Below are 1,153,433 nucleotides of genomic sequence, written 5' to 3'. Positions count from 1 at the left end.
TTAATCTCTAATATTTCTGCTATTTTCTTTGACTATCAGTCAGGTTTTACTGCCCTTTGCTTCACATATTCAACCACCTTTCCTCTCCACCCACACCCTCCATCAGACACACACACTCTGAACTCCCGGCAACCAATGATCCCTTTTATGTCTCTACAGCTTTGCCTTTAACAGACTATCTCAGGAACAGAATTATAGAGTAGTTAGCCCTTTCAGACAGGCTTCTTATCTAAAAATATGCATTGAAATTTATCCATGTTTTTACATGGCTTAATACAGCTCATTCTTTTTATCACTAATTAGTGATATGTAATTATACTAATTACATTCGTGATAATGTAATATCACTATTACATTATTATGTGACATACATATTGTGTGATATAGTATAGATACATCAAATGTTATTTGTTCACCTATTAAAGGACATATTTTTTCCTTACAATTTTTGGTTACTGTCAAAAAAGCTTCTACAAACATTAACATGTAGATTTTTGTGTAAACATACATTTTATAATCAGTTGGGTAAACTCCTAGGAGCATGATGGATGGATTGTATGATAAAACTATGTTTAATTTACCTTTGTAAGAAAATGACAAATAGTCTTCCAAAGTGGCTTACCATTTTGTATTCCTACCAGCAACGGAGGAATTTCTGTTGCTCTGTATCATCACCAATAATGAATTTGTCTGTTTAGGGGTTTTATCCTTTCTCATAGTTGGTTAGTTCTATCTCATTGTTTTAATATGCAATATCTTAATTTCAAATGATGTGCATCCTTTCATATGCTTCTTTCATATATGTATATCTTCTTTGGTGAGGTGTCTGCTCAGATTTTTGTCCATTTTTAATTGGATTATTTGTTTTCTTATTGTTGAATTTCAAGACATTTTTAAAAATATATTTTGGGTACATGTCCTTTATCAGTTATGTGTTTTGCAAGTATTTTTCTCTAAGTTTGTGTTTTGTCTTCTCATTCTCTTCACAGAGTCTTTCAGAACATACAGGTGTTTTGTTTTGTTTTGCTTTGTTTTAAGTCGAGTCTGATTTACCAACCTTTTCTTTTCTTTTTTCCCATGACCCATGTTTTTTGGTATTTCATCTAAAACCTCATCATCACACCCAAGGTCTCCTTCTAGAAGTTTTATTGTTTGCATTTTATACTTAGGTCTATACTCTCTTTTGAGTTAAATTTTATGAAAGGTGTAAGATCTGTGTCTAGGTTCAATTTTTGCAAATGGATATTCATTTGCCCCAATACTATTTGTTGAAAAGAATTTTATTTTTCTAACTTTGAAAGAAATTCCAATTTCCTTGAATTCAATTTATACTTTTTACAGACCAGTTGAATATATTTGTGTATGTCTGTTTCTGAGCTCTCTATTCTAGGGCATTGATGTATGCATTAATCACTTTGCCAATATCACACTGTTTTAAATACTATAACTTCAAAAGAAGTCTTGTAATCAGATAGTGTGATTCCTCCAACTTTGTTTTTTTCAGTACTATGTTGAGTATTTCATGTCTCTTGCTTTCCATAAGAACTTGAAAATCAGCTCATTATTATCTACAAAATAGTTTGCTAAGATTTTAATTAGAGTCCTACTGAATCTATAGATGAAATTGGAGGAAATATTAACAATATTGATATTGAATATTCTCAGTCATTGGAATTTTTTATCTGAATATTCTTTGATTTCTTTCACCAGTATTTTGTAGGTTTCCATATTTAGGTATTCAGGTCCTGCATATATTTTGTTAGATTTACACCCTAGTATTTCCCTTTTATTTATTTTTTGTGTGTGTGCTATCATAAGTAGTATTGCTTTTTTAAATGTAATTTCAAAGTGTAATCAACCGGTGCTAGTATGCAGGAAAACAACAGACTCATCTATTATCTTTGTATCTTTCGAACTTGCTATCCTTATTAGTTCCAGGGGTTTTTTGTACATACTTTGATATTTCTAGATAGACAATGAATAAAGACAATTTTATTTCTCCCGTTTCAATCGGCACATGTTTTATTTCTTATCTACGTGCACTAGCTGGGGCTTTCAGAGAGGTCATGCTGACCTTATTCTTGATCTTTGGGGGAAAGCAGCCAGCCTCTCATCATTGAATATGATATTAGCTGTAGTTTTTTTGTTAGCATGTTCTTTTTCAATATGAGGAATTTCTCCTTTTTCTTAGTATGCTGAGAGGTTTTTTAAATCATGAATAGGTGTTAGATTTTATCAAATTATTTTTCACTGTCACTTGATATAACAATATTGTTTTCTTCTTTAGTCTATGTATATGGTAAATTACGTTTTCAATTTAAAAATTCTAGACATCCATACATGAAATTAAACCCTTAATTACACACTTATTTGTGCTATATAATTTTTTAAAAATCATTGCTAGATTCAGTTTGGTAATATTTTGCTGAGGATTGTTGCGTCTCTGGTTGAGTGATGCTGGCCTGTAGTTTTCCTTTCTTGCAATGCCTTTACCTGGTTTTGACATCATAACACTGACCTCATAGAATGAGTTAGGAAGTGGCCCCCTAGCTTCTATTTTCTGAAAGAGATTGTGGAGAATTAGTATATTTTTCTTTAAATGTTTGGAAAGATACATAAGTAAAAGCATCCGGACCCAGAGCTTCCCTTTTTGGAAGGTTATTAATTGTTGATTCAATTTATTTAAAAATACTTGGGCAATTTATGTTATCTGTTTCTTCTGTGTCAGTTTTTATTCTTTGTTTCTGTCAAGGAATTTGTCTATTAAATCTAAGTTATCAATTTGTGGACACAGATGTATCCATTCTATTCCTTTATTATCCCTTAATATCGATAGGATCACTAGTGATGACTTCTCTTTCATTTATGATATTGACAGTTTGTGTCACCTTTTATTATCTTAGTCTAGCTATAGGTCTATCAAGTTTATTGATCTTTTCAAACACTAACTATTGGTATTAGTTTTGTTGATGTTCTTATGTCTCTGTTGTAAATTTTGATTCTTGTTCTAATTTCTATTATTTCCTACCTCTGCTTGATATATGCTTCCATTTCTCTTCTTTTTCTAGTTTCCTAAGAAAGGTTAGTTTATTTGATATACCTCTCTAATATATTAATTTAATGCTATAAATTTCCCTCTAAACACTGCTTTGTTGCATGCCACAAGCTTTAATAAGTTATATTTTTATGTTGATAGAGTCCAAAATATTTCTTTTAATTTCCTTTGAAACCCCTTCTTTGACCCACAGGCTGAATGTGTGTTATTAATTTCAACATATTTAAGGATTTTCCAGGTATCTTACTGTTATTGAATTTTAGTTTTGTAGTTAGAATATATTATGCTTTTTAATTTTTTTTAATGTTTGTTTATTTTTGAGAGAGAGAGAGAGACAGAGCATGAGCAGGGGAGGGGCAGAGAGACAGGGAGACACAGAATCCAAAAGAGGCTCCAGGCTCTGAGCTGTAGCACAGAGCCCAATGTGGGGCTCAAACCCACACACCACAAGATCATGACCTGAGCCAAAGTCAGACACTCAACCAACTGAGCCACCCAGGTGCCCCAGTATGATTTCTATTATTTTAAATGTACCCTGATATTATAGCCCAGAATGTAGTCAGTCATAGTGAACCATTCAAGTGAGCTTAAAAATAAAGCTTATTGTGTTATTTGATGGAATATTCCATAAATGTCATTTAGATCATATTAATTGATAGTGCTGTTAATGCCATCTATATCCTTACTAATTTTGTTCCTGCCTGGTCTATCAATTACTGACAAGAATGTTGGAATCTCCAACTATAATTTGCCTATTTCTCCTTTCAGTTCTGTCAATTTTGCTTCATATATTTTGATGCATAGGTATTAAATTCATGCATATCGAGGGTTGTTATTCCTTTTTTTGGGAATTGATCCCTTTATGATCATCCCTGATAATATTCCATGTTCTTAAGTCTATATTGTTTGAAATTAATATAGCTAATCTAGCTTTCTTTCGAGTAGTGTTAGTATGCTATATCTTTTATCACCCATTTACTTTTAACTTATCTCTGTTTTATTACTTAAATTGGGTACCTTATAGACAACATATAATTGGGTCTTAGTCTAGTCTGACAATCTCTTTCAATTCATACATTTATACTATTCACATTTAAAATTATTGATGATATATATTTTTTAATTAATATATACCATATTTGTTACTGTTTTCGATTTTTTTCCATTTCAGGTTTGTTTTTTTTTTGCATCTTTCCCCCTCTTTTTCTGCTGTTTTTAGCTTGAAGAGTATTTAAATGATTGTATTTATCTCCTATTTGACATTATACTCCTTTTTGTAAATAACAGTGTCTTCCCTACAGTTTACAAAATGTGCTCCTTCAAATCAATATTTTTGTATCCTTTGGATAAAAACCTAGTAGTATAATTGCTGGCTCATAGGGTAGTTCTATTTTTAACTTTTTGAGGAAACTCCATTCTGTTTTCCAGCGTGACTGCATTGGTTTGCACTCCCACCAACACTGTAAGAGGGTTCCCCTTTCTCTGAATCCTTGCCAACATCTGTTATTTCCTGTGTTGTTAATTTTAGACTGTCTGACAGGTGTGAGGTGATATCTCATCATAGCTTTGATTTCTATTTTCCTGATGATGAGTGATGTTGACCATCTTCTTATGTGTCCGCTAGTCACCTACATGTCTTCTTTGAAAAAAATGTCTACTCATGTCTTCTGCCTATTTCTTAACTGGATTTTTATTTTAAGTTTATTTATTTATTTTGAGAGATAGTGAGTGGGGGAAAGGCAGGGAGAGAGAGGGAGAGAGAGAAAGAATCCCAAGCAGGTTGCATACTGTCAGCGCAGAGCCCAATTCAGGGCTCGGACTCACAAACTGTGAGATCATGACCTGAGCCAAAGTCAAGAGTCAACTGCTTAACCAACTGAGCCACCCAGGTGGCCCTGGATTATTTGGTTTTGTGTGTTAAGTTTAAATGTCTTTAGTACCCAAAGCAATCTACACATTTAATGTAATTCCTATGAAAATGCCACCAGCATTTTTTCACAGAGCTAGAACAAACAATCCCAAAATTTGTATGGAGCCACAAGAGACCCTGAATAACCAAAGCAATGTTGAAAAAGGAAAGTAAAGCTGGAGGCATCACGATTCTGGACTTCAACCTATATCACAAAGCTATAATCTTTAAGACAGTATGGTACTGGCACAAAAACAGACACATAGATCAATGGAACAGAATAGAAAACCCAGAAATGGACCCACAATTATATGGCAACTAATCTTTAACAAAGTAGGAAAGAATATCTAATAGAAAAATGTCTGTTCAACAAATAGTGTTGGGAAAACTGGACAGCAACATTCAGAAGAATGAAACTGGACCACTTTCTTACATCATACACAAAAAATAAATTCAAAATGGATAAAAGATCTAAATGTGAGACAGGGAACCATCAAAATTCTAGAGGAGAACATAGGCAGTAACTTCTTTAAATTGACCACCACAATTTTTTTCACTAGACATTTCTCTAGAGGGAAGGAAAACAAAAGCAAACATGCACTATTGGGACTTCATCAAGATAAAAACTTTCTGCACAGGGAAAGAAACAACACAACTAAACGGCAATGGGAGAAGATATTTGCAAATAATATATCTGATAAAGGTTTAGTATCCAAAATCTATAAAGGACATTTCATTTTAATTATTTGTTAGAGTTACTATCTCTCTGCTCACATTACCCATTTTCTGGTACATTGTGTAGTCTTTCAATTAGAGCCCATTTGTTACATTCACAAATGTTTCTCCAGTGGTGTAGCCTTTTCGTATCTGTCCATACTCTTCCCTGAATGTAGCATCCCTAATCTGTTTCTTTGAATCTCTGATATCTCTTGACTGTCTTCTCCCTGCCACCTATTAAGTGAGATAAAAAACCCACAGGAGGCAAAAGTTGGAGGAATTCCCTTCCTCCAGCTCAGATAAGGCTCTACCAAAGCCTTTTCCACAGGTCAAAAGTTTTTTGTTAAGGAGAAGCCTCAAGGGTATTTAACAGTGATTTCTCCGTCCCTCTGTGATGGGATCTTTCTTGAATCTTCCTCATGAGTACCTGGTGAGGTTCTTGGAAAGAAAATCTACAACAGGGCTGGGGTCACCCCAAAACTGAAGTCGACAGGAGTTTCTCACCCTCATTCTCATCAACATGCAGTCTCCAGCAAGTCATTAAAATGATACCAGTGGCTTTTGTTCCATGTAAACAGATCCTGAAGGTGATTTTCTAGATGTGCCTGTCTTTCCAGATTCTGGGATGGTAGTTTTATCTGAAAACCAAGTTCTCTTCTGCTTCAAAAAATCTATATTGCTTTTCAGTTGTCCAGCTTTCTGTTGTAAGAATGGGAATGATGACTTTCAAGCTGTTTACATGTCAGAACGGAGAACAAAATTTGTAAAATTTTATAATTACATAATATTTATCAAAATACTAAGTAGTTCTTCAGCGGTAGACTTTATGGATTTTTATAGTTTGTTACTTACACGTTTTAATATATTTCCAACTTTCTTCACTGAGCATCTAAAAGCATTACCAATAATGGGACACATATTACCAATTTGTCAAAATAATTTGATATGGAAGTATCTCTGAGAAAGTGTATTTAGAGCAAATTAACACATAAAAAATAACAGTAGGCCTTTTAAAGGCAGGATGTTTTAAATTTTTATTATCTCGTATAAAAATAATGGATTTTACACCTTAATTTCCCTCTAGTTTTTGATAAAAATGACTATTATCCATGTATCTTTAAAATAGTTTCTACCATTTAACACATCATTGCCCAATTAAAATGTTAGTCAGTTTTATGCATAGATTTTGTTTCCGTTTAATTACTTTTTTCCAGAATATAAAAAGTTATTGCATAACTGGTGTCAACATTAGTGCATATCCAACCAACACACATGGGAAAGTATAGAAGTACTGAGCAGAATGCAAAAATCTTATAAACTAACCTATATACATTTTGAAGTGTGACTGCAAAAATTTTCTTCTGATCATTCTTTTCCTTTACCATTGCCTTTGACTATATATATATCTGTAATCATAGCATTTCCATGTGAATATCTGATTCCAGACTTCACCAGCTGTTTGAGAATTCTTTACTAGATTAATGATAGTATTTACTTTCCACTGGTGATAATCTGATCATCATCACTCCCCAGTTACCAATTCTTTACAGGGGTTCTTTTGAACGAGAGTGGGAAAAAAATATAAACAAAATAATTAGTTTTTTTCACACTAAATGCCATGAGCAGAGTGAGCCTTCCAGGTGTATGTCTTGTCATGTGGCTTATAGTCCAGATTAACAAGCTGCTCAAAGGAGGGTTAGATTTAATATTGTAGAACAGATCATTTCCATGTCTCCAACACATATCCACCATTCTTAAAATAAAGCAATGACCTTAGATAAGTCCAACCAAACATTTTATTCTAAGTCTTAATAAGGCAAATGCAAGAGACTGCTGAGTCAAGCACCATTTTCTTATTCATCATTGCCTCAGCTAATCAGCGATACAAGATTTTGTGAAAGTGAAGATTGTTCAAAGATTTAAACCTTAACAGCAGGGTGTTGTTAAAGATATATATGCAACAATAGGCTTCATGGATTTCATATTTGTCCTGATAATTGCTTTAAGGTAAAAACGTTACCACGTGTTCTTTCATTTAATAAATATTGATCCTCTAGTAAGTATCATGCAATATACATAAGGGACTTAACACTTGTCAAAACCAATATAACCTCTTCTATCATATTTTATAGTCTTAGTTGAAAAAACATAAAAAAGAAATAAGCAATTAAAATATGGGCTAAGTGCTCTTAAATAAGAGATAAGAGCTCACCTACATATGCCTTTCATTTTATCAAATATCCCTAATGCTAAAGATTACATAGAAAATTCACACAAAACCCTAAGGAAAAATTTATTTTTCATTTTCAAAAGTGAAGACATATGTACTATATATTACACTGAAATGCAAATATATATCAGCAAGCCAATATAGATTAAAATTATGTGTTATCATTCTACTGTATCTTAATTACATAAAAATGTCTTAAAGTAGCAAGATAAAATAATTACATAAATACATAATTTAGTATATAAACAGTTTTGGGTCAGAATTTTGTTAGCTTAAGCCAAAAATAGGTTATATATTTTGTTATTAGAAAGATAAAACTTACCAATTCTACAGAAACAAAAATGCTCTTTTCTAGGGCTAAACATAATGCATCATATCTTTTTAAAGGGCCAAGTTTTTTTTTTTTTTTTTTGCGGCAAACAATGCACTGAATTTTGTATGGTTAATGTTTGAACTCTCTTTAATGTACATTAATAAACTTTGGAAATAAACTTTAAAAATAGGAAATATTTGATCTATTTTGTGCGTACATAGGTAATACACACACACACACACACACACACATTTAAAAATTTGTATGTCTATAAGACATAAAAATAGATTGTGATGACCTGATGGAAAGAAGTAAATATTGGCCCATAAAACTAAGAATGATGGGAATATGTGGTTGCTTGAGGCTTCTCCACAGAAGTGAATTTTAAACAGAAATTTGAAGAATGAGGATAAACCTGTCACTGCGATAAATGATGTAACAAATTAAAGGACTTCAAACATTTCTGGGAACAAAAAAATGAAAGCAAATGGGAGAGTGACAGGAGATGAGGTTAGAAAAGTCCAAGAACTTCAGATCATGCACAGCAATGTAGAGTACAGCAAGCAGTTTAGAATTTATTCTGAATAATAAAGAATGGAATGGATTTAAACATAAGTATGGCATAATCGTATTCATATACTGTAACAAATGAATGAAGAATGATGACAGTGGGGAGGTGGAGAGACTAATAGACGCAAGGAGAACAAAAATTCTTGGTAAGAGATGTTGGTTGTTTAAAGGTGAATGGTGTCCATGGGGACTGAGAAATTGGTAAGAATTTTTAAATGCATGTGAGGAAACTCATTTGTTTTTTGCCTTAATAACTAGATAGGAGATACTTCCATTAATTGTGTTATGGAATCTTGGAGAAAATCTAGGCTTGGAAGTGAGGAAAAAGAATATAAAGAGTTTCAGTCTGGGTATATAAGTTTATAATATATATAATATATAATATATATATAAGATTAAAATATTTATGAGAGATCAGGGTTCAAGGAGGCAAGTGTACATCAAGTCTGTAGTCTGTGGGAGACATGGAGCCTCAAAATATTAAGTTGAAGGACTTAACATATATTTATTTAGCGCTTAAATACATGGGAATGGATGGTAGTGCCTAGAAAAAGAGAGTTAAGGTAGAGAAGAGTACCCACAAGCAAGACTTGATATACTCCATTTAGAGGCTGTAGGGGATTAAAAAAGGATTAAAAAGAAGCAGTGAGCTAGAAGGAAAATTAGAATGAAAGGTGTTCCTGAAACTGAGAGAAGAAAATATTTCAAGCACAAAGAAGTGAACAAATGTGTCAAATGTTCCCTAAGCGTTGAATAAGATGAGACCAAAAGCAGCCATGGGATTTGATAACATGGAGACTTTGTATTCCTCAATGAAAGAAAAAAAAGAAGTTTTAATAGAGAATAGAATGTGTTGAAGTGGTCATGGAGATTGAAGTTCCTAAGAAGGCATTTGTGCATAACTCTAAAATGTCTTTTGCCCTAAAGTTGACATTAGATGGAAGGGGATAAAGGACCAAGAAAATTTTAAAGTCTTGTAATAACTTTATTACAAGAGTTCTACTTCTTGTACTAACTCTTCTAATGCCTTGATTACACAAATGTCATCTTCCAATAGTATTTTTAGGGATGGATTGAGTTAAAGAGATTATAATCAAGGGGCACCTGGGTGGCTCAGTCAGTTAAGCCTCTGGGTCTTAGTTTCGGCTCAGGCCATGACCTTACAGTTCATGAGTTCAAACCCCACATGGGGCTCTGTGCTGACAGTGCAGAGACTGCATGGGATTCCCTTTCTCCCTATTTCTCTGCCTCTCTCTCTCTTTCTCTCTCTCTCTCTCTCAAAATAATTAAATAAACTCTTTTAAAAAAGACTATAATTGAAATTCTTACATGACAAAATTGCAAAAATGTTGAACTGCATTATCTCATAGTGGAGTATTTCCATTTCTACATGAACTTCTGTTTGTAAGAAGATTTATTCATTCACCCAACAAGTATTTATTGAACAACTAGTATGTGTGTGAGCACTGTTCTGGACAAAAGCAAATATACCACCAAAGAAACAAGCCAGATATCCTTTCTACTCTCAAAAAGTTATATGCTTTAATGTGTATATAGGCCTGAAGGGAGTGAGGTATGTGGTTATACTCAGTCTACTTTCCTAAATCACTAACACTCGTAAATCCTTCAGTATTATAAAAACGATATAAATCTGCAATGATAAAGAGCTTATGAATGCTGTGCAATTGAGAGATCAAGGAGACATAATATTTAAGCAATTAATAAAAATGATCAATAGAGCAGTATAAACATGGAATATACAATAAATAAAATATTTAAAAATAGGCCAAATGCCAAGTAGTAAACAAAGAATAATGAAAAATGAAAAAACAGAATAATGTGTGGATGAGAAGTCCCACAGAGAAAACTATTTGAATTAGGTGTTTAGAAAGCAATGTTTAAAACATTCTTTTTATCTACCTAATTAGAATATTACAATTTTATTTGCTATTGACCAAATTGGAATTTTACAAGTAGTTGAAAGCAAGCAATAATAATGACAACACATAACACTTACAAACATTTGTAAAAATGTTATATCTGTGCCCAATGGGAAGGGGGAACTTCCATCACTTCTCAGTAACATATGTAAAAAAGGATGAGAAGCAGAAGTTAAGCCCAAGTTTATTAGCGTTGACTTGTGATTACCCACAGAGCAAGTCCAACTGAAAGATGTTCTGATTAAGGTCTACAGAATAGATAAGAATGCCATACATAGGTTGGTGTTGGTTCTGCAACTCATAACTCAAATTTGGAAACAAGTTTTCAAAAATAATTTTTGAAAGATCTGGGCATATTTTGTGTACTACTGCTCTCCAGTTCTCAACAGTTGTAAGCATCCCTGTGTTCATATAGTAATTGGATGTCTTGCTGGAATACACAAGGGGTTCAGTTTTTTCTACAATATGTCATAGATGTTTTAAAATCAGGACTTACAATTGCTGTTAAATGCCAATAAAGAGCTTAAAATATTTTACCTGAACAAGACAAAATGACCTAAAATAACCAATGTAACAAAATTCGAATAAAAATTTTTTTTTTAAATTTTTTTTTCAACGTTTATTTATTTTTGGGACAGAGAGAGACAGAGCATGAACGGGGGAGGGGCAGAGAGAGAGGGAGACACAGAATCGGAAACAGGCTCCAGGCTCTGAGCCATCAGCCCAGAGCCTGACGCGGGGCTCGAACTCACGGACCGCGAGATCGTGACCTGGCTGAAGTCGGACGCTTAACCGACTGTGCCACCCAGGCGCCCCATCGAATAAAATTTTTAAAAAGGCAAGCAAGGAAGCCATAAAAGTTAAAAATCCTTGAGTAATTGCGAGGCAACAGACATTGTGATGAGACAGCTTATTTAAAGTATGACTTTATGTCTAATGTGCCAGGGACACTCCTGGCTTATGTGTGTTGCTAGTGCATAAGAATAATAGTACCCCCATACACTGGCAAACTGTCACAGCTTAGATAACAAACTATATCACAATCAATATCTAATCTTTATCAGATAGGTACTGCTATAATCATTTTTTTTATTAGAAGTAACTGAGGCTTAGAGAAAACTTAAGCAATGTCCACACAAAAGGTAAAGCTAGCTTCAAACCTCTGTAGAAATAAATCTTCCCTGAGTTTCTCAATGCTTCTGTAAAAAGCCCTGGCCTACTGAGACACTGGGATGTATATGAATACAAAAAGTTGGCCTACACTTCCTCTAGAAGTATTTTATTGTTTACACACTATGAGGATTAGATCTGTAGCCATTTGTTTAGTTAATTATGCTGATAAAAAATGTAGTAAAACTTCTATTATCTCCACAAGAAGGCCAAATGGTCACAGCCTAGGCTAGACCCTTAAATTAAGCTTTTAAGGGACCACAAATATGGGTCCTCCATTTCCTTACATGTTTACATTTCAAGGAAGAATGAGGTCCATGACCTTAGAAACATCACTACGTCATAGAAGTCAGAGACACTGGAGCTTCTCAGGACCTTGGAAAGATGTATTTATATTCCAGAAGGTTAGGGTGGAAACCAAGGATCCTTCCCACCCTATCTCCAAAGACTTAAGGGGAGGAGGAAGCAAGGGTTTCTCTCCCCTGTACATTATATGTAAATAGAGAAAATCCAGTTTTCTCCATCTTTCACCTGGAGTAACTCTCACTCATGTAGGGAATTATTCCATCTGGCTTTTATTATTTCACCCTAGTAGTAAGGATCAAAACAAGGGAAACCACCACAATTATTATTACTTATACAATTATAATATCTAATATGTCTCTTATCAAGAATACCTCATGTGCACATTCAGGATAAAATTAATAAAAACTAATTTTAAAAACTCAACAAATCCAAGCAGTGCAATTTGAAAATCTGTCAAACCACATTTTTTTTACAAAACTCTAAAAATGTCATAAACCCACAATAAAAGAATTTGTGTAGAAATTTACAAAAAAGTAAGAGAAATTAACTGAACAAAACACATGAACAAGAAATAGATGTTGGTATAAGAGACTTTGTAAAGGAATAATCTATTTTAAATTGGCAAATGTTTTCATTAGTATCTTTGTATTAAGTAACATGTTTTAAAATATCAACTAGACACCCATATGTTAGATATTTTGTAATAGATCTATGCATTAAGCCATGGAGAAAAATTAAAGGCAACTGGATTAAATAGTCGCTAAATAGGAAGGATTAAGTTTAGGAAGGAAAAAATAAGTTGTAGACCTAAAATATGTTAAACTTTGTAGCAGCAAAAAAATAATATATATTAGAAAAATAAAGATATATTAACATTTTACATTTTCCATGTAAATGTAATAGTAATATTAAATATTATCTATGCAAAATAATATAAAAACATTTTAATAGATAAAAAATAATAAACTTTTGTTTATGGTAAATTGGAAAGTGGTAAATTGTACTAATCATGTAATATGTGAATTAAAATAACAATGGAATAATATTATTGACTATTGCATAGCAAAACAAATGATAGAATTAAATTTTTCAAAACTCACAGTAAAATTAGTACATTGATGTGGGGAATAAGTTTAAGAATTCTCTGGGGGCTTACACCAATGGGTTAACAAGGCATAAAGAAGTACAAAGCCATAGGATGCTCACACCCAAGTTTGGGTAAATAAGATTAGGGGAATGAGGATAGAGAAGGGGAGCTTAGGCCCCCAGAATAAAGTAGGGAGGTGCAAAGGCACCCAGAATAGGGAGGGGAAAAGGCCCCAATATAGAACATAGGTATACAAAATAAACAATATTAGGTATTCAGGGCAGAATTGTCCCCCCCCCCTCAATTTAATGCTATAGCAGAAATCTGCTTTCACAGGAAGGAAGAACCAAGTTAGGTGAACAGGTAAATTGGGCTATGTACCACTGCTCTGTGCTGCAGGGTAAAGTTACATCTCCAGAGTGGAGATGATTAACAAAAGAAAGGTGCCTTGTTAACTCTGAGGTCACGTGTCCTACCTGTCTCATCCCCTAAGCTAGCTAAGATAAACAGAGAGAGGTGCGGCCTTATGTCTGCTGTAAACAACCTTCCTCCCAACTGCCTGGCACCTGGATTTTGTTTTGTATTAACCCAAACCCCAAACCCAAATATCTTCAAGACTCCCTTTACCTCATGTCCTCAAGTTAATGTTTGCAGATTCATTATCTCTGTGTGAACATCCATTGCCATGTTTGTAAGCTTTCTGATCCTAATAAAAATGAGGCAAGGACCCTTATTTGGGGCTCTTGTCTTTTCCCAGATATCAGCCATCTCTCGCTTTTCATCCTGCATCCCACTCTTTTGCTGGCTGAAAGAGAACTTTAGACTTAGAATCTATGACACATTACTTGGTATATACAAAAGTATGATCAGAATATTCTTTTTAAGAACAAAAGATAATATTTAAAGCCGACTAAAATATTCATAAAATTTAAACTAGCAATTTCATTTTTGTTACTCTAACAGAACAATAGATCTAAAATATTAAAACTTGAATTCAAAATTATGTGACATATATTACTCAAGCGTGCTTGGTACTTATTGATGTTAACTTTCTGATCTAACACATGGCCATTTTTTATAGCTATTACATGTGCTTTTGAGAAAGGATGTACATTCTCTACATTTCTTCTACATATTAATTTTTTGTCATTTTGATCTTGCAATTTCTGACATACATTCAATTTTTTTAGTATGATTCTTTTTTAAGTTCTCCTTATAGGAGAATTCCTATTCTATGTTTTTCTTCTTCTTTGGAGAATTTTTGTTCTCAATATACATTGTTATATCCATCTATCTATATCTATCTATCATCTATCTATAAGCATTTTAGATGTTCTCATCTAAACATCAAGGAGTCTTGGTGTTTGTTTTTTTTTTAAGTTTATTTATTTATCTTGAGAGAGATAGACACAGCACGAGTTGGGGAGGGACAGAGAGAGAGAAAGAGAGAGAGAAAATCCCAAGCAAACTCTGCGCTGCCATGCAGAGCCCAATGTGAGGCTGGAACACATGAAGCCATAAGATCATGACCTGAGCCGAAACCAAGAGTTGAACACTCAACCAATTAGGCTACCCAGTTGCCCCTACTCCTTGGTATTCTGATATTTCATCCTAGAATGGATTAATTTTTTAATATTACTTAATACATAGTACCATTCTTATAATTCACGTGTGTGTCTTATTCAGTTTTAGGCACTTTCCCTCCATTGTGTCCTTAAGTTTAAACTTTATCTTCATTTCCTTCTCTTTCTGTAAATTCTATTTACTAGATGTTGCCATTTCTAAAACAGCTTAGCCATCCTTAACTTTTCTTCCATGCTTTCTATTGTACTTTTCTTATTATTGAATTTTCCTATCGATATTACCGTTGAATAATTTTTTCTTGATCTGTGCCAATTTTGTTACTGAGCTGTTACTGTTGTCGCTATTCAATTAAAGCAAATGTGAATCATGAGACAGACCTGATGAAGCCCCTGGAAGCAGTCGTGAGATCCCTATAATCCAACTCAGGAGAAAGACAAAGGAGAATTCCCCCAGGATAACAGCAGAAAAAATTCCCAGAATGAAAAATGTGCAATAAAGCTGAAAGAAAGTAATTCAGATAGAAAAAAAAAAATGAGATTTCAAATGGAAATGTTTCCAAAGGAGGAAAAGAAGATCCATTGTCATACGGGTTGAATTGCGACACCTCCCTCTCTGAAAATATTAAAGTCCTAACCCCCAATACCTCAGAATATGACCTTATTTGGAAAGAGAGTTGTCTCAGTCATAATTAGTTAAGATGAGGTTATACAGATGTAGGATGGGCCCTTAATCCAATATGCCAGGTGTCATTGTAAGAACAGGGGTAGAAACACAGGAACATAGACACACCACAGGAGGTTGGGGAAGAAGGGTAGAAGGAGGTGGGAAGGGAAAGCCATGTGAGGAAGGAGGTAGAGATTGAACCAAACTGATAAACCAAAAATTGCCAGCCAAACACCGAAAGCCAGGAAGAGGCAAGGAAGATTCTCCCCTACAGGTTTCAGAGGGGGCATGGCCCTGCTGACACCTTGATTTTGGACTTCTAGACACCGGAATTGTAAAAGAAGAAATTTGTGTCTTAAGTCATTCACTTTGTGATAAGTTGTTATGGCAGCTTTAGGAAACTAATACATCCATCCATTACATAATTGGAATAAACCAAGTAGAAAAATTATTTTAAGATGATATTGAAAGTTATTTTTTTTTTTAATTTTTTTTTTCAACGTTTATTTATTTTTGGGACAGAGAGAGACAGAGCATGAACGGGGGAGGGGCAGAGAGAGAGGGAGACACAGAATCGGAAGCAGGCTCCAGGCTCTGAGCCATCAGCCCAGAGCCTGACGCGGGGCTCGAACTCACGGACCGTGAGATCGTGACCTGGCTGAAGTCGGACGCTTAACCGACTGTGCCACCCAGGCGCCCCTGAAAGTTATTTTTTAACTAAGTTAGTAGTGACTGCAAAGAAAATTGAATAAATTATAAAATAAGTCAATTATTAGCTAAACCAACAAGAAAGTAATAATTATATCACAGCACACTAAAATGTTTACCTATGAAAATACTTGAATAGGCATAACAACATAAGCTTTCAATACTGATTTCACAAAAACAATATAATCACAGTAGGATGAGGGGAAAATAAAAGCAAAAAGAATAACACTGCCAAAGATCTAAATACTCAACTACCATAATAGGAATTCAAGAGTATGGATGTCACTGTATGTGTGTGTGTGTGTGTGTGTGTGTGTGTGTGTGTGCGCACGTATACATACACACACCACACCACATCTTCTCTATTCATTCATCTATGGATGGATACTGGGGTTGCTTCCATATCTTGGCTATTGTAAATAATACTGCAATGAATATTGGTGTTTTCATATTCTTTGGGTAAATACCCAGTTTTAGAATTACTAGATCACATGGTATTTCTAATTTTAATTTTTTGAGGTATTTAATTTTAAGGTTATGTTTTTATCTCACCTCTGATTTCTTCATTGACCCATTGGTTGTTTTGGTTTATGTTGTTCAATCTCCACATATTTGTGGTTTTGCCAATTTCCTTCTTGTAATTAATTTCTAGCCTCAAGCCACTGTGATTGGAAAAGATGCTTGATAAAATTTCAGTTTTCTTAAATTTATTGAGACTTTTTTGTGGCCTAACATATGCTCTAGACTAGAGAATGCTCCATGTTGCATTGCTGCACTTGTGAGGAATGTGTATTCTGCTTCTTTGGCATAGGGATGTTTTGTATGTATCTTTTAAGTCCATCTGTTTTAATGTGTCATTTAAAGCTGACAATTCTTTATTGATTTGCCTTCCCCAGACTCTGTCCCCTGACAGTACCTCCATAGCTTCTATATCTGGCACACCTAAAGTCTGCCCCTCAGGCTACAGCTCCAGGACAAGTGAACAGGCCTTTTTCATAGAAGGACTGGTGGTGGATTTCAGTCTGCTTTCTGTGTAGTGCTCTGGGAATGATAGCCTGCCAAGAACTGTCTCTCCAGTTGTTCCAGTGCTGTGGGATCCAAGAACAAAATCTCCCCTGGCTACCAGCGCCAGGTGAACAAGGAGCCCCCCTGTTCCCATTCACATCCCACCCTTATTGGCATGATAGCTCTAGGCGCTGGGTCATCTATTCCTGATAGGCTCAATTTAATTGTATGAGGGGTGGCCTAAGGCCATACTTAGGTCTTTTGTCAAATTCCTGAGGGAAACCTGAGGGGGAGTAAGTGAGGTCTGTTTCATTCTTAAGAGGAACCTTATGCCTGAGGGGGTTTGCTGTGGTCAGACACTCCCAGCATTGTTCCCAAATATGTGCGTGCTTTTCCCCACCCAGGGACCTCAGGTCCTCATCTTTCCCTTTTTGCCTACTGAATCCTATCTTTTCCTATCATAGTATCACATAAATGAATCACACTTAGAGCCTTATTCTTTGGAGTAAAATAATTTTTTAAAAATTTTCTTGTAATGTACACCAAAGTCATTTTTTAATTATTCAAAGGCTGTACCAAATACCTTAAAAATACATATAGAAAACATTATTATCTTTATCGCTAGCAATGATTAATATTTTTATATATATTAATTTCTTTGAGCAAAAAGATATGTAACAAGAATCATGTTGTATTTTTGCGCTCTGTCAAAGCTTTTTCAGTCTAATAAGTAAGATTTAAATTCAGCTCAAGTTCTTAGACTATCTGCTTGCCACCCAGGGAATGGTAGTACCCCTAGGGATTCTGCAGACACACTGAGAGATTGATATACTGATAAAGTGCTCTGAGGATCTCAGAAAACTTTCTTACATGGAAATAAAAAGAAAAGGATAAACAAATTATACACTTTGGAAAAAAAAACAACATTGAGAATGAATTTATGTCTAAGCACACAAAAATACCCGATTACCTAGCATTCTTTTGAATCACCTTTTGAAGATTTGAAAAATAACTCCACACAATCTGAAAACTCAGGAATCCCTTTTTTTTTTTTTAATAATTACCATTTCATTTACTTTAACACTTGGAAAGCTTGCTGCTCATGATCGAAACTGGTCTTAACATTGACACAGCATTTGAGGAAAAAAAATGTTTCAGAAACTGAATATATTTTCAATGATTTCATTTTAAGATTATTTCTATCAGAGAAAAAACAAGAGTTTATTCAGTTTCTTAATAAATTAGCTTTCTATAGATTTGTAAGTAATGATGATGAACTGGATTTACATATTTAAGAGTATTACCGTCTAAATATTTTAGCTCATATTTTGAATATATTTAGGTAACACATTTGTTTCCAGGGTAAGACACACACATTCTACACTCCTCATGATATGTTTTATCAATTATTAATACTTTTTGCTACAAAGAAAACTATACTTCCTCATTATGCATAATAAACATGGTGGGCCACAATTAACAATGAGACATTCTCCCAATTTAAATTGAAAAGTAGCAAATAATTTTATATGCTACCTCTTTTAGGGAAATTCTGGCTCACACAAATCATGTTAAATCTTATATATTTTTAGATTAGAGGGGCCTATTACAGCTCTCCGCCACTGCCATATTTTATCTTATCATATTTTTTTTTAAAGCATCACCAAAAAATCCAGATACTTACATGTGCCTCTAACTCTTGCACATTTATCTGAAAGGCAGTGCAAAGTACAAAGTGACCACTTTAAATGAGCCACTTGGGAAAGCAAGAGGGACTAACTCCAAATAATGAGAGGTCAAATTCTGTCAAGGAAATGTGTCTTCCTTATGTTTTTAAAACTCTCGTTTGAGAAAAGCCTGTTAGATTGGGGAGCAAGTTAAGTGACATGTCAGATGCAAAATGAGAGAGCTTCTGTCAGAGGCACAGTGGTGAACTGTAACTTCAACTAACTCCAGGTATAAGAGGGAACGCATTGCCACCTGTAACCCGTACCTTGACAAGATGCAACATTTAGAAAAACCTAAAAGGCCCAGTGCAGCATTTATATCGGTGAGAAATGGTGAACTTTTGGAAAACTCCATTTTCTTATTTCTGTGGGAATTCCAATGAAATGTCTGTTAATTCTCTAAGTTTTTGTTTACTAGATTATTTTTTATTTAAAAAAAAATTCAAAACTGAAACTCATGTTCACTCATATTAACTGGTTAATTAGTCTCCAGTTAGGATAATCTCATTTTCCTTTTTCAGTATAACTTATTGTCAAATTGGTTTCCATACAACATCAGGTGCTCATCCCAACAAGTGCCCTCCTCCCTGCCCATCACTCTTTCCCCTCTCTCCCACCCCCCCATCTACCCTTAGTTTGTTCTCAGTCCTTAACAGTCTCTTATGGTTTGCCTCCCTCCCACTCTGGAACTTTTTTTTTTTTTTTTTTCCTTCCCCTCCCCTCCCCACCCCCCGGTCTTCTGTTAAATTTCTCAAGATCCACATATGAGTGAAAACATACAGTATCTGTCTTTCTCTGTCTGACTTAATTCATTTAGCGTAACACCCCCCAGTTCCATCCACATTGCTGCAAATGGTTTCAGGTGTACAACAGAGTGATGTAATTTTAAGACTGAAATCCACACTGCAGCCAGTTTTGCCCTTTTCTCCTCTTTTTGAACATTTATGTATGCAACATGCCTATGGGCTACATTTAGGATGACATTCACCGTGGATAGATTTTCAATATTATTTTCCTCTTTAGCCAGTTGTTTTATTGATATTGATATTAACCAGGTTTCATCAAAACATAAATGCCTTTAGCAAGAGACAATTGGCGAATAACTGAGCTGCGATTGTTTGTGTTTGTACTCTCAAGAACAACCCTTATTTAATAAAGGTTATCTATCGATCACACACACGAAAAATGGGAAAGTGCTGGTTGATCCTAGTTCTTTTCCTGCTATGAAATGCAGATCATGAAAGGCCCAAATATTCAGGCCTCACCAACCTGTGAATAAACATAAAGTCATATTTCCATTTATAACACCTCGTTCTGCTCTCATAATAGCGGCATTTCAAACTTCTCAGCAAAACCGGATACTCTCTCATTATTCCTGGGAGTCGACCAAGGAAAGTGTCACTTATTTTTATAGTGTAGTAAGTCCCCGGTGGCTGCAACTCACGGTCTCCCTTTGCCCAGCTCTCCCTTCCCCATTGCCCATTGGCCCTTCCATCACTCTAAGTGAATTGCCAATTTCCACCTGCCAATGGAGTTTCTTTGGACATACGTTGTGGGTCCATAGTGTAAAGGTGAACACTCTGGACTCTGAATCCAGATGTAAGTAACATCCTTGCCAGAGAGGTTTCTCGTGATACCTCAAAACTTCCCAGTCTGTGATGCAAAAGCAATGCCAGTTTCTGAGCAGAGAAAGAGAAGACGGCTCTCCAAGTCAGAGCTAAAATTGTTTATATGTATTACAACCCACAGTATTTCGACCTCAAATCTCAGAAATTGCTCATGAAAAGTGAGTTTTTCTACCTCTTGTCTCGGCTTCTCATCTTCCGCAAGTAACTCTCCGAGTAAAACTCAACAATAAAAACTACTCATGAATAAAAATCAGGAACCAAAACCACCCACTCACTACAAAAATAAAGTCTCCATTCAACACACACAAAAATGCATTTCTCCTACTTTCTCACTCTACTCCACTACAAATAAAGCAAACGTCCTGAGACATATAACTGCAGCACACCTACCCCTTCCTCTGGTATCCACATTAATTTCTGGTTAACTGTATCCCTAACAAGTGACTAACTCCAAAGTCTATTCAGGTAATTTGCCTTAAATGAGGACTGTGCCGTCCCAGATACAAATTGATGTATCCTCTCTAGGGACAAAAGAAAAAACAACTCTAAAATGCTTATTTTGTCTACCTGTATATCAAAAATAATAGGCTACAGCGTCATCCAATGCCCCCATTGCAGGTGGAATTCAAATCATTTGGTCAATTGAAACAGTTTCATTGGATATAGCTACACCTTAACTCAAGAAGTCTGCCAAACACATGTTTACCATGATTTAATAAAACACTAGTTCAAATCATTCGTTGTAAATTATTGTATTGGAATACAATATATCTAACAACTTGATTATTTTCAGGAGGATTGTACTAAAAATATAAAATAGCATTCATCAAATATTTAAGCACATGTCAAACACTGTGCTAATGGCTTCACCATATTATGAAAAATATATGAAAATTCTGAGCGTAATGGAAATGATGATTTGCAGAACTTGAAATTCAGAAGGTATGAGAAATTGAACCCTGTCAGCACACCAGAAGTGGGAACAACAGACATAGGGTAGCCACAGAAACCAGCAGAAAAACAGCATGAATGTCAGCTTGTGATTACCGTTTCTAACTCAATTGTGTCATCAATGAAAATGCCAAGCCTAATATATGCTACAAAACTTCTGTGATTGTTTCCATTTAATAGAGTCCAGAGCACCTCTTTTCCTTCAAGTGCCCTCTCACAGCGCTTCACCTTGAAATACTGCTTTCAGTTTGTCCCACAGCTCACTGATTTCTGTTCTTTTTTCAGTCGTTTCTCTGTGAGTTTCACGTTAGATTGGTTATGCTGCTGTTTCCAACTTCCCTAGCCTTTTCTTCTACAATGTCTAATTTCCCACTAATTGTATGCAGTATATATTTTATCTCACCCATAGTAGTTTTTATCTTTAAAAATTCAGTTTAATCTTCCATTTCTCTACTTAACATGTTCAATTACTCCTCAACCTTCCTGAACATATAAAATATAGTCATACTGTTTTAAAGACCTTTTCTTCTAACGCTATCATTGTTACGATTTTGGCAGATAGTTCTCCATGTGAGGATTATAATTTTTTGCTTTGTTTTTTGCATGCCTGTAACTTTTCATTGCATGATGGACATGGTAAATTTTGCTTTATTGGGCACTGGACATTTTTGTATACCTCTGAATATTTTTGAGATTTATTCTGGGATATAGTTAAGTTATTTGGAAACAATATAATCATTGGGGACCTAGCTTTTAAACTTTTTTTGGATGGGACCATGGCAGCATATATTTGAGATATCATTTTTTCCTACTTCTAAGCACTCTATAGTAGGCCCAATGAATTATGAAATTACCCAACCTGACTTGTGAGGAAAAGCACTATTTTTGGGCACAAGTGAACTCTGAAGATCATTCTTTTTATTGATTATTGGCAATTATTCCCCAGCTTTGGGTGGTTTCCTCACATGCACACACTGATCAGTGCTCAAATACTCATGGGGATTGGCATCTCTGGATTTCTCTGTCTGTGCAACTGTCCTTTTTGGTACTCTGCCCCGCAAACCCTAGCCATCTTGGCCTTCCCCAGATCCCAGGTCTATCTCCTATACTCAAGGAGACAAGCAACCTCCATCTTACTTACTTTTGCTGTGCCAACATCTGCTCTCTCTCTTTAGGCAGTAAACTAGAGCAATTAAAATGGCTAAAGGGCTGATCCTTACCTGTTTCCCATCTCCAAGAGATTGTGGTTTGTTGTTGCCTATGTTCAATGTCTTGAGAACCATTGTTTCATACATTTTTTTTTGTTTTTTAGATTGTTTTAGACAGTTCTATAGACTGAATGTGCCCCTAAAATTCACATATTTAAGTCCTTAGTGTGGCTATATTGGGACCTGGGTCTCTAAGGAAGTAATTAAGGTTAAATGAGGCCCTGAGACTGGAGCCTTGGTCTGACAGGATTCATGTCCTTATAAGAAGAAACATCAGAGCACTCTCTCTCTCCTTCCTTCTGCAGAGGAGAAGGTGAACAGAGGAAAGGCAATGTGAGGACACAGTGAAAAGGTGGCTGTCTACAAGTCAGAAAAAGAGCCCCCACCAGAAACCAAATTGTAGACTTCTGGCATCCAGAATTATGAAAAAATAAGTTTCTGTTGCTTAAACCATGCAGATTGAGATATTTTGTTGTAGCAGCACAAGCAGACTAATACAGGCAGGTAGATAAACTTTGTCCCTGTTACCCTCTCTTGACTGAAAGAAGTCACAGTTAAGTAAATCTAATCACATACCCAAGACACAAAATACAGCAGCTATAAAGAGAACATGGAAGTGAAAGCATGGATCCTGTATCAGCAAAATTCAGTAATAGTAACACTAGTAACATTCATCAAGTATTGATTCATGTGTTCAACACAGTGCTAAGTGTTTTGGCTTTCATTATATCATTTGTTTCTCCAAAAATCTATAGAGAAATCAAGAACTTCTATTCAGAATGAGACAAACTCTCCCTAGATATCAAAACTACCCTAAACAGTAGTGAGGAGGGGGTCTTGAGACTTTTGTGTGCCCTCATCCCCTGCCAAGGTTCTTGGCATCAAAATACTGCCTTGAAACATACAAACTAGTCTCATTAAGCATCTAATTTCACCAACAAATTGCAATTAATAAAACACAGTCAAGTGAAAATGTTAGAACTAAAAATATTTTGAATTAAGAACTCAGCAGATAGAACTAACAGCAAAGTACAGTTGATCTTTGAATGACATAAGTTTGAACTGCATGGGTTTTCTTATATGTGGATTTCTTTTCAATAAATACAGTTTTGTATTATAGTGCATTTATACTGTAACTGATGTGTACTGTAAATCTGTTTTCTGTTCCTTACAATTTTCTTAATAGCATTTTTATTTCTTGAGCTTACCTTATTATAAGAATACAGAATATAATACACATAACATATAAAATATGCATTAATCAACTGCTTATATTATCATTATGGCTTCTGGTCAATAGTGGGCTATTAGTTAAGTATTTGAGGTGTCAAAATTTACATGGGAACTTTTCAGTGCATAGAGGTCATCACCATTAGCCCACCAACGTTGTTCAAGGGTCAACTGTAGTACATTTAAAAACAAGAAGTCAGAACAAGAGAATATATTGAAATAGCAGTAAAAAAAAGCAAAAAAGAATTAACAGAAAAGCTGTAAGAAATTTGTTGGCTATAATAAAAATTTTATGTACATAGAAGTAGATCAAAAGAAATTTATGAAGAAAATAAATGTTCCAGAAATCATGAAAGACATCAATTCACAGATTCAAGAAGCTCTGGAAGTCTCAAGAAGGATAAATATAAAGAAAACCATTCCAATATGCATCAGAGTATATGCTAAAACCAAAGGCAAACAGAAAATATCAAAGCACCAAGAAAAATCTATGCCCAAACATACCTTACTGATAGCGCTGGCTCTGTTCCAGACCACTGCAATAAAGTGAATGTTACAATAAAGCTCGTCATGTGATGTTTTCTTTTTTGGTTTCCCAGTTAATATAAACTTTTGTTTATACTATACTGTAGTCTATTAAGTGTGCAATAACAATGTGTGAATAAGCAATGCATATAACTTAATTAAAGATACTTTATTGCTAAAAACAAAAATGCCAACCATCATCTGAGCTTTCATTGAGCCCTAACCTTTCTGCTCATGGACAGCCGTGCCTCAGAGTTGATAGCTGCTGACTAATCAGTGGTGGTGGTTGCTGAAGGTTGGGGTGATGGTGGCAATTTCTTAAAACAAGACAATAAAGTTTGCCACATCCATTGACTTCCTTTCATAAATGATTTTTCTGTGGCATGTAATGCTGTTTGATAGCATTTCACCCACAATAGAACTTTTTCCAAAATTGGAGTCAATCTACTCAAACCCTGCTGCTGCTGCTTCATCAACTAAGTTTATGTCATATTCTAAATCCTCTGTTGTCATTTCCACAATCTTCACAGTGTCTTTACCAGTAGATTCCTTCACAAGAAACTAATGTCTTTGTTCATCTATATGAAGCAACACCTCCTCTGTTCAACTTTTATCATCAGATTGCAGCAATTATATCACATCTTTAGGCTCCACTTCTAATTCTAGTTCTCTCACATTTCCACCACATCTGCAGTTACTTCCTCCACTGAAGTCTTAAACCCCTCAAAGTCATCCATGAGGCTTGGAGTTAACTGCTTCTAAACTCCTTTAATGTTCGTAATTTGACCTCTTCCAATGAATCATGAATGTTCTTGACAGCATCTAGAATGGTAAATCTTTTCCAGAAGATTTTCAATATTCTTTGCTTAGTTTCATCAGAGGAATCATTTTATATAAAAGCTATAGACTAACATGTTTTATAAATAATCTGACTTGAAATCAAAATGATTCCTTGATCCATGGGCTACAAAATGGATGCTGTGTTAGTAGTTATGAAAACAATATTAATAATCTCATTGTGTATCTTCAGTGAGCTCTTGGGTGACCAGGTACATTGTCAATGAGCAGCATATGTTGAAAGGAATCTTTTTTCTGAGCAGTAGGTCTCAACAGTGGGCTTAAAACATTCAGCAAAATTAGACTGAAAATTTGTTTAGTGTAGCCACCTTTCTTAATTAGCTAGATCTTTTAAATAATTTGCTGCTGCTTCTACATAAACATGTGCTACTTTGCCTTGTGCTGTAATGTTATAGAGACAGCCTCTTAAACTTCATGAACCAACCTTTGCTAGATTCAAATTTGTCTTCTGCATCTTCCTCACTGCTCTCAGCCTTCATAGAATTCAGGAGAGTTGGTGCCTTGGTGTACCTGAGCGGCTCAGTCAGTTGAGTGTCCTACTCTTGAGTTTTGCTCAGATGATGATCCCAGGGTCATGGGATCAAGCCCCACGTTGGGCTCTGTGCTGAGCATGGAGTCTGTTTAAGATTCTCTCTTTCTCTCACTCTGTCCCTCTCCCTGTCTTTCTCTAAAATAGAGAGAGAGAATTGGGGCCTTGCTCTGGATTAGGCTCTGACTTAACGTTGTGGCTAGTTTGATCTTCTATTCAGACGCAATAACTTTATATCAGCAACAAGGCTGTTTCACTTTTTTATCATGTGTGTGTTTACTGGAACTTTTAATTTCCCTCAAGAATTTTTCCTTTGCATTCACAGCTTGGCTAACTGTTTGGCACAAGAGGGCTAGCTGTTTACCTATCTTGGCTTTTGACATGCCTTCCTCACTAAGCTTAATCATTTCTAGCTTTTGATTGCAAGTGACAGATTTGCAAGTCTATTTCACTTAAACACTTACAGGCTATCGTAGGATTATTAATTGGCCTCATTTCAATATTGTTGTTTCTCAGGCAATAGGGAAGCCTGAGGAGACAGAGAGAGATGGAGAGAGGGCAGGTCAGTGGAGCTGTTAGAACACATACATTAATGATTAAGTTCACCACCTTAATGGTGGTATCCAAAACAATTACAATGCAATGATCATTGATCTTAGATCACCATAACAAATATAATAATAATGAAAGAGTTAGAATACTGTGAGAATTACCAAAACACTACAGAGACATGCAGTGAGAAAATGCCGTTGGAAAAGTGATTCTTATAGACTTGCTTAACACAGGATTGCCACAAACCTTTTATGTGTAAAAAATACAATATCTGTGAAGTGGAATAAAGTGAAGCACAAAGAATGAAGAATGCCTGTATTATCATCAAAGAAACAATAAATTCAAATATAAAACACCTCATAGAAATTTCTTAATAGAAATATGACAGCCAAAAGATATGGAATGGCACTTTATAATACAGAAAGAAAATAATTGCCAATCTATTTTTTTTTAACGTTTATTTATTTTTGGGACAGAGAGAGACAGAGCATGAACGGGGGAGGGGCAGAGAGAGAGGGAGACACAGAATCGGAAACAGGCTCCAGGCTCTGAGCCATCAGCCCAGAGCCCGACGCGGGGCTCGAACTCACGGACCACGAGATCGTGACCTGGCTGAAGTCGGACGCTTAACCGACTGCGCCACCCAGGCGCCCCATAATTGCCAATCTAAAAAGTGCATGATCAGTGAAATAATCATTAAAACTATAGGTGAATTAATACATTTATGACTAACTAAATAAAAGCAAAGATTTTTTTTGCCAGAAAACTTCCACTAAAAGCTACCAAACAGACAAACAAAAACCCACTTGAGTGAATTCTGCAGGAAGGAAGAAATGGTCCAGAAGGAAAAAAAGGGAATGAAGGAAGGAATGAAAAGGATAAATAATGTTAAATGAATAGTACAAAACAAAAATAAATAGGCATGTATTGGTCATATAATGTATATATGCAGGACCTCTCCTCCAATATGAATGCCCATGTATCAAACTTCTGTGTCAACATCTCCTTTTTTAAGTCTAATACAAATCTCAAACTTAATATGTGCACAAAAGAAATCATGGTCTTCCCTCCAAAATTATGCCTTCTTCCCTAGTTGTCAATATCTTGGTAAAAGGAAACTCCACCTTTCCAATTATTTAGGTAAAATACCTTGGAGTCAGCCATTACTCCTGTGATTTTTCTTTCACATATATATCCAAACTTCCAACAAATTCTATCGTCATACTATTGTCAGAATCAGATGACACAACTTCCACCTTTACCATTCAGACGCATCTTCTACTTATCCCAGTAGCATCCTATGTGGTATTTCTGCCTCTCCCTTTCCTCAGCACATAGTCTATTCTCAAAACAACAGCTACAGACATTCTTTTCCAAACTTACATCAGACCTTATCCTTGCTTAAAACACTCCAGTAAGTTTCCATTGCATTGGGAGAAGTAAAATTTTCTCAATGGTATAGAAAATTCTCCTAAATGTACTTATTATCCTATTACCTGTCTGGCTCTCTCTCTTGAGGCATCTCTCTCTTGCCAACTCTGCTCCATTCATAGTGTTCTCTAGCCACAATGTTTCCCTGCTTTTTCCTCAAAACTCCAAAATCTACCTTCCTCATCTCTTCCATCTCCTTCAGGTGTCCTGACCACCCTACTTTTAGGATACTAAAGTTTTGTTTTATTTTGTTTAGTTCTTAGGCATACTATTTGTCACCCTGAGAACTTCAGAAAACGTGTATCAGAGCAAAATATGTTTTTAAATTACTGAACAATAATCTTAGACATTATAAAGGACAATATATTCTTATTTTTGACCTGCTTATGAGTATATTATATGATTAAGTATATCCATCAATATAAAAAGGTAGACAGTAAAATGAACATTTTTTAAAATTTATTTTTAAGTAATCTCTATACCCAACGTGGGACTTGAACCCAAGACCCTGAGATGAAGAGTTGCATGCTCTTCTGACTGAGTCATCCAGGCACCCTAAACATGTTATTTTAAATAAGCCTCACACTCACAGTTATGCTATGCTTTCACAATAAATAGGCAAAAACTTAATGCTTCTTAAAACTGTAAATTATTCAATAATTAAGTAGTGACAGGCTTGTTTCTACATGTGGAATTTATGATAAATCTGTGTTTTCTTCCATTGTAAAAAATCTGATTTCCCACTAATGCAGACATGAAAGTTTTAAAATGATAATTATAGAAGGAAATGGTAGTGAGTTACATATTTCCACCTTTTTAGTACACATCTTACACGGTATTTTAAGAAAATGGAGGGGCGCCTGAGTGGCGCAGTCGGTTAAGCATCCGACTTCAGCCAGGTCACGATCTCGCGGTCCGTGAGTTTGAGCCCCGCGTCAGGCTCTGGGCTGATGGCTCAGAGCCTGGAGCCTGTTTCCAATTCTGTGTCTCCCTCTCTCTCTGCCCCTCCCCCGTTCATGCTCTGTCTCTCTCTGTCCCCCCAAAAAATAATAAATAAACGTTGAAAAAAAATTAAAAAAAAAAAAAAAAGAAAATGGAATATAGAGGTCCTTGGTGCCTCAATTGGTTAAACATCCAACTCTTGATTTCGGCTCAGCTCCTGATCTCATGAATCATGAGTTCAAGCCACGGGTCAGTCTCTGCACTGTGTCAGCATGGAGCCTGTTAGGAAGTCTCTCTCCCTCTCCCTCTGTCCCTACCCCATGTGCTCTCTCTTTATGAATAAATACATAAATAAATAAATAAATAAATAAATAAATAAATAAATAAATAATTTAAATTAAAAAAAATAAAATAGAATATAGTGGAAATGTATATAAATACTTCCTTATTTGATAACAAGTATTTTCCATTTGGAATAGTATTTCTTATTTTTTTACAAAGAATATCATATTACTAACAAGGAATTGTTTTTTCTAGAAATAACAGGAAAGTATTACCTGAGTATATACTCAATAGTTAGATAACCAATCTATAGTACCAAATGGAATTTGACACATCTCTATAGCTTATCTCCACCTTTTCTTACTTTATACCATTGCCTATCTATATTTTAAACAATGTAGAAGTATATTCCATATGATGAACAATTGATTCTTGGGTAATTCTTTCTTTCTTTCTTTCTTTCTTTCTTTCTTTCTTTCTTTCTTTCTTTTTTACTTTCAAGGTATGTTTTTCCCTGTTTTATATCATTAATCATTAATTACTTGAACATTTAGTTTCCATTGGCATCACTTTACAGACCATCAATAAAGCTAATGTTAAGAGCGATCCCTAAAAAAAGAAAGAAAGGAAGGAAGGAAGGAAGGAAGGAAGAAAGAAAGAAAAAGATTGATCCCTATATCAGTTTCCTTGAACTTGACAATCTGCTATTTTTTTACTCTTCTTTGTTTTCTGTTCTTCAGTGTATTGTCAATCTTGCTGACAATCCTGATAGGGTAGGTACTATGAATTAATTTTTCAAGCAAGATAAGATGAAAAATATGAAACTTTAAGTACCATATGATTTTTAAGTACCATATGGATTTTCCTAAAGCAGAATTCTACCATTGCTTGTAAAAGTTGTGTATAGAATTAATCATTAAATTAGAAGGGGGTACAAATAATGATTCATGCGTTGTTAGTTTCCTCTGAAAATTTCAGGTTGGCCCTCAACCAGTATTTATTAGGCTTATCAATCATTAATATTAGAAGAGATCATAATAATTACTAACCTAATGTATGCTAATGTTTTCTTCTCTAACAGACACATAATAAAAGTCAGAATATGATCCTAAATTGCATTAAGCCATTTAAACCATTTTATGAAAAGTCTTCACTCTTACTCATGTACACTTATTTCTGAATACAAAGCTGGCTCCTTCTTGAGTTCCAATTATGAACCAGCACCAACTAGTTCAATATGATTGTTTAATTGATCCAAAATATTTGCCAATTTGCTAATTGTGTATTAAAAATTCTACAGTTCATTTCGTAGAAAGACTCACAGATACAACACTCTAAACATAGGAGAGATCTCTGATCTCATTTAAAGAAGGGGGTATAAATAATGATTCATGCATTGTTAGTTTCCTCTGAAAATTTCAGGTTAGCCCTCAATCAGTATTTATTAGGTTTATCAATCAATTTTGTTTAATTTATGCATCTTCTAATATCTTCTTAGCCATCTGTCTTCTGAAAGATGTGTGTTTTTTTAAATTATAAAAAAGTAGGTCTTTATTTTCTTCTTTTAGAGATAAGATTTGTATGAATTTCTATTTATTTTTTCCAGGTAGATGTTTCTACTTTAAATTACCAAAGAGAAGAAACACTGGTTATATTTGTTTTAACTGTATTTAAATAATGATGCATATAATCATATGATAATATTGATTTACAATTACATAATAACTGCTGAAATTCAAGTTAATGATGTTCATCCAGGTGTTGCAAAATATTTTTAAGACATAGAACACTTTTTTCAAATGAAATCATAGGAACACTCCAAAATATTTAACAAATAAATGTAGAACATCTCTGTGTGAAACAGATTTAAGAGAATAGGAGTCTGGGAGTCTTTCTCTATCTGTGTCTCCAGAACTCCATTATTTACCTCACAAATCCTAAGAAATTTCCAGAGAAATTTATATGCTGATTTGTAATTGATTTTGTTTCTTGGGAAAATGGGCATGGAGATGTGTGGTTTAGAGATATACATTAGGAGGCAGATGACTGGCCTATGCCAAGTGTTAGTGGAATAGTGGTTAAAGACACACACATGCACACACACACACACACACACACACACACTTATTCTGAAAGTCTAGCAATATTCTGTAGATATAGAGTTGCTCTCAAGAAAGATTCTACTCTGCTATCTGTAATATGCTGAATGTACTTTTCTAATGGATCTGAAAATCTTCTTTCATAAAGCCTATTTGTAATTAATTCCATATTGTGGTTTACACATTTGACATATGAATCATTTTTATGCCATACTTATTTTTCAATTGAATTTAATATGCTCAACATGATAATAGGTTTCATGTATCATTGGAATAAACTGTTATTCTAAGATACTTTTTGAACAAAATTTATTTTCCTCATTTTTCAAGCCGCTGTACAAGAAAATCTTAAACTAATACTTGAAGAGCTAATCCAGATAAAGAAATAAAGTACATAAGGAAAAGACATTTTTGAGAGAACTTCTCTACTATCTCTTGAAACTAGAAACGTAGAAAAGAAAATAACCTTTAATAATTTATTTTTTAAGTAATTTCTATACCCAAGTTCACAACCCTAAAATCAAGAGTTGTATGCTCTACTCACAAAGCCAGCCAGGTGCCCCAAAATAATTCTTTATCAATGTAAAATTAAATCAGAAAATGTACTTATACAATGGGATTACATAAAAATATAATTCATTCTCACATATAGGTAAAATTACATGGTTAATAAATAGTAGTATATTAGGTACCTGTTTAGAAATAGGTCATCAATTTCTAGATCATGTAGCTTTGCAAACTTAGGTTGTTTGAAAAGTATATTACAATTTTCATTAAGAGTTAACTACCACATACTTGGTAAACTAAAAATGTCCTATTACAACTTATGTCATTTTTTGTTTCCTTCCTGGATACTTGCTTATTATATTCGACACAGCTTTGAAATTAGATGTATTGTCTATGTTAATGCACATATTTAGCTAACGATTTTAATTATTCAGAATGAAAGATAAAAATTTTTTCCTCTTAACTGTAGTCACAATTTGGAAGAACAAATATAATCACTAGATTGAAGGTGATTTGACAATATTGTTAAGTCTAAGATATTCAGGTATATTACAGTCTGGGCTTCCTTTAGGCCCAGGGAAGATGGGTGGCCAGCTGCCCTGGGGCCAGTGTTTTAGAAGGCCTGGATCTAGCTTTCCTTCATCCCTGACTCTTACCATGTCCCTCTCTATAGTATAAACAATCTTAAGTGTCAGGAGATGCTATTCCCACCTGAACCCCTGGTACCCTTCTTGATCCACGCAGGATGTCTAGAAACCTGGAATTTCCTCCCCAAGGACTGTTGCTGGGCACTCTGACTATTGCAAAGGCGTGCATACCTCTAAACCTGAGGGTAGCTAGGAGGCAACTGCTGGTGGGCAGAGAGGAATTGAGCATGGGGGGTAAAGCCCTGGGACCATAAATGCCTGGTGGGGGCACAGTAGGAGGTCAGAGAAATTTGGAAGCTGTTCTTCCTTCACACTTTGGCGTAGAACTCTGAAGAGTCTAAGCAGTATAAATTCAAGTCAGCACTTCCCGGTTTTTATAAAGATATTCATCAAGTAGAAGGATAAAATATATTTTATATTATAAATTGCTGCTTTAATTTGTAACTTTCAAATATTTATAAATATAGTATGCAAACCTCTATCTGTATTCTGGCCATAGGCACCCCAATATTGGACATGAACCTGATAATGATGACAGTCTGCAAAGTAAGTAAAGGAAGGAAGACACTGAAAATAAACCATCCTGACAACTAACTGGAATAATTTAGTTTCCAAATATTTATTTTTAGCTTGTTTCCCCCTTTTGGGTGAGCTGAATTAGCAGTCCACATGGTCAAATAAAATGATGAAAATGGGTATACAGTCCAATCTCTCATTCTATTTGAGAATTGACAATTAAATACAAAATTATTTCCTATTCTTTTTAATTTTATAATAATATATAAATATATATGGATGTCAGATAATTAATATATTTGAGAAACTACTATATTTTAGAATGAATTTTTCATAAATTTTGTATTTTAAAATTCTGAATAAAATTATCTTGATCCAAATGGCAAATGACACTGAGGAAAAATCACAATTTACATTGAAGTCTTATATACAAAAATAGAAGACATAATATGTGCCTCAGAAGATATTGAGTTACTCTTCAGAAAATAGGATTTTTAAAAATATTTTCTGAGAAATTATTCATGAGGTAACAATATTTTATTAACATAAGAATCCTGAATGATGATATAAACACTTCTAGTCTCAAAGTGTATACAATAATAGGATTTTGTTGAAACGTGAATCATATATGATTATATCTTCATGGATATTGTCAGAGCACCAATTTCACGTATGATTGATTTTCAGAATGTGTTGAATGGAATACATTTTCAAGGTCCATTTATTCAAGATGAGGTTCAATTCACATAAAACATAATTTCTTATGAATTATAAAGACAAAGAGTCCCCTAAAACACCAGACTTCATATGGTTCCTATAGTAAAGTTCTTTTATTAAATGATACAATATTTTTAATCATTTCTTTTTACATAGGTTAATACACATTTTTGGAAAAATATACTCTATAATCTGATTATTCAACTTAGCTTTCTCAAGCAGCATCCAAGAAAGGACATTTTTCCCCCCAACTTTTCTAAACTGAATGGATATGCCAAGTTCTCTCCTCTTCATTCATGCATTCATTCATTCATTCATGTATGAATGAATTGGAACAAATTGTTCCAATTGTTTTTGGAACAAATTGTTCATTGAGACCCATATACTGGACACAATGCTAGCTACTGGGATATAAACACATGTAAACACATGTATACACACATATATGCACACATGCCAGATTATTACATAAGTTAAGAATAAAGAAACTAATTGGATTTAATATAGATTGCTAAACTTTGTAATAGAAGAAAACTTCTATCTGCTAAAAGTAACCAAGGTAATCTCATCTTCTCTTCAACATGATCAATATGATTCCCTTTGAGTAATATTGAATTTACTTCATGGTTGTATATATCCTATACTTATATTCAGAACTTACATTCACACACCACATCCCCAAAATAAATGGATTAATTGAAATTACCCTACTCAGATTTGACATACATGTTAAAAATAAACAAAGCATATTAAAACAGTTATAATAATTATATTCTATATTTTCAGACGTTTAGAAGAAATATGGAAGATGTTTTTAAAAACCAAGCTTATAGGGGCGCCTGGGTGGCACAGTCGGTTAAGCGTCCGACTTCAGCCAGGTCACGATCTCGCGGTCCGGTCCGTGAGTTCGAGCCTCGCGTCTGGCTCTGGGCTGATGGCTCGGAGCCTGGAGCCTGTTTCCGATTCTGTGTCTCCCTCTCTCTCTGCCCCTCCCCCGTTCACGCTCTGTCTCTCTCTGTCCCCAAAATAAATAAAAAACGTTGAAAAAAAAATTAAAAAAAAAAAAATAAAAACCAAGCTTATAAAGGTGAAAATTTCAATGTCTGTTATAAAAAAAAATACTAAATAGAATTAATAGATTAGACACTGCAGAGGAAAAGAAGCATTAACTTGAAGACATAGTAATCCAAAATAAAACACAGATATTAAAAAATACTGAAAAAAATAAACCCAGCATTTGTGAGTTCTGGGACAAATTTAAATGGCCTAAAAATTGTGTAATTAGAGTCTCTTAGGGAGAAAGTATGGGGGAGGGGGATGTTAAAGAGAAAAATACGTGAACAATCTTTTAATGGGAAGAAAATTATAAATTTAGACATTTAAAGAATCAAGTAATCAAATTAGTCAAAACTGGTGATTTGGGGAAAATCTTAAGGCAGGAAGAAAGAAAAAATGCAAAGTACATAAAAACAAAGATAAGAATAGCAGAAGATTCTTTGTGGCAAACACAAAAGAAGATTATGAAGTAGCATTTTTAAAATACTGAAACAATTTCCATAAACCTGGAATTCTATATACAGTGAATCCTTCAAAAACAAAGCTGAGAGGTACCTGGGTGGCTCAATCAGTTAAATGTCTCAATTTCTTAGCTCAGGTCATGATCTCAAGTTTCCTGATTTGAGCCCCAGGGAAGGCTTTGCACTGACAGCACAGAGCCTGGTTGGGAATATCTCTCTCTCCCTCTCTCTCTCTCTCTCTTTTTTTTTTTTTTTTTAATTTTTTTTTAACATTTATTTATTCCTGAGAGACAGAGAGAGACAGAGCATGAGCAGGGGAGGGGCAAAGAAAGAGAGGGAGACAGAATCCGAAGCAGGCTCCAGGCTCTGAGCTGTCAGCACAGAGCCCGATGCAGGGCTCAAACTCACAAACTGTGAGATCATGACCTGAGCTGAAGTCGGATGCTTAACCGACTGAGACACCCAGGCACCCTCCACCCCTCTCACTTTCTATCTGCCCCTGCACAACTTGTGTGCACATGCTCTCCCTCTCTCTCAAACACACACACACACACAGAGCTAAATTAAGGGACATTTTTGATATTCAAAAACTAAAATAATTAATCTCTAGCAGGTCTGCACTATAAGAAATATTAAAGGAAGTTCTTTATGCAAAAAGAAAATTATACCAGATGAAAATATAGATCAAAACACAGGAATAAAGAGCATTGAAAATGGTAATGATATAAATAGAAATGGAAGGGTTTTTTTTACTAATATTTTTTAATGTTAAGATGATTAACAAAAACAGGAACCATGTATCATGGGACATAAACATATAAAAAACTAAAACGAATGACAATAAGAGCCAAAAAGCCTAGGAGAGAAGGAAAAAAAGTTTCTCTTATAAGACTTCATAATATTTATAAAGTGGAATAATATAAATTGACGGTTGACTGCAATAAGTTAAAGATACATAGGGTATACCTTAAAACAACCACAAATATAACAAAACAGGAGCTATAGCTATCATCCAACAGGAGTTATAGCTTACATGCAATCATAAAAGGTATTCAATTGATCCAGAAAAATAAAAAAAGGAAACAAAGAATCTATAAGATGAACAGAGAACAAATAGTAAGATTATAGATTTCAGTATAATCACACTGATAGTTACTTTAAAGGGAAATAGTATCCAACCATCATATTTAAAAAGCAGATATGATCAGATCAGATAAAGTAAGAGCCATCCATATGCTGCCTGGGGGCGGGAGGGGAATGTTAAGTACACACTTGTACAAAAAAGTAAAAGTGACATATATTGCTGGCTCCTCTGAAACTCAAATGTTTAATAAAACTTGCTCTGTTTTCTAACAGGAAAGATAGAACCTGCAGTTTGCCATTCCCAGTGGTGAATGTCAAGCACATAACTGGCAAATAGGTACTGGGCCTTTACCTTTTGTTCCAGGTGGACTTAAATGTATTGGTGCATATTCTGGGTTTGGCCCCAAATACCTAGTGACTGAAGCCAATGCTCCATATGCTATCAAGGACTGGAACCAAAAATACTGTACCAGTTTGAAGCTCTTAGGTACCTTTCATCAGGTCCAGGCACTCACTTCACTGCCTGCTCAGTGCAACATGGGAGAAGAAAGATGAAATTCAATGGACTAAGCATATTCCTTATTGCCTTCAAAGGAATGGACTAACGTAATCAGAATAGACAAGTGAAAATCTGCTAGAAGGGTGGTGGGTGATGGTAAGGCGAGACAAAAATTAAAGAGCTGGCCTATAAACCTCTAGTGCTATTTACCATGAAAACAACTACGTGGTATAAATTATAAGATAGATGTACATTATATGATTTTGAGGCTCTTGTTGAAATTGGAGGACAGGGGATGAAAGAAGATATAGGAATTTAGTAGAAATCTTCCTTACATTACCATAACTTTCTTTTTCAATGCAGAGCTAATAGTCCCTGGACCTGGCTACCATTAAGAATCCAACAGGCTAGCAATTTTTGAAAATAAGGTACTTTGTCCATTAAACTGAACTTCCAAATTTTTTTTAATTCTACTTTTATCTTTATTGATAAAATAAGGCAATTTTTAAATTTTTTGTATCTAAGGATACACAACACAATAAAATAATTAATGCCAATTGAAGAAATAATAATCTATTCCACAAGAAGTGTGACAAAATCATACCACAAAAATTATATAGAAATAAGTCTGTGTGCATAACACAAATTAAGTATCTAATACAGTAGAAGCACATGGGCTTTGGAATGAAAAACAGCACTGGTGGCGGTCATAAGTCCATTGCTCAGTGGTTCTTTTCAGCATTTGTAACAATTAAAATCATGGTATTTTATTTAGTCAATTTTACTTTCCAAATGTGGTTACAACAGAATCTCACAACACACGTGCTCTTTTGCAGTGTGACTTTGCCACTCCACCTTCAGGAGATTGGTAGAGGTTTGTCCCTCTCCCCTTGAATATTGGCTGACCCTAGTGACTTGCTTGTCACCAATATCATGCAACAGAAGTGACACTATAAGACTCTGGAGACTGGATTAGAAAGAGGCTTATAGCTTCTGCCTGGGTCCCTTGGAATGCTGGTTCCATGCTCGCTGGAAGCCTGTCTCATGAAGAGGTCACACTCGGAATCTCCAGTAGATAGCCTCCAACTAGCCTAGACTTTGACTCACCGCAGCCCAGGAGTCACACATTTGAATGAAGCCCCCAGGTAAGTTGCCCCAGCAGTTAAAATCACTCCTGCTATTCAACTAGAAAGGCACTGAGGCCTTAGACATCATAAAACAAAGAGAAGTCCACATCCACATCCTTCCTGAATTCTTGTTCCAGAGAACATGCGAGTGTAATACAATGGTTGTGGTTGTTTATCATTAAGTTTGGGGTGCTTTTGAGGATTGAAGAATTAAAGATAAGGTACAAAGATAGCTGACTTATTAAACAGCCCAACCGTCAGCCTCACTAAGGGGTAGTTTCCTTCTTTTATTCCCCTTAGATCAAGAGCTCAGATGGCCAAATTGAGTTGCTAATACATTAAAACTGTGAAAAGCTCAGAAAAGAAATGATGGCAAAATATACATCTTTAGATAAACCACTACACAGGTGAGCAAATAAATAAGAAAAAAAGAAAAAGAAAAAAGAAAAACCTACCATTTTAATAGCAAAAGCCTGTTAAAGTATATAGAGTGAATGAAATAAAATTTCAATTTAATGTATACTGAATTTTCCTATGTAGTTCTGCTCCCCCCACCCCTTTTTTTAAATAAAAGACTTTGTTTTCCTTTGAATGTTAGAACCCAGTGATAATGCTGACTTTATGAGTCACACAGTTCAGGGAGAGGGCCTTGATTCATAGGAACAGCCACAAGCTAAGCTGGGAGCCTGCAGTTTTCTCAGCATGGCTCTCTTGTAGTGAACTCTTCAGGACAACACGCTATTTCATTAAATCATTCCCCTTCTAACCAGCTTAACTACTATTTTCCCATGCAGCTTTCCCTAAAAATGCAATAATTCTGTTACTTTCTATTGTATATACTTCTCAATATATAATATTTTGAGTTTTCCTAAAAAAACAAAAGACTAATTAGGTGGCACCAATTCTGTTCAGGAGCAAGTACCAATTCTAAGACAAACATGAACTATCCTTTCTATAAAACAGGATATGACAGCCTGCACTTTCACCCTCTTTTTATATTCTGGAGCCACAATTCAGTTTGTACTTCCCAGAAGAATGTCATACCAGATCTGAAATTATTGATGTTTATTGAATTTGAATATTAACATTTTTGCCTGTTGGAAAAGGCTTAATTTCCTTTACCTAATAGGTAAAAGGTAAAGGCTTAATTTCCTTTACCTAATAGGTAAAATGAAATGGTAAAAAAGATTAAAACTTGCATTGAGCCGTGCCTGGGTGGCTCAATCTGTTAAGTAGCTGACTTCTGCTCAGGTAATAAGTTCCAGGCTCAAAGGCTCGTCAGTTGGAGCCCAGGATCAGGCTCTGTGCTGACATCTCAGAGCCTAGAGTCTGGTTCAGATGCTGTGTCTCCTTCTTTCTCTGCTCCTGCCCTGCTCACACTGTCTTTCTCTCTTAAAAATAAACATTTAAAAAATTAAAAAAAGAAACTTGGATCAAAACGTGCAAAGGTTGTTAATAAATATGCACCTAGGTTTCTCCAGCCCACATCGCCCTGGAAATAAAAATCCCCACAATAATCATTTAAAAAGTGTATCTCAAATAAGTGTAGGAACATTTAACCACTTTAAAATCCTTCCAAGTGATAGGAATGATACAAATTCTTCCTGGCTAAGATATGATATCTAAATTTTCTCTTTAATCATCTCAGCTGTTATTGTGACATTCAATGACACTTTTTTCTTGGGTCTAGATTCTTCATCAACATATTTTTCAACATATCTGAAACAGAATTTTTGTTGGGTGTACATTAAACTCCTCTGTTTGACAGTCAGAAAATTTATTTTTCCTTCGAAAATTGAAATAGATTTTTAGTTCTATTATATGCACACGTAGTAGTTCATTTTAAAACAGCTTAAATTTGAATGAAATATTTTTATCAGGCTCAGGCTTACTTGGAGAATCTGAACTGATTCCTTAGAGTCTTCTGGTCCTTTCACATATCTGGTAAAGTTCACATATTTGCTTTCCCTGTGTCTGTGTAACGTCTGGAGAAAGTAAAATAATTTATGTCCAAGTTGTATTGGTTTATATTAAAAACTTTCAGGCCCTTCTAAATGGAAAAGCAGAAAGACTTCACTTGTGATCATTTATTTTGCCAGCTAAGAGGTCTAGTTGTCTGGGAGTAATAGGAATTAACTGCATTAGAGGTTTCTTTTATGACTGAGGAAGGTATCCATATTTTGTTTGCTTGCTTGTTAGTTTTATTGTAGGCCCACATGACTTGAGGCCTTTGCTTCTCTGCACTTTGCAAAACTAACCCTGTTAAGAATCCCTGCATCAGTCAACTGCCTGCCACCTCATTCCCAAATACATACATAATAAATACAGTTAACTTACCCTGCAACCTCTGCCCTGTTGGAAATTGAGACTGAGTTCTTTGACCACTCACAGTGTCCCTGTTCTGAGTTTCAGGCTATTAGTGAGTTTCTGCTAGTGAGATTATACCTTCAAATGTTTATTGGATGAGAAGAAATGTCTAAAATCAAGTATCTAAACTCCCACTTGGTCTTAGTCAATTTGGGCTGCTATTCCAAACTACCAACATTTATTTCCCACAGTTCTAGAGGCTAGGAAGTCCATGATCAAGTCCCAGCAGGTTCAGTTCTTGGGAAGAGCTTACTTCCTGGTTTGCCAACAGCCATCTTCTCCTTGTATCCTCACATAGTAGAGACAGAGCCGAGAGAGAGAAACAAGCTCTTATATCTCTTATAAGGGTGCAAATCCCCTTCGTGGGGCTTCACTTCATGACCTAATCACTACCCCAAGACCCCACCTCATGATACCATCACAGTGTGGGAAGGGAGGCTAATATTTTAACCTATGAATTTGGCAGGGACACAAACATTCCATCCATAATACATCTTAAGCAACTGTTTAACAAGAGCAATGTATGTAAGTGGAAATAAAAGTAATAAAGAGTGAAAATAAAAGAAATACAAAACAAAAAGAATAGAGAAAATCCATTAAAACAAAAGCTGTTTCTTTTAAAAGACTAGTAAAATTGACAAATCACTAACAATACTAATAAAGGAAAACAGGGAAAAGACTTTAATATCAAGATTGAGAGTGGATACCTTACTATAGTTTCTACAGACATCAAGTAGTAATTTCTTAATATTATAAGCATCTTTTTGCCAATAAATTCAAAATATTTGATGACTTGGACCAATTTCTTGGAAGACACAAATTAACTATGATGGTTCAAGAAAAATCCAAAAATCTGAATAGCTCTATATTAATAAAAAAACTTTGGGTTCATAATCAAAAACCTTCTCACAAACAAGGCATGAATGTCTGTTCACACTATTTCTATTCTGTTTTGTACTGTAGATTCCATTCAAAATAATAGAGGAAACAAAAGTCATGCAGAATAGAAAATAAATAGTTGAGTGTCTTATTCACAGACACATGATTGACACTCTCCCAAGGAATCTAAAAAAAAAAAAAAAAATCCTCTACCACTAAGGCTTGAATTTGGGAAGGTCACAGTACACATGCTCACTGTGTTTTATACTAGTAGAAAAACTGAAATATGATATTTAGGGAAAAATATATTTAAGTAAATAAGATATTTAAGGAAAAAATGGCACTTACAGTAACATCAGAAAGAAACACTGGAATACTTTGCTCCTAGATTGGCAGACTCAGTCATTAATACGTAAATTCTCTGCAAATTGGTCTATAGTTTCAGTACAATCTCAATTAAAATATCAACAGGCATATCTACAGACAAACTGATTCTAAAATGTATATAGCTGTAAGAAGGATCTACAATAACCAAAATAATCTTACAAAATAAAAACGCTGAGAGATGTTTTAAAATTCAGTTAAAGCTACAATACTTAAGACAGTGTTATATTGATGTAAGGACAGATAAATAGATCAATTGAACAGAACATAGAATTCCTAAATGGACCTACACATATAAATTAAGTAGATTTTGACAGATTCCAAAGCAATGCAACAGGGAAAGAACCTCTTTTCCACAAATGTTGCTGAACCATATACATAAATGCAAGGTCATAAACTGTCCATCACAAGTCAGCATTATAGAAATGACAAAAAAAAATTCATAGACTGAGAGAAATATTTACAATGCATATAAATGACAAAATACTTTTATTCAACATATGTAAAGAACTTCAACAAATCAATAAAAATTCCAAGTAAATTTGAGCAAAAAAATTTGAAAACATAGTTCACAAAAAAAAATATTTACATGGAAAAGAAGTATATGAAAAAGAGTTCTATAACTTCAGTCATCAGTGAAAGGACATTAAAAGTACAATGACATACCACTTCGCACCTACTAGAAGAGTTAAAATAGAATGTCAACACCCATATTGGCAAAAATGTGGAGCACTTGGAGCATTCATACATTGCTGAAGCAATGCAAAATTCTGAAATCACTTTGGAAAACTGGTGTTTTTTTTCAATTAGGCTAAACATGTATTTACTCTATGACCCAGCAATTTCACTTGGGTTGACCTACCCCCCACCAAAAAACTAAGCATATATAAGTAAAATAATTGCATGTAAAATATTCTACCAGCTTTATTATTAATTGGCAAAAGAATGAATGTCAATCAACAAGAGAATGGATAAACAAATTCTGATATAAGAGAACAAAATTTTAGAAAAAAATGATCTGCTGAATCATGCAGCAGGTATGAATCTTGACACTAGGTTAACATTATGTTGAGTAGTAGAAGCTTAATACAAAAAAGTTCATAAAGTATGATCACACTGACACAAATTTTGAGAATTGACAAAATTCATGTATTTTAATAGAACCAGAAGTGTAATTGCTCTACAAATTGAGATTAACTAAGAGAGACAAAAGGGAACTTTCTGGGATGATAGAAATATTCTATATTGTACTATTTTTCAAATAGCATCAAATTATACAATTAATATGTATGAGTATGAGTTAATACTCAAAGTCATCACGTAACGTTTCCCTCAAAAAGAAAACCATACAAAAAGTTCAAGTGTTGGTGAAGAAGGTAAATCACTTTACTCCCTAATGTGTTTTTGTTTGTTTGTTTTGTTTTTTTGAGAGAGAGACAGAGCGCTAGCAGGGGAGGGGCAGAGAGAGGGGGAGACACAGAATCCACCAAATCCAAAGCAGGTTCCACCCTCTGAGCTGTTAGTATAGAGCCCATCATGGGACTCAAACTCATGAGCCGTGATATCATGACCTGAGACAAAGGTAGATGCTTAACCGACTGAGCCACCCAAGCACCCGGAATAACTTTACACCTATACATTGCTGATAGGAGTGTAAACAGGAACAACCACTTTGATGTACTCTTTGCCAGTATCTACTGAAACTGAACATACACATTCCCACACCTAATTACTTATGTAAGAAATATGAATGCATAGGTCTCCCAAAAGAGATCTAAAAACGTCTTCAAACTACTTTATGTATAATTGACATAAACATGAAACGAGACAAATATCCACCAAAATAAGAGTAATATTTCTCAAGAGTAGCAATATTTGCATTTTAGACCAAATAATAATATGTTGTGGAAACTATCTTGTGTATTATAGGAAATTCAGCAGTATCCTTGCCCTTTATCCAAAAGGTGTCACTAGTAACCCCACTGTTAATGACAATCAAAAATATCTTCAGACATTGCCACACATACCCTGAGAGGGGGAAATTACCTCAGTTGAGAACCTCTAAAATAAACAAATATAGCATATTCACCCAGTGGAATATTACTCAGCAATATAAAGGAATGTTCTATTGATAAACACAACATGCATGAATATAAAACAGAGTAGTCAAAAAAATTATTATGTTGGTAAAAGTTTAATTGCTCTCTAAGATGAGGTGAGGAGAGGTCGATATGTAGCATTTGCTAATTCTCCTGGTTTCCACAACTATATTGAAAGCTACCTTTTTAGTGTTATCAGACTTATGTTTTTAGGGAGAATATTTCTAATAATTAGGCTATCCCAAAACATTTGGAAAGGGGGCATACCTTCATTAGTAAGTTCACAGATACTGTGTGACAATTTACTAAGGATATTACATAAAAACTTACGAATCCATAAACTTTGGGGTCTTTTCATTTTGAAAGTTTGTAATACTAATATTTGTCTTCAGTATCGACTACTCATTTCCTGTTTATGAAACGAAATGGACCGAAACTTTGAGTGATTTATATTTTTAAACAAGTTATATTTATATGTATTTGTAAATTCAAAATGTATCTTTTTATCTCAGAATAAATTACGATATATTTTCAAAAAAGACATTTATTTAGATATCTATATGTGTGTAGAAGAGTCCTTTTATACTTCCGAGTAAGTAGAGGTCATAAAAGAAAAAAGGTCTCATTTAGAAGCCAAAGATAACATTGGGACCATGGTAATTTTTTCTTGAGGTTATGGTGTTGGGGTGCTGATAATAAGTATATAAAATGTGACACTGGATTCTACTACTTAAGAATACACTATTGAGATGCCTGGGTGGCTCAGTCAGTTAAGCATCTGACTCTTGCTGTCAGTTCAGGTCATGATCTCATGATTTGTGAGTTCAAGCCCCATGTCGGGCTCTGTGCTGACAGTGTGGAGCCTGTTTGGAATTCTCTCTCTGCCCTGCTCCCTCTCTCTCTCTCTCAAAATAAACAAACTTAAAAAAATGCACTATCAATAGTAATAAAGGATTCAAGAAAGGTAACAGCTTTTGACTCTAACATATTTGGCATCAATTTATAGCTCAACTTGAAAGGCCAATAAGCCAACAGAAATTCTGTAATATGGATATCCTATTTAGATTTTAAGTAAATTTCACATGTGAACTTTTGACATTTGAATTTCACTTTTCATATCCAGCTTACTAATTTTTTTTCTCTGCAGACTTAAGATGGTTATGGATAACAAACTATGTTTTAATCACTAAAGAATTATTTAGCAGATTTTGGGATTTGAAAGGTTCCCAGATTGAGCCTTTAGTTCCTACCTCAAGAAACGTCATTGAAGCTACCAATATTAATTTGCGAACTGAGGATTATTTTGTTACACAATCCCACACCGATGTCATTAAGTAATTAGGGGGAAACTACTCTCTGTAAATGACATTCACTCCCATCACACCTGGTACAACTTCTTAGGAAACAAAGGAAAGTGAATACTGGGCTCCACCTTATTTTTCATATAAGTTGGAGAATATAAATTAAATCAATATTAGTAAAATAGACTTGTAATTGACATTTGCATATCTATGTTACATCCTTCAGCAGACTTCAAAAATATTTCATTTCAAAAGCATTTCACAAAAGTTCTTTAAATTTTCAATAATGGTTTAGGCAATGATTGTGTATCTATTTTTATAGACCTTAACCTTTAAATCCCAGCCTCTTGTGCACTAAATAACAATGCAAGATGTTTTTCCATTTTAAATTTTAAGTATATTTTTATAATTGAAAAATATTGAATACAGGAAAACATTTTTCATAATTCACCAGTAAGTCAAAACAAAATGAAAAATAAGAAAAAGTCTGATGATTCTGGTTGCACTGAAGTAAAGATAACTTCATTAGAGAGGACACTATTATCAGAATGAAAACTAGGAGAAAAAAATGCAAAGCAAAAAATTTCTCACAAATCTAATAGCAATTGGCCATAGCTGTTTCCAAATTGGCTTCCAATTCTAATTTTTCATTTTACACTCACCAATATTATGAGAATATGTGCTTAAGTCCTCACATTATTGAATATCATCAAGCTTTAAAATATTTGTCAATCCAGTAAATGTTCACACTTATTTTAAGAATGCATAAAATTAAATATCTTTTCCCTTTTTATTTGCCATCTGTCCTTTATGAACTATTTGTTCACTTTGAGGTTTTAATTTCATGATCTCTTCTGATGTACTTTTTGTTTCTAGATGAATGAAACTATAGTTTACAATGAAGTATACAAATGTAATTATAAACAAGATGCATAATTCAAGAAGTATATTACTGGGAAAAGTTTTATAAGTTGAATTAAGTATCTGAATTAAAAGTAAATGATGTATTTTTTACTATTCTTCAACTCATTTCTGTAACTTCGAAATGAATTTGAAATAAGTAGTTAAAAACGGAAAAGGAAAGCAACAATGCGAAATGCCTTTAAAAGGAAGGAAATTGACAGTGGTCTGGAAGGAACCCATAATATATGTGTATGGATATTCAAAGGTCTCAGTTACAGCAAAGCCAAGTTTGTTGTAAGAGCAAAGCGTCTGCCCCTTCCAAATAAGGGAACATAAATTATTATACTTGGTTATGGATGTAACAGCATGCCCTTGATATGTGTTCAGAGTACCATACTATAGCTGTAGTGAGTAGATTGATTTCTTTGAAACACTTAGTGCCAGGTGATAAGAAATCTTATTTCATGTAACTTACTATGCACTGTAAATATTAATTTGCACTTTTGCCATTGCATGCATAACACAGTTATTCAGCATTTCTTAAAAGTTTGTGAAACTCACAATATTAAAATTATTTCAAAACATTCCCAAAGATATGAAATGCATTGAACTTTCTTAGAATTCAGACCTAAATGCAATTTGCTTTATTCGGGGTCTTTCTGCTTCTGTTCTTCAGAATATGGCCATAATCTCCTATAATTATGAAGTATTTCATACATTGAGCAAGTTTTACAGCCCACTAAAAAGCTAATTAATGTTGAGTTCAAATTGCTTCTCTTACACTGACATTGCTGTGAGTAGTTGGCTTGGCTCAAATATAAAGTGCACTTTCCTTTTTGACCTTATCTAACTGAATGTGAGGGTAGCTCATTAAGAGAATTTTAGCATTCCTCTTGCATGGATATATTATTAATGCCTGGCTTTCAGAAGCAAAAAAGAAAGTGGGGGCAGGGATGCAAAATAATGAAAGTTCAGACAAGGTCAAATACCACATGCAGTTTAACATCTCTCTTAGTTTGCTCTTGACATTGGGCAGGAAGCATCTCTAGAAGTCAGATGTTACAAAGGGAAGTGCTTATGCTTTCTTCCCTGTACTAATCTTTCAAATTTTGGTCTCAGCAAATTCAACCTAAGGCTATTTAACCTCAGTGAGAATTTACACAAGGCAGTATTCTTGCTGTGTCTTCTAAAGAAATGTATTTAAGCATAGATATATAGATATATAGATATATAGATATATAGATATATAGATATATAGATATATAGATAGGATGCATCTTATGGCCACCTCAAATCCTCCTGGTTCCAGCCTTCCTCCAGCCTATTTCTGCTTACCATTTCTTTGTAGGCTCTGACCGGCTTTGTGAAGATATTCTGGAAAGAAGCTTGCCTCATCGCATTGCCTTGTATTTCTCCTGTCCTACTCTAGGAAGTATGGGTTCCCTGGAACTGTGAGCAGTTAACATTCATGAAACCACTCTACTTAATGAGGATAAATTATTCTCCTTTTCTTCCAGCTGCAGGGAGTTCTGAGCTAATTTCATAAGAGTCCTCAGGAGGTCCACCTGGCTAGAGCTCACGTGGCCAGGAGCAAAAGCCCACCTAATATTGCATCCTTGGATGTTTTTCTCATTTCCCTGTTTTGTTGTTTCCTTAACTTCCACTCCCTGGGATAACTTCCCAAATAAACTATCTATGTGCTAAACTTTTCCTTGATCATGGCTTTCAGGAACTGTAGACAAGACATCAAGCAATGGACATATGGAGAGATTTTATTAAATATAACTGTCTTGTGCTTTATTATGTGAGAAATATTCTGAAAGTAGTTTCTAAGTGTTTTCTTTTTCACTGAATGGTAATTTTTCAAGTAAAGGACTAATACAGCATTGTCAACATTGTTAAACAGGTATGAATACTTAAATATCTTCTTAACATCCTAGGTTCTAAAATTTTGCCCTACATGTGAATCTAAGAAATGCCATTTGCTAGAAGTATGACTTTCACAAGTTATTAATGTCTCTGAGCCTCTATTTCCTCATTTGTAAAATGGGGACAGTAATAGCATACTAGAAAGTTATACTAGTAGTCCTCCCTTAGCCACAGGGGGTATGCTCAAGACACCCAGTGGATGGCTGAAACTGCGGATCATACTGAATCCTACACATGTTTTTTTTTTCCCTCTACAGCTATACCTATGATACGATTTAATTTATAAATTAGGCACAGTAAGAAATTAAGAAAATACCTAATAATAAAGTGGAACAACTGTAACAATACACTTATTACAGTATAAAAACATTATAAATAATAATAATATATAATAAAAAGTTATGTGAATATGCTCTTCCTCAGAATATCTCATTATACTGTACTCACCCTTCCTGTGATGTGAGATGATGAAATGCCCACACGATAAGACGAAGTGAGGGGAATTATATAGGCTGTGTGACGGAGCATTAGGCTACCACTGACCTTCTGATGATATAGCAGAGGGGGATCACCTGCTTCCAGACCCCTGTTGACCACAGGTAAATGAAACTGCAGAAAGCAAATCCACAATAAGGGAGAAGTGCTGTAGCAGCATAGTAAATAATGAAGTGTATTATATCACCCTTGTTGCATAACAAACCAACCCCAAACTAAGTGGCTTGAAATAGTAACCACTGAATTTACTCAGGATTCTGCAGTCTGGGCTGGATTCAGCAATGCATCGCTTCTGCTGCTGTCTCCTGGAATCATTCATGAAATTCATCGTCATCCAGAGACTGCAAAGTTAGGTAGTTCAAGATGGCCATGCTCACAACTCCGGTGGTTTGCTGAAGTGCCTTAATCTTCTCCCTGTGCCCCGTTGCAGGAGCACTGGAGTTTCTTACATTGAGGTAAACAGAATTCCAAGTGAGAGTAGTGTGGGGAATAAGCTTAGGGATTCCCTGAGCTTGCCCCAATGGGTTAACAAGGCATAAAGAATTAGAAAGCCATAGGATGTACACACCCAAGTTTGGGTAAACAAGATTAGGTTAGGCATAGGCCCCCAGTATAGGGCAAAGGTGTAGTTTATGCCACAGCAGGGCAAAGTTGCCCAGAGCAGAGCTAATTAGCAAAAGAAAGGCACCTTGTTAACCCATTAGTGCAAGCTCAGGAAATTCCTAAGCTTATTCCCCACAAGTAGAATTTATAAAAGCACCCTGAGGATGAGGCTGAGAAGTAACAAAAATATTCCTTCTGATGTTCCATTGGTCATAGCAAATCATGGGGATTGGAAAGAAAGAGAGTAAACTCCACATCTTAAAGAGAGAAGCAACAAATAATATGTGACCATTTTTAAGGTATGTGCACCTCAAGGGCAGTATTTATAAATAGCCAGGGGCGCCTAGGTGGCTCAGTGGTTGAGCATCTGAAGTAGGCTCAGGTCATGATCTCACAGCTCCAAGAGTTCAAGCTCCGCTTCAGACTGCTGCTGTCAGTGCAGAGCTCACTTCTGATCCTCTCTCTCTCTCTCTCTCTCTCAAAAATAAATAAACATTTAGGGGCACCTGGGTGGCTTAGTTAAGCATGACTTTGGCTCAGGTCATGATTTCAGGGTTTGTGAGTTTGAGCCTCTCATCGGACTCTGCACTGTCCGTGTGGAGCCTGCTTGGAATTCCCTCTCTGCCTCTCTGCCCTCTCTGCCCCTCCCCTGCACGTGCGCTCTCTCTTTCTCTCTCTCAGATAAATAAACTTTAAATAAATAAACGTTTTTTTTAAAAAAAGGTTAGTTCTGCCACTTTCTATTGGTCATAGCAAATCACAGGGATTAGAAGAAAGAGTAAACTCCACCTCTTAGAGAAGCAACAAATAATATGTGGCCATTTTTTAAGGCATGCACCTCAGGAGTAGTTTTTATAAATAACTAAATACAATGTGGCACATAGTCTGTACTAATAAAAAATTTTTTTAAAAAACAGCTATTTTCACTACTTAATTTTATACTATTGTTTTATAAAAGAGCAATTTATTTTTCCTAAAATATCTGAAACTCAATATCTATAAATGAAAAATAATTCTTTACATTTAATAAATTTAGTCTAGTGAAAACTGAGCATATTTTCTTATCTTATTTCACATTTCACACAAAATATTAAGTACATATTTATAGATACATATGTACATATTATATGCCTATGCATACACACACACACACACACACACACAACACTAAGACTAGTCCCAGCAGCAGCAGCAGCAGCAGAGTTTAGTAATTATTGGTCAAATGCATCACTTTCTCTTTTAAAATCCAGTCATATAAGTCCAGTTTGCCTAGTTTTTGAACAATGGTTCTTATCACAACATGGCCATTCCCAGGATTCCCATATAATTTTCCACCTCATCAGACCTAGAGCAGACAACTATAAGAAGAACACGTCTATTCTGCGTAGGAATGGAAACAAATTACAGGGTTGGAATTGTGTGGTTTCCTGTTCCACAAATGTTCCTGAGCTTCCTGTGTGAGCTCAGGCATGAACTTAATTCTAGTAAAGAGCAGAAGACAAGTAAGCTTTTGCCTCAGAACACCCAGTCAAGTGTCAAGCTCCATTCTTGTTCTGACTTCTCGCTTTTCCCCTCAGCGTAAGAATAACATCTTCCTCGGATGGTTTTAAATAATGGATGGTAAAATTATCATGATGTGTGACGTCTTTGAACACATTTCATTATATATAAAGTGAGATATAGAGAGATATAGATAGAAATGTAATTTATTTTTACTAACCAATAATAATACACTCCATGCCTGGTTATTAATGGCTGAACGTTCAGACTGTGACATGAGCTTTAGACTGAACAGGGAATGTTAGTTTACCCATGTTGCCCATGGGCATTTGATTTCTGTATCACTTGGTTTGCTGAATTTCACACTCCATCCTGAGTGCCTGACCACACCTTCCCATTATGTAGAACTGATCTCTAGTTTAGATAATCTATTTTACCTGGTAGCTTCCCTTCAGTTAAGTTAAACACACCTTCCTGCCCTTTCCACTCCCACCAGATTACCTGTGTATAATTTGTGATGTATGGTGGGATGATTCGAGTGACTGTGTTACCAGGGCGGTTGCCTTCCTCTCTACTAATTATCTGTTGTATCTATTTTAGATGAATAGGATTGACTATGCAAAAGACTGTGTAAACAGCAGTAAAATTCTACCAAAAACTCTAATTCCTATCCTAACATCGTGTATATTGTGATCTTGGTAGGAATCAGTTAAAATCTTCTATAATCTAAAGAACCCACCTTTCAATTATTGACGATTCAGAATTTTTCCAGGGCACCTGGATTTGCCTTCCATAACTGATATAAAGCTGATAATGCAAAAACTCCAAATACTATGTGCCTAATCACCTGGGTCTTACAAAGAAAACTGGAAGAGTCATTTGACTATAACTCCAAATCAGCTACAATATTATGTAAGGTACACTACACTTTTTGCTTTGAGTGCTTATTTAGCGAGACTTACTTGTCCAAAAAGTTGGACTTTGTGAAAAGTGTTGAGAATTCCTACAGTTATTTAATTCTATTTATTTCATCTAGTATATATTTTCAAAATGTATAGAAAAGCATATGAATATGAATATGAAGCATATTTTTTCTTTTTAAAAATTTTTTTAATCTTTATTTTTGAGAGAGAGAGAGAGAGAGAGAGAGAGAGTCAGGGAGGGGCAGAAAGACAGGGAGACACAGAATCCGAAACAGGCTCCAGGCTCTGAGCTGGCCCTACGTAGCGCAGAGCCCCACGTGGGATTCAATTCGTGAACCATGAGATCATGACCTCAGCCAAAGTCAGATGCTCAACCAACTGAGCCACCCAAGTGCCCAGAGTCAGATTTTTCTAAGTATAATTTGTATTGATTAGGGAGGGAATTCTTTGATATATAGGGAATTTTTTATCAAACAATACCTATTTTTTGTGTCTTTGCAGAGACAACTGAGGAAAGAAAGACCTATGGATTCAAACTTTATTTACTTTGAGAGAAAGAGAATGAGGAAGACAAAGAGAGAGAGAAAGAGAGAGAGAAAGAGAAAGAGAAGAAAAAGAGAGCACGCATGCATGCATTAACTCAGGAGGGACAGAGAGAGAGGGAGAGAGAGAATCCCAAGTAGACTCAATGCTCAGCACGGAGGCCATCACGTGGCTCAATTCCAGGACAGCAAGATCATGACCTGAGCTCATATCAAGAGTCAAATGCTTAGCTGAATGAGCCACCCAGGTGCCCTGAGAGACCTAGCAATTCAAATCATTCAAAAACTCAGGTTAAGAAATCTAGTGATTTACAAATTATTCTTGGTTATCACTAGTAAGGTCTTTTTTTTTTTAATTTTTTTTTCAACGTTTATTTATTTTTTTGAGGACAGAGAGAGACAGAGCATGAACAGGGGAGGGGCAGAGAGAGAGGGAGACACAGAATCGGAAACAGGCTCCAGGCTCTGAGCCATCAGCCCAGAGCCCGACGCGGGGCTCGAACTCACGGACCACGAGATCGTGACCTGGCTGAAGTCGGTCGCTTAACCGACTGCGCCACCCAGGCGCCCCACTAGTAAGGTCTTAAATGGGCTTTAGTTATTGAAAAAAAATTGTTTAAAGCATTGTGTCATTTTTTTAAACATCATTACCAAGGTAAGACAAATAATTTATACCATGAATTATCACATAGTCTTATGTAAGAGAGGTGAACAGATGTAAATGCAGGTGGATAGCAGAGGATTAAAAAGTAAATTCACCATTCACCACATTGGCATTTCTGTCTAACAACCTTTCAACTACTTATGTAAATGTTCTTGGAACAGAAGGTGGTTTAAATTTGAGGAGGAAAAAAGCCACCTGAGAACAATTGCATTGTTTGTGAGAATTTGTTTTCTTCCTCGCAGGACTTACTCAGGAATAAAATGTTTCCTTCTAAATATTGAAGGTTTCAAAGGAACAGAAAAGATCCTCTACAAGATGGCTGGAAACAGAAAATAAAATACCACTACAAGAAGCAGAGTTAATGTAGGGGCAGATGACTGCCACTTGCAGATGTAAGAAAACCTTAGGAATGGTGGTGATAACAGGACAGTGAGATATTTGTGGAAGCAGCATTTAAGCCCTCTGAAACAAGCCAAGAGGAAAGACCACAGATAAATCAAGACAGTTCTTGAGGGACCATTACCACAGTCCCAGCAAGCAGCATTTGGAGGCCAAAATTTAACTCACCCCTGAGTACTTCTGTAATTGGATTTGGAATATTTGCCATGATAAATAGTCTACTAAAAATATTGATTGGAAGCATGGTCTGAAATGGAAAGCTCTAGGAATGTACAATATGACCCAAAACACTGGGGCTTAAATTCCCGCTCTAGCTCTTAATAACAATGTGACCCTGGGCAAATTATTTCAACTTTGTGCACCTCAATTTCCTTATCTGTGAAATGATATTTTAACTGTCTCATTCTGTTGTGAGTAAAATTATTAAGTCTAATAAATTGAAATAATTAGAGATGCACTATCTGGGCACTGCTTGGAGGAGAAATACTTACTCCTGAGGGAATATAATATTCCTTCAAATTAGTATTGTGTTGTCCATCATGGTAGATTTCATCTTCCCTCTGTTTCTTAAAATTAGGAAAGTTTAACTAAAAATGATGGAAATGACTGAATCTAATATCATTAACATCATTAGAGTATTTAAATTTGTAGAATGATAACTTTATTACAGAATTTAAAAGAGATTTTTAGGAATGCAAGGCAAAAAAAACTACTAAAGTCTTTATTCCTTTATAGTTTAGCCCATAGTACAGCAATTTGCTATTTTATTTTCTCTCTGTTTTATGCGGTATTCTTAAAAGACAAGTGAGCATAAAAATCTCCTATTAAATAGTTGCATGACTAATTTTTGAAGGTTATATCCCACTTTCTACTGTAAAACTTTTAGAATCATAGTGCCTTACAATAATTACAAAAAGACATGTTCTTCCAAATTCATAAACCAAAGGTTAACCTTATGAAGAGTTTCTTAGAGTTTCACTTTTCTTTTGAGTTATCAGTGTAGGATAATCAAACAGCCCAGAGATTTTCCTCCAAGAGAAGGTACTTGCATTTTTCTTTGCTCCCCACCCACTCCACAGCACTTCCAGTTAGGAAAATAAGAAACTTTAGAACAACTTCTATACTATTTTATTCATCCATAATGAAATTTTGGTCATTCAGGAAAGGCACATGTGAAGATTATTGGGATGTGATATGATCAGCTCTATATTTAGGGACTGTAACTGTTGGCAGTCTTTGGGATAAATTATACTGGTATGAAGAAGGGTATGGCACAGTAATCCAGGAGGGAGACTGACTAAATCATGAGATCATTCATAGCATAACCAGAATGTTACTCAGCCTTGTATACACTCACTATAATGGTTCTTGCATTAATGTCATGTAAGACTGGAGCTAATTGAGTGGTATTGCAAAGAATGTAAGAGATTTAAGAAACAGTAGAATGCTGACCAAGCAGCCTCTGAAAAAAATGGTTGGGTGTAGAGCCTCATCAAATGGGAAAGAGAGTTGACTATGAAGCTTCAGGAACATATGACTAGGAGAATCAAGTGAATTAAGAGACTGAGGTTAAAAAAAAATGGAAAAGTCAGAGCAAGTTTGGGAATGCAGAATGAACTATTCTTACAGGTTGAATACGGGGCATCAGGACATTGAAATGGAACTAGAAAAAGGTTAAGACTGCAGAAATGTCCTTACAAAGTTAATTTAACTAGAGCTAGTTAGTGACTTAAGCTGCTTTGATATTTTTCAATGCTCTTGAACAATCAAATGTCTTGGGATTAATTTCCCTGTTATCATGATTAGTTTCAGACTACCAGTTCTTAACAGAGAAGTTGAAAGGAAAATGAGAACTTATTCTCAAACAATGTAATGTGGCTGGCCCTAAACCACATAACTTTCCCATCTGTTTTCTTCTTGTACTACATACATCCAAATGTAAACATGATGTTGTTTTCCTGTTTAGCACTTGTAAATGTCTCACTCAAATATAAAATACCCAACTCTATTGTATATCCCATTAATGATTTTTATGAACTCCAAAAGGTCCACTTTTTCCAAGTTTCTAACACTTCTACTTCCTCAATTATCCTTTATTAGTTAAAATAAATTATAGCAGCAATATCATTCTCATGACTTCCCCTGTTTCTAAGATAACTTTTCTCTGAAAGATGAGTCATTTGATTTCTGCTTTTGCTGAGTGTAAACTCCAGTAGACACCCACTATGCAACAGGGCATATTGTTTAAGACCATTGTCTCGGGAGCTAGATTGCCTGGGTTCTAACTTTGATTGTACCTTTTGTTTAGCGATTTGGTACTAGAAATTATGCAAACTTTCTGAGACTCAGTGTTTTCATCTATACCCGAGTATAACAATAACTCCTATTCCAGAAAGTATTGTGCTTTATATCTTATGTTTGCCCACTAGATTCCCCCTCTTCACTTATCCCTAGCCCACTCTGCGCTTAGAGAGGCCTATTCATATGAACCAAATCATTGAGCTCTCTTGCCTTCTATCTCAGACCAGAGATGGAGCTGCTGGGGTGTGATATGGGGGCATTTATTCTCCTCTCTTCTTTCCAGGTTACTATAGACTGGCTGTAGCCACCTATCAAAGACCACAGCTTCTGGTTGGCAACACTCTTCATATAGTACATGTACTAGGTCCAGTTAACTCGATTTGCCCCTTCTGGCCTGGAGCTGGTAAAGATCTCCTGCTATGCTAGTCCTGCTGTATCAATACCCCTCCATGAGGTAGATTCAACTATCCTTACATTATCTGTTTCAAATATGCCATTACATTCCTGTTGAAACCCAGGAAGTAACTGGATGGATTAAATATGTCAAGTGCCTGGCATAGAGTAAGTTCTACAAAAAGTGTTACATATTATTAGTGATCCTGGATATTTGAAGTGCTTCTGACATTTTTACAACTGTCATTTATATGGAAGGGATAAGTTCTCAATGTTTAACTAACATAAAATAAGTATTTTAAAACCATAACCCGATGCAGTAGCTTCTATTATTATGCTTTACCAACAAGGAAACTGAGGAACAGAGATACTAAGTAACTAGCCAAAGAACATACTTCCAGTAACTGGACAAACCAGAATTTAACCTGTGGGCCAGGCTTCAAAATATTTTAACACTGCCTGTTTTGATACAACTATATCCTCTATGGAGCCAGTAATTCTGACAAGATCTGAGTGCTGGTTATAGCAACCTCCTTCCCCTTTCTCAGACACAATCAGATTCCTACTGGTCAAGCCCCAGAGATTCCTCAGTGATTCCTGAGGATGAGAGTGGGAAAGCTGGAAGTGTACCCTTGGCTCTCTTTTCCCACTGGCATACCTATAAGCTCAGAGACAACCTCAGCATGGGGGAGGGGCAATGTGGTCAGGTGTGGCCACTGCTCTTACCTTTCTAATGTAGTCTGTTTTGGTCTCTGTGAAGCAGGGGAGTGCTCCAGCCTCACCCCCATGTTCTAGGATTCTCTCAGTGTTGTCCATGAATAGTCGTTCCTTGTTCTCCACCTATAGGGGAGTCAATTCAAGAAAGAACTATGCCTCCCACCATCTTGATGATGTCACTGCCTTCTGAGCCAGTCATTCTGAAGTCTATTTTTCACTCAGAAGTGTCTTTAGTATCACTTTGTTCCTCTCTTCATGGAGCTCCACAAAAATGTTAATATATATTTTTTTGTTTCCATGTACTCTCATAGTTGATATTTGTGCTGATATAAAATTTCTTGACCAAAAATTAGATTATCATGCCTTCTAAAAAAAATCAGTTGACATGAATATATTCATACATGCACAGTGCACCAAAGAATAGAAGCAGAATTAAGAACTTTAAGCTCATGTTTTAGTAATGGAGCTTGAACACGAACAAAACAAAAATTGTATAACCTTAAATAATGCTAGTACAGAAAAGAAGAGATAGTTATTGGGTTAATTCAAGCATTTTAGAGAAAAATATTGAAAGAAATCTACAAGCGGAGAGCACTTCTTACTATTTCAAACTATTAAACACTATAACATAATTTTAGACATAATTCTAAAACTCAATTCTAATATCTTACTGTTTTGAAATAAGGGATATCATGTAATTTTCATTAGATTAAGTTTAAATAAGATATAATTATCAAATAAGAGCATATGTTCATGGTGCATATTCAGCATGTTATTAAATCAAAATATCATTCTTTTGTTTCCTAGGTTGATTTATACTATATTTATCTTTCTTAATAATAGTGCCCTTTGTTTTTTTCTGAAGTGGAAACAACTTTACATTTTAGCTATGAAAGAATACTTGCTCTTATGAAATAACACTTTACTTAAAATGTAATTAATTATATTTATTTTAATTTAATATTTAATACACATATATATCATCATAATCTTTAATGAAATTAAATATCTATTAAAGACCTACTATGTGCCAGGTGTTTTGCTAATTAGCGTGATGAGAATTAAAAGTAAGATTCATGGGGTGCCTGGGTGGCTCAGTCGGTTAACTGTCCAACTCTTGATTTTTTCTCAAGTTATGATCTAGGGTTCCTGAGTTGGAGCGCTGCCTAGGGTTCTGTACTGACAATATGGAGCCTGCTTGGGATTCTCTCTCACTCTCTCTGCCCTTTCCCTGCTTGTGCTCCCTCTCTTGCTCTCTCTCTTCCTCTCTCTCAAAATAAATAAACATTTCAAATTATAATAATAATAAAAATAAGATTCAAGATCAGCTCCACAAAGTAACATCTAGTAAGGGAGTTTAGATATAATAATAAAACATTTCAATAAAGGAAGAATGAAATATCCTGTGGGAAGCCCCAAAATGAGAAACTTGAGTAGTGACTGAAAATTATCCTGGGAAGTTTAAAGGAGAATTAATTATTTGGGCTGTGTTTTAAAGTTTAAAAAGATTTCAAAAGTAGAAAGCATGAGGATTAATAGTGAAGTATTATAGTAGAGAGAACAGCATAAGTACAAGGACAATGCCAGGGAAATTAAGGGCACATTCAGTGTAACCAGACTCACCCTCATCTGGGATTTATGGTGTATTAAGTAGAACAGTAGAAAGCAAGCCATGAACAACAGCGTGGTGACAAACCATCTAGATTCTTGAATGCCAGCCAAGAAGTTTAGGTTTCCTTGTTGAAAAACTGAGTGTTTCAGCTTTAGAAAATGTGTAACACCATCAGTGTGTGGAATAAATTGAGGGTAGGAGAAAATAATGGCAGAGAGACCAGTAAGAAAGCCATTGCAGTAGCTTGCAAAAGTCATTACAGTAAGCTCTTGAATTCTTATAATGTCTCTGTGAATTTAAAGTAGGGGAAATATGTAAGAAACATTGGTATGTCCAGTTCAAAATCACCCATAGAGACTATATGCAATAGACTAGCAAATTTCTTCTCAATAAAGAAGTTTATTATTTGACTAGATGACTTTCTACTTTTCACTTGAGAACTCTTACGAGTAAATAGTTTGTATTTACTCAGTCAAGGGTGGAGAAAACTGTGTAAGACGTAGAGAGCCACGTTTGGGGAATAAGAAACAGTTTTAAGTAAAGAGGCAGGTATTACAAAGAATAACTATAATAGACTTTACCCAAGAACCCAAGAACTCCCTGAAGTGAAGCAAAGATTATGCTATAGGAGGGCCTGTGCATTTATGAATACTAACTCACCCTCAGGCTCTAGAGCATGGCAGCTTGGATGTTGCCACTCAGACCTTCTGCATTTTTGTAGGACCAGACCCTTACGTCTTGACAACCGTTGTGACCTTGAGCCCATGTGCCCTGTATGTGCCCCCCTGGCTGGCTTCAGTACTGTATGCCTACTCTCAACAGCTATCTAGAGTTATTTTTCTGGACATCCATTATCTTCCAGCACTTAAGGAGTTGAAATTCTCATGATATCAGCAGATAAGGAGGTGAATGTCTTGCTTTAAGTAAGTCTTATTAAGATACTCAGAGCAGATAGGCACCTGGGTGGCTCAGTCCTTTAAGCCACCGATTTCAGCTCAGGTTAGGATCCCATGATTCATCAGATGGAGTGCCATTCAGTCTCTGCACTGACAGTGTAGAGCCTGCTTGGATTCTCTCTCTCCCTCTCTTCTGCCTCTCTCTTTCTCTTTCTCAAAAATAAATTAATAAGCATTACAAAAAATGATACTCAGAGCAGAGCAACCCCACAACCCTTAAAACATTCAGAGCAGGGGCTCTTGGGTGGCTGAGTTGCTTAAGCTTCTGACACTTGATCTCAAGTCCGGATCTCAGGATCTTGAGTTCAAGCCCCGATTTGGGGCTCTGTGCTGGGCATGAAGCCTACTTAGAACAAAACAAACAAAAAACACAGAGAGCATATAAAAATAGTATTTAGTATGGTTAAAGAGCAAGTGCCTTCCTGGCATTCAGATAAGTTTTTATTTCTTAGCAAGGGAGTATGCTTTAGGAGTTTAAAGACCCACTTTAAGAAAACACCCACCAAGCTGTAGTGCTATTGTTTACTTTCCTATGCAAATTTTAAAAATCACCCAGAATTTTAATGTTCATGGAATATTTGTTCTCACTTCTTTATATTCATAGTAATATGATGTATGCAGCTGTTTATTCATTAGGGACAGTTGGTTTATGATCAGTTTGGAAATAAATGTGAAAAACCATAGAGCTGCTTAATAACAGTAACAAAACAAAGAATATAACATATAAACTAAACTTATGATGAATGTATACTATGGCTTCTTTCTTAAATAACTCATTTTAATTAGTTATTCACAATGCAAGAGTATTTAACTTCCCTTTATTATGGATATAGGTAATCAGAATATTTTCCATAATTTTGTAAATGTTTAAACTTCATATTCCTTTTTCTTTCTCCAATTATTACTTTATTTTTTTTATTTATTTTTAATGTATGGATTATTTTTTTACATACAATCTTTTATTAGTTTCATGTGCACAACATAGTGATTCTACAATTCTATACGTTACTTGGTGCTCACCACAAGTGTAGTCACCATCTTTCACCATTCAATGTTATTATAATATTATTGACTATATTTCCTATACTGTACTTTTTGTCTCCATGACTTATTTATTTTATAACGGGAAGTTTGTACCTCTTAGTCCTCTTCACCTATTTTGCCCATTACCCCCCAGTCCTTTAACTTCTTATTCTTAAGGAAAATTCTGACTATTCCCAATTGAGTTATTGTTGTAATACAGTTTTGCATTCAAACACTCTAAAGATGACCTTATTACCTAAAAATAGTTTAATAATATTTTATTATTATCACCATTATTAGAATTTAATTGCATATATTAAGACAGAGAAAATAACATGTCTCAAAAGATCATTTGAGTCAAAAAGTAGTCCCTTATTTGAAATGAAAGATCAAAGCAAAGGTTTCTTCCCACCAAAAGGGATGTATTTGCTAACATGACAGAAATGAAAGAATAATAACTTTAACATTGAGTGTCTTTCATCATTGTCAAATTTATAGGAATTTGAGAGTAGAAAGTGGAAAACAGAAATTTTATATAAACGATATAGATATCAGGGGTGCCTGGGTGGCTCAGTCTGTTGAGCATCCTACTCTTGATTTCGGCTCAAGTCATGATCTCATGGTACCTGAGCTTGAGTCCCATGTCAGGCTCCACACTGACAGCATGAAGCCTGCTTGGGATTCATTCTCTCTCTCTCTCTCTCTCACTCACTCTCTCTCTATTTTCTCTCTCTCTCTCTCTCTCTCTCTCTGTCTCTCCCTCTCTCCTTGTCCCTCCCATGCTCTCTCTCTCTCAAGTAAATAAAATAAACTTAAAAAAAAACACTAAAAATAAAGTGATTCTTCAAGACCACTATACAAAAACATAAACATTTCATATTTTGTGTTCCTAATTCTCCAGTGACATATTTTAGGACACTGGGCTATATATAAAAAAATTTTATAAACATACATAATATAGTTACTAAAATTCTTTGAACATTTAAGGGAACCACATTATTACATAAAGGAGAGATTTTCAATATGGAATTTTCAGGTAAAAGAGTCTATTTCCCACATTCTAATATAAGCATTCTGGGAAAATCCATCTATTAATTTGATTTTTTCAAAATGTCCTTGTGTGAGTTTGGCTAATGTCTGAGATTTATGTAATTTCACTTTCTAGAAATAAGCTAGAAAGGAAAGTAATATATGGCTTCATATTTTAAGTGAAAAATTAGAAAAATAATTTATTTTGTATTTTTAATTCTTTTTGATTTATTTTTGAGAGTGGGGAGGGGCAGAGAGAGAGGGAAACACAGAATCTGAAGCAGGCTCCAGGCTCTGAGCTGTCAGCACAGAGCCCGATGCAGGGCTTGAACCCACAAACGATGAGATCATGACCCGAGCTAAAGTCGGAGGCTTAACCAACTGAGCCACCCAGGCACCCCTAGGAAAATAATTTAATTAAGATGTTTGTAAATAGCATAATATAGTAACTAGTAGAATATCTTACAAATTATGAAAGGGTAAAATAGAAAAGAAAGTTAATACGTATAGTCAGAGAAGAAATGCAAGAAAATAAAAAGTCAAATACTAGAAAAAAAATAACAGAAGAGCAACAACAGTCATAGCAATAAATGTAAATATGTCCTCATTTAAAAAGAAAAGCTCTCAGATTGATCTAACTACTAAATTCTACACATTATCTGAGGCAGACCCAAACAATACAGAATTATATCACTATGTAAGAAGAGAAAATGAAATATGTGATAAAAGATCTAATATCTAATAAAAAGGAACCCATTAAATTCGTTATGATATCTCCACAAGATATACTCATTAAAATCATGTTATTGAAGAAGATGTAAGGTTATAGGAATATTCTCAAAATATGAATAAAAAAGATATTCTAATGTTATACATTTTATTACATTATATATAGAAAGAGGTTTTAACTATAGTATATGTCAGTATATCTAGATACTACAGATAGCTCAACATGCAGATAGATATGGATATAAATATAATGTGTTTATATAACAAGGAAAATAACGAAGATACACACCAAAATATTAATGGTCATGATACTTGAATAATGTGATTGGCAGTAGTCTTCCTCAAAGTTTTGAAAGTTTTGAAATTATGCTTCCCGCCCAATTTTATTTTTATAACATACCAAAGGGTGAGGAAGGTACAACTCAAGTGTGCTTTGTTACTTCTTAATAAAAAAATTTTTAAAATAAAAAAAATAAACACCTAATCAATTAAAGAAAGAAGTATACAGTTCTCTTGGACTCAAAATTTATTGGCATACTTTGTAGAAAAAGATTAGCTAATGCTTAAAACAATTAGAAAGATATAAATTACATGTTATTTGCTTCAAATTTTTATTTGTTAATATTCAGGAATGTTAGATTCCATAATAAAAGCTGCATTTTCTACTTGTGAGCTTAACACATCATGACAATTTTCTACCACTATTGGTCCCCATCTATACAAATAATTGCTTCTTTGTTTCAAATTTACTATTTATAACACTTAAAGTTTTTCTTGTGGAAGAACATAGTATTTAAGTCTAAACAGTTGAATTTAATTATGATATTTTGTTAAAATATATTTATTAAAGCACAATTTTGTAATATATTATAGTTTAGATTACATTTTAGTTTGAGAATAAGTAGAGTTATTTCCATTTATAAATTTAACTTTAAACAGAGTTCATCAATACTGACACTGCTGACATTTTGTACTGAATAATTGTGATCTGTTGAGTTAAGGCTAGAGTGATAAGAAGTGGAAAGGATTTCTTAATACATAAAAGATGGTGAAAGGATTTGAGAGGCTAGTGATTCATGTCATTTACTGAACCGTGTTAAGTATTTCAAGGTCTCTAGAAATTTTACAACTATGGTAGGGTCAAATCTTGATTTAGTAAACTGAATTTGCTGTGAAGATTCCTTCTGACTCCAGACAGGGCTTTCATTTGAAAGATCACAAAGAAAGCCTAGTAATAATAAAGTATCAAATCCAAAGTATATTTTAACATAGACCATCTCCTTCAGAATTGCCTACATGCAAGTAACAGTCATAGGTAAACATTAATGCTTGAGGACTGTTACTTTAGAGTTCCAAAGATCTAAGCCTCTCTCTAGGCATGCCAAGGAGCTCCAATTTTATGTAACTGTCCTAAAATCATTTTAGAAGGCTTCAGAACACCTGACAGGACTGCCAAATAGATTGGAGATGAACCTCATGAAAAAATATAGATCATAATAGTTCACGTATATTTATTTTACTGCCAACATCAGTCCTTTCAGTGATGTTTTGGTGTTATTTTGGAAGCTCTTCTAGGATTAAGAGCACCAATCAGTATATCAGTGATCCTGAATTTTTAACTATGCAAGTTTACCCCCAAAACAAAAAGTTCTCTATGCCTACTTACATCTACACAAGAGAACAATCGCTGTGAATGAAGACATTCTATGACACAGTATGGTAACAAGAGACTCTCCTAATAGTTCACTATCTCTCTATTCTCTGCCAAAAATAAAGTGTCTTGAGAATAGCACCATTACAAAGAGATAGGTAATATGCTGTCTACTCCAGATAAGTTGGGAGGAATCACAACATATCTCTTGCATCTAAATTCCTTTTGAATCTTTATTTTTAGAGATTATGGAAAACTGATGTAGGCTTTTGGCTCCTTCCCCCAAATCAGTCCTAAATATACCACATAAATAAGAAGACATTGATAGATCAAAGAATAAAATGTTTTTCAGTGTGTGTAAAAATGGGCAGCAGAGAAAAGCTGGTTATTTGTTCCAGATAAAGAATACTTGGGTGGATCTTTTAGTTGTCTTTTCCCTATATTTGCTAGGTAATTCACTGTCTTCTTTTAAAATGTGCAGGTGAGTATGATGGTTAATTTTATGTGTCAACTTGGCTAAGCTAACAGCACCCAATCATGTAATCAAACACTAATCTGTTACTTTAGAGTTTCCAAAGGTCTAAGCCTCTCTCTAGGCATGTCGAGGAGCTGTGAAGGCATTTCGTAGATGTGATTAGCATCTATAATCAGTCAACATTAGTAAAGATTATCCTCAATAACGTGAAAAAATCCTACCCAAACAGTTAAAAGCCTTAAGAGGAAAAATTGAGGTTTCCTTGAGAAGAGATATTTCCTCAATGCATAGTAGCCGCTCCTGCCTGAGTTTCCAGCCTGCTGGAATGCCCCTACATGTTGGCTTTGCCAGCCCCCACCACCTCACAACCCCACAATTATGTGAGCCAATCCTCTCTCCCTCTGTGTTTGTTTCAGTGTCTGTGTCTCTGTCTCTGTGCATATGTGCATTAACTCCTATTGATTCTGTATCTCTGGAGAACACTGACTGATACAGAACTTGATATTAAGAGTGGTGTTTCTAGAAGAACAGAATCTTGAGGATGAGTTTTCTTAATTGGTTGTGTGAATTCTGGAATTGGTTCTCATTCTTGTTAAATTTAAAGATACTAATGACTATATTTCCAGTGGTTAAAAAGGCATTGATTTCCAGTGGTTACAAAAGGCATTGATTAGATAGAGGCAGAGTTACAGGGGTATATCCTATTCATTCTGTTTCTCTGGAGAACTCTGACTTGATACAGTGGCCTAATATCAAGATTGCAATCAAGCTTTGTTGGGATGGAAAATGGATTAAATGGTACAGGCAGACCCAGTAGCCTTTGATATGCCCCACACAGCCTTCTCCAGACTCTACAATCTGTGACATTAAGACCCTGGGGGAAAAGTCTTACAGAGGAGTTTCAGAGAAGAGTGATGAGGGAATTACAGTAGAGACAGTGGTAACATGGAGCATCTTTCATTCAGTAAGTTATTTACTCACCACCCTAATATACTTTCCTCATTCACCATCTTCAACTCTAATACACAGAGGTGTACCAACCAGAGATCAAATTTTAACTCATCTTTGCTCTTTTCCTCAAAGAAATATAATTTAACCAGAAAAACTAGTGAGATCTCTGAAGAATAAAACCTCTACAGAAGAAAGACAACAAACAGGTTAAAAATAAAAGATGAAGAAAATCAATGAACCAGTCAGTAAGAATATGAATTTAAAATAAGCAAAATAAATATCCTCAAAGAGATCAGAAAAGTTATAGTAACATGGATCAAGGTCAGATCTTTATAGAAAGGGATATATAAAATGCATAATAGCTGAAATAAAAATATCAAATATGAATTTAATAGCAGAAAAAGAAAGTTACTACATTAGAAGATCAGGTCAAGAAATTCTCCTATAAAATATCAGAAATGGATAAAGATAAATTATGTAAAAAAAAGGTTAAGGATATAAATGGTCGAAGTATAAGAAGAAAAACATAAAAGATAAAATCTTTTAAATAATAAAAAGTGATAATTTCTAAGAATTCAAGAAAGATTAAAGCTTCAAAAAGACTCATACACACTCAAATCTAGATAAATTATAGTGGAATTCAAAAATATGTAAAATAATATGACAATTCTCCAAGTTTGTAGAGAGAGTGGATGTGCCTTAAAGTAAGCATCAGATTGACATAGCAAATTATTGACACTGTAGGCAAGAAACCAGAGTTACATTATTTTCAATTTACTGGAGACAACTCAAATAAATTAATGCTATAATTTTATACTAGGAAATTCTCATTTAAAGAAACACAAAATAAAAATGTTTTCTAATACACAAAGTCTCAAAAGCTTTAAAATGAAAGAAACTACTTGAAATTATACATGGAGGAAATAGCCATATAAGGGCAAAAGTAAATCCAAGAGGATACTAATGCATAAATAGTATGTAAGAGTGAGGAAATAACTTACTGAATTGACTACTATCTATATGCAATAAACAAAAAATATTCAAAAGAGCACATACATAAACTCAAAATATTACTGGAATTATGGTGTTGGAGGTTGGGATAGAGAATGAGCAATCAGAAAATAAATTCATGCCAGGTATATATATAAGGAATAAAATGTTATGATGTCAAGAAAATGATAGAGAGAAAGATTCCCCCCCCCCTTTTTTTTAAGACAGAAAGAGAGTGTGAGCAGGGGAGAAGAAGGGCAAAAGGAAAATTCCAAGCAAGCTCCATGCTAAGCCTGGAACCTAATTTGGGGCTCAGTCCCATGACCCCAGGATCATGACCTGAGCTGAAATTAATAGTCTGACGCTCAACCACTGACTGAGCCCCCCCGCCCAACGACCCAAGAGCAAGTTTTTAAATGACCTTGATTACACACCAAATGAAACACACAAAAAGAGGAATTTATTAATTCCGCATACCTGCAAAAGAAAATTCTATGTATTCACTTATACAAAATTGGAGGAGGGTGGTGGATTTAAAAAGCTTGATAGTAAAAGAATGTAGGAAGAAAACAAACTTTTTTTTAAAAAAATGGGGCACTTGAGTGGCTCAATCAGTTGAGCAACCGACTCCTGATTTCAGCTCAGGTCAGGATCGCAAGGTCATGGGATTGCACGAGATGCAAGAGATACATTGTGATTCCTCCCAACTTATCTGGTTTGTGGGATAGAGCCCATACTCAGCCTGCTTGGGATTCTTGCTCTCCCTCTCTCTCTCTGTCCCTCCCCCACTTTTGTGTGCATGCTCTCTCTCTCAAAAATAAATAAATAAACATTTTTTAAAAAAGGAATGGAGGAAAATATGCAAGGATAAATGAACCAAAGGAAGGCAAGTGTCAAATTTTTAACAGTAAACCATCATTAAAAACCAATAATATAAGTAATCCTTAAATATAAAGCTCTGTAAATAAACATGAGAGAAAATTCTGTGACTTTCATTTGGTAAACTGTAACAGTTTTCTTACAGGCCACAAAAATCATGAATCATGGTAGTAAAACTCCAGAGTATGTAAAGAACCCTTGCAACTCACTAATAAAGAGACAAATCCAATTAAAATAAATGGGCAAAACCTTGAATGGACATTTCAAAAAGGAGTATGTAAAAATAGCCAGTAAGAATTTGAAATATGCTGAACATCATTAGAAATCAGTTAAAACCGCAAGGAGATGGTACTTCAAATTCCAAGATGGCGAAAATTAAAACGTCTGACCGCACCAACTGTTGGCAAGAACTCGGAGCAACCAGACTTTTAAACCACTATACCCCATACAAACACTTTGCAAAACTCTTTGGCAGTGAAACATCTATTATTTGAACAAGCAGTTTCACTCCTAGATATTTATGCAACAGAAATGAAAGCATGTATCAGAAGAAGACCTCAAAGCTGCTGTTCACAACAGCTTGATTCATGTTGACTCAAAGTGAAAATAACCCCAAATAATTGTCAACAGAAGAATGGATACACAAATTGCAGTATGTTCATTTAATAGAGCATCCTTCAGCAATAAAGGGGGCAAATTAATAACACATGCAACAATATAGATGATTCTCCAAAAATATCGCTTTGAATAAAAAGACACATAAAAGAACAAACTGTGTAAGATCTATTTGTAGACATCAGACAGGGAGGGGTTGTGTCTGCGGGCAAGAAAGGCTCTCTGGAATTTAGGCTGCAGGTACTAAGAAATATCTGAATCTAGCAAAGTTACCCATTTCAATTCTTACAGTCATACTCTTATTCAATAGACACATTAAATTTAAATAGATATTTAGGGAGGCTATGAATTCAACTTACTCTGGAATTCAGCAACCCAGAGAATTAGACTCTGTTTCTGGTTTTTGGTGTTAACATTATGACTTCAAGGATAAGATTCTATTGGGGGCGCATAGAAGATCTCTTATCGTCTGGCATTCAATGAGCAGACATTTTAAAGCTTTAAGCTTATAATTTTTTTCTGTCAGTCCTCTAAAGAAGCTAAAAATGTCCAGCCCAACACACAGTCTTACTTAACAAGCTCTTCATTCTAGGTGATTCCAGCCAGAAATATAAGTAAATCGTTCACAGCTATGTACCTTAAACTACCATTGCATCACTCTGATCTTAAATTCTAGAATCTAGAAGGATATTCCACTATTTTAAAGCCCTGCCACATCAGTTTAGTTATTTCACCTTTGATTTTCTTGAGACTCTCTGACCCTCAGCATCTCCAGGTAATATTTACTCTATCAGTCTGTATTTAGAACAAGAAGGAAGAATCCATTCTAAGCTATTTAAACAAAAAGGGATTTATTGCAGGGTGTTAAGTGGCTTAGAAAATTTTTGGAAGGGATGATGAGAACTGAGTCTGATCTGTTAGGAGTGAGCCAAAAGCCACCTCAAAGAATTAGACCCTCCAACTGCTACTGTAGCCAAGATCAGGTGGCTGCCTGTCAAATTGGGAAGCTGCCGCAATGTACCCTCTGCTACAATGTGTGTTTCCATTACACGAATTAGCTTACATATGAGTGTTAAATTAGGTAATAAGAAAAGTATGTATAAAAATTGCATTGGTTTATAAGAATTTTTCCCAGTTTGTTAGTCTTCCATAGCAAATAATATCTGAAGGCCAAGTACGTGAATACAGTCTAGTGCAGCAAACACCAATAGGTGGCGCTCTGTCCCTGAACGTACCATTCACCCTCACCTTCTTTCTCCTGGGTTCAGTTTGCCAGGTATTCTTGGAAGGGCTTAATGTGTAATTTTCTCCTGTTTCTGTGTAGTTGCCCTTACTTCGATAATGTAGCATAACACAAAGAATTTGAGGAACACATATGTCACCTTATATCAGAAAACCCTGTTCAGTAGCCTCTGTCGGAAGCTGTATTATTAAAATGGATGTCATTAGACCCACCATTCTATTCATTTTTTGTATGACACTTCTGATTGCTGGAACCTGAATCATATCCAGAGCATAAGAAGCAAGACAGCTGAGCCAAAGTAGTTTTAGCTAGTTTTTTTTTTAAAGTCTTTGCATTCTAGAAAGCAGGGCAGTGAATTGTTGAATCAACCAACCTAAAATATCTATCAAAGAGGGGGCTGTTGGCAGCTGGAACCAAGGGAATATAAAGAAAGTCACAAGGAAACAACTCTTTAAAAAATCCACTAAGATCTTCACAATAAGAGGAGCAGGAAAATCTGCATTTGCCTCACAAAAGAATCTGATGCCACATTACTACTGCACTGGTTATTTTAAGATGTTTTCTGGCTTTTTCTCTACAACTTCTTTCAATCCTGAAAGAGCTCCCAACTCCACAGAAAGAAAGAAAAAAAGGAAGAAAGAAAGAAAGAAGAGAGAAAGTAAGAGAAAATGGACAAGAAAGAGAGAAAATGTCAAATATCAACTCTTCCTTGTATTGCAGACTTCTAAGTCCAAGTTAGGGTTTCCCTATGAGGGAGGGAGAAAGATTTCAATTATATAAAGGGTTAAGTTTCCTGTTTTAGTATCTATTGTTGACCAAAATTAATATGGGATATATTTGATATTTCACCCAGCGCCAGGAAAGAAGGTTTCTACATTTGGAAATCATAAGACCTGAAGTGAGGGGAAAAAATCATTTGCTTGCATCCTTCTGTGTATATCTCATTCAACAGATCTCTTAACCTTACCTTAGATGATATTTATCTCAGATGACAGAGGGTTTTCAATTCTTCACTTTTCTATGATATAATTATTCAACTATGGCCATGGTATAGCTTCTTATGGGCAAAGTATACTTGCCTTTATCTTGACATTGGACTTCAGCATAAAATTCCTTTGGCCAATGGAATGTTAGTGGAAGATATATAAGTAGAGGCTTGCAATGTGGTTGTGGAGTTTGGCTTGCCTTCCTTAATCCTGGTGATGAACCATGAGAAGAAAAAGCCATTAGCAAGCCACTATATTTCAAGCTGGATCACAGAAGATACATGGATTTAGCCACATGCATTGGGTACATGTTGGAGCCAGAAGATTGAGCATCATGAGCAACAGACTTGGACACAGTCTCTAGTCTGGAGTTGGGATCCTGAAGCCTAGTTTCTGGAATACAGCTTAAATCAGCCACAATGTTGTCACTCCATGACTCATTAGTATCTTTAAATTGAGTGGTTTGTTATACAGCATTATTGCAGCAATAGCTGACTAATACACATCACTGTTTCAATTAAATAATTTTGTTCCTTACCATAATACATTGTTATGACTCATCTAGTTTGAAAACTTTACATAATGTCTTTGAGTAAGGAGCTGATGTTAAAACCACTATCAGAGAAATAATTAGAAAACAATAACTTTACATAATTCTGAGTAAGATTTTAGCACAACTAACAATATATTTTCTAACCCTGCACAAGTATTTCTTGCTTTTGCAGAGTGTCTCTTTTTTGTTGCTTTGAAGACTACGTGAAAATGTCTTCATGGATAGAAAAAACTCTAAACTAATAGCAGTAAGTTTATAGGGGGATTTATGTTTGCTTGGATGAATTTTATCAAAAATAGTCTAGTCTTTAAAAAGAACTCATGCTAATTGTACCAATCATCAAACATATTTATGAAACAAAAAGGTATTCAAATGTCACATATAAACTAAATTTCCTATATTACTTCTTTTGATCTTTCATTGCAATGCTGAGAAATTCCTATTTTAATAATCATTTCTTTTTTACAAATAGGAAGACTGAGGTTAACTTTTTTTGCATAAAATGTCAGTAAACAAAGTTTATCTGTTTACTACTTGAATATGTTCTCAGTATGTTTAATAGATATAATTGAAAATATTTTAAAGTTTTAAAACTGTTAATGTTATTTCTCCCTCCCCACTTTAAAGCCATCTATTTCAGCCACTTCCTAACCATCAGTACTCCACGTGTGGCACAGTGATGATGAGTAAAATGTACCCTAAAATTTCCATCAAAGAAGTTCGTAGAAAAATCCTTCAGAGTAAGAATATAATGCCTATCTTTCAAAATAGAAACAACAACAAAGTAGCCTAGAAAAATTAGTCCCTTCAAAAACATGAGTGTCTACTAACGTAAAGAAAACATTTTAAGTAAATTAATACTGCTAGCATCTTTACTTCTGTCAGTGCAAGCTGACTCAGGTGATCTAAAGAGGAAAAAAAAAACCAAAAAACTTAGAAATATATGAGTAAGTCGTAAAGCCTAACAGGCAAATGTCTCCATGTACTAAGAGCAAAGTAATGGCAAATGGATACCAGAATGGCAAGTTATGTAGGACCAGTGTAACTTGTGTGTGTGTGATCTGAAAATAGTGAGGTCCTTTGCCTTTGAGACATAACGACAGCCCTGTCATGCTCTAATACTCCACAAGGCAGTAGAATGATTGGAGCCAATATTAACTTGGACAGTTCTCGGCAGTCTCTATTTAGCAACAGCTGTATGACTACACAACCTAATATGTACAACCAGATAGTGAAACAACACATAATCTTTTGGTCGTGGGACACTGTTACATAAATGCATCTATGTTGTTCATTTGAGTGCTGCCAGCAATGGTTTATTAGATTAAAAACAAAGGGCTCAAGTAGAAACTACACAACATGCAGTTGTAATAATCTTCCCTTCCACCCTCCACAGGTGTTTTAGTGTGGAACATCCACCCATCTGGTAAAAGCCCATTTCTATTTCCTTGTAAAGTGGTGTATCAGTGCTTAAAGATTTGGGTAATTGAAGGTGAGTGTGATCTTCAACTTAGCTATTTACTACTCATCTGACCTGAGGTAAATATCAAATTCCTCAGTTGTAAAATGAGGGAAACAATTGTAGTTTCTTCAAAGAGTGCTTCAAGCTATGTCAACTAATATATGCCAAGCCCTTAGCACAGTAACTCAGACATGGTAAGTACCAGAATATAGTTTTGCGTTATCAATCATACCGTTAATCTGTTTCCATATGCTTTTTCTCAGTACTTGAAGTTTTCCCGCTCCATGTTTTAGACCACTTAATTAAAATACACATGTAGGTGATGTCCTTAGAAAAAATGTGAGATGGATGGAAATGATGACAAGAGGAGAGAGATCTAGAAGAATCGAATAAAGAATGTCAGTGGAATAGCTGTAAGGTTTTGCTGTGTTCAGAGTTGCGCTGATGTAGTAGTTTAACAAGTCTAGAAACCAATTGGTGCAATTCTCTCATTAAAACCCAATAAAACATGTCTTGTTCTTCCTGCCACCCGCCAGAAGAAAACCACCAGTACTGTATTCATCTAGATCAGCGCTTCTAAACCATGTAACAAGTATTTTCTAAAGTTCCTTTATTGCCGAAAGACATCTGTAGAAAACATACCCTAAAACCACTCATTAGAATAATTCAAAGTCACACATTATTGATGCAAAATCATGCATTAGATTGATTCAAGTGAATCAATCTAATGCCCTAACTGTAAAGGAAACATGATGTATAGTAAAATAATTGGCTACAATAAAAGACCTAATGAAGTACTTAGATTCTTGTACTTCCTTACAGTCAATTTGGACTTAAGAGAAAGAGTTTAATATAATAAGGGCAGGGAAATAGAAGAACAGGGATGTGTGTGGATACTAAAATAATAAGTGGTGTTAGGTGGACTAATAGTCGTTAATTGTTGGTAAGAAAATGAATAATAGCAACAACTAAAACTACAGACCAGTGATGTCCAATATGGTAACCAATAGCCCTGAATGGCTATGGAGCCCTTGAAATATATGCCACTGAAGAATGAATTTTTTAAATATATTTTTTAACATTTATTCACTTTTTGAGAGACAAAGACAGAGTGTGAGCAGGGCAGGGGCAGAGAGAGAGGGAGACACAGAATCTGAAGCAGGTTCCAGGTTCTGAGTCGTCAGCCCAGAGCCCAACATGGGTCTCGAACCCACGAATCATGAGATCATGACCTGATCCAAAGTTGGACACAACCGACTGAGCCACCCAGGCGCCCCTGAAGAACTGAATTTTTAATGCTATTTAATTTTATTTAAATCAGGCTTACATTGGGGCGCCTGGGTGGCGCAGGCGGTTAAGCAACCGACTTCAGCCAGGTCACGATCTCGCGGTCCGTGAGTTCGAGCCCCGCGTTGGGCTCTGGGCTGATGGCTCAGAGCCTGGAGCCTGTTTCCGATTCTGTGTCTCCCTCTCTCTCTGCCCCTCCCCCGTTCATGCTCTGTCTCTCTCTGTCTCAAAAATAAATAAAAACGTTGAAAAAAAAATTTTAAAAATAAATAAAAAAATAAATCAGGCTTATATTAAAAACTAAATCAGGGTAAAATATCTCCATAACACTTACATTGACTAATTATAGGTTGAAATAATAATTGGGAGATGTAGTATGTTAAATACACTATATAATTAATATTAGATTCCCCTAGTTCTTTTTGCTTCTTATAATATGACTATTAAAACTTTTTAAATATATAGATAGTGCACATCTTTCTCTGGCGTGGTGTTGTCAGAGTGGAAAACCTTTGAGGATGGTAGCAGGATAAAATTAACAATTAGGAATATTTCTAGTTTGTTTCAGTATGTAATTTCTAGAACCAAGATATGTCATTTCAATATGTAAATGTATTTCTGCATTACAAAAATTACATATATATAATATTAAAACTTTATTAATGAAATTCAGTGCAAATTCTGAATTTTGTATATATACTATCGAAGTTCAGAGTATGTTAAAAGGAAATCTCACGTCTCCTCTGCTTTGCATGCACGTTGGTGATGACACTTGCCAGAATTGCACCACCAGCCCTGATGACTGTTTCACCCAAATACGTTGTTGGAAATCTAGAGTAATTTGCTTCTTTCCAAAGAAGTGCGTAGAAGTTTTAGCCACATCCAAAACCTTTCATAATTAGATTGATTAAAGTGTGCTTTGGCCCCAACATTGGATTTCAGTTCAATTAAAATTTTCTGAAAATTTTGGCTAACATGTTCTTCATCTGCTTCAAAAGGATTAATTTGCCAATCCAGTTTTGTAAATTAAACTAAATTTTTAAAAAATCGAATCGTCCTCTGTTTAGTAGCCATTCAAATGAAAGCAACTTATTTGCATTTATCTGACTTCTGTAAAGATAAAAGCTGTAAAAATGTTTGATGCAAAAAATAAACTTAAATAATACGTGTTTGGGGCGCCTGCGTGGCGCAGTCGGTTAAGCGTCCGACTTCAGCCAGGTCACGATCTCGCGGTCCGTGAGTTCGAGCCCCGCGTCGGGCTCTGGGCTGATGGCTCAGAGCCTGGAGCCTGTTTCTGATTCTGTGTCTCCCTCTCTCTCTGCCCCTCCCCCGTTCATGCTCTGTCTCTCTCTGTCCCAAAAATAAATAAACGTTGAAAAAAAAAATAATACGTGTTTGTTGGCAAATCCTATAATAATTCTGTTCACTATGAGATTGGTCTTAATTTCTAGCATTTTATAAAAGATCCCATTTAACTTTGCAAATATGTAAATATATCTGCAAGATATGTTATAACATTTTGAGATATTTGAATTGTGACGCTTATTTTTTTAATGAGTCAGAAATTCTTTGATTATTTTAAATAATAAAAAATTAAAACTGCACACTGAAAATTCACCTTACTTCTTAATACAAACTCTCTGTATTACCATTGCACAGTTCCCTCTTAATTTTATTTGTAACACTGAAAACAACATTTATTGATTTTGAAGTATTTCTTTAACATCCCAGATGTCAGTGAAAATACGTACTGAATTACTAACACCCTACAGCTATTAATGTCAGCTATAAACGCACACTGTAGGTCCATCATAGCTGCTATTTACAGCAATGAGAGTTGGAAAGCTGATGTTTTCACATGAGATATTTTTAAAAAAGCCTTTGTTAGTTGATAAACTCCATGTGTCTATTCTCAGTAGTTTTGAAAGTAACATTCTCTTTATGGTTTATTTTTTTTTTTACTCTTTACAAACCCTACATATATATGAGCAGTAACAATTCATTTTCACATAGGATACTTTTACCCATTATGTGAAAATTTGCTTGACTGCAGTTCATTACACAGCTGATTTTCAACATTTTTCATAATCTCATCAAGCCTTCTTGACAAAATATCATTGCTTAGTGAAACACAAAAATCTTTCTCATTTGAACTTTTTTTCTATAAATAAAAATAACAACCTCTCAATCAGTTGTAAAAATTCATTTTCTTTAATATTTTTTTATTTTTCATATTGTGTAATATACTGTTCCATTCTGTAAAAATAATAGACCTTTATTTCTCTGATTAGGATTATTTAAAACAGTTTGGTTGCTACAACACAATTTTAAAACTTTTCCTATGAATTTCAGCAGTATGATATATCCTTGTTAATTTCATCAACGTGTTTCTTTGTGAAATTTGCGTTAAATTTCACTAGTTTAAAGGATTTCTTTAAAAATGTGTTGTTAGATTAGGAATATGAGAAATTTCCACATGGAAGGATTTTAAAGATCTTGATAGTTTCATAATTAGAACTGTGGGAAAATCCCTTTTTTTTTTTTTTTAATTCAAGTTAGTTAACATACAGTATAGTCTTGGCTTCAGGAGTAGAATCCAGTGATTCATCTTTTACATATGGCACCCAGTGCTCATCCCAAAAAGTGCTTTCCTTAATGCCCATCCTTCATTTAACTCATCCTCCCAGCTGCTACCCGTCCAACAGTCCTCAGTTTGTTCTCTGTGTTTAAGTCTTTTATGGTTTGCTTCTCCCTGTTTTTATCTTATTTTTCCTTCCCTTCCCTTATGTTCATATGTTGAGTTTCTCAAATTCCACATACGAGCAAAATTATATGATATCTGTCTTTCTCTGACTAATTTCGCTTAGCATAATACCCTCTAGTTCCATCCATATTGTTGCAAATGGCAAGATTTCATTCTTTTACATAACCAAGTAGTATTCCATATGTACACACACACACACACACACACATATATGCCCCACATTTTCTTTATCATTCATCAGTCAATGGACATTTGGGCTCTTTCCATAATTTGGTTATTATTGATAGTGCTGCTATAAACATTGGGGTGCGTGTGCCCCTTTGAAACAGCATGCCTATATCCCTTGGATAAATACCTAGTAGCACAATTGCTGGGTCATAGGGTAAATCTATTTTTAATTTTTTGAGGAAACTCCATACTGTTTTCCAGAGAAGCTGCACCAGTCTGCATTCCAAACAACAGTGCAAAGGTGTTCCCCTTTCCCACATCCTCACCAACAGCTGTTGTTTTGTCAGTTGTTTATTTTAGCCATTCTGACTAGTGTGAGGTGATATCTCACTGTGGTTTTGATTCATATTTCCCTGATGATGAGTGACATTGAGCATCTTTTCATGTGTCTGTTAGCCATCTGAATGTCTTCTTTGGAAAAGTGTCTATTCATGTCTTCTGCTCATTTCTTCACTGGAGTATTTGTTTCTTGGGTGTTGAGTTTGGCAAGTTCTTTATAGATTTTGGCTACTAACCCTTCATCCGATATGTCATTTGCAAATATCTTCTCCTTTTCCATTGGTTGCCTTTTAGTTTTACTGATTGTTTCCTTAGCTGTACAGAAGCTTTGTACCTTGATGAAGTTCCAATAGTTCATTTTTGTTTTTATTTCCCTTGCATCTGGAGACACATCTAGTAAGAAGTTGCTGTAGCTGAGGTCAAAGAGGTTGTTGCCTGTTTTCTCATGTAGGAGTTTGATGGTTTCCTGTCTCACATTTAGGTCTTTCATCCATTTTGAACTTATTTTTGTGTATGGTGTAAGAAAGTGGTCCAGTTTCATTCTTCTGCATGTCGCTTGTCCAGTTGGGAAAATCCCCTTTCTGTAGGCTCGTCATAGCTATCAGTGTGAACTACATCTGTTTACATCTTTTTAGATTCTTGCTTTTCAGTATTTTATTCTCCTGAGATCCTGTCTATAGCCACAATTACTTTGGAATACCCATAAGTCATCTATTCCATTTGCATTAGTCTCACTGACAAGCACATTCATGATGGGATAATTTGGAAGGCTATTTCTCATCTTCCCGTACTCACCCAGGCTTTTATCCCTCTTATACTTGTGGCCACATTTCTTCTCACCTTTACAGACACAGTTTCAGACCAACCAGGCTATTCATTAGTCCCTGTATATACTTAGGCTTTTAAGTACTTGCTTCTGTGAAGATTTATCCAACTTCTCTTGCAGTTTTACTTTGCTAATTGGTCCAGTCAGTGTTCCTTTCCACAGCTTCTTTCCCAATAATCTTCCCTTAAATTTCCCACCACAGAGTAATTTTCCAATGTTACAGAATAATAATCAAATCCTCCCTCTGATTCTGCTGTCGGTTCTCTAGTACCTAAAATACTCCACATTCTATTCTTAGGCAAAATTCTTATCCTTTAAAAAGATATGCCTAGGGGCGCCTGGGTGGCGCAGTCGGTTAAGCGTCCGACTTCAGCCGGGTCACGATCTCGCGGTCCGTGAGTTCGAGCCCCGCGTCAGGCTATGGGCTGATGACTCAGAGCCTGGAGCCTGTTTCCGATTCTGTGTCTCCCTCTCTCTCTGCCCCCCTCCCCCGTTCATGCTCTGTCTCTCTCTGTCCCAAAAATAAAATAAACGTTGAAAAAAAAATTAAAAAAAAAAAGATATGCCTAGATTTATTTTTGAAGAATCAAAAAAAAAAAAAAAACAAGATAAAATATTCTGGTGAGGGCAGGCTGGGGTAAGTTTCTGTTATCTGTCAAAATTTAAGATTGTGTTTAAGGAGAGCTTGGCTGGCTCTGTTGGTGGACCATGTGATTCTCATTCTCAACGTTGTGAGTTTGAGACCCCTGTTGTGTGTAGAGATTACTTAAGAAAAAATAAAATATTAAAAAATGATTGTCTCCAAGATAACTGATTATCTTCATTATCACACTCTCTGGTTTATCATTTTCCTCCTCTCTACAAACTCAACATTTCACCAGTCTCTCAAAACCATTGTGGGGGAGGAAACAAAAAAATGTTTTTAATATTAAGAGGGGAAAGATGAGTAAAATTATCTTTTTTCCTCGTTCTTAGTATTGTTATGATATGCTTTAAGATTCTATTTATGCCTATGAACATCATGACGTTAGATAATTGCTTTTTGTTGGTTCTTTATATTTATAAAGTTCTTTCACTCAATGGAGAGTCCAAAATGATTTTTATTAAGAAATTAATTTGTAGAAAAAAATACTAGTAAAATTTCAAAACAGCCTCTATTATATTCCATCTTAAAAATACATACTTACAGGGGCTCCTGGGTAGTGTCCAACTTTGGTTCAGCTCATGATCTTGGGATTTGTGGGTTTGAGCCATGTGTCAGGCTCTGTGCTGATAGCTAGGAGCCTGGAGCCTGCTTTGGATTCTGTGTCTCCCTCTCTCTCTGCCTCTCTTCTGCTCACACTCTGTCTCTTTCTCTCAAAAATAAATAAACATTAAAAAAATTTAAACAAATACTTACAAATTGGATGCTGTGTGTATATTTTGGTTTATGTGACACTGACAAAAGAAGGAAAGTGACAGGTAGAAAGTATATGGGAAAAAGCAATACCTATGATTTTTAGAGATAAAAGGAGAAACTAATTAAGAAGGGAATTGAAACAGCCTATTTTGGCCATAACAAAGCAATTAGCTTGGCTAAAAAGGAGAAAAGAAGAGGAGAATCTGATTACTGACCTTATAAACTAGGTATATTATCAAATTCTTTAATAGGATCAAAGAGTCTCATTTAAGATGTATAGTAGAAAGTAGGTACACAATTCTGAAAAATAAATGCACATTTATAATTAAAATCTAATGTAAGGAAACTAAAAGCAAGAATCAAGAAAATAACAAGTCATATACAGTGTACAAGAGTAAAAAAATCCACACACACACACACACACACAAAAAGACCTTAAATGTCAATTAACTGCAATTGCAAACAGGTACATTGGGGGTACTTGCTTTTGCATAATTAAAAATAATAACTGAAAGCAATTTTAAAACATTTTATACTGCAAAAAAAGGGGCTTTTTATAACAAGAGGACCCTAGGCAAACAAACATTCCAGAACAGATTCTCCACAAATATGCCTTTTACTAAGTCATTTCCAACCCTTGCATTCAAGTCCCCTGCAGTTTTTATTGATTGCTGTGGAACAGAGAAAACATACATCTGCCTGTTAAGGCACACCTCATTACAGTGACTTCTGGAAAGTAATGTGCTTGAACAACCAAACATATGCAATATATTCAAAATGTTTAATTTCATTAAAAAGTAACAGCACAAGTTTCAATATCACTAAAATAACAAAGATCTAAATGTTTAATATCGCCAATACATGCACATTAAAACAATGAGATAACCTCATATCCTATAAAATTAACACAATTTGAGATGTAATTTATTCAGACTATTTAAATGATTTATTTTATACATAATTCTAAATAATGTTTGTAAAGTATTGTAGTACAACATTGCCATAAACATAAAATTTAAACTGTCTATATTGTCCAAGAAAAAAAATTTAAACTGTCTATATTATCTGAGAAAAAAAAAAAACTTTGTGTGAACCTACCAAACTGATGCCAGTAAAAATAAATAACTGAGTAACCCAGGAGACCATGCTCTCCTGATGGTCTCTGAGTGGCTGTGGAGCAGAGCCCCCTGATGATCCATTATGAACATGTATCCTCAGAGAAAATTAAATGTTGTATCCAGACACCGCAATTCTGGGGTTATTACCTATTATGACTCAGAGTCCTGAGATGAGAGTTTGAATGTATATGTGGATATGCACTACATCATGAGACTCTCTAACCAGAAGATCCTGTCTTCTCCTCTCAAACTGAAATGGCAGGGCTTTATCGAGATCATTGATATTGCCAAAGAGCCAAGTTTAGGATTAGACATAAGTTTAAGGTTTAAATTAAGTCTTAGTTTGAGATCCTCACTACTTAATAGGCCCTCAGAGAGCAACAGCCTTAGAGGTACATACTTCTCTGAGTTTGAAGATGACTTATGAGATTGAAGAAAAATATAGCTGAGTAGATAGAAAAATTTTGGAGTCAAGGAAATCTGGATTTAAACACTTGTCTCTCTATATATTGGCTGTGTGAACATAAACCAGTTATCAAATATCTATAACCTCCCTTTGCTTATCTGGAAAATAGGGATAACAAATCTGTTTCCATACAGCTGTTATTTGGATTGAGTAAAGTATAATATGTAAGTGCCTAAAACAGTATCTGGTATATAGTAAGAACTGGCAGATATCGTGTGTACTAAGTGCTCAATAAACAGGAAGTATTATTAACATACCTTGATTCCTCCACAAAAATGTTGTCCTATGGCTCATAATTTGTGTGTTGTAAAAAAAACATTGTGTTATTCGGGCACCTGAGTAGCTCAGTAGGTTAAGCATCTGACTGGATTTCAGCTCAGGTCATGATCTCAGTTCTTGAGATGGAGCCCTGCATTGGGTTCCCTCATACTCTCTCCCTCTCTCTCTGCCCCATGCACTCTCTCTCTCTCTCTCAAATATAAATAAGTAAATTAAAAAAAAATAATCATTGTGTTACTTCTGACTTTTCTATTGTCTTCTGCTTAAAAGTGTGTGAGAATATTTGTTTTTTCGTTTTTTTCTTATCAATACTTTTAAAGATTTCATACTTTTATAATAAGACTATTACATTATAGTTATTAAATATTTATTTTTAATGTTTACTTATTTATTTTTTTTAAATTTTTTTTAACATTTATTTATTTTTGAGACAGAGAGAGACAGAGCGTGAACAGGGGAGGGGCAGAGAAAGAGGGAGACACAGAATTGGAAACAGGCTCCAGGCTCTGAGCTGTCAGCACAGAGCCTGACGCGGGGCTCAACTCACAGACCGTGAGATCATGACCTGAGCCGAAGTTGGACGCTTAACCGACTGAGCCACCCAGGCGCCCCTTTACTTATTTATTTTGAAACAGAGAAGATATGAGTATGAGCTGGGGAGGGGCAAAGAGAGGGAGAGAAAGAATCCCAAGCAGGATCCACACTGTTAGCACAGAGCCCAATGCAGGACTCGATCCCACGAACTGTGAGATCAGGACCTGAGCCTAAATCAAGAGTTGGATGCTAACCAACTGAACCACCCAGGCACCACAGTGATTAAATATTCAAGTTGGTCAAAGGTTTTTACAAAAATTAAATATTATTTGGGTTATGAGTTTAATACAGTCCCTGGCCCATTGTAGGACACAAAAAGGGTAGCTTATCAATCAATATTTTAGTTGGCATGAAATTTTAACACATTAACTGGATAAATGGACATGAATCCTCTGGCTTTCATGATTCAGCATGAGCTCAAGATCTTAGTCAAGCAAGGGTACCTGGGTGGCTCAGCTGGTGGAGCCTGCTTGGGATTCTCTCTCTCTGTCTCTCTCTCTCTCTCTCTGTCCCTCCCCCACTTGTTCTCTGTCTCTCTCTCTGCTTCTCTCTCTCTCAAAATAAATAAATAAATACACACAAAAAAGATCTCAGTCAAGCTAAACAATAACCCTCTGGACTTCATTCAGGTGGGTGAGAGGGTTAAGCCAAGCGGGAGTAATTTTTGAGAAATGAAAGATAGCTGAAAACATCCTAATTGGCAAATCTGTAATCTTGAATCATCTTCCTGTTTTGCCCAACAGACTTGCCTCACTGCTTGTCGTTGAGCACTGAGTCCCACTCCTCTTCTGAGACATGCTTTACCATAAACTGAATGTGTCCAAGTCACTTGCGTCTTTCCCACACTGTTCCTGTTTATGACAATTTTTAATGACCTGTCACATATTCTATACTACTATACAGTATCTATACATATGTATACATACTTTATATGTGACACACTAGCACCCTTTACCTACAAAACTATTTAAATTCTCACATCGTTCTCAAGAGTCTTATTTGACTTCCACAAAACACTTCTCATATTTCAAATGGGGTCAACTGAGAGGAAAAAGAACACAGGTTGCAATTATTATTATTATTATTATTTTACCATAAAAGTGTGTAGGTTCTAGATGGCAGTGTGTTGTCTCTTGAAAATCTGCTCTGTATTGGAGGAGTTTAATGTCAAATCATTTTGTCGACAGAATCTGGCACCGCCCTGGGCTGTGTTGCGTGTTTGTAGTGAAATACAGTTCCAAAACATTCCGGGGAAGCAATCACTTCTGCATTGTCTGGCCTGAGGAATCTACCCCCACTTGCTCTTCTAACTCACATCTCTCACCTGCTGGCTGTCATTTCAAGAAGGGCCTTGATTGCAAGTGGTCTTAGCTGCGGGATAGCTCTGGAGATCCATATTTTTGTCTTTAGACTATTTTTTCTATCTTCCAGTTTTTCTATCTGCTTTGGATTCCTGGGAATGACAAATTGTCATACGTATGAGATGTATGTTGTTAGGAATTTAAATTATCATATGCTAATATGATCACCAAAAAAGGTTTTACTTGGGTTTCCCCCACACTCTCATAAAAACCCATCTTTTATTTTGACTGACCCTCTTCAGCTTGAGTTATTTCACTTCTTTTTTAATGCATTTAGAAATCACAAGCTTCCCAAATCTCCCTTAACGTTTTTTTAAGACTCGTGTGTAGAAAACATACTTAACAACGTAGCATTGCAAGTAGGTCAAATAGAAATTCCCTGGAGGAAGTAGAAAATATATCTATCATTTTCATATGCTTATTACCAGGAGCCCATCTGAAATCTTATTAGCGCCGAGTATGGGGATTTTTTTTTTCCCTTTCCCTTTGGCTAATGACTTATTTACATATTGACTTGTCCCATGGGATTTGGGAGGTGGGGGGAACAATAAATGGGAATTTGTCTGGAGAATAAAACAGTATTCAAAAGTGTATTCTTCTTATGAAAATCCTTCTTTTGTTGCATTAACAACTTTGAAATGATCATTGTGTCATGAAATAATCGCTAAATGACATATGGCTCTTTAATCAGCATTGTTCACTGCTGGCAGCATCATAGAGTCATCGGACTTGCAAATATGCAGGTTTTGACTTATGGTGGCTTAGTGTAATGTATGAAAATCGGTGATGGGGTGTTTCAAACCAAGAAAATTCAGCTCTGGTTTTACATGCATGGATAGCACTGGCCTGCACAGGAAAATGAAATCCATTACCCATTTTACTGTTTTCTACTTTTGTGAAGTTTGCTTCAGATTTTTGTGTGAGATTTTACACAGAAGGAAAAATATGTGAAACTTTTTTATTAAATTCTGTATATTTGAAGACAAACCTGCTAATGATATAACTATCATCACCACAATGTTGATTCTACGTTCTACAGACATTCCTCACATGACTTATAGAAATGCACTCTCTCTAGGGAATACCAGCCTCCAATATTGGTCTAACGTGATCACAAATAGAAACACTGTTTTTGATTAAAGACATTATCTCCATACAATCAAATTTTTACCTAGATACAGGAAATATTAGAACAAATTGAAATATTATCCGTTCCTAATAACTTGGTGCTAAATATAGGAGTGTTATAGTTTTGTTTTTAAATAGCAACTGTCTTATTGATATCAATAGCTGTTACAAATAGATATTATTTATATGAAAGACATAACAAAGATTATTTCAATAAAACAGTACTGCATATATATTCGTTACAGGTGAATAGAAACTGTCAAGCGTGACACATATAAATTTTGTTTGCATTACAGATAGACAAAGCAAGACGATAACACAACCTTGAGGTAACCTCAGAGTTGCTTAAATTAAATTGCAGTCATGATACAGTTTTTTGAGATAGACAAGGCATTATGAACATATGCTTGTTTTCATGTGTTTATCTTATTTAAATTTTAGTTATAGCACCCTGAGATCGTTACTTTCTAATTTTTAGAAAAATAAATGAAGTCTCACTGAGGTTAAGTGACTTTCAGAAGTTCAAACAACTAGTCAATGAAAGAGCAAACACTATAATCAGTTCTTCGGTCTTTTTTTTCTAGCCCATTTTCTGTGCATGTATTGCAAGTTGAAGAGGGTGAAATCAGTCCACAATAAAAGAATATATGAGCTATGTCTATAACAAACAAAACCTATATTTCCATTATAATCTCTAAGACAAATATCTTTGTGTAATGAGACAAATTTTAGCTTGCTGGCTTCCTGGATTACTTTGTTGGAAAGGATCTTAAGAATTCAGTTCATTGCCATGATTGAGAGTAAATGTCTGGATACATATTGCTGCCCCCTGGATTTGTTTCAGGGCCACAGTTTGGCAGTCTGACGCCTAGTTGGGATTGGTAACAAATCAGGAATCCCGTTATGGTAAGCTTCATTCCTAAGCTCAGGGAAGAGAAAAAACTAAGAAGTCTGTGAATTGTTATTATTCTATTTATTTTTAACTAATAATCTCCCAGACACCATAGTTCAAACATATTTATCTTATGTCCTACAGTAGCAATTGTGCATACAAAGCAGGAAGAACTGATCATGTGTTACTTAACAAAACCTCTCTTTTGATGTGTCTTTCTTCTCAGTTAGAATATGAGCTTTTTATTTTTTATTTTTTTAACGGTTATTTATTATTGAGAGACAGAGAGAGACAGAACATGAGTATGGGAGGGGCGGAGAGATGGGTAGACACAGAATCTGAAGCAGGCTCCAGGCTCTGAGCCATCAGCCCAGAGCCTGACGCCGGGCTCGAACTCACGGACCGCGAGATCATGACCTGAGCTGATGTCCGACGCCCAACCAACTGAGCCACCCAGGCGCCCCATGAATGTGAGCTTTTTGATATCAGAGCAATATTTCATGCCCTTTGCCATTCATAGGACACAAGAAAAAGACTTTACATAGATTTTGATATATTTGCTGATTTAATTTTTGATTATTCGATTTATTGTGTTTGACTTAACATTTGAAAATTTACCAAAAATTTAGAAATATTGTTATTTTTTTATGTATGTCCAGATAAAATTGTTTAAATCATACCGCCTATTTTTTCCAATGATAGTCCTCTCCATCTGAACTAATTTCAATAATTTTCTTTATACCTAATTTTGTTAATTTTAATAATAAAACTGTAATTTATCATTCTTCTGCTTAACTAGTACTTTATTCATGTAACAATTCTTCAACTTCTATCAGAAATGGATTCTGTTGGGGTGCCTGGGTGGCTCAGTTGGTTAAGTGTCCGACTTCGGCTCAGGCCATGATCTCGCGGTCCGTGAGTTCGAGCCCCATGTCGGGCTCCGTGCTGACCGCTCAGAGCCTGGAGCCTGTTTCAGATTCTGTGTCTCCCTCTCTCTCTACCCTCCCCCGTTCATGCTCTGTCTCTCTCTGTCTCAAAAATAAATAAACGTTAAAAAAAAAAAAAAAAGAAATGGGTTCTGTTAAGTAACCAAAATTTTATACATATCTTCAGAGATTCAATTTTAAATAAACAAGTCACTGTTGACTTCTAAAATTATATTTTGGTGCATGCTTTTATATATTGTACATTTTAAAATCAGTTCTTATATTTTCTTTCACTAAATGGCTCCATGTTTATGTATAAACCATTTCCTACAACTGTATTTTAGGCACAGCTTTGAACAATTTATATCTTTTGGGATCTATTACCCTGGAAGGGCCTCTCTTCTATCTTGCTTCTTTTTTATAAAACAAGGAGATATTTGATTTAAAATTTTTTCTTTACTGTTTATTCATTTTTGAAAGACAGAAAGAAACAGAGAGCAAGCAGGGGTTGGGCAGAGAGGGGAGGGGGGGGCAGACACAGAATCCAAAGCAGGCTCCGGGCTCTGAGATGTCAGCACAGGGACCAATGCGGGGCTGGAACCCTTGAGCCCTGAGATCATGACACGAGCCAAAGTGCGACGCTCAACCAAGTGAGCCATCCAGGTGCCCCAAGGAGATATTTGATGTAGGGCAGCAAAATATCCAGCGATGCTTTTGAGCTTCCACAAAAAAATGTCATGAAGATATTCTTTTTTTTTTTTTTGCTCAGCAAGCTTTTATTTTTAGCTCTTATGTTAGTTATATGGTCTGTTACACAGTGTGTTATATGAATTCTATTAATTTGTGAGTGTGCAGTGAGGTAGAAGTCAAGGTTCTTTTTAAAATATATATATATGGATACACAGTTGTTCTGGCACAATTTGTTGAAAAGAGTTTTTGTTTCCACAATGACTTGCTTTGGCTACTATTTTATTTGAAGAATAAGAAGTTTGTAGAAGTAAGTAGGTTGTAATTTGAAGAATATTTGAAGGTTTGTATAGGCTGTTTTTTTTTTTAATTTTTCTTCTGTTCTATTCATCTATGGTCTACTCTTTCACCAATATCAGACTATCAAGATTGGTGCAGTTTTATAGTTAATCCTGAAAGTAAGTTCTTCAATCTCTTTTTTTCTCAAAATTATTTCTCCTCTTTTCTATATACATTTTGGAAACAGTGAGTCAATTTCTTCAAATATGCTTGCTAAGATATTGATTGAAATGATATCAAATCTACACCGCGATTTGGGGGAAATTGAAATGTTAAAATATAAAGTCCTTTCATCTTGTACGTGGTATATCTTTCCATTTTATTAAGTCATTTTTCATTTCTCTTCCACCTCTAAAATGCTCTCATTAGAATCTAAACAGTGAGTTTTCAGGGAATAAGTCTTGCATATTTTTTCATTAAATTTATAATTAAGTATTCCATGTTTTTAATGATACTATAAAAAGGTACTTTTCAAATTTTTGTTTCTTAATTGATCATTACTAATATATAGAAATTCAATTGATTTATGGATATTGATGCTGTGACCTGAATTGCTACTGATTTCATTTACTACTTCTAGTGGGTATTTTGGAGATTTCTTTCTTTTCCAATTAATTGATTGCATAAGAGAATTAACTTTTGTGTATGTGCACTGTGACCTGAAACACTGGTAAATTCACTTTGAATTCTTGTAAGTATTTTTGCTATTGTTAGATTTCTCAGGATTTCCTACATATATAATAATAGGTCATGCAAGAAAGGCATTTACTCTTTCTTTCTGATCTCTAGGTCTCATTTCTTTTTCTTGCCTTATACTAGCTAGCATCTCCTTACAATGTAGAATTCAAAATTGAAAAAAAAAATTCTTTGCTATGTTTCCAATTTCAGGAGGAGAGCATTTACTGTTTCACATTAAGTATGATATTAGTTAGAGAGCTTTTAAATCACTTCATTTAAAGATATTTCCTCATATTTATAGTTTGCTGAGGTATTGTCCCATGAGCAGATACTGAATTTTGCCTTATTTTTTAAACAATTGAAGTAACTACATGATGTTTCTCCTTTTTAAAATTAATGTGGTGGTTACATTAAATTATTTTTGAATACTGTTGTTCATTGGATGAATCTTAGATTCTTGAGATAAGTCACATTTTCTAGTAATATATCTTATCATGTATAATGTATCTTATTGCATTCAATTTGCTAATTTTTTAAAGAATATTTGCTTCTTATTCAGGAGGTCTTGTCTGTAATTTTCTCTCTTGAATATCCTTGTCTGGTTTTGGAATCAAAGATATACTTGCCTGACAATAAATTCAAAATATTCTTCCTCCTCTATTTTCTAAAATAATTTATATAATGTTACTATTATAATTTCCTTAAGTGCTAGGAATTTGCTGATGAAGCCTAATGGACCTAGGGTTACCTTTCTAGGGAAATTTTATAATTAAAAATTCAATAAATTCAGTATCTCTAATATATGTAATGCTATTGATATTTTCAGTTTTGGGTTATAGCAATTATGTCTTTTGATAATTATTCCATTTTATACAAATTGCTGAATTTATTCACACAAAATTGTTTATTACATTCTTTTATTATCCTGTTAGGGTATGTAGAAATCTGTGTTGGTATCCATAGTTTCATTCCTTATTTTGGTAATTTATGGCTTCTTGCTCTCTGGAGAATTCCAAATTTTATTAATTTTTTTTTAGAATCGGCTTTTCACTTTGATACTCCCTACTATTTATTCATTTTTAGTTTCTTTCCTTCTTTCTTTCTTCTTTTTTTTTGAAAGAAAGAGAGCAGGGGAGGGGCAGAGAGAGAGACAGAGACAGAGACAGAAACAGAGACACAGAGACACAGAAACCCAAGCAGGCTCCACATTGTCAGCACAGAGCCTGATACGGGGCTTGAGCCTACGATCCATGAGATCCTGACCTGAGCTGAAATCAAGAGTCAGACACTTAAGTGACTAAGCCACTCAGGTACCCCCATTTTTAGTTTCAATGACTTCTACTCGTAACTTTACTTTTTCCAGCTCATATGTTTTTCCCAGCTCATAAGTTTCCAACTCACAAGCACAGTTCATAAATTTTACATATTTTTAATTTTTAAACATAATGATTTAAAGTTTTAAATTACCCTGTAATGAATATTTATCTGTGTTCCACAAATTTTGATGTTTGTGTTTTTACCATCATTCATATCTAAATATTTTCTAAGTTCTCTTGTGATTTTTTCTTTTATATAACACATGGGTCATTTAGAGTGTTTCATCTAATTCCCAAATAGTTGAGTATTTCAAAATATCTTTCTGTTAAAGACTTCTATTTTAATTCCCATGTGGTCAGGGAACATATTATGTTATTTCTGTTCTTTAAAACTTATGCTAATGTATTTTGTTAGATTTACATCTGAGTGCCTCATTATTTGTACTTTTGTAAATGGTATTTCTTTTTCATTTCAAAATACATGATGGTATGCATTTGTCAAAACCCATAGACTATTACAGCACAAAAGTAAACTTGAATATATGTACATTTTTAAAAAAAAATATCCAGAAGAACATATCAAATGCAATGAATACCCCAACAAAAGATTCTGACTACATTACAAATTTATGCATATCCTCACCAAAATGGGTAGGCAGAAAAAAGAGCTGATCTAAGTAACTTTGGAAATTGTGTCTGATTGGAAACTATCAGACTAAAGATAGAAGAAGCTTTACATAAACACTGTACTCTGGTTGTTTCTCTCAGGGGCGTGGGTTAACAATTTCGAAAAAGTTGTGTCTGTGTAGTCGTTTTCAACAAATAATAAACAGATGATGGATGCTGTGAGTCAGGTTTACCGTTATTAGAGAGGGAAGTTACATATTAGCAAGGGGAAGGGTGATGAAAGTGAGCCATGTGGTAATGGACTGATTAGTCTGAGATTAATATGAACCCATGCTTAGCTTTATACAAATACAGAAGCATAGAGGAATAACTGTAGATATTTGTACATCCATGAGTACATACATAAATTTTCTAGTTGTCTCAGGTGAGAGGGCCTAGAAAGCAACAACACCCCAGAAAATTGAGCCTATCTGACTCCCAGGTCTTGCTTCCTAAAACCATTCTCCAAGAAAATGTGTTCAGAGCTCCTCAGAGAAATGGCTTAATCTAGAGATGGGGCAGGAAATATATAAAATGAACCTGGAGCATCTTGTAGTGCTAACATGTGAAGAAATAATCAAAAAGCCAAAAGCACTGGTACCTGCCAAAGGGACACAGATGCCAATCCGAAAGAGCTCCCAGTGGCCAAAGCTGAAATAATTTGCACAAAAAAATAATAACGTAGTACTTTAGTTACCTTTATTTTTTTTTTAATTTTTTTTAACGTTTATTTATTTTTGAGACAGAGAAAGACAGAGCATGAACGGGGGAGGGGCAGAGAGAGAGAGAGAGAGAGACACAGAATCCAAAGCAGGCTCCAGGCTCTGAGCCATCAGCCCAGAGCCCGATGCGGGGCTTGAACTCAGGGACCGTGAGATCGTGACCTGAGCTGAAGTTGGACGCTTAACCAACTGAGCCACCGAAGCGCCCCGTTACCTTTCTGATTATAACACAAAATATAAAAGAAATATGCATGAGTCCATATTGATGTAAATAAGTAATTTAATGAATAAACAAATGGAGGATAAGAGACAAATCTAATCTACCTAACAATTCCAAATAATTTATGTAAATATTCCTCTCTCAAGGAGCTGGACCTTAGCTCTCTCACACCCCTTAAATGTGGGTTGTACTAAACAATGACTTACTTTCAATAAAATGGGGGCTTCTGGGTGATTCAGTCTATCAAGCATCTAACTCTTGATTTCAGCTCAGGTCAGGATCTCACAATTGTGAGATTGAGCCCCATGTCAGACACTGTGCTGAACATGGAGCCTGCTTAAGATTCTCTCTCTCTGCCCCTCTCCCCCTTCATGCACTCGCTCTTTCTCTCTCTAAAATAAAATTAAATAAATAAATAAATAAAATTTTAAAGTAGAGTGTAGAAAAGGAGGGAATACCTGTATAGAGGAAAAACCTGCCAATCACTACTTTAATGAAGGTCAATGTCATCAACAAGTCATGTTGCACTTGCCCTTGGTATGATGTGAAGTAAATGATACTTTACAATCTGAAGCTCTTTTTACCCAATTCATTTTCCTTTTATCTCTAGTTTTCCTGGTATTAAACATACATTGGCAACATGAAGGCTTTTCTTACTTATTCCTAATGACTCTCCCTTTTATTATTCACAGGTATTACCATGAGTAAATATTTTGAACTTCTACCTCTGTCTTGGATGAATTTCCTGGAGGAACCAAATGACATTTACTTTTAATGTGATAATTGATATGTTTGTGTTTAAGTCTACTAAAATGGTATTTGTTTTCTATTTGCCTATCTGCTCTTTCTTACTCTGTTCATCTTTTCCTGCCATCTCTAGTGAATTGATATTTTTAGTATTCCAATTGATCTCCTCTGTTGACTTTTTAGTCATGTCTTTTTGTGTTATTCATTTTGTAGTTTCTTTTATGCATTTTTAATTTTGCAAGTGTACCTTCAAATATAATCTCATACTTTATAAACAAAGCAAGAATCATACAACAGTATACTTCAAATCACCAGCCTCCTATCCTCTGTGGCTTCATCATATAAGTTACATATGTTACAGGTCTCACAATCTTTTGTTATTTTACTTTCAAAAGTGGTGCTTAAAGATATTTAAAGAGATAGATATTGATATTAATATAAAGACATAAGACATAGGTGGACACAGGTGTAAATATTTAGATTATTTTTAAATTTATGTTTTTTTATATTTAATTATATATTTTCTTTTTCTAGTGTTTTCTATTACTTCATTTTCTATAGCCTGAAGGACTTCTATTAGCATTTCTTGTAGTGCAGGTTTGCAAGTGATAAATTCTTTGAGCTTTAGTTTACCTGAACAAGTCTTCATTTTACCTTTATTTTGAGGGGATATTTTTGAATATAGAAATCCTTGTGCATGACATTAATTTTTCTGACACTGAAGGGATGCTATTCCAAAATCTGCCTCTAATCATTTCTAGTAAGAAATCAGCAATACTCTTAAATTTATTCCATTGTAATGTCTTTTTCTCTCTAGGGGTTTTTCCTATTTTTTTCTTTTCCTTTGGTTTTCAGTAGTTTAAGTATTATATGCCTATGTGTAGTTTCATCATATATATTATGCTTAACTTCTGAATTGATGTCATGTCAATTTTGCAAAAATTTTTGCCATTATTTCTTTAAATTGTATTTTTGTTTGTTTTATTTTGTTTTTTTACTACATTCCTTTCTCCTGCTTGGGCTCCAAATAGAGATATTAAACCATTTTATATTGTCCCATAAACCTTGCAAGCTCTGTTCTCTTTTATTAACTCTTTTTACCTTTGGTATTTCAATTTGGACACTTTCTACTGACCTATATTTAAGGACCTTGATTCACTGATTCTTTTCCCTGCTGTGTTCAGCTCAGTCTCTTGATCAGCTTATCAGATGAATTCTGTTTCTGTTATCATATTTTTCATTTCCAATTTTTAGTTCTTACTCTATTTGACAATATCTATCCCTCTGATAATATATCCCATTTTTTATGCTTGTCATCTGCCTTTGCTCTAGATTCTTTAATATATTTATCACAATTACCTTAGGAGAGCTGGCCTTTTCCATGAAACCCTAACATTTTTATTATAGTTACTTTTAAATTGCTGATTGATCATCCCAACATCTCTTGACTGCTTCTTTGTTGGTTATGGGTTTCATTTTCTTTCTTGTTCACTTGTCTAATAAATATTTCTTAAATGCCAGACAATTTTTTAAAAAATATAGATGAATGATGTTTATGCCTACAGAAGAGCTCTTCACCCTTCTGAGTCAATCTTATCTGTAGTCGAGCTTGGTCTAGAATCTGTTGTTGCTTTAGTTAGATTTAGTTGAGCGAGGTTACAAATGATTTGAGGGTAAGTTCAGAATCTTTCCTTTAATAGACTTGGGATTGTGGGATTGGAGTGCCTGACATTCTGTTTTCCTGTCCTCAGACTCAACAGTCCCAATGTTCATGCACCTTGGGGAGGTTTTTATTTTTTATTTTCTAAGTTTATTTATTTATTTTTGAGAGAGAGACAGAGAGAGGCAGAGAGTGAGGGAGAGAGAGACTCCCAAGCAGGCTCCACAGTGTCAGCACAGAGCCCAATGTAGGGCTCGAGCTCATGAACTGTGAAATCATGACCTACTAAACCCCCAGGCACTCCTTGTGTTTTATCTCATGTCTCTTTCCCACACTCAGCCACACAGGACTTGCCTCATGCTCATTTAAGACCCAGAGTGTCAGTAGAGATTCCCCCCATTCTTCTGCACGGTCCTCACACTTTAGAAATTTCTGTGCACCTGCACCTTAAGGTTACTCCAGCTCTCCTCCAGGCAGAGACAGATGCTGCCCTTGACTCAGTGTAAGGCATGGAGGGGCTGGAAGCTTTCCCTCAGTTACTTTTCTCCTGCCTTCACATGTTAGCTGGATCTTCATACCATTGCACAATGAGTACCCAAAGTGCTTAGGGATTTCGGGCAGTTCTATCATCCTCCCCTAGACTTCAGCAGCCTTTACACACCTGAATCTCCTGTGAAATGTGTCTCAGCTTCCCTGTGCTGCTCACAGTGTTTCTCATGAGTGCTCAGTGAAGCTTGTGCAAAGAGTTGGCAGGTAGTTGCAGATTTTGTCTCTGCCTCCCTGGGATTCTAAATTGTCATACCAGCCATTAACAGTCTTTAACAACTTATTATAACCATTTTCCCTTTAGTCACAGGTATGATGGCTTCTTCCTCCCCCTTCTGTTTCACAAGGTGTAGAAGCAGCCATGGATCACTTCTCTTCTAGGTCAGGCTAACCACTCATATGTTTGATGAGCTTAAGAAACTATGACTTTAAGGTTCTTACTGCTAGGGTGGAGGGACATTCTCTGGCAACTCTATGTATCCCACCTGGAAGCAGAAATCTTCATTTTTAATTTTTTTTTATTTAATTAATTTTTTTTTTAACGTTTATTCATTTTAGACACAGAGAGAGACAGAGCATGAATGGGGGAAGGTCAGAGAGAGAGGGAGACACAGAATCTGAATCAGGCTCCAGGCTCTGAGCTGTCAGCACAGAGCCCGATGTGGGGCTCGAACTCACGGACCGCGAGATCATGACCTGAGCCGAAGTCGGTCACCCAACTGACTGAGCCACCCAGGCGCCCCTTCATTTTTAATTTTTAATTAACTAGTTTCTTCAATAATATCTTTGAAAAATGATAGATAAAAGATTTTTTAATGTTTATTTATTTTGGGGAGACTTTGAGTGGGGGAGCAGAGAGAGGGAGAGACAGAGGATCCAAGCAGGCTCCACGGTGACAACAGAGAGCCCTACATGGGGCTTGACCTCATGAACTGTGAGATTATCATCTGAGCTGAAGTCAAGAGCCAGATGCTTAACTGACTGAGCCACCCAAGCACCCCAAAATGGTTTAAGTTTTTTAAATATTTGCAATTAATGTATCTTACTCCTAAAAGTTTATTACATTTAATTTACCTAACAATATTATTTTTAATTTTTTTGAGAGAGAGTGTACATGTGCACAAGCAGGGAAGGGGCAGAGGAAGAGGAAGAGAAAGAATCTTAAACTTTTTATAAAATAAACTTTGTTTAAAACATAGCCCAAAGCAGGACTCATTCTCATGACTGTGAGATCATGACCTGAGCCAAAATCAAGAGTCTGTTGTTTAACTGACTGAGCCACCCAGACACCCCTCTAACAATATTATTGAGAGCCCACCATTGGGATTTCTCAGAAAGATATACAATTTCTAGGTTTATGAAACCTCAAGTCACAAATCCAATATAGAGTAAATGAGTAGCACACATGGCTAACTGATAAGAGAATCTTCTATGAGGGGTATTTCCCTATATGCAAAACTGGAACACTATCGTTATAGAACTAAGAGAAGATTATGAATCCTGAAGTGTAAGTACAAAAGTCCAGGTGAGATTAAGGTAATTGTGGAGACATTAAAAGGCTTGTTGAATAAAAATATTTATTGTTTAAGTCTAATCCTAGGATAATAGAAAACTATTGCAATTCGTTGAAATAATAAAGAGCCTATTTTTCAGACCTTATATGAAGCAATGTTAAAGCTTAAGGGAAGCAAAACAATATGCTTGACATAACCTGAATATAAAATATTGTCTGCATTTTCAGATACACTCACCTTGAATATGAGCTTGAAAACTTCAAGCTGATAAAAATACTAATAAATGGCTTGTCATCAAAATAAATATTATTAAATAAATTCCAAAATACATGTAATCATCCCAATATAATAACATTGATATTGCTGTATTTCAACACTCCATTTCTCATTTTAAAAATGCATAATTGGGGCACCTGGGTAGCTCAGTCAGTTAGGCATCCGACTTCGGCTCAGCTCATGATCTCATGGCTTGCGGGTTCAAGCTTCATGTTGGGCTCTGTGCTGACAGCTCAGACTCTGGAACCTGTTTCGGATTCTGTCTCCCTCTCTCTCTGCCCTCTCCCACTCATGCTCTCTTTCTCTCAAAATAAATAAACATAATAATTTTTTTTTCAAAAATTAAAATGTGTAATTATCCAATTATTTGGTAAAGTTCTGAGTTACAAATTAACAACCAGGTAGTACAGAAACAAAGAGAAGAAACAAATACTTGATTAAATGTAAGTATAAATATACAATAAATGTTGACTGAAAATTACATTTGTCATTAAAAGTCCCTGATGAATTAGTCCTTCAATACAAAAGAGCTAATTATAACTGCAATACGAGTAAAAGGGAAGTTTTAAAAAAATGCACTTTACTTAAAACCTTTACTATGTGCCTGGCACTATTACATCACATTTTGATGTACTTATCCTAATGCGCATTTTACAAAACTTGTGGCTCAGAAGTCAGTATCCTGGTTTAAGTTAAATACAAATAGGCTTAGTTTCAAAGTCAGGTGTTACTGACTTTTAATTCCATGTTCTGAGAAAAAGAAAGTGGAGGGGATAGTATCAGAAGGATACGTAGAGAAGGCCTAACTTCAGGGATTGGAAGTTTCTGTGAAACCACAGAAAGCAGACATCAGAATGAAGAGAACCATCACACAATACGATTCTCCCAGGAACCATTAAATCAATTTTTGGCCACAGAAAAAGGAATACAAATATTCTAGGAGCTCTACACACTGGTTATCCAATAGTGAAACAACTTAGGCAGGATTTAAAATATCACCAAATCACTGAGGGTTACGGCCAGAAGCATCAGTCAAAGGAGGCATAAAAATGCCTCCTAGTTGAGTCTAGGGACTCTTTATAAAATAAAGTTTGGTTAAAACATAGCTAGAAATCAGCAAATAGCTTAAATATCCTCCAGCAATGCTCAAGGCAATGAAAGAGTTGACAATGTTCCTATACACAGCTCTAAGATATTTGAGTAGTAGTAAGGCTGGAAATTTAAAGACATAGAATGACCCTGAAATACAAATCAGCTGGAAAAGAAAACGACCTCTTACTTTTCTGAATCATCATCTTCCTCTTGCTACTTATTGCCAAGCCCCCCAACATTCTTTATGAAACTAGGTACAAGTTAACTTTATACATAATAACTTTCTAAACTCAGTTCACTAGCCATAATCTTTGTAATATGCAGAGGCTCAAAAGGATGCTCTACATTTGGATCACAGACTTTACTTATGTCATTAAAATGTAGATGTTTGAGAAAAATTGGGTTTTTTTTATTGGGCATTGATATATGACTAAAGGCATGAATGACTGGGAATGGAATTTTGAATATTAGAATTCAAGCACATATGGTCCTTATATGAAGCCAAGGACCAAATTGAAAGGACATTTTGCTAGGATGCTGAAAAATATGTAATATAGCTATGTAGGTTTATAACCCTCTCTGGGGCTTTCCTGTCCTGAAACTAGCCCCCATATGCACGGGCAAGGAGAGACTGAAGAAAGAGGCAGGTCACTCCACATTGGTCCCTGGCAGTTTTAATAATAACAAAGGGAACTTACACACAAGGCTTGTCCAGGGCTGCAGCAAGTTGACTAGATTTCCACACTTCTCCTCCACACCGTAAAAGCTTATAAAAAGACCCTAACTGGTCTCAGTCACGTGTACCACGCAGGTGTTTCCAACACCACATCACCATCTGAAGGCTCTGTCCTTGGAGCAGCCTCTAGGAACAGAAAGGCAAGCAGAACCAACATTCCAAGGATAGGAGAGCAGATGAAAAGACTCCGACTGCCCAGGTCCAGCACATGGGTCAATCAACAGTCACGTTTGTTGTTGTTGTTGTTGTTGTTGTTGTTGTTTTGGTTTTTTGTTTTTAGTCACATTCCCCAACAAGCTATGTAATTGCGAGTTTAAATACTGTCTCATAAGGAGGGTTATTACCTTTAAAAGATTTGTCTATGAAAATCAGCAACATAAGTCAGTAAGTTTGTTTTCAAGTATGGTGTTATTTCAAAATGTATTCCAGTAGAATCAAACCTACTAAGTTAGGCACAGTTCTTTCTCTCACATAGAAAATTTGTCAATACAAATAACACTAATTATCAAAGTCTGTGGACATATCTGTGAAGTTTTTATTTTGAACCACGGTAAATGATTTGCCTGTAAATAACAGGCAAGAAAATATTTATTTCACTTAGTGAAAAACTGCAGTTAAGTAGTTACTCTTTCCATGATGTGACTCAAAAGAATCAGAAATCTGATTTGGCATCAGTATTAATGAAGATTAGTTTGGATTTAAAGGACAGGGAACCCAAACTAAAAATAAGAGTAAAAATATGGAAGTTTACATCTATATTACATAAAAGTGCAGGTGTGTGGTCTCTGACCAGAAAAATGCTTACGGGATTGGAAATCTAGCCTCTTCCTGTTTTTTCGCACCATTTTTATATGGCTTTCATTCCCAACTCACCTAATAGAAGGATTGTGTTGGCTGGATCCATATAATCTGCATTCTAGACAACAATCAGAGAAAAGAGGGAGAAAGAAAACAGTCAAAGGTTGCAGATTTTTAGTCACAGCTCAATGGTGTGACAGTGACGAGCATCAAAAAAAAGATGGCAGACACAGGATTTATTCCAAGTGGCCATGAGCACAACTAAAATTCAGAAAGTCTGTTATAAAGAAAAGGCTGGGGGGGCGCCTGGGTGGCGCAGTCGGATAGGCGTCCGACTTCAGCCAGGTCACGATCTCGCGGTGCGTGAGTTCGAGCCCCGCGTCAGGCTCTGGGCTGATGGCTCGGAGCCTGGAGCCTGTTTCCGATTCTGTGTCTCCCTCTCTCTCTGCCCCTCCCCCGTTCATGCTCTGTCTCTCTCTGTCCCAAAAATAAATAAACATTGAAAAAAAAAAAAAAGAAAAGGCTGGGATAGCTGTTCCTACAACAATATTCCTGAATTTTTCATATTTTTCCCTGGGATATTAAATAATTGCTCAGCAGGTGCATATTCACAAGATTTCACTCAATGGGAGGAGGCAGGAGAGGCAAGAGCTATCTCCACATGCCTTCCCCTATTCTCTAAGAGGGGTGTTATCTATTATCCTTTCCCAGTGCTCCCTCAGCAGACCTCCAGTTGCAACCTAATTGGACAGGATGAAGTCACATGTTCACCTGTAACTGCAAGGACAGCTGGGAGAGCAAGGGTCTGTCCAGGAGAATGCAGTAGCTTTTTTGAGCAAAACCAGTGATAATCAATCCTCCTAGATTGGGAATACTGGAGTCCAAACAAAGTTAGAGGTTTGTTAGTAAGCAAGATTGGAGAACAGCTACTGAATAAGTAAACCACAGTGTTTGCCAATATAATCTGGTGTTTTGTGTGAGCTGCTAAAAATAAGGTGGAAGCTGGGGCTCCTGGGTGGTTCAGGTGGTTGAGCATGCGACTTGATTTTGGCTCAAGTCATGATCTCAGGGTTGTGGGATCTGCACTGAGTGTGGAGTCTGCTAGAGAGTCTCTCTGTCTCCTGCCCCACTCCCCCACTTGTGCTCTATCTCTCTCTCTAAAAAAAAAATAATAATTGGAACTTGATACTAGATAAGGTGAATGTTCTCAGCTGCTATTAAAAATTCAGTGACATAATTAACCAAGAATAAAAATACTTAGGACACATTTTCAGTTTTGGAATGTTGTATTAGAAAATGGGAAGAAAGAGAAAGAAAGAAAACCGTTTTTTTTTTTTTAAGTTTCTAAATAATGCTTGGGCTAAATAGGAAATCAAACCATATTATAAACATTAGCCTTAAACAAAACTGGGAATACAACATATAAAAATACTGCATGATGAAACTGAAATTTTTCAGAAGAAAATTAAAAGTCTTAAATGTTATGAGAAAATAAGAAAAAATAAAAAATACACTAAACATTTCATTTTGGAAGTAATAATAACAATGTCTCAAGTCAATTTTTTAAAAAAGAGATATGCAAAGATGAAAGTGAAAATTAATTATTTAGGGGGTAAAATCGAAGAATTGTTTAGAATTAAACATCTATGAGGCTAATTTAATATATTAGTAGGTCAAAAGATAAAAATATTAAAGATATCTTTAGATGCTACCAGAGAATTTGAAACTATCAGTATGCATTCTTGAGTTTTAAAAAAACAATCCTATGACAAACTAAGAATAAGAAAAAATACCTTTAACCTATGAAAGAGCATTATGAATCAATAGGATGTCCCTTAAGAGTGAACAAATAATGTCTCCAATTGTGAATTATTATTCACATTATTCTTCTAATAAATGTAGGATGAAAATTAGAGAATTTAGTCATCTAAATAATGGAAAGCTAATAAAAATGATAATTGTTATTGTCATTAGTAATAAATAGAAAATATAGGTACATTATAGATTATACTATCATCTTTGGGATGATATTTGTTTTTCTGGGTGTCTTTCTCACTATTTACAAAGGTACAAACTTGTGTACCACGCACTCATGCTTCCAGAGATCTCTGGGAGTACAAGAACAGCAGAGAACATTCAGCTCGTCTGGTATTGAGTTCCACCTCAAGAACCTGAACTGTCAGCCAGTACCTGATTATAATCTTCCATGCAATCTGAATATCTCTAGGCCTCTGACTTTATTTTACACACCATTCTCAAAATTAAAATAAAATTCTAAACACTATAACAACAAAAATCGATTTGTATAGGGTAGTCAAATTTATGAGAGAACTCAGAAAAATACAAGACAAAATACACCATACTCTACACTATATCCTTGTTCTATACCATAGTTCTATAATATGAGAAATAACCGGTTTTTATAAAGGTAATGTAGAAGTATTTTACTCATAATACAAATAAATAAGAGTAAACCAAACTCAACACTTTTAAGCTACAACACTTTTATGAAGAAATAATAAACCTTTACTTAAAAACATAATACATGACCTTGAATAGAGACATAGCACATAATACTAGAAAAAAAGAATCAGTGTGGAAAATATTTCACTTATTTTCAAATTTATATAAATATAGTACAATTAAGCTTTTATCACCTAATAAAACTTACATTTGTGGCTTTCCCTAAAATATAAACTTTACAGAATTCCTAAAATTTAATTTGGAAGTTCTGGGGAGAAGTCAATAAAAGGCTGATTTGAAAAGCAACAAAAAACTTTGCGAGACTGACAATTTCAAAAATACGCATTAAAACATACATAGTTTGGGGCGCCTGGGTGGCTCAGTCGGGTAAGCATCCGACTTCGGCTCAGGTCATGATCTCACAATCCGTGAGTTCGAGCCCCGCATCGGGCTCTGTGCTGACAGCTCAGAGCCTGGAGCCTGCTTCACATTCTGTGTCTCCCTCTCTCTCTGACCCTTCCCTGCTCATGCTCTGTCTCTGTCTCAAAAATAAATAAACATTAAAAAAAATTAAAAAAAAAACATACATAGTTTTTATTACCACCACAACCACCCCCCAACACAGAGCACTGAAAACCACAAGTCCAAATCATCCACATTCCATGTAATAACGTGAGATACAACTGCTGTTAGTAGTAGCTGGCTCCACGTTAAGAAGCCATGGAACTTATTTTTAAGAGTGATTGATAACTCCCCTGACCCAAGCCAACTCATTAATAGTCAGTTTAACATAATGCCAATGGCAATCCCAAGGTAATTTTTTAAGTTGAAAAAATAATTCTTCAGGTAATCTGGAAGGAGTAAATATACAAATTTTGAAGAAAAATCATAATGGACTATTTGCCGCACCTGTTAAATTTTAAAGTATTCTGTAAAGATTTGTAAATAATAAGTTCAATCACAACACCAGATAATGGAACAAAACAGCAAGTACAGAAACAAATTCATAAGGAAATATAGGATTTGATGAAGCATTGAAGGTAATGATATTTGTTCATAAAATCATGCTGGAATAAATTTGGGGAATAAAATCATTTATATCTGCTCCTCATACCATAATCAAACAATGTATTAAAGCAATAAACACTAAAAATTTCAGAAACACAAACAAAGAAAACACAGGTAAATTTTTAGAGAAAGCTATGCCAAATACTCTGATGGAAGTTTTTTCTAAGTATAGATGATCAGAGACAGCAAAGGGAATACAATGAAAGGATATAAATTACCATACCCTCAGCACTCTGTAAGAAAGTTCAGGATAAATCCTTACAAGAGACATCTTATATCTTTTTTATCCCTAGAGCATGGTAATTTGAAATGTTCATCAGCCATTTAAAATATATACCAAGGGGTGCCCGGGTGGCACAGGAGGTTAAACGTCAGACTCTTGGTTTCAGCTCAGGTCATGATCTCACGTTTTTTGAGTTTGAACCCCATGTTGGGCTCTGGGCTGACAGCACAGAGTTTGCTTGGGATCCTCTCTCTCTTTCTTCTCTGAACCCCCTGCTCACTCACTTGCTCTCTCTCTCTCAAAATAAATATAACAAACATTAAATTTTTTTGAATAAAATAAAATACTATCAATAAGCTCTTCTTTAACATTTTAAAATCATTTTTTTCCACCTTGAAGTCATATTTCCATTTTACTTCCACCATTAAATTGTAAACTAATAAAATATCATTTTATGATTAAAAGCTTTTTTAACCCCCTTCTTAATTCTGTCACAAAATATGTACGTGCCCAAAATTTTACATTTTATTATAGAAACCTTTGTTAAGGGACGCCTGGGTGGCTCAGTCGGTTGAGCGGCGGACTTCTGCTCAGGTCACGATCTCGCGGTCCGTGAGTTCGAGCCCCGCGTCGGGCTCTGTGCTGACAGCTCAGAGCCTGGAGCTTGTTTCAGATTCTGTGTCTCCCTCTCTCTGACCCTCCCCCGTTCATGCTCTGTCTCTCTCTGTCTCAAAAATAAACATTAAAAAAAATTAAAAAAAAAAGAAACCTTTGTTAAGCTGTATTTCTTCTGGATTAGGTTGTGTTAAAATTGTTATTAGTACATAACTGATCTTAGTAAAAACATATTACAAATTTAAAAGTAATTTTAACATGAAATTAAATATTTTAGAATGAATATTTTAATGAGATTAATAAAGCAGTTTCTGTCAGTTACTGAACTTATCCATGGATAAGTAGGAATTATTGCTAGAATATGACGGCTTACAATCAATCCTACTGATATTTTTCATTTTATTACTCAAAGTAATAAAGAAACATTTAGATGAAAAGGGTTTCAACACCACCAAATTCTCTGAACTCTTCAGAATTACATGCCAAAATAAAATAATAGTCTATGATCAAAATTATTATTAATTACAAATCATTTGGCAAGAGATTAGGTAATGCTTCTAATTTGTGGAAAGCAAAGAACATGAAACAACCTGGATTACATTTTTTTTACCCAGTTATTAGTATCATTTGTTGTCTCAATTTGGGGAAGATATGATGGTTAATTTGAAGTATCAACTTGACTGAGTTGAGGGATGCTCAGATAGCTGATAAAACATTATTTCTGGGTGTCTGTGAAGTGTTTATAGAAGAGATTAACATTTGAGGGGCACCTGGGTGGCTCAGTTGGCTGAACTGTGACTTCATCTCAGGTCATGATCACACAGTTAGTGAGTTCGAGCCCCACGACAGGCCCTGTGCTGACAGCTCAGAGCCTGAGCTTGCTTTGGATTCTGTCTCTGTCTCTCTCTCTGCCCCTCCCCTTCCCATATTCTGTCTCTGTCTCTGTCTCTCTCATATAAATAAACATAAAAAATTTTAATTAAAAAAAAAAGAGAAGAGCTTAGCCTTCGGGTTGACAGCAGGGTGAAGACTGCCCTCAACACTGCAGATGGGCAGCACCCATTTCACTGAGGACCTGAATAGAGCAAAGAGCAGAGGAAGAGCAGGTTTGCTGTCTTTCCTTGAGCTAAAACATAACATCTCCTCCCCTCAGGTATCAGCTTTCTGGTTCTAGGGCTGTAAGACTTGAACTGGGATTTACACCACCAGCTTCCCTGGTTTTCAGGCCATTGGACTCCGACTGAATTACACCATAGGCTTCCCTGGTCCTCCAGGTTGCCAATGGCAGATCATGGGACCTCTAGCCTTTACAATCATATAAGCCAATTTCTATGATTAATCTCCTTTTTACATATTTCTTTGTACAAATTATTGACTGTGTAACCCTGACTAATTCATCATTATAATAAACCTAGGTTTAAAATCATAAAATGATTATAATTTATGCATTTGGATAAACTCATTTGTTTGTGCACATTGGGTGAGTTAGGCAGAAGAATTACCAGAAGAAACAACATCAACAACCAGAAACAATAACACAAACAAACCTTTTCTTAAATTAGGAATGTGTATCCATTTGAAACCAACGCTCAATAGCATTTTGAACCAACCATGAAACACTAAAGGCATTCCAGATAAAATCTGAAACATGTCATCACTAACATTTCTCATTATAACAGAAGTTCCTGCCAATGGAATCTCACAACAGAGAAGTGGAGACACATCACTACTATGAAGAAACAATCAAAATTATTATTATTAGTGAAGTATAGGATTGCTTACTTGCTGATAAAGTTGAGATAGCCAAAAGAAGAAAAGAAAAGATGACAAAATTAGACCTAATAACCGAATTTTAGTTGGTTGTTAAACAAAGTGATTAGCGTTTGAATCCATAGACTGAGTAAAGAAGACTGCCTTCACCAATGCAGGTGGTCACCATCCAATCCATTGTGCACTTGAATAGAACCGAAAGACAGAGTAAGGGTAAATTTGCTTTCTGCTCGAGCAGGGATATCTATCTTCTCCTGCCCTCATATTGGGTGCTCCTGTCTCTTAGGCCTCAGTCTTGGTCTGGGATTTATACCATTAGCTCCCCTGGTTTTCAGACTTCAAAATTTCGACTGGAACTGCCCATCAGCTATTCTGGGCCTCCATCTTGCCAACCACAGAATCTGAGACTTCTCAGACTCCACAGTCATGTAAGCCAATTTCTCATCATAAATCTTTTTCCATCTATTTCTAAAAATACAGATTTCCTATTGGTTATTTCTCTGAAGAACCCTCACTAATACAGGAGGGATACCCAAAAATGCTTTATCCATAATTTGCAAATGGCAATTTATTGTACCTGTTATTCTTTCTCTTAGATGAATCTTGCATACCTTGCTATACTAAAAAAAGGCCTTCCTTATATAGGATAAGTTTCTGTGTGCCCCTCCAAATTTATTCTCTCTTTGCTCTTCTCTCTGTTCTGTTGTATCAAGTCGTCAATGGGCTTTCAGGCCTGCTAAATTCTCTCTGCTTCAGCTAATAAGAAGCTCTAGTAAATTATCTAAAAGAGAAGAGTAAAGTCCAGGGTGTTTATTCTCCAGAATCCTTCCCTTTCAAGGCTTCCCCAGACTGTCCCTAACCAAAAGTCAGTGCTCATCTCCCAGAAGCCTTGTCTACAAGATTAACTCTCTTTCCAGGTACGAATAAGCTCTCTCTTCTTTTGTCTCTTTGGCTTAGTGGTGGTGACAGCTTTACTGCTGCCTGGTCCTAGTTCCTGTTTTACTCCTGTGGTTCCTCAATGCCACCACTCCTCTTTAATCAGTCCCTTTGTAAATAAACTATCATCATACGCTCTAATTTTTGTGTCATCTGTTGAGATCTCAAATGATACAGATTTGGAGTAATGAAGATATTTTAATTCTATTACAATGTTACTAATTTAGTATTTTAAAATGTTTTGAGCTTTAAAGATATTTTCGTCAAGATTTATTGGAGCTGCAGATTAAGCTCATTCAATCTGTGAAAAATACCCACAGTACAATCCAATTAGCAAGGCCAATTCTTGTTTTCAAGCCAAATATCCAGTTCTTTGTCCCATAAAGTCTGATTTCATTTATCAATTTGCATAAATGTGTTATATGTTTCAAGATATATTAAAACTATTAAGAAACTAATAATGGCACACATCTTGAAACATCGATGCTGTGAAGTCAAGATTGAAATGTTATACCTCTGACAGAATGAGTTTATTCATTTCATTATAAATTATAAATGAAAATATATCAATATACTATCATATATAATATATACAATATATGAGACTTCATTTGTAATAAGACTATGCAATTTATATAGCCCAAATTAGTCATTTATGACACAAGGAACATGATAAAATATATAATATTCCTTTTGATAAACTTGTATGGGTACATATATTTTTGGCTTTTATAATGACTAAATAAGAATCAAAAATAAAAAAAATAAGAGGGACGCCTGAGTGGCTCAGTTGGTTAAGCATCTGATTTCAGCTCAGGTCATGATCTCATAGTTCGTGAATCTGAGTCCTGCACCAGGCTCTGTACTGACAGGTCAGATCCTGGAGCCTGCTTCACATTCTGTGTGTGTCTCTCTCTGTCCCTCACCTGCTTGTGTTCTCTGTCTCTCTGTCTCTCTCTCTCAAAAATAAATAAACATTAAAAAACATTTAAAAGAATAAAAATCAGTAATAAATCCATTTAATTTCTTATAATCATGGTCAGATATTCTTATATATTTAATGAAAGAAACAATGATCTATTGCTAAAACTAATAGATCTGATAGCCATGATACAATTTAATTATTGCAAATTATAGGTAAAAGAAATTAAATTGTTTATAAGTGTAAATAAGATAAGAGTTGACTGTGATTGGAGATATAGCTTTTGACATGATTTAATAAAATAGGTTTTATCTTTCTTATTAAATAAACTGAAACTACAAATCATAAATCTCTCTCTCTCTCTCTCTCTCTCACACACACACACACACACACACACACAATTTTACACTAAGAGTTTTTACTTTGGGAAATTTTTTGTACAACATCCCAGATACATTTTAAAATATCTTTATTAGTACACTACATTGATTCTGCAGTTTGAAAGTGCTTTTATTATGAGGAAGAGTACTGATAATAGCTTATAAAAATTGCTTATGTTTAAATACCAAGGGTCAGAGAGGACAGAAGATGTTGGTAGCATTCAATAATTTCTTTACGCTTTTTCTTGTGCTCACAGAACTCTCCCTCGTGTAATGCATTCCTTACTTAGAGCCAGGGATTGGAAGAAGTGATGTTATTAAAGGAAATTTATCATCATACATACCACCCCACTCTACCATATAGCAGATAGATTACATTTGTATAAGAGGTCAAGGGTTCCCTTGCAATGAGCATGTTTTCATATACTTCACTCTTAAAAGGCATATTTATGATATGCATATTTATGATATGCAGCCCTATGGGTTTGGGCTGCATTAATTAAATCATTTAAAAGAGTCACTTTTGTTTGATGTCCTGAAGACTGTCAAACAATACATTTTTATTACGTAAATTCAAAGATCCAGAAGTTCATTTTCTGAAAACTCTCTTGCCAGATTACATTTGAAGTGTGTGTACCAACGGTTTAACTTTAACCAAAGAGAGGTCTGGCCTCTATTAGGCCAGTAGAAGGTGATCTCCAGACCCTTAGAATATCCTCCCTGATAAAAGTATCTTCATTTACCTGGAGATCTTTACCAGCAGACTTCCAGCAATGTGAATTATGATGAGGACTTTGGGCCGTATCATATCCACTCTGACTCCAGTTAGCTTGAGACTAAAGGTTAGCCATGTGGGAGTCAAATATGGCGTTCCAGTAAAACTTTGGACACTACAGCTCAGATGAGTTTACTTGGTTGGTGACATTCTGCTTTTACTATTGCATGTTGATGCCAGGAAGGTAACATATCTCAAAGAAAATGAAAGCTCCATGTTTGGAACCCTCCCTGACTCTGCTCTGTCTCTTTCCTTGGCCGATTTTAATCTATATTGTTTCCCTGTGATAAACCATACTGTGTGTACAGCTTTCAGTAAGTTCTGTGGGTCCTCCTAGTGATTTAGCAAACCCAAGTTTGGAAATCCCAAACCTGTGATTGGTATTAGGAGTAAGGACAGTCTTGTGGACCATGCCTCTAGCTTCATAGAAAATATCTGACATATCCCCCCATTACAAGTACTCCCTTTGATGACATTGTGCTATGGGACATTAAATGCATGTAAAATCATGCCTAAGATAGATTTTTAACATGATGTTAAGAAAGTAGTAATGAGCTGTCTAGCTACCAGGAGATCATAGGAGGCAAAAAGATTTTCTTAGAGTATTGTTCTCAAAGGTAGCAGTTACTGGAGGAAAGAGGAAACACGGAGTCAGAGAGGATCCTGCTGGCAATTATTGCTATAACATGTGCTATTGGTATTTATTGACTGGAGTCCATTTATCCGCTGGGAGTACATCAAGCTACAGAGACATTATGGGCTGAAGGAGCTTGGTGGTGTCCATCATCCCAAGGTGTAAAACAATGAACATCTAGGGAAAAGGCTAAAGATGTTCTGCTTCTCAGAAGAAAACTTGACCCTCCAGAATGCCTGAGCTTGGAAGAATTGTAGAAAAATCATAGCAACTTGAGGTTGTAGCCTAACATTTAGGTTTTTAATAGAAGGTGTTGTCTACTAAAAGAGCCCTGTAGTGCTATTTTCTAATTGGATTTCCTATAAAATGAGAAATGCATTCATCTGGAAAGAATTGCCTCCTAAGAATTACAAAGTACTTAACACCTTATAATTAAGCTAAAGTTTAAAATGTGTGTGTGTGTATGTGTGTGTGTGTATGAATATATGAATGTTTTTAAATAATCTGAATAAATTAGTAATAATATTTAAGTAACAATATGAGGTATAATTTACATTTGGCAGAGTGGCTTAAACATCTAAGTAAATCAACACAAGGTTAACAAAATAAAAACAAAATTGAACTGAGTTCTCTTTGAATGACGTCACTCTAGTGACAGAATATGAACCTGTAGCACAGTCTTTGGTGGATCATCTTTAACTGTTTCTATGACTAGCTTTTTTTAAAAAAAATATTTATTTATTTTTGAGAGAGAGAGACAGAACGTGAGTGGGGGAAGAGCAGAGCGAGAGGGAGACACAGAATCCAAAGCAGGGTCCAGGCTGGGAGCTGTCAGCACAGAACCTGACGCGGGGCCCAAACCCACGGACTGTGAGATCAAGACCTGAGCCGAAGTTGGACACTTAACCGACTGAGGCACCCAGGCGCCCCTCTACGACTAGTTTTTATTAAGAAGCAGTTGACTTTGGGTTTTAAAGGGATCAAAATGCTGTATCAACAATGAAAGATAGGACTTTACTTCTGTAAGAGAAGTTAAGGAAATAATGGAAGAAACATTTAGTAAAGTCTGTGAATTTTAAATATGCAATATTAACTCAGGTAATGTATATTTAATCAGTTAATTGTCTAAAAATCCCATGGCAATGTATTTCTGATTATTGTTTCCATATAGTCAGGTATATTTGTGCCCACTGTTCCCAACAAACAGCAAAAGTGTGGAAACATACAGATGAAAGTCATCTCTCAACTTATGACCCAAGAATCCCCAGGACCTAAGCTGATGGTGAAAAAAGTTAGCCACTGAACACAGTATTCAAAGAACTGTCAGGAACATTCAGCAATAATTGATCACTGATTGTAAGCTGAGTGTATTCCATGTGCTTCACACACACACACACACACACACACACACACACACTGCTAATAGTGATATTTGGTCAAACTGGTAAATTATACACAGTACTATTTAGTGGCACAATCTCACTCTAGCACTCTCCAGTGGCAGGAAGAAGGATGAGGAGTTTGTATTTACAATTTGAGGAGCTTTCAGGGAAAATGATCTTTGTCTTTTTATAAAATTAAGAACTGTATAAATTCCTACGACACTAGAGATTGCAGCTATCTTTCTCTGACTTCTAGAAGTTGACATTTTAATTGCAAGGTCATAACCAGGCATAATGCATGTTTCTGAATAGGCGGAGTAGATTTTTGCAATGTTCTCATTCTTAGGGATATAATACCATGAATGACAGCAGAGTGACAAGGGTGGCTAAAGAATAGCTCACCAAAAACATTCAAGGCAATCAGCTAGTGAAGAAATGGGATCCAATATTTCCACTGGGCTCTTAAATCATTGCATTTCAGCAGGAGATCAAGGAGAGTAGGAAAGAAGGAAGGGAAAAAAAGCAGCAAAATAATGAAGCTATAGGCATTTAAAGTGGCTTTAAAATAACTCCTTTTTATCAAATTTCACCTGCGTATGCAAGGCAGTGTTGTCTAACAAAACAGTTGAGAAGTAACTGTTTATTATTGATGGTTGTTCAGGCTCCTTCAGAGGAAGGCAAAGCTGAGCACTTCTCCAATGCAGCCTTATCTCGGTGAAGCAGCAGCCCTGGGAACATAGACACTCCATCTGTGTTACAGGCTCTGATCTTAGCAGCTGAAGAACAGCAGGTGATAGACTCCTAACCTCTGGGGAGCTGAAAAAATCAGACAGCAAAGAAATAAATACTTGGCCCAAATGACTGATTGCATCATCACTGTTTACCTACCTACAGCTCCTTGGAAATTATGCATTATCGGTTTCAAATCACACACCTTACATTGCCTGATGTTTGAAGCTGTTGTAGTGTTTGGCTGGTAGCCTGAATTTCAATGGTTGTTGATTCCAAGTGTTTTATGAGTCTTGTGCCTTTGATACTTGTTTCATTTCATTATAAGGGACAACGCTCATGTTATGTAATGCATTGCGTTTTACACAATTTGCCCCGTGTGGATAAGCATGATGTTTGGGTGAACAATCTTGTAAAAGTGAAAAGAAGAACTGAAAAAGAATTTTGGTTTTAAATTGCATATTATTATCTGTTCAGTTGTTATTGTGGCTTTAATGAGCTGTTTTGTTTTTTTCTTTGCTTTTCTCCTATTATTTTCTGTTTGATGAAAAGAGGAGCAGGTGTTTTTTTCTTCACACTTAAGTGGCCTGATAAAGCATGCAAGCTGGAACAGGGAGAGAATATAGAATCCCCCGGGATTGAGCAGTGGGTCTGTATAATTATTTTAGGTACTCATTCTACTGGCATTGTGACATATATAAATATATTCAATACTTTTTAAAGGGATGCAGATTGCTATTTGTGATATAAAAGTTTTGCCTTCTCAGTCATGAAAAATTGATGAATTGAGAGAGAGAAGAATTGTTAACTATGAGTAAGTGTTGGTGAGTAAAGAATTTCAAAGTATGTTAGGACTGGTATGTCAAGCCTTTTCTCCAGCTGAGGATACGTAAGCCTCTGGCTTCCCTCCACGTAGTAGTTCTGTGACCTTGGGAAAGTTCCATAATCTTTATGTTATCTCCCAGTTTCTTCATATGAAAATTATGCAAAAAGAGATTAAACAGGACTTTCATGAGAAGTCAATGAGATAACCCACATTAACAGCCTAGAATCATGCCTGGGACACGGGGAGTGTTTTAAAAATGCTGGCTGTTATCTCCATCCAAATTCCCTTCCCCAAGTCACCAAGTAAGAAAGCGATTTAGCTAAATTATAAATCCAGTCATTCTAATTCCTGAGATTTAGTCACTGGAAAATGTCCATTTTCTTCACTAAAGTCTATTTGTTGTGCTGTTCATAAAATTTGCATATACTATCTAGCATTCTATGTTCCTTCTAGTTTTCAATGATAATCATTCAGGTTTCAGGGAATATGACATGACATTCAGGAGAGATAAATTTTGTATTCAAATTGAAAAACATCTGGCATGGAAAGAGAGTTTTGACGTCTTTTGTAGTGTTGGCACACATTTCCTATTTCAGATTTAATTAAAACTTCAAAAATGTAGTTTTCTTAGAAGTAGTCTTCTTAATGTCCACTTCCAGATACAATATTTTTGTAAATAAAATTCTTAGCTTTGTAGGGTAGCAGAAGATGGCACCCCAAAATATGCCACACCGACATAAGGATTATTTTGAATGGAAGGCAACTGAGAAGAAGCAGATACAAGTAAAGCTCTCTGCCTTTCCACTGTATGCCCAAAAGCAGGACATAAGTTTGCAAAGGTGTTCCCCTTCCTGTCTCCACCAGGAAAGACAGAAGTTAATTATCAGAGACAACTTTAGCATTTCTGGGGAAATCAGTTAACCAGAATTAATTCATTTCTTCCTTTCTTTCTTTCTTTCTTTCTTTCTTTCTTTCTTTCTTTCTTTCTTTCTTTCTCTTTCTTTTTTTAAAGTAATCTCTAGGCCGAAAACGGGGCTCAAACTCACAATCCGGAGATCAAGAGTTGCATGCTCTACTGACTGAGCCAGTCAGGCACCCCTATTAGAGACAACTTTAGACCTTTATCAACCTGCAAACAGCACCAGAGGAGTCTCCATCACAAACCTTGCTAAAATTAGCCCTTATCTACCATTCATTTTCCTTTTTTATATATTTGCTTCCTAGAATTTGCCACCCTAGACTCTAAGTCATTTTTCTTTGTCTTCTCACTTCTATAAAAATATACTATTGTTTTGCTAAAGTGCTATCAAGCCCAAGTTCTAGCCATCCCTTAGAGTTACTCATCTCTGGCTATTCTTATATATATGCATGGTGCACATGCTAATACACTAGTGTCTGTTTTTCCCTTGTTAATCTGTCTGTGGTCAGTTCAGTTACAGGTCACTTGTTCAAAAACCTTGCTTGGTAGGAGGGAGAAGAATGTTTTCCTCCTCTACAGCCATTTGGGAAAAGTTATGTGTTTTTAGTTTGTTACATTCCCAAATTGACTTTACGTACAGTTCAAGAAGAGGTAACTGTCACAAAATGTTAAAGGGCTATAGGAAGGCTTTATTTGTTCACCCACTGGCTGATACTTCAGATTTAATATTTAGTGTTTGATTTTACTGGTAAAACATTTTTGATATTTGTAAAATAGAAACTCTTTCAGTACAGAGTATGTAAAGCCCATTCAGCTGATTTTGACCATATATACTTCAAAGTGAATGAATTTATTCCACAAGTTCCTTCAATGTTTAAAGATGATAAAAGGGTAAAATATCATGAAAAAATGACCACCACTGAATAGGAAAAGGGCATAATTAGGAAGTAAAGTGATAGGAATCTGAAGTACTACAAAACATCTGTACCTAGTTCATAATTCCCTAGGTTCTGCTCTTCTGTACTTAGAAGGTTGGTGAAAGGAGACCCCAGAGGCTACTGCAGAGGAACAGTGCTAGGAGGGAATAAAGTCTCATAAACTTAGGTCACTGTGGTTTAAGGGAGGCCATGGACGTAGACCAGGGTTGGGAAAACCTAGGGACAATAAGAATATAACTCTTCATCAGTGTCATGCTGAGCCATGCCTGTGCTTGACATGCAAAGGGGAAAATGTGCTCCCCAAATGCACTTATCCAAAATATTAACAAATTCCATTTGTTGAACCAGTAAACAAAGTTAATGAAAGCTCTACAATAAAAAATTATAATTAGATACAAAGCCCTACACTGTCCAATGTGTTCCTATGTTTCTGTCAACCCTCATTAACCTACCTCATGTGATGTGACAGATCTGCAGCTCTGGTTGGAACTAGGAGCTCATTAAAAACAACTATTCTTCCCGTATAACACAGGGTCTTGAAACAAACAATAGCTTGTCTTTATAATGTGTTCACCATAGATTTTTTAAATTAAAATTATTTATAAAATAGTGCATTAATATATTTATCTAACTGCCGAAGTTTTTGGTGCTCTCTTACATTTTAGATCAAGCTGAGTGCCTCACCTGCCTCACTCTAATAATGACCCTGGCTGCTCATGCACAAGCTTCCAGATCAATAGGAGTAAGGGTAACAGAATAGGACTAAGTGATGATACAATTTGTGAGAATTATATAACAAATACACAGAGAAAATTTTATAATGTGTGATTCAAGTTTTCTTCCTCATCAAGACTTTTGTTGTTTATTTCTTTTTATTGTATTTCTGCAGTGATTAGGACTCCTATTACCATGTCGATTTGAAGTAGACTTACTACATTTTTGTCATATTCATGGTTTCTAACACTTCACCATCAGGAATCATTATTACTATACAATATTGTTAGTTATTGTTTGTCAGGTTAAGGAAGTCTGCTCTTATTTGGCTAACAGTTTTGATCAGACATAAGCACCAAATTTTATCAATTGCTTTATATTTGGCTACTGAGTGATATTTCTTTTTAATCTGTCCTATAATATAAATTATAATAATTGGTCTTCTAATATTAAATTATCCTCTCATTGTTTTGCATTATACTGATTAAATTTCCCTTTATTTTACTTAGGATTTATCTTTCTAATCGGTTCGTTATTTTCATCTGATATTTACATCAAAGTTACACTGTACTCAATAGGAGGTGGTAATAATGGGGTTCGGGCCGGTTGCCCCAGAATGTGCCACTTTGGCATGCAGATCATTTCCAGCTAAAGACAATCAAGGCCCAACAGACTCAAGAAAAGGCTTTTACCTTCCTTTAATTGCCTAAAATAATTTAAATAGACGGCCTGTACCAGAAAGAGAGCTATCAATGAAGATAACTTTTTTTTTTTTACGTCAGAAAGACTTATCTGTACCATTTTTTCTTCATACCTTCCTGTGAGTTATTTTCTTCCCCTTTGAGGTTCCAGATCACTGCCCTTATCCTTACTTAGCTCAGGGTGCCACATAAGCCTCATTTGCCTTCCTGGGGGTCTATAGGGAAGAAGGAAAAAGTTTTCCTCCCCTAGAGAAAGCATTGTTTCAGTTTCTATCCCCTGGAATTTGAATACAATTTAAATGATTTGTTCCTTAACATTTTTGTAGAAATCACCATAAAACCATTGATGCTCTATGGACTGATTTTTGAAATTCTGGTTCTATTACATAAAGTTATGTTTGTCAATGTATTTTCCCCCTGTTTTCACATTTTTAGTGGAGTTCATTATGGTTCTATTTCTTATAACGTCTGTTTTGGTAAATTGTGCTCTTCAAGAAGTACATTCTTGTCAAAATTTAAAAGTTTATTGGGGCACAATTGTTCATAATTCCCTCTTATCATACTTCTAGCATTTTTAGGCTCTATAGCAATGTCCCCTAATCATTTCCTGGTATTTTAAATTTGTTCTTTTGTATTTGTTGATCAGTCTTGCTATCACTTTGATCAATCATTTCAAAGAAAGAATTAGTTGCTTTGTTGATTCTCACTCTTGTGTGTCTGTTTTCACATTTTGATGTTGCTGGTCTTGCTCCATGGGAAGCAGACGCCAGGTGGAATTCAGCACAGAAGGTTGACTGGGTAGTGCTTGTACAATTACCAGCTGCAGGGGAAGGGAAAACATTCAAAGACAAAGAAGTCTTCACAACAAAGGTTTCAGTCAATCCCACAGAGAGTTCTGGATGGCTTTTAGAGTTCTGAGTTGGTAAGACAGGGCCAGGGCTTTACCCCCTGCTGTCTACAATTGTTGGATGCAGTGTGCTTCTGGGAAGGAGGAAGGACTTCCAGGGAGGCAGCCCTGCCAGGCAGCAGTGCTCCAACAGCTCACAAAGTAAATCACTGGCTTGGGAGATGGGTGGGGAGGCACAACGTCCACCTTAGAATCTAGAATGTCCACTTTTAGGATGGATTCTGCCCTCATCCACCTCCACATGTATGTTGGAAGCAGAAGCTTTTCCACAATGCTGGTGTGCTTTTGTTTGGATTTTTGTTTTTTTCTCTTGCAAATTCATGAGAGAAAGGAACCACAGCCACCAACTTTGTAGCAGAGCCAGAGGCTATGGACTGAATGACTGCGTCTCCCCAAAATTCATGGGTTGAAGCCCTAACCCCAATGTGATAACATTTGGAGGTAGGGCCGTTGGGAGATAAATGGGTTTAGATGAGGTCATGACAGTAGGGCGCCCTTCATGGGGTTAGTTCTTTTTAAGAGGAGGAAAAGAGACCAGAGTTCACTGGCATTCTCTCTCTGCCTCTCTCTCTCCCTCTCTCCCTCTCTCTCTTTTTATATTTTGCTCATGCTCTCTTTCTTCCCCCATCATCTGAGAACATAGCAAGGCAGTTATCTGCAAACCAGTAAGAGGACCCTTACCAGGAACCAAATCTGCCAGCACCTTGACCTTGAACTACCCTTCTCCATAACTGTGAGAAATAAATATCTGTTGTTTAAGCCACCCAAACTAGGGTATTTTGTGACAGCAGCCTGAACTGACAAAGATACTCAACTACCCATTTGCATTCCATTTAGTCTAAAATAGCAACTCTGTTGGTGTAGATGGCCTAACTTTGGATGACTGGGACCTTCATCCATAAGCGTTCTGTACCACTGGTCACTGTGTCTTCTCAGGCCACAGCTGCTGTATTATTACATTACTCTCCTCTTGTACAGCCGTTCTATCTTTTCCTGAAATTCAGATCAATTAACCTTGCCAGTAAGGGAATTCTCATCTGCCCCTCAGGGGGAAAATGCCTAAGAAGAAGCCATAGCTTAAGTTCAATGGCATTCTTATAGGTCGGTCAGTGCATTTTATCTTTGTCCATCAGATCTTCTACACCCTGTTTGACCTCTAGTGCTGTTCACCTTACAGCTCTCAACTTACTGAGTTTTTCCCATGCAAGTGCAACTTAGTGTTTAGCAACATACTCAAGAGGATGCTGTGTATGTTCCTGAAGCTCCTTCTTTAGACATGTTCCTTCCCTTTGGCTATCTGTCTTACACATTCCTCATTCCAGTATCTCAGCATTCCCTTACTCTGATCTCCATCTCTGCAACTCAGTGAGATCATGCTAAGGATTTTCCTCCTGCACCATGATTTGGAAAATGCTTCCAGGCAGATCACAGCATTCACCTTGTCTGTTTCCTTTTCCCTTGGACTACACTTCTATGTTTGCCTATTGCCTTGTTTCTGAAAGCACTTGACTCATACATTTTCCATGTTTCTAGATATTTATAATGTTAGGAAAATTGTTATGTATCACAGCCAGAGCAGAATTCTGTATCTTCTCATTATCAATAGTTTGTGTAGTTTACTGATTTTGTGATTTCACCCATTGTTTGTGTAAACATTTTATATACAGTTATTTGATGTTCCATTTGTGGTCATTCCAACATCTGAAACGCTTAGGAATCTAAATTAGGTGTTTGTTGTTTCTGCTTTTTCACTCACTTTGACTTGGCTTATTTAATCTCAATCTTTGAGTATTCTAGAATCAACTTTTTCTCTAGGAGTTTTTAGAAATAATTTCTTCTGGAAACCTGGGACCAGCTTACTAACATAATTTCAGGTGTTCAGGATCAGGTCCTTCAGGCTTAGACTCTGGAACACATTATTGATATCAACTTTTGTCTCAGGCTGGCTCTAACCTTCCCTTTTGTGTCTTGAAGGCAGTTCACTGTTGATTCTTTCTCAGGATTCAGGTCATTTTTCGTATGTTTATTAGGTTATTTATTCAAGGCGTGTTTAGAGATTTGCTTATTTCCATGTAAGCACAGCAATGCGTTGAAATGTAGATTTTATGAAGAATAGCTAAATGCTGTAAAAAATCTAGCAGTTTTCCTCATGGGTTATTTATGTTGATTCTAAATATCTTCTCGATGGCTTATGTGTTCTGGTTTTTCTGCAATATACCTATATGTAATTTTATTTATTTTTATCTTGCTCCAGATTCAGTGTGCTTCTCAAACCTTAAGATTCATGTGACTTAATCAATCTTGAAAAAAATCAGTCTTTATGCTTTCCCCTCTTGCATCTATATTTTAATCTGGTTTTTTTTCTTGTCTTTTTTTCTCTCAGACTTGCTTTAGTCTATGCAAAATCCTCCACACTGTTTGTTAATGGTCTTTTGTGAAGTACCTTATCTGCTTTTTAACCACTGTGTCAGAGACACAGTATTCACATTCTGATTCGTAATAATGCAGTTTTTACATGAGTGATTGAACATCTTCCTTAAGACAACAACATTTCCCAGACTCCACTGCAAACACTTATGGCCAAATCAATGGGAAATAAGTAAAATTGATGTGCATAACTTCTGGATCACAGCCTTAAAACTTAAAAGGAAAGGGACAGGCCTCCTATTTGTCATTCCCACTTAGGTGCAGTGAGGTGCAGATGTGATGGCAGGATGTGAAGCAGCCATGCTGGACACAGATATATAAGCTTAATGAGGATGTTATACAAAGAAATCTGGTTTGTTTGACAATGTGGAAATGGCTTATCAGCCACAGGAGCCTTGAATTGCTTACATTTATGAGAGAGGAATAAACATTGATCTTATCTGAACTACCATTTATTTGGAATTCTGTTATAGTTTCCGGTATCCTGTTCAGAGTGTATATCTAACTATTAAACCCATATATCGGAAGGCTTTTCTTTATTTAATATATCTTTCATTTTTATAACTTCTATTTGGCCTCTTTTCAAAGTATCTGCCTTTTTATGCCATCTTATCTTTTGCAGTAATTGATTTCTTCTTTCCTGCTTCATTCAATTTAAAGCTACTTATTTTATAGTCCCTGGGTCAGTTAGAGTTGGATCCGAAAAGCAGAACCACCAGATTTGGGTATAATAAGGGATTTATTATAGGGATTTGCCTTTATATATTTGTGGAGTTGTTTAAACAATCTTTGTGAAGCAATTATTTCTGTGTCTTGTGCTAAGCCTGAAGTCATCAGGACAAGCAGTGAGGAAGAAAACATGGGTATGAAATGAGGGAGCACAGACAGCCTAGTACCTGCAAGAATAAGCCAAAAATTCATCAAGACAGAACCAAGTTAGTCTTTCACTCCTTCTAAGTCTCCAGCCTCAAAGTCGGGGTGAACTGCAGGAGGCACTGATACTAGTTAAAACACATCTCATTCTTGGGGCACCTGGGTGGCTCGATCAGTTAAGCATCTAACTCTTGATTTCGACTCCAGTAGTGATCTCACAGTTGGTGAGTTCAAGCCCCATGTTGGGTTCCACGCTGACAATGTGAAGCCTGCTCAGGAGTCTCTCTCCCTTTCCCTCTGCCCCTCTCCCCAACACACTCTCATTCTCTCTCTCAAAATAAATAAATAAACTTAAAAAGAAGTCAGAGAAGTTGAAAGGGGGAATCTGGCAGGTGTGGCACTACTGTAGGCCCAGCTACTATTCCACTTCAACAAGGTGAGACAGCGGATAAATGACAACCTTGAGTGGCAACAGTGCCTCACTGATTTCTGAGAATAAAGGGAATATAGCTCATGCTTTACTTCATCCTTCCAAATCTCATGCCAAATATGTCTTATGGCCCTCACTAACACAGAACTATCCTAAAAGAGGGGTTCTGGGGGAAAGTTTGAGCTTAATTTGGCATAATACAAATATATCATAGTCTCTTTGGTAGCCAGCCCCCAGGATCTCCCCAATAATCATTGCCTTCTGGTATTCACACCCCTGTGAAATCCCTTTCTGCATTTAATAAGACTGACCTGTGTGACAAATAAGATAGGTCACTGCAGAAGTGACAGTGTGTGATTTATCAGGTTAGGTTATCAATTACATTACAGCATCCTCCTTGGTCTCTTAGACTGATCCTTCTGGAGACAGCTAGGTACCACCTCATGAGAACAATCAAGCAGTCCTATAGAGAAGACCATACGGAGAAGAGTTGAAGGTTTGTGCCAACAGGAGCACCAGTTTGCTAGCTATGTAACTTAGCCATCTTGGAAGCAGCTCCTATAGCCCCAATCAAGTTGTTATAGTGTGAATGTCTGAGTTCTCCCAAAATTCTTATGTTAAAAACTTCATACCCAGAGTGATAACATTAAGAGGTAGGCCCTTTGGGGAGGTGATTGGATAATGACTGTGGAATCCTCACAAATGGAAATAGTGCCTTTATAGGTGAGCCTCCCAGAGCCTCCTTGCCCCTTCTATCCAGTGAGGATATCAGGGAGAAAGTGCAGTGTAAGTAGGTCCATATCAAATACTGAATATGCCAGCACCATGGTCTTAGATGTTCAGCCCCCAGAACTGTGAAAAATAAATTCTGTTGTTTATAAGTCACTTAGTCTATGGTATTTTCTTGTAGCAGCCTGAACAGACTAACCAAGTCTTCAGGTAGTTCCAGTTCGTCAGTCCTCAAGTCTTCCAACGGATACCACAAACAACATGGAATCAGAGACAAACTATCCCCTGTTCACTGTGTTTGTGACCCGTAGAAACTATGACATAAAATGATAGTGTTATTTAAGGCCACTAAGAAACAGTTAAAGAATATAATTTTAGCTCTTCATATTGCTTTGAATAGATTATTTCTTCTCATGCTTCATAATTTTGTTTCTTGAACTCATTTTTGAAGGGCTGTATCTGAAACCACCCTAGGTGGCTTGGTTTAAGAGTGTTTTGCATTTGTTGCTGTCAGGTGAATGAGGAGATCCACTGATGTGAGTATAATTTGACATCAAAGTTTTAGCTTGAGGATTCCCAGATCATATGAGTTACATAGATTTGAACCCAAAATTTACATGAAGTGAAAATCTATTGTTATTTTTGAAATTAAAAACATTTTTTAATGTTTATTTATTTTGAGAAGCAGGGGGAGAGGGTGAGTGGAGGAGGTGCAGAGAGAGGGAGAGAGAATCCCAAGCAGGCTCCATGCTGTCAGTGCAGAGCCTGATGAAGGACTCAATCCCATGGACAATGAGATCATAACCTGAGCCGAAATCAAGAATCAGATGCTCAACCGACTGAACCATCCAGATGTCCTGAAAATTTATTGTTTTAATATTTATTTCTCTGTAAGCATTACTTGATACAATGACTTGTGTATAGGTGTCATATTTGAGATGTGATCCCAGGAAGTCAGAATAAGGAAGTAAAAGCAGTAAGGCAGGGAAGCATAATGGGTATGCTTTTGAGCTATAGTCATTCCTGGAGGCAAATTGGGCTCAGCCTTCCCAGGGATCTTCTGAAAAACAATGTGGGATGTTCCTCTGAACCTTCCTTTGGAAGGGAAGAAGTTGAGAAATGTTTTTCCTGGCTCTCATTTTCCATCGATTGAGGATTGTCCAACATGTGTTATGGGCTTCAGAGAAAAGCAGAGGGTAGGGGGACAGTAATTTGAGATGGGGAATTGGCTAAATGCATGCAAACTGAGAAACACAGCTGAAGCTGAAATTGAAGATGGGCCCAGTGCATGTGATATAGAGCCTCAATAGCATCTGCTGCATACATGATTTCAAGTTCTAGGGTGGATATTTTTTACTCTCCACCCAGAGACCAAGTCATAACTTTAAAAGTTAGGGGATTATCTTATTGTGCCAGTGGGAAGATTGTTTTTTAATTCCATCGTTTCATTGAAGATTTAGCACTTTGTGTACCTCAGCTTTACGTAAGACTCAGCTGCAACTCCGCTAATACCATCCCTCCTTCATCTATTCTGTTGTAGACACTGGAACCAAGCTACTAAATAAAGTTCCTTTGTTCCTTGACAGTAAAGTAGCAACATCAGCCTATAAATTTACCACTCTAATATTTCATCCCATCATCAATCTGAACCACAGAGATTTTCTTTACTGAAAGTTCAGCTCTACATGTGCAAGATTTGTTTTTCAGTACAGCATTTTTATCCAGTAGTTTAGGTGTTTCACAATAGGAAGATATTCAATACATCTAGTCCAATGCATTAGCTAAATGGAAACCCCTGGTCTCCTTGTTTGATGGTAGTATAGAAATTGTCCAAGGAAAGAGATACTAGTCTGTCCGTCATCAAATTCTAATCATCCTTCAGTCATGGGGAAGGCATTATGGATACAAAGATCCTAATCCTATCCAGGAAATAAAATCTGGGTTGTTGGGGCAATGGAGGGTCATGAAGGACAAAGCTGTTTGTTTTGGCTGCAAAGTATTTCCCTAATGTTGAGCCTAAGATTGAAACCATACCATAGTTTCAAGCTATATGAAGTAGAGCATTCCAGTGATCATCTAAACAATTCATACCAAAGTAAGACATAAGTATGTTTTACATATATTACGTATTTATTGCAGAACACTATCAATTTTTAGGGAGTAATGACACCGGGAAAAATTGTCTCATCACCCTAAATTTCTACAATTATAGCCTATAGTTAAATTTTATATAGTTATAGTCTCTAGTTATATAGTTATAGTCTACATAGTCATAGTCTATAGTCATATTTTGTTTCCTTCTATCAGGATATAAGCTAAAGAAGCCCTTAACTTTTTCTCCACTTCATTTTATACTTGCCCAGGGTTCTTAGCAAGTGTCTATCTTCCCCTGTTCCTTCTCTAGCTGAGGAAGCTTAGATCTCTTTACTATGTTTGAGAGGTTATCTTCTCTAAATTGTAAACTACAGTTGAGGCTTTCCTTTGAAGACATGCAGATCCTTGATCCTATAAGTTGATGCAAATCCACTTTTCAAGATTTTTCTAGTTCTTACTCATTGTTTCTAATGACGTCTTAAAGTTTGGAGATGACCAGTACATGGTCCCCAAGGCTGGCCATGCATTAAATACCAGCCCAGGAAAGCTTTTTAAAATTGAAAGATTCCCCACCCCTGAGAGGCATTAGCATTTACAAGGAAGTGGACCAAGTACTGATAATTTTAACAAACTTTTCGAGGTGATACATCTAATTTCTGTTCAGACCCAATCCTCAGATTAGCAGTGAGCATCACTGAATTAGAACAGGCAACCTATTGTCCTCAAGGATTTAGACTAAGTCAGTGAGGTATTCTAAAATTAGAGGTTTTCAATGGACTGAAAATGTCCTGGCAGAATGTATTTTTGAATGAACAAAGGAATTGTGGCTTAGAGGAAGGAATCAAAATTATTAGTGTCAAAAAGGGTACAATCACTAAAGAAAATTGTGTAGAAAAAAAATGATTGTGGTCCTTTTCAGACAGAGTAGTTAATTTGCTGTTTTATTTATCTACAGTGATGAGACTTTAAGAGAATTATTCCAAATTGTGTAAAAACATAAAGAAATACTCCCCCAGAATGAAAGATTCAGGTCAATTTCTAGCCATTTAAGGATCAGACTGGTTTTGTATGTGATCACAACATATGCATTTTATGTTAAAATTTAAAAAAATTCAATTTTTCCTTCAATTTTAATTGAGGTATAATTGATGTACAACAACTGCACATATTTATAGTTAAAATGTGATCTTTTTTAATTAAGATTTTATTTTAATTCCAGGACAGTTAACATACAGTATTGTATTAGTTTCAGGTGTAAAATTCAGTGATTCAACATTTCTATGCATTACTCAGTGCTCATCACAATAGGTGCACTCTTTAATCCCCTTCACCTATTTCACCCATCGCCCCACCCACCTCCTGTCTGGTAACCATCAGTTTGCACTTTAGAGTTGTCTATTTTTTTGGTTTGTCTCTTTTTTTCTTTGTTGGTTTGTTTTGTTTCTTAAATTCCACATATGAGTGCAATTATTTGATATCTGTCTCTCTCTGACTGATGTATTTTCCTTAGCATTATACTCTCTAGCTCCATCCATGCTGTTGCAAAGGGCAAGATTTAATTGTCTTTTATGGCTGAATAATATTCCTGTGTGTGTGTGTGTGTGTGTGTGTGTAACCACTTCTTTCTCAATTCTCAATGTACACATTAGCTGCTTCCTTGGTTTGTTTGGCTGTTGTAAATAATGCTACACTAAACATAGGGATGCATGTGTCCCTTTGAATTAGTGTTTTTGTATTGGGGGGGGGTGTAAATACCCAGTAGTGAGATTACTGCATCATAGGATAGTTCTATTTGTAACTTTGTGAGGAACGTCCCTACTGTTTTCCAGAGTGGCTGCACCAGTTATTCCCACCAGCAATGCACAAAGGTTCTTTTTTCTCCACATTCTCACCAACAGCTGGTGTTTTTCTTGTTGTTGATTTTAGCCATTCTCACAGGTATGCGGTGATATCTCATTATAGTTTTGATTTGCATTTCCCTTATGATGAGTGATGTTGAGCATCTTTTCATGTGTCTTTTGGCCATCTGTATGTCTTCTTTGGAGAACTGTTTATTCATGCCTTCTGACCATTTGTAATTGGATTATTTGTTTTTGGGGTATTGATTTGTATCAGTTCTTCATATATATTTTGGATACTAACCCTTTATTGGATATATCATTTGTAAATATCTTCTCCCATTTAGGAGGTTGTCTTTTAGTTTTGTGGATTGTTTCCTTCAGTGTGCAAAAACTTTTTATTTAATGTAGTCCCAATAGTTTATTTTTGGTTTTATTTCCAACACCTCAGGAGACATATCTGGAAAATTCTTGCTATGACTGATGTCAGAAAAATTACTCCCTGTGCTCTCTTCTAGGCTTTCTATGGTTTCAGGTCTCACATTTAGGTCTTTCACCCATTTTGAATTTTGTACATGATGTAAGAAAGCGGTTTGGTTTCATTCTTTTACATGTAGCCGTTTAGATTTCCCAACACCATTTGTTGAAAAGACTCTTTTTCCCATTGTATAATCTTTCCTCCATTGTTAAAGATTAATTGGCCATATAATTGTGGACTTACATCTGGGTTTTCTACTCTGTTTCATTGACCTATGTGTCTATTTTTATACCAGTACCATACTGTTTTGATTATTATGGCTTTGTAATATAACTTGAAATCCAGAACTTGAAAACTGGATACCTCCAGTTTTGTTTTTCTTTTTCAAGATTAATTTGACTATTCAGGGTCTTTTGTGGCTGCATATAAATTTTAGGACTGTTTGTTCTAGTTCTATGAAAAATGCTGTTGTTATTTTGATAGGGATTGCATTAAATTTGTAGATTTCTTTGGGTAGTATAGACATTTTAAAAATATTTATTCTTCCAATCCACGAGTGTGAAATGCTTTTCCATTTCTTTGTATCATCTTCAATTTCTTCCATAAATGTTTTCGCTTTGTTTTGGTTTGTTTTCTTTTGTTTTAGAGTACAGATCTTTCACCTCTTTGGTTAAATTTACCCCTAGATATTTTATTGGTTATGGTGCAGTTGTAAATGGAATTGTCTTCTTAATTTCACTTTTTGCTGCTTCATTATTAGTGAAATCTGTTGCATTTCTGTACATTGATTTTGTATACTACAGCTTTACTGAATAAATTTATCAGTTTTAGTAATTTTTTGGTGGAGTCTTTAGGATTTTCTATATATAGTAAAATTTGATTTTTTTTAAAAATTGAGATATATGTGATGGACTTTATGTAAGTTTAAGGACATATAATTATTTATTTTATATTTATATTGCAATATGATTCCTTAAGGAAGCTTTTAAACCAGGAAATCTCATATAAGCATGTGCCTTAATAAATTTGAAAGGGGGACAGTAGAGAAAAGGCCAATATATTAGCACTATTAATGCCTCAGCAGTATTAATTTAATAACTGAGAAGAAATTGAGGAACATCCATGTTGGGTCAAGCTATGAGAAAATTTGGGGGAAATCAAGATAGGGAAAGGTGGAAGGGCTGACGGAAATGGATTTTAGAAGATTTAGAAAACATTTTAGAATTTTAAAGGAGTCAGTAAGATTTTCTCCTTTCCTAGTAAAGAGCTAAGAGAAAAAAAAACAGTGTAATTCTCAGAAGTTCCTCACAGTTCAGTTGTTTGAACTATGTTATTTATAAAGTTGCAGACTAGTTAAATTCCATTAGTAATTTACAAAATATTGTAACATTTCCTTACTGTATGTTTGGCATCATAAGATTATTTTGAGCTGGGAATATTCAAAATTACAAATATGGAATTAATTATAGGTTCACAAAACCACTGATATTATGTTCAATCTCACTTACACACTTTAGAAATAAAATATTAATTTCATTCAAACAAACTGAGTTGATTTGTTCATAGAAAAAAATCCATTCATCTGCTTAATTATCAGATAATCACTACAATTACTTCCTATTAAATGTTAAGAAAGCTCTATAATGTGATTGATACATTCTAACCAAACTTTCCATGTAGCAAATATTCAAACATATTTCATGCCATTAAATTTATTCTCTTTCATTTTTCTTTATATTCCTTTTAATCTTTTCAATTATATTCCTTTTCCCCAATATATTTTTCATTAAAAAATAGCCATATGGTAGTTCAAACAATATTGAAAAATATAAGGAAGAATGTTGAATACACAAATACAAGGAATAATGTTAAAACCACCCCAACTCTCACAAGACAAAAGCAAAGTTTTTAACAATGTCGTTATGTGTGTATGTGTGGTCTGTGTACGTGTGTGTATATACACATACACATAAACTCTGTCCAGAGTCAAAGTACTTTCAAATAACTTGGCCTTAGTACTATATCTAGCTAAAAATGTCATGTCTTCTTTACAGTAATTTTCTTCTTAGAGCCTTTTGAATTTTCCTTCACATTTCGTAACAATTCTAAATATCAAATACAATTTAGTATATTTAAACCTCTACTGAGATGCAAAGGAGTGTCCATTTTCCAGTCCAGAAGTCTTTTGACCTTCACAGATACAGAGACAGAAGAGGAGTGCCTCTGTACTTTCATTGGCAGGATCAAAGTCACCAACTCCGCCTATATCAAAATTGTCTAAACCATGTCTGGGCAATGGCGGATCGGGAGGAGCATTGTGGGGAAGAGCAGGCAAAAGAGTCAGTGCCCTCTTCTCCACTGCCCATCTCCCTCTACTCAACAATCTCTGTGTTCTAGTATCTTGGAGCATCTTTAATGACTTTGAGAGCAAATACATTTGTAGGTTGCAAATTTGGATCTTACAGTTAACAAGCATTTTCCTAAAAGACACCAGAATGGAACAATCTTCATTTTCTTTATCTATGAATGATAATTTTGAACATCAAAAAAATAAAATAAAAAAGGAAACTTTCTGTTTTGTTCTCTAATCATAACCTGAAGATTTGGACAATTTTTCCCTAAGGATGTTTATTTTCTTAGGAAAATAAAATGAAGGGGTCTTTCTTTTTAGCTATACACATAAAATCTGTTTTTTTAATTTATGTTGAATTTAATGAGGAATTAGCCAATGTGTTATAACACAGTCTGCTGTTAATGGGGAATGGCAATTCTGTTTAATGATTATTACATAGCTTTATTGCCAAAATGCATCATTAATACACATTACTAAATTGGCATGGAATCTGAAACACAAACTGCATTAATCATTTCCTTTTCATCTTCCCCATATTTTCCCTCTGCACCATTGCAAACAAATGACACCTACAGAGAGCTCGTTGCAATGTCACTGACTTCTTTGAAGCAGAGGTCCACCACAGCTTGGTAAGCACAGTGTCACTCAGGTTCATTCACATATCATATCTCGGAAATGAATCACAGAGGACGGGAAAGGAGATTATGTGTTTTTTTTCCCTCTCCGGAAAATTTAAGTTCAAAAAGAGAGCTCATGCCAACATCATGCATCACCCGCCCAAATGAGGGAAAGCTAATAACAAAATATAATTTAGAAGTGAGTTGATTCTGCCCTGCAGCATGACTGCTTCTAAGTTGCAGGAAACTATTTCCAAAATATGAGAATCAGGACAAAATGGAGCTGAAATACTAATTTCTTTCTTCTTTCTGTTGCATTATTGGTACTCTGTTAGAATTCTCAGTATTTTTTTTCCCAGTGCTGTCATACTTCTGTAAAATGAAAGCAAATATGATTCAATCATACTAGAATAAGCACAACCACAGAGAATAGTTAAAATGATATATCAGGGATGACATGATTTAGGGGAAAAATGACGTGATTTGAGGGGAAAAAAAACCCTTACTTGCTTTTAAGCAGTCATTGTAGAATGGATTAGCAAATAACAACAGTTTCCCGTCCTTTCCATGGCTCCCATATAAACTTCATCTGAGCTCTCCAACTTTCTCAGCAGTTCTTTCCAGTTATTGTTGCTTAGTGTGTTTCTTTGATATGGGACTGAGGGTCGAAGATACACCAGTGTCTATTTTTTTAAGATATAAAAATGCAATGATAAAGTTGTCTTATCACCCTTTTGAAGTAAATTATACACACACACACACATACACACACGTTAAGAAACATTTTCTTTGAGGATCTGGACCTGAAGTCTCAGGTAAGACAAAAAAAAAAACATTCTAAAATTGATCACTAGACAATGCTAAATTATAAAATACTTCTTTCTCTCCTCTGTGTGTGTGTGTGTGTGTATGATGTATAAAATTGTTTATGACTTTGCTTTCTTTTCATTTCTATATCTCCATTAAAATGAAGTGGTATTTTCCCAGAAGACTCTATAGTTTGCTAGGAACTCATAAAATTAGAGACTAGAAGAACTAAAAAAGAAATAAGGAGAATCACATTTAGCTCCTCTTTATTGCCTATAACAGCATCACATAATGACAGTGATGAAACAGCAGTTCTCATTTTGATCTTTTGAAGTCCTGTACGTGTACCATATCTCAGCTTTAGCAATCATAGTTGTGTTTGCTAAGGATTCATTATGTGCTTTTGAGTAAATAAATACTATAATTTTACCTAAAATGTTACTTTACTTGTATTCAACACTTATTGTCTTCAGTGATATTCTATAGCCCAAATGGAAAGCAAATTTCTGGGTTTACTGATTCCCCAATGACAGTATAAAAAAATACTAGGCACATTTGGACATGAGGTATAGCTCAGTGATTGTTATTGTATTCCAGATTGCAGTACACCTTTGTGTACATGAGACAACTCATAAATGTTGTGAACATTTTTATACATAGGAAACTTGATTAATTGCCATGTGAGACCGCAGATACAGAGACACATTTCCATCTAAAAAAACTTAAACGTTGTCTCCTGAGTTATAGCAACTAACTACTATAAAGTAAAGGAGAACAGTTAAAATATCCCTTAAGATTAATAAGATAGATAAATGAGTCTGCGATGATAGATAGGTAGATGATAAATAGATAGATAGATAGATAGATCTATATATGAGTTTATAATTTAGTCTCTCAACTTGGTCACTCTACAATTGCTTTGTAACTTTCTACCCAGGGTTAAGTAATTGACCACTATATTGAGATGAACTGCAGTCCCGTGATCAGATATCTCTCACCTGCCCATGTCTGCTTTGTTTCTAACTGGTACCAATAAATGAGATCTTGCCTTGGCCCCAGGAGCTACATACTGTCCTGGAAGTACAATTTCCATACTATTTTTAAAGTGCCTGCTGCAAATCTCTCTTGCCTTAACATAGGCCTTTCTGTTGTCAGGTCCTGCTCTACTTTTCTCTGTCCATTTTAGGGACATGCTTGTTGTCTACTGATTGATTTGACAAAATCTAACAGCTAAGATTCTACCTAGAGCTATGGTTCTCTTCCCTTAGAGAGAAGCTCTAGACTTCTGTGTAATATTCATATTACCTTTGCTAATTAACTGCCCTGGAGGTGGTAAAAGTTCTGTCTAGACTATTTTTTAATGACTTCTATTCCGTATCTTTTACTTAGCTGCTGATTGAGCCTAAATTCTGAAAGAACGTTTGTTAGTTTAACTATGACTGTGCTAGTCATTATAGTCTTTTATCTTACAAAGATGTTTGCCCAAATAGACCAAATGATAATGAATGTTTATGTTAGCCCTTTTGTTTAAATTATAATTTATTATAGGAAAGGAGAAATTTCGGAAGTATAATCGCATTGTGGAAACCCTGTCCGTATTGTTGTATTTTGTCTCCACATTGTATTTCCCTAATTTAAATACAAGTTCCTTTAAGGAAGAGACCACAGTAGATGAACATGAAAAAGCACATGTATTTTGGATTGAGTCATATGGAAAGGCAGATTTCAGATCATATAAGAAGGCACTTTTTATTTATTTTTTTTTTAATTTTTTTTTTTCAACGTTTATTTATTTTTGGGACAGAGAGAGACAGAGCATGAACGGGGGAGGGGCAGAGAGAGAGGGAGACACAGAATCGGAAACAGGCTCCAGGCTCTGAGCCATCAGCCCAGAGCCTGACGCGGGGCTCGAACTCCCGGACCGCGAGATCGTGACCTGGCTGAAGTCGGACGCTTAACCGACTGCGCCACCCAGGCGCCCCAAGAAGGCACTTTTTAATGGCTAGAGCTACTCTAAATGTAATGAGATAAGTCAAGAGCGAGTACTGAATGGTGATGTTATATGTGAGTCTTAAAATACCAGAGCTAGAATAGTTTAGGATATGATCTCTAAGATAATTCTCAACTTGATGATTATATTATATTGTGCAACGGTAAAAATGTAACCAAGTTTACAAACCCAGCTCTTTCCACATGCCATGGTCCCTTGACTAATTTGCTAAGCTTTTACATCTTCCACTCTCTTATGTGCAAAAATAATGCTTTCTTTCAGGGCTGTGGTAAGGATGGAAGGGTTTGTAAACTTCTAGACGCTTTATTTGTAGGCAAAATTATAATTTCATTATAATTTTTATTAAAATCATATCTGAAGGTGTTTAAGGGCCACCTAATTCAAATACTCCTTCAAGTGATTAAAGTTGCTTTAGAGCATTACTGCCAGATGGTTATTTAATTCAGTGGTTGTAAAACTTTAAACCATAGATTTTTTCCCTTTTAATCTTACAAAAGCTGGATGCATAAAACATATAAATTTGGAAATATTTTTATTGAGTTGGGGATGGAGGTCCCTTGTCCTAATTTGCCTCCTTAGTGCTATAGTATGTTCTAAATTTAAAACTCACTATTAGTACATTTTTACAGAAGTATAACACTCACTACTTTTTAAGCTAGTTCTTTCCTTATTTGAAGAGCTACCAGCATTAAAAGATGTTTTATGTGTTGAAAAGATAATCTGCCTCTCAGGCTCTTCTTCATGGTGGTGGTTCAGTAATTTGGCGCCAAACAGAACAAGTCTGCATGTTACTCCGATGAACATTCTCAAACATTTGTAAACAAAAGTTAGTTTTCCCCAAGTCTATTTTTCAAAGATAAAATTCCCCAATCTTAAGAGATATACTTCATAAACATTTGTAAATGTCTCTAAACCTATCAACTGTCTTTCATCTTGTTCTATTTATGTTATTGTTGTCATTTTAACACTCAGGTTATTCTGGGACAAAGTATACTAAGACTATGTCCTCTCTTATTCCCAATATATAATATAAATGTGTTTTCTTTTTAGTAACCACACACCACTATTGAGTAATTTTGACGTTTCTGCCAACTAAAAGTCCTAAGACTTTTTTATACACTCTGGTGCTAAAATTCAGCTCTCTTATCCTGAATAGGCAAATTATTTTTTTTTCCTTTGACCCAAATCTACTTGATTTTTTAAAAATCTGTATGAACATAATAAATATGACAAACTGTTAATCCTAATAATTGATTAAAAGTCTGAAGACAGATGTAAATGTAAAACTCATGGTGGAAACTTCTGTCCAGAGTGACAATGAATGATGTTCAATGTATACAGTTTTTACAGTTATTTCAGCCATCCAGAGGTACCATGAGCATTCACCTTTTATTTATTCATCTTATGCATAAAGGACAAAAAAAAAAACATGCTCACAAGTTGATAGAAAAAAAGTTCATGTATTAAATTTATGCCTTCAACTGTTGGTGATGCCTTCAACTGTTTTGAAATTTATGCCTTCAACTGTTTTGTTGGTGATGACAGAAACAAAAGGTCAGTCCAAATAAAATATACTAGCCATTTGTTAAATATTCAAATCTTAGACTAGCACAGAGTCAGTATATGAGTAAAAAGTAGGGATGCTGAAGATTTGACATATACAGAATCTTCAGCAGGACAATGGATGATGAAACAAATGCATACTTCACGTTACAGCACAACATTCAAGTTCACTCATTTATTCTTACAGTAATAGTTATGATGAGAAAGGAATGTGTTTATCATATAAGGGAATAATTTTGCAGTTTGTATACCTATAATATTAAGCTTCATATGAGATAATTGACTTGTTAAAAAGGTGTTTATAAAATAATTTCAAAAATAAAAGTTTTTACCATCCATAAAGAATTAAAAATTATTGATGATGGTCGATAGGTGTGCAAAACAACTTTCGAGTTAACTCTAGTACTGAGGACAAGACTGAAAATGTAGGATCTCTATTCCTTAGTAAGATAATAGGCTGTGAGAACAACGGTCAATCATTTGAATTTAGATAAATAGACTGGTTCTGAAAATATCACAAACATGTAGAATATTTCTATGGAACATCGTACTTCACACTTTAAGTGATAAACATTCATTTTGTTCTTCTAAGGGAAGTAAAGCAAAGCATTTTTAAGGAAAATAGTTGTCAGGTTGGAAATATAGGTGTCTGGGCTTATGCAAAAATATATGTCAAAATCCAAGAAGAAAAATTGAAGATGTCTGATGCCCAAAAGGATATATGCTTTAAAATCACAAGTGAAGCCAATGGAGTTTATTTCCTCTGCATTAATGATGATCTTTATGCATAATTCATTTCAAAAGATCAAAATGTCAATCAAGCTTAGTATGTAGAAACTATTATTTCTAAATTCAGAATGATAAAACGTTACCGTCTTTGAATCTGTTTTTTAAAAGAATATGTCACAGGTTCTAACATTTAAAATGGTTAGATCAACATCATTCTATAAATGTATTTATGTACAAATACATATATTTAATTTTTTCTTGTTTCCTTTCCAAAAATCTTTAAATGCAGAAACAGCATATTTTGAAGAAGTGAATAATCCCTCAAAGTGCCTGATACCTTGAAAAACAGTTAGTTTTAATTATACAACCTCTGGAAAGTTTATTTTTAAAATTATTTGCATTATTTCCAAAAATTATATTAATTACTTTAAATACAATTTAGAAATAGTAAACACCATAGACAATTTTTTTGGTTGAATTAGTATGTATTTCCTCCTTTCTCTTATTATGTGCATTAATTTATATTGTCAGTAGTTTACTTGCTCTTATATTATTAGAAATTAGAAAAAGAGTTTATGCCATTTAAAAATTATGTGACTTCAATAACTGTTTATCTTCCTTTATTTAAATAATTCTTGAAATGGAATTAGCTATTTTAATGGGCTTCTGTAAAATTAGCTTTTAATAATCTATTTTTTAACTATAACTGAAAAGATTTTATTTTCCATTTTATTTTTTAATAACCCACAAAACAGACAAAAGTTTCAACCTAGTAATTATTCATGTGGCATTTCATTATATATTCCATTTTATAAGAACTGGCCATTTTATTCTGATGGGCTATTAACATTAAGGCAGATAAATTGAGTGTTATTAATAAATGTGTATATCTCCATGAAAATAGGGTGGATTAAGGAAAAAATGTTGACATGAATATTTGATATTTTTATGCAGTAGTTCCAAGAAAACTATTTTATAACCAAAGTGTTTTAAACTGCTCTACTTCATGGTCTGTATTTTTTAACCCTCTAAGTTACAGTATAATATAATGGGACATAGAAAAACATTTGAATATCAGAGTTCACTCGTCTTTAAATCATATATTATTGTGTTAATTGTTTCTATTTAATAATCATGAAGATGTATTTTTAATTCATTCATCAAATCTTACCACTATCTGCTCTGTTTTAGCCAATGTTTTGGGATGTGGAGATACCTCAGTGAAATAAACATTTGAAAACATTCCTGTTCTTAATCTTACATTCTAGTGTGAATGTTTGAATAAATAGGCAGGAAGTGGATGTTAGCTTCCTGTATACAATAAATGTTTTGATGCTGTTGATAACTCCACTTCTTGATATAGTCTCTCTTGGCTTTACTTCTACGCCAAACCACATTCATGGTTCTTTTCTACCTACTTGATGTTAGTCTCCTTTGCTAGTCCTTCTTTTAGTACTCTATATATTGGTGGTTCTAAAATTATGTCCCTTGGTACCTTTGCACCTTCATACTCTTGCCCCAAACGTTTCCATTTACTCCAAAGGCTTTTTCTAACATATTTATGTCTGTGATATCCAATTCTAATCTCTGTTCTAACCCATGTTTTTTTAATCCCAGATCATTATTGTAACTGCTTCCTGATCATATTCCCTTATGTACTCCAAAGTAAAGTTCAAGGCCAAAGCATTGTGTGAGGCAGTAAGGTAACTTTAACTGATAAATAGTAAATATAATAGAACCTTTGTACCTAACAACATATGATATGTAAAATGCAAGAATTGGTAGAAATATATACATATATTAACAAACATGGCAGTAAAGATAAGCTTTAACATATCCCTCAATCTGTGAGAGGCTATATTGACAAATGATCAATACCATTTACCAAATACCAGAATGCATTAATTACTAGAAAGATACAGATTTGTCAAATATTGTAATAAAAAGAGTCGAGATTTTTTTAAAGAAATTGTAGTGACTTGGGGAGCCTGGGTGGCTCAGTCAGTTAAGTGTCTGACTTCGGCTCAGGTCATGATCTCATGGTTCATGAGTTCCAGCCCTGTGTCGGGCTCTCTGCTGACAGCTCAGAGCCTGAAGCCTGCTTTGGATTCTGTGCCTCCCTCTCTCTCTGCCCCACTCCTGTTTGCACTCTGTCTCTCTCTGCCTCTCAAAAATGAATAAACGTTAAAAAAAAAAAAAAGAACTTGCAGTGCCTTTACAAAATTTCAGTGTATGTGATGCCAAAGCGAGCACACCTTTACAAAATTTCGAATGTAGAAAGTGTGATCAGCTAAAAATCTGTAACTACAACAACAAAAATAGCAATTATATGTGAAAATTAATAACAAGATTCTGCTACTAAGAAAGTTTGGAATATTCTCTAAAAAATATCTAAATCATGGTTAGAAAACAAAAGCCATTAATAATAGTTACAAGTTATGGGGCGCCTGGGTGGCTCGGTCAGTTAAGCATCTGACTTCGGCTCAGGTCATGATCTCGTGGTCCGTGATTTCGAGCCCTGCATTGGGCTCTGTGCTGACTGCTCAGAGCCTGGAGCCTGTTTCAGATTCTGTGTCTCCCTCTCTCTCTGCCCCTCCCCTGTTCATGCTCTGTCTCTCTCTGTCTCAAAAATAAACGTTAAAAAAAAATTAAAAAAAAAAATAATAGTTACAAGTTAATAACACATTTAACTCAACAATAACTTAAAATATTAAGGTAACATTACTAATTAGTGTTCATTATTGAAGTCAAACAAATATTAATATTAATGGTCATATCCATAGTGAAAGTAGAATGCTTATATTTTTTATATTCTGCAATTAAATTTGATTAAATTTATCATCTAGTCCTTATAAAGCTCTTGTCCAACTTGAAGTGGAAGGGTATTTCCAAAATATGTTAAGGAATAACATATATTTTATAAAGTTTGTTTTATGTTTTGAGAGAGAGTGAGCACGTGCACACAAGTTGGGGAGGGGGCAGAGGAAGAAAGAGAAAGTGTGTGAGAGAAAGAATCTTAAGCAGGCTCCATGCTCAGCATGGAGTCTGATGTGGGGCTTGATCCCACAACCCTGGGATCATGACCTGAGCTGAAATCAAGAGTCAGACATTCATTCTACTAAGCCACCCAGATGCCCCAGGAATAACATTTAAGACAAGCAATTAACATCATTTAGTGGCAAGAACTTTAAGACATTTTCATTAAAATTAAGAGAAAATAGAACTCTTGAAGTGTTACAATAAAAATTAAAAATGCATGGGGGTGCCTGGGTGGCGCAGTCGGTTAGGCGTCCGACTTCAGCCAGGTCACGATCTCGCAGTCCGTGAGTTCGAGCCCCGCGTCGGGCTCTGGGCTGATGGCTCAGAGCCTGGAGCCTGTTTCCGATTCTGTGTCTCCCTCTCTCTCTGCCCCTCCCCCGTTCATGCTCTGTCTCTCTCTGTCCCAAAAATAAAATAAACGTTGAAAAAAAAATTTTTTTTTAAAAAAATTAAAAATGCATGTATAGTAGAAAATAAAATTATAATACTTGAAAATAAACTTAAAAATTGGGCAAGATCTGTATGAAGAAAAATTTAAAGTTAATATGAAGAATATAAAATGAAGATCATGCAATAGGTTTAATAGGTAGAGATGTTGCTTGTCTCTTAGGACCACTCCATTCCTGGGACACCTTTAGCTCACACTCACCATGGGGCTATGCTATTTTCTCTAACTGGGCCACTTCATTCCTATCACCATTAGTAGCTTCATCTCGGAAATCAGGTCTGGCTTCAATGTTACCTCTCTTGGTTGTCTTTGACAATCTAATTTAACCTAGAAAATTCAAATCTCACCCTTACCCCAAATTGCCACTAATCATTATTACATTTTCATAGTAATTATCAATATCTATAATCATTGTGAGTCTAAAATCATTTTCTACTTTACTATTTGTTTTATGAATATTATGTTTATGTTTTTCCCAAAGAGAACATAAGTTCTAAGAAAGCAGGCAACACACAGTCTTGTTTTCTCCTGTGTCCCTGAACCTAGAATAGTGCCAACCCAAAATAGGTTTCTAATAAAAATCTACTGTTGTACTCATTGATCAATATGTCTAGACGTATCTCATCTCAAAACTGGTTGGTACAGCCTCTTAGAATTGATTTGCAATTCGCTAGTTGAAGTACTGTTTGTAATATCAAAGCCTGGAAATAAAAGGTAGAGACTGAAGAGGGGGGACTGTTTTAAAGACTGTCCTCCAGGCAGCCCTCCCCTCTGCAGGAGCCTTAAGGACAGAGAATCTAAACGCTGCATCTGAGACCACTATGTCCTCAAGGGACTCTGAAACACAGGCTGAGGGATCAGTGCTTCAACATTGTGGGGAAAATGTGTGTGAGAGAATTAGAGAGAGAAGTTGTCCATGTATATGCAAAAAGAAAAAAAAATACCATGTGTCCTTGGCAGATTGAGAACTCTCAGTATTTGAATATTGCCTTAGTGTTTTAAACTTTTAAATTTTGCAGGACTTAATAGGCCACGTTCCTGGAGTGGCTGTCAATGTTATCAAAGCAGACTTTAGACAAAATAGGAATGAACACATGTAGCAGTTAATAGCCATCAACAGCTTCTAGTGAGGTAGATTTATGGCAAAGAATCTATGAAGGCTGAAAAACATTATGTGAAACATTTAAAAAGATAGGTGCAATTAACAAACTCCTAGAAAAAGTTCAGTTAACCAACCACCTGAAAAAGAAATAGATAATTTGAATAGCCTATAACTACTAACAAAATTAATTCAGCAAGATAAAGTCTTCCCACAAAAATGCACCAGACTTGCCTGGCTTTATTGGTGAGTCTTACTAAATATTAAAAAAATAGATGATTAACTTTCTTACAAAAAGAAGAGGGGAAATATCAGACAATTCATTTATGGGATTACTGTAACATTAATACCAAATGAGACTGGGAGAGTATGAGAGAAAATTTTCAGATCAATCTCATTTTTGAATATAGATACAGAAATCCAAAAGAAAAACCAGCAAACAATAGATAGCATGATGAAGAATTTCAGGTTAACCCAAAATTTCAAAGTTGGTTTAACACGAAAGAGTTTGTTAGTGTAATTCACCACATTAAGAAACTAAAGGAAAAAAAATCTAAATGATCATTTGAATAAATTCAGAGAGAAAAATGTAAAATGCAAATCTATATTTTTTCGTGTTAAGTCCTTTAACATAAAGAAGAAAAGGAAACTTTCAAAATATGATAAAGAATATTTACCCTAAACTTACAAATGGAATTCATTATAATAATTTATTCCAGACATTATAAATCCAGATTATGTATGCCCAACTTTTACAGAAGATTCTAGTCAGAGTAAGAAAAGATAAAGAAATAGTATGCAAGAATTTGAAAAGAAGATACAAGTATTTCAAAAATGGGCACATTACGATACTTTCAGTAAAAAACCAAAAATCTTCAGATAAATAATTATAATTAATTTACAATTCAAGGTACAGTCAGGAGAGCAAAAATGAGAGAGAGGGATTTATTTATTTATTTATTTATTTTTAATATATGAAATTTATTGTCAAATTGGTTTCCATACAACACCCAGTGCTCATCCCAAAAGGTGCCCTCCTCAATACCCATCACCCACCCTCTCCTCCCTCCCACCCCCCATCAACCCTCAGTTTGTTCTTGGTTTTTAACAGTCTCTTATGCTTTGGCTCGAGAGAGAGGGATTTAATGTCAGTAATTAAGTTACTAAAAATGCTGGGTGGACACGAGAAGCAATGGGAGGTTACATGCTATCACGGAGACACCAGGGAGCATAGGGAAGGAGATGAGGATCTATAGGAAGTAATTCCTACTCCAGAAGGAGATCAGACAGTCTACCCCAATGGTGGGCACTCCTGCAGGAGACTCCAGCCCTTTGGTGCTTACCACCCCTGCCAAAGCCCACATTCTTTCGAGCCCAAGTGCCTCTATCCCAAGCTACTACCTAGTCACCACACATCCGGAATTTACTTCCAGTTACCACCACCACCTTTGCTAGAATCCTCAGTTCCCTGAAGCCTGCAGTTGCCTACGGAAGCCTGTGGCTTCTTCTTTACTCCAGCCTCCTCCTTTCTCCTTTCCTGAGAGTGTTGCCTTTGGCAGAACCTAATCAGGGCCCAGTTCTCACAGCATTCTGGGAAATGCAGTTTTCAAGCATCTAGCTCCAGCAGTAGAAATATGTACTACAGAAAGGGGAGTGTGGGCCTAGAACCAGCAGAAAATGACAGTTGGAATTAATAAGAGAGATGAGGAAGTTTACTAGATACAGAGCTAGGTTTAAAGTCACTATATAAAAATAAATCAACTTTTCACGTAAATTAATCAGGAAATAGGCATTAAAAAAGCATTTATAATATTAATAAAAATAGGGTAGCTATGTATGATTCTAAAACATTTAAAATAATAGGACTAAAACTAAAGTAATAAAACTTTATTATAAGACATTAAAGAATATCTAAATGAACTTCAAATATGGAAAAATTAGACTCAGTACTACCAATATGTCAAATTTCTCCAAATTGATATGCAGCATCAATGCAATTTTTAAAAAATATTTATTCATGTTTGAGAGAGAGAGAGAGAGAACATGTATGGGGAAGGGCAGAGAGAGAGGGGGGCAGAGGATCCAAAGTGGCTCTGCACTGGCAACAGTGAGCCCAATAAGGTGCTTGAACTCACAAACCGTGAGATCATGACCTCAGTCAGAGTCAGATGCTCAGTCGACTAAGCCACCCAGGCGCCCCAAAATCCATGTAATTTTAATTATTACTATATCAGCTATTTTGTCATGTTTTGTCTGTTTCAACACCTCAAAAATTTGTATGGAAATCTAGGTCCAAGTCACACCTGGAAAGGAATCGGGAAATTGTTCTGCCATATGTTGAGGCTTCATATGCATGGATAGAAAGAAACATACAGATATAGATATATAGTAAATATATATATATATATATATATACATATGGTAATTAAGATCAAGTTATAAATAAGAGGAACAGACTGAAGTGCCCAAACTTACACATATATGCCAAACTGATATATTATAGAACTATCACTACCAATCAATAGGAAAGTTATGGACTACTAAAAAATATTCTAGGGGTGCCTGGGTGGCTCACTCGGTTGAGTATCTGACTCTTGATTTCGTCTCAGGTCATGATCTCACGGTTCATGAGTTTGAGCCCCAAAGGTCTCTGTGCTGACAGTTCTATGCCTGCTTGAAATTCTCTCTTCCTCTCTCTCTGTCTCCTCTCTCTCAAAAATAAATAAATAATTTTTAAAAAATATTCTAGCAAAATTGGTTGACATGATTTTAATTTTTTTTAATGTTTGTTTTTTTTTTTTCTCAGTTCAATCCAATGGTATAATTTTATTTTATTATTTGACAGAGAGAGAGAGACAGACCATGAGCAGGGGAGGCGCCAAAAGAGAGGGAGACACAGAATCCGAAGCAGGCTCCAGGCTCTGAGCTGTCAGCACACAGCCCGACGCGGGGCTCGAACTCACAGACCGAGAGATCATGACCTGAGCCAAAGTCGGACGCTCAACCGACTGAGCCACCCAGGCGCCCCAGTTGACATTATTTTAAAAACTAATTGGGATTCATATCTCACGTACTAGATAAAATCACTTCCATGAAGATCAGATATACAAACAGGAAAAGTAAAATTAAAAACCTTCTAAAAGGAAGCATGAAGTAGGGAATAATGATGTCTGTTAATCAAAAGTTACTATCAGACAATATACAAGTTGAAAAAACAAGTATAACAATAATGGCTGGCAAATATTGGTAGCCAGAGACTACAGAGAATGTTTACATGCTAAATACAAGTAGTTAATTGAATAGAAAATGAAAAAAAAAAGCGTTTCATGAAAGAAAAAATACATCTGTTGAAATAAACATGAAAAGATATTCAACCTAATTAGTCTTTGCAAAATGCCTCATACAGCCACAATGTAATACAATTTCACACCCACCAGACAAAATATTTAAAGGTCTGACAACGTTAAGTGTTTGTGAGGATGCAGAACAAAGGTTGGTAAGACGTAATTTAATAAAATAACTTTGGAAAACGAATTTACATTATCTGATAGAAGTCAAAGATGTGCATATCCCATGGCACCAATTTTGAACTCCTAGAAATAAAGCCTTGAGAAACTCTTGCACATATACATAAAAAGACATGATACAGATATCCATAAAGGTCTGGTTTGTCATAACAAAACCTGGAAACAACCAAAATGTTTACCAAAAGGATAATCATTAAATAGATGTTTATATACTTGACATACTGGCTTATTATAAAGCATAAAAAGTTAATGATAAATAAATATTCCAGGAATCTAAGACATCCAAATGCAGGTTTAGAGAACATATTTTTCAGACATGTAGATTTTGTAGGCGCTCATGTGGTTAAAGAATAAACTTGAAATACCTTACCTAGTGGTCTAGCCATGCCAGAAAACTTAATCCCAACTCCATCTCCCACATATTTACATCCTGATCCCATCCCAAAATGTACTTTTTCACTTGTGGCAGAAACAAATTCCACCTCAGTTTGCAAAGGATGACATTTGCCAGTCTCTCTTGCTGGAAAGCTAGTGGCCAACTGAATACATTCTTGTCATAGTCCTTAAACTAGTTTTCAGGGCTGTTCATATTCTAACCTATTCTAACCACCATCTATCTCTTTGGCTCTGATTTCAACTCCAATTATTTCCTATTTTGCTTTTTCTGTTCTTTATTACTCCTCAAACCCACTGGGCAAGCTGCCAGCTCAGAGCCTTTGAACTGGCTATTCCTTATGGGTTAAAAGCTTGCTCTCTCACTTTATTCAAGGATTTTCATCACTGCAATAATGCTTCCTTGATTACCTGATATAAAATTGCAATTTTATCCTTCATCCTTAGGAGTCCATATACCTCCATCTATGCTCTATTTTTTTCAGTAATGACAATCAGCTTCTAACTTACAATTTTGTATGCCTTTTAACTTATTTATCTATTGGCTCTCTCCCCCAAATACAGTATATTCACCATAAAGTCAGGGATGCTTTTTTTTCTTTTTGTGTAGTGATGTATCCTTGATACATCAGTGTCTTAATGTTGAATGAATTACTTATCAAATAGATATGATTTCACTCTTACGAATTCCAGCTGTTACTGTCAACATCCTCTGTAAAATTCACCTGCAATGAAAAAATACAGCTATGTTATATGTATATTTAACATCAGCCTGTATTCTACAAATGTGCACTTAAATTATAAACTCTGTGAAGCTATTTTGCAATCATAATATCTGTTTGCTTCAGTCTTAACATGAGTCACAAACTCTTTATGTGTAAAATTGAGCCACAACATACTACCAATAGATGAACTTATGTACATGTTTGTTGAAACACACAATGCTGGGTTACAATGCATACTGTTCATGCAAAGCATTTATTCCAATATAAGAAATAACTATTCTGCTTTAAAATTTTAAGATAACTAGATCATCACATATTGTCTACTTTTTCATGTACTAGAAAAAATCCTCACAGAAAAAAGTCCAATACAGTTTGCTCATAGCAGTGAAAAATATCCTTGGGTTTGCTTATTTTTTATAGATAAGAGAAATGAAACCTATCTAAGTTATCAAAAACAGAAATGCTGGAATGACAAGTTGAGAACAAAACTGTAATAAATCTGTGGCACAGGGTGGCCTTTATCTGAGAGTTCTGAAGTTTCTAAAGTACAAACCTCCCACTGAAGATAATTAATAGTAAAATAATAATTTTCCAGAAGTACTGGAACTTTTTCCTGAACTTTAAAGGTGAGGGGATTATGGACAGTAGGACTCATGTTAGGACCCCCTTTTCTCTCAATAAAAATCACAAGGAAATGGAAGAAAAAAATAAATCTAGTCATAAAATACATAAATGAGTGTAATTACCCAGGAGTTAACCATTATGTTTCCTATGAAGACAAAAAATGCTGGCCTCAGTAGGTGAAAGCTAACATGTAAGCCATCTCAAAACTGTAACATATATTTGGATGAGTTCAAAACAAAAATGGATCAAAAAGGGAAGTTAGACTTTTAAAAAGTAATTTCATGATTTCTTAATCAAAAGACAAGAAAACAATCAACCATGCAATATAGAAAGTCATAGATTAAATACTAAGTGATGCCTAAAACACAAAACTAAAACAATCAACTAAACCCAAACTTAAAAAAAAAAGTAACGTAGGGGTCATAGTTTCTATCTTAGGGCTATAATTCTTAATATGATTTTAACAGCTATTTTAAAGTGACAAGTTTAAATATTTCCAAGTGTTTGCTATAGACAGGTGTGGTAAGCAGTCTTTTAAGATGGCTCCGAAGGATTCCTGCTTCTTGGTATTCAGATCCTTCTATAATCTCTCTCCTTGAGTATGGGCTGGACCCAGTGACTTGATTCCCACCAATGGAATACAGCAAGGACCATGGGATGTCACCTCTATGATTGGGTTACAAAAGATTGTGACTTACATCTTGCTAAGGAGATATTCTTCTTGGCTTGTACAGCTTGTTGAATAAGATGCCATGCTGGAGAGGTGCATGTGGCAACCCTAGCCCAAGAAGCAGCAATAAACAGAGACCTTCAGTCCATCAACCCTTGAGGGGCTGATTCTTGCCAACAACCAGGTAAGTAACATTGGAAGTGGACCCTTTTCTAGTCAAGCCTTTGTTTAAGACCCCAGCCCTAGGTGACATCTTGATTGCAGCTTTGTGAGAAAAGCCAATGACCAATTTAATCTCTGCTGAGAATCCTGACCCATAGAAACTGTGAGGTAATACATGAGTTTTAAGGCACTAAGCTTTGGGGTAAGTTTCTATGCTCCATTGATAAGTAATGCAATAAGAAATATTTATTTACCGCTTATAATATGCCAAGCATTTTTCTAAGTGTTTAGCATCTACTAAATTAATTAAATCTTTTAAACTCCCCTGTAGGACAGAGGCAGTTACCATCCCAAACATATACTGAAACAAAGACACCTAGATGAAACATCCTCAAAGTAGCATCTTCCATGCAGAAGATACAGGATGCACACTCAGATAATCTCAGATAATCTGACCTTGTTCATTAAAATAAATAAATAAATACTCTTAACTGCTGTTCACTCTGATATCTGACATTTGTATATTTCTTCATGTAGGATTAAATTGTTTAGCTTATTTCATTCAATCCATGGAATAACTGAATATTTAAAAAATCCAGTTTAAAGAAAGATGGAAGAGCTATTCTACCCAATTTCAGAGTTTATTTTAAGTTAGGGTGATCAAGACAATGTGGTAATGCTGTAAAGAAAAATAGATTAGAAAGAAAGAGTATAGGAAAGAATCCACAGGTATATGTTCAATTGATTTTTCACAAAGGCACCAAAGAAAGTCAATAGGTAAAGGAAAATCTTTTCCTCACACACAAAAATGCTTGAATAGCTGGATAACATTATGGAAAAAATTCTAAATTCCTATTTCACGTCATACCATACCTAAATATTAATGTGAGATGGATCATTAACCTAACATAAATGTTAAAACTATAAATCTTCTAAGAAAAAAATAGTGAACAATGTCTTCACAACTTGAGCAGGTAATGATTCCTTAGGACACAAAGTGGTTACCACACAAACAAAAAGTAGTAAACTGGTAAATATTGGTAAATATCCAACATGAAATCTTCTGCTCATCAAGAGATATCACTAAGGAAACAAATAATAGAGCCACAAATTAAGAGGAGAATACTTACAACATATATGTATGCCAAAGGAATTCAATCCCTGATATAACAAATATAACCTATAACCCAAAAAGGAAAAAAAAAACCCACTTAAAAGTGGGCAAAAGATTTTAGCAGAAACTTCACAATAAAAGATGAACAAATGACTAACAAGCACATGAAGAGATGCTCAGCATTGGGGAACTTGGGTGGCTCAGTGGGTTAAGAGTCTGGCTTGGTTTCTGCTCAGATGATCTCAAGATTCCTGATATTGAGACAGAGACTGCTTGGGATTCTCTCTCTCTCCTCTCTCTCTCTCTCTCCCTCCCTCTCTCTCTCTCTGCCCCTCCCTGGCTCATGCTTGCACTATTAAAATAAAGAAGTCAACTTAAAAAAAAAAAGATGTTCAGCATCATCAATAGTCAAGAAAATGTAAATTAGAAAACATTAGAGACCATCTTATACATACCACATTGGTTAACTTTTTAAAAGATTGAAAATACCAAATATTTATGGGAATGTAAGTCACCTTAAATTCCCATATGTTGTTGGTGAGAAAGTGCAATGGTATAACCACTTTCACAAAGTGTTTGGCAATTCCTTAGGTATTTCCTACACCTATCCTGTGATCCAGCCATTCTGTTCCTAGATATGTATCTGAGAGAAATGAGTGCAAATGCCTCCCAAAATAAAAAGGCTTGTGAAATAGTATTTGTAGCAGTTTTATTCATAATATACCCAAACTGAAAACGTCCATCACTGCAAAATAATGAATTAACAAATTACGATTTATTTATAAAATGAAAGGAAGAAAACAGACAACAAATCGCACAACATATATGAGTTCTAAGTACCTTAAGTTGAGCGAAAGAAGCCATATATAAACTATATAAATATTGTATGATTTCACTTATATACAATTTTTTAAAAAAGCAAACTAATCTATGCGATAGAGAGAGGTAGTGAGGGGGTGGGATTGGCAAAAACGTTTCATCAGGAAAATTATATGGTGATGAAAATATCAACATGGTAGTTGCATGATCTTCACTCTTGTCAAAACTTAATAAAGTATCAGCTTAAGGTCTGTGCATTTTTATGTATGTTAATAACACAGAAACAAATTTAAAAAGCTCTTCATATATGAAAACTACGAAACTCTGATAGATCAACTTATTTGCCCTGGGCCAGACTGCTAAAACATGGCAATGTCTGGCCTGGGTCCTAGGGTCTGCCAATTCTAGTTTATGGATATTTCTTAATTGTGCCTGATGTTTTCTAGTATATTTGAGAATAATTACTCTTTTTTTTCTTCAAATGAAATCTTATTTAACAGTTTGATAATATATAATGTTGGAAAGAAAAACACAGCTCTTATGTGTGTATATTTATGTGTTTGTATATGCAGTGTGTAAACTGGTGCGACTTTTAGAGGGCATATCCACAATACCTATCAAACATGCATAAACACATTAACTAGAAATTCCACTATTAGAAATTTATTTCATATGAGATTATAAAAAAAGAGAAGTTATTGATTAGGACTTCCTTATAATAGCAAAAGAGTGGAAGTAACCTAAACGCTTATTAGTGGGGACTTAGAAAATAAATTGTGTAACATCATTATAGTAGAAACTAAGAAGTTTCTTAAAACAATGCTATAGCATTGAACTGTGTTTTTCTTTCCAACATTTCCAACATTTCTTTCCAACATTTCCAAACACACAAAAGAGCTGTGTTTTTCTTTCCAACATTATATATTATCAAAGACATAGAAAGATGCCTGAGACACAATAAAGGAGAAAGCAGAGTACCTAAGAATTGGTATATTGCAACTCTAGTCAACTGAAAATGTGAGCATACAGGTATATATAGGTGCACAGAATACTTATTTTTTTTAAAAAAGAGTTTTATTTTTATTTTTGAGAAAGAGAGAGAGGGAGAGAGAGAGAAAGATCATGAATGGGGGAGAGGTACAGAGAGAGGGTGACAGAGGATCCCAAGACGGCTCTGGGCTGACAGCAGAGAGCCCCATGTGGGACTCACAAACTATGAGGTCATGACCTGAGCCAAAGTCAGATGCTTAACCAACTGAACCATCCAGGTGCCCTGAGTCCAGAATACTTCTGGGAAGACACAGAAGTTATTAAGGGAAAAGGACGGTAAGTCAGAGATAGAAGGAAGACTCATTTCCTTTGGATGATTTTTGGTCTGCTAAATGTTTTTTAACCAACTATGTGTATTTTTCTTTTGCAACAACTAAAAGAAAACCTGAAGTTTATGCCAACTCATAAAGAATGGTTTCTTCTCTGTAAGAGTGTGTTGAGATGAGTCAAGGGCATGGTAGCAAAGGGGTCTATAACTTTAGCCATAATGGCGTATTCCTTTTGAAATAAATCAAAAAGAATGTTAAAGACAGTTTATTCTAAGTGATGAGAATAGAAGTGACTAGCATTTAACATCCTACTGTTCTACAGTTTTTTGTCCAAACTCGGGAAAAGAAAAGAAGGAACAAATAAGAGAAGAAAAGAAGAGAGAATAAGAGGGAGGTGAAAAAAGGAGTGCAGAAGGAATTAAAGAAGAAATGGGAAGAGGAAGAGGGGTACAGAGCAATGCAAGGGCATTGTGAAAGGGAGGAAGAGAGAAGTGGGAAAAGGATCTTATATGGAATTCCATGCCAAATGGGAGAGAGCAACACTAGTTGCTTCAACTCTAGTTGAAGCTGGAAGGGATCTAGATCCCCAGATGCTTTATCTGGTTCTATTACAGCCCCTGTGGTATCTTTCAGAATCTTAACACTCTTCAGAGCACAGTAAATAACCTCTGTTCTGTACCATACCAGATCTCTGTATTTGCAGTTATCATTCGCTCCCTGGACATGCAAATATGTATAGCACTGGGCAATATCCAATGATAGCAAGACTTGTTTACAGGCAAGTTCTGGCCTTGAGAGCCACACTGGAGTTGATTATCTCCTGAACATATTAATTTTTCCATTTTAAAGTTAATGAGGGTACACAAAGATATACACTCACCTCATAATACTGGGGCTGGTGTAGAGATGGAATAAATTATAAATTCTATAATATAACATCTATGGGAAAATTCCATAATGGAAAAAAATGGTTGCCTTTAGTGGCGAGGGATATAAAACTTAGCATTTTACTCATCATGTGTAGTTTATAGGAGAAACTACAATCTGCTAAATTTTTAAACACTGGTTAATTGTGGAAGAGTAAGGAGAAAGAGAAAATGTATCTCAAGTAAGTGAGTTAACTGCTGACTTAGCTGGATGATAACCTGAATAATTCTAGGATTCAGTCATTTTTAGAGAACTTATGAAGAAAGCTTTCCTGGATCCCATTTACATAAGAGTCTGGGAAGCTTCCCTGAATAGAAGTCATTCTGTGAGAACACAAATTCAATTTGTACAACATCCTACAAGGTAAGTAGTTGGCCAATATTGGGATGTTCTTGCTTGAGTCTTGGGGCAAAAAGTCTGCAATAAAAGCACAGGTAAAACTTTTTTAGTCTGATACTGAGAAAGCAAAGTATACAACAAAAAATGGTTGCAAGCATCTTCTGTGCAAGAAGTGGCAATACTGGTAGAATTTGCTTTAGAAGAATTGTATCCAAAGTAGCCAACAGCAAGTCTCAGTTATGGACAAGCAGCCCCGGGTGGGGGTGGGGTCGGTGATGTCAGCACCTTTGATGGGCTTTGGCAAAAATAGTTTCTTTGTTGCATCACTGAAACAAAATGTATCACTACAGAATGTTGGCAGGAGAGAGGAATAAAATGGTAGCACTAAAGGGAAATTAAAAGTTCACATCTAGAAGATTTAAAGTCTTAAGCACCATTCCATGGAGAAGAGTAGATATATAGATATAGATATATTCCCTTATTTCACATAAGTAAATGAAAACCAGAGGAAGACTAGTATACAATAGACAATAGATAATGTTAAAAATGACATTTTTGGATAATAATGTAAAATAAATATTAGTTGGCAGCATATAGGAAAGAATTTGTTAAAGATTTGTAAACAATAAAGCATCATTGAGTGGTGGCATTTCTTGTATATCTGATATATTTCTCCAAAACAGACAAGCTTTTCACTTAATGTTAGAATTCCTGAGGCTTTTTTTTTCCTTTTTCCTCTTCATTCTTTCTGTCAGGAAATGCATCCATATCTTTGTCTCATTTTCCGTCTGTTTTATGACTTTAAAATGCATGTCTTTATTCCTGATTTCTCTTCTGGGCTCCAGACCTATATAGGTGAATATCTGTATTTCAGATATCTAAAAAGTATCATAAGATGATATGTGGATAACTAAGATCTCTCCCGTACCGTAAACATAGCCATCTTCTAATGTTTCTTCCTTCAGTTATCGATGTCACCATATTTCCTGTGGTTTATGTTATGAACCCACAAGTCACTTTTGGTGCCTCTATCACTTTCATCCATTGCAAACTCCCTCAGTACCTAATATTTAAAACCCGTTAATAAGTTCATGCCATTTTTTGGATAAAGACTAAAATCTTTAACCCAGCATGCCAAGGCCTTGCACTGTCTGGCCCCTAACAAATTTTCAACACTTACCACCACCTGCTCATTATCTGTTTGCTCCAGACACTCTGGCTTTCTTTCAGAGCCTTAGATTCAATACTTTGCTCTCTACTCCAAGACCTCTGCTCAGGCTTCCTCTTCTGCTCAGAACACTCTCTCCTTCCCCACACCCACCTTCGTCTCCTCCATGCTTCTATTCCCAATTGACTCTAACTTCTCTGTAAGTTCTTGGTATTAGAATAAATATTCCTTGAACCTCCCATTCTAAGCTAAATACTTTAACACACACTTTCAGAGGATAACATAACTTTCTTCTCAAACACTTACACGAGTGTGAATTATACATCTCTCAATGTGATTATTGGTTTAATATGTGTCTTCCCCATGAGACTGTATGCTCCACAAGGGCAGAGATATCCTCTGGTCTTTATCTAAGCAGTGAACCCCCAGTATTGCCTAAAACTATTTTGTTAATGTTTATTTGTTTATTTTGAGAGAAAAATATAGAGATTTAGTGGAGGAGGGGCAGAGAGAGAGGGAGACACAGAATCCCAAGCTAGGCTCCTCAGCTGTTAGCACAGAGCCTGACGTGGGGCTCAAACTCACGAACCATGAGATCATGACCTGAGCCGAAATCGAGAGTCAGATGTTTAACCAACTAAACCACCCAGGTGCCCACCTAAAACAATTTTATATGTAAGTTACAGACAGATATCAGTGAAAAGACTTTGTATTAGTCCTCACAGCAACTAGAGTAGTGCACAAATAGGAAATAGATGCTCTTTCTCTGTCTTTGAAACGGGGATGTACACATAGTAGAACTTTCAGCATAATCCATTCCCATAGAACATGGTGGCTTTCCTTTATTCCTCTCTGTGAACCAAACACATTGTTCTCTGCTTTGTAGATTTATAGATTTCTTGAGCCATTCAAATGAGATATGCACATATGGTGATTTGAACGGTTCTCAGAAATTCTTAAGATTCAGGCAAGTACTACTTCTGATGAGCAATCCATAAGCAAGACGCAGGCAGCTGTTGATGATGGCTGTCACTAGGCACAACCAGGACAGCTATCATGGTGCTTCAGAATAAGCTAAACGCAGTACCAGCTTCCATGACATTGGACAGTCTACAGATGTCTTACAGATATGGTAATTTTGCTCAATGTCCTAATACTGAGTGAAAATGCAGAGAAACCACTTATTGCTGACTTTGCCCACATTGTCACTCAAATTCAGTACCTTTACTGCCAGCCCCACTGACCACACAATCTTTCTTGCCCCCTCCTAGGCTAGATGATGCTTGCCTACTCTTCCTGCGGTCAGTGTGGTATTCATCTTACTCTACACTAATTTCAAATCTATTCTGAGATTTTGACTTTTTTATTTTTTTTTTAGTTTTCTAATGTTTATTTATATCCGAGAGAGAGAGAAAGACAGAGGGCAAGTGGGGGAGGGGCAGAAAGAGAGGGAGACACAGAATCTGAAGCAGGCTCCAGGCTCTGAGCCATCAGCACTGCAAGATCATGACCTGAGCCAAAGTTGGACGCTCAACTGATTGAGCCACCCAGGCATCCCTGACTTTTTTTCCCAAGGGCATTTTTCCCTATATTCAAATACTTGGTTTTTTTTTTTTTAATGAAGAGTTTTGACTTTCAGAATGATTGTATTGATGTGGTTTTCAGAGCCTACTTTGGAATTCTATTTTATTTTTATTCTATTTTATTTTTTTTAAATTTTAAAACATGTTTATTCATGTATTTTGAGAGAGAATAGAGCAGAAGCGGGGGGGGGGAGCAGAGAGAGAGGGAGAGAGAGAATCCCAAGCAGGTTGTGCACTATCAGTGCATAGCCTGACGTGGGGCTGGGTTCTCAGGAACCATGAGATCACGACCTGAGCCGAAATCAAGAGTCCAATGCCTAACCAACTGAAGGCACCCAGGCATCCTTGCTTTGGAATTCTAAAACACAATATTGACTAGATCTTTCTCTTCACATTCCTGCCATACAAATTGTATTCTCCTGTGGATGATGTGTCTGTTATTGCACAGGGAAAGAAAAGTACATTCTTGAGGATTATAGTGTATAATCTCGCTACACATGCTAATTAAGTGCCTCCTGTATGCCAGGGGAATGGGACATGAATCTCAGTAATTCCCTCTCAATGAGTTTGTTCTCCTTCACTAACATGGTCAACAAGGAAATACTTGTGTGAATCACTGGAAAAGTGAAAGCAGCCAGCCACACGTGTCACTTACAGCATGAATAAATTGAATGTATTAAAAGAACATTCCTCCAAAGAGAATCTAAAGACCATTTAAGTTACCATAAACAGGAATAACTATAATCGTCAAGAACATTACATTTAGATTATGGGGTGGCATGCTTTGTGATGTTTTTGTGTTAGCTTCATTTTAAGCTTCGTTTTATCTTCCTGGCTTTGTTGTTTCATATTGTTTCATGTCTCACCTATAGCCAATTAAGTATGTTCTGTATTATTGTAATATATAGATTTCTTTTATATATATTTGGAACAAGATAGCATATAAATAAATAGGCCTTTGATGCATAAGTAGGTCATTTTAGAAAAAGTTAAAGATATACACATTCATGCTATTGTAAGAATGGAAAAGCAGATCAGTACCAAGTCTAATCCAACAAAGCTTGGCATATCTTAACCAAGTAATTATTGTCCCTGGAGGGTCTTTATATCTTTTCATAAAGTATATTCTCAACCCAAAGTTCTTGGTATGCATATAAAGCAGACATGGATTAATTCACATGGACACAGTTTCACTATTCACACATGAAATAAGTTGGTAAGAATGTCTCCACATTGGAAACACGGCAAACATTGCAGCTATGAGAATAACTATTTGGATAGGAGCTGAGGTCATGGAGGTGAAACAGTTGCTGATATCAGATCATCAAGAAGAGAGACAACAATGTAGGGAATGTACAGAAATAATAAAATGATATCCCTAGACTGCTGGCCAGGAAGATGCATACCATGAGAAAAGTACAAAAAAACAAGTAGAAGACTAGAATCTCTATTCCTATATATAGAATTAAATGGTGGGAGATATAGCACGGGGTTAAAAAACGGAAAATGAATAGTCACTGAAAATATTTAAAGCCTGTCTTGGCTCATACTGCTCTAACAAAATACTATAGGGGCGCCTGGGTGGCGCAGTCGGTTAAGCGTCCGACTTCAGCCAGGTCACGATCTCGCGGTCCGTGAGTTCGAGCCCCGCGTCGGGCTCTGGGCTGATGGCTTGGAGCCTGGAGCCTGTTTCCGATTCTGTGTCTCCCTCTCTCTCTGCCCCTCCCCCGTTCATGCTCTGTCTCTCTGTCCCAAAAATAAATAAACGTTGAAAAAAAAAAATTCAAAATACTATAGACTGAGTGACCTAATGACATCCATTTCTCACAGTTCTGGGAGCTGTAAAGTCCAGGATCAAGGTGCCGACAAATTCAGTTCTTGGTAAGGGTCCTCTTCTTGGCTTACAGAAGGCTGCCTCCTCATGTATCCTCACATGGCAGAGAGAGGAAGCCCGGGTGTCTCTTTCTTTTCTTGTAAGGGCACTAATCCCATGAGGGGGGCTCTACCTAAGGATTTCATCTAAACCTAATTACTCTCCGGAGGCCACACATCCTAATGCAATTACACTGGGGATTGGGGATTCAACAAAATCATTAGGGGCATGAGATTTCAGTTCCATAACAAAACATGTTGCAAGAAAATGAGGGGAAGATAATGCAATCAGAGGAGAACCCTTGAGACATTAACAGAAATGAACATGGGAGAAATGCCAAAACTAGGTGACATGTAGGATACCAACAGTACGTGCTTTCAAAGGATCAAAGACCCGAGAACACAATGAAGTCTTTCAGTTTGCCGAGAGTTCAAGAATGAGAACAATATTTTTGAACCTAGACTTCTAGAGGGCATCAAAGCTGACTTCAGCAACAGTAATTTCCCTGGAGTGATGCAGGAAGTAGCCAAACTGAACAAAATTTGTAACTGTGGAAGAAATTCAGCAACACAGAGAAGAAAGATAGAAAATGGAGAAAAGTATTATTCACTGAGTGGCACCTACGTGACAAGTTCTGTGCTAGACGCCCTGCTTGTGTGTTCTCATTCATGCCTCCAATATCGTAGCAATACTAAGGGGGTGGAATAAAACAAAAACATCTAGGGGTGCTTGGGTGGCTCAGTTGGTTAAGCATTCAACTTCAGCTCAGGTCACGATCTCAGGGTTCATGAATTTGAGCCTGTCAGCCCAGAGCCAGTTTTGGATCCTGTCTCCCTCTCTCTCTGCCCCTCCTCTGCTCACACTCTCTCTCTCAAAAATAAATAAACATTTTTTAAAAATCTATAAAGTAGGAGACATTAGGAATGTCCTCAATCAGGAAATGTTCTTATCATTTAAAAGAAATTATCAGACAAACCAGGCTGACCGTTTACAAAACAACTGACCTAGAATCTTTAAAAATGCTAAGGTTATAAAAGAAAAAGATGGAGAAATGGTTCCAGAATAACAAAAATTTAAAGGAACACAGCAGCTAATGGTATTAGAGTGTTATATGAAAGTTAAATAACAATACTGGTATTTTCCTAGATTATGTGATACCGTCTATGGGGCCCCTAAAAATGTGAGAGCTTCAATTCCCCTACCCTGAGACTTAACCTCTTCTAGAAAAGGAATAAAATAATATAATAAAAGAAGAAACATTTTTATAGAATACGCATGTGCTATAGTAAAGAAAAGGAATGGGGGTGTTCATCTAGAACATGCATTTATTCCTATTCCTATTCCTATTCCTATTCCTATTCCTATTTTGGCTGAAGTGATTCTAGACCTTTAGATGGGTATAATTGAACTCCAATCTTGAAGATCAATACACAATATTTACATGATTAGTTAATGTGTACAGGGAACTTGGACATACAGTAAAAAATCACTTACCTGTATTATTGGAGAGTAGTTTTACAGAATGGTGTTTTTCACTTAAGCAGAAGGAATCATTAGGATTCTACTGAAATGTTTAAATTGTGACAGAAAAGAACTAATTTAAGGACTGCAGAAGTTAAAAATGCACAACTTTAAAGCAAGATTACCCTAGATATTTGCATTTAATTTTCTAGGCTCCCTTTTCATCCTGTTCATCTGGTATTAGCCAATTCTGTGATGACAATGTGGGCTTGTATACCTACAGGCCCCAGGCAGAGATTTAGGTACACAATATTTAAAAAAAGAGAAGTTTTCATCAGTGAGTACAACTATTAGCTTTCCTCTTTTATACAAGTAATCAAAAGAAGATTGGGCTTTCTTCTATTGTCAGCTGCTCTTTAAAAATCAGCACACATAGTTTTTAATCATTTTAGAGCTACTACTGCTCAGTCATTTTTTTGTCCATTTGGATTCTGGACTGATATTTTGGTGCTATTGTCGTAAAAACCAGGCAGTATTTATTATTCATTGACAGAATTATATATTACAGATTATATGAAAGTAGATATATAATAGATTTTATTCAATTATGTGTTTTATGTATACAGACTTCTGTGTTCTGCCCGAGTAAATGGATACTTTGAGTTTCAATAGCCACATCAACGGTTTAGAATAACATGTGAGCCCCCAGAAGATACTATTACACAATATTGTGTCTTATTCACCTGCAGAAGTGTTGAAAAGATTTGAGCACAGTTTGTAAGTAACAGTCACTCATTCTCTTAAATACATGGGGCTAAACTTTAAATTCATCAGTTACTCCATGAATGTTGTCTTGTTTAAAGAATGTCTTGCTCCTGGCTTTTCCCCTGAGTAAATAAGATACCAAGGGGGTATTAGTACATTTATTTGTGACATCAGCCATCAAACTCACCAACAAACTGTGACTATAAAGCAAGAGATGGGCCTTTCAAAAAGAGCATTAAAAGCCTGTCAAAATTCCATTAAGTACTGATTCCTCTGGGAGGGCTGCCTTCTTAGCATCCACTCTCTGACACTGATTAGAAGCATGGAATCCAAGGGCAGCTCACTGTTAGTTAGCCCCAAAATTGAACTCTGGAAAGAGATACACAGCATCTGGCTGAATTCTGTCAGAAATTCTTTCAGAGCAGGGCCATAAAGAAAGATTCTGTACCTTATTTCTGTGGCCAACACACTGTTAATTTCTAATCTGGTACAAAGATCTGATTTGTCAATGAACATATTTTGTTGATAAAAGTTCCAGAAAACAATTAAAATGCAAACTACTTTGTTTTGGAAACTATTGATGCTGTCTAAAAGACTTGCATCTGGCACCCTAAACATTTCAGCTTTCATCAGACTCCGTATGTCCCAGTTTTGGCCATCCCAGTTCATGATTATTCTCAAAATTTTGGAAATAACCAAAAGACTAATTAGGTCATTTGTAGCTTGGCTTCAGTGCTAGGTCCAGGATCCCAGCTGGAAGTGAAGGCACTTAGGAGAGCAATCACCATGTCTAACACTGCTGCCTGGCTTTGGGGATGATTGACATTTCAAGAGCTGAACAAGCTTAACATTGAATGAAATGCATTGAGGCAGAGCTGACACTAAGAAATGAACACATTTGTTCTACAAATATTTGCCAGCCATTTGCTGTGCTTTCCATTGTTCTAGATGCTGGAGATAGAAAGGTAAAGATGAAATACCCCTGCCCCCCAAAACCATAGCCTATGGATTCAGACAAATATGAGATTTACAAGATAGTATGAAAAATGTCACAACTGAGGCAGAAGAAGAAAAAGAAGAAGAAGAAGAAGAAGACTAGAATATAGAGTAGGAGCATAAAATTTGTTTTCAAGAGAAAAAAAAAAAGAGGAAGGTTTTGTGGAGGGAGAAATATCATTAGGGGTAGGAGGTGGCTAGGAAGGAACAGTCCATTTAAGAAGCATAACAATGGAAAACATGGGAAACATGGAAAACTCTGGGAAATCAGAATGTTTAGAGTATGGTGCCCAAGCATCTTACCATGGCTCTTAATGTTCTGCATTATTCTCACATTTTTAGCATCCTTGAGCTGTTCACTGTTCTTGAGTTGCTCAGGCCTTTGTTCACATCCTCCAAACTTCATGCTCTTTCCTGGATCAGAGTCTTTGCCCACATGGTTCTGCCATGATTGAGTCGATCTTATCCTTCATCTTAGCTTATGTACTACCCCTGCAAAGACATATTTAAGTGGTAACATCTCCCTTACATTACTCTTCATCATGGCAACCTGGAGAATCGCTGTATTACTAGGCATCTCATTTTGTAATTGCTTTTTTGGGAGGATTTACTTGTTTATTAATTTTTTTTTTTTTTCAACGTTTATTTTATTTTTGGGACAGAGAGAGACAGAGCATGAACGGGGGAGGGGCAGAGAGAGAGGGAGACACAGAATCGGAAACAGGCTCCAGGCTCTGAGCCATCAGCCCAGAGCCCGACGCGGGGCTCGAACTCACGGACCGCGAGATCGTGACCTGGCTGAAGTCGGACGCTTAACCGACTGCGCCACCCAGGCGCCCCAAGGATTTACTTGTTTATTGAGCATTTAATGAAAATCTCTCTCTGAAACTTGACCATTTTGCTTTCTTTCATACCTTTAACTTAGTAGTATTTAGATAAGTTTTGAAGACTGATTTAATGGTCCCAGATGAAAGTGATCTAATGTTTTATTAAGTCTGATATAGATGACACTCTGGTTGTATAGTTGACTTAATATTACGTGCATTTCATCATTCACTATAACAAATAAGAATGAGGGGTTCCCTGAAACTTTATCAGTTTTTTAATATCTAGATAAGCATGAAGAGAAAGTTATAAGACTCTTGGTTATTTTTAATTTCTTTTTAGGATACAATGTATATACCATGTAAGTGTGGCATGTGACCAGAATTCCCTAACAAGTTAGCTATAGAACTCTGGTTTGAAAGCAAAATACTTGTATGTAGACTTTGGTTTGACCTTAGACCAGGTTTGGTTTCTCTTTATCCCTCTTTCCTTAGTATCTCCCAGATTCGTCAGATACAAGGAAAATAAATTTGTTTCTTAAAGCCTTCCTAATTCAAAGAAGTTCTTTTTGCATTGCAAATCATAAGTTCTTTGTATAACCATACAATACAAGCTGGTGCCTAAAGAGCTGTACAGAGCTATGTATTTATAAATCTTATTGTCTCATAAAAATTCAGAAGTCCTTGAGTGTGATTCAAAAACAAGTAATCAAGAAAGAAACTTTAAGTCAATACTAAGAAGAAGTGACATAGCAAGTGACTAACAACAAAAAAAGGTAAAATTTGACCTACCACACTAAAATAAGATAAAATTGAGAACATCTGAAAGATGATAATACTCCTAATAGCTTTAGATTATTAGAAATCTTCCGTTAACAAGGGATATTCACTCATTTTTTTACTTATGATCCATAAAATTGGAATCTGCTTTCTGTAAGCTAAAAAGAAGACATCATGGTATTAAAATGTTATGACTATGCACTTTTGATGTTCTATTACCTTATTATAATATTTTAATTCTGAAAGGTAATTTATTTTTATTTACTTCTATTATTTATACATTATTGATTTCACTTGTCAAGAGTAAGTTCATTGACAGAAATCTTTACAGGATGGCTGAGCACTTCCTAAAGAACACAACCTAAAGTTTATCCTACACTTCTAACACAGTGTATACACAGAGAAGATTGTGCCTACATCTCTAAATGCTTTTTTTCAGGGACAAAATATCATAAGACAGTTTTATGTGGAGAGAAGAAAATGAGCTATTGAAGCAGTAAGCCAGCCACATCACCCTTCTCTACAAACAATCCACATTTTATTGTCTATTCAAATATCTATAGGAATAGTAACCTGAATTGGAGCTCATGATCTATTTTCTTGTTGCACTTACTTTCTGGCTTTTTATAGTGAAATATAAACTTTTAATTTCACTTACTGAATAATCACCTTCTAACTATTTTTAAGAAAAACATAATTTGCCAAAAAATATTAAGCAAGAAAGTGGTTTTTATTGGATATTATTTCTAATCATTGATTATTATATTTAAAAGACATTAGGCAATCAACTAATAATATGGTTTGGGTGGGAGGTAAGAATCTCATGGTGTTTCTAAAGCCTGTATCATGAATTTATTTCCATGCCACAGTAAAATGTTACGGTCGCTGAATACTTACAACTGTTAGAGTGGAATTTAAAGGGGCAGAATGCAACAGCTGGACAAAGGTCTTCTCTGTGAAGTCTAAACCCCACTCTTTTCCCTGAAAGTGAGGCAGAGTCAAACCACCGCAGTGTTTCATTTTGTAGACAGTCTCCCTTCATCCATGGGGGATATGTTGCAAGATCCCCCTATGGATGCCTGAAACCACGGATAGTACTGAACCCTATGTATGTTATGCTTTCTCATATACATATACACCTATGATAAAGTTTAACTCATAAGTTATAATCAGTAAGATACGAACAATAATAACTAATAGTAAAATAGAAAAATTGTAACAATATACTGTAAGGGAAGTTATGTGAATGTGGTCTCTCTCTCTCTCTCTTTTTCTCTCTCCAAATATCTTATTGTACTGTACTCACCCTTGTTGTTATGATGTGAGATGATAAAATGCCTACATGATGAGTTGAAATAAGATAAATGATGTAGTCATTGTGATGTAGTGTTAGGCTGTTATTTACCTTGTGACAACATGTCAGAAGGAGGATCATCTGCCTCTGGACCCTCAAGTGCCTGAGAGTAATTGAAATTTCATGCAGAAAGCAAAACAGTAGATCAGAGGAAGGGCTGGGGACACCTGGGTGGCTCAGTCAGTTAAGCATCTGACTCTTGATTTTGACTCAGGTCAGGATCTTAGGATTCTTGAGATCCAGCCCTGCATCAGACCCTGCGTTGAGCTTGAGTCTCTCCCTCTTTCTCTTCTCTTCCTCTACTTGTGTTCTTGCTCTCTCTCTCAAAACAACAATAGCAACAACAAAAGGTGGGGAGGGACGGAGGGAGGGCTATGTTCTGGGGTCACTTCACTTCTCAGCTTTCCAGCCAGCAGAATACAATCACACATCCACATGCATGCTGGCAAAGTTCTCTGAAGAAACAACTGATACACTTCCACTGCTTTCACAACTGTTGGGTGTAGATGGTGGAGTGCTGAGATGGTATACTGGTGGAATACAAAACAGCTTCCTTTTAAAACCAAAGGGAGCATTTAATACCAGTATTTATGTATTGCTTCATATGTATTCTTCTCTTACCTCCCTCAATTACCACTACCCCCCAACACACAACACACACACACACACACACACACACACACACACACACACACTATTATTTTGCGATCCGTTTCAGGTTCCATGAATCAGAATTTTAATAGGTTCAGCTGAAGGAATCTGACATTCTGACATTTTATTAAGGAAATAAAAGTTGGGAAATCCACTGCTCCAAGCTTTTAATAGACAATAGGCTATCTGCCCATATCATTTTAAGAATCTTAATGATTCTTAAAGGCTTATTTACTAGCAGATACAGAAGGAAAGCATTATCTTACTTTCCAAGTTAAGCCCTGAGAATATTCTAAAATTTATATAATCAGTGAATAATTGCAACAATTTAAACCATGACAGAACCAAATTTATTATCTAATCTTAATAATAGTGTTACATATATTGACATTATGAAAGTTTTCCCAAAGTAATAAGATGTTTAATCACATATTTTTTAAGTTGTCAGAAATATGAATGATTATGTCTGTCTTAGCTACTAACATCTAACAACTGATAAGTGTATGCAATGTTTTATTTTGCACAATTAAATGTGATCCCATCCGTATGTGTATCCACTATCCACCATCAATGCAATATTCCTAAATGAGCAACATTAAAATATCTTTTGAAAAATTTTAACATCACAAAGTTCATTCTATTTATGACTACACATGTTTTGAGTGAGTACAGAAATAGCCTCTAGCAGAGATTCAAGGTTTCATAAAACACAGAGCAAATGGGGAAATGGTTTTAATTTACTTGCTTTGACTTGATTTAGATAAATAGAGTAGATTAAAAAATTAAAAAGGTGACTTTTATGTTTATGTGAATTGGCAGGAGAGGTGAAAGTTAACTGACCTGTTTAACCTCCTTTCTGAAATAGACTGATAACATGTTGTAGTTGAATTAATACTTGGCAACCACAAGAGGCTCAGAAACACAGGGTGAGTTGAGCTTTTAATTTCAAAAAAGCAACTGGTACTGCAAAAACAAACTCTTTTCAGCTTTTAAATTTAGAATATATAAAAGATTAAGAAATGAAAAATATACATTATATAGAAAGAGAGCAAAAAATTGCGTTCAGAACTAGTCTGCCTTAAAGCAAACTGGGTAACCCTTCAAAAAAAAAAAAAAAGAACCAGGTAATAATTCTTATGAATTGTGATGAATCAAATAAGGTTTTTTATATTTTATGTATTTGTATAATGTATTTTATATTTGTATACTGCTACTTGATTATATACATTTCCTGTTAGTGAACTTGAGTGTTAAAAGAATTGTCATACTATATTCACCATTGTTCCTTGCTTGTTTTTGTTTTCTGTTTGTACAGCTGGGGAAGATGACAGAGCAAAATAAAGTCATTTAGAAATTGAGTAAAGCAGGGTGCCTGGGTGGCTCAGTCAGTTAAGCGGCTGACTTCAGCTCAGGTTATGATCACATGCTACGTGAGTTCAAGCTCCGCGTTGGGCTCTGTGCTGACATCTCGGAGCCTGAAGCCTACTTCAGATTCTGTGTCCTCCCTCTCTCTCTGCCCCTCCCCTACTCATGCTCTGTCACTCTCAAAAATAAATAAACATTAAAAAAAAAAAAGAAAATCAGTAAAGACACTAACATAGAATACTCTTTACTTAGAGGTTTTTGTTTTGTTTTGTTTTGCTTACTAATCCCTAAAAGGAGTCAAATTTTGAAAAATATGCAATTTAATTAAAGTGTAAAAACTGAATTTTTTGCTCTGAATTCTAAAATATTAGGTATGACAAAGATTAGCTGTGATGCATGGATTTTCAAAGTCATGTGATAAAGCAATTATTGACAAGCCCTAAATTACAACAGAAAAAAAAAAAACGCCCAACTTGAGAATGATTTTGGCTTCATGCCCCAAGATTATGAAGATTTCTAGCAAAGTCTCTCAGTAGCCAATCTGATCAGCTCACTCTAGGTTTAGAGGATATATTTCGGTGCCATCAACTTTGATCCCAAGACCTCCTCCTTTGGATACAAAGTAAATCAGTCCCTCCATTGATCCCATATTTTGTACCTTTCCAGGAGACTCTCTCCTTCTAGAATTTGTAGAGCATTAGATTATATACCCAAGGAGTCATAGAAAAATCAAGACCAAGACCAGCTCCACTCAGAACTGCCCTTCATACTCTGCAAAGGCCATTCCTCTGTTTCCTTCTATTTCCTACTTAGGATCACCATTCAGGCTAATGTTCAGGCTACCACTGAATTGCCCCAGATAATGGTGTCATCTCTGTTGTCTGAAAATGTCTCCTTTATTTTTATTTTGCTTCTGTACAGCAGAGCTTCAAATTAGTACAGACTTTCAGAATCTCACACACAATTTTATCCCCACAGCATATACCTACTTCCAGAAAGTTTAGGTGAAGATTGCCACACAATATCAGGAGCCTCAGTTCGAGTAATTAAAACTGCCTCATTGTGTAGTATCTCACATGTTCCAAGGTAGAATTTTCTCTACCTACACAATCTTGCCACCTACCTCCATTCTTTTTTTTTAAACCTTCTTCAAAGTTTATTTATTTTGAGAGAGAGAGAGAAAGAGAGAGAGCACACGAGCGGGGGAGGAGCAGAGAGAGAGAGAGAGAGAGAGAGAGAGAGAGAGAGAATCCCAAGCAGATTCCATGCTGTCTGCACAGAGCCAGTCGTGGGGCTAGAGCCCACAAACCAAACTGTGAGATCATAACCTGAGCTGAAATCAAGAGTTGGATGCTTAACCAACTGAGTCACCCAGGTGCCCCCATTTTTCTATCTCAGTCTATTTACCTTACAAGTCTACACATACCACTTTCCTATGAGGCATTTCAATTTCCATGTAAATCAGAAGATAAACATACTTGAGGTGTCAGGAGAATAGGGGAGAGCAAGGAATTACCTATTTCTATAAGCCATGCTTAACATTCAACTACCCCAGCACAAAAGAACTTAAAAAAGTTGCTACAATGTACAGACAATTATTGACAAATGAGTGTTAGCAACTTAACTAGACCTGTGTTGTTGTATACACAATTTCATAATATCTTAGGAAAGAAAATAGTTATCTTTCCCAAAAATTCACCTGGAAATTATTTTCACGGTACAATGCCATGACCATGATTTTGATCATCTTCTCCAACAATGACCTCAATGAGAAAAACAAGCTTACAGGCTTTTCTTATAGACTGTTCTTTCCTCTATGGTACTAATATTTCACATGTATTTAAGGGTGCTCTGCTCTTTGCAGCATTCCACCTGGAGTAGAGTGGACATTTGCAGTAAATATTTGTGGAATAAATAAATAAACTCTGTCAGTTTGCTAGGTATGTCACAACAAAATACCACATACTGGGATGCTTAAGCAACAGATGTTTATTTTCTCACAGTTCTGGAGGCTAGAAGTTCAAGATCAAGATGCTGGCAGGGTTAGTTTCTCTTGAAGACCTGTCTCCTTGGTTTGTAGCAGGCTGCTCACCGTGTATTCACGTGGTCTTTTCTCTGTGCAAATATCACTGGTGTTTCTTTGTGAATCAAAATTTTTTCTTCCGATAACGCCAGTCAGGTTGGAATAGAACCCACCTTAATAGACTCATTTTAACTTAATCACTTGTTTACAGGCTCTATCTCCAATTACAGTAACGTTCTGAGATACTGAGGGTTGGGGGTGCAACATAGGGGTTTTAGGAGGCCACAACTGAGCCCTTAACATGAACTACATACAATATGAGAAGCAAATGCTAACTCATGCATATAATTTCATGACTATCTGTTTAGTCGATATGCAGGCATATTTTACAAGAAATCTATTTCAACAGAAAAGAAATTCAGGAAATACAATGAATTTTAATGTGAAAAAGGCAAAAACTTAGTTCAAATGCCGATGTTCGGGCAAGGAAACTAGTTAACGGTATGCAGCAGTTCTCATAAGAACCCTTTACAAGTATATTAAGTGAGTAATCCTCAGAGAAATTGTGAAGAATGAAGAGTACCAGATAAAAGGGGAAAGTGAAAACAAAACTCTAGGGTGTCTAAACCCAAGGGCCACATTTATAGTTCAGCACTTAATTATATAGATGGGTTAAAAAAATTCACAAAAGCATTCTGAAAGAGAAGCAAAATCCTGCAGTGGTAAAAAGCCTACCTGTGCCTGAATCCTTGTCCTGCCATATCCTGGCTGTGATTTGGACAGATTATTTACTCTTTCTGAAACCATTCCTCTTTGGTAAAACAAATAATGATTGGAAATTAAGGGAAGAGGTTAAGGAAAGGGTCTGCACAGTGGCAAGAAAACAATGAATATTCAATGAATGACAAGGAAAAAGAAGGATGTAAATTAAACAGAATGGTAAATATTCAATTATCCCATGCTAACAGATGACTATGGACATGTGGTTCATTTGGCATATATGTAGCAGTGATACAGAGATACAGCAGACTGAATCATCGTCATCTTCAGCAGCAGCAACAACCATTATGTAATTTATATGTATTGAAGATTTGTTCTGTAACACAAAAATATGCTTGAAGTTTTATACGCATGATCTAATTTAATGCCCCCTCTACACACACACATACACACACACCTTATGAGGTCGTTACCACCGTTATCCACATATTAAAAATGAAGGAAAGCGATTTTCCCAGTGTCATGCACTGACCTGTAACTTAAGTCTTTATGATTCCACACGCTGAACTTTGGCCCAGCATAGTTACTGCAATAATATTCAGATTGAGTCAAGAGAAGCCAACCGCAAAGTATGTTAATGAGATTATTAAAAATATCCAGGGTAGGGGCGCCTTGGTAGCTCAGTTGGTAAAGCGTCTGACTTCAGCTCAGGTCATGATGTCATAGTACGTGGGTTGGAGGCCCTGGTCAGGCTCTGTGCTGACAGCTCAGAGCCTGGAGGCTGCTTTGGATTCTGTGTGTCCCTCTCTCTCTGCCGCTCCCCCGCTTGTGCTCTGTCTCTCTCTGTCTCTCAAAAAGCAAATAAACTTTAAAAAATTTTAAAAAATAAAGAATCTTCAGATTAATAAAGAGATAGTTAATTGAAAAGAATCCATGTACTTTCTTCTTGCCTGCATTGGTCACTGACGTAGAAAGAAAAGATGCTTGGAACAGCATGAATGATCTTGTCAATTGTCACCATGACCATAAAGCCAAGAGCTTCTCAGAGGCGTTGAATTCAACAACTCTGAAACACAGGTGTTACCAGTTCTTGTTATAATTCTTGAATTAATAAACCTTATTGTTTAAGCCATGTTTAATTGAGCTTTCTCTTACAGAGAGCTAAAAAACTTCCCTGAATGACCCAAGTTTGCTTCTATGTTCAAAGATCTTAACTAATCAAAAATGAAATAACTGTGATAACTCTTTGATTGATTTTTGTCTCCAGTTCACATACAGACTTTCTATATTCCTTCCTGGGGAAAAGCATACTATAATTTTAGAATAGAGAATATGGAAAATTGTTCCAACACAAAAACTATTTTTATATAAGATTGAATTAGCAAAAAGGCCCTAAGCAAAAATGAAAAATTTAGCAAAAATAATTTCACACATGATGTGAAAATTTTCCATGCAGTTCTAATTATGAGTATATTGCCCATAAAACAATTATCATTTTCCGTTTTCAGATCAATACCATGCCAAAAACAAGAAGAAAGAACACCTCTTGCCATAATTTTACACAGTTTTGCTAACAAGAAATTCATTTAGTTTTGTGTATAGTGTTTCCTAATCATTAATATGAGAATTCACTTTATCTTTCTGCAGAAATTGTCATACAATGTATTCTCAGGGCAGACTATTCAGAATTTGAAGGCTTGGTTGCCTATGAACCGTGTGTAATGCTACTGCTGATACTCTCCCTGGTACTTATTATCCTTGAAACACTTTCTGAAGTTTCCAAGCTATCATCACAGAATGACTTGACACCATGGCCTCTGAATCATCATTGAAATTTCTTTTAAGGGCAATAAAAAGAACAAGAGAAAACATTCCGAAGACAAAAAAAACACTCCTTTTCCTCTAAGAGGTTTAAAACTATCACACATTCTCAAGCAGAACTGGGCATACACAAATATATAAGAGCAGAAATGCATCACGGATTTGAAGTGTACATGCACCCACAGCTAAACAAACATTTTTTTTCATGTATATAGTTAATATACATTAGAGTATCTTCATAACTTACCATTTTCAAAAATGGTAGACTTTCTTTTTCCCCTCAAACCCTTCACAAACCGTATGTATTATGGTATGCTATAATATCCCTAAAGGTAGGTAATGTGTTGTAATACAAAATGAGATGTTACATGTTAACCTGTGACAGAGGTTTTAGATGTTTAGGATATAGTCTTTGATATCTCTTAAAGTTTGACAAGTCTTTATCAGGAGAGATTTTCCTATATTCTCTGATTATATTTTTCCTATTATATATTCAAAGGTAATTTCCTTCATGTTAATGATGGCAATACCAGCTGGCAGTTTGAGCAAATGGAGGCCTGCCAATAACCATGTGAATGAGCTTGAAACCTGATCCTTCAGCCCTAGTCAAGTCTTGAGATGAATATAGAGCTAGTTGACAGCTTGACTATAACCTCATAAGAGACTCTGAATCAGAATCTCTCATCTAGGTTGCTCTAGGATCCTGGAATTTCATAAGATGTACAAGATAATAAATATATTAAGCTACTAAGTTCTGAGGAATTTGTTACTCGGCTATAAATAACTTCAGACCAAACAAGAACTATTTCTTTGGTCATCCTAGTTAACCATAAATAAAAAAGGACTTGATAACTGATAATCAGAATTTACTTTCTAGCATTCACAATTCATGGTGAATGGGTATTGGTAAAAAGTGCTTATTTTGGACTTTAGTTTTGATAAGTTTCAATATGTTCTTTTGTTTTTGCACAACAAAGTCCCAAGTTAACAAGGCCTTATATGTCTGCTTGTCCATCTCATTGATTTTCTGCCTATCTATCTATCTATCATCTACCTATCATCTTTTTTATATCTATCCATCCATCTATCCATCTGCCAATATTTTTCTATCTAGACATTTGGACCATGCAAATCCTACCTGACTATTAGTCAAGATTATTGGGTCTAAAGAGGGAAACATCTTTTTGCATAACTGATTCTATCTTCAAGAGTTTAAATTATTAATGTGCTTTTCATGATATAATGATCCTTTATGGCATTAAGTGGTAAAATCATAGCATACAATCTCAGGCAACGAAAATGAAAAAAAAAAACAGTTAAAGGCAAAAAAATCTTGGGGCGCCTGGGTGGCGCAGTCGGTTAAGCGTCCGACTTCAGCTCAGGTCACGATCTCGCGGTCCGTGAGTTCGAGCCCCGCATCAGGCTCTGGGCTGATGGCTCAGAGCCTGGAGCCTGTTTCTGATTCTGTGTCTCCCTCTCTCTCTGCCCCTCCCCCGTTCATGCTCTGCCTCTCTCTGTCCCAAAAATAAAAATAAACGTTGAAAAAAAATATTAAAAAAAAAAAAAAAAAAAAAAAAAAAATCTAAGTAACAATAAAAATGTGGCAAATCCCTTATTGAGGGATGTATATTGTGGGATTTTTGTTAACATAGAAAGTTTGACTTTAACCAAACTACCTTTTATTAAAATGTTCCCTGTTTAGGCAATGTAAAATGATAACTTTAGATTCATTAATGTTAAAAGTGCAGACAATAAAACTCTGACATTAATTTTGTTTTACAGATCACATTAACTCTTCAATTCTGTATTGTAGCATAGAAAACCCACAGGAATTTAACAGCTTAAAATACTAGTAATGTATATATTATTTCTCATGATTCTGCAACTAAGGCTGGGTATATCTGGGTTTTTTATGTTGTTTGTTTGCTTGTTTGTTTGTTTGTTTTGGTTCAGGTAGTCATAGTATCTGACTTCATCCAAGATGGCTTTATTGTTTAGGATTGGCACAACAGCTAGGAAGTGATAAGGCTTCTCTCTTTTATCATACAGCCTTACTTCTTCACACAGCAATGGTCATCACAGAAGATTTTCTACATAAGGGCTATCTTCCAAGAGAGAAGAAGGAGAAGCTGTCAATCCTCTTACAGGCTAGATATGAAACTGACAGCTTCATTTTTGCTCAATTCTGTTGGTCAAAGAACGCTACAAAGCCAGGCCAGATTCAAGGAGAAATGTGATAAACTCCACCTCCTGATGGGAGGAGCAGCATGGAGGGAGGGCAGGAATTAATGGTGGCTGTCTTCAGAGGATATCTACTCCAGTTCATCCTGTGGCCAAACAATTCATGATTTTCCACACGCAAAATGCATTCTTTGTGTGTACATACAAATTACATTCTAAGATCTCCAAAACCTCAGCCCATTGTGGCATCAGGCTCAGATATTCAATCCAGTGTCTCATTATCCATGTCAGATGCAGAGACACATGAATGCAGTTCCTCAGGACCAGAGACTTATGAAGTAAGACGCTATCTTTCCTCTATACCCAACATACAGTAGTAAAACAGTATATTAGTTTCCAATATCTGCTATAACAAATTATCAGAAACTTATACTATCTCACCGTTCTGGAGATCAGAAGTCCAAAATCAGTTTTATTAGTCTCATCATTTTCATAAAATCAAGGTGTTGGCTGGCCTGCCTTACTTCTTGGAGGCTGGAGGAAAGAATCTGCTCCCTTGTCTTTTCCAGCTTCAAGAGCAACTTGTATTTATTGTCTGCTTGCATTTATTGGCTAGCCACTTTTCCTCCATCTTCAAGCAGGCAATGTGACATGTTAAAATCTCTCTCCCTCCACCCCCTTCTCTCTCTCATCTTTCACCAAAACCCCTGCTTCTGTTGTCACACACCCTTTCCTCTGACTCTGACCCTTTTTCCTCCCTTTTAGAGTTGGGCCCATCTGGTTAATTCAGAATAATCTTCACACCTTATGATCCTTAACTTAGTTACATCTGCTAAGCCCCTTTTGCCATGTAAAGGAACACAAGCTGCCATACAGTGAATAGTATTAACTCCCTTTCAAGCAGGGGAAAGCAGAAGACCTTTATCAGCGAATAGTCCAGAGTAATTCTAAAATCCAGCAGGGAATATTTCCCAAGTCTGCCCTGCTCCAGAGACAAGGTACAAAGTATATTCCTTGGCTAGGATATATGTGTGCTCTCTGGAAATGGTTCTACATGGCTCTTGAGTTCTTCCTGCACGCTCTTTGCCCTATCCTCTGAGTTAATTCTCTTTTTCTATAGGAAATGGTTTATGCTTTCAACTAAATAACTTTCTCAGTCTGCTTCCTGCCCATAGAAGTTTTCAGGCCCCAAAATCTTTTTAGCTTTTTTTTTCTGTCTCTACCTCTTTAAGTCCACATTTGTGGCAATTTTTGCCAATAAAATTCTCTTGAAAACATTGTGGATCTTCTGAATCTTACTGGGTTTATTTCATTAGATCAAAACTACACTCACAGGTTTTTTTGAAGCAGGACCTGTTAATACTTCATTTTGTGAGATATGGTGCTGTGGGTCTATGCTCTTAAGGTTCATGATCTTAAGATGGTTAGAAACACCTTTCTCTAGGGGCATCGGGGTGGCTCAGTCAGTTGAATATCTGACTTCAGCTCAGGTCATAACCTCCTGGTTCATGTGTACGAGCCCAGTGTTGGACTCTGTGCTGACAGCTCAGAGCCCGGAGCCTGCTTCCAATTTTGTGTCTCCCTCTCTCTCTCTGCTCCTCTCCCGCTCGCACTCTGTTTCTCTCGTTCTCAAAAATAAATAAACATTAAAAATTTTTGGGGCGCCTGGGTGGCGCAGTCGGTTAAGCGTCCGACTTCGGCCAGGTCACGATCTCGCGGTCCGTGAGTTCGAGCCCCGCGTCGGGCTCTGGGTTGATGGCTCAGAGCCTGGAGCCTGTTTCTGATTCTGTGTCTCCCTCTCTCTCTGCCCCTCCCCCGTTCATGCTCTGTCTCTCTCTGTCCCAAAAATAAATAAACGTTGAAAAAAAAAAAAATTTAAAAAAAAAAAATTTTTTTAAATAATAAGGGGTGCCAGGGTGGCTCAGTCAGTTGGGTGGCCTGACTTTGGCTCTGGCCATGATCTTGCAGTTCATGAGTTCGAGCCCCATGTCGGGCTCTGTGCTGATGGCTTGGAACCTGGAGCCTGCTTCAGATTCTGTGTCTCCCTCTCTCACCGCCCCTCCCCTGCTCACACTCTGTCTCTCTCTCTCAAAAATAAACATTCAAAAAAAATTTTTAAATAAAAATAATAAAAACATTTTTAAATAATAATAAAAAAAAGAAATACCTTTCGCTAGGTAAGAGGCTCTAATTTTAGGCACTGCCTTAAATTTTTCTGGAATCTTATCTCTCAATTTGGAACTGATACTGGTTCCATGATTTATTAGCAGCATCTTGGATTTGGTCTTTGTTCTCAGGTCATTTTTTCCTTGAAAATCTTTGCTTGTCTAGAGGAGTTGGTAACATAACTCAGAAAATTCTTGCTTAGTCTCCTTGACTGAAGTATTCCTTCTTTTTTTTATGTTTATTTTTTTTGAAGGAGAGAGAGACCGAGTGTGAGCGGGGGAGGGGCAGAGAGAGAGGGAGACACAGAATCGGACGCAGGCTCCGGGCTCTGAGCTGTCAGCACAGAGACCGATGCAGGGCTCGAACCCACGAACTGTGAGATCATGACCTGAGCCGAAATCGGACGCTCAACGGACTGAGCCACCCAGGCGCCCCGTGAAGTGTTCCTTCTTTATATCATTTTTCTCTTGCAATATGCTATCATAGGCAGCTAAATGAGGTCAAATTTAATTGCAAAATTCTGCCTAGAAATATATGCATCCAGATCCATAATTTCTCCTAGTCCAGTTTTTATTTTCCATACCACTTGAGGTGACAGGTGTTGCAACTGGTTCCCTGCATTCCAGTAATGCCTTCCCTTCTGATCTCCAATCTCTTTGCTAGCTTTCATTTCAAAACTAATACCATATGTTTTAAGTTTTTGTCATGATAGTGTCCTACATTTAGGTACCATTCCATCCCAGTTGTCTACTACTAGATAAGCACACCCAAAACTTAGTTCATTTAAAAAAAAAAAACACCATTTATGGGGCATCTGTGTGACTCTGTTGGTTAAGCACCAGACTCTAAACTCTTGATTTTGGCTCAGGTCATGATCTCATGGTTTGTGGGATCCAGTTCTACGTCAGGCTCTGGGCAGACAGTGTGGAGATTCTCTGTCTGGCCCTCCCCTGTGCACTCTCTCTCTCTCTCTCTCAAAAATAAATAAAATAAACTTTTTTTAAAAAAAGCTCTGTTTATTATTTATCATGATTCTTCAATCTGGGCTAAACTCACCTGTGCAGCTAGTCTGTTCCACATGATACCTCATGGGGCTGGATCACAAAAGGTGGCTTCTTCATGTAGGCTTCTTCTGAGCCTGGTGCCTCAGCTGGAAAGGATCACACAGTTCACAGCTGACCATTCACTTTCCTCTCCCCACTTGGACTAGTCACAAGGCTAGCTTAGGCTTCCTGACAGTATGGTCATATCGGACTTCTCACATGGTGGTTGACCAAGAGTGCAGAAGATGAAGCAGCCAATATTTTAAAAAGCCAGGCCCAGAACTGACACAGTGTCACTTCCATCTCAGTTGATTCTTCAAACAAGTCAAGGAACAGCTTAGATTCAAGGGGCAGGGAAGTAGACTCATCATTTTGGCATGAGGTGAAGCATATACATTTATAGGCAAAGGAAGGAACTGATGATTGCCATCTTTGGAAACTAGCATATCGATTTCTATTTTGCTCATGAGCATTATAATTTTCTAATGGAAAATATTTTAAATCACCACAACTTCAAACCATAGCAGTAGTTTTTAATAGATTTTTAATTTTAGAGCAGTTTTAGGTTCACAGAAATAGTAAGCAGAAGGTACAGATATTTCCCATTTGTGCCCCACCCACACATGCACAACCTCCCCCCATTATCCATATCCTCCCAACACTGTGGGACATTTGCTATAATTGAGAAACCTACCTTGACAAATCAATATCACTGGAAGCTCATAGTTTACATTAGGATTCATTCTTAGTGTTGTACATTCTATAGATTTGGACAAAGTTATAATAACATATATCCACCATTATAGTGTCATACAGTGTAGTTTCACTGCCCTAAAAATCCTCTGCACTCTGAAATAGTAATTTCTTCAGTGTTTAACACTTTGAAGTTATAGTTTACTTCTAAAAATGATTTGACTCTAAAAGAGCTTCTATGATCTAGCTACTAGATTCTAAAATCATAGTAAACCATATAGACTCAAATAACATGAAAAATATATTTTATATTGTTTTAAATTCTTATTTTAGTAAGCAAACTTTATTATAGTGGGACCTAGAATAAATAAATAAATAAAAATAATCTTTAATTTCCATAGTTTCTAATTTGCTTAGAGATTAAGAGAAATATATGTGATGTATAAATAAAACTAAAAAGAGAACAAACCTCAAAATTCAATTCAATTCAACTCCCTTTTAAGGGAAGTCCTATTTGTCATCATGCTGTCTGTTTCACATAACTGCTTAAGATGATCCCTTTAGTAGCTGGCCACTGGTATCTTTCATTTAACTAGAGTCCTGGAGTACACAGTCCACAGGTATTGAAAATAAATCTGAGGGGCATTTGGCTGTCTCAGTCACTAGAGCATGTGACTCTTGATCTAGGGGTTGTAAGGTCAAACCTCAAATTGGGGAAAAGCCCACTAAAAAAATAATAATAAATACATCTAAGAAGTTGCTTTATTTTTCTTGTAATGTGATTTTGTTGATTATTATTATTATTTTTTGATTATTATTTTTTTAAGTTAAGCAACATCTAGACACTCTTTCTATTTTATGTGAGACTTCATGAGAAGCAGGGACTATGACCAATCAGATGTTTCTACCTGGGAGTTTGAATCTTGAAATCGTGAGCCAAAGTCTCAGGTTTGTAAAGATAAATTCTCACCTGGTAGCCATTTTGATGATAATTCAAGGGACAACATGAAGAGTTTAATGGTATAGTGTATTAACAATGTCCAAACCAAATTATTTCCGTATCAAGGCCTTAAGCATGACCTCTGCTACCAGTCTCCATTGGTTTTGACCTAATTTCTGAACTTCCAAAGTTTTTATCAGTTTTGCTGAACAACCCAATAATCTTCCAATAAACTGATTTTCCACTTCAGTTACTAAGGATACAGTTTTTTAGCTTGAAACCAAGAAGCCTCACTAATACACGTGTTTAATCACAGTTTAACCCAATTTTATGTATTAATTCAAAACCAGAGTACATCCAAGATGTTTCCTTTAATAGCTACATATTATTCTCCAAATAGCATTAATATGTTCTTTAACAGGTATCCTATTGTACAAGCAGAGCCATTGCTAAACTGTGGTGAAGTTTTTGTTTTGTTTTGTCTTGTTTTTACAATTCTCAATGATTTTATTTATTTTGTAGTGTCCTTAGATGAAAAGATCTCAACCATTATTATGAACTAGTGATCAACAATAAGATTTTAAAAAGAAGCTCTCCTTGGGCATGTCACATAAATTCAAAATCAATAATGAAAAACCCTTGTTTATTTAGATAGTCAGTAAATCAATTATTCAAATTAGTAGAAATTTCTGGAAAGCTGAGTATCCATCCTTTCAAAAGCCAAAATATTATTACTTTTATTATCATTATTACTTACCATTTGTCTTCAAGTTTTTATTGAAAAGTACACCAGCCACAAATGTTTAAGTCAGTACATTTTCACAAGATGACCACATCATATAAGTTCAAAATAAACAAGCAGGCTATCACAACCACTTAGTAACCTTCAAGTAATCTTTGGTTACTTCCATGTGTATGATTTTTTACTTCCATGGTCATTTATTCAATTTGTTTTATTTTCTTCTCTGCTTGACTATAATATATGTGAGAAAAAGTAACATTTTGCTTCTTCAAGTGTTCTTTTTTTTCTATTCTCTGTCAAATAAGTTGAGCTCAATAAATGATTAATGAATGAAATAATAAAGCAGTGAGTGGATGGAGGTTGCATAAATATTATATATTCCCTGTTATTGTTCAAATAATACTTCATTCCTGATTTTTACCTGAATTCCTAATAACTAGTTGCTATTTCAGGGTCTTATCTATCAGAAATCCTGTTTCCCTACTCATCATATAGTAACAGTTTTTATTCACAGGCAGACTTATGTAGTATATGAACCTTTTGTCTTGTGGTCAGCAGAGAGGACTTTCTCCCCCTCCAGCCCCCACTACCTGTGCACAGTGGGTGTATTTCAGTTAGTGTTTTGAACCTTCCCACTGCAAGTCATATTTTGCTCAGGTTCCAAGGAATAGCCGTTTCCTCCAAGGCCTTTTTTGTTTTTTAATTCTTAAATTTTAAATTAAGTTGAGAAAAGCAGAATGTAAGTTAGAAAGCATGCTTCATAGGAAACATTCTCATTGCAATAAGTAAATAGCAGAATCTTTTATTACTATTGTGATGTTATTTTCTCTGATACCAATTTATCTCATGATTATTTCCAATACTAATATATTTCATTTTGGCAACAACAGAAAAATAGCCATGTACGTCAAAAATAAGATGAGTACAAGTCAGAATTTTATACTGTCTACAAAAAATACTGATTCACACTGATATCACTAAAAACAAAATGTATTAAAATATATACTACCTTAAATCATTTAGGATTACATTACTCAGTTGACTCTTTATCTAAATACTCTCTTTGGTAATCAGAACAGGTATACCGGAACCATATTTTGCAGTAATTAAGATAAACTCATGTTAATAACAAGTGTGGCTAAAGATTTTTTCATACTTTGTTATTTTACTAATAAGCCCATACCTTAGAGATTTGAAGAGAATTTATTCAATATGTCTGTAAAATTTTTCCAAAATAAATATATTGTGTGCATAGCAGACATTTCAGTATTTGGGAAGCTGCTTTGTATCTGTGCCATCTTCCTATCTTTTAGGGAATTCTCTATGAGTCTTGACTGGAAGTATCTATTGTTGGTTATATTAATTAATTCTCAAATTCATTCACAGTCCTTTTGGTTTTCCCTTAAGGATTTATAAGCTGGATATCTAAATATCTATCTATCTACATATCTATCTATCTATGTATATATTTTCTCCTTTTTCTCCTTATCATTCTATACAGGGTTGTTGAAGGTTAACTTTGTAAGTCTTTAAAATATAAATTATAGGGGCGCCTGGGTGGCGCAGTCGGTTAAGCGTCCGACTTCAGCCAGGTCACGATCTCGCGGTCCGTGAGTTCGAGCCCCGCGTCGGGCTCTGGGCTGATGGCTCAGAGCCTGGAGCCTGTTTCCGATTCTGTGTCTCCCTCTCTGTCTGCCCCTCCCCCGTTCATGCTCTGTCTCTCTCTGTCCCAAAAATAAATAAACGTTGAAAAAAAATATATATATATATAAATTATATATCATGTGATTTCTGTAATTGGTCATGAAAGGTACTATGACTTCTCTCTCCCAATACTATATTTTAAATTTCCTTTCTAAATTCAGGTGGTTTTGGCACTTTACCGAGTAAAGTACATTAAGCCATCATTTCTGAAGGATCCTTAATGGTTTTTACTTTTTAATATAGTCATTGCCGTCATTTTCCATTAGCATTTACCAGTGGTCATGGAAATATTGAAAGGCACCCTATTGTGTAATAGCAAACCAGTTTTCCTTAATAATTGGGATCAATCCAGTCGTTCCATTCAGTGATCTGAGAAACCTTAAAATGTTCAGTCTTATCTTCAAAGTGAATGGAAGCATTACTGTGTTCCTTAGTGGAAATATTCTCTCTCTGGGAAGTAAGGTCTCTAGTCCAGAAGACCTCAAGGTTTTCAGGATAGAAAGAAAACATTCTGTAACTGGGTCACTATGTAAAATAGTGAGAGGAGCCCCTTCATACCTTTGATTATTGAAGCCATGTATTCTGGCTATGGGTGGGGGGATATAACCATATAATATTGTCTCTAAGTCAAAGTACATACTACATCGTATGAGGCTACATCACTTTAAGCTGGCGTCTTACAGCTACCACCATACATGACTCTTCCGTAACCCATTTCATCCTTGTATTAGGTCAAATATGTCTGGGTGAGGGAGTAAGTAGTAAGACCAATTAATTCCACAAGACCATTGCAGCTCATGCTGAGAAATTAGCTTCTTGATCAGAATCAATGCTGTGTAAAATCTCATGACAGTGATTAAAATACTCTTTGAGCTGCACATGGTGGTGCTAGAAACATCATGGGCATTGAAGGTAAATCCATATTCAGAATATATTTATATTCTAATAAAGTTAAATCTTTACCTGCTTTCTCGTGGTGAGGGTACAATGTAATCAACCTGTTTCCAAGTGGTGGATTCCCTAGGTGAATGGTGCCATATAGAAAATTTTGGTCTATGTAACTGGTAGATTGGGCACCCAGGAGTAGCACTGTCAGTGTTAACCTTGGTAATAGGTGGTCTATGTTGTTAAAGTCTTGTTAAAGGGATATGTAACAAAGTATTGTTAAAGGGATATTTCATCCCTACTGCCATGACTTCTTTGCTCATGGACCCATTGAATAAGCATTGGGATGGCTGGGAAAGAGGTTACTGACATTCATAGAGTGAGTTATTTGCCTACCTTATTATTTTGAGTGTCCTCCAAATTATATGCCTTTGGGTAGACATCCCCAAGTAAAATAAAATATCTTCACAGTCTATGTCTATCTACATACCTCTTGACTCAAGAGCTCCTTTATCACCAGTCTTCCATTCTCTTTTCTTCCAAGTTCATATTCATCCAACCTGACCATGAAGAACCATTAACAAGTATTACATCAATGATGTAATCCGTACTTCTTCTTATCTTTCAGTCTGTCGAAATTAAAATATACTGTTTGGAATTCTGTCTAGTGGGATGTTACACTTCACTACTGTCTTCCAGGACCATGTGGGGACTGTAAAACTGAAGTGTTCACTTTTAGGTAACATTGAGCATATTGTCCAGAATTATCTACAAAACAGTATAAGGTTTTCTTTTTTCTTCTCCATCCATGAACCATAAAGAACTCCCATGAGGCAAGAAACGTGGATTGAGAGAATGGATTGCAGGAGGAGCTGGTTTCAAATAACCCCAAACCACCTACTCATACAACTCATTTATATCTTTGGGATCTACCTGAGCCCAGTCACATATATACTATTTCCACTTGATAATGCATTGCTTTTGTTCATGCCCAAGCTTTAGCTTGGTAGATCAGAGAAAAACTAGTTCATGACTGAGAATTCAGACTTCATGGTCACCTGATACCCTATGGTTAGCATTAAGTCTTTACCAAAGCCAAGTAGCAAGTCAGAAGCTGTTTCTCATAAAGAGAATAGTTATCTGCTAAAGATGGCATAAGTAGTTTCCAAAATCCTTAAAGCTTGTATTGCAATTATCCTCTGATTTCTTGCCAGATTCTCCATACAGCATTCATATTTGCCATAGATAATTTGAGTATCATTGGCTCTCCTGGATTATAAGGTTCAAGGGGAAAATCCAATTGCCCTGAAGCCTAGACTTGTTTCAGAGCCTTCTTTTGTGCTGAAAGAGCAAATTTGTAGGTAATTTGTATATAGATTAAAGTAGAACACACAAATGTAGTATATGTTGTTTTCAAATCCTGAACATCATGCCTTTTTTGTGTGTGTGTCTGTGCTAGGTTGTGTGACATAAAGTAAACTGTGTTTCACCTTGAATAATATATCTTGTGCTCCAGACCATTGGACTTCCAGAAACTTCATTGAGGTGATAAGCTTCTGAAATTTTGTGGCATTTATCTATGATTCCTTGGCTCACATTTGTCTTAGTAAGGCAACTAAATTATCTACTATTTCCAGCTCATCCAAGCTGTGGTCCTTGTAACTTTTTGTATGGAGAAAAATGGATTGGCCAGGTCAATATTTACAAACCAAGTCCAAAATTCTATGTTTATTTATTCCAGTCAAAATACTGTAGCTGTATTATTGTCTACAAATAGAGCCACCAAATTCATTCTCCAAGATCTATCCAACTTTTGCACAGGCCAAATAGTCAAGTTAAATGGGAATGTGATTAAATGTTACCTCTCTACATCTCTACAATCTTTGATGACAGTACAAATCTTCACAATTCTTTAATATTTGAATAGGAAAGAAAAGGCCCAGTGACTTTCACTTAGATCTTGCTACCATCACAGCCTTTACCATGGGTCGCATAGCTAATGTACAGATTCTGCCAGTTGCGATGTGTATTTATTCTAATTATATATTCAAGAACTGGGAAAAATTGCTATGGAATCCATACACTAACCATCTAGGTGGCTACTGTGTGTTAAACTTGGGTTAAGACTTCAGGTTTCCTCTAATGACCATTAGATTCTGGTTTGACTGGGTGAACCATAGTTGTATTTAAGGTAGAGGAGAATTTTCCTGGAGAGTTCTGGTTTTAAAAAAGCAATGCAGATTGCCACTATGAAATGGAGAAACTTCCCAGAAGCCATGGACTTCCAATCCATGAGAGCTGGTGCTATAGTGAATAGTTTCAGGATCCTGCTTACCAATTCAGTGGCTGCCAAGTTGAACACAGCACACCGGTAAAGGAAAAGAAGTCACTTCCTCCTACTCTGGTCTTGCAATGGGCTTCCAATACTCTCTATTGGCAAAGTCTAACATCAAGCCAACTGGCAAAGAGAAATGTCCTGAAGGTCCAGCTCCAGGATCACAAAGCAAGGCAAAGAAAGGTAGATATAAAGCTGAGAAGTGATAAATAAGTGACTGGCACAGATGACAAGGTTAATTGAAGGAAAAGTGTGTGAATAGATCTCTCAAAATAGATTTTAGAAAGGAAGGATAGTTATATCCCAGTAAGTAATAACCAAAAGACTCCCATTGCGATAATTATCAACCACAGAAAGTAAGCTTCTATGTGGATATCATTTGACCTCTCTCGCCTGCCAGCATGGTATTTTATGAAATTTTAAGTTCTTTTTTTTTTTAAGATCCACACAAATGGACTATCTTTTTCAATCCCTTAACTCTCAACTTATTTTGTGTCTGTATCTAAAGTGAGTCGCTTGTAGATAGCCTACAGTTGGATGGCTTTTTAAAAATCCATATCTGCTTTTACGGTGGCGAGTTTAAGAGACATTAATCTAATTACTGATAGAGTCTTATTTCTCCCTTTTGCTATTTGGTTTCTATAAGCCTTATATGTTTTGTTTTTTTTCAATTTCTCTGTTAGTGCTTTCTTTTGGCTAAACTGAAATGATTATTACAATAAACATTAATAACAAAGGATTTTTTAAATTCACAAATATGTGGAAATCAAACAATATACCCCTAAAAACCAGTAGGTGAAAAAAATCAAAAGTAAAATTAGAAAATACTTTTATAGGAAAGAAAACAAAACACAACAAACCAAAACATGTGGGATTCTGTAAAAGAAGTACTCAGAAGGAAATTTATAGATGTAAATATGTGCATTGAAAAAGAAAATCTCAAATTGATACCCTAATCTTTTACTTTGAGAAACTAGAAAACCAAAAGCAAACTAAACTAAAACATGCAGAATGGAGAAGGCAACACATATTGAAGAATTTACACCAAACTTTCTCAAACTCTTCCAAAAAACATAAGAGAATACTTTCTAATTCATTCTATGAAGCTGTCTTACCAGATTAAGACAACACAAGAAAAAAACCACAGACCAATAACCCTTATGATGATAATCCGAAATCATCAATAAAATACTAGCTAACCAAATACAGCAATATAGTAAAAGCAGTACACATCATGACCAAGCAGGATTTATTCCAGGAATGAAAGAGTGTTTCACATATATATGAAAATCAATGTGAAAAACCATATTAATAGAATAAAGGACAAGTCCACATGATTATCTCAATAGATGCAGAAAAAGTGCTTTACAAAATCTGCATCCTGTCATAATAAAAAACATTCAACAAACTAGGAATAGCAGGATACTTCTTTAATTGAATAAAAGGCATCCAAGAAGATTTTACCAATATCACACCAGTGAAAAATTGAAAGTTTTCTTCCTAAAATGGGGACAAGAAAAGGATGTCTGCTTTTGCCACTTCCAGTATCATTGTACTAAAAATTCTAGCTAGAGAAATTAGGCAAGTAAATCAAATAGACATCCAGACAGAAAAGGAAGGAAAACAATCTCTCTCTGAGATCTACATCATCTTATATATGGAAAATCTTTAAGAATACACACACACACACACACACACACACACACACACGAGCTAACAAGATCAGCCAAGTGGCAGGATACAAGATCTAAATACAAGTCAGTGTATATCTACACAATTTCATTGAAGAATCTGAAAATGAAATTAAGAAAACAGTTTCACCTCTTACACTGCAGGTGAGTACTGGTGCAGCCACTCAGGAAAACAGTATGGAGCTTCCTCAAAAAGTTAAAAATAGGACTCCCCTATAACCCAGAAATCATACTACTAGGTATTTAACCAAAGAAAACAAAAAATACTAATTTGAAGGGATACATGCACCCCAATGTTTATAGCATCAGCACTATCAACAATAGCCAAATTATGGAAAGAGCCCAAATGTCCATCTACTAAGATGTGATATATGTGTGTGTGTGTGTGTGTGTATCGTGATATAATTATTATAATATGATATAATATGATGTAATATGATATATATGGTCGTATATATGATATGATATATATAATATGATATATATGATCATATATATACACACACACACACACATGGTATGTGGAATTGAAGAAACAAAACAAATGAACATAGTGGGGGGTAGGGAGAGATGAAAATCAAGATACAGACTCTTAACTATATAGAACAAAGTGATGGTTACTGGAGGGGAGGCAGTGGGGTGGGTGGATGGGTTGAACAGATGATGGCAATTAAGGAGGGCACTTGTGATGAGCAGCCGGTGTTGTATGTAAGTGATGAATCACTAAATCCTACATGTGAAACTAATATTATACTGCTAACTAACTGAAGTTTAAATAAAAACTTGGGGAAAAAAAGAAAACACTTCCATTTACAATAGCATCAAAAGAATAAAATGCTTGAGAAAAGAATTAACAAAGGAAGTGCAAGACTTATACACCAAAAACTATAAAACATTATTGGAAAAAATTAAAGAAGAAATACGCAAATGGAAAAACATCCCACATTACTGCATTGGAAAATAATACTGTATGTTGACAGTATTCCCATAAACTGATCTCCAGATTCAATGCAACACCTATTAAAATCCCAATTTCTTTTTTTTTGGAGAAGTGAACACACTGATCACTTTAATGCATGTGAAATTTCAAGGGATTTATTCCAGCTAAAACACACTTGAAAAAACCCCCCACAAAGATTCATACTTAAAATTTCAAAATTTACAAAGCTACAATAATAAAAAGATGGTGATTCTGGCACAATGATACATATGTAGATAATGGAATAGAATTGAGTCTAGAAATAAATCTATACTTATTTGGTTAATTGACTTTCAATAAGAATGCTAAGACCACTCAATTTGGAAAGAATACTCTTTTTAGCAAATGACGAAGAGATAACTAGACATCTACATGCGAAAGAATTAATATGGATCCCTATCTAACACCATATACAAAAATTAATTCAATATAAATATTTAAATAGAAGAGGTAAAACTATAAAAATGTTAGAAAGAAACTTAGGTGTAAATCTTCATGATCTTGGATTAGGCAATAGTTTCTTAAATATGAGACCAAAAGCATAAGCAAGAGGGAAAAAAAAGATCAACTAGACTTCATTAAAATTAAAACTTTTGTGTATTAAAGGACATAATCAAGAAAATGAAAAGACAACTCACAGTGTGTGAGAAAGTATTTTTGAATCACACATGTGTTTATTATCCAGAATAAAGAATTCTTACAACTCTACAAAAGTTGAAGAACCCAATGAAAAGGTGGGAAAAGGATCTAAATAGACATTTCTCCAATATATACTAATGGTCAATAAGCCCATGAAAACATGCTCAACATCATTAGACATCAGTGAAATTCAAATCAAAATCATAATGGGAAGCCAATTTATACCCAGTAGGATAGCTATAATTTTTTGAAGAAAAACAACAAGTATTGGATCCTAAAACATTGGTGATTGGGATGTAAAATCCCAGGTTCTGTAGAGAGCAGTTGGGAGAATTTTGACAGCTCTTCAATGAGTTATCATAGCACACAGAAATTCCATTCCTAGATATATACCAAGAGAGCTAGAAACATACATCTACACATAGACATGTACATGGATGTTCATAAAGCATCTTTCATAATAGCCCCAAAGTGGAAACAACCAAAACATCCATCAACTGATAAATTTATGTTACAAATGTGGTGTAGTTGTACAACGGAATAGTATTCAGTCATTAAAAAGTAATGAAGTACTGTTGCGTGCCACAACACGGATAAGCCTTAAAACATTATTGCTAACTTGGGATGCCTGGGTGACTCAGTCGGTTGAGCTTCCAACTTCAGCTCAGGTCATGATCTCACTGTTGGTGGGTTCCAGCTCCGCGACTGGCTCTGTGCTGACAGCTCAGAGCCTGGAGCCTGCTTCATTCAGATTCCTTGTCTCCTTCTCTCTCTCTGCCCCTCTCTGCCTCCTGCTCTCTCTCTCTCTCTCAAACAATAAACATTAAAAAGTTAAAAAAAATTATGCTAACTTAAAATGAGATACAAAAGTCCACATACTGTATGATGCAATTTACATGAAATGTCCAACCAAAATAGGCAAATCTAAAGACCAAAAGTATTACTGAGTTCCAGAGACTGGGGAGAGGGAGAAATAGAAATAGAGGGAGAATAGAAATAGAATGACTGCTCAATGTGTATGGGACTTCTTTTCTGGGGGGATGAAAACATTATTTAATTAGGTAGTGATGATGGCTGAAGAACATTGTGAACATACTAAAAATCAGTGCATTGTACACTTTAATATTGTGAATTTTATGTTATGTGAATTTTACCTCAATAAAAAAGTGAAAAAAGTAATCAAGACAGTTTTTTCTATATACACAATTATATCCACTTTATCAAGATAGTAATATTTCTTCTTTACATATCCTTATATAATTTAAATAGACTTTTTAAAAACAGTTTTACATTTACAGAAAACAAGGAGATACTACACAGGGTTCCTGATTACCCTACACCTGGTTTCTCATATTACTGACATCCTACATTAATATAATACAATTGTTACAATTAATAATATTGATACTTTATTATTAACTTAAATCCATACTTTAGTCAGGTTTCCTCAGTATTTGCCTAATGTAACTTTTCTATCACATAATCCCATTTAGGATACCATGTTACATTTAGTTGTCATGCTTCTGTAGACATCTCTTAGCTGTAACATTTTCAGACTTTCCTTATTTTTGATGACCTTGACAGTTGTGAGGAGTACTAGTCAGTTATTTTGTAGGATGCCCCTCTATTAGAAATTTCTGTTTGTCTCATGATTAGATTGGAAATATTTCTGCTGTCATAAAAATTTTAAGAACTTTCTGTCTTGTGTGTATGTCAGAGGAATTAACTTCATTAGACAAGAGATTAATCAAGAGATTTTTTCAGCTTTACTGAGGTATAGCTGACCAGTAAAATTGTAGGATATTTAAAGTACACAACCTGATGATTAGATACTTGTATAAATTGTGAAAGGATTCCTCCCAGAGATCTTACTTAAATAATCCCTTCTCAATTTCTGCTTGGGCCGATATAGTTGAGGGACACTGCTCTCCTTTCCTAGAGGCCACACTGTAATCCAGGGGATCTTTGAGTCATACTCCTTATCTCTCAGAGTCACATGGTGTGACAAAATATTCTGATCTCTGATGTTTCAGGAGAGGACTTTGGGGTCACATCCTCAGTATTTTCTCTACAGTACTTTCCTGATAGTGAATTTCTTAATTTTGACTTCCTTTGTTATCTGGAAGGACTGGTAATTTTTCAAATTATCACTTCTAGGTTTTACTTATTTAACAATTCTTTTCTCAATTTATGTCTTTCTCTCAAATTTTACTATAAGCAGCTAGAATAAACTAGGCCATATTTTCAACACTTAGCTTGAAACTATCCCCAGCTAAATATCACACCGTAGTTTATTCACACAGCCTCTGTTAGTGGATATGTAGTTTTATTCTATTCTTCTGCTATTATAAATATTACTGCAATAGTTTCTTGCGTATATGTCTTTTTATGTATTTTGTCAGTATGTATTTAGTATAGATTTCTAGACGAAGAATTTCTTGATATAGGAAAAATGTATATGTAGTTTTGCCAAATTACTTAATTTCCCTCCATGTTTTTTGAGTGATTTTGTACTATATGCTAGTACCTGTTCCCTAAGCCTTGCTAACGTAACAGGTCAAACTTCAATCAATGTTTGGTATTCTGATAGATAAGAAATGGCATTTTAGTGCAGTTTTATCTTGCATTTTATGTTATTGTAAGAATAAACATTTTTTCTATTACCAAAACCTCTTCACTTCATTTTTGAAGAATATTTTCTCTGTGTATAGAATGTTTAACTTCTTTTAATACTTTGAAGATATTATTTCATTCCAATATGGTTTTGGTTTTGTTCTTCTGTTTAAGGAATCTGGCTTCAACCCTATTGTGACTCTCTTGGGTAATTTGTCTTTTTTCCCTGGATGTTTTCATACTTTCTTTGTCTTTTTTCTTATTGTTTTTAGCACATTTACCTTGTTATGTGTAGGTATACTTTCTTCACTTGCTTCTTAACCTGAGACTTTTATATCATCATCAGGTTTTTAAGTTCTCAGCTATTATATCAAGCTTTTAATATTTCTTTTTCCCCCCTTGGATCCAGTAATATTGCATAGAACTTCTTTCTTTTACTCACTTATTTCATATGCTTTCTTCTATATATCCCATCTTTTTTACTTTTTCATGCCCTATTCTAGAATTTTTTTGAACTTTCATTCATTTCAATATTCTGTCTTCATCTGTATCAAATGCATTATTAAACTCATCTTTGAGTTCTTAATATCAGTTTCTGAATTTTTCAGTTGTAGAAATTTCAGTTATAGAGTCACCCAGGCTCTGCAAAGTGTAATCTTTTATTTTTTTAAGTCAGTGGTTGAATCTCTATTATCTAGACTCCCTGTAAATACTGTAGATATTTCTATTTTATGTTGTTTCTGTTGGACTTTGACCATTGTAAAAGTGAGCTAGGGCTGTCCCCAGAAAGTATCACAGGCTAGATGGCTTACAGAACAGAAATATATTATCTCATAGTCATACAGGCTAGAAGTCCAAGATCAAAGCGTTGGCATGTTTGGTTCTTTCTGAAGCCTCTTTCCTTGGCGTGTGGATGGCCATCTTCCTCTGGCATCTTCACATGTTGTTCCTTTGTATGTGTTTATGTCTTAATCTTCGTTTTCAGAAGGACATAAATTATACTGGATTCGGTCCTATCCATACAACTGCATTTTACCCTAATTATCTATTTATAGACCAGATCCTATCTATAAACAGTTAAATTCTGAGGTATCAGGGGTTAGGGCTTCAACATATGAATCTGCAGGGACACAATTTGCCCATAATTACCACTTTGTCTTATTTCTTCATATCTTTGTAGGACTTATTTGAGGCCTAAGATGATATTGCCTTTCTCTAGAGAGAATTTATAGTTGTCTCTGGCATGCAGCCTGTGCATCAGCAATTCCAGATCACCTTAATCCAATACGTGCTGGAGTTGATTCAAAGCTGTGATTCAGTGAGGGCTAGTCTATTTCAGTTTCATCCTTACTCCTCACTCGTGGTCCTTTGGGGTTCCAATTCAAACAGGGTATTTTATCAGACTCTGTTTTTTGGTGGCTCTAAATCACAAATTCTGCCCTTCTTGGTCCTCGAGTTTGTTGAAAATTTTGCTTAGCTTTTCAGTTCCTCACTCACTTCTTCAGGAATATGCTAATTATTCTTCAGGAAAAGTGGATACAAATGCTGGACTTGCTGCATTGGGTTTTCCTCTTTACTCAGATCTTGGTCTTGAAATTCTCACTGCATTGCTAGTCCTCTGTCATCTACATAGACAGACAGATAGACAAATAGATGGATATAGATAAAGGTATAGATGTGCAGAAAGTCACATTTCAACTTTCTAATTACGCTGTCTGTGACAGTATTGACCAAAATTACTTAGACTGCCATTCCCAGGAACAAAATTCCACCCTACCCATCACTAAATAGGGTCAAACTGGGTATGATAAAAATGGTACTTAAGAAAGAACAAATTCATTTTAAAAATTGGTTTTATTTTTTCATTTCTGTATAATTCCAGTGTTAGAATTATTATTTAAGAGCTAGAAGATTAATGCCACTTTTATTACATCACTTCTTTTGTTTGTTTGTTTTGCAACATCCCTATAAATACTATATATATTCTTAAATATCTTCTTCACTGGTTGATTTAGATGGATAGGTTGGATATCTTTGAGAAAATGAATTTGGTGAAGCAGTGTGTATATTTTAGGTGTTTGATAAAGTAACAAAATAAATGGCAAGTATACATTATCTGTAGTATAAACAAGGTAAATGAAAGAATTTTCAGTTCTGCATTCTGGAAGTTTGTTTCTGAAAATGAAGTCTTCCAATAGTTTGAAAATAAGGTCAAAGTAATAATCTCTATAAATTATTTTCAATACTTAAGAATCTTGTAATTTATTTTGTGTTTATTATTTTTAACAATGTGTAAGAAATCAATATTTTGTGTTATGTGAATATTTTATTTTATTTTATTTTATTTTTTTAAATTTTTTTTCAACGTTTTTTATTTATTTTTGGGATAGAGAGAGACAGAGCATGAACGGGGGAGGGGCCGAGAGAGAGAGAGACACAGAATCGGAAACAGGCTCCAGGCTCTGAGCCATGAGCCCAGAGCCCGACGCGGGGCTCGAACCCACGGACCGCGAGATCGTGACCTGGCTGAAGTCGGCGCTCAACCGACTGCGCCACCCAGGCGCCCCTGTGAATATTTTATTAACTAAAAATGATAATGATGTTATTTGAATAATTGGGATATGTATTTGGTCCATACAATTAAAGGAGGAAAAACGTGAAAATTTTATTATGCACCTAGAATTTCTTAAATGATAATGATTAGTCAGATATGTTTTTATCAATTTCCTATTTACAATTTAATTTCCCTTTAGAAAATTAGTAATCAAAATGTAAAAGGAATATAAAAGCCAGGCATTATTCTGAAATGACAGTAAGTAGCTTGATGAAGTTTAGTATTAGTTCTTTATATCTGTATTAACAAGGCAACATTTTAACTGAAAAGATAGTACTGAGTCAGATACTATAATACTTGGCTCCTTTTGACATTTGTCCATAAGGAAGTACCTGGTGAATATGGAAATATTCCGTATTGTAGAGAATCGGTACTCCAGAAATGCACTGCATTATGTCACTGTTAAAATTAATTACTTTGAGCACTTTATAAATTCAAAACTAGTTTTTTAATCAACAGATGTATCCTAATAAAAAGGAAATTATCATTCTGTAATGCCTCTAGTCATCCTAAAATAAAACTGTCAACATCGATTATGACTTAAATCCAAATGAAACAATTACTTGCAAACTTAGGTTAAAGTTAGAATGTAATACTTCGGTATTATAAATTATTAATGGAATTGTAAGGTTTTTTAGCCAAATAATCCAGTCAAAGTGGGAAAGGGTAGTGACTCTCAACAAGTCAGTGTATTTCTTGTATGATCTTTGAGTGTAAAATACTAGTTCCCCCACTTAGTTCAAACTCATATAGTTAAAAAAATATTTTTTACCTGCTTATTATACATCTCTATTTAATTCACTAAATCCAGGTTTTAGATCATTTTGAATTGAGGAAAGCATTTTACAACAAAATTTTTGGAAAAAATTTTATTACATTAAAATATGGTGGGGTTGGGGATCGATTTGTCTTTAAATTAGACTTAATAATATACAATAAAGTAAAATGACAGGATATGTGCAATTCACTTAAAAGACTCATGCATGTTAGAATAGTGTTAATCTTTGTTAGCCTGAGTAGTAACTGAAAAGGAGTGTGTACATTGGGAGGGAGAAAAGGGGAGTGTTGGTAATATTCTATTTGTTTTATCTGGGCACTGGGTCCGCAAGTGTGTTCAGTTTGAGAAAATTCATTTTGCTATAGGTCTACAGTACCTGCAGTTTTCTGTATGTATATTGCATACAGAACATGAACATTTTATAAAACAAATAGAGTAAGATATGTAAATAAAGCAGGGTAAATATTGGTATTTATTGAAATTGGATGACAGTTGCAGCCTTATTCACAACAGCCAAGAAATGGAAACAATTTAAGTGGTTATCGAAAGATGAATGGATAAAATATTATATATATATATATATATATAAATGAAATATTATTTTGTCTTAACAAAAAGGAGATGCTAGCTTTTGCAACAATATGGATGAATCTGGAGGACATTATGCTAAGTGAAATATGCCAGACACAGAAAAAAAAACAAAAAAAAACTGGATGGCCTCACTTGTATGTGGAAGCTAAAAACATCAAATCTGTGAAAGCAGACAATAGAAAGAACAGTGGTTAGCAGGGGCTGCGGGTGGGGAGAAGAGATGGGGAGATGCTTGTTAAAGGTTACAGAGTTCGTTATTTTGTAGGATGAATAATTCTAGAGATCTAGTGTACAGCATGATGACTATAGTTAATAAAACTGTATTGAATCATGTAAATTTACTAAGAGAGTAGATTTTAGGTGCTCTTATCACCAAAAATAATAAGTATGTGAGACATAATGTGTTATTAGTTTGAATGTGGTAATTATTTCATTATGTAGATGTATATGAAATCATCATGTCATACATCTTAAATATATCTAGCTGTTATTAAAGATAAGATATGGACTAAAAAAGGAGTTAGATGACAGAATATTTGGGTCATTTTAGAATTTTTTAGTAATTTAGAACTTTAAAGTATTCTAAAATTTTCAAAATAAAAAAAGATTTTTTTTAAATGACACAAGGCAGATAGCTGAGTCATTAAGTATTGTTGGCTTCCTGGCATGAGGGTTTTACATGGAAAATTAGCACTGTTATAATTGTATAAAACAATGGCTTGGGGAAAAAATAAAACACTTAAAAAAAACAACAATGATTTGGAACAAACATTTGGTGAAACACTATATACCTTGACTGATACCTCTTCCTAGCATTTATTTGCTATCACTATGACTCTGGGACTTGCCTCTTTTCTTATATGGGGTTCCCCAAAAAGCAGAACTCGGTCCTAGGAAGCATTATTAGGAAAGTGAAATCATATAGGGAAGAAGTCAATAAAAGATGCATTCATGAATGGGCACTGTTGTGGACAACTGGGGCTGAGACTTGCTGACTATTCTCAGAGAATTTCCCAACCAAGGAGTGAAGAAGTTATTCACGAACAAATGTCCCTTATTGTTTGAAGGTTGCTTCTGTGGGCATTAACTCCCTTACATCTCTGACCTGCTCCTTGGTCTCAGAACTGTGTTTCTACAGCTAGAGAAAGCCTTCAGGCTGAGGTGTTTGAGGTAGGAAGCCATTCATTCATTCAATGAATTCCTCATTAAAACTGCAGGTGACCTCCAGGTTGGACCAAGAAACTAAGGCCAGAGACTTCTACAAATGCTACACTTTCCTATATAAGGATTTAACAAATGTTTGGAATGAATTAATATCTCCACCCATCTAATAACTTTTAACTCATGTTTTGTGTTTTTGATTCTTTTTATTTTATGTGAAGTTGATAAAAAAGAAAATAGAAATTTGAAACATATTGAATCGGGGATTTTGTATTCCTTCATGGTTATGAGTATTTTCTCCAAGATTTGGAAATAAGAATTCTCCCACTTTCAAAGTTGATGATATGTGTTGAATCCACCTCCATTTCATCTCTTTTGCTCTAGAGTGAGATTTGTATTTTAAAAGATTTTAATGTAATCCCGTCATTATCTTTATAGGTCTCCTGTAAGTGATAAGGACAGTTTAATTAACAGAATTCAAAATAACATAAAGAATACAAATCAAGGAAATTTCTTTACGACTACCAAGAAACATTACGAAGAATGATACCAGTCATTCTGGGTTGCCTACAGAATGGAAGTAGAGAAAATAACCTAAAGTGAAATAAGTTTAGAAAATTAAATGTATTAATCCCCATTTAAATAACGTGGGGCTAACAGGCGCCAATGCAGCCTTCTCCCTATGGGAAAACATGCAGAAAAAGACAAGAGTTAATAAGTAAGTGAAACAGACACAACCTTAGGCTAGAATCTGTGAGAAATTCGCATGCTTAAAATAGAAATCGAAATCTTTGAGGGGGAGAAGAAAGAAAAGAAAAGGAAACAACTGTGGATTTAATTCTTGAGTGAAGTCAAGAGATTGACTCAAACACACACACACACGCACACACACACACACACACACACACACACAACTAAGAAAGGTGCTTTATCCATTCTCCAACTAAATGGCACATTTCAGGTACTATTTGCAGAGGAAGTACCATAATACATGTATTCTGGAAAGTATAGGTACTATAAGTGACCACTGAAGAGGGGACAGATATAAAAGAAATCCCATTCTGCAGGCTGGGAATTATAATCTTTACCTATTTTCTTTGTTTTGAATCAGAAAAGCAGATTATGCAAGTAGTAGAAAAATTCCCTGAAGTAATAGACAATTGTACACGGCCTGCTCCTTATTAAGGCTCCTGTTGTCTGCCCTTTACTACGATCCTCCAAAGAGAATTTCAACATTACTCAAGTAGAAAGGGAGCAGGACCTAACCAATCCATATTTTCTGTAAGAAAATTACATCCTGATAGATCTAAATTCCCTTTAAGAAGAAAAATTGGCATTGGGCTAATAAAAAATTACTGCAGCAAAAGAGAAAGGGAATAGCACAAAGACGAGTGCATCCCTGACAATAATTTATTGCAAGATCTAGAAGAAAATTATGATTACTTATATGACAAGGCTTAGGGCCTCACCAGTATCAGGCAAAGACAGAAGAAAATGGGATGAAGAGAAGAAAGCAATAAACGAGTTATCAAAGGGCTTCTAGGACAATTATAAATTAATGATAAAGATAAAATTTCCATTTGAGCCTGATGTGGATATCCACTTCTGTGGAAAATCAAAGCAGCGATGTGGACCAGAAGCATGGGAAGTTTCCCAGAACACAGAGAAAAATGACAGATTTGATGAAAGAAAGTGAATACATACATAGTATATGTCAAAATGAATGCATATGGATAGAAAAAAAATAGTGAAGATAAAGTAAAGAGTAGTTGTTCCCAAAGAGGATAACCAGACTAAACAGAGGAGACATAAATAAGAGAAAACATTTCAAGGGTAAGAAAGGACTAACTACATATAAGGTATAATTTCTGGGAAAAATCCTTATCCAGATACATCCTGATAAAATACATGAATCACAAGCATGAAGTAAAAACACTGAAACTGCCTAGGGAGGAAAAGCAAATATCTGTAGTAACTAAAAGATCAAGCTGGCCTCAGACCTCTCCTCTGCAATAATGAATGACAAAATACGTTTTGATGCAACAGGCATCAAAATATTATTAAAATATAGAACACACACACATATATATATATATAATATAATTAAGAAAATTGGTTTTATATATTTATATTTATATACAAGACTTTGTATCTTACATTTATTTATTTATTACGATCTACATTAAAACTAACAAAGTAGACAATATGGTATGTCAAAAATAGAGTGAAACAGCAAATTCTATACTCAGTCCAAGAGGTATAAATCTAAATACTTTCATCAGTAAATAGGTAATAATAAGCACAAATAAACTAATTACTCAGTATGAGAAGCTAAAACTGATATGCCAAAATTATCCCAAGTAGTCTAAGAGATAGGAATAAGGGAGATGTGAAAACTAACACAAAAACTTAATTAATTTGAAAGCATGAAATGGAATAATTGAAAATTTGAAAGCTAGTAGATTGAAGAGACAAAAAATATGCAATCTTGAGAACTTACAAAACATACACACTGATCTATATACACACAAAAAAAATAAAAGTACACATTTTGAGAATGAAAAAAGTGAGGTAAGCATAAATTTATCAAATTTTAAGACTTTGCTACTCATAACATTGTATTTTAGTAAACATTCAGAAATACATTACTTACTATAATTCCACTAATTGAATAGACCAGCAGGGACTGCCCTTCAAAAATATGCAGGTCCAGATGACTAGCAGGTAAGCTTTTTTGTGTAATAATTTCTACCATACTCTGGAGTTCATAAAAATTATAAACTTCCCAGCTAATAAAAAAAAAAACAATTTCAGACTAGTTTCAAATAAGAGTATAAATGAGTTACCAAAGGTCTTCAAGGACAAGAAAATTCTAAATAAAATTATTAGTAACTTTGTATGGTACTTTATTAAAGTCTTATATATTATGACAAGTGTGGGTTTTTTACTGAAACACAAAGGTATTTCAACATAATAAGCCGTCTGTGTCTCAGTTTCCTCATCTATTGACTGGATAATGATAGGTTCCTACCTAATACTGTGATTTCAAAGACTGAGTGTATCAATTTTAAATGGCTTAGATGTCTTGTTATATATATTGTATTGGTTGTGTTTTTCAGAAGAACCCTAACTAAAAGATCACTACAAGAAATCCAAGTTTAAAATTATCATAAAATAATTGTAATTATACTAAAACCTACTACTAAAACCAAAGGAAACAACAGAAGTTGGCAAAGATGCAGAGAAAGGGGAACCCTCTTACACTAGTGGTGGGAATGCAAACTAGTGCAGCCACTTTGGAAAATAGTATGGAGGTTCCTCTACAAATAGAACTAACCTATGCCTCAGCAATTGCACTACTAGGTATTTACCCAAAGGATACAAAAACACTGATTTGAAGGGACACATGCACCCTGATATTTATAGCAGCATTATCAGTAATAGCCAAATTATGGAAAGAGCCCAAATGTCCATTGATTGGTGAATGGAGAAAGAAGAGGTAGTACATATATACAATGGAATATTACTCAGCCATAAAAAATAAATCTTGCTATATGCAACGATGTGGATGGAGCTAGAGTGCATTATGCTAAGCAAAATAAGTCAGAGAGATATAAATACCATATGATTTCACTCATATGTGGAATTTAAGAAACAGAACAGATAAACATAGGGGAAGGAAAAAAAAAGCAGGGAAACAAACCTTAAGAGTCTCTTAACTAAAGAAAACAAACTGAGGGTTGAAGGAGGGGAGATGGGTGGGGAGATAGGTTAAATAGGTGATGAGCATTAAGGTGGAGACTTGTATTGAGTACTGGATGTTATACGTAAGTGATGAATCACTAAATTCTGCTCCTGAAACCAAGATTATACTACATGTTAACTAACTAGAATTTAAATAAAAACTTGAAACATTAAAAAAAAACCCTAAAATAAATAAATAAGCTCTGAAGTTGACTGTAAATTTCATATGATCAGTGCCCAAACGGATTTAGCCATTCATACTCATGCCCAGTATACTTGTTGACTACTTTTCCCTCTTGGGATAGTCTCTCTCTCTCTCTCTCCCTCTCTCTCTCTCTCTCTCTCTCTCTCTCATTCTTTTTCTCTCTGTCTCTATTTTTCTTTCTATCACTCTGAGTTATCTAGAGGCTTACCCCTGCACTGAGAATAAAGACTTTTTTTTTTTTTTACACTGGCCTACAGAGTTCTTCATGAGTTGGTTCCTAACTACTGGACAGCTATCTTTCTGTTCCTTCAATGCATTAGACTCCAAGAACCCTTGTTTTCCCCTGTGTCTGTAGATCTCTCCTCACAACTTTATGAGGTGGGCTTTTTGTCTTCCAGGTCTATCTCAAAATCCATTTCCTGATGATATTATCTAACATAATCCCCAATCCTTTCGTATACTATTACATCACTTTTTTGAGGTACTTATTGCAATCTGCAATTATCCTTGTTTATTTGTTTGTTTATTGGTTATTACCTATCTCATCCCATTAGAATATAAGCTTTTAAAACAAACCAAATGCCCAACAAAGGGAGCTTGATTAGATGATTCCACTGAATCCACCCAGTGGGATTGTTGTTCAGTCATTAAAAATGCTATTGAAGATGAGCATTTATTGTGCAAGAAAGATGTCACTATATATGGAATGAAACAAGAAAGGATACAAAACAGGTAAAGAAGTATATCATTTAAAATGTGTATCTTTAACAATTATCCCTTCTCCAAAGCCTATCCAAGACTTTTATTGTTTCAGGGCATGAGAGTTAGAGTGTATGCTCTTTTCAGAATTTTTAGATAGAGAATTTCTTTATCAACATTTTAAGCAACATTTCAGCATGTCAAAAGACAGGCATTTGCATTAAATATGATCAGTTACACACTAAGGAGGTATAGAATAAATTTAGTATGGTCAGACTATACTTTTTAAAAATAAAATAATATAGAAGAGAAAGGAATTGAATAGACTAGAAAAGAACATAACAAAATACTTTTGTGCAAAGGGTAATTGCATTATAAGAAAGAAATGTGTTTTGGATATGTGTGTGTGTTCTGAGTCGGGACAGAAAATATATTTATTATTGTGAGTTGAGGTGAATAAATGGCAAGAAAAGAAAGTTTGAAAACTCCTCCTTGCTTTCGTGAAGTAGAGGGGTGTTGTCAGATACATGCAGCACAGAGGACAGAACTACCTCCCTTCCATTCTTCTCCAGGAGATCCCAGGCTCCCCACCCATACTTGGGAGTAGCTGCATCAGAGTCAACTTGAGATGGGAGAACTTCAAATCGAGTTTTCCTTGTTCTTCCTAGTTTCCTGAGAAAGTACATGATCACCTACATTTTAACAAGCATAATTCCCTTTAGCTCTCATGAATTTTATGTTGTGTATTGGAAATGCAGGGACTACTGAGGTTAGTTGATTTGTCCGAGCTAGAAAAGTGATTCCATAAAGATTTAGAAGAACACTTTCTAAAGGCAGGGATCTGAATAGCAACCCCAGAGGTCTCAGCCAAATGGTTTTTGTGTACACTCTTGCCCGAGACACAAATGTGAGCTCGTGTATTTGTTTTCTGTGGCTGTTGTAACAAAGTCCCACAAACTGGGTGGCTTATAACAACAGAAATTTATTCTCTTAAAACTTCTTGAGGCTAGAAAGCCAAAATCAAGGTGTCAGCAGGACCGTGCTCTCTCTGAAGATGCCAGGAGAGAATGTGTCCTCACCTTTCTCTTAGCCCTTGGTGGCATCAGAAATCCCCTATTTTCCTTAAGTTGAAGATGCATCACTCCAGCCTCTGCCTCTGTTGTTGCATGGTATTCTCCTCTGTGTGTCTGTTTCTGTACTTTTTCTTCTAAGGACATCAGTGATATTGAATTAAGGGCTCACCCTATTCCATTATGGTCCCATTTTAACTAATAATATCTGCTAAAAACCTACCTCCAAATGAAGTTCTGACATTCTGAGAAGACAACAATGGGAGGGGGCACTATTCAACCTGGTATGGTCCCTGTGGTTCTTCCTCCCTTCCCTCTTCTGTCTTGTTGTATTCTTCCTGGTTAACTTTCAAACTACTCAGCCACATGTTTGGCTGGTCTTATTTTCTTTGCCAGTTTTGTAGCACGCTGGAATACTTGACTGTTCAATCTCCTAGTTACTGCTTTCCTGCCCACAGGTTTTGTTTTTTTAGTTTTCCTTCCTTCAAGGCACCTCTCATGAATGCCCCCTAGAAACCTCCCACCCACCAACCCTGCACTTTTTTGGATCTGCTCCAAAACTTTGAACTTGCATAATAATGTTTTCTTTCCTGAGCCACCATTAAGAGACAGGACATGGTCCTACCCCCTTACTAACCTAATTATACAAGGTTGGGGTGTGCAGCTATAACTAATATTTTGAAATATTATCCTATATTCAACTTCTTTCTCATTTCCTGTAATTCTTGCTGCTCTAAGGTTCCATATTTATCGAAGCTGAGCATACCTTCAGGGAAAGGGCAGAAACCAGGGAAAAAAGAAGTGTCAGGCATTCGAAAGAAAAAAGGTGTTTTTTTTTTCTTTTTTTTTCTGGGAGGACCTAGGCTTTAAATTATTAAGCTTTAGCTTGGAGAAGTCAGACCACAGCAGTTTTTCTATAAAGCAGACAGTAAGAATGTAAGATTGAAATGCGTTTCGTGTTTCCTTTGGAAGGATGGTCAACTTTCCTCTGGCCTGGTGAGAGGCTTATGGTCAGGGATAGTAGAAGAGCCCAGGGAGAGGAAGGAAAAAGAGACGGCAGATTTGGAAGATAGAGAAATGGATGTTCCTGAGGGGGACTTTCCTGTCCTGTCTTGTGATTGAAAGGGGTTAGTGACCTTCATACACTTTAGGAATTCCATGGTGGAGAAAACTTATTTTTTGAATCTTGCCTTAACTCTTGAATGAAAACACCTCCTTGAGTGTAAATTAGGGAATCTACAAAGGAGGAGAAATGTCAACATGGTATACACAGGTAAAGAGAGAATGAAGAGTAATGCTATATAGTTTCCCAATATGAGTGGGGTGGAGGAGATCTAGATTTTCCTGGTGGCTCCAGAGGGGAATGAGAAAGTTCTTCCATGGCAGGAAGTCTGAAAGAAGCCTGAAGTTGGAATGAGCCAAGAGCTGAGTCCTTATCACTCAAAGCCAATGGGTGAAGATGAGAGCAATGGGTGTAGCAGGGTTAATGGCAAACACCTAAAGATCAAATGGAAGACAACAATAAAAGAAGATACCTATCCCTAATATAAGGACAAAACATGAACCAACAATCATGGAGTGAGGACAAGGAGAAGAGCATGTGAAAGAAACCCTGAAAAACTGGGTAATTGGATAAAAGATGGTAAATTTTAAACCTAAGAAGGCTTTGTGCTTCCTTGACTTTTTCCAACCACTGGTTGATAGGAGTAGCTTATTAGCAGGTCCAGTTTAACTACAGAGAATGTTTAAAGTTCATATTATGTTCTGTTCTGTTCTGTTATGGCATATTATATTATATTAATTGTATTAGTGATGTGATGCCAAAATGAGCCCAGCTCTGATTATGACCCAAATTTCCTTTCCCTTATTTCCTATTATATGCACATCTATAAACTGCTCCAAATGTAGAATCTTGGGGAAATTTTTAGTTCAACTCTCTTCTAGTCCTTTATAACATATCTGTGGCTTAATCAAATCACTTCCTTGTCAGAAACAGTGGGTTTCTTTATATTTCCACCACAAAATTGCTAATCCAACTTTGATGTTGATCTTTAATCTAGACTACTGGTGACCTAGAAGTGTAAGCATTACTTCATACCAATCTGTTTTTAAAAGATAGTAACCCAAGCAAAAATGATAAGCAGAAACTTCTCTGTGTTAATATTTAAGCTATGGAGTTTTCCAAGGGTACATCCAGGGATGTGGCACTTTCAAAAATAATCTTGAAGTAGAATTGTACTCTCAAATTTTCAAGTTTTCAGAAGATATTAAGCTATGCTGAAGTACTGAAATGCCAAACCATTACAGATAAACCGTAGAAAGACTTCAGAATTCAATGTGACTGGACAGAAATGGGACAGATGAACTTTGAATGAAAGCAAGTGAAGTAAAGCTTTTTAGAGAAAAGAACACTTCATCATACTTATAAAACCAAAGGTTCTGAGCTGTTAGCTAACCTCAAAGTGGAAGTGATTCAAGCTATTAGCCCCATCTAGTAATGCTCTTTAACAACTAACAATTATCAATAAAAATATTGAGTAATAATATATTATTTGAGCACTATATGCCAGGTGCTTAGCTATTTATTTCATATGTATTACTTTACTTAAACTCTTAGTAACCTCTTGTTCTTTTTGTTTTATGAAATACGAGAAATGTGAAGGTCAGAGTGACATCAGTGATTCAAGCCCAAGGCAGTCTGATGTCAAAGCTCAGACCTTTACCTACTATGTTACACTGCCCTGAACTGAACATCTTCTACTCTGGAACAAATCTGCATCTTTGTTCCTGAAATAGTGTCAGAATCGAGGGAGACGTGCCAGAATAAGAATAAATCTAGGGCAGGGCTACTAAAATTGTCAAGGCTATGGTATATGAGGGTACGCTTTTAAAAAATAATTGTGGGTTCAAGATACAAACTGTAGAAAACATGAGTGGCTCACAAAATCCTGGAAGTCTAGATCTATTGACTAGCATATCTTTCTTAAAGAAGGAGGGCACATGAGGGAGAATGCTCTTGACCACATGAGTAAAAAATCTCAAAGATTTGCTATTTTTAAGGTGAAGATAGAATATCAAGACTGTAAAGACCCTTGCCTCATGTTTTCTGCCTCTTCCTCTACTTTCCTGAGTCCTTCAGGTCCTCCTTACTGGCAGCCACAATATATCTGAGACCTTAGCCCCATCATCTGGTAACAAATTACCTTGGCATCCTCTCAAAACAGTATCAATATAATGAGCCTTTCCTAGGTACCTTTTTTTTTTTTTTTTTTTTAAATTTAGACCCTGGATTTACTACCTCTAGGGATTAACCTTGGGGTATTTTGTTGCTTCCTCAAGCCATATATCTCTCCTTGACTTCTCTCAGTCCATACAACGGGGATTTGCTGTGCTTCTTTATTTAGAATATTAGCAGTTACCGTTCTCATTTCCCTTTTTGTTCCCACTAAAACCTTGCTAAGGGACAGTCCTGTTTCCCAAAATGAAATCCTTGTCTCATACTCAACACCAGTGTCTGTCTCAGTTCTGCTGTTTATGAACAAGTGTCCCCTACCTGCTTCCTGGAAATGACCAGACCTAGAATCCCCAATACTATGCTTTGTCTCTCAGAAGGTAAATCATGTCTTACTGTCTGAAACTGTCAATTCTAGGTGATGCTCCTTAGATTTCTAAGCTTGCATCCTGAAAGCTATTACTAAGTAGGAGAAAATAAAACTAGGTGGAAAGGCACTTGGCTAGAGGAAACTTACCAGGACAGAAGATTTTGTACCCTACAGGAATGGTTCCATTTTAGGGTTTAATCAGAGTGGATTAGCTTTCAAGAGAACTGGTCCATTGGACAGAGGTTGAGGGAGTGATAGTATGGGGTCTCAGGTGCATGTCTGAGCCACAGAACAATAGAGTTTGCCCTAACAGGTTTTGGAAATGTCAGAAATAGATTTAGCCTCAGGATAAAAGGATTAGGCCAGGGGTACATATACACAGACAAGAAAGGTATGATTCAGGGTGGGTTATAGTCCCAATAAGCTGTGATATAAACCAGGAATCTGTGACCAAGAAGACTACAGCAAGCACAAAGAAGTGTGGGGCAACAGGTTAGGGTGTACAATTTCTGAGAGATTACCTATGTACTCCTGATGATTTCTACATTCTTGTTTGGTTTTATAAACAGGACAGGGAATAGTGTATACGTGATTTAAAAGGGACAGTGGAGGAAACAGGGAGTAACCATAGATAACATACAAGGCCTTGTATTGGCTTTGTGGGAAGAAGCTAGATTAGAAAGAAAGGGCAGATTTGTCACTAATATTCCAATTTTTCCCTACTCAGCTGTATCTCCAGAGTTACTAGTTTTTCTTCTTTCTGTCCCACTATCTTGGTGTATCTTGTCCCGAGCCCTGACTCCCTCTATGGCATTGCCTCTCTGATGCAACCTAGGTTGGAATGTCATGCTCATACTGGAAAATGGAGATAGAAATTAAACAGAAACCATAGTCAATAAAACTATAACACATTGTTAAGGTAATTAGGGTTGTCAGAGGGGAGCCCCTAAATTTTCATGGCCCTGTAATTGCAAATGATAAAGTGTTCATCGCTCTTCTTGTTAGAGACAGAAGAATACTCTTGAGTGGGCCCTGGCAGTAATATAATGTGGGATTCCTTTGGGCTCGAAGCAACATCTATATTCACAATGCGAAATCCAAGAAGCTAGTATTCCATAGGTTATTTATACTGCTCCTATAGGAAACTGCTCTAATTGGGCTACACAGAGTGTCCTGGGTCCGATTTCATTATAGCTCTTGGGCCTGTCTTCTAGAGCTCCTCTCCTCTAATAAACCATCTCCCTTCCCATCCTCAAGCCTCAGCTCAGGCTCACCACCTGGAGGCCTTCAGTAGCTAGTGCTAGGTGTGGCTGAATGCATCAGGCCTGTTTGGTCAGAGCAGATATAAAATGCTGAATATCAAAAATAAAAATAAATTTATAAAATAATACCTTGATTGGTTGAACTGGCCATTTTTTTCCATAAATTATCTATCCAGGATTTTCATAGGAACAAAAACCCCTATATTAAATCCAGTGCAATTTTTTATTTTTACTGTCATGTTAACTGAATTAATGGTTGCACATAGAGTTTGCCACCCTATGCCCTAGGACTTTGTTTACTTATATAAAAGTTATCGTGTCAACAGAGATAGTAGTGCATGTGTTGACCAACACACTTTGTCCACTAGATTGTCTGTTTCTTAAAGTAAGGGATTCTGTCTGACATATTTTTGAGTGTCCAATATCCAGAATTAGGCCTGGCCCAGAGTAGATACACCTGGCTGTTTCCTCAAATGAAATAAATTCCAGGGGCGCCTGGGTGGCGCAGTCGGTTAAGTGTCCGACTTCAGCCAGGTCACGATCTCACGGTCCGTGAGTTCGAGCCCCGCGTCAGGCTCTGGGCTGATGGCTCAGAGCCTGGAGCCTGTTTCCGATTCTGTGTCTCCCTCTCTCTGACCCTCCCCTGTTCATGCTCTGTCTCTCTCTGTCCCAAAAATAAATAAAAAACGTTGAAAAAAAAATTAAAAAAAAAATGAAATAAATTCCACAATGTCCAGGTTCTTTCCAAGCTCTGAATAGTTCATTCAGAAACTGCTGAGGGTTCCATAGGTGTAGGGTCCTTCCCTAGACAGAGGTGTGCACTACGTGGAAAATAGAGGCCCTGACTCCCTGAAGCTAACGTCCTAATGTTGAAAGTTAAGGAAAGTAATCCCCGTTAGGGATAGTCACTTAGTCTGGATTCCTTTGTAAATGTGATACACTGACATTCTGGGATATTAAGATATTTCAGTCTAGAGTCCTGCAAACACTCAAAGAGCAAATGATTCAATATGAATCCCCCCACCCCTAAAAAAAAGGGATAGTGCCAATATGCAGGTGAAATACTACTTCAGAACATGAGCAGCTAAAATCTGCAAGTGTCTCATGGACAATATACATTGTGAGCTGCTGTCTGAGAGTTGCAGTTTACTGCCCCTTGAAGCTGCTGTGCTGTACTATGCAGGAATGATTTTTTTTTTTAAAGACAGATCTTCAGAAATTTAAGACAATTCCCACCCCCACCCTCCCCATACAAGTGGCCAGTGAGTGAACATCACTCATTCTTTTCAGAAGTGCCACACATTGAATTTTGCTTCTAAAATGACACTTAATTCCATCCATGTGAAAGTGGCATTTCATAAGGAAGGGGTCCTCAACACTCAGTGAAGTGTCCATTGGGACGTGTTCACCATCCCATTCTTGGAACCCATTCTTGGTTCCTCCTATCTTGGAAATCCAGAGGGTAAGCAGTAGATCCCACCCTACAAAGATGATATACATAATTCACTTAAGTGAGATAAAGGACCTTGGTGGAAACAACGGGGACTATTCATTTTCTCTTGCTTGGAGTTCCCTCCCCAAAGCAGAAGTAGCAGGGGGAGAGGGAACGGCAGCACTAATCTATTATGGGAGCAGATAAATGAATACTATGCTCCAGATTTTTCATAGCAATTACTTTTGTAACACACGTATAAATGCACGTTTGTAGCTATTTTTATCACTTCCCTATCCATATGCTGTTCGAATAGTGAAGAATATATTCAAGAAAGTGAATTGCACGCAGGAAGCATTAATTATTGTGGTTATAGAAGCAAATCACAAATCACTACTATATTCCCAGTTTTTCCCTATTAAAATTGGGCTAAGTATTTCTACACTTGCTCCAAAGTAAAGATGCCTCGAGTTTTCTAATCCTTTTGTAACTGAATTTCTTAAGCTCCCCAAATATCAGAGCTAGCTAGCTAGCTCTGCCCCTGTGAGACACTGTCTTTCACAAAAGAGAAAAGGTTTTCAAAGCAGTTAACTTTAGTAGGAGACACTGCATATTAAATAAACTAAGCTCTGAACTCCCAGTGTCTCCTCTCCTAGAGAGGAGAGGCATTTCATTGCCGCGCTGACCACAATTCCATTTAAAAAGGACGGAAATGGGGAAGAAACTGTGCCATTTCTAAGTGCCCTGGCCTGTTCTGCCCTCTAGTCAAGTAGAACGGGTCCTGGAAGACCTTGGGCGACGGGGAGGAGACGGTGTGTGCTGTAATTACCCTGGTCTAGGGTGGCAGCCGGCCCTTCGGCGTGCAAGCGCAAACAGCGGCGTCGGGCATGATAACGGTGGTCCGCCGCCGCGGAGCTCCCAGGGAGTCGGGGCAGGGCCTCGGCGGGGAAAGCTGGAGGCCGGATGCCGCCGGCCTCGCGGAGCCTCTTGGCGCTGTCCATACTGATGAGCTCCTCGGCTGACACAGGCAGGCAGAGCGAAGGCGGAGCAGAGGAGGCAGAGGAGGCGCGGAGGCAGGCGGCAGAGCCGCGCACCCGGCTTTGACGTCGCCCAGCTGCGGCTAGCAGCTCGCGCTCTCAGCACGTAGCGCACAACGTGACCACACACAGCCTCCCTCTCTGGCAGCCCGGCAGCCCGTCCGCCCGCTCTCGGCGTCGCCTTCGCCCTCCTCCTCCTCCTCCTCCTCCTCCTCTCGCCTCCGCGGCGCGCACCCCCGCGCACAGCCAGGGATTCCGGCCGGCGTCGAGCCCTGGGCGCTCCGCCGCCTGGCCCGACACCTCTGCCGCAGCTGGGGCCCGAGCGGCGGCCACGCAGCCGGGTGTCCTCTTCAGGCGGCCGCTCCCGCGTTCACCTCTGGATGCCAGCACTACGTTAGCCCAGGCGGGGAACCCCTTCTGCGGCTCCCTGCTCTAAACTCCCGCCTGTCCCGACCGCCCCCACCCCTCCACCTGGCGGGGGCGGCGCGGAAGCGAAGAGGACGCGCGCGGTGCCGGTGGGCACGCGTAGACGTGTGTGCGGATCCGGTCTCGGCTTGGCATTCTCCCTCCCTTGCAAGTGGCGGTGCCTGGACTCTGCTTTCGGCTCCCGGAATCGGTGCGGCCGCCCGGAGCCCTCTCTTCGCTGGCGGGGCACTAAAGGCTATTTTGGAGAACGGTGGTGGCGGCGGCGGCGGCGGCGGCGGCGGCTGAGGCTGGTGCCCGAGAGAGCTCCAGACGCACACTCTGCTCCTCTTCGGTCCCTCTCCTCCTTCTCCCTCCACCCCCCCCCCCTTCCCTGCCTCCCCACCCCCGTCCCCCTGGCCCCACTCCTCCTCTTCCTCCTCCTCCTCTTCCTCCTCTCCCCGCTCGGAGATGCGAGCCTGTATCGTGTAACAGGATTGGCGTTGCAATGGCAACTGATGGAATGGGGGAAGGCAAGACAGCAGGGCTGGGGGCTCCGGACTGCGGGCGGGCGGGCCGCTGCCGCCGCTTGACGCTCCTCCGGGGACCTTCGCGAGTTACTTTGTAAAGGCGAATCCAGGCGAGGAAGCCCCTGCTCCGTGCCGCGAGTCAGAGGCCACTTCCTGCTCCGTGGCTGCCCGCGTCAGGCTTGCAGCGCTCGGCACCCCCGGCCCCTGGCCCGCGCCCGCCGCCAGCCCAGCGCGCCGCCGCCGCCGTCGCTGCGGAGACTCGAGCCCGCTACCCTGAAGAACACTTAGCCTCCCGGTCCCCTTCCCATCACGCCCCCTGCTCCTCCCCGGCGCCTGCGATTTTCCCAGGCGCCCGGTGTGAGTGCTGCGTGCGTGTGAGTGTGTGTCGGGGTATTGTGTTGTGGGAGTGTGTGTGTGCGTGCGTGTGTGTGTGTGTGTGTGTGCATGAGTGTGGGGTGTGCGGGGCTCCTGCGCTCCGCTCACGGCCGCCGCCGGAGAAGGACAGACGGACGGCGCTTCCTTCTTCGGCGAGCGGTTCCTGGGCACCTCGGCTCGGCCCGGGCGCGAGTGGAGCGCGCTCGGCTGGCCGCCGGCCTCCGGAAGGTCCCGCTGCATCCCCCCTGGGCTGGATATGTTCATGTTCACGTGAAGATGGATTTAGTGTACGGTCTCGTGTGGCTGCTGACAGTCCTCCTGGAAGGGATCTCTGGCCAAGGAGTATACGGTGAGTGCAATCGCGACGCTATCGTGACCTTGTGATTCTTGGGCAACATAGGCTGGCGAGCGAAAATGCACGACTCGCGCCGTTCCGGGGCCCCTCCCGGCGTGGTATTTGATTTACACTTCATCACGTTATTGGGAGCGGTGAGGAGGCAGCGAGCGCGCTGCGGGTTGGGTTGCGAGCCGCTCCCCCAGCGCCTCGGCTGGGGCTGGGAGTTGGGTCGAGCCGACAACATTGCACTCTTGCGAACGAGTGGCTTTGCACTTGATTTATCCCCGCTGGGGAACGGAGCTCTAGCAGTCCTTGATTTAATGATTTGGCTCCTTCCATTGCCGCGGTGTCTGTGCCGTGGTTTCCCCCGAAGGGAAGCTCCGAATGTGACCCCAGTGAGCTCCCCATCCCTCTCCGTCTCCCGCCTCCTCCTTTTCTCCACCTTTTCCTTTTTTTTTTTTTTCTTCTTCTTCTTGGTGAATGCTTACATGACTTCGTTTTCCGGCTCAGGAAGTGGGGTGACAGTTGAGTTGCGTTCTGCACCAGCGTTGCCATGAATACTGACTTGGGGAGGGGAAAATAGCAGGCAAGATTCTCGGTGCCAGACACAATTAAGGGACATGTTTATGTGAATGGATGAGCAAATGCATGAATGAACGGATGGCCAAGTCTGCGCGTCTTGGCTCCGGGGCAGGACACCAGCTCGCTGCAACAGGAACACAACGACAGTTCTCTGGAAAACCCAGGTCTGGGCCGGTTAGGACCGAGAGAAGGGCGAGCTTGTTAATTTGGAGATTTTTAAGTCCTCCAGAGCAGATCTAGGTTCCTTTGCCTGTCAGCAGTTGGCACCCTTGGCTTTCGGGATTGAAAGATACACTCACTCACACACACACACCCAGACTCTGGTTGAAAGGTGCCTCATTTCCTGGGACCAGCAGGCAGTGCCACAAAGGAAACATAACTTTTGTGATCTCAGAGGTATGGTAGGAAGGTGAAGAGAACAGCTATGGAGGGGACAGCGGCCACCACTCTGCTACAGCTCTCCTAGTGTCAGGGTGTGCTGGACACTCAACTGCTGCCTTTGGTATCACTCCAGGGTTTAGACCCCAGCGCTGCACTGCTAGGTCAATGGCTGTCCCTGGGCAAAGGGCATGAGTGTTTGCAGAGGTTTCCCTGCAGACCATGGAACTTACTGCAGAGTGGGTGCGGGTGCAAGGGGACTTTGAATACTTAAACTCTCTGGGAACGTGGTGTGTGCCATGGGCAGGTGTGTGGGGAAGGAGGCAGGAGATCTGACCCAGCCTTTTTTTACTGTCTCTGCTGTGTTTTTCCTGGCTTGAGTGTTTGAGGTGGTGGTCAGGAGGGGGTTGGGAGGGGTGAGCTTTGGCCCTCCAGCGCTCCATCTGCCACTCTTCTTTCTTGTCTTCCTAGTTCCCTTTTTGGCTCAGGCCAGAAAAGTTTCACTTTCTCCTACCTCTGTGCATCTTAATTTCCCCTCTCTACCCAGCCTCTCTTTCCCAAAGGAAAGAGAACCCGCTTGAGGGGGTGGTGGTGGTGATGATGGTGGTGTGTGTGTATGTTGAGAGAGATGTTGAAACTCCAGGCAGATCTTACTGCTTGGCTGACAGCAGGAGGTGGGGCCTTGAGGAGGGCAAGAATTCACTTACTGCTCTTTTGACTTCTGAACATCTTAGAGTGGCTGAGATTCTAGGGATAGAGGAATATTGGAGATAGAGCCTTATGAAGGAGCTGTTCCTTAACATGGGGGAGTCTGGATTCCTTTAATCCCATATCCAAGTCTTTATTTCTTTTTCATTTGTTCAGATCATTCCAGCTAAGAAGATTAAACAACAACTCTGTGTGTGTGTGTGTGTGTGTGTGTGTGTGTGTGTGTGTAGGAGATAATGAGAAGTTAGATTCAGGGATGGCAGGACATGCTGGAAGTGTCTGGATTAGAAAGGCATGGTACCATTTTCCTGTCACTTTTTGTCTTTCGGATTATAAATCCTGGCACGGTTTCATTTTGGGCAGTGGAAGGGTAAGATCTAGGAGTGGGAACAAGTAGGAAACAGTTGCATTGAAATAATGCCCATGATGCTTAACAACAAAGGGGGATGCAGTTCTGCTACTGAACTAATCACTGTGATGAAGGTAGCGGTCTTTTTTTTTTTTTTTTTTTTTCTGTTTTCTTTTAATATTGGTGTGGCTATTAGGCATCTGGCTTGGATTAGAATGGGGTTTGTGTGAAAATTAATCCACATCCCTGGTCCTTATAAATGTTACAGCTACTAGGTGGGTGAAAAAATATATTTATGTATTAGTTTTTAAATATGTTTTAGCACAAGAGTTAGGTTCTCACAGTGGGAACCCCTAACCTTCAGCATCAGCCTCACCTGGAAACTTGTTAGAAATGCAAATTATCAGGCCCCTCCCAGACTTTCTAAATCAGAAATTCAGAGTGTGGGATCCAGCAATCTGTGTTCCTTACCTTAGGTGATAATTGTGATGTATGCTTAAGTCTGAGAAACACCGATAAGGACTTCAGATTTCATTGCTGTGACTGTGTAAATCATGACACCCTTCTTAACCTAAAGTAGTTTGAATTTTATTTGTCGAAATGTTTATAGTGAGTTTATGTAGGTATAAAATATTGATCAGTTGTGGAAAGGACATAGACATAAGAGTTAGTGTAAGGTTATAAATTGTGTTTTGAACATTTTATTTGAAGAACCATGAAAACGAATAAGTAAGAAAGCAGGGCAGTTGTAAACAGAGACTTTAAAGATCTACATTGGAATTTCGCTACCATAAAAATCTATGTCCCTTTATCCCTTTGTATTTGCTGATGTAAAACCATTCATGTTACACACAAAGTATTATTTCTTAATGTTTCCTTCTACTAGCTAAGTTAAAGGGGAAATAAAAATTGTCTTATAGTTAATTCAGACAAAATTATTTCATTGCAGCCTCAAGTTAACTTCATGATTTAGAAATATGTCATTGCAACTTTTCTTTGAAATAGCTAGTCAGTCCCTTCATTCTTTCACTTCTTGGCTGGAAAACTCTGAGCATGAAATTCAGGTTTTTTTAAGTAATTGAGAATATTTGTTTTAATGCACAGATTATATTGTTTTGAGTAACTATAATCTTATTCCTCTTGTGCACAATTAGCTTTGGCACCACGTTCAATACTTATGTTGTAAAAGTGTGTTCTGTAGACCCAGGAACTTACTGTTATTTATCCTGGAATATTGTTTAGGAAACTTACTGCACAATAGCTGAGATTTGTGTATGTGTGGCATTTAGGTAAGGGAAATTATCCATCAGTTTATATCTGTCTGTCTACCCCCCATCAATAATTCTGATGTCATTAAAAAAGACATTTAAAAACTGGCATTTTCCTGTATCTCTCTTAACTGTCCCACACCAGAGATAGTATTACAGGGATATAAATTATTTGAAAACACTTCTGAAAGGAAAATTGGAAAAAAAATAATTCTTTATAACAAAGCAGCATTAGAAAAACATTCATGTAGACTTCCTAAGACAGCTGTTAAATATTTTGATGGATAATACTCATTTGGAGATATCTATATTTGTGTAGTTTTTAAAATCCATTTTCCTGAGTTACAGATTTGACTTTCTTGAATTTTAAAAAGTTATTTGTATTCAAAGTTTTTTCCTGAGAATACTCTTGGAATTTGAAAGTTTTGTTTTATTTTTACTTACACTGAAAACCAGAGTCCTTAAATGAACAGTGAAATGGTATCAACTTTTGGTATTATTTTGTTGGACTTCCTTTGTATTAGTTTTAGGATACCTGATTAAGCATAGCATCAAGGGTCATAATAAACCTCAGCTATATGTATACTTAACTGAAATACTTAGAGCCAAGCGATCAAAACATTTTCCTAGTTTTGAAAGTTTTCTTTGTAAGTTTTTGTGCAGTTTGGGTCGTTTAACTGTGTTTTCTAGAGATCTTACATCTCTAGAATCATATATTGAGAATCCTATCTCCCATCGACTTCTCAGTTGTTTTGCTAAAAAAGAAAAAAAAAAACTACTGTATTGCCACACACTGTATTTTTACTTCTGGCCTATCATGCCCTTAATTTCCAAGGAGACTCATAAAAGATTATAACTGCATTACCACAAGACAAATCTACAAGCGAAAAACAAAATAAAAGTCCATGTCTGAATGGTTTTTAATGGGAGCCAATCGACCAGTGAGTAGGTATCCTGAAATGGTTAATGCACCATCTATATAGTTCCCAGGATGTGCTGGAAATAATAAATAGAATAAGTTTATCAAACATATGTGTATGACAAATTAGCAAGCTATATTCACTCAATTCCAGTAATATCAATTAATATCATATAATTTAGCAATGACATTTAGTGTGGATAGGAAGGATCTGGAAGATAGTTCAGCCTGTCAGTAGGTCGAATCTGAATGGACAGATTGATCCAAAGGATAAGAGCGCTCTAGAACATCAGTTGACCATTGCATTCAGTCCCAGGATGTTGCCATCCTCATGGCAAAGTTATCCTAAGTGTGTTGAATTGTGATTTTTGCCCATTTTGAGTTTGGAGAGGCCCTATGATCAGAGACTGCTTTTGGCTGAACACATATTTAGGGTGTCAGCCTATGGCAGGAGAGGGGGATATAACTTTAATAAATGTTGCTGAAAAAAATCAATCTAAAGCTCTACCACATACAGCCAGCTCTTTCTCTGTTCCCACTCTTCACCCCACTGTTCCTATATGCAGTACACGTACACATAAACAGACTCATATTGTCACCACCTTGGCCACCATCATATCATCATCACCAAGAGTGGGCTGTCCTTTGTATCTTGGGATTATTTTTGTCCATTCAAGGTTGAGAATTTGCATGCAAAGTGGGAAGATTATTTAAATAATATTACTTGCTCATGTCTTATAGATCCCTAGGAAAGTCCTTAAGTGGGCTATTAAGTATTTTAGATTGAGCAGGTTGTACATCAAGCCTAAGGAATCATTTTCTAGAGAATAAGTTAGAAAGGATGCCAGGGTGAAGATAATTAGGACTCCGATGTAAAAGTGTAGAGATGGAGTTCTGGTGAATAGAGATATCACTAAAGAAATCCAAGGAAAGCATTTTTCGTGGTCTTGATTTCTTGGATTAATTTTATTGCCTCTGATTCTGACTCTTCTTATTGATACTATACAATTATTTTTGTTTTTGTTTTATAAGGTGAACCGCCGTAAATCTGTTTTGAGAAGTAGGCTACAAGCAAATTTTTCTGAAGGAATGTGCTCTGTATTCTTTCACAACTTACTATTTTAGTATGATTATGGTGGGGCTTTCCGAGATAAGACCTACCAGCATGAGCCTTATGGGTTCAGTTTATGTCTTTTTAAGACAGTGTTAGGAACTGTGATCGTGGGTTGCTTTCTAGATGTAGAGGTAATTCATCATTCACATTGTCTGACCTGGTCTTTATGCTTTGGGAAGAGTCTTGAAAGAGTTGGGTTTAAGGCTTACAACCCACAAAAGGCAAAGGCAGATAGATATACCAGCCTAGTCCTGGAACTGAGCTCTAGAGTGGTGCTTTCTGGCAGCTGCAGTAAACTAAGGGAATGTGCCATCAGTTCTGAGTTGAATTGGAGAATGTCGTACTCTCCTTTTTGGCTATTTTGGAGGGACAAGCAAAGTATTATAATGAGGGCATTTCAGGTATGAATAGGGTGAGTGTTTTCAGCTTCATTGTTATTGCTGTTAACTGAATAGTCCCACAAAATGAAATTTCATTTCTTTGTTTCAGTGACTATCAGTGTAAGTATACCACTTACATCAGACTGAATAAATGATTGCATTCATAGGAAACTGTGCCCTATTTTTATTTTCAAATCCAATTAATAAACTTTTGGGCCTATACAATTATAAAGTTGTGAGAAGAGACTATAAGATGTCATTAAATTTTCCCACTACTTTAAGACCCAATATGCCAGTCAAATGGCAGTCCTGTGTTGTTTATGAGATTTCTTTACAGAAAGAAATTTCACAACTCTTTTTTCCAGAATGCAGGCACATCCATTGGATGGATTTTTTTCCCCAACCTACTAATAAAATTTGTCATGTTGCATTATTGGGGCACACACTTATTTTCCATTTTATGCCAGTGCAGTTCCATTTCTTTCTTTCTTCTGAAAAAAATGTTTATTTATTTTGATAGAGAGAGAGCACATGCAGGGGAGGGGCAGAGAGAGAGGGGGCAGAGGATGTGAAGTAGGCTGTGTGCTGACAGCGACAGCCCAATGCTGGGCTAGAAATCAACAACCATGAGATCATGACTTGAACCAAAGTTGGATGCTTAACTGAGTGAGCCACCCAGGTGCCCCTCCATTTCTTTCTTACTATACCTCCTTACACTGATCCCAGTTAAGCTTTTTTTATATTGCTTTCTTACCACTTTTTCGAGATACTATACCTTTTCTAAGCTTGGTTTCAAAACGCTTTATTTTCATTTCTGTTGATGTCATTGATTGAATTCAGTAAGATGATGATTTCCATTTCATAATCCAAATCACACATTCCCCAGAAATTATAATTACAGGAAATTTCAAATATTAGGAAAATATTTTTGGGCTATTACACATTTACTATAAATATATTAATTAAAGACATTGTTACGTAGCAACAAGGGTTTTAGAAATGATGAGGTAACTTATTCTTTGTATCTTTTAGTGTGCTACCTTTATAGTTTTTCATAAAAGTAGGAGACATCAGTTTCTTACTGTTCCACTCAACACTCAACACTCAACTCAACACTCTACTGCTGTGTGGTTGACAGATGGGGTCAAGTATGTGACATGTTACCATATCTGCAAGCAGCCTATTTTTTGTTTTATTTCTTTGTAATGAGAATGGGAGGGGTAAAAATCATTGAGTGATTCTGTGGAAAGGGAAACATGTCTGTCTGAAAGAGGAAACGTTGATTCATAGCTAGGCCTCCCAGAGTCCTAAAGGACAGCAGAAAATGCAGCTCAGATCTGAAAGAGGTAAGTAGGAAATAGGATGCTAGCCAGAAATGACTGTTAGAAAATGTATCCACCCTGTAAGTAATGGGGAAAAGCAAAATAATTTTTTTTCTGAAGTAATTAGAACTTTGTTCATGTGTGTCAAACAGAAGAAGTAAAATGTTTGCCATTTGACTGAAAAACATCTTCAGGAAGATTTTTCTGGTCTCCTGAAAGGGAAAGATGAGGAACTCTTAAATAGAGGCTATGGTCCTGCAGACCACATTATCCTTCTTACTAATTAATTGTATGACTTGGGTACATAAGGAGAGAGAGGCACAGATTAAGCATCAGGGCATTCTGTTATTTCTGAGTGGAACTGTGTATTGAGTCCATGCCTTGCCTCAGGTAGATGTCCTCCTGAACAGGAGGGGGCTCCTGTGAGTATGCCCAAGAAGAGAAAAATCTGAGGAAGACAGGCAACTTTTCAGAAACTATGGCCAGTGGGAATTCTGTACAGATTCTGGGCAAATGTAGGGTAACTTCTGGTAATTCAGTCAACAAATTAATGTATAACTGCTGTGGATAACGTGTAGCTGTGTGGTGTAAAGGCTGTGAACTGAAAGACTTTATAAGTTAACTGAAGAGATAAAACTAAATGGGGAAACAGACAAAGTAAGGCTGTAAGAAATATATAAGTTTGTGCCTAAACAACAGAGAGCAGTTACCGTTGACATTATGGATGGAAGAAAGTTGAAAAAGCTGATACATCCTAAGTTGAGCCTTGAAAGTAGGTTGGCATAATACTGATAAAGAAGGTGGAAATGCACTGCCACAGCACAGATCCCAGCTGTAGGAATCATGGTCCATAAGGAAAAATAACCCTAGAATGCATATCTAAGAAAGCTTAAGCTATTTCTCCAAAGTATACCCAACTAGAAAGATATTATCTGTCATTTAGCCTCCACCTTCCCCTGCAAAAGTCTGTAAGTCTGGGAAATAAATTTCATTGTGTGATATTCTAGAATGTGCTCAGATATTTATGTCCACCAAGATTTTGGATTTGGTCAGTTTGAAGCCAACTGACTGCTCATTAGAAGATAAGACAGTTATCAGAGCGCCTTGTTGGCTCACTCAGTGTGGAGCCTGCTTGGGATTCTCTCCCGCGCTCTCTCTCCCCCTCCGCTGCCCACTATCTCTCTCTCTCTCTCTCTCTCTCTCTCTCTCTCTCTCTCTCTCTCTCAAAATAAATAAATAAGGTTTTAAAAGAAACATTAAAAAAGGAAGAAGATAAGACAGTTGTGTTTAAAGTTCTGGCAACCTTGGGAAGCTTTGAACCTACACAGCAGTTCCTCTTGGACTTAAAGTCAAAGACTTTTCAAAGCCCTTTCAGAGTGTATACTACTTAGAAGCAGTGGACTGTGGGTCCAGAATGACTTGAAATGTCATGTTGATTTTTACAAATGTACAGCCACTGAGATGAATGCATTGTCGTTATGAAAAGTGAGGTATGTGCTTTCATTATTGTTTTTTACCCTTGTGCAAAGCAGCAAGATGTGGTTGAAAACTTGAGGAATTTAGGCTTGCTTCTGGTTCAGCTGTGTTGCTTTACTGGGTGACCATGGACAAAAATCTTAATCTCTGTATCCCTCCGTTTCCACATGCAGTCAACTGTTAGGAAAGTGGGCTGTTACATAAAGGGAAGCAAGAATAAAAATGTATGGTTGCTTTTTTATACCTGGGATAGAGGGAGAGTGCATGAAAAGTGTTCTCCATCTCCTTAAGAAAGTACACTCAGGTGTGCTAGCAATTGGACCTCATAATAGGCCTGCCATTTGGTTCTTAGAACAGAGTACAGAACTAGTAACAGAGAAGAAGTAATTTTTTCTGGAAAAACATTCCAGTGTGTCAGTCTAGCAGAAAATAAGTGTTATATTTTAAACAGTATATCTAATATTAATATGTGCATGAAAATGCTATTGATATTACATCTTGTGTACACATATAATTGGTATTGCACCTCAAGCTAACCTCTTTCTCTCAATTTGCATAACCCTGGAATTTCTTACTGGCGGGGGGTGGCAGTGGGGAACTGCTAACCCCACTCTCTGCCTCATTTACGAGCTCCATTGAGGGGCGCCTGGGTGGCTCAGTTGGTTAAGTGTCCGACTCTTGATTTCAGCTCAGGTCATGATCTCATGGTACGTGAGTTCAAGCCCCAGGTCGGGCTCTGCGCTGACAGCCCAGAGTTTGGTTGGGATTTCTGTCTTGGTCTGTCTCCGCTCTCTTTCTCTCTCAAAACTAAATGAATAAACATTAAAAAAAAGAACTCCATTGAATATTAGTGTAACCTAAACTTTATGTGCATGAGTGTATTTACATGTGTGTGTTCAGATTATATATAAATCTTGCTTTTGTATCAAGGAGCAAGAATATTCTTCTATTTTTATTTTTTTTAATGTTTTATTTATTTTTGAGAGAGAGAGAGAGACAGACAGGCAGACAGACAGAGTAAGAGCAGGGGAGGGGCAGAGAGAGGGAGACACAGAATCCGAAGCAGGCTCCAGGCTCCAAGATGTCAGCACAGAACCCGATATAGGGCTTGAACCCGTGAACCACGAGACATGACCTGAGCCAAAGCTGGATGCTTAACCAACTGAGCCACCCAGGTGTCCCAAGGAGCAAGAATATTCTTAATGTCCTGCTCTTTGACACTAATTGAAAATTAGCTGTCTATAAATGTAAACTATTTGAATGGAAAAAAGTAAGAATTACTTGTAAAAATATAAATATTTGATAGTATAAAAATAAAAACAGGGAAAATGAAAAATTATCAAATGAGGCTATTGCACATTTATTGTGTATAGAATCTAATTTTGGTCCAAAACTGACCAAAATTGCTATTTCTCACCTACCCAACTAATTGTTAAAAAAAAATCTTTAGAATTAACCGAAAAGTACATTTTTGTACTAGTGCATTTTAATTATACTCGGCAAATACTATATTTTTTGTCGGTGAAAGTTAGTTCACATAAATAATCCCTATTCATATCACTAATTAGATGGGAAAAATTAGGCTGTCATTTGAGTATCAGGATATTAGTTAGACAATCGTTGGGAATATTGGTCAGGTAACAATATTGGTTCCGTAACAAAACCAAAAGGTCATATTTTCTTAGGACCTTAAGCAGACAAAAAATTATTAGTTGAGAATAATTTTCCCCGTTATGTGGAATGAACAGTGTTGACTTAGTGAAGTAAGCCACCATAAGGACATGCACAGGAGATTCTGTCGTGTGCACAGATTCAACTGTAGTTTTGGAGTTGTCGGTGTTACCTCAGTACCTCAGAATTAGTGAAGTTATTATCAACAAGCGATATAGTTAATATTTTTTACCCTGGTTTTGAATTTGCTCCTTGTTTCATGGTTATTCTACACTGTTATTATGATTCTCCCCTTGTTCTTTTATTCACTTATATCTATCATTTGGTTCAATTTTCACACTGGACTATTCCACCTGTACTGTTCCCCTGTGTAGAGCTGCTATATTAATTTTATTTTTTAAATTAAAAAAATGTTTATTTATTTTTGAGAGAGACAGAGTGCTAGCAGGGGGAGGGGCAGAGATGAGCTGTCAGCACAGATCGCCATGCGGGGCTTAAACCTATGAACCGTGAGATTGTGACCAGAGCTGAGGTCGGACACTTAACCGACTGAGCCACCCAGGCGTCCCTACTATATCAATTTTAAAATTTTCAGTCTTACTTCACAATCAGTGCTCAATCTTTGGGTGATTTTATTCTCACTTTGTCATGTATAGATTCATCTACGTATCATTGCATAAGGAGATGCAAGTCTGTTCTGTCATGACCACTCCCTGCAATATTTAAGCTACATGGTGACATCATCGCTGTGAAGATTAGGGTTTCTAAACTTCCCATTCTTTACCTAAGACAAGAATAACCCCCAGGGGACTGCAGCCTTTTACTCAGAGGCTACTTATTCTCTGATTATTTCCTGTGCTTCACCAACAAACATCTCCCCAGTTGCAGCAGCTGGGGTTGAAAGTCTCCTTTCTGCTCACTGTGATTTCATGATTTTACCATTGAACTCTATTCTAATTATATGTTATTTGGGTGAGCACTTCAAAAGCATCTAAGTTTTTAGTTTTCTATCATCATTAAAAACTTGTTCATACCTCAACTCTAAACTTACTTATGCGAAGGAAGTACTTTGAAACCTTTATGGCTTACCCACCTCTTCAGTTTCAGAGAAATATTAAAAGACTCTTATCTGTCTAGATATAAATAGATATGCACACACTATAAATGTATATTTGTATATAGAGCATATATGTATATGCTCTAAAAATATATTCACATATATTAATTGTGTTTATGTATGTGTGTATGTGTGAGTGTGTTTGTGTATTCATAGAGTAGGTGTCCTGGATTAGTATACGTTTTAGATTAAGCTGGAGGAATTGGATGGCTTTCCAGCTTCTCTTGCAGAGATGACTCTGATTCAGTGTTGTCAGCAGGGCATGCAATCTGTTAACTAACATTCGTTTTGTTTTTAAATATCCCTTTGTGATACTTTCATGTTCTTCTTGTTCACCAGTTTACATTACCTCTAGAAACTTACATTACTTGTCTTTCCTTCTGTTTTTTGCAGTTGACAGAAGAGAAGTTTTTCTTAGCTGCATAATAGCACTACATGGTCAGTTTATTTTGTTTGCAGTACAGTGATGAGTACACTTGAAGCCCAGTGTCACTGGTATTCTGAGAAGACCATCCCCTGTGTCTATTGGCCAGGTCTTTACAGTAGGTCTTTTCCCCTTTTTAGTGAGCTTTTAGAGCATCAGACATATCTGTATCCAAATGAGGATACTAAAATTCATCTATAAACTAAATTTAGGTAATTTGAATTATATGCCTTCTTTTTCTATTATTGAAAAAGAACTAAAAATAGGATCTAGTAATTTTTTTGATAAAATAACTGCTATTTATTAAGTGTCTGCTATTGCCACACCTTGTACTAGGTGCTTGTGCATATTATGCTATACTCTGATCTTTGGATGAGATGGATGAAAAATTAAATAACCACCGTATAGTTACTTGTGCCTAAGTTTGGAATCATATATGAAGTATATGCAAAAATAAGTATTTGTGTATATTGTTATATGTATTATTAAGCTTTATTCGTATATGTGTGTGTATATAACTTCCTATGATTAAAACAAGCAAGTTAGCTCATGTGCCATACATGAAACTTAACCTCAAACAGTATATATATGAAATGCAAATTGTGTGATAAATTCTAGCTTTTTGCCCGAGAAACATATATAGGCAGCTAAAGTCAGCATTTTATATCATACAGCCTTCTTTTTTAGAAAGGAAAGATAGGATTTATAATTTTTTTTTTTCTTTTTAGAATTGAAATGCCCATACTGAGGGCTCTCTCTGGTGTCATTTATTTTTGGACTGAAGGGATATTTTAAGCTTATTCATAATTAGTGACCTGTAAAAATGAAGACATGGCTCTACTAGATATTCTGCAGAAGTAGTTCTATTCTTCCATGTAAAATAGTAGGCATGTGCTTATAAAAAATAACCACTGTCAACTGTACTGCTTTATTTTCCCTCAGGCTGATTAGCAATCACTGGCCTTGGTAAGATTAATAGTTAAATGTCATATTTGGCCTCATTTTGCCTTGAGATCCCTCCAGGTACTACTTGGGCTTTTTTTTTTTTTTTTTTTTTTTTTTTTTTTTTTTGCTCAGAGTTAATTGAGGGGACTATATCAGCGGGTTCCTTTTTCTTAAAAATCTTGTTGTGCTCAAGAGGACAGTTGATTGCAAGCTCTGTTCTTCTCTTAGCTGCCAGTGAGCAACTGAAACCTCAAAGCTTACAAATTAGTGCAGTTTAGTGATTTGTTTTAGGCTTTTAGCTACGGCATTTGCTACCATAAAAGCCATTTTTCCTATGCCTTTTGAATGCAGTGATTGTGTCATATAGTATAACCCTGTACCATTCTGGCTATTGTGTGATTGATACAGAAACTGCTTCGATAGGAAACCATTTCAAGAGAGAACAGGAAAGGTATTATATTCGGCTGTAGTGCCATGCATTTCTAAGCAGCTGATGTTTTCTTTAACTGATAACCACCCCCCAAATTTTCAGAGGCTATTGAGCCTTTAGAACTTTAACTCTTAATTCAGTCTGGCTGCAAAGAGCAACGCCTGAAGTTCATTATACATTCACATTTCATTAATTCATTAATTCTGTAGGATGACTTTGTTGTTATTGTATTTTCAAGTCATACCTCTTTAAGAATGTGGAGAAATGTTAATTTAGTGAATTTTTCTCTAAGCAGTAATTTGCTCATACCTGAGCCAAATACTCAGAACTCTTGATATACGGCTTTTTGCACACTGAAAATTGTAATAATATTGTCAAATGGAGCAGGCCATCATATGTTTTGTAATCTTTTTTTTAAAGTTTTTTTTTAAGTAAACTCTACCCACGACATGGGGCTCGAACTCACAACTCCAAGATCAAGAGTTACATGCTGTACGAACTGAGCTAGCCAGGTGCCCCATGTGTCTTGTAATCTAACAATCTCAAATTACACTGCAAGCCTTTGTAAAGGAATGGATTCAAGGATGAGTCAAATCAAAGTTCAAAATAGTTTAATCATAGATTTTATGTTTTTACTACCTCACACATTTAACACTATATTTGGGAATACTTGCAGAAGAGAGTACACCCTATTTTTGTCTTTCTTCACTCCTAATTTTTGTATTTTGTGATACCTTAGATGCATACTCTATTTTGGATGAAGGTGGATGGTGCCTTAAAGATTGAGGTATAAAATTATATACCTAAGATTTAAGTACATCTCTATGTTATGTTTTACCCTTTATTTCAGTAATATATAATGTTAGCAATTAATAGTCATTCAGTTAAACGTCTAAAAAAGCTGGAATAGATTCTTAAACAAAATAAAGAATGACTGTGATTTTCAAGTATCTTGTGAAACCGGAAAATGCCATTTAAATATCTGTAGTTGTGACAAAACTTAAAGTCTAGATATTTTCAAAGATTATTCTAAGATTGCTCTAAGAATATTTTCTGGTGGCTTAACTATTGACAGCTTCTTATTCATTGTACGTAGCTGTCATCCTCCCAACAATTATCTTGACATTGTAGAGATTTTCTCATTGTTAATGAAAGACTCAGCATTTCTACAAATGGGAAGTTATTGACAAAGCAAATAAATGAAAACCATTAAAGCAAACTTCCAACATACTACTGTATGCTGCTCTGGGGGTTAGATTTTCAAATTACATAGGGAGAGGCAGGTGTCTTAGCCTGGTCATAATATTGGCCTGGAAACAGGCAGATCGCACTGGAATAGATTTATTGTTATTACAAGAAATAGTTGGGTGTAGGTCATGGGGACTGGTAGGATGGATCAAGGCAGAATGAGAGATGTCATCAGACGTTGGCTTCCTAGGAAATGAACACTGAGGTGAAGATTCACATGCCAGTTGTTCATTAGGGAGTGCTCTCTGTACTCCCTGTAAGGGAAGGAGGGAGCCTAGATTGAGTAGAGGAAGAAGTTCAACCGTGATTCAGTTGCAGCAGAGTCCTAAGCTGAGCTGATGGGAACTGTGAAGCTGGGATGGACCTTCAGAGATGTTCCAGATAGAGGAAAGTTCCTTTCTACCTGCTTTTCTACCAATTGCGAGATGTGTGCTGCCCCTGGGTAAGATGGCTCTCTTTAGTAGAAGGCAAATCCTGGGAGGAACTCAGCTGTAAGCAATCAGCAGGCAATACTCTTAGAAGCTGGGAGAATGAATGTCTTTATGTAGAAGGGATTCTGAATAAAACACATTTTCTACATGTCACTCTTTATGGTTTTCATATTTGGTTGCTTATGAGAGTTCATCCCATTGGAGAACTGGTCCTCCAGGAGCAAGTTTCTTTTCTTAAGGAAATATAAGAAGAAAGTTAGTGGGATGAACGTCAGCCCCTGCTACTGTGCCTGAGCTCAGAACCACACCTGATATTTATCATCCCCCCTTTTCTACCACCCCTTCTAGGAGCCTCCTACCTGCAGCTGGCAGCTCTGAAGTGACCCTGAAGAGCCTGGGATCATGGTTATAATGCCCATCTCAGGCTGCTTCCACAGATACTGCATTAGTCAGTTTGCTGTCAGAATCAGTAGGGCAGCATAAACAGATACATAGACCAGGGTCCCTGGGTACTAGGTGTCATCTTCCCTTCACATCGTGTTACAGCAGTCTTTCCTTTTCTTAACAGTCAGACTTAGTTATCCCTCCATGAAAAGCTACTCCTTTCTTGGCCTGTTTATCTTCAGCACATAGTGGCTGGGTGGCAGCTGTCACAAGAGTTCAGGGCTCTTGCTGTTGTCCCTGGGGAAAGTGTTCCCCTCTGGGGACCAGGACATCTTAGCCACACAGAATTTAGAACTCTAGGGACTGAGAGCACAGGGACCCCATATAAGTTGCTAGGAATGAAGTTCAATGGGGTTCTTGGACTTGTGTATTCTACTTACTAGGGACACAGCTCCACATAATGGTCATTAATTTAGGGCTATATGAGGTCTTAGGCGTGTGGTGCCCAGTCCACTCAGGCCATTGTCTCCAAGCTGCTACATCAGCTGCTCCTTCAAAATACTGTTCTATTGTTCTGTCTGGCCAGCAGCTTTGGGACGGCACATGATATGACAGAACCAGTAGATTTTATGATCATAAAATATACTCATTGCTGTACCTTTTTTTCCTCTTCAGTGGATCCCTTTGTTTAGTACAATTTTATGAGGGCTCCCATTTGGGTGGATCATATATTCTGAAAGCCCTTGGATCGAGGTGCTTGCTGATTATAGGCAGTAGATTATAAATCCATACCCACAATATCAATATTTCAGTTCTAATCAGGATGACTCTGCCCCTTCATGTATGAATGGGGTCCAGTGTAGTCAGTTACCACCATAACAGCTGGTTATTCTCTTTGAATGGTATATATCAGGGTCTCTCTTCCTGGTCAGTTGGTCACTTAGCAGCAGCACTAGCTAGATAAGGATTCATGACTGGGAGCCTGTCTATGCTGCTTGCTTTGTGCATGTTGCCTGTACTTTTCTCTGCGGCTGCTTCCTTCTTGCACCTGTTGAACCAACACTGTGGTAACTGATGGCAAGCTGACTGATGTTAGCTGGTCAAGTCATTCTATCTATTACGCTGTTTATTGCCTTACTCTATTTATTGCTTTACTCTAATTACTACTGCTCTGTAAAAAGCCATCCCAACGTAGTGGTATAAAATGGCCATTTTATTATATTCATGGATTCTGTGGTCCAGGAGTTCATACAAGGGACAACCATAATGGCTTATCTTTGCCCCATAACTTCTGAGCCCTTACCTGGGAAGACTTGAAAGCAGGGGATGAGTTGACATCTGGGGACTGGAATCATCTGGGGATATCTTCACTTACATGTGAGGTAGTTGATTCTGGCTGGCAGCTGGGACCTCAGCTGGGTTGGCAGATGGAAAGCCTACAAGTGACCTCTCCATATGGGCTCTCTCATAGTTTGGGGTTCATCACACTGCGGTGGCTGAATTTTAAAAGCATGTGTCCCAAGAGGGTAGAAGTGGTCTCTTGATCTTACCCAGGAAGTCACATGCACTGATTCTAAAGTAATCTGTCCTTTGAGGCAGAGATACAGGTCCACCCAGGTTGAAGGGAAGGGACTATAGGTCTTACTGCTTGATGGGAATAGTGTCACGTTCACCTAGAAGAAGGATTTCTGGGATTAGAGAAATTGTTGCAGGCTTCTTTAGAAAATGCAGTCTGTTACATGCCTCTTTCATGGTGGAAGCAAATACGTGTAAGACAAAGATCTGTCAACTTTATGCCCATTCCCATAGGTACATTTGCATTTCTCTTCCCCTGAGTTATTGTTGCTGATATTCTGTTATTTCTCTTTCCAGTCCTCCAACCAACCACCCAGCCAGTCTATTCACTGCTGCCAATGAGTGTATATGTGTGTGTATTCTCCAGCAACTTTTCTTTCCACATGAAGTGTATGATCACCAAAGCTCAGCATATTGAGTGGATTTCCCCTCATTGCTGTCTTTGAAGGAGCTTCAGGGCAGGTGCAGTACGTCTTTAGTTTGTGACACATATCAAGCCAACCCATCTGTGGAACATTATTGGACATGGTGGTCCCATATGGGACTTTTCATAAAGTCATGGGTATGAGTTGAGGGTAATGAGCCAGTGCTCTTTACCCAGGGTAGATGTAGGGGTCTGGACTGCCTTGCTTACTTGTGCATTCTCTGTCAACTTGTGTTGGGTCTCAGATGTACCATTTTCACCTAATAATGGGTTGCTACTGGACCTGCTTGATCTTACATCACTTAACTGACACAATCTAGCTTATAGTAGGCATTTTTGCTTCTATAGCCTCTTAATAGCCTATGGTCAGGTATTCTGCCTGAAGAAGGCCCAGTAGTACATCATAAACTAATTTTCGAATGATTTATAATTCTCTGCTGCAAATAGCATGGGCTTGCTCAAAAACCTTAGGTGTCTATGTCGCGATTCTCTTTCTGGGACTTGCCTTAAACTCTGCATGGTGACTTCTCTCACCAAAGATACTTCTAATAACATGGAGTTTGTGGGGTCATATGACCCAAGCTTCAGGATTTCTTCAGTGCCACCTGTAACTTTTGCAAAGTCTTTGACTTTCCTGGGCCTCACTCCAACCCAGCATCTTTCTGTGGGACATGGTAAGTAGGTGACAGCAGTATTTCCAACATGGGGTATGTCCCTTCTGAATCAAAAGAGTCCTGTTAGGGATTTTGCTTCTTTCTTATTGATGAGCAGTGTGAGATGCAATAATTTGTTCTTTGGAAGAGTTGTCCTTGCATTCCTGAGGTCTTAGACACCTAAAACTTTCACTGATTAGGTGTTTTCTGTCCTCTGCACATGTCTTACCAACGCCTGTAAAGTACTTGCCGCTTTTTGCTTATGTGGCCCACTTAATAAAATTTATCTATATAATGGATTAATGTAATATTTTACACAATGTTCAGTAAGTTCAGATACTTTCAGAATAGATTATGACAGAGAATGAAAAACTTACAGTCTTGAGTCAGCATGGTAGAAGTATGCTGCTGTTTGCTCTCTATGAATGAGAACTGCTTTTGGTTCTCCTTTTTATTAGAGATGGATAAGAATGTGTTTGCTAGGTCAGTTGCCAAGTACCATAAAGTTGTATCCATCTGTTATAGGAAAGATACCACAACTAGCCAAGCATCTACAATTGGGGATTCTGCTTGGTTGAATTTGTAGTGGTCCTGTCTCATCTTGCGGCATCAGTCTGGTTGTATTGACCTGACTAGTGAATAAAATTAGGACATAATGCCTCCTTTAGGGTTTTAAGCATGATGCTAATATCTTCCATTCCTCCCAATAAACAATGTATTTGTGATTTGCTGTCTTGATTTAGGGTTGGGATAATAGGCATTTTAGAGAACCCCCTCACCCTGGTTGCCACTCGGCTGTTCTTATAATTAATTGGCCAACATTGCTTCTGAGGCTTAAGTGCCTCAGACTGGCCTCTGTTATTTAGAGACCCTGTTGTTCCCACTGCCATCAGGGAATCAAGTTCCATATGACATCTCCTGGTGTTTGTAACCTCAGCAATGTGGAGACCCCCTCACCCTAGCACTCACACCACTCAGTTGGTGAATTTTCTGGCTTTAAGTAGCATAAGCACTCAAGCTTTGCCACTTCTGTTAATCTTTTAAAGAGAGTCTTTGTTAGTCACTGCATGATAACAACACATTGTTTGGCTTGCCCCATTTCTAGAAAGCCTGGAGATAATGAAACAATATTCATACCTCCTCTTCCCTCCCCCAAATAACCAGTAGTCTTGGTAAAATTTTAAAATGCTTCATTGTCTAACACTGACCAATCATACATTTGATTTCCAAGGGGATTGTTATAGATCAAATTGTGGCCCCAATGCCATATGTTGAAATACTAACCCCCAATGGGACTATATTTGGACATAAGGCCTTTAAGGAGGTAATAAAAGTTAAATGAGGTCATAAGGGTGGGACCCTCATCCATTGGGCTGCTGTCCTTATAAAAAGAGGAAAAGACATTAGGAAAGTGTGCACTCAGAGGTGAGGGCACAGCAAGAAGTGGCCATCTGCAAGCCAAAGAGAGAGGCCTCTGGAGAAACCAACCCTGTCAGTATTAACCTTGGATTTCCAGCCTCCAGAACTGCAAGAAAATAACTTTATGAGACACCCAATCTGTGGTATGTTGTTATGGCAGCTTTTGGTTTATAATACAGGGGTCAGTAAAAGAAAGTGACTACAATAGCACAAGTCCTATTAGGACTTTATTAGGAATAAAATACACTCTTATGATCCCCTTTTCTATTATGTAGACCTTTTCTACTATGTGGACTTCTATTTCACCTAATAAGGGTGTTACTTGCAAGTAAGATTTGCAAGGCTTTCCTTCCAGTGTCATTGCATCATTTCCTGGGGTCCTCACAAGGATGTTGATAAATACTTTATCCCAGGAAGATGCTCCCATATCAAAAAAACTCTCCATTGTTCACCTTTATATGCTTTCCCATCTTATTCCAGCATCCTCAGGATTCATTTCTGTACATACTCTTTTAGCTCCTGCTAGTACCTATTGGCTAAATCCATTTCCTTCAGAGCATAGTGGCTTTTCTTCCTTGGAAATTTTAACATCTCCATGGCTGGATTATGTAGTAATTTAACCCTGGTTGTTGGATTAACTGCCAGTAGGATGTTTAAGAGTAGATTCTAAGGGAGAAAAGTGTTGTCTTGCTAGGCAGAGGTCTCTGCATCAATGAACTCTGTTTTCTGACTTTATGTTCCATTCCCTGTTGACCCAGAATCCTCAGACTCAGTCCCAAAGTTACTCTACTGACTCTGCAGGCAATGTTCTATAGGTTCTGTGGCTCTTGTGGGCGTTGTCCTTTTCCTCTCTTTGTAGGCTCAGCATATCACCAGCTAGTTGTGATTTATTCCTGGTTTTTGACCCATTAGGCAAGAGAGAATGTGGTGGCAGGTCCTGAGTGGGGCTAGTGTCCTCTTGCAGAGAATTGTCATTGGAATTGTCTTCAAGGAGGAAGCAGGAAGCACTAGCTTTGGACAGGGAGGAGTGTACCCCTCTGTAGGCACACAGAGTCCAGAGGGGCCTGATGATCAAGATTGGTGAGTGTATCGAACCTGATGTTCATTTCCTATATTTCCAGGCTCCACATCTTCCCAGTTAAGCCCTTTACTTTGATGTAGCCGACTTTCCAGGTAGATTCAACTGTATCCAGAGCTCCTTACCTTATAATTAAGTTCTGGACATGATCCCCTCAGGATTCTTTTACCCTCTGTAGGAAATGGTATTGTTTTCGTTTACCGACAAGGAGGCTCTCTGGCTTTCACAGTTCACTTTAAACAGATGATTGTATTAGTTTTCTATCGCTGTTTTCACAAATGATGACAACTTAATACTTCAATATAATTTTTGTTACAGATCTGTAGGTCAGAAGTCTGCTCTGTGTCTCACTGGGCTAAAGTCAAGGGGTCAGCAGGGCTGTGTTGATTTCTAAGGCTATAAGGAAGAATCCACTTTCTTGTCCTTTCCACCTTCTAGAGACTGCCCTTATCTCTTGGCTCATGGCCTGTTTTTCCATTTCTAAAGGTCGTACTGTTGCATCTCTTTGTTCCTTTCTTCCTTCCTTAATCACATCTCCCTCTCATTACTTTGGTCCAACCCTAAAAATCCAGGATATTCTCTCTGTTTTAAGGTCAGCTAGTTAGCAACCTTAATTACATCTGCAACCTTAATTTCTTTTTGTCATGCAACCTAGATATAGTCACAGTTTCAGGGAATTAGGAAGTGGACATCTTTGGGGAGAGGCAATTTTCTGCTAAACACAGTAAAAAAAAAATGATGTCTGCTTCCCATTAGCTTTCTCAAATGCGTGCGTAGTTCCCAGAAATAACCGTCTGATTCTATTAACTAGTTACTCCAAACTTTCAAGTATCTGAGACATTGTACGCCTTCCTTTGGTAGATCATTTCAGTTCAACTAGGTAAGACATAGATAAAATTACATGGAGCTCAGGCACTCTCCATCATAGATCTCAGCCAATCTCCACAAAGAGCTATTGTTTCTACAGTATTCACCCTAGGATAAATGAATTTTATTCTCCTGGGAGATTCATTAACCACTCTTGTTTAGGTTTTTTGTGTTTTATAGAAAATGAACTTTTTTATTCTGAAAGGCCCTAACTATGGCAATTTCAGTTCTTATGGTAATAATTTTTTTTTTGTCCATCTAAGATTCTTACTGGATAATAAGGATATGCCACTGTAGCACTCATAACTACCTATAGGTCCATGAATTGGTTGTTAGAAGTTAGGGGATGAAAATGGAAAGAAGATGGGTCAGACAATACCTTTCTTCTCAGCCTGAATTTGGTTCAGAATTTCAGCTACTCTCTGTGGTGTGGTAATGCCTTGGCCAAATGTGCCGGCTCTTTAGGGATTTTTGGCATCCTTATTTCTAAGTTTTAGGTATAGTCCTTATTCATTTAAATTTTTTGAAAAATTGAAAGTTATATATTTTCTTTCCACTATCAGTTATCAATTTCTGGAGAAGTATGTGTGTGTGTGTGTGTGTGTGTGTGTGTGTGTGTATCTGTGTGTGTGTGTGAGAGACAGAGAGAGAGACAGAGAGAGAGAGAGAGAGAGAGAGGAATGAGAATGGTATCAGAAAGATCTTTGCAATTTTAAAAGTTATTACAGAATTATAAGATACTATCTCCTCATCCACCCTCTGTTTTCTTGGTTTGCTAGTATGTGACAGGACTTATTTTCCCTCAAGAAATAATTATATAAATTTGAAAAAAAATTATTTGAAACAATTTTAATGTCGTCTTTATAAGCTTTAAACTTATAAATGAAAGTCTAATTCTGTTTAAGAACATAAAAATATTATAAATGTTGAATAAATTAATATTTGAAGATAAAGGAAAAGTACTTAGTGAACTTCCTACCATTGGAGTTAGTCTTCTTTATATATAATTTAAGAATATTTATGTGTCATCTGATACTTTTATTGGTTGTTATGTATATATAATGAAAGTTCAGGTTTCTCTGTGAATAATTTATTATGTTTAATAGAACTTTTGTTCTCAGGAATAATAGATGAGAAGAATATTGGCCATATTTAAGTTTTCTGTAAATAACTTACCTTGCTCCAAACGAATGTGAGATGTCCTAATAGTACTTTATAGGAAAGGAAAATAACGATACTTTCTAACAAAAAAATCTTACATATATAACGCTTCTCTGTATCCTTAGCTAGCGCTTCCTCTTCTTCTTAATTGTAAAATATCACAGATTCTCAGAGTTCTGTCCTTGTCCTCCTTTTTTTCCATCACTCTGCACCCTGTTGCCTTAGGCGGTTTAAATATCATCTCCGTCTAATGACTTGCAAACTTGTACTCCATATCAGATCTTTGTTCTGGGCTCCAGACAAATATAGGTAATTGCTACATTCACATTTCTATTTACGTTGCTTAAGGGCATCAAAATTAATATGTCAAAAGTTCGACTCTTGATCTTTGCCTAAATGTTTCTCCTCAGCCCTCCCCCTCTCATTAAAGGTCGGTCCCCCATGTCTACACATGTGTTTGTATCATCCACCTGAAAAGTCATACTTTTGACTCTGGCCTCTCCTCTACACCCCTATAACTTGTCTATCACCTTTATTGTGAATCATGCTTGCAAAACAGATCTCACGCCTACTACTGCCACCATGCTGATCTGTGCTATTTTTGTATTTCGTCTTTGTAGATGCAGTGGTTTCTCAACTGGTCTCCTCCAGCCTCTATAGACAACCTCTCTACCTACTTCATACACCTCCATACATCCATCCATACACAAAGCCTGCATGATTTTTGAAAACATAAATCAGATTATGTCACTTCTTTCCCTTAAAAAACATTCTGTAGTTTTTCATTACTCCGAAGATAAATTTCAAACTTGCCATCATCCTTGTACATTAAAGATGTGCCCATCTCTAGCGTCATCTTGAATTGCTTCTTTCTTTATGCGTTTGGTGGAGACACAGTTGTTTTTATTTCACCCTGTAAAAGCGCTAGACTCCTCCCTGCATTGTACATGCTTATCTCTTGCTCTGAAATTTTCTTGCCTGTATTACTTAGGGTTCTTCAGAGAAGCAGTACCTATCGGATGTCTGTATCTATATCTATGTATATAGTGTAAGAGATTTATTATAAGAATTTGGCTCGTGTGATTATGGAGGCTGACAAGTCCTAAGATTTGCCGTTGGTAAGCTGGAAACCTAAGAGAGCAGATGATGTAGTTCCAGTCCAAAGACCAGTAGCCTTGAGACCCGGGAGCAACCAACATTTCAGTTTGTGTATGAAGACAGGAAAAAACTGATGTTTCAGCTCAAAGGCAGTAAGGCAAGAAGAGTCCCCTGGTATTTGGGGGAGAGTAGCCTTTTGTTTTATTTAAGCCTCCAACTGATTGGATGAGGCACACCAACATTAGAGACTGTCTGCTTTACTGTTTATCAATTTAAATGTTAATTCCACAGAAACACCAAATAACTGGGCACCCAGTCACGTTTACACATAAAATTAACCATCACATTCCCCTTCCCCCTCTCAATTCTTTCTGCTTAATTCATCCTGATTTGTTAATTCTCAGATTAAAAAGAGAGCAGCCTTTCATGACCATCTACTTGATTTAAGTTCACTCTTAAGCCTGTCACAGCTTTGTCTATCTTATCTCTGAGTGCTTTTTATGATTTATTATTCTATATTTATCTGTGAAATAATTTGTTTGATATGTGTCCTCCCCACTAAATTGGGTGACCCAGAAGGACAGGGACTGCTCTGACTTGTTCACCATTTATACTGTACAGAGCACTTTGTAGTTTGTCTGACAGAACAGTTATTTTCTTGGGGCTAGAGAATGAATGGGTAGATTCAGGAATGAACTCAATTTGTCATAGATGTAGTCATTGAAGTCTTAGGATAACAAACAGTAGGAAAGTTTTTCCTTTGTGAAGTTAACCATTTCCTCCCTCATTCCTTAAGAAGAACAAATTACCCCATAGGTCTTTTGGTGAAAATCCAAAGTTACTCTGAATCAAAAGGACTATAGAAATAATGATTAAATTATCAGATGAGTATAAAAATATTTTGTATAATTAATTTTAGAAATTTTCTAACGTCTTGATATTTCTAAAGAATTAAGTGTTCTAGATATAAGACATGAGGTTGGAAGACATATATAAACCATCATTGTTAACATGGTGGCTGGCTCTAGTACAATGATTGTTATTTGTATAATTTTAGGTAAAAATATATCATCTCTCCTCCATTTCTGTTGGTATTCCAAAGAAAATTTGTCTAAAGATGTTTTAGTGAAGAAGTATTGAACACATATGAAAAAAGCAAAAAATTAAGTAGCATATTTTATGAAAACTTCATTTATGTTGATATATACTTCTGAAATGTGTTCTGTGGAGAGCATTGTGTCCAGTCTTACTCTGCCTGGAAAAGTTTCCACTTTCCAGTACTGGTCCTGTCTGCCGTTGTTCTTTCCCTACAACACCAGGCCACTCCAATCTCATTCTTTGAAGCTGAGCTTTTCTTACACTTGTGTTTCAATGCCTTCGCTTAGTACTTAATTGTTCTCTTTTTTGTTGTTGTTGTTCTTTATTTACTGTTTGTTACAATTGTTCATTGAGCAGATCATCATTAGTCATTATATATATAGTATGTTACTTTCTAGACTTTCAGGGAAACAGTCCAAAAATTACAAAAATGATCTTTGTCCTCAAAGAACGTATGCTCTTATTGAAGAGACAAAGAAGTTTATAATCATGTCTGTAATAATACCATTTATTGAAAATGAACTATGTAGTAGAAACCTTATTTTATAATTTTTCAAAATACTTCTTTAATAGTATCCCAGAATTCAGAGGTAGAAGCTGAGTCTCAGACAGATTGTATAATTTGTGAAAAGTTATGTAGCTAATAAGTGCCAAAGCCGAGATTAGAAGCTGGAATGTCTAACTCTACAATCTGCATTTATGTCTCTTAACAGTGTGAAATAGCACATCATGACATAGGCATATATTTGGGACATGTGGATATTAAATTTCTGTGTTATTTTATGGTAGGAGAAAAGAGGCCCACGCCACCGTACCCTGCCAATAGTATTCTCTGCATAGAATAGTGTATTTGTCGAAATGGGTAATATGAATACTTTTGTCCACAAAAGGAGATCACTTTGTCTGAAATGTTTATAAAAGATTAAAGTTTGTTTCCTCAGTTCCATTTAACTTATCCAGGATGAGATATCTTATGGCATCCAGTCCCTAAGTCAGATGATCAAGTGGAATTTAAAGGAATTGTGATTTTTTTTTACCTTATTGGCTTGTATCCGATGTTCTTACATCAACCTTACAAAGATGCATGCAGTGCCGTAAAACAAATAATTCCATGAAAAAAGTCCACGTTATGGTTGATCATCCAATATAATGCACTGAAATTAATAAGAAACTTTTGAGACAAATTTCCTAAGGTGCAGCTTTAAAATATATGTGCAGACTCAAACTGCACTTGAACAATCAAAAATAGACGTTTTGATCTTCCTGGCTTGTGAGTGGCATGCAGTTGGCAAATGAATGAAACATTTGTATATTCATTTAAGATATTGGAACACTGCATGTAATACTAGAGCTAGAGATTAATCCAAACATTTTCTATGGGCAGCCATACTTCTTGTGAGAGGGCAGTGTGTTTTATTAGTAAACCACTTCTGATTTAGATAGTCATGTAAATTGCAGTGCAGGAGAGTGCTTCCAGATAGTTGAGTTAAACTTAGTCCGACGGAAGTAGGGTATTCAAACATTATTGATCAGCTGTATACATGTTAGAGAATGTGGACTTAAGGAACCGGGAGACTCAAGCTTCAGATTTCAGATTCAGGAACAACTGATTTTTATATAACACTTCTCCGTGATGCAGAACCACTCCTGAAATCAAACTGTCACCTACCTGATATTTGTTGAGCATGTGCCAGACTTTGTGGTAAGGGTTGTAAAACATAAGACAGTGTATAATAATAACTTAAAATAATTGAAATTGCTCTCATGGTAGGGCAGGTGCTTTTAGATAAATATATACATGTTGTGCACTGTGATGAAGAATGTGCTATTGTTATCCCCATTTTACTGACTATGATACCAAGCTTAGGGAAGATAAATGTTATATCCAAGTTCACCCAACAAATAGGTGGCAGATGAGGGATTCAAACCCAAGTAGGATGACTCCAAAGCATGCATTGTCATCCACTTTGCTGTTCCATCTCAGATTAAAACCTGAAACTGAAAATCTGGAAAGAAGATTATATACAGTTTAAAGCTGGTTTTACATACATAAAAAGCTTAAAGAAGTGAATATATAGATTCCTAAAATATTTTTAAAACATTTTTTAAATGTTTATTATTTTTGAGAAAGAGAGCGAGAAAGAGAGAGAGAGAATCCCAAGCAGGCTCCTCACTGCCAGCATGAATCCTGACTCAGGGCTGAACCCATGAACTGTGAGATCCTGACCTGAGCTGAAATTAAGAGTTGAAGGCTTAACAGACTGAGCCACTCAGGCACCCCAAATTCCTGAAGTGTGTTTTAAGAAAAGTTGCTCCGTGACCTTTGCTAGACACGTTTTTAGCAAGTAAAAAAAAAAAAAAAAAAAGGTACATTGTATGTATCAAATATCTTGATATTTGACATTGACTCTGTTTCAGAAATGAAAGTTTCTGCCTTCAAGATGATAAAACTAAGGAAATTTTTCTCCTTTTGTGTTGTATGTTAATCTTTTTTGAAACAATTGGCAGTTATATTCTGATTAGATCTTGTTTTGATCAGTGAAGACTTTTGTTAGTGCTGGTACTAGATTTATGTGAACTTAAAAAATTGTGTAATAATAAAACAGACATGTCTACCTTAATTAAATCCTAGAAAGCAACATTTTTTCTGTTTGGAATTTTCACTTGTAGGAGAAAATGAAGATGATCATACAGAAACTCTTGCAGATAGAAAAGAGGCAAAAATAGTTTTTCCAAAGAGTGATGTAGTTTTACGAAATACAGCTATTAGGATTGTTTGAGGGTGAAGGGTACTTTATTCTTGTAAAAACAGTGCATGAATATCCTATTACTGCTAGAACAAATGACTATAAACATAGTGGCTTAAAGCAGCTCAGATTTGTTATCTTGTAGTTCTGGAGATCAGAAATGTAAAATGGAAGGATCTTACAGGGTTAAATTCCGTGGATCTGCAGGGTTGGGGCTGTGTTCTTTCTGAAGGCTCTGGGCATGAATCTGTTCCCTTGTGTTTTCCAGCTTTTTGCCTGCATTCCTAGACTGAAGTCTCCTTCCTCCCTCTTCAAAGTGAGATTTAAAAAATCTTTCTCCTACTCTGACACTCCTGCCTAACTCTTACAGGAATTCTTGTGACTCCCTGGGATCCTTCCATTGGAAGATAATCCAGGATAATCTTCACATCTCAAGATATTTAATTGCATCTGGAAAGTCCCTTTTGCTACATGAACTACTAGGTTTCAGGTATCAGGGTGTAGACATCTTTGGGGGCCTTTAGTCTTTCTACCACAGCCAGATTCTACAATATAGACTACATGATTGTTTTCATATAAAAGCATATCTTTATAATTCTTATTGCATGTGTATAGATGCTTTAATAAAGTAATTTAAAATTAGCCGTGAGAAAACTCACCTGCTCTATACTCTGATCTACGGAATGACCTTTTAATGGCTCATTTCCTCCTTTTCACTATGTAAATTATACCCAACAAGGAGAGTGCTTGGTAATGAGCTTTTAGTGATTACTGGATTAAAAAAAAAGAAAAAGACCATTTAATCAGTTTCCCTCACAATTTTTTTTTTCTGTTTAAATAATGAAGAATGGAGAATCAACCATTCCATTTTTATTTTAGCACTGGATTTGCTTTTTGGGTAAAAGGAAAAAGTGAAAACATTTTTGTTATTCTAGTAAAAGATTATTATCATATAAAGAAACTGCCGGTCAAATTATGACTTCTTGATATTTTTATGTTTACAGCAGAGCTTTTAAGGGGGAGATTAAGAGCTTCCATCAAATATGTTAACAGTTGGTACCTGCTTACTTCCCATATTTTGAATGGCTTGTGATAAAAAGATGCAAGGTTTTATTCCAATAACTAGGATGCTATTCTCTTGCATATTAAACTACTTCTCAGAGATGAATGTTGAGGAATTATTGGGAGGAAATTGCCATTTCATATTTACATCATTAGCCTCCCTACAGTAAACCTGATGGGCTTGAAGAAATCAGTAATTTGCATATGCATATACAAAAATGGTGAATGTTAGTGATTTCTGCATCATTTTTATAATGATTGACAAGAAGTACCAGAAATGTTAAAATAGTCTGTTCATTAAATATCATTTCAACTCGATAGACATTTTATTAAAATGGTATAATGTAGTACTTTAAAATATTTTCCTTTTTTTCTTTTGCTTCATGAACAGAATTTAAAATAAATGAACATGCACAGAATCCATTATATATTTGACTGTTTTTTTTTACAAGTAAAATATGATTTCCTATCAGCAAAGGGAAGGAGTGTAGTCATTGTGCTTTATCCAGAATAACAATAATAATCATAACAAAAGTTCATTTTGCACTTACTGTTTGGCAGGTACTATTCCAAGAGCTTTATATGCATACATACATACATACATTGTTGTCATTCTCATTTTATATATAAGAAAATGAGGCAAAGGCAGGTTAAGTCTGAGTTCCTTAACCAGTAAATAACAGCTTGAGTGTGAACCCAATCTGTTTTAAGAGTCTGAACTCAAAACAAAATAACTCATTGTATTTTAAAAATATATTGTTAAACAGTAATTCTAATGAATATGTGAACAATTCCCTCACAGAGAAATTTTCTGTTGTTAGATTTACAAAGTTAACGTTTTCTTTAGTTAGCAGAGGCCGAAGTATGGAATTTACAACATTTATGGTATATAATGTAGGTATTTAAGAGCTGTGAGGAGCAGTGAGGGCTCTATTCTGTATGGTAAGGGTGTAGGAACACTGGAAGGAGGGAAGGAAGGAAGGAAGGAAGGAAGGAAGGAAGGAAGGAAGGAAGGAAGGAAGGATATGAAGTTGTGTTTGCTTAGCAATGTGTGTGAGGTTGAGAAGATGTTGATTTTGGAAACAGATATATCTGACAGATAATGAGAGGGAACTAAAGCTCTCTCCAAGCCCTCCTGGATGTAGGTTCTTGACTATTTTTTGTCTGTTGGAAAGTCATGTTTTTGAGCTTATTTTGTTACTTAAAGTGCATACCTGTTTATTTAGCACACATAGTTGTAGAGTGCTCATTATATATCGGGGTGCTCTAAGTGCCTTGAGAATATTGATTTATTTAATTCTCATGACAATCCAGTGATATAAGTACCATAATAATCTCCATTTTCCTGGTATGGGGACTGAGAAGGGAGAAGTTAACAAATTGCCCAAGGTTGCCAAGATAGTAAGTGGCAGACCTAGGAGTTTAAGCAGTGTGTTTCCAGAGTCCATCCTGTTCATAAACAAATCTATGAAAACAAGTTCCTGTTGGGAGGGGAGCCTTTTCCCTTCCTGATTGTAGCCCAGTTCACACTTTTTCCTACTTCCCTGTCACACCTGGAATAAGATAATTAAACACTGTGGCACCCTTCCCCTGCTCTGCATCCCCTGGGTTCTAGCTTTTATTCTCATGTACAAATGTACCGATTCTTTTCTCTCTTCTCCCTTTGTTCCTATCCTGGCCTCTCCTTTCATATTTCAGAAAAGTTGGAGAGAGTAATGGACACGTAGACGGATTTGTATACTGTACTTCTAAAGTGCGATTTCATGTAAAGTACCTGAAAAACTTAGGTAAAGTTGTCACATGAGAATGAGTATTACAGTATAACTTTCTAATTATTTTGTATCAGGTTATAGGGTTATCACAATACCAACCTAAATTGATTTGTAAGAGGATTAAATTCTTCTGATGACAAATAACTAGTTAGAGGACAGCCAGCCGCTCATCAATCTTTCCATTGATTCCTTATTGAGTTTGATTTGGACTTTCCAACTCTTAGTCATCATTCAGCTCTCTATTCAAATACTACTTCCTTTTGGTATCACTTTCCTCCTCTGGAGTTTCTCTCTCACTCCCCCCTTTTCTCTAATACTTGACCCCTCATTTTAGTATTTTCCTTAATTTACCTTTGTAGTCACATTCATACTCAGCATCAAGTAAGTAGAAATGGTGAGACATCCTTAGAAGCATTCACTGACTCGGGGATTACACTTCCAGAGCGGGCAGAATTGATAATATAAGTGAGGAAGCAATCGATCATGCTTTGGAATCAGACTTACATATACTTGACAAAGGGACCTGTTTTATTATTTGCACCAGGCATGGTAATATAGGCATCAAGATAGTGATCTGTATCCCTGATTGTACTATGGACTTCTTGGCTTGACTCCAAGTATATCAAGATTAGACACATTTTGGGGGGGGCCTGGGTGGCGCAGTCGGTTAAGCGTCCGACTTCAGCCAGGTCACGATCTCGCGGTCCGTGAGTTCGAGCCCCGCGTCGGGCTCTGGGCTGATGGCTCAGAGCCTGGAGCCTGTTTCTGATTCTGTGTCTCCCTCTCTCTCTGCCCCTCCCCCGTTCATGCTCTGTCTCTCTCTGTCCCAAAAATAAATAAACGTTGAAAAAAAAAATTAAAAAAAAAAAAAAAGATTAGACACATTTAATTTGCATTAGATGCATGCATATGTATAGGTGCATTCATCTACGTTTGCAATTTCTTAGTTGAATAAATAAAACTAAAAAATTGAATGCATGTTTGTTTCATTCACTGGGAATACTGAAATGAATAGCTTGCCTTGAGGAGCTACTTGAGTGGGAAAGACAGAAAAGTAAAGAAACAATTGCAAAATTTGTTTACTCAAGAAATGTTTGATGCACACTTTTGAGGTGCAAATCATACTAAGCTCTGTATATATAGTTGTAAACCAGGGAGGTGGTGCTCCTGCCTCTATTGTATATATGCTGTGATGTTATGTGATATGTGCAATGAAAGAAACACACAAAGGAATTGATGATAGCACAAGACAGGAAGTCTTCTTAGAAGAAATGATGTTTGAGTGGGTGTTCATAAAAAGCATCAGTAGTATTGACTGATGAGAGTAGTATTGACTGGGGAGAGTTTATTTCAGGCAGAAGGACCAGCCTGTACAATAAGGTGGCCTTTGGAAGACTGTAGATGGGAAAATTCCTGGAGAGTGGATGGCTGCTGGTGGCTGAGAGAGCAGAAAAGAGGCACAGAAGATGGCAAAAGAAGAGGTAGGGCCCTTATGTGGAGCTTTATATGATATGCTAAAAATTGAACTATAAGCATTCTAGAAGGATGTAGGAACGTCTCCACAGATTTTTAACAAGTAATAGGACATAGTTCTCCCTTAAACAACAGTAGCAACCACAACAACATGAAGGGCAGCCACGTGAAAGACGATTAGGGTATAACTGGAGACAAGGAGGACACTTAGTCCTTGCAAGAAACCTGGTAAGAAGTGATAAGGCCATGAATTGACATATTTATGTTGATGTTAAATGAGGGAGGACTCAGTGAAGAGGTAATCAGAAGAAAGAGCCTCTATATAGAATTTGAAAACTGGACATGCATGGTTAGAGAGGATAAGTGATTCTCCAGTGCTTGGTGTGTGTGGACTTCATTTCTCAAGATGTAGAATGTAGAACAAGGGGCCATAAGGATGAAGGAAGAAGAGATGGGGAAATACATGATTTATTTTTGAATATGTTGTGTATTACATGTTTAAAGACACTTGAAGTGAGCATACCCAGTGGTTAGGGACTATGGCTCTAAAAATCTAGGGGAGAAGTCTGGCTTTGGGTTACGTAGAATTAAGCTGAATAAATCTGAGGGTGAAATAGTTCGGGAGAACTGTGATTTCTGCCCCTTTACTGAGGACTGGGGATTGCAGGCACCAGAGGGCCTCACACATGGTGGGCATTTGGTGAATGTTTGCCTTACACTCAGTCCCATCTTCAAGGAAGCACAGAAGAGAAAGTTCTCTTTAAGGTGCTAAGAATCACCTTAGGTACTGTTTGTTGCTGAATTCTCTCATAGCAGAGCTGGATTTCTAAATGATCACCTTCCTGTGAATCCTCTCTGACCCTCACTCCTATTGCTCAGATTAAATTCATTTAGAATGATTTCAGCTTCAAAATGGATTTTACATTGATATCTAAAGATGATGTCTGCACACACATCTGTATGCACTCTGTGGATGTGCACAGAGTTATTGGCACTAATTTCCTCACTACTGAGTATTTCTGCCTTGGATGTCAGGGGCTTCATCTAAATTCTTTGTGTTAGGCATCATTAGGCCAGCTTCTGTGACTCTGTTGTAGCTTTGAAGACCGTAATCACATGTTCAAAGCCTGGCAGGAGTTGATTGAGAATGATGATGACAAAGGAGACAGTAAGCAAAAGAATCAGAGTTGTGTCATTTCATCTCCTTGGGTAACCGCATAGACATTTAATCTGAGCGTGTTGCTGTTTGCTTTGCCAAAGGCAGTGTGGGAACAGAGCTATGCAATTAGCATGATAGTTCATTCAAGAAGAACAATGAAATGAGACCAGCTCGCATGTAGGATTATATATATCACATCTGAAATCTGACATTTGCCCTATCTAAAACTATCTTGCAGTCAAAATTTGAATCACATTTTCTATGGTGACTTTATACTGGTTTATATTTCATATAATACACTACATGAGGGCATTTTCATGAGGAGCTGCACATTTAAAATAACACTGTTTTGATTTCTTAGAGGTGGAATGGTGTGACCTTTCTTGGGAATTTTTTAACTTTTCAAAGTTCTTTCCTTGAAGTCTGTACAGGGATATTATTCTTAGAAAACTACTTAAAATTACAATCTATACTATTTATTTTGACCATTTGGCTATGTTATTCTAGAAGGGACTAAGCCATAGAAAAGAGGTCATTTTCTCTCAAGATATTTTTATATTTCTCTCAAATTCATTTTCTTTTATTGACATTTATGCCGATCAGTTATTTTAAATAATTTAGTGCCAAAGTTAGTTTATCCTTAAATGGTCTATACCAAATTTTTAACTCTGGGCATCTTAACCACAGACAAAACCAGCAGCGCATAGTGGATAGAGTTAGAAATCCTGGGTTATTTTACTTGGATTTGAATCCTCTTTGTACCTTAATCCAGCTCGGTGATCTTGGGTAATATGTCATTTAACTGTATAAACTCATCTGTATGTATAGATATGTTTTATCAGACTCCATTCCCTTATGTGTAAAATGTGAATGTAATACTAGATTTTATAAAGTTGCCTTGTAGACTGAAATGAGAAAATACATACATAATACATAACACAATGCTTAGCACATTGTAGGTACTTACACATTTCTTCAGTTGTTTGAAGTTGTTGGGTTTACAGATGCACACGTTCATTTATTAATGCTGGTTTGTGGACACTAATGTCTTCAAATTCTATGGCTGCCTCTAGCTTTACAATAATTTTAGTAGAGTTTGCTCTGATGTTTGATTCAAATCTAGAAATCAGCAAAAGCTCTCTCCTTCATTTGTCTTCAATGAAGGCAGATTGGGTTACATTGTGGTTTCATACATTTTTTTTTTTGCAGTTATACTTAGAAGTTGTTTCTTTTAATAGTAAGATTAATATTCTGTGTTATCTTTTTGTTTTAGTTCAAGTGATACCTTTAGGAAGATATCTTTGTTTTAGGAGATTTTAAATCTGGGGGAAACAAAGTACTTGAAAGTACTATATTACCATGAAAAGATCAGATGTAATAATAAGGTATCTGTGTTATAAGAAATTGTTGTCTTTTACTGGCAAGCCTTATTCCATCAGCAACTTTTTGAAAAGTGTTCCTGTTTATCATGCTTCCTCATAGTTGCTAATGGAGAATTTTAAAGTGGGCAACTTTTAGGGCACCTGGGTGGTTCAGTGGGTTGAGTGTCTGACTTCAGCTCAGATCATGATCTGATGATTCACGGGTCATGGGTTCGAGCCCCACGGTGGGCTTTGTGCTGGAAGCTTGGAGCCTGGAGCCTGCTTTGGATTCTGTGTCTCCCTCTCTCTCTGCCCTTCCCCCAATTGCGATCTGCCTCTCTCAAAAATAAATAAACATTACAAATATTTAAACACTATAATATTCTTTAAAAAAGTAAAATAAAGTAGGCAAAATTTCAAATGAAGATTTGCTAGGGCCTATGCTTTTTTGTCAATAGGTTTAACCTCTGACCTCCATTCTTTTAGATTGTCTATTGCATAAGGTCTGTCTGCTTCTGCCTTCTCTGAATTGATTCCTTTCTCACAATTTTCTTGGATATCTCATACACTGCTTTGGATGAAACATTCTCTGGAAGTTAACAACAAGGAATGGATATTTTTCTTGACAGAAAGTCAGCACTTAAGGCCCCTATTGTTTCTGAAAAATTTGAGTTGCCAGATTACAAAAATTAACACTAGTTATTTCAAGGACCATTGAATTTTGGGGGTTAATTGTCTTCTATGAAGATAGATTTAAATTAAATAATGACCATAGTCCTCTCTATCCATGCATTGATTTTTTTTGTATTTGTACAGGGAAGATATTTGCACTCTTGTATCAGAGTACATTTAATACGTAAGGGACAATGACAACTTAAGACATATGACCTGTTGAGGTTTTTTAAAAAATAAATTCATGTCTCCTTGATAAACTGTTTTTTGCAAAATTATGCCTCCTTTTAAAAATTTTTTATAAGCCATCTGTTGTGCATTAGATACTGTGCCAGACCATATAAAAATTAAGAACAAATAGATTGATTACATTGCATTGATTTCTGTTATGTGTCTTATTTAATCCTATCTAAAACTTACAATCTAGGTATTTATCTTTTTTATTTTATTTTATTTTATTATTTTATTTTATTTTATTTTATTTTATTTTATTTTTTATTTTAGAGAGAGAGAGAGCTTGTGCGAGAGAGGGGCAGAGGGAGAGGAAGAGAGAGAATCTTAAGCAGGCTCCAAGCTCGGTGCGTGGGACTCAAGACCCCGACCCCAACCCAAACCATGACCTGAGCTGAAATCCAGAGTAGGAGGCTCTGCTGACTGAGCCACCCAGTCTCCCCTTTCCTATTTTGTTAATGAGGAGACTGATTCTCAGAGAAGTAAGTGACCTGTCTAAGGTCAACTTTAAGACAAGTAGAAGTCTAGGACTTTCTCTTAGGAGAACAGCATAAAATTTATTTTTTGGCCATAGACTTTATAGACTACTTTAAACAAGAAAAAATTGTATAAAACCTGACTCTGATTAAGATGGAGTGAGAATGGTATTAAGAACATTTATATGTTACTCACTACGTGTCTGTTACTGTTCTAGGTGCTTCCCATCTATAAGCTATTGGGTAGGCATTATAATTACCCATAATAATAATGTAAATGAGCAATTTGAAGCACAGAGATGTTAAATGACTTGCCTAAGTTCACATAGTTTAATAAGTAAGAAGCTGTGATATGGTTTCAGAGTCTGTTCTTAAATTCAGTTTTCTTTCACATTAATGACTTCTTTTGAAAATGATTCAGTTAAAGGACCGGTACATAATAATGATTTTGATAGGAGAATCTATGAATGGTATGTCTTTTTTTTTTTTTTTTAATTTTTTTTTTTCAACATTTATTTATTTTTGGGACAGAGAGAGACAGAGCATGAACGGGGGAGGGGCAGAGAGAGAGGGAGACACAGAATCGGAAACAGGCTCCAGGCTCTGAGCCATCAGCCCAGAGCCCGACGCGGGGCTCGATCTCACGGACCGCGAGATCGTGACCTGGTTGAAGTCGGACGCTTAACCGACTGCGCCACCCAGGCGCCCCTGAATGGTATGTCTTTTACCTAACATCCTACATATTCTTCATTTTCACAAAATCAGAAAATAAAAATAGTTTTCATGCATTGTAAACTGTGGCTGAATAACTCACAAAGTTAAATAAACTGATATTGAAATCAGTCTTTCTAGCTGAAGTCTATGGTTTAGACATGAAAAATAGAGGTGATCGTTTTATTTTACAAAAAATGAAGCCCAAAATAGGGTTTATAAAAGCTAAAAAAAACACATTTTTTTTTATTTTGCTGGAGACCAGTCTTAAAAACAATTTTTTTTTCAGAATAATAAACTTCTGGGACTGACTTTTAAATTTGGGGAACTTTAAAAATGGACAGATACTATAACAAATATGCGCATTTCATGGAATTTATTAAAAATGACTATTCATGATTATACAGCTCTAAAATTATTGCTTATCCATATTCTCATCTGTTCCTTGATATGAATATATCATTTTCATAATTGAAATTGGTTTATATATAATATGCTTTTTATTTGATATTATATAGCAATGTAATGCTTATGATATAATTTTTATTTTAAGGGCTGCGTATGATCTGTCATAATAATAAAATGTTTCCTTGTTTTGTTTGAGTATAGTTAGTTTCCAGTTTTTTCCCCCTTTTGGAAAGTACCAGAGTAAACTTCTTGATGCATTTGGCTTTTTTGTTGTTTCAGGGTATTTATTCATGTTAATTTCCAGAGGGATGAGTACTGGGTCAAACGATACAAAGTACCTTATTTTTTTTCTTAAAGGATCCATTTACTGGCTGGGTACACATTGCTCTGTATCTCATCTTAGAAAAGGACAAACAATCTCTTTACAAGCCTTTCACTTTCACAGTATGTATTTCAAGATACAGAATTTCTCATCTAAAACTTTTACCCAGTTAATGTAGTTGGCATTATCCCTCAGATTACAAAAGCTCAGGGATCTTGTACCTAACCTACAGGATGCACTTTTCAAGGTGATTTGCATAAGAAATAATCCAGGGAAAAGGGTCTGCTTTATGGTTAAGGTGGATTGCAAACTAAAAATTGCAGTGTCTTTATAGCAACGTTATAATTCTGCAGCTTAAACTCAGTATTTGTAAAATCAAGTGTGCAGTATAGTTTACTGTGGAATTTACTGATATGACACCGGTATTTCAAAATGTATCAGAATTCTCTTCTTCAAATTAAAATGTCATTGTTTCTTCTCTATGCTTATTGAGTGTTTTGGCAATGGTTTATCAATGAAATTTTTCTGATTTTACATTTGCTAAAATGTGTACACATAAATTAGCATCCCAAATTAAGGATACAATTTAAATTTAATATTTAAAGATTATTCCTGAGTGATTTAATTAGCACACAACAGACACACAGACACACACACAACGGGTATCATTCCTTCGGGAAGGAACATGGTGCTTTGAAAAGTGCACAGGTCATGCCATTGGAAAGGTTTCTTTTTCATTCTGAATCCTTTGCTCTTTTACTGAACTATGGTTTAATGGGTGCTATTGTAGGCTCAGCTGTGTGCCAGATGTCAAGAATTCAATATTAAATAAAGTGGACATGGTCCTGACCCTGAAAGAGCTTCCATATGAGTGGGAGATGATGAGAAAGATAAAAAACTTGGTCATTCTGTATAATGGGGACAGTGACAGGAGCTGGAGAGGCCATGGTGAGAACACTTTGGATGCTGACCTTCAGTATTTCTGGGGGTCATTGAAGGCTTCCCAGGAGCATGTGAATAATAATATTCACTGACAATATGTGCCAGGCAATGTGCCAGTCACTTTAGCAGCATGTTTTCATTTCTCATTTACACAGTTCTGTAAGGTGAATATTTCTATTATCCTCATTTCAAAGATGTGGTGACTGTGAATTAAGTTCACATGGTAAGAAATGAGAGAGTCCTGATTCAAAACGGGCTGAGTCCAAAGTATAAGCACCTCCTGTTGAATTAACACCTGAAAGATCAGGGCAGTGTTATCCAGAAGGAGAGAGTTTGGGGAAGTGCAAAACAGAGAATCGAGTTCTAGGTATAGGAAACAAACAAACAAACAAACAAAAAACACAAAAAACCTGTGCCAAGCTGTAGAAGCCAGAAAAATCATGACAAATTCAAGGAACTTGAAGAAGCTCATTATGGATGTTTTTTGGTATGGGAAGGAGAGAAAGCACGTGAGATGAAGCTAGAAAGGAAGGTAGTGATCAGCCCATCAAGGACTTTTTAGGCTAAACCAGTAAGTTTGAACCGAATTCAGACTTAGTCTAGTGGAAAGCAGCATTTGTGATTTTGGTGAGCGTAGATTTTGAGTGTTGGGGTAGAAATCAGATTGAGACAAGAAGGGGGGAAGATGTCACGATCCATTGTGGATAAGCTGGTGAAGAAGTCTGGCTGTGATGGGTATAGATATAGAATAGGCTAAAGGGTGGTGACAAAGAGAGGATTTTTTTGTTTGTTTTATTTTAAAAGATAGGAGAAACTTGAGCATTTTCAATTAGTAATGGGAATGAGTTGACAGGAAAGGACAGGTTGAAATTAAGGAATAAAGAGATGACTGTATATTTAAGAAAGTTCCAGGACAGGAAATGGAGGTGGGAGGGATAAGGTTGATGTCCACCAGAACTCAGGTGGAAAGAATTAGCATTAGTTATGGTGGGGGAAGAAGGTGGGAGAGGGAGGAAGAGAGAGAAGGGGAGAGAGAGAAGAAAACAAGTAATCTTTGGTGTAAGTCAGGGAAACAGTGAAGGGGAAATGGGTACAGCTAAGCATCTAAGTTAAAGTGGTGACAGGCTGAGGAGGTGCCTGTATGATGGCTTCTACTTTCCTGGAGAAATAAGAAATGCTTATATTGAGAAATGATCATATAAGAACCGAGGTATTCAGATGCTCCAGAACAGTGGTTGCCTGCTTTGGCACACATTAGAATCACCCGAGAGACTTCTGCATTCTGTATGTGAACAGCAGTCACCAGGCTGTTGAAGTTGGAATCCCTACAGGGTTGGATCCAAGCATTAGTATTTTTAAAAACTCTATAGGAGGAGTGCCTGGGTGGCGCAGTTGGTTGAGCGGCCGACTTCGGCTCAGGTCATGATCTCACGATTCGTGGGTTCGAGCCCTGTGTGGGGCTCTGGGCTGACAGCTCAAAGCCTGGAGCCTGCTTCGGATTCTGTGTCTCCCTCTCTCTGCCCCTCCCCCACTCATGCTCTGTCTCTCTCTCTCTGTCAAAAATAAACATTAAAAGAAATTAAAAACTCTCTAGGAAGTTCCATTCTATAACTGGGGTTGAGAGCTATTAAGAGGATTTTTACATTTCTTTACAAAGTGCAATAGAGCTGTCTTGCTCTATGACCAAGAGCAGTTACTTAACTTTTCTGTTTCATTTGTTGAGTGGGGATAATGGTATCGACTTGACATGGTTGCCTTGAGGAATGGATGAGCAGACGGAGAAAGAAAGCTAGCACAATCTTTAGAACCTGGTAAATTCTTATAAATATTGGTTTTGTTTTTCTCTGTATCCAAGTAGAAAAGAATCTTAGAAATGTATTCCATTTCTAGTATCTGGCTGTTCCATGTACTCAGGACATTAGGGACAGCTATATTGACTTCACTGGAATTAAGGGAACAAATTCTTGATGTCCCTGTTCCCTTTAGTACTATCACAATAATCCATTTTCAGAGTTACCACAACACAAATGTGTGTATGGCTTGTTTTGGTGTTTGACTGGGTTTTTAATATGCAGGCCCCTGAAAGTATAGGTTTCTTCCCAGAAAGTCTCTGATATTGTATAGATAATTCCATAAACACAGAAAAAGAGATTTTTACTAAAGAGTCATGAAACAAGAATAGTCAGTAATAAACTTGTATTATCTGTCATTGTACCCCATAAAATTTGACACATACATACACACACACACACACACACATGCATGCACACACACACACACACATGCATGCACACACACACACACACACACACACACCCCAGACATATATAACCACGCTTCATCCTGAAAGTAGTTTCTGCAGTATGAAAATAAACTTACGGAAGCTATTCATTTCCCCATGTAATTCATACTTCTAAAAACAAAATTTTGAGGTTTACAGTAGAGAAGTGGTTTTTATTTGCTCCCCACTACTTATTAAGGTTGACTAGGCTTTTGCTGTATGCGTTTTATAAAGAACAGTTAAGTGGCTCCGGGACTTTTTTTTTTTTTTACATATGCTTGTTATATGTGTATGTGTAACTTTTTTCTTTCAAAAAATGGTGTATATCCTTTTTTCCCCTGTGAGCAATATATCAGAAATATTGCCTTGTATCTAGATCACATTCTGTGATGCCTAGTCACATGTTCTTGTGTTTTTTAATATCCTCATGTCTCAGATTATGGTCCAGAGACCAGCAGAATCAGGGTGATGTTAAAAATGCAGGCTCTCAGGTCTCATCACAGACCCCCCTGAATTTGAATCTGCATTTTAATGAGATCCTTTGGGTGATTTGTGTGCACAGTACAGTTTGAGAAGCCCACATACCTCAAGGGAAGCCTGTTCTTCCCAGGTAGATATTTTCTAATGAGCTGCAGAGGAATAAGGTGTATATTCTTTTAGAAAAGAGTTATGTCCCTAATTTTAATTGCTAAACTACAAAATATGCATAACTGAGATACAAAACAAAAAGTAATGAGTTAAATTTTAGCTAGGTTGCTGAAAAACAACTGCCAAAGTCAGCTGGATAATTCTTTTATTATAATAATAAATATTTATATCTTATTTATATCTTCTTTTTGGTATAAAGGCATCTTTATACAAATTTCTTATTCTGAAAGTAGTTACATCTTTATCCCACAACATTTATGCCTTTAGAAGGGTGACCTTTTATTTTCTGGAAAGGTAAACAAATCACTGTGGTGTGGTACATATATGGCATATTTACTCTCTATCATTTCCTCCCTTGACATAAAACCATCTTCGAAAATGTATTTGTTCTCTTCTGGCAAATCCAAACCACGATACTTAATATTAAAGACACCTGGACAGTCCTGTCCATATATCTGTAAACCACTGCTCAGTTCAAATTAATCAGAATTGCTATTGATATAACACTATTGAAAGAACCATAAGGTACCCTGCTAAGAGCTTTAAAATTCTTTTTTTTAATTATTTATTCATTTATTTATTTTAGAGAGAGAGAGTGTGTGAATGAGCAGGGGAGAGAGGCAGAGGGAGAGAGAAAGGGAATCTAAAGCAGACTCCACACTCAGTGGATGGAACCCAACACAGGGCTCAATCCCATGACCCTGAGATCATGACCTGAGCTGAAATCAAGAATCAGACATTCAACCAACTGAGCCACCCAGGCGCCCCTAAAAATTCTTTAATAATAGTATATACATATCCACAACACTGATAATGCCACAAGTTTTATCTATCATTTTAATCCATATGGAACGCTAATATTATTTCTTGTCACAGGTGGGTTTGCTGTGAAGCAGACCCTGAGATGGAGTTCAGCATGCAAGATGTTTGTTAGGACTGGCTCTGAGGATCAATCCTTAAGAAGTGAAGGGATAAAAAGCATGAGTGAGTAGACGGGGAAGCTGAATGATGATTCTGTCCTGTGTCAGCCTCTGTGGAACCCACGGAGAGCTCTGGATGTGGGATGACTTTTCAGTATTGTCTTAAGGTGAAGTGAAGGGGTTCGGCCTTTAGACAACCAAATGCAAAATGTCCCAGAAAGGAGGTCAGACCTTAAACAGTGGTTTTCTTCAGCTGTTGTAAACCCCCAAAGTGAGCTCACAAGGGAGGGTCTTCTTGCAACACTCCCACAAGTTTGGGGAATAAGTCTTCATTCCTGAAGAGGGGGGATGTGGGTGGTATATCAAAAGCATGATCATAATTCTCCTTAAGATGTAAGTCTAAAGTAATACAGGATCCGTCAGTATCCCTGGAGAATCAAAGAAAGGTTAATGCTGTTTTGCATAGTTTTAATATTAGGCTTTCTGATTCATCTTTGAAAATTGATGACTCATTAATATTTAGTGAGAATCCACTATAGGCATTTCTGTGGTGTTTAATTCTTGATTGTTCAAAGCCGGATAAAATCGTGATTCTCCACAATAGTGATGCTTAGTAAAAGAGTCTTTCAACTCTGAGCTCTGCCCTGTTCATCACTGAGTCTACAGTGATGAACAAAACCAACATTGTCTTGGGCTGCATGGAACTTATGGAGGATGTAGAGACAGACATTAAACAAATAGTCATGTAAATAAGTAAAAATAGTTATAAATGTTGATAAGCACTGTCAAAGGAAAGCAACATATGTTATGAGAAGGGATGGGAGGTGAATTAAAAAAAATTTTTTTTTAACGTTTATTTTTGGGAGAGAGAGTGCAAGCAGGGGAGGGGCAGAGAGAGAGGGAGACACAGAATGGGAAGCAGGCTCCAGGCTCTGAGCTGTCAGCACAGAGCCCGATGTGGGACTCAAGCCCACAAACTGTGAGATCATGACCTGATCTGAAGTCAGATGCTTAACTGACTGAGCCACCCAGGTGCCCAAGAGGTGAATTTTCTTAAAACTGGGTGAGGTAAATGACTCTCTGAGGAGTATCATAGAAGATGATAGCTGGGGATGAACAAAGGCACCGGTGGGGAGAAGAGCACTTGAGACAGAGAGAAGAGAATATGTTAAAGCCGAGAAAGAGTTCAGGTTTGCTTCCCCTTCCCCCACCAATGCAGGTGGCATAGTGGGAAGAAGAACAGTGTTACCAGGTAGGTAAGGCTGGAAAACTGGGCTGCGCAAGCCTGGGTAGGGCCAGTGGAGGCTATTGTCCAGAATTCAGGGGGCAGGTATAGACTGTTTTTAATAATGCAATTAGGTTTACATTTTTTTAGACAACACCCTAATTGCCATGCAGACTCAATCAGCCCTCAGACTGAGAGGTAAAATATGCTTGAGCAAAACTTTAAATATTAATGAGTTCAGCGGTGCTGGTGAGGGGCAGGAAAGGATGCTAGAGTGAGGGAACAGTATATTGGAACTTAAAGAGACTTGAAACTCTGTCTCAGGTCCTGGGTTCCTGTGATTAGCTTTAAAAGGCTAGTAGAGGAGCCTGGGGTTGAAAAAAGGGCAGAGACTAAATCCTAGGGACTTAAAAGTAGAGGTTGAGGGATTTTTCCTTTATTTTGAAAATTATCAAGCACTAATGAATGCTATAAAGCAGAGAAATGACAGTCTAATGAACCTATTAGATAACTCTGATAGCATGTGGAGTATGATTAGAGAATGGTAAGATTAGAGAAAGAGAAATAGTTAGGGAGACATTTCAGTAATCCAGATAATAACTGAAGGAGGCTTATTTTAAGGCAGTGATACTGAAGAAGGAATGGAGCTTAGAATATTAAGTCTAAATATATATATATGTATATATATATATACACACACATATATGTATGTGTATGTATATATAAGTATATATATTTTTACTCTTTTCAATTATCAATTTTATTTAATAGCTAAAAGTCATTGAGCAGTTTTGATAGTTGGAAAACACAGTTACCCTAGTTAAGACCTGAAAATACAATATTAAATTCTGTGTAACATTGCTCATTGCTCTCAGGGATGTTATAAATATTGCCATTGGTATGTTATTAGGAGGTAAGTAAGTTTTAATGTAATGTCTAATGTAAGTGTTTTTTTATGCTTATTTATTTTTGAGAGAAAGGGAGACAGAATGCGAGCAGGGGAGGGCAGAGAGGGAGGGAGACACAGAATCTGGGACAGGCTGCAGGCTATGAGCTGTCAGCACAGAGCCTGATGCGGTGCTCAAACTCATGAACCGCAAGATCATGACCCTTGCTGAAGTCGGATACTTAACCCACTGAGCCACCCAGGCCCCCCTAATATAAGTTTTTTTTTAAATTTATTTATTTTGAGAAAGAGGGAAAGAGCCTGAGCAGGGGAGGGACAGAGAGAGAGGGAGACAGAGTGCGGGTTTGAACCCACAAACCATGAGATCATGACCTGAGCTGAAAGTAAGAGTTGACTGAGCCAGCCAGACGCCCTAATGTAAGTTTTAATAGGAGACTAAGTAAAACATTGTTGTACAAGTCTTTTATCTTTTAGTGCAGCAAAGAATCTTGCATTCTGAAGTTAAATGAATTTTTTTAAGTTCCACATTGTTTAGTATTATCTGTGTTCTTTGTCCTCTTGCTGTAAATACAAGAAGTTTGACCAAATTGTAATAAAGACTACCATGGAGCCTTAAAATAAATCATTCCAAGATGAACAAAAAGCTATCTCAGGAACAACTATACCATAACCTTTTTTTGAGAAAGTAGCCATAGATTTCAAGAGACATAGCTTTTAAAGTTTTTTATCTGCCACTTACTAGGAGCAAAATCTTGGGAAAATCATTTAATTTGGGGGACTTACGAGTTGATCAGAGCAAGGAAATTGCACTCACTGCACAGGCAAGGAAACCAAAAAAATTGGAGTTTGAGTGATTTGTTTAATTTCACATGCCAAGGTAATAGTCGAAACAGGTCTAAATGAGGGTTGCATTTAATTATGATTCTAATAGAAATGTCTGTATGGGCAAAGGTAAAATCAATCTGTACAAAATCAACTTACCCTGTGTTTGAAAACAGTAGTATATGGTGCCTGCCATATTGTCCACTTATTTCTATGTGGTACATTCTTTGGTTTATCTGAAAAGCATTTATTAGGTGTAAAGAGGCTAAGCAGAAGTGTATATTTCCCAGTTTGAGATCAAAGGAACTAAATTGGGTTTGGCTTCCACCAGTACAGTGTGACCTCAATTTTAATTTAAAATTAGAAGCACCTAGGAAAATTGTTTACCATCTATTTCATAGCCTGGAGCTTTATTCAACTGATTGGATGTAAGAATATTCATTTATTTTCAGGTCCTGGAACCAACCCTTTGGTTCTATTTATATCCTTAAAATTTGATAAAATGTATATTTTTTTCTTAAGGGTGAATAAAAAGATCTCTAAAGCAAAAGAAACAACGATCTTTACCTTTACTAGATTGTAGACATATTTTTTGAAGTTTACAGTGATTCAATTAAAACAATGTTTGTACCATATGGGTAGACGTTAAGGCAAAAGCAGTGCCTCAAAAAGGGATGTTAAAACTGACATAGATTAATAACTCCTTGGAGGTACAATGTGCATGAACACATTTCTCCCCTGAATGACCGACCAGAAACCAGTCGTTGGACTGTGGTCTGGGAATCACACAGAAGAATGTGTTTGAGATGATGGGCGATTTCAGCGTATACTAAGGTTTGACATATGGGTAGTCCTCTGCATCTGTTTTCACCATAGATTTCTGCTGAAGAGGCACATATCAGAGTAGTAAGCTGGGTTCTACTTATAAGCCATCACAAACTCACCTTGGGACCTTAGGCAAGTTGTAAAATTTGCCTAAATCTCAATTTTTTCCAGTTAACAAAATGAGGATATTAATACTGGTTTTCCGTTACTCAACAACATAGTAATGGCAGTCAAATGAGGTATTTTCAATGGATGTGAAAGCACTTGAAATAAAGGGAAGTGCTATGCAAATAAAGTAAAAATAGTCTCTTAGATCACTTAGGTCATGCCTGTGCTTGGTGGTTTCCAGAGAGCAGTGTTTAATATATCCTGTTGATACTGGTAGACAGCAACTCTTTCAGAGAGTATATGGAACCTGAATTAAAAAAAGAAAATCCATGCTTCAGCTTCATTGAGACCTTCAGTCCCCTGAAACTCTCCTTTTGCCATATCTAGGAGTAGAAGCGCTTTCTTTAGTTTCCTGACTTAAACGTCATGGTCCACGGCAGCAGCCACATCCTTGCCAGCGTCTGCATTTCCAATCCCTTGTTGGCTTCAATGCAACCATCTGGCATCAGCAGCTACTCTGGCACAAGCTACCTGCCTGCTTCTCTGTGACTAAAACCAGTCCGAGTGCCACTTTCAAAAATCATACCATTCTGTAGATCAATGCCACCCCAATTCTCTGCTTTCCAACAAATCAGCAACAGTGACTAGAAAACATTCTCAGTCCCATCAGCTCCCGTACGGTTCTCTGTAATGAAGACATCGGGCCTTATGTAACTTCCTGAAGATCAGCTTTATTTCCTCCATCCCTTTTAGTGACAACAGATGGTTTTATCTGTTTCCTCTGGGAAATAATCATCATCAGCTGCTTGCTCTGCCTGAAACATTCTTTCCATACCCACATTTTCTCTCCTTCATCTACCTGTCTCCCATTCATTCTTGAGGCCACATCCTGAAGAAAACTTCCTAGACCCCTTCTGTGGGTTTCTAAGTCACTGCTTTTCCACATGAAGGACACATATAATTGCTGCTTACTTCTCATTATTTCCCCATCTCCATGAAGGCACATTTGCCTCATTCACAGTTGTCCCCTTAATGCATATCACTGTTTGACTCGTAGTTAAGTGTTTAGTAAGTACTTATCGAATAAAAAAGTGATGTCATCATTCCTTTTTCCCTTCTCCCTCTGTACCTTGTTCTTCTTCCTACTGTGGCTCTCTTCAGGTTAACTTTTTGTTACTTTTTCCTTTGACTCTATTTAATAAGTATTTATTAAGCACCTGTCACTCTTCTAGACATATCAGGAATTACTATTGAGACAACACATAGTTCTCTAATTTGAAGACTGTGGGAAAATGAAACAGATACATGTGGAAGGTTGCCAACTTGACAATAGCTCACATGTATTGAATATTTCCTGTGTTGCCAGCAGAATGCTTATCACCATTCACATTATCTCATTTAGTTATCACCACAAACTTATGTACTATGTATGATGTACTGGTTTTCTCTAAATTATGCTGCAGTAACAGGTAATCTCCAAATTTCAGCGGCTTACAACAACACAAGCTTATTTTTCACAATACGTGTTGGTTGTGGTTTGGTTGTGACTCTGCCCTACGTCGTCTTCATTTTGGAAACTAATCAGAAGAAGGAGCCCGTTTGGGACATGCTGTTCCTGTGCTCACAGTTCATTGGCTAAGGCAAGTCACATGGCCAAGTCTGATACCTATGTTTTGATGTGTTGTACCTATAAATAAATGCTGTTTGCTAAGGGAACAAGGTCAAGAAAATTACATGAAAAGAGGAAAGAATTTATGATTAATAAGGAGTAGGCAGGATTCTCTGGGTGTTTGAGTATTGAGAAAAGTAAGATGGAAGAATGGTGAAGAATAATTCCTCAGGACTAGAGCTTACATGTATTTAATAGTTTAGGGATCGGTGAAGGGGTTAGGTACAGTGAAAAAAGGAAAACAAAGTTCAGATAATTAATGTGAGGGTCTGAGTGGTGGGAAAGGGGGTTGGGAGTTAATGAGAGTACTAAATAATGCGACATGTATGGATTCAGGCCTAAAGATCTTTGAATTTGGCAAGTAGTAGGAGGGTGACCATAATTTCAAATGATTTGCTACATTTAACTAATCTTCAAATATTTGTTATATTAAAGTATGCTGGAAGTAAATGACTTAACCTGATCTTTAGCATTGGGGATGCTCAGTGATGACAGTTGTATTTAAACGTTAGTTTACAAATAGTGGGCAATTTTGCCTGCACGTAATTGTCATTTGTCTTGTTTAGAGTGAAGGTGCACCTCAGCCAGCCTGATTCTGACAGAGTGAACACACATATCCAACCATGAACTCCTGGGGTGGGGGGGTTCATGTTTGCTGTTCCAAAAGACTTGAGAGCCACTGCCTTTAGGTTGTTTCATTCTCCCCTGAAGGCTTCATCCTGCATGCAAATCATAAGGGGGCAACTGGCTTCTTATTGTCTTTAAAATTTTTTTTGACACTTGAGGTGCCAAGTGTATATGATAATCTTACCAATTTCAAATAAGTGTATACAAAAGTTTTCAGATGTAGTTTAAGGCACAGTTAGGCACAAAGCGTTTAGGTTCTTGTGCTCTCTCATTGTTATTTGAAGAAGGAGGAAAAGTGGTTGTAAGCATGTAAAATATACCTATGATTAATTGAAATGTATTACATGTAATCAAATCTTTATGATTTATGAACTTAGAAATCAAACAAGTAATTTTAAAAATTATTACTATTCATTTTAAATCAAGTAATGCTTTCCATTTCTTTTGGGAAAGAAGTATATATTGTATTGATTTAGTGTGATATACTGGAAAAATGAGAAATAATTGTGTTTTATTTATTTATTTATTTATTTAATTTTTTTTTAACATTTATTTATTTTTGAGACACAGAGAAACAGAGCACGAACGGGGGAGGATCAGAGAGAGAGAGAGAGACACAGAATCTGAAACAGCCTCCAGGCCCTGAGCTGTCAGCACAGAACCTGATGCGGGGCTTGAACTCTCAGACCTCGAGATCATGACCTGAGCTTAAGTCGGACGCTTAACCGACTGAGCCACCCAGGCGCCCCTAAAGTGTTATATTTAAAATTTAGACACTTGGGGCACCTGGGTGGTTCAGTCAGTTAAGCGTCCAACTTTGGCGCAGGTCATGATCTCACGGTTGGTGAGTTCGAGCCCCACGTCGGGCCCTCTGCTGACAGCTCAGAGGCTGAAGCCTGCTCCAGATTCTGTGTTTCCCTCTCTCTCTCTCCCCCTCCCCTGCTCCTTCTCTCTCTCTCTCTCTCAAAGATAAATAAACATTAAAAAATTAAAAAAAGTGCAGACTTTAACTTCATGGAGTAATTTAATTTGCATTTGCTTTTATGTGTGTTAACATCAACATGTAGTATACTATATATCATATTGTTCCACTTGTCCTTGAATATGCCACAGTATCTTAACTGCTGTTGTTCTAGTTCAAAAACACAGAGAAATTAATATTTATCTCTTGAATCAGAAACAGCGATTAATACATGAATACATTAATAATTAAACAGTGATGAAACATTGATATTAGCTTCTTGATAATTCATTTATTTCTAAAAGTTGGCATTTGTTTCGTGCCTTGGTTGTCTTGTTATAGGCACTGTTAGATCTTAATTCATTCCATTTTCAAGTATTTAACTCTATATCTCAAATATCAGCATTAAGTCAGGGATTATAGATACATTCATCCCAGAACGTCCTGAGAACCTTTTGTTGGGGCTTCTTCCATGGCCAAGATATGAAGCAATGTTTGGGACAGCAGAATCAAGTAGATGGCTGTATGCTCTGATGAGGACAGCAACAGATCAGTCTGTGGATCAATCATGTTCCACGGGGGAGAGTGAAGCATCTGTGGCTAACAAAGTAATAAGTGAAATTACAGTCGCATTTAGTATCAGTGTTGAAAGCCTGTTCACATATTGACGATGTGGGGAAAAGTGTCCAATCAGATGCTGAATTTGTCAAAGGAAACAAAACATAAAATTGCAGCCTTTTTAAATGTCAGTACCTGGCTTGAAAAGGGCATTGTAGTTCCTTATGTTCGACCTGAGTACAGGGAAGTACCTACTCATCTGTGAGTCTTGCCATTGGTCTCTTGAGAGCCTTTCCAGTCATTCTGAGGTTCTATCTCTGCCAGCATAAAGCTTGAGCAATGTTTCACTGTGCTCTTTATCTACCTCCTCGTACACACTCTGACTGAATGCACAGCCCTGATTCATGGTACTTCTGCCCTTCACTTGATATGTGGTTTTAGAGAAGCCTTTGATTTGCCTATGAAATTGTTAGTATTAGCTTTAATGTACTTCAAGCTCTTTGCTTACACATTCAAAAAAATCAATCAGCCTGTCCTCTATTAGCACTTCTCAGAGTGATGATGACACACCTGGTCACTGTTCCATGAAGAGTACGTTCTTTATTCATGTGACTTCTATTTTGAATATTATTATTATTGGCACTAAAATTATTAGGTATTATTTATGAGTGTCTAGTTAGGGTCTAACACAGTGCTAGGTGTTTCACATCCATTTTTTCCAGCTATCTCAATGGGTTCACAGAAAAAGTCTTGCTATGTGTATGTAAAATTCAGAAACTGAGGCTCCAAGATTATATTAATGGATCAAAAGCAGCATAACCCAGAGATTTCCGTTCCCCAGGTGTGTGCCAAGATCTTGATTCTTTGAGCCTTTGAACATCCATAGAGAGCCCCTGGATGGGTCTCATTCTGACCACCACGAAAGGGTTTTTTATTACTTTCAGTGTGCTTTACAGATGTGGTCCTTCACTATGAATGCCATCAATAGGAAGTTTGGAAAGCTTCAAAATGTACTCAGTTGTGGTACAAGAATTTCAACTCAAGCCTGTCTAAATTCAGAGCTGTATTATTTTGCCTTCTCATGGCTGATTTTTGTTGTTGTTGTTGTTGTTTGTGTGTTTTGTTTTGTTTTAAAACTGAAGCTAAATTTATTTCTCTGAGTTTAGGGTTTTTTAAATTTTATGGATACTTAAAATACTGGACAGGCAATTGTACCAAAGCAATGGAAAGAAGAAAGCCAGGGGTGCCTGGGTGGCTCAGTCGGTTAGGTGTCTGACTCTTGATTATGGTTCACATCATGATCTCACGGTTTGTGGGTTTGAGCCCCACATTAGGCTCTGAGCTGACAATGTGGAGCCTCCTTGGGATTCTCTCTCTCCCGCTTTCTCTCTGCTCCTCCCCCACATGCTCTCTCTCCCTCTTCCCTCCCACCTCAAAAATAAAATTTAAAAAATTTTAAAAAAATCTTAAAAAAACCAGAAAGCAACCCAGAGTAGTAAGAATATGTAGTAGGCCTTCAGAAAGATTGCAAAGATGAGCAAGCCACAGTGCTCACTTACAGCAGTCTTTACTGTGGCAGGCATTGCATCAAGAGAGGTATAAACGGAGAGATTGAGAGAGTATTAAGAAAGGATTCATCACTTTCAGGGAAGCGATTGATTGGTGGAAACATCCTGATCGATACCCAAGCACATGCGTATCAGCCTATATTACAAATTATTTCACATTTAATGTTCCTTAGGCTCTTCCCAAATGCCAGCATTGTTCTGATATAAATCTTGCATTAATCCACTAATTTGTGTGCAATGAACATGAAATGACTTGCCACCCTCCAGTTATGTTGTTTTTTAAGATGCTTGTAACTCCATTTTTGTCTATGTATATAGTATTTGATGGGCGCATAACATGTTGTATGCAAATACATAAATAATATGCATCTGACTTAAGAAACAATAACTACAAGTTATTTTGCACCAAGCAGTCCAGTAACATTTATATTTTTACAACTCACCCATAAAGAAATGGTCTTAGGAGAGAGTCAACAAAGAGTCCATCTCTCTCCCTTTTTCTTTTGCTCTTTCTTTTTCTCTTTATATATATAGTGGTTGTGGTGACTGTTGATACCAGCATGCAAGTTTATAATTTCCTCCTTTATAATAGACTAATAAAATTTAAATTTGAAATGCTTTATTATTCACCTATCTCGTCAGATTATATCTACTCTTATCTGTATATACAAGAGTGTTAGATCGTTTGGAGGCATAAGAGTTAAACTTCAAGTCTGTCATTTTCCAGTTAGGTCATTTCAACAGTGATGCTTTAAAATCAGTGCTGTCAAATAGAACTTGCTTTGATGATGAATATATTTTCTGTCCAGTAGGATAGTTGCTAACCACATTTGCCTTTTGAGCACTTTAAATGAGACTAGTGCAACTGAGGAAGTGATTTTTAATTGTTTACTTTTTATTAAATTTAAGAAGTCGTATGTAATTAGTGACTAACTAGTGGACAGGGTAGCTTTAAGTGATAGATCAGATCATGTTAATAAGGCTTTGGACAAATGTGTGTACAAATAAGGAATCTTGCAGTCCATTTTAAAATGTCTGCGTTTTTATGTTAGGGTTACTTAGGGCAGATTTTAGAAAATCTGTGGGGTTTCAGTTACCCATTTGTGTGTGACAACCTTCAAAGTAACAGAAGTCACTGTGTGGCCCATTATATTGTGCTTAAAGCAGACCCAGTAATTAGTAGGAGAAACATGGAGAAGAGTGTTTGGAAATTCAAACATGCCTCAGGGAAAAAGGTTTCTGAGTTAAAGTGGTACCAGCCTCAAAGCTACACTGGCAGGTGGGGAAGAAAGGAACAAGAGTTTAACATTGTAAAATTAGATGTTTTTTGTCATGTTAGCCCAGTGTCTAGATAAGTAATAAATCGCCTGTGTCTCAGAAATTTTTATAAAGTAGCAAAAATGCATAAGCGGATACTATTAAAATAAACCCTCAAAATAGCTAATTCAGAGTTTACTGCCAGGAACAAAGGAATCTGGGAATTTTAGCAGTGCCTCAAAGGCAGAGCAGACAATGCACAGACATCACTTTGATTCTTCTGTCAAGTTTGACAGTAATGCCCCATTATATTTTACTGTCGACTTGAAAAGTCAGAATCAAATGTTTTTTAGTGATAACATTGAAACGCACAATGCTTGTTGGTCTTAGACTGAGGTTTAAGTGTCCTGATCACTTCTCCTTCCCTTTCACTCCTTCCAGGGGAGGTGGAGTGACTTTTCTTCTTGGTAAGATTGGAGGGAGAAACAAGGTTTACTCTTTAATGTTCCCAGGTCCCCCACTCTAATGCCAAAACCCAGCTCAAAGGGTGGAGGCTCAGATTGATCCACTGCTGTCAGTGTGGACATGGTTAATCCATTCAGTTCCCGGGTCAGCCTCAGGAAGCCCATTCACTGGCATATATGAGCCACATATTTCAATTTCAATTTTATCAACAGTAAAGGTGAGGTTTGGTCTTATTTCCCAGTTCATAACTCAGGTGAAGAAGGGAGGTGATATTAACATATTAGACTCCTTTGAAATCTCATAGTTTTCACCTGTGCTGGGGAGGAATGTGGTTGAGGGCTGGAGATGGTCCATTAGAATCATTGGAGTTGCTTTCTCAAAGTGCACTTGTTCTCTTCTTTCTCTTCTCTCTCTAGATAACCTCTCACTTCACCTCAGCGCCTGAGAGTACCCCCATTGAGAAGGGGCCTACATGTTGCAAAGACCCAGTTACGATTTTGCTTAGAGTATATTTTCACACCCCATAATTCATATTACACTGGGCTGTTCTACCATGAAACATCCTGTCTGTTGACTTGGGCTAATCCCTCAATACTTAATGTAGCCATTGATCTGGGTAACTGGGATTGTTCTTAAAATGTTCATGAATTTCAAATGCTACATTGATTTTAAATAAGTATACATCATTATAGAGTGGTTAAAATCATTATTTTGGTAGGAATTAAAAGCACTAGTAAGTCAAATGTTATTTTTTAAATCATTTTATATTATATATAAATTATATATTTATATAATTTTATATTAATTCATTATATTCCTAAGGAGGTCAAGACAAAATAAATGTACTTGTCTTTTTCATGGCTTTAGATATAAAAGAAAATCTAAAAAATAAAACAACAACAACAAAAACAACACACCAGGAAGATGGATCAACCTTGCTATAGGGTATTTTTTTTTACATTTATATAAAATTTTCTTCCCAAATGAGTTATTAATAAGGTTTTAATCAGCCCACCAATTGGAGAGTGTACTTTGTGACTACCAAATAATTATGATGATGAAATTAATAATAATAATATTAAACTCATAGAATACCTACTGTGTGCCAGATGTAGAGCTAAGCTCTTATAGGTATAGAGTTTTAAAAATCCAAACCCCACTTGAATTCAGTATGATTATTGGCACAGTTTTATGGAAGAGGAAGTTCTTCTTTATTACTTTGTCATTACTTTATCACTACTTTATCACTACCAAGCCTTAGACACATGGATATTAACGTCTTCTGAATGTTCTGACTGGATTAGTTGATATTTGAGATAAATAAAAAAAACTTCTACCCTTATTATGTACCTGTTCCTTCTTCATTTACCTACATAAAACTATGAGCCAGTAGAGATTTGGTCTGACCAGGTAGTGTTTTAGATGCTTGCTCCAGTGGAGGGTTCTAAATCAGAAAGCTTGACATTTTTTTACTTGCAGGCATTTCTAAGGATTGCTTAATGGTGGACCCTTCTAATCAACATGGATACATGAAAGAATAGTGTATTAGAATTAATCTGTAATTACTCTGTTATCACAATGAATATGAACATAAATAACATTAATATATAGAACAGAGCCAGTGTTGGGGCTCCTGGGTGGCTCAGTCGGTTGCGCGGCCGACTTCGGCTCAGGTCACAATCTCGCGGTCCGTGAGTTCGAGCCCCGCGTCAGGCTCTGGGCTGATGGCTCAGAGCCTGGAGCCTGCTTCCGATTCTGTGTCTCCCTCTCTCTCTGCCCCTCCCCCGTTCATGCTCTGTCTCTCTCTGTCCCAAAAATAAATAAAACGTTACAAAAAAAAAAAAAAAGAAAGAAAGAACAGAGCCAGTGTTGGCCTTAAGTATGCTTTCTGCTCTCTAAAATGGAGTGAAATGCATCTGAGGGAAAGCATTGGTTTAAAAAGTGAATAACTGATTTCTGGCCAAACTTAACCAGAATTTTATTATGGGGAAAAAGTTTTTGTGGACCAAAGTACATCAACTTTGTTTATATACTTTATACAATATTGACAAGTTTGTGTGTGTGTGTGTGTGTGTGTGTGTGTGTGTGTGTATTTATATTTCCTCTAGAATGGCATACAAATTTCCTCTAAAATGGCATAAATTATGTTTTCAATTCCTTCAATAAAGTTATAGAAGCCATATTTAATATAACTCCAAATATAGCAAAGATGCTTTAAATGTGTCCATAGTTAATAAAAGAAATTTAAAATATTTCATATAAAAGTCTAAGTAAAATAATTCTAGTAAGTACATGAAGGTTTATTTTTAGTGTGATGTGAAAAGTTAACCATATGAGATTGAGATCTTTTACAAGTGAAGAAAATGATATATTCATCTTGTGTGATAAATGTTGACATGGCAGAAGTGTATTATTCACAAAGGAAATTAGGAAAGTTATGTATAAACAAATGTGTGTGCCGAAAGCATAAACAGATGACCCATGAACAGTGTGGGGGTTAGGGGCACTAACCCCTTGTGCAGTAGAAAACTGGCATGTAACTTTTTGACTCTCCCAAAACTAAACTACTAACAGTCTACTGTTGACCAGAAGTCTTACCAATAACATAAACAATTAATTAACATGTATTTTGTATATTGTATGTATTTTACACTATATCCTTACAATAAAGTAAACTAGAGAAAAGAAAATGCTATTAAGAAAGTCATAAGAGAAAATACATTTTTAGTTCTATACTATATTTATTGAAAAATAATTCATATGTAGGTGGACCCATACAGCTCAAACCCATGTTATTCAAAGGTCAACTGTAAGTCCATATTTTAGAATGCTTGGATGTTATTGGCCCTAACAGTATGAAGTGAATCCCTCTTTCATGATAAATAATACTATAGCAAATTCAGGATTTGCTTTTTTGTGTGTGTATATGTTTTATGTGTGTGCATGCATGCATTTTATGTAACAAATTAAGTAAAGTTGCCTGCGAAGTGTGATTCAGAAACTCTCTCCCAAAACATGTATTCTCTCTTGGTGAATGTTTGAAATTCCACCACAAAGCTTACTTTATTTCTTTGTTTAGAACTTTGCTAATCGGCTAATATGCAAAACTCACTTGTTAACAGATGCTTTAGACAGTTTGCTGTCTAATGAAACCAGGGCCAGTAGGATCAGACAAAGCTGGGACTGACCCTTGCCAGTGGCTGGCTGAGTGGCCATAGGCAAGTTATCTATTGTATAAGGCCTTCAATTTTCTCCTTAGGGAAATAAGTTAATAGTAATTATTTCAGAGTTGGAATGAAAAAGAAATGAAAAAAAACCTATAGCAATTATCACTGTAGCTGGCATATGGATGGTGCTTAAAACTCATTGTGAACGATTCTGTGAAATTCTTCCCTGACGTGGATTCAAAACTAGGTAATTAAGGAAGGAAATCATGGTATCAATAGGTTTTCAGAGGACACTCAGAAAGAAATGTCAGCAAAGCCCAGGAAGGGGAAATCCTATAGTTAGACTGGGTCTCTTTTTAAATATGGTCAGACAGATTTTCAAGAGAACATTTGCTTAACAAGTCATGAACCAGCCCCATATTTTAAACTAGATGTGAATTTTATTTTATTTTTTTACCGGTGGAAATAGAGTATATTTAAAGTACACTTTACTTTCTGTATATGGTATTTCAACACTTCTTTTTGGGGAAGTGTTAACTTTAAAAATAAAACTCTCAGTTATGTTACCTGTAAAAATGGGCTTATTTGGGAATAGAGAATTGTAATTCTGGACAAGAAAGTATGGCAAAACCCTTGGCAAGTCCAACAAAGAAAGGAGAGGAACGTTATGTTATTTTATGGAGAAGGAGGATAAAGCTGAGAGGGGTTTGCTTTGAAGGAAAGTCCATTGGAGAAAAGGAAGCTTTCAGGGTGATGATGGAGGGTTGCAGGGTTCATCGATTTCTTGTAGGAGATGCAATGTACATCTTTTCCTGTCATGACTTGTAATTGATGACCCTCTCCTGTTGACCATTCTTCTCTTGGGTTTTGTAATTGACAGTTCTATTGTAATTGACATTGAGTTGTATGGCCTTTCTAGCCTTGGGACTCCACTGTCGTCAGGTTTCCCTTTATTAATTTTCACAGAAAAAAAAAACAATACAGATAGTGCTTAAAGAGCACAAAGAGTGGCATATTATTTGGAGAAGATTTAACACTTTGTAAATAACACACTCAAATAGTTTTGCATACCCAACAGTGAAAAAAATTAAATAGTAAATCTTGTTTAAGGAGCTTGAAGACAATTCACTCTTCGGTGTTAATAAAATTTAAAATTCACATGCTAACAGTTATAACCTTGGACATCTGGAACTTTGGACAGCTTACAGAAGTTATAGACCCTATTTTTTTTGTTGTTAAAACTTATTTTTGATAAACATTTCCATTTTAAAGTATTTTTAAAGTAAATTTTTAAGGATTTTATGTATTTGTTTATTATTTATGAGAAAACACACGCGCAAGCACACATGCAAGTGGGAAAGGGACAAAGGAAGAGGGAGAGAGAGAATTGTAAGCAGACTCCATGCCCAGTGCAGAGCCCCACACAGGGCTTGAACTCAGGACTGTGAGATCATGACCTCAGCCAAAATCAAGAGTTGTGTGCTTAACCAACTGAGCCACCCAGCCACCTCCATTTTAAAGTATTTTTAACATAAATTGTTCTTTTACATCTTTGGTCTTTTTGTAAGGGTGTGTAAACTTGTAAATTGTTTACATGAATTCTAGGCAATAAGCCTTCATCCTGCACTTACTAGATGTTACGCTCCATTCCAGAGGTTGGTAGTTAATAAAACACATAAAACAGGTACATAAACATATATTTAAAATACAAAATAGAATGTGGTTAGTGCAGTACAAAAACGGTATTAGGGTACAGATTAGAGGGACCATTATTTCTTGAATTAAGTATTCAACTTGGAAAGCATTTCCAAATAAGACAGCCAGTGTTTTCCTTTCTAAATGCTATGAAACTAGCCAAATAATTTTTATATTATTGGTTCTATGCTACCAATGTCTGTGAAACATATGCTTCCACTCTTGGGAAGTGATAGGCTATGGTACATCTCTCCTGAATACAGGTGAATACAGGTGAGACACTGCTTGCTCCCCAAGATGCTGAGAGCTAGACTTTTTTATGTGCTATGTTGGATTTGTTGACCAAGACGAACAGGCTGTAAAACAACCAAAAATGTTTGTTTAGGGTTTTAGGGATTGCATTCTGGGAGATACAGAGTGGGTGAAAATTGAAAATATGTTCGAATGGCAAGTGGAACCTGTGGGCTCATAGAGGCAAAAACCACGAAGTTACATAACTTGCTTTGAAGGAATTATGATTGGTGCTGACAGAGTTAAACTGACTCATACATGATTGGTTATTTAGCTAATAGATGTTACATTATCTCTATTTCAGTCCAAAGTAGAAATAAGTGTTCCAGAAGCTGGTCAGAGGTGCAATTGACAAAAGTCAAAAGTTCATGATGTTACAGAAATTGAACCAGGAGATGTGCTTAGGTCCTCCTTCCTCAGAATCCTCCCAGTCCTGTTTTGAATGAATCTCTTAGCAATGCTTACTTCACTTTGGAATCTTCTTTTGCAGGTTGTTGGCCAAACAGCTTCAAATTAAATTGTTCTACTGTTCCTGTGCCAATTAAAATTGAGGACAATTTGGTCACACTACTGCATTTTGTTTTCTTTACTCAGTCTTCCTCGTGTTACAACCTTTCCCAGCACATGACATTCTTCTTACTTATTAAACTGCTAATGAAACTCTGAAAAACTGGTGAATTATTAAAAAACAAAAACAAAAACTAATTCTTTGTGGTTCGTGGAGCGAGGCATTTCAGATTTGCGCAAAATGTGTGCCTTCTGATTCATTCACAGCAGCTCTCTTTGTCCTACAAACCGTTTCTTCTCAGTGGGGAACAAATCATATTATACATCTTTTAAGTATCCTGTGTGCTGTAGGGAAGGGTGGTGCCTATTCACAGTGCTGGGGGTGGATCTGCTGACACAAGGCAAATAGTACCTTTAGTATTTAGCCTCAGATGTAAGGTTTGAGCTGGAGGCGCTGATTCTGCGTTGATGTACACAGCTAGGTCTCAATTACCTCTGCTAGTGGAGAGGAGAGGGTGTTTCATGCCCTGACACATTGTTTACTAAAACATGCTTCCAACATACAGGATGTATATTTAGCTTTTGGATTAAATTATGTCTTTTTCAGTGGATAACATTTAAAAATGGATTCATGGCCATATCAAAGCTTCGCTTTCTTTTCTGAATAGCGGTTTCGTAGAAAAGGGAAGTGATTCCAAATGGTGTTGTGTGTCAGAAACTACATGGGATTGATTTTAGCCTGGGTACGAAGCCAACTCTGTACTTCCTATCTAGTTCATTTACCCGTTTATTCAACAGATTCATGTATTCTACGTGCTAAGGACATAGTAGTGAGCAAGAAAAGGAAGTTCCTTATTTCATAAACTATGTCCTTTAGTTGAAAATAAAGAAATAAAATAAGATATAAAAATATAAGATAGTTTCAATTAGTGATTTGCGCTATGTAAAATTTTATAACCAGATTAATATGTAAAACACTATCTGGGGCACCGTTAGAGAGAGCAATTGGAGCCTGCCTCCCTGAGACAGCAGCGTGAAGGAGGAGACTTGGATGGTCATCAGGAGACAGCAGTGAGAGTGAGAAGAGCAGATCTGGGGCAGACCAAGGCCGTGAAAAGGAAGCAGAGAGTTGAAGGACAGGAGATAAGCGGAAGGAGCTAGCTTCCTTAGTGCATGACGTGGAGTACATATGTGACGTCTAATCAAATAGCAATAGAGATGTGAGAACCTACTGTAAAATATATTTTTCTTTCTGTGGGGGATACTCACTCTTCAGTTTGTGAGAAGGAATTTCACAAACCTCCCTCAGAACTCATGTTAAAGTTATTTTTGGGAATTCTGAAATTCATTTCTTTCATTGTAACCATTGTAAACCGTACAGGACTATGAGGATGTTACATATTAACTTAATTTTCTTTCTTTGGACATTTGCTGGGTTGATTTGATATGACTTTCCTCATTCTTGTAAATGATGTTGTTCTATCTGTAATGTCTTATAGAAAAATAAGGATACAACAGTTTCTAATATCTCTTCTGTCTATCAGGTGACTCATACAACACTGTGGGTCTGTATGCCCCTCCTATAATTATTCCCTTTTACATTTTACATAAATTCCTTGTAGTAATAATCAAAGGTGTTTGTGTGGGCATGTGCACACAGACTCAAACACATATGAATTGCCACTTACCTATTTTGCATCTTAACTTTTAAGTGGAAAAGTAGTGATTGCCTTCATTTTGTCTCATTGAAGTTAAATAAATTGATGGGTTTATGGTAAGTGTTGTGCTACTTATTAAAAGACTTACTTGTCAAATACGAAGAAATAAACCCAAGGATGCTCTTGTGACTAGACATATGTCAATAACATTGGTATCACAAGACATTTTAAATCATAGAGAAAGAAAACAGAGAGAAAGAGTGAAAGAAAATGAGACAGAAATCAGGGTATAGTAGTTGTCTGTTCTTCTGTAACACACCATTCCCCAGTGCAGTGGCCTAAAAACAATTCATTATTACTAGTGACTTTGTGCATGGTGTGGCGCTTCTTCTGCTGGTCTTGTCTGCGCTCTGTCACGCACATGCTTCAGCAGGCAGGTCAGCTGGGGTGACGTGCCTCTCTGCATGTCGTCCTTCAGCCTCAAGGAAGCCAGACCATCTTTTTAAAAGCATAATGATCTCTGGGTTGTGAGAGGATGAGAATGAGGCTTTCTTAGAAATTGCAGGGTATCATTTCTATGAAAATCACAAGGCTGGCCCAGATTCAGAAGGTGGGGTAACAGACTTCCCTTCTTGATTAAAAGATCTGCAGAGACTATGTGGCCACTTTTTAATCTGAGAGAGTCAGAGTGAGATCATGATTAAAGAAGAAGGAACAGGGGGTGAGTGGTGCGGGGTAGGGAGAAAAGAGGGAAGTAAGAGATGGGAAGGAAGTGAGAAAAGTGACATTTGAAATACCAACGCAAAAGTTGCAAGTATTCCTTCCATGTTTTATCCTGAGTTGGCTCAATTACATGTCTGTTCAAAGTCTTCCAAGGGTTTGGAGACAGTGGGCCCAGAACAGAAAAAGGAAATGAGAAAGGGGAGAGTGGGCAGAGAGGGAGACAGATAGCATTACTGAGAGACGAGTAGGGGGTCCTGGAAATGAACCCGCATCTAATTTTAGCTCAGTCATTGGACAAAATCAAAGCATTGGTCAGGCAGCGTATTGCAGAATATAGATCTCTTGTGAGTTCAGAGGAGGAACCGGGCACAGGAACACTTTCCAGTGTGACATCAAGTAGTACCCCTTTTTAAAATAGCTCTTCGTTGAGCAGTGGTGATTTTATGTCTACTGTACCTAATTTGAGGGTGTATTCTCATGCTTTGGACTAATGCATCACTGCGTGGAACTGGTGCAGACTGATGTATTAGTTTAATAAAGCATTCAAATGAAATCTGATAGTTTCATTAATGTTTGGGAAAGGATTGTAAAAGCAAAATCAATTAGTAGTGAGACAGAGGGAAAATTAGGATCCCTTTATTTAAATCATTGAAGTGGAAAGAGTAAAAAATACTGCATATCTCTCTCTGCTTCTTGGCAGACAAACTGGATTGTTGCCTAGACAGCAGTGGTCTTGATTCTTGTTTGGGTAGATTAGGTAATAGACTCATTAATCCAAACCCTTAAATTGCCCAGATGAACTTGAGAAGATAAACAGTCTTCTATGGCTTTGTGTGGGCAATAATGGGTGGAAGTCGTATGTAGATTTTACTTAACATATGACTTGTGGCCTATGTTTTTTTTTTCTTTCTCATTTCTTTTTCTTTAAGCTTTCACATTCATCAAGTACTTCAGTTGGACTCCAGAAATAATATACAATGAAAACAAAGTTCAAAAGTGTTATTCAGTATTCAACCTAACTTTCTGCGTTCTAGGGCCACTTCTATCTAGCACAACGTATTTCACAGTCTCTGAGCCCTGCACAAGGGGAAGCGTGGTGATGGGTCTGTTTCTTCCCCAAGGTGTATCTTTCATCAGTCCTTCAAACTGTTGGTTTGGCCATTGGAGGCCTCCAGGAGAAAAGTCCAAGAACTTTCTCTGTCACTTTTATCCCTCAAGGGGACAAAAAAAAAATCCTGTTCAAAGTCTTCTTTAATGAAAATAGTTTTCCATAGAGACATGGTAGGAAATTAAACATACACAAATTTCAACTTAGTAAGAGAGGGAACATAGGATGTCTCCTCTTCCTCCAGCTTTTAGAGGAATTGGAATTGTATTTTATAGTGCTTCGGAGCTCTGTAAACACCCTCAAAAAATGAAGTAGAATTATTCTGGTTTAATGAGTGGTTCATCTGATCAAAGGGAATGCTCATCCCTCTGGGCACTGTCTGATCTGAAAGCAGGCCATAATGAGTGCTTTCACTGCACTCACTCTGTACTGGGCCTCTTGGTCTCCACGGCCCTTTTGGATTTAGAAAAGTTGGTACTCACAAGGCACCTTTGTGACTGGGCCTGGCAGTCTGTAGGATAGTTGTTCAACATAGTCATTTCATGAAAACATTAAGTTGATGGTATAGGATAGAAGCAAAACATGTAGCCCTAATTTAAAAAATATTTTCTGGGGCGCCTGGGTGGCTCAGTCGGTTAAGCGGCCGACTTCGGCTCACGTCATGATCTCACGGTCCGTGAGTTCGAGCCCCGCGTCGGGCTCTGTGCTGCCAGCTCAGAGCCTGGAGCCTGTTTCGGATTCTGTGTCTCCCTCTCTCTGACCTTCCCCTGTTCATGCTCTGTCTCTCCCTGTCTCAAAAATAAATAAAATGTTAAAAAAATTTAAAAAAAAATTTAAAAAAATAAAAAATATTTTCTGCTTAGATATAAATAGTCATAGGTTTCCATGGTCCTGAGAGAAGCTTTCTCAGATTAACTATGTAACGAAGATAGTGGCATTCCTGTTCTTTCCATACGGGTGAATTACCTGTGGTGGTCAGACCTACAACAGTACATGGTGACTCCAGGAAAATAAGCCTAAGCCAAAACTCCAAAGCCGTAAGAGACAATATAATTTTTGTACTTGAATGTATTCAAGATACTTTACAAGTTCAAGTTTTATTAAAGGCGATATATTAGTATGGGCTCACACATACACAAGCTTGCTTTTATTCCCACGACTATGTATACTCCGAGCGAACACATCCAAGCACTATTCACTGATGTAGCTGGATTGTGACCTTTGACCTTGCCTCAGATGCCACGGAAACTGGAACAAAAAAATCTTTTACCCGCACTTTTTAAGAAGAAAATTTGAGTCTCTTCTCAACTATGAATGTAATTCTGATACAGTCCTGTCTTTCTTATTTAAAAGAAAGATGTTTTTTATAAAACCATTTAGTTTCAATGTTAAATAATGGAAAAGGAAATGAATATAGCTATTTTATTCTGAACAAGTAGACTAGTACTAGAAAATAGGTTTATATGTAACAACCCTTTATAATTTAAGGGCTGTACCTTAAACCCTTGCTCTCTGACATTTTATAGTCTTCCAGAAAACAACTGTGCTGGATCGATACATTTATTTTTTTCTTCTCTATCTGGGATATGGAGTATTGTTGGGAAAGTCCCAAGTGTTGATTTCTAGCACAGCATACATGTGGCCTTCACCTCAACGGTCCTTGATCTTGCTCTGTAACCAGACCAAAGCTGTTGTAAACAGTGGTGCCTAGCTACCCTCTGCAATTACTAGACACCTTCAGTATTTTCTCTGTGCCTTCTTCTGTTTGACTCCTCAGATCTACCTGATGGCATCAACTACTCTGTAGAGTTAAATGGTGTTATCAATGTGCAACATATTTGGTGCTCAAAAATATATATTAAATTGAATTCTTAGTATTCCTGTTTGACTTGTATCAAATATCTGTCAGCCTGGACTCTCTCTGAAAATCTTGTGAAGGCAGACTTAAACTGTTATTCTATATGGCTATATAGTCTTATAGATGATAGGTATTTTGTGGAATGTATCTCTGCATGTGTTAAGAAGGTTCTAGTAATAACAGCATGTCATTTTGCTATCACTAAATGAAAATTTCTTGTTAAGGTTACCCATTAAATCATGGAAAACTTACTGGCTAACATGACTTTTTTTCAGTACTCGAAAATGGCTTTGATTCAGCTATCAGAAAGACTCTTAATTTAAAGGCGTCTCTTAGCAGCAGTGATGGAATTATACCAGTTTAAGTGCACTCTTTCCTGCTCTTTTCTGGGATCTGACATACGGATATGCATAGTTGATGTGGTTTACAAGGAGGGGGATGATGGAGGCTGTGCATCCCCACCTATAGGTGTTGATGCTTTTTTTTTTTTTTTTTTTTTTTTTGCCCTGACAGTCTGAGACTTTAAAGAGTCAGCACTACTGAGAGCCCTAGAGAAGGTGTGGACACAATTCCTATTACATCCAGAAGCAGCCATGCTTTAACTCAATAAGAGTTAACTCAATGAGCCATCATTAACTCAATAAGGGTTAGGTAAAGTATTAAACTATCCTCCTGGGACTATATATATATATATATATATATATATATATATATATACTACATTAAAGGAGAAAAAAAGCCACCATAGTCATGTAGCATATATGGCCACAAATAAAATATATTTTATTTCCTTGTAAATTTGAATTATAGTTCTTTATTCTGTTGTGGTATAAACTAAAAAAAATCAGTTATTATTTTCCCTCTGTGGTAATAATATTACTTGGGATATTCAGAACATACTATCTATACTATACTATCTATACTGTGATCTATACTATAGATTTAGGCCATCCACCTAAATCTGTATTAAATTTTTACTCTTATTTGAATATATTTTTACATTTCAAACAGATTTATTCTTCGTTTCAAAACGCAGTGAGGTGAGTTTATAATGACACAGAATAATTCCTCAGTAGACTTGATGCCCAGGCCTGGCTCTATACTTATTCAGCTAAGTGACTTTGAGTAGGCAATTAATCCTCTCCCGACTTGAAATACTGTGAAAGGAGAGGGTGCGAGCAAGATTATCTTTAAAATTCCATTCCAATTGTAAATTAATACAATTTTAAAACACAAGCTTGCAAAGTGTATGAAGAAGGTATTGTATTTTCCAGATGGAGAAATTGAGGCAAACAAAATCAGTTACTTATTTAAAGCCAGTTTTTGTTTTGTTTTTTGTTTTGGTATGGAGTAAAACTCATTGATGGAGTTAAATGAAAAACTCATGACTCCTTATTCTAAGCACATGCCACTTTCTACTACTTGGAAGAAATATTGAATGCAGTAAAATACTCAGCCTCAGCTGTGTGTTAAGTGCTTTGAGTTCCGTGTATTGGCTTTTCTTTCTGTGCCTAAGTATACATCAGTAATTATCTTAATTTGATTTGCTGCCATTTGAATAAAATGGAAGAAACCAGCACTTGTCTTAGTTTCTAACTGACTTCATTCTTTCCTGCTAGCAGATTTTCTGTCTAGTTCTGTTTCAGATGGAATGAGTTGACAGATTCCTTTTAAGTTAAAATCATTGACTCAATTATGGAATATCCTTCTTGTGCATAATGATGTTGTGTAGCATACTAGCGGAGGACAGACATGATGTTTTCCCCAAACGATCGAATTATCTAGTTTAGGAGATTAAATTAACTGATGGGGAGCAGAGGCTGACCCATTACTGGTGTAGCACCTCAGCTCTGTGATTTGACCTGGGATTCTTTCTACTAACCTGCATTCTGTTTGACTATTAAAAATAACCCTTTTGGGGCGCCTGAGTGGCTCAGTCAGTTGAGCGTCCGACTTCAGCTCAGGTCATGATCTCGCGGTTCATGAATTTGAGCCCAGCTCAGAGCCTGTAGCTTGCTTCATATTCTGTGTCCTCCTCTCTCTCCGCCCCACCCCTGCTTGTGCTCTGTCTCTCTCTGTCTTTCAAAAATGAATAAAACATAAAAAACAACAAAAACAAAAACAAAAAACCTTTCTTACATCTAGTGACAGAGAATTGTCTGAGTTAATTGTGTCTGTGGAGAAATGCCCTGAACCACATTTGTATGGGGAAGAGTCTGGAGCTGATTGCAGCTTTCTTTTTTAAAATTATTATTATTGGGGTAAAATATACATATTATTTATCTTTTTAAGTATTCATAAGTGTACAAATACAGTAGCATTAAATACATTCTCAGTGTTGTATAACCATCACCACTGTGTGTACTAACAACTTGTCCCCAACATAAACTCCATAGCAATCGAACATTAACTCCCCACCTCTTCTTAACCTCTGGAAACCTGTTTTCTGTGTCTCTGATTGTCTATTTAAGTACTTTGTATAAGTAGGATCATACAGTATTTCCCCTCTTGTGTCTGGCTTATTTCACTAAGCATATTTTCAAGGTCCATTCATGCTATAGCATGTATTTTGGTGGATAAAATATACTCAACCGTATATAACATACCACATTTTGATTACCCATTTGTCTGTGGACAGACACTTGGGTTATTTCTACCTTTTTTTGGCATTTGTGAATAATGCTGCTATGAACATTAGTATACAAATATCTGAGTTCCTGCTTTCAGTTATTTTGGATATATACCTACGAGTTGAATTTCTGGGATATATAGTAGTTCTGTGTTCATCCTTTTGAGAAACCACCAAACTGTTTTCTGCAGGGGCTATACCACTGTACATTTCTACTGGGATGTAGATGTGAGGATGCAATTTCTCAGCATCCTTGCCAACACTTGAGACATATATGTATTTATGTGTACATATATATATGTGTATATATATATATATATGTATATTATATATGTATGCATATATAAATAGTTGTAGTGGATGTGAGGTGGTATCTCATTGTGGCTTTGATTTACATTTCCCTAATGACTAATGATATTGAGTGCCTTTTCATGTGCTTATCAAAGCTATCTTTTGCAGCATGTATAATAAAGTATGCTTTGCATTTATATCTTATAGATTTATTACTTGATAAACTTTATACACACTCTTGATATCTTATTCAATCAATATCTGTCCTTTCCCTGGGATTGGACAGTTCTATCTGGCAAGTCTAGACTCTGTGTTTTTTTTTTCTTTTAAAGATATCTTTCATATATTTAACTTTTTAATTGACTCTGATCTACTATGTTTCCTTAAAGGAAGCCATTGTAGCAGCTGTTGAAGCCAGTCGAAGACATGTGAAAGCATTTTAAAGTTTTTATAGTAATGATGGTTAGGGAGGAAAGTGTTGAACAAAGGTCATTTTTATTCAAATTTATAAACCACATTCAGGTTTATAAAATATTTCTTTGAAAAGGAGATGTTATAAAATTATTTTTCAAAGTTTTCAGTTTCTGAGATATAAAAAATACAAGGTGAAGGCTAGTCATATTGTAGTTGGAATATTTTACCAACATTATTTTTTATTTCATGTTGGAAAGTGTTGGTGAATTTATTAGAAGAAGAAAAGAATGTGGGATAGTTTCATCTAGCATCTTTTTCCCTATTGATTTGAGTTTTACTGAAGAAAAAAAATAATTAAAATACTCATTTTGTTTAAAAAATGGGCAGAAAATTACGTAGATATCATTTCTTGATTATGGAAAGAATCTTGGTAAATATATGAGACAGTCTTAGTGACTTTTTTTGATAATTCTTTTAGTTTTTTTTAAAAAAATTTAATGTTTATTTTTGAGAGAGAGAGAGAGACAGAGTGAGAGTGGGGAAGTGCAGAGAGAGAGGGAGACGCAGAACTCAAAGAAGGCTCCAGGCTCTGAGTTGTCAGCACAGAGCCCTACACGGGGCCCAAACTCACGGACCGCGAGATCATGACCTGAGCTGAAGTTGGCCACCCAACCGACTAAGCCACCCAGGTGCCCCTCTTTTAGGTGTTCTTTTTTTTAACTAAGTAGAAAATTTAACCTCAAAGGGAAAATTTTCATGACCTCAGTTGATAGTGAAAGGGTGTCTTGACTATTGAAGCACACCTGTCTCTCACAAAACATTTTCATTTTCTATAAGAAGAGCTTGCTGGGATTTTAAATGTGTGGCCTCAGTGTAGTAATACAATGAGAGACTAGCACATTAACATGAAGGCTTATTTGGTGAAGCTACCACTTAAGGTGGTGCAGAACTCTTATAGAATGGGCTTAGGCACCGGAGCAAATTGGTTATGGAGATGGACTCTTGATTTGGACTTGAATAAAGAGTCCCTAACTTACTAATTTTTAGAAATTAGACAAGTTGCCTAATCGCTACATGGCTAGTTTCTTCATCTTTAAAAATGGGCATAACAAAATACTGACACCAGAGAGAGATTTTGAAGATGAAATAAATGAATCCAAGTAGCAGAATGCCTGGGAAGTATTATGTGTTGAGGAAGTATTGGCTGTTAATTATACTACTCATAGTTTTTGGTAGCGGTGTAAAGAGAAGAAAAGAGACAAGTGTAACTGCTAGGTGCTTGCTACAGAGGGGGAACTGGATGGTGGGCAAAGGCCAACTTCACCTGCTTCATCATTTTACCATGGACCTGAACATATGAAACACTGAAAACCATAAACAAGGAAATACGCCACAGAAAATGACTTTCCGGAGTGAGTCAGAAATGCTTTCTGATGATGAAGAACAGAGTCCGTGTGTTTTTATGTTTCAGTTCTTAGAGTAAAACAATTGCATTAATTTATTTTATTCTCTTCAAGTCCTACTTCTTGACTGTTGAATTACTAGCACAAAATTGGAGGCCTTTTGAGTTGTCTTTAACTTTTAAACAAATTTTATTGAAGTATAATTAACATATAATAAAATGCACGCCTCTTACATGTACATATGAGTATCAACAAATGTATACTGTGTAACCACTCCACAATCAAGATATAGAAGAATACTTCCATCACTCCCCCAAATGATCTGGTTTTCCTTTGTAGCCAACTCCCCCCACCATAGCCTCAGACAACACTTGATCTACTTTTTGGAATTATAGACTAGGGCTTGTTTTGTGTGTGTGTGGTTTTCTAGATTTTTATATATTTATTTTTTAACATTTATTTATTTTTGAGAGACAGAGAGAGCATGAGTTTTTCAGCACAGAGAGTGACATGGGGCTTAAACCCATGAACCATGAGATCATAACTTGAGCCAAAGTCAGAAGCTTAACTGGCTGAGCCACCCAGGTGCCCCTCTAGAATTTTATTTAAATGGAATCACATAGAATATACCCTTTTATTTATAGTGGCTCATTCCATTCAGCATGGGGGTCCTATTAAAGTGAGATTTGTTCCTATAGAAATGGCACTGTACCTTACACAAACTCAACTTTTTAGTCAGGGCTTTGAAAACTACCAAATTATGTAGGAAAATTGAGGTAAGGGACAGAGATTACTATATGTCTATATGCCTACATGGTTCTGTGTAGCGTGGGCACTGCCTTGGTGACTCATTCCAGGTGACAAACATTTAAGATGCATGGCTGAGGGTGGCTCCTTCAGAGAGTATAATTAATGCCTCTCACTCATTATGCTGTCACATCTTTGAGTGAATTCTTCACTTGGATTCAACTGAAAACATAGTAGGATGAGTTTTTGTGGGTTGCTTCTCTCTTTTTCTTTTCTTACAATATATCAGTTTTTATATTTTCCTTTAGTGCTAGGTATCAGCAAAGAAAATGTCTGATGGAGCATCTTTTGAAATTCCCAATTATCATGTCGGGTTGTATCCAAAATAATGAGCACCCTATAGTATGCATAATTTTTTGTTAGGCGCTTTTGGGTGTGAAAGACACTTAAGCTACAGGCTTTACTGTAGAAGAGCATGTATACACTGGAGTGGGATTTGTGAAAAAAGTTAGGGATTTAGCTAGAGCTTGAAGGTTGAGAATATTTTAATTGTGACGAGTGAGAAGACATTCTCAGATGAGGGAGAAGGCTAGAAGATTGGAATGATATGGAGGAATTTGGCAAGACAGGTAATAGGTGATGTAAACCATATAATCTATTCTATCCATTGCACTGGAAGTCACTTGAGAACAGAGATGCTGCCTTCCTCCACTCTCTTTGCAACATTTAGCTTAGTGCTAGGTATGTTGTAGGTACTCAATATTGGTTGAAGAAATGAAGGCATGCATGAACCTTGGCAATCACTTGGGCCTGCTTGAGAGTAGCTCTATCTCTACTGTGCCTACACAGTTAAGAACCAAGACCAAGTTTAAGTAACGAGCAGAATTGCATATGACTCCTGAGAATATGAAGCCCGTGTAGGAGGCAGCACTGCCCCCTGTAAGCTCTGAGGAATCCTGAACCTAAAATTCTATTTCAAAAATATGTCAGAGACCCACTTTTGCTCAACCTGAAACTTAATGTTTCTATTAATACATACTTTTCAATTGAAATAACTTTCTATGCCCTTTAGAGGAATCCATAGAAGAATCTATCTTTTAATGGAAAAGTTGAATTTATTTGCAAGCTCTTAAGACCTTTTATTTTCTAATACTTTAAGAGAAAATATCAGAATAAGATCAGTCATCAGAAACAGTAAGCTGTTACAGAGGTATGAGGGAGAATAAGATAAAGAGAAGAATATCTATATCCATGTCCTTACCATGTGTCATCAAACTGGCTCTTTAAAATAATTTAATGTTTATCCTAGACAAAAATCTTGGATTCCTTGAAAGGGAGAAAGTCTTAATTTAGGAGTTAATTATACTTTGTATAAGGACTGTTATTTCCAATCCACACTGAATCTGAATTCCTTACTGAAGGACAAAAGTGCACTGATTAATTTATTTTGAAAAATTTGCAAGTTTCCTTCTAGAAGAAACTTCTGGCACTTCTATAATTTCATTACTGTTTTTAGTTTAATTGTATTTTAAATGCCATTTACAATGTGCATATTACTGATAAAATCTCTCCTCAGGAAACTATCTGGAGTTACTAAACACAAATAATCAAACAAGGTCTTAGCTAAACTTCTACCTTTACGTGGGACTGAGTTTTTTTTAAATTGTTTGAATTGGTGCCAAACTTTACAAAATAAGTGTGAGAAAACACGAATGGAAGATGTTCCATCCCAGCAGTCAAACCTGGGAATTTTCATATCAGAAATTATAGGTTTTCTTTTGCCATAAGGATGAGCAGAGAAAGAAATTTTCTTTTGTAAAATTGGTACTAAAATTTTATAACATTCCATAGAAAAGAGTAATTTCTTATGATATATGAGAGCTCTAGTCATTTAAGTATAAAGATGAAATGTCCTGTCTTGTTCCAAAATTAGTCTGTAATTGGGTTAAATTTTCTCCAACAGTTCATCATTATTTGTTGGTTAATCATCATATTTCAAAATATTACTTTATGAAGTTGATGGAAAAATTTCCTTGTCCTACCTGTGGGTGGTCAGTGAGCACATTATAAAACATCACTCAATGCAATATTAGTATAGTTGTCCTAAGATACTGCATATGAAAATTTAACAAATTTGTATTATCTTCTTGGTATTTTTTTAAATGTTTATTTATTTTGAGAGTTGGGGGAGAGGACATGGGCAGGGGAGGGTCCGAGAGAGAGAGAGAGAGAATCCCAAGCAGCCTCTGGGCTGTCAGTGCAGAGCCCCATGCAGGGCTTGATTTCATGAACCATGAGATCATGACCTGAATTGATACCGATGAGTCATAGCTTAATCGATGGAGCCACCCAGGTATCCCTCTTTTTGGTATTTTAATAACCAGATTTAAAATGATGAGGACATACCTTCCTTTTCGTTGTTCTATAAAAAATTTAGATATACCAAGTGTTTTTCATAATCATGCCCCATACTTTTCTCCCTAAATATCTTTGCTTACACTCTTCCCTCTGCCTAGAATATATTTTATCTTGTCAAAATCCAACTCATCTTTCATGATCCATTCATATTCTTTCATTCTTACTAACGAGTGATAACTGCATCTACTGAAACATCAGTTATTTGTGTTTTCTTTTGACATCTTTCATATTCTACTTTTCATTTAAAATATTTGTGTTGAAAATTAACTATTTACCATACCATGAACTAGGCCATTGCTGACTTTACATTGTAATGGGAAAGGCAGATAATTTAACATACTACTAAAGTAAAGGGTGATATCTGCTGTCACAATTTCTATTCAGTATTAGGGTTTAGTTGGAGCAACTATGGAAAAAAAGGAAATAAAAAGCATCCAGACTGGAAGTGAAGTGAAACTCTCTCTACTTGCAAATGACATGAGTTTCTTTATAGAAAACCCTAAGGAATAGATTCATTATAACTATTAGAACCAATAAATAAAATCAGCAAGGTTGTAAGATACAAGGCCAACATACAGAAATCAATTGCATTTCAAGAAACTGGCAATGAACAATCTGCAAATGAAATTAAGAAAGCAGTTTCTTTTACCATACAAATAAAAAGAATGAAGTATTTTGCAATAAATCTAACAAAAGAAAAACACACCTAACAACTGAAAATTACAAACCATTATTGAAATAAAGAAAACCTAAATATATGCCAAAATATTTCATGTTCATGGATTAGAAGATTTACTCTTAATATGATGATAATTTCCAAATTGATCCACAGATTCAAACACAATTCATATCAAAACCTGTAATTTCTGTAAAGCCTTTTTGCAGAAATTGACAAGCTGATTCAGAAACCCATATGGAAGTTCGAAGTTCCCAGAATAGCCAAAACAATCTTGAAAAAGGAGAACAAAATTGGATGATTCAAACTTCTTGATATGAGAACTCACTATAGAGCTATAATAATCAATACAGTGTGGTACAGTGGAATAGAATCTGGGAATAAACCCATATATTTTTGGTAAATTTTTTTCTTTTTACTTTTTTTTTTTGTAAATTGATTTTTGACAAAGGTGCTAAGACAATTTTGGGGGGAAAAGAGTAGTCTTTTGAACAAATGGTTCTGGAACAATTGGATATCTACATGTGAAAGAATGATGCTGAGAGGCTCCTGGCTGGCTCAGTTAGAAGAGCAAGTGACTCTCGATCTTTGGGTCATGAATTCAAGTCCCATATGCCCAATTTAAATAAGTAAACTTAGAAAAAGAATGATGTTGAACCATAGTCTTATACTGTATACAAAAATTAATGCCAAATGAATTATAGACTTAAATATAAGAGCTAAATTTATAAAACTCTTAGCAGAAAACGTAGGCCTAAATCTTTGAGATCTTGGGTTAGGTAATGATTTCTTACAAATGATGCCAAAAGCCCAAGTAACAAAAGCAAATATAAATTGTGGTAGGGAGAATAAATTCTCCACAAAGATGTCAGTATTCTAATCCTCAATACCTTTGTAGATGTGATTAGATTAAGGACCTCAATATGGAGTGATTATTTTGGATTATCTGGGTGGACCCAGTGTAAACACAAGGGTCCTTATAAAGGAAAAAATATGAAGGAGAGTCAGAGTCAGAGGGGGAAATGTGAAGACAGAAGCAGAATTTGAGTGATGTGGGACCACGAGCCAATAAATGTAATAGTCTCTAGAAGTTGAAAGAGGCAAAGAAACAGATTCTCCCAGAGCCTTCAGAAGTAATGTAGCTCTGCCAGTACCCAGTGCAACCCATTTTGGACTTTTGGTGTCTACAATTGTAATACAATAATTTTGTGTTGGTTTGAGCCATTAAGTTTATGGTAATTTGTTATAGCAGCAGTAGAAACCTAATACTTAGATAAATTGGACTTCATTAAAATTAAAATTTTTGTGCTACAAAGGACAACATCTGGTAAGTCAAAGACAGCTTCCAAACTGAGAGCAAGTATTTGCAAATCGTACATCTGATGAGTTGTATCCAAAAAATTCGAAGGACATTTTAACAAAAAAGACAAATAACCCAATTACAAAATGAGCAAAGGATTTGAATACACATTTCTTTGAGGAAGATATAAAAATGGTCAATAAGCACATAAAAAAATTCTCAGCATCATTAGTCATTAAGGAAATGCAAAGGAAAACCACAATGAGATGCCACTTCATAACCACTATGATGGCTACAATAAAAAAGATGGACAGTAACAAGTGTTGGTAAAGATGTAAGAAATTATAACCCTCATACATTGTTGGCGGAAATGTAAAATCAGTCACCCATTTTGGAAAATGGTTGTTTGATCTTCAAAATATTAAACATAGAATTACCTGTGATGCACCAGTTCTGTTCTTTTTTGTATATCCAAGAAAATTTAAAACATATTTATACACAAAAACTTGTACATGCATAGTCACAACAGCTTTATTTTATAATACTCTGAAAGTAGAAGCAACCCAAAATATCTGTCATCTTGTCAGACGCCTGGGGGCTCAGTCTATAAAGTGCCCAACTCTTGGTTTTCACTCGAGTCATGATCTCACAGTCATGAGTGTTGGGCTTTGTGCTGACAGTGGAGCCTGCTTGGGATTCTCTCTCTCCCTCTCTCTCTGCTGCTCCCCCTGCTTTTTCTCTCTCCTTCTCAAAATGAATAAACATTTAAAAAAATATCTATCAGCTTGTGAATGCATAAATAAGATGTGGAATATCCTTACAATGGAATATTATTCAGCAATAAAACGTAGTAATGACATAAGCTGCAACATGGATGAACCTTGCAAGCAAGCTAAGTGAAAGAAACATGCTAAGCATAAAAGGCTACATATTTCATGATTCCATTTATAAGAGATGTCCAGAATAGACAAATTCATAGAAAGTAGACTAGTGGTGCCAGAGGTGGCGATTATGTGGCAGAAATAGTGAGTGGCTATTATTGAGTATGGGATTCCCCTCAGAAATGATGAAGATATTCTAGAATTAGTGGTTATGGATGCCAAACTCTGTGAATATAGGGAAAACTATTGAATTGTATACAATAAAAGGTGAAATTTATGGTGTGTGAATTATATCTCAATAAAACTGTTATTAAAAATAGCATGAAATGGGGCGCCTGGGTGGCTCAGTTGGTTGGGCGTCCGACTTCAGCCCAGGTCATGATCTCGCAGTCCGTGAGTTTGAGCCCCGTGTCGGGCCCTGTGCTGACAGCTCAGAGCCTGGAGCCTGTTTCAGATTCTGTGTTTCCCTCTCTCTCTGACCCTCCCCTGTTCATGCACTGTCCCTCTCTGTCCCAAAAATAAATAAATGTTAAAAAATAAAGAAAATAGTATGAAATAATATGAAAAATAAAATAAATTTAAGGGCAATAAGTGCTCTGAGAGAAAAAGTGCGAAGTGCTTTTCTTTTCAAAGAACCTCAGAGTGCCACCCCAACATGACTTGGAGTATTATGCTAGGCTTCTTTATTAGAGAGAAATCTAAGTTGGAACATAAAGTAATTTGTTTACTCATATTCTCCTGAAATCTGTGAACTCCCTCATGATAAGGACTATATTTCTGTGAGATTTAGTATCAGATAAGGTAGCAGTTGAAGGGAATAGAAATGACACATGGTCAAGCCAATAGAACTAGCTAAATGTCATTTCTGCTGTAGGAGTAGATTCAGCTATATGGCTAGAATTGAGGAATCCAAGAATTGTAGCTTTCTATAACTGAGCTCTAGGAGAAAGAAAATGTAGTGTAGACAATGGCTATCAAGAAAGTTTGAACATGACTGGTGATCAGGGACAGGATGTTCATTAAGAAAGGGTTATTGGACAGAACAGAGGAGGTCTCAGTTCTAAAAGTTCATGGCAGGCCACTTACGGAAGACTCTTTGCAATGTTTAGCTCAGGTCCCCTTGGCACTCACTATTCTCATATTGATACTGTTCATAATCTTCTATGACTTTTTGTTTGAAGAGTGTTCTTTCAGCCCTCATGGAAAAACAGGAAATGCTTGAGGATGAACATGCCCTGGAGTTGGCCTCAGCCACTAACGAATGGACATTGCATGATAAAAATGCCAAATTCCTCATTCCTTGGGAGGGACAACTCTGAGAAGTCCCAGACCATCTTCTAGAGATGGCCAGCTTAGCTCTGTCCCAGATGCCTACAGAAATAACCTATTTTTTTTTTTAATGCATACCATATTGGTTTGCTGTTACTTGCCTTGCCTTTTTTTCTATTTCTTAACTGATTCTTCCTAGGATTATCTTACAAAAATCTCAGTTATACTCAAATCCTTACATTTGTGTCAGCATCTGGAAAAAAAAAATCATTTCAGATACCACTGAAGCTAGGGACTGAGAGTTAGGACACTGGGGAGCAGTAAGAGTGATAAACTAACTCCCACTGACTAATCTAAGTGGCTAGAGTAGAGAATGAAGGCATTGCGTTCTTAGGGTTGTGGCAAGAGTAGTACTAAGGACAGTCTGATGCCATTGGTTAATGCTGGACACCACTTTTTTAGGGAGTAGTCAATTGAAAGAAAAAAATTAAAAGAAGCTTAATTTAGCTAAGATCAAGTAGAAAATGGAAATATTATTGAGAAGGATAATATAACACTATGGCTTACATCTATCCAGTATTTCCCCTTCCCTGTTCTAGTAACAGGCCTCTACTCTCTGGTAACAGACCCCATTCTAGTAGCAGACCATTCAGTAACTCAAGAGTGGTTGAGTTACTGGTTGGAGCAGTTCTAGTAGCTTTCCTTTCTGTCTATAGCAGTTGGTTCCAGACTGCCTGTCTCAGTCCATTTTCTGTAACAATATACCATAAACTGGGATGGCTTATAAAAAAAACGAGGTTTCTTTCTCACAGTTCTGGAGGCTGGGAAGTCCGAGACAAAAGTGCTGACAGATTTGGTGTATGATGAAGGTACTTCCTGGTTCATCGATGGCTATCTTTTCATTGCGTCCTTACATGGCAGAAAAGGCAAAGGAGCTTTCAGAGTTTTCTTTTATAAATGATGCTAATCTCATTTATGAGGGACCTGCTTTCATGTCATAATCACCTTTCAAAGACCCTACCCCCAAACACCATCATTTGGGGCATTTGGTTTTAATATATGGATTTGGGGGGTACATAGTCTATAGCACTGACCAATGAAAAACCTCACAGAGATTATATAAACTGAGGCTAAGGAAGTGAGTGTTTCTTGCCCCTTTTTTTTCTAAGTGGTTTGTCAAAGTTGAAGGATGTAATGTTGGAGCCCTGGGACTGGTGAAAGCCATACACAATGGAAAAAAAAGTGGAACAATACAAAAGGGATATAGTACAAAAGTACTATAGGGATATAATGAAGACAGAGATATGGAGAGGGCTAGGAAGAAGGAAATTGATTCTGAAAGTGAAAGGGAATTAATGAACTATGCAACCTATCAGACACTCTATACTTCCCAGTTTCCATGACTGGGAATTAAATTAATCACTTCTTTTTGGCTTTAGTTGACTTACATTGGGTCTATGAATTGCAGCTGAAAGCCCTAACTATCAAATAGCTATCTTTCCCAAGTCTGAAGCATTACTGCATACCAGACTCTGTTCTAAGCATTGTGTATATAGTCTCATTTAATCCTTATACCAGATTTGTGAGATATGTATCCTTATATTCTTCATTCTATTGATAAGAAGACGGAGGTTAAGAGATAAGTGGTTTGCTCAAGTTTAGATAGTTGTTAGTGGTGGAAGCAGGATCTTAAACATAAAGTACAATTCTTTCATAACCTTGCATTGTTCTGGGAGCTAAGTGGTGCTAATGCCTCGGAGAGAGTGTTGGCAAACTTACATCTGGGGAGTTGGAGAAAAGGCAGGCATCACAGTTCAAACATATTTTTGTTTCCTATAGTTCCTTTATGCTGTCTTTCTTCAACATATTGTCATTGAATACCAAAGAACTCATGTAGAAAAAAGATCCTAACTTCAACAGATCATATTCAATCAGGAAGAAATACCTTTGTACACATATACATTTCTAAAAGTATGCTAGAGCCTGGGCATTGTGATTGTAGTTCATATTAATAGTTACAAAGGGCATTCAGGAGGAAGTACGATTTTACTCAAGTAGGGGAATAGGATTCAGAAAAAGCTTTAGAGAATGAAGTCTTGATGTGAATAAATGTGTGCTATTCAGGGTGAAGAGGAAGACATTCCAAGGAGCAAGAGTAAATGACAAAGGCATGAAGCCATAAAACAGAATTCACATTATGGGAACGGTAGGAAGTTAGCTTGGCTGAGTTGTGGGGTATTGATAGGATGTAGACAATGATTAATTCATGGAAGAACTTGTGTGTGATTTTAAGAAGTTTGAACTCTATCCAGTAGAAAAGAAGGAACCATTAAAAATGTGTATTCACACAGATAGACTTAAAAATGGAAGGTGATATCGACTTAAACAAGATGGAAGATGAGGAAGCCATTTATAGAAGAAGATTGTGATAATCCACACATGAGGCTCTAACTTTCTGAATCAAGGTTGTAGGAGAGAATAGAGAGGAGCGGATGGATGGTAAGAGAGATGTAGAGGAATTTAAATGTGTGTTTTTATTTCTGAAATGTGGAATTTAGTTATCTGTACTGCAATAGAACAGCGCTTTCCTCTATATAATACTTGTAAGTAAAGCTGTATCTCTAATTCGTGGTTCTGATCCTAAGATTATATCTACATAGCAAAGTATTATCAGTAAGCAAGTACTGATTGAACAACTATCATGTGCCAGGTTAAAGGTTAATCTGTAACAATTAGATGGTTACTCACAGGTGTGATTATGTTTTACATTGTGTAACATTACATTAAAAAAAATAAAAAACAGTGATTGCCAGAAGAGACCACATTTGTTTCACATTTGTGTCCCCAGAGCTTACCACCATTTCAGGAGAAGAGAAGGTGCGTGACAAATGCTTATTCAGTGAATGAGAGATGAACAAATTTCATGGAATTGCTGGATTTAAAAAAAAAAATAGAAAGTTTTATACGAAATGGATGATTTTGTTATTTAAATAAACACCTGTATGTTTCTCAAATATTCAGCCTCTTGTCAACAGGAAGATAACTGGCTAAGGTGGTTATTTTTTATTCAGACACTTTGAAACACTTTGAATACAGACCACAGGATAATCAGAAATAAGTAACTTAATTGCCCAGTGCCCCAGTTTGTTCACTAGAATAGTTTGGATAGGATTGTTTCCCCTTTACATTACTAAAATGTGTTGAGGATTATTTGGGTTTAAAGTAATTAAAAATAAGTCTAAATGGATGACTAAGCCCTTCAGAGAAATTGCTGTTTACACACAAGGTAATCATTTCAATTTAATAATGTCAGCTAATAAAGAATTTGTCTTAGAAAGTAATCACATCTTATCTGGGGATCATAGTTTGGCTTGAAGACAGATGCAGTTTTTTATTATTTTAATCCAAGATCTAAATATAGAGATTGAAATAAGAAATAGGTAATGATTAATAGATTATTTTCTTTGAAGTTTTTTTTCTTTGTTTTCTTTGAAGTTTTTTTATATTCTTAATAAATTGTATTCTGTCTATCAGTACCCTTTGATATCGTAGCATTATTCAAAATACTCTCCTAAATCAGAATTAGTCACCACTTCAATTGCTTGGTCATATTCAACTCAGTCTCTCATAAACTTCTAACCATGGCACCTGAAGGACCTTATTTGTGTATCTCATTGTGCTTGCCACAGCACTATCTTCGATGGGTAAATAACAGCACCTTGTGAATGCTTAGGAGATTTATTCTAAAGACAATATATCCAAATTGTGATTTTTATTCATATCTCATTAACTCAATCAGCCTTTACTGAGCATCCACAATGCATGTGTAAGGCAATGGAGAGAGAAAGCTAAAGCAAGACAGACAAGGTCTCCAGTCTCACAGAGCTTGAGGGGAAACAGACAATGCACAAGTAAATAAATGAATAAATGTAGTGTGATGTACAGACTTAAGACAGAATGCTGTGAGAGAGAGCGGCTAGATTAGATTAGATGGCCAAGGAAAACATCTCTCTCAGGAGGTAAGATTTACACTGCACTCTGACTGACAAGCAGCAGCTAGCCAGTGGGAACAGAAAAAGCTTTACACCTACTGGCTTAAACGTGAACTAGAGCCTTTGATTCATCTTGACAATTCTTTTTAAAACTATGTAGTTGATTTCTAATTTATTAAATTCTAATCTTGAATAATAAAAATTTCATATCTGTATTTCAAAAACATAAGTTGAATCCTCTCTACCTTGAAAAACTATGAAAATTTTAGGTCCCAAGAACAAAATCATCTGCCCTTAATTCTCAGGAGGACAGAGAAAATGGTAGATTTTAAATATATCTACTTCAAAGAAATCTTTAAATATATCTACTTCAAAGAAATCCTTTGATTTCCTTAATTTGTTTGGGTAGAACAATGGTCATGTAGTACAAGCCTATACATGCTGCACTCAACTTTCATTTAAAGTAAACAAAGGAAAAGGTGTTATATAGATTGCATTGAGGAATGTAAGTTCATTCAGCATTGATACCTCAAATTTATATTAAAATATAAATTATTATTATAATTGCTAAAAACAAATAAGAAACCAAGACAAAAAGTCATGCAAAATGGTTAAAAACTTGAAATCCATATAAAGAGAGGAAAGGAGGTTAGCATATTATTTAGAAACATTTCCATCAAAAGGATTAAAAATTTCAGCATGGAAGAATTCATATTTGGTCACATGTAAAAGTCATTTGTTCTCAACGTCACATTTTAAAAGCACAAATTTACTAAGACACCCTTTTTGCTGTTGCATTGTTTATGGAAAAAAATATATATATATTTCAAACAAAAGACATTTGTTCTCTCACAGTTCTGGAGACTAGAAGTCCAGTGTTTATGGGAAATCTTGAATGAAGTGTTTAGGTCCATTTTCATTGCACCATCACAGAAGTCTGGCTATTGGAAGGATGCCCCAGCCCTTCCTTTCTCCTACCTCACTTCCCATTTCCTAGCCAGACCTTTATGCAGCCTGTGTCATGTTAATGTGTCAATAATTAAAACACAAGTAATGAAAAAAACAGTAATACCATATCTGAGATTTGGTGAATGCTTACTGTATACTGAGAACTATACTAAGGACTTTAAATCAGTTATCTTACTTAATCTTCACAATAATAACAGTGTGGTTGCTACTGTTGTTATGCAGATTTTACAACTGAATAAGTAGGTTTGCAGAAGTTAGCTTACTGAAGGTCCATCTTATTTCAGAGCTTGCAGGCTTAACTGCTTTTTTGCCTACTGTAATGAATGTAGCTTTAGGCAGAATGAGGGGAATGAATACGGAGAATAATACTTGAAATACAATGTGTATTTAAGTTTATATAATAATGGGCCCTAACTAACAATGTCAAAATTCTGGAGATTTATGAAAGTAAACACATTTATTTTCCCTTTAGGGTCAAGTCACCCTACGTGTTTTCATTTTGGAACCAGTAGCTGCTTGGTCATACTCTTCCCATGGAGGGGCAAAAGAGCAGAAAAATTTTGTGCTGACTATAGTCTGTGCTCTGAACAGGTACACTGTCACCTCTGTTCAGATTCCAGGGATCAACACAAGTCGCGTGACCAATCCCAACATCAGTGAGCTAGGAAAGTGTACTTCCCTTTGAGTGAGAATTGTGAGTGGGACTATGTCCTGTATGTATTTAATATGGTGGAACCTTCTTTATTATTTATTCTCCCTGTGTTTCCCAGCTCTGTGGATCTCATCAACCTTCTGACTCTATTTGGATGTGTTATCATAAAAACTTGATTATTTCACAGTCCTTAATTCCCATTTTTAGTAATCAAAATAGTCTCCTCAACAAGGGGCTGGGTTATTGGAAACTTAAAAACTGAGCAAAGTTAGCAGGCAGAAGTGGTGTGGAAATGCTGCCTCTACATCCTGTTCCTACCCCCAAACCTTGTTGAGAACTGCCTTTCTAAAAATATTTCTTTCCTCCAGTCAGGAAGTAGGCCCCAGTGAAGAAAGTAACAAAGGACAGTTTGGAGAGAGAATTTTCTTTCCTGTATGTCCATGGAGATACATGGGTAGGGCTTTCATTAACTTGAAAGCTGAATTAAGGGACAAAGCCTTATAAAAAGCTAATTTGTGAGGAAATGTGAGGCATTATGATAACTTGCAAGTGCTTCCTGATTTCAGACGATTAAAATCTTGCTTTACCCAGTGATTGAGCCATCATGACTTAAAATTTATTAGCAATCATTTTTGTTTTCCAAAACAGTATGAGTTAGAGAAGTCTGTTGATGTGCCCCTTTGATGTATGGCCTGTGGAGAGGGCCATTGTCGCTAAGATGGCCAAGGGGCAACAGGCAGCATGTTATGTAGCAGAAGCATTGTTTCTCATAGTTGCAAACCATGGGGTAAGAAAACTAGTGCCTTGTTCTGACTTAAAACCTCAGGAAAATATAAATACATATTGTTTCAAAGAAAAACAAATGACTTCCAAGGGACATGCTGGCATTTGTGTGTGTGTGTGTGTGTGTGTGTGTGTGTGTGTGTGTGCTTTCAAATATGTAGAAAACCCATATATTCTACTCTTTTCAGAGATTACTGGCAGGTGAATATTTTTCTGTTTACATTCCTTTTCCACAATTTCATATTTAAAAAAAATAATGTTTTTATTTATTTTTTAGAGATAGAGAGAGAGCACAATCAGGGGAGAGACAGAGAGAGAGGGAGACACAGAATTGCAAGCAGGCTCCAGGCTCTCAGTTGTCAGTCAGCACAGAGCCTGACGTGGGGCTCGAACTCACAAACTGTGAGATCATGACCTGAGTTGAAGTCAAATGCTTAACCTACTGAGACACCCAAGCACCCCTCATATTGTTTTTTGATATGGTTTATAACAGTGTATTGAGTAGAATCCTATTTATATGATTACATTTTGTGAAAACTAACTCACATGTAACACTTGAATTTTGGAGGGTAAAAGAAATAGAAAATAAGATAAATAAATATGATTATAAGATAGAGTAAAGTAAAATAAAGTATAAAATAGAGGAAAGTAAAATAAATATAAATAAAATAGAATAAAATAAATGCAAATACACTTAAAATAAAGATGTGTTCAAATAATTGCTTTACCATTTAATTTTGATGTGACTTTAACTAAGAAAAGCAATAATTTTGGACCCACTTCCTCATTTATAATATGAGAATTATAATTTCTCCCTCTTGGAACTACCTTATAAATTAAATACTAGCACAATACCTTATGTTTAGTAATAGGTGTCCAGTAGATTTTGGTTAATTTCTGTTTCTTTAAGAAAACAAACCTGTTTTAAGTAGAATATGACATGTAGACAGAACTGTCTAACCTCTGTATATCACCAAGGTCCATTGGATCCAACTTTAGATTTTAGTGTCTTTTGAGAGCAGTTCTAATTCTTTATAAGGATTGATATATTATGACTTTTATAGTTTCTTAGAGGTCTTCCAAAGGAAGTAAAGAACACTTACATTAAAAATAAATAGGATAAAACTCATCCTATCTTGTAATTATCTTATGAATCCATTGAGCCCTCTAAGAGATTTTAGTGATGTTATTTTTCCCATATCTTGAAACATTTTTCTATTTCATAATCCCAGAATTATTTTGTTACTCATCTTGTATTCTCAAAAATTCTAAAAAAGACTTAAAAAAAGGAAATAGAATTAAAATGAAAGATGTTTCACAATTATTGAATAAATCAGAAGATGAGTGAAAAGAGACAGCACTATAGACTTTATGATGTTGCTGAAATTTTTTATGTAAGTGAAATCTCAGAGAATGAATCTTCAGATTATGATATTCTAGATGAATTTCCCCCAAATCAAAAATAAGTGGATGAATAATACATTTTTTTTTAAATTTTTTTTTTCAACGTTTATTTATTTTTGGGACAGAGAGAGACAGAGCATGAACGGGGGAGGGGCAGAGAGAGAGGGAGACACAGAATCGGAAGCAGGCTCCAGGCTCTGAGCCATCAGCCCAGAGCCCGACGCGGGGCTCGAACTCACGGACCGCGAGATCGTGACCTGGCTGAAGTCGGACGCTCAACCGACTGCGCCACCCAGGCGCCCGAATAATACATTTTTAAATACAAAAGTAAATATGACATTCTCACCTCATTAGTCATTCAGGTGGAAGGACTTACTCATATAATACTTTACTACAAAAACCTGGTCTATCCCCCTATTTATTTTATTTTTTTTTAGAGAGAGAGACTGAACAAGTTGGGGAGAGGGGCAGAGGGGGACAGAGAGAGAGAGAGAGAGAGAGAGAGAGATTGATTGAGAATCTTAAGTAGGCTGCAGGCTCATTGCAGAGCATGAGGCAGGGCTTGATCCCATGACCCTGAGATCATGACCTGAGCTGAAATCAAGAGTTGGATGCTCAACCAGCTGAGAAACTCACATGTCCCTGATCCATCCCATTTTGATAAAAGTTTATCTTTTATAATATGTATATCCCAGAATTCACTTAAGAAAAGAGGTTGATATGTTTAAGGTCTTATTATAAATTATAATGAAGTTTTTCACTATTTCCTTACACTTCTGTAAATTATTCATAAAACTTAAAAATACATATTAAAAAATTGGATGCAAATGGTGATAATTAATTTTCCTCATATGATGAGGATAAGATATTCATACTCTTTGACCTAATATTATACCCCCAGAAATCTGTCCTGAGAACATTTCAACACAAGCAAGAAGAAATTTACTGTAGCACAAAATGGAAACAAGCTAAATGTATAACATATAAAATTCTTTAATAAATTATGGTATACCAACAGGATAGTACATCATGTAGCCTCCAAAAATTATAATTATGAAAATTTAGAAAATTTTAGAAATTTAGAAAAATATTGACAATTTACAAAAATATTTATAATGCTAAATAAAAATAACAGCATGTTAATGGATGCATAATAATTACAGATGGACTGAAAAGAAAAACATTGACCACTAAGCTTAATTCTGCCCTTAATCATGTCTTACTATGATTGCTTGGTTGGGGAGCTGAACTTAGATTTTGAAGTAGACCTTCATCATTCTAATGGGATATTATGAAGTCATTTTGGTTAAATAGGTTATTTTTAGTCTCCATTTCTGTCTCCCATCTCATTTGACTTCCTTCTTCCCAGAGATATGCTCGATAGCATGAGTTACTTTGTAAACTTTCTTCTAGAATACTCTAGCTAGGCAGCAAAGTGGATGGACTTTCAAAGAAGGCCAACATATTCCAAATATGAGAACCTAAAGAATTTCATTTGGTGCTCAATTTTGTATTCTGGTCTATTTTTTCCTCTTTCTCATTAGGTTGTAAGCTTTTTGAAAGCAGAGCTGGTTTCCCAGTTTATATGAGATATGGTGAAAATCCACAAAAAGTATTGCTTATATTGACTGAATTTAAATGCTTTTGTGAGAATAAACCTGGTGCAATGAGAATAATACATCTTGAGACAAGGAGAAGTGTTTGAAGAAAACTGAGATTTCTTGAGTGTCTGAAATGTGTGAGTCATGAGGATGAAAGTTCTATGTCTATTCTTAGAGTAATTTTCACTAAAATCTGTAAAATACCTATTTTCATCTACATATTTTTTGGAATTTATTTATTTAATTTTTTAAATATAATTTATTGTCAAGTTAGCTAACATACAGTGTATATAGTGGACTCTTGGTTTTGGGGTAGATTCCTGTGATTCATCGCTTACATACAACACTCAGTGCTCGTCCCAACAAGTGCCCTCCTCAATGCCCATCACCCATTTTTTTTAAGATTTTAAAAAAAATATTTATTTATTTTTGAGAGAGAGACAGAGCACAAGTGGGGAAGGGGCAGAGAGAGACACACAAAATCTCAAGTAGGCTCCAGACTCTGAGCTGTCAGCACAGAGCCCAATGCGGGGCTTGAACTCGCAAACTGCGAGATCATGACCTGAGCTGAAGTCAGACGCTCAACCAGCTGAACCACCCAGGTGCCCCGCCATTACCCATTTTTAATAGAGGATAAAATTTAGGCTCAAAAATGTTATATGTTCAATATCACATGGCTGTTAAGTTTCTGAGCCAAAATTCTAATACTAATCTACATGTTGCATACATAGTATACATACAAGGCACTACTCCATACTGTGAAAAAGTAGAGAAACTGCAAAATATTGCTTACTGAATAGGCTGTTCTCTAATATTGAGGACACTTACACAATTAAATGTGAAGTTGGCTGCCATATTTTATAATAATGGTAAAACCTAGAAAGTGTGCAATGAATTTGACTAGTCCAAGGTTGTGGAATTGGCCACTTTGTAAAAAGGAATGAAATTTGATTGGGGTTTTATTCCTAGTTTTGTGTTCTGTAAAATACTAGTCTGGTTGGCCTTACTAAACACACACATATACGCGGGCACACGGGCACATACACACAGACACACACACATGCCAGTGTGATATCTTTACAGTGAACCACCTTGTTATTACCTGAAGCTGTTAAGCTGGATATAGCAGCTCTGTGGACATATGTCATTCTGTGATAAAGTTCAATAAGTGGAAATGAAAATAGTCTATAAATAGGTTACTACGCCAAATGTTTTGGGGCCTTTTTTTCCTTCTATTTTTATTTGGAAAAGGTGTAGCAGGTCACGGGTTTGTGTTAGCATTTTTACAGTCTGCGCTCCAAAGAAACCAATCACAAGTTTACAAAAGCACTGACCTTGCAGTGGAGTTGGGAAGTGCATTTGTGGAATTTCATTTTTAAAGAGAGGGAAAACTATAAATGTGATGATTTGAAACAAAGGAAGAGTGGGAAATATTTTCAAGTTAAATTAGTGTGCTCAGGTTTATTCCTGACCTTATTAAATCTTGATCTCCCTCTTCCTCTGGGTTTAATAATGTTTCCCATCTCCATTTGCCATAGATAGATCTTGTAGGTGGAGTAGAATCTCTGTGACTTGAGTACTCTTTTAAAAAAGACTACAAAGCTGGGGCACCTGGGTGGCGCAGTCGGTTAAGCGTCCGACTTCAGCCAGGTCACGATCTCGCGGTCCGGGAGTTCGAGCCCCGCGTCAGGCTCTGGGCTGATGGCTCAGAGCCTGGAGCTTGTTTCCGATTCTATGTCTCCCTCTCTCTCTGCCCCTCCCCCGTTCATGCTCTGTCTCTCTCTGTCACAAAAATAAATAAACGTTGAAAAAAAATTAAAAAAAAAAAAGACTACAAAGCTACAAGGAGGAAAGTTGAAACATAATGATGGAGAGACTAGAGTTAGCAAACACATTCTTTGGACTGGGCTGATATGAGGTTATCAGTTAAATGAGTATTTGGCCCACAATAAGCTATTAATGCTCTTGTTACCACTGTCAGTACTAATATTTTATTTTGTCCCCACAATATCCAACTAGCATATTTATGAAAGTCTGTGTCCTCATGTTTGCCCCTCACTGGCTCTTTTTGGTTTGTAGTCTTCCCATATTTCCAGGTTTACTTTGGGGTTTTACACACTGGAAATATGGCTCTTTGATTTTTATACTGATTCAAATGATTCTTGTACCATGAAGCATAAGTTGATTCTGTGAGAAGTATAAATAGAGAGATGAGGAGCCAAAGTTGCAAAGAAGAAGAATTCCCCTATTTTTAGTTGTTCTTAAGATAATAACAATTATGCACATTAAGGGTGCATTATAACAGCAGTTTTTAAAATATTGATCTGTCCTCTAGAAAGATAGATTATTTTTAGGGTAAGCTTATTTTTGCATTTGTTTAGGTTTAGAGCCTACTGTTCATTGAAGCTTCAAGACTGGTTGAAAAAATAGGAATCTGTAATGAAATAGTAAAAGAGAAATTGAATTAAAAAAATCTGTTTCAAATATAAAGATGCCAAATTAGAAGTGCACAGATATTCTCTGTGATTGACAGATTTGATTCTTAGCTTCCAGAAAGCTGGAGTTGGGGTTTAGGAAAAAGCAAACATGGAATAATTACGTAGTTTATGATTCTTCAGAGGAAACACAGATTTTTTTAGCACTGAATTCCAAAATGCAAGATGTGGGCTTTTATGTGCTTGGATAAGAATTTATATGATGGCCTCCTAAATTATATTTTTACATGATATTCAATATTAAATTTCATATATATTTTATATGCCACCCAAAAAACTATTAGGGGCACAATATTAAAATGTCTTTCAGGAAAGTTAATTCTGTGAGGGGCATAACTGATGTAAGTCAAATACAAATCCTTATAGGAGCTGACTTTGATCTCTGATAAAATGTAAAGTAGTGAGAAAAGGATGACTTTCCTTCAACATCAGTTCTTGTCCTTGAAGGGTATTGGATGGCATATAACATCCAACGTTTTATTTTCAGATAATAACCTATGATGCTGGCATGACAGAAGTAATTTTTGCCTGGAAATACTTGTAAGTTTATATTAATAGTCACCATTTTCAGCCATTTGATCAGTGGTTCCAAGTGGCATAGTGCACGTTCTCTGTGTGTCTGTGTAGTGTTTAACAGAGACCAAATGGGGTGTCTGGGTGGCTCAGTCAGTTAAGTGGCTGACTTTGGCTCAGGTCATGATTTTGTGGTATGTGAGTTCAAGCCCTGCATTGGGTTCTGTGTGCAGATCCTGCTTGGGATTCTCTCTCTCACTCTCTCATATTCTCTGCCTCTCCTCCACTTGTGCTCCCCCCTCCTCTCTCTCTGTCTCTCAAAATAAATAAATAAACTGAAAAAAAATCTGTCTGAAAAGTTGAAAAAAAGACAAAATGATTTTAGGTATTTGCCAAAAATAATGCTTTTTGCTTTCGATGCAATTAATTTTGAGTTCTTGTTTCTTTGACTATTTTGATATTAGGACCAGATTGGTTTTTTGTTGTTGTTGTTGTTATTGTTTTTTCTATTTTATTTGAAAGCTATCCATTATGATAATTAAAACCACAGCAGTATTCGAAAGGGTATTACTTTTCACTGTGGCAATTTTTCCCTTTTTTTTTTCAGCTACCTAATAAAATGTTTTCTCTTATCTTTTCATATACTATAGTGGTGTCCTCTGCAGAGTGAATACATTGATTTCATTTTATAAAATGAACATGGTTCTCTTAATCTACTTATAAGAATAACTTGGAATGGAGAAGTCAGAAGCCACTCCTACTGAAATAGTTAGGGGTGTTCTTTTTTTAACTTAAAAAATGTTTATTTTGAGAGAGAGGGGGAAAGAGAGAGAGTGAGTGTGAGCAGGGGAGGGGCAGAGAAAGAGGGAAAGAGAGAGAGCCCCAAGCAGGATCTGCACTGTCTGCCCAGAACCTGACAAGGGGCTCAAACTCAAGAAAGGTGAGATCATAACCTGGGCCGAAATCAAGAGTCAGATGCTTAACCAACTGAGCACCCAGGCCCCCCAACTAGGGGTGTTCTAACAAGAGAAAACTGTTAGCCTTGTGCTCATATACTCACTCACCTCCAACCTACAGTGACTGGGCATGGCCTCAGTTCCCGCTGCGATACTAGAAAAGATAGAGTGGGTAGCCCAGTACCACGTAGCAGCTGGAATGGAGTGGTGAAAAGTGCACACTCTGGGGCCAGACTTGCTGGGTTCAGATTCAGTTCTACTTAACAGCTGCAAGACTTTAGGCAGGTTATGTACTCTGCAGTGCCTCAGTTTCCTCTTCTGTAAGAGGAGCCATCAATAGCAACTACCTTAGACAATTGACATCCAGATTAAATATTTAGTACAGATTTGTAAACTGTTTATAAACATTTGATCCATATAGTAAGCACTCAGTAATTGTTAGCAATTGTTTATGTTAGTAGGAGTACTAGAAATGAAGGCAAGGAATATTCCTTTTTTTAAGGGAAGAGTTTAGACATTACAATTGAGCTGTCATGGCTAGATTAACTAGAATTGGGTTACAATGCATGATTAAGGAAATCAAAGTACATTGTTTAATAAAAATGGTAAGTATAATTGTAATCAAGCCATCAAACTGGAATCATAAATACAAAGTTGGGCTATAGGGGTAGATGAAGTAGACTAAGAGGTCAGGGCAAAACAAATCAAAGTCCTGTTGCTGAGCCAAGGATAAGAACCCAGGGGAGCAGGCACTTCCCAGTCTGGTTTATGCATGAGATTTGGGCATGGGGATCTTATCTTAGCAAGGAACCTGGGAATGGGAAGGAGTAGGAAAGTGTCACAACTTAGGCTCATGATATCGGTAAGGTGACAGATGCTGGACTTTATAGAATCCTGAGTTCCCTAATATCTGCTTGTGTTTGATCTGCTTTCTTCATTGGTCTGATTTGGTAAAAAGCTACAGTGCACAGAACCCATCTTCTTCCTCCATAAGAACTTACAGAGCATCTTTGCTTGTACCTGTATACACATCATCTGAATTTTATCAGCAGAACAGACAGAAAAGAGAACAGTGAAAAAAGGCACACCATGTCAGTTTGGCTTCAAAAGCACTTTTGGTGCAGTCCCTGGAATTCCGAATATTTTCTTCCTGTCAATGTTAAAGGTTTACTTTCTATAAGGTGGTAAAGTGTCACCTTTCTGGGAGTTTTAAAGATAGCAACATCCTACAATGAAATCACTTCTGAATTTTTAAAACAATGTTAACAAATTCACACGTCGTAAACACTCCTTCCATGCTATTTCCTCCAATCAGCTCTTCACATGCTTTTAGCTGAGTTCCTACTGCTTATTAAGATCAGCTGTGTTTAGGCAGCCAGCACACAAGCTGGCCAGTAAATACATGCTATATAGATATTTAATACAACTTAGTGCTTTATCAGTCTTTACAACCTCTAATTAGTTAAACCACAGAACACCCGAGCACATTAGGTAATTATTACTTTACCCCCATTTCACAGATAAGGAATCTGAGCATGAGAAAGATTTGGTTCCTACTATTTTAATGGTAAAATGAAGATGCATGTTAAGCCGAACTTTGGGCTTGTGAAAAAATGTGGTGTCTGGTGAGATGTAAGTCCTTAGGGCTCTGGCAATGAGAAGTATAACATACTTCCTGCATTATGCAAGGATTATAATGTGATTAATAACATGCTACTTTTCCAGGGCTAGAAGTAGTCTATGTCCATTTTGCTGAATTCTCTACCCAACAGTTCATGCTTAACTGCTTGGAAAACACTCCCCAAAAGAATAATGCTCATTTCTTTAGTGTTGTTATCTTAATTAAGTCTCATAGTATTTCATATTTTCATTGATAATTTGATGGAATTGATGCCTATTAATGTTTCCAGAGGTATAAATAGGCAGAGAAGCATAATCCTTGGTGGATAGATTCAGTTACAGAATTATGTGTTAAATGAGAGAAATAATCAGTGGTAGAGGGATTGGTCATTGGTCATTGTTTCAAGGGACCTGTTCAAGGAAACATAAGATTATTGTAAATGAATTAAATTTGTGATTCTTAGCACGACTTCTGCCTTTAGTTATAACGTTGCACTGGAGACAATATGAAAATAATCATAAGATAAAGAGCATTTGTATCAAAATGCTAATCAACTTTGAGTGAATTTGTTTCTTATGTGAAATTTAAATGAGCCTGTGGGTCTGGTTGATTTACACTGTTGAGTGGTACTGGTGAGGCCAGAATGTCCCGTTCCATTTTTAAATGAGCTGGTTAATTTTCACTGAGGAAAAAAAGAAAACTTTTCTCTGCATTCTGTATCTCCAACTCCAGCTAGTCATCTTCCTAGGAGGTAGTCTGGCTGTCCTGAGCATGGAGGTGGTGAGATCTCCCCACCAAGGGACTTAAAGAGATGATATGCTGCCTGTTCGAGGTTTTGGTGGAATCCTACCCAAAGGATGTGTTATTAGTCCGTTGTAATCTACCTGAGCAAAAAGCTGTTCATCAGGTGAACAATTTAGTGAATGAGTTTAATGTTTTCATCAAGTCAGAATTAAAAAAAAAAATGTCCAGCTAAATGGTATTTAAGTGATGATTATAATTAATAACATGGCCACACATGTTCCTAATTCACGCAAGATATTATATGGCTAGAAATTATGAGGATTTCAATGTATAAAATATGACTTGGTTTATATAAAGTTTGTATGGGGATGTTACAATTATATAAGTGATTTTTGTAAAGTAATGAGTGGCATATGGAGGTCAGAATAATTGCTTATGGTCACTGTCCATACACATACCTTGTATTTTGTAGAGAAGGAAATTAGCAAAGCAGTGAGTCATAACTATCATGTGCAGTGCAAGAATTTGGAGGAGCAAGGGATGGGATTGGCTGGCCTAGGATTCTCTTTGAAACCTCTTTCTAAAGTAGAACAAAAGTGAAAGATGTGCTATGCAGAGGGAATAATGAGAGTAAAGGATGGGGCCAAAACTCGGATTCTGTGTTGGTGCTCCATTACTTTTAGATTTGACACCTCAGTAAAGTGTGTGTTTGTGCATAAGAAAGTACTATGCTGGTGTGCATGTGTTGATGTATGCTATACGTTTTTAAGAGAACATGTGTTTTCATTTGAAAGTTTGAAACAGAAATGTGGAAAAATACATTTTGTCCCACAAAGTATGATATATCATTTAATCTTCTAACAAAACTCCATGAAAATGATGGTATAATCCTTGTTTTACGTGTGAGTTTGCCGAGCTGAGTGTTAAAGAACTTGCCTAAAGTGAGCATACATGTCTAACTCCAAAATCTGTGTTTACTTGAATTTCATTTTAGAGCTTATGTTTGGTAAAGTTTACATTTGGAGATAATATATTCAGAAGACTAAGTAGGTGCCAGTATTCAGTGTTTCCTTAACATAGAAAAGCATTCCTTTTTTTAATTTTAATTTTTGCGTTAATTTTTCCATTCTAGGATATATTTGAGAAAGAAGACCAAATATGTAAGGTCATTATTTTAAAGCAACTTAATTGGGTACCTTCTAATAATGTATGTAAATAAAACACTATTTTCATTAAATTTGGTTAGCATACAAAGTTAAACTTTTAATTCCATTTTAGACATTTTTCTATCTTTATCAACAATGTGATTTGTTTAGCCTAAAAATTTTATTCAATACTTAATTAGAAGTTCTTGCTTTGTGAATATAACCATGAATCTTTAAAGCACCTTTAGTTTCCTATGCTTAAAATGAATCGTTTCGAAATTAAGACATTAGAAAGTCTTACTTTTAAGACTTCTAAAAAGTCTGCACTTTTCCTTCTGTGGAATATGAGACCACAAACGAGAGATAAGTATCGGAAACATACTTGTTTGAATTCTCAACTGGATAATTATTGAAGTATATTGAATTATTTATGATGCTGTGCACTGTAAATAATGGAAATTCTGGCAAAAATGGCTTAAGAAATAAGGGCATTTCTTATCTCCAGAATTTGTCAGTGCTCAAGAATTGATTGTTGACTGAACCATATCACTGGGCCTTTCGGCCTCTTTGCTCTGCCATCTTTGGTATATTAGCTTTTTCCTCAGGCTGTTTCCCATCATGGTTGCAAGTGGACTGAGAGTGTGAACTAGGACCATGTTTATTTTTTGTTAATTTGGTTTTTTGTTCAGTGAGAGATAGAGAACGTATTCCCCAACTAAGAAGTGTCAATTCTCTGTGACTGGGACAGATTAAAAGGCAATTACCATGTTCATGCCATACATTGGATAGCTCAGCGTAATCAAGATTCATTTCCTGGAGGCAGCGATTGGGAAGGATACCTGAAAAAAATTGTAGGTTGAAAAGAGGAAAACAACTATTAGATTTTGGTCCTAAACACTACACATATGCATTAAAAAAAAAATCTAGTATCAATGTTACTCTGTTTTTTTTAATAGGATATTTGATTATGAGAGAGAGTTATCTTGAAAGGCAAATACAGGCATTAACAACACAAGGAACACAAGGATAGGTTTTATTTTTTATTTTAGTAATCAGCCAAGTTTACATCAAGAATGACAGTAGTTTTATGTTTTAATTAAATGTGAAAGAAGAAACTTATGTACCAAAAGGAAGTAATAATCTCCAAATAGTGGCTGAGTTTGTGGTCATCAGCATTAATTTAAAAAGTATACGTTTTAGGGGTGCCTGGGCTGCTCAGTCGGTTAAGCATCCGACTTCAGCTCAGGTTATGATCTCACGGTTTGAAGGTTCGAGCCCCAGGTCAGGCTCTGTGCTGACAGCTCGGAGGCTGGAGCCTGCTTTGGATTCTGTGTCTCCCTCTCTCTCTGCCCCTCCCTGGCTCACACTCTGTCTGTCTCTCAAAAAATAAATAAACATTAAAATAAAAAAAAAACTATACATTTTATAACCAACAAAGTGCCATCTAAAATTGATCATATAAAACTTATGCATTTAAAAAAATTATTTTGACTCCAGCAACAATTTTTAATATGTGAAGCTTTTCTTATTACATACTGTATCCATTGACAGGAAGACAATTTTACCAGCCTACAATGATTTTTTAGCAGCAATTATCTATACGTTCTTCATCTTTATTCTCACCTGAGAAAATATGTTGAATAGTTTGGGGGGCAAGGAATAAATGACCATGTAAATAGATTTTCAGTGGCCTGAATCATCTATGTACCTTTTCCAAAGACATATTTTAGTTTCTCTTTAACATGAAGAGAATGTCCTTTTTTTCCTTAAAGAATATAAAAAAAATTTTTTTTAGTTTTTATTTTTGAGAGAGAGAAAGTGTGAGTGAAGGAGGGTCAAAGACAGAGGCAGACACAGAACTTGAAGGCTCCAGGCTCCATGTTATCAGCATGGAGCCTGACACAGGCTCAAACTCAGGATCTGTGAGATCATGATCTGAGCCGAAGTCGGATGCTTAACTAACTGAGCCACCCAGGGATCCCAAGAATTTTTTTTTTTGCTAATATTGATTATTAATCTATATCTCATGCTGTCATATTCATTATTTAGATGTAGTTATCACAAAAAAGAATTCACATATAATTGCATTTATTAAATTGGAATGATCCATTCAGTTTTATGTTCTGTTTTAAAATACAAAATATAAGGAATGTGAATACTTTAAGTGGATAGGAATCAAGGAAGCTGAACAGCCTTAACACTTTGACTTGTACAGGAGTAAAATTTCCCAGAACAGCAGTTGGTTGATGACTTTAGTCTATATAGACAGCATGAGGTCCATAAAATCCACATGTGATTTTAAAACTTTTAACTTTAATGACCTTCCTTGTGTCATAACTCAGGAAGGCTGGAACATAATCCATAGTGTTAGGGCCGCAGCAGGACTGACTAGTGAAGAAAAGCAAGGGAACAGGGGTCCTGTGGAAACATGGGAGTGAGCCCAGGAAAACTGTAGGGCTGACTCTGTATAGGAAGAGCTAGTATGGGAGAAGCCAGGAAGGTCCATAGTATCAGGTCTTTGGTGCATGCCAGTAAGCAGAGGGTCAGGAGGTATTAGGAAATCTGATAAATTATAGCAGAATTGCAGGCAGTCATGGGAGTATAACAAATAAAGTATACTTCACCAACAAAAGGGACATGATTTTATTTGTTTATATGTATATATCAATAAACATTAGATATATTATATTTACATAATTAAATATGTTATATATTACATATAATATTTATAATCTGAATATATACGTATATATAGACACACATATACATACACACATGCACACACACACACACACATACACACACACAACAAAAACAAAAGCAAAGATATAGTGTCAAGTTGAGGGGGCTATTTACTCTAGGATCAGGCCTCCTGGCCTGGCTAGAAACAGGGGTGTTAGGGAAGATGAAATCAGAGGCCTAGGCATTCTCTGGGTCAAGCAAATGATGGTAGCAGCTACCTCAAGCGTGTGTGTGGCACTCAACTCTCCCACCAATGCTAATGCTGTGAACACTGCATAAAGCAAGACTCTTAATTTCACCTTGTCCTCGAGTGTTGACCATAAAGGCACTCCCCGTAGTGGTTGGGATGGACTCAGAAAGTGGTTGAAATTTCCTTTCTTGATGAGGAGTACTGCTGCTTGGGCAGGCAAACATGGAGTGGTTGCTTGAGTTTATATTTCACCATTTGGTGCCTCTGTGTTAACATATGATAAGCATTTGTCCCTCTGCTGAGTGGACCTCATTGTAGCTAGTCATAGGTGAAACTTACCATCTTATTCTACTGCAGACACTGGTTTGGGACAGGTTCTAACATTAGAATACATTGCAAATACTTGTATATGATGGGTGTCTGAATTATCTTTTTAAATATTTTATAATAGTACTTTAGTTCAACCTTTTATCTATTATCTTATTCCTTAATGTTTAAAAATGCTTAATTATTTGTGACATCTGCATAAAAACGTGAACAATTTCATATAAAGCTTTTATTGCAATACCATATATATCTACACATGTATGTACATATATATATATATATATATATATATAATTTTTAAGAAAATGAAGTAAAATTTACAGATTATAGTTGCCTAGTTTACTCCCTTAAAATGATAATATCTCCAAGCAGGAATTCTCTAATCAGGTTCTGTGAAAAGTTCTATTATTAAAAATAATCATTTATCAGCATAAATTCATCCCTAGGTTTTATTATAACTGTCATTATGTAATGTATATTCCCAGTCTGCCCTAAGGGAATGAGTAAATTTATACACACTTAAAAAAATGCCAGCATATTTTTGTAGGAAACATTTATTGTAACAGAGGCAGAAAACTCATCAAAATGGACAAAGCTGTGCATATATATGTCGTCTCTGAAGTTAGAGGCTAATTATAAAATTCACTGCTTAAGGGTGTACTTTCCTTTGTCGGTTCACATCATTTATTCCTGAAATACAGGGATGTTTACTCATTATTTTTGGAATCTTGACAGTTTTTCTTCATTTTGTTTAGGTACAAATAATGCACTCCCTCAGAAAACTGCATGGTGAGTCAGTCATTTTCAGTAAACATTACTTTTCTATTGAAAATATAACTTCCTCCAGATGCTGGGTTAAAACCAAAACTGGCATCATACCAGTGTAGACCTAAAATTTGAGGATATCAAAACAGACTTATTTTTTCCTACCCCTGCCCACCCCTACTTCAGATCATTTTAAACCAGGATTGGAAGTTATTTGAAGATGATGTTATTTTTGAAAGCATTATACTTTTATCCTCAGGCATAGATGAGAATAGTCAGAGTCTTCACCCAATTATAAACCTTGTTTGTTAAGGATGCTGGAGTCATGGTCTTATTTATCTTATTTCTGACACTGCTCCCCACTTGCCTTGTTTTTCACTGTGAACTATGCCGTATGATTCCATTATTTAAAAATTCATGATGACTCCTCTTTTTTAGCAGTTAGACCATTCTGACTGGTACCTGAATTATGTAACTGAAAAAATTTTAATGAAAATTGTGGAAAATCCAGGAACCAATTTACTTAGCTTACAGATCTGTTTGTAATGCTTTTGTGTGACAACGTGGAGAGGTGGGTTTTGTATGTACAAACTAACAAAGTGAAGCTAAATCAAAATGGGTTAAGGATCATTCACCAAACACACACATACACACGCAACCAATTATAGACCCAGGGTAAAGCATATTGCTTCCCTTTTTTTTTAATGTTTATTTTTGAAAGACAGAGAAAGACAGAGCACGAGTGGGGAAGGAGCAGAGAGAGGGAGTCAAAGAACCCGAATCAGACTCCAGGCTCTGAGCTGTCAGCACAGATCCCAACACGGGGCTTGAGCTCAGGAACTGCGAGTTCATGACCTGAGCCGAAGTTGGTGCCTAACCAATTGAGCCACCCAGGCGCTCCAAGCATATTGCTTCCTAACAAACAGATCTTTGTTCACCATTATAGATATTGAATATGACACCTAATAGGTACTTAGTGAAAGTCTGTTGAATGAATGAATAAATCAACAAATGGCTATAGTTGGAGACAATGGGACGTTTATGAAGAACTGTCTCTGATTTGAAATTTTAAAAGATGAGTCAAGCTTCTTAGCATTCTGTGTACCCCACCCTCTTCTGCTCCCCTACCCCATCATGTCCAGGAGCTGGAAATATCACCTCTCATTCTCTAGTTCTGAAAGGCCTATTATACAAAGGTCTTTTCTCATAGTTGATTTGTGAGCCTGGACTATCAGGAAATTTTATAGACCTAAGACTCCAGATACGAGACACTAAAATCAAACCTGTATTTGATTTTTATTTTACAAATTATGTCCTTTGTGTGAATTTTTCCCAGAGATAAGGCGAGAAACCAATATCTGAAATGTCCCTAATCGTATGAGGATGTTTATAATCAATTACATACTAAAATGTGTCCATCCTCAAATTTTTGTGAATTTGGCTTCCATTTGATATGTAAATCTTACCTTCATCATGATGCCCTTTTTGTTCCTATTTTATCATTCAATAATAATTCATGAAATGTGTATTATATACTTAGTTTGGACAAAACAATGAGTTATATGCTCTGGGGACAGGAAGATTCGGAAAACATGGGTTTGCCTCCCAAGGAAGCTGTGCCTTGGGGCAGAGATTCTGGAGAGTGGCATCACGACATGTAGCATTTACTAGGTATGTGTGTGTTTGCATCAGCCACTTGATCTCTTAGGATCTTAGTTTTGCTTATTGGTGAAATGCGATAATTTACAGATTGGAGTTATTGTATGGATAAGACTTAAATAATAATTTTTTAATGTTTGTTTATTTTTGAGAGACAGAGAGAACACTAATGGGGGAGGAGCAGAGAGAGAGGGAGACACAGAATCCAAAGCAAGCTCCAGCCTCCCAGCTGTCAGTACAGATCCTGACGCGGGGCTTAAACTCACAAACCATGAGATCATGACCTGAGCCAAAGTTGGACACTTAACTGACTGCGCCACCCAGGCGCCCCTGGATAAAACTTTTTTAAATGTGGAAATTCTAACAAATTATAAAAGACCACATGCAGATATTAAATGTCCTAGAAAAGCTTAGAAAAATAAAGAATTATTATATAGACTGTTTTATTTTTCTTGTAGTAAAAATATCTTAGAGATGTAACGCTAACAATAACGAGTATTTATGGGGCATGTATTGTTTGCTAGGCATTTTTCTTTTTAAACTCAGATTATCGTTCCCCAATGGTGTTGTTACTATCTTTACTCTGCAGATCAAAACAAAGAGGGTAAAAAAACGTAAATAACTTGACCAGTGTGCTCCAGCTGGTATTCCAGTGGAGAAGCAGGGATTCGAACATAGGCAGTCCAGTTCACTGCTGTTCGGCTGAAGGTGGTGAAGTTTTGCAATGAGCGTTTACTTCTGGTCGTACTCTGAAAACGGGGCCTTTTGCAATCCAGCCTTGAAAAATGTATAGAATGCTAACAGTGGAGATGGAACTCTGACAAGGGTTTTCTCAGCTCAGGGAATTGTATGAGGGAAGCTTCAGGGTGGGACAGCCTTGACGGGGTTTAGAATCACTGATGCAGTTATCTGGTGAGAAGTGGGGAGAAAATGAGTTACAGGTTTTGATAGTTGGGTTACGTCAGATTGTAGAGTCTTAAATGTAAGTGAATTTAATTTGTGTTTGACTTAATGGGCAACATGGTCCTATACGCTGTGTTTTGTGGTACTTGCAAGGACAGAACCAAGTTCAGAGCCAGAGGTGGGGCACAGCCTCATGACCAATAGTGGGAAGCACAAGTGAGTGTACCCACTTGCATGCAGCTGTGCTGGAAGTAGAACCAGGAGCCAGAAAGCAGGCATCTGGATGGAAGTCACTTAAGAAGAGTAATTGTAAGAACCTGAGCCCACGAGAGGCTTTACATACAGATACGTCAAGATACAAAGCAAAGGAAATTTTCAAGCTCAAACAGAAATCTTACCAGGTTGCAGCCTGTTTGCAGAGCCACAGCTTTGCTCTCAGTGATGGGTGGGGGGAGGGAGAGCTTCTGGGATTTAAAATTGAGCTGATGTGGAAAGGAGGGTAAATGATAGAGTTGTATTTGTGGAAAAATTACTGTGACCAGAGGTTATGAGATAGATAGAAGTCATTAAAGTTAGGAGGAGCAGTTTTAAAAAGAATCTAGCAAAGTTTTGGCCAACTGAGTTATTTCATTGTGGTAGGTGGCGAAGAGATAGTGACTCTCCTTTTCATTGGCTCACTATGGCTCTATTTTCTTTTTGAGAATAAAAAAACATGCCTTGCAATGGTAGAAATAATAATTTTAAAAACTTCTTAAAACATCACGTTAATGAATTATTAAATGAAATAATAATTATTAAAAGAAATAATTTTAAAAACTTCTTAAAACATCACTTTAACGAATTACCTACACTCCTACTTCTGAGTCTCTCTCCTGAAGATGTACTCTCAAGTGTCCCTACCACACATATTGATCAGAATAAAAATGCTGTCCTTCCCAGAGTTAGGAGTATACTTTCTTAGCTCCATTTCACACCAGATTTCATCATTCTTTCTTAAGTATAACTCACAAACTCTCCACAGTCCCAGTTCCCCAGTTTTCATGAGTATGAGACCCCAGTGCCTGAGAATATCACACTGCTAACAAATGAAAAACAATGGAATGTAAAGGATTCTGGATTCTAGTGCTGGCTAGCTGTATGACCTTGGTTAAAAATATTTGCCTTCGGCTTGCCAATTTAGGCCACAGAAATCATTGGCAATCCTTTTTTCCCCCAGTCAGTGAGAACATACAAAATATTAAGCCTATCACTTGTTGCCAGCCTGTATTTGGACAAGGCCAACAGTCCTGCTCCAATAATCTCCTTCCCGTAACACCTATAGGACATAAATCCGCATTCACAATACTGCTTTTGGCTGAGATGAACTTATTTATTTGTGTAGATTTGGCCTTGTTCTGTAATTCTACTAGCAGAAATTAGAAAAGCAAAATATGAGAAGAAAAAGAGAGGTAAAATAGTGCCATAGCAGCTTGTGGAAATAATTTTTGGCCTCAGTTTTGACATCAATAAAAGAAAGGAACCTAAGGAGGGGATTGCTGAAGGCCACTGCCAAGTGAAAACTTCTAAGATTCTGTATTTGAATATAACTAAAGTGTCCCAAGATAGTGGTTTAGAAAGAGTCCAAGTTCAGTTACTGACTCAGGTGAAATGGAAAATGAATTTCTTCATTTTTAAAATTAGAAAACTGGATGAGCTTATTATTAAAATACCTATCATTTAAAAAATTCTTAATCATGAATACTGTTAGGGAAACAAAGATCTATTAAATGTACTAGTAATAAAAATAACCTGCTCCTTGTAAAGCTTTCCAAAGAATCATTATTTACTCTTCAGCCATCCAGTATGCTTGTATATATGCACATCTTTATCCATCTGGGATAGTTAAGTTCTAATGTTGCTGGGGTGGTCTATGAAGACAAGATGATTTTTCAAGGTTTTTTTTCCCCCATTCATTTGAGCTTATGTTTCTGCCCTTACGTACAAACATAGTAAAAAACAAATACACATTTCAAACAATAAGGAGTCTTCAAAGTTATTTTTTCCCTAGCAGCAAAATTTCCATCCATATCTCTGTTTTCCTGTGAAATAAAATACAGACAAACTACTAGGTGTGCGATATACTCATCAGACAGTCAGATGGCAAGTGTAGAGTCTGGCTCGGAGAAAGGAAGTCAGCCCGAATCAATAACACCTGTAATGGAACTCCCACGCTGAAACCCAGGACACAGGCATCCAGGGAATCAAATGCTCTTCCATAATGGAGAGTGATTTCAGCAACTGAACACTCCCCGAAAGTAAATGGATTTCTTAAATGATAACAGAAGAAAAGAAAAAAATAGGAAGAAGGGTTAAAACAGCAGGACCCAAGCTACAGTGTATAGAACTATATCCCCACATGAAAATCAACAGAATTCTTGACTTCATTTTATCTGTGACTTTGATATTATGAAAATACAGGGTCTTCGCATGTTATATTCAATACTAATACATATTTATTGAACACCTAATATGTAGAAAATACTAGGAAATTCTAGAGATGTAATAAAGTGTAAGAAAGCCTGTATCCTTATATGCCATGAACAGGTAAAATGAATGATTCAGGGTGAGTACAGACAAGTGTAGAATGAGGTAGTTAGCAAAATTAGGTGGAAGATACTGGATTTGAACTGGTCTTTCAGATAACCTAAATTTTAATAATCTGAGATTTCTTAAATAAAGTATGTCCCTTCAATAGACTGCAGTGGCACTATTAAAATGTTTTTGACAAATAGTTAATGGTATGGTAAAATGTTAAAATTCAGCAGATTTTCCTTATTATATTATGAATTATATCTTTCACTATTGATTTATATCCACTTGTATGGGTATATATGTATATATACGTGTGTATGTATAAGAAAAATATCAGAAATATTTCAAAATATCAATTACAAGAGATGACATTATCTTTTTACCTTTTGGAATTTTCTAAAAACTTCCTAATGATCACATAATTGTTTGGAAAAATGAGCTATTTAAAAATTAAATAATAAAAGTTTTATACATTTCACATGCTACTTAATTTTTTTTTTGTTTTTTTTAGAAAGAGTGTGAGCAGGAAAGAGGGGCAGAGGGAGAGAGAGAGAATCCTAAGCAGGCTCCACGTTCAGCACGGAGCCCAACATGGGGCTCAATCCCATGACCCTGGCATTCTGACCTGAGCCGAAATCAAGAGTCAGATGCTCAGCTAGCTGAACCACCCTACATATTACTTAGTTGATTATTTATGTCTATCACATAATGATACAAATTATTGAATATCTAGCAGTGGTTCCAAGTGGGTGACCGTAATATACATGTTGACTTCCAGATATCTCTATGCTTCATCACCATAGTTTAAAAATAATTTCTTGGGCATCTACTCTGTGTCAGCCACTTTCCTTTTTTCTAGGAGGCAACAATGTAACTAACAAAACAGACAAAATCCTTTGCCAACAAATGCTTCACATTCTAATTGGGAAAATTAGGTAATGATAATTAAACACACACACACACACACACACACACACACACACAAGGTACATCAGATGATAAATAATATAGACAAAATAAAGCGATAAAGTGGCCTGGAGAGTTCCAGGGAAGAAGTCAGGGCTGCATTTTAAAATAATGTGATAAAGGAAGGTCTCAATGAGAGGGTAATATTTGAACAAAGATCTGAATTGTTTGAGGGAGCCAGGCAGCCAGCAAATAGCTGAGGGAGAAGAAATCCGTAAGGAAGGAAAGTGCAAAGATTCTGAGGCAAGAGCTTGCTTAGTGTGTTCCAGTATAGAAAGGAGCCAAATGCAGAATGAAAAAGGCAAGGTTGAGAGTGGTGAGCCTGTATAGCGTTTCATAAGCCACTGTAAAGAATTTGCCTGTTATTTTGAATATAATAAGCCATTGGTGTAATTTGACCAAAGAAGTGACATGATCTGCCTTTTTCTCCCCTTTTCCTTTTTTCTTTTTCTTTTTTTTAAATGATAGCAAGGTAAAGACTAGTTAGGAGGCTACTGCAATAATGTGGTAGGGGATAGGGTGGTGGTTTTAGGGCTTGGACCAGTGTGGAAGGGGTGGGAATTATGGGTTGTGATCAGATTCTGATTGTTATTTTGGTGTAACCTATAGTATTTGCGGAAGGATTGGATACTGTGGTGTGAGAGAAAGAAAGGAGTCAGGGATTATCTCAATATATGGTCAGAACAACAGAGATGATGTAGTTGTAATTTACAGAGGCCATTAAGACTGTGGGAAAGCTCCCTTCCTTCCTTCCTCCCTTCCTTTGTCTCCCTCTCTCTCTTTCCCTATTTCTTCCATTTTTGTTGGGATATATCATGAACTCCATTTTAGAGATACTGACTTGGAAATGCCTCTGTAACATCCAGGTGATATGAGTGAGTAGCTAGTTGGATAGTCAAGTCTGGAATTCAGGGGAGAGGTCTAGACTAGAGAAATACATTTGGGAGCAGTTATTAAGCAATGATATTTAAGGCTTTGAATCTAGATAAGATTCCTGGTAGAGTGAGTGATTATCCAGTAGGAAAGAAGGTCAAGGGCTGATTATGGAACCACTGTAATATATAGGGTCACTGAAATGAGACAAAAGCAAAGGAGACTAAAATGGAATGGCTGGGGAGGAAGGAGGAAAACCAGAAGAGTTGAAATATTGAACTATTATTTAAAATCTTTTTTAACGTTTATTTATTTTTGAGAGACAGAGCATGAGTGGGGGAGGAGCAGAGAGAGAGGGAGACATAGAATCCGGAACAGGCTTCAGGCTCTGAGCTGTCAGCACAGAGCCCGCCACAGGGTTTGAACTCACGAACAGTGAAATCATGACCTGAGCCAAAATCTGCTGCTTAACCAACTGAACTACCCAGGAGCCCCTTGAAATACTGTTTTTAGACTAATTTAAAAATAAACTCCAAATGACCATAAATATTTTAGTAATGAAGTACACTTTCTTACTGAAAAACAGACAAATAATTTGAGTCCTTTCGTAGTTACTATTGTGGCTGTTATTTCTGCTGCTGCTTCTCCCTTTCCTCCTACATACACAATAATTTCCTCTTACTGCTTCCGTACTAATAAAGATAAAGTGAGAGTTGATTTCTTACTCATAAAAATTCCATATAAACATATAAATTTTTAGAAATACGCTTTCAACTTCTTTTGAAGTGTTGTTTTCACTATGTCAAGGAAGTGATATGACCATGTTGTAATATGAAGGTCTTGGGAGACTTGATGTTGTCTATTTCTATTCCTTTCCATTTTGTATTTTAATTCTTGAGAGATGCTAGATTGTAAATATAGAAAACATCTGATAATGCAGAAAACTCCTCATTGGAGATTAGTTAAAATCAGATTGGAGAACAGTTGGAATTATTTTAAAAAGGGTGCCAAGGATACCCTTTATTTCAGTAAAACATCATCAAGGAATTTCATGGAGACCCAGAGGAGCAATATGTGTGTACTGAGGTGGGGTGTGAAGAAGCAAGAACATCACAGTATTTAGCCTGAACTGTAGCTGCATGTAGTAGAACTGTTTTAATAGAACAGAAAAGCATAGAAAGCAAAAATGTATATCCCCAGGCAAAGAACAGGCTTAGTGATTTCTGAGCTGGTAATCAGAAGTCATCCTAGCAGATTAAAGGCTGGTCTGTGATAAAAAGCAAAATGAAAACTGCCTACCTGTCTGGAGGCAGAATTTAGACGGATGTATATTTTGAAATATTTTTTTTTAATTTTTAATGTTTATTTATTATTGAGAGACAGAGATAGACAGAGCCTGAGCATGGGAGGGACAGAGAGATGGGGAGACACAGAATCCGAAGCAGGTTCCAGGCTCTGAGCTGAAAGCACAGAGCCCGACGTGGGGCTCGAACTCACAAACTGTGAGGTCATGACCTGAGCCAAAGTTGGACAGTCAACTGACTGAGCCACCCAGGCGCCCCTTGAAATATTTTTTTAATCAAACACAAATAGTCTCCTCTGAATTATATTGAATAATTACAGTTTTATTTAGTTTGGAAGATGTCATATTGTGCTTAATTTCTCTATAAGTTTGTTTTTTTATTTGTATCTTCAGCTAAAATTAAAATAGAATAAAATAGATATTTATTAACAGTATATTTTAATAATATATAATTTAATAAAAATGCATGTTTTTCATTTCAAAAAAAATACTTCAGACTGTGGAAATACCCCAAAAGCAAAAAGGAATGACTCTGCTTTTAAAGGACTAAGTTGGCTTGCCTCCTTGATGCTTCCTAGGGACCTATTCACCTGGGTGGCCAAGACTTGGCTTAGAAAGGGAAAAGATGGTTAGTGAGAAAAACTCTACCACTCTCTCAATGTGCACCTTGAGCCAATATCTGGGCTTTACATTTAATGAGGGAATGTCTTGATATGTTACTGGTTATCAAAAATGAGATCACCGTAGGCAGAATTGGATGTAACTTGTAGCTGAGAAAAAATCATCGTCCTTTCTGGAAATGCTTACATAATTCCAGGAATTCTGCTTTGCTGCTAAATGCAGGACAGTGTCTTTTTACCAAGACACAGTTTTTTGAAGACTATGGTGAGGCAGGAATTTGGTCATATTTATGTGTTTTCAGAACAGCGAGTTAAAAGGTGATAAAGAGAATCAGTGAATCAATCATGTTTGACTTATATAGCAACTAAGGATTGTTGTGATTTTGTTTATTCTTCGCCAGATTGTCAGTTTTACTAGTAAGTTGTTTGGAGGTGAATAGGTACATATTTAATATCAAACCCACATTCCTTGTGATATCAGTGGCTATGATCGCAGTTTTTGCCTCTGTATGCTTGATGATACTGATTCTGAAGACAGTGATGGAAGTATTAACATGTTGAGCTTGGTTGCCAAACACACCATACTGTATCTTATAGCCATAGCTACCAACATGGAGGAGAGTATGATCATTTTCTTTACTAAGAAGTCACAAGAGGGGTTCCTACGTGGCTCAAAGTGTCTGACTCTTGATTTCACCTCAGGTCATGATTGCAAGGTTCATGAGTTTGAACCCCTTGTTGGGCTGTACACTGACAGTGTGGAGCCTGGTTAGGATTCTGTCTCTCCCTTTCTCTCTCTCTCTCTCTCTCTCTCTCTCTCTCTCTCTCTCAAAAGATACATAAACAAAACAACAAAAAAAGAAGTCACAAGAAAAAAAAAGTGCTGTGTACCCTTTATTTCCTTGTTTAGAAATGGTCACTAAATAGCTTTGGAAAACATTTTTATAAAATCACCTGTACTAGAATATGAGTCTGGTTAGTGGGGAATTATTAATAAAGTTGTGAAAGGCAAAAAGAATTGCTGATCTACAGCTATGAATTCTAGTTGGAACATACCGTGATTTATGTGACCAGAAGGACGTTGAAGAAGTAATACCTAACAAAAGTTAAAAACATATGCTGATAATTTATAAGTGAGTTTAGGAGCTGAGAAATAGATTTAGGAGACAGTTATATTCATCAGGTTAGGCTGCCATAAAAAATACCACAATTTAGGTGGCTTATTTTCTCATAGTTCTGGAGGCTGGAAGTCTGACATCAGGGTGCTAAAACGGTCAATTTCTGATGAGAACTCTCTTCCTAGCTTGTAGGTGGCTGCCTTCTCACTGTTGTGCTCACATGGCCTTTCTTCCTGTGTGTGTGTGGAGAGAGCACTCTCTGGTGTTCTTTCTCATGAGGACACTAATCCTATTAGATCAGAGTCCACCCTTGTGTCCTCATTTAACCTTAGTTACATCCTTATAGGCCCTATCTCTTAATACAGTTACAATGGGAGTTAGGGCTTCAACATATGAGCCTGGAGGGAGCTCAGTTCAGTCTGTAACAGTAGCCCAAGCCAGGGAGTAGGTGGAATCACTAATGCTTTATGTACAAAGAAGTAAGACCCAAAGGAAAAGTCTGGTAGTTGAGTATAATGAGGACTAAAGAAAGTCATTGACTCTAGATATTAAAGTCATCATGAAAGAAGCACTTCTGGAATGGCAAATAAGGACAACCCCCTACCCCCCAAAACAAAACAAAATAAAACAAAACAAAACAAAACAAAACAAAACATGATATTTTATTAAGAGAGAGAAAGATACAAAGAAAGAGGGAATGAATACTGGCAAAAACTGTCAACCTAAACTTTTTTAGAACTCTAGAAATCAAAGAATTGCAAGACCTTAAGGAACTCAAGGACAGCTCAAGAAGGATCATTGAATCTGTCTAAGAACAGAGAGTTTCGTGGCAATTTTTTTTTTACCTTCTCTATATTCATATCGCCCTGTCTAGCTCCATTGTGACTATCAAAACCATCAGCCTTCCAAATGCAGTAGGTATGAGAAAAGCAGCCAGTTAGCCACTGGAGGGGGGAAGACCATTTTGGAGCCCCTCAAATATCTCCACCCCTTAAAACAACAGTGAGATACTACTGTGTACCTATTAGAATGGCCAAAATCCTGATCACTGAGAACACCAAATGCTGGTGAAAATCTGGTGCAGTGGGAACTCTCATACATTGCTGGTGGGAATGCAAAATGGTACAGCTAGTTTGGAAAACATTTCGGTGACTTCCTACAAAATTAAGCATACTCTTACCATATGATCCAGCAATCATGCTTCTTGGCATTTACCCAAAGGAGTTTAAAACTTATGTTTACACACAAACCTTCACATCAGTATTTACAGTCACTTCATTCATAATTGGTAAAATTTGGAAGATTTTGTCCTTCAGTAGATGAATAGATAAATAACCCTTGGCACATCCAGACAATGGAATGCTATTCAGTACTAAAAAAAAAGAGCTATCAAGTCATGAAAAACCATGAAAGAACTTTAAAAGAATATTGCTAGATTTTAAAAAGCCCATTTGAAAAGGTTACATACTGTATGATTCCAGCTATATGACATTCTGGAAAAGGCAAAACAATGGTGACAATAAAAATATCGGTGGTTGCCAAGGGTTCGGAAAGAGTGGGGAGAGGGGGATGAATAGATGGAGCCCAGAAGATTTTAAGGGAATTGAAAATATTCTTCATGTTACTATAATACTGGATACATGTCAGTATACCTTTGTCCAAACCTATAGAATGTGTAACACCAAGAGTGAATCTTAAAGTAAGCTGTGGATTTTGGGTGATTATATGTGTTAATGTTGGATCACCAGTTGTAACAAATATACCACTTTTGTGGGAGATGTTGATAGTAGGGGAGGGAATGAATGTGTGGGAGCAAGGGGTGTAAGAAAAATCCCTATACCTTTTTCTCAATTTTACTGTGAACTCAAAACTGCTCTAAAAAACAACATTTCTTATTTATTTAAAAAAAATGATTCTTTATTTTTGAAATAGAGCATGCACACAAGCAGGGGAGGGGCAGAGAGAGGGACAGACAGAGAATCCCATGCTGTCAGCATGGACCCCAACTTAGGTCTTGAACCCACAAACTATGAGATCATGACCTGAGCCAAAACTAAGTCAGACACTCAACCGACTGAGCCACCTAGGTGCCCCAGTAATTTTTTTTTTTTAAAGATTCATCACTGCTGAATTGTTACTATCTGACCTGTCTGGCATATTCCTGGAAAAAATTCCATTAATAGGGCCTGTGTTTGTTTGACCTGATTCAGAGGTTCCTCAGTGAGGAAACCCTATCACCAAGGAGTCAGCTGAAAAAAAATTCAAGTTAAGTTATTAAAAATTGAGATGGTATTACCATTGGACAAAACAAGAGGCTAACAAAAATCTTAAAAAGAAAGTCTGAGGAATAAGAAATCTACAGGGTATATGAGAGTTTACAATATACTTCTGGGGATCTAGAAGTTCACAGCCATATGGCTGTGTACGTGCCAAGAAAGTAGTTCAGAAGACCTTAATTTCTTACCTCTGGCTGACCTTTAGGCTTTGCACAAATAAGTGAAGTCCAAGACAGAGCTTAAAACTGCTGTAGTTTTAAAGTCATACCTCCAACATACATACAGATCTCCTCTTCAAAGGTTTAGAAACTTCATTGGTTCAAGGCATTTAAAGAAATCTCTGTCCAATCATTGACTGCTTACTAGGCTCACTATGCTGAAACATCAGTGGTTACAGGTGACAAAGAATATAGACTTTTCCAACATTAGTCCAGGAGATTCATTAAACAAATAGCAACAACAAACTATGGGAATGAAGGATCTGATTTCTTAAATTGTACAGTTTCAACAACAACAAAATATGACATATAGAAGGTAATGGGAAAGTGTGACCCATATACAGGTTAAAAAAATAAAAGTTAAAAGACATAGTCCCTGGGGGCTCCTGGGTGGCTCAGCTGAGCCAAGTTGAGCATCAAACTTTGCCTCAGGTCATGATCTCATGGATTTATGAGTTTGAGCCCCACTTCAGGCTCTGTGCTGACTGCTCAAAGCCTGGAGTCAGCTTCAGATTCTGTGTCTCCCTCTCTCTCTGCCCCTCCCCTGCTTGTGCTCTATCTCTCTTGCTCTCAAAAATAAACATTAAAAAAAAAGGAAAAAAAAAAGACATGGTCTGAGTCACTTGGAGGGCTCAGTCAGTAGAGCATGCAACTCTTGGTGTCAAGGCCATGAGTTCAAGCCTCACGTTGGGCTGAAGATAACTACAAAGAAAAAAAAGAGAGAGAAAGAGAAAATAAAAGTAAGGAAAAGAAAAGAAAAGAGTCCCTGAAGAAGCTCAAATGATGGGCTCACTACATAAAGACTTACCAGCTATTATGAATATGTTTACCAAACTAAAGGAAATTGTGTCTGATAAACTAAGTATGAGAAATATGTTTCATTAAATATAAAATATCAACAAAGAGATCAAACTTAATATATATATATATATATATATATATATATATATATATATAACTAATTAGAATTCTGGAGTTGAAGGTATAACCAACTAAAATGAAAAGTTTGAAAAATTCACTGGGCAGGGGTGTGGGGTTGGATCAAGAGTAGATTTGGGCTGGCAGAAGAAATAATTTGCAAACTCAAAATATAGGTAAAGTGAGATTATTCAGTCTGAGTGATAAAACGAAGAAAGAATAATGAACAGAGCCTCAGATACCTGAGACACTATCCAATGTTCCAAGATACACGTAATGAAGAGTCCTATAAAGAGTGGAGAAAGGGGAAGAATATTTGAAGAAATGATGGTCAAAACTCCCCATGTTTGATGAAAAACATTCATCTACACATCAGCTCCAAGTAGTATAAACTCAAAGAAATTCATACCTATGCACACTGTAATTAAACTGGCAAAAGCCAAATAAACAAAGAGAGAATCTTAAACACTCTGAGAGAAAGTACCTTATAACACATACAAGGGATTCTCAATAAGAACTACAGCTGCCTTAATCAGTAACCAGGAAGGCCAGGAGAAAATGGAATGACATATTTGAAGTGCTGAAAGAAACCAAGAATTCTATATCCAGCCAAACTATCATTTTAAAATAAGGTGAAAGTAAGAAACTTAACAGAGAAACAAATTGAGAGAATTTATCAATAGTAGACATCCCCTGTAAGAAATACAGAATAAAGTTTTTTAGGTTGAAGTGAAAGAACACTAGACAGTAACCAAAATCCACATGAAAAACTAAAGAGCACAGAATAAAAGTAACTACATACATGAATATTAAAGATAGTAAGTATGATTATATTTTTGTTTGTAACTCTTCTGCTTAAAAGACAAATGTATAAAGCAATAGTTTTATTTTTTTTATTTTTTTAAAGCAATAGTTTTAAAACTGTGTTGATGAATTTCTAATATATAAAGTTGTAATTTGTATGTCAATAATAGCACAAAGCAGGGGAGGAAACAGCTATATTGGAGGAGAGTTTTTGCATACTGTAAAATTGAGTTGGCATTAATCTTGACTAGATGGCTTTAAGTTAAGACATTAATTGTAAACTACAAGGCAGCCACTGAGAAAATTATTCAAAAAATATAAAGAACATCAAGGGAATTAAAATAGTGTACTTGATGACATCTGTTTCACACAAAAGAAGGGGAAAATGGAAGAATTGAGGAAGAAAAAAAGATATAAGATGTGCAAAAATAAATAGCATGATGACAGGTATAAGTTCACTCTTATTGGTAATTACATTGAATGTAAATTGATTAAGATACCAACCAAAATTAAAAATAAAAACATATCACATGGGAAATTAGAAGCTACTGCAAGATGAATGAAATTAAGATACAACATACCAATATATATGGGATGCCGCTACGGTAGTACTTATAGAGAAACTATATGTTTATAATTGTGAATACCTATATTAAAAAAAGGAAAATAGAGGCAGCTGTGTGGCTCAGTCAGTTAAGCGTCCAACTTTAGTAGCTCAGGTCATGATCTCACGGGTTCATGAGTTTGAGCCCCACTTCAGGCTCTGTGCTGACAGCTCAGAGCCTGGAGTCTGCTTCAGATTCTGTGTCTCCCTCTGTCTCTGCCCTTCCCCTACTTGCACTCTGTCTCTCTCTCGCAAAAATAAATAAGCATTAAAAAAATTAAAAAAAGAAAGAAAATAGTCTCAAGTCAATAACCTTTCACCTTAAGAAACCAAGAAAAGAAGAGCAGACTAAATGGAGAGTAAGAAGAAGGAAGGAGGGAAAAAAAGATCAAAATGGAAATAAATGAAGCAGAGAATGGAAAAACACTAGAGAACATCAAAAAAACCAAAAGTTGTTTCTTTGAAAAATAAACATAATTGTCAAACCTTTAGCTAGACTGACTAAGGGCCGGGCGTGGGGGGAGGGTGGGAGAGGGAGCTCGAATTACTAAAGCAAGGAATGAAGAAAAAGATATCATTATCAACTTTATAGAAATGAAAAGGATTATAAGGGAATACTATTGCATTAGATATCTTTGGTTGCTATCTCAAATTATCACAAATTTAGTGGCCAAAATCAACATGGACTTATTATTTTACTGTTGTGAAGTCTTCAATGAGTGTTATTTGGTTAAATAAAAAAATGCAAGGCTGCATTTCTTTCTGGAGGCTTTAGGCGGGAACCAATTTCCTTGCTCTTTATGGAGATTCTACAGTATGCTAATATTTCTTTGCTTGTGGCCCTCTTCCTTCAAAACCAGCATCAGCAGGTAGAATTCTTAGATCACATCAGTTTGATCTCTTCTTTTACCTTTCTCTTCCACATTTGACTCTAGTGATTACATTGGGCTCACCCAGATAAAACCTTTCCCTATTTTAAAGTCAGCTGATTAGCAACCTTAATTCCATCTGCTACCTTCATCTTGCCCTGAAAGGTAAAATATTTATAGGTTCTAAGAATTAGGACATGAACACCTTTTAGAGGACGATTATTCTGCCTACAAAATTTATAAACATCTTTATGCCAACAAATTAGGTAACCTGGATGAAACTGACAAATTCCTAGAAAGACAGAAACTACTGAAACTGACTTTAGAAGAAATAGAAAAACCTGAATAATTATATAACAAATAAAGAGATTTTCACTTGTGAGAAGAATTTAAAAAGTTGCCACAAAGAAAAGTCCAGGTACACATAGCTTCACTGGTGATCTCCAGACTTTTAAATGAGAATTAATTATATTCCCTCACAAATTTCCTCATCCCCACAAAAAGAGTATTAAATACTTAGCCACTCATTCTATGATGTCAGTATTACATGTTACTAAAACCAGATAGATATCACAAGAGAACTAAAGGCCAGTACATTTTATGAATATAGATGAAGAAACACCAACAAAATGCTAGCAAACCAAATCTAGAAACATTTATAAAAGATTCTAAAGAGACGCTTGTGTGGCTCATAAGCATCTGACTCTTGATTTTAGCTCAGGTCATGATCTCACAGTTTGTGAGATCAAGCCCCACATTGGGCTCTGGGCTGACAGTGCAGAGCCTGCTTGGGATTCTCTCTCTCTCTCTCTCTCGCTCTCGCTCTCCCTGTCTCTTTCTGCCCCTACCCCACTCATACTGTCTCTAAATAAATAAATAAATAAACAAACAAACAAACAAACAGCATGACCAAATTGGATTATCACAGTTCAAGCTTGATTCAACATCTGAAAATCAATTGATATTAGTAAACAGCAAACAATTTCATTACCGTTTCAATAGATACATTCAACTAGCCAGGAGTAGACATGAATATCTTTAGTCTGGTAAAGAGGGTCTCCAAAAAATGAAACATAGAGCTAACGTTATACTTAATCATCAAAGACTGAACACTTTTCCTCTATGATCAGAAATAAGAATGTCTGCTTTCACAACTTCCATTCAGCCTTGTACTTGCCTGTCACTCAGGCAAGAAAAAAAATAAAATACATTCATATTGGAAAGGAAGAAATAAACCTATCTCTGTTTGCAGACAACTAAACCTTATTTATGGAAAATCCTAAGGTATCCTAAAAAAATTTAGAGGTAATAAATATATTTAGCAAGATTGGTGGGCACAAGATCAATGGAATATAGATTAGTAGACTAGTACTGAGAATTCAGAAGGTAACTCCTACCTTTATGGTCAGTTGCTTTTCAGCAAAGATGCCAAGACAATTCAATGGGGGAAAGAATAGTCTTTTAAAAAAATGGTGCTGGGGTATCTGGATACCCCCATGCTAAAGAATGAATTTGGACTCTTATGTGACACCGTATACAAAAATGATTGCAAAATGGATCATAGACTTAAACATGAAAGCTGAAACCACAAACCTCTTAAAGCAAAGAAGTAAAACTTCCCAACTCTGAGTTAGGCATTAGTTTCTTATATATGGCACCAAAAGCATAAGCAGCAAAAGAAACAGTAGATACATTTGACATAATTAAATTGAAATTTTTTTGTGTTCTAAGGACACTGTCAAAAAGAAAAAAAAACTCAGAATGGGAGAAAATATTTGCAAATCATATAGTTTATAAGGTACTTTACCCAGAAGAAAATATATTCCTTGGAATTTATCAGTAAAAGAGAAATAATACAGTTTCTTTAATGGGAAAAGAATTTGAATAGATATTTCTCCAAGAAGATATATAAATAACAAATACATGAAAAGATGCTGAATACTTAAGCTATCAGGAAAATTCAAATGAAAATCATGATATTCCACCACTTCAGAACTTCTAGAATGGCTTAGAAGTTAAAAACAAACCAAAAACATAGAAAATAAACAGTATTATTGAGAATGTGGAGGAACTCAGATCCTCAAAAATTATTGAGTGGGAATGTAAAATGTTGCAGCCACTATGGGAGACATTTTAAAAATTTCTCAAAATAGTAATCATTTATTTACCACATGGCCTACAAATTCCACTACTAGAAATATACCCCAGAAAAGTTAAAATGTGTTTATGTTAACTTACCCCAGAAAAAGCTAACATACCCCAGAAAAGTTAAAATGTACAGGTTTTATGTTATTATAAAACCTGTACACAAATGTTCATAGCACTATTATTCATAACAGTCAGAAATTTGGAACAGCCTAAATGACTATTAAGTGATGAGCTGGTAAATAATATATAGTATATCCGTACAATGAAACACTATTCAGCAAAAAAGGGGATAAAGCACTGATACTTCCATAACATAGATGAATCTTGCTGAGGGAATTAAGGCAATCACAGAAAACAAGGTGTGATTCCATTAATGTGAAATGTTCTGAATACACAAATCCACAGAGAAATAAATTATATTAGTGATTGTTAGGAGCTGTAGGAAGGACAGAATGGAGAATGACTATGAATGGATATGGGGTTTGTTGGGGGGGGTCATGAAATTATTCTAAAATTAGATTTTTATGATGGTTACACAGTTCTGTAAAAATACTAAACACTTAGTTGTACAATACAAAAGGGTGAATTTTATGGTATGTGAATTATATCTAAAAAGCTTTTAGTTAAAAATATCATCAGGCATTTTGCTAAAAGGGTGATAAAGAGAAAAGGAAAATTACAGAGAGGTTGAGATTGAACCAGGATAAAATCTAATACCCTTTTAAGAACTTTCTATGTACACAAAAGAAGAAAGAGGACAGTAAAGTTTAATGGAATAAAGGAATCATTGATATGTTCTGTGGAGACTGAAATGTTTGCAGACAGAAGGGAAGAAACTAAGAGAACAGTGGAAAATTTAAGTGAGGGAGCATGGTTTGATCACTTCATTGCATGTGAAAAAATCGAAACTTTCTCTAATACAGATCCATTGCTTCTAATTATAAATGATTGCTCTTGTTATGAAATTAAAATTATCTAATTATACAGTTTATGTCCATCAGTGCTTTTCTTCTCTGAAAATTTCCATGACATCTAACCAGAGCTAGATTGGTGAGTTAGGTCTGTGCTAATGCTGTGGTTAGGAAATTTCAAAACTGACTATTTTCAACCTTGACCCTCTGTGTCATGCGAGGTCGCTATGCCTGGTGAAAGTCTTCATGGTTTTCTTATTTGTCGGCACATGCTAGTTCTTCATGCTAGTTGAATGGTTAATACAGTTGTCAAAATGTTGAAACAGGAATTCTTGAATTTCGTTCATCTGCTTCAACAATTTGATTGCTGGCTTTAAAACTCCTTTCCCAAGGCTGTTATTTTTTGTCAATTCTAGAAAAAATATATTAAATATTCTCTTATTAGAGCATCTCTCTTTTATATGTTCTGCCCCCTAGTATGTCCATAAAGCTAAAACTGCTTGAAATCCAAGAAAATATTATTTAGAGGTTCGTAGCTATATTTTCGCTATATCAAAAGGACTAATGGAAGCTTACATGTACCTATAATAAGGCTTCAAAGAATACATATGGAATCAAGATCATTTGTTTAGATTGGAAATATATCCATGCAACGTGGAAATGCAATCTTGAGGTAACATCTTGCACAATAGAAACCCTGATTGTATGTGTAGCTGTCTTTCTATCTATATATTAAAAATGGGAAGTTAATAAGTTATTTCAAAGCCAAATAGGTTGATAAAAATTCTCTTTAAAAAGTCTCTTTTAAAAAGGCAATAGAGAAGTCCTAAATGAAAACTTTCAAATATTGTAGTGCTTACCTCTTTGGAATGGAGAAAATGTGGACCAGTATATCAATATGTGAATCAAATTTTATTTTTAACTATTTTATTTTATTTTATTTATTTTTTTGTTTTTTTTGAGAGAGAGAGAGCACGCATGAGGGTGTGTGCACATACTCATGAGCATGGGGAGGGGCAGAGGGTCAGGGAGAGGGAGAGAGAGAATCAAGCAGTATCCATGCCCAGCACGGAGAGAGATCATGACCTGAACTAAAATCAGGAGTTGGGTGCTTAACTGACTGAACCACCCACGTGCCCTTGTCAAATTTTATTTTTAAAAGGGTGATTGGCATATACTTTAAAAATTAGCACAAATATTTGACATAAGGAATTTCTTAAATGTTTCTGGAGTGTCATGACGAATTTATAAATGATACATTAAACCAATATTTTTGGTTTGCATGTGAAGATTTCCAGTCGCAGTGTAGTTTCTGTTTTGCCTATGCTTAATGATAATCAATAATTAGCAAAAATTGTTCCCCCCAAATCTAGAGAGATGATATCAATTTAAAAAGAAAGTATCAGGGGCGCCTGGGTGGCGCAGTCGGTTAAGCGTCCGACTTCAGCCAGGTCACGATCTCGCGGTCCGTGAGTTCGAGCCCCGCGTCAGGCTCTGGGCTGATGGCTCAGAGCCTGGAGCCTGTTTCCGATTCTGTGTCTCCCTCTCTCTCTGCCCCTCCCCCGTTCATGCTCTGTCTCTCTCTGTCCCAAAAAAATAAATAAACGTTGAAAAAAAAAAAATTAAAAAAAAAAAAAGATAAAAAGAAAGTATCAGAGGCAGTGGGAGTTTACATATGAATGCCAGACAGCATTTTAAGCATTTTTCTTTCCTTGCTAACACAGAAAATCATTACAGCTACCCCATTATCAAATGACACATGGAAGACCAGAGAGGTGAAGAGCATTGAGACTCATACAGTTAGTGGCTGAGCTGAGATTTAAATCCAGACAACCAGGCTCCAGTGACTTCATTCCATAATCACTGTTATTCACCGCAATTGTTTTCTTTGCTTTCATTAAGACAAAGTATTTTTCTCAGTCGTCTTTTCTCTCAACTTTACCAACATTCCCAACATAAATGCATTGAAAATAGGCTAACATTGTGTTCATATATTCTTTTTATTCTTTTAGGAAAAGTATATGTAGATTTTATGGCACTAAAATTGACAAGTTATTTACATGATTTCATTTTATTTCTTGTCCAGCATAACACACACACACATGTTTAATGTTTAAATTACTCAGGTATATGAGCAAGTTCAGACATTTTTTTTAGAAATACTGTATGAAAGTGAGACTCAAATGAGTAAGACTTATTTCTCATTCTGCCCATGAAAATCAGTTTCACTATTAGCATGGTTGTAGCAATAGTTGATTTTAAAGTTTATTTATTTATTTATTTATTTATTTATTAGTAATCTTTACACCCAATGTGGGGCTCGAACCCACAATCATGAAAGCAAAGTCACATACTCCTCCAGCTGAATCAGCCAGGTGCCCCACAGCAGTTGATTTTAAAGGCACCACTGATATGGGTGCCTAGGTGGCTCAGTTGGTTAAGCATCCCACTTCAGCTCAGGTCATGATCTCACAGTTTGTGAGTTTGAGCCCTCCATTGGGCTCTGTACTGACAGCTTGGACCCTGCTTTAGGTTTTGTGTCTCCCTGTCTCTCTGCTCCTACCCAGCTCATGCTCTGTCTCTCTCTCAAAAATAAATAAACATTAAAAAAAAATTTTAAGTACACCACTGACTATAGAAGTATACATTTAGTTGCTTTAAAGAATTGCATTTGACATAATTTAAAAGTACAAAATAATTTTATTCAAGATTACCTTCTCCTTTGAAACTCATAACATTGTTATTCATGGAAATGAGGACATAATGTTGGCACTATGTTATTATCTCATTTTAAGGACTATGAGTGTGTGTATGTGTATGTGTGTATTTTTTTAATTTATATTTATTTAGGAATTAAATATTATGGTTAATAAGATATAAATTATTATGTTACTAGTAAGATTATAAATATGAAATATAGCTTTAGAAAATATACATTACTACTATTAACAGTTTTTATTGTGTATGTTCAGAATGGGGATTAAACAGAATTTTCTAGAAAGAATTACCATTTTAGATCTTGAGAAGTATTGATGCCACTCATATATGTACCATAAAGTAAGTGAATTGAGGTTTTGTTTTTTTTGCTTGTTTGTTTTTAACTCCAGTGCTTTTGCTCTGGTCACACTTACTCTATGACAAAAATTTCTGAACTTGGACTGAGCAAAGAATACTGGTCCATCTACTTATTGAACTGGTTTTCTTATCATTTTTAAATGAATATATAACTATTTTTATTACGAAGCTGCCATGCATAAAATATTGTAATATGTAAGCTAAACTTTCAATCTCAGATATGAATCTTTATTTAATAATCACCGAGTTAGTGTGTTTTCTCATTTTAAGCCACAGTATGGTTACGTTTTTGTATGAATGGGCAATAACAGTAGCAATATGTAACACTTGGTGTTAGTGCATTGTCTCCTCAGTGCTAAGTATTTTAGATTAATCACATTTAGTAATAACGACCACATTTAAAGTAAGGGGTATAATTTATATCCATTTACAAATACTCAACTGATGCTGTTAGAATTTAAGTAACTTGCTTATAGTCATACCAGGAGGAAACAGGGCTAGATTTTAAATCAAAGACCTCTTACTCCAGAACCTCTGTGTTTGATCTATTTAAAAATAAATTGTTAATGTTTATTTATTTTTGAGAGACAGAGAGAGACAGAGAATGAGCAGGAGTGGAACAGAGAGTCAGGGAGACACAGAATCCGAAGCAGGCTCCAGGCTCTGACCTGTCAGCACAGAGCCTGACGCAGGGCTTGAACCCATGAATCATTAGATCATGACCTGAGCCGAAGTCAGTTGCTTAACTGACTGAGCCACCCAGACTCGCCAGTGTGTAATGTATTTTAAACTTTAAACTTTGAAAGAGTTAAATAAAGCAGTAGCCAACTTTCATGCTTTCCCTTGGATAAACGGGAATGTCAAGTAGCTATGAAAATATCATTTCTCTATCAGCTACAGCCAATTTATCTTCTGTCACCCTTACTTGCTATCAGGATTCCTGTTGGCAAAAACTCATAAGAACACCTGGGAAAAGAAAAGGGGAAGATGAAGAATTTGAGGAGATCAAATATTCCTGGGGTTTCCTCATTCACTTGTTAATTCTTTTGAGTGCCAACAAAGTGATAAAAAGTGGGAGTACTGGGATGAAGAGACAAGGGGCCAGTGTTCAGAAGCTTCGCGATCTGTAATTAACGCAAGCAGCGGTTGTGGACTAAGGTTCTGTCCGTCCTATTAGCATAGCCCTGCCCCTGTTCCATCCGGAAATGCCTAGAATATACCGAACCCAGTTTTTCTCTGAAATATAGCTGAGTCTTTATTCATTCTTGAATGGTCAAATCCCACTACAAGAATTTATGTATTGTTTACCTTTCACTGTCTTATCGATAAAGAAACAAAATAAGTTAAGTTAGGACTAAAATGGAGCTAGCTGATTTATTCCAGAAACCCTTTTAGTAATTTGTGTGAGACACTCTCATGAAAAACCTAAGGACCTAAGCACTTGATTCTGGAAAATATGCCTTGGGGAGAATTTGTGGAAATAGCCTGTGCAGTCTCTTTTTGAGTTATGGAGGATAAATAATTTTGTTTGATATAAAAGTGAGACCTTCAATATTAATTCATTCAATTTACTTTTTGCCTGAAGTGAATTAGGTGCCATTCCAGGCACCAGTCCTTAAAGTGAACAGATTAAAGTCTCTGACTTTATGGAGGTCTGTTGAGGAAAAGAAAGGAAATAAGCCGGGAACCAGAGAGACTAAGAAACACTTTTGAGGCTTTGAAGTAATAGAAGCCCCATACACTCAGCCCCAATCCTATAGGTTTCTGCCCCCCTCTTTGGGGATGTCCAGAGCCCTTGTCAAAACCAGAGGTGTTTTTCTATGTGCCTTACTTTAGGAGAGTTTCCATTTCTGATGTTCTTTAGGTAGAATTGGAGGCAGAGGAAAAGTTCTTCTAGAATAAATGCTTGATGGTCCACATAAGGACCTTGAGTTTGTTTTCCTATAGACATCGGTGGTTCTCTTTCCTATAGATGGTTCTCTTCATATTCAATGTTCAGGGAATATGACAGCCTACTTCAGCGATGCCATAACTTAAGTACAATTTGTGAGTAAACAGCTATGTGTGCGTGTATTTGTATGTATGTTAGCACACACATATAGAGACACAACCTCAAATGAGTGTATTTATATATCCATAAACTTGTGTATATTCTTGGGATCATATATTCAGAAGCTAATATCACATAAAATCAGTCCGTGTTATTGGTAGATGAATAATTGGGTGTTCAATGCCTTCCTCACTGTGGCCACCTGACACTCTTTGGTGCTTTCTACCAGGACTTGTCCCCCGCTTACGTGAACACATGCTGCTCTCAGACTGTGCCTTGTTAGTTTCCATTTCTTGCCTTTGCTGGATTGTCCTCCCTGTTACTTAAACTATGTCATTTTGCATGAACCATGTTTTCCAAGTTCATATTAAAAGGAACCTTCTACATAAAGTATCGTCCCCCACCATCTGTAACCTCTTCTCTTCTAAGAAATCATACAATTCTACTTGTATTTATTTCAGAGTGGTGCTCATACTCCGTTTGATTAATAGTTGTTTTCTTGGACTCAGTACATTCTTCTCCATTTCATCATAATGCCAGTCATTTATAAGGCAGGGATTGTGTTTTAAACATCTAAAATTCCCTCAAAAATGCCTAGCACAGGATTGCATACTTAGGTGAACACTTGAAACACAGCCTTTTCATAAACTGGGCTACATTAATCCTAGAAAAACATCTTCCGTAAACTTACACTACTCTTAAATCATCCATAGTGCACTTGATGGACATGGCTTTCAAGTCTCCCCCACATATACACCAGCTGTCTTCTTTATTTCTGTTTGTAGTGCACTGTTGTACCTGAGACTCCTGCTGTATTTTCTTTTTCTCAGTTTTGAAGATTCATTGTAAGGATCCAAGCAAGTTTTTCCCCCCTTTGACCGTGACAGAGTTGTTAAATGTCATTGATTGACGCCACAGATGTTAAATGTATTTTAAGGAACAAAGCCTTGTTGGCAGAAAGTCACCGGTGTAAATAATATATCATAAGTAGCACCCTGCATAGTTTTCATTGGCTTTTGCTGTGTACAGAACTTTAATCTATGGCTTTCATTCTTGTTTACAGTGTATACCAAATCATGAACCTATTCCTTTTTGAAAAATAAAGTGTTATCTAGCACAGGATCTCTGCCCCCTTTCTAATCTTTTCTAATCTATAAAAACATGAGATGTTTTCAAACCAAATATTGAGTTTAGCTGACCACAAAATGGAGATTTCCTCTTTAAATAAAAGTGTGTGTTGATGGATTTTATAGTGTGTAGTTTAAACTGCTTCCCAGCCATTAAATATGGACACTTAAATGCGTTTAGAGCTTAGCCATCAGCTTTTTGTGGTATCAGACTTTTTATTTTGTTCTTTTATTTGCACAAATATTATTAAACACAGCCAGCAGTGACTTAGAATTAATTCGTGGATATGAAACTCATTTGTCACAGAATTTGACAGATTTTTACAATACCAACACAAGACCAGAATTTTTTATTTAAATATTGAACTTGGTGTTGCATAGTTGAAGAACAAAATGATTCTTTTCTGGAAAAAAAATCTGTTTTAGTTGGCACAGATCATATAGATCATCATTTTGTACCCACCTCTCTTAGTATCATTTTGTTGGTGAATTAATTTAAATCTAGAAAAAGTTGGTTTATCTTTAAAAATAAACCTAGCCTGAATGTACAGATCTCTGGTGATATAAAGTAATTACAGGAATCAGTTCTTTCATATTGGTCCTGTGATAGGACTCTCATGTTATCTTTATTTCTCTATACAGGTTTGATTCTTTAGATAATCTTTGTATTCTCCAATACAGATTGGCTGGAAGAACAGGTCTGATTAGTTTTGCTAATTAGTTTTTTCCCTCTGGTGGGAAGAAAGAGTCCTCACAGCCTAATACTTAGAGGTTATTAGCCTACTGATTCGGAATTCAGAACACACCTCTGGACCGATAGTTACCATCCCTCTGTACAACAAACAGAGCAGCAAATTAACAACAAAGCAAACACGGGGACCTAGGTGGCTCAGTTAGTTAAGAGTCCGACTCTTGATTCCCGCTCAGGTCATGATCTCATGGTTTGTGAGTTCGAGGCCTGAATGGGCCTCTGCACTGTAAGCTTGGGATTCTAACTCTTCCTCTCTCTCTCTCTCTCTCTCTCTTTCTGCTTTTCTCTCAAAATAAAGAACTAAAACATTAAAATAAAATAAACACAAAGAAACCAAAAGCTTAGCACTAGGTGTACAAGAGGCAACATAGCTGGTAGGAGATATTAGGCTTGGCAGCTGTATGATTGACATATTCATTGTACCCATTCATTCAGAATTGGATTTGAAATGGAATTGATTATTTCACATTAATTTCTTGGCAATGAAAAAAACATGGGCAACTCAGGAAGCATATATTTTATTATACTTGTTAGCCCATGATATGTTTGAAATTTGCAAATCATATTTCAAATTATCTGAAAAACAGGTTAATAAAGACCACTCTAACCTTCTAAGGCTTTTGTAAAAATCAGAGGTGCCTGCCTAAAAACTTAGTCTTATAACTAGTTAAGCCTGAACACAATTAGATTTTTAAAAATTTTTTTTCTTTTCTTTAATGTTTATTTTTTAGAGAGAGGGAGTGTGAACAGGGAAGGGGCAGAGAACAAGGGAGACACAGAATGTGAAGCAGGCTCCAGGCTCTGAGCTGTCAGCACAGAGCCCAACGTGGAGCTCGAACTCACAAACTGCGAGATCAGGACCTGAGCCTGAGTCCGTTGCTCAGTCGACTGAGCCACCCAGGCGCCCCACCATTAGATTTTTGGTAACTGTTATTTTAGCGCTGGTGATATTAACCCCAGCATTTAGCCTATGGCATATTTTCTGTAATCTTTATATTTTAAATGTGTGGACATTATCTTTAGTTTATTTGAATATACTTGTTATTAGAACTTTATATGAACCAATCTCAAACCTTCAGGATATTCCTGAGGTGTAATGAAAATGTTTGACTAAATGTTTCATGGTAAATATAATGGAAAGATACTGGATTAAATGAGGTTCATCACGTTTTCTCAGAGCCTTTATATGTTAATGTCCTTTGAAACTCTAGCAGAGAGGGCTAATAAGCTGCCCCCATCTCCCGCCTTTTTTGTTATTTTTCCTCAGAAAATCTCACTGAACTATTTTGCAGTATTCACTTTACCAAGTGGTATTTTAGTGCTTAATATCTTACAGAGCATCTTTCAAACACATCTCTCTTGATGATTTATAGATTTTTATGGAGTCTGGTAGCTGGATTAGATGATTTATGACTGTAACTCTAACAGACTGGATGAGAGAACTCAAGATATTTTTGAATTATCTGAGTAAATTCATTTGAAGTGGCAAGAATAAGGGTCATTAACTTATTAACCATGGGGAAAAACTGGAAAATTGATGATGTTACCTGCTCAGAAGTAATATTGCATTTGCTGTTTTGGACCATGCCTATGTCCTTAACTCTCTTAACTCAGAGTATTAACACCTTCACTAACGTTCTCCTTGTTTCAGGGTTAATGCTTGTTCTCTGCTTGACCATCTTAGAGCAATAAGTTTCAATTTTAATCACTCATGGCATAGCTTTGTTCCTGAGGGAATTCGTTACACTTTCGTGATTTCGTAGTTAAATTATTAATTATATTACTTTCTGCATATTTTTTATGTTTTTCTACTTCCTGTGCTTCTTAAAAGTATGCATGCATTGCTTTTTATAACATGAGATATAAAATGCTTCCATAAATCAATTTTCTAATTCAACACAAAGCATAAAACATCTGTGAGTTAACCAGTTGTCAATATGCAGAAGTTGATAAAACAATATGAGAACATTTTTAATAGCAACATTTTAGAAATTTTGTCTCAAAAAATCTTTTTAATCTAATTTGTTTTATTTTTATGACTTATAGATAGATAACAACTTTTCTTAAACCTTTTGTGTCAACACAAATATACTATTGTTAAACAAAACCTAAATGATATTATGTCTTCAGCCTAGGCATGATTTTACACCACGTCCCTCTTAAACTATACTAAAGTCAAAAGCCGTAATAAGTGGTGATTCTGAATTTAGCAGCAAGAACGTGAAATCTCGCCAAGGTTAAAGGAAAGCTGAAAGAACATCAACTAGACCTTTTGTAATCAACCTCTGACTTCCCTCGTGTGCTGGTAGACTAATCAAATTTACTTCTCAGAGGTTTTTTTTTTCAAAACCCATGGAGAATTTGCTGCTTACACATCTTTTCAGAAATAAGCATGAGGTTTTCAATGTCTGCTAGAGGCCTAATAACAAAAGATACTGTGAACAGAATACCCTTCCATAGACTGTTAAGGGGAAACAACTACTTTGTTGAAAATAAATATTTTGGCCCTGTAAAATATTCTTTCCTCTCAATTAATTATTATAGAGTCACAGAACCTTGGAATACAAGTAGTAGTTCAAGATGGAGTCAAGATTGACGATGGAGTCAATTTGTTTGCCTTTAAAAGGAGATACGTTGTAAGAAAATAATTACAGTTTCTTCTCCCCTGCCCCTTCTCTCTCTTGTCTGTCTCTCTCTGTTTAGTTCTCGTGTGTTAGGTGCTAAGGAAAGTAGATGATAATGAATTGAGAGAATAGTTCAATAAACCTCAATGTTATGTGGTGGAATGGAGTTATAGTGCCAGGTATTTGACTTTTATAAGAGGACAAGCTTTCTGTGATTCTCCTTATTAAGGAAAAATTGGACTTAGGCTCCTCAGGGGGAAAGCAGCCAGTGGCTGGGGGGGAACAACTAAAGGATTATATTGGAAAGTGATGGAAAGGCTTCAGAACAAAATGGCTGGGTTTCCATGGGAATTCAAATGCTGTGAGAAAATTAAAGATTGGAGGGGTAGAAATTTATCTAAGTTCTTATAGCAATCAAGAGGTAGAGCTATAACTCAATTCTTTTTTTTTTTAAATTCCAAATCAGACATTCCTTCTGAAAATTTAACAGGTGTAGGCTACTGGCAGAAAATACTGAAAGAATCAAGGATAAAAAGAGGGCAGAGGGGCGCCTGGGTGGCGCAGCCGGTTAAGCGTCCGACTTCAGCCAGGTCACAATCTCGCGGTCCGTGAGTTCGAGCCCCGCGTCAGGCTCTGGGCTGATGGCTCAGAGCCTGGAGCTTGTTTCCGATTCTGTGTCTCCCTCTCTGTCTGCCCCCTCCCCCATTCATGCTCTGTCTCTCTCTGTCCCAAAAAAAATAAACGTTGAAAAAAAATTAAAAAAAAAAAAAAGAGGGCAGAGGGAGAGACAATGATGCCTTTATGGGGGTAAAACTTATTTGATAAGAGAGAGAGTTAATACATTAAGAGTTTGAGCATAAGTGCAGAAAGAGTGGATTTAGAGATCAAACATGGAATTTCCATAATGTATCAGTGGGGGGAAATCATGTGGTCTCCCAACTGCTATGGCTGCATTTTGCCACCAGGTATATTTTGCTTATCTTCAAAGTGTTTGGGTCTTATCTCTGGTTTCTTTTGTTCTTAAAATGAATTCACACCTGTATTTACAAACTAAGAGATTATGCCTCTTTTGTAAAGTCTGAAACTGGCAAGGCTGGTTCTGATTCTTGTGTGGCTACAGTTTCCAGTAGAGATGATGAATAGCTACTCCCTTCAGATAGAGTATACAGTCCTCACTTTGCCCCAGCTACTCACCTCAGCCAGCTTCAGTCATTTATATTACCTGCTTGGCATATGTGTGACCTTCAGGATTTTTTAACCTCTAAAGTAAGGAGTGAACAATCATCTGTGCTTAGGTTGCAGAATAAAAGTCATTCATTCCACGTGTATTTATTGATCACCAAGCATGTGTTAGATATTAATCTGGTATTTATAATACAGTGCAGTGAAGACACCAGAAAAGTTCCTTCTTAGAGGTTCTATTCTAATGTGAGTGGCAGGCAATTACCAAAATAGTCAGCTAAAATGTATAGTGTGTTGGTGGTAAATGCTAAGGAGAAAAATAAAGCAGGAAAGTAGACAAGAGGCATTAGTGGGTTGCTGTTTTAAGTAGGGTAGTTAAGGAAAGTCTTACTGAGAAGGTGACATTGCTAAGAACCTGAAGAAAGTGAGTGAACAACCTCTGTGGCTCTTTGCGAGAAAAGTGTTTCAGACAGAGGGAAGAACCAAGGAAAGTTGCCCTGAATGAATTTGTTAGTGTGTTAAAGGAACCTTGAAGAGGCTAGAGTGGGGGGCATGTAATGAACCACTGGGAGAGTAGCAAGGATTTGGATCTGGAATGGTGTGATTGTTAGTATCCTGGCTTTCATTCTGAGTATGAACTATATGACCATAAATATTAGGCCCTAAAGGAAGTGAGTTTATGCTAGACCGGCTCTAAGGTACACCATGAAGCTGGATATGATTTACTTTGTCTAAATATCCCTCAATTCTCTCAAATATAAATAAGGGTAACGTATGCCCTTTCAACCACCTAAATATGCCATGCGGCAATAGATTGATTGGAAGAGAGGATGCAGATAAGTCCAAAACATAAAAGAATCAGAATGATATGAGGTTTTTGTTGAGAGTGAATTCCTCTTTTGTTGAGTGATGTTCCAGATAGTGATTCATTGCCTCAGAGTTCCAAACTTACCCTTAATTACCTGCTGTGCTATAGTGGAGTTAGACCCTATAAACACTTTTTTTCTTTGCAGGAATCTCAACATTAAGCTTTGTCAGTAGAGGGCGCTAAAGCAAAATTGCAGAAGGAAGAGTGTTCCCTTTCTGGCTCTCCTGTGAATCTGTTTTGCTACTTCTTCTACAGCAAGAATGCCAGTTTAGGAATGTGCAGTGGCACTCTGCTTCAACCGTGTACCCAGAGCATGCAGTCTGATGTGACACTGCTGTGGCTTTCCTAGTGGGATACTATATACAGTGGGTTTCCTGCTGATCTGCTGGTGAGCAGGCTTCTAGTGCTTTGATACCATCTGTATACCTACCTGTCTGCACCCCAAGAGGTGTTTCCTGCTTCCCTATCAACTGTAGACCAACTCTTGTCTGGACAGCTCAGCAGACTTCACTATCCAGTGGGCTGTAATCATACCTTCTGTATTGATAATCTGAGTTCTAGACATGGGGAGATCTCCCCGCCTGTCCAAATTATAACTTCCTTGGGTATAGTCCCTCAGCTCTAGAGTTTTCTTTAGATATCTTGTGACACCTTTATAGTTAAGTTATATGTGATAATTTTTTGTTGATAATTTTAAAATGATTTAATTTTTCTTTGCTCTATTTAGTAATTCTTTTACACTTCGCCTGTTCAAATCACATGGTTTCTAACTCCTGATTAGACCCTGATACAGGTGGTAAGAGCAAAAAATTAATTCCGAAACTTACAGACACGTTTCTTTTTCTCAGTATTCTCAAGGATGCATTAAGTTGATAAACTCAGCCGAAGTGTTCTTTGAGTTGCATTTATCAGAGAAGTCAAGAGTGAGACTAGCATGACAGGTGGAGTAAGAGAGGCAACTGACATAAATGCAAAGCACTCTCAACTAGCAAAGTGTTGTGCACTTAATAAGGGATAAACAGTGATGGTTTAATTCAGGGCCACGCACATTTATGGAGCAGTTTTTACATGCAAAGCAACTGTGCCACTTTCACTGAAACTTACAGTGATCGATTTATTCAATGTGCAGTTGACTCTTGAACTGCATGGATCCACTTGTATGTGGATTTTACTTTTTATTTATTTGAGAGAGAGAGAGAGACAGAGAGAGCATGGGTGGGGGAGGGATAGAGAGAAAGGGAGAGAGAGTCCCAAGCAGGCTTTGAACTACCAGTACGGAGCCCAGTGCAGGGCTCAAACCCACAAACTGTGAGATCATGACCTGAGCTGAAACCAAGAGTTGGATGCCTAATTGACTGAGCCACCCAGGTAGTCCTGTATGTGAGTTTTTTATAGTACATACTATAAATGTGTTTTCTATTCCTTACGTTTTCATAGTAACATTTTTTTTCTCTATTGTGAGAGTGCAGTATGTAATACATATATCATACAAAGAGTATGTTAATTAACTGTTTATAGTATCAGTAAGGCTTCTGGTCAACAGTAGGCTATTAGTAAAGTTTTGGGGGATCAAAAGTTATACGTGGATTTTTGACTTTGTGGGGATGCCAGTGTCCCTAACCCTTGCATTGTTCAAGGTCAACTGTATGTATTCATTGAGTGTCAGGTAAGGGCTGGCACTAGATAAATGCTGGGTAATTGCTGTGATAATCACACAGAGTGGAACGGGAATTTTACCTTTCAGATAACTTAGAGTCCTATGGGGTTGGGGGGAGAGAGAGAGAGAGGGAGAAATACACACACACAAATACACACACACACACACACACACACACACACAATCACACATCACGATGTGATAAGGTGATGATGGAAGTGACAGAGTAGAAATGTAATAGAATGGTCAAGTATGCCTGTGGCTGAGACTTAGAGATGTTTTGATGGCAAACAACTCTTCCATTAAGGATCTCAGTCTAGAGATACTGCATTGCTGTCTTTACATGTTATAACACTAAACCTCAATGAAAAAGGTAATATCTGAGACCACTTAGTTTTTTTTACAAGACTTAGACCTTTTGATTTACCACTTCCTGTTCTAGAACAATAATTTACTGAATCACCTGGCAGTTGAATAAGAAGTCAACTTCTTGGGGCACCTGGGTGGCGCAGTCGGTTAAGCGTCCGACTTCAGCCAGGTCACGATCTCGCGGTCCGGGAGTTCGAGCCCCGCGTCGGGCTCTGGGCTGACAGCTCAGAGCCTGGAGCCTGCTTCCAATTCTGTGTCTCCCTTCTCTCTCTGCCCCTCCCCCGTTCATGCTCTGTCTCTCTCTGTCCCAAAAATAAATAAACGTTGAAAAAAAAATTAAAAAAAAAAGAAGTCAACTTCTTAGATGCTACTGAACACTTGTAGGATAGTTTACTGTCCAGATTCTGCTAATTGGAGAAAAAAAATTAACTCACAAATTTGAAATATCATGCCAATCAAGCTGTCAAACTTTAATGAAACAGTGAAGAAGTGCCCAATAATTTTATTTCATCAATAAGCCATGTATATCCAAGGCATACATTTGCATATGGATAAAAGATGCTAGCACAGATTCAAAATATCCTACTTTTATTTAACTACTGCCTCTTTTAAGTAATTAGGACATGAAACAGCCTAACATTGTAATTTAAATTGCAAATATAAACACACAGAAGACCTATTTATCTGAATCTGTATTGTCTTAAACATCAGTGCTGGTAACAGTGTTTTTCATTTAATGGTATTTTTTCCTATCATATAAATAATGCATTAGGATATAAAACTGCCCACCTGTGTTGTACATGGTTATTATTAATTATGTTGTCCTTGGGAAGTCTGGTTCCTAAATATTTATTAGTATGAACTCATTGAGTTGTTTTAATCGTTAAGAACTATGTTGAAATCTTAATCCTGTTCTTTTGAGACTCAGCGAACCCTAGAATTAATGTGGTAGCCAAAATAGGGGGAAGTTTAAACCACAATTCTTTGGCACAGGATCAATGGATCTGTTCTGTTGTAAACAAGGTTGGTTTAGTCAAATCAGCCATCTGTCTCTGATGAATTTAGACAGTGATGTGACATATTTCAGTATTGTAACAAGCTTTTGCTTATTTTTAATTTTTTTAAGAGACAAGGTATCAGCAGATAATAGGTCCCAGGTTTCCTCTTCAGATTAATTCTTGAATTGCATTGTGGCACCCCTCTTCATGTCAACAGCTGGTGCAATTTTTTTACAGTTACAGGTCTGAAGAAACTTCCATTTCTAGATTCTTCAGTCCTTAAATTATTCCAGTCACTTGACTTCTTTTCAGTCTTTTTTCTTTGAGGATTAACAAATTAAGTCTGCATTCTTTCATGAAGTGGTCTATAAGCTTTAATTACTTGCTTAGATTTAGTGCCATATTTAACTTTTAAATAAATAGCAAGAGCAGGAAAGTGTCTACTTCTTTTGCTATATGACTACCTTTGGGGCAAGATCATATACTTAGGGAAATTAGACTGCTGAAATACCATGATGGCCAAGCTATAGGGAATATCATACTTAGCTGTCAGTATTGTTGGTGACTTAAAGGAAAGCCTTTTACTTCTTACAGAGTTCTTAGTAGTTCTGATTTGTCTACTGGAAAATTTTCACTTTATTACAAACTTTAAATTATACCTCACAATGGAATAAATATATTCTGCTATTTCTTCTTCTCCACTGTTTCAACTGGTGTAATCATTGACTAGTGTGATTAACTAATCAATGGAGTACTTGTGAACTCTCACTCTGAATAATAGAACACTTGAAAACTCCAGTCTGCTCTAGCAATGTAAGACTCATGAGACCCTTCATACTTAACAATAGATGCATGTAAGACAATTATTACTTTGTGTGACTAATGTTTATAGCACATTAGTGCACATTAGCACCCAAGGTTACAGGTGTGCTCCATACACATTAGACTACCAGCTGGAGGGGAAACATATGTTTTAGTTCATTCTGGGCTACTATGACTAAATACCGTAGGTTGGGTGAATTTTGAACAACAGAAATTTATTTCTCACAGTTCTAGAGGCTAGGAAATACAAAAGCAAAGTGCCTGCAGATTTTGGCGTCTGGTGAGGGCCCACTTCCTGGTTTATAGGTGGCTGTCTTTTGGCTGTGTCCTCATATGGCAAAAAGGTCAACTGAGCTCTTTGGGTGTCCTTTATCAGAACACTAAACCCACTTAGGAGACCTCCACCCTCATTACCTAATCATCTCCCAAAGGCCCCATCTCTAGATACTGTCACACTGGGGATTAGGCTTCAACATATGAATTTGGGGGTGGTGGAAACACATTTAGTCTATGGCAGCATTTAAGTTTGTTTTTAATAATGCATCTTTCACTTGGTAATTTTCATTTGCTTGACTGTGTTTTTATGGTAGAAATAATTATTGGCCCTCATTCTTCAGCTGGTCCTATGTTGTCTGGTTCCTGGCCCAGGGAAGATTAAAGTGGAGGAATGATGCCTCCTGGGTGCAGTGGCCAGATAGAGGAGATATAGCTCCGGATGAGTTTGCATATGAAAGGCATGCTCTGGCTGAGCCTTTGCTGTCTCTAAGAAATGGCTAGCCCAGGGAGGGGCAGTCTCTCCTCAGCCATAAAGATTTTTAAAGATGTGAAAACACCATAGTATAGAGAGAGACGAGAGGAAAAAAAAGTACACACTCATGATACACTAGTTGTCAAGTCTTCAGGAATAAAATGGTCTAGTTTTGGTGCATCCTGTTACATGAAAGAAACTGTGTGAGTGATATAAATGGAAGTTATATGACTGCTTTTTAAATTTTTTTCACTTTGCTAAATAGGGCCTAAAATATAGCCTGAATCAATAGTCAACACCTGGCAATCCTGATGATGACAAATGGATTCTGAGGACACAAAACTGAAAAACATGTTGTCATATTAATATGGTTATCGGGCACATAACTTTTCACAACTCAGTTTCTAATTTTGAGACACAATCAGTGTTTCCCTAGGCCTTAACCTGAGTAGCTTCACAAAAGACCACAATAAGAGCAGGAATATCGTGTTGCTTGAGCTCTGTCCAAACTCATCTGTGAGACATCCAGGCTCTTCAGTTTCTCTCCAGATAGTTTGGGAGTTCCTGGGGAGATTCTACATTACATGCTCCAGTGCAGTCCTCTAATCTATCCTGTGTTGTCTGACATTTTCTGCCTTTCCTGCTGCTGATGCCCAGTACATTCTCTAAAAGTCCACAGACCTGGTTCAGAGAGCTAGTGTTCTCACCAAGACAACCTGTGCCCATGAAGCTGCTGTATTTGTTCTTGCCAAAGCTGTCAAACCCAAAGCCAGCCCTTTTCATTGTTACTTGTTTTTTTATTGAAGCCGCCAGCCTCCCAGTCACCTGCACCCGCACTTTGGGATTTATGTGTGAATTCGTGAAGAGTGGACTATAGATCAATCACAGCGACAGAATGTTTTTCCCAGTTTAAAGCACTCCGAACTCTTCAGCACTGTCTCACTGCCCTTGAACCTCTTTTGAGCCTCACATCTCACCCGTAAGATATTTTTTCCCAGTTTTCTCAGTTCTATGAAGCTCCCTAGGCATATCCACATCCATTTGATTATTATGGTATAAGATTAAGGCTGCTTAAACTAGGACGTCCTAGGAGATACAAAGAATATCTCCCAGCGATCAAGATATTTGACCACTTCAGCTACATTTACTATGATTAATGCAATGTCAGATGGTACTCTTTGCTTTCTGTTTTTACTAATTAAAGAATACGATAATTACTGTTATTTAACAAATAGATATTTGGGACTGACTCTGCACCATGGTCTTTTGCTGAACTCTGGAGCTAATAAAATAATAACACATGATTTACTCTTTGAAATATGTGTCCTGTCTACTAAGGACACATGCATTTATTTAAAATATATAGAAGCCATAGGGAGGAAATCAAGGCATAGACATAATGAGGTCATAATTCTCTAAGTTCCAAACTACAATACAGGCATGGTAGTATATACTGTTTTCAAATTATATTCTAGATGTGCATTGTGTTGAGCATCCTCCATTTGTGGAGGTGGAAAAGATGGGTGGATCGACACACACTCTTCTATTACCTTGTTCCTCCAACTGTCTAAATATGGTCCTAGATAGATTTACATAAACCATTTGATCCAAAATTGTCTGCAGGTTGGATATTGATCAATCCAGTAAATCCCAACCTATGTATTAGTAATTGACTAATGGATCTTCTGCAGCGTTGAATATTGTGGGAATGGAGGAGAAGTTTATAGAAAGGAAGATTAGGATTTGTACATGATCTGTGCTTGGAGTTTGTAATCGGATTGGAACGTGTCTCAGACATGTGTTGTTTTTCTTCCCAGCACCTATTTCCTTTTCTCTCAACACAGTAGCCTGATTTTCCTTTGAAGGATTTATGTGCTTCCATTCTGAGTCTTGTGCTGTGGGGAAACTTGAAACTACCTCTGACTTAGCACACCCATCTTTGATTTCAGTGATTGATTTAGGGGTATACATGTAACCTAAATCAGACCAAGAGAGATCTAATCCCAGGATTCATGTGAAGACTGTCAAAACAGATGCAAAATTCTGCTGTGGGGAGTGTGATGTGTGAATTGGGGACCTAGAGCTAATGCAGCCGCATTGCTACCATGAGGACGGGTATGATGTTGTTTTAGCAGCCACATTATAGAGGGGCAGATGGAACTCATTCTGTGGAAGATAGAACAGGGAAGTAGAGTGAAATCAGATTCTTGGTAATGTGGCTTAAGGCACTGGATAAAACCTCAAATCAAATCAAAACTAAGTCTGGATTTTAATTTGCCTAACCCAATGAGTTCCTTAATAAAATGAGTTTGGATTGGCTCTGTCGTTACTTGCAACGTAAAAAAAAGTCTTAACTGACACAAAGAAAATATATTTGGAGGTACAAATTGTGGGGAAGAGCTCAATATCAGGGAAGTGGAAGAAAATACCTCTGGTATGAATTAATTGTAATGGAGAAGTGCATGTAGATGAGTATGATGTAATGGAAGCATACTAAAGTAGATTTTCTTCTGTCAGTCCCTGGAAACAGAACTGGAGTAGGGATGATGGTGGGCTAGAGATAAGGATTTGTGTATAACAATTAAGATGATTAATTAAAACTTTAGTGCTAAGGCAAACTGGAGGATGAGAAGAACATGAAGGTGGTAAGAAAGAAGGAAAGAAGACAAGGTCAGGAGCTGTGAAGTTTGTAAAATCCAAGAGGGAAAGCTTTTATTTCTTGGTGAAACTGAGTATTTATTTATTTATTTACTTATTTATTTACTTATTTAAATGTTCATTTACTTTTTGAGAGAGACACAGAGCATGAGTTGGGGAGGGGCAGAGAGAGAGGGAGACACAGAATCTGAAGCAGGCTCCAGGCTCTGAGCTGTCAGCACAGAGCCCTACACGGGGCTCTAACCAGTGAATCAGGAGATCATGACCTGGCTGAAGTTGGACGCTTAACCAACTGAGCCACCCAGGTGCCCCTAAAACTGAGCATTTATAATACCAGTCAAAAATACTGATTTGAAGGGGCACAGCACCCAGATATTTATAGCAGCACTATCAACAATAGCCAAATGATGGAAAGAGCCCAAATGTCCATTGACTGATGAGTGGATAAAGAAGATGTGGTATATACATACAATGGAATATTAGTCAGCCATCAAAAAGAATGAAATCTTGCCTTTTGGAAGAATGTGGATGGAATTAGAGTGTATTATGCTAAGCAAAATAAGACAAACTCAAATGCTGTATAATTTCATTCATATATGGAATTTAAGAAACAAAACAGATGAACACAGGAGAAGGGAAGGAAAAATAAAATAAGATAAAAACAGAGGGGGAGGCAAACCATAAGAGACTTTAACTATAGAGAATAAACTGAGGGTTGCTGGAGGGATTTTGGGTGGGGGGATGGGCTAAATGGGTGATGGGCATTAAAGGAGAGCACTTGTCATGAGCACTGGGTGTTATATGTAAGTGATGAATCACTAAATTCTACTCCTGAAATCAATACTACACTATATGTTAACTAACTTGAATTTAAATGAAATCTTCAGGAATAAAATAAAAATAATTTTTTTCTTCCAAAAAAGAAGTGTATAGAATTGCTTAACCCTTGTATGGTACACCTGAAATTAATGCTGTATGTTAATTATATACTACTTTTTAGAAGACAAAAAAAAAATCTATCATCAAATTTCATATTAAATAAGGAATAAATATCTTTATCACCTAAAGAATAGACCTAATGCATTTCTTTAAAACTGTAACTATCTTGGGACGTTTAGGTGGCCCAGCTGGTTAAGCGTCCGACTTTGGCTCAAATCACGATCTTGCAGTCTGTGAGTTAGAGCCCGGCATCAGGCTCCATCCTGACAGCTCATAGCCTGAAGCCTGCTTTGGATTCTGTCTCTCCTTCTCAAAATAAACATTAAAAAAAGTTAAAACTATAACTATACTAGTAATTGACTTGTAGGATAAAAACGAGAAGATCTTCTCTGCCTCTAAATCAGTGCAGAGGGGCTTGTAATCAATCAAAAGCTACTGTTGGATGCATGGCTATATGCTTCTATAGCTCTTCTCCCGTTACTATGCCCTGTTAGCCTCAAATTATGTGGAAGGCTCCGCAGCCTTGAAAGCACCAGCCCTCATCCCCAACCCTCATGTGCTAGAGACCCTAGAAACAGTGATTTATATTGAATAACCCTTAATATGTGGTCAGTTTTCTACATTTATTTTGATCATAGAAATATATGTGTTGGCCTTGTCTTCATTAAATCCTTTTCAGGATCTATCTCCCTTGATTTTTCAGATTTCTAAATTAAAAAAAAATATTTTTAACATTTATTTTTGAGAGAGTGAGACAGAACATCAGTGGGGAGGGGCGGGGGGGGGGGCAGACCGCAAGATCTTGACCTGAGCTGAAGTTGGCCACCCAACCAACTGAGCCACCCAGGTGCCCCTGGATTTCTGAATATATATGCACACAATTCCCTGAACCATCTAGGGTATTTAATTTCAAACTTAGATGGTTTTTATCTAGGTAGAGATGTGTACCATAGATAAGAAACTATTATTTCCTTAATTTCAAAGAGTAAATATGTTTAGTGTTGCCATCAACATTTGACAGATCTTTACCAACATGTCTTATGTTTAAGGAAGAGCTCCCCAGGGGCACCTGGATGGCTCAGTCAGTTAAGTGTCTGACTTTGGCTCAGGTCATGGTCTCATGGTTTGTGGGTTTGAGCTCTGCATCGGACTCTGTGCTGATAGCTCAGAGCCTGGAGCCTGCTTTGACTTCTGTGTCTCCTTCTGTGTCTGCCCCTCCCTCACTTGGGCTCTGTCTCTGTCTCTCTCAAAAATAAATTTAAAGAATTAAAAATAATTAAAAAAAATAATTTAAAAAAATAAAAGGAGCTCCCCAGCAACCCAATAAGATGAAGTAATACTGCTTAGTTTAATGTCTTAGAATCTGTCCCCAGCGCTGTTGTAAATGCCTTCTATGCATTAATTCATTTAATCCTCATAACAATTCTGTGAGGTATATTGTAATCCACTTTTTATAAGTAAGGCATTGAAGCTCAGATAGGTTAAGTCACGTACCTCATTATATTGTATTTATTCAATGGTTGCCTAAAATAGTTCAAATACTTCCCTTCCCCTTTTAATATGGGTCTTTGTTAGTCCTGGCTTTGGAGGGGCAATGTAACGTGCACATTTTGTGATGATACATCTTGCATCCTCATTTTGAAAGTGATCATATTTGAAGTTTTGGTGAAAGCGAGGTACCAAACTCCAGAGAGTCACAGCTTCTACCGTGGAATTCAGTGTTAGTTTCCTGGGTATTTTTTTAACTGCCTTTGTAAAATTAATTTAGCCTGGGAACTTAATAGAATATAGATTACATGGGCTTAATTAACTTATAATTTGGATAAGGAAACATTTTTAGGTGAATGGTAGGAGAAAATTACTCTTTGTATTATTTTACCTATCATTTTGACTGCTGCTCCTGTCATGTTTCCAAGCGGCAAAAATTCAAACTAAGGAAAATATGATTCATGTAACATCCATGGCAAATGCCTGGAATTGTATAAATGTCATAGCCATACATACCCTGCTGCAACTTCTGTGCAACTGTACAATTGTTTTTAATGACAATATTTCCAAAATAGAAAAGTCTCCAGCTGTGACATGTATAACAACGTTTAGTTAAATATGTAGACTTACTTCTACCCACCAAAAAGACTGACCTTCTGAGTGTAGTTCTAGTTGACCATTCTTAATAATTTTCATGAAAGAAAAGAATTCAGAAACTCAGTTTAGGAGTTTATAACGCTTAAATAGAGCTCTCTGTTAGAGGTCACTAAGAGTATGAAAATAATGAGAAAGAGGAGTAGAATTTTCCATTTTACCCTTATAAAAATACTTTCTTTAAATTAATGGAATCTCTGTAAAAATGCCAATAATAAATGTTCATGGTAGATTTTAAAGAAGTAATGGGGTTAATATGTGTCTCTGATTTGTAATTTTTCTGAGATGGTTATCCAAAAAGGGACTCACTAAGGCTGTACAGTAACAGCTGTATTACAGATGTAGTCTGTTATCATTGATACTGGAGGAGATAATGATACCTGCCCCTCGCTCAGAATCTTCTAAAACTTCTTCATGGAACACATAGTTTGTCCCCAAGAGTGGATGTTTAGATAGTTTCCTCTGTGTAGTACATAGGTTGTTTTACAAAATAAAATTATTGATAGTCCTTCTTCATGAGCTTCCTAATTAGATGAAAGAATAGCTTTCTATTTTAGGCTAAAATAATTGTTTGATTTGGTGAATTCAGTCTAAAAACTAATGTATTTGAGAGAAATATTAATCTAAGTGATAACTTGTATTACAGAGATCATTTTAAACACCTGTAAATGTAACTGTTTAAACATTTATTTCACTAAATTTTGTTGGCACAATATATCTGTCATTTTAGTGAATGTTTATTTTCTAGTCTTATTACCTGAAAATCTGCTAGAAACCTATTTTCAGGCAATGGTAGAAGAGACCATGACTTCTTTCTTCATTGGAAGATGGAAAGTTGCCACAGGTTTCCACAGCTGTTGACTGAAGAGCTTCCATATTTTGGACCCTCATCTGAGGGTGGTCTGAGGGGAACATACACCATTCTGTAAGCATCTAGAGTATAAGCTCTGGGAGGGCAGGAATAGTGTCTGTTTTGTTCACTACTATGTACTGCATGCCAAGCATCATGCTTTGCCTACAGGAAGCACTGATTAAATAGTTCTTGAATGAAAGTACTAGATGGGAAAGATGGAATTTAATGGTGCTGTGTCTAGGTACAGGAGAAAGAATACAAGCCTACCTGGACATAGATAAGAAAAGGCCTGACTTAGTAGCAGTTCTTCTGAAAAAGATGTGGTAATTTTATTTAGGGTTAAGTTTGATGTGCACCTGCAATGAAATGTGGCTACCAGAAAAAATAATAATACATTAAAAATAAAGTCAGGGATAATTGTATTCTCAATGATAACATCCAAAGAAAGGATCTTATTGATGAGCTTTGCTTTCTGTCTCATGCATTTTCAGTTTCTGCCTTCCGATTGTTCCTTGTCTTCAGTCTTTAAACATGCTCAAGTCTCTCCCAGAGTTAGAAATAAAAAACTGTTTTGGCTTTTACCAACTGCTTTATCTCTTTCCTCCCATGTCCAGATATGAAGGAGAATAATTGATGGTTGATGTCTTTCATTTCTGCTGTCTGATTTCCTCTTACCTCTCTCAAGTCTAGTTTGCCATCACTGCCCTGCTCAAAATATTTCCACTGAAGCCACCAATGCTGGTATTAACAAGGGTCAAATACAGGTGGTACTTATAAGTAGTCTTTGCTATACTCGAGTCTTCTGCTCATGTCCTCTTTCCTGAAATTCTGATGCTCATGGAGCATCTTGATAGTTTCTTCTTTTCTTTCTACTTCACCCTCACTTCTCCCCAGCTTTCCCAAGGTTCTTCCCTCAGTTTTCAGCCCACTGCATTTCTCATGCACCCATGCTCCATAGATAATCCTTTCCACTGTTAGTATTTTTAACACATCGTAGGTGCTGATGGCTGCCCTTTGTTTCTTTCATGCCTCCTACCCTTTCTTTTTCTCTTCCTTCTATCCCTCCTTCTTTTTATCCATCTATCTGTAAGAGTCTTGATGCTTAGACAATAAAACAGTGGCTACCTCCTAGTAGGAATCAAGAAGTAGTTTCTAGTTTTTTCTTCATAGTTTTATTCATTTTCTGATATTTAAAATACACAATGAATATGAATCACCCTTTTAATCAGAAGTAAAAACTAAAATTGTTTCTAATTAGAAACCTACAAAAAAGTGGATCTGTCAAGAATAAGTGCTTCCTTTGACTCATCAGCTATCACCTCACACACCTAACCTTACTCTCTATGTTAAATAAAAGCAAGAGTGGGAGGACACTGTATTGTAATCCTCTTTGTGGATTGTTTAGTGCAGAGCTTAGGATTTAGTAAATATTCAGTAAACATTTTTGAACTATGATAACCTCATGGCATGCTGCATAATTAAAGTAACATTAAAATGAAGACAAGGGTGAAAACCCAGAGCAGACAGGACTTGGGCCAACATTCTGGAGGAAACAGACCACTGTGATGATCCCAACAATCATTCTACTTTTCCCTCACAGAACCTGTCAATTTTCAGCAAAGAGAAGAGAGACCAAGGAGCAAGCCCCAGCCAGAGGCTTGTAACAGTTTAGCTGCACTCGAGAGAGAATTTAGCATTCAGGGCTACCACATAGATCAGGACTTGATGCGAGGAAGAAATCTTTGAGAACTGAACTGCAAATGATGTATGTTATTTCCTCTGAAAGCATTTTCCAGTTTCTAAGCTATACATGTGTAGGCTGAAACTCCTAGAAATCAAGTAGAAATCTGTTCCAGGAAGACCAGAGAGCTTAGTAAAGATATTGACAGTCTGGTGGTCTTGGGGAGAGAGCAGTAAGAGGTTAGGGCCCAAGAAAGTGGAGTAGTCCTTGTAAATTCCACAGGCTTGCAGTCTTGATCCCAGAAGTACTATGATCTAAGAATAAAGACAAACTGGAAACAAAATCAGCACTAACAAAACCCAAAACCCACGCTTAAACGGACATGCCAATACTCTACCTGCCTTCCAGAATAAAATAAAATTCTGCTTGGAAATCACATCTGAGCAATATTTTATATATGATATCTAATAGTAATTTAAAATTACCTGGCATGTTCATGGAGCGCGTGGGTGGCTCAGTCAGTTAAGTCTCTGACTCTTGATCTTGGCTCAGGTCATGATCTCACAGTTTGTGGGGTTGAGCACCATGTGCTGATGGGCAGGGCCTACTTGGGATTCTCTCTGTGCCTCCCCCACTGATGCTCTCTCCCTCTCTCTCTCATATAAATAAACATTTAAAAAAATTACCCGGCATGTGCAAAAAACAAATCCAGATGACTGAAAGTGAAAACAAAATTCTATAGACAGAAACCCGAAGGATGATTTAGGTATTGTGGTTATCAGGTGGGAACCTCTAAATAACGATGACAAATATTTTCAAGAAAATAGAGGGAAAATGTAGAATTTTCCCAGAGTCCCAGAATCCAAAAGATGTTGTGAGTGAGAATTGAAGATTAAGTGGATGAGTTAATAGCAGATTCGATCTGTCAGAAGAGGGCATTAGTGAACTGGAAGATAAATGACTAAAAATATCTAGATAAAATCCCAGAGGGAAATGAAGAAGGATATAAAAAATATGTGATATGTGTCTGACATACATATAATTTAGGGTTCTAGAAAGTGAAGAGCAAGAGAAAGAGACAGATCCAGGAAAATTTTCAAAAACTGGTGATTTAAAACACAGATCTAAAAATCTTCAGACTCCTAGGAGGTAAATTACAATGAAAACCACATCTAGGTGCATATCATCAAACTGAAAATGAAGAAGAGAAATTCTTAAAAGCAGTGAAACTACATTTTAATTTTATTCATTTTGAGTTCCACATTTATAGAAGGTGATTGAAAAACTAGAGCATATCCAGTGGCAAGTGGATATGGCAAGTGTCCAGAAATCATAAAAGACTTGGAGACTGGACCTGGAAACCAGAAAATAATAAAAAGATGAGAGAGGTGGGAATGTTAAACCAGTAAGACAATTTTGGTAGTCTTAAAAAATTTGAGGTGTTGTCAGGACGAAAAGGCAATTTACTCGTGCTGTGTTATCCAAGGGACAGAGCTAGGATGCGAGTTGAAATGAAGCAGCTTGTGACTCAACAGAAGAGAGTAATAAATAGACCTGAATGAAAATGGAACAGCAAACTCCCAATCACTGAGATTTTTAAACTGAGATTTTAGATGAACAAGCTTCAGAGAGGAAGAAGGTATTCTTAAATTGAATGTGAGTTTAATGAGCTCTCCTGTACAATTCTTCATAACTCCAAGGTTAAATAATTCTATAATGTGCATTCCAGTGAATGATTGTTGTATTTTCATGACTGCAACTGATTTAAGAAGCCGTTCATTTAATCATTAACTCAGCCAAATGTTATTGAGTACCCACTTGGTGTAAGGCCCTGTTCACAGGCAGGAGAGATACCAAGAGACAGAGACACAGTCCCTGGCATCATCTTGATCGTGCACATGAGAAAAGCCAATTCTGGAGAGTTTATAACTTATTCAGGTCACTATAATATAACTTAGTACAAGGGAAGACAGGACATATATTATTAAAATGGAGCTGAATAGTGTAAAAGAATAATTCATCTCCATTAAATGGGTATTTTATTCCTTTTTACAGAGGAGATTACATGCTGTTTGTCAAATTGAACACAACTATTATAAATATAACCCTTTTCAGGACAACCAGATGATCTTAGCATACTATTGCTTCAGTGCTCTAGAAGGCCATACTTGGAGCCTCAGTGTTGTTTAACCATCTTGTATTTCTTCAACAATCCCTAGTTTCTGTATTTGTTGTTAACATAATGGTTCTAGTTCTCTGTCATGAAGTGATCATATATGTCTTTATGTCATGGCAGAAGAAAGTTGTCATTAATAATAATTTTTAAATGCATTTTCTGTGCCATTAAATGAAGACACTGCAATTATTTTCTACCCCAATGTCTCCTAAATTTAATGGGATTGAGAATCTTTTTTTTTAATGTTTATTTATTTCAGAGAGAGAGAGAGAGAGAGAGAGAGGGACTGTTCAGGAGCAGGGGAGGGGCACAGAGAGAGAGAGATAGAGAGAAAGTGAATCCCAAACAGGCTCTGCACTGTTAGCATGGGGGGGGGGGGGGAGAGACTGAGAGGAGAGAGAGAGAGAGAGAGAGAGAGAGAGAGAGAGAGAGAGAGAGAGAAAGAGAGAGAAAGAGGAGAAAGAGAGAGAAAGCGAATCCCAAGCAGGCTCTGCACTGTTGGCACGGAGCCTGACATGGGGCTCAAACTCATGAACCATGAGATTATGATCTGAGCTGAAATTAAGAAGCGGATTCTTGAGGTGCCTGGGTGGCTCAGTCGGTTAAGCATCTGACTTCAGATCAGGCCATGATCTCACAGTTCCTGAGTTCAAGACCCGTGTTGGGCTCTGTGCCGACAGCTCAGAACCTGGAGCCTGCTTCGGATTCTGTCTGTCTGTCTGTCTGTCTCTCTCTCTCTGACCCTCCCCCACTCAAGCTCTGTGTGTGTGTCTCTCTCTCTCTCAAGAATAAATAAACATTAAAAAAAAAAAAAAAAGAAGCAGATTCTTAACCAATTGAGCCACCCAGGTGCCCTGGGGATCTTTGATCCTATCATTTTAATAACCCAGGCTGAGGAGTTGGCTTACCCTGCAGTCTGCGAAGAGAACAACACGTATCTTAAAACACTTAGTTTTCATACCAAATTCTGTTTTTAAAACAGTCTTCGTAGTAGAAAATATATTTTACATTTTAAAAGCACCTTTTTGACTGGAGGGGAAAAAAGTTGGAAACACCACATACTACAGGTTTTTTTTTTTTTTAAATCTGTCCTTGATTTGCCCTCAAGCATTAATGAAAAATACCGGTCAGTTCCACTGCCTGAAGATTGTTTTCTGGGGAAAATAAATGTTTCAACTGTGACATTGTGTTCCCATTTGATACACCTTTCAACTTGTAAGCTGCTGAAGAAAGAAATAGGGATATTTTGTTTCAGTCACAAGCTAAGTCAAAGGCAACTTCTAATATGATGGATAGCAAAATAAAAATGGAGATGTCCCTTTGTTGGGATGATGTGCTGAAGGCTTAATGAACCTATGCGTAGTCCAGCTATAAGCCTGTGTATGGGGACTGGGGAATTCCTGTGGCACATAGCCCCACTGATAGAGTGTCTGGAGGTCAGAGCAAAGGGCCCTCCCTTTCCCTCCTTTCTGAATGGACCTTCCCTATAGTCGTCCCTCCAAATTCATGTGAACGTAGGCCCAGAGAATCTGACAATTTTGTAGAGAGATTACAGATACCACCTCTGTGTGCTCCCATTTTAATCTTTATCATCTGTGTTTTTTTTTTTTTTTTTTTTTTGCTGCAAAGAAGATTATATTAACAGTGGACTAACCTAAGGGCCTTCTCTAATACTTCAAATATTTAAAAAATTAAAAAGAAAATAATAATTTAGGGTCAATATCAATTAAATCATACTACCCTCACTGTTTGCATTAACCCCTACTGTATGTCCACAACTATTTTGGTGATTCTGATTAATGTCGGTTTTACATTAATGAAATTGTATTCTTACGAAGTTCTTTGTGATTTCAAAACTCAATGAGCAAGATAAATGGACTTGATTGTATTTTCATCACTGTTTTCTTTTCTTTTTTTGTCCTCCTTGGTCTTTGCTTAATTGGTATGCCCAGAGAGGGAGGATGGGCTGTTTCCTATTTCAGGAGCATGTTGTTAGTGTTTGATAACTATATAAATGTACACAACAATACTGATGAACCAATGAAATTAAGCTTTTCAAAGGGCAGCTTTAATTTGTTGATTTGGAGCTTGAAAATGCGGGTTATTTTGTGATTGAATAACAGCCTTGAATGTTTAATGCATGGCTCCATTTACCTTGATTAGCTCAGCAATTCGCTACGCATTATTTCCAAAGATGCTAATCAATTTTAAATCAAAATAGATTGAATTGCCTCCGAAATTGTGAAGATTGCCCGAAAGTGTCAATCTCTTTGGGAAATTGAAATTCTGGCATCTTAATGAATAGAACCTAGTTATGGAAGTGCTGTATAAGAATAATGGTTTTGGAAATACTATAAGCCAGGGATAAATTTCTGAACATAATAATTACAATAAGTATAGATTTTGTTCTACTTGGAAGAAATACCTGTGGTATCATTGTAGGTTTTATTCCTTCTAATTGATCAAATATGAAATTTAGAATTACCATTTCACTGATTATTTGTTACCTCATTCACTTCTTCTAGACTGTTTAAACTTTACAATTTTAAATATTCTCCCAGATCAAACATCAATGACATTGCTCAAAGTTGCACATGTAAAATTAAAGCAAAAAGAAAAGACAGTTTCTGTAGTGAACATATCCAACTGAATAGAGAATTTCTAGTTACATTTAACTGTGTATCTGTATATATATGCACACATACCTGCACACATGTATATCCACACACATATATATCCACACATGAACATTTTAACATATTTTGGATATTCAAATATGGGAAGACAGCATTACGCTTTTTAATAAACTATTTAACATATTAAAGACAAACATTTATACTGCAAAAGAAAATCATTTGCTTGTCTACAGAGAGAAATGAAATGCAAGGGCTTCTGACCATGACTTTATGTTAGTTCATGTGTTTATTTTAGTTCAGAAGAGTATGTAAAATTACAGGGGAATGATTGGAAAGGGAGAGTATGTTCCCACTGAAGATTTATTTAGGGTCTACAGTATTAAGAAGTGGAAGGAGAAATTTATCGACTTTTTTAGGATTTTATTTTAAAGTAATCTCTACACCCAACATGGGGCTCAAACTCATAACCTCCTAGATCAAGAATCACATGCTCCTCTGATTGAGCCAGCCAGGTGCCCCATCTATTTTTTTTTTATATGAAGGTATTCTATAGAGTGGTTGTAGCATTTTAGATTTCATAAAATCCCTTTTTAAAGTTCAGCTCCCCTCACTACTGTCTTTGTTGCTTTAGTCAAATTATCAAATTCTTGGAGCCTCATTTTTCTCATCTATGAAATAAGACTAATTATAGCTGCTGCATAGTTTTGTTGCATTTTTTATTTTTTTGCATGTGTGGCTTTTCTTTTTCCTTTTTGTAAGAGAAAGGGTAGTGGTAAGATCAGTGTTCAATACAATATATGTAAAGAATGTAGCACTGTGCCTGGTAGATGTTCTTGTTCTAAGCGCCCTTAATGCATGAGTGAGGAGTCAGGGAACTTTGCATTGTACACTGAATAAGGCTGAAAAATCAACATTTGCGAGCATCTGAGAAATAATTCTCCAAACCCAGTTTCTACTGTCTCATTCAATAATTGAATATTAAAAATAACAGTCATTGAACCAATCATTAAGATGCTCTGGAAGGAGGAAGCAAGTCTTTTCATGAGAAGATTGAGACGGGATTTGAGGGAAATGAGAAATCAATTTTAGTTTCTGAGTTATGTGTGTGCCTGCAGAGTAGAAGTTATTTTTGTTAGTTATCATATCCATGGCAGGTTTTACTATCCTCATGTTTAAGTCAGTGACAAAGTATCAATGCTTTTCAATAAACATTAGAAAAGAAAAAAATTCTGATGTGAATTAAAATTCATTCTGTATTCAAATTTTTTTGCAAATTATTTTCCTTACATCTGGATGACACAATTCCTATACTTCAAGAATGGTTAATATTTTAATTTGGAGTTATCTTTAAGTTGAGGGAAATTTATTTGTGCCTTTCATGTAGTGAATCCAATAGTTTGGAATCATATTTTAAGGAATGGTCACTGATTCCTTCAGTGTTCTGAAGTGAACATTTCCAATGTGTCAAGTGCTTAATTTAAAACATTTATCGATTCTTGATTTTTGCTTGGCTGTGAGCTCATTTATTTTAATGGAGTTGTTAATAAAATGTCAACTTTCTCCTGTTCTGTGTTCTATATCTATTTTCTGACTATACTTACTTGTGATCTGTCATAGAGAAAAATGATTAATGTAATTTCTTGGGGCTTGCAAACTACTTGCACTTTAATGTCCATCTCATAGATTTTTACATTAGAAAGTTCACATGGGTTCATAATATGCAGTTTTACTTGTCGTTGACATCAGCCGCTTCTGGGAAATTAATCCCATGAGTTGCTTCTAGTGTGCTAATAGCAGCCACTATGGTTTTGGACAATTATTTTCAGTGTTTTAAGATTTTAGATTATTTATTTACTTATTTAGTTGGTTGGTTAGTTAGTTAGTTAGTTAGTTTTTCAGATACCCTGAGTGCATTGTGCTTAGTTGGTTTCTGGAGGGACAAACTCACTGAGTCCAAAACATACAATAACTTAAAAAAAGAAAGGAAAACATCACTAAAGAGAGAATAGTCCTTAGTGAATGCAGATCCTGAGGAAATTCTTAGTTACTCCTGAAAATAAGTGAAATAGGGTGATTTAATGGGGTGATGCTTCACAGAGAGCATGACTTAGCTATCAGTACCTCATAGATCTGGACTCAGCCTATCTACCAAGCCAAGTTCATAGACATGGAGATTGCCTTTGCCAAATCAGAAATGAACTTCTAAAAATTATTACTTCTGGTATAGTTCTCTCTCTTTGTTCACAAGCAGAGAGCTCCATTATTTTAGTACCTGGCTTCATGGAGAGAGAGGTTTTATTATCAACAAGAGTAATGACCTTCCAACTCAGTGCAGTGATTTACCTGAAATAAAAATTAGAGAAATAGGAGGAAAGTTGTTGAACTCTTGTATTAGTTTAATTCCATAAAGGAGGAAAAAATAGTTCCTACTGAGTCGGAAATCATTATATTACAAACTATATGGCTGATTAGATACCCAAATGTAAGAATGCCTATAGATGGTATAAATTAATGATTTGTTTCCAGCTGACAGGCTGGCTGGAGAAGAAGGCCCAGATAAAGGGACTTGGAAGGTAATCAAAAAGAGTAATGAGGGATAGAATACTTCCTCTGCTCCTCTGACAAAAAAGAAAAAAAAATCAAATGAAATCTTGGGAGAACTTAACCTTTGTCATTTCTGTACATTCTTTTACCTGCCATTTTTCAAAGAAAACAATTATTTCAATAAGCATTGCGTGTAAATTCAAATTCTTTCATTTAAGATGGAGTTGGGGGATGCCTGGGTGGCTCAGTTGGTTGAGCGTTGGGCTCTTGGTTTTGGCTCAGGTCATTATTTGCCACTTCATGGGTCCCAGCCCCACGTGGGTTCTGCGTTGGCAGCGTGGAGCCTCTTGGGACACTCTCTCTCTCTCTCTCTCTCTCTCTCTCTCTCTATTCCCCCACCCCCGTCTCTCTGCCCCTCCCTCACTCATGCTGTCTCTGTCTCAAAATAAGTACACTTAAAAAAATTAAAATGGAGCTGGAATTTAATTGCTTAAATGACTGTTTTTCAGTCATATAGCATACATAAAATTGCAGTTTAAAAGAATTGCATGAATAAACAAAACAAAATAGGTGGCCTGAGGCATGTCCTTCTCCCATTCAATGAAAACCTACGGAGAAGACTGAATCAAAAAACTAAATCAGCTCCTTAAATTAGAATGTAGCCATGCATAAAATACAAAATAGGTTAAGAACTAAAAATAAAATGGAATAAAATGTTTTTAATTTGAAGCTGTTTTAAAACTACTCCAATAATTATATTCTATGTTTTTGAACATTTTACATAAAATAAAAATGAATCTTCCATAAGGATACTCACCAATACTTGCTAAAATATGAAGCGAAATAGCACTAACTCATTAGGGTCTAATAGCATATTTTTCAATAAACAAAGGACCTGTGGCCCCCAAAACAGGCAACAGAAAGTGAAAATAGTAAAAATGATGATGACTTAGCACTTCCTTAGTTCTGTGTGCCTCCTGAATGTGTGTTTGACAGCTTCCCATGTCACCAGACTTTCTATAAAGCAGACTGCTGCTGTAGATGGCTTAGGGGTTTTAAGTAACTGTCAAATTCCTTTAAGTGTTTTTAAACATGTTAGTTCTGTTTCTTTTTTTTTTTTTTTAAAGAGACTTTCTTTATAGGGATATTTAATGTTATAGAATAGCAGATAGAAAAATCATAGAGGCAGTAGTAAAATAACAATTATGTTTTCTTGGCAAGTACACTGTTGCAAATTATGTACACAGTTCTATCAGTTTTAGTGTGTGATGTATAGATCAATAATAGAAAGTCTAAATAGTGTTTTGTTTTGTACTAAACAATTAGTGTCATGTAACAGTTTGTACCAATTTTTATACTTACATAAACATATTTCTGTGCATATATATATAACTTCAGCATGTCTTTTCTCCAGAAATTATCATGTAGATATATTTAAAAATTGTTTCTATTGCTTTCTTCTTGTTCAGAGGAAATTTACTGAATCCTTTAGTATTTGTGAAGATTGTTGACCTTACCACCACATGTCCATCCCCCACTCCCACAAATTTAGTATGTTTTTGTGGGTAGACTATTCTGCTTCTAGGATTCTGCAGTACCATCAGTCAGTTGCTAGGGAAGATTTATTTCTTTGATCAAGCATTATTTCTTGATAATATACATATGTATGCTCATTTATATCAGCACACAGAATTTCCTCACCTTTTACTGCTCTAGCCACCCTCAACGTCATATTCTTAGTTGACCTATGTAATTCCTCCTCCCCTAACAGACATACCCACCCTTTTTACACATAGAAACATACATACACATATTCCTTGTCATTATGGGCATTCATCACCTTAATTTTCCATACTGTTGGATTTGAAAGATAACAAAAAAGAAAGAAAAAGAAAAAAATGAGGAAATTTAGGGCACATATTATGTTGGGAATATCTTTTCTTTATACCAAAATTTTCCAGTTTTCTAGTTGGGAAGTAATAAATCAATAAATATGACTCAGTGAACTCATATAATTAGGCTATTTGGCATTTTTGTAATTTTTATGCTTCCAAGTGTAAGTTACTCTTCACAATGTTTGAGTAATATGATTCTACTCACTAGGCATATGTACAAATGTGTGAGGTAACTGAACGTCAGAGGGTGTCTATGTACTACTTGAGCTCATTGAGCTGATTGCATGGCAGAATCTAAATTAGAGTTCATTACCTCTGTCTAATTTTATACTGAATCATCTAACATAATGTTTTGCATATAATATAAATTATATATATATATATATATATATATATATATATATGATCTTTTTAATTCTCTCTGACTTGCACATTGCTTTTTAAAAATGAACTTAAGGAAAGTTAATATTTTTGGAATTTACAACCTATATTCTCAATATTTTTCTGTAAATATTCTGTTTTCTTCTCCCTCTTTGTACTCTAGGGACGAGTGTACACATGATGGCATACTAACACATCTGCATTAACTTTTGCTGAAGGATGTATTTTGACATCATAATTTCCCTTCAGAGTTCTAGGGTGTTTTAAGCTTGACTTGTCTTGATTTTAGTCATTGAAAGACTCCCACTTACAGTCAGAGTTAAACTGTAAAAGTCAGGTGTAAGCATTTTTGGCAGGCATGATTTTTTCCCCTATGCAGCCGTGAAAAAAATTAAATTTAAGATGCCTTTTATCTGACTGACATTTTTCAGTCTAAAAGGAGGCTAGTCATATGTGAAAACATTTGTTGTTTGTAAACTATTTGTTAATATCACAACTACTCTGAGTCTCAATCTGCAATTCCTTCTGATTCAACTTCTGATTGTTTCTCTAATGGATGTATTATATTAGACAATTATTTTGGTAAATAAAATGTTTATTATTCTTGTTCTTGTATGTAAGAATATGTTTTCTGATAATATTCTAGTTTGCTCTTCAACTAGGAATCTTTTGGTTGCATGTGATAGAAAACCTAATGCAAATTGGCTTAAAAAATAAAAAAAAAGTAATTCGACTTAGGTACCCACAAAATAAGAGATTTCACTGACTTTGAGGCACAGTTTGATTTAAATGTTCACACTATTCTCCAGACTTTGCCTTTTGCTTCTCTGCAATTCTCTAGCTGTGCACACCCTGTGTGTAGGCATAATACCCAGACGAGCTTCCCACATGGTGGCACAGAAGGGTCACCTTTGTAACTTCACACTATGAAGTCCAGAAAAGAGAAGTCTCCCCTAAAAAAAAAAAAAAGGGAAATTGCTCTTTTGGAAGCCCCAGCATATGCTTCTTTATGGTTCGTTGGCTTAATAGTCATTCCTGAACCAAAGTTTGCAGCTCAGAGTATGGAATTTACTACCTGGTTTACGCCATGTGGCCTCTTGAACCTGTGACTCAAAAAAAGTCTGGGAACAAGTTCAAGGGGATTTGCCAAAGGAAAGTCTGGGTGTTATTGGTGAGAGAAGAGGGGATTAGATGTCCAGGAGGCAACCAACAAATGTCTGCTACAAGTCTATGTATAAAAGACTATTTTACAACACTTCTTGTGAAAAACAATCATTGGTTTGTTTTTAATTTCCTGTGTGCTAATGGAGGCCTACTACAGACATAAACATTGCCTACGAAAGATATAAGCGTCGCCTACTGGACAAGTCTCATTTCCGGTAAGCTATGCATAAACAGTGCATCGGAAAATGTACTGAGTGTTTTGAACTGGGGTTGATGATTGAACCATGCTTATTTTCCATGGACTCTAGCAATGAGGGGTTTCTATCTGCATTTCAGAGAATTCCCTTTAAGTTGCTAACAGTGGAATTCATTCAGTCTTCAACTTACTAATTGGTTGTGAGAAACAAAATGTATTTAGAAGTTCAGAACGTGGAATGAGCACATGCAGTTATTGATTCTGTACTATTTTCAGATGAGAAGACTGAGGTCCAGAAAACTAGTGCAATTTGTCGAGGGTTGGAGAGCTAGTAAGTGGCAGAAGCACTGTTCATACCTGTGCAGTCTGTACTCTGAGTCAGCTGCATACAGTATCCTTCAAACTCGGTGCACTGTCCTTCTAAAAAAAGTATGTGGCGCTTGATGATTCACATTTCCAGACTTGCCTGAGATGGCTTATTTATCTCTGCCTAGTGCTGAAGTATACCATTCTAAGACTTGAAATTAACCCCTCAAAATGGGAGACTCTCATATCTATGTTAGGTATTTGTTGATATTTGGCTCCCAGTGACTGAATATCCGTTCTATTTTTGGTGTGTCTGTGTGGATTCCAAAGGAATCAGGAAGTAATGCCCCACTGACCTCTGTGCCTCTGTGCAAGATCAAGACAGATACGTTATCTCCCTGCTTTCCGTCTGCTGAAGTGCATCATGTGAAGCACACTTGACTCATGCGGCGTGCATTGTGTATCTTGATGTGTTCAGGCTGTTTACAGGTTATCCCTGGCAGTGGCAACCAAATTGAGGGTCCAGCAGCACTGCTGAAAATTACTGTGATGGTCCTGGTGGCAGCATCCTAATTGGTTCCCGTGGCCTCACATTTCTGTAAAATCAACTACGTAGCCCCTCATCCAGGCCTAATTCTTTAGTTTTCTGTGCAAGTCCGTGAGCTACCCTAAATCCTAAACTCCTTTTCTGCTTAAGCTCTTCATCATTGCTTTCTAACTCTGTCAGAACTACTTTGTGTACTCCTGTTCCCCAACTAACCTGTTTATTCAAGAACTATGTATAAGTAAATACAAAATGAACACATTTACAAGGGTAGATCTTTGCATATATGAAGAGATAAAGTATAGATAAAGTATAGTCAATCTGTATTTTAGAGATAACACTTATGTTATCTAGAGCATTTCATCACAGGAGATGGAATGGGGGGTGTCACTGGTTTCTTGGGGCAGGAAAGAAACTAGAGAGGTAAGAAAAAAGGAAGAACTTGGAGAGAATTTTTAACACTGTTTTGAGCCCTTGTAATCATGAGTTTTGGCTGATAAAAACTTTATCCAAGAGTTGCAGAGAAATAAATGGAGAGGAGAGATGAAAAAAAGAGGGAGATCAAAGAACCCTTCACTGGCAGTGTTATTCATAGGTGGTCATTCATTTACAAGGAAGTATTTCCCTTAGGCAAGTATAAGTTAAGTACCAGCTGTATAAAATATGCTGCATGGCATGGGATAGAATGGAAGATTCTGATGATAGAATTCCAAGATATTGGTTAAGACCCAGTACTGGTGTTAATACATTAACGATTATGGAAGCATTCCTGAGTGAGTGTTCTCCTTTGTAATACCAAGCTTAGAGGTGCCCGTAGATTCCTTCTTCTCCAATCATCCTGGAAAACTCAGAAGAAAGACAGAATTCCAGAAGTTAGTTTTAGCTTGGGAGGGCTGTTTGATCTAAATTGCTTGCTTTCTAAACCCACTAGGAGCTCACAAATGAAGGCTGGCTTGTACACATCACCTTCCCCCAAGAACTTTGGGGCATTACCTGTCTCTCTTTTAGGCTTTGGAGGAGAAGGCACGTTGTTAAAAGGGGGAAAATGTGTCAGGTGGAGTTTGTTCTTACCCAGCAGCTAGTCACTGTAACTCTTCCACCTTTTTGAAAATCAAAAACAACAAAATGTAAACTTAATAAAAGTCTGTTAAAGTGCCCTAGCTGAAATCAGAACTTTTTATTAAGTGTGCTGTTGGTGCTTTGTTCTTAGTTTCTGAGGTGCACATCCTGGCTTCAGTGTCACTACATTCTACGTGGTGATTAAACCTGGTAGGCAGTTCCTAGAAATCAACAAGATTTGTGGAGCATCTGCTGTAGTTCAGATATTATGCATTTTCTCAGTATATCCCAGTTGCATCTGGGTACTCAAAGAGGGGAAAACATAATAAGTGTATGTTGAATTGATTTATGAATTTGTTTTAATTTGGACAAACCATATAATATTAATTTTTACACCATTAGAAACAGAGGTCAATTAATCCTTAACTGAGGACATAGGGAATGCTAATTTAATGTGCTTTTCAGTTCTTTGAATTTAAAATATTCTGTAGCTATCACTTATGTATGGTTATTAGCCTTAGGGACAATATGTATTAAAGCTTACATGCTAGGAAATGTTTACATTGTAATTGATTCTGGTCTCTATTACTGATGAAATGCTCATTTACCCATTCATTTTTTTAGAACCCCAAATTATCACTCTATTTCTCTTTGTGGATAGAAAAAGTATCACTAAAAACACTAAGTAAGAAAGGGTTTAATAATTCAGCATTTTTTATATCATAAGGAGCCGAAGAACAAAAATATTAAATTATCCTATGAGATAATTGTAATTAAATACAATATGTTAATATAAAACATAATATAATATATTAATTATATAATATATAATTAAATTATAATAACTTTCTTACAATATTTTCTTCCTTGTAAGCCTCATTAGGACATAAACTATACTATTACTGTTTTGTTCATTGTTGTATTGGGCATATAGAAAGTTCTCAAAAAATATCTGAAGAATTTGGGAGACTAGTTCTCTTATATAATTTGTTGAATTTCCTACCTTCAATTAACTAGCACGTTCTCTTATCATTGGTTCTACTTCAGTGACACAGCTATCTAAGATATACTATTTTTTTGTACAATTCTTGCAGTGTATTAGATTTGTTTGAAAGAAATGTGTGTATTACAAACATTGAATGAATGGATACAGCAGGACAAGATAATACAGTTCTAACCAAATATACATGAAATAAATTATGTAATGATTAAGTTTGTGAATATATAGTATTATTTAAATTTTTCTTGAATGACATTTAGTTAAAATTTGTGTGCCATTGTATAAAAACAAAGCAGAGTTTCAAAGGTCAGCTCTGAATTGTGAGGAGATTTAGAAAGAAAGTATGTTAAGTCAGTATGATATCTTGGACCATATTTTTTCCCCATTCTTTCATCCAACTCAAAGATGGCTAACACCTTCACAGTGAGAGAAAGACATGGATTTTGAGTGGCTGTACAGGGAATCTGCTGTATAAGAGACTGACATCAATAATTTCAACATTATGCTGTCATCTCTTAAGAAAATCATTGAACTGTGGATTTAAATTAGCATTTCACACTTGAAGTACTGTTAACTATGGACCTTGGCATAGACAGCGATAGATTTATGATGTCGATGGAACAAGGCATCTCTTCATAAGTCATTCAAATCTTTGGCACTTGAAAGGTTGATACCATTTCAGTAAGTAAAGTGGATAATTTGATTTATGATTTTGTGGTCCTCTAATTTTGGGATCTATTTGAATCTTTATGAGCAGTTTTGAACTATAGCTGGATTGAGATCATATTAAATGTTGATATCCAGTGAGTTACTATATATACCAAAAGTTTTAGTGATGTTTCAAATGTGGAAAAGTCAGAAGAAAAAATTTACAAGGAGTAAATTTACAAATCCACCTTTCTTTTTGTTTCAATCTGACAATTCAATTTTGATTCATTGTTGGAGGTCAAAGTCAGATATAAACAGAAGATATTTTATACTTTAATATTTTTATGTGTCCAAATATGTTACCTGAACTCAGAAGTAAATATTAAATTAAATGCTATGCTGTGCTTTTTAGTACTTCCCATAGTGTCCCACGAAACAGTAACACATACCAGCTCTATCCTTGGCCTGGACTTTCCTGAGCCCAAGTTTTATTATTTGTGGGTTGTTGCCCTTATGTATGCAAGGTGGCTAGAACTTTTGGGGTATGTAGGGCTGTAAGAATTCATTGTAAAAAACAAACAAATAATCAAACAAACAAAAAGACTCTGTTTCATTGAGAAGTAAATCTGATTATGGCAGCATAACTTGTTTAGCTGTAGACTTAGCCATAAGTCCTTTTTCACGATCTCCATACTTTTCATATACAGTAAAGGTAGACTTCCTTCTTGAACTGGCTGCTTCCTCAGTTGCATCATTTCTCATTTAGAAGTATGTTTGTATGTCTGTGTATAGTCTGTGTTTCTTTCCTACCATTCCCCTCTCTTTTCCATGTGTGCAATATCCAACAGTTTTAAATAAAAAAATAAAACATTTTTATTTTCAGGAAAATATTTGTCATGATTAAGTCCACTCAGCTTAAAACAGTCAAGAAAGAGGAAACAAAAATAAAAACAAAACTCTTCTACATGTTAACTGCACATAAAATAAAATTTTAAAATATTTAGTAGGTAATTTCTGTATTTTATATTGTTACATTTTTCTTTAAACATACTTGATAGTCACTTTATGGTACAGCCTTTCAAAATTCAATTTCCTTTTCGCCAGTAATGAGGTTTCCATTGGGCCACAGTATAAGTTGTCTTCATTTATTTTAAGTCGTCTAATGTGATTTGTTTACAGAGGACTTTCTACCTGTTCAGTACTATTCCAAGATCTGGAAATATACCAATGAATAAAATGCAGTCCTTGATTTCATGGAGTTAACAGGTGTAGGTGGATTGGTAGACACAAATAAAGCCAATAAAAATAAGAACACTGTAGATGATGATATCTACCATAAAGATACTAAGATGGGGCAGTGAAGTAGAGAGTGACAGCTTGTAGGGGGAGTCAGCTTTAGCTAAGATTGATTGTGCCAAAAAAAATCACATCTGAGCTGAGATCCAAACTATAGTACAGGTAGGTGTTCTTGTAGTGAGTACTTTAGTAGAGCACTCATATTCCAGACTTGAATAAATGATACATGTAAAGTCCCTCAGGCAGGAATATGTTGGAGCATGCCAGGAACACAAGGAAAGCATATTTGATGGAAGGTAAAATGTGATGATGTCAGAAAGGCAGGAGCCTGCTAATGTAAGGACTTACAGACAGCCACAAAAAGTTTAGATTTTATTGCAATAACAATTGGAAGTCATTGGAGAGCTTCCCATTTGTCCTTACATCACTTGGATGACATCAGTCTTTAGTTCCAAAAAGAAAAGGGGGAGAGGAGTAACTAAGGGAAACAAGATTATTTGAGGTAATGCTGATTATGTCAGATTTTTAAAAGAGACATTGAGCTAGAAAATAAAAACAAATAAAATTGCCTAGAACTTTCAAGCTAATATCAGAAGGGCTGAAGACCAAAATAAGATGATGTTTGTAAAGTTGCTAACAAAAAAGTCTTCTTTTGAGCCTTATTTAGAGCAACAAGTTAAACAAGGAGAACTCTGCCTCTTCTTTCTTACTATATGCCTCTTCCATATTCCATTGCCTCCCCACTTTTGAAATACAAGGACTCCCCAAGCCTCCCTCTTCTGTGCAAAACACTGCTTCCCGAGTGATCTAATCCACCCTCATGGATCACAACTGTGTTTGTAATCCCCAAAATGATATCTTTAACTTGTTCTCCTTAGTTCCAGAAAAAGTATTCCAGTGGTTTTACTGGATATATACACACTGAACCCCATCCTGTCCCACAAAGCCTCTTCTAGCATTCTCTTCTCTGTGTGGCAGTCTACCCAATAATGCAATGGAGACTAAGTTCTTTCTAATCTAGACATTTCTATTTTTCTCAGTCCTTTTGTACAAATGACAGCTATTTTCTTACTTTTTTCATTGTTTTGTCTTGCCCTCCATAACTCAACCTTTCTCATATCTTGTATCTTTGCAAACATCTTAATTCCTTCCCTGTAGACTTGTAGGAAATTGTCTCCCTTTCTGCCCAACACTTACTTGTATCTGTGTGTGTTTATCTTATTTCCACTTGCATTGTGCAAGCCAGAGTCTCTAAGCTATCTACCAGATGCCAAATCCATACAAAATAATAACTACTAAAGGGCTAAATGGATGATGGACATTAAGGAGGGCACTTGTTGGTATGAACACTGAATGTTTATATGTAGATGATGAATCACTGAGTTCTACTCGTGAAACCAGTACTACTCTGGTTATTAACTAACTTGAATTTAGATAAATAAATTAAAAAACTACTAAAAACAGTGAAGCATCAACAAAATAACTTTCTTCATGCTTAGAGATTTTTTATACCAATAATTAACAGAAGTGAAGATCTTTGTCTTTTTAAAATTATTCTATTTCTCATTCATTCTGAAAAAAATCAGAAAAATTACAGGGAGAAAAGATAATCAAGGTAATTGACAAAGTAGGAAATACTTGGCTGGCACTAATGAACTCTACTCAGATGTTTTTAGGGTTGTTACTAAACTGTTGGAGATGCACACAAAATTTGTATTTATATTAAAAATACAAAAAATTATAGTCCAATAATGATACTTATGTTAGATACCAGCATTGATTTTTATGACTTATTAATTGGATGATTAATAGTACTTAAAAAGAGATTCAGCACCTAGAGCAGCATATATGCACTGAGGTTAAGTCATGCAACAATACCTAAATTTCTTACTTTGTTTCTGTTTTGTTTCTGTTCCTTTATATTCTTGTACTAGACTTGAAAAGTTGAAGTTCTTTTTCCAGTAATGGTATTTGTGGTACATTTCCATTTAATCACATTATATAACAAAATGACTTTTGAAATAATTTGACTAATATGGAGAAATAATATCTGGATGACAAAATATATTAGGTTAATTTCATAAATAGGTTGAATGGCTGTGCATGAGATCTTATTAATGAATGCACATCAGCCTAGAGGGAGGTCTTCAGTGGCATTCTCCTGAGTTTAATTTTTAATTTTGTTGCTTAAAACATTCTTATTTATAGTTTTGAAAGGGAGTTTGCTAGCATAATGATAAAATCTTCAGATAACATAGTAATGAATAATCTAGGTACAAGATTGGGACGCACATATTTTCTGAATAGATTGGAATCATTAGGATGAGTCAATCAAGGTGAAACTGAACAAGAATTAATATAAAATATTTCCTTAGATAAAAATTTAACTTCACACATACAAAACTAATAGCAGCATATTTTTAAAAGACCTGGTAATTTATTTATTTATTTATTATTTATTTATTTATTATTTTTTATTTTTTTTCAATATATGAAATTTATTGTCAAATTGGTTTCCATACAACACCCAGTGCTCATCCCAAAAGGTGCCCTCCTCAATACCCATCACCCACCCCCCATCAACTCTCATTTTGTTCTCAGTTTTTAAGAGTCTCTTATGCTTTGGCTCTCTCCCACTCTAACCTCTTTTTTTTTTTTTTCCTTCCCCTCCCCCATGGGTTTCTGTTAAGTTTCTCAGGATCCACATAAGAGTGAAAACACATGGTATCTGTCTTTCTCTGTACGGCTTATTTCACTTAGCATCACACTCTCCAGTTCCATCCACGTTGCTACAAAGGGCCATATTTCATTCTTTCTCATTGCCACGTAGTACTCCATTGTGTATATAAACCACAATTTCTTTATCCATTCATCAGCTGATGGACATTTAGGCTCTTTCCATAATTTGGCTATTGTTGAGAGTGCTGCTATAAGCATTGGGGTACAAGTGCCCCTATGCATCAGTACTCCTGTATCCCTTGGGTAAATTCCTAGCGGTGCTACTGCTGGGTCATAGGGTAGGTCTATTTTTAATTTCCTGAGGAACCTCCACACTGTTTTCCAGAGTGGCTGCACCAATTTGCATTCCCACCAACAGTGCAAGAGGGTTCCCGTTTCTCCACATCCTCTCCAGCATCTATAGTCTCCTGATTTGTTCATTTTGGCCACTCTGACTGGCGTGAGGTGATATCTGAGTGTGGTTTTGATTTGTATTTCCCTGATAAGGAGCGACGTTGAGCATCTTTTCATGTGCCTGTTGGCCATCCGGATGTCTTCTTTAGAGAAGTGTCTATTCATGTTTTCTGCCCATTTCTTCACTGGGTTATTTGTTTTTCGGGTGTGGAGTTTGGTGAGCTCTTTATAGATTTTGGATACTAGCCCTTTGTCCGATATGTCATTTGCAAATATCTTTTCCCATTCCGTTGGTTGCCTTTTAGTTTTGTTGGTTGTTTCCTTTGCTGTGCAGAAGCTTTTTATCTTCATAAGGTCCCAGTAATTCATTTTTGCTTTTAATTCCCTTGCCTTTGGGGATGTGTCGAGTAAGAGATTGCTACGGCTGAGGTCAGAGAGGTCTTTTCCTGCTTTCTCCTCTAGGGTTTTGATGGTTTCCTGTCTCACATTCAGGTTCTTTATCCATTTTGAGTTTATTTTTGTGAATGGTGTGAGAAAGTGGTCTAGTTTCAACCTTCTGCATGTTGCTGTAAGACCTGGTAATTTAAAATTACTAATTTTCTTGTGCTGTTATTTGTTGTCATATAGGAAGAGACCATAGTAACTTTTAAGGGTAGCAAAGTATTGAACTGGTTTTAGCCTAGTGGTTTGATCATAGTACATAAAGTAATGGTTCCTAACTGTTCTGCACTGGTCAAACTCTCTTCTAAGTTTGTTGTCTCTTCTAGAGGTGTAAAGAATATGGTTATACAGATCCATGCTCCAAAATTAATGTTATAAAAGTATTCCAAACAGCTGTACAAGAGATGGTTTAAGGATGGACATGTTTATTCTGAAAAGTAGACTTAACAGAGACATATCTGTCTTTCAATATTTGAATTGTAGTCATGTTGAAAAAGAATTACTTTTAAGTTGGGAACCCACTATAGAGGATTGAAATGATTGCACTACTATATCAGGAAGACTTCCTAACAAATAGAGCCATTAAAAACTAGGATTCTCTTTCACTGGTGTCAGGAAGTATGTGGTGATATTTAAAGAGAGGCAATACTTGTCAAGAGAGGCATAGAGGGATTCAAAATGCATGAGGATGAGTTGACAACATTAGATTTACAATCACTGTTTCAATCACTGCTCCACTTCTCAGATTCTGTGTTGGAATAGAGTAAAGAGCAACTTAGGCAATAAACTTTAAGCCAAAAATTAATGTTGTCAGTAACCAACATAATCTCACAACCACAAAGTTTTGTCTGAATTATTTAGGCAGTTCTGACAATGAAGATAAGACACGTGTTGAGTATTATCTGGAAAGAATCCTTTAGGTATAAGGAAGAACACTGAGAGAATAATGCATTACCTTTATCACTAGGGAGAAGTTGAAATCACTATTCAGCACCTTTCTTCTTCTACTGTCTGATAATCTATAGCTAACATGTTAGACCTACTTGAAAGGAACTTAAAGTGAGAGGTTTATCAGCTCCTTTTTATTTAATATCAGACATGGATAAGTGAAATCCTGTCCTCTTCCCTATTCAGGCCTGGCCTGGCTTGTACACTGTTTACATCTGGTATTATACTGGACTTATTTTCTCAGGTTATTTCTATGCACAGGGTTTCTAAACTGACTTTTCAGTCCTACTCTCTTGCTAGTTCCTCTTCTAGGTTTTTAGCTCACCACTGAATTTTTTTTCATAAACTATATTAATAATTCCCTCTTCCAAATCCTCTTCCTTATTCTGTGATTACCTAATGTGAGAGTAGCCCAGTCTCTGTTGTCTCCTAGGCTAGAATCATAGCTAGATTAATCTTGTTTTACAACCACAATTCTGAATTCTCTACTTTCCCTCTCTGTTCACTCTTTTATATTCTCATTTGTGATATTAACTGATTTGATCTTGTAATCTCTCCTTACATTACTTCATAAAATGTACAACTGCGAACAAATGTTTATCAAATTATAATGGGATATTTGAAAGAGCACAGTGATGGCACATGTGTGACAAAAAAAAAAAAAAAAAGTAAGTACTTTCTTATTTCTTCTTCTTCTACCTACTAGAGACTGGGAAAACACAAAAAGTCATCCAAGGCCATAACTTAAAGTCCAGATGTTGGAAGTCTAGCCAGGCATCTTGGTTCCATTCTTCTCATGACTCTGTATTTTAGAGCATTTTTCTCACATGTGTCCTTGAAACCTATTCAAATGCTAGAAACTTCCAGCCCATGAGAAAGAGAAAGTGAAAGAAACAAAATTTAGGTCAAGAATTTCATTTATTTTTATTATTTTTTTAATGTTTATTTATTTTTGGGAGGGGGGAAGGGGCAGAGAGAGAGAGAGAGAGAGAGAGAGAGAGACAGAATAGGAAGCAGGCTCCAGGCTCTGAGCTGTCAGCACAGAACCTGATGCAGGGCTCGAACTTGGGAACGGTGAGATCATGACCTAGGCTGATACCGGACGTTTAACCAACTCAGCCACCAAGGTGCCCCAAGAATTTCATTTAAAGCAACAAAAAAGGATTTGCACACAACATTGGCATTCATTTGCCATGACAAAAAGTTGGTCACGTGGCCACATCTGGCTGCAAGTCTGGAAATAGGGCCTCTAGATGGGTGGCCAAGGGAAACACAGATTTTTGGGAAGACAATTGACTGTGTTTGTGTCCTTATCAATTCTATTTTCCATATTTATTTTATGGTATATCTTATGCATCAGTCCCAGTTCTATGCCTTTGCTCATTGTGGTATGTCTACTTGAATGTTGTCTTTGACATCTGAACTACACTTGTCCAAGCACTTCAAACCGAATGCTACTTTCCCATGGAGAATACGCTGACCATTCCAGCCAATGGTAATCTGGTTCTTTATCTATACTTTCTCATCACTAAAACCTTTTATTAGTTATGTATGTGCATGTCTTACCTTTCCTACAAAGGTTCAAAGATAACATAACCTTTGTCCTACTAATTTTATCCCATTCCGCTGTGAAGCCTGTGCTTTGTGTTTCACTTCTCCTTAATATTCATTCAGTGAATACATGGTTAGGTGACTACTGTTTTTTTATAAAACTTGGATTCAACAAAATGAAAATTTAGTAAACAAGGCACATAATGGAAATATACAGAGTAAATGAAAGCCTTGCTAGAGATTGGGTATCCCATAGATAAATGGCTCTGGATTCCAGTTTTAATTATTATTCCGACACTAATTTTGAATCAATGTCACTAAAGACTGTAATATAAGTTGAAATTTGGAGTTTAGTTGAAATAAGGGCAGAATTAGCCTTCACTTTGCAAATAATGGCATAAAAAATCCCAAACATTTTTTTTACTAGAATGGATTATAATAATCTATATTTTTCACTTACTATTTTGTTTACTCAACGAATAATTATTGAGTGCCTAATGATGCAACAGGCATTTTTCTAGGTGTGCAGATATAACATGAATAAGACAGATGCCAGCCTTGCATATCCTTCTCATATTATAATGTGACATGATGTAATAATTAAATAGAGGGAGGATAGAGAAGATGGGCATTGGAGATATATATATATATATATATATATATATATATATATATATATATATTTTTAGCACCTTCTGTTGTGAATGTTATCAGAACCAGTGAGTGTAGCAGTTTCTTTGTTCATAATTCAGTACTCAAAAATGATTTCTATGTCCAAAGAGTAACTTGGGGACTATCTATTAAAAAGAGAATTTTCAGAATGAAATAGTGAAAAAATGAAATCACTAAACTAGTCTAAGCACAAAAGTCTTGAAAGAGTTAGTTTAGATTCTTTTAGAATACGCTTTCAAGAGAGGTCCTTGGCCTCCCTTAACCGCGGATATATTGGTTTTATTATAGAATGACCATTAAATTGTCTCACTCAGCTGGATGAACGTGCATCATAACGTTGCCCTGTACACTAAGAACATCTGAGGGTTACACATTTTGTGCATCTGTTTTTAGTGCCAGGCCCTATAGAGTATGAGAACCCTATTTGGAAACAACCTAGAACTAAGTATTCACAACTGGACACAGACTAACCACGTTCTAAGAGACAGTCACAGGTAAATAATGAAAAAGAAGTTGGTAAACAGGGCATCGAATATCAGTACTACTCAGACATTTCCCAGAAAACATGTATTGATATTGGCAAGCCAGAGAGGGAAGGACAAAAAAAAAGAAAGAAAAGGAAAAAAAGGGGGGGGGGCAGATAAGAACCTGTGATAGGGTTGAGATAGTAGAGGGTAGTGTAGTAAGAAAGTGATAAATCAATTAATTTTGCTAATCCTATTCTTTGTATAAGACTTTTTACTAAGCTACCTAAATGTGACTTTTTAAAAAAATGGTACCTAAGCAATTTTTTTTTTATCTTTGACCCTTTGGTTTTTCCTGAAACTAATTCTGAACATGGAACTCACCTATCTACTATTTTAATTCTCAATAAAATTTTAAAACAGCTTTGTATTTCACATACATAAAGAGGGGACAGTCTGCCTCTTTTCACTGTAGCTCATAACCACAGTGGAGAATTGTTAGTATTTTTTGGAGGTTGAACTTGAATTTCTATATTTTATAAAGGGCTTATGTTTTTAGTTTCTCTGAAGCATCCAGGAATGCTCTTCATAAAATAACATTTTTTAGAAAAGTGTCATTCATATTTAATATTTTGTAATGGATTCATAAAATATCTAAATTTGTTCATAGTATTTTAAAAAACTTTTTCAGAATGTTAGTTACTAAAGTCAGCTTATCAACATTATAAAAGCATGGATTTGCATATAAATTGTCATCATAGAACTAATGAATGGCATTTTTCTGGCTAGATTCTTTGGTTTCATGCTTTGATCCTATATACAAGAATCCAAATGGAGTTCAGGAAAGCAGCCTTAATTTTAGCAGTATGTTCATGTCCTAAGCACTAATTTTATGCTTTTCTGTTCTCTTTTTTAAGTCTTTCTTATGGACCTTTTACTTTTACTAAAAAAAAAAAATTTAATGTTTATTTTTGACAGAGAAACAGTGTGAGCGGGGGAGTGGCAGAGAGAAAGGGAGACACAGAATCCAAACCAGGCTCCAGGCTCTGAGCTGTCAGCACAGAGCCTGATGTGGGACAGGTTCCCTGATGTGGGAACCCACAAACTGTGAGATCATGACCTGATGCTTAACCAACTGAGCCACCCAGGTGCCCCATTTATGGACCTTTTAAATAACACCAAATAAAGCAATGTAGTGTAATTAACTCTATGTACCCATAACTCAGCTTCAATAGTTAAGGGTTTTCTACTCTTATTTCATTTCTTCTCTTAGCACACATTTGTCAGATTTTTAAGGGAAATCTCACACATCATGTCATTTCATAGGTAAATACTTCATAATGTATTTCCAACTAATAAGGAAATTTAAGTTGTATATTAGTTTAGTAGGACTGCCATAACAAAGTACAACAAACTGGTGAATTAACAGAAATTTAAGTCTGAAATCAAGATGTTAGCAGATTATGCTCCCTCTGAAGGCATCAGGGAAGGAACTGTTCGTGCCTTTCTCCTGGCTTGTTGATGGTTATCTTCTCTCTGTGTCTTTTTACATCCTCTTCTCTCTATGTGTATCAGTCTGTGTGTCCACTGTTTTTCCCTTTATGACATCATCTTATTGGATTAGGGCCTACCCTAATGACTTCATTTTAACTTGATTACCTTTGTGAGGACTGCCTCCAAATAAAATCAGTCTGAGGTATTGATTGGGGATTAGGACTCTAGCTTATCATTTGGTGGGGGAGGGGAGGCACAATTCAACCATAATAAGCAGTAATCCATTTAACACCATTATTACACTAACAAAATCCTTAATAATACACAATATCCGAGTTCCAATTCAGGTTTTCTTGTTTAACTCTAAAGTAACTTTGTAGAATCAGCTTGTTCAAATCTGGAGCCAGTGTTCACACATTACACATATTTGTGATTTCTTTTTATACTGTAATGGACTATATCCATCCTTTTTTTTTTTTTTTTTGTGAATGTCATTGATGTAATCAAAGTGATTCATTTGTCCTTAAGAATGTTCCATATTTTGGATTTGACTGAGTAATTTCTCATGGTGTCATGGAACTTATTCTACATCACCCATTACCTAGAAGTTGGTAGTTATAGCCAGAGGATTGATCCTATTCAAGTTCAGATTTTTTGATTTTGCATCCTATCAAAAAGCCCACTTTTGGGAGTGGCTAAAATTTATCAGTGTTCCAGAGATTGTTACCCTTATTTCTGCATTATAAATTCACCATCAATATTTAATCTAATAAAATTCACTGATGATTATTACTTTAAATCTGTTGTTTCATGAGAGTTACAAAACAGCATTTTTCTAAATCTATTACTTTTTATATTTTATTTGGCATCTTTAATAAAGAAGAACTCTCATTATCCAGATTATTATTATTGTGGTATATTTCCTTTATTTAGTGACTTTCAGTATAATAAGTTCGTTCAAACTAACTTGAATTATAATGAGTTTGTTCTAACTTTTGTTAATATCATTCTGAATATATTAATTTTTAAGTATTTGATGTGTTTTATCAATTATAGTCATGATTCCTTTTGATGCTAAAATTATCCCATCTTGAATGAGTTGCAGTCCTTTCTGTTTGATTCTGGCAACTTCTGTGTTTGCCAGTACATGTCCTAGGCTCATCCTTTATGTATCCTCCTTTAGCCCAGAAATTAGCTATTTCTCCAAGAAGTCCTGGTTCCTTTAATGGAATTAGTATTTGGATAATACAACCTTGGTACTAAGAGTTGAATTTTGATTTTTAATGAAGTCCCATTTCAGACTTTCTAGCTCACATAGATAAATGAATATATATTCTTAACTACCAGTTTTGATCTATCTTCTATTGTAGTTTTAAATTTTTTACCTCAATCAATGGAGAAAACTCCTAGTCACAATTATAACATCCAAAAGAATCTAAATTGGGAAGAATTCTATTACTGGTTTTGGCCTTTAAATGGTCCTTCAGTCACAGGATTAATTTAACTTTTGAAAGAATTTGTAGAATAGCCAAGGAGATCATTCATTGGGAGGATATGGGGAAATTTATGCCACACGGTTTTTGCCCTAAATTCAAAATGATATGATCCCCAGACTTAATGTGTCATCGTACATGTTTTCATGGGTGTTTTATCATGTTTTCTGACCATCTGCAAATGATTTTTCAGTAGACTAGACTTGCAGCTTAAAATAAAATAAATAAAAACTTTAAACACTTTTACTGTTGGTATATTTTCCAACACTGTCTAAGACTAAAGTTCACATTTCTTTCACCTTCAAGTTGAATATAGGTGTGTATTTCTCTGTGGTTATCTGGGCAAAGATAAATGCCAAAACACAAAACCAGATAATGCACAATTTTCCGTGGGCTAATTTAGATCTGATTGAAAAAGAAAATCTATTTGTAAATTCTCATGCCTGGAATTGCAGTTCCTAAGAACTGTCTTTTCTCAGAAGGCAGTTCCTGGATGTCCTGATTTAGTTAAGTAGGAAAACGCATCAAAGGATAAGTGTAGGTGCTACCATTGTGGCTTTTATTCCTCTCATTATCTTTGGAGTAGCCAGTCTACACTCCTACTTGTTGCTGGAAGCTATAGGAACATAGGCTGACAGTGGTGGGGAGCTGTGGTACAACTGTACGGTGAAGATCCTAGCAATGCACATTAAAATAGATTCATTACCTGTGCTCAGAGTTTGTGAAACATTTTCTTGATCTAGAAGAATAGAGAGGAATACAGTTTATGTATATTGTGGCTACAGGTAGAAGGGCATTAATCTGATTGGTTCTAATTCTGTGTAAAGAGACACAAAACTATCTTTGAGTATTAGACCATAAATATAAAATAATTTTTCAGTAACTTTTCCAACAATGAAAAATAGATATGTAGGATCTGCATATAAAGAACAAAGCCCCCCTTGACATCTCCAATACTCTAGGATTTGCTCTGGGCCTAGAATATCTCAATCTAGCAAAGACCAATCAGTGGGAAGACAGCCAGGCACATTTTATGCAACTTTATTCCATTACATTATGGACCAGCTCCAGCTGGAATGATTAGGAAGAAATATGCCTAAATAATGAACATACACCTTTGGTTTTAAAAATGGACTAGGATTAGTTATCCTGGAGAAATATGAACATATTAGCACATGATACAATGAAAAGAAATTCTACACAAGAGAAAAAGTGACAAATTGTTAAGTATTAAAATCCTGGATGACTGCTTCCCCTCTACATGATTTATAAACTATGGATTCATAAACTGTGAATGGTGATGTCATGGCAATGAATAAGAAAACTTTATCTTTCTTTGTTGTTTCTTTGTTGTTGTTGTTGTTGTTGTTGTTGTTTTTCAGTTTTCAGACCAAACTGTGTAATAATACATAGGATATGTATATGCCAAAAATTGTTGGGCTGAAATCCTTCTCTATATAACAGCATTTTTCCATCTTTTAATGCAAGTCTTGACATGTTTATTTTTTAATATTTTAATTTTGCTAAGCATTGGGCACCTTTATTTCATATTTCATTTGCTACTGTGGCAATGCTAGTTACAGTGCATTTAATAATAATTTAAGTAATGCCATTTTTTCTAACTTAAGAGTTTATCTGTTTTTTGTTTGTTTGTTTGTTTATTCATTTTGAGAGAGGGAGAGTGCATGCACTGGGCGGGGGGGGGGGGTGGCGGGGGGGGGGCAGGGTGTGGAGTAGAGAGTATCCCAAGCAGGCTATCTGCTGTCAATGAAGAGCCTGACATGGGACTCTATCTCATGAAACGTGAGATCATGACCGGAGCCTAAATCAAGAGTCAGACATTTAACCCACTGTGCCAGTCAGGTACCCCTTAAGAGTGTATTTTAAACAGATACTTTGTTGGTGAATTCCTGAAGTAAAGTTTTCCTGTGGTCACTTTATGAAGCACTCTTTGACTTGTATCTACCATAGTGGGAAAGACATTGTGAGCACATGTATTTACTAACACTAGATTATAAGGATGAGAATTCCTTCATAATAGTACAAATGTGACTAAAGAAGTCAAGATTTTCTATATCTATCTTGTTCCAGTAACAGTTTCATGATAAAAGCTTTTGTTTGCCCTTTACTTAGCATTTCATAGTAGGAATATTAGCTAATTTAACAGGTTAGCAACACATATAGTTAGAATTGATAAGAAGGGGTAACTGCCTCCAAATACTCCATGGAAATGAAGAGAATTACATCTAGCAAAGGAAGGTACATGTAGGGGATGCCGGTGTCTGGATGTTGATAGAAAAGTCAGAGATTTACATTTACTCTATCAGTTATCCTGGTCCATGGTTCTGTTTTCATCTGTGTTCCTTCTGCCTTTTGTTCTTTTCTCCCAATGGAACTTATTGGATAATTAATGTTTGGAAAGGGCACCCCCAAAAGAGTATTATAACTGATTCTTAAGGAAGTTTTTAACAGAAAAATAATATACAAAATGCATCACTGTGAATTACTTATATTTTTCTATTGGTTCACAACAGTAATTCAGACTTATTACTTAGTATTTGTAATTTATTCTCAGGGTCAATAGCCTATGACGCTGTAATTTTTATAGCTTCCCCAGATTTGCAAACATCAGAAATTAGTGGTAACAGATAGTTCTTAGAGAGTAGATAATCAATTTAAAGAGAATGTTCTCATAAAGTAGTCATAAAAGAAAAAAAATTCTAACACTAGTAATTTTAGCCTAGTATCTGTATTTTTAAATTTGAATTTTAATATCCTATTGTTTTAATTGGAGCATATCCTATTCACAGAATATAAAGTCAAATTTTAAGTCCTCTGTTAAATTGAAGCACAAATAGATTCAATGAATTATCCAAAATCCTTCACCAAGCCAATGAGTGGTAATAAGTGGCTTGTTTTTCAACTGAATTTATGTATTAAGATAATTGATATTTAAAATTTTAAGATTAGTCAAATCTCATTCTCAGTGAACAGTTACAGGGTTGCTAAATTTATGAAACAAAAATGACCTGTGAAAAAAATAATTGATGCAAACTTCAAGCTTTTCATATTATTGAGATTATTATACTTAATTAAAGAGGATATGTCAGTGTATTTATTTTCTAATTAGAATGCAAGTCAGATGTCTTCCTTTTAAAGTGCCTTACATACATTTTCTATCTTCACTTTTTCAAAACTGCAAGTTAGAAGTTTTGTAAGAAATAAGTAGGTAATAAGGATACCACTTGTTCCGCCTGCCTGTGATCCTAAAAATTCCTTACAGGCACTCATTCATTCATTTGAATCAAAACTTTTTGACTCAGGAAAGAAAAATGACACAGATTATTAATACATATAGTATATAAATACTAAAAATATATCACAATTAGCAAATGTACCAAGTACATGAAGAAGCACTTTACCCCAAAATACATATATCAAATAAACCTTTGAAAAAATGTGACATGTCACTAATTTTCAGAAGGGTTAAAATTAAAATTTTAAGTAATTTTTCAACTGGCAAGTTAACAAATGCTTTAACAAATGATGTCACTCAGTGATTTTGAAAGAACAATGAAATGGATGTTTGTATACACTGTTACTGAGAGTACACATTTGTTTCCCCTTTTTGAAAAGCAACCTGGAAATATTGGATCTGAAGCAATGATATGTTCTCTGCCCTTCTATTGAACGATCATTGTCCTCATCACATGTACTATAAGACTACTTGACTAGTTATTCAACTACATAGACATAAAATGGCATTTAAACATCAAAATGCCATTCCATGACAATAGGGATAGTGGTTTTATTCCATTTTGGAGATAGAAAACTGGGGCCATGAGGAGTAAGTAAAATTGCTTAAAACCATGAAGATAATCAATAGGGCATACATGATTTGGAATTAGGGTTGTCTAATTCTAAATGTGGTTAATATGGGTTCTTAGACCATTAGCTTTGGAGGATTTATAGATAAAATCAAAACAGTGTGGTAAATCAAAATTTACCATAGCAATATTATCAAATGTCTTTCTAAAAGATTTGTTTGTGATCCTCTGAAATAATGTAGCACTGGCCATAAGCTATAGTTTCAAACTCGTAGGACAGCTATCCAATTATGGTCAATATGGAATGAATTTTAGGGAAACTAAGTTTATATAATACCCTTTATGCGGATTTCTATAACATATGTTTCACAGTTATCCATATCTATATCTTTATTTTGAATGACAGTTGATTTCTTCTTTCCAAAGCCTTGCAGATTATATGTAAAATTTTTAAGTCATAAGTTCCATTGGATATACCATATGCATTGGTAATAACAAAAAGAACCAGTAATTTAAGTATTATCATTAATTATCTATATGATAGGAAAATATTCCCAGATAGAATTTTAAAAATATTTGAGAGTTTGTTTCATAAATTTTGAGAGCTACTGTTTGAGATACAATTTTACACAGATACTTAAAATCTATTTTAGATTATTTTAATGTATCCTAGTTTCAGATACATTTTAATGTAAAAATCTTGTACATATCTGTTGAAGTATTTCTGAGAGGGGGAAATAATTGGATAAGTTGTAAATACTCTATATTTGGCTTCCTATTAAAAGTCTTACCTGAAAATATTGAGGTAATTATATTAAATGTTTTATAGATAGTTTAAAATGTAGAATTAACAAATGTTAGGATGCCACATTCATGAGAATTATCACTATATTATCACGATTCTGGTGATAAAATATTAGAAAATGTATAGTGTTTTCAAAATTTGCTTTAAGCGTGTAAAATACAAATGGTTAAATGTCTGCAGTTTTGGAGAAATAAGAAAGTGAAACACAATTTGTCTAGATTCATGTAAAGTAAGTATTATTCAAGTTTTCAGTTTGAGTTTTGTAAGATATAGCTGACTCACCTTGAATAAACTAAAAGAGACTTTATATATTGCATAAATCTAATATCATGGAAATAATACTTGTGTTATTACTGACCTAATTCAGTAGGGTTTTGGATGGGGTTCAGGACATTTTTTAAAGTTCCCATATGTTTTTTATAACACCACTTATAGAAGGAATTGTATTCAATGCTTATTAAAAATAAGCCCAGATAATGTGGTCTGATATTGACCATATTTTAAATTACCTGCATTGGTGAAAAATCACTTAAAAGCTAACCATTATTGAAATTAATGAATGAATCCAACCAGCCATAAAGGTACTTCCTTTGAAGTACCAGACATGTTCTCTGGTCCCTTCTGTCACTCTTTCATTTTCTGTCCTGAATCACAGTTTTGTACATAAATATTATGATCACTCATACTGTAAGCTTGTTGAGAGCATGATCTCTGTCTGATTAATGCTTATATTGTCTGAATAACTGAGTTTGAACATTAAGGAGGTACCCTATTCTAATGTGTGGAAGTAGGTGAAGTTTTCCCTACAACCAAGCAAGCAATTCAACACCAGCTGTGTGTCCTACAATTTAACTCAATTCTGACACTCTCTAACTGGAGCCGGTGCTAGATTCCACAGGTTAAAATGTCAGTCCTGTAAGTCTACATCCTACTTTAAATGATAATTGCAACCCCAGGTTGTTACTGGTACTTCTGTACGATCACCTGGCTATAGATTGGAGGTTCCCATGAGCTGCTCTTTGGGCTTCAGATGTCAGTCAAACGTCCTGGTTGTTACTTGCACTTTGACCGTCTGGCTATAAATCAGAGATTCCCAGGACTCCTGCCTTGGGTTTGGTTAATTTGCTAGAGTAGCTGAAAGAACCCAGAGAAACATTTTAATTACTAGATAACTGGTTTATTATAAAAGAATATATATATAACTCAGGAACAGCCAGATGGAAGACATGCATAGGGCAAGTATGGGGAAAGTGCAAGGACCTTCTGTACTCTCTCTGAGCATACGATTCTCCCGTAAATCTCTACATGTTCACCAACAGGGAAGCTCTCCAGGCCCCATCATTTTAGGCCTTTATGGAGCTTCATAACATAGGTATGATTGATTAACTCATTGTTCATTGGTAATTGACTCAACCTTAGCCCCTCTCCCCATCCCAGAAATCAGGGGGTGGGACTGAAGATTCCAGCTCTTTATACATAGTTGGTTCTTCTGGAAACCAGCCTTTATCGGTAGGTGCTTTCCTAAAGTTACCTCATTAACATAAACCCAGATGTGGTGGGAAAGAGTCTTGTTGTGAATAGCAACTCAGTTATTTCATCTTTATGGCTGTGGAGCAGTTTTAGGAACTAAGGACAAGAGACCAAATACTCTAACAAAAGATGCTCCCATTGCTCTCACCACTCAGGAAATTCCAAGGGTATTTGGGATCTGTGAGCCAAGAACTATGGATTAAGACCAAATATATGTAAGAAATATGTTTTAGTCATTCAGATAACAAAAATATATTTCTAACTTTTTTTAACATTTATTTATTTGAGAGAGAGAGAGAGAGAGAGAGAGAGAGAGAGAGAGAGAGAGAGAACAAGTGGGGGAGGGGCAGAGAGAGAAGGAGACACAGAATCTGAAGCAGGCTCCAGGCTCCCTCCAAGCTGTCAGCACAGAGCCCAGTGCGGGGCTCAAACTCACAAACCGTGAGATCATGACCTGTGCTGAAGTCGGACACTCAACTGACTGAGCCACCCAGGTGCCCCCCAAAATTTCTTAAAAACCATAATATTTCAGAGGCAAGTAATTAATAAAAAATTTTAAATAGATGAAAGAAGTTATTCATCTCTACTGTGCTAGCTTTGAAACCAGAAACAACAGCACATTTGTTTGATGTCTTGGATTCATTATAATAAAATCAACATTATTAATATATCAATACAGGAAGATTAAATGAGAGTTGGAAACAAGTGTACAATTACTCAGACTCATCTGCGGCGGGTTCTTGGCATGAAGCAGTATGGGAAGGAAAGAAGAATTTATATTTTTGTGGTACTTGGTTCAAAGAGGATAAATGTTTTTGAATGGTCACAGATTGCTGGAGACTCTGTAGACAAATCCACTTGCTGTTCTAATGTAACTTCTAAACAATGTCATCGCCGTAAGTGCAACAATTTATTTACTTGTTTACTGAATGAAAAATGGATATTACCAGGAATGTGTGAAAATATTATCATTCTGTGGTCAAATGTGATAACTTTTTGTTAGAAGATTTTGTTAGAAGATAGATTACTGTGTACTCTGAAAATTAATAACAGCTTTAAGATCTTTCTCTTAAATCAGATGTGTTACATAGCAAGTATGGTATACACATAAAATAACAATTGTCCAAAGTTAGTATTTATTGACAATAGATATTTATCATCCTGGCAGTATTCCTAGGGAGAAAATAGATCATTGTTTCTTTCTTTGAAGTTTTTTTTTTTCATTTATTTTTAGAGAGAGAGGGGGTGGGGGAATGGGCAGAGAAAGAAGAAGAGAGAGAATCCCAAGCAGGCTCAGCACTGTCAGCACAGAGCCTGATGTGGGGCTTGATCCCACAAACTTCAAGATCATGACCTGATCTGAAATCAAGAGTTGGACGCTTAACCAAATGAGCCACCCAGGCACCCTGAGCTCATTGTTTCTTAATCATGGCTTTACATCCAGGTCACCAGTTCAACTTACACACACACACACAACCACGCACACACACACATGCACACACACAAACATACAAACAACTATATCTTTTTAAGCCCTCATTTTGAATTGATTTCCATGTTTGTCATCATGAGGTCTGCTTATTTGGGCTAAGAAACAAGTCTGTTCCTTAAGCAGAGATTCTGGAAGATGAAGGGTTAGTCTCTCCTTTCTACAAGCAGCATAACCTTCATGATTGATATATTGTTACCCCTTCTCACTTAGCCTCATGTAGGAGAAAGTTCCTCTGTTTTTCTTCCTAGAATGAAAAGAGAATCTTTTCATTGTGAAATTTGCATTCCTCACAAGACCTTTGAAGAAACTCTGAGAAATGTTGGTGCATTGCTGTTTAGTGGTCATAGGGCTAGCTGTATCTCAGTAAACTCTGTAAACTCTGTATGGCACTTGGTTCTGTTTGAGTTCTTGCACATTTCTTTAGAATGTAGGCTAATTAGTGATTTCACTTTTATTTTTTTTTTATTTTTTTATTTATTTTTTTTTTAATTTTTTTTTTCAACGTTTATTTATTTTTGGGACAGAGAGAGACAGAGCACGAACGGGGGAGGGGCAGAGAGAGAGGGAGACACAGAATCGGAAACAGGCTCCAGGCTCTGAGCCATCAGCCCAGAGCCCGACGCGGGGCTCGAACTCCCAGACCGCGAGATCGTGACCTGGCTGAAGTCGGACGCTTAACCGACTGCGCCACCCAGGCGCCCCAGTGATTTCACTTTTAGCTAAAATTTCATTTTCAGTCATAATTCTAAGATAACAGAAAAAAAAATGTCATCAGTATCCTACTATAATTATTTCCTAAAGATCAAGCTCTCTTTAGAATGTACTTTGATTTGTTTATCTAGCTGTCCATCTATCTATGGATTTACCTACTGTCAAAATGTCAAGGGCCAGTTCTCCCAGTTTTTTAACAGACAAAAACAACAAACAGACATGTAACCAATAATTTCTAAACAAAGAGGACTTTCAACAGAAATCTCGTCACAGACCCTGTGAAATGTTCTTTTTTCTCACTGTGTAAATGCTGCTTATCTTTGGAAGAGACACCTGCACTAGGTCTAACCACCTGATTCCTATAAGAAGGTGAAACATTCTATCAGTAGCAGAGAAGTCTCTCCCAAATCCCCTGTGACAAGGTGATATTTTGCTTATTACATCAAGTCTGACTTCTCTCATTACCCCTTAACGCATGGTTTTAGATTTTCAGTTTTTTTCTTTTGTAAACTCTTACTCTATATTTCCTCTTGCTTAAAATTCCCATGTTGCTTCTATTTTTAGCACCTCTTCCTTGTTCCCCAAAATACATATAACGTTGTGAAAATGAAATTTGGCAATTGTTGAGTTAATGGGATCTGCATAGAAGAGGCTAAACTACACCATCTGATTTGGTTTCAAAATGAATCTTCATTTAGTCCTCAAAGAGGTATTATGTGATGTTTTCAGTCACCAGTTATTGAACAGCGGCTTATTTCTTGAAATGTATTCAGAATAAAATGCTTTTTTGCAGCTCCTTGATTTCTGTAGCTTTCCTGATAGAATTTTCTTTAAATAAAATGTTTTCAAATCACTGAAGATGATTCCTCTCTATATACATACACTATTGGTAGGGTACTCAGTAGAGTTCAACTTTTCTGCAATTCAGAAGTGATTTTGTGTAAATAACAGTAAGAAGCACAGAAAACTGAAATTCAAAACCATTTCATATTAGCTAACCCCAAGAGTTAAAATTTACACACAGTTTATGGGAAAAGAAAAGAAAAGAAAAGAAAGAAAAGAAAAGGAAAGGAAAGGAAAGGAAAGGAAAGGAAAGGAAAGGAAAGGAAAGGAAAAGAAAAGAAAAGAAAAGAAAAGAAAAGAAAAGAAAAGAAAAGAAAAGAAAAGAAAAGAAAAAAGAAAAGCTCACTAGTCCTATTATTGTGGGCATTTGTTAGGAGAATAGATTTTATCCTGCTGTTGACAATACTACTCATTAAAGCAGCTGTCACGGTCTTATTTTCATTTTCCAAATTAAAAGTAGGTGCACATAGTCATTCTTTGTTAGAAGTCCTGTAGAAAACAACCTTCTGCAAAAGTGTATAAGAATGTGAACACTGCTGAGTAATTTCTGATCTTGAAAGTTGCATAGTTTTCAGATAGTAACCCATGAAGTTGTAAAAGAATACTGATGATTAGCTTGAACTATGTAAAACCCACCCCAGTGATTAAAAGAAAGCTGAAGACATAGTGAAACTCGCTAAGATGTGCAGAGAACCAAGTGCTACCCAGATCTTGCACTGAGTGCTTGTCTGACTTTGGCAGATGGTAGGCTGCCTCAGTTTTCTGTTTATAATATGGAAATAACTGTCCTGAATGCTTGCAGAATTTTTAGTGGGATAAACAGCATAGAAAACTAGAAAATTTTAAATTGTATTATGCAGATATTACATATGCAAAATACTGCTTGGATTATCAGTCCAGTTTGCTTGTCTTCTTCTGATGTTTTGGACATTTCACTGACCACTGTGACCTACACCAAATAGATGGGGAGCGGAAAGTAAAAATAGTAACCAGAAAAGTAGCATGTAGAAAATATCTTGCCTATTCTTGACAAGTAATTTAGCTGTCAGTTCTTTGGGTAAGATGCTCAGGGATGAAGCAAAAGTGAAAGGCTTCTTCACTTTGTCTATAGGTGAATCCTTAAAGATTGACCCCCCCAAAATTATCATTAATTCAATGTAAAAACATAATTTAATGAAAATCATTTATAAATTTATAAAAAAACATTTAAAATATGATTTTGGTTTTCTGAATGATAGCTCTTGTCAGAGTCATCGTCATAAACTTTTCTAGTGTCACGGAAATGCTTGTTTCTCTTTATTTATATTGTTAAATCCCATCAGTCCTCAAAATTATTTTAACGAAACAAAGGACTTCAGTTGTCCATACCGCTAGATGTAATTTCAGCTAAACCTACATCAGAATAAATACCAGGACTGGTAAGCATAACAGAAACTACTCAGGAATAGTGCACAAGAGGAACCACATTTCCCAGTTATATTGTTTGGTCAATTATCAGATCATAACTTTGTCCTGTCCTTTATATGATAGACACCTCCCAATAGCGTAAGAAGAAATACTGCAGTCCTTTGTCTGTTTCAGCTGATTGTGATATGTGTTTCTCATGGCACATTTTTTTATTTTTCCTAGTCAACTTGTGTTTTGTGGAAGTGGATTAATTGTCATCCATGGCTTGTTACATATTTTCAGTATTTGTCTATGCATGGCTTGTATTTACTTATTTATTATTTACTAGCTTTCTTGTTTACATATAAATCTTTAAGAAATGCTTACTAACGATACTTCAGATGAAAGCTAGGACGTTGACCATGACCTGTTTGTAGTTATGTGTTCTTCCTTCATCCCATTCCTTCTGTATGTTTATTCTTCTCTTGTTCCTTTTCATATAGTTTTAAGTTCATTAATATATATGCATTAAAAGTCTATTTATGTTCATTGCTTTTAACTTTATAAAAGGAATAGCATGCCTTTCATGGTACGTAATCACTAAGAAGTCTTCATACCCGCTGCAGAGCACACATAGAAAGTAATAGAACTATAAGAGGTAGAATGTCAAGATCATAATAATTTCTTTGAACTTGATCTATGAACAAAATGCACAGGCCAGATGCTTCATTGGGAGAAAGAGCGTCAGTTTATATCTCATGCTTTGTAAAAGTTGGTTTTGCAAAGAGATTTTACTTACTCTAGTTGTGAAATTTAAGGGAATCTATTTCTTCTCTGGTCTAAATGCACTCTGTCTTGGCTTGAAATCTCACATGTCAACTCATGCATCTGACTGACAAGACAGCTCATAGGGTGACCTACCGGATTCACTAAAATATGCATTTATACTTAGAATACACAAAGATCTAACTAGGATAGAGAATGAGTGGCCTGTAGCATGGAGACCTCCCAGAGAGCCCTCAGGGGTCTATAGCGTTAAATAATTCCTACTAGGTGTTATAGACAGCCTACATTCAAACAGGTGTTCCTAACCTATCAATTATTTTATTTTCCTACTATAGCAATGCTCCATGGATAAGAAAAGCTTTGTATGATATATGAAAATAAGTGGTAATTGAAAATCTAATTCATTCTCCAAAAAGCAGTGCAAATTAGACTTTTATAATGGACATTTTTGAGGTATTGCCAAAACTAAGTAAAAGAAGAATTCTTAATAAAGCTGGGAAGAATGGTTAATTATCAATACAGATTTATTATTAAACAGCAAGTGAAGAGTTATGCATTTTCTATTTGTGGTACTGCTTCTAAATTTAGAAATAAGCCACTGATACATTTAAAAAGTAACCTTAAGCAATATTAGGCTCAAATAATTATGTGAAGTTATTTTCCATTCCTCCATTCTGTAAAGAGGGCATTTAGATGACATAATAATGGAGCCAAAGTGCTAGGAATATGTGAATATTACCAGCCATGAATATTTAATTAAGAGTGATAATAAAAGTTTTCATTTACTGTCAACCTTTTCTGTGCCACATGTCTTACTTAGCTTATTTCATTCAACCCATACAACTCTGTTGATTATGTTTTATAATTTTGGTGTCATATGTGAGGAAACTAAGGCTGACAAATATTTAGTAATATACCCAAGTTGTAAGTTTTGATAATGTATTACCTGTATTCATTTTTATGGAAAAAATGCTAAATCTCTTAAAAGCCAGACTTTTATGGGTCTAGCCTTGCATCTGATTGAATGTGATGTACTGTCTCTCTCTGATGATCATCCACAGTAATGTTGCTATGCCTGAACATCTATCAGGAAGATTCGAGTAAAGCAGTGTTGCATAATGAACTTACGTCCCTTGTTTTGAACAGACTCTGTGATACTGTTTGTTTTCTCAAGATTTGCCTTAGGAACACATGATTGAGATGAAATTAGCAATCATTCAAACTGAACAGTTATTTTTCATAGCATATTGTAAACACAGAAATTTTTGTGTTTCTAATGCAGTGAATTCATGAGGAATGCATAAACTTTCTCAAACAGTGATAAAAGGATAAAGTGATTAAGAGCGATAAAGCAAAAAAAACAAAAACAAAAACAAAAAAACAAAAAAAAAACAAACAAAACATAACGTCGTGTTAATTTGGTATCCTCATGTCAGTCTTGAAAAGTTGTTTTGGATTGCAGAAATATCCATGAATTTAATACCAAGCAGGAAAGCAAACTTAGCAGATAGCAGGTATTACTGCATCCATTGGCAATTGGAAGAAAACTTGGTTATTAAACCCTCCTTAAAATAAAAAAAAAAAAAAGTCTCTGCAGGTTTTTGACAAATCTGCCTTCTTCTCATAAAGCATTCATTTATGAATCACTTCTTTTTATTAACCAGTTACCATCTGGTAAACTGCTCTATTGAATAGACTTGAAAGTTGTACTTTACTATGCAGCCATATACACTATACCCCTATAAATGTATGAAAACTGAAAACCAGCATGCATTGCTTCACATCTAATTGTGTCTTTGGAAGTAAATCCTTTGGAAATATATAAATACCTGACCCATAATTTTTTAATCATAATTATGGTATGGCTTGGTACGATAAAGCCAAAACTTTGTTACAAATAATAGCTAACTCAAAAAATATTATATAGTGATAAATTTAGGTATCCATATACTTACTCTTCATTTGAGGCTTCTCCCACTCATTTGCCCATGAATTTATTTTATTAAAATAGTTAGACAAAAGTTATTTTTAAAAGCGTGAAATAAGGATGAGGCAGCTAGAAAGCATTTGTACTCAGAGGTTTTGACACCACATAACATGTACACTGAGCAGTTAAACAAAAAATTGCTGAGGAGTGGGGATGCTCAAATCCTTCTTGGGGGCTAGACTATGTCCTTGGCACTTGTCTTTATAATATCCCGCTGTTGAGAAAATGGAGACTCAAGAACTACTACACGATGAAAATAGATGCCAACCACTCACTGCCTGCTGAGCTCTGCTAGTGTGAGTGGAAAGTAAGGAGGAGTACTTGTGGGAAAATGAGGTAAATATGAATATGTTAGCAGATGGAAAGCCACTGTTATTTTGACTTTCGTGATGTACTCACGAGCTTTCAGCTTTGTCTGTCGCCATCTGTACTTTTCGGTACGTGCATGGTAGACCTCGGTGCTCTGCGAGACACGATTTAGAGCAGCTCTGTGTTGCAAATGTTTGAAATGTGGTGTCTCAGGTAATTGGAGTAATTCTTAAAATTGAAGCCTCTCAGAACTGAAGGTCGGTTTTGGACATGAGAATGATGGGGCAGGAAGAGTTAAATGAACAAAGCAGCTGCGGTGATCATGATTATGATGATTGTGCGTGTCAGTTGGAGGCAGGCTCTTGCTCATCAGTGTTTCTGATTGAGAGTTTGACAGAGGCAGGAAAGTTCATGTAAATGGAAGAGGGAGAAAAACACAGAATGTATAGACTGTTTGGTCATTAAAAGTAAATGTGATATGGAATATCAGTAATAAGTTAGTAAGTTTAAAAAAAACATTTGAGATGTGTTTTAGAATTGTGGGGAGAGAAAGACAGGGTCAGTAGAGGCCTTTAAAATGATGTCATCGTTGTGATTGCCATGATCTAAAAAAATGTCAGTGAAAAGCTTTTTAAAATGTGAATTTTTTTCTTTTCTAAAACTTGAAAGTATGCCATGAATGTCAATTCAGTATTGCAAAAAAATAATATCATCCATTTGTAAACTTGAAAAGGGAAAATAAATATGCCTGTAGAAAGGGAAGGGTTGGGATTGTAGAAAGGGACATTGCAGTAATGTCCTCCTTTTTTTTTCCTTCTTTCATTACCCCACATTCAGTCCTTCAGCAAATCTTCTTGGTTGTACCTTCAATATATGTCGACAAGCTGGCCACTTGCTCACCAACTCTGCTACTAATATCCTGGTACAAACCCAGAGTTTCACTGTATATGGCCTCCAAATAGTGTCCCTGATCCCATGGTGCTTCTTATGGTCTATCAACATAAAAGGTAGAATGATCACTAAAAGGTGGTCAATAATAATGAATGAATGAAAGGAGAATGAAGAGAATGGTATCATGATGTGATATCTTTCTTTTGTTTCACAATCTAAAACTTAGAATCAAATTAGTCAAATAAATTAGTATTATTTTACATTTAAAAATTACATTTAGGGGCGCCTGGGTGGCTCAGTTGGTTGAGTGTCCGACTTCGGCTCTGGTCATGATCTCAACGGTTCATGGGTTCAAGCCCCGCGTCAGGCTCTGTGCTGACAGCTCAGAGCCTGGAGCCTGCTTCAGAGTCTGTGTCTACCTCTCTCTCTCTCTCTCTCTCTCTCTCTCTCTCCCTCTCCTGCTTGCACTCTGTCTCTCTCTCTCAAAAATAAACATTAAAAAAAACTTTAAAAAATTACAATTAAAATTACATTAAACAATTAGACATATCTGGATTTTTCAGAGTTGGAATGAACTCTAGTCAATGCTCTCTATGCGAAATGAGGACACTGAAGCCCTGCGAAAGAGGCATAGGTAATATATTCTATGTCATAGTTTTATTTACAGATGGAACTACTTTCCAGTCCTGTGTTCCTTCCAATATATAATGCCACTCCCAATGTGAAAATGAAAACTGATGGTTAAGGAATTTATTGGTGTCCTGTGTCATGCAAAATGCTATTTTGTAAATGGTCCTATTGTAGAAATTTGTAATCCTTTTATTTTATTTAGCCCTTTTTATCTTAGGAAAACTTTTGTCTGTTTCTGTCTTCCTGAACATCTATCCTTCCTGATACCATATAATTTTTTTTTATACAAAGCTTCCAGACCTTACGGCTCTCTTTTTGCTTTTCACCTAGAAATAATGCATTAAGAACTAGCTCTGGAACTACACGTCACTCGCCATTATAAACCCATGATGAATTCTAGCTGGAAAATCTAGGTTCAATCTATAGGATCTGTTAATTAATTATAGTATTTTACTAAAATTATATCATATAAGACCTATTTCTATATTGCGGTTCGTGCATATCTATAATATTATGAACATATAAGGTAATAATATTGTTGCTATAAGTTTTTAAGTGCTTATTTGAGGCAATTTATGTACTTCTTCATATGCAGTACATATTGGGCATTTTCTCTTTTTATTTTAGAAATTATCTATAGTACTTCTAGTAAAAGTTCTGTATTTTTTGTGATGTTTAATTTTCATCAATGGAGAAATAAGCCTGATGCAAAATTTCCAAGTCAAATATAAATCATTTCTGAACCATGAATGTTTCTCTGGCTTTGAGGGCCTTCTACTTAGCATGGGAAAAATAAGCAAATATTTAATTTGTCTGATAATAAAAAGGACTTAAGCCATTTGGCCTGATAAGTGATTATGTGACTTTAGGATAACTTGGTTACTTTTGTCTGTAGGTGAATACTGGTTATTTTTAAAGCCATAAGTATTTTGTACTGTGTCAAGGCACAAAAGAAATATTATACTACCAGTTCAGGATATTAGTTTGTTTGAACTCATTCCTCTTGGCTTTTAATATGTTGGACAAACCTTGCATCTATAAACCTTATTTTAATTGTGGTCAGCCATGTCATTTGTATATTTCATTTCCTGTAAACTAGTGCATCATATAAACATTGTCAAACAAAACTCTGATTGTCTGCTCAGTTAGATCTTGTTTTTAAAGTTTCTAAGTTGAAAGTGTTTTCCGCACCCTGGAAATAGTACTGGTACTTTGCCAAGTCAGATTTCCTCCTACGCTTATCACTTTATATGTGGCAAAGGGAGTAAAAGAGTAGGAGGAATAAATAAGGCTGGTATCTTTTCTTAGCATCACATTAAGTTAGGCAAGGAATTGTGTCTACTTAACTCACATTTGCAGTGGCAGTGTCATTACTTATGTATCTTTTAGGGATATAACTAGTTCTCAAACGTGAAGATGTTCTTATGTAAAGACTTCTAATATCTTGGGTTTTATTTTTCCCTTCTTTATGCATTGCTACTCTCATATAATATGAGATTACCATTATAATAGTGAGATAATTATTGCTATCGGAACAATTCTCTACAGTGCTTCTCCCTATTAGTGTAAAAGTGAATCATATAATCATCCTATAGTTTGAGATTTTTTACAATAACAGGTTGTCCTAATCACTACAATAGTATTTACAATATCTCATTCTTCTTAAAAATTCCTATTTGAGCCAAAAAAAAAAACTTTCCTAGTTTATCTTAAAACTATGTTTCAGAAGGCACAGTGAGTGTTTGGGGTCCACTTTTGGTGGACTAAGTTTATCTATTCCTTCCTGTTTTGTGAATGATAGTTAAAAAATGAACTGTATCACTTTTGGAAAAAAAAAGTAAGAAAACAGTATTTTTTCTTTTTCATAATATAAATATTATAGTGAACAATCCACACTATTTTGTTTATTTAAAAATGGATTATTAGTACTTGCTGCTCAAAATGTTAATTCTTACCATTATTTTTACCAACTGGTAAGAGAAATTGGGGACTAAACGTTAATGCTACTGATAAAAATCATTTATTGGAGATACGTTATAGGTATTACTCTCTTAGAACTATTGCTGCTTGGGCTTAAAAGATGTGTGCCAGGGGGGTGCCTGGGTGGCTCAGTCCATTAAGCGTCTGACTTCGGCTCAGGTCATGATCTCGAGGTTCCTGAGTTCGAGCCCTGCGTTGGGCTCTGTACTGACAGCTTGGAGGCTGGAGCCTACTTTGGATTGTTTCCCTCTCTCTCTGCCTCTCCCCGACTCATGCTGTGTCTCTCTCTCTCAAAAATGAACATTAAAAAAAAAGATGTGTTCCAGGAACAATAATTATTTGCTATTTTAAAATAGTCATCCCATACTTAGGTTAAATACTACCGGAGACTATTTTACCTGAGTTCATGCAGTTCTTAGCTCAACTATAAACCCTAAAATGTTGGGTTCTTTTTTTCTAGCAATATTTGGTTTTGTGAATTAATTTTGAATTAATTATGTTTATTAATTAATTTTACATGTGCTAAAGTTTGGCTAATTTTTGAAGAGCTGTCTATTAGAAGTTTTTAAATAAATATGAAGGAGGGAAATGCATTGGATATAATTTGTAAATAATTAAAATATTTAAGCCTTTTCTTAAATGGAACCACATTATTTACAATTTTTATGCCTTGTTGAATATAATTCAGTTTTAAAGGGATGCACCTGGGCAAAGAGAGAACAGAAAAGATGTTTTTGCATAACCTTTGGAAGGTGAAATGGGAACCTGAACAGTGGCGAGGGCAGTTGAAATGGAGCAGGTGTGATCTGATTCGAGAGATCTCGTAGGAACTGGAAGGTATAGTGTAAGGATGGCTCTAACGTTTTTGTGTGGTTAGCTGGGGGTGTGTTACCATTACTGGGGGAAGGAATAGAGGACATGTTATCAATAATTATTACCTGGAATAACTTTTTTCTGAAGCTATATGAAATTTTTTCCTTACTTGTGAGATAGTGAATGTTTACCAGTGGTTATTTGGATAAACATTTCACCAAAGATAATGTTTATATCAGTAAGTTTTTACATCGCATGTTTTGGACAATGATTGCTTCCAGGAAACACGCCTGTAATTAAAATTATATACCAAGAGAAGCAGAGGTCCTTCATTAGACTGGATAGTTTGCAGCTTTGGGTTTGTGGTCTGTAGCATTAAAAGTGTTGTCGAAGTGTTTTTCTTACCTAGAGAAAGCTAGACCTAGCTTTGAGTAGATTTGAGCTTCATTTGAAACTTAAACATTTAACATTACGGACTATCATTTAAAGCATCGTCATTCCACTCTGTATCTCAAAGGGGACATTGTTATTAATTTTTAGCCATTTCTTTGTTTCTATCAAGATCTGGTATTCATCCTTTTGATTAACAATTAAATGTAGAGAATTAATGTTTCTATGTGCAGAGCACCTTGTGATTCAGCTTCATTGGTTGAAAAGATGATCATGTGTATAGGATTGTTGCTAGGAAAAAGCTGCTACTGTTACTCTCAAAAAATCATTGTTTTAAAGTGAGCAGTGTCGATATATCCTTTTGATGAAGCAGGGTACAGGGAACTACTGTCAAATCTGCCTTGCCTATAAAGAGCCAAAGGTGAGTCTCTCTAGAAGTTAGCTGCCATTTCAAAGGCTTCAAGATGTCAAGAGATCTCCAGCACTTCAAAGCCAAGTCTTTTCCTCATCTATTTAGCATGATCTGTCATCCATTGGTGAAACATTCTCCACCGGATCCTAATTTGTGAGAGATTTTTCTCAGTGTATTTTGGATCAGGAAAGTGTCACTTGAGTTGATTATTTCTAGAGAGGTACTGCTCTTGGATATGAAAACTTATAATGTTTGCAAATACAATTGGATTTCAGTAACAGTATCACTAAATACAATATTCTATGTTGCATAACTGGTCATCAAGGTATCCATCTACAGTACAAGCAGTGTATCTACGATTTGAAAGATGTACTTCCCACGAGAACATTCAGCAATGAATTTTCGTTGATTTTAGTATATGGAAGACATGATTTCTACCAAGCTAACTGCAACTTTTTAAAGCTGAACCAAGTTTTATTTTCTTCAGAAAAAAAAAAATGTAGGGTTTTGCCTCAGGCATTGTGAACTAGAATACCAGAAGTCTTGTCCATTTTAAAAACAAAAGCAATGAGTTTGAGCTGCATTGAGTTATTTTTAAATACCTTAAAAGCAGCAAGATATTGTGGAAAGGGCAGTGGCCTGGGAATAAGAAGGCCTGATCTCGGTTCTCTTACTAATTAGCTGTTTGACCATGGATAGGATGCCTTAACCTTCCGGTCCAAAGTTTACATTTCTGTAAAAGAAACAGATTGTGCTGAATGGTCTATTAGGGCTCTTAGCCCTACATGTGTGTTTGAATATCTATGAAATATCATGGAATTTTTTTTTTTCATTAGAGCAAGGCAAGATCCTTCTAACACAAAGAGTTTATTAAGATTTCTCTTTTTACATGTAAATGAGTGAATGGCATTTTCATATCTAGAGGATTAGCACAAAAAAGTTGCTATGATGGAGAGATATTAGTCAAATATGTTATATAATTTAGCATACAAAAACAAAGTCCAAGATGGAAATCAAAGTGTAGAGCCACTAATTACTTAAATCAAGTAGAGACATAAAGCTTTGTGGAGCAAAAATGTCAGAGTCATAAGAAAAATTTGAATAAGATTTGCAGAGTCAAAGGAATCAGGGTATGGACTTCGGTTAAGACATTATATGTACCAGGTGCATATGTTCCATATCATGTATTCATTTTTTCTTCCATTTAACAGTGAATTACTTTGATACTACTTTAGGTTCCAGGGATTTTAAAATTATCAACATGTTTCCTAACATCCAAAAGCTTAAAGCTCTTACAAATCAAATGTCTAAAAAGTGAACAAATATTTATTGAATATTCACCTTGTGCCAGTCATTATCTCGAGCACACTACATGCATTATCTCATTATATATATATATATATATATATATATATATATATGAGTTGACAATGTGGATGCTATTATTGTATTTTTGAGTTTTAAGTAGATTAAGGAGATTGTTGGTGGTAGACCTGGCTCTCGATGCCTGATTTGACTGTGTGCAAAGATCATGTGATTACACTTTCAATTATGTTATGCCTTTTATAAAACTGTATAAGTATGCCCACATCTGTCATTGAGAGCATACAAAACATGAATTAGGGACAAGAAAGCTAATTGAAAATATATAGTCTCATATTGAATGATCTGTTTCATATCTTTCCTAGGCACACATTTATATATAGTTTACCCATAAAAAACAGATACTACTGTGTATGTTTTCTGATTTCTTCACTTGAAATATCTATCTCTATATGTCAATAAGAATTTATGAGATCAAATCCAGTGAATATATCTGCTGCATTTTTAATTAATCCCTTATCAGAAAGCATTTATAATATCTTTAAGTTTTTCTAGTATTTAAAGTTCTAAGTATTACTTTTGTATTTAAACCTTCAGGAACATCCTTATTTTATTGGTTAGGATATTCTAGATAAAGTTTTATGGATACTTTTAAAAGCTTTGCTACATTTCGTCAAATTGTGTTAAATATGACTGCTTTTTTTCCTCTTGTCCAACACTAGATTTTATACACATGTGCATATTTATATATTCTTGATAATATGCAAGTTTTTATATTCATAGACCTTTGAGTATTACTCAGGTTGAACATTTTGTGAATGCTTTTTAGTTACTCAAAATTTTAAAAAAAATTTATATTTTGAGAGAGGGAGGGAAGAAAGGAGGGAGGGAGGAAGGGAGGGAGAGAGAGAGAGAGAGAGAGACAGGGAGAGAGAGAGAGAGAGCAGGGGGAGAGGCAGAGAGAGAGAGAGGAGAGAGAGAAACCCAAGCAGGCTCTGCACTGTGAGCACAGAGCTGATGTGGGGTTTCATCCCATGAACCATGAGGTCATGACCTGAGCCGATACCAAGAGTTGGACTCTTAAGTGACTAAGCCACCCAGGCACCCATAGTTACTGAAATTTTTAAAAAAATTAATTTTGTCCTTGAAGCTTGTCTAGTTTCATGTTGTTTCTTTTAAGTTTTTATTTAAATTTCAGTTAGTAACATACAGTGTAATATTATTTTCACATGTAGGATTTAGTGATTCATCTAGTTATGGTTTGCCTCTTCCCTTGCCCCCCCACCATGTTCATGTGGAAACCTTTCCCTAGGTTCAGTGAAATCATGTGGTGTTTGTCTTTCTCTGACTTAGTTTGCTTATCATAATACTCTCTAGCTCCATCCACATCATTGCAAATGCCAAGATTTCATTCATTTTGATGGCTGAGTAATATTCTATTGTGTATATATATATATATATATATATATATATATATACTACCTCTTCTTTAGCCATTCATCATTCAGTGAACATTTGAGCTCTTTCCATTATTTGGCTGTTCTTGATAATGCTGCTCTAAACATTGGAGTGCACCTATCCTTTCAAGTCAGTATTTTTGTATCCTTTGGGTGAATACCTAATAGTGCAATTGCTGGATCGTAGGGTATTTCTATTTGTAATAATTTGAGGAACCTCCATACTATTCTCCAATGTCTGTACCAGTTTGATTCCCACCAGCAGTGTAAGAGGGTTCCCCTTTCTCTGCAGCTTATCCATTTTTCTATTGGAATATTCATTTCAGAATTTGCTTTGTAAGTCTTTTTACATATAATAGTATTAACCCTTTGACCATTTATGTTCCAGTCTCCCCCAGTTTATCTTTATGCCTTTTAATTATCCTAATGATGCTTTCTTCAGAGGTTAGTATTAATGTCGTCAAGTCTATTGATGCTTTTCTTTTTCTTTTCAGAGAGGGGAGAGAGAGAGAGAGAGAGAGAGAGAATGCAAGTGGGTGTAAAGGGCAGAGGGAGAGAGAGGGTGAATATTTAGCAAGCTCCACAGCTTAGTGTGGAACCTGATGTGGGGCTAGATCCCACGACTCTGGATCATGACCTGAACTGAAATCAAGAGTCTGATGCTCAACTGATTGAGCCACCCAGGTGCCCTTATTGATGCTTTTTTTTATTTCAATTTCTGCCTAAGTTTTAAAAAGTTTTACTTAAAATTTTTAATGTTTATTTATTGTTGAGAGAGAGAGAGAAAGAGAGAGAGAGAGAGGGAGGTACAGAGAGAGAGGGAGACACAGAATCCAAAGCATTCTCCAGGCTTTGAGCTGTCAGCATAGAGCCCGATGCGGGACTTAAACTCACAGACTGCGAGATCATGCCCTGAGCTGAAGTTGGACACAACCAATTGAACCACCCAGGCACTCCTAAAATTTTTTATTTTAAAATATGAGAAGATTTGTTCTATCAAAAATTGTTGTAGACTATATGTGTATTTTCTTTAGGCACTGGTAAAACTATTATAAATCCACCTCTTAAAAAAGTGTTGTCTACAAAACAAGGAAGAGTTGTTACATCCGTAGTTTATTGTTAGAACTGTCCCATTCCATGACTTGGAGACAGGCTCTGATGCACTAACTCAGAATGAACAGAATTGGGAGTACACACAGGGACTTCCAACTGGCAGAGCTGATCCTTTCCCTGCTGTGACCTGTTCCTTGCTCTGATCAGTGCCCCTCCCTGTTTGTAACTGCTTTGTCATATCCTTCTATTTATTCTGCTAAGCTCATGGTACACCTTACTTCACGTGTCCTCTAATATGAGTGTCCCTTCCTTCCTTGGGGCATGCATTTGCTTCTTGTCACATTTCCCAAAAGGAACCTCCTGGTTTCTCATGCTCATACAACCCTAGATTTGGCTCTTAAACTGGCTGAAAAATAGTATCAACAACACAACAATGAATATTTTTATATTCTTTCTTAAAAATGTGCTAGAGACTGCAGTAGGCACCCTTCATGAATAAACTTGTTGAATATCACAACCATTCAATGAAGTAGGTATTTTAAAATTATTTCCATTCAGTAGTTGAAGAAGTGGAGGCTTAGGGGTTTTAAAGTTGCCTAGCTGGCAAGAAAAGGAACCTTTCCCCAGCTTCTTGGCTTGAACATCTGCACCCCCCCCCATACTTATCCTACATGAGGATCAGGTTCCCCAAACCTTGCCTTACCTTTTGCTGTCACTATTTCTAGGCGATGCCTGGATAACATACTAAATCCACTTTAACCATCCCATCCTTAACCACCACTAGCATTAACTCAACCTAGCCTACCTTGTTATGGCTGCAGAACTAATGGTCTACTCCCTTACTTTTGTGGAATCAATTACATATTGGTATTGAAGAATTTTGCCTTACAAATTATTTCATCATCTACTGAATAGCACAGTAAGCCATACAAAGTAAGCATTTCAGGGGTGCCTGGCTGGCTCAGTTGGTGGAGCATGCGACTCTTGATTTCAGAGTCATGAGTTCAAGCCCCATGTTGGGCATAGAGCTTACTTAAAAAAAAAGGAAAAAAAAAGTAAATACTTCATAACTGTATTACAGAAATGCAAATATACAGGGATAATAGTTAAGCATTCTTTGTTCCAAAAATATAGCCTTATCTTTATTTCTTGGTAGGCATAAGGCATTGTTTAAACTCTGTGATTTTAGTGTTCCTAAAGTTAAGCAGGCATAGTATGAACATCAGGAAAAAGGATAGAAATCTGAGCATCTCTGAAAGCCACAAAAATGTGAATGACAACATACTATGATTTATAGTTACAAATTGTCAAAGAACAATAATTGCATAAATACTGCACTAAATTATCATTCCACTTTTTTATTTTTACTTAAATTCAAGCTAGTTAACATATACTATAATAATGGTTTCAGGAGTAGAAATTAGTGATTTATCACTTACAGAGAACACCCAGTGCTCATCCCAACAAATGCCCTCCTTAATGCCCATCACCCATTTAGCCCATCCCTCCACCCAGCATCCCACAGCAACCCTCAGTTTATTTTCTGTCTTTAAGAGTCTCTTGTGGTTTGCCTCCCTCTTTATTTTTATCTTATTTTTCCTTCCTTTCCCTTGTGTCATCTGTTTTGTTTCTTAAATTGCACATATGAGTGAAATCATATGGTATTTGTCTTTCTCTGAGTGACTTACTTAGCTTGGCATAATACATTCTAGTTCCATCCACACTGTTGTAAATGGCAATATTTCATTCTTTTTGATTACCAAGTAATATTCCATTGTATATATTACCACATCTTCCTTATCCATTTGTTAGTCAGTGGACATTTGGGCTTTTTCTGTAATTTGGCTATTGTTGATAGTGCCACTGTAAACATTTGGGTGCATGTGCCCCTTCGGATCAGGACTTCTGTATCCTTTGGATAAATTCCTAATCATGCAATTGCTAGATCATAGGGTGGCTCTATTTTTAATTTTTTGAGGAACCTCCATACTGTTTTTGAATGGCTTCAGCAGTTTGCATTTCCATCAGCAATGCAAAAGTGTTACCCATTCTCCACATCCTCACCAACATCTGTTGTTTCCTGAGTTGTTAATTTTAGCCATTCTGACAGGTGTGGGTGGTATCTTGTTGTGGTTTTGATTTGTATTTTCCTAATGATGAATGATATTAAGCATGCCTCTATGAGCCAAGGGGATGTCTTCTTTGGAAAGTGTCTGTTCATGTCTTTTGCCTATTTCTTCACTGGATTATTTGGTTTTTTTTTGGGGGGGGGTGTTGAGTTTGATACGTTCTTATATATATTTTGGGTATTAACCCTGTATCTGATATGTCATTTGTAAATATCTTCTCCCATTCCATCAGTTACCTTTTAGTTTGTTGATTGTTTCCTTTGATGTCCAGAAACTTTTTATCTTGATGTGATTCCAATAGTTTATTTTTGCTTTTGTTTCTCTTGCCTCGGGAGACATGTCAAGTAAGAAGTTGCTGCGGCTGAGGTCAAAGAGGTTGTTGCCTCTTTTCTCCTTTAGGATTTTGATTGTTTCCTAGCTTACATTTAAGTCTTTCATCCATTTTAAGTTTATTTTTTGGATGGTGTAAGAAAGTGGTCCACGTTCATTCTGCTCTGCATGTTGCTGTCGTTTTCCCAACACCATTTGCTGAAGAGACTTTTTTTTCCATTGCATATTTTTTCTGCTTTGTTGAAGATTAGTTGGCCCTACATTTGTGGGTCCATTTCTGGGTCCTCTATTCTACTCCCTTGATCTATGTGTCTGTTTTTGTGCCAGTATCATATTGTCTTGATGATTACAGCTTTGTAATATAGCTTAAAGTCTAGAATTGTGATGCTTCTAGCTTTGGTTTTCTTGTTTGGGATTGCTTTGGCTATTTGGGGTCTTTTCGGGTTCCATACGAATTTTAGAATTGTTTGTTGTAGCTCTATGAAGAATGCTGGTGTTATTTTTATAGGGGTTGAATTGTATGTGTAGATTGCTTTGGGTAGTATTGAAATTTTAGCAATATTTGTTCTTCCAATCCATGAACATGGAGTGTTTTTCCATATCTTTGTGTCTTATTCAGTTTCTTTCATAAGCTTTCTATAGTTTTCAGCATGTAGATCTTTTACCTCGTTGGTTAGGCTTCCACTTTTAAATAATCTCAGATATTATAGTTTAAAGGTTATAGACTAGTTGTTTCATAGAGTAGTAAGTAATTATTATTCATGACATTACAACATGGAGAAGCATATGAAATAAATGTTAAGTGAAAAAAAAATACAAAAATCTAGAATTGTATATATACAGTTACTATGGCTACATATTTTGCAGCTAAAATATACATATAGTCGTAACTCAAAACTAAATAAGCAATAATAAATCACTGTGCTGGGATAATGGGATTTTCCTACCTTTTTCTGGATTATCATTAGTTTTGATACATTGCTCTTGCAAGTTAAGGGGAAAAAAAGAATCACTTTATTTTTTTTTATTTACTGTTCCCCGATGTAGCTTCCTACATTACCTTGAATAAAAAGAATAATCTTGAATTAAATATAGTAACACCATAGACATTTGATTTGTGGAAGTCTGGACTTGTGACAGGCTACATACAAGTTATTTGAAGAGAGACATAAATGATTTTTCAGCTATCATTTTTCAATTAAGTAAATTATTCTGATATAAAATTGCAACTCATGGAACACAAGAATTATTGTACTTGCCAAGCCTTAAATGTTTTCTGCATTCATAGAGTTTATTCCCAGGTTAGTTCCTAAAGAGTAAGTATGCCACTAAAGAGTTGAAGCAGTTTTAAAATTTAGAGTTATATGAACATTAACTGAGCAAAATTATCTAATATTAGCTATTTTATTTTGACATGAATAAATCAGTTTAACCAAGATTAGGTGTTTCTACTTAAATGAAAAGTAGAAAACATTTTGCCAGAGAAGATTAATTCTAAACGGGTGGGAAAGCTGCCATGATAAAGCTCTGTTTAAGTAAATAAGCATTTTGCTAAATTATATTTCTTAGACTTGCTCACACAATAATCTTCCCCCCTCATTTTGTGTTAGTTAATTTTAAAATATATTTAACTAGTTTAATCTAGAGTATAAATAAGGTAGTACTTTTTTTTTAAAGTTTATTTATTTTGAGAGAGAGAGAGAGAGAGCCAGCAGGGAAGGGGGCAGAGAGAGAGGGAGAGAGAGAATCCCAAGCAGGCTCTGTGCTGTCAGCTCAGAGCCCAAAGCAGGGCCCAATCCCATGAACTGTGGGATCATGACCTGATCTGAAACCACGAGTTGGACTCTCAACCGAGTCACCCAAGTGCCCTAAGGTAATATATTTTTCAATGTCAAGACAGTTTTATAACTTTGTGCATTAGCACAGACTGTATTAAAATAGTAATGTGACATCATCCAGAATCTGTTACTAAAAAAAAACAAAATCAAAAGAAACAAACAAATAGCTCTCCCATTTCATGCTATTAGTCACAGGAAATAAAAGAATACTCAAGAATAATCTCTCTCCTTCCCTTGTAGATTCTTTTCTGAGAACCCTCTGGCTTTTACCTGTTAAGATAAGACAAACAAGCAAACAGAACAATAAAACACAACTCACTTATTTCTTGCACTATCCACCCATAATATTGTGGGATACTGAAACAGTGGTAAGAGTGATTTGGAACCTCCTCCCCAGCACCACCCCAAGTGGAGAAGAGCAGTGATATTCTCTTTCTGTCCCTCACCAACCTTGAAATGAGACCTATTATAAACAAATCCACTATTGCTGGTAAATCATAGACATAGGAATTCACTCCGTAAAAATTTCTATTATAAACTTTTGGAAAAAAATGTTTTCTCCTTAGCTGAATATAAAATCAGCTTCATTTCCATGCTTTCATTAATTGATGCCAATTTAGCCACTAGAAATAGCTACTCCTGGGAAAATTTTTCATTTTTAATCTTGACACACATGGTGGGTAATCCTTTAGTGGATGTCCCAATAAACTAGAAAAATCAATCCCATGGGAAGGCTCATAAAATACGCCTGCTGACACTGTGATGGAGCTGAACCTTCACAGTGAGCCTGGCTGGGGTGTCACTGGCTGTTTTAATTTCATACAGGGGAGAGGCAAGGGGAGTAGGAGGAAAGGCCTTAACTGCCTTTATAGATATTAACTTTCAGGTTGCCCTTCGAATGCAAGAAGAAGTTGCTAATTTCTTCCCAAATATAATTCAAGATAATGTGAAATAAGCCTATTGAGGTAGCAGTTTTTGAGTATTTATATCATGCTATCATGTAGGCCATTGTATGTGATTTTCATATTTCTCTGGGGTATTTTATATATATAGCAATCAAATAGAATAGAATCATATTTATTTCCAGATCTCTCCTATGGATGTAAAACCTGAAAAAAATTCTTTTTTCAAATTTCTACTCCTCAGTGTGAAACAGATTTGACATTTCAAAGGCAATTTTAAGTGATTATTATTTGCATAGTAAATTCTCAAGATGCCCTATATGCTCAGACACTTTGCAGTGAGCTGAAGTCATTTGAAAAGCAGTGCACCTGGCATTTATATCCAAAAGAGGTGCCAAGTTTAACTAAAATATACTTTAAAAAATTTCCCCATTGGTTTCAGCTAGATTATGATATTTAAACTCCTTAGTTAAAGGAAAAATTAACCCTGAGAAATTCAATTTTTGAGGTCAGGAGAAGCTCTGCTGGGTATGGCTAAGGACTCCAGTCTACCTTTGTTTTAGCTGATTTATTAAGTATCATTCAGAATGGATTAATTTTGGCCTTAGCTGCCAGCCCTCATCACAATCAGAGTTGCTATCCACCTAAGTCTTTCCTTGAAGAGGCTTCAGAAAGAAAAACTGCTTATTCCACTCAGCTATGATTAAGTTTTCTAGCTTATAGGGACAAATAATTGGTGTCAAGCTTTTCAAGTTAGAGATAAGAGGAAGGGCAACAAAACCAATATGAGTGTCCATCTGCTCTGAACATGCCATAATAGCATTCAGTTGTAATTCCCATAGAGAACATATTGACTCCTCTCTTGTCTTCTTCCTTGAGACATTTTTTGAAGATCATGGATAAGCAAGGCCTTCAAGAATTGAGCCAAATCTCATGAGGTTGATTTGAGGCCATTCCAAGACTGCTTATGTCATTTTTACCACCTAGAAATGCTTGGATTTGGGGCTTTTGCACCATTCTCTTGATGGCTCTCATTCCTCCGCTATTTGCTGTCCTGGACTTACCTGATAGAAATGCAGGACCAGCATTGCTTTCACTGTGCCTCCGCGGGAATCTACACCCCTCGTGGATACTCTTTATTGTGGGGTCAGGTTCAGTTTCCTTAGCCTGTTACCCATTGTTTCCTACTTTCTGCTCCATCTTTACACGAACATTTCATTATGTGAAAGACACTGTGTTAATAGAATTTTCACTTTAATCATCTTTGAAGCGTAGAGTTGAAGTGTATTTTATATGGATTTTTTTATAAGATGAGTTAATAAGGTCAAAATATTAAATAATATTAAGTGGTAGATACAGTTTTTGATATGTGTTAGGGTCTGTTCTAAATAAACACACTACACATTTATTTAGTCATTAAAACAACTTCATCTATTCCTCAATTTATATATAAGAAAACTGAGGCACACAGGGCCAAATGCCTAGCCCAAGGTCAAACGTCTGGTAAGTGGGAGAGTGAGGGTTCATACCAGCAGTGTGGCTCTGAGAGACTATCCATTTACCAACTTCATTATGCTTCCTCTTTAGCTGCTTCTGAATATTAAAAATTATGCCAAGGTATCAAAACCTGTAAGTATGCCCTCATTCATGCCATTGTAGGGCACACTGATGGAGGGAGGAAGATGGAAGGTGACATTCTTCTTCCCCAGAGCGCTTATCCAGAAACTTTATTGCATATCATGCTGCAAGATTCATGTCTTTCCACTCCTAGATTTCCTGTTACTTGAAACTTTATTGTGTTACTTTTGCATTTCTGAAACACATGTATTTAGTATGTTATCGTTCAGCTGCCAATAGTCATTGATATATACAAAAGCTCATTAGTCTTTGGGGAGGGTAAAGGAAACCTTTCTCACATACTAAGAGGCTTTGTTTTTTTTTTTTTCCCCTCTAACTGCCAGCCTTATTTTGGCTTCTCCTTTTTGCTGTTTTGGCAAACATTTATAAATCTCCGTGGCTTTTTGTTGAGAAAGTAGTAATTTATGATCATGTTGCCATTTTAAAGAATAGAATGACTTCCTTAGTGGCACCTTCACTATCTGTCATTAGTTTAATTGCTCCAGTTTACACTCTCTGAGTTGCTGGTGTGTCCCAAACACTTGGCTTTGTTCCTTCTAGAAGTGATTCAATTGCCCTTCCTCCTTCTCTGCAATTTCCTCTATTACTTACATTGTGCGCCGTAAAAACACAAGCTTTAGAACGTGAAACTGGAGAGATCTGCAGAATGAAAGAATGCATATGTGTGCATATATACGCCTTTATATTGTCATTAATATATATTAGTAACATTATTAACATATCTAATATATCAGTAAACCATGTATATGTGGATGCATATACACACACACACACGTATTTCAGAGGAAGATTTTGAGGGTTTCACTTTGAAATAACAGTCCTCTTGTAAGGTATCTCTATTATTCCAACAGGAACACACTCTTTCTAACATAAGTTGAAAGATGACAGCAAGTTATGTCATGGACATCCAAGTCCAGTAAATGAGGCACAGCCTTGTTACAGGAAGACTGAAACTGAAATGGAAGATCAGGAAAGCAGAGTTCTCCCTCTACTTCTCAAGGATAACACCTTTCTCTTTCTCTTTCTCTTTCTCTTTCTCTTTCTCTTTCTCTTTCTCTCTCTCTCTCTCTCTCTGTCTTTCTCTTTTCTCTTTCTCTTTCTCTTTCTGTTTCCCTTTCCGTTTCCCTTTCCGTTTCCGTTTCCCTTTCCCTTTCCCTTTCCCCTTCCCTTTCCCTTTCCCTTTCCTTTTCCCTTTCTCTGGCATCTCCCTGTCTGTCTCATTTCTTTCTGTCCTTCAGTCTCTGCTTTCACATAGTCCCAAGTGACGACCTAAATCCCAGTCTGAGTAACCTAAGTATGTGAGTATCACTTAATTACAACACTTGCAAGAAAGAGAATTGGATTGATTTTTCCTAACCTCTGGGTTGTTTTCTCTTTGATGTCATATTCATCTGTGACCCATCGGTGGTCTAGTCAACTGTGATTCGTGTCTGCTGTCAACAGCAAAACAACAGAGGCTATGTGTGGGTGCGTATACCTAGTAAATTAGAAATTAATTTTATTTTTTTTTATTATTTTTTTATTATTATTTTTTATTTATTTTTTTTATATGAAGTTTATTGACAAATTGGTTTCCATACAACACCCAGTGCTCATCCCAAAAGGTGCCCTCCTCAATACCCATCACCCACCCGCCCCTCCCTCCCACCCCCCATCAACCCTCAGTTTGTTCTCAGTTTTTAACAGTCTCTTATAATTTTAAAACTAAACTACCCAGCTTATCTTATAGAAGTTGTTCTAGGGATAACTTGTAAGTATTGTTAGAAAATTCTTATTTTAGGCTCACTGGTGTCTGTCCTAAGTGCAGTCCTCTCTTCAGGCATTTGAGCTGTTAGGTATAATATTATACTTTAAGTCATACCCATTATAGACTAAAGGAATACCATTAAGTAAGGAGTAATCAGGAGAACACTAGAGTTTCCATGCTATTACAGGAAAGGAGTCAAAATTGTAATATGAGGATTAAATGAGACGAAAATTACTTAGCACAATGCATGCCATGTAACTGGTGACCCAGAAAGTATTGCCATTATTTTAACAATACTATATGTATATGTTCCTCTCCCTAGAAGTTTGCTTAGACATTAAGAACTCTTAATTCTAGAACATCCCTTTCATCTCTTTGTGTATATGAATTTACCATTTTTAAAGTTCACTTCAATCACTGTTTCCTATGTGAAGATGTAGCCGATCAGTAAGGCTCACATACATGAAATCCTCTTCATTTTAATTTTCATTAGGTGCTTCATTTAGATTAGTACACAATGTTATATATTGGATCACATCTAATTATTTGGACTCTTACATATGTGACTGTTAGAGTTACTTTAGTTTTTGGATATCTGTGCCTCCTCTTTCTCCACCTAAATTATGAATACCCTGAAAACAAGATCTAAAGCTTCTAGTCCACACAACATCTACCATTACACCTCATACGTTGGCAAGCATTTATGTGATTTTTTTTCAGGAATTATACATAAATAATTCTCAAAATATCAGTAAAATGGGACAAGGAAATATGAAAGTAATTTTAGTAGAAATTCAGTTTAAGATTCAAGTTTGTTGAAAACTGTTGTCTATGACATAATGTTTATTTTCGTGAGCTCTATATTTACCTTTTCAGAAATTGTAAGCTTACTGAATTATTCCTGTTCTTTTCCATGTCTTAGAGTTTATTTCTTACACACACACACGCACACAGACACATGCACACACACACACTCACACAAATATATTAGTGATTTCTTTTCTAAAACCATCATGAACTTATCTAGAATTTTTTTTTGCAAACCACAACTATTCATAAATGCTTCAATTTTGCTAGTACAGTCCAGTTTTGAAACTTTGCTCTATGTGCTTTGAGCATCTGGTGATACGTTGCTAATATGTTCAGTCATTTTAGTATGAGAGGTGGGAAAGGGAGAATCCAAAATAGTTGTTTCATATTGAAATCTTCTAGGCCAAATTGTAGCTTACATTAGTCAGTTATTTCCATTTTTAAAACACTCGATTATTGGTACCAAGTATTTCCAAACCTTCCATGTTGATGATAATCACTTGGGGCATTGAGCATACGGCTTCCTGTCCCTTCTTGGAGGATTCTGAGTCAGTGTCTCACTTAGGTGGGAACTGAAATTTTAACAGGAATTTGTATTTTTAACCATAACTTCTATTCTGGCAGAATTTTATATTTTTAAAAATTACCTCAGGCAGTTCTTTTCCAGGAAGCTTAGAAAGCATCTATATGAAGCATTTATCCTTCTTGTCTGCTCCCTTCATTCCTAGTTACAAATCCTTGTAGAAGTCACGGACCACAATCACTGGTTTTATTGGGAACATCTCTGGTGAGTTGGATTTAAAGGTGGCAAAGTGATTAGAGTTTATTAAACTTCTTTTTATGGCAAAGACCCAAGAGTGTTGTTAACTGGTAAATTGTCTCATCACTTATAAGGTATTTCTGATTAGAACAATTTACCGTCCTCCATCAAATACATAGGGATCCCACAGATTTGAGTTTAGGGACTGCTACTGAAAGCACATTACTCATCTGTGAATTTCTTTTCTTCTTGTTGTTTCTGTCCTTTCAAAGTGTTCTTCTTTGAAATAACTTGAAATTGGGTTTCAAGAAAAGTGAATGGCTTTGAACTTCAGTAGTATCGTTCACTTCACAAGAAAATAAGAAAACCAGGGTCGTATGTTATTCAAATCATTTTCATTAAGTATCTACCTTTGGTCTTTTTTTCTGTTTTCTTTTTTGGTGCCTTATTGTGGTTCAGTCTGTAGTCTGCAATCATTATGGGTATTTGTGGGGCTTGAATATGTTTGAGCCTCTGAGCAGAGTCTGTGAAGGAGTGAATGCTCACAGTGGGAAGCCACTTTCCTGAGAAATAAATGTACCACAGAAAATTTAAATTGCTTCTATTTTTTTTACAGTGCTATTCTGTTTATAAAACTATGACATGTTCTCTGTTGTTATTTCCAGGTCTGAATTCCCTCTGTTCTAAGATTACAATTCTCTTTCTTATTTCTAATTTGAATAAGAGGTTTGACCAAATGTTCTTCCTGGCACAGCTGCCTGGACCCCGCTGGTTTTGTGTTTCCATATCACAGTGTACATATTTTTTAACTTAAGCTTCAAGGAACTATGCAAGTACTTAATCTGACTCTTTTATGAAATAATTAAGACACTCTGGGGTTCTTCAGATTGGACTCCATGTTTCTCCTCCTCCCTCTATCCGCTGAGCTAGAAATCAGTGTAACATGGTCATCAATATAGGAAGAGCGCTTCAACCTGAGTTGTGATGGATAAACAGTTTTATGTTCGCATGACCAAGGTTTATTCCCTCATATTTGGAAAGTTTTCCCTTTTTTGTTTGTTTTTAAAATCACATTCAAGGCAGTTCCTTGGTAGAATGTGAAGCTGTGTTAAATGAATAACAGAGTACTCCCTTCTTATTTAAATGTTTATAATTAATGTTTAGACAACTCTGTGTATAATGAATGTACACTTCCAGTCAAGTGAATAAAAATCACTTTGTTGGGCTGCGTGCATTTCTACTGAGGGCACTTGTGGACCGCTATAGTTCGGTTGGGAGGTGTTCCTGGGTGAGCAGATGTGGATCAAGAATACTCATGTGATCCTTTGTCCTAGTCTATTTGATAGTCCCCAGGTAGAACAAGGGGCTTCCTGGGTCTTGCTTTCAGTGCACCGTGACATGACATTGTCTAATATCTCATCTTCTAAAGGGATGAGATTTTAAGCATTGCAATCCAGTGTTTGTGTGTTTTTTACATATTTTTTTTCAATTTTAACACATTTACTTTGTTCCTTTTTTATTTTTAAACTACTTCAAAGTCATTTCCAAGCTCCACATTTGTTTTTCTTTCCTTTTGAATTCATATTTGCAGGTAGAACAGTACAAGTGCTATTGCATATGATTCAAGATCACTTAAATAATCAATGGTTCTGACACCCAAAACAGGAATGAGATACCCTCAGAACATGTCCTGTTTAAGCATATCTAAAAAAGAATATTAAATCTCTTAGGAGTCAACTTTAATGATGGATGAGAATGAAGAAAATGGTATTACCTTTTTTTTCATAAAAGATCAGAATCAGGTCAGGTGAAAATATTTCATTTTGTAATTTTGAAGTTCAAAATAAGAGATTCAAATTCATGTATTCAGCTTCACTATATTTGAAAATCTACTCTGGATCATACAATAATAAATTATCTGGTTTGCAAATTATGAACATATTCTCCTTTCCTCTTCTCACTACTCTGAAAATAATTCTGTTTCTTAGCATCCTTACCAGAACCTGGCAGAAGGAGCCATCATAAGACTTGAATTAATTCATTTTGGTATTAACTAATTTTCATAAAATTTTTGATAAAAGCAATAGTGTTTGAGACTTACAAAATTGTGAAATAAAATACATTCAGATAACATGGCATTTTCCTTTCAATATATTATTTCAGTTTAAGAGTTTGATATAGCCTTTCTATAACTTTTTCCTATTGGGAAACACACGCATAAATACCTGAGATAAAGAAAGACAACAGGAAAGAAAGGAAAGGAAAGAAATAGGAAGGAAAGTGATTGAAAGATAGATGTATGTCATAATTCTGGGAAATAAAAGAACCTAACCACTTACAGAGTTCCATAATCCAGGAGGAGTTCTTCACCCTTTAAAATGGTACAGCCTAGCTACACTTACTCTTGGTGATGCATGACCTGTACTATAGAGAAAACCAGGCCACTGTCTTGCATCTCCAGCTCCCACCCTCTGCCACCCTTCTGTAGGTAATTCTTCCTGGGCAAGTCAGTGAAGTTTTCCCCTTCACTCACCACCAATCAGGGAACAAGTCAGAGATATTACAGAGAATAATAGAAGGGCAATTGATGGCATCACTTTGCCTTCTGGAGATACGTCTCCAGCACATAATGTTATGTGGAACAGTAGAAATAGACGGAACCATGATGATTTAGAGATTTTTCTGGTCAAAGAGTGTAGACTTCCTCAAATTCACTAGGACATAAATATATCTCCTACTAGTTACAAAACCATTGGAGGACAGGAGAAAATATACCTTCATTCCACAAAACCACACTAGTTGTTGGCCATTACTGGGGATTGAACTGGAAACTTTGCATATCAACCCAAAAAGTAAAATTTTGCAGTCCCAGAGGACAATGCAATGGAAATGCAAAGATTGATTCACACATCCTCTTCTCCTCTTAGAAAATTTTCTGAATATGTATGTCAATAACTCAGGATGTCAGAGCAGGATGACAAAAGTAGAGTGGTAGGGTCTTAGGGAAAAGATAGAAAAATTTAAAAACTAACTGCATAAAAATGGGCAATATCCTCTTAACCACTTGGAAGAAAAATGAACTTGTGAAGAAAATTTACGATAGCAACAGCAGATGATTTTAGAAAATATCTGCAAGTGTCATTAAAAAATACAATAAAATTCAAATAAAAAAATAAAAACAACAAAATGACCATGCGACCTAAGGATAGGTAGCTATAATAAAAGATTAACATTATATTTAAAAAATGTACCTGACCAAAGCTAAGATTTTAAAAAAAGGAAGAAGCTAAATTTTTTAAATAGAAGCAAAATGAAAATAAAATAGCATAATAACTCCAAATATGGTGCAATGAACAGCAGAGTTAACAGTGCAGAAAATCAAGTAAGTAATATAGAATACCATTGGAAGCTTCTCAGCCTTCTTCAGAGAAAACCTCTTCCCCCTGTCCAATTTTTCCCCCTAAATTACTGTTCATAGCATTCCCAAACTGCTTATCACATGGCAGCTTGCATTGGGATTGCTTGTTTTCATGTGTTAATTCATTTCATGTGTACCTCAATTTATGGAGGTAATGAGTTTCCGTTAGTGTAGTCTTAACTGCATTTATCAGATGGTTGCAGAGAGCTTGCCTTCTGAAATGCATGCTGATAGCCAATATATGGTTAATGCTTTCTCTTCTGGGACACCACCTACCAACAAGGAATACTAAAATCGTTTTGGTCTAAACTGGTCAAATATATGTTAAAACATTTAGAATTAGTACAATTTATCTAACTTCACCAAATAATCCAGTCCTTTTGACCATATACCTCTTTGTTAATCCATAGGTATTTTATCGGAATATTCCCTCATTCACCCCTCCAGCAATTGGATACATCCAGTTGTTGCAATATGTCAGCTTTGTTCTAAATATCTCATTATACTGGCTAATCTAGAACATCTGTAGGGCTGACATATTTTTACCCAGAGTCTACGTATAGTATGGCATGTGTTAGTATGTTTTAAGCTTTTCTTAAGTATACTTACTCAGTAAGGCTTGGTGCTGTTTTTAACCAGCACACATTCACAAGCTGAGAGTCATCATATTTCTACTGCTCCTGTATAAAACATAAGCGAAAGAATGTCCTTGAAATTTTCAGACATCATATTTCTTTTCTAAAAGAGGTTACTCCATTTAATCATTTGCATTTATTTATCTCTCACATAGAGACATTCTAACTTGCCATTTGTCTTCTGATTCATCCCTCACCCTATGGTTTCACATCTCTCTAGCTCTTTAAAAATGTATACAACTTTCTTGCTAATGCTGACTCAATTGTCTATTTTAGTATAAGCGTTATGATCTGTTCTTGAAAACGTTTCCATCATCTCTTAATATTCTAAAATGTCATACCCTCTAAAACCTTATAAAAGACATTAGAGCTCGAAAGCTTCTCCTTCCCTCCTCACCTTCTTTTCAGTTTCAATATTTGATACAAACTCGTTCAAGCAGCTTCACACTTTATTTACCACAGCCCATTCTTACTTAGGTTCTGATATTTAACCTGTGATCGACTTTAATCAATAAAAGTAAAATACAGAGCCAAAAATACCGTTGTCTCTGTGGCTTATGTTCAAGATCCTAACTTTGTGCATTAAAGTTCTTCAATATGTCCTTTAGTATTGTTTATATTATACTTATATTATCTCCTTCCTCCCACTTTTTTAGTATAATGTATGCCTCTTTAGCATACTTCTGCTTTTATGAATTCTCAAAAGCTGGAGAATATGCATCCATAAACACCTGTATATTCATTTCAGTTCGTTATTTTATATAACGGAAGTGTGACCTCTTGCTCTGTCATTTTTGTTTTTACATAGTGCCCATGCTTTATGTAGTCTAATGTTCATAGTTTTAGAAGGTGTTACATGATACTGTTTCCTCATCTTTTTAGACCATTGAATAAAGCTGGATGGAATGTACGTATGCTTCTTCAATCGCATTATTTTATTCACTTCTCCACTGTCATTTTTAGTGTTCATTTGTTAGCACTATCTCCCAACATTCTCCATTTCCAGGTATTAATGTCTCCTGATTCTTCACATGTTATCTTTTCTTGAAATCATCTTTGCTTGGAGGAGTATGAAATTATCTGACTCAGAAGAGCGAATTCCAGATCTGAAGAGACCCTGAAAGGTGCCATTTTTTATCATTAATTACTTCAGGCAGTCATTCAACACCCTTTCAGGTCCCCTAATTCCAGACGTCATTGTAGGTGCCTACTGGCTAGCCTCTCCGTTGGAATCTTTTTATCTAGACACCACTACTGACTCGAGAAATGATTATATAGCTCAGAGAACCAGGCATATATGTAAAATCTTATTCATACTGGGAGTGAAAACTATATACACAGTTAAAAAAATGGGAGAATGAATAATAATTTTCACTGATCCATAAAGACATTAAGTATTATAGAGTTAGCTTTTGGATAGTTTTGGTACTACATTTTATATATTTAAAGTATTAAAGAAATACTGAGGTCATAAATATACCGGAGACCAGTCATTCCTCTTTCTAAAAAGCAGAATGTAAAACTTCGTGATTTATGATAAACAGGACTGCTTTTTTTTCACCCAACTTCCCCTTCATCATAAATAAATGTTGATGCACTTTGGAGGGTAAAATAAAGTCTGTCACATGAATTTCATTTGCTCTGTCAGACATCAAAAATTACAGAGTCTGCTGCCTACGACACTCTCCCACCTCCCTGGATGAAATAGAAGCTTCAATCAATCACATGGATCAGCAATCTGAGGAACAAAGCAACTACATTTATTAAGCTAAACCTCCCTATTGGGACCTATTTCACAATTCTGGTAGCAGAGGGAGTGCATAGCCTATAATACGACAAATCAAAGATTTTCAAATACTGTATACTATCATTTCAGCGTGACATTTAGCATCTGTTACCTCATCTCTTAAATGTTCATCTATGCGGCTTGAATTTTCCATGGGATTAAAAGGCTGGCAGAAGCAGATATGATCATCTTTCCTCTACCAGCAGCTAATAACACCAGTTTATGAGGCTCACTGTACCTGTTGGGTGTCAGCTCTCACCCACAGTCAGGTCTTGTCAGACTTTTCTAGCTCTCTCCAGCTCTTTAGCTCCTTTTATAAATTTGCTAGGGGTTAGACATTTATTTAGTGCTTACAGAAATGTCTCAAACATACTGTAATTCCATGACTAAAACAACTCTTACCAGAATGATGCTTCTAGAATTTAGTTAACTTATATTCCAAAGATCTTTACTCTTTTGGCTTGAAATTGTATGGGGTTTCAAACCTTGCTCTTTTTTTTTTTTTTTTTTTTTAATTTGGCACATAGGTAAAAGTGAGAGTTAGATGAATCTCCAATAAGGAACAGAGTAGTATGTATAGTGAGAAATGAGTAAAAAAACAAAAACAAAAACAAAGAACAAACTTCTAGAACATTCAAGGTTTAAATTAAATACCCAGTATTTACTATCTGAGGGAGATGCTGTGAAACTTGTTTCAGTTACTTTTTACTGAGTAACAAATCACCCCAAATTTAGCAGTTTACAATAACACAAATTTATTATTTTCCAGAATTCTGTGATTCAGATCTTGAGTTTGTTAAAAACAAAGGACCCCAATATGCATTGAAACTCCATTGCATTCCCTTGTAAGGAAAAAAAAAATATATTTAAAAATAAGAAGTCAAGGACAAAGAAAGTGAAGACAAAAGAAAGCTGGAATGACCAAAAGCTACATCCTGGCCTGATCAACAGTTGGCCATACTGAAGAGGATAGGTGACTTTTACTTAAAATAACTCTTTACATCACCATTATTGTGCATGGTAATAGAGCACCCAGTACGCTGCGATATTATTATAGAGTAAGACTGCGCAAAATGCTTTAAATTTTATTGAAGAAAGGGAAATTTTCATGATTTCTATTACGGTGGACTGTTACAACAAATTAACCCCAAAATGTGAGTGACATAACATAATAGAAATATATTTCTCATTAATGTAACGGATACTATGATGTGCTTGTAAAGTTGGTGGCCTTCCACAGTGTGATTCATGGACTGCTGTGCCTTTGATCTTATGTCTCTACCATCTCTCATGATGTTGGAGATTTTGCCTTGTAGCCAGAGGACAAGAAATGAGAGCATGATGAAGGCATACCAATTTCTTAGCCTTTCATCTTAGAACTGACATATGTCACTTCTGTTAACATCCTATTGAAGAGTATTGGTTATATGACCCCATGTAAATGCAGTGGGGCTGGGAAATACGTCCTTGGCTGGGCTGGTGCTTTGTAGCAACAGTTCTGTTTTTCTGGAGGAGAGCACAAATCTTTGAAAGACTACTGATCATCTGTATTGCAGTATGATGAAATCTGTTTTAGAAAGGATCCTGAAGTTCATCTGACGTAACTATACTTCTGATACTTGAGTCCTTGGTCACCTAGCCCAGAAGTTCTCAGTGTAGCAGAATATACTGAGGTACACCTACCAGTTAGGAGACAAGTTGAAATCAGTGTTGTAAGTAAAAATAGTAAAGTACTGAAGTTTTCATAGAACTAATTCTGTTTTAAATAGGTGGGTGGATTCATAGTTACCTTCACTCATATTTGTTTGTGTCTCTTTATTCAAATAAGATGGTGGAGAATCTACATGATTTATGGGCTGTCTAATCTGTGCTTTGATTCCCTTCATCACAGTCTGGGGAAGCTTGTGAGCATTTTGCAAACATCGCCCATTTATGTGTGTGTGCTGGGGGAAAAACATTGAGAAACTTTTAACCTAACTATGCATAAACACTACACATGGTAGTATACTTATTAGAAAGGGTTTTTTTTTTTTTGTCTTAGTGACTTATTAGAAAAAAAAATTTAGGAAGACCTGTCTTCTTGGAAGTCGTTGGTCCCTAAGCCTATATACCACATAGAGCAAATCTAATACTCCTCCATGTCGGCATTCTTCATATATTCTCAAATAAATTATATCTCCATGCTCCTTCAATCTTATATGATATATCCTCTCACTGCCCTCATCATTCTCCTCTGAACTTTGGCAGCCTTTCCAAGATCTTCTACTATTGCTGTATGTCTCCATTTGTTTAGTTTTGTGTCAGTATGAAAATAACAAACATTTTATTATAACATGTCAGTCTGCCTTCATTTACATAAGGAAGGATAAATAAAATCTATTGGCTAGGACCAAAATCCCATTTCATTGAACAGTGAACTGCTTAATGTATCCACTGTCACCTGTATGTAGTTAACAAAGGGTAAATGCACAGAGAAATCTGTGACTAAACTCTATTTCCCTAGGATTTTGGCCCATTATCTGGATCTATCTTCCTATCCTGGTACCCTGGTTGACATATATGTTAGCCTCACAGGTTCCTTTAGGTTAAGATTAGAAGGAGCTTTCAGTGGGAAGTTCCATGTTGCCATTTCCCAGAACCATATCCTGATATTTCTGTGGCTTCCAAAGATAGGGAAATACAGGTGGACATAATCTCAGTCTACATTGTAACACCAGATACATTTATAATGGCAATTAGCAGAGTGATTAGAAGAAAGAGCGGAAAGCAAACCAAGCCAAAGCAAACCAAAACTCACAAAAAAGACAATATGTGTCCCAGTGTGGAATCATATGATCACTTTGTTCATCCCCAAAAAACCACTGCAGTTCCTTCCTTTATCACAATGGTCCCCTTTAGGTATTCTTAAAGAATTCTTGATGGGCTTGGTCCAAATCAGGGAACTTCATTCCTGGGTAGGAGAGTTTGAGCTTAAGATTTTAAAGTGTGCTGTTCTAGCAAGTCTTGAGAATCTGTAGATAATAAGCATTATTGCAGTAATTATGGAAGGGGAGTTGGGGGTTTGGAGGGGTGTATTAGTGGAGAGATGTGGTGAAGAATCTCCTGAGGTACCTTCCTAGGTGGCTTCCTTTCTAGATCCCTTTATGTTAAACCACAGTTACTGACAGATGTGTGTCTCATATTCCTCTGATGAGTGAGGGGGTAAAAGAAGTTGTGAGCACTGCCCCATAGAAATGTTAATTCAATAGTGCCCCAGCTAACTAAGAATTTTGAATTTGAATTCTTAAGGTTATTTGAAAAGCAAGTCCTTCGGTTCTCTATTCCATTAACCTTTATTATAAATTCCAATAGCAATCACTTGAAAAAGAATTATGCTATTCACAATTTTTTGTAACAATTGTGATTCCCTTCAGCTTGAAAATAAGCAGTCCTTATTCATATTCACTAATACATTTCTTCTATTGTCATAAAAGGTATATGTAACTGCTCTGAATATTCTAATGCATCACACTGGAGTCTATTCTCAAAAATGTCTTAATAAGTGGTGGTAGATGAAATAAGAATAATCCTAAATGACAGGCAATAAAAAAACCCCAAAAACATCACATTATTTGACATTGGTATTTTTTAAAAATTTTACCCTTACATTTATTTGTTCTGGAGATTCACTTCAGTGGCTTTAATGGTGACAAATGATGTCATTGTAACTGTAACACTGCTGGGAAATTATTTCCCAATTTCTAACCCAGCAGCTCCTCTCTGTAACTTTCTTTAGGCTGGAAATACATGATGTTCTCTCAAGTCTTATCTGTGAGATAAACCTTTTCTCTACTTTCCTTGGCTTGGAGGCACTTAGTATGTGATTCAAATGACTTTGCTTAGAGAAAGTAAAATGAGAAAAGTGACAGAGCCACAAAGCTGTGTTTAAACATATTGGGAATCTAATGTTTGCTACCAAATATTAAGAAGCTCATATTTAAGTAACGTGGGAGTTAGCCTCAAAAAAAAAAAATGAAGAGCTATGTATTTTCAGATCTTAACAGGAATATATGAGTTCAGAGGATGTTGGTTGTCTTTCTGTTTAGACTAATAGTTCTTCACATTTTTAGGCAGTAATTGTTTTTAAATCATCATTATTATTATGATTTTGCCTAAGAAAAAACACATTTAGGGGTGTCTGGGTGACTTAGTCAGTTAAGCATCCAACTTCAGCTCATGTTATGATCTTGCAGTTCATGGGTTCAAGCCCCACATTGGGCTTATTGCTGTCAGCACAGAGCCTGCTTTGGATCCTCTGTCCTCCTCTCTCTCTGCCCCTCCCCATCCCTCTCTCTCTCTGTCTCTCTTTCTCTCTGTCTCTTTCAAAAATAAGAAAAAAAAATAAACATTACAAAAATTAAAAAAAAAAAGAAAAAACACGTTTAATAGAGAACAAAGTGGCGGTTCCCAGAGGGAGGTAGGTGGGGGGTAGATGAAATAGATGAAGGGGATTAAGAGTACACTTAAGGTGATGAGCACTGACAAATGTATTGAATTGTGAATCACTATATTGTACACCTGAAACTAATACAACACTGTATGTTAATTATACTTGAACTTACATAAGGGGGAAAAAAGCCCCTTTAAAAGGAAATTCTCACTGAGATCTTTTCACAAAGATTAAAGGAGTTGGTGTCAGTATTAGCCTAGGAGATTTGTTTCTGCTCTGCATCGTTATGTATATTTATAAATTCTGACACTAAAAAAAACAAAAACTATCCTTCTTACTATCTTTTGGCTGTGTGATTGTAAGTTACAAAATAATGTGAGTGCATTTTCAAGTGTTTTCACTTTCTTAGCTGAATCTAAATTATTGAAGAAGGTAAACTAACTGTTTCTAAGTTCACTTCTATTTTTTTTTTAATTTTTTTTTCAACGTTTATTTATTTTTGGGACATAGAGAGACAGAGCATGAACGGGGGAGGGGCAGAGAGAGAGGGAGACACAGAATCGGAAACAGGCTCCAGGCCCTGAGCCATCAGCCCAGAGCCTGACGTGGTGCTCGAACTCACGGACCGTGAGATCGTGACCTGGCTGAAGTCGGACGCTTAACCCACTGCGCCACCCAGGCGCCCCAGTTCACTTCTATTTTTAAACAAAAAGTTATGGTCCTTTGAGATAACACACCCATGATGGGTCCCTCCTCATCTGTCTCTACTATATGAAAAAAACTTTGCACGGCACAAAAAGTAGTTAAGAGCTTGACAGACATAAACTAATTTATAATACGGATGAGATTGACTGTATTTCTGTAGCAAAGGTCTCAAGTATTCGTGTTTAAGACCATACAATTTAAAATATGAATTTAAAATATGAAATACTCCTTCATTGGTGTAATAAACAGACTCTTTTGGATGTAGATAGGAGTGTGGTTCCAAATATAAAGAAGAAAATAAGTTTCAAGTACCTCCATGTTGTTAAGACTGTGTTGGGCTGCTCTCTCAGGACAGGCAGAGGCAGTGGCAAAATACCAGTTTCATGAGTCCTAGCTGGTTTTCTACTTCTGAGGTATATAACAAGTTGAAGAATGAAATAGAGTTAAGATTTATCTGGAGAGAATTAGGGAGATGTTTCCTTCTCACCCCAAGTCACATGAGAGGATTTTTAAGATCTCCTTTAGGGAGGAGCACTGGGTCACTCAGTTGGTTAAGCGTCAGACTCTTGGTTTTGGCTTAGGTCATGATCTCACGGTTTGTGAGTTTGAGCCCTGTGTTGGGCTCTGCACTGACAACACGGAGCCTGCTTGGGATTCTCTCTCTCCATCTCTGTCTGCCCCTCGACCTGCTCACTCTCTTTCTTTCATTATCTCAAAATAAGAAACTATATATCTATATATATATATATATAGATATATATATACACACGTATATATACACGTGTACATATATATATACATATATATACACGTGTATATATATACGTATATATATATAATACGTATATATATACGTGTGTGTGTGTGTGTATATATATATATATATATATATATATATATATATATATATCCTCTAGGGATCTTGCCCTGGGTCACCTGGAATTTAGAGGGGCCCTAAATTTCTGATAGTCTGTTTCTGCCTGTGCAATTTGTAGGCAATAGACTCTTACTGGAGCTGCTGGCTTGAGTGTCTACCAAAGAGGTTACTTATTGCATACGAATGAAATCATTTCCACTAATGGTGATAGCAGAACTCCTCATTTCCTATGAACCATAGTGGAATACAGGGGAGGAAGCCAGCCCCAGTTGAATTTATAAAGGAGATTTTTCTAAGAGTGCTGCTTGGAGGCACAGTTTCTGTGGAGTGAACTGTTTACCCTCATAGAGAAATGAGGATTGACATCAGAAATGGTCAGTTGGAGGGGCGCCTGGGTGGCGCAGTCGGTTAAGCGTCCGACTTCAGCCAGGTCACGATCTCGCGGTCCGTGAGTTCAAGCCCCGCGTCGGGCTCTGGGCTGATGGCTCAGAGCCTGGAGCCTGTTTCCGATTCTGTGTCTCCCTCTCTCTCTGCCCCTCCCCCGTTCATGCTCTGTCTCTCTCTGTCCCAAAAATAAATAAACATTCAAAAAAAAAAAAAAAAAGAAATGGTCAGTTGGAGAAGTACGTTGCTGTATCAACCACAATAGTGGGAGATTTCCATGTGATCCACATAAGCATCCAACAAGATAAAGTATTAGTACTGAGAAACTAATACAGAGGGGAGTCCCATAGCCAGGTGGTATCTGAGGCAATCAAAGAAGGCCTCTACCCTGCCCTCCCTTAGCCTCCTCCTTCCCTTCATGTTATCCCTACATGGATTCCCTCCCTGGAGTAAAAAGAGGTAGTGGGGGTAGGCATGAGATAAGATTCTAACCTTTCCTTTGTTCTCAACAAAAAAAAGCTAAACAGTGCCAAGCTGAGCCAAGGTGGAGATTGGGGGGAAGCCTTAAATTCTAAACTCTAAATTCTATGAAATTAGGAGTTCCCTGCACTGGACCTTAGAAAAAAATGTTTTAGGCTCTTGTTGAAAGTGCTGCTATAAACTTTGGGGTACAAGTGCCCCTATGCATCTGCACTCCTGTATCCTTTGGGTAAATTCCTAGCAGTGCTATTGCTGGGTCATAGGGTAGATCTATTTTTAATTTTTTGAGGAACCTCCACGCTTTTTCAGAGTGGCTGTACCAGTTTGCATTCCCACCAATAGTGCAAGAGGCTTCACGTTTCTCCACATCCTCTCCAGCCTCTATAGTCTCCTGATTTGTTCATTTTAGCCACTGCTAGGAATTTACCCAAGGGATACAGGAGTGCTGATGCATAGGGGCACTTCTACCCCAATGTTTATAGCAGTACTTTCAACAATAGCCAATTATGGAAACAGCTTAAATGTCCATCAGCTGATAAATGGATAAAGACATTGTGGTTTATATATACAATGGAATACTACTTGGCAATGAGAAAGAATGAAATATGGCCTTTTGTAGCAATGTGGATGGAACTGGAGAGTGTTCTGCTAAGTGAAATAAGTCATACAGAGAAGGACAGATACCATATGTTTTCACTCTTATGTGGATCCTGAGAAACACAGAAGAGAGGGAGGAAGCCAAACCATAAGAGACTCTTAAAAACTGAGAACTGAGGGTTGATGGGGGGTGGGAGGGAGGGGAGGGTGGGTGATGGGCATTGAGGAGGGCACCTGTTGGGATGAGCACTGGGTGTTGTATGCAAACTAATTTGACAATAAATTTCATATCAAAGAAATAAAATAAAAAATGTTTTAATGTTTATTTTTGAGAGAGAGAGAGAGAGAGAGAGAGCGAGCTCACACGCACACATAAGGCGGGGAGGGGGAGAGATGGGGAGCAGAGGATCTGAAATGAACTTGGACTCTGACAGCAGAGAGCTAGATGTGAGGGCTCAAACTCCCAAACTGAAATTAAGACTTGAGCTTAACTGATTGAGCCACCCAGGTGCCCCTCGACTGGACATTTTTAGTACTAAAATGGTGATATTTAGCATGTGAGAGCAACATAAAAGTATTTTATTATCTGGAAGTCAAAGGAAAATATTTCATCTAGGGGTTAGGGAACCATGAGTCCATGGGTCAGGTTTAAGAGAGTAATAACATGTTTGTGATCCATAACTTACACTGGTTCCATAAAACTTACAACAGACTTTAAGAAAGTAAATTTACTTTGAGAAAGTAAATTGTTTTTTTTTATTTATTTTTTTTCAACGTTTATTTATTTTTGGGACAGAGAGAGACAGAGCATGAACGGGGGAGGGGCAGGAAGAGAGGGAGACACAGAATCGGAAACAGGCTCCAGGCTCTGAGCCATCAGCCCAGAGCCTGACGCGGGGCTCGAACTCACGGACCGCGAGATCGTGACCTGACTGAAGTCGGACGCTTAACCGACTGTGCCACCCAGGCGCCCCATGTTTTCTGATTACAGTCCATGGAGTTCAGTCCATTCAGTATGATTAAAGTCACTACAGAGATGCATGTAATTCATTCACAGTATGCAAATAGAATTCTGGTCTGCCACACTTCTGTCTATAATACAGGGGGATAAAATAAATGTGTTGGATATTAACACCATGTATTTAATTTGACTTTGGAAAGTGGCTCTTCTTCAATCTGACACCCATCCTTTCTTTTTACTTCTCTGTTTTGTATACCCACATATCCTGGTTCAGGCTTTTTAATTTAACTTAATATCAGCACAAAACTAAGGAGATCCAAAACAAGAGAGTGAATGTGATTTCATTGACAAGTGGGGAGAAACTACCTTGTGAATGTTACATAAATTACACTACAGGTTTTCAAGTCTTCATGAAGTGAGAATGTTCTCTTTCACTTTTTTTCCTAGCCCCTAACCACACTGTCTCTACCTTCCTTTTAACTAAGAATTATCATTTAGGAGAAATTCTGGTCAAAGTGTTTCTATTTCCTCTTCTTTCACAATGAGCCACACTCCAAGGGAGGGCAAGTTCACAATATGTCTGTCGTAAGTTTGATGGAACCTGTGTAAATTATGGATCACAAACACGTTTATTATTTCTGCCAATAGCAACTATGTAATTTTCCACTCAGATTTCTTGTATAATCTTCTCACACATAATCACAACATGTTTTTGCTTTGTTACAACAAACCAAGTGCTCATACATATCTTCATGTAAAGTTTCTGTGTTGGTAAACCATTTCTGTTAAAAATTCCACACTGGGTTAACTCTGTATACAAGCTGTTTCTTTATCTTTTTTTCTTTTCTTTTCTTTTCTTTTCTTTTCTTTTCTTTTCTTTTCTTTTCTATTCTTTTCTTTTCTTTCTTGCAAGAAGTATAAAATTATGGCCAGTGATTTTTATATATTACTACTAGTAAGTTTTTTTTTAAGTCTTAAATAATTACTTCCCCTTCTGTTGGCATATATAAATAAGCTCTAAGGGGGAGCGGGCAGCCTTGTGAGAGTTCCTTAAAAAAAAAAACAAACAAAAAAAAACACTACATGATTTTTCAAACTAAATCACAATGCTATATGCACTTGTCACATAAACAAAGTATTGACCCACATTGCTTTCTATGTCCTTCTGAGAGTTATGGAAGTAAATTATATTTTGTTCCATTGTGTTCCTTTCTTTTCTATTTGTGTTCCTTTCTTTTCTGTTTGTCAGCCGTCATACCCTCTACTATTGTGGTATCAAGAAATTGAATTCCATTTGTGACACATTACTGTGCTTTTCCAATTTGTGCTCATCATTGTCCCAGACCATTTATAAAGGAATCACATAGCTTCCACTGAAGCAAGTGTGCAGCCATTTTGCTCTTTCCCCTCCCCTCCTTCTCATCTCCCAGTAACTTCTTCATTTTCTTATATTCTGTATTTCTTATTGCCATCTCCCTCTGGAATTTTTCTAATTTTGTCTTATTATGTTTTGTGATCTCAAAGGTTGAGAAAGGATGGGTAAGAATGCAAACTGAGAAATTAAAGTTCTGTTTTTTAATATTTTCCCATGAAGTTTTTCCTTGCCCTCTAATAAAAAAAGATGAAGTCGGTGAAAATGAACTCAACTAATTAAAAAGAAAGAGCACTTTTGTTACAGTGTAAATAGAATTAGAATACACTAGGTGTGATTTGCAACCCTAATAGTTGCACTTGTTATTCTCTCAAATTTGGGGGGGGGTATATGAGGGAAAAATATTTACTTTTAGAACACATAGACTCTTATTCCCTGATTGACATGAGCAAATCACACAGGCAGCTACAGTCAAGCGAGGGAGGTGGTATGAAAGGCAGATATTCTTTCATATGCTTCCTGCCCTCAATTCTGCCCATCTGTACCCCAGATTCAGCACATACCATCTTTCCCACCTTCTTTCTCTATGCCTACCCTATAGAGCAGATACTCAATGTAGAGCAGATACTGGGAAGACTGCTTTATTCTTTGAAATGTTCATCTTCTGTCAGGCAAACTAAGTATTATGACGATACTCGATGGTGCTATATCATGATTTTAATGTATAACTATTATGTTAAATCTGAGAAAGGGGAGGTTTAGGCGAGAAATCCAGTCTTAGCCCTCCTGCAGTGCACGATTGGCCTATTGTTGCAAGCTAAGACTGTGGAACCTGCTGTCACCAAGTTTGCCTAACAAGTCTGGTAAATAACCAAAGCTCCAATATAAGGTGACTCTTTGGAAGACTCACATATGTGCTCTACAGGCAATAAACCAAGAAGTTTTCATCTTCAGCAGGAAGCTTCCAGGAAGGGAAGCCACCATCAAAAGGAAGATGATCTCTCATTTAAACAGGTACTTCTTTAGTGTCTCTAATAATGTGCTAGATCCTGTGCTACGGGGTGAAAAAAACCTGCCCTCAATGAGGTTGTGATCTAGTAGATATGTAATAGAAATGGAGCAAAAAGGGTAACCCTAGAATCTGTGTGTGATGGAAAAGTCAGGTTGCCAGGGAAGGCTTGGGATTGAAGAAGTGTCCCTAGGTGTTTCCACAGCACAGGGTCTTGGACCTTCTCACTTACCATGTGGATATCTGAATTCCAACGCTTAGGGTCTCCTTCCTGTGCTGGAGACCCCCTCATCAGGAGCACCCCTAATCAGTTGCACGTGAAAGGTGTCTTCCCTTGCTGGGGATAATTTACTTAGTTTTGACCCTGGATTTATTCTTCATTGAAACATTGTTGTACAAAGTTGGTAGTTTCTACAGAATTTCCAAACCATGAAATAGTGAAATTCAGAACAACGAATATTTATGTAATGCGTGTGTGTGTGTGTATGTGTGTAGAGAGGGAAAGAGGCAGAGACAGACAGAGTGAGAGAGAGAGAAATATAATTATTTTCATTTTATGAGCCTGTTAATACTGTTTTCATTTCCCAGTGTATTTTGAAGCTAGAGATCTCCTCATGCTTTATACACAAATGTGACGTCTGCAAGGAGGTCGTGATTGCGGGAGTTAGGGCACACATTCTCCATGCCATTCGCTGTGCCCACATATTTAATGTCTTTAAGCTTTTGTTTATCCAAATGGAAATAAGCGATATAATAACACCTACTGTGTAGAATCATTGTGAGGATAAATATGTTAATGCTCAGCGCCTCCCTTCTCTACCAACTCATGGGCCACTCTTTTTGCTCACTGCACCTCCAAGTTGGTCTCTGAGAGAGTCAAGTGTGTCCCTTATTCTTGGCTGTCTCCTTCCTGTTTCCTCTGTCAGGAATGCTGACCTCCACACAGTCTCCTCCCTGGCTCTCATTTAGGTCTCTCTTCAAATCATCAGAGTGGCCTTTCTTGGCTACCTTAGGTATGGATTGACTCATTACTCTTTTGTCTTGCTTGATTTTACTTCATGTGCACTTTCCCTGGAATTAGATTACATTCTTCCTTTTTTAAGTACTTATTTATCACTGTCTCTCCACCACTAGAAAGTAAGCTCCAGAAGGACAGAAACTTTTGCTGTTTCTGCACCCATATGTCTGAAGCATCTGTAACAGTGCCTGGCACTAAAGAGACATTTAGTAAACATCATTTCAATGAATAGAGGACTAAACGAATCAATGTATATGTATTCCCAAGAAGACTGCTTGTCATACAAAAAGAACTCAAATTGGGGCGCCTGGGTGGCGCAGTCGGTTAAGCGTCCGACTTCAGCCAGGTCACGATCTCGCGGTCCGTGAGTTCGAGCCCCGCGTCGGGCTCTGGGCTGATGGCTCAGAGCCTGGAGCCTGTTTCCGATTCTGTGTCTCCCTCTCTCTCTGCCCCTCCCCCGTTCATGCTCTGTCTCTCTCTGTCCCAAAAATAAATAAACGTTGAAAAAAAAAAAAAAGAACTCAAATTATGTTATGTATTACCTTTATTTAGCATGATTATTACAAATTGATGCCAACCTATGATAAATCCGAGTATGAATCCCGTGTCTGATTCTCAACAATTTCTACACCACAGTCCTGCTTCTCTTTTCTCTACTACACAGAGTTTTCCCCCCCCTAAGTGGGAACTGGAATCAATATATTTGACTGTTTTATCTGTTCTCTGAAATCAAATAGAAAAATGTTTGTTCTGCTGCACAGGATGTGTGCATCTGACACCGCGAGTCTATCCCGGGATATACTGTGATAGCTGTTTCCCATGATTCCCAACCTTGTACTTGTGGTACCATGTCGCATTGATAAGTTTCATTTAAACTTCAGGCACCGGTTTATATTTCTGTTCATGCTATTCTGCCTATTGGCTTAATACCCTGCGTACAGTTCTTGGTTTATCCACCAATTACTTATTTTGCTACTCTGTTGGTTGTGATGTGATGTACCCATCATTAACCTGATTTTTAGAAAACTGTAAATTCTATGAGTAAGGGGAGTCTGTCTATTCAATGGTGCAACCCTAATGCTTATATTATAGGTGTTTAATGTATATGTTTGTTGACAAAGTGTTTATTTATATGCTTATTGTGGTAGTTAAAATTAGATATCCCTTAATCTTTCTAACAAGTCCTTCAGTATAGCCAGAAAGATGCCTTGCTTCAGTTGCTTATCTGACTTAAGAAATTTACGTTATCAAATGTTTTATGAGGTTTATGCAACTTTATTTTCCTAGATTAGCTACTAAATGCCTGTGGCATTATTTCTAGTTATAATTTCTCATCAAATTTTAATTGTTTAAAATTGCCACATTTTGTAACTGATAAATTAATTATTGTGTTAGATCCAAGAGTTTTTCAGTGTGAAAAAAAATTGTTAATATGAATTGCTAATGTTTACTATTCCTCTTTCCTTCATGGTGAGGAGGAGTGTTTGATGTGTATGTTTTGCTATTCAGTTATGGTGTATGGCTATTGCAAATGCCTGGATGAAACTTTTTTTTTTAATACTTTAAAAAAATTTTTTAACGTTTTTTAATGTTTTTATTTATTTTTGAGAGACAGAGAGAGAGCATGAATGGGGGAAGGGCAGAGAGAGAGGGAGACACAGAATCCTAAGCAGGCTCCAAGCTCTGAGCTGTCAGCACAGAGCCTGATGCAAGGCCCAAACTCAGGAATCAAGAGATCCTGACCTGAGGGGAAGTCTGACTTTTAACCGGTTTAACTGGTTGAGCCACCTAAGCATCCCTGGATCAAACTTTCAAAGTTTTAAGTATGCAAAGTGTGTTTTAGGTCTCTTTTCTATTTGTTTGCTGCCTCACTCTGGCCTAAGGAAGTAGTAACTTCATCGTACCTTCCTTCTATCAAAATCAGATGTGAATCAAAATATTTCAGAAATTATTCACTCTAAGATAAAAATCAGAGCTATACTAAAATTACCCTTCTCTGCAAATTTGCATTTGTAAAGACCTAAAGTCAAGGGAATTTCAGTCAAGGTGAAATTCAGCTGGTGAGATCTTCGGTGCATTTCTGAAAACTTACTACACCCCCACCTGGACTCCAGTCTTGCTTACACATTTTAAAGCAATGCTGCCCACATTGCCCATTCTGTCTCTGCTCTCCATATTTGCCTTCCCCCACCTCCTGCCTTAGTCCCCATGCATCTTGTCTTGTCATGTTTGTGTCACTGTGGAAGCCTTCCTCCTTGACTCAAATAGACCAAATCTCTTATATTAAAGGACGTCAGGAGCCATGTTGGCCAGGCTGCTTTGCCTGACTACCCAGTTCAGAGTTCATCCATCTCACTTTTCAGCTCCCAGAAGCCTTTATTTGTGTTTCTCTTTGAGGTGTATATTTTCTTTCTTGCTTTATGGTCGCTGTGCGCAAATCTGTCTTTCCTATTATGCTGTAATACTGAAGGTAGGGAATGCTTTAGAATGTGAATGTGCAGTCCCCAAGTGGAATCAGGGCTTGTCATATATAATCAGTTATTAGCTGTGACCTTGAATTTAATTCTACCTTTGGAAGAGATAAGGAGCTGAGATAGGAGAAGCGATGAATTTCTCTAAAATAATGCCTTGGATTCCAGGGAAAACAATCATATCTTTCCCTCATTTATGCATAACTGTGGAGGCAAAGGGCACCCTCGGAGTGAGAAGTAGGACTTTTTTTTTTTTTTTTTTTTAAGTTTTTTGGCCACTTCTCTTCCCAGGGAATCTCTGGAAGCCTACAGGAAGTGTAGAAGCATGCTGAGCAAAACCGTGGGGTTTATAATAGCTTTTCTTTTATGAACTTGGAGCTACCAAAATACAAACTAGAATAGTCTGGTTTTTTTGGTTCACTCTCCTCTGGAACAGAGGGGGATAGAATTGTCCAGTTCTCCATTCTTCCAGGTCTAGGTATGACACTCGTGTGTCTAAGGTTGCCCTAACTCCCCTCAGAAGCAGACCCGAAGACAACGTTTAATGATGAAGTGGTTCATTGGAAAGTATTCCCAGGAGTGAGAAATGGCCCAGGGAAAAGAAGGCCAGCAAGTAAAGATGTGAGAGCAAAGTCCCATGGAAAGTCCCTTGGACTCCGTCTCCCTCAGGAGAGAGTGGAGATCACACTTAAGAGCTGTCCTTTCAGGGCATGGTATCTATATGTTCTCACTGAGATCTGCCCCAGAGACTTCATCTCTTCCTGTATTCAGGCAAAGCCAAGTTCAGGGCGAAGGGCAGCCCTTCTCCAGGGAGCCACAGGTGTTTGTTGTTGGGTGGAACCAGTGCACAGGACAGTGAAAGAACCCAGATCGGTGTGGGTGGAGCAGTGGCATTGCCTGAAACATGCAGTCTGCATTCTTGCTGTAGGTTTCTGCAGAGAATCCTGGCCCAGCAGCTGACAGGAGCACTGCACAGCAATAAGGCAGTGCAGGCAATAAGGAGGTGCCAGGTCTATCAAGAATTTACAAACAAAAATGAAATGAAACTGGGCAAAAGTCAGTCTGCTTTTTATTATCACTGTGCACCAGCAGTTCTGGATACTTTCGCTGATAAACTGCTTCCAACCTTGCTCTCCCCATCACCCAGCCGTTCTCTTGGTGTGCCGCTGTCCTGGCCCACTGTTAGGTGCTCAAGTGTATCAAATTTGAATCCCTGCCATGTTTAAAAAGCATTGGATCAGATGTATCTTTTTAAGAATGTCAGTTATCCCTGCAGTTATAAATAATTTGGTATTCTTTTAAACCACATAAAAAATATTCTTCTCTATCTATGCAGTAAAATATGTCTTCCCACTACTGAATCATCACAGGCATAGAGGGGTAGGGGCAGAAGAGGGGGAGGACCGATTGACTACGTCGGAATGTTAACCCGGCATTTCAATTCATCCATTTCACAACTGTTTCTTAAACAACTACTGGGTGATTGCGATGCACATTTTGTGTTAAATGGTTATGTAAGTATAAATTATTGTATACATATGTATAGGATACACACACACAACATATATATGTATACTAATTATGCACATTTCTATCTGAACTGTGGTTCATTTCCTTATTTGACTTAACGACTCACCGCTGTGTCTCTCAATATAGCCTGCTATATTTATCTCCATCATACCAAACTCTTCTAAAGAAAGACTCCTCTTGCCTTTGGAATAACTTTTCTCCCCCCCCCCCTTTTTTTTTAACCAGAGCACTACCGCAGTTCATTTCAGCATCCTGAGGAAGACAAAAGGACCTAATTCACTACAGAAATCCAATGCATAGTTAAATTCTGCAGATTATTTGCTCGTGAGTCAGCCTATTTACCGAGATAATTCAACTTGCAAATTAGTCATGTAGAAAGATTTAGTTGGCGAAGATAGAGTAGGCACACTGGCCCTAAAAATAGACACACTATGCTTGTTCCTAAAGCAGTACAGTAGCACCACACATAAGAGACAGTGAGGCAGCGAGAGACTTTTTTTTCTACTTATCCAAATGATCAATTCCTTTCCCTGATAGAGCTGGGAGCACATGGCCAGACCTTTGTGCCAGCTTTTCTCTACACTGGAAAATAAACCCTGGCCCATGCTCATGAATCAGGCTCTAGCAGTACCGATTGGTCTGGTTCTTCTTTTGCTTTTTGCATTGCTGACATTTCCTTCTTCCAGCTTGGGACTCGCAGCTGCAGGGATAGAGATGCAGCATATTTTTGACTCCTGTCTCTTGAAAAATGGCATCGTGGAGCTAGAGGAGTGGAGTAGCTGTGTGGGCTTACATATCTGAGGAGTGGGAGCTGTTTAGAGCCTGATTAGAAATATTTAAAATCGTTTGTAAAGATGGAATGTGCTGGGCTGTAAGGTCAGAACACAGTGTACCCCTGCTGAGTTACATCCAGTGATAATTCTTTCAGGGTTATGGGGTAACTCTGAAGCTTGATGGACTTATGTGCCGACCCTTCTTTCTGGAGCAGGACATTTGCTCTTGGTATGTGCTTGGCTATCCTTCATTGCATCACTGCAAAATCTTACCTTCTTGGAGATGAGCAAAAATGTTTCCCTTTAGATTATTCTTTTAGGTTTTAGCTTTGCAAATGTAGTAGGAAGTTAAATCAATGCACAAAGAGCTAATAACAGAGTACAGTTAGTAAATGGATAGGCTGTGTGCATCCATCCACTGGTATGTCTGAAGCATGTCCTAACGTAGAATAGAACGTGGCAATTCAGTCTAGAGATACTTCAGAATGAGGTGCTGATACATGGCCCCGTGTGCATTTGACAGGTTATCTGTAATAGGTAAAGATTCTTGACTAAAAAGTCTGGTATTTTATGGGGAAAGACACTGTACATAAGATATGACCTTATGTAGTACTCAGGAAAACGTTGCCTTTATTAGAGTATAGCACGACTGCTCAGAATAAACCAGTGCTGGAGCTCATTAATGAGGCTTCTTCAGTAAATTACTCCTACTGTGGATATGCTTGAATATTGCTGGACTGAAATACCAAAATTTGCATGTGTTTTTCCAGCTGTGCTTGTTTGTTTAATTTAAAAGATCAGCTGCAAAAGAAATTCTGATCATATTCTTAAATTATGAGAATGGTCCCAGTTCTCTGATCACATTTGAAGGCTGATTTGTTTCATTCAGTGCCTTCCTGTCATTTGTTGCCTCCACTCTGTCCTGTACTCCATTTGACATTTGCTGAACCCATTCTATGTGCAAATTGTGGGTGGATTTGAGTACAAAGCATGAGGAAATACTGTGGCCACGAAAGAAATGCAAGTATAATCATTGTCTTCTGGTAACTTGTAATAATTCTGGGGTAGCAACATTTTATATGTATTTTATGTATATTATGTATATGTAATTGGAAGCATGTCAAAGATATTGGAATACAAATAATAGCTGATATGTACTGAGATTTATTATGCTCCATACTAGGCTAAATTTGGATGCATTATCACCTTCAGTTCTCTCAGCCCAGTTGAGATATCTCAGGTACAAAAAAGTAAAATATCTTACTGTAAGATTCCAATATAGGTAGTCTTTAAATTTTTGTTATTCAATGTTTATGCTCCTATTTAATTACTTTGGAATGGAGAGGATTACTTCTCCTAGAAATGAGTTTAGAGAAATTAGAAAAAGGCACAATTCTAGGCACTAAAGTTGGAAAAATGATTAAGTAATGTGCCAACTCTCTCAGCAGCTTTCCACATGGTGGTAAAGACAAATCAACTAACATTACAGAATGAGAAGTGTCATGGTCTGGGTATGTGCGTGTGACTCTGATGAACACACAGAGGAGCGTGCAAAACCCAGAGTAGGTCTTGTTCTCTGTCCAGCAGATACAGAACCGTGAGCTTGAATGGAAAACTCAAATCAGAGCCAGTGGTTTCTTTAAGAAATGATCTGGCTGCAGGATATTTTGTATGGTTTCCCTGGAAATGTGAGGTATTACAAGGAAATGTGGTGGGTTGACTCATAAAGTATAGTATACTATAGCAGATGAGTGTGCCCATTTTCCTGATTTTTGCCTTTCTACTCTACCTATGAACTCCACTTGGGATTCCTTTTTTATAGATATTATATATTTATAATATATCTATCTACCTATATTACTTACACATTTATATAGTTACATTCTATAGTATTATTGTATGTAGTAATATATAGTATATTGTAAGTAATATTGTATATGGTATATATAAAAAGAAAATGCCATCTTCTCTGTTTGTCTGGACTATAGAAATGGACTACAGTTCATATATAAGCATGAAGCATATATAACAACATTAGACCTATTTCTAACCCCCATTCCGCTAGAATGCATGAAAATTCATCCAGGACTAAAACCTCCAGCCATTTTTTTTTTTAAACCAGAATCTCTTGTCTTCCATTTATCTATTTGAGAAGAGCAACCTCTCAAGTAGAGAAAAGAGAAGGCTAATGACATTAGAGAAGTATTCGTGAACACCTTTTCTGTGAGATGGCCCAGTTTGAAGAAAACCACAAGCTATAGTCTTAAGTGTTGAAGTGTTGGGTGCACAGAACGCAGAGTTGAGCTTGAGGAAGTCTTTCCTGACCTTGATGGGCTGTCTGACAGTCATCAGCTTTAGGGAGAAAGAAGAAAGAAGAGAGTCCTAGATAAAGGCTGAAGGTTTTTAATAGGTCAGGTGGGAACAGTGTAAATTTTCTGGGAGAAACTCAATGATACAAATATTATGGGCTATGTTCTGCCAAGTTAATAAGAAATGAATTTGACAGAAGTGAGTCCAAAAGTATAAAGCCCAGGGAGGTTTTTTTCAGTAACCTGGTCATGAGGGATTGTGGACCTTTATCACTGCACTGGTAGCAGGGACATAAAGTCATGTGCCCCCCCGTATAGGAAGGACTTGGGAGTCTTAAATAACCCTTTACTATTTGCCAGTTGTTACCATGAATGCAAATGGCAAATTTACAGAACAAGTTAAACATTATGAAGGCAATGGGAGCTGCACTTCATAGGTCATAGAAAATGGTAAGCCAGGTGGTTAAACGGTGAGTAAAGGGTTTTGTGTGTGGAAATAACTTGATTCTCAAGAAAGCTGATTTCCAGTCATGCTAAGCCATGCTGGTCTATACTTCAGAGCCTAAACTCTCACTAAATATGTGGGTCTTGAGAGGGGGAAAATGTGCGCAGTTCCCCATTTAAGAAATGGTGGAGAATCTGGGAGAAAACATACAGCAGCCAATACTTGCACTGCAGAAATGCATGAAAAAAATGTCTGGCAATACACAAAGGAAATTAGGGGAATCTGATATTTTTAGGAAGGTCAGCAATTCATCTTTGTGTGTGACACTCTCACTAGAGCTAAGTATAATAACTGGCTGCATTGCTGTCATAAAGCACGATTTTATATTGCTGAATTGGTTTTAATTAATGCATTGCATTCCCTTTCCTACTGGGTCTTGAAGTATTGGGACCTAGAGTAACCATAACAAAATTTATATATCCCACACTCAGATGTTGGTCTTTAAATGCTTATCTGTGTGTGTCATAGACAAATAAATGATGAATAGATATATGGATAGATAGGTAGGTAGATTTTACCTGCAATTAATACCAGATGATTACCTTGTCTTCTCCCTACCACCCATAATTAAGTAGCTAGTCCTTTCTTTTATGTATGAGCAGTATACTTTTATGATTAGGCAATTCCTTTTCCACTGTTAAGATACATAGATCCCTTTTGCTTTACATTTTTTTTCTTTCAAATGACTCCCACATGTGTAACACATACATTTATCTATATTTATATGTTAAATAAATTTCATCCCCATTGATAGAACTATGGACTAAAATTGAAATTAATCATTTTTTATATTTTTCTTTCTAAAATTTCTATTAATCATTTTTCTGTGGTGATTGGAAAAATAAGGAAAGAAGTCAAAAGCGTTAGCAAAATGCTTTAAATCCCAAGTGAGTCCTTTTCTTCCCTTCTCCACACTGATGTAAGTATTCCCCATACCTATCAGTAATGACTGGGAAACTAACATGTATTAATGCTGGTATCCATGTACCAGCTAGGATGCTAGGTCCTATATGTGGATTGTTTATTTCATTTAATAATCAGAGCAACTCATTTGACAGGTGAGGAAAGGGAAACTCAGAATTGTTAAGTGATTTGCCCAAGATAACACAGCTATTGTCAGAGCCCTGATTGGAACTCTCTCTCTCTCTTTTCTTTCCCCCCCTCTCTGTTTTCCTCCTCATCTTTCCTTCCTCACCATCTCTCTCTCTCTCTCTCTATATATATATATATATATATATATATAGAGAGAGAGAGAGAGATATCTATCTATATCTATATCTATATCTATATCTATATCTATATCTATATATCTTTGTCTATACTGTTCAGCTTCAATATGGTGATAACATGGAAACTGAAAAAATGTATTCATTGTGTATTAAGATGCTTTATTTTATAATGTAGTTTTTAAAAAGTCATATGGTAGAACTGAATATATTATTTTCTGCTGAATTTTTTCAGTGACTTAGATTGTTAAAACCAAAAGATACGCGTATGCATGTATGTTTATATATGCACACTACACACACACACACACACACACACGTGCACAGTCTTCTGACAACACACAATTTATCTCCTTTCATCAATTTAATCCTTATTTAATTTTAAGAGAGAAGATAATTGAAGTCCAGAGAGATTATCCACTTTTCCAAAGATAGTTGAGTAAGTAATGGACATGGCGGGCATTTGAACCAAGGCTGTTGCCTTAAGAACTCTTTCTAATACCTATCTTCCCATGTGCACCAGGACTTTTATCATCACTTAAACAGTATGATGATGTACACTAGCAATTAGAAATACGTCACTACTAATCCTTAAAATTATGATCATGGTGATTCCAATTATTACCTAAGCAAATGGTGAAATTCTAGTTATTACAATAGACTCTACAATGCATGTGTAGTTAATGCAGCGTGGACCTGGAGGTTATTACACAGGACCAATGCATTATCTATGTGGCTTGGGCAACTGATTAATTCAATTAATTTCATGATTTCACAGACTAACATCAAAGCTCACATCCTCCACCTGTCCTTCTATTATTGCCCAGCTATCAATAATCCAGAGCAAACAACAACAGTAACCTCATAATTCTGGTTTTTGTAACGTTCGAGGAAACAGATGAGGAAAAGCATCATATGTTGGTAAGTTGCAAGAGAAGGCAACCTGGAGCATGGAGAAAGAGGTGGGGTGTAAGAACATAGAGGGTTAGGGAATCTAGCAAAGAAGTAGCCCAAGTGTGATGGGAATTACAGCAGCTCCCAAGGTAGATCTTCAAACAGAAATTCTCATTTAAAGTTGTCAGATGATTTAAATTTAGCTTATCTGATAAGTCTCTTAATCCCTTGTGTATTTCTATAAATTTGCAAAATCCTTGTCCTTGAAAAATATGGTTCAATATTAATGTCTTATTGGGAAAGGCTGTCCCAACACTGACATTCACATCACAAACTTCAGATTTTGGGATATCCTTTTTAGGGCTACCGATAAAACTGGTTTCAAATAATAGTGCACACACCCACCTAGAGAATAAAATGAAACTAGATAAATAAGCCATCACTTAATATCAGTAGGAAATAAATGTAGAAAAAAATCACCTAAAAGGACAAAATAATAGAATTTATCATTGTCAATTCCTGAGAACACTTTGTAATGGAAAAGGTTGTGAGCTAGTCAATATCATGTCAATAAAATGTCTAGGAGTAAAGGAAATACTAAACACACATGCACAGTAATACCACAGAGGCTAGAACTCCCAGGAACATAAAGGAAAATTGTTTTCTGTATAAGGATGTTGAAGGGTATAAGATATTTTTCACTAAAGTGTAATTTAAAAGCCCACTTTGTTTAGAGAATTTATGAAAAAAATGTTCATTATAGTTATGAGCCACTATGTATATATATGTGTGTGTGAATATGTGTGTATGTGTACATATATACATTTTGACTTGTTAGACTTGTAGAAGAATTGAAAAGTGGTGTAGTATTTCCATTTATTTACCCTCCAACAAGCTTCCCCTTATGTTAACGTTGTACATAACCACAGAACATTTATCAAAAGCAACGTGGATGGAACTGGAGAGTATTATGCTAAGTGAAATAAGTCATACAGAGAAAGACAGATATCATATGTTTTCACTCTTATGTGGATCCTGAGTAACTTAACAGAAGACCATGGGGGAGGGGAAGGTGGGAAAAAAAGTTACAGAGAGGGAAGGAGGCAAGCCATAAGAGACTCTTAAATACTGAGAACAAAGTGAGGGTTGATGGGGGGTGGAAGGGAGAGGAAAATGGGTGATGGGCATTAAGGAGGGCAACTGTTGGGATGAGCACTGAGTGTTGTATGGAAACCAATTTGACAATAAATTTCATATTAAAAAAAAACTAAAGAAATTAACTATTTTGTAATACCAATACTAAATTAACAAAAGTATAGTAGTACATTTAAAGATTTCACTTTTTAAAAAAAAAATATTGCCCTTTTTGCGTCCTAGGATACAATCCAGCATCCCACATTGAATTTAGTTGTCATGTCTCTGTCTCCTCCCATTTGTGATGGTTCCCTGTCTTTCATAGCCTTGATACTTTCAAAGAGTATTGTCATTTATTTTGTGAGTATCTATCATTTTGGGTGTGCCTGATATTTTCTCATGATTAGACTTAAGGTTACACATTATTGGAAGAATACCACAGAGATGATGTGTCCTTCTCATCACCTCCTAACTGGGAGTGTGTGGTGGTGATGTTAATTGTGATCATAAAGCTAATTTGGCAGGATTCTCCACTATAAACTTTCTTTTTGTAATTAATAAGTGTATCTTTTTTTTTCTTTAAATCGCAGCCATAACAGATTACCACAAACAACTTAAAACAACACCCATTTATTATCTTACAATTTTGTGATTTTGTATTATTAGATGCAGGTCTCACTTGAATAAAATCAAGGTGTCAGTAGGTCTGTGTTCCTTCTCATAGGCCCTAGGAAAGAATCTGTTTTCTTGCCTCTTCTAGCTTCTGTAGGTCACCCATATTTCCTGGCTTGTGGACTCCTAACCTCTGTCTTCAAAGCCAGCAAGGGTGGATCAAGCCTTTTCACACTGCAATGCTGTGACCTTGTCTTCCATTTTTAAGGACACTCATGATCCCATTGGGGCACACCCAGAAAATTCAGTGTAACCTCCCTAGATTTAAGGTCAGCTGACTAGCAACTTTGATTTCATCTGCAGCCTTAATGCTCTCTTTCATGTAGAGAGAAACATCTTCACAGGTTTTGTGATTAGGATGTGGACATCACTGAGGGGACATTATTCTTCCCACTGCACAAAGTATTTTTTAGGAGAGATACTGTTTCTGCCCACTATATTTTTGCTCACTAATTTAACTTCCATCAAAGGATCAGGACTATGGCACATGTTATAGTAGCAATATAATGATGATTTTTAAATTCTCCCATTTCTTCTACATTTTACTAATGGAAATTGTAATTTAAGAAATAACTGTCTTTTCTCCCACTTATGTATTCCAACTTTTTATTGATACATATAGAGAATCATTGATATTTATTTTATTCTTTGGGTTATAATCTAATACTATTATTATATATTTTCTTGATCAAGTTGTTCCAAATTTGCCAATGGGATTTGTTTCAGGTTGGTTTTGGTGCCCTTTTGATATGCCTCCACTTTCTCTTTTCAGCACTTTTCCCCCCTTTGATCACTTTGTTACTTTGTTACTTTGTTACTTTGTTCACTGTGTCCTGCACCACAGGATGATCTAGGTATAAAGTCCCTTTAAGAGAATTATAGTGACCCTTGGAACTGTAAAATTGCTAAAAAACTGTAAGTTTCTAAAGTTAAAAAAAGTATAGAAAAAATGATTTTCTATAAAGGCAGTTTTGGAAAAATAATTCTTTGAAAAAGTTTCTCTCTCTTCATATAAATGTGAGCAATCTAAATGTGCAATAAAGGATTAACTAAATTATAGTATTTCATACATGTAGCCTTAAAGTATAATAAAGATTCATATTTACAGAGGAGGAAGGATATTCATTATACACTGCATGGGGAAGAATAGCAAGCTCTGGAATTCTCTATAAATTGTTAAGTTATCATGAGTTACTTGTGTTACCTTAGGAAAAAAAATGTCTGCAAGTAAACACAGCAAAGTAATAATAGTAGACCATGGCTGGTGAATGTCAGGTGCTTTGAAAACTGTATGGTAATTTAAATAAAAATGTTACTGAATTTTATTGTTTTTAGGTTGGCAGTATTTAAGGAAATCTGCTCTTAACAAACAAACTTTCCATAAACTGCCATCACGCCACTATTTTCAATATGGTAAAAAGGTATGAAAAACCATACTTTTTTTTGTACTTTTAAAAAATGTCTCAATATGTTCTCTGAAGGCAAAAAGAAAATAATACCTACTATTCCCCTCCCATCCCCACCCCCCCCCAAAAAAAAGTCTGAAACTGATGGGAATATAGAGAAAGATTAAAAGAAAATGACATAACTTTTGGCCATGGAATTGCAAGAGAGAGGTGACTGGTGGTAGTTACAGGGAGGGGAGGATTACTGTGATTTCCAAGGTTTAGGGTTTGTGGATTTTGTAGATACTGTTTGCAACACTATTCTAAATACTCCTGCTACTCACTGATAAGGAAAAAGGAAGTCTTTGGGCCAGGTTCTCCATGTCACTTTGTTATTTCCATCCAGACATAAATTACAATCACACAATCTCCTCATTCTCTGAGGTCCTCTCCTCTTTTTGCAACATTCTCATTTGAAGCAACACTTAATTGCAAGTGAGTAATTGTCTCTAAACTAGGTGGTGGGAGTCAAGAGACCAGGTCAGAAAAGCAGAGCCATTTTTCTCCCTCCTGGGACTTAATGTGATGCCAGATGCTTCTTTAAGTTGTGAATTTGTTTCAATTGTCTAGCAATTCTTTTCCTTAGAAAGTGCCAATGAGTGGTGAGTTAGGGGAAGCTTCACAAGGTCCTGCTAAGCATTTCATTCAGTGCAGATTGTGTGAGAGATGTTCTTCTCATTATTGAGAGATCTATCATTGGAACATGCCAAGATTAAAATTTATCATGCAGTTAGTCTAGATCTATGGATTAGCTGCACCTAAGAAAGAAATAAACTGGTTCTAAACTCCTAAGAAAGATAAATTATTCCTTGATTTCACTAAAGCACGCTTATTGATCTTGTAAGATCTTTCTTTCCTTTTTTTGAATTGCTATTTTGATTTGATGATCAGTTCACAGAGAAGCTTTTCAGGGAATGCATTTCATTTAAAATATATTTTTCTATTTGTGTGCCACTTCAAACTGAATACTTAAATGGAAACTGAGGAGAAAAAAATTTAAAGAACATTGTTTTCACTTTGTTTTTTGTTATTACTTAGGAGTTAGGATAAGCAATATGGAGAATGCCCCATTAGTATTATACAGTTATTTTCATAATTGAGAAGACTAATGTGTAATTCTAAAGTTTGTATTTTGCAGAAAGTGTTTTGATGAGGTATTTTCTCCTTATATTAGATAAGTACAGAAGTTTTCAATATGAGATACATTCATTCTCACCACAAAATAAGAAAATTCTGGTTAGCCTGTATAAAGACTAATTTTCAGAATCAAGTTTATATTTGATTCTTAATATTTGGAATGTGTTGCTATTTCAAAATGAAAAATGTCACCTTAAAAAAGAATATAGTTTGCAAGAATCTGTGTCCAGAGGGGCGCCTGGGTCAGTTAAGCATCCGCCTTTGGATGGTCAGTGAGTTTGAGCCCCGCATCGGACTCTGTGCTGTCAGTTCAGAGCCTGGAGCCTGCTTCGGATTCCGTGTCTCCCTCTCTCTCTGCCCGTCCCCCTTCACGCTCTGTCTCTCAAAAATGAATAAACATTAAAAAATTGTTTGAAAACATAAAAAAATAATCTGTGTCCAGAACTTTCTTACACGTTTTGTATTCTGATATCTAATTATCATCATTCAAACCCAAATAATAGATCCTGATGGGGCAGCTTTCTCTAAGTGGCATCTTTCCCTGCATTCTTATCTGTAAGGGGAACTAGATATATATGGAGCTGTTCTCTATATATGGAGCTTATTCCTATTGTGTTCTCTCTCACCACACACACACACACACACACACACACACACACACACTCACACACCACTGTTATTGACCTTAGTAACATTTTTGTAAAGTGGTATATGAAATAATGATTAATACAAAATAATAGAGGCATTTTGAGCATAATTCATATCAGAAACTGAGAATAGGACCTTCCATATGTTATGGTACAATAAAATTGAGCAAATCATGTAAGTATAAAATATAAAGATAGATGTATATACATATTCATATATTTTTACATATATCCCTATATGTATATATATACGCACAAATCTCTTACTTATCTATATCTATCTATCTATCTATCTATCTATCATCTGTCTCTTTATTATCTATCTATCCATCTATCTACCTATCATCTGTCTATCTATATCTTTATTATCTATGTATTTATCTCAGATAATAGTGAAATAATATAAAAAGATAATACTGAAGTTTTTGGTATTCACTTCTAGTTCTTTCTTACTAAGGAAATTATAAGCATTCTTTGCAAATGTATGTCAGGTAATGGTCTTGCATCTTCTGGATTTCTCCTTAATTTTATTCATGTGCAGCAATCTTTTCTATGACATTTTTATTCTTTTGGTTCTGGAATGGTGTTACTCTTGTTATAAAGCATGCATCATCATCTGCATCTATGCATTATGGATTATCAAATGCTCAAAATTCACTTTAGGTACAATCTTTATAAATTAATTTGTGCAGACTTGCTTTTCCAGGCAAAATGATTAATGCCTGTTTCATTTATTACCCACAAAATGGTATATTCATTCACTGTAGGAATTTTTATTGGGTTCCTCAGCGTCCCAGACACCATTCTTCATATTGAGGATAAATCGGTGAACAAGGGAAATGATATTTATATCCAGTGGGAAAGATGGAGCATTAGCAAATAATTTCACGTAGTGATGAATCCTAGAAAGAAAATAAAATAACGTGATAGAATGAGTATCTAAGTGGGAAATGAAGGCTTGGTGTACCACAGCATTATATAGTCTGAGGCTTGAAGATTGATTGAAAAGATGACCTGGATGTTAATGAGAAGAAAGAGCATTCTAGAAGGAAAAGCAAGGGTCATGCCCCTGTGGTGGGAAAGCAATAAGATGACAGTATATCTAGAATGGAGTGAATAAGTGGAAAAATGGAGTAGAAGTCAGAGAGGTAGGCCAGGTACAGATCTTCTGCACTTTGTTGATTCTACTTAATGGTTTGTATTTGGTTCTAAAACTGTTGAGCATGTTTTACACACAGTAATGGCATGATCTATGATATATTTGTGAAATACCATTGTACAAGGAGGAGCATGTAGGAGATTGTGTCAGTAATTTCGGAGATAATTCAGAGATACAGAGTGATTCAGAATATATTTGGAAGCAGAGCCATTAAAACATGCTGATTAATTGATAAGCATTCATAAACTAAGAAAAGAAAGACAACTGCTATTTTTTTTTTTTTTTTGCTCAAGCAAATGAGTAGATGACATTGCCATTTATTGAGATGGTGAAGACAGTATCAAGTTCCCATCCTTGTCCTTAGCCAAGTAACATTCTAAGACCAGATTTATCTTATCTTGCAGTATGACCTCTTTGCCATGATCTGTGTTCCTTATGCTAGACTGAAGAAAGTGCATATTTTGTTAATTTGAGTGAGTGGCAATGGCGTTAGAAAGTTTAAAGAAAATTTCTCTATGGGGAAGAAAGTACAGAGAGTATCATTATATAATGGAATCATGATTAAAAATCCTATTCTGACCTATCCGTAATAGAACTACTCAAAACTCATTTCTGTTTAAACATACAAGATCCTATATCAAATAAGCACTGTGAGTGACAGATATCCTTTATTGGTTTAGAGTCTTATTCAAACGATGGTATCCCATTCATTCAAATGATGGCCGTGCACAAGGTGATCAAATGTGAGGTTATCTAAATTCTAATCCTAGTACCACTATTCTAGCTGTTCAACCTTTGGCACATTATTTCATTCCATGTCACTGTCATCAACTGTGAAGTGTTATCTATCTGCTTGGGCTTATTTAAAGGTTGAATCAGCGCACACATGTGCAGGCTTTATAATTATTTGTAGAGTAGGAACTCAGCAAGCATTTGCTGTTTCTTTTATTGTTTTTATATTATTACCTGTTTTGATTTGGAATTGTCTGTGCTCTCTCTCTCTCTCTAGTGTTCATAGATAATCATAAAACAGTTAACCAGAGATTACAAATACCACCATAGGCAGTGGAAACTCACTTATCCTTCGGTACCGTTTCACAGTGTAAGTTATTGTTTTTAATAGATTTTATTTTTTAAGAGCAATTTTAGGTTCACAGCAAAATTGAGCAGAAGGTACACCATGTAAGTTTTAATCACCTGGTTTAAGGAGGGGGAATAAAGTTTCATGTAACATTTTCAAATTTAGTAATAAAATTGTTTAAAGACATTTATAAATATTTATCTTCTCAGTCACATAAACATAGAGTTATGGTACACAAATCATAGGAGTATTAGGAGAACTTTATGTGGTGATACATAAAATGTTGATCCTGGTGCCTAGCACATAGAAAGAATTCATTAAATATTATGTTTTTGTTGTTGTGATGGAAAAAGCATTAACACTAGAGGTGAGTCCAAGTCCTGGCTTTAATACTAATTATCTCTTAAAGAAATCTGATCATGTTTCAAATATTGCCTGAGGTGCTCTTTTTTCTCTACACAACTGAACATTTCTGGAGTAATAATACATTATAACAAAAATAAGTCATACTTTACTATATACATTTTTAAAAGTGGTAAAAAATAAACTAAGAAAGTTAAAAATAAGTAGGCAATTAGTAACTGAACATTTGGGGCTGGTTTGCATTCTGTTTTTCAATGGCAATTGTTACGTACATCACTAAACTAAAGGATCCAAAAAATCCCTGTAGTGAAGAATCCTCTTTAAATTTGCCTAGCGGAGCTTTCCACAACCTACTTGACTAAATTCCTCTATTACAAATACCTTTGTTAATCTCCTGAGACATTACTACTTCAGGGAACAAAAATAGAGAGATACAGATGTATCTAGTGCATTATTTATATCAACTTTTTTATCTAGTGAAGATTAACTTAAACAACCAACTCTTGAAAGAGAATGTCCGTTCGGCCTATGTACTCTACATAATTTGGCTGGTCTATCTATAGGTGTTTGTGCACATACCTGTCTCTGACTTTTTGAAAACGATTTTGTGGGATAATTGGGTTTTGTATGGACCTTTTTAATCTCATGATTTTGTGGTAAAAGAAACATTTTCAAAATCTATGACTCAAAATAAAAGTCTATTTAATGTTCAAAGTTAAACGTATACTTGAATTGAGTTCCATTTGTGATGCCTAAAGGAACCTCACCCCTTTATGTTAGGTCACAATTCTGCTTAAATTTTGTTCACCCGCTGAAATGTCTTGTATTATTTTGTCTCACGTATATCTGCCAAATTAGATTTGTAAGCCCTTGGAATAAGAATATGTATATTCAGGTGATTTTATGTGCACTTTCTGGCTCCTTCTATCTCCATTACAGGAGGAAGGGGTTTCTCCATAGTGTATCTGGCTGACATGCCAAAAGAGTGATAGGATCTCTGTCCACCAATGTATTTCTATTTTCACTTCTGTGAACAAAGACCTTATGGAACTACCTGATACTCTCTGTGTCTTTTTGGAGAAGTAAATGCTGTCTCAAATAAGAGACGTGAAGAGAAAGAAAATTCTTAATGTGACTACTTATCATATTCTAAATAATGGATTTCGAAAGCTTTAGTTTAAAACTATAACCCATATTGTATTTGGTCAGATGACCTGTAGGTGAATGCAGATAAGAATTTTGAAGATGAATGATTATTGTGGAGGCTGTTTGCAGATCAGAAACCAGTTATTAATAGAATTTCATTTATTCATTTCTTCCATATTTTTTGAGTACCTACTGTGTGCCAGGAGCTGGGCCAGATCCTGGGATACAGAGATGAAGAGGACTGGCCTATTTTCCATGCTCTCAGAGGACTGCCCTCATGGTTATGTGAGGAAGGTGTGTACCAAGCCAGCGATTACAGATATAATTGCCTTTTCAAAAGAGAAAGGGCAGGGTATAAATAGGGCATAGGGACTTGTAGAGCAAAAGTGTTTGAGGAGGTTAGGGCACCTGGGTGGCTCTGTTGGTCGAGTGTCTGACTCATGGTTTTGGCTCAGGTCATGATCTCATGGTTTGTGAGTTGGAGCCCAGGGACAGGCTCTGCACTGAGAATGTTGCAAGGCCTGCTTGGGATTCATTTTCCCTCTCTCTCTGCCCCTCCTCCACATACATGTGTGCTCTCAAAAATAAATAAACATTAAAGAGTTTTAAAAAAGTGAGGAGATTTTAATTACTTTAGGTAATTAAAAAGTGGTCACAACGACAATAACAAGTTTTTCATTAAAAAGTACTCACATAGTATTAGGCCTGGAAAGCTTAGAAGCAACAGAGATGCCCTTTTGAGAAATGGAGGCACCTCTTCATACCAGTTGGTTTCTTAGCTGGGATTTTCTTCTGGAAACACTATGTACTGATTAAGAAAGCAAGCAACATTCCACCTGACTGTATTTCTCAGAGTTGGATTCTCCCAACAAAATGTGTAAGAAATTTGAGAAGACGAGAGACCTAAAATATTTTATAATCGCTTTGAAAAATATTTATAACCTACAAAATAATCAACATGACTATTGCCAGTTTTGAAGTAAGGAGCCTGATATCTTAGTGGAAATATTCCCTAAAGCTTTATAAAACCTAACTCAACACTGAAGAGACATTTGGAAAGCTACCCACAAAGGGAAATGAGAAAATCTGGATTCAGGACGTCAGGGAATTGAAGTATTGGGGGGCCGATGCTGCCACTTACATTGTTATTCCATGAAAATGGCATGAAGCTGTAGACTTGAATTGTAAGCACACTGAGAAAAATGAAATCATCTTGTTGTTATTCAAAGCAGACATAGCATTCTCTGCTATTTAAGTATCTCATCTAGTTGTGCAGAAAACAAATGCATGTACTAATTCAGGGATGTGTTGAAGTTTCACAGAGCATTGCCTGAGATATGGTCAATGAAACAATTATCAGGCATTGCTGAGGTTTTGCACGTCTGAGAGTTACGGTGAACACATCTAAAATTAACATAAGTATCCATGATTACTATCCCCAAAGTAATTTTGTACCACTGCTAGATAAAGACAATGTAAGGTAAACGTGTCTCTTAAAAGATAAGTAAGAGGCCTTTGGTATCTGAAGAAGAATCATGATATTACAAAAGGCCCTTTGCTGGCAAAACATAAGACCTTTAGCTGTGAGATTAAGTTAATAAGTTCCTCTATTTTAGGAAATAATCATTTAACAACAGCATATCAATTATTGAATAGATGAAGTCTATTATTGCTGCCAAGTAGCTCCATTTTTCTGTGATATTTTCAATTTTGACCAAAGTTCAGCTGTCATAGTAGTACTCAGATGCAGACCTTCTTGAAAATGTTACCTAAATATCTCCAGTAGTTTTCTGCTTGTAGATGTCTGATGTTACTGGGACTATTATTGTTACTCTTTTAATTTGCCTCAAAAACAGAATACAAACAGTACATTTTGTAGAACGGGGGTTATTTGTAGCTTTATGAAACTCTGTCTTTTGGATTCATAGCTTACCAATTGACTTCTCAGTTAGAATTTTAGCATATGGTTTAGGCTTTGATCAAATGTTTTCTGTTACTGATTTCAGCCTGTAACAGTTAGGTCAAAGAGAAGGTAACAAATATCCTGAATGTACCAATCTGGAGTTTCATATTTATTGTTTAAACAATATTTTTCACCGGTAATGATAGGGTCCCTTAAGGATAACAGGTATGTTTATTCAGCACACCACAAAGATATGTGTGAGGTGGCAATGTATCCATTCGTGTTGAATGAGCTGGTGTTGTTTCTACCTTCTAGATCCTTTCTCCCTGTCCATTGTAACTCAGTCCTTACAAAAGGCCTGCCATACAGAAGAGACATGTATTGTGGCTTTCATGATGGTGGCATCTGAAAGAAAGGATCAAACTTATTTTTCACTAAAAATTTTAGCTAAAAGTATGTGTGTCTGCTGAAGGGATACCTAGGAATATGAAAGGAGTAGAGACGGAGAGAGATGGCAAAAAGTAAACGTCATAGAAGTCATAGTGTAAAAAGTTAGAAAACTTCGGACCTGATATTTGATGGATGGAAACAAAACACCACTCAATGTACATATGCCTTTAATTTAAGCTACTTGTTTCACTTGAGCCTTGCTTTTCAAAGTTCTTAAAATGAACTTCAGAAATATCCTGGCAGTTCTCACATTTTTTGGGGAGACATGTTTGACTAACTCATTTTACTTACATTAACCTGGAATCTGGAGGACGGAAGTGGGGATGGGGGAGAGACAAGGAAGGTCTGCCACATTTGCCTTGCTAATCAAAACCAATAGAAAATCCAGGCTTCCCTAGGAAGAAACGTAATTGGAAGGTCAACATCAGCACTCATATTTCCTTTTTAGCCAACAGGGACTTTGCTCACAAGTAAACTCAAATACTTAATTTATTGCTTTTGCTGAGAATGCTTATTGAAAGAGAGAGCAGAAAGTTTGAGTTTAGAGATACGTATCCAGAAAATGCAGGTCTGGAAATTTAATAAACAGAAGAGAGAGGTTAATGTCTATGCCATGGCACATGGAGGGCAACTCCTAGGCGTTACAAAGAGATGAATATTCTGTTTAGCGACATTACAACTTCAAAGGATAATGTAAAAGTTGTAAAATGCTTTATTACAGCCATCACACCTCCAAAATTGTCTGCTACATGATTTCTTTTAACTTGGAAAGATGAATTACAAAGTCAACACAATTTGCAGACGGTTTAACACCAAAGCAAACACAAAACAAAACACACCCTCTTAAATATTTGAAAAAGTTGAGAATGTTTAGGACTAATCTGGCTTTTGCAACGGAAGTAATCAAAATGGTCTTCAGAGAAGATGCTCCGTGCGTATTTCTTCCTCCTGATAGGAAACATAGAGTTTGTGCTATTGTGACTTTAAAATTGTTTGTTTGTTTGCAGACATTGCTTTTATATCTAAGGAAACTGGAAGCCCTTATAAAATTGTGCCTGATATTAAAATTAAGGGCTTTTTCACCTCTAAAGCCTATAACCCTCATGGCTTCATGAAAAAGAATTACAATGAAAAAAGATTGTTACATGTTCATAGTCTTTGAGCCCCTTTGGCCAGATAGTTTACCTTTACACCTGCTGTAGTTTTAGTGTCTTGTGTTTTATGGCACCAAGAAAGAAATTCCATTACATATTCAGATGACTCTTTTCTATCCCCTCCCACCCCCTCCCACCTCCTCCCTTCCCATTTCTCCTCCTCCTACTCCTCTCATCCTCCTTCTTTTCCTCTCTCTCTGTTTTTACTATCATGAGTTTGATTAAAGACCTAGAACACTTTTCATACTAATTCATTATGCAGTTTTTTCCAAAATTTAGAATTTCTTGGAATCACAATAGATATTGTCATGCTTAAAATAACATAGAATAGTAGGAACTATCTTAGACCTAATATGTTTCTTTCTTTTTGTATTTCAACTTTTTATCATTCATCTTTATTTTGTCACATGGACATATTACTTTAACAGAATTATTTTTTGAAATGATTTATGTGAATGAATGACTTGTGAGTCATCAAACTTAAATTGTTTATGTGACTTTCAGTTTAAAATAACTGTTCTGAAAATAATTTTTGAAAATTGGCTACAGATGTTATTACCATACATGTTGTATGTCAGTGCTGTATACATGTATATGGGCAACCTTTGGATGATCTGATTACATGTCTGGTATCTGTTTTGTTCTTCTTTCTATTCTAACCCCACACTTATACAGTCTGCCCCATTATCTTCCTTATAATCAGAGCTCATCATAAAAGATCATCCCTTATTACTAGCTTTCATTCACACTAGAAGGCTTATTTCTTACTACCTTTGTAATATTTTTTGGATTATCCTTCTTCATATATGAATGTTCCATATGTTCTCTTACAGAGATTTCAGGTGTTAGTATGCTTGACCCCATAGAAAGGGCTCTGCATCAGAAAGAAATGGTCCTTATGGAAAACTGTTTCTTATCCCTTATTAAATTATTAAATCAATTTTATACCTATCAATTGAACATTTAAATTTGGATATTTGGTATATTTTTCTGAATAATAGACTTGATCTTTCCTATGCACACTGAGTGATATGGCATATTTTCTTTACATGATTAAAAAAATCTAATTCAACAAATTCACTTGATGCTAGAATTATATTAAGCACATGTAAATGAGCAGCTAACCTGTGTAAGGAAAGGCATGACTAGTGGATATGAGAATATAAGAATACGAGATCCAGTTAATGGGGTTCATTCTTCTGTACTCAGGTGTGTTATTTAGAAAAGGCAACTTTAGAGATACTTTATACATTTTTCCTATGATTACTGAAAACATAAGCATCTTACTTTCTTTTCATCACATAGTGGACTTTGACTTCTTATTTGTTATTTCACTATCTAAATCCTTGATAGGACCAAGAGAGAGCCCCATTTTGCTAAATTCTTCTCTCAAGTGAGTAATATTGATAACATAGGGGCAGTGGTATTTATTTATGGTCCCGTGCCTTTGCATTTAGTTCCACTTCAGCCTGGAATCCTCTTTGCCTTGCTGATATACCTTTGCCAATTCCAGTAGTCTTTCATAACACATGAGTATCAACATAAAAACCAATTCCAACACTGGCAGATGGATAAGTGATATACCTATATAAAGTGGACGACTTGCTTAAGTCTGTGCTTCTTAAAAATAAATTGGAATTACTTAGTTATGTGCCTGAATCCTTCTTTAATTTAGTTTCCCTTTAATATCTCTTTAATCCTTTATAAATCTACTATCTCTCTATAGGGCAGAAAAGGAATATTGCACTATTTTTTGTCATCAGAATTCATAGGGTGGTTAGAGTATAGTAGCATAATGTTTACTGGACAAATAGGCCCTCTCCAATGAACTGATTTCCTTGACAGCATTTCTGGCCTAATATTCTTTCTGTTTTCTCAGACCTAGATTCTATTCCACTCATACCAGCTAAATATAATGCTTGGAAAGTGAAGTGAGAAAGTAAATTGCAGTATGATGTTAATAAATGATGTCTGAATATGTTTTTCTTATTAAAATTATGATGGCTTGTTTTAATGAGTCAGATAGAGTGGGGCTGTATAATTACAAGGGGGTAAATCTCTACTCGTGAAATTTCAGATATTTTGATAAACTGCCCATGAAGTTCGTTTGATTAAATGATGCTTTCAACCTGAAACTTCTCTCATTTTTCCTCAAATTCAGCCATGATGGTGATGGCTTACTTCATTTGTGCATAGTACTTTTGGGACTTCGCAGTTTGTTTTGTACAGTGCCTTGAGTGTATTCTGTCAAGATTTATAAATAATTCTTATGGGGTTAACAAGATTGGCACATCTACAATGAAAGAAGAGTCTTATGGGTTTAGAAGAAAAGTTGAAAATAAATCCTGAAGAAGGAATTATTTTAATTTACTATAATTGAGTATGAATATATGTATATATGTAGTTATCTAAATTTTATATGATAAATATATGCATATACAGCATATTTAAGCTAAGTAGAATGACTAAAATTGACTAAATTATAGAATCTATGAAGGTGTTTACCTTGTGTGACTATGAGGCAAAAACAGATTACTGACTTTGTCACTCAGAAGACAGCTCTACTGATTAATCCAGATTTTTTCTTTGTATGCTAAAAACAAAATCGTATACACCCTGGGAAGGTTATTGCTGTGTACATTGCTCTGCACTTGGATCCACTTGGGTTTTATGCAATCAAGAGTTTCCAAAATAGGTTTCATCATGTCAGAATTGTGCCATTAGTTCATTAGTTTTAAAGGGGATATGTGAACTAAACAAGTCATACTAGTAAAAAGACCCAATATTATATGTAAATCTGTAAATTTACATTTTAATAAAAGGTTTTGAACAAAAATGAATTCTTCTTTTATGTTTTTTTTTTTTTGCCATAGAATGAAATTTGAATCCTTGCAACCTTAGTAAAAATAATGATTGCAATAATCTTAATGATTATTCTTTTGACTGGCTTTTATCTCTTTTTCAATATCTGTTTTGTTGCATCTAAATTTTTGTTGGGTCCTTGGTTACATGGGATGAATTTAAATCAGGGCAGAACTTCATAAATCTTAATAACGGTCAAATGTTCAACATAGTAGTGATGCACACAATGAAATATGAATCTGAAAAAGTAATTTTTAAAACCCAAAGCTCGGCAGGGTTTAATATCCACAAGCACAATGTGCATTAACGTTTTTGTAGAGATCTAGCAACTTAATGCTATCTTTTTTAGTTTTTACTTGCATTAATGAATCAGCAACTATTTAATCTGGATCCATTTACTTCTATTTTCTTGTGTCTCTGTATGTATTTCAAGAAATTCATTCCTGGACACTGATTTATAATTTGGCAAAGAACATTATTCTTGCTATTAGTAGCTAACATTGGTATATATAGGGATTATTTTTATGAATTATATAATTTAATTCTAAAAGCTAACCTATGGAGTATATGTCTTACTATTCTCATACTATGTTGTAGTATTTAGTTTTAGAAAGGTTAGTTATATGGCCAAGGGCACAGAACTCATAAGCGATGCATCTTGAGTTACAACATGATGCTGTTTGTGTCTGGTTAGTGGTCTTGACTGCCATGTTCATAAAGCTAATGGAGATGAAGAAATTGGATTCAGGATAAGCAGCTGAGTATTACCCGAGGACTATAACTCCACTTCACAGCACAAGTCTGCACCACCTTATTCCACTGGGATTTCACTCTTAATTCCTGTAGAACACTTTATCATTTTCACTTTTTGGCCTTTAAGAAATGCTACTTATCGTTTTAAAAATGCCATTTCCTGAATACTTTCAAGTCCTAGAGAGTCTGCTTCATTTCCTCTTCTCTCCTTGGAACTTAAAATTTTGAGTCTGGGACATAAGCCCTGTGTATTATTAGTGACACTGACGACAGAACTGAAGCTTAACTTCTCTCTGTTTCACAAATTCTAATACATGTCTTAAGTTGCTGTTGCCACAATTGATTCACTTGCTTCCCACTCTGTTCCCTTGTTTGCTTAACATCCTTTAACAACATAGGTCTCTTTGAGCAGATAATTTTGTTTTTAGTTCAGTCCTAATGAATTGATAAGATTCTTTCTTTCTCAATTCTTATTTTTATTAACTATTGCTTGTAATGAATAGACTGTCAGACCGGGATGACCAGCCTGTGTTACATGCATTTGTAGGTTTCTTGTAAGTGTTTGAATGCTTCAGATTTTTTGGTAGGCATTTTGTAATCTTTATCTCATAGAATCATTGAGGATATAGCTTCTGTGATTTTTTCATTCCCTCTTTCCATGTAACTTCTATTGCTCCCACTACTCTTACCCTTAAAAGCAGAGATGAAGTCCTTTCCATCTTTAGAAAAGTAAGCACCTAATGCAATGCATAAAACAGTAGGAGCTTAATAATAATTTTCTGAGGTTAATTTTGTTACAGGACATGTTCACAACCTCAGAAATTTGGCAGGTACTGGTTCTAGCCTATGTACCAAGAGTTTAAGAATGTGCTTTCCTTAATGTTTCATGTTTACTTCCAGTCAAATATTTTGCAGTCTAGTGAAAACTTTGTGGTTTGATAGATGTTTAATATTGACAGGCCAGGTTTAATAGCACCTTACAACCCTGAAATATATAGTTCAAATGTTTAATCAGTCTGATAGAATGATATTACTCACATGGAATAAAAAGGTTTTGACACTACAACTTTCTGTATTAGCACAAACCCGGTTCTGAAAAAAATCAAATGAAATTTTGATGAGATGTTGATAGTTTTCAAAAGCATGTTAATGAATCTTTGAGAGATCAGTTTCCTTTATTTTTAATACATTCAGCTTTGAAAGAACACATGGATGAAAATCTTTGACCTGTGATTAAGGATGAATGCAAAACTGTTTAGTTCAAAAAGCATTTTTCCCAAATCTCTCCTTGAAATTGTGTGAGAAACATGTGGTTTGGTTTGTGTGTGTTTATCAGCAGCATCTGAAAACTTCTGGGCCTCTTTCCCAGGGAAATTCAGGAATCTGATGTTGATGACAGCCTATAGCACTACTTTCATTCCAGTCTGTCTCTCCCTAAGCAAATCTACCATCAAAATAATTTATTTTACTGCATAATTTATACATTATCAGCAATCCACAACATTTCAGAAGTATTTTTGCACCTTGAAATATTTCCATTTCTATTTTGTTTTTCTTCTAGATAATTGTAGAGCTTCCTGTCTCAGGCTTTCCCTGCCTCACATTATTCATCCTTCTCCTTTCCCATGAAGATTGATAGACATGTTATATCAGACAAACTGAAGACAGTTCTGAGTGCTTTGATGGTTGCGTTTTCCTTCTCCCTTCCAGAAAATACTAGCAAACTAATGGAAACTAGACTGCCTTGGGTTACTCGCTGTGGGACTTTAGGGAAGCTTCTTTTTTTTTTTAAATATATTTTTTTAACGTTTACTTATTTTTGAGACAGGGAGAGACAGAGCATGAACAGGGGAGGGTCAGAGAGAGAGGGAGACACAGAATCTGAAACAGGCTCCAGGCTCTGAGCTGTCAGCACAGACCCTGACGCGGGGCTCGAACTCACGGACCGCGAGATCATGACCTGAGCCGAAGTCGGATGCTTAACCGCCTGAGCAACCCAGGCTCCCCTAGGGAAGTTTCTTAATTTAGCTTTGAATTTCAGTTTCCCAGTCTGTAAAATGGTGATACCACTAATAAGTATACCTACTTCTTAGTGTGATTGTCAGGAAGATTTAAAACAGGCAACAGTGCCTGACACAGCCATATTCCATAGGCAACCTGCCAGACCTTTGGGGTTTTATCAAATGCCTTAAAGCAGTCAGGGCTCTGGTTCGAAGATAAGAACCTATGCCTGATGATCCATCTTAGAATATGCATTGGTAAGCAGAATGTATGAATTCAACAGAACAATAGAGCAGATGGCTGTGATCTTCCTACTTTCCACATAGATTACTGTTGACATTTTTCTTATCTCCTCCTTCATGAGCCTACTGTCGGTTAACATTTTTCATTTTTACATGCTTTATTTTCCTGTCTTCTGGTCTTCTATAAATTTCGTTTTTTTACATGTTGTTTCTTACCTCCTAAGACCAACTCTTATGGTCCCAGAGATGTAATGAAATTTAAATGATGGTGGTCAAAAGTTTGGATAAACTTATACTTAACCATTTTAGGGCATGTGAGATTGGGCTACAGTCTTCCTACCTAGACTTAGAAGTAAATGACCTTAATTCTGTCCATGATTATTTTATCCAGAGTTCCAGAACATTCTAGAATGTTCCAGTCCAATCACTCACGCCATTTTAATACATATTTTTGTGTCTCCCCCCCCCCCCCCAGCATTTTATTCTGTATTGTACTTTCAAGGCTTAGGAGTATTTTTTTTGACCATCCCTCCCCAGTGAAGACAAAAAGGAAGAAAGAAGCTTATGCCGTATTTCTATTACAATTATGCAGAGATCAATTCATATTAACTTACCTTTCTCTTTGCAGCTCACAATGTCCCTTTTCTGATTACTCCCACTCCTGGAAGAGATTTGCCTTTTCTTCCTCATAAACTGATATATGTCTGTCTACAGGAAACAGATTGATCCCCCACATATGAGGGAGCCCTACACCGAGTTAGTCAATGATCTGACAAATGCATTATAGTGAGCCTTCAAGCTCAAAAAGACAGGATTTCACCTAGCGTTGAAAGCTTTTTTATAGACTAAAGTTTCATTAGAAAACTCTGTGAGATCATTGAAGGCAAGGACTACATCTTAAATATCTTTTATTTTTAATGACTGCATGGCTTGGTGAATGATAGCCATTGTATAAATACTTGTCAGTTCAGTGAAAAAATAAGCAAATTCAATATTAGACAAATTTTATCTAGCATAAAATACTATCAGTTTTACTTTAGGGAGAACTTCTGGTAAAAGTAATGTTTATTACATACAAAAATCAGGAATGGGGACACTTCACAAATATTTTTAGAATAATATGCTTTTGAAAGTTCTTCCTCTCTAAATGCAATATTTTCTCTCTTCATCCATGCATACATTAATTTTCCTGTTCGATATATATGTATCTCAGATATATTTTATGCGGATAACTACAGTTGGTATTTCAGTGTTGTCTGAAATCACTTCTTTTAAGTTTGGAAGGAAAGAAGGAGGTGAACTACAAATATATAAAAACAAAAGGAACATTAGTAAATTCTAGTATCAAATTAGTACAACAAAAATTAAAGGAAAGTATATAAATGATCTCTTGGTCTCTTTGAATGGCTTTTAGCATTCTTGTTAGTAAAATTTCCAAAGTAGTGTTAATTTTCTCCTCTTTCTTTCCTTCTTTCCTTTTTTTCCTTCTTTCTTTTTCTCTCTCTTTCCCTTTCTTTCTTGCTCCCTCATTTCATCTTCCCCTTAAGTAGGCTATAAAAAACAAAGGCTTGCTCCAGATTAATGCTTCTCTGGGTACTAGATGGTTAAAGCTATTAGTGCCAGGCATTTATTTATAGGTGTATCTTCTAACCAGTGAGTAGAATACAAAATGGTCCTTGTTCACATCCTGACAAGCTTCCTGTTTGAAGATAACATAAGTTAGTTGCCTTTGTTTTTGTTAGAATATTGATAGAACAAAAAAGTTTTTAAAAGTCTATGAAATTCATAGACTATGTTCCTTATGATTAAGCAGAAATCACTTGTTTTACATACTTCAGACTTTGGACATATTTTGTCCTTGACTCCTCAGTGATATGTAAACATTGTGCCACTGCCCATTTTTTCTTTCTTTCTTTTTTTTTTTTTTTGGATTGTTCTACACTTTTTCTTCAGAATGCTGCAATCCAAGGTGAGAAAAATAGTGAATTACAATAAAAGAAGCAGTATTCCATTTGGAGTCTCTATTGATTATAGAAATCTTGAGGTTTTCTTTCTACTAAAAACAAATCAAAATAATATGAACCTAGTTTTGACATCTAGATGCTAAGATGTTGAAATGATATAGCTTGTGAATGAAGAGAACTGGAGGCTCTCTGGTGTACCATAAAAGATAACTCTTGTCAGAACTGGACTGTACCTAGAGTATGGATTAGAAGCAGGGATGGCAGCATGCACCTTTTTATTAAGCTCACCTGGAAAGATATAGTTGACTTTTTAAAGGTCTAGTGTGAAGTTTAGAAAGAGAGGAAGAGTAAACAGGTAATTTTAGACCAGTGTGATATGTGCTGTGATAACAGTGTGATGTGTTATGATAATTAAGTAAAGCTGTGTAGAGGTGTCATGGAAGCTTCCTAGAAAAAGAATCCCTTAAATGTCAGATGCAAATTTTAAAAATGATTTTCTGAATGGGATCCCTTCTCATCTCCATTTTTACTACTTTAGTTTAAGCCATTATCATCCTTTGTGTGGATTAGTGAGGTAACCTCTGAACAAATCTCCTGGCTTCTGTCCCTGCTCCTCTAACAGCCTGTTTCCTGTACAGCAGCCGGATTGTTCTAGAAACATTTACATTCGATTGTATCACTCATCCACTCAAAACCTTTCAGTGGCTTCCTTTTTCACGCAGAGTAAAAGCTGAAGTTTCCCAAGCCTGAGATGGCATACGATCCTGGTTCCCACACCTCTCTGGCCTCCTCTCCACCTACCCTGTCCAACCCTCACTCACTCTATTTCTGCCACCCAAGGCCCCTTCCAGTTTTTCAGAGACATCAGGTCTGCCTTAAAATCTTTTCTCTAGCAGGTTCCTCTGCCTGGAAAGACTTCTCTCATATGTCCACTTGGCCAACATCCTTACCTCCTTTTCTCAAATCTTACCTTTTTGATGAGGCCCGATCTGGCCACCTGTTTAATGCTCCATCTGCCCAGTATCCTCACACAAGCATTCCTGATCCCTCTGACCTTGCATTAATTTTGATTTTTCCTAGAGAATTTAATGCCTTCGAATATATTATCTAATTTACCTATTTATTGTGCGTTTTGTATTAGTTTTCTCTTGCTGTCAGGAAAATTGCCACAGATGTAGCGGTGGCTTCAAACAATATAAATTTATTATCTTGCCATTTTGTAGGTCAGAAGTCCAGATTGGCATGCTGGTTTCTCTGCTCTGGATTTCATAAGGCTGAAGTCAAATTGTTCATCACCTGGGCTTTGCTCAGAAGGCTCTGGGACGAATAGCCTTCCAAGCTCATTCAGGGTCTTGGCAGAACCTGGTATCATGTGTTTGGCGGAACTGAGGTCTCACTGACCTTGCTGGCTGCCCACTTGGGGTCACCCTTGGCTCCTAGAATTCTTTCTCCAGTTCTTAGATGTGGTTCCCCCCATCTCAGAGCCAGCCATTGCTTACCAATACTTCTAGGGCGGTCTGCCAGATAAATCGAGAGGAACTCTGTTTTAAGGTTCACAAGCTTAATGATATCTCCAAAGTCTGTCTTGCCATGTAAAGTATCATATTCACAGGTTTTTGGGATTAGGGTATGGACATCTCTGTGAAGCTGTTATTCTGTCTATTGTTTGTGTTGCTTGTTATCTATCTCCCCCTACTAGAATTCTCCCTACTAGAATTAAGCAAAAACTCACACAAACAAGAATCTCCATCTGTTTTGTTTATTAATGTACTGAAAGTGCCTGGAAGGAAGTGAATCACCTAGTAGCTGCTCAGTAAATATTATTGAATGAGGGGCACCTGGGTGGCTCAGTTGGTTGGGTGTCCCACTTCAGCTCAGGTCATGATCTCACAGCTCATGGGTTTGAGCCCCACATCGGGCTCAGTGCTGGCAGCTCAGAGCCTGGAGCCTGCTTCACATTCTGTGTCTCCCTCTCTCTCTGTTCCTTCCCCTCTTGTGCTCTGTCTCTCCCTCCCTCAAAAATAAATAAACACTAAATATTATTGAATGCATGCATGAATGAACAATAACTTTCATTTTCACTACAGTACTAATTATGCGGTTGCTTAATGGTGAATCAGATTAATGGTGAAAAGAAAATTTTAATTAGTGTATAGAACATCTAGCCTTACTTTGAATATATATTCTTGGTTATCTATTTATGATTACTAAATGCATTCTCATACTTTTCTCTAAGAAAGATTGATATAGGAAAATCTACTAAAAGCCAAAATACCTACCAGAAATCTAGTTTTTAGGGGTAAAAACTACTATTTTTTGTAACATTTGAAGATATCCCTGTAATCTATAAAGAATTCACAAAAATTACAGTTAATAAAGGCAACACGAGTAAATAAATAATTACAGAATGAAAAGATATTTGATAAAAAATAAATGATTAACTGCATTATTAAGTGGACTTCAAGTATCAAAAGTAGTGAACAACTTATAAATGATTATATTAAATGTTGGTTAAAGTGCAATGAAATGGATATCTACCAAGCAGGAGTATAAATTGCTACAGTCTAGAAAGAAAAAAGAAGAAAGAAAAAAAAAAAAAAGGAAAAAATGAATGTGCCATGAACCTTCACATTGCTCCTAAGTGTGGCCTATAATGCACAATTGAGGAACCATACCTAATGGAAAGGAAACTTGAACCAAAATTAGTATGCAGATCTATTCACTGCAATGTTCCAATAAATTAGAAGAAACCTATACAATGTCCTGATAAGTGAATGAATAATGGCATATTAAAAATAATACAATAATTTTAAGTGACTTGAGTAAATGTTTACAATATAATGTTAAATGGCAAAAAGTAGAATTAAAAGTGTATATATAGTATAGTATATATTCCTATGCTTGTATATCATATGTAGCAAAGGAAAAACATCAAAATGTCGAACAGTGTGTGACTATCACCAGGGAGAAAGATTGTACGTTATATTTATGTTCTTTATACCATTATGAAGCTTTGTAATTCTCTTCATTTGGTATGTATTTGCCTTAGTATTCAGGGGGAAATTATTTAAAATATTGAAGAAGAATATATATTGTCTTCAACATAGGATAGAAGTCTTATTCATTTAACCACACTTGTTTCATCTGCTAAGTGCACAGAATAGATAGAAATGAAGAGGAAACAACCCAATTATTACTTGAAATATTTCATAGCTATTTCTATATCTTCTTTTTGACTGATTTATGGAAGAAGAGAAAATAGAAATGTAACAAGATGCAAAGACTAGAAAATGTCATGTTTCTTTTTTCGTCCAACCTTTCCCAGGTAAATTCTGTTCCTCAGACTTTTCATTTTTTATGTTTCAATGCTTACTGCCATTTTAGTGATCACCTAATAAGGCATCCTAAATTTGTGCTGCAATTAATTACACAGATACCATACTGTCAATCATTTGTGCTACATATAATAAACATTTGTCATAATTTCAGAAATTTATACTCTTTTCATAATTTTGCTATCTCAGAGGATTCAACAATGAATTATTTAATTTATATATGAGTTTCTGATTATTTCTCTAGGGCAGATTTCTTAACTGGGTAAGATTTATTAGGTTTATTGAAAATTACTTCCAAATTTCTCCAAAATGAAATACTATTTTGCACTCTTCCAGCAGTGTGAGAATATAACTTTTTAGTGTTCGTGTTAATTCTTACAGTTACTATCAATTCCTTTCTTGCTCCTGGCCTTGTCTTGTGTTAAACTACGTGTATAGAATTCCCACATAAAGAGATTGATGCATTTCAGTTTCTGTGGACCATAACCTAGATTTGGAAATGTATACTTTATAGGAAACTATAAATTGTACTAAAAACTACTGAAAAGCTTATGTCCAAGTTTGAAGTTCTTAATTGTTTTTCTTTTATTCAAATATTGACTGTATCTGTGCTGTTAAAAGTTGAGTCATGCATGTTCGTAGGTAATTTTTTCGAAGGATTCTTTGTGATGGTAAATCTGTTGATTGAATTTATGTGATTGCTTCATGTGTCATTTATACTCCAGCAATTCAAGCATTTTAAATCTCTGTCTCATTGTCTTCATGCTTCAAGTGCTTGGGAGATTATGCAAAATGATGTGACAAAAGGCATAGATTCTAAAAATAGAATTTGTAACTGTCAGAGTGATTTTGCAGTTCATAATACAGGAAAGGTGCTTGGAAGAGACTCTGAAATTGGACAAACTATGGCACCTTCAGAGTCAAGTGTGTAGTTTTGTTTGGGGATTGATAGTTCCATTTTCTTCCACTGGTGAGGATAGCAATATTGCTTAACATTACTACTCTCCTTATCTTTGAAAAACATGCAAAGCATAAAAGACATGTCAGGAAAAGGAAATAAATGATTAATTCTCAAATATTTTTTTCAAAAACAGCATGTAGCCATCTTTTTCATGGCTTAAGACTTTGTGGAATTTACAGATACGACAGAATATTACACTCTAGCTGTAATGCATCAGAGTTCATATTCATCAGGAGAGAGCCAAGTGGAAAACACAAGATGAGGATATGACTTAAATTTTATTTATGAATTCAGTTAAGAACTGTAAGATGAAGGATGTGTTATGGTTCCTTGATTGAAAAGACAGTTTAATTAATTACTTTTATACCCTTGACAAAGCTGCATCGAAGCACGCTTGTTATTAATCACTTTTATATAAACACAATACATGTATACATCAGAGAAGAAAAATATAGTATAAAATGTTTTTTGAGATATTGCCTAAAAGCACTGATTAATTAATGATTGCCATAAACATCATTTATTGCTTCAGATTCCAAAACTTAGGAATTATTTTTAATATGTACAGAAACTGACCTGAAGTTTTTTTTTCCATCATTGATGTCTTGGTTAAAGGCTTTATTACACAAGCGGATAACCTAAGATTCACTTTTGGGGTAAGATAAGTTTGCTTAAAATCCTTGAAAGATATATGTCATAATTGCTTTGGTCAGAATTTATGGGGAAGTTAAATAAACCAACAATTCCATAATAGCTTATAAGTGGTAGGTGTAGAAAACTAAAGGACCCAAAGTCAAATTCAATTTAGGACGTCTTGGGAAAGCTTTGAAAAGGATATGATAGTTAAGCATAGGCCTCAAAGCAATGGAGAAGACATTTCTAGGTAGAAGAAATGTTACCTCCATAGAATCAAAGGCATGAGACACCAGCATGACCTCACAGAGGAACAAGACATTTGGGTGAGCTAGACTAAGAATCCATGTTGAAGATTAACAATGGAAAACACTAAACAAAGAGAAAGGAGTAAGACTGAAGAGAATTTGCTTACTATCTTGAAGAGTTACATCTTGATTGCCATGTAAAGCTGGAAACTAATAATTTTATTTGGATCTGCATAGAGAATGAATGAGTGGTGGTGATTGTTGTTGTTGGTGTTCCTGGTGGTAGAGATGGTTGAGCAAAAGCAGGAAGAACTGTTAGCAAACCATATAGTGGTCCAAGTGATAGAAAGTGACCAGCTGAGCTGAGGCAATGGCAGTGGAAATAGAGGGGACAGAATGGAATTTGAAGTGATTACTGGTAGAATGGTAGTCCTTGGCAATCGGTTGATTGCAGTGGGGAAAAGGAGAGGGAAAAATCCAGGGAGACTGTAGTATTGGCCATGATGTGATTAATTAACATTGATCTAGGAAGCAGAGATTTGGGAGTTTGCAAAAGAGACTGATAAGGAATGTCCGTGGGGGAAAGGTGAATAGAGTGTGGTTTCCAGATTCCGGGATGGCAAATGGAAAGGAGAGAAGGAAAGCAGACTTAAAAGAAGCAGAGCAATCAAGTTGCATAAGGAATAAAAATGCAAAATTGAATTAGCAGTTAGGGAAGCTTTGGATTTAGCAAGAGTGCTTTTATGGCATCGAGAAGGATGAAACGAAGTTGCCGGTAAATATGCCCCAGCGTTGGAGGATGGTGACTGGAGGTGGATCACAAACAGTCATGAAGGGAAGAAGGAAGCACAGCATGGTAGCCGGAGAGAGATAGTGTTGACCGAATGGCTGCTGTTTTTTAGAAAAAGCTCCAGGATAATTTTGTGTTGAGAACAAAAAGCAAGTCAAGAGGGGAAAAAATACATATGGAAGAGAATTAAATGATGGTGCTGAATACCTAAGAAGATGAAAAGGTGAAAAATACTAACCTACAGGATTAGGAACTCCTTTTGAATAGAACAGAAGAGAATCATTTTTGAAATTAGCTCTCATTCTTAATGGATACATTTTTAACGCCCTTTGTGTTTCATTCTCCTCATTGGTAATTTGCCTATCGCATACAGTTTTTAAGGCAAAATGAAATGTGTGTGTAATATTTTATAAACTACATAATGCTATACAAATGCAAAATACCATTGTTAAAGGGAAAAAAAAAAAACAGTTCATACTCTTTATCCTCATTTGTTTGTTCTTTCCTTTTTTGCACTCTCCTCTGACACTTTCTTTTCCCATATCGTTCCAGAAGTGTCAAGGAATAAACATGCTTTCTGGCCAAAAAGAGAGCTTCTGTATCATTTATAGAATTGCATTGTAGTGGTAATGTACTCCTTGGTGAGATGGAAATGTGGCACCTGAGGACAAGTTTACACCTCTGCTTGTAGCAAATAGAAAGGGTCAGTCATGGTAGCATACTTTTTTTTTCCCTTCTACTTTTGTCTGTAAGGCTTATGTCCTAGCATAAACCAGGCATTTGTTTTTGGGTTTGTAGAATTCTAAATTAGGTTTGTGGAAACATAGTGGGAACAGTACCAATTTGTTTGTGATTTAACTTTCTCCTGCCCTTGCAAGTATACTGGAAGCTCCTTGGGATCTGGAACTCTTGTTTTTTATGCCTTTTATACATTTAAGTAGTATTGTGCTGATGCTACCTGGGGCAGTCTGTGAATCTGGGCATAGAAACAAAGTTTAATTGGCTGAATGAGAAACACACCATGAAAAAGTCTTAAGACTTCTCCTGGCCGGTATAAGATAGACATTGATAAAATATATGTTGTGATAACTTTTAACCACAAAGTGGAATGTGATGGCCATTGATTTTCGTACCTTTAGGCCATGTCCTAAAGTCAGACCTTCACTTGTTATGTGGCATTTGATTAATGTTTATGTATTGTCTCTCACCTGTCACTCCTCGGAGATTCGTTGCATTAAGTCTGCTTCAAGGTAAAGGAATCTTACCTCACAGCAGACATCATCATTTATTGCTTAATTAAATCAGAGAAAGATATGCAATCAGTGGCCCAGCAAGACCTGACATTGGCTGTCATGGGTTTCCAGAAAAAGATGTCTCATGTGACTGTGCTGGAGACATGTCTCAGGAAGATGGACCTCAGACTTCTGAGTGAATTGGTCTGATTGATTACATGGAGAGGGCCACTCAACCACTGTGGGTTATGGCCTGTGGGTTATAGTCATTTGTTGCCAGGCAGCCTGGTACCTAACATGATCATGACCCAAACTCACAATTTGATTCCATTTAATCATGTAATTTATTGGTAAAAATCCAAGCATTTTAGTGAGTACCTAATGCTAATATTAATCATGCTGGTTATAGATAATTAGGTTGCCTTAGTGTCTTTTTTGGCTTTCTCTGCCTTGCTCTCTCTCTCCCCTTAACTCCCATTTACCTTATGACTCTTAATATCATGGTACCCCAAGTTTTCAGGGTCTGTTTTAATTATACATATTCATGTCATCTTCATAATAGACTTTCACTGCTTCAAAGGCTAGAATTCAGTTCTGTCCTCTTATCCTAATAGTCCTGTTGGAAAAAATGGATATAACAATTAATGATTACCTGAATAGATGAAACCAAAAAATGAGTAACTGTTTTGTTATTGCATGCAGTAGTTTATTCATGTACTTGACATTTTTTTTTATTGAGGTTCTACTATTAATTAAGCAGGGAAGCACCTAGAACAGAACAGTACTGGGAACATAGAGGAAAAAATATTTGCCCTGCCATCCTAGATTTTACAATTGATGTGTTGTTTCTTTCCAATGTTCTGTCCATTGTTGGTGTCACCCATATAAATTCTGTAAAGTGTTTTTTATTATTGGCCAAACAAATATCACTGGTACATTTCCAATCAGAGTCAGATATAAATGTATACATACATGGGGGTAGACAAGGCAATCTAAAAGTCTATTCTTCATAAATGGCAAGTGAAGAAAGAGAAGTTGCAGAAAGTAATTTTTAAAATATAATCATGAAAAGCAGGGAACTAAGCATTGACTATAAAGTTGGATGAGTTTGGGGGAGAATTCAGATTAAATGGTAACTCTGGTAACCTGGGATCAGGAGTATATATGCTGGAAAATAAGATTTTTAACATTAAATTGTAAAAGAAACAGAAAAAAGCATAACATAAGAATATGAGTACTTTAATAGATTTTTTCATGATAAATATGCATTTTTAAATGCTCTAGACTTTGAATTTTTTCCTGTATATGAAGGTTCTGTCAACAAAATTATTTTTACCAGAACATTATGCATTCAAAGCAGCAGAACACTGTCAGGCAAAAAAAGGAAATAAATTGGAGATACATGCTATTCTTGTGCCATGGGTCAGGCTTTTAGGTGTCACAGCTTAATTATATATTCTTGGTACCACGCTGAGAGGCTTGGATGATGACCAGACCCACCTTCTTATGGATGCCTTCTTTGACCACATCAGCTGACCCCTGGTGATTTTCCTTTCCTCTGAAATCCTAAAGCTTGCTATTTTTACCTCCCTAATTCGATAGTTGCTGTGTATTGTTATATAGCATTGTTTTTCTTTTAAATCAGACATAATTTGTTTCCTGAGGTTTGTGTAAACTCTTTGTGGAAGTACAGAGTCCTTTATATAACATCTAGGCTCTGTTGGGCAGTCCTCAATGTTACCTGCCACATCAGTGCGCCCCGGCACCTATTTAAAGTGCTCTGTATACTGTAGGGGAGAGAAAGGCATTTTCCCTAGAGCCGGACACTTTCTGGTGTCCAGCTGTGGTGTTCAAAATGTGGTGTTTAGAAATCAGATTCAATCATGTTAAGAGTTTTTTAAGGTCTCAAACAGGTGGAAATAGATCTACTTCTAAGATAATGGAGAGGTGGGTTACTTATTTTGAGAACAGAAAGGCAGATATTGGACTATTTGTTATTCCCCATGCTCCCGCTTCTTGTTACACAGATAGGCATTCCCAATCCCAAATTTACCTGAGTTTCCTGTTTGTAATCTGTCAGTCTTTTATTTTATTATTTCCACGTGGTTGTGTACAATAAAACTCCATCTAATACCCGTTCCTCCTCCTGTCCCTCTGTCTCCCTGTCCTTGCTTCTTTCATTGTGGTCCTTCTTTATGTTGCTCTTTAAGATGGATGCTTCTTTCTCTCTTTTGTCTTATCTTTGACCTTTATCTTTGGCATGTCTGACTGTAAATTTTTCTTCCATGTTGCCCATGACATCATAACAGGATTCCTGGTGTACCCAGGTATTCCTTGTTGGCTGGAGAGGGAAAAAAAAAATGTCTGGAGAGGCAGAGGGCCAATCAGATCAACTCAAGTAGACCCAAACTATTTGTTGAAAGAGTGAACTCTGTTCTATAATGAAAATAGTAAAGTTACTTGTTGCGTACACAGCTACCATTGTGTACAGACATCAGGTATTTTTGCCTCAGGGAGTTTGCAATTTTATTGCTGAAGCAGCACCAGACAAACCTAGATGCTTAAGTACTAGATTGTAACTTATAAACTATGTATTACATAAATCTTCAAGAAAAAGGTAATGGGAAAATAACTCGGGGAGAGAATGGAAAAGATGAATTTTATGCTTTGCCCTAAAGGAATTTTTGAAGCAATGTGTTGTCCTGCAAATTGCATGGAATATAGCACCAGAGAACCTGAGTTCCAGACTCACAACTACTACTTAACAGCTGTGTGCTCTTAGGGAAATTCCTTCTACTCTCTGATGCTTGATTTTCTCATCTGTAAATGAAACTAATAATGATAGTTTAATAATAGCTATCATTGATACAGTACTTAGTTATGTGCCAGGAAATGTAGGTATAATTTCTCTAATCTCTATAACAGCCCTTCTAAGAATGCATTTTGTTGCCAGTATAAAATAGTCAAGTGAAGCTGAAGAAGGTTAATACACTTAGTTGGACAAACACCCGTGTCTGTCTTGTTTGATTCTGCTTCTTATAAGACACTCAGGAGAATTAATGCAGATGAAACTGTACCTCTCAGAATAACCTCAATTTCTATATACTTCAGTAGTTTCTGAGTTATAAGTAAACTGGACAGACTATATTTAAGCTCTAGGTCTGTATCACGGAAAATACGGATATAGACAGTAAATTGGGGGACAATATAGCCTAAGGGTGTAGAGCATGGACTCTTGAAACCAAACCACTTACGGGTTTGACTTCTGACTATAACACTTACCAAGGACCTCAGTCATGTTGTTTAAATTTATGGTGCCTCAATATTAGGATAATAGTGAATTCTGTTCTCAAAAGGGTGGTATGAGATAAAATGAGAATATATAAAAGTGCTTAGAACAATGCCTGGTGTATAGTGTTGGCTACTAGATATTGCTAATTGTTGAAGCATCTAAATAATTGAGACAAATCTATGTAACTGATAATAGGAACTCTACATTCTTTGTATTACACCTTCTTAACCTGGGTCTCTTTAACCAGCCTCCAACGCTACCTTGCTGCATCTAGGATAAAATTATACAACATTGGTTTTTAAAAATATGCATGCATGTATGTTTGTATTTACATAAAAACATTTGTCTATATTTACATGTACATATATCATAAATATGTATATAGAGTATCTATATAGAGAGATGTTTATATGTTGATGTATAGAAAAAAGAAACTCTTGGTTTAGCTATACTCTGTTTTATTTGGGCTTTTGAACATTTTCTACATACTATTCCCTTGTAATTCAATGTTAGGTCTTAGTTTCATTATGGAGTACATATGAAGCTCTAAGAGTACAAATTGGACTATAATAGTAAAAGCCTTCTGAAATACATAAAATACTAATAGGAAAAAAAAACTTTTAAAACTACCTTAACTTTGAGTGCCAGAAAATGTTTTTAAATGTTTAAAAAAGATCTAAATAAATGACAAGATACAGCATTAAAAAAGTTTCTTAACTTTGGAAGAATGCTTATTACTTAAAGTATGCTATACTTAAAGTAATAGGCTATATTTTTACTGGAAATTGATTTGTGCACTCTTCTTATGGATATTAACACACAGTTTACTATCTCACCTCAGTTTTATCCATCCCAACATTTATGAAATATGTAAGTTACCATATTAGTCATAAGATATTCAAACTTTAGTTTTTCCCCTCCCTGCTTATCATACAAAAAAGTAAATAAGGCAACTGGTGACAGAAATTGTTAGTTACCTCCCAGTTAGGGGAAAAAGTCTTCTATTTATTTTCTAGGTAATATACAATTAAAAATTCTGATTATTATAATGAATTTAAAAATAAAATGGTGACTATACTTTTTTTATACATGAATGTGATTTAGAAGCTGTGATTGTGTGTAAACTAATTTTTAACTCTCACACTTAATCAAGAAAAATCTACTCAATGGGCATTGCTAACCCCATAATTTATAATAAGTGAATAATTAATGCACACATTGTTCATGATTTGGTCATTTTTATTGTTCTGTTATCATTATGTACATTTTTAAATTGTCCTACAGTCTTCTTTGTAGCTTCTAAGAATCATGTTCATATGGAATAACATCATTTTCTAATAACTTGTTATTTACTTTAGGCTAAGGCATTAAAAATTATTGCTTACCTACACATTTAATGTTATGTTTGGGAAATTCTATAAAATAAAAAAATTATAATTTTTTAATGTTTATTTTTGAGAGAGAGAGAGAGAGACAGAGTGCAAGTGGAGGAGGGGCAGAGAGAGGGAAGCACAGAATGTGAAGTAGGCTCCAGGCTCTGAGCTGTCAGCACAGAGCCTATGGTGGGGCTCAAACTAATGGACTGTGAGGTCATGACCTGAGCCAGAGTTGGATGCTTAACCAACTGAGCCACCCAGGCACCCCAAGAAATTTAAATGTATCACAGAAATAATGTTATATGTAGCTACATATTGTCATGTGACTTACACTATTTTTGGATTCTATGCAGAAAACTTCAGAGAAATACATGTACAATTCTACTTTGGGATAACTCCACTTTGAGAACTTATTTTCAAAACTAGTATAAGTAATTCACATCACTCTTTTTCCTCTGCACCGAGATAATTTTATTAGGGACCTTACTTGTTTAAGTCTGAGATTTATGCGGCGATACATTAAGACCTAGGTATATCAAAAATTTTTTCTTAAAGTCATTAATACATAACTTTACATTTGTAGTCAATAATGTTTCATTTTAAACTTTTGATCAATTGTGGTATTGAGCATAATTCATGATAATAATATATCTTTGGTCTAATTGACCGCTTTATATTTAATAATGTGAATAAATCCACACATTTTAATACTTCTGTGGTTATTAAATTGTCAAATTAAACTGTTATAATTTTAAATGTTTATTCATTTACTTTAAGAGAGAGAGAGAGCGAGAGGGGAGGGCTAGGGAGAGAATCCCAAGCAGGTTACTTGCTGTCAGTGCAGAGCCCAACATGGGGCTCAATCTCACAAACTGCAAGATCATGACCTGAGCAGAAATCAGGAGTTGGATACTTAACTGACTGAGCCACTCAGGTGCTCCTAAACTGTTACAATTTTAAAGAGAACCACTGAATACAAATTTTGAAAAGTGTGTGTATTAGAATATATGAAGGGATATAATATATATTCTTTGCATTCTGTGTCAGATGTATCAACTCAAATGCCAATATAGTAGCTTCTCTGGTTTGGGATTCATACATGTTTTCATGCATGTTTGTTTAATCAAGTAGTGAAATCACTTCTATGTGAGATGCTTTCTAGTTTGGTTAAATTGCTAGCACATTTAAGATTAACTTCACAATGATTTCTGACTGGTAAGTATTTGGAGTTTGGGACATTATCCAAGATATATCAGATGCCATATTGCTGATCAGTTGTGTTCAAGAAACTGTGATTCTGGTCCAGGCTCTAATAAAGTATCAGCCTTCAGTTGGTCATTCAAAGCCTCAGTAACTTAATTGCCTTAATATTAAAAACGAGTAAGATATATTGTTTCTACCTTGATAGATGGTTTAAAAGCTCAAATTAATGAACAGATGCAAAAGGTTTTAAAAAACAGTGTCAGATGCTAACAAATGTATAGCATGTTTATTACATATAAGTTTCCTTTTTCTTGTAAGGTTAATTATCTGTGCTATGGAGGAAGTTATGAGCTTGCATTTTCATTTTCATGGGGGGAAAATAGAGGGCCGGAGAAACCAGATTAACAGCAATTTTGTCTTTGAAGAACGTGGTTGAACAGACTTTAGTTTTCCTCCTTCTTCCGAAACCACTGGCCAGCCCAACTGGTCTTGTTTTAGCACTGAATGCCTCTTTTCCCGAGAAAACTTTTAGTCCTTGGGACTTAGTATGATTAGTCAGGCTGTAGACACATTTGGTCCTGTTCTGTTCAGGCATAAATCACAGGATACTCTCACTATTGAAAGATAGACCAGTAGTTGAGGATCATATGGGTAGAATGTTAATTAATCATAAGTATCATATTCAGATTTTGTTGGTCCTTGAAGCTTGCACAATTGTGAGGTTGAGAGGGTAAAGCTCTTACAGAAATAGCATAAGGGCCTATACAAGTGATGGAGCTTAAACTTAAACTTCATGGAAGTTTGCTTCTGGTATTTATAAATCTACCTTTTCTTCTCCCCCTGAACACCCAGAATTTAAAATAAATAGCTATTATTTGTGGGTTTTTACTTTTAAATGGCAAACATATTTATGCATTAAATATGTAATTATATTTTATTAAAAAATCAAAGAACCATAATTTTAAAAAATATTTCAAAAATAAAAAAAAGAGTGGTGCCTGGGTGGTTCAGTTGGTTATGAGTCTGACTTCGGCTCAGGTCATGATCTCATGGTTTGTGAGTTTGAGCCCTGCATCAGGCTCTGCACTCCTCGTGCGGAGCCTACTTTGGATTCTCTCTCTCTCTCTCTCTCTCTCTCTCTCTGACTGCCCCTGCCCCCACTTACACTTTCTTTCTCAAAATAAATAACTAAACTTAAGAAAAATTAAAGAAACTTATGAAACAGTAAAATAAATAGAGATTCTGGTATGGAGGTTATAGCGGTATATTACTTAGAAGTAGATTACGTTGCTAAAACACATACACAAATTCTTAAGAAGTATGTAAAAGGAATGGATGCTTTATATTTTGCAATTAAAGCAACTCAAAAGTTGCTTTTTTTCCTGAAGCCTGTCAGCCTTAGAAAACAAAGATCTTTGACACAGCTAGCTATTTGTATCTCTTGTTGCAATTCTTTTTTATTGTCTGGGCTATTTAGCTAGTAGCAACTTAAGGTTCATCTAACAAACACATTAGTTTTTAAGACTTTGGAAGACCAATTTCTTATTTGCAACAAAGGCTCCTCAGAAAACACGGGGCTGATCTGGTGTTTCTCTCCAGAATTTTCTTGGCTGATGATGAAATAAGAGCAGTGAGACCCCCGAATTTACATTATTCCCATGCTCCTGAGACTTTTCATTTCTCTAATTTCATTCACACAGGAACAGACTTTTTGTTTAAATTCAGAAATCTTATTCAGCAGGTATTTTGTCTTAAATGATTTTTGTTTGTCAAAAAATATGCCTGCCTCTGGACAGCAAGTATAAATGGAAATAATAAACTATGCCAGGTCACCACACACGGCTGTTCCTTCCTCTATTCCCATGAGGTGCTCACAGAACTTCACTCTTCATCTTGTGTCCAAGAGCAGTGGCAGGGTATGGACTGCTCAAAAGGCCTCTCTGGACTTTTCACCCTGAAAATCCACCTGCTTCTTGAAGGCAAGGTCTGTATTTATTTTGTTCTTCAATATATCTTCCACTCAAAGATGTTTGTTGAAAAAACAAAGCTTTTTGTTGAAAGTTGGTCAGTATTCAAAGGCCTAGTTGCATGAAACTGTATTGTAATGAACATTCTGTTGTGCCAGCATGAAGTATCAGCAGAAATTAGGTCTTGCATTATAATGTATATGACTAGAATTTCCCATTACTTTATTTTTTAACTTTTTAAAGTTTATTTATTTTGAGAGAGAGAGAGAGAGAGAGAGAGAGAGAGGGAGAGAATCCCAAGCAGGTTCCACCCTGTGAGTTCAGAGCCCAACATGGGGCTTGAACTCACAAACCATGGGATCATGACCTGAGCCGAAACCAAGAGTTGGATGCCCAACCAACTGAGCCACCCAGGTGCCCCATAGAATTTCCCATTACTTTAATGCTGAATCACTTGCTTCATGAATGTATGAATTTTTACACATACCTTCTATTTAATTCTCTCCCTAGGAGATCTCAGGGTTAAGAGAATGACATTCTGGAAGTTTTATAAAATTGAGGAGGACTTAGTTTAAAGTCACCCTTTCACAGGTGATTTGCACAGTTTTGGCTCACAAACATGCTGTGAGTCATCTTGTTAACCTTCTAGCCTTTTGGGAGATGCATATAAAAATGAGTATCAGAAAGGGAAGGAAGATTAGTAGAAAATAAGGAAATAAGTACATTTTCATTTTTTTAATATTGAGAATGACCCCAGAAACTTTGCTTGGGAAAAATAACCTTACTCAGTGCTTCTCAGGAGCTTCTATCAGATCTATGAGATGCCTCTGTTGAAGGGGCTTATAGTCACAGCAGCCCACCAAGGAGAAAATTGAATGTCTGACACTAATCATGTATACCTGAGAGTTTCTATTGTTTACTGATATTGACATTGCAAATCAGGAGAACATTTTCAGATTCATGTACTTTACTGTGGGAATGACTTTTAGAGATAATCAAGGTCACACCTGACATTTTATAATTGACAAAACCAAGATCAGAGAAATGACTTGTCTTGATTAGTGTGCTATATTTATATGCATAGCTGTGACTAGAAAAAGTACAATTTAAATAGATGTTCAAAGTGCAGTGAGGTTGACCTATAACCAGGGAAGCCCCACTAGATGGCATCCACAGAGTCCCAAAGGCTGCCATTATCTTGGTGCTGACCTTCACAGCCTCAGAACTTCAGAAACACTCTGAATAGATCATTCTTCTTAGAAGCAGTTTCACACTCACCTACTCAAAGAAACTGATTCATAAAAAATTATGGCAAAACAATGCCAGTGAATTTTATAAGAGATCACTGTCATGTGAACAGGATTTGTGGAGCAGACTGGTGCATTTTCTCCCTTCAGCAAATCTACGCTACATGTAGTTACAATCAGAAGATTGCTTGAAATCAGAGGAGAGTTTGCAGTGAAGGGAATAATTAACTATTTCCAGAGTCTGGTCAGGAAAAGTATAACAGAGAAAATCATACCAGAGGAGGAGATGACTCCAGCCAGAAAGAATAGCACCTTAAATAAGGATAGAATCAAAACTAGCAGGCAATGTCTCTAGTAATACATTAGATTGTGAAGTCCGCAAGGGCTGGCAGGGTGGGAGTTGGGAGGGCTAGCAATGGCAAGGACCAGGTTTAGAAAGGCATAAAGGGACAAGGCTTTGGGGTTGCTTTTTTGGGAAAGCCTAGTTGGCTGTTTGTGACAGGCTGTTCTTAAATTTCATGTCTCAGATTCCTGGACATTGACTCTGGCTTAAGTTTTGGTTGCTAGTAAGGCATTAGAGCCGCTTCAGTCTAATAAATTTTGTTTAATTACTTTGACATCACAAAGGTAGAAGGCAAAGAAAACAGTTTTAGTATTGAATAGACACTAAACCAGAATATGATGTGCATCACAGGCAATCTGCTAAGAGATTGCAAAGACAGAAAGAAATCACACGCTTTTATATAGACCTTGCATCCACACTCTCAAGATAAATAATGACTAGCCCTTAAGTAAGAAGACTTGACAACCCCACTAGGCGCACACAGTTCATCCTAAATTCACTTGGTAATTGGGATAACCATATGTTTAACTACTTGGCTTTATCCAAAGGAAAAATACATGTATTTTTATGACAGAAGGGAGTTTTGGTGCTAAGCACCTGCCAAGGTTAGGCTTCTATCCATCCCCAGATACTAGGAGATAGGGGAGCTGTTTCCTTGATGATCACATTTCAGAGTTGATTCCCAGGTCCTTGAGAAAGACATTAACTAGGTTGTAAAGCTGGCAGTTGGCTTATCCAGCTTTAAAAAAGAGTTACATACATTTCAAAGAGACAGAACTTAAAATACGTGTTTTCTAAAGAAAATGCTCTACAATTAAGGAGTGAGAAGCTGTCTTTTCCCTGATACTCACTAGGGAAAGTAGACCTCTTGATTTGTATTTGCCCTTAAGGACAAGCAAGGGTATTTAGTTGATCAGCTACCTTCAGCTGTTATACACAATTTTAAAAAGTGGGGAGGGGCACTGGAGAGGGTCCAGAGAAAGTCCTTTTTTCACTTCAAAGTGGCAATCCTCCACTTCTGTGAGTATTTTCTGAGCATATTGATGGAGCCAGACTGCAGAGTTTTCTCTTTAAGAGTCAAGAAATTAAATAAATAAATGACCTTTTTTTTTGTTATCGTTTTAAAGTTATTTGGATTAATTCTTAAAACGTTGTTTGTATTTGAGGGAATTATGTTGGAATACTCTACCCTTAGGCATTTTAAAGTACTTGACTGTGGCAACAATTTTTATTCACAGATCTCTGAGAAATTCCATCCCCCTCCCTTTTTCTTACCCTGAGGCCCAGGGACTGCAAAGTAGGGCAGTTTTCTCATTTCTACAGCTGCAGGGGGTGAATAAGGCTGCTTTGCTGTCTGAAGGCTTTTTTTTTTCTTCCAAAAAGGGAAATCCTCAAGTCCTTTGTAATTGTTCACACAGCATTTTATTTTTCATTTATTCCATTGTCTGAACATATTCCTAGACAGCAGTTTTGTAAAGCCCACATTACACTATAACAACAAAAATTGAAATAATTTATAAAATTTATAAATAAATTTATAAAATTATAAAATATGCCTTTTAACATTACAACAGTTAGTAAGATCAGCCTAAGAAACATAAGTAATGCATTATTAGATACTTTTTTCAGTCATTACATGTTAGTTTGGGGACTTTAAAAAATATTTGCACAGTATCTCCTATATTTCAGGGGTCAACATATTAATGTGTTTGCACATGTATTTTTCCATGCAAAATGCATATAACATTTATGTTTCCATTTCATCAGTCACAGTGTACACAGTGCTTATTAAAAACCATTATCAAACACCAACTATTTGCTAATACCATGCCGTGTATCTTGGGAAATAGAGAAAAGTAAAGACTTGATGTTAGGTGCAAGAGTTTGCAGTCTTGCTGGTAAAATGTGACTAATGGGTATGGCTATGGATAGCCCTGTATCATTAGGACAGAAATTGTGACTCTATGCCTCTTTTGTCACGGAATTTCCAAGACTCAGGAATCAATAAGAAACAATGCAGGAAACTCCACACATGGTAAACTATAGCCAGTGACTGTGTTGGGACCCATGGTTATAACTAACAAGTCCACTCAGCCAGCTTCGGCAGAAAGCAGCCTGCATCGAGAGGAGGCAGACTAGATCATAGTGTGACCAGGAGTGATGAGTACACATCAAGATTAAGAACCGAAACAGCTTCGCTCTGTCCTCTTTTGCCCTGGGGCCACCTGTTCCTCTACCTGGACTTATCCTTCACTTTCTCCTTTTCCTGGAATCAGTTTTGTTTACTTTTCTGCTCATGATGGAAGATTACAACTCACACCCCACCCTGAGTTTTTGTATCCTCAGTTTAAGTGCCTAGCACATGCCGGCTGGCATCTCAATATCCTAAGAAAATGAGGGTCTGATTTGACCAAGCAGGGTCAAAAGGGCAGCCAGGTTGGATGGATGTCACTAAAGCATTTCCTAGAAAGGAGTGAGGTGGGCAGGAGACAGAGCATTCAGGTGGAGATGGAGGTTGTGGTGCACATACAAGCAGGAGGTGCATTGATTGGTAGGTGAGAGGGAAAACGACATTGGAAAATCTGGTGTGCCTTTCTATGAAGGGTAAGTTTCTTTTACAGAAGAATATCTTATGAAAAGGCTGTTGAATCTGTCAGTGTTCCAAGTTGAGAGACAAATAACAAAGGCCATTAAGGAACACGGTGGTACAAGTCTTCTCTTTTATTGCCTCTCTTGAGGGCCTCTTAACACTGCCCCTTTGCCCCATTTAATAGCAGAAGATACTGGATTGTGTTGAGCCTGACTCTAGAGACCAGGCTCTGGTAGAGAATCGGGCATTCCTAAGTATGAAAACAAAACAGGGTCTAAGTCAAGGTTCCAAGCAGATTAAAAAGACTTGAAAGATAGGCTTGGACTCAATAAATGAGGCCAGTTGGTGTGCGAAAATAATGGACTTCAAGTTACTAAGATCAGTAACCCACAGGAGAAGTTTCGTCCCTGAAGGAGAGAATCCAGGTCAGGATTGAGCAACCTCTTAAGTGGTCTCTGTCGAGAGCAAGAGACAATGGTTACCGCATGAAGGAATCGTTGGCTTGTGGTTTTCTTGGCTGGAGAAGGAGAAGTAGAGAGATGAAAAGCACAATACTTTCTGTCTGTTGATAGATCCTCATCATTCAATAGATTTGAGAGTCAGCAGCACAGAGAAGAGGGTTGAAATCATGAAGAGAAATAAATAAAATATGCAGGATGAGTGAGGGCATGAGAGCAAGAGGAATAAAGGACCTAGGATCAGCCCTGAGGAGTGTGCATAGTTATAGGGAAAAGAGGACACAAATCTTGTAACAAAAAAGGATTTGTCAAAATGTCAGTCATTTGAGAATCAGGATTTGAAACACCACACAAATGGTGTGGGGAAGCAATTCAAGGAGGGGGAGAAAATATGTCCAGTGCAGCAGAAAGATGAAGAAAATGAGATTGGCATGAAGGGCCTTGCATTTGGCAATAAGGAAGCTATCAGTGACCTTTGGGGGAGTCGAATCAGGAGATTGATTTGTTCAGAAACCAGATTTCAGGGGGTTAAAATATTGAGTGGATGTGAAAAATGAAGGCAGCAAGTATGGATCAGTTGTTTCAGATGTTTGTCAGTGAGAGGAAAGAAATAGGGAGTAACATAGTTTTTTGTTTTGTTTTTGTTTTTGTTTTTTTGAAGTTAGAGGAGAAATTTGAAATACTTGAAGTTTGAAAATTGTGTCTACCTACCTCCATTTTCTAGAGTCCTTTTTCTCATGTGTTCTAGATTTCTCTAATAAATTGTTAGTCTATTGGGTTTCCCACCCTCTTTGTAACAATTATTTGTGTGCTAATTTGTATAACCTCCATTTTCCAATTACTGATACAACTGCAAAATCAAATCACAAACGTATACATGTTTAGGAGGAATTGGAACAGAGTTGGAACCAGTTGATGTAGTGTTACTAAGGAATTATCTGAGGATTCAGTTTAATTTACTGTTCTTAACATGGAAAATAGTGGGCAGTATTTAATTTAAAACTAGGTTTAGAGAAGAAATGCTAACTAGGGAATCATTTGTACCACTACTTACTATGTGTATCTCTGTATCCAGTATAATTGCAACTATCATTCTGGTAACATACCTAACAGAAGAAAGGTAACAAAAACCAAACAACAACAACAAAAACAAGAGGCTCTTGGAGCATCTAGTGATGAGTTCTCAGGATGAGAAAGAAAAATCCAGAAATAGGATTTGTTAGTACCTACTTTGGACATCGAGAATAGGGGACACAAGCAGAGTGGATATGGTGAATGTCCAAAGCGTGGCTTATTGGGGGCACCTGGGTGGCTGGGTCAGTTAAGCCTCTCACTCTTAATTTAGGCTCAGGTCATGATCTCATGGTTCCTGAGATTGAGTCCCGCTTTGGGTTCAGTGCTGACTGTACAGAGCCTGCTTGGGATTCTCTCTCCCTTTCTCTCTGCCACTTCTCCCTCTCTCTCAAAATAAATAAACACAGACAAAAAAAAAGTGTGGCTTATTCACCAAAAGGCATGTCCCATCCACATGTTTATCTGTCATCTTCCCTGATATTAGAATCAGTACTGTGTCTGAGCCAATTCTAAATGCAGACTGGTTTGGAAATAGACACGGGATCTGCTTGTATAAAAATATACCCTCAATCCAGAAGATAATAACATCAGCAACTGTCAGAGATGTCCTATCCATTCTACAGAGGACCTGGAATATGCTAGATAAGAGTACAGGATGTGTTTAACCTGACACAAAGATATTTAATAAAGTACAAATATTATCAAAATTATGCCCACATGATGACTTTTGAACAAAGACAAAAATTTTAAAACAATTGAGCATCTGGATTGACTTACTGAAAACAATTTAGAGCAACTTTTAATACTTTCTTTATTAAATTTTACCTGGCTGAAATAATGTCAAAAGAGTGTAAGAGGGAGTAGTAGAAGGGTTGGGTGAGCATAAGACATAACTGGTGGACAGTGATGAGAGATGGAGAGAAACAGTAAGCTGTTCTGCTGTATTGATTACAAATGAACAATAGAGTCAAAACATCCTTAGTTCCTGGGATGCCTGGGTGGCTCAGTCGATTAGCGTCTGACTTTGGTTCAGGTCATGTACTCACGGTTTGTGAGTTCAATCCCTTTGTCGGCCTCTGTGCTGACAGCTCAGAGCCTGGAGCCTGCTTAGGATTCTGTGTCTCCTTTTCCCTGTGCCCCTCCCCCGCTCATGTGCGTGGATGCTCTCGCTCTCTCTCTCTCTCTCTCGCAAAAATAAATAAACATTTAAAAATTAAAAAAGAAAAAAAACATCCTTAGTTCTCGCCTCCAACCTCCGACCTTTCCCCCCAGATAGTAGCATGGAATGGGGAAAATGACATTGGGACCAAAGCAACCCACTATTCTGTCTTGGTCTCAAAGTATCTGTTCATAAATTGAAGAATGGAAGCCAACTGAAGAATCATTTTGGCCTATAAAATGTTGAAATGCCTGTTAGAAAAATCCTTAATGTTTCCTGAGGTGGTATAGTAACACGCTCCAAAAAAGGAATTCTAAAAATAGCATCAAAAATGACAGAGTCATGCTCTCTGAGGATGACTTTGAAGAATAGAATTTAAGGGGAGGTATATATTTATGTTCATATTTGTTTTGTTGTTTTGAATTCACTATATATTAAGAGATGTCATTTATTGAGTGCTTTTTATGTGTCATATATACTTTCTGTCATTTAATCCTCATTTAAAACCTAGTGAGGTAGGTATTCATACTCCTATTTTGCAGATGAGAAAAGTAAGACACTTCCCAAGGTCACACAGCTAGTGAATGGTGGAACAGGATTTGAAGCCAGGCAGACTTCCTTGTGAGTTCTTCCTTACCACCATTCCTTTCCACTGAGCCATTCCGTGGCTCCTGTACAATCCCTGAATGATCCAGAAGCCATAATTGTGGATAACCTCAACAGGTATTGATAATGTTGGTACCTGTCTCTTCATTTTTCTCTTTTCTCTTTATGTGTTTTCGCTCTGCTTCTGTAGCTAATCAGTACCTTTCAGTAAGGTGCACATTTTATATTGTCATTTCCTTAAGGACTCTTTCACCTTGTAGTTGATACTTTTGTTGCTATTTTTTTCTGAAATGATTACCATGTTCACATCTTTGAGGAATGGTGGCCATTGTATTGTGAAACTAATGGTGATGATTATCTCTTCATTAACTACATGTTATCAATCAATGGTTGTGTTTTTTTCCTTTGATAGAATCCAGTATAATCAGTTCCTGTGAAATCAGAATAATTGAAAAGATTATAAATGAAATGTATACTGTTTTAAATTTTTAAAAGTGACTCTGATGGATATAATATGGGAAACCTTGTTTCATTGTATTGTTCTGAATGGTAATCCACATGTATTTTTTTTCCCTCTGTCATGCATGTGAATGGCCACAGTCCTGGGATTTATTGACATTATAAAGATAAGATAGCTGCCTCAGTTGTTATCATCACTGACTTTCTTTAGAATATCTTAGGAATAATTTTTTCATTGTAGTCACGCCAAAGCTCTGTATTCCTTCCTTCTTCAAAACAAGCAAGTGTATATTTCTCTAGCATTTAGAGAGTGAGAGTGAGGGCATTGCTAATAGATGAATGAGGAGGGAGTGGGAAGGAGGAGTCATTGGTGGTCACTTGCCTTTCTTTTGAACTATCTAAAACACTGGAAAGAAAAAATAAATATTTAATTATCATTGTCCATCTCTTAAATAACCATATTATGGCTCCATCTTTGAAACAATGACTTATGGGCCATTCTTGAAAAAAATATATATATTTTAAAAATTTTTTAAAGATTTTATTATTTATTTATTTATTTATTTATTTATTTATTTAGTTTGAGAGAGAGAGAGAGAACGTGATTGGAGAAGAGGGGCGGGGGAGGGAGAGAGAGGGAAAGAGAGAGAAAATCTTAAGCAGGCTCCATCCTCAGCACCAAGCCCGACACAGAGCTTGATCCCACGACCCTGGCTAAAGTCAAGAGTCAATTGCTCAACCAACTGAGCCACCCAGGCACTCCATAAAGATTTTATTTTTAAGTAATCTCTACACCCAGTGTGGGGCTCAAACCCACAACCCCACAATCAAGAGTCATATGCTACACTGATTGAGCCAGCCAGGCACCCCTCTTGAAAATATTTCTGATTGTGTTTGGACTTTTCATTTGATAAGTACTTTCATGTGCAAAATGTATGCTGTATAACATCTCTCAAAATAAATTATACTTTTCACTTATTTAGAAATTCCTTCTCAATTTTTAGTAAAAACATTTTATTCTAAGGGAATGAATGCCAATTCCTAATCTTGGAGTATGTGACCATACTCAGTGAATTTTGTTTGGATCCAGAAACTACTAGGGACACTATAGATATTTATATCTATATAGTTAAAATCTGTAGGTTTTAACAATCTTAGAAATAAAAAAGTATAATTTTATACTCTAATTGGTTCCCACATATTATTAAATGTACATTAAGTATGTGAGATGGGTCAGTATTATCACCCACTGGGGCTCTGCAGACTGTTCAGTTGCTTTGTCCAAGATAACACAAATAGCAAATAATACAGCTAGGACTTTAAATCATGTCTGTTCACATCAAGAACAGTATTCGCTCCCTTTTAGGAAACCCTGGTAAGACAGCTTTGAAACAGCTGAAGGCATCAGAAGTGTTCATTGTACGGCTCCTCCATTGTTATGGGCTCGGCTCTCTTTGTGTTCCCAGGTTGCATAGTTTCTTGATTAGCTCTGCAGTGTTCTGTTCATCTGGTCCACCCCACTGGGCTTAACACCCCCATTTGTTCGGTGACATTCAATTTGTTTTGCAATATTTTCTTCTGCACTGGGGAGTCTCTAAGTGGGTATATCAGGTGGGATGGAGCCACTCAGAGCTGTGTGGAACGACTGTGGCACCCACCCCAGCAATCAAGAGCAGTGATTTTGATGGCAGTAGGTGGTGAAGTTGCTCTCTCAGCCATACTGCAGAACATAAAAGTATGAAATATCCGAGATTGGAGAAGAGGGGTTGCAAATAATGGTAAACCTGATTAGTAGTTCCAAGTGTCATCACTACAATACCAGGGAGAAAACAGAAGGAACAGGGAAGGAGAAGAAGAGTAATAAATACGGTGTAACCGTTCTATGAGAAATGGTCTTAGAAAGTTAACTTTGAAGAAAAATAAAATAGAATTTGTACATTTGATTTTTTTCTAGATTTAAGATGATGGAGTTTAAGACCATTATGAGCTTGTAGGAAAGTATACGGAACTTATTCTTGGCACAGCCTAGCTTCAACACAACTTTGGAGTTGTCTGCACACTAGAGCCCGTCTCATGGCTTGGTAGCAACTCTCGTAATGTTCCATCCTCTTGACTTAGTCCCTCTGCCTCTGTCAGTGATATCAAGTATGAGACCTCTACTTTCTTCACTGCCTCCTGAACTTTGCTGTTATGTCTATATGGTTAGCTTAGTTTCTACTTTACAATACTTTCTAAGCCTCTGGATATGTTTCTCATATTCAAATATCTGAGAGACTGTTTGATGAACTAGTTACTAACCAATATACCATACCATTATCATAAATCTATCATTCTAGGGAATACCATATACATAGAGGCTTTATGCTAGGCTACTGTTAAGCACTGGGCAATCCATAGATGGCAACATTTTTTGCTTGAGGCATGATCACAATCAGCTGATCTATCAGCTGCCAGTCTATCCAGTTCTTTATGTCATATTTCACCAACACTCTTAAAGATAAATTATTCATGACTGTGTTAAATACAGTAAGAAAGATTTTATTCAAGTGGCCTGCTACATGGAATTTTGTATTGAGGACAGAGATTCGGTTCAACTCCAAATGCAACAAGAAAAAGTGGGAATTTATAGCCAAAATGCAAGGTGGGGGTCAGTGGATGGAAAATCACTAAGAGGAAATATCAGGGGTAAGTGGTGGGATGGATTCTGGTGAAACAACCTAACAGAATTCTTGCAAAAAGCAGGCTGGCAAGATCAAACATCACCTGGGAGATGGTGGGGAATGAGGAACTTGGACAGATACCAAGGATGATCAGATATTACACATGGGAGATTCTCCTTAAAATGACTCAGCAGGATTCTTACTAAAATTGGACAATGCAGAGGCAAATACAGAAGCTGAAAAGTCAGGGTCTAGTTGAAAAAAGAATTCAGAGGAGCCTCCCTGGTTCAGCCAGGGAGAAACTGTACTTATTATTGTTACTCTAGATTGTAACATGTTGATGTTTTCAATTGATTTTAATTAATCAGGAAAGTTCATGTTTATTTATTTTTTCATTCCAGCTGAATTTGAAAACTCTTCAAGACTACATTTTTACTTTTTCTGCCTCCTTCTACATTGCCCAAGTCAGTTCCCTATAAAGAGTGACTGCTCAGTACTCTTGCTTTGGAACTAATTACATGTTTTGCTGGAATAGCATGATAATGTATGGCATGGCAACATGGAAATCTAGTGCAAGAGCAGCTGCACAAAAACAAAGAGGCCAAATGAAGTCAGCAAGTATTTCCCAAATTTTAATATTCTCATTAGAGGAAAAATAAATTAAAGTCAGAGAAGATAGGATTTTTAAAGTTATCATTAAATACCCTCCAGTTCCATCCACATAGTTGCAAATGGCAAGATTTCATTCTTTTTGATTGCCAAGTAATACTCCATTGTGTGTGTGTGTGTGTGTGTGTGTGTGTGTGTGTGTATACACACCACATCTTCTTTATCCATTCATCCATCAATGGACATTTGTTCTAGAAATTGTTCTAGAAAATAAATTTGTGCTTATAAGAAATTTGTGTTTATAATTTTTTTTTTTAATTTGAAGAAGAGAACAAATTTAGGTTTGAGTTTGACCAATAATAGTTGGGTTACACAGCCGTGATCTTTGGGTTTTCTTTTTATTATGCATGCTGGCCTTCATGTGCAATGGACATGTAAATATACAATAATGCTGTTTACTAGGAAAACAAGTGTGGAATGAGTATGTGTAAAATGTTTGGCCTATTTACAGGAGGTGGATACCAGCATCATTTGTACTTTTTTTTCTAAGTAACTCTTGGTAGTATGCACATAGGTTTTCAAAAACAAATAATGAAAACCCCAAAACATTTAGGGAGAACAAATGATTTCAATTAACATGCAATTAACGTGAAATAAAATTGTTGAACATGCTTTGAGATTGAGGCATTGGAATAAATTGCATTTTCTGTTTAAGTGAAATGTTACAACTGCCTCTTCATTGTTTTGAAGATATTTAACAGAATCTTTTCTGTCTTATAAAGTGAATGCAATGGAATTTTATTTTCTTGCTGATCAGAAACATGCATTACTTTGTACGGTCTTGTAAATATAGATAGAACTCAGCTGTCTGATTGAACCAAAAGGGAAAAGACAAATGAAGAGCAAATCAAGTTTTCCAAATGGTTCTGGACTACCCACTGAGCACAATGTACTTTTTCTGTGTGCTTTGCTTTTTTTGTGTGAAAAGCACAAACAAGACACACAAAAATGAAGACAAATTATGGGAAATAACTTCAGAACACCTAATAAAAATACAAAAATAATTACCTCATAAATTCTAAAAACTATCATTTTAGAGGTTAGAGATGGGGATATGGTTTCTAGTTAGAATAATTAGGAAGAGTTTTACAAAGTGGGTAAAAATTGAGATCTGGATAATTGTGATGATTGGTAAGTAACTGTCATATTTAAGGGAAAATAAAATTATAAAACATCATCATAGAATCAGCGATAAACAAGTCAAAAGTTAATATTCTTTTTTTTAAGATTGACATTAAAAAATGGCAGATTTAGGGAGAACAAATGATTTCAAATACAGATCAGTTTCACTGAAATGGAAGGAAGATGAAGCTAGATTAAGAAGGATCTTAAAGGTCAAGATAAAGCATTTTAGTTTATTTGGCGAGATAATCCCATAACCTGGCATTGAAGATTTTGGGGCAGTGAAAATATGAAATATATTTTGGAAAGATAAAACGAGCAGTCATATGTGGTATTGGGTAAAGATCAAGTGAAGTATAAGAGCTTTGATTAAGATGGAAATTGTGGGCTAAGGAGTTAAGAAAAACAGAATGAACTACTTCTGTGTGATTAGTGATTTTGGGGGGGAAGAGGCAATGTATTAGACTTTTTTATTAATGATGACTAATTTAGTTCCTTTGAAGAAGTACAAAGTAAATGCAGTAGTCCCGCCTTATCCAAAGGGGATATATTCCAAGATCCCCAGTGGATGCCTGAAACTGTTGATAATACCAAACTATGTGTACACACACACACATACACACACACACACACACACACACACACTGTGGTTATTCCTACACATGCATACCTGTGATAAAGTTTAACTTATAGATTAAGCACAGTAATAATTAACAACAATAACCAATAATAAAATGCAATAGTTATAACTGTATACTGTAATAAAAGTTATGTGAATGTGGTCTCACAAAGTCTTACTGTATTGTACTCACCCTTCCCATTGTGATGATGTGAGATGGTAAAATGCTTACGTGATGAGATGAAGCAAGGTGAATGATGTAATAAGCATTGTGATAAACTGTTAGGTTTCTATTGACCTGACAGTATGTCTGATGGAGGATCACCTACTTCTGGACCATAATTAACCGCAGGTCACTGAAACCGAGTCAAACCACGAGTGAGGAGGAAAGTCAAACCACAAGTGAGGAAGGACTATTGTACTGTCTTCTGCATTTTTATAAGTGAGGAAATATATTTGGAAACATTGTGACCAAGTAAATGTTTAGAAAACAACTGAGCTAGAATGCAAGATAAACTCTATTTGACTTTAAAATTCAAATCCTTAACCACTATAACTCACTGAAAAAAAAATCTTTGGAATTGTTTATAAATGATTAGTTATGGGGATAACTAATTAAGGTCAGATTAAAAGGAAATTGAATTGATGATAACTGTGCCTGAGAAGGGGCACACTTGGACAAAGGTTTTATATGTAACACATCTGATATCTAATAAGTATATAGGTATGTGTATAAATTTTGGAAGACATACCATTGCAAATACAAAACTGAAACAGAAAGGATAACATATAATTGAATTCTAAATAAAAACTTTCACAAGCTTGAGGAATAAATGTGCAGAAAATCATAGAAGCAAATCCAGTGTGTATTTTTCCAGCACCTGCAACTTCTTGCTTGTGTATAACATCCCTAAATTGATCTGTCACAGATTTTAGAACTATTTTGATGTTTAGTTTGAAAATGTTAATGGCAGAATTCATTGCTGAAAACCATGTTTGAAAAACTGCAGTATGAAAGTAGATATCCATGCAGCAAGTTTAGTCCCCCATGGAATAAAAATAGATATGAGTATTTTAGTGATTTGAATACCAGAGAATATCAGGAGCACTGCCCAGATTGAAAATCGGGATATTATATGCTATTTATCTTACTGTCTGCAACCTTACTTGCACAGAACAGAGAAGAACCAAAAATTGAGGAACAGACATCTGAATAGTCAAAACTGATCTCACAATACAGTAAGCATTTAAGGTCAGGTACATTATTTGTGGAAACTCAGGCTTTCTATTAAGTGAGATTTATTCTTTTACTTTTTACTTAAATTATATATATTTTTCTAAATATTCTTATTTTTTTATTTATATCCAAATTACTTAGCATATAGTGCAACAATGATTTCAGGAGTAGATTCCTTAATACCTCTTACCCATTACGCCATCCCCCCTCCCACAACTCCTCCAGTAACCATCTGTTTGTTCTCCATATTTAAGAGTCTCTTATGTTTTATCCCCTCCCTGTTTTTGTATTATTTTTCTTTTGTATTATTTTGTATTATTTTCCATTATGTTCATCTGTTCTGTGTCTATACATCCTCATATGAGTGAAGTCATATGATATTTGTCTTTCTCTGACTAATTTTGCTTAGCATAATACCCTCTAGTTCCATCCAGGTAGTTGCAAATGGCAAGATTTCATTCTTTTTGACTGCTGAATAATACCCAGCTTGTAATTGCTGGATTATTTGTTTTTTGGGGTGTTGCATTTGGTAAGTTCTTTATAGATTTTGGATACCAACCCTTTATCTGATATGTCATTTGCAAGTATCTTATCCCATTCTATCAGTTGCCTTTTAGTTTTGCTGATTGTTGCTTTGCTGTGCAGAAGCTTTTTATTTTGATGAGGTCCCAATAGTTCATTTTTGCTTTTGTTTTCCTTGCCTCCGGAGACGTGTTGAATAAGAAGTTGCTGCAGCCAACATCGAAGATATTTCTGCCTGCTCTCTCCTCGAGGATTTTGATGGTTTCCTGTCTTCCATTTAGGTCTTTCATCCATTTTGGGTTTATTTTTGTGTCTGGTGTAAGAAAGTGGTCCAGGTTCATTCTTCTGCATGTCTCTGTCCAGTTTTCCCAGCAACACTTGCTGAAGAGACTGTCTTTATTCCATTGGATATTCTTTCCTGCTTTGTCAAGATTAGTTGGCCATACATTTGTGGGTCCATTTCTGGGTTCTCTATTCTGTTCATTGATCTGAGTGTCTGTTTTGTGCCAGTACCATAATGTCTTGATGATTACAGCTTTGTAGTATAGCTTGAAGTCCGGGATTGTGATGCCTCCTGCTTTGGTTTTCATTTTCAAGATTGCTTTGACTATTCGGGGTCTTTTCTGGTTCCCTACAAATTTTAGGATTATTTGTTCTAGCTCTGTGAAGAATGCTGGTGTTATTTGGATAGGGATTGCATTGAATATGTAGATTGCTTTGGGTAGTCTTGACATTTTAGCAATATTTGTTCTTCCTAGCCAGGAGCATGGAATCTTTTCCCATTTTTTTGTCTTCTTCAATTTCTTTCATAAGCTTTCTATAGTTTTCAATGTATAGATTTTTCACCTCTTTGGTTAGATTTACTCCTAGGTATTTTATAGTTTTTGGTGCAATTGTAAATGGGATTGGTTCCTTGATTTCTCTTTCTATCGCTTCATTGTTGGTGTATAGGAATGCAACCGATTTCTGTACATTGATTTTATATCCTGTCACTTTGCTGAATTCATGGATCAGTTCTAGCAGTTTTTTGGTGGAATCTTGAAGGTTTTCCATATACAGTATCATGTCATCTGCAAAGAGTGAAAGCTTGACCTCCTCCTGGCCGATTTGGATTCTTTTTGTGTTGTCTGATTGCAGAGGCTAAGACTTCCAATACTGTGTTGAATAACAGTGGCGAGAGTGGACATCCCTGTCTTGTTCCTGACCTTAGGGGGAAAGCTCTCAGTTTTTCCCCATTGAGGATGGTATTAGCGTTGGGTCGTTCATATATGGCTTTTATGATCTTGAGGCATACTCCTTCTATCCCTACTTTCTTGAGGGTTTTTATCAAGAAAGGATGCTGTATTTTGTCAAATGCTTTCTCTGCATCCATTGAGAGGATCATATGGTTCTTGTCCTTTCTTTTATTGATGTGATGAATCACATTGGTTGTTTTGCAGATATTGAACCAGCCCTGCCTGCATCCAGGTATAAATCCCACTTGGTTGTGGTGAATAATTTTTTTAAGGTATTGTTGGATCTGTTTGGCTAATATCTTGAGGATTTTTGCAGCTGTGTTCATCAGAGAAATTGGTCTATAGTTCTCCTTTTTAGTGGGGTCTCTGTCTGGTTTTGGAATGAAGGTAATGTTGGCTTCATAGAAGGTAATGTTGGCTTCATAGAAAGAGTTTGGAAATTTCCTTCCATTTCTATTTTTTGGAACAGATTCGAGAGAATAGGTGTTAACTCTTTCTTAAATGTTTGGTAGAATTCCCCTGGAAAGCCATCTGGTCCTGGACTCTTGTTGTTTTGGCAGGTTTTTGATTACTAATTCGATTTCCTTCCTGGTTATGGGTGTTGTCAAATTTTCCTTTTCTTCCTGTTTCAGTTTTGGTAGTGTATATATTTCTAGGAATTTGTCCGTTTCTTCCAGATTGCCCATTTTATTGGCATATAATTACACCTAATATTCTCTTATTATATTTATTTCTGCTGTGTTTGTTGTGATCTCTCTTCTTTCATTCTTAAATTTATTTATTCGGGTCCTTTCCTTTTTCTTTTTGATCAAACTGGCTAGGGGTTTATCAGTTTTGTTAATTCTTTCAAAGAACCAGCTTCTGGTTTCATGGATCTGTTCTACTGTTTTTTTTGTTTTTTTTGGTTTTTTTTGGTTTCCATAGCATTAATTTCTGCTCTAATCCTTATTATTCCCTGTCTTCTGATGGTTTTGGGTTTTATTTGCTCTTCCTTTTCCAGCTTCTTAAGGCATAGGTTAGTTTGTGTACCTGAGATCTTTCTTCCTTCTTTAGGAAGGCTTGGATTACGATATATCTTCCTCTTATGACCACTTTTCCTGTGTCCCAGAGGTTTTGGGTTGTGGTGTTATCATCTTCATTGGATTCCATTAACTTTTTAATTTCCTCTTTAACTTCTTGGTTAGACAATTCATTATTATGATGTTCTTTAGTCTCTAAGTATTTGTTACCTTTCCAAATTTTTAAATGTGGTCGATTTCGAGTTTGATAGAGTTGTGGTCTGAAAATATGCATGGTATGATCTTGATCTTTTTGTACTTACTTAGGGCTGATTTGTGTCCCGGTATGTGATCTATCCTGGAGAACGTTTCAACATGCACTGGAGAAGAATGTATGTTCCGCTGCTTTAGGATGAAATGTTCTTAATATATCTGTTAAGTCCATCTGGTCCAATGTGTCATTCAAAGCCATTGTTTTCCTGTTGATTTTTTGATTAGATGGTCTGTCCATTGCTGTGAGGGGGTGTTTAAGTCCCCTACCATGATAGTATTATTATCATGACTTTCTGTATGTTTGTGATTAATTGATTTATATATTTGGGTTCTTGCACATTTAGTGCATAAATGTTTACAATTGTTAGGTCTTCTTGGTGGATAGACCCCTTCAGTATGATATAATGCCCTTCTTCATCTCTTGATACAGTCTGTATTTTAAAGTCTAGATTGTCTGATATAAGTATGGCCACTCCGGCTTTCTTTTGTTGACTGTTAAGCATGATAGATGGTTCTCCATCCCCTTACTTTCAGTCTGAAGGTGTCTTTAGGTCTAAAGTGGGTTTCTTGTAAACAGCATATAGATGGATCTTGTTTTCTTATCCATTCTGTTACCCTGTGTCTTTTGATTGAAGTATTGAGTCCATTGACATTTAGAGTGAGTACTGAAAGATATGAATTTATTGCCATTATGTTACTTGTAGAGTTCGAGTTTCTGGTGGTGTTCTTTGGTCCTTTCTGGTCTTTGTTACTTTTGGTATTTATTTATTTATTTATTTATTTATTTATTTATTTATGTTTTCATCTTTTCTCCCCTCAGAGAGTCCCCCTTAAAATTTTTTGCAGGGCTGGTTTAGTGGTCACAAACTCCTTTAGTTTTTGTCTGGGAAACTTTTTATCTCCCTTCTATTTTGAATGACAGCCTTGCTGGATAAAGAATTGTTGGTTGCATATTTTTCTGATTCAGCACATTAAATATATCCTGCCACTCCTTTCTGGCCTGCCAAATTTCTGTGGATAAGTCTGATGCAAACCTGATCTGTTTTACCTTGTAGGTTAAGGACTTTTTTTTCCCTTGCTGCTTTTAATGATTCTCTCTTTGCCTGAGTATTTTGTGAATTTGACTATGATATGCCTTGTTGATGGTCGGTTTTTGTTGAATCTAATGGTAGTTCTCTGTGCTTCCTGGATTTTGATGTTTGTGTCTTTTCCCAGGTTAGGAAAGTCTTCCACTATGATTTGCTCACATAACCCTTTTACCCGTATTTCTCTCTCTTCCTCTTATGCAACCCCTATGATTCTGATGTTGTTCCTTTTAATGAGTCACTGATTTCTCTTATTCTTAAATTGTGCTCTTTTGCCTTCATCTCCTGCTTTTTTTTCTGCTTCATTATTCTCCATAAGTTTGTCCTGTATATCACTAATTCTCTGTTCTGCCTCATCCATCCTTGCTGCCATGGCCTTCATTCAAGATTGCAACTCTGTTATAGCATTTTTTATTTCATCCGGACTAGCTTTTACACCTTTTCCCTCTGCAGAAAGGGATTCTAATCTATTTTCAACTCCAGCTAGTATTCTTATTATCGTGATTCTAAATTCTGGTTCAGACATGTTGCTTGTATCTGTGTTGGTGTAGTCCCTGGCTGTCGTTCCTTCCTGTTCTTTCATTTGGGCTGAATTCCTTCATTTCATCATTTTGAAGGGCAAAAAGGAATTAATGAGGTAAAAAAATTAAAATTAAAAAAAATTGAATAAAAAAATATTAAAATTAAAAAATTACACACACACACACACACACACACACACACCAATCAAATAAATGATGCTAGATCCTAGGTGTGTTTTGGTCAGGGTGTTGAAAGGAGCTTGATAGATTAGAGAACAAAGAGGAAAGAAAAAAAGAAAAAAAAGAAGGAATCGTTTGAAAATTTGAAAAAATGAATACACTGAAGTAGACTAAAATGAGATGATGGAAGTAAAATAGAATTTGACAAAATTTACACAAAAGTAAAAAATATGGTAGAAAAATTAAAAATATTTTTAATAAAAATTGAAAATAAAAGTGAATTTTTTCTTTCTGTATTCAAGAAAAAGAAAGGAAACAAAAAGAGAAAAAAGAAATAAGAAAAAAGAGAAAGAAAATTGAATAGATATACTGGCTAAGAGACTGAAATACGACTGAAATTACTTTGTTTTCCCCTAGAACTCAAACTATGAAGCACTTTATAGTCCCTAAAGTAAGCAGGTGGAGAGAGTTGTGTTTCTGAAAAGCGAGGTTCGCCCAGTTGAGTGGGGTTTAGTGTAAAGGCTCCCTTCTCCACTAGATGGAGCTTCTTAGCTTAATGGTTTAGATTGTTGTGTCTATTGTAGGCGTGTGCACGCATACGTGGGAGTGGTAAAAATGGCGTCACTCAGCTACCCAGTCTCTAGTATCGGAACTCTGTTCTCCCCGATCAGCAATTGTGCACCCATCCTTTGTCTTCGGTTTTTATCCCCTCCCCGCTTTTACACTGTCTGTGACCAAGCCCCAGACAGAACCTCCCTCCTGAGTTTTATCTCAGGTGTGGCAGGTTTTTCCAATCCTTTATTTCTGTGGGAGTGTAGCTTTGACCCATTCTGCCCCTTTGCAGGAGGGTCTCAGTGAGCAATGGCCAAGTGCCAGTCGCACCCAGGAACGTTTGCGGGACTGTGCTGCTGCTGATGCCCAGAGACTGTGGCTGGGTGCCAGCCCACCCCGAAAAAGTTCAGGCGACAGTGTAACAGCAGCATTTCAGGGATTATGGCATATCACAACACACATCTGGCACCATGCTTCACCCCCAGCGACCTTGTTCCAGCACCAGTGAATGTGGTTGTTCTCCCGGGTCCACTGGAGCCTTTGTCTTTGGGGGAGTCACATAGCCTGTACCAGGTGTCTCCCAGCAGGGGAACCGGCTCTCCCTGTTTGGCCCAAAGACCTCTGGACTTCACTCTGCTCCTGGAGATTTGCCCTTCTTACCAGAGCACTGCCAGGTATTGACCTGCAGAGTTTCAGACTCTGTACTCCCCCTGTTTATAGAATCTTAATGGAATTTAAACCCTCTCCTTTCTCCTTTCTCCCTTTTTAGTTCAGTCTCTGGGCTGTTTCCACTTTTCCACTCTCTCTCCAGCTGCTTTTGGCAGGGGCGGGGGGTGCTTTTCCTGTATTCTTCCTCCCCACCCCATCTCTGTCCTCTTTCCACATGCAAAAGCAGCTCCCTGCCCTCCGTGGCTTCTCTCTCCCCCACTTCACCTTTCCGCACTGAGGACCTGCTGAATTCTGTGGTTCAGGTTGTGCAGATTGTGTTAATTCTCAAATCAGTTTTCTAGGTGTGCAGGATGGTTTAGTGTTGGTCTGGCTGTATTTCACGGACGCGAGACACACAAAAAACTTCCATGCTGTTTTCCCATCTTCGCTCCTCCCCCTTAAATGTATATTTAAATGAGCTCTACTATCAAAGAAAATTAGTGAGAAATCTTAGGGGAGCTTCTGTGTAAACTTTATTCACATTAATATTGCATTTAAGCTATATATCATGACGTTAAAGGTGATGTTTGTATTATTGATTACAGTTTCAAGAAAAGGATATCTTTATTACACACTGTTTAAGGAGTCAAATAGGTTTATAACAAAGTTTACAAATTTTCCTAACTAAAATATCTAAAGTTGAAGAGAAAGTATTGCTATTTCAAGTGGAAATTTTCAGTCCACAGGAAATTTTACGTTTTTGGAGTACTTTATTCTTGTTTAATGTCAGGTTATAGGGTATGCAGTTTAATGAGCATTAACATTTAAAAATTAATTTGTTAGAAGACATTTTATGTGTTCAAAAATTGGTCATTATTTTTTTCAACTTTGTTGAGCTCTTTTTTCTATATCATATAATTCACCCATGAACGTGTACATTTGAATGTTTTTTATATATTCACAACGTTGTGCAACCATCACCACAATCTAACTTTAGAACATTTTTATCTTCATCAATAAAAGACCCTCTACGTATTAAGCAGGCACTCACTGCCCTCCTCTTGCTGGCCTCCTCAGCCCTAGCCTAACACTAATCTACTTTCTGCCCTATAGACATCTTTTCTGGACAATTCACATAAAGGGGTGATATACTATGTGGATTTTTGTGACTGGTTTATCTCACTTAGCTTGGTGTTTTCAAGGTTCATCCATGTTGAAGCAGGTATCAGTACTTTATTCCTTTTTTTTTTTTTAACTAAATAATATTCCATTGTATGGATACCATATCAGTTTATCAAGTTGATGGAAATTTGGTTATTTCTATTTCTTGACTGTTATAGTTGTTATAAATGTTTACAAATTTTTGTATGAATGAATACTTTCATTTCCCTTGGATATATATACCCAAGTCATAGATATTTTTGAACTGGTACACTGGGATTTATATGCTTTATCTCTTATCAGTCTTAATTTTAAAATGTGTCAAAATATTTTCAAAATTAATCACATGAATTAGTGTTGGTATATATAAAGAAAAAACAATAATCTCTGTTACTCTTTGTTCTTTTCATCAGACCCTCCAAATAAGCAAAGGTTATAGCCTATTGTATGTCATTCCATATCCCTACTATTCTCACATGCTTACAAACATATAAAACACATATACAAACTTACAAAAATGCAAATTAATATATTCACACATATGAGGGCTTATTGTATGGCTTTTTTAGAATGGGATAATACTGGTATATGAATTACTCTGCAATGCAGATTGTCTTTCTTATTTAAAAACATACCATAAGTATTCGTCTAAGCCAAAACATGTCTTTCTAACTCGTTCTTTTTAATAATGACCCAATATGGGGCTTAGTTGGTTAAGTGTCTGAGAGTTGATTTTGACTCAGGTCATGATCTCATGATTCATAAGTTCGAGCCGCACTTCAGGCTATGTGCTGACTGCTCCTAGCCTGCTTGTGATTCTGTCTCCTGTTCTCTGCCCTTCCCCCAAGTGCATGTGCTCACGCCCTCTCTCTCAAAAATAAGCATTTAAAAAAGTAATGACACAGCATTCCACAAAATTGGTATAAAAAATTGCATAAACATCTGCATCTTGTTTGATAATCAAATTTAGTTATTTTACTTCTTAATTTTTTGCGACTGTAAACAAAGCCACAACAATCATTTTTGTACATATGTTCTTTATAAGTAATGTATTAATTTCTATAGTTTAGACTCCTGGTTTCTCACAATTGTAAACAAAGCTACAGTAATCATGCTTGTACATTTGGTCTTTATAAAATATATTAATTTCCGAGTGCCTGGATGGTTCAGTCGATTATGCATCTGACTCCTGATTTTGGCTCAGGTCACAATTTCATGGTTCTGCATGTCAGGCTCCCTGTCTCTCTTCCTCTGCCCCCACTCACTTTATCTCCCTCAAAAATAAATAAATATTAAAAAAAGAATAATATTAATATCTATCGGCTGGATTCCTTAGAGTAGGGTTATTGACTCAGTAGTCATCCTTACTTTTAATATATGTTGTTAAATTGATTTTTGCAAAAGTATGAAACAATCCATATTTCCAGTTGATACTACCCATAGCTCATGAGAGTAACTCTTTCACAGAGTCTCTACCAACACTGGATATAGTAAATTTTTTTAAGTTTGCCTATTTCATATGTATTTCATTGTTGACTTAATTTGCATTTCTCTGACTACAAATGAGAGGAAACATCTTTTCATATGTTGATTAGCAATTTAAATTTCTTCTTTTGTGAATTGCTAATTCTTTTCCTTTGCCCTTTTTCTCTCAAGTTTATTTGCTTTCTTCTTACAACTTACTGGAGCTTTTTATATATTAGGGATATTAATATTTGCTTATCATTCGTGTTACAAATATTTTATCATTTGTTTTTTGACTTTATTTTTGTTGTCTTTTGCCATATAAATCTTCTTAATGTCCTCAAATATATCTATTTTTCTTTTCCTTTCAGTCATTGTAGTTTGATCAGTTTCATTTACCCATTAATGATGGAAGTATTTTCATACTTTTTTTTCTTACATGCATTTCAGTTAATGTAATGTTTAAAGAAAGGACATAATGTTTCTAAGGTATTCAGTAACTAACCGGAATTAATGGAATATTCACCATTTACTTCATGATTCTTTTTCTAAATGTTGAATACTTTATAAAATCTTAGAATATTTTATAAGATGACATTATATTTTATGTATGTTTCAAAATGGATAATGAAAATTTGCAGTATATATTATAAATATTTAATTAAAAAAACACGGACTACTTAAAATGTTACCAGATATAAAATGAAAAAATAAATGGTGGGCCGCATGGGTGGTTCAGTCGGGTAAGCAGCTGACTTCGGCTCAGGTCATGATCTCATGGTTCACGAATTTGAGCTCCATTACGGGCTCTGTGCTGACAGCTCAGAGCTTGGAGCCTGCTTCAGATTCTGTGTTTTCATCTCTCTCTGCCTCTCCCCTGCTCATGCTCTCTTTGTCAACCCCCCTCAAAAAAAAAAAAACAAAACAAAACAAGACAAAAAAACATTAAGGAATAAAAAGAAATGGATACTTTATGCAAAAAAGAGAAATACAAGGGGTGCCTGGATGGCTCAGTGGCTTAAGCTTCTGACTTCAGCTTAGGTCATGATCTCATGGTTTGCGATTTTGAGCCCCCCTTTGGGCTCTGTGCTGACAGTTCGGAACCTAGAGCCTGCTACAGAGTCTGTGTCTCCCTGTCTCTCTGCTCCTCCCCCACTTGCACTCAGTCTCTCTCACTATCAAAAATAAATAAACATTAAATAGTAAATAAATAAACAAAAAATAGAAATACTGACTCATATGATGCTGGAATATAAAATACCAAGTTGTAGAACTAGAAATTACCTTGGTATGTATTATTTTCTGGTACCCTTTTGGCGAAAATGATAATCCATTATTCTTACGGTTGGAAAACCATTAAGGTTATGGAAAATTTGAAATTCATATGAAACCACTTGATTAGCACATTTTTGGGATGCGGGAATTGCAGGAATATTACCATCTACGAAACGACTTTTTGCATTATTATCCTCAAGCTATTTATCTGGTTCTGTGCTTTTCTTGATTCTATTCAGAATATAAAAATGTGCCTGGAGTCAAAATGATTAATTACTATAATGTTAATATTTTATGAGAAAATATATTAAATCCTGCCTTGAATACGGTTCATGGTTGGAGAGAGTCAGTACATTAATTTAGATGACTAAGAGAGATTGATACTTCCAAATAAGGAACTTGGGTATGTACTTGAGACTTTATGTACTAACTTTAGATTTTGTAATTTTATACTAAATTTGACTAAGTCTTACATTGAATTAGAAAGGTCAGTATTTGAAAATGGCTCATGCATAATTTTTAAAAGGTCATAATTGTTCCTCTAATAATATGATATCTTAAATTAAACTTCCTATAGGAAAAATCCAATGTAATATCACTGAATTTTGGCTTACAAAATCAGTCTCAAATATCTTACATACCCCAACTTCTTCTAAGCATAGAAACTAGTCATTTCTCCTTTTCTCCTTTTGCTCTGGCAATACCTGCTCTGTAAGCCTTCTTCCCAGGTTTATATCAAATTGTAAAATTATTTTTATTTTATGTAACTCCTTTTTCACCTCCTATTTTATTCTGCTGTCTTTTAAGAAATGTTTCAAGTCAAGTGGTATTTTTAAATTCCTTTTTTGCTGTCTACTAGATATAGGTTATATCCTCAATTCTTGATGAATTTGTTACTAAGATTGGGGACATAAAATGTACACTCAGGAAGGTATTAACCAGAAAAACAGGAGACAAGATTTTATAAGTGTTTAGATAATATAAAATCAACTTAGTAAAACGGAAATACAGAAAAGGATGTACCACTTGAAGTTTGAGGTTTAAGTTTCAAGTTTCAATGGAAACTTAAACCAAGTGTATGATTTTCACTAGTGTTTATTATATAAGGGGTGGCTTACACAACAGATATTGCCAGAGCAAAAGGAGAAAAGGAGAAATGATTAGCTACTATGGTTGGAAGAAGTTAGGGCAGATAGGATATTTGAGACTAATAGTTTGCAAAATTACTGATGGACGTTTATGAATTTAGCAAAAGTGAATATTTCAATGACTGGAATTAGTTTGAATAATACAATATAAAGAAAAACTATTTTGGTGGATAGCACATTATTTAAATTAATGAGAATATTTCATATGGAATATGGTAGCTTGTATATAAATTTCTTTATAAATGTATGCAAAAACCTTACACACATTTATACATACACAAATAATAAATAGATCTACAAAATATTCATTTAAATACAGATCACTGATCTAATCTAGATGGAAGAAATAGTTAATTTGTGAATGCATTTTGTTAAAAGTGTTTGCTATGTCTGTAGCATCATTTATTCATTTTAATTCCAGATTAATGTGGCATATCTTCCTTTTATTATTATTTTTTAAGAGTGTGGCTAACATAGGGTAGTTTACTTTGATACTCAGGGGAAAAATAATAAATCTTACATTTCAAGAACACTTTGCCTTTTCAAAGATATATTTTTACTTTCTCCGATAATAAGAATATCACCTTAGTAATGGACAGTCTTATTTAGAGTCACTTAACTTGAAATCAGATTTGGAGAAATGCCTAAAGGAACATTGGCCAAGTAAGGGAATTAACTAAAACAAAGAAAACTGAATTTCAGAAGGGGATTAAGAGGTCAAGATGCACATGCTTGTAATTGCTGCTCTTGTTTAAATTAGATTTGTTTTGGGGTTAACAAACTGTGGAAGAAGGAGAGGAATATAATTTTTAGAATGGTTCCCCCATAACAGTCTGATATTTAGTTAATGACCTATCATTCTGTAGTTTTACTTTGCAAAGGTGTTACAACTAACAAATCAGCATTTGGTTACCTGGGGGAGGGTGTTCTTGGTAATACTGATGTGGAAATGCTGGGGTTTGGAGCAAAAGGTGAAGAAAGAATCCTTGAGATGTCTTCCGTGCAAAAAGGCGGTTTTATTAAAGCACAGGGACCGGGCCGTGGGCAGAAAGAGCTACACTGGGATTGTGAGAAGCAATTGATGATATACTTTCAAGTTGGGAAGGAGTCAGGGATAGCGTTAAGTCTCTGAGGAATTTTGGAAGCAATGTTTCCAGGACCTTGAGAGGCTAGCTATTATTAGGAAAAAGTCATTTGTTACTGTCTAATAAAACCTTTGTCATGAGACTCTTCAGATGTATTTCAGGGAGCCATATCCTGAAGGATGATTGCTAACATATATCTCGGGAGGTAGAGATAAAAGAAGTTTCCAAAGGAATTTTTATACATTAAAAGGGACTTAACAGGATCCAGGAGGTTAGGATAATGTTAAGCTAAGATTGCCTTTTGTCCTTAGTAAAGTATTAACATGGAGGTAGTTGAGTTCCTAGAGGAAGGTCACTCTGTCTGTCTGAAGGACTTGTCATTGGACTGTAAGTTACAAGGAAATTTAATTTTTTTCTTTTGCTTTTGTTCCCCACATCAGTACTAGAATCAAATTAATTCTACATGAAAATAGTAACTAATTATAACTTTAATTTAAAGGTTTTCCTGGCTAGTGAAGAGTTTACTACACGTAAGTCCTTTATGAGCATTTTAATATCTATCTTCTAGGGTTTACTGGAAAAATGGCGCATTTCATGAAGATTTTTGTTTGCCTTTGTTTTGTCTCTTATCCTTAATTCAAAAGTAAGTCTGTTTTTCCAGAATGAGAAACGTAACACTTCTCTGCCCTTTCTGAATGTTGTTTAAGATTAAAGATATTTTAGGACTTTATATTGGGTGGTAACTACTTCTAGTCAAAAAAGTGAGATAAAAATTACTTCAGCAGTTGACATATGTGTACCTAAATTAAATGGGGGTCAAAAGCAGATGACTTATGATTCAGATCGGGTGGGTTGCAACTGAAGACCTTTTAAGAGACACACATCTCTAGGAAAGATTTAAATGATTTTGGAAACTCTAGGCTTTACCATACGCTGAAACAAGGATGGATGTGTGTTATTGCAAAGACACAAAATATGGGTTTCCATGAAATTACTCATGAGAGTTAATGGGTGAATTAATCCCACTGTGTTTGATCTCCTTACTGTAAAGTGAAGAACAGCTAAGCTCAGTTATATTTGTTTTCCTCTGTGTGTGTTAGCAGTAATTAGCTAATAAACTCCACCTGAGTTCTTTGCAACTCTCAGTCTTTCATTTCATGACAGACGATTAGACTATGGAACTCCTCCATTTGTAACAGTTCTAACCATATAGATTAAGGTTTTTGTTCATCAGTTCTGTTTTTTTTTTAACATTTATTTATTTTTGAGAGAGAGTGAGAGAGAGAGAAAGAGAGAGACAGAGAGTGAGTGCAAGCAGGGGAGGGGCAGAGAGAGAGGAAGACAGAGGATCCCGCACAGGCTCTGTTCTGACAGCAGAAAGCCTGATGCTAGGCTCGAACTCATGAACTGTGAGATCATGACCTGAGCTGAAGTTGGATACTTAACTGACTGAGCTGCTCAGGTGCCCCTCTGTTCCTCGGTTCTTGCTTTTACACACGAATTTGTTTTCTTTTCTTAATTTTTTTTCTTCTGGTAGAAGCAAAACTGGTGGACCAAAGTCAAACTGAAAGTGACTGTATGATGTCTAAATTTTGGTTAAAGACTGTATCACATATTTTTAAGGAGTTCAAGTCTGCTTAGAAGTACTATTATATGAAGTATATATAATTGTTATATTGAAGTATATATAACACTTTTAAAAACTCTGGTGAAATAATATGTTCATTTGTGCAACGGCAAATAATAATAACAAAACAACAAATTGAAGAACTCAATCTGTACTGATTAATGATAAATCATCTGGAAAGTAAAATTTAATTATAAATTAAAAAAATACAATACATATTAGTAAAATTTAAGTAATCATATACTTAAAATATATTAGGTATTATTTGTAACAGATAAACCTGTTTTATTGACCATTTTATTGGTTGATAAATTGAAGACTTACTACAATATAACTTTCTGGTATATAAGTAGCCAGGTGAAAGATGAAAAGAATTAGGAAGGAATATCTATTCAACTGTTATTTTAGACTTCACTAAGAGAGACCATGGGGAATGGGTTCATCCTGGCTAATCCCAGGATTAGAAGGAACCACTCTCTCCAGGGAAACTCTAGAACAGATCCCTTTTTTCTTGGATATATTGTGGACTAACAAATCAGACCTAGATATCCTTGGGGCATTCATGTTTAACAATTCTCTCTATTTATGCAGAAAAGGCACTCTTACCTAAGAGGGTTTGGTGATTGGGACTCTCCAATGCAGCATCATACTCTAGTTTTCCTGACCTCCCTCCTCAAGCCCCAAAGCCTTCAATGGGAGACGTTCTGGGCTATGTGAAGGGACCCTTGAATGCTACTTGTGCTGTAGGAAGAATAGGTTGTGTTGCAAGGATTGCAGTTACTGGAAGTATAACTTATAAGAGTGGTTTGGAGCTGGGTTTTTTCCTCCCCTTTTCTTTTCCCCTGCATGCATGGTTATTGAGATTGCCTTTGTGATTGAGTTTTTGGCACCTCAGCTCTAAAAAAGATTTAGATAAATTAAAAGAGCTTCCGAGAACAGCCACAAAAATGATGAAAGAGTTGGAAGTATTGATTTATAAGGAGAGATTAAAAGAATGAATATGCTTTGGCTTGGCATCACATTAGGATGTGGTGGCATACTATAACTATAAATATTTGTAAACAGAAGGAGGAGGGACAATTCTTTACAGTGGTCCAGTGAAGCAATATGTTATGCAAAAAAGAGAAGGTTAAGACCATGTTTAATGCCCTTCCTTCTGGGTCTCCTCTCTACATATTCTGGTGGTATTTCTGCTTGGAAACAGAGTAAGTTACCATTTGCTATCTAGAATAACTACCTTGTATTGCTTAATGTGGGAGAAAAAGGAGAATAAAAATGAAGAAGTTATCATTTGAGTAGAAATGCTGTGCAGTGTGTCTGAGCTTCCTTGACCTTCCCCAAGTTCCTGTCTGCCAGTACTGGTCATGGCATATAAGCAGTTTAGGAATGGCAAAGGGTCATGCTGTCAGCAGCATAGCTGTGGTGATTCTGCCCATTCCAGCACAGTCTGCTCTTTGTGTTCCACGGGGTGAAGAGCCTCACTCATTTATTATGGGCAAAGTTATCTCTCCCTCAGCAGCTGTGCCTACTGCTAGCTACAGCTTCCATGGGTAAACCTGAACAGACGGGAGAGGCAGGGGTGGGACACCGAGAGGCACATTTTCCAGCTGTGCTCAGAAAAGCATGTCTTCCTTCCAATCCAGAAGGAAAAGAGCGAGTTCTATCTGAAGTCTTTCAGAAATAATATACTATTGAGAAATGGATGGAGGTGAAGGAGTTGAATTTTATTTGATTTCTATGGTAATATACTAGAGCGCCTGTTTGGTTGAGATCCCATTCAGTAGTATAGAAAACAAACTATGGATGTCCCCAAAGGGACTTTATTGTGTTTACAGATGCGTTTTTGTTCAGATTTTCTTAGTTGTTTCTTAGAATTCATGCATATTATGTCATGAAAGCTGTGTTATACTTGCTAATTCAATTTTAGGTGAGACCATGAAATCCTATTTTACCTATGAACTACTAATAATTCTTTTTTCACTTTACGAGGTAGGCAACTCTTCTCACACTGTTTATATAAGAAAATGAACTCTAAGATCCAACTTAGAATTCAAGGAGAACATGTCTTTGGAGAGCCAGTACCCTTAGTGAAGATTTGTGCAATGTTGATTGGCATCAATCACATTTGCTTTAAGGAAGGACCTCATTTGGTTGTCGCTCAATAAGAGAATTGCACTCTTCTAATGTAATTAATGAATAGATTAGTGGACTCAGTATTGAAGAATTACATATATACCTACTCTTTAGAGATGATGCATATGTACTGTTGAAATAGAATTGATAAAACTCAGAGAGAATCACCACAGTCATTATGTGAAATAAAGATGACAAAGGCAGACACTTGGGAATGCCCACATTCTATTTGAGCCTCATCTTTAATCAGGTGATTTGGTATGGGTTATCTTTCTTTCTTTTTTTTTTTTTTCTTTAACTCAGAATTTCCAAGGAGTTCATTTTTTTTCAGGCAGCTACTGTTTTGAAATACGTGAATGCATTTAGGTCCTTCCTTCCTTTTTTCCTTTCTTCCTTCCCCTCCTCTTCAACCTGCTTCTCTTTCTTTGTCTCTTTCTTCTTCTGACCCCTGTTTATAAGATAATTTACATGTTTGCCAATTCATTTACCATGCTGTGTGAGTTTCTGTTATAATTTAATAAGCAAGGACTTTGAAACTTGGATCTTAGTCAATATTTGGTGAGCAAACAAATTCGATAAAACCCAGATATTGAAACATTTTTAATAAAAGTGAACATCTGGAAGTGTATACAAAAGATATGAAAATAAAGTATATACAAGTTGAAGAAGATATTCTTACACAGCTTACCCCATCACCAAAATGATAAACTCTAATATCTTCAGCTCCCACAGAGTTTTACCTAAGGGAGAAAAAAAGGAGGCTGTTTCTGTGAGCATATAGAGTTGTGCTACTCTGATCAGATTGTTAACTATTTTCAAAAGCTTTACTAATTGCTTTTGCATCAGATGCCTATATTCAGTTCAAAATAAAACTATCAGGCAATTTTAGTCCTAAGTGCTCTTACAGAATGAGATTTTGTTAATAGTATTCAATCCATTTGATACATTTATTTTGAAGTAATTCAGGATAAGTGAAATAAAATAATACCTATTTTCAAAAAATTTAGAAAAAAACTTTTGAGAAAGCTTCCATCTTGAATATTACAATAACAAACAAGAATGTCATATTGGTAGGAGATAGCAAAATATGAAAAATGGTTTTACTTAAATTTGTTGAATTACTGGGAAGACCTAGCGGCTAGTGACTTTTAACTTTACCTAATAATTTCATAATCTTATAGAGTCAGATAAATCTTTTTAGAAGAAAAAATACAAGGGAGGGAAAATCTATGTAGGCAGAAAAAGAGACAAAAGTGAAAAGTAAAGGCAACTAATGCAGTAAGTAGCTAGATTATATTAAGTGTATTAAGAATATCAGTACTCAAATTGTCATTTCTTATAGTGTACTTAGTGTAGCTAATCCATGCACAGTAAAGATAATAAACACTATATAATCAATAATTATATTAATTGAACAAGGAATGAGTTAATGTGTCATTGTGTATATACACATTGAACATATTCAAAATTATTTTATTATTACTTTAAAAGTCTGCTTATTTATGATTTCACTCTAAGATGTATGTGGAAAGGAGTCTTGCTTGAAGGAAAGGAAAAGTAAATGAAGGATACTTCAAAATTCAAGGAGATGTTAGTATTCTCTTTATGAGACTCAATTTAGTGATGCAAATGTATTTGAATGAGCATGCATTAAATCTAAGGCCACTTGGGACAGAAGGCCAAGCTAGGCTTCTAGTTCAGGTTTAAGGATTGTTGAAGACTATTGAATTCAATGGTAGAGTGATCAATATGCAGATAGGTGTATTCTGTCTGATCTGAGGTTTCAGACTTTCTTTGCTAAGTATGATGTTAAAACAAAACAAAGCAAAACAAAACAAACAAACAAAAAACCCCAACTATCATATCCTTTCAAAGAAAGGACACATTTTATAAAAGAAAATTAAAAATATAGGGGCACCTGGCTGGTTCAATCAGTTAAATGTCCAGCTCTTGACTTCAGCTCAGGTCATGATCTAACAGTTCATGGGTTCAAGCCCTGCATTGGACTCTGCTTGGGATTCTTGGGATTCTTGGGCTCGCTGCCAGCCTGCTTGGGATTCTGTCTCCCTCTCTCTCTGCCCCTCCGCTGCTCTTGCACTCTCTTTCTCTCTCTCTCAAAATAAATAAATAAACTTAAAAGAAAAAAATAAAAGGAAGTATAGTATCTCAGAATAAAGGAAAGTGCTTCAAACTATATAACTAGGTTTTAAAAAATACCTTGCAATATTCTTATTTTTGTCTAGTTTTCCTGTATTCTAGTGAAAGTCTTCCAAAAGATTGACCAGGAGTGCAGATTAGTGATTAGCCAAACTCTCACTTGTCTGGTTCAAAATCAAAGAATTAAAAAATGGGGGCTGTGTAAACAGTCCAAAAGACTCAACTGGTCCACGGGGCACCTGGGTGGCCCAGTCGGTTGAGTGTGTGACTTTGTCTCAGGTCATGATCTCTCGGTTTGTGAGTTTGAGCCCCGCGTCGGGCTGTGTGCAGACAGCTTGGAGCCTGGAGGCTGCTTCAAATTCTGTGTCTCTTTCTCTCTCTCTGCCTCTCCCCCACTCATGCTCTGTCTCTGTCTCTGTCTCTGTCTCTCTCTCTCTCTCTTCCTCTCCCTCTCTCTGTCAAAAGTAAATAAATGTTAAAAAAAAAAGACTCAACTGGTCCAGTCTCTCTTTTTTTTTTAGAAAAATTTTTTAATGTTTGTTTATTTTTTGAGAGAGAGAGAGAGAGAGAGAGAGAGAGATAGCAAATAGCGAAGAGGCAGAGAGAGAGGGAGACACAGAATCCCAAGCAGACTCCAGGCTCTGAGCTGTCAGCACAGAGCTCAACACAGGGCTTGAACTCACAAACCATGAGATCATGACCTGAGCCGAAGTCAGATGTTTAACCGACTGAGCCATCCAGACACCCCAAAACTGGCCCAGTCTCTTATTTTTAAGAGTGAGGAAACCTATATTCTGAAGCTCATTTAGAAGGCACTAGATAATAGTTAAGCTTTAAATCTGAATGTGATGAATCACAGGTGTGGGAGGGCAATAGAATTAGTTATGTTTGAATAAGGTCAGCACACCTTTTTTTTTTTCTTCTTTGACCTGAAATCAGAAACAACATTAAGAGTTTTAAATGACCCTACAACTTTTACTTCATTTGAACATGGTGTATTAGTTTTCTAGGGCTACAGTAACAAAATACCACATAGAGACTTAACAAAAATTTATTGTTTTACAATTCTGGAGGCTGAAGTCTAAGATGAAGGTGTTGGCAGAGTTGGTTTCTCTGAAGCCTCTCTTCTTAGCTTGCAGATGACCATCTTCTTGCTGCCTCTTCAAGTGCTTGTCTCTCAGTGTGCATTAGTCCTTGATATCTATTTGTGTATCCTAATTTCCTCTCTTACAAGAGTACCGGTGGTTGGATTAGGATTCACCATAATGGCCTCATTTTAGCTTAATCACCTCTTTAAAGACCTTATCTCCAAATATGATTACATTCTAAGGTACTTGGAGCTAGGACTTTAACATATGAATTTGGGAGGGAAATAATACAGCCCATAATACATGGTTTATATGATTATTTGCTAAAACATTAAGCATTGTACAATAAAGTATTTATCGAAAAGGGCTTTGAAATATTCACCACTAAGTATTAAAGTTTAATGACAAAATGGGTGATACTAAAATATAGGGAATAATACAGTTACTTTACTAAAAATGCTTATTAATATATCTTTAGTAAATTATAATTTACAAAGAGCTTTTATGTATATTTTCTCACCTATTCCTCCCAGTAATTTTGTGGGATAGGTAAGCTAAGTTACAGTAAATATAAGAACGTAAGACATTTATTTTTGGAAACCACCATGTGTCTGTCAGGCACTATGCTGGAAATTTTTTAAGTGTTATCTCAATTAATTCTTTTAACTTCTTATCTCCATCCACATAAGAATAAACCAAGACTGGGGTGACTGGTTGGCTTAGTCAGAAGAGCATATGATCGTTGATCTGGAGGTTGTGAGTTCGAGCCCCATGTTGGTGTAGACATTACTGAAAGAAAGAAAGAAAGAAAGAAGCCAACTTAAAAAAAAAAAAAAAAGAATAAACCAAGATTCCCAAGAGGATAGGAAACAAATTCCCTTCCTAAAATGTTGACTTTGAACTGTTAAATCCCATGGAATTACATATTCATTTTAAGGGCATATAATATTGATAAGTCCTATAATAAGATGTTTAGTGCAGACATGGTGAGGCTTTACTAGTTACTGTTGTCGTTTGTAGCTTCAGGTATTTTGGGAATGTCTTCTGGTTTCCCTAAAATCAGCTATGAAGTTATTTCCTTCCTAAGTCTGTTGGCAATTCATAATAATCAAAAGAATGCTCAACTTAATTTTCATAATATGACACCTATGATGAAATGACATAATCAATGCAGATCTTTTCAGAAATAAGGTAGAGGTGCTGGATATACCAGAAATTCATCAATTTAAAGATTGTCTAAGAATCTAGGCAGATGATATTCAGACCTTCGTGTCTCATTTAACAGCTGTTTTTGAGCATTAACCATGCAAGGTTATAATCTTAAAGACTTTGAATCCTTGCCCTTGAGAAGTTTACAGTTCACTAAGGGAGAAAGAATAAAAATCCAGTCATAATGATAGATGATTTTATGGCACCTGCCAGCTTGGTGCAGATTATGAAATTCAAGAATACCTAATCATATAATAGAAATCTACATGCACAAGACACCACTCTTCTTTCTCTGACTCTCATTTTCCCACTACACTCTGAGAATTCCCTTATCTTCTATTGAAACCTTTCATTGAAATTTCTTTCTGCTCCCTAGATCCAGTGACCAACTGAAACCACTTAGGAACTTGAGAGCTACTGAAATGGAAATTCACTGAAATGATAGGGTTATGTGTCTCTGCTTCAAAGACATATTCTCTCCGTGGGATTAGGGAGTTCAGAAATTCTTTGAAAAGTTTTCTGAAGGAAAACTTTATTTACATCACTATTATAACATATATAAATCATTATATGTGTGTGAGTCTGTGTGTGTGTGTGTGTGTGTGTGTGTATGTGCAGAGGAATGAGCCTTACAGAGATGACCAATGTATTTTGAAAACATGCTGTATTTTGTATATTTGGAATTTGATATATTACTATGTTTAAATATGTAACTTTGCATAATTCCAATATTCCATCAATGTTCTGGCTCCTACTTAGAGTCCTGATCTTTTCACCTGTTATTTCCAAATCCCTGCCTATCCTTCATCCTAACTAGACAGCTCTACTATCTTGAAAATGCCCTACATTCTTTGACTTTATTATTATTCTTGTCAGAGAAGGAGGGCCAGCAGATAGAAATCTCGCTTTTTTACTGGACCAGAAAATGCACTAGTGCCCTCGAGTGGATCTCCATATAAACAAGGTTGCAAATCATGGTTTAGTGACAAGTGACTGTTTAAAAGAAGGCAGATTCTGTCTTAGGGAAGTAATAAAGTTAACAAAAAAGACTTCCAGAATGGTGTCAGAGCAGAAATAGAGAGTCTAAATTCAAGCACGTATTCCGGGATTCAAATGAAACACAGTTATCTCTGTGCTGACTTTAGGATATTAAGGTCTAAGTCCCATTTTCTAAAAAGAAGCTTAAATCAGGGCAGGTCCTGTCTTTGAGACATTGATATATCTAACATTATATCAAAGCAATCAGCAAACCGTAGGAATTGCTTAAACAACAATGGCCAAACAAAGTAACAGTGGTTTCAACAAGGTAGAAGTGTCTCCTGTGGTAAAGAAGCTAGAAGTTTTTTGAGAGTTAACATAGTTCTCCATGATGTGAGAGACCAATAATTATTTCTTCCATATTCTCAAAGCCATTTATGGTCCAAGTTGCTGTGGGAATGCCCATCATTATTGTCTGCTTTTTAGTCATCAGGGTGGAGAAAGTCATGAAGAAGAGCCTGCTTCCTCCCTTTAAAGACATTCTTGGATGCTATATATGTAACTGTTACTTACTTCCCTTTGGGCAAAACTTAGTTACATGACTGTAGTTAATCATCAGGGAGATAGCGAGATGGAGTCTTTTGTAATATGTAGTTCAGCATTTCTGTGTCAAGATAAAACAATAAATATAAAAACTGAAGAAAGAAGATAACAGATACTGAGATTAATTGGCAGTTGGTCACATGAAATCACCCTTCTAGAACTAAGATGAGGCTAACCTAAGGTCGAGTCATTTGGTTTACTGATTCAGGTTTTTAAAAATTTCCCAGGTAGAGGGGGTGCCTGGGTGGATCAGTTGGTTAAGCGTCTAATTTTGACTTGGGTCATGATCACACAGTTTGTGAATTCGAGCCCCGCAATAGCTCGCTGATGTCAGCACAGAGCCCACTTCAGATCCTCTCTCTCCCTCTCTCTCTGCCCCTATCCTGCTCATGTGAGCTTCCTCTCTCTCTCTCTCTCTCTCTCTCTCTCTCCCCCCTCTCAAAAATAAACACACATTAAAAAAATTCCCGCATAGGTAAGGACTAGTCTCAGAGCTTAAAACATACTGAATTTGTAATCAGAGATCAAATATCTACAACTGGACACTAGAGTTTTGTGGAAGCAGAAAGCCAAATAACTCACTTCCAAGATCTTCTTCTGGGAGTGGGATGATTAGAAATAGGAAAAGCTTTTAGAAGAGGGATACTTGAGAGCCCTGCAAAATGGCATCCTTGGTAAATAAATCTTAATGAATTGTGTGCTCCATCCACATCTGTTGAATAGAATTTCTCATTAAGTTCTATTTTTTATGCACCAAAATAGCAAGTATAGGCTTTCTGCCAGAAAATGGTTAATGTTTAATAAGGTCTAGTTAAAAGGTCAGCATATTTTGCATACTTTTAGATGTGACCTAATGAGTTCCCTAAACCTAAATGGATAAAGCCAGCCTTATGCAATATAGACTCCTAGCAGAGTTTATTCTCTAAAGCCTGTCCCATCATTCAGTGTTTTTACAAGGTTCTGACAGTCTAGACTTTTCAGATCATAGCTCATAACTCAGTTATTCCATAATAAATGGTGTCACCTTTTTTTGTTGATTATTTGCTACATCTAAAATACATAAGGAGTAGATGTTGATAAGAGTCCCAGCTGGGGCGCCTGGGTGGCGCAGTCGGTTAAGCGTCCGACTTCAGCCAGGTCACGATCTCGCGGTCCGTGAGTTCGAGCCCCGCGTCGGGCTCTGGGCTGATGGCTCAGAGCCTGGAGCCTGTTTCCGATTCTGTGTCTCCCTCTCTCTCTGCCCCTCCCCCGTTCATGCTCTGTCTCTGTCTGTCCCAAAAATAAATAAATGTTGAAAAAAAAATTTAAAAAAAAAAAAACAAAAAACAACAAAAAAAACCCTTTTAATCAAAAGGGTCAAAATAAAAAAAAAAAATTTAAAAAAAAAAAAAAAAGGGGCGCCTGGGTGGCACAGTCGGTTAAGCGTCCGACTTCAGCCAGGTCACGATCTCGCGGTCTGGGAGTTCGAGCCCCGCGTCAGGCTCTGGGCTGATGGCTCGGAGCCTGGAGCCTGTTTCCGATTCTGTGTCTCCCTCTCTCTCTGCCCCTCCCCCGTTCATGCTCTGTCTCTCTCTGTCCCAAAAATAAATAAACGTTGAAAAAAAAAATTTTAAAAAAAAAGGGTCAAAATAAAGGACGATGAAAGACAGCTGGCCCTGAATATACACTATGAAGAAGTGGTTCTGCAACTCCCTGAGTGCCATAGCTGGAGGGGAGTTCTACCCAACAGGAGTTCTGGGTTTTTGTAGAGAAATAGAGCCACTCCCAAACCTTTGCCTGGTACAGAGGAATCCAGGGGAATCCGTACCTACACTTGCCTCTTCTCCAACCCTCTTATCTCCTGCCAACACCTCCCATTGGCTGAGCAGGGCCAAAAGGCAGAGCCAGAGTGATGCATGACCTTTAAGCCTTCCAAGGATACAGCACAGCGTGAGGAGGAAAAATGGACATGGAGAGGTCAATAGGTAATTTGTAACTTAGGGAAAACTACAAAGAACTGATTTTATTACTAGTTGTTTTCATCCCTAAACGGTTCGTAATTTATCTTTAAATTTTAAGACATTTCCCCACCCCTCCCCAAACAAATAAGATTAGTTACCTAAAATTGAATAATTCCTAATGTCATCAAAGTTAGTGATCAAATCTCCTGGATTGTCTCCTGGATTGCAGTTGGTACTTGTAAGAATCAGGATGTAAACAAAGCCCACATGTTAGTGGCAGTTGACATTTCACTTAAATCTTATGATATAAATGTACCTTCTCTGTCGTTCCTTTAAAAAAAAATTGTTGGAGGACTTTGGTAAGTTATCCTCTAGATTTCCCCTGTTCTAGATTTTGCTAATTGCATGTGTGTGAAATTTAGCATGTTCCTCAATCCCCTATATTTCCTGTAAACAGATAGATAGGTCTATAACCATGAACGGATTTAGGTTTATAATTTGCTGAGAATACTTGAAGGAGTGTTGTGAACCAATGATTCCATCACAATAGTAGTGAGATAATATCTGATTAAGACTGAGCCTTTAATAGTAAGATTTCATATACTATTCCTGCTGGAAGTGGGAAATGTCTGGAGATGGTGACATTCTCAGATCTCCTCAAATTATGCCTCATGGGTTACTTGGAAAGTTTTTTGCATGAATCCTTCCTCAGAACTGGGTTCTTAAAACATTATTTGTTAAAAATTACTTATTACTAGGTGGATAAAATGTCAAAGGCCAGACTTGTACATTTTCCCAAGTTAAACTCATGCCTTTGTATAGACAAGTATCTCTTGCCAAAATCTTTTGTATAGATCATCTAATCTTCACAAGTAGCAGATAGAGTAAGAGAGGAGCTTCCTTTATTATTTTTTTTTTAATGTTTATTTATTTTTGAGAGAGGGGAAAGGCAGAGAGTGAGACACAGAATCTGAAGCAGGTTCCAGGCTCCAGGCTGTCAGCACAGAGCCCATGAACTGTAAGATCATAACCTGAACTGAAGTCGAACACTGTTAACCGACTGAGCCACCCAGGCGCCCCAGAGAGGGGCTTACTTTTTTTAAAGACTTTTTTTTTTTTTTTTTTTTTTGGGACAGAGAGAGACAGAGCATGAACGGGGGAGGGGCAGAGAGAGAGGGAGACACAGAATCGGAAACAGGCTCCAGGCTCCGAGCCATCAGCCCAGAGCCTGACGCGGGGCTCGAACTCACGGACCGCGAGATCGTGACCTGGCTGAAGTCGGACACTTAACCGACTGCGCCACCCAGGCGCCCCGAGAGGGGCTTACTTTGATGCTGATGAGGTTTGATACTGATCTGCTCACTTGCTTGAGTCTTTTTATATACCAAGTACCAGGTATGACATTTGTGTTTTTATTTTTTTATCAAGAGGGTTCTTGTATTTTGTAAACTTTTGGTACCACAAATCGTGGACTTGGTATGGTTGATGTGATCAAAGCTGAACATGCTTGGTTACTTTCTATAATCACTGGAATTTAAAGAAGACTTCTTTACCTTGAGGTTTGCTGGGTTTGTAAAGCATCCCTTTGCAACTACTAGAAGACGGTCATTGAAAGAACTCTGCTTATGCTCTGAGAAAAATCTAATATTCTTCTCCAATAAAGCTATTTTCAAAAGAGGGCTACCCTCCATCCTTTACAACATCTGGTCTCCATCCCAGCCATTGTGGCCACAGCTAATTGGCTTTTCACAAATGCAGTGAAAAATGACAATTGTCCTCTTTCCCCATTTGGGATTGCTTTTGTAATTGTTAGACTACAATCCAGTCTGTAAGAACATGCTCATGCTGAATTTCTTCCCTTGCTCCCACCCTCTGGTATCACCAGTGATGAGAATGTGGCTTTTAGTGCATTTTCCTTTCTCTCAGAGTGAAGATATTGCAATTTCATCATTTGCTCTCACTGCTTACAATTGACTGAAGTCAGTATGTTTTATTCTGCAATTTTTGTTATTTAAAAAAAATGTTTTTTTCAAAAGTACCCCAACAACGGAGTCATGACATTCTTCTAAAATAATGTTGAAGCCAAGGCAAGAAAAGTTTATTGTTTTGTGGAGATAATATAATTACACTGACTGGTTGCCTATATTTTTCTAAGGAGGGAAGCTTATGTGTACTTAACTAGTTAGTATTTAAAGATGTTTATCATGTGATTTCTATTAAACACCTCCATTTAACTGCAAAATTTGTGATAGTATTGACCTTGTCAGTAGCAATAACGATCGTTATCTTTTTTGAGTGTTTATTATCTGTCGAGCATGTAACTCTTACGTAGCCCCTGTGTTGCAAAGCTGTAGGAGCACTTTTCGATAAATTACATACGTTATCTCACTTAATCTCATAAGCAACTTGTTTGACAAGAATTAGAATCACATTTTTCAAATTAGAAAATATATAGAAGTATTAATCCACTCATTGCAGGTCAAACAATTGATGAGTTACAAGGAGGCTTTGAATTCAGGTCTAAGTCAGTCTTGTGCCAGTGTATTTTCCTGTGCTCTTACAGCCCTCTCCTGTTAGTACTTTCCTCCCTGTCATGTTTAGATTTCTTGGTCTGCCACTTCCAGTAGGCTCTTGGGAATACTTTCAACCCCATTTCCCATTGGAAACATTTAAGCACTTAAGGATTCTGCTGTCACAGCTGCTTTTCAATACCTGAACCCTAGATCAATTCAAGAACTTATCTTTTTCACTCCTACATCATGAATTTTGTGCACAACCACTGAATGTCTAATAAAACAAAACAAAACAAAACAAATAATGTCAATATGAGTTTACTTTACCCTTTCAATCTCAACCAGATTCTCAATACATAGGAATTCTTCTATATTTCTAAGTAATTCTCTTTCTTCTTAGGAGATGTTTCAGACTTCCTCAATTTTACTCTGCTTGAAAACTAGCTTCCTCTTCTACCAATAAGGTCAGCAGATAACCTTGGCTCCAATTTTCATATAAATAGAAGCCATCAGATTAGAAGTTCCTTAAGTTCTTGCCACCATATGTATAAAGATTTTTGCTTCTGCACTCATTTTTCCTTTCTTCCTCCTTCCCTTCATCATTCCCTCTCTGTTGGAGTTGAGGAGGTGTTCTGTTACTTTCTAAATCAAGTCGCTTCACTGTGCTAAGGATTTTATCCTTTCTCACCTTCTCTGGGAAACTCTCTCAAGTAATTGTCTTTGTACTTTCATTCTCTTTACTTCCCAAATTATCATTTAAACATGTTAAGAACAGTCCTATATATATTTTTTAATTAAAAAAAATTAAAGTTTATTTTTGAGAGGGACATAGAGTACAGGCAGGAGAGGGGCAGAGAGAGAGGAAGATACGGAATCTGAAGCAGCATCCAGGCTCTGATCTGTCAGCACACAGCCTGATGTAGGGCTTGAACCCACGAACTATGAGATCATGACCTGAGCCGAATTAGGATGCTTAACCGACTGAGCCACCCAGGGGCCCCAAGAACAGTCCTATCTTAAACACACATACACACACAGCAATTAAATGGCTTCCTTTAATCTCAAACACTCCTGTAACTATTACAACTGTAGTTTTATTTCTCCCTTCACTGCCAGACGTATTGAGAAAATGTTTATGTTCTAACTTTATTTCCTGATCTGTGAGTCACTTCTCCAACCCTCATCAGTCCATCTCTTGACCTAAATCTCCACTCTTGCCTTCTTCCTAGGGACATTTCTCAATTCTGATTTTACTTTATCTCTTCCTAGCATTTGACAAACTGTTGACCATTTCCTTATGTCTTGGGTTCCATAACATCACATTTTCCCCATTATATGCCTCTGTATCAGACCATTTCTTCTCATTTTATGGACTCTTCCTCTCCCCATTCTTTACATGTAGATGCTCTTCACAATGATGTCCTTAACACTTTACACCTCTGCTTCATATACTTTCAATGAGCCGTCAGTTAAACTCCCATGACTAATTTTCACTGTATGCTGACTATTCTCAATCTTCATCTTCGCTCCATATCTCTATCTTGTGCTTCGTGTTGAGGTATTGTAAGCGTCATAATTGCAAAATGTTGAAATTTGAACACACAATCTTCATCAAACCTGTATTTCCTCTTGCATTCTCTAGCTCAGTGAATGAATGAGAAGACCATCCACCTAATAGTCTAAGCCAGACACCCTGGGATCATTTGTCCATTTGTCTCACAGTTATTCCCATCCCTTTATGCCTGTTTCCACTCACAATAAATAGTGTCAATTGTTTTATCCCATCACCATTTAACATTTGTTAACATTTAACATTTATCATGTTTATGAATTCTCACTGCCACTTTTTCTACTTTTTCTTTTTTTTCTCATAACTACCACCCTCTTCTTTCTTTCTTTCTTTCTTTCTTTCTTTCTTTCTTTCTTTCTTTCTTTTGAGAGATAACATGCAAGCGGGGCAGGGTGGCAGAGGGAAGGAAAGAGAGGGAATCCCAACTAGACTCCACAATGTCAGCATGAAGCCCATTGCAGGGCTAAAATTCACAAACCATGAGATCATGACCTGAATTGAAATCAAGAGTCAGATACTTAACCAACTGAGCCACCCAGGTGCCCAGCCACCCTCATTTCTTAATGTAATTATTGCCACAGTGTCTTAAACAGTGTCCTGAACTTCACTTTTACTTGCTGAAGTTATTACCCACAATGGCTCTCAGAAGGACTTTTAAACCCGAAAATATAACTATGTCACTTTTAAGCTTAAAATTCATTGGTCTTGAAACAAAATCCAAACTTTTTATTATGGCCACTGTGCTCTGTTTCAGTGGTTCCCTACTTATGTCTGATCATTCCCTATTCCTTTCTCTATGCACTTTGGAACCCGCCATGGAGAGGTTTTAGTTCCCCAAGCATACATACAGCCTTGTGCTGATTCTGCGCCTTCTACATGAGCTGTTCTCTCTGCATATGCTGCATTCCCCCAACCCACTTCTCCCTCCATGGTTCTTCTATTTCCCATTCTCAGACTGGGCACTTATTTCTTCTCAGCCTTCCTTGGGTTCTAAGACATAGAGAACTGCTCAAAGTCATAGCAATACTGCCTTATAATTACCTGGGGTTTTTTTTGCCTTTATCTTATTTGAATTGTATTCTTTATGGTTTATAAGCCTTGTGAGGGTGGAAAATATGTCAATTTCATTCATCATTAAATTCCCAGCACTTAGAACAGTGCCAAGCACAATAAATGCTTAATAAATATTTCTTGAAAGAATTAATAAAAATAAGCTATGTTCTGTAATAAAATTACAATTAAAAGGAACATTTAATCCCATTGGAGGATTAAAACATAAAGTGTTTTATGTACATGATAACATGCATTCTTAGAAACAACTCTCTGAATAGGAGAGACTGTTGTTTTACACAAGAGGATTGAGACTTAAAAAATGTTCAGTGACTTGCCTAAGGTAAAAAAGAAAGGGATTAAAAAATAATAACTAGAACTCCTGATGTCTGGTTCAGTGTTACTTTTGCTGTATCACACTGGCTGAAATTCTGAAAGTACAAAATTTGCATACGTTGTTGTATTGGAGTTTATATGATGCACAAAACTAGTACGGCCAACTAATCAGTAGTAACTAACATTAAGACAAGACTAATAGTTACCATTTATTGAATGTTTGCTATGTTACTTGCTAGTTGTCCTCTACTAGATGTTAGCTTAACTATTTGAACAGAATGACTATCTCAACTCACTAAGATGCCATATGCAAATGTATTTGTGTATAATGAGGAGAAAACAGACAACACACACTTCACTTCTGCAGAATATAAAACATCTAGTATTTGGGTTAGCTAATTTATGACTATTCTTTGAGCCTCATTGTAATTCATCTGTAGTCTTACGGTGGAAGAATGCTCATGCTGTGGAAATATTGCCAGATCTCTATGGTTTTATAGTTTAATCAAGTAACTCTCTTTGAGAGTTGGGAGGTGGTGGTGGATGGGTGGGATGGAGTTACATCTTCAAGTTGTAAAAGTACTATATAGTCGAGGGTTGTCACCCCGAATTACTAGAAGTGGAGTTCAAACACATCTTTGAGATTTTTTTCATCTTTTATCCTTGCAGTACTTCAATTGGAAATGGATAATGTAAACTGTTGTTCGGGGAGATATTTATTTGCATAATGAATATTGATACAGTTCTTAAACTGATTGTCTTACAGACCGAGCTTGTAATTCTTACCTTCCTATTCATAGCATGTGTGGGAAGTACATTTTAATAGAAAAGGGACAGTCTGAAGACCATCTTTGTTTCCCGTTGGGGCATTTCCAGATTGGATGAAATCTAAGGAGAGCCATCTGTTGAATATTTAGTATTCAGAACGGTAGAACTACTCCTGGCATCTGGTTTTGCCAAGTCCTAGCTAAAAATAAATATTAAATGGAACTTGCTTCCTTTTTCATTGATTTTGAACTCTTTTAGAAGAGGTTGTAAATTCCCAAGGGAAAGAAATGTAGGCATTTAATTTTCATTCTCGTTTTTCAAACATTAGGTTGAATTTTAAGATCAAAAATGCCAAGACATTTCTACTTTCATTTCTGTATTTCTGCACTGCATTTTTATAAGTTCTTATGAAATAATGGTTACTAATTCATTGATACTGTATATAGCACACCACTCCCCTCCCCCTCCCCGAACACACTTATCTTTTCCATAGTCATATATTAGGTTGCAATTCCATGGTGATGTAATAAACTGTTTTGCTGGCTTTGGGGAAAGTATGTTTTCATATTTAACGTGTGACTATTAGTGCAGTGTCTTAGCTACCATCTAGCTTACACAGACCCCTTCAGATATTAAGTAGTGCCTTTATTAATAAAAGTATCCCACCAGATATGAGGTTATATACAAAAATAAGAGACAAACTGAATTAAGGCATTTTTATACAGGTTAACAGATATTACTTAAACTCCTACTGTACAGAATAATAATCCTATATGATGGAGAAAAATTAAGAAGTTTCCATAGAAATTGTCTGCTCTTAAGGAGCCAAAGGACCAATTTGTTAAAAAAAAATAGGGGTAGAGAACCACAAAATATTTTTATTTGCCTTTTTTAGAATCTGCCCAAATACCAGACTATATATACCTTATTGTTATAAGCTATCATACACCTTGAAAAATGGTCCCTGATATTGACTAGGGCTTTGAAAGCACAAAATTAAAAGAGAGAGTGGCTCACTCTTCATTCATCTTTCTAGGATAGCAAACTAGTGTTTCAAGGAAGAATAAACTAGTTTCATAATTGGCATTGGTTTTGCCTGGCAAAACATTGCATCAAGACTGTTTGTTCTTGTATTATTGAGGGGAGGTTCTTTACACAAAAGAATGTCATAGGCTGCACCCTGGCTAATCTTTAACAATAGGATGAGAGGCAAAACACTTGTCCTGACAATATGGCATTGTGAAAAATACTTGGCTTATGTTTATGCCAAAACTAAAAATGCTTTCCTCTTTATGAAATAAAGAAATCTCTTATTCCTCAGAAGAAATGTTTTTGATAAATGCCAAGGATAAAGAAAGCAGAAGGAAATTGGGAAGAAAATGAGGGAAACAATTGTAGTTGAGCATGATTGTGTGGTAAACAATGATCAGCTGTTGGCACTCAGGGGGTCTGGCAATGGCAGTTTAGTTAATTCTAGAAGTGCAGAGGTATGCACTCTTCTGATTTCTCCAAGAGTCAGGGTAAATGAATAGGCTGTTAAGTGGTGAATTCCATTGTTGAATTGAATACTGAAAAAGTATGTTTAGGTTTTAGATACACACGGATATTTTATTCTAAATTATTGCATATTACCATAACTATTTTTTAACTATTTTAAAATGCATGCAAGCCATATAATTGTGTAATGCTTGAATACACGGGGGGGGGGGGCAAAAAATAGAGACACAAAGCACTAGAGAAAGTTTTAACAAATCAATTAGCAAAACAATGTGAAATTATTATAACCTAAATGCAAAACTTGTTTTTAGGAGCAGAAACAACTTTCCTGTTGTGTATTATATTTAGATAAGGAGTGAAAATGGCGTCTTTTTTCCTTGGGGTCTGCCTTCTTTGTTGGAGAAAATATTTTCATTCTGTGCAGTTAATTATAGTATATCAAGTCAAGATAAAACTGAAAAGAAACAATGGTGAAAACATTAGGGGGAAAAATGGCACAAAGAAGGAAAGAACAGAAATGGCAGTATCCAGATGAAACTAATAAGTGAAATTCAGTGATTCTGCTAGACTAGACATATTTATTTGGGGTTCAGAGTTAGGCTTTTTCACTGTAGGTTATGTCCTCCTTTATGCTGTGGGAGCACATTCATTTCATCCCAAATTCATCACATGTCATTGCTAGTTATACTTTAGGTGACATTGCCTTCCTGAGGTAATGCAATGTCTAGGATTCAATAATCTGTCTCTTAAAAATTAGACCATACCTCCTTTAAATAGTTTAAGACATTACCAAAAGGATTAGTAGAAATTAGTCCTTGTCAGAGTAACTTCAGCTATTTCATTAGTCCATCAACAGTGTCTTGAGCACCTATCCCTCAACATGTGGCCTTCCTGTTCAGGTAAGAATATCTTAGAATCTGTCCCTGGCCTCCTAGCCAAGCTGCCTGCTTTTCCCATTTGGTGGTGGACTCCCCTGAGGTAGTGTTCTGCCAAACAAATCTGGCTTTTCTTGCTCCCACTACTCTGACTTCAGAGGAAAGGATATGGTTTTTACTAATCTGTCTTAAGTATGAAATAAGCCTCCCTTCTTTTTCTTCTCCCCCTCCTCTTCCTCCTCCCCCCCCTCCTCCTCCTCCTCCCTCTCCTCTCTCTCCCTCTCCCTCTCCCTCTCCCCCTCCCCCTCCCCCCTCCCCCTCTCCATCTCCATCTCCATCTCCTTCTCCTTCTCCTTCTCCTTCTCCTTCTCCTTCTCCTTCTCCTTCTCCTTCTTCTCCTTCTTCTCCGTGGAACCTACCCTTTAAGTCTCTAAGAAAGCCTTTTATGGATAATAGAAGTACAATATGGAAAAGACCTTACTAGTACTATTATGAGTGGCTACTTTCTGGCCACCCAAAGCCAAACCCCTTTTCACAAAGTCTCTTACAGGCTGCCTTTCACTCTGCTCATAATCCACTTCATGCCTAAGTTTAGGAACATGTATCTCCTCTAAGGAGAACACCCTCAATCAAATGACCATTCTCCACATTGCAGGCCTTCCTGAAAAACATTCTTCCCTGTCCCCGTGTCAGCATCTTCAAAGGACTCTACATGCTCTGTCCTTTGCTGAAGTTCTTCCTAGTAAAATATATAACTGCTCTCTTGAGAGGAAACCCATCAGCAGCTTCATCCTCAGATAAAAGAAAACAGTAGTCTGGAAGGAGTACATCTCTCTAGTTCTGAATTATTCAGTATGAGGCAGTAGAGAATGTAAGAACTTGGGATGTTAAGTAAGAAATACAGATTTGAATTCATCTCCACTGCTCACTACCTATAAGCCTATGTTTCCTCATCTATAGAATGGTATTATTATTCATTCCATACAGGAATGAATATATATATAAAACATTTTGTCTGACCTAGCCATAAGTTTTCATTGACTGTTAGCAAATTTAGGTGAATAAAATCTCTGTGTATGAACTCACAGAACAGTTGATGAATCTCTAAATAAACCAGGTCCTGACCCTCGTCACAGCCTCTCCTGGAGGGTCTTGCTGCTATTCTGTCCACTTCTGCTCTCCATTTTCTACAAATACCTGCCCAAAGAATAACTATACATGAATAGTCACTTACTTCTGGAGAAAGAGAAACAAGTTGACACTTTTCCCCAAGGAAACATCAAAGCTTGACAAGATAAAAATTTTAAACTCTTAAGGTAAGACTGATTTCTCAGATATATCCTTAGATAATGACATGTGTTTTATCAAAACTAACCTTATTTGCATTGAGGTAACTTCCTTATTTGCAGACTTATTGGAGAACTCAGCATATTTGTTTTATCTTTGTGTTGCAAAAAGAAAAACCAAAACCAACAAAACTAAACTAAAACTTGATGCAAAATTTAACCCAGAGTAGGGGAACCTGGGTGGCTCAGTCGGTTAAGCATCCAACTCTTGATTTCAGCTCAGGTCATGATCTCATGGCTTGTGAGCTCAAGCCCCATGTGTGGCTCTGCATTGACAGTGTGGAGCCTGCTTGGGATTCTCTCTCCCATTGCTCTCTGCCCTTCCTCCACTTGCACTCTCTCCCTCTCTCAAAATAAATAAACTTAAAAAAAAAAAAAGAATTTGTCCCAGTGTAAGAAATGGAATGCCAAGGAGCAAGTACTTTTTATACCTTTTATATGATTTATTTTCCATTTCATGACCATTAGTGTTGAAAAAAATAATATAGCATTAATCACTTCACTCTATGACATCTATCAAAAAGGTTTATTTGGCCATATACCATTGTATCAAAAAGCCCAGAAGCATTGGATTTTTATTATGGTAGATACTGTTAATTTCACTTGTATTTTTTTTTTTTTTTTGAGAGAGAGAAAGAGAGAGAGCAGGGGAGGGGCAGAGGGAGAAGGAGAGAGAGAATCTTAAGCAGGCTCCATGCCCAGTACAGAGCTCCACACTTGGCTACATCTCATGACCCTGAGATCATGACCTGAGATGAAATCAAAAGTTGGCCATTTAACCAGCTGAGCCACCTAGGTGCCCCTCAGTTGTATTTTCTAAAAATTAGTACTTCAATCCAGACTATTATGCAGAATTCAGTTGTTCCTTTGCATATCATTAAATTGCAATGTTCCTTAAAAGGGAAATTTAGAATAAGATCACCGTGGGAGGAAGTGCAAGATTATGTGATAGCAGATGGGACTAAGTACATAGAAAGTAACAGTCAGCTGCCCCCCAAATTTGAAGATAAGACATTCATTGAAAATGAAGTTATAGAGTATTAAATATAGAAGGTAAGATCAGGATTCGTATAAGAAACCCACCTGAATCAATGTTCTGTGAATGATGGGTCTAAAATCACAGAAACAATATATCACAAGCAGGCAGAGTTCCATGGCATTAAATCTTGAAAGTTTGAATACATAAGGCATCTGAAACTTAATTCTAACGCTAGGATGACAAATAAATTTCATTGAAAATGGCAATTACAATTAAATGATAGTGACTGCCTCAGCTGCTTGCTGCTTTGACAGAGTCTAAGACTAAGTCCAGATTTATCAGAAAAGACTGTAATTAACATCCGATATGCTGTAGTGTCAAGGAATGGCAGCAGACCATTTGCTGATCCTTTTGGGTACCCTGTCTTATAAAGGTTATGGTCACAAACTCTAGGAGAACAGTAAGATATTTTAAGGCAATTATGAAATGAAGTTTTGATTTGGTTCTAGTGCTAAAAACTGAGAGTGCCATCCCTGTCTCTGTGATTGAGATGGATTCTACACGATGGCATAACTAGATGGCACTAGCTACTGATGTGATCTATCTAATTACCATGGGTCCTGAAATCTGATTTTAATACTGATTATAATCAGTATTCTAAATATTTTTTATTCCCCATATTGGTTTACTCAGTGGGAAAGACCATACTGATCAAGTATGTATAAGTATTTCATTTGTTTGGTGCTCGTATTTCTCATTATAAATTAATAGGTAGGAGATCTATTATCAGTTGGTTTATGCATTAGTGTCTTGAGAGTTTGCTTAGCCAGAGTCCTTCCAATTGAGTAAACCATGCTGTTATATCTGGTTGTGTGACAAAATCATGATAGTCTAGGAAACTGAGGACCTAAACTGGGAGTGTCCAGTCTAAATCATCTCTGCAAGGCCTCCCCAAGTGTCCAGCCAGTGTCACTGCAATATAATATCTTTATAATATAATATAATATCCTATAAAATTCTAAAATCAAAAGAAGCTCATTAACTGTGTACCCATTTTTATAAAGCACATGTTTGATACATTATGTTATTACTATATAAGTCATGATATTTGTTGAGAGTTCAGAATACTGGCATCAATAGGGGAAACATCTATGTGTATACAAACTCGTTATTATATGCATATGTACATATGATTATGTAAACATAAGTTAATCTCATAATCTTGCTTTCTCAGTTATAAAAGTTTTAAGGTATACTTTTCCCAAACTTTCAGTAACATAAATCCCCTCTTCATAAGAAACATGGGATCTACTTTAGTAATATTACGTAATATCTAATAAAAGAAATTACTAAAATAAAACTGTCCCCCAAATAGTGCTTCATTATCTTATTACTCATACCAGTTCTCTAAATCTGTTACAACCCCTAAGGATGCCATATATACCTGTGAACTTTGAAGACTGGTTGATGACAAATGAAGACATTATAGCCCATTTTAAATGGACTGGCCCTATAAAAGATACATGTTTACTGCCAGTGATTAATTTCAACCAGAATAAAGTAGACATGATCATGATTTTTTTTTCTCCTGAAATGCTTAATAGGCTTACAGAAATTTTCAAAGTGTGCAATTCCTAGGGAAGGTAATGGCTAATTGCACTGTGTTAATTAAATTACAATTTTGTGAACCAGTTAGAAAGGACTGTACATATTATGAACAATAGTACAAGACCTTACTATTGCCTAACACGAAGTTTCAGGAAAGAAAATGCTTACTTTTAGGCTTCATACATTTGTAAATATTGCAGAATTGAGGAAATAAATCATAGTATATCATAGATAAAAAAAAAAGTATGTCTTTCAAATTACAGTGCTTCTGTGAAATACCCTTATTTGAGTCAATAGATACCTTTTATTTCTGCACAAAGAAACTATCCTTTTGTAGGTAGAATTTTGAGATATGCATAAACTTACAACTATACCTCTGATTCATTGATTACAATGGCCACTTCTGTTTACCAACTGGTTTGAACAGCATTTTCCTAGAAGTGGTTCTTTGTTTAGGTGTCATGTGACCACTGCCTTAAGTTGTAATCGCAACATACAACTGGATTAATAATGTGTCTTCTGAAAAACAAAGACTCTCAGAAGACAAAGAACTGGGGCTTTGGCAGATAACATTACTGTAGAGCAAAGCCAATCTGGTAACACTAAGAGTTAGATATTTTTTCGTTTTCAGCTTTGAGCAGGAGTCAGTGGACTTCTGAATAATAGCTAACATGAGTAACAGAGGCTATAGATTTGCATAAGCCATTTAGGATGTAATCAAGATTTTTACTATTGTCTTTTAAAACCAAAATCTAATAAATATGTCAAATCCATCTCTCCTGCAGTGCTTGAAAGCTTTACAAGCTATGAAGCACCTCACAAACTTTATTCTTATTTAATTGCACTGTAAATTAGCATAAATCAATGAAGATGTGATTAGTCTTTTATGCTTAGGATTGAGTATCATGAACACACATACACAAAGATACCATAGCCCACTTACATGTGTATTACTAGTGAGTCTATTCAGAGATACCTTTTGTCTTTTTAGCAATGTTCTCCTTCCTGTGACGCCATTTAGCTCTCGGTAGAGTTCTTCAGAAATTGCACATTTGATACATTCTATCTAGACAATAAAATGATTTCCATAAACTTAAACTTTTTAAAGCAGACCATATGAAATACAATAAAATCTCATTCACTTAAATCCTCATGATCTAGTTTGATGACATGCTAATTAAAAAGAACAAATACACAATTAGGATATGACAGCTATTGAAAACCAGGCTTGTCTTGGGGCGCCTGGGTGGCGCAGTGGGTTAAGCGTCCGACTTCAGCCAGGTCACGATCTCGCGGTCCGTGAGTTCGAGCCCCGCGTCGGGCTCTGGGCTGATGGCTCAGAGCCTGGAGCCTGTTTCCGATTCTGTGTCTCCCTCTCTCTCTGCCCCTCCCCCGTTCATGCTCTGTCTCTCTCTGTCCCAAAAATAAATAAACGTTGAAAAAAAAAATTAAAAAAAAAAAAAAAAAGAAAACCAGGCTTGTCTCTCCCAGATTATTTGAAAGAGTAAAGTAAATATACACATTATTTTAAGATACTTTGAGAACAAAATTATTGTGTTACACCATGCAATTATTTAAGCAACTCTCAAAGGAAAAATCAGACTATGTAATGGAGACTACAGTGTAGTGTTCTGGGTGTGTATGTAATTTTTAAAAACTGTATCATGGGATCTGAGGCATTGTAAAAATGTGTATTTAGAAGCAAGTTTATTCCAAATAAAGTGGGGAATATAGTGACATATAGTTTTTTCCTTGGTATCTCCCACAGTATAATCATACAATAATATGTGAAGTTTGATCATGTGCTATTAAATAATGTGCAATTCTAAATCTACATTGTTTAATATCATAGATTATGACATTAGGGGGAAAATGATTGATAGCTCCTAAACAATGGCCACCATCTGAACAATTTATTTCCCCCTCTTCCCCCCTCCTTTTTTTTTTTTTTTTGCTATTTCCCAATGCTGCTTTTTAATTTTTTTTCTTTAATTTTAATTCCAGTATAGTTAACATACAGTGATATATTTGAGGTGTACAATATAATGTATTCAACAATTCTATACAACATCTGGTGCTAATCGCAAGAAGTGAGGTCCTTAATCCCATCACCTGTTTCATCCACCTCCACCCACATCCTCTCTGTTAACTTGATTTGTTCTCTGTAGTTAAGAGTCTGTTTTTTATACCCTTTGTTCATTTGTTTTGTTTCTTAAATTCCACATAGGAGTGAAATCATATGGTATTTGTCTTTCTCTCACTGATTCATTTTGCTCAACGTTACACTTTCAAGTTCCATCCATGTTGTCACAAATAACAAGATTTCATTCTTGTTTATGGCTGAATAATATTCCATTGCATATGTGTATCACATCTTCTTATCCATTCATCTATCGATGGATGTTTGGGCAGCTTCCATAGTTTGGATATTGTAAATAATGCTACTATAAACATCAGGGTACATGTTTCCCTTTGAATTAGTATTTTTGTATTCTTTTTCTTTAAATGTTTATTTTTGAGAGACAGAGAGACAGAGAGAGACAGAGCAAGAGAGAGCTAGTGGAGAAGGGGGACAGAGAGAGAAGGAGAGAGAGGATCCCAAGCAGGCTCCAAGCTGTCAGTGGGGTGCCAGTTCAGGGCTCAAACTAAGGAGTTGTGAGATCATGACCTAAGCCGAAACCGAGAGTCAGACGCTTAACCAACCAAGCCACCCGGGCACCCCAGTATTTTTGTATTCTTTAGGTAAATACCCAGTAATGCAATTACTGGATCATAGAGTAATTCTATTTTTAACTTTTTGAGGAGTCTCCATATTGTTTTATATAGTGGCCTGCAGCAATTTGCATTCCCACCAGCAGTGCACAAGGATTCTTTTTTTCCACATCCTCATCAACACGTGTTGTTTCTTGCCCTTCTCTCTTTTTTTGAAATCTTAAATAGGCTTCATGCCCAGCCCAACATGGGCCTTAAGCTCACGGCTCTGAGATCAAGACTGATCAAGAGTTGGCAGATGCTTAACCGACTGAGCCACCCAGGTGCCCCTTGCCCCTTTTCCTTTTAATTATCATTTTCTCCTACTTCATCAAAGCTCTTTTTTATTTTTCTCATTTTATTTTTGCAACTCCTTCCCCAAGAAAACAATACTGTATTATTAGGTGTTAGTATCCATATATTGAGAAATTTAAAAGAAGCTCTCTTCTTTCCCATTCTTTTCCTTATATCTTTTTTTTTCTGTCTCTTTTCTTAATTCAGTTGGCATGAGAGCTTGTTGTTCTTGCCAACTTAGATGGGAGTTCCAATTTATAAGCAGATTTATGTCAACATTGATCAGAAGGAGAAAAAAAAGGCTAATTAGGCAAGCTGGTACCTACTTTTATTTTCTTCCTTTTCTCATGAAATGAACCTGAGTTTTTTGATGTGTCAGTGGAACCAAAACCATGTTCTAAGTGAAGGCTCTCCATGTTGCAAATTCTGTAGGTATAGAATGTGGGTAGGCAAGAGAATGCTGAACAGCAAATGAATTGTTTGGAACTAATAGATTCTTCCAGCAGATGCTTTAATAGTAATACCTGTGAATAATACTTATTGTGACTGATCTGTACTACAGTTTAAAGTGTTACCATTACTGAAGTTCTATAAAAATGAAGTAATTTCAGTGTCTACATTTCCTAACTTAACATACTCTATGGACATTTCATACATTTTATGTTTCTTTTATCTTTTTTTACTTTATTTCACTGGTTATTTTTTATGAGAAGCTGAGTGAATAATATAATTTATATAAAACGTCATCATAATTTAATATAATGTTGCATTCATAACTAGTACTAGTGCTTGAAATATAAGTGAATCAGGTTTTAGAAGAGAACTAATGATAATTTGTAATTTTGCTTCTGGTAAAGGAAGAATATCAAGAAGATAGATACGTATTTCTTCTATGTTAGCATGACTGAGACTAGGGCGAATAAAGGAAAGGTAGTTATTCATTCAACAAACATTTCTTGAGCACATACTAGCATGAGCAGTGCGAAAAAAATATGAGCAAGTCTGAAAAGATTCCTGAATTCATTTATATTTGGGTAACTAAGCAAATAAGCAAAAAATAAAGAAGTGAAATAGCTGTACATTTTGTCAGGTATTATTACAGAAGCATACTGTATGGTGTGGCAGAGATCTTGAGGGGATCTACTCTTCCTTGAGACATTGAGGAGGAAACACTGAAGCTGAGATCTTAAGCACCTACATTTTTAAGCTACTGCAGTAACATTATCTCTCTCCTCAAATCCTGACATGCTAAGACCCTAAATAATTGAACTAAGCCAGTGATTCAAAGTGGCATTTTAATTTAAATAAAATAATTTGTGATTACATACTATTGCAACTTACTGGTTTTATGATTTAGGACAAGTTACTTAAACTTTGTAAAATAGGAAAAATAATGCCAACTTCAGTGGATTTTTATAAGGATGCAATTATTTCTTCCTCTCAAAGTACTCCTTTTTTGCCATATTCTGTTTGTTCCCACTCTGCACTTTCTACTTCTCTACTCAGCTAAGGTCTTGAGCAGCTCTGTAGTTGCTGATGTTAATTTCTCTCATTTCATCCTTTCTCAAAACCACTACAGCCAGGCTTCATCCCTCACCACTAACACTGTCCTGTTGAGGTCAGTTATGACTTCCACGTTAAATTCAAAGGTAAATTTGTAGTCATCATTGTATTGATCTATGAGTGTCTCTTAACATCATCAAGTCATTTGCTTTTCTCTCTGGTTCCTGTCCACTTAGCTTCTAGACCCCATGAGTCTGTATTTCCTCAGTACTGTTCTTTATTACTATTTTTTCATTTATGCCTTATTTTTTCTTCCTTTGCTCCTTTCCTCCTTCTTTCCTTCCTTCTTTTTCCTTCCCTTCCTTCCTTCCTTCCTTCCTTCCTTCCTTCCTTCCTTCCTTCCTTCTTATGCCTTTTTTAGTGGTGCCTCCTCAGTTACCCAGGACTGAGACCTCTTCCCTCTTCTGTCTGCATGCACTGCAGACCTAAAGAGAACTGATAGATGAATAACAAACACCTAAACACATATGTTCAGCCCAGACTTCTCTTTGAACCTCCAAACCATATTCTACTACTTCCTTGGCATCCCAATGTGAAGTCTAAAAAGACATCACATGAATGATGGTATGCACAATTACTGACCTTTTCCCTGGCTGTGAACCCTCCTCTCCTACACTTTTTCATGTCAGTATTAATGGACCTTCCATCACTTCATTGCTCAAGTAGAAACCTTGGAGTCATCCTTGAAGTCTCTCCAGGACCAGCTTCTCAAGAGTGTAACCATTGCAGTCATGCAGGCTTCCACACTCAGAGAGGCTCTGTGCTTGGTTTGATGTTCTGCTATCTCTGTATTAAAATGCTTACTTTTTTTTTCAACAAAACCTTACAGTTTCATTTTTCTCTGAGCCCCACAATGGCTGTCCTGCTCCTCTCTCTTACACTCTATATTCGACCTGTACATCTGTTACCATCTCTTGCTGAGTTAACATATCTTGACAGCATCCTAACTGGTCTTCCTGACTCAAGGTTTGTCCCCCCTTTTGTCTGTTTTCCACACAGCAGCCAGAGTGATGTTGTGTGTGTATTACATGTATTTTATATTATAATATATGTATAATGTGTGTGCATTATATGACTGTGTATTACATGTGTGTATTATATCATTGTATTATATCATTCTCCTGTTTAAAATCATTTAATGACTGATAGTTTCTAATTTAATTCAGAGTAAATGCAGTTACCAAAAAGCCCTACATGATCTGATCACTCATAACTGTTGACTTCATTTGCCATTACCCTCCCCCCAGTCTACCCCATTCTATAAATTCTCCACCTTGGAGGTTTTGCATTGCTATTTCTGCATCCTGGAAGGGCCCCTACATACCCATATGGTGCACTCTGTCATCTACATAAAAACTTAGCTCAGATATCTTCAGGAAAGTCTTCCATGATCACTATATTTAAGTTGCAATCCCTGAACCCCTCAGATTCCTTTTTCACCGTGTACTTTTTTTTATCCTTTTGCAGTATTGATCACCAAATAATATAACATATATTTTTATTTATTTATTTATTTAAGATGTCTCTGTCTCTACTACTACATTGTAGGAGTTATGAGGGCAAGAACTTTGTCTACTTTTTCACTGCTGATCCTCAGCATTGTAGAGTAAGGAGTTAGCACATAGTAGGTATCAGTAATAGCTTTCAATTAATGACATTAAATGAGGCAATGTACATAAAGGGCATGCTATATAAATACAATAATACATAATAATAAATAAGTATAATTTAATACATATGTTTTTTAATTTAATTTTTTTATTTTTTTAAATTTACATCCAAATTAGTCAGCTTATAGTACAAGAATAATTTCAGGAGTAGATTCCTTAATGCCCCTTACCCATTTAGCCCATCTCCCCCTCCCACAACCCCTCCAGTAACCCCTCTGTTTGTTCTCCATATTTAAAAGTCTCTTCTGTTTTGTCCCCTTCCCTGTTTTTATATTATTTTTGTTTCTCTTCCCTTATGTTCGTCTGTTTTATCTCTTCAAGTCCTCATATGAGTGAAGTCATATGATTTTTGTCTTTCTCTGACTGACTAATCTCACTTAGCAAAATACCCTCCAGTTCCATCCACATAGTTGCAAATGGCAAGATTTCATTCTTTTTGATTGCAGAGTAATACTCCATTGTATGTATATACCACATCTTCTTTATCCATTCATCCATCGATGGGCATTTGGGCTTTTTCCATACTTTGGCTATTGTTGATAGTGCTGCTATAAACATGGGGTTGCATATGTCCCTTTGAAGCAGCACACTTGTATCCCTTGGATAAACACCTGGTAGTGCAATTGCTGGGTTGTAGGGTAGTTCTATTATTAGTTTTTGAGGAACTTCCATACTGTTTTCCAGACTGGCTGCAAGAGCTTGCATTCCCACAAACAATGCAAAAGAGATCCTCTTTCTCCACCTCCTCGCCTACATCTGTTGCCTGAGTTGTGAATGTTAGCCATTCTGACAGGTGCGAGGTGGTATCTCATTGTGGTTTTGATTAGAATTTTCCTGATGAGTGATGTTGAGCATTTTTTCATGTGTGGGTTGGACATCTGGATGTCTTCTTTGGAGAAGTGTCTATTCATGTCTTTTGCCCATTTCTTCACTGGATTATTTGTTTTTTGGGTGTTGCGTTTGGTAAATTCTTTATAGATTTAGGATGCTAACCCATTATCTGATATGTCATTTGCAAATACCTTCTCCCATTCTGTCGGTTGCCTTTTAGTTTTGCTGATTGTTTTCTTCGCTGTGCAGAAGCTTTTTATTTTGATGAGGCCCCAATAGTTCTTTTTTGCTTTTGTTTCCCTTGCCTCTGGAGATGTGTTAAGTAAGAGGGTGCTGTGGCCAAGATGAAAGAGGTTTTGCCTGCTCACTCCTCGATTTTGATGGCTTCCTGTCTTACATTGAGGTCTTTCATCCATTTTGAGTTTATTTTTGTATCTGGTGTAAGAAAGTGGTCCAGGTTCATTTTTCTGCATGTCGCTGTCCAGTTTTCCCAGCAACACTTGCTGAAGAGACTGTCTTTATTGCATTGGATATTCTTTCCTGCTTTGTCAAAGATTAGTTGGCCATACATTTGTGGGTCCATTTCTGGGTTCTCTGTTCTGTTCCATTGATCTGAGTGTCTGTTTTGTGCCAGTACCATAATGTCTTGATGATTACAGCTTTGTAGTATAGCTTGAAGACTGGGACTGTGATGCCTCCTGCTTTGGTTTTCATTTTCAAGATTGCTTTGGCTATTCGGGGTCTTTTCTGGTTCTCTACACATTTTAGGATTATTTGTTCTAGCTCTGTGAAGAATGCTGGTGTTATTTTGATAGGGATTGCATTGAATATGTAGATTGCTTTGGGTAGTATTGACATTTTGGCAATATTTGTTCTTCCTAGCCAGGTGCATGGAATCTTTTTCCATTTTTTTGTGTCTTCAATTTCTTTCATAAGCCTTCTATAGTTTTCAATGCATAGATTTTTCACCTCTTTGGTTAGATTTATTCCTAGATATTTTATGGTTTTTGGTGCAATTGTAAATGGGATCAATTCCTTGATTTCTCTTTCTGTTGCTTCATTGTTGGCATATAGGAATGCAACCAATTTCTGTGTGATTTTATATCCTGCAACTTTGCTGAATTCATGAATCAGTTCTAGCAGTTTTTTGGTGGAATCTTTGGGATTTTCCATATAGAGTATCATGTCATCTCTGAAGAGTGAAAGTTTGACCTCATCCTGGCTGATTTGGATGCCATTTATTTCTTTGTGTTGTCTGATTGCAGAGGCTAAGACTTCCAATACTATGTTGAATAACAGTGGAGACATTGGACATCCCTGTCTTGTTCCTGACCTTAGGAGGAAAACTCTCAGTTTTTCCCCATTGAGGATAATATTAGCGTTGGGTTTTGATATATGGCTTTTATGATCTCGAGGTATGCTCCTTCTATCCCTACTTTCTTGAGGGTTTTTATTCAGAAAGGATGCTGTATTTTGTCAGATGCTTTCTCTGCATCCATTGAGAGGATCGGATGCCATATACTTCCATGGCATACCTGCCTGCATCCAGGTATAAATCCCACTTGGTTGTGGTGAATAATTTTTTTAAGGTATTGTTGGATCTGGTTGGCTAATATCTTGTTGAGGATTTTTGCAGCTGTATTCATCAGAGAAATTGGTCTATAGTTCTCCTTTTTAGTGGGGTCTCTGTCCTGTTTTGAAATCAAAGTAACACTGGCTTCCTAGAAAGAGTTTGGAAGTTTTCCTTCCATTTCTATTTTTTGGAACATTTTCAAGAGAATAGGTGTTAACTCTTCCTTAAATGTTTGGTAGAATTCCTCTGGAAAGCCATCTGGCCCTGGGCCCTTGTTTTTTGGCAGATTTTTGATTACTAATTCGATTATGGGTGTTGTCAAATTTTCCTTTTCTTCCTGTTTCAGTTTTGGTAGTGTATATATTTCTGGCAATTTGTCCATTTTTCCAGATTGCCTATTTTATTGGCATATAAGTCCTCATAATATTCTCTTATCATTTTTTATTTCTGCTGTGTTGGTCGTGATCTCTCCTCTTTCATCTTGATTTTATTTATTTGGGTCCTTTCCTTTTTCTTTTTGATCAAACTGGCTAGTGGTTTATGAATTTTGTTAATTCTTTCAAAGAACCAACCAGCTTCTGGTGTCATTGTTCTGTTCTACTGGGTTTTTTTTGGTTTTGATAGCATTAATTTTGGCTCTAATCTTTATTATTTCCTGTCTTCTGCTCGTTTGGGTTTTATTTGCTCTTCTTTTTCCACCTCCTTAAGGCGTAAGGTTAGGTGGTATATCTGAGATCTTTCTTCCTTCTTTTTTTTTCCTCAAAGTCTTTTTTTTTTTAATTTTTATATGAAATTTTTTGTCAAATTGGTTTCCATACAACACCCAGTGCTCATCCCAACAGGTGCCCTCCTCAATGCCCATTACCCACTTTCCCGTCCCTCCCACCCCCATCAACCCTCAGTTTATTCTCAGTTTTTAAGAGTCTCTTATGGTTTGGCTCCCTCCCTCTCTAATTTTTTTTCCCCTTCCCCTCTCCCATGGTCTTCTGTTAAGTTTCTGAGGATTCATGTAAGAGTGAAAACATACAGTATCTGTCTTTCTCTGTATGACTTATTTTACTTAGCATAACAGTCTCCAGTTCCATCCACGTTGCTACAAAAGGCCATATTTCATTCTTTCTCATTGCCAAGTAGCATTCCATTGTGTATATAAACCACAATTTCTTTATCCACTCATCAGTTGATGAACATTTAGGCTCTTTCCATAATTTGGCTATTGTTGAAAGTGCTACTATAAACACTGGGGTACAAGTGCCCCTATGCATCAGCACTCCTGTATCCCTTGGGTAAATTCCTAGCAGTGCTGTTGCTGGGTCATAGGGTAGATCTATTTTCAGTTTTTTTGAGGAACCTCCACATCGTTTTCCAGAGTGCTGCACCCATTTGCATTCCTATCAACAGTGCAAAAGGGTTCCTGTTTCTCCTCATCCTCTCCACAGCATCTGTAGTCTCCTGATTTGTTCATTTTAGCCACTCCGACTGGCATGAGGTAGTATCTCAGTGTGGTTTTGATTTGTATTTCCCTGATGAGGAGCGACATTGAGCATCTTCTCATGTGCCTGTTGGCCATCTGGATGTCTTCTTTAGAGAAGTGTCTATTCATGTTTTCTGCCCGTTTCTTCACCAGATTATTTGTCTTTCAGGTATGGAGTTTGGTGAGTTCTTTATAGATTTTGGATACTAGCCCTTTGTCTGAAATGTCTTTTGCAAATATCTTTTCCCATTCCTTCGGTTGTCTTTTTAGTTTTGTTGATGGTTTCCTTTGCAGTGCAGAAGCTTTTTATCTTCATGAGGTCCCAATAGTTCATCTTTGCTTTTAATTCGTTTGCCTTTGGAGATGTGTCAAGTAAGAAATTTCTGCGGCTGAGGTCAGAGAGGTTTTTTCCTCCTTTCTCCTCTAGGGTTTTGATGGTTTCTTGTCTCACATTCAGATCCTTTATCCATTTTGAGTTTATTTTTGTGAATGGTGTAAGAAAGTGGTCCAGTTCTCCCAGCACCATTTGTTAAAGAGACTGTCTTTTATCCATTGGATATTCTTTCCTGCTTTGGAAAAGATTAGTTGGCCATACTTTTGTGGGTACAATTCTGGAGTCTCTGTTCTATTCCATTGGTCTATGTGTCTGCTTTTGTGTCTTTCTTCCTTCTTTAGGAAGGCCTAGATTGCTATATACTTTCCTCTTATGATCGCCTTTGCTGCGTCCCAGAGGTTTGGGTTGTGGTGTTATAATTTTCATTGACTTCCATATACTTTTTAATTTCCTCTTTAACCTCTTGGTTAGCCCATTCATTCTTTAGTAGGATATTCTTCAGTCTCCAAGTATTTGTTACCTTTTCAAATTTTTTCTTGTGGTTGATTTCAAGTTTCATAGTGTTGTGGTCTGAAAATATGCATGGTATGATCTTGATCTTTTTGTACTTACTTAGGGGTGATTTGTGTCCCAGTATATGGTCTATTCTGGAGAACGTTCCATGTGCACTGGAGAAGATGTATATTCTGCTGCTTTATGATTAAATGTTCTGAATATATCTGTTAAGTCCATCTGGTCCAGTGTGTCATTCAAAGCCATTGTTTCCCTGTTGATTTTTTGATTAGATGATCTGTCCATTGCTGTCAGTGCGGTGTTGAAGTCTCCTACCAGTATTGTATTATTATAGATGAGTTTCTTTATGTTTGTGATTAATTGATTTATATAATGGGTGCCGCCATATTTGGCACATAAATATGTACAATTGTTATGTCTTCTTGGTGGATAGACCCTTTGATTAGGATGTAATGCCCTTCTTGATCTCTTGGTACAGTCTTTATTTTAAAGTCTAGATTGTCTGATATAAGTATGGCTACTCCGGCTTTCTTTTGTTGACCATTAGCATGACCGATGGTTCTCCATCCCCTTATTTTCAATCTGAGGGTGTCTTTAGCTCTGAAGTGGGTCTCTTGTAAACAGCATATAGATGGATCTTGTTTTCCTATCCATTCTGTTACCCTATGTCTTTTGATTGGAGCATTGAGTCCATTGACATTTAGAGTGAGTACTGAAAGATATGAATTTATTGCCATTATAATGCTTGTAGTGTTGGCGTTTCTGGTGGTGTTCTCTGATCCTTTCCAGTCTTTGTTGCTTTTGGTCTTTTTTGTGTGTCTTTTCTCCCCTCACAGAGCCCCCCTTAAAACTTCTTGCAGGACTGGTTTAGTGGTCACGAACTCCTTTAATTTTTGTTTGTCTGGGAAACTTTTAATCTCTCCATCTATTTTGAATGACAGCCTTGCTGGATAAAGAATTCTTGGCTGTGTTTCTGATTCAGCAGGTTGAATATATCCTGCCACTCCTTTCTGTCCTGCCAAGTTTCTGTGGATAGGTCTGCTGCAAACCTGATCTGTCTTCCCTTGTAGGTTAGGGACTTCTTTTCCCTTGTTGCTTTCATGATTCTCTCCTTGCCTGAGTATTTTGTGAATTTGACTATGATATGCCTTGTTGATGGTCAGTTTTGTTGAATCTAATGAGGGACCTCTGTGCTTCCTGGATTTTGATGTCTGTGTCTTTCCCCAGGTTAGGAAAGTTTTCCGCTATGATTTGTTCACGTAACCCTTCTACCCCTATTTCTCTCTCTTCCTCTTCTGGGACCCCTATGATTCTGATGTTGTTCCTTTTTAATGAGTCACTGATTTCTCTAACTCTTAAATTGTGCTCTTTTGCCTCAATCTCCCTCTTTTTTTCTGCTTCATTATTCTCCATAAGTTTGTCCTCTATATCGCTGATCCTGTGTCCTGCCTCATCCATCCTTGCTGCTGTGGCATCCATCCATGATTGCAGCTCAGTTATACCAATTTTTATTTCGTTCTCTTTTTTACTTCTTTTATCTCTGCAGAAAGAGATTCTAATCTATTTTCGACTCCAGCTAGTATTCTTTATTTTTTTTAATGTTTATTTATTTCTGAGACACAAAGAGACAGAACATGAGTGGGGGAGGGGCAGAGAGAGAAGGAGACACAGAATCCGAAGCAGGCTCCAGGCTCTGAGCTGTCAGTACTGAGCCTGACGCAGGGCTTGAACTCACAGACCACGAGATTATGACCTGAGCCAAAGTCAGACGCTCAACCAGCTGAGCCACCCAGGCGCCCCTCCAGCTAGTTTTCTTATTATTGTGATCCTAAATTCTGGTACAGACATCTTGCTTGTATCTGTGTTGGTTAAATCGCTGGTTGTCATTTCTTTGTTCTCTTTCCTTTGGGGTGAATTCCTTCATTTTGTCATTTTGAAGGATGAAAGGAATTAATGAGGTAGAAAAATTAAAATTAAAAACAATTAAAATTATAAAAATAGTAAAATTAAACAAATAAACACACACACACACACACACACACACACACAAAATCAAATAAATGGTGCTAGATCCTAGGTGTGTTTTGGTCTAGGTGTTGAAAGTGGTTTGACATATTACAGAAAAAAAGGGGAGGGGTAAGGAAATCATCTGATATTTTGAAAAAAATGAATACACTGAAGTAGACTTAAAATTAGATGATGGGAATAAAATAGAATTTGAAAAAAATTACACAAAAGTAAAGAATATAGTAGGAAAAAACTGAAGAAAAATATTTTAATAAAAATTAAAAATAAAAGTGAATTTTTCTCTTTCTGCATTTAAGAAAAAGAAATTAAAAAAAGAGAAAAAAGGAAATCGTTTCAAAATTTGAAAAAGTGAATACACTGTAGTAGAGTTACATACAATGATGGAAGTAAAATAGAATTTGAAACAATTTACATAAAAGCAAAAAATATGGCAAAAAATAATAAAAATATTTTCAATAGAAATTTAAAATAAAAAATGAAGTTTTTCTTTTAGTGCATTCAAGAAAATGAGAGAAAAAGAGAAAGAAAAAAAGGAAATTATTGAAAATTTGAAAAAGTGAATACACTGAAGTAGACTAAAATAAAATGATGGAAGTAAAATAGAATTTTAAAAAATTTACACAAAAATCAAAACTATACTAAAAAATTAATGAAAAATATTTTTTATAAAAATTGAAAATAAAAATGAATTTTTCTCTTTCTGTATTCAAGAAAAAGAAGTGAAAATGAGAAAAAAAAGAAAAGAAAATTGAATAGATGGAGCTGCTAACAGATTTAAATAGGACTGAAATTACTTCATTTTCCCTAGAAATCAGACCATGAAGCGCTTTATAGTCCATAAACTAAGCAGGCGGTGAGACTTGTGTTCTTGAAGAGTGAGCCAGTTGGGCGGGGCTCAGTGTAAAGGCTCTGTTCTCCACTAGATGGCGCTGCTAGGCTACTGTGGTGGATTGTTATGGCATTAGTAGGTGCGTATACGCATGCACGGGAGCAGTGAAAATGGTGTCACCCAGCTACCCAGTCTCTAGTATGGAATTCTGTTCTGTTCTGTCCGATCAGCAATTGCCCACCTGTCCTCTGTCTTCAGCCGTCATACACTTTCTGCTTCTTCACTGGCCGTGATCAAGCCCCAGGTAGTACCTCTCTCCCGAGTTTTGTCACAGATGCGGCTGTTTTCCCTGGCCCCTTCCTTCTGAAGGACTGTGGCTTTGACCCTTTCTGCCCCTCTGCGGGAGGGTCTCACTGAGCAATGGCCGGATGTGGGCTGCACCCAGGAAAGTTCATGAGACCATGCTGCTGCAGGTGCTCCGAGATTGCATCCAGGTGCCAGCCCACCCCAAAAAAGTTCCTGAGACAGTGTAGCAGCAGCATTTAAGGGATTTTGGAAAATCACAACACACATCAGGCACCAGGCTTCACCCTTAACGACTTTGTTCCAGCACCAGCTAATGTGGCCTCTCTCTGGGATCTGCTGGGACCAGGTGGATTCAACAGTCTTTACCAAACGTCCTTCCGGCAGTGGAACTGTTTCTCCCTGTGTGGCCGAGAACCTCCCAGACCCCACTCTGTGCCTAGGGATTTGCCCTTTTCACCAGAGCACTGCCAGGTATTGAGCTGCAGAGTTTCAGTCTCTGTACTCCCCTTGTTTACAGTATTAATGGAATGTAAACCCTCTCCTTTCTCCTTTCTCCATTTTTAGTTTAGTCCCTACGGCTGTTTCCAATTTTCCACTTTCCTTCCAGCTGCTTTTGGGGAGGGGTGCTTTTCCCATGTTCTCCCCCGTCTCCATCCTCTCTCCGCCTGCAAAAGCAACTCCCTTCCCGCAGCTTCTCGCTCCCGAAGTTCACTTCTCCATGCTGCGTACCTGCTGAATTCTGTGGTTCAGTTTGTGCAGATTGTTGTGTTAATCCGCCAATCAGTTTTGTAGGTGTGCAGGATGGTATAGTGTTGTTCTGGCTGCATTTCATGGACGCGAGACACAGAAAAAACTTCCATGCTGTTCTCTACATCCACATTCTAAAAACCAGCTAATTTAATACATGTAAAAAATAAATCCAACTTTTAAATTAAATGAGATCAATCTATTTTGGTAATTATGGAGTCTAGTGTCCATGACACTGCCCTATGTGGGAAAACCAAGTCACAAAGATTTTAAGTGCTTATTTAACTGATATTGGTCATTCAGTGCAGACAGATCTGTTCTTGACCTCTTCCCCCAGGGATCCTTTCAACATCAGAGTAGCTTTCTGAGCATTCACAATCCCTTGCATCTGATTCTACTTGAATTGTTAATCATGCCACAGCTTGCATTTTTCTGACACTGGATCTGTGGCAGGACACTAGTAAGATGTTTACATTGTTTACAGAATTGTCAGCAAAATATAAACAATTCAAATAACCTAATTTTAATTTGTTTGTAACACTGATATAACAAAAAATACTGTGTAAAGTATTTTAAATAACATTTTAAGTATAACCACTTTTTATGGTATGCCATTTGAGGGATTATCTCATTAATCCTCTTAGCGATTCTATAAGGTATAATTATCCCCCTACTAAAGGTAGGAAAGTGATACTTAGGCAGGTTCAGTGACTTTCCTGTGATTATTTAAATAGTAAATAAAATCTGAATTTACAACCATGCTACTTTACTCCTTGCATTTTAACACTAAACAAAATAGATCCCATCCACTTTAAGATGCAAATTTCCTACTAAAAGGCTTTTTTAAATGCGTGCATGTATAATTTGTGTTTAATCATGAATGAGCCAAATTCATGTGACCTAAAGTTTGAAAACAGGCTTGCTGTATCTCAAATCTCAATGATTTTTATGTATTTTTTTTTCCATTGAGTCTTTGCTATAGAGCTCTCCCTCAAGCCCAGCTTGGGAAGGTGGAGAGTGAGGTGAGAATGTCACTAAAGGCTTCCCAGAAGAAGTGACATTTAGGCCAAGTCTTTTTTTTTTTTTTTTAATTTTTATTTATTTTTGGGACAGAGAGAGACAGAGCATGAACGGGGGAGGGGCAGAGAGAGAGGGAGACACAGAATCGGAAACAGGCTTCAGGCTCTGAGCCATCAGCCCAGAGCCCGACGCGGGGGTCAAACCCACCGACCGCGAGATCGTGACCTGGCTGAAGTCAGACGCTTAACCGACTGCGCCACCCAGGCGCCCCTTGAATTCTTTTAAAATAATTTTTGTTTGAATAGACTTGGTGAGGACCAAAGTTCCCATTCTGCTGCATTGGAAAATGGGTGCTTTTCTTTTTCCTGACAGGTTTATAGTTTCCTGTATTAACTCAAATTGGCTATTTACACTATCTTCGTTATTGTTGTTTTGATGTTGTTTGTATTCAGAAGCATGTGTGAATTTTGCTAATGTGTGCTTATGTGCTATTGCTGAAACTGAATGTAGGAAGGCGTGTGTGATTATTTGGGCAATTTCTGAATGCAAACCAATCACTGATGAACTGAATTTGAGAGTTTTAGGGAGACCTTAGTAGTGTCTGTACTTCAGTTTTCCAGATGAGAAAACTGAGGCTTCGTGAATGTAAGCAGTTTGCACCAGATCACACTGAGAGTTCATGGATGAGTTTTGACTTGACCCTAGGATTTATGGGATGAACTGAATGGGCATGTAGTCAAACTTAATATTGTTATTATGTGTATAGACATACTCCAAATCACTTTGAAGATTTTATGACTAGGCATGAGAATAACTGAATTTTATTTCCTCTTATTCCATTTTCCGTGTCTCTTTAGTCAAATTGTTTGATTTCTTTATGCTGAAATATCCCTATGTACTAAATGAGAGTTGGAAATTAAAGTTCGCTAATAATCTAGTTAAGTTACGAAGCATATACAAAATAAGGCAAATGATCTTTATTAATCCTATTACCAAATATTCTAAAAAACCTCCCCCTGCTATCATCCCAATAGGCTAATTTGTTAGCAAAAATCAGTGTTAAGTGGATTTCCAGAAAAGTATTAAAATAACACAGAGTAATATCAAGTGATTTGAGAAAAAAGAGAGGAAATATGTTTGCATGAGCTATGATATGAGAAAGTGAGTTTATAGGGCATTTTTTATCAAGAGGAACATTTTTGTGAAAGAGGACTTTTTAGATGTCTCTGTTTATAAAATAAACTGTATATGGGTAGATTAAATTCTACACTCTTTTTACAGTGTAAATTTTGTTAGCACCTTTTTACTTCTTGGCACAATGACATACATAGTAATTTTTCTCTTGATTTTTCGTTCATGCTTCACCCCAAACTGCTCAGGGCTAAACACAGAAAATTACATTTTCTTTCTAATCTAAGCATTTGATTGAAGAATTATGTCATCTTATAAGAGGAGAGTTTTTTCATAAAATATGTTTTGCTCTAATGTTGAAAAGAGTTGCTTTTTAATTTTTAAAGAATTTATATATGTTATGCAGCTATATATGTTCATCTTAAAATACCATTTTTTCATCTTTAATGAAACTCTTAATGGACTTATACTGCAATTCACAAAATTTTCATTAAAAAAAACCTTTCTGATTAGTAAAATCATCATGTATTAAGAAGAATTCGATTTTTAGACACTGATAAAAACAAAGTTGGCACATTTACCCACCCCCTAGACACTGGCAACCGTCTACATGGTATGTACATGATATGTATTCTCTGTTTCTGTGAATTTGGCTGTTTTGAAACCCCATGATAGTGGAATCAAACTATATCTGCCCTTCTGTGGTTGGCTTATTTCATTCAGCATAATGTCCTCCAGGTATATCCATGTTTGTTTTTTAAGGCTGAATAATATTTCGTTGTGGGTATATATCATGTTTTATTTATTCATTCACTTGTTGATGAACACTTTGGTTGTTTCCATATCTTGACTATTGGGAACATTGCTACAATGAACATGGGAATGAAGATATATCTTTGAGATCTTGATTTCAGTTCTTCTGGATGTATATCCAGAAGTGGGAATGACGGATCATATGGTATTGGGGGGTGGAATGGAGAGTCATTATTCAGTGTGCAAAATGTGTCACTTCTGCTATACAGATAAGTTCCAGTTCTTCTGTACAACATACTGGCTGTAGTCAACAATGCAGTATTGCACGCTTCATAATTTGTTACAAGGGGTGATCAAATGTGAAATGGTGTTACCACATGCATACAAAAAAAACAAAGAAACACAAGGAAACTCTAGGATGTATCTATTCCCTGAATCATAGTGATATCATAGATATTTGCATATGTCCAGGTTCATCTAATTGTACCCACTGAATATGTGCAGTTCTTTGTTTACCAATTATACCTCAGTGAAGCTGTTTAAACAAACATACAAACAAACCTTAAAGTTAGTCTAGTCTGAAGTTCAGTAATAGTAGGTGAATTCTACAGATCTAAGCCTCACAAAAACATGCAGAGATTATGTAGTCCAGAAATACGTAATTCTTTCATAAACCTACCTTTCTCTCTTTACTTTTTGAAAGTATGGGAATTTAGATAGGAAAGAAATCTGCAAAAGTAAAGAAATCTGAAAAATATTGTCTAGTAGAACTGTTTGAATTGTTTTCATATTTCACTCATACATATTTTAAATGTCACAAAGGAAATATACTCTATGGGATTCTTTGAGAAATCATTTAGATAGGTTTTTGGATCTAAGCATCTTATACCTTTGATTCCTTTGTTTCATTTTGGTTTTTTGCCGGTAGCTGCAGAGAAGTATGAATCATTATGATATAATAGTATTTTTTGTGGCTCTCTAATGTCTTGACCAAAATTGACCTGGGCATTCACGTTACTTGGATCATACGCTGTCATAGATGAAGAACTAAGCATGGTACATTTAAGCCACTCTTTTCAAAGGCATAATTTCATTTCACTATCAGAGTTCTTTTCCAATTTAAAATTTAGCAGATGTTTGTGGATTATTCCCTTTGATGTTGTGTTGAATTATGAAACATGTCATGTAAGTACTGTTTGAAAGATTTCTCTGCATTTCATTGTATATTCCAGTTATTTAAAGCATAGGCATATACTCCAAGCTATGGCAGTTAATGCCTCAAGTAGAAATTGTATTGTAGACTAAAGTATCACAAATGATAGGGGAATAAGAGTAATTCCCGCAGTGTATATCAATTTTAGATCTAGGTTTGTAAAAATAAATCAAGTTGGCATATAAGATACCTGATATAAATTAAAATTTTTATTAGATAACCTGTAACTCACTCATAAAAATGAAAGAAATTGAACCCATTTAAAATTGCTATTAATGAAATATACATGTAGATGCAGGTACATTTTTTTTTACTATTTTTCCTTTTAAATTGCTGTACCTTAATATTTCTAGCCCAAGTGGTTTCCTGGCAGCTATTTCAAGAAAATAAAATAGAAAAATGGCAGTTTGAATAATATTGAAACATTTGATTTATGAATTTAAATTATTTGCTTTCTTTCTCTCATAAATACAGAGGAAGTTATCACCACCTATTTAGTGCTTTGAACTAACTTTTAAATTCTATACTATAAAGTCCAAAGGAGTGACTTTGGGCAAATCGCTTAATTTTTCTTTGCTTCAGTTTTCTCCTTATGAAATGATTACTAAATAGACTTCTGTGATTCTTGATTTTATGTCTGTTTCTGCTCTCTCTTGGTATCAGATTTTATATATTCACTAGCAACAATTGGTTCATAATAGTTAAGACCTAACATTTTTACTGTGACAATTTGTGAATTTACAACCCAGTGTTCATGACTTACATAGTTTTCAAAATGTCTTAGGGGTCACAAGACAAAGGAAAAAAGAGCCCATTAAGTGTTTATAAAACACCACTCCTTTGTAACTGGAAGAAAAGGAACCACCCTTGAATCTTAGAGTAAAGTACTATGTTTATTACTGGGACGTGAGTAACTTTTGAGGACCATCAATCTTGAGCAGCTCAGACAGAAACACCTATTTTTCTACTCCCAGAACTATGTATGGAAGGTTCACTTGATCCATCCTCTAGTGGATTGACACCCTCTCCTATATTCTTGTTCTCTTCTGGTTCATCTCTCCTTCCCTCCCTTCTCTGTTTCTCTTCCTTCCTGCCTTTCTTCCTTCCTTCCTTTGAAAATAAGCCATATTTAAGAAAATAACCCCTATGGCATACAAGTACTAGTCTAACAAACTATGCTCTACAGTTTGGCTTGAGGGAAGTCTTAAACAGAATAAAGAGTACAAGAAATAATGATAACCGAGACTGCTTGAATCAAACAACAACAATACCATTTCACTTTGCTTAGCTGTAAATGACATGAAAACTGAATTGATCCAGTTAAGTAATTTAATTCAGAGTGAAAACAAACCAAGCAACCCACAACAGATTGTGGGAGCTTGTTGCAGAATGATAATCTGAAACCGAGAAAAGTTACCTTAAGAATCAGCAAACAAAATCAGAACAACTGATGATAGAGAAAACAGTTGCATACATAAAAATGAGTTCTTTTATTTATACTTGAGGGCACAGATGGGGGCCTGTGGGCTAGTGCCCACCTGCACCTGTGTGGGTTAGAGTATAGAATGCTTGCATATACAATGGCTCAAACATTTTTGTAGCAGTTGCCAACATTAAAATGGAGATTTCCCAAAAAATATGTATGCATCTTCCTTTTTTCTTAAAAAAAAAAAAATCTTTATTAACAATGGCACCTATCAACTGAATTGGAATAAGGGCCCACCCCTCTCCCCTGCATTCATACTTCACTGGGCCTCTCCTTTCTGGTTCTCAGCAGAACCCACCTCTCTCCCTATTGTTTCTTTCTTTCCTTTTTTTTTTTATGTTTTATTTATTTTTGAAAGAGAGAGAGAGAGAAAGCAAGCATGGGAGGGACAGAGAGAGAGAGGGAGACACAGAATTCACAGACAGACCCCAGGCTCTGAGCTAGCTGTCAGCACAGAGCCTGATTCGGGGCTCAAACCCAGGAACCGCGAGATCATGACCCAAGCCAAAGTCGGACGCCCAACCGATTGAGCCACCCAGGTGCCCCTCTCCCTATTGTGTCTAACCCCTGGTCTCTTCCAGATTATGCCTGACATGTCCTCTTAGGCTTGTGATTTTTTCCCCTGAGTTTAAGTCATATACACTATTTTAAAAATATGGATTAGTTTAATGAGCTATCACAAAAAGGGTGTTTACCAAGTAAGCAATTAAGATCAAAACCAAAAATAAAGTAAGACTTTTGTAACACCTCCTCTGTTCACTTTATCCAAAATGTGAGAGTTACCAAATGTTGCCCTAATTCTTATCTCTTTTTGGGGGGATGTAGCACCCTCTAAAACATTTCCATTCTTCACAGTCATAATCAATGAATTGGGCAGCAGACCCTAAAAGGAAACCACAGCTTCTATTTCAAAAACACTGGGGTTGTTGGCTCGTATTTTTGTTGTTGTTTGTTTTATATTTATAATGGGAACTATTCTGTGCAAAGCTTTTTCTTTGATGATTGCTTGTTAGCTATCACATCTGATACCTGGAAAAGTAAAAACTAAAATAAATTAAAAAAAAAAAATCAAAGCCAGCAGGAGACATACGTATCAGGGACAGGGTTCTTTCAGACAGACCAATGAATTCACACTTGCCAATTTGTTCCAGGAAGATAAGCAGTGAGGATGTACAGTGTGAACACAGGCTCTTCCAGTAGCACATAAAGTGTGCACATTCTAAAAATAGACTTGTATTACTTAAAATCTTTCAAATACAGCATGACATTAGCATATATTTTGGTGCCATGCTCTACAAGAAAAACAATAGATCCTCTAATATGTGGCTTTCATCTCTTCACACTTTTTTGTACTGCCCCAACTGATCATTAAAGTTTCCTCTGGTTGGTGGAAATATAGGATTTCATAGTGGGTGACAAACACTGTGTGGAGAAAAGCTTTCCTTTTATATTTCTTTAAGAATTCGTGTCTAAATGCACTTTGTCTTCCAGACAGTGAATTGGTGTATCTCCTTTGGTACTGTGGAGGACTTTAGACCAAAAAAATTCTATACATGTAATGTGAGCTTTAGTAATCACCAGGATCCTTTGATCATGAAGGAGCTTTAAAAAGAGATTGAATTTGTTTGTGTTATCGTAGGGTAAGCAGGATTTTTGTTGGTGTGTTGTCTCATAAACAAATGTGTAATAGTACATTACCCTATTTGATTCAGCAACTGTGGGTGAGGAAACGTTGTGACTTGGAGTGTAGTTCACATTAGATTCCTATGGTTTGAACCCTAGCTTCCACCTTTTCCTGAACATGTGAACTCTTGTGTTTTACTTACCTTCTTCAAGCTTCAGGATTTTTCTATGCTATATGAAGATGATACACATTGTCCAGGGTTATGTGAACTTTAAATGAGTAATTTTATGTGAAATATGTACTAGAGAGCCAAGTATATTTAAAAGCATTAAAACCTTCATACACACAGAAATATGCGTGTATGGGTATATGTGTGTGTATGTTATATTTATATTTTATGTAGTGATTTACATTATGCATTGTAAGTATGTTACTATGGTAAGCAATTCTAAGAGCCATGAGGAACACAGAAACTGATATTTCTGGAAGAGTCCACTAATCTGTTCTTGCTCTGCATTAGGATTTATTTGTTGGCAGTAAGGGTTTACACATGTCTCTGCCTGTCAAAAATCCTTGATTTATGTGGTAGGTGAGAGGCAAGACTAGTCTAGCAGTAAGGAAGTGGGAAATGGAAGCCCAGCAAGCCTTTCTGTTGATGAGTGTCAGATGATATGCTTGTTTCATATATTCAGATAGGCCTTAATTTACATAATTTCATGTCAAGAACAAGACTGCTGTATATCAAGGAAGCACATTGCTGTTTCTTCCCCATTTATGCTTCCATTTTCACTTTCCACCCTCATCTACCTTGCTGTATCCCTTGACAGGCCGATCTGTATGGACCGCTCCTGTGGGCTTCTAATTCCATTAGACCAGTGGGAGCAAGGAGCCGAGATTGGCTTGTGGGAGAAGAGATTGAGCATTTATTCCCCTAGCTTACTCTCTGAGAAGGACACAGTGTGTTAGTGGCTCTGTTTCTCTGCCTCATCAGTGGCTCCTATCTGGTGGCTCTTTCTGGCCTCAGGTTTGACCAGGTCCAGACTACATGTCTCTTCAGACCCTGTTTGGGGAGTGGCCTCTAATTCTCATTAGTCCCGGGGTCTTTCACTTTCTTGTTCTTTCCTTATCTCTGCCCTTTCCTTAGTAAACAGTCCCTTCATTAATCTCTCTTCAGTCACACTTTTTGAGAATGTTATATGATTCCTGACAGGACCTTGACTGATAAAAATCCCCTCAATGAAACAAAATTAATGATTTCTCTGCAGAGAGAAAGGAATAATATATTGTTCTACTCCAGAGATCAATAACACTTAATATCTCTATTTTTAAAACCAACACAAGCCATAACTGATTTGCTTGAATTTCTCTCTCTCTGTGATTAAGGGTTTACAAAAATGCTACAATTGTGTGTATGTGTATACTATTGTATTCGCCTAAGGGCAGATTAATGCTGTGGCTTGCATTTTAGAACAGCTGGTGTGACAGCATAATGGAGAGTGGCTTGAGAAGGCATAAAATTGAAGGCAGAAACAGTTACTCAGAGATTGTTGTGGAGTGTAGGTAAGAGATGAGGGCAATTTAGACTAGGTCAGTGGGAGGAAATTGTACTGGAAAGAAATAATTTAGAAATTATTGAGGGGACAGTATCGTACAGTGGTTAGCTTCTTACCTGCTCAGTGACCCTGGGCAAGGTCTTTTACCTTTATGAGTCTCTATTTCTTCCTTTTATGCAAAATGGGGAGAAGAGTCCCTATATCAGAAAATTGTTGTGTTGAATTGATGTGTGTAAAGTACATAGACCATTTCCTGGGACAAGGCAAGTATATAGCATCCTCTTTAAATATTACTAGTAGTAGCTTTGTGAATGTAGGATAGTAGTGACATGTCTGGAAAGACTTGCAGATATACAGTTTGGTAGAGTATGTGGTTTTTGGTGTCATTCCCTGAAATAAGTAATTTGACTGAAATTTCAGATCTTTAAGTTTTTCTTTTAATTCCATATAGATTTTTAATTTACATTGCTGCCATCTTAGACTACTGTCTGTTGCTGATATCCTTATGCTCAAAATATAGCTAAGTAAAATCCACATTCTTTTGCTAGAATTCCAAGTGCATGCATTTTCTACTCGGCCTGTGTCTCAGTTGATCCCTTGATCCCTAGCAGAGTCCCCCATAGTGGCCAAGGGCATCTTTCTTGAAGTTCATCTCACCTAAACTGGCCTCCTCATAACTTAATCAGATTTAGTGTTATGTAGCCCCAGAAACATTCTGTGGCTCTCTCTTTTCCCAGAGCATATGTTCTTAACTCCTGACTGTAGAATTCAGAGCCCTCACTAGTTTGGCCTACCTGTCATATTGTTTTGTTTTCTCATTCTGCTCCATTATTGGACTTTTACATATCCTTAAGAGTTTTTGTTTGTTTTTAATATGTATTCATTTATTTTGAGAGAGAGAGAGAGAGAGAGAGAGAGAGAGAGAGAGAGAGAGAGAGAGAGAGAGGCAGAGAGAGGGAGACAGAGAATCCCAAGCAGGCCCTGCACTGTCAGCATAGTGCCTGACTCAGGGCTCGATCTCATGAACTGCAAGATCATGACCTACGCTGAAATCAAGAGTCAGATGCTTAACCAACTGAGCCACCCAGGTGAGAAGTGAGAATCTTAAGCAGGCTGCAGGCTCAGTGCAGAGCCCAATGCGGGGCTTGACCCCATGACTCTGGGATCATGACCTGAGCTGAAATCAAGAGGTGGATGTTCAACTGAATGAGTCACCCAGTGCTTCTCTTTAAGAGTTCTGATTGATTTTTGCTCCGAATCTTTGTTATAGCTATTTTCTATACCTAACATGTATCCTTCTTTTCTGCATGTGCCCAATAAAGTTCTGCTCATCCTGCAAAGGTCAGCTCAGTCTGTTTCTCAGATAACCTTCACCTTTATTTCTCAGATAATCCCTCCTCCTGTTTCTAATGTGTCTCTCCCTCCCTCATTTCCTTATGCCATGCTAGTGTAGTACTTTTTCAAAGTATTCCTGTATTAGAAAATATGTTCTCAGATTTTATTGTGGATGTCATGAATACAGCTTCTTGGGTCACTTGATCCAAAAGATTCCAATTCTTTTAGTCTGCAGGTTTTAATGCCAATGCTTATTTTAGGATGATAAACAGTCAAAGAGAAAAAGGATCGACCCTGCCTGTCAATCAGCCCTGCAGCTCCTGCCCTTGGCATGAAGCCACGATTCTCATGATTGAGATGTCTGCCCCCTGGGATGTGCGGTGGGGTGCAGTCATCCCGGTGACAGTTGATTTGTGACTGAGCATTGCTGAATTCTCAATTTCAGGTTCTTAGTTAAGGGTCATTTGGGAAATCATGTCAGAGCCTGAATGTCCAACCCCAAAATCAGAATTTGTAACCTCTCATATCTGTATCTTGCAGTCTTGACTTCTAAAATTGTGCTGCAACACAGTAGACATACCCCATTATTCCCTTTTGTAATAGTACTGTTCTGCTTTTTGTTAAGATACGTGTGCCTATTTTTCCTTGCTTTATCTTCCCCAAGTTTGGTACGTCATATATGGAGCCTGCATATTTCTGAAGGTTGCCTAACTCTCCTCTCCCCTCTCTCTGTCTCCTTCTCCCTTCATACAATCCAGAACAAAGTTTATAACACTTGGCATCCTTTCTTTTTTCACCAAGGTAAGATAATCATTGAGCAGAAATCAAGAAAATAAAACCTTCACATTTAAAAATTTTCAAACAATTTATAAAAGATGATAATTTGAACAACTTACATTTCACTCTAAAATGTGGAGACAGAGGTTCATGATCAAAAGGAAATTATGAATAAATATGTTTCCTTTGCTTTTTCATCATATTTTTCAAGCAAACCAGAAAGGAAGAAGTCATGAAAAAATTGTGTTATGATAATTTTGAATAAAACAATGATTTGGCTCAATGGTTCCTGGCTAGAAAAGCCCACAGAGAATTCCAGAGTCTGGACTAATTTGCGCTAAAGAAAGAAAATGTTCTGACTTTCTCTAGATGAAAGGTAACTTGGGCATTTTCTGAGTGATTAATGGAATGTCATTTTTTTTTTTAATTTTTTTCAACGTTTATTTTTTTTATTTTTGGGACAGAGAGAGACAGAGCATGAACGGGGGAGGGGCAGAGAGAGAGGGAGACACAGAATCGGAAACAGGCTCCAGGCTCTGAGCCATCAGCCCAGAGCCCGACGCGGGGCTCGAACTCACGGACCGCGAGATCGTGACCTGGCTGAAGTCGGACGCTTAACCGACTGCGCCACCCAGGCGCCCCTGGAATGTAATTTTTAACATGCATTCCCAGTGATTCTGGTACAGCTGGTCCGTGGACAACACTAATGCCTTTGACTCTTCTAATTGTACTTTGAGGTTCTGGGAGAAAGAAAGAATGTTTTATATACTTTTGTCTTGCAGGTCTGTAATACACTTTGTATAAAGTATCTACACAACTAAATATTTGCTGAGTTGAATTATTTGAGATTTCGTTTTTCTTACACTGTTTCTTTCATGCTATATCATGCTTGTATTCTTACGATGTTCCTTTCTAGTTTATTTTACCTTTCTCCCCCCACTCCCATCTTGCTTCAGCCAACCTCCACTTTCAAAGTTGCATTGCACACTAATACCAGTTGAGGACACCATTCCAGATGAAAGAGTTGAGTAGCTCTTTTATAGTTACAGGCAACTTTATTTTGTCTTTTTTTAAAAATTTTTCTGCTGTTTGGTGAATGAACTGTTTATTTTATCACATCCATTAATCAAGTCTGGCCACAAATCATTTCAAGAATAATTGTGGTTGAGCCCTTTATTTTGAATCTTTGCATATAGCCACTCACAGTGTCATTTGGAAGTTTACACTGTATACTATATGCATGACTTCACAAAGTTCATTCCACCGCAGTGGTTGAAGTTAATCTTTAAGTGAAGGGAGGAGGGGCACCTGGGTGGCTCAGTCGGTTTAGCGTCTGACTTTAGCTCGGGTCATGATCTCGTGGTTCGTGAGTTTGAGCCCCGTGTCGGGCTCTGTGCTGATAGCCCAGAGCCTGGAACTTACTTCGGATTCTGTGTCTCCTTCTCTCTCTGCCCCTTCCCTGCTCACACTGTGTCTTTCAACAAAAAATAAATGTTAAAAAAAAATCTTAAATGAAGGGAGGAATTTTCTTCCACCCCAGAATTTGTCCCTCTGCTTCTATGACCCCGCCTTAGGAACTTCTCCCATTTATTATTTGAGGCAACTGCAAGCTTCCTATTAATACTAAGCAGCTTGCAGAGAGAGAGAGAGAGAGAGAGAGAGAGAGAGAAAGAGAGAGAGAGAGAGAGGTGTATGTTTGTGAGAGCAGGTGGTGGTGGTTCTGGAAATCATGGTGGCAAGGAGGGGAGGATTACATTAGCTGATGTAATCCAGTGCTGGTAAAATATTTTCTGTATTTGCATCATGACTCATGGTGCTGAAAAAAATATTCATTTTTTCAGTAAATAAACAGAATTTAAGAAATAATACTAGTCTACCCTTCACAGAATCTAGAATTACTGCTTTCTCTCGATCCAAATGGAGAATCTGAATACCCACAGATGATAAATACAATCTGAGATGTGGATATGCCGTTGAAATTACTTTTTTTAAATGCAAGTCATGTTTTCTGGGTAGTGTTGCATTAAAAGTCCTGCCTCCTCTATTCCATCCCTGTTCCTAAAGGATAAAATCAGATTGAATTTGGTTTCTCCAGCATCTGTATCTCCTTTTCAGGTTGCTTGACTTCACTAAATTTTAGCAGTAAGCTTCTTTTTTTTCAGCCTTCAATTTTCCTTCCAGAGATCACCAGTAGTAAAATGATGATGATGATGATGATGATGATGATGATGATAGTAAAGCAATAAACAAATTACATGGCATACCTGTTTCTCAAGACTGCTGCCAGAAGGCACCCTGATTTTGACACTTTAAAACCTGTCAGCAGAATACCTATTAAGGGAGACACAACATTGTTTTACATGTAGGAACCCTTAACTTCCCCCCTTACAACTGTTTACTCTTCCATTTGTGGCATCCTGCTGTATAAATTTTAAAAACATATCCTCTGTGACATGTGGGCCCCTGTCTGGTCAGTCTGTGTCTCTGATGACAGGGAATCAATCCAAATAGGATACTGTGAATAGAAATGCTTTTCCTTATTTAGAATATCTTGGAATCTCTCTACCTCTTTCTTAACTTAGTTTACTATTGCATTTGAAGTTCAGTGTTTTGAAAAATGTGACTTTTTAGCATTTTAACAATAAACAACCTAGCGATTTCTGTCTAAATAGAATGCAGCATGCACTTATAAAATCGTAAGTTCTAAAACTGAAAGGCACCTTGTTAAATTATTATAAAACAAATTATTAAATAATTGCTGTCCTCTTTCTGAATATATGTGATCAATAGTCATTAATGGCAGAGAAGATGAACATAAGGACATATCAATTTTCCAGACAAAAAGATTATGGAACCTTATTTTGGTAATGCAGTGTGACTACATCCTTATAAAGATCATTGTATCCTATTTTGTAAGCATCGTTAACTTGTATAGCTAAACTGTTACTTATTAGAACAATATTGTAATTTTTCTTTTTTTCTCTGGCTCAGATAAAATTTACTAAGTTGAGTACCACAGGGTACTGGATGACTGTTAATTAGCTTTAATAGTTCTTTTTTTTTAATTTTTAAAAATATATTTTATTTATTGTTGAGAGAGAGAGAGAGAGAGAGAGAGAGAGAGAGGCAGAGCATGAGTGAGGGAGGGGCAGAGAAAGAGCGGGACACAGAATCCGAAGCAGGCTCCAGGCTCCAAGCTGTCAGCACAGAGCCCAACGCGGGGCTCAATCTTACAAGCAGTAAGATCATGACCTGAGCCGAAGTCGGACGCTTAACCAACTGAGCCACCCTGGCGCCCCAAAGGTTTAATAGTTCTTACAAGACCTATTTGTAGTACAGAAGGAAGCCACAAAAGAGGAAAAGATAACCTCATTCCCAAGTTGAGGACAGCCGACATTGAACACTGGCAAATGTAGTAACTAGATGTTGGCTTTCAATTGACAATCTTTAAGGCAGCCAATGCATATCAACTAGCAATATGATGTATCTTTTGGTCAATACTTTTCATTTGACAAATAAAATTTGCAGTAATTGTTATATGTAGTCTTAATAATGCTGTGTTGAATGAGAGCTGTGTCAAAAAGCACTTAATTGAAAGAGAAGTAAAAATACCAACAGACTTATTTCCTTACTGCAGTGACCTTGGTCACACAAGAGGGAACCACAGCAGCTAATGTATAGGATTACCCAGAACTGATTGAAAAGTCACTTTGGGGTGTGTGTGTGTGTGTGTGTGTGTGTGTGTATGCACGTGTGTGTGTTGCCACTCTCAAGAAAGAACAGCCAGTCAATCGCTCAGCATGACAATCTATTCTGTCTGCCTTCTTTCACCTCCAGATATATCATTTTCAGGCATGTATATGTTTTATGTTTTTCCTGGAAAGGTGTCATCCTTTCCATAGTTTTCCATAGGGTGTTCTTGGAACTCCTTAGCCATGAAGTTTGTGTTTATGTCCCCTTTGGCCATTAACTCTTAAAAGTTTTGGTTTTGTTTTATATGGTTCACAGTGTTTTGTGGGTAAATGGCAGAGATAGATGGCTTTGTCTGAACTTTAGTACACATACAGATAAGATAGTCTTAAATCTCTTAAATCCACGCTATTCCTTTCTAGGAAAATTAGAGGGGAATTTATGTTTTGAATAAAAATTTTGGATTTTATTACCATCTCTCCTTTTCTCTTGCTGTATTTAAGTACAAAATAGTGGGCTTCTCCACTCAGGAAATCAAGTTTCTTTTAAATAGTGTTCTTGGAGATTGCGACTGTGACTTATTCATCATGCTATCCAAAGGAAGGAAGTAAAGAAGGGAGAGAGGGCAGAGAGAAAAAAATAATAGTAAAGGAGGGAAGGGAGAGTGGAAGAGAAAGGAAGAAAAAGGGGACAGGAAGGAAGGAAAGATGTGTTGCTATTATCCCTACCCGCCTGTCAGTTTTGGGGGCTGTACATTAAGTCATCAGGGGAAATGCCAAGCTGTGGAACCCTCATCTTTCTCACTAATTGTTCAGTAGTGTATTGCTTTCCTAGGGATGTTGTAACAGAGCACTGCAAACGGGTGGCTTAAACAATAAAAAATTTATTGTGTCACAGCTCTGAAGGCTAGAAGTTTGAGGTAAAGTATTGGCAGGATTGGTTCCTTCTGAGGGCTGTGAAAAAGAATCTGTTCCATGCTTCTCCCCCAGCTGCTGGTGGTTTGCTGGTGATCTTTGGTGTTTCCTGGCTTGGCTGGATGCATCATCCCATTCTCTGTCTTCAAATCACATGGTGTTTTTGTTGTGTACATGCCTATGTCCAAATTTCACCCTTTTTGTAAGGACATCGGTTTCATGAGTTAGGGTGCACTCTAATGACTTCATTTCAACTTGATTACCTCTATTAATTTCCTTTCTCTAAATAAGGTCACATTCTGAGGAATTGGGTGTTAAGCATCCAACATTTTGGGGGAGGGTGACACGTTCAGTCTATAGCAAATAGCATATTTTTTGTTACAGTACAAAAACTCTTATTTCAAAAAAATTTTTTTACTGTTTATTTATTTTTGAGACAGAGGGAGACATAGTGTGAGTGGGGGAGGGGCAGAGAGAGAGGGAGACGCAGAATCTGAAACAGGCTCCAGGCTCTGAGCTGTCAGCACAGAGCCCGATGTGGGGCTTGAGCCCATGAACCGTGAGATCATGACCTGAGCCAAAGTCGGATGCTTAACTGACTGAGCCACCCAGGTGTCCCATACAGAACAAAAACTTTTAAACCATTTGAAGTATATTTCTCTTGCTTTTGTCATAAACCAAAATAATTTAAAGTAATAGCATTTAATGTTGCTCCCCAATCAGTTAGTATTTAAGACAACTATCAGTGGCTGTTTCTATCATTGAAAATAAACCCCTGTAATTTTTTAGCAGGTCTACAGAAAATAGGAGATGAACCTGAGGGGATGAAATATCCCTGACACCCTCTTTTTGAAGACTGGTGTTCAGTAGCATGCGCTGGTTGGAAATGGAGTGTGCTTTCAGTCTTTTAGTATATAAGGTATTGGTGTACTAGAAGGAGGGACAGGTTTAACAGACCAATAAAGGTCTAACTATGGGTGGAAACAATTTCATTATTTGAAAAAAAATAGAATTTTACAGATTATAATAGATGTTTTGCAGTTTGTCTGCAAGTCAGAAATGTACAGTGGCAAAAACTGGTTGGGAAAGATGGTTTGTTTGGATATTGTCAAACCCAAGGATATTGTTTGCAAATGTCGGTATCTGTGCTTTGGCTGCATAGAGCAGATAGTCTTTTGTTCCAGTCCAGAATAAGAGATGACTGAAGATCCACCACCCCATTAGAGGGATATTATGACACTTAGTGAAAAATACTGTATTATAAATCACAATATGCATTTTAAGCAGCATGTTCTCAGACATTTTATTTGTAGAAATTGCCACATAATAAACTGACTGTGGGGAGGAGCAAAAGGCTGTGTCCTCAGGCTAGGGAAAATTATGATGTAAATTATTTTACCAGAAGAGATATAGGCCTAGATTAGTCCCATTTGCTGGAGTGACAATCAGTTAGGAAAAGGCAGAACTTTTGAAAATAGACATGTGAGTTATCTGTAAAATTACATTTCTAGTGTATGTGCATAGTCGAGAATTATGTGTAGCTTTTTTTCTAAGGATTTCTTTCCTTCCATCCACCTCTCCCCCTCTTTTGTACTATGGATCTGTATAGGCTATTTCTTTTTTTAACTGCATCCATATATTTATTCTGTAAACATTTAACAAAGTACATTATGTGCTGGACACAGTGCTAGGCACTTGGGATATAACGCTGAATAAAATAGGGCACAGTTTACTTCTAACTGGAGGAGACTGACTTTAATAACCCAGAAGTGTATGTAAAATTGTATTTGTGACAGGTGGTATGAAAAAGAGGCTCATGTTGCTCTGGGTGTCCATAAGTAAGGGATTTGATTTATTCAGAGGAACCAGGGAACGTGTTCCTGTAGTGAGAGCACTGAGTAAGGAATAACTAGGATAAGATGAGTAAAAAGGACTTTGGCACCAGAGAGAGCAACAGATGCAAAAGCCTTGAGCCAGGATAAAATCCAGCAAGTTAGAGGGACTGGAAGAGACAATGAGGACAGTTTGAATGCGATGTGGAATCAGGGGAAGAATGTTCAGGGTTTTCAAAATTCAAATAATAACAATTTGATTTTGAAGCATTAGGGAGCCACTGACAGTTCTTAAGTAAGGGGTTGATCTGGTTATTTCAAACTACCACTAGGGTGGTGTCTGGAGATTTATTTGGAAAGGGGTCTGGAGATTTATTTGGAAAGGGGTCATCGGTTAGAATGATTTTGTAGTAGTCTGACTGAGAGGTGATAGTGGCTTCATGACTCCATAATGAAGATGGAGTGAGCCAATTAAGAGGGTAAAGTCAACAGCTCGGTAATGTGTCAAGGATGAGGTCTAGATATCTGGTAGAGGCAGTTTTTCTTTTTCTTTTTTTTTTTTTTTTTAATTTTTTTTTTTTTTAACGTTTATTTATTCTTGAGACAGAGAGACAGAGCATGAACGGGGGAGGGGCAGAGAGAGAGAGGGAGACACAGAATCGGAAGCAGGCTCCAGGCTCTGAGCCATCAGCCCAGAGCCTGACGCGGGGCTCGAACTCACAGACCGCGAGATCGTGACCTGGCTGAAGTCGGACGCTCAACTGACTGAGCCACCCAGGCGCCCCATCTGGTAGAGGCATTTTTCCGATGGTATTGCCATTCAATGACAGGAAAGGCTGAAAGAAGACATCTTTTTTGACGAGATAAAGGTGTTATGAGTTCAATTTTGGATATGTTAGAATACTTTATGACATTCAAGAGAAACTATCAAGTAGAAAGTAGGATATAGGGGCCAGAAGGCGAGTACTAAGGTCTGTATTGGCAGCTTGAATTTGTGAGCCATCATGTAGATGGTAGCTGGGCCATTTTATAGCTTAATGCTTGTGTACTCTAGAATAAGAATGGTGAGAAGAGACTAGAGTAGCGCAGGGAACAGCCTCGTGGTTTTGGACACTTTTTCCTAGGTAACCAAATGGAGATGAACCATAGGCCTCCCTGCCCCCACCATGTAAATGACCTATGGAAAATGAGATCCTTCCAGGGGTAGACTTCTTCAGTGCTGACAAGCACTATAGGAACTTTTCTTGAGAAAATGTAGTTGGAAGCCTTAGGCAAAGTCTTCTAGAAAGTATAAATGCCCTTACCTCCACAGCATGCCATTTAGCAGTGCCCACTTCAAGAATGATACAGGGTCACATATTTTAACCTCTTACCTTATATAAGGGGGAAAAATAGGGACAAACATCATGTCAACATGAGTTACATGTTTTTTATTTGAGGTTCTCATGGGCCATATACATACATGTATTATGTCAAAGACTTTGTACTTAGATTTCTCAAAATTAAGTATTTCTTGTTTTATTTATTTAAAGAGTAAGTTTATTTCCAGAATTAAATTATGTAACCTCTGTACTAAATCCTAAATTTAAAAAAAAGGATTTTGAGTACCTATAAAGTTATTTATTGTTATATTCAACTTTTCTTTAGTGTCTACTCAAATCAAGTTGAAACAGAGGTATTCATGTTTCATTGCTATTGAGGTGCTCTTCTAAATGTTTGGCTAGAGACTGTAATATGAATTATTAGTGTGTGAAGCCATTAATTTGCTGTCATATTTGATATACTAATGTAGGTCAGTGACAAAACACCACTTAAAGGTACTAGTAGCTAATAGGAACATATCAACATGAGAACCTGTCAAAAAGGCCTTTAATTGGAAATTAAGGAACATTTGCTATATGTCAAAATAGCTCTGGATTTAGACCCTCAGGTCTCTTGTTCTCAGCCCTTAATTAAAATGGAGGCTTCAGCTGCATGATAACATTTTTGGCTTGTGACATTCCTCTACTATTCATTTTAGTTATTGAAACTTCAGTATTGAAAAGGTCCCTTTATAATTCTTTGGGTATGTCTTTGAAATTTCTACAAATATTTATATTTTTTGAGATTATAGTAGAGAAGCAAATATATGCTTCGTACTCTGAGTATTAACATGTATTTCTTTTTTTTTAAGTTTTTATTTTTATTTATTTTGAGAGAGAAAGAGCACTAACAGGAGCGAGGCAGAGAGAGAGCAGGAGAGAGAATGCCAAGCAGAATATATGCTGCCAGCACAGAGCCCGACACAAGGCTCAGTCCCACAAACTGTGAGGTCATGACCTAAGCTGAAACCAAGAGTCAGACACTTAACCATCTGAGCCACCCAGGTGCCCCTAAAATATATTTACAAGAATGCTGATTCTGTGATTAAGTAGACAAAAACCTTTCTGAAATACTTCTCTGTAGGTACACCCACTTGTTATTCTTTAAGTGTTTTCCTACTTTTATTTATTTAAAATGATTTGTAATATTAACTAAATTTATTCTAGAAAAACACCAGCTTCAGTTGACATTTTCAGCAACAATTTTCATTTATTTACTTGATAAACTGGCCTCAAAAAGAGAAGCTTAGCTTTGTTGACAAATTTGATGGTTTCATTATGTGGACAATTTATATTAAGTTGGTGTAATTGTTACAGATATTTTTCATTTTGTTTCATGTAAATTATTGGGAAGATAATATAATGATTTCACTAATCAGTAATAATATCATTCCTCCAATGTTTGCTCTATACATGAGAATTTCAGGCTGCCAACAAAAACTAAAATTTTGAATGCTTACTGCTATGAGCCAGGCACTGATGTAAGCTTCAGATATGCATTATCTAATATGATCACTGCAGCAGTGTGAAGTAAAAAGTTTTATTATCTTCATTTTATACGTGAGGAAGTGAGACTATCCAAGATTATATGCTAGTATTTCCCAACCCAGGAAACCCACCTTCAAACCCAGTACTGTAAATTAGCAACATTAGAAAGATTCAACTTTCATCATTAAAGACTTTCTATCTAGAGGTGTGTATATATATATACACACACACACACACACACACACACACATACACACATACGTACGTACATACATACATACATACAATTCATTGTTCATTATTTACCAATAACATTAAGCAGGTGTGGGAGAAAATTTCTTGTGAAAAAAAGTTATTATTGAAAGAATAAATTCCGTTTTTCTTTTCTTAAAATTTTGACTGTTTTAGGTATTGGCTTACATTATGTTGGTGATGTAAAATTGTAATGTTGGCATTGGTGATATAGATCTCTGGGACAGTGGGTCAGTAAAAGTGGGGGTGTAAGATGATACATGAGTGATGGTTCATTGTAGGGGACCTGGAAAGACGGACAGAGCTGGTGACTTGAATCATAATGGGCTTGGTCATTCACTGGATTTTCATATATCAGACAAACAGCAGTGCAAAGAAGAGGGTAGGATATTCAAAGTCCAGAAACATAGTTTAAGAAAAGTCAGAAGACTCTAGATCAATTTTTGAAAATGGACTGAAGTTCATGGGAAAAAACCTGGTGGGTCCAGACAGATAGGCAGGTGTTATCTTTACCATTGAGAGTAAGACAAAGAGTGCAAGTGTGATGTGGAAGCAGAGAAAGTATGTGTATGTTTGAAATTGTCAAAGCTTAATATTTAAAATAATTGGATGGTGGATGATAAGACTTACTAATAATTGTTTGTGGGTCACATTACATGATTTAGACAGATGTTTTTACTTTGAGTCTTATGGCACCAAGTAATGTAATAAAAACACGTTTTACCTATCAGTATATAAATGATTGATAATTTTCTTTCTGTGTTTGGTTCTTTCCCCCTAAATTGCAAAGATATAAGGGAATGTCTGACCTTTTAAAAAGATGTAGCACCGCAAAATGAAACACAACAAAATTTGTGTTTTTTTAAGCTTATTTATTTTTTTTTGAGAGAGAGAGAGAGAGAGAGAGCGCAAGCGAGCGAGCAGGGGAGAGGCAGAGAGACAGGGAAAGAGAGAATTCCAAGCAGGCTACCCACCGTCAGCACAGAGCCTGATGCAGGGCTTGAATTCACAAACTGCGAGATCATGACTGCAGCCAAAATCAAGAGTTGAACGCTTCAGTAACTGAACCACTCAGGCACCCTAACAAAATTTGTTTTTTAGGGTAAGGCAGAATTGTAGTTAAAAGTAAACTCTGACAATTTATTGAATTTCACTGAAGGTGTCTTGTTTTCTTCAATGGAAATTAAAAATAAACATTTCAGGTTTTAGAGAGAACTAGAGATTGTCAGAATCACATTTGTTACACAGGTGTCTGGTGTTTGCTAAATTCTCAGTCCATGGAGTACATTATTGCCCTAGTGGATTCTGACTCATTCTTGCTTAGTGATAATCTCGTTTCTGCTCTGTTCAGTAGGGGACTTTGGGCGTGGCTCACTGCCACACTGATTTCTGCATTCTGGGGTCCAGAAAGCATTTTCCTGACATTTTGAGGAAGTTGTTCTCCTTGGGGTTAGTCACAGGCAGCGGCAGTGATTTCTCAGTGGAGAGAAACAATGGGGAAATTGGCAGGTCAGATCATCAACATTTTCTGCTTGCCATTGCCACTCTTGGAGAAGCAAATTGAAGTTTTCATTTTTGGCATATTCTGTAGTAAATCTCGTTTTTGTTTGTTTGTTTTTTGATGAGCTAGACTGGAAGAAATAATGGCTCTCTGTAAATACCCAATTTGTGATTAAGGTTGCAGCACAATGATGAGACTAATTTCATTTTAGTTAGTATTTGCTGTAGCTTAAGTTCCTTCCAGAAGGCTGTAAAGCTCTTAATTTTACTGAAGGATGAGTGTATTGAGGTGTACATTTCAGTCTAGAGGGATAAAAAAAAAAAAATGATGTAATCAGTACCTGTGGCTTCAAGAGTCCTGATCTCATAAGATGTGGTAATAATTCATAAGGGGCAAGGAAGATGTGGTTCAAAGAACCTTGGATGGTTCACTGACCGCATGATACATAGCTTCTGACATTATTAGGAGGAAGCCATTTCACAAGTTTGATTTAGAGGGAGAAGACCTAATCAAAGGTTTTAAGGATTAAATGCTGCCCTCTCTTGCAGTGTTATAATAGGGTCTGTGTCTGCATTACCGTGCCCCCACACTGACTCAAAGCCCAAAAAGAACAGTGCCATAAAAGCAAGATAGTGTTTGTCTCAGCTTGTTGGTGAGGTTGATAGTCTACGGCCTAGGCTTCAAAGTTTCTGGAGTAGTTATTTTTTATTTTTCTAAAATTTATTAATTAGAGACATGATTCAACTTCTAGTTGCAAACAATTCAGAATGTGCTATAGCATGCAATAGAAAGCCAGGAACTTGTGTATAGGGTATCTCATTCCTACCCAGGAAGAGGAATGTGCAGTTCCCCATAATAATTACCTTCAAGTTGGGGTACCCAGCTTAGTCCACACAAATCCTTTGTGAGCAAAATACAAGATTAACAAAATATTTGATGGGCTTTCAAATATTTGCTAGGTGTAAGTCAGATATTTCCCCTGTAAAATACCAGGAAGAACATAGTCAAGGGTTTGGGCTAGGAATGTCCATGTAGAGACAAGGATTTAGAGAACTGGAGGCCAACTAAGACTTGGAGGTCCACGGTTCCTCTATGGAACACACATAAGAGGTTGTCAAATGCTCTATTTGAAAAAAGGAATGTTAAAAACCTTAGATTCAGTGAAATGTGTTTTCATCTATAAAACATATAAGAGTCTTTGAAGTTTTAGCTATAGATATTAATAGGTTATGCTTCTAGGTGAAAACAAAGAGATATTTTTGATGAAATCCGAATTTGCAAATATAGAAACCTCCATGTAATAAAATTTAAAATTTTTATATTGTTTCACTTAAGAAAAATAGGACACAAAATGTTATTTTGTGGAATATAATTTAGATTATATTTTGCTGTTATGTGTTTAATTTTCTGCAAAGTTAGTACCCTGAATGGGTAATATTAGAAAATGACATTACAAGGTAGTTCTTTTATACAAAAACATTATTGGTTTTATTCTTGTTTTAACATTACAACTTAAATTGCATTACTGATTTTTGTGTTTAACTTCAAAATTTCATGCACATAGTTATATTATTATTGAAGGTCATTTTATTTTCTGTTCTTAGTGTTGTTTATGTATTTCACACTTGTCCTACACACCTCCCCTCTGGCACCCACCCACTAGTTTGTTCTCTATTTAAGAGTCTGTTTTTTTTTTTTTTTTTGTCTCTTTTGGTTTGTTTCTTCATTTGTTTTGTTTCTTATATTCCACATATGAGTGAGATCGTATAGTATTTGTCTCTCTCTGACTGACTTATTTTGCTTAGCATAATACACTCTGGATCATCCATGTTGTTACAAATGGCAAGATCTCCTTTTTATGGCAGAGTAGTATTCCAGCGTGTGTGTGTGTGTGTGTGTGTGTGTGTGTGTGTGTGTGTGTGTATACCACCTCTTCTTTATCCATTTATCTATAGATGAACACTTGGGCTGCTTCCTATCTTCACTATTGTAATAATTCTGCAATCAACAAAAGGATGCATGTATCTTTTCAGATTAGTGTTTTCATTTTCTTTGGGTTAATACCCAGTAGTCGAGTTAGTGGATCAAATGGTAATTCTAGTTTAAATTTTTGAAGAACCTCCATATTGTCCTCCACAGTGGTTGTACCAGTTTGCATTCCCATCAACAGAGCATGAGGGTTGCTTTTTCTCCACATCCTCGCCAACACATGGTATTTCTTGAGTTTTTGATTTTAGCCATTCTGACAGGTGTGAGGTGATATATCATTGTGATTTTGATTTGCATTTCCCTGATGATGAGTGATATTGAACATCTTTTCATATTTCTGTGGGACATCTGTATATCCTTCTTGGAAAATATCTGTTCAGATCCTCTGCTTGTCTTTTAATTTGATTATTTGGGCTTTTCTGGTGTTGAGTTGTGTAAGTGCTTTACATATTTTGGATATTAATCCTGTATCAGGCATATCATTTGCAAATATCTTTTTCTTTTTAGTAGGTTATCTTGTTGTTTTGTTGGTTTCCTTTGCTCTACAAAAGCATTTTATTTTGGTGTAGTCCCAATATTTTAATTTTGCTTTTCTTTCTCTTGCCTGAGGAGACATACCTAGAAAAAATGTTTCTATGGCTGATGTTAAAGAAATTATTGCCTAGGGCTTATTCTAGGATTTTTATGGTTTCAGGTCTCACATTTAGGGCTTTAATCCATTTTGGATTTATTTTTGTGTAAAGTGTAGGAAAGTGGTCCAGTTTCATTCTTTCACATGTAGCTGTCAGTTTCCCCAGCACCACTTATTGAAGAGACTGTCATTTTTCCCATTGTATATTCTTGCCTTCTTTGTCATAGGTTGACTGACCATATAGACATGGGTTCATTCCTGTGCTCTTTATCCTGTTCCATTTATCTATGTGATTATTTTTGTGCTAATACTGTACTATTTAGATTAGCTTTGTAGTATATCTTGAAATCTTGGATTGTGATACCTCCAACTTTATTCTTCTTTTATAAGATTACTTTGGCAATTCATAGTCTTGTGGTTCAATACAAATTTTAATAGTATTTTGTTTTAGTTCTGTGAAAAATGTTGGTATTTTGATAGGGATTACATTAAATCTGTGGATTACTTTGGGTAGTATGGACATTTTAGTAATATTGGCTTTTCAATCCATGGACATGGAATATCTTTCCATTTATTTGTGTCATATTTGATTTCTTTCATCAGTGTTTACTTGTACAGAGTACAGGTCTTTCACCTCCTTGGTTAAGTTTATTTCTAGTTATTTTATTAGTTTTGGTGCATTTGTAAATAGGATTGTTTTCTTAATTTCACTTTCTGCAAATTCATTATTAATATACAGAAATGCAACAGATTTGTGTATTAATTTTGTATTCTGCAACTTCACTGAATTAATTTATCAGTTCTATTAGTTTTTTTGATGGAGTCTTTTGGGTTTTATATAGAGAGTATCATGCCATTTGCAAATAGTCAAAGTTTTACTTCTTCTTTACCACTTTGGATGCCCCCCCTCCTTTTTTTTTCTTGTCTGATTGCTGTGACTAGGACTTCCAAAACTATGTTGGATAAAAGTGTGAGAGTGAACACCCTTGTCTTGTTGCTCATCTTAGGAGGAAAGCTCTTCAGTTTTTTACCATTGAGTATGATGGTAGCAGTGATTTTTTTTTTTATTTAAAAAAAATTTTTTTTAACGTTTATTTATTTTTGAGACAGAGAGAGACAGAGCATGAACAGGGGAGGGGCAGAGAGAGAGGGAGACACAGAATGTGAAACAGGCTCCAGGCTCTGAGCTGTCAGCACAGAACCTGACGCGGGGCTCGAACTCACGGACCATGAAATCATGCCCTGAGCCGAAGTTGGACGCTTAACCAACCGAGCCACCCAGGCACCCCAGCAGTGATTTTTAATGTGTGGCCTTTATTATGTTGAGGTATGTTCCTTTAAACCTGGTTTGTTGAGGATTTTCTATCATGAATGGATGTTGCACTTTGTCAAATGTTTTTTATACATGTATTGAGATGATCATATGCTTTTTATCCTTTCTCTTGTTGACATAATATACCACATTGATTGGTTTGTGAGTATTGAACCACCCTTGGATCCCTGGAAAAAATCCTATTTGATCATGGTAAATGATTTTTTAACATATTTTTGGATTTGGTTTGCTTATATTTTGTTGATGAATTTTGTATCTGTATTCATCAGAGATATTTCATGTATATAATTACATTATTATTGTTACTTTCTTTTGATGACAGACTTTCTTCCGTCTTAAATAGTATCTATTGCATATAAACAGATAACTTGAGTTAAAATTTTTAACTTAAACACTTTTCTTTAAATACTTAGCTGACACTAACCTAAAAAATCATATTAACTTCTGTTATTTAGAAAACATTAATAGCTCCTTTCTAAAAGCAGAGGCTTCAGGGTTTAATTTTCTTACCTTACTTTTGGGCTTTGGAGAGTCTCTCAGGGGAGCTCAATTAACTTATAACAATGCTGCTCAACATGTACTGAAGAAATAATGCAAAATATTTAAAACTTTTCATATTAAGAGCCTTTTCTCAAAGTCATATGAGGTAGATACGGCCTTCTTTTGGTTAAATCCAGAATAATCAATAGGATCTTAGTACTTCTATTTTATTATATATAAAATATATTTTTATATTTTGTAAATATAAAAAAGGTATTTCTCTGATGTGAATAGGAATATTGTGTCAATCAAATATATAGGTTGAGGGGAAAGGGAGAGGGAAATGAGTTCACACTGATGCTGAAATAGTAGTTAATTAAAAGAAATCAACGAATCAAAAAAATCAAATGTCAGTTTCTAACTGATTTTTTTTTGGAACTAAAAAATTGACTAAAATAATCTGTATGTCGTTTGTGTATCAGACTATTGCCCTATGTGGGATTACTTAGGGCAATGACAGAGGGATTTTAACTACATTTTAAGGAAATTATTAGAATAGACATACAAATTGAACATTTTGTTTATGGGCATGTTTCCATATGTGTTTATATTCATGAGTGTAGTGAGTATATTAATGGGATTTAATAAGTCTATGTAGTTTTAAAATGTAGAGTAAGGGTATAATTTCATAAGATCCTTATAGTCTCATGGAGGCAACAGATAAACCAAGACTGAAGGAGAGGTAGAAGACCAAAATAATGCCAAATCTAGCAGCTTACCATCTTCTATTTTCCTTTTATAAATACAAGCAATAGGCAGAAGCCAGGCTGCTGTGGTCTGAGGATAGCAAAGCAGATGCAGAAAGATGGCTTAGAGTGTGTACTGTTATTTCTAAGCACTAAACTGTAAAGGAAGGACAAGAAGAGGCCTTGATGGGAAGATAAATGCTCTTGTTTTGTCTCTGTTTTTCTTTTCTTTTTAAAATATGGGTTCATTTAAGTATATTTATGTGCTGTAGGGATTAACCTTGATTGTATTTTTTATAGAAGAAATTAGATAGTTTTGAGAGATTTCTGCATATGTGGTGCAGAAATTGACAAAGTTAAACTTGTAAAAGAGTAAACAGAGGAAAAAAAGAAGGAAAAGAAGAACAGGTAGGATTTTATGAAAGTCAATTAAAAAAATTTTTTAACATTTATTTATTTTTGAGACACTGAGAGAGAAAGAGCACGAGCAGGGGAGGGGCAGAGAGAGAGGGAGACAATGAATCCGAAGCAGGCTCCAGGTTCTGAGCTGTCAGCACAGAGCCCGACGCAGGGCTGAACCCACGAACTATGAGATCATAACCTGAGCCGAAGTCAGACACTCAACCCACTGAGCCACCCAGGCACCCCAGAGAAGTCAATTTTAAAAGAATGATGAAGAATTGTAGAAAATAGTATAGTATTGCATAAAGTTGTTTATGTTGGAAACACAAACATTATGGTTTGTTTCCTATATAATGTAAATAATCAGTCTTTGCAGGGCGCCTGGGTGGCTCAGTCAGTTAAGCATCCAACTTTGGCTCAGGTCATGATCTCCCGGTTTGTGAGTTTGAGTCCTGCGTCTGGCTCTGTGCTGACAGCTCAGAGCCTGGAGCCTGCTTTGGAGTCTGTGTATCCCTCCCTCTCTGCCCCTCCCTGACTTGCACTTTGTCTTCTCCCTCTCTCAAAAATAAACATTAAAAAAATTAAATAATTAGTCTTTGCAGTTCTGAGATGATGGTATGATATTGTTAAAGGATTCCATTTTATACTTACGTTCCTTTTCACTTATGGGTGAACCTGAATAGAAGTTTTACTTTTTGCCCTAAGTTGGTTTGACCTACTAAGACTTTTCTCTCTCCATTGAGTCTTACCTCATTCATCTTTTGACCCCATTACTCTAATACCATATCTCACTCAAAATTCACCAAATGCCATCCTAGCTCTCATAGGCAATGACCTTTTTTTTGTGATCCTCCTGACAACCCTGTTGTAAGTAACATTTCGGACAGTTCCCCATGCTTGAGCATCTCTTTATGTAACTTAAAAAAATTTTTTTAATGTTTATTTATTTTTGAGACAGAGAGAGACAGAGCACAAATGGGGGAGGGTCAGAGAAAGAAGGAGACACAGAATCTGAAGCAGGCTCCAGGCTCTGAGCTGTCAGCCCAGAACCCGACGTGGGGCTCGAACTCACAGACCACGAGATCATGACCTTGAGCCCAAGTCGGACGCTTAACCAACTGAGCCACCCAGGCACTCCTCTTAATGTAACTTTTAAAGAACTACATTTTCTTTGTTTTCCTTCTAGTTCTCTAACTTTAGAAATGTATTAAGTCTTTTCTTGGCATCTCTGTATTAAGAATTCATACTTCTCTGTTTCTATCATTATCCTCTTCATTTCTCACTTTGCATTCTCTGTTTTCAAGGTTTCGCCTATTCTCTTGTTGTCAACCACCCACTACTCTGGAAGTTCTAAATCTTTATGTACAGCAGTGACTTTTCAGTTGTTGGTCAGCTCACCATTAGCATCTAAAACTGAGTTCTTCACCTCATCGATGAAGTCTTCTTATTCTCTTCTTCCCTGTGTTTGTTATATCGGAATATGTAATATAATGCGCCTAAGAAAAAAGATACTAAGCAAATTGTTGTAAGCAACAAGAAGGATAAATATGGACTCTGCCTCTAAAGACACAATACTTAATTTAAGTATTGAATTGGAAGATCATACTGAAAAAAGGAGGGAGGAGAAGACTCATCTTCTATCTTAAACCAGTCACTTGGGTGGGAGAGAGAAATTAAGAAAGGAAGACACCTTTTTTAGAATTACTATTTAAATGTGCTGTATTGGAGATTGTGTGAAATAAGCAGAAGAGGCCAATTATTGACAGTGTCAATTAGCTAAATGTAAGATGTTAAGCAAAACTGAGAAGCGTTTTATGGAAGCATGTGATCACTTAAATCAAAAATGGAGAATAGGAAGAAATTTGATTATTATGTTTGCTTGAAAAGCGCAACTGAATGCTTGCTAAGAGAATGCTGTTAACTAACAGTGTCAACTGTATTATCTCTAGCCATGTGAGAGCAGTGAGGTGTGAGATGTTCTATCTCTCTGTCTCTGTGTCTCTGTCTCTTGACAGAATGTGTGAGAGATGCTGGTGCTGGGTGGTTCCCTGATGTCTTTACCAGGGCTTCTGAGAGGGGGCCAATGAGCATCCCTCTCCACATTGCCTGTCCCAGGAGATCTGGGACCTGCATCCAGAACATAAGCTGTCTTGACCTGGTGTTGAAGAGTGTCAAGATTATATTGGCAACTGGATTTCCAAAGAGAGTAGTTGGATCAGGGATTTGAGGGATTTACCAAAGTACAAAGCTCTTATCTGGAGTTCTTAGACAAGAGAAAACTCCTAATACCAAACCTGTTTACTGGCTAATAGCTTGCCTGCTATTGGAAAACGACTTTTTTGAAAATGCTTTGCAGCTAAGTTTTTTCTCTAACAAAGTCCTCCCCTCCATGATTTGGGCTCAGAACGCCTGATCTCAAATCTTTTCCATCTCTGAATAATGTGGAATATGTAGTGATCAAGAGAGCATTTTATTTCTATTCTTTTTTTTTTTTTTTTTTTTTTTTTTGTAAAATAAGGTCTAGGCCCAACATGGGGATCAAACTCAGGACTGTGAGGTGAAGAGTTGTATTCTCTACTGACTGAGCTAGCCTGGTGCTCAACAGGCATTTTCTATTTAAACAGTCATCTCTCACCTAGTTAACTGAAGTGTAAACTTCTGTGTCATCTTAACTCCTCCTTCACCCCACCTGGAGTTAATCTTCAACTCCTGTCTAACAAAACCCGCTGAAGTAGGTCTCTGCCCTCATTTCCATTCCTAGGACTATACGGTGTCTCTGCTGTGTCTCGAGACATAATGGCAAGTTGAGAGAGTGGCGCCAGTGTCAACATTTAGAGTAAGTTATAAACTACGTGGGACACATTTTAATGTAGTTATGTCCTAAACACTGCAGGCAGTCTCTTGCAGACGTGCCTTTGAATGCACTGCTTCCTCTTTCTGGAGTGTCCTCCTTTGTTCCCACCACATGGTTTCAGACCTAGGTTACATGTCACTGACTCATGTTAGAAACCTCCAGGCAGATTTAGGCATCTTCTGGGTTGTCCTCTTATAGTACTTTTCACTTTCTTCTGTTAGATTACCACCCTTCTTTCCTTCCTTCCTTCCTTCCCTCCTTCCCTCCTTCCTAATTGGACAGACCTTATGGGCTGTAAGCTGCTAAAAGGTACAGCTCACAACATTAATTTTTATATCCCCAGGACATAGCCTTCTGCCTGATCTACAGCAGTTGTTCAGTAAATATATGCTTGAAAGTCTGTATATGAGAATGAAAGCCTAGAAATGCTCCTGATTGTTGCCATTGGAGCATAATTTCTTTGTGTCCTTTCTCCAACAGCATACAGAGAGAATTTGGTTTAACTTTCAAAAGTATACTCTAACAAGATAAAAGAATATCTCTCTTTTGCCCTTTCAGGCTGACCTTTTGAACCCAAAGCCAATTTACTCGAATTAAGGGAGTTGATGTGATTAGTGTTAGGAAAGATTTTACGTAATGGGATTTGGTTTACTTCAAACAAATTTGGATGAATATGAGTCTCATGCAATATTTTAACATTTTAATTTATTGCTGACTCTACAGGGCAAAGGGGATCATAACCCTTAGTCCAATTTCAGGATGATGAATTGAGGCTTTTTTCAACAGCAGAGGATAAAAGATGACGTGCTTCAGTTAGAGTACTGCAAATTGCATTTATATTTAGAGTTAAGTAAATTCAATGCCATAATTGTTGATATTTTGCTAAAATAGGATGTTGGTGTCATTATAGTGATATTTGCTAAAACATAAATTAGGAATTAATTATTAAATTAAAATAAATTATTAAATGTAAATCTACTCTGCATTCTGAATCATGTGATATGGAGCAGATGCCAAAAATGGTGCTCATCCTGGCAATGATATGCTTAATGTAAAATTAGAGTGTTAAGGAAAAGGAAAATCACTGGGCAGTACATATCTCCTGAAGAAAAGAAAAGAGAATCATTGCTAAATTATCCAAGAAGGTGTCAGGAACATTGGTCTAAATATCTGTCTGGGAATTCTAGATGGGAGGATATGTGAGCAAAGCCTCTCGTATCTGATGGATAGCAGTTGCTCAGTAAATACATGCTTGGAGATCTGTATATGAGATCAAAGGCTTAAAATCTCAGTGCTCTTTACCTTACCCCTAGTGGGCTGATGTACAGAGAAGTATGGTTTCAGATTGGATAGTCAGTATGAGGACCTTTACGGAACTCTTCGAGGCATTCCTCTGTGAAACGTCATGCAGAGACATCATGGATCCTTAGGCAGGAAGAGGACATGTTGAAAATAGAAATTTTCAACATATTATTTTGGCAGTTGTGAGATTTCTTGGGTTGGGCACGTACTGGAGGCAGGATGATGAATTGGGACAATATTACTTTGGTTGTTTGTAGCAATTATAGTGTTTATGTTGTTGGTCTATTTGCAGTGCTCTACTTTGTGAACACTTAATCTTTTTCTTCCCTCTAGTGTAGTGTAAGTCTAGTTTAGGAGTTATTTAGAGCCCTTATTTAACTATGTCAGACATAGTTTTAATAGCATGAAGTAGTGAAAAGAACAAAGGATCAGTGGTTCTGGTCTCATTTAGGCCACAACTAGCTACAGGCCTATGAGCAGGTCACTTGATGTCCCCAATTTGGAAATAAGAGTGTTGACCTGGATGAACTAAGACCTTTTCAGTTGAGCTTTCTGCAGACCAAAGAGTTAGTGAAAGCTTCCAAAATACTCCTCTTAGCACTGAGCAATGAAAGTATTAAGCACATATTTTAATGCATACTAGGAAAAATACATCTTCCACTCCTAAACTTTGGTAGAATATTCTACCTTACCATAAGATAGACAGTAGGTTCATAATGATTACACTATATAGGCATTACCTTTTCTAAGAACGTGTTAAAATATAGAAGAAAGTAGAAAATTAACCCTTGTACATGAACACAGTGTGCTTATTGTATAATTTTCATGTTTTAAATAAAGCTACTTATTTGCATAATGATGCTTTGGAAAGGTATATCTTAAAATAACAATGCTATTCATTGATTTGAAATTAAAACAAAAATAATGTGTAAATTAATCTGGAAAAATTGTCATGTTACTCTATAATTAGATGTATTAGTAAATGAGTGCTATCACTTATTAAGATACATTTGGCATAGAATAATATTTCAAAGTAGTGAATCTGTATTTTCTATTTCTGTTTTGAAAATGTTTATTAATTGTCATCAGTTTGTTAACCTCTATAATACATACACAGTTTGTATTATGGATGCTTAAAAATAAGTAGCTCTCTGATTTTGCTTCTTTGAATTGAAGTTTAAGTTTGATCCTTATAGGAAATGATATGTCGGAAACATTGTGTACAGTGTATCAGAACACCCAGAAAAACGCTGCAGATAAGGATTTCTAATGTCATAAAACTAAACAAATTATTACAGTGTCTAGACAGAGTCCAAAGACATGGTGAATTTTTTTTTTTTTTTGGTAAATTGATTTTATAGATCAAACAAAACATTTGATTTTTTTAACATAATTTAATGTTCAAACCAATGGAATGATGCATGCATGAAATTTAGTTACTTGACAATATTAAAAGGAAAATGATATTTTATTCCTTGGAGTACTTTCCTTGAGTCAAGAAATACTTATAAGACTTAGAAAATTATTTTTGATCATCTGGCCTAAGTAGCACTGGCATCGTTATCATCTGGGTGCTCGGCAAAAATGCAGATTCTTGAGTTTTCTGCATCCATAACAGATCTCTGGCCATACCTCTGAAATCTGGATTTTAAACAGGTTTCTGGGGAATTGTTTTTGTGCTTAGTGAATGTAAGAATTACTTTTCTAAATCTTCTTATCTTCCTGCTGGAAATCTTTACATGTCATTTGATGCTGGGTATTGGATCCTGAATTTGAAAGTTGAAGAACAGGACTCTGCTTGGGAATCCAGAAAGAACTTGAAATACCCAATGATTTTATTATCTATAAATAGACTTTTCTATCAGTTTCTGTTTGAAATTGAGAACGATAATAAAATATGTTTTTCGATTGTTAATGCTATATACATTAGTTTATATAAAACAAAGTATTAGATATTGGAAACTTTTTCTTTTGTATTACTTTCAGAACACAGATTATTCCAGAAGAAATTTTCCCATAAGTTGGACTTATATTCATTTTATTTCCTCCATAGAATCACCAAGTTCAACCAAATTCTACGATATTCATGATCTTTTTAATGTTACATAAAGATTCCAAGTATGCTTTCATTAATTTTTAAGCAACCATAGCATCTACTGACAATACTGATGTTTAGGTTAAGATTGCTACAGAAAATTCTTGAGATTACTATCCTTTACCTGTAGATGTAGCCTTTCCACTTGCCTTTAATTAAAATAACACTTTCTCCTCCATTCCCAAATGTGTTTATTACAAATAAAAATCCTGAATTCACAAATGAGAATGATCTCCAATTTGAAGCTAGTAACTGACATTTATCTCTTTGGTGACAGGAAACATATTTTATTATCTAAGTGTTTCTTATGACTGGAAGAGTTTTTGCATATAGTGGATTTCCAGTGATAAGTAAGTCAATTAATGGTAGTCAAGTTTTATTGGCCTGTGTGGTATTGAAAGAGGAGAAAATTATACTTAGGAATTTGGATAGCTTCATGAGAACTACGTCTCTCTTGAATCAGAATTTTATACTTGGACATCAATGATTTATTGCCTTCTTCAATGGCTTAATTTAACGATCAACTTTTGCTCATATCAACACAAGAGTCTATAAATATTGAAAGCTAAGTTGATGTTCAATTCCTGACAACAAAATCTTCTCATTCATTAGCACTCTATTTGCACCAGAAGGCTTATAAAATTAGTAGAAAAATGCCAGTGTTTTTCATTTAAATTTCCTTTATTCTTTCTATTGGTCTCTGGAGGTTGCACTACTTAGATTTTGGGCAGCATCCTTTACTATATTAAATTTGGGGTTTCAGAAAAGGAAGGACCTCTCCCATTTTAGCAGTCAGATCTCATCATGCAGTCTTGTAATGATGATGAGTTCCTAAGTCATGAGTTTTCTCCCACCATCATGTTCACCTTTGCCATTTTCAGAATGTATTGGTGACTGTTAGAAAAGTTTAAAGCTTCCTGTCCAGCAATATCTTTAATCCCTTGGGGTTGCTCAAAGTGTTAAGACCGATGGATCTGACTGTGGTAAAGTCTAATAAGAATTGCGCTGACAACCAAGATGATTCATGGGAGGACAGTTTACTTACTTTTTTTTTAATATGTCTTGTCTCTCTTCTTGACTCGACAGCTCCCCCAACTGTTCGTATTGTGCATTCAGGCTTGGCCTGTAACATTGAGGAGGAGCGCTACTCCGAAAGGGTCTATACTATACGGGAAGGAGAAACCCTAGAACTGACCTGTCTGGTCACAGGACATCCACGTCCACAGGTGAGTCCCGAACCGTGACAGTGAGGGAAACTCTCATTGACCTTTCTTGCAAGTCAAAAATGTACATATTTCAGGAGATTTAGCTAAAAAAATTGTGTGTGTGTGTGAGAGAGAGACATTGAAGTCACTGCGTGTCTGCAGTGCAGGATAAGGGTGGTGATTGCTGAACATTCACGCTTGAAGTACTCACTTGGATAAGATGAAGAAAGAATTTTTTTGTTTTGGTATTGTGAGAAATCTGGAAGACACTTCTAAGGAAGCTGTTAAAAAGACAACTACAAAAATATCTCAGTAAGATAACAATTCATATGGCAATGAGTTTATTTTAGAATGTGGAGCATGATTTCATGATGACATAATTGCAGCTGAGGAAGCATTTGTTCTGAAGAATGTGGTGCACGAGGTCACATGCACTTTCCTTACTCCTCATCATTATATTCATAGAAAACTTTGAAAAACAAATGTTTGCAGGTGTATGCATTCAGGCTTTCAGAGTCATCTGCTACAGCTTTCATAAGCTACTTTAATAGCAGGAACAGAAATTGAGACTTTCAAAGGGCACTAAAATTATAAATAATGAGCAAAGCAAAAGTTTGTAGGAGTGAAAGAAAAGGTTAGGCAGAAGGTAATATAGTTAGGCTGTGTATTCATGATGTAAAAATTTAATTCAGATTCAATACAGAATATTCAGGATGTTTTAGTCAGAATTTGCCAATTCTTATTGTCATATATTTAACCTGCCTGGTTCAAAATCTTCACTGGCAATCAATACGGACACTAAGATGGAAGAGAGATCTCATTTGGTGACAAAGTTGCATATTTTAAGTATCAGTGTTACAGGAAAAAAAATCCATCTAACACCACTACAGAGGAGAAAGTAAGGGGCAGTGTAGAGATTTTATGAACTCATCATTTTAACCTTCTCTTTTGCTCCTACCAACCATAACTCTTAATACGCAAAGATGTTTGACCTTACCATTGTGACCTGAAGAACAAATAAAAATAAGCAAATGAACTTCATAGAATGAAGTAATAGATGGATAAATAAGACCATGACTAAAACTAAAATGGTAAAATATAAAACTTAATGCTACTCTATTGGTAAAATGAAAGACAGTAAAAAGTAATCTAGAAAATATGATTATTAAACCTAATTGTTACTAAATTTTAAAAATAATATTAAAATTAAAATTCACGATGGCTAAAATGATAAATTATAATACTTGCTTTTATCCGAAAATTGATTAAAGAATGAAATTATATTAATAAATTTGAGTTCTATACAATTTGACCTATTACGATTAGACTTCATGGAAAACAATGATTGCAAAACTATACATACAAGGACAAAAATGATAGTTATTATAATTGGATATAGAAAAACTTATATGTCAGACCTTTCTATTTTAAAATTCATATAGAAACAATGGACTTCAATAAAATAATTTTGCTAAAATTTAAAAAATGATGACATTAACTCAAGAATATTATCTCACAGAAAATTTAGTGCTGTTATAATTTGATTATAGTTTTTGTATTTGTATACATAGAATAACAATTCCAAAATCAAAAAGTTGGGATCAAAATAGGAATGTCCAAATCTAAAAGAAGCCACAAATTGCCAAATGAGAGGCAGTTTGTGGCAAGAGAAGACTCTTTAATTCTTCCATCATTCCCACACTGAACCCACCAAATTCAGCACCTTCTAAACTACAAATTACACTTAAAAATGCAACTTTCTATCTTTTTAAAAAGTCATCCCTGCTGTCTGCTCCCTCATCTCCATCCTTAGGTTCCCTTAGTATTAGGAATTTCTTATTTTCTTCATACATTTTGTCTGCAATGATTCACAATCTGGAGTATAATCTCTGATGTCTGGCCAATCCAAAATAATTCTGTAACAAAGAAGTAGATTATTGCCTTATGTTTTTTTTTTTTTTTTTTTTTTCTAAGCAGTTCCATTGCTGGAACCATTTCAGTGTTTTCTGACCCTAGGAAAAAGTTGTCTCAGTATTGTTATTTCTTCATTCCTAGAAGTAATTTAGGCATTCACAGGTGACACAGTTTCAGTTTATATCACCCGCTTGTAAAATTAACCAGGCCTCTTTTTTTGTCAACAAACCGTATAAGGAAAGCTGACAGAACAGCTGGGCATCGACGTCCTGGCCAAACGCTAAAGGGCATGCTGATAGCAGCTGGTCCTGAGGATGGTTTTTCTTGGCTGAGGCCATGAAGCTGGAACGACCTCCTGGCTCTCTTGGCTCATCTGAATGTGATAGGTTGGGAATGCACCGGAAGAGTGAGGTACCCCACTCTTCAGGAGATTCCTTAATCTGTTGTCTATTCCTGTTGGCAGTGAGAGTCATAAAAGTCCCCATTTCCAGAAGTGTTCAAAGGCAGCATTTTTTTTCTAGATTAAAAAAAATTCTCTTCAAAAATATATCATCTGGCAATATGTAATGGCCTGAAGATATTATTGTATGAAAGGGAAATAAACGAAGGAGAGGAAGGTACAGTGCTAGGTACAGAGGAAGGTACTAGTAGTTAATAGTATGGCACTGGGACCAGACTACCTGGGTATGACCCTGGATCCACTGTGACTGCCCGCGTGAGTGTGGGAAAGTTCCTTGACCTCTCTTTTCTCTATGCCTCAGGTGTCTTACCTGTATACAAAGGATGATGGTAAACATCATACCTATATCATAGAATCCTTTTGAGAGTTAAATGGGTATTGTAAATGTACATATATATATATATATATATATATACACATACACATATATATGTAGTTGGTATGTAAATAAGCATTATATTGATATGTAATAAAATATATGCTGGGTTTTTATTCATTGTTTTAAAGCAATTTATGATTAGACTTTAAAGTCTAGAGTTGAATATGTAAGTATGAAAATAAGTTGATTTATAAAGTGGTTCTTAGCATTCCTGTGGCCTACTTTAAATTAGACCCATTTAAATTAATTTCAATATTTTTTGTGTTTTAATACTCCACGGAGCTTTTACATTTCTGTTAATTACCTTTGCTTAGCTTGCAAGGACTAGGACTATGTTCAGACTACTTCATTTAATGAAGGTTTATTATAACATATATGAAGAGGTAAGAAAGCAGGGGGAGGCAACGATTTGTTAGTAAATCTCTAAACCTAATATTACCTCTACATGTCCATAATTTCAAGATTCAGCTACCCACTCTCTTTCTTTCTTCTTTTCTTTTTTCCTCCATCACTCCATTTCTCTTTTCTTTTCTTCCTTCTTTCCTTCCTCTCTTCTCTCTCAATATTATCACATCAATAACAAATGAATTCTTAATATAGCTCTCTTATAAGTGAGTTAAACAATGAGATATTTAACAAAATGTTCCCTGTCACTGTCCCACTCACCTCTCAGAGGTTTATGTTAAATAGTTTGATGTATCATTTTGCAGTCCTTGTTAGGCGCATTCCCATAAATATGATTGTATATGTTAATGTTTTAGTTTCATTTTTTAAATTAGGTAATGAAAAGTATTATTCAGTGGCTAGAATTTTTCACTTGTCCATGTGTCCAAATCACCGACTATAGATCCAGCTTAGTGGTTCTCAAGGTGTGGTCTCTGAAGAGAATGTGTTAGAAAGGAAAGTTCTTGTGCCCATCACATCAGAAAATCCTGTGTTGGGGCCAGTGATCTGTCTTGTCACCAGTACTCTGGGTAATCCTGATGTACCCTGAAATTTGAGAACCACTGACTTAGATCACTATTTTCACAGAGGCTGAATTATACTTTGTATGGATACACTAAATTCTACTGTATAGATGCACTAGATACATGGAATTGCTGCTATTTTGTTTAAAATTGAATTACTTAGAGATTTTTACTATTACAAATAATAACTTAGTGAGCACTTCTGGTATGTGTATGTGTTTATGCACGTCTTGATTACATGTCTGCCAGTGTCATTGTAGGATAGTTTCTTTCTTCAAAATGGCATTTATCCAAAGTTGAAAGTGACTTTACCTTAATTCCTTAGCACAAGTGAATCTTTAAAATTTTTGCTAATTTGATGTGAGGAAGTGAATTATACTACAGTGAAGTTTCAATTTGCATTTTCGTAATTACCAGTCAATTTGAACATTTTCCCACCCATGTATCAATCATTTGTTCACCTCCTTTGTCTGTTGATTGTTTTTATCTACCTTCTTTATTTTCTTATGGGTTAGCTGTTTGTCTTCCTACAGACCCGTAGGGACTTTTTACATCCTATAAAAACAAATTCAGTATCTGAAAATTATGTTGCAAATTTTATCTACCAGGATGTGTCTTTTAATATTGCTTATGCGACTTTTACTTGGATAATTTTGTTTTTAAAAGATGAATCATTTTAATCTTTTCAATTTTGGCTTCTGAATTTTATACCTACTTTCATAAGATCCCTTTCATGTCCATGTATCTTACATTGTATGCTTCTTTTCTAACAGCTTATATAGTTGCTAATGTATTTAATGATTTAATCATTAGGGAATGTGTTGTCCATGGTACAAAGTATTAGTCTAGTGTTTTCTCTCTTTTTTCTTCTTCTTTCCCTCTGCCTTAATCCAGACAGGAGAGTCAGCATTCCACCCTACAGCTTTAAAATGCTATTTTTTCTCTTTTTACGAAAATTGAGGTATAATTGACCTATAACATTATATTAGGTTCAGGTGTACAAGAGAAATAATCACCACAGTTAAGTCTAGTTAACATCTGTCACCATACATGGTTACAATTTTTTTCCTCTGGTAATGAGAACTGTTAACATTTTAATTATTATATAGTGTGTAACATTAAAGCATTTTTAAAAGTTCTCAAAAATGCTATTTTCACCACTAATAAAATTTAATTATTCTTTTTTTTAATGTTTATTCATTTTGATAGATAGAAAGTGCATGAGCAGGAGAGAGGCAGAAAGGGAGGGGAGAGACAGAATTCCAAGCAAGCTCTGTGCTGTCAGCCAGAGCTTGACATGGGGCTTGATCTCACAGACTTTGAGATCACAACCTGAGTGAAAATCAAGAGTCAAATGCTTAACTGACTGAGCCATTCAGATGCCCCAAAATTGAATTATTCTGTTCTACCATTCTACTTATCCCTTCTCCTACCATGCCGTGCTATTTTAATTTCAATGGCTTTATATTACACTTAGCTATAGAGGAAAGCAAGTCACTCCTTTTTGTTGTGTTTCTGTATTTGCTTGGTTGGCCTCAGACATTTTTTCTTCTCTTTGATATTGGAAATGAGCTCTTTATATCCCCCACCCAAATAAATACTGGAACTTTAATTGCATTGCATTTTTCTTGCTATGGGACCTTGCAATAGAAAGTATGGAAAACTTTTACAAAGAACTTCTCAGTAGGACACTTTGAATATTTCAAACTTCTCAAACAAGAAGGCAGTTTTATTGTAATGAGTATAATGTGAAGGTCTTTGAATTTATTTTAATAACAAACCTGGCTATTTATATTTGGAAGGCTTTTCTTCTCTTTTCAAAAACAAAACAAAACGAAGATGAAATGTGCATCAACCAAAAAAGCTCTACTTTTATACGTTGGCTTTCTGGGTAAGATTTCATTTGAATATTACTTTTCATCACTGTAATATTTTTGAAAGCGATTCCTTAAAATATAATTATGTATATTCCAAGCACCTACCTAAGAATAATTAATATTGTTTACTAGCTTATTACAGTTCATCCTAGGCATTGTTCATTTTATTGATTAAAAAAATAAGGGTAAGGCCATTCAATTTTACAATGGGATCATATTCAGTCATTTGATTGCTATATAAATGTATTCTTGACTGTCAAGACTGTTGCTGAGTTATTGATGTTTTTATCCTTGTTAATTCTGTATGCAGATTTCAAAGTGATAAATTTGCCATAATGAATATATTAGCAAGCCTTGGTAACAGGTTTTTCAGTTTTAAACCATTAGTGCTATCTGTGTGTTCTCCTTTGCAAATATTTTGTACGTCTTGGTTCACGTTTCCATATGTTTTTTCTTCTGATTCAGTCTGTTAAATTTCTTACAATAAAATTAATGCATGCACGTGAACAATAGAGGTCTTAGATTGTTGGATTTATGTCCAATTAAATAGGCAGAATTGGAATCTGTTATCTAATCAGAGATCATCAAATGTTGCATCTCTTCCTTATCATGGTTTATAGAATTCCATACAATGTTCTTTTATCATCTGTGATAAATCTATCTAGGCTGGATCTCTCTGCTTCATCATATAAGAGACTCTCCAACTAAAACGGCTAATATTTTTTCAATGAATATTTGGATAGGATGTAGGAAAGACTTTAGTATATGTCATATTTAAAAATATATTAATCACAAATTCCATATCAATAGCTACCTTCACAGTCTGTCCTCCCTCACACATACATGCACACCTAGTGTCTTCTCCTGGATATACTCCTTTAAGTTAATTTTTACATGGGTAAATGCACTTACCACAGCTCATTTAGGAGGAAGGATTTACAGTCTTTCTGAAGGTTGATGTCATACCTTCAAATAATTTTGTTTCTATTGATTTTTATACACAATGTGGAAAGTATTTTTTGGTTCAACACTTTTCTCCAAAACTGCTGATACTTTTTGCTCCCAGTATATCAGCATTGACCAAAGAGTTTTTTAAAAAACATTTAATGGATTCTCTATTTCATGAATAGAGAGTCTGTTTTGCTCCTTAGGAGATTTGAATGCGTTTATAGATATTTCAGATTTCATCTTTTGTTTAATTCCATGGACAGTCTTTATGCTTATAAGAAACACTGATCATCCATTCCAGAAAACTGCTCAAAAAATGTTAATCTACTTAATGAAGGCTCAGGGAGGTGGAAATGTTAGCATAGATTTATTATGAAACTTGTTTTTAGAGAGTTCCCAAGGGATACTTCTGTTACTATGAGGAACGCACTGGTCAGATGGGCACTGGCATCTTTGAGAAGCTCATGGGTGACTGTCCTTGGGAGACCAGGGTTTCAGTAGGGGATGCTGCCATAGAAGTAGAATCTCTAAAATCAGCAGGATGATAGGATTCAAAAATGGCAGAGTTTGGGTTGTCACACTTAACCAACAGATTCAATGTGGATATAAATAGTGTAATGAGCAGCAAGGTTGGAGTAGCAAGCATGTTGCCTTTACCTGTAGGGCTTTGTTGATGAACGATAGATTATAGTGTGTTTAGCGGTAATATATAGGGGTAGCTGACTAGAGTGGTTCTTTACTCATATAAACAGACAAACAGAGGTAACGAGGTAAGGAGGAGGTTGATTTCCACTCTACAAAAAATCACAGTCACACAATTTCCAAATCTAAACTTGTTCACAGAGCCAACACTCATTGTTGGAAAAGGAAGCCAGATTTCTTTTTTTTTTAATTTTTTTTATTAGTTTTCTTGGAAGCCAGATTTCTTTGAGGAAAGACCTACAAATATCACTACAAGCTCACACCAAAAAATAGTAGCTGAATCCTTCCCCAAGGGGATTTGTGGCCATTTGTCATAGTAATTTACCTTGGAGAAAGAAAAATACCAAGCCTTTTTGAAGGCTCTTCAAGGTACAGAGATTGAGTTGACACAGAAATCAATGGATTTGTAATACTGACATAGAGTGGAGGTTTATGAAGCGAGATGATCAATGGGGTCCTGGCCCAGAGAAGTGGGTTTATGGTCATCTGTCCAGACTCCCAAAAGTGTAATTGGGAGGGACATACTTAGCAGCTGGCAGGATCCCCACATTTGTTACCTGACATGTGGAGTAAGTCAGAGTCATTATGGTAGGAAGGTGGAGTCCTGTAAAATTGTCCCTCCCAAACCAAAATATTAAATCAGAAGTAGTACTGCATCCCAGAAGAATTTTCAGAGATTAGGTACTACAGTCAAAGCTTGGACAGTAAAGGAGTGGTAGTCTCTATCATGTTCCAATTTATTTCACATACAAGATATCTAAAAAGCCAGGTAGATGATGGCAGATGATGATACACTGTGGTAGACAATCAAATCAACACTGCTGCTGTGCTACATGTCATGTCTCCATTGGAGCAGATTTGCCAGTATACAGATAGTCATCTGACAAACGGATGCTTTTCAATTGTCACCAAGAAGATTTTAAAGTTTCCTTTTATGTGGGATGGACAGCAATGCACATGTACTACTGTGCCCTGGGTCAGGATTCATTCTCTGACTATCTATAACATTATAGTGCACAGGGAACTTGATTGTCTCAGTGATCTACAGAACATTATATTGATTACATCATGTCATCTTGAACTTCCGAAAAGGAAGTAACAGGTACCATGGATGCCATAGTAAGATAGAAATGTGGCAGAAGGTAAGAAATAAAGTACCCTGAATTTTACTGGTCTGTTCAAATGGTAAAGGCTTTTGGAGTCCAATGAGGCATGCTAGGGCTATTCCATCTAAGGTTATAAAAATGTTGTTGCTTACCACAGCCATACCACGAAGAAAGAAGTCCAGCATATGGTAGGCTTTTTTGGATTTTAAAGCCTGCGTATATTACACTTAGAAATATTGCTTTATTGGAAAACTTTAAAAATTCTCAGTTTTGGAGCAAGAGAGGGCCTGCAGCAAGTCCAGTTGCAGTGAAAACTGCCTTGCTGCTCAGGCAGTGCAATCCGGAAGGCTTGCTGTTGGTTGACTATGCTGCGTGGATTCTTTGTTAGTTCCTAAGAAGAGGGTCACAGCACAAAACTTGAGATTCTGGAACTAGACTAAACTTTGTCAGGCAGAGTACTAATTGCTGTTTGCAAAGAAGCTCTTTGGTCCATAGGGAGTAGATTCCAATTGATACATGCCCCCTTGGTCAGGCAATTCTGCGACACATTCTACATGGCTCCTCAGAGGATCCCAGTAGAATGGAGCCCCAGTTACTCTCAGCAATGACAGCACAATAACAGTTTGTTGTATGGTTTTCCCTCTTTCTCTTTGTCATATTCACAATCTCCTGTTTCCCCAGGATTGGTTACAAAAAACATACTTATTTTTGTATCTCTTATCTCAGTCTTTATTTCCCCATGGCAATTCTATAAGACAGTACCTATTTCCTGGACTCAAACATAATGAGGAGTATATTTACACAACTAACCCTAGATTCTTCTTCCTGGTTGCTGACCTTATGTTGCTTAATTGTGATTCAGAATTATCATACTACTTTTCCTGAAGACTTGTAAAAGGAAAGCCACAAGTCATTAGTAAAGGTATGATGTTCCGTCAAATTTTATTTGTCTTAAGAGTTTTATTAACATGAATAGCATGGGTGTCGACTATATTTTCAAATTTATTCTAATATTTAAAAAATATTTCTTCTATTTGAATTACTTCTAAGCAGTGAAAGTTTGCAAGTTAATGCACAAGGAATTGCATGTGATGGAGATTGACTGTAAATACAGACTAAGATTTGTTTGGTTATGACAGCTTTACCTTTCATGGCCAAAATTTGATCCTCAGAGAGATCAGAAAATGATTTCTCAGACAGAATCAAAATTTTAGGTATACAAATCATGTGGAAGTTTTAACTTAGAAATCTTACTTTGAGATCTATATATTTTAATGAAAAATATTATAAGTAGAAGTGATAATATCATAATCATTACTTTATTACAGCACTTGACATAAAGTAAGTATTTAAAAATTATTAGGGCATTTCCAGGAGATAGAAGGAAATCCATACTTCCTATTAACATGTAATTAAGAATCTATTGGTTGTGTTCATGGTTAAAATGTATAATTTAAAACATGTTTATTTATTTATTTTGAAAAAGAGAGAGAGAGAGAACATGAGCAGGGGAGAGGCAGAGGGAGGGAGGGAGGGAGGGAGAGAGAGAGAGAGAGAGAGAGAGAGAGAGAGAGAGAGAATCCCAAGCCAACTGTGCTCTGTCAGTGTGGAGCCCCACATTGGGGTTGATCCCACAAACCATGAGATCATGACCTGAGCCAAAATCAAGAGTTGGACACTCAACTGACAGAGCCATCCAGGTGCCCCTAAAATGTATCATTTTAGGGTAGACAATTGCAGTTCTCTTAATACGGAAGTTATGAATAATTACATAGACATTGATGAATTGGATTCTGTATTTTTATTATTAGAATAATACTCCTATTGACATGTTTTCAGATATGTCTTATTTAAATGGGGCAATTTCCAAGTGGTAGATATCCCACAATAGTTTTTTCCCTTCAGATTTAAAAATTTTTTTCATAGTAGTTATTGAGCTGTCAACAAATCTAAATTCAATAACATTAACGTAGTATGAAGTGAATTTTTTCATGGTGGAATGTCAATTGAATTAATTGATTTAGTTTTGAGTCTATATTACATATATGCTGCCATTTTGTATATATGTATAGACAAAAAATAGATGTATATACACACATACACACTTACTACATATATGTATGTATGTACATATATAAACAGATAAAGATAAATCCACAAAGTGTGAGTCATTTGGGCACATTCAACATGTCATAAATGATCATTTATAGTTATATCCATCCCTACTATTTATAAAAGGCAACATGAAAAATATAGTAGTTGTCTACATGTGATCCTATTGAGTGAAATTTATTCTCTGCACTTATAGCTAGGACATCAAAGATACCAATTAAATGAATTGGATTTACTTAAATTTTTAAACTCCAATCTAATGAAACATTCCTTAAATTGACTTTAAAACATTGAGTTTTCAAATTTAGGTTTAATAATTTCAATTATAGTAATAGAAAGTACTACTGATCTACCTCTATGCTAAAGAATATCCTGTCAGTGGTAATTAATAATCTATATCAGTGCTGGTTGTAAACATGACATATTTATTCTGAATTAGACTCCTCATGGTCTTTTCCTGAAATGCTCAGAGATATATCCAAAAACTCAATAAAGATTAAAAACCTTTCTGGGATCTACAAAAGTTAACTTAAACTACACCAAAGAAAGTGCTTGTAAAATGTGAGTATTTTCAGGACTGAAAAATGAGAAAACATTTATTAGGAATGACTCAATCAATTCTTTTTTGTTTGTTTGTTTATTTGTTTTTTTTAGGAATTATTAGTCTTTTCTGATTTTCTCTTAGTGCCAAAGTCTTAACAAAACCTAAAAATAACATTTATTTTCCTGACAGTTTTATCTTTTTCCATCAGCAAACATTGATTTCTTCCTTTTTCTGCTTATTATGGTACATGAGGAAACATTATCCCATACAACTTGGCCTCCTCTTGTTTTCTTACTTGCCTTTGGCAGAAATCATTAAATGATGTTGGATAAGCTTGAGCAGAGCAAAATCCGTAGTTAATTAGTGTCTTTTCTGTTGGCTGTCATTGAAATTCTGTATGTTAAAATTAACTTTTAGGCATCCAGGTGTGGTATAGTATCAAATCTAAGTGATCCTTTGTATTGATACCATGTATAATTAGAACAACTGATCATTTTGAATAACTTCACCATGCCATCAACAAGATGGATTATAGCCAACCATTTGGCTGTGTTATATAAAATTCATGTAAACATTTTATGACATATATAAATTCTACATTGGCTAATGCCCAATATTAGCTTTAAAGGGTCCCTAATTCCAAAATTGTACACATGCCTGAATTGCATGGTTATAAATCTTATTAGATTTCTAGGGCTGCCATAACAAAGTACCACAAAGAAACAGAAATAACAGAAATGTATTGTCTCACAGTTTTGAAGGCTAGAATTCTAAAAGCAAAGTGTCAGCAAGGCCATACTCCCTCTGAGATGAGATTCTGGGTAGAATCCTTCCTTGCCTCTTTTAGCTTCTGGTGGTGGCCATCGTGTTCCTGGCCTTCACTTGCATCATTGCAACCTGTGCTTCTGTCAGTGTGTGTGTGTGTGTGTGTGTGTGTGTGTGTGTGTGTGTGTCTTCCAATGATATTTTCCCTCTTCTGATAAAAACACTAGTCTCATTGGATCATGGGTCCACTCTAGTATAACCTTATCTTAACTAATCACATCTGCAACAACCCTATTTACAAATAAGGTTACATTCTGAGATACTGGGTGTTAAGAATTCCATTTATCTTTTTGGAGCACACAATTCAACTCATAACATATATTATCTGTTCTTTTAAATGAGAGTTCATACCTTCACTGGACATGTTCTGGGGCTGCCATTAAAGAGCACATCATATATATATAGATAGATAGATAGATAGATAGATAGATAGATAGATATAGAGAGAGAGAGACTGCTGTGTACCATTAATCTTGAAGAAAATTTCAGTGATTTGCTTACAGATTTTTTATTTGTTGTCCCTTCCATCCACTTGTCTGTACCTTTACCCCTTGGTTAATTGAATAAATGGCTTATTTGTCAAATCACTTCGAAAGCCTCTCTTGGTCAAAGAGGCTTGCTTAAGTGCCATTTCTATGTGGTCCCAGAATACCTCGCCATTTCTTACTATAATAAATGTATCCTAGGATGTTGCTTTGGGGAGTGAGTGAGTGAGATTTTAGGCTCTGGAATCAAACTGCATGGTTTTAAATTGAATGCCACTCTCTCTACCTTCTAGCCATGTGAATGTAGGCAATTTATTTAAACCCTCTTTCACTTACTTTCCTCATGTATAAAATGACAATGGTAGTAGTGATTATATAGTAAGCTTCTTTAAGGATCAAATAAAATAGCAGAAGGCAAGACTTAAAAAAATCTTGAATAGTGATAATGATGATAGAAATTAAAATGGAACAATCATATTGTTTTCCACTTAGTGGATTCCTAAAAATGAAGGAATGGGTCTTGCCTTCACATTTTCTATCACGTTAGAGTGAACCTATGTTACGATTTGCCTGGGATGCTGCTAGTTTATGGCTATTGTTTTGGTACAATTATTAACGTCATCCTCTCTCAGTCCCCAAAAGTGTCTTGTTGTGGAGAATAAAATATATGGGAAAATAAACATAAAATCTTTACACATAGAGGGTCTCAATTATTTACCAAATGAGTGAATGCAACAGGCATTTTCATTTTAGGCTAATTTTTCAATATTTTAATTAATTCCATTACCTTCAAAAAATACTAAGTTGTGTTGGCTTGTGCCTATGCCATTTACCTCTTAGAAGTAAGCATTTAAAAAAAACCTTCAGATTCATTTACATAGGCACTGTTGGAAGCCATATACCTCAGTTCCTGCAGGAATGCATTAAATGTTCCCTTGGTGGTCTCGAAGATTTAATGTGTGTTCTTATTTTACTATCCGGCAAGGATTTAAGGACACTCGGGAAGTGGGACTCAATAATATGAAGCCATTAAAGCCCTTCAGTCAGAGAAGATTCTAAACACTCCATGCCACTTTTGACAACGGTGTACATTTTTAATCATAGATGTTAACAGTTCAACATTGGGATCTCAGTGATGGGAGCATATTCACAAAGTATCAGATCAAAACCTGGTCATTCATTGTTGGAATTTGTTGCTTAAAACCAGAATACAGAGTTGTAATCCTATGTCTAAATAAGGTACAGATGATGAAATCTTGTTCTTACCTGAAAAGAGGGGGGAAAAAACCAATATCAAGAGAAAGTAGAACAGAGTTTGAAAAAGTATATGCCAAGACAAGTTCATGTTGCCAACTAGTCATAGTTAATTTTGCTGGAAGCATTTGAAAGAATATAGCTTCTATTGTTCATGGGGGTCAAAACAGAAAGCCCAGGAGGAAAGTTAGTTACCTTATAAGCACAGGGAATTTCGATGCATGAAATAAGATGAGTGATCTAGAGGTATTTTTTTTCTCATATATCTTTGGATCCCCTGCCTGGAGACCAGTTAACTTCCTTGGCCAATATGTTGGTTAACCAAAGTGGTCCAGTATTGTGATGATATCCTCTAACATTATGTTTATCAGTCTGAATATTGCTAAGTATTCTAGACCAGCTCCTAGTGATATGTTTACAGATTAAACTGAAAACTACATTTAGTTTGTTATTAGACATACACATAATCTAAGTCTATAACTGCCCTCCTAACCATTTGTCTATTTGAGACTTTTATTCCTTCTGACTGTTCTTTTGACAGTCACAATGAGTCACACGCTTGGCTTATGTCTACTTCATGGGGCTATCTAGTATAATTTACCAAAAAAAGTAGAAACCAGAATTTTTATTGGTTTATATGATTTTATAATGAATGTGTGTGTGTATGTGTGTGTGTGTGCGCCCGCGTGCGTTTGTCTGTCTATGGACACACACTTCATACTTCTTGAACACATGGTTATAGTTCCTAGTGGGTTCTTATGTCATATGGTAATCACTTAGGGTTGGACAGGGAAAGTACAAACAATTCTGATTATTTAAAACTCTGAGTTTACAACTGAAGAAGTGTAATGTAGGAAATGAGTTACATTGGGGATAGAAGAGGCTGAGAAGAGGGAGAAATACTTGGCTTTTCTTTTTCTTCTGTCATTTGGTCTCATGCCAGTCTCAGTCCATTGGTTGAAACCAGTGAGAGTCTGGGTAGCATAATTTACAAGTGTTTAGTCCCTCCCAATGATACAGAGTAGAGCAGAGGAAGGTTTAAAAGTTTAAAACATAGATTTGTGATCATACTGGCTACAACCAGCCCTCATAGCAATGCAGAGAAGTACCACCTGGGAAATGCAAGCTTTCTTTCTAGGTAGTTATTCACAAAGGGACATTTTGTCTTGGTAAATAAGGCCACTCAGTTTCTAATACTCATTTTGTAGGTTCATAAGCCTGGTTTTGTTAGTATAGTGAAAGCAGATTAGGGATGAGTATGCATTTTCTAAACTCATAAAGACTCATACATGTACAAACAATGCAAAAATCAAGTTAGGCATTTGTAATGAGAAATGCAATTACAGATCATAGCACATCGTCCCACTTGTCAATCAGTGTATATAAGCTACAGATAAAGCCAAATTACGATCAAAGGCCCATTTTTAAACTTGCAATGGCAAATTGATTGGACATTGCTCCTTCTATCAGGTTCACTCTCCCATTAGGCAAGCCAATCAACAAGATAAACAAAAACATGTTGGTAAGCAAGGACTTTCAACTGAGGTAGCTCAGGCCATCTCATCTATTATGGAGTACAAAACCATAAGGCTTGAATCCAATAGTAAAGATTTCCTTTTTTGGACAGTTCCTGAGTAGATAATACTTGCTAGTTTGTCTTCCTAAACGCTTATTTTTCCATTCCCGAGGCTGACCAATTGTTATTTTGATTGGCACATTCTTTTTTAGGTATATTAATATTAATACATTCAATCACATTATAGTCAATTCCCAGGGACGTGTTAACAATTTGCCTTCATTATGCTGACTTTGCATATCTCTATTCTGAAATGCTATGCTTAATTAATTATAACTGCATTCTCCAAGGACAGTCTTAGTTCCTATATTTCTAATTTCTTTAGAATGGGTGCACCTTATTGTATTAGAATCCTAAAACTCTGACAAAATTTGAATATATTTTTTCCTTTCTGCTACAGTTGACACATGTGCAGGCTGAGTCTGGAGAAATTAAGTGACTAAGTCTAGGCCACCCAGATTTTTGGGGACAGAGACTAGATTATGAGGTGGTTGCCAGACTGCCAACTTCATACTCCTTACACTCTGCCTGTGTTTTGAAACATTTGTATTCATTCTCTCCCCTTTTCAGAAATTGCACACTTTTTAGCATGGTAGCCTGAAAATGATCTTATTTGATCATTACTTTGATCAGATTTTATTATTGGTACTCATTACAGGCATAGCCCATCGAACTTAAATTGTGAGTCCTGAAACAATAGCATCAACATCACCTGGGAACTTATTAGAAACACAAATTCTTGGGTCCCAAACCAGATTTACTGAATAAGAAACTCCTGGGGGTGGGGCACAGTAATATATATTTTAATAAGTCTTTGGATGATCTGATGCATTTTAAAGTTTGAAGGTCATTCATTTAGTGGATTTACATAGAATATCCCCAGAAATGCTCATATGTGTTACCAAAATATCCCTTAGACTGCAGGTGTGTGCAGGTCCTAGATATTTACTTACCTTGTAAGAGTCATAGGTCACTGCCTACATTTTTTTCGTTTACATAGACATAGCATTCTCCAGCAGTCAGGGACAGCCAGTCTGTTTTTGGACCAGCGCTTTCACAGAAGTCCTCCTACTCAGCACACTTACTGGTACTTTGGAGGCAATTCTCTTTCAGAGTACAGTTAATGCAGGATGTCACTTAATAGATTGTTTCAGACTACTTCCTTGGACGTAGCAGAATGTCGTGGTTCATTAGAGGCTGTAGAGAAAGATAGATTTAGGTTCTAGTTTTGACTTTGCCTCTTAAAAGGTTTATATGAAGATTAAAATACATAATGTGTGTATAATGCCTGGCAAATGTGAGGCACTAATGTAGATGCTAATGGCATTACTCCCAGTATTACTAATACTATACAGAGTGCATATTGCTACCTAAAATTGCTACTATCTTTGATATCTATGCCCACTTTTCCAGCTGAATCACAGACATATTTTTTTCTCATGGCCCCCAATGATGCTGCCTCAAGAACCTATCCTCTTATACATTTATTATGATCTAAATAAAAATATCAATAAGATTATTTTTTAATTAGGCTTATTTTAAAATTTATGTGGAAATAAATAAGAAAGCAAAAATAACTAAACATTTTTTTAAAAAAGAAAGTTAACTTGGGAGGATTTACCCTACCGAATTTTAAAACCATCTAGGTAATTATGATTAAATACCATATAAATACCATGTAGAAGATAATAATTTAAATAACCTGGTATTGTTGCATGAATAGATAGGCCCATAAGCAGATAATGAAGCTCTGGGAAAAAAACATATATACTAACAAACAGTGCAAAATAAAGGTACTGTTTAAAATCATTAGAGAAAAGATACATTATTTAATAAGTAGTTTTGGCACAAAATGCTATCTTTCTGAAAGAAAATACATTGAATCTTTACCTCAAATTTCACACTATTGGATAAAATAGGATACATGGATTCAGTGGAACTCTAGGCATCTGTGAAAGAAATGAGGAAGATATCCTTATATTACAATAGAATGATCTCTGTGGTCGAGATACATCTGTTTATCAGCCATCTATCTGCATTTATGTTTATACAAGCTTTTTGATATTTTTAGAAATAAGTAATAGAAAAAAACTAAAGAAGATTGTTACTTTTAAGAAATATAAGGGAACAAGAATGAAGGGACAGAGATTAAGCCAGATATCTTTAAATGTGTCTTAATTTTATTTTATTTTATTTTATTTTAATTAAATTGTTATAATTTTATAAAATTATAAGTTATTTATTTTATATTTAAATAAATTAATTATGGTTATATGATTAACATAGAGTGCTGTATTAATTTTAGGTGTACAATATAATGATGTAACAGTTCTGTACATTAGTGTTCATCACCATAAGTGTATTCTTAATCCCCTTCACCTATTTCACCCACCTGCCCCCACCTCCCCTCTGGTAACCACTAGTTTGTTCTCTATAATTAAGAGTAGGTTTTCTGGTTTATCTCTTTTTGTTTTCTTTGTTCATTTGTTTTGTTTATTAAATTACACATATGCATGAAATCATATGGTATTTGTCTTTCTCTGACTGACTTATTTCACCTAATACACTACCCTGTAGATCCATCCAGATTGTTGTAAGTGGCAAGATCTCATTCTTTTCTATGGCTGAGTAATAGTCTGTTGTGTATATATCTCTACACACACACACACATACACACACACACACACACACACATATACACCACATCTTCATTTTCTTTATCCATTCATCTATAGAAGGGCACTTGGGTTGCTTCCATGTCTTGGCTGTTGTAAATAATGCTGCAATTAGTATTTTAATTTCGTTTCATTTCAAATTAATGTTTTAATTTTCTTTGGGTAGATACCTAGTAGTGGCATTACTGGATCATATGATAATTCTGTTTTTAATTTTTTAAGGAATCACCATTCTGTTTTCCACAGTGGCTGCACCAGCTTGCATTTTGACCAACAGTGCACGAGGGTTCCTTTTTCTCCCTTTCCTTGCCAACACTTGTAAAAATACTTGTGTTTTTTTTTAGCCCTTCTGACAGGTGTGAGGTGATGCCTCATTGTGGTTTTAATTTGCATTTCCCTGATGATTAGTGATATTAACAGTGAAGGAAACCATCAACAAAAAAAAGATAAACCACTGAATGGGAGAAGATTAATTTGCAAATGATGTATCAGATAAGGGGTTAATATCTAAAATATATAAAGAAATTATACAACTCAACCCCCAAAAAACAATAATCCAATTAAAAATGGGCAGGGGCACCTGGGTGGCTTAGTCAGTTAATGGTCTGACACCTGATTTCAGCTCAGGTCATGATCTCACAGTTTATGAGATCCAGCCCCTAGTTGGGCTTTGTGCTGACAGCACGGAGCCTGCTTGGGATTTTGTCTCTTTCTTCCCTGCTGGTGCACTCATGCTCTCTCTCTCTCAAAATAAATAAATAAACACTTTAAAAAAATAAAAATGAGCAGAAGATGTGAGTTGACATTTTTTCCCAAAGAAGGTTTACAGATGGTCACAAACACATGAAAAGAAGCCCAACATCACTCATCATCAGACACACACAAATTGAAACCACAATGAGTTATTGTATGTATATTTTTTGAGTTAAGTTACATTTTGATATTAAAACCATGTATATTTATGTAACTCCAAACAAAATAAATCATTTTTAAATTCCTAAAATTTGAACACAAATGGAAACAAATTAACCAAAGTCAGTATCAAGCTGATAGAATCAGAACACAAAGATCATCTCAAGTTATTTTAAAACATGGTCTTTTGGTTATATCCTAGAGGGATATATCCTAAATGGAGGCAATGAGGGAGAAGTGCAAAACAGACTAAACTGAATTTAGTAGTTTTTCTCTTTAATTATAATGTTGTTGTTATTTTTGCTTTGAAGCTATTATAATGTATTATATATATATGGTAACATATTCTATAATAAATTATAATATAATATAATATAATATAATATAATATAATATAATATAATATAATATAATATAATAAATATAATAAGCATGGTATGCTGAATAATAGCCCCTAGGGACATCCAAGTTCTAATTTCTGGAACCTGTGAGTGTTACTTCATATGGCAAAGGGAACTTTGCAGATGTGATTAAGTTAAGGGTCTTGGGATGGGAAATTACCCTGGATTATCTGGATGGGCTCTATGTAATCACAAGAGTCCTTAAAAGAGGAAAGCAGGAGGTCAGAAAATGTATGCAATTGACTTTGAAGATGGAGGAAGGTAGCCATAATCTAAATGATGTAGGCAGTTGCAGGATGCTGGGAAAAGCAACAAACAAGAGACAAACAAAACACCAAATTCTCCTCTGTAAACTTCAAAAGAATTCAGCTTTGAGATCTCATTTTTCCCCCCTCCAGAACTGTAAGATAATAAATTTGTACGCTTTTTAGCCTCCAAGTTTATGCCATTTTGTCATAGCAACAATAGGAAAGTAATACAGCAGGCTGACACTCTCAGACAATTTAAATGAAAGTTTTGTGATTTTAATTTTAGTTGGCAATATCAGTATGAACTCATAATTTATTTTTCACTTTCTTAAATATGATGTCCTAGTTAAGTCTACTGAAAAGTTCTAGAAATAATGTAGTAAAGATGCCCATAGTACCTGGATTTTGATCTCTAACTACAATTTTACAGTAAATGGAACCAGGTCTCCTTGGAAAAATGGTTGATTCCTGTCCTGGGGCAGGAAATATATAAGGTGAGCCTTAGATTTTTATTCTAGCCATAAAACAAGGAAACAATCAAAGATGACTGAGGTTTATTTCCAAAGAACCCAGAAGCCAACTGGAAGAGGCTTCTACCAGCCAAATAAGAAATAATGTGAATTTTAGAATGACTGTATTCATGTCAAAGAAACAAAAATCTTTGAGTGTATGATGATACCAACACACTAAAACAATACAACCACAAAATGAAACAACTAAACTAACAAAAACGTAATGGCCACATTTAGAATTTGATAAGACACACGTGCATTTTTCTGAAAATTGATAATGTTTGAGCATTTTTCTTTTATATACAAACTGTATTTGAAATTAAGAAAATACTTGTTGAAGAAAATGTCTTTTTAGAGATGAATTTCAGCTAATACACTCTGTAAAAATTATAGGGTTCAAAAATTACCATTTTGTATCCCCTTCAAAAATAATGGATATAGGTAAAGATCATTTATGACTGCTAAAATCATTAGGTGTAATATGTTGAGGAAATTTAAAGTGGATGGCTCAGTATGACAACACCTGGACCCTCTGATCATTCTTAATCTAACTAAAAATAGGACAACCAGATATTATACTCCTCTTGCTGAGAAGTACTAGGAAGTACACAGTGCCATCCATCCATGAATTATTCTTGCTCTTTTCCAAATAAATTTAAAAATGAACTTATAAGGGCACCTGGGTGGCTCAATTGGTTAAGCATCCAACTTCCACTCAGGTCATGATCTCATGGTTTGTGAGTTGAAACCCTGTGCCAGGCTCTGCACTGGCAGTGTGGAGCCTGCTTGGAATTCTGTCTTTCCTCTCTCTCTCTCTCTCTCTCTCTCTCTCTCTCTCTCTCTGCCCCTCCCCACTCTCAAAATAAATAATAAATTAATTAAAAAAGTGAAAATTAAAAACATGAACTTAACAAGAAGGAAGCTTCTAGAACTAAATAGCAGTTTCCAGAAAAATACAGGGTTAGAGAACAATGCTAAATGGCACCAGGGTGCAATTACCTAAATACAGAATGTAGGAAAATGTACAGGACAAATCACCTAGTAGACAATATGAGGTGGAGGGAGAGGGGGAAATGTTACAGATTGAGATAACTAAGGGTCGTACCATTCTTTTTTTTAAGTTTATTTATTTTTGTGACAGCGTGCATGTGCATGTGAGTGAGGTAGGGGTCAGGGGTGTGTGTGGAGAGATTGAGAATCCCACGAAACGTGAGATCATGACCTGAGCCAAAATCAAGAGTCAGATGCTTAACCTACTGAGCCACCCAGGCTCCTCAAGGGATCATATCATTCTTATGCAATGGGTAGACTTTTTCTAGACTCTGGCTGAAAAAATGTATTTTTAATATGATGTTTTGAGACAAAGAATATTGGATACAATATGGTGGTTTTATATCCTATTAAGGAATTTTTGCTAATATTACAAAGTGTAAGAAATGACAGTATGCTATGTTTTTTATGTGCTATCTGATGGAGATTATATGAAGTTTTTACAAAAGTTATGATACAATGGGCTGGAATTTGCTCAGATACTTTAAGAAAATAAAAAAAAGTGATTTTTTTAAATAAATGGAATGATAGGAAAAACTGAGTGACAAACTACTGTTTGTTGTAGCTGTGTAATGGGTATATATAGTTAAGCCACTCTCTTTACTTTTGTGGAGGCTTAAAATTTTCCAGGATATTATAAGTATCAAAAATAATATTGGTTTGGCTGTAGCACACACATGAGCAGAGACTGAGCTTGCAGAGTCCTCTAACTCAGAGTTTGGCAGTCAAAGTTTTAGCCTGGAAGACATTTTAAAGCAGATAATGCTAAATATCTAAGAGCACAGTGTGTTGATCTGACACATGTATATATTGCAATATGATTTCATCCACAGTGTTAGCCAACACCTCTATCATATCACATAGTTATCATTTGTGTGTGTGTGTGTGTGTGTGTGTGTGTGTGTGTGGTAAAAATACTGCAGATGTAGTTTCTTAGCAACTTTAAATATGTAATACAGTATTTTGACTATAATCACTATGCTGTATATTAGATTTCCAGAACTTACTTTTCTTCTAGTTGCAGGTGTGTACCCTTTACCATCATCTCCCCAGTTACTCTGCCTGCAGTCTCTGGTAACTGTTGTTCTCTGTTTCCATGAATTTGTTTTTTTGTTTTTTGTTTTAGATTCCACGTGTTAGTGATATCATATAGTATTTGTCTTTGTCTGTCTAGTCTGTCTCGCTTAGCTTATTAATGCCTTCAGCATTCATCTGTGATGTAGCAAATGAGAGGATTTCTTTCTTTCTGATGGCTGAATAACATCTATCATCTATCTATCATCTATCTATCTAGTGTATTTACTCTTTTGTTAATAAACACTTAGGTTGCTTCAATATCTTGTCTTTTGTGAGTAATGCTGCAATGAACATGGAAGTGCAGGTATCTTTTTTTATATCCTGTTTAGAAAATGTTATTTATAATCTCAGTAAAACACTTGTAAAAAATTTAACCTTAAACGTACTAACTTCCTGTTATATCTATCATAAAATGAATTATACAATATTTAATAACTTAGACACAAAAATTATTTTTTTGCTTTGGTAACTAAGTGGATGAAAATATCTTTAAAAAAGAAATTAGGACTTTAAATTTGGAAATAATTTGGGGCGCCTGGGTGGCTCAGTCGGTTGGGCGGCCGACTTCGGCTCAGGTCATGATCTCGGGGTCTGTGAGTTCGAACCCCGCGTCGGGCTCTGTGCTGACAGCTCGGAGCCTGAAGCCTGTTTCAGATTCTGTGTCTCCCTCTCTCTGACCCTCCCCCGTTCATGCTCTGTCTCTCTCTGTCTCAAAAATAAATAAACGTCAAAAAAAAAAAAAAAAAAACTTTGGAAATAATTATTCTCTAGTCCTTTTTATTACTAAACATTAAATAGCAGGAAGAGCTTTAGGGTAAAGCCATATCTGGGGTGCAAGATAAACTATTTTATCTCAATTTTTTTTTAAAAAGTGTATGTGTGTGTGTATTTGTGTGTCTGTGTCTGTGTGAGTATTTTGGAGGTATGTAAGAGTTAAATGTGAAAAAAGAAACAAAAATATTAGAGTAAACCATGGGTTACTTTTATCTCAGAATAGATTAAATATTGATAATATTAAACCCTGAAGCCATAAATAAAAGACTAGTAGTATGTTTGAGTACACTAAATAATGAAGATGATGATGGTAACAGTAATAAAAAATAAGTTTTGGGGAGAATTCTAAATTAAACTTAAGGCAAATGTCAAACTGGAGAAGAATATTACAGTATTTACAATTTATATCCAAACAAACTAATGTTTTCAACAAAAGAAAGCAGAGCATATGTAAGAAATAGTACTACAACTGAAGAGAACCATGGTCAAAGAATGTGAGCAGGCAGAAAAAGAAACACAAATGTCTCTTAAACAGACCAAAATTAGCTTAGTCTGTCACTTACATTATAAGGTTGATGAAAATTGAAACTAGAGACTTTAAAAAAAATCTGTTAAATTGACAAAGGTAAAATGCAGTTAATAATACACTATTCAATATGTGAGGGAATGAACAGTCTGCTATATGGCTGGTGGGAGCATAAATTGTTAAATTTGTGGTCAGTTTGGAATTGTAAGTAAAAATAATGCACATAAGGATGCCTCGGTGGCTCAGTCAGTTGAGTGTCCAACTTTGGCTCAGGTCATGATCTCATGATTCCTAGGTTCGAGCTACACATAGGGCTGTCTGCTGTCAGCACGGAGCCCACTTTGGATCCTCTGTCCCCCTCTCTCTCTGCACCTCTCCCACTCATGCTCTGTCTCAAAAATAAACATTTAAAAAATAAAAAGCAAAAAAAATTAAAAAGTAAAAATGATGCACTTAGATATTGACAGCTATGTCATTTTAATGTATTTATCCTACAAACTCATATGTGTTTCTAATATTACATATTACATATATATATATATATATGTCTTCAAAGATTTACATTGCAACATTTTTGTAGTAGCAAAAACATGGAAATTTAAGTGTGTAATAATAGAGAACTAGATAAATAAATCCATAACAAAAAACAAGTATACGGTGGAATACCATGCAGTTACTAAAAAGAGTAAGGTCCTTATATATGTTTTGATTTCAAACTTCTCCAAGATATATTGTTAAGTGGGTTGTTGGGGAGGAGGAGGATCATATGAGTGGAAAAAGAGCAAAAGCATTTGTTTGAAAATTTCATGAAATAGCCCTGAAAGAACATACAACAACTAAAATAATGCATGCTGCCTTAAGCAGAGAGCTGGGAGACAGAGGAGGTGGGGAAGATTATTTATTTTTAAGTGTATATATTTCTTGTTTCTTTTGAATTGTGTGCTTATAATAGCTATATTATAACTTAAAAAGCAGATAGTATTCCCAAAGAGTTGGTGGGGATTAGAAAAAAAATCTTATTCTATTATGGCCTCCATTAGTAAGGTCACTACTTATAGTGCAGGACTTTAGGTGATGGGACCAAAGTTTGGGGCCCAGTTTGAGATTTCACTGGGGATCTGGAATGCTTGGCAAGTCTGAGACTCACACAGTTTTTGTCAATTTGTGAGGGAAACTTGTTTCTAGGGGGCAGTGTTTTCTAACACCACTACCAGGCTTACTGTATCAGTTCTGGCCTTATCCAAATATAGTATTATTTTACATATTAAATTCACTCCCTGTTGTTGCAGCTAATTTTCTAGTTTTCCATGTTCATCCTTCTTGCTATGTACATTTTCTTTCCCTTCTCCATCCTTTAACCCCTTTCTATAGCTTTGTTTTCCTTCTCTATCTCTGCTTTCCCCCTTTGCTAGCTGCTGCCTGCATCTTCCTACGTCTTTTTCTTGGTCTTCACTTCATCTCTGGGCCAGTCCTGGGCAACTCCTTACTTTATCTCACAGCAGCTGAACATAGAGAAATTACGTGACTAGGTCGAGGTTCACAGTTATCAACATTTCCAGGAAAACTGGGGTAATAGGACAGTCAGCATGCTCAGGGCTATCTAATTCTTGATACCAAAATATTCAAGAATGATGCATGAACAATTTAGCCTTCTTGAGCTTTGAATTCATCTTAGTCCAGTTCCCACTGTGTTTCTTGCTCCTCTCATTTCTGTTGGACATACATTTCATAGTTCTGGCCAATTAGGTCCAAGTGATCTATATACTTTACCATAATTGATACATTTAATTTCCACTATTTAATATTAACCTGGTTCTCTCCCATTAAATAGAGTTCTTTGAAATCCCTCTCTAGTCAATATTGCCCAATCAAAGGCATGGGAATTAGTCATTGGGTATAAGTGTTTTATATTTGTTGGTTAATAATGGTTCATAGTTGTTCACCCCACACATATTTATGGAGCATTTATTAGTGTTGTGCTAGTCAAAGCAAGGTGAGAAAGATGGTTTAGCTGTGCAAATAGTTATCTAAATCCAGCTTCTTAGCTAGAAAAATGTAAATCCATCTGGTTCATTGTGTATCCTCACTGCATATCATTGTCATTGTGTTTCTTCTATCATAGGGTCTTAGATCAAGTTCCCCAAAAGCAATTCCTGAGATGAGAATTGGTGTGTAAATGATTTGTTCAGGAAATACTCATAGGAGAGACTGGTAAAGAAAGGAATGGGGCAGCAGGGTGGGGCAGAGGAGGAAGCAACACCAGCCTGTGATGTCGGGCAAAGGCCTTTTAGAGGGTGGCTTCTCCCTGACCCTAAAGAGGAGCCCTGCAGTGTAAGTTATAACTCAGCTTTCCTGGCCCTTGTGGTTTTAGGTCTGACCTTGTACCCCACACACAGTGACCTAGACCTGATAAATATTTGTTAGAGAAATGAATGGAAAATAGACATGCTAGAGAATATCAAAGAGCTTACACTCTAATGATAGGTTAAGATAAGGAGGGGTGTGATCAAAGCTATAAGAGGAGTGCAAATAAATTGCTAGTGGGTTCAGAGGAAGAGCAGATTGCTTACCTCCCATTGTTTCATATAATGATAATATTTTTAAAAAGCTTTTAAGTTAAACTTGGCAGCCTCTTAGAGTGTACAATCCAGAATGAAAACGAGGATATGTAAACTGGACTTTGCCTCAGGACCTCCAAATTAGAGAACATGTTTTTAAAAATTATTTGAGGGAATGTAGATATTTTTAAAATGTTATATTATGGAAACATTCTTTTAGTACATATAATCCTTTAATTGAGCTTAACCTGTAGCCAGCAATAGGCTAATGTCAATAATGCTCTTCTAAGAACTACATTGTGCATCCTAAGACTGGTATGATGGTGTGCCAAGTTGCTAGGTATGGCTCTGTGGGAATCTCCCCTGTTCCAAACAAACAGAAGAGAATATCACAGTGGATCATGCTTCAATGCCATTGCTTCTTCTGTACCTCCGCCTGGATTGAGCTTCTACTACTCTTAATTTGGTTCTGTCGTACTCATTATTCAAGGCCTAAGCTCAGATATTTTCTTGGATATGACACCCAAGAGCACAGTCAAGAATAACAACAGCAACAAAATAGATAAATGGAACTACCTGAAAAGTAGAAACATTTGTGCTGCAAATAAGCTCAAGAAAGTTAAATGACAACCCACAGAGTGGGAGAAAATATTTACAAATCATATATCTGATAAGGAACTTATATACAGTGTATACATGTAACTCTTCCAACTCAATAATAAAAAGGCAAAAACAGTTAACAAATGGACAAAGGATCTGAATAGACTTTTCCTCAAAGAAGATATATGTATGGCCAATAAGCACATGAAATAGATATTCAACACGTTTAGTCAATAGGGAATTTCAGATCAAAACTACAGCAATATACCACTTCTCAAGCCCCAAGCCATAAACAAAAGGAAGGATGTTAACAAGTATTGGTGAGGATGTGGAGAAATTGGAACCCTCTTACATTGCCAGTGGGAATGTAAGATGGTGCAGCCACTTTGGAAAACAATTTGGCAATTCCTCAAAAAGTGAAATGTGGAGTTACCATTTGACCCAGCAATTTGACTGAGGTATATTCTTAAGAAATAAGACGTTCGTACAAACTTGTACACACAGCTGTTCTTAATAAAGCATTACTTGTAATATCTCCAAAGTGGAAATAACGCAAATTCCATTAATTGATGCATGGTTACATAAAATATGGTGTATCCATATGATGGTAAGTTATTCAGCAATAAAGAGTAATAAAATACTACATGCTACAACAGGGTAAACCTTAAAAACACTATGATAAGAACTCAGTCACAAAAGACCATGTAGTGTATACTTCCATTTATGTGGCATACATACTTCCATTTTTATGGCTTAGCAGATTAGTGAGGTGCTTAGGGATGGTGGGGTGGAAGTGGAAGGTGTGGGGGGAAGATGATGAGTTGACAGCTAATGGCTATTGGATTTCTTTTACAGGGACAAAAAAATGTTCTAAAATTTGAATTTGGTGGTGGTTGCATGGCCAAACATGAAATTGTTACTTTTAAATGAGTGGATTGTATAGTATGTTAATTATACCTCAATAATTATCTTAATAAAGCTGTTTTTAAAAGCCCTGAACCTAAAGGTTATCTTATAGAAAAAAATTTCCTGAGTGGCTCCTGGTTGGCTTAGTCAATGGAGCATGGGACTCTGGATCTCAGAATTCTGTCTTTGAGACCCACATTGGGTGTAAAGATTACTTAAAAATAAAATATTTAAAAAAATAGAGCTACCCTATAATCCAGCAAATGCACTACTAGGTATTTACCCAAAGTATACAAAAATGCAAAATTGAAGGGGTATATGCACACTGATGTTTATAGCCATAATATCAGCAATAGCCAAAGTACAGAAAAAGCCCAGACATCCATTGACTGAATGAATGAAGAGGAGGTGGTATATATACAGAGTGGAACATTACTCACCCATCAAAAAGAATGCAATCTTGCCATTTTCAATGATGCGGATAGAGCTAGAGTGTATTATGCTAAGTGAAATAAGTTAGAGCAAGACAAATATCAAATGGTTTCACTCATGCATGGAATTTAAGAAACACAACAGAACATATGGGAGGGGAACGTATGGGAAATAAACCATAAGAGACTCTTAACTATAGAGAACAAACGGAGGGTTTATGGAGGGAGGTGGTGGGGGATGGGCATTAAGGAGGGCACTTGTGATAAGCTCTGGGTATTGTATGTAAGCGATGAACCACTGAATTCTACTCTTGAAACCAATATTGCACTGTTAACTAGAATTGAAACAAAAATTTGAAGAAAAAATAAAACCTTTTAAAAAAAGAAAAAGAAAACGATTTCCTGAAACCTCAGTTTGAGCTCAGTGCCCTTTTTTGGGTTGCTGGTGGATATACTATGTTCACAGCCGTATTGCATGAAAATTCTTCATATAGCTGGCTCTATCACTAAACTAAAAGTTCCTCAGAAATGAATTCTTCTCCATCTCTTCCTCCTCTTCCTCCTCCTCCTCCTCCTCCTCCTTTACTTCCTCCTCCCCTACTTCCTCCTCCTCTACTTCTTCCTCTCCCTCCTGCCTCTCTTCCTTTTCCTTCTCCTTCTCCTCCTCCTCTTCCTCTTCCTCATCTTCTTCCTATCATTATGTTGCAGAGTCTAGGGTAGTTTCTTTTGTATAGGAAACAAACAGCTGAACTTAACTATATTATTCCTTTTTTTCAAAAAAATTTTAACCCTTACTCATTTTTCAGAGACAGTGTGAGTGGGGGAGGGGCAGAGAGAAAGGGAGACACAGAATTTGAGGCAGACTCCAGGCTCTGACCTGTCAGCACAGAGCCTAACACAGGGCTCGAACTTGAGATCATGACCGGAGTTGAAGTAGGACGCTTAACCACCTGAACCACCCAGGCACCCCTTAACTATATTATTCCTTACATTCATACAGCCTTTTGAGGCTATTTCAAAATTTTATAATATTGATACCAATTTTAAAATGGTTAGAGACAAGAAAAATCCCTCCCAAAATGTTAGAAAATGCTATGTGCATTTTTTCTTTCTTTTTATTTTTTTTATGGGGGAATGTTTTGCCTTAAAATTGTAGATGATAAAGACAAAATACAAGAGCATATAATCAATATTTGCATACAAAAAGCACAGCGTGTACAGGGCCATTAACATGATTTTATGAAGGACAGATCAGATCTGACTCATTTTACTTTCTTCTCATAACATACACCTTATAAATTTAAAAACCTTGATTATTGTATCTTTTGTTAAAGCACCATTAAGCTTTTCAAACACTGTTAATTTGCTCTGACTTTTCCTTGCCTCAGTGTACTTCAGAGAAAGAGGTGGATGGAACCACTAAAACCCTGCTACTCAAGTATTATTATATGGTTTTACTAATAGACTTCATTGTCATTCTAGTTTCATTAATAACACCGGAATATAATTTGATGCAGGATTTGATGACAGCTTTAAGTAACAATTATTAATTGGTTTTATATTCAAAATTATGTTTGAAGAAAATGTAAGTCCCTTACCTCGGTGATTTTCAAGATTTTTTGAACTGAACTGTTTCTTGGCCAAAATCTTATTCAAAATCCAGTATATAAATCATGTAAGAACAGAGTAGCTCTGCTAATTAGAGATTGAAAAAGAGGGTCAAGAGACCCAACCTCTAGCCACAGTTGTCCCCTAGGGTGCCTCTAAAGATTGCTTAAGTTTCCTTAGAGTAAAAATTTCTGCCTTAGTTAGGTAGAAAGTAGGTCTATGCATCTCCCTGCAGCTGGGAATTATATTTTTTATAGTAACCAATTACCTTGAACCAAGTGAAGTTAATGGCATTTTGCTAACCGATTAGCAAACATTGGAAACCATCTCATATGCGTATTGTTTTATATAGACATTTTAACAGAAAGGCATTATTAGGCTAACTCTGTGATAACACACTGGGGTGATGGAAATAGCTATGAAATGGGTTGCATGTAATGTTACTAGTAATATTCAAAGTGCCAATCTTTGCAAATGTTTTACTTGAAAATGAAGAAAATTCAAGGTTATTTCTATTAAATCATTGCTATTCCTTTTGCTCTCCTTCACTAAAAGGCCTAATTGGAGAACAGAGAAGTCAAGAAACAGCTGGCATGGGGCTTGCTTATAACCCAGATAAGACTTCGGGAGTGGGGGAAAGGAGTGAACAGTGTCATCCACTTCTGATCTTCATCTCCCTCCCAACCTCTGTCTCTCTCTTTCCTCTTCTGGATCACATGCTTGGGTATCTGGGTAGGTCTGCCATTCACCCACAATGGAAGGTCTTCCACAAGACCTTTAGTTTTCATCTCAGTTTTCATGTCTAAGCAATTTAAATTGTGTTGCCTTCCTTATGAGGTATGCATACAGTCCATGGAAAGCACTTAACACAGTGTATAGCTTGTAGTTAGGGTTCATTGAATAGTAATGATTCATCTTTCACTTAACTGTTTTCTCTCCCTTCTTTCTCCTTTACTTCCTTAAATTTCACTTTAACATTCACTGTATTTATTTATACTTATTGAAGAAAAAAATGCAAGGAGTTTTTGTTTCACTTTTCAAAGTTTTGGTTTGGGTGTGTTTCAATTTATGAAGAGAAAAACGTACAATTGTGTATGTAACTTAGAAGAACAAAGCATTGTTACTCATGAATCTCTAGGCTATAAAGTCTGGGGATACACAAAATAGCAAAAATATCCACACTAACAAACAGTGATTTTTCAGTTAACATTCAGGACACTGTGACTCACTAAGTGTGAAGTCCTAGATTAAGCAATTTTTCTAAGACTCGGTCAGCCTTAATGGAGAAAGAAAATTATTTTAGAAACCCAGGGGAAAATAAGGAATGAATATTTGCTGGGGGGAATTATTTCTAAGGAAAACTTTATTAATAATTAACTTATTTATAATTTTAATAAGTTTTTTCCATTTTAACAGTTTTTATTTAAAGTCGTTTATAAGATTCCTTTATTCTTGCATCTTCTCAATTGTTTCTTCCTTCTATCTGCCCTTTTCCTTTGCTTCCTGATGAGATATGGTTTTATGTTCAAGGATATGTTAGTGGTCTTTGTCCAGTTTTAGCCTACTGATAACCACCTTGCTAGAGGGATGCCGAGGGATCAGTTGCACCAGTGGCCTTCTCTTGCTGTATTCATTCAGTGTAGATAATGTATTTCTTCCTGTAAATGTGGGCTACTTTGCCAATTTGCTGACCTTGGTATAGTCCTCACACAACCTGTACTTCCTTATCCTTTTGGGTGGGCATGGATCAAATATTGTACTTCCGTCTCAGCTCTTTGTAAAGAGAAGATATAATATTTACTGTGAGTGTGGGAAGGTACATTGGAATGCCTTTTATGATTCTTGTTCCAGTCAGAAGTCACAAAGGGATTGCACTTCATTTTGGCCACTGATGTCTAGCAATGGCTGCAACAGCGAAGAGAAATTTTAATGTTTTAAAGAATTATCTTCTGATGTTATTGGTGTTGCTCTTTCTAAAGGGAGAAGGTAACAGTCTCTTCAGCGTATGTGATTTATGTAAAATCAGGAGGTTGTGGAACCAGTCACAGAGCTGGGATGGGAATTCTGACTTGATCATTTGTACTGCTACTTGATGCCTCTTAATAGGGTCTTCTCAAAATTCTGTGTATTTTTCCAGGTTCTACTTATACTCACTTCTCATCCTCTTCCCTAGAGGGACCCTTTGCAAAAAGGCCTAGAACCACATCTTAGACTTTTAAGTTTCATCCATATTTCCCTGATTTTCTTTTTCAATCACATAAGCTTTTAGATAGTGAGCCCACAGACTTGCTCACACAATTTCCTGTGCTTTTGGAGGTATTTTCTTTTCAAAATTGGTCGGGGGAGGGCAGTGTGGGAAGGGGGACAGAATTACATTAGTTATTACTAAGTGTATTTAAATGATAAAAATAAAAGGAAGAAAGGGATTCAGAGGTGAAGACATTGCTACTATCAGTGGAGTGATGATTGGAAGGGGAGTTGAGCCTAGCCTTTGGGGGAAGGAGAATGTTAATGGTATGGATATTGAGATCTGGAACCATTTAAGCTCCTCTCTCTGATAGGGAGGATATCCACGCTTGCACTGGCTCCTGTCAGAGATATGCCTTCACTTCCAAAGTGAGGAATCCCACACAGGAAAGAAGATGGTAAAGATGGAGTAACCTCTTTACCTCAAGAAACCTTTAATCTGGCTAAATATAGATTTTCTCCACATAATTATGGTAGCAGAAGCTATTTTGAGTAAAAAAAAATCTGCCTGGTTTTGAAAATAAAGTCAAGATATGTATCTTCCCTAGACATTTCTATTATTTGGGGTATGTATTTACACAAACTCACATAGACACATATATGCAATCTTTCCCAAGCGTAATTACATATATGCTAATGTACTAATTTGTAGTTTTAAATATATATAATTTGTAGTTTTCTCGCAGTGGTGAGCATCCCCCTGTAAAATATTTAAGTTGTTTGGTGTTTTTCCACCACTAGATTTTGTCCTAAAAACACGGTGAAAGGACTTCATCATATCTCACTTCTCATCCTGGGCTACCTTGTCATTTGTGACACATAAAACAAGAATAGATATAAAATAGTATCATAATTCCCTTTCCCCATTAACAATAATCTATGTGCTTTGAATATATTTGACTTTTTAAAATTTTGTATTTCCTGGGCCTGTTAAATTATAACAACGAAAGCTCTTTTCTCTCTGATTTTATAAATGGCGTATGCCCATGTTACCAACATGAATATTAATGCTTCTCTTCTCAGTTATGCCTCTTTAACATGATGGTACTCCCTAGTTTATGTAACCACTTAGTCTGTTCTATTAGGGAAAATCAGGATTGCCTATACACGTGATAGAAAATTCTCAACCTCTGGAAAGAGAGTAGAAAAAAAATTACGTGGCCTTTTTTTAGAGCACGACTAACCTCAATATAGTGTTTAAGTGTCTAATATTGCTTAATGGAAAAATCCATGGTACAGTTCAAACTAAATGAAATAATGATGTAAGTTAGGGTGCTCCTTCAAACAGCATCTTAAGTAGATACTTAATGTACTTCTGAGTTCAACCCCACAGCAGCCGTGCAGCCTGAGAGCTGGTTATGGGATTTCATATTCCTTTAATGGAGATGGCCCCATGCCGGGCTTTTACTTTTCCAACTGTGGCAGTAATAGTTAGTAATCAAGTCATAATGGAATAATCACAACTACAGGGAAATGCTGGCTGATGTAATAGGTTGCAAGGAGAAAAAATATTGGTGTTTTTCCAAACGTTATTCCATCTGCCTTTTTGTTGTGTGTTGAAAGAATCTAGGTTTATAGGTGAAAACAGCCCCCTCAAAAGTGCCTGCACAGATAAATCTGTATCATTTGCTGAATCCTAGTGAATTTATTTTTTTCATCAGTGTACTCACAAAGAGTCACACACTCAGGAATGCTATGTTGAAATCTGAAAAGTGTGCTCTGAGCAAGAGCCAGGACATCTCTAATTCTAGAGGCCCTCACATATTTAACTTATATTTTAATGAAACAGACATCAATAGCACACTTTTGTTCTGTATCTTGTAGTTCTCTGACCTCTTCCAAAAACTGTTTCAATTTTCATTAAAGAAATTGCTACTTGCTGCTTAGAGAAAGTTCTTTCTACTGCTTATTAGGTTCTGGTCCCCAAAATGATCTCAGTGAAGGTACAGAGTCCTTTAACTTAGAAATGTAAATTATCCATTCATTTTGTAAAACCTATCTGGTCCACTCTTTTCATTTTTTGGATAAAGAAACTGGTCCCTGGGAAGTTAACTATCTGTGTGTTCTTTACTTGCAGAGTGATACAAATGAATATAGTTAATGATGATAATAGATCATTTCAAATGGCCTATAGCTTCTCTCTTACAAGAACAAATATATCACATAGCTTATCTGAAGAAAATGTTCATGCAAGAGTCCATGAAATCCTACTATATATAGTTGTAGGCACGAGAAATTTTAAGTTGACAGTTGAATAATTAATTGGAACTCAATGGAAGTGTCTGGCAAGAGTAGGAATGGAAGATTAGCTAGCCCCTTAGCCAGAAGAAAGTGCTTGTTCAAAAGCCAGCTGGTAAGACCTTGGCAACTTCCGACTGTCAGAAGTTGGTCACTATGCAAGAGGAAGTTGCAAGACCAGAGCCTGAAGAGATTACAGGGAACAAATAATGAAGAGCTTGGGGAATCCTTTTAAGGACTTTGGGCTTCACTGGAGCCCTCACTGAAATATGTTAATGAAGATATTGACAGAATCAGACTTTACTTTAGAAAGATCATTCTAACTTCATGCTAAAGAATAACATATATAAATATATTTGTTTCTGAAGGCAGGTCTGGGTGGGGATGAAGGTAGGGACTTTTGGTGGGTGAGATGTGAGGGTGGGAAGAGTTCTTGAAACATAGATCTTGTTCTTGTTCTTGTTCTTGTTCTTTTCTACAGAGAGTAAGGGCTATTTGCTCTCAGAGCTAGAAGCCTGGCGTTAGTCTATGTAACCATTCTTGACTGAACAGGAGACCTGCTTTGTTAATGTACAAACCAACTTGTTAACTACAAAATATTTGTTCCTGTTGGACATTTACCCAATGTCTTGGTCACTGTGCCCAATCTGTAAATCTGGATAATGATGATGATAGAGCCTGGGGATACAGAGGATAGTTGCAAGATGGAAGGAGTGGAAACCAAGAAGGAGATTCTTAGAGTTTCCTGGGCCAAAGATGTTGGTGGCCTGGACTGGGGTAGTGGCAGTAGAGAGGAACAGAGTTGAGACTTCTTTTAGAAATATAGCCTATTGATTTTAGTGATAAGTAACTGTAAATGGTTAAAGACCGCACAATATCAAATAAGTTTAGGGTTTTTGGTTGGAACACAGGGGGATGGAGTACAAGTGACATAGGGATCATAGGTGTAATAAACATAGTGGCATTGAGAAAGAGATTGGGAGTTAGGAAAACTTGGGTTTAAGTTTTAGCTTTATCCCCAGCATTATTTGGGCTAGTTATTTAGTCTATCTAAACTTCCTGTTGGCTCACCTTTAAAAATGATAACAGAAGTACCGTCCCCATGTGGTCATAAGGATTAAATGAGGTACTATGGATAGCAACCTGAACAGTACCTTGGAACAGTGTTTGTTTGCTAATAGCGTTAGTTACAATAATAATAGCAAAGGTTTTTGGAGGGTGAAGATTATGATTTCTGGAGACTTTATGTGGGAGGTATTATGATTTTTGGCTTTATTTTTGAAGGCTTGGAAAGTGCCTAACTAAAAAATATTGAACTACTGTGCTGTTAGGAAGTTGGGCTCATCAGTTTAGTCTGTATTAACATGGAAGCCTTCTGAAGTGAGAAAAGATTGTACTAACGTCACTGATCCTCACAGGAGTGTTGTGATTTTTCTAGGACTTTCAGAGATTTGTCCAGCCATTTTATTTTTTAAACAACGTATCATATCATAAATCAGCCAGTTTAAAGAGAATGTAATTCCCCAAACAAAATCAGACACTGGTTTCCAGTTGATGCCCTGCATTTAGGCTTTTCTTCCATGAACTTAACAAGAAGATAATAGCACATTCCAACTACCATAAGTAGAAAATATAGCAAACAGTAAAAAAAATGCACAATGTATTTAGATGGATGTTTAAATATGGATTTAACTTTTATGAAGAGAAGTATAAGCTTAAATCTTGATTAACTGTCATAGTAGAGGCAATGGTGTATTGGAGCCAGCTCTTAATGGCTTGTAAAAGATGATTGTGAAATACACAGGTCATAAAAAATTAGATGTACTCTTATGATTGAATAAATTATACTAAAACCAAAGGTAATGCATCTTCAAAACTAATGACTTCTTAATTATTTTATCATGTCTTATTATCAATGCTCTTGACATTATTTATGCCTGTTGTATCTGTCTGGTGGAAATGTAACATAATGGTATATTGCATGTCTCTTCCTAGCTCTGTGTTCAGTGTCATTATATTAGTAATTTAAAATCCACTCTGTTGGGGGCGCCTGGGTGGCGCAGTCGGTTAGGCGTCCGACTTCAGCCAGGTCACGATCTCGCGGTCCGTGAGTTCGAGCCCCGCGTCAGGCTCTGGGCTGATGGCTCAGAGCCTGGGGCCTGCTTCCGATTCTGTGTCTCCCTCTCTCTCTGCCCCTCCCCCGTTCATGCTCTGTCTCTCTCTGTCTTAAAAATAAATAAACGTTGGAAAAAAAAATTAAAAAAAAATAATAAAATCCACTCTGTTGGAAGTATTTACACCATAGAAATTGGCAAATGTTATATACATCAAGGCTTCTTGTTTTACTTTGCTTTTATTTGGAGAACTGGTGGTCAAACATTTACTAGCTCACTGCTGGACAAAGGCACCTGCTTGAAGGAACATTTAAAACAAAACAATGAAGGAAAAATCACAAGTATTTCTTAAAGTTAACCTGAAAGATATTGGCTAGGGGCAAGACAAGGAAAAACACTAATCACTAAGAAAAAAAATTTAAATTCTTTGGAATTTCTTTAGAAGACAGAATTCAGAATGTTAAAAACTTAGTTAAGTCCTATGCTGTAGATAAGATGGAGACTCTGTTGGACATCAGATATTTTTAAAAAGGTGCTCTTTCAGCAATGCCAGAGGAAGCCAATTTTAATGCATTCAAAATGCTTTAAAAATGTTGAAAATTGCAGTTAACCCCTTTTTAACCTATTTGTAAGAAAGAATTATGAATTTTAATAATAGTTGTTTTATTGGTTTTTTGTTCACTACCTTTTTGATAGTGATGTCTAAAAAGACATGATAATTTGCAGTGATTTGAGCAGAGAAGTGAAGATTTCTTAGTGAAGTAGTTTTCAGTAAGACATGAGTTTTTATATAGAGATGTGACTCAGAAGTAAAAAATATTGGGGAAGTATGCAGAAATAGGACCTCTCTGCTCCTTGAAAACAATTATGGTTATTAAATTATTCTCCAAGGACATCTTGACTTAAGGAGCTTGCTTCTCTGTTTTCTTCATGGGTTCAAGGGATGGTAATAATGTTAAATTCTGTGAAATAAACAGTATTTTGAGTCTCTCACTTTAGATAAATCTGTTACAAAATGAAACATGACTTTGAGACCTTATGTGACTTCCACGAAGGCAGGCTGGCTTGGTCACAAGTTAGTGCTTCTTAGGGTTTTTTAACTCAAGGTTGTATTGTTATTTTTCTTTATAAAGGAGAAAAAGAGACATCATGACCAATGGCAAATCATAAAACTCAGGATCAGGTGAATTCACTGTCAGTTGTAATTTAAAGAATGGCTTACAACACAGGCCATAAGTGGATATTCAGACAAATACAAGGTAAACGTGAATGTTTTTGCTGTACTGTGATCACTCCAATGACATGAGTCGGGGAGTTGGCCTAAGAGGGTATTGATACAGTTCTAGTGAATTTGTTGGAGCTTTCTAGCACCTTTGCCTGTGATGACAACCATAGCAATAGTCTTAAATATAGGGCATGGTCAGTCATTCCATCCCGTAAGACTTTTTAATGAGGACCTCACTGAAACACTAAAAACCAGTTGTGGATCAGAGATCTTTCTAATACAAATGAGGACCTCTCACAAGAAAGTATAAATCAATTATGCATTGAGAGGGGCTTGAAAAATATTGCTCCATACCACTATTTAACTGTGCTTGCCTATTATTCTTTGGCAGTTACCCCGATGAGATTATGAGACTGGAGGAGGAAAAATAAACTTTGTAATTTGAATCAATGAACCTAAATAAATCTTGATTCTTTAAGTTCTAAATGTTAAGACTATGTAGTGTCACTTCTTTATGATTCAACTGATAGGAATTTAAGTCAGGCATATCTGAGTACCTGGGATCTCACCAGGAGGATACAGCCTGGCTAGCAGACAGGCAAGTGCCATATAGGGAGGGATTATACTGGTGAATTTGCCTCCATCCATTGTCTGCCCCATAGCCTGGTAGGCCAAACTCAAACTTTTCAGTGAACTTGGGAGGCTGACTCATGCCAAAAAAGACCGCAATAATTTTAAGTTTACAAGCAGAATTTGTCTGTTTGTTTATTATGAGAAATGTAACTACTAAGGAGGTAGTTCCATTCTTTGCCTAGAATATTCTTCCCTTGTTAGAAAGCTCTAAGGAGAGCCAAATTTTTAATCAAGCCAAATTCAATGTTAAATGATGCTAGGTTTCAAAAATCTGTCCTGTTCATGTGTGTGTGTGTGTGAAGTCCAAGATACCAGATACTGTCAGGACAAATATTAGTACCTTTTTGTCTTAGCTTTCCTGGTCATTGCTTGACCAGGGACTGTCATCTTCATCTTTTGACTGTACTTTGTGTAAAATTTCCCCTGTTAAACTTCTGTCCTCCAGACTGTTGGTCAAAGGTGTCATTGTGGAAGCAAATTCTTGGAGCAAGCAAGGAAAATATTAGAATTTCCATAAGTGCTTATCTTCATCATTCTCCTATTTATATGTATTATGTACATAATGTATAATATATAATGATAATTTAAATGGTATATAATGAAAAGTATGTATTGAAGGGCTTTAAATTCATTAGCTCATTTGATGTTTAGAATAGCCTTGTGAGACAACATACCTATGATGCCCAGATAGTACCTAATTTGTCCAGAGTAGAGGAGCTGAGATTCAAACCCAGGTTGTCTGACTCCACATTCTATGCTCTCAACCAGTATACCGTGCCACTTTTCCAAAGTCTTCCCTAAGTGTAATTTATACATGAATGAATTCATAGATGTTAGTGAATAATATTCATTGATAGGGCTGTACAAGTGAATCATTCTGTAAATCTCAAACTGTTCCTTCTGATTTGGGAGGTTTTTTTTCACATGTCTTTGAATATACTGTGTTCTGATCTGCTTCTTGTGTGCTGGTTTTGTAATTGAAACGTCTGTGGGCAGTTATAGCTTACTGTTTACACCCATCCCCATGTGCGTCCATGTTCTTGAAGTGATTTCCTGGCATCACCTTTAATAATATTCAGGTCATTCTGGCAACACTTACTGTCACAGATTTAATGAATGTTTCTTTCTTCCTAACTAATTCAAAGACCAGAGAACTCTCTACTCAGCTTGTTTAATGTGCAAAATAATTCTCTGTAAGAGTGTGCGGTATAGCACTTTCCTCATGAGTTTCTGGTTTAGTTTACTCTCATTTGTCTCCATCGCAGAGGTAGGCTCAGAAGGCAAGGAGGCATCCTTCAAGGAGAGAGGTTAGTTTCTTTCATCTGAACATGGCAAGCACCCAGATGCTTGAACATATGCAACAGACCAAGAGTAATTCAGAAAATAACATCGAGTGTAAGGGGGGACAAACCTCTTTTTTGAAGTGAGATTCTTTCTAAAGGTATTTTTGCTACTGTACTTGGCAACTTGTTAATAAAAATATTACTTGGGCTATTTTAGTTCGTCTCCATACTTATGTGATGTAGCACTGTGACTTAGGCCATCTGTTTTAACATCTTATGTCATTCTTTGCTGCTTTTAGCAGATGACTCTTTCAAACAACAGTTCATGAAGCTTGATCCTCTCTTCCTTACTGCATCACACCTTTTTTTCTTTGTTAAAATCTTCTGGATATCCCAAGGTGACTCTGTAAGACATACTTGACCATGTGTGTTGAGATTAAAACAGGAGATAGTTAATAAGATGGAGACCACGTGGTTGTAAAACATTTTGGCTAACTAGCAATTTTTACATTCCAATTTGATGTTTTTTGCTTCATTTTATTTAAATCCTGAACTTAGAATTTTAATGAGCCTGAGGAATATCGTAGGCAGAAGGCATCAATAATATGCTACAAATTTCAAGAGTGGCTGATTAATATGTCCTTTTAACTATGTTTCTCCAAACCCTCTTAAGCCTGCATGCTTTCACTGTCATTGCTATGTGATATGACATTAAAGTAATTTGCTTTTGCTTAACTTTTATGCCATTCTTGTCCATATTATTAACTCAGTGGGCTGGGATGCTAATAACTTTAAATAGCCCATTGGTTGTCATGGCAACTGATATTAAAGTTAAATATAAGTCTGTCTCTTAGATTTCACATTTAAACCATTGCTGGAATTTGCATTCTTTAGGAACTCTATGGACTGACCATAGGACTTTATACAAAGGGGACCTTGAAAATGTAGGTTTGAATTAGGATTTGATTCAGTGACATCTGTTTTCAGCTCTCAGCTTATGCTTTGTTCAGATTCAGCCCAGTTCCATCAGATATGTGTTCAGAGAACCCTAAGAAGGATGCTCATGTAAATATTACAGGGGTTATCTAACCAAAAGTTGTACTTTTCTATATTGTTGCTATTCATTGTGGGTATTTTCCATGCTGGTTTTTGTCTTTTACTTACCTGTGGGATGATTTCTATAAAGTTCCCAAATTGATTTTAAAGTTACACTCTGAGTAGAGAGAAGATAGAGGACACATCCAAGGAAGCTTTGTAGAGATGACTCCCGGATACAACCTATGCTCTGTCTTGAATGACTCGTGTCCCTCTTATCTAGGGGTTTAGTAAAGATTTCACCTCCGGCTTAAAGCCTGACTGTCCTCTTTCACTTGTCTTGTGTCACTCTTTTTCCAAAAATATGTGCACAGCATTGAGCACACAAGATTTCATTATAGTTCTAGGCAATCTCTGAGGGAAAGCTGACTAGATATTAATTTATGTTGCATTAATTTAAATAACCCATTGCTCTCATCCAGACTGTGTAATCTTTCCTTCCAGGTAGTTCAGCTTTCCACATAGCATTATATTTTAGGCTATGCTATCCTTTTTTTCCCCCTGAAATTAGCATTTTTTTTCTACCTAGCACCAGTTTGAGGCTGAATGAATTTTCTCCCTTGATCTCTGGAGATGCAGAGTTATTTTCTGTCTAGGCTCCCACCCCCAGCTTCCAGAAGAAAGAACACTCTGTTATCAGCAGCAGCTTATCTGTTGAATATGTATGAAACATCCTAGATGTTGGACAGTCTTGTCAGTCTCTTATATAATAATTTGGTAGTGACATTGAGTCTTCTCCCTTCCCCCATATTTCTTGAACTAGCCCCTTTTTTGTTCTGAATATGCAATATCCTGTTCTGCCCTTGGTTCCCGGTCTTCTCTCTCAGCTTCCTTATTTGCCAGACTTCACTTTCCAATGATAGCAAGGCCTTATTTTCTAAAACCACAGTTTTTAATCAAAGTTCCCACTTAACTCACACACACACACACACACACACACACTTTTTTCCCCATGCCTTTCAGTAGAAGCATCTAGCATAGTGTTAAACATGTATCAATAGAATATTAATTCTGTGGGTTGTCCAATAATGATACAAGGGAAAGGGTTCGGTGTTCAGATATGATTTAGAAAGGCAGAGTTAAACAAGGCAGCCAGGTTTCCTCACCAGAGAACAATAAATATTATGAATCTCTTAAGAGAATAACAAAAGCGTTTCTGAAACATGCCTATCTCATAAACATTTTAGGACCCTCATTTGTGAGATTTCACTTTTTTCTTTCTCCCTTTCTTTCTTTTGCCCTTCCTTCTTTCCTCCCTCCCTTCCTTCCTTCCTTCTTCCTTTCTTTCTTCTCTATTTTTTTTTTTTCCACAGCAATCATCAAACAAGGGTCTGTGAGTAAAGGAAATAGTCTTAAGGGAATCAATCTTAATATTTTCAACTTCCCTAAAATGGATATACTTGAGACAAGACTGGAGGGATTTGAGGTCTCCCCTCCACTTTCCATGATAATCACTCTTACCCTTTATACAAAAGAAGAAAACAGCACAACAACACCAATATTTAAATTTCACAGCCTTAATCTTTTAAGTGCCGTACCTCAGGGTCAAAAAAATTCCAAGGCACCAAACAAATAGAAATTAGTCTTGGAGTAGAAAGGATGAATGATTTATGTTTGGGTAGCAGATTCTTTCACAACTAAGATAGTTTTCAGTTCTTTTTGCTTTAACAAAATTGGAGATGGGCTTAATGAAATGGTCAGCAGACAAGTTACTGGAAATAATTTTCAGTGATGTAGTGTGGCACTATATATTATTTTTCCCAAAGCTAGAATTTCAAAGAATTAAAATTCTTATATTCATATTTATATGAGCACGTTTCTCCGATTTTAATTAGGAGAATGAAAAATAGAAATAAGTGATGTGAAACCCTTCACTTCATTTTAGCAATAAGTGATGATCATTTAGTATACATGAATTAATTTAGGGGGGAAAGTAGCCTTATTAATTTAAGAGATGCATTTTCAATAAATAATTTTCAAAAAATGTAACATATTTGTATTGTTAGATCAGTTATGTACTAATATAATTTTAGTGATGACTCAAATAACTTTAATCTCAACCTCAAAAAATATACTCCATTTCTCCCAAAGGTAATATGAAACTTTAATTAGTAAATGACTTTCAAGCATATAAACATATTACCTCAAGATAAAATTCTCTGGAGAAAAGTGGAATGACACATGATTTAAGGAGAACGAGAAATGATATAAAATGTCTGATTATTATGAAGACCATGTTTTCATATTTTAATACATGATATTGATCATCAAATGGTTGTATATTCCATGGATCCATTTTTTGTTTCAATAAGTCACAGCCTTCTATTAAGCAAAAAAAGATCTTACAAAACTTTTTTCATCTCATCTGGAAGATAGATCTTGCTAAATGTATAATATCAAAAATGTTATTGTTAAAAGCAGTTGCTAAAAGGGAAAATAGTGAAAATATAAATGTTCTCTTTTAGTTATGGGTGAATTTATTTAATCTCAAAGTCAGAACTAGCTTTAGTTTGGCAGATTTTAACTTTGGGGGGAAGGTCCAGTGTGTACTTAATTTTTTTTTCTGTTTTCCTTTTTTATGTTAAAAAGTTTGAAATTAATATATAACTCACATACCATAAAATTCACCCTTTTAACATGTAGCAATTCAGGGGTTTTAATATCGTCACAATACATGAATCCCTTTAATTGAATGGTATATTCATTTTATTTTCAAATCTCAATAGTTACAATGCGTCTTTGCAACTAAATGTATGAGAATAATGTTAGAAGTTAACCTGAAAATATGTGAGGGGTAACTGGATTTTAAAGTCTTTTAGGAGTTATGTGGACAAAACATGTTTGAAGGCCACAATTCTACTTCACATTCTTTAGGAAGCATTGATCGAAGACTCCAGGTTCTTGTTCTGGCTCTTAGATTTCCGTGTCCTGCCCCTGTTTTCAGGCTAATTGTCTGTTTCTTGGTAGAGCTCCTGAAGAACTATATAAGGGATTCATTATACAGTTTAGATAACAGGTAATGGATTTAAGTTCAACCATTACAAAAATTGTATTGAGCAACCCTTTGTACCAGGCACGGTTCCAGGCACTGGACAAACCAGCAGTGAATGAAATGAGACAAATCCCTGTTCTTACAAATGCACCGATAAGAGGACACAGACAATGGACAAATATATAAGTAAAATATAAGAGCAGAAGTTACGGGGAGCTGGAAAAAGTCTATTTCAATTTGCAATAAAATGTTTAGGGGAAGCCTCAGTAAAAAGCTGATATTTGAGCAAATACTTGAAGGGGGTATCGGGATATGGCAAAACATTTTTGGAAGAGGACACAGCAAGGACAGCATCCCTGAGATGATATCACACCAGTTGTTAATGAGGAGAAGGTCAGAGTGGCTGGACTGGTGTGAGCTATAAGAGCATAAGAGATGAGATCTGAGAGACAAGCAGGGCAAAAGCCCAGGGTCGTGTTGGCTGTTGAAAGGACGTTGCTTTTTATTCTCAGCTCAGAAGTTATTTGGAGTGTTTTCAGCAGAGGAGGGTACATGCTACAAGCTGCAGCCAACTAGTGTAAGTTATAACTAAATTTATTTTAAATCTGGGTTTTCTTAACCTGACACTATCCCTAAACAGGTCCTTTTCTCTCCCCGTCTGTACTTTTCTACCCCACTCCTATCTCCTTTATTCTTCTATTTGTTCCCCCACCCTTTCTCTTCTCTTTTTTTCACAGCTCTATCAATATGCCACTAAATGATTTTTTAATTTGTTACATTTAATAAAAATTTTTGGCATTTTCTCCCAAATTAAACAGCCAATAACTTTGAACCCAATCAAATATAATAGAGAAAGAAAATAATCTATTTAAAATCACAATTATGGGGACACCTGGCTGGCTCAGTCGGTTAAGTGTCTCACTCTTGATTTCAGCTCAAGTTGTGATCTAATGGTTCCTGGGATTGCGCCCCTGCGTGGACTCTACAGTGAGCATGGAACTTGCTTGGGATTCTGTCTCCCCCTCTCTCCCTCCACTCGCACCCACATGCCCTTGTGTGCACGCGCTCTCTCTCTCTCTCTCTCTCTCTCTCTCTCTCTGAAATAAATAAATAATAGAAAAACAACATCACAATTAAGTAGAATCACTTCTTCCTTTAATGGAGTGTCAGAATTTCCTTCTAGAGAAATGCTCTTTATGTAGTGTAACATCTTTAAGTGTGTAAGGTGAGCTCTTGAATGCCTGGTTTGGTTGGAAAAAAGAAGCAAATAGGTTAACTGTTCTACCAGAGAAATGCACTGAGATTTGCTAGTAAGGGAAACCAGAGAAAAGGAGGAGAAGAGTCAGGTGGACAGAGGGAGAGAGAAAATAGAGAAGGGTCATTGAGCATTATGGGAGGGAGGGCACTGTTGGTAACTATTAGCTACTGATTAACTCTTGATTACAATGGAGGGAAAGTAGATGAAAGATTTTTGGAGGTATGAGGATTTAATATTTTATTTTCAGCTGTTTGCTTGTTAATTCTATGATGTCACCACCGTCTCTCTTACCAGTTGTTCTAAAATTCAGTAGTCTCCTACACATACTCTAGGTGAATCATTTTAACATCCAGTTAAAGGGAGTATATAACAGGTTGGTATGGGGCATGGAGAAGAAAATGGCTGTGGGAATGAGATGTAAGTGATATCAGCGGTTCAGAAATACCTAGAATTTTGAATTACAAAAACCAGAAAGCTAAAATAACCAAGCCTTGAATTTTTGGAAATCTGGAGGTGGACATCAAACTTCTCATTAAACATAGATGATGGAGGGAGATGGCATGGTAAGGGTCAATTTAATTTTATGTATAACTCTCAGTGGGCAGAATGACCTCAGCTAGCATCTGGACTACATATACAATGTAGTATTTGCTTCCAATAACATGTGCACTCCAATCTCATTCACCAGACAAGAAGGATTAACATGAGTATGATGCTCAGACACAAAGATAGTGTCCTGGGAACTTTATTTGTGTTAGAACTGCATTGAATGAAGCCAAGAAATGTGATTAATAAGAGATGGTATAACTAGCAGATGCCAAGACGAAAGCTATGCAACTATGAAAACGAATCACTATTTTTAAGTAACAAGGAAAAGATGAAAAATGACATCTCATCCTGTGACAATTGGAGATGTCACCCAAAAGTGAGCATTAAAAAAAAAAAAAAAAGAGGGGAAAGGGGATAGAGTATGGAAAAATTCCTGGAGGAGAATGTAGTGAATATATGCTTTGAGAAGTTCCTGTAGATGATTCAGGTATAGGTCAGATGCCTGGACCTACGCCAGTAGATACACTCAATAAATACACAAAGCCGCTCATGTTATCCCCTTGCTTTAATGCACCTGTTGAGCCCACTCCCCGTGGACACATACTCTGGCCTTTGCTGACAGCTTTTCCTCCATCTCTCATGACTGTGTGTACTGTGTGCTCCAGTCAAACACACTGCTAGGCTCTTCTGTTGACAGGTGGTTTTCCTTCACACTGCCATATTTTGGCTAGGATTTACAATGTGTTCTTTGGTAGTCTATAATATCTTTAGTACTTTAGGTGTTTCCACATTTGAAATCTTTGGATGTTTTAATAATTTGGAAACTTCAATAGTATCAATAATTTAATAATTTGGAAGGGTCACTATTTGAGTTAAACCTTTGCTCCATGTCTTATTAGCTGAAGACTTATATCAAGTTACTCAATCTCTATAAATCCGTCAGTTTGCCTATCTGTCGCCCACCCTGAAAATTCAGTTCTATATAGTGTTGAAATAATTAAATGAGGTAATACATTTGAGATCAGCTAGCACAGTGCTGAGAAAACAGTGCTTATTAAATAAATGTTTGTTTTCTTAAACATGCTTAAACTTGAACAGCCATTTTTCAGAGATGATGTACAAATGACCAACAAGCATAGGAAAAAAGCCCTCATACCACTAATCATCAGAGAAAGTCAAACTACAATGAGATATCACCTCACGCCTATCAGAATGGCTAAAATGAATAACTCAGGAAACAACAGATGTTGGTGAGGTTGTGGAGAAAGGGATCCCTCTTATACTCTTGGTGGGAAGGCAAACCAGTGCAGCCACTCTGAAAAACAGTATGGAGGTTCCTCAAAAAGTTAAAAATATAAGTACCCTACAGACCAGCAATTACACTATTAGGTATTTACTGAAAGTACACAAAAATACTGATTCGGAGGGACACATGCACCCCGATGTTTATAGCAGCATTATCAGCAATAACCAAACTATGGAAAGAGCCCAAATGTCCATCAAGTGATGAATTGATAAAGAGGATGTATATATGTATACAATGGAATATTACTCAGCCATTAAAAAGAATGAAATCTTGCCATTTGTAACATTGTGGACGGAGCTAATGGACAACATTGTGGACTTAAGGCTAAGTGAAATAAGTCAGTCAGAGAAAGACAAATACCATATGATTTTATTCATATGTGAAAATTAAGAAACAAATGAACAAAGGGGAATAAAAAAGGAAAGATGCAAACCATAAAATAGGCTCTTAACTATAGAAAACAAACTGAAAGTTGCAGGAGGGGAGCTGGGCAGGGGGATGGGTTAAATGTCTGATGGGTATTAAGAAGGGCACTGGTTGGGATGGGCACTAGGTGTTTTAAGTGATGAATCACTCAATTCTACACCTGAAACTAGTATAACACTGTATGTTAACTAATTGGACTTTAAATAAGAACTTGAAGCTAAAAAAACAAAACAAAACAAATGTCCATATATCCATTAGGATGACTGCTATCTAAAAAACAGAAAATAACAGGAATTTGCATGGATGTGGAGAAATTGGAACCCTTATGCACTGTTGATGGGAACGTAAAATGACGCAGCCCCTATGGAAAACAGTTTGGAGAGTTAATCAAAAATTAAAAATCTCATTTCTGTGTGTGTATTCATAACAATGAAAGCAGGATCTCAAAGACGTTTTTGCACACCCATGTTCATAGCTGCAGTTTTCACCATAGCCAAGAAGTGGAGGAACCCAAGTGTCCAGGAACAGATGAATGGATAAACAAAATGTGGTACATAGAGTGGAATACTATTCATCCCTATAAAACAAAGAAAAGCTCGCCATATCCTACAACATGAATGAAATTGCAGGACATGATGCTAAGTGAAATAAGCCAGTTACATAAAGGTGAATACTATATGATTCCACTTATATGAGTAATCAAAATCCTAGAAACACAAAATAGAACAAAGGTTGCCAGGGGCTCGGAAGAGGAATGAATGGGGAGTTGTTGTTTAATGGGTAGGTAGCTTCTGTTTTGCAAGATGAAAATGTTCTGGAGATTGGTTGCACAGCAATGTGATCTTGCTTACCACCATTGAACTGTACAATTAAACATGTTTAAGAGGATTTAAAAAAAAAAAAAAAGGTCACCGAAGAAACAATTGTTTTTTTTTTCCTTTTATTGAGACTTCACTGTTACTTTGTCCTTTTCCTAATCCCTTTGAGAATTCCTTCCAGTCTTTATTAGCAATTGTCTAATAAAGACCTGCTGTCTTTCTCGCAAGAATGTATGCTCCTTGAAGACAGAATCAAAGTCCTGTTTCCCCCTGCATGCGCACAGTTTGCAAATGAGTGACCTGTAACAGATGCCTAACATATCCTGATGATTATATGAATGAGTAAAGAAGAAAATCATCAGCCATTTGCTATATCGGCCATCAATTCAACCCAGCTTAAAAAAAAAAAAAAAAGAGGTAAATTGGGAACAAAACACAACCCAGTGAAACTGCTTCAAGGTTCTGAGACATTATGTTCCTTGGACAGCAGGCCATAAAGTGCCAGTATGAGTGTACTTTTCATTCATTGTTTTGTAAATAGGAGAGACTTTAACGTTGATTTTCATGAGCGTTACTCACAGGTGGCTGAGCTCAAGTAGCAAGTTATTTTCTCAATTTCATAAAATAAAGAAAAGCTGCCAAGGAAGTATTGACTGGGATATTGTCCATATGTTAGAATTTTTCCTATTTCAGGCATTTGTTTTTCATAAGATATTCCTATTAGAAAGTGTTTTTTTTCCTTGAAAATTGGAATATGTAACATGTCACACGTAAATATTATTTTCTTCTTTTATTAAGACATCACCCTCACCTTGTCCTTCTTATCACCCTTTTGATAACTGTTGCTGTATTCTAACATACAGATAAGTTTAGCATTTTGATATACATCAAGCTTTGGATTGAAGTTGTCACTTCCAAACTGTGCTCCTGTTAACAGTCAAGGTTTATCACCAAAATGGAATAATGCTGTTGTGTCTCAATTTGCCCCCAAAACACAATGTTAACAGGTTAAATTTTCTTAATTCTACACATTTCTTCCATAAATAATTTTAAACCTTTATTGCCTATCACTGGCTCACTCGATTAGGAAAACATGAATAGCTATCCCAAAATAATACAAATGTGCGAGATTATGATTAAATATTTTCCTTGTCGCTTTTTGTAACAAGACCTGTGCATGTATGCTGTCATTGCATTTTATGTGAAAACACTGATGTCTTCCACATCTAAATATATCACAATCTTTTCTGTTCTGAAAGTGGTCTGCCTGAATAAGTTTGAAAATGTATTTATTGTAAGAATATCTTATTTTTAACAGTGTTTCCCTACTTCATGAGATTCTTATATTTAGGATTATAGATTGTCTAATCTTTCTCTTTTCTTTTCATCAATGCAAGCTCCCTTCTCCTCCTCCTTTTTCTGTAAAAGGGCCTGAACAAGTTAAAACTGATACCTTTACAGATCTGGATTGAGAAGGAGGTCATGTGGGTCATGGAGATGGAGAAAGTAGATAGAATGACTGGGGTGAAGGAAAGGCAGTGCTGAGGGGTGGTTCTGGAGGGCTATACTCACTTCCCCTATTTCCAATAGCCCCTTCCCTTCCAACCACCATAAATTAAAATGATTAATAGTAACAATAATAGAAGTCAATAACAAGAGAAATCACCCTGTTATGAGTCAGGTATTAATATTTTTCCTGTTTTCTAGATGAAACTAACTCAAAGAAATGTTAAAGTACTTGTTTGGGGTCCTGTACTAACAAATGGAAATGACTGAAATTAAACCCAGGTAGCCTTTTTTTATACTGATTGTTTGCCTGAAGTTGTGTGTGTGTGTATGTTTTAAGTAAGTAAATATTATTTTGTCTTGAGTGATACGGCTTTATTTCCAAACATCTTCACACTAGTTTCTATGCAAATGCGGAAGTCTGAATGCATCACTGAGCACCTAAATATCTTGGTGTGCTTTGTGTGAAAACAATAAACAAATAATGTTTACTTATAGTCGCCATGTTTTTACTGACAGAAAATTACAGTGTGAGATTGACATGATGTTTTATTATCTTCAGAATAACAACGCTGAGGTATGGCATATATGCTTCAGGGCTAGTGAGTCATAGTAGATAAAACTCCGTATTCCTCTCATTCATGTAATCAGTATTATTGAATGGCTACAATGTAAGGAGAGGGAATCTCACAGTGCAAAAGACAGAAGCTTACATTCTAGTACAGGAGACAATGGATAATGAGCACATAAAATGGATGAAGAGTTGTCATGGCTGTAGTGGGAGGGAGTGAAGGATGAGGAAATGAGGTAGAGAGGGGTGGGTAGGGACAGTGGTACTATTCCAACTGGGATGGTCGAAGGAGACTTTCAGAGATAGTGATACCTTGCTGAGACCTAAATGATGAGAAATTGATGAGCCCTGTGAAGATCTTGGTGGTGTATAAGAGGCAAGAGGTTGAAGGGAAACTTTTCAGATAGATGAGCAAGTAGGCAGAATGGCCCCCTGGCAGGGACCAGCATGAAGAATTCTAAGAACAGAAAAGTATATATATATGAAAAGAAAAGGTGCTATTAGCACTTTAAAGGTCCATAACAGATAGGAGTAATGGGAAGAGTGTACTTAATATATCTTGATATGTGTTTAAATGTTATTTTTCTTTCTTGTTGTGTGAAGAATGGAGCATAGGAGAAGAAAGAAAGCAACACCATCTGTTAACAGGCAATTGATACATTTCAGATGAGGTAATAGTGGCAGCCTAGATTGTGGGGATATCAGCTGAGATGTTACAAAATGGTGAGATTGGGATATGTTTTGGAGGTTGAATGAGCAGGGATTGCCGAGAGGTTCAAGAAAATCATCAAAAAATGACTCCTATGATTTTGTAATTTAACTGGATATTTGGGCCATTAAATAAAATAGCCAGCAAGGTTGGGCACTTTTTGGAAGATCTTAGTTTTCAGCTCAGCCATTACTACTTAGTTTACTGTAACCTAGAAAAGGTCATTTAACCTTTTTCTTTCTCCCAATGTAGGGCTTGAACTCAACTCCTAGATGAAGAGTCGCATGCTAATTTATTGCAATATTAGTTTCCCTAAGTACAAAGTGAGGGAACTCCTAGTACACAGAATTGTAATAATGATGAAATGAGCTAATATTTATGAAAATACTTAGTACAGTTTGAAGCATATACTTGGTGCTCAATAATATTAGTTTCCCTAAGTGCAAAGTGAGGGAACTCCTAGTACACAGAATTGTAATAATGATGAAATGAGCTAATATTTATGAAAATACTTAGTACAGTTTGAAGCATATACTTGGTGCTCAATAATATTAGTTTCCCTAAGTGCAAAGAGAGAGAACACCTAGTACACAGGATTGTATTAATGATGAAATGAGCTAATGTTTATGAAAATACTTAGGACAGTTTGAAGCATATACTTGGTGCTCAATAAATTTTAATGTACATGCATCCCTCTCCATGTGCTACACATTAAATGTTAAGATTTGATTACCATTAATATTGTTATTGTTGCTGTTACTATCTTGTATTGCCTAGCAAGGCAATGATACACTGCACAGTGGCCACTCAATAAGCATCTTAATCAACATTCATTATCATTATTAATCAACAGATAAATTAAAAGAATATAATAAAAATGATCCAAATATTTGAAAATTATAATATGAAGGAACTAATTTACTTTCTGTGCATTCTTTTGGGTTGAGAGCCTGATCAAAAAATTTATTATATCTACCTCAGGCCAATCAGAGAACTCTTGTTGAAGATATAAATCCTTTTTGATCCTGATGGTCATGCATGAATATCTTACCAGCGATCCTCAAAATAATTTATAATCTTATCAATGGAGTAAAACACTGAGGTTTTATTTTTTTATTAATTTATTTATTTTGAAAGAGAGAGAGAGAGAATGCACAGGAGGGGCAGAGAGAGAGAGAGAGGGAGAGAGAGAGAGAGAGAGAGAGAATCCCAAGAAGGTTCTGCACCATCAGTGCAGAGCCCAATGCAGGGCTCAAACCCATGAAATGCAAGATCATGACCTGAGCTGAAATCAAGAGTTGGACACTTAACCGACTAAGCCACCTAGGCACCTGACTTTTAGGTTTTAATTATTCATCCATCTGGGCATTAAAGCAAAATCAGAAATATTGGCCCTGTCCATAGATTTCTCTGTTTACTTTCTGGTAGAGGTGGTTTGCTCTTTCTTGAGACATGGACCTTGCTATATCCAATCATTTTCCTTAAAGAATGTCAAGCAATCTCTTGGCTTATGTTAAATGTTGAAGGATATATATTAAATAATACAGGATCATATTTAGTTTGCAACAATAAATACGTGTATATTGGACCTTTGGCAGGGAATAAAATTGAACTCACAGCTCCTTGTCTCAAAAGCTGCTGCAGAAAACTCTTTTTAAAGCCGTTTTTAAGGACTTGTCTTCAGCCAATGCAGTCATTCTCTGAAAAAAGCATATATTAAGCAGGTATTATGTGGAGACACTGTACTAAATGTTGATGATATAGTAGCAAGTAAGTTGGATGTGATTAGGACCCTCAAGGAACTTGGAACCAATCAGGGAATATAAAAATCAGACGATTGTTTGGAGATATTTCTACATGGGTCTCTCATATGCCTGTCTGCATGTATTAAAAGCGGAGGCACTGACCCCCGACACCTTTTTTCCAGACTATCTTTCCAAAGTTTTTAATATAGAAAACAGCCTTGAAAATTATAAATAGTGTCAGTCTGGAGCAGCAGGAATAAACTGTTCACTATAAAAATTCCTTAGGACAGGAAAATACTATAGATCAGGAGTTTCTTTTTTTTTTTTTTTTTTTTCAACGTTTATTTATTTTTGGGACAGAGAGAGACAGAGCATGAACGGGGGAGGGGCAGAGAGAGAGGGAGACACAGAATCGGAAACAGGCTCCAGGCTCTGAGCCATCAGCCCAGAGCCTGACGCGGGGCTCGAACTCACGGACCGCGAGATCGTGACCTGGCTGAAGTCGGACGCTTAACCGACTGCGCCACCCAGGCGCCCCAGATCAGGAGTTTCTCACCAAAACTCTCTGTGGCCCCTTGCTCACCATTTGGGTGAAATCTGGGGAAAATGTGATGTTTCTGCATCAGAACATATATGTGTGTCCAGTCCACAAGCCCTCAGAGAGGCCTCCTCGCCACCGTCAGCCACTCTGTCAACTGCCCTTTCACCAGGACTCCTAACAGACCCCAGAAGCACTGGATAAACCAGTGGGTAGCCTCTCTGTGCCCGCTAGATAACCGATGGCGTTTCTCTCAACACAGAAAATAAAAAGCATTTCATTCTGAAATGAGGGGAAAAAAATCTCGGTTCCCTAATCTGGACCTCCTTGTGTTGCCCTGTGGGAATAGAGACTTGGGGAACCAGAGCAAATGTGGACACCCTGATGGCTGCTAATGCCATAATAACAATATTGGGTAATGAATTTCTTTGTCACCCAAGAGTAAAAAAGCCTTTTGTCTCTCTTCCAGGAGGCTTTTGTCTTCTACCAGTAATTTTTTTTCTTTTTTTTAATGTGGCAGGCTAGTTTAGCTTGTCTGCTTACAAATAGAGTAAAATCGTAGCACTTCACAGATTTTGATGGCCATTAAAAAGTATTGAAGAGTTTGTGCTTACGTAAACAAGACAGCGGAGAAGATCAACGTCCAGCAAAGGCACTATTGGGGGATACTGTTAAAGCTGAGACGTCAAGGCTGGGGAGCCTAAGAATGATTCTACTGAAAGCGTCTTGCTTACAGTAGTAGTTCCAGACAGAAGGAAGAAGTCGTGGGGCAACATAGAGAGAAAGCTTGACATTAAAAAGGAGCATAAGAGGTTTATGAGCTATCCCACACCATTTATTTTTCTCTTCTGTCTTACCTCTAATATTATTTTATCGTACAATATTGTTTTTTAACAGATCTTTTATGTATTCTTGTTGTTTATCATGGTATAACAAACCAGCCCCAAAACGTAGTGACTTAACGTAATCATTTTGTTGTAGCTCATTATTTTATGGGTCATGGATTCTGTTAGGGCTCAGCTGTGTGATTCTTCTGTTTCTGTGCTTTTGATGAAAGTCGCTTGGGGGTATTTATTAACAGGCTGTTCTAGATGAGCTAGTAAGGCTTAATTCACTTGGGTGTTGCCTCATCAGAAATGGCTGAAAGGCTGAGCAGAACTGGGAGGGATAGCCACAGCCCTTACACATGGACTCTCTAGTGTGATGACGACAGGTGGCTGGCTGTACATCTTGCGAGGTGGCTCAGGGCTCCAAGAATGTGTATTTCAGAGGGCAAAGTGGAAGCTAAATTGCCTTTTATGATCTGCCCTCGGATGTGTCTTGGCATCACTTTTGCCCTTTTGTACTTATTCAAAGCAGTCACAAGTCTGCCCACATTCAAATGGTGAGGATGTAGATAGACCTCATCTTTCAGTGGCAGGAGGGTCCAGGAACTCGTGACTATGTTGTAAAAGTGTCACATCTTAAATCCTATTTTTTTTTTTTTTACAATATACATCTATATGTGTGTGGAAGGGTATGTTAATTGATTAAAAGCAGTTAAGTAGGAAATATAAATAAATAGTAAAATTTGAAAATACAGTGCCATCCACAATTCACCAGTAGAAGACCTGCTTCCGGAATCCTGCATGGCCTGCCCCATGTTATCTGAGATAGATTTTGAGTATGCTGCTCCCTAAAAGTCCAAAGATTTGTTCTGGCCTCAGCAATAAAGTGTTCAGGTGGAAGGTCCATGCTAGCTTTGCCTTCTTTGCTACATTCTAGGTAGAGATACATTGACTTGCTGTCTAATATAATATCATTGTGCAGTGATACATGTACAATGTATCATTTTGCTACAGATACAGTTAACAATGACTGAGACACTCCCCTTCCACCCCAGAATTTGACTTCACAGTCCTGTATCTCTGACACATCTTCCTGAGGAGTTTAAAGACATTTCTTAGGCCCTTTGGATGGGACCATAATAGAGTGTGTGTGTTCTCTTACAGCTTTCACAGTGGGAAAGTCTGTTTCCCTTCCAGACAAGTGTCAGGTTATAGGTGAGCATCTTGCATTACCTTGTCTAGTTAGCAATTCTTCAGGAACAGGGTCTGCTACACAAAGGGAAATATAATGATAAGGTCTTTAAGGTTTTTTTTTTTATTTTATTTTTTTTTATTAAGTGAAGGTCTTACTCCTCAGCCCTTGAGCTCATTCCTGGCCTACGTTTTACAGGAATATCTAAGTCTGTTTCTGAAAGAAAAAGAGAGAGAGCACGCCTATGTTTAATCTGTGTCTTGTCTTAACAAACACTGAAGAAAGTAGAGTGACCATAAGAATTTTGATAGAAAAGATTAATTGAAACATAAATTAAATTTTGAGTTTCAGACAATGGTGTTAACATCAAATACACTAATTTTTCTGAGATCTTGTAGCAGTGTTAATTGTAATTATTCTAATGGTGTTAGTTGAAATGATTTACTAGCTATTAGAGAAATAAAAACAAGATTTTTTTTTATTTGATAAGCCTGATATTGTGTTGCTTTTAAGCAAACTATTTTGTTTTCTAGCCACTAAGACTTATGACTATTCTGATGCTCGGGAATTATATATATTTTTTTTCTTTTTTTAGAAAAAGCAAAGCAAAACACAAAAATAAACAAAACCAAGACATTATAATTTTCCTGATGCCAACTGTTTGGCAATTTTAAGACTCTTTTTATTACCATGAAACTATATAACTTCAACAAGACATTAGGGATTTATCATATATCTTTTTACATATAATGTTCTTTTGGCTGTGAATTGCATTCTCTCTGAATCATTTCCTTTTGGCTACTATTAGTGATGATTTTCTGCAAATACACAGAACAAACTATCTTCTTTAGTTATTTTCCTAAACTTCTTATATATTGTATTTTCTGTATGTCTTCTGTGAAACTTATGTAAGATATGGCAAGCTGTGTATTTTTTACATGCGTTTTTTTTTTTAATTTTTTTTTTCAACGTTTATTTATTTTTGGGACAGAGAGAGACAGAGCATGAATGGGGGAGGGGCAGAGAGAGAGGGAGACACAGAATCGGAAACAGGCTCCAGGCTCTGAGCCATGAGCCCAGAGCCTGACGCGGGGCTCGAACTCACGGACCGCAAGATCGTGACCTGGCTGAAGTCGGACGCTTAACCGACTGCGCCACCCAGGCGCCCCATTACATGCGTTTTTATTGCTATTTTTCTATCTAGGGATTCTTATGTTTTTTTTAAGATGAATTCATCAGTTTGTTCTCTCCTACTCCTTACAGAATATTTAGTATTTCATGTATTCAGTCATACTTTCTCCTATTTAACAAATATGTATTGACTCTATCAATCTGACACTGTACTAGGCACTATGGAATATACACACGTTTTTAGTTCTACTCCCTCACTCCCCGAGGGGTTCTACATCTGGCTTTTTTGCTTAAATGCTACCCTATTCCATCAGTCAAAGGTACATAGACTCAGAGCCTCTTGTCCTCCAAAGCTTTCATTTCCTTGTGACCAAGATGGCTGGTTAACAAACCAGTTAAGATACTGCCTCAAGGATAGTCTCAATATTAGAAAGTAATTATAACAGAAAATACATCAACAACAACAAAATCTGCACTGCGTGTCTGTGCTCTGTGGATCGCACACAATTACAATAATCTCTGTGAGGATTGCTCATGGGCATCAGACAAGATGGGGAATCTTCTTGCTCCCCAAATCCAGGACTTGGCCCTGCCCTCTATCAGGAATTATACCATCAGGGTTCCTCAGACTTCATTGATATTTTCAAGCGTGTGTGTGTGTGTGTGTGTGTGTGTGTCTGTGTTTCCTTTATTTTTCTTCATCATCTGAGCCCAAAATTCACAAGTTTCTGATTCTTTTTATTTCTGTGGAAACCCTTCTGGACTTTGAAATTAAAAAATAAAATAAAATAAAAATAAAATAAAATAATAAAAATAATTAAATTAAATTAAATTAAATTAAATTAAATTAAATTAAATAAAGGGAAAAGTTGTCCTGCTCGTGTCTCAGGTATTTTGCTTGCCATGTTACCAGGCTTCATTTCTGGGGAAAGTGCTATTATTTTTAGGGCCAGAGATATTAAGTAGTTGCCTCATTTTGCAATTATGAGGGTGAACCTTAGGAGTCATCTAGCTCAACCTTCCTTACCTGTCAGCAACTCCTAACACTTGACTGTAGATAGGTATGCAGGACCTGTTCTAATGGTTGCAGGAAGGGAGCTTTGGAAATGGTGCCTTCTAGAGTATATTAAAATATGTGTCTCTTTATCTCCAGGTAGCCTTTGAATGCCTTTTTTTTTTTCTTTTATCAGTGATGATGACGACATTAGAAATAGGTGTGAAGTGACTGGATCAGGATTTTGAGGAGGACTGATAAATTTGGGACCAGCTCTTAAGGGGACGAGCTGATCAATTACTGGAAGCAGAGACTGTCAAGCAATGCTTTGTACATAATTGGTGCTCAGTGTATATTTGTAAAATAAATGGGCAGAAAGGTGACATAAAATCAAATTGCCAATCGGCCTAGGCATCAAGTTCATGTTTGGAATGAGCTGTAGAGTGGAGTGTGTATGGCAGCATAGTATAGTGGGTGAGCTTGGAGAGCACTGGCCTCTGAGCCTGAGTGCCTCCAGTTAAGGCCCACCTCCCCTTGGTGGAGATCTATGTGACCTTGAACAAGATACTTGATCTCCTCTTACCTCGATTTTGGCATCTGTGGAGCAGAGGTGATAGTGACAACTACTCCCTAGTGTTGTTCTGAGTATTAAATGAGTTAATATTTGTAAATCTCCTTAAAAACACTCTTTCATGGAGATAAAGCTATATAAGTGAGTGCCATTGTTATTTTCTTTAGGAAATTATTGCATATAAGGGAAGGATGTTATAATATTTGATGGAAATGTTGACTAGAAATGAGCTATTTTAATGTTTCATAGAAGTATTTTCTTTTATATTGGAAGTAAGGATAGATTTAAAATCCTATATATTTTCACAAAAAATACGACCCTTCAGTACCTACAGTTTTACAGCTTGTTTTTTTTTTTTTTCACTTAAAATATATCTTTGACATTTTTCCATGTCAGTACGTATAAAATTTTCTGTACTTTCATAGTAGTTTAGAGTTAGGAAGGAACTTTGAAATAATTTATTTTACCCTTGTCTCTCAGGGATTGATTGTACTTCTAGAAAGAACTATAGTTTTTCAGATTTCTTATTGCAATATGCAGTTTGCAGTCCTATTCAGTGTGCCATTTGGTTATTTTGTTGTTGTTTAGGGTGACTCCTGGCCCCTCCCAAAGAAAAGAAAACAGCTATTGTTATTAATAATACTCTGAGTTCTTTGTAGGGGATAAAACCTAAGTCTGTGTAATCACCTGAAATACTGCACACAGAGCAGTGGCAGAAGTTAATGTGGAGTAACATAATCTTTTAAAACCCAGATAAAAAATAATGGATTGAACACGTGCCATTAAGACTGTTTTGTTATAAGGTTGTAAAAATGACAATCAGTGGGGAAGGAGATGTTAGGAAACAAGCCATTGGAATGTAAATAGCAGCTTGTCAGCAGAAAGGGGAAAATAGAGCTGAATTCTGAAACATCACTGTGTAAACAGAGAAGTGCGACTTATGTTATGACATCCCTCCTTTACACCATCAAACACTTGTTAACTCACAGCACCAGGTACTTGTAGAAGGTGGGGAGATGGCAAGGCTGTAGAACTGGGAGAGGGGCTGAAAATCTGTGTGAAAAGCAAGGGGGCCCAGATCCTCTCTCCTTGACTCTGCATATTTGAGTGATCATTCCTTTCACCCTCTGACAGAAGATGAAGGTCTGATATTCTGGAAGGGGAAAAAGAGAGGATCCCTGCCTAGGTAAATGAGGGGGACACTAAATTAAAACAGAGTGAGTAAGTGACCATTGAGATGATAACGTTGTGATGTCCAGTACCCTGCCCTATCCTCCTGTCACCTCACGCCCAGGAGGCTGCAGACATGGTATATACATCCTCCATGTATGAAACTGGAAGATACTTTTCCCAGGAGTCTGGGGTAGGTAGGGAGAGAATCCTAAATATACTGACTGAAGTCCCCAAGCAAATGGCCCAGGAGATCTTCATTTAATGAAGACTATAGTTAATAAATTCCGCTCATGGGCATGGCATTTCCAATCAGCTTTTAAGTGTTCTGCTCTTAATATGAACAGACAACTGTGGATCACTACATATTTATGGAAGTCACCTGAGATGAAAAATGGAAGCAAAACAAAACAAAACAAAACAACCAAAAAAAAAAATACCCCCCCCAAAAAACACAAACAAACAGAAAACCATGTGGAAAGACGCTACCAGAGAGTGAAGATATCCTCAAAATGTTTTATTAGTAATCTTAGAGTGATAAAACCTATTATTGCATCCATGAAAACAGAATAGTTTACTATTAAAAAGAGTTATCAAACATAAATGAGTTCTTGGCAATTAAAGATCAGGTAGTTGTGAGGGAAGTCTCAGTAGGAGATTTGAAAATTAAAGAAATCTGTCAGAAAGTAGGGCAGATGAAGAAATGGAAATTAGGAGACAAAAAAAAATAGAGAATTTTTCCAAGAGGTCCATATAGTTTGAATAATATAAGTCTCAGGGAAAAAAAGTGAAGACAAAAATGATGAAGAAGTGATAATCAAAAAAATAAGAATCTTTCTAAAAACATAAGTACAGAACACAGGAGAGAAGCCAGTTGAAGTTGGTTACAGGGAAGGAGTATCTGAGATGATAGCTGCTAAGCAGATTCAGAAAGCAGCCTGTCCAGATTGGAGACATAGAATCTCTGGGCAGGGATAGATTTCACAAGAAGAAGTGAATGCAATATTTAATGTATTTGTATATACTGAAACAGATAAGTGCTCTGCTGAGAGATGACCGTGAAATCATGATATCAATATTTTTAAAAGGGGGATAGGACAAAACAAAATCACAATAATTTACTTCAAGGAAGACCAGACATAGTGCAAGAAAGAAAATTTTTCATGGTATACTGTATGGTGGTGAACAACATCACCCAGTCCTAATACTATAAATTCAGAGTAATGATTAAAACTGTGATAGAACTACATTTGAGAATATAGGGGGATAAGAAGTGTGTTATGTGTTTGTGCATCTGTATGTCTTTGTGGGTGAAGCTGGGCAGAAGAGCTAAGTCCTCATATTCCATAATAGAAGGCCAATACAGAATGCTCCACACAGGAGAACATAGAAGAAACAATATGAATATTGTTATTCAGATTTATGGAAGTAAATATGAAAACATACTAAAAGATTTGGAAGTTATTCCCTCTGGTAAGCAGGAAATGACCTTACACGGCTTTGAATGGCATTTGTTTTTAAAAACAAATATTATAAAAATCATTTGATGTTTATAATTTTGGTAAAGCAAAAAAAAAAAAAGGGGGGGGGGGAGTGTTGGCTTTCTTTAAATTTATAGCACTTGCTGATTCCTTATAACTGGATTGTAAGAGCCAAGTATGAGGAGGGCTCCTTCAAAAATTGTTTTCACTTAAAAAAAAGTCCTCATTTTCTGCTGTCCTATTCAGGAATTTAAAGAAAATTCCACAAGAAAGGATTTCAAGAATTCTGTATCATCTCCTTTCCCACTGTTTGTCCCAGAATTAATTTCTTTAGGAAGTGAAGGTGAAACTCAATATATTTTTATAATGCATGTGAGGAGTCCTGACATCAGTGAGGTACTGGTCTACCTGTCAACCTAAGTTTAAATCTGAGACTGCCAATAATAAATCTCTATGTAAAATAGTGATTCACATCCTGCATTTGTCCTTTGTTGCCTATCCTCATCTTCTTGATGATGAGAAGACCACTTGTGCTTAGTCTGTTTTTATTATTACACACTATTATTTTTTAAATTTTTTTTTTCAACGTTTATTTATTTTTGGGACAGAGAGAGACAGAGCATGAACGGGGGAGGGGCAGAGAGAGAGGGAGACACAGAATCGGAAACAGGCTCCAGGCTCTGAGCCATCAGTCCAGAGCCTGACGCGGGGCTCGAACTCCCGGACCACGAGATCGTGACCTGGCTGAAGTCAGACGCTTAACCGACTGCGCCACCCAGGCGCCCCTACACACTATTATTTTTAAGAGACCAAGGGAACCAAAGACTGTTTGGGAAGTATATCAAAATATACAGAGACAGAGCCCACACATTTTCCATTGTCTTTTCATAGGATAGCGTTTTCTACACCTTTAATCAAAATATTATGATATTGAAGAATGCCAGTTGGTCTGTGTGCTACAAATTAGACAATACTTTTGCCACAAAGACTTGACTCTATTTTAGAGAAGCTTTGAAAATCAGTATTGGCATAGATGCAAGAATCAAATTCCAAGGATAGAAAGAAAATGATTTTAAATAATTATTGCAATTAGGGGCACCTGGGTGGCTCAGTCAGTTAAGCACCTAGTTCTTGATTTTGGCTCAGGTCATGATCTCATCATGAGACCCAGCCCTGCATCAGGCTCTGCACTAACAACACAGAGCCTGCTTGGGATTCTCTCTCTCTGCCTCTCTCCCCCCCACCCCTGCTCCCCCTCCCCCCGCCGACCCAACTCTGTCTCTCTCAAAATAAATAAATAAACATTAAAAAAAGAATTATTAGAATTATATTTGTAAGGATGTTATATAAGGTTTTTTATTCAACATTTATTGAGTATTATAATATATGTGGCCCAAAACTATGTTAGACACTGAAGACCAGAGACAGGTCTTTGAAGAACTAAGAAAGTCTAGTAGAAAAGATTGATACATAAATTCTAAGAATATAACATCAAATACATATTCTTATTTAATTCCAGGAGGTACATGGTTTCTACTGAAAATACATTTAGAACAAGTAGGAAAAATAGCAAGTTTGAAATTAGTAAACTTGTATTATCTTCTCTACTTTAATCTGTTGAGTTTTTATTCCTTCATTAGACTAATTTATTATAATTCCACAGGTATTTTTTTATAAGTTTATTTATTTTGAAAGAGACAGAGATAGCTTTAGTGGGGGAGGGGGAGAGGGAGAGAGTGAGACTCTCAAACAGGCTCTGTGCTATCAGTACAGAGTGCGACATGGGGCTTGAACTCAAGAAATGCTGAGATCATGACCTGAGCCGAAACCAAGAGTCAGATAATTAACCAACTGAGCCACTTAGGGGCCCCTCCACATATAGTTTATGTGTCGGACAGTCTGCTAGCTGCTAAGGATAACATATAATTTTTTTTTTAATTTTTAATGTTTATTTATTTCTGAGACAGAGAGAGACAGAGCATGAGTGGGGCAGGGGCAGAGAAAGAGGGGGACACAGAATCTGAAGCAGGCTCCAGGCTCTGAGCTGTCAGCACAGAGCCCGACGCAGGGCTCAAACTCACAGACTGCGAGATCATGACCTGAGCTGAAGCCGGACGCTCAACCAACTGAGCCACCCAGGTGCCCCAGGATAACATATAATTAAAGAGAAAATGAAGTTTCCTTCCTCAAAGGAAGAATCACAAGGGGGAAACATAACTAAAGAAGCAGAGTGTTATCAGAGTGTGGTTAAGTGTGGTAAATGCCAATAGGGGTAAGTCATCAGGATGGGAATGGATTCTTTATGGACCTTACGGTTTAGAATTATAGAATTGTAAAGGTTATAGAATTAGTCTATTGAATTGTAAAATTATAAAGAGCTTCTGTGGTCATCTAATTTTTTACAGACTGGTAAAATGAAACCCAGAGGAAGCATAGGTACAGACAGAGGTAAAACAATCACATGCATGTTCACATACCACTGTGACGTGGTCTCCAGTTACCCGCTGGAATGGTTGGAATGTTTGGCTGCATGAGAGTTTAATATCCTCTATGCCTGGCAATATTTTATTAACCCATTCAGTAATTATCTAATTATTGAAAAACAACTGTAAATACGTGTGACAAGGGATTATAGTTTGAATGAACAATTACTCTAAATGAAATATTAGCTATGGTAATAGATTATTAGATGAAAACATGGGTTTTACTAAATGCCAGGAAAGCAGTGAAGATGCTGAAGGGAACAAAAATATTCCTTACTCTTATTTTCCATACTGTTTCTCAGGTTTTTTGTTTGTTTGTTTGTTTTGTTTTGTTTTCACAATGGCCCTGTGAGTTGAATATAATTGTGTGTATTTTACTGGTGTGGAATGTGAACTTCTGGGAAAAAAAAGTAACTTTCCTAGGATCACAAAGCAACAAAGAGATTTCAGTCTAGCATGTCACACTATTAGCAATGTTTTATTTTGTTTTGCTTGTTCGCCTGCTTAAAAAAATTTTGGTAGGTAAACATCAAACTTTGTTAATTTGGATACTATACATTGTGACTCCAATGGAAAATCTTAGAATGTATGCTAGTGTTTTATGATACAATGAAATATTCTGGAAAGCAGGACAATTAGAGAAAAGGAGGCTGAAGGATGTAAGAGTTTGGGGAAGTCTGTATGTTTCCTCCCTGTAGGAATTCATAAAAATACTTTGGGCCACAAACAATTTGTAGGAAGCTTAGTGTTTTGGTTCAAGGACTGATCAGGGTCTGATCTTCAACAAAAGGAAACAGCCTTGCTGTTTACAAGCAACTAAGACCTGACCTTCTCCATCATTAACAAAAATTAATATTAAAAAATTCAGTTTTGTTTCCTTTTGACCTCAGCAGGAATTGACATTTTAATAAAGAAGATAAGATTTTTCTGGAGCTAGGTGGGAGTATCCCTGAAAAGATAGCCTGAGACAGGATGAAGATGTGGTGTGTATGAAAAAGAGACATGGGAAGTAGAATGTGAACAATGGCTTCACTATTTTGCCTGTTGTAAGCCCAACAAATTTGTTTTTTGTCGTAATTAGTTAACGTACTACCCCTTCCCCAAGCCACGAGAAGGTTCCTAACAGTTGAATTACACCTGTTTTAAGGAAGCATTAAAGGATGCCATTTTTTAAATGCTTAACTTTGAACATCAAATGACTCTGAATGTCCGTCCCCTGGATTGGACATCCAGTCAGAAGGGTTAGGTAAATAGAATTTGAAAACCTTCAATGATTTCAGCAAATGTAGCTCAAATATAGCTAGGCCAAGCTTCCTCCAAAGAAGTCATTTTCCAAAATCATACACACGCACACATGCACACACTCACACACACCCCTCCCCCTTGTGTGCCTAAAATTACCTAAAATCAGCTGATTCAGTGAACATTCTGAAGGAAGTATCTGATTAAAGCCGTTGGCAATAAGGTATGAATAATTCACAAATACCACCCTCCTTAGGGGCATTTGCTTCCTAGAGGTTTGGCTAAGCGCTCACTGATTGGTGGATCCTAAGCCAGAGCCCTTTAGCTGAGGGCTCCCTGCCCTTTCTGGGTCATGTGTTTTTAGCTAAGACATCTCAGTTGTGTATGATCTGAAACATGTCCTACCTCCATAGCAATAATTACTCATTCATTCCTGTCTGATTTGCACAATGTCTTTTCAAATATTTCTCTTCTTTTTCTCCACTGCCACACTATGCTCTTTCTCGATTTCAATTTGTACCTTCCTCCACATGGGGTGTCCACAGAGACAAACACGTGTGATGGCTCTTTCCTTGACAATACCAATGCAGTGTCTTAATTCCTTCTAATTATCTAGTTACTCTTTATTATGGTGGTGGTTATTTTATTGAATGTTCACTAAACTGAACACGCTCCTATGACCTGATTTGAGAAACAGAACATTGTCAGCACAACATTCTTCCTCCTGAAAAAAAATGTTTCTTGTTGAGAATAGTGTCCATGCTTCCTTTATGTGCAGTGAGATCACTTTGTGTTTAAGCTGATATTTGAGTAACAAGGTTATAACAACTGTATGTGCTGAAGCTGTTTCAAGGACTGAAATATTTAGAAAAAAAGATTGCTGTTACACTTCACACAAAAAAATGTACACCATTAAAAAGGTGATATAAAATTTGTATATAAAACCCATAGTTTCAAAAAGTGAGGATGAAATAGCAATTGTGAATGTGGAGGAAAAAAAACATAATAAAATGTTTATTAAAATAGTGAACTTTTAGGCAGATAATTTAGAATGATCTGATTTGTCAAGAATTGAAGTCGTTTTTGTTTTTGTTTTTGTTTTTCCTTTCCTAAGGAAGATACATTTTCAACTTATTGCAAAGGTAGTAATAAAATAGCCATTTGACTTACAGCCCATTTTGGTGTGTGTTCCCTTGAAATGTTAAAAATTAACAAAAATTGTCCTCAATTTAAATTGTCTGCCTGGTACCCGTTTAATATGAAATAAGACTTTAATGTTTCACATCAAATTGATCAAAGCATATTGCCTGCCTTTTTCTAAGTAAACACATCGTTTTGAGAAGGCTGATTTTCTCATCTATATGAAATTTATAAATCATTTTATATGATGAAAGTAATTTACATTAGACATATTAGAGTAGAAGCCTATACTGAAATAATTATGATTAAAATAAAGGATTACTAGTCCATGAACTTAATGCTGTATATATGACAGAATTTGCCCATAACTTAATCAAGCGCTTAAACCATTTCATCATAGATTTGAGCTTTCTTATAGATTATGGTCCTCAGGATCACAGAGGGTTTTTGTTTCCCCAGGCCAGAGTGAAGCTCATATTAGGTTGTCAGTAAAACTTTGAGTGATAGCAGTAGAACACTCAAGTTTGTGGCAGATAATTTTTTGGTAGTATTCTAGGAATAGCCCAACTTTGCCCCATAAATATTGATAATGGAATCTTTGGTAAAGAATAAATAGATTGCAGAGCTCATCAAATAAATTTACATTGAACATTTTTAGATATCCCTTCCTATTTTGGACTAAGAAGTGGACTTCTTAGCTCATCTTTTTATTTTATTTTTTTAATTTAAAGCTATTCTTCTAATTTATTCTGTGTTATTTGGGGTCCCCTGGGTTGGTCATGTTTGACTAAAAAATGTCGTTGCTGCTGTTTTGGTTTTGTTAAGTTTTATTTTGTTTTTACATCATTAGGTGTGGAGAGCTTACTGGAATACATTTCTTTTTTGTTACTGAGCTTTCACTTTATTTTCTTCCTAAACTGCTGAGCTTTAAAGCCTTTTCATAAAACTTCTGTGAATAAAATGCTCTTCTGGGAACACGGTGTTTCTGCATTTATTTGGAGAGGTCTATAGGGTAACTTAAACATTCTAATTAATAATGTTGGTGCTTTTATTATTGCTGAATGGGTAACCCCTTTTTTGTGAACATTTACAAAGTTGAATTTCTTAAATAGCATGCACATTTCCCTCAGAATTACACTGGGCGTTAATGAGGTCATTTGTAGTTTCTAATACTTACCCAGGGAGTTGTAAAGAAAGGCCACTATATGCCATATGTAAGGAGGTGAGCATTAAGCATCTACTAAGTGTGAGGCACTATTTTGGTTTGGGGGTACAACAATGAACAAAACCTACCAAATCCCAGCCCTCGTGGAGGTTATATTTTCTAGGGCAAAATGGGCAATAAACAGATTTACATGTCTCCTGATCTCTGGTATTGATTAATATCCTGAAGAAAATTAAACTATTTAAGGTGATTGAGATTTTATATAGGATGGTCAGGGAAGCCTACAGTGATGAAAAGGCATTTAAGCACAGACTTGAGGAAAGAGAATAACAAAGGCAAAGGCCCTAAAGCAAGAGGTATATGGATGTGTTTGAATAGGAAGTTCCTTAAGGCTGCAGGGCAGTGACTGTGAGGCCTCTGGAGGTGAAAAAGGATTTCTGATGAAAAGGGCCTGATGAGAACGTCCTTCTTACTTGCACCCAGTTTGGGAAGGCAAAGAAGGGTTTAAGCAGGAGGTGATACTTTGTGACTTATGTTTTAACAGGATCAATTTGCCAGCAACTTGGGGAATAGATTAGAGGGATTGAGAGTGAAGATGGGTAGTCTGTTCAGAGAGAGATGATGGTGATGTTGGCTATGGGGTTCATGTTGGGGGTGGTGAAAGAGAGTAGATCAAATATATTCTGAGTGAAGGTTTTGTGGATGGATTGGATATGAGGGTGGGAGGAGAGTAGTCAGGGATGATTCAAGAATTTTAGTCTGAATGGTTACGTGCCATACATACAGATAAGGAGTTTTGATTTACTATATTTATTTATTTATTTAGAGACAGAAAGAGCGATTGGGGGGGGGGTGGATCAGAGAGAAAGAGGGAGACAGAGAATCCCAAGCAGGCTCTGCACTGTCAGTGGCAAGTCTGATGCAGGGCTTGAACTCATGAACTGTGAGATCAGGACATGAGCCAAAACCAAGAGTCTGATGCTTAACTGACTAAGCCATCCAGGAGCCTTGATATACTAATTTTTTGACAGTAAACTTCAAGGGCATCTACGACCATTATCAACAGGGATATTTGCATTGCAAATCTTAGGTTTCTAACACTTTTGTGCTGTAAGGTAATAACTGTGACTCATTCTGGAAAGATTATTTTGGCTTTGTTTTCGTTTTACCCCAAGTTTTAAAGATGGAGGAGAAATAGATAATTTTTACCTATAAAATCAAGTCTATAAGACCTACTGTGCATTCAGAGTCTTTTCTACTACACTGACTCAGGTGAGCTTGGAGGTGTAAAGAACACCTTGCATTAAAGGTAAGGCATGAGAGATCTGGGTGTGAAATGTATATAGTTGATAATATCAAACTGGTTGATAATATCAGAAATTAGATTTCTTAAATTTGCTTAATGGGACGTTAACTTTTTTTATCAAGGAATTAAGGGGTTTTAGATGTCAGGAACTTACTTTACTGGATCGGGCCCAAGGAGTAAGTGACTTCTCTCTTTGCAAAGCTCTCCTTTTTATGCACCAGATTCTCTGGCATTCTGAATTAATAATAAGTGTGTCTAAATTAGATTTAGGTTGTGGGAAAGGGAAAGCTTGCCTTACTCTAGGGGAGGCAATAGCTATTTTTACAGGAACCTGAATATTGTAAGTACTACATATTTAGGGTGTTTGCACTAGTAAGTTATATTAATAGGTAACTTGATAACAAATTTCTAAGAACTGGGTCAGAGAGAAATATTAAATTGGTGCCATGTAAGTTTTTTCTAACAGCTTGGCTTATTTTGCAAACAAAGTTAAAGAGTTCATTTTCATGGAGGCTCTCCTTTATATTTGATGGCCTGGCTCAGGAAAAAGTTTCTTGAGATATTGGGTTTCCCTTCCTCCCTCTCTCCCTCCCTTCCTCCTTCCTTCCTTCCTTCCTTTCTTTTTTTTTTTTTTCAACGTTTTTATTTATTTTTTTGGGACAGAGAGAGACAGAGCATGAACGGGGGAAGGGCAGAGAGAGAGGGAGACACAGAATCGGAAACAGGCTCCAGGCTCCGAGCCATCAGCCCAGAGCCCGACGCGGGGCTCGAACTCACGGACCGCGAGATCGCGACCTGGCTGAAGTCGGACGCCCAACCGACTGCGCCACCCAGGCGCCCCACCTTCCTTCCTTTCAATATTGCATTAACTTGTTTTAAATACTTTTAACTACTAGATTTCACTAATGTGAAAAAAGTCACCAAAGCCTTTGGTCCCCTCCCTGAAGTCACTGAAGAGGCCATTCATTCATTTAACCATTACTGAAGGGTGCTATAAGATGCCAGCAATCACTGCATCATCAGTCCTACCCAGCAACTAGGGAAGCATTTGGGAAGACATTGTTACTGAAGTACTCACTGTGTTTTCAGGAACCTGTGGGAAAAAGCATCTTGACTACTTAGCATTCCTTTATCCCAGAAATAGCATGTGACTCTCAATCTCCTTCACCGGTATTATCCACTTGTGACTTTCCTCAAACACTGACTGTTTCTAAACATTTCCTACTGAAGTTAATTGTATCATTCAGCTTTGTTCTTTGGAACACCATTCACATAATAAAACCACTGTCTCCCCACAATGGAGTCTTCTCTTATAACCCTATTTTCTCTGGCTATACCATTGATTCTGCACTCTTTTTTTTTTTTTTTTTTTTTTTTTTAACTCTTGGGCCCAGGCATTGGCAGTGATGAAGTCCTTGATTTCCAAGGCCATTTCGAGGTCTTTTGACCTGGCTTCCTGAGGAGTCATGGGGGCCAAGCTCAAACTTGTTAGTTTTTCTTGGCATGACTCTAGACAAATAAGAAGCAAGCAACAGGAGATAATAAGATAGATTGAATTTCTCTTAATTTCTCCCCTCAGAGACCTTCACTGAAAGTATGTTCCCTCTTTGTAAATCTTCCAGATTATCCTACATGCAGAAGAAAAGGCACACCATGAGCAACGTATCTTTAGCATTGCCTCCTACCTCTCCTTGCCTCAGTCACCCCCCTCCTTTTCCCCTTATCTTTATTTCACTGGACTCCCATCTCCCAAAGGAACTGTCAACACTCTAATCCCTGCCTAAGGCTCTGATATTTTTAAAAGGTCCAGGCTAATATAGAGGGTAGTATTAATCTACATTGAGCAAACATTGTGGGGAATAGAAAGGATTGTAAGATCCGCTTCTGTTTATACATTTTGAGTTGCTGTCAGTTGATCACCTTATTCTTTCTGTAATTAGTTCTGGAAAACAAAAACTTCATCAGAGGCATAGAAACCTTTTTTATGTTTCTATTATTCTGGAATTTTTTTTTAATTTCTCCCTAGTCCAAACTTAGGATACAAATAATAAATGTATGATGAGTGAATACAATGAATGGCTGAATCAAGGCATGGTGAGAGCTCACTAATAAACATTTTGGCATGTTGTAGTACGTAATAATGCAAAAATTATCCTGTGGCCTATTTTATATACATAAGATTTATATCTTTACCTTCTTTTTCTTTCCCTGTTAAAACTTAAGTTAACCTTGGAAAGTAAGCAGTTTTAAAAACAGTATTGCAAGTAAAGTATGAACCTTTTCTCTTTCAGGTTTCTAATAAATAACATGCATTCTTTTAAAATCAATAAGAGGAAGATTTTGATCATTTCAATATACTCTATAATTATAAAATTCGATATTATAATTACATGTTCAAATGATTACACATATGAACACTGATTTCTTGATTAGAGATAATGAAGCTAGCTGTGTAAATATACAGTAATTGACTGAAGTGATAAAATCAAATAAATACTTCCATCAAAAGAATGTTAAGGAAAAATAAAAATACGTTCCTATTGAAAATACCTTTCAGTGGACTCTGTTTATTGGAAGTTTGATGTGAATTGTATTCATTTAGCAGTGAGACTTGTTATAGGATAGCATCATAACTGAAATTGTGAATGTGTAAATTTATGACAAGAGGCAAAAATGTTTTTCATGAAGTGTCATGGTAACATCTTGGAATGTCTGCCATCTTCTGTTACCTGGTAAGTTCAGCATACATTTGTCTCCTTTTGATCATGTATCCTCAACATGAGCTCTTGCTAGAATAGCAACATTCTATTCGTATCACCATCAGGCACAGAAATAACACTGGTAGATGTACATTTGAATAAAGAGATCTTAAATATTTATAATTTATACAGTGTATGAAAACCACTGATGATGAAACTAAAGTTTCAGCGGGCTGCCTGGGTGTCTCAGTTGGTTGAGCGTTCGACTCTTGATTTTAGTTCAGGTCATGATCTTGCAATTTGTGGGTTCGAGCCCTGCATTGGGCTCCACGCTGGTGATGGAGAGCCTGCTTTGGATTCTCTGTCACCCTCTCTCTGCCTCTACCCTGCTTATTCTCTCTCTCTGTAAATATACAAAACTTAAAAAAATATTAAAAAACCTAGTTTCAGATGTGTTCAAACCTTTATTGATAGTTGAGAAATAGAGTCTTTAATTTATCTCATATTATTTTATGTTTTCACTATTGTACTCAAGAACCTATGATTATAGTTTTATATTATGAATATATGTATGCCTCCATATGTGTGTGTATATAATATGAAATATAGATACATATTTTTATATTGAATATATGTTTATACATATGTATATTGGGGTAACATTCATTAATTATGGGGAGGCTGGTTATTGTCACTTCTTATGTGATTTTAGTTTTATGATCTAAATGTATAAAATGAAGTTAATAAAAAGATATTTACATAAGGTATTTTATGGTGCTGTGTGTGCTGGTTTTAATTTGAACTGGCAGGTTAGAAGGAAAACATTTTAGGAGTTACCCTTAATAGCTCAGGAGGCAATACGCTGAACTGGTTTCATCTGTGTCACCCATTTTCCTAAAGGACCTGAATTCAAAGTAGGGGCTATAGGTGACATTCTCTGGTAGGAGCTTTCCTTCATGATTTCAGAAAGCTCTGAATTCTCCCCAACCGCAAGGGTGGAAGTGAAATGTTCATTTTGAGTCTGAATTAAAAGCCATGGATGCTCTTAGGTCAGGATTCTGCCTTTTAGTTAAGGCACATTGTGCGGATCCTTAATAAACTTTGAAGAAGTATAGTTTTCCAGTGCTTTGTGTCACGTCTGCTAGAGCAGCCTCATGTTTCTATGATCAGCAATCTCTTATTAGTTTTCTCCACCCGCCATCCTTTCTGTAATGCCTCCCTTCACATCCTGCACCCACATGCACTCCTTTCACATCATGTGAGGAGTATTCAAACTAGGAGACAGACTTCACAGAGTGGCAAATGAGGCCTGAAGGTACAGCATCTGATGTTATTTCTTTAAGGACAGGGGCACCTGGGTGGCTCAGTTGGTTGAGTATCTCCTGACTTCAGTTCAGTCTTGATCTCAGGGTTGTAGGTTCCAGCCCTGTGTTGGGCTACACGCTGGGCATGGTGCCTACTTTAAAAACTAACAAACTAAATAAATAAAATTAAGGACAATACACTTATATGAGTGAAATATATTTCCTCACATTTGCTGGCTTGAAAACTAAGTTTGTTGGGGGGAACGGATGAACAAATCTTTATTTTAAGCATTGTATTTGTGACATACCATGTGATATATTAACTTTGTAATACATATTTTATTTATATTTTACCTGAAATATAGTTTAGGTTTTCATGTGCAATTGATTCCAAATACTGTGAAATAAATCTTCATTTATGTCAGGATGGAACAAAGTATTCATGAGTTTTTGTGTAGTTATTGGTGTTAAATTTCTATGGGTAGAAGAACTGGTAACATTATTTACTATCAAACAGCAAACGTTTATTTTTAAACTTCATAAAATAATTTATTGAAATATAAATGCACTGGTACTTTAAATGCTGGTAATGACGCTCTTCTATAATAGTGCTTACCTGCAGCTGAAGACACACTAAAGTCTTTATGAATCCTGAAAAGTAGCTTCTGTATATTTCATGAAACCCCAGTACTGTTTTTTTTTTATGTTTGTTTGTTTGTTTGTTTTGAGAGAAAGAGAGCACAAGCCAAGGAGGGGCAAAGAGAGAGGGAGAGAGGATCCCAAGCAGGCACTGTGCTGTCAGCACAGAGCCTGATGCGAGGCTTGAACTCACGAGCTGTGGAACTGTGAGATCATGACCTGAGCTGAAACCAAGAATAGGATACTTAACCGACTGAGCACTCCAGGTATCCCTGGTACTGTTTCTCTTTCACAGAATACGAATTCTGTTTATACTCTATTGCAGATGCCACTTTTCCCTTCAGTGACCAGGGCTGACCTGTTCTCCATCATTCTTCTTTCAGTCATTAAAATTAGAGGATAGAAAAACATCATTTAAATTTGCAAATTGATAATACTTATGCAGCCAAGAGTTTGTGTCAATATATTAATTCCACTGGGTAGTTAGCTTTTATGGTGCTTATGGTACTTGAGAAATGTTGTAGCCTATAGTGGATACTGACCCAGGTAATTCGAAAGAGGAGCATTCTTCTGGAGGATCAAGGCCCCGGAGAAGACAGAGTGCTAACATTATGCTTTCACTCTGCTGGGCCTGGCTTTGAAGGTGAACCTGATCAAAGGCAGGTGACAGTGAGGAGAAAAGGTTTGCATCAGCCAGGGTTCAGTTGCAGGTAACAGAATCTGTTCTAACTAGTTTAAGTATAAATGTTAAATTGATCTAGATAATTAATTCCTTACAAAACTAATTCTAAGAACTACAAGTGAAGGCTATTAGGCTGGACCTGTAGAAATGATTCCCAGGATAACACCATAGCATTTGCCCACCAACAGAATGGCTTCCTCGATTAGAATCACAGAGTAGTTCTCTCTCCCAGCCATTAGCTTCAAGAGAAACATACGTTATTGAGAAGTCAGCTCCATAGCTGGTGACTGTTTCATAACCATGCTTACTGTGATTCATACCTGCAAAAATTGATTTTCACAAAAATACCTCTCTTCACACTTAATTTGGTTTTCAGAATTTTTATTGATAAAATCCAAATTCTGTCCACAACCTTAATGCAAGAGAATCTGGTAAATGTATTTAGTTTCCTGGCCTTTGAATTATAAGAAGGCATTTTGGTCAAAAGTTGGGACAGGTGTTAAGTGACCAATGAACTACATCCCGTGGTCATATGGGATAATCATGTGGCACAGTTTCCCAACCATCTATTTCCATAACCCATTTGATTTTTACTATATTTGTACAAAAGTCAAAATCTCTAACTTGCTATTGAAAACCTACCTTGAAGATATTTTAAAAAAAATTAAATGTTTATTTTTGAGAGACAGGGATACAGAGCACAAGCAAGGGAGGGGCAGAGAGAGAGGGAGACACAGAATCTGAAGCAGGCTCCAGGCTCTGAGCCGTCAGCACAGAGCCCAAAGTGGGGCTCGAACTCATGGACTGCAAGATCATGACTTGAGCCGAAGCCGGATGCTTAACCCACTGAGCCATCCAGGTACCCCTTTTAATGTTTATTTATTTTTGAGAGAGAGGAAAACCTACCTGGAAGCTTTTAAGTGTTGAAGATATATCCTTTCAATTCCTTGTTATTTGTGGAAACCACTCTTAGGACAAGATTCTTTGTAGACCTTTCTAACTTTAAAATTCCTGAATTTTTTTTCCTTCTTTGCTCAGCATTTAGTGTCAAGTTCCTTTTCTTACATCTTTTCCTGTCCCAGAAACAGTCCCAAAAATCCCGGGTAATTTTGTGCTTTATCCTTCATCTCCATTTCAATTAGGAAACATATTCTGGTAGAAATATAAATATGTGCAGAAAATGTTACAGTGGGTCAATAAAGTCAAATACTGTGTGCTCTTTTTACTAAGATAAAGCAGCCATCTAGTTTCACTTGCACTAGAGAGAAGTTTTCAATAGGAGTTGAATTAAAGCCACCAAAGTTGTTTACTATTAATATATCAGAGCGAGACTAAAAACAGACTCCAATTTCAGAAAGAGGGGGACCCCCACCCTCACTCTCCCATATATTAGCTGTAGGATCTTGGACAAATCATTGTATTATCTTCAGAATAAGTTGTCTCATCTATAAAATGGAGACTGTACCTAATTGATATGATTGCTGTGAAGATTAAAGGATATACCTCGATAAAGCATTTGCCTGAGAGAAACTGAGTGAACAGATATTGATGATTTTTAGTAGAAATAAAGCCCTACAGATGCTTGCTAAAATCCTGGAACTAGGATTTACTAATTGTATGGCCTTAGGAAAGTTAGTTAACCTTTTTGAATCTCAGTTATATGCAAATTTAGGATAATAGTATTTATTTGTAGGGTTGTTATAAAGATAATAATGTAGCCTATTATGGAATCCAAAGCAACTTAGTTTCCATTTCTTCCTTTTCTAATCTTTATTCAAAATTGAAACAAGTTACACATAAATTCTTGTAGTATTTAACCCCAGCACTAATCTAGTCCACTGAAATACTTCAAATGTGTACAAGATTAACATATTTCTGGATCCTGAGATGGGGCCACTTACATGAAAGTTTAAAATAGTCCTCTTTCATAGGTATTATTTTTGATGCCTCAGTTTAGTTTTGCAGGCCTTCATGTTGATAACTTCCCACCACCTGGCTGTTTCTTGAGTTCAAGTTCCAAAACTGCAACTATGACTAAAGGTCATTTGCAGCTTTGAATGTTGCAAAGTGTCTATAAAATGTGTTCTTGTTCTTACGTTTTCTAAAAGTTGCTCAATTAGTTTAGGGAAAAAGTGTGAGATAGGATTTTTACATAAAATTGAAAGTGTACCCATAGGGATTATGGGTAGGTATTAATTTCTCTTCCCAGTGCTGGTGCCTAGAAAAATGCAGAGGGACAGATAATTCACTCTAAAATATTTTCTTGGCCCAATTAAATGTAATTGGGGGGGTATTTTAGTTGAATTATTGGAAAATATGAAATGGAATCACACTGAATTATTTATTTGGTACATCTGTCTGAATTTAACTGTTAGGAGAATACTAGAATACCATAATTACAAACATCCTTGTCAAGTCTATATGCCAAAAAACATTCTCATGTTTCTGTAAGTGTGCTGGTATTTTTTTAATGCCTTAAATGGCAAAGTTCACTTGGTTATGTTATGAATAAATTTAGCTACAGCTTTAGTAGAGCACTGTTTTGGAGTGAGTAGCACAGAGCAATTTATTTTTTATTACATTTCTAATACTCTGCAGTGTCTGCAATACTGTTAATTTAGATTATATTTTATTATAAAAAACCATTAAGGAAATTACTGCTTCATTTTCAACAAGACTGAGAGTGATAGTAAGAAAAAATCCCATAAGAAACCTGTAAGGAAGATGAGAAGCTATTCAGTGGCAACTGTTTTAAAAAATGCTTAATTAGTAAAATTTGTGGTAAAATAAATATTGATCATTAAGTATAAATGTGCTAAATTTAAATCAGGGAGCTCTTTGAAAGTTCTGGAAGAAACATGGGGAAACTTAACTAGCCTCCTCTATTCACTTAGATTACAAAAAGCAAATGTTTTGGGGATATATTGTATGTCATTACCTCATCACCCCCACTTCATAAAAATGATGTATGGATGGATGATCAAGTTATAAAGGCCCAGTTTAATGATTTACTTATTTTTTAACCAATAGTCTGTTCTTTCTCTCATGAGCTGGCACTCAAATCTTTTAGATGCTTTAAATATGGCATTTCCAATGCAGGCAGTTTATTTCTTTGGGTACTTCTAGTTGTTTCTTCAGTGGTATTACCTTCAGTTTTCATTTGATAAACAGAGATCTTGGGGTGCCTGGGTGGCTCAGTTGGTTAAGTGTCCAACTTCAGCTTGGGTCATGATCTCATGGTTCTTGAGTTCAAGTGCCACTTTGAGCTCTGTGCTGACAGCTCACAGCCTGGAGCCTGTGTTGGATTTAGTGTCTCCCTCTCTCTCTACCCCTCACCTGCTCATGCTCTGTCTCTGTCCCTCTCTCAAAAATAAATAAATTTTTTAAAAGTTTAAAAAAAGGAAAAAGAAAAAAACATCTTTTATTTATAGCGTTTGCAGATGTTAAAAATGGATTTCTTATATTTTGCTTGATTTAAGTTTTTCATGACAAATGTGTTTGGCTTCTAATTTCTGAATGCAGAAGTAATAGCTTAAACAAGATAAGTGTCAATTCCGTATAGAAAATAACTGTAGATGTTGAAAACGTTGAAATGGTATGATGGTGGTATGATGGGTTCATGATGTCCATAGGGACCCATGCTTAGCACAGGACTTCTAAGGAGGTGGCTCACAATCTAAGATGGATCTTGGAGGCTCAGCTATCACATTTGAATCTGAATTAACAAGGAAGAAAAGGAAACAAGATAAGTGGGCCCATACCCTTGACTTTCAAGGAGCTTCTTTGGAAGGCCCACACAACACTTCTGCTACCAGGTGTATATTTGTATAGAAAGACTTGACCCAGCAGGCCTGAGGACACCATCCTCAGGCCTTGCTAGCAAGGTTGGCCCTTAGTTGGCATCTGGGAACTGGGATTTCAGGAAGAGTCCACCATTCTCTGATTAGAGTGGCTTACTTACTATGCCTAAATTGTTATCCAAACAATAACGTGGATGCTGAACACTTGCTTTACTTTTGGGAGTCTAGATTTTTGTGTATGCTAGGCAGAGGGTGCCTGTATGACCAGCCTTCAGTAAAACTGAGACTCTGATGCACTTTCCCAGTACACATTTCATACATGTTGTCGTAATTGAATGCTGGGAGAATTAAGTGCCTCTCGTGTGACTCCACGGAGAGGGGACTCTTGGAAGCTTGTGCCTGTTTTTCTCTGAACTTCTCCCCATCCACCTTCCCTTTTGTTAGTTTTGCTTTGTGTCCTTTTTCTTCAACATATTATAGTCACGACTAGGACTATGCCATGAGTCTTGTAAGTCCCCTGTGGTCTTAGGGACTCCTGACAAAATGTGAAAATTCAGTGAATGATTGTTTTACAACCTCTCCAGGTGGAAATCAAATTTGATAGTTGATCACAGACCTGGTATGATTCTTTTGGGAACTAAAATTAATAATATGATTTTGCATTTCTATTCACATTCTGTTTTCATCAAGGTAGCTGTGAAGCTTGGGTCTGAATGACAGGAAGGATGAAGTTGCTGTTGCCTGAGATGGAAAAGACTTAGGGAGCTGGTTTAGAGGGGAGACCAAGAGCTCATTTTGGATACATTACATTGGAGATAGCAGGCAGATGGTGGGGCCAGGAGACTGGCCTGAACTACTAATACTAACTTAGGAGTTATCATCGTGTAAATGGCATTTAGAGAATTGGAGGGGATGGCCCAGACTCAGTATAAATAGAAAAAGACCATGTTTTAGGGCTTTCAACCGTTCAGAGGTCACAAACAGGAGGCGGGACCTCCAAAAAAGCCTTAAAGCAGTGGCAGGTGAGGAAGCAGCCAAACAAATCTCTTTCCCTTCACCTTTTGGAAAACATGGAGAGTATCTTCTACATTTTTTCCTATTCTTCTACAGCTTATATGAAATGTTGTAATCTTTCAAAATTTAGATGATGGTAAAAAATGAAGTCAAAACCTTACATTTCAGTCATAGTTGGATATACTTAGCAAAGTGATTACTTTTTTTTCTACCAGCTATATTGTACTGCTGATCCATTTAGTAGTCTGTGTCCATTCTAAAACTTGGGTCGTCTATTGATAAACTACTTCATAATAGTTTTTATTTTTATATTATTTTTTCCAATATTGTTGGTTCTCTTGAATGAATTTATCTTTATGAATTCTTTTTTCCATTTATCAAAGTTGACTTGTGTCCCCTTTAATATTGCTAATTGGTAATTAAATGATGGTTCAAACACTAATTTGACACTGATAAGGTATCATTTAACATTTTCCTCTAACATCAACCCCCCATGTTTATTTTATTATTATTATTATTATTATTGTTATTATTATAATTTTTACAGTTTATTTATTTTTGAGAGAGAGACAAAGAACAAGCGGGGGAGGGGCAGAGAGGGGGAGACACAGAATCTGAAGCAGGCTCCAGGCTCTGAGCTATCAACACAGAGCCCAATGAAGGTTTCGAACTCACAAACCATGAGGTCATGACCTGAGCCAAAGTCCGAAGCTCAACCGACTGAGCCACCCAGGTGGCCGTATTTTTTTTTATTATTTTTTAATATGAAATTTATTGTCAAATTGGTTTCCATACAGCACCCATTACTCATCCCAACAGGTGCCCTCCTCAGTGCCCATTACCCATTTTCCCCTCCCTCCCACCCCCCCTTAAACCCTCAGTTTATTCTCATTTTTTAAGAGACTCTTATGGTTTGCCTCCCTCCCTCTCTAACTTTTTTTCCCCTTCTAAAGCCTCCCCCATGGTCTTCTGTTAAGTTTCTCAGGATCCACATACGAGTGAAAACATGGTATCTGTCTTTCTCTGTATGACTTATTTCACTTAGCATAACACTCTCCACTTCCATCCACATTGCTACAAAATGCCAGATTTCTTTCTTTCTCATTGCCAAGTAGTATTCCATTGTATATATAAACCACAACTTCTTTATCCATTCGTCAGTTAATGGACATTTAGGCTCTTTCTATAATTTGGCTCTTGTTGAAAGTGCTGCTATAAACATTGGGGTACAAATGCCCCTATGCATCAGCACTCCTGTATCCCTTGGGTAAATTCCTAGCAGTGCTATTGCTGGGTCATAGGGTAGATCTATTGTTAATTTTTTGAGGAACTTCCACACTGTTTTCCAGAGTGGCTGCACCAGTTTGCATTCCCACCAATAGTGCAGGAGGGTTCCCATTTCTCCACATCCCCTCCAGCATCTATAGTCTCCTGATTTGTTCATTTTAGCCACTCTGACTGGCCTGAGGTGATATCTCAGTGTGGTTTTGATTTGTATTTCCCTGATGAAGAGTGATGTTGAGCATCTTTTCATGTGCCTGTTGGCCATCTGGATGTCTTCTTTAGAGAAGTGTCTATTCGTGTCTTCTGCGCATTTCTTCATTAGATTATTTGTTTTTTGGGTGTGGAGTTTGGTGAGTTATTTATAGATTTTGGATACTAGCCCTTTGTTTGATATGTCATTTGCAAGTATCCTTTCCCATTCCAATGGTTGCCTTTTAGTTTTGTTGATTGTTTCCTTTGCAGTGCAGAAGCTTTTTATCTTCATGAGGTCCCAATAGTTCATTTTTGCTTTTATTTCCCTTGCTGTTGGAGATGTGTCAAGTAAGAGATTTCTGTGGCTGAGGTCAGAGAGGTTTTTTTCCTGCCTTCTCCTCTAGGGTTTTGATGGTGTCCTGTCTCACGTTCAGGTCCTTCATCCATTTTGAGTTTATTTTTGTGAATGGTGTAAGAAAGTGGTCTAGTTTCATTCTCCTTCTGCCTGTTGCTGTCCAGTTCTCCCAGTACCATTTGTTAAAGAGACTGTCTTTTATCCATTGGATATTCTTTCCTGCTTTGTCTCTGTCTCAAAAATAAATAAAACATTAAAAAAAATTTAAAAGGTCAACATCTTGGGGTACCTGGGTGGCTCAGTTGATTGAGTGTCTGACTTCGACTCAGGTCATGATCACACTGTTTGTGAGTTCGAGCCCCACATTGGGCTGTGTGCTGACAGCTCAGAGCCTGGAGCCTGCTTTGGATTCTGTTTCTCTCCCTCTCTGCCCTTCCCATGCTCATGCTCTCTCTCTCTCTCTCTCTCTCTCTCTCTCTCTCTCTCTCTCTATCTCTCAAAAATAAATAAACTTTAAAAAAAAGATCAGCATCTCAGTTAACTGATACTTAGTATATTGTGAGTGCCTTGTGCAGTGGGACTTTGCCTAATTTAAGTTTGCCTTGTCAGCAGAATTATAGTGCTAGGAATTCATTCAACCAACAATGGTTTTGTTAATGAGTACTATGTCCCAAGCTCTTAGGTCTGGTTCTTTGGATATAGAGCTTCAGATGAACATTCATTTGCAAGTAATTTATTAAGGAAATGCTGTCATGAGAAACTGCTAATGGGGAAGAAAGCGTGAGTGGAAAAGGAAGAAGGAGGGCTTGGGTATGATTTTAGGAGATTAGACTCAGCTTGATCCTGCAAAGAAAGTCTGGAGGACATATTATGCTTCTGAATCTATCCTGTCTGGAGGCAGGGGCTCTCGGCTTTCATATCCACTCTACTATTTCATTGCTAAGAGCCCTGGGGTGAAGGTAAACCCCAAAGCATTTCCAAGACTGCCTCTAAGAGCAAAGTGGCTTCACAGCCCAAGGACCTTCTTCCATGACAAACAGAGACTTCTAGGGAGGCATATATGGGAGGATAAAGGGGCTCTGAGAGAATCAAGCAGAACACCAGTTGCTAATTTGTGTGTGTGTGTGTGTGTGTGTGTGTGTGTGTGATCATATATACATGTGTGTGTATGTATGTATATATATATTTATATGTGTATATATAATACATATATTTTATGTATTTTACATGTATATTATATGTACATATAATACATATAATACATATTTATATGTATATATACATATACATATATATATAAATTAGGCTTTCTAGTAAAATGATTTCTGAGTGATCAGAAGGAGTTACTGAGATTAATAAGAATAGAAAAAAAGAGCTTTCAGGTCAAAAGGAGCCCAGTGTATAAAGTTAAAGAGTCACATGGTCCTGGAAGAACTGGAGCTGTGAAATGGGGGGGAAACATTTTCCTACTTTTTCAAGTATTAAAATTGTGGTATTAAAATCAGATGATGGAATAGAAAAGCATTTTGTAAATTTTTGAAGAAGTAAACTTTTGTTAATGGTTGTTCGGAGGTGATGTTTAATGTCTTGGTTATGCTCCAAAATAAAACCCTTTAATGAAGCAATCTACATTAACCCCCAGCCTTTTGTATTTATGAGCATGTATTTATTTGCACCAAGATCTACTCCCCTCTTCTATCACCTTTGGTTTGAAATAATGCCAACAGGTCCTATTGTAGTGTTCATATACATTTAGGAAGCCTGGCATTGTCACAGGTAAGCACTACATTTATGTAGTTTCTCCCACAGGTTAGTCACATAGGAGTATGTTCTTGAAAGTTTAAGTCCAAAGAAAAGCCACAGCCCAAAAGAAGATTAGAACATAAGTCTTCTTTGCTTGAAGGCATATCTAGTGTTCAGAAACACCCACGTCCTTATCCCATGCTTTTCTTCCATTTCCAGTGCAGTTGGCCATGATGATCCCCTCCCCACCATTCTGTTCTCTGGCTGGTGAGAAGATCCCTTATTGGTGTTCAAACTCACCTTTCCTTACTGTTTCTCTGAGCATATTGGCACTACATACACTGAGAAATTCTTTCCTATTTCACTGAGCACATATATCACATAGTAACTCTAACTTATAGAAATCTTTAAAGGTATCTGTTACATTGTTATTGTTATTATTATTGTTATTATTATTATTATTATTATTATTATTGGTGGTGATAGTCATATTGGTAGTAGTAGTGATCTCTAATATTTTGAGCATACTAGAAAAATGTGATGTTTTATGCATAGGGTATAGAAGTTTTTGGGTTAAATTTTTGTTGCTTTGTCAGACAATTGCAGTTCTTTTTATAAAATTAGATTTCGAAGCAAGTGTGGCATTTTGCTATAATTTATGGTAGGTGAATATGCCTTATTGAAAATTGGACCTGTATGATCTGGAGTCTGTGCCACTCAGAATTCTATTTATTGTATTAATAATTCAAAGAGAGCATATTCCCTCTGTAATTTTCCCTGATACTGATGCAAGATAAGAGGATAACCTTTATTTTCAAAACTGTAATGAACACTGTCTACTCATACTCACCTATCATAGATGTCCCTTTATATTCTTCTAGGCTGCTGCTCTGTAGCCAGCTGTATTTAGCTCCCAAAGCTCTGGTGGCAAGTCACCTGATAATTATAGCAGATCGGACGATCTTTATTATACTTTTTCTCTGGCTTACTTTTTTATTGATGAGGTAACTTTTTTCAGAGTACAACCAAGGCAGGGACAAGGCTCAGGTTTGTCTCTACAGGTTGATCTGAGTATATATGCCCTAACTCCTTGACAAATGATAGAAAGTAGCTTCAAGTCACAAATCCTCCCATTCACTAGACATTAATTAAAGGGGAGCATCCTACAAATCTGAGCATTGTCAAGGTCTAAGTCCTTATTGGGTTCATAGCATCTATGTATTACACTAGTTTAGATTTATCCAGGTCTATCTTCGATCTGTGCCTCAGGCTTTTAACATTTTCTTGAGTTATCTCAGTTCACATTGATTTTATTTAAGGTTACATAATGCTATGATGTTTCACTGTAACAAAAAACAAAGTAGAGAATTCTTTATTGGGAGTCGGATAACCCTAGGCTAAGTGTTAGGTTCTGCAACCAAAGAGGATCTCCATGTCATTTCTTCGGATTAGGTAGAGAGTTATAATAGATGTATTTCCTAATTTCTAGTATCTTTCTTTTTCTATTCATGTTATTTTATGGAAATGATTGTTTGATGTCATTGTAGCAGGATTTAAGTGCAATTGTATTTAATAATGTGGCAGATCTGAAAATTGGATATATTTTATTCCCAGTCTCAAATATCCTCTCTCCTATTTTCCAGAGTTATTGAACCATCAGATTTTAGCAGAGGGTTGGGAGGAAGGTACTATGCAGTGTAAAGAATACACTGCCCAGCCTTTCTCGTAGCTAAGGATGGAATATAATTATATGATGTTAACACAAGTGTCATGAGGCAGTGACCTAGCACTTCTTGTAGAAGACAACTGGCAGGCACTTTTGTCCTATCCTCTTTCCTTCTGCTAGAAATGGGATGTGAAAACTAGATCTGTAGCTACTATTTTGGACTTAAGTTCAAGTGACACACGGTGTGGAGGGCACCTCTAAAGAGTCTGAGTCCCTGATGGAGTCATTTTGTCCACAGTGGCCTGCCTCCTTCCAGATTTCTTTTACATGATAGAATTTAACTTTTCATCAAATATAAATCACCGTTAATTTGTCTATTTTACACCCAAATCTAATCCTTACCATTCTATCCACCAACCTCTCAAGGTACAACTCAAGTCCCATATTTCCATTCAACATATTTGTATTAGTAGTAGTACTACTAGTAGTCATGATAGTAGTAACCTATGTAGATTCTCTACTGAACTAGTTGCTAGCGATGCAGAGTTGAAATATCCAGAAAGTCTTCCTGAGGTACTTCCTATTTTATTGTTTCCACAGTGACATTCTGTATATCTCTGCCAAGCTAGCTCACAAAAATCTCTGGGAGAAGGAACTGAAAATGAAGATGAATTAGTTCTACTTGCATGGCTAAATAGTATGTTAGAGTAGAGCTCAGTAACCTACATTAAATTAAAATAAATTAGATGAGTACCTGTTTTATTTATTTATTATTCATTCATGCTTCCATTCATTCATTCATTCCTTAATATAGAAGGTACTTACACTTTATATTTTCCTCTGTGCACTCCTTTCACTGAATTCACAGATTTTGGTGTGAGATGATTTCTATTCGTTGACTTCTAGATCACTAGCAATTTTCCTTTTAATTTTCTCTTTGACAATGTAGTAGTAGTCATCTTTTGATAACTTATTTATAACTATTTAATTAAGTCTAGATAACATTGCCTGTACTATATCCGCTTTTTTTTTTTTTTTTTTTTTTTTTGGGACAGAGAGAGACAGAGCATGAATGGGGAGGGGCAGAGAGAGAGGGAGACACAGAATCGGAAACAGGCTCCAGGCTCCGAGCCATCAGCCCAGAGCCTGACGCGGGGCTCGAACTCACGGACCGCGAGATCGTGACCTGGCTGAAGTCGGACGCTTAACCGACTGCGCCACCCAGGCGCCCCTATATCCGCTTTTTTAATTGAGATATGTTTTCTAATTCCAACTACATGATCAATTTTTATAAATGTTCAATGAACATAAGAAAATGTTTATTCTGTGTATGAAAGATTTTTAAAAATATTTTATTAGTCATATGTGTTGATTTTATTTTTCATCTCCTCCTTGTCTTAGTTATTTTTTAAGTTAATAGAAAAAAACTGAACTATCTAGAACTTCCTAGTTCTCAAAGAGATGGATTGGAATTTCCTACTGCAACTGCATGTTTTTCAAATTCTTTCATTTCTAATTTTGTTTACATTATGTCTTTAGCTGCCCTGTACTTTACTGCATACCAATTAATGACAATATATTTTTGCTATCAGTTATGACTTTTGTTACGTAAAGTAATGACTTTCTTTTCCCATTAGTGTTTATATGTATGTATGCATATATATATACACACATTCTATATATATGTTATATATATTATATGTGGATAATATATATATTATATATGTACATATGTATGTGTATATATATAATATGTATTACATATTATATATTACATAGTTATATATATGTATTGTATATTGTATATGTATATATATGTACATATATAATAGCATAAAAACTTGTTACCTTTAATTCCAGTCTAACAAACTTTTTAATGGGCAAATTCAGTCTGTTCATATTTACTTTATGACTGATGCAGTTTGTTTCTATCTTACTCTATGGTTTTTATTTATTTAGAATTATATATTTCTCTTTCCCTTTTGGTCTCTTCTTTCCCATTTTATCAAATTTCTATTTATCCAATTTCTTTTCTTTCCACTCTCTCCTTTTTCTCATTTTCCCTGCCATTAATGGAGTTGTGCATTTTACTATTATTTTAATCAGACATTTATGATTTTATTATTATTTATAAACAGAATACCTACAGTTTCTTCCATAAAGAGATTTCTTCCAACTCTCCTAAAGTTTAAGGCTTTAGTATAATTTTTCTCTTCCCTTTTCCTTCCATTCCCATGAATCATTAAGTTTATTTCCCCTTTGTGTCCTGCGCTCACCCCAAACTCCAAGATTTTGCTAAGATATTACAGATCCCTTTATTCTATGACTTTTAGGTTTTAAGAAACTTTACTTAGTACTTAAGTTGTATATTACCCAGGAAAACTTTACTTACCCATTAAAGAATGGACACATATGAACTGCTCACCAACATATACTTTTCTCTGTCTTCTCTAAAACCAACCCTCAGATCCAGTTATTTTGTTGGGTGATTATTGTCTAAAATATTTTTGTCAGGTGGGTATTAGAACCCTGAGATCACTGTATGTTTTCATATCACTGAATATTTTCTTTTCACACTACATGAAAGAGATCTTGATTGTTTGATATGGAGATAGAGACCCTGCCCCTACCTTTTTCAGTAAATTCTGGTGCTATTTACACTGTTTTCAAGCAGTCAGTGTTGGGAGATGGGTTTCCTGAGGTCAAGCTGACCTTCTGTACCACCCCAGACTTATCAGTTAAAGTTAAATTTGGCTGTTAGTCACAGAAAATCCCCCCATAAGTATGATGTAAACAAGACAGAATTTTATTTCTCTCCCATGTAGAAGCCCAGGGTTATAAAGAGTTCAGGACAGGTAGGTACAACTCCATGATGTCAGAAATTCAGATTCTTCTGTTTCATTGCTTCTCTGTGCTGGACCTTGTTCCAAATCAGCTCATGGTCCAAGATAGGGGTCAGCAGAAATGTGCAGAAATGAGCAAAATGTAGATTGCTGCTTCCCTCTGAGGACACTTTTGCTCTAAGCACACTGGTAAGAATGTAGATGAATAGATAGCTAGGAAATATCATTTTTGTCTTGGGCAGCCATGTGCCTGCTGAATATTTGGGGCTCAGTTACTACAGAAGGAGAACATTGGGGAATGAGAAGGCTCTGCAAATTATAACAGTTCGTTCCTTCTGCCTGGAACTCTACACAATTTTCTCTGGAGACTTTGAAGTCACAATCTTAATGTTAGTGTATCTGGAGGTTTCTTCTCTCATCATTAGAATGTCTTTTTGTGGCTCAGTAATATTTCCATTTAGTATTTTTTTTAAAGTAGAGAAGAAGAAAAGTTTTTTCCTAAGTGATTTTCATTTTTCTCTTTTCTCTTTTAGTTTCTCTATTTTCTATATTTCACTATAGAATTGTATTATTTTTTTAAAACTTATTTATAATAAACAGTATTTGTTTATGGTAAAATAAATTTTGTAAATAAGAATTCTAAATTAAAATCTTAAAAAAGGAAACATTTTAACTATTCTTTTTTCCAGTCCCACTCATTGAGTTAATCAGTGTTAAATTTTGTGTATTTCTGTGTGTATTTCTAACAAACATATTAGTATATATGCACATGCATACATACACATGTGCTCACTTTATATGAGAATATTCCTTTAGTTCCTTTTTTATTTAATAAAACATTTTATATCTTAATCCTTTAATGCCCACATTCAGTTTAATTTTAGAATCAGTTAGTTTATAACCACTTCCCTATCATTTGATATTCAGTTGTTCCCAGTGTTCTATTACTATATATACATTTTTCTGCATTCTTATTCATGCAAATGTTAGGAAGGTAAATTTTAACCAGATAATTGCTAAGTCAAAGTGTGAATATGTTTCGATTTTTTGACATAATTTACAAAGTTTCCTTTCCAAAAGGAAGCTTCTACCAATTTGTCCTTTCAGTCTCAACTATGAAACCCCAACAATACAAAGATATTATCAGCATTTGTGACTGTTGCATCTAGAATTTATTTCAGTGTGAAGGGTGTGTTGGAGAGTCAGCTATTATTAATTATTATTATTATTATTATTATTGATATATAGTCAGTTGCCCTAACACTATTGATTAAATAATAAATGGCTGGATGTAGACATAGATATAGTTATGGCTGTTTCTCTATCCTTAAAAATCAGTGTTTCTTGAAGTGTGGTTGCTAGATCTCTAGGGGGACCCTGCGATCTTTACTGGAAGCTTATGTAGAAAATAGTATTTTTTTTTTTACTGTTGCACTTGCAGTGATGGTGCAAAGCAATGGTGGATAAAACAGGCAGCATCTTAGCACAAAACAAAGCTGTGACATTAAATTGTACTATCAGTCTGTATTCTTCTCTACTTGCTTCACTAACATGTACCCAACAGTGAAAAACAAACAAAAAAAGCAATGTCACTAAGAGTATTGTCAGTAAATCAGTAAAAATGATCAAATTTTAAGATCGTCAAAGTTGAGTACTGTATTTTTAATATTCTGTTGACAGAATAAAGAAATCCCATAAAGCATTTCTGCTGCTTCCTATAATACAGAGTTTTTCTCAAAGTAAAGGACTTGCGTGATTGAGTCTTGTACTGAACTTGCCACTTTTTTCATGGAATATAAAAAGCATGACTGTTAATACAAACTCTGGTTATTCAGACTTGGGTATTTGGCAAACATTTTCTTAAAAAATCAGGGAAGTTGATCCTCCCATTCTAAAGAAAATACCTTTGCCATATTTGTTACTAATAATAAAATTAAATTTTAAGAGGAAAATGAGAATTTTGGAAAATCTGCTCACATTAAGCATGATGGCTTCCCAACACTTAAAGACTCTTCTGAAGAGATTGGCAGTGAAATTATTAAATATGCTCTTTTTTTTTGGTATTGTGTGATGAAATGCATGAATATTTAGAAGATCTGCATAAGTCAGTGAATTCATATTTTCAAATGACTGATGTGCCATATTACACAATCATGTATGAGTGAGAGATCCATTCAAAGTGCAAGATAAACCAATGGATTTTAATGTAACAGAATAGAAAAAGTTCACTGGTATGGTTTTAGAATTCACTCTGAAAACATTAGGAAACTACCATTGTAGAGTTTTAGTGTAGTATCAAAGGAGACTATCCACAGTGATCTGAAAAGGCTACTGAAGTACTCCTCCCTTTCCAAATAAATATTGGTGTGAGGCCAGATTTTCTTCATATATTTGAAACAAAACATTTTGTAGCAACAGATTTCATGTAGAAGCTAATATGATTATCTAGTTGGCTCTTTTTCACTAAACTGGATATTAAAGAGATTTGCAGAACTATGAAACAGTTCCATTCTTGTGGCTCCTGGGTGGCTCAGTCGGTTGAGCCTCTGGCTGTTGATATCAGCTCGTGTCTTGATCCCAAAGTAGTGGGATCCTGCCCTGTTGGACTCTATGCTGAGCATAGAGCCTGCTTAGGATTCTCTCCTTCTCTCTCTCTCTCTCTCTCTCTCTCTCTCTCTCTCTCTCTCTCTTTCTTTCTCTCCCTCTGCCCTTCTCCCCAGCTCACATGCTCTCTCATTATCTCTCATAAGTAAATAAATAATTAAGATAAAATAAAATAAAATAAAGTAAAATAAAATAAAATAAAATAAAATATAAAACGGTTCCATTCTTTTTACTCAATTATTTTTGGTTGTGGAAAATATAGTCTTCTGACTAAAAATATCCCTTGTGTTATTATGTCATCAATTTATTAATATAATTTGAAATGAGTTAATAATACATAGTTTAATATTACCTCAGTTTTAATTTGTAATACAGTAATTATGAATGGATAGAATCAATCTAAATGAACAAAAGTTATTTAAGGTCTTCAACAGCTTTTAAGAATATAAGGTCATTTTAAGACAAACAAGGTTATAACTGCTGGTATGCCTCATAGTTTTTTCTCTCCCTGTTTTTCTCTCTTTTCTCTCTGATTCTGTCACACACACACGCACACACACACACAGAGGCACACACAGGCACACACACACTCACACACACTCTTACGTACTTTCTGTCTCCCCTATTGCTGAATGATTTCTAGTATTGTAACAGTATAATCCAACTTAATCATTGTATCTTAAAAATTTTTTAACGTTTTTATTTATTTTTGGGACAGAGAGAGACAGAGAATGAACGGGGGAGGGGCAGAGAGAGAGGGAGACACAGAATCTGAATCAGGCTCCAGGCTCTGAGCCATCAGCCCAGAGCCCGACGCGGGGCTCGAACTCACGGACCGCGAGATCGTGTCCTGAGCTGAAGTCGGACGCTTAACCGACTGAGCCACCCAGGCTCCCCTCTTAATAACATTTTTAATTTCTGAAAGTGCTAGGCCATTTCCAAAATTGATTTATACCGAACTTACTTTTTATAATATGAAATATATATTATTCAAAATCAATTTTAGTATTATGATAGCCAAATAAATTTGGCATCTTAATTGGAATTAATTTTTTTTTACATTTATTTATTTTTGAGAGACAGAAAAAGGCAGACTGCAAGGGGGGAGGGGCAGAGAGAGAAGGAGATACACAATCCAAAGCAGGCTCCAGGCTCTGAGTTGTCAGCACAGAGCCCAGAGGTGGGCTGCAACTCACAACCCATGAGATCATGACCTGAGCTGAAGTTGGACACTTAACTGACTGAGCCACCCAGATGCCTCTTAATTGGAATGATTTATCTTAGATTACATCTTAGAGATATCGATTATCTTAGAATTGGCATCTGTTTATGCAAGAAAAAAATATGTAATTTGTTTATTTAATCTTCTTTTTTTGTTTACTTGTAGACTCTGAAATTTGAATGAAAACATAACCCTAGATATTTCCTTGGAAATACAACTTGTCAAACCAGTGCCCTTGTTACATCTTGTCTTTCTATGAGCATATTAGTAATCAGCTTATAAATTGCTTAAAGTCAGGAGTCTTGCCATTGACTTTTGTCTATATTCCATACACGCAGAACATGTTGAATAAGAACTTGATACTTATGTTTGTGAATTACTCAGTTTTTATAAATCTCTAAGTAACATTTTCATTTCATTCACAATTAAGGACAAACATGATTATATTCATATTGATACTTTAATGATGTGGAAAACTTTTTAAAAATACTTTTAACATCATTAGATTATAAATTTTAATTAATATATAAACATAGTATAGCTAATGGGAGTATTATAGGATTTCAATTTTGTAAAATTTTTTTTTTCTACGTTTATTTATTTTTGGGACAGAGAGAGACAGAGCGTGAACGGGGGAGGGGCAGAGAGAGAGGGAGACACAGAATCGGAAACAGGCTCCAGGCTCCGAGCCATCAGCCCAGAGCCCGATGCGGGGCTCGAACTCACGGACCGCGAGATCGTGACCTGGCTGAAGTCGGACGCTTAACCGACTGCGCCACCCAGGCGCCCCTAGGATTTCAATTTTGAAGACTCAGTCTTTAGTTTCATTTTCATTTCTTCTTCTATGTTTAACCAAGGATTTCTGTCAACCACTTCTCAACCTAAAAGTAAAAACAAATGAACAAAAATATCGTATACAGCAGGGGCAAGGAGAGAAATAAAACCAAGTTGTTTTTATTTCCTATTTTTTATCACTTTACATTACCATCATGTGGCTTTGTTCAGGTTTTATAAACTAAAATACACAAAATTTGAGTTGAATGCCAGTCTTTATTGCTAGCCAAAACTAAGTCTGTTATACACAGCTGTGTTTAAAAGAATGCTATTGTTTATAATGGAGTGTTTTATATATTCAAAGTGTTTTGGCACTTTAGTAAAAATGCTGTCTTTGAAAAAGTTTGCACATTTTTTGAAAATAATTATTGATATAAAATAAATTATTTTTATCAAAACAGATATGTCATTTATGGACTTATTAAAGCAAAGCCATTAGAAAAAAACCCCAGAACTTTTAACAACCAGTTAAAAGTTATATATATATATATATATATATATATATATACATACATATACATACATACACACACACACACACACACACACACACGCATAGTCTCAATAAGCCATTAGAGTCACATGCTTAAATTATCCAAATCAAAGAGGAAATTTAAAATAAAATAATGAAGCATGTCCAAAAAGAAATTGAGAGCCTTCCTGTATTAAATAAATAAAAAGTACCTTAGAGCATTTGAAAAATACGGAAGTTTAAATTCTCAACAAAGAGAGAAACTAATCCATATCTCCAACATATTACATATGTTTAACTCCTTTTATGTTATATTTATATTGCCTTACACACTGATTAAGCTATGCATGAATTCTATGCAATTGAATAAGAATTGTATACACTACATATACTATACAATAATGGATTTGCTATCAAATTTTTATAATTCAGTTGTGCACATAAACTTAAAATTTTTTCCCAGCAATTTGCCAGGAATGGCATATAGCATCTCTGAAAGCAAACTTCAAATGAGTAATGGCTATTTGATTTTTCTTTGAGAAAACCAACCTAAAGTAACAATCTTTGTTGATGCTTGCTCAGATCAGGTGGACCAAAACAGCAGGAAGTGCCTCTGACAGATTCCAAGACTCAAGTGTCTTCAATGAGACTTTGAGGATTACAAATATTCAGCGACACCAAGGAGGCCGGTATTACTGTAAAGCAGAGAATGGCTTGGGGTCCCCGGCGATAAAGTCAATCAGAGTGGATGTGTACTGTAAGTAACTTACCCAGAAAACTATGATTAAGTCTACTATGGGTTTTCGTCTGACAACTTGAGATATATTTTCTTTTCATCTTTATGTCTTTCAGAAAAATTATGGTTTGTTCCCCCCCAAATAGCCTTCTGTTTAGTTGAGGATAAGAGTGTATAAGATAATTATAGCTCATTTAATATATTTCCTAAAGAAAGAATCTGTTTTAGAAACTTTCGTAATTTTTTGTAATAAAGTAATACATGTTAATCATTTAAGAACCAGAATAACAAGAAGACAATAAATGTTACTGATCATCCCACCCATGATTGTTAGAGTTTGAGTGTATATACCTCCTATCTTTATGTGTATGTATATAAATATATTTGTAGTTACATAAAGAAAATATTATGCGATACATACCGTAACTTGTTTTGTTAACTTTCCTTCTGTGTGAAGTCAGCTGGTCTTGTGTTTGGAAAGGCACATCGTGTAAGTGGTATTTGGATTAGCTTGTGAATGACCAAAATCTCTAGGTAGAGTCTGCTTTCAGTCCACCTCTGTGGAAAGTAACCAGTACCTTGGGCAATGCTGTGCCACCCGTAAAGTGTTTGTTGATTTATTTTGGTTGTCAGTCTCGTTTTTCCACTTTTTGCTGTTAGCAAATGGTTCTTAGGCTCATTTTTTCACATTTTGCTTTTAGCAAATATACTTAAAATATTCTTGGTCTCCTTATCTTCTTCTCCACCAAAACAAATCAAGGGCCTACTTTTCATTTCATCCTTTTGCACAGGTTTATCCATCATTCCGTTGTCTTTTTATGAGAACTTGCATTTTTTTTAACTCTCTACTAATCAGAATAAAAAAGGTTTTTTCTCCTCCAAGTAATTCAGACATAGTAACAAGTGAGGAGTTCCTGTTTCTCTGCCTTTCACTGTGTCCCTTTTGATGTGCAACAAGAGACACATTGTTAGGAAGGTGACTGGAATTATACATGATTTCTTTATCGCACCATTTGCTGAATCTTATTTAGTTATTCAGGTGACTGGGAGGTGCGTAACAGGGCTGCGTTTGTGATTCATCTTCCGCTCTTGGATGCTTGTTCCCTTCCTGGAAAAGAGGAGAGAGAAGTCCTGTCCCATTCCCTCTAGCATCTCCAGCCCCTTAGGCATCCCCTGGCATAATTTAGGCATCTGCACCCTGTGTGCATCCATGTGCATCTAGGGCACACAGGTTGGCCTTACTCATTTACCACCTAACCACAATAGAGCCTCTGGCCCTTCTCCTAATCACATATTTCCAGTTAGTTTCCTTAAAAACAAAACAAAACACTGTTTTTACTAGTTTTGTCCACATAGAATCTTTTAAAGTTTTTATTTAAATGATAGTTAGTGTAACATACAGTCAATACTAGTTTCAGGTGTACAGTTTAGTGATTCAACACTTAATGTACATCACCTGTTGCTTGTCACAAGTGCCCTCCCAAATTCCCAGCCCCTATTTTACCCATCCCCCCCACCTCCCTTCTGGTAACCACCAGTTTGTTGTCTAAAGTTAAGAGTCTGTTTCTTGGTTTGCCTCTCTTTATTTCTCTCTCTCTCTTTCACTCCTTCTCTCTTTTGCGTGTTTCTTTTGTTTCTTAAATTCCACATATGAGTGAAATCATATGGTATTTGTCTTACTTTGACCTATTTGACTTAGCATAATACTCTCTTATCTCCATCCATGTCATTGCAAATGGCAAGATTTCATTAGAAATTACATATGAACAGCCACTCTGGAAAACAGCATGGATGTTCATATATTTTGTAATTAAACTAAATTTAATCTAGTTTACCTAATTACATAATTACGTACTTCTATTATTTAACATTCTAGAGTACATTCCTGTGCTTTTTTGTTCTTATAATTTTGGTCGTGACGTTTTAAAACACACAACTTCAATACCTTAAACACGATTCTAAAATCTAAAAAGTTCTGTAAATTAAATGAGTGTATTTTATTTTGCTTTGTTGGGCGTTATTGGTAAATTTTTTCAGTGAAACCTGATGTGAACTTGTTTGATGGCAACCACTGCTCTAAAATTACTCAAATAGAAAAACAGAAAAGACTTTATGCTCTTTATTTACCCTACTTTGTATGAATAATCATATGTTTTACTCAGGAAATTATATATTTGATTACACAGTATTGCCACAGAGCCTGCTGGATGCATTACGTAATACATGGTATATGTACTGTATTATCTTCTGAAAAGCTGAAGTATTCTGAAAAACATTCCCCAAAGGTTTTGAATATGAGATTGTGACTTTCATTGCCACCACAATAGGTTTAATAATAATTTAAACAATTACATTGCTGGGTTAAAAATCAAACATAAAGGGGGAACTGACATTGTTAGGACTTAAAAAAATATTCTTTTTCTCCTCCTTTTACTACAAAGCCATCTCAGTACTATTCTGCATTATACCCACCCTTTTCCATCTGTTCACATCTCTTGCTGTCCAGACTCAGTTGCACATTTTGGTAGAAATGATAGCACTGTTCCTTGCAGCACTCCAAAGCCCCGTTGGTCTTTTAAGACTTGGGTCACCTTCAAGACAGCCAGGAATGAAAGCACTGGCTTGTTTCCTTTTTCTTTGCCTTCCTTTGGGATTTTTCCCATACAACCAGGACCTGACAAACATCTTATTCTGTCACTGAAGGGAAATGTCACTGTGATACATATCAGAGTGAAGTACTTCCAGTACTTTTCTTTGTGCCCAAGATTTATTAGAAAGCTGCCTAAAATTACTTGATTGGAGAAAATAACATGTATTAAATTGTGGACCATATGAATAAATGTGACATTGCTGAAATATAAATTTTCCAGATAATGCCTTACCTTCAGGAAAGATCTTTGTTTGTGGAATCTAGACATGTGTTCTAAGTGATTATACCTATTCTTAAAGGTCTGGATAAATAAATTCCTCCAGATAGTAAATTGTTAAGCGTTTTAACTCATGAGAATACTTTACAGTAGAGACAGCTAAGCCTACTTGAGGAATCTATGTGTTCCAAATATAACCTTGACTGAAGACTGGTTTTTAGGGCTTAAGTATGTGTTGTCTGCATGAATCTTTATAATTTAAAACCTGTTCTGTCATTGTTAATAAGAACATGACTAGCATAGAAATTCTGCATGCGTTTAAATTGGGCAACCTTGTTAAAAAATTGGATTATAGTCTTAAGATTCATATGTGCTTGGATTTTGATTTGATGTTGGACTATTTGATTGAATAGATACTCATTTTGATAAACCATAAATGACAAAGCAACTTTATTTCAGATACTTTTGCTCTATTTTAAGAAATGCTAAAATAACAGCACTGATTTTTCTGTTTGGATCCATGGTTTTAGATCATCACCTAAACTGTAGATTTCTATATCTTTTCACAACTGGTTCTCTGAGTGGAACTGTCATCAATATCGACAGAACTTGGAACACAGGATGGGCCTACAATACAAAATATAGAAAAATCTGGAGATAAGGACTATATTTGCAGTAACAAACTGAGGCCATAATGGCTAGAATTTAACAAAAATTCTAATAAACAGTATTATAATTTAGCCTTGAATCCCCTGTAATAGATTATCTCTAAAATGTGCCCAACAAAGTACTAATTTTAAGGCCACCATTTTTATGGAGAGTTTTCCTAACAGTGAAAATGTACATCTCTCATTAAGCCCTGTATTCTAATAATAAATTTCTAGAGTTTAAAGCTAATACTAACCTAAAATAAAATTTCTTGATAGCTCATCATTAGTTTGATGAGGAAATTTAGTTTTAGAAAAGGAACCTGCTACAATGCTGGTTGATATATATGTTTTTTATTAGATAGATATTTTTAAATATTTGTGACTCTGTATTAATGTTCTGATCAATTTGGGCAGATTTATTAATCTGAATTAGCAATTTTGTCCCACAAAATTTTCTGAAGTTTCTTGTAGTAGAAAAATTGGTCTGTATAGGTTTTATAAAGCAACTACCAAATGTTCTTTTATCTATTTATTTACTTTTACTATTTCAACCAAGAATACTGTTTTCTCTGTGTTACTATTTTGACAAAATATAACTATATTCCTTAACTTATATGACCTATCACTTGTTTTCCTAAGAATTATAAAAGTATCCAAGCGTTCTATGAGCTATAATTTCTTAAGAAAAGTATATTTTATAACTAGGGAGATTTCATAGCCATGTAATGATTTAATTGTTTTTTCTAAAATCTGCCCTAGTCATTTATTTAATATTTCTGATTAAAAGCTAATCAATGCAATCCTTCTTTTGCTGGGATATATCTTCTGAGAGTTTGATAACTAATAGTTATATGCTTGAAAGAAACATGTAGAATTAGTTCTACTTTAAGTTGCTGCCTTAAACATATGCATTCTTTATGTCTTCTCTCTAGAACCATGCTAAAGCAATAGTAAGGGAATAAAACAACAACAAATACATACAGGATAGAGAGAATGGGAGAGGAGATGAAGGAAAAACAATTTTGAAGGAACAGAATCAGATCAGGAAATGGCCACTGCTTATTTAGCATACTAAAGAAAGCTTAAATCAAAGCCATCAGTTTAAAGGACAGAACTGGCATACTCATGCAGTAGAATCCTTCAAAAGCTCAGCAATTGGAGACACCACTTAGCTCCTGAGTGTGAATGTAATTTAGTGTAAAAGCAGAAGAACTGGCTGAAAGTCTATACCAGAAGAGTTACACACCCAGATCTCCTTCCACATTTCACACAATTCTATGCCTCCTTTCCACCAGCTTCCCAGTCAACTCCTACAGAAGACTAGAATTTATTTATTTAGTTAGTTAGTTAGTTTGTTTGTTTGTTATGTGAGGTGTTGAAACTGAGAGACTTTGAACTAAGAAACCTGGAATCATCAGAAACAGGAGGTAACTTACTGCACTTAAATCAGGGTTATTAAGTCAAAGTTTACATATTTGACACAATCCGTTCTCATATTTAGTTCTGAAAATGCCTTCCTGGCAGAATATTGAAGAATTCCTGTGTAGGAAATCTGATTAACTCTGGAGGAAAGGCTACAGGTCCTGACAAGTAAGGGACTTGATGACAACAGTCTAGCTAATACACTTACAATGAAGTTACTATTGATCACAGAACTACCAATAAGCCCTTTGATAACTGATTCTTAAATGGGAATATACCCTATACCCCAAAACTTGAGACAGTCTTTTAACAAAAAAAGAAATAAACCAAGAAAAAGAAATAGGAAAAAGAATTCAGGAAGCAAGGAGAATTCAGGGACCAAATACAAAATAAAACAAAATTATTGATTATTTTAATTAGTATTCTCAAAAAAAAAGAAAGAAATATTGCACATACGTAACAAGAACAGGAAAAATAAAAACAAGGAATTTTCAGAGAATATCAAAGAATTCTTGGAATATTAAAAATGATAACATAGGGGTGCTTGGGTGGCTCAGTCAATTAAGTGTCCAACTTTGGCTCGGGTTGTGATCACGTGGTTGGTGAGTTTGTGTCCCGCGCCATGCTATGGACTGACAGCTACGATTCTGTTTCCCTCTCTCTCTGCCCTTGTTCTCTCTCTCTCTCTCTCTCTCTCTCTCTCTCTCTCTCAATAATAAATAAACATTATTTTTTTAATTCAAAAAATAACATAAGTTATGAAAGATAAGTTTGAAATCTTAAGGACAGTAAAACAAAATTTAATAATCAAAGGGATGGAACAAGAAAAATAAGATAAGAACATGACAGAATTAGTCCAGCTGATCTAACATTTGAATGGAAATTCCAAACAGAGAAAATACAGGTGAAGAAATTATTTTTTAAAAATATTAGGAAAATTTCCCATCATATTTGGACATGCATTTTTAATTACTTAGGTGTCTAGTACAATGCAGTAAACTAGATCTACACAGAAACACATCAATATGCAATTCAGAACACTAGGAGAAAAATAAAGATCTTAAAAGTTTTTAGAGAGTTTTGTGTTTTTTTCCGAAATGGTCACATGTAATGAATTAGGATTTAATATGGCACATGTCTTAATAGACTCAAGAAGCCAGAAAACAACTGAGTAAAGCTTTTGAAATTTGGAAGGAAAATTATTTCCAAGCTAGAATTTCCCACATAGCCATTGTTTTTTTTCATGTGTCAAAGAAGATCCTTTTTAGAAGAAGACATTTTTAAACCTATAAAATTTCCAATTTGTTTCTGCCTTGTTCCCCTTCTCAGGACACTACTTTTATGTATGTAGCACCAAAACCGGAAATTAAATCAAGAAATAAGAAGAGAAATAATAATAATATTGTTGTTGTTATTATTATTATTATTATTATTGCCCAGGAATTGCTCCTGTCTTCCTCAGGAGCAAAGATTGAGCAGATTTGCTAGAGGACCCTTTAAGTTTGGAAGTTTTCTAAGCTCACAATTCCTTAGCTATGAGCTAAGGAAACTTCGTGTGCTGCATTCACCTGGGTGTGAATTATTATTCTATATGTTATTAATTATTATCCTATATACAAGAGTCTTGTATATAGGAGAATATAGAGCGGAATCTTCCCAGGATGGTAAATGATAATTGTGCATTGGGTCTCAAGGGAAACCAAGACAAACTGAAGCTGGAAGAAAGAGGCTCCATGAAGGACGTTTTCATGGAACAGATGCAAATGGTGGGTTGCCTGGCTTTAGAGAGTAATTTTACACTTTTCGTAGAAAGCTTAATAATATGGTGATGATAGGTGCCTACACAATTGAGCAAACAAAATATGGGCATTATTAACAGAAGACAAAGAAAAAGTTATATGAAATGAAATGTAATTGAAATATATTACAAGGTTCAACTGTGAAGAATACTTAGCATAGTGATTAGTAACAGCAGCATTTGACTTAATCAAAAGTATGATAGACGGAGGATGGGAGACTGTTAGTACAAAAGGGTGAGTATATTTAGTAAGGGCTTCTCTAGAACAGGAAAAAATCAGTAAGACAATAGGGAAATGAAAAAAAAGGCTATAAATGGCAGTTAAACATTTAGAAATATTGAAGGCAAAACCAAGACTGGTTAAGAGATGAATTAGATAGATAACGTTGCCTCTGGGTATTAGAAATGCTTGAGGTGGTGTTTTGTATAATTATTTGGCTTTCTAAACTATGTGCATGTATAATTCGTTATTTTTTTTTACTTCATAAAATATAGATTTGAAGATTTTGCCTTGGAGGTCCTGGTTATCAAGCTCCTATAAGTCAAAACTAATTTCATTCCAAATTGTATCAGAAGACTGTTTTTTTCTAAAACTTAAGACCAGATTTCTTTCACATTTTTCTTGAATTCTTCATAAAAATCCATATCCCTTGATATTTGACACCAAATAAAATTGGCTGAAAAGATATCTTACAAGTAAAAGATGGGCAATAACAAGGGACATTGGTGCCACATTCTAATTGATTTTTCTCCAAACTTAATAAGCTAAAACTCAGGTTAATACACTGTCATTTATTTGCATGTCGTTTAGGATGAAGCTTAAAAAATAAGTTTTGACTCTTCATGCATTCAACAAATATTAGGTGGCTATTCAATATACAATTCCATTACATTTTGTGAGGCTAAATTATTACATAATTTGTATTTTCATTGAGTTTAAACTGCTTAAAGAGACAACATGGAATATATAGTTAATTTAAATGGAATACAAATGTTAAGCAGTAAGATAAATAACATAAATTATACTACACAACATGAATGATGTGTCAAATGACACACAAAATGTAGTGCTGGGAGTGAGAGGGTCTTGTGAACTCTGCTCATTAAAGAAGTAGGGTTTAGGGGCTCCTGGGTGACTCAGTTAAGCATCTGACTTGGGCTCAGGTCATGATCTCACAGTTGGTGGTTTCCACCTCCACGTCTGGCTCTGTGCTGACAGCTCAGAGCCTGGACCCTGCTTCGGATTCTGTGTCTCCCTCTCTCTCTGCCCTTTCCCCCACTTGTGCTCTGGTCTCAATCTCTCTCTCTCAAAAATAAATAAGCATTTAAAAAAATTAAAGAAAAAAAAAGAAGTAGGGTTTACATTGTAGTCTGAAGGATGAGATTTGAGAGAAAATTCCTCATGACATTTCTACATATCTTGTGGCAGCTTTCATTCTGAAACTTTTGTTCTGTTTGTGTAGCAAACAGCCTCTGATGTTAGAGATGGTGTCTGCTTCCAGGGCAGAGGGAAAATTTGTTTCCTGACCAGGGTAATAAAGGTAATGTCTCCCTCAGGAGCAAAGATTGAACAGATTTGCTAGAGGACCCTTTAAGTTTGGAGGTTTCCTAAGCTTCAATTCCTTAGCTGTGAGCTAAGGAAACTTCGTGTGCTGCATTCACCTGGGCTGCCCCCATTTGCTCCCCTGGAAACCGAGGGAGGAGGAGAACCCATGAAAACATGAGGCTCATATATCCACCAGAGACATGAATAATAAAGTCCTTTGTCTCTGACCCAGGAGTCTCATGTCTTCAGTGAGCATCCATGAAACTGTGACAGGCTAACATGTTAGCCAGCAAAATAGCGGAAATACCAGACTATTAAGCGTCTTATTTAAAAAAAAATTTTTTTACATGTTTATTTATTTTTGACAGGGCGGGGAGGGGCAGAGAGAGAGAGGGAGACACAGAGTCTGAAGCAGGCTTCTGGTTCTGAGCTGTCAGCACAGAGCCAAACACGGGGCTCTAATTCACAAACTATGAGATCGTGACCTGAGCCAAAGTCGGACACTTAACCAACTGAGCCACCCAGGTGCCCATAGACTCTTAAGAGTCTTGACACAGAGTTTAAATAATTAGATGGGAAGTCCAGGGGCCCCTGGGTGGCTCAGTCGGTTGGGTGTTCAACTTTGGCTCAGGTCATGATCTCATGGTTTGTGAGTTTGAGCCCCGTGTCAGACTCTGTGCTGACAGCTTAGAGCCTGGAGCCTGCTTCGGATTCTGTGTCTCATTCTGTCTCTGCCCTTCCTCCACTTGTGCTCTGTCTCTCTGTGTCTCTCAAAAATAAATAAATGTAAAAAATTTTTAAAAAAATAAAAAAATAAAAAAAATAAAAATTAGAGGGCAAGGCCAAAGGTATTGCATAATGAGTGAGCATTTTGACTAAAGGCACAGAAGAGAGATTATGAGAACTGTATTTGGGGGGAATACTAACTATAATGGGGGATTAGAGGAGGAATGAGAGCTTAATTTGAAAGATGAGCTGTCAGATTGTGTTGAAATCTTTCTGCCAGTGTTTTCAGACCAATTGAATGATTCTCTGCCATATATGTAACATCTTAAGAAATTATAACTTTAGGATTTAGGACTTCATAATTACTGATGAGAGTCAACATTCTCCTACTATGAACACTGCTTCATTTGCCCTCTCTAAGAAGCAACAACCACTCATTGGGAGCCCCAAGATCCATTTTTGGAGGAATAGAGTATTATAAATATGCGAGATATATATAATATATAATGTGTATATATAATGTGTATATATATATACACACACACACACATTCTGATGCAGATATATATATATAAAGCCGGTTCATTGAATTTTGAAGTTCTCCTCCTCAAATGTATTTGTTGCCTTGAGATTCTTGAGGGCACTTAAACATTTTTCTAAGAATGTGTTCCCCTAATTCTTTCACTTATTCTTAGCCATGACTATATTGCTCACAGGGTAATAGAGGTCATACAACTTTAAAGGTTAGGGTTTGATTAAAGATGATTTTTAATTCAAAAAGAAATTAGATTCAGAGGCATTAGCTTAATAAGTTTTCATGTGTGCAGACACTGTTCACACATGAGACAAATCTTTTTCAATATCCATTAAACATTTTGTAAGCCTTCTTATTTCTGAAACATATCCCCCACTTTAATTTCACTTAGGTATATTGCTGCATTTCATTACATTCAGAGCAAGCAGTGATTTTTTTTGTCCTTGTCTGTTAGATTAATTTATTACATTTTTACCTGAGAAATTAGTTGGAAATTAGGATGACATGTTACCAATTTATTCCCCAAATACAATTTACCTGTGTTAGAAAGAAAAATTATAAACTCCACAGTTAAAAATTATTGACAGTGAGTTGTTTGAGTTTATTTTTACTCGACCCATCAACATGACTTCTGGATAACAAAATTTAGAAAAAGGGCTGGAATGACAAATGATACCAAGGTAAGCTCTGGAAGAAAACAAATACCTTAAGTCAGTCTTATTAAGCATGATTTTCTCATTCACCATTTCTCCTCCTAAGACATTCACCTTGGGTTTGGGAGGGCTTAATAATGTTTGATGCAGTAATTACAATGCCTATTAAAAATGGGTTACAGTCATGGTAATTACCCTATTAATAAATTTCAAGACAGAATTTTGTAATATTGTGTATACTACAGATGAAGAATACTTGCTTCTCAGAGTTATTTACTCATGGGACACATGACCAATCTCATCCCATACGGTATTAGAGTTACTAATATCCTTCATTGAAAATAAGAGGTGGGCATATAACGACATATGCCAAGTCAAGGACTATGTCAATCTCATGCTGATAAGGCTTCATTTTCTATGGTCTTAGATATGAACAGGCAGATAAAAACATATTACATTCCTCTAAATCCACCTAATTTCTTCTGTTCAATTCTTATATAAAGTGTAGTTAGATTTTGTTAATATATTTTTACTAACAAGACTTTTGCTATTTTTTAAGTGCGTCTCCAATTTTTTGTGCAATGTTTGTAGATTTTTTTTTTAAATTGCACTGACTTTCCTATAACTTTCAGTATGCAAACATGTTTACTCTTTCTTTCTTGTGACCTTTTTAAATGGTCATTCTGATGTCCTGCACCTTTTTCAGACATTCATTGTCTCCACTTTATTTAATATCCTTTGTATGAGGAATTTCTAAATATATTATCTTCTAGTGGACTCTCTTAACATGCTAAATTTTGTCAGTATTTTTCTAAAAACTTTAGCAAATATGATTCACAGTTTTACTGTATTTATGAGATGATCCACATAGACTAAATTAGAAGCATTATCCTTAAAATCAAAAATTTGAATTCTTACTAATAAAATTGTTTGCTTTGGCTTCTTAAAAAATTAGTTATATTTTACTTTCTTGACTATATATATCTTGTGGTCAAATCTTATTTAAACAGACATTTGAAAATTAACATTCTATTAACATGATTTGTGCAACTGATCATATTGTAAACCTAAATGCATAATTATATGCCTTTTTACTTCTGTTCCTGTGTATTTCATTTTATTTTCATCTCTGTACAAATATTTTAAGATTTTAAAATGTATTTGTTTTAGAATTTCATTTCCTTTTTATTCATTTAATTTTTTTGTATTTTATGTTTTACTTAAAAATATTATTTCTTATATTTCATCTAATTCATTGCTAAAAATATTCCCTGGGGACAAGACCAAGATCAAACCACTTTAATATGCTACAAACACATTTCTAAATTTCATGCTATTTCATGACCTGTAGTAGACTCTTTCATCCAATATTTATTTGCTTAATACACATTTAAACTCTGTTTTCTCAGTTTTGGTTCATCTGGGTATGGTCATGAGACAAGTTTCAGCCAGTGGCATGTGAGAAGAAGTGATATATGTCACACTCAGGTTGAGTGCCTGAAACCTCACATAATTCATAATTATCTTGATTTGTGTACTGTATCTTTGCATACAGACGGCTCCAGTAAAGTGTGTAAGGATCCTGTGGTTTTTGGAGTGACGTGATGGAAGGATATTGAATCTGAGTTACTGTTTAGAGGAGAGCTACACTGGAGATTAATTAGTATAGGAACAATTGAACTGGATTTTTTTTTTTTTTTTGAAAGAGACCACATGAGCATAACCATATGCATGCACACATGAGCAGAGAGGTGGGTTGTGCAGAGGGAGGGAGGGTGGGTGGGAGGAAGAGAAAGAGAGACAAGAGATAGAGAGAGAGAATGAGAATCTTAAACAGGCTCCACACCATCATGGAAATGCTAGCCGAAATCAAGAGTTGGATGCTTGGAGGACCTGAGTGGCTCAGTCGGTTAAGCATCGGACTTTGGCTCAGGTCATGATCTCACAGTTCATGAGTTCAAGTCCTGCATGGGGTGAGCTTGAGTCCCCCTTCTCTCTCTCTCTCTTTCTCTCTGCTCCTTATGGGATTCTTTCTCTCTCTTTCCCTCCCTCCCTGTCTGTCTCTGCCCCTCACTCAGGCCCTCTCTCTCTCTCTCAAAAAAAAAAAAAAAAAAAAGTAAAATAAAGACTATCAGAACTAGAATTAAAAAAAAAGAGAGAGAGAGATGGATGCTTAACCAACTGAGCCACCCAGGCACCCCTGAATTGGAATATTCATAACGGGAAATTTGTTTTGTTTTGTTTTGTTTTGTTTTAAGCCACTGAGGATTTAGAGATATTTGTTATACTTATCCTAACTGCTGTCTTCTTGGTTACTCTTTTCATCTATTCTCCATTTCCACACTGTACTCATGAAGTTATAGAGTATCTTAAAAAACATATGGGTCATTTTGTTCTCTTTAGCATATCTGAATGATTTAGAAGTAAGTACACTTTAAGAAAACAAACTCACAAAAAAGCAGAAATCCATTTATTGATTATATGTACAAAATGGGTACAGTAGGGAAATTACTGATTTCTCAGATTTTAATTATACTGTTCCTGATCCCAGGGTAGAAGATAGTCCTGATCTGAGACCTCTCCCCCTCAGAACTCTCTGTTAATGTCTTCTGAAGCTGAAGCATTTTTTAGATTCTCAGTTCTTCCATAAGTTTTGAAACAAGGGGTAATACTTTGTCTCAATGGAAAAATATAACACCAGTATGCTAATTTAATCGACAAATTCCCAGTTTTTATAATATCTCACTCAAATTCTGTCCATGAAAAAAGTATACAATTTTTATTTGTCTAAAGGTGCTACAACTGAAGTATAAAGAAGTGTACTTATTGCTTACTTAAGAAGGCTAGTTTAGTAATTTGGTCAGTCCAACAGTTTTACATTCTGTCTTACAATATATTTTAGACAAACAAGATTATTTTAAAGCTAAATATTAGCATAGCCTTTTTTTAATGAGAAAAGAGGGGTGCCTGCATGACTCAGTTGGTTAAGTGTCTGACTCTTGATTTTAGCTCAGGTCATGATCCCAGGGTCGTAGGATCTAGTCCCCTGTCAGGCTCTGCACTGACCATGCTTAGGATTTTCTTTCTCTCTCTTTCCCCTTCTGCCCCTCTCCTGCCTCACTTTCTCTAGAGTAAAATTAAAAATTACAAAAGGAAATGTTTAAAATAAATAATAAATAAATAAGAGAAGAATACTCACCTGTGAAGGATGATTTCTAGAGACTGAAATCTGGTTTTCTTTTTTATTATAACCCCAAGATTAGATAATAACAGAGATAATATTTAAAAAGAGTTCCTTCATATTTAAAAATGGAGAATGTAAAAGACCTCAATAAGTTGGGCTACCCAAACTAAAGACTCTACCTGATCAACACAATAGATGTTGTTGGTACCCTTCCAATAACTTTTTTTTTTTTTTACTCTATATATATACGGGAGTAATTTCCAAATGTGTGTGCCTGACTGAAATGCCTTCCTTTAGGTTTTCTTTGGTTTCCAGAGTCTACTCTGCCCATATTCTCATCAGGCAGAAGTTCTGAGAAATTAATGCCCTTCACATATTCTTCAAAATATTGTTAGCAATAGTTGGTATATAAATACCCCAGCTCACTTGCTCCTTGGATAGGATGACTCAGGCTGTTTCACTATCCCACAGTTCCTCAGGAAACTCTGAATTCTAATTGCTTACAGTTGTCACTAGCTTAATAATGTTCTCTATGTTTATTTCCTCACTTTCCAAATAACCTACTGGTGTTTATGGGAATACTTTCAGATACACTGTTTGCCCTTGAATCTTTGTCTCAAGAGTTTGCCTCTGGGAAAACTCAGAAGACACAATAAATATTGAAAAACATTTAACTTGGTATAATGATACGTTGTTTGGAATGGTAACAAGTAGATTTTGGTTGGGTTTTTTTGGCATTTTTTAAAGTTTTTATTTATTTATTTTGAGAGAGAGAGAAAGAGTGGGCGGGCCTGGGGGAAGGGAGAGAGAGAGGGAGAAAGAGAAGCCTAAACAGGCTCCATGCTATGCATAGAGCCCGATGAGGGGTTCAAACGTAGAGCCTGATGAGGGGCTCAAACCCATGAACTGTGAATTCATGACCTAAGCCAAAATCAAGAGTTGGATGCTCAGCCAAATGAGCCACCCTGGCGCCCTGGTAGATTTTAGTTTTAAGAGTGAACAACACATTTGACTTATTTGTATTTTTATAATCTTTATCAGAAGTTATTTTGTACAAAATAAGTATTAAAATATTGATTACCACATATTTTGACTTATCTAATTCTCAATATAATTTTTATATAATCGCAAAGCATCTTTTTAACAATAATTTCAACATCAATTTCAAAGTATAGTTTTTTGTTTATTTATTTTGAGAGAAAGAGAAAGAGAGCACAGGAAAGGGGCAGAGAGACAGGGAAAGAGAATCCCAAGCAGGCTCCATGCTGTGAGTGCGAATTCCCACGTGGGGCTGAAACTCGCCAACTGTGAGATCATGGCCTGAGCAGAAATCAAGAATCAGATGCTTAACCAGCCGAGCCACTCAGCTGCCCCACCCCCAAAGTATAATTTTTTATTTCATGTCTGGAAGAGGGGAAGTCTTGAATTCATCTTGTATTCTCTTCTAACAGTGAGTTTCATGTACAGTTGTCAGATTTAATGGAACAAATTCTGTAACATGTCCTTGGGTCTCTAGAAGACCTACCTGGCCTGCCTATTTCATACTTGGTCACTGATTCTTGTTCAGAGAACATAATGGAAGAATTGCTTTTAAATCAATGTAGTCCTATCTTTATCAAGCTGATTATTATCCATTCACTCCTGGACAAACATGTCCTTTTAAGAGATATTCAGTGAGGACCTACTGAAATCCTTCCCTCATTCCACAGGCACACAATTTGAATAGCTATCAGCAGCTTTCTCTCAGTTGCTCTGCACCTGTTCGTACTGCCTTTAGGTTGTGACTATTCAACCTGATTCTGAAAATCCCAAATGTTCTGTTAGCCTTCTGGATTAGAGGTCCCAGAAGGCCATTTCCAATTAGAGTCTGTCAGTTTGCAATGTTAATTGAGGATTCACTATTGGAAAACATTCTACTAGAAACTATGCCGAGAAATAAAACAAAAATACAAGGCCTTTGCCCTAAAGAAGTTCATAATTAGTTGGAGATTTGAAAAAAAACAGACCTAGAAAAGAACTTGGTTAAAAAATAAACTGATGAGTAAAAGTAGTATGCATATTAAAAGTACTAAAAGAAAAGTGATACATAATATGACATTCATTAGAAAGTCCTCCACTAAATATATTGAAGAATTCAAGAAAACAGATGTAATTATTGTATCAATGTAATTTAATTTCTAGGCTGTTAGTTTTATAAAAGCTATCAATTTTTGAGCAAACTTATTAACTGAAAAGTAGCAGTTTTTCACAAAAGTTGATGACTGTTTAGAGAAAAAAAAAGTTTGCATCTAAATTCGATAAAGTTTCTCCCTCACATCTAAAAATTACATATATTTTTTATCCATCATAATAAAGTGGTAAATTTATTGATTAAACCAAGTAAAAGTCCCTTAAAAAAAACAGATCATTGGCTATGTGAGATTGTTCAGCCAAAGTTCGATGGCAGGCTGACTGCTGAGTCAGCCAGGGAATTGGAGTCGGCATTCAGTGTTGTGATTAGTAGTCCGTTCATGAAGTGTCTGAATCTAGTTTCTTCCTTGAGAGCAAAGTCTGCTACTCTCAATTCTGTATTTCATACATATTTCATTTAAAAAAAAGAAAAAGATAGGAGGAATGGTATAATTTGTACAAATAAAGTGAGTTAATAAAATGATTTGAATCTGAAAAATACGTAAGATGAAGTTTAGTTAAATTTACTTCACATGTTTTTAAATCTAGTCTCAGAGGATAAAATAGAAGTTTGAAGAGTAAATTATTGCTCACCTCTATATTTAACACTCGAGGCCGTTGTATGACTAATACTTCCTCTGAATTTATTCAGAATGTATTATACTATCTAATTTAAATTTATAACAGGCCCAAGAAAGCCTAGTAAACTTCACTTCCGCATTTTTGTTTAGATCATGAGTAAGATGAAATAATGTAAAATATCAATTCTCGACTAGCCTTATAAAAACAATGCGGGGTCTCATAGAGAGTAAAAAAATCCATTAGATTTTATACAAGATAAGAAGCTCTTTAAAATTAAAATGATTTCTACCTCCAACTTTCAGCAAGAGTTATTATTTTTATTATTTTATTTATTTATTTATTTATTTATTTATTTATTTATTTATTTTATTTATTATTATTTTTTCCCTTTGACAATTGAAGGCAATGGTTCTTGTCATTCTGACCAAGGACATTGGAGAAGACATCTGGCCTTGTCTTGATACTTTACATTTTCAAAATCTTAGCTCTGTTCTTTTACTAGAGAGAGAAATTCAAATAACAGTTTTTAGCATCTGAACTGTACTTGTATGACCGAATACCAAATATTGAAGTATCTGAAAAGTAGCCTACTTTCAAGGCTACTTTCAAGGCACTTTTAAGTTCTTAGGTTGAAAGTGAAATGAAAACATCTAAACTCTCATAGGGAACAGTACAGTGTTTTTTTTGTTATTGTTACTGTTTGTTTTTAATTTTTTTTTTTTGTTCATGGCCACTTGAGTCTGTCTTCAGGCTTAGAATATAAAAATCCATGTGTCACAAGATAACTATGATGTGCATTCAGGACATCCAGATGGCTGTGAATAAAGTAAATGAAGGGTTTGTTCATTTTCAAACATTTTCAGGTGTCCATCCCTAAGAGTTATATTCAAAATGTGGAGTGAGCATGTAAAGAGAGGCTTTTAGAAATATATTCTAATTTTCAGAATGAGTTAAATCAGCGATAGAGTAACAGATGCCATTTTGTAATCCCACCTCCACTATGTTATCCCAGTACCTCATCAGCTCACACCTGGTTCCTGCAAAAAGCCTCCCGGCAGACCTCTCCTTCAGTATTAGTACTCTCCTGGAATTTATTCTGCAGATCATTGCCAGATCAATCTCTTAAATTCCGGGCTCATCATATTACTTGTCACTAAAAATTCTACATTCATTCTGTACTTTCTTACAAATTCAAATCAAATTCCCTGTGCTTCTTCCCCCCCACCCCCCATTTTGTTGAAATTTAATCCCTTACACCTCAAACCAATGTTCTCTTCCTCCCCTGTGCCCTCTTCCTCATGCCCCCATATTCTAGCTGGCCCAGCCCTCCCTCTCCTGCTGCCATAAGAGCCTGGGCTTACGTCCGCCCCCACACTGTGTTCCTGTTATGTCTTGTCCTGCGTCCTCAACTCTTCTGTTCTCTCCAGGTACCCATTCTTGCCTACCTTTCAAGGTTCCTTGCTGATTGCTTGAGCTCCTTCTTCATCTCCCCTCCTGGGAATTGTAACTTTTTACAAAAAATTATGCCTCAAAAATGTAGTGTGATAACCTGCCTCTTTATTTTACATTTCTACAATATATTTTTTGAAGGTTCAAGGCCATTTTAAGACTCAGGGTTTTTCAGATTTTAGAAAGTTTTTTGGGAACATACAATATTTTTTGTAACATTACCAGTGAGACCTGGGGCACTGCTTCATGATGAAAAACATTAATATTTTGCAGTTCTATCCATGCTCTGAGTCATGTCAATCATGGAGTGGGATAAATGAACTTCATAAATAGCCTCAAATCCTTTGAAGACAGTGTTTGTCACCTAAAGAGCTCAGGTCATGTCAAATTTTGCTTTCAAATGGCTTATGGAAAAACGCTCCCTATTGAGAGCTTTATGTACTTCAGAATTGTGTAGAAGAAATTATGGACGTGTATATGAGGTACTGTGTACCTATATTAATAGTTATTGTGTATAGTGACAGGTATTATATAATGATTTATGCCTATAAATTTTGTTTCTCTGAAGGTCTTGTACACTTCTGGAAAGCAAAGATCACCTTATGTCATTATTTAATACAGCCTGTCCAAATGACCAGCTCTGTGCCAAACTTATGGTAGGGTATAAGAAACAGGTGTTTGTAGTGGGGTGGATTAATTACTGAAGGGCACCTGGAGGTAGAATCAAACTGCTTGATCTTAATTCTCTCAGAATGTGTATCTGGATTCATTCTTCCTTCCACTTGCAGCCTCTCTTTTATGACCTCTGCATTCTTAGAAATAGCCTATAAATTTCCTCAAAGCAAAGATTCAGGCAAAGAAATGATGGCATGTGTCCATATTTCTACTGGGAAAAAGATAAATGACTGGTGATCTTAATGGCAATTTACTGAGAAGGCAGTGTGCTGTAGTTGGGAAACTCTGAGTTAGAATGTAGTATTTCTTTCCTTTTTTTCTGAGTATGGAGCAGTGTTTTCAAGAAGAAGCTGACATCTGGAAAACAATGCTTTTGAATAGTGCCCTCCGTGGGAGTTAAATTCTTCCTCATATGACTGACAAGCAAACTGAGGGTTGATGGGGGGTGGGAGGGAGGGGAGGGTAGGTGATGGGTATTGAAGAGGACATCTTTTGGGATGAGCACTGGGTGTTGTATGGAAACCAGTTTGACAATAAATTTCATATATTAAAAAAATTTTTCAAAAAAAATTCTTCTTCATATGGTGTTGTATATAGGGAACCATTCAGTATTCACTCAACAAACAATTCTGAAATGACTTCTGTGTGGCAGATTCTGTGTGACTCAGTGTTGAGAATAGAGTGCTAAAACAGAACCAACACAGTTCATATCATCAGAGAGAGTATGATCCAGCATAGCGGAGTTAAGATGCTTGCCGTAGTATCCGAAATCTGAGCTAAGATTGAGGAGTCATAGTTCCAGTTCTTCTTCTACTAGCCCTGAGACTTGCTAAATTATGACTTCAATAAAGAGACGACATTTCTGGGTCTCAGTTTGTTTTTTTTTTTTTCTTTCTAAATGAATAGATTGAACTAAAGCATCCTTAATTACCATAACAATTTTTGGATTCTTTGATTCTGAATTTCTTCTTTATTGAAAGGATGCTTTCTATTAAACCAAAAAATATCTAGAGTGAGTATTTTGAGTGTGTGCTGGGGCATGGAAGAGAAAAAAATAAAATCTCTTATACACAAATACTTTCATTTTCTAAGAACTATTCTGAAAAAAATGCGATCTATCAGTAAACATTTTCTGAGCACCTATTTGGCTTGGGGATATTTAAAATATATAAAGCATATTATCCACCCATTAATAAGTTATAGCCTCTTTTGGAAGTAAGAATAGATGTAAAATCATAAGTACAAAGGTGTATTATAGAATTTCAGGGGAAGAAATAGTCTGTAAAGATTGGCACAATTTATTTTTTATTTTTTTTAAATTTTTTTAACGTTTATTTATTTTTGAGACAGAGAGAGACAGAGCATGAACAGGGGAGGAGGAGAGAGAGGGAGACACAGAATCTGAAACAGGCTCCAGACTCTGAGCTGTCAGCACAGAGCCCGACGTGGGGCTCGAACTCACAGACTGTGAGATCATGACCTGAGCCGAAGTCGGATGCTTAACCGACCGAGCCACCCAGGCGCCCCAGGATTGGCATGATTGGAGGAATGGCTTGAAGCTATAAAGAAAGAGTGGACTCCGGCAAGTCAAGTTGAGGGAGACGAAGTATTTCTGATTGGGAGAGGCACTCACTAGGTGTGGGCACATTCCTAGGGGAACATGACTCTATTATGTTGACAGAACAGATTGATTTGAGTAAGGGTTACAGGGCAAATGTTCTCTAAATATTTAGGCAGTTTCTGGGAATGCCAAGTTAAATAGTTTGTATATCATTGTGTGGGAATAAGGAGCCATCATAGAATTGCTAAAGCAAGGGTATATATACAGTTTTTAATGTGTGTGGGGGGGGGAGGGCTGGTAGAAATGTGAAGAATGAAGAGAGAAAGCATTAAGACAGAAGGTTTTTGTTTTGGGTTTTTTATCCTGGTGACTTGGGTCACTCCTATTTTAAATAGTTTATTTAAGTGTTCACAGTATATTGGTGGTATAGTAGGTATTAGAAATGAAATCTTTTAACTGTGTGCCTATGGTATCACAGTGAAATTGTGTTAGAATCAAATAATGTTGGTAGTGAAGAAAGTGCTAAGTTTTCCTTGTTAGCATGCTTTTTTTCACGAACTCAGCCTAACACTGTGGGCCTGAGTTGTTTGAACTATTGTCAATCATCTTGTTCTGTTCCTTACAGAACTAATACTAAGTGAAGGAGGGTGTTGCAACTAATAGGAATTAGAAAGAAGAATAAGAGAGTGTATTTGAAAGGATAAAAATATTGTCTTCACAGCAGTTTGGAAGAGAATGCAAAACTTACCTGAAATGAAGTAACAGATGATTATGAGGAATGTCAGTGGATTAGTTGGGTTTTTTGTTTGTTTCTGTTTCATGATTTCCTTTCCCATTGAGTTTGTGTTTTATTTTATTTGAAGGCCATGTGGGCACACACTACACATCATTTGCATAACTTTATGATGAAGATAAATTTTAATTAATTACATGGCTGCTGAATTTTCTCACTCATAACCATTTACCTTTGTCTTCTATACACTTTCTCCTTGCAAGGTCAGGATGAGATGCTGTACTAAAACAGGAGTGAATCACTATAATTGGTAGTTTTGACTACAATTGATAGAAAAAAATGAGGTGGAATGACCACAGTCAATATGCATAAAAAGTTATTAATTGGTAAGCTTTTCAATAAAGATTGTATAGTCCTTTGAAAATGTTCACCATGTATGTGCTCATTTCTAGTTCTCACTTTTTTTAAATATCCTCATACTTTTCTTTTGTACATATTATATTGTGCCAACTCTTGATTTTTCCTGTTGGCACCTCTTGGGAACTCACCCTCTCTCTAACCTTGCTTTAAAAGCCCCAAATCTATATAATTAAAAAAAAAAAAAAAGCCCAAATATATTTATCTGCTCATTTGCAACCAGAGTGTATGCTCAGGAAGTGTTGTAGAAGCTTCCTACTCACAGCCCTAAAGCCACATTACCATTCTTATCTGTCGTTATATGTCTTCATCTCTTGTGGATACTTAACAAATTACAGATCCTTAGTCCAAGTCCAAGACCTTGCTCCTGGTTCAAAACGAGGTGCATGCCACAAAGTCGTGCCATTTTCATAACTCTCTCAATGTCCAAATGTCTCATTCAGGGTTTCTGAAAATTGCTGTGTTTTATAAATCCCACTGCCTCCTAGGCTCCTGGGCTTCTCTTTCTCTGTCTCTATCACTGTGCAGTCATGTTCTGCCTAATTAGGAAGCATGGTCCATTGGATTTCACACAAAACTGCAACTAACAGCACTCCAGGAGCACGGTACTCTTTACTGAAACTCGTCCAAATGTGATGGAAGCCAATTTGCATCCGGCAATACAAACAGCCTTACCTGGCTTAGCTGGCTATTTCCACCCAGTAGAATGACTGATCCTAGTTTTTCATGCACTCTCAGTGTATCCAGATGTTCTGTATCTTCCTGGTGCTTTCTCTACTTTGTTCACTGTCCTTCCTCCTTTCAGAAATAGCATAACAGTCTCTCATGTACCACCACGTCCTCTATCATGAAAAATAACATCACCCTCCCCTGAAGCTTACTAGGATTTCCCTCTAGCCCTTCCAGTTTCACCTTCACCTTGAACACTTCTTTTTTTTTTAATTTTTTTTAATGTTTATTTATTTTTGAGACAGAGACAGAGCATGAATGGAGGAGGGTCAGACAGAGAGGGAGACACAGAATTTGAAGCAGGCTCCAGGCTCTGAGCCATCAGCCCAGAGCCCGACGCGGGGCTCAAACTCACGGACTGTGAGATCGTGACCTGAGCTGAAGTCAGACACTTAAACGACTGAGCCACCCAGGCGCCCATGAGCACTTCTAAATATATTTTTAAAAGAGTGATCTTCTTGGGGGACTATTGTCAAATATTAAATTAATAAAATGTCTCTACTTCATTATAGTTATATAAGAAGGATCTGGATCTGTGTAACTGCACAGTGCCTAGGCAGTATCCATGATTGATTCTGTTTGCTTATACCTTTTTTAAATTTTAATTTTAATTAATTTAATGTTTCTTGTTTTAGAGAAAGAGTATGAGCATTCTTGTTTTAGAGAAAGAGTATGAGCAGGGGAGAGGGGCAAAGGGAAAGAGAGAGAGAGAGAGAGAGAGAATCCTAAGCAGGCTTCATGCTCAGTACAGAGCCCAATGTAGGGCTTGATCCCATGACCCTGAGATCATGACCTGAGCTGAAATCAGGAGTTGGATGCTCAACCAGGTGAGCCACACAGGCACCCCTACATCTTTTATTCTTTTTTCCAAAAGTTGATCTCTTTTGAGAGAAAGAGAGAGCGTGCACACACACATAAGTGGGATAAGGGCAGAGAGAGAGAATCCCAAGCAGGCTCTGCACTGTCAGCACAGAGTCTGACGTGGGGCTTGATGAACTCATGACCTCAATGCTAATCAAAAGTCAGATGCTCAACCAACTGAGCCAATCAGGTATCCTCACCTTTTTAAAAAATAGGCATAGGTATGTGTTAAGACTATAAAGACAAAGCTTTTGCTGCAGATTAAAACATGACAACTGAGAACTCTTTTCAGATATTTACCACACCAGAACTGAAAAGAAAATTTATTTCCCAGTATTTCATAACTTTATTTTTATTTATGTATCATTATAGTAATTTTAGCACAGGCATTCATTCAACCAGCATATTGGGCATCAGTTATGTGCCACTAATCTGGACACTAAGAGGTGTCATTCTTATGAGTGCACACAGTGAGCCAAGCTACTGGGTTCCAGTATTGGATCCCACATTATCAATTCTATAGCTTCTGTAACTCTATAATCAATACATTTTTACTTTCTGAATTTCATGCAACTAATTTTGCTCATTTTAAAAATGGAGATGATAATACCAGAATCATACAGTTATTGTAAGGATAAAATTAGTTGAATCTTGTAAATTTTCTCATTCAATGGCTGACAGAAGTCAGAATTCAGAAGGTCATCTCATTGCTACAGACAGGCAGTATGCTGGTGATATGGGCGGGTAGTAGTTTCAAGAAGGATGGTAATCATTGTCAGGATTGTAAATTTTATATGGATGGATGCCTGTAATGAGACAATTAAAAAAAAAAATCAGGTTAGCCTACTGCTTCCAAGGGTACAGATCAAGTGAACTAGAGTCAAAGAGTTAATGTAATCACAAGTGGCCATCTCCACCATTACTAGCCTCATGGCCTTGGGCAAATTGCTTAGCTACTTTTTAAAGGGCTAATAGGATATCTAAGGATATCTAATCCATATCAGTGTTGTCATTATCTAATCATCACAACTACATTTACTAATGTTAGTCAAGTGCCTGCTATTCACTTGGCAAAGTAGTAAGCCATTGTAAATATTTTGTTATTTAATTCTTACACCTATAAAGGTTTAGAATAGTGAATGACATGTTAAGAACTCAATAAAGGATGACTATAAGAAAAATTTGGGGACAAAAAGAGGCAGTGGAATGTATCCTACTGCTTTTATTTCTCTATGCATAGGTACAAAACACTGCATCAGGCATGTAAAAATAATTGTGTAACTATTAATACTATCACTACTCAACTAACAATAATAAAATATAAGATTTCATAACCCTTCATATGTACTGCGCATTATGTCAGCTACTTCACAAGTATTAATTCATTAAATATGAAAATGGAATATAAGGAAAGCCAAGTGATATAAGACAGCAGGGATATTTGATGGCAGTGAGATTCTGAGGGAATAAAATCAAAAGCTCAGATAGATCATTTGAGGAAAAATGAACTTTCTTCCTTTGTATTACCAAGGCAGGCAAGAAGGAAATAGAAAAAAAGAAACAGATGAAGTAGGTGGGCAGTGGCTGGGAAGCTGAAGGAGTGAGATCTGTTGGCCATTTTGGTCTACTAAAATACAAGGTAACATTTGGTGAGAATGTGCGTGGAGGGTGAGTTAGAGGTCTGAAGAAAATTCTGCATATTCGGAGCTGTTGTGCAGAATGGGAAATTTCACTTACATGGAGGAGAGAGGCTTGGGAAATAATACAAAAGGTTCAGTTAGTCTGAGCTGCAGGTACACAGGCAAGGGGAAGAGAAAAGAACAGGAATCTCATGGAGAAGAGGAAACCTCCACATGTACCATGTTTGCGTCTTCGTATGATTTCATGATCCAGATAATCTTGTGAGGGGGTGACTGAGCTGGGGTGAAAGTTATTGTCCTTTCAGTAGAAGGTACTTGGGAGTTTTGAGGTAGTGAAGATGTATCCGGTATTGATGTGGATATTGAAACCCCTGGCTTTGATGGCAGGAATCTTGATCGAGGGTGAGGTTGTAAACTAGGTGTAAAAAAGTTCCTCAAAAAGTTGATGGAGTGGACAGGTTAGCAGATGATGGAGTAAGAATAGGAAGAGAGGAAAAACTAACTGTATATGAGTTATTAGAAACCAATCTGATACATGAATTATGGTATTAACTTATTACTTTCATACTCTCAGTAAGCCAAATCTATTCTATAGAAGTTGTAGAAATGCAGTATCTTTTTCTTTTCTTTTCTTTTCTTTTCTTTTCTTTTCTTTTCTTTTCTTTTCTTTTCAAGTTTATTTATTTTGAGAAAGACAGAGAACTCACAAGCAGGGGAGAGGCAAAGAGAGGGAGGCAGAGAGAGAGAAAAAGGAAGGGAGGGAGGAAGGAAGGAAGAAAGGAAGGAAGGAAAGAAGAGAAGAAAGAAGGAAGAAGGGAAGAAGGAAGGAAGGAAGGAAAGAAAGAAGGAAAGCAAGAAGGAAGGAAGGAAGGATGGGAAAGAGTAAGTTTGAAAATAAAGAAAAAAAGATTGATTTATTTTAGGGATTTGGATACCACAACTAAGGAACTGGCAAGTCTGAAATTTGTAGGACAGACCAGCAGGCTAGAAATTTAGGTAAAAATGGATGTTTCAGCCTGAGTCCAAACGTCCCAGGGTAGCAGGCTGGAAACTGAAGCAGGGTTTCTGTGCTGCAATCTTTAGCAAAATTCCTTCTTCCTTGGAACCTCAGCCTTTGCTCTGAAGGCCTTCAAACTGATTGGGTGAGACCCACCCATACTATGGAGGATTAATCTGCTTTACTCAAACTGTACTGATTTGATTATTAGTGACATCTAAAAATAGCTTGTAGGTAATATCTAGACTAATGTTTGTCCAAACAACTGGGTATCATAACCTAGCCAAGATGATACATAAAATTAACCATCAAGAGTCTTTTCAGTTATTTTGACATTTTATTTATCTTTCATTCAGATGTCTCATTAACTTTTTTTAACTCTTAAAATAAAAGCAGATAAAATAAAAATTTAAAAACATTACTAAATAAAGTAAATCAATGAGATTGAAAACCACAAGACTATATTAACGTAGCTTCTTATAAACGTTTCTTCATAATTGTATTAATATGGGGCTAGTTATCATCGTATCATTTACAACTTTTAAAAAAATAGGATGAAGTAGACATCACTAACTGAAGTTTATTTATTTTTAAAACACTAACCGTTTGATCTATTTAAAAAAATTTTTTTTAACGTTTATTTATTTTTGAGAGATGGAGACAGAGCACAAGTGGGGGAGGGGCAGACAGAGAGGGAGACAGGAAGCCTGAAGCAGGCTCCAGGCTCAGCACTGTCAGCACAGAGCCAGACGTGGGGCCCAAACCCACAAACTGTGAGATCATGACCTGAGCCGAAGTCACAGGCTCATACGACTGAGCCGCCCAGGTGCCCCCAATTGATCTACTTTAAACAAATTTCTGTTTCAATATAGTTAGTTTTGGATTAAGTCACATACACATTCTATGTATAATGTGAAGTGTCATTAAGACAATGCACATACTGTACATAGGAACATATCTATGGCTAAAGATAAAGTTATTAGTTATGAGTAGATTTTTTTAAGAACAGAATTGCAGCATAAGTGCATACCTGTTGATTTCATGACTAACGGTATTATCTTAAAATTAAGGACAGATGTGTTATCCTAATTAAATAATACTAAAATCACATCATCTCTGCTGGAAATTTTCTCTTGTTTCAGAATCATCAACAAGATCATTTCTGAAAGACATCCCTATATTGAAAAAAATAATTCTTGTTGTTTTATCAACAACATTATGGACAACACATTATTCTGTGATTTCTTTAATGTTTATTTAATTTTGAGAGGGGTGGGGTACAGAAGTGGGGGAGGAGCAGAGAGAGAGGGAGATACAGAATCAGAAGCAGGCTCCAGGCTCTGACCTGTCAGCACAGAGCCCGATGCAGAGCTCACACTCATGAACTGTGAGATCATGACCTGAGCCAAACTCAGACACTTAACCTACTGAGCCCCCCAGGCACCCCTATTGTGTGATTGTTTTTATCTTAACCTGAAAAATAATGCAACTGGTTTGTATGATGTGGTTATATGATATTAACCTTCCAATCTGATATTTATGTTTGTTTTCTCTTCACTGTGAGTCTGGCTTGGTCATCATGGCAGAATGGATACTAACTGCCATTGGTTATTATTGGCAGTAACACCAGTTTCATAAGACTTTCTTATTTTCCCATAACTACTGTTTTTTGAGATTGGTTAGCTGATTTCACTGTATCTCACTGTTCCTTGAAAAGAATTTCTTGGAATCATTCACTATTTAGTCGTGGCAATTGTCATGGTGAAAGATTACTTAGGTATACAAGTCCTAAAAAGTAATTAAATCAAAAAATACTTGTGTTTACTATAAAAATCAATATCTTTAGAGTAACATTACTGGGGCGCCTGGGTGGCTCGGTCGGATAAGTGTCCAACTTTGGCTCAGGTCATGATCTCACGGTCCGTGAGTTCAAGCCCCACGTCGGGCTCTGTGCTGACAGCTCAGAGCCTGGAGCCTGCTTCAGAATCTGTGTCTCCCTCTCTCTGACCCTCCCCCATTCATGCTCTTTCTCGATCTCAAAAATAAATAAAAGTTGAAAAAAAAAAGAATAACATTACTTTCCTAAGAATTTATAGTATAGAATATATGATAATTTGGGGGGAGAGTTGTCTGAGTCTGTTGAGGCTACTATAACAGAATAAAACAGACTAAGTGGCTTAACTAGCAAACATCGATTTCTCACAGTTCTGGAGACTGGGCGTCCGAGATCAAGGCACTGGCAGATCTGGTATTTAGCAAGAGCTCTTTTCCTGGTTGGTAGATTACCATCTTTGTATTGTCACGTGGCAGAGATCAGAGAGTGAGAGCAAATTCTGGTGTCTTTTCTGATAAGAGCACCAGTCCAGTTTATGAGGGGTCCACCCTTAGGACCTAATTACCTTCCCCAGGCCCCATCCCATAATACCCTCATGTTGGGGGTTTGTATTTCATCATAAGAAATTAGGGATGGAGCATAAACACTGAGTCAATAGCAGTAGTGAACCTTATAAATATGTGTTATAGAAATGCCCAAGTTATGATTATGATACATAAACCCAAAGTTGAGAGGATACTTTAAAGTAAAAAAGAATTTTTAATTGTTTTAAATGTGAAGGTCTTATAAACTTTGTTGTGTCTGTAGCTTTTTACTATTATGCCACAATATCTTTATACTATCTAAAGTTATTGTGCAGTGTAAAGTAGTTGCACAAAGTATAAGCTTGGGTAGCAGTATGTTTTGAAATCTGGTTCCAACACTTAGAAGCTGTTTAATCTTAAAGCATTTAAAACCTCTGAACATCAGTTCTCTTATATAATAAATGGGAATAGGGGTGTCTGTGTGGCTCAGTTGGTTAAGTGTCCAACTTCAGCTCAAGTCATGATCTCACCGTCCGTGAGTTCGAACCCCACGTCGGGCTCTGTGCTGCCAGCTCAGAGCCTGGAGCCTGCTTTGGATTCTGTGTCTCCCTCTCTCTTTGCCCCTCCCCTGCTCATGCTCTGTCTGTCTCTGTCTCAAAAAATAAATAAAAACATTTTTAAAAATTTAAATTAAAAAAATTAAAAAAATAAATGGGAGTAATGATTTCTTAATCTCAAGTATCTCGTGAGAATTAAATAACAAAATGCAAATCAAGTCTTGACCTGATGTGTTAAGATATAGTAAGTGGTCATTTAATGATCTGCTACAGTATTAAGATAGGGTTATCTCTTTCTGTGTTGACTACATTAAAAAAGACTACTATTATTGCTGTTTCTTCTTATACTATTATACTATTACTACTACAACTGCTTATTACATCTCTTGTAATATATATAATGAGTAGTGAATGTTTCACATGATGTACTTAGTGTTTTACATAAATTTCTCTATCCAAGGGAAAAGTTTTTAGTTTAGCAATTTTTCCCTGAAAAGCATTAATGAAAAGCAGAACATATATTTTTATGAATACAGTATTCTTAGAAATTAAATAGTTCACAAAGTCATTATGTAAATATTTTCTTATTTTGAAAATATATCTTATAAGCATATATATAACATCATATATATGATTATATTACTATAAATATAAAACTATATATAAACTAGTTATAGTTATAAAGTCTGAATGTCTGGTATGTAGCAAAATAAGATGTATAAGAAACTGTCGTTAAATTAAAATTAGTCGTGATATTAGAATGTTCAAAAATCATAATTTGCTGATGTTTCTATTTGTGTAAGTTTTACCTTTGTTTTAAATGCAGTTTTTAACTTATTATTTTCCTTTGGTAGGCATAATTTTTAGATGACTTCTTATGGCTATTTTCTACAGGTCTCATGCACTTATGATGTCATCCACAGATTGAAGAGAAAATATAATTTACTTGCAAGTTCCTTGGCTGTCTTCTTGAGTCAATTGTCAGTTACAGACTGCAGCAAACTTTGAATTCTTGTTGCAATAGCATTTAAATTCCTATTGGAGATATATATAACAAAAGTCAATGAACTCTTTGAACTTCTCGTTCTTATATACTTTTACTTTTTAAATTAGCAGTTTACTTTCTGATCTGAATATCAAATGAAACCTTAATATGAGGATAGTTAAACTTTGTAGATGTAAGTTCCTGTTAATCATTTTCATGTGGTGCAATAAAACCAGTTTATCAAATACACCCTGCAGTGAGGTCTAGTATAGATTCCAGGCCTTAATGTCTTCACATTTTGTTAATAGGTGTTTTCAGAGACTGAAATTTTAAATTAATTTTAAGATTTTAAATATGTTCTTAGGGGACATAAGAATAGTTCTTCTGTCCCCTATTTAAATGGTGATATTAATTATCTTTGAACTATTAGGCCATAATTTTGTTGATAATTTTGTTGTTTTTCATGGTAGTTCAATAAATGTAGGAACTATTGCCAACACTGAAGGAAATCTGAAGAATTAAATACGATCACTGAAACTCAAATTATAAGTAATGTATGTGTGAAAAAAATGCACTTTGAAGGTGAGAGAATGAAAACTTTCACACTGCTGGTTTTAAATAGAATGTGTACTGTCTTTGTTTGACCAATATACTGAAGTCTGTGCTGAAAAGCAGGGATCATACTGTAATGAACAGGAGAGAAAAAGTGAGAGCTTGTGTCTTATATCAGACACATTCATATCACAATCATTCCAGACTACATAAAATAAGTCAGAAAGGGATATGTTGTACTAGAAAACACAAGCAGTGCATTTGTTCATCCTGTCTCAATGTTTAACAGATAAATGGCTCTGGGGAAGTGTCTTTAAACTTGGCATTTTATTGCTAAAAAAAGAATAATATTTATAACCTGTAGAGTTGTTGCAGAGAGAGACACAGAGAGAGACAGAGAGACAGCGATGCATCTAATTACCGAATTGCAATCCCGGATAACTTAAAACCATCTTTACATGTTGTCCCTTTATCTGAATCTTCAGTTCAATGCTACAGAGTGTGTGTGTGTGTGTGTGTGTGTGTGTGTGTGTGTGTGTGTGTGTGGTTTCCTGGTTTATTGTGGGCTGATTGCTTTGTTTCATCATAACCAAGTGCTTATCTTGAAACTGCTTCCTAGAGAAGGCTTAAGGGGCCTGTTAACCTCGTCTAATGAGAACTCTATAGTACTCCCTCTTAGACAAAGGAATGATCCTAAGATAAGTATTTTTAAAAGGCACAAAAACTTTCATGACTGAATACTGTAAAAGGCAAAAAAAAAAAAAAAAATTGGATAAACTAACTGAAATCCCTCATCAGAAACACAACTGGATAAATTTTCTGTATGCAATATATACATAGTAAACTAGTAAAACTATTTTAAAAACACTTTTTGTAAAATCCTTTATTTCTGGTTATGCAGCCAAAGAAAAATGGAAAATTAATTAATAATACACATTCTTCTGAATGAACTTGAACATGGACCTTCTGAACCTGTTACTTTATTAAATCAGTCTTGTACTTCCAAAAACTTAGAAACATTGTTACTGTGTCTAGGGATTCTTTTTCAGCTATATTTTCAGCTCTCTTGCCAGAATATAATTTTATTGTCCAAGATATCATATAAAAATGGAAATACAAATATGATAATTATCTAGAAAAATTTCTTGTACATTCCTTTGTGGTACACTGTGCTGGCTGGGCAAGATACCTATTCTGAAGAGACTTAAATTTTTCTGATCTTTATGTCAGTGGCTAATCTGAAAAGTATTGCATCTAGTTAGTCTAACTAAAATGACCGTTTGATGAATATACCCCAACTAAATTAATGGAAGTCTTCTATTGAGAAGCCTGTCTTCTAACTCAAGTCTCCTATTTTTATAATAGGTTTAAAGCAATTTTATAAAAAATTGTGACAAGGTATTAAAATGCCATTTTCAGGAACTATCTGAAGGAGCCACCAAGATGTACCAAAAGAAAAGTAGGCAGTTTTATCACTCCCTGAATACATACATACTCCCACACATACATGGGGTGAATACATATTTGGGCACAATAATTCATTCTGTCATTCATTGTTTCCTAGCACATAGCAGTAGCTTTCTGTATGCTTATATTGGAGATGTACTACCCTAACTAAACCCTTCCCGTGTATTATCTCATGTAATACAGTTCCCCATGAAGTGGGGACCATGATAACCACTACTTTCTCATTTTGCCCTGCACATTGAGAGATCAAAGACAAGCAGGGAGATACATTCTACATCCTCAAAAAGCTAATAGGATGCTGAAAAAAAAATCAGAATAATGAGGATGGATATGGAGTCCCTAGCTGTAGGACAATAGTTAAGATTCCAAATATTAAGATAGTTGTTAGTGGTATGGTACTTAGCAAACAGAGTGGTTATAGGTTAGAATCTATATGATAATATGATAAAAAGTTATATTAAGTGTCCAATAATATGGATTATTTCTGCTGTTAGTGTTGCTATTATGTGACTACTGCCACTATTCTAGTTGTCACAGAATATAAACAAGGGTACATTAGGACTGAAATTTAACTCTGTCACAGGTGGCTGGGGAGCTTTCTAAGAAGGATACTACTTGATCTAAGTCTTAATGTATGATTAAGAATGTCACCAAATAATTTAAGAGTCACAGGAGTTGGGATTTTAAACCGTGTGATGATAGGCTTCAGATAGCTCTAACAGGAGATTTACATGTAAACTGTATTGATGGTACCTACGTTTGAACCCACAGGACTGCTGGTGAGTCCAGAGGAAAGTGTTTATGCGCAACAGTGATTGATTACCAATCTGTTTTTGCAGGTGGCTAGTTGGAAGACACCATTGCCAGAGTCAGCAATACATGGTTGGATCTTTAACTGAAACCTTTAGTAGTTAACTGAAAATAATTGAACATATCTTTTGAAATAATTAGTATACACTTGGTTTCTATAGCTAGAATAAATGTAGTTTTATACAGTGAACTCTGAACAGTACATACTGGAAATCTAATAGTAATTTCTATACCCCTTCCCAAAGAATTAGCAAAGTAAATGTTTCTCTTCTGTTCTGGCACAGATCTCTCTTAGTCACACTTACCTGCACTGGTATTGTCATTGCCTTGCCTTATTGTTAACAGCTAATTGCAGAAAGTTCTCAGTGTTAGTATTTGTGCAGCTTAGATTTTAAATGAAGAGATCTCATTTATTGCATAGCCATCGTGGTTGCTTTCTCCAGTATGCTCCATAAGATGCAGTTACTTATTTTCTAAGGTGGTTTTTTTCATTACATGAGCTGTAGTATTCTGTACCTTTGATTAGCATCTAGGTTTCTCTGCTTTCCCACTCACTCACCAAGTGCTCCATGGGTAGGTGTTTTACTGTGTTCTGACTTTGAGAAGGAAAGCTAACTGCATATGTGAAATTATTAAGTATTTCCTGGCTGCGGTACATCAGATCTACCATTTAACTAAAATGCATTAACAAATTACACAGATTGACCAGCAGATAAAAAAAACAAGTGGAGAAGTAGCAATTCATTATTAATGGGAAAATTCAGAAAGAATTACTACTCTTAGTTTGGTATTCTGTTGCTTTAATGGACGTAGAATCATTTTCTAGTGAAGAGTTTTGGATGAAATAGAAGCAGCTAATAGATACTTTAATCCAATGAAGATGTTAAATTGCATATGTGACAACCAAAACTTCTGAAAACATAAAGATGGTGCTAAGATAGCCTTTTCTAATAATAGATACTGTAGAATTGGTGGATAAAGTTTCTAGCATTTTCTCAAAAAACACTTTTTTTAAGATTCAGAAAGTAATGACTATGTTTATATAGGAAGCAGTTTTTGTTCTCTTGTAATGAAATAAGTGGGATTAATTTATCTTTTGAGTAGTCTGTAAAGGATACTTTAAACTACTTTCATAAAAGAAATATAAGAAAGAATGTTATGGTAGATTTTTAGGATCTTCATATTGTCTTCAAATTTGTGAAGTGCTAATATACATAAATAAAACTCAAGTCCTGAGGGGAAACACACACACACACACACACACACACACAGATAGCTAAATTAGCTAAATACATTAGCTAAATTCAGTTACTACAAATGAATTCGGGTGCTACAAATATTTCAGAAACTGTAAGTAATTTTAAACTTATAAAAATTCAGTCAAAAAACTGTCCACATTCCCTAAATCTCATGTAACAGCTTGTAGGGCAAATCTCAACCTGATTGATGCATTTTAAACCAGTTGCTTGAATGAGTGCCTCCTGGAAAACTGAGGTTGTAATGGGAAAAAAAAATACTAACTGACCCCCTAACTATATTGTTTCAAACCAGGTAGTGTAATAAGATTTAAAACTCCAGTGCACATACAAGTCTCCTACATTGGATTTTCCACTATATTACTCCAGCGAGTCATAGCTATATTCTGCTGTGAATGTGGAGAGAAAATTGATTTAGATAGTTCTGTACTCAGACATTCCCCCCTCCCCCATTGGAAACATTTCTGTTGATAAAATTCTTTTTGTTAAGGAGAGAAAGTGAAAAATACTCAATAGTTTCTATGCCGTCATGATCCTCGGAACCTTACAAGGCTGTTACATAATGTCATACAGATATGGCAATCTTGTGGAGATGCATTCATTTTTTTTATATAGCCAAAGATAGTATTTTAAGGATTGTGTCATTTCTGAGAACTTTGACCTTACATTCAAGTTGATCTGTGAAGCAATTTATTGCATTTGCTGATATTTATGTATTTCCACCAGAGGGTATGAGAAAAATTCCAAAGAACACACACCTTGAAAACAGATGTGTTAATACAGTACAACATGTCTTGACTGCCTAATATTTCAGCCCAGAGGGACAGGCAGGCCTTCCCACCCATGTAATTGATTTGGACCTGGCTCGCTGTCCTGGGAGGCTGTGTATATTGCTGTCAGTGAGACTCATTACACATTCATGCTATTTTGCCACAGCAGCGTTGCAGAGGGTCATTAGGTTCTGACTCCTAAATCAGCAAAGTGGTCATTTTCCAGACATTACATGAAAACAAAAAGAAGATGCCGTGCTTTTCAATTTGTGCAGGATCAACTCTAGCCTTATTTTAGATGTTTTGATAGGTCAAACTGATTTGGATTTATCAGGGCCTTAGTAAAAACAGAAGCCAGAAATCCAAGCACTTCTGTAAGATGTTGCCACTACCCTACAGCAAAAGCAACAGATAAATGAGAGGAACAATGGGACTTGGCAGACAAGTGAAATTCCAGAGAAGCAATCGAAAGAGTGACATTTTATTAGGGTGTTAGAACACAGCCTCATTATCTCTTTTTATTTGCTACGTTGAGATGGGTTTTCAGTGTTAATTATCACCCGATCAGTGGGAAAGACCACCAGAAATGATTCCGGACATATTAAGTGCATCTCCTACCTGACAAGGTGATGGAAAGCTTGTCTGTACTCTTCAGAAACCATGTGTCTGAACTCTGCCTCTCGCATTAAGGGCTTAAATATAAATTGAAATGTGGTAGCTATTTTTATGATTTAGGATAATAATTCTAGGCTTAAAATTAAATGATACGTGTTTGCCTAATGGCACTGGCATGTTTTCAGTCATCATTAAACCTGCAAATCATTTATTGGCATTTTTTGTTAAAGAGGTGATTAGGAGGAGGAAATGTGAATGGATTCAGACTATCTTTATGTTATACTAGGAGGAATAGAAATGACTGCTGACTCAATATCGGCAGCTATGGTTGCCAGAAATAGTATTTTTGCCAATTCTTGTGATTCTGGACAGCCATAAGGAGAGGTAGTGAGCCAGCTATATCGCGTGACTCTGGGAGGCAATAATATCCAATGCTTTCTTGATAAGTCATTCTTAGGGGAATATTTTTATAAAGGAGCAATACGATGGCTTAAACTGCCCCTGTTCCTTGAGGGGCTATAGTAGCAGCAACTGATAATCCATTGTTGATAAATTTTAATATGTATTTGTGAAAGCGTGTGTGTGTGACAGAGAGAGGCAGAGAGAAGGACAGAGAGAGAGACAGATCAGAGAGAGAGACAGAGACAGAGAGGCAGACAGACAGACACAGAGAGATACAGAGACATATAAAGACAGAGAATGTGTGCCACAGGAGGATAGGATGAGATCAGGGTTGCAAACTCAGGATACCAGAGCTTCTGGTGCTCCTGTGTGCTTGCCTTTAACTGAAAACACCTCAGTCAGGTGAACTGTCTCTGGCAACAATCATGCAATGTGGTTCCAAGGCTTGCTTAGACTTCCATGACGATAGAGCCTGGTTGGGGTAGGGGAGTAGCCACAAGCATCAACACCACAGATTTATGCTATTTTTGTCTGAAGTTCAGTATTTTTTGTGAATAAATGTTTCTTAGTTTGTGGTATAGCCTAGATCAATTTTGGAATTGGAGTTTTATAATGTTTGTTGCTTTCTGGGGAGAGGATTTGAGACCTTGTTGATCTTCTCACTCTGTCATGCTAGAAATTATCTTTGCTAATCATCTTTTTGAATATATTAAGAAATTTCATTTTTATTCTTTTTTACTTTCCTGATAGAAATATTTTTACATTTCATAGTCCAGCTTATGTTCTTTTCCTAAGAATAGGGTGTTATTTATTACTGACTAACAAATTACCCTCAAACCTAGTGGCTTAAAATAATATTTATTATTTCACAGTTTTATGTTTGTCAGGAATCCCATCGTGGCTCAGCTAGGTGGTCATGCTCAGGCGCTCTCAGAATGCTGTCACCAAGTAGTCATCCACGACTGCAGTCATCTCCAGGTATAAGTGAGAGAAAGAGATTCTCTTCAAAGCTTACTCATGATTTTTGGCAACTTCACAACCTCCCTGGCTGGTCCCTAGAGACAAAAGTTCCTTGCCACATGGCGGCACAACATGATAACCAGCTTCCCTTAGAGAAAGCCAGCAAGAACACATGAGTGAGCACCCAAGAAGAAAGTCATAGAATCTTTAGAACATAATCTTTGACGTGAAATCCTATTATTTTTGCTATATTCTGGTTGTTAGAAGTGAGTTACTAGGTCTAGCCCACACTCAAAGGGAGAAGCTTACCTGAGGACCTGAATGCCAGAAGGAGAGAATCATGGGGGGGTCATTTCAGAAGCTACTTACCACAAATGGTGACATGTAACCAACAGCTTTGGTGAAAAAAGAAATGACAGTTTACCAAGTCATTTTTATGAAATCTCAAGAGGGAAAAAAATTTTACCTTCATATTTTTTTTTTACCTTTACATGTTCACCTAAAGGCATCAACTTTTTGTAATTTGATGGAGTATTTGGGAATATAAAAAATGTTGAGATAATAGGAGAACAGACACACACATATCTATATCCTCTTTTTTTTAATTTTTTTAATGTTTATTTATTTTTGAGACAGAGAGAGACAGAGCATGAATGGGAGAGAGTCAGAGAGAGAGGGAGACACAGAATCTGAAGCAGGCTCCAGGCTCTGAGCTGTCTGCACAGAGCCCGACGCGGGGCTTGAACTCACGGAGTGTGAGATCATGACCTGAGCCGAAGTCGGACGCTCAACTAACTGAGCCACCCAGGCGCCCCCATATCCTCTTTTACTAACAAAACAAGGCAGTGTAGGGGCGCCTGGGTGGCGCAGTCGGTTAAGCGTCTGACTTCAGCCAGGTCACGATCTCGCGGTCCGTGAGTTCGAGCCCCGCGTCGGGCTCTGGGCTGATGGCTCGGAGCCTGGAGCCTGTTTCCGATTCTGTGTCTCCCTCTCTCTCTGCCCCTCCCCCGTTCATGCTCTGTCTCTCTCTGTCCCAAAATAAATAAATGTTGAAAAAAAAAAATTAAAAAAAAAAAACAAAAAAAAAAAACAAGGCAGTGTAGTTAAAATCCTCTATGAGCCCTTTCTTTCCTTGGGATTATTGCTGCCCTGGGGTTTTATTTTCTTACTTCATTTTTTTGACTTTGGTGTTTTAATTTTCAATATTTTTGTATATTTTCTATATTATATATATTTATATTTTATATATTTTATTTTTCAATATTTATAGTTTTACTATGTACATGCATTATTTTTTTTTTAAATTTTTTTTTTCAACGTTTATTTATTTTTGGGACAGAGAGAGACAGAGCATGAATGGGGGAGGGGCAGAGAGAGAGGGAGACACAGAATCGGAAACAGGCTCCAGGCTCTGAGCCATCAGCCCAGAGCCTGACGCGGGGCTCCAACTCACGGACCGCGAGATCGTGACCTGGCTGAAGTCGGACGCTTAACCGACCGCGCCACCCAGGCGCCCCTGTACATGCATTATTTAATAATATATTCTTGTTTCGCTTGTTTTAAAACTTCATGTAAATGGTGCCCCTATTCTGTATATTCATATGCTCCCAAGAATATATGTTAAAAGTTCTTGGAAAGAGCATTATTCATAAAAAACAAGAAAATTAAAGGAAGCACCTATGTATCCATTAACAGTAGAATGGACACACAAATGGTAATATATTCATAAAGTTGAATATTATACACACTGAAAATGGATGAACTAGAGTCATAAATTTACATGGATCCATTTCACAAGTCTTAAATTGAAGATAGAATATTTTTAATCATACGTATTTTCGGTCAACTAACTTTTTAAGTCATTCAATGTTATTCTAAGTTACCTGTTTAAAATGTGTGTAAATGACTTTTTTATTAGATAACTAAAGAAATTATGTTCTTGTTCTTCAGCTTACTAACTGGTTGGGTGGGGTAATTCAGTAGAACATTTCTAAAAAATCCCATGCAAGTGTCAACTTTAAAAAAAAATGTGAATTACAAGCCTATCTTATGATTATGCTTATCGTGTATGTCAGGTATTGATAGAATTTATGTAGTTTGGTGCCATGGAAGCAAATTATTGTTACTTGGTCTTTTTTTCATATTTTATTTTGAATGCCTAGAGAGCTGATAGATGTATTTGTGCCCTCATCTCCCTGCCTCATTTTTCTCTCATACAATTGGGAAAATTGCAGCAGCTGTGGCTAACTATTTACATTGAAAATAATAACATGCGTGAATAGGATCTTTCTAACTCTTCGTTATTGGCAGCAGAAATAAGTGGGAATATTGGCCCAGCCTCATCCTAGAAACAGAGCCACATCCAGAGTGACATGAAACAAATAATTATAAACTCATAGCAAAACAAGAGAACAAATTAACAAAAGAAGGCAGTAATAATGATAATCAACAATACATAACAATCTGAGAAATTCCAAGTGGTCCAGTAGATAATATTTCTTTTGAGAGGGTTGGTTTCCATTTGTTGAATTACAAATTCTGAGTTATTTGAGTGACTAGAGGTCCCAATGACAAGTAAAAGTCAACTTGTGTTTGAGGCACATTGAGATCCAGTAGAGTATATAGTTAATAGCATAGCTAGACTGTCTGGATTTGAAATTCAGCTCAGTCACTTAATAGTTATGCAACCTTGAAAAATTTCCTAAGTGCTTCCGGTCTTTTCTCTCACTTGTAATCTTCATATGCCTCATGGTATTTCTCTCGGTATTAAGTGAGTTAGTATTTATAAAGCCTGTAGAAAAGTAAGTAGCCTATAGCAAGCATCCTATAAATGTTAGCTTTTATTAGTTAGAAGTCAAGAATGTATGATTTTCCTATTAGTTGAAGGTAGCTTATATATTGCTTTTAATGAAAATAGTTATATTTCTGTAATAATGCATTCCCTACACCTCCTGGATATTAATACCTATGTATCTATAATATCTGGTGCTATTATAATTAAATTTGTAATTAATAATTATAATTAAACAATTTTATAAAAATTTATTGCATTGGACAAATGGCGTTTGATAGACTGTCAATGAGAGAAAATTTTTGTTATCCCCATTTTGGTGCATTTGTTACTTGTTTTCATATGCACAAATGATATATAGTATTTTTGTATTTTAATAATTACAGAAATAGTATGAAACTCTATGTATCTTCTTGCAACTTTACTTATTTTTTTTATTCCACATAAAGTTTTTAAAGTTGTCTAAGTTAGTACATGAAGATTTATTTTACTTATTCAGCTGCAGTATAATATTCTAGTGAATGAATATTGATGCCAAAACTTTTTTTTTCTAATTTTCTACCAGGAAATAATGAATATATATGTACATGTCTGTGTGTACACCTGTAATATTTTTCTTAATGTATTCATTGAGAAGTGGAATTGGGATGCCTGGTGGCTCAGTTGGTTAAGCATCCCGCTTTGGCTCAGGTTATGATCTCACGGTTCAGGGGTTTGAGCCCTGTGTCAGGCTTTGTGCTGACAGCTCAGAGCCTGGAGCCTGCTTTGGATTCTGTGTCTCCTTCTCTGCCCCTCTGCTGTTCACACTCTGTCTCTCTCTCTCAAAAATAAACATTAATTAAAAAAAAAATAAGTGGCATTACTCAGTCTCACTCTTGAAGTGCTTCTTCAGCTTTACTCAGTATTGCCAAAATGCTCTTCACAGTGGTTCTGTCAAATTTTACTCTAATAAGCGTATTAGTTTTTGTTTCCCATGTCTTTGTCAACAGTTGGTATTTTTGCCAATCAGAAGGATCTAATGTTTTTTGTCAATTATCTTCTTTTTGCCAGTTAAAAGGATCAAAAGATCTATAATGGCATAATTTTTATTTGTTACTTATTTTTTATTTTTTTAATTTTTTTTTCAACGTTTTTTATTTATTTTGGGACAGAGAGAGACAGAGCATGAATGGGGGAGGGGCAGAGAGAGAGGGAGACACAGAATCGGAAACAGGCTCCAGGCTCCAAGCCATCAGCCCAGAGCCTGACGCGGGGCTCGAACTCACGGACCGAGAGATCGTGACCTGGCTGAAGTCAGACGCTTAACCGACTGCGCCACCCAGGCACCCCTTTATTTGTTATTTTTAATTGCTACTAAAGATACAGATATTTTTCATACATATTAGCATTCAGGCCTCCTTTTTCTGTAAATCAGCCTTCCATACAATTTCCTAATTATTTTTTTAGGCTGTTTTTTTTGTTCTTGTTATTGTTGTTCATTTCAAGAAGCATCTAATAATCTCTTGGTATTACTTATTTTATATATGTCACAAGTATCTTTGCTCACTCTGTGACCTTTACTTTTTTGTCTTTGGATTTATAGAGTTAAAATATAATTCATAAAATTAACCAATCTTTTTTTCAGAGTTTGGAACTTTGTTAAAGGATATTTTAAAAGATATTAAAAGTTAAAAAGATATTTTTAGTTAAAAGGTGTTTTAAAAGATATTTTTCTCTACCCTGACCTCATAAAGTGTTATTCTGGATGTTTTCTAAAGGCTTTAAATTATTTTTTTTTGTTTTTGTTTTTAGGAATTTAATATTAAGAATCTATATTTTGAATGATGTCTGGTGACGAATTGTAGTGATTATTTAGGGTTGCATAATTAAAGAGACACAAGATTCTACAGTGTATATTCACTTAAAGTTTTAATAATTGTAGAAAATATGACACAGTAAGATAAAGCATGCACAGCCTACCATGAAGAGATGGAAAACATTTGAGTGCATCCCTTCAAGGTAGTTCCTTGATTGCACAGGACGAACTTCTCTTCCGGTTATGAGCCAGCCAAGGTGTGCGCATCGTATCTTAGTCAAATGGTGTGACCAGTCAGACCAGATGAAAATCATCACTTTACATAATCCTGAACAAGGTAGACCAGCTCATTAATAGTGCTTCAAGGAGAATTTCAAACTTTATTTATTTTATTTTATGGTGCTAAGAGCACTTATGAGCTCTAGGCTCTTAATTTGTTAAGTGTGCAATACAGTACTCTTAACTGTAGGGACAGCGTTGTATAGCATGTCTCTAATTGATTTGATTAGAAACTCCCATTTTCTCTCACTCTCATCCCCTAGTGGCTGCCATTTTCCTCTTTGATACTGTGATTTGATTATCCGACATACTTCACCGAAGTGAAATTATGCAGTATTTGTCATTCTGTGACTGGCTTGTTTCACTTACGTGAAATGTGTATGTCCTCCGTGTTCATCCACATTGTCACATGGCAAGATTTTCTTCTGTTTTCATGGCTGAATAATATTCAGTTATATGTATGTACCATATTTTCTTTATTCATCTGTTGATAGAATTTCAGTTATATCCACGTAATTCTGCACTGAACACTAAAGGGCTAATACTTTTTGAAATCCTGATTTCAATTCCTTAGATAAATATTGGGGGAGAGTGAGAGACTCTCCATCACACAGTGGTGTGTAACCATAGTTTAACCTTTCTCTCCTTCAGCTTCATTATGTATAAAATGGGAGTATTAATAATATCCAAATCATAGAGTATTTTTTGGATTAGTTAGGATAATGCACGTAATGTACTAACTGGCATATAAATCTTCCTTGTTTTCCTAAAAAAAATTATTCTGTATTTTAAGTAATGACAAACTTTATTAATACTTTTGCCTTATTTTACTGATATTAATAGAGCTTCCATAATATTACTCTGGTTAATACTTATATTTTCTTATCACATTTTCTACTCAAATACTTTGTAATATTATGTTAACATTATGTTTATGTATATCTTGTGTAAAGATCATATCATTAGGTATTTTGAAAGACATATTCTTGTCTTACTCTCAAGTTACGTGTGATTAACATATTTGACAAATATCTAGAATATTATTCATTAATTTTATTTTATAGAGTTTTTGTTTCTCTTTATTTTTTTATACCCTTTCTTTGATTGTTATAGTTTTACTTTCTTTTAATGTAGTTTAAATCACAATTCTATTTTTATATTTTAATGGTAAAACCTAACTTTTGGCATGCATATTCAGCTTTCTACATTAAACATTAATTGGTATCTCTGTTATTTTCATAATGTATGGGCTTTAGATAGCTTTTACCCTGCAGTTGAATCTTCTTTGTGCTACAGGTCCATTGATATAATTTAAACAATTTATATAGTGTTGTTAGTCCTGAGAATTAAACAGAGAGCATCATGTTCTAATTGTTATAAAACATGTGTTTTACTCTGACTATGGTCTAATTAATGGTATAAAAAAAATTAATGTTTATTTATGAGAGAGAGAGAGAGAACGTTGGAACATAAGTGGGGAAAGGGCAAAGAGAGGGAGAGGGAGACACAGAATCTGAAGCAGGCTTCAGGCTCTGAGCTGTCAGCACAGAGCCTGATGAGGGGCTCAAACTCGTGAACCCAAACTTACGAACTGTGAGATCAGGACCTGAGCTGAAGTCAGACGCTCATCTGACTGAGCCACCTAGGTGCCCCTAATTAATGGTATTTTGTAAGAACTAGAAGGATACTTTCATAGAGTGATATTTGTTCTACAAAGCTCTTACCAATATTAAGTAAACGTCCTTTGAAAATGCAAATTTTTCTAGCCTATGTATTAGAAAATATTGCAGCAACTTGGGAGGGAGGGAGAGAACCAGAGGGACAGGCAGAAGCAGAGGCAAAGGGAAAGAGCCAAAAGGAGAGAGAATGAATAGAGAGCTACATCTGCACCACATGGCTGTTTAGTAAAGTAACCCAAATTTATACCATTATATGGGCTGATTTCTAATTAACCACATGGACAAAAAATGTGCTAAAATATCCCAATAGAGGTCTAATTTGCAGCTGTTTGATTGTTTCCCCCTACTATTATCTGCAAAGCAATTATGCATGAATAAAGACTTCTTGACTAGCTTTCAAGGAAATATTGACCACTAATACATTTTAATTAAGGAATATTGAAGCAGGAGAATTTAAATTAACAAAATAAACAATGTTAAAACAGGGTGAAGTTTCAACAGTAAGCAATTATAAAACCTATTAGCAAATGTTTCTGTTTCACATTTATAAATATATATGCATGTCTGTGTAAACACATGCTTGTATATACATGCATATAATTTAAAATGTATTTCTATAGGATATGTGTAACAAATGTATAATAAATATAGTGTCTTTGCCTAATATCAAATAGGGGGGTTTAAGTCATCATTTGTTGGGAAGGGGCATTATCTTGGAAGGTTTGATCATGGAATTGATGTCTGAAACCTTAAAAAAGTAAGAGTGAAGGATGCAAAAAGGGGATGAAGATTTGTGGGTAGAGGGAACCATATAAAGCATAGAGGCAAAAGAATGCATGGAAGTCAGTATAGCCTCATACATCAGTGTCCAGTAGACTTAGGTTAGAATTCTAATGATGAACTGTTTTGGAGAGGTCATTTAAGATCGAAGATTCTGGTAAATTCCAATGATAATGTTTTTTATATCAAAATTATATTTTGGAGATTTGATATGCTTGTGTATATATGTTTTTGTGTGTTACTAGCCAAAAGGAAGTGGTCCAAAAATATGCTTTCATCTATTATTATTATCATTATTATTACAGAGTTTGCTATAATTATTACTGTTGCCCATTTAAGACATTAGAATTATTATTATGTTTTTAAGACACTTTATTTATTTATTTATTTATTTATTTATTTATTTATGATTTATTTATTTGGAGAGAAAGAGAGAGATTGAACAGGAGAGAGGCAGAGAGAGAGAGAGGAAAAGAGAGAATCCCAAGCAGGCTTCACACAGCGCACAGCCCAATGTGGGGGTCAAACTCATGAACTGGGAGATCATGATCTGAGCTGAAATCAAAAGTAGGAAGCTTAACCAGCTGAGCCAGCCAGGTGCCCCTAGACACAAGAATTATTTAAATATAAGTTGAACATGACTAAAAAAATTGAGTAGTGGGGCGGCTGGGTGGCGCAGTCGGTTAAGCGTCCGACTTCAGCCAGGTCACGATCTCGCGGTCCGTGAGTTCGAGCCCCGCGTCGGGCTCTGGGCTGATGATGGCCCAGAGCCTGGAGCCTGCTTCTGATTCTGTGTCTCCCTCTCTCTTTGCCCCTCCCCCGTTCATGCTCTGTCTCTCTCTGTCCCAAAAATAAATAAACGTTGAAAAAAGAAAATTAAAAAAAATTGAGTAGTGAGAATTAGGATAACAGACAGAGGTAGTAATCTGAGGCAGATTATGACGCATTTTCTAAACTTCATCAAAACATTTAAACATTACTTTGGGGCATCAGGGAGCTGTTGAAGTAAGTGAGCAATTTGGAATGTAGAAAGCTCTCCTGTGAGGAATGGATGCAGGGACATGAGGAGTGAAACTGGAGGGAGAAATACTTATAAATTAGAGATAATGTTTGCCTAAATGTGGTACGTGCAGTAAAGATTGAGAAGATAAAATTCGAGATATGCTTAGGGCATAGACCTTACTGAACTTAGAAATTTATTAAATTCAGCAGTTGGAGATGAATCAAGGATGGTGAAGATATCTTGAATGTGATACATTAGATAGATAATGATTTTATTCCCAGGAATGATAAACACAGAAGGATTAGCTCATGTGAAGGGGGATAGTGAGTCCACTTTTGCATATGTGTAGATACACATGCTCTGAGAACAGAAAAAGGTATGTGTTTAGCATGTGTTTTACTGAACTGGCTTTCAGTTCTGGAGATACATCAGCAGATGATAAATAGAAATTATCAGCATTTAGATTAAAATTAAACTCATAGAGTAAATTAAATTGAGATACTATAATGTTTATTTCTGAGAGAGAGAGAGAGAGAATGAGACAGCATGAGTGGAGGAGGGACAGAGACACAGAATCTGAAGCAGGCTCCAGGCTCTGAGCTGTTAGCACAGAGCCCAACACAGGGCTCAAACCCACAACCGTGAAGTTGTGACCTGAGCCTAAGTCAGAAGCTTAACTGACTGAGCCACCCAGGTGCCCCTGAATTAAGATACTATAAAAGAGTCAGAACATACCTGAGGAACATCCACCCACATTTAAATATCAAATGAAATTAAAAGAGCTCATTAAAATGTCCAAAAAAAGCAGTCTCATTTGTTTGAGAAGTGCAGACTTTTTGTGAATTTCAGTAGGAAAAGAGGAGTATATAACCTGTGTAAGTTATAGCTCTTGTAATGTATTGGTGTCATTTTCAACTAATTGGAAAAACCTACTCTGATTAAAATAATTCTCTTAATTTTACATTAAAGTGTATATCTCCTGTTACTATCTTAGTCTCCCTGAGTTGTCATAACAGAATACCACAGACTAGGTGACTTATACAACATAATCTTATTATCTCACAGTTCTGGAGGCTGGAATTCTAAGATTCAAGGTGCTGGCAAGGTTGGTTGCTGGTGAGGCCTCTCTTCCTGGCCTGAAGATGGCCTGCTTTTTCGCTCTGTCCTCACATGGACTTTCCTCTGTGTGTGCACTCAGATTTTCTCTTCCTCTGCTTGTAAGAACATTAGTCCTATTGGATTAGGGCCCCACTCTTAGGACCTCAGTTAATCTTAATCACTTCTTTAAAGGCTCTAACTCCAAATACAGTCACATTGGAGATTAGGGTTTCATCATATGAATTTTGGGGAACACACTTCAGTTCATACTAGTTACAGTATCAAAATAACTTGAAAATTCAAATAAGCTGTATGATGAAAACTGCATCAATCAAAAAAATAATAAGAAAATAATTATCTTTTAAGAGAGCTCTATTTAAAGAGATAAGAGCTATCTTGATGTCACAAATAAACAGAAGAATCAAAATATGCGGAGTGCCTCTCACCCCATGACATATACTTGGTATAATTCCTGGCATAGATAAAGGTGTTAAATTAGTGTTTTGAATGAATGTTGAATGAAAAAGTGACTAATTGACCAGTTCACCAAAAATGTATAAACAGAAAATTAGATGTTTATATAAGGGAACTAAAAAATCGGTTGTAATATATTAATATAAATATAATGAAATTAGAATAAAAACAGGCTAGGTGGTTTTTACAATGTCATACAATTACTTAATAGAGAAAAAAATGGGTTTGGATCTTAGTCCTTCTAATTACCACACAAAGGGAAGAAGCCAAGGGAAGTGATACTCACTTATTAAATAAAAAGAAAATTAAATAATTGAAAATAAAAAATTTAAATTGAGTCTCAACTAAAATGGATTTTTATGTATAAATCTGAAATGAGAAGTAGTAAACTACTGTTTAGGAAAACCACAAGTCAGGGGTGCCTGGGTGGCTTAGCTGGTTAAGTAAGCATCCAACTTTGGCTCTGATCATGATCTCTCATTTTGTGAGTTCAAGCCCTGCGTCCGGCTCTGTGCTGACAGCTCGGAGCCCAGAGCCTGCTTCGGATTCTGTGTCTCCCTCTCTCTCTGCCCCTCCTCCGCTCTCACTCTGTCTCTCTCTCTCTCTCAAAAATAAATAAACAATAAAAAATAAAAAAAAAAACAAGTCAGGATTATCTTAATATGTTTATGATTTAGTAAAAAGCCAAGTGAAGTTAATTTCAGGAATGAAGAGTAGATAATCACATTCATAAAGAGATATGACTAGTTTGTTTTTATTGAAATAAATGTTTAAAATATTTTGAGGACATCTAAACTTTTTTTCGTAACTCTTAGTTTAAAATCCTTCACCTGCTTTTATGTTCCCATAGAACCTACAGTGCTGTACTTTGTTTTTTAAATTAGAGATGTTATATATCAGCAGCAGCCTGTTAGAACATAAAATTAAAAAAAAAACACATGTAATTTTATTAAGAAAACCGCAAACCTTTAATGATGTGTAAATGAGACTTGAATTAATGTAGATATGGGTTATGAATATGGTTTAGGTGTCTGAATAGTATGGAGGTCCACTCTTCCCAAATAGACAATAGTTTATTGGCATAATAAACAGGTTAAAAAAACCCAAAATATTATGAAAACAAAATGGGAATAGTTGGCCTCAGTTATTATTAAACTATACTGCAGAGGTAAGTAGAGGAAAAATAGTAAAAATTTCAATTGATGGTAACCCATAAAATAAAACATAAATGAAAATATTGATGTTTTAAATTAGATATTAAAACCTTATGACTTGTCTTGATTTGGCTACCCCACATAACATTGTACACCTGAAATTATTACTTACTTACTTTTTTGTTGTTGTTGTTTAAGATTTATCTTCCTCATGAGTACAGTCATTGTGCTGGGTCGTAGTTATTTCTCCATGGTCTAACAAAAGACCAGGCACAGTAGATGCTCAATTAAAATTGTTGATAAAGCAAATTAACATTATAATATATAGACTTGACTTGTATTCATCATTTACCAAAGGCCTTGTTGGATCTTCATTGCTTATAAGACCAGTACTCATATGTGTTACTTTAACAACTTTGAACATCTTGCAGTTTCCTGAATGTACTACATTCTCTTATACCTCCAAGTGCTTGCTGTTTACTATGCCTGGAACATGTTAGCCTCTATTCACTTTCCCAACCTCAGCTCAAGCTTTTACTTCGTGTTCCTTCTTCAGGCAGGATTTGTTGCTATTTTCACCTAGGTCCCTGAATAAATTTGGATAGGTTGTGTAATTACATATCTATAAGAGCTGTTCTTGATAGTTCCCATAGCACTTGCCACATGAAAATGTTTATTTTTAATATATTCTGCTTCATTGGATTGTGAAGTCTCCCAAGACAGAAATTTTCTTAGTTGTTTTATATTTCTGTACGTAGCTCAACACTGGGTATACAGATGGCAGGCATGAAACACTTTTATAGAAGAAATGAATCAACTGAACAATGCATTTTGTAAAATTTCTTTGAGAATAGAGAAAAGATATTCTTTAAGGTTCCAAAGTTAGAAACAGAAGACAATATAATCAAAGCTTTACTGGCATAGTCCAAGACTTTCACTATGAATAGTGAAAAAAGTTTGATGTCAGTCTGGTTGGCTTTTGACCAAGTAGAAATGCTTTTGAATGGTCTTTATTTATGAAAGGAAATAATAGCTCTAAAGAAGGCCTGGAAATTTGATGGGTTGCCAAATGTACATTTCCTATGTTAAAGCAGCAAATAATACTACCCTGTTAGTTACTTTAAAATGACATAGTGGTTTTGTAATGAACTTTAACACTATTTAATATATTTTAAAATCTTTTTTCAATCAAAATGGAGATGTTGTGGGCTGTTTTTGGATTACAAAGTCTGTAACACCCACTCCCTTCAATGTGTGTTTCTTAAGCAATGTATTTCTGAGATGCATTCCAAGGGGAATCTTCTCTGTGACACTATTGCCATGGAGAAGAACTGGTTATGATAAAATTACTTATGATGATGTGCTAAGCATTTATGTTAATTCTTCTTCCTAAACAATTCACAAACAGAAAATTAGTAAAGCAGGTTTTAAAAATGTATTCATGTATTATTATAAGTTGCCATAAAATTTCTGAAGGAAAATGGATTCTGATATAATTAGAGCACCTATCTGAAATAAATATTGTCACTGAAGAAATAATATCCCTTTGAACAATAGGAGATCACCTGTTTTACTCTGTATCATTTACCAGTAATGAACACTGGAAGAGAATCCTAGAAAGGTGGTAATAACTTTTCATGTAAACCAACGTTTGCCTTAGACCAAGAACATAAGATAACTACTTAATTTTTTTCCATTTAAACCCAAGGATATCCTCAGTTTCAATAGAAAGAATTTAATGTTATTTGATATACTTTATTATTTTCATTTTTTTCTAGTGTATGAAATTAAAAGGACTTATGACATATCCATTATGCTTTGGGCCATAGTATTATTGAAATAAAGAAAAAAGAAAGTAAGGAACTCTTATAGTTCTTTTTTGCACATTTCATATTTAAACCTCTAGTATTTTTTTCACGATCTCTTAAGAGATTATGAGCTTAAGGTTATGAAAACCATATTTTTTATAATGAGAAATTCCCTAATAAGTTATGATTTTTAAGAAATTGTTTTAATTAACTATGCAAGGGTTTTGAGCCAGTGGGTTATGAAAAGTATATGACTTTCGATTTCTATATGAAGATTTAAATTAAACTATATATATTAAACCAATATGTTATGTGTCAAATATCACATCTTTTGATATTTCAATTTAAATATACATGAATAGTCTGAAAGCAAAACATTTTTATGGTCGTTACAGTTTAAAACTCACATCCTTTCATTCTCCTTTCATCTAGAAGGATAAAAATCAACAGAACAAAAATTATTATGAAATTAATCTATAGAAATATGGATCTTATATACACTTGTCAGAAATTTTTATAAGAAACTTTATAGAATGTTTTATCCATTTGCCATCTTAAACAACGTGATAACTGTATCTAAATGTATTATGCAAATTCATAATGCGTTGAGGTCCTAATGAAGTAAAAGTATGTAGGATTTTCCCCTCTAAACAAAGTATCCAGAGTGCTCCAGTTTTTCATTCTCACAGAAAGAGCTTTGAAGTTCAGTAAACTTGTTCTTGAATCATTGTTCTGCCATCTTTTTCAAACCATTCAACATCTCTGAGAAACTGTGAGTAGTTTCCCACCTGTAAACTGGCAATGATTGTGCCTCCCTTGAAGCACTCTTGTAAAAGTTGGGTGCAATATCAAATGCCTCTACCGTGCCTGGCACATGGCAGGTTCTGATAAATGATAGCAAATAATTTAGTATTATTTGTTATGGTTAATGATTTCTTTCCTCACTGTCAGTCTTTTTAAATACCATTTCTTACTGCTGTTGCTGTAATTTTTCCTCTTCCAATTTACTTTTGGTTAACTGAGGATTTAGCAGTAAACCAGGAAGCAGTTATTATTGTATCTAAGACCTTGGAGTTGAGTTCAAGGACAAAGTAAAGTTGCTGCACCCTATGAGTGAAGGGTATGCATTTCTTTCTGTTTGGTCGAACACCCTTTGCCTTTATGTATGTACATTAGGGTTTGTTCTGGTGGTTGACAGTATAGAAAGATCAACTTAGGATAATTGAATTATTATTATATTTATCTAACATTTGATATTTATTTAATAATACACTGTATTGCTTTGACCTGACAGGAATGCTGTCAATGTGGAGAAGAGGGGAGGGTAGTTCTGTAACAATATACATAACTTATTTATTTTAATGTCTGGATGTCTTTATTATTTAATATATTTAATTTATAATTATTAATATTTCATATCAATACTTCATTTAAAAGTCATTCAATCAAGAAAGAATCCACTTAGGTTGAGATCCAAAGTTATAGAAATGTTCAGATTCAGTAAGCTATAGAAAATCTTGACTATTATAATTTTTGCCATTTCATCCTATCAAGTAGAAAGACTCATGTTTTAGTAGTAAATATAAGGTATATTAGTTCTTAAAATAATATTATGTTTACTTTTTTTCCTAATTTGATCCATAGGTTCACATCTTAGTAATAAACTTTGTGTTCATGTATTGAAGTAATAGTTTATTTCAATGTTAGTAACCTTTGGAACTCCTTAGTAAAAACTGTTGGCTACCAATGAGTATGAATCTTTCTATGAACATTTATAGGCAAATGAAAGTAATAGAATAAATTTTAAAAATTCTAGATGCACTTTGATTGTAACTATATAAATATCTGTACGTGTTTTAGGAGCAAAGAATGGAAGAAAATATTCTGAAAGGAAACTAGTTATTAAATTTAAGTTGTGAGTTATTCTTGGTCATATTGTTGAACTTGTAGGCTGAGTTTCAATATACGTAGCATGGCTATTTTGAAATATGTAAATAAAGCAAACCAGATTTTAAGTTGTTTCCTGTCACCCAACTATGCCCATTTGGAAGAAGAATTTTAATACCCAAAACAGGCTGACTACATAAATACATAAAATTAATTAATTAGCTAATTAATTAATGCTCCTTTCATGTTTTTGAAGGAGCCAAAAATCAGACTTATTAATTTTCTAACTAATAAGACAGTAAAAGACTCGTGTTAAGTCTCATCTTATTTTACTTATATCCATAAACATCAGTCAGGTCCTAATGTTGCTAAGGTTTAAGAACCCGAAATATTTTAGGGGAATCAGTTCTCAGTCAAAGGGATACTGTTCTTAGGTACATATAACTTTCATTGAATTAGTGTCTTGAAGGCAGAATTTCTTCCATTAGCTTTATTAGCATTTTATTACTTTGCTATGAAATTCCAGCTGCTTGAATTTAATGTATAAATATAATTTAAGGTGAATTAATTTGAGTTTGAGGCAGTTTCTTAAAATTGAACTTGGTTGATAGCTTAATATCAGAATATAAAATTTAGCACACACATTTATTAAACTTACATTCTTTTCTAGAACTGAGTACGTGCTACTTAGTTGCAGTATATTCTGAACTATATAACATAAAACCCTTTTTTATGTAATAATTTTAAATAATAATTTCTTATCATCTACCAAGTGAGAAGTCAGCATGTAGTTTTGGGACAAGAGGTCAAGCAAAAGAAAAACAGAGCTTATACTAGTTGAGTGGAATACTAAACTTAAAAGACTCTAAAAACTTGTGTATTAATTTGTCAGCATTTTACCCAAATTATGATAAGGAAAGGATGAAAAATTATACAGAGTAGAGAAGTTATTAAATATTAAATGGAAACTTAATTATAGGCAAGATGTTAAGCTTTTGTGATGGGATTTTTCTCTAATGAAAATAATGGGTGGACTACAAGACTTTCTTTATATACCTGGAATTTCCCCCACAACATGGGTGCACAGATAAGCTTAACAGTGTCATTCTCAGGCTCTTTCCTTTGTCCCTTTACCTTTGTAAGCAGAATCGTGGCCCTGATTTCTACTCCAAAGAAATATTATGAAATAGTCTTAAAAAGGGAAGAAAAGAAATGTGATTGTTTTCCTTAGATAAACAAATGAAAAATAAAACCCTCTATTTTTGGTAACTTGAGGCCTTCCCTTCTATATCTGATGATGTCACTCAATGTTGAAAGTGAAAATTTTAATTTTCAGTTTTTTCCCAGAAAATTATAAAAAAACAATTAATTTTCGTGAAGTCCTACCAATAGCTGACTTTGTTATTGTCTCTTTGCTAGGAATTATTTATAATCTAGTGTGGAGAGATCCCACCCCATTCTTACTAATTCATAAATAAGTGGCCATCAGTCATTTTGATTGATAGCCTCTGGTTCTGCAGAAACAATAAATCTGACCACATCAATTATTTGAGTCCTCATGATCACAAAACTTAGATTCTTTTATCATTTCTTTTTTTTTTTTCTTTTTTTTTTTTTTTCAATTTTTTTTTTTTTTTCAACGTTCATTCATTTTTGGGACAGAGAGAGACAGAGCATGAACGGGGGAGGGGCAGAGAGAGAGGGAGACACAGAATCGGAAACCAGGCTCCAGGCTCTGAGCCATCAGCCCAGAGCCTGACGCGGGGCTCAAACTCCCGGACCGCGAGATCGTGACCTGGCTGAAGTCGGACGCTTAACCGACTGCGCCACCCAGGCGCCCCTCTTTTATCATTTCTAACAGGAGAACATAAGTTCCTGACTTAATTTTCTTGTATGTTTTGGGAAATTCCAATAGTGGATCCATAGACAACTGTACAGCAGATAAAAGAGGGGGATGGCATGAGGCAGGACACTGATTGACATTGTGAAATCACCTCCAATGTGGTTACATCTCTGATATTTATAATATTCTTGTTGAAATGTCCATTATTTTGATGGAGATTACTGTATCTCTCTTGTTTAAGTGGCAAGGGGTTGCTATTAAACTGTTTAAAAAAAAAAAAAAAACAGTTTTCTTAGAAATCCCATGAAAGGAAAAGCAAACTGATGGCAAAAAAGGAAGGCAATTGTCAGTTGAAGGAAGAGCTGATCCCATAGCATCCAGGCAAGTTACAGATGCACAGATTTTACAGATGTCTAATATATTAAGAATGGTCAGCTGACAATAGAGAAACAGTAGAGATACTTTTCTGTAAACAACACACATGGCTAAATGCACTGGAGTTGTACATTTTGTATAATTGAAATATGCATGAAAAATAGATACAACCATGCTGGAAATGCAATTAAGTTATTCCCTTGGGACATTACGAAGGCAGAAGTCACCCATTGTTTTAAAACTGGTCTACCATTATAAGGTTTTACTGGATTTTAAATATAAATAAAATACTTGCATTTAGAGTAACTCCCATTTTGTCCGTCTGTGCCACTCAATTAAGCAGGAAATCTAAATCTTATTTCTACGATGCATCTTACAAAGTATTTTTTAATAACTCCCTGAAATGTGTACGTGTGTGGTTAAAAAATGTTTTAGCACCTCTAATCTGAGGTCCCAGAGATGTATGACTTAATCACAGCACTGCCTGTAGTTTATAAATCCCTCAGTTCTGCTAATCTTGCCACCTTTTGGTTTCTACTATTTTGTCTCTTGTGGGAAGAAATTCCCACTGCTATGGATTTTCTGCTCCCTGACAACCTCCAGTCCTCTTCTTTTCAGCCAAAAAGTCTTCCCTGCCTTTCACAAGCTCTGGCTAAAAGGTGCTTCCCACAGCAGAGCACATATAAAGAGAAGATTTAGGTGCAGACAGAGGTTAAGTAACTCGCCTCAAATTATAATAATAGTAAAGGCAAAAACAGAGATCTGGGTGATTACCCAGTTCTCTTTGGAACCAGTAAGTTAAATTGATTCTTATTCAACTTTAATTAGAATTGGTTTCATGCAGTTACTTTTCAAATAGGTATCAGCTTCAGAAATAATGGTGGATTCTCACAAGTGGAGCATGCCAGTGGTGACTGGTCAGGGGCTACATTTGAGAGTATTGCTAATTTTCCCCAATTTTCAAAAAGCTAAGTCCATACTGTTAGGTGATGGCAGCTAAAAGCAGCTAACATTGTACCCAATGGTGAAAAACTTAGTACTTTCTCTTAAGATCACAAACAAAACAAAGTAGTCCAATCTCACTAGTTTTTTTTTTTTAATGCTTATTCATTTATTTTAAAAGAAAGATATGGAGAAGAGGAGAGCCAGAGATAGAGAGAATCCTAAGCAGGCTCCACACTGTCAGTGCAGAACCCAAAACAGCTCAAACTCACGAACTGTGAGATCATTACCTGAGCTGAAATAAACAGTCATGAGTCAGACACTTAACCGACTGAGCCACCCAGGTACCCCCCAGTCTCACCAGTTTTATTCACTCTAGTACTGGAAATCCTAGCCACAGCTTATATAACATGCTTATAATACATTATTTATAATGAGTATATAAATGTATATATTGTAAACACATAAATTACCATTGTGTGTGTGTATAAAATTTTAAAACTTCAGATTCTCTATTTTTCTCATTTTTCATGTGTCTCTTAGAAAATGGGCAAGGCGGAAATAAAAAGAAAATCCTTAAATAATTTTTAGAACATCTGAAAGTTCAAAAACTGTTTCTGCAGGATGATATGTAAGACCATCAGATATAATATCATAAAGCATGTGGTTACATTTTTTTTTTAATAATAGAAGATGAGGACCTATCTACCAATGAAAGCTCATCAGTGGACAACACAGGGAAAACTCCCAAAAGTTTGCTGGTACTGTGGTACTGATTCTCTGGAAAACACCTGGTATGACTAAAATCAAGCCCTAGACATCCTCAGACTGGCCCACTAACACCACAGGAACTAAACACTACCCACAACAGGCAAACAAACAAACAAAAAATCCACTGAGGGTGACTGGACTAAAGGAAAAAGCAACTTACCCACAACAGCAGGGCACACACATCACACATAGGAGACACCCCTGAAGTGCCAGATTCTGGTGAATAGGGGACACTGCAATGCAGGGTAATACAGGACTTCTTCTTCATAAAGCCATTATTTTCTAATGCAGGAGATGTAGCTGTCTTTCCTAACATACAGAAACAGACACAGAGAGTTAGACAAAACGAGGAGACAAAGGAATATGTCTCAAATGTAAGAACGGGACAAAATCACAGTAAGAGACCTAAGTGAAATGGAGATAAATAATATGCCTGATAAAGAATTCAGAGTAATGATCATAAATATGCCATTAGATTTGAGAAAAGAGTGGAGGACATCAGTGAGACCTTTCAATGAGATTTAAAAAAGAACCAATCAGAGATAAAGAACACAATAAATGAAATTTAAAATACACTTGTTGGAATAAATAGTAGAGTAGAGGAAGCAGAAGAATAAATCAGGGACCTAAAGGACAGAGTAATGGAAGATAATCAAGCTGAGCAGGTAAGAGAAAAAAAAATGGCAAAATGAGAACAGATTTTGGGAACTCAATGCCACCATAAAATGTAATAACATTCACATTATGGGGATCTCAGAAGAAGAAGAGGAAGAAAAGGGGGAAGAAAATTTATTTGAAGAAATAATAACTGAAAACTTCCTTAATCTGGAGAAGGAAACAAATCCGCATCCAGGCACAGAGATCCCCCAATAAAATTAATTCAATTAGGTCCATATTATGACAGATAGTAATTAAGACAGCAAAAAGTAATGATAAAGAGAGAATTTTAAAGGTAGAGAAAATAAAAGCATTACATACAAGGGAAACCCTGTAAAGCTATCAGCTAATTTTTCAGCAGAAACTTTTCAGGCTAAGAGGGAGTGGCATGATACATTCAAAGTGCTGAAAGGAAAAAATCTGCAACCAAGAATATTCTATCCAGCAAGGCTGTCATTCAGAATAGAAGGATAAGGAGTTCTGCAGATAAAAGTGAAAGGAATCCATGACCACCAAACCAGCCCTGCAAAAAATGTTAAAGAGGACTCTTTGAGTGGAAAGAAAAGACCGTAAGCAAGAGTAGGAAAAATAAGAAGCAGAAAAGCAGTAAAAATAAGTATATCTGTAAAAATCAGTCAAGAGACTCACAACATAAAAGGATATAAAGTATGACACCATATACCTAAAATGTAGGGGAGAGAGGAGTAATGAATGAGTTCAAACTTAAGTGACCATCAACTTCATATAGACTGTTGTATACATAAGATGTTACATGCAAACCGAATAGTAATCACAAACGTTGTAATAGATATGCAAAAAGTAAAGGAATCCAAGTGTATCACTAAAGAAAGCCAACTATTTTTAAGAGAACATATCAAGACAAGAAAGAAATAGAGAAAAACCAAAAAGAATCATAAAACAAGTAATAGAATAGCAATAAATACCTATCAGTAATTACTTTGAATGTAAATGGACTAAACACTCCAATCAAAAGACATAGGGTGACAAAATGGATAAAAAAGCAAGACCCATGTATCTACTACCTTCAAGAGACTCATTTCAGACCAAAAGACACATTCACATTGAAATTGAAAGGATGGTAAAGCATTTATCATGGAAATGGATGTGAAAAGAAAGCCAGGGTAGTAATATTTATATGGCACAAAATTGACTTTGAAAGAAAGATTGTTACAAGAGATAAAGAAGGACACAATATAATCATTAGGGGAGCAAGCAACCAAGAAGATATAACAATTATAAACGTTTTTACACTCAATATGAAGGCACCCAAACATTTAAAACAGTTAATAACAAACATAAAGAAAGTGATCCATAATACAATTGTAAGGGACTTTAATACCCCACTTACATCATTGTATAGATGTCCAGTAGAAAATCAGAAAGGAAACAGTGTCCTTGAATGACACATTGGACCGGATGACTTGTAACAGTTACATGTAGAACATTCCATCCTAAAACAGCAGAATACACATTCTTTTCAGGTAAACAGTGAACATTGTCCTGAATAGATCACATATTAGGCCACAAAACAAGGCTTAACAAATTCAAAAAGATCAAAGTCACTCCATGCATCTGTTGTGACCACAATACTATGGAGCTAGAAATTAACTTGAAAATCTGGAAGGAGCACAAATACAGAGGCTAAATAATATGCTACTAAACAGTGAATGGGTCAACCAAGAAATCTAAAAAGAAACAAAAAATACATGGAAATAAGTGAAAGTAAAAATACAATAATCCAAAATCTTTGGTATGCATGCTATAAATTTCTCTTAGAATTTTCTTCCAGAAAATATAAATTTATAGCAATGCAAGCCTACTCCAAGAAGCAAGAAAAATCTCAAATAAACAACCTAACCTTATACCTAACAGAGCTAGAGAAAGAACAAACAAAACACAAAACCAGTAGAAGGAAGCCATTAATAAATATTGGAGCAGAAAAAAAATGATAAGAAACTAAAAACAAAACAAAACAAATAAAACAGTTTTACTTAAAAAGTAAAACAGATCAGTGAAACCAGGAGCTGGTTCTTTGAAAATATCAACAAAATCAATAACATTTAGCCAGATCTGGGGTGGGGGGGAGGGTTGGAAAGGACTCAAATTAAATGAAATCAGGAATAAAAGGGGGGAGTTGAGTCAGTTAAATGTCTGAGTCTTGATTTCAGATCTGGTCATAATCTCCTGGTTTTGTGAGTTTGAGCTCCACATTGGGCTCTGTGCGGACAGATTCTCTCTCTGCTTGGGATTCTCTCCCTCTTTCTCTCTCTCTGTGCCCCAATCCTACTCACACCATCTCTGTATCTCTCAAAATAAATAAGGTTAAAATTTTTTTAAACATTAATGTATTTTTTAAAAAAATGAAAAGAAAACTGAAGAAATAAAAAGGAATGGGGCACCTGGGTGGCTCAGTCAGTTGAGTGTCCGACTTCGGCTCAGGTCATGATCTCACAGTCCATGAGTTTGTGACCCGCGTTGGGCTCTGTGCTGACAGCTCAGAGCCCGGAGCCTGTCTCGGATTCTGTGTCTCCCTCTCTCTCTGACCCTCCCCTACTCACACTCTGTCTCTCTCTCTCAAAAAGTAAACATTAAAAAAACTTTTTTAAAAAGAAACTTATGATCATATCAATAAATGCCAAAAAATTTTTGACAAGGTACAACATCCATTAATGATAAAAACCCTCAACAAAGTTGGTTTAGAGGGAACATACTTCAACATAATAAAGGCCATATATGAAAAACCTACAGCTAACATTGTACCCAATGGTGAAAAACTTAGTACTTTCTCTTAAGATCACAAACAAAACAAAGTAGTCCAATCTCACTAGTTTTTTTTTAATGTCTATTCATTTATTTTAAAAGAAAGATATGGAGAAGAGGAGAGCCAGAGATAGAGAGAATCCTAAGCAGGCTCCACACTGTCAGTGCAGAACCCAAAACAGCTCAAACTCACGAACTGTGAGATCATTACCTGAGCTGAAATAAACAGTCATGAGTCAGACACTTAACCGACTGAGCCACCCAGGTACCCCCCAGTCTCACCAGTTTTATTCACTCTAGTACTGGAAATCCTAGCCACAGCATTTAGATAATAAAAAGTAATAAAAGACATCCAAATTTCAAAGAAGAAGTAAAACTTCCACTATTTGCAGATGGCATGTTACTCTCTATACAAAACCCTAAAGGGTCCACAAAAAAATAAATAAATTAAATAAATAAATAAATAAATAAATAGGTAAATAGATAAATAAATAAATAAAACAGAATTGATAAATGAACTCAGTAAGGTCACAGGATAAAAAATTAGTGTATAGAAATCCATTGAATATTTTATACGTTTATAATGAATCAACAGCAAGAGATATTAAGAAGCAAAAATGTTTATAATTATACCAAAAGTAATAAAATAGCTGGGAATAAATGTAACCAAGGAAATGAAAGATCTATACTCTGAAAACTATATAGCAATGATGAAAAAAAATTGAAAATGACACAAATGAAAGGTGTCCCATGCTCATGGCTTAGAAGAACAAATATTGTTAAAATGTCCTACTCAAAGCAATCTACAGATTTAATGCAATCTTTATCAATATACCAACAGCATTTTTCATAGAACTAGAACAAATAATCCTAAAATTTGTATGGTATCACAAAAGACCCTGAACAGCCAAAACAGTCTTGAAAAAGAAAAACAAAGCTGGAGGTATAAAAATTCCAGATTTCAAGTTATGTAAAGTTGTAGTAATCAAAAGAGTATGGTACTGGCACAAAAATAGACATGTAGATCAAGTGAAACAGGATAGAAAGCCTAGAAATGAACCCACAATCATATGTTCAATTAATCTTTGACAAAGGAGGCAAGAATATGTAATGGGAAAAAGACTCTCTCTTCAACAAATGGTGTTCGGAAAACTGGACAGCTACATGCAAAAGAATGAAGAAGCTGGACCAGTTTCTTACACCATAAAAAAATAAACTCAAAGTGGATTAAAGATCTAAATGTGAGACCTAAAGCCATAAAAATCCTAGGAGAGAGCTCAGGCAGTAATTTCTCTGACATTGACAGTAGTAACATTTTTTTTTTTTTTTTACATATATGTCTCCTGAGGTAAGGGAGAGAAAAGCAAAAATAAACTGTTAGTACAACATCAAAATAAAAAGCTTCTGCACAGTGAAGGAAACAATCAACAAAACTGTAAGACAACCTGCCAAATGTGAAGAAGATATTTGCAAATGACATATTTAATAAAGGGTAAGTTTCTAAAATATATAAAGAAGTGATACAACTCAACACCCCAAAAAACAAATATTCCACTTAAAAATGAGAATACATGAGCAGACATTTCTCCAAAGAAGAAATACAGATATTCAAAAGACACATGAAAAAATGCTCAACATCACTCATAATCACGGAAATGCAAATCAAAACTACAGTGAGATATCACCTCACACCCATCAGAGTAGCCAAAATAAAAACACAAGAAACAACAAGTGTTGGCAAGGATGTGGAGAAAAAAGAACCATTGTGCACTGCTGGTAGGAATGCAAAGTGGTGCAGCTACTCTGGAAAACAGTATGAAGAGTCCTCAAAAATTTGAAAATAGACCTACCTTACAGTCCAGTAATTATACTGCTGGGTATTACCCAAAAAATACAGAAACACTAATTCAAAGGGATACATACATCTCTGTGTTTATTGCAGCATTGTTTGCAATAGCCAAATTATGGAAGCAACTAACATGTCCATCAATACATGAATGAATAAAGAATATGTTATTATATAATGTTCACACAATGTATATTCCATACACACAATGGAATATTAGCCATTAAAAAATCATGAAATTGTGCCATTTGAAACAACATGGATGCAACTACAGAGTGTAATGCTAAGTGAAATTAAGTCAGCCAAAGAAAGATGGTTTCATTCATATGTGGAATTTAAGAAACAAAGCACATTAACAAAGGACAAAGAGAGAGAGACAAACCAAAAAACAGACTTTTAAACTATAGAGAGCAAACTGGTGGTTACCAGAGGGGAGCTAGAGGGGGAGATGGGTGAAATAGATGATTAAATAGTACACTTAATCCTGATGAACATTGAGCAATGTCTAGAATTGTTGAATCACTATATTGTAAAACTGAAACTAATGTAACACTGTATGTTAACTATACTGGAATTAAAATGAAAAAACTTAACAAAAGTTAAAAACTTTAGAAGATGCAATTTATGTGTAAGTAGATCTGTAAGAACAAAATTTCAGATAACGCGTCTAAATCTTACAGATAGCTTCACTCTTTTATAAATGTGCCATTTTGAGAACTTGGTGTCAATTACTCATTTTTTGTCCTTTTTTTTTATGGGCTATTAGATAAAATTAGTCATTAGACAGAAAAAAATATGTAGGGAAAGATTTGAAACTTTTCTTGTCATCAGTACTTGCACATAATTTCTCATTGATTTATCAAATGGTGCTTTTTTATTGATACCTACAGAAAGTGCTACAAATCTTTGACATTGATGCTTTATTTATACTAAGGTAACTTGTGCTTGATTGTTGATATATCTAACAATTATTTAATAAGTTTTTCTTTTTTGTAACTTCAAGGCAACCTAATTTTATTCAGGTTAGTTAGCATTATTTATTGTCATGCATATTCATCCTATAGCTATACTAGTAACATAAATTCTTACCCATTAAATGAGAAATAATATACTTGACTAGCTTTAGTGCCTCCAAGAGTATTGAGTGGTTATTTTCCTTGAGAAAACACAGTCAGATTTTTTTTATGCATAGGATTTTTAAGATTTCTAGCACTTCCCAGAGGGGAAGATGACATCCAGTGCGGTATTTAGTATGTCTGCCATCTGGGTTTTTAGATTCATTTGGTTTAATTCAAAGATTAAAGACAGAAAAATTGGACCAAATGGTGGAATAAAGCCCTGTGGAAAACATGCCTCTGCTGTGATTATTTTTGAGATTAATTGATTCTTTAACTTGTAACTATATCCCGTGACTTCAGGGGCAGTTAATAACTGATTAACCATGAATATGTAGATTAATTGTGCCATTGCATGCTGGGAGATGAGTTAACTCTTATGTAACTAGAGTACCCCAGTTTAAGTGGAGAGTAGACTAAACAAATGCTCCCATGCTTTAGTGAATCTTATTTCAAACAGGACTATCTAATATATAAGCAATAATTTTGAATTTTTTAAGGAGAAAATCTATGCCTTCATTAAAAAAATAGGGAGGGTGTAAAAAACACTTCCAAGTTTTCTAATCTAAAAGATTGGAAGCTTGAATAAATACTTCTTAAAAACAAGGATGCACTACACTTGATCTTAGCCAAAAGGCCAAGAAACGATAAAAAACAAGGATGCACTATTGATAAATCTTAAATGATGTTGAGTTGTAAAAATCTATATAATTATACCATTAAAATAGTTCACATATTGACCATTTTTATAAAGCTCCCTATTCTTATTTTTTTCCTTATAAATTCCTAGCTCTTTTCTATTGGGACTTAAATATATATCTCTCAGCTTCAAGGAAAACAAAACAATGAAAACAGAGCAGGACTCCTATGATCAAGTGCTGTCTTATAGCTACTCCTCTAACTCGTTGTGAAAGCCAAGTTCCTTGAAGATTCGTATCTATGAATCTTTCCATATTTTTACTGGCTTTCAGTGCTTTAAGGCACAGGAAAATGACTATCAGTTCTATTACTCCTCTGACACAACTATGATGAAGGCTACCAGTAACCTATTTCTTGCCAAATTTCAAGTCACTTTTCAGTTCTATTTTTACCTTGATTCTTTTCACCATTTATTCTGGTTTCTAACTCTTCCATGGCAATGGATTGACCTTTTAAATTTATTTTGTTTCCCATTGATTTGTTTTGTCTCTACGCTCCTCATCACTTTTTCAGTTTTTTTTTTCCTAATTCTTTCCTTCTTTTTTCCTCAATTTGGTGTTGCCCATGCTCTATCCTTGAATCTTCCCTGTCTTCATTCTGCACACTTCTTGAATGGTCTCATCCCTCACATAGCATATTGATGACTCACAAATCCATATCTGCAACCCAGACTTCTTATTCTTCTTAATGTATATAGTCTATGTGCCTTATAACTAGTAGAGCAGTAGGTGCTTGACATTCGACATGATTTAAACAAAACAGGTTCTTCATCTTCCATAATCTCCTGCCTTGTCTCCTCTGGCCAGGAACAGGTTTACTTTATATTTTATTTCTGTTACTGTACCTTCTACCCAACTGCCCAAGCCAAGTCCTTGTCTCACTCTCTTCTTTCTCTCAGCTCTCTATTTAATCAGTCACCCAGTTCAGTTCATGCAAGTTTCTAGGATTAAGAAAGGTAACTTATATCACCGTATATATTTTTGTTTCTTAAAATGACTTTAATTTGGCAGTTGCTGGCATGTTTATTTAGCCAAAGAGAAAATCTCTAGAAAATTATCTCAGCTAGACAGCAGTAGCTATTCTGTTTATGGGGAAAAAACTAATTTCCCTTAGATTATTTTATGTATGGGTAGCCTTGCTAAAGATTGACATTGATCATATTAACTACAGATTAATCTTCTTTGTGTTAATACATTAGATCATTATAGAATACTTATGTCCATTATGTCAGGTTGAAGGAATACAAACATGACTAAGATATGGATCTTATATGTACATAGAGATATATATATTTTATAGAAATCCAAATTAGTTATGACATTAAAATATATTTGAAGCAAGTATTCATATATCAAATCATGTATCAGTTATTTATATTATTTCATAAATGAGAAGAATTTTGTCCTCTCTTAGATAATAAAAATCATATTCTCTTTACTTCAAAGAATATTTTGCATTTGTCAATGAATACTATCTTTACATGTTTTAATTTCACATACTCAACCTATAAATTTAAAAGAAATTTATTTTAAAGAGAATAAATAAGTGTAGATAAAATATGTTCCATAACAGAAAATAGTACAGTGTGTTTTTGCAATATCATCAAATCCACTTAGTATGAAAACTGAATATTAAATAAATATAGAGAGAGATCTTATGTCACTTAAACTATATATAAAGATTGAAGAAAATTAGAAATGATAACTTAAAGGTCCTTGGATAAAACGTATAGCAAGTACTCCTTCTAAATCCTGGGTGTGAAAGTTGTTGACTTTCAAGTTAATCTCTCTCATGAAATTATCCTCAAATGGAAAGAGCTACATAACCCAAGGTCAAGCCTTCTCTCTAGGGAAGCCCTAACCCAGTGACTAATCAGTGTCCTTTATAAAACAACTTTTTGGGACAACTTAAAGTCCATTGCAACTCTAGAGCTCCTTCTGGATCATCTTGAGACTTTGTAGTGATGCATCACAGTTTAACTCCTCCCACTGCCTAATCTTTCCTACCTTTAATTTTTTTTCAAGCCACCGTAAAAATTGTTCCTAGGGGCACTCCTCAAAAGTTTCCTGAGTGCATGTCTTCATCAAAGACCGTATTTTCAAGGAGTCATTCTAGATGGTCTGAGGAAATAAACTCTAAAATAGAATGGTACAAACATCACCCATCAGCCCACTAACTTACTGACAATGAGGACTCCATTGCTGGTAGTAGGTGGACCACTGATAGCTCTTGAATGCTGTAGTGGTGAAATTGTTAAAACCCCTGATGTTGAACAAGGATAGGTACCAGTGGAATGTAATGCACTGTGAATACACTATCTCTGGCTTTTGTAGAATTCAGGGGAAAGTTATTATAAGCATGATGGAATCTGTTTCTCATGGATTCTATTTATGCAGTGGAGAAAAAGAATGCAAGGCTGAATGTAAATAATCATGATTTGGAGGTGATGATGTGTGAGAATAAGAAGGCTTTCTTCCCACAATATAAAGAAATGTTCGTCTTCTTTAGCCAGAGGTCATAAAGGCTGAAAAAAAAAGGCTTAAGATTTACTTAAATATATAGCTGAGCTTTACAGAAACTTGAATCCTTAGCCCTGACAAGTCAGCTAAACCAGTGTCTGAACCCTGCTTGAGAACAAGTGGTACTCTGATTTGCAGGGCTGGGGGGAGGGTTGGAGTACATTTGGGTTAGTGATCTCAGAAGCCTTGAAACCTAGTTCTCTATAAACATTCTTGGCCTATAGAAATGGTCTGTTCCTCCTAATTAAGGGCTTTTATGTCCATCTTGCTTAAAGATGGTTCGGAAACTTCTTCCCCCTGAGGATATACCCTCACCTCCATTCCTGGCCTCCAGATCAATATATAGGGCCAGCAGATGACATCATGTGGCCACAGAAGTTATGTTTACTGGTAAGCGTTGGGAGAGTATGTATGGAATTGGATTCTGAGACTGCTGGATCAAGTGGGATGGAGAATAAGATTGAATAAGTTTGGGGATAGAGAATACATAAGATCAAATGGGGATAGAGATTAACAGTTTATTTATATGATAGTATTCTCCCATGATATAAAATTTAGCATCTTAGCAAGGATAGCAAGAGAGAGTTGCTGCTGCCAGATAGCTGTTGGAAACTTGAGGAAAGCAAGCATTCTCACTAAAAGAAGTATAAATACCAGAGCTGCTGTGCATACAGTAGAAAAAGGTGTCAAAAGACTCGGATATGTGAACATACTAAAGTGAATATACCAGTTAGAGTCCAGAAAAATCATTCACTCACTATCATCTGTATAAAGGCTTCAAGGACACCCCTAAAGCAATAAGAATGTGCTGATGACTCAGATGCAAGCATCATTGAGAAGTTCCTAGGTGTCTGTTCTCTGTAGGCAAATGTTGATAGCAAGAGATGCTAGTACAGAACTGAACTGCCTGATAGGAATGGAAATGTCAAGATCTCAAAATAATAGAATCTAAGTGGCAGTGCTTAGTTGTCACAAGCAAGGTGGGCACAGTTATTTTAATGAGGAGCTAGTTAAAATGCACGCAGGGCTCTAGACTCACAGGGGTCCTGGAGACCAACAATAAAATATAGCATTGCATACAGCAAAATAAGTGGACACTCAACAAAGGTATTTTCCAGTCTATGCTATTAAAGAAATCAGGGGTGCCTGGGTGGATCAGTGGGTTGAGCGTCTGACTCTTGGTCTCAGCTCAGGTCGTGATCTCATGGTTCGTGTGATTGAGCCCCATGTCGGGCTCCACACTGACAGCACTGGGGATTCTCTCTCTCTCCCTCAGCATCTCCCCTGTTTGCTCACTCTCTCTCTCTCTCTTTCAAAATAAATTAACATTTAAAAAAATCAGAGGGATGATCAGGAGGCTGAATATGGTCACATAATAAACAAATAATGATTCCTTGCCTAATTGTTGCAACTGAGGTAATTTTCAGACTTTGAACTCTTTGAAGGGGAGACTAAGTCACTAGAAAGAACACTACAACACCACAAGAAGTGTATACAGTAATGATTCTCAAAATTCTTTGTTTAAAGAACCTATATCCACTTCCTTAAATAACCATTTTCTAGGAAAAGGGGACTTGTGAAACATTTTGAGGAGTGTGTTACACAGGATCTAAGTTGACTTTGATACCTGATATTCTACAGAATTATCATGCTCTTATATCATTGGAGTTGGGCATACAGGTACCAGGTAATAAATGCAGTTGTGGCCCATGGCTAGCTCACATTGGGTCAAACAATCCACAGATACCCCTTGTTATCATTTATCTCATCTCTAATTGTGTAATTGGGATGGACATATTTTCTAGTTGGCAGAGCCTCCATATTGATTCCTTGGCTTTGGGGATAAGAGCTGTCCTAGTGAGAAGGCCAAGTTGAAGCCTCTGAAACTTCCCCATTTTTCAGGTGAGATTAATCAAATGTAATATTATATCCCAGAGGAAATACCACAGATTGATGCCATCTTTAAAATCCTAAAAGATATGCTGGTGATGGTCCACCTCACATTCTACTTACTGACAATGTTGTCTCCTGATGAAACCAGAGAGATCCCAGAGAAAGATAATGGACTACCACAAACTCATCTAAGCAGTGCCCTTATTGCAGCTTATGCCAGATAAGTTCGTTTTGCTAGAGTAGAATAACATGGACTCAGATACATACTGTGTGCCCAGTAATATACTAAATGCGGTCTGTTTCATTTCTGTTAGGAAAGATAATAATAAATAATTTGCATTCACTTGAGACAGACAATAGCATATATTGGCAGTCTTGCCCTAAAACTAAACTAACTCTCATACTCCTTTTCATAACATCGTCCAAAGAGATATAAGCATCTGGATATTCTGTTGAACTTGTTATTGTTCCACTATATCAATGGGATTATGTTGATTAGTCCAGATAAACAAGAATTGCTAAGTACATTGGATATCTTGGTAAGACATGCATAATCCAGAGGATTGAAATAAGCCTATGAAGATTCAGGGGCACACAGTATTAATAAAATTTTAGAGATCCAATTGTTGTATCTTACCAGGATGTTGCCTCCAAAGTAAGGCATAAATTATTGCATCTCACAATTCCCATCCTTCGGAAGGAAACACAATGCTTGCTAAGTGTCTTTGGGTTCTGAAGCATATTTCACACTTGCAAATATAATTTCAATCCATTTATCAGGTGATTTGGAAGGCTTCAACTATAGACTTCAACTGTGTGTCAAAGTAGGAAAGGGTTCTGTAGTATTCCCATGCTGTGATGTAAGTGACCCTGGTGCCTGAGTCACATAACCCAGGAAAATCGATGATATTAGATATAGCAGTGCTAGAAAAGATGTGTGGTTTACAGTAATACTAGTAGGAGGATTATAAATTCAATTTCTAAGGTTGTTAGTAAGATCATGCTTTCTTCAGTTAAGAATTATGCCCCTATCATAAAAATAGCTCCTAGTATGCTACTGGGCATTGGTAGAGATGAAGTGTCTGAATATGGAACATCGAATGACCATGTGGTCTGAAATTCCAATCATACATTAGCTTTTGTCCGATCTACCAACATTAAGCCATAAAATAGTTGAGACCCATCAGTAGTTCATCATAAAATGGAAGTAGTAAATTCAGGAGGAGGCAAGGCCAGGGCCAAGGGCCCAGGTAAGCTGTACAAGGATGTGCCCCCATGGCATCTATCAGTTTTAGTGGCTCCTCTTTGTCAGTCTATATCTGGCCACATAGAGGGTCACTTATATGTTGATGGTGGAGAAAAAAGGCTAAGCTTTTGTGATAGGTCAGCTCAGTATATGTATGCAAGTCAAACACTGGACTGCTACTTCACTAGAGCCCCAACTCTGGGATGTCCCTAATAGACAGGAATGAGGAAAAATATTCTTAATGGGTAGAACTTTGGTTTGGGTAGTGTACCTGGTCAACCACTTTGTGTGGAAAGAGATCTGTTTGAGTATGTTGTTGGACCTATTATTATTGTGGATAATTATTGAATGGATATTATTGAGGACCAAAAATTACCCACCACAGAAGAAACACAAAACAATGAAGTAGACAGAGTTGTGAAGACGGTTGTTAACAGTCAGCTTCTGTCACTGGCCACTCATAGGTAGCACAGCAGGCTCATGAATAGGATTCCCATAATGGTAGGGATAGAGGTTATGCATAAGCTTGAAACATAGGTCCTCATCCATGAAGGCCAATCTATCTACTGCCACTATTGATTATCTAACCTGGCAGCAACAGGGACCAACACTTGACACAGTAAAAGTACTGCCCTTCAAAATTCCAACCAGTCCCTTGGTGGCAAGTTGGTTACATTAGACCTGATTACCTGAAAGTAACAGTGCATCATTTTGACTGAACTTAACATGTAATCTGGGTGTGGATGTTTATGTTGACCTTAGTCAGCAGCAACCTTACCCAAGGACTTTTAGAATGTTGTATTCACAACACAGGGTCCTACCTAACCACTCATGGGACTAGAAGCACATTTTGCATCAGTGAAGATATAGCAGTGAGAACATTGCCATGGGATTCCTTGGTCATATATTCTTTATTACCTAAAAATACCAACTTACTAGAGTGATAGAATGGTCTTTGGAGGGGACATCTGAGTCTCAGAGAGATAATGGCTGCTAAGAAAGGGGTGCTATTCTCCAAGAGACAGTACACATTCTAAATCAATGATCATTATTATCTAATGCTTTTTTTTTTCTATAGAATACATAGGTTCAAAACCAAGGAGTGACCCCACTTACTAACATCACATTCAGTGTCTCACTTGGGGAATCCATGTTTCCCTTCCAACTCTGGGTTCTGCCAGTTTAGAAGTCCTAAGTTCTCAGAAGAGGAAAAGCTTTTATTAAGTGATATATCAAGAGCCCCATTAATCTTGAAGCCATAGCTGCTACTCATTTACTTTAGGTTTCCTATGTTAGGAAACAGGGAATAAGAGGAGTCACCATCCTGGAAGGAGTAACTGACCCTTATGGTTAGCTGGAGGTAGGGATGTTGTTACACAGTGAGACAGTAAATAATATGTTTGATACCCAGTTGATCCACTTAATCATTTCTTGGTCTTCTCTTGACCAATTTTGGTGGTAAACATCAGTAATATGCATCAGTAATGGCTTGAGAAGGACATGGTGACCTGGTGCACAAAATCCTCAGTGAGGAAGGGTTGGTAACCTCAGTAAGGGAATCTACTTATACCAAAAGTTGTACTAGCCTAGGATGAGAGCAATTTAGAATGATAATAGTAGAAAGAGATGACGAATATCATCTCACCACAGTTTCTTTTGACAGTTTTCCCCAGAAAGGTGACTAACCAGCATCCTGGAGTAGCTTTTCCCAGATAGAGTGAATTATCATAACTAGAAAGTGGATGTGAGCAGATGCTGTATGCAGCAGCCAGATCCCTTCCTTGATACTGAAGGACTCATTCCTCCAACTGCTGAGTGTTTTAGCAGCTGATGGCTATCAGCTAAATCTTTCTTTAGAAACCACCCTGGGTGCAGTTGATTTTGGCTCTTGATTTTGGCTCAGGTCATGATCTTTAAGTCCTGAGATCAAGCCCTGAGCCCCGCCCCTGGCTCTGTGCTGAGGATGGAGCCTATTTAGGATTCTCTCTCTCCCTCTCTCTCTGCCCTTTCCCTGCTTCAAGCCACTCTCCATCTCTTTTTCTCTCTCTCTCTCAAAATAAATAAATAAACTAAAAAAAAAATTAAAAAAAAAGAAATTATCCTAAACCTAATAGAACTATCCCTCCCAAGGTCATGCCTTCTAGGTGGGAGTAGCACAGAGGGAAGGACTGATTGAGGAGGAGGGGGTGGGTATATAAAGTTTAGCTCCCTTGCCTTAGGGCAGGACAACTGTGAGAAGACCTCACAGCTCCATCACTTCTATAGAGCTATTGAGACCTTTGTTATAACTGCTGTAGCTCAACTCTCCTCCCCAACAATCCTAAGTCTGTCACTCAAGTGTTGATCTAGAAGGTACTTCTCAATATACTTCCTGCACACATACCTCTTTTAGAGTCTTTTCCAAGAAACCTGACCTACAACAAATACTCATATTCAGTATACATTCACTAAGACTATATAGAGTTTATGTTAAACATATGTACTGTTTTAAGTGATTTATATGTATATGGTAAAATTATATATCATGAAGTATATTTATATGTGTATAAATATAAACATACCCCCCCACACATATAAAATATATTTTTTTAGGAATGTCATTGTTTGACTTTCTAGAACATGACTTGTCTTTGTTATGTTTGTTTTTAAAATAAAAATATATATATATATATTTGTAAGTAATATATAATATTTTAATACATTATATTATAATATAATATATATTATATAATTATATATATATAATATATATTATATATATATGTATGTATATATATATATATATATATATATATATATATAATTTAGGAGCTTTGTGAAGTAGAAGTTCCTAAACATGGGTGAATCCAACAGATAATTCTGCCAATACAATGTTCAGTGCACATTGTCACAGGATTGGATTCTCAGAAGCCCAATGACCCGAAACTTACATAGATCAGAGAAGAGCATGTTTAAATGTTTGTTCAGGTTTGGTCTATTGACACCATCACCTAACAAGAAAATAGCTAGGGATATGTCAATAAATGCATGTTGGAGAGTACAATATTGTTGACTACTTGGAGGCCTGGGAGTATCATCGTTGTTGGCATTGATTACCATCCACTTGTTTTGTCCCTAAACTTTCTGGCTTCAGAATTTTGTTTTTACAACATAACACAGATCATATCTCCTAAAAATGAGATAGGACTAAAAGAAATTATGTTTTGTCTAAGAAAAAAAAAAGTTTACAATCCATTCACAATACTTTTTTTTTCAAGTCACTAAGGCTGAATTAATATAATTAATCTCCTCTAAGGATTTGATTTGTATGTGAAGGACTAATCACCAAGTAAGCGAATATTTGATAGATTCTCAAGACCTTTAAACATTTCATAATAATGATGCTGGTATCCCTAAGTACACTGACTATTAAAACCAGATGGCATATATCCTTGCACAGCTAATAGAATGAATTTAAACTGAAAGTTCCTTCAATTTTACCAAAAAGCAGCAGTTGTTCTGTAAATTTATACTACTAAAATTAGAAGCCTTTGAGGTAGCTGTGAAAAGATTCTAATGTTGGAAAAAAAAAAAAACTCAGAATGTTGCAAAACTAGAAATTTAAGTAGGGCTGTCAAGCAGTTCACATTTGGAAAAACCTTTTTTAAAACTGGGGAAATTTGAGAATTCTGTTCTTTGATTCCTTAGGGCTGCTATTACTTCATGACTTTTGTTGACTTTTTATTATTTTAATGCATCACAAAGAATCTTTTTAAAGAACATTGCCTTTTAACTATTCTGGGTGGCATATGCTCACACACTTTACTATTCTTATATTTATTTAATGTATATAATATATAACATAATAATATATATTATGTATATAAATATATAATATTTATAAATATAATAGCTTCTCTTCAGTGTTCACATGAAAGTATTTGTCTTATAGAAAAAATTGGTAGTCTGAACAAATGGCAAAATGGCATTTTTATCTATTTAAAATGAGAGTTCTGTGCATTGTGAATTGAGGTAAAGTTAAGAAAAGTATGTGGAATTAATGGAAGTCTAAATGAAACCCAATAATGATAATAGTAGTAATAATAGCTAATTTTTATTGAGTTTCTACTATGTGCCCAAGGCTGTGAGGAGTAACTCCTTTAATTCTCCAACAACTTTAATTATATAGTACCATTATTATTCCCATTTTATTGGTAAGGCAATTTAAGACCACAAAGATTAAGTAATCTTTCAGGTACAAAGCCAAAAAGGGCAAAGCTGGGTGAAATTAATATTTAAATACAGTGAAAGTTTGCATCATACTTAGTAAGTATATACTACGTTAATATTATTAGCATTTGGAACCAAGAGCATGTTGTTGTTGTTGTTGGGTTTTTTTTTCCCCTCTTTTTTGTTGTTGAGATATAATCGACATATAGCATTATATCAGTTTCAGGTATACCACACAATGATTTGATATTTGTGCATATTGCAAAATGATCACCAAAATAAGTTTAGTTAGCATCTATCACCATGCATGAGGTACAGATACTTTTGTGTGTGCGATGACAACTTTTAAGATCTATTTTCTTATTGACTTTCAAATATATAATACAGAAAAAAAACAAAACAAAAACAAATATATAATACAGTTGTTATTTTAAAGCAAGTTTACTTTCTAATTTCTTCTTCTCTTAATTAAACTGGGATATGGTAGATCAGGGGTTGACAATCTATGGCAAGCTGTGGCCCATGAGCCAAATCTGTCTAGGCACCTACATTTGTAAATAGTTTTACTGGGACTCGGCAATGTTAATCAACCATTCATTTAATTAGCTGTCTTTGACTGCCTTCACACTATGATGGTAGGGTTGGGTAGTTGAGAGAAAGACTCTATGAACCCAGGTTCATACGAAGATTGCATGAACCCATGTTCATACAAGCCCAAGATATTTATGTATTTTTTTTCCAGAAACTGTTTACTAAACGCTGTGGTATATATCCCTTCTTTAAGATGCATGTAAGATGGCAAAAATTTAATCTCAGTATCCTGTAGTAGAAATATTAATACCTTTTAACAGTACCTTCTGTTAGCACATGTAATCTGGGAAATAAAATCTGAGATGAAGAAAGAATTTGACCTAGTTTAAGATCATATTTTCTCGGGGCGCCTGGGTGGCTCAGTCGGTTGGATGTCTGACTTCGGCTCAGGTCATGGTCTCACTGTCCGTGAGTTGGAGCTCCACGTTGGGCTCTGTGCCTAGAGCCTGCTTCGGATTCTGTGTCTCCCTCTCTCTCTGTCCTTCACCCACTCGTGCTCTGTCCCTCTCTGTGTCTCTCAAAAGTACATGAACATTAAAAAAAATTAAAAGATCATATTTTCTCACTATAAAGATGATAATAGTTTATAAACATAATTTTCTTATTTAAATATATCTGTTATAAATGTTTAGAAAAGATGTTAAGGGATTAAGGGAAAGAGTCTGTTGAGCCGCTTGATATTTCCCTGTCCCTGTTTCGTTGTTTTGGCTAATCTCTTGAATTGAAGGGTCTTGGATTCTGATCTCTCATGGAGCTCTGTTCTATGCAGCTGTTAGAAAGTGTTGGAAATATGCAAAGTCATGTGTACTATCTCAACAAGTAGAAATCTTAAAAAATAGCTCTATTTGTTTTCACTGCCTATCATTGGAATTTTCTCTAAACAATTTCAATAAACTAAATGAAAAAAATGAGTCTAGTGATAAGCAGTAAAACTGATTATGAAAATGAACCTTTGGTTAGGTTTCGTATGTGTAATACTTACAAAAGCCATGTAACTCATAACATTGTCACTTGGTTTATTTTATTTTTTGTTTTTTAGATTTGGATGACCCAGTAGTAACTGTTCATCAAAGTATAGGTGAAGCTAAAGAACAATTTTACTATGAGAGAACAGTGTTCCTCCGGTGTGTTGCCAGTTCCAATCCACCTGTACGGTACAGCTGGAGACGTGGTCAGGAGGTGTTACTACAAGGATCTGATAAAGGAGTTGAGATTTACGAACCCTTCTTTACCCAGGTAGGAATTACTAATAATGGTAAAATGCTTTCCTAATTCAGGTAACTTGTAATATTATGTTTATTTGAAAAGAGTGTCTCCAAATCTGGCCTTGTAAAAAACATGTTCTTGGTCACCTGGGTGGCTCAGTTGGTTAAGTGTCCAACTTTAGCTCAGTCATGGTCTCATGGTGTGTGGGTTCGATTCCCATGTTGGGCTCTGTGCTGACAGCTCAGAGCTTGGAGCCTGCTTTGGATTCTGTGTTTCCTTCTCTCTCTGCCCCTCCCCTACTTGAGCTCTAATTCTTTCTCTCAAAAATGAATAAATGTTAAAAAAAATTAAAAAAAACAATATGTTCTTGACTGAAAGATAAGGTAAGTCAAATAATAAAATTTGTTAATTTTTATGTGATAGCTAGATTTAAAATGTTAACATTCGAAAAAAAAATCAAGTATCCTAACTTGTATTCCTTTATCCATAGGTTTACCTAGGTTTCATTATATAGTACATAATTGTACATTTGATGACTGCTTTGTTTTTTGTGGAAAATATTTCTTAAAGGGAGAAATTTTGATTTTTCTCTTTTCAATGGTAAATACTTTTTAAGGAATAAAGAAATGTACTTGAAATTCACTTAACTTTGGTTGTAGGAAAAAATTTCTAATTTCTTTTGTTCATTTTGGGTTTTGAATTAGTTTAATAATAGAGCCTTAATTATGTAAAAACTGAAATTTCTAATGGGTCCTCAACTTATTTAATAAAAAGAAAAATCGAATTAATTTCACATAGAGTTAATGTAATGTGAAATATTCTTCTATAATATATCGAGTGGAGAATTAGTAATTCTTGAGGAAAACACTAAAATTTGAAAGAATATTTGAGTGCTGTTATTATAGAGCTTTTCTGGTTACTAGAAAGGAATACAAACCTAATTAACAAAGAAAAATAATTTTTAATTAAAAATATCTATGGAAAATATTCAAAATAATTGTGACCCTGAATAATAAAGAGGGATTTGACCATTTTATATGAAGCTTCGAGATATTTTGTGACCATAATTAGGTCAATATACAACTAAATTTTGTATATTATAACTATTCTACTTCTAAATATTAAAGATATTTATATAGATATAAATATTATAATATAAATATTATATATATAAATATAAATAAAGATATAAATATTAAAGATAAAGATAAATACATGTTTCACCTCTTAACTCCCTATAATAACAAAAGGTCATCCTGAGTTTGTAAATTTCCCAACATCTCATTTTTCATCATTAAATATATTTTCCTATTAAACCGTTTCCTTAGTAAACCATTTACCTGTAATATCTGAGTTCTGACCTCCTTCAATTAATATAATTGCCAATGTTTAACTGTGGAAGAATGCATAATTGTACAAAAACATCTGAACACACTATGTATACTTACATATTGCTACTTGGAGGTATAGAACAGCTGGGACTTACCAAGATACAAACTTCTGAAAATCATTGTTGTACATGTGTTACTACCATGACACATTGTTGAAGCCTGTTTTAATTTGACCTTCTCCTGACTCAGGCTATTATAATATCAGTTGCTTTCTGCCAAAAAGGAAGACCACAATCTCTCCATTCATTCAGCACTACTGTAATTCATTGTTCAGTTTTTACTTAAATCATTTTTTTCTTAGAAAATTAACAAAATATTTGTTAGCAGTATTTAGTTGCTTGGGTGGCCCTAAGGTTTAGAAATCAGATAAATGATCATCTACCATTTTTATTTTTATTTTTCTATTGTCAATGTTTTTTTAGAATATGTACGTTGTCTTTTTTTAAGTTTTTATGCTAATTCTAGTTAGTTGACATACAGTGTAATATTAGTTTTAGATGTAAAATATAGTGATTCAACACTTCCATGCATCACCCTGTGCTCATCACAAGTGCCCTCCTTAATCTCCATCACCTATTCCCCCATCCCCCCACCCACCTCTCCTCTGGTAACCATCTGTTCTATAATTAAGAGTCTTTTTCTTGATTTCTCTCTCTCTCTCTCTCTCTCTCTCTCTCTCTTATTTTTGTTCCAATTGCTCGTTTGTTTTGTTTCTTAAATTCCACAGATGAGTGCAGTCATATGGTATTTGTCTTTCTTGGACTGACTTATTTCGCTTAGCATTATACTCTCTAGCTCCATCCATGTCATTGCAAATGGAAAGATTTCATTATTTTTTATTCTTTTATTATTTATTCTGCATATATCACATTATATATATTCCATTGTGTACATTAATATATATGTATACAATGGAATATATATAATATGTATACAATTCCATTGTATACATATATATTAATGTACACAATGGAATATTATATATTGGGCTGCTTCCATATGTTGGATATTTTAAATAATGCCGCTATTAACATAGAGATATCCCTTTGAATTAGTGTTATTATATTTGGGTAAATACCCACTGGTGTGATTGATAGGACATAAAGTTATTCTGTTTTTAACTTTCTAAGGAAACTCCATACTGATTTTCACGGTGGCTGCGTCAGTTTTCATTCCTACCAGCAGTGCATGAGTGTTCCTTTTTCTTCACATGCTCACCAACACCTGCTGTTTTTTGTGTTTTTGGTTTTAGCCATTCTGATGGGTGTGAGATGATTATGGTTTTGATTTGCATTTCCCTAATGATAAGTTATAATGAGTATCTGTTTTCTGCCCATTTTTTAATTGGATTGTTTTTTGGGTGTTGAGTTTTATAAGTTCTTTATATATTTTGGATACTAACCCTTTATTAGTTAGGTCATTTCCAAATATCTTCTCCTATTCCATAGGTTGCCTAGAATGTGTACATTGTTAAGAATTAAAAAAAAAACATGTTTTCCTCTAGAATCTTGTGAAAAATGATAATATTTACAGATACAAAGGTGATACTGTATAGCTATTTCTTGCCTGTAGGTGGGTCTGATCTCTTGGACATGAACACATGGGCCATGTCCACCTTTTGGAAAAATATATATACTTGCAAAATAATTAGGAATTTGTTTTAAAGTTATTATTAAGCAAGCACAAACTTTTCATTCTTTTGAATCTGTTGCTAGTTTCTGTTACCAGCTCTAAAAAACCATCTTATAAGAGTTCTCAGACTAATAACTAGTGATTCTTCCTTTTAATAATAACTTTTATTTTCTCTTCTTTATTTTCCTTCCTCCATTCACTTAGGAGAAAACAACTTTTTAATTTGAACATTTCACTACTGATACTTTCTTGGATATGAATATCAGCCTTTACTATTGTAACACAGGCTTTCTCTAAGGTGGCTGTGCTCATAACTCTGCTGTTTAAACCATCTGAATCAGTTCTCTCAAAAGTATTTAAGACACAAACTTTTCTTGCAAATTCTGTGTTGTGGATTCACCTGCTTTAGCTGATAATTACCAATAACATACAGTTTAGCTCCTATTTAAAGATATCCTTCCTGGGGTGCCTGGGTGGCTCAGTCAGTTAAGAATCCGACTTCAGCTCAGGTCATAATCTCACGGTTCGTGAGTTCAAGGCCCATGTTGTGCTCTGTGCTGACAGCTCAGAGTCTGGAGCCTGCTTCGGACTATGTGTCTCTCTCTCTACCCCTCCCCCACTCGTGCTCTGTCTCTATCTCTCAAAAATAAACATTAAAAAAAATTTTTAAAAATGAAGATGTCCTTCCTCCCTTTGCTTATTTGACTGTGTTGCTTATCTCTCCTTCTGAAATAGCTAATATGTATTTGTATGTGTCCAAAAAATTCATGTTGGAGCACAAGGAGTACTTCAATATTTTTGTGTTTTGTATGTACTTAACTTGTTAATATCAAACATGTTTTGTAGGCCAAAAACTCTGTTTGATAGAAACTCTCAAACAGCAGCATATGGAAATTTTAGTTCTTACAGCCATAGAGAGTGTGGGATTTTTCATAGATAAAATGTTATCAGTGGTTTTACTCTATACTCCATGGTATATATTGTACATAGGCCTAATATACACAAGTCCAACTATATCACACAACTTCCATGATCTCTCCATGGAATATTGGGATAGCGGAATAACTGGCTGCCATGGTTTATTACTCCAGACATCTGACTGATTATTTAAAAATGTAAATCTGATCAAATATGTTTTTCTTCTTAATCCCTCCAGTGGCTTCCAAATATTTCAAATAAATCCAAATAATATATTGTGGTCTAGATCCTATTTGACTTTGCTCTGCCTTCTTCTCTCTTACTTAATCTATACTTCACGCACTGTTCTGGTTACACCATCCCTAGGTGCTAACCTTGTCTATCCCTGGGGTCTCCATGTTATCAATTCTTCCTCCTATTTACTTAGATAACATGGCAGGGGTCTTAACACTGAAGATTTTATCACCTCAGAAAGTCTTCCCTGGCAGACCTTTGTGAAATAACATGTCTCCCTTCCACAGTTACACTTTTCCAATACCCAGTTTTATTTTATTTTATTTTTCTCATAGCACTGAATCCATCAAATTATCCCATTTGTGTGTTTGGACATAAACTCACTAATTATAGAGTCTTTATCTTTTCAACAGCTCAAACACTGCCTGATGCATGGAAGATTCTCAATAAATATGTGTTAAATGTTGAGCCAGCACTTCCACGGAGATGTCTGGATTTCTAGCTATGGTGTAAATAAAACTGAGTCCAAGTTACTAGTAACTCTTGAGTCACTCTCTGTAATTCCATCCCTCTTTACCCATTAAAGAAGGCTTAGTGAAATGTGAATGAGAAAGATGTTATAATTAAATCCATCTTAATGTATTTAGTTTCCAAAGTGTTGATGATTTTCTAGTTACAGTTTTTAATTGATTTCTTGTCTGATTTCGTTATATCAGAAACCATACTCTGACCCATTTTAACCTTTAGAAATTAACCTAGACTTGCCTTATGCTAAGACTGTGGTCTACTTTCATAAATGATATATGTGCGCCCACACACAAGAATGTGCACTTCGCAATTACTGTGTTTCAGATTGGTCACATTTGTTAATTGTGTGTTCATATTTCCTTTATATTTTCCAGTTTTTCTGCCTGTTCTTTTAAAAACTATTTAGAGAGGCTAATGTCTATTAATATGGCTGTAGAGTTGTCTGTTTTCAATATTTGCATTATATATATTTTGAAGGTATATTATTAGTATAGATATCGAATTTTTATAACTTCCTAGTGGATTATCTTAGTATATTATTTTCCTGGTAGATTATTGTTAAGAATGTCCATTTTTACCTCTAAAAATGCTTCTTGACTTAAAGCCTCTTGTGTCTGTCATTAATTTAACTACACTAGCTTTTTAAAAAACTTTTTATTTAAATTCCAGTTAGTTAACATAGAGTGTAATGTTAGTGTAATGTTAGTTTCAGGTGTACAATGTGGTGATCCAATATGTCCATACATCACCTGGTGCTCATCACAGCAAGTACACTCCTTCATCACCATCACCTATTTCACCCACCCCACCCTCCCCCCACTCACCTCCCCTCTGGTAGTCATCTATTCTCTATAGTTAGGAGTGTGTTTCTTGGTTTGTCTCCTTTTTGGTTAGTGTTTGGTTTATTTGGGGAGTGGAGGGAAAATGGTAATCATCCACCTCTTTTACTTGCATATTTTATGTGTTGTTATGTCACTTGTAATCAGTATATGGTTTCATTGTGTTAAGCTGGTGAGACAAATCTTAGTTTTTACTATATTTAATCCTTTTGTTCTACATGACCCACCTATTATCTTTTATTTATCTCTTTTCTTGTCTTCTTTTAAATTTGTCATACATTTGCTCCTTTATTCAACTAGGAGTTTTAAATTATCTTAATATCTTGTACTGGTTACCTTAAAAGTTACACCTTGCATGTTTGATTATTACTTGATCACTTCCTCAGTAGTGAAAAAAACTTAGAATACTTTAACAATATTTACCCTTTTGTATTTCATGTCATTTTCATCTAGTATTTTAATTCTATGTATATTTTTAAATCAACAAGATATTAGTATTTTGTTCTTTGGAGCAATCATTATTCATTTATATTTACCAGCTTTTTTTCCCATTTTGAGTTAATTTCTGTTTATGGTATGAGGGAATGTTTGAGGTTCATTTTTTGCGGATGGTTATACATGGGTTCTAGCACCATTTATTAAAAAAAAATCATTCACCACTGAATTTCTTTGACACTTAAATTGAAAATCAATTGGCCTTGTGTATTAGGGTCTATTTCTGACCTATTAATTCTGTTTTATCGATTTATATGTCTGTCTTTATGCCAATACCACACTGTCTTAATTACTGTGGCTTTATAATAACTCTGGAAATCAGAAGGAATAAATCTAACAACTGTGTCCATCTTTTTCAAAACCGATTCTGATGTTTTGGCTTTGCATTTCCACTTAAATTTTGGGATCATCCTGTCAATTTTTACAAAAAGTCTGATAAGATTTTGAATAAAGTTGTGGTGAATCTGTAGATCAGTTTGAGGAGACTGCTATTCAACGATGGGTGACTGATATTGGCAATATGTTATAATCAAGCAAAGAAAAACTCGATCTGTCTCATTTAAAAAAAAACTATTCATTTTTGAGAGAGGGACAGAGAGAAGGGGGGTGGGGAGGGGCAGAGAGAGAAGGAGACAGAATCCAAAGCAGGTTCCAGGCTCTGAGCTGTCAGCACAGCAGGGCTTGAACCCAATGGTGAAATCATTACCTGAGACAAGTCATATTCTTAATGGACTGAACCACCTAGGCACCCCAATCTGTCTCATTTTGATTTTAGTGCTTTGTCATGTGTAAATTTGCTTTATAAATAATATGAGATTATATGTAAAGTTTTTCAGCCAATTTTATTTAGATACATCAACTTTTGAGAAACAGCTTTTGAGTCTATATATATGTATATATATATACACACGCATATATACATCATAAATGCATAAGAAGTTGGCCATTTATTTAATAAATTCTGGAGAGTTTCCTACAAAAAAAAATTATGTTTCAGGGACCAGGTGTAGATAGCCACCTTGAAATTCCAGTGTTTCTTTTTTAATGGGCATAGTAAGTTTACTTTTAGCCAGGAATCACAAATGCAAATGTTCACTGAGACTAATCTGGTAACATATATAAGTAAATCTTCCTGGTAGTATGAAAATAAAAAATGGCAAAGCTTGCTATGTGTGCATACATTGTAAAAAAAAAAAAAATACAGTGCCTATTGCCAGAGTTCTGTATTTGGGCCTCTGGGCTGCCATTCTGAAACTCGGGCTCAAGTTCAAGTTACTTTAGGAGGGATGTGGTGGTGTATATGATATTATTACTAGTGTTATATAGCTACAGAGTAACCAGGATTTCTCTAAAAGTTTTGTTGAATGAAAAAAGTAGAATTGATACGTTGAGGATTACAGGGCTGGGATTTTTATAATACAGATGAACATGATATAAGGCACATTTTTGCCTATGAATCTCCTTGATGGTAGACAGTGTCCTCATTTGTATTTTCTAACCTCCTTGGAAATTTGGAAGGACTGTGAATTATGGTTGACCAGCAGTAGAAAGCAGCAAAATAAACTTAGCTTGTGTTCTTCATTTTTATAATGATAAAATATGATTTTTTTGTAAGTTCTAACTTATAAAATTATCATTATCTAGTTGTTTTTCTGTACGTTAGAAGATCAGGGGCGCCTGGGTGGCGCAGTCGGTTAAGCGACCGACTTCAGCCAGGTCACGATCTCGCGGTCCGTGAGTTCGAGCCCCACGTCGGGCTCTGGGCTGATGGCTCAGAGCCTGGAGCCTGTTTCCGATTCTGTGTCTCCCTCTCTCTCTGCCCCTCCCCCGTTCATGCTCTGTCTCTCTCTGTCCCAAAAATAAATAAACGTTGAAAAAAAAAAAAAAAAAAAAAGAAGATCAAACCAAACATTTCTAAGTAATTATCCAGAATTGTGTTATTGAATTAAAGGCATCACTTGTTTTGGTACGTATCAAATTTTCTCTAGATTTAAAATTAATTTTGTGTTGTGTCCTTGAAATATTCCCCAAGATATATTTGCCTTCCTATAATGGCTGTGGTATTTTTAATGAGATAGGAATAGTGTTTAATTTTCCTGTTGCTTATTGTGCTAGTTTTTATGTGTGCATTTGTGTGTATGTGTGTGTGTGTGTATATATATATATATGTATATATATAATTTTGTAAATTTGATATATATAATATATGTATATTCATTTAATAAATATATGAATTTAATAAATTATATATATATAGATATAAATACAGATATAATTCTTTGGTGTTATTCACTTCTTGGATGGTTGTTTCCCATCGCCTACCATGTGCGCTTTATGATGAAAAAATTTTCCACATTAACATTGTTTGTATTGGAATAATTCAATAATATTTTAATTTATTTTCATAGATTCTGTAGCCTTGTGGCTTCATAATGTAAATAAGATCCAGTTATTTTTTTCAAATTTTTAATGTTTATTCATTTTTGAGAGAGAGAGCATGAACAGGGGAGGGGCAGAGAGAGAGGGAGACACAGAATGCTAATAAGCAGGCTCCAGGCTCTGAGCTGTCATCACAGAGCCCAATGTGGAGCTTGAACCCACAAACCATGAGATCATGACCTGAGCCAAAGTTGGAAGCTTAACTGACTGACCCATCCAGGTGCCCCAAGATCCAATTACTTTAACCAAGATCTACTATGTGCAAGGTTTGGGGAACTCTCTTCTAGAGATATAGAGGTTACTAGGCATGGCTCCTCCTCTCCTTACTTTGTTGATATGTGTGGGAAGAACTTAAGGTAAATAATGGTTATGATACAAAGTAAACATCATTCTTAAAATAGAGGCAAACAATAATGCCACAGAGAGAGCATTCAAGATGGAAAACAGTAGTACCTATGGTAATAGAGAAGGATGACAATATCTCCAAGATTGACTGGAACAATAATTGGTAAAGGTGGGGAATAGGTGGACTGTAAAGCTGGAACACTATACTGGGACCATATTGTGGAAGAATTCACATTACAGATTATAGTCTGCTTATTTTTTAACATTAGAAAATCATGTTTTTAGGATACTTATGTTTTGCTATTCAGTAATGATTTCTTGTTTTTATTAAATTGAATTTCCCCATTCATATTAAGTTAATAACCATATCAATTTGAATAAAATATTTACTTCGCCATCCTATTGAGAGAGAAAAATCTTATTTACACCTTTTTATATAACTCATGCTACTGAGGTGAAATTGGTCCGAGTTTCTAAGTCTGGTAGAATTCATAAGAATGTAATGTAATAAGTTTAAGAGGAATAATTATACATTTATACTTACACTCATTACTGAAGGTGTAAGCTAACATATTGTTGTCAATTCATAAGTTCATAATAAATTAGTCATTAGACATGGAAAAAATGAGTGTGAATAAAAAGATTTTAATTTTTTACTGATACCTGAAAGTAAGTATTTTTAAAATTTCCAATTTCTTTTAAAAGAAAATGTGTTTCTTTTACTAGAAATGGTGCTTGATGTCAGGGGTATTATTTCATTACACGATGTCAACTTTGGTAATGGCGACTGACTAATGTATAGAATGCCTTCCCTTTTTTATTTTATTTACAAAAAGTAGTTTTAAAAGCTTAAATATAGATATCACAGATAATTTGGTCAATGTTAAAGGAACATGTACTTAAATTTTATCAACTACACATACTTTTGCTATTTTTCTAGAACTTTAATAAAGATGTTGATGACATCATCTTGTGTATTGTAATTACACCATCTAATTATAAGACTGAACATATTTACATCAATTACATAATTAGTTATAATTAGGCTAATTAGACTAATTATACAATTAGACAATAATCAACTGAAAATTCCTTTTTACAAATCATGGAAATTCACATGCAAATAGCCTTCTATCAGCACAGAATATTAAATTTATATGAGCAACAAAATAAAATTAATGTTATGTGATAAAACCAGTTATAAGTAGTAAAGTCTATACCATTCTAAATATATACCTTCAAATGTATATATACATGCTATTTGATAGCAATATATATGCACACATTTGTTGGTATCCTGTTTTTTTATATATTATGCTATATATATTTTTTAAGTATTATGGAAGCTCTTTATTGAGGGGAACAGGGTCATCCTGAATGCCTTCATCATTTCCTGAATGTAGTGAATTAATTAAGTAGTTAAGGTTCAAATTTTCCCATAACTCTGTTCTTTTCTATATTCATTCAATAGGATTTGTCTGTATTACCCCTTCTCACTCCTTGCCATGCTGCATAATTTTATGTATTAGCCTAGATGGCTGTCCTGTAGGTTCACATATCTTGGGACCTTGTTTTCCGACTATTAGAAATAAATTATCTTAGCTCACCCAGAATAATTCTCCAGTCCCAAGAGAGCTGAATCCTTGGAATATTATGAATCTAGAGTTCACAGTAAAAGTTATTCTTTTGTTTTTTGTTTTTTTGTCTTCTGTACCTATTTTGCTGCTCTGTTCTGCGTTTAAGAATTAACTAGAATATGCTTTGTGCAAACCATTATAGTTACTGGGCCATACTTGGTCTTTAAATGGTGGGAATCATCTCAAAGGGAAACATGAATTCTCTTTTTAAGCCTTAACAATATTACTTCCCAATTTATATTCTTACTTTTGGATAATATAAGCAGCAGGCACATTCCTTCCACAAAAACTTAGGTATACAAAATATTTCAAGAATACATCCAGTACAGTAGTGACTTCCATATTTTAATGGCCAGAGCTTCATTGCTGTTGACCCAGATGTATCTGATTTTTTTTTGCATATTTCCTTCCCTTGTGACTTATTTTCCATTTACATTTTCTTATTTATAACTGACTGTACAATTCTGTCGATGGCCCCTAACTCAGCTTCATAAATCTACCTTTCAGACTTCCGTAATGTTAAGAATTTTTTTTATTACTAGTACTAAAAAGCTAATATGGTTAAAAAAATGTTTACTGGAAATATGCAAGAGAGTGAGTTGGCTTTATTTTTTTCTAGTCAACAGTCTTTACTGAATTGACAACATGAACTGCACAAATGGCAGAGGTGGAACTTAACAGTGAAGTTATCTCATATAATGGAAAACGAAGATCCATACAAATATATAATGCAAAAAAAAAAAAAAAAAACAAGCAGAAAACATATACAATGCAAATGACAGAAAACATATACAGACAGTCCCCAACTTATAATGACTCAATTTGTGCTTTTTCGACTTTATAATGGTGTGAAAGTGGTACACATTTAATAGAAACCATTCTTTGAATTTTGAATCTTGATCTTTTAAGGACTGGTGATACGCAGTTAGATATTCTCTTTCTGATGCTGGGCAGCATCAGGCGAGCCAGAGCTCCTAATCCACCATGTGATCAGGAGGTAAACGGCTGATACCCATATAGCCATTGTGTTTTTCACTTTCAGTACAATATTCACTAGATTACCTGAGATATTAGGCATTTTATTATAAAATACGGTTTGTGTGAGATGACTTTGCCCAACTGTAGGCTAATGTAAGAGTTCTGAACATGTTTAAGGTAGATTAGGCTAAGCCATGATGTTTGGTATATTAGGTGCATTAAATACATTTTTAACTTCTGATATTTTCAATTTACGATGAGTTTATCGTTCCTCCCACAGCAGTGTAGGATCAAGAAACTGAATTTCCAACCAGGTCATTCCCTCTATGGTTGTAGTAAATTTTAAGTCAAGAAACTAGCTATTTCTTAATATTTAATAGACAGGAAGTGCTGTATATCTATTCTAGTAGTCCAGGTGTAAATACTTAAATGTAGAAAAGTTACAGAGAAAGGATCAGCATCTAGTTGATTATTTAATGTTTATTTACTTTTGAGAGAGAGAAAGACAGAGAACTAGGAGAAGAAGGGCAGAGAGAGGGAGACCCAGAATGTCAAACAGACTCTACGCTCTGAGCTGTCAGCACAGAGCCCTATGCGGGGTTCCGACTCACAGATCATGAGATCGTGACCTGAGCCGAAGTTGGATGTTTAACTAACTGAGCCACCCAGTGCCCCCAATTGATTATTAATATGACAAGTTTTATAGAAAGGGTAGAGAAATGAGAAAGTAATAAAGATGATACAAGAAATGCAGCGACATAAGCAAAGGACCATGTGCCTAGTGAAGAAAAATGAAATCTAATTTGTCTAGATTTTATATTTTTGCCCTCTATTTTAAAAGTCATTATTATTCGGGGTGCCTAAGTGGCTCAGTCTGTTAAGCATCAGACTCTTTATTTCAGCTCACATCAGGACACCAGGGTCATGAGATGGAGCCTGGTGTCAAGCCATGTATTGGGTTCCATGCTGAACATGGAGCCTGCTTGGGATTGTTTCTCTCTCTCTCCTTCCCTCCCTCTGTGTCTCTCTGTGTCTCTCTGTCTGTCTCTCTCTCTTTCTCTCCTTTTGCCCCTCCTCTGCTTGTGCTCATACATGTGCACACATACTCTCTCAAAATAAATAATATTAAAAACTCATTATGATTGTATGTTATGACTACATTTCTTCCTAAAGGATATGATGGTTGGAAAAGACCAAACTTTAAGTACATTCTATTAATTAACAAGTTTTTATTAAGCAGTACATGAAAGGTTTCTAACTAGTATTGTGAGAGAAACAGGATGAGCCTGTCCCAGGGGCCTTACGATTCAGGTAAAGAATAGAAGTAATGATAACTAATAAGGAAACACGAAACAATGATTTATAAATAGGTGTCTTAGTATAAAAATGCAATAAAAGATCCAAAGGAAGAGAATTTAACTGAGAAGTTCAGAAAGACCATAGGGTATGTACACATTTTTTTGAACTGCACTTCAGTTAAGATGGGAGCAGAAAAAGATGCATATCAGGGGGCGGGGGTGTCTTTTTAAAAGATGGCAGAGTTGGGGGGTGCCTGGGTGGCTCAGTTGGTTGAACATCCTGACTTCAGCTCAGGTCATGATCTCATGATTCATTGGTTTGAGCCCCAGGTTGGGCTCTGTGCTGACATCTTGGAACCTGCTTTGGATTCTGTGTCTCCCTCTCTCTCTCTCTCTCCCCTTCCTTTCTTGTGCTCTGTCTCTGTCTCTCAAAAATAAATAAACATTAAAAAAATGATGGCAGAGTTGGATATTACAAAGAGTTCAAAATCATGATGAAAGTAATTGGGAATATGGAATTTGAAGAATAAGGAAAATAATTTTGTGTAGACTGCCTGGGGTCTCAAATAAGAAACTAAAGAATTTTGAAATGATGTTTCAGAGGAGAGCTGGCTAGGATATTTTAGCATGGACATGGCATGATGAAGACAGGTCTGATGGCAGCTACAGAATGATTGGAATAAAGGAGAGCTGCAGTTCTCCATAGTAGATAGTACATTACCTTAGCCAAAATGAGCACTCAAGCAGTATTTGTTAAATCAATGATAAATAAGGATCTAAAGCAAATATTATGCCAATAGGATTGGAAAGGAAAGGTCATTTTGTGAAGGGAAAATTAAGAATAATCTAAAGCTCTTGATGTCATTTAATGTGGACTAATGAGAAACAGTAAAAAGTAAATGACAACATGACTTCTGAGTCTGGATTATGGGAGAATGATGGTGACTTGCATTAAAAATAACATCAGAAGAGAAAATTCATATGAGGTAGTGCAGCCAGTATAATGCAGTGTATTAGTGAACCAACTTTAATATGACATAGTGTGCCTTACTGATGAAAATCTCCATCAAGCAGTTATCAGAGAACAAGAGATGAGGCTAGAAGTCAGAGGTGTGAAGACATGTACAAAGAGGCCAAAAGCATCCAAGAGGGAAAAAAATACATTGGGAAAGTATGAGATGCTTTCTTTTTGAAGGGAGGTGAGTAATGTAGGAAAAATAGAAGTCAGCAGGTGACATAAATAAACAAATAAATAACAATGATCAAAGAGAATTAGAAAGCCATGACAGATTATTTTAAGAGGTCCAGAGGGAGCAAAATTCAAGTGTACGGTCATTGTTGCTAACAAACATTGCAGGTAAAAGGACAGGAAAAAAATAAGAAAAGTTAGATTTTATTAGTTACAATACTATTGATAATTTCTTTCAAATACATTTTTTTTCTGTTGTTGTTTAGCTTAGAGATTTGTCAGGAATCTGTACATCGATACTAATTGAAGCAATGTTTCTAATTAGTACACTAGAAGATTGCAGAATAAAATTTGCACAACAGATAGAAAATGAAATGGAAAACAACCAAGAAGTGACTGATGTATTGAATTGTAACAAAAGAGCATTATTAATGACATTAATAGGTATGGTTTCATTGGGGTGTTGAATATTTTTTTAAATATGTATTAAAAATAATTTGTCAGTGGAAACAGAAACAAGTTGTGGCAGAATATAATTAACTCCATGTGAATAGACAGACTTTATCACTAAATATACACCTAAATGACACTGTTTCTCCTTTGTATATATTTGAGAATCTTTATTACTGAAAAATTGCCTTTAGAATTACTTTTAGAAATTGTCTATATTTATTAACATCTATTGAATTCATATCGGGTTCCAAGGAGATAATAAATCCTGGGGAAATAAATACGTGCAAAGCAAAGCCTTGAGTGGTGAAATACAGGTAGTTATAGCACTTTTAATTGAAAAAGTATTCATTTACGAAGTGTCTCTAGCTAAGTCCTGTGCTAGGTGCTTGAAACATAATGCTGAGAGCAGGAAAGACATAATCCCTTCCCCCTAGGTACTTACTGGCAAAGGGATGAGTCTGGCAGAAAATCAATCCATTATTGAAATAAAAGGAAATTTGAGACTGTACTCTGAAGATAATGATATAAACAGACCTCACAAAAAGGGATTTCTCCTCTTCCAGAGGTGAGGAAAGGCTTACCTGTGGAAGTGAGGAGTATTGGTACCTAAGAATGAGATGAAATTGATTCAGCATAGAGAGATAAAGAGCCAACCACGTGAAAAGGTTCTGTGGTAGAAGGAAGGATGTGTACAGGGCACTAGGAGAATGAGATGAGACTGGAGAGGAAAGGAGAATGCAGACCATATAGGGTTGACCATCATGTTGATAGCTATTGTGTTAACTTTAAGAATGATAGTTGGGGCGCCTGGGTGGCGCAGTCGGTTAAGCGTCCGACTTCGGCTCAGGTCACGATCTCGCGGTCCGTGAGTTCGAGCCCCGCGTCGGGCTCTGGGCTGATGGCTCGGGGCCTGGAGCCTGTTTCCGATTCTGTGTCTCCCTCTCTCTCTGCCCCTCCCCCGTTCATGCTCTGTCTCTGTCTCAAAAATAAATAAACGTTAAAAAAAAAATTAAAAAAAAAAGAATGATAGTTAAGCCATTGATGTGATTTAAACAGAGAAATTACATGATCAAATTTTCATATTAAAAAAAAATCATGGAGGCACCTGGCTCTATTATCAGGGGAGCCCAGCATCAGAAATTCTGTAGCTCAATAATCTGATTTGAGCAAGGAAATGATGTGATAAGATTTTCATATTTAAAAAAATCCTGGGGGTGCTTGTCTGGCTCAGTCAATAGAGCATCCAATTCTTTTTTTTTTTTTTTTTTATATGAAGTTTATTGACAAATTGGTTTCCATACAACACCCAGTGCTCATCCCAAAAGGTGCCCTCCTCAATACCCATCACCCACCCGCCCCTCCCTCCCACCCCCCATCAACCCTCAGTTTGTTCTCAGTTTTTAACAGTCTCTTATGCTTTGGCTCTCTCCCACTCTAACGTCCTTTTTTTTTTTTTTTTTTTTTTTCTAGAGCATCCAATTCTTGATCTCAGGGTCATGAGTTCAAGCCCCACGCTGGGCATTCAGCCTATTTAAAAAACAAACAAACAAATAATTCCTGGTTATAGATAATTATGCTTGCTTGTGTTCTTAAACTATACTAAGCATAATCAGGAATTTCTTAGCAGAATGTAGGGTTTATAACATTACATTTAAAAATAAATAAGAAGAATGGCCAAGATTGAACATGTTTCAAAGTCAATAAAAGGATCTGAGAAGGAGATACTGAATATATGATTAAGAAGTAACTGAAAGTCTATGATTCTTGTTTGTAAAGAAGGAAGAGTAAATTCAGAGGAATAGAGCTGAAGTTCAGTTTAGGATATGTTAAGTTTTAGGTGTCTATGAGACCTCAAAATGGACATATTAAAGTAAAATATTGGTCTCTGTGTATGAAACTTAAGGGAGAATTCTGGAATAGAGATATAGAATTGAGGAGAGGAGCAGGAAGATAGGGCTTGTAGTGGCAAGGAGTAGTAAGTCACCAGGGGAATTTTGTAACTCAAAATCAACTGTGAAACAGAGTTCCAGGGAATCTAAATAGTTAAGTGTTGAGAGGAGAAAGAAAAGTGGAAAAAGCTAAGGAATAGCAGTCACAGAGGTAAAAGGAGTAAAATATGTCATGTTATTCAAAAATTATCTGAGGAGGGGCCACGTTGACAGAGCAGCATGGAAGTTCTCTGCTTCTGTCATTCCTGAAATGCAGCCAGATCAGCACCAAATCTTTTTGCACACATAGAAAATTGATCCAAGGACAAACACAACAATTTGCATAACATGAGCCACAGAACTCAGCAGGTATGTGGTGTGAAGAAGTGAACTGGGGGAGAGAGAAGCCGCAGAGGGTAGGAAGCTGTATTTGCAGAGAGAGGAGAGAGATTGTGGGAGGGAGGAGTACAGGAAAAGCCCTCCCCCTGAAAGTAGCTAGAGAGAAAGACAAAGAATGGAAATGCCTATAAGTGACTGAATAAAAGGGAGAAAGGAGAAATGAGAGGATTTCAACGCCATTAAGACTCTATTAGGAGGGGAGCCCAACATCAGAAATTCTGCAGCTCAATACCTGGTAGTGCTCTAGTGGGAAGGGAGAATCCCCAGGAGCAGGCAGCAAGGTTTGCAGGGTCTGTGGGCCACATGGGGAGAAGTAGTTCCCATGCTAGGAGGGCATTGGGTAGAGGCCATATGGCCTCCCCACAGGCAAAGATCCTAGTGGACCCCAGAGAAAATGATTGCTGGCACTGGAACAAAGAGGCCAGTGTGCAGTGCAACCTCACACCAGTTCTATGTTGTAATTTACCGTAATCTCTGAATCTCTGTCGCTATGTGATCACACAAACTTATTCTGGGCCAAGTTGGTACCCAACACAGTCTCTGAGCCTCTGCAGCAGCACAATTGCAAGAACGTTACTGGGGACAAGACAGTGCCCAGCCATTGCTCAGCAAGACTCTCCCGAGAGAGTCTGAGCAGATACAAGCCACAGGGCCCTCAGAAGTGATGGGTTTGGAAACACAGCCCCATCTGAGATAAAATCTGGGAGAGAGGTGCTGCCTGGCAGGCTGACAGGTTGGATGTGAACACTGTAGAGGAGAGGATTGGACAGAAGCTATAGACAAAGGAGGGGTGCTCGATTGCCAGTTGGTGAGAGCACAGAGTTCTGGTGGGAGAGACTGAAAAGTTGGGTGATGCCATTGTTACCTTTCCTGTGCATTCGCATACACACTCACAGGTGCCACACCAATCCACCCCAGTAAGATAAGCAGCGCCACCTGGTGGAGAACAGAGCCATTACACCAGCCCTGTCCAACTGCAAACCAAGCTCTAGAGGACCACCACAAGTCTCTCTGTGTGCTAAATTTACTGACCATAAAGTGCTTCATAGTTTACTTCTAGGAGAAACTGGATGTAATTTCATTTGGATTTCATTCTGTTCACTGCTCCATATATTCGTTTTTTTTTTCTTTTCTTATTCTTGGATACAGGAAGATTTTTTTTCCATTTTATAAAAAAAATCCTTTAATTTTTATGCTATATTTTTAATTACTTTTTTGTAAATTTTCTTAGTCTATTTTACTTTCATTTTATTTTATATTATTGTATACTTTTTAAATTTTTCAAACGTTTTCTTACATTGTTTTCCTTCTTAAAAATTTTCTTTTCTTTACCTTTTTCTTTATTCTATCAAGTTTATTTCATTTATTTGATTTTTGTGTCGTTTTGATTTTTTTAATTTTTAAATTTTATTTTATTAATTCTTATATTTCATCCAAAATGATGACATGAAGGAATTCACTCCAAATGAACAGGAAGAAATGACAGCCAAGGACTTAATCACTACATATGTGTAGGCAGATGTCTGAACAAGAATTTAGAATCGCGATAATAAGAACTAGCTGATGTTGAAAAAAGGATAGAATCCCTTCTGCAGAAATAAAAGAAGTAAAATCTAGTCAGGATGAAATTAAAAATGCTATAACTGAGATTCAGCCTTGAATGGATGCCATGGTGTCAAGGATGGATAAAGCAGAGCAACGAATCAGTGATATGGAAGACAAACTTATGGAGAATAATGAAGCAGAAAAAAAGAGGGAAATTAAGGCAAAAGAACACAATATAAGAGTTAGAGAACTCAGTGACTCATTAAAAAGGAATAACATCCAAATTATAGGAGTCTCAGAAGATCAAGAGAGAAAAAGGGGTAGAAGGTTTGTGTGGAAAATCATAGTGGAAAACTTTCCTAACCTAGGGAAAGACACAGACATCAAAATCCAGGAAGCACAGAGAACTTCCATTAGATTCAACAAAAAAGCGACCATCAACAATGGTAGACAAACTCACAAAATACACAGACATGGAGAGAATTATGAAAGCAGCAAGGGAAAAAAAAGTCCTTAACCTATAAGGGAGGATGGGTTCACACAAACCTATCCACAGAAATTTGGCAGGCAAGAAAGGAGTGGCAGGATATATTCAATGTACTGAATCAGAAAAACATGCAGCCAAGAATTCTTTATCCAGTAAGGCTGTCATTCAAAATAGAAGGAGAGGTGAAGAGTTTCCCAGACAAAAACTAATGGAGTTTGTGACCATTAAGTCATCCCTGCAAGAAATTTTAAGGGAGACTCTCTGAGGGCAGAAAAGACAAAACAAAACAAAAAAGATCAAAAGCAACAAAGACTAGAAAGGACCAGTGAACACCACCAGACACTACAACTCTGCAGGCAACACAATGGCAATAAGTTTATATCTTTCAGTACTTTAAACGTCAATGGATTAAATGCTCCAATCAAGAGACATAGGGTACCAGAATGGATAAGAAAACAAGATCCATCTATCTGCTGTTTACAAGAGACCCACTTTAGACCTAAAGACACCTTCAAATTGAAGGTAAGGGGATGGAGAACCATCTATCATGCTAATGGTCAACAAAAGAAAGACGGAGTGGCCATCCTTATATCAGACAATCTAGACTTTAAAATAAAGACTGCATCAAGAGATGAAGAAGAGCATTATATCATAACTAAGGGGTCCGTCCACCAAGATCTAACTATTGTAAAAATTTATGCTCCCAACACAGAGAACCCAAATGTATAAATCAATTGGTCACAAAAATAAAGAAACTCGTTGACAATAATACCATAACAGTAGGGCAATTCAACACCCCACTTACAGCAATGGACAGATAAATAGAAAATCAACAGGTAAACAACGGCTTTGAATGACACACCGGACCAGATGGACATAACAGATATATTCAGAATATTTCATCCTAAAACATCAGAATACATATTCTTCTCGAGTGCACGTGGAACATTCTCCAGAATAGATCACATACTGGGACGAAAATCAGCCCTCAACTAGTACAAAAAGATCAAGATCATACTGTTCATATATTCACACCACAACGCTATGAAACTTGAAATCAACCACAAGAAAAAATTTGGAAAAACAACAGATACTTGGAGACTAAAGAACATCCTATTAAAAAGTGACTGTGTTCACCAAGATATTAAAGAGGAAATTAAAAAGTACATGGAAGCCAATGGAAATGATAGCACCACAGACTAAAACCTCTGGGATGCAACAAAGGTTGTCATAAGAGGGAAGTATATAATATGCAGGCCTTCCTAAAGATGGAAGAAATGTCTCAGCTATAAATAATAAGGGAATATTATTAGCAATTATATGCCAATAAATTGGGAAATCTGGAAGAAATGGACAAATTCCTAGAAATATGTACACTACCAAAACTGAAAGAGGAAGAAATAGAAAATTTGAACAAGACCTATAACCGGGAAAGAAATGGAATTAGTAATCAAAAATCTCCCAAAAAACAAGAGTCCGGGGCCAGATGGCTTTCCAGGGGAATTCTACAAAACATTTAAGAAGAGTTAACACCTATTCTCTTGAAGCTGTTCAAAAAAAATAGAAATGGAAGGAAAACTTCCAATCTCATTCTATGAGGCCAGCATTACCTTGATTCCAAAACCAGACAAAGACCCTACTAAAAAGGAGTACTATAGACCAATTTCCCTGATGAACATGGACACAGAAATTCTTAACAAGATCCTAGCCAACTGGATCCAACAATACGTTACAAGAATTATTCACCATGATCAAGTGGGATTTATACCTGGGATGCAGGGCTGGTTCAATATCCACAAGTCAGTCACTGTGATACATCACATTCATAAATGAAAGAACAAGACTCACATGGTCCTCTCAATAGGTGTAGAGAAAGCATTTGACAAAATACAGCATCCTTTCTTGATAAACACCCTCAAAATTGGGATAGAAGGATCATACCTCAAGATCATAAAACCATATATTAAAGACCCACTGCTAATATCGTCCTCAATGGGGAAAAAACTGAAAGTTTTCCCCCTAAGGTCAGGAACATGACAGGGATGTTCACTCTTGTCACTGTTATTCAACATAATATTGGAAGTCCTAGCCTCAGCAATCAGACAACACAAAAGAATAAAAGGGATCCACATCAGCAAGAAGGAAGCCAAACTTTCACTCTTCACAAACAACATGATACTCTATATGGAAAACCCAGAAGATTCCACCAAAAAACCGCTAGAACTGATCCATGAATTCAGCAGAGTCACAGGATATAAAATCAATGCACAGAAATCGGTTGCATTTCTATACACCAATAATGAGGCAACAGAAAGAGAAATCAAGGAATCAGCTCCATTTACAATTGCACCAAAACCATAAAATACCTAGGAGGTATAACCAAAGAGGTGAAAAATCTATATGCTGAAAAGTGTAGAAAGCTTATGAAAAAACTGAAGAGGACACGAAAAAATTGGCAAAATTTTCCATGCTCATGGATTGGAAGAACAAATATTATTAAAATGTTGATATTATCCAAAGCAATCTACATATTTAATACAATACCTATCAAAATAACACCAGCATTCTTTACAGAGCTAGGACAAACAACCCTAAAATTTGTATGGAACCAGAAAAGACCCTGAATAGCCAAGGCAATCCAGAAAAAGAAAACCAATGCTGGAGGCATCATAATCCTGGACAGTATGGTACTGGCACAAAAACTGACACTTAGATCAATGGAACAGAATAGAGAACCCAGAAATGGACCCAGAAACATATGGTTAACTAATCTTTGACAAAGCACAAAAGAATATCCAATGGAATAAATACAGTGTCTTCAGCAAATGGTGTTTGGAAACCTGGACAACGATATGCAGTAGAATGAACCTGGTCCACTTCCTTACATCATATGCAAAAATAAATTCAAAATGGATGAAGGACCTAAATGTAAGATAGGAAGCCATCAAAATCCTAGAGGAGAAAGTAGACAAAAACCTCTTTGATCATGGCTGCAGCTACATCTTACTCAACATGTCTCCAGAGGCAAAGGAAACAAAAGCAAAAATGAACTATTGGGACCTCATCAAGATAAAAAGCTACTGCTCAGCAAAGGAAATAATCAGCAAAACTAAAAGACAACCAATGGAATGGGAGAAGATATTTGCAAATGACATATCAGATAAAGGGTTAGTATCCAAAATCTATGAAGAACTTAATCAAACTCAGCACCCAAAAAAACAAATAATCCAGTGAAGAAATGGGCAGATGACATGAATAGACAGTTTTCCAAAAAAGACATCTAGATTGCCAACAGACACATGAAAAAATGCTCAACATCATTCATCTTCAAGGAAATACAAATCAAAATCACAATGAGATACCATCTCACACCAGTCAGGATGGCTAAAATTAATAATTCTGGCAATGACACGTATTGGTTAGGATATGGAGAAAGAGAAACACTTTTGCACTCCTGGTGGAAATGCAAACTTATGCAACCACTCTGGAAAACAGTATGAAGGGTCCTCAAATAATAAAAAATAGAACTACCCTACAATTCAGCAATTGCACTACTAGGTATTTATCCAAATATACAGGTGTGCTGTTTCGAAGGGGCATATGCGCCCCCGTGTTTACAGCAACACTATTGACAATAGCTGAAGTATGGAAAGAGCCCAAATGTTCAACAACAGATGAATGGATAAAAAAGATGTGACATATGTGTATATATACACAGACACACACACACACGTGCGCGCGCGCACGCGGGCATACATACACACACAATGGTGTATTACTTGGGAATCAAAAAGAATGAAATCTTGCCATTTCCAACAACAAGGATGTAATTAGAGTGTATTATGGTAAGCACAATTAGAGAAAGGCAAATATCATGACTTTACTCATATGTAGAATTTAAGATACAAAACAGATGAACATAAGGGAAGGAAAACAAATAATATGAAAACAGGAAGGGGGACAAAACATAACAGATTCTTAGATATGGGAACAAACTGAGGTTGCTGAGGGTTTTGGGTGGGGGGATTGCTAAATGGGCAAGGGACATTAAGGAAGACACTTGTTGGGAGGAGCACTGGGTATTATATGTCAGGGATGAGTCACTGGATTCCACTCCTGAAATCATTATTGCACTATATGCTGACTCACTTGGATGTAAAGTAAAAAACTGAAAAAAAAATCTTAGTCAACTGGTTCTAGAGTAACATTTTCTTTCAACTATACTTTCTAGCTAAGCACACACTTTTCTAGGCATTGTGTTTAGTTAGTATAAGTGAGAACTCTGTAATACACTGAGAATATATTTTAAATATAAGTTCTAGAAACACACGCACTATGTATATTCATGTGGGATGAATTTGCAATTGTTTGTATAGAAAAATTATGGTGTCTTTCCTAAAGAAAAATTAAAGATAGGAGATTGTTTCTAAGCCCCCTGAGGAAAGTGGACTGACTTAAGACTGAATTTTGACAGTGAATGAGTGGAATTATAGCCACAGTGCCCCTGCATACTGAAGGAGAGATTTATTTGACACATTTGCAAAACTAGGTGTGAATGTCTATGTGTGAGCAAGCTTTTTTTTGTTGCATATGAGCAGGTAGTGCTTATATGTCTTCTCACTATGTATTCTGACCCTTTTGAAGAGTATATGAAAGTATTACAATTTTTAGGATTTGAGTGATGTTATACATTGTTACATGTAGATATTATCTGGAAAAAAATAACATTTTGAAAATTACTATACCAAATATGATTTCATTGGGATACTGTTTATCATTTCCATAATTCATTTACTTATGAGAAGAACTATTTGGAGAAGATGCATTAATGACCTTAAAGTAACAAAATCTCAAGAGACCTATTTTAAATTGGGCAGTAGGGTTTTTTTTCTTTAATTTTTTATTGTTGTTGTTTGTTTTCTCTTTTACCCTTTGAATAATTTCATTGTTTTACATGATCTTTCCTGGATTATCAAGAGTTTGTCCAGCTTGCCTGATTTGAGTGTATGATTTTGCAGATTTACCTGGAAGATCTAGGTCTTGAACTCCTGAATATAAGATAGCAAGAGCAGTAATTATTTAGAAACATTCATGAATGCTTCTTTAAGACAGTTCTATATCTGCCATCTATCATTGATACATATACACAAAATATTTATGTTTATAAATTTAATTGCCTGTTATTAGATTGATTTCAATAACTGTTCTACCAACAGTTTTTCGTTTATTAGCTCTTCTTCAGAATCCTTTTCTTTCAAAACATTTCATGTTGAAGTCTATATAGATTGCAGCATTTGTTGAATAAACTCCATTATTAAGTACACTGTTCTGATCTTTGCATAATAATTGGCATAACCACCACCAGAAATAGATTTCTCCCCTTATGAAACTAATTTGCAAAGAAAATGTTGAGTTTTCATTGTATTCTGTTAGTTTTTATCTCCAGGCACATTGCGGTATTATTTTTAAATGTATGTGGTGTTTTTGTTGTTTGTTTGTTTTTGTTTTGGTTTTATTTAAAGACATTTTCCTTCAAAATAAGACAATCTGCTAGATTTTGATAATAATATGATTTAATACACTATAATGCCATGATTCATCATTCATTCATTTTGGTTACTGTTGACTTTTTCTAACAACCTTTTCTACGTTTTCAGGGTGAAACCAAGATCTTAAAACTAAAGAATCTTCGACCTCAGGACTATGCTAATTATAGCTGCATTGCTTCAGTGAGGAATGTATGTAATATTCCTGATAAGATGGTGTCATTTAGACTTTCCAACAAAACAGGTATGGAGCTATCTCTCAGTGTCTTATGTCTTTTATCCATCGTTAATGTTTAAAAAGGCTCTAACTTTCTTGTAGACCAAATTATTTCTTTAGTATAAGTAGGTACAAGGCATCTTTATTTTTCCCCCAGAAAAGTCTGTGATATCTGGAAAGCTTTTAGTAAATGCACACTTTACAATGCAATATGTTCCCATGTTAGGTTTGTTTATATTGCATACAAAATTGTGCTTCCTTAAGATATTGTATTCATAAATGTCACAAGCATGCCCATGTCCTGTTCAAAACATTCTGAGAAATATTAGATTCTTCATATAAAAATTTATGGTCTAAATTTCTAAAAGTCTTTTGTAATTCCAAAGCTAAGTAACAGAATCCCTCTCTTATTCTGTTTCAAGTCAAGATAGTTAATTGGTAATTTCAGGTAGGTGTTTTCTGGAAAGCATTTTTGTAGAAAATGTCAAAACATTAGCAAGATTGCAACTTAAGTCAGCCTGTGTTTAGTACTATAGACCTCAGAATAACTGCAAACATATTAAAACGGAATTGCTAAATGAAAGAGCAAAGAGAGAGCATGGGAATGGACTGTCTTTTCTATGATTGTGTCCAGTCACCCCAATCAAATAGAATTTGAACTGGTGTTGAGAAACTTGCAGTGGCAATTAATATAAATTATTACTTTTAAATAATGCTATAAAGGGGCGCCTGGGTGGCGCAGTCGGTTAAGCGTCCGACTTCAGCCAGGTCACGATCTCGCGGTCCGTGAGTTCGAGCCCCGCGTCGGGCTCTGGGCTGATGGCTCAGAGCCTGGAGCCTGTTTCCGATTCTGTGTCTCCCTCTCTCTCTGCCCCTCCCCCGTTCATGCTCTGTCTCTCTCTGTCCCAAAAATAAATAAACGTTGAAAAAAAAAATAATGCTATTAAAATATGGAGTTTTAAAAGGACTTTTCTCATTAACAGAAACCTGGAAAGGTGTGTGTTGGGTGTGCATGGGTATAGGTTTTGATTCTGCCACTTATTAGCACTTGGATTTTGTTGAGCAAATCACTTCACACTTCTTTGCCTCAGTTTCCTCATAAATTCTTAACGTTGTAGAGAATTCATGAGTTAATATACATAAAGCACTTGGAACACTTTGTCAGTTTTTTCAACAAAGAACTAGTCAGCATCCCCATCCTCATTTGGTAAGAAGATTAAACCTGGGACTTTATTGGAAGGTGGAAAAAACATGTGCTCAAACATTGACCCATCAACATATGTTCCATTGAGTTGTTAAAATTTTGAAAGGTCATTTTAAAAATGTATTCATTCATTTATTTGTCAGAAGTGTATTGGGTTCCTATTATGGGTCAGCAATGATAGGCACAGGAATATTGGATAAGATGTAAATTGCCTTAAACTGGAGAAATGATTTCTTAAGCAGCAGGTAAAAGTCATTTGTGGAAGGTAGAAGAAGAAAGTGGGAGATGAAAATAAACTTTATCAAGAAGGATGAGAAAGACTTGAGGGAAACTACGTTGAATAAAAAAAATAGAAATATAAAATTTTAGGAGACCTAAGACTTATAGAAGTTAATAATCTCATTTCACTTAAAAAAGAAGAAATATGATATTGAGAAATAATTATCAGAGATTAACATGTAAGAACTGGGTGTGATGATGCTATTGTTCTTGGCATGAAATACTTTGTGAATTATTATAACTGATTTTGTTTTTCTTAGTTTCTTTAATTTATTTTTAAAATACACATGATCCAGAGAGAAAAATTAGAAATAAAATGTAAGTAGGTTCTATGGGATGGGGAAACATTGCGACATAATAAGGACAAAGTAGTAGATATTATTACATATGTCACAGCTTTGCCCTTGACAATATTTTATTACTTTTAAAAGTATTTTTTGTTTATTGTCTCAGTTTATCTTTATAACTACTGGGATGTAAGCAGTTAGATGTTTTGTTTTCTTTTTATCACGTCTTTATCATTTGACACATAACATACTATCCCATAGTGATTAAAGTATCCTCATTGGGTTGTTTTGAGAATGAACTAAATCAACATAAACAAAAATTCTTTGAAGTCTAAGAGGTACAACAAAATTATAGTTAACATTTTTTTTCTGCTTCAGGAATGTATACTTCATTATTTCTCAATGTTCTATGGCTACTAACAACAGGGGACAAAATCTATCCCAATGTTTGAGGAGTTGTTTTAAATAGGAGACTGACTAGCTATTCAAAATTTTTTGTAGAGCTAGAGAAAATGAACTTAAATTTCAACCGGAGTTTTATTAGGAAAAAAAAAGCACGTATTATCCTAAAGCTGAATGGAGAAGATTACCATGAGAGGTGATAGACTTTCCCTGCCTGAGGTCTTAGAAAGCAGTTGGGTGACTTTATTTCTGAGGTGATTTTTAACATTTGCAGCTGAGAAAACAAAGATTTGACTCCCTGTCTTACAGAGAGCACAGGAACTCTGTAATATAGATGTTTTGTTTAACTGTTCAGTTTTCTGTTCCATTCTTTATTTTTCAGACTGCAGTGTTGCATATGTAGACTGAGCTAACAAAATAACCTATTTTTTCTCTTTTATAAATTATCTCACAAAAATCTTAAATTGATGTTCACTGAAAAATGAGCATCAGAGTTATGGTAAATAATTGGGTTTAAAAATACAAGTTAGTGCCTTGTTTGACTCTTCACTAACTATAATTGGGCACGTCCTGCAGCCTGGTGCTTTACATATTCAATCCAGGTTTCTTCTGCATTTTCACCATCTGGTTGTGCTCTTAAGTTGAAAGAGTTGGTGCATTTCAAATAGGTGGAATCTTGAGGTGGCTCTCAAATTACACCAGGAATAAATTAAGCTTTCAGCATCTTCATGCAAACAGGTCAATAAACTGACAAGTGCATACAGGCTATTTCATTGCTAACACTGGAAGATCAGGAGTCACCATGGCCATAATCGATGTGAGAGACAGGTGCTCTTTATCGTTTCACTCTTGTGAAACTTTAAATGACATAAAGTTCCCATATTTTTAACTCTTGGTTTGCAAAATGTCAAGGAAAATATTTAAAGTATTGAGGGGGAGAATATTCTATTAGAAATATTGTAATATCTGTGATTACTCTTGTTTGTTAATTAATTTGTTGACGAAAGGATAACTTTGGAAATAATTTTTGTAATGGAGATTAAATAATTGACTATTAAATGTATTTTTGGTATAATTTTATTCTAACATCTCAGGGAAACTTTTTAATTGTAATCAGGGTATTGATCTGCTTTGCACAATGCCCAAATGACATAGCCTATGAAGATGGAGACAGTCCTCTGTGAATAACGTTTTCAAAAAGTTTTTGCAGCAGAACAATTGCATCATGGAGTATAGTTCTCTGGGCCCTTCCTATACCTGCTGAATTACACTTCCTGAAATGTATACACTTTAACCAAGTATAAATGATTGCTTTGGAAAACAAAAACTGTCTGTATCATTAGAGTTCCATGAACCAGTCTATTTTGTGAATAGGAACTTTTGTTAATAAGAGTCTGTTTTTTTATAAAACTGCTTAGAAAAGCCATGTTTAGGTGTCATTTTATTTATTTATTTTTTTAATTTTTTTTTCCAACGTTTATTTATTTTTGGGACAGAGAGAGACAGAGCATGAACGGGGGAGGGGCAGAGAGAGAGGGAGACACAGAATCGGAAACAGGCTCCAGGCTCTGAGCCATCAGCCCAGAGCCTGACGTGGGGCTCGAACTCCCGGACCGCGAGATCGTGACCTGGCTGAAGTCGTACGCTTAACCGACTGCGCCACCCAGGCGCCCCTAGGTGTCATTTTAAAAGGCAGCATCATTTGTAGATTTACCAACAACATATTTCCTTAAATTTTCTGCTATGAATTGTCATATAGTAGAGCTTATAATTGAATATCATTGGACCATGGAGTGTCCAATCATTTGTTGGCCCCTGTTGGTTACTTGGCATGCTATGGAAAATCTCCTATCATAGAAATGTCATTATTTATCATACCTGATCTAGCTGTCTTAGGACTTATCATGACAGTTTGTAGAATTTTATAAAATATGAAGATTTTAGGTGTATTAATTTCTTGTCATAATGTTGTAGCAGAGACCAAAGTTGTTTCCTACTCCTGTTTGGAAGACAAAGATTAGCTCTTGATTGGTAAATTCCCAATTTAGCTGTATTTTTCTTAGTTCATTAAAACAAACCTGTTAAAATTTGTAAATTTAGAATATTAATAAATATAGGTATATATTTTAAATTATCATAATTATGTTAACTTTGAATATTAAATACTAAAATTTTCTCAGATAATTTATACTTCTAACATGAGGGCACATAGGAATTATGATAAAGCAAATTTAATTTATTTTATTTCTAGCACTTATATATTGATGTGTCATGATTTGAAAGGCAAGTAAGAATTAAGTAGGTTACTTATATTAGGATGAAAAACATATTTTGTACCTGCTTGAGAGTTATGATGTAGTCTGTAAAGAAATGGGACAGGTGGGGCTAATTTTACTTAATTATATAGTCTTTTGATTTAGTCTGCTCACATTTAGCATTTATAAAAATTACCTAATTAAGATGTCTTCCTGAAATGTGCATCACATTTAGGAACCAATTCATCATAAAAGTTATTGCTGGCTAAATAAATAGGGCAAACCTATACCCCTTTCTCCTCTTCCTCTCTCTCTCCCTTCTATCTCTTTTTCATCTTCTTTCTCTTCTTCCCCCCTCCCCCCCTTTAATCTGTGTTAATAAGAGAGGTTAGGAGAAATCTCTGTTTCTTATGCTAGGTAACTGTTGCCTATTCTGTTAGATAACCCACCTGGTAGCTATAATATAAATTCCCAGCAATTACAATAAACTTCAATGTAAGATTTTTTGTACATTGTGATTTATGGTAGTTTTATGTTTATGGGAATTTAATAGGTGTTATGAGAAATAAAATAATATTTCAGTTGTAGGAGTAGTATAGGAATAGCTGTAGATATGAAATAAAAATACATAAACACTTCCTCTTGTAAAATGGTATGCCCTTTTTCATAGATAGCCCATTTAAATGCAAAGAAAGGGGCAGTAGACATTTTGCTGTACATGTGGGTACTGACCTCAGGCATTTTTCTTAGCTATATGGATATTTGAGTGTCTTGCCTTTTGGTGGTCTCTCCTGCATCTATACAATCAGTAGTATCATTTATTAGGACTTAAATATGGTGTTTCACGGGCACCTGGGTGGCTCAGTCAGTGAAGCGTCCATCTTCAGCTCAGGTCATGATCTCACAGTGGTGGGTTTGAGCCCCATGTTGGGCTCTGTGCTGACAGCTCTGTGCCTGGAGCCTACTTCAGATTCTTTGTCTCCCTCTCTCTGCTCCTCCCCTGTGCACAATCTGATTTTCACTCAAAAATAAATAAACCTTAAAAAAATAAAAAAAAATATGGCATTTCACCAACAATAACTCTTTAAAAAAAAAAAAAACAACTACATTTGTGAGAAGTACATAGTGCAAATACAATGACTTCCTTGTACTAGTTTTCTTGGGCTGCCATAACAGAATGCCATAGATGGGTGGCCTAACAACAGAAACTTGTTTTCACAGTCTAGAGGCTGGAAGTCTAAGATTAAGATGCTGTTCGAGTTGAGTTTTGGTGAGGCCTCTCTTTCTTGGCTTGTAGATAGCTGCCTTCCCAGCTGTGGTCTTTCCTCTGTGGTTCACAGAGGGAGGGCATGAATGAGCTAGAGCTCTTGTGTCTCTTCCTCCTCTCATAAAGACACAGCAGATTACAGTCCCACCTTTATGACCTCATTTAACCTTAATTATGTCCTAAAGGCCCTATCTCCAATACAGTCACACCAGGGGTTAGGGCTTGAACACATTGAATTTAGGGGCACACATTTCAGTCCATAACACTTTGAAATGACTGAAAGGTAGCTTTTGAATTTAGGATTCCTTTTCTTTTAAAATTTCAGATATAAGTTTATAATATATGTAAAATCCATGTAAGAAAATGTATCTAACATTTAAAGAAAAAAAACCCTTTCTTCATTAGTATCACAAAGTATTTCAACTCTAGTGAGAGTGTTTGTGGCCCTGTAATTTTAGGTTTGGAGATAAAGTAAGGAAGCAACTGTAAAAGGTGAATGAAAATCTAGTGAGGGCAGAAATCACTATTGTAATAGTATTAGCATGAAATTTTAAGAGCATGATCAAAATATTGAAATAAGATCACAGATAATATACAGAGAACCCATACATTATTTTTCTGATTTCCTTTTTGGTGAAGTTAGTATGTGCAACAGAAAATAAAACAGAAGGAAAAAAAAAACAGAAAAAAGCTGAAAATCACCATTTCACACACTGAAATACTGGGAACATGAGTGCTTTAATGGATATTTTTTATCATAGATAATTCACATTTTCTAAAACCGGTATTTACTACTAAATCCACCAACAGAACACACATAATGTTGATATGCTATCATTAGAGAATGAGATGTTTCCTATAACTCTTTTGCATGAATTTGGAAATTCAAAAATCTTAGATCAAATTCTGGTTTTCTGAACTTGTAGATGTTACTTAGTTTCTTTAAACTTATTTTTCCCCCACATAAAATGGGGATAATATGAAGTTCCACGTTATTTAGTTTTGTAGGCTCTAAATGCTGTTAAATGAAAAACTTAAAAAAATATCTGGCATATAACAAATATAATATATAGTAGCTATAATTGGGTTGTTAACCTAGATAATAGAAAGAAGGAATAAAATGACACCATTAGTAATAATGATGAGATGGTGATAAGAATCTTAGGGTTTTTGCTAGGATATGGTTTACAGCTTCAACCACTGATGACTAGTCTTGAAAAAAGTTCATAATCATTTTGTGAATTACTTTTATCAGTGGGTGAATTAAATAATAATTTCTCAGAAAAATCTATAGAAATGAGTACATATTCTGGTATACTATATAAAGTATTATTGACAAAAATGTTTAACAGAAATCAAAGTATTATTTTGCAAAATTAATAATGGTATGTAAGGTAAATTGAAAAAGCTTTCAATCGTGTTGATATGCAGCAGATTCTTAATATGAGTGCTCATCTTTTCCTAAGGTAATCGAACTTATATATGACCTATTCTCACTAATGTCTCTTCAGAAATGTGAAAATACAGGTGATGAGTAAGCAGTGAATCTGGAGATAGAAGCAGTGTCATTATGGGGTTTCAACTTTGGTCTTCCTGAGACTGTTTCCAGAGCAACAAGGTGACCCAGATTTCCCAAAATCCTATTACTATAGTAACAAGAAGTTTGCATGTTGCTGAGATCTCCCTACACCTGTGCATTTTGTTGTCCTAGCAGTGCATTTTTCAAGTTTGTTATATCCAAAGTTATTCTTGGATTATGAATTCTTATATAAAATATTCCTCAGAAGCCATCAGCTCTCCCAGAAGGTATCAGAACCCAGACACAGCAGATATCTAAACATGGAACAAGATTAAAAAACACTGTTAGTGAGGGGTGCCTGGATGGCTCAGTTGGTTAAGCATCCAACTCTTCATTTCGGTTCAGGTCATGATCTTGCAGTTTGTGGGTTCGAACCCTGCTGTCAGCATAGAGCCTGCTTGGGATTCTGTCTCTCCCTCTCTCTCTGCCTCTACCCCACTCATGCTCGCTCTCTCTCCCTCTCTCTCTCAAAAATAAATAAACATTAAAAAAAACACTATTAGTCAAATGAAACACTTATCATTCATTGACAAGGCTGTAAACTATTGACATTCTGTCTCACAAATTACCACAAATAGTTTGGAGCATATCAAATAGTTTGTGATTTAGCAAACATCTAGAATAATTCATTGGTAAGATTTTTCTAATTTTAAGTAGTTACTATTCTTCATATGCTGTTAGACTGTAATTAAATTGAATAATTTAAAAATTACTCATGAGAATAGAAAGTTCAAACCATGTATTTTATAATATTTCTTTCAGCAAGTTGAGTAAAGATAAGCCAAAATAAAATAAGGATTTTTATATCCCTGAGAATAATTCATTTTTTAAATTTTAAATTGCTTCTAGATTATGGATTTATAGGCCACAGCTTAGTACTTTTCAAGATTCTATTGTTCTAGTGAAACTGCTCGAAATTATGCTATTATAGATACTAATTAAATTGGTAGAAATGCATTTTAGACTTCTTTCATGGTTTTTGAATTTGCCACTCATAACTTGTGATACAGAATAACTCCACGATCATTTGTCGAAAAATTTGAATTTGTATATTATTGGCTGTCAAGATGAAGGTAAAATAATTTCCGTTAGTTCATGTACCTAATCCCATTATTTATTCACCCTAATCCTACAATTGATTATAGCAAATGATCATCTTTAAGGTTACTGACGATCCCAGTTTGTCCTAGACTCAGTGAAAGTCCCAATTCTGGAAAACCCTTTAATCCCAGGCAAACCAGTATGTTTAATTACTCAGTGATCTAATTCCACATGCAGCCTCCTTCCATATAGGATACTAGTCTTTTTTTTTTTTTAATGTTTATTTATTTTTGGGACAGAGAGAGACAGAGCATGAACGGGGGAGGGGCAGAGAGAGAGGGAGACACAGAATCGGAAGCAGGCTCCAGGCTCTGAGCCATCAGCCCAGAGCCCGATGCGGGGCTCGAACTCACGGACCGCGAGATCATGACCTGGCTGAAGTCGGACGCTTAACCGACTGAGCCACCCAGGCGCCCCTATAGGATACTAGTCTTAATGACAATTGTTAATGCTGCTACATATACAGCTTTAAGCCACTCTTTTGTAAAGAAGCGTCAGTGAGAATACCTGGGTATGGATCCTGGCTCTCCCCACTCCATTGGTGCTATGACCAATTCTGTCAACTCTTTGAACTTGCTTTTCTGTCAAGTCATATTGATAATTTGCTCTGAGGTTGGTTTCAGATTGATGACAAGACAACATTCACTCTAAAATTTCACTTTTATTTAGCAAGGTAACATCAACAACAATAAAAACCTATGTGAATGAGGTGGCTGGTTGCAAAGAAGTGGATGAAACCTATACATACACAGGTACTCTTGAGCCCCAAGGTCCATCAAGAAAGGTTCAGGCTCACACAGTTTAGGAATATTAATACCTCATTGTGCTTGTTGTCCTTTTATATATGGGACTTACATTACTATCCAGGAAAAAGTGAAGCTACTAAATAATCTATGAACCGAATGCACTGATTCTAGAGAATCTTTGCAAATATTGTACTTTCATTATTTCTTATACAAAATTTAAAGAATTCAGCGGCAGGAAGGCTTTAATGTCCTTCAAGAGAGGATGCATCCCTGGCTACTGTTCTCCCTCAAGCTCTAAGGCATTTCAAAGTATCAAGTTTGTTTTTGCCTCATCATACATACTGGAAAGATTAAATGAGATTAGCCACATTACTCATAGGATTTAAGTCGCCGTGGTGGGCTAAGTTGTAGCCTTGTGGTCACTGTTACTATCATAGTCATGTGAGCCACAGTAGCCATAATTTAAAAGATTCATATTGGTTCATGCAGACTTTTAATTAAAATCAGGGAGAGACAGAAAGAGAGAGACCCTGTAGTAGTTGATACATAGGGTATGTAGTATATTGTTATAGGGACTGGAAGCTGAGAGATTGGTATATGGGAAATAACAGACAAGCTGAGTATCAGAAATGCATTAACATCAATCTTTTGATTGTAAGTCCAGACATCACATGCACTTTTGGTTTGCTATTGTGGCAGTTATTTCCAAAGCCTCACAAAGATTTCAGCTATTCCCTCAATTTCCATTTTCTGCAAAGTCTGTTTTAAGAAACATTTTTTTCCCTATAGCAACATACTCCTGTTGATTTACTTGCTACTGTTCTATTCCCATGGAAAATAGGCATGTCCAATTGTTTAATATTATGCTTTAGTTTTTGTTTTGAACAGCATTTCTTTCTGTCAGCTGCTTTGAGTCACTCTGCTTTAGTTGCTTATTGAACTACTTGAGCATTTTATTGATGGCAACTTTCAATCACATACTACCTAGTGAATGTGCAGTAAAGTCAGCAGTTTTATTTTCTGATAGACACATTGTGTAATAGGAATTCATTGATGATAGCCGTGGCCTCTTGTTTTATTAATGGCACCTTGTATCCCGATTTGATAAGAATGAATATTATCAAGAATCCAGGTATATAGTTTTAGCATAAAAAGATGTGTCACTTTTATGAAGCTACTCTTTTTAAGTTGTTACTTTGGTTTGGCAATGCAACATTGTACTCAACCAAGCAAGAGGGAGGATTTTAAGTCAGCCAGGGAAAGCAAAATCCAGCAACCACAGTTTGCTTTGTTTTACTGAAAAGGCTTTAGTTCCAAATATATTTCCAAAGTGAAGAGAAAACAAATTAGGGACAACAGGAAATAGATGAACAAACCTTTTGGGAAAATAGGCAGTGTAATATGGGTTTCTTGTTAAATTTCTCCAGGATTAAATCTACTAAGGCACTTGCTTAAAGGAAACAAAAAGGGGAATAGGAGGATAAACCCCTATTTTTATATCTTTCTAATTCTCTTGATGTGGATCAGAAGTATGTAATAACTCAAGTCCTGCCTTGTTGCATGTTGTCTTTCAACTTTAAATTTACTCAATCTGATAAAAAAATTGTAATTTTCATGTCTTTTTCATTTTAGAACCATAAGTAAAAAGCAATTTGATATGATATCATAAAGTATTATGACACTATGGGCTATACAAAAAATATGATACTACATTTCAAAAAATCTGAAAATTCTCTGAATATTCAGTGGTCTGCATGCTAAATATCATTTTGTGTGTTTAAGCTAGGTGTTAAATATGAATATAGGTTTAAAAAGCATTATTATATGTACGCAGATCCACATTCAGTATAAAATGGATTTAATTCTCTTTTTAATTTTTTTTTAACGTTTATTCATTTTTGAGACAGAGAGAGATAGAGCATGAACGGGGGAGGGGCAGAGAGAGAGATGGAGACACAGAATCGGAAGCAGGCTCCAGGCTCTGAGCCATCAACCCAGAGCCCGACGCGGGGCTCGAACTCACGGACCGCGAGATCGTGACCTGAGCTGAAGTCGGACGCTTAACCGACTGAGCCACCCAGGCGCCCCATGGATTTAATTCTCAAGTTGCTGAAGAGTTAAATAGGCAAATTAATATATTAAGAACTTGAAGAAAAACAAAAAATAATTGGACACTTAAAACAAATGGTCTTCACATCCTCCGTAAAGATATTTCTGCAGCTCATACTAAAATGGGAACATGTAGATTTACTGAAATCTATAGTGAAAATATCAGAAGTAAAATGTAAAATCTATATTTCCAGTGGCTTTGAGAAATAAAATATTGGCAGGACATTTTATACATACATTTCTTATGTGTAGAGAGGAATTGAATTCAGAGCTGATTCAGTCAATGTTTTATCTCTCATATTAAAATCGTATTAAAAAGGTTTTATTGGCTTTTAATCTTTCCTTAAGCAGTATTCTATTTTTTTGCAGCTTATTTAGTTCTTCTACACATGCTATATTACATTATTTCTTATTCAAAAAATAAATACCTCCCTTATCATGTAGCAGCATTGTCCTAGAACATGGCAGCAATATATTTAAATATTCTCTGAATGTCTGAAATCCCAAGATAAGAAGTGTAGCTAGTTAAATGGTTAGACTTGAATTGACTCTTGTTGGAATTAGATCTGTAATGACAGTGTTAAGCAGCAGCTACTATTTACAGAATGTCAACATGATACTGCAGTGACACCTACTACAAGGTCTATAGTTTAAAATTGTCATTCTCTCCAGTGTAAACCACAATGTGCATGGCTTTGCAATTCAGTCCAAATGGTTCCTAATCACACACAACACTTGAAATCAAATTTTTCTATTTCAGCACATTTATTTTTTACAAATTATGCTCTGATTCTTTTTCTTCCTTCCTTTTTCCTTTTTTATTTAATTAATATGGGGAAGGAATATCAATATACACATCATAGTAAGAAAAATACTTAATTCTATCTGTATTTGAAAGGAAACATCTCCTAAAACCACATTTATTCCTTTATGTAACAAAATCAACACAATAGTAGGCTTTCCCAGGACAGGTCTTAATTTATTAAGGCACCCTCACCTACTAGAATTAGATTCCAAATGCACACATGTCCATGTAGACTAGAGCAGAAATCCCAGCTGAGAGGTTGGTAACAGATATGTGCTCAGTGCTGAGGAACTCATGACACTACACTTATCTGGGTTGTGACCCAGTTCAGGCAATCAAGATTATATTCTATTTTGTAAAACTGCTTCCAAAATCCACAGTAAATAACCATTTATAAGGCTCAAGTGTGTTCAATGTGAATGTATGTATGATTTGTATGATTTGATTTTTTTATCAAGCTTTGGTCTACTACTGTATTCAGCAAAATATGACCACTTTTGTCTTTCACAAAGTAGTGTTTTATAGCAAAATTTAGGAGCATCAGCAAAAATGTTTCTCTCTCTCTGCATCTAATTACTAACATCTAAATATGTGGATATATTACTTCTTTTCTTGCTTTTTAAAATTATGCCTTTGTAATCTGGCATTTTGAGGATGATAGTTGAAATTGCTTAGTTTATCTTTGTGACCACACTTACTGTTCTATGTGATGTTTCTCTTTCTCTTTTCTTGCTGGCACATTGTCACCTACCACTCTTGTTCTCCATTTTCCTGTCTCAAGAAGACTTTAAGTTCCTCCTCCTTACCTCTTGAAATCTGAGAATTGAAATAACTGATTCCACTGTAGCTATGTATAAGTTAGGAGTAAACATCCTCTGGGCATGGCCTAGAGAGCCAAAGACACTTCAGAATTAAGTCCTTTTAATTCTGAGTTAGGTGGTTCACAAGTCCTTTTTGCCTTGTATTCTGAATGGTAGATGTTTCTGGAAGTCTGACTAGCAACCCACATTTATTTTTGCCCTTCCTAGGTTTTTATAAAGTAATAGTGGATGACACGAATGCTACCTTTTCTTTCTGTCAGAGAGGCAGCACTAAGTCCTCCTCTGGCATAAATACCAAGAATTCTGTTAGAGCTTGGAAATTACCAACTTTGTTTATTTCACTTTGGAATTTATCTACAATGACTTATATTCATCTCACATCAGACTGCCTAAATTATAATCCCAGTTCCAGCCGTCACTATCTATGTGACCTTGGGCCAGTTATCTAAACTATTTCTCAGATTGATAGTTACTAAAATGAGTAATAATAGTACCTATCTCATGCAATTAAATGAGTCACTATATGTAAAGGCTTTTGAAGAGTGTCTGGCACATATTAAAGGTTATAATTTTCTCCATCTAATCTTTGCTAGTTCTTGGACCCAACTTAGGAACTGGAATAACCTCAATAATATGTGTCATACGATTAGAAGACTATATGCCCAGGTGTTTTCCTAACCAAAATAGAAATCTGGCCTAAGTAGTCCCTTGGGAATTATTTAACAGAATTCCCTGGATATTTAGGGGGCAAATAGAGGCCCAGCAGAGTTAAATCTATTCAACATTATTCTTTTAAGATTAGCTATGCACCAATCTTAGCCAAAATGGCTATAGAATAAAGTTATAGAACCATAAAAGGATTCAAAATAGAACACTATAATACAGTGTCCCCAGGCTGGGTTATAGAAAGAGAAAAGTAATCTTTGTCAGTTCAATAAGAGAGTAACCAGTAAGAGAGTACCTTTTTGCATGGATCTCTCTGTGTTATCATACTGGTTATAGAAATACCAGCTGCCTCTATTTCAGCAGCTGTGGTAGCCAGAACAGAATTATTGTTTTGTTTGCTTCGATGCTCTGGTACGGCTTCAATAGTATAGCTGTGAGATCTGCACCAGATGGTCTTAGAGGTGATGTCTTTATCTCTTCTGCTGCTGCACTATCTCATTCTCATAGAAAAGTCTTAAGTCCTGACTGATTTTTTTAAGGCCATATTGAATTATCTACATACTGTCCTCTTAGGATAAAGGCCATGCTCCCTTTATTTTGGTTTCGGGGATATAATTTAGCTTAATCACATAGTTTATTAATAGTAATGTGTATGTCATAACTGAGCAAAGGGTTAAGCACAAAGAAGTGTAAATAAGATACTATGTAAAAGTGGTGTACTAAATTTTGATAGAGAAATTCGTTGTCGTCACCTTGTTAGTAATATAAACCGGGTTAAGTTTGGATGGATCGAGCAGTGAAAGAACTAGCAGGTCTTTATAACTACTATTTTTCAATGAATGGCTCATGAAATTATAAGTCATATGTCACGTTTTTTTCATTTTATTTTTTTGGGTTAAGTTTATAATAATGAGTAGTTGGGGATTAAGTGGGGTTTCTGTTCTCTAATCTTTATTTTCTATTGTTAATTTTACTGAGTATAGTTGACACACAGAGTTAGATTAGTTTTGGGAGTACACCAATATGATTTGAGTGTATACATTATGCTATGTTCACCACTAATCTAGCTACTGTCTGTCGTCATACATCACTATTACAATATCATTAACTATATTCCTTGTTCTGTGCGTTTTATTCCTGTGACCTAGTCATTCCATAGCTGGAATCCTGTATGTTCTACTTCCCTTCACCCATTTTGCCCACTTACACCCACTTCTCTGGCAACCATCAGTTTTCTCTCTGTATTTTGGGTCTGATTCTTCCCTGTGTTTGTGTATTGGTTTGTTTTTTGTTTTGTTTTTGGATTCCACATGACAGAAATCATATGGTATTTGTCTTTCTTAATTTGACTTAATTAGCATAATACCCTTTAGGTGCATCCATGTTGTCTCAAATGGTATAATCTCATCCTTTTTTATGATGTGTAATATTCCATTCATACCACATCTTCCTTATCAGTTTGTCTCTTTTTTTTTTTTTTAATTTTTTTTTTCAACGTTTATTTATTTTTGGGACAGAGAGAGACAGAGCATGAACGGGGGAGGGGCAGAGAGAGAGGGAGACACAGAATCGGAAACAGGCTCCAGGCTCTGAGCCATCAGCCCAGAGCCCGACGCGGGGCTCGAACTCCCGGACCGCGAGATCGTGACCTGGCTGAAGTCGGACGCTTAACCGACTGCGCCACCCAGGCGCCCCTATCAGTTTGTCTCTTGATGGGCACTTAGGTTGCTTCCATATCTTGGCTATTGTAAATAATGGGGCAGTCAACATCGGAGTGCATATGTATTTTCATATTAGTGTTTTCACTTTCTTTGGGTAAGTACCCAATAGTGGAATTATTGGATTGTATGATATTTCTATTTTTAATTTTTTGAGGAACATCCATACTGTTTTCCATAATGACTGTACTAGTTTATAATCCCACTAACAGTAATATTAGAGTTCCTTTTTCCTCCACATCCTCACCAACACTGTTATTTCTTATCTTTTTTATTTTAGCCATCCTTACAGGTGTGATATCATATTTCATTGTGGTTTTGATTTGCATTTCCCTGAAAGTTAATTATGTTAAGCATATTTTTCTCTAATCTTTAAATTCAACATTGTTTTATTTAATGAGACGTTATTGAGCACTTAATTCTTTATGACATCCTTTTCTAGGTGCTGTTGGTACAAATATGAAAAACATCATCCTTTTCACCCTGATATCCTATTCCTAAATATCTCACAGTACAAGGGTAGGAGTAAATGTTGTAATGTTGTAGTGGGGCATGAAAGGTGGTTACTAAAAGTAGCTATTGCCGTACAAAGGAGGAAGTAACTCAGTTGGCTTGGGCAGGAAACTAGGAATCCAGTGAAGAATTGATATTGATAGTTGAGCATGGTAAAGTGTTGACTACCTGTTTACCAAGTGTATAAACACTGAAAGAAAATTTCAGGCAACAAGTATAGCAAATTCATGCTCTATTGATCTTGTGAAGAGGACATTGTTACAAAGTGGCACTCTTCCTAAACAACTGGTACCTTCTGTAAAGAACAGGAAAGTTCTGTGTACAACAAATTCCTTAGTCGGAAGTGCTTAGCTTGGATTACTCTCCATGAGTGATGACCCCCTGGGATTCAGCTGCAATAGCAAATTAATGCTTGGTTTCTTGTAAACTTGAATGAGACCCAATTTAGCCAAGATTTTACATTTTGGCAAGAATAGTTAGGGATTGTTGACCAAGGGAGAGAGGTGTATGTGGTTTTACTGTTATTTTCCATCATGTTTCCCAAAGTATATGAAGGCATTTCAGGCCATTAAGTATTTAATCATCCCAACTATTGGCATTGCTTACTGACTGAAATAAGCTTTTGCTCACCTTAAAACACAAGTTCCATTTCTAATTTTTCCATTTATCTTGTCCACTTATTAGATTCAAATGTAAATGACACTTGTTCTATTTTGTAAAGCTTCATTTTATTGAATAATATCTTGTGGCAAATTTCCTTACTCATTTTGTTCATGTGGCATAAGCATCTTGGTCAGGGATCAGAAATGCACATAACTTCAGAGAACAGGCAGGTGATGTAAATATATGAAGTCACCTAAGATAATGGGAATCATGGGGAAAGGGCTGGCTCTGTTCCTGCTAGGATGTAAGCTTCTGAGTGCAGGGAATCTTTGGCTGTTTTCCTTTTCACCAGTAAATTTCAAGTGCCCATCACAGGGACTAAATATATAGTAGGTTGTCAATAAATACTCATTGAGTGAATGGATGAATGAATGTGTTGAAATTCGTTGTACTAGGGAAAATAAGCAACACATCTAAAAACATTCCTTCCTAATAACAGCAACAGCAACAATAATAATAACAAAAGAGGTTGTGCCAACCTGGTTTGGACCTTAGTATTATTATTAACTAGGTCTCTTCTAGGAGACTTTTATGTAATTTTCTGTGCAGAAACACACTTACTCTGCCTTCTCAATCATTTCCAGAAGTATTCTGTCTGTGAATATTAATGTGGTAAAAATGCATGTTGGTTTCAACATCTGTACCAAAGCCTCACTCTTGAATTAGAGACTATTTATGAATACTGTTTCAAATATTGCCATATTCTGGAGCATCGTTTTAGACAGAATTGCTTAATATGATATCATTTCTGGATTTCATGGGAATCAATCAATATGTCAACAATGATAATATTTGAATAGTAACCCTAGTAAATGGATAGGTTATTTTCAGTCTTCAACTTCTAAAATATTCTCTCATTTTTACTACATGAAATGTTCACTGCAACCTGTATTTCAGTGAAATGTGTGTTGAAAATGGATTTCAAGGAAAGGCATGAAAAAAATAGTGATTCTTGCATCTCAGTGAAGTAAGTAGTTCTTCTGGGAGAAATTTTTTCCTATTCCTTGAGTCTGTAAGCATACCTTATGCTATGCCTCTCCACATAGAAGCTGGGCTTGGTTTGCTTATCATCTGTATATCTTTTAGTTTAGAAAATGTAGGGCCATAGAACAGAAGCAGAAAGTTAATCATATATACTTTTATCTCCCTTCCTTCAATTTATACCATGTTCTTATTCATTTTGTTTTGTGCCTGTATCCTTATGGATAAAGGTGCCTCTACTCACCACCCATTCATTTGTTATTCTTTCTTTCTCTATTTCTTTCATATTATCTCCACATAGCCACGTATTTATCACTGATACATCGAAGGATATTCTAGCAGATACTGTGAAAGCCCTGCCTTCTCTTCTTAGCATGTTGTGGAGGTTGCTGAAGTTTCTTTCGACAGGTTCCACATTCAGTACTCTTCTCTCTAAGGACTTTCTCTGGACTCAGCAATGTGTTCAGCCAAAGCATGAGGTTGGAAAGTTAAGAACCACAGAATAATCCTCAACTAATGAGGGATGGGAGGTAGTAGACAACACCCCACACAGCCTTCTTGCTCTTCACAAGGAGAGCTTTGAGGTCTGTTCTCCATAGTCTCTCCCAGGGTTCCAATCAGCGGGGACCCAGGCTTCCCACAAAGATGACCAGCTTGTTAGTGCTCCTTTACTGGCTTTTCCCCCTTTCCTTTCCCCCCTTTTCTGCTCCTTCAGTATGATTCCTTGCATCTGCACTCAAGTTAACTACATATATCACGACCTATTTTTGGAAAGACTCAAACTAAGACAAAGACCATGCTAGTTGAGGTGTCTCTGTTCTTCCATTCCACCATCGTGGGGCTGAAGACCACTCCCCTGAGGCATGGAGCTTTTCCCATGAGATTCACTGTGTCCTCGTTTATCTAACTGGTCACACTCAGTGACCTCAAACCAAGAAGGGATACACAGATACTCTGCTCTTGAATATCCAGCTGTTTGGGATTCGGTGTGTGAACCAAGAGGCCAGTCCTCTCTCTGTCTGGAACCCTCTGAAGTGTCTGTTGCTCAGCCCAAGAAAACTATTCTTTTTGTTTGCCAGAAGAGGAACTGAAGGGAATATGGCCAGAATTCCCTTTATCAAAGATATTTCCTAAAATATATTTTCCACACTGCAGTTATTGAAACTCTATTAAATGTTTAGGATTTTGGAAAATAGGGACAACAGACTGGTTTTTCCTCTCTTCCTCTTCGTTCCTTTCTCTTTCTCTCTCTCTCTCTCTCTCTCTCTCTCTCTCTCTCTCTCTCTCTCTCTCTCTTTTTGTTATCCTACTTCATCACATTTCTCCCAGGACCAATAATTTATCTATCAATCAGTCAATCAGTCAGATTCCTACCACAGAGCACATCAGTCATGCTAGAATGTTGGCATACTGATGTTGAAGAGGACAGTCACATCTCTGTGACAACTCCTATGGTAACCCATGCTTGCCATAATTAAGTGCTGGCAAGATTACCTTTCTGAAAATCTGAATGGCACCACAGTTATTTATAAGCCCTGCATATACACAGAATTTTTATAGCTGGTGGTATCTATGTGTGTGCTATGTTAAAAGCTGACTTAGTTGGAATTATTTTTATGTAATTTGAGTCAGGCGTTGGTAATAACTAAAAACATGTTTCAAATACTCTATTAAATTTCACTTAATTTGGAAATTTTCCTTTGTTTATTGTATGTATTTCATTTTTTCTGCTTTTTGCTTTGGTTTCATGAACATCCCAAATAAAACTTATATTGTCCATTCAGTGTTTCTCTTGTCCCTTTTTCAATCTTCATGTTTAATTTCTTTATTACTTAACAATGAGCTGAAAATGGTAATCTGTCTCTCAGATGTTGCTGTGAAGAATGTATGGATGTCTAGATCTTGCAATATGTTTTAGGACACTGCAGTTTTGTCGTAGTAAGAAGGAGACTGATGACCTCTGTGGCCTTCCATGTTTGTATTGATATAGTGATGCGGTAATTTGACCAACACATGCTATAGTCATTTACTGAACACTCAGCTACTTACATGATTTAGTGTAATGAGATTTATCTTTCTCATTTCCTGTCTACCTATATAAGTGCTAAAGAGGAATCTTATAATGCACAGACTCAGGATGGTTGGACAATTTAAGGACACTGTGAAACAAATAGCATTCACTCACAAGGTGGATGATGAAATACGTATAATAATTTTTGCTCATAAGCTTTGAAAAGTCCTGTGAAAATGTTGAATTTTGAAAAATAATAAGCTTATAATGCACAGACTCAGGATGGTTGGACAATTTAAGGACACTGTGAAACAAATAGCATTCACTCACAAGGTGGATGATGAAATACATATAATAATTTTTGCTCATAAGCTTTGAAAATTCCTGTGAAAATGTTGAATTTTGAAAAATAATAGTTTCAAATTATAAATTGAAAATTATTTAAAATATTAATAAATGCTTAATCATGTTTGCTTAAAATGTGTATGTCTTTAAATGTGTTTTATATGACATGGTATAAAACCTCCAAAAGTCAAAATGATCCTAAAATATCTCAGCCATATGCATCAGAATAAAATAGAACAGTTGAATTTTATAGTGACTAAATTTTTCACACCAGTCACTCATTTATTAATTTGCTCCCTTATTGATTTGCCTTTCTAGTACTTATTAAGTACCTATTATGTGCTAAGTGTTGGACCTGGCTATGATAGTGGTAACAAAAATAGTAACAGAGGATATCAGTTTTTCAGTGGATATTTTATCCTAGACATTGTTGTAAACACTTTAGACATTTTAAAGCATCTCAAAGCTATAAGCTTGTTAGCAATTGCTTTCCTCCATCTCAACAATGAGAAATTGAGTCACCAAGAAGTAAAAGAACTTGTCCAAGTTCAAACAGCTATTAAATAATAGCACAGTCAAGATTTTAACCCACGTGTCTCTTACCACTCAAACACCCCACCACTTAATGGATAATGGAATCACTCAGATAATAGAACCACCACACTACATCTGGCTCAAGAGCAGTTCTGATAGCCTGGCTAATATTATACAATGTAATATGAAAGGGAAAAATATGGGGGCTATGGAAACCTGTAAAAAGGGAGTAAATAGCCCAGGATATATTGCATTACTCTTTTATAAACCTCCAAATTAGCAAAGGATCCTTCCAATAAGAAATCTCTAAAAATACATTTGATAATAGAAAAAATATTTTTAAGTCTTCCCATTTTAATTTTTTTTTCTCTAAGACATGCTTTACACTTAAGCCTAGTGAATTCTAATGCCTCTGAGGTTCTTAAGCAAAACCTCATAGTTTAAAAAAACTGATACTTATAAAATCAAAAGTAAGACACTAAAACAAAATGACAGTAATTTCACCTCTTACCTTTTCAGTATTTAAAGCTGGAAAATTTTGATGTTAACATATATATGAATATTCTTAAAGTCTTGAAATCATTTGCCATTATTGTGTTCTTCTTGGGGTATTTTTAATATCAGGGATAATCAGAAAAATGAATGCCATCTTCAACAAATCTAAGTTGGACAATATTCTTTTTTCAATTCAGATTTGGGAAAGAAAGGATTTTTAAAAAAATAAGACAGTGGATATAGTTCTATATAGTGCTTTATAGGTAAAACAGTGGTCTTGTTATATATGTATTATATTTCTGAACTTTGGAATTTTCTTGAGCTTTTTTCTTTAATAGAAACTAATAGAAGCTCATCTTTATACAAGTCGATTTCAGGGGCAAATATTTCTTGAGTTAATGTCACCATTGTATATTTCCATAGTCCAAACGTATGCTGTTAATGGCTGTTAAGCCTTGGGACTTTAAATTTTACTAAAATATGATGTAAAACAAATGAACTGTGTTAGCATGATATAAAAGTTGGAATCTCTAGAATTATACTTTAACTAAATACCCTTGTGAGATTATGCTATTTACCTCACATTCAGCTATGGGGATTTCTTTTACTTTTTCATGGCAATATATTGATAATTAGACATAATATCTATTTTTAAAATATTTAAATAGTAATATTATATAACTCTTTGACAGAACTTTCTTTTGTACTAAACTGCAGTGCCTTTTGCATATTATTTTCACTATGTGAGTTTTCCAGTTTTAATCATAAATCTTTATAATTTCAAATAAACACCTCACATGGGCTATTAAGACACTTTGAAAAACTTCCATATTACTTAAAATGATGTTAGAAGAACCAACATTCAAAAAATCATGTTTAAAAATGTTACCCAGGCAATTTGTGCCCATCCCACAGAACCATAATAATAATATGGAATTGTTTTCTTGTTCATGTCTGTTTTTTGGCTTTATTTTGTTTTAACAAGGAAAGACAATATTGGACCACACAAGTTTGCCTTTTATTCTGAGAAAATCACTCTCTACTCTAAGTTGAAGTTAATAGTTAAAAAAAATTATACTTTACAGTTGAATATTTCATGTGTTTTTGATGTGGATTTACAATACAGTTTTAACTTTGGTATAAAATATTTCTGCTTATGTAAGATCAGACACCAGCATACTGCATTCCCCCGTCTTCATTTAGGGCTGCGTTGTGTAGGGCAGCACTTCATTGTAAGCAGAAAAAAGTGCTGCATGTGAACACAGATAGTTTTTGTGCTGTTTCTATTTTGAGTGTTTGGTGAAAAGTCTAACACAGCATTTTTTGAATGGATATTTATCTTTATTTTATTTTTTTTTTTAACGTTTATTTATTTTTGGGACAGAGAGAGACAGAGCATGAACGGGGGAGGGGCAGAGAGAGAGGGAGACACAGAATCGGAAACAGGCTCCAGGCTCTGAGCCATCAGCCCAGAGCCCGACGCGGGGCTCGAACTCACGGACCGCGAGATCGTGACCTGGCTGAAGTCGGACGCTTAACCGACTGCGCCACCCAGGCGCCCCTATCTTTATATTTTTTAACGTGAAAGTTTGCAAGGGAATTATTTTCACTGGGGAGATTATTATATAACCTGAACATTAGGGTGGCAGGAGTCACAGTTTGGCGACTATGTTTGAGCTCTCATTTGTTTGTTTTAAAGCAGTTATGCAAACTCACTGTCTTAGACCTTTTGTGAATGGAGAGGTTAGAGATGAAGTATGGGGACTGCATTAGAATTAGATGATTTGTTATTCCTTTCAAGATCAAGAACCAGGCCCACTGCTTGGTGAAAGACTGGAATGATCTATGCCTTTATCTCTTATTCAGTTGGGTTCAGGCACAAAAATATATCATAGCACCTCAGAATGATCCACAAATTAAATAATTGATGATCTTCCTTATGAAAATACAAGGACTAAACAGCTGCAATATTTGTACCTGGGAGAACAAAAACAAATAATGATTGTCAGTATTAAAAGAGAAAGGGATTTTTACTTAAAAACCTTAATCTTTCTTGTCATTCTAATTTTGGAACAATAATCCAGGAATACATAAATTTTAAGTCCTCTCTCTCTGTGTAAGATTCTTAGTGCACTTCTACAGGTTTATGCCATGTAATTAAAATATGTAACCATTATATCTGGTTTAAACTTGATTATACAGTAAGATTTTGGCAAAAGAAAAGAATATGCCATTTTAATTGTTTGAATAAATATAAAGCATGCTGTTGAATTCCAGTTGTAGGAGATCTAAATAGTGCATGTTTTTTTTTGTTTGTTTGTTTGTTTATGTCTTTTAGCATCTCCGTCAATTAAACTCTTGGTGGATGACCCTATAGTTGTAAATCCTGGAGAGGCCATAACATTAGTATGTGTTACGACAGGAGGAGAGCCTGTGCCCACTCTCACCTGGGTCAGGTCCTTTGGGACTCTGCCTGAAAAGACAGTTTTGAATGGAGGAACGTTGACCATACCTGCCATCACCTCAGAAGATGCCGGTACTTACAGCTGCATCGCCAATAATAATGTGGGAAACCCTGCAAAAAAGTCCACCAACATCATTGTGAGAGGTAAGTTGGCCTAGAGAATGTTACCACATAGATTTCTGTGTTAGCGAGGCTATCACAAAGCAAATAACGTTTGGTATGAAAACATTTCCTCAAATGTTGCATGTATGTGTAATATACATAGAAAATTATTTATAGTTGATGAATGATGTCTAATTCTAAATGGCAACTAAAATTTCTGAATCTTAATAACCATGCTTTCTTTATATTTGCATCGAATGGTTTTCATAACATAGTCTTAGTGATACTATGAAACTATTCCACTGAATAGTTTTTATAATGTGTTTTTAGAAAAAAAAATTCATGAAAACACAAATGTGGCATAGAGAGTTAATCATTATTTTAAAGATTGCATATCAGTTTAGAAGTTTAATACATGTATCAATTTAATGTTTAATAAACATTTATTGAATCCCTATTACAAGCGGAGCTCTAAATTGTAAATTGTAGGATTATATAGAGATCTACAAAACATTACCTTGCACTCAAGGATTATACTGTCAGTGAAAATAAAATACCTCACTTAATAGCCCTGTGATCCAGCGTTGGGGAGACATAAGCAAAAGCTATAGACATAAAAAAAATTACAGTAACTGCTGGCTGAGGTTGTTAGGAAATATCTAATCGTGTTTACATCAGTTTGTAGAGGCTGGGAAGTTTTAACAGATAGAGATTAGAGAAAGACATGGAAAAGTCCAACAAATTTATTTGAGGAATTGACATAAAAGGTGGGTCATGAAGTTGACATTAGCGTTGATGTTCTAGTGTGGCTGCTGCCAGCTGGTGTGTTGGTACTATATATAAAGGAGATGCTATCCCTGCAGGTTGGAGGATGTTAAGTTACTGTGCAAGGAGATTGTGTTTCTTCATGTCTCACCTGGCATGGTCCTGGGTTAGGATGGAGGATGGACACCAATGCCTCTAAATTTAAAATAGATATTCACATGCCCAAGAGGACTTGCCTCACAGGCAAATGGAAGTTTCTCATGATCAAGGATTGTAATAGAAGCAAAACATAATTGAATGTATTGATATTAACATTTGTAATTTTGTGAACGTGGGTTGCAGTGGCTTTAGGGACCGTAGCTATCTGTTCTTATCCAATTCTCAGAAAAATGGTACTTGACCAAAAATATACTCTATTCAAAATATTGCAAGGTGTTAGATGTAAATGAAGCACTATGAAAAATGCACTATCTGCTACCAAATTGTAGGCTGTACAATGTTTAGTAATTGCAAGATGGACCTTTATTTTATGTATCACTATGAAGTAAAGTGTAATGTCAATTAAGCTACCACAGTGTTTTCTTATGAGATACAATGTTACTGAAAGCAGTGTTTCAGATCTGTATATACTTAGATTTTCTTTTAAGCCATGTATCAACCATTTACTATGTATATAAAGGAAAGTAAAAGAAAAACAAGTTGATTAAATTATTCCTAAAATTTCACACTCAGAACCAACCCAACTGTTTCAATCCCATTCTTTGTTGACTATGGTTTTCCATACATCTTTCTTTATCATTAAGGACATTTATAATCCAGAATTACAGAGAAATGTGGTCTCTGATTTTCTCTCAAGTTAGATCATCATTGCTTTGCCGTGTTGATAGCAATCATAAGAGAATATTGAATGTGAGATACATTCTGATTTTAGAAGTGTTTGAAGGTGAACGTAATAGGGATTTTAAAACAAATGAAATGTGATCTTTACTTCAGCTGTTTGATTTCAGAAACTTCTACTGGATGACTACCATATGCTAACAACTCAGCAAATTTGTAAGGGATGCATGGGGGTAACTACAAAAATCAGTGACTACCCTCACAGGGGTTCACAATTCTGTAAGAAAGATAAGAATACAAAGGAATAACACATGGAAATGAATAAAAATACAGGGTCCATAAATGGAAGTATCCTAACCTTCCTAACTTGGATATCAATATTGCTGGCATGGACTTCTCTAAGCCTGGTCTCACTGAGTAACCAGATTCTCCGGCCACTCCAAATTTCAAGAAAAGGAAGGAAGGAAGGAAGGAAGGAAGGAAGGAAGGAAGGAAGGAAGGGAGGAAGGAGAAAGAAAGAAAGAAAGAAAGAAAGAAAGAAAGAAAGAAAGAAAGAGAGAGAGAGAGAGAGAGAGAAAGAAAGAAAGAAAGAAAGAAAGAAAGAAAGAAAGAAAGAAAGAAAAGAAACTGTACATATCATCATGTTTATTATTCCCATTTTTATTTGTTTGCTTTTAAGCACATGCTTTCCCAAATACTCATGAAATAATGTTATCAAATATTGCTATAAAAATTTGACACTCATTAAATCATTGCAAAACTATCCTTAAGACTCATGGATGCAATGTAGAATCTTTCATTCCACTATTTTTTCAAGGAGGGGAATTCACTAGAGAAAAATGATGCATTAAATATAGTTTGACCAGAGGATCATCTGCAAGTGCATTGAATTCCTATACAACTGGCAAAATATCTGGCATAAAATATTTGTGTTTCTCAGGCCCCCTCTGTGAGGGACTACAATCCACAGCACATAGATGCTCAGAGAGTGATCTGCTCTTCCCCATTCCATCTAGCAGTTTTAATCCATGTTCTTACAAAAGACAATTTCCAACTTTGATGGGAGTGACCTAAACATGTATATCCCCAATTCATACATTTTAAACTTTTAATTTATCTGAAGTGCATGTGTGCAGAGCCACAATGTATTGCCAGTGGAACCTCTCAGCAATGGCATTCACATAATTCATAAAGTCAATTTGACGAGATTTGTCTAAAATCATACTGAGTAGAGAAATAGCCTTTGTTAATGGGTCCTAGATTACATGTGGGGAGAAAACTGCTATGGTAATGTGAGGCATGTGATTCCTGCCACCATGGCCAAGAAATACAGTTAAAGAAAATGGTTTTCATTATATCAAAGAAATTATTTTCGAGTCTTCTGAATTTGTAGACCTCTGCAGTGTCTCAGATTAACTGTGTTATGGATACAGTAAACACGAAGCTCTAGGTTCCCCCTCCCCCCCCACACACACACATTCTTATCTGCAATGAAATCAAGATCCATAGACCAGAATTTTGAGCAAGCACAGGGATATTTTGTGTGTAGAATTCCCATTACCATTGGAGAATATTCATGGAACAAATAAGAGCATGGGGTGAAGACAGGAATAAAACTCTAGAAACATTTCTGAATTGTCATTTGTTGTGTTTCTTTATTTTAATAGAAAACACTTTAAATAATGTAGAAAGAACTTCTTGTAGATAACATGCTCAAAACTGAAGAGGAATGTCATATGCTTTAATATTTTGTTAGATATTTATAAATATAGCTGCAATGCCTTTTCTTATTCTTTAAGAAGTTGTCATGATGGAGCCACATTTTTCCCGAGTCAGAAGGGAAGCAGGATGGCCTGGGCCCACTGCTTTCCAAGCTCCTTTTCAATATGTCATTTCCATGATTTTCATATGTCATGAATTGAACCACCGTGTTGAACAAGCATGGTTCATAACACGATCAAGACATTATTGTATTTTAGTTTCCTATGGTCTCTTTAAATGTTATTCAGTGGCTTAATCTTCCCATTTCAAGAAGAAAAGTCAGCATATCTCCTGACCCTTATCCTCATTATTAGAAATGGAGAGAGTCTTACAGTTCATTCAAACCACAAGCACACATTTAGTTCAGGGTTTCTGGATGCATTATCCAAAATACTAGTAAAATTCTAAGCCTGATTTAATGCAAAAATTTCTCTCCTGCTCAGCTTGGGTCCACATTAGGTTGGAGACTTGCAATGGGAAAGCAGAAGGGATGTATATTGACTTCTTCATCTTTGTCTGTTTATCTACCACCCTCCTGACTACCCATTCCACCACTGACCTGATCGCCAGATTCTGACCTCCCTGGCTTGTGGTGGGGTAGAGAGGTCTTCTCTATATAAAACATTTGTCTTTCTTATGTGGCACATTAAGGGACTCTTGGGAGATTCCTCTATCTAGAAGAGATGTATATTTATGTGGATTAAGGATTGAGCTCTAGTGATGGAATCTCCCAAGAGCCCCTTAATGTGCCACATTCCCTGAGCACAACCTCTTATGCTGTGTCCTTTCCTCCTTTCTGCTGAAGGCTTCTCGCTTTCCTCTGGGCAGCCAACTAAAGAGAGCCCAAGACAAGTCTGTGCTATTTCTCTTTCTCTGTGACTCACATCCATTTAATGGAAATGTTCACCAGTGATCTCTGGGAGAGCACACAAATTCCAGTGTAGCTACCCTATTGCCCACACAAGTTTTGGCTTCCTCAGATGTATCAGGTACCTTTTCAGGGAAAGTACTTCAGAGCTCCATCTGTTCCCATGAAAAGCCTCCTCAGTAGGATTGAGATGAAATAGACAGGTCGTTTGTCTGCTACGTTGGTCTCTATCTTCAAACTGTACTCTGAATCTGGGCATATGTTACCAAGTTCACCATTACTACCCTTGTGTAAACTATCAATGTATCTCCCCTAGTTTATTAAAATAGCCTTTTCTTTCATCTTTCCACTCCAGCTTTGCTTTTAGAAGCCCCTCTTTTATCCACTGTAGTAAATAAAGTAGACTAGGCTTTTAACAAATAGACCTATAAATGTATTTACTGAAAACAGAAACACTATAGATGTTTCTCATGAAAGAGTTCAAGCATTTCCTAGTCGATAATGTTGGTGAGAGTGTTGTGTGTGTAATTGGTATGTGTGTGTATGGGGTGGGGGTGGGTGGGTACAGGTAGAAATGGAGAGTCTGATCCATGCAGTCATTCAGGCACCTAGGTTGATGATATCTCTGCCATCTTCAATCTGTGGCTCCTAAGGCTTCTCTGAGTAATACCTCCATCCCTCTTGGCTGGAAGTGGGAAGGAGTTTGAATGAGCACACATGGGAGATTTTTATGGAGCAGGTCTGCATTAGTTCCACTCACATTCTATTGGCTAGATCTTAGGTGCATAGTCATGCCCAGTGACATGCAATGGCATGAAGGCTGGGAAATGTCTTCTTACTGTGTGCTCAGGAATAAGAGGGCATGGGTGTTTGTCAACAGCCACCCATTCATACAAGAGACAGAGTGATTGGCATTATCTCATTCTACTATTAGAAACTCCTCCCATGACTTTCCCTAAAGTGGAATTTCACCTAAAATGGAATTCAGATTCCTCCTCATCATTTCTTGCCCCTCTTTACCCACTATACTTTATACTCATTATTCTTCTTTTTCCTTTTCACAACTCGGGACTTGAACATTTACTGTTCGTTTGGCCTAAAATGTTAATTTTCAAATACTGTCTTCTGGGAGGTCTTTGACTACCCTCTCTGAGATAACCTACCCCTAATCCCCTTGCATGATTTGTTGTTTCTTCTTATTACATAACTACCTGGAGTTGTCTTATACGTATCTTTATTTATTGTTTGTCTGTTTGATGAGACTATGGGGACAAAGAATTTATCTGTTGTCTTATTCAGTAATGTATCCCTAGAACCTAGAAAATTACCCAGCATATCATAGATGCTCAATAAATATATGTTGAGTAAATAGATCTATTTTATAAGTTTAATGGCTTATATTAAACATTTCTTCAGACATCTGTCTCCCTTTGATATCCTAATTATGTACTAAATGTTATTAATGTAAGTTAGGGACTTTATATACATGTTAAATCCTACTAAACATCTGTGTGATATGACTAGCTCATTTAAAAGGCCACATTGTTCCGATGATTTATTGCAATGTAATAAGCCACCCCCAAACAGTAGCTTGAAACAGTAGCTGACATTTGCTTTGCTCACAACTCTGGGGTTTGAAAACCTCGGCTAAAAAATTTAGGGTCTCCTATGATTGCATTTTGAAAGCGGCTAGTGCTGGGATCATCTTCAAGGCTTTTCATTCAAATATCTGTTGCCTAGACTAAAAAATTTAAACAGCTGAGTTCTTTAGCTCAGTCTCTGTCCTTCACTCTCAATAGTCTCTTTGCATGCTTTCTCCACATGGAGGGCTCATGGTAGCTAGAATTCTACCGGATCCCAGGACAAAAGTCCCGAGTGCTGTGTGGATTCTTTTAACTTGGGTTCCAAAGTCATGTGGTGTCATTACTGCATTCTATTCGAGGCAGTGATAAAGGCTGGTCTGTTTCCGGAGGGAATGAAAGGGAGCAGTGTCAAATAATCTGCAGACATGGTTTTAAATAGGCACCCCAATATGTGGCATACTCCACAAACCATATTCTTCACATCATACTCCCATGCTGCCTCAAAACTCACTTATGCCTCTTATTTTTTTTTTCCCAATTTCTCCTTAATTTTATCAGCCCCTATCTTGAAACCTGGCCTCTGCTAAGTGATATTGTAAACAGTTTTTTTTTTTAATTTTAGAAATATCCCAGCCTTTTTTTGTTGGCTATGATCTCAGATTTCTAATATGGAAAGAGAAAAAATAGGTTGTCAATATTGAAATAGATTTAACCTTTATGGAGGAAGTCAATATGTATTCAGTGAGGCGTGAATTTACAGTTTCCTAACTGTACAGAAATATACTGTAACCTCCAGGAACATCATAACCTTCTATACTGAAATGTGTTGATTTACCTAAAGTGTATCCACATGAAATGACTGAGTTCTCTCTAAAAATCTGAATTGTAATATTAAGCACATTTAGTGGAAATACATCAAATATTAGTGCTCATAACACTTAAAAATGATCTTTAGGCTTATTACAAAAAATTTTATAGTTCTAAAATTCTATGAGGAAAAAAATTGTGAGCAGTTGAGTTTATCAGTTCCATTTAGGTAATAGTAATAGTTATGTTCCAAGCTACCAGGCATACTGTATACATTAACTTTTTAATAATTCCAAAATACTCATGAGGTAAAAAATACTATTTCCATTTTAAAGAAAAGTAAAACTGAAGAGGGAACAGTTAAGTAACTTCCACCCAACAAGCCTTATTTAAGCAGCAAAGATTCAAAACCCATACAATGTGGTTCCAGGGCCACTGTCTTAACCAAGGTACCATTGTGCCTTTCAAAATTTAGCCAAATTTAATATACATATATATAATATAATATATAATATATATAATATATTAATATATAATATATTATATTATATATAAATATAATTATTTATATAATATATTGTATTTATATAATATAATTTATATATTTATATATGCTATAATTAATAAATTATTAATTATATAAATTAAATATGTATATATATACACACACATATACATATATATTCCATTCCCCAGCCCCCAAATTTAACTGACTAATATCCTTTATTGTTTCCTGTATTCTTGTCTTGCCAGAGAGTTACTAGGTATTCTTTCTGGTTTGTGAATTGAATATATGTTTGTATTTATGGAAAAAAAATTCCCAACACTATATAGAGTTCTTCCTAATTGCACTGTTTTCTTCCCAGATATATAATTGTTTTTGATTGGAGAAAATTGTTTTTGTTAGCACTTTTTTTCTGTGGTGATGGTAGGCATACTTCAAATTCTAACCAACACAGTGTTTATAGTTTATGATTTTCTAAGTAATACTGAATTGTGAAGGACTTAACATGACTCGTTTACTTCTAATGGCTCTTTTAAAAATTACTGGACAAGAATTTTGAAGAATTTCTATTCATTTTGAGACCAATTGAATCATAGAAGATACAAAATAATTGAACAAATAAAGCATGCAGTATAAATGAGGAACAAAACAAGTTACCTATACTTAAAAAAAGTGTGTTCATTGTTTTTACTGAAAGTTATTTATCTCAAGCTCTTGACCAGAAAGTAAGTCAGAATTGACAATTTTCCATAAAAAATTGATTCAATTTAGGTTTCTATGTGTTTCTAAAAATAAAGTATTTCTGAATTTCCAATAATAAGGTCATTGCACTTCCCAAGCATTGAGATTAATCAAATTAAATTTTCAGTAGTCAGTAGTTCTCTTTCGTGATCTGTCATCAATAAAAACTATAATGATAAAAGCTGAAATTGTAGAAAAACAGTCTTTAACATTCTTCAAGAGCAAAGCTGTCTGCCGTGTGCAGGTGTTCTAATTATTCATGTAGATTAAATGCTCTATTTCTGTTTTCCCAATTTAATATTCTGTAGTAATTACATCTCCCCAAAACACCAGAGAAGATTTTATTGTATTATGTTTTATAGCTCTGAAATGGTTTCATTATTATTTTTTAAAAAATTAATCTGGGCTACACAAAATATGAAAATTACCACATCCAGTAGTTCTCATCTGAATATAGATGATAGCTCAGTTTCTTTTCATAAATAGGATATATCTAACTTATCTTTGTTCATAGAAATAACATATGAGGAATTATCATAAAATATAAATTCAAGTGAAAAAAGTTTGTCTAGATATTGTATAGTCTTATTATGTTTACATAATGATGCACAGACAGCTTAGTTATACATGTTTACTTCATTAAAAACTTACACTGTCCTCCGTAGTAGATGGAGTCTCTCATATTTATCCAAAAAGAAACTTGCCAATTGGTAGTAGTGCCTTAAAAGTCGATACATGCTGGGGCGCCTGCGTGGTTCAGCCGGTTGAACTTCTGACTTTGCATCAGGTTTTGGCCCATGGTTTGTGAGTTTGAGCCCTGCACGGGGCCCTGTACTGACAGCTCGGAGCCTGGAGCCTGCTATGGATTCTGTGTTTCCTTCTCTATCTCTGCCCCTCCCCAGCTTGTGCTCTACCTCTCTCTCTTTCTCAAAAATAATAAAAAAAAAACATTAAAAATAAATAAATAGAGGTGCCTGCTGGCTCAGGCGGTTAGGTGTCCAACTTGGGCTCAGGTCATTACCTCGTGGTTATTGAGTATGAGCCCTGCGTAGGGCTCTGTGCTGACAGCTCAGAACCTGGAGCCTGCTCCAGATTCTCTGTCTTCCTCGCTCTCTGCCCCTCCCCCATTTATGCTCCGACACACTCTCTCTCAAAAATAAATGAACATTTAAAAATTAAAAATAAAATAAATTTTAAAAATAAAAATAAATAAATACATAAAAGTTAATACCTGCTAATAGAAAAGAAGAATCTCATTCAAATAACATTATTTAAAAAAAATTTTAATCAGTTTCTTTGAAGGCATTTTATATATTGTTTTGTTTTTGGTTTTAGTTTTTGGTTTTTGGTTTGTTTCAGCCATGATACAGTGGATGATGGGAACCCAATGCAAAAAGAGAGAGAGAGAGAGAGAGAGAGAGAGAGAGGGAGGTGGCATTTTATTTATCGGCTTAGGTCAGTGGTTCTCAGTTGGAGGCAGTATTTCCTTTTAGGGGTCATTTGGCAGTTTACTGAGACATTCTTGATTGTCATGGCCAGGAGTGGTAGCATGCTATTGGTATCTAAAAGGTAAAGGCCAGGAATGCTGCTGAACCTACAATGCCCTGGACAGCCTCGACAAAAAATAATTATCCTAAGGGTAAATAGCAATGCTGTTCATAAACTCTGACCTTAATTGGTTTCCCTTAAAACCAATCTGAAAAATGCATAAAACTATATACATGCACACACAACAAAAGCAAAGAAAAAACGGAATTAATTCCAAAGAACACTGTGCATTTTGATACAGTATTAATATCAGATTGTAATGACTTTTGACATATCTCTTAGAACTGCAGATGTCAGTACTCCTTAGCCTGACAGTCCTGTTTCTCTGTAGAGTCATCTTGGGAAGAAGCTGTCATCTTGCCCACATGGGAAGTGCTTACTGGGAACTTAGAACAGTACCTTTTCTCTTTGGCCCATGGTCATCAGCTCCTATCTCCTGGGTTATAATGATCTCTCTCAGTCTCAATTATTCACCTAGTCCATGTCTTCAGACTCTTTCCTCTGAAGCTCTGTACTCCATTCACTAACATTTCTCACCTCATTTGTTAAAGATTTTTATGTGATTTCTAATTTTTGAAACCTACTTTTTACTGTAAGAGTAAGAACTATTATAGGCTATTTTTTAGGCTTCTAAAATGTGCTTCCTCCCCCTTTCATTCATTGAGCCCATGGAGTCCATGAACACAATATTGTCATTTATGGGCAGTCCAAATACTGTAAAATCTGTGTGCTTCCCGTAGCACTAGAAGATATCCTGTCAGGTTATCCAAGACTTGAAACCAACATAATGGAAAATGAAAAAATGGATATTTATGTTGCCTTTATCAATTTCCTTCCTAAACGTTCCCCTGATTATTCTGGTGTGGTGTGTGTGTGTGTGTGTGTGTGTGTGATATAAAGACAATGTAAAATGTCATAATATGGCTCCTTCTTACAGTACAAGTTAAATGCTAACTTTATTTACAGAAGCTTGTTTTTGAAGGATTGTTCCTAGTGTAATTCATTTCATTTCACACTGGCTATTAATTTCCTTTGACAGATGTAGAAAAACTCAAAAGGGAGGCATGTAACAGATTGTAGTTGGTCTATTAATTTGGGAGTTTATTTAGTGTGAGTGCTCAGAGAAATAAATGAAGATATTCACTTAGATAGAAAGGTTATGGTTCAGTAATTCTTCTCCTCTCATAGTATTGGAATTCTAGACTCAGGATCCCTGTGATTTTATTAGTTTTAATACTCTATTATCATATAATACCCCCCTGCTTGCTGATGATATAATCTGAATATATTAAAGCACTATCTTAAAAATGAGGTCTAAGATATTACTTTATTTTTACTTTTTATTAAATATAACAGAAATGGTGGAAGTTATAAGTATATAGCTTAATGAACTTTCACAGAGTGAGCGTATGTATGTCACCAGCCCTCAGACTGAGAAGCAGAGAATTAATAGCCATCAAGAAGCTTTCCTCTTAGTCCTCTTTCACAACCTCTATTTTGACTTTGAACTTCTTAGGTTAGTTTTGCTCTTTTAAACTTAAAAAGAACTATAAAATGCAATTTGTATCTAGATTTCTATCCCAATATTATGTTTGTAAGATTCATAGGCTTCTGTGTGTGGCAAGAGCCTTTTTATTTTCATCATAATGTAATGTTCCCTTGTATGCATATAATGAGATTATTTGAATATTTATGAACTTTTATTTCTAGTTTGACACCTTTGTATGCATAGTTATGCTCAGAATATTTTTGTACCAATCTTTTGGTAAACATATGAATATTTATTTAAATTTATTTTTATTTTTTATTTTTTAATTGTTTTTAAAGTTTATTTACTTTGAGAGAGAGAGCATCTGGGGAGAAACAGAAAAAGGGAGAGAGAGAGAGAGAGAGAGAGGGGGAGAGAGAGAGAATCTCAAGCAGACTCCACACTGCCAGTGTGGAGCCTGACATGGGGCTTGAACTCATGAACTATGAGATCATGACCTGAGATGAAATCCAGAGTAGGATGCTTAACCAGCTGAGCCACCCGGGTGCCCCTAAATTTATCTTTAAAGTTTATTTATTTGAGAGAGAGCTAGCACATGTTTGTGCATAAGTAGGGGTAGGGGTAGAGAGTGAGGGAGAGAAAATCTCAAGCTGGCTGTACACCATCAGTGCAGAGCCCCATGCATGGCTCGATCCCACTAACAGTGGGATCATTACCTGAGCAGAAATCCAGAGTTGGTCGCTCAACTGACTGAGCCAACCAAGCACTCCTGAATGCATTTCTTTAATAGATATACCTAAGAATTGTAGGATAAGAGAATATTAATATCTAATACCAGATTCTCCAATTTACACTTGTACAAGCATTCTGTTTGTACCACACCTTGTCAACACTTGATATTGTCTATATTTTTATTTTAAGCACTCTATTGGTGCTATGGAGTCATACCGTGGTTTTAAGTTACATTTATCTAATGATGGACAAGTCAAACAACTCTTCAAATGGTTTTGACCGTTGGATTAACTTTTTGACAATCACTTTTTCCAGTCTTTTGCCCTCCCCCATGTGGGCCTGATGACAATATGGCCAGAGATTGCAGAGCATCGTTGGACCCCATGCCCCTACCTAACGATTGAATGATTGGGCATTTTCCAAATGCATACCCCTGATTTCAGAATTTTTTCCTACCTGAGAGTTTCCATAAAAGTGGGAAGCCTGTGTAGAACTCCTAATTTAGCTGATGGTTCTTCAGTCAGAAATTGAGATAGTTCTGGCATTAAAGGCTCTCCCCATGGGTATCAGCAGTAGCATCCTCACTGGCAACCCTGCATGTCTTGTCCTTGGTGTTAGACCAGTCCTCCTTATACGGGTAACTGGACACAGGGTCTTGTCTCAGTGGGGAAGGTCTCTGATTAATGTGGTCATGCACCAGTCCCTAAGGCTCCCCCTCCCACACCTTCTGGGTTGTATTTTTCCTTTTTTATTTGTAGAGTTCTTTGCGGATTTTGATATGTCATTTATTGAATATATTTATTGAAAAATAGTTCCTCTTACTTAATGCTTGCCTTTTCACAATCTTAATGTTGTCCTATCATGCATAAGTCTTAATTTTGACAGTCTAAACTATCAAAAACATTTTTTAAGGATAATGCATTTTGTGTCCTACTTAAGAAATCTTTTCCAAACCTCATATAATAAAAATATACTCTCCTATGTTTTCTGCTAGAAGTTTCATTATGTTACCTACAGCTTTAATCTTTAGTTCATTTCAAATTGACTTTTATATGTAGTTTGAGGTAGGAATAAGGTAATTTTTTTTTCAATTTCAATTCCTGGTTAACTCATTACCACCTGTGTAATTGACCATTCCTTCCATTATACTGCAGTGTCACCTTTGTCATACATAAAAGTAACAGATACATGTGGATGTGTTTCTTGGACCCATGTCTTTTCTATTGGTTTTTGTTTATACCTGTGCTAATACTATCGTATCTCAATTAGTATAACATGATATTGATCTTTAAAATCTAGTAGTGTAAGTATTCTGGCTTTTTTTTTCTTTTTTTCAAGATTGCCTTGGCTATTCTTGGCCCTGTGTGTTTCCATATACATTTTATAGGCAGCTTAATTTTTACTTCACTCCTCCTCCATAAATTACTTTGAAAATTTTATTTGGATTGAGTTGAATATACAAATATTCCAATCTATCAACATTGTCTACTACTTCATTACTGGTTTTTAATTTCTTTCAAAAAAGTTTGTAATGTTCAGAGGAATGGTCTTAAACATCTGTTAGATTTATTTTTAGTAAATAAATTTATTTATTTATTTATTTATTTATTTATTTATTTACCAATTTATTTCATGTTGGTATATAGCAATGCAAATTATTTTGTATAATGACTTTGCATTACTCAACCTTACTATAGTCACGTACTGACTATAATAATTTGTCTTAGATTCTTTAAATTTTCTATGTATACAATCATGTTCACTTCAAATAATGAAAGGTATAGTTCTTCCTTTAATGCTTACATATTTTATATCTGTTTGTTGACTTGGTTTATTGCCAAAGATATCCAAATTACATGTGCAATAGAAGTAGAATATTACACATCATTCTCTTTTTTCCAATCCCCAGGGGAAAGTTTTAAGTACTACACCATTAAATGCAATGTTTACTGCTGACATTTTAATTATATTCTTCTATGCATAATTAGCTAAGAATTTTTAATGAGTGCTAAATGCTATGAAATAATTGAATCATGCTGATAAAACAAGAAAAGAGGACTAGGGGAACAAAGAATATGTGAGACATACAGAAATCAAACCCAAAGGAGAAGAAAGAAAATAATTTAAAAAGAGTATATTTCAATAAAATATGGAAAAATGACAAAGAAAAAACGCTAAAAATATGTTCTTGGATAACATTAATAAAGTTGATAAATTCCAAAAGGACTGATCAAAAAAATAATAGATAAAATACAAGTTACTATCATCAGGAATGAAAGAAGTGGCATTACTACAGAATTTACAAACTTAAAAAGACAATGAAGGAGTTTTATGAACAACTTTATGCCAATATAGGTTTATTGAAAAGCACAATTCATCAAATTTAACATAAGAAATATTTTCAAATTTATTTACATTATTCATATTCTAAATATTAATTAAAGAACCTGAATTCATTATTTCAAAATTCCAAAAGAGAAAACATGGCCAGTTGACTTCACTAATGACCTCCATTAAACATATAGGAATAAATAATAGCAGTCCTATACCCATTCAAACAACTCATAAGGTCAAAGAGGACGAAACAGTTTCCAACTCATATTATAAGGCCACCATATCCCTGGTAGTGAAAAAAGGCAGTACTTTATTATAAGAAATGAAAATTAAATACCACTAGACTTCATAACCACAGACACAAAAATACCATAAATATATTATCAAATCAATTCCACCAATATATAAACAGGATAATACAGAATTATCAAGTATTGTATACAAGAAATGCATGTTGGTTTAACATTCAGGTAGCATTTAATGGGGGCCCCTGGTGGCTCAGTTGGATGAGTGTCCAACTTTTGATGTTGGCTAGGTCATGATCTCATGTTTGTGAGATTCAGCCCTGTATCAGGCTCCACACTGAGCATGGAGCCTGCTTGGGATACTCTCTCTTTCTCTCTCTTTCCTCTCTCTCTCTCTCTCTCATTCTCTCTGTCCCTCCCCCACTCTTACACTCTCTCTCTCAAAATAAATAAATACACATTTAAAACCCAAACAAATAGCAATTAATGCAAATACTGCATTACAAATTAAAGTGAAAACTAATAGTTCAATTGATACAGAAAAACTTTTGGTAAAGTTTAACATCAATTTTATAAATACAAGGCGACAGTTAAACCTAATCAAACACAACTACAAAACCCTGCAGCTAAGGTAATACATAATAGTAAAATACTGAATACTTCCCTTCCTAAGACTGCCAAGAGAATGATGTCCATTGTTGCCACATCTGTTCAAAATTATACCTTCTGCAGTTTCCACCAGTGAAATAAGACAAGAAAAAGAAATAAAACCCTATGGATTATAAATGAAATGAAACTGTCATTATTCTCTGATGACATATTCTTAATACATTTTTAAAGAACAAAACTTACCATAAAAAATTGGGTTTTATGAAATGCTAAAAACTTCTATTTATAAAACAACAACAACAACAACAACAACAACAACAACAAAACACTTATTAAAGGGTGCCTGAGTGCCTCAATCCATTAAGCATCTGACTTCTGGTTTCAGCTTGGGTCATGATCTCACAGCTTCGTGAGATCCAACCCCACATCAGTCTCTGTGCTCACTGTGCAGAGCTTGCAAGAGATTCTCTCTCCCTCTCTCTCAGCCCCTCCCCAACTCATACTGTATCTGTCTCTCTCAAAATTAAATAAATAAATAAACTTAAAAAAATACACTGTTAAGAAAATAAGCCAGAAATTGGGAGAAATTACTCTCCCCACATAAGCATGCAAATAACTTATATCCTGATTATAGAAATAACTCTTACAACTCAGTAATAAAACAACAAACAAGCCAATATTTAAAAATGGGGAGGGATTTTCAGTACCAAAAAAGATATTAAAAAAAACAAGTCAGAAAACATTTTTTTTTCTTTTTGGCCATCTTAAGTTTATGTAAAATCAGTGTTATTTTCTCCTTAATTATTTAGAAAAGAATTCTCAGGAGAAGCCTTCAGGGCTCATAGATTCTTTGTACAGAGATTTTCAATTATAGATTAAGTTACTGTGATAAATACGAGACTATTAAAATGTCTATTTCTTTTTCAAGATTTTTTCCCTATGAAACTGAGTATGTTTTTTAAATTGTGAATTTTATTCGTTTAACATTGCTATAATTAAATATATATGTACATATATATGTGTGTGTGTGTGTGTGTATATATATATATATATATATATAATTAAATATGTATATGTACATATATATATGTGTGTGTGTTTATCTCCCTATAAACACATATATATGTACATATATATATGTGTGTGTGTGTTTATCTCCCTATAAACATATATATATGTACATATATATATGTGTGTGTGTTTATCTCCCTATAAACATAGTATTAACTACATCTGGTGAGTCTTGATTTGTAATGTTTTTATTATCATTCAGATTGAAATACTTTATAATTTCCACTATGATTTTTTTTTCTTTGATGCAAGGGTTATTTAGAATTATATACTTACACATATACGTATATATAAGTATATATGATATACTTATTTATATATGTAAGTATATATATGTATACATAGGTCTTATATATTTATATGTCAATTATATATTTATATATAATTTAAATATTATATAAATTTATATATATGTAAATTATATATGTATATATTTACTTATATATTATTTACTTGTATAAGTTCCAAACACATGAGATTTTTAAATTATATTTTTATTATTTAGTATAAATTAATCATTATTATCAGAGTTCATATTCTTTTATTTTTATTTTATGACTCAGCATGTTGGATTATATTTGGTCTTTTTTTGTTATTTGTCTTCTTTTTTTTTTGGAGTTCTTGAGATGGGAGCATACATAATTTACTTGAGACTTTATCTTTTCTATTGTGTGCATTCGATGGAAAAAAAGTTCCCTCTCAGCACTTCTCTAGCTGTGTCCCACACATTTTGAAATGTTTTATTTTTATTTTCATTCAGTTCAATGTTTTTTTTCATTTCCCTTGATACTTCCTCCTTGACCCATAAGTTATTTAGAAGTATGTTGTTCAGTTTCCAGGAGTTTGGAGATTTTCCTATTATCTTTCTGTTTTTGATTTCTAGTTTGATTCTGTCTGGTTGGTGAGCTCACTCTGGATGACTTCAGTTCTTTTAAATACATTAAGATTTGTTTTAGAAGTAGGATATGTCTTCTTTGATATGTTCCATGAGCACTTGAGAAAAATGTCTATTCTGTTATTTGGTATAATGTTCTGTAGGTGTCAGTTTGATCTTCTTGGTTGATGGAGTCCTTCAGTATCCTTGATGATTTGCTATCTAATAGTTCTATCAGTTTTAAGGAAGGGGTGTCAGAGTCTCTAAATACAGTTATTGATTTGCCTATTTCCTCTTTCAGTCTTATCAGTTTTTTACTTCACAAATTTAGGTGCTCCTATTTTGTTTGTTTGTGAGTTTTGTTTTGTTTCGTTTTGGTATATACACATTTAGAACTGCCACATCTTCTTAGTGGTTTAATCTGTAGGCAATGCATACTGTCCCTGACTGAGTTCTGCAGTTTTCTTTGCTGTGAAGTCTACTTTATCTAATGTTGTTATATACACATGTGTGTGTATTTACTTTTACTCTACCTATATCATTATATTCAAGTGAACTTCTTATAGACAATAGATAAACGAGTCACTTTTTTAAATTCACTGTGCCAATCCGTGTTTTAATGGATGTATTTAAGCCATTCATATTGGATGCAATTATTGAAATGTCAGAACTTAAGTCTGTCACTTATCTTTTGTTTTCTGTTTGTTCTGTTTTTCTTTCTTATCTATTTTTTTTCCTGCTTCCCTGTGGATTATTTGAACATGAGGAACTTCTACTTCCTGGAATGTGTAGTAGAAGTACTTTTCCTTCTTCTTTCCACTAAATATAACTTTTTTTTGTAAAATTTCCATTTTTATTTAGTTAAATCTGTAGGGTTTTTATTATTACATCTCTTTGTGTAGTTTTGTTTTGTTTTGTGTCCCTGGTTGATTTTCTTTTTTTTTTTTTTTTTTTTAATTTTTTTTTTCAACGTTTATTTATTTTTGGGACAGAGAGAGACAGAGCATGAACGGGGGAGGGGCAGAGAGAGGGAGACACAGAATCAGAAACAGGCTCCAGGCTCTGAGCCATCAGCCCAGAGCCTGACGCGGGGCTCGAACTCACGGACCGTGAGATCGTAACCTGGCTGAAGTCGGACGCTTAACCGACTGCGCCACCCAGGCGCCCCGCCTGGTTGATTTTCTAAGAGTTGGGTTGTTTTGTTCATTTGTTAATATTTGGATGTTTTAATAGTTTTCATACTCTGTGCTTACATGTGTTTTTTCTATGTTTATCATGGTTCAGTTTTTCTGAGTACTCTGAATTTATAGGTTTTAGTCTGTTTTCTTTATTGCTTTCCTTTTCTCCTCTCTTTCACTGATTTTATTTACACTTAAGATTAGGCCTTTCAATGAGTTTCATTCATATATGTATATGAATATATATATGAATATGTATATATGTGAATATCAATATTAATATATATAAATATATATATTTGTATATATATATATATTTTTAATTTATGTCCAAGTTAGCATATAGTGCAATAATGATTTCAGGAGTAGATTCTAGTAATCATCCCCTATATATAACACCCAGTCCTCATCCCAACAAGTATCTTCCTTAATGCCTCTTGCCCATTTAGCCCATCCCTCTACCTAAATTCCAGCCACCCTCAGTTTGTTCTGTATATTTAAGAGTATGTTATGTTTTGTCCCTGTTTCTATATTATTTTTGCTTTTCTTCCCATATGTTCATCTGTCTTGTATCTTAAATTCCACATAAAAGTGAAGTCATATGATATTTGTCTTTCGCTGACTAATTTAGCTTAGCAAAATACCTTCTAGTTCCATTCATGTTGTTGCAAATGGCAAGATTTCATTTTCTTTGATTGCTGAATAATACTCCATTGTATACATATACCAAATCTTCTTTATCCATTCTTCTGTTGATGGACATTTGGGCTCTTTCCATACTTTGGCTATTGTCATTAACACTACTGTATATATTGAGGTGCATGTGTCCCTTTAAAACATCACACCTATATCCTTTGGATAAATACCTAGTAGCATAATTTCTGGGTCATAGGGTAGTTCTATTCTTAATTTTTTGGGAACCTCCATACTGTTTTCCAGAGTAGCTGCACCAGTTTGCATTCCCACCAGCAGTACAAAAGGGTTTGTCTTTCTCTGCATCCTCACAAACATCTGTACTTGCCTGAATTGTTAATTTTAGCCATTCTGAATGGTGTGGGGTGATATGTCATTGTGGTTTTGATTTGTATTTCCCTGGCGATGAGTGGCGGTGAGCATTTTTTCATGTGTCTGTAAGCCATCTGGATGTCTTCTTTGGAAGAGTATCTATTCATGTCTTTTGCCTATATCTTCAGTGGATTATTTTTGGGGGGTATTGAGTTTGATAAATTCTTTATAGATTTTGGACACTAACCTTTTATATGATATGTCATTTGCAAATATCTTCTCCCATTGCATAAGTTGCCTTTTAGTTTTGCTGATTGTTTCCTTCTCTGTACAGAAGCTTTTTATTTTGATGAGTTCCCAATAGTTAATTTCTGCTTTTGTTTCCCTTGCCTCTGGAGACATGTTGGGTAAGAAGTTGCTGTGGCCACAGTCAAAGAGGTTTTGCCTACTTTCTCCTCTAGGATTATGATGGCTTTCTGTCTTACATTAAGGCTTTTTATCCATGTTAAGTTTATGTTTGGGTACGGTGTAAAAAAGTGGACCAGGTTAATTATTCTGCATGTCGCTGTCTAGATTTCCAAAACCATTTGCTGAAGAGACTGTCTTTATTATATTGGATATTCTTTCCTGCTTTGTCAGAGATTAGTTGGCCATAAATTTGTGGGTCTGTATCTGGCTCACTTTTCTGTTCCATTGATCTAAGTGTCGGTTTTTGTGCCAGTACCATACTGTCTTGATGATTATAGCTTTGTAATACAGCTTGAAGTCCGGGATTATGATGCATCCAGCTTTGGTTTTCTTTTTCATGATTGCTTTAGCTATTCGGGGTCTTTTCTGGCTCCATACAAATTTTAGGATTGTTTGTTCTAGTTCTGTGTAGAATGCTGGTGTTATTTTGATTGGGATTGCACCAAATATGTAGATTGCTTTGTATAGTATTGACATTTTAATAATATTTGTTCTTCCAAATCCATGAGCATGGAATATTTTTCCTTTTTTGTGTGTGTTGGTCCTCTTCAATTTCCTTCATAAGCTTTCTATGATTTTCAGCATATAGATTTTTCACCTCTTTGGTTAGGTTTATTCATAGATATTTTATGGTTTTTGGTGTAATTATCAAGTGGGATCAATTCATTGATTTCTCTTTTTTTAATTTATTATGGTATATAGAAATGCAACTAGGGGCACCTGGGTGGCTCAGTCGGTTGGGCGTCCGACTTCAGCTCAGGTCATGACCTCGCGGTCCATGAGTTCGAGCTCTGCATTGGGCTCTGTGCTGACAGCTCAGAGCCTGGAGCCTGTTTCAGATTCTGTGTCTCCCTCTCTCTCTGACCTTCCCCCATTCATGCTCTGTCTCTCTCTGTCTCAAAAATGAATAAACGTTAAAAATTTTTTTAAATAAAAAAATAAAATAAAAGAAATGCAACTAATTTCTGTGCATTTATTTTTATATCCTGCAACTTTGCTGAATTCATGGGTCAGTTCTAGCAGTTTTTTGGTGGAATCTTTTGGATTTTCCATATAGAGTATCATGTCATCTGCAGAGTGATACTTTGACTTCCTCCTTGCTGGATCCCTTTTATTTCTTTGTGTTATCTGATTGCTAAGGCTAGGATTTCCAACACTATGTTGACTAACAGTGGCGAGAATGGTGAGAACAGTGCTGAGAACAGTGGTGAGAAGCCGTGTTGGGTTCCTGACCTGAGGGAAAAAGCTCTCAGTTTTTCCCCATTGAGGAGGATATTGGAAGTGGGTCTCTCATGTATGGGTTTTATGACTTAGGTATGATCCTTCTATCCCTACATTGTTGAGGGTTTTTATCAAGAAAGGATTCTGTATTTTGTCAAATGCTTTCTCTGCATTTTTTCAGAGGATCATGTGGTTCTTGTCCTTTCATTTATGAATGTGATGTATCACATTGATTGATTTGTGGATATTGCACTGACCCTACATCCAGGGTAAAAATCCCACTTGATCATGGTGAATAATTCTTTTAATGTATTGTTGGATCCAGTTGGCTAGTATCTTGTTGAAGATATTTGTATCCATGTTCATCAGGGAAATTGGTATATGGTGCTCCTTTTTTGTGAGGTGTTTGGTTTTGGAATCAAGGTGATGCTCACCTCATAGAATGATTTTGGAAATTTTCCTTCCATTTCTATTTTTTGGAACACCTTCAAAAGAATAGGTCTTAACTCTTATTTAAATGTTTGGAGGAATTCCTCTAGAAAGCCATCTGGCCCTGGACTCTTATTTTTTGGGAGATGTTTGATTACTAATTCAGTTTCTTTATTGGTTATGGATCTGTTCAAATGTTGTATTTCTTCCTGTTTTAGTTTTGGTAGCTTATATATTTCTAGGAATTTTTCATTTCTTCCAGATTTCTCAATTTACTGGTACATAATTGCTCATAATATTCTCTTTTGATTGTTTGTATTTCTGCAATGTTGGTTGTGATCTCTCCTCTTTCCTTTTCGATTTCATTTATTTGGGTCCTTTCCTTTTCCTTTTTAATCACACTGGTTAGGGGTTTATCAATTTTGTTAATTCTGTCAAAGAACCAGCTCCTTGTTTCTTTGACCTATTCTACTGTTTTGTTGATTTTGATAACTTTGATTTCCACTCTAATCTAATCTTTATTATTTCCCATATTCTGCTGGTTTGGGGTTTTATTTGATGTTCTTTTTCCAGCTCTTTAAGGTGTAAGGTTAGGTTGTGTATTTTAGACCTTCCTTTTTAGGAAGACCTGGCTTGCTATATACTTGCCTCTTATGGCCACCTTGGCTGCATCCCAGAGATTTTGGGCCGTGGTATTATCATTTTCATTGGTTTTCATGTACTTTTAAATTTCCTCTTTAACATCTTGGTTAACCCATTCATTCTTTAGTAGGATGTTCTTTAGCCTTCAAGTATTTCTTGTCTTTCCAAATTTTTTCTTATGGTTGATTTCTAGTTTCATAGTTTTGTGTCTGAAAATATGCAAAGTATTAACTTGATTTTTTGTACATGTTGTGGAGTGATTTGTGACCTAGTATGTGATATATTCTGGACAATGTTCCATGTGCACTTGAGAAGAATGTGTATTCTGTTGTTTTAGGATGAAATATTCTGAATATATCTGTTAAGTCCATCTGGTCCAGTGTGACATACAAAGCCATTGTTTTCTTGTTGGTTTTCTGCTTAGATGATCTTTTCATTGTTGTAAGTGGAGTGTTGAAGTCCCCTACTATTGTGGTACTATTGTCAATGAGTTTCTTTATGGTTGTGATTATTGATTTATATTTGAGTGCTTTCACGATGGGGGCATAAATGTTTACAATTGTCAGATCTTCTTGGTGGATAGACCCCTTAATTATCATATAATGCCCTTCTTCATCTCTTGATACAGTCTTTATATTAAAATCTAGATTGTTTGATATACGTATGGCTACTCTGGCTTTCTTTTGGTGACTATTAGCATGGTAGACAGTTCTCCATCCCCTTACTTCCAGTCTGAAGGTGTCTTTAGTTTTAAAATGGGTCTCTTGTAAACAGCATATAAATGGATCTTGTTTTCTTATCCATTCTGGAACCCTATGTCTTTTGAGGGGAGCAGTTAGTCTATTGACCTTTAGAGTGAGTACTGAAAGATATGAACTTATTGCCATTGTGTTGTCTGTAGAGTTGGAGTTTCTGGTGGTGTTCTCTAGTCCTTTCTATTCTTTGTTGCTTTGGGTATTTTTTGTTTTGTTTTGTCTTTTCTGCCCTCAGAGAGTCCCCCTTAAATTTCTTTCAGGGCTGGTTTAGTGGTCACAAACCCCTTTAGTTTTTGTCTAGGACTCTTTTAATCTCTCCTGTTTTGAATGACAGCCTTGCTGGGTAAAGAATTCTTGGCTGCATATTTTTCCAATTCAGTACATTGAATATATCCTGCTACTCTTTTCTGGCCCGCCAAGTTTCTGTAGATACATCTGCTGTGAACCTGATCTGTCTTTGGTTATATGTTAAGGACTTTTTGTTTTTGTCCCTTTGCTTTGATAATTCTTTCCTTGTCTGTGTATTTTGTGAATTTAACTATGATATGCCTTGTTGATGGTCACTTTTTTGTTGAATATAATGGAAGTTCTCTGTGCTTCCTGGATTTTTGATGTTTGTGCCTTCCCCAGGTTAGCAAAGTTTTTCACTATGATTTGCTCACATAAACCTTGTACCCCTTTTCTCTCTCTTCATCTTCTGGGACCCATATGATTTGGATGTTATTCTTTTTTAATGATTTACTGAGTTCTCTAATGCTTATATCATGCTCTTCTGCCTAAGTTTCCCTCATTTTTGCAGTTTCATTATTCTCCATTAGTCTATCTTTATATCTCTGATTCACTACTGTTTCATCCATCCTTGCCACCATGGCATCCATTCGAGATTGCATCTCAGTTATAATATTTTTAATTTCATCCTGACTAGATTTTACTTCTTGTATGTCTGCAGAAAAGGATTCTATAATTTTTTTAACTCCAGCTGGTATTCTTATTATCGTAATTCTAAATTCTGGTTCAGACATCTGTCTTATATCTGTGTTGATTAAGTCCCTGTCTGTCATTTCTTCCTGTTCTTTCATTTGGGGTGAATTCCTTCATTTTATCATTTTGGAGAAAGAAAAATAATTAATAAAATAAACATTACATTTAAAAGTTAAAAATAACACAAAAAAATAAAATAAAAGAAGCTGGATCCTAGATGTGTTTTGTTCTGGTTGTTGAATTGTTGATAGAATAGAGAAAAAAGGAGAGAAAAGAAAATTTTTAAAAGGAAAAAAAGGAAAACGTTTAAAAAATTTAAGTGTATAAAATAACATTGAATAAAATTTAATGAAAAAGTAAAATAGACCAAGAAATTTACAAAAAAATAAAAAAAATTAAGGAGAAATCATTTTTATAAAACGGAAAATAAAAATGATTTTTTTTATTTCTGTATCCAAGGATAAGAAAAATAAATGAATAGATGGTCCAGTGAACAAAATGATATCCAAATGAAATTACATCTAGTTTCCCCTAGAAATCAAACTATGAAGCTCTTTGTAGTCTGTGCACTAGACAGGTGGAGAGACTTGTGGTGATCCTCTAAGGTTTGATTTGCACATTTGGACGGGCTTGGTGTAATGGCTCCATTCTCCACTAGGTGGTGCTGCTTAGCTTACTGGGGTGGATTGATGTGGCACAGGTATAAGTGGTGCTCATGGGCAGGAGAGGTGCAAATGGCATCCAGCTTCCCAGTCTCTAGCATCAGAACTCTGTGCTCTCGCCAACTGGCATTCAAGCACCCCTACTTTTTCTATGGCTTCTGTCCTCTCTCCACTTCTACTCTGTCCATGGCCAAGCCATCAGCCTGCCGAATGGCACTTCCTTCCAGAGTTTTGTCTCAGATGGGGCTGTATTTCCAAACCCCTCACTTCTGAGGGCCCTGCATCTAGAATGCACTCAGACCCATCCAAGGGTCTTGAACCCAGGGGAGGGTCTTGCCAAGGAATGGCTAGCTGCCGGCTCACCCTCAAGAATGCTTGCACACTGCTGCAGAGGCCCAGAGACTGTGTCTGGGTACCAAACTACCCCAGAAAAAGTTTGCAGGATTGTGTAGCAGCAACGTTCAGGGACTATGGTAAATCACAACACACATCTGATGCCACGTTTCACTGCACCCTAGTGTTCTTGTTCCAATACCCACAAACATGGCTGTAATCTCTAGTCCACTGGGACCTTTGCCTGCAAGGAGGCTTCATGGCCCTTACCAAATTTCCTCCCAGCAGGAGAACCACCTCTCTCTATGTGGCCTGAGGACCCATCAGAACTCACTGTCTGCTCCTGGGGATTCACCCTTCCCACCAGAGCACCACTAGGTATTGAGCTGCGGATTTTCCAACTCTGTGCTCCTCTGTTTGTAGAGTCCTAATGGTATTGAAATCCTCTTTTCTCCTTTCTCATTTCTCCCTTTCTTGTTCAGTTCCTTGTGGGTATTTCCACTCTTTCTCTTTCTCTCCAGCAGCTTTTGGGGGGAGTGCTTTTCCTATACTCTCCCCCCCCCGTCTCTGTCCTCTCTCCAAAAACAAAAACAGCTCCCTACCCCACCCCCCTGTGGCTTCTCTCTCCCCCAGTTCACCTCTCTGTGCCACATACCTGCTGAGTTCTGTGACTCAAGTCATGCAGATTGTTGTGTTAGGCCTCACACAAATGCGGGTTCGGTGCTGTTCTAGCTGCATTTCAGGGATGAGAGAAGCAGAGAACTTCCATGCTGTTCTGCCATCTTGGCCCGTCCCCGAGTTTCATATATATTTTAGGCTTTTTCCATCTTCTTTTTCTCCTTTGTGTTTCAAAATTTATTATTGCCCTATCTTTTAGTTCACCAAGAATGTAGTCTGTTGTTTTGAACTATTATTAAACACACTTAATGTGTTCTTAATTTCATTTATTGCATTTCTCTTGGTAGAATTTACATCTTATTTAGTTTTATAGATTACAGTCATTTGGTAAAATTTTCTGTCTTTTTATTTAGCTTTCCCAAGGGTTTTATTTCATTTTGTTGAGCATTTCAATCATATTTATTTTAGTATTTTTATTTAAGAACTCCAGTGTCTTGACCAACTGTGATATATATATATATTTTTATTTTAACTTTGTCCTGTCTCATGACAAGCCTTATTTTCTTATTGGTTCCCAAGTATTCTATATTAAAAATTAGCTTAAGATTATGTTCCTTCAGAAATGTTTCTTCCTTTTTTTAAAATTTCTTTTAGTTTTCTTGTCTCAATTCAATCAGATATTGATCAGATTGAAGGTTGAATTGGTAATGCTCTGTCCCCTATTTGCCCCACTCCTAGGGCAGGGATTTGTAGAGCTTCCAAATGAGTACTGTGGAATATTCACTGGAGTTTTTTGCCTGGATCTTCAGCCTCCAGCTATAGGCAAATGCCTTGAAAGAAAAGTGGCTATAATATGTTAACTCATCTTTTTGTTTTCCTTTTCTCTGGGATTTTAACCCATCAAGTTTGCGAGAGCTGATATCTGATGCTTTTAAGAAATCTTATTGGCTTTTCTAATTTTTCTTTATGGGAGTGATGGTCATCTATAAGTGACCCCAGCAAAGTCAGAAACAGAAGTCTGATTCAATACAGTTTTAACATTAATGTATTTATAGTAATAAGTACTAACTTTGTATTTGAGAATTTGATGTATAATGATGATCAAAATGCAGAAAACTCAGACATCATGGGCAAGTGACATAGAAAATAGGCAAGTAGCTTAGATTTTTCTACCATAAAGTTGAAACTCTTCAAGTTCCTACAGTTAAAGGAAGTGTCTGTTACCTCTTTATTTTTAAGGAGCAAAAATTGTAATAGAATACAATAGGATTTGCAATCCAATGTTTTTACAAGTAAAGATGATAACAGGAGCATAATTTTACAATATAATGATCAACAGCACAGAAACAATAATTGACAAATGGCTCAATCAGCAAATAATGAAAAATTTAAATTAGGCATTAAATTCAGTTTTTTTTTCTTTCTTAATTGGATATGTCTTAATTGCTGGCACTGTGCACTGAAAATAATAAATATGTTAATAGATAGGTATATTTTCAGTGATAATTTAGGAACTGTTCGTAATTACAAGTTAATATGGTATAGCATTGTGTGTAATTCGACCACTTTAAGGAACACCTCATTCCCCAAAATAAGCCCACAATGATATCTCCTTGCTGAAAAGACTCTAATGTTTTGGGGTTTTGGTGGGTACTTTTCATTGTTTCCTAAAAGTACTTTGTGTCTAAATTTTCTTTTTTTTAAATTTTTTTTTTCAACATTTATTTATTTTTTTTGGGACAGAGAGAGACAGAGCATGAACGGGGGAGGGGCAGAGAGAGAGGGAGACACAGAATCGGAAACAGGCTCCAGGCTCTGAGCCATCAGCCCAGAGCCTGATGCGGGGCTCGAACCCACGGACCGGGAGATCGTGACCTGGCTGAAGTCGGACGCTTAACCGACTGCGCCACCCAGGCGCCCCTAAATTTTCTATCTGATTTTCCTGACATGGCAGAAAAATCCCAAGTGCACAAATGATATTAAGCTTAGATATTTCATTAATGCTTGAATAATATATTCTTTTATAAGCTTTTGAAAAATAATACTTAAAATATTACTTGATATTATTATTTTTATCAGTTTAATACTTACAGATATCTTTTCATTAAGTTGTTCTGTGCTTCTATTTCATCCTCTATAGATAAAAGCAATATAGTATACACAACCCAGAAACAGACCTTTGGAAACATATACATTTGAGGGATGCAACGATTTGTAAAAATTTGTAAAAATTGAGGTGAAATGAGAACCAGAAACAAATATTGTTTCAAAAGCAATACAAAAAAAAAACGAAACAGACTTCACAAATGATGGCATGGTCACAACAGCATAAGTGCATTATGCCAGAAGTTCAACAAGGATTGAAACTGCACAATGATGCCACTGGTGTGCTGTGACACATAAGAGGTGGATCAGAAGCCAGATGTCAGCAGATTATGGGAGCAACTGGGATTTGCAAAATAAAGGTTGTGAAGATGGACTACCTGGAGAAGTTGAGAGTGAATAAGATGAGTAGGAATGAAATCTTTTTAAGATGACAGAGATGAGCATTTGTGAAGGCTTGACTAAGGTAATCAGTGGCAAAGGGAAGGTTGAAAACTGAAGCAAGAGATGGACAGAGGGAGTAGTGGAACAGAATAGATGCAGGCACAATCATGGTCGAACATAGAAGGGATCATCTTCAGACACAAGGGAAAGCATAAGAAGAGGTAGAACCATAGATAAGCTTTGTTTTGGACTGGAGTCTATATTTGGGCATTTATTCCTAATGCCATTTATTTTTCTCATTGAAGTAAGAGGCCATAGCTTTTGCTGAAACTGAGAGATGAACTTAGGTGGAAGTTTGAGGCTGATGATGGCAGATAATGGAGAATGGTTAAGAGCATGGAAAAAGGAGGCTGCATAAAGCATTGCTGAGCAACAGAGATTGTAGCATTTTATATAACCATGATCTTAGTTAATATTCGTTAATAATAAACACAATATCACTCAAAACTAACCCTTAACTATTCATTATAACATGGCAGTGCTTTATTGATTCTACCTATTTTTTTAGAATAATTGAATTTAACCAAAGTATTGTTATTACAATTCTTACAGTGTAATGACAAGATACGTTTGGTGACTACAATTCAAAATGGAGCAATCTCTCTACCTTTTAACTAATGGGTTTGTATCATTTTCTTTCCAAAAAAAATCAAGTCAAATTACAATAATATCTATTCAGTGAGGCTTGGGAGAAAATAAATAATAATATGAAAATAAGCTATGTCTCTCTCAAGATTTCCTTCATAGAAAAATATGTTTAAACTGATAGTCGCAAGTGGTTTTCTTATTGAAGAAATAGTCTTCCAATGTTTCTGTGGAAGAAAAATAAAATGATCCTGTGTCCCCAAATAAACTAGTGGCTGTATAAATAGAACAGACATCTCTTCAACCAGAAATCATCGAATTAAACATAAGTGCAATATAAATCAAGCTATTTTTACTACTCTCACTCTATTTACATATTCAGCTTTGTTTTAGAATCATGTTTTCTTCCCTGTATCCGATGACAGACCAGGTCTTTCTAATGACTGAATTATGTAGCTGATATTCAGTAAGTATGTGTTTAATTGAATTAGACAAAATGTTAACCTGCACCTTTCTGTAGTTCTTTTATTCTGTTTTATTGAATTCCAGGAGGACTGCAAATAGAAATTACGATAAAATCAACTGACCCAAATAACACAGTACATTTGACAGCATTCATTTTTTGTCAACACAACCTAAAACTACTTACTGTCAATATTATTGTGGACATTTGGATACAGTAAAACTGAGTGCAAAGGGACAATTAACTTGACTGTCCTTGTCACTAAACTTTATTATTAAACTAGTGGTAAAAGAAATTATATGTATTTTTCATATATGATTTGCTTGCACTCCAATATTACTTTCTGCCAGCTTCTATCTCAAGTGATGTTGAGAATGAAGCTATACTTAATAAAAGCAGAATTCCACATTGATCTACTCTGCTATCTAAAATATTTAAGTAATGAAATTTCATCACTGCTTAGATTCTTCTAAATTTAGCAAACAGAAACTTAGTTCCTTGGAGCTATTAATAGCTTGTTCATCTCTCAGCCTATTTTTTTTTTTAACGTTTATTTATTTTTGGGACAGAGAGAGAGAGAGCATGAACGGGGGAGGGGCAGAGAGAGAGGGAGACACAGAATCGGAAACAGGCTCCAGGCTCTGAGCCATCAGCCCAGAGCCTGACGCGGGGCTCGAACTCACGGACCGCGAGATCGTGACCTGGCTGAAGTCGGACGCTTAACCGACTGCGCCACCCAGGCGCCCCTCTCTCAGCCTATTAATGACACCTTATCAAATGGTTTTTCAATCATATACAATCCTTACTTGTGCCTTCTTTAAATGGCTAAAAAAAAAATCACCCAAACAACCTACAAATTTTGAAGGGTCTTTCGTTAAGGAAATTTTATGTAAAATGAAGATTAAGTAACTGTCAGAAAGGCCTGTTCAAGCATGCCAAATGCCCATCAAACATTAGTGACTGCCTATAGAACTATGTCCCAAATGGTTTCAAAGTGTTATCCAGACTGGATAGGAAAGATGGTTAGTATTAATATATGATAATGGTCATCTGTATATGAAGAAGTAGGAGTGCAAATGTCACATAATTGCCATGCGAGTAATCAACTTAATTTTTTTCAAAAATTTACTTTTGAGGGGTGCCTGGATGGCTCAGTCTGTTAAGCAGTTAACTCTTGAGTTGGCTTTGGTCATGATCTTGTGGTTCATGAGAACAAGCTCTGTTTCTGGCTCTGCGCTGACAGCATGGAGCCTTCTTGGGATTCTTTCTCCCTCTCTCTCTGACCCTCCCTTTCTCTGTCTCTTTCTCAAAAAATAAGTAAATATTAAAAAAAATTACTTTTGAGGGGTTCCTGAGTGGCTCAGTTGGTTAAGCCTCCAACTGATCAAAGAATCGTCTCTGATCATGATCTCATAGTTTATGAGTTTGAGCCCCATGTCGGGCTCTGTGCTAACAGTTCAGAGCCTGGAGCCTGTTTCAGATTCTGTCTCTCTGTCTCTCTGTCTCTCTCTGTGCACTTCCCCTGCCCGTGCTCTCTCTCTCTCTCTCTCTCTCTCTCTCTCTCTCTGTTTCTCAGAAATAAATAGCCATTAATATTTTTTTGAAAAATTTACTTTTAAGAGAATATTTTGTTCCCCTCAGGAAAAAATATGTGAGTGAAGTTATCTACGGTTTTATCTTAATAATTTCCCCTCAAATTTGAGAAGGACTGAACAGGTATAGGTTGTGGGTTGTGCTGTACTAAAATATAAATTGGATTTATATTTTAAATATTTGATGTGATGTTTTATTTTAGATGTTGTCATTATAAGGAGTTTGTGTCCTCAACACTTAGGCTTGTTGTAGGTAAGCCTCAATAATAACACTTAGCTTATTTAGGGTAAGCTACTTAGCAGGGAGTTTCAAACCACACAGTTTTTGTGGGACGCTGCCTTGGTTTGTCAGACTGTTGAAGCATAGGACTCTGTGGTTAACTGTCAGTAGAGATTGTGGTTGATTTGCCAGGGATTTTGATCTCAAAGTTATTGCTGCTCAATACTTTTCAGAATCTTAATCCAGAATATCAAATATATGGAGGATTTCATGTAGGAAATGTTTTTCAACTCTTTATTTAGGTCAGTAATTTCTCATCTTGAGGCATGAATCAGAATCATTAGTTGTAGCCTAAAAATGCACGTTCCCAAACTGCACCTTAACGTAACTTACTTGGAATCACAGGTGGATGTGCTCAGACATTGTGACTCTGTTTACTTTTGGTTAGGAACTAGTGGCCTCAATGCATGAAAATCTATCCCTAAATTGATATATCATATGTCTCCTCATCCATCCTTCACATATTAAATCTCCTTTGCTAAATTCCCCTTAGCCTAATGTTTTAAGCCTGAAATGAGCAATTTTTTATAAATAGCCTTCTAAAATTGTTCCCTGGGTTTTTTTCAAGAAAATGTTCAAAGTTATTGTTCATCCCTCTAGCCTGTACCCTCCTAAGGTGACCATTCTAAGAAATGCTCGTACTTCTCTTGTGCAGCTATTTTGTTTTTACTCTACATACACTATAAATTCTACAACTGGTCAAGTTTTACTCCTTGTTTTTGGCTGCTACAGTGTTTAGTATATAATCTCTGGCTTGCCTCTATAGCAAATAAATATATAGAAGCTTATTATATTTATTTTCCCCTTCAGCTTCACTTCTGCCTTTGTCTTGTTTTCCTAACTTGATTTTATCATTGCTTCTTTGTTGTTGTTGTTGTCATTGTTGTTGCTGTTGTTTTTACTTCAAGGTACAGTAAATTAGCAATAAATGTTGAAAGTCTTTTAAGTCCTTCTTAGAACATGGCAAGATATAAATAAATGAGCAGTAGTCTCAGGACCTTGACACTACAAGGTAACATCACACATATATAGCAATCATACAGAGCCCCCTGAAAAAATGAGTAAAAAGAGAGAAAAAACTAAAGAAAACCAAAAAATAAGAAAAATATGACTATGGAAAGAGAGTACGCAACTGTGTATGATAAAGCCCATGTGCATCTTTGATAAAAGAGGTAGAGTAGAAAATTGGGAAGGGAGTGAAGTTGTTAAACTAAGTCTAGAACTGTAGTGAGAGTAAGAGCTGACACTTACCAACAAAGAAACTGGGAAAATCAAAAAGAACCTGACACAAACTAAGAATACACTCTTGTCTATAGCTATTTAGAGAAGAAAAAAGTCACTTTGTCATAATCAGAAGACACCTGGTGCCTATCTATGCAGTTGAGTAAATTGGTGATGATAGGTTCTCAAATTTTTATGAAAATGCAAAACTATGTCCCAATTCCTTTTCTTGAAAAAGCAGAGACATAGATTTAGTCACGTTGTATGATGACAGATGCTAACATGATAAATAAAGATGTTGAATCACTATGTTGTACACCTGAAACTAATGTAACATTGTGTGTCAACTATACTTAAAAAAATTAAAAAGCAGGGACATATGTAATACATTTTAGAGTAAACATTTTTAAAAACTTAAGCTTTTATTTGTTATTATTTTTGAGTGTTTATTTATTTAAGAGAGAGCACAAGTGGGGGAAGGGCAGAAAGAGAGGGAGAGAGAATCCCAAGCAAGCTCTGAGCTGTCAGTGCAGAACCCCATGGGAGCTCGAACTCACCAACACTGAGATCTTGACCTGACCCAAAACCAAGAGTGAAAAGCTTAACTGACTGAGCCACCCAGGTGCCCCAAAGCTTAATCTTTTAAAGTTGTGGGCTTAAAATGATGTATTTTAAGTTATACAGAAAAAAAAAAACTTTTTATAAATCCAAATTGTGTTGAGTTTCCAAATGAATGAGCTTTGACTCTGCTGCAAGCAAAAAATATTTATCTGTTTAAAAAAAGTGAGTAGAATTGCACAAGATTTTCTGGTAGGAAAATGTTTTCCAGATAGCTAAATTTCAACAAATACTCTATTTTGTTACCATGTAATGAAACAAAACACTATAGTGTTGCACTATCACCCAATGGTGATAAGGAATGGATTAAGGAGAATTAATTTTGAGGCAGTCTTTGGAAAAATAGCTTCATAAAATTCTCATTGATTTATTCCCAAGCTTCATTTGGACCTCCAAATAAAGGTGCGTGGTCAATATAGTATGCTCTTAAATATATATTTCTCTTATTATATTTAAAATAAGAGGAAAATGGGGGAAGACAGAGTAATTAAAGATGTTTTTAAAATAGTGCTTGTTGGTTAGCATATGTATATTTACACATATGCATATATACATATTCACATATACATATGTATGTTGAAATATGTCCTACCTTTTTTTTCATGTTTACTTATCTATTTTGAGAGAGGATGAGAGAACACGCAAGCTGGAGAGACACAGACAGAGTGGGAGGGAGAGAGAGAATCCTAGCTCATGAGGAGTCGAACACAGGCCTCAGTCTCACGACTGTGAGATTATAACCTGAGTCAAAATCAAGAGTCGGTTGCTTGATCCACTGAGCCACACAGGCACCCCCAAATTTGTCCTACTTTGATAAATCATGGCACTCTACTTCCACAGGCCACATTTATACATTTTCATCTGCCCTGAGATTGCAGAGTCATACAGAGCCATGTATATGTGGGAAATTTAAGAAGAAAAAAAAGTATCATTTTAATTTCCAATTGCAGGGAATTATAGATATTAATGAAAAATGTTGCATGTGTTATATGTTAGATGGTCACACATTTTTAGATTTTTGTTTATATTTTTTTCCAAAATATCTGGAGGATTACCAACACAGAGAATTAAAAGTTTTATTTCTTTCCCCTATTAAGTGTTTTTCAGAATGACAGATCATTTGTTATAATTCGGTTAAGAAAAATATTCTGCAACAAGATTCTGCAATATGTTGAGGAGTAGTTCACAAAAGACATATATTTATCAGGCACTATCACTAAATGATACCCACTGTGTGAGCAAGATTAATTTATTTCCTGAACAAATACTTTATTGAGTATAAGTTAATTTCCTCACCTAGTTTTATTTGGTAGCTATTTTTTTGTATTTTATATTGATATTTGATAATTATTTTTCATTTTTGATGATTTTCAAAGGGTTGTAATAATTCAGTATAGTTTACTATGAAAATAATCCAGAGTTGTAAAGCACAAAGTCCATTATTGTCACTGGGACTGCTTGTGGGTATAAATAACAATAAATTAGTGTCTTTTTATTTTTTATTTATTTTTAATGTTTTTTTTAATGTTTATTTCTGAGACAGAGAGAGACAGAGCATGAGTGGAGGAGGGGCAGAGAGAGAGGGGGAGACACAGAATCCAAAGCAGGCTCCAGGCTCTGAGCTGTCAGAACAGAGCTGACACGGGGCTTGAACTCACAAACCATGGGATCATGACCTGAGCCGAAGTCGGTTGCTCAACTGAGCCACCCAGGCGCCCCAAATTAGTGTCTTTTTAAATTCATTTCTCAAACAACTTCTTAAAATAAGAAAAAAATAATTGATACACAAGTGCATTTGTTTAGGTTAATATTAGGTGACAACAATCAATATGATAACTACTTGGAAATAGCTCCAGATATGTCTCCAGTGGATGTAACGTTTTATATTTTTGTTTATCCTATTTACTCCTCCATATCACCAACCACAATGTAAGACATGTGGAAGACAAAATGCTCAGGAAGTCAGCAATATAAAGTACCTCTCTTTTCCAGAAGCTTGTAAGTCCAGAAAATACAAAGTATTTTGAAAACAGCTATGTGGGAGAGGGTTTTCTGACAGAGAATAGTGGCAATTCGGTCTTAATTGTGTGAATCGGGGAAAGTATTATGAAAGCAATAACATTGGACCTGGGTTTTTGGTGACTGGGGAGGACTTGGACACATGGCTTAGAGAAGATGTCCATACCAGGTATATGTAATGGCAATGGCAAATTCTGGGAGCCTGCAAGCAGCAAAGGGGAAAAGATAGTTTCTATAGAAGAAGGTGTCATTAATGGCAGGAGAGGGGTGTGCTGGGGAGGGAAATCTAGATTCTCCTTAAAGCAGTAGTACAAGTAGTTTTAAGGCGCACAGGCTCTGAAGTGCTTCATCACATAGAAACCTAGCTGGTGACTGGAAGTAAACAACTGTAACTCAGAGAGGTAGAGGCAGAAGCTTTTGCCTAAGATGGCATCTGTGCTGAGCCTGAAAAGATGGATGTAAAAAGCAAATTGTGAAGTAATAGGGTAGACAGAGAAGAGAAAAGTGGAGCCCAGATTCAGGACGGAGGAAATGGGGATAGAGTTATCTGGGAGCTGGAAACAAAAGGTCAGGACATAGCAAATGCTGCAGGGAGAGAAGGGGGGACAGCAGCTCCTGGAATTTGTCTTCACTGGCAATTGTTACAACTCTGGTCCTGGTGAGAATCAGAACTAATTTGAAAGAGGTTAAGGGTGAGTGGTTTCTGTGTTAATGTTTTGACAAGGAGAAAGGGAAAGAACGTAAATAAGAAGTAGCTCCAGGCTATAAAGTTGAGAGAGGGCTTTCTGTATTATTTAGTTGTTGTTGCTTTATTGTAATTAATGAGGAGATTATGATCTTGTTTATAGATACATGGGAAGGACCTTGTTGTGTTTGAGAGAGAATGTAAGAGAAAAACAGGAGAAAATGGAAGATGTGTGATACTCCATGCAGGGCTGGAGCTGAGATCAGGAGGACAGTTTAAGATTTTAACTTGGAAAGGAGAACCAAACTTGCAACCCGAGAGACTGGAGGGGAATGGAAATGAATGGTTGAAATCACAGAAAAATACATTTCATAGAATGGTGAGGCTATTTGCTAGAATTAGTGAAAGATGAATTAGAAACAAACACTGGTACCATAAAAATCTCTGTTCCACATACTTATGGTGGAATCCACTCTGTGGAATGATTTGTCAGCATCTACAACCCTTCTCTTTTCCCCTAATTCTCAGACCTTCCCTGCCTTCTCCACAGTAACTAGTTGTTTTTGTTTATGTGTTTTAAAGTATTCCCGTGTCTAATAGCTAGTACTCTGTGTCTTTGTGGTTATTGCACTGTAAATAAAATTTATTTCTATGCTTTTCTCCACCATTAGGCTTTTCCATCTTTGTAGCTTTGGTGGGAAGCATAGCAATAGATACATTGTGAGTCAGGAAACATTGAATAGAAAGCAGTTGGCATCTACTATTTGCTTACTCTGTGTGAGCATCAACATTTTCAGAGCTTCATGGTTCAATTTTATGATCTCCACTTTTCAGAATTGGGAGACTGAGTTAATTACACAAAGTCACATTTAATAAATGATGAATTCAGACTAGAACCCAGATAATCTGACTCTAGAATATTTACTCTTCAAATTTACTTATTCTCTATATTGACTCTCCAAGAAGTCACTGGCATTCAGATGAAAGCTGATGTGCTATGCATTTCTCAATCCCAAATTCTGAACAGATTGATTTTTTTTTTTTTTAGATTTTGCCTAAATGGAGGTTAGTTAGACTCATAATACTTTGAGAGTTAGATTTTCTTAGGTAAAGAATGGTGACCTTAAGGTACTTAATATTGATCACTCTTAATATCTTTATTAGCTTGTGAAGACATCTAGAAACCACTGGTTTTGTGAAACTTTCTTCAAGCCTGAGCTATGTTGAAAGGAAGTTACATGTTAAGTTGTATGAGGTCAATTTAAATAATTTTGTTACTGATACATTTAGGAGCTGTTCCTTAATAATGTTTGAAGTAATATAATCAGGATAAACACTCCCTTGAGGGTCGGGTAAAGTAAAGAATGATACGCCGTGGTCACTTTTTAAGCATGTTCTCTAATAACTCAGTCCTTCTGGATAAGCTGATGACTGGCCTCATTCTCTTCTGGCTCTGCATTTCTGGAGGGTGGAAGGATAACTAACTGTTTCCTAAGACAGCAGTTCTCAAACTTGAACATACATCAGAATCACACAGTTGGACTTGTTGCAATGCAGATAGCTGTGTCCTACCTGAATAATTATAGATTTAGTGTGAGGTGGGGCTTTATCCCAGGAATTGCCAATTGAGTGTGAGGTACTACCCAAGACTTGCATTTCTAACAGGTTCTCAGGTTGTGCTCTTGTTGCTTATCTAGGATCCACACTTGGAAAACTACTGTCCTAAACTATAGATGTAATAGTTTTAATTTGCGATAGTAGTAATAACTTTAACAGACTACTGGCCTTATCATCTCATAATTTCCTTTGAGAATGAGTACAGATCAACTTTTTCAATACAAAAGTCATTGTGTCTGATAAATATGTTCTAACATTGCACTGGCATATATCCAACAACTCTCTAAGTAATGCAACAGTTGATTTAACATGAGGATATTGTGGAACCATTTTTTTTCTTAAAGCACTCAGCATGTGTCACTTCTTAAAGTATTTTACTGGATGCTGGCACACGTAGACCTCCCTATCTTGTCCCTATCCACAGGTATCCCATTATCTACCTGTTCACAGAGACTGCCTCCTAAGTCAGCTTTTCTCCTCTCTAAGACTATGTGAATCTTACTTCCATGTCAGTTAACACTTAAAGTATATATTTTCATATAACCCTGAACATATAGCATCACCCCCCAACCATGACCAGCAGTGACAACCTCCCTGGGTCATTGTCATAGAATGTAAACTTGTATTCATTCTTGCTGAATAGTTACCAAGACAAATCTTTGGATTTATCTTTGACTTGAACTTGAACACCTGTGCATCTAGACCGTACTCCTTAGGTTCCTATGTAAAATTGGTATAATTAACTCACCTTGAGGGACAGATTGACAACTAGTCATTGAATTATACTGTTATGATCATCATGGGATGTGGTTCCAAATGCTGCTTATTGTGGGTCTCATTTACACAAGTTCAGAAGATAAATTCCATTCAGATCTTGAATGAGGAATAGTTTTGTTTGTTTGTTTGTTTGTTTGTTAATGTAAGCAGTGGGAGTATTTTTAACTCACAGAAACTGTGAAATATGAAATTAGTATTTCCCTCTTTGCCTTTGGTCCTGTAAAGATCAGAGCCAATTTATAACCCAACTACCAACTGTATGGGATGTAAAAACATTTCTATGCCACCATCGTTTGACCTTACTTGCTTATATGCCACAATTTTCTCATTAAAAAGAGAGAATGAACTATAATATGTATAATATATATTTCTAAAATATGCTTTAAAAACTTCTAAAGCAAGTAGGATGTACTTTTTTAAAGTAAATGTTACACATTTCTCTTTATAACACATATATGAAAGTTATTTAGTTTTGGAGCCTGTCTTTTCACACCTCATTTTAGCAGCCCTGTCATCTGTTAGTTAACCCACAAATCTAGGCACTTGTCCTATGGTCTATTATCAGAACTAGGTGGTCTCATCAATGGTATTGACTCTTCACATTCTTACAGGGCAAGATAAGGTAGTTAAGGTCATTTATAGAAATTCCTAAGGAATACAGATTTTTTTCATTTGGTCATTTAATTTATCTAGGTTATTTTTCTTGCTCTTTAACATTAAAATGAAAGAATATGTATCAATGGTTTAGCGGTTGTTTTAAATTGAAATGTGCATAGATCGAGTCACAATCTTTTGTTTATCAAGAAACAAAAACAAACAAACAATGATCTCATGTTCCCAAGCATGGGCAGCAAAATGGATTAAGGATAATATCCGTGGTCTACAATTATGGCAAAATAATTTATAAAAATTCTTTCCTTCCCAACAAAGACTGACTTTACAACTATATATGGATGATAAAATACATATGAACTAAGGAACTAGAGAACATAGCATGACAGTGGTGATGCAGATGAGCAAAGCCAACTGATTTATTTATTTTCATAAATATGATCTCATATTTTACTAGTCATAGACACCAGTAGAAAAGAGATTTTCAAGAAGGAAGAAATCAATAATGTAAAAAGATAGGGAGTACAAATATAAGTGGTATATAAAAATGGAGAAGACCTGGAGAAAAAGATCATTGAGTTAATTTGTTAAGAGGCTATTGCTAACCTTTGAGTCTTCGATGCCATAATAGCACCGGTGAAAACCAGTGTGTGAACTGCCCAGGTAGATCAGTACATGATGGAATAGTGGGGGGTAACTGGGGTTTCACTGTGTTGTTTTTTTTTTTTTTAAGAAATATGCCATGAATAGTTTCAAGGATTTTCAGAATTAAGAAAAAAAAATGTTTTAAGTTTTGATGTGACCAAAATAATTTTCTATGCTAAGAGTAAATAGCTTATGGAAAAGAAAATATTGAAATTTCAAAAGCAAGTGGATACCCAAAAGAATGCGAGGCATCAGGGTTCAGTGCGAGAGGCTGCCGGATGGGCAGAATGAGTTTGGAAAGGAAAAAGGCCATAACTTTGAGACAGAAAACAAAGAAAACAAGAAAAGTAAAGAAAGATTTTTAGTTTCATTTAGTTTCATTATTTTCCTCCAGTTTTCACTGCTACGTGATCGATTCCATAAATATTAAGGATGTACTGTTTTCAAAAGGACTTCAAAAGAACTATATTTAGCACAGGCCCTTCAAAGCTGCAGTTGATGTTATAGCTGTTTCTAGTCCTGGGTCCTTACAAACTAACCAAAAATATAATTTACTGTGGGCACGTTCTTATTTCTCGTAGTGAAGGGGTATTCTTAAATTTGATAGGAAAGGTGAACTCAGACTACCTGCTAATTTGTGACATCAGAGGGCAGGAAGTTGTGCTAACATTCTCCTATTCAGATAAGTGGTGCGAACATGTCGTGCTGTGTCAAATACCATTTATGTAGTAGCTGTGGTATGAAAATATTTGTCTTTATTTATGACATTATAAAGGCACTTTGATAATTTATGGACAATATACATTTTCTCCTTGAGATAGAGCTGAAATGATATCAATGGCAAAATAATAATGATAATGATAATATCATTTTAGTCCATTTCTTTTCCCATTTCTCAAAGAAGGGTTTAAACCAAAAAGGAAAATTTGTGCCCATCTAAAAGATCCTTTCTTACTTTAATTACTACTCAAAATACTTACCTGCAATTATTTTATTGAGCAAGGACATTTAAAAGACAATTAAAATTCAACCATACTTTGCTTAAACAACTTGAATGATTAACTACAGTAATTAGCTTTCAGAAAATTCATAAAATAAATAAAGCCTTGATACTTCATAATTGAATAGAACCCCAACTTCCTTCTAGCATCTAATTCTGCATTCAGATTATCAGGGGTGCTATTTTAAAGTACTTTCAGGAAATGGATGTAATGATTTTTTTTTTCATTCTTGCATTATTCACACTACAGATTGGCAATTGGAATTGTCAGATAAAGGGAAGTAAATGTACAAATACCTAATAATATATACAAAAAAAGTACCTCCCTACTTGTATCCATCTTCTAGAAGCTTTACTGCTTCGTTTTTTTTTTTTTTTCTCTAAATGTTTATTCATTTTTGAAGGAGAGAGAGACAGAGCACAAGTTGGGGAGGGGCAGAGAGAGAGGGAGACACAGAATCCAAAGCAGTCTCCATCCAGGCTCTGAGCTGTCAGCACAGAGCCAGACGCGGGGCTTGAACCCACAAACTGCAAGATCATGACTGGAGTTGAAGTCGGATGCTTAACTGACTGAGCTTCCAGGCACGTCTTACTGCTTCTTATAATAACACTTTACGTGCTTTTTTCGTAACAACATAATGTATAAATAAGTAAATATTATTATTTCTGCAAGCATCTGAGCTAGATTGAGTCTTACTAGTTTATATCAATAATTGCACATTGTACAGAAGCTAATACACTTAATCCCTTTTTAATGCTATTTGCATATTCCAAAGTGTGCATTCCCAAGATAGGAACAAACTGATAAATTAAATTTTTAAAAATGCTGGTTAATTGGGAAAGGAAAGAGACACACCTTTGTTGGTGCAGATAAGTTTATGTCATGGCTCTGAAATATGTTTTATAACTTTGATGTGCCAGTAGGTACATCTGAGTTTAAAAATATTTCCCTTTCCTTTAGTGTTTTAATCTTAAATTTTATTTTTACTAAAGAGTTGTATCTTCTCATTACTTTTGTGATTGCGTAATGGAAATTCCTAAAACATCAAGAATGAAATCTAATTTTAGAGTCTTTTCAGTGATTCTCATCAATTGATAGATTCTCTTTATTCTGTAAGATACTGATCCTGAAAGATGTTCCACAAATAAAGGTTTTTTAAAAATACCATAAGCCCCTCTAGGAGTATTGCAAAGTGTGTGTTAACATGTTCAAATTTCTGGGAAGTTCTGCAGGAAAGCAAACTTACTCATATAGTCAATCTCCCAACGCTATTTGTTCTGCTTCCTTTTAACATGATCCCTAATGACTTTTTTCTAAAACAAGTTTTGGCAAATACTGTTTCCGTTAATATAACTGTGCTTAGATGTCAGTTTTCTTAATTCTTTCATCTTTCCTTAGAAATTATTATCAACTGAGCTCTAAAGCATGTAAACAAACACTTTTGCATGAAATTCAGGCTCCTTACAAAGAAAGGATGAGTAACAGATATTAATTTGATGGTGCATGTCCCTGACACATTATATGACTAGGATACATAACTAGCTAGTCATTGGCCATGATGGAATGAGGTGTCCTGAGTTTTTCTGTACAGAATCCTCTTCTTCACATATATTCCTATATTAATACTGTTTATTCACCAAGCATTATTCTGCTCCTATAACAAAACCCCTGGACCTTAGAGGACATCAAATCTCTTCTCCTTTCTCTATCTTATTCCCTCTGCCATGATTTATCTCAGAACACAAGACTACCAAACAAAAAGAGTTAACATAGATATCAGACTGAATGGAAATGATTGGCATTTGTAAAGTTAATGCTTTGAAATGTCACACTTAATTAAATTTGACAAAACCTCTTAAATACCAATTCTACCAAGGAACCAGCTTCAAAATTTGGAGACCATAAAGAAGGATGAGGCATGGCCCCACTCCCTAGGTTTTCACACTCTCGTTGAAGAGGACTGACATCTAATTATAATAGGACAGATTATATACACTATCATTTACTATTTAAGTTGCTCTGCTGATGTAATTTATTTCCAACTGTTTATTCAATTGACATCATGTGAAACTGGCAAATACTTCTTTTTCCATTTAAATATTTTTATTGTCTTTAATAGAAAATAAAGAAATAGAAAATCAATTTTTGTTTATCTGACTACACTATTAATGATTTCTAGATCCATTTCTCCCAGCAACATTTTGCCAGTTTTCCTGCAGTCCAGAACCCTACTGATAGTATAAGAATTGGTACACTTTGTGATTTTTAAAGTAATTTAACTACTTAAAATAGTGGGTGGTGATCACTCTGTGTCTCATCATCCCTGTGAAATAGCTATGTTCTCAGCAGAGGTTAAAAGACTGACGCCTGATATTTCATATCTGCAAAGAGGTGCTTCCTCATTAAAATTTGACTTTTTTAAAATTTTTAAAACAAATTTTTTAAATGTTTATTTCTGAGAAAGAGAGAGAGAGTGAGCAAGAGAGAGAGAGAGAGGAGGGGAGGGGCAGAAAGAGAGGGAGACACAGAATCAGAAGGAGGCTCCAGGCCCTGAGCTTTCAGCACAGAACCCGACACGGGGCTTGAACTTGTGAACTGCCAGATCATGACCTGAGCCAAAGTTGGACACCCAACCACTTGAGCCACCCAGGCACTCCAAAATTTAAAACATTTTGACTATCACTTCATTTAGTGTCATTTTTGCTGTATCTACAAATTATATTTTCTTTTGGAACTACTATATGCTGTATACTTGTGGAACATTTGACAAACAATCAGTACATTTTATAATTTTAAGTTTATAGTTACAGGCAAAATACAACCTCATAGCCTCCTCTTTGTCTTTATCTGCATTGAGCCTATATTCCTGGAAGCCACAGGCATAGACTTCTCCAAAGCCAGTGGTTTCTCGTTCAAAAATAAACTCAAGAAGTAATCTAATTTTATATAATGGAAATCTTCTTCATAGCTGTAGTCATTCATAGCAAAAATATACTTTAACTCTAGGGAAAGGCAAGCAGCAAGCCCACCTAGATCTTTGCAGTGGCCTTGCTATAACACACTGGTTTCACTCTATTCTCAGGGCACCTTTTTAAATTTAGAGTAGAGGGACTTCAGTGAGTGCATCTAGAATATACTCACAAGTAACTTGTCAGAAGAGAATGTGGGCCAAGTTTGTATTCAGTTCTCACAATATTAAAAAAACAAAAACAAAAACGGGGGCTATGGGTTATATGGCAGTGTTTCTAAACTGATTATCCCAAACAGAGACTCAGCTTGATGCCAATTCTTTACATGAACTGCCAGACTAAACAAGTACCTTTTGAGGTTCATCCATCACAATTTATGATACATTAAGCTAAATCTAATGTTCTCTCAGGCTGGTGTTAGGGGATTTTCAATAGTCAGACTAAGAAATTGCATTTGGGGAAAGGGATTTCTTCTTTCTTTTTCCGTAGAATTTCTTTAGTTCTATAGAGTCTTGTTATGTCTGTTGGATCCTTGTTATACTTTGGTACTAATCGCAGATTGATTTTAAGCATTTAAATCTTAACTGGTTAGCAGGAAATGACTTTAAATTAACATTGCATGAACTACCGTAAATTGTTCACTGAAAAAGAGAGTGTTTAATTATAAATGAAGGAACCTGCTTCCCAGTTGATTAACTATATTAAACACTTTATATTTTCAAAGCTCTACACTATTGCTAATAAGCTATTTCTCACAATGGGTCTCAGAGGAAGCCTACTACTATCACCTCCTATTTTTATAAATGATGCACTTGACCCATAAAAATTAGATTGCCCATATTAGACTACATATAAATGAAAAGCTAGAATTAGGTTTCAAGATCTTAATGTACCTGTGCCTAGTTTACAGAGGCATGCTTTTAGTTTTCTGAGGAGCTAAGGTTAGAAAATCAAATAAATTTAACTGGCCACTGGTCCAAGAGATGTTTGTGCGTGGATTCCCACACATGCACGCACGCACATACACATTATTTCTTTTCCCTTAGAACATTTCTGTTCTGTGTGCAAAACTAGGTATTTTGTTATGAGGTAACATAAGACAAACTCAATGAGATGGCTCTCCAGTCAAATGATCCATGCTACTTATTCTGATATTCCTTAACTTTAGCTCACTTGCCAGACTGACTTGTCCCTCTTTTCCTTTTTAGAATCTGTCATTCAGAAGACTAATGTGATTGACATTGGTCAAGTCACAGAGTGGCCTGATACTGAGAACAACAAATATTTGTGGCAATGAGTTCATTTTAAAAGCCCACTTGATTATTTTGCTTTTTATCAAAAAATATAGTTGCAAACCATATTGAATTTTTTAATGAATTGATTATTAGAGTTAAAATCTTTAATATTTTTAATACTTCAGATTTGAAAAGTTATTTTCCATGAATAAAACAGTTTGGAACACATACTATAAATATTTTATGGTTTTTAAAAAATCAGTGGCTTTGAATTGTTTTGTTGTTTAAATCTAACTAATCTGATGAACTTGCAGCTCTCTCAGTGGTGGTATCCATTTACTATGTCACTAAGCAGAGAGCAGACCTAACAGTAACTGCCTAGTAAATAAATATTAATCACCAAAACATCAGAAGTTTTTGTTGTGTTTATGTATGGCCACCCTAATAATTTTGGAATGAAATTTATTCTCAGTGTACATCCATATGAAGCTATTAATAAATTAATATATATATATATATAAACTTTTAAAATTAAGAATTGTCTGTTTAAAAATTTTATTTAGGTTTATCATTTTTTCTATAGAAACAGAATCAGGAAAATTCTTACCAAATGAAAGTAAACTCATTTAAATATTATGGTGCTGACAAAAGTAAATGCTCCTTGACATACTAATTTTTGGGGACTCTTAAAAAAAGAAAAACTATTGTAGGGTACAATTTACTTTGTGCTATAGAACTTTAATTATATTTGAAATATATGTGCACAAGTTATATACCAAATATAGGCATTTTCAGCACATTTTCCTTTCTAGCCACAAAGTTGTATTTCAGTGCCTGTTAAAATATAATTGTATACACACACACACACACACACACACACACACACACACACTCTGGGTAATAGAATGACATAATTTCTTTTAATTTCATCCTACAGTCATATACTGATAAAGACATTGTTAGCAATAAATAAATAATTGTTAGCATTTTATTTGTGGAAAAATGTAACAAACAACAGTATGCAAATGTGATTTAAATATTTGTTTTTTGGTGTTTTCATTAAGAATGAAGATTTGTGCCTTTTCTGAACAATATTTTAAAGGATACTCTGAGATTCAGATATCTTCAAAGTTATAACATTTAATATCTATGTAGAGTGTGGTTTTTCTAGACAGGAGTATCCTAAGTGTCAGGTGGATAAATTGGACTATAATCTATGAGTACAAAATATGCTGTACCAGTACATGAGGGTAAGGATTATGTCTGCTTTGTTCATCTCATGTAATAAGAGCCTCATCTAGCACCTAGTCCTGAAAAGGAGCCCTATACATTTTTCTTGAATAAAAAGAAATATATAAACATTGTTTTTGATATTCATTTATCTCTCCTCAGTTGCAAACAAAAAAGCAGATGAAAATATATGGGGCTGACTAGTAAATAAAATTAAAAGCAAATTTTTTTTAATTTCTAGTGCATTCTTATATAGTTCTAATATTTCCATGGTATTTTCTTGCTTTTATGGGACGAACTAAGAAAAATCAGGTTAAACTCAAGAAAGGTCACCCGCAATGCAATGAGAAGGCCTCCATTATCTGCAGGTCTTTTAAATTCACATCATTTTTGCCAGTGTCATTTATATATGGTTAATGGTAAAAGTGAACGGACAATATTTTATTCTGATTATTAATGTTTCAGTGCATATGCCACATTTTATCATATAGGGATATTAAGTGATATTAAGGGGGAGGGAAATGAGTAGGATGTTAGTAAAGAGAAGAATGTATGTCTGTGAATCACTGCCATAAATAAATGTGCAAACCCTATTCTATATTGAGTCCCATGGTATCATTCAAAGTTTGTAACTGGAGCCCTTGGGAGGCCAGTAGATGCTCCCCCAAAAGTCTCTGGTAGTTATCACTGCTGACACATGTTAAGAGAACAGTACTGCCCTTAGACCCAGAAAGCACTGCTGTTAGGATACAAACACAGCATGTTTTCCAAACCATCTGCCAAGAGGTTCTTCTGGCCATCTGCATGAGCCAGCACACAGATTCAACTGGAAACATCTATGTATGGTGAAATAGAACAGTCAGCAAATGTGTTTTTTTTTAATTCTCTTCAGTCAGGTTATTTAAATATATGAAAATGCCTTATGAATATGAACTGACTCAATTCTTACCAAACTAGTTTTGGTCAGCATGTAGATAAAATCTTAGAAGAATTTTCTTTATTCTGACATTTGTGCAATATTCTCTGTGAAATTGCACCATAATTAAAGGGTGGCACAGGTATTGAATAGGGCTTATGATCCATATTGTTATTTTTAAGTCTAATACCTAAACGATTTTATACAAAACAAGTTACATCATGTGTTCAGAATTCATTGGCAACAATTTTTAAGTATCATATGTAGACAAAGCATCTTTTATATCACTGGAAAATATTATCCAATTTACAAAAATCAGTGTTTAGAATCTCTAAGTGACTTAGATCTTCAGACTGTTTCCAGGTTTCCTAAATGAGGTTTTTGACATGCACACAACAAAGAAACATATATTCACTTTATTTTATTTTGTTTTACTTTATTTCAGCCCAGACATGATTACCTAGACTGAATGAATCCTTAATATTATGGAAGTAACACTAACTACTTATGGAATTTTTATGTTTTAGCATTAAAAAAAGGACGATTTTGGATCACACCAGATCCTTATCACAAAGATGACAACATCCAGATTGGGCGTGAGGTGAAAATATCTTGCCAAGTAGAAGCTGTTCCTTCTGAGGAGTTAACATTTAGTTGGTTTAAAAATGGTCGTCCATTGAGAAGTTCTGAGCGGATGGTTATTACACAGACTGATCCGGATGTCTCCCCGGGAACGACAAACTTGGACATCATTGATTTAAAATTCACGGATTTTGGGACATACACATGTGTAGCATCTCTGAAGGGAGGAGGAATATCTGATATCAGTATTGATGTTAATATATCCAGCAGCACAGGTAAGAAGCATATTTGTGATGCAAAAGATGTTTGCATTAAAAATCATTTCTTTATGTTTAGCAGACAAAATAGTCTTCAGTCAAGCTAAGAACATTCTTATTTCCGTTTCCTAAAACCACAGTCCTAACATTCTGAATGTCTAATAAATATCACGTTAAAAGACATTGTTACTTCTGTTTTGATTTAGGTTTATAGGAGGTTTTACAGAAGTAGTGTGAGTAACAGTAATAGCATTGGCTATGATAGACATAGGCTTCCAGATTAAATAGTAACAGGTATTGTTTTTTTCTTTTTTAAGTTAACTAGGAGCCCTCTGTAGAGCCTAAAATTATATTAATTAATAAAGTTAACAAATTCCTAAAGAGTTAAGACAAATTTTGGAAATTTTAAACAAACAAAATATTTAGTCCTAAGAAGCAAATACTAAGAGATCATTTGAAAGTATTCAAATACAAGATTTATAAGAAATGCATTTTTCCACCAATTCAAACCAATGATAAAAGTGTTAAACTTGTAATCCGATGTGACTTTTTGAAGAACGTTACGATAGAATCTCTTCACAGTGGGAACGATTAAATATAAAAATATACTGGAGTGAAATTCCTTCTTTTAAAGTTAAAAATGAAAGTGTTATCAATTTTCTCTCGACTAAACATACATCTGTAGATGAGGTAAATTATAGGACTTTGGTATGGGAGGACATGCTAGCTTACCTCTTAGGATGTTTTTAAAAAGCCTTGTGATTCTGTGAACTGCAATCAGTATGCATAGGGACGACACCAACGTAGCTTTGTTTTGCCAGCTTGTTACCAGACTGAATTTCAATTTAGGATTTTTGTATAATTCTAGGGTGAATAATACATGTTGAAAACATAGAGCACAGATGTCGCCAGCAGACATACTCTGTTTTGAGAACATTTAAACGGCTTTTCCTTTCCAGTCAGGCGGCATTTTGACTCTCATGTGGTAACAGATTGACTTGTGATTTTGTGTCTTCTCATGATTTAAATTCCGGTGGACACTGGATTGATTTTACTCCTTAAGGGACATAGGTCCATCTTCAGGGTGACCACATGTGCTTACTTTTCACCATTCTGCATTATTTCTAAGAGATACTTCATTTTTATCAGCCACAGTTAATGTGAAAGGAGATAAGAGGGATGAAAGTTACTTGTGTTTGGCAGAAGTCACTTTCTAGGCAAAATGATAATAATAGCTACTTTGATAGTAACTGTTATCTGAACTTTATTTCCAAGTTGGTGCTAGCACCATTTTAGGATATCTCATAGAAAGCTGTTGATATGCTTAGTCATCATTGTTTATGTTTTCATTCAGTCAACAGACATCCATTGATTGCCTACATCAGTGTGCTAGGTGACATCCCACAATGTTATTTCCTGTAAGAGTGAGAACAATTTTGTAAGACCCAGAATTATCTGTCCTTATTTTTGAGGGATGATTTTCCAGAATTGGTCTACACTAAATTGTGAACACTGCTTTTTTTTTGTTTGCTTGTTTGTGTGGTTTTGTTTGCTTCTTGTTGTTGTTGTTGTTGTTGTTGTTTTTTTTTTCCGGAACCAGTGACATAAACCCAGATCCAAACAATCAATACTGCTATAGAAACAGACTTGTCTGATGGTAGCATAGTTCATTCAACATTAAACTTAGACAAAAGAGGGAACGTAGAATGGACAGAAGAAAGGAGTATTATATAATATCTACAAAATTAGTTCTGACATTCATTTTCTTTGTCTCTTTTTTTTTATGTTTATTTATTTTTGAGAGAGAGAGAGAGTGTGTGCCTGAGTGAGTAAGCAGGGGAGGGGCAGAGAGAGAATGAGAGAGAGAGAATCCCAAGCAGAGAGAGAGAGAGAGAGAGAGGGAAGGAGAGACAGTACCACGCAGGCTACACACTGTCAGTGCAGAGCCTGATGCAGGGCTTGAACCTATGAATTGTCCAATTGTGACCTGAGCCAAAATCAAGAGTCAGATGCTTAACTGACTGAACCACCCTGGTGGCTCCTGACACTCATTTTCAAATATACTACTTATATTACCCATTTCAAACTATGGGCTATAAGAGAAAAGGAGAAGAGGTAACTAGCATTGATTCATGAAATTTCTAAAAATCCTAAGTGAAAAGAAATGTCAGAAAAGCAGAAAATATTCTAGAAATGCCTCTTAGTAATAAAAGTTTAGTTATAATAAGTAAAATTTCTTAAACTGTTATCATCTGGTCTGGTTACCAAATGTAACAATGCTAGAGATAAAAGCAGATGTATTAAGTCCTCTTTTAAAACACTCCCCTTTGCTGCCCCCCACCCATCACAGACAGACCTGGTTATTGTCTGTCTCCTCCTTAGAGTGGAAGCTCCATGTAGTCTAGGCCTTTGTCTGTACTGCTTGTTATTATAATATCAGCATCTGGAGCAATACATAGTACTTCGTAGGTACTCAAAAAGTAATTTTATTTATTACTTATTTATTTACTTATTTACTTATTTGTTTATTTATTTATTTATTTATATTGAGCAGGGGAAAGGAGAAAAAGGAGAGAGAAAAATAATCTTAATCGTAAGCAGGCTCCATACTCAGTCTGAAACCTGATGCAGAACTTGATCCCATGACCCTGGGTTCCTGACCTGAGCTGAATTCCAGAGTCAGACACTCAACCAACTGAGCCATCCAGGGCCCCCCCCGCAAAATAATTACTAGATAAAGAAATGAGCTAATTTGTGCCCATAGCTTTCCTTTTTAGGTTTTCTTTTCTCTTATTACTCTGAGTTAGGCATTTTGTGTCTCTCTCCCTTCCCTTATAATTTCCTACTGTCTTTAAGAAACATTATTCAGTACGCCAATGTATACTGTGATTTGAGGTGTTATCATTATTAAGGGCAGGAATGGCTCCATAATTTATGGTGTCCTGTGGAAATATAAAGCAGATCCCGTGTTCAGAACTTGCTGAGAATTTCACGGTAACAACATCGAAGCATTAATTTAAGCACAGGATCCTTGTGAGTGTGGCTGGCATGGTACTGACATGCACAGGGGATTGAACTTTGATAGAAAGGCCTGAAGAAGATGAAGTTTAATCTAAAGCATGGGTCACCCACTGGAGGCAATCGCATATTCTGTCTTTATGCCAAAACTTGTTTTCATGCTCTATTTTGATTACAGTAGAATGGAATACCGGATTACATTATAAAGATCTGCAGATCTGAGATTATGTGATTCAATGGGTACTGAAAATATTATTTTTATCCTCACATAGTAGAAGACTCCACTTAAAGCAATGCTTTAGGATGAAATATAGAGGTATTCCTGGGGGTAGAATTTGAACAGTGAGAATGAACAAGCTGTAACATGGAGGAAAATCTTGGACTACATTAATTCTATGAACCACACGGGAGGATTCAAGGAAATTTCCACAGATCGGGCGAGTGAAGTCAAAGAGGAGGAAATTGCTGTTAATATTTAAGTAAATATGTGGGGACCTCTTAGGTTCTGGATTTTGCTAGTTATATTATTACTATTTCAGGGAATTTAGGATTGACCAAGTGGTCGTGATTTTCTTATGTGCTAGATGTTTTCTATATGTTAAATGTAAGCTATTTAGGGTGACATCTTAAACTTAAAAAAAAACCTCTAAATCTTTTGTTTTTCATAAAAATCTTACACCTAGGCCTGAGTTATCACTTACTGTGTTTAAGAGACATACATTAACTTTACTAAGCTGAGGATGAGGTACCATAAGGCAATTCTGCCTAATATAGTTAGAAAAGCATTTTTTTTAAATGAAAGCCACATCTCTAGATATGCTTTTGAGGACTTTTAAAACTGAAATATAAAATATCTCAGGAAGGTAAATCCTAGTTTACAGAATTATTAATATTTTAAAAAGATAATGATTTGATTTAAAAAAAATGAAGAGAAAGGCTACATGTATTTAGTTTGGAGTTTGCCTCATGGATTTGATTGAATAATAAACACTGTGATATATGATGATAGATTATGTCTTATTTTCACATTAATTCATTATTAGTAGCTACTTTCATTCTGACTCTGCAAGCATTCAGATTGTTTTATTGTAAGCATTTGTTTTGTCTATTTAAAATTCATGTTTCTGGGGCACCTGGGTGGCTCAGTTGGTTGAATGTCCAATTCTTGATTTCGGCTCAAGTCATGATCCCATGATCATGTGATTGGGCCCTGTGATGGGCTCTGTGCTGAGCATGGAACCTGATAAAGATTCTCTCTCTCCTTTTGCCCCTTTCCCCCACTCATGCTTTCTCTCTCATTCTAATAATAATAGTAATAATAATGATAATAATAATTCCATGTTTCTTGCAGATTCTTCTACTGTTATTGTTCTGTATCTGGCTCCATGTCATATGGTGATGGACAAATGGGCCTTTCCCTTAGGAACTTTACAATCGAAGTTTTCATATTAGTTATCAGGTGACTTAGAAATTAGGCACAGTTTATAGTGGGAAGGAAGCTGTACTTAAATTTGATCATATTTCTATAGGAACTGTGAATGCTTTCTTTAATATTAGCCCAGGAAAGTTTCAGAGGAAAATGACATTTGAGTTAAATCTTGATAGAAATGGCGTTGTGATAGGGATAGTGGAGGGAGGAGGGTACAGCTGGCAAAATATACAGGATGAAGAAAGTCCTGGAAACATTACATGATTCTTCATGTTCTGCTTTTACTATAGGATTGATAGTAATTGATATTAAGATAAGTTGTATTGGTTTATTTCAATTTTATTGCTATCATTATGGAAGCTATATTTTATCTAGTAGATAGCTTTAAAAACACATTGTAATAATTATAAATTTATCAGTTAAAAGTAAATATACTGAAATTTTCATTGTTACAGTTCGATTTTGTAAAATGAAGATCTTCCCCATACTTGCTGAAAAAAAAGCATGCGAATTTTAGCCTAAAATCCCAGCAATAGTTAAAACCAACTCTTAAAATCTTTTCACCTGATTGTTATTCATTTTAAAATATAATTGCTACCGTAACTATTTAATTTTCAGAAGGCTTGCTGAGAATTACTCCATTGCTTCCTCCAGGGTCGTTCTGAGGTAAAGTACTTAGGTACTTATTAGTTTGCATGTACTTCTTTGCATGACCTGACAAACGTGTAGGTTTATAGGAAACTCAGAAGCATCTGCATCATGCTAGAAAATATAAACAGTGAGACTGGCGATCTGTGGAATTCCCATGGTGAGACATCTGGTGGGCAAATAGAGCAGAAGACTCAAAACAGATTTGATGATTTTCTCCTCCCTTGTTAGAATACATGAGCATTTTGTATAGCAGAAAATTGAGCAAGATTTAGAGGATTAAACCATAAGCATAGGCACACAGAGCTGACCAACTGAGAAAATAATTTTGAAATTTTAGCTTCGCTGCTGACTACCTGACTGGTTACTATAAATATGATGGTTAACAAATGTTTGTACAAGCATTCACACCTTGAAATTAAACACTCTTGATAACACGGGGATATAATACACAACTAATAAGAATAGCTAATGAGCTGGAAGGCAAAAGAAAAATGATTAAGCCCTGTTCGTTAATTTGCTTCTTTGCCTTTTTTCAGTTAAAGAATAATAGAAATGCATGAAATTCTGCTGATTAAAACTGAAGTTCTATAGAATGACTGTAGTGAAAGATAGACCCTTTCATGTAAGAGGAAATCATAAATAAAACCAATGCATGTAAGATCTGACAATGCTTTGATAAGAGGAAACTTCCATGCAGTGAAAAGTTATGTAATCACTTACTCAGTTACTAGACCCAGAAAAATTCGTTTTCTTCCTTGACTCCAAAATTATGAAGTTCAGTCCATGACCTACAAATTAATGGTGAAGAACAGAGGTCAGCAATCTTTTTCTAGAAAGGTCCAAATAGTAAATATTTTCAGCTTTGTAGGCTATGAGGTTTCTGTTGCAACTATCTTAGTCTGCTGTTGTAGTAGGAAAGCTTCCACATACAGTGGGCATGACTGTGTCCTAATAAAACTTTATTTATAAAAACAGGATGTGGGCCATATTTTGCCTCAGGCCGTGTTGTGCTAAAATCTAACCTAGATTGTTGGAACTCTATTAAGAATTAAAATAGTAACAAAGCTGAATTCTTATGGACTTACTAGGAAACTAAGTTAAACCCACAAATAACTGCTATTTGTCTATACAAATATTAATTTATTTTCTATAGACTGAGGTGAAATCTCAGCCTTTCTCTATTTCTTATTCATCTGTATATCTTATTGGGTCCCTGGTTAAGCTGATAATTGTCTGCTAGGATGGTCCAAGTTCTAGAATTAATGCATTAAGATCTTCTGAGATTACTTGAGATAGCTCAAATCTCCTTCCTAACACACAAGATTTTCTGCTGCCATCCCTATTCTGCTTGTGACCGCTTAGATCTATCTTTTATCTGTTTCTACATTTAAAAAAATTGTTTTGAATAGCTGAGGAGACAATGAAAAAGAACAACTTTAAAAAAATTTGATACACTGAATTTTGGAGTCTCCTGATTATGGGGTCAGTGTGCTTTTTTCTGAAAGGCTGATTGGCTACTATTCACACTGGCCTCAGGCAGGACTGGTTCTTACAGACTGAATTTACTCTCAGTGCTGAAGCTTTCTCTCTCAGTTGACTCTTGTGCTTATTGGAAGGGGTATTATATCTGTCCTCGATACGGGTCAAGAAGAAGCATTGCGTTTTGAGCAGTGTGTCAGTAAAGAGACTGTCACTCTAAAAACTGGTGAATTATCTCTTGTACAGACTTTCCCACTTTCTCTTCATAGGCTTTCCTCTTTATTTACAGCACTGGGACTGGAACTAAATATAGCTAGCATATATCTTTACTGTGGTACTTACAGCCTTAAATTGCTATTGTACTTAGTGAATTTCCCAGAGAGACACTGAACTGCAAAATACCGTGTTTAATCACCACATACCCAGAACATTCCTTAGGAAATATTGGGCTATGCATACTCAGAGAGATACCTAATTCTTTTCATTTGTGCTTTCAGTAAAGGATGGTATTACTGATGGCCTGTATGGTAGGTGTGGCTATATAAATTCATATTTAGGTATGTAAAAGTTTACCAAGAATATTTTATGCTTAACATTGCCTATTTGAAAATAAGTTTTACTCCTTATATTAAATGTTTTAACTTTAAAATTATTTAATAATTTGGAATTATTTCTTCTTCTCATTTATGTAATTCTTGTATTGCTCAGTGGCTGATGCAGATTTTCTACAAAGGAGACCTATAAATGCAACAATTCGGAAGTGTTGGAGTGGCCAGGCAACTTGTCTGGAATCTGTGTTTGGATAGCTAATATGGCTTTAATTTAGATTGTATGTTTGCAATAATAAAAGAAAAATAGCAGAAATAGCAAAATTTTCTAAAGATGTCTATACTCACTCTTAAGTAGGTTTGAGAAAATATCAGTTGTCCATATCAAATATTATTGTTTGCATTATTCTTATTATTATCATTTAATTTCAGGTAGCTTAATGGGGATTGTGGTGTTTGGAGCTTATGACCAATTCTGTGTTGTCTTTGATAACAACCATTCAAATAGTCAGAACCCCATACTTGAATGTTTTTAAGGTAAAGATACTTTCAGAAGTCTTACCAAGTGCCATATTAAAATGTGCCGAATGACCTAAGAGAAAAATTGTTAAATTACACAAAAATAAGGCAAAGTTCTTTACAAAAAGACTCCTGAAACTTCTGAAGTCATCTTAATGGAGACAAGAAACCCTCCACAAGAAATGTACACACTATTGATAGCTCACAACATTGGTATTTTTTCCTTCCATCTGGTATATAAGACCTTTATTTCACAGTCTGTCAGCCCTAAAGAAACTGCCCTTAGTGGGGGAATATTGAAGCTTGGAAATTTAAATTTGAGAGGCAAAGCTAATTGACAGTGCAAGAAGGAATAAAGCCAAGTGTTCTAATATAGCAGAGAGAAATTAAGTATAGTTGTCACCTGCAATTCTGGAATTAATTCATGAAACATAGTGCATATTCAATCCAAAAAACAAGTTTTATTCAACAACCACTGTAGGAAAGGAGGTATGGAAGAAATAAAAACAAATAGGGTATAATTCATAATTGATTGTATATCATAGTGAGAATACACTTGAAAACTTTAATAACAGATGAAGTCTAGAGTTGCTTCACAAGCTATCTTGTGAGATAGAGAAATATAGAAACATAGAACGAAATGATTGAATCTGGTCAGCAAGAGTTCTATGGAACAGGTGGCATCTGAACTGGATTAAGAATGAGGATTGTATGCCCCTAGATCTTAGAAGAAAATGCATATAATTAGATCTCATTCACTCAAGCAAGAATGACCAAAAGAACTTTATCAAGGGGTGAGTATGATCAGATTGGTATTTGGGGAGGGGGGGAGGCTATTCATTGGATGAATCTTCAGAGTTCCAAAAAGAGACAATTAGAGGAAGAATGGTGGAGATATAAAATAGTTTCATTTAGAGATAATGTGAGAGAGAAAACAGAAAATTTTTATTAAGAAGCAAAAAGGCAGTGGGGCTAGGCAGTCCTTCATGGATGTGAATATTAATGTCACTCATGAATGTCATCTGAGAAGTCAATAAAACCTCTTTGCATCTTAGATTCCTTATCTCTCCACTATAGCTTTGGAATAATTTTAAGGAAGAGATTAAAGAAATAGAGTGGGAAAAAAAGAACATTAAAACAAAACAAAACACCCTCATTTTGGAGTGGGGGATGGGAGGGGCTATTTCTTCAGCTGAAGAAATTAATAAGAATCAGATGAGGCTCTGGGGAGCACTTATAACCTCTCCTGTTAAGGGACAATTTAGTCAGTGACCAATACTCTCAAGTCAGCTTAAGAGAGAGTCTGACTGGCATCAGGAAATAAGATAAAAACAGAGAGCGAGACAAACCATAAGGGATTCTTAAATACAGAGAGCAAACTGAGAGTTGCTGGTGGGGTGTTGGGTAGGGGGATGGGCTAAATGGGTGATAGACATTAAGGAGGGCACTTGTTGGGATGAGCACTGGGTGGTATATGAAAATGATAAATCACTAATTCTACTCCTGAAACCAGTACTACACTGTATATTAACTAATTTGAATTTAAATAAATAAATTTTTAAAAGAGAGAGAGAGAGAGAGGTAAAAAAAAAAATTAAGAGAGAGAGAGAGAGGGAGAAAGCCTGACTGACATTAGAACAAAGCTATGGACTTGGTCCAGGCCCATATTTACCACTTAATAGCTTTATGACCGTGGGTCTGTCTGGACCTCAAGATTTTTCATCTGTAAAATAAAGGAATCAAGTGGGTAACTGGTTTTAAATGGTGTTCTAATGATAACTAGGGATTTGGGGGAAATATTTTCAAGGGCTACTGAACTGGAGAGAGACAGTAAATAACCAGCTGGAAGTTTTATAACCCCCCCCTTTCCTTTCAGTTTCAATCAGAGATAAGCATATATCTCTCTTATATTAGGACTTCTATGTAAGATGATATTTGGGCAACAATTCTGATCCAAATTCATGCACAAATGGTATTAACAACACATAGTTGTCAACTGTTTGCTTAGATAAATTCTTTAGTCCCTTCCAAAGTATATTGTTCATTTATGCTTCCAAAATGTTATACTCCAGCTGCTTAGAACATGGCAATGCCACCTTCTGAGTGAGAGACTTTAGGTTGTAGGAGACGTTTGAGAGGACAAACTGATTTAGGATCATTTATAGCTGAAGGGTTGGACAACATCCTTGAGTTTCTGGTTACCAATTAGAGAATCAAGTTTGATGACCAAAAGAAAGGTCACAAGTAGAGCATGGATTTCACAAGCAGTTGCATGAATTAGAAGTGGATGAACTTGTCCACGAAGAGAATATAAAACAAAGGTAAAATATATCCAAGGAAATGGTGGAAAAAAGCAAAAAATCATAAAGAAAATTTAAAAAAAATGGACATAAGGAAAAAGAGCTCCTCAATTTGTGTGGAAGAAGGAATACCCCGGGGAAAACTTCTGTATTTATAGCATCTGTAGGACCTTTAATCTCTTCATCAGCATGAAGAGGCATGTGAAAGATTTTGTTTGTCCCAGGTACTTTAATATTGATGCATGAATTTTGACAATGGAAGCAGCTCTTATCTTTCTCCTAATGAAAGGATTGTGAATTAAGGGAGAGAGGGTGAGTGGAATAGAGGGGAAGAGAGAGAGAGAAAGAGAGATTTACAAAAAGTAACAATTACACTAATTCTCTTTGCAATGAGATCAGTTGCAATGAGATACGGAATATTTAAAATGCTTTTAGTTAGCCTTATCAGTAAGTTACAAGTTGTTTTGAAAAGCATGAATTGTATCAATGTTTTTGCTACTTATATTTTGGGAGGGCATAAATGCAAAAATTCTGTATTTTCTATAATAGTTCAATAAACTTTAATCATGTTTGTAATTAGAATTTTCTCACATAAATTTGAATATCTGTAATTATGGAAGTAACATTGGATTTATAGGTTTCCCTGTTATTCATCTTAAAATATGCTTCCCCCCCCCCACCCCACAAATACCAAAACAAAGTTTCTACCTTACAGGTTATAGTTTAACAGTGGCTAATTTAGCTATTGTAAAATTACCATGTCTTGTGTTGAATATTTTCTTCACTTGGCAGAGTTAAACACTTTTTGAAATTCCTGGATTGCATTAAGATAAGAACAAGTAAGATAAGAACAGATCAATGGGAAATAGGAAAGATACCCAATTTATGCTTCCTATACTCTTCATCCTTTTATAAATGCAAGCAATGAGGGCATAGGAACTATTTGAATTTTAAATGACTAAATATAGGTTTATCTAATCTTATGAGGACTAAACACTATTAGTTTCATAATTTGCATTTAAAATTATAACAACTATCAATAATTTGGTTACTAGAGTTAAAGATGACAGTCTATCCATTAATTGATGAACAATAAATTTCTCCATCAAATTTATGCTTAAGAATAGAATATAGGCTAGGGTATATTATTTAAAGCTATGATATAAAAACTTACTCTGGATCTTTTGCTTAGAGAAGAGGATAGAGTTATGGGAAATAACATTATATTTACTATTTATGTGATTATGACCACACTTCATAATTTTGTGTTTGTAGGTGACATTACCAATCTACCATTATCAGGTGAGGAACAGAGAAATGAATAGAAGTAGCCGTGGAGACTAGGTCCATAGACTAATAGTTTGATCATCATTTTGCTCTTGTGGAAGCAGATACTCTAGAATCCTAGATCTTCTAGCATCTGCTAGAACAATTAGTATAGTGAGTTAATTTGTGTGTAGCATGTAGGTTTCATTTTACATATTAGAATGTCTTAAATCAAAGCTATCTCTTTTAAGAGCTCCAAAATAGAAATTAGAACTACCGTTAATGCAAAGCATTTTCCCCAAATAATATGCTTACAAATGAATACATTTTTTTAGTAAAAGGACCTTATTAATTTTCAGTCTTAATTTTTCATCCTTCATTGTGGCATATCAGTGAGGTTAGGAAAGAGATTAAATACATTTAGAAAATCATTACAACTGGAATTTTGGTGATATGATTTTGGAAAATTTATGAATTTTGAATATCTAGTTTTAAAAGATGATTGGGGCAGGTCCCCAGACACCTACTTTGTAAAACATTTTTAAAAGATTTCTAAATGTCTCATTTATTGGCATAGTTTTTAAATATTGAGGCCATTTATAGATTACCTAATACGTTTTATTTTATAGAGAGGGAAATGGACCCCAAAGCTTAGGTACTTTCTTAGTTCCTATAGCCACATTATGAATTAAGCTTACAATCTTAGATGCAAAGTCCAGTATAAGAGTTTGCAGCATGCTATAAAATGTCATATCACCTTACATTAAATGGCTATTTCCCTTTACTATCTCAGTGATTCTGAATTTGACAAGGGCCTTGCATGAAAGGGTCACTAAAGGAGGTCTTAAAATATTCCAAAAGAGATTCAGGTAACCTGGTTGGATCATATGCCATGCCCTCTGTTGATGATGGAACACACCTTTCTCTCCTGCTCTGAGAACACCACTCCAAAGAGTGGTAGGATGTTAGGTTCCATTTACCAGTCTTATATTCCACTCACAAAAGCAGAGTGAGGCCTTACCTTATTTTAACCAAGGTACACAGCTTGAACAGTATTCATGTCACCAAAGAAGACCACTTTCAATGTTATGCTAGGTTAAAAATCCTCTAGTGCAGCTCAACATCGTTATACTTATCCTAGCTTCCTGAGAAGAGTGGACCCAGGGTTTGGGTATTTAAAATACTACTTTAACCATACCTGGGGTCTGAGTGGCATAGTTTAAATAACCATACCCCTAGAATATACATTAAAACTTACAGCATATAAACATAAATCACATTGTTTATAGTGAAGCATTTTTTTAAAAAAAATTATATTGCAGCTTAATAAAAGCAGAAAAATGCATGAAATGCAAGCATGCAGCTTAGAGAGTGCACATATATATATATATAACTACACAAAATAGAATAAACAAAACATTACCATATGTGGAAGACTAAAAGTAAATTATAGACCACATAACATAGAATACCTACTTACAAGAAGTAATAATCTATGATGTTTGGAGTTTTTTTTTTTTTTTTTAAATTTTTTTTTTCAACGTTTATTTATTTTTGGGACAGAGAGAGACAGAGCATGAACGGGGGAGGGGCAGAGAGAGAGGGAGACACAGAATCGGAAACAGGCTCCAGGCTCTGAGCCATCAGCCCAGAGCCCGACGCGGGGCTCGAACTCACGGACCGCGAGATCGTGACCTGGCTGAAGTCGGACGCTTAACCGACTGCGCCACCCAGGCGCCCCTGGAGTTTTTATTATAGTCTAGTTGCTGGGCTAAATACTTTAAAATGAGTACGTCATTGAATCCTTAGAACACCCCTTGAAGTACGTACTGCTGTGATGATATCCATTTTACAGATGAGAGACTTGAGCTTTAGAAAGCATAAGTAACTTTACTAGGCCTCAGAGTTTCTAAGCAGCACAGTAAGGTGTTGAACAGAGGTCACTTATGGCTGCCTTTTATATAAAACACATACCCTCTGAATGGAATGAGCTCAAGAAATGAGATTTCAGACTCCAGAGATAAACTGTGAGAAATGTATTTTCAATGAGTGAATTCATTTCAGAATTCTCAAATCATAATGTGTTTGCCTTTCATACATCTTTGACTAAACAATTGGAGCCTAAGAAGATCTGTTAGTGAAAGTCAACCTAAGAGGCCGTTTAGAACCAGGACTGAAAGCTTTAGAAAAGGGGACATAGCAGTGATTTGCAGGGAAACTGAAGAATTGAGAATGCTGGACTCCCCTCAAGTATATGACAGGTAAATAAGTCAGAATTTCCCCAAGTTTAGAGATCTTCCATCAGTGATGACTAGATTAAAAAGATGTGAAATGTGAAGCATATCATTGCACTTTAAAGAAAGGCTGTTGTGCACAATATGAAATATACTGGTAATTTAAATATGTGAAGTAGAAAAAATAAAATGACAGGCAGTTCAAATGTCTGCATCTAAAATGGATTTCGTGTGAATTACAGTTCACTATAAATGAAACATAAGTAGTCCACTTTTACCGAGTCTGTCTAAATAATACTTGTAAACAAAATGTATTTAGTTGACATTTAAGCAGAAATATCCTTGCTTAGGAATAAAATGCAATGTAAAACCATATTAATAATATGGTACTCTCTTCACACTCATATATGAGCTCAGAATGAATTATGTCTCATTCCAATCAATGGCATTATATGAGTTTTTATTTGGTTTTAAAACTGGGCTCATATTTTTATTGTATCATTCTATACTTCTGCAGACTGGCAGAAGGGACCATAAAGTGCAATCATTCATTGGGAGAATATTTGTTAATAAAGTGTTCATGTGTAATAAAAAAGAAACCTATTTTTTAATTGACCAGTTACCTACTAACAGATCTGTTAATTAAGCCTCATTTGCTGTAAAGAACATGTGGCCTTGATCTGTTGATGGAACATTGTGTTCACTGGTTGTTTCATCTTGCTCTTGACAAAGCGTGAAAGAGCCAGCTTCATTTTATGTCAAAATGTTTATTAAAATGGTAGTAGTGTCTATTTCCACAGGATAAGGCATATTCAGTGATACACAATCAGTGGTGTAATTAGGGAATTTGTAAACCACAGGCATTGTGCAGCGTGATCATTTACAAGGGGCCTAACAATGTCACATGGATTCTACAAGTAGACAAATGGCCTTTTTATTATAGAAGCAAATTGACTTTTCTAGCCATTCCACATTGAAGAGTTTACCACTGTGAGCAACAGTTGCTCTAGAAAATAAAATAAATTGTGGATTGCTTTAAAGCATCTTTCTTTTGCTATGCTTTCATAAGATGCATTTGATATATAATTTATAGTTTATCATCTTTTTAATTTAGAATTCCTTCATCCACAGAAAAGCAATCACATAATTAACATGATCAGACAGCTCCTTTTTACTTACTGGTCCCTGGTTTTCATGGCAACACCCTGACCTTTGTGAAAATGGACAGCACTGACATTTTGTCATCCTCATAAGGGAGGAACAGATGTATTAGGAATGTCCAAGCCCCTTTATTTCATAGAAACAGAATGAGAGCTGGGATATCTGTATTATGTGCCATTTTAGGATAATATCCAAACACACTGATCAAATTATTGTGTCTAATGAAAGAAATCTGCAACCTTCTTTCCTTGGTTGGCAGTGGGGGATGCCTCTGTTCGGATTTTTAAAAAGTTTATTGCTGTCCATTTCCAAAATGTTATCTTCTTCAAACAGTGTTTTCATCTGAAATGCATATGTATCTCCAATAGAACCGACAATGGCAATGTGATATATATATATATATATATATATATATATATATATATATATATGGTTTTAAAAATATTTCTTTGATTCTGTGTGTACCCATGTTCAATACTTGAGACATCATGGGTATGAATAAAGCAAGATCTTTGCCCTCAATATAGAAATATATGTATAACAATAAAATACAGTCCTTGATACCACACCAGTAAAAGGCACTGATAAGAAAACATAATAACATATAAACATATATGGAGTGTTTACTATATGCTGGACGTTGTGCTCAAGATTTTGTATGTATTATACTGTTTAGTCCTAAAAAAATGTAGTTGGTACTATTATGCTACTTTATTTAGAGTAAACGAGACAGTGGTTGGACGACTTTCCCAAGGTCACGCACCTAGTAGGTGGTAGAGTAAGGATCTGAAATTAGGCTGCCAGCCCTGAGCCTTGCTCTTCACAAGTGTACAACTCAAAGTACTTCACAGTTCAGGGATACTCCAGTGTGCATTGTGCCATTGTATCTTTAAATTATCATTAAATTCTCAAAATGACCTAAAATTGGACAGCTGGAAAGTGGGCTGGGTTAAGCCCAAGTCACATTTCTAATTTTGTACCTTAAATCTCTCCCAAACTCTCCACATCTACTAAAAAAAGCCATCAGATTTAAAAATAATTATGAGCAATTACCAGTTACAAAGAATCCTCTCTATTTATCATTTTCTGTAATGCATAGTGCATTTTTGAAGGTAGGGAATGGCCTAATTTATCTCTCTTGCCCTCAGTTTTAAGCATATTTATCTTTTGAAGGAGCTCTAAAATGTGTGTTAAAATGAATTGGTGTTAGGTCTAAAATAACACATAAGTTTTCATACATGCTGTTCTGCTTTTGTTATTCCCAGGATGTTTTGCTACTGATTTAAGGGATAGTGCATTTATGCACACATATAAATGTATTTGGATAAACTGTTTTAAGAGCGAGTAGGCAAGGACACAAATATGTTACAGAACAGAAGAATTTCAGGAATTTGGGAATATCTGAGTTAACTTTAAACTATAACACTCTCTCTCTCCTCCTTGTTATTTTTAGTTTCTGTAACAAATGTTTAGAGTGCAATGTTCAACTTTTAAAGGTAAAAATCTAAATTGATTTCTTATGCCCAAATAACCGTTTTCCAGTTTTACTCTACATTATTTTTAAAAAGACATACAAAAATGAAATGGAATTTACATAATAACATAGAGTTAAGTTAAAGAATTGATCCCGTTTCCCAGAAATGATGTTATAGATTATTATTTTTTATCAAATAACCTAGTCATATTTTAGTGAAGATCTTAGTACTTTATTTGATGGTTTGACTCTTGTAATTCTTTCTTATTACAGCAAAAAAGAAAGTGCTTCTTTTGCAGTCCTTGTTTCTTCCAACATTCTCAAATCTAGCCCAGATTCCTACCTTGTTGAAATTTTATCATAATTTGAGTCACTAGGAAGCAGAACTATCTTGCTCCTAGTTTTTTTAGTTTTTTTTTTAAGTTTTTTACATGTGAGACTTTACATACTTAATCAGTGACCATCAGCTATTTCTATATTTCACTGCTTGAGTAACACATACAGTAAGTCAGGGGAAGGGAAGTTAAACACAGAAACAAGGGAAACTTTCATATCTTTTTCCAAAGAGGTGAGTAGAAAATTCTCTTTTTTTTTTTTTCAACGTTTATTTATTTTTGGGACAGAGAGAGACAGAGCATGAACGGGGGAGGGGCAGAGAGAGAGGGAGACACAGAATCGGAAACAGGCTCCAGGCTCTGAGCCATCAGCCCAGAGCCTGACGCGGGGCTCGAACTCACGGACCGCGAGATCGTGACCTGGCTGAAGTCGGACGCTTAACCGACTGCGCCACCCAGGCGCCCCCGAAAATTCTCTTTTTGATACACATTTATCTTAATGATTCTTAGAAGATTAGAATCAGGTTAGAATCAGGTTAGAAAACCAAATTACATGAAGATCAGAACAATGCAAGATACTCGAAAACTACATTTAACCAAATGCTACATGAGCAACCTTAGGTTAAGTTCCTATTCACTTATGTATTTATGAGGCAGCAAGAACGGAACCCATGTTTCTTTGCAACTGAACTTGTAGCTTGTGTAGCAGGGAAAATATGAATGCCACTTAGAGAATGATTTTCTATTTTATTCTTTCATCTTACACTTTGTGTTCTATTGAATCCCTCAGAGACTATTCTTGTGCCATAGCAACACCTGCTGGGAGAGTGAAGTTGGAACAGCCACACTGTTGCCTGCCAAAGTTGTTTTCCTGATTGAATGGCACGGCATGTCCTCCATCTTCCAATACTAAACCCTCCAGAGTTGCTACCCTCCAAGATCCTGCCTCTCCCCATATATTCCAATAACTAACAATACCATTGTAATAAGATTTTCTAAAAGTCTTTCAGAAGTAAGCAATGTATATGTATGTGTGCTTGCAGGTACATTTCCCCTTAGAATTTCCAAATGCAAATGCCGGGGTACTGCAACCTCATGTTTGTTTTAAACACGTTCTTTCTTCTGGTTTTATTGCTAGACTTGGAAAATCTTGTCAATTCTGTTTTGTTTGCATCTCATAACTTATTGTAGGTGAGTCAGTAAAAAAAAAAAATGTGTGTCAGTGCAAAATTTTTTAAAAAGGCAATTTTTTATTTACAGAGTGTGATAAGAGAAGTATTTATGTGTATTCATATCATGGACAAAAACAGTAGGCTTACCATCTGGCGTAAGGAAACGTTTAAAAATAAGTGCGTGTTTCATATATGATTTACCCACGAGGCTATAAGTAATACAAGTCTTAGAATATGGGTCCCCATGGACATTCTATTGTAGAGCCAAATAGCCTCGTCTTTACTGCTAATAGAAGAAAGCCATAACATGGACAAATTACTCAATACTATCGAATGCTTCTGATATTTTACCTCCCCATATCATTACTGTGACCAAATTAAAATCTAGTAGAATTGCTAACTTTATAGAAACCAATTGGATTGTTGTGTTTTTTTAATTAAAAATTGAAAGTGTTAGTTCATGTGTGAAAAATGATCTTGAAATTCATACACTTTATAATTAAGCCTTGGATCATCAAGAGGTGATTATTCATCAATAGTTTTCTTACTTTGGTTACTTAGTAACTGTCATTGGTGCTCTATGAATCACTTAAGAATTTATCAAGCACCTCTGAAATACTTATTTTTTTTCCTCTGAAATACTTTAAAATGTAACATGGTGTGGGAGCTCCTGAGGAAGTAGATAAAACCTGGTGCTGACCCCAGGACATCTGAGCTACTTTGTAAGGGAGAGAGGCATTTTGTTCTGGCATATGTAGAATGAATTGGATATGCTGTAATTCGGAGACATGGAGAATGAATAAAAGACACAGAATTCAAAAAGACTTAAGGGAACAAGAAACTTAAATTGGGCCTTAATACAATGGGGGATGATTGGATGGGTATTATGAGGGTAACATCATTTCTGGAGAGAAGGAAGGAAGAGAATGAGCCAAGTATATTACAAGAACCCAAAGACCTGGCTAAATTGAATAGAGGACTTTTCACAGAAAAATTGCAGCTTAATAAAGTTTGGCAGGTAAGGGGCAAAACAAGCAATGGGATTTAGACCTCTATCCTAGAAAACAAGTAACTACTGAAGATATTTGAATGGTGGAATGACACATTTTACTAAAGACTATTCAGAAATGGTAAGAACTTTTAAGGAGGGGAAACATTAATCAATGAGATTTTAGTAATTCATTTGTAAGGGGGAAGAAAATCCAGAAGGAAGTGCAGCATTCAATATATTTGTATTATATGACATTGCATTAAATTATATTAAAATGTTGCTCAGAGAAGTTCTGCATATTTTAAAACAAACTACAAAAACATTCTATGTGCTACATATCCTATAATTCACATATTGTCTATCTCTGTGATTTTACAAAATAGGAATTGTTTCCAATAAGTATCCATTGGTGATTTCTATTCCTTTCATGGGAAATGAACTATAGAATGTTGCTGTCTTTCATCAAACATTATGTTCCCGGTCATGGTCTCTTAAAGGAGGCCAGTATCAGCAGGTTCATTCATAAGTGAGAAGTCTTTAGAATGCTGGATTTCTTTATCACCTTGAAAATCTTTTAAGCACATCTTACTAAATATTTAGTAATTGACACATATTAATTAAGCTTATTAGTTTAAAAATATTTTGGTGGCTTGGATTGGAATTAGTTTTAAATGAAGAAAATTCTCGAAATTCCCTTATATAGTCATATGAATATTCCCCAATGGCCATAGACCTCACTTTCTTATATGTTTTATGTATTAAAGCAGTTACTCCTACTTTCAGTTGTGTGTTCATATCAGCTGTGAGGTTTAGATTACATTAGATTAGAAAATTTCCAATATTAGGGTATGGAAGTTTTAAAATATAGATTACAATAATTATATTATTCTCACTTATATTGGGTATACTTTTTTGAGTGGAAGAGAAATGAGGCATGCTGACAATTTCACTTAACTAATAGTTTATCTTGCTTTTCCTTAGTCCATTGTGAGAAGTCATTACTGATGTGCCGTCAGTAAGTGTTGCAATTGCAAGCTATTTAGTTCTGTATGTCCATGTACAATTATTTTGTGATTTCTCATAACTTCACATTTTGAATATATCTATGTGCCCGTCTCATACTTATAAAGCTAATCTGTAATATGTTAGCAAAAATGAGATTGAGGACTGCTGATGTGGACGCTGAGAAAGCACTGAAGTGTGATAGAATATCTTTACTTTAAAATTATGTGGTCTGAAATAAGGATGTTACAAACCTTGGCGTCTCAATCAGTAGATCACCAAGAATGAAACTCACATCCAGTTTATAGTAAATTTTTAAAATTCACATGTTGTTTTTGAAGGTTACCAAAACAAAAACAACAAACTAACAAACAAAACAGAGTTGATTCATTTGAATTAGTTATATCTACAAATTCAGTATTTACTTGAGTCTTTCTTATATTCCTTTATATACATCCAGTCAACTTGAGAATTCCTGAAGTGTGACCTCTAGGGGTCACTTTTATAAACACACATTTTTCTGATTTTTTTTTTTAATTTTTTTTTTTAACGTTTATTTATTTTTGAGACAGAGAGAGACAGAGCATGAACAGGGGAGGGGCAGAGAGAGAGGGAGACACAGAATCGGAAACAGGCTCCAGGCTCTGAGCTGTCAGCACAGAGCCTGACGCGGGGCTCAAACTCACGGACTGTGAGATCATGACCTGAGCCAAAGTCAGACGCTTAACCGACCGAGCCACCCAGGCACCCCTCTGATTTTTTTTTAATGTTTCAAATACAGATTATACATATTACTTTAAAACATACATAGGTGTTATAAACGATTTCTCCCTAAAATTCAAGTATAATTAAATAATGACATACCTATTTTAGGATTCTTGAAAAATGGGAGTCTGGTTGTCCTTCTGGAGAAAACTCTACTTACTACTTAGTTTATTATGGTTTTTATGTTAAAAGAAATATATATTTTCTTTTAATATCTCTTATTAAAACACACTATAAATAGTTATGTGTTTTAAACCATTGTCTGTAATTAGCATATTCTGATGTCTTTGTTTCAGATCACATGATATTTTCTCATACAGTTCAGATGAACTGACCTTCCCCTGCATTCTTGTGAGTGAGAAAATAGGCCATTTTCTGAGTAATGACTAAAGATTAAATTTCGTCAGCTTCCTTCCTACTGAAGAAATAAAATCATTTGAATTTTCGAAATTTGTTTTATTTCACGGTCTGTGATACTATGGAAATGTTGACAGAAAACCAGTTTGAATTACTTCTCACATATTTATTGTTTAGAATGAGAAACTTTGGTGTCATATCATGCTTTTCAAGTTTCTCTGATTATAGCATCTTCCACAGTAGCATTTCAGATAGCACAAATCAAAATAGGGGCATGTATAACCTATATGTCATAGAAGGTACCTTTGTGTTTTTACCAGGAGGAAATTTTTTTCTACTGAGTACATTATGGATAAATGTGGATCTCAGAGGGGCAGACATTTCCATTTTTTCTACTTAGTTTGATGCTTTCACTGGAGACGATGTTTCAAGAAAAAATAATTCAGTTGATTAGCAAAAGGATGGAAAAAACATCATGACATAATTAAATGGCATGTCCTCAAGCTAGCTCTTTCTGTTGTATTTGTTTTGTTTCATTTTGTTTTGTTTTAATTTACAGCTTATCTATTTGAATTTTTAAATGAAAGGTGAAAGAAAAGATAAACTGGTGGGTCCTTTTTTTGACTCTCAACTTTCTCACACACCCACACACTTCTCAAGATATACCGCATCTGAAATCCATGCTAACAATATATTTTGCAGAAGATTCTGCTACTTGTATGGGCTACTAATTATAGAAGCAATACTACATTTCATGATTTATCACTTTTATAATATTCATGATTTGTCTCTATTATGTTTATTTCTATTATACTCATAGCCTTTTATCTTCTTATCTTTTACCCTTTTTGCCCTCTCTCCCTCCCTTCCTTCTTCAATGTCATGACTTCCTGGTCTCTGCCAAGCAGGAAAGCAGGGCACTTTAGAGATAGAGTAAGATACTCTGTCTTTGAGGAGCTTGTCTGTTCAGGGGCATAGAAGTGGGAGAAAATGTAAGGCAAAGCCACAAGTACAGGTCAAACAAATATACAGTGTAATATGTGTTCAGGAAGAGTGAGCAATCAACCCAGCCTTAGTGGTAGGCAGTTATCACAAAAATGATAATATTTGAACTGAATCTCAACACATGAGGCAAGCAGGAGCTGCTAGAATTCAGCAAGGGCCAGACATGCTGAACATAGAAAAGAAGTGCTTGTTCAAGGGCACTGAAGTTCACCAGTCAGTGAAACTGCAAGAGAATGAGTGTTAAAGGAGTAAGCATTTCTCAGACTGTGTTGAACAGAATGCTATGTCCAGGTGATACATTTGTGTTATTAAAAAATGGAGTTTTTATCAAATGAGCTTTGGAAAATTGGTTGCATTAACATTTTAGATTTCTCTGAGCTTCTTGGAACCTATGATGTACTAATATGCATTGTCCATATTGTAGAAGAATGAAAGATGAAGGGAAATATACAAAGAAAGTAAAATTCATCAATAATCCCACACTCAGAGGGAACCACTATTAGTGTTTTGGTATAGTTCCTCCTGGATTTTCTTTTCCTCTAGATTTTTCCTGTATAAGCCTCCTATTCTCCTCTAAATCAGTGCAAAATTGCCTCCCTTTCTTAATTTGTACATTCAGTCTAACATGTTTTACTGAGTTCTTACTATGTGTGAAATAGAGTGCTGGATACTAACAATATAAAGGTATATTTTCTTCCTTTCAAGAAGCTCCTTGCTAACATTCGCCAGCATATGTCTTTTTGATATAAAATTTTGATACTACTGTTTATAGTGCTCAGTAACATCTTTTACTCAATCATAGTGATAACAGCTATTCATACTATTCACTAGAATGTTTTTTCTTAGCAATCTCAGCATCTTTATCAATAAATGTAGGTGTATTACATCATCATCTAAAAGGCTGCATCATATTTTATAATGTGACTGTACCACCATTTATTTAATGGATCCGTCAGGCTGTTTTCAATCTTTTTTTAAAAAATTAAAACAGTATTATGAGCACTCTCAATGAGTACTGTAGTTTTCATAGTGACATGAACAAAATTGTATTTAAAATGATAAAGCTTATAGCAGGGTAGTAGGAAGCCTGGAAGAATTAGACTGGTGACAGAGACCACTTATTGTAGTGTCACAAGAAGAGAAAATGATGAATTCTACTGAGAAGTCTGCCTCTAGCCAGGAAAAGAAATAGGCAGATATGAGAGACATTTTTGATAGAGGAAACAACGCAGCTGATTAGAAGTGGTGAGCAAGAGGAAATGGTGAAACAAAATTCTGTAGCTTTCAGTTAGCAGATGAGGTGTGTTGATAACTACCAACTAAGTCAAGAAATAAACAGTGCTTTGGTTTGGGGATTTGAAAGACTTTGGGGATATAGAAGTAGGTTATAATCATAGACTGAAAGAGCCTTGGGATAAAGTTAGAATTTGTGTTATCAACATATAAAAGAGAGAAATTCATGAGAAAAAATGAGATCTCGTAACAAGAAAATTTATAGTAATAATAAGAGAGTTGACTGAAGAATTCTAAAGAATGGAAAATTTAATGTGGAGAGAGAAGACAAGCCTATGAAAACTGTGGGAAGTTGTAAGGTCTTCCTGGCCAAGAAAGTTGCAAAGAAAGATTCACTCTGATTTCAAGATTTAAAAGCCTCATGGAAGAGATGGAAACAATATTTTAGTTGAGTGTTGCTGTTTAGCAAAAATTGGGCTAATTTATTTTAAAAATCTATTTTTAAGTCATCTAGATTAAAATTGAGTCTTACATTTATGTAATTTTGATTTTGTAGGGAGGAAAGTTTACCTAACTAAATAACATAAATTTATAAAGGGAGTTTTTGAACTGTGTAGCATGATAAACAACAACAAAAAGTTATATAGCTAGTCCATTATGTATTTTGTATTAGAATGGCCTAATGTAATAAGGTCTCTGAATATTCTTCTTACTAATTCAGGAAATACACTTTCATTTAGCACCACTTCTTTCCTTAACGTTTTACTATTTGTTTTTAGGGTCATAACATTAATAACCTTGGAGCTTATAAAGTACAAATTCTTATTTTCAAAAATGAAGAAATTAATACTCAGAGTGATTAAGGTTGGCCAAGGTCATGTGACTTATTTTTGGAAGAGATGGGAGGAATATTTCAAAAACTAATACTCCATTGAATAATCTTTTAATTTATAATTTATTTTGTTTTATTTCATGTAGATTTATCAGAATTTGGAGATATGTTTGGATAGCTATATTTTATAAGCAGTTTTGACTTATACATATGAAGTATTCCAATATAGACAGAGATTTTGAAGATAACTATAGATCTGTAAGATATAAGATAGATAAGGTCATTTGCAAAGGGTGTGTAATTTACCATTTTAAATTCTACCTTTGCTCTTTTTGTTGTCCCTGAGACAGTGACCAAGAGATGGGCAGGGAAAATTGGTCCATTTTGTCCCTAGGAGCACAGAGGCCATGAGCAGGAGGAGTGGGGTCCAGTGTTAGCTCAAGTTATTCATTCCAGACACCATAGTTTACTGGAGGCTCAACATTGGCCAACTGCTCTAAATTAGCCTCAATTTGAATTTTGATCAAATCAAAGTGTTTTTCCTCTCTTATTCTCAATGTTCTCATTTGTTAAATTTTAATATTAAATATTTAATCCTTAGGATTATCCAGGAAGTAAAATGCCAAACCTCTAATTATGCCTGGCACATAGTAGGAGCACAATTAATGTTAAGTGCAGATATTGTTGCTGTTATTCCGTATGCTTTCTCATGGAGGGTGAATAAATATTACATCTTCCTGATCCTTTTATAAGATGCCGCTTAGAATTGCATCATTCCCTTGTGGTTCATTTCAAAAAGAACAAATTATTGGGGCGCCTGGGTGGCTCAGTCGGTTGAGCGTCTGACTCCGGCTCAGGTCATGATCTCGCAGTTCGTGAGTTCGAGCCCCCTGTCAGGGTCTGTGCTGATAGCTCGGAGCCTGGAGCCTGCTTTGGATTCTGTGTCTCCCTCTCTCTCTGCCCCTTCCCCACTTATGCTCTGTCTCTGTCTCTCAAAAATGAATAAATGTTAAAAAAAATTAAAAAAAACTAATTATTTAACTAAGTAATTTAATTTTTTAATATTTACAGAAGTTAATCAAATAATTGATCATGTAAGTTTTAAAAATGTAGCCATTTAAAAATATATTTTATTGCCAAATTCTAGAATGTATATATCTGCTTCAAGAAAGTGGTGGTTAATGAAGTCATATGATTTTTGTCTTTCTCTGGCTGACTAATTTCACTTAGCATAATACCCTCTAGTTCCGTCCACATAGTTGCAAATGGCAAGATTTCATTCTTTTTGATTGCTGAGTAATACTCCATCTTCTTTATCCATTCATCCATTAATTCATATGAGTCCTTTAAGAGACAAAACAGATGAACATAAGGGAAGGGACACAAAAATAATATAAAAACAGTGAGGGAGACAAAACAGAACAGCCTCATAAATATGGAGAACAAACTGAGGGTTACGGGAGGGGTTGTGGGAGGGGGGATGGGCTAAATGAGTAAGGGGCACTAAGGAATCTACTCCTGAAATCATTGTTGCACTATATACTAATAAATTTGGATATAAATTTAAAAAAATAAAAATAAAATTAAAAAAAAATTAAATGCAAGGAAGTGGTGGTTAATATTTCATATTTTTTCTAATTTCTAAGATGTATGCATTATTTAAGTAACTTTTTTAAAAATAAGAAGCAAATGAAGGAATTAAATGAAAGGAAAAAAACCTGAAGATACTTAAATAGCAAGATAATTAACTTCCCTATCACTTTGGACTCAAATTTATTTTCCTCTATGTGTAACAAGAGCTATAACAGTTCAACGTTAAGTTGAAAAATAATTTAAAAACTATGTTTGTTTTTGTTCTCGGGCACTGGAACACAGTAATGCCGAAAGGAAGAATAAAATCTTTGCCTTTTTATCCATACATGCAGTGATACCTCTAAAGGAAGCATATGATGTTTCCCAGAAGGGTAGAATTATTCCTATATTTCTGGTTATTCTTATTCTGGCATTCCAAGTTAGCCTTTGTTTTTTGATAGACATTTTAATTGCCCAAATACAATGGATTTCATATATGTTTGTATAAGAAATAAAAGTCTTCAGAGGAATAGGTAATGTTTCTAAAACAACACACTGCAAAGTATTTGCCTCTTACTGGTTCATACTTTTCACTAAACCCTAACATAAACATATTCCAGCACAGTAAATTTCACGTAAAATGAATGTCTCATAAATATCTTCAGTAAACTAAAAAATTAGCTTTAGTTGAAAAAATTACAATTATTTTCTTGTTGAAATATGTTCTCGAAAATTCACTTAAAATTAATTCCACAGAAATAGGGGCAAATTGTGACAAACTACTTATAGTTATCTCAAAATGTCTTAAAAGGAAATTATGTGAAATTAAAATGTTAAAAATATTAAAAGTCCAAAAGAGAAGAATATAGTGGATTGTCAGAGTGTGGCATTCTAAGTCTGTTGTTGCATTCCATTTCCATCAGGGAGAAAACAAACCCTAAATGTTAGCAATTTGGCAACATTTTGTACACCAGAGTCAAAACTTCTGATTTTCTATCAGAGGTTCTTTGTTTTCCTTTTCCTATTACTTGCGTTTACTGTGCCTGCTAAGTCGAAAATGTCTCTTATCCCTTTCTTAGAGCATCTTTGGGTAAGAGATAACAACATAGGAAACAAGACTGAAAAGCTGGATCCTACCCTCAGCAAGCAGGATCACTCTTCTATGAAATGCAGATGTTAAAAACCCAGCTAATGACTGATCATGACAAGTCATTGAGTAGATTGTTCTTATGTTGACCGTTCATGCTCCAATTTAATGCTTTATTTATTTGGCTAATGTTGTTTAAATACCTCATCTGTGAGAGTCATAGGAAAACAATTCAGAATTCTTTTAAGTGAGAGTATGTGCCACTTACTCCCAAGGTCTCTATTATTTTTGTCATCTGAATTGTCACACTTCTTCAACCAGCAGAAATTGTTTCCTTATGATTTTCTGTGTTTGGATATGCTTTACCAGTTTATACTAACCTTGAAAAATTTTCTTTTTCCCATTTCAAGTTCCACCCAATCTGACTGTTCCACAGGAAAAATCACCTCTGGTCACCAGAGAAGGGGACACAATAGAACTGCAGTGTCAAGTAACTGGAAAACCTAAACCCATCATCCTCTGGTCTAGAGCGGATAAAGAAGTTGCAATGCCTGATGGGTCAATGCAAATGGAGAGTTATGATGGAACACTGAGGATTGTGAATGTATCTAGAGAAATGTCAGGAATGTACAGGTGTCAGACCAGCCAGTACAATGGATTTAACGTGAAACCAAGAGAAGCCTTGGTGCAGCTCATCGTGCAATGTAAGTAATGTTTTTGTCTGTTTCTACTGGGGACGAAAGGAAAGAAAGGATATGATGATTCAGCTAGTAAAATGAGGTGAATTTTGGTTTTGGATTAGGATAAAGTATTTCTATATTGTCACTACCCGATTTAAATTATAGTTTTCCCTTAAATCTGCTTATTGCTTGAGTTAGAAGTAATAGAACAGTATCAGTGTGGTGTGTGTGTGTGTGTGTGTGTGTGTGTGTGTGTGTGTGTTTTGATTATGATGGTATTATGTGGTTGGTTAATGCCAAAGCATCAACAAATCTAATGGTGAAAAACTGGCTATGTGCAATGAAGCAGAGTGGAGACTGCAAGTAATTGCTAATTCAGATTACAATACTCTTGTCTTCACAATTCTTGTTTCTACTTCAGGCTATTGCTTGCCCTTTGCCCAAATTATCCACCTACTCCAGTGCACCCCTCTGCTTAAATTGTGGAAACCTCATCATTAAACTGCTATGTTTGCATATATGAAGCTGTAAGAGTAGATTACACAATTTTCTAGTCATATTGAGATAATTCACATATTAGGTACTGAATTTTTGCTTGATTTTGGTAACAGATAATTGTTTCACTGTGAGAGTTAAATATAATAGATTTTTAACTATTTTTATTGAAATCACTGTTACACTTCTAACAAAAAAACTGGAGACATTGTGTGCTTTGAATTTGCTTTTAATATTGAAAGTAACTAAATTCATAAAGGTAAGAAAAAATTTAATGATGTCCTGATGTTGGGATATTAGAGGATGCCCTGGTAAATTGGATGGCAGGTGGTACAGATAGGGCCAAAAGAGAAGAAGCAAACTAAATACAATCTTTTCAAACTCTGGTAACGCTGCTGTAAATTTTAATTGATGTGTATTTTGTTAAATACATGTTGGCAAAGTCTTTAAGAATATGAATGAATTAGATGAAAGTACACACTTCAATAAGAAATGATGTTGTTTTCTTTCTATGGTTCTGTAACTCAGAAAATGGAAAACAGAATTTAGTCCAAAAATGTCTCTTTTTATATTAGATTTAAGGATGTCAGCAAATTGGATTAACTGACTTTAAACTTGAAAGAATAGTTGAGATATGGAAAGGTTATGTTTGGGACTAATAAAAAAGTTCATTTATGTCTGAGGTGTGTGAGTGAGGTTGGGAGGAACAAGGTTCTGGGTGCTGTTTACCGATTCCCTCTCTCCATTCTGTAGAAACTCAGACTCTAGTGTGCTGTTTGCCCTATAAATATGCAAACTGATATTTGCATAGGATAAAATATTTAGTCAAATACCTTGGCTGATTTCCAGTTGATTATTACTTTGTCTGGGTTTTTTTTTCCCCAATAATAAAGCATTTAGATAGCAAGTTCTATTCAACAGTTTAGTATTGCTTTTTCCTTACTGGTCTTTGTACTCATGACAAGCTCATGGGTAGGAGGTTCATGTGAAAATAGGTTCCAGAAAGAAAAAGAGAAAAGAATAAAAAAAAAGAGGAAAAAAAAAAAGATACTTTCAAGTGACCATAGAGGAAACTGCAGTTTGGAATACTTCATTTTGTTGGTAATCCCAGAATTCTGTGCTTCCTCTAGAGTTAGGCACAAAGCCTGTGTTCGTAAAGGCTAGTTTCAGGGAAACTAGTGTCATGCTGCTCACACCTCTCTGGGGAATCTGTGATACAAATAAAAGCCATAGAACCCACTGATTATAAGGAATTTTGAAATAAAGTTTTAAGAACCAGGATCTCCAATCTCCATAGAATATACTAACCTTCAGAATTCTATTGGCGAGCTTTTTTTTTTCTTTGCTTCTTAAAAAGTCCCATAGGAAACATTAAGTTCAGCACAAGGTTTAAAAATTCAATCTTGTAATAGTGAATGAAAATAAATACTGGCACGGTTCTCTCTAGTGCCAAAGGATGTAATTGACTAAAAGACACAGATAGACATAGGCGGAGTCTAGTTCATTTAATGTAAACAAAAAGATCTACATCCCAAGGTGACTTCCCAGAGCAGGGGATAGCATCTAAGAGCACTTCCTCTCGGAGGCAAGCTTCCCTGGCCTACTGGGGAAGTCTTGCCAGTTCCAGGTGAGGATGCCATCATGTCTTTCAAGAAGCTCCTTTTCATGTATTCCCTCTTCTTGTGAAGAATCTAATTCTGTGTCTGAGCATTTGCCAAGTACAAGTAACTGGTAACAACTCCAGATTATTCCTGAGTGAATCAAATGTTGATATTCCAGGCACATAATACCTGCTAGCAAGTCCAACTTGCATGCCTACCTAAGACTTATTCCTGCAAAACTAATGATGCAAGAATTCTGGTATTTTTTAAATGATAAACATTCCAGCTTTTATAGTGGTTTCTTAAAGTCATGAAAATAATATAGCATTTGTGCTAAACTTGCAGTCATGCTACATGTAGGAAATATCCATGTGAATATAAAATACTAAGTTATTTCATATACGTGTGCACACACTTATACATATATATATGTGCATATGTTTATATTATCTTTAGTAATTAGTTATATCACTGAAGCGAACAAGCATTGCTTTATATATGTTGTATATTCTCAGCATAATATATTTTGCACTATAGCTATTCATTAAATCTGTGTGGTAAATGTAAGTTATGGTACCAAAAGGAATTATATATATGTGTATACATATGTGTGTATATATAAATATATATTGCATATATATGAATTGCATATATATATAATATTGCATAGTGTGTGTGTGTATATATATATGTATATATATATGTGTGTGTATATATATATATATATATGTATATATATATATAAAGCTCATACTCCTTGCTTCCTACATGACTGGTTTTTATTATTTAGGTTTCAGGAGTATCTGAGAACTTGTTGCATAGAGTTTGAGACCTGAAAGTGTTCAAGTATATGAAGAAGATGCCAAATTATTCTAACACTAATAAAACACCTCTTTCAGGACTTGAACTCTACACTTTAGTTTATGATTTCTTTTCTTAGAATATTTATTACATTGGAAATTTCTGGGGCAAATCTGTTTTTCACACACATGCACACATAATATACACATTTATATATAATTTTATGTCTGAAGTGTAAAAGAATGAAAAAGAGATCGTCATAGTAAATAGGAAACCAACAAAAATCTAGTATCTCTAAGGCACATTTTTTCCCCTTGTTTACTTTTACTGTGTCCAATTAAACAGTCAACAGTCAAAAGGACTAAAGGAGCACAGAAGTAATTGTTGAGATTGTACGTGCCTAAATATAAATAGTATATATATTTCCATATTATATAGATAATGGACTACTTTGTGGGTTTAATGTTCTAAATTGCCAAATGAGATTTAATTTTAGCTAATGTTGAATTAAAATTATGAAGCAATCATCTTATTAAAACCTTTTGAATTATTTGCTATCTCAATTAATTTGCATACTCTTAAAGAACGATTTAACAAGTGACAGAAGCCTCAAGGTATTTTATACCATTCTATAGCCTGTTACGAGAAGCTATATCACCAAAATGAAATAGTTAAATTACTAAATTCTTGTGTACACTGCTTGATCCTGGAAAACAAACAAACAAAACTATTTTATCATAATATTTTTAACTTTTACATTTGCCAATTATCACAAATGATATGGGCCAGAATAAGTAGCTGCAATTAATTATAAAAGTTTGAAAAATAATGATTTAAAGTTAATCTAAACTTTTAAAAATTTGCTAGGTGAAACTACAAAGTGCAATATGAAGTTTTAATAATCTTCAAATTTTTAGCCATTACTTAATTTCATCTCCGGGTATTTGGAACTGTATAATTCTTTTGTTAAATTTCCAGCTCATTTTTATTTGAAACCGATTTATTCTCCTACAATAGAATCTTTGAAAAGAGTTATATGTGTTAACTGATCCATATCATTTAAAAATCATAGTGTGTATAGAGCTTATTGAACAAAACTAGAACAATTTCCTAACAAAGTTATAGTAATAAAATGATAAAAAATAAATGATTTAATTGACCCATTAGAGTAGTGATTGTTTGAATCCTGATTAAATAAAAGTCCCATTGGATGAATAAATTCAAATATATATTTGAAAGAAGGAACTAAGATATGCCTATTGTCCCCCTAAAGGAAATTGTTGTTTTTCTTATATATGTATTATATAAGTATACTTACAACATTATGTACTCTGAATTTAATTTCATAAACTGTAACATTTTATTTTAATAAAAGCTATCCTTTAAATGGTTTCATCTCAGAGCACTGGTAATATCTTTCAGTTAAGTGAGTATATTTTGAAATACAATTTTCTTGAAAATCAGTTGGAGAAGATATATACTGCATTGAATGTTACTTTTATTATCAAAGCTTCATTATATATATGCACATTTGTTGCACCTACCATACAAATAGGAGAAAATCAAATTTAATTTCATATACAGGGAATCTACTCAGACTTGGAAATTCCAAAGACAGTCTGGCAAAGTGAGGTCCCTTATCATTTGGAATGAAGGAGGAGGCAGGTAGTAGTCTGGGACTTCAAAGGGAAAGAATGCAATTCACAGGAAAATGAAAAAGAGTAAATGTTTGGTAAGCAAATATTTGTTGCGTTATTGGGAAACAGTGGGACACAGAAGATTTTGATCAAACAGGCCTTGCTAGGTTCCTCCCAGTCTATCATACCCTAGTTTATAGCATAATGTAATTATCTATGGTGATAGCTCTCTTTCTGGAACAGGTTCTCTTTCTAAATTCTTTGTAGGCAGTTGAGGGGAGGAGGTAAAGAGGTTTTCCTGAATCTGCTGGGCCTAGATTGCTTTTTAACTCAAAATAATCTTCCTGCCAAAGTGGCCCATCTTGGGGTGGCCTACCCTTGGTCCCTACAAGAAGATCATGGAACTTATACAGGAAAAGAAACTTAAATACAGATTAGAATGTAATGCTCACTATTGTTAAGACAAGTTATTGAGTAATTTTGTGTAATGTTGAGATGTATAGAATTACTATTGCATGAATAGAACTACTTTTTGGATTTTTTTAAACAGCAAAATTGCCCTGAAAATGATAGTGGGACTAGAGATTAAAATAAAGTGAATACAAGAGACAAAGTAACTATTGATTAAAGAGGATGCAAGCAATTTGCCTTCTTCACACAGGAAGATGTTAAAGCTATCCAAAGGAATTTATAATTAAATGGACAAGAATTTTAACTTATTAGCAGAACAATAAAAGGGCTTCCAGCTCAGTAGCCTACTTACCCAGATGCTTTTCCTATTTTCCATATTAATTCAGTCTATCCCTTCTCAACCTTCTAGACAAGATTATTTGGTGTTGACTCATTAGCTAGGCTCCTTTACTCCCTTCTCCTGTTTCTACCAATTTGTCAACTGCTTTTCATTATTCAAGTCCTGGCTAAATCCCCTCCCTTTAGAAAGCCTCTTGGTACTGGAGAAGGGTACTGATTGTGACCCATTTCTAGAGTCTCAATACTTAGGAAAAGTTCATCACTTTTTAAAAGTCTGCCTGGTAAGAAATTATTAACTTCATTATTAACTTCATTAACCCACTAGAATGTAGGTTGGGGAAAGCTTTTAAGTTTACTAACTATAATATTTTAAGCATTCATTTTTCATATTTTATGTTTAATAATTATTGCATAGAATTTAGCATTTATTATACAGAGTTCTTTTATTTGAATTAAATGGCTATGTTGTTGTTTGCAGCAGTTATTATAAACATTAATCAACTGAACCCTAAGGTAATGTTAATATTATAAAAACAATATTTATGCTATTTTCTCTGATCCTACCTTTCTTGTCCCCCAGATAGTTAAGATCTTCTCTTTGGAAAGAAGAAGCAATATTCTTATAAGTTGGTGTACAATTTAAACTGTATAAAATAAAACTCTCAAATTTCTACTTCAAGTCAATATGTCATATAAATATATCTTACCTCATTTCCCAGTGGATTTAATGAGGAATTATAATGGAGCTGCCTTGAAAACAGATATGTTTAAACATTTTATTTTTGTATTACTACTGAACATTTGAAAATTGAACTTCCCAAGTGGATATGTTATTCTGCAGAAAGTATTTAGGATGAATTTACTTGAGCTGAACTGCTCCTGCCCTCCCAGGTAATCAATCTCTTTGCTCCCTGTTTTCTCCCTCTTCCAGAGAGGATAGCATGGTAGATAACCATCTAAGGGAGTTATCAGAGAAAACAGAAAATCTCTCTCTTTTTTAAATATTTTTTAATGTTTTTTTTTTTTGAAAGAGAGAGAGAGAGAGAGCACAAGCAGGGGAGCAGCAGAGAAAGGGTGACAGAGGATATGAAGCAGGCTCTGTGCTGAGAGCAGAGAGCCTGACGTGGGGCTCAAACCCATAAGCCATGAGATCATGACCTGAGCTGAAGTAGGATGCCCAACTGACTGAGCCACCCAGGGGCCCTAAAACTCTCTTTCTAAAGAGCTTCTCAATGTAGAATACAGATGTGATGTCTTTATTGAACAGTCAAGTACAGATTATCTGGAAAGAGGATAGGTTTATTCAGAATAAAGATCATGTAAAGAAACTATATCCTTTGGGGCGCCTGGGTGGCGCAGTCGGTTAAGCGTCCGACTTCAGCCAGGTCACGATCTCGCGGTCCGTGAGTTCGAGCCCCGCGTCGGGCTCTGGGCTGATGGCTCAGAGCCTGGAGCCTGTTTCCGATTCTGTGTCTCCCTCTCTCTCTGCCCCTCCCCCGTTCATGCTCTGTCTCTCTCTGTCCCAAAAATAAATAAATGTTGAAAAAAAAACTTTAAAAAAAAAAAAAAAAGAAACTACATCCATAATTTATTTCACTGTTGCTATTTTAATGTAGATACAAGCATGGTTTAATATTTAGAAAGCCTTAAACATTAAAAGTTTTGTTTTCAGTGTCCATATAAAGAAGTGGAATGGGGGGGGCAGCCAGTTTTAGAAGGATGATTAAAAGTAGTCCAATTTAACCAGTCAAGTCTTGTGTTTATTGATATTGTCAAGTTAAGTACTTAGGCCCACCCCTGTAGTGCAGAAAAAAAATTAAGTGTAAATAACAACATTTCCATAATACTGAAAAGATATTTTCCCTGAAATAGATCTGTGATTAAATTAAATGTGCTTTGAATGAGGAAAGTTTATACTGTCTCCTTTCCCAGTGTCTTTTCCTCATCTCCTCCCTTCCTTATTTTATGCAAGTATATTCTCTAAGAGAGGTGAATAAACTCATATATCAATAAATGTGTGACTATAAAATTTTTGTAACTTTTTTCATTGTAGTTAAAAAGGGATTTACCTCTCATGGAAAAATAAATGTATTCTTCCCAAATATAGAATTTAGACATCTTCTAAATACCATGTTCTTCTCCCATGAAAATAAAAATGTAATAATCCTAATCCATTAAAATAAATCATACATAGAAGTTTATAATAGTATACCCCATGGACATGCCTATACTTTATCAACTTATTTTAAGTAATATACCACCAATAAAATGCTTTGTGTATGGGAAAATATAAAGTAGGCAGAAGACATGGCTCTGTGGTTAAGAAAAAAATCCATAATCATTTCAGAAGTTAGGTAACAATGTAAGAAATTGAATATCAAAAAAGCAGTTAGTCATATACATAAAAGCAATCAGGAAGTGAGAAATCATAGGCCAGTGTTGTGAGAGAAAGGCATGACTTATACTATCCCTCTAAGCAGAAGAGACACATTTAATCAGTGTTTAAACCACCTGCAAGCAAATAGAATTCATAAAGAATTTTAGCTTATGTTTTGTTAGTAATTTTGTCTTTATTTATTATCAATTGTTTGATTATCTTAGTTTGATATTTAATACCAGCCCCATATTTTTTTGTCTTTGCATGTATTATATTGTTTTGGGTTATATTATATTCTGTTTTGTTAATAACTTTTAAACTAATAGTAAACTCCTTTACTGTGTAAGCTACAGGAGGGTCTTAGGTGCAATTATTTCCAAACACATGGGACTACCATAGACACATATGGCATCAAATTCAGTTTATAGGTATAAGGTTGGAAGCACAGCTTGCTGGCATGCCCTCTCACTCCCCATTCCTGGGGACACTTGAGAATTCTGGAAGCACGTTTGCCTGTCAGGACTGAAAGAGGAGTTATGCTACTGGCGTCTAGGGTTCAGCGGCCAGGAATGCTGTTAGATGTCCCAAATGCATAGGCCAAACTCCAGAGAAAGAATTATTCTGCATAAAATGTAATAATTTGTTTTATGTGGGGGTTGTCCTATTAATTTAAGGGAATTTAGAGGCATTCTTGGCCTCTAATCTTGAGATGTCAGTAGCAAGCCTCTCCTCACGTCATGACATAAAAAAAAAAAAGAAAAGAAAAGAAAAGAAAAGAAAAGAAAAGAAAAGAAAAAATGTCTTCAAACATTGCCATATATCCCCTGATGGTCAAACTTACCCAGGTTAAGGCCCACGACCTATATAATGGCTCATATGTACAAGAGAAGAGCTACATAATTTGGGGATGGGAACTCTGGCAGAAGCTTCTGCCCCACAGGAACCAATGTTTCTTATACCAAACCTATAGGTACAACTGTGAAAATCCCTGAAGTTACAGTCACTACACCAGTAGCTCAAAGCTATGGCATCCTATTAACTATTATTCCTCTATTTCTATTCCTCTCAATCTAGAAGCAATTTAATACAAAAATGTTACCTAAAATCAAAGTTGACATTCTTCCCTTGTCAAGTTACCAGGGCAGCAGAGCAGAACTTTAAAAGAAGGTCAGATTCTCATGCAGCAGGGAAAAGGCTTTTGTCATCGCTTCAAATGTATCTACTCTTCATCTGCCATGCTAAACTTTTTTAGTAATTCTTTTGCGTTAGTATTCTTTGTTTGATCATAATAATTACAGTTGTGGATATCAAGCAAGTATGTTTCCAACATACTTCACTTATTATTATTTTTTTTTTGGACTCCTCTTCTGTAAACTGCTGTGCCTGTATTCTTTCTTTGTAAGACTTTTGGCTTTGTATCTGGGTTTGGGAGGGAGTAGCTGTATTTCATGCTGTTCCATCGGATCATTTGATCTCTTATGAATTCCTTTCTTCTGGCAAATGAGTATTTCCTTGAAGCCTTAAAGATTCTAGTAGGAAAAAAGCAAAAATTCTTCAAAAGGAAACTTTGAGACTTAAGCTGACCATGCATTGTGAAACTGAAAGAAATTCTCCCTTGATTTCACACATATTAGATTTATTTTAAACGTGGAAATTACTTTTTTCTTCTTAATTCCAAACTATTTTCAAAGAGAAAGAAGTGAAATACTTTTTGGAAAATTAGTGAATGTGTGGATTTTGTTCTTTAATATTGTTTCTCAGTGAATGAAATAAAATGTTTTCCTTCAGACTGTTATGTAGCTTGGGTAGCATTGTTTTTTTCTTTTTTCAATTAAAGAGGGGTTTAACTTTTTTTTTTTCAGTGTTTATTTATTTTTGGGACAGAGAGAGACAGAGCATGAACGGGGGAGGGGCAGAGAGAGAGGGAGACACAGAATCGGAAACAGGCTCCAGGCTCTGAGCCATCAGCCCAGAGCCCGACGCAGGGCTCGAACCCACGGACCGCGAGATCGTGACCTGGCTGAAGTCGACGCTTAACCGACTGCGCCACCCAGGCGCCCCAAGAGGGGTTTAACTTTAAAAAAATAATCAATGTTGGATAATACTAAAAATTAAGCAGAAATTAAAAAAATCTTTAAGAAAAATGACATATATTTTCTTAGTATGTTAACTATTTGCATTGAACTGTATGAAATGGCAGAATTAATCTGATGTTCCTTCAGTTATTCTCAGTTTCACTCTGTCAGCATCAACATTTTTTCCAGTGATTCTACTATTTGAAGATATATGTTCTTAAGCACAAGCTAACTGCTTTGTGTACAACATAGAATGATAAATATAATATTTTATTGCTGAGTTAAAAGACACAAGTAATCTGAGTATGTGAAGTTTTCACTGTAATTACTTAAAACCTGAAGCTACAAATGTATGCAAATATTTAGAGAGATATAAATGTGTATGATAGATGTCTGTCTGCCCATCTATCTACCCTTCCATCCATCCAGCCATCAATCCTTCTGCCTCTCTCAATGTTATTAGCTTCATGCATTTTGCATCTTTACTGAGTGAACATTCTTATTAATGCATTTTTCTTCTTTGCCTTTTATAATTCCATATGTGCTAGTTCTGTTTTAACTTTCCACTTATGTCTTTATTTCTGTTTATTCTTCCTTTCTCCAAATCAGGTTTTGTTTCTATTTTTCTTTTACTCTACACTCCCTTGCTTGGCAATTTAAGGACTTAAACTATGACTATGCAGATCTTCCCTGCATTTGTATCTGGGACAGTCAGGCAGCTTCTGTGAATTTCAACTTAGTTTCCTGATTTATTCTAAAATCTAATATGACTATAATTAAACTTATAGTGATTCCTTAATTATTTTTTCTCCTCTTGAGTTCCCTGCTCCACCTAAAAAGATCTCGCTCCTCTGGGGCGCCTGGGTGGCGCAGTCGGTTAAGCGTCCGACTTCAGCCAGGTCACGATCTCGCGGTCTGTGAGTTCGAGCCCCGCGTCGGGCTCTGGGCTGATGGCTCAGAGCCTGGAGCCTGTTTCCGATTCTGTGTCTCCCTCTCTCTCTGCCCCTCCCCCGTTCATGCTCTGTCTCTCTCTGTCCCAAAAATAAATAAACGTTGAAAAAAAAAAATTTAAAAAAAAAAGATCTCGCTCCTGTTATGAAAGTCATCATTCTATCTTCCTTCTTTCCCAATATGCAACTGAAAATCAGGATATTGGATTCTGAAATTTGAGATACGGTTTAAATTCCAGCTTTGCTACTTTAACTGTAATTTCTCTCAGTGTTCATTCTCCATATCTGTCATCTCTGAGGACCAAATTAAACGATGCCAGAACAGTGTTTATCCAATGTTTGGCACATAGATAGTACTTCCTAATCATTAGCTCTCAGTTCTCAAAACCTTCTCAGTATCTATTCAGTCCTCTCCAGTCCCACTGTCATTTTCAAAGCTAGGCCCTTTATCTCCTGCAAGAAATTCCTATTTTTCCCCACCTCTGATCTTCTCTTTCCCCCTCAGAACATCAGTGTCAGATGAACATTCCTTTATGAGCAGGAACACTTTCGGTTGCAAATAACAGAAAATTCTTTTCTAAATCCTCTTTTTTTTTTTTTTTTTTGGCCTCTCCTCCAAGGATTAACTCCAGTGGAATCTGATTCCCTTGGCTTAGGTAAGCCATTCTGTATAGCAAAGGCATGGCTGCAAGTGCTCGTTGTTCCCTCTTTAGAAATTCTGTATTGCTGCTCACTACCCATGATTCAAAGTTCAGACTGCTAGACTTGGCAAACAAGATCCTCCACCGTTCTGTGAGATCATATGCCATATTCCAGTCAAGGTGAACATTTCATTATCCGGTGCACTTTTGAATTTGGTGCTTTTTATAATTTCATTTTTTTCCTAATGAATATGCTTAAAGTCACCTCTCCTGAACCTACTCTTTACCATTTTTAAAGCAACAGTTGAATGCCATTTGTCGCATAAAATTTCTCTCTGAAACCTCCAGCTGTATCTAATCTTTTTATTCTCTAAATTGACACTTTTTTTTTCTGGACTTACCAATTTCAACATTCTATTCCTAAATTATATATATGAGATATATATAATAGATGTAGATATAGATCTTCTTTTCTCTCTTTTTTTTCTCTCTCATAAGAACATAAGTTCTTTTTTTTTCATGAATCATGATTGTGTCTTCCAAAAGGACCTAGATCAGAAAATGCATAAACTAATAAATTATTTGAAATAGGTACTTCTGGCTTTGGTCATGTTTTTCAGCTGCTGTTTTGTTAATGGAGATATAACATTACATGTACAGTTTTTACTATAACTATGAATATGAGTACATTTCTAGGGGAGAAACAGGTTATAAATTGTAGGATAGGTTCCGATTCTGGCACTGGTTCTAATCCTAGATTTTTTTAATTATTTTTTATTGTTTATTAATTTTTGAGAGAGAGACAGAGTGCAAGTGGGAGAAAACAGAAAGAGAGGAGACACAGAATCTGAAGCAGTCTAGAGGCTCTGAGCTGTCAGCACAGAGCCCAGCGCGGGTCTGGAACCCATGAACCATGAGATCATGACCTGGGCCAAAGTCAGACGCTTTACCAACTGAGCCACCCAGGCACCCCTAATTCTAACTGTTTTTAATGTGTGACTAACTCTGTCTCTACAACCAATTTCCTTATGCAAATGAAGAATTTAGTAGGATGATCTCTAAGTCATGATCAAGTTTGAAATTGTTGCCAGTAAGTGTCTGATGTATAATTTATGCATATATCACAGCGAACCCATATTTTAGTAGCCATTTCAAGAATCTCCTAGAAACTGTATGTTTGAATCAAAAAGATGCATGATGAGGGGCATCTGGGTGGCTCAGTCAGTTAAGCGTTTCCACTCAGGTCATGATCTCGTGGCTTCCTGGGTTTGAGCCCCACATCAGGCTCTGTGCTGACAGTGCAGAGCCTGCTTGGGATTCTCTATCTCCCTCTCTCTCTCTCTGCCGCTCCCTCTCTTCTGCTGTCTCTGTCTCTCTCAAAATAAATACATAAACTTTTTTTTAAAAAAAGATGCATGATGACAACATTTCATTGGAAGAAGTTCCCAGTGTTAAAATGTCTGTTCTGTGTTAAAGACGGGTAAAAAATTTAAAAAAGATAACCTGAAGACAAGTAGAACATTAATTATATCTGCTTTACATCTATTGCATCTAGAGAAAATACATTTGAAGTAATGGAAAAAGCATTCTTGGTATATAGATAATGACAAGAATTTAGTGTCTGTGAATTAAAATTTCAGAAGTTTATTAAACATATCATCCTTGTGAATTTTACTTGAGTCTTTTCCTTTGGTTTATGATTAACTTCACTGTAGAGTAGGACTGATCACTAGGTACAGTACTGAATCCATAAACTATTACAAATATTATGCATACAAATATGTGTTATTTTGCAGTTACTTTTAAAGACTGTGGATCTGCTATCTTATTAAGGATACTACTGTCTGGTTTCTTCTTTAGAAGAAAGAAGCAACTTTTTTAAAGCAACTTAAATTATTAAAGTTAAAGCAACTTAAATTATTTTATTTTTGTGTGTATGTATGTCTGTTTCTATGTAGATATCCTTTGCAGCTTATCTATAAAGAAAATGTACAAAGCAATGGAAAGATATGGTAGCTTGGAAATTAGTACTTTTCTCTCAAACACCATTTTATCTCACATGCCTAATTTAAAAATTAGATTGCCTGTTTGCTTTAGCAAGAAGCTTTTTCCAAAAAGTTTCTGAGTCTCTTTTTCTTCAGAGCAATCTGTTAAAAATTTCTGTTTCCAATGTTTAAACATATTTTGTCAGCTCATTTGAGTAAGAAAACCTAATTTGTTCAGCATACACATTAGTATTTATCTGGAGTTGAGTAAGATTTTACGTGAAATGGCCATTTTGACCTTGGATAATAATAACAGTAGTATTTGATAAACCATGTGACAGTCCAGAGCATGTTCAGAGGTCTTGGGAAAGCATGATTATTTTCTGAGGCAGCTTTTGAACGTTCTTACTTTCAGAAACTCTCTTTACCTCCCTCCATCTTTGTCTTCTCTCTCCCTCTCTATACACAAATATACACATACATACGTATATACACACATACATGCATGCACACACATACACATACATACACACATGCACACATACATGCATACACACATACAAAATATGCACATACATATATACACACATACACACGTACCTACACACATAGATACACCCATACATACACACATATATACACACATACACATATACATATACACATGCAAACATACACACATACATACATACTTTTAGGGAGTTTTAATTGGAGTATATCGTTCCTTCTTTGAAGATGGAACATACTTTTCACTTGTCTGTTTTCAGATTCAGACTGGTTTTCTCTAGAAATGTACATGAGAAATTCTGGATTTTCTCCCTTCTTCCTTGTCCTGAAGATGAACTCCATGCCATCCCATGCTGTGTAGTACACTTGGTCCCAAATTGCAGCTTAACTGTAATTATTGTTTTTTTTTTTTTTTACATTGATGACAAAATAAACCAGTGTTTCCTAAGACTCATATCTGACCTGGGTCACCTGGGTGGCTCAGTCAGTTGGGTGTCCAATTCTTGATTTCGGTTCAGGTCATGATCTCACAGTTTGTGGGATCGAGGCCCACATCAGGCTCTGTGCTGACAGTGTGGAGCCTGCTTGGGATTCGCTCTCCCTCTCTCTCTGCCCCTCCTCCCACCCCTCTCTCAAAATAAATAATCTTAAAAAAAAAGACTCATATCTGACCTTATTACCCCCAACTCTGGGCTCCAGTCATCTAATGTTTTCATATTTTCATTAATTCATTTGTAGAACTACTTAACACTGTTGTGTTTATATGTATGATTGTTAGAGAGGTTTCCACAAACAAAAAACTAAATTTGGTAATCTGCATATGTATATTCTTTTGTTGACACTTGATCTCAAGCTAATGCCTTGAAATTTCATGTTTCAGCTTGAATGGAGTCCTAAAGAGCTGGGCTCAATAATGTCTATAAAATTCCAATAAAGTTTCTATATTCATCTATATATACTTAAATTAATAGGAATGCAAATGCGTACTATTTCCCTTTTATTAATAGTAATGCTACATATGTTTAGTTTAGATATGATACTGGTTTTCTATTGGGTTTCATTTCTTTTACCACACAAATAATAATTTTACTTAATTTTTCCATAAAAATGTTGATTGTTCCAAATGCCTTTCCACATTGTTAAAATAACATTAACAACATAACAACAACAAACAGTGGACTGACTTAAAAAGTAAAGCCAAATTACAAGAGAACATCTACTTGTAGTGTAACTTCTATGCCTCATCATGGTTGTTTTGTATACTTCCTTATTTTTTTCTAATTTTGTCAAAATAATGACTATTTTTCCTACATTGTAGACTCAAAACATTGGCATTATTTTTATTCTTCACATAATTATGTTTAATTTATCACTAAATGCTTCATTCTTTTCCAAGATAATGGAACTGTTTCCCTGTCTTTCTATGTCCTTTCCATCTCTCTCCCTTAACATGTGAATCTGGCTTTTCCACCTGAAAATAGTGTTTATAATCTGTCTTTTATTTCTCTGCATTTCCAGTCTTTGCTTTATTCCCTTGCTTCACACTAGTTTCTGCATTAGCATCTTGGTTATGAAGCCATAGCTCCAAAAGATCTCGTAGTTTGACCTAGCTCCTCACACTGCTATGGTCTCCTGTGTTGCCACCTTGTGATGCTGGTTGATTAACCTTTGTCCTTTCTTCCCACTTTTTACTAATGAGAAGTCAGTTGTTCAACAGAACCTTTCTTTTCTCTCTCTCTTTGTTTTCCCCACAAGTGCACTATATTCAAGTGTGAGTATATTTTAGTTTCTGCAGAATTACTAAGCCAATAAAATTGCTGAAAGTAAATGTGCATGTGTTTTTAGAAAACTGTTTTGAACAAAAAGACACAGACAAAGATAAAGTGCAGTACTCAATGTTGGTATAGCATTATAATTGATGAGATAATAGTCTATTCATAAAATTTGACTACACTGCATAAGACCTTCTGGGCTTTTGCATTGCAAGTACTTTTTTTCTTTTTTCTTTTTTTAATTTTTTTTTTTTTAGTTTCAACCTTTCACTTAAAGTCTAGTTAGTTAACATATTGTGTAGCAAATATTTTTTTCTTAAACAATTGCTTTTTGTTCTTGCTGCTCAGTAGTGTGCCACATTTATTTACTTATTTTCACTTTAATCTGTATTCAAATGGGAAAGCTTTAATTAATTTTGTCAATAACTACTTACTGTTTTCTACCCATTTTTGTGCTAGCATAAGGGAAATTCAAATAGGAAAGAAAGAGAATCTGTATGCTAGATATGATGTAGAGCCAGACAAAAACTTTTAACACTAGTGACAGAACACATACTATGTGAGCACAGAAGAGAGGATGCTGGTAGCTAATTATGCTTTGTCCTGACAGTGTATATGTTTGGTACATGGTTTTACATTTGATTTCACCAGTACTGACAGATGTGGATATGACTGTGTAAAAAGATTCTCCCTAATCCTCTTACTTCCTTTTAATTCTCTCAACTTAAACACCTTTGCAAAATGGCTTGAGCCCCTACAACTATGGGGACTTTCTAGCCTGTCTCCCTAATATTTCTGGGGGGCCTTGATCCTCCTGTGAATCCCTCACTCTGAATTTTTCCTGTGTGCTCAATATGCACTCCACCAGCATCCATCCCTTAGTGAGTTTTAATTTTCCCCACACATAATTTCATTTATTGGACACACTCTCTTTTCATTATTTCCCCAAAGCAGTATTAATCTAAGTCTGAGAGGCAAGACAGATGACTGAAGATTTCCAGAAACTGGGGGAAGGGGTAGATTAGAGAAGGAGATACTTAGAAAGAATTATCAGTGTCCCCAGATAGCCATCATTAGCATTTCTCTCTGTTAGGTCTAGATCTTAATTCCCACCTAAGTGAGATCTTCACTTCCTAACCCTCAGCCACTAATAGAAAACACAACTCCTATATATAATACTTACTATGGGGAGTAATTTACTTCTTTTCATGGTAAACATCCCTTATTTATACTGCCTTGTCACAATTGAAAAGACTAGTAAAAATATTTCTTTTAAAGGGGGAAAAAAGCCAATTACCCCAGGAGAAACTTGTGACATTTCCCAGGATCTATCAATCTAAGACTTCAGAATTGCATTTTTTACTTTCCTTCTCTGTGTGCTGTGTAAGTACCTGTTTCTGTGTATACTGGTGTATGTTCGTCTGCATATATATATATATATATATATATAGTGTGTGTGTGTGTGTGTGTGTGTGTGTGTGTGTGTGTGTGTGTTTTGGGGGGGTAAATATCAAAGATAAGGCAGGCAGAGTGCATGGGGTGGAGAGGAACGGAGAGTAACAAATGCCACAAATATTGAGTCTAAAATTCAACATAGTAATAAGGGTAATACCAAAGCAAAGGCGACATTTTCTTGGGTGTCCTCTTAAACTGCTTGACGTCATGTAGGTCCTATTTCATACAATGTTTTAAAGGTCATTAGGGGCAATATTTAAATCTAAAGGAAAACAAAATGGTAATGTTAATTCATTTATGTAGAGTCCTTCCCTTAAACTTTGAGAGCCTCTACTTCCCACATTCCGGAATAAGCAGGCAGGGAATGCCCCTCCAATACATAAGAACAAAAGAGATTTTTAATAGTTTTATTTTTCAACTTTATGTGGAATTTTAAAACCGTTTTCTTAAGAACTCATTTAAATATTTTCTTGTGTTTTCTTTTTTCCCTGAATGTGGAAGATTGCATGTATGTATATAAATGTTTAGGCTCTGATTTTAGGGTCTAGTTAAATCCTGAGACTATGTCATATTTCTTTCTGTGGTTTCTTCACTTCTCTTTGTGTTGGTATTTCTTTCATATATAGTTGGACATAATATAGAATTAGAATTATTGTACTACTCATTATATATTTTTCCTACTTGATTTAAAATATTGATTACTATAATATTTTACATTTCTTACTCAAAAACAAACATACATAGCTGGTTCTAAATTTTATTCCTTTTTTTTAATAGATGAATTCCTTCTGACCCTTTGGGTAAAGTTCTTTCATGGAACTACATTTCCCTAACTAGATCTAAAATAAAACCTGTCTCTATGGGCAACAAGAGAGCATGAAGTCAGGATATGTTTTCCTTTGATAAGCTTGAAAAGTCAATTTCAAGGATAAAGTACCTTGGTAAAAGTGAATCAGACTAGATAAACACAAATGGAAAACAGAAAAAATAGAGACATAAATAGATATGTGGTATATTCTACTTTTCCTAAATAAGAAAGGCAGTTACATGGAAAATACAGGTGTTTTACAAGAAGAAAACATTGAAAAAGGGAGAGACCAAATTAAAAAAAAGAAGATAGAATGTGGAATAAAATAATAAAAACTTCTACAAATGAGAAAAATGGAAATGTTTTAAGCAAGTGTTTCAAAGGCATTTATCTGTGAGTTATGTAAAATTTCAATAATTGTCTACTAATTTCAAATCTAACCTAGGTGTATTAACAAAGATGTCAGAAGTTTAGACACTTTATTTTCCCTTCTTTATTTTTTTCAATTAGAACTGTATAATTACAAGAAAATTAATTATGACTAAACTTTATTTAAAAAGTCCATGGGATACCTGAGTGGCTTAGTCAGTTAAGCATCCGACTCTTGATCTGGGCTCAGGTCATGATCTCATGGTTAAGTTCATGAATTCAAGCCCAGCATCTGGCTCTGTGCTGACAGCCAGGAGCCTACTTGGCATCCTCCCCCTCTCACTCTCCCTCTCTCTCTGCCGCTCCCCCCACTCATGCACACATGCTGTCTCTCTCTATCTCAAAATAAATAAACACTTAAATATGAATAAATACAAAGTTCTCATATTATAATAGTCTGTGTGAATTTATGTGCTAAGACATTTTTCGAAGCTCCAGAAGTCTAGTTCAAGTTGCATCATTGCAGGCTCCAAATTGATAGAGTAATAAAATAAGAGTTGCAGGATTTTTCTTTTTCCAATGGAAAATTTAAAATATATTCAGAGTGAGTTATTGAAATACATATAATCACAACTTCCCTGGTACATTTATCTTAATTTCATATTTAGAAATTATTTTGTATAAAATGATAAATCTGTGTTGAATGTACAAAGGGAAATGTCAAGAATGAGTTTTGAATGAGAAAGAAATTAACTCACCTACTGTGCTTCATGAGCCCTGAAAATCTGACAGATTTAAGGATAATGTATAATAACAGATTCTGTATTATTTGGGAAAATATTTGAGATATTATTAATGATATAATTTGGATTGTATGTTTATAAAAAGACTTTCTATTGTTTTTCAGAAAAATCTTGTGAGGAACATACACCTGATTCTTTTTTTTTAATGTTTGTTTATTTATTTATTTATGAGGGAGAAAGAGAGCAAAAGAGAGTCAGAGGGAGAGAGAGAGAGAGAGAGAGAGAGAGAGAGAGAGAGAGAGAATCCCAAGCAGGCTCTGCACTGCTGGCAGCACAGGGCTGGACACGGGGCTTGAACCCATGAACTGTGACATCATGACCTGAGCTGAAATCACGAGTCAGAGACTTAACCAACTGAGCCACCCAAGCACCCTGAGAAAGTAAATGTTTGAACTGAATTGATGAATGTAGCAATTTAAAGACAAGGGATCCAAAGGATAATCTTCAGACTCTTTCCACTATTTCCCCTGCTGACTACTTTTAAAATACATAATAAAAGTTATGAAAATTTTAACAAGTTTTAAATCGAAGTCTGTCGATATCCTACTAGCAATGTTATACCTCTCCAAATAAACAAGTCCACAGGGCAATTTAATGCTTTCCTGGTGCCACCTTAGTGGTTAGTCTGGGAGACTCTTCCCAAGTTGTTGACCCTTTTCTCCTTACTTTTCTGTGCTACTTAATTTTCATAAAAATCCTGGTTCCCTAGATTTCTGCAGTTCTGCATTTTGGGAATTCATTTTTTTCCCTGTCTAATTTTATCAGTATCTTCTCAGACACCTCATCTCTGAAGCACATGTTACATTCTTTTTTCACTTCCAAAGTCTTAAGTTCAGACCCTTCTTGTCTCTTGCCTACCCTTTCATTAGTCCTGCCTTCAATTTCTGGCATTCCAAATTGTTGGAGTCCCATACTTCTCCTTGACTCATAAATCAATTACAAACCCTTTAACCTGGGGGGTTTGGCCCCACCTTGTTTGCCTCAGGCTTCTAAGCTATTACTTTTCTACAGATACTTCCCATTGTGGACTACTCTGTTTTCATGGCTCTTGTCTTCATGCTTACACCACTTTCTTTTTTTTTTTTTTTTAAATTTTTTTTTTCAACGTTTATTTATTTTTGGGACAGAGAGAGACAGAGCATGAACGGGGGAGGGGCAGAGAGAGAGGGAGACACAGAATCGGAAACAGGCTCCAGGCTCCGAGCCATCAGCCCAGAGCCTGACGCGGGGCTCGAACTCACGGACCGCGAGATCGTGACCTGGCTGAAGTCGGACGCTTAACCGACTGCGCCACCCAGGCGCCCCCTACACCACTTTCTCTTGTTAGTCGTTGTTGGCTTTATATCTCTCCTTTGCTCTTTTACCTAATAAAATATCTGATGGAATACATGCCAACTGCTTTAAGATACCTGTACCAATCCTCCATGCTGAAGTATGATTTCCTGGGTCTAAACCCAAATTTACAGTGAAAACATCAGTAAGCGCAGAAACCAGCTTTTGTGGAATACTCACTTTATGCTAAACACTGTAGTAACTAATCTTTTTGCATTACTTGATTTAATCTTTAAGTAACTCTCCAACTGTACATCATGTATTTTTGTATTTGGTTGTGTGGTTGAGTCCATTATGTTCCTTTTCTAATCTAGAGACTGTAAGTTTATTAAAGCTTGTTAAAGGTAAAGTCATGATTGATTCATCTTTGTACTTTCTGCTCTAGACAGTTCAGTGATAGGCACTAAAATGGTATTTGAAAAAATTATATAAAATGATTAAATGATATAATAAATCAATGGATAATACCCACCCTGAGAATTCAGGCTCTGAAGTGTGTGTTTGAACTGATTTATCATTTGTATCATGAATGTTGACTCAGTTGATCATTTTAATGACAAGTCAATTAATTTACGTAGTTCCCTTTTCTTACAAACAGCTATACACAGCTTATGGACAAGGGATTTTCAGGAGATTTTTTAATCAATCTGTTCTCTATACAAATCTTTGGTTTTTCACTACTTTACTTTTATATTTTTTCTCTGAGCTTATCATCCTACACAATTAATTTAACACAATCATGTATACATGAAGACTGGAGAAAACATCAGTAGCTTAATGTAAAAAACAAACATGCAAAATCTAATGATACTATAATTCAAGAAAGTGCTGATGAAAATAGCATATAGTCAACCAAGAAAGTTGTCAAAGACGGAACTGAGAAAAAGTTTGTTATTTCATTGCTTCTACTTTTAAATGATCTGTAAAATATATCCCATCGATAAAAGCAGCAAATTATAATTAATTGCAATAAACCTCAGGGTGAAATTGTCATTGTTAAAACTAGTAAATGTTATTATTATCTTAACATCTTAATAATTTTATGATACTGATATTTACTCCTCTTCAGCTCTGATGTCAATTGTTATAATTGTTATATAATATTAGAAATACACTGGTAAAGCACTACTTGCCTATAGCGAAGTAACTTATTTTAAATTTCATGCATTTTCAAACTGACCATTATTGTCAACATGACATTAAAGAAATTTTGTAAAATGTGCTGGTGTAGAACTAATGGACTCTACATATGTAGCTAGTGAATCCTGGGAAAAATTTATCTCTAGAACTCCCAATACATTGCTTTGAAATATGTTTTGATATAATAGTCTATTAGGCAGATATAATATATAGGTTCAGTAGAACCACCCAAAGAAAATTGCTACTCCCTCCTCAACATAGAAAAGTACATAGATTTATTAAATTACCTTCTAAAAGTTCATTTATAAGGCAACTATTTAAGTTTCAGAATATATGTCCTCACAGATATAATGTGATGAATGGTATTTACATTCTTAAGGAAGTTTACAGGTATACATAATGGTCATGAATCATAGCAAGGGCAGTGTTAGTTCAAGGTCATAGTTCTCACTTTATGTCATGTGGAAAGTAAATGCTATTTGTTTCCCCTGAGCACCAATTCTGTAGTAAGGTAAGCTTTTTTCCTTCCTTTTTTTATGACATGTTTCCATCTTCTTTCTGATTACCTTTGTCTAGCTTCAAATTCCTTTATTCCTTATGATACTAAGAAATTATCTACTACCTTTTTCCTCCAAAATAAATTTCCAGTCACCAACTTCTAGAAATAAACAAAATGTAAATTATAAATTAGTAAAATAAAACCTACCTCTCTTAGTGAAAATGGATATCAGTAAGAAATAAATCTGATCAAATTAAGTCATGTCCATGACTTATATTCATTTAATTATAAAGAAAACACTTGTATTTCAATACATGAAGCTTAATTAACACAATATTTAGTTGGTGAACAAAAAGAAGTTAGACATCTAAGCACTGAGTGATCTAACGAAGACATTTCTGTATTATTCTTTACATTCAATGACTAGAAAAATTTAAATTTTGCATTATACTTATGCCATAAGGAATATACCCCTACTCATCCTCACCTAATAGTCAAAGTACTATAGGAGGCAAAACTAGATTATCAAGGTGTAGTTATGAATTAAGGTAATTAACTCCATAATATGCATATTTAAAGAAAAAATTTGATTTGTTTGCTGGAATATGTCAGAAAGGTGAATTCTGCCCTGATTTTAACTAAATAGGTGTTTCAAATATTCTGCCTTAGAGTGTATATATCCAGCTTTAATGTGCTAGAAATTTATATTATTTTTAATATCTAATTTAATTTCCTTCCTAAGATTTCAAAAGCTTATTTCATTAACCTATCTCTTTAGATCTCTTCAAAAGCATATGTTGAGCATTTGCATGTCAGCAATTGGACTAAGGTGCTGAGAATACAAAGGTTATCATCGTTTATTCCTAACCTTGAGAATTTCCAGTCTGACTGGGTAATCAGAAATAGTCATGGATCATTTGCATGCTAGTTAGTAAGGGGAAGGATTCCACAGGGACTTGATTGTTAATGGAGAACTTTAATAAGAGATTCAATCTTGCCTAGTGGAGGGTGGGAGGGAATCAGAAATCTTCCTTAAGGTGAAGTCTAAGTTGGATTTTGAAAGATGTCCAGGACTTGGTTGGGAAAGGTGTGAAGGGAAGAGAAACCAGCATGACCAAAGGCTCAGAGAGTTAGACCCAGAAATGCTGTATATAAGTGAAAAGAGGTAGATTTAGTATTGCCAGAGTGAAAATTGAAGGCACAGCAGTGGCTGGAGACACATGAGGGGATCGAGTCATGGTATGCTCCCTCTTGTGGCTCAGCTAAAGAGTTGACTGTCTCTTACTATTTCTGTTTTCCCTGGGAAACTGAATTCAGAATTCTCACTCACACCTGATGGGATTTAGTAAGTATGTCCAGTAGGGAAAAGTAAATGCACAACTTACCAGGAAAAAATGGACCCACAATTTAATGTTGTACAAATAATGCTTGTTCATTGTATCACATATATCATAGCAAAATAATTCTGAAGTCCTAGTCACCATGTATCTTTCTTTTTTCCTTACTTTGGTACTACTGATGGAACTTAAAATGTCTGCTCATATGTACTTAGCTAGAGAAAGGTATATATTGATTAGATTTTGAAGATTGAGAAGCAACAGGCCAGGACAGTTAACAAATCAAAACATCCCATAATTGGGGCGCCTGGGTGGCGCAGTCGGTTAAGCGTCCGACTTCAGCCAGGTCACGATCTCGCAGTCCGGGAGTTCGAGCCCCGCGTCAGGCTCTGGGCTGATGGCTCAGAGCCTGGAGCCTGTTTCCGATTCTGTGTCTCCCTCTCTCTCTGCCCCTCGCCCGTTCATGCTCTGTCTCTCTCTGTCCCAAAAATAAATAAACATTGAAAAAAAAATTTAAAAAAAAAAAAAAATCCCATAATTACCAAAGGAGGCAGAAAAGGTTCAGGTAATGTGATCCAAAAGGCACATGTGTAAAGAGTGATCAAATTGAAATCAACTGTATTTATGTTTTTTTCTCATAAGAGTGACCTTAAGAAAAACCACAGCATATTATAGTAACCTACTATCAGAACATGTAATCATTCTATTTGAACATTTCCATAATATGTTATTGCTCCAGTACTAATTTAAGAGAAGAGAATAATCCTACATATAAGTTAAAAAAATGGTTTTAGGGGCGCCTGGGTGGCGCAGTCGGTTAAGCGTCCGACTTCAGCCAGGTCACGATCTCGCGGTCCGTGAGTTCGAGCCCCGCGTCGGGCTCTGGGCTGATGGCTCAGAGCCTGGAGCCTGTTTCCGATTCTGTGTCTCCCTCTCTCTCTGCCCCTCCCCCGTTCATGCTCTGTCTCTCTCTGTCGCAAAAATAAATAAACGTTGAAAAAAAAATTTAAAAAAAAAATGGTTTTAATGCCAGCTCAGTTTATTTATTTATGGTGACGTAAACTTATCTGTAGGACTATTTGAGTTCTATGCTATTCTAATTTATTTATCTGTTAAATGCATGTTACATTAAATTATATTACCTGATAAAATAAACTTAACCTGGTGATATTTGCCAGGAAATTTGATTTATGTTTGGGTAAATATGGGAATATTTTCTTATAATTACATGTTATTATGTTAAAAATAGAAAGAAGTAGATATTAGCTTAATTTGCTGAGTAAGATTAAATGATTAAAGAGCTAAAATGTGCTGAGTGAGAATTAGTTCTTTGATAGTTCTTTGAATTAGTTCTTAATAAGGACCTTAAATGTTTTTAAGTAATATAAATATTATTGCAAAAAAGAACAAAGACACTTTATTGAGGGCACTGTGAGATCTAATAGAATGATATACAATTATAGTTATGGAGTGTTTTAATTTTTAAAAACTCCTTCAAGTACATTATTTTACTTTATCCATACTTCCAGAGAAGATATTTTATAGATAATGACATTGTAGCTTGAGAGGTTAAGTGACTTAACTAAATCACACACCTGATTAGTGGCAGAACAGGGGCCAGAATTTCTAGTCTAGTGTCATTTTTTACTTCATGCTGCCAAATTCTGTGTAAGATTTAAATATTTAAATCTGTACTAGACATAAATATAAAATACACCATGCTTTTTAACTCATTTTATGATCAAATGAGTACACTCAAATCAGTTCTAGGAATTGGAGACTGATTTGCAAGGTGGCCCAGGGTCTATTTGATATCAAAATCTTACTTCCACAGGCCAGATATAGAGTTATTATTATTTAGCTACTTGCATGAGCCAACACAAGAAAAATAACAATTAGACATTGGCAAATTTCTCCAACTACCTGTTAGGAATCTTTTGATCCAGCATATTTATGCTGTGTTTTTGTATATGAATATGTCTTATAATCACTGTCCTTCAACTATATCCAGAGGACCTCTGAATATTTTTTTTCCTCTAATATACACATGTCTAAAACATAGGTCCCCTGCCTTTATAATGTATGTTTAGAATGAGACCTCAGTACATTTTATCTATTATGGAATATTCAAAGGCATGTTTATGCAGTAGTTGTTTAACATATGCCATTTTATGCTAAGTAAACTTGAAATTTGAATTGTAGACACAGATAAAGGTCCCAAATAAAACAAACACATTTGAAAATTGGATGCTTTCCAAAATAATTTTCATCATGTACAATTCACCCTGTGCTTATTTTATTTCCTTAGATTATAATTGGAAATGAATATAATTGAATATTTTTACAATTTGATTCACCCAAACTTAATATAATATCATTCCAGCAGAGAAAACAACTCACAGTGTTAAAATCAGCATCACTTATACAATAGACAAAACAATCTGGTACATATTTAGATCAGTAGAAGTTTATACCCAATCAACAAGATAATTGAGGAGCAATTGGCAAGATGTGGAAATCATTGAAAAGTATCAGTGCATTTACTCTATATTCCATTTATCTCCCTATCTTCTTTCATTGTCTAATCTTAGAGGGGAAACAAATAGACTTTCTAGAGTCATGATGGTAACATTCTGAACCATCCATGTAACATTCTGAACTGTCTATGTAGTTTTATTCTTTACTCTCAGAATAGCAAGATGCTGTTCACTGTATCTCTAGTAAGAGATCTATGTTGCTCTCATGTGTAATAAGACACCAGGTAATCTTAATGTTGACTGAAACAACCTGTATGTGTAGGTGTATGGCAAGCACTTTCCAACTGCTAGATTCATTCCTACCACCTTCACTTAACCAAATCCTACAGCAACTACATCATACCAAAATGAAAACAACATAATGAAAATCTCAACTTCCGATTAATTAGGGATTGACCTGAAAAATAGTAGAGCCAGCAGTAATTTTTGACTCGATTTTTTTTCTTAAAGCATTTTTCTTATACGTTTATAATTCTGCTCCATCAACATACGTTGTTCTCCATCGTAAGACATCTCTGTGCATATATAAGTCTATCCTTTCCGTAACAATCTTGACTTAGGAGTTGGATTGGACTCACAAGACCAAAATTACCATTCCCACATGATACAAATTCTATAGGAAGTTCTCACTGGTCTTTCAGTCTGTTCCCTTAATGGATGTTTACCTCAGTCCATCAGTTATCCAAAATGCTGAACTTTTTAAAAGAAATGTTGCTTCCTGAAAATTTCTTCATATCAGTGTACATCTGTGGAGGAAGACAGTTGCATTTTTATAGGACATTGATTAAATTGTACCCCCTGCCCCACGAAAACTTATCTAACTCTCCAGTTTGTTCCACTCCAAATAACATTATTTTGCTATTCTCCTAAAATACTGTATACTTTCCTCCTTTATATGTACATAGCTAAAATGAGCCACCCAGGTGATTAGGAACTCTGCTTAAAGATGAGTTTGCATATTTCTTTTTAAAGAAAGAAAAAAAAATAGCAGATTTTAAATAACTATCTTCTAGTTTAAAAAAGAACAGAAAATAAAAATTCCGATTCCCTGTTCTTCACTAGGTGATACTCTAAGTAAGTAATTTCTGGGACAGAGGTAAATATTAGATAGCATCAGCTTCCCTGACAGTGGGGGAATTAAAACATTTCTATTTTCCTTTTCTATACTTAAATCATTTAAATTCTCTGATGTGATAGATCAGTTGAATGAATATTCAGAAATTCACATTTTGTATCAAAATTGGAGTAATGTTCACTTTTAATGTTATTGATGATATTGTATGTTTATAAGCATTTATATCATTTTTTAAATCTTTATTATATGTTGTGGTGAATCATTTTTACACCATCATTCTATGTGGTGTGTGTGTGTGTGTGTGTGTGTGTGTGTGTGTGTGAAATGGAGATGGGGGATTTATTTCAAATTTAACTATTATAAACATTAATACTCAAATATCATGAAAATAATCTGAGCTGAAATGAATTACATCCTGATAACTTAAATATGCCTGAGATTTACTGACTGGAATAGACCTGTCAGTGCAAGCTCAACCTGTATTATTATTACTAATAAAATACTATTTTTAGAGGAGTTACTAATCTTCTATTTAAAATTCATCAACATAACTGATAAATTTGGATTTGCTCCTATTTCCCAGAAACAGTCATACTTACTAATGAACACTTCATAGGACTTTGGATAATCTAGCAATTCTCAGAAAACATGTTGAAAGCATGGTCTTATAGCAATCAGCATAAGTTCTGACAGGATCCACTTAATTAATTACAGAATATAATTTTACAGTTTTTAAAAATACCTTATACTGTTATAAAACATACAATCAATGCATAAATATGTAAAAATGTAAACAAATCACCCTAATCCCTATACCCAGCAATTAGCATCATTATCATTAGATTGGTATATATGTATATATATTGAGAGATGAAAAAGAGATAAATGAATAAAGAGAATTTTTTATCAAAATTACATTATATTATATACAAGTTCTTTTGGAAAACTTAAGAGTAGGGAATAATTCCCAACTCATTTTACATCCTAATATTACTCTGCTACAAAAAATAATAATAACAGTACAAAAAGACTATAGACTGATATCACTCATGAACACAAAAATTATAAACAAAAGTTTAGTAATTTAATACAACTATGTATGAAACATTATAACACATTATGATGATGAGTGGTTTATCCTATAAATGCATAGCCACTTTATTTTTTTATTTTTATTATTTTTTTAATTTTTTATTTATTTTTGACAGAGAGAGAGACAGAGCATTAGCGGGGGAGGGACAGAGAGAGAGGGAGACACAGAATCTGAAACAGGCTCCAGGCTCCAAGCTGTCAGCACAGAGCCTGACGCGGGGCTCGAACTCACCAACTGTGAGATCATGACCTGAGCCGAAGTTGGATGCTCAGCTGACTGAGCCACCCAGGCACCCCAATGCATAGCCACTTTAACACTCAATATCAACCAATATAATTTGCCACCTTAACAAACTTAAAAAAGAAAACTCTTATGCATCTTTCATTAAATGAAGAAAAAGCATTTGTTGAATTCTAACAACTTTTCAAAGCAAACAAACAAAAAATAGATGAACAAAAGACCTTTAAAAACTAACAATGGAAGGGAACTTTCCAAACCTGATAAAATTGCCTACTCCAAAAACCTACAGCTAGCATCATGCTTATAAGGAATACACTAAATAATTTCTAAGACAGGAAAAAGACAAGGATGTCTTTCTTACCAGGTCTATTCATTATCATACTGGAGCTTTTAGCTAGTACAGGGCAGCAAAGCTAGGAAAATAAGTAAATGGCATCTATTTTGTAAAGAAAGAAACCAAACTGTCTGTTTCACAGATGATGTGATTGTCTGTGTAAAGAATCTGATGGAATTTACAAAAGGTAAGAATTAATAAATAATTTAGCAAGGTTGTAGGATAAGATACCAATATACAAATTAATTGTGATTCTATATAGATCAACAAATAAGCAGAAGATGAAATTAGAAAAGAATCTTTTTCACAGTAACATTTAAAAATGTGATGCTAAGAGTGCCTGAGTGGCTGTCTGTTAAGCGTCCAATTCTGGTTTTTTTTTTAAATTTTTTTACATTTATTTATTTTTGAGAGAGCACTAGTGTGTGTGTGTGGGGAGAGAGAGAGAGAGAGAGAGAGAGAGAGAGAGAGAGAGCAAGAGAGCGAGAGAGCGACAGAATCCAAAACATGCTTCAGGCTCTGAGCTGTCAGCACAGAGCCCAACGTGGGGCTCGAACTCACAAACCGTGAGATCATGACCTGAGTCGAAGTTGGATAAGTGTCCAATTCTTGATTTCTGCTCAGGTCATTATCTAATGGTTGTGAGATCGAGCCCCATGTCGGGCTCCATTCTCCATGGAGCCTGCTTGAGATTCTCTCTTTCCCTCTCCGTCTGCCCCTCACCCCACGCCATTTGCACTCTATCTCTCCCTCTCGCAAAACAAAAAAATAATAAAATAAAATAAAATGTGATGCTATATGATTATATGGAGGAAAATTTGACAAAGATGTGAAAGACCTTCATTATAAAACATTGCTGAGAGAAATTAAAGACCTAAATAAATGGAAAGATATATGGTGTTCATAGATGATGAAATTCATTATTGTTAAGATTTCAATTTTCCCAGTTGATCTATAGATGTGAACAAGGTCATTTGAAATTCTAGAGTTTATTTATGTTTTAGTAAACATCAACAAGCTGATTCTAAAATTTATGTGGAAATACAAAATAACTAGAATAGCCAGAACAACTGTGAAAAGGAAGAACAAAGTTAGATGACTAATCCTACTTGATCTTAAGGTTTATCATAAGGACAGAGTATGGCTTCATGTGAACATAGACTAATAGATTAGTGGGAAAAAATTAGATAAGTCCCCGTGTATATGGGACACCTTCTTACTTCCAAATGTGCAAAGGCAATTTAGTGGAGAAAGGTAATCTTTTCAACAAATTATATGTAACAACTGGATTTCCGCACACTACAAAGTAAACTCCATTCCACCCTTTTCTCCAGACATAAAAATTCACTCAACATTTATGATTAATTTGCATTTTCTTCATGAGTAATAATGTTGAGTTCTTTTCATATGATTATTTGCTACCCATGTATCTCCTTTGCTGAAATGTCTATTCATATATTGTCCATTTTTTATTAAGTTGTGTTTTCATTATTGACTCCTGAAAATTCTTTACATATTCTGGATATACATCTTTTATCAAATATATGATCTTAAAATGTTTTGTCTCACCTGGATTGTCTTTTCATTCTTTTTTTAAATTTTATTTTAGAGAGAGAGAGAGAGAGCACGTGAGTCAGGGAGAGGGGCAGAGGGAGAGAGAGAGAGAGAGAGAGAGAGAGAGAGAGAGAGAGAGAAAATCTTCTGCAGGCTCCACGCTCAGTATAGGGCCTGATGCACAGCTGCGTCCTATAAGCCTGGAATCTTGACCTGAGCCAAAATCAAGAGTCGGCTGCTCAACCAACTAAGCCACCCAGACACCCCATTTTCATTTATTAAATGTCTTTTGACAGAAGTTTTGTTTGATTTAATATTGATAATGTCTAATTTATCATTTCTTTCTTTTATGGATTGTGTATTGGGAATTGTATTTGAAAAATCCTTGCCTAACACAAGGTTACAACAGTTTTCTTCTGTCTTCTACAAGTTTTATAGTTCTGTGATTTTGTAGATATAGTGACCGAAACACAGTCCATAAGAAAAAGAAGTAATAAATTGGATATTATATAGAAGAAAACTTGTGTTCTTTGAAAGACACTTATAAAATAATGAAAAGACAAGCTGAAGACTGGAAGAAAATTTTTTAAAATCCGGAATATGTGAAAATTCTCAACTCAATAATGAGAAAACAATAAAATATGGGCAAGATTTGAACAGACATCTCACCAAAACAGTTTGTGGATGGCGAATAATCACACAAGTGTTTACTCAATATTATTACTCATCAGCAAAATACAAATTAAAACCTCAATGAGGGGCGCCTGGGTGGCGCAGTCGGTTAAGCGTCCGACTTCAGCCAGGTCACGATCTCGCGGTCCGGGAGTTCGAGCCCCGCGTCAGGCTCTGGGCTGATGGCTCAGAGCCTGGAGCCTGTTTCCGATTCTGTGTCTCCCTCTCTCTCTGCCCCTCCCCCGTTCATGCTCTGTCTCTCTCTGTCCCAAAAATAAATAAACGTTGAAAAAAAAAATCTTTAAAAAAAAAAAAACCTCAATGAGGTAACAGTACACAGTTATTATTAATGGCTAATGTTAAAATGACTGACTATACAAAATGCAGAGAAATGTGAATAGGTGATAGAACTCACATACCCTGCTGGGAATATAGAGGAGCACAACAACTGTGGCACACAGTTTGGTAGATTTCTTTTTTTAATACTGAACATTCACCTATAATTATGGTCAGGTCACTCCACCTACAGGTGTTTACCAATGAGAAAAGAAGCCATAAGTCTACTCAAAGACTTATACACAAATACAGCACCTTTGGTTATAATAGCCAAACACTGGAAACAAGCTGAGTGTCCATGTATAGGTTAATGAACAAACATTGTGGTATGTCCATACAAGGAATGAACTACAGACACACACAGCAGGTGTGAACCTCACATAATTATTCTTAGTGAAAAAAAACAGACAAAAGAGAGTAAATAATGTTTGATTCCATTTATATTGAACTCTAGAAAATGCAAAGTAATTTACAGTAACAGAGAGCAGATAATTTCTGTGGGGATGAGATAGGGGAGGAGGAGGATGGACAGAAGGAATTACCAAGGAGCACAAAGAAACACACAGGTGTTGAACATGTTCTCTACCTTGACTGTGGTGATGGTTTCACAGGTTTATCAAAAATATATGTCAACACATATCAAGTTACATAATTTAAATATGTGCAGTTTATTTTTGTCAGTTACACCTCCATAAAGCTGGTAAGATAGGTTAAAACAAATAATGCATATATTCATCTCAGAAAAGATCGTAATAAATATAGCTACACCAAATACTTAGCTTCTCCATTCCCAGTGTCTTCATTTTGGACCATCCCTCAAATGACTATCAATTAGAACCATTCTACAATATGAAGCTAACGGGTATTACATATCCTGACTTGATATATATTTGACAATATTTTGCTTTCATAGTTTCATGACATTTCTACTGGATATATATTTTCCATATGCAGATATTACTTCATTGATGATACTGTGAAAATATGTAGAATATATTTACCAGCATTGTCACTGCCAACATTCCCCCAAAAGTGGAAATTTATTCAGTTTTCCTGGTTTGCCCAAGAGCTATATCTATTTTTTTTTTATTTCCAGTATAATTAACATAAGGTGTTATATTAGTTTCATGTGTACAACATAATGATTCAACAATTCTGTACATTATTTGGTGCTCATCATGATAAGTGTGCTCTTAATCCCCTTCACCTATCTCACCCATTCCCCAACCCACCTCCCCTCTGCTTATATTTTGTACTTCTAATGTGATTGTAGTTTTAATTTTTTTTCCATCTTGTTCCTGATTTGGTATTTTAGAATAGGCAGTTTATTTGTTCTGATATAAAGTGTTTGGCTTCCAGACTAAATATACACTATCTCTACCCATAGGCTACTTTTTGAAACTTGAGTAATGTTCTGTCCACATTATGAACAGTGGATAAGAAGGTATTTTGTTCTCACTTAAAATACTTTGAAAAGTTAACCTATTTTCTTTAGATGTCACATGGAAATAATATGTAGTGTGCTTAGTTTTAGAAACAAACTATGCTTAGTTTAATAATCAAAGGATTATTTAAGGTTTAAGTGTTATGATCTTTTTCTACCTGTTGATACTTGAAAGGAGATTTTTCATGAAAAATCAGATATTCAGAGTGCAGCTTACTTTAGGATGCTAAGAAAACATGGAATTAGAAATCTAAGAACTTCATTTCTCTTCCAGGATCTGCAGCTACCCATTGCATGAAGTCAGTCAATTCATTTAAGTACTTTTTTGTCTTATTTTTGAACTTATGGAATACAGAGATGATCTTGAAGACTTCTGTATTATTTCTGATTCTAAACACTATAATTATTCTACACTACTTCTTCATGAATTTAGGGGTTACAATAACTGCTCTTCCTTTGAAATTTTTGTATTTAAATTCCAGGCTATAATAGCTAACACCTCACAGTTAGCTATTTAATTTGCAAAGTTCCGGCACACTTTTTTTTTAATTACATATTCACAACTGCCTAGAATGTAACCAAAAATGTCATTATTATCCTTAAGAGCAGTTATGTGCTTTGAAGTTAGGCTTTCTACCCTTCAACTTTCTTGTGTAGCATATAGATGTCACAATACCTATGTCAGTGTTGTGAGATTTAAATATGTCTGACATACAGTAAGTATCATATAAATGACAGCCATTAATATTAGTATAACATTTTAGCTCTAATAATTTTGCTCTTCTTTTACATATAATTGCAGTTATTTTTAGGCGGGGAAACTAAAAGTTGCAAAGGATAAATAACTTGTAAAATGGGTACTCCTAACAAAGGGCAATGCTAACATTCCAACCCAGGTATTTCACTTCAAACCACATTGTTATTAAATCCTATACATTATGTCTAATGACTATATATCATTCTTATGAAACCCAACTACCTAGAATTGTGTGCAGATAGATGATATAGTATGTCCTAATTTGTTAGATTTGAGTTCCCTTCTAGGCAATCTCTTCACCAATTTAAACTGTCATGGTGGTTCACATTTCAAAAGAGGAGTTTAATATCCACCAATAATCCAAGTGGGAGGGAGCAAGGTGATTGCCATCTTTTGTGGTTTTCAAGCTGGCAGAAGAGGGAAGATATGACTTTATTTCCTTCAAAACCCTCTCCCTTCTCCTAGAGCCAAAATTTTAAATATTTAAATAATGTTGGATTTAATATCAATAAATCATTTTTATGAGAATAGGTTTACCTCATTGTAAATACATCTATCTGTAGTTAACAAAGTGAGATAGCAAGAACAAAAGTTTTTATACAGACCAATTATACTGCAGAAAACATACTTTTTTTTTTTTGAGATGTTGCACCAGCTTTAGAATCAGGTAATTTTATACCTGTTTGGACTATTAATGATAAGTCTGTAATTTTGAAAAACCTTTCTAAACATTTGATAATTATGTGTTTTTTTTTTAAAGAAATCAGTCTGTTATATAACTACCTATAGGTACTGGTGTTCCATTAATGCTTATGATTTCAGTTACCAAAAAAAAAATTTATACTGAAAATACCGGCTCTTACCTTTATTAGCACTATCAGGTAATAGGTGGACTGCTTTGATACTTTTTTTTTTTTCTGGCTGTGGTAATGATAGAATTTTGGTCCTCTGATTCTGCAGTTTATATTCAATTTCAATCATATTTCAATTTGCCATGTTTAAAATTATGCAAAAGAATTCAAGAGTTTTATTCAAGCTAGGGAATAAAAATAGTGATAATTAGCTTATGCCTGAGATAGTACTTTTCATTCATTACATTTCACTATATACTTCTATTCCACTTATCATTTTATTAACAGGTAATTTACTAAACAGTAGACTGTTTCCTATGGGGAAGGTTAAGTTCCTAAAATGTTCTGCCCATGGTAGAACAATTTATAGCCAAAAAACTTAAAACTGTATGGGAAAAACAGGACAAGGGAGATCAAGGTTATAAATGAAAGTATTAAACCCTTGGTCCATTTTAAAAGCCTTAAAATAATATAAAGTCAGCCCACTAGTTTAAAATCATAGAAATATCATATACAGATTTAATTAGCAACGGTGGTTAGTGGATAATTAGTGTCCATTTATTATTCACAATTGATAAAATAAATTCCAGACTCTTATCAGAAGTTTGAAACACTACTTGACTTTATTTTATTTTGCAGAGAATAATTTTTATTTTGCAGAGAATACTATGAGGAATTTTATAGGAGTATCTTATCTATGAGCCTTTCTCATTTTATAATTCACTGCTCCTGGTTTCCACCTTTGGTTCTCTTATTGGATTCAGAAATGCAGAAAAGCCCGATCTTGCAGTTTTAAGAGTGAATAGAGTTTATGTAACCTTTATTTAAGGTTACTCAGCTACTCAGCTTTATTAAACTTGCCGGGCAATCTATTTCTAACCCTTTCTTTAATACATATGTTTATATAACCCCAGGTCTCCCAAGATAGCTTCATGAGTTCTACCCTTCTTACAAGTGGCTTAGATTCCTTAGTCTTTATACACAGAGAAATTCTCTTCTAAGCCTCATGTTATTTCACTTCATTCCCCCCCACACCCCCCACACCCCCACCGAAAGCTCTTTTAAAATAGCTCTTTTTCTTCTCTGCCTTCTATTTCTCTTTGTCTAAACTTCTCTCTTGGTTCCAGTTTTTTATGATGATGTTCAATAGGGATTATTCACAATCTTCAAATAACAAAACCATGATTTTTCTGATAAAGAGATATACTCAAAATATTTGCTTTCACAGACCTTTGAATTTGGATTGTTCACAGCAGGGTTGACTTTTTATGATACTGATATTTGCCACACCTAGAAGTAATCCACCCTACTTCCTTCCCATTATCATGAATTTCACAAAGTAACACTTGTGAATATAGCAAATATTTTGAATTCCCTTTGCATTTCAAGTATGAATAGTGTTGAGCGCATAGAGATTGAAAACAATAATCTGAGAATGGAATAAAATTTTCTATAAGCATATAGTTGGTATTAGTTTGAAAGCAATGGCAGAACTAAGAGAATAAGAAGCTTTTACTAAAACTTATGAAAATAGTACTACTCTCTATCACTCTTAACGATACCACTTAAGGACTTTACCACCTATTTACTCACTCCCTTGACTAATGGCACATATGGTTAAGACACTGACCACTGGTTTTGAAGTGAATAGATGTGGACCCTACACCAGTTTTTTCTCATGAAAAAATTAAATGACATTCATTTTTTCCAGGAAACTGAATTAAATGCTTCACTTTAATAAGAAACATGTTAGAATTCAAGAAACTTGCTCTTTAACTTGCTCTCTAATCCCAAATTCTTATTTCAGAAAATAATTTGTATTATCATATGAACAATGTGAGGGATAGTTTTATATTAATGAAACAACTATAAATGTTTATTGTTACATTCAAAATGTTTTATGACAGCTTCCTTATATCTTCCGTTAAGATAAAATTTTCATATTCATAAAATTATGTTGAAGATGTTTATGCTGAAAAACACTGATTTAAAAGTATTAAATGAGGGGCACCTGGGTGGCTCAGTCAGTTAAGTGTCTGACTTTGGCTCAGGTCATGATCTCACAGCTCATGAGTTCGAGCCCCACACCAGGCTCTGTGTTGACACCTCAGAGCCTGGAGCCTGCTTCTGATTCTGTCTCTGTCTCTCTTTGCCCCTCCCCCGCTCGTGCTCTGTCTGTCTCTCTTTCTCTCTCTCTCAAATATAAATAAATATCTAAAAAAATTTAAATAAAAAATATCAAATGAAACATTGAAACATTCAGAACCACTAGTGAGAGAGTTCATTTCTGAAAATTAATTCAGCAAAAGATGCTGTCAAACAAAGCAATTGCCACAGAAATAATTTAAACCCATATATTACCTGACAGAAATCACAAAAATTAATTAAACTGTCATCATTAATTAAGTGGTATAGTGTTGAATATTTTAATTCCTAGAAAGCAACTAATTTAAACTTCACATTTCAAAGCAATGTGCTAGGTCCAGTCCTCAAGAAAATTTTAATTTATTGATCAGTAGTTTTTCAACTTTGGTATTCAACAGAATAATTTAGAGAGCTTGTTAAAATGTAGAAACACAAGATACCATCGATACTACCAATTCAGATTATTTTAGTTTAGGATCTGGGTACCAAGAAATCCCCTCACTGATTCTGATAGACGCTGATTGGATCAGTCACTATAGGAGTTGATGATGCAGTAGAATATAAATAGAAGCAGAGTAAATAGAAATTTTTTTTTAATTTTACTTTAAAATTTCAATTGTAATTCATCTGTTTTTTTAATTTTTAATTTTATTATTTTTGAGAGAGATAGACAAAGTGTGAGGGGGAGGGGCAGAGAGAGAGGGAGACACAGATTCCAAAGCAGGCTCCAGGCTCTGAACTACCAGCCCACAGCCCGATGCAGGGCTCAAACCCATGAACTATGAGATCATGACCTGTGCCGAAGTTCAATACTTAACTAGCTGAGCCACCCAGGCACCCCCATAATTCATCTGTTTCAGTGCTGCCCCAGATTCTTCTCATAAAATGATTATCATTATCATATAATGGTCTACCATCTCTGTTTGACCAGAGAAATATTCTACTCTGATGAAATTTCAGAAATACTGTTTTGCTCTGTACTATGTAAGCTAAATTCGGAATTAAGAATTCCAAATACTTTGAATATTGGTGGTAACAAATGTGGATACACCTACAAGAATGATACTGTAATGAGGTAAAGTTTGAAAGTGGTATCTTAAGTGAACTGATTAAAAGAACTACACTTTGTGTTTAAAAAAAATGGGAAAGTGTGCAGGAACTTACACATGCATATTTTTAAATGTTTATTTATTTGTGAGATAGAGCAGGTGGGGAAGAAGCGGTGGGTGGCGGGGGGGACAGCTGATCTGATCTGAAGCAATCTCTGTACTGACAGCAGAGAGCCATTGTGGGGCTTGAACTCACCAACTATGAGATCATGACCTGAGCCAAACATATGCCCCTACAGGGACTTATATTGAATTGCATTTTCCTACTATGCCATGTGCTTATCTCTTTTGTGTCAAGACATGAAATTTACATCTTAATACTTTCAGTTCTAGAGACTTTGTATTTAAGGATATTGTGCTTTTATATATAAGGTTGTTTTGCACCAACATCTGAATTAACTATTAAAATCCATTTATAGTGCAAGAGGCATGAGAAGAAGCACATATGATACTGATGGTAAGTTACTGAAATATATTTGTTGATCTATAATTTGGTCTGTTGATGTCCATATATATGTTTGGACTGGGTTTCTGTGTTACATATTTTAGTGCTGTGTGTGTGTGTGTGTGTGTTTGCCTTTTAATGTATCATAAGTATTTCTTCCTGGGAGTTAGCCAAATTGTGAAGTTTGAGGACACAGATCTGTGCAACCTGTCCTTGCTTTTGACATATATTACAATGGTTGGTTCAAGGGGTCTCCAAAACCACTCTTAAATTTGGATAATTTTCTGGAAGCATTCATAGAAATGATTGAAAGCAACTGTATTCAAAATTCCAGTTTATTAAAGGGAAAAGAGACAGATTAAAATCAGCCAGAGAAAGAGACACATGGGGCTCCAAACGTGAAGCTTCTACTGTCTTCACTAAGGAACCAGTATGTGTTATCCTCCCAGCATTGATGTGTGACGATATGCATGAGGTATTGCCAAACAGGGAAACAAACATCCAAGCTTCAGTGTTGAGAGATTTTATGAGGCTCCATTGGGTCAGCACCATTGGTTGATTGATTGATTGCCCACGTGGTGGAAATCAGTCTCCAGGTCAACTATTACTGTGTGACTCAAAGACCTCATTCTACATCACACACTTTCGGGTGTGACCAACCCAATGCTGTCTGATGTGACCAACTTCCACTGTGAACAAAGACATTTCTGTGAGATATGGCATAGCTTACCTTCCAGAGGTTGTAAATGAAGGCCAACCCTCTCCTTGGGCAGAGATAAATTCTTCACTTTTACTACACAGCTTCTTAAAGCAGAAATATAAAAATTTTGAATTAATTAGAGGTAATCAACATGGACCAAACATATAAGAACAATTTAGGGAAAAAAAGTAAGAAATGTGTAAAATTCTTTATAAATCCTATTTATTAACAGTAATTTAAGTGCACAGGATTTGGAACTGATTATTCAATATGAAGTATTTGAGGATAAGAACCTAACTAGAGGGACACCTGGGTGGATCAGTGGGTTAAGCGTCTGACTCTTGATTTTGGCTCAGGTCATGTTCTTGCGGTTTGTGAATTCGAGCCCTGCACTGGGCTCTGCACTGACAGAGTTTGAGCTTCTCTTTCTCCTTCTCTCTGCCTCTCTCTCTCTCTTTCTCTCTGTCTCATAGATAAGTAAACTTAGAAAAAAATAGAAGCCAACTAGGTAGGGAAGGAAACTTCTGCAAATAAACATTGATAGAGGGAGTAAATTTGTTTTCAGGTATTTTGTTTTTAATAATTCATATTCATTTATAAATAAATGGGATAAATTGAAAAATATGCTTAATAAACACTGTGATTTTATTAGAAGTATATATCACATCATCATACCGTAACCAGAGAAATAAAGAAATGTTTATATTTTCCTAATAACCAGTTAACATCCTTTTCATCACAAGGGACTTTCTTAGTGTATGAGAAGAAATTTATATATATATATATATATATGTATACACACACACAGGGTTGAGTAATTCAGTTATTGGGGCAAGAGGCATATAATTTCAGGATATTTGGTTGAAAATGTTTTCATATAATTCATTTCCCCTTGTCAGTATTAAATACATAAGTGATTACATTAGTCAAGACATACTGCCTTGGCATTAATAAACTTCATGCATGGCTCAGAAATCATCAGGACAATTCTGGAGGCTATTTGTGTCTCACAATTCATTTTTTTAGAACTGAACTCAAAATTTAATTTCTCTGGCATATAAAAGTGACACAATTTACACAGCTGTGCTATCTAGTAGCTTTTAGCAAAGTACTAATGAGTATTAAGATTGCTGGAGAACTTGGGTCTCTAGCTACTATGAGAAATGTACCAGTAAATGATCAGAAAGATATGACAGAATATCCTCCTCAAGAGTGAAAAACATTGTACAAATTAAAAATGTTATACTGCACGATTGTGAATGTGTGATAAATTTAAGGAATAAGTTGTTGCTGCCAACTATTATGGTATATATATTATTAGTAAATTTTCCTGTAGCACTTCATTGTAACAAACATAGATTTGTAAGTAATTATCCCCTGCAGGAAGAAAATGATGGTGAGATTTAAATTTTTTTATTTAAAATTCTTGGCTAATTGTTTAAATAGGAAATTGTCATGAATTTGTTCTGATAACTTAGGTAGAATTTATCTGTTATCTTTTATCTATTTCTTTTGAATAAAAATATATTTAATTTCACAGTGGACATTTAAATAAATTTAAGCCACCTCCAACTATGAACTTCCAAGTTAGATTTGCCATGGAATATCATTCTCCATTTCTTTCTCTGCTCATGCTAACCCCAGGGATTTGAACTGTCTGAGAATTTTTAAGTCATTGTCACCGGTTGGGTTTTGTTGTCATAGTGTGTACCTCAACTGCTAATTGCAACCGTTGGTTTTACTTTTTACACAAGAAAAAAATATATTTAGGACTAGCTTTTCTCACCACATCATGGAGTCATGAGTTAGAAGCAATTATTATCTTATTTGGATCACACATTACGCAATTATGCATTTTTTTGAAGTCCATGGCAAAAAGCCAGTGTATAACAAGGTGTTTCTGTATTTCAACCTTTGGATGGAGTCTAAGAGAGTCTGGTACTGAACTAACTCTGTGGTATGAGGGATAGTGATCTAGCAAAGTTACAATGTATTGAACGAACAAAGATATTTGAAAATTTACTTTAAAGAGTTTATTAGAGTTGCATTAACTATTTTGTGTTTCTTGCAATCACAAGGGAAAATAACTGACTTTTAGTTTCAGTGGATAAAGGAAGTTCACTTTTGTTTTTTGTTGTTGTTGTTGTTGTTGTTGTTGTTAGAAACATTCAAGCCTGAGGAGAAAAATTGTTCAGATATTGATGTAAGCTATATGTTTGGAATTGCCCTCACAAACATCATTAAAATATTTTATGATAAAATATTATTGCTATTTTTGTTTATACCATTTAGTGGATATAAAATTGTTGAATAACTTAAAAATTAAAGCCTTAAATTATTAACCTTTGCTGATTTGAATCTTAGGACATATATTGGGGGGGGGAAGAGGTATTGGGGACTATTAAGTCCCTAAATTATTGAGTAATTGCTGGTGTTGCCATTTGACACGAGTTCTGTTTGATAAATTGTATAGACAATCAACACTTAACAAAAAAATTTGTGTTTTAACTATCAAAATGAGAATACCACTTCTTTTCTTTCTGAAAACTGTAAGATCTTCTTTACATTTCATTAAGGGTTTAAAGAATCCTCAAGAGATGACCTTTCTAAAGAGGATGTCTTCCCTATTATTATTCTGTATCCTGAAGTTTCTATTAAAGTGTGTGACATTTCCACAGAACTTTAAATAGACATGTTAAAGGACAGAACAGGGAGTACATTCATTATAATAAAAAAAAAATGTCTGGCTATATGACCCCAATAAGACAAGTTAAATATATTAACACTACTTATTTCATATCGAAGGGCCAGATGATAGCCGGAAAAAATCAGTGAGCACAAAGCCTGATTCAGTATGTGTGCTCTGACACTTGTAGTCATAATCCCCTAATCCTTTACAGAAGTGATCAACAGCCTTTTGCTCCTGTATTTTCTGCCTCTGTCTTATGTGTGTTTGAGTCCATGTATGAAGACAAGTCAGTAACTAGAATCCTGATTTTCTGTATCTTCTCTAGCACTTAAATCGTTAAACATATTTCTATATATGACAAAGTAAAACTTGATGTAGTCTACAAATAAAATGTATATTTCATTATCTATCTGTATCTAGTATCCTTACTAGAAATTATTTTAAATCTTTGATTTTTTTATATATTTACTTTTTTATATAACATTTTTCATAGACACCATTTTCCAATGTGCATTGCATGCAACTCTAGACGTTAGCAGAAACTCAAAAATAAAAGGAATGGTTAACATTTTTGGAAAATGTTTAACAAATATAGACAGGTTTTGTTATCTATACCTGTTTATAGTACTTCTCAATAGCTTATATTTGTTAAAGCATATCATAGACTCCTAAAAAGATAAGAGAACCTGCAGCATTTTCTAAACAAAGCTTACCATGAAACTTTATTTCTTTTTATTTATTCCAGAAATATTTAATTAGTATTTGAATAACCATAGTAAACCAATCTGATCAAGTTCCTACTCTTATGCAGTTTATGTTCTAGTAAGCTAGTCTCTCAGGACCAGTGGTCAATAGAACCTTTACAAACTAGCAAAGAGGGGGCAAGGGAATATGTTAAATGTCTCATATATGCTATCTCATTTAATTTTTAGGACAAATCTATGAGTTAAGCACCGTAATGATCCTCATTTTACAGGCATGAAAATTGAAGCCCAAGAGAAATTCAGTTTATGTATTTTAAGGTCATATGTATAGCAAGTGGTAGAATCTGGATTTGAACCTGAGAGCTCTTAAGCACACTGTATTCTATTGAGGACTGATCCTTTATTAAGAGCCTGCCCTCCGTGAGACATGACATGGCAAATATTTTATCATATATATATATAAAATTTGGAGCTCTAATTTTAGTTTCATAATATGGATACATTGAATAGGAGGACAGAGTAGCAGGATTTGGACACTAAGTGAACTATTGTTGAACTACTTACATTTAATATTTCTACCAACTCTGAGAATTCTGTGATTTTTTGAAATATTCATGATCCACTTGATGAGTCACACTTTGTGTGTGGTCTCTGCTACCTGCTTTGCTCTCAGGTAGCTAATCATATAGAGTATGTATAAGTGCCTGTGTATAGTTCTCTCTCTGATAAAAATCAGAGCTTCCGTAAACGGAAGCTATGATAAGAAAAAAAAGCTATCCGTATTATCTGTATTTTTCACTGTCCCATTGGCACAGTCACTCAGGAGTTAACTGGATGTGTTTTGAGTAGCTATTGCCAACAGACTGTTTAAGCTGATGTTATATTTAGTCTCTCTCATTAGTACTAACATTATGTAATTCTAGCCATGATGAAAAAAGATTAGTCACATACTGTCAACTGCCAAGATTAAAAATATAAGCTTTCCATCTTGTATTTTTATTTACCTTTAGTTTATTCTCCAGTAAGAAATAATTTTTCTAGGCCTGTCTATTCTATTTTCTTCACAAGTAAGCTTTTATTTCACTGCAACTTTCCTGTCCTTATGTTTCAGGGAAGTTCCGTTTTTCCCATCACTTTCATGTACATATTCCCAACACATAGAGATGTAACAAGCCATTAAGATGTACCATTTAGCTGGTGGTACAATTAGGGCAAACTATGTAGTAACAGAACCTAGAGAGTTTGTGATGAGATTGGAAATTAGAGAGCTACATTGACAGATACAAAGATAATTAAAAACTGGGCAGAGAATTATGGGTGCATGTGATGAATAATTTCCTATTAGTATAAGGCACTAAAATTTGTGACTTGGATTGCATTTTTAAATATAAAAGAAATTAGAGAAACTTTGAAGTTATGCTTTGGATACGTTTTCTTTACAATAAAGGGTAGTGTTAGCGAGAGCAGTCCAGGAACTGCATATATTATGTAGCATTTTTTAATTCTTGTCCCTAAGCTGATTCTACATGGGATTGTGTTGTGCATGAGAGTTTTATCCAAGTGTCATGGTAGAGAAACAGTTGAAAATCATTCTTCTATAAGGATCTGTTCTGAAATGGATCTTACTTCCTCCTACTAGCAAAATTATTATGGAACATGAGTTTCAGTTCTACGTGAGAGGAGACAAGTAAATCAGATCTTCCTGGATTTCTTAAAGCTCTGCTCCATCCACCCCTCTTTCCAGTTTACGTCTGATATCCTTGCTAGCACATATGAAGGCAGTACCTGCCTGTTGTCTTCACTATTATTCCATTTTCTATGAGTCCTTCTGCTACTCATTAGCTGTTTCCTGTCCAAAGTATGCCCACTCCTGTGTCAGACTGCTACACTGGATCTCCTGAGAGTTGAAATACTACTGTCAGCACACACAGCATCAGCAGCCTTTCTATCAGCCAACATGTCAGAATCTAACCTTTGCTTTTCCAGTGTCTCAGTTTCTATTAAAATGCTTATGTTCAAATTAGACTTCATGACAACAGCTGTCTGAATTGTGGGGTTAGAATTATGCTACTTTTCTTGACTTTTTCCATCAGTTATTTTTTTTTCCTGTCTTGTAAGGTAAATATAAATCCTCAGTTATGTTGCTTTTTATTTGACCCTAGTTTCTCATTCCTATTTTTCATAATTTATGGGATAATCAGCACAACTCTCCCACTATGAACGTGAGGACACATTTATCAGCTCTACAGAAAGACAAGCCGTCTTCAACACTCCTATATGGTTTTGCTAACTAGTACCATCTTAAGAAGCCATCTTCACAACGACAGTAGTGAGAATATGTCATAAGAATTTGAAATATACCCTTTCTTGAAGAGAAAGTTCATTGGAGCTACAGTAAATCAATATATGTGCTTTAAAATGAAATAATAACTTGCTTACGGAATTTTTAAGAATTATATTTACTCTCTGTAAGCCTATTTGAAACTGTGCCTTCACATTACTTTTTCCTCCTATGCTAATACTGCCTTTATGCTGAAACTAAATTTCATTGAGAGATTGGGAGGTACGCGTTGTGAACAACAACAAAAACTGAGTAAAGGAGAAGGAAACCCATAGAAGAATGGGAAGTAAGAGTGGGAGGAGTGGGTATGAAGAAATTCAAGGTGGTGAACAGATGGAGGAGTATAGGTTGGTATGAATGGGGAGGGTGTGGTGGTCAATCTGGAAAGCAGAATGCCTTACTGGTTGTGAGCTCTTTAGTTTTTCTCTTTCATATTCCTCCCTGCCTTTCTATCTTCATGATTATGGTCAGAGGAAGGGAGATGAAAGAACACGTGTTTAGAATAAGTGATGACAAAGACAGGAGACAGAGAGTGTTTGAGCTTATTGATTTGAAGTATTGGGATTCCCAGCTTGCATCCCTTTGATGCCAATTTATGTTATAATTCTTTTCTAAAAATTTATATTTGTGAATAGTCAACACACAGCGTTATGTTAGTTTCAGGTATACAATGTAGTGATTCAATACGTTTATATATTATGCTGTAAGCACCACAAATGTAGCTACCATCAGTCTCCATACAATGCTATTACAATACCATTGGCTGTATTTTTTGCTGTGCCTTTTATTCCTATGATTCATTCATTCCATGACTGGAAGCCTATATTTCCCACTCCCCTACACCCATTTCGCTCATCCCACCACCCTCTGGTACCTACCCTTTGGCAATCATTAGTTTGTTCTCCGTGTTTATAGGTTTCGTTCTGCTTTTTGTTAGTTTATTCATTGTTTTTTTTCTCATTGTTGTTTTTTTAGATGCCACATGTAAGTGAAATCTTATTTTGAAACTTTTAATAATCTGGGTTTTTTTCAAAATTTGTTTTGACAAATTTGTTTTTGTGGTTATTACAACCTCTCTGCTGTTCTATTTTAAACTGTTGATAATTCTCTTCCTATTGGCTATAATGCTGTGTTGACAGCATTTTCTCTGAAGGGCTATGAAGTATATTCTTAGATTTTTTTTCTAGAGAGTTGGTTGGAATGTTATGAGAATCTTTAAGAAGTCCAGTGCGTGGCTTATTGAACTAATTCAGTCTGATTTCTACCTTTAAAGTGAAGACTTTCCTCTGAGGCTTTTTCTTCTATTCATCTGCATCTCCATGACTTGTGCCCAGATCCCACATAATACCACATTTAAAAATTTCGAGTTTCTGTCTTCTCTGGTCTTTATTTAGCCCCTTCTCAATAATATTCTCCACTTTTTATTACTATTATTATTATATATGTCATGATAATATATTAATGATATTAATTTAAGTACTATAATTTATATTTCCTTTCACCACCACATACTGTAGTCTGTGCCATAAAGAGCTAGCATACTTCTACAGTAAATTATCACACACACACACACACACACACCACACACCAGAGCATTGTATCTCAACACACTTTGCTGTACATATTTCCCTTACCTTGCAAGACACAATAATATCAATATGGAGGATGCCTTCTTTTGAGGCCCAAATGGTGTTATATTACTGTAGTTGACTTCATCCAGTCCCCGTTAAAATGCCAAGTACAAGGTTGAAACTTGGTCGCTGGCACTCATTTCCCTTGATTATGAAGGATGTATCGTCCTAACTGTGAATTTTATGCATGTTTAGGTGATTAAACAAGAACTTTCACATATGCTAGTGTTGCTCTTTAAAATTATTTTCTTTTTTCAGATCAAAGTAAGTTCATTTTCAGTTTATCAGTGTGATGAGTGTCATGTTGCTGCATTCTTATTCTGGAAGGCTCAGAAATAAGTCTTAATGTGCATCTGCATAGAGGAGAGATTCTCTTTTTTAAGATTTTCTATTCCTTTAATTTATAGAGTTCAATAATTCTTCAATAATCACTGATTCACAATGTTTTTTATTGAAATATGGTTGAAACACAATGTTACATTAGTTTCAGGTAAGTAACAGCGATTCAGCAAGTCTATATATGTTATGCTATGCTCACCACAAGTGTAAACTATATCTCACCACACAACACTATTAAAGTACCACTGACTGTATTCCTTATTTGTACCTTTTATCCCCATGATTTATTCATTTCGTACCTGGAATCCTGTACCTCCCACTCATCACACGGACTTATAAGTTATCACTGACAATTCTAGCCTTGTTTGCTTTGTTAGCCCTTTACCAAATATTCACCCTGAGCATGTTAATACTTTTTTTTTTGTTATTGGATTTTATTTTGAGAGAGAGAGAGACCATGTGAGCTGGGGAGAGCAGCTGGGGAGAGGGATAGTTAGAGAGAATCTTAAGCAGGCTCCATGCTCAGCACAGAACCTGATGTGGGACTTGATCCCACAACCCTGGGATCATGACCTGAGCCAAAGTCATGAGTCGGCAGCTCAATTGACTGAGCTACTCAGGCACCCCAGCATGTTAATACTTCAATTAGTTACTTGAGAGAACTGTCATTTGAGAAGAGCAGATAAGCTTTCTGTGAATAAATTTCTTAAAATAAGTTGAGGTAAATGCATGTCAGGTATTTTATTATTTCACTATCATGAGCTAAGATAGATAGATAGATAGATAGATAGATAACTAGGACAGAACTATGAGCATCACTGTAATGGCTTGAAATCAGACTAAGGCCACTTTGAGTAAATGTGAGCGGTTGCCTTTAAGACTCTTAAAGCCCTTCTTCCAGAATGCTCCTAGAAGATCAGAACGCATTCTTAACCAAGGCTTCTAAATAATTGCTGATAGAAAAATCAGACACTCTTGACAGGTTATGCTGAAGAGTATAAAATAAGTTACTCATTTCTACTGACTTCAATAATTAAATGGGTCCTAGGCAATCAGATATAACTTACCACTGATGATATGGAACGAACAATCTGCCAGTGTGTTATTAAGAAAACAAAGATAGCATGCTAAACATCTCATTGTGTCTTTGATTAGATGATGTCCATTAACTCTAATTTCCTTAAGAAGTTTCTCTTTTGGAAATTTCCTCAGTACCCTATTTAAGACTTTCTGGTATCTAGCAAAATTAAACATGGATTTAATCAGCCTGTAGATGAGAATCAGAAAGAAAATCTTACATCAGTATTTTCAGGGAAGGTCGTTGGTATATTCTGGGATCAGTGTTGGCAGATGCTTAGGTTGTCAGCCTTCAATATTGTTTTTCCATTTTATGTGGTCATTAGTGTTGAGCAAAGCACCCCAGTGCTTTATAATTAAAGGGAGTTGCTTAACCTCAGAAAGAATCCCTGAAGAGGTTTTGTTGATACAAATAATAAAGACACAGATGTAGAGGTAGCTGATAAAACTTCTTGTGCAAAGGGCTTCTGTATCCATTTCTGCATAATTGAGTTCTGTATGTGACACTGTTCTTGAATGGAAAACAATTGATATCTCTGTACCATCTGTTATTTTGTGTCTGTGCCAAGTGCCAACACCATAAGGTAAAAACAATAGTTTGTGAGCACTACAGTGTGCTAATATTCACTGGGAACCTGATATTCCAGCAATCTTCCTCAGGCTGTCAAAGCTATCAAAATATAGTGATGATTTTTAGTAGGCAAAGATAGTGTTCATATTGTTATCTCTTGACAAATTACATGGAGCAATCTGTGAAACCCAAGAAAACCTGAAGTTATGTTTTTTCCTAGAAAAATGTCCCAACTGCAGGTAGCTAATGGTTACTTGGTAAAGTGTAAATAGCAGTGTTAATGCAGTAGGATAAGTTGATAAGATCTGTGATTCTTACATCAACTATCTCCCATTTTTTTAAAAAAAATTATTTTAATGTTTATTTATTTTTGAGAGAGAGGGAGAGAGAGAGCAAGTGTGAATGGGGGAGGAGCAGAGAGAAGGACACACAGGATCTGAAGCAGGCTTCATACTGTAAGCACAGAGCCCAGTGTGGGGCCCGAACTCACAACCTTGAGACCATGACCTAAGCCAAAATCAAGAGTCAGCTGCTTAACTGACTGGCCACATAGGAGCCCTCCCGTTTCACTTGAATACTTGATTGTTGAAATTATGTAAAGTTCGTGGAGGTGTTCCTTGACTTCATCCTGTGTTATTTCATGATCTGTAGATGGTACCACCACAGAAAAATTGAAAGCAGATTTACTGATGCCCAATTCTTTATTAGCTCCGGGGTGAACCATTCAACTAGAGATATGCTCAATTATCAGGAGAGATGCCATGTTCCACTTGCTTAACATTAAGAGTGGATTTACTCACTGTGGTCTATTTTGAGGATTTTTTGTTCGTTTGTTTGTTTTTTCGCTTTTTGGGTTATTTTGTTTTTGTTTTTGTTTTGTAAGTGTATAGTATCCTTGTTGCCTGCACATGTTATTTGGGGTAGCTATAGTCAGGGGAGATGAGTGTGACCCCCTGAAAGCCACCCTTTCTCCAAAAAATTATCTGGCCTACCATACTATAAATTCCTATCACATATACCTACCAAGATTAAAACAAAGTAAACATGAGGAGGAAGTTATGCAAGATAATGCAAAGTACGGATTTATCAATTTAACATTCCATGGGACCCAAAACTTAAATGCATAATTACATGTAAATGTATACTCCTCTAGCGTCAGTTCAGTTCTTGTCAACAAATTTCTAGAAGAAACACTTGTATTCAAGGAACAGTACTGTATTTCTCAAACCAATCAAATAATCCGTAGAAATGATGTTGATAAATAATTTCCTGTCGTTGTATTATTTATATTTTTTGTTACTTCTTTTTAGCCACTTTCACATCTTAATTCATTTAATGTTCATGAGAACTCCTTGATAAATACAGGAAAGGTCCACACTTAAAATTCACAAAATAAAGACTAGGAAAGCAAATCTAATGGAAGGTCTGTGGCTTGGTCCCAGTCATCTAACCGGTCAGGTTCAGCAATAGGAAAAAAATTCTGGTTCCTTGTCAGCAGCAATTTCTACTCTATTCTTCCCTAATTCCTTTGTAATTATCCTCAGAAGGCCTCAAAGGGGAAATGAATGAGGAAAAAAAAGAAAATACACTGCTGAGTATTAAAGAACAATTCCTACTTAAAATTTGAAGGGAAGTTCAGCAAATACCTACTTAGAGATGTTAACATTAACTGTAATTTAGAATGACTGTTATTAAATCTGCTCAAGTGTTGCCAGTGACTTGGGTATAAGGGACGAAAAAAGCAAAATAGCAACTTCAGTTAAGTGTTAGTGATGTATTTTTGTCAACAGAAGATTGGAACATGCAAATAATTTTTAATTTTTTGGAAGCTGGCAATCAGAACCATTTACTATTGCAGTATTTAGATGTTGTTGCAGAGCTCATCTAGTTCAATAGTTAAGGAGAAATTGTAGCATAAATCAGCTGTGTAAGATTTCAGCTGGTGAATTGATGGACTATGTAGAGATTCTTGAAGAATGTGATGGGGATCATTGTGTACAACTGTCCACTGGAAACCACTGTCCTGATTTGGACATATAATGGCATTGATATGCTGGTTATGGATATGTGGGCAGGAATCATTTATTTTCTATGTTGAAATAATTATGGGTGATTTGATTATATTTTGTATATCTGTCTGATATGTAAGAGCATTTTTACTCAATAATCTTAAAGGAGAGAACACATTTGTAGAAAAGGGAGCGTAAACAGCAGATGATATATTCCATCTTGCATCAAAAAGGTTCAGTGAGACATTTCCTTATAGTGTAGTCCAAACCCTGGGCCAAAGTTATTTTAGGAAGATCATTGTTAGATAAAGGTGACCAAAGAATCTTGAGGAAACCATGTAAAATGATTTATAAAGCAAGTTAAAAGTGGAGATACGACTGTTAACACTTCCCTATATACAATCATTTGTGACTTTTCTTTCTTTACTATAGTTTGAGGAATTGGAAGTGCATGTGCATACTTATTTTTATTCCAGGAAAGTTAAATACAGGGTATAGTTTGTTGTTTTTGGTAACATAAGTAAAGAAGCAAGGCTGAGGATGTAGAGGCTAGTTAGCAGGACTTTCATGAGTTGGAAATCTGATTTGAGATGTTTAGTGGAATCATGAAAAATACCTTGACGTGTCTTTGATTATTTATTACAATACCTGTATTGTTACTAATATATTTATAGCCTTATATTTATTCTTGTTAATAATAGTGATACTAATAATTTTGTACTAGTAATAAATTAATATTCAGACTAGTTTTATTGAACATCACAGTGTGTATTGTGAAGGTAGCATTTTGCTGGTTGAAGAAGAGAATTAATCAAAATTCTCATACTCTCTTCTCTGTTTTGAATGGCATGCATAACAAATTTAATGTTAGTGTCAGCTGTAGCTGAAACTAATTCTTTTCCATGTGTGGGGTGCCAAAAACGTCAGCATTTGAACTTTGTGAACTTTTGAACTTATGAACTTTTCAGCACATTGATGTTACTGAAAATAAGGCCTGCAACCAGGAAAATACTGAAATTCATCCCTACACAGCAAAGGGAGACTGAACAAATTAAAGGAGCACTCAGATGTATGACTTAATTTTTAAATCTCCACTGACACTTTGGGATATCTCAACTTTTGGTAGGAATATTTTTCTAAGTTTATTTTGAGAGAGAGAGAGAGAGGAAGTGAGGGAGAGAGAGAAAACAAGCGGGGGAAGCACAGAGAGAAAGGGGGACAAAGGAACCAAAGAGAACTTGGTACTGACAGCAGAGAGCCCTGGGGTGGGGGTTGCGGAGGCTTGAACTCAAGAACCCAGAGATCATGACCTGAGCCAAAGTCCCATGCTCAACTGACTGAGCCACCCAGGCACCCCTGGTAGGAATATTTTGATGGTGCTCCTCTGGAAGCACATTTAAAGAGATTAATATTATTTTCTTAATGTTTATTTATTTCTGAGAGAGAGAATGAGCTGTTAGCACAGAGCCCCATGCAGGGCTCAAACTTGTGAATTGCGAGATCATGACCTGAGCCAAAGTTGGAAGCCACCCAGGCGCCCCATAAAGAAATAATTTTGTTAATAGAAATTCTTGCTGATAGAAAAAAGTCAATTTAATATTACCTTAATTCAAATTTATTAATCATAAAATACAACTGTGAAGTAAATTATAGGAAACTTCGTGGAAAAATTCAAAATAATATGATCATTTGGGAAAATACATTCATTAGATAAATATTAATGACAGATATTCTGTAAAGAAATTGAATAAGGTACATGATTATATACTCAAAATAATTATCCTACTTATTTTAATATTCCTTTAATATAATTTTACAATATTTCTTTATGAATGTATAAGGATATGTGCTGTATTTTTAAAAAAATAGTTTGGGGAAGGAGCGCCTGGGTGGCTCAGTCGGTTGAGCGTCTGATTTTGGCTTAGGTCATGATCTCGCAGTTTGTGAGTTTGAGACCTGCATCAGGCTCTGTGGTGACAGCTCAGAGCCTGGAGCCTGCTTTGGATTCTGTGTCTCCCTCTCTCTGCCCCTTTCCCACTCATGTTTTGTCTTTCTCTGTCTCTCAAAAAATGAATAAATGTTAAAAAAATTAAAAAAAGTTTTGGGGCACCTGGGTGGTTCAGTTGGTTAAGTATTCAACTTCAACTCAGGTCATGATGTCACAGTTTGTGTGTTCAAGCCTCGCATCAGGCTCTGTGCTGACAGGTCAGAGCCTGGAGCCTGCTTCAGATTCTGTGTCTCCCTTTCTCTCTGCCCCTCCCTCACACACACTCTGTCTCTCTCAAAAATAAATAAACATTTTTAAAAAATTTAATAATCATTTTGAATTAGTGTTTTAAAGAAACGAATTTTTAATTCTATCAATATATTAAAACTAATTTGTAAGCCCATAAATAAATATTCCAAAAATACTATACATTTAATAAATTGTGGAGCTCTTGCACAAGATTTGGAAGATTAATTGCATGGTTCTTGAGAGTCTGACATAACTGGAATACAGTGTCCAAAAGGACATTTAATTTTTAGGTGATGTTCAAATACTTTTGAATGAATGAATGCATGGATCTAGTTTGATACCTATCAAATATTACTCAATTTCTGACACCAGGCTGCACTGAAAAAATCACACCCTCCTATTCATCACTGTTGTCAACGTACTTTTGGGTTTGTCACCTCTTTGATTTTGTTGACAGAATCGTTCACTTCTGTGTCAGTCCAAATCTTTGAGTTAACTGAGGCCCAGATACTTTACGTAAAAGTTCAAGAAGGGGACAATGCCCAGGTGTTCAGTCTTAGCATCTTCCCACAGTAAATGATACTTTCCTGCAATTTTTGTGGCTCCTTTCTCTTTGTGCACTCAGAAGATTGTTTAAACACCAGCTAATGAAAACTTAAATGACTCTATCCTCCAGTGATGCTCTTCTCCTGTGACAACTTAGAGCCTTAAGTCTTTATGCCATTCATTTCACACCCACCACTTGACATTTTTTAAGCTCTAGTAAACTTATCCATTATATTTAAATATTCACATATTTATAACTTGTCTTCCCCAACTACATCACAAGCTCTGGGAGGACAGGGACTTTGTTTTATTTCCCACAGTGCCGAACACACTGATTTGCATATAGCAGTTTTAAAGGGCATACATACTTATATTTCTCATTTCTTATCTTCTAGTTAAGACTCCAGGTTCCTTAAAAGAAAAAAAAAATGTCTTTCATGGTGCTTCCGATAATTCCTCATCTTAATAGATATTTATTTATTTACAAAAATAGTTTTCCAAGGCAAAACTATAAAGGCTTTTAAAACCAGAGATGGTCAGAACTTTTCAGAATCTGAAATACAGACATTTTACAAAGTCAAACATGGTGTCTGAATTAAATGTGTTTACATTCCAGTCAGTGCATCTATGTACAGAAAGTCTAGGAAAGGGCCTATTTTGCAAACTCAGTATTTAATATAAATGTACAAATACCAAAAGACATCCCAAAATGTATGAATGGAGATATAAATACTGTCTTACAGCTCTGAATCATTCTTAAGGAAAGATTTAGCACTTTTTAATAGGGCTTCTGTAACATTTCTCTATGTTTGCAAATGCAGCAACTATGACTTGGCAGAAGCAATGAAAGCATTTCTTCCTCTGTTACCAACAATAATCCCAGAAGTTGAAGCTTCATATTTAGAGTTCCTTGATATACAAGAATTTACACCATATTAAAAAGTGCTCTGCTTCTTCTGTCATTACTGCTAAGTGAAATATAGTGAAACAATATGTGTTTTTTTAGGTTGTTATTAACTATTTTGAAGTATATATTGAAAGCATCCACTATAGAGCCCTGAAATTAATGTCAGGAGTGTAACATGTGGCTGTCTAAATCACTACCTATAGCCCCTATGGCTACATAAATGATATTTAATGTACTTCTTGACAAGCATCTACAACAGTCTTCACTTATCCACAGGGGATACATTCAGGTTTACATGCCTGAAACCATGGATGGTACCACAATGCTCTTTCCTCATCATAGTTACCTATGATGAAGTTTAGTTTATAAAATGTAAAAAAAAAATAGTGACTAATAATAAAGTAAAACAATCGTAACAATATACTGAAATAAAAGCTACATGAATGTGATCTCTCCCTCCTCTCTCTCTCTCTCTGTCCCTCTTTCTTTCTCTCAAAAAAGTATCTTGTTATACTGCACTCACCCTTCTTCTTGTGATGATGTGAAATAATAAAATGTCAGTGTGGTGAGATGAAGTGAGGTGAGTGACACAGGCCTTGTGATTTAACCTTAGGCCACTATCATTCTTTTGTCTGATTTTGTGTCAGAAGGAGGATCATATCCTTCAGAATGGTGGTTGACTGCAAGTAACAGAAACTGTAGAGAGTAAAAACCACAGACAAGAGGGGCCTGCTGTATGCTAAATGTTTTCATCAAATGCTAGTAAATTAAGAAGCCATTTTTGATGCCCAAATTAGAATGATATTAATTTAAGTATATTCTGGACATGAGTGGTTCTTAACAATCTTTTTCATCAGAGTGTTTTATCTTTGTTATGATAAAGGAGACAAGTCAATTAAAACGGTGTATCGTATTTGCATATTGAAACTACAACTATATTTGATGATACAGTTTTTAGCCACTGGAATTATAATCATTTTGGTTTTATTTTCTTACTTTGTTTTGTTGTTTTTTGTTGAAAATATTTTATGTATAAATACATAGTACATGAAGAATGTCTTCAACCTTCAAAGAAGGTAAGATAACTAAAGTATCTACTAAATGTAAAAACACTGTTTGAAGGAAATCATAAGCCAAGAGCAAAACTAAAAACAGTGCAACTTCTCCTCACTAATATTTTTGGTGTTGGAGACCATTTTTTATAACTCTTTACTACCAAGACTAAAGCATCACATCATCTGCTTTTGGTCTAAGATTAGGCTTCATTATTTCATATCAATTTTCAAGGATAATTCTTTTGCTGAGTCCCCCTCTATTTTTGAAGTTTTCTCTATATACTAAGTTCACTATCATGTTAATGATTTATATTATTTAAATATCTGATTTGTAAAAGGTGAATGAACTCACATTTCATTTGTCAAAGTAGATGTCAATTTCCTTAAGTAAAATCCTATGATTTAAGGAGAGCAATCAACATATGAAATGGCTAGGTATAATGGACTTCCAGATAGAAAATGCAATGTTCTAAATATATTTTTATTAGACTCACTTGTTTCATGTTTTACCTAATTGGGGCTGTACAGAGTTAACCATTTCTTCTTCCTTAAAAATGCAGAATTTCCACTCTGGATTACCTTCACTCTTTCTTTGTTTCCTTCATTTTTGCCAAAATCTGTTTGCATAAACTGTGCTCTTACTTTGCCCTCTGCTTACTTCACTTTCTTATCCCCAATGCCGCATCTTCTTTACTAACACATGTGCCAGAGTGACATATAGGTCATAGGTCATGAATCCCAAGCAGGCTCCTCACTATCCACTATTCTCCTCAGCTACAAATCCACATCTCATTCTTGTACCATATTTTTGTACCAGATCCACAACAATATTTAACAATTTTCAATTTTAATTTATTCAAAGTTTCATTTTCTGTGTCAGAACCATTGTTTTATAGATCTCTCAATTTACCTATAATCCCATCAGAAACTGAGCATTCTCTTGGGAAATTAAGTTATCCCCTCCTGAACTTGTAACTAAATATAAAATATAAGCTCTTGCCCAGAATGTTGGGGAATTGTCTTTGTGGAATGATTGCTTATTTTCAGTTTTATTTTAAACTAAATTAATTATGCAACAGGGCTTTTATAGCATGAATCAATTTTTAAAACACGAGGACAGTTATATGACATCATAGCCTATAGTCTAGATTCGAAACGTCAGATTTAGTCACTTGTTCCTCATTTACTATGCATTGTAAATCAGACATCGGCACAAATTGTGGGTATTGCAATTTCATTTTCTGAGAAGGTTGTTCTGCTTAATTGGACTTCCTGGTTGACTTAGAATTAATTAAAAGGTTAGTTTTATTGAGATGATCCTTACCGTGTATGTTTCTGAAATCCTGCTTGCATTAATGAACACAAAGGACAGAAAGGGTTGAGGTATTGAGGATTTAGTGTCTTTCAGTTCTTCTGCTTCTTATCTCAAATATTGTTTGACTTTGTTACTATGTATGAGTCAATTTTCCAGCTTTTATGGAAGTATTTTAGTTTTGAAACCAGTTTTTTGAGTTATATGGACACACAATTAAGCTCGAAGAAGCTGTAAAGGAAAGTCAGAATAGATTTGAGGGCTGATATCATCAATGAAAATATCCAAATGATTAGATCAAATGTATTATTGAAAAGTTCCTTGGATTATCCAGAGTTGGTTTATTCTTCACTTTCTTTTAGGTCTAGAAACAGTATGGCTAAATGATAAATAGTGTCTATTAATCTTATAAGGCAAAGCTCCCATAAAACAGTTATGAGTACAGACTACTATACTTTTGTTATGAGAAAAGAATTGCAGTGGTTCTATACATTATCCAGTATGTGTCTTATATCAATAATACAAATATGCAAGTATTTTCAATAGTATGACAATTTAATAATTTACTATAACTCCAAAATTGTATCTTGCATACAAAACTCGTAGAGATGTGAAGTAATGGTTACCAACAATCTCAAAATGTTTGTGGAGAAAAGTGAACACTAATTTTATAAAGTATTTCACCCAATCTTTGGTGTAGCTTTGCTGCTAATTGTTTACAAATGATATAGACAATTTAGTTTTTAAATTACATTTCCCTATATTGACAACTTCTGAAGTAGATGATCATTATGCTAAAGACTGATTTATAATTTGCTTTTGACACTGCTTCCTCAAGTTACTATGTTGGAAAGAACATGGACTTTGAAGTAGGTGGTTTTGGATCTGAAGTCTGTCACCTGGAATGTGTGGGATGCTCGAGAATGTAACTTCCCAGATGTATTATATGTAAAATGGAGACAATAATATATACTATAAAAGATTGTCGTAAGGAGGGGTGCCTGGGTGGCTCAGTCAGGTAAGCATCCAGGTCTTGACTTTGGCTCAGGTCACGATCTCACAGTTTGTGGGATCACACCCTGCATCCGGCTCTGTGATGACAGTGAGGAGCCTGCTTGGGATTCTCTCTCTTTCTTCCTCTGTCTCTTCCCCCGCCCGCACATCGCACATCACATGTGTTCACTCTTGTGCGCGCTCTCTCTCTCTCTCTCTCTCTCTCTCTCTCTCTCTCAAAATAGTTAAAAAAGAAAGATTATTGTAAGGATTAAATTAAGTCTTAAGTATGTGTAGTGTGCTTGCTCATCCATACAGAGTAGATTAATCTTAAAAGTGTTTCAATCCCCACGTTTAATATACACTTAGCCAGAACCTACAAACTTCTCAATATCTTTTTCTCAGTTTATCCTTTTTTGTATCCTCACTGCTGAATACATTTGGCCTATTTTAAGACTTGGTTGGCAATTGTCTTTTTCTTTCTGACACCAAATAACTAGTGTGTTTTCCAACACCAATTCTCTGATTCCTCAAAACCTTTAGGTGTCCAAAGTTGAATTCAATTCCAGCACTAACTGCCTGGAGTTAGTGAAGATACCACAAGTCAAAGGGTTCAGTCTTGCAAGATTACCTGCACTTCAGACACCAGTAATAATTCCACGTTGCCACCTGTACTTCTAACCAACCAGCAGTAAATTTTAGAGTTCCCATGACCTCCTCCCTCCCAATTTAGATAATTTGCTATAATGACTCATAGAACTCAGGAAAACGCTTTCCTTAAATTTACCAGTGTATTATGAAGGCTGTATCTCAGATACAGCCAAGTGTAAGAGATACATACGGCAAGATTAGGGGTGCAAGTGTAGGGTAATGGAACGGTTTCCTTGCTCTCTGCAAGTGCACCACTCTCCCAGCACTTCAATATGTTTCCCTACCTGGAAGCTCTCCAAACACCATTGTTGAGGTTTGTTTTTTTTTTTTTTAATTTTATTTTTTATTGTTTAATTTACATCCAAATTAGTTAGCATATACTGCAACAATGATTTCAGGAGTAGACTCCTTAGTGCCCCTTACCCATTTAGCCCATCCCTCCTCCCACAACCCCTCCAGTAAACCTCAGTTTGTTCTCCATATTTTATGAGTCTCTTCTGTTTTGTTCCGCTCCCGTTTTTATATTATTTTGTTTCCCTTATGCTTATGTTTCCCTTCCCTTATGCTCATCTGTTTTGTCTATTAAGTCTTCATATGAGTGAAGTCATATGATTTTTGTCTTTCTCTGACTAATTTCACTCAACGTAATACCCTCCGGTTCCATCCACGTTGTTGCAAATGGCAAGATTTCATTCTTTTTGATTGCCGAGTAATACTCCATTGTGTATATATACCACTTCTTTATCCATTCATCTATCGATGGACATTTGGGCTCTTTCCATACTTTGGCTATTGTTGATAGTGCTGCTATAAACATGGGGGTGCATGTGTCCCACTGAAACAGCACACCTATATCCCTTGGATAAATGCCTAGTAGTACAATTGCTGGGTTGTAGGGTAGTTCTATTTTTAGTTTTTTGAGGAACCTCCATCCTGTTTTCCAGAGTGGTTGCACCAGCTTGCATTCCCACCAACAATGCAAAAGAGATCATCTTTCTCTGCATCCTTGCCAACACCTATTGTTGCCTGAGTTGTTAATGTTAGCCATTCTGACACGTGTGAGGTGGTATCTCATTGTGGTTTTCATTCCTATTTCCCTGATGGTGAGTGATGTTGAGCATTTTTTTCATGTGTCGGTTGGCCATCTGGATGTCTTCTTTGGAGAAGTGTCTATTCATGTCTTCTTGCTGCGGCCAAGGTCAGAGAGGTTTTTGCCTGCTTTCTCCTCGAGGATTTTGATGGCTTCCTGTCTTACATTGAGGTCTTTCATGCATTTTGAGTTTATTTTTGTGTGTGGTGTAAGAAAGCGGTCCAGGTTCATTCTTGTGCATGTCGCTGTCCAGTTTTCCCAGCACTACTTGCTGAAGAGACTGTCTTTATTCCATTGGATATTCTTTCCTGCTTTGTCAAAGATTAGTTGGCCATACGTTTGTGGGTCCATTTCTGGGTTCTCTGTTCTGTTCCATTGATCTGAGTCTGTTCTTGTATCAGTACCATACTGTCTTGATGATTACAGCTTTGTAATACAGCTTGAAGTTTAGGATTGTGATGCCTCCTGCTTTGGTTTTCTTTTTCAAAATCGCTTTGGCTATTTGGGGTCTTTTCTGGTTCCATACACATTTTAGGATTATTTATTCTAGCTCAGTGAAGAATGATGGTGTTATTTTGATAAGGATTCCATTGAATATGTAGATTGCTTTGGGTAGTACTGACATTTTAACAATATTTGTTCCTCCTATCCAGGAGCATGGAATCTTTTTCCATTTTTTTGTGACTTCTTCAATTTCTTTCATAAACTTTCTATGGTTTCAGTGTATGGATTTTTCACCTCTTTGGTTAGATTTATTCCTGGGTATTTTATGATTTTTGGTGCAACTGTAATTGGATCGATTCCTTGATTTCTCTTTCTGTTGCTTCATTGTTGGTATATAGGAATGCTACTGATTTCTTTGCATTGATTTTATATCCTACAACTTTTCTGAATTCATGAATCAGTTCTAGCAGTTTGTTGGTGGAATCTTTTGAGTTTTCCATATACAGTATCATGTCATCTGTGAAGAGTGAAAGTTTGACCTCCTCCTTGGCCGATTTGGATGCCATTTATTTCTTTGTGTCGTCTGACTGCAGAGGTTAAGACTTCCAATACTGTGTTGAATAACAGTGGTGAGAGTGGACATCCCTGTCTTATTCCTGACCTTAGGGGGAAAGTTCTCAGTTTTTCCCCATTGAGGATGATATTAGCGTTGGGTCATTTATATATGGCTTTTATGATCTCGAGTTATGCTCCTTCATCCCCTACCTTCTTGAGGGTTTTTATCAAGAAAGGATGTTGTATTTTGCCAAATACTTTCTCTGCATCTTTTGAAAGGATCCTATGGTTCTTGTCCTTTCTTTTATTGATGTGATGAATCACGTTAATTGTTTTGCGGATATTGAACTAGCCCTGCATCCCAGGTATAAATCCCACTTGGTCGTGGTGAATAATTTTTTTAATGTATTGTTGGATCCAGTTGGCTAATATCTTGTTGAGGATTTTTGCACCCATGTTCATCAGGGAAATTGGTCTATAGTTCTCCTATATAGTGGGGTCTCTGTCTGGTTTTGGAATCAAGGTAATGCTGGCTTCCTAGAAAGAGTTTGGAAGTTTTCTTTCCATTTCTATTTTTTGGAACACCTTCAAGAGAATAGGTATTAACTCTTTCTTAAATGTTTGGTAGAATTCCCCTGGAAAGCCATCTGTCCCTGGACTCTTGTTTTTTGGCAGGTTTTTGATCACTAAGTAAATTTCCTTCCTGGTTATGGGTCTGTACAAATTTTCTATTTCTTCCTGTTTCAGTTTTGGTAGTGTATATGTTTCTAGGAATTTGTCTGTTTCTTCCAGATTGCCCATTTTATTGCCATATAATTTCTCATAATATTCTCTTTTTATTGTTTTTATTTTTGCTGTGTTGGTTGTGATCTCTCCTCTTTCAATCTTGATTTTATTTATCTGGATCCCTTCCTTTTTATTTTTGATCAAACTAGATAGGGGTTTATCAGTTTTGTTAATTCTTTCAAAGAACCAGCTTCTGGTTTCATTGATCTGTTCTACTGTTTTTTTGGCTTCTATTGCACTAATTTCAGCTCTAGTCTTTATTATTTCCTGTCCTCTGCTGGCTTTGAGTTTTATTTGCTGTTCTTTTTCCACCTCCTTAAGGCATAACGTTAGGTTGTGTATCTGAGATCTTTCTTCCTTCTTCAGGAAGGCCTGGATTGCTATATACTTTCCTTTTATGACCATTTTGCTGCCTTCCAGAGGTTTTGGGTTGTGGTGTTATCATTTTCATGGACTTCCACATACTTTTTAATTTCCTCTTTAACTTCTTGGTTAGCCCATTCATTTTTTAGTAGAATGTTCTTCAGTCTCCAAGTATTTGTTACCTTTCCAAATTCTTTCTTGTTGTTGATTTCAAGTTTCATAGCGTTGTGGTCTGAAAATATGCATGGTATGATCTCGATCTTTTTGTACTTAGGGCTGATTTGTGTCCCAGTATATGGTCTATTCTGGAGAACGTTCCATGTGCACTCAAGAAGAATGTATATTCTGCTGCTTTAGGATAAAAGTTCTGAATATATCTGTTAAGTCCATCTGGTCCAGTGTGTCATTCAAAGCCATTGTCTCCTGGGGCGCCTGGGTGGCTCAGTTGGTTAAGTGGCCGACTTTGGCTCAGGTCATGATCTCGCGGTCTGTGAGTTCGAGCCCCGCGTCGGGCTCTGTGCTGACAGCTCAGAGCCTGGAGCCTGTTTCAGATTCTGTGTCTGCCTCTCTCTGACCCTCCCCTGTTCATGCTCCGTCTCTCTCTCTGTCTCAAAAATAAATAAACGTTAAAAAAATAATTAAAAAAAAGCCATTGTCTCCTTATTGATTTTTTGATTAGATGATGTGTCCATTGCTGTGAGTGGGGTGTTGAAGTCTCCTACTATTATGATATTACTATCAATGAGTTTTTTTTTTATGTTTTTGATTAATTGTTTTATATATTTGGGTCCTTCCACATTTGGCACATAAATGTTTACAATTTTTAAGTCTTTTTGGTCTATAGACCCCTTGATTAGGATATAATACCCTTCTGCATCTCTTGATACAGTCTTTATTTTAAAGTCTAGATTGTCTGACATAAGTATGGCTACTCCAGCTTTCCTTTGTTGACCATTAGCATGGTAGATGGTTCTCCATCCCCTTATTTTCAATGAAGGTATCTTTAGGGCTAAAGTGGGTCTTTTGTAAACAGCATGTAGATGGATCTTGTTTTCTAATCCATTCTGTTACCCTATGTCTTTGACTAGAGCTTTGGGTCCATTGACCTTTAGAGTGAGTACTGAAAGATATGAATTTATTGCCATTATGATGCTTTTAGAGTTGGAGTTTCTGGTGGTGTTCTCTGGTCCTTTCTAATCTTTGTTGCTTTTGGTATTTATATATATATATATATATATATATATATATATATATATTTAATAAATATAAATATATATTTAAATATATAAATAATATATAAATATATATATTTTTTCATCTTCTCTCCCCTCAGAGTCCCCTTAAAATTTATTGCAGGGCTGGTTTAGTGGTCACAAACTCATTTAGTTTTTGTTTGGGAAAATTTTTATCTCTCCTTCTATTTTGAATGACAGCTTTGCTGGATAAAGAATTCTTGGCTGCATATTTTTCTGATTCAGCACACTGAATATATCCCGCCACTCCTTTCTGGCCTGCCAAGTTTCTGTGGATAGGTCTGCTGCAAACCTGATCTGTCTTCTCTTGTAGGTTAGGGACTGTTTTTCACTTGCTGCATTCATGATTCTCTCCTTGCCTGAGTATTTTGTGAATTTGACTATGATATGCCTCGTTGATGGTCGTTTTTTTTATTGAATCTAATGGAGGTCCTCTGTGCTTCCTGGATTTTGGTGTCTGTGTCTTTCTCCAGGTTAGGAGTTTTCTGCTATGATTTGCTCACATAATCCTTCTACCCCTATTTCTCTCTCTTCCTCTTCTGGGACCTCTATGCTTCTGATGTTGTACCTTTTTAATGAGTCACTGATTTCTTTAATTCTTAAATCTTAAATTCTCCTTTGCCTTCGTCTCCCTCTTTTTTTCTGCTTCATGATTCTGTATAAGTTTGCCCTCTATATCGCCGATTCTCTGTTCTGCCTCATCCATCCTTAATGCATCCATCTGTGATTGCAGCTCAGTTATAGCATTTTTAATTTCATTCTGGCTACTTTTTACTTCTTTTATCTATGCAGAGAGGGATTCTAATCTATTTTCAACTCCAGCTAGTATTCTTATTATTGTCTAAATTCTGGTTCAGACATCTTGCTTATATCTGTGTTGGTTAAATCCCTGGCTGTCGTTTCTTTGTGCTCTTTCTTTTGGAGAGAATTCCTTCATTTTGTCATTTTGAGAGTGAAAAGGAATTAACGAGGTAGAAAAATTAAAATAAAAAATTAAGATTAAAAAAGTATTAAAATTAAAAAACTAAAAACACACCCACACACACAAATCGAATAAGTGGTGCTAGATCTTAGGTGTGTTTTGGTCTGGGTGTTGAAAGTGGTTTGACAGATTAGAGAAAAAAAAGGTGGGGGGGAAGAAAAAAAATCTTTTGAGAATTTGAAAAAATGAATACACTGAAGTAGACTAAAATGAGATGGTGGGAGTAAAATAGAATTTGAAAAAGTGTAAATAAAAGCAAAAAATATAGTAAAAAAATAAAATATTTTTAATAAAAATTAAAAATAAAAATGATTTGTTCTTTTTTTGTATTCAAGATTAAGAAAAGAACCAAAAAGAGAAAAAGAGAAAAAGAGAAAAAAAGGCAAAAAAAGGAAATCATTTGAAATTTTGAAAAAGTGAATACACTGTAGTAGACTAAAATAAAATGATTGAAGTAAAATAGAATTTGAAAAAATTTACATAAAAGCAAAAAATGTAGTAAAAACATTAAAGAAAAATATTTTAATAGAAATTGTAAGTCAAAATGAAGTTTTTCTCTTTCTGCATTCAAGAATAACAAAAGAAACAGAAAAGAGAAAAAAGGAAAAAAAAAGGAAATCGTTTGAAAATTTGAAAAGGTGAATACACTAAAGTAGACTAAACATGATGGAAGTAAAATAGAATTTGAAACAATTTACACAAAAGTAAAAAATGTAGTAAAAAATTAAAGAAACATATTTTTAATAAAAAGTGAAAATAAAAATTAATTTTTTCTCTTTCTGTATTCAAGAAAAAGAAGTGTAAAAGAGAAAAAAAAAGAAAGAAAATTGAATAGATGGACCTGCTAACAGATTGAAGTAGGACTGAAATTACTTCGTTTTCTCCTAGAAGTAAGACTATGTAGTGCTTTATAGTCCATAAACTAAGTAGTTGGTGAGACTTGTGTTCTTGAAGAACCAGGTTGGCCCAGCTGGGTGGTGCTCAGTGTAAGTGCTCCGTTCTCCACTAGATGGCGCTGCTAGCTGACTGGGGTGGAGCATTGTGGTGCTGAAAGATGCGTATGCGCATGTGCGGGAGCAGTGAAAAATGGCGTCACACAGGTACTCAGCCTCTGGTTTCAGAATTCTCTTCTCCCGGATCAGCAATCGCGCACCCGTCCTGTGTCTTCAGCTTTCATCCGTTCCCCCACTTTTTCACTTTCCGTGACCAGGCCCCAGGCAGTACCTCTCTCCCGAGTTTTGTCTCAGATGCAGCTGTTTTCCCTGGCCCCTTACTTCTGAGGGACTGCGGCTTTGACCCGTTCTGCCCTTTTGCGGGAGAGTCTCACCGAGCAGTGGCCGAATGAGCAATGGCCGAAGGCCGGCTGCACCCAGGAACGCTTGCTGGACCCTGCTGCTGCCGGTGCCCGGAGACTGCGTCCAGGTGCCAGCCTGCCCCCAAAAAGTTCGCGAGATAGTGTAGCAGCAGCTTTTCAGTGATTATGGAAAAATCACAACACACATCTGGCACCAGTCTTCACCCTTAATGACCTTGTTCTAGCACCAACAAATGTGGCCATTTTCTGGGGTCTGCTGGGACTGGGTGGCTTCAACAGTCTCTACCAAATGCCCTTCCAGCAGTGGAACTGCTTCTCTCCGTGTGGCCTGAGAAACTCCCGGACCCCACTCTGCTCCTGGGGATTCGCCCTTCCCACCAGAGCACCACCAGGTATTGAGCTGCAAAGTTGCAGCCTTTGCGCTCCCCTTGTTTACAGTCTTAATGGAATGTAAACCCTCTCCTTTCTCCTTTCTCCCTTTTTAGTTAAGTCCCTGCGGCTGTTTCCAATTTTCCACTTTCTCTCCAGCTGCTTTTGGGGAGGAGTGCTTTTCCCATATTCTTCCCTCCCCCCCCACCATCTCTGTCCTCTCTCTGCCCACAAAACACCTCCCTTCCCGCAGATTTTTGCTCCCAAGTTCACTTGTCCACGCTGCCTACCTGCTGAATTCTGTGGTTCAGGTTGTGCAGATTGTTGTGTTAATCCTCCAATCAGTTTTCTAGGTGTGTAGGATGGTTAATGTTGGTCTGGCTGTATTTCATGGACGGCAGACACACAAAAAACTTCCATGCTGTTTTGCCATCTTCTGTTTTCCCATTGTTGAGGTATTTTTATTGGAACTTTCATTACATAGGCATAATTGATTAAATCATTGGCCAGTGGTACTTGAACTGAATCTCTAAACTCTATCCTCTCTTCCTTCCCTGGAGATTAGGGGGTGGAATGAAATGTTCCAAACTTAAAATCAAGGCTTGATCTTTCTGGAAATATCACATCCCAAAGCTCTAGGGGCCAGCCAGAATCACTTCATTAGCATAAGTTTCCTATGGTTGAAAGGGGCTTGTCATAAATAACAAAAGGCATTCTTATGACTCAGGAAATTCCAAGAGTTTTAGGAGCCCTGTTCTAGGAATCAACAACTAAGATGAAATCTATATTTCCCATTACACTATAGCAATTAATAAGTTATTGCCTTATAAAAACTAATATATTACTTGCTCATTTTAAATTGTGCTTACTTACATATATTAAGATATTATTTTTATACTGAGATTGTAACTTGCATGTTAACAGGAGCCATTTTTTATTCATTTTTGTTTAATCCCCTAGTATATCATCTTGTACCCAGCAGTATCTATGAATTCTCTAAGTATTTATGTGTTTGATTGATGCAAATAATATAGGGATCTTTTGAATACATATCCTTATAGGAACATAATGCTTAAAGAAATCACATGGTAATGTCTAAACGGCTGACATTTTGAAGGTAAATTGGCCTTGGTTCAAATATGCTTAGTGTTTCTCAGTGCATAAAGAGGTTACTCACAGTCATCTCTGAATTTCAAAGTCCTCACCAGTAAGATGGGTATAATTGCAAGACCATGAAAAGGTTTGAGAGAAAGGCACGCACACACACACACACACACACACACACACAGGCAGTTTGTCGTACACTAAAAGTAGCAATTTCACTATTTTGATTGAACAATAGAAGAATATATTTCACTGACTTGACATTCAAACTCCTGGATTTTCCCATCTAAGTATTGGATTTATTATTATTATTATTATTATTATTATTATTGACAGCACAGTTTCCCCATATCTCTTTTAACAAAGAATAGCAAAGAACAGACAGGTGTTTCATTGGACAGATATTTGACTTGAGAAGAAATTACTTGAGAAGAAATGATCCTAATGTGTACATGTTTAGTAGTGACCTAAGAGTTACATAATTAGGATCATACCTACACTGAAGTTCACCAAACAGGTGACTATTTTCCTCTTTTAACTATAGATAAACTATACATATTTAACATTCATAGTCTGATACTCCCTTAAAGACTTAAAAAGGGCTATATCAACATTTTTTAATACTAGCTTGAAATTTTTTGTTATATATTTAAATGTCTTTTATTATTTCTGTAAATTAAAAGTATTACTTTGTTTACAGTTCTGGTGTTCATGAGAACCTGGACATTTTTTAAGAAATAGAGGCAAAGTTTTATTTATACACAATATTGCAAGAAATCATGGACTTATCTCTGATTCCCTTACTAAGAAATAGATACTAATACACATTTCTCTATAATTGAGTGTTTTCACAGGTTCCTCTTTCCAAATAAGTTAGACACTTGTATTTTGATTTAAAGATTTAGAACCATTCCTACTCAGAACACTTCTCAGACATCTGGAACCAGTAGGTACAAGAATAGTAAATGCTAAAAACCTAATTAATTGCGAGCACTTTCTCCTTAACAACTTTATTCCAATCAAAATCCTTAATAACTTTAAAAGGTTATACCTTTACCTCCAGACAGCTTATATTCTACATGCACTCATCATATCTATTAATACATGGGTAGTACAGAAATTTGTTTACATGAAGTACTTTGTTATATACACTACAATTTCAGTCTGGTTTGAAATCTATCATTAATATTTTTTCTTTAACCTAGCAGTTTTGTTGTAATACTTTTATGCTTTCCACAAAATATGGTTTCCATTTTTGACTTACACAAGTTTGTACATGTGAATAGGCCAACGTCTGTTTTAATTGATAACTTCAATAACCAATATTTCCGAGGGAAATGCTGAGAGACCCAAATCATGATGAATTGGTAATATTTGTAATTGGAAAGAATGAAGCAGACGTTGTAGTTATGAGCCTACTCTCTGGAGTCACAGTGCTTTGTTTGAATACTTATTCTGCTAATTTTTAGCTGGGTGACTTTACTTAACTTTTCTGTACCTCACTGTCTTCTATAAAAATGAGTACTACTATAAAAAGATAAACCATGTGAATACATTAACTCAGTACCTAGAATTTAGTAAATATGCAGTATCAACATCTATAATTATTATTTTTATTATCATCATCCTTTAGTATATATGTAGGGAGATGGTTTTACAAGTAAACTTTTTAAATTTTTTTAACGTTTTATTTATTTTTGAGAGAGACAGAGACAGAGTGCGAGTGGGGGAGGGGCAGAGAGAGAGGGAGTCACAGAATCTGAAGCAGTCTCCAGGCTCCAAGCTGTCAGCACAGAGCCGGATGTGGGGTTCGAACTCACGGACTGTGAGATCATGACCTGAGCCGAAGTCGGACACTCAACCGACTGAGCCACCCAGGTGCCCCTGACAAGTAAACTTTTGAACCAGATAATATAATGTGTATTTTTAGACTATAATGGTATAATTTTAGAATCATTTGTTCAGTTGGAAAAAAAAACACAATTACCTATTTATTTCTCCTAAGGAATCTTCCTTAAGTGGATTTTTTTTTCTCACAATATCTTTTTATTTCAGTTTCTTAAAATTAAATACTTCATAATAAAGCATACTGAATAACTCTTACACCACGAAATGCTGATTTTATCAGAATAGTGAACTTTAACTTTTTGACACCTGAAGCTTTCTTTCATCATATTTAAAGTTTTCATACAACACCGTTTAATCCTAACTGTGAAGGTCTGTTCTTCTCACTGGTTATTCCAAGGAATGAAATGCTGAGTTCATTAATAGCCAGTGGGCTTAAAGTGAACCTTATATCACAGAAGTTTTCCACAGGCAAACGTGACTTATAATGAGTTTGCTTAGTTTCACATTTTATCACTTATTTTGAGGTTAGGGAATCACCCTGGAACCCAACGTGTTTGGGCAGTCTATTAAATAGCAGTAATTATTACTTTCATTTAGGGATGCTTTCCAACTCGGACTCTACTGAACTCTATGAAAACACACTGAAGAGATTTAACCCAACACTATCAGGTGTTTTTATAGGCTGTTAATAAATGAGTTGACTGAATTTTCTAGGTTTGGATGAATGACACATTCACATAGAGTGAAAGTCTAAAAAATCCATTATTTGAAATAATCTAATAGGTCAGATATAGTCAAAGAATTCCCACAGAAAATCATTCATAGGAAAAGTAAATATATATTTTAGGATATTGGCCTGGTAAGTATAATTAATTACATTTTGACCTTTGCCATTTAAAAACAAATTTATAAGAAGAAAGATAAGCAGTTGCAAACACTGTTAGATACAAATACAATGAGAGTAAATGTGTATTCACTTAACATAATTGCATTTGACTCTAGTATCATTAATCTCTACTTCACTTCAGCATTTCATTCCAATGAACATAACACTGAGCCTCTAATCACTCCAAATTTTCAACAAATTCTGTTTATTGACTACAGCTTTCTCGTTTCCTGATTCCGTTGTTCTCAGTGTACTTGTTTTTAAGGTTTTCAAGCATCCTAGTAATTCAGTCTATTGATTGACTTCCCCTATTAGTTTCCTTCTGAATCATTTCCTTCTGGAACCAACTTGGATCCCAGGATCTGTTGCTTAAACTGTGTTCTCACCATTGCCCTGTCCACTTGTCCTTTTGCCTCACTCTACCAGGTCTCCACTCATGTTATCAAACTGCTTAATTTTGAAGGCTCAGAGACTTTTGTATCAATTATCTGTTATTGTGAAGCAAATACTTAGGAGCTCAAAATAATCATATTTTATTATATCTATTTAATCTCTGGCAAGTCAAGAATTTGAAGAGAGCTTGCCTGGGCTATTCCTCTGTTTCATGTGGATTGTGGTATTATCTGGGTCACCTGATGGTATTTTGCAGGTGGCTGGGCTGGTCTGGAAGGTACAAGATGACCTCCCATATCTGGAACCTTGGTGAGGATGGCTGAGCTTAATTCTACCCTTTCCTCCTTTGTATAATCTCAGGGCCTCTTGAGATGGTCTCTTTAGTAGGGTAGTTGGACTTATTTCATGGGTCAGGCCTCCCAGAATAAGTATTTTAAGAGATAAAAAGTGAAATTCCCAGTCTCCTGTGGTCCAGGCCTAGAAAATGATGTAGCATTACTTTTGCTCTATTCTATTGGTCAAAGTAAGCACAGAATCTACGCAGATTTAACAGAGTAGACATAGAACCCATGCTGAATAAGTATTGAAGACTTTGTGAACATCTTTACTCTTTTACATCATTTATTCATTCATTCTTTCTTTTATGTATTCAGTAATGATCTGGCACTAGCTATAATGCTGAGTACTTGATGGATACAGAGAAGATACAATGATGGGGAGTTTTAAGTCCCATTATAATGGAACTTATATGAACTAGATATGAACAAATGGTGTTACTATGCAGGAAATAAATACAATGATTGCTAACCATGTATTGGTAACAGTAGGAGAAATATTTTACTAATTGGTAGCCCAGGATAGGCTTTCTAAAGAAGTAAAATATAAACAATGACCATCAGAGAGCAATAGAAAGAGTGAAGGAAAGAACATCTTCAGAAGAAAGAATAAAGCCCAGAATCCAGAAAGTGCTTGTCATGCAGGAACAGGAAGGAAACATGTTTCTGAACACAATGATTAAGATAAGAATGATTGAGAATATTGTCAGAGCCAGAACTTGCAGGACTTTGTAAGCCTGATTGACAAGTAGGGGCAAATCAATAAAGTGTTCTAAGGAGGAGAATAACAAGAGCTGATTTCTCTTGTAAAAGAACATCTGGCCAATATCAGAGAAATAGTAGAAGGTCAAAATCAGAAGCACAATGGCCTTTTAGAAGGCTATTGGAGGACATTTGCAGTAGTCTATGTAAGAGGTAATAGTAGTGGTAGTAAAGATTGGGAGAAATGTATAACCTCTGGATATATTTTGAAAGTAGAATGAATAGATAATTATGTTTTCTAATCATAGACAACAGTATTGAACAAACAGATGCCATTCCTGATGTCTACTATTTAACCATAAAAACTGCAACACACATTATATATACTCCACAGAAAATGCTTTTGCTATAATCACTTATGACATCAGACTTGTCAAAAACAATATATATTTTCAATCTAAACTCATATATTGCTAACATTTGGCACATTTTTTTACTTTATGTTCTTTGAACATCCAAAGCCTTTAATTTTTTGTAACACAACTCTCTGGATCCATATATCTCTTTGCTTATTTATATTTATTCTCCTCTAGGAACTTTTACTTTTCTCTAACCCCAGAAGTGATTATATTCAGGACTAAATCCAAATTTGGCTTTTTATTTGTCTTTGTTTAAGCTTATTCTGAATTATCTCAATAAAACCAGAGCTTTCAGTCAAGTCAGCATTTTGAGCTTTAGATCTGTATTTCCATTTGACTAATAGAGACATGTGATTCTGGGCATATAATAGACAAAATATTCCTCAAAATCCTTCCAGTGTAGGGACCCCTGGGTAGCTCAGTTGGTTGAGTATCCAACCTTGATTTTGGCTCTGGTCCTGTTCCCACAGTTGTGAGATTGAGCCCGGCATCCAGTTCTGTGCTGGGCGTGGAGTCTGCTTAAGACTCTCTCTGTCCCTCTCCCTCTGTCCTTCTTCCACTTGCTCTCTCTCTCTTAAAAAAAAAAAAATTCTTCCAATGCAAACAATCAAAAAATGCTGCAAAATTTCTAAAAAATATTATTGAAAGTATTAAAATGTTTATTTTAAAAATACAATGTCAAATTTATAAGAAAGCAGGACAATGAGGCTAACCTTGCCCCAAGGGCATTTGCTGATGTGGGAGAATTTAAGCTTCAGTTTTGATGGCATTTCTAGTCGATTACAATCTACCCAGAGTATTTCCTGGAGAAAAGTTCTACCCATAGAAGTTGGAACTCGAAGGACTATATCCATAGGATAAGAGTAAAGTAGGCGTAAACCCAGTCTACATATTCCTATTCCCGAGTGAGTGCAAAGAAAGTTGTCTTTGAAGTGAGCAGGGTAAGGGTGATGTGGGATCACATACTGTACATTATAATCACAAGTTGCCTCTTTGGAGGATTTTTAATGAAAATTCATATCACTTGGGTGATTAAAACCTCAAGCCATGAACCTAGATTAATGTGATCCTAGACATTGATATCAGTAGTTGCCTATAGACACATATCTCTCTAGAGGAAGAAATCATCATCTTAGATATTTAAAAATTCCCATATTTTTACAGGACATTGAATAGCACAGAGTCAAAATTAACCGAGAATACACAGCAACAAAATACCATCAGAGAAAACAAACAAAAAACATCTTTAAAGCCATATAGAAATATCAGACAGTATAAAATAATTACTTTGTTTAAAGAAATAAGAGACAAATCTTACTACATTTGCAAGTAATGGAAAAGTATAAAAGTAGTGGCACAACAGGTATACAAAAAAACTATGCAGAATGTTTATAAATGAAAGCTACATTATTTTAAATAAAAAAAACCAAATTAACAACTCAGGCAATAACAGATGTTGGCAAGGATGCAGGAAAGCATGCCAGTGGGAAAGAAACTGGTGCAGCCACTCTGGAAAACAGTATGAAGGTTCCTCAAAAAATTGAAAATAGAACTACCCTATGACCCAGCAATTGCATTACTAGGTATTTATCCAAAAGATACAAAAATGCTGATTCTAAGGGGCAAATGCACCCCAGTGTTTATAGCAGCAGTATTGTCAATAGCCAAAGTATGGAAAGAACTCAAATCTCCATTGACTGATGAATGGATAAAGAAGATGTGGTATATAGAAACAATGTAATATTACTTGGCTATAAAAATAATGAAATCTTGCCATTTTAACAATGGGGATAGAACTAGAGTGTATCATGCTAAGCAAAATAATTTATTCAAAGAAAGGCAAGTATCATGTGATTTCACTCATAGGTTGAATTTAAGAAACAAAACAGATGACCATAGGGGAAAGGAAGCAAAAATAAAAACAGAGAGACAAACCATAAGAGACTCTTAAATACAGAAAACGAACTGAGGGTTGTTGGTGGGGTGTTGGGTAGGGTGATGGGCTAAATGAGTAATGGTCATTAGGGAAAGCACTTGCTGGGATAAGCACTGGGTGTTGTATGTAAGTAATGAATTACTAAATTCTACTCCTGAAATCATCATCACACTATATGTTAACTAACTTGGATATAAATAAATAAATAAACAAACACAAACATTAAAATAATAATAAAAACATAATGGATGGGTATACCAGATTAAGTAGAACTGAAGAAAGAATTAGTGCTCAGAAGAATTTATTCAAAATGCAATGCAGAAAAAGCAAGAAAGAGAAAAGTTGGAAGAGGGATTAAAGACATGGAAGACAGAATGAATGAAAAACACCTTCAAGTGAGGATAGAAAGAAAAAAACACAGGTATAATTTAAGAAATGACAATTTTCCGGAAATTTCTTAGGTGAAATATGCCAAACTGAAATCAACAGATTTAAAAATCCCAGCAGGTCCCAAACTTTTAGGTACAAAGAATATCCACTTAAAATCATTATATTGAAGGTATCAAATATCAAAGGTAAAAACATTTTGAATGTACCTGGAGGAAACAAAAACAATAACTTTAAAGTGTGAGACTTTAAGCTTACTTGTCTATAGCAGTAAAAGCCATCTGAAGACAGTAGAACTATATCCTAATATGCTAAAAGAAAATCAGTGCCACCCTCTAATCCTATTATGTAAAAGGAAAATATCTTTTAAGAATAAGGCTAGGGGCGCCTGGGTGGCGCAGTCGGTTAAGCGTCCGACTTCAGCCAGGTCACGATCTCGCGGTCCGTGAGTTCGAGCCCCGCATCAGGCTCTGGGCTGATGGCTCAGAGCCTGGAGCCTGTTTCCGATTCTGTGTCTCCCTCTCTCTGTGCCCCTACCCCGTTCATGCTCTGTCTCTCTCTGTCCCAAAAATAAATAAAAAAAACGTGGAAAAAAAAAAAAAAGCTTTAAGAATAAGGCTAAAAATATATTTTCAGAAAATCAAGACCAGAAAGGTCATTAAAGATAATTCTAAATGATGTACTTGAGGCAAAATTTGGAAAATGATCATGGAATTTTAAAATATATAGTGAAAGAATGAATTAAAGGCAAATGAGCCAGCATATATCTGAATAATTCTAAAAATTAGTGCAGATATAAAATTATAATGTTCAATTGTTTTTAAAAAAAGAGAGAATGAAAATTAGTAGCAGCAAAAGGGTTGGAATAATCATGTAGTCCATAAATCTAAAAGAAGACAAAGAAAAAAGACCATAAAACAAATAGGAAGTACAAAACAGTTACATTTGTTGAGTACATCTGTACTCAAATGTATCAGTAGTCAGTAAATGTAAACAAAGTGTTAATTGCTGTGGGTAAAATTGAAATATTGCTAAGGTTTCTTGAAAAAATAGAAGATAACTACATGCTGTTTAAAGGAAACACTTGTAAAATATAAGGATAATGGAACTCTAAAAGTATGGAAAAGACAGCTTGCAACTACTAACTAAGCAATGTCAGAGTAAATATTAATTGAGACGAAATAGTTTTAAATAATACAACCTTAATAGAGATAAAGGAGGTTGTTTCAAAATGATAAAACCTTCAGTTTACCAATAAAATAAAGCAATTTTAAATTTGTATGTACTTAATAGCGTGGCCTGAAAATATGTAAAGCAGGGGCGCCTGGGCAGCTCGGTTGAGCCTCCAACTTTGGCTTAGGTCATGATTTCATGGTTCTTGAGTTAAGCCCCAAGTCGGGCTCTGAGCTTAACACTCTTCTAAATTAATCCAAGTAGAACAAATAGGGTAAAAGCCCAATAACTATGTAGATGATTTGGATAACTCATTTGTCAGACTTGACCCAACAAACAGTTCCACATCACACTCCTAAACTTCAGACTATTCCTTCTTTGCAGGCATACACAGAACAAAAATTAGTCATATATTGGGCTATAACTCAGGCTTCAACAAATTTCAGAAGATTGAAAACACATGGACTATTTTCTCTGACCGTGATCCAATTAAGCAAAAATCAGAACAAAGAGATAATAAAACATAACCCATATATATTTGGAAATGAAGAAACAGTTGCCTACTTGGTATCCCTACTGTCTGACTAGCAGGTGCACAAGTTCAACATGTCCACCGTACCCTAAACTACCCCTCCTGTTTTCTCTGTCTTCGTCACTGACACCATATCTACCTCATTGTCTAAGGCATCATTTGTGGTTTCACTGACATTGCCTTAGTTCAGACTTTCAGCAATGATGTTCTCATTTTCTCTGTAACTAGACTCTTTCCTTTGAGTATGCTCCTCCTATCTGCCCAAACATTCTTTCTAAAAGATCAGTTTAGTCATATAAAACCTTCATTTAAAAAATTTTATTTTTTTTTTAATTTTTTTTCAACGTTTATTTATTTTTGGGACAGAGAGAGACAGAGCATGAATGGGGGAGGGGCAGAGAGAGAGGGAGACACAGAATCGGAAACAGGCTCCAGGCTCTGAGCCATCAGCCCAGAGCCCGACGCGGGGCTCGAACTCGCGGACCGCGAGATCGTGACCTGGCTGAAGTCGGATGCTTAACCGACTGCGCCACCCAGGCGCCCCTTAAAAAATTTTAAATGGACCTTGAGGGTTTATGCTGAGTGAAATAAGTCAAACAGAGAAAAGCAGATACCATATGATTCCAGTTATATGTGAAATCTAACAAAAGAAACAAATGAACAAAACAGAAACAGACTCCTCGTAGATAACAAAAACAATCTGGTGTTTGCCACAGGAAAAGGTGGTGGGGGTTGGATGAAATAGATGAAAGGGATTAACAGGTACAATAGAAAAAAAATTAATGAGCCTCACCACTAACAAGATGAAATCCAAACTCCATAACATGATATTCAGAAATTCTTGACTAGAGTCCCTTCCTTTCTTTCCATCTTTATTTCCTCTGAAGCACTCATGTACCCTTTGTTCACCAGCTATGCCAATTCATTTATACTTCTCTGAACACCACCTCCTCTCTACTTTCTCTTTACCTTTTGCACATATTAATCTCCTTACCTGGGATGATTGATTACCAACCTCACCATTTCCTATATATCCTGGAAGACACAGCTCGAGTATCACATTCCTTGAGATGCCTTGCCTGGTGAATCCTCATAGTGTTATTCACTTCTTTACTTTCTACCCTAGAATTGTTTTTTGTACTTCAGTTTTGTAAATCAGCTATTTAAATAGCTGCCTGTTGTGTTAAATCATAAATTTCATGCAGACAGGAATTTTTTTCATTCATTAAAAAAAAAATTAGCACTTATGTAGGAAGAGCTCAAAAATTGAATTTATGAATAAAATTAGAACAGTAAGGTAGTTTAAATATATTTGTTGAGAGAAGCAAGAAGGATGAGTCAACAGATTGGCAACGAGAAGGGACAGCGATAGTACAAAAAAGTATTGGAATAACATGTAAAGAATATTGGAGGGTGAACTTAGTGCCTTTAGGCAGTCCTAAAACCTTTTAGCGTCTTGAAGGAAGGGATGCCAGAAAGAGTTGTATGGCTTCTATACTACACAAGAGAGTATGTACGGCTCTATACTACTCAGGAGAGTATCATATACATCTAGTCAAGGATGTGATAGTGCTGTGCAGTGCAATCCTGAGTGGTCACAGACAGTTTATTTGATTAAATGAGTCCTTAGTGCCTAGGAAGTAGTTGTTATTTATCATAACCATCGGGAGTCATGAGGTAAAGGATTATAATTTGCATACTCTATATAATGAGAAATGTCTGTATGAAAAACTTTTCAGAAATCTTTCCATCAAAAACAAAAAAGTTAGGTATCTAATGTAGCAAGTTTTAATTATATGGAAAAAATCACAATTAAGGCAGATAAATGCATCATTGCAGTGAGTTAGAAACCTCATCCACCTGTGTTATAATTTGCAAAGTTTGCTTAAGGTTTACCCATGAATATTATGAATTTTAGTCAAATGTGTTCAGACCAAATAATTTAGAACATAAATTTATAAACTTAGGTTACCTACTTTATTAAATAATAGGTAGTTCAGAAGCCAAACTGGGAATAATTAGAATTCACTGACTTGAATCAATGACTTCATCTGTTTCAAAGTCTCATGCTAATTTGGAGACTGCATTTTACACCTACAACATCATTTGGTTGCTGGCAGTATAAACATAGTCATGATGATTTGTTCTGGGAAGTAGCTAAGAAAAAAATGAACTCTGCTACTTTCACCTGCAAATGATATTTCAAGGCAGTGAATCTCATTCACTGCCCACAGTCAGTAAATGATGTTTCCCATTTCCTATCCCAAGATAAAATTCCTGGTGTTGCTCTCCACCCACCTCTTACTCCTTACTTGTTGCTAGATGTGTTCTTAAAAACAGCTTCTTAGAATAAGAATAGTCTTTGGCTCATTGCAGACCACATGTTTTATCTGTTTTAACATCTCTTCTGCAGATCCTCCTGCTGTGGAACCAGCGTTCCTGGAAATTCGGCAAGGACAAGACCGAAGTGTTACTATGAGCTGCCGGGTCCTGAGAGCCTATCCAATACGGGTGCTGACCTATGAATGGCGCTTGGGCAATAAATTATTACGGACGGGTCAGTTTGACTCTCAAGAGTATACAGAATACCCGGTGAAGAGTCTTTCCAATGAAAACTATGGGGTTTATAATTGTAGCATCATTAATGAAGCTGGAGCTGGGAGATGCAGCTTTCTTGTTACAGGTAAGATTCACAATATTTTTGCCTTTCATATATTTTTGATCAAGGGATTGTAGGCTTTGTCACTATATGAATTTAAAGCATTTTTCAAATCCATGAAGCATACTATGAGCAGTTTGACTACCATAGTTAGAGCTACTCATTTCTTTTCAAGGTGTTTGTTTTAGTAGTTAAGACAGTTTATATGCCTATAAAATTAGAAGTTTATGTAAATTCAAGTAGATTTGGTGAAGAGTTTGGTTATTTTGAGTGTTTAAGTAATAAAGTGACAAATCTTAACAAGGTTTTTTTAGATCACATTGCAAATATTAATACTAATATATATTTTCTTCTGCAAGTCTAAAATTACTTGTTAACCAAGACTTGCTTTGGTTTTCTTAATAGTGTTTTCTTCCTATTATTATTTATTTACTAACGATGAATCTTAATTTTGGTGAATCTTAATTTTGTCCTTGGCTTACCATTGGTTCACAGATATTCAGAGGGAAAGCAATAAAGTTGTATCTGGCATATAATAAATTTTTAGAAAGACGTATCAATCAAAACTTTTTCGTGCCATATCTTTCAATGTATTAAAAGAAATATTAACTCTATTAAGTCTTATGTAAATATTTAAATTATTTTATAACCTATATACTAACAAATCTGTATAATTTTTGAGCTATGGGTTAGGCATACATTAAAAGGATATATTCCTTTTATTCTTTTTCAGTATTATTTAATTCTAGGGAAAGTTAGTCATAATAGTTGGAATGTTTATGCTAGTAAAAACTGAAACAGTGAATTGTTTATTACCTGAAAATCAATTGTAAATGTTTCAAACTTAGTGAAATCTTGTTCATTGGTAATGTAAATTTTTATTGATAAGTTCTTACCAATAAGAAAATTTTCTAGACATGAATCACCTTGACATATTTTTGGTTCCTGAAATATGACGTTAGGTAGATAAAAGGCAATGAACCAACCAAAGAATATGAAGATGTCCTCTCTTCTGGCTCTTGCCACCTCTTGGTTTTATAGTCCTTTTATCAACGTTCAGTTAGACTTAAAAGATTTCTACTTTTCTTAAAGTGAACTATTAAAATACGGTTCCTGGGTGGCTCAGTCACCTAAGAATCCGACTCTCTATTTCAGCTCAAATCATGATCTCACAGTTTGTGAGATGGTGCCCTGAGTTGGGATCAGTGCTAATAGCACAGAGCCTGCTTAAGATTCTCTCTTCCTCTCTCTCCCTCTCTCTCTTTCTTTCCCCCTCTGCCCCTCCCCAGTGTTGACTTTAAATAAATAAATAAATAAATAAATAAACAAACTTTTTTTTTTTTTTAAGTGAACTATTAAAACAAAACCAGAAATCCCTAGGACAATGCTACTTACATGATGATCTCACTGCTAATTTTTATTCCTACGCATATTTACAAGGGAAAGAGAATGGAGTCTGTTAGTCTATGGAGTAATTTAAGTGGCACGATGTACTTTCACTCTTAATTTACATATTATTACCCTAAATCAATAAGAATCTTTCAAAGGTGGTTGTTTTCCACATATCGGTAGAAATAGGACACCTTTTTTTCATTAATTCTCCAAAACAAAAACACTCCATAAAATTAACTACGTACCTTTCTTCAAATTTTTGGACTTACATTCATTCTAATTTGTTTTTGACACTTCAGGCTAGTTTAGACAATGATGCCTTTGTAAGATTTTCATTTGTTCTCTATCATGTGACCCAAATCCTATTTTCTGAACTGGAAGACAAGCTGAGACCAGAAGGGAATACTTTTCCTAGAAGAAACCATTTCCCATTCAAGATCCATGGGATGTAGTAAATAGATTTTGATAGCTCCAGGAAGGAATAAGCCTGTTATGGGTTGCCCCCACAAGCGAATGAATAGCTCCATGAACTAATTTATTTCCAGTGTGTATTTTTTATACCTTCAGGTCAACCTCATTGTTTCAAGATTCCAATAGTTTTGAAGAAAAAAGGAAATAATTGAAATCCAAATATTGTATAATCCAGAAAAATATACATTTGACCCTTGAACAACAGAGGAGTTAGGTGCACCAACCCCCAACATGGTCAAAAATTTGCATACAGTTTTTGACTCCCCCCAAAACCTAACTACTTATAGCCTACTGTTGACCAGAAGCCTTACTGAGTGTATAATCTACTGACACATACTTTGTACTATATATATATATATATATATATATATATATATATATAATATACTATATTTTTAAAGTAAGCTAGAGAAAAGAAAATGTTATTGGGGAGCCTGGATGATTCGGTCAGTTGAACGTTTGACTTCGACTCAGGTAATTATCTCTCAGTTTGTGAGTTTGAGCCCCGTGTTGGACTCTGTGCTAACAGCTCAAAGCCTGGAGCCTGCTTCGGATTCTGTGTCTCCCCCTCTCTCTCTGCTCTTCCCCTGCTCTCTCTCTCTCTCTCTCTCTTAAAAATAAATAAACATCAAAAAATTTTAAAAAGAAAATGTTATCAGGAAAATCATAAGAGAAAATATATTTACCATACTTCACTATATTTATTTTTTAAAAATCTCCACGTAGAAGTGGACCTACAAAGTTCAAACCTGTGTTGTTAAGGGTCAATTATATAAAGAAATCAATGATTCCTTAGAATTAGAGGTCTGGAAGGAACAATGAAAAGGCATTTGTTTCTTCTATTAAAACATATCACAATTAGTAATCCTTATGAATTTGCCACAATTCAGAACCCTTTGAAGCTATACAGAAAGGAGCTCAGGAATAGAATATATACAAGGGTATGTATAATCTTTCTGCATATATTCTTTATCCACAAAGATCTTTGAAGACAATTCTGTTTACGTCCTGACAGCCAAATTAATTAATTTTGTTATTACAACTATTTTACCAAATTGAAGATCACTCTTCTATTAGGTTTGACTGTTATACAGTCACCCAAAAGTGAACTTGATCTCAGTACATATCAAAATATACAGAATTGAACTAATAGCGAATGGCAGTCCTCATATTTATAGTTACTTTAGCTGCTAGGAAAGCTAAAATTTCACACCTCTTTTTCCCAGTTATATCATGTGTGTGTGATGTGTGTGGGAGTATAGAGGTTGATGAGTGGGGTTGTGTTTGCTGAGAAGTCAGGATGTGAGAAAGTAAGTAAAGATATTTTGGGAACAGTGAATAGCTTAGCTTGTAGTGCACTGTCCATGTTAGAAAATATTAACGACAATACCACAAAATACTGTGTATTTTCATTTATTTTATTTACTAATATTATTATGGTAAAGGTCAGCATAGAGTTGTTTATTGTTTGTTTTGTGGGTTAAGTTAGCTTTGTGAACAATGGTAGGAAACTAAACACCATTTATCATGTTTTTCTGTGAAGGAATTTTTATATGTTCCAGGAAGTATGTATATATACAGTTATATAAATTTAGATTTGTAAACCACTTAAGAATTGGATCAATGGAGACAATTTTAAATTCTTTTAAATGAAAACTATTAAAGGAGTAGTGTCTTTTTCAATGGGTAACGGCGGATATTTATTCTATAAGAATTTTTATTGCATAACTACAAGTTATAATTGAGCATAAAACAACCAGTGTGTATTCTCTCTACTGATGAAAATTTTGCAATCTGGAAAATATTTAACGCTTATTTACTCTGTACCTACTATATTTGCTTGGTGTTTTGAATATATCATTTTAACAATTTTATTCCTATTACATTTGTAAAGCCATATATTCTTTTATCTGAGATAGTATAGTTGCCTTTTATCTGATACCTGACTTTTCAGCCTCTTTCCCTTTCAATCCATTTTCCATACTGCAGGGCTTTATTTTCCTAGAAAATATATCTTACTTTTAGTGGGAAATATCTGTGCTCTTCATTGCCTTATAGAGGTGATAACATTAATTCAATGTCATGAATTTTCAAACCACTCATTAATATACCAAATGGAATATATAGAAATACATCTCTTTGAGTCCTACCAATTATTCCACACTCTAGTCAAATTAAGTCATTCTGCTTCCCACCAAATCATTACACATTTCCAAGACTTTATGCCTTTGTTCACATATTACTTTATTTTGAAATACTTTCCCTTTGTATATTCCTCTACCAGAGTAATGGCGTCCCTCGTATAAGCCTTTACCAGGGTCATTTTGACTTTTGCTCCTCAGCCAAATAGAGATGTGTAGGTTGTAATAGTGTATTATTTTACAATTCACAAATTAATTATGTATGTTATTATTTGTCAAGTATCTGAAAATATCCATAAAACTCCCAAGTAACCATGATTTGAACAAGATAGAAAATTATTACACTCAGGTTAAACCTTAAAGTATCATTGCAGGAACTAACATGATGGCTTTTCCACAAAGTCTTCAGAAATTCAGGTTTCTACCATCTTATTGCTCATTCACCATCAATAATTGGCACATCTTATAGCCCTAATGGCTGTTGAAGTCCCAGCTATTACCTCTACATTTCAGTGTGTTACCTCTTTTTAAGGATACTTCCTTAAAAAGTGGTAGTTTTAGATACCCTTTCTACTTGAATTTTTTTGGAAACAACTTAATCCTATTGATGTATCTGCAATAAAGGCTGTGGGTATTGATTTTATTTTAGTAAGATTAAATCACAGGATTAAATCTAGGAATTAAATCTAGGAATATTAAATTGCCTTAATTGAAAAAAATACAATGAAATTAAATGGAGATTTTCAAGGAAAACCTGGAATCTAGGTTTTATTTCTGTAATACTTAACACTGTTACTGATAGTCAACTTTTCAGGAGCCATGGCCATTGGGCCCTTAGTATAATTTAAAAAGACAAGAATAGGTTTAATCGTAGAGCTTGCAAGATATTATATTGACGAGCAATGGAATTGAGGGTACTATGTTACTTAATGCTCCATAACCAATTACTACAAACTGAGCATCTTTTGCAACAGCACATGTGTATTATCTCACAACTTCCGTGTGTTAGGAGTTCAGGTATGGTTTAGCCAGATCCTCTGTTCTGGGTCTCACAAAGCTGCAATCAAAGGGTTGGCTGGAATGTTCTTATCTGAATGCTTAATTTCAGAGAGGAAGTTGAATCATGTCCAAACTTATTAAGGTTTTTGAGAGAATTAATTTCCTAATGGTTGTATGATAGAAGGCCCAAGTGTTTTGCTCCTTGTTGGCTGAGGACACTTTCATGTCCTAGAAGATGCCTGCACATCCTAGAGACCACCCATAATTCTTTGTCATGAGGGTCTTTCCAAAATGGCTATCTACTTCATCAAGCTAGAAAGAGGAATCCCTAGCTCTAGTCAGCTAAGATGGAATCTTGTATGTCATAACAATTACTGAACTGATACCCCATCATAATTTCTCCCCACTTTCAATGGGAAAGAATTATACACAAAGACATGAAAATCAGGGTTAAGAATCATTGAAAGTCAGCTTAGGGTTTCCCTGCCACAAATACCCATTTCCTGCCACAAGGAGTATTTTTTAATGTTATTTTTTTTTTTTTTGAGAGAGAGAGAGAGAGAGAGAGAGAGAGAGAAAGTGAGGGAGGTGCAGAGAGAAGGAGACATAGAATCAGAAGCAGGCTCCAGGCTCCGAGCTGTCAGTACAGAGCCGGATGCGGGGCTCGAACTCACGGACGTGAGATCATGACCTGAGCTGAAGTCGGACGCTCAACCGACTGAGCCACCCAGGTGCCCCTAGGAGTATTTTTTAATTTTTTTTAATGTTTATTTATTTTTGAGTGATGGGGGAGGGGCAGAGAAAGGGAGACACAGAATCTGAAGCAGGCTCCAGGCTCCAAGCCGTCAACACAGAGCCCGATGCGGGGCTCCAACTCACGAACCATGAGATCATGACCTGAGCCAAAGCTGGATGCTCAACCGACAGTACTGAGCCAACCAGGCACCCCAAGGACTATTTTTTAAATACAGCCTACATATGAAGGAGACTACTGTATCTAAGGCAATATTGAAAAAAATCCTTCATAGTTTACCTTCTTCAGTAAACATGGCAAATAGGGTTCAACCAAGCAAAAATTTGCCTGTGATTGTTTCTTTTGCCTCTAGTTTAGAAATATTTGTGCTAGGATTCTGCACAATTTTCCTGTGATATAGTACAATATTTAGATTTATGCATTAGAACTGCTGTTTTCTCCATGTCCAGCAACAGCAGATAAGACACATAACTATAATTAGATTCTAGAGGACAAATAAGGCAAAGGTGACAGTTTTTTGAAAAGGAGTACATGTTATCATTCAGTAAATGTAAAGAAATTCAGATTGGCTAAGAGCTGTAATATTACCCAAAACAATATGTTGGAGGACTCTAGCATTGCTTAGTTTTGAAGACAAAAGAGGAAGAAATGATAACCAAATCTCTCCAAATCAAAATATCAAAATATTTTATTCTTGTTTTCTAATGTCAGATTGAATTATATAGTAACTATATGGGAAATATATTTTATTCTACGGTAATGCATATGTTTGTTCTATTCAGCCAAATACTTGTTTCTTATGAATATCTAAAAATAGGCAACATAAGATTATGGATATATCATTAACAGCTATCAGAAGTAACAGCAAATGAAATGATGGAAAAAATAATACCTACTAAAATTTCCTGGTGATAACTCTAAAAGACAAGAAACATCTATGTGAAATCAAATATTTTTCAGGGGCAGAATTCTATTAAACTTTTTAAAGTTTTATTTATCATAATAGATAAACTAGTGGCCAATGTTTCAGCCAGATTATGAATTATAGTTATTTTTTAAAATATGGAGTAAGAGTGCTCCTGGGTGGCTCAGTTGGTTAAGCATCCGACTCCTGATTTCACCTCAGGTCATGATCTCATGGTTCATGAGTCCAAGCCCTACAATGCGCTCTGTGCTGACAGTGCAGAGCCTGCTTGGGATTCTCTCTCTCTCCTCTTTCTGCCCCTCCCACACATTCTTTTTATCTCTCTCTGTCTCAAAAATAAAGAAATAAAATTTAAAAATTCAAAAATATGGAGTAGAAAATGCGTAATATATTCTAACAACTCTTAATGTGTACCATTCTATAGTGTATAAGCTGATTCCACTTGTATCTTTTTCATTTCATTCCTGTGTGTGAATTTACTCTTCAGAGTAAAAAAAGTGATAGAATTCAAGCAATGCTGAAGGAAGCTAGGATTTTTAGCTCAGCAAAATGATGTATACCTCCCCTTAAAATTTCTGACATCCTGGTAAGATATCAGAATGATTAAACCTTAGAAAATAAGGGTCATGTATGAGAGTAAGGGTCTATTCTAGATACTTCCTAACCAAGGCTAACACCAAGCCCTCATAACATGGGCAGGCAGAATTTCGATGTTGACTCCCACCAAGTTGGAAGAGCTTGGGAAATGCCCTAAGTTCTCCATTGTTTTCACTCCAATAAAATGTAAAAAGCTAGCATACAAAAGCATCAGGTGGTCAGCTGATAACTGAATTACCTATTAGAATAAACACAACAAAATGTTACTCTTAGTTATGAATAACAGTGGTCTATTAAAAAGGAACCCTACGATAGCTCGGATGTTGGATATAGCAAAACCTAGCTATTATAAATAATTTCAAACTATTCAAGGAGAATACATAGTAAGATTTAAAGATAAATGCAGTATTTATGAGCAAATGGATAAGAAATTTCATTCAAAAGGGGAAAAAAACTGTAAGAAAGAACTAAATGCAAATTCTGCAACTAAAACTCTGCAATAACTGAAATGGAAAATTACCTGGATGGGCTTAACAGTATATTGGAAAAGTTAGAACGGTCAGTGAAATTGAAGACAAATTGAAAGAACTGATACAATCTGATAGAAAAAGAAATGGAGACTAAGGAAAAGAGGCTTAAAACATGGGAGATGATACAAAATGGTCTAAAATGAGTAGAATTGAAGGTTTAAAAGACAAGAATGAGATTGGAAGAAAAAAAAGTTATTCGAACCCACAGATCCAAGCATGAATCTTGGTATAGAAAGCAAGAAGAGTACAGAAAAAAACCACACTTACGTACACCATCATCCAACTGTGGAAAACCAAAGAAGGGGAAAATTTTCAAAGCAGCCACAATAAAAATGATATTCTGATGATACGCATGACAATTACCTTCTCATGAGAAACAATATGGGTTAGAAGACAATAGAGCATCTCTAAATCTTTAAAATTCTTTAAAGTATTGTCAATTTATAATTTGATATGCTATTTAAAAAATAGCATCAAATGAATGTTTCTGAACAATGAAATCTAGAGAGTTAGTAGTCAGCAAAACTGTACCACAAAATATACCAAAGGATACTTTTCTTATTATAGGGAAGGTTATCAATGGAAACCAAAATCTATAAAAATAAATAGTCTTTTCTTTATGGTTTCAGACCTTACATTTAAATCTTTCATCCATTTTGAGTTTGTTTTTATGTATGGTAAAAGACAGGGTTCAATTTCATTCTTTTGGATGTGGATATCCAGTTTTCTCAACACCATTTCTCATAATGTACTTGTGGCACCCTTGAAAAGATCAGGTGACCATATATGAGTGAGTTTATTTCCAGACTCTTAACATGTACACACACACACACACACACACACACGTATTCATACGAGGAAACTTTTAGAGGTGATGGATGTTTATTACCTGGATTGTGGTGATGCTAACACAAGGTATACACACGTCCAAATGTACCAGTTTGTATACATTAATTATGTGCAGATTTTGTATACCAATTATATCTCAATGAAGCTGGGGGGGAAATGAAATGAAGAGGATCAGATACAGTAAATAAGTGGGTAAAGATAAAAAACTATCTTTCTTCTTTTTTTTCTTGTAATTTCCATAATATACAGCTATATAAACAAGGGTCAGCAAATTACAGCCTGGGAACCAGCCAACTGTTTTTTTGTAGATAAAGGTTAATTGGAACATAGCCTCACTTGTTTAAGTACTGTCTATGGCTGTTTTCATGCTACAACAGAAGAGGTGAGTAGTTGTAACAACAATCATATAGCCTATAAGCCTAAAGTATTTACTGTCTAGTCCTTTAAGGAAAAGTTGCCCATCTTTGGTTTGAAACAAAATACTAACATTATTAAATTAAGATTTAACATATTTAGAACTAAAATATTACAGTAGCATAAATGATGGGATTAATTTGAATTATATGGTTTTAAATTTATAACAATTGTAAGGTGGGAAGTGAGAAGTAAATAGGGACTTCAGATAATCATGAAATATGAAGTGTGATATATAAAGTGATCTTATATTGACTCTAAACAGAATCAGTAAGTTAAACTTGCATAGTTTTAGCCATACAGAAACTTCCAAAACATCTTCAAAAAGTGGTGCATCAAAGGAATGAAAATATACTTGAATTTCCTCGAACTATCACAGGAAAAGAGCAATAATACATGAACAATAAAATCATTGAAGGGACAAAGAAAATAAAGAGCAGGATAGTAGACATTAGCTCAATTATACCAGTAATTACATTAAATGTAAATGAACTGACCACTCCAGTTAGTTGTCAGGAATCATGGGACTGGATTTTTTTTTTCTAAAATGCAAGCTATTTACAAGGTACACCCTCCTGTCTACAGGAAAAAAAAAACATTAAATACAAAGACACAGAGGCAGAAAGTTAAAGAATGGAGGAACACACAACATGCAAACAGCAGACGTAGGAAACATGACATAGGTGTATTATTATTATCAGACACAGTAGACTTAAAGACATAGAACAATTTTGGGTTAAAGAGGGACATTTAAAAATAATAAAAGAAGAATTTATAGGGAAGACATAGCAGTTCTACATATGTGTATGTCTCTAATAATAGAGCTGTAAAATTCATAAATACAAAAGTGCCAGGAGAAATAGACTATTCCATAATTATAGCTGAAGATTTTAACATTTATCCATGAATAATTGATAGAATATGTACCCAGAAAATCACTGATGTTTTAGAAGATCTAAGCTATATTATCAAGCAATTTAAACTAATTGATATTTATAGATCATTATACCCAAAGTTGTAAACTATACATTATTTCATGTACACAGGGAATGCTCAGTAAGCTAGATGATACGCTGACCAAACATATTCCTTCTAAAATTGGGAGTAAGACAAAAATACACACTTGTACCCTCCACAAATATTATACTGCAGGTCCTTACCATTGCATTAACCCAACAAGGGAAGTAAATAAAATGCGTAAAAATAAGAAAGGAAGAAATAAAAATACTTTTTTTTTTAAAGAGTTCTCTTCCTTTTTTTTTTTTTTTAAGTTTATTTTGAGAGAAAGACAGAGAGAGAGAGCTGGGAGGGGCAGAGAAAGAAGGAGAGACAGAATCCCATGCAGGCTCAGTGCTGTCAGTGTGGAGCCCAACACTGCACTTGATCTCACAAATCTTGAGATCATGATCTGAGCCAAAATCCAGGGTCAGGCGCTTAACCAATGAGCCACCCAGGTGCCCCAGAAGTAAAAGTAATTCTATTCTCAAATTTCTCAAATCATATGGTTGTTTATGTAGATAATCCTACTTGAATTAATAAGATAATTTAGCAATAGCAAAGGACATAAAATCAATCATATTTATTTATAAAATAAAATATGTAAAATCAATCATTTATGTGTAACAGCTACAAAAATTTGAAATTGAAATGTAAAAAATACCATTTCCAATTTAAATTACCATTTCAAAATATGAATAAATTTAATAAAATATGCACAAGATATACATTTGAACAATAAAAAAAAATTGCTCAGGAAACTAAACAAGACCTAAACAAATGGAGAAGTACACACTCATGGATTGGAAGAATGAATATTGTTTTGATGCTTATTTTCTCCAAATTGATCTATAGATTCAATTCACTCCCAACAAAATTTCCAGCATTTTCTTTCTTTCTTTCTTTCTTTCTTTCTTTCTTTCTTTCTTTCTTTCTTTCTTTCTTTCTTTCTTTCTTTCTTTCTTCTTTCAATGGGACTTGAAATGCTTGAGTTTTTATTTGGAAAACTAAGGTTCAACAATATTTAGGCCTCTGTTGTAGAAAAAGAATAAAGTTGGAGGCCTCGTACTACCTGATTTCAAGGCTTACTCTAAAACACACTAATCAAGATAGTGTAGTTTCTGTATAAAACTATACACAAGGAAGGATCAATCAGACAAAATAGAGAATGAAGAAAAAGACATCTATGGTTATATAGAGGATATGGTCAATTGAATTTTTCAAAGTCACCAGCATAATCCATTGCAGAAATCGTAGTTTACTGAATAAGTTGTGTTAGTTCTGGATACATCCATATTGAAAAAAATAAATCTTAAACAATACCTTACACTGCTCACAAGATTAAGATCAACTGTAGATGTAAATATAAGAAACTAAAACTGTAAGGGCACCAGGAGGGCTTAGTAGGTTAAGCATCCAACTCTTTGATTTCCACTCAGATCATTATCATGGTTCATGGGATTGAGCCCCAGGCAGGGCTCAGCACCAACAGCTTGAAGCCTACCTGGGATCCTCTCACTCCCTCTCGCTCTGTCCCTCCCCTGCTTGTGCTCTCACTCTTTCTTTCTCTCAAAATAAATAAACTTTATTAAAAAAAATAAACTAAAGCTATAAAATTCTAGAAGAAAACATAGAAGAAAATCTATGCAAATTTGGTATAGGCAAATATTTCTTAGAAAGTAAACAAACAAAAGCCCCATTCATTAAAGAATTATGCATCAGAGGTCATTAAAACTTTCTGCTCTTCAAAATACATCATTAAAAAATAAAAAGGCAAGACATGGGCTAGAAGAAAATATGTTGCAAAGGTTTGTATCCAGAGTATGTAAATAATTTTTAAAACTCAATAGTAAAACAAATAGTCCAATTAAAAGTTGACAAAAAAACTTCAATAGACACTGCAGAAAAGAGCATACCGTTGACCAATAATTGTATAAAGTCCTGTCACTATCATTAGTTATTGTAGAAATGAAATTTAAACCACAATGAGATGACACTACACACACATTATAATGGCCAAAGTTAAAAAGACACAATACCAAGTGTTGCTGAGGGTGTGAAGTAACTGAAATTATCACACACTGTTCCTGAGAATGTATAATGAGATTAATTTTGTGAAAATGGATTGTCTCTTGTAAATGTAAACATGCACTTACCAAGTAATCTGGCAATTCAATTGCTAGATGATTACCCTACAGAAATGAAAGCAATGTCTATATAAAGATTATGTACAAACTTTAATAGCAGCTTTATTTGTAATAGCCTCTAACAAGAAACATTCCAAATATCCATCAACAAGTTAATGGATAAACAGCTTACTCATGAAATGGAATTATACTCATAAAAATGGAAAAAATGTGAAAAATTACTGGTAGACACAGTATATGGATGAATGGCTTTCAGAAACAGTATGTTGAGTGAATACAACCTGACACACAAAAAGTGCACTATTTATGGTTCCTTTTATACAAATTTCATGAATAGGCCAAACTAACCTTTAATAATAGAAACTAGTACATTTTACTGTATGGAAATCATATCTCAATTACGTATTACCAGATAAATGATATTTGCCAGCTAAAGTAGTATTGGGAATAAGAGGTGTTTTATAATATAAAGATGCTTGCTCTATTTAATGTTATCATATAATATACTTATTCTAGTGCATATTTTGTTACTACATTCAGGGTAATTCAAAAAAATTGGTTGTTCCTCAAAAATCCTTTGTTACTTTTTCCTCCACTAACCTCTAAACTCCTTTCCTTCAGATGGACACACTAAACTGGTTGTCTTCATGGTATTTCCCCTCACCATGATAACCACTATGATCTTTTCTCAATTGTATCCCTTACTTTAAGAGATAGTGACTATTACATTAAGAATATAGAATGACCTAATATGTTGGTAACAAAACTTATACATACAAGTTAAATCAGAGAGATATGAATCAGGTTTTGGAGGGTTACCATTTTGTAAGCAAGACTGTCACTACGGGATACAATGAAGGGAAAATAGAGATACAAGTCTAGCAAGATAGCCTGCCTGTTAGATTCCAAAACTATTTCTCATGGCTTCCTGATATTATTTTGGGCAGGCATTAGATCCAATTTGCAGATGGTAAGAAACAGCCTGTAATCACAAGTAGTTTCCCCTGAGAGAAAAGAATCCTCATATTCACTTAACAACCAGAGAAGAATAAAACAAAGAAACTCAAATGTAGAAAAGCACATATATGTATATGAATGTTATATGTTTAGTATTTCTATTATTTTCTCAAGGGTCTGTTTACCACTTAGTACAGTTGGATTTTTCAGGAGATATTGGGGGGTAATAAAACCAATCTTTGAAAGAATCAAAGGGCTTTTTAGTTCAATGGAATCTTAGCTAACTGCCAAACTTCCAAGTGTCTGTTTAAGCACCTGGTTTCTGTTTATCACCCTGAAGGGATGATTAATGGATGAGAACAGTGGAAAACTTGTTCCAAAGGCATGCCAAAAACCAGATTCAAAGTGGTCAGCAGAGAGATTACACAAATGATGGCTCAAAACCTGATCCATTGTTTTTTCTTAAGGGAGGTTTTGCGACGGACGTTAAATTGCAGAAGTCAAGAGAGATGTTCTTTTTATAAATTCTTTTGAGGTTTTAGACTAGAGGATAAAAACACAGTCTGAAATTTTTGTATTACTTAGGTAAGCACAACTTAAGAAATCCACTTGTTTCATCATATTAATGAACTTTGTTTTGAAAAAACTCATCAATATGACAGTTCCTAGAAGCCTCAGGATCTGTCTGCAGAGAGATAATGGCTTTGTGGTCAGATCCAGACCAGAGCTTCTTAGCCATATGATAAGAACAGTTATTTATCCTCTAATCTTTTTCTTGTGCCAGGAGTCATATTCACAGATCTTTTAGTTATTCTTAGAGAGTATCAGTGATTCAGTTTCAATAACTGGTTTCCTTTATTCATATCTAAATCCACTTTATTAATTCAAGTTATATGTTTTGAAGAAAATAAATGTTCCTAGAAGATAAACAGCATAGCTTCTGGGCTTTCTTCCAGCTCACTTGAACACCTCTCGCTCCCTGCCTAAATGATATTCAGTGCATTCATATTCAGCAATGGACCACCCACATGTGCAGCAACAGCTCTTGCCAAGAAGTTAATGTGGTCTATAAGTACACCATTGAACATTCAGCTCTCTCAGCCCAAGAGCCACTGGGTCAACACATCCATCTGTTCCCCTTCCATGCACATACCTCAACCAATGGTCCTTTAAATGAACACAAGCATTAAGATATTTGGAGTTGTTACGTTTTTAGGGAATGTATAACTTTAGGAAAGAATGAATACACTTATTTGCAGCTTATTGTATATTCATTATTCCTGAGTTAAATATTTAGTTAAATACATGTATCTGTCATTCAAGAGATTTAGTCAACCCTTATCTATATGAAGTCCTGAGTTGATAATACTTTCTGATAACAATATAACATGGCAAATCTTGTTTAGTGCCAGGGGTAAATTGTAGTTTCAGTTTCTGTACTCACAACAGACAAAGTAGGGAAGCAGGGATACTTTTTAGATTAGTGGAAGTGACATTTTATCAGCAAATCCATCTGTACAGTATTTGTGTGTGAATTAGGGAAAAAGTCCCCATTATTGAAGCAGATATGGCTCCAATACCAGGGTAGAAGCAGTTGCAAGACGAATAGAGCCTGAATTTCAGCCCAACTCATCCCTTCAGCCAGACACACTTGGTAGTGACCAACCATTTCCAAAGATGTTGGATGTTAGAACAAAAAAGGACTTTGGACAGTGTGGGTTCAGAATGTAGCTTTGTTACTGGATGGTTGCTTACTATAGGGCAAGCTGTTTAAGACTGCTAATCTTCACTTTAATCTTTTGTGGAAAGAAAATGATAAGAATATTCTCATCCTGCAGGGGATTGCACATATTAAAAAAACATAATGTGTGTAAGTTGATTAGCATGGTGCCTGACAAATAGCAAAACACAACCCCAAAAGTGCCTTAAAAAGATTTTTTTGTCGGGGCACCTGGGTGGCTCAGTCGGTTGAGCGGCCGACTTCAGCTCAGGTCAGGATCTCGCGGCCCATGAGTTCGAGCCCCGCGTCGGGCTCTGTGCTGACAGCTCAGAGCCTGGAGCCTGTTTCAGATTCTGTGTCTCCTTCTCTCTGACCCTCCCCCGTTCATGCTCTGTCTCTCTCTGTCTCAAAAATAAATAAACGTTAAAAAAAAATTAAAAAAAAAAAGATTTTTTTGTCTAGGAGAGATCAAGCATCAATTCTTCCTTAAGCCTAGAAAGAACTGTTTTATTCCCTAGTTTAAACTTTCTACTAATGCTTTAGAAGCCACAATTAGAATATTTTCTGTGATCAGGAAGAACAACACTAGAAGCAGGTTTACAAAGTTATTAATAGGAAGACCCCAATGGAAAGTGTTTATCCAGATATATTTGTAGTATATAAAGAGAACACAAAATCCTTCAGTGTCAGAAATTACAAGACTGAACAGCAACAAAAATCGAATCTCTAATATTACACCGTCTGTAGGATTTTTTTTCCCTTTTACACATATTCTATTGAAAATTTTGTACAGTAGAGGGTTTTTTTACACATAGTTCCAGTTACATAATTCAGATTCAGATAAAATTTCCCCACACTGTACACAACCTTAAGGGAACTGACTGTGTCTTTGATAGAAGTTGGAATAAGAAAGAAAGGGCAGGAAAACCTGAAATGACTGGCTTTTGGATTACATGTGAGAAGCCTTTTGAGGGGGTTCCAGAAAAAGCAAGGGAAAAGTTTTGGAAGGTTATATTAATGAAATATATTTTAATATAAAATGAAGCAAAATAGTTTTGTATTCTTTCTGCCTTGTATTTCCTGCAATGTTTCTAGAAAGAAAGATTTCTGAAAATTTCACTTTATCGTACCATTCTTGGAAATAATATACATTGAGGTAGATGGGGATCAGATCCTCTATTTGAAAGCCAGCTTTCTTTGAATCCTTAGGTGAATGGTGTAACCTTGCCTTCTCAGAAAATGTTCATTTGAATCTTTTTGAGGGATGATTTGCAAACCAGGCAAGGAAACTAGTCTGCATTAGTTCAGCAATTATGATGTTCTTAGTAACTTTCAAGATTCGCAGCTCAAGCCAAGTAATATCCTTTTGCATATTGGCCCTTCTAAACCTCTGTGAGACTAAAATAAGTTAATATTTGGGAAAGTAATTCATAAACTGTAAATTCCTATATAAATTTGAGATACAGTTTTTATCCCTTAACATTTTCTTACTCCATGAGTCCATGGTTGTTGTGGTAAATTATAACAGAATAACTTTAAAATGCCAGCTCCAGATGTATAATTTTCATAATGTCTCAAATACTGGACAGGCTAGTGGTAAGCAAAGGCTTTGGGTAGCTCAATGGCATACAAAGTGGGTAATGGAAGTACAGAGTCTTTTGCCCTTTTTCTTCATGCGTGTCTCTATCAATAAGCAGTCATCTTTATTTCAGGAGGATCTCTCCACATTAGTTTTCTTTAGAACGGGTGGTTTTTATGCACATAACATTTACTTAGATATTTCCTTATAAAATATCACTGGATTTATAAGTTTCATTTCAAAACTTTCTCTAAATCCTTAGCAGTTTCCTATTTACATGCCAAGTGTGAGCGCTAACTGTTTCATCAAATCCAGATTGTTTCATCTTTTAAATTTTTTGGACCAGATCCTAGTCTAAACCTATTTTGGAAAAAAAATCAAATTATTCATATCCAGAAATGCATCATTTCTGGCAAAGTCCATTCAGAGTTTTAGAGTGAGGGGGTTATTCATTTAAGTTGAAATGTTTGTTATCCAGCAAGTGTGCGTATTATTTTATATTACCCAAGACAATATATTTTTGATGTGCAAGCCAATAACTACTTTGTATAAATATTTTGTTTTCTAGGTCAGAGGTGACTCAATTGTGTTGAAGTATTGCTTCCTTAAAGTTTAAAGAAAATAAATAGGCATTCATTTAAATTTGTCCAGTTTAGTATTAAAACTTCAGGGGCGCCTGGGTGGTTCAGTTGCTTAAGCCTCAGACTCTTGATTTTTGGCTCTTGGATCAGTGAGTTTGAGCCCCATGTTGAACTGAGCTGAGAGTGCAGTGCCTGCTTGGGATTCTCTCTCTCTCCCTCTGTCTCTGCTCCTCTCCCTCTCCTGTTCTCTCTCTCTCTCTCAAAATAAATAAATAAACTTAAAAAAAAAAACATACTAAAATTGCTTCAATTTCCTGTGCTTCTAAACCATAACAATGAAACCAAGTATGGACCTCTTCCTAGAGAATTTTAGTTTACTTTATTTTTTTCTTTCCTCTTTTTTTTTTGTGAGAGGTGATACAGCAAGAGATTAATATTTATTTAATATTATTTGCCAGTTGTATGATAGGTATTTTATAGATTCTATCAAATATAAATAGAATAAACTGTATATGCTAATCCATTTGAATCTCCAGAGACAGGTTTTTCACCAGTTATCTTCATAAAATAATTATTTTTGACAACCAGAAAACCTAAGTGAAAGAGTCCTTAGCAGTAACTAAATGGATCTATCATTAGTAATGTTTGCTGAGTATACAATCTTTATTAATAATTTTTATTGTATTAATAAAGAATTTTAACTTTACATTGCAGATCCTTGCTCAAAGGAAATTATGAACTCCTCCAAAAAGTGTCTTACATTGGGGGAGAATTTTTACAGTGGAAAACATATCATATTAGCTTCCAATTGATGTGGATATGTGTGGCTTGAGCATTTAGTGTTTTGGTAAAACGGACCCTTTTTTTCCAAGAAGTAATTTCTAAGCCATATTCCTTCTGCAACCCTACCTGGTTGCCTATTTCAGTAGCAGTGATTTCTTTCCTAATAATCAATCACAGGATTCTTGGTAAATTATAGCTTTTGCATCTGATCATCATTTTCTGTTTTAGGAAATAGGCCTAGAGGCCGTTTTCTTGGGCCATCATTTTAATGTCCTTCCTAGAGATTAAAAGAAAAGCTAAATTATCAACACTGAAAGATGATTTTTAGAAGAATTTATATAATTCGGTCTTGGGTTCATTCTGCATTTCAAACATTAAAGTGAAATATTTTAATTTAGACAATTTGAAGTCATTATCGTTAAATAATTTTCCAAGTAGAAATTTCTATAAACATACTTCCTCTAAATATCTGACCTAAAAACTATCTGTAGAAGAAAATTGAACTGGTAGGATATTATATTCAAGTGAACTTACATTATTGAAGCAAACTATAAAAAGACTAAAAGTTTACACATAAGTCTGAGTATTTTCTTTCATTGGCTTTTTGTTAATTAAGAAAAGAACATTGAAATCATACTTTTAATTAAGTATTATACTTTCTGCTAACATATTTTGATAAAGGATATGAATTGTATGAAGCCATTTCATGAGCATAAGAATCCTGCTATATGGCATTTTCTCCACGTGCATCTTTTAAGATTATGCTAATAATCCTTATCAACTTCACAGGTATGTGAATCAAGCAAGAAAAGTTAATGCTTAATAATTGAGATTTGTCAACTTCTAGGTGATGTTCACACACATTATTCCCTTTGATCTATGTCAGCTTTTATTATATTAGTAATATTCTTTGATGATCTATCAAAGATGATTTGATTATGCCAGCAGTGTTTATTTATTTAAATTTGAAATAAGTCAAAGACAGACAAATACCATACGATTTCACTTCTGTGTAGAATCTGAAAAACAAAACAAATGAACAAACAAAAAAAATTGAAACAGACCCATAAATACAAAGAACTGATGATTGCCAGAGGGAAGGTGGGTAAGGGGGTGAGCAAAACAAGTGATCCAGAATGTGAGATACAGGCTTCTTGTTATGTAATGGATATGTTGCAGGGAGAAAAGGTACAGCATAGGAAATACAGTTAATGGTATTGTAATAGGTTTGTATGGTGACAGATGGTAGCTACACTTGCGAGCACAGCATAATGTATAGACTTGTGGAATCACTACATTTTACACCAGAAACTAATGTAACATTGTGTGTCAGCTGTGCTTCAATTAAAAAAAAATACTCATTAATTTAAGTCTAAAAAAGGTTATTGAAAAAAATGTCATAACAATGACCGGTCATTTGAAAACATATTGACTCTCTCAAACGGTAAGCCAAAGTATGGATGAACATTTCTCTGTCTCAAGTACAAAGGCATTTCACTTTAATGATTTGGTTGGATAATAAATTGTTACATGTCTTGTATTTTTTTTTCACACTCTAAACAATCATTAACTGAGAGATGTTGTCATTGACTTCACAGCTGTATAATTTAGTTATGCTTTTGTTTCCTGAACACATATTGACAAGTTATCACTGTTGAAAAAACTCTTGGCATTCAGTTTATTGCTGCTGTGACATTCACTGTAATTCTAAGATAATTTTTTTTTATCAGATACAAGTTTCTTTTGTCAGTGTTACTTAGATATTTTCCATGTTTCCATTCTTCATCTTTCTAGTGAAATGAGAATACACAGGATTCCTCAATTCAATAGTAATTCCTTTATTACATTCTTTTAATGAGATAAGGCCTAATATTAAATATCATATAACTACCAAATATAGGTAACACAGATTAGTATATTGATTCTTTAAAAAAAATTTCCCTTTGACTTCATAGAATTAAACTTTTTGGTCCTCTTTCTTATGCCTCCATTTTTAAGATACTAACTTTTACATAGTTTTGAATCAAAACAATAAGCTTTCAGAAGGATAGGATACCAAGAAGTAATGTATCTCTTCACTCTTCTTCCAGGATGAGATGCATACAGTCATTTTCCATCTCAGTTGTAGACTCTAGTGTCCAGTCCAGTCCAGTGCAAATTGAAAATTTAGGAGTTTATCCATAGTATCCAGTCAGAGGACAAATGTTAATTGGGTGTTTATCTGTAATGAGTTTTGACTTCATCCACCTTTCTTCATTTCTCAAATTATGTTTTTGGGTTTTTTGTTTGTTTTTTAACAACATCTTCTTGCTGGTTTCCTACTCAGGACTTTTCACTTATCTACTCCACTCTCTTCTTTCCTACCAATTATAATTAAAAACTATGAAGTGGATTTGTATCCTATTCCTGATTTAAAACTTAGAAAAATCTCCATTTCTTTTTTTAATTTTTTAAGTTTATTTTACTTATTTTGAGAGAGAGTGAGAGAGAGCGAGCGAGAGCATCCCAAGAAGGTTCCACACTGTCAGTGCAGAGCCTGACACTAGGCTGGATCTCACACCATGAGATCATAACCTGAGCAGAAACCAAGAGTTGGACATTTAACTGACTGAGCCTCACAGGCACCCCAGAAAAATCTCCATTTCTATAGAATCATTTCTTTTTCTTTTCTTTTTTCTTTTCTTTCCTTTTTAATATGGCTCAGGATTCACTAATTTGAAGACAAGACATTTATGGTTTCAACAATTGCATGTTCTTTCTTCTATCCTTTGGAGGAATGACAGAACTACATAGATTTTGCTGTCTAATAAACTGGCCTCAGTCTTAGCCGGCCTCTGGGTCTGAACACAATGTGATTTGACTGTGTTTGTTAGCTTCTACTAAAAATGCATACAGGCACAGAGCTCTGATTCTTCTGATATTTAGAAGTCTTATTTGTTTGTTTGTTTGTTTGTTTGTTTAAATCAGTACATCATCAGTGTTTTAAGTTTCCCACGAATCTCTGTAGCCACTTTTCTTATAATAAATACACATTTAAAACATATTAATGTTGGGGCGCCTGGGTGGCGCAGTCGGTTAAGCGTCCGACTTCAGCCAGGTCACGATCTCACGGTCCGTGAGTTCGAGCCCCGCGTCAGGCTCTGGGCTGATGGCTCAGAGCCTGGAGCCTGTTTCCGATTCTGTGTCTCCCTCTCTCTCTGCCCCTCCCCCGTTCATGCTCTGTGTCTCTCTGTCCCAAAAATAAATAAACGTTGAAAAAAAAATTAAAAACATTAATATTTTTATTATTTTTGATACTTTGCTAGTGTATCTTTTATGAAATTCCTTGATTATTATCATTTTGATTATTAATTTAGTTTTCATTCAATTCATTGATTTCACTGAGTTCTTTTCACTCTGGGAAGTGAAAATTAGTAGACACATATAAAATCTTTTCTCCTACTTAAGTGAGTACTGATTAAAATAATTAGAGAATAATTGGGCTATATGGTAAGTATGAAACATCTTATTATATCAAACAAGGCACTTCATAAGTTAGCACTGACCTATTCTTCCTGTCTTATTCGAGTACATGAGTGTGTCAGCTGTTAGTCATCTGATGATATCATCCCTATTCATCAAAAGTGTAGAGTTTGTAGGAAAGGCGGGAATTGCATGCTCGTTATACCAGATCCTGTGATACTTCTCAAATATTATCTATAATATAGTCCTTTTTCGCTGCCAAGGGCCATGCTTTATTTCTTCTCTTCTTTGTCCCTTCATAAGCCACCCTTGTCTGTCCAAACAATTTCTTCTTTAAGATCTATAAAGGTGTCAAATATCCCCCTGTGAAGCCTACCTTTGTTCCCAGTAGGGAATATTAGTTATTCTTTCATAGAAGGTCCCATAGTATTGGTTTATCATCCTCTATTGTAATTCTTCAATGGTCTTGGGCATACTTATTTATAAATTCTATTATGTGTTTCTATTTATCTATAGACTAATTCAGCTGTTTATTGGCTTTCTTAGTCATTCATAGTTGAATGTTTTCTTGTTAGTAATGTTGTATTCTGAATTCATATCCATTGAGGTTTAATTAGGATAAATTCTCTGTAGTCTAAATTGAGAATATGTCTTCCAAAAATAACTTGGTATTGGATTTACTCAAGCACTCCAGTGATATCACTGGCCAATGATGATTTAATATATATATATTTAATGATTATGGGGCGCCTGGGTGGCTGTCGGTTAAGCGTCCGACTTCGGCTCAGGTCATGATCTCACAGTTTGTGAGTTCAAGCCCCGTGTCAGGCTCTGTGCAGATGGCTCAGAGCCTGGAGCCTCCTTCAGATTCTGTGTCTCCTCTTCTCTCTGCCCAGCTCATGTGCACTTGCTCTCTCTCTCTCTCTCTCTCTCTCTCAATAATAAAATAAAAGTTAAAAATTAATATATATATTTAAAGATTAAATGATGATTTAATATAATTTTTTGTCATCTTCCTTTGCTGGTGAAGGGAAACTATTTTCTAGTAACCCTATGTCTGAGATAACTGTCTTTACTGCTATGGAAAGTGACATGTTATATCTTCTTACTAGATCTTCAACTTTTAGCTTATGCATAAAATCATATTTTGAAATACCAATTTAATCACTTTTCAAAAGTTATTTGCCAGAGAGTAAATGTATTTTATACAAATTCTATTTAAAATTGTGAACAATTAAATATTTTATCTATGTATATTTTAAGAATATTTTAAAATTTACAATCTATGAACATAATATATCTAAAAAGTATCTGCTAGTTTAGATAATGAACTAGGTCATTTAGTCTAAAAAGATTTAAACTGGGACAACGTTGCATAAAAATAAAACTAGAATATAAAAGAGAAAGGAAATTTCTTGGCATGCTTGCTAGAAGGAGAAAAAAAATGCCCACAGAATAAAAAAGAAAAAAAAATATGTTATGAATTCTTTCTGTGTTCAACCAGCAGATGTCATGTTTGGTTGTCAGAGTCTAGGATTATTATAAGGGTATTTCTTTAGTATTATGGTGAGCTTCTTACAAATGACTGTATAAATATTTAATATGATTGGCTCTGAAATCAGAGAAGAAATGTGTGTGTATGTCACTTTAAAAAATTATTTCTCTAAATGAAATAGAAAGCATTTTATTCAATAAAATTTATACAAAAGAGATTTAGTACAAAATATGTTCTGAAACATAAGCATAATATCTATATTTAACTGTAACTCGTCAAGATTTCTTGTCAGTAATTATTTATTACTATTCAGTATTGTGCACCATCTAAAAACTTTTTCATCATTTTTAATGTTTATTTACTTTTAAGAGAGAGAGAGGGAGAGGGAGGGGCAGAGAGAGAGAGGGAGACACAGAATCTGAAGCAGGCTCCAGGCTCTGAGCTGTCAGCACAGAGCCCAAAGCAGGGCTCAAACTCAAAAACTGTGAGACTGTGACCTGAGCCTAAGTCAGACACTCAACCAACTGAGCCACCCAGGCGCCCCAAAAACCTTTTTCATTTTTAATTCTAAGGTTGTGCAGTTCAAGTAAAATTAGAAAAAGTAAAAACATAAAACTTCTAATTAAAATAAAACTTTCTCTATTTTTTTTTATTTCACAAATCAAATTCAAAATTTGTAATGGAGCCTTTTTTATTTGATTTTTTATTTATTTCAGCTTTCATACATCATCACCATTTCTTTGTTCCTAAATCTCTTTATTGTCATATGAGATATTGAAACAGATCATTTCTAAATTATTTTCTAATCTGATTGTCCATGAAAGATGACTGCATATTATGTTACTCACAACAATACAGATATATCAATGCAAATCAAATATTTTTGAAAATATTCTGGAAAGCCTTTATAATATTCTGCAATTGAATATACGGATGATGGAATTTTACACTGAAATTTGGATCTATTTGGAGTGTTAGATGATCTTGAAAATAGATCTTGATTAATTCATATTATTCATAGGATCATGAGGATTTTCTTAATTTCAAGGTCTAACTGCTTCAATAACCTTAAAAGTATTTATTTAGGTAAACAATGAGTTCTAGAATTATGGCTATTTGCATTTATGACAGACAGTCTGTTACCCTCCTGGCACTAAACAAAAAACAGGATTATATTACAGGCAATAGAAACATGCAATGGAATCTGTAAATTACTATGATTTCTACAGTTAAAGTAATACAATAAACAGCAGGCACATGTTTCATAGCACCCAATAGATCTGCGACTCAGTGGTACTTTAAGGGCCACCCTGTGGCTAGTCACCATCTCAGACCTGCTAAATGATTAGTAGGTATTGATTAAATACCTCTAGCAAAGAGAAAATAAATCAATGATGTAGATCATTCCATATTCAGAAAGGATTGGGAGAACATTTCTACATCAAAATGTGTTTCCTTCTAATAGCCACCTGCTGGTATTCATCTTATTTCATAGATCTGTTAAAATTTGTCTGATCTTCTTTCTCTGTGATAGAATTTCAATTCTTAGAAAACTGCATTTGCCCTTTTTTGAGAGATTTTTTTTTGTCCTTTTCTATGCTAAACAGCCATAGGTTGTGACTCTACTCTGTGTACTCATTCCATTTGAATGTGTCCTTCATTTTATAAACAGTGATGCTTAGAACTAAATTTAGTACTGCTGCATTTCCCCCTTGGTTAAAAAACAAAAGCACCCCCCTCCAAAAAAAAAAAAAAAAAACCCTACTGAGACTATTACTTCATTAATTAAATCATCACTAGTCTCTAATGAAAACACTCCAGGTTTGCATTACTTACTTAAGCAGCTCACTTGCTTCATTTTTACGTTTTGGATGCTTACTTTTAATCAAAACCCCTAGCTCTTTAAGCTACTACTAAATGCATGTCCTCAATAACATTTTGAGAAATTTGGTCTCAAATACAAGTTGCCAGTGACATTTTGGGTATTGATTTCTTCATTCAGAGCATTATTTTCCACCTAGATTTTGCCCTTCAGTCTTGTGAACAATAAATTTGTGCTATCACTTAGTAATAGATAAAAATACCATAAAAAGATAAAAGAAGCAATAAAGCGAATGTGATGGCTCTTTTCTAGAGAGTTCCTTCTATGCAGGAGACCTTCTTTTTAATTCATTTCCAATTCAACTGAATGAATATTCACGGAACATTTTTTTAAGTCACAGAATATTGATGTGGTAGGCTTTTCCAAATGTTACTAAAATTCAGATATTTGATTCCATGTAATTTTGCTGGTAAAAGTATCAAAAATCTAATTCAGCTCACCCGATGCTATTTTTTCCTGGTGAACATCTCTGGGGTAATAGAGACTATCACTTCTCTTCTTAGTGGGCAAAACCCATTTTTTAACTATCCTTTAGAAATGTTTATGGGCCAGAGAGCCTGGGTGGCTCAGTCAGTTAAGTGTCCAACTTCGGCTTAGGTCATGATCTCAAAGTTTGTGAGTTTGAGCCCTGCGACGGACTTTGTTGCTGACAGCTCAGAGCCTGGAGCCTGCTTCATATTCTGTGTCTCCCTCTCTCTCTCTTTGCGCCTTCTCCGCTCACTCTCTATCTCTCTCTCTCAAAAATAAATAAACATTAAAAAAAATTTTTTTACAGGCCAGCTCTTCTGCAACGATTAGATGATAGATGAGTAGTGATGAAGAAATATGAAAAACCAGGTAATAGAAGTTCCCACAGAAAGAAACCCAGGAGGAAAAACCCAGGAGGACATTTAATATTTAATTTTTATAAAATAAAAAACAGAAAAGATGTTGAATGAGGGATGATAAATGTACAACTTATTAACTCATCATTCAGTAGGAATTGCAAAGTTATTTGAAAAGTCTAAGAAAATGTTAGCATTTTCTATGAGGACAGAGGCCATACTTCGTTCATTGTGTCCCCAATGTTTAGTATACTACATGGCATTTAATAGGCTCTCCTTTAATGTTGTTGATGTAATAAATAAATACATTATCGGTAAAAAAAAAAATGAAGTATGAAAAAATCTGTTTTTCAGAATATCAGGAGTTGGATCTATCATTCCAAGTGGTCTGTACATTTTTCAACTTGGAACTTGGAAAAAAAAAAAACCGAGATGGTTTATATATGTTATATACACTATATGCACTTCAGATATTCTTAAAATCTAAATAAAAGCCTCTTTGTTATTGGCCCAAGTTCTTATGTCCCTGTGTTGTTTCAGCAATTTCAAATTTATTGACCAAACACAATCTAAACACAGATTTTCATTTTAACTAATTTGTTTTGACAGAATTGATCATTCACTTGCTGAAATACTACTTTTGACTTCTTGGATGCCACAATTTTTATTTTCCTCCTGTTGACAGGTTTATTCCTTCTCACACTTTGTCAGGGTTATCTTCTCTCATCATTCTTAATGCTGGGTTGCTCCAGGGTCAGGCCTTAGTCGTCTTATCTATCTATTCATAACCCCTTGGTGACCTCATCAATCTCATGGCTTTCAATTTAAAATCTATCTATATGCCTATGGTTAGCAAGAGTATATAGCTCTAATCCTGGATTAGAGCTGAATTCGAGACTAGTATATCCCACTTGATGACTCCATTTGTATCATTTAAACTGTTCAAAAGTAACTTTCTGAAGTTCTGCCCCCAAATTTGATCCTCTGATGGGTTTTCATCTCAGTTGATGGAAACTCCATTCTTTCTTGGGCCAAAAACTTGTAGTCGTCCTTGATTCTTCTCTTCCTCTCACACTGTTCATCTAATCAGCCAGGAAATCTTCCTGTATCTATGCTCAGAATTCTCCAGAAAGTTGATTAGATTTTAATAATATGACTTTTCAAGTAGAAGAATTACTCGTGGCACACATGGTAGAATGTGGTAAGAGGGTCAAAAAGAATATGCATGTTTAATGTGTCATCATTAAATTTAAGCACTCTTTCTATTTTTAGGAAAGGCCTATGCTCCAGAATTCTATTATGATACCTACAATCCTGTGTGGCAGAACAGACACCGTGTTTATTCTTACAGTCTACAGTGGACACAAATGAATCCCGATGCAGTAGATCGGATTGTTGCATACCGGTTGGGTATTAGGCAGGTGAGAAAGAAATTTCTTCGGTGCCTTTTTTTCTCTCTCTTTGTGGTTCTCTGTGAAGACCTTGTTATTATGATTTATTGCTCTAAATTTTTAATCATTTTGCATAAATTCCAGAATATATTTTTCCATATGAAAGATTATTGTGCTTTACATAGAATTGTTTGGAATTATTTACGAATGTTTGAATTAACTTTTGCATTTTCTGCTGTGACAGCAGACATTCGAAAGTGATATCCTTTGAGCCTTCTGAAATCCTTCATCACTAGATATGCTATAGAAATTACACTGTATTACTGCTATGAAAGAAACTTATTTAAGATGTGCTTACACTTACCTATAATGCATAATTCTTTGTCTTGTTTCCTAAGGAGTTAGAAGTCTTAGTTATTTTTACACTAAAGGTTTCAAAGTACATAGAGAGGATGTTTTAAGAGTGAATTTAATATATTGGAAGAATAGAAATATTTTAGTAAAATGAGAAAAAACAATCAAGTATGTTTTCCTAAAGTAGCTAAAGATTATGGGTTATGTGAAAATAAATATTTTCAAGTGAACCATCATTAAACCAAATTATCCCTTGTTGGTGTAAATGACATTTTTGAAATTTAAATGTGGGTCTTTACATTGATTCCTGTTACATAGTATATTATCTGGAGTGACTGTTTCAACATAACAAAACATTTTTGAAGAGTTATTTGATGACTATATAATCTATTAGCTTTCCCTCACAACTTTATATTATCCCCAGACTTGTAAAGTGTTATTCCACTTCCTTGATGAAATAACAGAATAGCATTTTGAGTTTCCACAACAGAAAGGACAAAGTTTGCTTGGAGAAGATTGATCAACCATCATTAATCCCCTCAGTTGTATTATCATAAAACCAGTGTTTTTCTACCTTGTTCACAAAGTTATAATAAAAGACTATGTAAGATACATTATTCAAATTAAGATATATTGTGAGTTGAATATTCATGTCTTTCCTGTCTAATCTAATCTAAATGAAAAAATGAAAGAATCTTTTTTCTAGTAAATACATCCTGGCATTTGAAAATTGCCACTTTCTTGTCTAAGTATTCATAGGTCGCTGATAGAGCAGACAGCAGGGTATCATTGAGAAAGTTTATTATTCCCCTTTTGCTTCAGTTCCTAAGGAAATCTGAGTAAATCCCAAACGTATATCGAAATTGTTTGTTCTACTCATTCTAATGTGATGACAATTTTCCCTAATAAAGAAAATATAAACAAGAAAGGTTAGCAGTTCTTTTTCCTTCAGCTGGTGGACTTCTTTTTCTTTTTTTTTTTTTCTTAAGCTAACATTTTTAGATCTTTCATATTTACAGCATCTTAGGGCATTCTTGACTTTAGACATGTCAACTCATTTTCTGAGTCCTTACCACTTGATTTGGTCATTCACATTCATCTTTCATTATCTGTATTTTGAGATATCTAAGAACCGAATACAAATTGGTATTTGTAAAATTGTTATTTTCCTTAGGTGTCTTTTCCTTTTTTTCTGGTTATAACTTTATTTGCAATGATAAAGTCAGAATTTCATCTTTAGTTTCTTACTTTCTTCTTCAGATGTATTCTCTTACAGTACCTGGGTAATGGCCCATTGCTCCTGTAAACTTAAGGGCTGCCTATTTTGGGTCTGCAGAATTTACCCAACTCTGCTCATCATTACCTTCCTTTACTCTCCTGTCTCTCAAAACCTCCATTCCCAATGTCTCCACTGTGTATGCAGCTACCTTCTCTCTAAGTCAGATTTAACAGAAAAGCAGTTACCATTAGAGCCATTCCTCCCAAATTGATTTGAGCAGAATCAGATTTCCTTCTAAGAGGGATCCAACTAATTGAAGCCCTTCCTTCTGTCCACATCTGTACTCATTATTAATAAACTACTTTCTGTATTATGTTTCACAATGATCGCTACCCTATTTTCCAATGGCAGTTTCTCTTCAGATTTTCCTCTCCTACATTAGCATCTCCTATAAATTCTTATTTTTACATATCTGGATCTCTAGTATATAACTAGTATATAACTCTCTGATGTGCACTGATACACATTTCCTAGTCACTGTGGTGTTCCTTGTGAACAAATTAGACAATTTCCCCCTACTCTGCTACTCTAGAATAAATTAAGAGTGTATATGTGTGTATAAATTTCCTCTATGTTTTTTTCAAATTATGCATTCCAGACATATCTGGCTTCCAATTCTAGCCAATCTAGCCTCATCATTTTTTAACTATATAACCTGGAGCAGATTTCTGAACATACCTATACCTAGATTCCTACCCTGTAAATTGAATATAATGATACCTTTCAGGCAATTGGATGTGGAGTGGAATGCATTCCACACTTGCCTCACAGGCCAGCTTCCCTTGTGCGGGGCATTCCTTACATAAACATCTGTTGGAGTTCTCACATTCAGTTACCAGAATTGTGTAAGGAGTTAAAAAAAAAGGGGGCATTTTAGGACCTTAACATGTCTACTATTTTTTAGTTGCATTCGGTATACTGTATATCCTAGGCCTAAGTATTATTCCAAACCATGATTTTCACGAAGTAATTTCTAGACAATTTTGTCCCTTTGTCTTATTTTCATTTCAAACTTGTCTTCCATAATATCCATTTTACTGATTCACATTTTTCTCTTCCACCTTGAGTCTTAGTTTAAAGCCTTCTTGATCAGATCAGTAAGTCTGCTGCTAATACTATTCTTTCCAAGTTTGTGAGATTCATGCCATCCACTACAGGAAAATGTATTTCTGATGTTATGAGCCATAGTCTGGGAAAGGCATTCTAGATATAATGAAAGTGATAGAGTACTTTTAAGAATATCCCCTGCTTAATAAAAGGAAACAAAGATATTAATGTAAAATATGGTTATTTTTCTATATTAGAAAATTTAGATTTCTTCTTTCATTGGCATGTACCTTTAGGTATTAACATTTTTAAAGACACAGATACCAGCATTTTTAACAGAAATCACTCTTGCATTCTGATCTGATGATCACTGTAATAAAGATTTTATATTACATACAAATGGCCTTTTTCATCCCCCAAGCTATCACAGAATCTTGAATCAAGAGCTATTGAATATAATCAATATAACTTGCATGATTTTGAAATAAACACTGCTAGGAATGTAACCTCAACCAAATGGATTTTATAAATAGATTAAAATGGCTGAAAAATGGGTTTTTTTCCCTAATAACTAACATTTATACCTTTGATTATGAGACCAGTTTTTCCTCGAGGGATTATTAGTAATTTATGTCACATATTTCCTGTTTTTTTTAAGACATTTCTTTGGGGGCTCCTGGGTGACTCAGTTGGTTAAGCGTCCGATTTTGGCTCAGGTAATGATCTCACAGTCCCTGAGTTCGAGCCCCGTGTCAGGCTCTGTGCTGACAGCTCAGAGCCTGGAGCCTGTTTCGGATTCTGTGTCTCCCTCTCTCTTTGCCCCTCCCCTGCTCATGCTCTGTCTCTCTCTTTCTCAAAAATAAATTAAAAAATTTAAAAAAAAAGACTTATTTCTTTGGCCAGTATTTTTATTTTGAGCATATATATCTAAATAATTTCTTCTACCCACAAAATATGTAGGTTATCTAGTGCAGAGCACCTCCCCTTTTATATCAAACATTATGTAATACATTTCTGTATTAGATGAAGTCTGTAAAACAAATCTGATTCTTAAAAAATAATGGCAAATTCAATCCTAGAGAGCCCTACTTTGTTTTTAAGCCAGAAACTGTTAGAAACCTTGTTACCTATTATTAAATTCAGGTGATAAAATCACTGCTGTGTTATTAAACCCACAACTGGATAGAGTTGGTGAGCTGAACCTGGCATTTCTGTAGCTTTCTGGTAAATGGATGATTACTTCAATTAAATTATTTAGTCTATATTTAAATATGATGAAAATTCCCTTCGAATTTGAGTATTGCTTATATACTTTTCTTAGAAATTGCTGCAGTGTATTTGAGAAAAAAAGAACACTGGTGTTCTGGAATCACAGCTTTAAGAGACTTAAAAAGAGAACAGATACATCATATGAAGTTAAAAAATGTAATATGTGGGAAAAAAGTTTTCTCAAAACCTTAATATCTTTAATTTATACTTTTTAGGCTCAGCTAAGCAATTGTTTAATCTCCTTAGACAGCTACTAGCCCCACAATTATTTGCTTCATTTGTTGCTTAACAGGAAAGAGAAAAGGTTATTTGAATGTCTGCTTTCCTTGGTATCTAAGGAATTAAGGAACAAGCAAAACTGTTTCTAAGTTATCTGAAGGTACCATAAACATCGTTTGGCCGCATTTGAAACACACACAGCTATAGTTTTAATAATAAAGGATTGTGAAGTTTTATGCAGTTTCTTTTTTATACTCTGTCATAGAGATGCACAATGAATGTGGCTTTTTGACTGTCATCCTTGGAAAGTAGGATGTTTTATTGAATAAAATGAAATGCCTCTGTTCTTTTTAAGTTATGATATATTAGGGGCACCTGGGTGGCTCAGTCGGTGGAGTTTCTGACTTTGGCTCAGGTCACGATCTCACACTCTGTGAGTTCGAGCCCCGCATTGGGCTCTGTGCTGACAGCTCAGAGCCGGTAGCCTGCTTCCGATTCTATGTCTCCCTCTCTCTCTGACCCTCCCCTGTTCATGCTCTGTCTGTCTCAAAAATAAACATTAAATTTTTTTTAAGTTATGATATATTATAATGCTTAGAATTATCATCTTCATTTGACCACTCAGTCAATAAAACTTTAAGTAAGTTAACCCTATGGCGATTACCAGTTCAAAAAAGAAGCATTGCCCTCAGTGTCTTGTTAAAGTGAGCTATAATAGGACTATGTACAAAATGCCATAGAAACAAGTATAAAAGCAATAAGTACTGCAAAGTAGTATGGGTAAGAGATGTGATCACCAAGTTAGAGACTTGTTTATTGGTTTTTATAGATTTATACTCAATTTTTTTCATAAATGGTAATCACTAATATAGACTAATCAAGAAATCACTAATTATGAATATACTTTTTGGTATAGTTATTACATGACTTAATTATAAATTTAATTTTACTTTTTATACATGTGACCATAAAACTGAGCTATAGTTTATTTTTCCTTACATTTAAAACATTTTTGTTATTTTGTTAAATAATTTATTGCTTATTGTTGTTTACTTAAGTTTTAATATTATACTATAATATAGCAGTTAAAAATTTTTAATGTATGGGGGCACCTGGATGGCTCAGTTAGTTGGGGACCTGACTTCTCAGGCCATAATCTCATGGCTTGTGGGTTCAAGCCCCACATCAGGCTCTGTGCTGACAGCTCAAAGCCTGGAGCCTGCTTTGGATTCTCTGTCTCTTTCTCTCTCTTCCCCACTCCTCCATTCATGTTCTGTCTCTCTCTCAAAAATAAATATTATTTTTTTTAATTTATAAATGTATTATATACACAAATGACCATATGTATGACCATTGTGGTTATTAATATTGCTAAGTACCTCATTTAATGTATTGATAGAAACAGAAAAATTTAAGGAGCATGGAGTATAATTGATCATGGGGAATGACTTTTTGTACTTTAGCAACTCATGTAAAGAAGTACTGGCAGTCTACAGATGCTGAAGTAAAATGATAGAATAAGACAGAATGAGATTAATGTGTATGATTGACTTAAACCAATTGGACAGATTTCGTTGAGAGAGATGTTTGGAGGAACCATTTGACATAGGTTGACATTTCATACTGGCCCAGGGAAATCTGTGGAGAATTGATAGATAATGTGGATTCACTGTATAGTCTTAAGTCGTGAATAAAATGACATGTTCTATAGATTAATCTGATCATATCATCCATAGTATATTAAATTATATTATAAGAGAGGCAGAGAAGAAAATTAGGAACGTTTGAAGTAAGGTTGAGTAAGATTTACATTAGAGTAGTGAAAGGGGAGAGAGAAAAATTGAATTAAGAAAATGTTGAAATGGGCAGAACTTGAATATTGATTTAATTTGTGAGAAACAGTTTTTAAAAGTACAATGACCTTTGTTTTCTGCCATTTACTTCAATCTCTTTAGTGAATGTTCTGGAAATCATCAAGTATATAGATGAAGAAGAGAGCAGGCAATGGAGAGAAAGGTAGAGAAGCCATTTTGTTAATGGTCTCTTTGGCTCTGGAAAAGAAATAAGCCATATGCCAGTTCATAAAAAGTGGCTATCTCCATCTTCCAAATGAAAGACACCACACATATATTCTTCATTCATTCCATAAATACTCACTTCACAATTTATTTTTTAGGAGGAATAAATAGGATACATTTGAAAGACCTGGACAAGCCAAGGGCCTTTTCTGTGAAAGCCTTTGCAAAATAAGGTTATGTTGTCTTGGAAAATTCCAACTATTTCCTGAAGAGTTTTTCTGAGTCTGTGGCCCTTTGTACATATTTCATTTTGTGTAGTAATACTACTCAGAAAAATTAATGAAAATTTTCCTTTTACTTGACCCTGAGTGAGATAGAAAATGAGCAACCTCGAAGAGACTTTTGGAGTGAAAGATTGTTAAATTATTGATAAAAATAAGATATTGAATCAAAGTTTGCAAGAATGCTCAGATTTTTAAGTTGAACTTGTTAAATTTGAGTGATAGTAAACATAAAACAAAAAAGGTAGCCTGGGCAGGAATGTACTACTAGAATTTGAGTGAACAATTCTCCTTGAAAACATAAATTTATAGACCAGAAGCATTAGACCTGAGAACTGAAGATAGCAAAAATGTAGAGACATAAATTTACTGCATTAAGACAGTGAGGATAGAAGTTCCAGTGAAAAAAGAAATAACTAAGAGGTAGAAAAATCTACTATATCATGGAAACTAAGGGAAAGGTATGTGAATACATGCCTGAAAAGGGGGGGGGGGTTGTATTCATACATTTAAATAAATTTTAAAAGTTTAAAAAGGCCTGAAGTTTAAAAATACCAGATACTGACAAACCAGTGTTGCTTTTTTATTTAAGGTGAACAATTAAGAGGGGAATAGAAAAAATAAATGTAGGTAGGTTTAATATTATTTCAAGGTCAAGTGTTAAAAAATCTAATTGAGCTGAACCTATCTTGGCTGTCCATTTGAATCAGTATTTTGTTAAGAGGAAAACAGAAGACTCATATATTTCTTTGGATAAGAGAACACTTCTTACACGTCTAAGTTGTATCTTTTGTAGTCTGTAAATAAGTGGTTTATGGGTTCCAAGAATTTGCTCCCAAAGAAACTGTCCAAAAGACCTATATATGTTATATTCTGTGCTATTATATATTATAACATTGTATAATATATAATATACTATATATTCATGGTCTTAAATGACTAGGACTGTAGAGTTTACCGGAAAACAGTCATTCATTCAACTACTTTTAAGCGAAAAAAATATCAAAACTTAAAATGGAGAATGAAGTTTGGATTAAGAATCCTTTTTAAATTAAGCTTTTTATTTTAATTACAGTATAGTCAATATACAGTATTAGTTTTAGGTGTATAATGTAGTGATTCAACATTTCTGTGCATTACTTAATGCTCTACTCTTAATCCCATCACATATTTCACCCATTCCCCACCAACCTCCCCTCTGATAACCATCAGTTTCATGAGCTTGTTCTCTATAGTTAAGAATCTGTTTCTTGGTTTATCTCTCTCTTTTTTTTCTTTGTTCATTTGTTTTTTTCCTTAAATTTCACAAATGAGTGAAATCATACAGTATTTGTCTTTCTCTGACTTATTTTGCTTAGCATTATGCTCTCTAGCTCCATCCATGTTGTTGCAAATGGCAAGATTTCATTCTTTTTTATGGCCAAGTAATATTCTATTGCACATATATCCACTGCTTTTTTATCCACTCATCTATTGGTAGACACTTGGCTTCATTTTCCTTTTTTCAGGCTTCAACACTATGCAAGTTGTTTGTTTCAATTTAGATTTACTTATTGATGTATAGTTTATATTTTTACTTTATGTACTATGTCTATTAATAAACTGAACACACTTTGTGTTATAGCAGTTGCTCTCAAATTTGAGTGTACATCAGAATCACCTATAGTGCTTCATAAAACACTTGCTGCACCCTGCTTCGACAGGTTCTGGTTTAGTGAGTCTGGGGTATGGCCCAAGTATTTGTATTTTTAACAACTTCCTGTGTGAACTTGATAAAGCTATATCAGGGCCATACTTTGGAACCATTCTGTATTGAAGGGACTAAGATCAGATTCCATTTTCATCTTTTGACATTTTCTCATAATAGCATTCCTATATGATCTCAGTATTTAAAAAGTGTGTAAATGCTGTTTAAGCACAGTGCTTGGCATATGCTGCTCAACACCATTTTTGGAATTAATGATTTTGAAATTTACATGTTATAATGAGTAAATTATAAGGGGTACAATGAGTTCCAACCAGAGAGGTATCCTTTTGTTATGCCTGAATTGATGCATTTCCAAGACCAGTGATTATTAACATATTCTCAGTCTACCATTAATCTTCAAGATATATCTGGTATACTGAGAACTTAAATGCAAATATTTCCCTTAGTTCTTCTGGGCAAGATATGCACAGTTCCTTAGGCTTATTTTGTATATATTTTTTTTTTAATTTTTTTTTCAACGTTTATTTATTTTTGCGACAGAGAGAGACAGAGCATGAACGGGGGAGGGGCAGAGAGAGAGGGAGACACAGAATCGGAAACAGGCTCCAGGCTCTGAGACATCAGCCCAGAGCCCGACGCGGGGCTCGAACTCACGGACCGCGAGATCGTGACCTGGCTGAAGTCGGACGCTTAACCGACTGCGCCACCCAGGCGCCCCAATATTTTTAAAGATTTTTTACAAGAAACCTACAAATGGAGTGTTAAAAGTTAACTTACTTATGGTATGTGTAAACTAAAATTTGCATTTGATAGTTTTCTAATGACTGACTCGGTGCCTCATCAAGGAATGTTATTACTTCAAAACACTATTATAACTTCTAAGTGATCATTCCCTCAAGTTTCAAGAATGAATGATTGTCAGAGTGCTCTTCAATTGACAACCACTTTCTATTGCTTCTTTTCATTTTTAATTATAAATTACCATCAATTTATCTTTATCATTTTCAGTTTAATTCTTCACATTTCTTAAGTTGTCTGAAAATGTGGATCCTATATATTTTTACACTTACTTTCATGATATAAAACTTAACTAAAGTAGCTGGAAGAATATTTACCTTTGAGTGATGAATGCTGAACATGAAAGATTTCAAAAAATTACATTAACTACAGTCGTACAGTTGCTTGATACTGGATTGTCAGATACTCCAAGTTTCTGTTCTCTGTTTTAAAAAGTTCAAACAAGAAATGAAAACAATCATAACGTGTTTAGTGGACTCCAAGTTCTGAAAACCATTTATGAAAAGATAGAGCAAGAAGTTGAGAAAAATTTGAAGGCAATAGTTTGAATAGAACAGGAATGACTTATTCTTACCAGTTGTTCTTTTTTTTTTTCAATTTTTTAAAATTTACATCCAAATGAGTTAGCATATAGTGCAACAATGATTTCAGGAGTAGATTCCTTAGTGCCCCTTACCCATTTAACCCATCGCCCCTCCCACAGCCCCTCCAGTAACCCTCTGTTTGTTCTCTATATTTAAGAGTCTCTTCTGTTTTGTCCCTCTCCGTTTTATATTATTTTTGTTTCCCTTCCATTATCCTCATCTGTTTTGTCTCTTAAAGTCCTCATATGAGTGAAGTCATATTATTTTTGCCTTTCTCTGACTGACTAATTTCACTTAGCATAATATCCTCCAGTTCCATCCATGTAGTCGCAAATGGCAAGATTTCATTCTTTTTGATTATCGAGTAATACTCCATTGTATGGGTGTGTGTATATATACATATATATCACTTCTTCTTTATCCATTCATCCATCAATGGATATTTGGACTCTTTCCATACTTTGGCTATTGTTGATACTGCTGCTATAAACATGGGGGTGCATGTGTCCCTTCAAAACAGGACACCTGTATCCCTTGGATAAATGCCTAGTAGTGCAATTGTTGGGGCGTAGGGTAGTTCTATTTTGAGGGGTTCTTTTTGAGGAAGCTCCATACTGTTTTCCAGAGTGGCTGCACCAGCTTGCATTCCCACCAACAATGCAAAAGAGATCCTCTTTCTCCATATCCTCGCAAACATCTGTTGTTGCTTGAGTTGTTAATGTTAGCTATTTTGACAGGAGTAAGGTGGTATCTCATTGTGGTTTTGATTTCTATTTCCCTGATGATGAATGATGTTGAGCATTTTTTCATGTGTCGGTTGGCCATCTGGATGTCTTCTTTGGAGAAGTGTCTATTCGTGTCTTTTGCCCATTTCTTCACTGGATTATTTGTTTTTTGGGTGTTGAGTTTGATACGTTCTTTATGGATTTTGGATACTAACCCTTTATCTGATATGTTGTTTACAAATATCTTCTCCCATTCTGTCAGTTGCCTTTTAGTTTTGCTGATTGTTTCCTTTGCTGTGCATGAGCTTTTTATTTTGATGAGGTCCCAATAGTTCATTTTTTGCTTTTGTTTCCCTTGCCTCTGGAGGTGTTGAGTAAGAAGTTGCTGCAGCCAGTATCAAAGAGGTTTTTGCCTACCTTCTCCTCAAGGATCTTGATGGCTTCCTGTCTTACACTGAGGTCTTTCATCCATTTTGAGTTTATTTTTGTATATGGTGTAAGAAAGTGGTCCAGGTTCATTCTTCTGCATGTCACTGTCCAGTTTTCCCAGCACCACTTGCTGAAGAGACTGTCTTTATTGCATTGGATATTCTTTCCTGCTTTCTCAAAGATTAGTTGGCCATACGTTCGTGGGTCCATTTCTGGGTTCTCTTCTGTTCCATTGATCTGAGTGTGTTTTTGTGCCAGTAACATACTTTTTTTTTTTCATACTGTCTTGATGATTACACCTTTGTAGTATAGCTTGAAGTCTAGGATTGTGATACCTCCTGCATTAGTTTTCTTTTTCAAGAATGCTTTGGCTATTCGGGGTCTTTTCTGGTTCCATAAAAATTTTAGGATTATTTGTTCTAGTTCTGTGAAGAATGCTGGTGTTATTTTGGTAGGGATTGCATTGAATATGTAGATTGCTTTGGGTAGTATCGACATTTTAACAATATTTGTTCTTCCTATCCGGTATCATGGAATCTTTTTTCCTTGGGGTGTGTGTGTGTGTGTGTGTGTGTGTGTGTGTGTCTTCTTCAATTTCTTTCATAAGCTTTCTATAATTTTCAGTGTATGGATTTTTCACCTCTTTGTTTAGATTTATTCCTAGGTATTTTATGGGTTTTGTTGCAACTGTAAATGGGATCGATTCCTTGATTTTCTTTCTGTCACTTCATTGTTGGTGAATAGGAATGCAACCGAATGCTGTGTGTTGGTTCTATATCTTGCAACTTTGCTGAATTCATGAATTAGTTCTAGCAGTATTTTGGTGGAATCTTTTGGGTTTTTCATATAGAGTATCATGTCATCTGCAAAGAGTGAAAGTTTGACCTCCTCCTGGCCGATTTGGATGCCTTTATTTCTTTGTGTTGCTGACTGCAGAGGTTAAGACTTCCAACACTGTGTTGAATAACAGTGGTGAGAGTGGACATCCCTGTCTTGTTTCTGACCTTAGGGGGAAAGTTCTCAGTTTTTCCCCATTGAGGATGATATTAACGTTGGGTCATTCATATATGGCTTTTATGATCTCGAGTTATGCTCCTTCATTCCCTACCTTCTTGAGGGTTTTTATCAAGAAAGGATGTTGTATTTTGTCAAATGCTTTCTCTGCATCTTTTGAGAGGATCCTATGGTTCTTGTCCGTTCTTTTATTGATGTGATGAATCACATTAATTGTTTTGCAGATATTGAACCAGCCCTGCATCCCAGGTATAAATCCCACTTGGTCGTGGTGAATAATTTTTTTAATGTATTGTTGGATCCAGTTGGCTAGTATCTTGTTGAGGATTTTTGCATCCATGTTCATCAGGGAAATTGGTCTATAGTTCTCCTATATAGTGGGGTCTCTGTCTGGTTTTGGAATCAAAGTAGTGCTGGCTTCCTAGAAAGAGTTTGGAAGTTTTCTTTCCATTTCTATTCTTTGGAACATCTTCAAGAGAATAGGTGTTAACTCTTCCATAAATGTTTGGTAGAATTCCCCTGGAAAGCCATGTGTCCCTGGACTCTTGTTTTTTGGCAGGTTTTTGATTACTAAGTAAATTTCCTTCCTGGTTATGGGTCTGTACAAATTTTCTATTTCTTCCTGTTTCAGTTTTGGTAGTGTATATGTTTCTAGGAATTTGTCCGGTTCTTCCAGATTGCCCATTTTATTGTCATATAATTTCTCATAATATTCTCTTTTTATTGTTTTTATTTTTGCTGTATTGGTTGTGATCTCTCCTCTTTCATTCTTGATTTTATTTATTTGGGTCCTTTCCTTTTTCTTTTGATCAAACTGGCTAGTGGTTTATCAATTTTGTTAATTCTTCCAAAGAACTGGCTTCTGGTTTCATTGATCTGTTCTACTGGTTTTTTGGTTTTGATAACATTAATTTTGGCTCTAGTCTTTGTTATTTCCTGTCTTCTGCTGGCTTTGGGTTTTATTTGCTGTTCTTTTTCTACCTCCTTGAGGCATAAGGTTAGGTTGTGTATCTGAGATCTTTCTTCCTTCTTCAGGAAGGCCTGGATTGCTATATACTTTCCTTTTATGACCATTTTGCTGTCTCCCAGAGGTTTTGGGTTGTGGTGTTATCATTTTCATTGACTTCCATATACTTTTTAATTTCCTCTTTAGCTTCTTGGTTAGTCCAATCATTCTTTAGTAGGATGTTCTTCAGTCTCCAAGTATTTGTTACCTTTCCAAATTCTTTCTTGTGGTTGATTTCAAGTTTCATAACATTGTGGTCTGAAAATGTGCACGGTATGATCTTGATCTTTTTGTACTTACTTACTGCTGATTTGTGTCCCAGTATATGGTCTATTCTGGAGAACGTTCCGTGTGCACTGGAGAAGAATGTATATTCTGCTTTAGGATGAAATGTTCTGAATATATCTGTTAAGTCCATCTGGTCCAGTTTGTCATTCAAAGCCATTGTCTTCCTGTTGATTTTTTAATTAGATGATCTGTCCATTGCTGTGAGTGGGGTGTTGAAATCTCCTACTATTATGGTGTTACTATCGATGAGTTTGTGTTTGTGATTAATTGATTTATATATTTGGGTTCTTCCACATTTGGCTCATAAAAGGTTACAATTGTTAGGTCTTCTTGGTGGATATACCCCTTGATTAGGATATAATGCCCTTCTGCATCTCTTGATACAGTCTTATTTAAAATTTTTTTAGTATATATTTATCTTTGAGACACAGCGCATGAGCAGAGGAGGAGAGAGAGAGACAGAAAGACAGACAGACAGAGACAGAAGCTGGAGCAGGCTTCAGGCTCTGAACTTTCTGCACAGAGCCTGACACGAGGCTCAAACTCATGAGCTGTGAGATCATGACCTGAGCTGAAGTTGGACACCGAAAGGACTGAGCCTCCCAGGTGCCCCTGATACAGTCTTTATTTTAAAGTCTAGATTTTCTGATGTAAGTGTGGCTACTCTGGCTTTCTTTTGTCAACCATTAGCATGATAGATGGTTCTCCATCACCTTATTTTCAATATGAAGGTGTCTTTAGTTCTAAAGTGGGTCTCTTGTAATCAGCATATAGATGGATCTTGTTTTCCTATGTTACCCTTTGTCTTTCGATTGGAGCATTGAGTCCATTGACATGTAGAGTGAGTACTGAAAGATATGAATTTATTGCCATTATGATGCTTGTAGAGTTGGAGTTTCTCAGGTCTTTTCTAATCTTTGTTGCTTTTGGTATTTATTCATTCATTCATTCATTCATTCATTCATTATTTTCTCCCCTCAGAGAGTCCCCTTGAAAATTTATTGCAGGGCTCATTTAGTGGTCACAAATTGCTTTAATTTTTTTTTTTTTTTTTTTTTTTTTTTTTTTTTTTTGTCTAGGAATCTTTTTATCTCTCCTTCTATTTTGAATGACAACTTTGCTGGATAAAGAATTCTTGGCTGCATATTTTTCTGATTCATCACATTGAATATACTCTGCCACTCCTTTCTGGCCTGCCAAGTTTCTGTGGATAGGTCTGCTGCAAACCTGATCTGTCTTCCCTTGTAGGTTAGGGACTTTTTTTTCCATTGCTGCTTTCATGATTCTCTCCTTGCCTGAGTATTTTGTGAATTTACTGTGATATGCCTTGTTGATGGTCGGTTTTTATTGACCCTAATGGGGGTCCTTTGTGCTTCCTGGATTTTGATGTCTGTGTCTTTCCCTAGGTTAGGAAAATTTTCCACTATGATTTGCTCACAAAACCCTTCTACCCCTATCTCTCTGTCTTCCTCTTCTGGGACCCCTATGATTCTGATGTTCCTTTCTAATGAGTTACTAATTTCTCTAATTCTTAAATCGTGCTCTTTTGCCTTAATCTCCCTCTTTTTTTCTGCTTCATTATTCTGTATAAGTTTGTCCTCTATATTGATGATTCTCTGTTCTGCCTCATCCATCCTTGCCGCGTGGCATCCATCCGTGATTGCAGCTCAGTTATAGCATTTTTAACTTCTTTCTGTCTATTTTTTATTTCTTTTATCTCTGCAGAAAGGGATCCTAATCTATTTTCGACTCCAGCTAGTATTCTTATTATTATCATGATTCTAAATTCTGGTTCAGACATCTTGCTTATATCTGTGTTGGTTAAATCCCTGGCTGTTGTTTCTTAGTGCTCTTTCTTTTGGAGTGATTTCCTTCATTTTGTCATTTTTGAAGGGAGAAAGGGAATTAATGATGTAGAAAAATTAAAAATTAAAAAATTAAAATTAAAAGTATTAAAATTATTAATTAATAACACACACACACACACAAACACAAATCAAATAATGATCCTAGATCCTGGGTGCGTTTTGGTCTGGGTGCTGAAAGTGGTTTGACAGATTTGAAAAAAAAAAGGGGGGGTGAAGGAATCGTTTCAGAATTTGAAGAAATGAATACACTGAAGTAGACTAAAATGAGATGATGGGAGTAAAATACAATTTGAAAAAATATACACAAAAGTAAAGAATATAGTAGAAAAATATTAAAGAAATATTTTTAATAAAATTAATAAAGATGAATTTTTTTCTCTTTCTGTATTCAAGAAAAAGAAATGAAAAATAGAAAAAAGAGAAAGAAAAAAAGGAAGTCATTTGAAATTTTGAAAAAGTGAATACACTGTAGTAGACTAAAATAAAATGAATGAAGTAAAATAGAATTTGAAAAAATTTACATAAAATACAACAAAAAATTAAAGAAAGAATTTTTAATAGAAATTGAAAGTTTAAAATGAAGTTTTTGTCTTTCTGCATTCAAGAAAAAGAAAGGAAACAGAAAAGAGGAAACAGAAAAAGAAAAAAAAGGAAATCATTTGAAAATTTGAAAAAGTGAATACACTGAAGTAGACTAAAATAAAATGATGGATGTAAAATATAATTTGAAAAAAAATTACACAAAAGTAAAAAATATAGTAAAAAATTTAAAGAAAAATATTTTTAATAAAAATTGAAAATAAAAATGATTTTTTTCTCTGTATTCAAGAAAAAGAAGAGAATTGAAAAAGAGGGGAAAAAAGAAGGAAAATTGAATAGATGGAGCTGCTAACAGATTGAAATAGGACTGAAATTACTTCATTTCCCCTAGAAGTCAGACTATGAAGCACTGTGAAGTCCATCCATTTACTAAGTAGGCGGTGAGACTTGTGTTCTTGAAGAGCCAGGTTGGCCAGTTTGGGCGGGGCTCAGTGTAAGGGCTCCATTCTCCACTAGATTGTGCTGCTAGCCTACTGGGGTGGAGTGTTGTGGTGCTCATAGGTGCATATGCGCAAGCACGGGAGCAGTGAAAATGGCGTCACACAGCTACCCAGTCTCTAGTATCAGAACTCTGTTCTCCTGGATCCGCAATTGCCAACCCGTCCTCTGTCTTCAGCTTTTGTCCATTCCCTGCTTTTTCACTGTCTGTGACCAGGCCCCAGGCAGTACCTCTTTCCCGAGTTTTATCTCAGGTGCAGCTGTTTTCCCCGGTTCCTTACTTCTGAAGGACTGCGGCTTTGACCCGTTCCGCCCCTCTGCGGGAGAGTATCACCGAGCAATGGCCGAATGTCGCTGCACCCAGGAACACTTGCTGGACCCTGCTGCTTCCGGTACCCCGAGACTGCGGCAAGATGCCAACCCACCACAGAAAAAGTTCACAAGATAGTGTAGCAGCAGCTTTTCAGGGATTACGGAAAATCACAACACACATCTGGCACCAGGCTTCACCCTTAAAGACCTTGTTCTAGCTCCAGCAAATGTGCCCATTCTCTGGGGTCTGCTGGGACCAGATGGCTTCAACAGTCTCTACCAAATGTCTTCCAGCAGTGGAATTCCTTTTCCCCGTGTGACCTGAGAACCTCCCGGAACCCACTCTGCCCCTGGGGATTCACCCTTCCCACCAGAGCACCTCCAGGTTCGAGCTGTGGAGTTGCAGACTTTGTGCTCCCCTTGTTTAGAGTCTTAATGGAATTTAAACCTTCTCCTTTCTCCTTTCTCCCTTTGTACTTTAGTCCCTATGGCTGTTTCCAATTTTCCACTTTCTCTCCAGCTCCTTTTGGGGAGGAGTGCTTTTCCCGTATTCTCCCCCCAGCCCCCCCCCCACCATCTCGGTCCTCTCTCCACCCGCCCTCCTTCCTTCGTGGCTTCTCGCTCCCCAAGTTCACTTCTCTGTGCTGTGTGCCTGCTTTATTTGGTTCAGGTTGTGCAGATTCTCGTGTTAATCCTCCAATCAGTTTTCTAGGTGTGTAGGATGGTTTAGTGTTGGTCTGGCTGTATTTTATGGATGTGAGACACACAAAAAACTTCCATGCTATTCTTGGCTACTCCTCAACTTAGGAGTTCTTATAGATTCCACCAGCTGCTCTTGAAGTATGCATGCTGCACAGTCTGGTACTTTGCTTTACATATACTACCATATTTTATTTTTTAATCAACACAGTGAGATAGATATTCCTGTTTTTCTGTGTTAATGACAATTAAGTCATGGGGTTAAGTAATACACCCAAGATCAAAGGTGAAACTGGGATTTGAACCCAAGACATGTGGGTTGGAGTCTGACAAGTGTAATTCAGCTGAATATCATTTGAGCTGTGTGTCTTTATCTTCTATGTCATCTTTCCTCTCCTTCCTCTTTCTTCTTCTTCATTTTTTAAATTTTTTTAAGTTCATTTCAGGAGAGAGAGAGAGAGAGCGAGCAAGCATAAGCAGGGGAGGGATAGAGAGGAGAGAAAGAGTCCTAGGCAGGCTCTGTGCTGTCATAAGGGGCTCATGACCTGAGTTGAGACCAAGAGTTGGGCGCTTCACTGACTGAGCCTTCCAAGTGCCCCTCTTATTCTTCATTTTTTAATGGTAGATTTTCATCTTGTTTTCTAATTTCTCTTATACTGATTTCTTATTGACAATTTCTACCTCTTTTTGTATTAACTTTAGTTGCTATTCATATTTTAATTAGAATTATATATATCTATACCCACATAGTTGAACATTATGTTTTTCTTCTTTTAATTTCTTCTGTATTTTAGGATGCATCCACTTTTCTACTTACATTTTCTATATTTTATACAAACCTTTCTGATTTTGGAAATCTTTTCCTCAATTTGTTATTTTATAGTTTACTTAATTATGGCATGATATGAATACCCGTTTTTGCTTTTTTATTGGTAAATGAGGAAAACAAAACACAACTGTTTGATTTCAGAATAAATAATAATATAAATTAGAAAAATATGCCAATATAATACTAAAAACCAAAAATTCCTGTGAAATTGGTATTATCAATCTTGTTTAGATGCAGAAATAATCTTCTGAAAGTTAAGCTTTGTAATCATGTTCTGCAGAGAGAGGGGTCCTTGGGGAACTATAATATTAACCTTGTTTGTCTAATTCTAAAAGCTCTTTTCTTCTATATTTCACTGCTGTGAAATTCTGTATGCTTCTCTGAATCATTAGAATGTAATATTTCATTGGAAAGGATGTTGGACAGGCATCCCAGAGCTCTATCATGAAAAGGTATATATGTCTGCTCACCTCTTGCTGCTTCTACAGCCAAATACAAAAAGTTTATAAATCAAAATACCAATACAAGAATAGCATGTTTGCTGTGCCTTATAATTGAGGCTAGACAAAAGGGGGTTAGGGTCTATTGTAAATGAATGCTTAAATCTGCCTTCTATATTTCATGTCAAGTTATAAAGAGGTCAGTCATAAGAAAGAAGGATCCTTTCATGTAATCAGTGAAGCGTGTACTAAGCTCTGATTAAATATGAAGGACTCAAATGCCAAGCATTTAAGATGCCAAGGAGGTGGGAATGGGTGGGTGGGAGGATAGTCTTATATCTTCATGGATGGATAACCAAGGAGGCAATTACAGTACAGTTTGATAGGTATGATAATATGTGTGGATATAAGGTATTGTGGGAAAACATTGGAGGAGAACCTAAGATAACTTTGGGAGGTGAGGAATGCTGACACAGTAATAGCAAACTTACATGGGAAGAGTGAATAGAAGTTACCCCAGATCAGGGGACATGGAGGGAATTACCATGTACCTGATACAAAACCAGCATGGTAAGTTCAGAGACTTGAGAATAAAGCAGTGTATCTGACCATGTACTGCATGAGGGGCAGAATCTAGCTGGAGATATGATAGACCAAGGACACAAAGGGTCAAATTAAATATTCCAAACAAGTTAGACTTCACCTTGAGAGAAGTGGGAGACCCAGAAAAGGCCAAAACCGAGGAATCAAATGATTGCTATTGTGGCACAAAATTAAGAAGGGATGAGCATAGAGTGAAAGCTGTTTTTTTTTTTTTTTTATTTCAAATGATATATAACAACAGGAATCAGTGCTGCTGCCTTGGTGATTGGAGAGAAATTGATTTGGCCACATGAGGATGATTTGATGATTAAATTTAGATTATGGGAAAGAAGGAAGCAAGAAGGCAGAGTTGAAAAAAAAAGTTCACTACTTATGTGCTTGTTGTCAAAAATCTTATGTCAAAACATGAATATCTGTTACTCTTTTCGATAGGTTAAGAAAATATTTTTAAATATGATTTTTTATAGTTCTAGGAAAATAAATTGCTATTGAGATGAATGGTAGACACATATTTAATGGAATGTTTTCAAGCAAATATACAATGGTAAAATTTAAAAACAAAATCTGAAGGAAGTTTCACGTGATAATATAAAAGAACCTTAATGTATCCCCGCAACTCTTTTTTTAGTGTTCTAAGATTTATTCTCAGAAACTCATGTCTTAACAAAATGACACAATAAAAAATTCATAGGAAGTTTTCTTATATTTAATAGGCATCTCCCTCAAAAATAGGAAGCTAATTTTGAACATGTGTGTCTATGCTTATAGTACAAGGTGCTACAATGATAGGTCCTAAAATGAGAAAAAAATTTTGAAAGAATAGTTACTCTTAACACACACATGCACATGTGCGCGCGCGCATGTGTATGTGTGTGTGTATATATTTTATACTATATCCTCTATAATTTTATATTATTCTTTCTTTAGAAAGTATCTTGGTGCCCCACAGTATTGGTATACTAGGTTAAGTACTCCTGTATATTAATACAAAATTACTTTTACAGCATTAATTATTTTTTGGAAAGAAAAATGTGAAGGCTTGTACCAGTTCTTAAATCTTACTCTTGGAAGGGACCCATATCACTTCTTTTCCTATTTCCTTGACCAAAGCAAGCCCAATGACTTTAAGTGAGATAAACAAGGCAGACAAGTGGTATCCTCATGTACCTACAAATATAAAAGAAAATATTTATGAAGAGCATGAGTTACCACCCAGATTTGCCTTTCTAGTCAGCAGTGTTTGATTGAATATATTAATAATATCATTTGACTTTCTGATGAAACTGTAACCTCAGAAAGATCTGCTTCTTAAGTTTACTTCTAAAATATTAAAAGAATGAGTACAAATTTTATTTTGAAATTATAGCATTTAGTTCAAATAATGAAAGCATAAAGAATTCAAAGGGGCTCAAAAATTGTCTTTTGAATGCCTGAGTCAATAAATAAATGATGAAATAAATGCCCCTGTATACATGCTATCTATGTAAAAGAACAATACATGACCCTGTGTATAATTTGTCAAAGCCTTAATATTCTTTGATTCTTCTTTTGTAATTAGATGTTACACACTGTTTTATGTAGGATAAGAAGTGAAACAGACAGAAAAAGTCCATGAACTCATGAAGCTTATTTTCTTTTAGAGAGCAGACCAACACACACACACACACACACACACACACACACACACACACAGATAGAATAATTTCAGAAGCTGATTAATCTTACCTGACAAATAAAGCAGAGATAGAGGAAAAACTGGTATCACTAAAATTCACTCTGTATTCAGAGAATCTCATGAAAATATGAGAAGGTAACAAAAATCTCGTCTTTACTTTTCCCACATGACATCATTTTGAGACAATTTTCAACTCATGTTCATAGGAAGTGGACTTATAGTTCAATCTGGGGAAAAGAATCTAATTTTCAATAATCAAGTACATTAACTAAAATGAAGCAATAATAATCTCTTCATTCAACTGCCATTTTAGATTTTCTTAAAAACTAAATGAGGTAAGGCAAATGACCCAAAATTCATTGGCTACATTCATAACTCTTAACCATATTCAAGGATATGAAATAAATTTGAGTTGGATATAGTTTAAATCTATATATTTTAGGGGTGCCTGGGTGGCTCAGTCGGTTGAGCATTCGACTTTGGCTCAGGTCATGATCTCACAGTCTGTGAGTTCAAGCCCCATATTGGGCTCTGTGCTGACAGCTCAGAGCCTGGAGCCTGCTTCAGATTCTGTGTGTCCCTGTCTCTCTGCCCCTCCCCCGCTGATGCTCTGTTTCTCTCTCTCTGTCAAAAATAAATACACATTAAAAATAAATAAATAAGTAAGTAAATAAAATCTATGTATTTTGAGGACATATTATGACTAGTCAGTATGTAAAAAGCTGTTCACAATTTGCAAGACAGGTAGGTCACTTGCATAAGAATAAATTGCCATCTGAGGAACATCTGAAATTCTAAAAGACATGTCTGAGGCATTGATACTCCTAATGCTTTTATTGTAACTGCATTATCTTTCTTATTTAAAAAATTATTTTGAATTCCAATAATCACAATTTTTAATGTTTGTTTATTTTTTATGTATTTATTTTATTAGAACAGAAGCGAGAGGGGGAGACACAGAATCCAAAGCAGGCTCCAAACTCCAAGCTGTCAGCACAGAGCCTGACGTGGGGCTTGAACTCACAAACTGTGAGATCATGACTTGAGCTGAAGTCAGATGCTCAACTGACTGAGCCACCAGGCGACCCCAAATAGTCACAATTTTTGAATTGGGATAGAATTTTCCTAAGTAGCTCCAAAAAACTGTTTAGAATGTTAAGATGCTAAGAGACAGGTGACAAAACATTAAGAAGGGAAGAGTTGCCCAGGGCAGCGTGCTTAACACTAAGAAATCTAGAACTAGAGCCTTAGGTGTTTGGCCCTTCCAGATTGCTCTATATTACAAATAGCTTTTTTTTTAACCTCTAGTTTCTGAAACTATGGATGGTGTTTTTAGTGCTCTAAATTTCTATCCCCTATATTTTAATAAGCCCCAGGAATGGTAATGTTAAGGATCATTCTGGTTTTATTGCTAATAATTGGCTAGATGATATGTATGGTTTTATTTCATACTTTGTTTTATTGCTAAGAGTGATATGATTGTGGGGGTGTTTGTGGGATCTTCTGTCAGTGTTATATGATATTGCCTGGAACTGTTTCTGTTCCCCTTTAATTGGTTCTCAATACCCTACTGCTGAGGACAAAGATGTACCTCCCACCCTAAGGTAATAAGAAGACAGAAACAATCCTAAAATATACTCAGGAAAATTTCCTTACTTTAACTTTATTTTTATTTAGGAAGAAATCCTGTACAGAAATAAACAGCTATTATGATTTCAGGTAGTAAAAAAATTGGGATGAGCAGTGGAATGCAGTGAGATAATGAAACAGTGAACCTGGTGCTTTAAGAAATAATGTGATCAGGGCGCCTGGGTGGCGCAGTCGGTTAAGCGTCCGACTTCAGCCAGGTCACGATCTCGCGGTCCGTGAGTTCGAGCCCCGCGTCGGGCTCTGGGCTGATGGCTCAGAGCCTGGAGCCTGTTTCCGATTCTGTGTCTCCCTCTCTCTCTGCCCCTCCCCCGTTCATGCTCTGTCTCTCTCTGTCCCAAAAATAAATAAACGTTGAAAAAAAAAAATTTAAAAAAAAGAAATAATGTGATCAGGGAACTTCTTTCTTAGGAATTGACATATCCGTACAGACGTGAATGAAGTCAAGAAATAGGAGCTACAATGTAATTGAGCTAAGAGATCAAACGCCACATATCAAAGAAAAATAAAAACGTGTAAAATATATATATTACATTTAGTTTTTGTGGGCACCAGATCTTCAAATGTCTATTGAAAAAACAAGAGCACTCTATTACAAGAAACCATGGAGATCCAAATTAAAAATTTTTAGTGTCAATCTGATGATATAATAACACAAAGGCCAATAGAAAAGAATTGGGTATTTTGCTAATTAGAGGTGTAATTAACATGTGTTTTCATATTGTTAGGATAAGAGAACTGATAAGACACTGGTTATGTGGGACAGAACAATGCAGAGCCCACAGTGGATTTGCTAGAAATTAAGACAAGAAAAGAATGAAACTCTGTAATTGGGACTGCTCAATGAGTGACAGTTGGTAATTAATTTAGGTGTTGGGCTTGAGTTTTTATTAGCTACCTGTCAGTAAATTTAAGTAATGACACAACATTTTGTCAGTATGGGCAAAATGCCTTTCTCTGATCCAGAAAGTAAGACACACCTTCCCACTGAGTAACCAACTCAATAATGTTTATGCATCAATTCAATAAATAAAAGTCTGGACTGCGGGAATATTATAGTGACTCCAAAAAAAAAAAAAAGAAAAAATTCCTTCCCTTTATGGATTTGCATTATAAAGAATAAATTAACCCATTGTCAGACACTTGTAAAGAACAATGTGTTCTAGCTAACAAATAGACAGCAAGTAAATATATACTGAAACATCAAACCTAGAATAGTGAAATCATACTGATCCTAAGCAGAACGTGTATTCACAGTGTAATAATCTTTTGTCATCCATTTACCAAAAAAGGACCATGATACATTTTATTTTACAAAACATGGTAATAGCAAGGCCCGACTTATCTGTAAATATCCAGATATAAATATCATTTAGCATTTATTAAGCATTTGCTTTATCTCTCACAAAATAAAAGAGTAACTTTTGCCCCAATTATTACTTCATTTTTGAAATATCCAGAGGATTATAAATTTATTAAGTAATATTAGTTCTTATTATTTTAAAGAAAAACTCATCTCATTTTTTTTTTTATAATTTTTTTTTTCAACGTTTATTTATTTTTGGGACAGAGAGAGACAGAGCATGAGCGGGGGAGGGGCAGAGAGAGAGGGAGACACAGAATCGGAAACAGGCTCCAGGCTCCAAGCCATCAGCCCAGAGCCTGACGCGGGGCTCGAACTCACGGACCGCGAGATCGTGACCTGGCTGAAGTCGGATGCTTAACCGACTGCGCCACCCAGGCGCCCCTCATCTCATTTTAAGATAAGTGAATTTAAGCAGTCATTCTGGGGAACAAATTGTCTTGCAGATTAAATGAATGAGATTTTCTCAAAGGCAAGAAAATGTTCTTTTGTGAACTACATCTCCCCTTTCACCTGCTATTCTGTACTACAGTATGTAGCTCAGGGTGGCCTATACTAAATGCCCAATATTAATCAATTATTGATACCCCTCATAGAATGGCCTTAATGTGCCAGTATTTTAAAATGGGAAAAGTTTAAGGGTGCCTGAGTGGCTCAGTTAAGTGTCCAACTTCAGCTCAGGTCGTGATCTCGCAGTTCATGAGTTTGAGCCCCGCATCAAGCTCTGTGTTGACAGCTCAGAGCCTGGAGCCTGCTCTGGATTCTGTGTCTCCCTCTCTCTCTCTCTCTCTCTCTGCCCCTTCCCTGCTCATGCTCGTGCTCTCTCTTGCTCTCTCTCTCTCTGTCTCAAAAATAAATAAACCTTTAAAAAATTAAAATAGGAAAAGTTGAATGAATTACAGTATTAATGTAACATAATGTTTTTTAACTTTTCAACAATTTTATTTATATACCTATGTATACTTTCAGTGCTCATTGAATAACTGTTGACTGTCAGGGATTTACATCTACTTCATTTATTTCTATAATCACTAGCTAAGTTTAACTATGGCTCCTGGCTAAAAAGGAGCTTTCGTTTTGTTTTAGTTATCTAATTTTCAAAGTACTTAGCAAACATGTTTTTTTTTTCCCTGTTGTCATGATGAATTGAATCGCATGCTTATGATTTTCATTTTTTTTCTATCAATGGCTGATCAGTTATATTGTTAATAGCAACTATCAATAAAGGGATTGTAGTTTTACTATATTTTAATCCCATTTTGTATAACAGATAATAACTTGATAAATTTTAACGTTTCAGAAGTATTACATATTCCTCTATTTAAATTTACTCTCGTTTGCTTATATTCCAATTTGTGTGTGGTTTAGTGTCCTTATGCATAATGATACAAACTAGTGTCATTAATCATGAATGAGATAGTTTGCTTGCAACCTCAAAAGAATATAAATAAAAGTGTAAAATGGAATTTGGAAACATGAGCACGTTTGCCAAGTGAAAAAACCTTGGTTTATTTGCACTCATGCAAATATTAGTACTAAGTATTTTGACATGAAATTTTAGAAGTCCCACCTTCTCAAAAACAGCTTTCTCAATTTGAGATTGCACTGCTGGGAATTGCTTTGAATATCTAAAATCTTTTCTGTCATTATTAGTCTTTTGTGTAATGTGAGTCCTCCAGAGAAGGTGAAATTTTGGACTTTTCATCTGAGTTAAAGACTTAGCAACTTATAATAATGAAATAGGAAATGGTCTTATGAGAATGAAATGAGATGAAGGATAATCATCTAGGTGTAGAGTCTTCTGGGAGATTAAAAATGTGTCTGATTGTCTGTTTTACATAAAGCTGTCCTGCATTTTCATTAATTTTGTTTTATTAAAGCTGTGATTTCTAAATTCCTTCTCATAGCTTCAGAGATTCACATTTATTTCCAAAGGTCCCATGTAGATTACCCTAGTAATACCACTTCAAAGACTAGGAGATAGTCTTCTAAAGGTGCAAATGAGAAATTTTTAAGCAAGGATTCTGAGACTCTGAAGTGGGATGTATTGAAGGAGAACTTACTTGAGTCCAAGTTTCTAGTCATTTCACCTTATGAGTTCAAGAATTTTTAAGAAGTATATATGTTATTTTTTATTTATGTACCCCTTATTCTTTAAAAGAAAACATGCTGATGTGAGCACTAAAGCATATTAGGTTGTATTTAGTGACATCAAAAATATTTGATGAAAATAAATGGCTCAGACAAGGATTTTCTCAAATATCCTTAGTATGAATGAATACTTCCATTTTAGGTTGCTTTTCTGAGAAATGTAATAGGCTCAGAAAAGTACTTAGTCTGCCTCACTGATGCTCTGGATGTCTATTCCTTTATAGATTAGACCCAGTTTTTTAAATTAGTGGTTTTAGTAATAATGCCATTGTCAATAACAATAGCAATGCTGTGATTTTAAATAAAATATTTCAAATTTTGTAAGTTTTTATACAAACTCCTCTTTTTAACAAATGTACATTTTGAAACCACTGTTGTTTATAAAGTGATTCTAATTGATTCAACATTGCTTAAAAAATTATTCTTCCTTTTAAGTTAACATAACATTCCTTATAAGTTAATGTAAAATTATTTTATAATGGGGTCTACATTTGACAATTCTAATTAGATGAACACAAAAAAATAGTCATCAAGAAATTGCTATATACAAAGGTATTTAATATAATTTCTACTTCAGAAAACTGTTACTTGGAAACCAGACCATCATAATAAATAATCAAGTAATGCTCAGTTAGTGAGCAAATCCACAACCCAAAATAAAGTAGGAACCTTCTGTGGTGGAGTGAGAAGAGCATTCTGATGTGACATATAGTACAAATACTACAAAAGGCACATATTAGGCTAACAACAAGTTCAAGTAGGTTTTGTTGGAAAATAAATTATATTCGTTATCTTGCACAGTGCCTCTATAATGGAGGTGAGGAAAAGAAATACTTTCTTTGATTGAAAGCAGAAATATGTTTCCTCAGGTCAGGTATAGAAATGGACATTTTGGTGAAGATTAGAAAATAAAACTTTTGAAGTATCAAAATAAAAGTTATTGTTTTGGAGTAGCAAAAAGTCAAAGTAGCAAAACCAACTGGCAATTTTATCTGTAAAAGCTACACTAGGCTAATTCTGTTCTAACGCTAAAATTAAGAGTGTGTTTCTCAACATTAAAAAATACATAGTTTTCATTTCCTAGTGAAATCTATTACAACGGGGAAATAAGGTTGTGCAAACAAAAAGATAAACACTGATTAATCTGTATATTTAAGTAGATCTGTGGATTCTCAGTGTCTTAGAGATTGCAGCAAATGAAGTATTACGGTACAAAGCAGTGTAAATCTTGAGAAAATGCATATTTCCTCTCCTATAAAATGGTACATAACATTACCTTGAACATAAAGCAGATACTTAGTCATTATTAGTTGATAGTATGAGGATATTATGGCCATATATGAAGCAATAAAGACAGTGAAATAATGAAAAGAAACCCTTCTTGTAACTTTTATATTATATATTTTCTATGTCAGTACAGTGCATTGCTCACTTTAGTGCAGTCCTTTTGAAATAAAAAAAAAGAAACAAAACAAAGCTCAGTTATAGAAAGATTACTTTTAGTGTAGCAAACATGCTAGTATTTTGGAAGATAGATTTGTTTTTTTTTTTTGTTTCCCAACCAATATAACTTCTATGTACTCAAACATATGTTGGAAAAAGGTAAAAGTGTATTTGGGAAGAGATAAAAAAGTACATCCTGTATATAGTTCTTGCAGATTGAGGGAGGAGAGAAATGTTCTATAAAGAGGTAGAATGTGGGGTTCCATAAATCTGTAAAGTTTCATCTCTTTTTAAAATAGTTCTGAGCAAAAATTATAAAATATTAAATTCATCATATCACGAATTACAGGGGTATTTTTTTTGCATATTCTGTGTAAGTTTTGTCAATTTAACATTTTTCATAGCTTTAAATTTTTTTAAATTTAAATGTTTCTGTGGTTCAGATGTTTGGTTTTGTTGTAACATATTCTAATTAGTGACTTTCATGAATATACAGCAAATGTTCAGCCAGCTCAATTATTAAAAAAATGGAAAAGCTAATAGTGGATTATGATACAGTATTAATCAGGCATCTCATTGTCAGAATTAGATATTCCCAATGTTCAAATACTTATCATTTTTAGTGCTACAGTGGATTATAAAGGTCATCCTTATATTATTGCTGAGGACACTGCAGCCCTCAATTTCTTAATGCATCCACATACAAATAGCTAATAGGTATAAAAATAGAAATAGAAACAAATAACCAGATTTAGATATTCAGTCCTTAACCTTAAACATACACCCTTATGTATACGTTTCAGTAATTAACCATGCTGGAGCTTTTCGCTTTTAAGACATTCACCTCTATTGGATACCTTTTCTCTCCTAAATTTCTGATTAACATTTTTTGTTAAGTAATGTCCTTAATTTTTATGATAAAATTCTAGTAGTAGGCGTGTGAGCTACATATAGCTTCAAAAACTACCATTTTAAATAGCTATAAAAAAGGACAAATGCAACAAAAAGTTCTACTTGAAATAGAAGGAAAAATATAAAAAAGGACTTCATTTCCCCACAAGTCTAGGAGATTCATGTGGGGTCATGAGTATATTCCTTAGTACTGCAAAATCCAGCTGATGTGCTAACAAACTGCATTTTAAACATTTTTCTTAAGTTTAATTTGTTTAGTTTGAGAGATAGGGTGCGGGGGAGGGGCAGAGAGAGAGAGATGGAGAGAGAGAATCTCAAGCAGGCTCCACACTGTCAGCGCAGAGCCTGATGCAGGGCTTAAATTCACTAACCATGAGTTAATGACCTGAGCCAAAATCAAGAGTCAGGCACTTAACTGACTGAGCCACCCAGGTGCCCCTTAAACTTTTTTTTTTTTTTTAAGAAAGAATGAAAGGGAGAGGGAGAGGGAGAGGGAGAGGGAGAGAGAGAGGAGGAGAGAAGGAACAAGCTGGGGAGGGACAGAGAGAAAGAGGGAGAGAAAGAATCTCATACAGGCTCCATGCCTAGCACAGTACCTGACATGGGGCTCATTCTCACAGCTGTGAAATCATGACTCAGACACTTAACCAACTGAGCCACCCAGGTATCCAACTGCATTTTAAGTAATATAGAATTTCTCTTTCATGGTAATTTTTGTAAGATCATTTGTTCATTATCTGACTTTCCTGATTTATTTGACTAATCACACTTATTACTCTAATATGTTATTAGTTAATTATTATTATCATTTAGCATTGTTTCCCACACCAAAATGCTAGCTTTGTGAAACCTGGGCAGTTTTCTTTTATTATTATTCCTATTATTGTTGTGGTGTTTTTTTATTGTGCATTCGTGGTGTCTATATATGGGATACTATATATCTTAGTTTAAGTGCCTGGCATATAGTATGTGTTCAGTAATTTTTTTAGTAAATTATTGCTGCATATGATAAAAATTTCACTAATTATCACTTTTGTGGATATTGAAAATAAAAAAAGAAAAAGTAATAATTCCAATATTAAAACTTTTTCAAAATTGAAATCTGGGTGACACTGTTTAAAAAATAAACTAAAACTAATTTAGAAACAGAAATGGCTATATGAAGACATTATACCACTCTACATTTGCATATGGTTTACATAAAACCCTTTCTTGTAAAGCAAGGGACAAGTGGGAGCAAATAAGTCGCACTTATGTATACCATGAAAAGAGGGAAGAAAGAATGAAGCTCATTGGTGAGTCTGGAGTTGGACCCTAGCAGCAACTGTTTGCCTTAAAAAGTTACTGCTGAAAACTCCACAAGTCCGAGTAAAATTGTCGTTGGTGATGAATGATGAAGATCTTTGCACGAGCCACAGTATCTCTCTTTAAGTTTTACTTCTAGGCTTAGGCATAGCTCTTCAATTAAGACTGCCTCACCAAGATGGTCCAGGGAAGCTCCAGCCTTGGCCACAGGCTTAGTTCTTATTTAAACTCTAGCAGTGAGCCTGGGTCCTGAAAGGAAAGCAAAGGTGTAAACATGGATTTCTGAAGTGGTTGGGAAAGCTAGAGGCCATTACAGGTTGTTGAAATAGCATTTACAATGATATAGAAGCATGGAATAAAAGATTTTTGGTCTGTTTTTACTCATTGTGTTATCCCCAGTGCCCAGAACTATGGCGCATAGTTGTGGTAGAGTAAATATATGCTGAACAAATGAATGAATCCAAGTACAATAATATAGCTGGACATCAATTCTAGGTTTGATTTTTCTTTCCTTACAGTTTAAAAATATTGCTTCATTGTCTTGTATGCACTAGTGCTACTGAGAAGCATGATGCCAATGTGATATTTCATCTTGATTGTTGAATAACCCCTGCTTGCTAGAATCTTCCAATATTTTCTTTCTCTTTGATATTTTTAAGTTTTACTATAACAAGTGAAAGTGTGTTTGAGTGTCTTTTTCTCACCCTTATGTATACGTTTCAGTAATTACAAAGTCTTTCGGTATGAAGTCATTTTAAATTGAAAAAAAAATTATTTTGAAATAATTATGGATTCATGAGAGATTACACAGAAATAACAGTGAAGTTCCATGAACCACTCCTCCTGCCCATTCCAAAGCCATAATAGAGTATATTGTCAAAACCAAGAAATTGACATTGATATAATCCACAGAGTTTAATGAGAATTCACCAGTTATGCAGGCACTCATTTGCCTCTGTGGGAAACTTATTTTACTCTTACTTTGGAAATGCTTTGTCACGTGTAATTATTTTCTCAGAGAAACATGAATAGGAAGGAAAGAAAATACTCAGGTTACCAATCTTCCTGCAACTATTGTTATCCTTTCCCAACCTGTTATACCTGGTGTGATTAATTTTTGGCTTCTCAGGGGAAAAAGCCCGAATAGTGATCAATCCGTAACAATGATGAGAGTGGGGGGAGGAAAAAAACAATTATATGCTAACCTATATCCTCTTTGTGATGTGACCCTTTTTCCATTAGGGTCTCTAATTTTCCCCTCAGGTCATTAATCAACTTCTTGCTTTTAAGGAGTCTTGGGGTTGGGTTTGGAAAAAGGCAAAAATCCTATAAATTTCCTTTTTTATGGATAACCACATCATTGACTATTAAATACTACCTTTCCTTAATCTGACCTAAAATCTATATCATGTTCCAATATTTTGTTGATGCTATCTGTCTAATTAAAATGATTGATATTCTTTGTCTGAATTGCTTGGGTGACCTTGATGTAACATTTCAGTATCCTGCCAAACCCCTACTCCCCATCCAGTCTTGCAGTCTTACCCTAGAATATTTGCTTTTAATCTCTTTTTTTCCCAACTTCCATATATTTTCTTTAAAGGAGCCATTAAACCATATGTGGATATCATTACCTTACATTATTCATAAAGTACCACAGAACAGGTCAATGAATAATGTTCTCTTTGCCTCTCAAACATATCATGTCTAAATCCTGACATACTCTGTTTGAAGCCTGGTCTTCCTTCAGTGTCCCCATTACACTGAATAGTCTCATCCTCCATACCCTTACTCAAGCCAGAGAGAACTGGGAATAATTCTGATCAATTTCTTGCCAGACAAATTACTTTTTGTCTTACTTTTTGTCAGAGACTTTTGCTGAATAAACTCTTGCCTCCTCCAAATTGTTTTCCATAATTAACCATATATTTTTAATTGCTATTATTTTTGTTTTTTTTAATCTGATCTTGTGAATATATTAAGAATTCTAGCATATGTTATGGAAATATTCTTCCATATACTTATCTTTTCATTTTAATGTTATTTTTACTGTGCCTATTTTTAAAATTTTTATACAATTGAATTTTTCCATCTTATGGTTTCTGAATTTGAAGTCTTCTTGGAAAAGCCTAGCACACTCAAAGATCTAAACAAAATCTTAACTTTTTACTTCTAATACTTTTGTGGTTTCATTTTTTTTATTTTAAAATTAGGATCTAAATTCCACATATGAGTGGAAATCATATGGTAGTTGTCTTTCTCTGACTTATTTCACTTAGCATAATACTCTCTAGCTCCATCCACATCATTGCATATTAAAAAACAAAACAGGGAAAAAAAAAAGAGAGAAGCAAACCATGAAAGAGACTCTTAATGATAGAGAAAAAACTGAGGGTTGCTGTTGGGGAGATGGTGGGGGAAGGGTTAAATGGATGGTAGATATTAAGGAGGGCACTTGTGATGAGCACTGGGTGTTATGTTGTATGTAAGTGATGAATCACTGAATTCTACACTTGAAAGTAATATTATACTGTGTGTTAACTAAATGGAATTTAAATAAAAATCTGAAACAAAAAGGAAAGACAATTAAGATCTAGCTATAATTTATGTAAGTAAATTTTCCAATTAAAGAAAATAAAGATGATTACAACCCCCAAACTAGCCAGATCCTATGTTAATCGTGCTATGCATCCCCAGCTTATAATTACACATTTTTCTGTGATAATTAAATTAATCTCTTTCTTACTGCACCCTTTCCACCTATGTACCGTTTGCTTCTCAGTAACAGTAACACTAGTAGGGGGGCTAGCAGATGTAATTATTATTGTATTAGCTAACACATATGTAATGCTTACTTTGTGTTAAACATTGTTTTGAGTGCTTTACATGTATTAATTCTTTTAATCCCTGCAACATCTCAGTAAGGCAGTTACTAGGTTAGAGTTTAAGTTCTAGAAGAACAAGGATTCTGTCTCAGTTGTTTCAGTAATAGGCTCTCAGTAGATGGCTTTGAATGAGAACCAATCAATGATACTGTGCAACATTTTTCATTGAAATAAAATATAATTGATACTTGTTCTTAAAATTGCAGTTTCAAAATGTTAAATGGCCACAATATACATAACATAGTGATTGACTCTGTTTTCAAAAACAATATTTTAAGAAAAAATTTTTACATTTATTTATTTATTTTGAGAGAGAGAGACAGAGTACAAGATGGGGAGGGTCAGAGAGAGAGAGAGATTGGAAGAGAGAGAATTCCAAGCAGGCTCTGCACTGTCAGGACAGAGTCCTGTGAGGGGCTCAATTCCATAAACTTCAAGATCATGACCTGCGCTGAGATCAAGAGTCAGACCGTTAGCTGACTGAGCCACCCAGGCAACCCCCAATATTTTAAGAACGTTTTGATGATTAAGACATTTTTCTAGAAATTCACAGGAATGCAGGGCAGATATGAGGATGATATCAAGTTCAGCAGAGAGTGATGTTAGATTATATGTTTAGTAAATATATATTAATAAGGAGTAATAAGTATGGATTTCATGTGTAGATAAATGGAGATATTACGAGTTTTCTGGAAAAGCATTTAAAAATACTTATTATGTAATAAGACACTGGTTGCTTCATTTATCAATTATTTTGTGTCATTTTAGGGGGCATGTAAACAGTATTTCATTAAATAAAAGACTGTTGGTATACTGCCGTTCCCATATTTACTAAGGACAACTGTAGAATAATTTCAGTAATTGTCTTTTTCCTAATATTGGAATCAGTTTTGTGTTATAGAAAACGCATATATCTAGCTAACCATCTATAGTTGATGGCATTTTTTAGAATGAGGTATTTTCTGGCTTCTAAAAATGTTCCTCTTAAGTGTGATATATAAAAAGAAGTATGAAAATGTGATTATACAGCAGTATGACACATCTTTAGTTTAAATTCTAACAACTTATATATTTTGATACTTTTCCTTTAATAAGAAAACTTTGCTGGAAATGTGTGATACATTCAGGGTTCTAGTACAGCATTATAGTGTATTAGATTATTGTTCATTAAAAGTTTACTTCTCTGCGGTTCTGGTCTTTGGGAAGAGTATATCCTATATTCACAGATGTGAAACTTGGTTATGTGATTTGCCTTTGTCATCATGGAATATGTGTACAAACGATAGATGCTAGTTCTAAGAACAGTCATTAAAAGCCTGGCATAATTCTACTCATCCTCCAAAACCATCTGACTTCATCAGTGATAAAACCTACTTTAGGTAGTATGGTGGTCCAAGAAGGATAATAGACTTGGAGCCAAGCCCAACTGGGAAAAGCTTAAATAATCTGAAACGCAACCAACCTATTGATGTACAAGCAAGAAATAAACGCTAATTGTTTTATGCCATTAAGAATTTCTGGTTATTTGCTACACAAATTATTGTTGTGTCATAACTAGATGAAACTAACATACTTTTATTATTTTTTACCTTGATATATCTTATATTGCAATTTTGCAAAGTGAATCTTTGACAGAAAACAGCGCTAACAAAGCCATACTCTTATTTATTAGAAATGTCCAGAAAATTGTATTTTACAACTTTACATTGAGTAAATTCAACAGTCTGGGTTTTTTTGCCTTAATATATATGGAAAAAGAAACAAGTTGTTGGTATCTATAGTAATTAAGATTACGTATAAACGTATGAAACTGAAAAGAGCAAAATAATAGGAGCTTAAATGAGATATATGTTTATTTCTTTCTCACAAAGAATCAGTTCAGACTTCAGCAGGCCAATGTTGATGTGTGCTCCACAGTATCATTAGAGACCTAAGTTTATAGCTTTCTTTTTCACTACCAGAGGACATGACTTTCATGCTTGAGGTTACCTGATGACCTAAGGTTGCTGTAGAACTTGACACATCACAGGTGAATCACTCACTATAATTGAGTAAAGGCAAAGATCAAACAAACAAAACTTAAAAAACAACAAATGATTAAAAAGCCTTTCTAATTGATTAGGCTGTCTTCCCTAGCCTTCCCAAAAGCACCAAGCAGCATTTCTACTTCAATCTCAGTGGCCAGGATTAGGTCACATGCCCACATCTTGTTTAAAGGGAAGCCCAGGAATTAGCAGCCCTAAAAGCTGAGTTCTCTTCCTAAAGAGCAAGGGGACTGGAAATGGGTTAGAAAGTAGCATTTCCGGGGCGCCTGGGTGGCTCAGTCGGTTGAGCATCTGACTTCGGCTCAGGTCATGATCTCATGGTCCCTGAGTTCGAGCCCCGCATCAGGCTCTGTGCTGACACCTCAGAGCCTGGAGCCTGTTTCAGATTCTGTGTCTCCCTCTCTCTGACCCTCCCCCCGTTCATGCTCTGTCTCTCTGTCTTAAAAATAAATAAACATTAAAAAAAATTAAAAAAAAAAAAGAAAGTAGCATTTCCTGTGACATCGCTTTATATTTTCACCGAGAAAATTGTATCCCATTGGTCATAAAATCACTAAAAAATAAAACTTTATATTTTAGAAAATTCAAAACTAAAATTTCTAAGACTCAAAAACTGTGCATAGAGTTTATATTTAAACTGTGCTTTAATATGTTTTATATAAAATTTCAGTATTGTTGTCCACTCACCTTCCACTCTCAATTTAACACTGCTAAAATATAAAAAGAAATTACTCTGTGTGGTTCCTCATTGTTATTGTTTTCTCGTGCCAACCTAGTTGGGTGAATTTGAATTAATAAATACATGTATTTATTTTTATACAAAATACAGTAAGAGATGCTAATTTCTATTTATATATATGTATAACAATTGCTTGTTTTTCTTACTGTTTTTTGTCTAAGCCTATAATGTGAGAACATTTTGATGATTAAGACTTTTTATCGTTGTCAGTAATTGAATTACAGCAATAGTACATAAATACATTTAAATTTTTATGTCATTATTTTCTATTATATAAAGTTTATGAAGACATATTAACCTGAGGCTTCTCCCTATGAGCGTTAAAATTGATTGCCCAAGTAGATATATATTTAAGTCATATCAAGCTGAAATAGTCTAACAAAACTTAGAAAATATTCATGGGGACATTATAGATTTCAACTAAGTTAAATTGAGTAATTTGTCAACGTACATACTGAGTGCTCAATAAAGTTAGCTATTATTTTAAATAATATTAGAAAAGAGTAATCACTCAGCTCGTTTAAGCAGGAAAATAAGTTACTTCAGTGGCAATATGTAGGATGGGTAGGAATTGGAATTCACTAGAAGCAAAGAATTCAGTTAAAAGACTATTAGAAGTTGTTGATGAGATATGGAAAGTCAGCATTTACAGCATTAAGATATAAAACTATTAGTAATAAACTCAGAACATAGAAGTAAAATATCACAACAGGTTATTCATAAAAATAATTGAAGGGAGTGATGATGACTCCCTTATATCAAAGAAATGCCAAAATTAAATGACAATTCAAAACCCTAAAGACTGATCTATTTGTAAATTCTGGAAACAGTAACTTATGAAGAAAAATGCTGACTAAGCTGCTTAATTCATCAATTAGTCTTTAGGCTGAGGTGTCCTTTCACCTGCTGATCCAAGCATGGCAAAAAAATTATTACACTATGTTATTTCCAAACTTGATAGGAAACCAGTTTTCCTTCCATAGTAATTTATCATTATCTGCTAAAGAATGATTATTTTTACTGTTATATATGGTCTTTTGGGTGGTTTTCAATGTTATGTTTTGTCTTAAGAGATGAAAATAATAAATTCATGGTTGAAGGGATTTGCCAGTAATACACACAAATTCTTTCCCGAGGCAATATGAAATACCCCGTCACTTAATGATTTACATAACAGTTATGATCACAGAACTCAGCACAACCAGAGCATACATTCACTGGAGTCTCAAAATAAAATTCACAAAGCAGAATGTGAATTCTCTTAAACTGTCAGGACTCACAAAATCAAAAGCTTTTTGTGTGACTAAACTCTCTTCCTAAAGAAAGAATCGTTATCTTATATCTGTCATGCACTGCTGTGTAGTTCAGTTCAACATAATTAGGCCCTCCCTAGTGTAAAAGTCCTTTATCACTTTTCTAAGGGAATGTGAATAAAATGCACATTGGTCAGAAAAAAAATTGTGAAAGCAATACATTGAATATAATGATAAGAAGTGGAGAATAGTGATTAAGATTAGGAAAGTTGCCTTGAAACTGGACAATATTGGGTTTCTGTCTCGACTCTTGCTACTTACCAGCTATGTGTCCTGAAAAAGTTTATCAGTTCTGTAAGTTTTAGTTGTCTTGACTGAGGAAATAAGGATAAAATACTAATCTCATTGGATTTTTATAAAAATTAAATTAGGGGCACCTAGGTGACTCAGTTGGTTGAGCATGCTTGATTTCATATCAGGTCTATTTCGTTGTCTCCGGTCATGATCTCATTGTTTGTGAGTTCAAGCCCTGTGCTGGGCTTTGTGCTGTCAGTGTGGAGCCTGCTTGGGATTTTCTTTCTCCCTCTCTCTCTTCCTCCTGGCTTGCACACTCTCTCTCTCAAAATAAATAAACATTAAAAAGAAAAAAACAATTCTACATATTTTACTAGAATAGGTGAAACTATGAGAATATGGATACAATTTAAAGTTAATTATTTAACTACCTCACTGAATTGTTTGAGATTAAATTAAATAATAACTACAATGTTTAGAACAGATAGTAGTCACTCAATACATATTAGCTGTTTAATAACATTCTCATGTAATTCTTCTAATATATTTGTAAATGTTATATTGGGAATGTAAGTTAAGTCACATAAAAATATATATACTAAGCAGTTAGACTATGTAAAATGTTAGTCTTTGTTCTCAACCCCTTCTCTTAGTGGTTAGCTGTCACTAAAACTAAATTGTTTTTTTTCAGGGAGCTAAAAGGCCTCCTTTTATTCAAAATTCTGTTCTATAGTTGTCTTAATTTTTCTGGAACTGCATTTTTTTACTTTAAGTCATAAAACCGTTAATATATCTAGAAAGTTTTCGGCTCTATTTTTCTTCTGTTTCTTCCTTTTCTGTGGTCATTAAGAAATGTTTCATTTGGTTGTAGCTGAAGACTTTGTTGTAGGTGCCTGATGTTTCATTCTCATTTTTTAAAAATCATCCTTGGAATATATTTATAAGGCCTTTCATTTATATACCAGTGATATTTACCAGAGACTCTGCCTCTGTCTCCAGTTCACATCCCCACAGACAGCACTGGCTCCTTATGTAGACAAGGAAAGAAAACTTAGCAAAACAGCATGAAAGACTGATATTCAATGAAGCTGTGGACCCTTTCATTGTTGTCTTTACCTGAAGGTTGTTCTGTTCTTTTCTTTCATTTTCAATCAAGCAACTATTATGATAAGGAATGTAAATTAGAAAAACTTTCAACACAGTCAAAGCTAAATGCAGTAGCTCTGTAAAAGTCTTTCTTGATATTAGTTTACTATCTAAGTTAAAAACTTTGATTGCACAAGGGCAGTTGGGAGTTTGAAATATTAACAAATGCATGTTTTTAAATTATTGCAATTTTTTTTTTGTCCACTGCTGGATTGTTATTTAAACTTACAACAGAGGACACTGAGGTTTATGGTCCAAGGATATGAAGACACATTCCAGGAATGTGAAGGCAAACCTACAAACAATATACTACCACAAAATCAAAAAAATGGCAAATGAGCTTTGAGTAGATTTTATAACATCTAAGCAAAAACAGTAGCCTTGGAAGCCTAAGCTTCAAGTCAGATGGAGGTTTGTGGTAGTGGAAGTGGGCAGGGGGTAGTTGAAGGAGAAAAAGTACTGAGTTCCAAAGCCTTTGTGTCAGGAATAAAAACATTGGGAAAAATTCCAGTGCAAGTACGCAGAATCTCCAGGCATGAGGAATATTTTATAAAAGTGAAAGAAGAACAGTAGAATAATTCTTAAACATTCCCTGAGAAAGGCACCTATAACCCACATGAGTAGGAAAGCTGTGGGCTCACCTCCTAATGATAGCAGGAAGAATGCAAGCCTGGCCTGGAAGCTTGGGATGCTGCCTGGGTGAGCCCTCACGTGGCACAACAGCCCAAACTGAGCCAGATTTTCAGGTACTGGGGCCTGCTAGTCTTTTGCTTCATGCAAAAGGGGGTGCAGTCAGAATTTACTAAACCTCTGAAAAAGGGGAGAGACAGTGCTGTTAGACCCAAAGAACCCGAGATTTGCCAAAGGTGTAGGCTGAATAGAAATAACTTTTTTAATTTTTTTTTTTTTTTAAGAGAGCATGAATAGGGGAGGGGCAGAGAGAGGAGGACAGAGGATCCGAGAAGGGGCTTGATACTGATAGCAGCAAGCCCAACATGGGGCTGGAAAGTAGCCCTGGAACCTGAGCCAAAGTTGAACACTCAGCTGGGCCACCTGGGTGCCTAAAAGGCTGAATAGAAGTATTTACCCAGAGCCCAAGGCAGTTCCAAAGTTATGAGCCAGTATAGGACAAGAAAGACCATATAAAATTGACTAACTCTGAGAGATTACCTACCCGTAAGAAACAGGATAATCTAAGCAATAGACATCCTCTCTAATACCATGCCAAGAGCTTTTAAACTAGGGAATGGGTTTAATTTCCCAGGTAGTACCCAGTACTAAATGATTGTTGTTGTTGTTGTTGTTGTTGTTTTTAGTTTTTTTTAAATGTTTGTTTATTTTTGAGAGAAAGAGACATGGAGCATGAGCTGTGGAGAGTCAGAGAGAGAGAGAGGGAGGGAGACACAGAATCTGAAGCAGGCTCCAGGCTCTAAGCTGTCAGCACAGAGCCAGATGTGGGGCTCAAACTCAGGAACCATGAAATCATGACCTGAGCCTAAGTCGGATGCTTAACCAACTGAACCACCCACGGGCCCCAAACTGATTGGTTTTAAAACCTGAGTTTATCAAGTTCAAATCTTAAACATATTGAGTTTAACTTGAATTGTCAAGAATTAGTTGTTTTTTTTAATTACTTTTTCATCATCAGAATGAGGAAAGCAAAATTCAATTTTAGAAAAATAAAGAATATTCAGTTTCTAGGAGAAGCAAATGACGAATCCCACACTTTGTCTGATTGCTACTGAATGTAGCTTTCCAATACCCCTCAGTTTCATACAGTAACATTATTTTGAACATCACCCTTTGGAATCAGATTTACCAGATATTGTATGGTAGTTAGTTATACCTACTACTATTTAATATAACATCAAAGGAGTTTTTAATCATGCAGAATCTCATCACCTTTAAAACAGATGTTCTTATTTTGCATAACCTTTCCATGGACTTATGTATTTTATGGAGCCACACTCATATTGTTTACATTTTGCACTCTGCTACTTTAACTGTACATGATATCTTAGACATTTCCACATTTCTTCATTGTCTTCAAAATTATAACATTCATCACAGTGGTAAACCATAATTCCTTAAATAACTTTCCCAAAAGAAGTTATCAACCACTTACTAACTGAGATCACTATTATGTAGCATCTATTATTTTGTTTATGGATAAATCTGAAATTAAAATATACATGGAAACATGCATTACTTACATTAAATTATGAGAATGTGTTTTTAAGTCAAACGATTTTAGTGTCACTATGGCTGTTATTGAATTTTACAAATAAGATTACAACAGAGTACTAGGTCATTTGTCCTGAAAGACAGCACTTCTGTCATTCCTCAGTTCTGTCTCTCCACCCCACCTTTCTAGTGTTCCATATTTGGATCCATCATATGGTATTTATTAAAATGAATTTTCCAGTATTTAGGCAATAGAGTAAATTACTTAGCAGACATTATTGTCTAATCAGATACATATTTTCCTCTGTATAGATCTCTATCAATTTGATTGTTACCCTCACTGGCATTATTTACATTATTTTAACTCTGATTTAAACACAGATCCCTACATGCTTTCTAAAAAACTTTAATATGGCAATGTGATATACACTGAGACAAAAGGCACTGTTTACTTGGCAATGACCTTGGCCATGTCACATTTGGAAATGCAATTAAATGTCATAGGTGTTGCCCACATACCTCAGAAGGTAACACAAAATCTTCAGTTGTAGATGAAGCAGTCTGTTGAAGGACTAGTTGCAAATCAGTCTGCCAAAAGCTTCAGGCTAGCTTTCAATTAAAGCTACATAGTGATTCAATTAAGAACAATAATACTAGCTTCCAAAGAAGAATTGCAGATGAAAACTATTAAACATCTGTATATTTAAAAATATGTACTGTCACTTCCAAAGGCATTAATTGTTTATGATATTAAGCAAAGCCTGAAAAAACAAACATTTCAAGGGTGTTGAAAAAATGACTCTAATTCAGAAGAATTCATACCAAGTGTGAAAAGAGTAAGACACAAATTTGTAGTAACAAAGGAAGAAAGGTTAAATGTATACTATTAGTAGTAGAAAATAGAAATAAGGTACCTTAATGCTATGTTATTATTCCTTTATCCTCTCAGGTGTTATTAAAGTAATAGTGCATCTTAAAGCCTATGTCACCTTTATTTGAGGCTATAAGACATCTGGATTTTAACCCACTGAAATGTTATCTTAGCTAGTTTATATTCTCTGGGGTAATTTTATGAGTGTATGATTTAGGGTCTGCAATACCTGGATTTTTAACATCAGCTGTTATTTTTATTAGCAACGTACCTGGCAAACAAACATGAATGGAAGTTTCCTATAATATGGGTATATCAATATTTTTCTTTCATTTTACAGCAAAATAAATCGTATAAACCATGTATATGTCTTGTATTCAGTTGGTGAACTCTCTCTTCTCCTTTAGGGTCCTCATTTAGACAGTATCTTTCATTGGAGTTCATTATCATGCTGAAAAAGGTTTATAGTCCAAAAGGACTTCCTCCCCCAACCACATTTCAGAGTCCACTGCAGACTTCTACTTAAAGGAGCTAATTTTGTTCCTTTTAAAACTAAAAAAATTAAATTAATATTTCCCCCCGAAACATTTTCAGCAATGGCCTTTTAGTTATCATCTGTGGTTAAAAACAGCAAACTGCAGCTTTTAATAAAATGATTCATTGTAGGGGATTTTTAGGTTTTGAGGTCATCCCCTAAATCATTTGAAAAGAATGTATCTCCAAGGAAAAGTAAGTTAAATGGAAATTTTTTTAACACCTGAAATGATAAGAATTTTTTAACACATTGCTTTCATATGAACATGTTAATGGGGTATGCTCTGGGACTGTCATTTGTAGTTATGATTTGGGTCCTGTGTTCTCTGAAGGTTTTGTGGTATTACCTCCAAACATTGTGCTAATGTTGCATTTTCTTCTGTAGTGTGCAAACACTACATTTAGTTTTGCATTTTTACGTTTTACACAGCTCACTGAGATACAATATAAAATATTTAGTTGCTTATTCCTCAACTGCAGAAGTGTATACTTTCATTACAGCTTTAAATTAAAGAATTGGGATCAAAATTATTGCTTTTTTAATACACATGTGAAGTTATGTACTCTAGAGTTTGTGATAAGTAACAACATCAATGTATCTGCCAACTAAAATTACTTGAGTAGAACATCCCATTATAACCACAGAATACCTACAATCTTCCCTTGGGATGTACTACAAATATTGAGTGGTTCTGAACTTATATTAACATCCAGAAGAGTATACCTTGATTAAACTTGTTTGTCGTTAGATAGCGGTTAAATGTCAAATTATTCTGTATGTATTTTTATGAGTTTGAACTTCTTTTACTATGTTCTGAAATAATAGTACTTTGCCTTTAGTTTAAAACCTAAAAACAGTGAAAGAAATTGGCATTTACATTATATTACTTTATAGAATACTTAACCTCCAGAACTAATAGGAACCTTTTAGTGTCTAGTATCAACTATGCATGAGTAAAATAGTTTCTGTGCAATTAGGTTTTATGTTCCATTTTTACTCCTGTATATGAATTCAGTGATTGTATGTGGTTATCAGTAACTACATTGGATTTCCTGCTGCACTCCTTGGGGGCCAGTTAAATACACACTGCATGTTAGAATTTAATCTTATCACATCTTTATCAAGCTAATGACCAGACACTGCAGGTTTAAAAATAATTAAGAATTTGTTCCTGGATTATAATCTATATGCAAGAAAAAGTACAATAAGTGTGTAATAACTAAATAAATAAGGCTCTGTTATAAACAAAATAAAAGGAAGGAATAAATTCTAGGGAAGCAGGAAAAAGTGATGAGTGTTGAGGTTATTTTTGGTGCAACCAAGTTTTGCAGTTGCTACTCTCTGGCTATATGACCTTAGAAGCATTACCTTAACTTCTCTCTGCCTCAGCTTCCTCATTTACAAACTAAGGCCAGTATTAGATCCTGCTTACTAGGAATTGTGGTAGATTAAATATAACAAGTATAATACAGTTAACATAGTGCTTGGTACATAGTAAGGACTAATAGATGTAGTGGGTGGGGGGTTGTTTCTGTTTTTGTTGTTTTGTTTTGTTGTTTTAACTTGACCTAACCATACAAGTTAGGCAGTAATCAACGTAGAGGTGTGAGAAGAAGCTACTAGCATCAAGGAGGTGGTCTAGCAAGACTGAGCTGTGCCTCATCCAATGTAGCCCCAGGATCATATGCACCTAAATTGCCTTGTAAAGGAAGAGGTGGTTTTAAAAATTACATTTCTAAACTCATTGGAAAATTGTATTTCTAGACCTTATTAAAGAAGAAACACTGGTGCTTAAGACTTAGAATTTTGGTTTTTAACAAGATTGCGCCATGATACTCATGCATGCCAAAATGTGAGAACCACTGATACAGAGTATCAAAAATACAGCATATAAAACTCTGGAGACCATCAACACTTAGAACTCAGGAAAAGGAGAAGCTTCCCATCAAGGAAAGGGGAGTAGCCACAGATGTAGATGTAGGAAGCAACACAAAGCCCCACTGCCTCAGAGTCTAAGAAAATTCACAATTGCCTGTCTCTAACTTTTATTCTGCAGCTCTCTCTTTGAAAAACAAAGAGAAATATTTCAGGCATACACACAAATAATACCATCATAATTTGTATATCTATCACAATCTAAAGAAACAACAATAACAAAAAAAATCACCAAATGGAGTGAAGTCCTTTGTTACTGCTCACAATTAAATCTTCTCTTGGTGCTCTCCTAACCTACCTGACCAGTATCTTGAACTTAGTATTTACTTTCTTCTGCATTTCTTTATACCCAATACATATCTATGCATCCTTCAAAATGCATACTTTGAACTTAATTTTTATAACATCCCTGTTTCAAAATTAAGTTTGCTCAATATGACTTTCGTGAAATTTGTCCATGGTAATACGTGTTGCTTAGGTTCATTTTTCGTGCTATATCTTGTATTATATTTTATGAAGAGTCTATAATTTTATTATTTTATCTCTTATTGTGGTTCAGATCATTTTCTGTGATTACTATGCCATGGATATTTCTGTTTCCTTGTGTACAAATACAAGAGTTTGTCTGTTTTCATTGTAATATTGTTTTTATTGCCAAATGGCTCTTCAGTTTACATACTCATCAAGACTGTATTTTTAGAAGACCATTTTCCATGGATGTCTCGCCTTTTTGAGTATCTTGTGTGCAAAAGCACTGTCTTTTTTTTCCAGCCTATCTTTTCAAGGTCATTTGCATAGCAGACATCCTTAGAAAATAGAGATATTATCTCCCTCTAGGGCAGAGGGAGCAGAGATCTGTTTCACATCCAGTATAATAATTAATTTTCCTTTTCTATAATGGTTGAGCAGGTTTTGTTACTGTCAGTTTTAAAGTACTAAGGTTTTTTTTAAGTTTTTATTTAAATTCCAATTAGTTAACATACAGTATAATATTAGTTTCAGGTGTACAATTTGGTGATTCAACAGTGCCATACACTGTCCATTGCCCATCACATGTGCCCTCCTTACTCCCCATCACCTATTTAACCTATCCCCCCATGCTTCTTCCGTCTAGTAACCATCAGTCTGTTCTCCATAGTTTAAGAGTGATGCCAGGGTGGCTCAATTGGTTAAGTGTCTGACTCTTGGTTTCAGATCAGGTCATGATCTCACGATTCTTGAGTTCCAGCCCCACAATGGGCTCTGCACTGACAGTACCCTCTTTCTCTCTCTCTGCTCCTCGCCCACTCATGCTGTCTCTCTCAGAATAAATAAAGTTTAGGAAAAAACGAGTTGGTGGGGCACCTGGGAGGCTCAGTTGGGTAAATGTACGACTCTTGACTTCGACTCAGGTCATGATCTCATGGTTCATGAGTTTGAGCCCCCCATCGGGCTCTGTGCTGACAGTGTGGAGCCTGCTTGGGATTCTGTCTCCCTCTCTCTCTGCCCTTCCTCCGCTTTCTCTCTGTCTCTCTCTAAAAATAAATAAAATTAAATTTAAAGAAAAGATCTGTTTCTTGGTTTGAAGCTCGAGAGTATTATGCTAAGCCAAATGAGTCAGAGAAAGACAAATAACATGATTTCTTTCATATGTAGAATTTCAGAAACAAAACAAATGAGCAAAGGTCGAGTAGATACTAAGGATTTTTAAGCTAAGGACCCCCCAGATGTGATACAAACCGTAGGCATGTGCACTTCAACCTGGCCACTTCTGCGTCACCGTCACCACTGTGGGGCTTAGGAGACAAGGGGAACTGATCTGAATGTAACATTCATGCTGTATTCTGAGTCCTTTTCATTGACCTGGTTGTCTCTAGTCTTCTGCTAGTATCTGTAATACTGTTGACGGCTAACTTCTTGGTTTGTTTGTTTGTTTGTTTTTTAAGTTGATTTATTCATTTTGAGAGAGAGAGAAAGATAGCAGAGGAGCGCAGAGAGAGAGGGAAAGAGAAAGTCCCAAGCAGGCTCCATGCTGTCAGCACAGAGCTGGATCTTGAGATCGTGACCTGAGCCGAGATCAAGAGTCAGAGGCTTAATCGACTGAGCCACCCAGGTGTCCCCAATGTCTTAGCTTATTAAGTGGAGTAAATTCTTGCCCATCCCTCTACTCCTCCCACCCTGCTGGTTCTTGACAGGAAATTCTCATTGCTTTATATCTACATCAAACTTTAATATTGTTATTTTATAAGTTTTTGTTTATCTGATGGTGGGAAATAGTATTATGATTTTAATTTCCATTTTCTTGATTCATGATGAGACTGAGCCTTTTCTTTAGTTATTCAGGTTTCCACATCTATGAAATACCTGTTCCTATCAGTCTGATTTTGCTATTGAATTATTTTTCTTAAGTTAGAAGACTGTTAGCTGTACTATTCTAAATATCTTCTTCAAACCTTTGCCTTTATTTTGGCTGCTTAATGGGGAGCATTGATGAGAAGAACTTTGTATATCAAAATTTTAAATTTAATATTAACTTCAAATTTAAGTTTGCCTAATTTATCAGTATTTTCCTTTACTCATTGTGCTTTTCTATTCTGTTTCAGAAAGGAATGTCTTACTTGAAGTCATAATAACATTCTTCTGTATTTTTTTCTAAATGGTTAAACTTTTGCCTTTTAAATTTAAGTCTTATTTGATTTCCAGAGACTTTTTCTATATAAGATGTGAGGTAGACATCAAATTCATGTTTTTTTCCATATACATACCAATTTGATGATATATCTTTTTCTGTCATCTTTGTGAAAATCCCCACAAGTATATATATAAAAGCTTTCTGTTTTATTCCATAATTTTATTTGTCATTTTTCTATCCTGCTATAATGGCATATTTGAGATTTACATTTCCAGAAACATAGCAGATTAGGCTATATAATTAAAACTAACCCACACTCAGAAAACAAGCAAATATATAAATATATGCAAAATATCTATATGTACATTTAATTATATATGTATATGTGTGTATATATATTACTAGGTACAAATGTAAGGGAAAATGGAAAATCAAAGTATTTTAATTGGAATGTCCCACTCAAATTGCTTTTGCCTTCAGCTGCTCACCAAGCCAGACAAACTTGAACTTTGAATCTTATAACTTGGCATGGTGAAGCAAGCAGGATTCAAAACACAAGGTCTTCCCAAAGCAAGGGATCACCTCCACTTTAATCTGTGAAAGTAAAAGTGAACCATACTGTTGATGTGCATAGGATTGTGTCAGAAACAAAGGCATATCTCTAAAGGAATATATCTGTATTTTAGACTGCAAAGAACCCCCATAAATAGTGTTTTTAGTCACATGGTCAACATACAGTTAAAAATAAGCAAGATAATACAAAGAGAAAAGTTCCAAGAACAAGGATACTATAGACTTCAGATATAAAAATATCAAGTACATGTTTATAAGGTAACTATATTTACGCTACTTATATGAATTTAAAAAACTGAAAATGTATGCAAAGAAAAGAAAATTATGAAGTGACACAACAGATTTTTTTTTAAAGACTTTATTCCTTTAGAGCAGTTGTAATACTGAGCAGAAGATTAAGTGATTCTCCTCCATATACCCCCTGCCTCAGGACAGGCATAGCCTCTACCAGTAACAACATCCCGCAACAGAGTGGTACATTTGTTACAATTGATTAACTTACACGGATCCACTGTTATCAGCCAAAGTCCATAATTTACATTGGGGTTCACATTTTGTGGGTTTATAATTACATGTATCCACCATTATATCATCAAGCAGAGTAGTTTCACTGCCCGCCCCCCCCCAAATTCTCTGTGCTCAGTTTATGTATCTCTCCCTTCCCCGAACTCCTGGCAACCACTGATCTTTTTACTGTCTCCATAATTTTACCTTTTCCAGAGTGTCCTACAGTTGGAATCACTCAGTATGTAGCCTTTTCAGATTGGTTTCTTCCATATAGTGTATGCACTTAAGTTTCCTCTATGTATTTTCATGTCTTAATTGCTCATTTCTTTTTGGCACTGGTAATATCCATTGTCTGGTTGTAGCATAGTGTATTTGTCCTTTCATCTACTAAAGGACATCTTGGTATCTTCCAAGTTTTGCCCATTGTGAATAAAACTGCTATAGACATCCATGGAAAGAGTTTTGTGCAGACATATTTTCAGCCCCTTTGAGTAAATACCAAGGGACATAATTGCTTGATTATATGGTAAGGGTATGTTTAGTTTTGTAAATAAAACAAACAAACAGACAGACAAACCAAAACTATCCTCCAAATTGGTTGTATCATTTTGCATTCCCACCAGCAATGAATAAGAGTTACTTTTGATCCACAGCCTCACCAATATTTGCTGTTGTCAGTGTTCTGGAATTTGACTCTTTTGATAGGTTTGAAGAGGCATCTCATTGTTTTGGTTTGCATTTCTATGATAACATACAGTGTGGAACATCTTTTCTGTTAAGATCCGTGGACCATTTTTTAATTGGGTTATTTTCTTATTGTTGAATTTTGAGAGATCTTTATATATTTTGGATGTGCCTTTTGCAGATATATTCTCCTAGTCTGTTCTTGTCTTTCAATAGTCTTGGTAATATCTTTTGTAGGGTAGAAATTTCTAATTCAGAGAAGTCCAGCTTATCAATTATTTCTTTCCTAGATTGTACTTTGGTATTATATCTAAAAAGTTGTTGCCAAACCCATGGTCATTTAGATTTTCTCCTATTTTACCTTCTAGTAGCTTTGTAGTTTTATGTTTTACATGTATGTGATAAATTTTTAGTTAAATATCATGGAAAGTATAAAGTTGGTATTTAGATTCAGTATTTTGCATATGGATGCCCAATATTACATCTCCATTTGCCGAAAAGGTTGTTTTTGCTCCACATGTGTTGTCTTTGCTTGTTTGTCAAAGAAGATCAGTTGATGTTAGGAAGATTTGGTGTATATACTCAATGAGATATTACTCAGCCATAAAAAGAATGAAATCTTGCCATTTGCAGTGACATACATGGAGCTAGAGAATATTATGCTAAGTGAAATGAGTCAGTCAGAGAAAGACAAATACCGTATGATTTCACTCATATGTAGAATTTAAGAGTCAAAACAAACAAGCAAAAGGGAAAAAAAAAGAGAGGCAAACCATGAAACAGACTCTTAACTATAGAGAAGAAACTGATGGTTACCATGGGGGAGGTGGGTGGGGGGATGGGTGAAATGGGTGCTGGGGGTTAAGGAGGGCACATGTGATGAGCACTGGGTGATGTATGGAAGAGTTGAATCACTATATTGTACACCTGAAACTAATATTACACTGTATGTTAACTAGAATTTAAATAAAAACTTTAATAAAGAAAAAAAAGTAGTTAAACTTGTATCTAAGCTTCAGATTGAGACAGCAATAGACACTATTGTTTTATGTTCTGACTCTTAATAAGATGGCATATTAAATCTGTTTAATCAGCCAAAGTATTCTGTGATAATTTGGTAATTATCTGCAAACATCTGTGTGGAAATATCTACCAAATTTGTTGCTTATTCTAGAAACTTGAATATAATATAATGTACAATATAATGTAAATATAAAGGTACAATATAATACACTTTTTTATTTAATAAAATTTTAGAAAGCTTTCTTGAACATAGTAAATATCTCTGAAGAAAATATTGGGAACATTATTACCTAATTCCTTTGATTTCAGGCTGGACAGCAGCGTTGGTGGGAACAGGAGATTAAAATAAATGGAAATATTCAAAAGGGAGAACTAATTACATATAACTTGACTGAGCTAATTAAACCAGAGGCTTATGAAGTCCGACTAACTCCTCTCACCAAATTTGGTGAAGGAGATTCAACAATCCGTGTCATCAAATATAGTGGTAAGTAGTACTTTATATTTTTTTGCGTATTAGTGTCTGGAATATGTACAATGCAACTATCTACTAAATTTGGACATAAACTAAAATTTAGCATATTGACCTTCTGGTTCATCAGCCAAGCGACAAAAAGAGAAAACAGAAAACTAAATCATCATGTATTGTAATATTTGTTTTAAATGTAGAGATGTCGAATAATATTTTAGTTAACATTGAATCTCTGTGATAATGCCAACAGTGTCCTTTTATTTTCTATCCCATAAGTTATGATGCAATAATTTTGCATATTTTTTCAAATTCTTAATGGCTTTAAAATTTGTCATTAAGAAATTAGCAAATATTACCAATGCTTGGTTTTTAATTGATGGACTTGATTTTTTAGAGAATTTCTAGATTCACAAGCAATTGAACAGGAAGTATAGAGAGCTTCCATGTATGTCCTTTTCCCCCAACACAGTTTCCCCTATTATTAACATCTTTCTTTAGCATGGTACACTTTGTACAATTGATTAAAGAGTATAGACGTATTGTTAAAGCGACAAATAGTTTGCATTAGGGTTTAAAATTATTTGTGTTGGACAATTACATTAATTGTGATAAGTAGATAATATTATTTATTCATCATCACAGTATGATACAGAAGAGGTTCACTGCCCTGTGGGTCCCCTGTTCTCCCCTTGTTTATCCATCCCCACCCACGCCCTCCAGTCCTGACAACCAGTGTTCTTTTTATTGTCCATAGTTTTGCTTTTTCTAGAGTGTTGCATACTTGGAATAATGCAGCATATAGCTTTTTCAAACTAACTTATTTCAGTTAGCAATATGCCTTAAAAGGTTTTTCCACGTCTGAGGCTCGATAGTGCATTTCTTTTTATTGCTTAATACCCCATTCTACAGCCATATTGCAGTCTGTTGATCCATTCATCTATTGAAGTACATCCTAGGTTATTTTTTTGGTCATTTTTTTCTTTTAGATTGCTAATGTTAAAAATAGCTAAATGTATGTGAGTGTTTTGGTGTGTATGTTGGTGAAACAGATTAATATTTTATTGACTGAAGTTTATGTGAATTTTTCAGTTGAAATTTATAATATTCAGTGGCTACCTCTAGAACTGTCAATGTTTTTCAGGGTTGAATGATTCATATTTCATATTTATTTTATTACTTTAGTGAAATATTATTCTTTTTATCATTGATTACCAGGGCTTGAATTAAAAACTAATAGAATGTAGTTTTTTGTGGTTGAAGTTCTCCATTCAGTTTAGCATTAGGCAGATTTTTTCCTACTTAAGAGGGAAACAGTGAATACTATCAAAAGTAAAATATACAGTGAAATTATTTAAAAAAACTCATTGGATTTGGGGCACCTGGGTGGCTCAGTCAGTTAAGTATCCAATTCTTGATTTCAGCTCAGGTGATGGTCTCCCGGTTCGTGAGATCCAGCACTGTGTTGGGCTCTGTGCTGACAGCATGGAGCCTGCTTGGGATTCTATCTCTCCCTCTCTGTCGGCCCCTCCACTGCTTGCACATGTGTGAGCACTCTCTCACTGTCTCTCTTTCTCTCAAAAGAAATTAACTTAAAAAAAACTCATTAGAATTGCTTTCCACATGAAATCACTTTTCTTCACTCTTTTTTCATCAATTAGATATATTCAGTTTTCACTGAAAAAGATATACAATATAAAATAGAATATTAACAGGATAATAATAACAATAATATCATGGTGTCGCAGTTCGTGAGATGCAGCCCCGTGTCAGGCTCGCTGTCAGCACAGAGCCTGCTTGGAATTCTGTCTCTCTCTCTCTCTCTGTCTCTCTCTCTGCCCCTCTCCCATTCACGCATCCTCCCTCTCTCTCACTCTCTCTCAAAATAAATTAAAAATAAGTAAATTTTAGTGGCTATAACAATTGTTATTCTGTAATAACCTCCATGATCCCATTGGACACACAATTAGATAGCATCTCAATATATTTTTTCTAAAATTTTAATTTTATATGTCTTATAAATTAGGAATTGTTATCTCCTTTTATCTAATTTTATGTTCCCTGTCCCTAAGTTATAAAACTATAGACTACTTAATATGGTCATTAGAAACAATGCATTAATATCCATTCATGTAAAAAATGAAGATATTAGGACCCAGAAAGTTTCAGTTAAACAGAGTTAAACAACCACAGAGTTAAACAACTATGATATGACAAATTCTGAGTAGAACTGGGGTTAGTTCACCCTTTCATGACAGAGGATCCATGTTGCTTTGCTATATTTAGAAATTATATGACTTTCCTTAAAGAGATATAGAGAAAAACGTCTTTAAAATCTCAGTAGTTTTATTGAAAACTCTAAGGCAACAGACTAAAATGGAAAATAAATCTGGAGAATAGATATTATTGTAGTTTCAACTTTAATTATTTTTACATTCTTAGGCATACTTATTAAAATCTTAAACATTTTAATTAAAATTTATTTTATATAATATAGATTTGGGTAAAGTTTACTTAAATGGTATCTAGACATTTATAAAAAATCACACATGAAAGAATTGAAAAGAGAAGCAAAATGGACTGACTGCAATATTTAGAATTTAGAATGGCAAATTTTCACAAGGTTAAATCTGCTAGTTACAGTAAATTTGGTGACTAATAATATTGTAGCAGAAGACTCAATTAAAACTCAGTCTGGTCATAGGTTAACTGTAGATGTGACATAGTTTTTAGAACTAAATTATAATTCAAAGATGTTTACTTCTTTGTGAGATAATACATAGACAAATTAAACTTTCATATTAATTATGAAATAATTTTAATTTTTTACTAATTAATTTTTGAAAGATAATATATTGATATCTTGCAAGAAAAAGAATTATTTTTCTTCACTTCAGTGGAACTAGTAGATATATAGTCCCTTCTCTATATTGTGTATTTCATATTTACAATGGGGAAAACAATGAGAAAAATAAAGTTAATAGAAATAATCTGTCTTCTGTAAGAAATAGTAAAAATACTTGAGAAACTAACTCACTTTGTTAAAACTGATGTCAGTGTACTCATGTAACAATTATCATGAGCACACTTTGTGTACGTGTGTGCATTTTTGACTATCATACTTTACCTGTATGTCCAAGTTTAACAAAAGTGGTTAATGGCAAACACTAGGAATTAACAACAGACAAATTTCGCAAATTAGAGTAACTCCCTCTTGTAATCCTGGTAGACTACGGTAATGCTTTACTTTATCCAGAATGAAATTTGCTCTCGAAGTGATAAATGGCTAATGATTTTACACAGATAACATTTTAACTGCTGGATTAGATATATTTTTGTTGTTTCAGTAAAATGTAAAGTACTCATTCCTCTTCAGGTAGACATCAATTGTCACTTCTATGATAAGCACAATTAGTTTCTTGAAATAAATAGGTCTTCTGGTGCACAAAAATGCAAATGTATTGCTTTTTATTTGAAAACCGTGTGTGTGTGTGTGTGTGTGTGTGTGTGTGTGTGTGTGTGTGTGTGTGAGATTAGACAAAACAGCACTGGTACAGCAGTTTGTTTTAGGGTGTGTGTAATAACATGATATAAGGAATGTGTTATTTTCATATATACCATGTTATTTGCACCAGAAGTAGATAACTGCAAAAAAAAAAAACCAAAAAAAAAACCTAAAATGTAATCTTTGTTGGATAATTGCTTTCATTGTTAAACCATCTAGATTATAGGTTGGCCTACTGTCAGCCTGAGTTTTGATTTCTGGGGATTTTTGCACTGGTTAAGATATAAAAGATCAGCAACTCCATTCCTTGGAAAAATGAACAAATCCCACATGCTATTTAGCATTGATCTTTTGGGTACTTTGAGACTGTTATTGCTGAGCTCCAAAGTAGATTCTATTCAATCCTCTAGAACAAAATGGATTGCAGACACAATTCTCCATGGTCACAGTGGGGGAGATCATTAAGTTTTGATAAGGAACTATGAGACGCTGATTAGACCTTTATTTATAAAAGACATTCAAGCCATGCTAACATTAGTTTTTTGCTTTTCTTGTAGCTCCTGTTAATCCTCATTTGAGTAAGTATATTTTTTACTTTAATAATGGTACAGCATTTCACAGTTAAGAAAAATAAAAAATTCATAGGCATACAAAGATTATTTAGCAACTGTTCATATTTTGTTTAAAATGGAATGGCTTAGAAACAGCAAAACTGGCGTTAAATGTGAATTGTAAATTTTAATTTTTTATGGACATGGGTATAAAGACAAATTATTTAACATTGATCATTGATTTTTATAATTTTTCCTAAATAGGGAGCCATTTCCAACAACTTAACATTTGTTATATGTTTAACTGGGGTATTTTTTTTATCTTTTGTGGCAGTGCATATCATTTATATTGCTATTATTTGTTTCTTTAATTTTCTTTTTAAATTTCTACATTCCAGTTGTAAAAGGTTATAGTTACTTAGAAAGTTGGTATTCAAATAGTTTAATCAATATTTTTCTTGGATCACTAATCTGTATCCTCATTTTTAATGAAGAAGATAGTCTCTTCACCATCCTGTTGATAATATTTCACATTAAAGATTGACTTGTGTTTTTTATTTTGTGCCTAGGAATATATTGTTCTTGGCTAATAAAAGAATGGAGAGTCACTTTACATTCTTACTCCCATCCATCCAATATTCTCCATTACCTATACTTACTGAAGAAAATGTGCAGGTCTTTTTTCTCATCTTACTATGTTTCCTTTTCTACCGTGGCCTTTCAAGGATTATATCACCAAGACCATACTACACAACATGCTTCTACCTTATTTTCTACTAAAGATCCTCTTTTACTCCATTTCCACATATCCAAATCATAACACTGAATACATTTATGGGTCTTTACTATTTTCATATTTCTTTCATGCACACTTCATTTTGTTCTCACCAATGACCCTTTAATGTGGATATCCTCAAGTCTTTGAGGTTCACTTACAAGGTTTAGCACAAATGCTTCTTTCTGCACTAAGTATTCTCTCCATTTGATTTTCTGTAACAATTTATCTTCATCTATGTGGTCAGCTATTTTTTATTTTGTCATATTCCCCAGTAGATTATAAAATACTTAAGAGCTAAATATGTTTCTAATTTCTATTATCTCACTATCTTTTTGTCTATCACAGCATCTTATATTTAGCAGGTGTTCAATGATCATTTGTAAAAAGAACAACACGACAGTTTCAAGATGAATTAATTGCATAAATCAGGTTCTCCCTGGCTTCCACCCAGGGTACTATTGCTATTTAATTACTATATTGATTATAATTCTTTTGAAGGTAAATTCTCTGACTATAATTTCAGTAGAAGTGTTTAAAAAGAGTTGTCATGGGAAGATTAGATACAGGAAAAATCGACAAATATTTCAGTTCAGGAAATATTTGTGAGCAGCTTCAATTTACTGGAAAAAAATGCATACATAAATAAACAGTAGAGCTTTGTTTGCTAACAGGTTACTTCCATACAATGTAATAAGTACCATTAATTTTTTGGCAAGTGAAGTTTTACAGAAGACATGCTATTTTAATTGGGTCCTGAACATTGAGTAAAGGTCCCTTTGGTGAAGAAGGTGAGGAAAGGCAAGCCTGTCATCAGAACGAAGGTCATGTTCAGATAATTACTGAGCAAAGCTCAGTGTGTCTGGAGTATGATGTTCAAACATTACAGAAGCCAGAAATGTGCCCTGAAGATGAACAATATTAATTAGAATTTGAGTGTTTCTTTTAAAAGCTTGTATCCTTTAGGTGATAGTTACCAACTTCTTCCTCATAAGCATTGTTTTTTATAGTCAAACAATGAGTTGGATTTTCTATTTTTAAAATAATTTCCAGTATAACTCTCTATACCAAAGATTTCCACTGACTGTACTTTTTTTTTTTTTTTAATTTTTAACGTTTATTTATCTTTGAGACAGAGACAGAGCATGACGAGGGAAGGTCAGAGAGAGAGGGAGACACAGAATCTGAAACAGGCTCCAGGCTCTGAGCTGTCAGCACAGAGCTGGATGCGGGGCTAGAACTCACAGACCACCAGATCATGACCTGAGCCGAAGTCGGACACCTAACCGACTGAGCCACCCAGGCGCCCCAACTACTGTACTTTTTTAATTTTACCAAGTTTCGATATGGTAAAAGATTAGAATTGTTTAGAACAAAGACTTTTTAGCAAACATCATACGATGATTTCCATAATTTATAAAGAGTATTTTTTAAAAAGGGTAATTATTTTTATGTTTTTGACGTAAAAATACATACGAGACCTATATTGACAACAAATCAAACTAACCTTAAATGCTCTTTTGCGTATAACCACTTATATAGTTTTTAGGTGAATTTATTTATCCTAGGTATCTACTTCCAAAATATCTGTATAGAGTAAGTCCATGAAATTTATCATAGTAGGATTCGTCATTAGACTAAAAAAAACTGACTTTTAAATTTAAAAGAGAAAGGCCTTCTATTTATAGTGTCTTTTAAAAACTCTTTTGGTTAGTCTTTTGAACTGAAAGGAAGGATGATTAGTTGTCAGAGAACTGCAGTCCTCTGGTAGAGCAGCAGCAGTGCTCAGTTGCCCTTCTCATACATGTCTTGTTCCTCAGGAAGGGCACCCTTGGACCAAACCTGAAGTTTAGTCCATGATTGGACTGTGTTAATTGAAAAGAAAACAGAAAAAAGTTGAATTTCAATTGAAATGAATTCTGAGATCTCACAAGTACCTCACCAATGGAGTTGAAATTTCCCACTGTAAAGAGGTTTTAAATTTTTTGAAAAGCAAATTGTTAAAATCAGAACTTTTGGAAAGTTTGTTTTTGGATTTCATTTGCTTTATGTTAGAGATTATAAGTACAAGGCAGTATGTGTATATATATGAAATTCATATGCTTAATATAATATATAACCATAAATATGCATTATAATACAAAGAATGCATATGCATGAAAATTCACTACCTCAAGAAAACAGCTTAAAACTAAAAAGAAAATTTATTGTAATAACCCACTCTAAAATATCAATCCCAAGTTAGAACTAATGGACAAATTAAGTAAAGTGATGTGATATAAAATCAGCATACAAAAACCTGTGACATCTCTGTATATTCACAATGAACTTTCTGAAGATGAAATTAAGAAAACAATCCCACTCAAAAACAAAAGAATAAAATATTTAGAAATAAAAATAAAATATTTAGAAATAAACTTAACCAAAAAAGTAAAAGACTTCTACATTAAAAATTATAACACATTGTTGAAGGAAATTAGAGAAGACAGGTAAATGGAAAGACATCCCATGTTCATGGATTAGAAGAATTAATATTGTTAAAATATCCACATTTTCTCAAACAATCTACAGATTTAGTGAAATCCCTACCAAAATGTCAATGACATTCTTTACATAAATACAAAAAACAATGTTAAAATGCATACAGAACCATTAAGGATCCCAAATAGCTAATGTAATGTTGAGCAAGAAAAATAAAGCTGAACGCATCGTACTTCCTGATTTTAAAATACATCACAAAGCTACAGTAATCAAAGGAGAATGGTACTGGCATAAAAGCTGTCATTTAGACCTATAGAACAAAGTAGAGAACTCACAAATAAATGTGTGAATTTCCAATCAACTTATTTTTGACAAGAGTACCAAGAACATACAATAGGGAAGGGACAGTTTCTTTAACCATTTACATTGTTGGTGGGTATGTAAATTGCTACAGCCTTTATAGAAAACAGTGTAGGGGCTCCTGGATGGCTCAGTCAGTTAAGTGTCTGACTTCAGCTCAGGTCATGATATGCAGTTCTTGAGTTTGAGCCCTGCATCCAGCTCTGTGGTGACAACTCAGAGCCTGGAGCCTGCTTCAGATTATATCTTCCTCTCTCTCTGCCCCTCCCCCTCTCATTCTCTCCCTCTCCCTGTCTCTCTGTCTGTGTCTCTGTCTCAAAAATAAACATTAATTTTTTTTAAAGAAAACAGTGTAGAGGTTCCCCAAAAATTAAAGATAGAATTATCAAATGATCCAGCAATCTCACTTCTAGGTAAATATCCAAAGGAAATAAAATGTCGTCTTGATGAAATATCTGCAATGCCAAGTTCATGGTAGCATTATTCACAATAACCACAAAATGGAAATGATCTAAGTGTCTGTCAATGGATTAATGGATAAAGAAAATGGAGAATATTAAACAGCTTTTAAAAAGAATGTTATTCTGCCACTTGAGACAACACCAATGAATTCAGTTTATTATGCTAAATAAAATAACCAAACACAGAAGGACAAATGCTGCATAATATCATTTACATGGAATCTAAAATAGTTAAACGCAGAAGCGGAGTGTAGAATGGTGGCTGCCAGGAGCAAAAGGGAAGGAGAAATGGGGAGATGTTGGTCAAAGGGTATATAATCTTTCAGTTATGTTAGATGAGTGAGTTCTGGAGATCTAATGTACAGCATGGTGACTATGCTTAGCAATATTGTATTATATCCTTGAAATCTGCTAAGAGAGTAGATCTTAAGCATTCTCAACTCCAAAAGAAAGGAAGAAAAACAATGGTAACTTGTGATACGTGAAGTGATGGATATATTAATATGTTTCATTGTGGTGACCATTTCAGAATGTATATCAAAACATCACATTGTATATCTTAAATATATATAATATTTGTTGTCAATTATATTTCAGTAAAGCTAAAAAAAAATAAGGTTAAAAATAAAGAAGTGGTTGGGGTGGGTGCAAGAGGGTCATTGGGCTAGAGGACTACAGGGCATCAGGGTGCTTATCCCCAAGTTTTAATCTGTCTTTATCATGTTGAGAAGAATTTGAAAAGTAAAGCACAATTTTGGAAACCTTGTAATGTAGAATATCTCAAATATATTAATTTATTTCTGTGGAGCCCTGAAACCACCAAAATTATGTTGTTGTTAGAAATCTCGTGAAACTTTCAAGATTAGATCGGTCTTTAGGACTGTATTACTTTCTTATTTTTTAATGGTTTTTTTAAATGTTTTATTTATTTTTGAGAAAGAGAGAGAGAGAGAGAGTATGAGCTGTGCAGGGGCAGAGAGAGAGGGAGACAGGATCCACAAAGCAGGCTCCAGGCTCTGAGCTGTCAGCACAGAGCCCAACGCGGGGCTCGAACCCATGAACCATGAGATCATGACCCAAGCCAATGTCGGACACCCGACTTGACAGAGCCACCCAGGCACCCCATATTACTTTCTTATTTTATGATATCTTTTAATATTTAATATAATACTTTTTACAAATTTTTACAGACTGAGGCTTTTTCATTATCTATCAAGATATTCCTTATCCCAATAAACTTTTTAATGAATAGCTTTTTACATAATTACTTAACATATAATGACAGGATAATCATAGGATTATTATAGTCCAAAATGGTGTCTTCTTTCCACTTTTTCTATTTTTTATAAAATCTCTCCAGTAATAGGTTTCTTCACTGTAGATGTATGTCTACAGAAGTAATGAAGAACTATTAAGATTACTTCTGTATCTTTGTCCAATATGAATTATTGTAGTCTTAAATCGTACTGTGAACAACTTGTGTCATCTATAAAATAAGCCTTTTAGGTGTATCTAAAATTATAGACATGAATTAGGTTCTTATAAGCTGTATTTTTGCTTAATTTTCCTATGAGAGACTTAAATTTTCAGGTTTTAAAAACTTTTGTTTTTGTAGGCAAGTTTTTTTTTTGAAACAAGGCTAAATTACACAAAAGATATGTTTAAATATCCTTATAAAAATTCATTATATATAATTTTAAATAACATAAAAAGATTTGGCACCAGATTTATAAACAAATCCTGAAGTTTTACTTTTGTTTTTGGACATTTTCTTTGTGTGTATACAATATGTAGTTAAACAACTGAAAACATTTAAAATCAGGGATTGCTTTATTACAACTCCAGAATAGTAGCTAAAGGAATCCCCTGTCGTGCCTAAAAAACATTTAAAGAAACGAATCCACGCATATAGCTACCCTGCTGTCACCAACATTAGATCTCAATTGTTAGACTCAGGCAGTCCTGTCTTCTTTAGTACAAGATCCATGGTGTAAAGACGTGCTAGAAAATATTTTATATGGGATATTGTTTATCCAGAAATGTACTGATTTAGAATTCACTAAATGCTTATGCTCCCTATCAATATTCCTATTCATAATATGGAATATAAATAAACACAAAGAAGTACAGCAAGTCTTGAATCTGAAAACAAAAACAAAATAAAACAAAAACTTATTCCTTAAATTCAAAGGGAGAGTTTCTGTTTACTTTTTAAATGTGTATGCCAATGGTTTTCTTTCTACTTCCCCTTCCTTCCTTCCTTCCTTCCTTCCTTCCTTCCTTCCTTCTACCTACCTACCTACCTACCTACCTACTGGTTTCCAGCCTTCCTCCCTCCCTTCTTTCTTTGCTTTTCTCTTTCTTTTTTAAATTGTGATTAGAACACTTAACCTGAGATCCACCTTCCTAATAATGTTTGAATATACAATATAATATTGTTATATACAGGCATAATGTTGTACAGCAGATCTCTAGAACTGACTTATCTTGCAGAACTGAAAATTTATACCTTTTGACCACTATCTCCCCATTTTCATCTTCCTCCAGCCCCTGAAAATCACCATTCTACTCTCTGCTTCTATGCATTTGGATCTTTTAGATACCTCATAAGTGTAATCATGCAGTATTTGTTCTTCTAGGATTTGCTTAATTCACTTAGTATAATGTCCTCCAGGTTCATTAGAGTTGTCACATATGGGAAGTTTTTCTTCTTTAAGGCTGAATAATATTCCATTGTATGTATATACCACATCTCCTTTACCCATTTATCCATTGATGGGCACTTAGGTTACTTCTATATTTTGGTTATTGTGAAATGTGCTGTAATGGACATGGGAGTACAATTCTCTCCTTGAGATAATGGTTGCAATTTTGGGGGAATCTGGGTAGCTCAGTCGATTAAGCATCCATCTTTCGCTCAGGTCATGATCTCACATTTGTGAGCTCGAGCCCCATGTCAGGTTCTTTGCTGCCAGCTGAGCCTGGAGTCTGCTTTGGATTATGTCTCTCTCTGCCCCTCCTCCTGCTTTCACTCTGTCTCTCTCAAAAATAAACATTAAAAAAAATGGTTGCAATTTTTTTGATAGAGACCCAGAAATAAGATTGCTGAATTATATGGTAGTTTCATTTTTAATTTTTGAGGAAACTCCTTACTGTTTTCCTTACTGCCTGTACCATTTTACTTCCCATAACAGTGTACAAGGGTTCCAATTTTCCCACATGCTTGGCAATGCTTGTTATTTTTTTAATTGCCACCCTAACAGGTGTGAAGTGATACCTCACTGGGATTTTGATTTGCATTTCCTTGATAATTAGTAATGAATGTTGAGCTACTTGTTGTGTACTTATTGGCCCCATCTATATATCTTTTGGGAGCAATGTTTATCCAAGTTTTTTCCTGATTTTTTAATCAGGTTCTTTTTTTGCTATTGAGTTCTAAGATTTCCTTATAGAAAAAGGTGGCCTTTTTCACTCTGTTGTTTCTTTTGCTGTGCAGAAGCTTTCTAGTTTGGTGTATTTCTATTTGCTTATTTTTGCTTTTGTAGCTTGTGTTTTTTGCTGTCATATCCAAAATATCATTACCAAGACTAATGTCATGAAAGTTTTTCCTTATGTTTTCTTCTAGGAGTTTAACAGTATTAGGTCTTACATTAAAGTATTTGATCCCTTTTGAATTTATTTTTATGTATTGTGTGAGATAAGGGCCCACTTTCATTCTTTTGCATATGGATGTCCAGTTTTCCAGCAAAATTTTTGAAAAGTCTTTTCTTTCCCCATTGTGTGTTCCTGGCTCTTTCGTCAAGATAATTTGGCTGCATATACATAGAATTCTTTCTTGGCTCTCGATTCTGTCCCATTTGTCTGTTATGTTTTTATGGCAGTACCATACTCTTTTTTCATTTTATTCTTTTTATAAATAAAAATTGCATATATTTAAGTTGTAAAATATTTTATATATATATATATATATATATATATATATATATATATATATACACACACACATACACACATATATACTTTCTCTCTCTATATATATATATGTAAATGTATATTACCCTCAAACAGCACGGGTTTAAATTATGCAAGTCCACTTATTATATGGATTTTTTAAAAATCCACATTGTAGATGCATTTTCTCTTGAGATTTTCTTAATTTTCTTTTCTCTAACTTATTTTATTGGAAGGCTACAGTACATAAAATATATAACATATAAAACATGTATTAATTGACTGTTTATGTTATTGGTAAGGCTTCCAGTCAACTACTTAAGTTAACTAGTTAAGTTTCTGGGAAGTCAAAAGTTATATATGAATTTTCGACTGTGTAAGGAATTGGTGTCCCTATTCAGGGGTGCACAGTACATAGTAAAATGACTACTACAGTCAAGTTAATTAACATATCATCTCGACACATAGTTACATTTGTGTGTGTGTAATGACCTCTACTCTCAGTGCATTTCTAGTATATGATACAATATTATTATCTGTAATCATCATGCTGTACAGTCATCATATCTAGAGTTATTCATCCTACATGCCTGCAACTTTGTACTCTTTAGCCAGTGTCTTTTCATTTTCCCCCTACCTGCCCCTGATAAAGACCACTATTACTTTCTGTTTCTCTGTATTTTGACTTTTTTTAGATTCCACATGCAAGTGATATTATGTAGGGTCTTTTTTTTCTATGTCTGGCTTATTTTACATAGCATGTCTTCCAGTTTCATCCATATTGTTGCAACTGGCAGGATAACTTTGTTTTTTTTTAAGATTTGGAGGCATCACACTGAATAATTTTAAATAATGAAATGTATATAATATATAAAAATATATCTGTATATTTTATTATTTTAAATATATATATATGTATATACATAATATTTTATTATTTAAAATTATTCAGTGTGATGCCTCCAGCTCTGTTCCTGCTCACAGCTCTATGGGCAGTCCAAGGTCTTTCATGGTTCCATATGGATTTTAAAAATTGTTTTCTACTTTAATAAAAAAAGTGCCATTGGTATTTTCATAAGGATTGCATTGAATCTATAGACCACCTTAGTAATATGGATATTTTAACATTAAATCTTCTAATCTATGAACACAGGATATTTCCATTTATTTTGTCTTTTTTAATTTCTTTTATCAATGTATTATAGTTTTCAATGCATAGGTCTTTCATCCCTTGCTCAGTTAAGTTGGTTCCTAAGTATTTTATTCTTTTTGATACTACTGTAAATGGGATGGTTTTCTTCGTATTTTTTTTTTTTCAGATGCTTCATTGTTAGTGTATAGAAACACACAGATTAATTCAGGGGCATGATTCCAACTTCAAGGGCTCCACTTCCAGGGATAGCTGTCTGATAAGTCTAACTCACTGATGCGGGAAAAACAAGAATCTCTGTTTTTTAGATTCTTCTATTTTTATGAATTCCAGGGAATCTGAACTGGGTTTTGACTTCATCATTTACTATCGCAACTTAGTCAAAGTTTTCTCTTCTGTGAGTCTCATGAGTTAGTATTCCTGTGATTTCATAGAGGTTTTATGGGTTTGAATGAAATATATAAACTATGTTTAATATTTCTCTATTTAGATAATTTTAGTTTTGTGTCTAGTTGACATTATTATCTCCTTTATTGTCTCCTATATTTCAAGCAGGGTACATCTCAGTAAGAAAAACCTTGATACCTAGAAAGGTTACTCCTGCCTACCCTCATTACAGGAAGAAAACTCTCTCCGAACTTTTTGTTGGGTCTGAACTTAGCATGTGGCAGGCATCCAGGAAATCCCAGGCCTTCCACAGTCTTCACAAATTCTTTTCATTTTTTTTTTTATTTCTAGTGAATTTCAACCATCTGCCAAATTCACATTTAAAAAAAATAAAAGATAACTACTTTTTAAAATATTTTGCTATTATCTTCCCCTAAGTAAACTTCCATTTCTGCAAGTGCTTATATGTGAAAGCATCTCCAGAGATGGTGTGAAAAATTATAACTTCAAGGTATACAGCTTTAAAGTGTTGTCAGGTAAATTAATAAAGATAATTTTATAATTGACAATTTTGTTTTGTTTGTGTTGTTCTTATACTTGAAAAATGAAAGTTGAGAAATGTCATGGGGAGCCTGGATGGCTTAGTTGGCTAGGTGTCCGACTTTGGCTCAGGTCATGATCTCATGGCTCATGGGTTCGAGCCCCACATCAGGGTAAATGCTGACAGCTCAGAGGCCTGGAGCCTGCTTCAGATTCTGTGTCTCCCTCTCTCTGCCCCTCCCTCACTTGTGCTCTCACTCTCTCTCTCTTAAGAATAAATAAACATTAAAATTTTTTTTAAAAAGTTGGGAAAAGTCTTCAGCCATAGTTAAATTTTAGTTATTTAGATATTTCAGAGGAAAATGACTTGGGTTTAAGATATTACTGGTTTATATACATCAAGATTATTTTTCTCTTTATTAAAATTGAAATAGTTTCATGTTTAGTCATACTCTTTTGCACTATCATGGCCCTGGTGCCATTATTGAAATCTTGCATTATTACTGTTGTATGATGTTTTAAATTTTTATAAGAATATTGTGTTTATATTAATTTAATTAATATTAATTTAACTAAAATTTGTTAACAGGAGAATTTCACTGTGGATTTGAAGATGGTAACATTTGTTTATTCACCCAAGATGATACAGATAATTTTGACTGGACAAAGCAAAGTACTGCAACGAGAAATACAAAATACACTCCAAACACAGGACCGAATGCTGATCGTAGTGGCTCTAAAGAAGGTATGAGGGTATGAAATGTACTCCAGTCTTGGACTTCTAAAAATGCCATTAATATGACATGCACAGAATGATTTGCTATAGATTTGAAGATTATGGGGTAAAACCTTAAATTTTTAATGCATAGACTCAATAATTCAGATATTTCCAAAGCTTGTAGACATTAATTTTCTCTCAGACCTCACAGACACATATAGTTGAGAGATTAGATGTTTTTGATAATTCAAGTCTAAAACTCCTATTTTGTTTAACATTTTTGTACATTCAAGCAATTTTATCTTTCATTATGTAGATCATTTATTCTTGATGTTATATATATAAAGATTTCGCAAATGATATCAAAATTCTCCTGTGCATCTAGAATGTACTTCTTATGAAAACTCTAAACCTCCTTAACGATTAAATTTCATGTCTCCTAATAATAATTTGTCTAAACATTTATGTTGTCTTTTTAAAGGTTTTTATATGTACATTGAGACATCTCGACCCAGACTGGAAGGTGAAAAGGCCCGACTTCTCAGCCCTGTTTTCAGCATAGCTCCTAAAAACCCTTATGGCCCCACGAACACTGCATATTGTTTCAGCTTCTTTTATCACATGTATGGACAACATATAGGTGAGATGGCAAGAATTACTATGTTTCTTCTAAAGTAAATCATAAGAAAAAATGTTTACCAAGACACAGCATGAAATCAATTTTAGTCAAAGAATATCATCATTGACTTTTTTTTTTTTTTTATGTCTGTTTATTTTTGGGAGAGAGAGAGACAGAATGTGAGCAGGGGAGGGGCAGAGAGAGAAGGAGACACAGAATCCGAAGCAGGCTCCAGGCTCTGAGCTGTCAACACAGAGCCTGACATGGGGCTTGACCTCACAAACCATGATACCATGACCTGAGCCAAAGTCAGACGCTTAACTGACTGAGCCACTCAGGCACCCCTGTTATCACTGACTTTTAAATTACATACCTTCAAATTGCAAATTAAGAGGCTAAGAATGTTCCCCTATCATGTCCTAATTTTCAAATTTTAGATTCAAATTTGAACTTTTGGAGCATTACCTACCCCTTCTAGAATCCTAATTCACACAGACCAGAGTTAAATTCTTGATGTGATCTTATTGTGGAATTAATAGCAGTATAATTTAAGCAGCTTCTTTTCAAAGAAACTTGCTCAAATAATGACTCAGTGTATATTAATGACCATGAAAAGAGGTATTGCCATATTTGGAAGATAAATACCTTTAGCACTGTCTTTGTATTTGGAATACTGGGATGATATTTTCTTGTTTATAAAGTATGCCTAACATACCTCGTAGGATCTAAGAATGTTCTCATACCACATAGCCTTACAGACAACATAGCAAAACTGCTGCGGGAGGTGGAGAGAGATCATACAGGTCTACTTGTCTTTATGCACAATTATAAAATCAAACTGACCACAAAATTTTTTAATTTAATTATTTGGCAACACATGCTATCTGATCTCCATGTGTTGGAATATATGACCCGAAATAATCTGAGCTTGTTTATAAACTTTATTTATCTAAATAAGTGTGAACATTTATATTATTTGCAGCAAAAATATGACTATGTTTGATTCTGTTCCAGATTCTTCCAGAGACTATCATGTAATCCATAAGATAGGCATTCTTTTACCTTTCTAAAATAAGACAAAATTCTGAATGGTGAAGCATCTATCACCACAGAGCTTGGACAAGGGGTTGTGGGTCTGTATCTAGCAGAAGAATAAGGCAATGAAATGCTTCGGGACAAAGGAAAACATCTCTCTATGAAAGAAGGTTACATTTTCAATGGACAGAAATGAGCACAGGGAAGATTAAGGTACTGATAGTGAGGAAATAAAATGTGGAAAGCTAGGATGACATTAAATGTTTTGATGTAAATGAACAAAATTAAAACTAAAAATATATAATTACATAAACACAATCGTGCACATGATAGATGCCAGTTACTGTACCATTTAAGTGAAGTAATCCTCTTGATCAGTTTAAAAATATGAGCATAACATCACTGTCCATTTTTTACAGCAGAAAAAAACTGAGTCCTAGAGAGTTTGTTTGAATTGCAAGGAACTGGTTATGCTGGGTCGTAAACTCATTGCCAGCACTATTAACCAGTATTTTTCACAGTGGAGCACTAGGTAATACACCAGGAAGGCCAAACTTGTGCAATGAAAAGTCCTCTGAAGATGAAGTCAAGAAATCTGGGCTGGAACTTGGCTGTAGCTTACTTTGAGAATGCAGAGAATTCACTTAAAACACCTGGATCATGATCTCCTCGTGTGTAAAATGGAAATATTAATTCCTATTTCAGAAATTTGTAGTTGATGCTAAATAGGATAATATATATGAAATCTCAGATGGTAGACACTCTTAACCTTAGGTTACTTTGAATCTCAAATAGCAATAATAAAGTAATAGCTAATGTCAGTCACTATTCCTAACACGTCATGGATTATTTCTTTTAATTATTATAATAAACATTTGTACTCATTAAAATCATTATCCTCTATCATAGATAAGGAGACTGATACAGAGAATTTTACTTTACTTGCCATAATGTCACAGCTGATAAATAACGAACCATGATACCAATCTGGGAAGCTGGACAGGATTTGCTTGCTTTGCCGTTCTGTGGAGAGACTCACTGGAATGTCACAAATGTTTAACTAATTTAGTAGTTAGGGGAAGACATACACATTTTGGGCAGATGACAAAAGCATGATGAGATTTCTGATTTGGGAAAATAAATCTTATAGGAGTGGGTAAAATTGTGGAGAAACAGAATACAGTTTGGAAAAGCAGTTAGAAAGTTACAACAGTAGTTATGGGTTCACTACAGCCTAACCTATGAAGGGAAATAAATCTCCATACAATTGCCAAACCATCTTATTTACTATGAGATTATGATCTTATTACAAAGGTAGGATTAGCTCAACTCTCATTTTCCCATTAGTTGGTGATGTATTCTTCACTTTGAAGATATTCCTTAGACTCTCTTTCTCTTCTCCCAGTTTCCTTTGGAACAGGCTTGTTTTAAAATGTTTTTTAAATAAATAATTCCAAGATCAATATTTTGAATTACTTAAATGAGTAAAATGTGCATGTACTGTTTTTATGAGGCTGGCCCCCTCTCAAATTTTCTCCATATTTATATTGAGGTTCAAGATAATTGTAATATACTTCTAACTTCACAATTTTTATACTTATCATTCTTTATTGTCAACAAATGTCCAGTTGACTTCTGCCAGTTTTATTCTGATTGTTTCAGGAGGAAGGCAGTTCTCCATTTCTTCCATGTTCTCAAACACTTAACCATTTTGATGCCTGTGCCATTTCTCTGGTTCATCAGATGGTTGAAGGTTGCAGGTATCAGATCTGTCATTAGAGTCCCTCCCAGCAAGGCACAATCATCTACTAAATCTACTAAATCTACTAAATCTACTAAAATGTAGACAAAAATGTCTATTCCAGATGTGCACTAATCAGGACCAGATGAGTGACCTCATTAGGGAGAGGTTGCCTGTAGCTGAAACCTTCCCTCTTTGTAAATATTATTCTAAGACACTCATTTATCTGTAAACCTGGGGGCATTTATAGTCACTGGTTTTACAAATTACATTCTCAGTTTTATTCATTTTTTTGCAAGTCCAAATTCGAAAATGATTTGCATGGATTTCTAATAGCCTAATTGTGATTATTATTTCCTGAGTAACCATACATAATCTTTGCTGTTTAAACTTTGACTAATGCTCAGTATATCATTGAGGATAGTTGTAACTTTTAATGATACAAAAATGGGCAATCAGTTATACATTACTTAGAAAAGATATTCCTCTTTGATGTAAAGTCAAATATGTTGTATTATTTAATGCTACATAAAAAGTTTCCCCAAAATTTTGTGGCTCGAAACACAAGCATTCATCTCTCAGTTTCTGTGGGTCAGGAATTTAGGTGAGGCTTAGCTGAGTGTCTGTAGTTCAAGGTCTCTCAGGAGGTTGCAGACAAGCTATCAGGCATGACGACTGTCTAATTTGAATACTTGACTTAGCGATGATATTACTTCTTCTAAGCCCACTCACTTGGTGTCTGGCAGGCCTCACTCCCTCATAGGTATTGGACTAAGGACATTGATATCTTGCTGGCTGTTGAATTCCTCTCAATTCTCTCAAGTTCCTTGTCATAGGAACATCTCTACAGGACTGTCTCATGGCATGGCAGCAGGCTTTCTCCAAAGCAAGCACTGACAGAGAGCAAATACATGCCCAAGACTTTTTATAACCTAATCTCTGAAGTGACATTCCATAATGTCTGCCTTATGCTATTTATTATAACCGAGCTGATATTTCCACCCCACGTTCAATGGGGGGGGGGGAATAATACACAAGGGTGTTAATGCTAGGAGGCTGAAGTCATTGGGAGGCATCTTAGCATTTATTTGCCACACAGGTACAATTTATTGTTAGCTAAATGTTTCATCAAAATTGATTGAAGAGAAAACAAATGAAAACTACAATATGTCACCCTTAAACTGTTGATTTATAAGTACTGATACAATAGATATTGACAATAGCATAAGATTATTTCAACAATCCTGTAGGTACAAGAAGGCATTTTGATTCTTGATTAATCATCTGAATTTCTAATATTCTTGCATTGAAACTGAACTTCATATGAGGTCACCTGATGTGAAAAAGGCTTATTAAAAAATAAGTAAAATATGTACTTCATTTATTTCTAGGAAGAATGTAAGATATAAGCATACCAGGAAATTAAAGATAAAAATACAAAAGGCACTTATGAATACATTCATTGAGCTTGATAAGAATGGTTCAATAAAGTTGTGGCTCTAGAAAGCTAATTTCACTGTGGAACAAATGGGAAACAAGGAAAAGGAGTCCAGTCATGGGATCTGTTCTTTCATGAATCTTGAGGGTGGGGAAGAAGTGATAAAGTAGAGAAATGTGGGGTTATAGATGTGCTTATTTTTAAGAGGAAAAAAATTAATGGAAAGGTAAGTTTATAGATACTAAAGTTGGAGGGAAGCAAATTTCTTGAAGAGATGGGAATTGAGAGTTATGATTCCCCTACTAGACTTCAAGGGGAAAGAATGTCACTTCCACTGAGGTGGGAAGAAAAGAATTAAGTGGGAATTGTGGCTTTTGATACATTCCTAGATGCAAGTGCAGCAAGTGGACTTAGAAGTTGCTTTTTAACAGTATCTAACAGTACCTATTTTTTTCTGTAAAATAAATACAGCTTTTGCATGTTCAAAGAGTAGACCATTGTAGGCAAATGGAAACAGACTGATGAGTGATAGAGAGTTGAAGCAGTTGGAGACCAGGATATCAGTCCTCAGTGTTTTGGAATATGTTTTAGGATATAATGCTCAATTTCAATGCCAATCACTTCTTGTGTGTATTACTGAATTCCCCTGATAACTGATTTCTGTGCTGTCTCTTGGGCCTATAGTTTCTGGGGTAAATATAATTTTCTCAAACCAGTATCATAAGGACCTTAAGGATATATGCCCCTCTGGCTTCTTAGGGCAGCAGCATGGTCTATATCAGCCATACAGGAAGTTCCCCAAATTGAGCTATCTTCTATCTGGAGCCTTTTTCTAGGCTCTATCTTTGTTCTACTGAACTATATATTTGGGGGGGAGCAGAAACAATCTCTCTCCCCATCACATGGTGCCCTGCAAATATAAATATTTATTTGTCCACTACATAAATTTTATTAAGCAAATGAATATTTTTTAAATCACATGATAGAATAGGTACTTTTTCGCTTCCTTAAATCATCTAGGTAACTCATATTCTTCCTTTAAAATCTAAATCAAGGACATGTGAAATTTTTCCCCATCCTCCTTCTCTTTTTGTTCCTGTAACAGCTGGTATACATCTCTATCATAATGTTTGTCACCTTGACCTCTGATAGACTGTAAGCTGCTTGAGAGCAGCAATCATAGTTGATATATATTTGTTCCACTGAAACAAAAATGCTTAATAGATTTTATAAAATAATAATCTAAACTAGACATTTAAGCTCTGAGTGTGTTAGAAGAATAACAAAGCAAATTACTTAAAACTATTTGTGTAGGTTGGAAACAGGTCATTTCACTAAGACTTTATAGAATAGGTTGGGGGAAAAAATAGAAGTTAATCGTTGACTTAATGTGCTCTGGCAGCTAAAGCATAGAGGAATATCACATATTTCTTAGCAACTAATTCAAAGAGAAATTTATGTTTATAAAAGCACCCTTAAAATAAAATGGAGGGGATCGAGGGGAAGATGGCGGCATAGGAGGACGCTGGGCTCACCGCGCGTCCTGCTGATCACTTAGATTCCACCTACACCTGCCTAAATAACCCAGAAAACCGCCAGAGGATTAGCAGAACGGAGTCGCCAGACCTAAGCGCATACGAGAGGCCCACGGAAGAGGGTAGGAGGGGCGGCTCCCCTGCCAAGCAGAGTCCCTGAGTCTGGCTGGCAAAAGTGGAGGGGCCTGATGGACTGTGTTCCGACAGCAAGCGCGACTTAGCGTCTGGGAGGTCATAAGTTAACAGCTCTGCTCGGAAAGCGGGAAGGCTGGAGGACAAAGGGAGGGAGAGCTGCGGAGCCCCCGGACGACAGAGCTCAGTTTGGTGAGGAACAAAGGCGCTCGCCAGCGCCATCTCCCCTGCCCATCCCCCAGCCAAAATCCCAAAGGGAACCGGTTCCGGCCAGGGAAATTGCTCGCTCCGCGCAAACACCCAACTCTGTGCTTCTGCGGAGCCAAACCTCTGGCAGCGGATCTGACTCCCTCCGGCTGCCACAGGGCCCCTCCTGAAGTGGATCACCTAAGGAGAAGCAAGCTAAGCCTGCCCCCCCTGCCTCCGTGCACCTTGCCTTCCCACCCCAGCTAATACGCCAGATCCCCAGCATCACAAGCCTGGCAGTGTGCAAGTAGCCCAGACGGGCCACGCCACCCCACAGGGAATCCCGCCCCTAGGAGAGGGGAAGAGAAGGCACACACCAGTCTGACTGTGGCCCCAGCGGTGGGCTGGGGGAAGACATCAGGACTGACTGCGGCCCCACCCACCAACTCCAATTATACACCACAGCACAGGGGAAGTGCCCTGCAGGTCCTCACCACACCAGGGACTATCCAAAATGACCAAGCGGAAGAATTCCCCTCAGAAGAATCTCCAGGAAAAAACAACAGCTAATGAGCTGATCAAAAAGGATTTAAATAATATAACAGAAAGTGAATTTAGAATAATAGTCATAAAATTAATCGCTGGGCTGGAAAACAGCATACAGGACAGCAGAGAATCTCTTGCTACAGAGATCAAGGACTAAGGAACAGTCACGAGGAGCTGAAAAACGCTTTAAATGAAATGCAAAACAAAATGGAAACCACCACGGCTCGGATGGAAGAGGCAGAGGAGAGAATAGGTGAACTAGAAGATAAAGTTATGGAAAAAGAGGAAGCTGAGAAAAAGAGAGATAAAAAAATCCAGGAGTATGAGAGGAAAATTAGAGAACTAAGTGATACACTAAAAAGAAATAATATACGCATAATTGGTATCCCAGAGGAGGAAGAGAGAGGGAAAGGTGCTGAAGGGGTACTTGAAGAAATAATAGCTGAGAACTTCCCTGAACTGGGGAAGGAAAAAGGCATTGAAATCCAAGAGGCACAGAGAACTCCCTTCAGACGTAACTTGAATCGATCTTCTGCACGACATATCATAGTGAAACTGGCAAAATACAAGGATAAAGAGAAAATTCTGAAAGCAGCAAGGGGTAAACGTGCCCTCACATATAAAGGGAGACCTATAAGACTCGTGACTGATCTCTCTTTTGAAACTTGGCAGGCCAGAAAGAATTGGCACGAGATTTTCAGGGTGCTAGACAGCAAGAATATGCAGCCAAGAATCCTTTATCCAGCAAGTCTGTCATTTAGAATAGAAGGAGAGATAAAGGTCTTCCGAAACAAACAAAAACTGAAGGAATTTGTCACCACTAAACCAGCCCTACAAGAGATCCTAAGGGGGACCCTGTGAGACAAAGTAACAGAGACATCACTACAAGCATAAAACATACAGACATCACAATGACTCTAAACCCGTATCTTTCTATAATAACACTGAATGTAAATGGATTAAATGCGCCAACCAAAAGACATAGGGTATCAGAATGGATAAAAAAACAAGACCCATCTATTTGCTGTCTACAAGAGACTCATTTTAGACCTGAGGACACCTTTAGATTCAGAGTGAGGGGATGGAGAACTATTTATCATGCTACTGGAAGCCAAAAGAAAGCTGGAGTAGCCATACTTATATCAGACAAACTAGACTTTAAAGTAAAGGCTGTAACAAGAGATGAAGAAGGACATTATATAATAGTTACAGGGTCTATCCATCAGGAAGAGCTAACAATTATAAATGTCTATGCGCCGAATACCGGAGCCCCCAAATATATAACACAATTACTCATAAACATAAGCAACCTTATTGATAAGAATGTGGTAATTGCTGGGGACTTTAACACCCCACTTACAGAAATGGATAGATCATCTAGACACACGGTCAATAAAGAAACAAGGGCCCTGAATGAGACACTGGATCAGATGGACTTGACAGATATATTTAGAACTCTGCATCCCAAAGCAACAGAATATACTTTCTTCTCGAGTGCACATGGAACATTCTCCAAGATAGATCATATACTGGGTCACAAAACAGCCCTTCATAAGTTTACAAGAATTGAAATTATACCATGCATACTTTCAGACCACAATGCTATGAAGCTTGAAATCAACCACAGGAAAAAGTCTGGAAAACCTCCAAAAGCATGGAGGTTAAAGAACACCCTACTAACGAATGAGTGGGTCAACCAGGCAATTAGAGAAGAAATCAAAAAATATATGCAAACAAACGAAAATGAAAATACAACAATTCAAATGCTTTGGGACGCAGCGAAGGCAGTCCTGAGAGGAAAATACATTGCAATCCAGGCCTATCTCAAGAAACAAGAAAAATCCCAAATACAAAATCTAACAGCACACCTAAAGGAAATAGAAGCAGAACAGCAAAGGCAGCCTAAACCCAGCAGAAGAAGAGAAATAATAAAGATCAGAGCAGAAATAAACAATATAGAATCTAAAAAAACTGTAGAGCAGATCAACGAAACCAAGAGTTGGTTTTTTGAAAAAATAAACAAAATTGACAAACCTCTAGCCAGGCTTCTCAAAAAGAAAAGGGAGATGACCCAAATAGATAAAATCATGAATGAAAATGGAATTATGACAACCAATACCTCAGAGATACAAACAATTATCAGGGAATACTATGAAAAATTATATGCCAACAAATTGGACAACCTGGAAGAAATGGACAAATTCCTGAACACCCACACTCTTCCAAAACTCAATCAGGAGGAAAGAGAAAGCTTGAACAGACCCATAACCAGCGAAGAAATTGAATCGGTTATCAAAAATCTCCCAACAAATAAGAGTCCAGGACCAGATGGCTTCCCAGGGGAGTTCTACCAGACGTTTAAAGCAGAGATAATACCTATCCTTCTCAAGCTATTCCAAGAAATAGAAAGGGAAGGAAAACTTCCAGACTCATTCTATGAAGCCAGTATTACTTTGATTCCTAAACCAGTCAGAGACCCAGTAAAAAAAGAGAACTACAGGCCAATATCCCTGATGAATATGGATGCCAAAATTCTCAAGAAGATACTAGCAAATCGAATTCAACAGCATATAAAAAGAATTATTCACCATGATCAAGTGGGATTAATTCCTGGGATGCAGGGCTGGTTCAACATTCGCAAATCAATCAACGTGATACATCACATTAACAAAAAAAAAGAGAAGAACCATATGATCCTGTCAATCGATGCAGAAAAGGCCTTTGACAAAATCCAGCACCCTTTCTTAATAAAAACCCTTGAGAAAGTCGGGATAGAAGGAACATACTTAAAGATCATAAAAGCCATTTATGAAAAGCCCACAGCTAACATCATCCTCAACGGGGAAAAACTGAGAGCTTTTTCCCTGAGATCAGGAACACGACAGGGATGCCCACTCTCACCGCTGTTGTTTAACATAGTGCTGGAAGTTCTAGCATCAGCAATCAGACAACAAAAGGAAATCAAAGGCATCAAAATTGGCAAAGATGAAGTCAAGCTTTCGCTTTTTGCAGATGACATGATATTATACATGGAAAATCCGATAGACTCCACCAAAAGTCTGCTAGAACTGATACATGAATTCAGCAAAGTTGCAGGATACAAAATCAATGTACAGAAATCAGTTGCATTCTTATACACTAACAATGAAGCAACAGAAAGACAAATAAAGAAACTGATCCCATTCACAATTGCACCAAGAAGCATAAAATACCTAGGAATAAATCTAACCAAAGATGTAAAGGATCTGTATGCTGAAAAGTATAGAAAGCTTATGAAGGTAATTGAAGAAGATTTAAAGAAATGGAAAGACATTCCCTGCTCATGGATTGGAAAAATAAATATTGTCAAAATGTCAATACTACCCAAAGCTATCTACACATTCAATGCAATCCCAATCAAAATTGCACCAGCATTCTTCTGGAAACTAGAACAAGCAATCCTAAAATTCATATGGAACCACAAAAGGCCCCGAATAGCCAAAGGAATTTTGAAGAAGAAGACCAAAGCAGGAGGCATCACAATCCCAGACTTTAGCCTCTACTACAAAGCTGTCATCATCAAGACAGCATGGTATTGGCACAAAAACAGACACACAGACCAATGGAATAGAATAGAAACCCCAGAACTAGACCCACAAACGTATGGCCAACTCCTCTTTGACAAAGCAGGAAAGAACATCCAATGGAAAAAAGACAGCCTCTTTAACAAATGGTGCTGGGAGAACTGGACAGCAACATGCAGAAGGTTGAAACTAGACCACTTTCTCACACCATTTACAAAAATAAACTCAAAATGGATAAAGGACCTAAATGTGAGACAGGAAACCATCAAAACCTTAGAGGAGAAAGCAGGAAAAGACCTCTCTGACCTCAGCCGTAGCAATCTCTTACTCAACACATCCCCAAAGGCAAGGGAATTAAAAGCAAAAGTGAATTACTTGGACCTTATGAAGATAAAAAGCTTCTGCACAGCAAAGGAAACAACCAACAAAACTAAAAGGCAACCAACGGAATGGGAAAAGATATTTGCAAATGACATATCGGACAAAGGGCTAGTATCTAAAATCTATAAAGAGCTCACCAAACTCCACACCCGAAAAACAAATAACCCAGTGAAGAAATGGGCAGAAAACATGAATAGACACTTCTCTAAAGAAGACATCCGGATGGCCAACAGGCATATGAAAAGATGTTCAGCATCGCTCCTTATCAGGGAAATACAAATCAAAACCACACTCAGGTATCACCTCACGCCAGTCAGAGTGGCCAAAATGAACAAATCAGGAGACTCTAGATGCTGGAGAGGATGTGGAGAAACGGGAACCCTCTTGCACTGTTGGTGGGAATGCAAATTGGTGCAGCCGCTCTGGAAAGCAGTGTGGAGGTTCCTCAGAAAATTAAAAATAGACCTACCCTATGACCCAGCAATAGCACTGCTAGGAATTTATCCAAGGGATACAGGAGTACTGATGCATAGGGGCACTTGTACCCCAATGTTCATAGCAGCACTGTCAACAATAGCCAAATTATGGAAAGAGCCTAAATGTCCATCCACTGATGAATGGATAAAGAAATTGTGGTATATATACACAATGGAATACTACGTGGCAATGAGAAAAAATGAAATATGGCCTTTTGTAGCAACGTGGATGGAACTGGAGAGTGTGATGCTAAGTGAAATAAGCCATACAGAGAAAGACAGATACCATATGGTTTCACTCTTATGTGGATCCTGAGAAACTTAACAGAAACCCATGGGGGAGGGGAAGGAAAAAAGAAAGGGGAGGTTAGAGTGGGAGAGAGCCAAAGCATAAGAGACTGTTAAAAACTGAGAACAAACTGAGGGTTGGTTGGGGGTGGGAGGGAGGGGAGGGTGGGTGATGGGTATTGAGGAGGGCACCTTTTGGGATGAGCACTGGGTGTTGTATGGAAACCAATTTGTCAATAAATTTCATATATATATAAAAAAATAAAATAAAATAAAATAAAATAAAATGGAAAATGTCTTCACTTAGTACTTTTAGAAAGATCTAAAACTTGTTCAAATAGGAAGTTTATATACTGATGGACCATAATACATTACAATTTGTGTTTTGAGCTGAAGTGTCATGGTCCAGATATGTCACCTTATGATTAACTAACAAAGTGCAGAAATAGAATTAACCTCTAATTAAATTTCTCTTAATAAGCTATCTCAAGTTATCCTTTAGTGAGAGTGAAATAAAACTTTCTCAGTGCTGGCATTCAAAGATTTTAAAGTGGAGACTTCAGTGTTTTTATACAACATATAGAAAACGCGATGGTGACAACATTCTACGTGGTTTTAGGAGTCTGATTTTTATTCTTACTTTGGTCAAAGACCATATTTCTTGTGTTTGAGTTAAGAAACTAGAGATTCTTGCTTATATCTCAAATATTTTCCTCAAATAAGAAATCTCACATATTTTACTTCTTAGATTTAGACATTATAGTAAAGACAGTTTGAGCCTGTTTTCAGTAAAGTCTTGTATGTATTTAATACTGATAATGCCAATGTCATCAGTGTGAAAATAATGCTGCAGGTGGGACATTCATTGAGGAAACTGCTTGTTGAATTAAGATGTATTTCTTAAGGGGAGGGTGAATAGAACCTAGCCATGATTTATGACCACTTATAATTAAAATGTGTTATTACAGACACCTGTCACAGATCCTCTACTAAGACCATAAATAATATCTAGTGCACCTATCTTTTAAATCTGTGTTTTGAACTACCACTACCCCTAAATTTATTCTCCTCCTATTTATTACTCAGATGATGTAAGTAGAAGCTGAGATTTTTAAATAAAATTAATGCTATGATCAAGAAAGGCTGATATTTCAAAATATACTAATCGAATTCTTAGTGTAATTAATACAAAATATCTCATCAGTTGAATTGGTGGTAAGCAAATGGGTTGACTTGCTTTTGTTGCTCACCCAGTGAAAAACTTTTTAAACTGAAAATATAGGTTTATTGTGATGAGTATTTTTACCCTTAGGTCTTGAATTCGCTCATTTTTGTTCAATAGAATGAATTGCATATGCTATGTGCCTAGTGGTATATAGGGTTCTACAGAAAATAAGAATTGTGGTGAAAGGTTTTTATCCATCAAATAGTTTGTCATCATATTTGAGATAATAAATTACTGAATAAAAGTCATATTCATCAAAGTAATATTCATTAAAATGCTTTACAACCCTGTGCAATGGGTGAATAAAGGATAGAACACTGAGAACAGCAAAGTTAAGATAAAATTTCTATGGACAAGAACAAAGTGTAAACCATCCAAATAAGTATTAAGCAGAAAGCAAAGGTTACAGAATGTGAGAAACAGAAGGAGCCACATGAAAAAATGGAGAATATTGCTCTTACAGCACAGTAGGGACTGCGGTATAGTCAAAGAGTGACTGGGTCTAAGAAAGGGATCTGACATAGTTCAGAGAAATAGAAAGCCTGATGAAGGTTATGTTTAAGGAAAATTTGTTGGACACTAATGGAGAGATTCAACAGGATGTAAGAAGGCATGGTAATGACTGGAGAAAATGAACTGACATTTTTTATTTAAGATATAATTGCAATTATATATTGAAAAAATAATAACAGTGGATGCATGCAGTCATTTCTATTCAAGCAGAAAATAATGATTTTATAATTTCCCATGTTTCTCTGTGTATATAAAACAAATGATGCCAACAATTACCTATCAATATACATAGCTCTTGCCTGAAGCTAGATGATTTTGGCACATCTTCATGTTCCATGAAATGTGAAACACAAATTAATGGCTGTATTCCTGATTAGAATAAAAATGTGATTTATATGCAAGTGATCCCTAGGCCTCGGAGTACATCAAACTACAAATTAGTTTATACGAACTTGGTAATTTCAAGTATCTGTAGGATGTATGTATGCACATTTTAGGACATATATTTCAGTTATTTATATAAAATATATAAAATGCATATTTATAGTAAATAGTTAAAAGTAAAATTATGTTAATGACTTAATTAAAGAACTAGGTAATAATAATTATAAATAATGTTTATGAAAATTATATTTATACAGTAATGTATGTGAAATAATATCAAAATAAGAACCATCCTATTTCATAATGCCATAAATAACTTTAAAACATTGGTCACTGCTCTTGAGGTCATTTAGCCTTTCTGACTGTGGTCCCTAACATGAGGTCAGTTTTCTTGAGCTCTCACACCTGACCCAGAAGGGGTGGTGATCAAAATATAAGAATTAGGAAACCAAAGTGAAGAAAAATACAGTTAAGTTTTGCTTAGCAATGTCAAACTTGTATCTTGGAACTATGCAGCATTTGAAATCCTTGGGGACGATTAAATTCATACCTATTGATACGTGGTGCCTACTCAAGCATAAACACAGTGCCTCTAAGGACTTAAAATTACTTTTAAAGGGTATTAATACAATCCATCATTTTCACTTCGGAATTTTCTTACTATAATACTATAATAATGTGCTGAATCAGCTTTGCTGAATCTAACTTTTCTTGAATTGCTTTATTCTGTTTCACAAGTGCTAATTTCATCGACCTAGATGACCTGAACATAAGTTTATATAACTGTTGTCATTGAATTCTCTTTATAAACTTAAAAAACTGGAAACTGGAGAACTTGTCATCCCTGATGGCTTCATAAAAAAAAAAAAAAAAAACTGGAAACTTGCTGGAAAAAACATTCTAAAGTTATTTGTTAATACTGCTTTTCTCGTAAGCAGATCAATAGTTTGGATTCATTGATTTGGATTGCAGAGTATAATTAATGAGACATATAAATTATAGTTTAAAGAATTTATTTCAGTCAGTTATTCTTCTAGTGTCTTTTTTCATAAGTAATGCTTGCGTTTTAAAATAAAATCTGGTAATGGGGAGAAAACATGAATAGACACTTCTCTAAAGAAGACATCCGGATGGCCAACAGGCACATGAAAAGATGCTCAACGTCGCTCCTCATCAGGAAAATACAAATCAAAATCACACTTAGATATCACCTCACGCCAGTCAGAGTGGCCAAAATGGACAAATCAGGAGACTATAGATGCTGGAGAGGATGTGGAGAAACAGGAACCCTCTTGCACTGTTGGTGGGAATGCAAATTGGTGCAGCCACACTGGAAAACAGTGTGGAGGTTCCTCAAAAAATTAAAAATAGACCTACCCTATGACCCAGCAATAGCACTGCTAGGAATCTACCCAACGGATACAGGAGTACTGATGCATAGGGGCACTTGTACCCCAATGTTTATAGCAGCACTTTCAACAATAGCCAAATTATGGAAAGAGCCTAAATGTCCATCCACTGATGAATGGATAAAGAAATTGTGGTTTATATACACACTGGAGTACTACGTGGCAATGAGAAAGAATGAAATATGGCCCTTTGTAGCAACGTGGATGGAACTGGAGAGTGTTCTGCTAAGTGAAATAAGCCATACAGAGAAAGACAGATACCATATGGTTTCACTCTTATGTGGATCCTGAGAAACTTAACAGAAACCCATGGGGGAGGGGAAAGAAAAAAAAAAAGAGGTTAGAGTGGGAGAGAGCCAAAGCGGAAGAGACTCCTAAAAACTGAGAACAAACTGAGAATTGATGGGGGGTGGGAGGGAGGGGAGGGTGGGTGATGGGTATTGAGGAGGGCACCTTTTGGGATGAGCACTGGGTGTTGTATGGAAACCAATTTGATAATAAACTTCATATATTGAAAAAAAATAAAATAAAATCTGGTCAAAATTGACTCTAGCTCAAATAATGTATTCAAAAGCAAATTCAAATCTGGAATAAAACAAACCTGGCTTCTTTAGACCTGGGACAAATATTTTTCACATAGTATATATTCAGTAAACATAAATTGGAATAATTCAAGTTTGAATTTATATTACATATGTAAAAATGGTCCTTTTAAAGAAGAGAACAACTTGAACTGCCTTAATAGCTTACAGATAACATCCATCATTCTGTACATGCAAAGTATCATAGGACTTCTACTAGGTAGAGAAACTAAGGTGTCACATTTAAGAAAAAAAAGACAACTGATAATTTGCTTTCTGAAAAAGCAGTACAGTTAGATAAGAAATCAGTAGAGAACATCACAGGTCAACCCAATCAGTTACCATTAATACAGCCATAGGCTATAGCAGACACAAGCCATAGAAGAGATGAGGAGCCCCTTTTCTATCTAATGCACATACAGACTGTTTCTTCAAATAATTTCTGAAAGGTTTATGCTACATATCAATTTGTTAGTCCAATGACAACTAATGGATTCAAAAGTATTATAACTATATTTAATGTTTAATGTATTATTTATTTAGGCTTGATTTCCTTGGAATCCCTCCCTATTGTGGATTCATGTTCAAAAATAGAATGCAGTTACATCACACAGAAATATGTCCTGAAAGAGCTCTTCCTTTTGGCACAGGTTGCCTTTCTAAATACAAGGTGCCAATACCAATAAGCAAGAAAATTGGAGCCACATTGAGCATCTAAAATGGAAAAAAGAAGGATTCAGAACAGCTACTTCTTACTACGATGGATCACTGAGCACAGTCTACTGAAATAAAACTGCCTTCTGAGAAAGATTAAAAATCTAAAGTCTCTGTGTCCACAATGCCCATTTTTCAATGAAAATCACTAGACATACAGAGAAACAGGAAATGGGGTCCAAAGTCAATGAAAAAGTAAAAATCAATCCATTGAAATAAAGCTGAAGCAGGAAGATAAGGGCAAATAAAACTAAAGAGGGCAGATCTATCTATGTATCTATATAGATAGATCTCCAATTATATATATATATATATATATAGAGAGAGAGAGAGAGAGAGAGAGAGAGAGAGCGCATAGAGAGAGAGAGAGGGAGAGAAGGAGAGGAAAAAGTAGAAAAGGAGAGGAAAAAGATGAGGCATAAATAAAGGGAAAACCAAAAGACCTTCAGCAAACTCTACACCAAGATGAATATAAGGAGAATCATATTTAGGTACATTGTAATCAAACTACTGCAAATCAAAGCTAAGGAAAAATTCTCAAAAGTAGCCAGAGGGAGAAATAAAAACATATTCAAGGGAACAAAGATAAAATGATGGTTGATTTCACATTAGAAACAGTGACATACAGAAAAAATAGAACAACTTTAAACTGCTTGAGGGAAAAAAATGGCAGAATTTTAAATCTCACAAAAACATGAATGAAATGAAGTTATTTTTATATAAACAAATCTGAGAAACTTTGTCTCCAGCAGATCACCACTACAAAAAGTACTAATGGATATTCTTCAGGCCAAAGGGAAATGGTGCTAGATTGCAACTCAGATCTACAGGTAGAAAGGAAGTCCATCAGAAATGGTAAATAAGTAGAAAATTTTAAAACTATATTTTCTTCTTATAATTTACATAAAATATATCTGTTTACTGTAAAGTGAGATTTACAATTTAGGAAAAAGTAAAAAATACTATTAAAAATGGAAAGAGGATAGATAAATGAATTATACTGTGGTAAGATTATTGCATGTGTGTAGTGAGATAAAGAATGTGAAGTATCAGCTTTGAAATGAAAGAAGGGAGATAATAGTAAAACCCGAAAAGAGAGTATGATGATGTAAAGTTGTGAGCATGAAGAATAAACTACTGCCTATAATTAGACTATGAAGAGTTATGAGTGCTGTTAGCCCTGGAACAACCACTAAAACACAATTAGAGATTTTAAAAATCAGTACAAGAAATAAATTAAAATCCTATATATCAACTGAAAAGAAGAAAGAGAAGGAGCCACAAAAGAATAAAAACAGAAAGTACAAGTGGAGAATAAATAAGATGGTCTTAATTCCAAACATACCAAAAACTACAGTAACTATAAATGAACTAAATATTAAAATTTAAAATGATAGAATAACATAGATGAATATAACAGAAACTATACTGAGGAAAAGTAGCCAGAGACACAAAAAATAATTAGTGCATAATTTCATTAACATCAAATTCTAGAAAAGGCCAAAACCATCAGTTAGTCAGGAGAGTCATATCAGTAATTGCCTGGCATAGGAGCAAGGGCTGTGAAGATAACTGCAGAGGAAAGAAAGTAAGGAAGCTTTTTGGGAAGAGGAAGTGTCCTGTATCTTGATTGAGCAGCACTTACACTGTAGTATATATCAATCAAAGGTTATTGACCTGTACATTTAAAATGAGAGAATTTTGGGGCGCCTGGGTGGCTCAGTCGGTTGAGCAGCTGACTTCAGCTCAGGTCCCGATCTCGCGATCCGTGAGTTCGAGCCCCGCGTCGGGCTCTGTGCTGACAGCTCGGAGCCTGGAGCCTGTTTCAGATTCTGTGTCTCCCTCTCTCTCTGACCCTCCCCCGTTCATGCTCTGTCTCTCTCTGTCTCAAAAATAAATAAACGTTTAAAAAATAAATAAAATGAGAGAATTTTATTGCGTGTAAGTTATATCTCAATAAAGTTGTTTTTTTAAGTGTATCAAAATACTGATTGCTTAGTGATCAGTATATCAGACTTTATGGGTTCAAATATTGCCTCTGGTATTTTCTTACTGTATGAATTGGGCAAATTACTTAACCATCCTAAGTTTTGTCTATAATTGGGAATAATAGTAGTTTATAGCACTGGTGAGAGGATTAATTCCTTATCTGGAGCATGTGTTCACTATATATCAATACCATATTGTAATAATATCATTAGCATCACTACTATTTTTACGAGGTTCAGAATGTGAAACTGTTGAAAAAAGATATATCAAATCATGAGACAAAGTTATTCTCATGTTCAAATAATTCTTTTAAAAGAGAAATGAGACTTGGATAAAAAAGTAAACTCAAAGAGATGCTATTTGGTAATGTAAGCTAGGGCAATTAGAGTCAAGTCACTCAATACATACAAAAAACATTAGTTTCCTATTAATGCTGTAGCAAGTTACCGTAAGTGTTGTGGCTTAAAAGAACAAAAATGTATTATCTTACAGTTCTGGAATACAGAAATCCAAAATGAGTAAAATAGGGCTAAAATCAAGGTGTCAGCAGGCCTACTCCCTTCTGAAGGCTCTAGGGAAGAATATATTGCTTTGCCTTTGGTAGCTTCTAAAGGCTGCTTATATTTGGCTTGTGGCTTTTTTCTTCACCTTCAAAACAAGCCACATAGCATCCTCTCTTTCTTTCACATGACCTTCTTCTCTCCTATATCAACTCGCTTGCCTCCATGTATGGGCCCTCCATACATGGGGTTACATTTAAGATCCACCAAGATAATCCCAAATAATTCTCACCTGGAGATCCTTAATTTGACCACATCTGCAAAGCCCCTTTGGTCATATAAAATAACACTCAAAGATTCTAGGGATTAGTACACAGTTGTCTTTGGAGGCCTGCCAAATGCCATACGAGCAAGATTGGAAATGAGAGGGGAGGAAAGGAGGAGACACTAGTGCCCTGAGAAATTTTATTTTTAAAAGTTTACAAGTGTTTGGTCAAGGAGAAACAAATGTGAAACAAAAACAAATATATGCAATAAAATGTCATTGTTATTTTTAGGTGTCCTAAATGTTTATCTGCGTTTGAAAGGGCAGACAACCATAGAGAATCCACTGTGGTCTTCAAGTGGGAATAAAGGACAACGGTGGAATGAGGCTCATGTTAATATATATCCAATTACTTCATTTCAGGTAAGAGAAGAACAATCACTTCAGTAAATAGATTGCTACACATGAGCATAATGTTAAAAGGCAGACCTTAAGCAAACATTAGAATATGAACATTCAGAAATTCTGTGATACAAGTATCACAAAATGACAGTATTAAGTTTTTCTTTAGTTCTCAAAGCTGTTTTATAAAGAGAAAATGACCCTTTTTCTTATTAATACCTATCAAGTAATATGTTTGAATAATTATCTTTCAGAATCTAAATGATTTGCCTAGTGGAAATGTAATCCATTTCTACAAATTCACATGTGTATATTTTGTTATCTGAAGTTAAATAACACAGGTTCTTATAATAATGGAAGCTGGGTAGTCTGTTCTCAATCTGTTTGAATTTTAGTTGATGAAATTTTATATATTTTAGCAAAATGTGTCTCTTTAGGCTAATGTCATTTTAGTAATTTATCACTTTGATTACCAAAGCCCGAGAACTTAACAAAGCTATTTTTCTTTGTTTTGACATAGAAAGGTAGGCTTAGATTGAAAGCTACAAATATATAATATAAATTTTAATGACTGTAAAAATGGCCACTATGGCTTGAGACAATACTTCATGAAAATATATCAGTGGAGAAAATAATGTAGTTGTAATGATTTTAGTAACTATATATAGTATGTGTATTTTATATACTCAAGTGTTTTTTTTCTATCGGTGACTTCCTCAATATATTGAAACATATTTTTGCTTCCTATGTAACTGCCTCACCAACACATTATTAAATCAAATATATATACAATAAGTTTTTAAGAGAATAGTTATATTAATTATTAGTTATTGCCATAGACATCAATTTAGTAAATATTTATTAGGCACATTCAAGATAATCATTTATTCTCCTAACGAACAATTCAATAAATACTTTTTGAGCTACTACCATATGCCAGGAACATACATAGTTTGAAGATCTAAAAATGATTGCTTGGGGTGCCTGGGTGGTTCAGTCAATTGAGCATCCAACTTTGACTCAGATCATGATCTCATGGTTCGTGAGTTCAAGCCCCACGTCGGGCTCTGTACTGACCGCTCAGAGTTTGGAGACTGCTTCGGATTCTGTGTCTCCCTCTCTCTCTGCCCCTCCCCCACTTGTGCTCTGTCTCTCTCTCAAAAATAAATAAACATTAATTTTTTTTAAAATGATTGCTTACCTCAGATTGGTAGAAATATACATCTAAACACTGACATCACATACTGTAAAAATTGCAGTAAGAGAGGTATGCACAAGGTTCTGTGAGCACACCCAAACAACAAGAACAGTATGGAGGAAAGTCAGGAGACACTTGAGGTGTAAGGTGAAACCTGAACCAAGGAGAGGGATTGCAAAGCCAAGCAAGAGCTAACAATATTGCAGCAGAGTTCGGAGTAAACAGACATCGACATCATATACCATAGGATTTGCTTGAGAAACAGAAAAACTTTTATCTAGAATTTGGTACCTAAAGATACATCAGACTGGGGTGATCTGAGGTTAAGGTTTAGATAATGGGGAGTCACTGGAAGATTTTAGTTGGGGAATGACCTGGTACAGTAGTCATGTTGGGGTTCAAGTGGGTAAAATTGGGCTGGCAAACAACTTAGCACTCACAAAATTCACATAAAAGATGTTGAAGGAATAAACTCAGGAAGTGGTATAAAAAGAAGTGGATGATTTCAAGATCTACTTAGGTGTGAAAACTAGCACAGCATTTTTATGTTGGGAATTTGGGAAGCAGCCATAAATGACTAACAGGTTTCCAACCAGGGAATCTTGGGTAATGCCTGTGCTACACATTACCTTAAGAAAAAAAAAGGAAGGAAGGAAGGAAGGAAGGAATGAAGGAAGGAAGGAAAGAAAGAAAGAAGGAAAGAGAAAAGCTTCAGGGTTGAATACGGCTACTTCTTTCTTGGACATGTAAATACAAAATGCCTATAGACTATCCTTTTAAAGCTGTGCAGGTTGCTGTATGTGTTTATGTGAAACTTTGGAGACATACACATTTGTGAGTCATCAGGTTGTATGTGCTACTTAGAAATGTGGGAATGGTTGATATTTCCAAGGGAAAGTGTACATAGGTGAATAGTGATTAAATGATGGAACCATGCAGAAAGCTAACCAATAATTAAAAACAACTGTGGGAGAAGAGCTCAATCCTAAGTAGTATTTTTTAAAGTTAAAAGGAAGGAGATCCAGGAAAGTTGGGTGCCCACAGAATTTAAAGACAGTGATACTCAAATAGAAAAGCAAGTTGAGTCCAGTGCACGGGTCATTACACAGAGTGTCCAATCTTGGTAAAGATTGGACATCTTTACCATCTTGGTAAAGAACCACCATCATAACTAAAATTATTTACTCCTCAGAGTTAATAAAATTACCTATAGGCAGATATTAAATTTGTTATATTTATGCAGTTATTTTATTCTATAATTTTTCACATTAGTAAAGTATGAATTTTGTTTTGTTTTGTTATGATCTTACAAGGGAATGTTGCTTTAGTCAGGTTGTTACAACAGGGAGAATCCACAAGGGAATGTCCCCCTGGATATAAGCAATGAAGAGAGTTCATAGAGGAAAGAAATGAGGGGCAGAGTATCAGTTCCAAACTTGAGGTTTCATCTCATAGAAAGGAATTGCTTTCCTTTGTGATTTGGTCCATCTTACTCCACTGCATCTTATAACCAGAATTGTTGATTTAAAGAAGGGATTTCAAGATGTGTATTAGTCTTTTGTTACCAGGAAGGATGTGGTCAGTATAAATTCAGAGTAGAACATTTTTACAACTCACTACAAATGACACATTTTCTGCAGCCTCAGAGATTTCCATATTAAATTCACAAAATGAGATTGATTAGAATGTTTAAAGCAGATGTTCAATAAAGTATTATTCACAAAACTCCAAACCTTGGAGAACTCTTCACTACAGTCAACTCTTCGCCTCATTCCAATTGAGAAGTCAGCCTGGGTTTGCATAGTTGGTGCTCATAGTATTTGTCATTTCTGGTGCTTTTTGTTCTTTTGTAGATGCATATTTCCATCTGGTATCAATTTTATTTTGCTTGAAGGACTTCTTTTAACATTTATTTATTATAGTGTGGGTCTGGTAAACATGAATTCTTTTCACCCTTTGTACTTCTGAAAAAAGTCTATTTCATCTTCATATTTTGAAAGATCTTTCCTCTGAGTATAGGATTCTAGTTTTTCCTTTTGGAACATTAAAGATATTCTGCTGTCTTTTTGTTTGCATTGTTTCCAAGAATAAATCTGTTGAAACTCCTATTTATCCTTCTGTGTGTAATATGACTGGCTGCTTTTAAGATTTTCTCTTTACCACTGGTTTTGAGCAATTTAACTGTGACATGTTTTTATGTCATTTTCTTCATTTTCCATGTGCTTGTAAGTTCATTGATTTTGAATCTGTGAGTTTATAGTTTTTATAAAATTTAAGCATTGTCTGGCTAATGTTTCTTCAAATATTTTTGTTCCTCCTCCTCTCCTTTGAAGACTCCAATATCTTATATATGTATATAAGACCCCTTATTTATGTGCACGTATATAAGGTGTTACAGTTCATTGATGCTTTTTAAATGCTTTTTGATTTTTGTGTTTCAATTTGCATAGTTTTCTGGTGTGTCTTCACATTCATGAATCATTTCTTCTGCAATGTCTAATCTGCCTTCAATCATATTCAGTGTATTTTGCATTTCAGACATTGTCATTTTTGTCTCTATAAGTTCAACTTGAGTGTCTTAAAAAATATTTCCACATCTCTAGTGAATGTTTTGAGTATATGAAACCAAGTTATACTAGATTTCTTTGTCATTGTCTGCTAATGCTAATACCTATGTCAGTTCTTGGTTGGTTTTGACTGATTTTTTTTTCCTCCTCATTACAAGCCATTATTTATCTGTTTCTGTGCATGTCTGGTAGTCTGATTGGGTGTCAGACACTGTGAATTTTATTCTGAGAGGTAAAATTCTTAAAATTTTATAAAATGCAAATTTTTGTGTATTTTTTTATATTTCTGTAACTATTCTTGAGCTTGTTTGGTAGTTATTTGGAAGCTGTTTGATTATCTTGGTCTTGTTTTTAAGATTTGTTGGAAGATGCTGAAGCAGTGTTTAGTATAGGGCTATTCTCACTACCAATGCAAGAGTTTTCTGAGCACTCTGTCCAAGGTTTTCATGTCTTGTGTGAGTTAGGTACTGTTACCTTAAATGCATCACTCTGGTTCTTTCCCAGTTCTTGTGTAGTTACCAGACATTCACGCCCTGATGAGTACATTACTGAATACTCGAGGGGGACTTTCTGCAGATCTCTGTAACTCTGTCTTTGCTTATATCCTGTCTTGCACAGTCTAGCTGCTTTGGACTCCTTAGACTCTCAGCTCTATCTCCTCAACCCAGATTTTCTACCAGGTTCTGTCTTTCTTCTGCTTGCACCATGATCTATAAATTCTGTATAGGACAGTCATAGGATTCACCTTGTTTGATTCCTGTCACTCATTGATCATTGTTCTTCATTACCTAATGCTCATTGTTTCCTATATTTTGTCTAGTTATTTGGTTGTTTCTGATGAGAGGATAGGTCTGGTTCCTGTTAATCTGCCTTGCTGGAAGCAAATCAAAAAGTAGCAGTTTTTAATGAAGCATTGCTATGTTATGTAATTATCAGTCAAAAATAAAATAAATAAAATCATTTTTATTTTGTATTTCTATGTTATTTTATTCTCTGACATATTTTTAGGTCTGTTGACTAAAGACTGTCTTTAATTTCATAAATCTTGATTTTTGAAGGAAACATGAAACACAGCTACATCATCCTACCACATATATTGTTTGTATTTTGGTTTTGAGTTTGTTATTTTGAACTCTTTTCAGACAAAGTGATTTTATACTCAAAAATAATTTATAACCTATTGAGCTTTTCAAAAATACTTGCTTTGGTATGTAATGCCTACCAGGAAAACATGGTAAAAACTGTACAGAATATATTAGGATATAAATTAAGTTATGAGAAGTTTTAATATTACTCAGATGTAGATTTGTGGCATTGTAGAATGTCTTTAATTCAAGTGGAAAGGATATCTCCTACCTCTTGGAATTTTAAATGAGATATAAGTAGTCTTGAGCCTCTGCTGCACTGACACTTAGGTTGTTTTGTTTGGAGTTGCATGCATTTAAATTATTTTGATTTATAAACCCTTTAAAAAACAGCCACTTGCAAAGTCCTTTGTTTGAGTGTGCCCAGTTAGTTTGCTTAGCTGAAAATAAAATTGTTTAGTATTTCTCAGGGTTAGTAGAAGTTTTAGCCTTCTGAAATTCCTTTTGGGGTTCTTTTTCAAGAATGAATTTAACATGATCAGTGCTTATGATGAAAACATATTTTATTGCTAGATTTGGAAGGAATACAGCAAAAATTCCAAAAAAAGGTAAAAATGATGCAGTGTTATCTTAGAATGCTACTTATTTATATCACACACCAAAAAAAAAAAAAACATCCTTTTTAATGCTTTACTTCTTTTCATAGTATATTCCAAATGCTTTCCAGGGGGGAAATATGGAGACATCCTGAGACATAAAAGATGCTCTTTATATTTTCTTTATTACAGTTGAAAGGATATCTGGAGATCTTCTCCCTTTATATCCTCATTTAAAGATTTCAAAGTGATTTCAAGACAGTGTATCTTAAATAACATACATCCTTAACATGAAATAGGGTGGGAAAAGATTTTAGCTCTCTTTACATCATGCTCCCTTCATGCTTATCTAGGTAATAATAATAATAATAATAGTAATCCAGAATATATTGTCACATGGTCAAGTAGATGTATATCTGGCATTCTAAGCCAAATTCCAGGGCCATTATATAGACACAACTATGGCTCCTAAAGTAACTATTGTAAACATTTTCCCATGACGGGGCACCTGGATGGCTCAGTGGTTAAGCTTCTGACTGGATCGCAGGTCAGGTCTTCATCTCAGGGTTGTAAGTTCACCTGCACTAGGGATCCACACTTGGTATGAAGCCTACCTAAAAAGAAAAAAGAAAACAAAATTTTTCCAATGTTAAAGCTATTTTAAACTTTATTTGTATCTTAATTTTTTCCAAGTGATGTACACTATCAGTTTTCAGACTGTATTCTTAGAATTTGTGGTTGCCTTAGCAGTAATAATCAGAAGTGATGTATCTCTTGTCTTGAAGAATATGCTATGAACATTTGCGGAAGGCATCATTAATATTGAAGTCAACTCATCAAAAGTGTGTTGTATCCTTTGACTCCCCCATCTATTTTTATTCATTAGTGTTGCATGGAGCTCTTTCTTCCTTACTAAGAAATTATATTTGAACACAAGTTTTAATAGCATCATCTATATCTCTGTCTCTTTATTGACATCTGTATCGGTAAGCTTTAATGCACTATACTGTACATAAGAAATTGTCAATCAGTGAATTAAAATAATTTTGTTTAGTGTCATTCTAATAACAGAAGCCAACATACATTTTATTAACTTCCCGCTTGAATATACCCACCAACAGTTAATTTTATGATCATGCAGTATTTATCACATATTAGGTTTGATGCATTGCATGTGCACACTGTGAAAATATATAAAATTTTAAACTTGTCATTTCAGTTAAGGGAAATCATTTAAATAATATCAGTATGATTGTGTGTAAAGACCATGTTTTACATAAATTGAGCCTTCTTTTAGGAAACCTAAACTTTAACATTTTATGCCTAAGTATATAGATGTCATTAATTCCTTCTTTGTGGCAATTAAAGCAAATGCATTTCAGAAGTATTGAAGAGGAAAGGAACATAATTTTACCCCTGTAATGTAATAGTATTCAGAATCATGATGGTCCTTCATAAAAATATGACAAAATTTAACCTGTTAAACTAGAGAACATTTTTTTTATAAATGAATAAAATTAATTTTTATCATTGTATACAGATTATAGCTTCCAGTTTGAGATACATCATAAGGAATGGTTATAGTTTCTTCTTTTTTATACCTGGGAAAAAGCTGTTTGTCACCAAGGATTTATTTTTGTAAACACTTGAAAGTTTGGCCAAGGTACACTGTTTGAATTGAATCTGTATGCATTTTATTTCTGTTACCTACTTCACAATCAAAAACAATATAAAGGAAAAAGGTATCCCTCTAGGTCTTAATCTAGAAGTCACTTACGAGTATATTAGAATCCATAAAATTTTGTTATAATAATTAAATATGTAGTTGGAGTTGGAGTTCAGAACATAAAAAGAACAATGCGATAAATATCTCTTGTGAGAGTCTGTAGGAGTTAAAAAAAACAATCTATATCTTCTAAGGAGTAAAACTCTTACGGGAATTTAAAGGAAACAAACAAACATATGGCATAGGATCTTTTTCTCCCTGTTCAAATAAGAGGCTGAGGAAGACTACAGTATTTCTCTGGAATAATGGATTGGATTCCCTATCATTGCACGATTACAAATAAATATTACAAACACTAATTATATAACTGTACCAAGATATATTGTCAGAAATTATTTTTATCATCTGCTGTTTACACTATCTATTCTACTACTATATTTCTGATTTATTTCCACACACAATACATAGAACACCTGTTATGCTTACACAGGAAGTAAAGTTGCTTTACTCAGTGACAAACTGTATTATTGATAGTTGTACAGATAAATGTAATAATTTATAAATCAGCCAGCTTTTATTTCTATAACACTTATTCAGGATCAAAAAGGGATGAAGTTTTCATATAAGAAAATGTGCTAGATATAAGCAGTCCTGATGACACATGACAGTTCGACTTGTGTTGATTTGTATTTTTGCTGTTCAGCCAACTATACACATACAGTCAACTCACTGCAGGGAGGCAACAGGCACATTAAATTACATCAATCTACTCTGATGCTTACCGAAAAAGGCTCTCCCAACGCTTCCTCTCAGTCCTATCACAAAAGTAGTGTGACAGCATCCTTCACAACCTCTCTGCTTCACGGCTCTGTCTTTAACCCAAACGTAGGTCTGACCATATGTTTAAGCATGAACCTAGGTAACCTGAATGGGAAGAAGAAGGAAGGGAGGATAAAGACAGCTAATGGGAAAATTAGGAGTGATTGATACTTTATGGTCCCTAAAAGACATTTTGAAATGCTTTGAGCAATGGCAGCATCATTCAAGGGCCAGCAGCTTTGAAAAGATGTTGATGATTTACACATTTTAGTTCTCACTTTTTTTTTTAAATAGTCTCATCTTTTTTTATATTGACACCTACCTCCAGGTGACTAGAACTTGCTAAGTAAAAATAATTGTGTACTTTAAATAAATGAGAAAAATTGTGGATGATTGTCTTACCTATTTACCTCTACATAACTAAGATGGAAAAATCTATGTATTCCTAAACCTGTTTCTCCAGCATCCTTCCCAATGAAAAGACTATGACTTCAGCTTCATCTGTTTAAATTTCAAGTGCGAGCAGGTGCAGAACATTCTAACCTACCCTATCAGCCTTCTCACGGGCACTTCACTTCCCACACAAAGCACATGAGAATGCAGTCCCCTTCTTTGCCATGGCTACAGCATAAAGCCTGTACTCCACTCTACAAACTGGGTTTTCTTCCTTTCCCTTCCCACACCATCTTTTAAAATTAAAACTATTGGTTACTGAGGAGGTTTCCTCTTTACCAAAGCAAATTTTCCTGATTAATGCATCCTTATTCCTGCTGCAGTCCAGAATTAAAACCTACTGGGAGCCAGAAATCTGTACTTTATTCCATTTGATCCTTTATAATAGCTGCAAGAAAGAAAGAATTGTGATGACAGTACTCCACTTTTATTCAGTCAACTATTAGCCGTGTGGCCAAAGTGGAACATGTTGGATTTTATGGAATAAGACTCATAGCAGCATGAATCTGTGGGTTCTAACTTTCTCCAAGATAACACTCCATTCATGTTGTTATCTTCAGGAGAGAAGACTCAGCATCACATGACTGAAACTAAGAAGGGGGTGGGAATAACCATTGATTTACTCTAACAATGATTCTCTACCAGGTAAGCAGCACATTTTAAAATAAGGAAAAATACCCAATGACTTAAAAACCCATAATTAGGAAACAGGCAGTAGTGCTGATAGGGGCAATTTAGGATGACCTTAAAGAGCCATGAGCTCTATAAAAGGTGTGCATATTAATGTTTTAAAATGCATTCACCTCAGCCTTGTTCAGAATAGCTGAAAATAACTTTAATGTCTAACAATATCAATAGGGCCACAGGTTACATAACTTACGTGATACCCATAAGGTGGGAGATTCCACAGTCATTAAAATGATTTCCCCTTTTCTGATTTCAGTGCTCTTGGATTTTTCTACCATTGATTTATTTTTTTTTTAATTCAGATTGTAGGACCTTGTGATTTAAACAGCCCTCTGAGGGTTTTGTTTTTTTTTTTAGCTATTTCCCAGATAACTTTCCAAATACCACCTTAAGACAAAAGCAAGTCATTATTCTAGGCAGTCAAAATAATATTTCATTTTTTATTCTGAGGACTGAGAATCGGTATACTGCTAGCTCGGTTCTATATTATATTTTAACTCTGGTCTGCCATTTTATTCTGGCTTGAATGATAACATGACATTTTGGATGTTTTTCAAAGAAATGGCTTTGGAAAATATTAACTTATTTATCTCAACATAGGTAAGCAGAAAACTCTTTCTACACAAATTAAATATAGTAATAAAATTTTCTCAAACTTTTCTCTCCTATCAGATCTTGAAAATTATTCTTACGCTATGGATTCATATGGACTATGAGCAGGGAAAAGGAACTGAATGCAAAAGTTGATAACTAATGCTTCTGCTTACTAAAAGATTTCAATTAATAAAATTATGACAGTATATCAGAGAACAATAGATAAATCTTTCAAAGGTAGCATAAGTATTCTGAAAATCACCACAAATTTGCCTTTAAGGAGCCATATTAAGATACTTTCAAAGACAAACAGAACCAAAAATTTTGACATTGATAAAAATAGACTTTCACTCAATTTGTTGCAATGAAATAAGGCTAAAAATTGTATTAAAATGCATACATCAGCTTGATGTTGAAACAGCTCTTTATTAAGCTAATTTTTCTTTGAAAAGACCGAACTAGATACTTCATTTTGGCATGTAGAAATTTTTGTGATTATAATCACTAAATGCATAGGTTGCCTTTTTGTATCAAAAGGATTAAAAAGGTTTTGCTAGAAGCAAGGAATGACTGTGGGGTTATAGAGAAAATTTTATAAGTCTTATTTCTGCAAAAACGAAATAATAAAAATTTGCTAATTGTCCCTATATTGTTATTGTATTCAGAATTTAGCAATAAAAGGAGACTGATTTCATTCATCTATACTTTCACCTCTCATGTATCAAGTCTCAGTGCCAATCACTGTTGTAGATACTGGAAGTTCAAAGGTCTGACACTAAACACTCAAGCAAACCCATAAATATCTTCAGGCGTTTAAAAATAGAATGTCAAAAGTGAAATTATAGAGGTATATCATAACATAGGGGAATGTGAGAAACTTATTCACTGTATTTGCAAGAGAGCAAACAATTTCATAGTGATGGTAAACCCTTGTTCTTGGCTTCAATAAACATAAATACTGCTATAAAGAACCGTGAACTGATTTATCCCATAAAATATTTCTAGAAAACCAGTGTTAGATGTTTAGAGAAAACTGGAGGGAATCTATCTCAGAGAAATACTGTTCAAATAAACATTTTTCCCCTGAAAACGAACAGTGGTAGGATTTGTAGCAGTGGTAGTTTTTATTGTATTATTCAATTAAGTGTAGTTTTGTTTTAAAACCAACACAGAGCTTTTGATGTGAAAACTAATATTAGCCAAGGAAGATCCTATGATTGGTTTTGTTAAGAACATTCATGTTTTTTTTAAGCAACAACTCTGAAGACTGTGAATAATAAATGATGCCAGAATTACTGTTGATTTTAGGTTTGGCTCCTTGGTTTCTCAGTAAAAATCCATCTACAAATCAAAGCTCTACATTTAGGTTTGTTTCATTCATATTTGTAGCTCATTTTTGAAGGTATTCGAGGTCCTGGCATAGAAGGTGACATTGCCATTGATGATGTATCAATTGCAGAAGGAGAATGTGCAAAACAAGACCTAACAACTAAGAGTAAGTGTCTATTCTTGGATTGGTTTGATGTAATGTTAAAGTAACATATTAACTGTTAAAATCGTCTAATTTTTAAAACTCATTTATTTTTTAGTTTGTAAGTTTAGAAATTCCTTATATGTGAGACCCTAAATTGTGAAGATATTTTGAAAACAAAGTATTAAATTTGAGGGTAGGCATATTAGACCTGAGATCAAAGTAATTTTGATTTAGGTCTATGTAAGGCAAGCACACCTTGATTTTTAATGAAGATTTTTAAAAATATTTAATTCATATTATTAATTTCAGAGGATTCTTTAACTTTTATTAAAACATTGGCTAATCTATATACTCAGCACACATTTACATAGCAATAGCTATTTTTATTGCCCCAGTTTATGAATGTATTTTCCAAGTCTGACTTTTGCAACCATTTTAACAGATTCACTACTGTGAAGAGCCTAAGTGTATACAATAAGTAACAGATCAGCCCATTTTTTCCTGCTATAAGTAACGTATGTGCATCACAATCTTGTTTAGTAATTTGGTTTCATTTTTTCACACACGAATATTTTAGTTTAATGATATATTCAAATTTTATTTTCTTGCCACAAATATGTTTTTGAATAAAGGAGATATAATGTAAAATATTAATATGTGTAATAAAAGATATAAATTTAAAAATTACAAATAATGCAGATAGCATCAGAATTATGTGTTAGGCATCTTCTTAAAATCCTCATCTCCATATTATCCATGTGAATCTGAGAAAACTAAAACCATTTCTTTTAAAAATTCCTCCACTTGAAATATTTTCTTAGGGTCATCTGATCTTTAATTTCGTGATTATATAAAGGGGTATATCGATCAAGCTAAATTTAAACAAATAACTCATCAATTATTTAGTACACATAAAAGGAGCATGAAAGTCCATTTTGTAACATGTAGAGAAAATAGGAGTCTTTGTTAATTGCATATAGTTATTGAGAAATTGCATTAGCCTAGATGTTGAAAGTCAAATTTGTGCAACTACCCAGTGATTGCTCATATGAACTGAACTGACTCCATTTTTAAGCATTGTAAAGAGACAAAAACTAAGATTGTATACAACAATGAGCCACTTTGCTCATAGTTTTCACCTTCTTGTCATTATACTTAGTATTTCAAGTAATAAATTTAGTGAAAATTTTTTCCCATGTCTGGCTAATTTCACTTTAAAAAACCAGTAGCAGTACCCAAATGAAGTAGGTTTGTCAAATATGCATTCTCCTTAGAGGAGGAGAATGGGATTTCTTTTGCATTTCATAATATGAGCCAGTCATAGTAACATCATATTAACTGAAGATAGTTACCATATTACATAGGAATCTTACAGTTAGATAATTTAATCACTGAACCCTATTACAAATTAAATTCAAGAAATTGAATTAAACTCTCCAAATGAGGAAAGCAAGAGAACTCCCTCATGGAGAAAACACAAGTGGTGAGAGTTGCCACAGTAAAATGACAAGGATAACCCATAGGGACTTTATTGTTACATATTAGTATACTTTCATAATCAGTTTTCTTCTCTTCTAAATTGAGAGAAATGTGTGTCTGTTTTAAATAAAATCTGTCTGTACTGGAGGTATTTCTATTTAGCCTCTGGAAATCAGAGGAAATAGCCCCAATGAACAAAAACATTCTCTTTGGTATGAGAAAGTATTCTGTTACACTAGTATACATTTAGCTATCATTTATTAAGCTCATTTTGACAAGTAGTATTTGGTGAATATTGTTAATTTCTTAGTACACACCAATTTGGCGGCCCAAAGCTTCTTCCTAACTGCTCAGGTTCCCAACCCTTCTCAGTCAGTATATGGTACCACAATATCAAAAGCTGAGGTTTTGCCTTATCTTCAAAACCCAGGTCTCACCTAGGTGAGATCCATGTTATAACTTAAGCTAGGTTCATGAATTACCAGGCTTGCCTATGTTAGCCCTCCTAGGTAAGGCATACATTCTGAGAAGTATCACCTGGACATGGAATTCTACTTGAAACTCCAATTATGGTAGCAGTCTTACAGCAGATTGTTGGGAATTTTTTTTTTCAGTTAAAATGTGCTTCATAGTGCTTCTAAAACTCACGCTAAACAGAAAATTATTTACCCAATTTATAGATATTGGGCTGATCTAAGCACATATAATCCAGTTTGCCGTAGTTAAATTTCTACCCATAAAAACCCCTTCCTAGTTTTCATAAAAAGTACTTTTTCTCTGTCTTTAATCATAACCATTTCTGGAAGCTCGGGGTGGGGGGAGAATGAAAACTGACCTCTTAGGATTACTTAGAATTTTCTCTGTGCACAGGCTTTCACGTGGCTAGCAAAACGCTGAGGTTGAGCCCAACCACACACTTACACAAATATCTTCTGAACAAATTTTCATAGCATAGCATATCAACTTCAAACATTTTTCTTTTATCAAATTTCTAATCACATATTTAATTTATTTTCTTATTTTCCTGTCTTGGAAATAGACTGAACAATAAAACAAACCAAAAAGAGTATTTTGTAAAAATGTTTTCCATATGCTAATATTGCTTATTAGTTCACCACAGTTGTATTGATAGCTACGTGGAGTATTTATTCTCTATTTTTGTTTGTTTCTTGGCATTATCTCTCTTGTCTTTAGATTCTGTTGATGGTGCTGTTGGAATTTTAGTACATCTATGGCTTTTCCCGGTCATCGTCCTCATCTCTATCTTAAGTCCTCGAAGGTGACCTTATCCTGGCAGAGGCTATAAAAGATTCACCAGGCACTGGCATGAAGAAAGAGTCTTTGTAAATGGACATTGAAAAAACAAACTACCAAAGATTCCTCCACTGACTACTGACTCAAACATAAAATAATAAAAACGAATTTTTTAAAGCACTGGGGATAAAAAAGACATCATGGAAGTATAACTTATTCCAAACTACATATAAAAGATAATCTTGACCTGAGTAGAGAAGAGACCTTCAGGTGCTTTTGTGGCTAAAAAGATTACAGCATCATCTGGTCATCTGGTTGAACTCTGGAAAAAAAAAAAAAAAAAAAAAAAGCTATAGAAATCCTTGTCAAAGCACAAAGTCATGGCTGGTTTTGTTTCAAATGAATAGTTTGCTTGTTACCATGGAAACCTAATGGCCTGCCAACAAAAACCTCACTGTAAACAGGGTACGTGAAAAGCTGGCATTTATTTTCCTTTCAAGAAGGTTTTACATAGAGAATTAAATAAATGTAGGCCCTTTTACCTTTGGTTGTTACCCTTCCTTGAAAATAACCCGAACTCAGAATTATTTAAAACATTCATGCTCCTCCCCACCTGTCCCCATCCCACCTTTCTTGTTATTATTTGTTTTCCTCCCATGGCTAAGCTAGATAACTGTATGCTGTCTCTTTTTGCATGCATTACTATCCAGGATGGTAAACCTGGGCTTACATATTACACAGGCTTATCGGAGTTTGCTCGCGGCCACTTGAACACCCAAACTAAGTCATCTGTTCCAATGAAGAAACCAAACCACCATCTTTTATAAATTGCCATGGAAACCAAGTGCCTTCAATGAAACAAGCCTGAATAATTTCAACTCAGAAGCTTGCACAGCTAAGAGTGGTTTGTGTAAAACTATTTTGTAAACAAACTACAGAGCCTAAACGTGCAAATTATAGGCGAGACAACAAAAGCCGCTTCTGAAGAAGAAAGGACCGAAGCTACTGCGTAAGCCCATGCAGACGAAATACTTGTTGTTGGACCTCCTAGACAGCCATGGCCATTCGGCTTAATTGTCCATCAGAAAATAACTTCCATTGAGACCAGACATGGGAGCAACACTTTTTTCTTCCAGGTTATTAAATGGGTCAACCAGAGCAAAAGGTTGTTAAAATAATGCTTAGCGCAGAAGGTGGTAAAACACAAGAGTGATTTTTTTACTCTAACCTCCATTTGAAATGAAATTGGCCCTAGCTTTAGAGGGAGCAAAGAAAATGTTTGTGATTGCAGTGCGTACAAACTCTACAGCGGAACTGGGCCTGAAAAATCTGGCTTTATTCTAAACACTGAGGGTAATATGCCTCTGCCCTTTAGTCAGACTCTGTGCAAATTGTGAAATATTATTTTATTATTTTACCGAGATTAAAAACACTTTTACAAAAAAACAAAAACCTGTAAAAATGATTTTGAGCTACCTGAGGACAAATCATACCTTTAACCAGCCAGTTTTCCAATGCATTGTAAATTTCACTTAAACCTGTTGGTTATGAAAATTTGAAGATCTTTTTCCTTAAATTATCTCAGCTTTTAACTTCATTTAAAAAGACTTTTGTCTAAAGAAGAATATTATTATTATTATATGTTCTTTCAACACCCCAGGATTAAAAAAAAACTGATTATGCAAGTAATTGGGAAATAAGTATTAAATTATAACATTTGCAAATATTAATATAAAAAGCACAACAAAATGTAGTGGAAAAATGATAAAGCTTGGTTTTTAAAAGAAAAAAATTCTGTAGAAATGTTTGTGCAAATTCAGTAATTCAACTTAAAAGATAATTTTACAGCTATGTTCAATAAAGCCTCTTTCCAGGTAAGGTATGCAAAGCGGTATGTGTGTTTGTTGAGCAATGTTTACTTGTCACCAAAATGAGACTAGCTATATATACAAGTTATCAGTTATGATACCATGGGGTAAACCTTCAGAGCTTCAGACACCTTAATGTTGGCAGGAAAGCATTTAATAGGAACCCTTGATGCACTCTTCCATATTTTTCATACATGTAAAATAAAAGTCAAACTTATGAAAGTAAAATACGAACTTGGAATTTAATGTGTATTTTCATAGTGAAAGAGGGGACCAGTCAGAGCTAGGTAGTTATAGAATCAAGCTAAAACCAGGTCCTTTAAATTAAACAGAATTAACTAAGAAGCTTTATAACTTACTTGAACAAATCAGGCATATTGAAAATTTTCACAATTACAGTCAACCATCTGTTTTATCAAACCAAAGAGATTAAAGTAAACAATATTTGGGGCATGTTTTACTAACTCTTCTCACCTTGACTTCCATTTTGTGTGGCAACTCACCACTTCTTTCCACTATCCCATATTAGTGGATCATCCTTTCTAATTGATGTTTTGCACACCCATTGCTGATATTATTAAAAAATTGTTTTACATCTAAAGAGAGGCTTAGCTCATTGCTGCCTTCTTCCTTTATCTTGAATTTGATTTGAGTGAGACTTTTGAAAAAAACTAAAAAAAAATCTATATTCAGAATATTTGGATATACATGTGTCCTTTCCAGGAAAACAATCAAGTCTACTTTTCTCCTGCACAAAGAAATTGCTGTAAGTGCAAGTTTTCAGTCCTTTTACAATGTACTCATAAAATACTAAAGTCTTTTTATAACCTTTCACATAGCTGCAGAAGTCCATGAGAACTGGCTGGTACTTCAAAAATTAATTTTGATTAATTTTTTGAGAAAATGCAGATGAGTGCCAGGAACAAAGGGGCAAGCAGAAGAACTGCAAAACAATCAGATTTATTGATATGGTAATAAATTAGAATATACATTGCAAGTGGGTTCTGGATCATTTCTGTAAAACACCAGACTTAGAATTCGAATCAATGTTTTTCACTCCCCATCAAATGTTCAGTTGAAAGAAAATGAATAAAAATGCAGGAAATTTTAAAAGGTTGGGCTAAGTCAAGTGTAAATTGTATTAAGTAATCTCTTGTTTAACATCAGTAATAATAATGATGACTTTAAACCACTTACCTGTTTATCAACTGCCTATCTTTTCCTAATATTTTTTGTATTTATTATGAGTTAAACTCACCAATATATTTCCCCTTTTCCTTTTTGATAACATATTTTAAGTGTAATTTATGTCAATTTTTTGTTGTCGTACTTTATAGGAAGGCATCAGGCAATAGAGCTTTTAATTTTCTGGAAGAAAGATTACACCACGTAATGTCCAGGTCATTAATAGATCCGATTAATTAGGAGCTAACTCTGTTTCCTTAGTTCAAAAATGCTTGTTCCTCCACATTTAACATGTCTGCAACTGGGCGTTTTTTAGTTACAATTGGTAGTATTTCTGTGTAGTGATATATAAAATAAAAGTGCATATTAAAACTGATAACATCTTAGATATGTTGAGATTCACCAAATTCACTAAATCTTCCAGAAGTGCCAAATCATGCCCAATATTTATTCCTTTCCAACAAACCCAAAAGAGAAAAAGATACCCTGTCATATTTGTAGGGTTTATATTATTCATTGCCTATGCATTAAAAATGTCATAACTTTTATTTTGTGCTTTAAAAAATTCTGAGTCTTCTCTTACCTCTAGTATACACATACCTAGCCGTGCTGTGTTTTTCTTTTTTCCTGCTACCTATTTTTGTTAGTTCCATGATGAATTATAACATGCTGTGTATCCCTGGTTTGAAATGTTTTCTTGTTTTGTGTGATTCATAGTACTTAGTAAGTTAGAAGTTTGGCCTGCCATTAAATTTTCTTTTAGAGACCTGAAAGATGCATGGTGCACTACAGTGTCACACAATAGGCTAAACTAATGGGACTTCATTTTACATATATCACAGAATTGACTTTGGCAATGAATTATGATAACTACAATAATCAGAATTACAAACCAGCTAGTCAGTCAGTTACATTATATTATAAATAATAAAATCCCACTCTTTTATATTTTAAAATATGGCAAAATATGAATGACAACTGTACTAACTTTTCACCAAACATGCATTTTTATTTTAAGACTTTATAATAAACTTATCTGTCAAAATGCATCATTGGAAACAATTAATTAAGTTCTATGCTTAAGAATGTATGAAACTGGTTGTGATATTTTTCATGACCTATTTTGTTTTGATTAGGGATTTGAAAGATGGTGACCAACTAATATGATTTTGATAGAGTGATTTTCAAAGGAGTCTTTTGAATGCAGTTTCTTTAACAAAACAAAAAAACTTTTTTTTTTTTTTTTAACGTGCCTTTCAAAGATCAGGGCCTCACAACAGCATTTAAACTGGAAAAAAATTTACTGAAAACTCATTTCCTTTTTGGTTGATGACTACTTCTTACAAATTGTCTCACCTGTGTCTCAACAAAGCAGAAGGTTTATACTCTTCTTGCAACTGGGTAGTTGGTATCAATGAGGAGTTATTGCATTTTCTGTGAAAACAATAAAATCATAGGGTTCAATCCCAAGCTATTTCCTTTCCTCCAGTGTTCCTTTCGTGTCTAACCAGTTTAATCAGTTTTCTTAGCGCTTATTGTTTAAAAGCAGTCTCTGGCACTTTTTTACTTCAACGTAGGAGAAAAGCTACCACGAACGGACAGAACTTTTTTCAAATCTGGTATTAAAAAGCTCTTTGCTGAGTATCCATAATATTTATAAATATATGTTATTACATAGCAAAAGTAGGACTCAAAGACTTGAGATTGTAATGGGAAATATGTCCATTCAGAATCAGTCCGTCATATGTGGATGTCTGCTTAGAAACAGAACTGAAGAGTTAGGGAGAGAGAACTATTCCACATATTTCCATATGGATCACTTTATTGCCATTTTAGAATAAAGTTTAATAAAATATGAGTCGTGATTTTACTATCCTGAACCCACACTAAGTATATTGAAATTAAGGAATTGGAATTCAAAATTTTGAGTAGGGTAGAGGTTAAACTCCGGGTAAAAAATGAAATCGTTTTCTCAAGGGAATATTTACAACTGATTGAATTTAATTTCAATTGTTCTAATTTTCCATGGGTTGAGCTAAAAAATATTCTTATTTTTCAATCAAATGATGGTAAATTCTATGAATTAGGGATTAGCTTGTTAGTTTCAGTTTGTTTTCATATGGCTCTTGTTATCCTGGATTTCTAGGATATCACTTTTATTTCTTGAATCTCATCAGTATATTTAAATGTATAAGTTTAAGTATACGTTGTGTTGAATTTATATTGAATATTAGTTACATTTTAGATCTCAAATTTAGATTTAACTTACTTTTTCTTTTGATATTTTACTTCTGCTAGTTTCAGATAGCTGTATGTTATTTTCCCTTGGATTTTCTTTCAATAAATGCAATTATGTTAAATACTCTATTAGTGTTTGGGGGAAATTTCTGCTGTCAATAAGCACTTAAGTTAGAAAAAAAGCTATTTAGAATGGCAATTATATTTTCAAATTAAGGTGAAAATGCCATCATTTCTCTCACCATTAAAAATCTTTTATAGACTCAACACTGCAGTGAAGCACAATTAGCCCATTAAAGATATGTGTTGAGTTTTACATACTTTGTGAAAGATCATTTATAAGATTGTGTTAAACAAGCAGGCACTAAAAAATACTCCTGAATGAACTGTGATTTAAGAATTATGGCTCAATTTAGTAACTCTGGGCTTGTGTATGATATGTAAAATATTGATTGAAGATTATAGCATGGATGTTATCCAAGTAGATAGTTTCAATCACATATTTCATGGGGGGCACTGTAGGCTAAATGTGGGTCTTCTGAGGGAAAAAAATAATAGTGCTTGACAATGATTTGAAGGAACCAAAGTATAAATGGAATCCTAACAATTAGCTTGCATAGCTTAACTTCCTATCTTTGGTATTATATTTCTAAGAATATCTGTGAAATTATAGAAAAGTGAATACAATTATTATTAACAGACACACTAATTGTGTTTAAAAACCAACCCTTAACTATGTATTAAAATACTGTTTATTCTTTATAGCTATTTAGTTTAATAGTCAAATTAAGGACCTTATCTATCTTTTGACTTCCTATAGTACCTACATTCCTTTAAAGTATTCTTTAGTTACCTGAATATCTTCTCCCCAACTGAAACTGTAACCTACCCCAGGGCAAAGACTGTGTCTTTTAACAAGAGTAAGTACTTTCAACTTATCTAGGTTCTGTAGAGGTTATTGAATTAATGGTTATTGAATTAATCTGTGATTTAGAGCTATATTTAAAATAGAACTTATTCAATGAACCTAGGAAATAAGCAGCAATGTCACCTTTCAGTGATAAAATCAATGAAATTTCACGGACAGAAGATGCCTCCTGCATGTGAGAAAAATGAGAAGTCAAGGCAACTGAAATAACAGCATAAGCATTTGCAACACAATTTCCTGGCACTTCTTAGTTTAACAGAAAGTGATTATATCTCTTCATAAAAGGGCATATGTTGTCAATGGTTTTGCAAACAATTACTATGTCGTTAAACTGAAGAAAATGAGATGAATTCTGCATGTTTTGTGTCAGATGCCATTGTTATACATGAGACTAATACTACATGCATGTCTTCTTTCAACCAAAATGTATTAATTATAGAACATTATGCTTCATTTTCTATCACAGAGATCATGAGCTCTAGCTAAATTCAATCTTAGCTGCTTTCTGGAATTTATGGTGGAAGATACTGCTTGAGATCCAATTATCCACTAAACTTGAAATAAAGTATATTTAAACATGGAAATATTTTTAAGAATTACACAATAATTGAATTATAAAACAAAATTACTAAAATAGGAATATATTTATTTAGTTCTGGGAATACTTTATGTGGAATAAACTAGATTCTTTTGTATACGGAACAAAAAATGGTAAACATTAATTTTCAAATTTGGAAATTGTGTTGAACAGAGAGAACTACTAATTTTGTTATTTTCATTGTTTCTGTTTTGAAGTCTATGTTTTAATTTCCCAAATTAACACAATTCAACGGGCCAATAGGCCCAAAATAAAAGATGGTACAGTGTTAGTACATGGCAACTACACAAACATTGTTAAGTAAGTGAAACTATAAGCAGTATAGAGTCTGTTAATACTAGAGTTCTCTAAAATTTGCAGAGAACATTCTTATTAGCTCACAGTTTTCAAATATCTAACCACATAGGCTGAAAATACGTTGACCTACCAGATGAGGCTAAGGGACAACAAGGGGACGCATGCAAAGAGGAGAGGTGGGGGTTTCAAAGACTATATTCATTTCACAATTTTCCTGAGGACAGGTCCAGATTACATACCCAGTAATTAAAATACAGACAATGAAAGGAATGTCAGTCTGTCAGTTACACACGAAGGCTCAAAGAACAGAATGATAAAGCTTCTAGGACAGAAATATAAAGAGGTCACTTAAGAGGGGTACAATGTGAATAGATCAGGAGAATGCATTGAAAAATGAATCTAATCAGAGCATTCACATTAACATAAAGGAGAGAAAAATAAGATGACATAACCAAATGCATCTGGTAGAGAGACAATCTAAAAAATGAAAATAAAATATTTTGATGAGGTAAATTTGAAAAGGAACTGCAATAAATATATATGCAAATATTTTACCACACACTCGTCTTGCTTTGTCTTTTTTATTTTGCAGTGACTATGGTTACAACTTGGCTCCTCTGTCCAATTTCTCCTTCCTGGTTATGTGGATTCACAGTATGTAGATTAGTCTAGAGTTGAGAATCATAATGCCTACTGCACATGCATCAGTTTGGCGATGAGCATTTTCAAATTATGTCCACTTTTTGTAATAATCTTACTTCAAGCCCATACATCCACATTCATAAATATACAGTGGTGGTATAATGATTTATCATTTTCAAAGTGTTTTCATTTCATCCGTTCTAGCCCATAATTGTTAGTGACTCACCATGGTATACATGAATCTTTGTATGATGGATGCCTTCCGGTCTTCTTTCCATCACCCTTTCATTGCATGTGGATGGTCACCCTTGCATAGTGTGACCCAGGACTGAAAAGAACAATGTTTAATAAACAATGTCTTTTGTATTTTATTAGCAATGAACCTCCATACTTTATCAAGTCTAAAATAACATTATTTTACATACCACTAGGAAGAAAAAACATTTTTATTGTGATTATAAGACACCATCATTTCTAACAGAAAGTCCTATTTCAGAGATGTCAAATTGCAAATCAACAAAAAATTAACCTTAAGATTGATGAAATATGGCATCATTTATAATTATACTAGATATTTCATTTGACCTTCACAGGAAATCTGCTCTGCATCTTGTAATGCAGTTGGACTCTGACTTTAATGTGAATCAAAATCTCCTAGAATGGTTGTTGAAAACACAGATTCTAGAATCTTGGCACCAGTGGTTTTGCTTCAAAAGACTTTGAAGGAAGGGAGAAGGCATAGGTTTTTAACAAGCCACTTAAATAATGCTGATCTATTGATCAAAATAACCACAATTTGTTAAAGATCAGTGCATTGGAAAGTAACCAAGTTCAAAATCTGTTTTTTACCACTAGTAGCTGTGTGACCTTGCACAGATAGTTTAAAATCTCTGTGCCTGAGTGACCCTGGAGATAACATAGAAAGGTGTGGCATCAGATTGCCAGGGTTTTTCATTGCATAATCTCCCTCAGTTCTCTTAGCTTTAAAAGGGAGTACTGTGTTTTCTAATTAGTGAGTTAATATCTTTACAAAATGTGGAACATTACTAAGCACCACGTAAGTCTTTGCTCACCTATAAAAATGGGATGGTAATAATAGTACCCACCTCATAATGCTGTAATGATTCAATGAGGCAATGCAAATTAAGTATTTAGCAAAGAGTGAAAATTTTGTTTTGTTTTTTTAATGTACTCGTTTAATAAAGTAATAGATCTTTTAAAATAGGTTCTTTAAAAACTCTTTGAATAGCTAACCCTTATTTCCTTTTCCTTGTTTCATCTTAAAGATACACAAGGAAGAATTTTCTATAATATTTTAATTACCTAAATATTCTAATATTATTTATCTGATATGAAATGAAATAGCCCCCAAATGAAATAAGCTCTCTGGCATTACTTTAATACTGTAAATTGTTTTTGGAATAATCATGCTTATATTAGGATATAAAAAATTAAGTTAGAAACATTACACAAATGCTAGTGAGTAAGCACAAGGTTGATATTCTTCAAAAGTTACCACTGAGATTCATATATGTGTTTACATTCTAGACAGGAACGATGTGTGTTTTTTAAAAATAAACTTTTATTTTGAGATCATTATAAATTCACATGCAGTTGCAAGAGATAATATAGAGAGATTCTATATACCCTTGACCCAGTTTCCCTCACTAATTACATCTTATATATGTGTGTGTATTTAGTTCTATATACGTATTTAATATTTATTTACTTTTGAGAGAGAGAGAAAGAGAGAAAGTCGGCAAAGGGCAGAGAGAGGGAGACACAGAATCCAAGCAGACTCTAGGCTCTGACCTATCAGCACAGAGCCCGAAGGGGGGCTCAAACTCACACACCATGGGATCATAACCTTAGCTGAAGTTGGACACGTCACAGACTGAGCCACACAGGCGCCCCAGTTCTATGTATTTTTATCATACCTGTCAGTTCATGTATCCACCACCAAAGTCAAAACACACAGTCCAATCACCGTAAGAACACCTTTAGTGCTGTCTTCTATTTTACACATTTCACTCCTGCCTCCTTTCTTCTAACCCATCCTGTACTCCTGTCAACAACTAACCTGTTCTCCGTTTCTACAATTTTGTCATTTCAAGAATGTTATATAATGATATCATATGCTATATCAATTTAGGGACTGACTTTTTACACGCAGCATAATTCCCTGGAGATTTATTCAAGTTATGTCATGTAACCAGTAATTTGTAACTTTTTATTGCAGAGTACAGTATTGTGGTGTATGGATGTACTACATTTTGTGTAACCATTCACCCACTGAAGGACATCTGAGCTGTTTCCAGTGTGGGGCCATTACAAATAAAGCTGCTATGAATGTTCATGTATACACTGTTGTGTGAACGTAAATTTCCATTTCCAAGATAAGTGTTAAATATTGTAAAAAAAAGAAAAAAAAAGACTGCCAAATTGTTTTCCAGAGTGGGTATATCATTTTTCACTCCCACCAGCAATGCATGAATGATCCAGTTTCTATGCATTTCCACCAACATTTGGTATTGTCACTATTTGTTTTTATCTTAACTATTCTGATAGGTGTGTAAAGTGTCATGAATTTAATTTTCATTTTCCTAATGACTAATGAAGTTGAATACCTTTTCATTTGCTATCTGAATATCTTCATCTGTGAAATGTCTAGCCATGCCCTTTGCTTGTTTTCTAATTGTATCTTGTGTTTTGTTTTATTTTTAAGAACTCTTTTTATATTTTACACATTAAATCATTTGATGGATATATGTCTTTTAAGTAGCTTCTCTCAGTCTGTACTTGTTGTCACCCTCTTCACATGGTATTTTGCAGAGCAAAAGTTTTTAGTTTTGATGAGGTAGGTCTAATTTATTATTTTTCCCTTGTAAGGATTATGCTTGTGATGTCAAGTTAAGAACTCTTTGTCTATCTAGCCCAAGTTACTAAAGCTTTTCTTTGATTCTTTTATATTCTTTTATAATCAATGTTGTCTTTAAGATGGAAAATTGGACAAATTTTAAGTCCTATTATAATTTTAGGTATATTTATTTTAGTTCAAAATACTGACATTTTCTCATAGCAATGAGAAGGTATAAAAAATAAATTAATGGTGCTAGCAATTTAACTGTTCTAGATGTTAAATCTAAATTTAGAATGTTACATTTAAAGTTAGATATATGATGTATGACCAGTCCATAAAAACTTTCATATAAGGAGAAGGTGCTTCTCTTCATTCCAAACAAACCCAAAGACTGCTGTCCTTAATTGTCATAATTGTCTTTAATTCCACTTATAGGAATTGTCATGCAAAATTGGACAACCATGCAAATAATCATGTGTAAGAATATTATGGCAGTTTATAATGGTGAAAAAATTGGAAACAATCTAAATGTCCACCAGTAAAGGAATGGTTGATGAAAATATGGTTGTGCTCTTCCCATATCCACTCTAGCTTGAACACCACACTGCAGCCTAAAGACTGCCGATTGTGTGAGATTACCTCAGGACCTACCCATTCACTACAGCTCAAAAGTGCCAGCAATTAACATTCACCACAACCATCCTCCTGTCCTGCTGCACCAGCAGCCTTCAATGTACAGTGCCCTGGGTTTCTAGCCTTGAAAAAGACTAACACTGAGATATCTGTTGTACAGACTCCCAGAATTCCCCAAATAGGATCGAGTCAATCATCCACTGGGGTCCTTGGATTAAGAGCATATCCTTATTAGTTACCTTTCCTTCCCTTTATAACTTCCTCATAACTCCACTAGAATGTTCCAGTAATCATCATCCAGATAAGATTTTGTCCTAAAACTTTGTCTCAAAGGTAAGGTTCTCTTTTCTGAGAGAACAAAACTAAGACAATAGTTTAGTTATGGAAGAGAGAATCAAAAATCTGTTTTTTAAACGGGCTTGAACTTTAACATATAAATATATCTACTACATACTGTTAGGTTAAATATTACATGTAGTCTGATATATTTGTAAAAATATGTATATCTCAAACTGCTAACATTCTCCATGTCTGGTAGATATGATTTAGCAAAGTTTCCTTTTATATCTTATTTTTTTGATCCTTAATTTTTTGGGCATTAAATGTATATAAACATTGTACACTGAAGAAAAAAACTCCTCGAAGAGAAAAGAAATGGCTCAGTGTAGGGAAATTTTGAGATTTTATTGTTTAAAAGTGATTTTGTCTACATTTGGGTGGCCTAGAAATTAGAGCTTTAAGCATTTTAGATGGAGGCATAAGACAGCAAGGAGAACCCTATCTGCCGGTGAGTCCTCAAAGAGGTGCAGTGAAAACAGGATAATTGTCAAGGGCAAAGTATCAGTTAATGTTACCCATAGTCAGAGGTAACCAGATAAAGTTGTAGAATTAAAATAAGCTCTACTTAGCAAAGTAAACTTAACTCAAAATTCAGGTTGGATATAGTAATTGGAAACAGCAAAAATCCTGTTTCTAAGTTAATGAAAATAACTCATTAATGATTCTTTAATTATGAATAACAATGAAAAGTCTACTTTTCAGAAGAAATATGCAGAATTTCTGTTTTATGATATAATGGAGATGTTCCTCAAGACTGTTTTTCCACTTTTATCTCTTCCTTCCTATACACTAATTATTTGTTGATCTTAATTGTAGTCTCTCAACTGTATTTATTTATTCTGGAAAATAGTACACAGCACATGAGAGTAATCTCCATCACAATGAATGCATTTCTTTTCATCTTTTCTGGCCTGGTTAGCTCTGTTGATTTGGGTATGTGCTAATGAGGCGGGCCCTGAAGATTCAAACTCCATCCCAATTAGCTGTTCATAGAGAAGTAAATTCCATGGACACACACTGAGAGTATCAGCCAAGCATCTGATTAAGGCTTGTTAGTGGTCAGAAATAGGACTACAATTGTGTGACAAACTTGATGGTTTTCATTATCACAATTGAGTAAAAATTTCAAAACCTCCTTTTACATTGGTGTATTAATAGCTGCTTCTCCAGTATTCCTGATATCTGTAATGGCAGCAACAATCAAAATAGAAGCCAGAAACCTGAGAATCAGCCTTAATGCCTCCTTCAGTCTTTGTCCCTTATGTCCAATCCATCACCATATCTTGCTGATTTTTGTCTCTTGAGTATATCTGGAAACTATGTACTTGCCACCAGCCCTTATGTGACTACCCTAGAAAAAGTTACCATGAACTCTTGCTAGGATACTGCCTTAGCTGTTCACTGTAGACTTCCACTTTCAATACTGCCATCCCCATTCTCCACCTGTAGCTTATATAATTATCTTAAAAAAACATATACAAATATAAACTTACTCTCCTACGTAAAGCCTTTTAATGGTTTCTCACTGCTTGCCAAATGAAGACTGAATTCCTTAAAGTCGCATAAGAAAACCTTCATGATCTGGCTTCTCTTACCAATCCAGCCTTATCTTGCTCACAAGATAATGACACTCCCCAGTACCTATCATATTACATAATCTGTAGTTGACACTTACCAAATTACGGGGAAGAATAAACAAGTCTCCTGCCACTCTCACTCTTGCTCATGTTATTTCAGACACAGAGATTTTCTTCAGTTTTTTCCAATGCTGCCTCCATACTCAGGGCCTGGGTGTCTGCTGTTCCTTGTCTCAAATAATCTAAGCCTTCCTTTCCTGTTGCCCAGTTCATTCGTGATCTTAGCTTATGCAGATGTTCCTCTAGAAACTTTTCATCATTTAGATCAAATCGGTGTCTTCTATTATATGTTCTCTCTAATTTCCCTGAGAACATTTCTCAAATTTTTAAGTATTTACATATTTGGTTATTATGAGTTTCCCTTACTGCACTGTAAGCTCTATGAAACCAGAGGAAACATACTGACTTTGCTTACCAATTTTTTTAAGTTTTTTTTTTTTTTAATTCTCTTTTAGTTCTCTCATTTTTAAGAGAGAGATGGACAGAGTGCAAGCAGGGGAGGGTCAGAGACAGGGACACATAGAATCTGAAGCAGGATCCAGGCTCTGAGCTGTCAGCACAGAGCCTGAGCAGGGTTCCAGCTCACGAACTGTGAGATCATGACCTGAGCCAAAGTTGGATGTATAACCGAGCCACCCAGGCGCTCCACCAGGTGTTTTTTTTCTTAATTCAGAGTAATGTGTCAAATATTTTGTTAAACAATAGTGAATGACTATATTCCCTCCACTTTTATCCTGTATAAGCCAATCCAAAGACTTTCCCAAAGATTCATTCTCTTCAATTTATTATATTTTTCATACTATCACATTTTTTTGAAATTACCAACTCCTTGAAATTACCAACATCGGTAAATGTTATCATATTCACTGTTTTTTTCTCATTGTTTTGGATACTATCTATTACCTCACATGCCACCTATCCTTCTGTCTTTAACTTTTTCCAATAGTCTAAGTTTTTTCTTCTTAGTTCCATCCCATCCACTGCAAGAACTACCCTCTCATGGATGATGTTCGAATCGACCTCATTCTCCAGGCCTGCATCTTTTATATAGATTGAAGATTTATGCTGAATATTACTCTTTACACCCCAAATCAGTAATCAACTTGCTCTTCATCCCTAAAAACCAAATTCTTCTCCTGGATTCTTTATCTTGTTAATTTCACAACCATTATGCTACCATTTTTCTAGTGAACTATTTCAACTATGTTCAAACCTGTTGAACTATCTTTGCTTCCATTTCCCTTGTGTTCTAAATGTAATCAGTTTTGCCTCCTCATTTCTGTCATTTTTAACCTTTTTTAAATTCCATTCTGCTTCACAGAAAATAATATAAATTTTCTACTCTCTACACAATGTAATAGCATACTAACTCATGTTGTTTCTCTTATGCCCTATTCCCAAATTTGCCCCTGCCAAATTGGTCTTCCTAAATAGGGTCCCACCCTCTTACAAGAATGTGGAGCTTTAAACATATTAGTCCCCTTCTCAGGGATTGTTAGTGTCTACCTTTTGCATACTGACTGAGGTACAAATGCCTAGCTAATACCCACAACTTTTCTTAAATATGTCTAATATACCTTGCCAGATCTCTGTACATTTCAATTTTACTGGAAAGCATAACTTGCCTAGAACATACTCACGTTTCTAAATTCTTTGAGCTTTACCTTACTATTTCACTTTACTAAAGTGAATTATGGTCTAGGGGCAGGGGATGAGAAAGGGGGAGTCCTACCCATTCTTGAACATTCATGTCGAATGCCATCTTTTTACCTGATACGCTTCTTGAAATTCATAACACCTTTTCACACCTCTTTTATGGAACAGATATTTTGCTTTATATTATAACCATTGGGTCCTTGTCTTGTTTCCTTAATAGAGACTGTAAGCTCCTTAAGAGCAGGCATTATTTCTTATTAATTTTATGTTCCCTGCAATGCCAATTTCAGAGATTGGCATATACTAGGTGCTCAATTAATATTTGTTGAATTAAACTAAATATGTAGGAAACCAAACTAATAAAAATGTATATATAGAGAAAAATATTCAAGAAATCACTGAAATTTGTACATCAGAATGTATAGAATAAAGAATTCATTGTTTCTGCTGTATCATTCGTTTTATTATAACATTTAATAATAATAATATTTATGTTTTTAGGATTTAATTATCTTCAAATTTTCTAATAAAAAATTAATGTGATGTTCCCAAATGCTTTGTGAGATAGAATAGTCATATACTCATTCTATACATCTGAAAACTGCTGCATAGAGATTTTATAACCAACCTGTTGAAGATCACATGACTGATAACACAACCATAATTAAAATCAGGGTCTTTTGACCTTTGTTATCCTGACGTATTGTCTTATAATCTCAGTATTATTTTTCTGCATATATAAAGTGAATTAATATATTAATGGAAGTTAAGGTACAAGTCCTATTTTATATAAAGTTTAAATATGTATAGAATATATTTTTCTGGATATTCTGAAAGATGATGGGAAGTTTGAAAAACTCTTTAATACAAAAAGAAGGAATGCCAATAATTTGAATGTATTCATTATTTGCAAGTATGTATACATGCACACAATTGGATGTATATGTGTACACATGTGTATATCAGCGTACATACATAACCATATCTGAATGAAAATGCTAGGCACATTATTATCTCTCCCAACCTCATGATTTTAGAATAAGGATTTTACTGACTGTCTCTCAGAGGCCACACTCATCTCTTGGCAAGGAATCATTAATATTATATCATACGTTATTTCAAAAGAGACAAAATTGGGAATGATTCTCATCAAAATGTAATCATATTCATTTTTGTTGAAATTATCTCTAAGAGAGCAGCATAAAATAAGGCTCATACACTGCAACCGGTTCTATTATTTTACTTGTGTATTATTTTATTTGTGTATGGGTACCTGAACATGAATAAAGCAGGTTCAGATCCTTTGTGACACTCTGAAATTCTGGATCCAGGCTCCACTGTCAATTGTACAGGAACACATGTTTAAACTTCAATTGTCATCTTCATTCATCCTTAGCACTAATGTAGTCTCAACAGAGGAATTGGAAATGCCATGGTAGTAACATGAAATGTTCTGATATCAAAATACACATAAAATATTTTTCTCTGACACATTCACACTGAGAACCTGGTGTGACTAAGAGGTTTAAGTGCATGCAAGTGCACTGATGTTGCAGAAGAAATGGCATGATTTAGTACAAAGAAAGTCTATTTTTGTAATTTCTCCCCCAGAAAAGAGCTTGAAAGTACCATGGCTATTTCCACCAAGCTATATCAAAAAGAGATATCTAGAATGTTAAATCTATGCTGACAGTGAACAAAAATCAATTTCCTAAAGGTGAAATTTAAATAAGTCAAAGGTTTAAGGGAGATAAATGTTTATATTTATCATTAATCTAAGAAGAATGTCTTGTGTTTTCATAAAGGGTTTTCTAATATTGCTACACCTATCCCTTCAAATGAATGTATTTCTATCTTTAAGAAGAAGATTAGAAAAATATTGATTTTTGCAACTCGATAGGACAAGAGCAGTACCCTATATGAAATGCAATCCCTTCCTTTAGAGAGGAAAATGTGGTTCTAATGAATGCTGACAACGGCAACATTTCAGCCTTTTTAAGTAGTTTTAATAATAAAATTTGATTTGTTACATTTCTCAGAAAAAAACTTTACATTTGGATTCCTTTTTCGTACATTGTGAGTTGGTTGGGTCTATTATTGAGGGGGAGGGGAAGGCAGATGGACTGCCTTTATTAACTAAAGTGTAAGCTTTACAGCTTACTCATGTTGAGCTTGTAACTATTCTTATGCTTCCTTTTCACTTGCGATTCATTCCTTCAAGCATGCATTAATTCAACAGATCTATGGAAAATGCTACGATGAGCCAGGCATGGTATTAAGGACTGGGAATGCAGAGTGAACAACATGGATGACACTGCCTCTTCTCAAGTTAATATCATTAATTTAAGTGGACCTTTTTTTTTTTTTTTAAAGGTTATCTAGTCTCAATCATCTGAGTGGGAAAAAGCACTAAACCTGAGTAAAAGATTTATATAAATGCTTACAGTAGCTCTATTCAATTCTCAGTAAATATCTTTTAAATATATCCCAACCACCTAGTATTTCTTCATATTGATTCCACTCTTGTTTCGCACTGCAAAACTTGTAGGGAGAACATTGAAATACAGGATAACACTCTATTTCCACAGACAATAGTTAGAAAAGCTCAAAGGACCTAGCTCATTAACCCAACATACCATTAGGCTATGGAGCTGTAGTGGCCAAAATGGGGTCATCACAAAAGGAAGGAAGTATGTAGCTCTGAAGAAACATGCTGGAACCTCTGTGAAGGTCAGATACTCAAAGAGCCCTCTCTTCTCTCAGTCTTGACATTTTGCAAACTTATTAGGAAAAATTATAAAGTAAATGTATTAAAAATTCTGAAGATGTAGTGACGTAAGCAAACTATCTTTTTGTAAAGTTAGTTCTGAATTGAAACATATTTTTTTTTTAAAAAGGGGGATATACTTACCAGGAACTTAATGAAATCTGCAATGCTGTTCAGTCAATTGAAAAAGAAACTACATTGAAAGCCTTTGGTTAAATATGCCAGTTTCTAAAGAAGCTATTACTAGTCTGACTTTCCTCATCCTTAAGTAAAGTAATACTTATCTGATTAGCTATTGCAAGCCAACCCTCCAGAATTGAGTTGCAAGTATAAAGAAAGAATAACCTAGAAATTAAATCATTGGATTTGTAGGACATCCTATATTTTATTTCAAGTACTTCCGTGCCAAACTCTAAAAATTGCAATCAATTTCAATGACCGTGAAGCGATAGTTTTCATAGAGACATTATAGTCAAGGCTATTTAATTTCCATTTAATCAATGATTAAATTGTAAAAAAATGTTTCTTTTCAGAAATAATATGAAAGCCTTCTTTAGGATGATGGATGCATGTATGCATTTATCCATCATTTGTTTCACAACCACAACAAAATGAGTCATTTCAATGAGCCAGGCATTCATGAACGGGACAGACAAAAAGATCTACTCTTAGGGAGCTTCTAATATAGTGGAGTAGACACACACTCATAACCCTGCCATCACAAACAACAACATAGCAACAACAAAATAACTATATTATATGTTAAACAGGACAAGTATTACAGAAAAAGTAAATACAACAGTGGAGAAGAAAGAGTTGGAGTTTTAGAATGTTGATATCATTTTTTAATAGGTTTGACATTGATTTAAGAAATAAATTGATAATGATTCATGACAAAGCAACAAAGAGAAAAAAAATCCATTCTCTATCAAATCACCAAACAATGAAAATTACCTGAAAATTGATTTTTTTTTCTCTTTTCCCCCACAGTGGGTGATAAGCAAAAGAAACCAAGAACTTCATGTGCCTAAAACTGACTAGAAATTAAATAGTTCTTTCAGGGCACTTGGGTGGCTCAGTTGCTTAAGCACCTGACACTGGATTTGAGCTCAGGTCATGATCTCATGGTTAGTGAGCTTGAGCCCAGCACTGGGTTCTGTGCTGATAGTGCAGAGCCTGCTTGGGATTCTCTCTCTCCTTTTCTTTCTGCCTCTCTCTCTCTCTCTCTCTCAAAAATAAATAGACTTAAAAAAAGAAATTAAATAGTTCTCAAATGACTTGAAAAAGCTAGAACTTATTTTTAATAGAATTTTAAAAATATAAAATCTTGATATTAAAATTCATCCTTCAGATATGAAATCTTACATGCACCTATGAGTCTTGTACACATCTCCCTTCTGCTGTGTCACATTTTGTTTTAGAAGATGTATAAAAAGGGGCCATTTTCAGATAAGCTCTCACTTTTCGGCCATAGAAAATTCAGAGATACATTTAAGCCATATGAAACTTCTGATGTGTTAAACCACATTTACAGAGAAGAAAGAAAGCAAAACAAAAATGAAATTACTGACTACTTACGATAAGTAGTGTAAACATTACATTTAATGTTTAAGTCACTAGCTTACACGTAGAGTGTTTGTCTCTTGATAAATCTGCATTAGTTACTTGGAAATATAGCTCAACTAGTTGTCTTAACAACATATTGCATACCGGGGTGCTTGGGTGGCTCAGTCAGCTGGCCAGCCGTCTGACTTCATCTCAGGTCATGAACTTACAGTCAGTGAGTTGGAGTCCCACATCAGGCTCTGTTGAAAGCTTGGAGCCTGGAGCCTGCTTCACATCTGTGTCTCCCTCTCTCTCTGCTCCTTCCCCTCTTGTGCTCTCTCAAAAGTGAATAAATGTTAAAAGAAATTTAAAAACAAAAAAAAAAAACCCACAACATATTGCATACCAATTTGAAACTGGGTTTCTTAATGACTTTAAACCATCCTATAATGAGCAGGACACATATTATAATTTTTCATATTGGTAGAATGAATATACATTTAGGTATGCAATTTTTTTTACAATCATTATGCAAATGCATACATTTTTCTCATTTTGAATATAGTAATCATGTTTAAAATTAGATTTCATTCAGGGCACTGATTTGCACAGAGAATGACTTAACAAATATTTTTAATAAATGATAATAAATATTTAGGAAATAACTTGCAGGTAATGAAGATTTTACATACTTTACTTAATATGCAATTTAATAGTAATTATTATTAAATAATAACACTGTGAATTAGATATTATTGCTATGTCCACTTTAAAATAAATTTGTTAGGGGTGCCTGGGTGGCGCAGTCGGTTAAGCGTCTGACTTCAGCCAGGTCACGATCTCGCGGTCCGTGAGTTCGAGCCCCGCGTCAGGCTCTGGGCTGATGGCTCAGAGCCTGGAGCCTGTTTCCGATTCTGTGTCTCCCTCTCTCTCTGCCCCTCCCCCGTTCATGCTCTGTCTCTCTCTGTCCCAAAAATAAATAAACGTTGAAAAAAAATTTTTTTTAAATAAATTTGTTATATATTATGTCAGGTCACATAGTCTGGGCATGAAACTCACATCTGCTATTAGTAGCTGTCTGATCCATTTTTTTTACTTCTATATGCCTTAATTTTCCCCTCTGTATAGTGGGGATAATAATAGTATCTATCTCATGACTAATATGAGAATTAAATAAATTAAAAGATGTGAAATTCTCTGAACAACATATTTGCATACTAAGCACTCACTATATGTTAACGTCTATGGTGGTGGTGGTTAGTGTCATAGGTAAGAACCTGAAGCTTAAAGAAAATAAGATGGCATAACTAGAAACCAGGTGAACAGAGACACAAAATCAACTCTCTTACCTTCAAATCTTTTACCTTTCCAAAGTTCTGTGTGACCCATTACAATTTGGATGATTGAAAAGTTGAGTTTGTCCAGATGTAGAAAAAATGTTTATAGGTGTATGTGTGTCATTGGGAAGCTCTGTAAAATTAAAAGTCTATTTCAGGGGTACCTGGGTGGCTCAATCAGTAAAGTGTCCAACTTCAGCTCAGGTCATGATCTCATGGCTTGTGAGTTTGAGACCCGTGTCAGGCTCTGTACTGACAGCTCAGAGGCTGGAGCGTGCTTCAGATTCTGTGTCTCCTTCCCTCTCTGCCCCTCCTCTGCTTGTGCTCTCTCTCAAAGATAAATAAACATTAAAAAAATAACAATTTAAATTTAACAGTTAATTAAAAATAAAAGTCTATTTCAAAATGTAATTTTACTTGGGGCACCTGGGTGGCTCAGTTGATTGAGCATCTGACTCTTGGTTTCAGCTCAGGTCATAGTCTTGCAGTTTGTAGGTTCGAGTTCCGTGTTGGGCTCTGTGTTGACAGTGTAGGGCCTGACTGGAATTCTCCCTCCCTCTCTTTCTGTCCCTCCCCCACTTGTGCTCTCTCTCACCTCTCTCTCAAAATAAACTATAAAAAAGCATTTAAATGTAATTTTATTTGAAATTTTTCTCATCTTTTGAGAAATGATTCTTTATCAATTTAATTTGCCTGTGCCTTTATTACATCATTGTTTCATCACGTTTGGTAAATTGGATTCAAGTATGTAATATTTTAATAGAACAGAATAAACAAAGAAACATCACTATATATTAAATTAGTCTTACATATTTTCTTCATTTGGGTAAATTAGAAATGAACTCTGAGACCTAGAAGCAGCTTGACATGAGTGTAATATACACTTTCCTTTGTGTACTTCTCTTTGATTTAATTTTTGGCACTATTTTGTGATGAGATGTATCCAAACAGAAGACAATACCAAGAACTCACCATTATTGACAAGCATTCTGACGTTCAAAGGGTGTGAGTGGAGTAAAGGAACACAGGACAACACACAACTCTATTTCCAATTTCCCATCTTTCTCTTCCACAAACTGACGGCATGACAAACCAGCTCCGATTCCTTCTTTGTGAATCTTCCTGACCACTTTTATTGACCTGGGTTATACTGAGTTCTGGTTCACAAAAGTAGACGATATACAACAGTTCTAGAAAAACAGTGGTCTAGATGCACAATGCCCACCCTGGGAAGGTACATGAACTTCTGAAGACTTTACATTTCTTTTCACTAGTGATATCTGACAGATGTCTACCTGTAAGATTACCCTGCAAAGTCTCACAAATTTATCTGATAGCTAAGACTTCTACCTGAGTCCTCTTAAATGTGTAAAGTTTTGACTCTAAGTCTCTTTATCTTGTGAGGCCAATTTTTATTATACAGAAGCAATAGTATTTTATTAAAGTGTGGAGCATCAACTATGATTTATAAAAGTCACTACTTGAGGGGCACCTGGGTGGCCCAGTGAGTTATGACTCATGATCTCCTATTTCTTGAGCCTGAACCCCATATCAGGCTCCTCACTGCCAGTGTAGGATTCTCTCTCTCCCTCTCTCTTTGCCCCTCCCTTGTGTGCTCCCTCTCTCAAAATAAACTTAAAAAAATAAAAAATAAAAGTCATTACTTGAAGATTTTAGTAAAATCTTCAAATGTAAATTAGATTTTATTACTTAATTTAATCTGACCAGTGTCTTTGGTTGTTGCCCCTACTGAGGGACATGAACGTGAGAAAGAAAGATCATAATTTTAAATCTATATGACAGATAGATGATAGAGAGATAAACAGATCTTGCCTTATTCTTTAAACTTTTCTCCAATCTATATTTCTAGATAAAGCATACAAAATTTTGGATAGATTTCAACTCCTGTCTTTCTTGTCTCATTTCCTCTCTATAATTGGTCAGCAAATTTACCAATTCATTGTTCTTTGCACACTTTTGCATTACTGATTTGTATACCCTTTCTTCTTCTGACTGTATAATTTTGTTCGTGACATTTTCCTTTCTATCTTTTCTTCCTGCACAAAATGGCCTCGTGCATACTTTTACTTCAACATTTGTCTCAACTATTAGTTTTTCAAGTTGTCCTTCGTTAAGTGTTGCCCACTAAAATCCCTTTTTTAGTTCATGTTTCCTTGGGCATGTTCTCTCACCACTCACAAGCACAGTTTATATTATGTTGTCTTGTTCTAACTTGATCTTACTTTTAATTGATTTGAAGGTTGGCAAATTCTGGGCATGTCGTGGCTTACTACAGTGGGCAAACGAAGCCTTAGAATTCTTTCTACACATCCTCTGATGCGAGTGGGCAGTGGCAAGGCTGATATTCTTGCTGAAAGCCAATCTAGCAACTCAAAATTAACCACTCTGTAAAGCCCAAGTCATATTTCCCTCTCCTGTGATACATCTCCTCAGCTAAGTTTCAACTTCCTTAGGGATCCCAAACTATAATGTGTATGAATGTAAACTGTTTTATAAATATCTCTTTAGACATCTTTTTTTCCCTCTTGAATGCAGACTCCTTTTTCAAATTCAGCCCCCAAAGCTTAAACAGCATCAGGTATATGTTGTTTAACAGTTGGTTGGTTGTTGGACTATAAAGTCTGTGGAATTAAAGCACAAATAAAGATCCCTCTGGCAAGAATATTAACTTGGTGACAAGCCCCAAAATCCTGAGTCAGAGTTCCTTGAGTTCTTCTGCCCAATACCAGTCTGAGATCAGGCTGAGTTTAGAATTAGCTGCTCTCCTTTCTATGGGAAAAACACTATAGAGCAGTTCTCCTAAAACATATGAGAAAAAAATGAGGAAAAAGGCTACAAATTTGGGAAAATATTGAGAACAAAGGAAAGGAAAAGAAAAAGTAGTCTATAGCATCCCAGAGAGAGGAACACACATGGAGAGATGCTTAGTCACATGGATGATAAAGCCTTGCAGATGCTGCTGAACTATCCTGGAACCCCAAATGTGGTAAAAAGCTCAGGAAGCCTGGCTGCAAGGCAGTCTCTGTGTTTCCATCAGGTCTTTATTGTCCTATTACAGCTCATATCCTTACAATAAACCATCCTTTATTTTTTTTTAATTTTTTTAACGTTTATTTATTTTTGAGACAGAGAGAGACAGAGCATGAACAGGGGAGGAGCAGAGAGAGAGGGAGACACAGAATCGGAAACAGGCTCCAGGCTCTGAGCTGTCAGCACAGAGCCCAATGTGGGGCTTGAACTCACGGACCGTGAGATCATGACCTGAGCTGAAGTCGGACGCTTAACTGACCAAGCCACCCAGGTGCCCAACCATCCTTTAACTAAGGTATCCTTAGAGAATTTCAACCGCTCACAGGCTGAGAAAAGTGTTAATTTATTTAATCATTTAATAAATAGAACTACATATTGTGTTGGGTTATGTAACGGTTGCTATAATGTGCATGATGTGTTTCTAATACCTGCCAGTTAGGCCATAATTACAATTTTATTCTCCTTGTTCAAAAATATAGTATCTGATGTTATATAGGCAGAGGATTAACAAGTTCTTTTTCAGTAAATTATGAGAGAGCCATTGATTTACTATTTTTATAACCCTCTTTCTCCAAATACGACTTGAAGAATCTCTTTCTCCAAATGTGGTTTCTGATTGGCAGCAACCATTTTTATTTATTGCTGATTTCCTCATTTAAGCAATTCTCAAAGTATCATTCAAAGATACCTTCATCAGAATCACATGGAGTGCTTGAAAAGACATGTATTTTGAGACTCTGTGCTGAACGAATCAGAAATTTAGGAAAATGGAACCTAGGAATTGCATTTAACAGACTCCCCAAGTGAAACTTACACATATCACATTTTGCAAACTCTTACCTGAAGATATTGCCCACAATACTTTAAAAAGAGACAAGCAGAGTGACGCCTGGGTGGCTCAGTCAGTTTGAGCATCTGACTCTTGATTTTGGCTAAGGTCATGATCCGAGGGTCGCGGGATACAGCCTCATGTCAGGCTTCATGGTGAGCATGGAGTCTGCTTAAGATTCTCTCTCTCTCTCTTTCTCTCTCTCTCTTTCTCCCCCTCTGCCTATCTCTCTCACTCTGTAAACAAACAAACAAACAAACAAACAAATAAAAGACAAGCAGGGAAGCACTCAGTTGCTGGGCTGTACAGTACCATTTCAAACAAGATCACTTACTAACAAACACTGAGAGACATGACTGCCTGAGACTGTCTCTCCAGTTTAGGTCACAAAAGGTAGGGAAGTTAGATCTCTGCTATTTCAAAGGTACCAGATTTGGGGTATAAAAAGTAGATTATATTTCCAGGGCAGATTTACCTCACTCTACTCTAATGGGGCAAAGAGTGCCCACATAGTAGAATGCGATGTAGAGCCCCCAGATAGGAGTTAGTGGAACGATGTATCCCAAGCCAAAAGTAATCACCAATGGGAGACTATTTATAAATGAATGTCTTCCCAGTAAGGTTTTTGCTTTTCTTATTGACTATGTAAACCACCAGATAGATGAGAAATGATGACCATCTTAAAAAAGACCACGACCTCACCACCCCCAATGTGTGACCGGCTGCCCATGTTATAAGTCAAGGAATCAGCTAAATTGCCATGGACACTCAAAATCAAACAGTCTCCTTTCCCTCTTCTTTCTTGTCCCATCTTCCCCTTGGAGTAAAGACATATGAGAGAGACAGTTAAGAGAAGCAGACCAAATTCACCTATCCCATGATATGAGCTACTGGGGCCTCACTGAAACTACAAAGGTAGAAAGGCAAGAGCTCTAAGTCCACTACAGAGCCTTGTTTTATGACACTAACGCTCTGCCCACTGTGCTAACAAGGTACCTTAGATCTGTGTTTCAAAATGTGTAGAATAGATTCTCACTAACTGAATCAAACTGTCTTAATAACCCAAGGTGAAAAGGAACATCTGGAAATAGAGTAAGATATCAAACAATAATCTTGATGCCCAGTAAAAATGGTAGTAATAGAACAAAGTGGAAAGCAACTATAAATAAAACCATTTTCTGTTTATACCTTAGATGAAACTCTTTACAGAGCACAGCAAAAAATTTACAGAAGCATACCATAAATGAAATGGTTTCATTATCAGGCTTAAAAGCTGACTCATGATCCATATATGCTACCCTTAATGACAGCAGCATGATAGACACCATATCTCTAAGGGTAACAGCAGTTTCCAAGCAGTTCTAAGTCACCAATTAAACACAGCCCTCACCTCAATTCCCCTCAGGATTATAGAGGCTGGTTTACTTCTCACTGGCTAATTAAGAAGTGAATACCAGGAAATTAGGATGCCTGAAAACACATCCTGAATTCTGCTGAGCTTTTAGAATTGGGATGTGGAGGGTGAACTGGATCTTGTGTAACATTTGCTTACGCTTGGGAAAGTGCATGTCTTAAAGATGCTTCTTCTCAAGATTGTTACATTGACAAAGGCGAATCACAACTGTAGTAAGAGATAATGGGTGGCTTTAAATGAGCCATAAAGCCAGTCTATTGACTAAAACTAATTACTTGGCACCAGTGGTTGCCTATGATAACAGAGTATTCATTGAGTACAACATAGAAAATTAGAATTATGTGATTACATCTTCAAATCAGGTAAGAAACTAACCATTGTTTTTCTATTAGAAAAACTGATACCCACTTTAACACTGTGGATTGAATAATAACTTATTAACCCCTTGCCAACCAAACTGTTAAATTCTTTACTGTGCCTATGCTCCAGAAGACTACATGAGGCTTTTAAAGTAGTAATTTGGTTAAACATGAGAAGGACATGAAAATACAGCAATGAAATTCTAGAGTATACGTATGTGGTTTCTCTTAATGCAGGGAAGAATAAACTTTTAATTTTGAGAAGAACCAAAATCTTTGGTAGCACCTTGTGAAATATTCATTATTTAGTATTGGATGACAAAAGGGTTTATTATAAATTTAAGAGAGCCTATATAATTCTAATGGCTAACCAGGTAATTCTTTGGGCACAAATTCTTTCTTTATAATCATTACTATGAGAATCTGAAAGCAAATGTACTACTACCTCACTGGCAATTACAAGTGCCAAATTATTAAGTGCATTAACGATTTTAGGCAATTGGAGCCCCACTTAATGCACTGGAGTAGCAATTTACTAAATGGACTTGAGTGGCCTGACAAATCTAATGCACCCCACAAGGGTAAGCACTCAATCACTTTATTTCCATTTAGATCATCTCTATATTCAAGAAGAGCACTATTTTGGGAGTTAAAAATTATCATTGAGAAATGAAAAAGAGAAAAATATACCATAACATGAGCAATTTAGGAGTTGCATTTTCTTGAGAAGTCAGAGATTTTAAAATGCTCTTTTTAGAATATTAAAATTTTTAAGTCAGTTGTGACAAATTATAGTCAACAAAGCAAAGATTCAGAGTAAAAACTATCTTGAAATCTTATCTGCAAATGATAAACACTGGAATGTGAAGTTGCTCAAAGGGGGAAAAAAGTCTCTCATAAGTAAATAGCTAAACATTCAAGGTCATTCAATTAACAAGCAAACAAAACATTTGACCTTATGAACCTAACACAACAGTTAACTTTTGTAAAAACATGCAAAACACAAGACTGTAAATATAGTCTATGTATTGACTATTTAAGAAAGTTTTTTTCATTAATTTGGTTGGTTTTAATTTGTATTTCAGTTCAGACTTCAAAGAGAACACTGCATACAATCTCCCCTGAGTTGCTTTTCTAAGTGAAAGTAAGTTTACTCTAAGAATTCTTGATACAGAATCTTGCAACTAGCTATGTTTATGCAAATATTTTTTGAAATGCAGTTATAATTGATGAATGCCAATGGATACTTTAATAATCAAGTCTCTTGTATGAGTATTCCTTAGTTATGGTTGTACAAGTTCACCATATATTAAGTGAGGTCCAAAATGATTTCAAAAGTAGATTTTATCAACGCTTCATTTCATAGTGTGGAAAGTTTCTTGTGTTTTTGCTACACAATGTTGATCATAGGAAATAAGGACTCACATGGGATATTTCAGGTAGTGAAGGATAAGATTAAGGACATACATGGGTACAAGAGATCCTGAATTTCACATACACCTAAGAGGAACTTCCATGTGACTGAAAACTAGAATTCTTTTTGCATTCAAGGCTTTGGTAAGCCTCTGGCCAGCAGGACTTCAAGATGTGCATAATAATGCTCCCCACTTACAGTGGCTCAACTCTTCTGTATGTTTCTATATGAACCTGTGTCTCCTTCTGTTACCAGTTGGCTCCCTTATTCATGCAACAAATACTTATGAAGTGTCTACTATATACCAGAATCTGTTCTTGGGATGTAGAAACATCAGTATAAAAGTATAAGAACATCAGTGAACCCAACAAATAAATACCTAGACTTTCTGGAATGTCTATGTAGTTGCAGCGACACTGAGAATAAACAATAATTTTTAAAATTAAATTATATAGCATATTAGAAGATGATACACATTATGGCAAAAGAAGAAAAATACTATACATTTGGGCAAACCATTAAGAAAGCTTGGTGCTCATTCTTTTGGCATGGACGGGTAGTTCAAGCCACATAATCCCTGGCCTACATAAAGGAATCTTCGCCTTGGCTCTACCCTTTAACCCCAATAAAAGCCAAGACTAGTCACTCCTTTTTGCTAACTCAAGCAATTTTTAGACATATTTGAGAGCCTCGTTTTGTTAGCAATCAAACTCTTTGTATCCTTTTAGTGTGTGTGTGTGTGTGTGTGTGTGTGTGTGTGTGTGTGTGTGTTGTCATCAGTCTTGACATCCTACCAATTTTGGATGGAGTTCCATCTCTCCTCAGAGGAGTGAACATGACACCATATGATCAACCACGGACATTCTCAAATGTCTTACATTTATGACTCACTTTCCTTTTCACTTCAGGCAAATTAGGCATTCTAGGTCCTTATGTGATGTTTCTTCTAGGCTAGTAAACATGATCAGGACATTTCTTTGATTATATTTATAAATTAAATATATCCTATTAGACGTTATCTTCTACTCTTAAAACCATCTCAGATTATACTCGGTAAAGTTATCAAACCAATTTATTTAGAGAAGACTACAGAATGTGCTAAAGAATGGAATACTTGCATTGGAAACTGTGCCCAAATACACACCCTTCTCTTAATAACTGCTAACATTTCAATGCCTTGCTTCCAAAGAAATATGAAAATTACCAGATATTTGTAAAGTCATTTTCTTTCCCACTTTTTTCTCAATCCCCTGACAGAGCAGACAAAACAAGAGGGATTTCTCAGATGCCTGATTAGAATCAAAGTTTTGTTTTGTTTTGTTGTTTGCTTTCTTTTCCCAGTGGTTGAGGGATGACACAACTTCCAAGAGAACTAATGCTGTCTCTTCAACATCCACCAAGCTAGAAGAATTGGTCTTAAATTATCCCATGCATTTCAACATTCCAGATTGCCAAGGAGAAAACAGAATGCATAAGAATATTATATAAATCAACATTCACAACTTTAAAATATCACAACCATATATGCAAGTCAATACCACTCAGCACACTACTAATGGAAAAATTTCATAGCAATATACAAACATAAATTATTATGAGTAGTAATTTTTGTTATTAATAAATATGTTATTAATAATTAGCTATCTGGAGATTTAAAAAAAAAGAAGCTGAAGTGTCTATTCTTCCAAAGACTCAAATGAGCAAAAATAAGTTAAATTAAGCAAGCTGAAGTCATATATTTCAAAATACCACTTTAGGGGGTGCCTGGCTGGCAACTCTTGGGGTCATGAGGTCAAGCCTTACATTGGGCAGAGAGATTACTTTAAAAAATACCACTTGAAAAAAAATACCACTTAGCAATCATTTTAGAAGTTATCCTACTTCCAGCATATATAATATTTGACATATTTTGAGGAACTGAGTCAGCTCTGTTTTAGGAAATACTGGATTTTATTTCTTTCTTTTTTTTTCATTGCTTCCCCAAACTGATAAGTTGGATTCTTAAAGAAAAGCACATTATTCAAACTGTTTCTCATTTTTGACACGATGATACAATAAAAAAAAAATCTTCCCTATCATTTATGATAAACGATCCTAACCACTTTTTTTTATCCATGCCTATGGTAAAATAGAAAATACACATTTGGGGGCTGACTGGATGACTCAGTTAGTTAAGTACCCAACTCTTGATTTTGGCTCGGGTCATGATCTCACAGTTCCATGAGATCAAGCCCTCTGTCAGGCTCTAAGCTAGCAACCCAGAGCCTGCTTGGGATTCTCTCTCTCCCTTTCTCTCTGCCCTTCCTCCACTTATACTCACAACAGAAAGAAAAGAAAAGAAAAGAAAAGAAAAGAAAAGAAAAGAAAAGAAAAGAAAAGAGAGGAGAGGAGAGGAGAGGAGAGGAGAGGAGAGGAGAGGAGAGGAGAGGAGAGGAAAAGAAAAGAAAAGAAAAGAAAAGAAAAGAAAAGAAAAGAAGAAAGAAGGAAGGAAGGAAAGAAGGAAGGATGGAAGGAAGGAAAGAAGGAAGAAAATACATTTGGTCTTTGTCCCTGGCACACAGCTCCTAAAACTCCTGAAATATCCTGAGTAATAAGACTGGCTTTGGTATGCTAATGAGATAAACTTAGTTGAGGGACTATCAGTAAACTGGGAATTCCTCAACCTGATGAAGGATGTCTATAAAAAACAAAAACAAAAAAAACCTCTACAGCTAACATTATATATAATAATGAAAGTCTATTTCTTCTAAAATAGTGAATAAGGAAGGGATGTCCAATCTCACCACTCCTATTCAACATTGTGCTAGAGATCCTAGCCTGTGCAACAAAGTAAGAAAAAGCAATAAAAGGCATAAGTTTGGAAAGGAAGATGTAAAAACTGTTTTTATTCACAGCAATATGATTGTCTACATAGAGAAACCCCCCAAAATATACAAAAATAGTTGTTAGAAATATATAATAATTCAATTATGTTTCTATATAATAACAATGAAAAACTGTAAATGGACATTTAAGAAACAGTAAGATTTATAATAGTACCAAAATATGAAATTTAGCTATAAATTTCACAGAAGATATCTATTTGCTGAAAAGTACAAAACACTGGTGAAAAAATTCCAAAAAGCTGAAATAAATGGAAAGATTTTTAAGTTCAAGGATTAGAAGACAATATTTTGTAGATTTAAAAGTTCCAAAATTGATCTGTAGATTTAATGCATCCCAATAACAATCCCATAGGGATTTTTTTAGTTGACAAGCATTTCTATAAATTACATGAAAAATACAAAAGAACTATAATTTTCAACACAATTTGAAAAATGAAGAGTAAAATTGGATAATACAGATCTTTCTTGACTTGTAATAGGGTTACAACCCAATAAACCCATCACAAATTAACGAGAGGGTAAGTCTAAAATGTATGTAATACATCTAACCTACCAAACACCGTAACTTAGCCTAGCCAAAGTTAAATCTTCTCAGACACTTAAATTAGCCCATAGTTGGGCAAAACCATCTACTGCAAATTGTTTTGCAATAAAATGTTGAATATTTCATATATTTTACTGAATACTATACTGAAAGTGAAAGTCAGAATGGTTGTCTGGGTACAGAATGGTTGTAAGTATATTGCTTGTTTACCCTGTGTTCACATGGCTGACTGATGGCTGTGACTGCCACTGCCCAGCATTACCTGAGTACAGTATCACATATTGCTAGTCTGGGAAAAGATCAAAATTCAATATTCAAAGTACAGTTTCTACTAAATGCATATCACTTTAGCACCACTGTAAAGTTGAGAAATTATAAGTTGAACCATCACAGACTGAGGACCATCTGTACACAGTATTTGATTTCAAGGCAATGTTAATTAAAAGAGTGTAGTATGGTGAAAGCATGGGTACAGAGATCATTGTAACAGAATAGAGTATTCAGATATATACCTACACATCTAAGGTCAATTAATTTTTGACAAAAATGACAAGGTAATTTAATGAAAAAAAGACAAATCTGTTTAGCATATGGTGCTGTTGCCTGATCATAAGTTATTTATAATACTATGGCATGCAAAATATTTCTTCCCTTTCTAAGTTTGCCAAAAGTATCATCCCATAATATAGCCAGCAAAAAAATCCATAATCTTGCTTTCTGTATCAAATCCAGATGGACAGGACTCTCTCTATAATTAAGTTACTTAGATAGAGCTACTAAAGTGTAACCTAAGATATAAAGAAATGTGCTGGCTCTCTACCCACACTCAACATACAGTTGTAGGACAGTTGTAGGACAAGGTTGCTACTAAAAACATCGTCTATCCATACTAATTCTGAAATCCATGTAAATAAATGTTAGAAGTTCCTCAATACCCATAAGCTTCTTTAAAACTCTACAGTTTGATTCAGAAGATCCATCAGATGATCCATTAAATTCTTCAGAGGGCCTTTTGTGTGAAGCACCACAATTGATGTTTCTGAGGCCCTAAAAAAGGCATTTTGCATTTATATTCTTGGTTTCATATGTAGACAATGATTTCCTTGCAGTGCCCTACATTTTGTCTTTCCTTGGAAGCTTTTGCTTAATTTTACCGTTGTTTGTCTTCTGGAAAGCCTGAGAATTCTCAAAGCTATACTCCTGATCACTCACGGGGAACAGTCCCTCCATTGTTTGTTTCTTTCACATTTTACTGTAAGCAGCAAGACACCACCTAGGCTGTATGTCCATCATGTCAGCTAGCAACTTCCTTAGCAAGACCATTCAGTGCATTAAGTACATTTTATGATGCTCTCACCCATAACAAGTATCTGCTTCCCTTTGATTTTTAATAAGATTTTCCTCACTTTCTTTTAAGTCCTCACCTATAGCCTCCTCATAAGCCATGATACTTCTACAAAGGATAATCGACTATGATAGTTTTTCAAAATGTCTACAACATTTTTGAGTGTCCTGCAACAAATCTAATTACTCTTTCCTTGAATAAAAACTTTTTTTTCTTTTTAATGAATAGGAGGCAGTACAATTGATACGGCATGGTTTCTTGGGCCAGATTTTAAAGATCAGTGCAGTTTCTGCCCAGCTCTGTCTCAGGACTATCAACATTGGAATTCACTCACTGGTGTGGGGAAGCCCAAATCCCATGGAGAAGTTTCCAGTGGGTGTTTTAGTTTCCAGTCTCTGCTAAAGCTGCACCTGATAACCAATATCAACTGCCTTGCATGTGAATGAGAAAGACTTTGAGGAGACTCCAGCCCTGGCCACCATCTGACTGCAACCTATGAGAGGCTGTGAGCAAAAAACATCCACCTGTGTCATCATCCCCTTGAACCATAGAAATAGAAATGGAGGATTTTTATTATAGCAAATCTAAGTCTAGGATGGTTTGTTATGCAACAACGGATTAGAAAATCACTTAGTTCAAAAAATCAATTACTCCTATGCATGACATTAATAGAATAAAGGACTATGTTCATTTGAGTAGACAAAATGGTTCAAGATACAAACGTACCTAAAGCCAAAGAAAGAAGCTTATTTTCATGGGTTTTTTTTCAATGGTATCTGGGAGAAAAGAGGCCTTTTATCATTGATCACAAAGCTGTGAGTATGTGATCCTAGAGTTGCAAAACTGAATGCATGTAGTTTTTGAAGAAATACAGTTAAAGAGAATACAGCCAGAATACAGATGGGTACAGAAATAAGAGCTAGAGAGACAGCTCTGAATATATTTTAATCTGAAGTTCTGATCACCAGTGCTTTTCCTTTAATTTTCTTATTAAAGTACCAATAAACTATCTCCTTAATGTTTTTCCCACCAAAGATAGCTCAGGTTGAGTCCTTGCACTTGCAAACAAACTTCATTCTTTCTCACGATCCTTTCTAATTTCAATGTCCTGTTTTATTTATAAATATATTCTATATAAGGACAGAGCAGAATATTTAAAAAAATGACAGCATTTGATCGCGATAATGTAATCTAATATTGTTGTAGAAGAAAAAGACATTATCAGAGGATTAAATAAATTTTGCACAGAAAAAAAGGAACACAAAACTGGTACACATTCTCTGTTTTGTTTTTTTTCTGATTTGAAGAAGGCAAGCCAGAGAAGTTCTGGGCCCTTGAAAACATACAATGCTTAAGATTGCTTTTCTTCAGACATTAAAAAAAATCCTATGTAAGAATTGTAGACATATTGGGGGGCCTGGCATAACCTTTTACTTCTTTTCCCCCAAAGAGAAGCAAACATAGATGAAAAGAAATTTTGTGAAAGCAACAATAGAAGGGGAGGCATGGTGAAGACAACACAGAAACAGAGGAAGAAATGGTGCCAAGGCTTTAAGAGTCTCACAAACGTGCTGTAGTAAAACTTAGTGGAAGGTTCATAAACAGGTGAAGAAGCCAGAGACTTCAAATGGACAGGATTCACACTCTAGAAGCAGGAAGACTTGATGAAGAATAGCATAAGTGTGAGGGATCTATAAAGTCTATAAAATGAATTCCTTGCATATTGAAAGATGGGCTTTCATATTTGTTCTTGCTTGTTGCAGTTTTTCTGAAATGTCACTTAAAATACACACACACACACACACACACACACACACACACACACACACACACGTATTTATATAACAACGCCATTGATCCATTCGAAAAAAATAAAAGTTTACAACGTAATATTCACCTTCTCCCTGGACCAACCCCCTGAGTACGGATTATGGCTCTTGAGTACTGGTTCCCCTCTGTGTACAAGGTTAACTCTTATCAATGATTTCTCCTGGAAATAAGATTTTAAAATGTGCTTTTTCACTCAGGGTAGAATAGCAATCCATCGCTGTGTCTTGTTATTGTGCCAATGTTTAAGAAGAGGCACACTATGTGGGAGCTATGAGTCCATTAGTTCTTCATAGTTAATTTATGCAACAAAAAAATGACAACGCCAGCAGTAACAGGCACCACAAAGATGATGTGTGTCCAACGGCCCCTACAGAGATGCAGTCATGAGGTTGTGGGAACCAGATACAGCTGTGTCTTATAAAATCACGAAACTCTTTAACCTAATGAACAGTTAGATCTCAGTTGAAAGCACTTCAGATTGACCTGATCTTGCCTCCTTTATGCAAGGGATTGAATGGACCCCCATGGCATGCTCGGTAGCCTATACAGCTGACTATGACAGCAGAGGGTGCCTTTCTCTGGAATCTGTTGTGCAAGTATCTGCTTCAGAATGGAGTCTAGAACCCTTGATGGGAAGGAACTCAGCTGTCTGTGCTTGAGACCCATCATTATCCTTGATGAACTTTTCTGAATACTGCCTTCCCTACTACTGTCATATCATGCTTAGTGCTTTTCTTTGGGCTCACTTTTTATAACTGAAATGAATATATTTTAAAGCAATATGTTACTATATCCAAACTTAAAAAAAAGATTTATTTATTTTTGGGAGAGTGCAAGCAGGAGAAGGGTAGAGAGAGGGGGACTGAGGATATGAAGTAGGCTCTGCACTGGCAGTCTGACAGCAGTGAGTCCAATGTGGGGCTCAAACTTAGGAACCGCGAGATCATGACCTGAGCCAAAGTCAGGCGCTCAACTCACTGAGCCCCAAATTTTTTAAAAAATTCCCTAACACCCTCCAATGTAAAGTTGAACAGCACTCCTTATATTTACTCACACTTTTATCTTTTACTTGTCATATTGCTTTGCAATTAATTTTACATTCTACTGTATCTGACTGTGAGCTGCTTATGGAACAGAATTTTGTCTCCTCTCTTTCTTTCCCTCTCTCTTTCTCTCTCTTTTAATCTTTGCAACTTCAGTGCCTGTTGGAACTTAATAGGTGCTTAATAACTATCAAAAATTACTCAGAAAATATTAATTAATAAGACTAAAGACTCAATTTATTCTGTCAAAAAATGGGTAAAGACAATAACTGGTATCCTAACAATGGAGTGTTAGCTGTTGGATTGCAGATCTTTCTGAGGAACATCTGATTGGATAAGATTATGCATCTTTCATTTTTTTGACTAGGCTATTTTATATCCTGAGGGATAAAGCAGCTTAGATTGTAGAAAATTGATGGCAATGGAAATGCTTCTGATATGTAACAGTCTTTTTCTTATATGTAATGTTATGTCCAATAGAGAATATATATATCCATATATGTGTTAAATTTTTATTTGAACTCATACTGGTTCTCCCAATAATTAAGGAGGCAAAATTTTTGACATGCATTAATTTTACAGTACTACTTTTATCATTTTGAAAATAATACCATACCAACTCATATAATTAGGGGAAATCATCCTCAATAAAGGTCCCAACTCCAAAAAGAGGCAAAGGTGAATCTCATTAAGGGAAAGCTCAAAATGTTTTTTCAAAAAAAGTAATTGCTCTGTTTAGCCAAGTTTGTGGCTGACAGGATTAGTGACTTCCGGAGAGTGCTATGGTGGCTGATTGCTGACTTGTCAACTCTTAAGGGATGATTTCCCCAAGTACACTTTGTAGCAAAAGCACACCAGAATAGTCAACCAAACAAAGGGGGGGTTCATTAGGGTGGTTAAATACGCATCTCTTAATTTTTTCTAATATGAGTTATCATAGTATATCCCTCCTGTCATGATAGAAAACCACTGTAAGAGCAAAGAGTGTAGCTAGAACTGAAATTTTGAAATTTCGGCATAAACAATACAGAAAAATAAGTATATATTCTTCTGTATTAACTACAGGGAGTTTGGGAATCCAGAGGATAATCAGCCCTTATATTGTCAGGCAAGATTTTATGCAAAAGATAGTGCTTGAGTCTACAAAAATGGGATAGACAAGTACAGGAGGTGGTATTTTATGGAAAGAAGTATAAGTAGGATCACAGCGACAAAGGATGAGTTAGCCTAGAATAGCAGACTGTGAAGCCAGAAGCCTGAGTATTCTTATCAGACTTTCTGGGATGAAAGAAAACCTGAGGGGTAGAAAACGGATAGTTTCATCAGAAAAACAATGGAAAGTAGCTAAGTGTGTAGGCATAAGGCAAAGAAGTAAAGGAGATGTAGGGAAAAGCAGCCTGGACTGATGACTAGAAAGATAACATTTAAAAAGCCTAGGAGGTTTCTTTTTGGGAGCAGAGCATGGAGTTTTTACACTAAAAATCTCTGCAGACAGATGAGAGTAGAAAATCAAAATGAGTTGATGCAGAGTAGAGGGAAACAGTTTGCTAGGAAAACAGCAACCATAAGAATGATCTGAGAATGGCACGTTATTTTTTTCATATTATTTGAAATCTAGAGTGAGCTTTTGAGAGTAGGAATAGTATCTAGTCAATGGGCATAGAGTTTTGAATTTCTTAATGCTTATTATTTAGATGGTAATGTCTGTGAATAAATTTTCAAATTTAAGTTAAATTAAGTCAAGTTTCTTCCAAAAATTTCAAAATGACTGTGAAGATTACTTGCTACATTTTTGTTGAAATAAGTTACTAATAATGTTGATGCAACTTCTTCTATTAAATTCTTTATTTTTGGAAGTGTGTGTATATGACTTCTTCTCATTTAAAGAATCAGTATAATATAGTATATCTTTTTGTTTTAAATATGTATACATATATAGAGAGTGACAGAATGTATTTATCTGAAACCAAAGATTCTAAACACAGGAAGGAAAGCAAAGACTTCTTAAAATAACATCTGGGTGAGAAAAATGAAAACATCAAAGTGTTCTTTGATGTCCATATATTATATTTGCATCAATGAACACAAGCTAGGGTTTCCAGAAGCTGTTAGCTGAGTATTCCTGCTTGTAACTGCCTCCCTTTATCTCTCATCAAAATACCCATAAAAATGTTAGAAAACTTAAATGACAGATAAACAAATGTGGAGGCCCTTTTCTTACAGATGCCTGTTATAATTGTGAAAGCACTTGGAGAATCAGGCCACTTGACCTGCAGGTCTGTTCTGCAGAGGGAACAACTTTCCTTTAAGTGAGTTGATAAAAGTCACCATCAGTTCTGGAACAAAATGGACACTCTGGCAGCTATTAGTTGAATGATACAAAATTGCATTAGTGAATGGTTTCAGGTTGAAGAATACAAGCTACGGCATTGAAGACTCAGGATTTTATATTAAGGTCTTCAATTGGCTAACTAAAAGACCAGACTGGAAAATTTAGGTAAAATATCTGATTCTCAGTTTCATCAATTGAAAGGTGAGTATAATAATACCAATTTTGTAGGGTTCTTTTAACATTGTAATAAAGTAATATAAATAGATTATTTGGCACTAGTACTCAATGGTTTACTATATCCAGTTTCTAATGAATAGCAAGATAATTGCAAGCTAACATTAGCAAAGTGAAAAAAATGTATGAACCCCAATAAAAATACCTATAGTATTTTTAAAAATAAAGAAAAGAATGCAGAAAAATTTCAGCCCTTAATGAGAACTCCCACAGGTAATGCATGAATACTGAGGAAAAAAAAACAGAAACAAACTTTTGTTTATTCATAAGCAAACATAGGAATATATGAGTCATCAGTTTAAAAGAAGAATGTGTTGAATTTTGTGGCAAAACAATTAAAATAACCAATGCAACAAATAAGTAAAAGAATTGAAGCTGTATACAGTTTCATTTATAAACAAGCATATTTTCTGATTGTGAAAGGCATTAGTAAAGGAGTGAAAAATCAGCTAGAACATGACACACTAAAAGCACACAAGACGAAGCATATAGATATAATAGTAAACAACAGAAGAGCTTTAAAAATATATATCTAAACAAATAAACAAACAGAACGCTAAGTCAGGAAATCACTGCAGTGTCTACAGAAGCTCAGGAACTGAGACTAGAATTAGAAAGGGTTAATTGCCTTGGGGAAAATTATTTCTGAGAAAACAATACTGGGACATCATGTAGATTAAAGTCAATTCGCTTTGGCAAACCTTTGTGAAGCACTAACTACATGGAAAATATTGTCAGTCTTCTGCCCAAGACATCAGAAATGGAGGCAGTTTCAAATGGGTCAGTTTCATGTTTGGTCACAAATGCAGTTAGGGGTGTTTTTCTCCCAAGTTATATGCAGTTTTATAGCAATTCCAACACCTCACAGCCGCCCTTCATGACACTTCCCTATAGAAACAGGCATCACGAAAATGAACTTCACTCATTCCTGCATGTTATCAACTTTGTGAGTCCTAAAGAACATCATATCTGTTAGTCATGCCTTCAAATTCATCTGGAATAGAAGAATGCCTCAAGCAAAATAAGATGTATTATAAAAACTGTTCCTGCAAAATAGTCACAAGTCGAAATCAACATATTTTAGGGGCTCCTGGGTGGCTCAGTTGGTTAAGTATCTGACTCCTGATTTGGCTCAGGTCCTGATCTCACAGTTCAGCAGCGCTGACAACATGGGGCCTGCTTGGGGTTCTCTCTCTCTCCCTCTTTCTCTGCCCCTCCCCTGCTCATCTGCAGGCTTTGCAGTCTCTCTCTTTCTCAAAATTAATAAACTATAAAACATCAACATATTTTATAGGATTGACTACAAAACACCACAAGGACCATATTCTGTTATGGATTGCATTATTCCTCTAAATAGGCTTCTATTTAAAAGCCTGCATGTTGAATACTTGCTTTAACTGTTCTCATTATTCTTTTGCTAAGTAATTAGAAATCAGAGTGAGTGCTAAAAAAAAGAAAGAAAATCTATGCTTTATGTATGTTTTATGCATCTCTGGCCATTCTAAGAACAAGTTTTAATAATATTTGTAAAATTTGGTTTAATAATGAGATATGTAAATGTAAGACATTGATTTCAAAATAATTATAAAGCTTAAAAGAAAACACATTTACTACATCAAAGTCAAAACACAAAATGCACAAAAACTTAAAATTAAGCCTAAAATGATACATCGTAAAACTGTGTAACAATGTATAGGTACTCAATATTAGTATTATAAAACATTTATTGTGCACTTGTATATGTGGGAAATTATATCAAGATCATATATTCAATTACTTCTCACTAGTATTTGATGTAGGGACTGGTAGCAACTATCTACAAACTTGGGAGTACACAAACACTTTATTTGAAAAGTTTAATTTTGGAGCCGCCTGGGTGGCTCAGTTGGTTAAGCATCCGACTTCAGCTCAGGTCATGATCTCACAGTTTGTGAGTTCGAGCCCTCCATCGGGCTCTGTGCTGACAGCTCAGAGCTAGGAACCTTCTACAGATTCTGTGTCTCCCTCTCTCTGCCCTTCTCCCACTCATGCTCTCTCTGTCTCTCTGTCTCAAAGTAAATAAACATTAAAAATTAAAAAAAATAAAACATATAAAGTTTCAATTTGAACTAATTTTAGAATTACAGAGTTGCCAAAGTAGTACAAAGATTTCCATTATATTTCTCACTCTGCTTTTTCTAATGTTAACGTCTTTCAAGACAATAGTACAGTTATCAATAGAGTACCTAAAAGTGAAAGAAAAAGTAAGTCCCAGACATGGATACAACAGAATTTTTTTTCACAATTTTCCCCTGAGAAGAAATTAGTAGTCCTGTTGAAATCCTTAAATATTTTGTGGATAGTTTTCACAGAAGTAAGACATGTTCGGAGGAGGAGCCAAGATGGCGGAACAGCATGGAAGTTTTTTGTGTGTCTCACATCCATGAAATGCAGCCAGACCTATAGTAAACCATCCTGCACACCTAGAAAACTGACTAGAAGATTAACACAACAATCTGCACAACCTGAACCACAGAATTCAGCAGGTACGTGGCACGGAGAGGTGATGTGGAGGGTAGGGAGATGCTTTTGTGGGTGGAGAGAGGATAGAGATGACAGGGTGGGGAGAGAATAGAGGAAAAGCATCCCTCCCCCCCAAAAGCAGCTGGAAAAAAGTGGAAAATTGGAAACAGCTGCAGGGACTAAACTAAAAAGGGAGAAAGGAGAAAGGAGAGGTTTATATTCCATTAAGACTGTAAAGAAGGGAAGCACAAAGTCTGCAACTGGGCAGCTTGATACCTGGCGGTGCTCTGGTGGGAAGGGTGAATCCCCGGGAACAAAGTGGGGTCCAGAAGTTTCGTGGGCCACACGGAGAAAAGCGGTTCCACTGCTAGAATGGCATTTGGTAGAGACTGTTGAAGCCACCTGGTCCCAGCAGACCCCAGAAGGCGGCCACATTTGCTGGTGCTGGAACAAAGTCATTAAGGGTGAAGCCTGGTGCCAGATGTGTGTTGTGATTTTCCATAATCCCTGAAAAGCTGCTGCTACACTGTCTCAGGAACTTTTTCTGGGACAGGCTGGCACCTGGCTGCAATCTCAGGGCAGCAGGGTCCAGAAAGCGTTCCTGGGTGCAGCCGGCATTCGGCCATTGCTCAGTTGAGACTCTCCTGCAGAGGGGCAGAGCAGGTCGAAGCCACAGTCCCTCAGAAGTAAGGGGCCGCATGTGAGACAAAACTCGGGAGAGAGGTACGGCCTGGGGCCTGGTCACAGACAGTGAAAAAGCAGGGAATGCACGAAAGCTGAAGACAGAGGACGGGTTGTAAATTGCTGATCCAGGAGAACAGAGTTCCAATACTAGAGACTGGGTAGCTGCGTGGCATCATTTTCACTGCTTCTGCACATGTGAACATGCACCTAAGAGCACCACAACAATCCACCCCAGTATACTAGCAGTGCCATCTAGTGGAGAATGGAGCTGTTACACTGAGCCCCACCCAAATGGGCCAACCTGGCTCTTCAAGAAAAGAAGTCTCACCGTTTACTTAGTTTATGGACTATAAAGTGCTACATAGTCTGACTTCTAGGGGAAAATGAAGTAACTTCAGTCCTACTTCAATCTGTTAGCAGGTCCATCTATTCAATTTTCTTTCTTTTTTTTTTTTTCTCTTTTTCTCTTTTCCAATTCTTTTCTTTTTCTTGAATACAGAAAGAGAAAAAATCCATTTTTATTTTCAATTATTATTAAACATATTTTTCTTTAACTTTTTTACTATATATTTTACTTTTGTGTATATTTTTTCTAATTCTATTTTAACTCCATTATTTTATTTTAGTCTACTTCAGTGTATTCAATTTTTCAAATTTTCAAACAATTTTCTTTTTTTCTTTTTCATTTCTTTTTCTTGAATGCAGAAAGAGAAAAACTTCATTGTTACTTTCAATTTCTATTAAAATATATTTCTTTAATTTTTTTACTATATTTTTTGCTTTTATGTAAATTTTTTTCAAATTCTATTTTGTGTCCGTCATTTTATTTTAGTCTACTCGTGTATTCACTTTTTCAAATTTTCAAACAATTTCCTTCTTTCCTTCCTTCTATGTCTCTAATTCTGTCACCTAGACACATTTAATTTGAATCTAGAATTGGTCATTTACATTTATTTTTTATGAATTTACTGTACACATATGTATATCCAACCTTACATTATGGTGACAGTTTTCAAACATATAAGACTGAAATTATTTAAAAGATAGTATCCATATATCCTACCTGAGTTTCTGTCATTAACACTTTACTGTATTTGCTTTCTCAAAAAATCTACCCCGTGTCTATTCATCCTTCATTTCATTAGTATACCTTCTGCTAAATACTTTAACATGCATATCAACTTTTATTCAATATTTTTTTATATATTTCTCTTGTGAGATCACATTTACATAAACGAAAAGCACAAATCATAAGTGTACTTTTCCCTCATGCATGCATTAAAAAATTCATACACTGCTGTAATATAGAAACCCATCAACATATAGAACTTCACCATAAAACTAGAAAATTCTCTGCTACCCTCCCAGTAAAACCTTGCCCTGCTTTCGATGAAATAGTCATGTTTTCATATTTTACCACTGATTGTTTCTCTTTTGTTACAAATCTTGATGTAAAGGATATTATATCAATATTTATATTTGCCACAGCTAATAGATTGATGATGATAAATATATGATAGATAAATAGATAAAGAGCTCTATCTGTGTTGTTGTAGGTAGCAAGATTGTGGATGATGTGCCACAGTATGTTTTTTCATTCTCTTAATGATAGGCAACTAGTCTACTTCCAGTTTTTGCCTATTGAGAACAAGGCTGCTATAAACATTGTTTTACAAGTTTCTTAGAACATTTGTTTCCATTTCTTTTGGGTAAACACCTATAAATAGAATCCCTGGGCTAAAGGGGATGCATATGCTGAAGGACATTTAGTGGTATCTCACTGTTTTACTCTACAATTTGTATAATATATGCTAAAATTAAAAATTTCATAAAATGTAAGTACATAGAAAAAAGTTAACTTATATACAATAGTGATAACCACAGTTATCTTTTTGACATACATCTTCCAGAATTTCTTCTCTAAGTATATAAACTTCTCTAAATTTATAAATATATATAAATTTATACTGGGATTAACTTAATTAAAATAAATTAACAATCATCCAAAAATATTAATAAGAACCAATTATATGCAAGGATACAGTAGAGAATAAGACAGGGGCGCCTGGGTGGCTCATTCAGTTAAGCATCCGACTTCAGCTCAGATCATGATCTCATGTTTCATGGGTTCGAGCCCACCCTCAGGCTCTGTGCTGACAGCTCAGAGCTGGAGACTGCTTCGGATTCTGTCTCTCTCTCTCTCTCCCCCTCCCCCTTTCATGCTCTCTCTCAAAAATAAATAAACATTAAAAAAATAAAAATAAAAAGTAAAACAGAATTTGCATGGGGCTTGAATAAAAATAATAGTTAACTCTTATACATATGGGTGTCAAGCACAAAATTTGATGTGCATTTGCTTGAGTTAGTCATTTAATTGCCACATCAACTCCATCAGGTAAAAACTAGCTTGCCTAAGTTTGTACAACTCAGATGTGGAGACAAGTAATATTTCATTAGAAAATAAATGAACCCAGGAAGTCTAGACCCAGAGCCCTTGTCCTTAACCCTGTACTACAGGTGTTCACCAAGATGCCATTCACATTATATTGTATGTAAATGGTGCTTCTGGATTATGCAAAGCAGTGACCCTTACTGCCTTTCATACTAAGAATAGTGAATATATGTGTAATCTGCTCCTCCCCCCAATAATACATAATAAATATAATCCTGATGACTTTTCATAATTTTAAAAAATGTCACTCTAATATAATTTATTTTAAAAATAATCTTTTAGCAAAAAAGTCCCTTTGTTAGGAATCATGCTTACTATACCTATTAGAACACATATCTTTTTACTCATGTTCTATTGCTTTCTTAGCATAAATTTTTACGAGCAGAAATGCTGGGTGAAGGATATTCATATTGAAAGATGTCATAAATGTTTTCATTTTCTCCTCCAAAAATATGTCAGTATACATTAGTTAACAGAATGTTAGAAACCCCTTACAATATCAATATTATTAGTACCTTTAATCTTTGTGAATAAAATATTTGAAATTTAATTTTACTTAACATACATTTCTTAACTTTCTGCCAGAAGACTAATATCTTTTTCTGTAAAGCAAGTATTTGGTTCTGGGCCCATTTTTAAATATAAGTATATATACATGATTATCATTATTTAGCAAGTTACAAGCATGAAACAATGATTTTAACACTTCGTTCATAAGTACAAAATTTTTTCATTGAAAAATGAACAGATCTGAAATATTTTTATTATCTTTTTTAATGTCTATAGGATTTGTAGTAATGACTCCATTCTGTTATTACTTTTATACTGGTTATTGACATGCATATCATTTTAGTAGCAGATACATTTTGTCCCCCATTGACATCAGTTACACCAAACCTATCACCTACAGTCTTGAGACTCAAGAGGCAGAAATTAGAACTTAATTACCATGAATTACTCTAACTTCTGTTTATTGGACTCATTCAGTCACTTATATTTACTGAATGCTAGTAGGGACCTGGCATTGTTCTCATTGTTTTCAGTGCTGGGCATATATCAACTAAAATAAAAGAAATTAACAAATCCCTGTCCAAGGACCTTACACTTTAGTGAGAGAAGATGGAGACTGAAGATGCTAAATAAATAGATTATTTAATAGCTTATAAGGTGACAAGTGCTCCCGAAACAGGAAAGAAAGAACAGAGTAAGAAGAATAAGGATATTTGATGGGAGATGAAAAGGTGGTAGGGTTGCAATTTTAAGTAAGAAAGATCAGGAAGGGACCCACTAAGATTGGTTTTCTAACAAAATTTAAGGAAGTACATTATGGGGAATGTTTATCCAGTAGTGGTTTGAGTTATTAAATTAAGCTAACCATCCAAGTCTTTTTATCTCCTTGGTGTTTATGTGGGAGACAGGTATGTCTCTAAGAGACAGCTTTTTAAAATTCATTTTACAATTTATTTTTTGCAATTTGTTAAGCTTTTTATAAAACTCTGCATCTAGACCAGGTATAATACCTTTTAGATGCTCTAAGATTCACAGAGAAAATGAAAGAAATGCATATTTGTGAATAATATGCTCTAAAAATAGCATAAATTCTAGTAAAATTCCAAAACATTTCCAGTCATTTTAAGGCATAAAACTTATAGATCAAGTATTGCTTTCCTTGTTTCAATGAAAACTTTTGTTTTATGTGAAACTCTATTACAAACTTCTTAGTAGGAATCTATTTTTCACTTAAAGAGTGTTCACAGTAGCATTCTGAGGAAGCAATTTGTTATGAATTCCCCTCTCAAGCTGAACAGTAGCGCATACTACTACCAAATCTCCACTGCATACATTAAGTCACTTATCAAGCTCAAGGATAATTTTAAAGGAAGTATATATTATTAGAAACATTCTACCACTTGTCCAGTATTTTAGAAACTCTATAACAATAGTGCTTTTATTTCTTTCTGTATTTCTGATTTTAGTTATCAAATGTAATTATAAATAAAACTTGAAAAGGCATTCAAATTTTTACATATTTTTAGTCCCTTGGAGTTCTGCTAATGAAAATTGGTATTAAAAATATAGTGTGAATGAAACACTAATTTCACTCGTGCATCTCTGCAAAATTGTATGGGTTCATTTATAGTACACTGAGCATTCTGGAATGAAAATATCACATAATCTCTATACACTTGTAAAGAGATATGCTGGTTGTAATTTTTCCTGAACCTACAAATTGAAATTAGTTTATGTAAGTGCAACATATTGTTTGTTTTTCTCATGCTGCTATGTGAAAAGGATGACAATCCCTCTGAATAGAGTTGGTAAGATTTCTTAGACAATTAAACACATGGAAAATAACTTATGCCCCCACTCCCACAAGATACAGATCTTTTAAAAAACAGGTATTAATTGAAGTTTTTACCTTAATAATTAAAAAAAAATACAAATTAGATTCAACTGGACACCATGTGCTGCTTGATGGAAGAACACAACACTGCCTATGAATTAATCTTGCCAAAGTACCAATTTATAGAAAATATAGTGACAGAGAAATCTATTAAATAATAACATGGGATGCAATCAATGGAATCCAGAGGATGGAAAAATATACTGGACAAACAACAAAAAAAAAAAGGTTTTTTCATCAAATAATTTTCAACAAAAAACAAAATAAAGAGAGGGGATAATGACAGATTAAAGAAAGCTTTACTTGGTATGAGGTCTGAGGAAATAGGTCAGGATGTGCAGTCAGCAAGCTTGGCATGAGTTGACAATTACTAAAGCAAGGTGATTTGTTTATGGGTTTTTATGTTACTATTTCTTTTTATTATACATTTAACACTTTCTATAATATTTTTAATGTAAATTAATTAATAGAATTTGATAAACTCACCCAAGAATTGTGATTCTGCTATGTTGCACATCCATTAACAAGCAAAAAAAAAATTCATAAGAAATTGTATATTTATATTATATAAAGTACACTTATATTATTTAATGGATATTTATTGAACATCATTGGCCAAACAGAATTTCTCTTCAGGAGATTACCTATAGGAAACTGCATCTTAGAAACCACTATTGTTATAAAATAAACTTCCTAATGAATTCTTCATGAATATCATTTTGGATTGGTTAGAAGAAATTGCTTACAACACAATATGCTGAGTGTTATAGAAAACATAACATTATGTGTTTTGTATACCATGTGCTTATTTGGTTGTCAAATTAGAATCTAAAATAACATTCAGTTCTATGTGTGTGCAATATGAGTAAAATTACATCGAAACAAATGACTTAGTGACAGTGATATATAACATATAATCATAAGTCTTATATTTTCAACTCAGAGTTTCTGTAGGTTAGGAGACTAGGCACTGTTCAGTAAGTTTATCTCTTAGGTTGAAATCAAAGGTGTCAGCCTGAACTGCATAGTCATCTGATGCTTGACTAGGAAAAGATTGGTGGTTACTTTATTCATGCATTTACTTACAGTATGTAGTTACTTGCAGACTGGCCAGACTGAGTGCTACATATACTTGAGGGGAGGGGATTACCTTAGGGCATAAATACCAGGAGGATTATATGGAAAATGTAACCAACATATTAACTAAATCACGAATATGTATAAAACATAACAACAAATCTATAATAATAAAACAAGCTTATCTCTTTTTATTTTGCTTATAAAGTTCAGTTACCCAATCTGTTTCACATGAAACTCATTTTTAAAATAATTTTATATTTTCATATATCACTCAAATATTTTGTGGAGCATTTTTTGGTCTTTTTGGCTCTTTGATTCTATGTAATGAAAGTGGAAATGATTGTTACATAACTTATTTTTTGTCTCTCAACAAAATTATTGTATTTTTTTGAAGTCAATCATTTTCATTTAGATCTTTTATCCACTGTGATCATGACCATGAATTTTCAGTTATATTCAGGGGATACAACTCAATATTAATACTAGATCTTTATGGATAATTTTTCCAATTCTTTTTCACTATACCTAAAAATATTTAGTTGCAAAAGCTTACAGAAAATATATACATATAGTATTTAAAAATCATAACTTTTCACTCTGAAAAAATAACTTCTCACTCTGGCTGTGACTTCCAAGGGAAAAGAAAGAAAAGAATAACCAAATACAGTTAAATTTCTTTGGAGAGCCTGAGATCACCTACTCAATGCTTCATTTCATGTTGTTTACGAGATGACAAATCTCATGTTATTATGCATTCATATACAGCAACCCTCAAGTCATTTTACTATGAGAGAAATTTGGAATAAAATGGGTCTATTCTAAAAGACAATGGGCTATAGGTATTAAAATACAACAGGACCTTTGGATTGCATTTGCAATCAACAAATCCATTCTAGCTGGTTTTAACAAAAAAAAGTCGTAGTATGGAAAATTAGTTACTTGCACCATTTTTTAAAGACCTGGAGAAGGCTCTAGGCTGAGCTCCCAAGACTCTTTGAAATGAGAAGCACTTTGTCTCTGACATAGTTGAAAAAGTTTCAAAATCTGATGAACGAGAAGCTAAGTGGTAGGAAAAAAAAAAAGTCATTGCTATGGATTCTGGCTCCAGAACATTACAACCTAACTCAGAAACTACATGCCCTACATTTTGCCTTTCCCCTCTTCTGCCTCAGTTCTACATCAAAATCTCTCATAAATGCACATAATTGACAGGCCAGAACCTAACTGCAAAAGGGCATTGAGGAAATATAATTTTTTAGTTTACAGCTAACACGAAGTGTAATTTTTTACTTTCATGCTAGAATGGAATATTGAATAAGCCAATTTATATATGAATGTATATCAATATCTGTGTAGCTGTATATTTATGAACTAATTCAATAGTAAAGAAAATAAACCCTAGTTATGCATTGAATTCTAATTTAAAATAACATCAATGTCTTCATTGAAAAAACCCTGAAAGAATCAATGTATGGAATTAGTTTTGTTGAAAACTTTTGGAGGTTCATTCAAAATAACAATCATTATTTTAGCCACTCTGACTGGCATGACAAATCAGGAGACTATAGATGCTGGAGAGGATGTGGAGAAACGGGAACCCTCTTGCACTGTTGGTGGGAATGCAAATTGGTGCAGCCACTCTGGAAAGCAGTGTGGAGGTTCCTCAGAAAATTAAAAATAGACCTACCCTATGACCCAGCAATAGCACTGCTAGGAATTTATCCAAGGGATACAGGAGTACTGATGCATAGGGGCACTTGTACCCCAATGTTTATAGCAGCACTCTCAACAATAGCCAAATTATGGAAAGAGCCTAAATGTCCATCAACTGATGAATGGATAAAGAAATTGTGGTTTATATACACAATGGAATACTACTTGGCAATGAGAAAGAATGAAATATGGCCTTTTTTAGCAATGTGGATGGAACTGGAGACCGTCACGCTAAGTGAAATAAGTCATACAGAGAAAGACAGATACCATATGTTTTCACTCTTATGTGGATCCTGAGAAACTTAACAGAATACCATGGGCGAGGGGAAGGGGAAAATAAAAGTTACAGAGGGAGGGAGCCAAACAATAAGAAACTCTTAAAAACTGAGAATAAACTGAGGTTTGATGGGGGGTGGGAGGGAGGGAAGGGTGGGTGATGCACACTGAGGTGTTGGGATGAGCACTGGGTGTTGTATGGAAACCAATTTGACAATAAATTTTATATTAAAAAAAGAAAATAATAGAAAAAAACAAAATAACAATCATTAATCATGTAATAATACCTTGAATTGTATGAGCTACCTTATTTTAAAGCATCTTCCTAATTATAACCCATGTTCATCATTATTAATTTGTAACAGTTAAGAGGGAACAGTCACTGTAGAATCTATTCTATATATGGGGATAGTGAGGCATCCAAACACCCAATGTAACTTGCTTACTCGTTACCTAGTAGATCTTTGTCATAAATGTATTATCTTATATGGGGAAAAGCATCTTTATATACTGAAATCCTGATGTTCAAGCTGTTTTTTTTTTTCAAGTAAGATTTTAGAATATGAAGTTGGGCCTATTCAGAAAAACTAATTTGAAAAATAAAGAATGCAATAAATTTAAAAAAGCAACCATTGCTACCTATAAAAATCTTTACAGATGAAACAAATATAAGGATAATATGATTATAATTGTATACCATTACAATGAGCATGAAACTTACAATCCAAATCTGAGGAAAGCAAGTATAACTTTTTAAATTCATCTATAACCTAACATATCTTTGTTATTGAAGCTCTATTTATACCAATTGAAAATTGAACTTTGGACTTTAAATAAACTCAGCAATTTGAAGTTTAAAATTTGATCAATTTTGGTAAATATTCACTGAAAATATTCTGGCCCTTCCCCTGTCCTTGCCCAAGCATTGGGGCAGGGACATTACTCTCCACTATGGTCCTATGAGCCAAGACATTGTTTCTTACATGCTCACTGGCCTTGACTCTGGGGTAGCTCCATTTCAGCTTATTGGTTTCAACATGTGAGTTGTGAGGAAACAGCAAATAAAAGAGTCTTTGTCTGAACTGAAAGGGCAGATTCAGGTAACCATTGCCAGAAATTTGCCAAATGCTTTGATATTTTGAGAGCAGAAAAATATATTCCTTTGTAATCGTGTTGTTTTCAAATGTTGGCTCATTATTTTTTAAAAAGTAAGGATCTGTGAAGAACATATAAAAACTTACATGGAGATTGTTGTTGGTGGCCAGGATGCTTATTGACAGCATCTGACATTTTATTGTTTTTCCAGATATTTGTATCTTAATTTTAAAGTTAATATGATGCTACAGTATTTTATTTTACACTGAAAAGATTGGCGTCTTTATGATGGTACTAATACTATAATTTTTCTTACAAGCTGTGATACGTGTTTCTTGAGTTTCAATCATTGGTCTCACTAGAAGTCATCTGTTATATTTATCTACTAATTATGATTAAATAATTCAGATGACTTTCACTTCCTCCCATTTCTGGCTATCATTTTCTGGCAGCATCTGTAGGATTTTTTTTAATGTTTATTTATTTTTGAGAGAGAGAGAGAGAGAGAGAGAGAGAGAGAGAGAGAGAGAGAGAATGTGAGCAGGAGAGGGGCAGAGAGAGAGGAAGACACAGAATCCAAAGCAGGCTCCAGGCTCTGAGCAAGCTGTCAGCACAGATCCCAACGTGGGACTCGAACCCAAAAAGCGTGAGATCATGACCCATGTCAAAGTCAGATGCTCAACTGACTGAGCCACCCAGGCACCCCTGTAGGGTTTTTTAATAAGAAAACAAGTATTATTCAGGTTTCCATTTAATCATGATAGACTCAAAGATCTCTGTTCCCTCTAAAAATCTCTACAGATACAGAAAAGGTCTAATTTTTTAAGCTAATTTATTTATTTTTAGAAAGAGGGAGCAGGGGAGGGGCAGAGAGAGAGAGAGAGAGAGAGAGAGAGAATCCCAAGCAGGCTCCACACTGTCGGTGTAGAGCCCCAAACAGTGCTTGAACTCACCAATCATGAAATCATGAACTGAACTGAAGTCATGAGTCCAACACTCAACTTACAAAGTCACTCAGACACCCCACAAAGGTATAATTTTTAAAGGTACTGGTCTGCAAACACAAAGAACAGAATCCTAGACAAGAGATGTCAACATATTTTCTCTTGGAACATGGAAAGCAGAGGGAAGATAGAATGATGAACACAGCAGGGCAAAGAACAGTGAAGTGTAAGCACACACAGGGGAGAAGCCACTGAATAGCCAGCTGTTTCACACTCTAGAAACTGACTCAAAAATCAGTGCATAAGATGCTAAAATAAGTGGAGAGTAGAGCTGAGAACTGGGAAGATGGTTGAAGACATTTTAAGGAACAGTGAGACTTCCAGTTTTCTCCAATTCTTTGCAGGTAGAAACCACCAATCTTCCACTTCAGGAAAAATGGAGGCTGAGACTCAGCAGAATGAGATGTTGAGGTATTTTACTGCAAAAATGGCAGTAAACGGAAGGCAGTGTATACTAAATGTTGATCCCTTTCCTCCAGCCCTGTCTTTGGCTCAGTTCCCAGCAACCTAGCAGTTAAGTATGTAACTCTTTAGGTAATATATTACAGTATTCATCTCTGGAAGAACTGAAAGATCCTGGGGAGAAAAAGACCTGTACATAGTGAAACACTGTAATATTCCAATGAAATCTTAGCAAGATACCATCAATGTTCCTTCTCCCTCACTCCCATGCACACAGCTCTCTCTCTCACCTTCTCCCTCTCTCTGACACACACACACACACACACACACACACACACATCTATTTTAATATTTTTCAGAATCTCATTCTAAATGCGTGAGAAATGTGAAAATAATAGTGAAAGAGAAAGAATGACATAAAAAAAATGAAAGAAAGCCAAGTAAAACCAGGGACTGAGATTGATAAACTATTTCATTTGCTGCAAACATCTACACAGGCTTGTAAAGAGCAAGAATGCTAAAAGTAAAAGTTTTTAACAAATTAATTACTGATACATATCATATCTGATTTTTGTTTTGCAAAAATAAGAACTCCAATTGAAAGAGGAAACTCATCCACATATAATCAGCTGAAGGTTTCTATATGTTCCTGAGTAAACTTATTGTCTAGAATTATTTTGATAATTATTGAACTTCTTCATCCCCATGTGGCACTTGAAATGACCAAGACTCTCCAGAAGTAGTACCAATACACCCAAGTTTCCAATTCCTACCATTGATTCCAGATTGGTCATTGTTTAATGGTGCATTTTGATACTTTTAGATTGGCAGGAACAACTTGAAATATTAACAGATTGAACATTAAATGAATTAATAATCCTATTTTATATGAATACTTGTATTTGAAAAAAAAAATTCCCAAGAGACATGACACATATTCACAAGATACATTGTAATACAAAAGTAGTTATAATTGCACTGTGCCTCTTAAAGTAGTTGACTCTGGATATAAATCTTTCTCAAAAAACCTATTAGTCTTTTCTATACTGGTTAGATAGATAGTAATAAAATCCCACAGGATATAAATAATAACAGTGCTTTTGATCATCGTGGCTGATAATTTGAAAAGAAGAGCATTTTAAAATGGAAGTGGCTTATTTCCTAAAGGAATGAAAATATAATTTGGTCTGTGCTAAATAGGAATCATTTAGTAGACACCATATAGGATGTTAGCTTGTAGTGATAAGATAAAATGTTTGTAATCCCAATGGATCATTTAAAAAAGAAAAGAAGCCTCTTCTACATGCAGACATGACACTTGTTTTATTTTGCAGCATTTACAAAGCTAATACATATGTTCAGCAGAAATACAAGCTAATTTATAGAAGTTAAAAATATATAAAATGCATTTAAGTGTGTAATTATCACTATGTGAAAGAAAAAAATAGATTTATCGGTGAGATAAACATAAAATTTTGGAAAAAAACACTTAAATGTTTTTAAGAACATGCCTTTAATTTATACCTTGATGATCTTTCTTTTTTTTATACCTTGAAGATCTTTCTTTGTTGTTGTCCAATGTAGCATAACTTTAGTATTTAGTGCATATTTAATAAATCATTACAGTTGACTCTTGAACACGATGGGTTTGAACTGTACAGTTCCACTTATATATTTTTTTCAATAAATACAATATCATAAATGTATTTTCTCTCCCCTATGATTTTCTGAATGACATTTTCTTTTCTCTGGCTTATTTTATTGTAGGAATTCAGTTTCTAATGCATATAAACATACAAAATATATGTTCATTGACTGTTTGGTTTACTGGTAAGGCTTTCAGTCAACTAGTGGTTATTAGTAGTTAAGTTTTGGGGGTGGGTCAAAAGTTGTGCATGTATTTTTTAATGTTTTTTTTGAGAGAGAGAGAGAGAGCAAGAGAGTGAGAGAGCATTTGCAGTGGATGGGCAGAAAGAGAGGGGAACAGAGGTTCCAAAGCAGGCTCTGTGCTGAAAACAGGCAGCCCAATGTGGGGCTTGAACTCACAAACCATGAGATCATGACCTGAGCCGAAGTCAGGCACTTAACCGACTGAGCCACTCAGATGTCCCTGCATGTGTATTTTTGATTGAGCAGGGACTCAGCACCCCTGGCCGCTGCATTGTTCAATGGTCAATGTATAATGAAAATAAGTCAAGAAAACTTTGACAGTAAGTTATCAGAGACCATGCCCTGATACTGAAATACACTAGTATTTCGGTAGGATAACTTGTTTTTAGAATTAAAATTAAATGCCTTAGGCAGTACACATACTTTCTATCTTGCTTCATTCCCCACTATTAAGGAATAGCCTTATAACCTTTTGCTTCACTCATTGTCTTCAAAAGTATATGAGTCTGTATTCTAAATTATTTTGCACTTGCAAATATGGCACAAACTTAGAGAATATCTGAGTCATGTCACAAAATCAATTATTTTATTTATAAATCCGGAGTAGCATCCATACACATGGTAGTCAAACAATTTTTTGGCAAATGAACATGATTCATTTATTTAATTTTCCTTGTGTTTGAGAAAATTTCAAAATATATGTATGATGGTAACATTTCATCATATAAGTTCTATTCACTTGTTCTGTTGAAAAGTTCTGAGGCAAACACAATCTTGTTTTATCATATTAATTAACTTGCCCTACTCATTAAACAGCCTAACAGAAATAAAAAAAAATCAAAGCGCTTTCCCCATATCAAACCTTTTCAGTGAACAGAACTAGGACTCATATGTATATGTATATGTATATGAATACATACTTCCACACCTACACACGTGCATACATATGCCAGAAATATACATTATTGTTATGGGCTGAATGCTTCCCCAAAAGCATTATGTTGAAAACCTAATCTTAGTACCTCAGAATTTAACCATATTTTAAAATGATTAAGGTAAAATGATGCCATTCGGGTGAGTCCCAATCCAGTGTGACTAGTAACCTGATAAGAAAAGGAAATCTGGACACACTGAGGGACACCAGAGATATGTGTGCACCAAGGAAAGATCCTGCAGGACACACAGACAGCCACGCGTGTTCATGTTCAAGTCAAGGAGTTAAAACTCCGGAAAAAACAAACATGCTGACACCTTAATCTTAGACTTTTAGCCTCCAGAACTGTGAGAAAACTAATTTTTGATCTTTAAGCTTCCCAGTTGCTGGCATTTTTAAAATGGCAGCAGTAGCAAATTAATACAGATGTAATACCACTAATTCTAACCTGGCACCACAGAGTTCATTCTTTTTTCTTTTCTCCTTTCAATATTTATAACTCCTTTCTTTTTTCTGACAGTGAGAAATCAGGTTCCCATTACCTTTAACATATTTACATGTTTGACAAATCCCCCTATGAAACCAATTCTTTATATCTGCCTTTACACCTTCCACTGCATAGATGCCCTCCTTGCTCGCTTTGAACTGTAGGACATCACTCTTCTGTGCGAATGCCTTCCTCACCCTGCTTGGGTTCTGGTATCTCTTGCTAGGCCATCTCAGCCAGATCCCCCGCTCACCCTGCTCACCTCAGCTAACTCACATCATGACATTTCTCTGCTTAGGTGTCCTCTTCACACTGCCCTGGCTCTGACATCACATGGCCGGCTGACCAACATCCTTCTTCCTCCATTTATTCTGTGACACAGTGCTGGAGTCACCGTGGCTTTTCTCACCACTTCCACCAATCCAAATGGTCATGATGCCTCCATTTCACTGTCTCATTTAAAAGCTTTAGTACATAACTATTTAGTAAAGGAAAGCTACAGAAAAGAGAGGAAGAGCTAAACCCTTGTTCTGGAGTTGATAACCCTCAATTTAAAAAGTAGATATAGGGGCACCTGGGTGGCTCAATCAGTTGAGTGTACAACTTCAGCTCAGGTCATGATCTTGTGGTTTGTGGGTTCAAGCTCCGCAATGGGCTCTCCATTTTCAGCGAGGAGCCCACTTTGGATCCTCTGTCTCCTCTTCTCTCTCTCTCTCTCTGACCCCTACCCTGCTCTCTTGCTCTCAAAAATAAAAAAACATTAAATTAAAAAAAATTTTTAAAAGTAGATGTAAATGTTGAAGCAGGAGGTTCATGTAATAAAAACCATCAAATCGATAATTTCACTTAATTTCTTTTTCTGGCAGTTTCTGAGAAGGTGACAATCCTAAAACAAAGAATAAATTTATGCCATTAATAATTTGCTGAAGACTAGGCAAGACTTTTAGCTGATTCTCCACCATTAGGTTGTGTAGGGGGGTTTAGACATTTGAATGATGGAGCAAGGAAAATGATATGACCATGAGATACACAGAAGCTTCGCTGGGTGATGATGCTTTGACAGGTTTATATTTGGGAGAAGCCAGGGGGGCAAGCCCCTCACCACAGGAGTGTCTCCAAAAGCTAGGGTACGGGTGTCTCCACTCAGAAGGGGAGAAGGACAAAGAAACTCCTGGGGATGGGGATAGGAGAGAAGGTCTGCATGTCTAGTGATGTCACTTAGCAGTATGGAGGTAGAGGGGACTCTGGGTCAGACTGCTGAGAAGGGCAGTAGCTCCAAGGGGTCTTATAACCACAGGGATGTAATTTATCGATGTCCAGCAGATGCTAGTTGATGTTTTGTAGGGTATCTAAAACACACAGGATCTAAACAGTTAAGAAAACATCTGCTTAGTCAGGCTATTTTAAAAAATAATTGGATGTTGTGCCTTAATAAGAGATACATATTTGGTCTCTACCCCTGCTTTGTGACACAGAGTTCTTAAAACCCTTATAATTTCCTGAGTGGTACGGATGCTAGGAGTATCTTTTGTTCTATTATCCTTGAGTCTTTGACCCAGTTCCTGACCCTAAGTTCCTGAAAACCTTGTACTTTCCTGAGTGAGAAGAAATATAGGAGCATCTTTATATAGAGCACCTAAATCCCTTGGAATTTCCTGGGAGATAAGAGTGTCTTTTGTTTTAATTAAGCAACTCTTCATGGATAGCTGTAACTTCAGTATGGGGGCTGGTCACCAGAAACCCCAAACCATGAGTAGAAGCTTGGGATTTTCAGCCCCACCATCAAACTCCAGGAAAGGGAGAGGGACTAGAAATCAAGTTAATAAATGACCATGCGTACACGCTGAAGCCTCCATAAAGATTCCTAAACTATGGGGTTTGAAGAACTTCTGGGTTGATGAAAGCATCCATGTGCCTAGGGTAGCACACCCCAACTCCATTCAAAAGCTACTGAACTTGCAACCCTTCCAGACCTTGCCTCGTGTACCTCTTACCTGGCTGCTTATTTGGATCCTTTATAATAATTTTTATAATAAACTAGTAAACAAAAGTAGTGCCTTTCTGACTTCTGTGAGCTATGATAGCAAATTATCAAATCTGAGGAGAGGGATATGAAAACTCTCAATTTACAACTGGTTGGTCAGAAGTACCAATAACACCCTGGAACTTGTGACTTGTGTCTAAAGTGGGGCAGTCTCATGGGGCTGAGCCCTTAACCTGTGAGGTCTGTGCTAACTCCAGGTAGTTATTATCAGAATTAAATTAAATTGTAGGATACCCAGTTTGTGTCTGGAGAGTTGGAGAACTGACTGCTAGTATGAAGGAAAACCACACATATGTGGTGTCAGATGTGTTTTGTGTATAGAGAAACGGTTTTCCTCTGATGTACAAAAGTTAGAGTTTGGAGCCAGTGGGCTCTTGAGTTAGTGGGTCTCAGCCTACAGTGAAGAAACAAACAAGCTAGGGGCCAATACAGAGTGGCCACATTTGGTTCATTTACAGAACAGTTTGTAAGACTTGTGAGGGCAGGTACCATTTCTACTTTTGCTCACTGTTTTCCTCCTTGTGTGTGGTACATGGTGAATACCTAATAATAATTTATTGAAGAGGTGAATGATGTGCAATCACTCATTTTTTCAAAATTTTTCAATTTTTTAAAAATTTATTTCTGACAGAAAGACAGAGTATGAGCAGGGGAGGAGCAGAAAGAGAGAGAGACAAAACACAGAATCTGAAGCAGGCTCCAGGCTCTGAGCACAGAGCCCAACTCAGGGCTCGAACTCGTGAACCGCAAGATCATGACCTAAGCCAAAGTCAGACGTTCAACTGACTGAGCCACCCAGGTGCCCCATAAGATCACTCATTTTTAAGACTAGAACTTTGCGGTTATATTATCACCTGCTTTTATCTATTTGTGATAATTTTGGCTGATTTGAAACATAAATTATTCTCTTCAGGGGCAAGATACCTCAAGGCTTGCTATGGTCTGATGCTTATGTCCCCCCAAAACTAACATGTTGAAACCTAATGACAAATACAAAATGATGGCATTAGAAGTCGGAGCCAATGGGAGGAAATTAGGTCACAGGGACAAAGCCCTTCGGAATAGGATTAATGCCTCATAAAAGAGGTCTCAGAAAGCTAGCTCACCCCTTCTACCACATGAGGATACAATCATAAATCTACAATAGGAAAGAGGATTCCCCACCTGACCATCTTGCACCCTGATCTTGGACTTCCAGTCTCCAGGCTGTAGGCTGTGAGAAACAGATTTCTGTTGTTTATAAGCCAGCCAATATGAGGTATTTTGTTGTAGCAGCAAAATGAACTAAGACAGGAAATTGGTACTAAGAAGTGGGGGTGCTATAATAAAAAATATCTAAAAATGTGGAAGTAGCTTTGGAAGTGAGGAAGGGATAGAGGCTGGAAGAGTTGGGAGGTGCATGCTAGAAAAAGACTACATTGCTGTGAATGGACCACTAAAAGCAATTCCGATGAGGGCTTAAGAGGAGAGGAGAGCTGTAGAGAAAGCTTCAGTCCTCCTAGAGAATACCAAAGTGGTCGTGAACAGAAAGTTGGCAGAAACAGGGATGGCAAAGGCCCTTCTTTTGAGGTCTCATATATAAATGAAGAACATGTTGAAAACCGGAGGAAAGACAGTTCTTAATAGAAAGTGACAAAGGGCTTGGCTGAGTTGTGTTCATGTCCAAATGTTTTTGGAAGATAGAACTTGTGAGCAACGAAATTGGATATTTGTGTGAGAAAATATCTAAGCAAAGTGTTAAAGGAGTGGCCTGGGTCCTCATTGACTGCTCATAGTAAGATGTAAGAAGAGAGAACAGATTGAGAATTATTAATCAAAAAGGAAGCAGGGTTGAATCACTATGTTGCACACCTGAAAAGGAATACAACACTGTTGTCAACTAAACTTCAATAATATTTTTTTTAAAAAGCAGAATTTTAAAATTTGTACAACTTTGAGCCTAGTCATATTAAAAGGAAGGTAAATCTTGCTTGGGAGAGAACAAGATGGGGTAGCCAAATTTGATAAGGATATGAGAATGGGTTGGCTATTTCAACAGAAGCTAGGAGCTATTCAGGAAGACAATGGAAGAATGACCTGAAAGGTATCTGGAGGTCCTCAGGGCTACCCTTACCATCACAGGCTGAGACTAGGGCAAAATGATTTCAAAGGAGGGGCTGCTGCTGCCTGGACCATCCGCATTCTGGTGCCATGCTCCTCCACCGTTCCGGTGGGCCATGACACAGTTTTTGCTGCACCCAGCAAACCACCCGTAGTGTGGCTGCCTCTACCTAGATTTTAAAGGATTGGGAAGCCTGAAGGCATGGGTGTGCAGCTCAGGCAGAAGGCTGTTTCAGGAATGCCTGTGGCAGGGGGTCTTCACTAGGGTAATGCCAAGCAGAGCCATGGCAAGGGGTTGGGGGTGGGGTGGTGCCCCCACAATATAGGACCATCTGCAGGCACCAAAGTGCAATCCAGCTAGGGAGAGGTGCATCATGAGCTGTTCCCAGCAAATCCATGCAGGTGGGGTGCCTGGAGTATTGGGGATCTGACTCTTGCCCTAGTGGGTCCAGAAGGTGAGACATGCAGCCAAGGAGGATTGGGATTTATTGCTGTTTGCTCCACTGGGTTTTAGATTGACTTTGGGCCTGTTACTCCTTTTTTCTTTTCTATTTTTTCCTTTTGGAGTGGGAATATCTATTCTATGCCTATCCTACCTTTGTGCTTTGGACATACATAACGTGTGTTATTTTAAAGGTTCACAGCTATAGTCTCTTCTATATATAATTTAGATGATATTTAGATGAGGCTTTTGCTTTAGACTTTTGAGTTCATGGCATGTGATAAGGACATGGATTTTGGAGGGTCAGGGACAGAATTCTCTGGTCTCAATGTTTGTGTGTGTGTGTCCTTCCAAAGTTCATATGTTGAAAGCCTATTGTGCAAGATGCCAAGGCCTTACCTAGTCTTAGTCACCAGTAGATCAGAAATTCCCATTTTTTCTATAAGGACAAAAGGTCTTTCATTTCCCAAAGGCACTATCTTCAGGGAAAGCAGTGCTGTCACATCCACCAGTGTAGATGAGGAAATGTCGTGGCTACTGGCACCCTGCTCTATGCTGAACAATGAAAAGAAAGCATGTGTACCTTGGCAATTAACCTTGTACATGACTTTCTCCTTTTGAGGTATGCCAATTTAATTTTCTTAATGATACCCTATGCACTGTTATTTTAGTTATTTATTTACATCTATCTTTTCTCCTAGACAGTGAGATCAGGACACATGTCTTAGTCATTTCTGCTTACCTGGTATCTAGTTTCCTGATATGTTCCTGAATGAATGAATGAATGAATGAATAAGTAGATGGATGAGTAAGTGAAGTCTGCCAGATGAGGCTTTAAGATTGATCCATTTCTCTTCGATAAGACAAGTGTTTATAGAATTACTTAGTGAACCTTGGCCACAGGATGATTAACATAGGCTAATATTTCATGTAGCTCAATGGCATTGAATAAAATTTCTAGCCTGAAAGCATTATGATGTTGTATAATCCTGGCAAAAACTCTGCAATAACCAACTACATTTGCCAGAATTCCTTCACTTATCCTGCTAAGCTTCAATGCCATAGCTACTACTAATGCATAGGAGTTTCATCTAGAACAAAAATTTGTCACCCATAGTCATATAAAGGTTACTAAACTTGAATCGGACTTGAGCTTTAGTTCAGAGATCAGAACTCAAGTTTATTTCAAACTAAATCAGTAGCTTCATCAGTAAAACAGGGTGTCTCAAACGTATTGTGTATAAATTTACATTTCAGTAATTACATGATTCTAGGTAGATCTCTTTCATTAATAGAAAATCCATTTACTTGACTATGTTCCTTAGAGAATGAAACTTAGAAATTTTCTTTTTTTCAAAAAAATTTTTTAATGTTTATTTATTTTTGGAGAGAGACAGAGTGTGAGTGGGGCAGAGGCAGAGAGAGGGAGACACAGAATCCGAGGCAGACTCCAGGCTCCGAGCTGTCAGCACAGAGCCCAATGCAGGGCTCAAACTCACAAACCATGAGATCATGACCTGAGCCGAAGTCAGATGCTTAACTGATTGAGTCACCCAGGTGCCCCAAAACTTAGAAATATTCGTATCTGCAATACACTACCACAATATCATAATATATTTAAAATTTTTCTTACAACAAAACTCTACTAAAAACATGGGCATGACACCTAGAAATTCACTCAATATATGATAGATTTTGTGCCTGATCAAAAAAATCATCTGTAGTGTGAAAAAAGGTATGAAATGGTAAATTACCAGCACATTAGCACATGCAAATTAGAGGGAAAGCTAGCAGATTTTTTGATAAGACGTTGTATGTTTTTACTACTAGTTAAATTTTATCACACTTCTCATAAGACAGTGAAAAATTTATACAGTAAGATACACAATTGATGAGCTACTACATTCTTAAGCAGTTTTATATTTCCAACAAAGTGATATCTACATTAAAAATTGCAGCAAATGAAAAAAATTACAGCAAATGTTAAATCAACAGCTTATTTCAAGAAACATTTTCTTTTCATTAAAGTATTTATCATCTAATTCAAATTTAAACATCTGGGCATTGAAACATCTTTTTTTAAAAACAAAAATTGGGCGCCTGGGTGGCGCAGTCGGTTAAGCGTCCGACTTCAGCCAGGTCACGATCTCGCGGTCCGTGAGTTCGAGCCCCGCGTCGGGCTCTGGGCTGATGGCTCAGAGCCTGGAGCCTGTTTCCGATTCTGTGTCTCCCTCTCTCTCTGCCCCTCCCCCGTTCATGCTCTGTCTCTCTCTGTCCCAAAAATGAATAAACGTTGAAAAAAAAATTTTTTAAAAAAACAAAAATTATATCCTACAGTTGATAGGCACACATGATATGCAAACCAAGAATGATAACAATATGCATGGTAGCAAAATTATATAAATTTTAATTGGAAAATGAAAGAATTCCTCAGGGGCACCTGAGTGGCTCAGTCGGTTAAGCATCTCGCTCTTGATTTCAGCTCAGGTCATGATCTCATGGTTTGCAACATCATGCCCAGCATTGGGCTCTGCACTGACAGCAGGGAGCCTGCTCAGGATTCTCTCTCTCCCTCTCACTCTCTGCCCTTCCCCCCACAGTGTTCTGTCTCTCTCTGTCTCTCTGTCTGTCTCTCTCTTAAAGTAAATAAATAAACATAAAAAAATTTAGAAAGAAAGAGTTCCTGATATCACCACAGTTCAAAAAAATATATGTCACTGAGTTTTGCAAATCATTCTGTTTAAAATGGGTATCATCCTTAAGTGGAAATGCATACAGGTAATCCTTGTCTAAAGGAGCTTATCTTCTGATCTCCTGATTTTCCCAAAGAATTTTATTTTCATCATTTTATGTTACCTCTTGACATCTAAAAGTTTGAATCAGTAGCATATTCCACCATTTGTTTAATATCAATCTAGACGATACTTGAATTCCCCCTCTCTAGGCTCTGATTAGGAAGCTATCCCTGGAACTTGTTTGCTGTTTCTTTGTCTTGATGTTCTAGGAAAATTATATCTACTAAAATGATGTCTATGAAGTCAGATATTTTGAATTCTGTTTATTGCTCTATAACTAGTACCAAGAACAGAGTCTCACACACGATTAGCATTCAATAAATAGTTGGTAAATACATTTTCTGAACAAATTCTTTTCTGATGCAAAAAGATTCAGCACTCTCCATTTCAGTAACACTAGTCCAAATTAGTTTAAGCTAATAAGACGTAAGAATGTAAACACATATATCATTGGGAAGCCCAAAGTTGAAACTACTTTCCAGCACAGATAGATCCAATTGAAACGTGATTATCATGGCTTTCTTTCACACTCTGTAGTTCTTTTCCCCTGGATACATTAGCAGGTCAATCCTTACGGCCCCACAGGATATGCACTACCAAATTCTAGAAAATACAGTTCACATGGACTATGAAGTGAATGCTAACCTGTGAAATAGTGAAGTGTAAAACCTACAAATCATACAAGGTAATCTAAGATTCTGGACTCATTCTTTTCCTTCGTTTAGGCAAATTAAATGGCTGTTAATATTGGTAGTAAACAACATTAGTCAATATTAGTAGAAAACATTGTGTGTGTGTGTGTGTGTGTGTGTGTGTGTGTGTGTGTGCATGCTTGCACACCTACATGTGTGGTTTATCTTAAGATAAGATTCTTATTATCCTTGACCACATGCCATATTGTCCTCAGAGAAATGGAATAATGAATAAAGGAATAATGAAATGAGTTATTTTTCCACTGCTGTGGATGTGGTCAATAAAGTATACTTCTGAAATAAGGGGAATGGGAGAAAAGTGATAGGCAACCACGGATAATTGCTGAGTCCAGGGGAAAAGTACTATCTCCTCCCACAAAAGATATCTGCTTCTGATTCTTAGGGATTGCAATAACCAGTTAAATCCCTCCAATGCAAATCCTTATGAATGGAACTACTTACTAAATAGACTGAGTAGATTCAACAATATCCCAGGATGCTAGAAACATCATGCTAAATACAAAGTCAATACAATTGGTTGTCTATAAAGAATTGATTAAAAACATATTTGCAGTGTATGTGTGTGTGAATTCATTGAACACAATTCCAGTTATCAAAAAAAGGTATAGTAATTGTAAGTATTATTATTGACAACTTAATTACAAAAAAATTGGTGTAGCAATTAAATTATGGATCTAAGGAGAAGAACTAACATGATACTTCCCTCTCTCTTGTCTTTTTACTATTTCCCCCAATTTATCTTTCTCCGTTTTATGCTGCTTTTGATTCCTTTTCTTCTCTAAAACAATAAATATTCTCAATTCTATTTCAATTCTATTCTAGTTCTAGTTCTGTTCCCAATTCTCATAGCCTGTCATACATTCTTTCCTAGCACTACAAGCTCCTCCTTATCCTATTAATTTATGTTTATTTAACCACCCTATATACATTAAGGATCCCCAAACACATACCAGATTAACTCCAAATCCTATTTAATTCACCTCCAGTATGTTATTAAGATCCTTTTCTTACCACTGGTTGTATTCCACTTCCTCATCATTTCTTGCCTAAAATATTGAAATGGTTTTTAAATAATCATTGCTTGGGGCGCCTGGGTGGCTCAGTCGGTTAAGTGGCCGACTTCGGCTCAGGTCATGATCTTGCGGTTTGTGAGTTTGAGCCCCGCGTCGGGCTCTGTGCTGACAGCTCAGAGCCTGGAGCCTGTTTCAGATTCTGTGTCTCCCTCTCTGTGACCCTCCTCCGTTCATGCTCTGTCTCTCTCTGTCTCAAAAATCAATAAACGTTAAAAAAATTTTTTAAAATAAATAAATAAATAAATAAATAAATAAATAAATAAATAATCATTGTTTTATTTCCTGCCTTCAGATTTATATTCCTCCTATCCACTCATGCTGTTGCAAACTAACTTTTCAAAAACAGAGATGAGGTCATATTATTCTTTGCTCTCTAGGCTGGTTCCCTAATGCCTGGAGAATACCTGATTTTTAACTGTAAAATTCAAGGATTTTCACAGTTTGGGTTTAACCTGCCTATCTAATTTCTCTTCTCACTTTTATCTCATTTGTCTTCTACTCCAGGATACTAGTCATTTCCTGATTCCACCATGACCCTGGGCAGCCTCTTGGATGGGACTTAAGATGACCCTATGTTAGCATGTGGTCCAAGACTTGAGTCCATAGGGAATACTCTGGAGATGCAAAATGCACTCAGTTTGTTTTCAAAGCAGCTATAAGTCCTGTCTATCTCTCTTTAGCTTGGCATCAGACCCTGTTAAGCTCAAAGAAAGCATTGCAGGATCTTCAGTGGTCTCTTTAAAGCCCCTCTGTCAATAGAGGTGAAAAGAAAAATAACACATCCCTGTGAATAGCTGGGAGTAGGGGTTAGGCAATGGGTATATAGGTGGATCTTCCTAGTTTTTCACTCCACAAATCCTTCATTACCATATTTCATCGAATCTCAAGAGCCATTGATTATAAGATTCTTTAATAATTTACATTCTGCTGAGGAAGACAACATGCTGCCAAAATACATGACATACTGTTGATTTTAAGATATTCTTTGATTTCTGAGACGTGAAACCAACTACCCATTCTACTTCCTTGGGACATGGATGTTAAGGGTGAGACTCACAGTCCACTCCAGTCTGAGGAAATTAACTTCCATAAATTTCATTTAATCCTTTCTTGTCATACCCTGGATGGAATTAGAGGCTTAAGAGTCATCCGATAGCCCTTCCTGGCCACCTACTTTTGCTTCAAACAGAAATTTAATTAGAACATTATGTTACGATACCATTTTACACAGCAACTTCTCCTACATATTTTAAGATTCAGGAAAAATATTTATTTTTCTAGAAACCCTTTTCTTTTTTGTCTTTTTTTAAGTTTATTTATTTATTTTGAGAGACAGAGGGAGAGAGGGAGAACTCCAAGCAGGCTCTGCACTGTCAGTGCACAGGCTAACGAGGGGCCCAAAACCAGGAACCATGAGATAATGACCTGAGCTGAAATCAAGTCAGATGCTTACGTGACTGAGTCACCCAGGCCCTCTAGAAAGCCTTTTCTGATTCTTATGTACCAGACTCTTCTCAGTGCCAGGGAACATAAATCACTTTTTTTTTTTTTTTAATAACCAAAGGGAGCCAAGAATACTCAATGGGAAAAGGATGATCTTTTCAACAAATGTTGGAAAAACTGGATAATCAGTTGTAAAAAAAATGAGACTGGACCCTTATCTCATACCACTCACAAAAATGAAGTTAAAATGGATTAAAATTTAAACATAAGACACAATACAATAACACTCGTCTACAACAAAGCATAGGAAAAAAGTTCCTTGACATTGGCCTCAGCAACAATTTTTAAAATATGATACCAAAAGTACAAGCAATCAAAGCAAAACTCAAGTGGAAGTACCTCAAACTAAAAGGCTTCTAGACAGCAAAAGAAACAACACAATGAAAAGACAATATGTGAAATGGGAGAAAATTTTTGCAAACTATGTATCAGATAAGCGATTAATATTTAAAATACATAAAGTGCTCATAAAACTCAATACCAAGAAAACCTACAAACAATATGATTAAAAATGGGCAGAGGAACTAAGTAGACATTTTTTTCCAGTAAATCATCCAAATGGCCAACGGGTACATGAAAAGATGGTCAACATCACTGATCATCAGGAAAATTAAAATGAAAACCACAATGAGCTATCACCCCACACGTTAGAATGGCTATCAGTAAGACAGTAAGAGGTAACAACTGTTGTCAAGGATGCAGAGAAAAGGGAACTCTTCTACATTCGTAGTAGAATGTAAATGGGCAAAGCCACTATGGAAAAGAGTATGAAGGTTTCTCAAAAATAATAAAAATAGAACTACCATATGACCCAGCAACCTCACTTCTGGGTATATATCAAAAGGAAGTGAAAACAAGATGCTGAAAAGATATCTATACCCCCATATTCATTGCAGCATTATTAACAATAGTCAAAATATGGAAACAACCCAAGTGTCCACCGACAGATGAATGGATGAAGGTGTGGTGTATACCACCCACCCACACACACCCACACACCCACACACCCACACCACACAATGTATGTATATTTACACACACACACAATGTGTGTGTGTGTGTGTGTGTGTGTGTGTGTGTGTATATATATATATACCACACAATGTCTGTAAATACACATACACACACAATGTGTGGTATATATATGTAAACATTTCTACATATATACATTCTCTCTCTCTCTCTCTCTCTCTCTCTCTCTATATATATATATATATATGCCACATAATGTATGTATATATATGCACACACACACAATGGGATATTATTCAGCCATCAGAAGGAAGGAAATTCTGCCATTTGTAGCAACGTGGATGGAACTTGAGGGTATTATGCTAAGTGAGATAAGTCAAGCAGAGAGAGATAAATGCTGTACACTATCACTTATATGTAGAATCAGAGCTTTGTAGAACTTCTAGAAACAGGGACTAGAATGGGTACCAGGGTTTGGTGGGTGGGGAAATTGGGAAGATGTTTAGGGATACAAAATTGCAACTAGTAGATAAATCTATCTTGGAGATCTACTACGACACTAGTGAAAATTGTCAACAGTACTGTACCGTAAACTTCAAAGTTGCTAAGAAACTAGATCTTTTTTTTTTTAATTTTTTTAACGTTTTTTTAATTTTTATTTTTGAGACAGAGAGAGACAGAGCATGAACGGGGGAGGGGCAGAGAGAGAGGGAGACACAGAATCGGAAACAGGCTCCAGGCTCTGAGCCATCAGCCCAGAGCCCGACGCGGGGCTCCAACTCAGGGACTGCGAGATCGTGACCTGGCTGAAGTCGGACGCTTAACCGACTGCGCCACCCAGGCGCCCCAAGAAACTAGATCTTAATTGTTCTTAGCATAAAAAGAAATTATAATTATATGACAGGACAGCAGGAATAGCTAATTCTATGGTGGTAATCATTTTGCAAATTTAAGTGTATAAAATCAATACATTGTACCCCTTAAACTTATATAATGTTATATGTCAATTTTATCTCAATCTTACAAAACTTATTGCGAAGCATATTACTAACTGTGATTGTTGTTCATATCGGCCAGTCTATTTATGTGTTTCTAGTGCCTAGACCACTGCCTAGAACACAGGTTCTGTATCTGTTGAAAAAGTGAATGTATCAAAAGTTATAAAATAGGAAGTCATCCTGCTGCTTCAGACATGACCTAGCAGGGTTTTGGTACTTTCATGCGATTGTTACACATCTAACATCTAGTCTTTAAACATTCAGACTCAAGGGGTGCCTGGGTGGCTCAGTCGGTTAAGCCTTTGGTTCAGGCTTTGGTTCGGGTCGGGCTCTGTGCTGACAGCTCAGAGCCTGGAGCCTGCTTCAGATTCAGTGTCTCCCTCTCTCTCTGACCCTCCCCCATTCATGCTCTGTCTCTCTCTGCCTCAAAAATAAATAAACATTAAAAAAAATTTAAATGTTCAGACTGAGAAAATTGATTTTATTAATACATCTTGAAGTAACTGGGTTTTGTGACAACAGACAGGCTAAATGACATCCTGAAACACTGATTTTTATTCTTAAAATGTATTAGTTTATGCTGCTAAGTATAACTGACAACTGGATAAAAACTTCACATAACATTGCCTGATCACTTGTAAGGAACTCTACAAGGGAAACAAACAAAATCAGAGACTGTTTGCTAAGCGTGTGTATAGTGAAAAATCATAACCAAGGTTGTAAAACCTTAGTCATCATAGAGAAACCTGATAAACTCTCTGGTTAAATTTGTGAAGAGGATAATGATAATGACCTTCTAAGTTGGACAAGAAATTTTCTATTCTGAATCGATGTGGAAATATTATCACCTTTTAACTAACTAGATTTTTCTTATGCAGGTTAGTGGTCCTTTGCTTTGTCAAAATAACAATTACATAATTTATGTAGCCAACAGTTCTGTTGGTTGAGGTGTTTCCAGGAATTCCCAGATTCAATAAAGATGACAAAATATTCTCATTAAGAATGGATATTGTCTCTTGGAACGTGATGATGCTGGAAATCATAAATATCTTTATGTGTTGATTTTTATGGTTTTAGAGGAAAATTTTTGCCTTGATATTTTTTGATACTAATTGGAAGGATACATAAGAATTTTAAGGCAGGGAAACTTAAAATTCTGCTCCGCAAAGAAGAAAGAAAATGATTTACACTGTTAAGACAGGGTGGCAATATAATTAAGTATTATGGGGCAAAATGACTAAGTATATATTTAGACTAGGTAATAGAATATATTTCATCGATAAGAAATTTATTGGATCATAGAATAATTTCTCTTGGGAATTTCTGTGGGAAAAAATGAGTTTATTTGCAGTATTGATTTTCTTGCTGCCTAAGCAAGTGACTCATTGAATTCTATATTAAGAAAGAAGTAATCCAAGAAAAAGCTGTGATAAATCTAATATTTATCTATTATAAGAGTAAAATGATTCACTAGAGAATAAGGTAGACTATGATAAAAATTTTTGACCTAGTTTAGTTATACACTCCAATTTTTATCCAATAATCAACCAGACCGCCATTTCTAAACCAAGGTAGCTATTTTATATTTGTTTTCCTAAGAATGTATTCTTTTTAATTTAAAAACAAATGTGTCAAAAGTAAAAGCATAAAGAAATGTTACCAACAGAGTTCCTTAGATGGTCGACTTTTTTTTTTTTTTGATATTTTAGCACGAGTCAAGTCATCAAATTAATTGTGATATTCTTACCCAAGAGAGCTGCCATGTAATGCATGACCTCTTCTCTTCCATATAAAAATGTAGCAAGTTTTCATTCAATCAGTTTTACAATATATATGTGCTACTATACATTTTAGATTCACGTTACTTGTGAAAACAATTCTGAAAATAAAATGAGATCACTGCTGAGGTTTTAGAGAAGAAAGCTGTTTAATGTATGTTCTAAGTTAAAACTAACCATATGCCTCCAGCTAGAAAACATCTGTGGTCACAGCTAGACCTAATCCATTGGGTTATATTCCCCATATGGATAGTGAAATATCTTTTGATTTCCTCTCCATGAATTCTTTCTACTACTCTTACATTACAGATTTTTTCTTAAGTGACACTAATTAAACATAACTTAAAAAAATAAGTTTCCACTGTTTTGCTTTCAATGAAATTTCAGGAGAAAAGATATTATTGAAAAACGGCAGACTGTATATGAATAAACTGTCTTGACCTTAACATCTCTTTCTCTACTTTCCTCAATGTTTTCATTGTAAAATATCACTGTTCTTACTCCTCAGTGAAAAATAATTTCTTCCACAAATGTTGTTGTTTTCCAAAAATGTATTATTATTTCAAAGATAAAAGGGATAAAAGATGAAAGAGTCCATAATCTTGTTGGGTAAAGATATATATATGTATCTCGTAGACATATCACCAGTGAACTTGGTTCCTTTTATTGTTATGTAAAGATTTTTAAGCCAATTTTCTCTTTCTCTTTCTCCCTAGAGTCACTATATATAAATGAAATGGCCAATAGTCACAATATTTTACTATGACTACATGGACTTTGTATTTCATAAAAATCACATCTTCTTGAAGGTCAACAACTAATCTGTTTTAATACAATACACCACTGACATTTGTGGCCAGTTAAAAAGAAAGATATCTATTCTCAAAATGTTACACCTTGTTAAAATATATATCTTCTTATCTATCTCATATATGTTTCTTGTCTATGACAAAACTATTTAGCTGTCAGATTCATAGTATAGAAAAATAATTGTAAGGTACATTTTAGGTTTTAAGAGATCACAGTTCATTTAGTTCGTGTATTTTTGTTCTCTTACTCTAAAAATGTTTTTTTTTCATATGATTAGAGGTGGAAAACTCGGTTATAGACTTTTAAAATATGCAAGAAAATGTTCATTGAAGAGCATTAGGATTCTTTAGATTTCTATTATGTTAGACAGATACTGCTGAAATTAAAACAAAACACAGACCTCAAAATCTAAAACTGATACTAAAAGTTGTTCAGTCAAGGCACATGAAAAGATGCTCAATGCCACTCCTCATCAGGGAAATACAAATCAAAACCACACTCAGATACCACCTCACACCAGTCAGAGTGGCTAAAATGAACAAATCAGGAGACTATAGATGCTGAAGAGGATGTGGAGAAACGGGAACCCTCTTGCACTGTTGGTGGGAAGGCAAAGTGGTGCAGCCGCTCTGGAAAACAGGGTGGAGGTTCCTCAAAAAATTAAAAATAGAACTACCCTATGACCCAGCAATAGCACTGCTAGGAATTTACCCAAGGGATACAGGAGTGCTGATTCACAGGGGTACATGTACCCCAATGTTTATAGCAGCACTCTCAACAATAGCCAAATTGTGGAAAGAGCCTAAATGTCCATCAACTGATGAATGGATAAAGAATTTGTGGTTTATATACACAATGGAATATCATGTGACAATTATATACACAATGGAATATCAAAAGGCAATGAAATATGGCCTTTTGTAGCAACGTGGATGGAACTGGAGACTGTTATGCTAAGTGAAATAAGCCATACAGAGAAAGACAGATACCATATGGTTTCACTCTTATGTGGATCCTGAGAAACTTAACAGAAACCCATGGGGGAGGGGAAGAAAAAAAAAGAGGTTAGAGTGGGGGAGAGCCAAAGTGGAAGAGACTCTTAAAAACTGAGAACAAACTGAGGGTTGATGGGGGGGTGGGAGGCAGGGGAGGGTGGGTGATGGGTATTGAGGAGGGCACTTGTTGGCATGAGCACTGGGTGTTGTATGGAAACCAGTTTGACAATAAATTTCATATTTAAAAAAATAAAATAAACAGTGCAAAAAAAGTTCAGTCAATATGTAAAGATTTTAAAATAAGTTAAAGGGAGGAAAAGTTAAGGAGGACATTTGGTAATCATGAATAAGAAATAAGGCCTTTTTTTAATGTTATTTTTGAGACAGAGACAGAGTGTGAACAGTGAGGGTCACAGAGAGAGGGAAACACAGAATCTGAAGTAGAATCCAGACTCTGAACTGTCAGCACACAGCCTGACGTGGGGCTCAAACCCACGAACCATGAGAACATGACCTGAACTGAAGTCAGATACTTAACCGACTGAGCCACCCAGGCACCCCAAGAAATAAGGTTATTTGATGCAATTTTTAATAAGCATATATTTAGATCTTACATTTATTGACATATAAGCTACATAAAGTTATCTCTGAAATTTGTTAATCATAAACTAAAATAGGTTTAGATTTAGCAACACAAAGATTGCCATTACTACTTTGATCCTAAAGCAGGTACCCTGTTTCCTACTATTTGTTTCAGTACTTGGAGAAATTTGAATACAAGAAAAATGTCACTCTGATCCCATGTCTTATCTTCCAGAGAAATAATGCTATTGATAGACCATGACATTTTATTCAAACACTTAAATTTTCTTTTTTACAGTGTTTGATTGTTTCAGATAGCAATATAGAATAATGGTCATATAAAACAAAGAAGTTTTATGTCTACTTGAAAATGACATTTAACTGTAAAATAGCTCAACTATAGATTTTGAAAGTGCTTAACTTTTAAAAGCATTTCCTAAACACAAAAAGTGGCTACCTTATTTATAGAAGTCACTCAAAAGGTTTAAATGAATGAATGAATGAATGAATGAATACAATTTCTACCTATGCTTTTATAACATTAGCATACATTATTGTGTTTGGGGTCCCAAAGACCACCCCCAAGTTCAATGATTTACTTGGAGGACTTAAAGGACACAGCATAGATACAGTCTTATTAATGGCTGTAGTTTATTAAGTGAAAGGATTCAAAACCAAATCAGCAAAAGGAAAAGATGCATGGGGTGAAGTCCAGAGGAAATCAGGCACAAGCATACAAGAGTCCCCTCCCAGTGGAGTCACACCGAGTGAGCTTAATTCCGTCATCAATTAGCTGTGACAACATGTATATAGTGTTGTCTAAAAGGGAGGCTCTCTTGAACCTAGTATTCCAGGAATTTTACTGGGAGTTGGTCACGTAATTGACCATAATCAATGAAATTGATCATAATTTCATAACCGTCTTCACAGAAAGAAAGCAGATACATAGCATAAATTGCATTGCACAGGTTAAGCACAATGAGCCACTCCTGTCATTTAGCAAAATTATAAGTCACCGTGAGAAACTTTTTCTCAGCCAAATTTCTAGACCACGGCCGAGGGCCAATCTGACAAGTGGGCCTTTCTAAGGATAGCAGTGACAGGCCTGCTATGTTGCTCTCTGTACTTGGGTGACGAAGGAAAAGCAGATGTCAGCATCTGAATTAGACATTTCATAATGAACATGGTGATTTTCCTATCAAGGAAGAAAACTGAAATAAAATATTATGTTTACAGCTCAGATAGTAGGTGTGTTGGATATCTTCCACTTTTCCAGATTCATCTTCCCCTTTGTAACTCAAAGGCATCAATGGACAGTATCAACTAGCTCTCTACCCCTTGGCTTCCACTTGGGTTTGGCAATAGGGAGGCACAGCAAAAGACTGAAAGACAGGAGGGGGGTGAGTTTGTGAAATTGATGAATATTGTATCAAGTCCACAGGACTTCTGCCAGGGCCCTGACTGATGGCAGTGGTAGGAGGCAATAATCGCCCTAGGACAAGCTCTCAGATGGAGATTCTGGGAGCCTTCTCTGGGAAGCATATCAGCAGCTTCCTTTCTGAGAGATAATTGCATGTCTGGAAACCATGCCACCTAGTGAGACCATTATTGCTCAAATTATCGCTAGTGGTGCATAAGCTAGCATATACATGGAGGACAAAGTACTGGGAGATAAAGTAGCTATGGCAGTCAGTCACTATGGCGACAAAAATGACTATAAATATTACAGCTTCCTCTGAAAGCCCTAGAGAAGAAGCCCTAGGGAGAAGGAGACAGTTAAGGCTGTAAATATCCAACACAGAACACAAATGGAAAATCAGAAAACTTTGAAAGTAGCTTTCAAGAAGTACCCCATCTCCTACTGCAATAGGGCATCTAGAAGTGAATATTACACTCATGTCTTGATTCTAAGAGTTGCAGAGTTGCAGCACTAATTAAATGCTCAGCCATTCCAGGACTTTAAGTGAAAGGAGTGGGGGATTATGACACATGTCTGATTATGACATGATAGGAGACATAATGAGGCTGAAAACTGCACTTTCGAATCCCCCGAACTTCTGCTGGTAGAAATAGCTGCTATCCACACCCACTCTATTGAAATCACCAGCCTTCTCCTGTATAAGACTTTTAATACCTGCATGTATGTAATTTGCCACATATGGAGGTTCACACTCACCATTGTGCAATATCTTCTGTCCCTTTCTTTCAGTGGACAGACATGACTAGTGCATAGACGTAACTAATTATCTTATGATACCTTATTCCATCCTTTCAGCAGGGAATGTGCAGTCCTTTTGTCAAACTCAAATTTTAAACTAATATTTTTCTGTAACAAAAAAGGAGCCAATAGAGATTTTGTGGGGGATGGGAGGGGCAGAAGGATGGACATAAATACAAGGTCTTTGTTGACTACATGTCTTGAGCTTGAGTTATCTATCTTTTTAGTGTCATAGAACTCATGGTATCTCTTTCCTCCTGGGCACTCTGAAAATGCCTTCTCCCAGTGACTTATTTCCTGGAAATGTTATCTACTAAGTTAGCACTGTGGTATTCTGTTCTCTGTCTCTCTTAGACATATTTGTGCCCCTGGCCAGATTCTTGGGTGTTCTGATGGAGTTGTATTATATCTCAATTCCTTTTGACAGAAAGATTAAGTTCCATATTGGTTTTAACCTCTTACGAATCCTATGATACAGAGACATGAATGCCATGTGACTTTCTGTGTAACACCATTAAAAACTCTCTTGCACTGTAGCAAACTGAGATTTGACCCTGTAATCACTGTCTTATTGACTTATTTTCCCCTACATTGGGTGCATGTTTCCTTTTTAGACTTCATAATTCCTTGAAAGTATCAAGGACACAAATGAATACTCACTGGACTCTTTTTCCTTATTCTGACATGGGTTGGATTTCATTTATTCTAGGTACCAGGAGACCATCTTCCCTTAAGGACAGTGCTCATAAAAGTTTAACATATACCAGAATTACTAGGGGACTTTTAAAAACATAGATTTCTGGCCCACACTCTCAGAGATTTTGTCTCAATAAGTGCGTGTTTAGGTTTAAGAATTTCGGCCTCTAGCAAGTTCTCTGATGATGCCAATGGTTTTGGTTGGGGATCTCTCTTGGAGAATTGCTGCTCTAGAATGATGCCTCACTAGAGCCTGAATAACCTTATTAGAATCCATTCTGCCAGGTAAAAGTGAGTTTCAAAATTAAAATAGGGTCCTATTATTTTTTTTAAAAATATTTATTTTTGAGAGAGAGACAGAGGACAAACAGGGGAGGTACAGAGAGAGAGGGAGACACAGAATTCAAATTAGGCTACAGGCTCTGAGTTGTCAGCACAGAGCCCGAGGTGGGGCTCAGACCCATGAACCATGAGATCATAACCTGCCAAAGTTGGATGCTCAACAGACTGAGCCACCCAGGTGCCCCAAGAACATATTGTTTTTTACAAGGCCAGATTTGGAGAGACTCTTTTCAAATAGACATAATACTAAATGCTACATGAATTAGGAAAGCATTTTAACAGAATGAGGTGTAAATACCTTAATTCCTACCCGGGTAATGAAGAGTTCGTAAATCTCAAGTCCTTTATCAAATCCTTGTAGTAACACCTCCTGACCTCATCTCCAGCTGTACCAGACAGGTGGATTGGAACTGGCAACACACCAGAGGAATACCGTTCTCTCATAGTAAAATTGTTCTTTACTTAAAGAGATCATGGTCCAAGCTTAAGTTGGACGCTCAACCGATTGAGCCACCCAGGTGCCCCAAAACAAGGTCCTGCCATTGACACAAAGGTATAGTTTACCTTGTGTTAAATATTGTTCAAATCTGGAAATTGGTCCTGGGGGTGCTATCATGCCATCAGTGGTCTCCTGAGGCGCACCAAAGGATGATATGTCCTGGATATGTTGGAGAATTTGTATTCTCTGTAATCATTCAGGGACTCCTATTTCTCAGTGAGACAAGCCCACAGTGCTTAAAGTGCTTTTTCAAATGAAAGGGGCCAAGGTCAATGTCCCCCACCCAAATGTGCCATGTTGGCTTGTTGACTATTTTAAATAAAAGTTACTTAAGACATAGCCTGTGCAAGAAGGACACTGAGACCCTCCTCTGTCCCCTCCCCTGTGAAGCGAAACTTTCAGGTACCAGGAGGTAAAGAGATTTTCTTATTTCCAGAGATAAGGTGTGTAAAGTATCAGAAGGCTATATAAACAAACTTTGTTACTTTTCATGAATCAAATTGTGATAAGCACGATTTGTAGCTAATCAAAGCTACCAAACACAGGTTTTCTTTGTCTTGTCAAATTCCTCACAGGTTTATTATCTTTTTGCTTCAAAAGTATAAAAACTGCCTGCGGTGGTCATTTCTTTGGGTTGCAATTTCAGTATTAGGCTTCCATGTGCATATAAACTTTGGTTAAACAAAGTCAAACTTTGTTATTTTTCTCCTATTAATCTGACTCATGTCAATTTAATTCTTAGAACAGCTAGAAGAAATTTGAAGGGTAAAAATTTGCCTCTTCAACAAATTCAATAGAAGCTCGTAAAAAGCATATTTGAGGTGAGATATGGTGACGATTGTGACACAAGCTGTGGAAAGTTCAGCAATGTAATGTTTAGAGCAAGCGAGAAGTAACATTTGCTTTTTGTTGATGTGGGTGTTTTGCATAGGAAAAGAATGATAACATATCAGAGCAAAGGCTATAGACATATTACAGATACAGAACCACGGGTATTTGAAAATGGCAGGATGAAAAGATCTTGGTCTCTCAAGAGGTGGAAAGAAATGGGATAGTCAAGAAAATATAAACAGAATCAGACACTGCTAACTTTAGGTTTAAAACAATCTTTTCCTGGACCATTCTTGCTGTTAAACTATGTATCTTCTATTGCATGCAATCTGCAGCAAAGAAAGCATCTTTTGTTTTCACCTGCAAGTGAGAAAAGATAAGATATACCGGGATATTTATGGAATTTTGAGAATCATGGACGAGAACAGTGTTTTTTTTTTAAAAATTGACTGCACACTCAAATAAACTGAAACAGTTATCAAGAGAAAATTCCCATGCCCAGGATGCACCTCAGATCAATCCAATCTGAATCTGCATGAATGGGAACCAGACATTCATTTTTTTTTTCTTAATGTCCCAGATGATTCGACTATAAAGCCAAGGCTAAGAACAAAACTGACTAAATTTGCAGAAATTAGTCCTTGCCAAAGTGAGCAACAGTACTTGCATTGTCCTCTGTCTTTTCATGAAATTTCATTTCAACCATTTGGCATATTTGTAGTAAAATAAAGAATTTAAAAGGCAAAGATACTTACATTACAACCAATTTGTAAGTAGGAACGTTAAGGATAAAGCTAAAGTGATTAGATCTGGGACTTCTATTCAAGTGTCTCTTCCCTTGTTTTTCTTGAAGTATTTGCTTGAATAAAGTGATTGATCTCTATCAGCCTAGAGTTGATACATTTATTTTGGTTGAAATTGGCTTTTCAAGACATTGAAATCTGACCCATTTGAAAACACTTAACTAGCCAATTAATCTCAAGAATCAGATTCCTGTATAATTCTTAAAATCAGTTTCTAGAATCACACTTGTTTCCCATAATGTGTTTTTTACAATAAAAATTAACTGCTCAAGAACTGGAAAAATGTATGTATTTTCAGCAAATGATATCTGTACAATCTTTTTTTTCCAACCATTTGTAAATGTGACTTTGTTCTACTTTGTTCTAATGATGAGAAAGTTACAACCATGATAAGTGCTTTTGGAAATAATCAAAGCTTATTATCTAAACCCCAAATATTTTTCTGCTATTGCAAACCATGAGTGGGTCATTTATTTTATATATTTTGTAACAAATATCTACTGGATATTTACTCTGTGCAAGGCACCACGCCAAGCATTACAGAATATTAAAAAATGATCCAGACACATTCTTATCTGTTCATTTAGAGAAAAAATATACAGGAAAATGGTTTAAATTTTTTTAATGTTTATTTATTTTTGAGACAGAGAGAGAGAGCACGAACAGGGGAGAGGCAGAGAGAGACAGAGACACAGATTCTGAAGCAGTCTCCAGGCTCTGAGCTGTCAGCACAGAGCCCAACGCTGGGCTTGAACCCATGAACTGTGAGATCATGACCTGAGCCATAGTCAGATGCTTAACCAACTGAAACACAACTGAAACCAACTGACACCACAGGAAAATTGTTTTTAACTGCAAAATTCTATAGAATTGAAAGAAATTATTTTCTTTCTGTCTCTGAGCAGTCATTTGCCAGTAATATTACAGATTGTTTTTATCACCCATTTATTGGAAATAAGACTGGGATTCTGAATGCATATTTAAAAATAATTATAATTTGAATATTGTCTTGTATAAAATATTGATGTTAAGCTACCTAAGGCAAAATAATCTGACTAAATAATCCACTTTTACAAAGGTTTAATTTAAGGGTCACAACCTAAAATGCCTTTAAGATTGTACTGGTAAACTGAATGGAAATAGGGCAACAGGGATTACTGGGGACTATGGCAAACTAAAGCTACAGGTTGTTATATGAGAATATATATACCATGTGTTTTCTAATTTTTTTGAATAAGTAATAAGATAGACATCTATAGAAAATATACTAATTTTAAAAACACTGTATAGATCAAAGAACGGCCATTGAATGGCAACATTCAGTGAGTCCAGTTTATAATTTTTGGCTAAAACCAATAAGAAACCTAGTAAGTTGATGCAGGCATCTTAGATGACTATAGTTTTAAAACCAATCCATGAATAGTTAACGTTTGCTCAGTCCTTGAAACATCATAGGCACTAAGTACTAAGAGTTATATTCATTAATTGGTTGATTCAACAAATATGTGTTTTCCTCTAATGAAGGAAAAAATAAATTCCACTTTGGAAGCTCTGTGAATCAGAGGTCAACATGCTGGCGGTACTCTGGTTGCTTCCCTCATTGACAGCATCCCTGACCCACTATCCTTCCACTTTTTCCTTCCTCTACTTTGGAAGGATAGGAAGACATTTTCATAGAAAGGACTATATCAACTTTCATAGTAACCTCAAATACCTATAATAAGCAGTAAGTACATTGTTCAAACTGTCAGTATTTAGAAAAAACTATGTGTAAACTAAGAAGACAAAAAAAAAACGGTTTTAGCGTAATAAACAAAGTTATGTCAAGCAAGGAGCCAACTTTAAACTTTATGTTGAAACTTTAGAGTCATATCCGTAAAAATTAAAACAACAGAAATAATGTCCACCAATTATATTTAATATTGTTCTGGAAATATTGGCCTATAAATAATGCAAAAAGAAATCAGATTATTCAAAATCAGAAAAACTATATAAATGTAAAAAATCTACTTAATCTATGTACCTGGAAACCTCATGAAAATAAAATACAAAACTGTTCAAATTAGTAAGAATTCATTATACCAGCAATAACCAGTTGAGAAATGTAACAGGAAAGTATTTAATTCATAAAATAATGAGTACAACATGATAAACTACAGAGGAAACATGTAGGATCTATATAAAGAAAAATGCTAAATTTTATAAGAAACTTAAAAGAAATCTAAAAAATTGCATTCTATCATTAGGAATAGAAAGTCATAAATTCAATATTGAAGCCACATTGAAAGTTACATATTGTATTCTCTAATGAGTTCATGTATTATATCCAACAAAATTGCAATGGGTTTGTGGGAGAGTTGCTTAACAAAATAATTCTGAAGTTTGAGGGAAAAAAAGCAAAATACCTTAAAATATTCTGAAAGGAAGACTTCAAGGTTCTTTCCTTGTCAGATATTAACATTTGGTGAGTACATTTTTATAAGTAATCTACTTTAGGCACTGGCAGAGTGCACACTACAAAGTCCCTGCCCCCTTGGAACTTAAAGTCTAAAGTAGATATAAGAGAACAGAAGAACATCAAGTTACAGAGTTACAACACATGGGGTTAGGTAATAAGATAGGACAAAAAGTGCTATATGAGAGCACACAGGAGAAACTACATTAGAGAAAACAATATTGAATCTGATAGAGAAACAAACCAAGGAGACAGAAGGCTCAGAATCAATAAGTACGAACAATTGAACCCAAGTATGGAGTTTCCTTAAAAATAGAACTACCATATGATCCAGCAGTCCTACCACTGGGTATATATCCAAAGGAAATGAAATCAGTATCTCTAAGAGATACCTGCACCCTCTTGTTCTTTTTTCTTTTTTTTTTTCACCCTCATGTTCATTCTAACATTATTCACATTGCCAAAAGTATGGAAACAATGTAAGTGTCTGATGGGTGAATAAATAAAGAAAATATCCTATCTATCTATCTATCTATCTATCTATCTATCTATCTTTTTAGAATTTTTTTTTCTAAGAACATTTTCATGAAAGAACAAATCATAAAATAAGTATGCTAAATCATGAGAATAGAATCATCAATTAAGAGGTAGTATGATTTAAAAGATGAAAACGAAGAAATGAAACTTTGCCATTTGCAATGACATGGATGGAGTTAGAATGAATTACGTTAAGCTAAATAAATCGGTCAGGGAAAAACAAATACCATATGATTTCACTTGTATGTGGAATTTAAGAAACAAAACAGATGAACGAACATATGGGAAGGGGGTAGGGAAAAGAACAGAGGGAAGCAAACCACAAGAGACTCTTAATGATAGAGAACAAGCTGAGGTGTGATGAAGGGAGGCAGGTGGGAGACGGACTAGATGGGTGACGGGTACTAAGGAGGGCACTTGCTGTGATAAGCACTGAGTGTTGTATGTAAGTGATGAATCACCAAATTCTACTCCTAAAACTAATATTGCACTGTATGTTAACTAAAATTTAAATATAAAAAATGTTCATAGATTAAAAAAAAGAAAATGAAGAAGTGGTAATACTGATGCTGTTTATAACCATAAATAATCTGTAATTTATATTTTTAAGTGCTTAATACTTGTCTTCAAGGATCACTGGCATACAGTTGGCATGTACTATTCAGTGGTTTTCTTTTAATGAGATTATAACTTTTTCAATGTGCCTTTTTGTTCACTTCACAAGAAACCAATGTTTTATTGCCACAGAAGTCATTGAAAAATTATTAACTGTATACCAAATCATCTTATGTCTAATTTAAATAAAATTATTTTTATAAATGTTTTCCCCTTTTCTGTTTCTCTTGTTAGTATGAACTAACTAAACAGATCATATAATTTTGAGATCTTAAATTTAGGAATTGATTAGTTGTCAATTGTTTTTCTCTTGTATCACTCAAGAATATACACAAATTGTATGTTTATATAATATCTCAGATATTAATGATACATTAACTGTATTTAAGTCTTTCAGACAGTTGTATCCTGTGTGTGTGTGTGTGTGTGTGTGTGTGTGTGTGTGTGTGTGTAAACTACAAATAATATTAGCAGTTATTCTAGGAAGTAGAACTTTGTGTTTCATCGTAGACATCCATGTTGAGGAATCCTTCATATTCCATGACTGGTCACATAGTAATAGAGTAAAAATTTTGGCTGTTGGTGTTTGAGGCAGTAAGTTATTTTGCTTAGATTCCTTTGCTTAATTTGAATGAATTATTCTCCATATCATTTACAAAAGTATTAATCATAAGTAAAAGGCCAAATACGATATTTCCAATTTAAATCTCCTCTTCAGCCAGTGCTATTGCTAGACGATACTTGGATTATACTCAGTCTTAGCCCACTCAGCCTGTTTTCACAAGATCTTTTTGTCCATTGTGACTTTGATCTCTAAAAAATGTTTTGTTTTTTTTTTTCCCAATGCAGAAATTGAGTTTTACATTCGTGGCTGTGCTTATACAAGACACATACAATAGTTATCTAACATTAGTTAAAAAAAACCCCACATGTTTCAGTGTGTTTAATATTCCTTCAGTTACAATAAACTATTGGTTTAACAAATAGCTATATTTTATTATATACACATTTGGAATATAAAATCATGGTCAGGAAACTCACTAATAAAATATTACAAACTGATCTCAGGGACACTAAAACTCCCCACGTGTTATTTAGAAAACTACTATAGCTTCTTGGTTATAAAAAATTATTTTAAAGAGTAATTGGAGGGTGCCTGGGTGGCTCAGTTGTTAACTGCCCCATTCTTGATTTCAGCTCAGGTCATGATCCCCCTGTTTGAGCCCCGAACTAGGCTCTGGGCTTCCAGTGCAGGGCCTGTTTAGGATTTCTCTTTTTCCCTCTCTGCCCCTCCCCTGCACAAGTGTGCTCTCTCTCTCTCTCCCAAAATAAATAATTAAACTTAAAAAAAAAAATAATTGAATATCATTTTATGTATTTTTAGCTAGATGATCTCATAATGATTTATAGCTAATTTAGTAAAAATATATTTCATATTGTAAATAATATATATTTTTAAAAATATATAAGTGCTCTTAAATGTGAGTTTTTAAAATATCAGTTTGCATGTCCACACAGAAATATGTATAATATTATGCTTTGTCATTAAATAATAGAAGTCATAATTGCTATGGGAAATATAAGATTGGGTAATATTCCATAATTTTAATTTATAAAGTACTATAAATCTCATTAGTTCTTTGCAAACTACTCTGTTGCCTCAACAGCATTTTAGCATAAAATAAACTACCAGAATAATGAATATGTGGGGATTCCCGAAGAACTTCAAATAGGAATATAATACATTCATATAAATACTTAACCTGTTTTCATTTTATTTCTTTTTACGGGCTTTTGAGAAGCTTTACTAACTTTTCTCCACTGTTCACACTTTTAACGCCATGCAATTTAGTATCAAAGGAGGGGAAAACTTTCTATACTTAAGGTAAAAATATTAAGCAATTAGTGAAATGTTGCTGAGGAATACAAGCTATATGCAGAAGATAAGAAAAATGGGTTGCCCTGGGTGCAGGTCAGGAAATATAATTATGTATATGATTCATTTAATATTTTCAGGTATTTCAGATCCAGATTTTGCCATCTTTAAAGATCTTTCAAGGAGGCCCAATGAAGACCTCTTGCTTAGTTAGCCTATAAGGGTTGAGTTGAAAACAGTATGTTTGTATGTGTGCATGTGTACATGTACATGTGTGTGAGTATTAAGATGATAGCGGTATGATCAGAAACCATACTATGGATACAATGTAGAAACTTGATTAGACCGGTGTATAGGGAGGTGTAGTTAACAGTGGCATAAGAAATAGAGACATTATTGGTGTGCCTGGGTGGTCAGGCAGTTAAGCATCTGACTTTGGCTCAAGTCATGATCTCACATTCTGTGGGCTCTGTGCTGACAGCTCAGAGCCTAGAGCCTGCTTCTGATTCTGTGTCTCCCTCTCTCTCTCTTCCCCTCCCCCGTCTCTGTCTCTGTCTCTCTCTCAAATATACATAAACATTAAAAAAAAAAAAAAAAAGAAGCAAGGACATTATTGAAGGAGTTTGAATGTGCAGTGAAGTTTCTGAGCTGAAATGGATATCAGATGTTTTAAGGAGGAATGACAGAGAGGGGCGCCTGGGTGACTGTTTGTTGGGCCTTTAACTTCTGCTCAGGTCAGGATATCACAGCTCATGAGTTGGAGCCCTATGTTGGGCTCTATGCTGACAGCTCAGAGCCAGAAGCCTGCTTCAGATCTGTGTCTTCCTCTCTCACTGCCTCTCCCCAACTCACGCTTTGTCTCTCAAAAATAAGTAAGCATTAAAAATTTTTAAAAAAAGGGGCGCATGGGTGGCGCAGTCGGTTAAGCGTCCGACTTCAGCCAGGTCACGATCTCGCGGTCCGTGAGTTTGAGCCCCGCGTTGGGCTCTGGGCGGATGGCTCGGAGCCTGGAGCCTGTTTCCGATTCTGTGTCTCCCTCTCTCTCTGCCCCTCCCCCGTTCATGCTCTGTCTCTCTCTGTCCCAAAAATAAATAAAAACGTTGAAAAAAAAATTTAAAAATTTTTAAAAAAAGATGCAACGACAGAGAGACATAACAAAATGAAGACTTGAGAGAATTCAGTGAAAAATTCATATGAGGAATTAAAAAGGAAGACTTGAAATGTTTGACATGTACAAAGTAAAATTTTCAAAATTAATTAAATGACTGAATTAAATAATAGATGTCACAAGTGAGGGGAGGAGATATTTTTAAAAAATATATTTTTATTTTGAACAAAAAAACTCTTTTAATTTTTTTTGTTCTGTCAAAACTACATTTAACTTTTGACTTTGAACAATTTTAGAGATACAGAAAAGTTACAAAGATAGTACAAAGTCATATGTAACCTTCTTCTAGCTATGTTAACATCTTATGTAACTATTGTGTATCAAATTTCAGGAATAAATATTGTTATGATATTACTTTTCAAGTTTATTTATGTATTTTGAGAGAGAGAGAGACAGAGAGAGAGAGAGAGAGAGAGCGCGAGCAAGCACAAGCAGGGAGGGAATGAGACAGAAGGAGACAAAGAACCATGAACTGTGAGATCATGACCGGAGCCAAAATCAAGAGTTGGGCGTTTAACCAACTGAACCACCCAGGCACCTCTTGTTATGATATAATTAACTAAACTCTCTTTATTTAGATTTCAGCTATTTTCCCCACTAATGTCCTTTATTTATTTCAAGATCCAGTCTGGGATACCACATTGCATTTAGCAGTTAGGTCTCCTTAGGTAACTCCACAAACTATTACTGTTTCTATTACCATCTTTTCTTGTTATTTTTTATGAACTTGTCATTTTGAATTGTGTTGGTCAGATAATTTGTAGAATATCTCTCAGTTTGGGTTTGTCAAATATGTTTTAATGATCAGAACTAAATTATGGATGTTAGGGAGTACCACAGAGAAGAAGATACCTTCACAGAGCATCATACCAGGGGTAAAATACAAATACAACTAATTACTGATGATGTCAATCTTGCTCACTTTGGTAAGGTCGTGTCTGCCAGGTTTCTCCACTGTACAGTTACCATTTTTACCTTTCTTTAAATCTTGGTTAGAACTGAATCTAACCCAAAATCAAAGGGAGACGGATTAAGCTCTTCTTTGTTATAGGGATAGTATCCACACATATTATTTGGAATTTGCTTATAAAAGCGATTTATCCTTTCTCTCTCATTTATTGGATTTGTCCAATCATTTATTTATGCCTGCATGGACTCATGCATATTTATTTTATATTTGGGGTTATAATTCAACACTACGATTATTTATTTTGTTCCACACTTGACCACTAGGAGCTCTTATTTTTGATACTTTTTAAAATCGTATTTTAAAATAAAACAAAATTAGAAAAACACACACAGCAAACACATAGCGTCACTAATTAGTATATGGTAACCATCCTTGAAAACACCACTGAGAATAAAAAATAGAATTTTGCTAGCTACTCCCTTCTTGAACCCTGTCCCATCACAGCCCCTATGATCTCTCTGAAATAACCACTATCCTAATAGTAATCCCTTTCCTGCATTTCCTAATAATTCTGTAATCAAATAATATATTTCTAGATCCTATACCTTAGTCTTTCCCATGTTTTTTTTTTAAACTTGGTATTTGTTTTTAATCTTTTTGTAGGCTCCAATGAATTTTTCTTTTCATTTAATTTTATACCTATTAAGGAACTCAGGAGATTAACTATACCTAGATAACTCAGCAGATATTACCTATAGAAATTCTCAAAATCTGTACTTTGCTGATGACATACTCATAATATAACTCTGCATGTTTATGGGTCCTCTGTATTTCCAATAAAGTGGCAGCTGGATTCAGACTTTATTAGGCTTGTATTAATTTCCTTTGGCAAGACTATAAACTGTTAACATTTTTTCATTCTCAGGCACATAGTCTGATTTTTCTCCTTTTGTAATGTTGGCACTCTTAAATGTTCATTGCCCAGATGCATTAATTCATTGGAACTGGCAAAATTTTTATATTCTAATTCTGTCATGTTATTTTTAAAAAATTTTTTTAACATTTATTTATTTTTGAGACAGAGAGAGACAGAGCATGAACGGGGGAGGGGCAGAGAGAGAGGGAGACACAGAATCGGAAGCAGGCTCCAGGCTCTGAGCCATCAGCCCAGGGCCCGATGTGGGGCTCGAACTCACGGACCGCAGGATCGTGACCTGAGCTGAAGTCGGATGCCCAACCGACTGAGCCACCCAGGCGCCCCTAATTCTGTCATGTTATTATCTGGAATAATTTTATGTGAAAAGATAGAAAAAGTGACTGATATTTTTTTCATTTTATTTACAGTTTCCAAAATAGTAACATTCATTTTTTGTCATACAGTAGTTAACTTATTTTGTTTTTTTGAATATCAATCTGAACTGAAGATTATAACCATACTTGATGGGCATCTATACATTTTATTTCATATACCAATTGAATTACAAATTGTCCTATCTTTGGCCAGTAGGATACTCTTTAGTTTGGCACTTGAGTTCTATTAATATGACCATAGATCTTCTATAACTTCCTTGAGATCTTATTGTCAGATCTTGTATAATTCCTACCTCCTTTTATACATTTTCTGCTCCAGACCAGATATAAAAATATTCCAAGAAGGCTTTGTTTCTTTTAAAGGAGCCGATATTTTAAGACTACAGTTTGGGTGTTTAGAATATTGGGTTGGTCATATTGGTAAATCTTTAAGTTATATATATAAACATATGCATGAAATATATATATACACACACACACACACACACATATATGTATATATACATATATATTACATATATATGTATATGTGTAAAGATAAAATATGTGTGACTTATACTAATAATTCCAACTCAAATTCAAGACTACAGGTTTTTACCTAACTTCTTCATCTTATTAGTATCTCCTCTATTCCACACCAAGAATTCTCATTCTTAAGGACACAGGTAATGACAGAGTTAGAATAGCTTATAATTAAGCATTGTCTTATTATATATATATATATATATATGGATAATTTTTACTTTTACCATGTAGATGCTGTTTTTTGTTTATTTTTAACATGGAGACCTGAGAAGTTTCAAGATCTATATTGTAATTGCTGCTATCTTTCTAGAATCTTCCCACTCATTTGTTTAAAAAGTGCAAACTTATTTTGAGACAATATTAGTGAGTGATTAAGATCTTACAAACAGGCATGATCTTAGTGTTGAAGAGATGCTTTTCACTTATCACCCATATGACCTTGTGGAATTTCCTTGGCCTCCATTATGTCTCATTTCCCCATCTATATTGTGGGAATGTTCGTATCTACATCAGATCAAAATTGGCAAAGATGAAGTCAAACTTTCACTTTTTACAGACGACATGATATTATACATGGAAAATCCGATAGACTCCACCAAAAGTCTGCTAGAACTGATACATGAATTCAGCAAAGTCGCAGGATATAAAATTAATGTACAGAAATCAGTTGTATTTTTATACACCAATAATGAAGCAACAGAAAGAGAAATAAAGAAACTGATCCCATTCACAGTTGCACCAAGACTCATAAAATACCTAGGAATAAACCTAACCAAAGATGTAAAAGATCTGTATGCTGAAAACTATGGAAAGCTTATGAAGGAAATTGAAGAAGATACAAAGAAATGAAAAACATTCCATGCTCATGGATTCAAAGAATAAATGTTGTTAAAATGTCAATACTACACAAAGCAATCTACACATTCAATGCAATCCCAACCAAAATTGCACCAGCATTCTACTCAAAGCTAGAACAAATAATCTTAAATTTTGTATGGAACCACAAAAGACCCTGAATAGCCAAAGTAATATGGAAGAAGAAGACCAAAGCGGGAGGCATCACAATTCCAGACTTTAGCCTCTACTACAAAGCTGTAATCACCAACACAGCATGGTATTGGCACGGAAACAGACACATAGACCAATGGAATAGTATAGAGACTCCAGAATTGGACCCACAAAAGTATGGCCAACTAATCTTTGATAAAGCAGTTAAGAATATCCAATAGAAAAAAAGACAGTCTCTTTAACAAATGGTGCTGGGAGAACTGGACAGCAACATGCAGAAGGAGAATGAAACTAGACCACTTTCTTAAACCATTCACAAAAATAAACTCAAAATGGGTAAAGGACCTGAATGTGAGACAGGAAAACATCAAAACCCTGGAGGAGAAAGCGGGAAAAAAACCTCTCTGACCTCAGCCACAGAAATCTCTTACTTGACACATCTCCAAAGGCAAGGGAATTAAAAGCAAAAATGAACTATTGGGACCGCATGAAGATAAAAAGCTTTTGCACTGCAAAGGAAACAATCAACAAAACTAAAAGGCAACTGACGGAATGGGAAAAGATATTTGCAAATGACATATCAGACAAAGGGCTGGTATCCAAAATCTTTGAAGAACCCACCAAACCCCACACCCAAAAAACAAATAATCCAGTGAAGAAATGGGCAGAAAACATGAATAGACACTTCTTTAAAGAAGACATCCAGATGGCCAACAGGCACATGAAAAGATGCTCAACGCCGCTCCTCATCAGGGAAATACAAATCAAAACCACACTCAGATACCACCTCACACCAGTCAGAGTGGCTAAAATGAACAAATCAGGAGACTACAGATGCTGGTGAGGATGTGGAGAAACGGGAACCCTCTTGCACTGTTGGTGGGAATGCAAACTGGTGCAGCCACTCTGGAAAACAGTGTGGAGTTTCCTCAAAAAATTAAAAATAGGTCTACCCTATGACCCAGCAATAGCACTGCTAGGAATTTACCCAAGGGATACAGGAGTGCTGATGCATAGGGGCACTTGTACCCCAATGTTTATAGCAGCACTTTCAACAATAGCCAATTATGGAAAGAGCCTAAATGTCCATCAACTGATGAATGGATAAATTGTGGTTTATATACACAATGGATTACTACGTGGCAATGAGAAAGAATGAAATATGGCCTTTTGTAGCAATGTGGATGGAACTGGAGAGTGTTCTGCTAAGTGAAATAAGTCATACAGAGAAAGACAGATACCATATGTTTTCACTCTTATGTGGATCCTGAGAAATTTAACAGAAACCCATGGGGGAGGGGAAAGAAAAAAAAAGTTAGGGAGGAAGGCAAACCATAAGAGACTCTTAAAAACTGAGAATAAACTGAGGGTTGATGGGAGGTGGGAGGGAGGGGAAAGTGGGTGATGAGCATTGAGGAGGGCACTTGTTGGGATGAGCACTGGGTGTTGTATGGAAACCAATTTGACAATAAATTTCATGTTAAAAAAATAATAAAAGAGGGGAGAATACTTAAAAAAAAAGGAATAAAGCTCATAGAATTCTAAGTAAAAGTGGGTGATGATGATGATGTACACTGCACTAAGCCCTGGGAAATTACAAAGAAAAAGAGAAAAGGACAGACATAGTTTCTGTTTCTTTCACATACTTCACTGTTAGGAAAACAAAACAAAACAAAACATAGGAAATTACAAATCAGTTGTATGCTAAGTCTTGTATATTATAGAGAAAGTGCATAATATTAAAGACAAAATGCACCAGATAAATAAGGAGATGATGTTGAGGCTATTACAGTGAGGAAAGTGTTCATGAATGAGGAACAACTCAAAGGAAAGGAAGAGGAGCTGAGATTTTAGAGAAGTAGGTAAACAAGGGAATCATTGAAGAAGGGCCACAGGAGGTGTTATCTGGGAATATGCCAGAGCATCATGGGCCTTTTCAGATAGCTATTTCTCAGGATGTCAAGAGTGGGGGTACCTTTCAAGCATCTCTCCTCTCTGAAATTGTAGGGTTCAGATAAATATCAACATTGTCCATAATGTAACAAATACCAAATTCAGTGAATGGTTTAATCTAGATTTAGAAGGTCAGCAAAAACTCCTCAGAGGACATGAAATCTTATGTAAAATTTTAAGAGTTAGTGGAGATTAACTAGACGAGGGAGATGGAGGGAGAAAATATTTGAAATTCTGAGGGCTAGAGACCATGGATAGTTGGACAAATTAAGGTTTAGTATAGCTAGAAAGTGTATGAGATTGTGGAAGTGGGAAGGATGGGGTAGATGATTCTGGAAATGTAAGTAGGAATGAGAATGTCCAGGACTTCATTGAGCAGTTTAAGGAGAACAAAAATTTATTCATAGGGCAATAAGTTGCTTCTGAAAATTTTAGAAAAATTAGGAGTGCCTGGGTGGCTCATTCGGTTAAGTGTCTGACTCTTGATTTCAGCTCAGGTCATGATCTCATAGTTCTTGAGATTAAGCCCCACATCTGGCTCTGCACTGACAGGGTGGAACCTGCTTGAGATTCTCTCTCTCTCTCTCTCTCTCTCTCGCTCTCTCTCTCTCTCTCTCTCTCTCTGTCTCTCACCCCTTCTCAAAAATAAATGAACTTAAGGGACGACTGGGTGGCTCAGTCAGTTAAGTGTCCGACTGTGGCTCAGGTCATGATCTCACAGTTCGTGAGTTCAAGCCCCATGTCAGGCTCTGTGCTGACAGCTCAGAGCCTGGAGCCTCCTTCAGATTCTGTGTCTCCCTCTCTCTCTGCCCTTCCCCTGCTCACACTTTGTCTCTCTCTGTCTCAAAAATAAATAAACATTAATTTTTTTAATAAACTTAAAAAAGAAAAAAGAGGCATTGGGAAAAATCCCCCTATAGCTTCTTTCTGATATGGGGTCCAAATTCTAAAGTCATAAAAACTAGTATAACTTGTCTCTTTGCCATAAGGATTTATTGATATTGATGATAATATAAATTAGTATAGCCAGATGCATATGCCACATTAACAAGTCATTGAAACTATGTGTAAGAAGAATAAAACATATTGTAGAATTTATTATCTCTACTTTTCCCAGTTATCCACTAGCTACTGAGATTTTTGCGTTCCTCTCATGCAATAGAGAATGAGTCTTATGTGCTTATAAATTCATTTTCTTAGGGCACCTGGGTGGCTCAGTTGGTTAAGTGTCCGACTTGGGCTCAGGGCATGATCTCACTGTTTGTGGGTTCCAGCTCCACACTGAGCTCTGTGCTGACAGCTCAGAGCCTGGAGCCTGCTTCGGATTCTGTGTCTCTCTCTGTCCCTGCCCTGCTCACGCTCTCTGTGTCTCAAAAATAAATAAGCCTTAAATTTTTTTTTTAAAAATTCATTTTCTCTTTTTCTCACAGAGTCAAAAGAAATGCATGCAGAATAAAGCAAGAAAGGATAGAAAAGGAGAGGGAAAAGTGGGTAAAGAAATAAAACTAAAAGCGTTAAGACATTCATGTTCCTACTCCTCACTGTATACTGCTATTACAAAGGAAGAGAGAGGGTTTACTGGAAGACTACGTAGAGGATTGTGGAGGTGAACTTATCTTCCTTATAAAGGAAAAGTGAAAGTTATAATTCCCAATAGTTATAGATGAATAATAGGCTGGTAGAATTTAAGGAGGATCAAAGTTAAGTGAAGGAGAGAACAAATAGATGGATCTCAATTGCAAGGCAAGAGCACCAAAAGAAGACATGCTTTCATGTAACTTCCACTTGGCCAAGAAATAAAACATTGACAAAACCCCAGATTCCTCCCATGTGCCCCTTCTCAGCAGAAATATCTTCATTTGCCTCTAGAATTATCATTCTAAATTTTGTGGTAATAATTTCCTTGGTTTTTCTTTATCATTTTAATATCTACATATACACTTGTAGGACACATAGGTTGGTTTTGCTTATTTTTGATATATACTTTTTTGTAAATTGAAACATACTGTATTTACTCTCAGTGTCTTACTTCCTTATCTTAACATTGTATTTTTGATATTCATCCAGGCTATTTGAATGTAACTAAGGTTTATTCACTTCTACTGCTATTTAACATTCCACACTTGTATACATTTGAGTTGTTTACTGGATTAACTTTTCATAAAATATTCTGCATACATTTTTATGGGTAGGCTTTAAAAGTACTTTAAAAAATGAATAATTCCAAAACAACATCAAGGGAGGCATCAAATACTATTTTTTGTTTGTTTTCAGATAAGAACAAAAGGAGAAAGATAATCTGAGCAATGTTACTAGTACCTTCCAAGTTGGCCAAAACATTAAATTAACAGTCACATATCAATATTTCTCTGACTTGAATCACTATTGACGTTTGAAGGGACTTGATAAATAGTTCCTCTTTCCTTGCTCTTAAATTCTGAAGCAATTGACAAGATGGAAGTAAGACAGAATGGTAGCTCAAAATATATTTTTAGTACAGATGAAGCTGAAACTGAAGAAACTGGCTCTTAGACATACAGAAACAAGAACCTTGGTAGTGTACTGGACCTCAGAATTGGGAAGGACTACTCAGCCTGACACCAGCCATGCCAGCAGACCACAGGCCTCCTCATATGGGAACATGTCTTTGTAAAACAGTCAGTGTAGGGAACAGAATTGAAAGTCTGACTCCAGAGGGAGAAGGATGACAAGGAGAAGATGATAGAAGAGACTAGGCTCCCTTTCTTTGTTACATTCCTCATACAATTCACCAATGGAATTTACTCTTCTCTCCTCTCCACCCCTCACCCCTAAGCAGAATGATGAGAGAGATGGGAAAAAAAGGCAAAAAATGTTACATCAGTTGATGTCCCTCACCCAGAAACATAAAACAAGAGGAAAGGAAATTTCTCCTCCTCAAGCCTTTATAAAACTTTATAAAAACACTAGAGCCCTTTAGATTGTTGTGACACAAATCCAAGAAGGGGAGCTGAAGGAATAATTCATATATATTTCTTAATTAACTTGGTTACCTCTGATTATCCATGTTTTTATTCCCTCCCCAGGAGATTTCTTGGTCTCTCAGATGAATGAGCAATAGTCACTCAACTGACTTAGCCCAAGGAATTCTTCAGACATTCTCAGACATGTCTTGAATACTACAGTGTGCATACCTTCTCCTCAGATGGGTGCTCTGACAGGAGAATTTATAGATTAAACTCAGCCTCCTGGCTTTGTTCTGGCTCATGCTTTTCATTCAACTTGATGTATCCTTTCCTAAGTTAAAAAATGTCTACATCCTTCTTGTTTTTCCATATGAATCCCCATGCAACTTCCTCTAAGATTTCCCTGAATCACATAACTGGAGGTCTTAGAAAAGAAAAACTCAAAGTCATATGGTTCAAACACATGTTTGATGTTCAAATCTTCTCTATGTTAAATGCCACCAAATAGTTGTCCTGTTTCATTTCAAAATAATTTCCTTTGTCCAGAAGTCTATTCTTCTTTTGGATGGCTTTCAAAGATATGTTTCCTTTTTAAATTTTTTATCCTATTTTAGAGAGAGAGAGAGAGAGAGACAGAGACAGACAGACAGACAGACAGAGAACCTTAAGCAGACGCCACGCTCGTAATGCAGAGCCCAATTCTGGGCTCCATCTCATGAACCACGAGATCATGTCCTGAGCTGAAATCAAGAGTCAGATGCTCAACCAACTGAGCCACCCAGGTGCCCCTCAAAGATATGTTTCTTTGTTTAAGTTAAATTATATGCTGTGACCGGAATGTTTGTGTCTTTTCGAAAGTCGTATGTTGAAATCCTAATTCTCAATGTGATGTTTTTAGAAGGTGAGGCCTTCTGGAGGTGTTTAGATCATGAAGGAGGAGCCCTCATGAATGGGATTAATGTTCTTATACACAAAACTCCATAGAGCCCCCTTCCTCTCCACCATGTGAAATTACAATGAGAGGTCCTCCGCCTGGAAAAGGGTCCTCACCAGACCATGCTGGCACCCTGATCTTCGACTTCTACTCTCCAAAGCCAAAATAAATAAATTTCTGTTGTTTATAAGCTATCCAGTCTATGGTATTTTGTTATAGCAACCCAAATGAACTAAGTATGACTTCCTGCAATTTACGTGTATTATCTTAGCTATAACAGACAACAAATTTACTGTCACTTTCAAATGACACATCCTCAAATGTTTAACTATAGTTGCCATAGTCCCCTTTGTGAATTAAATATTCCCAGTTCTTTTAATTTTGTATTATTTGATTTTTTCAATTTCTGTAGCCATTCTAATTTCTTTTATCTGAATATACTACTCTTTATACCTTAATGTGTTTCCTAGAACTAAGGTGTAAACTCTGTGATTATACAAGGTATAACCAATGCAAGGTCATTCTTTGGAACTTCTAAACATTTCTCTTGGGGGTGCCTAGGTGGCTCAGTTGGTTAAGAATCTGACTCTTGATTTCTGCCCAGGTCATGATCTCACAGTACATGAAATCAAGCCCTACTTCGAGTTCTGTACTGACAACATGGAGCCTGTTTGGGATTCTCCCTCTCCCTCTCTCTCTAACCCTCTCTCTCTCTTTCTCTCTTTCTCAAAATAAATAAGCATTAAAAAATATATATTGAAAAAAATAAACATTTCTCATGTATCTGTATTAATACTTAATGATGTCTGAGTTCTCTCCTTTCTATTCTTTAAGCTACTTAATACAAAATTCAGGTCCTTTTAAAGTATGTATTACCTAAAAACATCAGTGCATTTAAAAAATTAGTGCTTAGTAAAGATCAGAAAACAAATTTGAGGTAGGCTCAGTAATACTTCCCAAAGATATTCATCCATGTCCTGATCCCTGGAACCTCTGAATTATTACCTTACATTGCAAAAGGGACTTTACAGATGAGATTAGGTTAAGCATTCTGAAATGAGAATATTATTCTGAATTATCTAGGTTTTACCAGTGTAATGCAAAAGAGAGAATGTGCTATTAAAGTAGAAGAGGCCAGTTATTCAAGGCCACAAGCCAAGGAGTGCAGGCAGCCTCCAGAAAGTAGAATAGAGAAGGAAATGTTTTCTCCACCCTGAAGAAAATGTGGCCCATTTTGGACTTCTGACCTCCAAAACTATAAAATGACAAATTTATGTTGTTTTAAGCCACTAAAGCAGGGGCAATTTGTTACAACAACAATAGGAAACTAATATAGAATGGAATTATAACTTTAAATCTTCCAAGTTGAATATTTTTCCAAAATAATCCTTTTAGGAAACAGATATTTTTTTGTGGGTTAACAAGTATACATTAATTAAGATGCCCTCTAGAGTAAACACATTACATTTGTATGTGTAATTTGCTTCTGTAATATTGAACAGTTTTAAAGTACCAAAGATTATTTCAATGCCCCTTTAGGTGACCTTCTCTTTTCTCATTGCAGAGGACCATTTTATTGAGAATATTTTCATTTTGTGGTAAGAAATATAATGAGTAATGCTGAAACTCTAGGGTTCATCATTCTCAACTGTTAATTGAAAAATAATTGCAACCAAACGGAAACGAAAATCACCAAGGTTTTATTTTAAGAATAACTACACTAACAGATTATTATAATTCCAGCAACCTTTTCACTAATTACTTTCTCTGGAGATACAGACAGAAAGTGGTGTGCAATGTTCTCTAAGCTCATCAAATTGCTCCTGGAGCAGTAATTTCTCATTTGTAGTCTGAGTGCTTCATTCAGTACAACATTTGTCAAATCTGACACAAGGGTATGAATTCTAACAGCTTCCCACAAGGAGCTGAAAGGCAAGAGGAAACTTTATTCACCAACAGTATGATGTGGTGCCAAAGTCTATAAAATTCCTTTAAATTGTTCATATTCACACTGAATTACAATGGAAAATCGATTAAGATTTTATTTTCTAATTTATAGTTAGCATTTTTATCATATGTTATTCAACCAGTTCTATATTGTATGAGACAATGTTCACCAAATATTTTATAGAAATACCTGGAATCAATTTCAAAGTATGTAATCTTTCAACAGTGAAAGGCGAGAATCTACCGGTGATTATCAATGTATGTGTGTATTATGCCTGGTAATGCTTCAACTTAGCAGTCTGTTTCAAACTTTCATCATATACTAAGCAGAAAGGGAAAATTAAGAAATTATCTGGATAATTCATACTTATCAAAGTTCCCTCAAGTGCTGGGATAAATTATACAAAATTGTGTTGGTGATTCGTAAGTTAAAACATATTCTCAACCCTTAAAAGATTTCTGTGGCCTGCATTAGACTTTGTGACTTAAAAGGATCACATACCAAATATTACAATGCAGTAAATACTGGACTTGTACGATGGTCCATATGATCACATGCAAATAATAAGTGAGGCAAGTTTTAGACAAGTAAAAACAACATTTAGTTTGAAATGTTCAGATACCTGAAATTACTGAAAGCTTCAGAATCAAAGAGATGTGGATTTAACAATTTTCTTTTTTTTTTTTATATGAAGTTTATTGACAAATTGGTTTCCATACAACACCCAGTGCTCATCCCAAAAGGTGCCCTCCTCAATACCCATCACCCACCCGCCCCTCCCTCCCACCCCCCATCAACCCTCAGTTTGTTCTCAGTTTTTAACAGTCTCTTATGCTTTGGCTCTCTCCCACTCTAACGTCTTTTTTTTTTTTTTTTCCTTCCCCTCCCCCATGGGTTCCTGTTAAGTTTCTCAGGATCCACATAAGAGTGAAACCATATGGTATCTGTCTTTCTCTGTATGGCTTATTTCACTTAGCATCACACTCTCCAGTTCCATCCACGTTGCTACAAAAGGCCATATTTCATTTTTTCTCATTGCCACGTAGTATTCCATTGTGTATGTATACAAATGGTGCTGGGAGAACTGGACAGCAACATGCAGAAGGTTGAAACTAGACCACTTTCTCACACCATTTACAAAAATAAACTCAAAATGGATAAAGGACCTAAATGTGAGACAGGAAACCATCAGAACCTTAGAGGAGAAAGCAGGAAAAGACCTCTCTGACCTCAGCCGTAGCAATCTCTTACTCGACACATCCCCAAAGGCAAGGGAATTAAAAGCAAAAGTGAATTACTGGGACCTTATGAAGATAAAAAGCTTCTGCACAGCAAAGGAAACAACCAACAAAACTAAAAGGCAACCAATGGAATGGGAAAAGATATTTGCAAATGACATATCGGACAAAGGGCTAGTATCTAAAATCTATAAAGAGCTCACCAAACTCCACACACGAAAAACAAATAACCCAGTGAAGAAATGGGCAGAAAACATGAATAGACACTTCTCTAAAGAAGACATCCAGATGGCCAACAGACACATGAAAAGATGTTCAGCGTCGCTCCTTATCAGGGAAATACAAATCAAAACCACACTCAGGTATCACCTCACGCCAGTCAGAGTGGCCAAAATGAACAAATCAGGAGACTATAGATGCTGGAGAGGATGTGGAGAAACGGGAACCCTCTTGCACTGTTGGTGGGAATGCAAATTGGTGCATCCGCTCTGGAAAGCAGTGTGGAGGTTCCTCAGAAAATTAAAAACAATTTTCTAATTTTGTGAGTTTGAACAAATTATTCAACGTCATGACTATCATTAATTTGTAACACAGAGTAACAACACCTACTTCATCTTACACTGATGTAAAGATTAATATAAACAGTCTAAGAGCAGACTTTGTCCGTGTTACTCACTTTCTATCTGCAGTGGCTCGCATAGCGCTAGTAATCCCTATTTTAACAACGTTGAATAAATCAGTGACTAGAATATATGCCACTCAATAAATGTAGCTGTTAACATTAGGTTTATAACTTCAATTCTTCATTTTATTAAGTTTCATTCTGTCTTCAGAAATATCAGATACCAGATTAAAAGCACTTAAATCACCATGATATTTGCCTCTATTTTCTATATTGCTTTGCCTGTGAATTTAAAGAATGTTCATGTGTTAATGTGTATTAAAGTAACACTAGGTGCTGCAATGTGTTATCCCCCAAATCTCAGAGACTTAACACAATAGAAATTCAACTCATTCTCTTCTAAAATCTAATTAGTATTTGTGTGTGTGTGGGGGGGGTGGTCTGGGGGGGGGTAGTTTGGGTGGTGGTTAAAGAATGTCCTGCTTCACAGTCATCAAAGACCCAGGCTCCCTCTCTTGTGAGTCAGTGTTCTATACAACCTTATAGTACTCTCCACGTAACAAGTGGTATATATTAATCTCATCCTCTTTCCATGTTCATAATTTCGTTTATAGAGACACCAAACTCCAAGAGAAGATAGGAAAAAGAGAATGCCTCTGAGCCAGAAGGATGGGGATCCAGGTTTGGTAAACAAGTAGGTGGTTCTCTCTCATAACCTGCCCTTGTGGTCACCGATAATCAGTTCATTTCTCCTGTACATATGACAGAAAACTTTCTTCTTCTCCAAGTAAAACAACTCAAAGCCCCATCCAGTCACTCTATTAATCAAACCTCCAGGATCTCTGGATGATACTCCATTCTTTCTATCAGGCCATGAGGTCTGGATGTACTTCTTTAAGGTTGTAGGGGCTAATGACAGGCTGCCCTAAGATGGGCCACATTGGCATAAAGATCATTTTAAGTTAAGAAGCAACCAAAACCCAGCAGATTCAGGAAAAGCACTTTACCTACCCTACAACTGCCTAATTTAGAATTAGAATTTAGATAGACGAGTTGCTCCAGGAAAAATTACCACCATATATAACTATATTCTATTATAAACTAAGTATGGTAGACAGGAAGGAACCTAGCAAAGCCTCTTTGATCAAAGCCCTCTATGTCCCATTGTTTCTGAGAAACATTTGCTTACCAAAAATTTACTCTTTTTCATCTTCCTGTGAATTGCATTCTTTCCCTTTGAAATCCTTATCCCCTTCTGCTTAGTTCAGAATGACATAAATACGTCATTTTGTGTGACTATCTTTGGGATTTCCATATCTATGTGGAATCTCCATATTTACAAAATTAAATTTGATTTTCTCCTGTTAATCTGTCTCATGTGAACTTGATTTTTGGTCTTGGAAAGTCTAATGACTTATTAACTAAAAGATAATTTATCTCTCTCCTCAACATCTGATATGGGATGGTGAAATAGGAATAGGAATATTGTAATAAAATCTTGTACTTGGAAAGGAGATGAAGAGGAAAACCAAAGCAATTACTGGTCCCTATCAGTTCTGATATTTTGCTGGGCAGGCATTGGTAGGTCCTCTTCACAGGGACTAGAGGATGTCCCTTGATTATACTCCAGATTTGATCTCTGAGATTCCTTTTTTTGCCCATTATCTTCCATAGATACATAAGAAGTCTGTGTTGGAGAATATGCCTTCCTAATGTATCCCAGGATTCACAGCTGATTTCCTATTTAAACAAGTTTGGGGGATTGAACGTAATTTTGAATTTCAAACAATCTAAGATGTTTTATCTCAGTTTGTATGTGTGTATGTATCCGTGTATGCTATGGTCCAAATATTTGTGCCCCCCAAATTCATATGTGGAAATCCCCAGTGTGGGCATGTGTAATGCCCAATGTGATGATATTAGGAAGTGGATCATTTGGGAGGTGTTTAGATTATGAAGATAAAAGTCCACATGAATAAGGATAGTGCTCTTATAAAAAGAAACCCCACAGAATCCCTCAGCCCCTTCTACCATGTTACAGTACAACAAGAGTCTGTGACTCAGAAGATGGCCATCATCCAAATAAATGTTGGCACCCTGATCTCAGACTTCCAGCTGCCAGAACTATGACAAATAAACTTCTTTGTTTATAAGCCACTCAGTTGTGGTATTTTGTTATAGAGGTAGAATGGCCTCTGTGTGTGTCTGTGTGTACTTGTACATACTTTGCATTAAGTTTCCATGTGCCAGTAACTGCCCCCAGTTTTTTTCCTTGACATAATTGTCCTTGTTTTATTTCTTTAATTCCTTACTTGGATCTTTTCTCTCTCAACTTAAAAGGAGTTAATTTGAGGTCATCTGGAATAGTACTTGAGGGGAATGTAATACCTCTAAGCTGATCTTTGCTTTATTGAAGTCTCTTTGTTCAGTTGGGAAGTCTTACTGTGACATTATGGCTCAAACCTTTTTTCATCTTATATTCTTACTACTTAAGTTCCAGTAGCAGCTGGATTTTTAAACCTGCAAGGCCCATCTACTCTCAATTCTTACTAATGTCTTTGTTCTCTGAAAACAAGGCAATTTTTACCTATGCTTATTCCTTTCATGAAATATATTGCTAAAAGTAGAAAGTAAAAGCCACACACCACACCCTTTGACTATTTCCAACCATTCTCCCTAGTGCTGAAGGGTCAGTAAGCTAGGTGTGGCTAACTAAATGATTTGCACTGGCTAATGTAGGTCTCCTTCTTTACAATTTACATCAGTGTCTTTATGGCTTGAATTTATAAATCTGTATTAGTCAAGGTAGGACTATATAAGACAACTCCAAAATCTCAGTGACTCTTAGTTCTTAATCATATAAAGTTTAATTAGTGGAAAGGAGTATGAGCAGTGCTCCATTCGGAGAATGGCAGCTTTCCTATAGTGAGGCTGCTCCCCTCCATATTTTTGGAGTTCTCACAATCAACAAAATAGGGTGGGAGGAGGGATAAGGGAGAATCATGAAGAGAATTATCATGGGCCAACCTGAATACTTACATTACCTACTCTCACATTCCAATGGTCAAAGACCACCAGATACATCTCACTACAAGGTAAGCTATGGAATTTGGTCTAGATGTGTGCTCAGAAGAAAATGGAAGCTAGACTGATGAACAACTAGCTATTCTCTGCCCCCATGGTGTAGCATACATTTTTTTTTTTTTTTTTTTTTTTTTTTTTTTTTTTTTTTTTTTTACCGTTTAAGCTCTTTAAAGTCTGACAAGACAGAGCACCGTGATAAGTTGTGACCATCTGGCTCTCAGTCTAATAACAATTTTTTTTCTAAGTCTGTGGAATCAAAAGCCATTATCAGAGTGAAGAAAAAAATGTTGTGATAAAATTTCAATTCTAAATTCTAATTAGCAAAGGGAGTAGAAAAAAATCATACTATCCTTACTGTGTTTTAAATTTTACTGTGAAGTAATTTATTACTTTTATGAAAGTAACTGAGTGTTTACCTATCTATTATAGCAAAGAAGAAGAAAAGTACCAACTGTACTGTTGGCTTGATCTGTGCTAATTTGATCCAGGCACTTCTTTAAGAAACATCTGGTAGCTTTGGCTAATTTTGGCAAGAAAGAATACCTTAGCTTCATTGACACTAACATTTCCCAATGTCAAATAGAAAGTATACCGTTTAATAAATCAATTCATTCTGCAGTATCACAATGTGCTTATTCATTTCCAATTCACCCTGGAAGCTTTTTAATATCATTTCTATTGAAAGTCAAACAACCTACAGAGTCTTAGAGATTTTTCTTTTTTTTTTTTTTTTGACAGATACATACTTTGGTAAAATCTAACCTTAAAATTTCTTAAGCACCAATGCATAAGTTTTACAATGTGGGGCCCAAACAACTGTTTTCTTATACTTGTTCATGTATTTGAAATAATGATTTATGTTTTTTGAATTTTTGTTCATGTATTTTTTTTAACTTTTTAAAATTTATTTTTGAGACACAGAGAGATACAGAGTGTGAGCAGGGGAAGGCAGAGAGAGAAGAAGACATAGAATCTGAAGCAGGCTCCTGGCTGTGAGCTGTCAGCACAGAGCTCAACACGGGGCTCGAACTCACGGACCATGAGATCATGACATGAGCCGAAGTTGGACGCTTAACTGACTGAGACACCCAGGTGCCCCCCAAATTTAAATTTTTTTATAATTA

At 35.7% G+C, this 1,153,433-nt stretch overlaps 1 protein-coding gene and 1 pseudogene across 1 annotated transcript; one reads left to right on the top strand and one right to left on the bottom strand.

Annotated features, from left to right (window-relative positions):
- The first annotated feature begins 201,527 nt into the window (after nucleotides 1-201,527).
- Nucleotides 201,528-1,052,282, top strand: MDGA2 (MAM domain containing glycosylphosphatidylinositol anchor 2). The gene is made up of 17 exons (XM_047075663.1): nucleotides 201,528-201,831; nucleotides 563,531-563,670; nucleotides 654,968-655,142; nucleotides 728,322-728,518; nucleotides 752,881-753,013; nucleotides 776,106-776,375; nucleotides 822,934-823,263; nucleotides 850,086-850,379; nucleotides 927,328-927,597; nucleotides 954,344-954,492; nucleotides 1,003,361-1,003,538; nucleotides 1,007,583-1,007,603; nucleotides 1,018,271-1,018,426; nucleotides 1,018,881-1,019,039; nucleotides 1,038,212-1,038,342; nucleotides 1,049,436-1,049,541; nucleotides 1,052,194-1,052,282. Exons 1-17 carry the CDS (start codon nucleotides 201,552-201,554, stop codon nucleotides 1,052,280-1,052,282), a joined length of 3,078 nt encoding a protein of 1,025 aa, XP_046931619.1. The 5' UTR covers nucleotides 201,528-201,551.
- LOC124509048 (uncharacterized) lies at nucleotides 716,630-716,774 on the bottom strand (annotated as a pseudogene).
- Nucleotides 1,052,283-1,153,433: the final 101,151 nt, after the last annotated feature.

This window comes from Lynx rufus, unplaced genomic scaffold (assembly GCF_022079265.1).
Source record: "Lynx rufus isolate CCGP_SWC_20201006 ecotype Redwood Valley unplaced genomic scaffold, mLynRuf1.p SCAF_13, whole genome shotgun sequence".
In the NCBI taxonomy this organism is placed as follows: Eukaryota; Metazoa; Chordata; class Mammalia; order Carnivora; family Felidae; genus Lynx; species Lynx rufus.
The sequence above is the reverse complement of the archived record's forward strand: the minus strand, read 5'-3'. Positions and strand labels throughout refer to the sequence as shown.

Bases quoted from the DNA above. Each gene is read 5' to 3' on its own strand.
- MDGA2 (XM_047075663.1), top strand. From the start codon at position 201,552: ATGAGTGTGGGGTGTGCGGGGCTCCTGCGCTCCGCTCACGGCCGCCGC. The intron at 563,671-654,967 runs GTGAGTCCCGAA...ATGCTTGCTCAG, and splicing joins CAGGACATCCACGTCCACAG to ATCAGGTGGACCAAAACAGC. The intron at 850,380-927,327 runs GTAAGTAATGTT...TCTCTTCTGCAG, and splicing joins GGTGCAGCTCATCGTGCAAT to ATCCTCCTGCTGTGGAACCA.